This window comes from Leptopilina heterotoma, unplaced genomic scaffold (genome assembly GCF_015476425.1).
Source record: "Leptopilina heterotoma isolate Lh14 unplaced genomic scaffold, ASM1547642v1 Lhet_53, whole genome shotgun sequence".
Classification (NCBI taxonomy): Eukaryota; Metazoa; Arthropoda; class Insecta; order Hymenoptera; family Figitidae; genus Leptopilina; species Leptopilina heterotoma.
In genome coordinates, this window is record NW_025111115.1 from 477,522 (window position 1) to 1,620,121 (window position 1,142,600).

At 24.8% G+C, this 1,142,600-nt stretch overlaps 61 protein-coding genes and 1 non-coding gene across 128 annotated transcripts in view; 29 read left to right on the forward strand and 33 right to left on the reverse strand.

The window, feature by feature from the left end:
- LOC122508283 (KIF-binding protein-like) overlaps nucleotides 1-631 on the reverse strand; it is a 3,790-nt gene extending 3,159 nt beyond the window's left edge. The window contains 2 exon segments of the mRNA XM_043621560.1: nucleotides 1-79; nucleotides 623-631. The exon segment at nucleotides 1-79 is cut by the window's left edge and continues 141 nt beyond it. Coding sequence (XP_043477495.1) covers nucleotides 1-79; nucleotides 623-631 — 88 coding nt within the window.
- Nucleotides 632-4,972: 4,341 nt separating this feature from the next.
- Nucleotides 4,973-12,314, reverse strand: LOC122508193 (putative gustatory receptor 28a). 6 transcript variants are annotated; one of them, XM_043621375.1, is made up of 11 exons: nucleotides 12,183-12,314; nucleotides 11,846-12,068; nucleotides 11,637-11,745; nucleotides 11,407-11,570; nucleotides 11,131-11,287; nucleotides 10,919-11,017; nucleotides 10,672-10,845; nucleotides 10,513-10,581; nucleotides 9,997-10,086; nucleotides 9,879-9,924; nucleotides 8,654-8,776 (listed from the first exon to the last, which is right to left on the reverse strand). In XM_043621375.1, exons 1-11 carry the CDS (start codon nucleotides 12,208-12,210, stop codon nucleotides 8,769-8,771), a joined length of 1,167 nt encoding a protein of 388 aa, XP_043477310.1. In that variant the 5' UTR covers nucleotides 12,211-12,314; the 3' UTR covers nucleotides 8,654-8,768. The 6 variants fall into 6 exon arrangements, 5 of the variants coding, with proteins under 5 accessions (XP_043477309.1, XP_043477308.1, XP_043477311.1 ...); XM_043621372.1 differs by lacking the exon at nucleotides 8,654-8,776 and having other exon boundaries at nucleotides 9,569-9,924; XR_006302204.1 differs by lacking the exons at nucleotides 9,879-9,924; nucleotides 9,997-10,086; nucleotides 10,513-10,581; ... (5 more) ...; nucleotides 11,846-12,068; nucleotides 12,183-12,314 and adding exons at nucleotides 4,973-5,843; nucleotides 5,912-6,208; nucleotides 7,136-7,309; ... (2 more) ...; nucleotides 8,299-8,367; nucleotides 8,885-9,803 and having other exon boundaries at nucleotides 8,482-8,776.
- A 133-nt stretch (nucleotides 12,315-12,447) lies between these two features.
- On the reverse strand, nucleotides 12,448-23,462 carry LOC122508192 (alkaline phosphatase 4-like). The gene is made up of 10 exons (XM_043621371.1): nucleotides 23,284-23,462; nucleotides 22,250-22,470; nucleotides 21,680-21,872; nucleotides 19,278-19,444; nucleotides 17,242-17,553; nucleotides 16,634-17,054; nucleotides 16,243-16,436; nucleotides 12,907-12,975; nucleotides 12,732-12,820; nucleotides 12,448-12,603 (listed from the first exon to the last, which is right to left on the reverse strand). The coding sequence occupies exons 1-10, from the start codon at nucleotides 23,357-23,359 to the stop codon at nucleotides 12,588-12,590; spliced, it is 1,758 nt and encodes a 585-aa protein (XP_043477306.1). The 5' UTR covers nucleotides 23,360-23,462; the 3' UTR covers nucleotides 12,448-12,587.
- Nucleotides 23,463-26,292: 2,830 nt separating this feature from the next.
- Nucleotides 26,293-30,621, reverse strand: LOC122508245 (cullin-1-like). Its single transcript, XM_043621488.1, has 10 exons — nucleotides 30,482-30,621; nucleotides 29,919-30,176; nucleotides 29,481-29,699; nucleotides 28,509-29,057; nucleotides 28,171-28,431; nucleotides 27,706-28,035; nucleotides 27,346-27,582; nucleotides 27,123-27,226; nucleotides 26,687-26,906; nucleotides 26,293-26,573 (listed from the first exon to the last, which is right to left on the reverse strand). The coding sequence occupies exons 2-10, from the start codon at nucleotides 30,141-30,143 to the stop codon at nucleotides 26,493-26,495; spliced, it is 2,226 nt and encodes a 741-aa protein (XP_043477423.1). The 5' UTR covers nucleotides 30,144-30,176; nucleotides 30,482-30,621; the 3' UTR covers nucleotides 26,293-26,492.
- A 159-nt stretch (nucleotides 30,622-30,780) lies between these two features.
- Nucleotides 30,781-87,158, forward strand: LOC122508246 (serine/threonine-protein kinase 25). 3 transcript variants are annotated; one of them, XM_043621491.1, is made up of 10 exons: nucleotides 30,781-31,431; nucleotides 70,975-71,199; nucleotides 80,342-80,507; nucleotides 81,715-81,872; nucleotides 82,053-82,238; nucleotides 82,743-82,888; nucleotides 83,305-83,569; nucleotides 83,930-84,280; nucleotides 86,133-86,356; nucleotides 86,443-87,158. In XM_043621491.1, the coding sequence occupies exons 1-10, from the start codon at nucleotides 31,417-31,419 to the stop codon at nucleotides 86,450-86,452; spliced, it is 1,746 nt and encodes a 581-aa protein (XP_043477426.1). In that variant the 5' UTR covers nucleotides 30,781-31,416; the 3' UTR covers nucleotides 86,453-87,158. The 3 variants fall into 3 exon arrangements, with proteins under 3 accessions (XP_043477426.1, XP_043477425.1, XP_043477424.1); XM_043621490.1 differs by lacking the exon at nucleotides 30,781-31,431 and adding an exon at nucleotides 49,619-50,139; XM_043621489.1 differs by lacking the exon at nucleotides 30,781-31,431 and adding an exon at nucleotides 65,078-65,642.
- On the reverse strand, nucleotides 42,096-48,040 carry LOC122508244. 2 transcript variants are annotated; one of them, XM_043621486.1, is made up of 5 exons: nucleotides 46,948-48,040; nucleotides 46,652-46,817; nucleotides 46,340-46,522; nucleotides 46,027-46,210; nucleotides 42,096-45,897 (listed from the first exon to the last, which is right to left on the reverse strand). In XM_043621486.1, exon 5 carries the CDS (start codon nucleotides 45,678-45,680, stop codon nucleotides 42,264-42,266), a length of 3,417 nt encoding a protein of 1,138 aa, XP_043477421.1. In that variant the 5' UTR covers nucleotides 45,681-45,897; nucleotides 46,027-46,210; nucleotides 46,340-46,522; nucleotides 46,652-46,817; nucleotides 46,948-48,040; the 3' UTR covers nucleotides 42,096-42,263. The 2 variants fall into 2 exon arrangements, with proteins under 2 accessions (XP_043477421.1, XP_043477420.1); XM_043621485.1 differs by lacking the exon at nucleotides 46,652-46,817 and having other exon boundaries at nucleotides 46,340-46,651.
- Nucleotides 87,159-94,945: 7,787 nt separating the features above from the next.
- On the forward strand, nucleotides 94,946-123,606 carry LOC122508247. Its single transcript, XM_043621492.1, has 13 exons — nucleotides 94,946-95,151; nucleotides 95,804-95,943; nucleotides 96,702-96,858; nucleotides 97,105-97,345; nucleotides 97,479-97,576; nucleotides 115,009-115,313; nucleotides 116,041-116,389; nucleotides 116,566-116,912; nucleotides 117,008-117,377; nucleotides 117,772-118,072; nucleotides 118,140-118,325; nucleotides 118,409-118,546; nucleotides 121,858-123,606. The coding sequence occupies exons 1-13, from the start codon at nucleotides 94,952-94,954 to the stop codon at nucleotides 122,086-122,088; spliced, it is 3,063 nt and encodes a 1,020-aa protein (XP_043477427.1). The 5' UTR covers nucleotides 94,946-94,951; the 3' UTR covers nucleotides 122,089-123,606.
- Nucleotides 97,796-101,210, reverse strand: LOC122508248 (prolyl 3-hydroxylase OGFOD1). Its single transcript, XM_043621493.1, has 4 exons — nucleotides 101,067-101,210; nucleotides 100,779-100,956; nucleotides 99,744-100,171; nucleotides 97,796-99,676 (listed from the first exon to the last, which is right to left on the reverse strand). Exons 3-4 carry the CDS (start codon nucleotides 99,945-99,947, stop codon nucleotides 98,072-98,074), a joined length of 1,809 nt encoding a protein of 602 aa, XP_043477428.1. The 5' UTR covers nucleotides 99,948-100,171; nucleotides 100,779-100,956; nucleotides 101,067-101,210; the 3' UTR covers nucleotides 97,796-98,071.
- Nucleotides 123,607-125,319: 1,713 nt separating the features above from the next.
- LOC122508195 lies at nucleotides 125,320-126,632 on the reverse strand. Its single transcript, XM_043621378.1, has 4 exons — nucleotides 126,386-126,632; nucleotides 126,177-126,264; nucleotides 125,727-125,907; nucleotides 125,320-125,641 (listed from the first exon to the last, which is right to left on the reverse strand). Exons 1-4 carry the CDS (start codon nucleotides 126,455-126,457, stop codon nucleotides 125,437-125,439), a joined length of 546 nt encoding a protein of 181 aa, XP_043477313.1. The 5' UTR covers nucleotides 126,458-126,632; the 3' UTR covers nucleotides 125,320-125,436.
- Nucleotides 125,523-132,587, forward strand: LOC122508194 (dynein intermediate chain 2, ciliary). The gene is made up of 15 exons (XM_043621377.1): nucleotides 125,523-125,659; nucleotides 127,175-127,301; nucleotides 127,543-127,653; nucleotides 127,734-127,935; nucleotides 128,025-128,126; nucleotides 128,188-128,339; nucleotides 128,422-128,505; nucleotides 128,757-128,943; nucleotides 129,094-129,255; nucleotides 129,471-129,614; nucleotides 129,841-129,947; nucleotides 130,064-130,241; nucleotides 130,564-130,795; nucleotides 130,882-131,115; nucleotides 131,378-132,587. Exons 2-15 carry the CDS (start codon nucleotides 127,230-127,232, stop codon nucleotides 131,556-131,558), a joined length of 2,148 nt encoding a protein of 715 aa, XP_043477312.1. The 5' UTR covers nucleotides 125,523-125,659; nucleotides 127,175-127,229; the 3' UTR covers nucleotides 131,559-132,587.
- A 93-nt stretch (nucleotides 132,588-132,680) lies between these two features.
- LOC122508196 (fukutin-related protein) lies at nucleotides 132,681-134,947 on the reverse strand. Its single transcript, XM_043621379.1, has 3 exons — nucleotides 134,122-134,947; nucleotides 133,784-134,041; nucleotides 132,681-133,707 (listed from the first exon to the last, which is right to left on the reverse strand). Exons 1-3 carry the CDS (start codon nucleotides 134,575-134,577, stop codon nucleotides 132,937-132,939), a joined length of 1,485 nt encoding a protein of 494 aa, XP_043477314.1. The 5' UTR covers nucleotides 134,578-134,947; the 3' UTR covers nucleotides 132,681-132,936.
- Nucleotides 134,948-135,071: 124 nt separating this feature from the next.
- On the reverse strand, nucleotides 135,072-137,046 carry LOC122508197 (ATPase ASNA1 homolog). The gene is made up of 6 exons (XM_043621380.1): nucleotides 136,622-137,046; nucleotides 136,261-136,469; nucleotides 136,064-136,169; nucleotides 135,808-135,958; nucleotides 135,400-135,708; nucleotides 135,072-135,284 (listed from the first exon to the last, which is right to left on the reverse strand). The coding sequence occupies exons 1-6, from the start codon at nucleotides 136,762-136,764 to the stop codon at nucleotides 135,165-135,167; spliced, it is 1,038 nt and encodes a 345-aa protein (XP_043477315.1). The 5' UTR covers nucleotides 136,765-137,046; the 3' UTR covers nucleotides 135,072-135,164.
- Nucleotides 137,047-137,489: 443 nt separating this feature from the next.
- Nucleotides 137,490-142,963, forward strand: LOC122508212 (dolichyl-diphosphooligosaccharide--protein glycosyltransferase subunit 2). The gene is made up of 11 exons (XM_043621420.1): nucleotides 137,490-137,632; nucleotides 138,090-138,289; nucleotides 138,493-138,624; nucleotides 138,954-139,114; nucleotides 139,249-139,388; nucleotides 139,600-139,975; nucleotides 140,244-140,423; nucleotides 140,608-140,830; nucleotides 140,953-141,165; nucleotides 141,564-141,735; nucleotides 142,080-142,963. The coding sequence occupies exons 1-11, from the start codon at nucleotides 137,623-137,625 to the stop codon at nucleotides 142,223-142,225; spliced, it is 1,953 nt and encodes a 650-aa protein (XP_043477355.1). The 5' UTR covers nucleotides 137,490-137,622; the 3' UTR covers nucleotides 142,226-142,963.
- Nucleotides 142,279-145,149, reverse strand: LOC122508285 (dynein regulatory complex subunit 2-like). Its single transcript, XM_043621561.1, has 5 exons — nucleotides 144,774-145,149; nucleotides 144,234-144,523; nucleotides 143,954-144,076; nucleotides 143,570-143,803; nucleotides 142,279-143,450 (listed from the first exon to the last, which is right to left on the reverse strand). The coding sequence occupies exons 1-5, from the start codon at nucleotides 145,127-145,129 to the stop codon at nucleotides 143,002-143,004; spliced, it is 1,452 nt and encodes a 483-aa protein (XP_043477496.1). The 5' UTR covers nucleotides 145,130-145,149; the 3' UTR covers nucleotides 142,279-143,001.
- Nucleotides 145,150-146,159: 1,010 nt separating this feature from the next.
- Nucleotides 146,160-148,368, forward strand: LOC122508146 (probable ATP-dependent RNA helicase ddx20). The gene is made up of 3 exons (XM_043621278.1): nucleotides 146,160-146,349; nucleotides 147,030-147,208; nucleotides 147,893-148,368. Exons 1-3 carry the CDS (start codon nucleotides 146,347-146,349, stop codon nucleotides 148,329-148,331), a joined length of 621 nt encoding a protein of 206 aa, XP_043477213.1. The 5' UTR covers nucleotides 146,160-146,346; the 3' UTR covers nucleotides 148,332-148,368.
- Nucleotides 148,369-148,418: 50 nt separating this feature from the next.
- LOC122508145 (4-coumarate--CoA ligase 1-like) lies at nucleotides 148,419-152,216 on the reverse strand. 2 transcript variants are annotated; one of them, XM_043621276.1, is made up of 8 exons: nucleotides 152,037-152,216; nucleotides 151,829-151,957; nucleotides 151,302-151,509; nucleotides 150,640-151,130; nucleotides 149,721-149,898; nucleotides 149,442-149,666; nucleotides 148,983-149,215; nucleotides 148,419-148,820 (listed from the first exon to the last, which is right to left on the reverse strand). In XM_043621276.1, exons 1-8 carry the CDS (start codon nucleotides 152,037-152,039, stop codon nucleotides 148,680-148,682), a joined length of 1,608 nt encoding a protein of 535 aa, XP_043477211.1. In that variant the 5' UTR covers nucleotides 152,040-152,216; the 3' UTR covers nucleotides 148,419-148,679. The 2 variants fall into 2 exon arrangements, with proteins under 2 accessions (XP_043477211.1, XP_043477212.1); XM_043621277.1 differs by lacking the exon at nucleotides 152,037-152,216 and having other exon boundaries at nucleotides 148,423-148,820; nucleotides 151,302-151,355; nucleotides 151,829-151,958.
- Nucleotides 152,217-153,875: 1,659 nt separating this feature from the next.
- On the reverse strand, nucleotides 153,876-278,257 carry LOC122508147 (guanylate cyclase 2D-like). Of its 6 annotated transcripts, none has more exons than XR_006302198.1 (26): nucleotides 273,420-273,672; nucleotides 243,844-244,260; nucleotides 241,722-241,983; nucleotides 234,481-234,644; nucleotides 225,637-225,763; nucleotides 221,396-221,548; nucleotides 220,069-220,426; nucleotides 218,683-218,969; nucleotides 218,205-218,310; nucleotides 217,066-217,162; nucleotides 216,799-216,984; nucleotides 207,676-207,756; nucleotides 207,409-207,585; nucleotides 206,004-206,163; nucleotides 204,858-205,007; nucleotides 203,523-203,694; nucleotides 203,038-203,178; nucleotides 201,127-201,319; nucleotides 200,081-200,252; nucleotides 199,060-199,330; nucleotides 198,725-198,736; nucleotides 197,565-198,106; nucleotides 196,650-196,929; nucleotides 183,515-183,717; nucleotides 183,272-183,353; nucleotides 153,876-154,136 (listed from the first exon to the last, which is right to left on the reverse strand). XR_006302198.1 is itself a non-coding variant. In XM_043621279.1 (23 exons), the coding sequence occupies exons 3-23, from the start codon at nucleotides 241,945-241,947 to the stop codon at nucleotides 196,691-196,693; spliced, it is 4,014 nt and encodes a 1,337-aa protein (XP_043477214.1). In that variant the 5' UTR covers nucleotides 241,948-241,983; nucleotides 243,844-244,260; nucleotides 273,420-273,672; the 3' UTR covers nucleotides 196,559-196,690. The 6 variants fall into 6 exon arrangements, 2 of the variants coding, with proteins under 2 accessions (XP_043477214.1, XP_043477215.1); XR_006302200.1 differs by having other exon boundaries at nucleotides 183,511-183,717; XR_006302199.1 differs by lacking the exons at nucleotides 153,876-154,136; nucleotides 273,420-273,672 and adding exons at nucleotides 158,059-158,189; nucleotides 278,086-278,257.
- Nucleotides 154,298-163,119, reverse strand: LOC122508286 (4-coumarate--CoA ligase 3-like). The gene is made up of 9 exons (XM_043621562.1): nucleotides 163,057-163,119; nucleotides 157,982-158,189; nucleotides 157,370-157,857; nucleotides 157,108-157,285; nucleotides 156,383-156,607; nucleotides 155,981-156,216; nucleotides 155,693-155,807; nucleotides 155,213-155,470; nucleotides 154,298-154,387 (listed from the first exon to the last, which is right to left on the reverse strand). The coding sequence occupies exons 1-8, from the start codon at nucleotides 163,117-163,119 to the stop codon at nucleotides 155,280-155,282; spliced, it is 1,704 nt and encodes a 567-aa protein (XP_043477497.1). The 3' UTR covers nucleotides 154,298-154,387; nucleotides 155,213-155,279.
- On the forward strand, nucleotides 163,439-165,997 carry LOC122508151 (probable peroxisomal membrane protein PEX13). Its single transcript, XM_043621283.1, has 4 exons — nucleotides 163,439-163,460; nucleotides 164,617-164,822; nucleotides 165,339-165,671; nucleotides 165,821-165,997. Exons 2-4 carry the CDS (start codon nucleotides 164,617-164,619, stop codon nucleotides 165,822-165,824), a joined length of 543 nt encoding a protein of 180 aa, XP_043477218.1. The 5' UTR covers nucleotides 163,439-163,460; the 3' UTR covers nucleotides 165,825-165,997.
- Nucleotides 173,349-177,603, forward strand: LOC122508153. The gene is made up of 4 exons (XM_043621285.1): nucleotides 173,349-173,437; nucleotides 173,989-174,197; nucleotides 175,480-175,659; nucleotides 177,209-177,603. The coding sequence occupies exons 2-4, from the start codon at nucleotides 173,989-173,991 to the stop codon at nucleotides 177,216-177,218; spliced, it is 399 nt and encodes a 132-aa protein (XP_043477220.1). The 5' UTR covers nucleotides 173,349-173,437; the 3' UTR covers nucleotides 177,219-177,603.
- On the forward strand, nucleotides 180,849-182,866 carry LOC122508149 (abscisic acid and environmental stress-inducible protein-like). The gene is made up of 4 exons (XM_043621281.1): nucleotides 180,849-180,991; nucleotides 181,397-181,554; nucleotides 182,102-182,443; nucleotides 182,651-182,866. The coding sequence occupies exons 1-4, from the start codon at nucleotides 180,941-180,943 to the stop codon at nucleotides 182,664-182,666; spliced, it is 567 nt and encodes a 188-aa protein (XP_043477216.1). The 5' UTR covers nucleotides 180,849-180,940; the 3' UTR covers nucleotides 182,667-182,866.
- On the forward strand, nucleotides 184,742-189,288 carry LOC122508150 (prisilkin-39-like). Its single transcript, XM_043621282.1, has 4 exons — nucleotides 184,742-184,861; nucleotides 185,202-185,434; nucleotides 188,660-188,977; nucleotides 189,200-189,288. The coding sequence occupies exons 2-4, from the start codon at nucleotides 185,202-185,204 to the stop codon at nucleotides 189,210-189,212; spliced, it is 564 nt and encodes a 187-aa protein (XP_043477217.1). The 5' UTR covers nucleotides 184,742-184,861; the 3' UTR covers nucleotides 189,213-189,288.
- A 4,126-nt stretch (nucleotides 278,258-282,383) lies between the features above and the next one.
- LOC122508242 lies at nucleotides 282,384-284,607 on the reverse strand. Its single transcript, XM_043621483.1, has 5 exons — nucleotides 284,415-284,607; nucleotides 283,969-284,110; nucleotides 283,155-283,298; nucleotides 282,920-283,071; nucleotides 282,384-282,649 (listed from the first exon to the last, which is right to left on the reverse strand). Exons 1-5 carry the CDS (start codon nucleotides 284,522-284,524, stop codon nucleotides 282,451-282,453), a joined length of 747 nt encoding a protein of 248 aa, XP_043477418.1. The 5' UTR covers nucleotides 284,525-284,607; the 3' UTR covers nucleotides 282,384-282,450.
- A 662-nt stretch (nucleotides 284,608-285,269) lies between these two features.
- Nucleotides 285,270-291,011, reverse strand: LOC122508207. 4 transcript variants are annotated; one of them, XM_043621411.1, is made up of 7 exons: nucleotides 289,660-289,693; nucleotides 288,779-289,026; nucleotides 288,342-288,522; nucleotides 287,947-288,097; nucleotides 286,204-286,359; nucleotides 285,847-286,007; nucleotides 285,270-285,746 (listed from the first exon to the last, which is right to left on the reverse strand). In XM_043621411.1, exons 3-7 carry the CDS (start codon nucleotides 288,512-288,514, stop codon nucleotides 285,569-285,571), a joined length of 819 nt encoding a protein of 272 aa, XP_043477346.1. In that variant the 5' UTR covers nucleotides 288,515-288,522; nucleotides 288,779-289,026; nucleotides 289,660-289,693; the 3' UTR covers nucleotides 285,270-285,568. The 4 variants fall into 4 exon arrangements, with proteins under 4 accessions (XP_043477346.1, XP_043477344.1, XP_043477345.1 ...); XM_043621409.1 differs by having other exon boundaries at nucleotides 288,342-288,543; XM_043621410.1 differs by lacking the exon at nucleotides 289,660-289,693 and having other exon boundaries at nucleotides 288,342-288,543; nucleotides 288,779-289,032.
- Nucleotides 291,012-294,597: 3,586 nt separating this feature from the next.
- Nucleotides 294,598-315,556, forward strand: LOC122508172 (phosphatidate phosphatase LPIN3). 5 transcript variants are annotated; one of them, XM_043621326.1, is made up of 12 exons: nucleotides 294,598-295,060; nucleotides 303,278-304,210; nucleotides 305,387-305,559; nucleotides 305,648-306,604; nucleotides 307,285-307,496; nucleotides 307,700-307,876; nucleotides 308,992-309,522; nucleotides 309,707-309,791; nucleotides 309,873-310,146; nucleotides 310,464-310,967; nucleotides 312,039-312,142; nucleotides 313,934-315,556. In XM_043621326.1, the coding sequence occupies exons 2-12, from the start codon at nucleotides 304,022-304,024 to the stop codon at nucleotides 314,124-314,126; spliced, it is 3,399 nt and encodes a 1,132-aa protein (XP_043477261.1). In that variant the 5' UTR covers nucleotides 294,598-295,060; nucleotides 303,278-304,021; the 3' UTR covers nucleotides 314,127-315,556. The 5 variants fall into 5 exon arrangements, with proteins under 5 accessions (XP_043477261.1, XP_043477263.1, XP_043477260.1 ...); XM_043621328.1 differs by lacking the exon at nucleotides 313,934-315,556 and adding an exon at nucleotides 312,487-312,781 and having other exon boundaries at nucleotides 307,697-307,876; XM_043621325.1 differs by having other exon boundaries at nucleotides 294,600-295,060; nucleotides 307,697-307,876.
- A 1,158-nt stretch (nucleotides 315,557-316,714) lies between these two features.
- On the reverse strand, nucleotides 316,715-318,560 carry LOC122508240 (mRNA turnover protein 4 homolog). The gene is made up of 4 exons (XM_043621478.1): nucleotides 318,402-318,560; nucleotides 317,808-318,112; nucleotides 317,387-317,623; nucleotides 316,715-316,907 (listed from the first exon to the last, which is right to left on the reverse strand). Exons 1-4 carry the CDS (start codon nucleotides 318,427-318,429, stop codon nucleotides 316,767-316,769), a joined length of 711 nt encoding a protein of 236 aa, XP_043477413.1. The 5' UTR covers nucleotides 318,430-318,560; the 3' UTR covers nucleotides 316,715-316,766.
- Nucleotides 318,561-318,934: 374 nt separating this feature from the next.
- Nucleotides 318,935-358,121, forward strand: LOC122508239 (14-3-3 protein zeta). 3 transcript variants are annotated; one of them, XM_043621476.1, is made up of 5 exons: nucleotides 318,935-319,048; nucleotides 347,353-347,660; nucleotides 352,094-352,217; nucleotides 353,584-353,747; nucleotides 355,538-358,121. In XM_043621476.1, exons 2-5 carry the CDS (start codon nucleotides 347,361-347,363, stop codon nucleotides 355,691-355,693), a joined length of 744 nt encoding a protein of 247 aa, XP_043477411.1. In that variant the 5' UTR covers nucleotides 318,935-319,048; nucleotides 347,353-347,360; the 3' UTR covers nucleotides 355,694-358,121. The 3 variants fall into 3 exon arrangements, with proteins under 3 accessions (XP_043477411.1, XP_043477412.1, XP_043477410.1); XM_043621477.1 differs by lacking the exons at nucleotides 318,935-319,048; nucleotides 353,584-353,747 and adding exons at nucleotides 333,961-334,203; nucleotides 354,032-354,195; XM_043621475.1 differs by lacking the exon at nucleotides 318,935-319,048 and adding an exon at nucleotides 333,965-334,203.
- Nucleotides 358,122-361,375: 3,254 nt separating this feature from the next.
- Nucleotides 361,376-372,351, forward strand: LOC122508236 (ATP-dependent 6-phosphofructokinase). Of its 6 annotated transcripts, none has more exons than XM_043621469.1 (17): nucleotides 361,376-361,662; nucleotides 364,685-364,805; nucleotides 364,917-365,068; nucleotides 365,455-365,644; nucleotides 365,987-366,197; nucleotides 366,368-366,476; nucleotides 368,419-368,607; nucleotides 368,695-368,885; nucleotides 368,960-369,035; nucleotides 369,356-369,385; nucleotides 369,508-369,528; nucleotides 370,326-370,427; nucleotides 370,599-370,805; nucleotides 370,889-371,041; nucleotides 371,105-371,429; nucleotides 371,506-371,722; nucleotides 371,815-372,351. In XM_043621469.1, the coding sequence occupies exons 1-17, from the start codon at nucleotides 361,585-361,587 to the stop codon at nucleotides 371,957-371,959; spliced, it is 2,517 nt and encodes an 838-aa protein (XP_043477404.1). In that variant the 5' UTR covers nucleotides 361,376-361,584; the 3' UTR covers nucleotides 371,960-372,351. The 6 variants fall into 6 exon arrangements, with proteins under 6 accessions (XP_043477404.1, XP_043477407.1, XP_043477403.1 ...); XM_043621468.1 differs by lacking the exon at nucleotides 366,368-366,476 and adding an exon at nucleotides 367,534-367,642 and having other exon boundaries at nucleotides 361,378-361,662; XM_043621473.1 differs by lacking the exons at nucleotides 361,376-361,662; nucleotides 366,368-366,476 and adding exons at nucleotides 362,297-362,662; nucleotides 367,534-367,642.
- Nucleotides 372,352-375,980: 3,629 nt separating this feature from the next.
- LOC122508237 (translocating chain-associated membrane protein 1) lies at nucleotides 375,981-380,512 on the forward strand. The gene is made up of 7 exons (XM_043621474.1): nucleotides 375,981-376,290; nucleotides 376,738-376,926; nucleotides 377,078-377,193; nucleotides 378,696-378,908; nucleotides 379,013-379,122; nucleotides 379,207-379,503; nucleotides 379,594-380,512. The coding sequence occupies exons 1-7, from the start codon at nucleotides 376,159-376,161 to the stop codon at nucleotides 379,680-379,682; spliced, it is 1,146 nt and encodes a 381-aa protein (XP_043477409.1). The 5' UTR covers nucleotides 375,981-376,158; the 3' UTR covers nucleotides 379,683-380,512.
- A 4,813-nt stretch (nucleotides 380,513-385,325) lies between these two features.
- LOC122508241 lies at nucleotides 385,326-529,048 on the forward strand. Of its 3 annotated transcripts, none has more exons than XM_043621480.1 (25): nucleotides 385,326-385,681; nucleotides 385,837-386,025; nucleotides 390,235-390,424; nucleotides 432,010-432,040; nucleotides 493,142-493,199; nucleotides 495,280-495,416; nucleotides 496,186-496,638; nucleotides 496,773-497,013; nucleotides 497,839-498,130; nucleotides 498,475-498,613; nucleotides 499,233-499,410; nucleotides 501,985-502,189; nucleotides 502,345-502,456; nucleotides 518,188-518,290; nucleotides 520,089-520,261; nucleotides 521,987-522,470; nucleotides 522,862-523,258; nucleotides 524,864-525,098; nucleotides 525,250-525,421; nucleotides 525,609-525,848; nucleotides 526,000-526,155; nucleotides 527,460-527,611; nucleotides 527,887-527,999; nucleotides 528,144-528,665; nucleotides 528,738-529,048. In XM_043621480.1, the coding sequence occupies exons 5-25, from the start codon at nucleotides 493,165-493,167 to the stop codon at nucleotides 528,888-528,890; spliced, it is 4,692 nt and encodes a 1,563-aa protein (XP_043477415.1). In that variant the 5' UTR covers nucleotides 385,326-385,681; nucleotides 385,837-386,025; nucleotides 390,235-390,424; nucleotides 432,010-432,040; nucleotides 493,142-493,164; the 3' UTR covers nucleotides 528,891-529,048. The 3 variants fall into 3 exon arrangements, with proteins under 3 accessions (XP_043477415.1, XP_043477416.1, XP_043477417.1); XM_043621481.1 differs by having other exon boundaries at nucleotides 527,469-527,611; XM_043621482.1 differs by lacking the exon at nucleotides 493,142-493,199.
- Nucleotides 529,049-533,775: 4,727 nt separating this feature from the next.
- Nucleotides 533,776-538,321, reverse strand: LOC122508220 (histone acetyltransferase Tip60). Its single transcript, XM_043621441.1, has 7 exons — nucleotides 538,182-538,321; nucleotides 538,021-538,078; nucleotides 537,548-537,616; nucleotides 537,146-537,436; nucleotides 536,264-537,071; nucleotides 534,242-534,346; nucleotides 533,776-534,175 (listed from the first exon to the last, which is right to left on the reverse strand). Exons 1-7 carry the CDS (start codon nucleotides 538,224-538,226, stop codon nucleotides 534,124-534,126), a joined length of 1,428 nt encoding a protein of 475 aa, XP_043477376.1. The 5' UTR covers nucleotides 538,227-538,321; the 3' UTR covers nucleotides 533,776-534,123.
- A 42-nt stretch (nucleotides 538,322-538,363) lies between these two features.
- On the forward strand, nucleotides 538,364-545,218 carry LOC122508229 (NADH dehydrogenase [ubiquinone] 1 beta subcomplex subunit 3). 2 transcript variants are annotated; one of them, XR_006302205.1, is made up of 3 exons: nucleotides 538,364-538,501; nucleotides 539,065-539,459; nucleotides 544,839-545,218. XR_006302205.1 is itself a non-coding variant. In XM_043621450.1 (2 exons), exon 2 carries the CDS (start codon nucleotides 539,068-539,070, stop codon nucleotides 539,356-539,358), a length of 291 nt encoding a protein of 96 aa, XP_043477385.1. In that variant the 5' UTR covers nucleotides 538,364-538,501; nucleotides 539,065-539,067; the 3' UTR covers nucleotides 539,359-539,470. The 2 variants fall into 2 exon arrangements, 1 of the variants encoding a protein (XP_043477385.1); XM_043621450.1 differs by lacking the exon at nucleotides 544,839-545,218 and having other exon boundaries at nucleotides 539,065-539,470.
- LOC122508216 (meckelin) lies at nucleotides 539,612-544,125 on the reverse strand. The gene is made up of 12 exons (XM_043621434.1): nucleotides 543,859-544,125; nucleotides 543,556-543,729; nucleotides 543,128-543,426; nucleotides 542,862-543,044; nucleotides 542,256-542,504; nucleotides 542,019-542,170; nucleotides 541,783-541,948; nucleotides 541,364-541,648; nucleotides 540,796-541,182; nucleotides 540,272-540,727; nucleotides 539,989-540,199; nucleotides 539,612-539,925 (listed from the first exon to the last, which is right to left on the reverse strand). Exons 1-12 carry the CDS (start codon nucleotides 544,055-544,057, stop codon nucleotides 539,702-539,704), a joined length of 2,985 nt encoding a protein of 994 aa, XP_043477369.1. The 5' UTR covers nucleotides 544,058-544,125; the 3' UTR covers nucleotides 539,612-539,701.
- On the reverse strand, nucleotides 544,957-546,770 carry LOC122508226. Its single transcript, XM_043621447.1, has 4 exons — nucleotides 546,611-546,770; nucleotides 546,164-546,238; nucleotides 545,640-545,952; nucleotides 544,957-545,487 (listed from the first exon to the last, which is right to left on the reverse strand). Exons 2-4 carry the CDS (start codon nucleotides 546,233-546,235, stop codon nucleotides 545,390-545,392), a joined length of 483 nt encoding a protein of 160 aa, XP_043477382.1. The 5' UTR covers nucleotides 546,236-546,238; nucleotides 546,611-546,770; the 3' UTR covers nucleotides 544,957-545,389.
- A 426-nt stretch (nucleotides 546,771-547,196) lies between these two features.
- On the reverse strand, nucleotides 547,197-700,813 carry LOC122508215 (histone deacetylase 4). Of its 11 annotated transcripts, none has more exons than XM_043621429.1 (19): nucleotides 669,207-669,764; nucleotides 666,979-667,103; nucleotides 607,227-607,608; nucleotides 582,340-582,399; nucleotides 574,396-574,547; nucleotides 562,677-562,781; nucleotides 558,940-559,065; nucleotides 558,353-558,435; nucleotides 556,727-556,836; nucleotides 555,237-555,377; nucleotides 553,931-554,028; nucleotides 553,679-553,816; nucleotides 553,276-553,546; nucleotides 552,503-552,940; nucleotides 552,120-552,389; nucleotides 551,582-551,928; nucleotides 550,871-551,425; nucleotides 550,580-550,719; nucleotides 547,197-550,305 (listed from the first exon to the last, which is right to left on the reverse strand). In XM_043621429.1, exons 3-19 carry the CDS (start codon nucleotides 607,276-607,278, stop codon nucleotides 550,242-550,244), a joined length of 3,150 nt encoding a protein of 1,049 aa, XP_043477364.1. In that variant the 5' UTR covers nucleotides 607,279-607,608; nucleotides 666,979-667,103; nucleotides 669,207-669,764; the 3' UTR covers nucleotides 547,197-550,241. The 11 variants fall into 11 exon arrangements, with proteins under 11 accessions (XP_043477364.1, XP_043477366.1, XP_043477358.1 ...); XM_043621431.1 differs by having other exon boundaries at nucleotides 582,340-582,396; nucleotides 669,207-669,763; XM_043621423.1 differs by lacking the exons at nucleotides 607,227-607,608; nucleotides 669,207-669,764 and adding an exon at nucleotides 700,610-700,813.
- Nucleotides 564,771-568,111, forward strand: LOC122508223 (E3 ubiquitin-protein ligase RNF170). Its single transcript, XM_043621444.1, has 5 exons — nucleotides 564,771-564,918; nucleotides 565,045-565,292; nucleotides 565,666-565,864; nucleotides 566,179-566,391; nucleotides 567,956-568,111. The coding sequence occupies exons 2-4, from the start codon at nucleotides 565,060-565,062 to the stop codon at nucleotides 566,389-566,391; spliced, it is 645 nt and encodes a 214-aa protein (XP_043477379.1). The 5' UTR covers nucleotides 564,771-564,918; nucleotides 565,045-565,059; the 3' UTR covers nucleotides 567,956-568,111.
- Nucleotides 670,087-671,885, forward strand: LOC122508228. Of its 2 annotated transcripts, none has more exons than XM_043621449.1 (2): nucleotides 670,087-670,295; nucleotides 670,859-671,885. In XM_043621449.1, the coding sequence occupies exon 2, from the start codon at nucleotides 670,862-670,864 to the stop codon at nucleotides 671,294-671,296; it is 435 nt and encodes a 144-aa protein (XP_043477384.1). In that variant the 5' UTR covers nucleotides 670,087-670,295; nucleotides 670,859-670,861; the 3' UTR covers nucleotides 671,297-671,885. The 2 variants fall into 2 exon arrangements, with proteins under 2 accessions (XP_043477384.1, XP_043477383.1); XM_043621448.1 differs by having other exon boundaries at nucleotides 670,087-670,222.
- LOC122508225 (transmembrane protein 222) lies at nucleotides 672,023-673,390 on the reverse strand. Its single transcript, XM_043621446.1, has 4 exons — nucleotides 673,014-673,390; nucleotides 672,708-672,918; nucleotides 672,502-672,632; nucleotides 672,023-672,437 (listed from the first exon to the last, which is right to left on the reverse strand). The coding sequence occupies exons 1-4, from the start codon at nucleotides 673,124-673,126 to the stop codon at nucleotides 672,359-672,361; spliced, it is 534 nt and encodes a 177-aa protein (XP_043477381.1). The 5' UTR covers nucleotides 673,127-673,390; the 3' UTR covers nucleotides 672,023-672,358.
- On the reverse strand, nucleotides 674,769-679,608 carry LOC122508217 (solute carrier family 41 member 1-like). 4 transcript variants are annotated; one of them, XM_043621435.1, is made up of 7 exons: nucleotides 678,716-678,849; nucleotides 678,155-678,174; nucleotides 677,531-677,955; nucleotides 676,973-677,444; nucleotides 676,414-676,764; nucleotides 676,165-676,313; nucleotides 674,769-675,807 (listed from the first exon to the last, which is right to left on the reverse strand). In XM_043621435.1, the coding sequence occupies exons 2-7, from the start codon at nucleotides 678,165-678,167 to the stop codon at nucleotides 675,622-675,624; spliced, it is 1,596 nt and encodes a 531-aa protein (XP_043477370.1). In that variant the 5' UTR covers nucleotides 678,168-678,174; nucleotides 678,716-678,849; the 3' UTR covers nucleotides 674,769-675,621. The 4 variants fall into 4 exon arrangements, with proteins under 4 accessions (XP_043477370.1, XP_043477372.1, XP_043477371.1 ...); XM_043621437.1 differs by lacking the exons at nucleotides 678,155-678,174; nucleotides 678,716-678,849 and adding an exon at nucleotides 679,413-679,608 and having other exon boundaries at nucleotides 674,770-675,807; XM_043621436.1 differs by lacking the exons at nucleotides 678,155-678,174; nucleotides 678,716-678,849 and adding an exon at nucleotides 679,168-679,608 and having other exon boundaries at nucleotides 674,770-675,807.
- On the forward strand, nucleotides 680,742-683,013 carry LOC122508219. Its single transcript, XM_043621439.1, has 4 exons — nucleotides 680,742-680,856; nucleotides 681,307-681,643; nucleotides 681,738-682,139; nucleotides 682,254-683,013. The coding sequence occupies exons 2-4, from the start codon at nucleotides 681,320-681,322 to the stop codon at nucleotides 683,001-683,003; spliced, it is 1,476 nt and encodes a 491-aa protein (XP_043477374.1). The 5' UTR covers nucleotides 680,742-680,856; nucleotides 681,307-681,319; the 3' UTR covers nucleotides 683,004-683,013.
- On the reverse strand, nucleotides 683,271-684,929 carry LOC122508221. Its single transcript, XM_043621442.1, has 4 exons — nucleotides 684,099-684,929; nucleotides 683,637-683,928; nucleotides 683,489-683,554; nucleotides 683,271-683,311 (listed from the first exon to the last, which is right to left on the reverse strand). The coding sequence occupies exons 1-4, from the start codon at nucleotides 684,767-684,769 to the stop codon at nucleotides 683,306-683,308; spliced, it is 1,035 nt and encodes a 344-aa protein (XP_043477377.1). The 5' UTR covers nucleotides 684,770-684,929; the 3' UTR covers nucleotides 683,271-683,305.
- Nucleotides 685,141-687,672, reverse strand: LOC122508224. The gene is made up of 5 exons (XM_043621445.1): nucleotides 687,579-687,672; nucleotides 687,200-687,467; nucleotides 685,570-685,638; nucleotides 685,387-685,476; nucleotides 685,141-685,257 (listed from the first exon to the last, which is right to left on the reverse strand). The coding sequence occupies exons 1-5, from the start codon at nucleotides 687,617-687,619 to the stop codon at nucleotides 685,177-685,179; spliced, it is 549 nt and encodes a 182-aa protein (XP_043477380.1). The 5' UTR covers nucleotides 687,620-687,672; the 3' UTR covers nucleotides 685,141-685,176.
- Trnae-uuc lies at nucleotides 688,864-688,935 on the reverse strand. The gene has a single exon. It is a non-coding gene; the product is annotated as a tRNA-Glu (tRNA).
- On the forward strand, nucleotides 689,394-691,920 carry LOC122508222. Its single transcript, XM_043621443.1, has 5 exons — nucleotides 689,394-689,644; nucleotides 689,804-689,943; nucleotides 690,505-690,629; nucleotides 690,802-690,944; nucleotides 691,012-691,920. Coding segments are annotated over exons 1-5 (900 nt in total). The 5' UTR covers nucleotides 689,394-689,643; the 3' UTR covers nucleotides 691,503-691,920.
- Nucleotides 692,694-700,499, forward strand: LOC122508213 (neuroblastoma-amplified sequence-like). The gene is made up of 18 exons (XM_043621421.1): nucleotides 692,694-692,835; nucleotides 692,985-693,216; nucleotides 693,309-693,727; nucleotides 693,819-694,202; nucleotides 694,264-694,471; nucleotides 694,534-694,754; nucleotides 694,872-695,219; nucleotides 695,295-695,500; nucleotides 695,587-695,883; nucleotides 695,983-696,319; nucleotides 696,427-696,839; nucleotides 696,906-697,205; nucleotides 697,280-697,568; nucleotides 697,649-697,957; nucleotides 698,038-698,446; nucleotides 698,569-699,527; nucleotides 699,666-699,794; nucleotides 699,918-700,499. The coding sequence occupies exons 1-18, from the start codon at nucleotides 692,743-692,745 to the stop codon at nucleotides 700,191-700,193; spliced, it is 5,829 nt and encodes a 1,942-aa protein (XP_043477356.1). The 5' UTR covers nucleotides 692,694-692,742; the 3' UTR covers nucleotides 700,194-700,499.
- Nucleotides 700,814-701,350: 537 nt separating the features above from the next.
- Nucleotides 701,351-705,814, forward strand: LOC122508159 (COP9 signalosome complex subunit 2). The gene is made up of 9 exons (XM_043621296.1): nucleotides 701,351-701,510; nucleotides 702,023-702,217; nucleotides 702,322-702,447; nucleotides 702,647-702,814; nucleotides 702,989-703,163; nucleotides 704,691-704,829; nucleotides 704,933-705,149; nucleotides 705,284-705,424; nucleotides 705,581-705,814. The coding sequence occupies exons 1-9, from the start codon at nucleotides 701,457-701,459 to the stop codon at nucleotides 705,698-705,700; spliced, it is 1,335 nt and encodes a 444-aa protein (XP_043477231.1). The 5' UTR covers nucleotides 701,351-701,456; the 3' UTR covers nucleotides 705,701-705,814.
- A 7,702-nt stretch (nucleotides 705,815-713,516) lies between these two features.
- Nucleotides 713,517-956,496, forward strand: LOC122508249 (potassium/sodium hyperpolarization-activated cyclic nucleotide-gated channel 2). 6 transcript variants are annotated; one of them, XM_043621500.1, is made up of 17 exons: nucleotides 713,517-715,368; nucleotides 726,728-727,286; nucleotides 820,624-820,707; nucleotides 874,097-874,431; nucleotides 877,870-878,140; nucleotides 918,994-919,157; nucleotides 923,247-923,383; nucleotides 926,209-926,352; nucleotides 931,038-931,112; nucleotides 937,718-937,825; nucleotides 948,673-948,822; nucleotides 948,990-949,208; nucleotides 949,311-949,457; nucleotides 949,728-949,845; nucleotides 950,358-950,646; nucleotides 953,830-953,965; nucleotides 954,141-956,496. In XM_043621500.1, exons 2-17 carry the CDS (start codon nucleotides 727,249-727,251, stop codon nucleotides 954,285-954,287), a joined length of 2,562 nt encoding a protein of 853 aa, XP_043477435.1. In that variant the 5' UTR covers nucleotides 713,517-715,368; nucleotides 726,728-727,248; the 3' UTR covers nucleotides 954,288-956,496. The 6 variants fall into 6 exon arrangements, with proteins under 6 accessions (XP_043477435.1, XP_043477434.1, XP_043477429.1 ...); XM_043621494.1 differs by lacking the exons at nucleotides 713,517-715,368; nucleotides 726,728-727,286; nucleotides 820,624-820,707 and having other exon boundaries at nucleotides 874,299-874,431; nucleotides 950,358-950,634; XM_043621496.1 differs by lacking the exons at nucleotides 713,517-715,368; nucleotides 726,728-727,286; nucleotides 820,624-820,707; nucleotides 931,038-931,112 and having other exon boundaries at nucleotides 874,299-874,431.
- Nucleotides 956,497-966,581: 10,085 nt separating this feature from the next.
- LOC122508251 lies at nucleotides 966,582-1,020,762 on the reverse strand. Of its 3 annotated transcripts, none has more exons than XM_043621501.1 (5): nucleotides 1,020,604-1,020,762; nucleotides 1,020,157-1,020,462; nucleotides 1,019,863-1,020,008; nucleotides 967,443-967,979; nucleotides 966,582-967,007 (listed from the first exon to the last, which is right to left on the reverse strand). In XM_043621501.1, exons 2-5 carry the CDS (start codon nucleotides 1,020,391-1,020,393, stop codon nucleotides 966,815-966,817), a joined length of 1,113 nt encoding a protein of 370 aa, XP_043477436.1. In that variant the 5' UTR covers nucleotides 1,020,394-1,020,462; nucleotides 1,020,604-1,020,762; the 3' UTR covers nucleotides 966,582-966,814. The 3 variants fall into 3 exon arrangements, with proteins under 3 accessions (XP_043477436.1, XP_043477437.1, XP_043477438.1); XM_043621502.1 differs by having other exon boundaries at nucleotides 1,020,157-1,020,457; nucleotides 1,020,604-1,020,745; XM_043621503.1 differs by having other exon boundaries at nucleotides 1,020,590-1,020,743.
- Nucleotides 976,555-1,018,539, forward strand: LOC122508252 (carbohydrate sulfotransferase 11). Of its 2 annotated transcripts, XM_043621504.1 has the most exons (7): nucleotides 976,561-976,933; nucleotides 981,132-981,304; nucleotides 1,009,652-1,009,908; nucleotides 1,010,142-1,010,382; nucleotides 1,013,176-1,013,355; nucleotides 1,014,746-1,014,903; nucleotides 1,017,985-1,018,537. In XM_043621504.1, the coding sequence occupies exons 1-7, from the start codon at nucleotides 976,921-976,923 to the stop codon at nucleotides 1,018,070-1,018,072; spliced, it is 1,110 nt and encodes a 369-aa protein (XP_043477439.1). In that variant the 5' UTR covers nucleotides 976,561-976,920; the 3' UTR covers nucleotides 1,018,073-1,018,537. The 2 variants fall into 2 exon arrangements, with proteins under 2 accessions (XP_043477441.1, XP_043477439.1); XM_043621506.1 differs by lacking the exon at nucleotides 981,132-981,304 and having other exon boundaries at nucleotides 976,555-976,933; nucleotides 1,017,985-1,018,539.
- Nucleotides 1,020,763-1,023,329: 2,567 nt separating the features above from the next.
- LOC122508139 (membrane metallo-endopeptidase-like 1) lies at nucleotides 1,023,330-1,028,108 on the forward strand. 4 transcript variants are annotated; one of them, XM_043621264.1, is made up of 19 exons: nucleotides 1,023,330-1,023,478; nucleotides 1,024,005-1,024,127; nucleotides 1,024,227-1,024,330; nucleotides 1,024,441-1,024,602; nucleotides 1,024,740-1,024,823; nucleotides 1,024,910-1,025,148; nucleotides 1,025,228-1,025,443; nucleotides 1,025,535-1,025,627; nucleotides 1,025,710-1,025,851; nucleotides 1,025,957-1,026,071; nucleotides 1,026,160-1,026,250; nucleotides 1,026,346-1,026,522; nucleotides 1,026,688-1,026,788; nucleotides 1,026,878-1,026,936; nucleotides 1,027,062-1,027,113; nucleotides 1,027,209-1,027,276; nucleotides 1,027,427-1,027,563; nucleotides 1,027,675-1,027,836; nucleotides 1,027,916-1,028,108. In XM_043621264.1, exons 2-19 carry the CDS (start codon nucleotides 1,024,108-1,024,110, stop codon nucleotides 1,028,090-1,028,092), a joined length of 2,199 nt encoding a protein of 732 aa, XP_043477199.1. In that variant the 5' UTR covers nucleotides 1,023,330-1,023,478; nucleotides 1,024,005-1,024,107; the 3' UTR covers nucleotides 1,028,093-1,028,108. The 4 variants fall into 4 exon arrangements, with proteins under 4 accessions (XP_043477199.1, XP_043477201.1, XP_043477202.1 ...); XM_043621266.1 differs by having other exon boundaries at nucleotides 1,024,058-1,024,127; XM_043621267.1 differs by having other exon boundaries at nucleotides 1,024,063-1,024,127.
- Nucleotides 1,028,109-1,028,188: 80 nt separating this feature from the next.
- Nucleotides 1,028,189-1,030,844, reverse strand: LOC122508140. The gene is made up of 6 exons (XM_043621268.1): nucleotides 1,030,468-1,030,844; nucleotides 1,030,145-1,030,286; nucleotides 1,029,675-1,030,067; nucleotides 1,029,009-1,029,509; nucleotides 1,028,717-1,028,908; nucleotides 1,028,189-1,028,532 (listed from the first exon to the last, which is right to left on the reverse strand). Exons 1-6 carry the CDS (start codon nucleotides 1,030,585-1,030,587, stop codon nucleotides 1,028,429-1,028,431), a joined length of 1,452 nt encoding a protein of 483 aa, XP_043477203.1. The 5' UTR covers nucleotides 1,030,588-1,030,844; the 3' UTR covers nucleotides 1,028,189-1,028,428.
- A 525-nt stretch (nucleotides 1,030,845-1,031,369) lies between these two features.
- Nucleotides 1,031,370-1,036,659, reverse strand: LOC122508141 (reticulon-4 receptor-like 2). Of its 3 annotated transcripts, none has more exons than XM_043621269.1 (5): nucleotides 1,036,512-1,036,659; nucleotides 1,034,803-1,035,058; nucleotides 1,033,942-1,034,261; nucleotides 1,031,922-1,032,292; nucleotides 1,031,370-1,031,740 (listed from the first exon to the last, which is right to left on the reverse strand). In XM_043621269.1, the coding sequence occupies exons 1-5, from the start codon at nucleotides 1,036,514-1,036,516 to the stop codon at nucleotides 1,031,496-1,031,498; spliced, it is 1,197 nt and encodes a 398-aa protein (XP_043477204.1). In that variant the 5' UTR covers nucleotides 1,036,517-1,036,659; the 3' UTR covers nucleotides 1,031,370-1,031,495. The 3 variants fall into 3 exon arrangements, with proteins under 3 accessions (XP_043477204.1, XP_043477205.1, XP_043477206.1); XM_043621270.1 differs by having other exon boundaries at nucleotides 1,036,154-1,036,578; XM_043621271.1 differs by lacking the exon at nucleotides 1,036,512-1,036,659 and adding an exon at nucleotides 1,035,165-1,035,188.
- Nucleotides 1,036,660-1,039,103: 2,444 nt separating this feature from the next.
- On the reverse strand, nucleotides 1,039,104-1,053,062 carry LOC122508142 (CD9 antigen-like). Its single transcript, XM_043621272.1, has 5 exons — nucleotides 1,052,863-1,053,062; nucleotides 1,052,674-1,052,746; nucleotides 1,041,890-1,042,201; nucleotides 1,041,541-1,041,807; nucleotides 1,039,104-1,041,469 (listed from the first exon to the last, which is right to left on the reverse strand). The coding sequence occupies exons 1-5, from the start codon at nucleotides 1,052,964-1,052,966 to the stop codon at nucleotides 1,041,317-1,041,319; spliced, it is 909 nt and encodes a 302-aa protein (XP_043477207.1). The 5' UTR covers nucleotides 1,052,967-1,053,062; the 3' UTR covers nucleotides 1,039,104-1,041,316.
- Nucleotides 1,053,063-1,053,733: 671 nt separating this feature from the next.
- LOC122508143 (haloacid dehalogenase-like hydrolase domain-containing 5) lies at nucleotides 1,053,734-1,062,823 on the forward strand. 2 transcript variants are annotated; one of them, XR_006302196.1, is made up of 6 exons: nucleotides 1,053,734-1,053,945; nucleotides 1,054,572-1,055,389; nucleotides 1,057,571-1,057,950; nucleotides 1,059,759-1,059,838; nucleotides 1,060,116-1,060,484; nucleotides 1,062,564-1,062,823. XR_006302196.1 is itself a non-coding variant. In XM_043621273.1 (3 exons), the coding sequence occupies exons 1-3, from the start codon at nucleotides 1,053,889-1,053,891 to the stop codon at nucleotides 1,057,881-1,057,883; spliced, it is 1,188 nt and encodes a 395-aa protein (XP_043477208.1). In that variant the 5' UTR covers nucleotides 1,053,734-1,053,888; the 3' UTR covers nucleotides 1,057,884-1,059,229. The 2 variants fall into 2 exon arrangements, 1 of the variants encoding a protein (XP_043477208.1); XM_043621273.1 differs by lacking the exons at nucleotides 1,059,759-1,059,838; nucleotides 1,060,116-1,060,484; nucleotides 1,062,564-1,062,823 and having other exon boundaries at nucleotides 1,057,571-1,059,229.
- A 4,287-nt stretch (nucleotides 1,062,824-1,067,110) lies between these two features.
- LOC122508144 (transcription factor SPT20 homolog) lies at nucleotides 1,067,111-1,070,025 on the reverse strand. 2 transcript variants are annotated; one of them, XM_043621274.1, is made up of 2 exons: nucleotides 1,069,848-1,070,025; nucleotides 1,067,111-1,069,002 (listed from the first exon to the last, which is right to left on the reverse strand). In XM_043621274.1, exons 1-2 carry the CDS (start codon nucleotides 1,069,886-1,069,888, stop codon nucleotides 1,067,544-1,067,546), a joined length of 1,500 nt encoding a protein of 499 aa, XP_043477209.1. In that variant the 5' UTR covers nucleotides 1,069,889-1,070,025; the 3' UTR covers nucleotides 1,067,111-1,067,543. The 2 variants fall into 2 exon arrangements, with proteins under 2 accessions (XP_043477209.1, XP_043477210.1); XM_043621275.1 differs by lacking the exon at nucleotides 1,069,848-1,070,025 and adding an exon at nucleotides 1,069,198-1,069,373.
- A 1,187-nt stretch (nucleotides 1,070,026-1,071,212) lies between these two features.
- On the forward strand, nucleotides 1,071,213-1,081,030 carry LOC122508173 (zinc finger CCCH domain-containing protein 14). Of its 2 annotated transcripts, none has more exons than XM_043621331.1 (7): nucleotides 1,071,213-1,071,419; nucleotides 1,071,854-1,073,563; nucleotides 1,075,418-1,075,568; nucleotides 1,076,372-1,076,532; nucleotides 1,076,684-1,076,981; nucleotides 1,077,113-1,077,245; nucleotides 1,080,337-1,081,030. In XM_043621331.1, the coding sequence occupies exons 1-7, from the start codon at nucleotides 1,071,381-1,071,383 to the stop codon at nucleotides 1,080,569-1,080,571; spliced, it is 2,727 nt and encodes a 908-aa protein (XP_043477266.1). In that variant the 5' UTR covers nucleotides 1,071,213-1,071,380; the 3' UTR covers nucleotides 1,080,572-1,081,030. The 2 variants fall into 2 exon arrangements, with proteins under 2 accessions (XP_043477266.1, XP_043477267.1); XM_043621332.1 differs by having other exon boundaries at nucleotides 1,075,418-1,075,550.
- A 159-nt stretch (nucleotides 1,081,031-1,081,189) lies between these two features.
- Nucleotides 1,081,190-1,083,869, reverse strand: LOC122508175 (ESF1 homolog). Its single transcript, XM_043621333.1, has 7 exons — nucleotides 1,083,732-1,083,869; nucleotides 1,083,125-1,083,649; nucleotides 1,082,874-1,083,052; nucleotides 1,082,704-1,082,796; nucleotides 1,082,427-1,082,627; nucleotides 1,082,134-1,082,356; nucleotides 1,081,190-1,082,020 (listed from the first exon to the last, which is right to left on the reverse strand). The coding sequence occupies exons 2-7, from the start codon at nucleotides 1,083,615-1,083,617 to the stop codon at nucleotides 1,081,260-1,081,262; spliced, it is 1,950 nt and encodes a 649-aa protein (XP_043477268.1). The 5' UTR covers nucleotides 1,083,618-1,083,649; nucleotides 1,083,732-1,083,869; the 3' UTR covers nucleotides 1,081,190-1,081,259.
- A 118-nt stretch (nucleotides 1,083,870-1,083,987) lies between these two features.
- On the forward strand, nucleotides 1,083,988-1,086,199 carry LOC122508176 (protein N-terminal glutamine amidohydrolase). Its single transcript, XM_043621334.1, has 4 exons — nucleotides 1,083,988-1,084,337; nucleotides 1,084,547-1,084,700; nucleotides 1,084,775-1,085,045; nucleotides 1,085,123-1,086,199. Exons 1-4 carry the CDS (start codon nucleotides 1,084,246-1,084,248, stop codon nucleotides 1,085,251-1,085,253), a joined length of 648 nt encoding a protein of 215 aa, XP_043477269.1. The 5' UTR covers nucleotides 1,083,988-1,084,245; the 3' UTR covers nucleotides 1,085,254-1,086,199.
- A 3,180-nt stretch (nucleotides 1,086,200-1,089,379) lies between these two features.
- Nucleotides 1,089,380-1,116,711, reverse strand: LOC122508187. 4 transcript variants are annotated; one of them, XM_043621362.1, is made up of 17 exons: nucleotides 1,116,585-1,116,711; nucleotides 1,113,027-1,113,451; nucleotides 1,099,103-1,099,418; nucleotides 1,098,663-1,098,980; nucleotides 1,098,309-1,098,583; nucleotides 1,095,291-1,096,088; nucleotides 1,094,382-1,094,555; nucleotides 1,094,107-1,094,308; nucleotides 1,093,738-1,093,976; nucleotides 1,093,400-1,093,527; nucleotides 1,092,987-1,093,257; nucleotides 1,090,872-1,091,088; nucleotides 1,090,659-1,090,784; nucleotides 1,090,487-1,090,569; nucleotides 1,090,250-1,090,374; nucleotides 1,089,921-1,090,163; nucleotides 1,089,380-1,089,832 (listed from the first exon to the last, which is right to left on the reverse strand). In XM_043621362.1, the coding sequence occupies exons 2-17, from the start codon at nucleotides 1,113,082-1,113,084 to the stop codon at nucleotides 1,089,716-1,089,718; spliced, it is 3,690 nt and encodes a 1,229-aa protein (XP_043477297.1). In that variant the 5' UTR covers nucleotides 1,113,085-1,113,451; nucleotides 1,116,585-1,116,711; the 3' UTR covers nucleotides 1,089,380-1,089,715. The 4 variants fall into 4 exon arrangements, with proteins under 4 accessions (XP_043477297.1, XP_043477299.1, XP_043477296.1 ...); XM_043621364.1 differs by lacking the exon at nucleotides 1,116,585-1,116,711 and adding an exon at nucleotides 1,113,742-1,113,887 and having other exon boundaries at nucleotides 1,098,309-1,098,571; XM_043621361.1 differs by lacking the exon at nucleotides 1,116,585-1,116,711 and adding an exon at nucleotides 1,113,742-1,113,887.
- On the forward strand, nucleotides 1,116,170-1,121,241 carry LOC122508188 (neprilysin-like). The gene is made up of 18 exons (XM_043621365.1): nucleotides 1,116,170-1,116,216; nucleotides 1,116,353-1,116,519; nucleotides 1,116,599-1,116,760; nucleotides 1,117,285-1,117,368; nucleotides 1,117,452-1,117,696; nucleotides 1,117,826-1,118,026; nucleotides 1,118,164-1,118,259; nucleotides 1,118,361-1,118,502; nucleotides 1,118,579-1,118,696; nucleotides 1,118,763-1,118,853; nucleotides 1,119,024-1,119,200; nucleotides 1,119,848-1,119,948; nucleotides 1,120,033-1,120,091; nucleotides 1,120,154-1,120,205; nucleotides 1,120,274-1,120,341; nucleotides 1,120,492-1,120,631; nucleotides 1,120,714-1,120,875; nucleotides 1,120,960-1,121,241. The coding sequence occupies exons 1-18, from the start codon at nucleotides 1,116,194-1,116,196 to the stop codon at nucleotides 1,121,137-1,121,139; spliced, it is 2,268 nt and encodes a 755-aa protein (XP_043477300.1). The 5' UTR covers nucleotides 1,116,170-1,116,193; the 3' UTR covers nucleotides 1,121,140-1,121,241.
- A 34-nt stretch (nucleotides 1,121,242-1,121,275) lies between these two features.
- Nucleotides 1,121,276-1,125,920, reverse strand: LOC122508189 (dihydrolipoyllysine-residue acetyltransferase component of pyruvate dehydrogenase complex, mitochondrial). 2 transcript variants are annotated; one of them, XM_043621366.1, is made up of 7 exons: nucleotides 1,125,605-1,125,919; nucleotides 1,125,099-1,125,256; nucleotides 1,124,555-1,124,952; nucleotides 1,123,970-1,124,322; nucleotides 1,123,490-1,123,789; nucleotides 1,123,291-1,123,419; nucleotides 1,121,276-1,121,889 (listed from the first exon to the last, which is right to left on the reverse strand). In XM_043621366.1, coding segments are annotated over exons 1-7 (1,467 nt in total). In that variant the 5' UTR covers nucleotides 1,125,733-1,125,919; the 3' UTR covers nucleotides 1,121,276-1,121,888. The 2 variants fall into 2 exon arrangements, with proteins under 2 accessions (XP_043477301.1, XP_043477302.1); XM_043621367.1 differs by lacking the exon at nucleotides 1,121,276-1,121,889 and having other exon boundaries at nucleotides 1,123,290-1,123,419; nucleotides 1,125,605-1,125,920.
- A 545-nt stretch (nucleotides 1,125,921-1,126,465) lies between these two features.
- Nucleotides 1,126,466-1,135,899, forward strand: LOC122508186 (B-box type zinc finger protein ncl-1-like). Of its 2 annotated transcripts, none has more exons than XM_043621360.1 (10): nucleotides 1,126,466-1,127,376; nucleotides 1,128,078-1,128,616; nucleotides 1,129,263-1,129,594; nucleotides 1,129,674-1,129,878; nucleotides 1,129,961-1,130,438; nucleotides 1,130,536-1,130,709; nucleotides 1,132,468-1,132,706; nucleotides 1,132,834-1,133,191; nucleotides 1,133,270-1,133,502; nucleotides 1,133,574-1,135,899. In XM_043621360.1, exons 1-10 carry the CDS (start codon nucleotides 1,127,238-1,127,240, stop codon nucleotides 1,133,676-1,133,678), a joined length of 2,802 nt encoding a protein of 933 aa, XP_043477295.1. In that variant the 5' UTR covers nucleotides 1,126,466-1,127,237; the 3' UTR covers nucleotides 1,133,679-1,135,899. The 2 variants fall into 2 exon arrangements, with proteins under 2 accessions (XP_043477295.1, XP_043477294.1); XM_043621359.1 differs by having other exon boundaries at nucleotides 1,126,467-1,127,376; nucleotides 1,132,465-1,132,706.
- The last annotated feature ends 6,701 nt before the right edge of the window (nucleotides 1,135,900-1,142,600 follow it).

Consider the following 1,142,600-nt stretch of genomic DNA (forward strand, 5'->3'; position numbering starts at 1 on the left):
TTTCTAATTTTGCCGCTGATTCTTCTTTCTTTTCAACATTAGGCACAATTGCAGTCAAGGTCTTTTCATATTTACTTGTCTAGAAATAAATAAAGATATTTAAAAATATTTAATTATTTTCAAAAAAAAATTGGAAATTATATTATTTTTAATATTTATTATTTCAAAAAAAAATTCGAAATTAAAACAATGTTTTTAAAATTATTTATCATAAAGAATTCGATTATTTTACAAAATGTAACAAAATTTTTAACAATAATTACAATATTTTAAAAGAAATCAATAAAATCATGTGGAAAAATAAAACAACAATTTTTGAAAAAATTCAATTATTTAGAGACATTTAAATAAAATTCATTGAAAAATTAAATTATTTTCACAAATATAACAATAATCTATCACATGAATTGAAAGTAATAAATTGTTTTCTTGAAAATTCAATTATATTCACAACATGATTTATTAATAAAAAAATTATTTCTGCTAACGTAATTTGAAAAAAGAATTCCAACGTAAAATTATTTCGTGGCCCTGAAAAGGGCTGATTTTCTTTTTTTTTTCTTTTTTAATAATGATGATGGAATAATTACCTGCCGAAATTGTCAAGGTTGAGAGAATAGACTAGATCCATAGTAGTAAATGTCTTTCTTTTGGCGATAATTTGGAGGTTATCATGAAAACACTTTTCGATAGCGCTTTTCTCCACCTTTTCACAATTCACTATTTTTTTTATTTATCTTTTAATTAACTTTGAGAGAAAAAATCAAAATTATTAGAAAAAATGTTGAATTTTCTATTTAAAAAAAAAGAACAACAATTTAGTGATATTAATTCTCGTACTAAAAAATTGTAAGAAAAACAAAAAAATTATTATAACCTAACAATTTTTAAACATTTATAAAATTATAGTACACAACAATTTTGAATAAAATAGATTAATAGAAAAAATTGAATTTAAATTGATTGTAATAAAAAATATAAACACTAAAAAAAGGATAAAATCGAAACGACTTAAGAGGCTCCTGAAAACAAACTGACAATGATGGTGTTGCTAAGCAGTGAAAGTGTGGACAGTTTTCTTTTCTCTGTAGTTCCACTGCTCCCCTCCAACATTCGATCAACCAATCAGAATGTGAGTTTCTCTTTCACCCTGACTGACCGGTGCTATAAATATTTGCGCATTTATCGCAGCAAGCATTAGTTGTCAGTCGTCGTTATTGTAATTTGAATGTCGGAGCGAGGAATGTGCGCGGTGGTAAAGCACCAACACCAAGGAAACACAAGTCGCCACCAAAGCCGTTCAGAAGAGAGCGCTTGCCAACCGCTGTCATCGCTACAGGCCCGGAACCTTCGCTACTAAAACAGCACCGATCTCTTCATCTGCAAACTGCACTTCTAACGACCATGTCCATCTCATCGAAGACACCAACATTGTATGACACCCTATTATTGGCCATCGAACAATATGATCAGTTATCTTCGAATGCATCGATACCGAATCTTCCCGCTTTTGTCCACTACAGCAAGAGGTCCACATCCCGGTAAATTGAAACTGCCGTCAGAAGGCTTCTCCTTCGTTGTGAACTCGCCAAGCACGTCGTCTTTGAAGGCACCAACTCCAATTAAATACTAAACACCATTCTCAAAAACAATCGGCCCTTTTCAGGGCCACAATTTTTTTTACGTAAAAATTATTTTGTTCATTTAGTATTAATTAATTTTTTTAGAGACATTTAAAAAAAAATTATTGAAAAATTCCATTATTTTTACAAATATAACAATTATCTATCACAATAATTAAAAGTAATAAAATCATTCGCAATAATTTAATTATTTATTCACAACATGATTTATTAATTAAAAAAAAAAAAACTATTTCTGCTAACGTGATTTGAAAAAAGAATTCCAACGTAAAATTATTTCGTGGCCCTGAAAAGAGCCGATTTTCTTTTTTAATAATGATGATGGAATAATAACCTGCCGAAATTGTCAAGGTTGAGAGAATAGATGAGATCCATTGCGGTAAAGGTCTTTCTCTTGGAGATATTTTGGATATTATCAGGCAACATTTTTCGATATCGCTTTTCTCCACCTTTTCACAATTCAATAATTTTTTTATTTATATTTTAAGTATCTATTTGAGAAAAAATCAAAATCATTAGAAAAAATACTGAATTTTCTTTTTAAAAAAAGTAACAAAAATTTAGTGAAATTGTAAGAAAAACCAAAAAAATATTTATAATATTTTTAAAAATATAATTCACAACAAATTTGAATAAACTAGATTAATAAAAAAAATTGAATTTAAATTTATTGTAATAAAAAATATAAACACTAAAAAAAGATAAAATCGAAACGACTTATGAGGCTCCTGCAAAAGGGCACTGAAAACAAACTGACAATGATGGTGTTGCTAAGCAGTGAAAGTGTGGACAGTTTTCTTTTCTCTGGAGTTCCACTGCTCCCCTCCAACATTCGATCAACCAATCAGAATGTCAGTTTCTCTTTCACACTGACTGACCGGTGCTATAAATATTTGCGCATTTATCGCAGCAAGCATTAGTTGTCAGTCGTCCTTATTGTAATGTGAATGTCGGAGCGAAGAATGTGCGCGGTGGTAAAGCACCAACACCAAGGAAACACAAGTCGCCACCAAAGCCGTTCAGAAGAGAGCGCTTGCCAACCGCTGCCATCGCTCGGAACCTTCGCTACTAAAAGAGCACCGAGCTCTTCATCTGCAAACTACACTTCTAACGACCATGTCCATCTCCTCGAAGACACCAACATTGTATGACACCCTATTATTGGCCATCGAACAATATGATCAGTTATCTTCGAATGCATCGATACAGATTCTTCCCGCTTTTGTCCACTACAGCAAGAGGTCCACATCCCGGTAGATTGAAACTGCCGTCAGGAGGCTTCTCCTTCGTTGTGAACTCGCCAAGCACGTCGTCTTTGAAGGCACCAACTCCAATAATTAAATATTAAACACCATTCTCAAAAACAATCGGCCCTTTTCAGGGCCACAATTTTTTTTACGTAAAAATTATTTTGTTCATTTAATATTAATTAATTATTGAAAAATTCAATTATTTTCACAAATAAAACAATATTTATCATATGAATTGAAAGTAATAAATTCTTTTTGGAAATTGGTGGTAAAACACAAAGGAAACAACTCGTTATCAAGGCCGTTCAGAAGAGAGCGCTTGCCAACCGCTGCCATCGCTACAGGCCCGGAACCTTCGCTACTAAAAGAGCACCGAGCTCTTCACCTGCAAACTGCACTTCTAACGACCTTGTCCATCTTTTCGAAGACACCAACTTGTATGACATCCAAATTCTTTGGTCGCATCCGTCGAGAACATGCTTAAATTTACCCTAAACATAAAAAGTTGCTAATTGCCCACAAAAATTATTTATTTCGCTAATTTGCTGAAAGTTCTTATTACACCAGCGGTAACGGACAACTCTCAGCAAATTCCGCCAACAGTGCGCTTCCCTATCTTTGTTTTGATTGGCAGATGGTCGCATTGAGTGTCCGCACCAATCAAAAGTCTACACTGCCACTGCTGGCTGGTATATAAATACGGTGCCGTTACACGCGGAAAGTATCATTTTACATTGAATTGTCATTGCGTTCAGACGTATTATCTCAAAAAAAAAATTAATAACGCTGACTCCTAAAGGAAATGTGGTAAAGCTGCAAAGAAAGCCGGCAAGGAAAAAAAAACATCACCAAGACTGACAAGAAGAGGAAGGAGAGCTATGTCATCTATACATCTACAAAGTGTTGAAGCAATTGAACCCCGACACTGGAGTCTACTGCAAGGCCATGGAACAATGTGATCAACTTCGTGAACGACATCTTACCGCTTTGCCCAGTACAGCAAGAGGTCCACCTCCCGGTAGATTCAAACTGCCGTCAGGCTTCTCCTTCTTTGTGAACTCGCCAAGCACGTCGTCTGTGAGAAGGCACCAATACTTGTCACCATCTCCAATGAAATATTGATCTCCTTTCTCAAAAACAATCGGCCCTTTTCAGGGCCACAAATTTTTTTACGAAAGAATTAGTTATAGTTCTAAATTATTATTATTAATTAATTTAATTGAATAGAATTAAATATGATATTTAAAAAGAAAAATTCTAAATTTTTCATAAATAATAAAATTTTAATAGAAATTCAATTTATTTAGAATAGCATTTTCAATAAAAATTTTTTTTTCCTGTTGTTAACATTTCGAACATTAAGCATCATATTAACATTTTATACTTTAAAAAATTTAATTTATAGTTTTAACTGAAATGTTGTCTTATTTGACTCAGACTGGTTATATTTCTATCAGTAATTGAAATGTCCGTAAATTTCGTATTTTTAAATACTTTCACTTATTCGAACCCTGTTGAAAGGAATATTTTTGTTTATTTTCGTTTTTGTCTTTTTATTTTCAGATTTATTTGTCAATATTGATAAAAATATTCTTTTTTTTGTTCGTTTTGTTTATTTGTTTGTCTGTTTACTTTTTAAATTTTATTCTTTTTGAAGAGAAAAGTAAATTCTAACACGATTAACAATTTTCAAGCATTTTTTTTTTTGGTTGAAGATTGAAAGTTGTAATCCTCATTTTTATATAATTTACTAATTTTTTGACATGCTCCTTAAACGCATTCAGTTTTGTCAAACTGATTTGGATGAGACGGCGTTGGAAAATAGTGAGTTGACGAAATTACGAGTCGCTTATAATATCATCAACTTGAAATATTGCTAATCGCACGATTAAACTATATGAAGAAAACTAAAGAGCAATATAATTAGGCGATTCAGTCCTCAAATTCCGAAGGAGAAAAATCTTCCTTAAGAAACGATTTACTTAAAGAACGGTAATATAATAACTTACATAATTATAATTTATTAAAATAAAAAATATGTAAAAATTTAATTATTTACATCTAATTATCATTTTCTACAATTTTTTCAGAAACAACTTAATCAGAACTTGCAAAACATTGAAGAACGTAATTACTGATTTGATAAATTACTTTGCAATTTGCGAGGACGAAGTGAATAATTCATTTATCAGTGAAGTGAAGTCCTCGAGAGAAGAACACCTCAGAAATTAAATTCACAATGTGACGATAATTCACCGTCAAGTAATGAGAAACAAAAAATAAAGGAAATTATTTCGGAAACAATTGAAAAGGATATTGATATTGCAAAAAATTTCCGACGCGAACTAAATGAATGTTTAACACGTTTAAAAACTGAGATTGCACAAATTCTCGGCATTTCATTTAGTCACGATGAATTGAATGTTGATCAGATTTCGAAAAAATTGTTGAGGATGACTCGGAATAATGAGGAATTAAATAGTAAACTTTCGTTCTTTTATTATTCTTCTTTTTTGGGATTTTTGCACAATATTGAATTTTTAAAAATATTATTTATTTGAGTGAAAGAAAAAAAGAAAGAATCTCATAATCAAAAGAAATTCATTGGCTACGAAGAAGATTATTTAAAAAAAAAAAAAATTGATTGGCCTTATGTTGTCTTGCCAGCAGGTGTCATTAGAACCCAATCCTCCCTCATACATTCACAGGGTTTGCTGTCGAAACGATAGATAATGTTTTATTAGAAGACTGTTGTAATATCCCAAACCGTTGAATGATAAATCGCAGCAAATTTGCGTTGGTTCGTGAACAAATTTAATTATTGGTACTCGAGCTTTCGAAACGGGAACAATATTGTAAAATAATTCATTTTTCAACAAGATGTTCGTCACTTCCAAGAATATTTCATCCAACATTTCCTTATTATCCTTGATGCTAATTATTGATTCACCTGAAATATTTTGTTAAGAGTTAAAATATTTCAAATCTTAAAAGAGAAAATGGTTATTTTTTTCATACCTATGTTCAAATATATGTCCAAATCGCAGTTTTGAAAACTAATTCCAGTTACCGTTGAACCAAATCTATGCGCCGCAGACAATGGATAAGATTGACGAAACAATTGATTCAACTTCTGACAAATTGGTTCATTAAAAAGCTGCAATTTCAACTTCATTTAACGCAGTTACACTCAAGAATGATTTCAATTGCTCGTCGAAAGTATTGTTTCCTTTGAAAATTGGTTTCAAAATTTTCAGATAATATTCATCTCTTATCTCCTCATTTTCATCTTCTGATGATGTATCATTCTCTTCACTGAAAAAAAAACAAATTATTGCAGTGACGAACATTTTTGTTTTATCATTTATCCGTAGGAATTAAAATTTTTCAAAATATTCAAATTCAAATCTTTTAGAAATTCAATAATTTATAAGAATATTTTTTATATTGTTTTAAATTTGTTGATAAAATTTTTTATTAGAAAAATTTTACGATAATTGAAATGATAATTAATATTGTGAATTGATAATTGAAATTAAAATTGTATAATATAAAATAATTGAATCCATGTAAAAAAATTTGTTTAAAAAAATAATTGAATTATTGAGAAGAAATTTATAAATAATTGCAAATATAATTGAATTACAGTGAAATTTTAATTATATTTATGAAAATAATTTAATGTTTGCATTAAATTTTATTAAGATTTTTTTTTTTTTAAATAATTTAATTTTTTTTTTGGAAAATTTTATTAAAATATTAGATTTATTGAAAATCATTTGAATTGAGGAAAATTTTTGAAAATAATTGAATTTCGGAGAAGAAATTGTAGTATTTTTAAAAGTAAAAAAATTAAATTTTGTCGAGAACTTTTTTAAAATTTTTAAATATATAATATAATTTTTGCGAAGAAATTTATTACTTTTGAAAATAATTGAATTTCTGCAAAACATTTTAAAGATGATGTATATTTATGAAAATTGTAAACGCAATTCTTGTAAAATTGGATTAATTCGTAAAAATTAAATTATAATTAATACTAAAAAATACATTTAAAAAATGAATTATGCAGAGGAATACAAATTTAATAAATTACAACTATTTATAAAAAAAAATTATAAAAAAGAAAAAATATTCCAAGTTGATAAAATTAAATTGAAAAAGTAAAATAATTTTGCTGATACGAAAAGACTTTAAATATTTGAAAGAGAGAAAATAGAAGAAAATAGAAGAAAATCTCACCTGGAAGGTGCTTCCTCTGAATTTTTGTGAAATACAATAAAACATTTTAAATGAATATTCAATTGTCGAAAGCGTCGATAAATAATATGTAAAATCGTTATAAAAAGAAACATCATATTATGATATAAAATTCGAAAAATCGAATTAATTGCCCACAATGTCAATTGATTGAAACTAGAAAGTGAATTTATGTAAATTTCAATATTCCATAGAAAAAAATAGAAAATACTTATAAATAAAGTATTCAATGTAATTAATCTGACAATCAAATAATTATCACTCTTAATTCCCAAATTACATGCAATTTCACAAGTTCTCTCAAAATCATGAATAATATTTTTTAATTTTTTTTGACGAAATCCAAAATTTATCCACGTTACAATAATTCCTGTATATTGTAGAATTTGCAGTAATTTATCCCAAAATGCAGAGACAATACTTTCGATTGAAAAAATTACTTTAAATCGATATGAAATATTTGTATAAAAACTTATTGACAATAATGTAATGAGAGAAGTTGTATAAAAAATTCCAAATTTGGAAGTGTGGAATTTTTCGATTTTATTTCCTGTCAATGAAAGAGGACATAGACCAATAATTTTTCCGTAATAAAAAATAAAATGCACTTTTAATGGATATTTTTCTCTTGAACATGTCGACATTGTTAAAGTACTTATTTTAATGACTTGAAGTAAATTGCAGAAGGGAAAATACAGTAATTTATATTCATTAATCGATGAAATATATTTGTTTAATAAAATTTTTTGTTCAATTAAATTAATTTTAATTATTAAATATTTACGTTTTGTAAACATCGTTTTTTTAATGAATATATACAGAAATTATCGAAAGTCATCAAGTTGCAATAAAATAATAAGATAGGTTGTAATCATTCCGCAAGTCTGAAAATATTCAAAAATTTATGATTAATTTTGCATTTTGCAGTATTTTAATTTTATAATTTAATAATTTTCTTCCGCTGTGATTTACCTGATAAAAAAATCCATTGTCCATTGATAGAAATCCACATAGAGAAACTTTAGCTCTTCTCTGAATTACCATTAGAGAAACTTTTTTGAACTGAAAAAAAAATTCTTTATTAAAATCTAGAAGGAAATTAACTTTTTTAATTATTTTGGCTGTAAATTTACTTGCAAACGTACAATTTTTTTACAATTAACTGGGTTATAAGTTATCCACATTCTATGAAGACAATTACCAAAATTATTCGCCTAGAGAATCAAAACAAACAAAAATTTGTAATTATTAGAAAAAAATAGATTTAAACCAAAAATTTCTAATTATTAGAAGAAAATAAAATTTGATATTAATAATTTGTGTCTTACCGTTTCGCACAAATTGGCCGAAACAGAAGATATTACTAAAAATTCGAAATTAATGATGAAAATCCACATTAAGAGGTAAAAAATTATATTCAGGAGCATAGCGTTAAATTCTTCAAGTTTTTGAAATATGAGATATAAGACATTTATTGCTGCAACAATATGGAGAAAATTTGTCGCCATTGTCAATAACATTGGCAGGAAAAAAAATTCCGTTATATTATCCAAAAGATCAAGTAATTCGTTGTGTAATATTCCGTATTTTTCCATCGTCAATGAAATTTGATAATTTAGAACTCTAAAAACAAGTGAAAAAAATTTATTTTTATTATTTGAAAATTTGGAAAAAAATTGTAAATATATTGATATTTTCTTTGGGAGAAAAAATAAATGAAAATTATTTTACCTGTAAAGTGGTTTACGTGAAATTTTCGATAACTTAAAAAATTTAACATGAATATTCAATTGTCGAAAACGTCGATAAATAATATGTAGAGCCGACACAAAGAGAAAGAACATATTATGATAAATAATACGAAAAAAAGAATTTATTCCAGAATAAAATTTCTCCCTATCCGAGGGAAACATTATATTTAAATGTAATTGTAGGGAAAAAAGGGAAAAATAAAGAAAATTAATAATTAATGTATAATTAGTAATTATTCGGCATATTTCAGTATTATCGTTTCGTATTCCTAAATTTTCAGCAATTTCACTAGTTCTATGAAAATGTTTCACTATTTTCTTAATTTTTTTCTGACGAAAACCAAAATTGATCCAAGTTACGATAATCACGATATATTGAAGAATTTGCAAAATTCGATCCCAAACTGCTGAGACAGAATTTTCAATTCCATAAATCATATTCAATCGGATGATGATATTTTTATAGAAAAAAAAAGAATACACGGTGCAAAGTAGAATTGTATATAAAACGCTTGTGTTTGAAATGTAATATGTTTTTTCGTTAAAATTCAGAGGACACAGTCCGAAGATTTTTTCAAAATAATAAAGAAAATAGAATTTTAGGGATAGACTTTTTCTTTTTGAACTTGTCGACATTGTTAGAATATGTATTATAGAACAGAAGTTATTGTGGAAAAATAAATTTATATTCAAAATCGATTAATGCACAAATAATTATTTTAGACTTATCTTGAAAAATTTGTCTTAATGGATTTCTAATTTCATTGTTTCTAATACCATTTCAATAAAACGTTAAATATTTTACTCAATTCTAAATAAATTAATGGATTGATTGATAATTATTAATCATATATAATAGAAAATAAATCAATTAAATTTGAATGTCTGAAAAGAGAGCAAAAGTGTTTTTTCTATTTAAAAGCCGTAAACACGCTTTTCGCTTTCGCTGTTAACAAAAATTTTCTCCATGTTACCAAATTGTATGAAAATAACTAAATAAGTAGTTATAGCTCCAGCAATCTAAAAAAAATTATTATTATTATTTTATTAATAATTAATATTTATAATCTACATTTAAATGTTTTTAATTACCGATTGCAATAGACCAGAGTCCAATGTAAATAAACCTCCAACAGAAAATGTTAATTTTTGGTGTAACAATTGTGTCGAAAAGGACTGAATCTGAAATTAATTTTATTAATTAGTAAATTAGAATAAACTATAAAAATCCAAAAATGTTCTAAACATTTAAATGAACGGAATTTATTCTTCAAATTAACGTTTCATTACAATAATTTTGCTATCAAAAAACTTTCAAAAGAAAAATATCAAAAAAGTTGATTATAAAGTTTCTAAACGTAAAATTCAACTCTCTAATTTTTATTTCAATGAATTTGTTAAAACTTATTTATGAAAATGTTTGTAATAAAAAATATTTCATTTATTTGAACGTTCAAAATATCACAAAATAAATAAATTAAGAATAGGTACCTAGGTAATATAAAAATATAAAGCAAAGAAAAAATAATTGCAGCAAATAATTTTTGTCAATATTCGTAGAGATAAAAAAATTTATATTCCTTTTAGGTTTTCAAATAATTTTCTCACCATCTCGAAAAATGCTGGATTCAACTGATTTATCTTGATTTCGTGAATGAGTTTTTCTGGAAATGTGGCCTAAAATATTGAAATAAAAAATAAATTCAATTTAATTCAATGAAATTTTATTTTATTTTATTTTATTTAAAGAAAATAACTGTTTCTCACCTTTTTCTTGGTCCAATTACAAATAAAAACAATAATAACGATTTGAGCACCGGTGATTAAAATTCCAAACATATTATTTCCAATGGTCACAAAATTTTTTTGATGTTGAATGTCGAGAATTAATCTATACAACATTAGTGTGACGAAAATAAATGTTTGTATTCCGCAAATAATCTGCAAAATTAGACAAATAATTTTAATTTCATTGTTTTGAGTCATTTAATATTTAGTAAAAAATTCCACTCACCAAGCTTGGTATAAAAATATTAATGATTTGTTTTCCAATTTTACATAATTGACAATGTGTGTTTGCTATAATACGAAGCACTTTTATATTCTCTAAACTCTGAGGGAAAAATAAAAAAAATTTACATTTTTGCTTTTTGTAATTACTATTCTCTAAAGTTGATTTTTTCCTTCATTTATTTATTATTTTATTATTTAAATTTAAATTATTACCTGAGGATGAGTCGATTTTACAATTAGATTCAATTTTTGATTGAGAACTTTGAATCTCATTCCAAGAATCCAAATAAGGCAGAAAAATAAAGATAAATTGGATTTGTAAATTAACGATGGTAACCACCAATTTGACCAATCAATTAATGTGCTTATACTGTTTTTTCGTTGTTATTTTTGTATTCACCAAATGAAAACAAAAATGAAACCAAAATTTAATATCGATTTATTTTTGTTGTAACTATTGCTTCTTTTTTTATCAATTTCCAAAATTACCTGATTCCGTAATAAATTTCCTGAAAGCTCAACAGTAAATTCGCAATGCTGACTAAACGAACAAAAACTTTTATTTCCCTCATATTCGCCTTGTAATTAATTCGACTTCCAATTTCGATCACAATTTTATCTTGCCTTGCAAAAGATGCAATAATTTTTCTAAACTGGAATATCAATTATTATTTTATGGAAGAAAATTCTTTTGTTATTAGTTTGATTTTTATTATTACCTTATTAGCTGATATTAATTTCCAAACAGTCATGTCGAGTAAAACGATAAAATTGAAAGTCTCCTTTATATGAATCAATAATTTTGCATCGAATTCCAATTTTCTTGCACTGTCAAAAAAAAAAAAAAAACAGAAAGAATGAAAATTAATATCAAATTGTAGAAAATTTTCCAATTCAATAAATAAACAAATAAAAAATATATTGTTACATATTAGTGAGACTATTGTCGAAGAAAATTAAATCAATAGACGATGTGGCGACGAGAAGTGATAAAAAAATATTATAAGCAATAAGTGATTTTTTAATAATGTATCTTCTATTTCCCATTTCTCCTCTCATTGCAAAAATAATCACTCCAAGAGTTTTCCAATTCCATGAAACCGAGTCCAATACCGAATAAATGTCCTCGTCATTTTTCAACTTTTCTTTATCTTTGAAAAATAAAATAAAGCATAATATTAAAAATATTGTGTAAAATTTGGAAAATTTCGCAATAGCAAAATATAAAGAAGCGAGAGGTAATTAGGAATTACAAAATTACGTACCTGATACTTTTTGTTTAATTTCATTCATTTTTTTACTTAATTTTGTATGTAAAACTCTCCAAAGTTTTCATTGTAATAATTCCTTTTTTTATATTAAAAGTCTTTCGAGTCTTCTGTTAACACTTCTTTTTTATAACAAATATTTTCAATTTATTTAATGTGACACATTTCTTTTTTCTTACTATTTTTCTTAATTAACTAAATGAATTGAAAGCAATTAAGATAAAACATTTCGGTCTCATATTTCTCACGTGTCAATTATTGTTTATAAATAAAATAAAAATTTGCTGTCATTCTACACATTAGAATTAATAATTGTAATTCGTATTTATCTAAATGAAAAATAATCCTTTTGAAGAAAAAAATATTAATCACCCATTTGTAACATTATTATAAGATATGTTGTTACAGCTCCACAAATCTGAAAAATAGATAATATAATAATTAATATTTTATATTAATAACAAATATTGAAAATTAAAAATATTAAGTTAATAATAGTTTTAATTTTAAAAATATAATACAATTAATAAAAAAAGAAAACCTTACACCGTACAGACAGGAATATCAATAGTCACGAGTCCAAATAAAGAAACGATAAATTTTTCCTGCAATAATTGCAGAGAAATTTTTATAATCTGCAATTAGAAAATTTTTATTTCAACACTTTTTCCAGAAAAAAAATGTTTAATTTTTGATAAGAAATTTTTTCACAGATCCTTACAGATTTTTTGCAATTTTCTGGTTTGTGATGAATCCATAATTTGAAAAACGCATTTCCAGTATTATTTGCCTATAAATAAGATAATAATAATATAATAATAATAATATAATAATAATAATATATATATAATAATAATAATAATAATAATAATATATATATATATATATATATATATAATAATATAATATAATTTGATAATAAGGCCTCGTAAAATTTATTACAACAAAATAAAATGAAAACGGATGTAAAATTTATCAAAGAAATACCTATTATTGTATTGAAAGTAGGTATTTCAATTCTCATATCAAATTAAAAAAAAATAATTTAATTCTTTTGAGAAATTTTATTGAAAATAATTGAAAGAATTTTATTAAAGTTTTTTGAAAACAATAAATAATTCTAATTAATTAGTAAATTAGTTAATAATTGAATTTTTATAATTTTGTATTCGAAACTATTCCAAAATTGAAATTAATATATTTAAAAATAAAGTTTTTTTAATTTGCATATTATCATAAAATTAATTGAATAAAAAAGTATTTTTCAAATATTAAAAAAATTAACAGAAAAATGTAAATTAAAGTACAAATACCTCGTCACAAATAGTTCCAGAAGCAATAAATGTGAAGAAAAATTCCAAAAAAATTAAGCTTGCCCATAAGGAACTGTTTATAGTCACTATTAAATCAGTTTTCTCGTAAAATTTTATATTCGTTACGTATAAAATCAAAAAATATAAATTCAATACAATTTGCAGGAAAGATAATATTATAGTGAATATCATTATAGGTGCGAAAAAGCTTGTCATCAATTCACTAAGTCCTTGCAATTCGTCATATAATTCACTCAAATAATCGAGAATCACTGGCATTGATTTGGATAAATTTGGCGAAATTTCCGCAAAGTCGGATCTAGAAGTAGAAGTCAAAAAAAGATTTTCAGTATTTTAAATAGTAAATATTGTATTTTAAATAAAATTATGATTACTCAAAATTTATTTTAATTTACAAAAATTTTTTCTTTACCTCCTGTGAAAATGATTTCCCTGCAAAATTATTGGTAAATTTCCAGTGTGTATATTTAATTTGTGAAATCGTCCTTTCAGTATATCCAAAGCACATATGAATAATGCGAATAAATTATGAATAATAATGTGAGGGAAATCACAAGGCACCCAAATTATCCACTGAAATTTTGGCGAATAGGAATAAACAAATATTTCAAAAAATAATAATCCTCCAAAAATGATGTTAACAAAAATAATACGTATACAACGTTCTTCCTCTTCTCAGTCTTGATGCCCAATTTTCTTTCAATCTTTTCAATTTTTTCAAAATTCTTGAAAATTCTCAATATCTTTTCTTGACGAAAGGCAAAAATTAGCCATGCTATAATTAGCACAATATATTGCAGACTAATTATTAAAGTTGCAATAATTGCTGCTAAAATCGTTTCCATGGGCAAAAGAGTTGTAATTCGAGTGATCATTGCACGAACGTAAACACAGAGAATTATTGAATAGACAATGCCGAAAATTGAATATCTAAAAATACCGTTTTCGTCCAATGAAAGTGGACATAAACCTATGAATTTTTCGTAGAAATAGACTAAATTTTCCAATTTTCCTTTCGTTATGCAATTTTTCACCATTCTTGTATTAATAAATTCCAACTTATGAGTTGAAATGTTCTTTTAAAAGTGAATTATTAACCGATTCCTCTCTATCTATTTTAAGAGTTGGAAAAACAAATATAAATATGTGCTTTTAGTTTAATTAGAATATTATTGATCGCAACAATGTAAAAATTATATTCGAAGAGTAAACAATTAATTTTATATCCGTAAATGAACTAAAACGAAAATAATTTTATTTGGATTTCAAAATTTTAAATTCGAAAATAAAAAATACTTCCTTTATGAGGAAGCAAAACTAATTTTAATTGCGTTTAAAAATTTTTAATTCGAAAATAAATACTTCCTTCATGAGGAAGCAACATTTTTTTTAGCAAAAATAATTTTAATTGCATTTAAAAATTTCTAATTCGAAAATAAAACATATTTCCTTTAGGAGGAAGCAAAAATTACATAAAATGAATAAATGAACAAAATAAAAAAAGTTAACTAAACATTTCAAAAAATGCACTTGATTTATTTTGAAAAATAGAAATATTTTTCTTAGACATAAAAATACCACTCTCCCACACTGACATTAACAAAACATTCGTAGCAAACAAAAAAAGAACATTCCTTATAAAATTACACAAATTCGAATTATCAAATTCGATTAACAATATTCAATTTCACTATCAAAGAATACTCATCACGCTTAACTTAAATTATTCATTAATATCTACTTTAAATAATATTTAAAACTAAAAACGATAATTTACAAACGTCATAAAATTAATTTTATCGAAATTCTTTTCAAATTAATCGCATTCTGTGAGTAATTGAAAAAAATGTAGATTATTTTAATGTTGCGATGAAAAAATCAACAAATTCTGCAAAATATCACAATTCTTTTACATATTTACACATTTTTAAAACGATTTTAAAAAATTTCCAATAAGAAAAATTGACAATATTTAAATTGTTCGGTCATTAATAATTTTTCTTTAATTTGATATTCTATTTTTTCTGGATTGAAACTTTTTTTCCTTTTATTTAATACTTTAGTGTCTTAATTTTATTATTCATAAATTCTTTAAATTAAAATAAATAATAAATAATTGTATTAGAAAATTTATGTTAAAAATACATTAATAAATTTTTAAATATGTTTTAATCTTCTTGAAAGTGAATATTTTTTGTAATGAATTTGACCTAAATGGGAATTTATTTTTTAAATAATAAATTAAATTAATCGAATAACCGTTAGCTCTTTACTAATATTAATAATTGAGAACATTTTTATTCAATTTTCGATGAAGATTAAAATTAAACGAAATTTTTTGCCAACAAAATATTGAAAATTTCTCCCTTGGAAAAGGGAAAACATCTGAAATTATTTTTTTAATATTTGACGTAATATTATTAAAAATTAAATTTAAAGGAGAAATAAATTTCGTTCATTTGAGCATTCAAAAACTTTTAGGGACATAATTCTGGAGAGAATATTAAATTCTCTCTTCATTGTACAAATTCTTATAAAATCTTATTTTCTCTCAAAGTTTGAGAGAAATTTACTTACATTTTAATAAGGCGCAGTTATAATTTTTTTTTCTTATCAAATTGTTTTCTTATCGCATACTTAATATATAATATTAAATACTGTTTTAGCGGAGACCTATTTTTAAAAATTGACTAAAATTTTTCTAAAAGTGTTTTAATACTTACGAGAAAGACGCTAAAAACCAAAAGAATTGCATTCGAGGGTATTCGAAATCCAGATGAATTTGTCGTCTCATAATAATACCTGTTGTAAGCTTGATCACAATGCGATGGCCAATCTTTGAAACATGCTGCGTAGGCCACCGCGTGTGCAATGTAATTCTGCTCGAATGTTCCCCGAAATAGATGAGAATAGGGTCCTTTAAATTTATTTCAAAAAAATTAGTAATTAACGAAAAACTTGACATTAAAATTTTATTTTAATTTAATTCATTTTTAAAAAATTTTTTATTTTTATTTCAATTTTATATTCCTAATTAATTTTCATTTTTGTCAAATTTAGGAAATAAAAAGGAAAATTATCTTGAAAAAAATAGTGAATGAGAAGGAAAATTACCAATAGCATAAAGTGCAACGTCCTCTCCACCGTGTGTTTCGTCTTTTAAATATTTTCCGGCAAAATGTCGATAATATGGATCCTTTCTTGTAGTGTCGTCCTCAACACGTCGCCACGTTTCATTGACTCGACTGTCATTTATTCGATGATAAAGGAATCCCGGTCCATTAGCATAACTGAGTGTTTCATATGGATCAATTTCCTCGGTTTGATTGGCAAAACCAAGAATATCGGTTCCTCGTTTCGGATAGCCATTCAAAGTGAATGCATGTGAATGATCGGCAGTTACAATTAGTAACGTTTCTTTCATCTTCAACTCTCTAAATGCCACCTGAATCGCATCCTCGAAATCCGATAATTCGATTAATGCCATTTTCGCATAATTCGCGTGATGTGCTATGTCTATTTTACCACCTTCCACCTGCAAACAGAAATTTTATTTTTATTACTAATCTTACTTTATTTTTATCTCTAATTTAATTATATTTTTGTTTCTAATTTAATTTCAGTTTTATTTCTAATTTGATTTTTATTTTATCTCCCTAGGCGGAAAAAAGAATTATTAAAATTATTCGAAAAATTATAATATTGTGATAATAGAATCTCACAAGAAGGAAGAATCCATTTTTATTTTTCTTCAAGAGTCGAATGGCTTGCAGAGTCATATTAGCCAATGATGGAGTTTCCTTCGATTTAACGGCACTGTATTCAACGTGACTGCTTCCGAAAATTCCCATAATTTTCGAAGTGTTTGCAATATCGATGGCCATTAAATCATTGAGATTCTTAACAATTTTACTTTGGGGATTATTTTTTTGCCAAATTTCTGCTAAATTCAGACCATCGTCTCTTGTGCACAGATCGATCACTTCTTTTTTGTCAGGAATACCCAAACATTGTCCTCCTCCTCCCATGATTACCTATTAAAAAAACACAATTAACATAAAAATTTAGAAGGAAATTTCGCTTCTCTCGTTTTATTAATTTTTATGACTAAATTAAAATTAAATTAATTCCTTTGTTACTGTTTAATCTATTATTAATATAATTAATATTTATTTGAATACCTTTAATCTAAATTAATAAATATGTATTTTATATTTATTACTAAATAATAAATAAAGTTTAGTTTTTAAAAAATTCTGTTATACATTTTTTACATATTTAATAAGTTTATATATGTACCTAGAGTTTAAAAAAATACGTTTTCAAGTACAATGGAAAATTCATGTTATAGAAAATTAATAGACTTTTTTTTAATTAAGTCCCTGATCTTTTTTTCTCGTTATTAATTAACAATGCAAATTAGCGTAATAATTAGCGTACATTAGACACATGCTTTAAAAAGAATGCTATAACAACAAGCATTTTCAATTCAACTTAAAATATTGCAGTAAAGTTAAAAAATGACAATTAATAATCTCACAGTCAGTAATTAAATTAATTAACAATAAATAATTTTTATTTTTATTTTGTATAATTTTTATTTTTTGTAAAATTAGTTATAATTCACAGTTAATGATTCCAAATAGAAAAAAGGGGGAATTACAGTCGTAAAAACAAGTTTATTATTAAAAAGACAGGATCTTTATCAACTTGTCAAGAAAATTTTATCTTTATCTCAAAAAGAACTTTCGAATAAATGAGGAAAAAATAAGAAACAAGAAGAAAATTGAAAGTTCACAATAAAATTTGCATTGAATTAAAAAATAAATGTATTGGCTAATAAATATTGAAGTCAATAAATGAACAATAAATTAGAATAGTTGAAAGGAGGAAAATAAGTTAATTCTAATAAATTTCAATTCAATATTAAATAATAATAGTTGACATAGATATTATTTAAAAATTAATGGAAAAAATTGTTATGCAATAATTGGGAGAAGAAAATTTATCTAATTACTATTTATCTAATTATTATTTTAATTATTATGTATTATTATATTAATTATTATAATAATCTATATTAATAACCGTTGTATTTCGGTAATCTGTTCGAAGTTTAGTTCTGAAGTTAGTTGTTGTTTCCTTTTTTGTTTCCTAACTTTTTTAATAATTTTTCTATTTAAATATTTTTAATTTTTAAATTAATGTATTGAAAATCAATACCACTGAATTGTTGCAAAGAATTTTATCAAAAAATTTGATAATAGAATTCCTTCGAAGAATTTTTTTATTTAGAAAAATAATTGAATTTTCGTTAAGAATTATGTTAAAATTTTTGATAATTCTAATTAAATTCTTTGAATTTTTTTTAAATAGGTAATGGAGTTTCTTTAAAAGTTTTAAGAATAATTGAATTTTATGAACAATTTCTTTCAAGTTTTTAAAATAATCGTGTTTGTTAATTATTGAAATTAAACATTTAATTTTGAATTTTATTAAAATTTTAGAAAATAATTGAATTTTTTCGAAGAATTTATAAAAGTTTTAGAAAATAATTAAATTATTTTGAAATATTTTATTATTGAGTTAAGAAAATAATATTGAATTATTAGAATAAATGCACAATTAAAAAAATTATCATCATTTACTTGTCAATTATTTATTAATTTAATTCCTACTGATATTTTATTGATTTTTTTTTTAATTTTGAAAAATACCTTTTTTCACGAAGAAATGCATACTGAAAAATTTCTTTTACCTTGAAATTTTTTCCTGGTGCATCTTCCACTAATTGTCTGGCGATATCTTTCACGCATGTTCTGTATTCTCTCGGAATTTCAGTTTCGCATTCCCAATCGCGATTATTTACGTGCGAATATAAAGCACCTGGAGTTGCATGAGTGACACGTGTGGTCGTCACAAAACCTGAAAAGAAAAAAATTTTTGTTATCAATTTTCAAATTTGAAAATCAGAAAAAGAAATACAAAATTTCCTTTTCTTTTAATTTTTAACATTAAATGTACATTAAAAAAAATTGGTCCTTTTTTTCTTTTTTCCTTTCCTTTTTTTTTACAAGTATTTAAATTTTCGTAAATTTATTTATTGCAATAGAGATAATATTTACAGGTTCAGTGAAATAGTGATAGTTTTATAGGAAAAAGAACGAAGGGTTCGGTGCTGCGACTAAAAAAGAAGGTCGTCTCGTGGTCTCTGGGTGATTAAATATATTTTCACGTGTAACCTTACCAAGGCCCTGCATGTACTGATTCCTAATTGATTGCACCGTATCATTGGTCAGCGATACATAATAATTTTCCTACTTCTAAACTTTCAATTTTCACTCGTTGCAATTTTTTTCTCAATTCAATCGTAAACTATTACAAATTATGAAAAAAAAAAAATTATTGCATAATTCCTTTTTTCATTTATTTAAAATAATTCTCTACTCGCTCTTTTTCTAAATATGTATATGTAATAAAATAAAATTTTGTCCTCGATTCATTGAGGTCAAGATGTATTCTACGCATTCTGATTTTATTTTAGAATTTTTCAGTACTTATTAATATGTACTCAAATCATTAGTTTTATTACTATTCTCCTTAATATTATTATTGTTCTTTTTTTTCTTATTATTATTATTATTATTATTATTATTATTATTATTATTTTTATTTTATGTTTATTTTTATTTCTTTTTTCTTTTTAAGTTTCTACAACAAAATTCCTGACTGTTACAAAAATTTTCAAAATTCTAATTTTCATTTCTTTTGAAGACACTATCACTTTTGGAAATTTAAAAATAAACATTTTTATCTGTATTTAAAAAAAAATGTTTTTGACTCATTGAAATAACATTAAAAATATTGCAAAGTCTGTTTGTATTTTTAAAAAGAAACTTATTTCCTGTTTGTAATTCATTGGACTTGAGAGTAATAATTGAACACGTGGATCCTCATTAGAGATTGAATAATAGATTAAAATCTTTTTGTCCAAATCTTCTCACAATAATTTAATATAAAGAATTAAGTATTCTAATGTTGTTGGTGCTATTTGTAATTTCAAAAACTATATTTAGTCCCTACGTATAGTTATAATTGGATTATTTTTTTTACATTGTTAGATTAAAAGTGTTTGACGTCAGTTATTTTAGTCGCACAAGACTAAATTTTTTTTTTCAAAGAAAAGATTGATTATTAAATTCGAGTCTTTATCGGAAATAAAAAATTTGTTTACTTTATCTTTATAATATGTGAACAATGACGACTTTCTTTGCGGGAAAAAATTAATTTTATAAAATGATTAAACTAAATTATTATTATTAACTATAATAATTTAATAATATTGTTTTTATTTTTCAAACAATTCAAAAAAATCTTTATTAATCTAAAAAAATTATTAATGTCATTATTCAATATTTTATTTTTCATTGAAGATAAAAATTATAAACACTCATGAAGCAAAATCGAAATTCAGAAAATTAATGAAAACTTGGAATATTGTTAAAAAGTTGTTGTAATCTATTTTTCAAACTGAGTTCTTTGTGTTTAAAGAAAAATGAAGAAAAAATCGTTTTTCATTTAATTTTCTGAATAATAATAATAATAATAATAATAATAATAATAATAATAATAATAATAATAATAATAATAATAATAATAATAAAACTAATTATAATAATAATTTAGTAATAAGTTTCTTGAAATATTACAATGTCAGTAAAGATGGATCATATGTAAATTAGTGACACTTAAAATTGAAATGTATGCTTAGTGGATGTAGAGGAATAAATGGAATTATGCAACTTGCAGTTAAACCGTCATTATGTCTTCCAGAGTAAATCGAAGTTCAAGTTCATGTTCAACAAACTATGTTGTTCCCCCTAAGTAAAGTTTATTCAGTTTATTCCCTTTGAATTAATATTATCTTCTAAAATCGATTAAACAAAATAAAAAAAAAATATCTTCAACTTTTTATTAATCAATCTTTTTTCTAAAAATAGACAATGTTTTCCTTATTAATTCAGTGATTGATTAAGTTAATAATTGTTAATTAATAATTAAGAGATTAATTTTATCACACTCATCGATGGAAATTTAACTCAATTTTAAATTTTTGGAGCAGAAACAAAAAAAAAAGAGAAAGAAAAAGAAAAATCTCACCAGTGTCCATTCCGGATTCTTGGGCCCAATCGGCAATTGTTGACAATTTTGCCGCTTCGTTGATATTTTTATCACACTTATTAACTTGTGCCTTTGCGTCTAGACCAAGAATTTTATATCTGCTCTTAACCCCGGAAAAAATGGCCGTAGCTGTTCCCGCTGAATCAGGAACTTGTCTATCAATATTGTAGGTCTAAAAATAAATTTTTTTTTTGATAATTTTTTTATTCTAATTACTTTTTTTAGGAATTTTATTCTTTCACGTTCCAAACGTTTATTGTTGGTGCAATGCCTTCAAAACGAAGGGGAAAAAAATGACCTCAGTCTTTTCTTTTCTTAATGCAAAAAAAAAGTAGGTCGCTTGGGAAATTATTTGACATTGTAAATTAAACTATAAACATTGTACTTCTGGTTAATATTTAAGCATATAATTTATAACGTTATTCCTCGTATTTTTCTTTTTATTATTAAGGAAATTGAGTGTAGAAAAAAATTCCATTTCCCTTATTTTTAAGTTACGAACAATATATATATATATATTTTTATTTATTAAACAAAAAGAAAAGATACCTTGACAAGTGCTGCGTTGGGGAATTTTTCAAAATTCAGTTTATACTCCTCGCCGGAAAATCCTTTAGATTGTCCCTTGAATATTCTCCCGGCAGTTATTGTCGATATTCCCATACCATCGCCAATGAAGATAATAATATTTTTCGCCTTCTTCTCCAAATTTCGCATTGACAGTATCCTCTGAAGATTTTCTTGTCCCGATTTCAGCCAAAATGACATATCTAAAAGAAAACAATATTAATATTATCATAATATTATTATCTAAATAAAGAGATTTTCTTCAAGAAAATATAAGTCACGTTTAGATGACATTTTTTGCTCTTTTATTTTTACTTTTGTATTCCTTTTTTTCTTTTTTCGAGCAAAAACAAACAATACGAATAAGGAAAAATTTTGACTTTATCTGATAATACAATTCGAAAGATAAAAAACCAAATAAAAACAATAATTAAAACAAGTGTCCGCGAAACAAAATAATGAAAGGTAGTTATAGACGAAAATAGTATTACAATTTATCACTAAAAAGTTATTCAGTTCTTTTCACTTAAATAAATAAAAGAAGAAGAAAAAGAAAAGTCAAAAAAAGTTATTTCTTGTCATTATTGAAAATAAACAAATATAAAGAAATTATTCTAAATTACAAAGTATTCAATTTCGAAAACTATTTGCAAAATATTCAATTTTGAAAACTATTTACAAATTTAATTTCGAAAACAAATAAAAGGTGAAATAAAAAATAACACTTATTTGTTGGAAAAAAATTTTTCTGAAGCCAAACGGAAATTGTAAAAAAATAATTTATTTTTTTCAAAGTAGTTTTAAGATTTTAATTAGCGTTATGTAAAAAAAAACGTAATTATGAAACAAATACTGTCTCTTCTTTTTTTCTGATTTATCTGTACGTATCGAACAAATCTTACTTTACACACATCCCAATAATAATAATAATTATTATTATGCGGCTAGAGTCACTTTATAAAATGGAATAATTAAAAAAAACTGGTTAAATAAATAATTGAAAATGTTAATTTTACCTTCATTATCGCCGGGTGATTGCCAGGAATATTGCAAAACAATTGCAAAGCACAGGATTAGTAGTGAATTCCTCATTTTTTTTTTTGTTTCAAAAAATTAACGTTTTAACAAACGAAAATACAAAATAATTGTTATTGGAGAAAAAAAATTTTTTTTCCTCCTCTATTTATAGGGGAAATTTGATAAAAAATTAAAAATTAATTAAAATTATAATTTAGAAGAAAACGTCACTAATGTCGATTTTTTCATTTTCGAATAAAATTCCTTTGATTGCTTGTCGAAAGATTGAAAATTAATCTCACTGGAACTGTAACAAGAGAAGACAATAATTATTTATTTATATTGAGAAAAATTTAATACTAATTTAATTCACAAACTAATTCACATTAAAATTAATTATCAGAATAAACTTTAGATTCCTGAAGTTTAAATTTTAATTTATTGAATTAAAAAACCTTACCTTTAGTCTGTAAGTCCAAATCGTGAGAAGGTCCTTAGAGAAAGAAGTTTGATTTTTGAAAATTCGACGAAAAGAAATAATTTAGAAATTTCCGGAAATAATTAAAAATATGATTTTAATTAATAATTAAAATATTAAAGAAAATCCTTGATGACAGGACGAAGGCAAATAGAATTTTTTTTTTCAGTTTCAGTTCGCGAGGATCAAATTTTTTTTAGAGGGAAAAATTTTGTGATTTCTTGAAAAATTCAAAGAAGGAAGAAAAAAAACAAATCTAGGATATTATGAAAGAAGAAATGATCAAGAGGCAATTGGCGCCTCGCGAATAACGCGGTAGCACTGACACGTAGGTAGAAGACAGTTTGTCACTTTATATAGCTCGTTTGATTAGCTGGTGCACGAGGTAGAGCGTGTGCAAGAGATTGGAGTAAATTTTCTGAGGACGAGTAGAAGGGGCCTACAAGAGTCGAGGGTAATCCTGCCATAATTGTCACTTTGATTATGCTTTTCGTTCTCTTCACAAAACGTACCCTAGATTCAAGATGTGGACTCATTTCTTCTTCTTCTGCCTTTTTGCGCAAAACTCTTCTCAATTTATTACCAAAAAACGAAAAAAAAAATTTTTTTCAGAAAATTATTATGTACAGTGGACAAAATTGAAATTTTCATAAATCACTGAAAAATTTGTAATTCTATAAATCTTTAGTTTGGATTTTTTTATTTAATATTTTTAAAAATAATAATTTAAGATAATTTTGTACTATTAAAATTAGAGAGAAAATTAGAGGGACTAATAATTAGAGAGAAGAAACTAATTTTAGAAAAGAGATAAATGTAGAAAGTATAATAAAATAAAAATATCTAAAATTATTAAACAAAAGAAATAAATAAAAAATTGTTATAATTTTTAATAATAATAACAAATTTTGTTCCTGAAATTGTCTTTTAAAAAATATATTAATTAATTTAAATATTTGTTTTGGAGATTAAATTTTTTCCAATCATTTCTATATCATTAGGAAACTATTCTGAATTCTAAAAATCATACTCTAACGATATTGGGTAAATCCCCTGATTTAGCAGATTAATAATACACTCTCATCTATTAAGCTCAATTAAACATTGAAAAGTAGTTACAATTCGAGTGTAATATTGCGCAAACAATTTCAATAAAATGTAATTCAGATATTGACACATTTTTCCTCTCAAAAATTTCTCTCTTTAACCAAGAATCTTTACAGTTAAATTTGCAAATAAATTAATGTTAATTAAAAATTAAATTTTGGATCCAAATTTTTTATTAGATTCTAATTAATAATAAAAATAAATTCCACCATTTTTAAATGGAATTCATTAAAATTACACATTTTTTGAGTAATTTCAAATTTTCTGAAAATATAGAATAGATTTTAATGTTTTGTCAGCAAAAGAAAAAATAGTAGCAGGACTTTTGGAAAAATCCCCAAGAATTTCCTTGTTTTGTGGAAAAAAAAGAGAAAAAAGATGTCAATTGAAAATTGACATCAATTCAAAGTAAAAAAATTAATTTCGTTATTTAGAATCTAAGAGTTGAATTTGCGTCAAAAGAGCATGAAATGCATATAATTGTTGATACTTAATTAAAAAACGTGCCATCGAATCACATTCAATTTCTTGAATGACAGCGAGAAATTTCTTTAGAAAAATTTTTCTTCTTTTTCGTTGCAATTTTTCTTTGGTTATCAATATATTTGAATGTAATGTGGCGCGTGCTTTCAAAAGAAATAGCATTCATCTCGTGCTTTGTTCACGTGATATTTGAAACACGTTCAAACGTTAATACGTCTCTGTGATCATATTGTGATAAAAATCATTTTAAGCACGTGTGAGATAGTACACAACACAACAAATAATAAAATTCACAAAGCGTTCAACTGATAGTTCTTTCCGCTTTTTCTTTTTTTTTTTTTTTTTTGAAACACACTTTTGTCAATTTCATTTCCTGCCTCAAATGGAAAAAGAAGGCCATCTTTATCTTTAAAATATTAAGTCAAGTTTTTTTTTGACACACATTTTTCCAAAGTTCTAATCGTGCAAAAAAAGTTAATTTTAATGACTTGCAAATCTAAATATTAAAAACCAAAAAATAAATTCTGAAATGAAAAATTAGATCTTAGAAAATTATTCTATTCTGGTCATCATTTATTTTATTGCATGCACATTATATGAGGATACTAAAAGAATAAAAGTGAATATCCTTAAACACACGACAAATGTTTAAAGAATATTTCACTTTATGTCATGAATATTAAAGGAAAGTGATAATTATAAAAAATTATTATCTTTAATTTTATTAAAAAGAAAATAAAGTATTATTTGTGTTGTGTTTTTTTAAAAATTGAATTATAATTTGGCAAATAAACGTTAAAAATATAAATTTTCAACAAATATCAGTAATTTATTTGTTTTTGGAAATAAGAGAAAAATTTGAACTGCGATTAAAATTTTTTATATTTTCGAAAAATAAAAAATGACTTGCTCTGATTGAGAAAAAAGAGTGAAAAACGTGTAAATTTGAATGAAAAATTTCTATTCAACTTGCCTGGTAAAAATCGATATTTTACATATTTTCAAAAATAAATTAATTAAGTTTCTAAACTACTATTTACAAACCGAAGAAATACTTTTATATGCGGTGGGTTCACGTCCGATGAAGTTAGCTTTTGAATAGCGTGTTATGATTCCACTTCGTTGTCCTCAATCAACAAATCACGCCAGGTAATCGTACGTATCGTTTTTATGACCTCTGCGTACCAGATACTCTTTTTCTATCAAAATAGTAATGCATTCCTAAAACAAAAAGAAAATAATAATAATTTCCCATTGAAGGATATTCGAATTAAATTTATATACTAATAAATAAGAAATAAAATACCAAAATGAGTAAATAATAGTTAAATTACCTTAATATCGGAAGATTTTGGCATGAATTTCGATTTCAAATGATTAATAACTTCCATCATAAGTTTTCGATGCTCCAAACTTTTTCTCTGCTTCATAATTCTGATTATCGTCGCTTGAATAATAATTTTTCTCTTCACTCCTGTATTCTTATGTGTTGACTCAATTTCCGATTTTAGTTCCAATTTAATCGGTTGAATGAAATTCACATTTGTTTTATTGCTGAAAAGAAAATAAATCTCAAGATAATTTTTTTTAAATAATAATATTTTCTTTACTTAATAAAAAATTTATTTTCTCAACAAAAAATTTATTTTCTTAAAAGAATATTTACTTTTTTTTAAAAAAATATACTTTCAAATAATTTGTTTAATTAAAAATTCTCAAAAAAATGTGAAAATGCAATTACAAAAAAATAGATTAAAAAAAATTGTTTACTTTTTATAATCAGTAACAAGTTTAACAGTCGAAGCTGGTGTTAAATTTTCCTCGCCTCCTTCTTTAACCATAAGCAATTCAGCTTTGAGAAAAATCTGTATCGCCTAGAATTACAAAATTAACAAAAAATTGAAAAAAAAGTAAAATTGAAAAATTTGAAAACAAAAATATAAATTTGAAATAAATAATTCAATAATAATTGTTGAATTTTTAATTTCGTCACCTGAATTAAATAGTTCATATCTAACTGCGTGATGTTTTGCAATTGCTGCATTGTCCACTCGAGGGAATTATTAAACGACAATAATATTCCCATTTGGAATATCGAAACTTGAAAAGAATATCGTTTTTTAAAATACGCATAAATTTCTCCATACGAAGTGTTATGTAACCATTTTAATTTTCTTCCGGAATGTTCAGAGGTGTAGAAATTCGTGAACATTTGTACAGAGTTTTCCAACTTTAAAAACAAAAAAATCAGTTAACAATTTAAGAGATTTTCAATCTCTTAAATATTGATATTGTTTAAAATGAAAATAATTATTTTCCATAAATTGCTTCTTATTTCTAATTTATAACTTACCACTGCTGGCAATGAGAAAGTAAAATTTGTCTCCAATGGCCAAGTATTGAATGTTAAAACTTGAATCGAAAAATCAACATTCAATTTAATTTCATTTTCTTTTATGTGTTTCTTAAATTTTTGGTTCAAATCTTTAGATACTTGAATGTCCTGTATCATTCGTTGAAGTTTTGACGTAAAATCATAACCACAGGCTTTCTTCAATTTTTCAATCATTAAAATTTCTGCGTCATCACTCGCCGATAATTGATAAACCAATCTTCTAGTCAACATTTTTCCATAAATACTCTCAAATACATCTTTGTCATCTAAATAGTAAAATACTTTTAACTGTAAAAGAAAACAAAACAATTAACAATTTTTGTTAAATAGAAAAATCTGCTTCTTAATTGAAAGGGTTTAAAAAATGTTTTAATTATAAGCATTTGCAGATAAATAGAAAGAAATAAAAATAAAGTTTCTTACGCATTCATTGAGAGCATTTTCAAAATATTCCTCTTCTTTATTTCTCTTGTTCCTTAGGATCATATCACAATATTTCACCAACAATATAGCAGGTTTGCTATTATCCTTTCCTTTTTTCGATAGAGAATTAGCATTAACAAATGCTTGACACGCTTTATCTAATGTGGCGAAAAATTTATAATTACTTTGGAAAGAATTTTTGATAATCTCCTTATATTTGTTATAAACAGTCAGAACAGTGTTGATAAATATTTTCGCATTCTGAAACAAAAATTATTAATTATTTAAAACTATTCCCCATAGGGAATAAATAAACTGAATATTAAATAAATAAATACATTTGATTCAGCAGTTGGAATGTTACTAAATGCCAAGTAACCGTCTTTTTTAATGTAATCTTCGAAAATTTTGCATATTACATCAAAACCATTCTCAACTCTTGTGAGATGATGAAACATTAATTTCAAAGAGTTCCAATCTTTTGCCTCCAATAAATTGATAAATTCAGATTCAAAAATATTTTGACAATCTTTGATAAAAACTTTTATGCAAAGTTCCATTAATGGCACAAATGAACATGGTGGTAGATAACTTTTTATTCGAATCTTCTCATCTTTTAATCTATTTTCAATTTTTTTCATATAATCAACAAGTGAATTGTGACGTAAAAGTTCTTTGCTTTCACATTTATAAAATGTCTCCGTTTCTTTTAAGAGAATTGTTTCAAAATTCATTTTATAAATTGAAATATCTATCACAGCTTCACGTAAATCATCAATTTTCCATCCTAATTCCACATAAGAATTTAGAATATTTTTCACTAAAATTTTATTAATACATTTTCCCCTACGATCGTCATTTATTAATTCGAGAATTATTTGCGTCAACTGAAAAATGCAAAATTTAAAATTAATTATGAACATGAATTTTTCAATTTATATCTGAATTGTAATTAATTTAGATTAACTAGCAAATGTTACGCGCAAGGAACGTGTTCTTCAATTTATTATTATTATTGAAATTACAAAATTTGTTACTTTCAAATTTAAATTTTTTAATAATTTCATAATCAAAATCTATAAAATTCACTTATTAAGTAGTAATTAATTATTATTGTTTATATTTTCAAAAATTTTAATATAATTCTTTGCAAGAATTCAATGATTTTCAAGGGATTAATTTTAAAATTGAAAATATTTTTAAAAAACATTATTAAAAAAGTTTGGAAACAAAAACGCAAACAACTAACTCCAAACTGCGAACAGATAACTGGAATACAACAATTATTAATATAGAAGATGGATGATTACCTTTTTATGGAGAAAAATAAAAATCTGATTTTTCCAACAGTACATTGCTATTTTATAAGCATTAAAAATTTCTTCTTCTCCACTGGTATCTTCCAATGATTGCCAGAGACGATTTAAATAAGAACAAATGCCATTGAAAACTTTTGAACTGAATCGATACTGTTCCCATATTTTGATATATTCTTTCAATAAATCCTCGCCTGTTAAGTTCTGAATTTTCTGTTAACATTAAAAAAATCTAATTATATTTACAAAAAAGTGATTTTTCAAATCTGTAAAAATTTCCGTCAAAATTGTAATTTTTGAATATTTGAAAATGTTAAAAAGACAATTTTTTTTATTTAATCAGTTAATCTCTAATTCTTGATATAATTTTCTTTCATCAAGTTAGTAAAAAAGTAAAAAAGAAAAATAATATATTGAAAATGTAAAACTTACCGTACGTAGACTTATTACATGCTCGACCAGTAGACTTATTATTTTTAAATAAAACTCACTGCTTGGGGGATTATTTTTATAGTTAATTTCACTTCTAACATTGCAAATTTCGTATGTTTTTTGATACAAAAGAAGATATTCTTCCTTTGTTATACCTTTATCGCTGTAAATTTTACTAAATCCTTTGAGAAATTCAATTCTTGGGTTAAATTCCTTATTATTCATTATTTTAATTAAAATAAAAAATCACAATTTTCACTGTAAAGAACAAAACTATTATCACATTTGCTTTATATTCATCTATTCTCTTTTCAATAAATTCCAGTCTTGTTATAATTGTATTAAAAAAATATAATATAAATTATCTGTATATTTTTTTGCCATATAATAATTTTTCAATTTATTCTCTTTAACATATATAAACAGAAAGAACGCAGAAATTTTAAATTGCAAAAAATGTGACAACAATATCATAACCTCAAAAATTGTTCTTTTTTTCGATCTTTTTTCACTATATATTCTAATTACGGTTTAGCAAATAGAGAAGAATTTTTTTAACTTACCAAAAAATATATTCGGTTTTCAACGAGTAGAATAATACGTACATAGCAAATGTTAATAAACTCTGTAAAATCATTCACCGGCGGTTGGCGTCAAACAAAAATGGCTATTTTCTCTAATTTATCCCAAGGTTGAATTTGAAATATCCCGCGCTAGAATTTAAAATTGCGCATGCGCGACTATTGTGTTGGTAGCAGTGAACAAGGGTCGGTAATGAAAATGCCTGTTTCAGTTGCTTCGAGTGCCGCCAGATGGTGTCGCCATGTTATTCGGAGATATCACATCTACATATGTTCGTGTCATAGGCCAAGATGGCGCTTCTCTGTTTGCAGATCATTTAATTCTCCCCGAAATAAATATTCGTTGTTAAAAAGTGCAATAAAATCCAGGCCGAAGGAATCAGTGATTAAGTAAGTGATTGCTTATAACATTTATTCTCATGAATTCGCAATATCAGGCGCGTAAGACGCGTGTCTTGGTGAATTTTTGGTAAATTTTCGGAATAATCAATTTGGGTTCTCAAAAAAAAGTTTGTCCCACCTGAGGAATGCAAGATTTCATTCCAATCTGATTTGGAGTGTGGAAAACTGTTTGGTTGTGATTAGTTTTCGTTGCGGGGGTCGCTTACGTGAGGAGGAAGACTCTGAACCGCGACCGGTGAGACTGCTTGTGTATCGGGGGTCAAGGTGCTGCACTCGTGACGTATGTGTGTCGCAGAGGGCTGCTTGGCAGACAGGCCTACCGTGTGAGTGTGTAGTGTGTGCTAAAGTAAAGTGCATTCAATCCATGATCCTGGCCTGTCCTATCAATCGGTCATCAGCTGCTGTTGCTGTTACTTTTTCAACATTGTTCGGGGAGGGTTTTTTTTCACAAGGAAGAAGCAGTGGGACAAGGAGGTGCCGGAAACAGCCGTGAGTCCGGAAGTAAAATCAAGAAGATGGCCTTCAACGAGGTTAGTTGACAAAATTTCTCTGAAATTGCAATCCTTAAATTTGTAATCTTAAGGGAAGGGAAAAATTCCTAAATCTGAGATTCTCGCTGAGAGAAAAAAAACCCATCGACAACTGCAGTTCTAACCTAACCTCAGGGCTCTTACATTGCTGATGCACAAGTTGCCAACCGTTCATGCGCTTTTAACATTCCATGCTTCTTTTTTCCCTGGTTTTTCAACTTTTGTTCTTTATTTTTAATTCTTGGGTCTATTTTTCTTATTTGTGAAATGAGCAATATAATTCGGATTATTTAAAGACACGGTTGAAGATAAAAATTTATTAGATATCGTACATATATATATATATATATATAATACAAGAGTGTTTACGTCATTCTTTAAGATCACTCATCCCTCATTCTTCCAAATAAATTTCATCCTCTTTTTGGTACTTTAAATCTTGGTGACATAGATGCCCTATTTTTCAAGGTTTTAAAAAGATTGTATTAGGATTTTTTTCTACTTGTCACAGAGCAAGAACTGTTTTATTTGATTAAATTCACAGAGAGGATGTATATCTTTTTGAAAAATCGTTATTTTGTTGGTATTTTTAAAAGAACAAAGTGTCAACATAACCTCTTGAAATATTTAAAATTTATTCTCAAATATTTATGTTCTCAGTATTTGAAACAAGAAAGTAAATATTTAAAAAAACAATTAAATTAATTACATTTTTTTACATAAATAATTGATTCTAATTTTTAGAAGTGTAGGGAATTTTTTTCTTCTTTAAAACTTTGAAAGCTTTTTTTTATTCAGAAAAAAACAATATGCCATGTAATAATGGGTGGCTAATCGTTTCTCATTTATTTCACAACAACGAGAGAAAAAAAGCAATTTCTTTCTATTATATCAATCAGTGTTTCTTTCAACCTACACTTGTTAACTATACATATTGATTATTAACTCTTCCTTTTCACGTTTTGACACAGACAATTAGTAATGATTATAAGTTACATATTTATGTATGTTTGTAAATTAAATTTTAATTTCTCGCTTTTGACATTTAGTACTACTTATAGTCTGTAAATGAATTTTAAAAAAAATTTACTACTTTTATGTGCATTGTACATAATATAATGAATAATATTTCCACAATAAGGAAAGTTTGTAAGACAATTTACATAGTTTTATTATCAAGGAAGACAGAGAGAGAAAATTGTTGATAAAATTCTATTAAAGAATAAGCTTTTAGATTAAATAGTCAAGTTTGAAATTAAATTTTTACATTTTGAGTTTAATTATTTTATTTTACTGGTTTGAAAGAAAAAAATAGTTTCAAAAATAGAAGCACCTAGTACATAATAATTAACGGAAGTTGTTTATCTTTTGAAACCTTAAAAATGTTATACGCTCTTGAAAAGAAATCAGTACATAATATATTTGATATTTTTCTGTCAGTCACAGAATTTTTTTAATGTTTCAAAAATTTGGGAACAGAAAAAAAATGAGAAAAATGAAGAGAAGGAAAATTAAGACAATTATCAAAATGAAAATATAATGAAAAATAATAAATTTATAAGATAAGTATTGATTAATAAATGCTGACGTGCTAAAAGATTACATAAGTCAATTGTGATGCATAGGTCGATTCTCCCATAGCTTCCGAATAATACATAAGAGTTCGGCTAAGTGACAATATATGTATGACTTATGTAAGAACATAATCCTTAATACTGCAGAACAAACGCACTTATATGCATATGTAGGGTTAATTTTGTTTATTATGAAAAATAAATAATTTATAATAAATTTAGTAACTGGAAAAAAATTTCTTTGATTCAAATTAACGATTACTTGTTTATTATCAAATAAATTTTCCTGTCAAATAATTTTTATTTTATTTTAATTATTTCACGTTAATTAAATGTCAATTATTAAAAAAATTCAACTATCTTAATAATTATCAAAATTCTTTACAGAAATTTAATTATTTTCAAAAATTTTGAAAAAAAACTCTCGTCAACATTTCAATTATCTTTGAAAATAGCAAAATTTTTCGCCGAAATTAAATTATTTCAGAAATTTTCATAAATAACAATATTCATCACAAGAATTGAATTATTTTCAAAATTAATAAAGTTCTTCGCAGAAGATTTAAAGATTTAAAGAAGAATTTTATTTAAAAATTGTAAAAAATAATAATTTTTGTATAATACTATTTTCATAAGTTATTGAATTTAAAAACTTTGAATTTGAAAATCTTAATTCCTATAATATTATAATTATTTAAAAAGAAGTTATTGATGTTTTCGAATAATTTTAGAATTGAAAGAAATTTGTAAGTAAATGTAATAGAACATTTTTTTGAGTATCTAATCATTTTTAGAGTGAATCAGAATATTCTTTAGGGCCAGGGAAAAAGTGAAAATTTTCTCTGTAAATCAGGGAAAAGTGAAGAAAAAACAAAATTAAATGTTTAACAGACAAGTGAATGTCTATTTGAATAAAATAGATTTTTTTCAGTGTTCAATTCTGTTTATATGTACAATTTTCAAAAGTAAAAAAAAAGAATTTTCTCGACAAAATTAACATTTCTTCGAGATTCTCCTTTTGAAAAGAGGAAAATTTCTTGAATTGAGAAAACTGTAAAGATGAATGTACGCAAATTTGTAATAAATCCGTCGACTCTTCGTGATACTCATCCTCGAGACTCTATGAAAGAATTTAAGTCAATGGGAAATCTTCTTAAAGGATATACCGTTGCTCCTGTGTCAGTAGTTTATATGTATATAGATATATTTTTGTCCTCTCTCTGTAAATACAGTAGTTGAAGCTCGTGCCGTTTTATCGTCACATACCAATTCGCTTTTAATTCCGTACAATCGATGAGAAAAAAATCAAAATCAATGCGTGACTGTATACACTGAAGAAAAATAACGGATCTTGTTGATGATTTTAAATTTAGTTTCCACTCACGACTGAAAATTGTAATTAAATATTTTTTCAGAGTAAATTATTCTCTTAATTTTATTCAAAAAAATTTTCGGTTCGATGTTTCTTTTAAATTTTGAAAAATAGTAAAGGTTGCTAACAATTCTAACAATTCTTCTAAAAATTCATGCTATAATGCTTTTATTATTCAATTACTATCTAAAATTTTCACTGAATAAGAATAATTTTTACATTGTTCTAGGAATTGGATTAAAATTGTATTAAAAGTGAAATTCTGCGATGAGTTTTATTATTTATAAAAATAATTGAATTACCTATTGCAAAAGAAATTTATAAAAAATTTGTAGATAATTGAATTCCTGTGAAATTTTTAATATTTATGAAAATAATGAAATGTTTGCGTAGAATTTTATTAACATTTTTTTTAACTAATTGAATTCTTTTAGGAATTTTTATTAAAGTAGTAGATATTAAAAATCATTAAATTGAGGAAAAAATTATTTTCATTTAAGTTAAATTATTATTCTCTAAAATAAATCTTTATTAAGTAATTAAATGTTCCTTAAAATTGAATTCTTTTGACGAATTTTAATGAAATTTTAAAGAATATTCTAATATTATTTAAATTTTCAACTAAAATTAATTTTTAAATCAATTTTTATTAAAAATTTTACGAGAATTCAATTATTTAAATGCAAAAATAAATAATTTCTTGAATAATTAAATGTGTCTTAAAATTAAATTCACATAAAGAATTCTATCAACTTTCTAAATTAATTCTACAAAATTGTTCGATAAAAGTTTGAAAATTTCAAATTTTCAAAGATTTTAATGTGAAACCTTTTTAAAATTCAATTTATTTCTAAAAATTCCTGCTATAATGCTTTTAATATTCAATTATCACCCAAATTTTTAACTAAAATTAATGTTTAAATCAATCATTATTAGAAAATTCTACGAGAATTCAATTATTTAAATACAAAAGTAAATAATTTATTGAATAATTGAATGTTTCTCAAAATTGAATACATATAAAGAATTTTATCAACAAATTTTTAATTAATTGAATTCTTTTGACGAATTTTAATAAATTTTGTTTAAGAATAGTCACATTTTTCGAGAAATTTGATTGAAATTGTATTAAAAATAATTGAAATAATTCTGCGATGAAACTTATTATTCATGAAAATAATTGAATTCCTAATAAGAATTTTATTAATTATGAAAATAATTGAATCCCTGTAAAAAATCTTAGTGTTTATGAAAATATATAATTGAACTATTGCAAAGAAATTTATAAAAAATTTGTAAATAATTGAATTCCTATTTGAAGTTTTTATTATTAGTGAAAATAATTAAATTTTTGCGTAGAATTTTATCAAAGTTTTGTTTTGAATAATTGAATTCCTTTAGAAATTTTTTTTAAAATACTATACAGATATTGAAAATTATTGAATTAATGAAAATTTTTGAAAATAATTAAGTTTCTCTATAAATAATTCAATTTGAAAATTCTTTATTAAATATTTTTGGGAAATTTTAATAAATAAATTGGTCTATAAAAATAAGTGAATTCCTGCGAACAATTTTGTTATTTATAAAAATAATTGTATTACACTGAAATTTGTAAATATATATAATTGAATTCCTATGAAATTTTGATTATTTATGAAAGTAATTAAATGTTTGCGTAAATTTTTATTAAAATTTTTTTTAAATAATTGAATTCTTTTGGAAAATTTTATTAAAATAGTAAATATTGAAAATCATTCAATTGAGGAAAATTTTTGAAAACAATTGAATTTCTGCGAAGAATTTTATTTTGAAAATAATTGAATTTCTGCAATCTTTTGTAACTTCTCCAAAATTCAATTATTTTTGTGTTTTTAACTAAAATTCTTCTATAAATCTTTACTTGACTATTATCACATAAATATTTACTTGAATTAAATAATTTTTATTTGAGTTTGTTATATTGTATTTGCTTCAGATACTGAAATTATTGATTCAAATAAAATTTAAATAGTTGACTCAAGTAAATATTTATTTGACAATTGACAATTGACAAATAATCGGTTATTTGAATGAAAGATATTATTTTCAGTTTAGAACTTTTCTTATTGCCCGTGTAGAAATTTCGCTGGGGCCCTGATCAGGGCCGAATAGGGCCGACCTATTAGGGAATGAAACGCCGCGCCCGATGTGGCCCTGATCAGGAAATCCACATTTTCTTGTCGCCCCGATCTGGCCCTGATCGGGCGCGGCGTTTCATTCCTTACTATGGCCCTAGTATAGGGCAATTTCTACACGGGTGGCTTGCGGTCGGAATAAATAAATTAATAAAAGATTAGAACAATAATTATTATACAATAAATCATCAATATTAAAGATAATATCGTGTTTTTTCTTACAGTCAACTAATCATTCTTGTGGTGCGAGTGCAGATTAATGTTCCCCGCTTGTATAGATATCGAACCGTAGAACTTTTTCTTTCTCAAGGGTTTTTTTTTCTTTTTTTTTGGGAAGAAAACAGAGTTGCTTGAACTTTTATACCGCGCGTCTTTTCGGCGGGGGTGAAAAAGCTTTTTATCTCCCATGGAAGAAGTAATTCCAGAAGCAGACACCCCTTCCACTTGATCCACGTGGTATTATGTTGGATTGGAAAGCCCCGAAAGGGATGAATTGTGTGTGTGTGTGTGTGTGTGTGTGAGAAACGGCGACGGCGCCTCGTCGCTACCATCCCTTGCATGGTTTCTCACAAGATTCTCCAGTCGATCCGCCGCGGTTTACCTGCATGTTTACTCGGATTTACTTCCTACTCTATTTCATTAAAATACTTTTCATTTATTCAAGTAAAAACCGCTAGCATACTTTTTTTAAAACATTTTTAGTATCAATAATAATCACTACCATAGAAATAAAAAAAGGAAACAAAATAATTAATAATAAAATAATAATAATTATACATTAAATATTGTCAATAAAATTAATACTTAATAGTAATTTTTCGAAAAATTTTGTAATTATTTTTAAAATATTAATAAGGTAGTATACAAACGTCAACAGGAAATGTAAAATTGATTTTTATTATTTTGAGTAGAAAAAAGGAAGTTATTTTATTCTTTTTTTTACAATTATCTTTTTCAATGCAATAGAACCTGTGTCGGAATAGGAAGTCGATTTTTATAATTTTTTACATTAAATATTGTCTAATAAGAGTGTTATCACTTCCTAGAATAGTGTAAAAATATATTATGAACGTCAATTATATATGATAATTTTTTTAAAACCTTGTTTTTACTGTTGGCAAAATTTAAAAAAATTAAATTACATTCCAGGTTCTATACTTTACGTATAAATTTTTCTATTTGGAAATAACGACTAAAAATAAATCTCCGAAAAAATTAGACTCCTCTATTCACCTGTTTTCGTACAATTATTATTGTAATTAAATTAATAGAAAATTAAAATTAATTAATAGAAATTAAATTAAAATTAAATTAAAATTAATTAAATCTAAAAGTTTTTTATTTAACAACCTAAAAAATATATTTGGTTTGGGATTTTGTTGCGTGACTATATGTATAACGTGTGTAAGCGCCGCTGTTGCTCTATGTAGCGATATCTCTGAAATTAATTATATATTATTCAATTATTATATTTAATTTCTTGATAAAAACTTGTTTTTTAAAAATATTTTCTAAAAATGTTTATTAAACATTTTTTTTTTTAAATATTTTTTAAGGACAATTTTAAATAATTTCGAAATAAATCTACGTTTTTCATAAAATCAATCCAATTTGCAGAAATAACTTTTGATATAGAAACTGTTCGATAAAGTGTACTTTATAGAAAATTGAAAATTGAAGGACAAATCAAGTTGAAAACAAAATTCAATGAAAGAAGGAAATAAAAAATTTCTTTATTGAAAGTTTCAAGTTAATTCAAAATTATAGAATATATTAAGCATATTTTAAATTATTTAATTTTTTAATTCCTACTCAAATTTCAGATAGTGTTAATTTAAATTACAAAATTTGTATACACTTTAAAAAAATTCTGAACCTTTGGTACGAAATATTTCTTCAATATAAATATTTTGAAAAATTGAAATAAAAAGCAGGGAAAATTAAATATTTTGAAAGATTATAACTGTTTCTAAATACACGACTATATTAGTACAATAAAATTTTAATTTGAAAAGACAATTAATTTTCTTTCCATTTGAAAATTTGGAATTATAGACACATAAATTTATCATTAAAGTCCAATAGAAATGATAATAATTATTTAATTAGTATCACAATAGTAATAATAATAAATAATAATATAACCTTATAATATAATCATGATTTTTATTTTATCGCCCGTTTGTATAAATAAAAATAAAAACATTAGGTAATAATAGTAAACATTAATTTATAGCTTTGTAAGACTTTTTTTATTTTTGTTTTTGTTGAATTGATACAATTTGATTTATATTAATTAAATTAATTGAACTTCTGGGTCAATCTGATGATATACAAATTGGTTTATAGAAGATTAAACATATACTCGGCTGTGTAACAAATCCTGTAAGTAAATTGAAAATACAGGTGCTGTTAAATTAAAAATTTCAAAATCTTTTTGAAAAAAATTAACTTTTTTCTATTTTGTAAGCAATAAATATAAATATTTATTTGATTATATTCAAGTAAGGAATTATTTTGAATTAATTTTTTTTTTATAATATACATATGTTACTTGTTATGACGTTTTTGAAAACAAAATAAATTGGATGTTAAAAACAAGATTATGTTATAAGGTTTTTTTAAGAACTCGCCGAGAGAGAGAAAAACTATCGTTTATTCTTTCATTTCTTTAAGTTTATTTGCCTCGCGTTCACTTTATTTTTGGCGGAACAATCGATTTTTAGTTTAAAAATTAAAGGAAATCTTATTATGTTATACGGAAGAATTCAGTTTCGGAAAATTCTATTTTTTATTCAATTTGTATTGAAAATTTAGTTATTTTTAAATATTTATGAGAATGGTAATTGAAAAATTAATTTTTTTGAGAAATTGATATAGAAATATTTTATTTTTTTTTGTAAATTAATAATACGAGAAGTTATTGATTATTTGGGATATAAATTTAAAAACTTAAAGATTTATATATTAGAGAGATAGGAATAATTTAGAGAATTGCAGGAATCTATTTTCGCATAGTTGCTTGAAATTTATTGAATAGCTGTCATGGGAAAAGTAAAACCCCATTGAACTTATCAATTTCTCTAATTAAAATGTCCAAATTGATTATATGCGAATAAAATATAATATGCAAAGTAATTTATGATAATTATTCAAAGTTTACATTATTTTTCCTTATTACGCAAATTGTAAATTTAAAAACAAAGAAAATGACTGTCCCTAAAGTTTCAAACGTTTAAATAAACGACGATATTTTTACTGCTTCCTTTAATTTGAATTTTATTATTATAAAATATTGTTTTTTTACAATAGAAGTAAATTATTTTTTAACTGCAATAATTTTCATTTCAGTTTAGTAATTTTTAAAAATATTAAAATACAAAGAATTATTTCGTTCATTTGAATATTTGAAACTTTATGTATAGAGAAACAAGTTTAGAAACACGTTTAATTTACTTTTTTGTTTTTTAATCAGTGCGAGTAATTTTTGAAAATATTTTTATCGAAAAATTAATTCATTATTCATTTGAAAGTTCAGAATTTCGACCTCTAAAAAAAGTGAAAATAATTAATTTATATAATATGGAAATAATTACTAAGTCAAATAAATTTTTATATACTATATAAAATATTTATTTTTTAAGAGAAATATCTTTTATAATTAGATAATCTATTAGTTATTGACTATTATTAAATAAATATTTGCAAGCGAAATATCATTAAATATAATTCTAAATTAAGAATAAAATATGCCAACTTTATTTTTTATTCCTTTAATTTTATTTGCATTTTTTATTGTATAAAAAATTTTATCTCTTTTTTTTATAAAAATTTGATTTGTATGGAAAAATTTTTATTTTTAATTCGAAATACGAGAAAATCTGAATTGATGGTTCTGAGTATTAAAAAGGATAAATAATAAAAAAAGGAAAAAGAAGTAGAATAGTGTGCAACACGTGCTTGCAGTATTATTTACTCGCGAGGTTTGGCTGCGACACGTAATGTCTGTCGATAATAGACAGCTTATTGTGACATTCAGTACTGTTATTCTATGATAGGATTCAGACCATCCTTTTGCCATACCACTGTGACACGATCGTCGGTGCTAACTATGAATAGAAACACATAGACTTGTCCTACAGTTATTGAGAAAGCCTGATCAATTCCGGTGACCTATATTTTATTTTATTGCTCTTTTTTAAATTTTTTTTTAATTTCCTTTTTTTATTTTATTGAATTTTCTTCTTTTTGTATTTACTGAATTTTAAATTCCTTTGTGGGATTAATTAGATTTTTTTATATCTTTCTTTTTAGTGTTTTTTGTTTATTTTTATTTATGATAATTTTTAATTTTTATTTTTGTATTTGTATATTTTTCAGGGTTGCCACTACGCAACCTGGAAAACCTGGAAAAGTCAGGAAATTTGAAAAGGGCAAAAGCGTGGCAACCCTGATTTAAATAACATTTAAAAAAAATGTTATTCTTATTTTTAATTTATTCGCTATTCAATTTTTTGTGGAATAAAATGTATGCACTAAATTCTAAATTTTCTGCTTGTAAAATATCAGGTTTCAGAATATATGTATTTTGTGTTTAATAATTTTTGCAAAAATAAAATTCTCTTATAAACATCTGTATATAATAATTATAACGGCTGTTTTGCATCGTATACACAAATACATTCAATGATTTATAATGCAGTCGTATATTTTGAGTTTGTATATGGATAAGTAAAACAGTTACACCGTTAAAAATAAGACTATAACTTTACACTATAAAGATTGAATTTCGCACCCTTAAAGTTTAAATGATTGATTCGAAACTTTAGGTTGAGTCCACAATAGGCACTTTTCTTAAAACGATGTAGAGGGTATGCATCGCTTTAAGAAAAGTGCCTATTGTGGACTTAACCTAAGGTTTATAAGCAGGGCTGGAAACTTTTGTGCTTTCAATTTAAAGGTACTTTTACAATACATGCAGCAAAGTTATAGCTCATATTAGGCTTTTTCAGTTGTGACGTCAGAGTCGATTTCAGATGTGACGTCAGATAGCTGGAGGGACAACAAACAGACGACGCAATGTAATTCTTATGGGAGAAAAAAATTTTGCATTTTCTTTTCAATGTTTTACAAATTTAATGAATTGTAAACACTTTCTATCTGCATATGTGTGATTTAAGTGAATTCTATAAAATAATTGTAGTGAAATTAACACTTTACACTTCACAGGAACTTGAAAATATGCTAAAATGTATGTTTTTGAGGTTAGAAACGTTTGTTTACCCATATTTTATACATAGAGATAATAGTTGTCAGCAAACGTTTCTAACCTCAAAAACATACATTTTAGCATATTTTCAAGTTCCTGTGAAGTGTAAAGTGTTAATTTCACTACAATTATTTTATAGAATTCACTTAAATCACACATATGTAGATAGAAAGTGTTTAAAATTCATTAAATTTGTAAAACATTGAAAAGAAAATGCAAAATTTTTTTCTCCCATAAGAATTACATTGCGTCGTCTGTTTGTTGTCCCTCCAGCTATCTGACGTCATACTCGAACTCGAAATATCTCGATGTAGTGAAACAGCCTAATTCTGGTGGTGTACGCCTTTGTGCAAAGGCATGGTCTTCCATCAAGTGGAGAAAACCAATTATTGTATAGTAGATAGATCTACCCCATTTTTCAAGTTAATGCGGAAGATTAATTACTCTATTTTCGCGATTGCGCGGAATTTGGTCGAATCGGGAAGCTGTTCTTTTTGAATTATACCGAGTCGAACTAGAGCTAAATTTAAAATGTTTCTTCCAGCGTTCACATCTCTATTCCATGCTATTCTGCAACTGGAGCAATAGGCAGTTCTATTTTTCATTATTTTCATCTTCTGATTACATGTACTGCACATTTTAGTGGTATTAAATTCGTCGACAAAAACAAGACGTAAATTTTTATATTTATCTTGCTCTTCGGCTAATCTTCGTACCACTTTTTTTAATGGCATGCGTACATGACCACGCATCCACGGGGAGATTTTTGGACTGCCTATTGCTATGAGTTGTTTTTCTTCTCTATTTCCTACCAGATAATCGGCAAGATAATCCGTTTCTCGTTGAACAAGCATGTACTTATCCCACCTGAGACGAGCAATTTTCTTATTCTCCATGTTCGGTTGTTGATCGTAGAATGTTCTTAATAAAAATTTAGTACTCGGAATAATAAGTGATGGATCGCGATGATTTACTTTGTCTTTAAATTCGGGAGTATCTAATAAATTTTCGTAATACGTTATCGGATCATTTCCTACTTTATATAGAATCGATCGCCGTTTACATTCCTGAGTTTCGAAACGAAATGTTGCCGTGGGGATTTTAATCGGTTTGTCTTTAGAATTAATATCAAAGTCTTGTTGCATTTCCCTTTCAACCCCACCGAAAGCAAGCTTTAATCCTGGGTCTAGTCCTTTTAAAATTTTATATTTAGTCTTATCGCGCACATCTCCTTGTTCGGTAGGCAAGAAATCAATTATTTTCTTTGGCTTGATAACATTATAAATTACGGAAACGGCAATTCCGTCCGTCATAATTGTCCCTGAAAATTTATACTTCGTTTTATTAACGCGTAATTTCGAGAAATTGAAAAGTTTTTCCCATCTTCGTTCATTTTCCAGATATTTATCTTGATTCCTCTCAGTCACGACTTTTTTGTGAACTTCGGTAATTTTTTTTAATTCACTGTTGATGATGGATAAATCTTCATTTAAAACTTTTAATTTTAATTCCAATTCGGCCAATCTTTTTTTATTGTGGGGATTTTTTTCACTTTTTATTAACTTTATATCTCTCGTCAAAATTTTCTTATCACTCGACAATTTCTTATGCTTTTCTTTTACCGGTGAGATGAGTTTCTTGTGTTCTGCCTCTTGTTTCGAAATTTCGGCTCTCGTCATTTTCTTTGTTGGTTTTTTTTCTCCAGTTTTATTTTGCTTCTTCTTGAAAACAATTTCTAAATCACTCAGTGCAGTATTTGTGTAGCAGATGTACTTTAAACCAGGTTTCATAATAGGCACAAGCATGAAGCCTTTAATTTTTTCATCGATAAAATATTTTTGTAAGCGAATATAAAAAGGGAGAAATTTGTGACACTCATCCTTACTTGTCATGTCTCCAAAGTTCAATTTCTCCAAATTCATTTGATTTAATTTTTCACTTTCGCATTTATTTAAAAGAAGATTGTCAATTAAGGTTTTAATTGTGTAACCTTCTTTTTCTTTTTCCTCTTCCTCCTCCGCTATGTCTTTTTCGATTGTTGCAGATGTTGTATCGCTTGTTTCATTTTCAGGTGTTTTTTCCTTCGGTAGATTCCTGCACGGTTTGTTTTTGGGTGTTGTCTTTGGTGGTTTCTTTGGTGGTTGAATTCTCGGCTTCTTGGAAGATTTCTTCTTGCCTCGATTCCTTCCAATAGTTTTTCTTGCGTCATAGACAATTTTCCTCAGATCAACATTACGTGATTTCTGTTCCGTTTTCGATTGAATGTTTATTAATTTGTCCCTCATTTTTTTATTATTTGGATACAAATTTCTACATTTATTGTGTTTTTCAATTCTCTTCTGTCTTCCAGATTTTCTTTTCATCCTCTTCTTCTTGTCCCATTTAATTCGTTTCTTCTTATTTTTTCTTGCACGTTTCCTTTTTTCTTCTTTTCGCTTCATGTCCCTCTCTTCAATGGATTTTTCGTCAATGACTCTGGATTTTCTCTCCTTGTAGCTGGGTGATTTTTTAAGCAGTTCATTTTTAAAAAATTTGGCGAGTCGATTTCTACAGTGAGTAGTGAGATTTGTAGTGAAATTAGTATTCATTTGTGCAGCCATTTGTTGCACTTGGGAAGTTAAGTTAGTGCAATCAAATTTTTCGAATGGTCGCCCCATATATTCTGAAAATTCAGGAACAAATTCTTCTCGCAACTTCTTAAGAAATGCATTCTTTGTTGATTTAACAGGTTCCTTCTCTTTGAATAAATATGTAATTGTTAAGTAATCGGGGCCATTCTTAGACCATTCGTCAAGAAGAAAAGTATTTGTAGGATGTCTAAGGGCAAAATTGACAAATAGAGATATCAAGATGAACATACGTGATAACATTTGTACTTGATCATTCACAATTGTACGAATTTGTTCATTTGGGCAGAAAGATTCGAATCCAGTCTTTATGGTAAATTTAGTTTGTTGTTGTTTTTCTTTCCTGGATGTAGATTTTGTTGTTTTCTTCATATTTGATGGTGTCGCTAATGGCTCGGGGATTTTGAATGTCGAATCTTTCTCTTCCTGTAAATTGAGACTTTGCAAATAGTCGTTTTCATCAGCTTGACGACTCGTGCTGGGTATCGGAGATAATGATTTTTTCTTCTTAAGAGGAGTTTTTCTTCCTAATTTCTGTTCCTTTGATGTTGACTGTTGGCTGAAAACATCTTCAACTAGTTTCTCTTCTTTTAAATTCAGCTTGTATCTTTTTTTCGGCGTAGGACTAGATGTTGTTTCTTCCTCTTCATTATCAATATCCATCGGTGTACTGCTGTCCTTGAATGATGATGATGACACGATGTTCATCAGTCCCAAATTACGCTGCCATGATAACGTTGTATCATCATCAAAATCATGTTCCTTCGACTTGCAATAATCTACTCCACTTCCTACAGACATTCGTGTGTTCTCATCGAAAAATTGGAACTTTTCTATTTGAACGTTGGATGGAATTTCATCGAGCGACACTTCTTCTTCAGTAATTCCGCTAGTAGACGAAAAAGCTTCTTCCATGGATGTTGGGTCAAATAATGGACGACGCACTCTACCTTCATTACTTTCAAAAGGTAATACAGGGATAAAAGGACTAGACACTGTTCTTTGAATTCTTGGACTTGTCTGTTGAGGGGGACGATTTTCCAATTCTACTGGTCGGTTAGACGATAAATTGAACTGCGGTAACGGGTTACTAGACGGTAATACTTGTATAAAAGGACGTGATACCGCACGTCGATGAAAATTATTCAATTCTTCTACGCGACGAATTTCATTTTCATGTCGAGATGGGGGAGATCTATCACTATTTACATTATCATTTTTCTTTTCCATTTTAAAAATGAATATTTAACTTAAATCCGTAAATATTCGCAATCCGTAGAACGTAGTGTCCAGGTGATTTTCTTAAAATACTCTTCTTCCTCGGTGAATCGTTTGCAGTGGAGGTTTCGACAGTGCGCTGCAGTGATGGTTCGATCCTTCCCGTGTAAGACACTGGAGCAATGTGATTGTAGAATCAGCAAGTCGACAATTTTCAACTAGAAAGGCTCTGTAACAAATTAAAAAAAAAGATTTTATTAGAAAAGATATTCTTAGATAACAAATTTTGTATTTGTAAATGTAGCAAGATGTCAAGAAACATTTAAAATGCATTTATAGTAATATAAAATATGTTCACCTTTTGCAAAGAAGGCTCGGACGTTGAAGAAAGACACGAATGAATTTCCTTGTAGAGCTATTTAATCAAGCTCGACGAGAGCACCGTTGCAGTGGAGGTTTCGTAGATTGATCCTTCCTGTGTAAGACACTGAAGGAAAGCGATTGTAGAATTAGCAACTCGACAATTTTCGACTAGAAAGGCTCTGTAACATATTTTTAAAAAAAATTTTATTAGAAAAGATATTCTTAGATAACAAATTTTGTATTTGTAAATATAGCAAGATGTCAAGAAACATTTAAAATGCATTTATAGTAATAAAAAATATGTTCACCTTTTGCAAAGAAGGCTCGGACGTTGAAGAAAGACACGAATGAATTTCTTTGTAGAGCTATTAATCAAGCTCGACTAGAGCACCGTTGCAGTGGAGGTTTCGTAGATAGATCCTTCCTGTGTAAGACACTGGAGGAAAGCGATTGTAGAATTAGCAACTCGACAATTTTCGACTAGAAAGGCTCTGTAACAAATTTTTAAAAAAAATTTTATTAGAAAAGATATTCTTAGATAACAAATTTTGTATTTGTAAATGTAGCAAGATGTCAAGAAACATTTAAAATGCATTTATAGTAATATAAAATATGTTCACCTTTTGCAAAGAAGGCAAAAGAATGAATTCCTTTGTAGAGCTTAAAATCAAGCTCGACTAGAGCACCGTTGCAGTGGAGGTTTTGTAGATAGATCCTTTCCGTGTAAGACACTGGATGAAAGCGATTGTAGAATTAGCAACTCGACAATTTTCGACTAGAAAGGCTCTGTAACATATTTTTTAAAAAAAATTTTATTAGAAAAGATATTCTTAGATAACAAATTTTGTATTTGTAAATATTGCAAGATGTCAAGAAACATTTAAAATGCATTTATAGTAATATAAAATATGTTCACCTTTTGCAAAGAAGGCTCGGACGTTGAAGAAAGACACGAATGAATTTCCTTGTAGAGCTATTTAATCAAGCTCGACGAGAGCACCGTTGCAGTGGAGGTTTTGTAGACAGATCCTTCCCGTGTAAGGCACTGGAGGAAAGTGATAGCTCTCAGTGTGCGTGTGCTCGTTTTATACAAGTAGCACGGACGTTGACGAAAGGCTTGTGCGAGACGACTAAATTTCCTTGACGAGCGCCAACTCAAGCTCGACAAGAGCACCTTCGCCGTGGAGGTTTCGTCAGTGCGCGGGCACTGTTGTTAACGTCCTTCTCGTGTAAGACACTGGAGGCAAGTGAAGCTCCCAGTGTGCGTGCGCTACTTTTATACTAGTGCACGGACGTTGTAGAAAGGCTTGTGCGAGACGACCGAATTTCCTTGCTGACAGCCAACTCAAGCTCGACAAGAGCACCTTCGCCGTGGAGGTTTTGTCAGTGCGCGGGCACTGTTGTTAACGTCCTTCTCGTGTAAGACACTGGAGGCAAGTGAAGCTCCCAGTGTGCGTGCGCTACTTTTATACTAGTGCACGGACGTTGTAGAAAGGCTTGTGCGAGACGACCGAATTTCCTTGCTGACAGCCAACTCAAGCTCGACAAGAGCACCTTCGCTCTCGAGGTATTGTCAGTGCGTTGGGCACTGTTGGAGAGATCCTTCCCGTGTAAGACACTGGAGGCAAGTGAAGCTCCCAGTGTGCGTGTGCTACTTTTATACAAGTAGCACGGACGTTGAAGAAAGGCTTGTGCGAGACGACCAAATTTCCTTGCTGACAGCCAACTCAAGCTCGACAAGAGCACCTTCGCTCTCGAGGTATTGTCAGTGCGTTGGGCACTGTTGGAGAAATCCTTCCCGTGTAAGACACTGGAGGCAAGTGAAGCTCCCAGTGTGCGTCTGCTACTTTTATACAAGCGCACGGACGTTGAAGAAAGGCTTGTGCTAGACGACCGAATTTCCTTGGTGAGAGCCAACTCAAGCTCGACAGCAGCACCGTCGCCGTCGAGGTCTTGTCAGTGCGCTGCGCTGATGGTATGGTCCTTCCTGTGTAAGACACTGGAGGCAAGTGAAGCTCCCAGTGTGCGTCTGCTACTTTTATACTAGCGCACGGACGTTGAAGGAAGACCCCACTGCGTGGTTGGAATTACTCCTCACTTTCATGCTTAGCAATAGCTTTCTCTCTCTCTCTATCTCTTGGCGCGTCAAAGTGTTGCTAAGCATGAGAGTGTTGTGTCAGCTTAAGGTTTTTACAGAGAAAACTCTGAATTGTGAAAAATTGCTGCGTTGAAGAATGCACCTTAATACCCCCATCACATCTTTTTTTTGGAAACTGCAAAAGTTCTACGTACTATGTTCTCAACCCTGAACTTAAGAGACTAGTTTCTCAGCCGTGATAACGTTAATCAAAACAAACCGGGTATTTAAATGTGACATTTTTAATAAAATAATAAATAATTAATAGAAGAAATTGAACATAATAATTGTAACAATTAGAGCAAGAGAGTATAATATCTGTTTACATTATATCGAATTTATTCCTCGGTAAGTTAGGTAATAAAATTGCGACTTGAACGCAATATTTTTTCCGATTTCCCGATTTTCGGAACCAATATTTATTTCAATATAAAATATATTTTGAAATAATAATTCAATTTATTTTATTTTAAAGATTGTAAATTACTCAAAAAAATTTTGATTAAAGATGAAAAAATGAATTTCCAAGTTTTATTATTAGAGCTAAAGGATAAATATGCCCAAGTGAGAAAACTACTATATTCTGACGATAAAATAATAAATGAGACAACACAATATAAAATCAAATATGCAGCAATTGAAATTTTAAAAGAAATGCAAAGTTCTCTTTTGAAAACCTCCATCAATTTATTTAAAGTCTATAAAAGTCAGTTTTAAAAAAAAAACCGTAAATTGTACGATATGATTTAGAGAATTTTTCAGAAGTTACAAATGATTGCAGAATTTTAATTATTTTTAAAAGTAATTAATTCTTCGCAGAAATTAAATTATGTTTCAAAATTTTGGAAGATTCTGGTCAAAATTAAATTTTGTTTCAAATTAAAGATCTTGAGAATGTTTTGGGTTTTGGGGAAAAAAAGCATACACCCGCTTCATTTGTTCTTAATAAATATATTATTTAGAATTTGACTATAAAAAATGTCAATAATTATTCAAAATCTTTTTCAATCACACTGTGCGAGATTGAAAAAACATCGTTTCAATCTCTTTGGTGTAAAGTTGTAGTTCGATTTTTAACAGTTACGTAAATGGTTTTTTGTTTTTTGTATCTCTTAAGCTGCGCACAAATATGGTATATACTCTTAAACATAATTCTTTACTGCTCAAGAAATTTTTATTTTTATAGCAGCAAAAAAACTTGAAACATTAAAAATAATAATTTTCTTTAGTAATTTATTTAACATAATAATTGTTCAAAATCTGAATTTAGTGGGTAAAATAATTTTTTTTAAAACTATAAATAAAATTCGCTACTTTGAGTCACTTATCGGTTCTCGATGAATTCTATAAATATTTGTATTTATATAAATTGATATATTGAAAGAAAAATTGAAAATATGATTTATAAACTCGAAAGTTATTTCCTTTTACCGAAAAGAAAAATAAACATATTAGTCGTGTCGGTTTCTACTTTCCAAATCGAGTTTTAGCTAGTCGGTGATGATATTCTTCTTCTTTTTCTTTTGAAAAATTGACTCTAATTTATAGTCGGTGCGGGTGATTTTTTTCGATTTCCGGAGATAGTCATTAACCTGTTGACGTGTTTCACAAGCTAGTGGAAAGAAAATTTTCTTAATTGAAAAAAATAAAAAGTGTTTAACGAGAATAAATGTTTATTTTGTCCTATAGGAAACTTTTAACTGAAGATTACTATGACTTTAATTTAAAATTGTTTTCGTGTTTTTTAATTACTTATAAGAAAGCAAGAAAGTAAGACATTGTTTTTATAAAAGAAAAGAAGTTTGCAAAATGTTTGCCGCCATGGTGCTTCATAAGCATTATAAGAACTATAATAATCATCATCATGCAAGCAATAATAATTCTGTCAGTGTTTGTAATAACATCAATAATAATAATCATATAAACAATAATAATATTAATAACAACAACCGATCTCTCAATTCTAAAGAGGTAAGATTATTTTCAATATCAATTATTTAACATAAAATTTTTATACAATTTTTCACAATAATTCAAATACTTTCACTAATAATAACTTTTTTCATGATAATTCAATAAAAAAAAAAAAATGATGATGATAAAATTCTCAACAAGAATTCAATTATTTTCATAAATAATGAAATTCTTCTCAGGAATTCAATTATTTTTGAAAATTTTAATAAAATTCTTAGCAACTATTCAGTTATTTTCATAAATAATCAAATACATCGCAGGATTTCAATTATTTTTAATACAATTTTACAGAAATTGCTCAAAAAATGTAATTATTCTTAAAAATTAATTTCAATTCCTCGAAAAAATCAATTATTGAAAAAAATTTTTTTTTTAAATTCTTTGGGAAAATTCAATTATTTAGGTACAAAAATATTACAATTTTTAACAGGAATTCAATTATTTTCAAATATTTTAATAAAATTGTTCGCAAGAAATCAATTATTTCAAATACAATTTTAATTACATTTTTAAAAATAATTTAATTATTCTTTTAGATTTTAATAAAATTCATCCCAAGAATTCAATTATTTACATAAATAATTCTTCGAAAGAATTCAATTATTGAAGATAAATAACAAAATTATTCCTCGAAAATTCAATTATTTTGAGGCATTTGAATAAAATTATTTGAAAAATTCAATTATTTTCATAAATAACAGTATTCATCACAAGAATTCAATTATTTTTAAAAGTAATAAATTTCTTCTTGGAAATTCAATTATTTAAAAAAATTCTATTAAAATCGTTCGCAAGAATTTAATTATTTTCAAAAAAATGTAATAAAATACCACATAGACATTCAATTATTGTCAAAAATTTTAATAGACTTTATTTAATTATATTTTTAAAAACTTTTTTAAATTCAATGATTTTCAATATTTGTTATTTTTATAAAATTTCCAAACAGAATTCAATTATTTAACAATTTTTTTTGTAAATATCTTGGTAAGAATTCAATTTTTTTCATGAATAATAAAAATTTCTCAGGAATTTAATTATTTAAATTAGAATTTTCATAAAATTAGTCGAAAGGAATCAATTATTTAAAAATTGTTATAAAATTTTTCGCCAGAATTAAATCATTTTTATATAAATATTTAAATTCTTTGCAGGAATTCAATTTTTTGCTATAGATAGGATAAGAGAGAAGTAAATATTTTTTGATGAAAATTAGGAAAAATTTATGAAAATAAAAAATATGGAATGGAATTTTTGTTAGTTTTGTGAAGTGTATAAAACGATTTTTTTTTTTTTGGTCGTCAAGTTTAATTTTTCGATAGTTACTTTTTTTACTACTTTTTGCTACTTTTTTAAAGTTAATTATCAAGTGCGATGTTTATCCCATCATTTCTGAATAAGTTTAATTTTCTTGTAGGTTTTTCTATTTTGGGACGTACATTATTATTTATTTTCATTGATCTTGACTAACTTTAACATGCGTAAATAAAAGTGGAATATTTCTTAAATTTAGAATCTCTTTTTCTTATCATTAATTATGTGCTTATAATTAATTGTTTTTGGGAAAATGTATGGACTCTAGAGGATTGAAGGAGATTGAGCTTTTAAACCTGCGAGAGAAGGTGAGAGAGAGGGATTTAGAATTTAAATGAATTAGTATAAAGGTATAGTTGATCTTTAAACCGGATCTCACCTCGTAGGAAATTCATGCAAATGAAGGTACCAGATTAAATTCCTTGTGCCTTCGTTTCTCTATGACGGCGGAGATGCTTGAGAAAAGATGATTCCTTTTATATATTTATACCCATTTGCAAGTAATTGACAAGATATTTGCGGAAAAAAGTTTCTTTCTTCTTTTAATGCTGTACTTACTAAAATTTTAAACCTAAATCCGAAAAAGCATCAAGTGATGATTGTTGGTCTACATAATTTCGAATATCTTCAATTTTCGAAAATCTTGAATCGATTTTTGACCCTGATGGCTGTTTCGTACTGTTTGGAAAAAATTTCGTACAACTCACTAATTTGAAGTAAAATTTTGATGCTAGGAACAGTAAAATATCTTCAATGTCATTTCCTTAAAAATAAAAAATTTATTTACAATGTACCGAATGTAATTTGGTATACAATCAATGGCATCTTGTTATATTTATCCAGGCGATGTTATATGGCATTATTTAATAATTCCAGTTCAGAAACCTAATGGGATATTAAGGACGTGAATTGGCACAAAACGTTGCTGTAATATTAATAATCATCGGGCATTGCTAATCGAAACAATATTTCACTTGTGTAATAATACGAAATCATATTACACGGATAAATATATGTGCTTATTTTTCTGGAAAATTATAGCTTACGTAAATTCTTCCGCATTATAATGCACTTTTGTGTTTGTATATACATATGCTTCCTGTGAGGTCAATAACAGGAAAAAGTTGGTCAATTACTACCGGCGAGGATTGAATGTGTGAATGACATGATATGTAATGTACAATCTCTTCCTCTCTGACACTATATACATCCTCTATAGATAATGTATTTTATTTTTCGTCTTTTCAAAATAACGATCACTAATTATTTCTGTTTGTAGTGGAACGAAGTTTTGGTGTAACTTTGCTTGCTTTGCCTGCTTTACCTGGGACGTGATCTAATCATAAACAAAGTTTAATGAAATTTGCGGTGCAGTATGGACCCAAGTTTATCGTATCGAAAATAATATTAGTGGTTTGGTCTCTCAGAATTGTGGAGTATGATGTCTTTTGCACTGTTGTGACCTCGTCAAATGCCAAAGCGACATTTGAAAGGGACTTTTCTTTTAATACCAACAACTTTCAATTTTATTCAATCCTACAATATACACGAGACAGAAAATGATTTTAGCTTGATTTTAGGATTTTACATTTGACCTATTAAATAGAAGAGGCTATTTTGAATTGAATTCTTATGATTGGCTTGGCTTAACATTGAGTGTTCAATACAGTACTGTATTTAATAATACAGACGCATTATTAAATACAGATGAATATCTTCTGTCTGTGCGACTAGTTTCCGTGTTTCACGTTTCGGTGCATGCGTAAGCGCAATGTGTTACTGGTTTTAAAACTATAATATGATTGTACATATATGTAGAGAAAAGTATGGAATAGATGTTCTAACATTAGTGTATAACCCTTCACGATAAACTCGTCGTCGCCTTTCACTTCGCTATACTTTACTTCATTATCTCTGTGTGTACAGAGAGTTGTAGTTGTTGTGCAACGACATTTTAGTTGGAATATTACGAAATGCCATGCCGAGCGCCGAGCGCCGCACACCGGGTACCGGTATAATATCATCTAGCCTTCATTTCTCCTCTTGTGGATTGCTAATGGTCGGAATTTCGTCGTTAAAGTGCATCTCCTATTAGCAATTACTATATCGAGTACGTCATCGAGTACGTGCACTTTGCGAGCCATTGACCGCACTTCTCTTTTCTAGTATACCGGAAGTCTTTTTTTATCCATCCGCCTCCGTGACTGTTACAGGAATCAAGCGGAACATCGCGATTACCTTGATCAAGTATTTGCCGCTACTTTATCGATCGTCCAAAGGGTACATCGACCAAACTTTAAAGTTTATTATGAAACACATGTTGCATTTCTGCATCGCTGCTTGTTGATTTTTCAAAAAAATTATTATACCACTTTTTGAATTACTAGCTAATTACTTGCTAATACTTCCGTACTTTCCAAAGAATTAACAGATCTGCAAATTGCTTTCAAAGACGAAACAAAAATTAACTACAGATGATACTGTATCAGCATCTGAAGAACAAACAACAAACAATTTTCTGATCTGAATCTGGTATTAAATTTTGAAATTTCCATCTAGATCGTATACTATCTGCATCAATTTTAGTTGAAAAATAGGTTTTTCAAAATATGAATATTATCAGTAGAATGGTTTGAATTTCATTGCAGAATAGTTAACAAATTTCTTGAAACAAGAACTGATCATCCTCTCTATTAAATGTGTCATGAAGAATCAGAAGTTGATATTTACAGTAAAAGTTATGTTGTATCAAATTCAAGGACATATCTGTATTGTGATTAATAATCGGTTTCATCTTTAAATAAAAGCGAGAACAAGGTTAGTATTTTCCCATCCGACCTCATTGGTTGGAAATCCGTTATGTTGTCCGTAAGAGCGTAAAGATTAAAACCATGGTACCATGATATTGATCGTACACACATTTCTAAACTGATAATGTAAGTCTATCGACAAGATTATAGTTATTTTCACAAGGAATGCAGGATTAATAATGAAAAAAGTATAATTAATCACTGATTTAATCATTTCAAAATAATAACTTATGTGTCCGCAATTCTTTGACATTTGTCATTTTTAATTTTACTTTCTCGCTAAAAATATCTTTAAATTTCATCATTTTACCACAAGTTCAGGCCATGTTATCATTATCACAAATTTGACTTGTACTAATTAGTAGGTAGTGGTACTAATTAGTAGTGATTATATAAAATTCGAGGCAATTATTAACAATAGTGATAGTTGCAATTAACACTATAGTCACTACTAGTAATACCAGTTCTATTTAACCTATTTTGGTCTTTTTAATCCAAACTTAAAATGGAAAAGACAACTTTGTCGAATGAATAAAAAAAATACACGGACATTCCGGTAACTTTTCTCTTATTTCGAGAGATCTTATTGAAATTAAGTATTTTCCCTTTCTAGTTTAACTGTGGAGCCCTTTTTAGAGGCAAAACTGTAAACTAAAATCACACACACACAGAATGGTAAACATTATTGTATATATTTTGTCCCTGAACATCGCTCAGGCGTGATGTTGGAGACAATAGAGCATCAACAATGCGATTTCCGGTAAATACTAAACTGTTTAATACGGAGATTCAACTGCACCTAGAAATTCGTTTCGTTGCCTTAATTTTCCTTATGTACAATTATGCGTTCTATATGTATATGTATAGCGGAAAAGTATATTTTCAATTTGAAAATAGAAAATACAGTAATTATCTAACATTGTTAACATCCATCTATTATTACAGAGAAAAAGTAAACTGTGTCACAGCAAGCGTTGGAAAAAACATGTAAATCTACAACGTAACATCTAACCCTTTTTTTGGATCTTTTTATCATTTCTTTGACGATTTTTACAGTTTGTGGATTTTTTACAGCTCCGAGTTAATTTTACTAAGCCCAGAGTTGATTTTACTATTCTTAGAGTGAATTTTTACTATTTCGAAAATTCTCACTACTCCCGGAGTAAACTTTCACTCATTTCCGAATAAGTAAATTTTACAGTGTTTCCAGATCACTATAGCGCTTTCACCCTAGATTGACATTTATTTTCCACTAAAAAATTTTTTTTTCCACTAAAAGTATCTGAACGCAAATTTTTTGAATTTGCACATTGATTTTTTAAAAGTTATTTAAATAATTTTGCCATAAAATATAATAGTTTAACATATAACAATTTACTACTATAGTTAAAGATATTTTTAAAAAATTTCAAACATTTATTAATTTTAGGTAAAATTTATTTATGATTTAAATATTATAAAAACATGCTCAAAGTGCGTTTTGTAACTAGATTATGAGTGAGAAAGTATAAAATTACTTTTAGGTAAAAAATACTAAAAAATCCACTAAACAAAAAAAAATATACTAATTTTTCTACTAAAATAATCCTCCCACTAAAATTGCCACTAAAGAGCCAAAATCTCACTAAATTTAGTGGAAAAACCACTAACTTGACAACACTGAATTTAATTTTAGTAAATTTAGGTGCCTAAGAAGCACAAAACTTTAGTTTATATTTTTAATTTTTTGAATGAAAATACATTACAATCAATATAAATGACTAATCTTTAAGGCGTCATGTCATCACATCGAAATTAATAAAAATTGACTTTAGTTTTAAATTAAACACAGAAATTTTTAATCAAGTAACACAAACATAACCTTCAAATGATTTGCTTCTTAAATATCTTTCTTCAATGCTTATTAAAAAATTATTAATTATTAATATTAATGACTGAAAATAATTTACATTTCTTTTTACTAAAATTGTGATTAAAAGAAAAACATTCTTCTTTTGTTCTAGGTAAGTCGCAGTATCGTTTTACGAAGTTGAGGAAGTCTGTAAGTTACATTATTATTTTACCGTTTTGTCCAAGTACGTATAAGTTTTGAGATATGTCGTCGCATAGAAATCAGTGCACCGTGAAGAATACATAGTCTGTTGGTTGGGTTTAAAACTTTTAGAATAAGGAAAAGAAAGCTGAGGACGCAATAATTTATTGGGTTAGAAACAAAAATATTTATACTAATATATAAATATTCATAGAAAAATTAAATAAATATTCTTCTCCGCATGCTTTTTTTGTGGGAGAAAGAATTTTTGTTAAGAACCATTAAGAACGAATTTAAAGAAACTTGTTGAGAAGTCTTTTTTTGCATTAAGAAAAAAGAGGATTGTCCCCAAAAAAAGGATGAGAAAAAAATGTGTTTAGCCCTCACTTTCATGCGAAATATTTCATTTATTCGTGTAAATATGTATACCGTGAGCTAATTTCTCGCCACGGGACCAGGCTTATACACACTGGGTGTCTACTTTCGGTTCTTTCCCACTCCAATATGGAATCAAGAGTTGGAGGACTCCCGCGCCTTTCTTCGCGCGGTGTAGCCGCATGTCAGTTCGCGTCCATCCGCAGGTAATAACTGACTGATCGAAGACGACGACGACGATCGAAAGATCGAAAAGAGGAGGATCGATCGATCAATCGATTGAAAATCGAAAACAAGCCAATTTTACAGTGACAGTGAATATTTATTTATCGACAAAGTGTGTATTAATACTGTGCCAAACAGAAATTCATCAAAATAACTTAAGGATTTATCATCAGCATTTTATTTCAAAAGAGGATAAAGTGTCTCCCGAAAGAAGAAATTGTGTAAAGATTGTTGAGAAAAGGATAAAAAAATGTAAGGCAGTGCATTTTAGGGCACAAGATAATAATTCCTCCAGTGGCTGGATTATGTAGAGCATAAAATGGCTGGTGCCGCAGCCTGCGGGCGTTGTAGGCGCGGAAAGGCAAACAAGTAAAAGATAAGAGCATTGAAGTTACACTCTATGCCATCAATAAATTTGTAAAAATTTAGTCTCCTCTTTTTAAATTTATAAATACTTTAAACGAACTTTTAGGGTTTTTTAAATGAAATTGGTGCGTTTTTTTTAGAAAACAAGATTTTTTTGAAAAAAGGAACATGTGGGGTAAAACGGTATAAAAAATAAGATCGGAATAGGTATACTATACAATTTTGAAAGAGGTATTTTTTTATCGAACTTAGAACTGGATTCTTAAATTAAATATATCTAAAGGCGTTTCGCGTTTGTAATTTTTCTATAGAGATAATAGGTTGTTGGCATTTGGAAACTTTCAATTTGCCACCGTTTTACTCTAATACACTTTCTGAATGAGGTTAATCAATATAGTTGTTTATGACAAATATAGTTGTTTATGTCATTCCTTGTGGCAAAAGTCATTCATTTTTTTAATGCATTGTGCAATCTATAATTATCATATAATTTTTATGATTATATTTTTATAACAGCAACTTTAGATTTAAGTTTGAAAGGTGTGAAATTATAACGATATCCTGTTTGAAGTGTTTTATATCCGTTTTGATTTCGTTGACCCATTTGAAAATGTTCGTATCACTGATTTTTGAAACTTGTTCATTTTTTAGAGTTTTTTGAAAATAGGTTTATTTTTCTTTATAAAAGCAACTCTTATCGAAAGTATTTTTAGTTTTTTTCTTGTATTTTCTTTAGATAAGATTCTTTTAAAAATAGAATGACAAGTATGTGAAGAATTACTCTCAGGCTCTTGAATTATTTAGAAGGTAATTTTTCTTTAAGTTTTGAAGGAAATATTCTTTTATACGTTTTGTATTAATTTTCGTGGAACTTTTCAAAACAACTACATATCTATTTTTTTAAATTTTCAAAAAATATTCTCTTATGTTTTTCTAACAACTTTGGGTAAAAATTTCGAAACACTTTTCAGATGAATTTTTCTAAATTTTGAGAAAATGTTCATATAGGTTTGTATTAACTTTAATAAAAAATTTTAAACAGCTGCTAATCGATTTTTTAGTTTTGATAAAATATTCTTTGAAGTTTGTATTAATTATTAGTGTAAATTTTCATACAAGTTGAAATATTTTCTTAAAATAAAAGGCAAAATAGTTTGAAGATATTTATTTTACAATAATTTTTTAATGTCACTTTTCTAAGGATATCAAATTGAGACAAAAAATGTATTAAAATAGTTGCGAAGCAACGTTTTGATACGTTTTTTTGTCTCAATTTAATATCCTTAGAAAATCTGTGGTAACAGAGACAGATTGTTTTTAACTGAAGAATTATTGCTCTCAACCATCATCGGCAAGTAATGCAATAAATACACTTATTACTTATTTAATTAACATAGCAATGAAAAAAGTTGAATGGAATTTGAAAAATGGTGTTAAATTTACATGTGAAATACTTTTTTTTTGAATACTTGAAATCGCTTCCACGGAAATATTTTATAATCACCGTATTAGAAAATAAACAGTGATATGTTGTTTCGAATATTCGAATTATTTAACGATGAAGTAAAAGATCATTAATGAGATCTTCTTAACTTTCTTCTCTCTATTTTATATCGGAAATTGGAATCTCGTATTTTTTGAAAGAGCTGGAAAATATTCTTTTTTAAAAAAATATTTACATATATATTAGGTATCTATCGGAATCAAATCCCTCTACGAAGTAAATCTTATCTTATTTATTATTCATAAAATTTTTTCGAATTTAAATATATAAGATAATTGTTATTTGGGTATTGCATTTTGTTTTCCGGTTGTGATTCGAAATATCTTGATGGGCTTTTAAAGAAAATATCTATGTAATTATTACATTGGTCATTCTCACCTTTGTTTCATAATTATGAAGTATTGCTTAATGTATTTATAAATTACGTTCAACGTTGTTGTTGATTATTTTTCTTACTTGGAAAATTTGAGTAAGTTGGAGAGAATAAAAGTAGGGAAATTTAGCGTATTTTGCACGCAGATGTTGCGCGGACATTTTTATAATGTTACAACATGATGTATTTTTTTGTCGTAATTATATTTTTTGTACTTGGAATGCAATTCCTGAAAGAAAAAAGAATTGTTATTTTTGCTCTAATTTTTCTGATGATACATACATCATATCTGCCGCTGAATCCATATCGGAAGAAGTTATGAGCATAATCTGTATTTACATAAAGAGATGGAACAAAAATTGCGGTAGAAATTGTAATTGATTACGATTAGTGTCTCTCTTATTGCTTACGCGAGAACGAGTTTCTTTAAATCGCTTTTCGCTATCCTGTAGGGTATACATATAATACGTCTCGAGTTAACTTGTGCTGTACTTGTCCATTTACTTTCACTATGTTTGAGAAAGTGAAAGACACCAAGTGACCGAACTCTTATATAAATTAGATGTTATTTCTTCTATAAGTGAGAGAGATAGAGAAAAAACGAGATTTGAAAAAAAGTTGTTGAAATATATATGAAAAAACTTTAAGGGATCATAAAAATGATCAGCTCGAATCCTTTCGAAAAACTTTTTTGTACCAAACGTCTTTATTGCTTCGGGCGTACAGTCCACATAGTCCGTGTGTATAGCGTGAAGAAATTATTTATAATGTTACGCTTTTGTGAAATTAGATATTTAATGTGACAAAAATTTGATACACATCTTTGCGGAGAACTTGGAAAAGGCATTAAATGTGTAATGGCGAAAGTCTCATTTTCTCCATGGCGATGGCCGTAAGTTTTTATGTTTGAAACTTTTCTCTTCTTCTAAAACGTTTATATTGGTGTACTTGTGCCTTTTGTCACACACACACACACACACATTTTACTCTCTTTTGCTTTAATTAAAAGGACTTGAGTTAACTTTCAGTTTCAAGGTCTTGAATTGTTTGTGTTAAACATTCAACGTGCAAATATGCCGATGTGCGCACTAACAAGATATTCTTCATTTTGTTAATGTTGATGTGATTCTCACACGACAAATGAGGCATTTTCATGTTTCATTTACTTTTTTAATTATCCCTCTCTCCAGTTACAAAAAAAAACAAAAAATTTCTTCTTTTTCCCAAAAAAGAGCCAAAACCACAATTTTCATTTTTTCCAAAAAAAGTGGCCAAAACTGTGCAATCTGATTGTTTTAGTCAGAATTCAAAGCCAAAAAACTTCATGAAGACCACGCTAAATTTCAAAATGATGTACATATTAATGAAACGTTTGTTTAGTGGCACAGAATAGTTACAAAATCTGGTGATCACATACTGAGAGTTATTTTCGTTCATTTAATGTTCGAGACTTCAAGTACATGTTAGTGATGATTATTTCAACTACAATAAATTATAGTTTTTAGATATTGATTTTTAGAAACACTTGTTGTTATTATTTCTTGAAAGTTTATGCTATTGGTAATAATTATTGCAACTATAAACTAGTGGTGTGCACGTTGAGCGTTTTTCGATCGTTAAATTCTCTACTCTACAATGTCGAGCATATCATCAAAATAATAATTAAAACAGTTGTATTTTATAGTTTTTCATTTCTTTTATGAAAGGAGGCGAAAATACAATTGATTTCTATTTTCTCGACGTGCAATACTACTAAATTATGGTTTCTGTAAATTTAAAGTAGGAGAAATTACTGCTACAGTTGTTTGAAATTAGTAGCAGTTTACTATTTGTCCGTTAGAAGTTATCAAACAGAATTCGGATTTTCTAAACATGTTGTTGTTTCTTGAAACTTTATGCTGTTGGTAATTGTAATAATTATTTGAACTTAATTTCGTTTGTAAATTGTATGGTTTCTGTAGTATTGAAAGTAGAAGAAATTATTGCTACAGTTGCAGTTTTTCTGCAGATATGAAATCGAGACAAAAAACGAATGAAAAGTGTTATTTTATTTGTAATTATTATTTGGTGTAGATTATTTTGTTTTCGAAAATTTTTGTTCGAAAGTGGAAAAGGAGAAGTTGCTGATTGTGAGAAGAGTGTGAGACAGAAGCAGTATGTAAGATACAGTTACAACTTTTTCTCCTGACTCCTTGATGCTTAAGCTTCTTTCTTCAAGGTTACGACAAAGGAAATCCTCTCTTAACACTAACGCACACTTTACGGTTGATGATGCAAATGCGTTCCATTGTTATTCTTTTCACGATGGAAAAAAATATCATCGACAATCGAGATAATTTTATGATTCATGTGCGCAAACATGTTCACCAAGTAGATTATAAAGATATTTACACTTTTTTTCCAAAGCATTCTTCTTACAGTTCGTTTTGTATCGTATTATTGAGAGAAGATTTTCCCAAGGTTTGGGTTTCAAACCAATTTTAAATTTTATCTCTTTTTTCCTTCGTAGGTACAAAACAGTAAAACAGTTTTATTTTGTCGTCTTATTTATTCTCGCAATGGTTGTAAATAAATTTTGTGTGAAACATGTTCTTTTTCTGTTTAAATGCAAAATGTTTTTATGGGCGTTTGTTGTCATTGCCTCACTCCCTCTATTGTTCTATAAAAGGACGTGTCACAATTATTTTCACGATATGTTGCCTAATAAAGCGATCCTTTCATAAAATCACCTACGCATCACGATTAGCAATTAGCAATGACAGTTAACATCTGTCAATAAATTGAATCCCGGCTCGAAGGAAGTTACGTGACTCTGTATACAATGTTGTCTATTACCTATTAATTATTTATCTATTTTCATTTTCTGTACTCTTTTATCTTTTCGTGTCTCTTAATTTATTACATAGGAAAATTTTTCTCCCATACGGTGATTATTATTATTTATTCAAATTTATTCCGATTATAAACGAATTTTTTGTTTTCTATTGCCTTTTGGAAATAATTTTTCTAAATTACATAGAGTAGTTTTTCATTTTAATTTACAATTTTAAGATCATTTATCAATGGGATAAACTTTTTGTATTAAAAATAATAATTTGAGAATGAAATATTGAAAATTATTGTGATGATGATGACTAATTGCAATTCTCACCGCAGAGAGAACAATGAACCATCATCCTCTATATACTCTTCGATGTTGACTCCCTCTTTATTGTGTAGTTAATATTTCCTTATATCCATAAATAGATTGCATAATGGCTCAATAGATTTTTATGAATCTATAATTTTTTTCCGTCACATGCCGAAAGAAAATTGTTTTTATTCCAATAACAGAAACTCATTTTAATTCTTTCCATTATTGCTATTTTTATTATAAATATTATAAATTAATATCTTTATTACTATTATAAAGATTATTATTATTATTATTATTATTATTATTACTATTATTGGTGAAATAATAAAAATTATTTTATACTCTCTAAATTTGGATTAGTAAAAAATTATAAATATTTACTAACTTCAATTAGTGACTGACTTTTTGCTTTTGAATTATAGGAAATTTTGAATAAATTTTGAATTTATAGCATTTTGAATAAATAGCAAATAGTTTTACTAATAAATAGTAATTTCTACTAATTTATTAGTAAATACAAATTCAATAGCAAAAAGTCAGTCCCTGATTAGTAAAAATGTTTACTATGTTAGATTTAGAGAGTATAAAATAAAATAAAAATATTTTTTATGAAACTTTTTGTAATTTTTGTTGTTATTCTTGAAAATTTGGTTACAAGGCAATAAGAAAATTGTTTTTGAGCGAGATAAAAGGTGAGAAAGAAAGAGAATGTTTCTCTTGCAAAAAATATTTTGTTGGCAGAGACAAATATTTTTCTTTACACACACGAATATTCTTTAAAACGTACACGTAGATATATTATAAAAATTTGAAAGATATTTCGTAATAATTTTTTTTTTCAACACGGAAATGATCACCTTGAAGTAATATTCGAGCGTAATAATGAGTCTCTCTCTCTCTCTCTCTCTCTCTCTCTCTCTCTCTCTCTCTCTCTCTCTCTCTCTCTCTCTCTCTCTCTCTCTCTCTCTCTCTCTCTCTCTCTCTCTCTCTCTCTCTCTCTCTCTCTCTCTCTCTCTCTCTCTCTCTCTCTCTCTCTCTCTCTCTCTCTCTCTCTCTCTCTCTCTCTCTCTCTCTCTCTCTCGGGAATATGATCAATCAAGAATAGTTACATGTCTACATTTTTTTCAATCGATAAAAGAATCTAAACCTTGACGAAATAATTGTTTTTTTTCATTACTCACTCTTTGATTTCATTGGAATTTTTTTGTCGCCCGATTAATTTGATAATTTTAATTGTAATTCAATTTTTCCGGTAAACATGATAAAAAAAAAGGAAAAAATCTACACTGTAGACAAAATTGATAGTTTATTTATTTTTTGAGAGTTTTCTTCTATATTTAATATGGAATTTGTTGTTTTTGTTTAGGAATTCCTCTTTCGAGATATATTGAAAAATTTTGTTTTTCTCCAACCGCACACAGATGTTTGTTGTGTTTTATTTTTTATTTGCAAATAGATTACTTTGTTTATAAGTTCCACTCTGGAAATTTCTCTCTTGTAACGTCAGCAATATTTTCGAAGAAAAGTATTTGTATATTCTTTTGTAGAAAATATTTTTTTTCTATTCATTTCTTCTTTCTTATAGTTTCGAAAAAATGTGAAGCTTCAAACTTTTTGAGACATGAATATAAATAAAAATTGTTTTTTTTTATTTGATATTAATTGAAGTGAGTGAATTGCGGGACAATTATTATTATTATCGTGATATATATTAATCTAAAGTGACGGCGTGAAGAGGCAAACGGATGTTGATGAATTTCAATCGAACGGTGATGTGGAGCAAATTACGATACGACACCATTGCACTGAATATTCATCAAGGTGAACTCGTTTTCGTATTGAATTTGAATCACGTCCATAGAGAATCGCGAGAGATCGTTCCTCGTGCTTGACCACTTCCTGAAAAAAAAAGAAAAAACTTTTCCCCTATTAAAATATACGATCGCAGTATATTCATTAACATAGACCAACTCTCTCTCTCTCTCTAAAAAATACTCTCATTCTTCAAATATTAATTCCAATATATAAAATCAATTCTCATTTTTATTTTCAAACTTTTCTCTCTCCTTTAAATTTTTTTTAATGCTTCCATTTTTAATACTCTTAGTTTAAAATTTTATAATTCGATTATTAACGGCAATTCAAAGTTTTATTTCCGCTTTTTTAATCTTTTTTCTGCTTTGTTTTTTGTTTGGCAAATAGTTATAAGTCGTCTTCTTAAAATTGGAATTTTGTTTAAAGCTCTCTCGTGGGTAAATTAATCTTCATTATACGGGAGTCAAATTAAATTTTCCAATAAATGTGGACTTTTAAGCGCGTTTCGCCGTATGAGAGTGGAATCTAATCTCTACCTGTGAATTTTTTTTTCTTCACTCTCTGAGATTATAAAATTCATGATAAGCGTGCGAAGTGATAAGGGGAGCGTATATTTTTTTTAAATATAAATCCCTTTGGTAGAATGCTGTGCTATCAATCGTTTAATTACATCATTTTCAAATATGCTACTGTCGAAATTAAAAATTCATTTTTATATTTGAAATTAATAAAATACAATCTTTCCTCTATAAGAAAGCGATAAATAATAAAAAAGAGTACTAGAAAAGTAAAAAAAAATGTTGTAAATAAAAAAAATAATAGAAATATAAAATGAATCAAAGAAAAAAATAATTAGGTTACAGTAAGAAAGAAAAATATAATTCAGTCACTGGTGGAATGCCGAATATTAAAAAAAATCTACTAATTCTTGAGTACAAATATAATATGGAGAATTTTTATTCTATTTTCAGTGAAAATATTTTTTTGACCAAATTCATCAACTTGTTTTAAAATACTGCAAAATACTTTGGTGATTAGAGAAAAAGTGATAAAATGTTTCATTGTTCAACGATTTTGTTTACTTCAATGAAAAGAAATTGTGTGTTAAAGTGATTTTAAATTTATTGAAAGAGTGAAAAAGAACAGGAAAAATGAATAAAAGTAAACGAAAGTGATATTTGACAATTGTCCCGAAAAAGAAGTTTTCTTGATAATTAATAAGTTTAAAAATAACAAAAAGAAGAAGAAGAAGAAAAAGCAAAAAAATGCGAAACGGAGTTCAATCGCAGCAAACGGCCGTGATGGCACCGCCACACCTGAATGGCTCGGCGCAATTCATTTCCGGCGGATATGTCGGCTATTTGTCGCGACAACCTTGGGGTCAGTATCAACCCCAAATTCACCGAAGTGGCGGCAGGCCTTTATCGCAACCACCGGCACCGCCGCCTCCAATCTCGAAGAAAGATATCCAAAGACCCCTTTCAATGAATTTCAAGAGTTCCTCTCTTCTTCCGTTTCGAACCGCATCGCATAGAAGTGCAACGCCATCGGTGAGTTTGTTTCGAAAGAAAAATTTTAAAAAAGAAATATTTTATTTATTTATAAAAATAAATAAATGGGACAAGCTCTTCCGTATACAAATTAGTATACTCAACAATTTATTCATATAAGTTACTCTAGAGTAATTTGCGAAAATAAATTTAATTTATAACAAGATTTTAACCTCTACTATGTATGTGCCTATTTAGAAGGTATTTGAGAATATCGCTGTGTAATTCTGCAGGCAAATTTTACTAATTTTCATATAGTAAAAATTACTTGATTCTCTTTTCCCTTGCACGGAAAAAAAAGTTCACGAATCTCTCGTGAACTAGTATATCACTTTTGGATGGGACACAAAATTTCAAAATTTTCATTCACTTTTGATTAGAAATGGCGAACGTCAACGAAAAACTGAAACAAAGTTAATGAATTTTTGATGAACTGTTAAGGAAGAGTAGTTCGTCAAAAGTAGAGGTACAAGTTCACGAAAAAATCGTGAACTCGCGAGTGTCAGTAGTATGCGCAGTTCGTAATGCGCATCAAATATGGCTGATCAAGCATTCATCATTCAGTCGGTGTCATCGGTGTTTACATTCGGGAAAATTCTTTGATGAAAGTTATTATTTAGAATCAGTGTTTTTTATTACTTAGTGAATATTTTTGTTTGCTAATTTCCTTTGTGAAACAAATAATTCATAAAATGAATTAAAAGTTACGATAAGGGTTACGATTTCTACTTTGCACGGTCCTGAGTTTTACAGCAGACAAAGCTAATCGTTTCGTTTGTCGAAGGACAGTGTATCTAGATTTAGCCGTGGCGGTTAGTTGTTAGAAATATTATGTTATAGGGTATAGGTACTAGGTTCGAATCCCGTGAAGCGAATTACGAATTTTAATGGCGATAAAATTGTGTATTCTGTGTAGTTGGGTGCGTAATAGGCGTCAAGTTATCAAATAAAGTGAAATACTATAAAAAAGTAGTGTCTGGAAATTATTTTTTCTTGTTTTTAGCATTTTTTAAAAGTTCACGAATTTTTCGTTAACTTTGACGAAAAGTTCGGAAACCGTACTATGTTTCTAGTGAAGGAGTTGATGAAATTTTGACGAACTGTGTTTGTTGATTTTCAAGAATTTTGTGTCCCATCCAAAAGTGATATACTAGTTCACGAGAGATTCGTGAACTTTTTTTTTCCGTGTGTATTTTATATACACACTCTCTAAATTTGAATTAGCAAAAATGTTTACCAACTTGAATTAGTGACTGACTTTTTGCTTTTAAATTAGTAAATTTCAATAATAAATAGTTATTTCTACTAATTTTTTAGTAAAATTTACTAATTCAAAAGCAAAAAGTCAGTTACTAATTTTAATTAGTAAACATTTTTACTAATTCAAATTCAGAGAGTAGTAACTAACTTTAGTAAGTTTTTCCAAAAAAATTAGTAGAAATTACTATTTATTTGTAAAATTTACTAATTAAACATAAAAAAGTTTGCACACAAAGAAAACAGTTATTTAAACCTAATATAATGTAGGTCAGGGAACTTTTTAGAATTCATAAGATTTTAGTTTATTTTATACTAATTTTATTATTATTTATTTTTGTATTTAAATAATTGAATTCTCGTACATAGAATTTTCTCATAAAAATTGATTTGAAAATGAATTTCGGTTAAAATTTTAGATCATAATTTAATATTAAAAGCATTATATAGCATGAATTTTTAAAAATAATTGAATTTTGAATGAATATATTTAATTATTTCTGGGTACAGGAACATGAGAGTTGGATTTAAAATGAAATTCAATTGAATATATAAATATATTGGAATATTTGTTGTATCGTTTTGTCGCACTTTAGAATTTTCTTCCATGATGAATATTTCTTAACATAAAATTGAAGATTCCGTCATGAAAATTATATTAATAATTCCTTGTTTCGAAATGCTCATGATTATTCATAACTTTTGATCACGATATGAGCTGAGAACGCGAATGCATTTTTCCTCTCGCGAATCTATAGTCAAAGAGTCAAGAAGAGTACCGGTATAACAGGATCGAGAAAGACCGTAAGAGACTCGTCTTGTGCATTTCATTAAAAACAGAAAAAAAGAAAATTTTTTTCTTTTGACGTAAGATTGAAAAGATTGAAAACAAGGCCCACACACCAAGGTCGGATTATTGATTATTAAAATTTTCTCATATTTTCTCATTGTAGAAAGTATCTAATATTCTATATTTTTGTTTCATATTTCTTTTTTTCTATTATTTTTTACGAGCAATATGAGTCAGTAAATTTTTATTGATCGTCATTGACGAAATATTTTGAGAAGAATGTTTCTAAATAGTTTCGAACGTTCACATTAATGACAATATTTTTATTACTTTCGATAATTTGAACTGTACAAAATATTTTCTTTTTATAATTAAATAATTTTCATTAAATAAATTTTCAGTTAGGTTTTTTTGTCATTTTAGTATTGTAAATTTTAAAAATATTGGAGCACAAAAAAATACCTATTTGAAAATATCAAAGTTGTTATTGCAATAAAAATTTAATTTGAAAGGGAAATAAATAAAGAATTTTTAAGAACTTTAGGATGATAATTGTTATATTCTTTTGTTTTACACTATAATATTAAAAACTTATAAATATTTTATTTCATTTACATTTAAATTGGGAGCGAGATTACACACTTTAGTGTAAAATTTAACTTTTCTGGAAAATTCGTAATAATTGAAGTTTTATGAGTCGTAAAAATGAAAAGAAAACAAAACTAACTTTAGGATATTATCTAGAGGCGTTATCTGCATAGAGACCCATGAGGAAAATCACAAAAGTAAAGTGTTAAAGTGAAGTTTTTTTCCTTTTCTTTTTAAAAAAAACTAGTTTTATGGACCATTCATTAACGACAACACTGTGGAAAGATAATCCTCAGATAACAGACATTTTCTCTCAAACAAGAATAATCTGCCTTACAGATTTCATTGCGGTTGCATATTGTAATTATTTTAAGTATATCATCTACCTTTCACTGATATTTTAATATTCTCCTCGCAATTAAAATTTCACTTTTTTTTCATTTTATTAATTTTATTTATATTAAAAACAAATTAGATTTGATACTTGTAAATTTACTGAAAACATAAATAAAATTATGAACTGAATTAATAAATTTGTTTATATTAACTTGTAACTATTTTTCAATATAGTTTCTATAGGTATTTTCTTTTTTAAAATAAATAGGAATATATTAATTATTTAAAAGGGGAATTTGGTTCAATAAAATCTACAATTTTAATCTACTTAATAAAATATAGTTTCTTTAATATGTAAAAATGTGTAATTTATTTAACATTTTTTTTATTATTTCCTGTCAAGTTGATTGCATTTTTGATATTTGAATGCTAATAATAAATAACGAATTAGAAAATAAATAATAAATATAAAGTGAAAGTGAATAAACATATGACTGTCACGAGAGAATATTTGGAAATGTCACTAAATAATTAATGATAATGACTTCTATATTGAAAGGAAATTGAACGCAATAATAAATAATCTATATCCGTCACTCAAAAATGTTGTCCACCTGTCAATACCCTTTATATGTGGACGTCCACATAAAAAGGGCCCATATTGTCGGTTCCAGTTTTCGAGATAATCGCAATTTAGTAGTTTTGGAGCAAAATCTTAATTTTTTTTTTATTTTTTCTTATCAATCTACATGTTTTGACAAGTCGAATCATGCAGTTTTCATTAATTTATAGATAATTTAACTGTTTGATTTCATTGGTTCTTTAGAAAAATGAAAAGGGCCCATTTTGTCGGTCATTTGCAAAAGTAATACGTATTTTAAAAATGGAGGTGTAGAAAAATTTAAAACCTCTTGATTTTTCATCTCTAAGGTGTCCTGGACTGTAAACAATTCTTATCTGAATAACTTCTCAGAAGAACCAGAGATATTGATGCTAGAGTCTTTTTTTCGTAATTATCGAAATGAAAATTTGTATATTTCGTCAATTTTTTCATAATAGCGACTGTCAAAAATTTTTAAATAAGTTTAATATTTATTCTTTTTCTTCAAATGACACAATAAAATTGTACCTAATCATTAATCCTGTAAAAAAATGGTTTTTTAATAGAAAAACTGTCCTTTTTAGAAAAGGGCCCATATTGTCGGTTTCTCGTACTTAAGTATGAAATTTTTCAAAATTAAGAGGGGGGAAGGTTTTAAAAATTTAAAACTTATTGGTTTTTCATCTTTTAGGTACCGTGGACTGTAAACAATTCTTATCTGAATAATTTTCCAGAAGAACCAGAGATATTGATGTTAGAATCTTTTTTTCGTAATTGTCGAAATGAAAATTTTAATATTGCGTCAATTTTTTCATAATAGAGACTGTCAAAAATTTTTAAATAAGCTTAATATCTATTCTTTTTCTTCAAATGACACAATAAAATTGTACCTAATCATTTATCTTGTAAAAAAATGGTTTTTTAATAGAAAAACTGTCCTTTTTAGAAAAGGGCCCTATTGTCGGTTTTTAAATTAATGAATTAATTAATTAATGGGAGGGGGTGGTTCTAAAAATTTAAAACCTGTTGGTTTTTTATCTTCAAGGTGCCCTGAACTAGAAACAATTTTTATCTGAATAACTTCCAAGAAGAACCAGAGATACAACAATTAGTTGGTATCACAATCTTTAATTCCGTTTTTCTCGAAATGAGGTTTTTGGCGTTCTAAACTTTGAAATTCCGTAACTCAGCGAATTTTCAACCAAAAAAGTTCTAAGACCACTCAAAATTCTCCAAATTTTGCCAGGATTACGCCCATATAGATAACTCCAATAGTGCCAAAATGGGCCCTTTTCATATGGACGTCCACATATATTAGATAAAGATAGGATCATTGCCATGATTATTATTATTTTCATAGGAAATTTTAAAAAAGTAGTGGAATAGTATTTATTTCTGTTACTATTTTATTTATTTTATTATCATGTGTATATAATAATAACAAAATTATTATTATTACCTATTATTTATTTCTTAAAAATAAAAATAAAAAAAAAACTATTAAAAAATTAAATTATTAACTAATTTACTAATTAATAATTCTTGTTTATATTAATTTCAAAAATTTAAATAAAATTCTTTGCAAGAATTCAATAATTTTCATAAATAATAACATATTCTTTGTAAGAATTCAATTATTTTTATAAATATTAAAATTTAAAAAAATTTTAATATGCGCGATTTGTATAAAAATACATCACCTTAATTTTTTGTATTTTATATGTAAATAATAAAAAATATTTTTTTGTTCTGTCACGCAGAAGGTGGATTCTGAACTGATATTCACGAAGCAAGAACGAATTGGAAAGGGAAGTTTTGGCGAAGTTTTTAAAGGAATCGACAATAGAACACAACAAGTTGTTGCCATTAAAATCATCGATCTCGAGGAGGCTGAAGATGAAATCGAAGACATTCAGCAGGAGATCATGGTCCTGTCACAATGTGACAGTCCCTTTGTTACCAAGTACTTTGGATCTTACCTCAAGGTTGGTTTTTTACAATTATTAATTGTTATTTAATAATAAAACAAATTTTTAAAACTCTATACATCTAATATTTAATTTAAATTAATTACCTAATATTAATTTAATTAAAAATTAAATTTAAATAATAAATTTTTATTGAAGTCAATTAAATTGTAGTTGCTTATTATTAAAATGTTGGTTCAACTACAACTTATTTGATTTCAATAAAAATTATTTTTATAGAAAAAATAAAAACAGAAAAAATTATTTTATTCGTGTATATAAATATTTATATTTTGGTAAGAGACAAGTATAAATCGCTTATTTGAATAAAATAAACTTCTTTTTTCACAGTGAAATGCAAAAATGAAAGAATAATGATTGCTAAGAAATGTCACGTATCCATACAGAACGGACACTTTTTTTTATTTTTTCTCTCCCGTAGTCTTTATTGTATAATATATATATACAAATCACTATATAACTCCATATTGAGGCTCTGCGCGAAGTTAACTTTCTGCATGCGAATTATTTCGTTAGTATTCCCTTCGTCGTTTTCGTTCAACTATCGATCTTGCACTGCACTGCATATTTTTCTTTTGTTTCGTATATCGGTATATATAAAGCATTTAGTGCTGGGGAAAAAAAGAAATGAAAAATAAAAATCAAATTTCTCCAAAGAATAATCAAATATTTCACTTTATATTTTGATAATACATAGAATTGAATTTTGTAATAATAATAATAGAAAATTTAATTATCATATATTATGATAGAAATTCTACTATTGTCAGAATTGAAATGAAAATGAAATAAGAAATTAGAGCATTTCTTTATTTTGAGAGGAGAAAGTTTTTTTCAAAAGAAGAAAAAAGAGAAAGAATAAAGTAAGAGTGATTTAACATATGAAGTAATGAGGTAAAAAAATCTCGATTGTTAATGATGTTCTGGGATTTAATAATACACTATAACCTAGTTACACCGTTAAAAATAAGACTATAACTTTACACTAAAAAGATTGAATTTCACACTAAAGGTGCTTCTATACCTCCGGTGGATTGGTCAAGCAATTCGATTCGAAACTTTAAATCAATAGATAGTGATTCATTTGCCGGAAACATTAAACAAAATCAATATTTAAAAATTACAGTAATGTCATTTGTAAAGTTATAGCTCATCTGGTGGTGTACGCAAAGGTGCAAAGGCATGGTTTCCCATCAAGTGAAGGAAACCAATTATTGTATAGTAGATAGATCTACCCCATTTTTTAAGTAAACGCGGAAGATTATTACTCTATTTCCGCGATCGCGCGGAATTTGGTCGAGTCGGGAAGCTGTTTTTTTTAATTACTAGCTCCTCAGACGGCCGCAAGCGGCCGTCTACGGTGCTAGTTTTTATATGTTCATTGTCCAAGTCCATTATTTCATTAATAATAATATTCAAATTTTTTCAGTTAATAATTTGCTTATTTATATTTGAAATGTTGACGTTTTTTTGACAATGCAAAATAAGATTTATTATGAGTACTTTCTCTTAACAAAAATAAAATTTATATATTCGCGCTCTTTTTAAATAACATACGACTGCAGCGCCACCTTCACATGTACAAACAATTTTAAAAACACCCTTCTATTAAGATTTTACATTCTCATTGCCCATTCTTTACTTCGATACTTTTCGATACATTCGACCTTTCCACTCCATGTCTTTTTTAAGAAAGGATACCGAGTCGAACTAGAGCTAAATTTAAAATGTTTCTTCCAGCGTTGACGTCTCTATTCCATGCTATTCTGCAACTGGAGCAATAGGCAGTTCTATTTTTCATTATTTTCATCTTCTGATTACATGTACTGCACATTTTAGTGGTGTTGAATTCGTCGACAAAAACAAGACGTAAATTTTTATATTTATCTTGCTCTTCGGCTAATCTTCGTACCACTTTTCTTAATGGCATGCGTACATGACCACGCATCCACGGTGAAAATTTTGGACTGCCTATCGCTATGAGTTGTTTTTCTTTTCTATTCCCTACCAGATAATCGGCAAGATAATCAGTTTCTCGTTGGACAAGCATGTATTTGTCCCACTTGAGGCGAGCTATTTTCTTCTTCTCCATGTTCGGTTGTTGATCGTAAAAGGTTCTTAATAAAAATTTAGTACACGGAATAATAAGTGATGGATCGCGATGATTTACTTTGTCTTTGAATTCGGGAGTCTCTAATAAAGTTTCGTAATACTTTTTCTGATCATTTCCCACTTTATATAAAACTGATCGCCGTTTATATTCCTGAGTTTGGAAACGAAATGTTGCTGTGGGGATTTTAATCGGTTTGTCTTTAGAATTAATATCAAAGTCTTGCTTCATTTCCCTTTCAACGCCACCGAAAGCAAGCTTTAATCCTGGGTCTAGTCCTTTTAAAATTTTATATTTAGTTTTATCGCGCACATCTCCTTGTTCGGTAGGCAAGAAATCAATTATTTTCTTTGGTTTTATAACATTATAAATTACTGAAACGGCAATCCCGTCGGTCATAATTGTCCCTGAAAATTTATACTTCTTTTTATTAACGCGTAATTTCGAGATATTGAAAAGTCTTTCCCACCTTCGTTCAATTTCAAGATATTTATCTTGATTCCTCTCAGTCACGACTTTTTTGTGAATTTCTGTAATGTTTTTTAATTCTTTGTTGATGATGGACAAATCTTCATTTAAAACTTTTAATTTTAATTCCAATTCGGCCAATCTTTTTTTATTCTGGGGATTTTTTTCACTTTTTATTAACTTTATATCTCTCGTCAAAATTTTCTTATCACTAGACAATTTTTCCTTCTTTTCCTTTACCGGTGAGATGAGTTTCTTGTGATCTGCCTCTTGTTTCGAAATTTCGGCTTTCGTCATTTTCTTGGTTGGTGTTTTTTCTCCAGTTTTATTTTGCTTCTTCTTGAAAACAATTTCTAAATCACTCAGTGCAGTATTTGTGTAGCAGATGTACTTTAAACCAGGTTTCATAATAGGCACAAGCATGAAGCCTTTAATTTTTTCATCGACAAAGTATTTTTGTAAGCGAATATAAAAAGGGAGAAATTTGTGACACTCATCCTTACTTGTCATGTCTCCAAAATCAAATTTCTCCAAATTCATTTGATTTAATGTTTCATTTTCGCATTTATTTAAAAGAAGATTGTCAATTAAGGTTTTAATTGTGTAACCTTCTTTTTCTTCTTCCTCTTCCTCCTTCGCTTTGTCTTTTTCGATTGTTTTAGATGTTGTATCGCTTGTTTTATTTTCAGGTGTTTTTTCCTTCGGCAGCTTCCTGCACGGTTTGTTTTTGGGTGTTGTCTTTGGTGGTTTAATTCTCGGCTTCTTGGAAGATTTCTTCTTGCCTCGATTCCTTCCAATAGTTTTCCTTGCGTCGTAGACAATTTTCCTCAGTTCAACATTACGTGACTTCTGTTCCGTTTTCGATTTAATGTTTATTAATTTGTCCCTCATTTTTTTATTATTTGGATACAAATTTCTACATTCATTGTGTTTTTCAACTCTGTTCTGTCTTCCAGAATTTTTCTTTCTCCTCTTCTTTCTGTCCCATTTAATTCGTTTCTTCTTGTTTTTTCTTGCACGTTTCCTTCTTTCTTCTTTTCGCTTCATCTCCCTCTCTTCAATGGATTTTTCGTCAATGACTCTGGATTTTCTCTCCTTGTAGCTCGGTGATTTTTTATACTTATATTTTATATTACTTATATTAATATAATAAAAATATTTATTATTACTTAAATATATTTCGAAGTAAACCAATATTTATTTCAATATAAATATAAAATATATTTTGAAATAATAATTCAATTTATTTTATTTTAAAGATTGTAAATTACTCAAAAAAATTTTGATTAAAGATGAAAAAATGAATTTCCAAGTTTTATTATTACAGCTAAATGATAAATATGCCCAAGTGAGAAAACTACTATATTCTGACGATAAAATAATAAATGAGACAACACAATATAAAAACAAATATGCAGCAATTGAAATTTTAATAGAAATGCAAAGTTCTCTTTTAAAAACCTCCATCAATTTATTTAAAGTCTGTAAAAGGCAGTTTTTTTGAAAAAAAAACCGTAAATTGTACGATATGATTTAGAGAATTTTTCAGAAGTTACAAATGGTTGCAGAATTTTAATTATTTTTAAAAGTAATTAATTCTTTGGATAAATTAAATTATGTTTCAAAATTTTTGAAGATTCTGGTCAAAATTAAATTTTGTTTCAAATTAAAGATCTTGAGAATGTTTTGGGTTTTGGGGAAGAAAGCATGCACCCGCTTGATTTGTTCTTAAAAAATATATTATTTAGAATTTGATTATAAAAAATGTCAATAATTATTCAAAATCTTTTTCAATTCTATATTTCTAACATTTAACTCTGACAACTATAATATTAATTTTTTTTCAATCATTTTCTCATTTAAATACATTTTTGAAAGGTAAAATTCAATTTAATGCAATTTCTATTCAATTTGGCAACTTATTTACCTAAATTAAATTTCCTTTGTTTCGATACTAAAAATATTTTACAAAAATTAAATTCATTTTTGAATAAAAACTTTGATACCAATGTAATGCCTAGCATTCACACTGTGCGAGATTGAAAAAACATCGTTTCAATCTCTTTGGTGTAAAGTTGTAGTTCTATTTTTAACAGTGTACGTTTTATTGAAAATTAATACAGACAAAGCGTATAATGTGTGCGAGACTTTGACATCACTAAAAATAATCGCTTATTGATTTCATACTTGAGATGCAACAAAAGAGTCTTCTAATTAAATTAACAAAATTCGATTCTAGCTTTAATAAAAACTAACGAGAAAATGTTTAATTATTAAAAGCAGCAAAGAAGGAGAGTTTATCGAATTATTTTTATTGCACATCTTTTCTGTTCAAAATATAATACATTTTATATTTTTTGTTATTCTTTCATTTATAATATTAATTTGAAAAAAATTTTATTTATATTTTATTTTTATATTTACATTTTATAATAAAAGCTATAAATGTAAATTAGTAAATTTAGAGAATATAATTTTTTAACTAATTGAATCGATTTGAAAATAGCTCAGAGTAAAAATGTATTATTATTAAAAATTCCAATTTAAGAAAATTCATAATAAAAAAATTAACAATCAATAAAAATACATATAGTGTATAATTATTTTGTGCATAGTGCATATTTGGTTAAGAATAAAGGGAGATTTTTGCATAAAATGGCAAAAGAAAATATGATAATTGCAGTGTTATGTTAAACCTCACGTGTAACATAACGAGTCGTGAAAAATAATAATATAATAAAAGGTTGATGTGCCCATTGGAAAGGAGGGCAAGGATTAACATAAAAGCCACCTAACAAAAGAAAATCATTGTCTGTTGTTATAATCTTTGTTTCATGACACACGACGAGACTTGACGCCTCTGTATTTTGCCTTAAAAAAAAGGAGAAAAAAATGGCGACAATTCTCCTGTTTCATAATTGCCGTGGTGTTTATGCGTAGGTGAATTATACACACCTTTAGAAAATTTAAAAAATAGTAATAGAAATAATAATATCTCACCTTTCCTTGTGTAAAAGGTAATCAATTCCATTTCGATAGTAAGAATAATAAATTATTTTCACTCCCCTCGTGATATTTATTAATAATTATTATTATAACTCGGTATTAAAAATTAATATTAATATTTAATAGTAATAATTGTGAGTAGTAGTAGTAATAATAGTAATAATTAGCAGCAGGGAGAATATTAAAAAAATTATTTACTGCTATGGATTTTTTTGTAGGTATAAATAATTTTCAGTGTATAAATTTTTGAAATTATCGAATTTTGTTTTCATTAATTAGCATCTTGATATGATGATTTATCAAATATTTCTATTTACGTAACATTATTTGATTAACTTAATTATTTTTACTGTCTGATATACATAATGAGTCGATTAAAGTCGGCCAGAAGAAAGACTAATTAATACAACAATAATATGTTATGAAAGATTTCTGATATGTATAAGCGAGAGTACAAATAAATTATTTCGGTAATTTAAATATATTTTTTTTCTGCATAATTTATATCTTTTTCTTCTTTTTTCATATTTTTTTCATATGGGGAATTAATTTTTATTTATTTATATATAGACAGGATTATATAATATAATATTGTGTACAATTATATTATAATTTTTTATTAAAAAGAAAACTTATAAAAGAATAAGTTTATTAATTAATAATGATTTGAAAATTTACATCGTTTGGATGATTTGGCCAAAAATTCATTAAATCTCTTCTAAATTATTAAAATAAGTAATAAATAAATAATACAAATTAAGATGAAATGAAATTTTTTTAATATAATTATAAAGGATATTTAAGTAGTTTGAGTCAATCATATGTATATATATATATGTAACATACTTTGGTAGTTTTTAATATGCCTCCGTCTGACTATAACTGTTTATTTCTACTAGTTACTCGATATAGGGAGAATATACTTATACATTTTTTTACTACATTTTAATCTATTTTCAATTATTATTTATTATTATTATTACTTTTTAATATTATTTACTATTAAATTATTATCCCTGATACTTATAGTATTATTATTAATATAAATTATTATTATTTTTTTATAATTTTACAACTTTTCTAAAAAAATATATTATTATTACTTTATTTATTATTAAATTATTATCTCCGATAGTTGCAGTGTTAGTACATTGTTATTATTAGTGAAAATATATAGAAGCAATATAATTAGACAATAAATATTGAATTACAAGTTTTATGAATTGAGAAGTTTTTAATTGCAATAAAAATTATAATTGGACATTATATAAAGCCTCCAGTTTCTGAAAAAAAGAATGTAAGCGAAAAGTGTGCATCGTTTATTGTATATGCGTTTTGAATAATTATGCAGGCACATAAATGGCTTGATTAATTGAAATATAGGTATTATTTCTGCTCGTGTTAATTGGTGGTTTCAAATGTTTTAAAGTTCTCTTATTTTGAAAAAAGAAAATTAATTAGCAAATATACTTTTCGCATAGTTGTATTGTATATTTATATATACTTTTCAAATTACTTTCAATTATACTTTTCTTCTACTATAGATATGTATATATAATATTTGCTAATTCCATGAGCCGCTATTATTAGCTGTAACCAATTTACTAATGGCGTTGTCCTATAATTTACCGGCAAAACCAAGAATAGATTTAATTACTTCCGTATTAGACTTGTTTTTTTCTTTTTACATAAATATCAATTACTCCATGATAAGAGAAACTCTAAGTTTGGATTTTAAATTGGAAAAATACTGCATCACAAGCATCAACGAAATGTTTTTTTTTTTGACAGAAAAGTATTTTTATACTCAGAACAAATATATGACTCAGAGCTAGATTTTTTATAAATTTTATTTCACTCAAATAAATTATATTTGGTTTAAATAAAATTTTTCACTGCAATATGGAAATTTTGAAAAATATATTATTATAAATTTTGACTTTCTTCCTCTTTTGGAAAGTTCATGAATCATGATGTATTGATTTCATCTTGTGTAATACTAATAAGCATTTTTTTCTTCACACACTTTTTCTTCTTTTGAAAAATGACTTTAAGTAAAAAGCTTACTTTTCGCAGCGACTTTATAATATAAAGAATGATTAATATGGATTGGCAGATAGATTGATTGTCGTTAAAGAAGTTTTTAGCTAAAGTGCTCTTAGTCATCTCTTCTCCACCCCTGTTAGCACTCTGGACCGTTTGAATCTTTTATGAACACCTTTCCAAACTTATTGAAAAATTCACTTCCCTTCTTGTCAGATGCGAATCAACTTTTATAATCTGCCCGCTCATTCTCCTTCTCGAGTTTTCAACTTTCGTGTCGTGATGGCAGTCAACGATCTTTTTTCTCCTTCAAACTATTTCTCGTGTTTATAAATTATATAAAATACCATTTTTTTATTTTTCTATTTTTATTCTTGTCTTTTATTCTTTACTGTGTTGCTTTTTATTAATTTTTATTTATTTTTTTTTTCTAATGTAAACGAGCTAATTTTAAAACAAAAATTTTTATTTTTCATTTAAACTGTGTAGCTTTTTTATTAATTTCTATTTATTTATTTATTTATTTACTTATAATTTTAAAGGGTCGAATTTTATAACAAAAATTCTTAGTTTTCTGTTTTTAATCAAAAGGTGTAAAGAAAAATTCTGGAAAAGTAAAATGTAGAAAATTCAGCACATGATTTATGGCGAAAATTGTTTTTGTCAAATTTAAAAAGAATAAAAAATATTATACAAGAAATAGTTTAGAAAAAAAAATTGTAAAAACGAATTTTTGCGAAGACGGAAATTTTACATTTTTCACTTCTGTCTTAACATGAGATTCTAAAACAGTTTTGAGGTGCACACGAGTGCCCTTGAATTATACTTGACAACTCATAGACGAACCCTTCTGTCAGGACTTCGTTTGAATGAATACTTAGGCACACGGTATTTTTTTTCTTTTCTTTTTTTTTGAGAGAGAGAGAAAATACCCTTTTGGTTTTTTTTATTTTCTAGGGAAAAAGTTAAAATGCAACATGAAAGAGAAAAAACGACACGTATTATGAGCATATATATATATGTATAGGGGAAAGAACTTTGGGGAAGAGTTTTCAGAACCTTGAGAGGGGGGATACGTCTCAGTTGAATGAACCCCCAATGGCTCTTAGATTATATCCACCTATGCACAAGCCCCATACACGAAAATAAATATCTATGTTCGCACAAAGAAAAAAAATGAACGTGACGCTTTATTTTATGAGAAATAAAAGGGAATAACTTTAATTTTACGAGAATGAATTTTAAATTTTATTAGAGTCCTCATTGAATATTTCAAATGAAAGTTTTTCCTTTTTTCTATTTTAAGTTTCGAAAATTAATTTTTTAATTTAAATTATAAATAAATATTTAACATTTTTATTTATTCACACACACCAACAGTTTAAATTTTTGAATCCTAAAATGAATCGAATTTATTTTTTAAATATTTGAGGAAATTGAAAATTTCCAGAATTTTAGAGAAATATTGCGAAAATTATTTTCATTTAATTTAATTACTGTTATTTTTTGCAGGAAACGAAACTATGGATTATTATGGAATATTTGGGGGGAGGTTCCGCCTTGGACTTGATGAAAGCTGGAAGTTTCGAGGAAATGCACATTGCAGTCATTCTGAGGGAAGTTCTCAAAGGTTTAGACTATCTTCACAGCGAACGAAAGCTGCATCGTGATATTAAAGGTGACTATTTTCGTTTTTTAATTAAATTCAATTCTTTTTTGGTTTTATTTCTTTTTATAATTTAATTTATTTTTTTTGTTTTATTCTATTTTACTTCCTTAAGAAATAGACAGTAAAGTTCTGAACATTCAAATGACCGAAACATTATATTTATTTCTTCTTCAAATTGAAATGAATTAAATGAATTTAAATATTAATTTTTGCTTATTTAATCTCATTCGTTAATTAAATTCTCGAATTTTTACAATAGAAATAAAAAACTCAAAAAAAAATGTAGAGAGTAAAGTTCTGAACGTTATAAAATGAACGAAAAATATTTCTTCCTTTCTCAAAATAAATTTTATTGCAAAAAAATTTGTGTCACGTATTAAAAAAATTGGAAAGATCTTAATTGACTATTTTTGTTTTTAAATTTTATAAAGGTCAGTAATTTTTAAAAATATTTCTATAATGGCACATTCGTTTATTTGAACGTTCAGAAATTATGAAATAGTCAAAAAGAAGAAATGATTGACTAAATAAATTCGACAATTCTTTATTGTAGTTTCAAAATTTTGTTAAATACTTTTGAAAATTCGCCAAAATTATGCGAATTGAGAAATCTTGATGCATAAGGATACCATTTGACTCTTTACCAACTTACAGAGTTTGCCAAAAATCTGGTTAAAATTAAGAGCATTTTTTTCATAAGAAGAAAGAAATAAAAAAAATTCGTCTATTCATCAACATCTGGCCTCGAATATATTCTTGTATTTTATTTTATTTGTTTTATTTTTGGAAGCAATGTGATTGATGGTGAAAAAAACTCTTTTTCCCTCTCTCGTCCATTTTCGAAATGTTAGCTGCGAGGCAATTTTGTTTTTCATGGTAGACCTCAGAAATGCTTTTACACGAAGACAAGAAAAAAAGTCTTTATTATTATCAGCAATCTATGAGACGTGAAAATCATTTGCCTTGAATTGTCTAAAGAACTGAACTCTAGTATTAAATATTAAAATGTCAAGTCTTGAAAAATTCATTAAGTTTTAAGAAAACTTAATTTTTGACATGAATTTTTAAAAAAATTTCGGAATAATTTTCAATTACTATTCAATTATCGTAGGAATGCAAATTAGAAAAATTATTTATTAAATTTCGTATAATTTATTAATCTATAATTTGTAAATTATTGAATTTTAATTAATTTGTTATTACTTTTAATTTTCAGCGGCCAACGTTTTGTTGAGTGAAATGGGCGACGTGAAATTGGCAGATTTTGGTGTTGCTGGTCAATTGACGAATACGACAAGCAAACGAAATACTGTTGTTGGCACACCGTTTTGGATGGCACCGGAAGTTATCAAACAATCGGCATATGACTCCAAGGTGACTGCAAAAAGAAAATAATTTTTTTTTATACTTTTATGCTCGATACGTACGTTAATTGCTCTGAAGAATTTTTAACAAACTCTTTTTTTTATTTTAGTTTTAATTTTAATTTTAGTTTGATTTTGAATTAAATTTTAATTTTTGTAATAAAAATTAAATTTCTTTTTTCTTTTTTAGGCTGACATTTGGTCTCTAGGTATTACGGCTATTGAATTAGCGAAAGGTGAACCTCCAAACAGTGAACTTCATCCCATGAGAGTTCTTTTCCTTATACCGAAAAATAATCCACCTCAACTCACCGGATTATACACGAAGCAGTTCAAAGAATTCGTCGAGGCTTGCCTTAATAAAGATCCTGAAAATGTAGGTTCCATTTGTCAATAATTATTTTTTTCCAATTTTTTCCACTTATTTTCATTTTTATTTCTTTGCTTATTTTTTCCACTACTTGAAATTTTCTATTCCAGACGTTTCTAATTTATTCTATTTACTTAATTCTTTCTATTTCGATACGAAGATTTTCGAAAAAATTTATGTTTGTATAGTAATTTTAGAAACAAATTTTAAATTCCAAACTTTGTGGAAAAAATGAATGTGGACGAGAAAAAATTACTGATTTGTTTTTTTCAATTTTTAATTTTAACTTTCTTCAATTGGGCAAAATTTGTAAATTTCAATTTAAAAGAACCTAAATTTTGTAAAAAAAATTGAAAATTCAATTGAATTGAGTGAATAACTTTTTTAGCGAGGTTTAAACTATATTTTTCAAAATTGTGACAGTGAATTTTCAGAATTCAATTTCATTCAATTCCTTAATAAGAATTGAAGTAATCTAGTCATTTTTGGAAAAATTTGTTCAATTCACAGAGGCCAACGGCGAAAGAATTACTTAAGTTCCAGTTCATCAGAAAAGCAAAGAAGAACTCGTACCTGATCGACCTGATTGACAGGTACAAGAAATGGAAGTTGCAACATAGCGAGGAGTCGGAAACAGAGAGTGAGAATTCAGACTCGTGAGTATCAACGTTATAATAGTTTATATTGTCCTATAATTTCCCTAAAAAGAATCGCAAATTTGCCAAAAAACAAAATAATTTTTTTCTGTAAAGAAAACTTTTTTTTAAACTATATTACAAAACAATTTAGAAAAACGGTATTTTTTAAAAGAAAAAACAAAACAATTTTTTTTTTGTTAAAAGCAAACATTCAATTCAACATAATTAACAGGTTTGACGTATTTTTTCTTCAAGATAATGATTGAACATATTTTCTTCTCGATATATTTGTTTTTGTAGACTTTTCCAAATGTACCTAATTTTTTGATTTTGTAGAATTTTCCTCCCATTTGTCGTATGTAATTTTGATCGATTATTTTGATAAGAAAAATGAATGAAACTAAAAAATTGATTTTTTTCTTTTCTAATTAAAGCGAGGAGTCGAAGCAAGATAGTGATATGAATGAACCTTGGATAATGACGGTAAAAGGTCCTCATGGCGTGAAAGGTTCATCGGTACCAATGATGCCATTAGAAGAACAAACTGCCTCGTTAACGCATTCATCAAATCATAAATCTTCGAATCACAATGTACAAGGAAAACCACACGTGAATGGAGCTTCTAGGTCGCCACCGAAAGAATCGTCATTGAATCACCATAAAAATGACTCTCGCGATGGACAAATTAAAGACTCGCCGGTAATTAATAGCTTTACTTTCAAGAAAAGGGAGAAATTTTTTTTTATTTCTGATTATAGAGAAAAATTATTTTTTATTTAAAAATGTTGAATCATTTGAAATAAATTAATTGTAATAAATTAATAACAGTAATTCCTCCAAAATAATTTATAAAAAGGTGAAAAATTCAAAACGACTGAGAAAGCGCTGAAAATTTGTTTTTGCAAATACAAATTTGAATCCATTCGTTATTTATAGGTATTTGTTTTTTTTTCAAATTTAATTTTGGTGAAAAAATTTTATTTTAAAGTAAAAAATATTTTAATTTTAAGTAAAAAATCTCGAGTTTAATATTTTTGAAATAATTAATGAAATATTTAGATGCGGCCTCATGAAGCGGCGCCACCACCACCCGAGGATCTGCAGAAATATTTGGAAATTCGAAAGATTCGAGAGTCACAAGTTTTGAAGATGGATCCAAAAGAAACGCGTGAAGTCAGAGAAGTTAGAGAAGTTCGAGAGAGCAGAGAACGAGATGTAGGAGCGGAGAGAGAACGAGAACGAGGTGAACGAGTGAGTAACACGCGCGAAAAGAGGAATAGCAAACCGGAAGTGCCTGTTGTACCGCTTGTTGACCATCGGTCTGGAGAAGAAAAACAAAGGCCAAGAAGTTCTCAGGATTTAAAGCATCCCCGAGTTCTAACAACTGTTATTGCACCGCTTCTTTCCGAGGTAAAATTTCTTCAAATTTTTCTACAGAGAAAAAAACAAAACACGAATTACGAGTCAATTGTTCCTCTATTTTTTGTCGTTAATTTTTTTTAAGTCTTTTAATTTTAAATAAAATGGAGTCAATTTTTTTTGTTATTAATTTTTCTTAAGTCATTAAATACAATAAATTGTTATTTTTGAATTCACAAATTTTGGTAAATCACTTTATAGTTGATTTTAAGGTTTTACAGAATTTTATTTAGTTAAATAAATCATTTTTTTGGGGAAATAGAGTAAAAAGAGACAATAAATTATCAAAGTAGACAAAATTTCCTTTGGTTCCTACATTTTTAATAATTTTTCTTTTTAAATATTTTTTTTCAATTTTAAAATAATTAATATATTGAAAATCATTCAATTCTTGCAAAGAATTTTATCAAAAATTTTAGAATAATTGCATTTCTCCGAAGAATTCTATTATTTATGAAAATAATTGAATTCTTGACAAGAATTTTATTAAAATTTTTGAAAATCCTAATTAAATTCTCTTGAAGAATTTCTTTCAATTTTTTTTTTTAAATAATGGAGTTTCTTTAATAATTTTAATTAAAAATTTTGAAAATAATTCAATTTTATGAAAAATTTCTCTCAAGTTTTTAAAAAAATCGTGTTGGTTAATAATTGAAATTAAAGAATTAATTACATAATTAATTTTAGAAAATTAAATCCTTACGAAGAATGTTATTATTTATGAAAATAATTGAATACTTGCAAAGAATTGTATTAAAAATTTTGAAATTAAGGGGTTACACCACTTTGACCCGTTCAAAACATAAGCTTTTTCAACAATTTTTATTGAAGAATAGAAATTTTTTGAGGAAAATTAAATTACAGTAGGGTATTGTACTACTCTTGAACTACAAATATATATATATATATATTTGTAGTTCAAGAGTAGTTCAAGAGTATTGTTGAAAAAGCTTATGTTTTGAACGGGTCAAAGTGGTGTAACCCCTTAATTTCAAAATTTTTAATACAATTCTTTGCAAATATTCAAATATATATTTTTTTTTTTTTATATATATATAAATTTCTTTTTTTTTAAATTGTCGGTTTGACAGATGATATGTTAAAGTGCTTTAAAAATGTATCGCCATACGGTGGACACTATAACTCGGTCCAGAATTAAGCTAGACCAAAAAGTAAAAATGCTTTAGTTTCTGTAGCTCAAAATCTAGCGAAATACGTATCCGTTTTAAAAAAAATTTATTTTTCGCAAAATGGTATCGATTTGAAGGAAAAAGTCCATATTTTTGCCTAAATTTTATTATTTAAAGTTGTCTAGAAAATTTAAATATTAATATTTTGAAAAATCCGTACGTATTTCGCTAGATAATTATATCACAAACAAAATAAAAAAAGAACTAAGAGGATCGATTGAAATTTGTGGCATCCAGAGTGTCCACCGATTTTAAAAATACAGTTTTGAGAAAAACGCGTTTAAAGTTTTCATTACAATGTAAAAGTTGGCGCGCGACCCTGCTTGAACAGTTCGAAAATTGTCTTTTTACTTCAGATATCGATATATAACTAATGACATATCATTTTGGTAACCATAAAGAGTATTTTAATCAAAAAAAATTTTTTCAATTTTTTGAAAATTTCAAAGTGGTTTGAATCTGAAATTATTCAGAAATTCATATTTGAAAAAAAAATGTTGTAATTTTTATAATAATAATAAATGGAATACCACGTTCCGCGCGCTAGTGCGCGTAACATTTGCTAGTTATAATTATAATTTAAATGAAAATTTACAAGATTGATTTATTTAGGAGAAGAATTTATTTACTGAGGAGAAAAATGATTTTTGCAGCTACAGAGAAAGCATCAGTATTCGTCAAGAGATAATGGCGAGAGTGGCAATTCTGTCAGTAGAAATGGTGGAGCGATCGATGAACTAAGAGGAGCTTTCGAATTGGCAGAGCGCACATCGCCCGGAATGAGCGAAGCTCTCGTCAGAGAACTCCTTAAGGCATTACTTCCGGCCAATCATTCCGACAGCCGCTTATCCATGCTTATGGAAAAAGTTATTTTAAGGTTCTAGTTCAATATCCTATTTAAAAATGCATTTATCCTGAAAATTTTATTTTCTCCAATAATTAAATATTCCATTTTATTTTCAGGGATTCGTAGGGACGCGAGAGCGCGAGGGTTCGCCGAAGATTATGGTCCGAAAACATCTTAACTCTATAAAAATTTCTAGATTAGAAATTTCCCCCGCCCCTTTTTTTTTTAATTTTCAATTGCCACTGTTAAAGCGATTATCGATATCCTGGCTTTTATTGAATTGTGACCGAAAGCGCATTAAAATATTAGCTTCGTTTTCCAAAAAAAGAAAAACTATCCGGCTAATTAGTATTTACCTGCTAATTGGTGAATTAACGGCTAATTAGTGAATATTAATTAGTGTTCACCTACTAATTAGTAATAACTGCTAATTAGTGTTTTATCAACTAATTAGTAAATTTACCAGCTATTTAGTCAACTAATTAGTATTTTATCTACTAATTATTAAATCTGCCTGATTAATTAGCATTTACCTGCTAATTTACCTAATTAAATAGTGAATGAATTTAACGAAGCAAAATATGGTTACAAATAGTGTCATATATATATATATAAACAAGTCAACGTTTGACTTTAATCGAATAAAATAGTCCAACTTTTTTGAATCGCTTTGGAGAAACCATTAAAAACAACAACTGCACTGAAATATTGACAATAAGAAACGTTTGAAAACATGTTTTTTTTTTGTCGACAAGAAAACAAAAGCGGAGAACATAAATACAGTACATAGTCAAATGGTGTGTGGAAAGAAGAAAAAGAAGAAAAAAAAGAAGATGAAGAAGAAGAAGAAGAAGAAGAAGAAGAAGAAGAAGAAGAAGAAGAAGAAGAAGAAGAAGAAGAAGAAGAAGAAGAAATCGTTGTAAAACTGGGCCTGCAAGAAAATCCAAAGAAGATTCTTCAAAAACCGAATTAACTTTTTTTCGGTCAACAGTTTTAGCGCAGTATGAAGATCTATTTAATCATAATTCCTGCCGACCCGTAGAGGATTGCAAAAAAAATCCGTTTTCAAGGTATTTAGAAAGTATTCTTTTTTTAAATTGAAGTTTTGATATTATTTTCTTTTTACATTTTTTATTAAATTTTTCTTTTTTTGGAATATCATTCGATTTCTTTGAGATTTTTTTGGAATATTTCTTACCTTCGAATTAAAAAATTAAAAGGAAAAAAAAAATACTAAAGAATTTATTATTTCAAATCATTGGCAGACAAAGTTATTTCGAAATAATTAAAGAAGATATTGAAGAAATTCTTCTTTGAAAATATCGGAATATTTCTTTGCAGTTGAAAAAAGAAAACATCTTTGAATTTTTAAAGAAGTTTCTTTTTCTTTCAAAACAAATTATTTCAAGTTTGAAGAATTTTTAGTTGTATTAAAACTTTCTTATTCTTAAAAAAATTATTCAAAGAAAATCTTCCTTGAAGATTCTTCTTCGAAATATTTCAGAGAAGAAATTCTTATATAATATTTAAGAATTTATGCATGAAGGAAAGAAAATTTCAAAGAAATAAATTTATGAAAATAGAAAATGAAAGGAATTAAAAAAGAATTTTTTTCAATTTCAAAGGAAAATATTTTCCAAAAAGAAGAAATATTGCCGTTTCTTTACTAATTTCTCCTTCTCTCATTTTCTGTTAATTTTCTTTTATAATTAAAAAAAGAAACTGTGTTTTTGTGCCACAAAAAAGTCTTTGCAGTGTGTGATATAAATTGCATAACTAGCGATCGTTTACGTGGCAAATTATTCGCCGCAAATAACTGAGAAAAAAATGAGTTTAAATTAAAAGTGCTTAAAAGAAAAGTAGGTATCATCTTGTTAACTTGTATTAAGTAGTGAACATTCCGGATTATGAGAAATTCGCGAAAAAAAATTTTTAACCTCAATGCCAGAGGTTTTGTACATATGTATGTAGCTCAATAAGATAGATTTATTGTTTTAATCGTCGACGTACCTGCGAAAAAAAATTACTTTGAAGAATTTACATAATTCTTCTTCTATTTACTACTATTATTATTATTATAATTATTATTATTATTCAAATTCACCCTATTTTCGTCCACAAAAAATTTGAATTTATAGGTATTTATAATATTCATTTAAAAATAGATTTTTTTAAAAAGAATTTTCATTTTAGTAGAATTTTTCCCCACTAAAAATTATTTCTCTTAAATTTTTGTTTTTCATTTCTGAAATTATGAAGAAGGAAAATTTTTGAATTTATATTCTTGAAAAAAAGAAAAGGAAAGAAAAACTTTGAGAGTTTCTGAAAAATTGTTGAGTCGTTTTTGTGGGACGCCGACATTTAATCCACGTTGTTTGTAAACTAATGTATTTGATAATATATATAAATATATATATATATATATATATATATATAAATGCTAAAATAGTAAAAAAATTTACGTTAGAGCGATAGGGTGCATGTGAGAGAGTACTAATAAAGGTTGTAAAAAAAATATGAAGTTAAAATATTGAACCGAGGTATTTAAGTAATGTTAATTATATATTATACCTGTTTTGTTTTTCTTTTTGTCCTATTTTGTTGGTACAATATCTATTATATATTGTATATATTTTATATATTATATATTTATATAAATATTTGTATTAATATTTATATATTTGTATAGAATATAAAATATATACTAATATATATACAATGTACGAGTGAGGTACTTTTATTATTATTTTTTTTATTTATTTTTTTTTTGAAGAAGTAAGAGTTATAAAGCAGTGAAAAATAGCGTTAATTGAAATATAGTATTAATTAGTGACAATTAATACAGTCATTTATATACAACTTCAATAAATAATTAACGTAAGATTACATATTGTAGTTACGTTTTAATTCCAGTCAATATTATTTTTTAGGCATTTTTCACATTTATTAGACATTCTGAAATATAAAGCCACTTATTTTTAAACAGTTAAAAATAATGTAATAGCAAAATATAAGTAAATTTTCTTTTTTTCAGAAGAAAAGAAAAGTTTTTTCGAAAATTATTAAAAAAAATTTGTTTAATGCCAATAAGATTCGTATTATTAGGAAATTCACTACTAAACTAAAATTCAAAATGGAAAATATGTTTGCATTTTTGCATTTTTGCGAAAGAAAAAAAATATCTCGTAGACATAATTAATTAATTAATTAATTAATTAATTAATAATACCTACTTACAAAATTTATACAATTCTGCAAATTAAAGAAATTTTGCTTTCAATAAATTTTAAATGTAAAATAATTACTAAGTATAGAAAATACTAAATAAAATTGCATTTTGTATTTCTTTTTTGGTCCTAAACTTTTAGAGATTTTTATAAATTTTCTAAAAACTAGATTTAGCATTTTTATTTGTATGCGAAGAAAAATATTTTTTTATTTTGAATTCATGTTTAGTATAAAATTTCCAGAAAAAATGTAAGAAAATTCCTTGAAAAAGGTAAAGAATCTTCTCGTAATTTAAGATATTGTTCTTTTCTAAAAAATTGTAAAAAATTGTAAGAAAATTCTTTGTAGAAGATGTAAAATATTCTTGTAATTTAAAATATTGTTCTTTCTAAAGAATTGTAAAGAATTTTTTTGACTGAAAGATTTTTTGATCAATTGGCAAAAATTGATTTTTTTATTAAATGACAAAGGAAAATACGAAGAAAAGAAGGAATTTTCACATTATATTTCGAATTTATTGGCATTAACAAGGACGTTTAGTAAAATTTAAAGAGAAAACTAAAAATTGAGAAAATATTGAAATATTACTTTTTCATTGTTCGTTGATTCATTTTATTACATAATTAATATGTTACCTTTATTGTTTTCCATTGTTCACGAAGACTTGAATTAGTTGAATAATTCTACATAAATAATCTATTTTGCGTGGCCATTCTTTTTATAATATTCTTTTCCTTGTTTCATAAATATAAAAAATTGTTCTTTATAAATAGTGCATATATTGTTCGAAGTGAACAATTATGAATTTAATATATTGCTTTGATCTTCCTTTTTTAATACAATGAAACTTTTACCAAGAAAAGAAAAAAAATTGGTAAAATTTCGAAAGAGAATTTTTTTTTTATAGTTAAATTTTAAGTTGTATTATACATATTATACTTATATAAAAGAGGAAGGCGCAAGAGTGGAATAAGTAAATAGAAAAACAAAAGAAAAAAAAATAGCCGTGCCAGATTCGAGCCGGATCATATTGTGTCCTATTGTATTTCGCATACTTTTTGTACCATACTCGTAGCTTTATCGAAACGTTATGAGAAGAAAAAACATCGCGATACAAATTTATCGATGTAGAATACATAGGTATAAATATATTTTTTGTATTTTGATTCTACCTTGGCTGCGTTGAAATGTATTATATTGATTGTATGTGGCATGCTGAGGGCGTGTACAAATATTAAATAAATAATTAAAACATCAACAATCTCTGAATTCTTGAATTAAATTAATTCATTATATTTTTATTGTTTACATTCAATTCTCTGTTTTTTCTAAACGATAAAAAATTTTTATCTCGAAGTTCTTTTCTATCTATTGCAACAAAAATAATAATTTTATTATTTTTGTACTATGTCAAATTAGAAATTTGTTTTTTAATGAATTAATTTAATTTTGGAACGAATTTTTAATTAGTTTTTAAAATTTATTTTTCAGATTCTGACAAATTGTAATTTTTTTTATTGTTTAACTTAACGTTTTTTTTCTTTACAGATATTTATTTTGCTTTCTTTTCAAATTTTTATTTCTCTACAAATTACTTTTGCAAAAATAATCGCATTGAATGAAATTTGAGAAATAAAATGCAAACTATTGTTTTGATTTGAGAATTTTTTCTCATTTTTCATGAAAAGAGTTAGTTTTGAAAGTAGAAAATTGAAAAATAGGAAAAAATTGTCTCTGTAAGGTTTTTTTTCTATAATACAAATAATTTTCATCAAGAGAATTGTTTTTGCAAAAATAATGCCAACGAATAGAATTTAAAAAATGAAATTGCAAAATATCGTTAGAAAAATTTACTGTTTGATAAAATAATAATTCTTGATCTATTGAAAAGAAAAGTTTTGAAAATTGGCTGTAGTCATTTCTTTCTTGCAAAAATATTTTCATTTTTCATCTGCAAATGATAAATATTTTTGCAAGGAAGAAAATCAATATCTGAAATTGAAATTTTAAGGGAAAATTTTTGAAAATTGTTTTTTTCTTTGCCGCAGGTTTAAAGAAATGGTTTTCGAGAGAGTGTTTGGAAAAAAATGCCGGTGTCCACGGTGCGTTCACCCCATTTATTTTGCATGGGATGAATGACTACGAACCTTGTGTTTCTAGAATTCCGGAATATTCGTCCAGAAAGCGCATGTCCCACGTCTGGGGGCTTGGGTGTTTCGCACCGGGAAATGGAAGGGACACAGTCATGTTTTCAGCGAAAAGCCGCAGTCGTCAGCATCCCGCAGGAGGTCGCGATCGAAATATATATATAAATATTTATATATACCATATATTTATATGTAGAGGAAAAGGGCGACTTGGAAGTCGGGCGGATAGAACAGGGGATTCCCTGCGTCAGACAAAAAAAAGAGGGAGAGAAAAAAAACAGAAATGTTACGGTACGATTAAAACGGATTTTAATTTTAATTTTCTTTTTTTAATAATGAATTTGTCAAAATGTTATTATAGTAATTAATTTTATTTGTAAAAATCGAAATTTGTGAGATTGTCATCAAGAAAAAAAAGAGGACGCGGTAAAAAGAATATTTTTTAGACAAATGTAAAGATTCTTGTTTATCTTTTTCTTGCGCACACTTTTTTGCAGTCTCGCTTTCCCTCTTAAAATTTCTCCGTCTGTACGGTCTGTACCATTCAGGGCGGGACATATTATATTCTGCGAACAATTTTCCTACACAACGCGGAAGTGAATGGCATTCTTTTATCAGTTATGACAAAAATGATTGTAGACATGTAGACTCTTTTTCTTAATGAAAAATTTTAATCAAAATTGAGGGCGAAAAAATGCATTGGATTTCGAATTTTTGAAATTTTGATTCTAGATTTATTTTCTTTAATTCTTTTTTTATTTCTTTTATTTGTATTCATTTAATTCATTTCATTTTTTGCAGTTTTTAAATTTTAATTATTTTAATTTAATTTTCTGTTTGTATTTTCTATTTCATTCAGTTATTGATTTATTTAGTAAAATTTAATTTTTCGAATTTTCAGTTCAAAAACGTTAACGTTAATTTCTTTTTTCAAAATAGAAATTTTAAACATTCCCATTTTCATTATGTAAATATTTTTTAAAAAGTGAATTTTAATTTGTTTTTCTTGTAATTTTTCATCTCTAATGATTTTTCTCCTTTATATTTTTAAAAAGTAAATTTTAATTTGTTACTCTTGTAATTTTTCCTCTCTAATAATTTTTCTCGTTTATATTTTTTTAAAAAGTAAATTATTATTTTTTTTTATCACTCGATTTTGGGAAATTTTAATTTTAAATTTAATTAAATTTTCATATTATCGAATTTAGCCTAATATTAAATATTTTCTTTAAAATTATTTGTTTTTAAATTTTCTTTCTTTTTTTTAGGTTCAATATTTGTCTGAACATTTATTTCGTTTATCGAAAAGAGGAAAAAATATTTGAAATCAAGAGTTGCGGAAGGAAAGAACGATTTTTCACTGAAACGTAAATGAGACAAGTAGAAAATTGTTGAGAAAGGTCCGGATTCTCTCAGTCACGGATATATATAAAAGAAGAGACGTCGATTTTGAAAAGAAGGAATTTTTTTTTTCTCCTCGAAAAGTGAAGAATGAATTTTTAAAAAGGGAGAGGACTTATTTTTGTAATATACATATAGATTTGACCTGTATCTCTCTCTCTCGCTGGCAATGTGTCGATGGAAAAAGTCATTGATTGTAACGAGATAACGGCTCGGATAAAAAAAGCTCTCCGACGATTATTCATTGTCAGTGAACATTCGCTGCGCATCTATAAGTTGTGCATTCGCGCTTGTTACATATCCGTCGCGGGCGTCTTGAACTGGCAATGTTCAGCGAAGCGTAAAACACTATAGGTCACATATATAGGTATGGCTAATTTCTAATTTTTTTTCCTTACTGTTCTAAAAAATCATTGATGTGTATACTGTATACACAGACGAAAAAAGAGAATCGACTCACAAGTTTACGATTCGAAATGAGATTTCAAGCGATTATCAATTTTATTTTTCTGTATTATTATCATTGACAAGTGTTACGAAAAAGTTTTTCATTTCTTTCTATAAAGTTTCATAAAGTTCCATAAAAAATTTCTTCTCAACTTTTTTATTTTTGTTCTACATTTTTATTTTTTCGGATTTTTTCTAATAGTTTCGAATTTATTTGTTTTGTTTGTGTACAAACAAATTTTTTAACTGTCTTGAATTTAAAAAATTGAAAATACCTATCTAACTTTTTAGAATTTTCTTTTCTGAAATTATTTTTTTTTATTCGAGAAAATTTAGTTCCCTTTTTTATTGGAATCTCTTATTGAAACTGAGGTTCATAAACATTAATGTGCACTAAAGAGGAGGAAATTATAATTGCTTGATGACTAAATGTCTCTGATCTACGTCAGCGAATTATATGAAAGAATGCATCAATAACGACCACTTAAAATCTCTTTATACCTTTGCTTATTATTTATTATAATAATAGGATAATTATTTTAAATTATTGTTTTAGATTACAGAACATTTTTTTTAATTCCGTCTTTGTTACTATTTTTCGATTTTTTTTCTGAATTCAAATTTTAATTAACTAAACATAATTGCTACAATTTTTTTCAGAATTATGAAGAAATAGGAGAAAATTTTGATAGAATCTTTTTTGGCGGGCAAAATGAAATTTTTCGGTGTTTTATAAAACAGAGGAAAAATAAGAAGAAGAGTTTATACGAAGCGTTTTTCAAGGAAGAATAAAAATATTGAAGTTGCAAGAAAATCTTGGCCTTCAGAATTCCAGTTGCACTGGAAATGTCTAACATAATAGAAATGTCAAGCAAGAAGCTCATGCGTTCTATGGTCACGGTAGTTTGTTACATTCAGTGTAACACACGACTAACAATAAGTGCTGAACATAGTTTTCAAGTGAGATAAATATCACTTTTTTACAAACATACAATCAAGTTTTTCGAATATCCATCGAAAGTGAGTGCTCCATTTTTCTTCAATTGCAACTCAAGAAAGAAGAAAAAGAAAACAAACGTGCAAATCAAATTTTCATTCATTAATTCTTATTTTCAAATGACAAACCGTTAATTAATACTAAAGTCATTTGAATGTTAAGAAAAGAAATATTCTCATTTTTTTAACGATAGAAACGTTTAGAAACTTTTTCTAAATATATCATTTAGAGAACATTTTTTTCTATTGAAAAATATTCCGAATTATGAACAAAAGCGAAAAATACAAAAAATAGAATTAGTGATATTTCAATAATTCTAGAAGAAAAAATAGTTATTGAATATAGAGAAAATGAAAAGGAAGTGAGAAAGAAAAGAGGAAACAAGAGAAAAAATATTGAAAGTAAATGAAGAAAATGGAAGGTCGACCAAAAATTGAAATTGTTCGCGTCTCGTCAATTGAGCGGGCAAATTTTCGTCCATTGGATGGAGTTCAATTGAGAGCGGCTTATAGTCACGTGCGAATTGGAATGTTTTGTATGGAACCGGAAGAGAAAATTGTTTGCGAAAATAAACCGCCAATAGAGCAGACGCGCAAGTATAAAAAGTAAGTTATTAATGGATTTCCACTTTTTCCAATTCTCTATTTTCGAGGCAAACTTTTTTAGTATAAAAAATATTTACTAATCAACAATTTTTTACACAATTTCAAAAAAATAATTCAAACATGATAATTATTTTTATATAAAATATAAAAAAAGTCAAAATATATTTCATAGAAAAAAATGAGTAAAAAATTTTCTAGACTGAAATTAAAGTTTCGAATTGATTAAAAATAAATACATCGATTTTTTTAAAACACTGATGACCTTTATTTTCTACAAGTAATTTTTTTATTCTCTATATAATCTTTAAAATTAAATTTTCCTTTGAATAATATTGTATAGAATGAAAATAGAATTTCCCTGTGAAATAAACTATTCTCGATGTGTGTTTTCATTTAACGAAAAAAAAAATCAATGAGAAAAGTTTTTCACAATAAAGCCATATAAGGATGAGAAAAATGGAAATCCTAATAGTATTGGAAATGAATGGCTCAAATTGAGGACATTTCTATAATATTCCTCGCGTATACAATTCGAATGGTTCTCTTCTTATTATTATGCCGTCACACATCAAAAGTAAAATAAAGCAAGAGAAAAATTGCTAAAATTCACAAATAGGAATAAAAGGAATTTTTTTTTCTTTTCTTTTTTTAGAAATATGGGACCAGTATCAAGACTGCTAAGACGTCGTCATCAAGCGACTTGCCTTGAAACCAAATCCTGTGATAACATTTATAATGTCAATAGAAATAATACTTCCTCGGACTGGAAAATCAATCAGGTTGAGGAAGCAGGTAAATTTTCGACGGTTTGATAACAAAGAAAATTTCGTTCTCCGTATAATTCTCCTTTTCCTTAGCAGGGTTGCCACAAATATTTAATTTTATTTTTTCCTGACTTTTCCCTGATTTCCAGACAGAATTGAATATGTAATTGAATGTTTGTTAAAATTGAATTCTCATAAAGAATTTTATCAGCCAATTTATTTATATAAATAATTGAATTCTTGCAACGAATTTTATTAAAATTTTTAAAAATAATTGAATTTCGATGAAGAATTTTATTATTTATAAAGACAATTGAAATTTTAACGAGAATTTTTAAAAAATTTTTGAACATAATTGAATTATTCATTAAATAATTTATAAGTCATAATTTTTGAAAAGTTAAGTTATTTAAAAAGAAATTATTGTCAGAAATAGAAAAAAATGAAGGTTTTGTATTAAAATTCGTGGTAAATTCATAGTTTGTGAGGCAAACAAAAAAAACATCAAAATTCAGAGTTTCTTCATGAATTTTGAAAATTCAATTTTTTCCAGTACTTTTAATAAAAATTCCTGACTTTTCACTAATTTCCCTGAACAATTTTACTTTCCCTGACCTGTGACAACCCTGCTTAGTTTAATTCGTGAAGAAAAAAATTATCGAATTCGGAAAATTAAAATTGTTTTCAGACTAAGTTTTTTTTTCATTTTTTTTTTAATTTTATGGAAATATTTTTTTTTAAATACTGAAAAGAAATTTTTTGGAGTAAAAAATTTCTGTTCTTTAGGCATGCAAGGACGTCATAGTAATAGTTTAGATTGGAGAGTTGGTAGAACAGTAAATGCAAGTTCTGACAAATTAAACTGGCGTGATGGTTCAAGAAGTACTGAACAACTCTCAAAAAGTGCACCAATAACATCCAATTTGTCAGCGTCAAGCACAAAGTACGTTCATTTCAATTTTCTCTATTTTAATTATTTAAAAAAAAATTAAAAGTGTTATTTTATTTTTATTCAATTTTAATTAGTTTATTGAAAAATTAATTTTTCTCCTTATTGAATTACAGAATTTTTTTCAATTTTCTTCAATTGCGACGTTTTTGATTAAAAATTGTAAAAATAAGCCGAATTCTTTGATTTTAAAATTAATAAAACTGAATGGAAAATTTTTCCTAATTTCTCTTTTTTCAGATCAAAAATTGTATCTTTATTAAAACGCCTATCACCACGTTTATCACGGCCTGGAAGTAAAGTTTCATTACCATCGTCACCAACAATTTGTCCTTGGGTTCAAGTAGAGTACGCCACGGATTCAATCAATAGTCCCAAAAGAGATGAATCTCAAGAAATTGATGTCAGCTTCCAACAGGAATTAGAGATTAATGAATTGAAGAAGAAAATTATTGGTGTTTCCCCATCGAAACCAAAAACTGTAAATAATATTTCAAAATTATTAAGACCTCATTTTTCCGATTAACCAACAATTTTTATCACTCAGAAAATTAGATTTTTGTCTTCTTTTTATTCTACTAGAAAAAAGAAAAATTATAAATCTACTTTTTTAGGAGACTACGAAAAATATCATAAAGGCTCAAATTTTGGTTCATCCGACAATTGAAGTACAATCGCTCGAAAGAAATCGTGTTTCCTCCACTTTAAGAACGTAAGCTTTTTTTCTAAATTCTATAATAATTTCTCATTTTGCATCTTGAAATTTTAAATCTCCCTTTTTTAGCATTTGCTTCAATGTCCCAGATATTCACAACCAATTGGTAATTTTAATACTTATTAATTATTATTATCCACAATGATGAATTTCTAGAACTCTTTGCATGTGCCTTGAGAATGATTTATTTACAACAAAAAAATAATGCGACAAGAGTTATAAACGGATCATAAATACTGATGAATTTATTAATACAAATAATATATTACATTCCAATCGCACGACAAACATTCCACGGATTTGACAAAAGCTTGGATTCTTTTTTTTTTTGCTACACAATTTTTTTTTTTTTGAACTTTACAGAACTGTACAAAAAAAAGTTTCTAAAAAAAATTAGAAAAGAAAAAATATCGTTCCGCAAGTATGTCCTTAAACATATCAGTCAATCAGAAAATGAGCGAAAATAGGCTCAAAGAGGTTTCCAATTTTTTTTTACTCATAATAGGTACATAACAAATTATAGAAAAATCCCTTGCAATAATGATTAACGTAATTGTGAACCCTGCAAGTATCATTTATCTTATAGGCCAAACATAAATAATTATCTTTAGCAGGCACGTGAATTAATGTGCTTTCCTCACGTGGACATACATAATCTATAGACAAATTTTCCGGAACATTATTTGTATGGAATTGTAATATCACATCTAAACTCCCGCCAAGAATCTCGTTGTCATTATCGTTCTCTTGTTCCTCGTCATATTCTTTTGGATCTGATAAATAATCGTCAATATCAGATTCCTCTGAATCGGTGCCACGTTTCATTTCAAAATCAGATAGGGGCAATTTCACTCTCTTTGATGTTTTTGGTTTTCGATTTAAAATTCTTCGTCTCATTTCCTCGTCTTCATTTTCCTCAATATCGGCTTCGCCTGAATCAGATTCATCATCATTCATTGCACTTGATGCAATATTTGGATTATTTGTGTTATTTAAAATTTCATCATTCGTCACATCGTCCTCACTACTGGGCGGTGTATTTATCGTTTCACCAAGGCAATTATTTGGTCTCAATAAAACATTTTGTTGACGATCATCATTATTTATCACAGATTTTTTATCAGTACTGGCAGAATTGTCATAGACTTCATTATCAGATAATAAAGTATAGCAACCAATATTCCACCTTTGTAATTCAATTCGCATTTTCGGTTTCATTGTCTCCTTAAGTGGCACCAAATCTAAATCGGTGAATTTCTTCAGCATCTGAAACATTGCGAGTGATTTAAAAAGTTTGTAAAATTTTTTCAATGTTTCAGGTAATGTCTCCTCGTCGGCGATTTCATAATTTCGTTGATCGGCCGGTCCGACTTTTTTCCATTTAATATTATCGCTGTTGACTTCTTGGGAGAGCTTTTCATAAATTTCCAATAGGAGAAATTCAGAGAGAAATGCGCACGATTCGTATTCAACTTTTATGTTAATCTCTTTGATTGTTTCGGGAGAAAGATATGATAATCGTATCCATTGCTTTAGATCGTATTCGGTATTTTCGGGATCAATTGGATCGGAGTCGAAAATTGGCCTCGCTGGTCGTTCTTTTTCAATGAGCGGTCCATGAAACCATCCGCTTATACTCCATCGACTCTTGTCGGGCGACACAACCTCGGCTACTTGATGATATGAATTTTCCGTGACCTCAAAGAAAAGTAGGGAATTGTATTCGGGAAGAAGGGATCTTACAACGTTCCTTGGCCAACCACTTTCGTCGGTGTCGAACAGTTCCAAAGCACCGCCGTCACTTGCCTCCCAATTTTTCGACAGGTAGAGAATGAAGGCAATTCTCCGATCGCCCATATTGTCGTCGTGACATAATAAATAATCCGTGTCTGAATAACAGGCACTGGAAATTGATATTTTCTTGTTCAGTTCAATTCTCGTGTTACGCTTCATCCATGTTGACAAGTCAGTTTGAAAAGTGGCAAAGAGATTTTTTAAATGTTTACTCATTACATCTGCAAGGTCACTCGATTGCTCAAATTGATAGAGATCAATACTATTTCTTCGAGTTTTTACGTTCCACAGTTCACTTTTTATCTGGAAAGGAAAGAAAATTTATTTCTCTGACGAGTGTAACAGGTTAAAGGAAAAAAAATACAATTACCTCATCCATTAGTTCATCGTTCTTCAAAAAATTGGAAATTTTGCACACTCGAAATGGTTTTGGTATTATTTCGAGATTATCAGTTTTCACAGCCGTATAATTGTGCCAATTATTGAAAAATTGTTCTTGAAAATTAATGTCGTATATATGCTCCGAAATAACGGAATGTTTAAATTTCTTCGACTTGGGTTCATCGTTTGCCATAATTTTTAAATAAAACAAATTTTTTTTGTTTTTTAATTCACAGCCTCCAAATACAGACTATTTTTCCTTGCAGTCTAATTAGACAACATAAAATGTTCTCCTTTTTTTTAATTATCACAATTTACTTGTTCAACAAACTTTTTATTTGTTTATTAAAATAATGTTTTCATCTTCAAAGTAAAGGAAATTTGATACTTCCTTAAATTTCTAATTCATAATTCTTCCTGAAAAAGATAAAATATTTACAGAATTTTTGATAATGTGGATATTTTGTTATTAATTTCTGTCTTCGAAAATATCGAATTAAAAAATTGAAAAAACGTACAGAAATCGAGAAAAGAAATTACAAAATAGTAACGGAAAGAACATAACGAAGAAATTACTCAAAATTAGTAAATAAATACAGAAATACAAAAAAACAAATAAAGAAAGAGAAAAAAAGACAAAATATATAACAAAAAAAAACAATGGGTTAAAATTAGAAAAATTAAATAATTGAAAAATCAAGAAAGTAGCTAAGACAAAAAATGTATCTAAACTTTTAAAAAAATAGTAAACTAAAAAACTTTTTCAATTCAAAAAATAAATAAACACCGTCGTGGGGAAAATTAACCTCTTTTGCCACCTCGTGACAAAAATGAAAATAAAAAAAAATACAAGAACATTATAAAGTTTTTTCGTAATAGTAAATTTACAAACATGAAAAATGAAAAAAATAAATGAAAAATTGATTTTTAAGGTGAAAAATATGCGAGTTTGTGTCGCGCCACACGTCCCACGCGTTTATTGCCGAGAAAGTAATAAAAACGAAGAGTATTGTGAAAAACTTACCTAAAAAAATTGATTTTTTTTTCTTTAAAAAATTCGTCTCAACTGGGTTGATTTTTTTTGAGAAATAATAAAAACTCTCTAAGCTGATAGTGTGATGTTTTTCCGGCTTTGGAGTAGTTAAACCTTGTTTTTCGGTTCATGCAAACCCACGTGGTCGAATGTTCAGCGTGAGTTTTTTCTATATAAAAATCCAATAAAATTGCATTGTGTTTCATTAATGACGCGTGAAAAATACTTTTTGCGAGTGTGAAATTTTTTTTCCCAATTAAATTCACTATTATTACGTACCTGATAATGTGAAATGTTGATAATTTAACTGTATTTAAAGATCCATAAGTTCGTGTCATGCACTGTGTAAGTTTTTTTCAGTAGTAAAAGCTAGTATATCCGAAACGTGCTAGGTTCGAAGTGATACACATACTGAAAACATTGAACAACGAAATATCAAGACTGTAGTGTTTATTTTTATCCCCCTGGGGTATTTGTTTGTTTCTTTACTCGAATCGACTTTTTCTTGGCACTTTTCTATATTTTGAATTTTAACAAAAGAGAAAATTTAAGATGTTTCCTTAATTATTGAAAGAAAAGGGGAGAAAATTTGGAAAGAAAATTTAGAAAAACATATTATGTAATGATAATTGATACCTTCCTGAAGAGTTCCTTGATCAACCGGGAATTATGAATTTAGGGTTGTATTTTTCAAAATAGAGATTTGTACGATTTATACGATTTATACCGAATTTGTAAAATTTGTTTGGAAAAATATTTCATTGACGGTTTTGTACTTTTATGAAAATTGACACTATTCTCTTTAGATTTGTTTTTGAAAATTCGCGCTGAATTTTAAAATTCTGCAGCAAGCTTCCGACGATTGCCGCTATGTGGCTAATATCACACCGCACAGTGAAACACACTGACAGGAAGATGGCAATGGCAGTTTGCGTTTGACGGATATCACGGATGCTTTTACCTGCTCGCATGGAAATTCGGGGCACACCCTGAACCGCTAAATTTATTCCAAGTGAACCATTGTGTAGATCCGGTTATAGAGAGAAAATTCTTTTGAACAAATCACAACGGGTTATCCTGCAATTCTGAAAGCTGGCAATCGACGAAAACGTGAGTACACCCAACAATCACTCTCGCAAAAAGTAAACGTCATTTCGAAATCATCGTGTTATAGATAGTAATCTGACATTATTCTATATGAAATTATCTATAATGATTATAAATTCGTTTAATTCCACCGGTAGTGCACGTTGCTTGTTCTTCATCAAAATTCCCTCTTCGTGACACACACATTACAACGTCATTTTTGCAGGTCGATATAACCTTTTGCAAAAAATGTAAACACTCGATAGATTTGGTAAAATGTTATTTCGCAAATGATAATTACTGCAGGAAAATTCTCGATTTCGACTAAACGGGGTGTTAATGGTAAAATCGAGTATATTTCGTAATCACGTGAATGAAGAGGTTAGGAATCGAATTTCGAATCTTAAATTTTGCTGATTTTGCTGTTCATATAAATCGTGTTTTCGGTTCTTCATTCACTCTTTTAGCAATTTGGTACTACCTACCTCGAGGGGGAAATTATCAAATGTAAATACTAACCTACTTTGCCAATGGAAATCAATTTTTGGTTCTTATAATTTACATACATAATTTTTAAGTTTTCGTGTCAACTAATTGTCAATTCTCACTCTCGCAAAATAGAAAACTAAATCTAAATTTTCTGTAATAGACAATAAGTTCGCGTGACATAATTAAAATGTAGTGTTATTTAGGATAGAAATTTTTTTACTGATGTCACAATATTTTAATGTTTAAACATATATTCAATACATATAAGTACTTTGAATTGTGTCGACCTTGAATAAAAAAAACTTTCTTCGCACCCTATGTGTGGGCAAAGACCAGTCCACGCATTTAATTTTGAAACTTCTCGACCTCCTTGTCTTCCGATTTCCAATCAAGCGACCAACGGTTTTTTTTTTTTGTATATTTTCCCTACTTTGTGATTGCGACTGTTAATTTAAAAAGAGGAATTTTTTTAATATGAAAAGAAGAAAATTCGAAAAAAATTTAAATATGAGTTTAGAAATTGAGTGATTTTTATTTGACGAGGCAAATTTAAATTTTCTCGGAAGAGTTATGGTAAGCAATTTTTATTCTTGCGATTCTTACTATTGTTCGAAAGACCACTGTGGACTAGATACGCGAATTTATCATGAAATCGAATGATTACCGTCATAGTTAGTTTCAATCACGGAAGGTGCATTTCTCACGCGAAGAAAAGGGTCGTTACTCCTTGTTAAAAGTCTTAAGAAACAGTTCGGTTATATTCCGTTCGATGATTGTATTATTACACCGTTAAGCATCAAGCAAATAAACTAGAAATTTTTCGAGAAATAATTTAGTTTCTGAATTTTTTTCTAATAATGACTAATGATAGATAATTATGATTAATAAATAAAATAATTGTAACAGAAAATTTTGAGTTTTTTTTCAATTTTTACGTTATTGGATAATTTTGTTAATTGTGATAGTTATGATAATTCGTTTCGATAATTTATTATGATAATATATTATGGTAGTAGTAAATATTCGATGACGGACAATTAAGTGTCTTTTAGACTTAATAGTTTAAGTTAGCTATTGAGATTAATTATGAAATTTGTCATTATTTCTCAATTGACTCTTTTCATTAAAATTTAAAACAGAAAATAAGCAATTTAGTGACATTGATGCCGAGTTATAAATACAGTTATCATCGCATTTATATAGGTTACTATTATAGTTACAATAATTAATCGTGAGAATGATTTATTTTTCAATCTTCTATTTTTTTCTCAGAGCAAAAAATTTATCTTCAAAAAAGAATTCGTAAACTTTCCATTTATTTCAGAAGTTTGTGATTTATTTATAGACTTTAAAATTTAGTATTGAAGTTAAAAATAATTTTCCCGATTTCGCCAATTTTTTAAAAATTTTATTTATTTTTCTCTCTTTCTTTGCCTCTTCGCTTTTTTTTTCTTCATTTTTCTTGTATTTATTTATTCATTCAATATACGGATTGTAAATTTTTTTCTTGTAATTTTCATTATTGATGCGAATTTAAAAATAATTTTTGGATTCGTTTGCGGTTTATTTCAATAATTACCTTCACCTAAAATTTGAAAAGAAAAGAAGAAAGAATCTTGCGGGAATAATTTTATTATTCATTATTATAGTGGGCGTTTTGAAAATACAAGCAACCTGCATCCTGCCGGTTTTCCTTCTTCGGAAATCCGGTTCTTACGTTAATATACTTAAAATCGATCTCACGCATAACACGAATAAAAAAAAAAGTGCACGCACCATATTTCACCGAATTCTTCAATTGAGCCGATAAATAAATAATTTGACAAATATAACTAAAAGGAAATAGTTTAATTTTATATTATGGTAATTATTTATTTCAAAGTTATGACAATTAATTAGTTAATTAATGTTATTTAGTTAACTAATTGTTAATATATTATTAAGTTGTTGTTAATTTATGAAACTTTAGTTAAAATAACTAATTTGGATATAAGACGGTAAATAAGTTTATTGTTAAATTATTTATTTATTAACCAAATACCTGAACACTGGATTTTTGTTTCCTGTTTTTTTTAAATCAAGGAATATGGAAATATGAGTTTATAATATTAAGATTGCTTTTAATTTTAACCAATAAAATTGATGTGTGTTCCCCTTTTTAAAAAATAACCATAAGCGTCAATTTTGTCATTCGTTATAATAATTGTCCTTGTGTATATAAATCATTTCCCCGACTTCACGACATCTGCACGTGCCAAATGACATTGTACATTTTTCTATATTATATATACATTTTTTATTATATACTTCCTTTATTCGCATTTGTGTTTCTATTTGTAAAAATTTAATCAAATACAAAATAATTATATACAAGTATATAATATATTAAAAAATGTAAATATTTAACAACCATTTGCACATTCATTTTTTTATGCACAATATTAATCATTATTGTTATTATTAACGAAAAAATTACCATATGAACAATATAAATAATAATATATTTATACACATATTTTATGTATATAGATAAGTATTTTGCACTTTAGAACTATTTTTTTAACTTTCTGAAATTTCAGAGCATTTGACTCAAATGATCGAAAATTTTTTTTCTTATTTTTGCATGTTCATGTACCTAGCACGAAAATTTTTCTGAAATTCTATCCAAAAAACACTATTTTTCATAAAAATAAATGCACGATATTCTATTTTCACTTTACTAAGGAATTGTTTTTTAATTTTTATTCATGGAATTGTAAAATATTATTTTTGTAATGTTGGCAATGAGAAGAAATGACTAGTTTATTATTATTAATATAGTGTAATTAATATAATTAATATTAAAAATAATCGAATGGATTAAAATTGGTTGTTTTTTTTATGATCAAGTTTTGAACGTTCAAGTAAACAAAATATTATTCATTAAAAAGTATTTTCATAAATTATTGATTATTGCAAAAATATTAACATTTAGAAACTTTATTTATTTACTTATTCACAAATAATTTATTTATTTATATATAATTATTTGTAGATATATTTATTAATAAATAATTTTTTTGAGTGACGCAAAATTCTAATAAATTTAATTCATTTTTTAAAAATTTAATTTATTTCTTTTTGAATTTAACTTTTTTTTTAAATTACATTTAGTTCATTTGAAAGTTAATATCTTGAGGATCATTTTTTTTTGTAAATAAAATTTATAAAGGAAAATTTTCCAGCAGCTTTTAGAACAAAAAAAAATTTCGAATTATTGAAAAAAGTGATTAACTGACAAAATTTTTTATGTAATTGTTAAATTTCTCTTATTATTAATTCGCGTGTTAGCGCAAAAAGAAGAAATGATGGAAAAATGATTTCTTAATCGAGAAAAACTAGCTTGTTACAAAACGTGCATCTGTGATTTAACGATTCTAATCAGATTTTTACACGAGTTAGGAATTGATCAACTTACTTATATTCTTTCATGATTTCTTTGGAAATTCAATATCTACTTAAAAGGAAAATGCGTTTCTAGTTAGAGTGGAAAAATTGTGCAAGATCTCATTTTTATTCTCTACTTTTTATTAAAAAAAAGAAGAAAAAAATTTTGAATTATTTATCATTATAATTTGTATTTAATTATGATACTAATTTATTTATTTTGCAAGAAGGGATTAAAATTATATAGAAAATTTCACTGGGAATGCACAGAAAAAAATTAACTCAGAGACGATGAAAATTTTTATTTGCAACAAATAAATAATTAATAATTTAATTTGAATTAAATATTTAAATATTCAAATAAATTATATATGGTTCAAATAAAATTTTCTTCTCTGGGTGAAAAGAATAAATTTATATTTTATATAAATAATAAAAAAATATTGATATTTTCGATTTGGAAGCTTTTCGTAATTTTTTCTTTTTAATTTTAATTTTGAAATGCAGAGTCTAATTAAATGGATTATACGGTTGACACAATTACTTTCGTTCTTTTTCGTTATATGTTTCCCCTTTTCTTTTAAAGCTCGCATTTTCTTGAATTTTTTGTTCCTCTGTCCTCTCGTTTGGACCGCATTAAAAAAGAGTCGGTTAGATATACTATTCAACCGGTAAAGAAAAAGAAAGAACTATATATATATGTAGCACGGTTCAAAAGTTAAAGTGGTTTATTTGTGCTTATATATAGAAATCCGGGAGTTCATGTGGTGTCACTTACCCCGCACTGTCGCGACTGTCTTGGCGACAAGAACGCAAAGATTTTTCAAAAAAAAAAAAAAAAAAAAGAGGAAAAGAAAAAATACAAGGAAAGTAAAAAAAATTACAGTCTAGCCGGTTTTATCAAAAATTTCGAACATTTTGTAGTAAGGAATTTTTTTAATGTTTTAAACTTGTTTTTCTTCTTTTTTTCTTCTAAAATTTTGAAAAAAGAAAAGTTTTTTCATTAATTTATTAGTTGATGGAATTTCTAGAAACATTTGTATAAATTATATTATGAAATTGAGTTGTATTTGCTGATTCTGAATTTCAACTTTCACGTTATCTGCGTAAATGTAATTGGGAAATTATTAAAAGTATATTGAAAAGTTCAAATTAATATCCGCACATGTTTTGAACGATAAAATGAACAGAATAGTTTTCGTAAAAAATATTTTCATAAATTACCGATTGGAAAGAATAAAAATTAAAAACTTAAATTTTACATTTATTAGGTTATATTAATAGTATCAAAAATATGTGCCATTTGGGGTTTTGAATTAAGCCATTTAGTGTAATCAATGCGCGCAAGGAATATAATTTTTTTCTTTTTTCTCGAGACTGAATGACTTTTTTTGTTAATGACAAGTGGTAAACGACTTGTCTTCTTATATTATAAAGATGCCGTTATAGCGCCCAATTTAAGTTAAGTATACACGTGCCTTTCGTAGGCGGAAAATATAAAAGGTCAAGAAGCATATATTGTAATTATATTCCAAGATTATTATATTCAAAGTAATAAGGAAGTTGTATTCACTTTTTTCATGCGCAGCGCGTAAGAATTTCTTTCATTGATAAAAATCTCTCTTTTCTCCGCGCAGTCTTTAAAAAAAAAATAAGAGATAAAAAAATATCCAGACAAAATTGAATATTGCAATAAATATATTTAACATTTTACATTTGATAATTAAACGTAATTTTGTACACGAAAATTACAAATTTACTTTTAATACTGGCTTATTATGAAAAGTAATTTCAAGTAAATGAAAGTAAAATTAAAAAATTTAATCTGATACAAAAATACGTAAATCTTTTTTATTTATTTTTTTTAATTTCACCCTTTTTATTATTATTATTATTATTGCTATAATTCGATACAAAAGCAATTATTTATTATTATAAAAATTATTATTTTTATTATTATAGCCAGATATGACTGTTTATTTGAACGAAATATTATTTGTCAGTCTTTATACTAAAAATTTCTATTGTCCATTTGAAAAATTATGTTTTTAATTTTTACTGCTTTGTGAAGTATTAATTTCGATTTATTATAGTTATTTTTACATTTTATTTACGTAATTTAAAAATTTACTGCTGGTTTTTTTCGAGTATACTTCGAGTATACTTACGTTTTCTGCAATTTTCTTCTCTTTTTCTTGTAATACATGCTGAAAATAATTTATATAATAGTACGTAAAATTTTTCAATTCCGGTAGAAAGAATCGTTTTGACATTTTTTTAAAATGCTGTATTTTCAAAGTTAATGATACATATTTTATATTCTTGCATCCCTTATTTATATGTACTCGTTTTGAACAACGGAAGAGAATGATTTTAGTTTCTGTGGGATATTTAAATTCTATTTATGTTTTTTTATTCCATTATTTTATGGAATTTTTTTAAATTTTAATTTAAAACAGTAAATATTAATAAATTGAATAATCATATTTTTTATTATAAAAAAAATATTTGATAACCTACAAAAATAATTAATATAAATATTTATTTCTATTAAAATAATAATTTTTTTTAATACGTAAATAAATTTATTTGTTTATTTATTCTTCAAGTGGAAAAAACTATTTTTTTCGAATAATCAGTTATTAATTGCGATAAATTAATAAATGTATATTTTACGGATCAATTTTCGTGAATCCTTATTTTTAAAAGTAATCAAGTTTTTAATTTGAGCTGCACAGTTTTTTAAGTACACGAGTAAATTTTTAAAATAGCTGTAATTTATTTTTACTTAGAACAAAGGGTGTAATAGTATATAAGCATCTGTCATTTTCGAACATTTTGAGCTTAAACTCTATTAAAAGATCTTTTTTTTTGCAGTATAACAGCAGTGGAATTTGAAAAATTCTGCAGCTGCCACTATATGCAGTTATTTCGAACATTTTCTCATATTGATATTTTAAGAAGACTTTTAAAATTATCATTTCAAAAATGGAGAGGGCACTTTTTTTTAAATTGAAGCCAAGTTCATTATAAATGTACCTATAGGAAAGCATACAAATTTTTATGGGTATTTTTTTTAAATTCTTCATTTTATATTTTTAATTAAAAACAATAAAGTCAATAAAGTAGTCTCCGTGTCAATTTGGGTAAAAGTAATAAAAAACACGTTTAAAAATATTTTTATGAATTTATAATTACTAAAATTACTTTTGTGTTGATTAATTAGTAATTATAAATTGCCAATATTAAATAGAAATATTCGTTGATAATTAATTATTAAGCAGTAGTTAATTAATAATTAATGCTTTAATTATCGAGCAATAATTAATATTCAATTAATTACTTTGAAAGTAGATAAATAATTAGCTGACAGGAAAATATAATATCGAAGTGTTACTAAAATTAGATCTCTTTTAGAGAATGATGACACGTTCGAAGAGAGAGAGAGAGAGAGAGAGAGAGAGAGAGAGAAAAAGAAAGATTTTATTGGATTATTTTTTTTTAGGTACTAAGAATAATCATTCGTTTGACTTCCATTATAATGAAAAGTGACGTCTCGGGAGAAAAGAAGAAACGAAAAGTCAGAGGTTTCTTGGTTCGTTTAACATGACATTTTCGATATAGATATGTGTAAAAGTTTGCGTTTCTTAAATGATCAACGCGTTTATATACTGAGAGTGCGAAAAACGTTCACTCCGCACATTGTGACAATGATGGCTTTTGCGCGAGAGAATCTTTTAATTTACGACATTTCTTACATCGTCACTTTTAAAGTCACACGTACAAAAAAAAATTGAAAAAAAATCGAAAAGTACTATACAAAACAGTTGTCTTCAGGCAGTAAAATTTTTCAACTATAGTCGAAAATAAAGAACATGAAAACAGGAATTTTAAATATTTAGGTACAAGTTTCAAATAAGTGAAACAAGAGTTTTTTTTCCTTAAAGACAGTATTACGACAATAATTATAATAAAATTACAATACAAAATTTCAATAGACTACACAATTACAATACAATAAAAATTTATTTGATGCAAATAAACAATTACTTTTCTATTATTAAATGATTTGTAATTATGTAATAACTACCTATTTGTATGAAATAATTTATATTTAAGTTAATGAAATGGTATTTTCTTCATTTTTCCATTCAATTATTGTTTCAAATACAATTTATTTGATTTAAGTTAGTGATGGCCGCAGTCGTTAAGGCGCTTCTAACAGTGAATATAGTATAAGGACTTAGGTTCGATTCCCTCCAGGAGTATAAGAATTTATTTGATTTACAGAAGAAATTATATTTGAGTTAAAAATTATTTGAAGTAAATATTATTTGAAGTAAACATTTATTTGAAAATAGACAAGTAATCGATTATTTGAATCAAATACATTTTTGTTTAAACATAATATTTTTTGAACCATAATTATACTACAAAATGTCATGATTATTAAAAATGTAATTAAAATTAAAAATCGTAAATATATTCTTTAGGAAGTAAAAAATTTCCCCAAGGCGAAAAAATAACAAAATTATATTATTCTATCAAAAACGCTTCATCCTGAGAATCTGCTTAAGTGACTTTTGAACTCTAAAAGCAAAAACACTGGGAATTCTAAGCCTTTATAGGCGTAAAGATCTCCAGCTGTGTGAGGGCTATTAAGTTTTTATATTTTCTATGCGTTGATTCAAACATTAATATACATACTATCGAATGGGCGCAATCATAAAAGCTTTGTTTTAAAAACTGGAAAAAAATATTTTTGACAATTTTTTTAAAACCCTTTTTTGTTCTCTTTTATTTTTGAAAAAACAATTCCCATTTTTCTTTTATGGGCTTTTTTCTTTTATGCTTTATTTAGAAAGATTTTTTTAAACTTATTATTATTTTAGACTCCCTTAAAATATTTCCAGACTTTTTTTTGTGATTATATAATTATCTTCGAATAAAGCAATTTATTAAAAATTTATTTTTTTAGACTTATTAAAATTTCAGAGAAATCATGGTCATATTTATAATTAAAATTCTTCAAAAATTTGATTATTTTTATTTTTTGAAAATATTATACCTTATAAATAATAAACTGAAGAAAAAACATGGACAGTTCAATTATTATAAAAAATTGAATTTTCCTATTAAAATAATTTAATTATCGAAGGACTTTCGAGAAATTATTTAAAATAATTTATTTAAAGATGAAATTTCGTTGAAAATTATAGAAAATAATTGAATTCAAGAAAGGTTATAGTTGTAATTTTTAGAAATTATTAAATATCATAAATTTTACTCATTTTCCGTAAACTTTCATATTTTTCTGTAAAAAAATGTTGTCAGGGAAATGTCAAGGAAATTGATAAACTGAAATTTGTGACCACCCTGTTTATGAACGAAATTTATTTTTTTCTTTTTCAAATTTATATTTTATTGTAATAATTTTGCGTCAAGTGTAAGAAAAATAATTCTAAACTTTCTAAATGTAAAATTTAAGTTTTTAATTTACAATTGCGATTGCCATTGCAATCAGTAATTTATGCAAATATCTTTAATAAAAAAATATTTCGTTCATACGTTCAAAACTTGTGGATTATGTTCATTTAGCTTTTTTTCGATTTTTTAGGTATTTTATTACGATTATTATTTAATATTTTTGAATGGTTTCGAGTCTTGTAAGTTATATATACCGAACTAAAGTGCAAGCAGTCGCGCGTGAAAATGCCGGTACCGTGATTTTTTGACTGCTCCCAAAATACACTCTCTCTTGCCCCAAGAACGAGTAACGACACGGGCGATAGGGAAGAAACACTGTCGGAGAGAGACAGTTCATTATTTATAATGCACGAAAGAAAGAGAGAGAAAGGAAAAGCTTGTCACAGAAGAGCTCCAAGATCAGATGGAAATGTCCGAATACTCGAGCCAGTCTTCGAAAACTAGTCGCACACTAACAACTCACATTATTCAAAATCCCATTTAAATAACAATAATATTCACAATAGTAGGCAAACTAGAACTAAAAAATAGAGACTAAAAGTATATAACTAAAAAATAGTGTTTCCTAAACTAGTATCAAACTTGCAAATAGTAATAACAATAAATAATAACTATAATAAAAATAATTAATAATTATTATTATTATTAATAATAGTAATAATAATCAGCTTTCCACAATTCTAGACAGTCATCATTTTCGTGCAAAACACACTTTTCATCTAACATTCATATAATTAAATTTCCTCTACTAAAAATTGTCGCACTAATTAAAAAAGAAAAAAGAAATTTTCTCTTGCACTGCTTTTGCCGTGTGGGTTTATTTAAAAACAAGTGTGGAGTGTCTTTTTTTCAAAGTGCGAGAATTGAAAAAAACAGAGAAAAAGGAAATTTAGCTTGGTGTGTACTTAATCAATTTTTTGTTCTTTCCATAATTATAATTTTCTATTGTTATAATTTGAAATACAAATTCGTAAGAGTGCGACTTTAAATTCCAGTCGTTTGTAACATTTTCGTTGAAGGGGGAAAAATGCCACTGAAAATTGAGACCGGTACCTACACGGTTAATCCTGTCATTAAAAAAGAAGGTGGTTCCAAGTTTTCATTATGGAAACATTGGCGACGAAGGTATGCAAATTAAAATTTCCGAAAAGAAAAAAAAATCAGTGTTGAAGAGTTCATTTTTTTAGAGAAATAGTTGAGCTTTATTTCTGCTTTTTACGTACTTAACAGTATTTCTTTTTCTAAATGCAGTGTTTTGTTGAGTTTTATTTTTTTTTTAACAAAAAAAATTTTTAGCGAAGTGGTTTGCCGTTTTTAGAAACAGTGAATGCTTCCGTCTGTTTTCAAGGATCAATTGGAGCGTGAATCCTAATTAGGGGATTGAAAACTAATACCATAAACTTTGCGAAGTCATGAAACCTTTGTTTTCGTGTATACGTTAGAGTACAAATTATTTTTTATCATTAAAAATTAAAAAATATTTTTTGTATTCCTTAAAAATGTTAAATTATATTGTATTTATTATTTAAATGAAAAGATTCTGGCTCCCATTTTTATAGAATTTGAAATTTTTTTATTTCTTTTTTTAATTTCCGTTTTTAGACTTCCGTGACAATTTTTTATTCCTTGAATTTTTTTAGCATTCTATTTCTATTTTTGGCGTACTTTTGGTGTTTTTTATTTACATATTAATTTATATTTTTTTCTTGTTAAAAAAGCATATATTTTTTTCCGTCTGAAATTATTGAAAATATTCAGTTTGACAAAAATTTCATTAAATTTTTTATTAACGATAGAAATAGTTTTTAAATTCTCTATGGAAATTGTGTTTCTTTATAAAAATCGTATTTTTTAATGGAAATTGTATTTTTTTATGAAAATCGTATTTTTCAATAGAAATTGTATTTTTTTAAGGATATTTTTTTTCAATGAAAATTTGTATTCTTTAATGAAAATCTAAAACAATAATTTTTGTTTGGAAATATAAATAGATGCAATTTAAATATATTTTTAACAGCATGTTAATTATATTTTCCTTTCGAATTTTACATACACATAATTTTATATATAATTTATTTTATAAACAAATTATTAATTTAATTATAATTTAATTAATTTAATAATTTTTACAATTAAAATATAAATAATACAAATATTACCTATATATAATTTTATATAGAATTAATAGAATGTACAGACAATTTTCCCTGAATTATTGCACGAATATTTAATGCTAGAAATTAAAATCGAAAAAAATTAAGCATGTTTTTTACCCTAACAGTTTTTAATTGATTCCGTTGAATTGATTGAAACAATAAATTTTTATACCTGACCATTGCCGCAATTAATTTTTTAAGATCAAATAATTTTTATTTTACTAAATTAAATTTTTGTTTTAAATACTGAATTTATTTATATAAGTAGAATCACCAATAAAAAATATTAATTTGAATAAAAATTATTTGGTTTAGAACACTAATTTTTTTGGCAAAAGAAAAAAAACCCATTTTGAAAATATGTTTGATTTTTAAGTTTAAATGCAAAAAAGTTTAATACATTTTAATCAATGAGTTTTAATGAATTTGTTTTCAAGAAATATAATTACTTCTAAATGCAATTATTTGTTAAGAATTAAATTATTAAATAAAAGTTACAAATCGAAAAATAAATTGTAAAATTTATTGACTAGAAACAAATTTTTTGGATTATTTAAACAAAAGTTGAGTATTAAATTAATTTACTTAATTAACGAAAATTATTGTCATGTAATTGGTTAATTATAGAAGAGTAATTAAATAGGTCACAATTAAATGACTGAATTTTTGTTAATTTTCTATTATGGAAATAAATCAAAATTGTATCGCAATGGAAATTTCGAATTAAGATAAAAGTAAATCGTATTTTATTCCTATTGATATTAAAAAAAATTATTTATTTATTTATTCAAAAATATTAATTAATTGAGGGAGATAATTAATGAAAATATAAATTAATATCAAAAAGATGATAAACTCTAAAATTATGAAAGAAATTTTCGTGATCTGATTTCAATCATTATACTTGAGTGTTCCATATTTTCTATAATTTTTTTTCTTTTCATTGAAAAAAAATCTGATTAACTGTAGAGTATTGCGCTTAGTCATGTATTTTGATCTTGCAAAAACTTTTCTACAACCGCGAATATTGTGAAGAAAAGATATGCCGAGAGAATGTACTTAATGAGATTGCATTTCCGACAGAATCAGGACGTAAAATTTTTATTACTTTTTATTTATTTACAAATAATGTAAATAAAATTGTAATTTATAGTATAAATTAAATTAGTGTCAAAAGATACATTTTGATAAAAGAAAGAAGTTTATTTTTTTTGGGAAAATTAATCTTCGGTGTTTGTTTAATAAGTTTTTTTTCACTCCGATTGCCATCAAATCACGATTTTTTTATTTCTATTTTTATTTTTGAAATATGTAGTGTTATCTTGACATATTTTTTTATTTTTAATATTTTATTTAATTTTAATATTTAAAATCATAGTTTTTCTGCAGATATCAAATTGAGACAAAAAATTAATTTGAAATAAAAGTAAAATAAAAGTAAAAGTAAAAAATAATAGTGAAATTCATAGTAAAAAAATGCAATTTTTGATATTAATGAGAGGATAAAAAAATATTTATAAGAAAGAATTGGAAAAACATTTTTGATGAGAAAAGAAAAAAAAATATATCATCGACAGTGTGCAAGTGGAAGACCGTGGATTGGAAGATTGGCGGAGAAGGAGAGGTCCAGTTCATGGTGAAGTGGCAGGATTAGAAGAAGCTGGAAACGGAAATTTAACAGTGACATTGGTCTCCGACAGTGGAGGTACAGGCAGGGCCCAAAGACGAACCAGGCCGCTGTCATTGGCAGTGCAACCACTGAATTACCATCGAGTTGATCCTGAATTTATCAACACCAGAAATAAACATCCAAACATGACGAGTCAGGAGAGCATTGGCAGTTGTAGCTTGGACGTCGATCAATCCACCTCCGACCGATCAGGTTGGCAATTTCTTTTCTGCAAGAATTTGCCTCAGATTATTCATTTTTATTTTCATTTTTTTTACCACAATATTTTTTCCTTTCTTTGCTTCAACTCTTCACTGTGAAATTATTCAGATTCTTTATTATTCGATTTTTATTTTATTTCAGAAATTTTTTTCTTTTCATTTTATTTAAACTGTCAATATTTTTCATTTCATAAAAAAGAAGATTATTTTAGAAATAAATGTTAAATTTCAAGACTGAGGATTTAAATTATTGCAGAAAAAGATGAATTTCAAAGAAAATATCAGAGAATGAAGATTCAAGATTGAAATTTGAAAAATTAATTCCTGCGTGTGCCTATTTATTAAAAATTTTGGAAAATAAAATTTGTGAATGAAGAAATGAAATTTAAATTTTTAATATTAATTTCAATTCGAACTCCATGGATGTCAAAATTTATTTGAGTGTCCGTTCAGGACAGAAAGTTCAGATCTAATATTCAAAAAAATAATTCGGATTTTCTTAAATTAAATTTGGTACAATGTGCAAATTGTCGTGAAGCAAATTGTGAAAAATATTTACTGACAAGTAAAAAAAATTAAATTAAGTGAATAGATTAATTATTTAGTACTTACAATAATTTATTAATTGTATTTATAATTAATTAAATTATTCAATAATGGATTAAAAAATGTACTTATATTACAAATTTTTGACCCTTTTCGTTCCTCTTTTTTCGCAGAAAAAGCAGTAGGCTCTTTATCGGAGAAAACATTGCACAGTTTCAATTTATCATTCAACGGTGAGCAAACTCCATCGGCGGAAAATTTGCGAAACGGAAATAGTGAAAATCAGCAGATTAAACACACGACTTCTAACGGAAAGAATTCAAGTGTTAACAATGGCCATCACTACATTGACGTTGATCAGATGACAGTGAAGAAACCTAGTTATCTAGGACTTGCTTGCAGTATAAGCGGATATTCGGGAATCACCAGATACGACAGCAAATTGCGAGAGGGCTTCCGGTCTAGAGATAGCAGTCCCGGAGCGAGATTAATTACCAGAGAAGCTAGTCCTGTTGGATTTAGGTAACTTTTCTCCTCTTCAATCTAAAATTCATTTTTTAAATCAAAATTTTAATTCTATTTTTCGTTTTTGTTTTTTACTTCGCATGTTTGTATAAATTTTTAATATTTATCTTATTTTTTGAATTATTTTATTTTTAGTTTATTATTTTTGTAAATATTTATTATTCGCATTGCAGGTCCAACGAGAATTTGAATATACCATCAAACAAGGGTTTCCCACCGAAAAGTCAATCTATTTCGCCATTAGCGATGGACCGTCAAAATGGATACACAAATGGAACGAAGAATAATGGTAAAATTGATAAGTATCTTGATAATAAAAGCTCAATTAATTCTGAGGGATATTCGGAGGTTGATAAGGGAATATCATTAAATTCGACGTATTCGGAAATCAGCCCAATACGCAATAATTCAACAACGAAACGCAGTCCTGGAAGTGTTCACATAGCTTCTTATAATCAACAAAATATCTCCTATTCTTCAACTATTTCCACTTCATCGCCAAAGCCCGCTACCGTTAATGGTAAGTCAAAAAAGAAATTCGGAAAAGATTAAAAACTCCAAACTTAATTTAAATTTCAATCAATTTCATTGATTCGTATTTTTTTTCTTTTGCAGTATCGAATACCTCGTTTAGTGAAAACAGCATACACAATGGATCGTCATTGAATGTTGATAATCATTTATTGAACAGTTCGTCGAGTAGTGAGAAATCATTTATTCAACAACGGGTGGAACGTCTTTACGGTCCAGGTGCACTTGCTCAGGGTTTCTTCTTTAAACGCAGCTCTTTTAATAAATCAAATACAAGCGATTCCAGCTTTAATAAATCTAATATTGATAATAATACTTCTATAGATAATTCAAGTACAGAAGAATCCCTGCCTGTTCTAAGATTTTTACAGCCGGAATTTCGTGCTAAATTGCCAGTTGTTCACTGCCGAAAGCCAACCGATGGTTCCGAGCAAATAATAAAGCCGTTGCAGAGGTAATTTTCAATCTCCAATTATTTCTTTTTAATAATTTTTCCACTTTTTTTACTTCTTTTATTTATTTATTTATTTATTTTAGTATTTATTATAGTAATTAACATCATTTATTTTTTGTCTATTAGCTTCTTAATTAATTACTCTTTTCAATCTTTCAATTAATTTTCTTCAGAGACATTAGTCGATTAATTTCAATATATTCTAATTTAATCCACTCATTGGATAATTTATCTGTTTACTATTTCAATTTATCAATTTAGTTTGTATCTTGTGAATTTATTTTTATTTATCTATTAATTTATGTATCATTTTTTTTATTTGCATTCTCATCTGAAAAATGTCTTTTTGTAATGATAGAATAGTTTTAATGATTAAATTCTATTTCACGGACAGGTTATCAGTGGCCTCGGCAAAAAATGAAGCCAAAGAAAAGAGTCTTGTGCCAGAGGACGTTGAGAAAATGGATTTGAAAAACAATCCCCTTCAACTTAGTTCCAGTACCACAAGTATAACGGATCAGCAACCAGCTGCACCGCAAGTTGTACTACCTGTACTTGAATCAAGCACAAGTAATGTAAAACAAGAAAAAGAAGAGGAAAAACAAGCAAACAAGGAACATGAAGAAGAAAAAGAGCAAAAAGTGATAGAGATTGAGAAAGCGGCTGTTGAAAAGAATGGACACTATTTCATGAAGGTATTTATTAAATATCAAATGAAAATCTAGAGAAAATAACTGGGGCTAAAATTTTTTTCTTTTGTAGTTGCTAAAAGAAGAGAGGGACAAGCTTATTTTATTGGCCGAATCAGCGGAGAGTGAACTTTCAAGTGTTGATCCTTCATTGTTACCCGAAGAAGCTGCTGGAAAATTGCGATCGGCCTCCGGAAAAGCTCGACTTCTGGCTTCTCAAAAAATGCAACAGTTTGAAGGATTGTGTCACAAGAACATTGTAGGTTTCATTCAAGTTTTCTAATTTTATTAACTTCATTTTTATTAATATTTATTTATCATTACTTCTTTTTTTAATTTTAGAACAAAGTCGAGGGCGAAGAATTCCCGACGATGAATGAAGATTTAGAAGGATTCTGGGATATGTTAATGTTGCAGGTGATTCAAGTCAACCAACTCTTTGAACAACTTGAACGTTCCAGAAAATCACAATGGCAAGAGGTATGTCAAGAAAATTCTAATCCTAAATCCCCGCCAAAGTATCGAAAGAATTCGAAAATTTTCAAATCACTCAAAGGAATAACGTTTCCAAAATTATTGAAGTCATCGTCGAAAGAATATAATAATAATGATTCGCAAAATCAATTAGAACTCGCAGTTGGATTAAATGAAAAATTTAGTCAAGAAATAAAGGAAAACTTTGAATCAAAATTAAAGAAAAACTACGAATTAAATGATAATTTGTGTGATAGAAATTTATTACGTCTCACGCCAGAAAATGAAAATTTATTTTATTCAAAATCGACAAAATCGGATATTTACGATGAAACTGAATTTAATTACGCAGAGGCGCGCAGTGTTTTATCGCAAATGGAAAATAATTTCAATTTAAAAATGCTTCGCACGAAAAAACGGGAATTAAGAACAAAAAATATTCCCGACAAAAGTAAATCATTTTCGGTCGATTTTCATGAATTGGGCGCAATGAATTCGCGAAAGAACTTTCCAAATAATCGATTCAACTCAATGGATTCAATAAATAAGGATAATAGATCCAGGTCTTTTAGTCCCGAGGAGAAATCAATAGGTGACACGATTTTAGAGGGACAAACATTTTATGAAAACGATAGGAATTTTAACAGCAAACCTTCGATTAGATCGCGATCACTTGAAGCGAGACGAAAATCCAAACTCAATGTTACTTTCGCTGATGAAACTGTTTTTGACGTTATCAATTATGACGAGAATTCTCTCTCAGAAGACGAGGAGAAAGATTCGACTGCTTCCTCAATTCTAGAAGATTCGGAAGATCAGATTTCTTCAAAAAATTCGGAAAATCATTTTTCAAAAATAAACAAAGAATCGAAAAATAACCAACCTTTAGTTTATCATGATTTAAATAGAAGTCAGTCTTCATATCGTTTACAGAATATTGATTTTTACTCTCCAATTATCGAACTACCGGAAAATGAAAGTGAAATGAATTTAGAATCAAATCCTCAAATTTCCACCTCAGCCAAAGGAATTGCCTTCACAATTCCAATGGTTGACAATTCTTCATTGGAAAACGAAAACAATAAATCTCATTTAAAGGAAAAATTCATCGAAAAATTGAAATCACGGAAAATTCATAACGAAGGGGAAACAAAAAGTAAAAATTGCAAATCAACAGAATTTGTGAAATTCGAAAAAAATTGTCAAAATGATAAAAAGCGGGAAACTCCAAGTCTAAGAGATTCAGTATTAAGACCTTCTTCGTCCCACAAGGAAAGTAAAATCGACGATAATAATTTAAAACTGGAAAATAATAAAACTCTCTCTAGCAACGAAAAGAAAACGAAAAAAACTCCCAATTCGAATTCAACAAAAAAAGAAAAACAAGAATCAAGACCCTCATCAGTTTCGTCGAGAAGAAGTCAAGAAAGTAACGTCACAACAAGATCAAAATCTTTAGATAGAAATTTTTTAAAAAAAGATAATAAAAAATCTCCAAATTTACCGAGAAAACAGAAAGATTCATTAAAAAGTCCAAATAGCAATGAAACTGTAATAATAAATCCTACTGAAAATAGTACCGAAAAAAAAGAGGATAAAAATTCCGAAGAGGTGACAAATTTCCAAACAAATAAAATTGACGAAACGAAGAAAAATTTGAAGAAAAATTCACTCAAGAGGCGTGTAATTGATTCACTTAGTAAATTGAAACCAAAATCGTCCGAAATACAAAATTCGAAAATAAATGAAAAATCGATAAAAAAAGTAGAGGAAAAAAATTTAATGAAAAAAATCGACAATAGTAATAACGCACTTGTAGCAAATTGTCAAAATATCGAAACTCCTGGTGTAAAACACGGACAATTGAAAAATCGTGTAAATAATCTAAAGCGGTCCCGAGTGTGCTCAAAAAGTGTTTCGCAATCAATTCTCCCGTCACCGAATATTTTCAATTTTCCCCGTTATTCAAAAGAAGCGCAACGTTTATTAATTAAAAAATACACAAACCCAGTGAATCTGTCAAGTGTGAGTAAATGTAAATTTGAAAAAACGAAAAAATCCCTAACAAAGAAAAATGATTTAAAAGAAATTACACCAAATTTACATTCATTACCGAAAATCGAACCGAATTATCAAAGAATAACAAAATCGAAAACATCAAATTTTTTAGAAACAATCGTCGATGTTGATAAAAATGAAATGAATAGTCAAAATTTACAGATTGTCACTTATCCACTAGAAACGTCGAAATTTCAAGAAATTCAAGTCGATTCAAATTCACTGTCACTGGCAAGTTTTTGTGATTCTGAAACAAGTATGACGCGAATGCTGCTCGAAACATCGAGAATTATAAAATCGAATTCAAAAGTTGAGGAGCATTTTTTTGCGAATGTTTTGAAAAGAACTAATGAAGAATGCTCCCTAGTGAAATTTAATGGTTGCCAATCGTCAAATAGAGAAAATAATAAGAATAACAATACAATGATTGAAATATGTCGCAATGAAAATTATGGTTTTATGAAAATTTCATCGAAGAGGAAAATTCCAACAACACGAATTATTGAAACGAAAAAAATTTTTAATACGACAATTAATGTACATTATGCTTGTAATTTTTTGAAAACGAACCGAACATTGTGTCGTCTTTCATTGTATCTCTATATTTACGGGATGCTCAGTATCATTTTGATATTTTTGAAAGTTAATCCTTGTAAATATTGCTTTTTTGGAAGCAATTTTTTTTTATAGTTTATGATTTTTTATTTCCTTTGCTTTTTTTATGTTGCGATTTATTTTTTAAATCTCAACCTTTGTTTTTATATTGTGCTTTATTTTCAAATTTCAAACCTTGTTTTTTATACTGTGATTTATTATATACACACGTTTGATAAAAAAATATATATTTAAAAAAGATTTTTTTAAGGTATGTATATTTTTAAAGTTTGGTTCAATTCATTCTTTAGTCAAAAAAATTTCCAAACGAATATTCTAAGGGAAAAATTGCTTTATTTTTTCTATGAAAAATTGTTTTCTTCTTGTGGACATATTAATTAATTTCTTTATTTATGATAATGAGCCGAATTGTTAAGAAAAAAAGTACCAACGAGAATGAAAATAAATAATCGACAAAAAAGAGCGCAGACATGAAGAACAAGAAATTATCGGAAAGGAGGCGACGAACAATAACAATTAACAAATAAGTTATTTTTCCACTAACATTTTTAACTAATTTACGAAAAAAAAATTTTGTTTGAATTATTTTAAATGAATTTGTTTAATTGTATTTCTGAATAATGAGTTAATTTTGTTGCTTTTAGATTGTTCCCGAAAAGAGAACGATTACTGGCACACTAAATGGAAGTACGCCGAGAAGACGTATAAATTCAACGCCAAAAATTAAAGCCACACCGTCAAGTGAAGCGAATAAAAAAGCTCGCGAAGCAAGGGAACAATCACGACGACAAATGATTGAAGAGAGGCGACGCGCAATGAAATCAATGACTAAAAATGAAAATAATTCTGTCGAGATTTTTATTCCCGAGACGTAACGGTAATTATTTCAATAAAAATTAGTTTCTTTTTAATGATTATTAAGAAAAAACAAAAAATTTAACGAGAATGCGCTTGAAAAATATATTTGTAAAAAATCATTATAGATTTTAAATGACGAATATAGGAAAATATAATATTAATTAAAATAATTATATAAAAAAAATAATTTATATTTAATATTCGTCATTTCTGCCGAGAATGTTAAATAAAAAATTAACCAAAAGAAAACGAGAAAAAAAAGATAGAAATGTAACAATTTTATAGTACCTATTCAAATTTTAATCGATATTTTAAATAATTAAAATCTTTCTATTTTCTTATTATTTTTTCTTTTATTTAACATTTTTAGCAAAAGATCGTCGCCTCATGAATTAAAACATTTTTTTATAGAATGAACGAAGGAACTTGTAAATATTGGTCAATTTTTAAATTTATTAATAATCTCTACTTCTTTTTGCGGGAGAAAATTTAACTTGGACTGAATTGATGCGAATTAAATTATTATAAACGTCGATGTAAATATTGTTGATAATCGTCTGAAAACAATTTTATGTGTGAACAGTAATTAATGACGATTTGCGTAAAAAACAGAAATGAGAAAAAGAGTAATTTAACGAATTTTAATTTTGTATTGTCAAATTTGTTTTTAAGAACACGAAAAAGTTCTTAAATTTGCTTTTGTTTTCGTTTTGCTTATTAATAATCCAATTTTTAAAAGTTTGTAATTTTACAAAAAAGAAAATTTCTATTTATATGACGAAATTATTTATTAAATGTTTATTTATTCTTTTCACAATGTCGTTTGCATGTCACGGGAAATTTTTAATTTTTCACGCACATAAATATAGAAAAAGAAAATATTGTAAAAAAAAGTAAAAGAAAAAGAAAATAATAGAAAAGCGAATGTTATGTACTAAAAAAATCTTTATCTTATTTTTTAGCAGTATATTTATTTTAATATGAGGAAAAAAAATGTTGCTAAATAGAAAAAGTAAAATTCGAATTCATTTTAAGTATAGACGATTAATGTGACATTCCGCAGATTTTTTTTTATTGAAAGAAAACTTAATCTTAAAATTGAAAAATCGAATATAAGATTTTTGCTTGCGTTAATTGCACAATGTGACCGATTTTAATGAATTTTACCAACCAAATAACACGAATACTCATTTACGTTAATTGTACATTCGATTAGATTTGTAAGAAGATCACAATCTCTAATTAGCCTTTTGAAAAATAGTTTGAAAATAAATTATTTTTCGTACGATAAAAATGCAGGGTTGAATTTTTTTAAATACAATGTTAATTAGGCTATAATCTATTAAATGATTAACAATTATTAATAGAAAAATGCGAAAAGAAATTTTAATCTAATTTGATTAATAATTATCAGATTGTTTGTTAATATTCTTGGTTAACGGAGATTGTGAGATCGAAGAGTTGTAATTATTTGTATAAACTAATAATCGTGTAAGCTTAAAGATAAATTATATAACTGCGAGTGATAGATATTATTTTAGCCTTTTATTTTTACGTCTGAATCTTCTAGTGCCTATTATTCCATTTATATAAAGTAGTAATTTATATTCAGAACGAAATCTTTTTTTCCTTGGTTATTTGTTTCTTTTTTTAAATACGCACATTTTCGTTTGTTTTCAAATAATTATTGAATTCACTCTTTTCTTTTTAGTAAATATAATAATACGCTTATAAAAAAATTGTAACAATTATATTCAACGTTTTACGAATATTCTATTAAAGTAAAAAAAAAAAAAGAAAAATTAATGTACGGCTTCATTTAGTTGCTAATTAATATAAATATTGTTATTTATGGAATCTGAGAAAAAAAATTTCTTTTTTATTAAAACGAAATATCAATTATATATATTTTATACAATATATTATATCGAAATTCGCTGAGAATTATAATTTTTAAATTGTATGTTTTCTAATGAAATTTAAATATATGCTAACATTTTAATAATTCAATTTTATCTAATAGTGAAAAAAAACCCCTAAAAAATCTCCTTAAAATAATTTTTAGTTTTACGTAAATTACTAAAATTTCTTTGATTACTAACAAAATAATACTTTGAAGAAGATTTTTTTAGTTTAGAAACACAAGGACGAGGGAAATTTTTCAAAACTTAAATTTTATAAAGAGTTGCAAATTATTGTCCATCGCTCAATATTTTTGGTAAGAATTCTTTTTCCTTCTGTTCTCTAATTTATGTAAACTTTTTTTTCTTTTAATTAAAACGGAAATATTTATTTATTTAACATTAAATTTAATTTATTTTAATTCAATTCACTTTTTTTCCAGGTCATTGCTGCCATTTGTCAAACTTGTTATATTTAATTTCAAATTCGCAGCTGTTGACAAAACAAGGACAATTTTCAAGGGCAATAATTTCGAGAGAAAAAATATTCACTGCAGATCTATAGAAATCTCGGGTAATTTACGATTCTAATTTTATTGATATCAATTATTTACATTTGTTGATTAATTTTTAATTTATTTTAATTATTATTTATATTCATTTATATTTGGAAATTAAATGCAAACTATTTTTTTTAAAGGCAGAGCATCTTTATTTTATTACAAATAAATAGTATTTACATTAAATATTGTTTGCGCTTTAAAATATACACTTTTTAGCGGAAATAAATATTTTGTGCGCTTTTAATAGATTTTTACAATTTATTATTTGTATATAATATTGGAAAATTATTGAGTTTGAAACGATGGCTATGTAAATATTTGCATTAATTCAATAGTCTCTATTTATACATTTTATATTTCTTTTCACCATTAACAGTCTAACGTATAAATATTTCATGCGACTGACTCACTTTTTGGAATTAAATTTATGCAATTAGTCCTTTTATTGGCAAATTTAAATTATATCCCTTTTTCTGTAAATAATATTTGGCAACTCGAGCATATTTTCGAAAATTGTAGATAGAATATATTTGGAACTATTTTTTTTTTTGCAGATATGATATTATTTATTATTTTTTAAAATTTAATTAAAAATATTCTCTTTGAAAATAAAATTAGTTTTTGAATTTCTTTTTATAATTGAATAATTTAGCAAATTGTGATAAATAATAAGAATAAATCATTGAAAAAAAAAAATTAAGTATTTTAGGTAAAACTATTATTATTGAAAAATTTGAATTCTAGTTTTTTAGAAGAAAAGTATTTTTTTACTAGTTCTAAGAAAGAAAAATATTCTAGAGAATAATTATTTCTAATTCGTTAATGTCGAAAGAATAATTATTACCTATATTATAAATATTTTTCATCGATTGTTATACTGTTGTTTGTAAATTGAAAAATACTATAAAATATGACATTGACAAGAAAAACAACGGGATGGTGTATAAGTTCTTGTATCAGACTGACTTGTTTCAATTGATTCCAGATTTAAAGAATCCTCGCTGCCTTCGCTTAAAACTTCAATACTGAATGGATCAGTGAGATCCTTAAGGATTTTATTTCCAATTTTTGTCCTCGACATGGGAATAAGTGCCATTTCTTCTTCGCTGGAGAAAAAAAGAAAGGTGATGATAACAATAATGATGAAAAAAGTTTTTAATTATCTTTTGGATTTTAAATTAAACATTATACCTCCCACTGTCGCTGTTGCATAATTCAACGAGGGGAAGATTTTTCTTCTTCTTCTGGGGAATTGGTAACCTTTGAATGGGAATTATTCCAATTCCAGGACTCACATTGCAATCATCATTATTGGAAAGTTTCATATATTCTGAACTTTTTTGAATTCTTTTCGCTTGCTCTATGCGTGCTTCTGAAAATGAAGAAAAAAAAATTCTTATTTCGAAAAATTTTGAAATTTTAGAATTAAAAATATTCGATGATAAAAAAAGGATTATTCTTTTAATACTTTTTTTTCAAATAAAATTGTATAAAATGTAAATAAACCATTTTAATTAAAGTAATTAAAACTTTGAAATAGTTGTGAAAACAGTAAAAATTTGTGTTAATTATGAAAACGAAAAATTCAAAAACAAAAAGAAACGAAATTGAAAATTCAAATTTTTATAGTTATTTATTTACCAAGTTTTCTTTGTAAATGTTTTGTCGTTGCTGTTCGTCGATTAATTATTGAATTATTACTGCTACTGCTGCTGCTGCTATCACTTGCCTATAAAAATATATTTTTGTTATTAAATAATGCACATTTCGTTAATATATTTTTTAATATTTAAAATATATTTTTATTCAAATAAATTATTTTCAATTTTTAAAAAACATATTTTTTTTACCGCAAATAAAATTTCGTCTTCTAAATTAACATTATTTTTTGGATCACTATCTATTCCACTGTCTTCAGTCATATTTTTTGTGTTTTCCAGGATTTTTTATTATAAAAAAGAAATGTTACTATTTTCGTTTGATTTTTACAGAACAATTTAATTATTTAGAAAAATCTGCTTAAAATCTTCTTGAAAATAAACATTTGACACGAAAACATGACAACTTATCTCATTTCGTCTATTATTGATTTTCATTTCCACAATTGCGCATGCCACAAATTCAAATAATTATTCTACAATCTTTTTTTTTTTTTTGTAAATTATAAATAAAAATATATTTACAATAATTATATTATAATCATTGTCACGAAATGAATATTTGTTAACATTTTTAATAATTAAAAAAATTCTTCTTGGGAAATATTTTTTTGTTTTTTTAATTTTAAAAATTTGAACTTATTGAGGAACAAAATTAAAATTCTTTTTTTGTTTACTGAAAATAATTGACTTTTTAATAAATTATTTTTGAAAATAAAGTTATAATTAAAGAAATAATTTTTTTTGTCCTCAATTATGAAAATCATTGCCATGGAAACGAAAACAATGTAAGAAGTGTGAACTGAGATAATTTGGTTACATAATTTTATTTTTGAATGTTTAGTTTAATTTTTCTGATTTTTGAGAAAAGTAAATAAAAATTTTACAATTGTTTTTAAAATAATATTTGTAATTTCAAAATTAGTGGTATTTTTCAATTCGTCATAAGCGATTATAATCTTTTGTTTGTTTTCTATGTAGGTTGTCACCGGACAGTTAATGAGTGAATCATGGAAAAAATTTAAATAAACAAATAATGCATCCAACAAAACCAACAATGTCAGCAGGGATTCAGAAGAAACAAATTTCCAGACTTCCTGAAGTTTATGTAAATTACAAAAAAATTTTTAATAATTTAATCAAAAATTTTACGAAGTTTTCTTTTTGTATTACTATTTTTTATTTGGTTTGTTTATTTTTATTAGTATTTTTATTAGAATTTTTTATTCGTATTTTTAATTTGTATTTTTCTATTAGTATTTTTCATTAGTATTTTTAATTAGTATATTTCTATTATTTTTTATATAAAAATACATTTTGACAATGGAGTGAATTTTTTATTTTGACAGTCAAGTGGAAGTAAAAGTCGTGCTTCGCGTTTGGATTTAATGGGAAATGAAGAGTGGACACGAACTAAAACTCTTCTCAAGCCGGACGACCAATTGCAATTAACGGAAAATGTAAGATTTTCTTTTTCTTTTCTAATTTTTTTATTCTGAAAAATAATTGAAATACTTATATTTAATAAATTGTTTTGCAGGAATTACAAGAGGAAATCGCCCGAGTATTACAGATACAAAACACGAGGATACCTGACAATCTGGTAGAATGGTCCTGGAAGCAGAGGGAATTTATTCCGGTGCCGAATCCACCAAATATTGTGACTATTCTCAATGTTCCTGGTATTCTTTTGCACAAAGATTCCGAAGAGGCGAAAATGCAATTGTCCGGTGGACTTATTGGTAATTAATTATTATTAATATATTATTTATTTTATTATTCACAATTACTTATTTTTTTTATTTATAATCGAATTTTCATTGATTTGTAGCCGACTCACAAGAAGAGGAAGTTTCGGTTTCTGAAGAATTTGAGGAACAAATGGCGGAGGAAGAAGAGGAAAGAGAAGACGAAGAAGTAGGAGAAGAAATAGGTAAAATTTGTTTACGAGGATTTTTTTTACAATAAAATTGAATTTCTTTTTCTATTCATAGAAGATGAGTCTGAGGAGCAAGGGAAAGAACCGCAGGTCGAAGTTGAACAGGAAATAGACGAAGAAGAAGTCGAGAAAGCAAAACCGAAAAAAGTACCGAATCAGTTCAATTTTTGTGAAAGAGCAACTTTGACGTACAATAATCCTATTCGAGTCAGTTGATAATTATAATATAATTAAAATATTGAACTAAAATCTAAAATTTATCGATTAAAATAATTTTATTTTAACAAAGGACATGAGTACGCAAACGGTGCCGCCTCCAAGTGCTTCATACAGTGCGGACGTTTACCAGTGGACTATTTACGACGACTATCAAGTATGATTAATTTTTTAATATACAGTTTTTCACTGCCAACTCAATTTTTAATTTATTAATTTTGTATTTAAATTAATTTTCTATTTTCAAGTTTACAGTAAATCTTTATCGACATAATGAAAAATGTTCTTTTTATTTATCTTTCTTGTTTCGCTTCTGCCGGGAACAAAATAATTTTATTATCATTTTACAATAATTTATATTTTTATATAAAAAATTTTTGTAACAGATCCTTTTCTTGGGAGTTGTAGGAAGACTATGAACGTCAGCAGAAGGAAAAGGAGAAGGAGAAAAAAGTTCCCGCACCGCAGACTAAAAAGGAAGAATCAAAAAAACAATCGCACTTGGAAGTCGTGGCTGTAACAAATAGAATGTTACAAGCCGCCAAAACATTGGAACGAATGGTGAATCAGAATATTTATAATGAAATATTACAAGGTACAAAAACAATTGTTGAAGTTTAATTTTTATTTCTGTTTATTTATCAAGAAATTAAATTTTTTGTTTGCCTCGTGAAAAATGATTAAATCGAATTTTTTGTTTACCTCGTAAAGAATTATTAAAGGAAATTTTTTTTTTAATTAATAGATTACAGATATTGGGATGATCCAAGCGATGAATTTAAAGATGGAGAAGGTTCTTTGTTACCCTTGTGGAAATTTAATTATGAGAAAACGAAGAAACACGACGTCACAGATTTATGTTTTAATAGCAGATACTACGATTTGTTCGCCGTCTCGTTTGGAACAAGTAAAGTTATTTATTTATCTTGAAATTAAAATAACAAATTATTATAATAAATAAATAAATTATGAATGTTATTATTAATTTACTATTATAAATAAATATTTTACTACAATTAAATAATAATATTAATTGATTATAATAATTATTATTATATATAATTTTAATAAACATTAAAATTTGTAATCAAGTTGACAAAAATAAATATTTTTTTATTGCAGTGTCTTTCGATAGTTCTATAACAATGGGAGTTGTTTGCTTATTCAGTTTGAAGAATCCTTCATATCCGGAGTGGATTTGTTCAACAGAATCGCCTGTCATGTGTTTAGATTTTAATACACAGCATCCACATCTCTTAGTTATAGGTAAATTATTTTAAAAAATTTATGTATTTCCTATTTAAATATAATTTTTTTTATTTTTTTAAATACATAGATATAATATTTGATAAAATTAAAATTTAGATTAATAGTAATTAAATATTTAAATTAATAATACAATTTTAGATTAAATTTATTTGTTTTGATGAATTTTCCAATAAGAAGAAGTAAACTAAGATTAATTACTTAAGAAAATGCGATTTTTTTTAAGGTACTATGGACGGATCAGTTGCAGTCTACAATGTAATTTTACCATCTTCTGCTCCTCAATATAAAAGTAATGATGTCAATCAAAAACACGCTGGAATTGTTTGTCAGGTAAGAATTTTAATGGAAAAGAAATTTTCTAAAAATGTCTTTCTCGATTAAATTTTTTATTCCAAAAAATTTGCTTACAATTTTTCTTCTTCAATTGGAATTTACTTTTATTTCAGGTATGCTGGGCCTCGGATACAGAAGAAGGAAATCTTGCTTTCTACAGCATTAGCATTGATGGAAAAATTAATTATTGGGTATTATTGCAAAATGATCTTGGATTTACTACTATAATGACACTTTTTCTCGATTCATCTCCAATAACGGGACCTGACGGTACAATTGTTACATTAAAAAGTAAGAATTTCTTTCAAATATTATAATTTAATAATGGAAATACTAAAAAATAAAAATTTTAGATAATTAAATTCCAAAATCTCTCTGCATAATCAGAATTTACTGATTTTTAATTCCTTCATTGAATTTGTTTAGATTTCAGTTATTTTCTTTAATTTAATAAAAACAGAATAATTTTCTTAACAATTATTAATAAATTGAAATTATTATTCAGTTTAAATTATTATCAAGTTTTTTCGATTTCTTTTAATCATTTTTTAATTAATTAAGAACAAATTGATGTAAAATTTACTAGTGAATAAAAATGTCTTTTTCGTTACAGGTTGTGGTACGTGTATAGCGTTTCATCCAAAAGATAAAAATATTTTTCTTGTCGGCACAGAAGAAGGGACAATTTACAAGTGCAATACGGCTTACAACAGCGTTTACATGAGAACTTATGAAGAAGCTCACAATATGCCGGTTTACAAAATTGCTTTTAATAAATATAATTCGAATATTTTTGCAAGTTGTTCTGGCGATTGGAGAATAAAAATCTGGGAAGACGATCGTCCGTAAGATAAATTACTGAGAAGAATAAAACAAAACAAAAAAATACTAAAATATTAAAATTTATTAAAAAATACTTTTAATTTTTTAGAGAACCACTTTTTATGTTTGATCTTGGAGTACCAATTGGTGATGTACAATGGGCTCCTTATAGTTCGACGGTATTCGCTTGTGTTTCAAGTGATGGGAAAGTCACCGTATTTGATTTGAATGTTAATAAATATCGACCAATTTGCTCACAAGCTATTGTCAGTAAAAAGAAGAATAAACTCACTCGACTTGCATTCAATGATGCTCTACCTTTCATCATTGTTGGCGATGACAAGTAAGTTTTTTTTAATCCTAAAATTTAACTCTTTATTTTTTTATAATTAAAATTTGTTTTCTTTTTAATTTTTTTTTTTTTGCTTTAAATTTTGACTGGAAATATTTTATCAAAATTTAAATTTTACAAATATTTTTCAATTATCTTTTTCTCTAGTATTTCGTAAAAAAGATTTATTAGTATTTTATTAAATAATCAGTACTTTATAAGAAATAATTAGTATTTAATAAAAATATTATGAAAATATACAATTTTTTAATAGGGGCACAGTACATACGCTAAAATTGTCACCAAATTTGAGGATAAAAGTGAAACCAACAAAGAAACAAACACATTTATCAAGTGCAGAACTAGAAACTATGAAATTAGAAAAATTATTGAGTTTTGTTAGGGAACCAACAACGTTAACACCTCCAAAAGATGTAAGAGTTTTAAAGCAGTAAAAAATTTCTTGAAAATAGAGAAAATTTAAATAAAAAAAGTAATTTATAAATTATATTTCATTATTGAAATTATGAATTGAATAATTAAATTAAAATAGTATTATAGGTTTATCAGTTTAGTATTAGTTTCAGTTTAATTAAAAATAATTAACCGATTAAATATGTCAAAGATTTAAAAAAATATGTTTATGCGAAAGAGAATAACTAGAAAAATTCGTTTTTACTGAAAGAGACTAAATTTTTTTATTCAACAGTAACAATCTATCAATACATATGAAAATGAAACAATGTATATATAAATATACATATATATATATTATATATAATATTTAAATATTTATCTTCTTCATTCATACACTCTACACAATGATACATTTTATGTATCAAATCAATTCTCGACAGGCAGAGGAAAATCGATTTTTTAAGAAAGCGCTTTTTTTTATTAAAGTTAAAAATAGTTTATTACCTATAGTTATTTAAATGAATTTTGGACTTTACTGAGATTACAAAAATTTCACGGGCTTTCAAACTCCTTTCAATATTTTCGAATTTTTTTCACAATTTAATTCTTTATTTTTTCCATTTTCTGAGGTAAAAAAACTGCTTTATTTTCATTATTTAATTTTAATTTCCCGTTAGTTTTAAATTGACAAAATTTTATTAATTGAATTGTTGAATTTTTCTTGATACACAAAATTGTCTTTTATCTATTTTGAAAATTTGTATAGAAAAAAGAATTTTTTATTGCCAAGACAAATTTCTTATTTAAGGAACAAATTTGTTCAGTCAGCCCAAAATTGATGTCTCAGTTTTTATTTTGAGAAATCGTATTTTTCATTTAATGTCTAGTAAATATTTTTGGTATATTTATATTTAAAAAAATGGTATTATGTTTTTTTCGAAAATTTTACTAAACTATGTTCTGTGTATCTTTTTTAATAATTATAAATTCGAGTGTGTATTTGATGCATGCTCTTTATATTTATATTTTTTTTACTGACTCAAGCAAAATATTTTGAATAATCGCAAGATTCGTTAACTTTATTAATAGTTGATTTATTTCAAAAATGGAAAAAAATTCATTTTCTGTTGAAATAAAGACCATCACTTAAAATTAATTAAATATTAAATATTATAACGTCTACAGATAAAAAATATATAAAAAATTCTCAAAGTCTTAATGAGAAAATCGTAACTATTAAAATTGAATTCAATAATCAACAAGTTGAATAAAAAAATAACACCTATTTCTAATACACATATATAAATCCCTTGAGATATCACATTTGATGAAGAATCAGTCTGACTGAAACGGATAAATAAGAAAATTTATTGATTTATTTTCTTTTTGGAAGACTACTTAATTTTTCATTTCTTTTTAATCCAAAGATATTTTGCCCGGTATCTCTGGATTTTCAATGACTCCTTTATAATATTTGATTTCTAAAAAATCGCGTATATTATTTGGACTAGGAACTTGACGACCGGCAAAATCAATTGTTGACATTGGATGTAAAAATTGTTCGGGAAAATCCCGATTTCTCATGAACCATGCGTCTCGAATCATTGTTCCATTATTCGAATAAAATGGCAATAAATTCACGTGTAAACGATTTACCTTTGAATATTGTATTTTAAAAAATTCACCCTCAGTCGCTTTCTCCCAAACGAAACCGTGATTATCGATAATTGGCTTATTTTGTGCTTTTACTAACCATGGCGATCGTCCCAGGTCGTCGCGATTAATTCCAATTTCAACTTCATGATGCCATGGCAGAATGTCGCCATTTCTCATTGCGCCCAGCAGTGAATTGCCCTCGAGCCAAAAACGAATTCCAACTTCTTCGAGTTTATCGAAAACGTGATAGGCCACTTTTCTGAGACTCGCGAGACAACACGGTGGTGTGTATCTATTTTGATAGAGATACGATGGCACGCCGTTTACGACTGATCCGAAACAGCGGACAGTTTCTCTCGAGCAGCCGTACCATTCGACGACACTCGAGGGTCGTATGACTTTTTTTATGCCAAATTTCTCCAGCATCGCTCGCTCTCGACTGCGATGTAGTTGTTGCACCTTCCACTGGGTCTGTTGACTACGGTACAATGGCCTCCCCTCGTTGAAACGATGTTTTCGTAAAATATTCACCTGAATATTATAGTTATGATTAACTATTAATAAAAAATATATTCTCAAAGAAAGAAGAGTTGAAATAAATGTTTACCTTAACTCCAATGGCCCTTGTTTGCAAGTAAATTGAATCGGTGAATGGCAACATGAATGGATCGGATAATTTCTTTAATAAAGAAGTCTCTAACATGATGACATGCCTTCCAATCACAGCATCACAAATCGTACCACCAACATTTTGGATCTTTAAACTCCATTCTTTAATTTTCAAACCCATATTTAAACAGCTCAAGGAATTTTTACCAACTGCAACACTTGTCATTCCAAATTTTGTCACATGATTGATCATATCCTTTGAAAGAGAAACAGAAAATTCAAGTATTAAAAATTACTTTTTAAAAGGAATAGAATATTTCTCTTCTTCCCACATACCTGTAACATGTGCTTACTCGATATTCTGGTTGAATCCGGAACAATGAGAATAAATTTTGTACGTACGTAAAATAGGGGATTACGTTCGTCAAATGATTTATTAAAGTCCGGCTGTAAATTGACGAGTCGTAAATTTTGTGTATTATTTGATAGATTCAATTCAAGCGGCGGATAGGGTAATTCATCGCAGACTATTAAAATTTGTATTATTGGAAATGAATTTAATATTGACTCCACTGTTGATGCGACATCATTTTCAAATGTTTCGAACTGTCTTATTACAACCGTAACAAGACGTGCGAGACGTCGATGAAATTTCTGTGGATTTTCACTAATATTCGAAATATCCTTTAAAGATTTATTTTGTACTGTGAATAACCTCCAAATTTTATGCCACACTATTATATTGCCTAATAATATTAAAATTAATATTCCCCTTGCGAAACGGAATCGCATTTTATTTTTAGGAAATCCTAAATGCCAATTTCATCATTCAATAATTTTTGCCTTGTTTTCTTTTATCTTTTCTTTTAATTCTGATTTAAACGAACATTATAACAATCCTTTCGGTTTCATCCTCGTGAGAGCAAAGGGTGAATATAAACTGGAAACTTAAAGTTGCGCGTGAAACAAAATGTCAATGCGCTAAAGTTCAATCCACTTTTCAATCATTTTTTTTCCTACGATCATTGATTAAAATAATCCTCCACTATTTTGCAACTATAATGATTCTTTATAAAAAATCTTTATTAGAAAAGAAAATAGAATTAGGAATTCCAAAAATTCTTCTAATTATTAAAAATTTATTAATTAGAATGAATGAAAAGTTTTAAATTTATATTTACAGATTGAATATTAAGAAAATTTTATTAATAAATACAAATCTAATTTAGATTTAGAAAAAAATGGAATAAACAAAAAATTACGTAAAAATGGAGAAAGAATTGAAGTCTTGTTAACATTTTTTCTATATTAAAATATATAAAATAGTAGATTATGGTATTGAAGAAAGAAAAAGAGGATTCGAAGAACTTGTATTATGATCACGGTTTGTAAGGCGTGAGAAGATTTTCCGAAAAATCTTTGACATGTTCCACACCACGCACCTCTCTTTCAAGTAGAGGCAATTTCGTCACGTGAAAGTCTTCGTATAAATCCATGATCTTTAAAAAAAACAAAAAACTTTTCAGTATATACAGAAAAAATTCATAGTTCAATTATTATAAAATTAATAATAAAAATTAAATTATTGTAAAAAATAATTTAAAAAATTGTTACCTGATCTAAATATTTATCCTGGATTTTTCGCCTTGAACGACACAATCTACAAGGCACTTCACCCTCTTTCAAGAATAATAATTGATTAACAATTATATTGTGAGTGTCTATTCCACATTTTGTTAATTCTTGAACCAGTCTTTCAGTTTCATAAAGTGATAAAAATTCTGCTATACAAACACAAACGAATGTCGTTTGCTCGGGATCTTTAAATTGCTCATTAACTTGTCGTATTATTGACAACATTTCTTCCATTTTTTGTGAAAATGTGTCAATATTAAAGTCTGACATTCCCAATAAGGAACTAATCTAAAAAATCAAAATTATAATCAAATTTAAGTAAATAATTTAATAATAATAATAGTAAAAGTATTAAATTATAAATTGAAAATAAAAAATATATTTTACCTGTGAAATGAAGGGACTGATTTTCATCCTGAGACGCATTAATTTCCCTAAACCTTTTTCAACGACTTGGGGAAAGGACAATAACCTCAATGTGTGTCCTGTTGGAGCAGTGTCGAACACCACAACGGAAAAATTCATACCCTTTACTAATCTTTTTTGTAAAAAAGAAAAAAAATTATTTAGATAAATATCCATTAAATTGTTTTTAATAATTAATTTTTCAATTATTTTTCTAGTTTAAATAAATAGTATTTACTTCATAACTTCTGCATAACTCATTGCTTCGTCAATTCCGGGAAATGATCCAACAATATCTTGTATAACACTTCTACTTAAACGCATCGCTTCTCCACCTCCGGCACCTTGAAAATTACATTTTATGTAAATTAGATTTTTTGTTTTATAAATTTTACTTGAAAACATTATTTTGCAATAAAATGATATTTTACAAACCCATTTCATTTTCAAAATATTCATCCGGCAATTCATTTACACCAACATTGGGATCAATTTCCATTGCAAATAGATTTTCAAAACCTCGAACTAATGTTGGCACTTTACTGAATTTTTGATCGAATGCATCTGAAATATTGTGCGCTGGATCTGTCGATATAATTAGTACATTTTCACGAACTTTTGATAATTGTACCGCTAGCGAACAGCTGTAATTTGGAAAATTCATACATAGTTCAAATTATACAATTGTATCAAAAAATCAAATAGATAGAATTGGAGATGATTTAAAATAAATTTAGTTATTTAATTGAAAAAAATACTTATTTTGTTTTTAATAAAAATTTCTTTGCCACGTTACCTGCAGGTTGTTTTTCCAACACCACCTTTTCCTCCTACGAAAATCCACTTGAGGGATCTTTGTTCAATAACATTTTTAAGGGATGGTTCGTATTCTAAATCGTCCACGTGAAGTGCAGTTGGTTCTTCAGCAGGTTCAGTCATATTTACAAATTTTTATGGAAAATATTTTCGATTAAAAATATCTATTTTGGTAGTTTTTCTTTCCTTGGAAGAAGTTGTTTTGGGTAAAAGCTTAAGGTAATAAAAATTATAATAGAATATAATTTTTGTTAATTTGAATTAAGAACACAAAGTCCAAATTACACAATGTATTTATAATTATTTCTATTTCTTTCTAGAGAGACTAGAGAGATAAAGAATAATTTAAATGATCAATTATTATGATCATGATTAGGACAATTTTAACAACTATTTGAAGGTTAGATTTTTATGCGCATGCGTTGATTTTGACACACCTTAAGGTAATTCACATGTAATGCTGAATCGCATTTGTCAGTGTTACAAACTCCAGTCGACATTTTTATTCGATTTAGAATTTTGGGAAATTTCATACGACCGAATGGACCGAATATATAATATAATAATTCTTTTTTGTAAATTTTGAAGAAAAAATGTAAAATATCCTACGACTAAATATTTAAGAAAATTTTGTTTTGTTTTTAATTTTACCGCTACGATCAAAAGTGACATCTGTCAGTCATGAGGATAATTTTTTCTAATCAACGAATCGGAGCGGAATATTTCACGTTACTTCCGGAAACAATACATTCTGATTGGTTAGGAGAAAATAGCGGGAAATGAATTTTCGAAAATGTGATTTGTCATTTTATCGTTGGGTGGCGCAACTGCTATAAATATCGCAGTGCCAGCGATTTCCGGTACAACAAACTCTGCCATTTTTCTCGACACGCGCAATGGAGAAAGAAGCAGTATTCGTAGAGCCATTTTGTTACTGTGGCCGACGTGGCGGCCGGCGTGTATTCATTTATTCCTCGAAAAATGAAGATTCGTGAGTACTACTTTATTCAATTATATTAGAGATAAAGTCTAATTATTTTCAGGAAAAAAAGAATCTTTGCAAAATTATTACCACAACTCCTGATTCTGTGCAAATTATAAAGGATCAGTTATTAACCTAAATTTTTCATTTAACTGCATTAAAGTATAGTTTTTATTTCTGAATTTTTTATTCTTTCCTGCAAAATTATTAGATTTTCTTTATGTAAAAAGTTTTCAAATGTTTAATTTATAATATTTAATTTAAAAAGAAAATAGTAAAATTGCCAACGTATCTCCCCGCGTGGCATCAACTATGTCTTCAATTATTATTAATTACTGTCTATTTATAAATTTTTTGTTTTCATTTGTTAGAATATCGAGAATAAACAAAATTTTTTTAATTTTAACATATATCTAAAGAAATTGAAAAACATTGTTAGAATCTAAAAATATGATTTCTTTTTCAGATTCTTTTTTAATTCTCGGACTGATCTTCGTATCAGTGATCGCCGAAACACCATCTTCGACGAGTTCTTATCTGTCTGATGCAGATCGCGTTCGCTTGAGGAAAGTAATCGAGTCAGGATTTCAACTTGATGATGTTTCTGCTGTTCATTATGCAGTTTTAGGTCACAATTTAATTGGAGATACTATTCCTAGAACAGCTGTAAGAAATATTGAATTTTCGAAAAAAGTTTTTCTGTTTAGAAATATTTTAAATTGTCTTTTACTTAATGATGAAAAATTGCTGTTTTGCTGAATTTCGATGAAGCTTTGATTAGTCTTACTGATTATTAATTAATATTCATTCAATTAAATTTAGAATTTTTGTTTATCAATCTAATGTTTTCTATTTTTTTCTTTCAAAAGGAAATATGTAAATTTTTATTACAATCAACCGGCGATGGAAGTTCCTTAACACCTGAAAATGCTTATTACATCACGTCGACGTGGAAGACGTTGAAAGTCTGTCAAGCTTTGCCAGTTGCTGCAATAACAAAGGTATTGAAAAAAAGAGTCAGAATTTTTTAATTAACAGGATTTTATATAACTCTTGATATTTGCAAAGATTTGGAGTTATGTTAAAAATTGTTAATTGAATTTAAACTTAATAATGACGTTGAAAATAATAAATTATTTATTTAATGAATTGCATAAATAATTTATTATATTTTATTTTTGATTTAACATGATGTTTTTTACAACTTTCGTTCTACTGTAAGAACTTTGAAGAAACTTTTATGATCTGATTTTGCTTTTACGAAAATTAATTAATTATGAAAAAAAAAGTAATTTCCTAAATTAATAGTGAAAAATATGAAAAATTTTAGGCACTGACAGCAGTTATCGAGAAGGAGGGTTCTACAATTTTAGAATTTCATTATGCGATCAATTCTCTGACTGCTCTTTCTCAAAAATTGTCCGATGCCGTTACTTCGAAAGTGGTGAAAAATTTACAGGCCATTTTGAAAAAAGATGATAGTCTCTTAAAGTGAGTTTTCCTTTTCTTAAATTTATTGTATATTTATTCCATTCGAAAAGTTTTTTTTCTATATTTAACTGATTTTTATTATAAAATTGGATTTGATTTATTTTACATTTAAAATAAACTATTCTTTTTTGCAGTCTTGGTTATGCTTTTAAAATTGCTGCCGATCTCGGAGCGGCTGGAGCTTTCGCTTTTGAGAGAATTGAAGACACAATAGTTCAAGCCGACGAGGTTAATGGACGCTTTTTACAATTCGAAGGAGGTCTTACCGTCACTAGTAAGTTTCTGTCCAGATAAAAATTAGAAATTCTTTTTAAAAATATGTATTTACTTTAAAATGAATAGGTATTTTATAACCTGACACTAAAAATTGTTTAACAAAATATTAGTTTTTTATTTAGTTTGTTTATTAAATTAAATTAAATTAAAGATTTCATTATAATTAGTAAAAGGACTAAATAATATTATAATATTTAATTTATTTTCAGGTCTCATTGTAAACGGAATCTTCCAACTTTCCTCGAATCTAAAGAAGAAATTGCCTCTCAGTTCCCATCAAACAGTAAAATTCACTAATTATCTTTTGTCGCGTCGTTCCGTCCAAACACCAAAAGGCGTCGTTTCACTTCTCTCTGCACTTGATGTTCTTGCCACCAACGAATATGAAAAACCAATTTGCATCGCTTTGATGGAAGGTGAAAATATTGTCTCGACGAAACAACCATTAATTCGTGTTAAAATTTGCAATATTTTGGGTAAACCACTTGCATCAACGCCAACTGTGGTTGCCAATACGGCGACGCGTGTCGGTGACGATGTTGTTGTTCTGAACAAAAAGAATTTCCAAGTCGATCCCAAGGACAAGTGAGTAAAAATCATTTTTTCTTTGAAATTGAAAAATCCCCAATTTTTTGCTGGTTCAAAATGTTTCTCATGATACTAGTTATACGCTTGGGGTACAGCGAATTTGTTGAATATTTTTTATTATCGTCTTCAAGGGATGATGTTTTAAAAAGTATTTCATCAAACAGTCTTTAAATTTTGCTATACGAAAAATTACAATTTTTATTGTCTGAATATTTTTATCACTATAATATTATTATTTTAAATATACGTGTTTTTTTAAAAACAGGACTTTGTTTACAACGAACTTGATGGACGCAAAACCTGAACGTGGATTTTACAAGGTCGCAATCTCGGCCGGTTCCATCTCGAATACAGTGACCGTTAAAGTATTATCAGAAGCTGTTGTTGATTATTTGGAAATTGGAACTGCAGACGCTGACCAAACTATGCAACCAAAACTCGTCAGGTAAAATACAATTCTCTTTTGTAAATATTATTATATTTACAAAATATATTTTTATTTTATTTAGCAAAAAGTTACAAAACGAAAATATTAATAAAATTATAAAATATATATATTAAAATTAAAAATACAAAGTAACAGTAAAATAAAATTTATGTAGTAAATAATAAGTAAATAAAAATTACAGAGTATCCTATTCGGAAAAAATGAAAGACAAAATTGAGGCGGATTCGCAACAGAAACTTGTAATGAGATTTTTATTGAAGGATTCTCTAACAAAGAAAGCAATGCGCGTTCATCAGGCTTTCGTTCGTTTATCCTCTGTTCCTCAACCCGGAAAGGAGAAACTCACGAATGAAATAATCTTCGTCGCGGAACCTGATGCTTCACATATTTACAAATTCGATATGGTAAGAAAAAAAATTCAAGTACAAATTAAATCATAAAATTTAGACAAACATTAAGAAGAAAAAATTATTATTTCGATTTTTATTAATTAATTCTAGATCAATAATGAAATTTTATGTTTCAGCCTTTAGCAACGGCTGCCAAAAACTTTGGCCACCAAAGTGGAGATTACAATGTTGAATTAGTAATTGGTGATGCTGTTTTGAGTAATTCTTTCCAATGGAATTTGGGAACAGTTAATTTGAAATTTCCCGAACCAACAGCAGCTGAACTTGCGGAAAAATCGTCAGTCTACAAAGATAAGCAGAATATGTATCAACCAAAGCCAGAAATCAAGGTAAAAATGAAAATTTTCATTATTTCTCGTAAAAAGGCCAATGATCGTTAGTGGTAGAAAGTTTTCATGTTTCCATCACTTCCATACCATTGGTAAAGCAAATGGTCTTTCTTCATTTTTAATCTTGTTAAAAAATTTATTTTACTAAGATAAAACGGTTTGACCGACAAGTTTATTTAATTAATATTGTCAATTATTAAAAAATTAAAATTATTTGTCTAGTTTTGGTTACTTTTATTACTTTTCAATTATTTTTTCCAAATTATTTACAATATTTATTTTATTCACTTTTTCTGTTTATTCTAAATATTTTTATTTAAAATAATGAAAAAAAGTAAAATAAATGAGAATAAAAAATTTATTCAATCAATAAATAAAATGGAATTTTATTTTTACAGCACATGTTCCGCGAACCGGAGAAAAGACCACCAGCTTTTGTTTCGAATCTCTTCACTGGACTTTGTTTAGCTCCAGTTTTATTGTTATTTATTCTCTGGGCAAAATTAGGAATAAATATTTCTAATTTCCCATTGTCATTGAGTGCTATTGGTTTCCACGTTGGCCTAGGAGGTAAGCTTTTCTATTTTCCTACTAAAATAAGTACAAATAAAAATTTAGTTGAAAAATTAATGCTCGATGCTTGACAGACAAATGTTTTCGTAATTTGAGTTTGTTTTCAATCGAGCAAATAGTAAAGGTTGAATTTTTCACAGATGTAACTTTTTTTATTTGTTGCATTTGCAGCCCGATATTCACGACAAATTTAATTATTATAATTCCATAAAGAATAATTTTATTCATAAAAAGTTGGTTAAAAAAATTACAATTAAATATTTCAATTATTGATTTCTATTTTATTATTTGATACAAATTATTGAAAAATCCAAATATCTAAATATTGCTCTTAATTTCAGGTATTTTTGTACTTTTCGGAGTATTCTGGTTGAAACTGAATATGTTCGTGACCTTAAGGTATCTTCTTGGCCTTGGAATTGTAACATTCCTCGCTGGAAGTAAATTACTTTCACAAATTGCTCAAGGTCAAAAGCATAATCGTTGATTTTTAAGAGAAACGTTTTGCAAAAAAAAAGAAAAGACAAAGAAATTTTTAAACAAATTCCTGGACGAGTATGAAAGCAGTTGAAAAAACTGCTTGAAGCAAAAGAAAAATAAAGAATCGTTTCTCGTTCCATTTTTGTACATAAAGAGAGTAATAGTAATTTTTTTATAACTATAATTTGATTACTTCATTACGAATTCAATAGATTATTATTTTCTTAAATAATAAAATTATAATCAATTTTTACTTTCCATTTATCACTTAAGGCACTAAAAAAAAAATTTTAAATACAATTTTAACACAATTACAAACTATGTAATTAAAAATACTTGTTAATTTTAATTATTAATTCATTTTCATCAGATTCTTACGAAATCTGATACTTTAAAGAAAAAAAAATGAATTTAGAAGACTGCTTTGGATCTCAGTTCGGTTCCGAATTATTACATATATATTTAAATAATATGTAAAATATAAATTCTTTAAACGGTTTTCAATTTTTTGTTCTTTAAAACAAAATGTGAGAAGATTGACATTTTAAAAATAAAAATTATTGAAAATAATTTATTTAAGTTGAGGTTAAATGTACATTTTCTGTCAACGATATAATGAAAAAAAGAGAGATAAAAAGGTAAAAAATTCTCGTTGCAGAGTTTAAACGGCTTAAACTCATATTAAATTATGGTTTTATACCTGTACAAATTTTTGGAAAATATACATTAATCTTCTATTATAAAATTGAATTTGATTTATTTGTCCTTGAGTAAAAACTTGTTTTATCTTTTTTCCTTGGAAATGTAGTGCTTTAAGCATCGACATAAATAGTTTGATTCCTCTTTTAGGATTTCATGTCTATTTTTCAATTCGGCTGTTACTGTTGTCACTGATCCGACACGTTTCCAAAAATGTTCCAGAAATTTAAGTTCCTTGAGAGAAAGAAGAATTTTTTTTGAAATCTGAATTTTTAAATTTAGTACATTAAAAGTTGTCTTTTTTGTAAAAACCTCTAGACATCGGGTCCAATTTAATTCAGTGATTATTTTTTCCTCTCGAATTATTGGCGTTTCGGTAGGAATTAATTTTTCATTTTCGGTTTCATATTTTTGGCAAATTTGTGTCAGAATTAAAATATTTTCCAATTTTTTAAAAAGTCTATTTAAATGATGAATTGTTTGATTGTACTCTATTGCCATTACTTTTAGTAGATTTTTATCGGTCGCTTGCTCTATGAAAAAAGAAGTCTTCTTTTAATTTTAATAAATAAATTAAATTTTTTTATTAAACAAATTTGTCAAATGTATTATATTAGAAAATCTTTTTTTTAATGAAACTGATAAATTTTACCATTTAAAAATCTATTTTTCACTATCCAGTAACTTTCTTGGAAAAAATTTCGATTTTGCATGATATCATTGATTGGTTCTTCATTTGCTAATTTAATGTTCGCTATTTTTTTCTTGAGTTTTCGAATTTCTTCAAAAGCTGCAACGGTTAATTCCATTTGATTCGCAATAATATTTCTCTCAAATTGATCTTTTGCTTTTAGATTCTCATATGCATTTCTACGTTCTTTCGTTTCTGTATCAAATTTTTTTTCAATCAGGTATTAAAAATTATTTTTAATTAAAAAAATACTTTTGAGGAAAAAAAATTACAATCACAATTTTTTTTAAGTAATAGAAAAGCGAATTTTAATTACTAAGATTCGAAAATATTTTCCAAACTTACTCCATTCATAGTCAGCAAAAACGTTATGAAGTTCTTGCCATGAATTTGTAATGCTCTTAATTTTCAATCCTTCTTCTATTTTTCGAATATCTTGAAAATCATTTGCCTGGGTTTCAGTTTTTCCTGTAGTAGAAAATTAATATTTCAGAAATAAAAAAAATAATTTCTCAATTTATTATTATTTTTTCTATTAATGTTACAAAAATTTAATTTAAAAAATCAAAGTCAAAATTCTTAATTGTATTATTGTGAAATACAAATATATTTTGCACTCTATTACCAAATAGAGTGCTTTTCACTTTATTCAAAGATTCGTCAAATTTTTGATTCATAATAAGCAATGTTGTTTGTAAATAAATAGTTTCTTCCTCATTGTCACAATTAATTTTATCCATTTTCATTTTAAATTCATTGAGAAAATTTTCCAAATTTGTTTCATACTTAAATTCCAATGACTCAAGACGTATTTTATGAATTTTCAAAAATTCGTCAATTTTTTCAATATGATCTCTTTCACTCATTTGATATTGCTCCTCGGCATTATCAATTGCGTCCAATAATAAACTGATACTATTTTTTAACAAGAAAAATTATATTTTATTTAGAAAAGATAATTACAATTATAAATAATAATTATTTATGAATATTATTATTATTATTATTAGAAGAAGAAATTGGAAGATTGAAAATATTTCTTCCAACTTCAAATTAAATTAGAATTGAAATTAAAAATAATTAATTATAAATTGAGATAAATTATGACAATTAATTAATGAATCGATTATTATTTTTTCTGTAATAGAATAAAAAAAATATTTGCCTATAATCTTTAAAGTCAAGAACACGATTGAATGTGTGCAAGGCATTTTGAATATTTTCCTTGATATTTGGCATTTTAATTTTCATCATTATTTCTCGCCACGATTGTTGAAGACGAATTGCGTTTTGTGATCCCAATTGAATTTCTCGTTTTAGGCGTTCCTTTTGAAAATTTTTCTTTCTCTCCTCAATATCAAGACGTTTCCTTTCCCTTTTTTCCACGACCTTAGCCTTCTTCTTTCCCCCTGTTTTTTTAACCATTTGAATTTCCATTCGAGTTTCTGGCTGTGTTTTTAATTGCATATATATGTATATGAAATTTTTCTTTAATTTATTTTTTATTTCCGTGAATTCCATTATTTTACGATATATGTTGTGTCACAGCAGAAAATAAATTTTTTTTTAAATATTCTTTATTTCTCAATAATAGGTATATATTTAGAAAATTTAATTATACATATCACAGTGTATCGATTTTATTCATTTAATTCCATAAATTTAATTTAATTTCGTAAATTAATTAATGATATAATTTGATTTTCCTGAATTTGTTCATTGCTCTCAAGTTAATTAATTAAATTTTCATTAAATAAATAAATATAGGTATATCACCTAATTATAATTATAGGACTAACAAATTATTTTATTATTAATTTCTATTCGTCAATATAAATATTATTTTTATTATTCTGTTATAATTGCTAATTATTATTAATTAATACTAAAAATTCTGTCACATCTGAACAGGTTAAAATAGAAAAAAATTAGTACAATTATTTTTGAATTTGTTGCTTACTTTCTGACGCATTTTTTGGGATTTCATTGTTAAACAATGTAGATTTACAATGTAGATTTCTTGTAAAAATAAATAATTAATAAAAAGAAGATTAAAAAGAATATAAAATTTACTTTCAAGTAAATATTGTACACTTTTTGACATTAAGTAACAGTATATTGTTATTAAAAATTGCCTTCTGCTGTCTTCGGATCATACATAAATAGTAATAAATAAAAAATAGAAAAATAAATAAATATTTTTGATTTTTAAATATTAAAAATATTTTTATACATATATTTTTTTGTTATAATTATAAAATTTTAGTAATTTTTAAAATCATGAATTATTGGTAAAAAAAATAAATAAAAGAAAATTAGAAACGAACAAATGTAATAATTATTTACAAATTATATTTAATAAACGTAACAATTAAATAACTTTATTTAAATATTATGAATTAAAATCGAAATATAAATAATAAAAATATTCTACATCATTATAAATGAATATTTTATCAACCTTGAAACTTCACACGTGTCTATATATGTATTTTATATCTTAAAAAAATACCGTTCAGCATCAAAATCTATTCCAATGTGAATGTGAGGCCACTGGTGGGTATAAATTTTTCGTATTTAGTATTTAGTATTTAGTCAGATTTATACCTATCAAAAAGAAACCTGTCTGCTCGATTTATCAAAATTAATTTATTTCCGTTTATTTATAAACAAAAAAAATAAACTTCCTCTCCGCAAATGTGAAATTTCAAAAGGGAAATAAGGATTTCTAAGCAAAAATGGTTCGTACATGTTTCTAATTGTTTGTGACTAAGGAAAAATAAAAACTTATTTGCTCTTATAAATTAGCATTGCTTTTTATTATTTAACAATAAATTAAATTTTTTAGTTAAAAGTTTTTTATTATTTTTGTTATTATTAAAATACATATAAAGGAAATTATCAACCTTCCAAGTCAATCAATAAAATAAAAAAGAAAAAACAATCCTTTTGACATTTTCGACAGCTCAGCTGTCCTTTTCAACAAATGTAATGTTTAATAAAATTAAAATTACAAAAATTTATCACAAATAATACAAGTAAAAAATAATATTTTTTTTATCGCAAACAAATTTTTTATTATTATTAATATGATTATTTAATTTCATTATTAGGATTACTATTTATTACTTTAAAATCTAAAATTGATGATAAAAATAATATTTACTGTTTAGTATTACAATAATTATTATTTGGAATTAATTTAGTTAATTGATTATTAAAAAGTAATTTTTAATAGTAATAACTAATATTTTCACTTTCTTTTGTTAAATTACTGTTAATTTATGTATTTCAGAGAAAGTTAATTTTGTAATATTACATAGAGACGTCGAAAATTGTATTTTTTTCTTTTTAAAAAAAAGAAGATGACGTTTGAGTGTAAAATATAAAAAAATTATTGGCTTTTTTTTCAATTTCACAGACTACTAATAAGTTTAAACTGGTAACAGTGATTTTTATCGTCGGAGTTTCCGTTATAATTTCGGAGGCTGTTGATCCATCGGGTAATCAATTTAATGCGCCTCATCAAATTCTGGAAAGTATTATACTTCATAGTGGGAGAATTCAGCAGAAACCCGAGCCAAACATTTTAACAGCGAGGTAAAATTTATCTATTTTATATATATAATTATAATTATATACATTTACACACGTGTGCGAATTCTCTTATAATTATCATAATTATTTACAATATCAATTTTAATATTCGTTATTTCTATTTATATTTTATTTAATTTTTACAATATTAATTTATTGCAATGTTATCAAATTTTAATTATCATATTTTTTTAATTTTACAATAAATTGGGTTTTTTCTATTTTAATCTTATTTTTATAAATATTATACTCAAAAAGTTCTTTTTATTGAAGTTTTAATTTAATAAATAAGAAATTAATTACAAAACTCAAAAAGTTTAGTAAATTTTGAAAGTTTGAAAATGGGAATTTTTTTTCATATAATTTATTAAAGTTGAGAAGAGGGGGGAGAGTATAAAAAAAATCTTATTGACAAGCTCCTAGGAGGAGATGAAATGTGAGAAAAAATATGGGAAACTTTATAAAAGTATTAAAAAAATGCAGCGAGACTAAATATAAAATTTTATTAAAACAAAATATAAAAATAAATAAATATAAAATAAATAAAAACCAAAAATAAAATATAAAACAAAATTAATGCTCTATAAATTTGAATTAGTAAAAATGTTTACTAATTTGAATTTAGAGAGTGAAAAATAATGAAAAAATAAAAATATAATATAAATTCACTGGTTATTAATTTTTCAGGATTACCAACAATGTCAAAGAAAACTCAAATCTTGAACTTCTTGGTGGATACAGACCATTATTTCCACCGTACTTCCCCTTGAAAAATCCGTATGCGAATACAAAGTTATATTCCGATCAGGAGTATTATACACGAGGAACGGATGAAATTCTCCTGGACAATGAAAATCAAAATTCGCAAAGTGTTACAACGCTTACAAAGCCAGCTGTTCCTCTGATACAAAACACGCAAATATTCTTTAAAAACAATAATAATAATAATAATAATAATAATAATGATATTTATAATAAGAAAGCTCGATTTTATCAAGAAGCAAGATCAAGCGTCAGTTCCATCAGCGCCACGCAAAATGTTCAATATCTTCCTTCTGTAATCACTACCCACTCAAATGTTAATAATCACAACCAACATCAAGTTACATTTATAACGTATCAATAAAAAGGACCTGATTTTCCACATTCATTTCAATCAATAATCGATATTCGTTTATTTCTTTTTCATTTTTCATATTTTAATAAAGTTACATTCAATTGCATAATAAAATCATAACAGTTTTTCCAAGGATATTAAATTGAGTAAAACGTTGCTTCGCAACTATATTTTGACACGTTTTTTGTCTCAATTTGATATCCTGACTGTTAACTTAAAAATATATAAAATTGCAACGAATTGAAACCAAAAATGTAGATCAAATCAAGAATTGATTCTTTTCAGTATCATAATTGCACAGTTTTCTTGAAATTATCAAACAATAAAATTTTATTCTCAAAGCTCTCGGAATTTTTTTTAAAGTACTCTCTTCTTTAATTTCCACAAGTTAACTTTTCCTGTTTTTGTTAGTGGCAGTTCGTCAACAATTTTGACAATAACGGGAAATTCAATGTCAGTAAAATCATTGACAATCTCACTGAGTTCTTTTTCAGTAATCTGCAAACCATACATAACTGTATTATTTAAATTATGAATTGTCTTCTCTTGAGAATAAAAAATAATATTAAAAATTGTTAAAAAATTACTATGAAGATTGCTATAAAAATACAAGATGCAATAAAGGGAAAAAAATATGTCCTTATAGTTTTTAAAATTTACCTTTGAACCAGAAAGGAGTACAACGAATGCAAAAAGTTTGTAAGTATCCGAATTTTCGTCAGACGTTAAAACGATTGTTTCAATAACTTCCGAATTCAAAAGTAAAGAACGCTCGATTTGCCAAAGTGGTATTATTTTTCCATTAGGCAAAACTTTACTGTTCTTTACTCTTCCAAGAACAAAAACCAATCCAGATTCCTCATAATAACCCAAATCACCAGTATGATACCATCCTGATGGGAAAAAGAACAAATCAAAATTTTTTAAGAGTAAAAGATCTCTTCTAAATTAAAAAAGAATTCAAAATTTCAATTTCTTGTAAGCACGACTTCAATTTTTATAAAGATTGCAGAAAAATTACTTTATTTTATTTTTTAATTTACTTTATTTGACAATGATTTTTAGCTTAAAAAAATTATAATCGGTTCTTTGATTAGGAGTTAGGTAAAGATTCAATACCTTCTGGATCGATAGCTCTTGCAGTAGCCTCAGGATGTTTGCAGTAACCCTTCATTAAGTACGGTGATTTAAAGCAAATTTCGCCAGATTCTTTTGGTCCTAAATTTTCACCCGATCTAACGTCAATAACTTTCATTGACATATTCGGATACAGAGAGCCACACGAGTTAGGATCAATTTTGTTCATTATTCCACGAGACATTGGTATTGACATTTCAGTTGCACCTGAAAAATTAATCTTTTCTCAATTTGCAATTATAAAGAATTCAAAATTTTTACCATATGTCTGCTCAACAATGCCATTCTTTGCCACTGTCATCATGAACTTAATCATTTCCGCTGGTAGTTTCACTCCATTGAATGTTAATGTTTTTAGTGAAGATCTGTCATATGTTTCTAGTTTACGCCACTTGAAAATCCTGTACATCATACCAAGGGAAAATCGCACTTTTGTAACCTAGGGATCAAAATTAGGAAAAGAATCAAGCTTTATTCATTTTAAAACCAACCGGAACTGTCTTCAGGGCTCGAACTACTATTTTAATCAAATTTTACAAAAGAATTCAATTATTTAAAAAAAATTTAATAAAATTCTACACTAACCTTTAATTATTTTCATAAAATAATAGAAATTTCACAGGAATTCAATTATTTGAAAATTTATTGATAAAATTCTTTATGAGAATTGAACTTTGAGAAACATGCAATTCTTTAATAAATTATTTATTTTTGTATTTAAATAATTGAACTGTAGTAGAATTTTTTAACAAAAATTGATTTAAAAATGAATTTCAGTTAAAATTTTAAATAATAATTGAATATTAAAAGTAATATAGCGTGAATTTTAAGAAATAATAGAATTTTTAAATTAATTTTTTTGAAAAAGTTTAATTGTATTTTTTAAAAATTATTTCAAGTTTTTATTTTCTAATATTTATTTAATTGTAGAATTTACGAATAATTAAAAAATCGTAAAATTCAATACCTATTGTAAATAAATAAATTAGAAAATTGTTTTCAGGGGTTTTCATAAAATTCTATGCAACATTCAATTCATAGGAATTTTAATAAATTTCTTTGAAAAATTCAGTTATTTTTAGGAATTTTAATAAAATTCTAATAATTTCTAATAAAAACTGATTTAAAAATGAATTTCAATTAAAATTTTAGATTTTGTAGGAATTAATTAATCTCTTACCTTATACTTTTGAATCAATTGAAAAGCCTCGTGTAAATCGTAACTAGTCTCATTGATAACGATTCTCGTGGTAAAATTCAAAACATCTGACAGCATAACCCTCAGGCCAATTAGCCAGTAAATTGGCAAATAGACCAACGATACGTCATTACTCGTAGTTTCTTTATTCATATTATGTACCAAAAGACCTTCCATAATTGCCTTGTAGGAGTGTGAAAGAATTTTCGAATCACCTGTCGTCCCGGACGTTAATGGCAAGATACAATCGTCGTTTGGATTTAATGGTGCAGTAGGAGAAAATTCATTCACTTCATGTGATGTCGATTCATTGAGAATGTCATTTATGTAATAATAATCAAACACTTTAGTGTAAGTTATAATTTTCACATTTAAATTCATTTCGATTGCAACTTCACTAAATATTTTCAGTTCCTCCACTTCGGTGAATATAAATTTTGGCTTTAGAATTTTAAATAGATATTTGGTCATTTCTGTAATATTTATTTAATGTACAGATAGGATAGGAAAATCCATTTTTTCATGTTAAACATTTTTTCGTATGTAAAATATTTGAATATTTATAAATTGTAAATTTACCATTTACCAGCAAGATTAATATTTGGTATTTATAATTCAAAAAAAGAAGGATGGTAAAAACATACGAATTTGTATTCCCTTGTAGCCAAAAGCAAGTGTAGAGCCGTTGTAGAATGTTGCTAAAATTGGAATGTAAGAATTCATTCGATTATGCGAGCAATTAAAAACTATATCATTGGGACCTAAGCCATGTTTCTTCAGCCAAATAGCACAACGGACACTATTCTCAGACATTTTTTGATAAGTTGTTGTTGTATCCGTTATAGCATCAATCTAATTTTAAGTGTAAGCGATAAATATAATAAAAACGATAACGAGTGGAATAAAATTTACAAAATAAATCATACGCAAAATTATATGATCTGAAAATAGTGAAAATTCTAAGAAAAAAATACAAATTCCAGGCAGTTTAAATTACAAAAATGCGGTTGAAAATTTATTAGTCACTTTATTATAAAAAGTTAAAAAAAATCATAAGTTATTAAAAATTGTTATAAATAATTTTATTATTAAACAATAAAGAAAAAAAATTATAAAACATGATTATCATTTTTTATTTCTTCTTTCAAACTTATTAAAAATTTATATTCACCTGGCCGATAAATTCCGGTTTACTGTTCAAAGTATCAAAAAACATTTTTCCCAAATTAACATTTCCTATTTCAAATACATGTTCACTTCTCTTCATTATTCCATTATTAATCGTAAAATTTCGAGAATCCTAAAATTTATTCAATTCATTCAATTCTATTAAAATGTTTTTATAAATTGTCTATGATGACTAAAAATTTTTTATATACCATTTTTATTATGTCTTTTCCTAAAAGTATGTCTGACTTTTCTGTCAATAAAATTCTTTTAGTAAAAACTGAAATTCCTTTGAGTATTAGTTTGTGAAAATTTTCCTATTACATTGTAAATTATCTTTTTATTAAATGACTTTGATTCTCTGACTCTCAAAAGAGTAGTGTCATCAGGTATTTTTCATGTAATCTCTTATCATTTATATATGTTTAATTTGCATCATGTGATCAGATACAGAATATTTACTTTATTTTTTTCTTTTGAAACTAATCGGATTTGATGTAAACAACTATGTTTTGCGAGGAAATTTTATAATGAAAAATCACAAATTTATTTTTCTATAAAAAATGTATTCTCGTTTTAAAATTATTTTAATATATTTAACAAAACAACATTTCTTTAAAAATTTTTTAAATTTGAAATTAATAACAATTTACAATTAATTTAGAATTACTTAAAATTTTTGGGTAACAAACATTAAATAGTACTGCGACTGTTTGTGTATGTTTATTTTTAATCGAGTAGTTTTAGCAGTTCTCCAACTTTAAATTTCCCATTAGATGTCATTGGTATAGAATCGATAATTTTCACTATAACTGGTAATTTAATGTGACCGCAATTCTTAGCAATTTCACTGAGTTCGCTTTCTGTGATCTAAAAATAAAAATTTTTTTTGTTAAACTTGATACATTTTTTTTGAAAAGTGCAGAAAACGAGAAGAATCTCCAGTTATGATTGCTGGGAGTTTCTTTTAAACAAAAGGATTTCTTTTTTTATTTACCAGCGAACCTGTAAGCAAAACAACAAATGCAACAATTTTTAATGGGTTACAGCGCAAACTTCCACAACTTCCGAATTTAACAATAATCCACGTTCGACCTGCCAAATCGGGGGAACTTTTCCATCAACTAGGACAGAATAAATTATTGTTTATTCTTCCATGAAGAAATGTTAATTCATTCTCATTATAGTAACCCAAATCCAGTATGGTACCATCCTGTACATTAATGATTTTTTGTCTGATTTAAAGTCGTGTCTGCTGTTTGATGTAAGCTTCTACTGAACAGCAGGCATGACTTGGAAATAAAAAGAATTAAATTTTAAACGAAATAAAAAGAAAAATAAGATTTCAAAGACAACCTTCTGAATCTACAGCTTTTGCAGTAGCTGCTGAATTTTTGTAGTAGCCCTTCATCATGTACGGTGATTTAAAGCAAACTTCACCCGAATTTTTTGGTCCCAAAGTTTTTCCCGACTTGATGTCAACAATTTTCATTGACATATTCGGAAATAACGAGCCACAAGAGTTTATATCAATGTCATTCATTATTCCACGACACATTGGTATTGTCATTTCAGTTGCACCTGAAAATTAATTTTTTCCAACTCTTGGTAAAATTTGAACTTTGTGTCAATGCAGCAATAACATTTTTCGTACTGGTCATGCAGCTCCAGAACTTGAAGGAAAATATGAAGCATTGTTTCAATATTGACCACAGGAGCAATATTGAAACATTTATTTGAAAAAATAATTCATACCGTATGTTTGCTCTACTATTCCATTCTTTGGCACCTTAATCAAACCATTAATGATTTCTGGTGGTGATTTTACACCATTGAATGTTAATGTTTTTAGTGATGATCTATCATATGTTTCCAGGTTCGCCCACTTGAAAATCCGATACATCATACTAAGGGAAAATCGTACCTTTGTCACCTGAATAATAGAAAAATGATGTTGCACAAACAATACTAAATAATGAAAAGCTTCATCCAGATCATATTTTGATTCACTGATGACAATTCTCCTTGTGAAACTTAAAACATCACCCAGCATTACTCTTAGGGAAATCAGCCAATAAAGCGATCAGCCAAGTAAATCAATGATATATCATTAGGTTTTTCCCCTTCCTTCTTCATAGTGTGAATTAGAAGACCCTCCACAATTGTTTTATATAAGAATCCAGACGATTATAACAATTGGTGAATACAACATCGTGAGAATTAATTCCCTGCTTTTTTAACCACAATGCACAACGAACACTATTTTCTGCCATTTGTCCGTATGTTGTCTCTTCACCCGTAACTGCATCAACCTATTGTGAAAAAAAATTAATTTCAAGAAGAATCAGAATCTAAAAATATTTTCCTGCATTTAGAAAAAGAGAATAGTAATTTTCATTGAACCAAATGAAAAATGGTTTTACGAAACATAAATTTAATTTTTCTAAATTTATATTAGAAAAGAAAAGTTCACCTGTCCCAAAAACTCAGGTTTGCTTCTCAGTGCATCCAAAAACATTTTCCCCAAATCAGCGTCGCCAGCATCAACGTCTACTTTTTTTCCCTATAAAATAGGGGAGAGTGGGGCAAGACGGGGTTCACAAATTAAGCAAAAAAAAAGAGAAATAAGAGAAGTTAAGAAAACTACTAAAATCAAGACTGAATAAAATAAGAGTGACCAAAAAGAAAAAAGCTTGTCAGGTTAAATCATCAATTAGCGATGGTAAAGTGGAAAATACACCTTGTCTCTATTGCAATGGTTATTATTTAGACTGAAATGAAGGCTGGGCTGCTTTTGTTGTCTACGGCCAATGGGCTCACTGCAGTTATGCATGAAGATGAAGATGCAACTTTTACTTGTAAAATTTGTCGACAGAAATAGGTTGTTTTTTGTTAGTACCCCATCTTACCCGCCGGTGGGGCAAGATGGGGAGATTTGCAATTTTTTCAATATTATTAATTATAAGCTTTTTTAAGAAACAGTTCGCCTTTGTACGCCTTTTTTACGAAAGACTGATTCCCAAAGATGATAATTAAAAATAATAATAAAGTATATATTCGATAATTTTGGTTTTTTTGCGCTTTAAACCTTAAGTACCCCGTCTTGCCCCACTCTCTCCTACCATCAAATTCCTTTGAATCCTAATATTCATACAATTATTAATTGGTAAAGTGAATAAAATAAACTAATTAACCAGGGTTGCCACAAATATTTAATTTTCTTTTTTAAATAAATATTTCTGTAATGCACTTTTACTTAACTTTTTTTACTTTAACTTTAATATATATTTAAGAACTAATAAATAAATAAACATAAATTGAGTGCGACAATTTTAAATTAATATTTAATTTTCGTTGTGTATTTGTTATTACGAACTAAATACTTTACCATTTTATAGAATTTTTCCTTTGTAATTAATTGCGGAATAACTTTTTATCACAGATAAATATTACTTTCACTTTCGAAAAAAGGGATATAATATATATAATTGTCTTCTCTTCAGGAAGATGTTAATACTGAAGAAAATTGTAGGAAAATTCAAAATCGCAGTGTATTCAAGTGCGAATATAAGAGAAGAATGCTTTTGTAAGAGGAATAATAAACCAAAACAAAATATAGTACTTATTGTTAGAAAAACACTTACATCTGAAAATAAATTTGTTTTAATAAACTGTATGAAATTGGAATTCTTTCGACTTGTTCTAAAAACTATGTAAAGAAAAAAAATTATTGTTGTTCATTAAAATTTTATTTCAGCATCAAAATTGAAAGTAAAAAATTGTTTCTTTAAAGATTTGATAATAATTATATTAAATTATATTCAGTTTATAATTATAGAATTTGTTTAAAGTTGCTTTATTAGTTCACCTATTTGAAATTTTCCATTAGATGTCTTTGGTATTGAATCAACAATTTTCACAGTAATCGGTAATTTGACATCACTGCAATTTTGAGCAATTTCGACAAGTTCATTTTCCGTTATCTAGAAATGGGAAATTAAATCCATTTTTTTAATGACACCTTCAGAAAAGAAATAATAGAAAAACTAAATATCAGCAGACGCTAATTAACATTGTCTTTTAGAAGAGAATTTTTCACTTTAACCCTTTTAAAAGTAACAAAAAAACTTTATTTATTATTTTATTACTAATCTACCTGCGCATTTGGAAGAAGGGCAACAAATGCGAAAATTTTGAAAGTGCCCAAACTGTCATCTCCGTTAGAGAAAACGCAAGTTTCCAAAACTTCCGCATTACAAAACAATGCACGCTCAAAACACCATAGAGGAACAATATTTCCGTTTGATAATACAGTACAACCTTTGACTCTTCCTTGAAAAAATACTAATCCATTTTCGTCAAAGTAGCCTAAATCTCCTGTATGGTACCATCCTGCATAATTTTTTTCAATTGTGCTTTTTTAATATAATGGTTGTCAATAAAAAAGAGAAAGAGAAAAGTCCTCTCATGTAAAGCATTAAATTTAGAGGAATCGACTAAAAATAAAATTACTTTTTTTAAGGTGATAAAAAAAAAGTTGAGAAAATTCAAAGACAACCTTCAGAATCGATAGCCTCTGCAGTAGCTGCTGGATTTTTAAAGTACCCTTTCATTAAGTAGGGTGATTTAAAGCAAATTTCACCCGCTTCTTTTGGTCCTAAATTTTCACTCGATTTAACGTCAATAACTTTCATTGACATATTCGGATACAAAGAACCGCAAGAGTTTATATCGATTTTATTCATTATTCCACGACACATTGGTATTGACATTTCAGTTGCACCTGAAAAATTAATCTTTTCTCAATTTGCAATTCATTTTAGTTATATTTAGTGCAGTATTAGTCTGTTTATTTGATGCAGCACCCAAATTATTTTATCTTCGCTTTTGGAAATTATTTCCAAAGAAGATAGAATAATTTGTTTAATTGAAATTTGAAATACTCCTTTTATTCAGGGCTCGAACTTCACGGAGAAAAAAGATTGTTATGTTGATAAGATGATTATTATTATTATAGAACTAACAAATTATTTTGTTGTCCTTACAATTCAAATTTTTTCTAATAACAATAAATCTGTTAAGGCAACAAAATTGAAATTGAAATTTTGAAGAGAATTTTTAAATATTTTTGAACATAATTGAATTTCTGTACACATTGGTAACTTCTATAAAATTCTCCAAATTATATCGTACAATTTACAAACTTTTCGTCCTTTTTTATACAAATTACTAGCTCGAGTCCTGCTTTATTCTATTTAATGATTAATGTTTATTATTTCACACCATATGTTTGTTCGACAACTCCATTCTTCACAACTTTCATCAAAATTTGAATCATTTCCGGTGGTAATTTAACACCACTGAATGTCAATATTTTCAGTGTTGATGTGTCATATGTCTCTAGTTTCTTCCATTTGAAAATCCTATACATAATGCCAAGAGAAAATCGCACTTTTGTCACCTAGGGAAAAAAATACTTTCTATTTCTTTTCTATTTCTAAATAAACATTTTTTGTAGATTATAAACGAAGAGGTTCTCCTATACCTTATATTTTTCGATCAATTGAAAAGCCTCATCTAAATTGTGGTTTACTTCACTGACAACAATTGTTGTTGTAAAATTTAAAATCTCACTCAGCATCACCCTAAGGGCGGCCATCCAATAAAGAGGCAAACAAATGAGTGACACACCATTTTTCTTATCTTCATTGCTATTGAATACTAGAAGACCTTCCATAATTGCCTTATAGGAGTGTGAAAGAATTTTTGAATCACCTGTTGTACCGGACGTTAATGACATGATACAATCATTATTCGGATTTGATGGCGGCTTGGAAAAAAATTCATTCACTTCATTCGATGTCGATTCATTGAGAATATCTTTCAAAAAGAAGTTGTCTGATACTTTAGTAAATGTTACAATCTTTACATTTAAATTTTCTTCCTTAGCGATTTCGACAAATAATTTCAATTCCTCCTCCTCGGTGAATATAAATTTTGGCTTCAACAATTTAAAGAGATATCTAGTTCTTTCTGCAATATTACATAAAACAGTTGTACTAACTTTGTATACATCATGTTAGTGCAGAAAAGATAAAAGTCAAATTTCATTGATTAAGTTTTAAAGAAAGAAAAAACGAAGGAGAAAGAAACGTACGAGGAAAAATTCCTTTGTGTCCAATAGCAAAAGTAGCACCATTGTAGAATGTTCCCAAAATTGGAATGCAAGAGTCTATTCGATTATGACAACAAGTAAATACGACATCATTAGAACGTAAACCATTTTTTCTCAACCAAATTCCACATCGTACGCTTTCATTAAAAATTTTTCCATACGTCACTTCTTCACCCGTGTTTGCATCAATCTATTTTTCAAAAAGAAGAAATTATTTCTTTTGAAAATTTAAAATTACTACTCCCACAGTCCCACCTACTGTAATATTTTTCAATTTTTTACTTTAATTTTTCTATAAATTTTACTTTGAATTTACTATAAATTTTATAAAATTTTACTATAATAAATTTCATAATAAAATTTTAGTAATTTCTTTCGAACAATGTTATGATTATTTCTTGATGTTTAAAAATTGTAAAACATACCTTTCCGATAAAATTTGGTTTGCACTTTAGCGTATCAAAAAATAATTTTCCCAAATTAGCACTTCCCACCTCCAATACTTTATTATTACTACTGATTATTTTATTTTCAATCGTAAAATTAACCATTTTTTCAATTTGAGAAATTTTTATCCTGAATTTATCAGCAATACTTTACACTGTACTGGTAAACCACTCTCATCGACTTAGTTTATAATAATTTTTAATAATACATTTTGTTTTTATATTCCTTGAAATAACAGGTATTTCTAATCTATTTTTTTTAATTATTACTTTCAATATTTAAACTAAACTTTGTTAGAATGAGTAAATAGTAAACGAGTTTTATTTTTATCTAATTGATGTATATAAATAAGCTATGAACTTTGAATAAATTTATTTCATTGTTTCAATATAATAAACAATAATATATATATTATATTCATTAATTTCTTATTTAATTTACTATACGTGGGTTGAAAATTAAATAATAACAGTAGTAGTAGTAGTAGTGTTATAAAAAATATTGTCCTAAACGTAAAACATTGATTTTAAAAACAACAGTTAAATTTTATATAATTGAGGAAGGAATTTTTTTATTGCTATATAAGAAGACTAGACTTCCGTCTATAATCTGCATGCTAATGAACCTTTTTTTTCTACTATCGCCCCAGAGGTTGCAAACTTGTCAAACAGGTGGTTCAAATTTTATTGGCGCTATTTTAAACTGAGCGAGGACATTCAAATCAACGCCTGTGCTTTTACATTTTATACCTATACACATGTAAAAAATATATGTATATAATATTTAAAATATTACCAGGAATATAAATAATTGTTTTTTATAAACTTATTTTTTGGAAAATAATCAATAACAAATTTTTATGTTAATTATCTAAATATTATTACAGTTTTACAAAAATAAAATTTTTCAAAGACAAACCATTTAAAAATCCTTTGAAATTTAATTATTTCTAAAAATTCATTATTACAACGCTTCTAATATTTAATTGTTAACTAACATTTTTTTTACATTCATTTTTAATTCAATTCTTGTTAGAATGTTCTAAGAGAATTAAATTATTTAAATACAAAAATAAAGAATTCATTGAATAATTGATTATTTCTTAAAATTGAATGTTTACAAACTATTTTATCAAAATTTAAAAAAATAATTGCATTTTTTTAGTGAATTTATTTTAAATTTTCAAAAAATGTAGTGAAAATTGTTATTTTAAATAATTAGAAATCTGTGAAAATGTTATTATTTATGAAAATAATTAAAATTTTGGATTCGGGTTGTAAAGAATTTTATTAAAATTTTTTTCAAATAATTGAATTCTCTTTTGTGAAATTTTATTAAAATAGTAGATAATAAAAATAATTGAATTTTAGCGAAGAATTTCGTTATTTGTAAAAATAATTTAATTCTTGACAAAAAAAAGTTCTTAAAATTTTTGAAAATAATTGAATCGTTTTAAAGAATTTTATTAAAACTAAAATTGTTTAAAATGTTTCTAAGAATTCTATTAAAGTTTTTGAGAATAATTTCTATATTTCAATTATTAGCGGATTTAAATTAATGTAATTTGTGAGAAAAAAGAAAAAAGTAGCTTTTAATGTCAGAAATCTGGAAAAAGTATCAAAATAGTAGCAAATTGTAGAAAAAGTAATAGCTTTGCAATAAAAAAAACAAGTGACAAGTTTACTGTATTTATTTATCATGAAGCAAGAAGACAAATGATGACATTTCTCCTATTTTTAAAATCTATGCACATTGGCATTGAATTTCTACTTTTCCAGGTCTATTTGCGCAAAATCAAAATTTTAATATATTTAATAATTTCCTCACTTGGGAAAAAAGTATCTTTTTCTTATGAAACTAAACAAAATTATGAAAAATTAGTCGGAAGATGTTATTTTAAATAAAAAAATGAATATTAGTTAGGAGTTAAGGAAAAAGAAAAATTAATCTAAAAAGAAATAATTAATTAAATAAGCAATTAGTTTAAAACAGTTTAAAAACAATGAGTTATAAAAGAAAAATATTTTGATGAAAAATTAAAATTTGCCACGTGCAGTTTAATAAAATGTATCTATTTCCAAGTGAATATTATTAATATACAGCAATCGAGCTTTTAAAATTTGATAATAGAAGCAAATAAAATACAAGGGTTCAAGGTGATGTCTTATGGTATATATCCTTTTTTTTTTAAAATATAAAAGTATCAGGTAGTATATGCAAATTTAAAAATCTTTTACATCTATTCGGTAACGCCCACTTTGTACGTTTGACAAAAATTCCTTCATCAAATATTTGATTCTAAAATATTTTCAAAGAAGAAGAAAAAAAGTGATGCGTGGATTATAGTTTTTATTTCTTTCCAACATAAAAGAAAAAAACTAATATTAATTTCATTCAAAGATCGAATTCAATTCATTCATCAAACTTTATAATTTCATTCATTCATATTCAAAGCTACTTATTATTATTATTGTTAACTGTTAAGTAATAAAGCAATTAATGAAAACTATCCCCAAGTATAATTATTGTCACCCAGAGAAAAATTTTATTTAAACCGCAAATATATTTTATTTCAGTTAAATAAACGTATATCATCTTTCCATTTAAAATTTTCAAAAAATTCAAATTCAAACCTTAATTAAACAATTTATAAAAATATTGTTATAAAACAGAAAGATATCGTTTGCTCCGAGTCGAAGACTCGGAGTGATCAATATCTTTCTGTTTAAAACAAAGTATAAAATTATTATTTCATATATAATGAGAATATTGTTATTTCAATTTTAAAAAAATTAAAAAGTATAAAAAATTTCGATATCTTAAAATTCCATAAATTTTTTTCCCAATATTTTAGGGGAAAATGATGGAAATAAAAATTCATTATACGACATTAAATAACTTGGAAAAAGCATCTGTTAAAATTTGTTACGTAATCACCAAATAGTTGGGTGATAAAATCATTCTTAAAAAATTTTTTGATTAATTTCTGTAATGATGAGAGTTTAGGATAGGCGATGGGAAAAATTGCCCTTGGGTATATGTATATGTATAAATATTATACCTTCAAAGAATTTGGCTAACTTTCTCTAATTTTATGGATAATTATGATAAGAGAAATTTCTCTATTTCACTAAAGAATATATTTAGTATGCATAATTTCGATAGATTATTAGAATAATATTATAAATGATTTGATTAAATCAAAACGCGTCAAAAATTTTTGCAAAGAATTCCTCCCAAAGAATTTTTATTTGACAATCTGCCGGAGAAAAAAATAAAATTAAAAAAGTGAGCGTTAAAAATGTGTTTCATATTAGCTTAATTTATATCTAAGCACCGCATAATCGATTAGAAAATATAATGATTAATATAATTAAATTTGAAAATTAGTATTCTTACAAAATGTAATATTCGTTAATTAATAATTACTATCACACATTCTACTAATTTTATAATTATATACAAGACAATCGATAATAAATCATGTTAATTAATTAATTACATAATTAATTGCTTCATTTCACACGTATGACAATTTTCAAAACTTTATTTTATAATTTTTTTATAATTTTTTTATAATTATTTGTTGTTTATTTAATTAGTTATTTTATGCAAATTCCAAAATTTTTTATTTTCAAATTTAAATCTTTAAATAATTTTATAATCAAAATTAAAAAAAATCACTTGTTAAGTACATAATTAATTATTATTGTTTATATTTTCAAAAATTTTAATAAAATTTCATGAAAGAATTCAATTATTTTCTAAAATTTTAATAAATCCATCGAAACAATTCAATTATTTTTTAAATAGTAAAGTCATTGTAAAAATTCAATTATTTTCAATTATTTTAATTTTTTCCCTCTCGTTTCATTCTGGTTGTTTAAAATCTTTTTTTATGTATAAAATTCCTTAAAAAATTCATTAATTTTCAAAATGTTTAATAAATTTCTTGAAAAATATTCAAATACCTTTTTTAAAACTTAAAAAATTTCAATTATAATTTCAAAATTTAATTTTTTTAAGAATAATTAAAATAATTCTAAAATTGAGTTAAACTGAAAAATTCAATTATTTGCATTAATAATTTAAAATTCTTCGGAGGAATTCAATTATTTTTAATTCAATTTTAATAGAATTTCTCGAAAGAATACAATTATTTTTAAACATATTAAATAAAATTCAATTATTTTTATAAATTGTAAAATTCTTCGCAAGAATTCAATAATTTTAAAATTGAATTTATTACAATCAGAGCGAATTTATTATAAAAATTTATTTATTTAATTTACAATATAAAAAATGATAATTGTAATAAAATTATGCACCCAGAAAAAAGATATTTTTGACTCAGAGCCAACTATACTTTTTATTTGATTCAAATAAATTTTATTTAGTTTAAATAAAATTTTATTTGGTTAAAATAATATTTTTCTCTGGGTGTAAATTTAAAAATAATATTATTGTAAAAATAAGTATACTTACACCAAAAAAATTTATTTCATTCAAATAAACGATTACTTGAAAATAATTTTATTTTATAAAAAAAATATTTTTCTAATTTTAATTTATAATAAAATTATTAATTTTTTTTTAAATTTTGATTTTACTGAAGAAGCTTCGGCTTGTATGAGTTCAAGGTCATTGTTGAAAGTGTCTCCCCATTTTTTCATCTTACATTATACATATCTTCTTTATAACTAAAATATTGAATTTGACGATGCTGGGAAACAGGAGGAGTCCTTCTCTCTCCCAAATTAGGAAAAGGTTTTCAGGAGTAGGGATACTACACTATCATCTTCCTATAAAGTCTTCCGTTCCTGTTCAATTCAGCGACTTTTAGCGTGAAATTCGTCAAGGTTTGTTTCCAACAAAAAAAAGGGGAAAAAATCTACTTTTTTTCCTTCTTCTTCTTTTTTACTATAACGTGAAATAATATATAGAAGCACTTTAATACTCAAGATTAGATAAATAGAAAAAAACTGTGCGATTCAGGAATTTGTGCGCGATCAAAGTGATTCTTTTTTTCTATATTTCATCGAATTGTGAATAAATATTAAATAAAAAAAAATTGAAATCGAATACATAAATTTAAGAAAAGAATTATTTTATCAGATAAATAATAATTTTCTATTAATTTCGTTCTTTTACATTGCTTTTTTCCGCAAATATTTTGTGTATTATTTTAATGGTGATTCAAAGTGCGAAAATATAGTAAAAATTATTTAATGGGACTAGATTTTCATGAATGATATAGAAATGTTTTATTTGATATTCGAAACTATTTATTATTTTTAGTAAATATTGAAAAATAATTGTCTGTACAATAAAACTTGAAAACAATTTTTGAGCTTGAATTTTTAAAAAATATTTCAAATTTTAATATTTTTAATTTTAAATATTTTTTTCTAAATATTTTTCGTTTTATAAATTTTATTATCTAAATATTTTCTATTTTAAATAATTTCCATTTCAAATATTTTTCATTTAAATATTTTTCATTTAAATATTTTTAACTTGAAATATTTTTACTTTTAAACAATGAAATAATCAAAAAATTTACATAATCTTGAAATCATGTTTGAACAAATAATGTTAATTTGTTATTTAAAATTTTTTGGTGTTTAAAAATCTTTTTGCTTTTTTAAGTAAAAAGTTGATCTTGATTTTCGTGCAAATATGTAAACTTTGTCACTTATTCGAATGGACACGTGTAAATATTTGAAGAATGTGAAGAACCGCTATTAATATTTCGTAATTTAGACTTTCGAATTTCGCGGGCTAATCTTCATTTTACGCCGGATTTTTTATTGCATAATATTTATACATAGAGCAAAAAAAAAAAAAAATACTCACGCGCAAAACTTGATGAGAATTTTAAAAGAAATATATCGAACTACTGACAATTTTTTACTTTCGCGAAAAGAAAAAATAATACACAAAAAAAGTAAACGACTTAATACGTTTATTTAAATTCTTCAAAAAATATTAATGGCTTCTATAAAATTTAAATAAATAATTTTTTTACAATATTAAAATCAGATTTAAAAAGCAAATAAAATATCAAATTAATAGTGCTTTTTATTTTACGAAATTTACATTTTTTAATGTAAATGAAAATTATTAATAAAAATGAAAAAAAAAATGTTAATGAAAATAAATTTTTTCAGATGCGTTTCCTGTACATATTTTTGGTAGCTGCCTTCCTAGCTGTGGCCTATGCAGCCACAAATGCTGACACAGAAACAGAAAAAAATGTGGAACAAGTTCCTCATTCTCGTCAGAAAAGAACAATTCTTTTGAAAAAAAAACTTGCACTTCTAGGAGGAGCATTACTTGCTAAAAAATTAATTGCAGGCAAATTGTTATACAAAGGGTATGTATAAATATATCAGTAAAAAAAATTTTTTCACAAAATTTTTACGTTGATAAAAATTAACGAGTTTACAATTTTAAAAATAATTAATTAAAAAAAAATTATTTTGTATTTTATAAGCCCGTTAATATTAAATAAATAAAAGATAGATTCAGTTTGAATTTCAAAGAAAAACATTTATATTCCTAAAATTACAAACGTTCAAATGATGGACAATTTTTTTTTGGTCCCTTTTAATATTAAAAATTATTTTGTTATTAATTACTTAAAAAGTTAATTCTTAAAGTTAATGTTTAATTTACATTGTTAATCATTTTCCATTTCAGTATCTATAATTAATTATTTAATATTGAAACAAACAAATTTTTCGTTCAGTTAAACATTTAAAACTTTGAGGAAATAAAAATTTATTTCGAAAAAACTGAGAAATAATAAATAATAAAGAGTTAAAAAATTTGGTTAAAAAAAAATTGAAAAAGTGTTGAGTGAATTTAATTTTTATTAATTAATTTTCAGCTTCGGTGGAGGATATGGCGGAGGATATGGCGGAGGATACAATGGATACAATGGATACAATGGATATAGTGGATATGGAGGAAATGGTGGATATGGAGGACCAGGAGGTTATTATGGAGGAAATGGCTATAATGGCTATAATGGAAATGGCTATAGCGCAGGTTTTGGAAAATCGTTTGGCGCAAGTTATGGTGTACAATTTGGAGGAAATGTTGGTGCCCAATTTGGTGGCAACGGAGGAACCAATAATGGCCAATATGGTCCACCCCCACCCCCTAGTGTATACTATCCACAAAGCAGCAGTAACAGCTATGCCTACGCTGGCTATTCTAGGTAAAAAGAAAATTATAATCCAAATTTTTAAATATTTTAAACAAATAATCGTTTTCTACTATTGTTATAAAAAAAACTTTATTTTTATAAAACTTGTTTCATTTCAGATAATTTGAATTAAAAATTATGCTCTTTCTTTTTGTTTGCAGATAAAATTATCTCCATGAATGTTATTTAACAAAAAAATAACAAAACATCATCTCTTGCCATCGAGAAGACTTGATATAACATAAAAATAATAATTCAAAAACTTTTCAAACGCATCTTGTATTATTATTGTAAAAAATCATTTTCACGCTCATAAAACTTTTTTTATTAAAGTTCAACAATGTCTCATTCTTTACTATCCCTATCGAAAAATTTATACTATTGTCAAACTAAACTACGATAAAATTAACTAAAATAAAATTAATTACTATTAGTTATTTATTTATTTTTTATTATTTATTCTCAATAAAATTACCTAATAATTAATAAATTATATTCTCATAATAGTAAGAAAAAAAAATAATTTCTTTTGAAAAAACAAATAAAACTTTCTAATACGAGAAAAAAGTTAATGCAACAATAAAAAAGAAACTCAGAAAATTTTGTTCAGAGAAATTTTTTATGCTTATCAAAGAAATTATTTGTAATAATTATATATCAAGATAAGTTACACCCATTTTATTATTTTTTGAGGATACTTTGTAATATTTTACAACATCTGGAAAAAAGATACATAAAGGGGTAAAAATATTTTAAAAATGTAGAAATGAAGTGAAAAAAAATCTTTTTTTCCCATGCATTACAATAAATCTTAGAGATTCATATTGGAATCCCATTGTATATTTGAAGAAATAAGAAAATTTTCGTGTGTGACATCAATAAAAGCGAAAGTGATTATTGTTGCGTACACCATAGTGACAGTAATAGAATTTTAGAAAAGTAGTCACGAATAACATTAACATTAGCCGTATGAGAGAAAGAAAGAGAGAGAGAGAAATGGGAATGTACAAATTAGTGACAATTGTATTTTATTTTATTATATACGAGGCATTTGATTTTGATGTCTATAGACAGAATTTGATGGGTAAAAATCTTTGCGGCAAGGTCAGAACAAAGCCTCATGCGGTTCACACACATGCTTTGACACGCGATCCAAGGCAAGCAGGGTCTTTTCTTTCTCTTCTTTTTCCTTTTTTATTCTTAAAAAAAGTTCATTCACAAGTTATGACTGATTTCTTATGTTATTAACACAGACCATCTTTTCTTCCGTTTTCATTTTTATCTTCAAGCATTTGCTTTTATGTGAAGTAAACTTTTAAACTTTTTATCAACAATAATAAATTTGTTGGCTTTTCTTTCCCTATTTTTAATATAGGGAAGATTAATAATGTTTTTTTAATTTTTACAAGAAAATTGCAAAAATAAAAAAAGTTTTACATAAAATTGCAAAAATGGAAAAATTATTTCATGAATATGGAAAAATAAAAGAATTTTACACAAAATTACAAAAATCTTCTATTTCTATCAATTAAAATAAAAATTATGTTACATATTGCTATAATAATAATAATTTTGTATTCTATTAATAATAATAATAATAATTATATTAGTTATTGTTTATTAATATATTTGCTTTTGTTATTTGTTAAAATCATTTTTAATTTTTATTACAAAATTATTTTCAAATATTAATTTTAATTTTAAAATAATATCAGATTCAAAATTTAAAAAGATACAATTATTAACTAATTTACTAAATAATTAGACTTGTTTATTGCCTTCAAAAACTTTAATAAAATTCTTATCAATATTTCAATTATTTTTAATACAATTTCAATAAAATTTCTCAAAAGAATTCAATTATTTTTTAAAATTTGATAAAATTTTTTCGCAAAAATTCAATTATTTTTAAAAACATTGTAAAAATGAGAATTGAAATACAATTTTAATTAAATTCCTCGAAAAATTCAATTATTTCTTAAAATATGATAAAATTCTTTGTAAAAATTTAATTAGGATTTCGAAAAATTTGTAAAAATGAGAATTAAAATATTTTCAACTTAATTTTAATTAAATTCCTTGAAAAATTCAATTATTTCTTAAAATTTGCGAAAATTTTTATCAAAATTTAAATTATTTTTAATACAATTTTAATAAAATTTCTCAAAAGAATTTAATTATTTCTTAAAATTTAATAAAATTCTTTGTAAAAATTTAAGGAGATGTGAATTGGTGTTGACGAGAATAAAATTAGTTAGTTTTTAGTGTAATAAATGTGTTTTTTCTTTCTTGCTGGTCTAAAATTATATATTTGTTTTTAAAAATATGACATGAGACAACGTCTATGTCAATAATAAAGCTTTCGTCCTTCAAAGAATTTTCAAAGAATTTCCTTTGTAAAAATTTAATTAGGATTTCGAAAAATTCTTAAAAATGAGAATTTAAACATTTTCAATACAATTTTAATTAAATTCCTCGAAAAATTCAATTATTTTCGAAAATTGTAATAAAATTCTTATCAAGATTTCAGTTATTTTCAATACAATTTCAATAAAATTTCTCAAAATAAATCAATTGTTTCTTAACATTTGATGAAATTTTCCGCAAAAATTAAACTGTAAAAAATTTTTTTAAATGAGAATTGAAATATTTTCAATAGCAGAAACTTAATTATTTTAAAAAACTCTTCACAAAAATTTTATTAGTTTGAAAAATTTCAATACAATTGTTTATAAGAAAGAAATTTAATTGAAAACTTTGAAAAAATTTTATTCTTTCCCTAAATAATAAAATTTTTCGCAGAAATTCAATTAATTTGAATAATTTTAAGTTGAATAGAATTTATAATTACTTTAATTTAATTCAATTCCTTTTTTTAACAAGATTTCAATTATTTTCATAATTAATAGCATTTCTCGAATAAATTCAATTATTTAGAAAAATTGTAATTTTTGCCCCGTTGATAATTCACAAACTACTTTATAATTATTTTACTAAAAATTTTTATTTTATTATTTTCCAAAAAAATTGATAGAAAGGAAAAAGAAAATTTCTTGAAGAATTTCATAATTTTTCTGTAAAAAGACACGAACAAGATAAAAATAAATACAAAGTATATATTATGTATTTAATAATCATTATAATAATAGGAATTCAAAAAAAGTTAAAAATTGTATATTGATTTTCGTGCCTGTTAATTACAATGTAATCAACACCCAGACGATATACGAAATTCGTTGTAAATTGAAAGAAGCATCACCATAAATTGACATTTACTGATGTATTTATAAGTTATAGAAAAGAAAGTTCATTAATAGTTATTATGTATTCCTTTCGGTGAAAAATTTATCATCACTTTTAAAAATTAATGGGAAATAAAAATTAAATATGAGATATTAACATTTAATAATGCAATTCTTAAATAAACTTCAATTTTTAATTTTTATCTGCATATTTTTAATAAAAATTATTATTGAAAAACTAGTCGAAAAACTTCGTATGACTATGAATAAATTTTTTTTTGATATGAACTCTAAAAGTTCTACTTGTGAACACGGTTATAGTCAAAATCAAAATTGAAAATAAGACCGTGTTTTAATTTGTACAAAGCATTGTGAACTCTTTTAAGTGAAACGAACAATTGAGTTTGAAATCGATTTATTATGAAACAATGAATTTGATTTCATCATGAATGAAGTACCTTCAGGGAATATCAATGACTCTCACGTCATTCCACGCGTCGCGTCGTGAAGAAAGTAAAAACAAGAAAGAGAAATAAAAAACGTGCGAGTGCAGGTCAAAAAGTAAAGCAGAACAATTTTATCATCAGAGTTCGTCTAATTGGAAAGTGCATTATATGCAATTTTGACTTTCATAATAATTAACTATTATAACAACATTTTCACCAATCAGACACGAATCAAATTTTATTAATGTCCTGCCCACTAAATATAATTAATTTCAAATAAATTTTGTCTCAATTCTTAAAAACTCGTTTTTTAAAAATACGGACTTTACGGACCAAAAATTAAAAATTACGGACCAACTGACAAAAATATAACCAGTCCGAGTCAAATAAGACAACATTTTACCTAAAACTATAAATTAAATTTTCCATAACTATAAAACATGAAGATATCAATAACGATTTCTTCATGTTTTATATAATAATTATAACCAAACGATAAAATTATTATCAATTCAATTATTATTTACAAGAATTTTTAACTAAAATTCTTCTTTAAATCGATTATCAATATTAATTTTTAATAATTTCCGAAAAAGTTCTTTGACAATTTTCAAATCCATTTCTTTACAATATTCAATTTTACGAAATTCCAATTATTCGTAAATTCTTCAACTAAAAATGTATTGGAAAATAAAAACTTAAAATTATAATATAAAAAAAATCCAATTAAACTTTTTCAAAAAAGTTAATTACAAAATTCAATTATTTCTAAAAATTCACGCTGTATTGCTGTATTGCTTTTAATATTCAATTATTATCAAAATTTTAATTGAAATTCATTTTCTAATAAAAATTGAGGGCCTGGAACGAATAATTGCCTGCTACGCATGGCTGAAAGCGCTGAAAGGGACTATACCAGTCAGACAACAGTGAGCGTCTCTATAGGCCTCTCACTGCTGTCTGACTGGTATACATAGTCCCTTTCGACTATGCGTTGCAGACAGTTATCCGTTCCAGGCCCTCAATTTTTATTAGAAAATTCAACGAGAATTCAATTTCTTAAAATTCAATTCCCTTAAAGAATGTTATCAATAAATTTTTAAATAATAATTGAGTTCTATCGACAAATTTTAATTAAATTTCAAGAATAATTCTGCAATGAGTTTTTTTTTCCTGCAAAATCGTGACCATAATTTTAATAAAAAATTTAGAAAATAACTTTTTGTTCTCGAACAATTTTATTATTATTAAAAATAATTGAATTCTTGTGATGAATATTGTTATTTATGAAAATAATTGAATTTTGCAAAAAAAAAAATTATTAAAATTCCTGAAAATAACTGAATTTTTCAAAAAAATTTATTAAAATTCCTGTGAATTGAATTTTGAATAGAATTTTATGAAAATCCCTGAAAATATTTAAATTTCTTAAAAAATTTTATTGAAATTCATGAAAAAAATTTTCAAATCCATTTACTTACAATATTCAATTTTACGAAATTTCAATTACTCGTAAATTCTACAATTAAATAAATATTAGAAAATAAAAACTTCAAATAATATGAAGAAATGCAATTATTTCTAAAAATTCACGCTTTATTGATTTTAATATTCCATTGTTATCTAAAATTTTAACTGAAATTCATTTTTTATACAATTTTTATTAGAAAATTCTACGAAAATTCAATTATTAAATACAAAAATAAATAATTTATTTAACAATTGAATGTTTCTTAAAATTGTACTCTCATTTAAAGAATTGTATCAAAAAAATTTTAAATAAATGAATTCTTTTAATGAATTTTAATAAAATTTTTAAGAATAATTATATTTTTCGAAGAATTTAATTTGGATTAAAAATAATTGAAATTCTGCGATGAGTTTTATTATTATTTATGAAAATAATTGAATTTCTGAAAAGAATTTTAGTATTTACGAAATACTTAAAGGTTTGCGTAGAATTTTATTGAAATATTGTTAAATAATTGAATTCTTTTGGAAAATTATATTAAAATAGTAGATATTTTAAAAATCATTGAATTGGGGAAAATTTTTGAAAATAATTGAAATTTTGACAAGAATTTTATTAAAATTTTTGAAAATAATTGAATTTTGGAGAAGAATTTAATTAAATTTGTATAAGGTAATAGAAATTTTAACGAGAATTTTAAAAAATTTTGAACATAATTGAATTTTTGCAAATTTACGGACCTCTAACTTTTTATAAAAAGTCTAGTTGGTTCTAAATATACGTTTATTTAACTGAAATAAAATATTTTTGAATGTAGAAGAGTGATAAATTGATAATAAAATGTTTTTCTATGTGCAACACAAAATTTCGTGTCATTCTATTCGATAATTATTATTAAACAAATATAGTTGTAATTTAAAACTAATTACAATAATGTAATGTATAATTTATAAGTTTACATAGGTATAGATGACTTTTTAGAAAGTACATTGAAATTTAAATCTATACGCGAGAAATATTAAATAAACGACATTAGATCTAGTGCCGACAATTTAGTATGTGAAATTAGTCATTTTATTTATGTTTCTTTATATTTGAAAAACGAGGTGTTGAATTGTATGATGTAAAAGACCAATATTATCATATAAATATACACTCACCTCAATACGTAATATGTGTTTCCCTTTTCTAAAAGTAAGCTGGATGTCTACCTATAATAGGCAGACTTTAAAGATAGACTCAAAAAAATTTCATGATGAAATAATTGTCTAATGTATGTAGCATACCACTTGGTATGCTCAGAACAAACACTTTTCGAATTTAAGTCGCCGAAAAAAGAGAATTGAAAATATTTCCCACCGGATGTTATAATTATTTCACTGAATCGTGAAATTTTAATGTGAATAATTTCAATCGCATCACAATCCGCACGATGATATGGTTCAAATTTCGAAATAATTCCCAGCTTGATTACAAAATTAGTCCGGTTTTCGACAATCGCGGAATTAGTCCGAAATTAATTTGTTCTATTTGTAATTAGTGAATTTGAAATAGTTCGCAATTAATTTCAATTGTGGAGAAGCTAGTGAATCGTAATTTTATTCCAAAACGGGTTAATTTATTATTTTAGATAATAGGAGATGAAAACAATGATGTGATTAAGAAAAAACTGAATTTTATTCTTATATTAACTATTAATGCACTGTATTAATTAATATTAATAACATTAATGAATTTATTGTTATTATAAGATTTAACTATATTTTCCATGCGCTGAATGTTAAATTCTTTTGTATAATTTAAGACATTTTTTGATTTTAACTAAAAGTTTAAATCTGCTGATGGCAAAATAAAATTAATAAGTGTGCTAATTACTGCGCTTTTTTGAAAAATATTATTTAATATTTCAGGGTAATTAAAAAATATTAAATATAGAATAAATATCCTTTTGGTCAACTAAAGTTTTCTTCAGATGATCAAATTCTTTCTTCGAATGCAAAATTTCTTAAAATCAATCAAATTTTTCCGTGTGTTTAATTAATTAAGATAAAATATTTCTTTACGCAGTAATTGGTACATTTACCCTGTCCCTAAGTTTTTCAAGTTCAAATAAACCAATTCTCTTATTATTTCTTTTGAAGTATGAATTTTGGTACACAAACCAATAATAGAATAATATTGAAAAATCTCTAAGCAAATTTACATTCAATTTTTATGAAACATTTTTATTTATTTGTTTAAACATTTTAAAATGCAAATTTTGAAAAGAATTTTTTTGTTTTGGGAAATTATTTCACATGCGTTAATTTAATTACCAGAATGAAAGTTCTTTGAAAAAAAAGAATAAGAGACGACACTTTTTGAATTTTTTTTTTCGGTGGCGTTTCTCGGCTAATTGTCATACAATACACACAGCGAGTTAGTGCGCTGTGAAATATTCTCGATTGTCAAGAAGATAGAGGGGTTGCAGAGTGAAATTGTCACTATTTCTTTTTTCGCAAGTAGAAGGGATGTGGATTCCGCTATATAAAATCGAAAGTACCGCCTATCGATGTCACAGTTAACTTTTGCGACCTTTTCCGTTTTTATCGAATTCGTTCATTCATTCATTGTGTCAAGGTGAGAGTAAACGATTTAAAAAAAATAAAAAAATAAAATAAAATCTCGAGTAAAAATTAACTGAAAGCTAAAAGAAAAAAAAAGAAAAAAAAATTTATCGAATTCAATTTAAAATTCGAGCAAAAGTAAAAAGCCGTTCGGAAACGAGCTTTCGAGAACGTGCTATATAGTATATACCATACAATAATTACGAACTCGACACTTAATCAATTTCAATCACCGGAAATGAATCGTTCATCGTTTTGCGATCCAAAAGGCACTCTATTCAATTTCATTTCTAAAAAAGAAAGTTCTTTTTTTTCTTTTCAATTTCTGCGCGAGTTCCGTACTCAGTGTCACTTCAAATAATTCTATTTATTTAAATAATAGAATTTATTTTTAGAAAAAAAGTTTTTTAAATTCTCAATAAAAAATTAAAGAAGAAATTTCTACCTTGACTTTAATAATGTGCTGAGAGAAAAGGATGTAAACGAAAACTTAAAAAATAAAGAAAAATTGTCAATTCAAATATTAACATTAATTAAAATGAGAATTTAAATTTAATGTTTCAGATGAATTTGAAGATTTTGCTTTTTTTCATTTTTGCCATTTTTGTATTGTACGTGACGGCGGAAACAATAGAACAACAAACACTTCCTGCTTCAAGTTCACTTAGGAACGAGAAAAATTTAGTGCATACGAGAAGCAAAAGGACATTATTTTTAAAGAAAAAAGTCCTTGGAGCTGGACTTCTTGGTTTTGGACTCGGAGTTGTCAAAGGGTGATTAAAAATTCATTCATTTAAATCCAATTAATAATTTAGAATTTATAATTAATAAAACATAAAATAATAATAATCAATAAAACTAAACTAAGTTTCAATTTTTAAATTTTAGTCAATTGGAATTAAAAAGTGAATAAATGAAAACTTGGTCTGAAGTATCTTAAATCGAACAAACAGAATAAAAAGTTTTTTTTCATTCAAAGAAAATTTATTTAATTTAAAAAAATATATTTGATTTAAAAAAATGTTTTTAATTCAAAAACAATTTATTTGATTTAAAGAAATTTTTTTTTTAAATTAAGAAATAATTTCTTTGACCCTTTATCAATGAGAAAAGTTCTTTGATTCAAGGAAAATTTATTTGATTATTAAAAAAAAGGATTTGATTCAAAAGTAGTTTATTTGTGTGAAGCAAAATTTTTTTGTAAATTAAATAATAAATTCTTAGACTCGTTGAGTTAAAGAATAAATCAAATTAAATAGAATTTTTCTGATTTAAAGAACAAATTTCTTCGATTGAAAAAAATTGGTTTAAATGAAAGAAAAGTTGTTCAAATCAAAGAAATTTTCGGATTCTTTCAATAAAAAATCCTCTTTTTTCAAAAGAAAAATTTATTTTGAAAAAAACAAAATGAGTCTAAGAAACCGATTTCTTTAAATTAAGAAAAACTATTTTTGTGTTTGTTCTTTAATTTAAAAAAAATTTATTTGATTTAGAGAAATTCTAATTAAATTAAGTAGACACGTTTTTTTAAGTCAAAGATATCCAGCCATCAATTAAAAGAAATTTTTTTAAATACAATCATTTTATTGCCTTGAAGAATAAATTTCATTAATTTTAATCCCAATTTCTTTGTTTCTAGAAAATAATTTTATCGATTTATTATTTATTATTTTTATTATTTTTATTTAAAATAATTTTTCCGATTAAGCAATAAAGTACCTAAATGAAAGAGTTTAAAAAAAAATTTTCTAGTGTATAAGCAAATTAATATTAATACTGATGGGCAATAAAATAATAATAATAAAAAAAATAACTGGTTTTATCTTTGTAATTATTTCATGAACACTTTGCTTCCTCATAGAGAATAAAGTATTTGTTTAAATGTTTTAACCTAAAGCCGAATTGAATAAACAATAAATGATTGCATAATATTAATATTGAAAATAATAATAATAATAATAATAATAATAATAATAATAATAAATAAAAAAATAAAATTTTTTAGTTTTGAAAAGTAATTAAAGTCGTTGATGAGTTTTATATCTGACATTGTAGATACAAGTATGGTTACCATAGAGCACCGGAAGTGCATCACGTGTACCTAGCCCCACCACCATCACCTGTTAAATACATCGAATACGTTGAGAAACCTGTCTTCGTTGACAGAATTATTGAGAAACCAGTCTTCAAAGAGCATGTTGAGAGTTGGCATCCTGAACCGCCTTCAACTTACGGGTAATTTAATCAAAATCAATTAATTATATTTTCGAGGAAGGATTCTCCAATTAATTATTAATTTCAGTTAATAAACCACCCTTATACCCAAAATTAGTTTACAGTAGATAAACCTACTTATAATATCTATTCTCCTAGACTGCATGATATTAAAAATGATAAAAAAATAACATTTTCAAAATTATTAAAATTATTGAATTATTATTAACTTGTGTTCCAAAAAATGAATGGATTTAATTTTTCCCATATATTCTAATCAATTAAAATATTTTTTAAATTAAATTGAATTTTTTGAACTAAATTTAAATTTTGTTGAATAAATTTACATTTTTTAAAATAATTTTTTTTGTTATTTTTCTACAGAAGAGGAAAAAAGTTTAAGTCGTCTAGATTTTTATATAACTGAAATTTTTCTTTTTTAAACTTGAATACCATTATATAGAGAAAAAGAAAACAAGAAAAGCAATGCCCTTAAATGCTTTAAAGTGTTTGTGAAAGTTTGCCTTTGCAATAAATATATACAACATTCTATGGGAAATCGATATATTCAAGAGAGATAGAAACGTGAAGAAAAAAAATTATCGATATTATTTTCATTAATGATTCTTTAATGTTATGAAAATTTTCCATTATTCTACAATTTAATTTAACTTATTTTATTATCAGAAAAAAATTTGTTTACTAAAATAGAACAAAGTTGCTGCACTGAAAAAAAAGTTTCTTTGGTTCAAATAAACGATTACTCGTCAATTGACAAATAAATATTACACCATTTAATATTTGAATAAAATAAATTATTTAGTGTAACAGACAAGTAATTCATAATTAGAATAAAGGAAATTTTTGCGGTTCCCATCGTAACAAACAAAAATTGCTAAAAATATTCTTGTGAAATAATTTGAAGAAAAGTAACCAAATAAATATTTGTTCTACGCAATATTGAAAGAATATCCCTGTAGAATATTAAGTAATATTACTCTATATTTACTATCACTTGCGAAATATTACATATTTTACATAAAAATTTCTCCAATATTCTCAGGAATTCAAATAGAATACATATAAAAACATTTTCCCCCTCATTTTTTAAATTTCCATTTCATTATGAAAGAATTTCATTGATAAATTTTCGGAGGTACAAATATAAATGAGTTTGAAATTTATTATTATGACAAAAAAAAAATTGGAGAAATAATTGCAAGAAATATTTTTGTGTAAGAATCACTTTCTATATGAGAGAGGAGAGATAAAAAAAGTGGACATAGATAATATAATGATCCGCGTCAATTAATTTTCCGCTCTCTGTGTGGTACCGCCCATTGAAAGTTTCATGTCATCATCGAAGACCCTTTTTCCATCATTTTCAATCCTTATTTGTACACTATTTACAATTTACGATAGTACTGCATCAAAAAATAATTATAATTTTATAATATTGAATTTATTATGTTATAATTATTATAATATTAAACAATTTTACATAATTTTGAAATTAATTTCCAAAAAAAAACATTAAAGAAACTAAATTTTTAATTATTTGTATTTTCAGGGCGTGGTGAGCTGAGAATAGAATAAAAAAAATTAATACTCAAAAATCAGAATAAATGAAGCGAAAAAAATGATATAGTTATTTGTTGATGAAGCGATGATTTATTTATTGCGACCTACACATTATTTTATAGTCTAGTTTTTCCTTTCATTGTGTTAAACTCCATGAATTTGAAATTACAATCAAAAATTTATAATTTTCAATCAGTTCACTATTGGAATTTTTTACATTAATTCCAAAAGATGATATTTACACAAATTAGCAAAAAATAAAAATTAATTAATATTTACCAATAACTAATTAACGAAAATTGGTATTAGTAGTTCAATAAATTAATAAGCAATTAATTAGTTCGGCTACTAAAAAACTAATTAGTGACAATTAGTATTAGTACAAAAAAATTAACATCATAAAACTTAATTCGTTAAATAATAGCAAAATAAAAATTATAACTAATTAATTATTTTGTAATAAAATAAAAATAGTGAAACAATTAAAAAATGGTTTCAACAAAAAGGAAACAGTTAATTCATTTCAATTGTTATCAGAACATAAAAATATCAAACAAAAAATTATACACTGATTCAAACTAGTCTTATAATTTTTTGATTAATTTCAAATTTAGTGAGTGAATGTTGCCAGAATTGTGCTATAGAAAATAGAAATTTATATTGTTTATATGCGCTTGTTAAATAATTTTTAAATATATTTCGTGATATGTTTATAAATATTTGTCTTGTTGTTTTATTTACCTTATAATAAATTCCCTTTTATAACATTTATCAATATTTTCTTAAAATTTTGATTTTTGTATATAAATAAAAAACTAAATTTAGTTTTAGCTGATATCTACTTGTAAATAAACAAAAAATAAATAACTAAATAAAAAAATGTATTACTTTAAGGTATTATTATATTGTTATTAGTACTTATTATTACTTCTATTATTATTTTTATTATTATTTTTTATTACTGTTTTTTAATTATTATTACTATTTTTATTTATTTATTTATTATTATTATTATTATTATTATTATTGTCATGTATTTTTTATATAATTTAGAGTTACAAACATGTAAAAAGGAAAAATAAAAAATTATTTTTATCATTATTGTAATTATTTTTTAAAAAAGACAATAATTAATTTCTAATAACTAATAAACAATATTTTATCATTATAAATGACTATACAAATTATGATGTTTCATTTATTAATTCAGTAGTAGATGATTAATTTCTTAAAAAAAAAAAAAATGATGAGCATAGATAATAATTAGTGAGTGTGAATAAATAAAAACGGAAGTTTAAATATGCCTTATGACGTTAGAATATGAAAAATGGAAATAAAATGAAAAATACCTAATTAATGAATTTTAAATTACTGTATTATGGTTGTTTTAGAATAAAAATCTTATGAAATACACGTCACTGATTCTTGGAGTTCACCAGAATGCTTCTGGGAATTTACTTTTATTGAAGTTTCAGTTTGATTTTATTGGAATTTCAGTGCCTTGAGAGATTCTTTTTTTATACACATATGTGTATAGGGAATCCCAAAGAATTTTATTCATTTCAAATATTTTAAGACACATACAAAAAATTATATTACCGAATCTATGTTTTCAAAAATATATTGCTATTTAAAAAAAAAATGAAAAGATTTTTAACAATTAAATATTTTTTAAATTTATATTTTTAATTTTTATTTATTTTTATAATTAACTTTTATAAATAATTTTCTTTCATCTTCAAACAAAAAAGCAATTTTTTGTGTTTAGCATTTTAAATTATTTCTAATTGAAAGAAAATTAAAATCTTTCATTTAAATTATATTAAAAAAAGCATATTTTATGAATATTATTTCTTGGTTTAGAGTAAAGAACCAATTTTTTCAGGAATTTCCGAATGAAATGTCTCTATTATTATTTAAATTTATCTATCATTCAAGGATTGTTCAGTATGACTCATTTATTTATGTTAAACAAAAAATATTGTACTTGCGACATTCAATGAATAAAAATTTTTCTTTCGAAGAAATAAACATTGACCGAGACATTTAATTAATAATACATGTTTACATGTTTACGAAAAAAATAGTCTCTCTAAAAATAAAAATTTTTTAATGTATTTTTTATGATTCTGTTATGATATTTTGCGTTTGGAACACAGACTGAGAGCGGAAATCTATTTGCAATATATTCGGGAATTTCCAAGTTTCTTCAATATATTTGTTATTTAATTATCATTGAAAAAACGTCGAATTATTATAATTATGGTCTTTAGAAGCATGAATGGAAATTTTTCATACCAATAAATAAATTTTCTATTTGTTACGCGTTGCGAAGCAAAATCTTATAGGTTATGTTTGTTATCTTTTTTCTTTGAAGTAAGGGTTCTTTTTTAATTTTTTTAAATAAAAACAAATTATTAAATATTTTCAATGTATTCAAGATTTTGAGGAAGTTAATTTGAATTCAGAGTTAACCGACTTTGTGGATTTTTATTTTAAATGTAACAAACATAACCTATAAGAGTTTGCTTCTTAGGTTCTTTTCTTCACAACGCTTCACACTTTATTTTTTATTTACATGATAAAAAATTCACAAAAATAAAAAATAAATAACGGAATTAAAAATAATTATTTTAATAAATAAAATTTATTATTAAGTATAGTTAATAAATAAGAATATAATAAATAGGTATATTGGTAAGAGTTACTTAAATTTTAACTTTTCCTCGTCAAACAGAAAACTAAATTTCTAATTCAATTTCTAATTAATTATTATTAATAAATAAATAAATAAATATTGCTCTCTAGATTTTAAGTAGTAAAACTTTTTACTAATTTGAATGAGTGAATGCCTGCTTTGCTTTTGAATTAGTGAATTTTACTAATAAATACTTTTTACTAATTTATTAGTAAAATTTAATAATTCATAAGCGAAAACTCAGTCACTAATTCAAATTAAGTAGTAAATATTTTTACTAATTCAAATTTAGAGAATAAATTTCTGTTTATGAGCAACAAGTTCCTTTGCCATCTGTCGGATGGTTATAAAATTCTATTGGCGCGAAATTTAAATTTTGTGAAACAAAAGAACAGTTTAAGTAAAAAATTATATACAAATATAATGTTTGTTTGTATAAAGTTGATTATAAACAATAACATAAGTTCCTTCTTATGTAAATCATACCAGATTTAATTTAAAAAAAAAATTGAAAAATTCCAATGATAACAATTTGCTACATTCTCAAATAAAAAAAATATTTAAATGTTTAATAAATTTTTCCATTTTTAATTAATTTTATTTCATCCTTTCTTATTTTTCTTCCATAATTCTTTCGTAAGTGCTAATATTTTTTTCTTCATTCTTAAAACCATCTTAAAACCTATAAGATGCTTCTGCATTTATTTGGGAATTATTTAAAAGTCTCATCTGTGGGTAAAACTTTATGACTCACTGATTTGAAATTGAAAGGAAAAAAATAAAAAACAAAAATTTGGAACTAGGTATTAATTCCTGTATACATTTTTTATGAATAAGTTCAAAGTCCTAAAAAATTTAGTATAGATATTCAAGAGTTTAAAAAAAAATTCAAGGGAAAGAATAAGGCAATGACCGGAAGAAGGTTAGTTGCTTATTTAAGTGGGAGAAATCTCAGACCTTACTATAAGAACAGGGATCATTTTAAGAAATCTTCACAGGTTTCGAGAGTTACTGTGATCATATATGCGATCATTTTGCGTAGTGCGTTGTTTAAATAATAATAAACCAAAAAAGGTGAGCGTGCATGGATATACTCCTTTGAATTGTAAAATTCAACTTTTTTCTCTCTTATAAAATTGTGTACTCGTTCAGTGCTTTCAAATGTATTTGGAAAAATAAATAAAAAATTAATAAGTGTGCAAATTATACAAAGAAATCGATCCTCTCCAACCGAACTTGGATCGGTTCTTGGTTCAAATTTCGAGTCCTATGTATAATTCGAATTTTTGCACATTTCTAAAAACTATCAAGAACTTTGCAAATATTTTACTTTATGATTAATATTCAAGTGGTAAATTTTTTTTTGTTTTATTTTACAAAAGGTACTTTTTGATTTCAAAAGTGACATTTTTAGTTCAAAAAAAATTAAATTTTCGTGTTTTTAAGTGTAAATTTTGAAAATAAATGATGAATTTACAGATGAGGGGAGAAATTATTCTATTCGTTACTCTTTGCCTGATGAGTTTTGCATTTGGCGATGAGGAAAATGCTGGCAATTTTGAGGAAAAAGTAGAGAGTCCTCTTTCAAAGAAATATGAATTTCTTTTGAGACCAAAACGAGGTCTCTTTGATCTTGGGTAATGTATAAATAAAACATTTCTTTGCTTTTATTAAGAAACTTTTTCTTTTTAAACGATAATTTTTCCTTAAATTTCTATGAATTTTAATTTTGTAAAAGTATCTCAAAAGCATTTGTGTTTTATCCTCAACTTTTCCTAACATACCCTTATCCATCGACACTAAACACTAAACACTTGTTCTAATTTTTATTTTTTAAATCAGATTCTCTTCTAAACTTAATTCTGTTACTTACATGGCAGAATAAAGTTTAGCAGAAAATCCATTTGTTGTTTAAAAGTAAACTTTTTGCTAACTACTGTAATTGAACCTTAAGCATAAATAACGAAACCGACTGACTTCCTTTACCCTTTTTCTGTACCTCCTCATGATCCACGCAGAATTTGAATTACTTTTGACTCCCAGTCGATTGTTTTCCCAGTGGGCAAAAAATACATTGTATTTTTAGTTTTTACCCACTGGGTTGTAATTTTGGGAATTTTAAGTTTTTGTTTAGAATGTCAACAGCAATGGTTTATTAATTAATGGATTGTTATTGGATAATAGGTTGTACACAACGGCTTATGGAGATTATGATGACGACTTATACGGATATAACAGATATGGAGGATATGGAGGATATGGTGGATATAATGGATACGACAGACATAGACATCACGGATATGGTGGTTACAATGGAGACAGAGGATACAATGGATATGGTGGATATTATGGCAACAGAGGATATAATGACTACTATAATTCCTATCCTTATCGTAGAAATCCAGGAGGTTACAGTAACAACTATGCAAATGCTAACGCTGATAGTTTTAGCGCTTCGGCAGGATTGGGTCCTTTTAATGCAGGTTTCTCAGTGAGTCACGCGAACGCTAATGCAGGATCCTCAGGGTAATTATAATAATAATATTCCTTATTTTAAAATTAAGTTTAATTTTCAAATATCACTGTTTTTCTATAAAGATCAAACATTGAGACTAATTAACATCATTAAAAGATTGCATCACAATAATTTGATATGCAATTTCACATAATTATCCCTATCCCTTATAGAAAAATCGTGTAGCTGTTCCTAATTTCTATGTTCTATTCTTTCAGTTCGTACTATAGATGAGATGAAAGGATGTTCATCAAACGAAAGGAGAATTTTTGGAACTGCTCTTCATTATTTTCGAATGATTCGAGAATCCTCTCATACTTAAATATCAGCTAATTGTTGCGCCAAAAAATCATGTTCATCTCAATTATGTTAACACAAATTCATTAGTTTTAATTTTGTAATTAAGTTAAATAAAAAAAGACGTAAAAAGAAAAGCATTTTGTTTATAATTTCCTAAATAGAAAATGCATCTGCATAATTTTTCCAGATGGCATCAAATAGTTTTAGCTTGCTGGATCTTTTTGTTTATGCTACCAATTACTAAGATTAGAAACTAATTTGATTTTTGCTTATTTTTTTCAATTCAATCTCTACTATATAGAAAATTTTTTCTATGGATAGTTTTCGATATTCCGATTGATTACGTTTCCGAAAATATCGAAACTAATTTCGAAAATTCTCAAAAATAAACCCAAAGAATAGATTTATAATTAAGGGGATGAATTAATTGAAATTGAAATTTTGAATTTCGTTTTTTGCAAATTCGAATTTCACTTTTTTAATTTAAGGAAAATAATTTAAGATACCTAGTATTGTTATGTTGGTAGAAAAAGACTTACCGTTTCTGGAACATTTTTGGCAAGATCAGAGGCGACTATGTAGGGACCAAGGTTCTTTCATCTGCAGACTCCTTTCCATCCTCTACCAGTTTAAAACAAACGAAGAAAAAAATTATAATTACATTCATTGCACTTTTCAGTAAAAGTTAATTGAAAATCTTCTCTACTTTTAATTTCAAAAAAGTAAACGATTTCTTTTTTACAATTTCAATATTAGAATATTTTCGTTTTTGAACTACTTACAGTGATCAATACCTCAGCCTGTTCCGAACTCCGTTCTTCGGTCACAAAAAATACCAACTCTCTTCGTGAATTTAAAAATTTTAAACACTACCGAACGACGTGTTAACCGAAAATGGGGTTCAAAATTTGGGAGACAAAGGGGTAGAACTTAACGCGTTCCTTATATTCTCTCTCTTTCACTCTCTTCCTTCCATTTTCAATTTCTGAAATTATAAATAAATAAAAATTGATATAATAGATAATAAATAATAAATAAATGTAAATAAATACAAATAAGTATTTATTAACAAAAACAGTTAAAAATTAAAATAAAAATAAACTGAAAAAGAATTTACTTCATTTAAATAACCGATTATTTATATATTATGAAATAAATATTTATTTGAATTAAATAAATTATATTCAAACCAATAATTTCGGCATTTGAAGCAAATACCATTTAATTGACTGTTAATAGTGAATATAATAATAATAATTTATTTATATAAAATAATCCTGAAATTATTCAATAATAACAAATTATAATAACAAAAATTGAATAATAACAAAAATAAGAAAAGTAATCGTTTGTTTGAATACAAATAAATTCCTTTTGTCACAGTCCAATATTTAGAGCAATAATTTTCTTCAGGTTGAACCGAATAATTTTACAACAATATTTTGCAATATTTGCCACACGAATTTCTTTCTTTCTTTCTTGTTGAAAAAATAAAATGAATAGCTATTTTCCAACATATATTGAATAATAAACTTGAAACAAATGTATTGAATATTACACATACACACGATTATCAATGGTTATGACGTCTCATCTTTTGTGTTTATAATATTTTTTAACAACTCTTAGCTAACTAAGTCTTTCTTGACACTGGTTGATGAGCCTTGGGAGTGACATTATCCGAGGCGTGTCCAAAGTCTTCAGACCCGGTAAAAACTATACTAAATATAGGTGCAAGTTTTGTTTATTCAAAAAAGGAGAGAATTTTAATTTTTTTTTTTTTTAATGAAAGAGAAATTTTTTTTTATTCAGAGAATCGTGATTATTATTATTATCAGGAAGAATAAAAAAAAGTGGTAATTCCCTTCGCGACAAGTTGGAAATATCTATCTTCTATCTATACATAAAGGATTCAAAACTTCTTGGGAGAAAAAAAGAGAAGAAAAAATTTCCAAAGGAGCAGACAGAGAGGGGAAAGGGAGTGATGGGACTGGATAAATATTCAAGGTGGGAGTCTCTCCAGCTTATAAGTACTGTCATCATTTTAAGAAATCTTCATATATGTTATCATCTCTCAACAGTGTTGGACCCTTTGTTTTATCTTTCAATTTGAGTGCATTTTTAAAAAGGTGCATGAGAAACAAATACAATTATTAGTTTTTATTAATATTAAAGAAAATTTTTGTGCAACGATTTTTTTATCACTGAAAAATAAAAAATAAATAAATATTGAATTAAAGCAAGAATTACTCAACTAATTAATTAATATAATAACATATTAATACATTAATTATATAATTAATATAATTAATTAGTTTAGTTATTCGCAATTTATCTATTTTTTCAAATATTTATTTAAAAACTTTCAATTTTAGTGTTCTAATTAGTTACTTTTTCTAATTTTTCACTTCGCAGGACAAAACAAGAAATTTCAATTATCTAAATCAAAAATTTTTTTGTTGCTTCTAGATGAGGGGGCAAATTTTGCTTTTTGCAATTATTTGCACTATTGGCATTGTTTTCACTCAAGATGTTAATCAGGAGCAAGTTAACAATTTAGCTGCGGAAAATAGTGACTTAGCTTTAAGTAAAGAATCCACACATCTTTCAAGGCCAAAGAGAACACTGTTTCTGAAAAAGAAAATTTTGGGCGCTGGTGCAATAGGCTTTGGCCTCGGACTTGGAGTTGGTGCATTTAAAAGGTAACGTATCAAATTTTCTCTTTCTTATCGTAATCATATAATCAAAAAATATGGGGAAAATTCCGCAGATTAGAAATTCTACCCAGAAAAATATTTTATTTAAATCAAATATCTATAATTTATTTGTATTAAATAAAAGCTCTATTTAGCAAAAATGAAATTTTTATTTGCACTCAACAAAAATTCAATTAAACAAAATAAAATTTAATTTAACGAAGTAAAATTTCATTGAACAAAATAAAATTTATTTGAAAGAAATAACATTTTTTCTGGGTGTATTGAATTATTTACTTGTTTCAAATAAATATTTGGTTTGATTAAATTTTATTTAGTACAAATAAAATTTAACTGCGAAGAAAATAAAATTTATTTGAAACAAACAAATAATTTAGTACACCCAGAGAAATGTTTTATTCAAACCAAATATAATTTACTTGAATCAAATAAAAGTACATCTGTCACAGAGCTTACTAAATTATTTAGTTGTTTGAAATAAAAACTTTATTTCGCAAAAGTTAAATTTGTATTTGAACCAAATATAATTTTCTTGAACAAAATAAAATTTATTTCAAACATACAGTTTCTCTAAGGATATCAAATTGAGACAAAAAACGAATCAAAAGTGTTGCGAAGCAACGTTTTGATTCGTTTCTTGTCTCAATTTGATATCCTTAAAGAAACTGTGCAAATAAATAATTTTATGGGCTGATAATTTCTGAGTCAAATATTATCTTTTTTCTGTGCGCAAAATTCTTTATAATTGTCCAAAGTTAATAATTTACTCAGCATTTTTCCTTTTCCGGGAAGTGATTTTCCATTCATTACCAATTCTGTATCTTCTCAGTTGTTTAAAGGAAAAATGTTAAATAAATTACTAAATAAAATTCCTCCCATGCCTTCCAATGACTATTTTGAATACTCTATGAAGAGTATTTTGAATAACGGAATAATAATTTGAAATTTGCAAAATGTGCAATTTACTTATAACATGCTGATCATGTAAAGCTTACAACTTTTCATTAACAGACCACGATGTTAATTCTAATTCAAAGAACGTTCAGCTCATATATATTGCAAACTCATCCATTATACCGACAATACTCACAGAGAGGATCTCTTTAAATTTCGTTATATTTATACGCTCATACTGAAACGTGATTGTGCTTCAAATAGTACATAAATGAGAGTAGACTTCAATTCAACACTTCATGTATGAAGTTACATTACATGACAAAAAAAAAGAATAAAAATTTAAAAAACATTTTTCCCTATAGTGCTTGTCAAAAAAAAGTAAAATTATGCAACATGTTCGGCATACCTATAACAAGTTCAAAGATACACTAATGTGATGTGCAAATATCTTTGTCCCACTTTTCAAAATATTCTCTTACATAAGTGTGTCGTTACGTGAGGAAGAACATTTTTTTCACTTTAGAAAAACATTAAGAAAATAATTTATCAATTTTCTCTCAATTTATTTCAATTTCTAATTTCTTTTATTGTCGTCCAGTAAATAAGTTTTTTTTCATTGTACAAAGAAGGCTAATAAACACTTCTATAATGAAGTAAAGCAAAAAAAAGTGAATGGGCATAAAAAAATGTGAAAAAAATGTTTTAAATCTGTATAATTATTATGTCTGAAAACCAATGTCACATAAAAAAGTAATTGTCCTACACAAGAAGTAGTAGTATTCTATTTATAATATACAAAAAAAACCTCATTAGTTATGAGAATGTATAAAAAAGCAGTAAGTGACTTTATAAAGTTATGCTGTTTAACCACATAAATGACTCCTGATAAGTTTTTTCCGTTTTCGAATAATTTTGACATAATCTCACCGAATTGATAGTATTATAATAATATTATGCAAAAATTATACATATTTACAAACAGAAAATACAGGCGGAAATGTTAATGAAAAAAAGATATTGACCTTTCATCAAACATTCTTAATTAATAGATAAATTTTTATTAGAAAATTTTTCGAGAATTTAATTATTTAAATACAAAAATAAATAATTTATTCAATAATAGAATATTTCTTAAAATTGATTTTTTATGAAAAATTTAATCAAAATTTTTAAAAATAATTGAATTCTTTCGGCGAATTTCAAAAAAAATTTTAAGAATAAATGCAATTTTGTTTCATTTCATTTAAAATTATCTAAAAAATAATTGAAATTTTGCGATATTAAAAATAATTGAAATGAGGAAACTTTTTGAAAATAATTGAAATTTTGCCAAGAATTTTATTAAATTTTTTGAAGATAATTGAATTTCTGAGAAGAATTATTTTATTATTTATAATTAAGATGATTGAAATTTTGACGAGAATTTAAAAAAATTTTTGAACATAATTGAATTTCTGTAATCAGTTATTTTTAAAATTTCTATTTAAATTCATTAAAAATTGATATTTTCTGAAATTTCATTTATTTACGAATAAAAATAGTAACCATTTTTAATTTGCAACAAACATATTTTATTAAATTAAAGAAAAAAGAATAAAATTTGATTTGCTTCGAATAAAATTTATTTGAAGCAAATAAAAAGTTTGAGTCGAATATATATATACCTTATTTTCTGGTTGTAGATAATAATAATAATAACAACAATAAAATACAGCTCTTTAAAGTAAAGAACTTGTATTCTAATTATAATAATATAGCAGGAGCACATCTTCCGTTCATTCATGAAAATAATAAAATCAGAAATATCCCATTGTATCTTCAATTCCCTAATTGTAAAAGATTTCAAAAATGCCCCAACTCGTTTGCATAATAATACGAAACGCGTTCTCTAAATATGTTTTATAAATATTTTCAAAAAATATTCTATTTATTCAAATTTTTTTAGTGAAAGTTCATCAGTATGCACGTGTGAATATAACAATAAAGGGTCGAAAAGAAAATTGAAAGCGTAACGGAAACAATATTACTGATTTTGTTTTTGATAGTTTTTTTGATTAATTACATATTATTGTTTGTGTAAATAAGAAAGAATTATTTAAATATTTTCATATTTGTAAACAGAGGGCCCCACACAATTTACATTAGTTTTGCCTCCCAGATTTTAGAATTTTGCAACTTTGTTTAAAATGTTCTAGATACAAAATTCAAAATTGGGGAGTCAAAACTAATATTATATTAGTTTTGTTTTCAATGTATGAATATTTTTTTCTAATTGTAAACAAATTGGAATTAATTGTAAATGAAAAATTTCAGTTATAAATACGGTAGCAGAGGCTATGGTGGATACGGAGGCTATGGACATGGCTATGGGCACGGTTATGGAGGATATGGCCCCAGCTACACAAATTACCATAGACCATCGTATCCCTCTTATTCGAATAATTATTATTGGAAAAAGCCAAGTTACAATTATGGATATCCGGGAAATTCTGGATGGACTGGTTATAATTATGCTAATAGCAATGCTAACAGTTGGAGTACATCGGGGAATCTCGGCCCACTTCAAGCCGGGTTTTCCTCAAGTCAAGCTAATGCCAATTCAGGGACATACAATGGGTACCAAAATGGAGGGTAAGAGAAAAAAATATTTTTATCAATAATAAAAAATATCAAATAACAATATTTCGGAAAATACTTTATGCTTAAAATTCATATCGGTATGTCAAAGTATATACGATTTTTACACAGAGCTGCAATGAAAAAATTGCATTGACTTTGACGTTGCCTTACATTTTTTTAAAATGTTTAGACGTTTATTTGTCTAAATATATTCTAATTTAAATATCATTTCAGGTATTACTATTGAAGCTAAAGATTGGAGTTTAAGAAAAATACCAAAAAACTGATGCGAAAGAATTTGAATCCTTTTTTTTTGAATTAAACAAAAGGACTTCTGACGAGTGCGAAAAAATTCTTCAAAGGAATTTCTCTAATCAATGCTTTATTTTTAAATAAACTAGGTTAATATTAGTAAACAATTGTTAGGAAAAAATACTCATTTTACATTCCTCCCACAGCATCTTTGTAATTTCAATATTAACGAACATTGGAAAAATATTCTAATATTCAACTTTAAATGCTGTGGAGGATTTTTATATAAACAAACAAATTTTGTGAAAAATTAAATCAATTGGCAAAATATTCTACTATATCTTCAGCTTCAACTGCTGTAGGAAATTTTATCTAAACGAAAAAATTGTTTCAAAAAATAAAAAAAATTTGTTTTTTCTTTAAAGATTTCTTTAAAAAACTTTAAAGAACTTCTTTAAAGAACATTTCTTTAAAGAAACAAATTTTGTTTTTATAGAAAGAAAGATGGAAAAACTTTTTCTAGTAAAGTAAAAAATGTAAGCGAATGTAATTACAAAAATTTTACCTAATTAATTACTATAAATGGTTATAATAAAACTTTTTGTACAGAAATAAATTTTTTCATACAAAAGAATGTGCTTGGGAGTTATTATTTTTTTTCCCCAATATATGTGTGTAATTCTGTTAAATTGTTTCTAAGAAGCTATAGTTAGTTTTGTCATTTGAGAAAAATACATTGTTTTTTTAAATATAACTTTTATGCGGACATTTATGCATAATTAGAAACCTATTATACTTTCAATAATAATTAATTACAGCTGTAAATTGTAATGTCGTTATATATGAAGCTACAATTTAACGCGTGGCTAATTGTGTTGATGATTTGATTACTAAAACATCCTGTCATGTCCATTGATTGTCTGTTATTATATAATTCGAATTTCTTGAAATAAATAAATAAATATGTAAACAGATAAATAAATTACTAAAGAAATAAATTAATAAATAATAATAAAAATAATAATTTCTTTAAAAATTAATGTAAAGTATAAAATTAGTAAAAAGTCATCAAAAAGCTTTGTAAATTTTTCAACCCTAAAAATCGAGTAAAATAATTGAAAAATACTCAATGAAATAGGAAAGAAAATTTTACTATAATAATTAGTGGAAGTTTTTACTAATGTCAAATAAAAAAAGACAAAAATAATAAATAAGTGCACGCATTTAACTTTTTTTATTGTTATTTTTCTAAATCTCATTTTTGAGAAAAGAAATGAAAATGTTTTTGCTATAAAAAAAGAAAAAGCGATAAGAGAAAAAAATTTGTTGTCTATTTTTGTATTGTTTATTACCCTAAAGAATAATCTTAATCCGCGGAGACCATTATTGTGTAAATATGTATGAAAAAATATGTCTGACGTAAGTATCTGAATTTCAACGGATATTGGAAAAACTTAATTAGGTATCTATTTAAAAAAATAAGTGGAGAAATTTCCAATTTTCGATTGAGAAATAAAACGAAAAATTTTCGACACAAAAACAATTGATTGTTTTAAATTAAAATAAAATTCAACTCAATGAATTGTGATTTAATTACGATTTTCTTTTTATTACTATATATGAATAGATTCATTTTAACAGAGTTTTTATCTAAAAGATACAAACACCCGACTTTCGGCGGATTTACAATATTATTCCTACAACAAATCCTGTCAACATTAAAACACATCCAGTTCTTGAATTACATTATAACGCAGACAATTTTTCTCTCTTTCAACCAAAAAATTTTTTTTTCCATTATTTAAATTTATTTTTAATTTTGCTTTAATTATATTTAAACATACGATCACATACGTTGTCTCTGGAATTTGCAATTCTCAGTTCTATTAATATTTCCATAAAAAGAAATTAAAAATTTTATTTTAAAATATTTGTTTTGAGTTTGATTTTTATGAACTGAATTCAAAAGAAAAATTAAATATTTTTGTCTTGAAATCAAAGTTTGTAACTAAAGATTTACTTGGTTAAAAATTGATTTAGATTTAAAAAATTTTTAAATAAAAATTAAATACTGCTACAGTTAATGATTTTTTCGTTTTTATTCTTCTTTTCATTTTAGATCCCTGAATACGAAAAATCGTATTTCACGATTAATACATAACTTGTGAAAAATACGACATCCCGCGTCTTTTTTTTTTTTGTTTTTTTGTTATAAAATACATATTTACACAATTAATTCTAACATCAACCATTTAACAACATGTAAATATTTAGAAATCTTTCTCTCCCTCTCTCGCTCTCTTTTTCTAATATGCACACGAAGATTTTAATTTTATTCGCTCTTTAAAATTTTTGCAGCTTTTCATCGATTTTATTTCTGCAATGAACAAAAATATCACAGCGAAATTTATATAATTCAATTAAAAGCATATTTTACTATTTATATTTATAATAAATTAAACGATTTTATACGGTACTTTAAATGCCCAGGCGGAAATTTCCAACCGGCGCGGATCCTAGTCCGTACTGACGCCGGTGTAACTGTACTGGCTCGGAACCGCCTGCCAACCGAATGTGAACGGGCATTCTACCGAATAGTGACTAGGCCAGGAGCGCGCTGGCAACCGGCTCGGAACTGGCATTCTACCGCCCGCTGACCGGCCGGGAGAAGCCGTTCCGTGTATAATTCAACCGGCTGGGATCTGGCACTCTACCGACCGCGGATTTTTCATTTAATAGCCAGCCGAGCGCTGGCATTCTACCGACTGACAACCGGATCGGATCCAAATGATAATTTCAACAAATATCAATAAAAAAAATAATAATTAATTGCAAAAGATAAATACTGATGACAATTCATTGACAGTTCACTTTACACATTTTTTTTATTTTTTTATACACTTAAACGTAATTTGTTATTACATACACATTTGAAAAATCCTAACGCTTGGAGGTACGAACCTACGCCTAACCGAATATTTACGCACCGAAATCTCGCACGCTAACCACTATGCTACGCTCGCATGGGACTCTCAAATCTTAAATACTCTCAAGTGTCACAAGCTGAAATAAAACTTGTCCAATAACTACGCGTCAATGCTACAGCTATATTTTTATTATTATTTAATATATTAAATAATTGTATCTGAATATAATAATATTGAACATAATAATATTAATAATTTTAATTAATATCACAATAATAATAAATTTATTATTATTGAGATATTATTAATTAACATTAATATTATTGAGAATTAATAATAAATTATTAACATGAATATTAATATTTATTAATATTAATAATTTATTATTAATTCTCAATAATATTAATTAATAATATCTCAATAATAATAAATTTATATTAATAGTATAAATTTATTTATAATAATTATAAACTATAAGTGCACAACAAATTTTTTTAATTGCTTAATTTTGAAAAAACTCTTAATAAATAATTACTTAATATTTTGATTAAATTCATTTATTAATTAATCATTATTTTCTAAAATAATGCAATTAATTATTGTAATAATTATTTAGTTATGACACATTTATTGAAAATAAATTTATAATGTGATTTATAATGTGACAATAAATGACGACATCCGCAGTCGGATCCGGCCCAGCACCGAGCCAGTACAGACTAAACATATTCGTCATTCTTCCGACGCCGCAGAAGAATAAGATCCGCCGGCGGAAGAAATCCAGTACCGAGCCGGTACTGACAATAGTGGGAAGACGGTTCCGACAGTCGGAGCATAATCTGTACCGCGCCGGTTGCTTTTTCAGATCCGAATCGGTACAGACCGTCGGTACTTGCGGTCTGTACGGGCGCGGATCCCAGCCGGTTGTAAATTCCGACATTCGTCCGACTTTTCCGCCTGGGTGTTAAAACGGAAAAATTTTAAATTCACTCTTTTAAATATAATGTCATTAATTAAATTTCCAATTCTGTTAAATTTAAAATTTTAAACCATTTAATTATTAACTTCTATTAACTTAAATTATGTTAAATTTAAATAATTAAATTTCCAATTAAATTTTCAATTCAAACATTTTGAAAATGTAAATTGTTATATTAACACTATTTCTTGAATAATTTTCTTTCTTCAAAATAAAATTTCTTTTGTTATTTAATTAAGTATTTGTCCTAACTTTATAACTTCATTATGCCACACTACGTTTAAAATATTGAATTGTTTATAACAATTTTTGTCTTAATTTATTTTATCAAAATTCGTCATTATTATTTGGTATAATTTTGAATTATGTAATTTGTTTGCTTAGAATTTTAACTTCTTTTTTTGCTTCTAAGTTTATTTTTTTCATAAGTTTTTATTTTGCAAACAAAGTTTGACAACTTTAGAGAAAAAGTTTAACATTAATCTTCGAGCATTGAAATTTATTATTTTGTTTTTATCACATTCACTCAATACATTTAGGTGTAAACAGGTACCTACGAAGAAATGTGAGCGATAATGGACTATAAATATATATAGTTTACTGGTGTTTTGTCATTATATCAATATTGTATTCAGTGTAATATTTTACTAAATTGTAAATGAAAGTAAAAAATCATGAAAAAAAATCTGAAAGGGACACTTTAATACGGCACTGGCATCCCCTCCAGTGAATAGAATTCCGAGAAGACAAGCTCCGCCCTATTCTCGACTATAAAAGACGGGCTCGCGACCCAGACATCGCATTCTCTTGAATGCGGTCGTACAGTTATGAACTCTCGAAGAAAATATTTTAAACGAAAAATTTTTTTCAATTTAAAAACTTACACTGAATAGATAAAGACTTTTTGACTACTTGTTTAGGAAACATTTTTTAACGATAGTGGAACGAGAAATTGATTTGAATGCTTAATTTAAATTTGACAGTGGCGTAGCGTTTTATATGGAAAGGCAATGACTGAAGATTTAAAACATTTTTGTCCATCTCATTAAGGTAGTTCATACGCTCAATGTCTGTATTGAAAACTACGACTGTCCTTATTTAAAATATTCATAAGTTAATAAATAATCTCAATTATTTATTTTAACTTATCGCGACGCCACTTTTTTTTATTAATAGATTGTCACCTAATTTGTCAAGTAATAATGATCCTCAAATTCTGAATGTTCAATTAGAAAAATAAACATTTATAATCTTTAGGATTTGACGGAATATTGGAATAAAATAGAAATAAATTTCATTCAATCGAACCTTCAGAACTTTAGGGACATAAATAATATTCCGTGATGTTGGAAGATTGTAACATTTTACATTTTTTTTTGTTATTTCTTATCGAAAAATTGAAGTAATTTAAAAATGCAAAAAAGTTATTCGAGTCACTTTCCATTTTGATAAGTATTTTAAAAGTTAAGTCGTCATTCAATCTGTTAAAAGTGTATTTTTTTCCCTCTGCTAATAAGCATAGACGTAAAATTTTTATTATAATCAGCTATATATATATTTTCATCGAATGAAGATTAAATCCTTATGCTATTTTTCATTTTATTTTCATTTTTATTTATTTTTTTATATATTTATTTATTTAAATCTTACGCATATTCGCATAAAATCATTGACAAAAATCATCATCATTATCGTAAAAACACTTTTTATTGTCGAGACGATCGTGATACGCCGATATTGATTTTTTTAAAAATGGAATTCCATTGTATCCTTAAAAATTAGCTTCAAATAAATTGTGAGCGTATAAAAATATACCTGTAAGTCCGACAATATTTTGTACATATTGAGCATAATTTAATTTATGAATAAGTTAGATTGCACACCATTTCTTAATAGCGTATTCTCGTTAATTTCTCTTTTTTTTATTTTAACCAGCAAGATTAATAAAGCTCTATGAAAAAATTTATAGTGAAATAAAAAATAAAAAACAATTTTTGTTTTTGAATTAAAAATAAAATGTTCCTTTGAAAACTATGAAAAAATGGGGATGTTTTTTTAAAAATGAAAAATCTTATGATTGAAATGTAATGGTAAAAAATGATGATGGGTAAATTGACAAATATTGAAACTCACAAATTATAATTTTTCCAAACTAATAACAATTTAATAAAGTTTATAATTATTGTTTAGAAAATTGATACGAACTTGTATAGAATAGACATGTATATAAAAGGAAGCACGATCGTTCGACGATTATATAATCATTCGTCATTTCTACGTATAATATCGTCTCCCATATGATTGTTGATACACTTTATATTACTGTAATTTTACAAGATAATTAATCGTCAATGACTTATTGTTATGACGAGTTTTTTAAAAAACACGAAAATTTTTAGGCCGATAGAAAAGGGTAACTATGTATATGTATATTATTAGATACTCTTGAAGCGAGTTTAATTTTATATATATAATTAATAACTATATGTAGATATTTTAAACCATCTCGTCATTTTAAATTAAATTCTTTTCGTAAATTTGTTTTTGCACCTTATATTACATATCATTTTAATTATGATATTTTTATATTATTCATCATAATTATTATTCATTATATTAAAAACTGGAATTTTTCTACTCAACTGACCAGCAGTGACATTAAATAATTAAATTTTTAATCGACTTGCATTTTTTTATAAACGCAAATAATCTCACTTTCAATATATACTGTACGGGTTATCCAAAATTAATATTTTTATATAATTCATTACTATGTTTGGCACAATATTTGATTCGAATGAAAAACTGTTTCTCTTTCCTATACAATTTACAGCGAAAACAAAAAGAATTTTACACTTTCAGTTTTTTTTTTTTTGTAAAAATCTTTTGTTTAATCTATTTCTATTTTATTTTTCTCTTGTAAATAAAATCTTTCGTTTCTTTTGTAAATAAAACCATATACGTGAGTTTATTTAGAAAATTCTTTTTCATTTACGTAAAAACATTCTTTAAATTTACTCTTCTAATTTTGAACAATAAGTGATTAAAACTCTTTTGATCTTTTCTCTAGAAACAAAAAAATTCGTTTTCGAAAAATATTTCTTTGCATTTATTTAATTAATAATTCTTTTAAAAAAATTGTCTTTTTCAAAGGAGGTAGTTTGACGTTTTTAACGCAATTCTAATATTTGGGATTATAACGAATTATCGATTTTTGTGTTACAAGCTTTCTTTCTAATTTTTCAAAATGGGTGGGCGGATGGTAAATTATTGACGATATGAAGTGAATAAATAATAAATTAATAAATGATAAATTATCAAATATTAAAGTATAATAATACTAATAATAATAGTTACATAATATAAATTGTATATTATATTACTATTTATTATATATTCATAAATAATTAATAACTGAATAAACTAACTAATTAATAAACATAAGTTCAAAGAAAGTAAAAGAAAGAAATTCGAAATGATAATTTAAAATGTAAATTATATTAGAAATGAAAAAAATTGTAATTACCGAACAGGAAATTCGAGGAGTGAAGATGATTTTTTTTTGGTCTACTGCATAGTCAGGGATTCGACAGATAGAGACATGGAAGCATGACGATATACTTGAGGGCCAGGAGTGGATGGAACCTCTTCTATTCTCTCCAAGTCATTCGCAGCTCCAGCACTGTTTTGCTTGTTCAATCGTGGAGCTATTCTCTGAGAGTGTTGGTCGGGCACTATTATCGCTGGCTCATCTGCACGATCCAAGCTGAACTGTCTTTTAAGTAATCGACACGCGGAATTTTTCCCTAGAAAAAAAAAGAAATTTTCATTTCAAACTTAAAGTACATTTCATTCTCTCCTCGCATTTATTTTTGTTTATAACTTTAAAAAAAAAGTTATTTCAACTATAATCATTTTATTGTTTATATCTTTTAATTTAATATTTATTTTAAATCTATAACAGAAAATAATTGTTAATTGTCAATAATTGTTAGTCGAACTCTATTTTTAATTTGTAGAGATGTCTTCTCAACAACTCATTGTTGAGAAAACATCTCTTCAAATTAAAAATACGTTGAATTCTTTTTTCTTTCCAATAATTCATTGTTGAGAAAAAAAAATTGACATTTATAATTATTTTGCTTATGAGGAGTTTTTTCCATAGAGATAAAAAAATAAACTTCGCTAGAACGTACGAAGAAATGGAAGCGTCAGGCCGATAGAAAGAGTCAGCTAGTGTACTTACCGTCCCCACTTCTTTCTCTCTCTAGAGACGCATGCGCACGATTGTCACCAGAAGCAACTGCTTTTTTCTTTGTTAAGAAACAAAGAGAAAAGAGGGGACGTTACATCCACTAGCTTTACTACTTAATTACGATAATTAATTATACAAAGTAAATCTAAGAATTCGTACCATAAAAAAATAATAAAAAATTCTTACCATGATCATTGGGCGAAAGACATCGATAATGATTATAAGGAGTGCTGAGATCATCTTGATCGAAGACACCGACTCTTCTGTGTCGTCGATAATTTGTTCCTGGCACGGAGGCGAGTGACGTTGTCGATGCTCCCAAAAGAGCGGCAGCAACTTCCGCAGCGGAAACTGGAGTTGCCAGATTCGTTTGATTGTCACCGGATGTACTTTTTGTAATTGTTGCACTACTATAGTCTGGCGTCTTTACAATGTCTTTTGGTGTGTCAATAACTTCGCTTGATTTTAACGAATAGCTATACGTCAATGTTCTCTCATTATGGACGGAGACCGCTACTTTTTTCGTGTCCACTTTATCCACACACGTATTATTATCACTCGCGGTTATTTTTACCGACGACAATGATTCTTGATCGATCGCTGGCAAATTATCCAGGGAATTATTCTCCTCAAAACTCACGTCCTCAGCTATTGGCGATGGATGTTTTGGACTTCCCAAATCGGCGTCTTGATTCACCAGACTTCCCAGTATCAGACTTTCCTCGAGTCTGAAAATTTATTAGATATTAAGGTCATGTTATTCAGTGTGACGTTTTTCCATAGTAAAGTACATGGGGCACGTGACCACTGAATAACATAACCTTAATGTGTAAAAGAATTTTGGAGAAGGAAAAATAAACAGATGTGTTAGATTCCGTTGTGTCCGAATTGCATGCAGAAATCCCTTTTGAACCACTGTCAAACTGTTCCCACCAAATATTTTCCTCTTTCCGAAATATAAGCATCGAAAGAAATTATTCGTTTCAAAATCAGTTGGCAAAGCTGGATAAAGTGCGAAGGGAAATTTTTGGTTTTGCCTGGGACGCAATTCGATCGTCCGCGCACGCAATTCGTGTTCAGCCTTAGATTTCAACAAAGAAATTTATCTTCAAAGGAGTTAAGAAAAGTTCTACTTTCGCCACGCTTTTTTAACATGAAAAGTTCTCCTTTCAGAGCAGGAGTTGTAGAAAAGTTTTTTCCGGAAACTTTCTGAACAAGTAAAAAGGTTTCGTTTGTTCTAATAATAGTAAATATTATCAGAAACTATCTATTACTAGTACAGTAATAGCTAAAGACAAGATGGTTAATATTTTTCAAGCATTAAGTAATAATAAAAATAATCTTACCGATGATCCTCTCTGATTAGGCAGCAATGCAACAAATGAAAAATACAATTAATCTGAAAAGAAATATTCAAATGCAGTTCTTGGTTATAAAGTGAAAGTTTCCATAAAAATAAAAGTGAAAAAAGTACAAGACACAGTTACAAAGGTAAAAGGTGAAGAATAATTATTGGGTTGATTAGGTTTTTGAAAATTGAAAATTATTGGGTTTTAAAGTGGATGGATCTATTTTTTTCCAGGATATTAATCGAGTGGGTTGTGTGTGTGAGAGGGGAATTGAACTGCATCTCTGAGAGAGAGTTTATTGAAGCGTTACGCTGGGGAAAATGACAACTTACCCAAGAGGCGGCGGTGTCGGAAGCTCTTTGTCGAAGCCTTGCTTTCCGAGAAGCCAGTATGTTGGCATCTTCCCTTTACCCTTTACGTCTGTTCTTCCTCGATACTCAATGTAGTATCCGCCAACTTGCGTTAATCGATCTCTTGTTGCTTGGCTCATATGAATTCGCCATGGTGCTCCGGTGGACTCCATTCTAGATGTTGTGTTTACCGTATCACCAAACAGGCAATATCTTGGCATTGTCAGACCAACGACCCCTGCACAACAGGGTCCTGCAAAATAAAAATACATCGTTCAATCATTCTATTTTCTACTTTAAAGTTATTTATGATATAAATATCTGGTCTTTAATTGAAAATCTAACAATTTAACTAAAATTCGGTCGAATTTTGTGTTCCAGATGAAGCAACTCTTGATAATCTGAGTCACTGCAAACTGTCTTTTTCTGTTGGTTCTCCTCATTTTGTTTATTAGTTAAATGAAGGTTAAATAATACTGTTTAATAGTATCCAAAAGTGTGTTACGAAGCAATAATGTAAACTGTGTATTCTGTTATGGTTCAGTTTAAGTGTGTAAGTACAATTAACATTAAATAAATGTTTGATTAAATATTGCTGTGTTAATTATTTATTCCCAAACCTTTCTATATTTTCATGCAGATCTAATTAAGATCACACACAACGCAATTCCAATTTTAAATATTGAAAACAATTATTGGATTTTGTATTTTTAATTGTCCATTTTGAGATAATAAATTGTTTTATTTAAAAAAACATTGATCAATGAAATAATAATGGCTAATGAAAATGGTCAATTATTTTAATCATTAAAGTTAAATAAATTTTAGAAACTTAAGCTATATTGGTTAATGCTTATTTTTTGTCCCACAAACTTTTCCTGACATAACAATGTTTGAGAGGAAAATGTTGGTACTCCATTATTGTGTAAACTAAATAATATAAGTTTATGTTCAGTCTCTAATGACTATAAATTAAATCACTATTCTGTTTTAGAGGACTTACCAGTATGAAGGCCAATTCTCAAGCGTAATTGAGTTTTCGGCAAATGCTTTAGTTTGAATTTTCCACTTTGATGAAGAAGATCTAATGCCATTGTTGCAACTTGAGACGCATGATCAGGTATCCTTACAGGACATCCACCGACAACCATGTAAGCATCTCCTATTGTTTCCACCTTTATAAAGACAATTCAATTATATTTCATTTTAAATTAAAAATCAAAGGAGCACGCACAAAATACATATAAATTGGATCCCAGTCGATTTTTTTTAAACTGCGTAGAAAAGTAGTTTTTTGTGTCAGGAAAAAGATTCCCAATTGAGAAATAAAAAAAAATTGACTGGGATCCAATTTGTATGTATTTTGTGCGTGGTCCTTTGTTAATATATCGCAGATTTTTTTTCAAAGGACATATTTTTTAATTATTTTTTATTACCAATAATATTTTTTAGGACAGACACTATATTTTCGAAATGAAATTACATTTTATAAAAAAGGAAATGTAAATACAAATTTTAGAGGATTTTTAAATGTTTGACAAACATTGTTAGTGGAATATTTTTATATTGCATTAAAATAATTTTATTAAAATATGCGCTTAAAAAATAAGAAACAAAAAATAAAAATTTCTTTAAAATCAATTTTCAACTCTTGTTTTCGACTTTAAAATTATAATCGAATTACTTTTTTTTTTATTTCAGTTATCAGGGAATATTTTATTTGCATTAATTTTCTTTTGAAACACGTCAGCTGTGAATTTTATTTTTAATTTTTCATCATGAATTTTCTTTTAGAAGGCAATTTACTCGCGCAACATTTTGCATTTTAACCTTTGCATCGAAACGCGCGTTATTAAATAGTTAATGGGATGTAAAAAAGAATTTTTCTACCAAGTTGCTTTTATAGTGTCCTCTCATATATATTCCCTAAATTTTTTAACTGACGGGAAATTTAATGTTTATTGACATATTAATTTTTGTTGTTCAAAAGTATGGGGGGTTTTTTTTAAATGATGGATATACACGTGTCTATATATTTATAAAAATCACCTTATAAACTGTGTAGGCGTTTATCGTCGCATCAAAACAAGTGTACAAGTCGTTTAGTAGGTCAACAACTTGAAAAGGTGTAGAATAAGCAGAGATCGTCGTAAAACCGACGATGTCAGAAAAATAAATAGTGACCTCTCGAAATTCCTCGGGATCCACTGGCATTCCTAGTTTTAACTTTTCCGCCACTGAACTGTTGACGGAGAAAAGTTTTTTGAAATGGTTCAAAATACAAAAATCTTTTATTAAATGATTTTTATGATAAATTTTTTTCTTAATCCTCATTTAGTGTTAATCTATTGTAACCCCTTAGCCTTTTGTGGAAAATACGTATAAATTAATAAAAATACAAACAATTGTGAGTCGAAATTATTTTTTCTTAAATATCATTTAGCGATTTCCTATAGTAAAATTTTCTAAGTGCATTTTTTGGAATTGACGATAAAAATTGTTATCGAAAGATACTTTCCAGTAACGATAATCTTTTCTCCAGTTGAAAGTTGGTAAATGGGATTTGGCTTATCACAAGTGATGCACTTTTTTCCATTTTTGCCAAATTTTATGTCTTTATAACACGTGCATGATATAATAAAATAAGCGAACTTTTCTATGAAAAGACATTTCTAATACACTTCGATTTGAAATTTATTATTAAATTTACTAATAATCCCGTTCTACCTTAAGCAAGCACCAAAATGAGAATGAGAATTAAATGGCCGTTTCGACATAGATTACACAGGTCAACAAAAAAAGACTTACTTTTTTTTTATGAGATAGCGGAATGGTTTCCTATGTATTTTTGGACGCTGAACACGATCCCGACTTCCAAATTTGCCCATCACGTCAGGATTTTGAGAAAAGTGGGGGTAAAGACCCCAAAAACGCTTTTTTGAGGATTTTCAACATTTCTTTTCTCTTTAACCTGACGTGCTAGAGACTTCCACAAGGTCTTAAATTAAAGCTTGTAATATGCACTACAAGACCAATATCCATAAAATAAAAAAAAATTAAAATTTTTTTCAAAAAATGGGGTTGAAGACACCAAAAATTTGTGTTTTTGGATTGCTTTAATAGACTTCTTGCAATCGCTTGGATTCGCTTAAAAATGGGTACTTGGGGTTTTTGGGGTCGCTGATTACGAATCCAATATTTGTTTGCAAAAATTTAAAACGGCGAAACCAAGATGGCAGATGTAAGAATTAAGAATTGCTTGGATTCGCTTGAAAATTGTTATTTCAGGGTTTTTGGGGTCGCTGATTACGAATCCGCCATTTTTAATTTTTGCAAACTAATATCGGATTCGTAATCAGCGACCCCAAAAACCCCAAGTAACCATTTTCATGCGTATCCAAGCAATTGCAAAAAGTCTATTAAAGCAATCCAAAAACACAAATTTTTGGTGTCTTCAATCCCATTTTTTGAAAAAAATTTTAATTTTTTTTTTATTTTATGGATATTGGTCTTTTAGTGCACATTACAAGCTTTAATTTAAGACCTTGTGGAAGTCTCTAGCACGTCAGGTTAAAGAGAAAATAAATGTTGAAATTCCTCAAAAAAGCGTTTTTGGGGTCTTTACCCCCACTTTTCTCAAAATCCTGACGTGATGGGCAATTTTGGAAGTCGGGATCGTGTTCAGCGTCCAAAAATACATAGGAAACCATTCCGCTATCTCATAAAAAAAAAGTAAGTCTTTTTTTATTGACCTGTGTTATAAGCGACTTCTCTTCATGGTGAGTCCCCTGGGAGTTAATTACTCGAATTACGGTATATTCGCGGTCGGCAAAACAAAATGCTAAATAATAATAATTTATCACTACTTTAATATGACTAATATAATATAATAATAATAATATAATAAATATAGATTGAGTAATGATAAAAATAATATTCATATATTGTGCGTGTACTTACGCTGGCAGCATACGGTTCAGCAACTGTTCAGTCTTCTTTTTTTCCATGTCCAACTGCTCTGTCCTCTCGCGAATTAGTTCCTCAAGATTGTTCGAGTACTTTTCCAACATTTCAAACATCGTGTCCACAAAGTTTACTTTCCTAGGAATATTTTAGGTACTCTTGTCAATTTAGTTAAGATAAAAGTTTGCCAACTTCTTTCAACCTTCAGTTTCTTAATTAAATATTTTTCTTTGCGGTAAAAGAGGTCTTTCTTATTGTCTCAAAACTTCCCAAATAATGTTCATTGCAGTAAATAATGAAAAGCTTAAAGTTCTCGTATTTCAAATTTTTAATAATCAAAACGTTGCATTGTTTGAAGAAAAAGAAAATGAAAAGGCAATTAAAAACTTAATTAAAAATATTTAATAATAAAAATAATTAAAAGTTTTTATTTTAATAATAAAATGTATTAAAAACTAAAAGTTGATATTTAAAAACATTACCTTCCGTGATTTAATTTTTTAAAAAGATCATAAACAGCATTGAAGTCAGGTCGCATGTCTGCAGCTTCGGCCCAACATTGACGCATGATGTTGATAGCTTCCGGTGGTGCTGCGCCTTTACTGACCGAGGGCCTGATTAATGGCGGTGGTTTTTTCACCTTTTCAATTATATCTAGAGAAAAACATGTGAAAAAGAAGAAAATAACCACTTTAGAAAAATTAGTTTTCACAAAAAAACGCCCTCATTCTTTCTTCATCTCTCCGTCAATAATTAATTTCCACTTCACAATCTGTGAATAAATAATAAATAACAAGTAGATTTTGTCTCAGGGGGAAAGATTGAAATAAAACAAAATAAAATCAAGAAAAGATAAAAACATCGAGAAATTGAAAAATAGAGATATATTTTTTATCTGAAACAGAAATGAAATTCTTAAACTTATTCTGAAAAGCCATCTATACATATTATACAGGAAAAGTTTCTAGATGTGATAATTCTATTATCATTTGTTTTTAGAGAACTGTCTCTCATTTTGAATATAAGCAAAAATGACATTGCCGCTCGGGGGAAATTCATTTGGAAACTTGGCATTAGAAATGGTTTAAAGTTCAGAGCTTAATGTACAAAAGGGGCGATAATTCTGTACGACACCGCAACACACGAAGCTCATTACGAAGCTTATAATGCAGCTCGTCATTAATTAAATCTCAAGGACGCATTACTGATGACAATTTGAAATTAGACTTTTGTCCTTAATACGGAAATCGTTCACTTTACCTCATTACATGAAGTAATTAATTTTTTTCTAATTGGGGGAGAAAAACAATTGTTTTGACCTAAAAAAATCACAGATTTGATATTATACTAAAAATTATTTTGGTCCTTTTATGATAATTAGGTATTTAAAAAAACGACCAATCTCCATTTACAATATTAAAATCCATAAAATACGGGAGAAGCTATAATTGACACCGAGTCAACGAAATTGATCTTTGTAAAGTAGGTAAACAGTAAACATGTTATTTCATCTTGATCGAGAAAATAAAAACATTTACGCGACCTTGGCTTTCTTTCATTAAAATCGTTTTTATTTTAATCAAATGGATGAAAAAAATTGGAAATGTTTATTTTCACATAGCATTAGAGAGAGTTTTAGTAAACAGTCATGTAAAATTTAAGGGATGAGAAATTGTTTTCGCAAGAGACGCAAAGTTGACGTTTATGAGGTTTGCAGAGGCTTTTACGCTTTTAGTTTATTTGGTTTTCATACATATATACAATATTTATGTATATATTTTGTCTTTAGAGAGTGCATTTGTATTATCAGGACTTACCTTCCGGTGACAGAGCTAACATGCAAAAAGGCTCTCCACGGACAACGACTTCTTGCATGATGATACCAAAACTGTACACATCCCCCGCTTGAGTTCCTCTCTTTCTAAGGCCTGCGTGCCTCAGCAATTCCGGAGCTGTCCAAAGCAAGTCTGAAACAATTTAACTCTTTATCGAAACCATAAAAAAATTCCCCATTTCATTCTCCCTTTTTTCGCCCTCTTTTTATACCCTCTTTATTATCGACATTACAGAAAATCTCAAATTGTAATAAAACTAAATCGTTGGAAAAATGTTCGTAAATCTGGGACTGTTTTTTCCGTTAGAGATTTAGAAAAAGAAGCAGGGGAAAAGGAATTCTCCCAAGAAATCAATAGACGTTTAATTTAATTCCAAAAAATAATATCAGCAACATTGTTACGCTTTTAAACCTTGAAATAAAAAATACTTTATTAAAAATTAATTCCCTGCATGATTTTGTTTCAAAATTATTAAAAATTGAAATGAAAAATTTTTACAACAAGATAATAAATTATAATTGACAATATGTTATTAATAGTTGAACGAAGATTGAAAATATGAAATATTTATTTAATATTGTAAGCAGTATAATAAATAGAAATTTTTATTTATCGTAAATTTTCATGACACGTGTAGCAATATTTCACGTTTTTATGTATTCACATTATTGATGTTTGCGAACATTTGTAACGAAAATAAATAGTTGGTAACGAAGTTCAGAAAAAATATCAACAGCAAAGCTTTTATAAACTCAATTCAGTTAATTAATTCAACACGAACTGTATTTTCATGTTTTCATCTTCAAAATCAGCAGAATGCAAATTTTTGGGTTTATTTTATACACTTTATTTTCCAAGAGATTTTTAAAATTTACTTTCAATAACGATTATTATTTTAATTGGCCTATCAGTTATATATTGAAATTTGATAAATGCAACAGAAGTTATAATACTTTTTCATAAAGGGATTTAAATTATTTAATTTTAATCCTTTAATAATTTTCATTTTTCATTTATATTTTCGTATAGGAATTATTGATAAATAAATGCCAAAATCATTCCTAACAGTATTGTCTATTTTTTTCCCTTCCGAATTGAGTCGATAAATAAATAAGATAAGAAACTCACCCCGAGCAGTTTTTATCGGCGTAATGGCATTCTGGGCCTCGTAAAAGGCCGGAAGACCATAATCGGCGACTTTGAGAACCCAACGTGCATCAATGACACAATTTCTTGATGTGAGAAACCCATGAACACGTACAGGAGTACTATGAAGGTACTTCATACCCTTAAAAAGCCAAAATCTTAATACTTCGCATCTTCTTTTTTATATTGTCAACGACTTTTTTTTTATCATATATACACATATATCGAGCAATATATTACCCACACATCTGGTTACTATAAAAATCTCAAAAATATTCACATCTTTAATTCTAAGCAACGTAATTCTTAAATTTAAAATAGGAATACTTTAATATAAAATAGGAATATTTTTAAATGCAATATAGGAAATATTATTTATAAAACTTTTTTAATAGAAAAAAGTGAACGAACAAAAATAAAAAAAGGAGCGACATTTTTCAAAGAACGTACCTGGATTAAACAAAAGGAAAAATGATAAAAAAAGTATATGAAGAGGAGTAAATAAACTTTAAAAAATAGTAATCTAACCTTATATTACTATATAAATGAAGATTTTTAATAAGAAATAAAGGTAAAATATTTAATAAAAAATGAAAAATGTTTCGGAAAACTTTGTAATGAAACGTATTCTAAAATCAATTGTACCGAACTTATATAAATCCAAAACATTCTTAATTAAAACTTTTCAAACAGCAAATGTTTTATGAAAGAAAAAAGTTTTAAAGAGTGAAAAATAATTGTAGCTATGTATAGACAAGTTTGGTCTGCCTCTCGACTATTATAGTCAACTGTAGCTGCTTTATGATCCACTATAAATATTATAGCAAAGATTTTTATTTGCAGATCTACTACTTTTGTTCAAGATAAGCAACGGCTTGCATAATTGTTCTAATCTTTTATCCTTATTTCCTTTTCACATTACTAGTTCACAATTTTTTATTTTACAGTACAAGAGAACTAATTAACTAGATAATTTCGTAATTATTAATTAACAGACTAAGTAGAGAGGCAAATTAATTTTAATAAGTGTTCATTTTTTTTGCAATATCCCTTTACTTTACTTTCGCCACTCTCTTCAGAAGAGTTGAGAAAAGTTCTACTTTCGCCACACTTTTCTAACAAAAAAAGTACTCCTTTCAGAGCAGGCGCTGGAGAAATTAATATTTATTAATATCAGAAAAGAAAATTTTCAGCAGCAAGCTTACGTGCTATCTGGGATAGTAGAAACTCTCAAGTAAATATACAATCATTTTAATACTATACCGAAAAAAATATGAATTATCCGTGTAATTAAATTAATAAATAAATATCAAAAAGCGATATAAAAAAGCAAAAAAAAAGATTATAATGATTTTATTGAGGAAAAGAAGCATGTTGTGGTACTCACTCGAACTAGATCCGTGAGAAGAGAGAGCCTAAAGGACCAGTCGAGCTTGATTTCATCCTGGACCAGAACGTCTTCCAGTGAGCCTCTGGAGCAAAATTCAGACACCAGACACGGTCTCGTCGGTTCGTTCAGACATCCGATCAGTGGGTTCAGGTTCTCGTGACGAAGTCCATGGATCTAATGACAATGAGAGTCACTCTCGACGACGTCGAAGGATTAAAGGGGTCTAAAGATCATCAGAAATAACGATCATGAAGATATCCTTACCGTGACCAGCACATCAATGGCTTTGCTCTTCAGCTCGAAGGTCCCCTGGATCTGCAGTTCCTTCAGTTGCACCAAGTCACCCTGTACCAAACAAAAAAAAAGATAATATTAATTTCTTAATGAAACGATTAAATATGCAAATTAGATATTCTTATGTCATTTCGTCGAGGTATAATGATGTGCACTGTCGATTATTGTCCAGTATACACACCATTAGAACTCGGCTGGCGAAAAAACATATTAGACGGGTGGTCCAGACAAATGCGAGTACTCCTAATTTCAAGTCGTTCTGTAGGCGCAATTCATGTCATAAAAATTGTAAGAGTGGACAAATAAATATTTACTTTCCAGGAACTTTAAAGTAATGTTTTTTGCCCACAGGATCATCATTAAAGAAGAGATTCTTCTTTTTTAAAAAATTTAAACCGATTGCAACAAAATACTAACAACTCTGGTAACTATAATTGTTGATATTGTTAATTAGCAGTCGGATTTAAAGACACTTGACGAAAACAAGGATCGCAAAGTTAGCGTCAAATGAATATGGAATTCCGTTAGACAATATCTCCTCTAAATCAGGCTCTAGGATGATGATAGGTGGGTTGGCAGCTTATAACATCTTCATAGCTAGTACGACAATTAAATCAGTGAATTTCATGGGCGACGGGTGACAAAAGAGGAGGCTGACGTTAATTACGGTGCAAGCTGTCATGCACGCCTAATGTTATTAGAACTTACCGCAATGTCTGTTTGTGTCAAGAAATAATCTTATCATTTCAAAGAACAAGTTTGAGGACAAAACTCAGAAATAAATACCAATTACAATAGATGATTATGATCCAATCGATCTAACGTTAAAAACAGATACAATGTATTTTGAATTTCATGAATTTCATGAATTGCATGGAATTTTAAAACGGTCATCATTTATAATTAAAGTACAATAAAGTACTTAATTATACGCTTTTAGAAGATTGTTAGTTATTGAAGCTTTTATAATTTTAAAGCTTCAACCTTAAATAGAACTTAATTTCGATTTAATTTAAAAACTTGTATTCCAAGGATGAAACTTTTAACAAAGAACTTAATAATGCGCAATAATGTTACACTTTAACATTCGTAAATTAAATACCAACTTTTTTTCCTCAATGAGAAACACGATTACTTCAATTATTTCTAGTCAATTTATCTGTAAACTTTTTTTCTCCATAAAGCTAATGTATAAAGAAAATAAAATGGCCAATTGCTTTAAAAACAACTTGCAGGAAACTTTTCTAAATGCTAAAAGAGTACAGTAGTAATTTTTTAATAAGTTTCATATTCAAAAAGTTCCTGTTGAAAATTTCCGACAAGAGATGTAGAGCTGGATATTTTTGACGCATTAAAAGTGGATTTTAAGGAGTTGAAAATGTTTCGGCAATTTGGAGATAAGAATTGTAAAGGGTACATATACATAGTAGGGGATGAAAGTGAATTTGGTAGTTTTGTGTTTGAACCTATTAGTCTAGAGTTTCGTGCTATTTAATGGGCTTTATCTAATTTAATCTCTGATTAAAGTAAAAGGGAAGAGAACATAGAGAAGCATTAGCTTCACAGTGTCTCCCTTTTCAACTATTCGACGACGAGGACGAAGACGACGACGTCGACGTCGAGATTTTCAATCGAGATTGCAAGGATAATTGACCAGACGTCGACTCAAGCTAGAAATCTTATTATCTTCCTTTCCACACTATACAATATCTCGTAACTGGGTCAGCGACTTGTATATTACAAGTCTCCTGTTTTATATAGGTTTTCTATCATCTGACTCTCAAGCAACTTTTATAAACCTCGTTAACCATAAAAAAAAATTATACTCTTATTAAACTTTTATTCATTCTTATCACGAGTCCTGCGTGTAATGGAGATCCCAACACATTTTTAGTTATTTTCAATTTACTGCCTCCGTCCGCTAATCAATTATTATTCCTTATAACATTCAATTATTCTTCATAGCTTTCAATAATTTATGACTTAATTGAAATTTAATTCAATGCCCTTTGCCCTTTAATTTAATTAGAATTAAAATTAATTACTCTCTTTATTTACCATGTCCTACTGATTATCCTAATTTAGGATTACACTTTCAAAAAAAGGAACCTAAAGAAATATTTAATTTTTTAAAATATTTTTCATCACATCCTCTCGTTGAAACGAAAATTAACAAACTTCTAATTAAGTTTTACGCCACTGATGTAAAAGTAAATTAAAAAAGCTTATTTCTCTTGGAAAACAAAATCCGATGAAATTCTAATTTCCATGATTAACAGCTCAGTTCATTTCAAAAGAAGAAACTATTGTACTAAGCAGATTCTTTTCATTGAAAAAAAGAAGATTTTTCTGAATTTAAATACATCGGCTTTATTTTTGAAATTTTCTCTATGGAAAGTTCAGAGTAGAAAAAACAAAAGCAATAGAAAGGTGTGCGCAGACAAGTGTCTTTTTTTGACGAGAACGTTTTCTCTGCGCCTTAACGTCGTTAGTCAACATTTAATTATGCGATCTCGTTTATATTTTTACTTTGCTTCACACTCAAGAATTCTTTTTTTTCGCAGCAAATATTATCAAGGCCAACGAAAAGCTTTTACGCGAAATTAGTTTCATTAACATTATTTCCAACTGAGACTTCATATAAGTGTATATATACGAGAACTATTTCATTTTCAAGCGAAATCACTCGACTTTTATCAGTTTTTATATTAAAGTTGGGGAGACACTTATAAAAAATGTCCTTGAGCTCGAAATTACCCGAAAGACATTTAAACTTTGTTTCTCACCAATCTTTGAATCCCGTCAAATTAGATATATTTTTAACGCCGTGAGAATTATTTGCAAAATGTAATGATACTTACCTCTTATTGTTTTTTATTTTTAGATTTGAACTTTTTAATTCTATAAAATTATTTATAACTCAATAATAGTAAATTACTAGCAAATATCATTAATGGTAGAGAACGTCTACTTATTTATTTACGGTTTTCCCAAAAATTTGAATAATTCATAATTTTCGGTGTAAAGTTGCTCGTTTTCAAAATTTAAGAAACTTTCGTCCCACTCCATAACTAAATTATTGCGACACTATCTAAATAATGAGAATTAATACGGAAAATAGTGAAAGTCAAAATAAAATAATTGAATCAAAGGACACTTTATGTGTCTAGAATAAATTTGAGACCATTGTTATATAAAGGATTTGCATAATTTTTCTGGTCAACAGAGCAACTCTCGTTGTTGAATAAAATAATTTGTGGTCTTTGGGGGAAAAGGCTTTCTGAAATTTGCACTCCTGATAAACTACGAAATACTCGACTAAAATTGATAATTTAAATCTTGTATTAATTTGAAAAATTAAAATAATAGAAGATTTCTCATCCGTATTTTTTAATTTAAATTTATATCTACGTCTTTTAAAAGAGAATTAATTGAGAACTAAGCTACCACTGTTTGCTTGCGTTTTTTTTTTTTTTGAAGATTTCTCTTGACACTCATTAAATTCTCTTTTTCTTTTAATTTCACATTCTCCCCGTATAATCGAAATAGAATTTTCACATGAAGATGAATTACATTTGAAAAATTTTCAAAATATAAGTGAAGAAAAATGGATAAAAACTAAAAATAATTAAAAAGATTATAATTTTTTCGTATAAATAAATTGTAAATAAATTACATTAGAAAATGAGAAATAATATTTTCCCTTATTTCTTTCTTTGGAGAAAACAGAAAAATTTAACAATAAGGAACTATAAGAGTAAAGTGGAATTAGTAATTGCGAGAAATTCATTGAAGGCATTGTTCCCCTTTTATTGTTTCCATTTTACGAAAATGTCTTCACATTACATATATAATTCTGTCAGAAAGAAAAACGGCCAAGAAAAATAATAATCGAATATTTATTTTAAGAGCATATTTGAGATCCCAGAGAGCATCAATAATCAAATTAGTTTGATAAGAAGGAGAAAAAAAACTTATTTTCTTAAGTGGTTTCGCCTGTTGTAAAAATTTGATAAACGAAAATAAATAATTACAGAATAGGATAAAAAATAAAAATAAAAAAAGAGTTTTTCACTTTCATGAGTTTTGCATTTAATGGGAGGTAATTTTTGAGAAAATCCGGTATTGAAATAATCTCAGGTGCTTGCTTCGCAGGAAAATTGACCCAAGACTTTGAATAAAATGAATGGATTGAATCATTGAAGTAAACGCTACATTGTACGAAGAATAAGGTAAAATCGAAAAGGCAATGTACCTCCACTGATTCCAGGCACTTACAACAATACCTCTTTCATCCATATACTCTCTCATTCTCTTCATATCCTTTCTTCTCCCTCAACTCGTTGAATTCAATTTCTCGCTTGGAAACGTGCGGATAAAACGGTATCGCAGTCAAACTGAAAATCTCAGAATGAAGCGTGACAAAAATTGTCGTCTATCCTTTATAATCCGATATCCTACACACAATACATCAAAAAACCTTGATTCCCATAACAAACCCTCACTATTTCTATAATATCACTATTTCTATTAACAAAAAGTAGAAAGAGGTACAAAAAATATTTGCAGACTATTGCAAAGTTTCACGCCTTTCATTTTACAATGGGGTCAAGTAATTTTATTTTGGTTCAGGAAAAAATTTCCCAATTGTTTTCCATCTAAAGACTTGAAAATTAGAAAATATTATAATAATATCAATAACTTGGATCGAATTATACTTGAAAAATGCTGGTCACAATCTTCAATGGCTCATAAAGTTTTTGATACAAAAAATTCTTTTAATTAAAGCTCTATAATTATTTGTTAACAAAAAAGAACTTACGAACCCTGAGATAAATTCAATTAAAAAACCCCTATTTTATCTGGGTTGCCACAAAAATTTTATTTTGTTTTCCTGATTTCCAGAAAAAAATTTCACTTTTTCCCTAACCCTAATAAATATTCTGATTTATCCTAAAAATTATTAGATACTGAGAAAAATGTTCTATAATACATTTATTTACAAATTTCTTTAATTTTAAAATTAATCGAAAACATCAATAACTTATCTTTTTAAATAAATATTTAATCATTATTATTTGTACATAGCAATTAAAATTCTTCAAAAGATTCAAAATCAAACCTTTTTAAATTCAATAAATTATATGAATATTATTATAAACACGATTTTCAACGATTTAAATTTGAAACATTTTCAAAATTCAATTATTTATAAAAATCCATGTTATTATCCATTTATGCTTTTAATATTAAATTATTATTTAAAATTTTAACTCAAATTCATTTTTAAATCAATTTTTATTATAGAAAATATCCACGAAAAATTAGTTTTTTAAATACAAAAATAAATAATTTAATATATAATTGAATGTTTTTTAAAATTTATTTTTTACGATGCATTTTATTAACACCTTTTGAAAATAATTAGGGGAGGATGGGGCAAGGATAGTTAGGTAAGACCTTTTCGGATCTAGCAGACAAACTTGATTATGTATCTGCAAATGAAAAGTATTTTTGGAAAGCCTGGTTATTTGGCTATAATTTTGCTGTACATTATTTTACTGTAGACTCAAATCCCTACGAGATACGAATGAAAAAGTAAACAAAAATTTTTAACTATCCTTGCCCCAGTACCGGGGCAAGGATAGTTAAAAGAATTCGAATGCTAAAAATGTTATAGAAAATCAGTAAATTTTTGTTTTCTTCATTTTACTGGATTTAGACTATTCAATATTGATATCCCAAGTATTAAAAATATGTATGGAACATTTTCTGAATTGCAATTATTGTATTAAAATTCATCTGAACTAGAATCAGAGGTTTAACCAATTTTTTTCAGACGACCACGAATTTCTTGGTCATAAGCTTCGTTTTCCGTATATAATTACGCACCATTATGTATATCAACCCAAAGAGAACAATTAAACACTTTTTTAAAATTTTCAATGGTATTAACATGATTTTACCGTGCCGTATTATCTCTAACTATACTTGCCCCGTGAGCCCACCCAATGGGAAGTAAACGATTGGTTCAATAATGGGCCATGCTTGGCGAACTCCGTTCCATTATTGGAACATTAATGGCAACCATCATTGGACCACCAATGGTTTAAACTTGGGATGATCACGCTACTGCCAATGATCGGTAGCCAAGCATCGGGCCAATATTAGTTGCCAAGGAATTGCCAAGGAAACAAAATCGATTTTCAAAAGCTTGATTTTTTATTGGCAGCCAACAAAAAACAAAGGTTTTGAAAATTGATTTTTCTTAATTATTAATTAAAATTTATTTTTAAAAAATATATTTTTCAAAAAATTATTTTAAAAAAAAATATATTTTTTAAAAATATATATTTTTTTAAATTAATAGAACATATTAATTTAATTTGTCACCTCTGGTAAAACAAAGATGAAAGACTGATAAATTCCCTCACTTTATATTTTACAGTGGAGGGATAACTGTGAATTTCTTTGCGAGAGAGGAGCAGGTACTTATATAGAGCCAGTGAGAAAGGTCACAAGCGAGAACAAATCACTAGCATGCACTCTGGCGGCGCTTGTCGGAACTGTTTTCTGGCGCGCATGCATATCCTGACATTATCGACACAGCGCTTGGCAACCAACGTTGCGCCACTTCCGACAAGCGCCGCCAGAGTGCATGCTAGTGATTTGTTCTCGCTTGTGACCTTTCTCACTGGCTCTATATAAGTACCTGCTTCTCTCTCGCAAAGACATTCACAGTCATCCCTCCACTGTAAAATATAAAGTGAGGGAATTTATCAGTCTTTCATCTTTGTTTTACCAGAGGTGACAAATTAAATTAATATGTTCTATTAATTTAAAAAAATTTATATTTTTAAAAAATATATTTTTTTAAAATAAATTTTTGAAAAATATATTTTTTAAAAATAAATTTTAATTAATAATTAAAAAAAATCAATTTTCAAAACCTTGGTTTTTTGTTGGCTGCCAATAAAAAATCAAGCTTTTGAAAATCGATTTTGTCTCCTTGGCAATTCCTTGGCAACTAATATTGGCCCGATGCTTGGCTACCGATCATTGGCAGTAGCGTGATCATCCCAAGTTTAAACCATTGGTGGTCCAATGATGGTTGCCAATTGTTTTGCCAAGAAAAAACCATTGGGTACCAAGCATGGCCCATTATTGAACCAATCGTTAACATTGGCAACTTCCCGTTGGGCATATTTCTGTTTTTTCTAAATTTTAAGAAATGACGTGAATTAATTTGAAAATAAATACGATATTCGTGTTCAGCAGGAAATTCCACTCCGGAAAACACTTACGTAAATAAATATTCTGAAACTCTAATGTAGAAAACAATATGATAAACATTACGTTGACATTTTAGCAAAACAGACTTTTTTCAAAAATAATCTCCCAACTTCGCAAATGGCGACAGATTGACTTGCAATTTTTACAATCATCTTTTGGTGTTAAAACGCGAATATACTATGAATTACGCGATTTTTGAGCAAGCCGTCTAAGCATAACAACAACTAACTATCCTTGCCCCTTAACTATCCTTGCCCCATCCTCCCCTAATTATTTTTAAGGAATTTAATTAAAATTTTACTGAAATTTATTATATTAAAGAAATTTATAACAATTTTTGAAAATAATTGAAAACTTTTTGAAGAATTTTATTAAAACTCTTAAAAATAATTTCTGAAAAGAATTTAAATAATAATTTACAAAAATAATTGAATTCATCAGAAGAATTTTATTAAATTTTGTTTAAATGATGGAAATTTTGCCGCAATAACTTTATTAAAATTTTTGACACTAATTTTTGAAAGAATTTAAAAGGATTATTTCGTCAAGTTTTAATAAAATTTTTAAGAATAAGTAAATTCTGCAATGAAAATAATTGAATTCCTAAATAAAATTTTATTATTTATAAAAATAATTGAATGTTTTTGTAGAATTGTATCAAACAATTTTTCAATAATTAAATTATTTGATAAATTTTATGAAAATAGCAAATATTGAAATTCATTGAATTGCAATAAACTTTTGAAAATAGTTGAAATTTTGCAAAGAATTTTATTTAAATTTTTGAAAATAATTCAACTTTTGGTGAAAAATTTTGCTATTTATGAAGAAAATTGAATTCTTGACGAGATATTCGTTAAAATTTTTGAAAATAATTGAATTCTTGTGATGAATATTGTTATTTATATTCGAATAATTGAATTTCTGTGAAGAATTTTGTTATTTGTCAAGATAATTGCGTTAAAACTTTTAAAATAATGAAATAATATTAAAAAATCCATTCTTGTCAGAAATAGAACACAACAATTCAGAATTTTCTTCTCAATTCTAAAAATTAAATTTTTTACAGTACTCTTAATAAATATCCCTGACTTTTTTCTGATTTTCCTGACAAATTCTATTTTCCCTAACATTTCCCTGATTTCCCTAATTTCCCTGACCTGTGTCAGAAATTATATTAAGCTTCTTATTTCTTTTCCATTAAGCATCGTATCGATTTATTTTATTTTTAATTTTTCTATACTTTTTTAAATCTCCTAAATGAAAAGAGTGAATTTTTATGCCGAGCAGGTAGATTTATTTCATAAACGCTTTCGATTTAAGCTTTAAAGTAGATGTCGTTCTCTTTAAACGCGATTTTTATTTCTTTCAACATTCACTTAAAAAGTGATGTTGATTTAACGAACTGGAAACAAGCGAGCGGCAATAATCACTAGTACTTCGCTTGATTCGTGTTAAAATTATTTTCAATCCAGTGCTCATAAAAAGAACCGATCTTCTCTTCTTCTTCTTCTTCTTCTTCCTCCGAAAAGGAAAAAAAATTGCACCAAACTTTTTTTTGTCTCTAATTCTTGTTATTTAAATTCCAATCGTACAATTTTATTGGATTTTATATTTTTGAAAATTTCTCATTTCATCGGTATTTATATTATATTTATATCGGCATTTAAGAAACGATAAAAAAAGGATAAAAACATTTGTACCGATAAAAAAAAATGAGAGATGTTTTATAAAATTTGTTGAAATAAATTTTAATGATGGTAAAAATTTGGTCATAAAAAATATTTGAAAAGTACTCACATTATATCTAACTCGAGGGTCATTGAGAATTGCATGCCTCGCAAGACTTCCATTACTAGCTTGTAGATGTGGCCTCAACGATCCAACGCTTCCTTGTAGAAGATCTGGTTTTTCCACCTCCGGTCCTCCAAAGTCTTGCAGCTGCTGCAACCAACAACACAACATCGCTTCTATCCCCTCATCAACCTGCAAAATTATTTCCACATAAACAAATTTTCCCCAAAAAATTATCACATTATGTTAAAATTTAATCTTTAATTCTCTTACCCTTCTCGGATCGGGTACTTGCGGGAAAACAAAGTCAGAAGTTGTCAAGATTATCTTGTACGGACCCTTCGACATTCTTTTTTTCATTAAATGCCTCCTAAAAAACGTGTTTTCAGCATTACTTTTTAAATAAAAATTAATTATTAATTTATTTTTATTTACTAAATTTTATTTATAAATAGTGAAGATATACACAAAATAGGTAAGAAATAGAATATTAAAATGTTTGAAAAAAAGAAATATAGAATCTAAAATCAAAATAGCCAATAAACGATTTCTATACATTTCAATCAAATTTTAACGCTTCAATTATTTGAAAACAATTTTATAGACTATATGTAATAACAGGATATCAACAAACTGTTCACTTTGATCAATTAAATCATCCGAATTTCACACATTCAGAATGAAATTCCACTATTGTCTAACAAATCAGTTATTACAAAATACAAATCTATTATAAATCAAAGAAAATTCGTTTATTGTGAAGCAAATGCCATTGATACACCTAATGAAATTTCAATGTGAAATCAATAGTCGATTATCATTGTATAATTTTCAGTTCTCTATTTTGCATTTTTGTAATTTTATTTAAAAACAAAATTTAATTACTATAAAAGTGAAAAAGCGTACAATTGATTTAACTTTTTTTGTAATTTATAAACATTAAAGTTCATATAATATAAAGTATGAAGAAAATTATCAATCCTCCAAGTCAGAAATTTAAACTTGCGGGCTTGATAATTTTTTTGATATTTTATATATGCTTTTACCGAGTGATAAATTGATGAGAATTGATGAGAATTGATAAGAATTGTAGAAATAAAATACACAACATTAATTTGAAAAATTCAAGTCAAACAAATTATTTAAAAACGATTTCAAGTTATTAAACTAGAGAGTTAAATTTGACTTTTATGACAAATAATTATTGTTATGTATATTAACACCAACATTTGGCGAACTGTAGTCCATTTGGCAAGTGGTTTAAGTGTATTTCAATATTCCATAAATCAAAATGTAAATCAAAATTTGAATTGCAAAACAAGGATTGTACAGAGAACATAGGGAATCAAGTCTCGGTTTTCTCTAATGTAAATGATTGACTGCGAAATAATTTAACGTGAGTTATACATTACCGTATCAACGCCGCGGTAACAATGGCGATGAGGCCAAATAGAAGAGAACTCATTATAATAGCTACGATATGTGCAGTTCGTAATGGTATTCCTGGTAGGTCGCCATCTAAATTACACACAAAATTACAAATATTAATTATATATATATCAGATCAAAAGCCACATGTACCGATAATTTATTATCAAATCCATATGCCACTCAGAAGAAGGAATGAAAAATTTACGATTTTTAAGTAGTTGTTAATTTAATGATGTTATTAAAATACGTTTTCCTCAATCTTTCCTTCAATGATAATCTCTTAGCTTTCAAGATTCTAAATCTACTTTATACTTTTGCCTCGCCTTTATAATCCGTACCCATCAGAGAACTCCAGACATTAAGGCATCAATTATGTAAAAAAGTGTCGAAATGGTACTTGAGATTTTCACCAAGAAAAGCTTCTTATCATTAACATATATTGGTTTATCGATTACTTACAGGAGCATTCGCCTTGATTTTCGCAAAGTACAATGATCTCATCGTCGGCAAATGTGTTTTGAACAATTTCCTTAATGACGAGTTGTTCCCTTTGTTCAAAGACAATTAAAATTGGTTCCCAATCATTCTCGTTGAGATTCAGTAATGCAAAAGTAAACATTTTGTTGTTCCATTGATTTAAACTCGTGTTGTCACGAATTAAAATTTCCAATGATTCCTCTAAATGCTCAAATATATTTGGCACTGTGAAATCTGACCTACCACTGAATATCCTTTGCACATCGTATCTGCAATTGAAAAACAAATTCTGCATTCTCTCTCGGTATTTACAATATGTAAATATTTAGAGAATTTTTATAAATATTCTAAATACTGAGAGAGAACTCTTGCCCGATAAATAATTTTCACTCATAAACAGATAAACAGACATTGGTTGAACAATTTTTAAAGAAATGTTTCATTGTGACATAAACAAAGTTCGAGTTAGATACTTTTTAAAAGTCTTTGTATTTTTAAAAATGAAATTCAATCACTTTGAAATTTTTGGAAATGTTCCAATTTTAAGTTTGTGATAAATAAAACGATTTGAGCAAAACCCAATCGCTCGGTAAAGTGAAAACTTTTCTCTTTGTGTTTTGAGAGGTGGAATCGTAGCAAAATTATAGTTTTCAGAAGCTAAAGTATTATAAATGGAATTTATTTATTTATAAGTCGAAAAGAATTCTTGATAAAAAGAGGATTTAAAATTTTATTTATTACGTTTATCTTATAACGGGTACTTAATTGATTTTATTCTCTCACTGCTACTAATTTTCAATAATTCAAATTTATTTGAAATCTCTTCTTAAATTTCTAACCATACTGTAACATAACAGGTTATGAAACCGCAAACTGTCAAATTTCTTGATAATTGAAATTTAAACTGTCATCTTCGGAATTTTTAGTTGTAAAACTTATGAAATAAGTATTTTTTAATTGTGTAATTTTCTTCAGTTAACTTTTATATCATCCGTTGAAAAATGGATATAAATATTGGACAAAAATAACATTTACGTTCGAGGAACATTCCTAAAACATTTCATGAGTGCCAAATTAAAATTTGATGATCTAGAAACTTTTTTTTAACATGAAATATTTACAGTACGTTATTTGGCAAACATTAAACGTTTTAGGAACGTTTCCCGAACGTAAACAATTTTTTTGCCCACTAGGATGAGTTTCGCAACTAAAGATTCCGAAGGTGACAGTCGAGTTAATGTCAATTTCCAGGAAACCTCCTTCGGGGAATAAACGAGACTTCTTTATTCAGAATATAAATATTTTTGAAAAAGAACTCTAGCTTCTAATAAAAAATAAAATAAAAGAAATAAAAAATGTAATATTTACGTTTGATCGACAGGTACAACGGCCAGTAGATTGGTCAGCATGGCTTTGCTCAAATTCGTCGGTGGTTTAAATCGGCTGGACGACTCTCCTCCCTTCGATCGTTGTGGTTCGTTCGACTGAGCATCAGATACGTTCGGGATAGAAAAATTGGAAGACTGAGGGGAGCTCGTGAACGGCACCAAAATTGGAAGGGTGGTGGTTGCTGTCGAAATATTTTCAGGGATAAAGAAGTCCGAATTTACAGGTTGAATTAATATGATCACGGGATGTGACAGGCGAGACTCTTGAAGTATCGCGTCCATCTCGACCAGTATGCGACTCGTATAGTTATTCTCCAGGGGCAAACAAAAAAGTACGGCTGAAATAGAAATACAAATAATATCATTTTCGGTTTCTGTCACATTATTATTTCAATAAGAGAGAATATTTTTATAGTAAACAAATTTTATTGGTAAATTCTAGTTCCTTTTCTATCAGAAATGTGAGAGTTATTTTTATTTGTAGTATTTGTAATTTTAATAAAATTGATAATATTTATAGTTACATGTTGCAGTTGCTTATAAAGAAATTCGAGTTTTGTTTATAAAAAGCGAGACAGTTTTTGCAAATTAAAATTGGCGTATAGTTGTGGTTACGTTACACAAGTGCTTTTATGTAAATGGAATAACTAAATCATTGTGATATATTTATGACCCTTTTAACAGATTTATGCCGCTTTCAACATTTGCAAATTTTACCAGTCACTTTCATTAGGAAAATAAAAATTATATTCATTACAAATTACAAAAATTAATTATATTTAATAATTTATATTACAACTTTTATTATCATTTTATTTTAAATCTATATTCTCATTTTACGAGTACGGAATTTAAGAATCGATCAACATTAAAATATTTTCAACTAAGTGCCAAGTATACAAATATTTATTATATTTTATAAACATGTTTTTGAGTTTAGTAAAGGAGTTTGCTACTTGAAAGCAAATGGTTATAAATCACTTTGTTTTCGTTCAACGAAATATTTATCACAACTTTTTGAGTTTTATCAGATGAGAAATTTTTGTTTTGGTATAAGTGCAACTTGATTTATCTCAAAACTATAACTAAAATAATTAGAAACTTCACACAGTAGGAGTAAGAAGTTGGATTTAAATTTGCAATCGCAGTACTAGTGGTATTAATGGAATCATAATTGGTCGTTGACTTTGACAGAAACGATAACTTACTTAAATGAGAATAAAGCCGTTTGCGGTTAATATAATACTCTGCGAAGTGATCTACATGGGTCTCCTTTGTCCGAAGCTAATTAAATGGCAAATGCTTACCTCTACATGGAATTGTGATCAAAGGTCTTAAGGAATCCTGAATTTGCTTGGGACTATCGGAATATTGTAGGACAATACGATGTCTAGGCACGATACCAATATTTCCCAAAGCTCCGACAACAGCTCTGTCCAAATTCGACCATAAAATATCATCTGAAATATAGATAAGTTTCGTTATTCAGCAAACTGTACATGGTAACAATTTCAAACTCTATTGTTAGACACGTAGATTCACAAAGTTATTTTATTTAAAATTAAATTGATTCTCAGATCTTTCTCAGCCTTTCCGATTTGGGTTGGAATATTACTAGGTAGGTTCCATTTGCAGCATACAAAAATGAAAAGTAAATCTATAAATCTTATTTGCAATACGAGATTATCAAATGAAAATAAATCATCAGTTGCTTGAATCAAAAAAGTTTTCTGTTCAATATAAACAATTTTGAAAAGCATTTCATAAATTTAGCTGTAATTTTGTAACTAATAATCGGATTTACATATTGATCCTTTGGATTAAGGCTTACGTGTGACTAAATGAAGTGAATGAAGTAAATTTCCAAACGGAGAGTATATCCCATTAAAGTATAATCCTTGAATTAATAATTAATTCTATTAATTAATTAATTAATTAATTAATAATTTCACAGAATATCTATTTTGTTCGAAAAACATGTATAAAAGAGTGAATTAATTTAGCCCTTCATTTAATAAAAGAAGCAATAAAAAATAAATTAAAAATTGCAATTTAATGTATAGAAAAAAAGGATGGTGTGTAATTAATAAAGAAGTGAAAATAAATTAAACATGAATTTTACTCTTGTGGTTTGGAACAAAATGCAGCAAGTGGTTCGCTTTAAGTGTAAAATAAGGGAAGTGGTAAGTCTTTAGATAAATGGCCTCTCGGATGGACGGAAGCCCTTACTCTGAGCAATTAAGATGTGATATATCTTCATACAAGTATCCAGAAGACACCCCTTCTCTATTTGGTTTAATTATACTCCACTTTCATTTAATATATTATTAACATTTCACTTTTCTAGCTCAACGAGGAATTTTAACAAGTATATTATTTATGCAGGTAATTGTTATTATTTATTTATATCTATAATAATAAACACGACTGTATATAACAGTAAACTACTTATTATGGAGGATTTTAGCAATCATTTTCATTCTCATTATACTATTATCTTCATTATTATAATTATCTATTTTTATTCTATTGTCCCAGTTTTGACAAGCGCAAAAAAATTCATTTACATCCTCACCTATTAATACCAGCAATGTGTTTGTCAGTTCTAGAAAAAATATATCAAGCTATGTTTTTCATTCTGTCCAATGGTATCTGAAAAGATTCTAAAGCTTTGAAAGGATTTCCAGTGAATCCAGACAATTTTCAGGGACTTTAAAAGATTGTGAGGACTTTCAGGAAAGTAGAATAAATTTGTGGTTCTTTCAATTTTCGACACACTTAACATTTTAATATATTCAATCTACAGGAAGATCAGAAACTATCTACCCAATGGGAAGTAAACGATTGGTTCAATAATGGGCCATGCTTGGCGAACTCCGTTCCATTATTGGAACATTAATGGCAACCATCATTGGACCACCAATGGTTTAAACTTGGGATGATCACGCTACTGCCAATGATCGGTAGCCAAGCATCGGGCCAATATTAGTTGCCAAGGAATTGCCAAGGAAACAAAATCGATTTTTAAAAGCTTGATTTTTTATTGGCAGCCAACAAAAAACCAAGGTTTTGAAAATTGATTTTTTTTAATTATTAATTAAAATTTATTTTCAAAAAATATATTTTTCAAAAATTAATTTTAAAAAAATATATTTTTCAAAAATATATATTTTTTTAAATTAATAGAACATATTAATTTAATTTGTCACCTCTGGTAAAACAAAGATGAAAGACTGATAAATTCCCTCACTTTATATCTTACAGTGGAGGGATAACTGTGAATGTCTTTGCGAGAGAGGAGCAGGTACTTATATAGAGCCAGTGAAACAGGTCACAAGCGAGAAGAAATCACTAGCATGCACTCTGGCGGCGCTTGTCGGAAGTGGCGCAACGTTGGTTGCCAAGCGCTGTGTCGATAACGTCAGGATATGCATGCGCGCCAGAAAACAGTTCCGACAAGCGCCGCCAGAGTGCATGCTAGTGATTTCTTCTCGCTTGTGACCTGTTTCACTGGCTCTATATAAGTACCTGCTCCTCTCTCGCAAAGACATTCACAGTTATCCCTCCACTGTAAGATATAAAGTGAGGGAATTTATCAGTCTTTCATCTTTGTTTTACCAGAGGTGACAAATTAAATTAATATGTTCTATCAATTTAAAAAAAAATATATATTTTTGAAAAATATTTTTTTTTTTAAATAAATTTTTGAAAAATATATTTTAATTAATAATTTAAAAAATCAATTTTCAAAACCTTGGTTTTTTGTTGGCTGCCAATAAAAAATCAAGCTTTTGAAAATCGATTTTGTTTCCTTGGCAATTCCTTGGCAACTAATATTGGCCCGATGCTTGGCTACCGATCATTGGCAGTAGCGTGATCATCCCAAGTTTAAACCATTGGTGGTCCAATGATGGTTGCCAATTGTTTTGCCAAGAAAAAACCATTGGGTACCAAGCATGGCCCATTATTGAACCAATCGTTAACATTGGCAACTTCCCGTTGGGTAATATCAAGTAAATTTACAAGTTTATGTAGTGTCACGTACTTGTAGCTAAATTAATTATATAGTTATTGACGAGAAACATAACTTTATAACTTCTAATCTCTTAATACTCGGAACCAATTCTAATTAAAGATGCAAAAATCATACCTACTCGAATAAAAATAAAAGTTACCTTCAATCATGATATTTAAAATTAAATTTCAATTAGATAATTATTTATTTCCAGATTTGAAATTATTTCTATAATAATCTATTATTAGAAAGATAGAGTAATTAAAGTGATAACAATTAGTTGACGATTAATTTTTGTGAAAATGGTCTGAGGACAATTATAGGATAAAGTATTAATGTGTGCGGTTTTCGAGATTAGACTAACATTTCATATATGGTTTACTTGAATATCGATTAAATCTGGTAAATGGAGTTGATCTATATCTAATACGGCAAACTATGATAGAGACAAAATAGTCTTTCATGCTTGTGTACACTTATGTGCAAACAGAGTATAGAATTTAATTAATGTGCACAGGTACATAATTGTGAGCACTTAAGGCCATCATTCTGCTGTGGGATAAATTTAACATAAACTCGATTAAATAACTATACAGAGTTTATGTATGGATTAATATCTAAATAATACCTATATATACATACTCTCCACAGATTATCAATTACACAGTTTCCAAATATTATATCCTACATTATTATTCATTTTATTTGGGTAATTATTTTTAATGCACTGTGCGAATGGATGGATTATTTCGATGTTGTAAAATAATTATTCTTTTCTGAAAAAATAATTAAAAATAACTGACGGAAATTAGGAGATAGATAACTCTCAGATTGAGTTGGGATTTACTGCTTAATTTAAATTGCCATTAAAAGTTTATAAATATTCCAAATTGGTAGTACACTGACAAATGATACGGTCAGGGATTATTAATCATAAACCGTCTAGAATCTAGATAGTTTCCCAAACACTTGGGGGCTTGATTTTTGATAAATGGATGACAGCATTCGAATGCAGGTCAACCCTGTACTCAATTTTGAGGAGCCAAGTTGGGAAGGAGGCATAACATGCTTTAAAGTTCGGAGAGGAAGTCGGAAGATGGTTAAGTCTTACAATAATCAATAAACTGTTATGTTCATTGGACGGTGAGAGACGGACTAAAAAAACCTTCAGGACCTCGTTAAGAAAGCAAAGGCAGAGCAAGCAGAAGCTAACAAGGGCGTTGCGCGCTCGGAGAGTTTTCGTAAGGGAAAACCAAGAAGATGGAGAAAACCGAAGAGTTTTTTTACCAGCATCAGTTTAGGGTCAACAATAAGGGTTGTAGATGCAACCTGCAGAGATCTTCTGACAGAAATTGGAAGATGTTTCAGAAAAAAGTCTAATACTTGTAATACAAACTCAAGAGGTAACGGCAATCTTTCTTTCTCACACCAAGGCATATTAAATAAGAACTTCGTTTAACATTGTCTTTCTTTACCTGATTTGCATATCTACTCGATCCATATAAAGATAAATACAATTAATTGATTTCTTACCTGAACTTATAATCGCCACCGATTTCCATCGAAAATGCCGAAACATTTCTGTTATCGAGTTAGCCATTGTTAACAGAGAAGGCGAAAGTCTAATGATTGACGAAAATTCTGCATCCTCTTGCGCTCTCTGAAACACATTTTAACAAAAACAGGATCGTTAGAATTTACATAAAATAATTTTCATAAATAACATCATTTTTTATTCTAAAAATGTTAAACACATGAATAAAATTATAATAATACAATTTTTGACTTTAAAACTTCTCCTCCATAATAGGACAATCTTTAAATTGTGAAATTTCCATATTTTGAAAGTGCAGTGCATCATTTTTGAAATATTAACTTCTTATCTAGAGTGTAACATTCCTCGACGATATACATTTATCTTAATGTCACACGAAAAGTAAGATAAATAACCAATCCATAAAAGAATCACGCTTTTCTAACACTATTATCATTATCGCCTCCTCTTATATCATACTTTTCGTTCTTATTATTACAGAATAATAAAAAGCAAATTTTTTTCTTTAACACAATTATCTCTTTTTCTTTTGAAAGATTACGTCTTGCGGATTTGAGAATATTTTTATCCTGGGAAATAGGGAATTTAAGAGGGGTTGTAAATTATGGTAATACAAAAAGAAGGAAAATCATAACTCTTGTAATTAAGGAAAATCCTGAACAATTTATTTAGGGTCCAATATATATTATTTATGGAAAAAAGATAAAAAGTAAAGGACGAAAAATATTTGATGCATGTCAGGAAAAAAGGTCCTTTGTTGAAAAATGTGGTTAGACTTTGACCCAACTATTTTTTTTTTATTTTATATGCACCGTTCGACATGGCAACAACATTTCCGCTGTAATAGATATTCATTCTTTGCTCCCTTTCCAAAGAGACATATTTGCTTGTGAAAAATACGCTTCTTTGAACACTGCGACATAATTATAGAGACCCACTTATTAATACCACGTTAAATAATCGATGCCAAGAAATATAACTTTAGTTTGCGATTACTTTAAAACAGAAAAATTTTTTTTTCAAATTTCCAAAGACACACATCTCAATCAGAATAATTTTTAATTAAAACTAATTATATTTCATATTTTCAAAATTCCATCATCAAATTCTTGAGCAATGTGCAATTTCACAATATTTCAACTTATAAATTAGAAAAAATATATCTTCCCATATTTCCTGAGAAATGTTGAAACTATATTTCTCTCCTTTCATTTTCTTTTATTGTCAAAAACGAATGATTGGAAATTCTTCAAATTTTTTCCCTTCAACTTTAATATAATATTTTTCTGAGATTTTAGCTTATTTTCCAAAAAATAGGGAAATAAATAAAATTCATTTCTCATTTTCTCTTCTTAAAAAAAATTGCAATGTTCGTAATTTAATTTTTCGAGGCTCATTTATTCCCGGAAAATAGTTTCCGAGTAATAAAAGTTGCTAAATTCATCAACTTGTTCATTTCGCACGCGCAGTTCAATTTCAAACACGTATACACATACAGAGAGAGAGAGAGAGAGAAAGAGATGAGAAAAAGTTTTTGGCTTCGGGAGAATTTCTTTAGTCATAAAATGAAACTTGAAAACGTTGTCAAATAAATAAATTTTATCGAAAAGAAGGATCAAAATCCGCAAGGAAAAATTGTCATAAAATAAAATATTGGAAAATGATTACGGTGCTGAAGCGAGACACCTTTCATCTTTGAAAGGTTGCTATACGTGACATTTCAACTAATTTTCTACATTATTTATAATGGGGAGAAACATTTAAATTGACAGATTTTAATATTTTTGTTTATAATTTTTTTTTTTTTGGTGCAATTATCAGTGGAATTTTTTTGTCTATTCAAGTTGTATAGTGAAATAAATTAAGGGAAACTTTTGCTGACTCTTAAGTGGTACTTTGCGAATTTTTGTCTAATTGGCAAGAAAGTCGAATTAACTTTTTTCATTAAGATTTGTTTTTTTTATTCTTTAATTCTACATTGTGCCTGTATAGAAAAGTTTTGGCGTTATAACATTACGGACGAATGAATACGTTGCTCGAGCGGAGAAAATCTAGAAAAATCCATTTAAATGGAAATAAAGTGTAACGTAGTTGCCGCATGCGATATATATTCGATGCCGGCCAACTTCTCTTTCGACTCTAAAAGAACATGATAAATCATAGTGCAAGAAGAATCAAAATTTTGTCAAAAATTATTTTTTTATTTTTCGAATTCAACTTTCTTTATATCTTTGTATATTTATAAACAATTCATAATTCAAGTCACTTGAAAGCACATGTTAATTAAATTACCATGAAAATTCGTTTCCACAGAACAACATTTATTTATTATCTTTAGAGGCAGATAACTTTTTAACACTGCAAGTGAATTTATTTTCTACCATTCAGAAATATTTTGATTATAATAAAAATGCAAACTTTCCAATCATTTTATCACGTTATATGTCACTTTTGCTTTATTTTTTAATTACTTTCTCTCTCTCTCTCTCTCTCTCTCTCTCTCTCTCTCTCTCTCTCTCTCTCTCTCTCTCTCTCTCTCTCTTCTACTTCATGATAATTAAATTTTTATGATCTCCTCTATATTCTATTATTTTGCCTTTTTTGCTAAAATGTATTTTATTAAAAAGTTCAAAGGCAAAAGAGGAACAGTTTAGCTACAAAAAAAGAGAGAATACAAAAAGAAACCTATTGAGAAAAAAGTATATACGCCAATTTTATAATAGCAAAAGAATCTGTCAGTTTAAAAAAATGACAAAATAATAAACCGCACACATAAAAGGGAAATTTTTTATTTTTAAATAAGACTTAAATATCAAGGGGAAAAATATTTTTATTAAAAATAAAATTACTTCATGCATGTAAAATATTTTCTGAAAAAAAGATAAAAGAATAATTCACTTTATTGTAGAATTCAAAAATTCAACACCAAGCTATGGGAGATGAAAGGGAAATAATTTTTAAAAAAAGGGAAGAAAATGTGTTGGTGTATTTTTTGAAAAAAAAAAGAAAAGAAAAGAAAGAAGGAAGGAAACTTTTAGCTATTTGATAGAAATAACATGTATGTGAAAAATTCATGCTCCTCTTTCGAATAGAGAAACATGAAGCATAAAATACTTGTAAGCAGTTGGGTAGACGGATTAGGAAAAGGCGAAAATGGAAGCTTTTCATCTTTTCCTGATAGTGTTGGTGGCTTTTCGTATTTTTAAAGTGTGCGTGTATAGAGGAGGAAAATCTAAAACATATATATAAGAAAAAGAGTGCATGCGGTAACGATACATACATATTTCTCTTTCGAGATTAACTTGCCAACTTTTGCCTGACACAAACAGACCGAAACTAGGTCACTTGAGAGACGCTAGTATGTCTAATCGTCACTTCTTCTTGTTGTAAGAACAAGTGAGATAAACGACCGACCCCCAACAGCTATTTATTTCTCATCAAATCTTCACCCGAAAATACCTTATTATATCATCCAAATCGATATTATATTCCAGTCTGTACATTTTTTTACTTTCATTCAAACCAATTTTTCATTTTCAAACATTACGCTAAAAGTGGATTTTCTTTATTCTTATTTATGTTCTGTAAGAAGTAATTTAATATTTAACAAATAGTGTTAATTGAAAATCTAAAAATCTATATTTGAGAAAAGTATTCGTTCCTTAATTAATAGGAAATTTTTTACATTATTCACAAGAAAGGTAATTATAGAAAAGATTACTAAAAGGTGTTCAGATTTCGAACGATAAAAGTAGGTTGGGAAGCTATAACAGTTAATAAAACGAGATTTACCAAGTCCACCCTTGAAAAGGGAAACGATCTTGATGACATAAAAAACGAAAAACATAAAATCGATGAGTGTATCACTCATACTCTTCTTTCCTTTACGGGAAGTTAATCCAAAAGTCAGATATATTAGAACAAAACCCAGGAGAAAAAAATCTTCCAATAAAAATTTCATTTTTAAAATACTAAATCAGGGTTGCCACAAAAATTTAATTTTGTTTTCCCCTGACTTTTTCCTGACTGTTTTTGCCTTTTTCCCTGACCCTAAAGAATATTCTGCGATTCATTCTAAAAATGATAAGATACTCAATAAAATGTTCTATTACATTTATTAACGAATTTTCTTAATTGTAAAATTATTCAAAAACATATTTTTTAAATAAATATTTAATTATTATTTTTCCGTAGGAATAAATATTCTTCAAAACATTGAAATTTAAACTTTTTGAAAATCAATAACTGGTAAAAATATTATTGGAAAAGAGGAAAAAATGGATCACTCCGAGTCTTCGATTTCTTCATATTTTATAATAGTTAAAGATGAACGAGTGATAAAATCATTATTTTACATTATTAAAATATTATTACTGTAACTCCTTCAAAATTATTTTCATTATTTTAAATTCAATTAATATTTTCGGAGTGATCGATTCCTTCATATTTTATAAATTCATTTTTTAATCAATTTTTATTAGAAAATTTTTCGAGAATTCAATTATTTAAATACAAAAATAAATAATAATTTATTAAATAATTGAATTATATTTCTTAAAATTGAATTCTCATAAAGAATAATATCAGCAAATTTTTAAATAATTGAATTCTTTCGGCGAAGTTTTGTTATTTATGAAAATAATTGAATTCTTTCAACTAATTTTATTAAAAATTTGTTTAAAGAATTAAATTCCTGTGAAGAATTTTATTTGTGAAAATAATTTAATTCCGGAGAGAAATATTATTATTTATAAAAATAATTAATTTCTTGTGAAGAATTTTATTCAAATTTTTTTAAATAATTGAATTCTCGAGAAAAATTTTATTATTTGTGAAAATAATTGTTTTCCTGTGAAGAATTTTATTCAAATTTTTTTACATAATTGAATTCCCATAAAAATAGTATTCTTTGTGAAAATAATTGAATTCTTGACCCGTTGCCTGTTTCCGACCCACGGGTGGGTCGTGAAAAAGTATGGCCATAACTGTTTCCGACCCTATCACTCAAAATAAATATAATTTGTATATAAATTGATAGATATTTTTCTTTATATCAATATTATAAGAAATTATAAGGGTCACTAATGATATATTTTAGAAAATAATTGAATAATTAGTTATAATTTAAATATATTATACTATTTGAAAAAGTATCAGATTCCGCTGGGCATTTTGGGACAATCATGTTGTATTTTCCTCAAACAGTTAAGGGGTTAAGAAGAATTGTATTGAAAATAATTGAATTATATAGGAAAATTTTATTAAAATAGTAAATATTATAAATAATTGAAATGAGGAACATTTTTTAAAATAATTGAAATTTTGCCAAGTTATGAGTTATGAGTTTATGAGGCAAACAAACAGACACAAAAATTCAGAATTTTCTTATAAATTCTAAACATTTAATTTTTTACCAGTGCTTTTAATAAGAATGAATGCTCCGATTTCCCTGACCTGTAGTAACGCTGTAAATAATGTTTTCTTTATTAGAGAGAAACGGAGAGAAATTAAGAGAACCTCTGAGAATGAGGAGAATTTCAAACAAAGCGAAGGGAAACCAATAAAGTAGTGAATTGAAAGTGAACCAAAATTCAATATTATTGACTGGCAATTTAATTAACTATAATTAATAAAAACATTTCCTTATTTCTTTTATTAATTTGATAATGTGATTAATGAAGTTTTAATTTTTCGTAAAAGTTTTCTGTGACCAAGAAGAATAATTACATTTGTTTGCTAATGCAATTTAGATAATTATTTTGAACCGCAGGAGAGAGAAAGAGAGAAAACGAGAGAAAACAAAGAAAGTTGTTGCAGAAGAGGAATAGTATAATGATAAATGAGAATTGTTGAAAGCCTAGGAAAAACACTTCCTCCCTTAGTAATATACTGGATATAACACTCGTTTTTTAGTAGCAGGGGGAAAAGACGTCTCTCGCCTTCGTAGGCAGATTTGAACAGCGAAATGTATAATAAATCTTAGGATTCGTGTAAATAGAGCGTTATGAAGAGACACGAACATTCTTAGGAGACATTTATTTTCAAAGAAAAGTTATTTTCTCCTTCGAAGAGGGCCAAAACTTTCTATACACAATTTTCTGATTAGCTTATTCCATCAAAAAACTTTACAATTTGTTGCTTTCATTTGTTTATTTCTTTATCGAGATAAACCATTTTTTCTTCGGTCAAGTTCCTTTGGGTCAAGTTTTCTCTAGTCGATGAAAAAAAATTTTATTATCATTTTTTGAAGATCATCAATAATATTTCTTCTTAAATGAAACATATAGAACAGGGTTGCCACAAAAATTTAATTTTCTTTTCCCTGATTTCCAGACTTTTTCCTGACTGATTTTGACTTTTTCCCTGGCCCTAAAGAATATTCTGATTCACTCCAAAAATTATTAGATACTCGAAATAAATGTTCTATCAAAAATTTCAAAATCAAACTATTTGAAATTCAATAACTTGAAAGAATATTATTATAAAACATGAAGAAATCAATCACTCCGAGTCTTTTTTTCGAAAAAATATATGCAAATTTTATTTTTAATAATTGAATTCTTGTGACGAATACTATTATTTATTAAAACAATTGAATTTTGCAATGAATTTTATTAAAATTCCTGAAAATAATTGAATTTTGTCGAAGAATTTTGCTATTCAATTATAAAGATAATTGAAATGTTGATGACAATTTTTTTTGATTCTTTGAAAATAATTGAATTTCTGGAAAGAATTTTAATGTTTTTTAAGATAGTTGAATTTCTTTAAAATAATTGCGTTAAAATTTTTAAAATTTAAACTTAATTATTATTTAAGATAAATTATTGTCAGAAATAGAAAAAATTTAAGGATTTTTTAGAATTCGTGGTAATTTTATAGTTTATGAGACAAGCCAGTACTTTTAATAAAAAATCCCTGACTTTCCTGATTTCCCTGACCTGCGGCAGCCCTGTTGAAATATGTTTTAAATATTGGATTAGTCGGAATTTGACAATGAGAAAAATTTCTATTCTTTAACTCTACGAATGGGAAAAGAATGCCATATACAAAAAACTTAATGGTCCATTTCTGCTTTATTTAGATTTCAAGTAAAGTATGATATGGTTTCACGAAGCATGTAATTCAATTGAATTTTCGCCCTATAGAATTCACATGAATCCACTTTATCGGTTGTTTTGATGTACATATGTTATAGATTGGATGGAGCCCATATAGAGACGTAACATGAATTGTCATTTCCATATTGCAGATCTATTGCATTCAACAGGAAAGACACATTTCCTTTTTGAATTGATTAAAAGAAATTTATTTTTTCACTTTTTCAGTTTCAGTTTCAATTTTTTTCCTTTCATTTAGAACATTGTCTTTTTAGTTTTTTTTTGTAATTTTTTTTAATCGAATCTTTAATTAACGAGACTTTTCTACTCAAAATTGACAAACTTTTTTACCAATGATCTTTCTTTCTAATGATTTATCACATTTTTTGTAATCATTTCGCTTTTTCTAAATTACATTCTTTCTAAATTACACTCTTCCTAATCATCAATCTTTCTAAATTACATTTTTCCTAATTTTAATTTTCATTATTCGGCACTTTTTCCTTTCCAACATTAGAGAAAATTTTATTTATCAACAATTTGAAATTGTATTTATTCTAATTTCAATATTAAATTAACAGTTTTTTTAAGGATATGAAATTAAGAACAATTGAATGCTTTGCGACAATTTTGAGACGTTTTTTGTCTGAATTTGATATCCTTAGAATAATGTGTTAAAATTGGTACATAAAGAGTTAAAATTCACTATAACTCTACGTATAATGAAGAGATGAATCTTGTTAGATTTTTATCAAAAAAATCAACAAAGTGAAAAATTGAATTTGCTTCCCTGCAGAGCCTATTAATTAAAGAGTTATTACCATAATTGGTGCTGTTAAAACTAACAGAGAATAATGCCTCATCGCAGTTTTTCTGGGGACTGCGATAAGTTATATTTTGTAAATCAATCAATTTACGTATTTACGTTGATAGAAAATAAAATATAAAGAAAAATAATAATGGAAAGTGAGAATAAAAGGTCGAATTATATAAAACTATTCCCATCTCATTGAGGGAAATTCAAAAATTTATGCCCGGAAAATAGTTGCAGATACAATATTTATAAAATTCTTGACTTTATAGTGTCGGTATGTTGGAAGCAAAATCGATGAAGCGGCAATAGCTTCACAAACCATCTAATCAAAAGACATTTTCGATATATGTATCTCTCTCTCTCTCTCTCTCTTTCAGGGCATTTGTATGTTCAACGAAAACAGTAATAGTTGCCAATAAAGGGAATGGGCTTTGGTCAAATTCAGTATTTTACTGTGCATGTCGATTTTCTATTCATGAGTTTCAAAATATTGCTTGTAACTGAATATTTATTTTTGCTTTTTTCTACAGGTAAAAGGGTAAAACAGATTTTTTTAGTTATCTTCGTAATAAATTATTATTTGATTCAATTTATTTTTTCGCTTTTTTTCATTTTTATTCAATGCATAAAGAGATACTAAATAGCAAAGGTTAGAAATTTCCATTGAAAGAAGAATTTTTTTTAAATATTTTATTTAGTTTTACTTTTTTGGAAAAAACAAATCAACTATTATTTTTATTCTACTAGGCTCTTTCTTTCTACTTTAGTGTATACCAATTTACTGTATACCAGTTTTGAAAGGGATTAATTATTTTTAAGAAATATTTTTTCTCCGTAAAAAAAGGAGTTTGCGAAAATTTAATTTGCAATGTTTTCGTTTTTCCTTGTATAGTAAATGTTACACTTACCTGAGGGCAATTCCATGTGAGCAACGGTTTGTTCCAAAGATGAGCAAGTTTCATAGCAACATCGCAGGTGTTTGGATTAAGGTCTGCGATCAAAGCTTTCGTCGTATTTTGCTCAAGGGCTTGAACCAATGCTCCAAGACCCCAAGAACGGGTTTCGCAGGTTTCTGAAAGAAAACAAAATAAAATTACATGTTACAATCTTCTTTTTAAGAAAAATTGTTTTCCCTACAAATTTTGGAAAAAAATTTGCATTTTAACAAAACTTGTATTATTTTAATATTCTCTTTCTTTAATATTCTCATTAATGAGACTCATTTCTAAATAAAATATTTGTCGTTTCCCAGTAATAATAGGGAAAACACTTAGTGGTCAATTTAAAGTACGAAAAGTGTTTTTTGAATAAGTCAAGAGATATTTGCTTTAAAAGTAGATGCGAAAAAGAGCGTCTAAACCATCAGCTCTTCTCCTTTAGAGGGATTTTTTTAAATCAGATTTATAGTCGAGAATTTGATGCTGCACTTCAGGATGCTGATTTTCCGTACCATGATTTTGGATTTGAATTCCTGATCTCTTGATACCATAAAAAAGCGCTTAGGTAAAAGCAGATCATTTTTGTTGGAAAAAAAATGTTATGCCAACTTTTTAGTATACCGTTTATGTGATTCTACTTTATGGAAATAAAATAAAAATTCGTTGACGCAACATTTAAAGACTTTTAAAACCAAAAAGGGTAAAATGAAAGAAATACAGATTCATCTTTTTTAAAGACCGCACTTTTGCAAATGAAACCCTGCAGGTCTTGAAAAACAAAAACAGAATATATTGATATACAGTGAAAAGAAGATGCTGGAATGATAATAATGCAATACGGATCGATGCAGCCTCTGAATGGAACGTGTTGGTGCAGTTCGTTTATGTGCCATTCGCATCCATTGCGAGGTTCACGTTACAGATTCCCCCGTTATATGGCATGAGTACGTACATACCATACACGTTTCAAACTATAAATGACTTATTTATGCATTCATCTCTGTGCCACAACCATACTCTGTTAAATCTGTCCCAGGTTGTAGAATAGAGGTGACACATCACCGATATTAATTATTCTACCAACTGGTTACCACATTTTAGGTTTAAATCTATTATATCTGCCTTTGGTACCGCTTTCATAAATTATTCAAAATCAATAGAAAAAACAAATCAGAACAAAAATCGGATAATTCCGTATGTCGTTTATTTAAAATTAAAAGTGAGTTACAACACTGACCTAAAAACGAATTGGTTTTATTTCTTTGTATTTTTCTTTTTTGTAACGATTTTTTATTAATACTCTGAATGGTGTAGACTATCATTTCAATCGTTTTGAACCATTAAAACAAAGAATTAAAGTAGTTTTTTGTTATTATTATTATTTTTATATTCCTTCTCTGATTGAACCAGAGATAGAGAGGTATTCTGCAAGAATTTATGTTCGACTTGAGATTTCTTGATAGGAGATAATCCTGATTTTGTGTACTGTTCAGTGAAAACAAACGACTATGGTCAAGTAAAAGGGAGTCTAATAGAGAATTCTCTTATCAACTAAATCGTTGCTTTATTCGAATGGATGCTAAGGGATTTGAGTTTAGTCATTCGAAATTTCAGATATCTCAGAAAACAAATTTAAAAATATATCTCAATCATTATAAACATTTAATATTGATATATCAATCGTCTATTTCTTACAAACAATTCTAAAGATCAGTAGAATAAAATTTTACTCCATTTTCTTCTGCAGGAGATATATTTATTTATTCATATTTCGAATTAGGATTACAATTTTTTTCAGAAAAGATAACATTTCAAAAATTTACGTTTTCAAGTCAAATAAGAGAATAAATATAACCGGTTATGTAATCGCAAACTGTCAAATAAAAGTATAATCAATTAAAATAGAACTGTCTTCTCTATAAAAAATCTTTTCAATGGCTAAAAGATCAAATTAATTAAAATCCACATAAAAACACCCGCCGTACTGTCTAAACATATATATTATTGTTTTCGAAAAGCAATCACGTCTATCCCTCTGGTTTGATAAAACTTCAAATGAACGAAGAATTCCAGAAGGACACAATAGAAAAGAAAAAGTTTGAGAACCATTTACTTTGATTGATTTATTTGTTATAAATTTTTTCATTTTCTTTTTCACGATATAAAAAAAAAATAATTTTGGATTTTCGACAAAAAAGAATAAAATTCTAGTTGTGAGTATACCTATTTGAAATAAATTATAGACTCTACGGAATTTTTAAACCCTCTGTTAGATCACGCAACATTTGCACTAAATTTAAAAAACTTTATAGACATATCAAAGTTTTAAAGTTATTAGTATCTAACGTAAACTTTGAAGTGAAATGATGTCGAGTTTAATTAGACGATCGACAAACTAAATGCCAATCCCAAAGGAGAAAACTTGATTGGAGATTTACAGAAATTTCGTAACATTTCACTAATATTTGACAAGTGGAAAACTCGATTGCCAATTAAAAATTTCCACGTTCATCAAAAAATTATGAGATATTTTTTTCCAAGTATCATATGAAAACTGAGAAGAATAAACTCTCATAAAACAAAAGATGGTAATTTACATAATTCCCCGAAGAGTTCATTTTATTTCACTCGGAAAGAAAAGAAATTTTTTAAGTACAATTACTTTTTGACAAATGTTTTACTAACTTTATTCTAAAGTGAAATTTTGTAGTTTCTCATTTTCATTCTTTTTACCATTCCTTTTAAAGATTCTTTTATTAATTTTTTTCTGCTTTACTTTCTTTTTTTCTATTTTAATGTATGCATTTCGCTAGTTTTTTTTACTATTTGTTTCTTCATTCTATTGTGTATTTCTGTTTTTACATATTTAATGAAAGAAAAAAGTGTTCATTCCCCATTCAAATATGACAAATGCAAAAATAATTGTCAAAAATGACACAAGAAAATGTGCAGCTTTATGAAACAAAAGCATGATGATTAAACTATACGAAAAGCTCTCGAGAGAACAGTTGATAAAATGCGCACATTCAGATAAAATGTACAATTGTTGAGTAGACTAGAAAATCATAAAATTAGAAGTTTATATATGGGAGGTGTGATATAAATTTACTATAGAGATTAAAACTTTTTTTCCGTATTTTTAAATCCCGTGAAACTAAATTTTATTTCCAAAGCGCAAATGTAAAAAAAAGTTAATTGGAATATCTTTTTCTATTCTAATTAATATTTTTAATAAATCGAAAAAAAATAATCTAAACAATTATCAGAAGGTAAACACACAAATAGCGAAAAGAAAAACTAAAATTTCATCGTGAGAAATATACTCACAGTACGAACGCAGTTGTCAAAAATTGTTTTCCAATATAATTATTTCTGAATTAATACAGTTAATATATATAAAGAAGAAGAATATTGTGGAGATTTAGAAAAGAAGAAAAAACAATCGCCCGAACATGTTTTGCACGGATTCAATTTCACCGTATATTTGGATTTTATATTGAAACATCGAGGAAGCTTTCTGATAAGTGAATCAGAAAAATTCAGAAGACCACCTCGCGAGCCAGCTGTAAGGAATTGCCAGTAATAAAAAAAAGAATATATGAAAAAAATATGTTGGAAAAAAGCAAAAATTCCAAAACTCAACATTTCATTCCCAGATCTAAACGAAATGGTAAAGTTTTCACAGAATTGTATGAAAATTGCGCGTTGCCTTTTTTGATATATTCAACGATAAAGTAAACTCGAGACTTTATAAAAATGCGGGAATAGGTACATGTCAAAAATTTGAAAACTATGACACAGTTCCCATATATCACTTACAAATGTTTTTTTTTTTTTTATTTTCAAGAATTAGATTTCGAGGACTATAAAAAGTCTATTTTTTTAATTCCTCTATATACTGACAAGCAGCAATTGAAAAATGTAAGATTATTAAAATTTAAAATGATGTGACTTAAAATTTCAAGAATGCATACATACATAAAGCCAACTTTGAAATATTTTAACGAATTCTCTCCACACATACAGACAATCTAAATTATTCTCCTCAAAAATGTATGCATACAAGTATTCAACTTGCAGAAATGAAAATCATGAGTTATCTCCAGACTATTATTTCTCTCGCTTTTCAACTTTTTTTTCAAGTAACAATGATAATATATAACATGGAAAAAAATCCAACCTAACGTTACCGAAAAACTTATTAAAACAGGCAAATATTTTTTCAAATTTGTATCTAATGAAATGAATGATTAAATAACATAAAATTTAATTGAAAAATAAATTCAAAACTATGAAAAAATGAGGGACTAACTCTGCTGGGGCTCGAAAATTCAAATAATGAAATTTAATGTTTTTATAATTACACGAACATCGTTTTTACACTATTAAAGAGAGACCATAAAGTCTTTTTCCTGTTACTATTGCTAACTGCTTATATGCTGTCCTTCCGATTTGCACTCTTTTTTCAGAACCGCGACATTTCTACCCACAATGTTATTAGTTCGTTGCAAATCTATTTATCATGTTAGTCACGAACTAATAAAATTATGACAAAAATGCCTTTTCAGAAAAATTTAATTTTTTTCCAAAAAGGTCCGCAAAAGTTACCTGCATGCTGTATTTAGGAACTTCAAGCCGTGATCAGAATTAATGGGCTAAAATCAAGTCCAAAAATAAAAAAACTGTTATGTAACAAAAACTGTCAAATAATAAATTTCAAGACATCCTTAGGAATATAATAGTTTCATGTAAATATTGCTGGAACTCGATAAAACTACTGCAACAAATAAAAATTCAAATGGAGCCAATAAGTGAATCTTGAGAATCAATTTGTTTATCAAATAAGTAGATCACTTTAAAAAAGTACATTGGATCCTGAGCAATGTAATACGTGAGACAAAGGCAATCCGATTACATGTATCAACCCGGATCTCTTACATGAATTATTTATTATCTCTCTTATTGGATTTAAATTCTCTCCTACGAGATCGAAAAAATGATACCTTTGCCTGGCTAATAATGTCAATTTTTCCCCCTAGGGGAAGTAAAATATTTTCTATTTCGATTCTCTTGTTCAAGTGCGCAATTATACAAACAGAAGCATTATAAAGAATGTAGGACAATTAAAATTAGAGTAATATAAAGAATATTTCGAGCTCCCTTTACTTTAATTGCTACAAGTTTGTTATCACACTTGTATCTCTATAATTTCACAGAAGATTAATAAAATACAGACACTTTAGATGCACAAACACTTTTATAGTTAAATGAATCGCGTTAGAATTCAATTCACGATGAGTGACTCATCATGCAGAAAAGTGATAACGCGGATCATCAAACCTGCTCTTGTCCCAATTAATCAGTTTAACTGAATCAATTATTTCGTATATAAAAACATGCGAGGTGAAATTACGACTGATTATTAAAAATCTTTAATTCTAATTAAAGCTTGACAATATTTTCTTTATTTTAAATCCATTTTTTGCCTGTCTTTGAAAAAACAAACAATTTTGATATTGTGGACCTTGCATGTAAGGTACAGGGTAAGATTACGAAAGTTCCTTTTCCAACTAAACGCAAAGTTTAAGTAAACTTTTGTGCTGCATGTGAGAGTACAGTGAATGTATTTTGTGAGAAAATTGAGTCAGGTAAATATTTGTTCGGCAAGCAGCATTTAGAAGGATAAAAGCTAGATTTTCCCTTTAAATAGAACATGGAAATGCCTTACTATTTTGCACATATATGAATATATAAATTCTAGAGGTGTGCAAAAAGCTCGAATAGCATGGTCGAGCTCGAGCCGGGCTCGATACTCGAGCCAGGCTCGAGTTTTAGTTACTCAAAAATATTTGAGTGCTCAAAATTATTTTAGGTTTAATACTGCACGTGTCGGATGGAATTTGGTTCAAGTTCGGATTGATTCTGCTCAGCTCTGCTAGAAAAACGAAAAGCTTGAAAATACTCGATCGAGCTTTTTGCACAACTCTAATAAATTCAAACGATCACAATGTACCCCACACCATTTGGAGAGCTGTTCGGTGTCCGGCTATGAAGACAAAAGGATGTTTTGTGTGCACACCCACAAAGGTATCATTTTAATAGGAGAAAAATTTCTATTCGTGTTATTTTTATAAATTGAATAAGAATATTCATCTACAAACCAAATTATTTTGGTTGATCAGTATCTAATAATATTGTGATAGAAATGCGACGGTTTTCAGAAAGATGTGCGAACCGTAAGAACAGCATATAAGCAGTTGCCTGTATTTTATTCTATTTTGAAACGTAAAATTATCTAATATGCTTGTACATTAAAAAAAAACTAGAAAAGAATACTTCATAAAGTGACAATTATTACTTTACAAAAATCTTCTCATAAAAAATGTAATTTACAAGGAAAAAATGCTCATCTCACTTTATAAATTTTCTCCTCTATGATAAAACTGACGGATCTTTTAAGAAATCAGTTTACCTTTTTTTCAATTTACATTTTAAGAAGATTGGCTTTTGCCACAGAAGAAATTGGGAAAGGAAACGAAACTTTTGTGTATAAGTAGCGAAGTTTTGTTTATAAATGCAAAAAAGTAGAATTTGATGAACTTCATAAAAACTCAAGATTCAAGTATATTCATTTAACAAAACAAAGTATTAAAAAAAATTCAATTTTAAAAAAATCATCCTTTTTAAAGTAGATCTCTTTTAATTTTTCTGTATTAAATTTTTCATCAGTTGTACAATTAATAATAAAAAAAATACATTTAACCTCGAACTTTTTAAATATAACCATGAAAAATAAGTCTCTTAAATGTTTAACATTTTGACCTTATTAAAATCCTCTCAAGCTATATACATATGTATATATTATATTTCGTAAAATAGCTATAAACATGTAAATAAATTAAAACTCCGGAAATTTAATTGAAAATTTTCCGTATAAAATATAAGGGCTGTTTGAAAACTATTTCACAACATTTAGTCCCCAAGCGCGATGAAATTATAAAGTTTTCAAAATTCGCATTGCAATGCATAAACACTAAATAAAACTAGGTAAAGCTTAAAAAAATTTCTGTTTTAAAGAACTTTAAAAACGGAGTCATATCAAATTTTTTGGTTTTCATAAAAATAATTAAAATTATGATTCACGTTCATAAGAAACTTATTATGATTTTAATTTATTTATAATATTATTATAAGTAATAGTTTTTACTTACGTGATTTGGAAATCATAGCAATGGACAAATTTTGACTCCGCGATGTTAAAAAATCTTGTACGACGGATGTATTGAAGTCACGATTGCAAATTTCTGGTAAAAAGACTAAAATCTCAGCACTTGTCTCCAAATCCATGGACGAATTAGTAATTGGAAGAAGAAACCATCCGAGGAAGGTAACAAGCAAGAACCACCACCAGCACTGGCGCAACCAGCACCGGGCCATGGGCCCTGATAACCAATCTCACTCCAAAAGCACACCCTGAAACAATAAAAGCATCATTCAATTTTTTTTAAAAAAATTTTCTCTAAAATGCACCTGGTGATTATCAGGAAATGATTAACTTCCAAAAGATATTCAAAATTTAAAGTATTATACAAATCTGACAGATTGCTTTCTGAAGGTTTATAAATGTGACATGAGAAAATTGTCTTCCATCACTTTAGATCGAAATTAATTAATTAATTTTGATTAATTATTCAGACACCAATTTTAACACGAAACAAGACAGTAATTTCATCGTAGACTACACATGCATAATAAAAAAGCAGGAGGATTACGCTATTAAGGAGAAGAAGTCAAGTAAAAGTTGGGGTAAAGGCTTCCTGTTTCTGTTTAATTGATGTTGAATGATGTAATGATATTTGAGTTTCCAAGAGACTTTCTATTGTTGTTAAAGTTAAAGTTCCAGCACCGAAATTTATCTTTGCTGAATAAAACAAGTAGAACGAAAAATACCAAGTCATTTAAAAACCAAACCACTTTATTAAAATTCATCAAAAGACTCATGCTAAAATTTACCCTTGCAACAAATTATAAAATGAAAATATTTTCCACAATACGTGAATTTTTAATCAAAAGACCTAATTTTATGCCGTATAAAAAAAGTTTAAGTACATCGTTAAAAATTTTACTGAATTTAATATTTTTTAAACATTCATAAAGGATAAAAAGTTAAAATATTAATATTTTAGAGTATATCTCTAAAGACTTGATGAGGTAGAAACATCTTTCAACTACAGATAACGTGAGAGGTTAAATATTTTATACTTGGAATAATTTATCAAAAAGACCAATGTTAAATACAAAAAATTCGAAAAAATTAGATTCGTCTTTATTAATTTTTAAGTTTTCTTTAAAGTAAATTTTAAAAAAATATTTACAATTAGTAATTCTACTTTTAAAGATTATCCCTTGAAAATGTATATAGTAATTTATTGCTTTAAAATTTACTGCCGCAAGGATTGGTGTCAGCCAACCATAAACTAAATTCGACGATGGCTCAATTAACAAAACCGAAAATAAATAATTAAGGGGTTACACCACTTTGACCCGTTCAAAACATACGCTTTTTTAACAATTTTTATTGAAGAATAGAAATTTTTTTAGGAAAATTAAATTACAGTAGGGTATTGTACTACTCTTGAACTACAAATATATATATATATATATATATATATATATATATGTATATAAATTTCTTTTTTTTTAAATTGTCGGTTTTGACAGATGATATGTTAAAGTGCTTTAAAAATGTATCGCCATACGGTGGACACTATAACTCGGTCCAGAATTAAGCTAGACCAAAAAGTAAAAATGCTTTAGTTTCTGTAGCTCAAAATCTAGCGAAATACGTATCCGTTTTAAAAAAAATTTATTTTTCGCAAAATGGCATCGATTTGAAGGAAAAAGTCCATATTTTTGCATAAATTTCATTATTTAAAGTTGTCTAGAAAATTTAAATATTAATATTTCGAAAAATCCGTACGTATTTCGCTAGATAATTATATCACAAACAAAATGAAAAAAGAACTAAGAGGATCGATTGAAATTTGTGACATCCAGAGTGTCCACCGATTTTTAAAATACAGTTTTGAGAAAAACGCGTTTAAAGTTTTCATTACAATGTAAACGTTGGCGCGCGACCCTGCTTGAACAGTTCAAAAATTGTCTTTTTACTTCAGATATCGATATATAACTAATGACATATCATTTTGGTAACCATAAGGAGTATTTTAATCAAAAAAAATTTTTTCAATTTTTTGAAAATTTCAAAGTGGTGTAACCCCTTAACGAAAGTACTTTATTGATTTATAAACGGTTAATCTTTTTATAACTCACCGCTAACTGGTCGTTCGATAAATTCTCCGATGTCTTCCGCTTCACCTACGAATCCTCATCAGCCTTCTTTTCCTCATGTTGGTGACTTTCGGTCTCGCCACTCCAGTTTCCTCGACCACAGTCTAAACCTCCATATTGTCATATACGAGTTTTATCTTTCTTTTCAAATTCACCATTTAAGAAACATTTTTTTTTCTTGTTACTCTCGAATATCGCATGAAATTATTATGAGTCTTTATTAAGCTATTTGATTTAATAAACATTAACTCGAATATAAATTTATAGCTCGTATAATTTCGAGCTGTACTTTAATGTAAAGCCCAACTCGGTATTATCGCAGGCTTAGCTTAACTGCACAGGAAAAGTAAAGCTACTCCTTGAATAAAGAGTCGATGGAAATGTGCGCTGTTCAGCTTCCTGTAACAATCCAATTTAATACCTTTGTTATGTAAACGATATACTTTACATACTAAATAGTTTCATTAACAAGGGCATTAATTACTGTAGTGTAATATTAAACGAGCATTATAATTATAACACTAATTTAATAAATATTAATCATTTTTTTAAATTTATTGGTAACATATGACTCTTATTTGAAGATGCAATTACTAGACACTTTGGTCTTGTAGAACTAATTTTAATTATTATTCTTGATTGATATTATATACTAGCCACACATTGCAGAATTCTGTATACTATCCAGTTTTATAATTGTGGTTTTATTTTATTAATTTTATTACTTGACAGTTTGCGATTAAATAACTTGTTATCCTTATGTTTAAAAAGACTGAACAGAACCTTTTGTTTCGAACGCAAAAGGACTACTGATCAATTCTTTATTTTGTGTACCTTTAATTCCCTTCGTTCTCATCGTAGAATGATTATTGAACTCTTTTCGTTACAATCGTTAATTTTATTAATTTTTCATTACTTGACAGTTTGCCATTAAATAACCTGTTATCCTTATGTTTAAACTTTAAAAAGACTAAACACAGAGAACCTTTCGTTTCGAATGCAACAGGACTACTATTAAATTCTCTTTCCCCTCGTTCTCATCGTAGGATGATTATTGAACTGTTTTCGTTATAATTGTTAATTTTATTAATTTTGTTATTTGACAGATTAAGGTTACTTAACATACTAAATTATAATTTTAATGTCCTATATCCGTAGGATACTGTTTGATGTTTCAAAACGTTGTTAAATTTCTGTCGATTGGATATCCCCTTCAGAATACAGCATTTAATAGAAAAAGTTTTATCATCGAAAGTACAATCATAAAACAGTTAATAAATTCTAATTATATTTTAAATTTTGTTATTTGCCAGTTTGAGATTAACTAACCGTTATCAGCACTTGTTTTTATTAATTTCAGAACTAAACAAGTTGAGATTGTGTAATTATTTTACATTTTTACATTATCTAAACTTTGAATTTAATTTGAAACTCATAATCCTGCTGACGACAGGTTATTTTCCTCAAAGGATGTCTTTTCGGTGAGACATGTGAGAATTAAATTGCCAATAGATTTACAATCCTCGGCAGTTGGATATTAACAAAATAATTAGATAAATGGAAAGCTAAGAACAGAGTCAATAAATCAAAAGATTGATCGATTGACGGGAGGGAAGTTAATAGTGGAATGAGGATGGTCAAAGATAAAGGATAAGTGTTTAGAGTTGAGTAGTTTCTAGTTTCAATGTATGTATACACGATAAGAGGTCAATTCGAATTCGGTTCATGGAAACTACCATTAATTACTATAATTGTCCGTAATAAGTCACTGAACAGCCCTGAGCATCCACTCGACGAAAATGAAATTACGATCCTGATGTCAGAATGCACCTCTCATACCAGTAGAAAATTCCGCTTAGCCATACATATGATTCTAAACGAAATTCCACTTTTAACTACATTCCTCAATTTTGCAAATAAAATTAATTACGCCAGCATTAAATTAATTCCCCTCGCACAAAATACGAAATGTTAAATTTCATAAAATTCTATCCTATTTATTTCTCATTTGCTAAACAGAACATCATTTTGAATTCACAACGATATTAATTATGCTTATCGAAATTTATTACTTAATGTTGTGCAATAACAGTATTGTAGATGGCAGTTTGATTAAAATGGATCTTCATCTTTCTAATATCCCCGGCATAGTTTATAATTGATGAAAGATTTCATCATGTTCTTGAACAGGGGAAAAGCTCACGACAGAACAATTTATCGCAGAGAAACTTTGTTAAAAGTGACAACCTCTACAAATAATGATAGAGCGAGTTACGGGGGAATTATATATAAATTTCCGCATAAGTCAAATTTGAATAATAATGCGAGACACCAGGAATTTAAGGTCGTTGTTCATAAATGAAAATTTCAAAATCCACTAATCTTTACATTATGAGCCCATTTTTATCTTCAAAAAAATTGCTTTAGTTCTTGAATAATATAAATGCTATACTTCAATTACATTTCATGTATTAAAATATTAAAGAGAGATTGACGAAGAATGAAAGAAATATTAAATGATATTTTCAATTCATTCCTGGAAATATAGAGTCGAGTGTCTTATTTAATTACATACAAAGGAATAACTCGATAAAATATGAGGTAATTGAGAATAAAAAACGATAAAGGTCGTGTTTTGAAAGACGTTAAAGGAAGTCAAGAGGCAATTACGTTCAGATTTTCTTATTGAAATTTCTTTCAAAGTAACTGGCAAAACGTATTTTTTCTCTTTTATTCATTTTTCATTTTTTCGGACTATCTAATATTTTTTGTATTAACTTCTCAATTATTTTTGAATTTGTTGTATAAAATATAAATGAAAAGTATAAAAAAGTATGAAACATAAATGTTGATATTTCCTCACATTGACATAAAAAAGTACTAATAAATATAATATTCAATTTCATCAAACAGAGAGAGGCCAATAATTAATAATTTCATTTATTTTCAGTAAACATAAAAAGATATTTCTTTTATATTTATTCAAAAAGTGAAGAGGCAAAATTATTATATTAATTTTAATTTCCTCTTTGATATGCCGAAATAAATTGCAATAAATTGACTCGATCTACGTCATCGCTCGTGAATTTCATCCATGAAATATTAATTTTAATACTTGTCGTTAAACTAAATCACTGTTGCATTGATTAAAAATCTATTACTTTATAGTGGAGGAAGAATTTTATTATTCACTAGACTAAAAGGATTTAGAATCAAACACTTTAATTAACTGATTATTAATGGAATAGTTTAGTTGCTGATCCAAAAGAGGTACTTTGAAAACTTTTTTTTTATTGTAATTCATTCGTTTACTTTCATTAATTTATTTTCTATTTTGAAAAATCGAGATTTCTCGCTGCTTGTTATTTACCAAAAATTACTAACCGAAAGACATACAAATCGTTAAAGGAGAAATTTGCTCGGCGCCGAAGGAATCGCTTTTTTTTGCAAAAAAAAGAAGAAAAAAGCAAACATTCTGCAAACTTCTAGGAACGGAACTTCATATTGTCTTTATTGCATATTATATGAACGCAAACAAACACACATTTCAAGAATTTCTCTATATTTGTGTAACAAAAAAGAAGCTAGAAACGTAGAATTTTTATCAAGTAATGAAAAAACAGGCAAGCAGAGCCGAAAAAAAGATTCCGAGAAAACAAATTTTATCAATTCGCAAGAGAAAAAGTAAGTTACTCGTATTATCGGAACACAACGAAAAAACCGATATTCTTATAATCTTAAATATCTTTTTCTGGATTTAAATGGCATTAGAGCACTAGATTAATTTGTACCTTTTTCGCTACTTTCTTCTCTTACAATTCTTGAAAATGACTTTCTAGATAAAACTCTGAGTCAAGAAAAATCGAAGGGAGAAAATTGGTATTTTATCATTGTTACTGCAAATGCAATTCAGCCACTCTATCATTTTGGTATCATCATTTATTTAAATGCATTTTCTGCTTTTATATATTACGAAAGATTTTTAGATTAATCACTTTAAATGTTTAAAGAATTTAATTTTCGAAGAATTTTGTGTTAAATTTTGCTAATTTTTTTATTGCTCCTGTTGATTAAAAATTAAATTGTACTATATAAATGTTGAGGACATAGTTTAGATTCCCCAATTCAAAAGCGCCACGAGCCTAATGTGTTTAATTTATATTATAATTTATCTTGGAGGGAGGTCAACAATTGAAAGGCTAATTTACTTTTCAGTGGGATTTTAAACTCAACATTTTATTTATATTTGAAAAATGGTCCTCTTTCACTCCCATCTTCCCCTTTGAAATTCATTTTATTGATCTTAAATATGTGAATTTATAAAAACAGTAGTCAATGAATTCGAATCTCTTTATAAATAAATTAAATAACTCCCTGACTTCCAGACAAAGCTTTGACTTTTTCTCTGACTCCAAAGAAATATTCTGATTCACCCACAAAATGATTAGATAAAAACAAAAATCTTCTATTACATTCATTTACAAATTTCTTCAAAAGTAAAATTATTCGAAAACATCAATAAAATTTAGAAAATAATTGAATTTTTGAGAAGAATTTTACTACTTTTGAAAATAATTATGAATTTCTGCAATCGCAATAATTTGTAATTGCTTCAAAATTCAATTTGTTTTAGTGTTTTCCAGGTTGCGTGGCAACCTTGTGAAGAGAATTTAAAAGATTGAGTGTTAAAAAAATACCATCGACCGTTAATTACAAATTAGTTTTTAATACTTATTTTTTATTTTTATTTTAAACATTAAATTTTAATGTTACAGATTGTAGTAAATAATAAATAAACAATCATTAAATGAAAATTAGTTGTATTTTGAAACTAAAAAAAAGAAATTTTTGTAAATTTCTATTAATTATAAATTTACAATTTAAAAAAAATACTTTGGTTTAAAAGAATTTCAAGAAGGTTACAGCAGTTTATGGTTTGTAAGATGACCCAGACAGAAATACGAGCTGGAAAACGTGCAAAAACTCTACAACAGTCCAGCAACCCTTTTGTTGAATCTAGTGCACATTTGAAAAGTTGACCACAAGAACAGTGTCTTCTTAAGTTAGTACTTGAGAAAGTGCTTTTTTTCTTGTTTTTTTTTATTTTTTTTGTCTTCATACTCTCAAGAACAGTAGAACTCGCAAGTGACTTAGTTACACTTGTTTATAAAATTAACTTCACTTCGAGGCCATCTTTTCAAATTTTCAAGTAGAACTTATAACACTCTCATGAGAAAATATCATAATAATTATATAAATAAAAATAATTTTATAAAGAATGAAAATTAATTTTACATTTCTTCTTGTGAATACAAAACTTATTTTCAATGTAAACTAGTAGAAAAAAAAATAGTTGTAAACTTGATAATTTGCAATTAACGGAATGTTTTATTGTCAAATTCAATTTTCCCGTTTAATAATAGCACTAATTATCTTAGTTTTAAAGTTGTTGGCTTTAGTTGTGAGTGAGGCAAAAAGTTGATCTTATATTCTGTTTTGATCTGAGAATTAATCTGATAAACTTGAAATACTAAGGAATTGTCGTACTTTACTGAAAAAGATCCAAGTTTACATAGCGTAGTGAAAGTTAACAACTAATTACATAACTCCTCTTGCTTTTAATTCCTGAATAATGAATTCAATTATTTTTGTATTGAATTAAAAAGATTTTTCATAAAATACAAATAAATAATAATCTCAAACTGTCAAATAAAGGTGTTATTAACTAATAATAATATTCTAATTTTTACACACACAATAATGATTTTAAACAAATTTTCAAATATTGTTGTTGTGAATATATTCATTATTTATCGTATGGGGAAAATTAATTGGCGTACAATTGTATCCAATTAATTGTCGTTTCGGAGAAACTGATAAAATTGAAAATGGCGACAAAGAAAATAAATAGGTAGTGTTTCGCAAAAGTTTTTGGAACGATGTGAATTAATTTTGTTTTGTTTTTAAAGAGAAAAAAGTTGTTGGTTACGTAGAGCAGTCCTTTATTCTCACTGAAATGTCTGCCGGAAATTTGTACTTTTCAAACGCGGGCCAATCCTTGTTGTTTACGTTTGCAAGAATATCTCTCAATGTCCCATTTGCTGGGACACTGGTTCACATAGAAAATCGATTAGCAGATATACAGTCAATCGGAAATTGAAACAGAAATGGAAAAATGCGAACGAAATATTAGTTTATACTTTTCGTCAAACATTCGACGTGAATTGCACCCAGTATCAAAATAAATATTTCAAGATTTTTAAATTTTCTCCAATTTTTCTAAGAATTTTTTATCATTATGATTTACCTATTTAAACTATTGACAAAATGAAATTTATTACTTTTGTCTTTAATCGAAAACAATCTCAATTGTAGGAAATGCTTTTCATCATTTCATATTCGATATTAAAAATAGAAAACTATCGACATAAAGTTCAGACGATTTTCATAATTTAAGAATATAAAACGTGGGAGGACATTTATCAGCAAGAATCAAATTTTCTTTGACATTGACAATCGCGTGAAATTAGTTTCAATTTTATTTATACCATCCTTTCATAAAAGGAAAAGCATAATTAAAAAGTTATTAATTTTTTGTGTCAATTTAATTAAACCCATATCCAAGGGTCAAGAAAAGTTCGTTTCTCTAGAAAACGACTTAAAGGAAGTAAACAAAATAAATTTCTCTGCTTTGCGGAAACAAATAAAGAAAGAAAAAAACAAGTTGCGAAAGGAGAAAAGTAATAAAGGTTTTTCATCTTAATGATATTTAAAATTCTAAACGTTACAGCGACGATTCACATAAAATTACAATGAAACAAAAATAAAGCCGGATAAGGACTGAAAATTACAACACCCTAGTTTTAATTATCGCGTTTCCACCCATATATATATAGGTGTACATCAAGAGATTTGCATATTTAAGCGTTTCGGATCAATTTTTTGTTGATCGGAGAAAAGAAATATCTGACAATTTTCTCCGAGAGTTTATGTACTTTAATTGAAATTCTCAGATACCGGAAGCTCAAAACTTTTTCCAGGAGAAAGATTCAAGCTAATCGGCCTGCTTTTCTGAATCTCAAACTTTTCTTGCATAAGCATAATACTAGGTCACTTCTGAAATCGTGGTAAATTTTATATAGTCGTTGGATCGATTGAGCTCAGTTTGAAATATATATATGAGAAAACATTTGTTTGCCTTTTTTTTTTTTTTTTTTGATGTGATTAAGTTTTTATGTTTCGAAACTTGTACACATTACATTATTTCAAATTACTACAATTTGATACACCTGCGCTTTATACTATTTTTAAGCATGTTTGGATTTTTTCCCCTCTTAAATCATTTATGAAAGTTTATTTTTAAAACTAAAGCTCGAAATATGAAAATGTTTAAATATAAATAACTTTTCAAGTTTATAATTTAAATTCAACTGAAGGTTAAATTTTATAAATTTTATTTATACTTATACACAACATTTCACTAATGAAAATGCAATAAAGATTAATTTCAAGTTTTAACTTTTCATATGTTTATATTGAGTTATAAAATTAAAATTTTAAGTACCATCATCGTCCGAATTCATCTGCAAAATGAGAAGAGAAGAGATAAATTGTTACTGTGCTAAAGACAATATAGCTAATTATAACTTTATCATTTATAAATGGTGCTTGAAAATTTATTTTAATTCAACGAAGAGATTTAAAAAAAGTGACAGAAAATTGTCTGACTATAAAAAAGTTTCAGTGAAAAATTTAACAGTCTTCTAAAAAAATAATCCCAGATTTAAATCAAGGATTATTTTAGGAAAAGATTTTTTTAGAAAGCTTTAATTTGTAGGAGAGTAATAAAAAAAAAAAAAAGAAGAAGAAGAGAATGCATGATGAATAAATCCTTGCTCACAAAATGGTACAAAAGCGAATCCCTAGGAATATTCAATTTCGTTTCGAAATCCTACTTAATTTTCTAATCCTAACTCCTTTTGAGAGATTCTGCATCCTAGGAGACTTAACTGCATTTTATCCAAGTGAAATTCACGTGGAAAAAAACGCAAAAGAACCAGATCTTATCATCTTTACTTAGAAGTCGATAAAGAACGAATCTATCTTCCTTGACTTGGTTCAAAAGTCTTTCGAGATTCAATCTCACGATATATAGATCCTCAGTTACAAATATCAAACAATTTCGATGTTTGGACTTCTAACAATAGAAATACACAAATCTTTTCATTTCATACGAAAGGAAAAAAAGGTAACTAAACAAAAAATGAAGAATGTGATAGAAATTGGTCAGTGGACATACATCAAAGTAAAATGGAAATAAAAACAGATTCTCACAGGTCAGGGAAAAGTCAGTGAAAGTAGAATTAATCAGGGAAATTAGGGAAAACTTAGGGATTTTTATTAAAATACTGGTTAAAAATTAAATGTTTAGAATTTATAAGAAAATTCTGAATTTTTGTGTCTTTTTGTTTGCCTTATGAACTATGAACTAATTAATTTCTTATAAATCATTTAATGAGAAACTTTAATTTCAATTTTAAAAATGTTAACGCAATTATTTGAAAGAATTCAACTATCTTAATAAATATTAAAATTCTGGAAATCAGGGAAAAGTCAGGGAAAAAGAAAATTAAATTTTTGTGGCAACTCTGAAAAAGGTAGAGAAACAATACTGCAATGATGATTGAAAGACAAAAAAGAATTCATCTTTTTTTATTTCCACCATTTTATAACCGAAGAGTACAATATACAAAAAAACAAAGAAATTAGATTTTCAAGAAACTCCAATTGTGTTTATGTGTAAAAAAAATTGCCAACGAATTTGAAACAGAATTCATCAAAAATTCACAAGAAGGTAATAAAAGGTCCTGAGGAACTATTCTACATGACGTAAAAGAGTTGTGTAATGCTTTCCAATACTTTTTTATAGAATAAGTTTAGTATTAGTAAACTCAACATCTAAGTTAATAAGAACTTTGTCGAAGATACTACACATATTTTTGATTTTGACTCTAGTTTTTAAAAAGCAATAAAAATAATCACTATTTCTTACCGCAAAATCAATCCCACTTTGCAGTTTACGGATTAGAGGCTAATTATTTTCGCCAATAGTATTTAAATTTTGAACCTAAGGACAGAATGATATTGTTCTGGTATTGTAGTTTATCGGATTTAGTAAGATTATCAGTAGTGAAGGACAATAATTTGAATGGCATTTACTTGCTTATTGTGCACTTAGAATCACGTACTGCTTGTCTACCTAAGGAATAATTCGTGTTATGATAATACTGTCGACGCTAAAGCTGATTATCACCCTTTCATGCCGTTTCCCGCCTCCTACAATCTACACTATAGTTTCCCAAAAGCATTTAAGAAACACACATCCTTTTAGTCACGACGATATCCGTGTAAATATTACCTCAGTGTTATTGATCCGATTTGATTACTGCTCCTATTATAAACACTGAGGGTGAAACCTTTATCTCAATAAGCCTTGTTGTTCCATAACTAGGCTCGAGGGAATTTAAGGCTAATCCTCATATTTAGTTAGATGTCAGTTAAGGCAAACAAAAATTATTCACGGCTAATCATGTTAATTCAATTTATTCAATTTACAATCAATAAAATTCTTCCCTTTTACTTTTCCTATTTCATAAATATTACAAGAAATTATTTATTATTTATAATTTAATAAACTCAAATTCAAGAGTACTTTTGAATTTGAGTTTATCAATTCAGTAATTTTGTTTCTTTAAATTCGAGAGAAAATTAGTTCGATCAAAAGACTCAAAGATATATTTAAAAACTTACCTATAAAGAAAATGGCACGATCAAGAATAATTTTGTCAGATAAAATGAAAAATTCCCATCATCACGCGCGCTTGAAAAATTCAATCTGCGGGAACTGAAATTTTTAACATTCAAGGACCGGTGAATTTATTTTTTCGCGATTCCATCTTCTCTCGTTTCGAAATATTTCTTTAACGTTTTTTCTTGGCTTCTGTTGACACATTTAAATTTACAGACTTAAAGTACTTCAATAATATTCTTTTTTTTCATTTTCGTGAAATATATATAAACTGCTCTGGTAAAAAGGAAATTAGATATTGGAAAAGTTTTGAAATTTTTGTTTTAAAACTTTTTTGTTAGATTAAAAGATTATTTTTAAAACTTTAGAGAAGAATTAGTTAATTTTTACTATCTATTATTTAGTTATTGTATTTATCTGCCAAGTTTCATGCGCCAGGTTATTTGATAATAATACTTTTGTATACCTTTGTGAATATGATTAGGGAAAGTTTCATTTTTATTAGAAATTTAACTTGTTAAAATCATCGTGAAGGCAATGATTTTAGAGGCAGGCTGACAGAAGTAGATTGGAAAAGTTTGAAATTTTTTGCTTTTTTGCTTTTTTGCTTTTTTGCTTTTTTAGATTAAAAGATTATTTTAAAACTTTAGAGAAGATTTTTAATCAGATAATACTTAGTGGAATTATATGTATATGTTCAATCGACATTATTGGCGTATCATCACCTAGCCAGATTACAATTGTACGCAATCGGAAGTGGAAGTATTGTAAGTGATTAAACTGAAATCGATTTTAAGCTTATAAATTGTTACGAGTGCCACTATTTGCTCCGCTACATCGCTAACACTTATAAATTGCACGAGCTTTTAAAAAAATTTTACAACAAAAATGTTTCATACCTTTGAGACTTTTGTTAGTTTTTAATAAAAATTTATCCTTCCAAAACTCTATCTGTTCTTTAATTTTTTCTTTTACAAATAAAAATCGTTAGATTTATTTAACATTCCATAAAAATCAAGACTATTTGTATTTTCGGTTGTTTTATCTGCAATTTTAGTATATAGGAGCCTATTTTTAGTTTCAATTTTTAACAGCGAGACTATCATGAAGCAACTATATTTTTAAAAAAAGTATTACGAGTTTCGAAAAGTTTTATAACCTATAAAAATTTAATGCTTACCTTCTTTTAAATATATGTTGGATATTTATGACGAATAGTGAAACTGTAGGAAATATTCAAAAAGATCGTAAATATGTCATTTTTTTCAATTTTTTTCCCGAAAGAAAAAGAGTGAAAACTGTCATTTTTTTGCTATTTTATGAATGATAAAAATTTCAATGGATTGAAAAAAAAGAATGCTAGAAGGGTTGTATACCTTAGTTTAATATTATGTATCTGTCTGTGTATAATATCCTATCGTAAAAATTTCTTATGTTTCCGCAACAATGTTATGATTCCAGAAAATGTAAAAGAATCGATTTTTTTCTCCATTATATCTCATTTTTCTTTCATGTTCCTTTAGGGATGCACTTTTTGCAGAATGTGCTACAAATTGTACTCTGCAAATGTAAAAACCCAGAACTAACATAGACTGCACAGAGATATTCAATTTTGTAAATTTATAAAATGCTTCTTTTTAGTTTCAATTTATTTCAATTTTACGAAAGTATAGCAGTTACTTTTCTTTTAGTGTTTTTTTTAGTTATTACGAATATTACTATTCAATTTATGATCCGTGTAAATTTTAATTTGTTATTATTTAAGCTAATATAATTATTAATAGTAAAGTAAGTTAATTTACTACGTCATTTAGTTGTATTTATCTGCTAAGTTTCATGCGCCAGGTCAGTTTTTAATAATACTTTTGTACACCTTTGTAAATATGATTAAGAAAAGTTTAATGTTATTAGAAATTTTGCAATCTTTGAATTTGTCAATACTCAATATTGTCGTGAAGGACGCGAAGGCAATGAATTTAGAGGCTGACAAAAGTGATTTGCAAATGAGAAACGGTTTATGCTGGAAGAAAAAAAGAAGCACTTCTGATAGAAATGAAAGTTACGTTGAAGATATAGAAGCTGAAGCGATCAAAAATTGAATAAAGAGGCAGAAAGAAGAGAAAAGCCAGCAGAAGGAAATAAATCCAGATGTCAGCCCAACGACAGTTTGTAGATGTAAGAAGACCTAATGAAAAAGGAGACCTTCTGATTAAAATCAGATGCAACTCCCCGTGAGGAGGTTTTTGCCGCGAAGGTTGCCAAGATAGTCGGAAGTCGGTGGATTGGAATTATGCAAAAGCAAACAAGAGAGTGTTAGCGTGTTTAGAGATGCCTCAATCAACATTCAGATTATTACACAAGATAAGCTTCCAGAGATGTCGTACTGTATAAATACAGTACAGGACCTAAAAGTAAATAAAATTACCTAACAAAGTTTTTCTTTTCCCGATTCTTAAATTTATCCTCTTACATCTCACGAGCGAGAAAGTCATCTTTATAAAATCTTTTTTCTATGCTAAGAAAAACTCTTCTATCTTAAGAAAAACTTTGTCCTCCTCTTTTATTTAAACAAAACAATTGATACAAATCTTCTTTAATATTCAGAAACTTGTTCACAAACACAATTTCATATTGACACTTTATTATCCCGAATTAATTATAAATATACCACCTAATAAACATTTTTTAACACTTTATTAGATTTATTAACGGGATAAAAAAGGGAGAATTCAGTTTAAAAAATGTTTCTCTCGTTTTATATAGTTTCATCGTGAAAAAGATCTTATTGTTAGTTGGAAGGAAAAAGAAAGTAAAACATGAGTTGTAAGAGAAATTAACTTTAAAAATGAGGTCGCAGATAAACATTTTCCATTTCAGAGATAGAAAATCCTTTTCTGTCGATAAAGAACATTATAACTATAATAAAGTTTCTCTCTCCCTCTCTCTATGAAAATGGAAACTTTTATCTAAATGATAGTAAAATTCAATTTAGTCATCGTTTTAATTATTGGAATCGGTTTCCTCAACAGCGAGAGTCTTTGAATATTCATAAGCTCTCTTCTCTCTCTGTTGTTCATAATAATTTATCATTAAATTAATTACCTTCAAGGAGAAATAAATTAAATATGATAAATTTAAGAACTTTCATATATACCATTATTTAATACTTCAACTAAAAGTGTTTTTACTTCAAACAATTGAAGGGTTTAATTTTAGATTCTGTTCATTTAAGAAAGGGGAAATAATAATTGTGATAATAATATTTAATAACAATAATAATAATATAAATAAAAGATGTTTTGATTTATATAATTGTATGGCTTTCAAAAATATTGAATTAATAATTATAATAAAAAATGCAGACAAAAAAATATTTACAGCGTCACGTTTTTAATAAATTCAGTAATATCTTTTTCTCGAATTTATGATCTATTTATCGTTTCATAATGTAAATATGATCAAAGTCTATCAAAATTAATTGAATACTATTCGTCTAAATAAATTAATTTGAATTTATTAGTTTTATTTATTTACTTCAATGTAAACGGGACTTTATTAAAAGAATCTCTTTTCAATTTTGCTAATTAGTTTTTAGATTGATTTTGCAATTAATCAAATAGGCAATAAATTAGGTCGCGGCTTGAACAAAAATTTTTAAATTTTATAAAGCAAACGGTATATTGGATTGAATTAATAATCAATTTTCAAGATTATACGGTTGATGCATTTCGTATCTCTCACTCTCTCTCTCTCTCTCTCTCCTCTTCAATATAATTACTAATAATTTCATGATAAATCTAAAACCCCTCTAAATTGAATTATAAATGCATTCAAGTTTCTAATAATTTATGGATTTTAGCTATCGATAAAATGATCGTAATATGCATTCACCACTAGAACTAAATATCATGTAACTTCATTCGCCATTAAGCATATTTTTTTAATTCAATACTCTTAGAATTATTATAAATTTAATATATACTATTAATAATATCCAATAATGTATCAATTATTATTATCTCTCTGTAACTATAAACTCTAATATTTTAATAATAAATTTTTATTTACCCGACAACCAATATTTTTTTTTAAAGAAAAATTAATAAAATATTTGTATAATAATAATATTAACAATAATAATAATAATAATAATAATAATAAAAGTATTGAATTAGAAAAAATAGTAAAAAAAATTTTTTTTAAATAATAAAAGTTTGTTTTTTTTAAAACCAATAGAATATTAAAGTTTATTTAAATCCGTACCAGTAGTGGAGATGTCGGGGAAAATATAAAGCTTTACTACTGGGTCTGACCTTTACCGATAGAAACTACTTAGTCTCTAACTTTATGAAGAGAAAACCTATTGTCTTTACTTTCATCGACTTTTCATTGATGCTCGCGGCACTTTTTTTTACGAACAAAGAAAGAAAAAATAAATAAACATTAAAGGGATTGGACAATGTGAATTGAGAAATGGACTTGAAGGACGATTTCAAAGTTTTTTCTCCTCTTTTCGAGAGCATGTGATGTGTATTTTTCGAAACGGATTGCACCAAAACAAAAAACAAAATAAATTAAATGGATTTTTTTAAATTAAATTTTTCCATTTTACCTTTTTTCTTTTATATAATTTACATCACCACTGCGCGTTGTTTTTTCAAAACAAAAAAACTTTTTTAATCTACTCATACAAAATTCAGTAAAGAAAGAAACAAGAGAAAAATAGTGAAATTTTCCAAATTGAATATTGAACCCAAAAGAAATGGGTCCAATGGCAAATATTTAATGACTATATATATATATATATATATGTAAATGAAAAAAATTAAACTGCACAAGTGCTTTATGGAACATAAAACGAAGTGCACTTTAAAAGTGGAGCAATTAACTTATAAAAACGAAATTTCTTTTCATTCTGTAATTTAAAATAAGTGACCGGATTTTTGAAAATGAAAATTTTGTGTAGATTATAATTGCATTAGATTTGGAAAAAAAGGGAGAGAGAAAGAGAAATGTTAAACAAAAAGGAAATAAAAATGAAGTAATTTATATTTTCTCCTGGGGAAAAACGAGCAAAACTTTACAAGCCAAAATGGTTAATAAATTAAAGCATAACTCGGGAATAATTCTTATTTTCATGTCTCACCAAAAAGTGGCCCTTTAACAAACAAAAAGAGTAATATAAAGTAATTGAGAAATTATTCACATATAAAATGATACGTCCGACTATAATCTGTTTTAACTACTGACACTAGTGAAATGTAAAGCACATTGTCTGACCATAACTTGCTTTTACTACTGATGCTATAAAATTCGACAAATGTCTGATCTTAACTAGATTTTGCTACTGATGTGGAAAACAAAAAATTGTCTGACCTGAACCGACTTTTGTTACTGATTTTTTTTTCTAATGTCTGACTATTACCAATATTTTCTACTACTGAGACATTACTCTCTATTATGATATTGTATACAGAAAAATAAATATTGTTTTATTTTCTCATCTCTTTTTCTTGTTCTTTATTGTTATTTATTTATTTTTTTAGCTATTTTATTTTATTTTACCTTTTATTATTATTTATTATTTTATTTTTACTACTTTAATTTTACTATTTTATTTTGACTATTTTATTTTTATTATATTTTGTTTTTAAATTTTTTTGAGTGAAATAAAACTTTTTCCGCATGTAGTTATAAAGACAAAATTCCATCAGCTTTTTTTGCAATGATTTATCCTATTACTGCATCCATGCCATGGCAATAACTTATGCCATTGTATAACCCACCCTCCCTGTTATCAAAGTTGGTTCACGACTCGTAGAATTTAAGACCGGTTGAAACACGTGGTCTTAGATTTACAGTATAACGTTCCGGAATTACAAGACTCGAAAACTGCTCGTGGGCTTAAATGCGAAATCGATATTATAACTTTCGAAATTTTAATTTTCAATCCATTCGAAAAGAAACCCGAAAAAGCATTCTGCTCGTGTGATTTTTATCTCTCAATTCAATATTTACTACTATTACTTCAATTTACAGTTGTTTTTATATTTTTATCTTCAAAATTAAACAAGAGGTAAAAAATAATAGCCAAACATTGATAAGAAACTAATTATTAACAAGGAAAAATTAAATTTTTTTGAATTTATACAAAAATTCTGAATTTTGGTTCTTCGCATAAATTCAATTATGAACAAAAATTTTTAAAAAATTCTCAGTAAAATTTCAATTATTTTCATAAATAATAAAATGCTTTTAGGAATTAAATAATTTTCGTAAAAAATTTAACAAAATTCTTGGCAAACTTTCAATTATTTTCAAACATTTCCCTCATTTCAATTATTTATATCTAATTATCTATTTAAATAAAATTTTCAAAAAGAATTCAATTATTTAAACAAAATATTAATAAAAATTTCACAGGCATTCACTTACTTATCAATTTTTTTATAAATTTCTTCGCACCAATTCAATTATTTAAAAAAATGTTGACGAAATTCTTTACAAGATTTAGTTAATAAAATTGCAATTTTAATAAAATTTTTCTATATAATTCAATTATTTTCAATACAATTCTTCTTAAGAATTCAATTATTTTCACAAATAATACATTTTTTATGGGAATTCAATTATTTAAAAAAAATTTGAATAAAATCCTTCACAAGAAATTAATTATTTTCATGAATAATAATATTTTTCTCCGGAATTCAATTAGTTTCACAAATAAAATTCTTCACAGGAATTCAATTCTTTAAAAAATTTTTTAATAAAATTCGTTGCAAGAATTCAATTATTTTCATAAATAACAAAACTTATCGCATAATTTCAATTATTTTTTGTCCAATTCTAAATGAAATGCTAGAAAATTGTATTATTTATTCTTAAAATTTTTTTTAAATTCGCCAAAAGAATTCAATTATTTTTAAAAAATTTTTATAAAAATTCAATTTTTGAGAATTATTCAATTATTTATTAAAGTATTTATTTTTGTATTTAAATAATTGAATTCTCGACTAATTTGCTTATGAAAATTGATTTAAAAATGAATTTCACTTAAAAATTTAAATTACAAATGAATATTAAAATTAGGAATAGATTGCCAAACTTATTCTTTTATATTAAAAACAAAAAGAGAGAAAATTTTTTAATTTTTCTTAATTATCACGATACAATGATATTTTTTCTACTAGCAAGTTTCATTATAGAATCTCCGAAAAAATTCCATTTGAACGTTCTTACCCCAAGGCTCAAGTGAGTAAAATAACTATATACCCAAGTTTCTTTGTTTTTGTGGTTCGCTTCATTTTCCAGATATCGAATCGATTAAATTTTACTTAACGATTTAAAAAAAAGTGCAATAAAAGTCTCCAGAGTTATATTTTAAGACAATTAACATTCTAGGATAAAAATTGCCATAGACGGATTGAATAAATTTTCCACAATGGCCCTTATCTCTGAACTAATTCTCAAATGGAGAAAAATTTTTGAAAAAATTTTATAAAAGTTATAGTAAAATAAAAGCAAAAGAAAATTAATATGTATTCGAATAATTCCATTATAATAATATAATTATAATTCCATACACAATTTGATATCCTTAGAAAAACTTTGAGAAAAATGTTTCAATTAAATATAATAAATATTTTAAATAAGTGAAAAAATATTCTTTTCAAATAGAGAATAATTTTAAATTCAATTAAAAATGTTTTTTTTTTTTAATTAAACTAAATTGTTTTAAATTTAAAATGTCCAAGAAAGAATTGTTTTTAATGAAAATTTAAAAAAATAAATAACGAGAAATGAAAAAAATGAAGGAAGGCGAAAGATTTATTAGATTCGAAGAGCAATTATAAGAATTTCTACTCGGAATACAATTATTGAATAATTCAATTCTAAACGACAATTAAGTAACTGTAACTAGAATTGTAATGTACAAAACTTAATTACAAAATAATAAAATTACCAGCTAATTTTGAGAAAATTAAATTCTAAGAGCAGGAGTAGAGTTAAGTAATAAGTCGATAGTGTTTTATCTGAAACTAGAAAATCAATGTCACAATTAGTTTTACTAAAGTAACAATTAAACTACTTTTAAAATACCTTCAAGGACATTCTTATGAAAAAGAACATATTTTCAAATTCCATTTTCTTTATAAAATTCTTTTTTAATCTGAAAGATCTAAAAGTTCTTTAAATCTAAATGTTTCTAATATTTTTAAAGTTTAACTTTTTATTATTTACTTTTTATTTATTTATTGTTTTGAAATTCTTTTAGAATTATTTGATAAAGTATTTTTTAAATTATTTTACAAACAAGTACAAGAGATTTTCCTACTTTTCTCATATTTGGCAAACAAATATAAACACAATATTATATATTCAACTCGTATTCACAATTCTTGTTGAATTAAGGATGAACAGGTAATATTTCTATCTCTCTATCTACACAAAAGATCAAATTTTTCCAAAAATATACACTCAAAAAAAAAACTAGTAGATTTGACTACTTTTTAACTACCCTGAGTGATTCAATAGGTCCTCAACTGAATTTAAAAATTTATATTTACTACCGAAAGTAGTAAAAAGAACTAAGAATTTAGTTGATGTAATTAGATTTTGTAGTTGTTTTTGCAATTTAACTACTTTTTTTAGTTATATAAACTATTATTCTTCAACTATATTCAAAGTAGTAAAATCAACTACACAAAAATTGTTAGTAAAACTAAAAAAGTAATTAATTTGACAACTTTCAACTCAACTAGGTAATAGTAGTTAAAGATTTCGACCGAATTTTTTTCAGTGTAGGTCAAGAGTTATCAAATTTTTGTTTTTTAAAACTTTCAACTTTCAGAATAAAAAAGAATAATATGGTTTTTTATTTTTTCAATTTTTTACAAGTTCTATTTCATCGCTCTCGTATAGAGAACGAAAAAATTTTACGCTCACAAAAAATAAAAGTTTTTCTCAATAAAACTTTCATTTTTTGCGCTTTCTCTCACACAAAAAGAATTTTTAATAAATTGGTTAAATTTTCAAAAAGTGGAAGAAATTTTCTAAACTAAAATTTAACCTAAAACTGTTAAGAAAAAAAGTAATTTTAAATTAATCTAAAACTTTACTATAACCCTTCCAAAATTAAATTATTTTCTACAATTTTTAACTAAACTTCATCTGTGAATCAATATCATCAATATTAATTTTTAATAATTTTCCAAACGTTCTTCGCGAATTCAATTATTTTAATAGGTAAAAAAATTCAATTTTTTATAATAATTGAAACTTAAATTAAAACTTAACTTCTTAAAAAAAGAAAGTTAAGAAGTTAAGAAAAAGAAAAGTTAAGAAAGTTAACTTCTTTCAAATTTAATAATTGAAACTGTTAATTGTTCTTTTTAAAAATATTATGGTAGAATATTTTCAAAAATTCTAACAAAGAAATTCTTAATATCCATTAATTTTTTAAAAGTATTTTTAAATACTTTTTGACAGACAATAGTTTTACATTTGTATATACAGTTAAAAAATGTCCAAAAAATTGAAATTTGGTAAAATCTTTGAAAAATAATTGAAATTTGATAAAATGTTTTAAAAATAATTGAGTTTTTAAAAAATATTTAAAAAATAATTAAATTTTTGAAAAATTTTAACTATAAACGATTTCTCCGAAATTTGAATATGTAAATCTAAAAAAGTAGGTAAATTTAAAAAAAATTTAATTTACTTTATTCGAAGGTAGTTGAATCTTAAACAATTATGATAAAACAATTTTAAGAATTAGTTTTTATAAATATTCTAATGTAATATTTTCGACAATAAATGAATTTATAAAAAAGAAAGTTTTGTATAATTTAAAAAAAACTAATTAATTTTTTTGAAAACTTTTAATAAAAAGTTTTTAATGACATTTTTTATCAAAGGTATTTTCAGTTGAATTTCACAAAATTTCTATTAATTCGATAATTTTTTAAAAATTTATTTACATACTATATTAATTTGAATAAGTGACTGATTTTTTACTATCATATTAATTATTTTGAACTTATTCAAATTTAGAGAACAATATAAATATCTATAAAAATTGAAATAAAAAGCGATTTTTTAAAAACCAATTAAAATAATAAAAGTTTTTTTAATTTGGTGAAAAAATTCCCGGTTTGACATAAAATTCCTGGCTTATTCCCGGTTTGGTTTTCCTCTCGTAAGGAGATTTTACCCTAAGTAGCGCGTTTTTAGGGGAAAAATTCCGTCCTCGGATCCTTTTATTCAACTCGAGTTTGTTGGCCGAATAAAATGAATATCTCAAGATGTAAAAGTGTCTTACGACCACATATATATGTATATAAGGGGCGAGGGGTGAGTGCGAGAGTCAGATTTATATGTACATAATAGTAAAAATAATGAAAATGCATTTTTCCTGCTCGAAATCCATCAGAGAATATCCTTCAACCCGGGCAATAGTTATATTCAAGTCACAAACTCGAAAACGTTTACGATGCCGTTTGGCTGAATGCCGGCAGAGGAAACTAATACATATATCATATATTTTCATCGTGTAGAAAGATTCACTTTTCAACTGCGAGATTCCCCTTTTTAAAATCAAATGAATATATAAATTATTATACGAAATTATTTGCAAATTAAACGAAATCATAAATTAATTAACAAGTGTGATAAATTGTACCTACTTGCAATTATCACCTACTAATAAACACTGGCTACATAACTTAATTATGTTCTATGGTCGACAATATTAACCATATATAATCACCATTACACGAGAGCTAAAACTCATGTTGTGCAAGTCATTATGTCATTAGTTTAATTAATACGTATAGTTTAGATTAATTGGGGGAACAATTTCCTTCTAAATCCTTTCGATATCAAATTCTATTTTAACCCTTTCGGGAACAGTGTTACTATAAGAATATTCTGATTCACTCTAAAAATTATTAGATAAAAAAAATGTTCTATTTACGAATTTTCTTTTATTAATTGCTAGAGTACAATATTCAAAGATATATTCAAAAATTTAAGAATACACTACAAATAGATATTAGCAGATTATATGTGGTAAAAATACATTTTTTAAAAATAAATATCTAATAATTATTATATTTTTATTAATAAAAGTAGAGAACATATTTGCTGAAAATAGATCAAGTAGTTAAAATATAAGAAGGAATTTCATTAAAAACATATCGTAATAGGTACCTTATATGGTTTATAGAATTTTTAAGAGTTTCTAATGGAAAGTGAACAATCTGCTTCTAAATAGATATGCTCCAAGAGCCATAAAAGTAAGAGACTAATATTCTGTGAAGATGGGATAATAATATATCCCCTATATATATGCCTACTTTAGTGACCCATGAAATCAATTTTTATGCCCTATATGTGATTTCACATATGACCTAATTATCATCATCTATCTTAAAATTCTGTGTAGCGAAAAAATAATCTTTACATAACAAAAAAATCTAAGGAAAAATAAATAAATAAATAATTGCCAACTGAAAATAAGTTTCGAATATTGGAAATATTCCTATGCAAATTCTATATATGCGAAGAATAGATAAAGTATCGATTTAAACTTTTTGAGAAGATATTGGTCCAGTATTTAAATTGCCCAGGCTTGACACTCCCGCGAAGTGCGGACATGGGTCAATATAATGGCGGAAAGAGTCCGTCGAATATTTTACCAATCGTCAGCTTTGGCAATTCTCCATTGGGGAGCAGAAGGAAATGTTTTCTCGAAATACTCTCTCAATTCTTTTAGTTACTTTTAAAAAAGTACAGTTTACGAGTCAATCTACCCCGGAAAATCGTAAAAAGTGAGTCAAGAAGATAAAATACTATTTACCTTGTAGAAAGTTAAAGAGCTTTTTTAATTAGTGACATAAAAAAAGTGTTCCTAACAGTTTCCATTACCTCTGATTTTTTTCATATTAAATTCACTAAGCTGAGAAAAAGGATTTAATTCACCTAGAAAAAAAAGACGAAGAAGAAAATTCAATTTTACCAAAATGTGATAATGTACTGTCTTTTTAGAAAAAGGATTAGAAAACTATTTTAATGCGAGAATAATGCCATTATTCACAATAAAAGAAATCACAATATCGATTATATTCCAATGACTCAAATTAAAATCTATTTTCAAATTCAATTCAAACTTTTGTTTCATTGAAAATTTGAAACCCATCTACTTAATTGCAATCCATATTCTGTTTCTGAAAGTTGTAATAACGAAATTTTCAATAATGACACATAAAGCAATTATAATTACAATTTAAAAGAAGAATTACAACCTCATTACAATGTTCAAATTACTTTATTTCAAATCAAACGATTTTAATTTCTAACAAAATTGCAAACTTTCAGTGTACATTTTTCCATTAAAAAAAAACTAGTGAACAAACTTTGAGTACATAATTACGTCTTCTTGCTTTATAATTTTTTTTCCATTTGTTTAATTACTTTTTCATTTATTTACTTGATTAGATTACTTATCCTCTACTGAAGAGTAAAATTAAATTTCTTTATAAAGCAGAAATAATATTAGACTGATATATTTAACGAGGTAAATGTAATTTATTTTAAAATATCGACAAACTTCGGAAATGTATAACACCGCAGAAAGAAATGAAATAATTTGAAAAGTTTTCATCAATAAATGAAATAAATTGGAGTCGTTACGAAATGTTAAGCTGATTTATTCAGGTTGTGGCTATGAAAATTGTATGCAAGACGTGTAATCTGCTCGATTTACGTGTATTGGCTCTTAAAGTGAATCAAGAAAGCAGTGCAGTCTCTAAATCTAACTCCATTTAAACTTGACTTTTTTTTATTTTGTCTCAATGTATACTATATACTTTTAATCAAAAAAGTTTCAACTGCTCCCTTAGAGTTTATTTCCCGGCAGAACACTTAAAGCATTACGGATCATTAACTAACGTGCTAATTATGACATTTTTCAATTGAATTTATTTATATTTCTTGTCCCCGATATCTAATACTTATGTTTGTATCGAAGTTTGGAGAAAATCGACCAGGACCCATTTTAGGTGAATAAGTTATTACTGTAATGCGACAGGTTATTTTTAAATAAACATTGAAATAATAAAATAAATCTTTTATAGATTTAATTAAGGAAATTTTAATTTGATTAGAAAATTGTATTCAACCTACAAAAACTTTATGCCCTGTCAACAATAAATAAATAGATATAGTAGGATTTTTTTTATTTCCCGTCTTGATATCGTTGAACTAATGTCACTTCACAGGTGAATTTCTCAATTCATCAAGCGAAGTGCTTCAGGGCACATATAATCGAACGGAATACACGCGATTATTCGAGAGTGCCAGGAAGACGAATCAAGAGCAACTACTAATCACCTGTCAAGAGTCGCAACCTCCTTATCAAGCAGATTTTATTGGCCCAAAGTTACCCAAAGTTACCCAAAATCACCCACAACCAAAGAAAGTATTGTCATTTCAATTTAATTATTATTTTCTATTAAAATTTAGATAATTATTTTTCGATATTTAAAGTTAAGTGCAGAGTACCAGCTGTTATATTGTTTTAAAACTTGAATTTTTTATCAAATCAATAAAATAAAATGCTCCAAAAGTTCAACAAGTTTATAAATATTTAAAACATCAAGAGGGAAAAAGGAAACTTTTTTCTCCCTTTCTTTCTTTCTTTCTTTCTTTCTTTAAGCTCAACCATCCTTGGCTGGTACATTGTAAGCGCAAGAATAAAAAGGTAGAAATTCAAAATGACGCTGTTATCGGTCGAACGTGAACGAACTCCTCTATATACGAACACACTAAAACTTCGCTGAGAATTTAAATACATCATGAACTAAAAGTGTTCACTTTATTCGAAAGACTATACGCTCCGAGATGATTCTCATACTTCTATATATCTCCTTCCGCAAGTTTCATGAATATCGCTCACGAAAGAAGGAAACTCGAATCGCTTCCTCGATCCATACAACGACCTCTTTTTTAAATAATAGAATAATTACAATAACACTCTATTTCTTAAACTTTCTTCAAGTTCAGAAACTTTGGTAAAATTTCCAAACTTTGCCATTTTTTATTAAATTCTAAATAACTTGATTCAAAATTGTAAATTTTTAAATGCTAAAGTGATGCTATATTCCAAGAAACTATTTATGCATACTAGATCTATAGCATAGTTTAGGGTCGTCCCTAAAATAGGGTTTGAGGATCAGGTCCCCAAAGTATGCGGTCTATTGGTTTTTTCACTCAATATTGTTTGTTTATAAATATATTTATCAAAATAAACTTTATGGGGGTACTACTGGAGCCCTTACGAAGCCATTGACGCTGGAAAATTTAGGCGTCCCAAACTATGCTTTGTTAAACATATTAATTCCTACGAAGGATTACCACAGACCATACGAACCCTTGAACAATTCTCAATCATTTGCTTATCGTGACACTTAGTGACACTTAGTACAATTCAATACAAATTGCCTTTGTAAATGAGGATTAACTCCAAGAACCCAGGTAATATTTTCTTCCTTTTTTCAAAAGGAATAAATATAACATAAGGATGTCTTCCTTTACCTAATTTGAATATCTACTCTTTACATATAAGAACACAATTCATAAATATGAGCCCAGCCGAAAAAGTTCTATAGAATTTTACTAGAATCATTCTATATGAATTCTAGTGAATATTCTACAGAATTTCACTATTCTTAAGAATAATTCAATTTTTAATATAATTTTATTAAAATCCCTTAAAATAATTAAATTTCCTAAAGAATTTCCTTAAAATTCCTGAAAATAATTGAATTATGCAAAAAATTTAATTAAAATTTCTGAAAATAATTAAATTTTTGCGAAAAAAATTATTAAAATTCCTGAAAGTAATTGAATTTCTAGCAAGAATTTTATTACTTTTCAATGCAACTGAATTCATGTAATGAATATTGTTATTTCTGAAAATAATTGAATTTTGTAAAGAATTTTATTAAAATCCCTGAAAATAATTTTCCAAAAAATATATTTTCAAAATTCAATTATTTCTAAAAATTCACGCTATATTGCTCTTTATATTCAATTATTATCTAAAATTTTACCCAAACCTCATTTCTAAATCAATTTTTATTAAAAAATTCTACTTGAATTCAATTATTTAAATACAAAAATAAATAATTTATTAAATAATTGAATTCGTTTGACAAATTTTAATAAAATTTTTAATAATAATTACATTAATCGAGAAATTCGATCAAAATTTTATTAAAAATATTTAAAATTCTGCAATGAGTTTTACTAGTTATTTATGAAAATAATTGAATTTCTAAAAAGAGTTTTATTATTTAAAAAAATAATTGAATCCCAGGGAGAATGTTATTATTTATCAAAATAATTGAACTGCATTGCGAAGAAATTTATAAAAAATTTGTAAATAATTGAATTTATTTGAAATTTTTATTATTTTATGAAAATAATATTGAAAATTAATAAATTGAGGAAAATTTTTTGAAAATAATTGAAATTTTGCCAAGAAATTTATTAAATTTTTTCGGAGAAGAATAATTGAATTTCGGAGAAGAATTTTATTATTTATAAAGATAATTGAAATTTTGACGACAATTTAAAAGAATGTTTGAACATAATTGAATTTCTGCTAAGAATTTTATTACTTTTAAAAATAATTGAATTTTGCAATAATTTGTAATTTCTCTAAAATTTTCCAAATTGTATGATACAATTTACGAACTTTTTATCCATTTTTAATCAAATTACGGACTTTACGGACCTTTTTTTAAAAAAACTGACTTTTGCGGACTTGAAACAAATTTACGGATCTTTACGGGATTTACGGACCTAGTTCGAGCCCTGCAATAACCATATTATAATATAACATATTAAAAAATTGACTCCAAGAAATTTCTATTCTTTCTAATTAAAAATCACTAAAATTTAGTAGAATTCAAGTAGAAATTCTATAGAATATTAACTAGAATTCATATAGAATGATTCTATAGAATGATTCTGGGAGGGACAAGTTTTTCGATCAATGGATGAAATTAATCACACTAAACTTTTGAATTTGTGAGAGAGTAAAGAAAAACAAAAGTGGGATCGACACTTTTGATGAAATTAATCAGAGAAAATTTTTTTGACTCTAGCTCAGCCCCTCTTTTTAGACTTTTATTCTTATCCCCCTCATATAAAAGCCGTCGACGATCAATCAGAATTTTCACACTCTCGGAATACCTTGATACACACTACATTCCTTCTTTCTGCTTCTTATATTATCCTCTCCATCAACATTAACGATATTATGAGCCAATATTCGAACATATTGAAGTTATCTTTGTGTTGTCTGTCATACATACAATATCATATCAATATATACCTAGATGACTCAGCATAAGGACACACATCCTTTTTCTGTTAATGCTTTGACCCACAAAGAAAAGTATTTCCATTCAATAGTGTTTTATTAAAACAGGCGACATGATTCAAGAAATTTATACTTTATCACAAACAGAAATAATAATTTACATTTCACAAAATTCATAAGTATTATGTCAAATATATTTTTAATTTTTAATCTTATTTTTTATATCAACATATTTTCTTTTTCTTTTTCTTTTTCTTTTTCTTTTTGCAATTATAAAAATAAAAATCTCGAGTGCCGTGTCTGTAGTAATCTTTTGGAGGATGAAAAAAATGATATTAGAAAGAATAAAGCACAAACTTTGTTAGAAACTTGTAGCAATTTTTTTCAAGAGTTCTCTGTATTTTTCCCCATAAAGTTTGAAGGCTTGTAACAAGTTTTGGTTGAACTCTCGTAAACACGTAATAAAGTTGGATCAATCTAACGAGAAATATCCACTCTGTCAAGAAGGAATATGTGTATAAAATTTTTGTTGTGATTTCCGTTTTAATTATAGAGAGAATTCAAGTTTAAAAAAAAGCAATAACATAATGGTTGACGTTTATATCGACAATGAAGGTATATAAAAAGAAAAACTATTTTTATGAAAACGAAACAACTTTTCCTTTTTGTAATTTATCACTCGGAAAACATAAAGTCAGTATGATTTGAGATACTTCCAAAAATAACCTATTGTTGTTTTCGCCCTTCGTACATTTATGTACATATATATCATACCAAAGTCTACGTGTTCTTTTCTTCATTTACAATATCAAGACTCATATTTTTATAGTATTTTTTAACTTTTTTCACTCATGAGTCCTTTTTACTAAATTTTTCCTACTCCTCTCGAGAGGAATTCATTTTTTACTCCGCTTTTAGGTTTAAAATCGTAATTTAGTATTTTTTCAAAAATTTACGTATACTATATAAAATATTAAGCTAATAAAATTTTAATGTCTTGTAAGCATATTTATGCGGGTAAGCTTCTAAATAGGCAGTAACTTTATAACCAACGATTGTGGATATTTTAATTAGTAGTGAAGCAAAAATAAGTTTATGACTTTAAAGATAAATTATGCTCTTAATCATATGAGGCACTAAAACTTTCAATTAATAAAAACCAATAAATTTATTTCAAAATTAAAAGTTTAAAAAAATTTCTAGAATCTTTTTGATGCTATAATAATTATTACATTTACTGCTCATCTGTTATAATGTAACATAAATAATTTCAAAAATGATCAACTTCGTCGAAGAGTGTAAAAACTTAATAATAAAATACTTCAGTGTAAGCAAGTTTCTGCTACATTACCTTAAGACTTATAAACTTTACTTGCTTAATAGCTAAATTAAACTATTAAAATTATACTGTAAGGAAATGAAGATCTAATTTTACGATAGTATCTACTTAAAAATTTCGAGTAAATGTACTAAGAAAATTTCAATTGCAAACAAAAAATTTTTAAAGTAAAGATCAAGTATGGAAATTTAAAAGCAATAATAGTGCAATTATTAATTCAATTATTTTCAAAAGTAATAAAATTCTTCGCAGAAATTCAATTATGTACAAAAAATTTTTAAAAAATTCTCGAAAAAATTTCAATTATCTTTAGAAATAATAAAATTCTTCTCCGAAATTCAATTATTTTCAAAAATTTTCCTCAATTCCAATGATTTTTAATATCTACCTACTATTTTAATAAAATTTTCTAAAAGAATTCAATTATTTCCATAAATAGTAAAATTTTTTACAGTGTTTCAATTATTTTCATAAATAATAAAATTCTTTTAAAAAATTCAATTATTGTTATAAATAATAAAACTCATAGCAGAATTTCAATTATTTTTAATACAATTTAAAATTGAATTCCACGAAAAATTCAATTCTTCTTACAAATTTAATAAAATTCATCAAAAGAATTCAATTCTTTAAAAGTTTGTTAATAAAATTCTTTATAAAAATTCAATTTTAAGAAACATTCAATAAAATAATTGAATTTTGAAAAGGTTTCAAAGTAAAATCTTTAAAAATGTGAAGAAAAATTCAGAGGAATTCAATTATTTACAAAATTTTTATAAATTTCTTCGCAATCATTCAACTAGTAACGTAAGATTTTCATTGTTCAGTACATTGTACGAAAGGGCAACATAAGCCCGTTTATATACTAAATAAATAAATAAATCATTCAATTATTTTCATAAATATATTAAAATTTTTACAGGGATTCAATTATTTTCGTAAATAATAAAATTCTTCTTAGGGATTCAATTATTTTTACAAATAATAAAACTCATCGTAGAATTTCAATTATTTTTAATAAGATTTTAATCAAATTTCTCAAAAAATGCAATTATTCTTAAAAATTTTATTAAAATTCGTCGAAAGAATTCAATTATTTAAAAATTTGTTGGTAAAATTCTTTATGGGAATTCAAGTCTAAGAATAATAATTAAAATAATTAATAATAATAATAAAAAATAAAAAGATTTAATTATTCAATAATTTTCTTATTTTTGTATTTAAATAATTGAATTCTCGTAGAATTTTCTAATAAAAATTGATTTACAAATGAGTTTCAGTTAAAATTTTAGATAATCTAATATAACGTGAATTTTTGGAAATAATTGGATTTTGAAATTAATTTTTTTGGAAAACTTTAATTGAATTTTTTTTATATTATTTGTAGTTTTTATTTTCTAATATAAATGTAATTGAAGAACTTCCGAATAATTGAAATTTCGTAAAATTGTATATTGTAAACAAAATAGATTTGAAAATTGTCAAAAAAGAATTTTAGTTAAAATTTTTGAAAATAATAATTGAATTGATAATAATTTTATCGTTTGGTTTTAATTATTATATAAAACATGAAGAAATCGTTATTGATATCTTCATGTTTTATAGTTATGAAAAATTTAATTTTTAGTTTGAAGTAAACTGTTTTCTCATTTGACTCGGACTGATTATATTTTTGTCAGTAATTGGTCCGTAAAATATGTATTTGTTAATACTTTCACTGATTTAAGCCCTTTAATTATAAACTTTAAAAATGTTGAAATACTTTTATTTTAGAAACTATTTGAAACTTATAAAGATTCGAATATTTCTTTCAATGAGAATCTTCGTTTTTGCAAACTTTCCAAAAATATAAAGAAATTTTCTAAAATTTATTTAGAAAAAAAATGATTAATTGAAAGCAATATTTTTTAAATTCAATTAATTATTAAATTAACTGCAATAATTTTCTAAGAATTTTGGTAACATTTTTTTGGTAACATTTCTGTAAACTTAATGTGAAATGTAATGTAAATGTTACAAACCAATTTTCAAAAATGAGTTGTTTTTGTTCCGGTGTTGGGTGCAACGTGTGAAAATTTGTTGAAATTGTCCCTCACGTTGGTAGCACACGCGTTCGAAGAGCGTTTTGATATCATTGTCGCGCAGGTGTGCAGCAAAAGTTTGCTCTCTTTCTGTGTTGCCCACGAGACTTAGAGAAAATTCGCGGCGTGAGAAAAGCGGCACCGGAAGTGACGCATCCCTTGTAGCGTCCGGTATCGAACTGAACCCCTCGCAGACTTATTCGCGATGTGCGCTGATTGCAAGGAATGCGCAGTAGGTGTCCCGGGAGGCGATCCCCATCCCCTCCTTGCCTCGCAATGACTGCCCCCCGACCTCTGCTACTGTTCTACGCGTATATGCACCCCTTATCTTCCAGCAAACTCTCATTCACTCGCAGCCTCTTTTCATTCCTATTTCTCTTCTTACAAGTCCTATCTATGCATTATACTCCAAGAGATTTAAAACACCAGCATTCTTTCATTTTTCAAATAAAAGTTTGCATTTGCAAAAAATAGAACTAAAAAGTATGAAAATAAAACCCTAAAATTCGCAGTATTGAGTGGAAGATATATAATTTTAACTCATCGCTGTCTACAATATTTCAGGGTTACCACAAAAAATTAATTTTCTTTTTCCTCACTTTTCCCTAATTTACAGAAAAAATTTCCACTTCTTCCCTGACCCTAAAGAATATTCTGATTCACTCTCCGAGTCAAAATTATTATTGTTTCTCCATAGGAATTAAGTCTTTCAAAATTTCAAATTCAAACCTTTTTAAAATTCAACAACTTCTAAAAATATTTTATTATAAAACGTGAAGATATGACTTCTTCATGTTTTATATTAATTAATTCAAAATTATTTTATTAATTTCAATTCAATTATTATTTTCTAGAATTTTTAAATGAAATTCTTCTCAATTATTTTTAACAATTTTTTATACACTGTAAAAAATTTAGGGAGTTAACGGACTCGGAAGTTGGGAGTGAAATTTTTCCAGTTAAAAATCAACTCCAAAAGAGAGTTAATTTCTAACTCCTTTCATTCAACACCCGCGCGAGTTATTTTTTTCTTGGGGAGTTAGCATTTGGGTGTGAAGTTTTAACTCTCTTTATTTAACTCCCCTGGCATTAACTCCCCAATGGGTGCGACTTTTATAGAATCCCCTGGGGAGTTAAAATTTAACTCCCTTTTTTTACAGATAGAGTTCTTTCGAGAATATTCAAATCCATTATTGTTAACAATTCAATTTTACGTGAAATTTCAATTATTCGGAAATTACGTTAAAATTTTTAATGAAATTCAAATTTAAATTCATTTTATTAAAAATTTCTACGAGAATTCAATTATTTCAATAGAAAAATAAATAATTTATTGAATAATTAAATGTTTATTGCAATTGAATTCTTTCGACAAATTTTAATAAAATTTTTAAGAATAAAAACATTTTTTGAGCAATTCAATTAAAATTGTATGAAAAATATTTGAAAATCTGCGATGAGTTTTATTATTTATGAAAATACATAATGGAATTCCTAATATGAATTTTTATTATTTTTGAAAATAATTGAATCCCTGTAAAATATTTTATTATTTATGAAAATAAGTAAATTATTACGAAGAAATTAATAAAAAAAAATTGGTAAATAATTGTATTGAAATTCTTTGAAATTCAAATTTTCAAAGATTATATTCTGAAACCTTTTTCATTATTTCATTCAATTATTTCTAAAAACACACGCTATAATACTTTTAATATTCAATTATTATCTACAATTTTAAATCAAAATCATTTTCATTGAATTGAGGAAAAATTTTGAAAATAATTGAATTTTTGCATAGAATTTTATTAAAATCCTTCAACAATTTAGAAGTTTAGAGAAGAGTTTTTATTATTTATAAAGATAATTGAAATTTTTACGAGAATTTATTTTTAATTTCTGATCAAGAATGAATTTCTGTTAAGAATTTTACTACTTTTGAAAATAATTAAATTTCTGCAATTATTTGTAATTTGTAACTTATCAAAAATTCAATTTTTTAGTGTTTTTAACTCAAATTTCTTCTATAAATTCATTATTTTTTTATAATTAAATAAATATATATTAAAAAATTAAACTATTTCGAAAAGAATTTTAATTATGTATTAAAATTTTCAAAAATCTAAATTTTTTAAAATTTCTAATAAAATTCATTCAAAATTGAAATTTTCTAAAAATTAAAATTAAAAAACCTTTCGAAGATGAAAATTGTAAACGCAACTCTTTTAAAATTCAATTAATTTTTAAATATTTAAGTAAAATTATTCATTAAATAATTTATAAGTAATAATTTTATGATAATTCTTCAAAAATCACGTTATTCAAAAAGAAATTATTGACGGAGATGGAAAAAATTGAAGGTTTTGTATTAGAATTCATGGTGATTTCATAGTTTATAAAACAATTAAAAAAGACACCAAAATTCAAAATTTTCTTATCAATTCTAAAAATTAAATATTTTCCAGTACTTTTAATAAAAATGCAAAAAATTTTATTAAATTTTTTGGCAATAATCTAATTATTGAGAAGAATTTCGCTACCTATTTATAAAAACAACTTAATTCTTGACGAGAATGTTTAAAAGATTTAGAAAATAATTTAATTTCTGCAAAGTATTTTATTCCTTTTTAAAAGAATTTAATTCTTCTGATGAATTTTAATAATTATCAAAAGAATTGCACGGAGAAACTTTTTCTTATAATATTAAATATATTTGGTTATGTTTATTCTAAAAGTACGTTAGAATGTGAGGATTTTTCGTGCGTTGTGCTAATAATTTCAACATTAATACGAAAATATGATAAGTTCGTTATATATTAAGCAACCTTCGGTTTACAAAAATTACTATCTGCATTAGAAATAGTCTTATTTTTCTTTAGAAAAGAATAAAATGCTAGTTTTTGTTTGTGAAATAATACGGTAATTCTAACCTTTTTTCCACATATAGATAGAATATATAACAGACATTCTAACGTAACATACCAATTTTGGAAGGACTGCGGGCGGACTTAACCGATTTCGCCCGAGCATCACCGAGTCCATCACCTGACGTCGCGAACTAACCCTAATGTTTTCGAAGTTGAAATTCACACGTGTATGAAAGAAAAAAACCTTTTATTAATAAACGTGAATGTCTCCTTATGCCAAATTAAATTCAAGAACTGTTCCTCAATATAACATAATTTTTTTCACGACTTTTACTTATTTACATAATTTGATTAGTAAGTTATTTTAAAAAATGCTCTCTCTCGAAGGCACATATTTTTCCACTCGTTTAATATATAAGGACGATTCAGCTGTGTACTTCTAACGAATCGTGCGATCTTTCGGTTTCCGTGACCAATCGTCGTGTCTTTACTTGCGTGTGCGTGTGTGCGTTATTAATATAGGTTAGGTTCTTACGTCGTGTTAAATATATTTACCTACAGTTACAGTGACATTCACTAATGCCATCTACCATCAGATCCAAGTATCACTATCGTCTCTATGAGTATCTATAGACAATTAATTTGTTGTGTTTCTTTTTAATTCATGGCTTTCCCAACTTTGCAAAAATTATTATTTTCTTTCTAAAACAACATACTAATTTTCGTTAGTTTCCTTATGAAGAACTGTAAAATATATACTGAATGAGTGTTTTTGATAGTCTCAATAGCAATTTCTATAACCTATGTCGTTTTTCCCTTGAATCTAACCTAACATACTAAAATGTCTCACCAGTTTTAAGAATTAGTGGTATTAAAAGTTTCTCCGTGTGGATTTTAGAAGAGAATTTTATTAAAATTCCTTAAAATAATTTATTTTAAGTGAAGAATTTTGTTGTTTATCAAGATAATTTAATTCTTTTGCAGAATTACTTAACAATTTTTGAAAATAATTGATTTTCTACGACGAATTAAAAAGCTAATTATGAAAATAATTCAATTATTAAAACGAATTTTAATATTTTATTGAATAATCGAATGTTTCTTAAAATTGAATTCATTCGTCAAATTTGAATAACATTTATTAATTAAGAATAATTGCATTCTTTTAGCAATTTATTTAAAATTGTATTAAAAATATTTGAAATTCTGTGATGAAAATAATTGAATTCCTAAATGAAATTTTATTATTTATGAAAATAATTGAATGTTTTTTTCGTAGAACCGTATCAAAATTTTATTTAAATTTTTGAAAGTAATTGAATTTTTGGCAAAAAATTTTGCTGTTTATAAATACAATTAACTTTTAGACAGGATACTAGTTAGAATTTTTGAAGATAATGGAATTTCTACGAAAAACTTTATTACTTTTAAAAATTATTGAATTCTTGTGATGAATTTATGAAAATAATTCTATACTTTGCAAAAAATTTTATTAAAAATCCTACAAATAATTGAATTTCTGTGAAGAATTTTGCTATTTATGAAGATAATTGCGTTAAAACTTTTGAAATAAGTAAATAATATTAAAAAATTTCTACTTTAAATTCCCTGTTTTTTCTTAAATTTCCTAACCTGTGGCAACCTTTTAATTATCTAAACTTATCTGCTAACCTTAAAGCGCCAGGTTATTTCTTAATAATATTTTATGAAGATGATTAAATATAAAGATGATTACTCACCGATAACAATTTGACATCCAGGGTCCCAATTTTGTAGTAGATGTTGAAATTTTACAGGAACTGCAGAAAAAGTTGAACCTCACTTATTGAGCACCGCAATGAGAATGACAGAACTCGTAAAAAAATTTTCCATTGGTGATCTCTCTCGAACAGCGGGTGATAATTTAATTTTTAATGATCTGTAATAAAAAATTTTACAAACATAAACTAAGCAATATTGAAAAATTAAAACTAAATCACATTATTAATACTAAACAATTTAAAATTATATTTTCAGACTTGGAAATATTTTGAATTAAATTCCTTAATCAATTCTGGAAGATTTAATGTGCATCTTAACAAGATTACTAAAACAAAGCTTTTAATCAATTTAAATCTTAGCTTAACCTGGCCGGAACGTTTCGAAAATTCAAATATCTTATAGGACGTACACCATCTACAAGAGACTGAAGCAGAATTTACATTTACTCAATGAGTGTATTTCATTTGCAATCGTAGTTCAAGGGGTTGGGAATTTTTTCATTTTTATTTGCTCTAGAAATAAAAATGAAACCACTTTTAATTAATTTGCGTTAATTAGAAGAAATTTTTCTCTTAAATCTGTCGAATACATTTTTCATTATACGGATACAATTATTATATTCAGTATAAAATATTTTTAATTATGTAATTTTTCCTCCTAGAACATATCTCTTTTCGAATAAGGTACTTAAGCTCTTCTAGTATTTTTATTTACGTTGATACTAATGGGAAAATTTAAATAATTATTCCGAGTCGTAGTCTCTGCAATTATTCCGGTTAATTATCTTTCAGTTAAAATGTTATTTTTGTGAGAATTGACTCAAAAGTGCGAATTCACTTTAAGAAGATATAGGGTTTCTAATTAAAGAAGGGTTTCTCCGCGTAGGTATTATAGTAATATAACAGACTATAGATAGTTATTTATAGAGAATTTGATCCTTTAGTGAAAATTACTTTTTCACTGACGTTGGAAAGTATACAAAGTTTTCTGTAAATGTTTGTAAGTAATTTTTTAGTTTTATTCAAAAATAAAGTATGGTTAGTTAAAACTTGAAATATTTATGGTCGCTAAGTTTTGCTAACTGTCGTTAACCTATATCTTAATATTTCTCTACAAAATTCTATCTATTAAAATATAAACTTTAAACTAGCAAGGGGAAAATCCATTTTTCTTTTTTTGTGTACACAAAAATCTGCATAGTTCCGACATGAAATGTGGAATGTAAACTTTTCGCAGTAACTGAGAGTTTCCAATATATAAAATAGGGACTAAAATTTTTATCACGAAACAGTATATTTTTTTCCTCTTTCTCTGATCTAATATCGGTGTACTTGTTCTTATGGCACAAAGCTATATCTATGTAGGTGGAAACAAGACTTTTTATTATCTGAATAAAAATGGATAGTAGTACATCAGCGAAAAAGGGTGAGGGGATGATGTTACAGTGTTATTTGAATCTTGTATTTATGTGTGCAGTGTGCATGTTGTATATTTGTATTTTAACAAAGCCATGCCCCGTGTGGAAATTGCCCGACTTCGCCTTATTTAAATAAGGGCACTGATGAGGATTTAATGAGGCCAACCCCACTAATAATGTCTAGATAGGTGATAATAGGGCACTGACTAGAATGCCTTCTTTTTCCAAATAGGAAAATCTAGCTGGATCTATTTATGCCCCTATTAAATATTCACAGGAAAAAAAAAGTCTGACTCCGTTTACAACTTAAATTCAGCCCATGTATTTCACATAAGTCTGTCCTTGTTTAACGGGGCTGACTCCGTTTACATCTTAAATTCAGCCTCTAAAATAGGCTGAAAGTAAAACTTTTTTTTTTAGTGTGTTTCAATCAGGACTAGAATGCCCTTTTTGTCTGAACAGGGAAATCTATCTGGTATCTATTTATGCCCCTATTAGGTATTTTAATTAATTTTCAATTTCATTGACAAATCCCAATTTCTAAATAATAAGCAACGAAATTATCAGAAAAATAGTTCTAAACGCATATTAAAATACTATTTAAAGTTTAAAAACTATTTGAGCAAAAATATTTACGATTTTAAAAATTCGAAATATTGCACTTTTTCTCACAAGCGCTAAAGAAATGTTCTGTTTAGTATATAAGGACGATGAGAAAGTAGATTCATAGCGTGCGAGTTAGTGTTAGTTATGCGTTAGTGTTAGTGTTAAGTTAGTGATAGGTTGATTGGTCGAAACAGTGTTGTTTACATGTGTGTTTGTTCAGTGACTTGTTCAGTATTACTGGCGCAATATTACGCCTGTCGTAAATTTTTGCTTTGGTATTTAGAAAAACTAATAAGACGCTAAAGAGGCCCTCTAGTTAAATCCCCACATTGTGCTTTTCTATTCAGGCAGTGACAAGGCAATCTAGTTAGAACTTCTCTATCTTTCCACATCATCACCTGATATTTCAAGCGTGACGAAATTAGACGGGTCCTGACTAATTTTCCTAGTTTGCGCCTCACTAAACGAAAGGGCGTCTATTCAGGGCCTTACGAAGTCCTATTTTCAATTTCTACACGGGTGTCGGACAAATGAGAAAGAGGAATCAACTAAAACAAAGTTTTCGAGTTCCTCACTACTAATAAATGTAACTTACTGTGATTCTAACTTCATTATGCCACTGCTAAATTATAGATTCATATTTACACAAAGCCGGAAGGCAGAGAAAATCTTTAGTTAATATTTTCCTTTAATCAACATGACCTCACCTTCAGTAAACATAATCTAGTATAATAAATACTTTTTTCTATTTTCTCCATTTCTTAAATAATTATTTTTATTGTGAAAAGAGTAAATATGCTAATTAGTTAAACGAAGAAATATATAAAGTATTATCAAGAAATAACCTGGCGCTTTAAGGTTAACAGGAAACAACTTTTGTTATTTGTCTTGAAATTTGTACAGCACATTTAAAATTGTATAGGTATTGTTATTATTAATTATTAAGTTAATTAATCCTCGTATTCTTTCATTCATTCTGCCCTATTATATTATTCTTTACTATTATTTATAATTATAATAATATTAAAACTACATATTCCAATTCATATTTTATTTTAGTAAAAAAAATTCGAATTAAAACTTTGTACGTTATATTATTTTTAAAATTGCTAATTTTATTTTTAAAAAAGTGTTTTCGCTAGTTGTTTAATTAAAAACAATTCACGAAAAGTATATAAATAAAAATAATTTTTCCAACTGATTAAATATTGATAAGCTTATTACAATGAAAATGTTTCTGAATATCTAGTTAGGGAAGATGAATTGTTTTGGGAGATGAAAATGTGGACATGGTGAATTATTGGAGAATCTTGTTCACGTAATGAAAGTGATCGGAAATAGACCACTTGAGTAGTTGCGGATAAATGGATATATTAGAATGGAGCCGTGAGGATAAGATGAGTTCAGGAAATGAAGTTATTATATGCAATTGACAATTATGTTGCAAACGTGACCTGGATGCCTCGTCGCACGAATGATCAAAAGCAGGTGACAAATGCCAACACTGTCCCCCTGCTTTGTATGTTAAATGTACACACTTGTGTCGACACACATATATATATATATATATATATATGTATATATCTTCGTCATATTCGAAGGTTGATGTGAACCAAATCAATTCCTCTAAACACTGACCGATATCTACCCAGCATATGTAATCACCATTCCCACCTGGACAAATCTGCATTTAACGGTATTTTGCATTAATTACACCTATACATTATACTGACAAATGGCAGATATTTCATTTTGGTCTCTAACTTCTGTTTTGCGGAAAATAAAATCATTCATTTTGTCTACAAGATACTAGTTTATTAGACAAATAAAAAAGACTTCAAGGAAGACCAGAATTATTTTAATAAAATAAAACGTGCTGATTATTCTAATATTGCGTAGGAATTTACAAATAAGGAAATAAAAACAAATCCCCTTTTAGATGCTCCAGTCAATTGTGATGAAATCGTAAAAGAGGGCAATTAGTAAAAGCTGAAAATAATGAAGTCTTAGTATACATGGAATATATATAAATTTATAGCTTCTACATCTGAGAATTGAAATCTTAAAATTTAATCCCTCTTCAAAAAAAAAAAAAAAATACAATAAAAATTTTACTGATTCTTCGAAAGATTTCAAATAAAGAATTTAATATTACGATTCAAAAATAAATTTATTTCTATACAGTAGACAATTTTTCCCCAAAAAAAAATAATTGACTTCTTCTCTTAATATTCATGAAAAAAAGTATCACGATTTTCCATAAATTGAAAAATATTCTTTATTTCACCTAATACTTAAACTATTACATTATAGTAAACAATTAATAATAAATATTTTGATATCCTTCTAGGATTGCTTTTAAATTTTTATTAATTTCCTTAATTTCCAAATCGGCAATAGAGTAGAAAATTTTCTGCAATTTCCGTGTGATAAAATCTTTGGAAAAATTCGATACAACTTTGACAACAGTATTGAGAATTGGATCTATAATATGTCCTTCAAACTGTAAGTCATACTTGCTGTAAAACAAAAGATAATGTTAACAAAAATTTATCAAAAAATTCTTTCTTATTCTATTTTACAAGAAGAATTTTTATAATTATTGTACTTTGGATACTTGCAATCATTAATCAAAATACTATTCATTTTGTTATCGAAAAAAAATTTTAATTGATAAATATTGATATAGAATTTAATTATATAATTACACTCGAAAAAATTATGTTAAACTAAATAGTAAGCAAAATAATAATTGTAAATAATTGATTATAAAATAATTATAGAATTACCCAGAATTTTTGAATTTCACTTTTTCTAATTTAACTTCTGTTGTTTCAAAGTCAACCATGATTTTAAAGTAGATATCAGCTTTGGTTACAACTCCGTGAATATTTCCTTTTCTTTTGTACAATAAATATTCAAAGAGATATCGATAATCAAACTAGAACAAAAGAAGAGAAGATGTAATTGATAAAAAATTGGGAAATAGAAATATTACAAGAATAAATAGAATATTTTCCTTACTGATAAATTTTGCCATCCTAAATTCATTTCTATGGTTAGTTTTTTGTCTGAATAAGTCAGGTGTGAATTTCCAATTCTTTCAATGTGAGACAATTGTTGTAGCCAACCGTCAGTTAAAGAAATTTTTCCTTTAAAAATTCCTGGCTGAAATGTAAAGAAAAAAAAATAATGTGCCAGGAAACGAACGCAGGACCCTTTAGGTTAAGATACCGATGACTCGAACCACTTGACAACAACACACTTATTTAGAATTCGTTCCAAAAAGACAGGACAACGTAAAAAAGATCGATCAATATTCCTTTATATTTTTAACTAGAAAACTTTCCCCTTTTTACTTTTTATAAAAAGAACTTTTTAATGAAGTTCATTTATATACTTATTTTTTATTGTTCTCACTTCATTCTATTTTCTCACTTTAGCAAATACAGATCGATGAAAGTTTATATATATTATAATCTGGAAAAATTTGCAAATATGAATTTTAAAAAGGATTTTGTTAAAAGAAACGCGACAATCATTAAAATCTTATTTGCTTTTTAAATCTTTGAATTTAAATATTGAATATTAAATACCGTTAAATTCTTTTTCTAAATACAAAAATGCAAACGATTGTGCACGATGGGAACAAAATAGAAAGAGGAGAAAGAAAATATTTTTAAATTTCAAAATATCGAAAATAAAAAAAATTTTCTAATAAAAAAATATCTAATTTTTTTTACGAAAAAACAATTTTCCAGAGAAATTTTTTATTCGAGGTGTTAAAAAAATAGAGAAGGAGACGAAAAAAGTATGAAATGTAAATATAAAATCTCACCAAACCTATTACTGGAATTGTAGTGTCATCCAATTCTAGTGGATCCATACCACTCGAAATTATGGAACCACGAATTTTTGGTAAATTTTCATCTATTAATTTGTCAAAATTTGCCTCGACAGTAACTTTCCTTTTCATTCTTCTGTAATATAAAAAATATTTCCTAAGCTATTATATAAATATAATAAAAAAATTGAAAAATTTGAAAAAAATACATAAATTTAATAATTTTATTTTAAAACCTAGAAAAATTAAAGTTCATTAATTTTTAATAACAAAAATCAAATTTCTGTCATTCTAAAAAAATAGAATTGAAAACTTTTTCTGAACAATTAAAAAATTTTTGCAGAAAGTTTTGAATGTTTATAAAAGTACTTGGAAAAAGAAGAATAAAGTTCTGTATAAATTAAAAACAAAAAACAAATGAAAGTGTAATAATAACTTACCGGAGAAGATTAATAAGTCCATCAGTTTCATTTATTTTCTCCGCATTCCCAGCACAAATGAAAATGAACACAATAAAAATAATGTTATACATTTTTTTTTCAAACAACATTCTAATTTTCTTACTTAATAAATTTACGTTACACTTGAAAATAAGTGTATAAATATCTATCACTTGTTATTTATTGAAAAATTTCTGGTTTTACTTTATCTTATCAAACTTTCATGATTTAATATAGAGATATATAGACGCAGAGCGGAAAGAGTATTAAATATAGAAATGTGGACCACAAAAAAAATAAAAATTAGTCAATAATTAAAATATACGTGTTTATTATTATTTCTCTTGTAGCGAAAATTTTCAATTAAATTTAAACAAGGCACTTAAAACGAAAATAAATTGAAATAATTATGTATGTTAACGAATCATTTAAATTTTATTCAAAATCAAATTATATTAATTTATTTAATATTCCCTTTTTGTTAAAACGTTTTTTTTCAATTATTTTTTTAATAAAAAAGTCTAAAAAATGCAGCAAAAATTTCTTTGGTAATTAATATGAAAATGAAAACATATGACAAAAAATTTGGTCCGCCTTTTTTTATGCTTATTACAAAATAATTTATTTAATCTAATTATTAGATTTATAAATAAAATATTTCCACTTGTGATGAGAATATAAAATTGTAAAGTAAAAACGCTCACTCTAAATCTGAATCAGTGAAAATTTCACTGATTTCAATTCAGTGGCCCAGTTTTCTTTGATGAATCAGTGGAATTTCACTGACAATCAGTGGTTTTTACTGATTCTCAGTGAAATCCCACTGATGAATTAAAGAAAACTGGGCCACTGAATTGAAATCAGTGAAATTTTCACTGATTCAGATTTAGAGTGCTCGTAATGAATATAAATAGTCATTATCAAAATGAGAAATATTTCCTTTCTCAATAAAAAAAAATTTTAATTAATAATTTTTTCAAAAAAAATTATTAATTAAAATTTTTTTTTATTTGTTTCTGATTATTAAAAAATATATCATTAAATACAGTAAAAAAGGGAACATTTTTACTTTATAAAAAATGTTAAATTATAAAAAAAAAGAAAAAAATAATATTTTTCCATAAAGAATATCTTTTTAGATTATTAAAGTTTTGTCAACTGTAAAAAAATATTTCATTGATGTTCTTCATGCGCATATAAATTTCTTGCGACACTGTTTTCTCGCTGACTTGAATTATTTTTTTCTTATAAAATGGTAAAAAATAATTCACTATTTTCGATGCGAATTTATCGAATATCGGTAAACTATTATTTAGCGTAACATGCACAGATCTATAAAAGAAAAATTAATTATTAATAATAAACATATTAAAATTATTAATAAATAAATTTTTGTTAAGATTACAAATTTTTTTCTTAAATGCATATTTACTCAATATCGAGAATTGTAAATTTTTCCAAATCGACAAATTGCTTTGTTAAATCCAATGTTAGGAGTAAATTTGACAATACATTTGTTACGTTTGCGATTAATTTTCCACTGTGCCAAAAAAATGGAAATATTGTCGTTAGAAAATCGTAATTGAATATACACTATAAAGAAAATTAGGAATTAAAAAAGAGAAATTTGTAAATTTTAAATATTTTAATTTTCAAATTCTTTTTGAAAATTGTAGCTTCTATTTTTGTTAATATGTAATTACTTTTTTTTTTATTAATAAATTTTTCAGTTTTAATTTTTTAAGTTTTTTTACTTTAGTTTTTCTTACTTAGAAGCGAAATTACTTACTAATAAATAGGAATTAATAATAGTGACATTAAGTTGTATGAAATTGTTTGTCGAAAAAGATATAAATGCATCTCCCTGACGTTCTAATTCAAAAATATATTTTATTCTTCCTTTAGTCAAATTTATTCGAGCAGTGCAATTAAGAAACAGTGCTTTCTACAAAAAGAATAATTTCATTTAATAACAAATTATTTCAAATCTGGAAACAAAACTGAAAAAATACCGCAAATACCATGATGAAAGAAACTGTTAGAATTTATTGATTAAAAAATTAAATTAAAATAAATAAAATTCAAGAAAAATAATAGGAGAATTAATTAGATTATATAAACAATTATTTAACTGATAAATATTAATTTTGTCTAATTCTTCTTGAATTATAATTTTAAATAATTTAATTAATTTTAATTAGTTGCTTATATAAATAAGAAAAATTTTATTTTTCAACAAATAAATTTTTTCTTTAAAAATAAATATAGTCGATTCAGAAGTAGGTAATGACCTTGAACTTGAGTTTTTTAACTTATATAACTTTATTACGTTAGTTCAGTTGTCGTGAAATTATTTTCACTCTTATACTTTCAGCGAAAGTCTAAAAGTCTAGAATTTCACTTTCAATGACCTCGTTTAACTATATAATCTCTAATATAAAAATAATAAAGAAATTCTATTTAGTAAATAGCAATAACTAATTCAATAAATAAATAAAAATAAGAAAAATAAAAATAAATAAAAATAAAAAAATGAATAAATGAAAATAAAACAAATGAGAATAAAAAAATAAAAATAAAGTAGGTAAAGAATAAAGATAAAAAAAACTTTTTTTTAGAAAAATAAAATTAGTAAAAATAAAGAATCTATTATTGTCAATATTTTAGCAGCTGTGTAATTTCTAATTATGAAAGAATTGAAAAATGTAACCATTCTTTCCCATTTTTGTTTGTTATTTTTAATTTGAAAAAAAATGAATGAACTTTTCAAGTTGATGTGTAAACAAAAAACAAACGAGGCTCGTTTAACTGAAATTCTATAAATCAAAGGATCACTTTCGCTTCCTCGCTCGACCCGCTGACCTGAAATCTTAGTTTTCGTCCTCAAGACCCACAGCTTTCGCTTGAAAATTTGGGTCAGTTCAGACGAGAACTACTTTCCTACTTTTCACATATATAAGATCCAGTCTCATTATTGCTTTAGACTTGAGGTCATTTCTATCGAGAGCGATCACTTTCGATTTCACTTAAGGAAGTCAATTTTATACGGACAAACATAAAACAGATTCCGGTTTAAAACAATTTTCAATCTGTGGATAACATTTATTTTTATTATCTCAAATAAAGTGCAATTAATTAAGAAATTATTAAATAATTCTCAATATCCCTCGTAATCTAAATATCTACTTAATTTAAAATTTATGTAAATGAAGAAAATTTACTTTAATCGAAAAACCCTTATCAAATAAATATTTGCTTGAATCAAGTAATCTCAGTTTAATCCAACAAATATTTACTTGAATAAAATAAATTTTATTTAAATCAAATAAATAATTATAATTTTTCATAAAATTAATAATTCCCAATATTAATAATTCTATTTTCAAATTCTTTATAATTTAAAATAAATTTTATTTTCTGATTGAAAATTGACAGAAAAAAAATCTTTCAAAAAATGAAAAATTTTCTTCCATGTTCTGTCTGCGTAAGTAAAACGAAAAAAAGAAATCAGTAAAATAAAACTAATTTATACCATCCAAATCACATCGGTGATATTGTGAACATCTATTGGATCAATTCCGATTTCTTTCAAATTACTCAAAACTGATGGCATAAAAAGATCTGTATAAGTATTCGCATAAATCCAATACGCTTCGTGATCCCAATTTGATTTTTTCCAATTTCTTCAGAGAAATAAAAACATTAATAATTAAGAAAAAAAATTCATCGCAAAAATCGAAATATTGCGTTTTATAAAAGAATTTTTTTATTCTTATATAAGCAAGTAAAATTTGTTATTTATAATATTTTTGCATAGTTTGATTTTGATTGTAGGTACTTTATATTTTAAATAAAAATGAAGTTCAAACGCAGTAAATTTCAAATTAACAAATAATTTTAAAAAATAAAATTCTTTTCTTCATTTACCTAAAATTGGGCAATTTATTTTCACTGAAAATTAATTTCGTTGAATTGTCAGTTTCATAAACATATGGAAATGAGAAAATTTCATTTTCCTTATAACATTTACACTTAATTGGCGACTCAACAATACGGACAATTGCAATAATTTCCACCAATAAAACAACAGAAAGCGTCATAATTCCGTCTGTTATTTAGGTAAAAAATTCTGTTAAAGATTTAAAGAATATGTATAGTTTAAAATTATTTTAATATTTGATTTTTCTATTTTTTGGTGCTAAAAACAATTTTTTTTAATATGGAAAATATTTTACTAAATTATATTAAATATTTTAAATGGATAAATATCAATATAAAATATTTATTTATTTTATGTATTTATTTAATACATTCACAATATTTATTTATTTATTTATTTATTTATTCAAACATGTTAATATTACCTTAGAAAGAAAATTTTTATCGCATTGTTTGGTACTAATTACTCTCGAATGGAAAACTTTTTCTTGTCACAATTTTTTATTTTGCTTGAGTTAAAACCAACAGTTTATTTAGAATTACTTATCCTTTTTTATGCAAAGAAGTGTCATGATCCATGTTCAGCTTTTTGCCACCTATTCTTTTTTTTGTCTTTAATTTTTCGTCTTTTTTTTGACGACGAGAAAACGTATAGATGTATACTATTAGCAGACTGAATATTTTCGAAACAAATGTTGATATGACAAAGTTTACAGCCAAGGCCGCAAATAGCAATGACAAAATAATTTAAAAAAGAAAAAGAAAGAAAAAAAGTTAGTGGACAACTTTTTTTAAAAATATATTCTGGAAAATGAATTTTTTACAAATATTTTGTACTTTAGCAAAGATAGAACACTATTCAGTGTTGTAAAATATAAATAAAAGTAGTTAATAACGAAAAAAAGGTATTTAGAAAAAAATATTCAATTGTCTGAACGAAACACTCTGTTTCTACTTACAGAATGAATAGTCACTAAAAAGCGGAAGTAGAAAGAGTTGTTTTCGGTAAGACAGAAAGAATTCTCTCCTTTCTATAAAGTTCATTAGAAAATTATTTATTGTTATATTATATTAAAAATCTGACGACTATTATAGTAAATTATTTCATTATTTTATTTTATTATTATTTCACTATTTTATTACCTACTTTTTATTTAATTTAATTATTTTTTTACTTTATTGTTTAGTTATTTTATTGTTTTATTACTTTATTATTTTATTCTTTATTTTATTATTTAATCTTTATATATATTCTATTTTTTTTTATTTTACTTTTTTATTTTATGATTAATATTTAAAAACTTACATTTTCTGTCCTATTCACAGCGCTATCAAACGAAAGTTTTATGAACTTTGAAGAATATAAAACTTAGCTCTACCGATTGTACAGAAATCTATATTAGGTATATTAAAAATATTTAGCGAAAATTAATTAATTAAATTAATAATTAATTTTTTTCTAATCATGACAATCTTTTAATCATGATTTTTGCATAATATGCAAAAAGATAGTTTTTGCGAAAAAAAATGAAAAAAACTAGTTTATTTTCTGAAAAAAAATTTTTTAATAATAAACAAAATATTAAAAAACGAGTAAAATGTTCCTGCACATTATAATATTTCGGCAATTTTGTTATAACAATATTTTATAAAAAAAATAGTTTAGAAAATTTTTTAAAAATATTTTATAAAAATCTTTTAAAAAATATTTTATAAAAACCTTTTAAAAAATATTTTAAAAAGAATATTTTACAAAGTATTTTATAACAAATATTTTAGAAAGTATTGAATAAAAAGTATTTTAAAAAATATTTTATAGCAAATACTCTACAGAGTATTTTATAAGAACTATTTTTAAAAATATTTTATAACAAATACTTTAGAGAGTATTTCATAAGAATAAGAATTTTTAAAAAGTATTTCATAAACAAATTTTTGTAAAAATATTTTATATTATTTATGTCACGAAGTATTTGATAAAAAATAATTACAAAAAACATTTTTAACAAAAGGCAAATATTTTATAAAGTAGATATATTTTTTATAAAAAATATTTTACAAAGCATTTTATGAGAAATGTTTTAAAAACCATTTCATAAAAACTGTTTGTAAAAATATTTTAAAAAGTACCTAGGTATTTTATTAAAAATGTTTTAAAAAGTATTTTATTAAAAATGTTTTAAATAGTAATTTAGTAAAAATGTTTTACAAAGTATTTTATTAGAAATATTTTACAAAGTATTTTATTAAAAATGTTTTAAAAACTGTTTGCAAAAATATTTTAAAAAGAATTTTATAAAAAATATGGAAACGAGCAAAATAATTGTTAATAATTCTTTTGCAACAAATACATAAATTAGAAAAATGATATCATTACCCTAGTCAATATGAAAACATGCAATTAAGAAAAAAAACATCTACGGAATGTGTTTTCTTTTAATTTAAAAAATATTGACTCCAATAAATGACGCGTCAAAAATGATTTGCTATATATATTGAAAGGAGAATGATATTTGACCACGTGGTACTTACACAGAGTTGAAAAACATTCTTGTTTGTCACTGAATTGTAACCTTCAAAATTATATAGAATTCTCCAATCAAATCCCGACTTTTGTGGGTGTGCTGATGACGTTTTAAAATTTTTTACTAAAGCGTCATTTCTACACATTTTATATAGTTATATATTTACTCAAATATTTCTCTTTACGAAATAAAATACGTTATTGCGTCAAACGAATGAGAATCTTTCATTTCTAACTATTTTTTTCATTATTTCCTCTATTTCCTCTATTATGATAGTATTTTTGATTTTCAGAAATATTATCTGAATAAACTGAATATTATTTATCTAATATAAATATAGAGGAAATGATAATATTTCTGAGTAATATTAAGACAATGTTGACTAAATGTTAAGGGGTAATATTGACAATAATTCCTGGTCTTGCAATATTACCCCGTTGACGTTGGGGTAATTTTGCAAGTCACAGATTTCTCTCTATGTTTTTTTTAACAGAAACGTGACATACGTGAAATTATTTGCATTCAGTACAATAGTTTTAATAAATAATAAAAAAAAGTTTTTTCCTTTGTTTAGCTTCTATATTAATAATAAAATCTCTAGTTAGTAATATGATGCAGCAAATGAGAGTGTAAAATATCAGGTCGTTGACTTAAAGACGCTGATGGTATAATGACGTACATTGTAAAATATAATGTATTTCCTTTCTCCAGGCGAAGCGTAAAAATTTAAAAAATATATATTCTAGATATTTTTCTCTGCGGCTTTATTCTTTCCTTAGATAAAATTACGTGCTTCCGCATGAAATTAGGTGCAATAAACAAGTAGCGTTTATCTTTCGATAATTTATCAACCGACCACATTTGAATTGTCATGTATATTATATCTAAAATGAAAATAACGATTCTTTAAAAACAAAATAGAATAGATATTAAAAAATGGAGATTATAAATATGTATAATAGGTAAAAACAAAAAAAAATGGAAAGAATAGAAAAAATATAAATAATAAAAATAAATAATACAAAAAAAATAATAGAAAAATAAAAAGAAAGAAGACTATTGTCTTGAGAAAAATGAAACAGAATAATAAACACAGTCTTTTTGCGACAATGAAGAAAAAACATTTCTAAAAGAAATATAATGCATATAATGAAATAATAACTGAATGAATGATTTTAAACAAAAAGAATAACAATAATATCTATTCAATTGACTATTATTCTTTATTATTTTCAAAAGAATCAATTATTAGAATCGTTAATAATCGTTAGGAAAAGGTAAACAAAAAGCACTGGAAAGATTTGTTTCAAATTTTTTAACTAATTTTTTAAAAAATTTGCTTACCTCCACCAGAAGAAAATTTTGTTTTAGCTATAATAACAAAAAGTCTGTTTTGTCAAGATGCTAATTTTATTTACATTCTAAATTTCCTTTATCGACAAAAATTTTCTATTTCTCCCCCACCATTGGGAGTGTGTAAAAACAACAATATAATTTTTTTACTATCGAAACAGTGGCAAAATAATTTTTATATTTAATATAGTTTTTATTTTTTTTTATTAAATATTTTTTATATTTTGTGGTTTGTCGAAAAAAACAATGCGGTATCAAATACTTTATTGTGTATATAAAATTGCGCAGATTTGAAACATAAACAAAAACATTACGTCTTATTTTCACGTGTATAAAATTTCTTCTTGGTAAAGAGAGATTTGATAATAAATGTTATTTGCACGGCTTTGCAATATAAAAAAATTAGCTGCGTTCTTTTTTTTTCATTACAGATATATGACGTTCTTTTTCATTAAACTATACAATGAATTTAATTGGAAATTTTAAAGAACTTTGTTTTCTCAAAAATTATAATAATTCGAATTCTTCTGAAAATAGTTCATTTTTTTAAATATTTATTTAATTAATTACTAAAAATAAAGGAATTTTAGTTAAAAACGCTAAAAAAATTGAAATTTGGAGAAGTTACAAATTTTATTGTAAGAAATTCAATTATATTCAAAAGTAATAAAATTATTCTTTGCAAAATTTCAATTGTGTTTAAAAATTTTTTTAAATTCTTTTCAAAATTTCAATTATCTTTATAAATATAATAAAATTCTTCTCCAAAATTCAATTATTTTCACAAATAATACATTTTCTTTTATGGGAATTCAATTATTTAAAAAAAATTGGAATAAAATTCTTCGCAAGAAATCAATTATTTTCATAAATATAATAAAATTTTTCTCGAGAATTGAATTATTTAAAAAAAAATTGAATAAAATTCTTCACATGAAATTAATTATTTTCATAAATAATAATATTTTTCTCTGTAATTCAATTATTATCAGAAATAAAATTCTTCACAGAAATTCAATTCTTTAAAAAAATTTTTAATAAAATTCTTTGCAAGAATTCAATTATTTTCATAAATAACAAAACTTATCGCAGAATTTCAATTATTTTTTGTACAATTTTAAATTGCATTTATTAAATATTAATTTTTATCTTAAAATTTTTTTTTAATTCGCCGAAAGAATTCAATTACCTACGTTTAAAAATTTTGATGAAATTCTTCATAAAAATTAAATTTTAAGAAATATTCAATTATTTAATAAATTATTTATTTTTGTATTTAAATAATTGAATTCTTGAAAAATTTCCTAATAAAAATTGATTAAAAAATGAATTTCACTTAAAATTTTTAATTATAAATGAATATTAAAAGCATTGTATAGCGTGAATTTTTAGAAATAATTGAATTTTGAAAAGGGTTCAAATTAAAATCTTTGGAAATTTGAAATTATAGTTACAATATTCTGATGATATAAAATAATGATTTTATCACTCTGCCATCTTGAATTTGCTATAAAACATGAAGGAATGGATCGATTTCTTAATGTTTTATAATAAATTATTCTCAAAAGTTATTGAAATTCAGAAGGTTTGAATTTAAAAATCTTAATTTCTATAGAGTAATGATTAAATAGATATTTATTGAAAAAAAAAGTTTTTGGTATTTTTGAATAATTTTCCAATTAATGAAATTTTTATAAAGTAAATCGCAGAATATTCGTTAGGGTCAGGGAAAAAGGCAAAATCAGTCAGGAAAAAGTCTGGAAATCAGGGAAAAGTCAGGGGAAGACAAAATTTAATTTAATTATTATTGAGTTTTTGGTAAAAAATGTAGTTTTAAATATCTCGAAAAATTTCGTTTTCTAATCTGGAGAACCTGGAAAAGTGATGAAATTTCAAATAACCAAAAGCGTGGCAATCCTGATTTCATGAAGAAGTTTATTAACTCCTTAATTTAAGAAGGAGTATAAAATTCGAACTCCTTAAATTTGACTCCTTTTGCTTCAACTCCAAAAAGGTGACGCGAATGTTTGATAGAACCCCATTTGGAGTTAAAAAAAGAACTCCTTTTTTTACATCGTACAACTTGCTGTCACGAACCATTTCTTCAACGATCAGAAACATCAGAAATGAAATAAGAGTCTTCATAATATACTTCTATAGAATTTACAGAAATCAGTATGAATCATCTATGTGTAAAAAATGTCTTTATTTGCCCAAATTTGAAAGAAGGGGGCCTGATCTCTCTGGTGCGAGATTTCTCCGCCAATCGAATTTAACATTTCTAAATAAATGAATAAAACGTCACTGGTCACCAGACGTTCTCAGACTGTTTAAGACTGTTTAAGACTCACAAACACACGTATCGTGCGCTCGGTCAAAGCCGATAAGTTTTGCCTTTATACTTGTTTCTATTCAGTTTGATTCAGTTTCACTGAGGCATTCGTACGAGACGTGTGTATTTGGATATTTCCCTTTCGCTTTGTTATACACGCGCTTCGGGCCAAAAGTCTATGCGCACTTAATTATATACTATACGTATATGTACAAATAAACAAATACAGCGTATGCTAATTAGTTTTATCCAAGTGCCTGCTCTACCTCTTTTCTATAATATAAACAATATATTTCAAAGTGCCATGTTTTGTGATAATTCTTTTGGAAAAGAATTTTCTTGAAAAGTTTCTTGAAAAGTGAAAGAAAAGGAATGATGTTCCAATAGTTGCCAATTTCAGAGAAGAAATGATGATTGTTTCGTAATTTAGAACGAGTCTTTCATGGAAACGAGAATTGGGAGCAGTTGATTTTCCACTTACGAGAACTTTCACATCTGTGAGTTATTTCACTTTCGGCATTTATCTCCTCTCTCTCTCTCTCTCTCTCTCTCTTTGTATACATAGAGTTAATTTTTTCAATATGCAAATATTTTGTAATTCTTAAAAAAAATTATCTTTTCTTACCTCTCGTTTTACGAACAATTTAATGATTTTTCTATATACATACATATTATGAGGAATAATCGTTGCGAAAACGTTCTAATCTTCTAATATTTTTGTTTTTTGTTATAATATATCGAAGATCTTACAAATGAAGAGAAATTACGAAATACTAAAAGAAATAGTAAGAAAGAATACTAATTATTCCAAATTATGGAATACCTATATTAATTATTCTTAAATTTTAATACCATTTTTTTTAATTCTCAACTATTTTAAAAACTGTTTTACTATTATTTATTTTATCTATATTTACTTTTATTTACAATTTATTTCACTATTAACTTAAAAGTATCAAATTACCACGAACTGATAAAAAAATGTGGATACAAAAAATTTGATACTTTCAAGAAAACTGTATTATTACTTATACTGTTACTATTTTTATTATATTTATTTATATATTTATAATAAATTTATAATTATTTATTTATATAACAGTTGTATAATTATAATAATAAAGTAATTATGTACTATTAATATTTTTACTTTATAAAAAATGTTATTTACCTTAATTTACATTAAATTTTTATGTTGAAAATAGTTATAATATTATTTTTATAGCTTCCTCGTGGAAGCATTGTTTTATTTTTCTTATCAAGTTTTAGATAAATTTAAATAGCAAAACGTACAAGGTTCATATTTTCTTTATGGTGTTTAAATCACCATTGAAGTATCATTAGTTTAATAATGCGCGAATTTTTCAATGATGAATAAGGTGCAAGTGAATCATTCCCGATTTATATAGTCTGATAAATAATTATGACTCTCCATTTAAAATTTAAAATTTTATTTTTGAATTTTAATTAAATTAACATTCTAATAATTTTTTGTTGACAAAAATATAATATTGTTAATTTAAGAAATCATTTCTTTTAACTTTTTAATTCTTCTTGCTCTCAAATATATTGTTCTCCATAATAAATTATAATGGAAAACATAATATTTGTTCTCCATTATAAATTATGTAAGATTTTATTTCTTTTAATTTTTTAATTCTTCTTGTTCTTAAATATTTTGTTTTCCACAGTAATTACACAGTTTTCCACAGTTCCAATTTACAAAATATTTGAGAACAACAGTATAAATTATAATGGAGAACAAAATATTTGAGAACAACATTATAATTTATAGTGGAGAACAAAATATTTAAGAACAAGAAGAAACAGTAAATTATAATTGAAAACAAAATATTTGAGAACAATATAATTTATAGTGGAGGACAAAATATTTGCAAACAAAAAAGAAAAACTCTGTTCTCCACTAAGAAGAATAATTTACAGCACACACATAATAGGAAAAGTGACATAATTTTCTTTTAATGAAACATTTTTTTCACCGATTACACAATATTTCATGAAAATTTTATAGATGACACGTTTCTTCAAAGCGAATAATTTCCGTATGACGTTTGGGAAAAATATATATATATACGTAGAAATAGTATAAATTTTTCTAAATTTTGTTCATTCATTTGTTGCGTTTGTTTACTTTATATTAGAAGCATATATGACGAATTAAGCTGAAGAGTAAAATTACACCGGTTGAAAATTTTTTAAACAATAACAATGTGTATATAATTAACAACAACGAAATTGAAAACAATTCGTATATACGTATACCTGATTTATCAAAATATTTACTTGAAATTTTATATTGCGAAACGTATGAGTCACGTGCATTTGTTATTTTGTTGTTGCATTAAGAAATTTCATTCACTTCAAAACAACCCAACTATTATAATGATTATGAATAACAATAAAATGTTTATTATTTTTTTTATTTTATTATTATTATTATTATTATTATTATTGCAAAGTAAATTTTATATTTAATAATAATAATTGGTATTATCAAAAATTATTATTATTAATTATTAATTATTATTATGTAAATGAGAATCTATAGAGTGATATTCTTAGCAAACTCTCAAGTGTAAAATTAAGGTAAACTTTGAAATGTGCGATAATTAAAGTGAATTAACGTGAAGATAATTAACTTAATAATATATGGAGACTTCCTAATTAAAACACACACTTGCTTTATATGACATCGGGAATAGTTGGAAACCGCAAATTTCAAATTCAATGCCAAGTCCATGATCAAGGGTCACAAGTTGGAAAAAAGCCAATTAAATTTATGCGAATTTTTCATCTCTGTAATTTATTGATAAATATTTGGTCGCATAGAAAGATAGGTCTAAAATAGTAAATATTTCATATTTTTTCAAGCAATCTAAACATTATCGCGCATTCAGTGTTCGAAATATTATAAACAATATTTATTTGTTTATCATAATATAAAACATAAAACAACGCATAATTGTGAAGAAGAATATTTTCCTCTACTTCAGGGGTGAATTTAACTGTAAAATATCTTTAGAAAATAATGCTTTCTTAATAAAAGGGCAAATAAGTTAAATAATAAATTATTTAATAAATATAAAAAACATATATTTACCAAAATGAAGAATCACAAATATCCCACATGTTTTATATTAAAATTGTTACGTGAAATCCTGACTTTCCCTATTACTATTACATAAATGTCTTCTAACTTGATTATATATTACATGAGAAAATACAACATATTTGCATATACATAGCTTAATAATAATTATAATAATAATAATAGTAATCAACAATTTATACTGATTTACAGTATATATACATTATTGATTTAAATTTACTATGAACAAACGGTTTTAAATAATTTTCTATAAGTAGAAAAGAAAAATCTTTCCATTTTCTGTATAGTTGAAAGCAACTGACAAAACATAATAAATATATCTAAATTTGGTTTAAAGTGATGCAATGTGTATACATCTGTGACTTCATCCCCATTTGGTTGCCGGAAGTTTTAACTAAAAATAGACGTAGTATAGTGGAAAAGTCTAAGCTCAATAAGACTCTCGATAAATTGTTATAAATGCATTTAAAGTCTAATGCTCCCCACTTTTTTTTAACAAATTAATTATTTTTTCCTTAAAATACGAAATAATAAATAATAATATAAAACAATTCTTCCATATTCTCTTCGAACAAATTATTATTTAAAGAAAATGTAAATATGTAAATAAATATTTATTTACCTAATAAAAGAAAATAATTTTGTATTTTATTTATTATTTTGTATTTCTTCGGAATTATTTTATATTTTATTTTTAAAAAAGATCATAAATATTAAAAAAAAAATCATTTCTACTGCGATAAATTATTAATTTTATTGTTTATTATATATTCAAACAAAAATAATATACAATTTTGAATATATGTATTTATAGTATAAAGAAAGTATAAACCCACGCTTACATGTGTAAATGTAATATTCGAGGTGTCTGCGGCACCGTTTTTTCCTTTAGGGTCACGGAAGGTCTCACGAATTTTTAGAAAGTCTGCGACGATAATGCACGTGTCAAATAATATCCAACATTTTTTTTCCCCTTCGAATTTCTCAAAACATTATTACAAAACATAATTTAATGTTATTTTTTATTATGTCCCAAATTAGTAAAATAATAAATAAATAATAGTAAACACTTTAATAATAAAAATAATATTAACTGTATGATAATTTTTACAACAACAGTAATATAATAAAGAAGTGACAGTTTACTTTTTTGTATCGTAAGCCTATATGTATATTGTTTAAATAAATTAATAATAAATATACCCTCAGAAAAAACTTACTTTTATATAAATCTATTTTGTTGTATAAACCTTATTTTAGAGTTTTTTTTTGGCTTTAAAAAAGCTTGTTTAAACTAAATTTGAATAATAATTGTCTAATTTAAATAAAAATTTGTTTAAATTTCGTAAATTTTGCGTTCGAAGAAATAATTTGGTCATACCTGAATACCGTATATTATGAATCTTTCACAATTATAAAAAATAAATAAAATGTATTAAAAATAGAGCAGTGAATTTCTTCGATAGAAAAATTTTCTCTAATTCAGAAATTCAAAGGAAAACCGAAAACTATAACGAGAGCAATGAACTCACGCAAATTGATTCGAGATTTTATATATATCTATATATTTTTTTCTATGTACGAACATGTGTACTTATATACATATATAAGTTTTATTCCCAGGCAATGGTCGGATTTATATTTAGATTTTATTTGCCATCAAGTGGTGTATATACTGCATATATACCAGTTTGGTCCAATTATTATGAAAGAGACATTTATTTTATTCATCCCTATACATATTATTATTATTATATATATTTGTGCCTTTACATCAATACTGGTAGCATTAAACATAAAAAGCATAGTTGGTATACATATATGAAAATTTAATACAAACGAGTTGGATATGTTTGAATCAATGATCCAATCAAAGGAAGCTCACAAAATGTTTCTACGTCAAAAGTGCATAATATATTTATTTAAACTTGCTGAAAATGTCAATGATTAATTAAAGCGTCAAATAAATGCCCATGAGAATATTCAAATTGAAAAAAACTCTTTCGACAATCATTATTATATGACAAATCATAATAAAAAATTATAAACAAACAAATGAGACAAAACGCAAAATTTAGTAAATTGTAAATGTTTATTTAAATCGCAAATAAATATTTATTTAGTTTAAACTTTAAATAAATAAAAAATTTTATTATTAATATTATTGTTATTATTGTATAAGAGGGGTCTATTATTTATTATTCACCAAGTGTTTGAAAACTATAATTTTCTGAAAAAAGAAAGAAAAACTCAAAATAAGAGTCACTGAATATCCGGTTATGGATCTTGAACTCTTGGCATGTAATTAAGAAATTTTTTGGCGAACCGTAACAAAGCGGATGAAGCAATACAATCTCAGATGACGCAGACATTAACATTTGGCTTCTTTCAAATACTTATATCAGGAAATTCATTTTATTGTCTCTTCTGATTTAATCCAAATTTTACAATACCTTTAGATTCAGACTGATTATAATGTATTCACTGTTTATCAATATAAACATTTTATCAAAAGATGAATATTCTCTCTTATATAGCATTTATAAAAAAAAACAACAACAACAATAAAGATATATAATTTTCACGGGAATTTTTCTTATCGAAGAAAATACTTTGTTTTGTTGATTAAATGCTTCTGAAGATGATGAATCATATTTACATAGTGATAATTATAATAAAAAGTAGATATATCCCCTCTCTGTCAATGTACATATTTATTGTATATGATAATAATTTGTTTGAAATAAATAATAAAATTGATTTAATTTTTGGTTTTCTTAAACTAATTATTTCGTGTATCTATTCAAAAAATTTTGCTTTAATAAAGAAACAAATTTTGTCTTTTTAGACAAATTGATCAAAAGATAGTAAATTTTGATGACAATTTTTTATAAAATTTAATATTTATTCGTACTAATTCTCCCTATTTTTGAAAATAGATAAATAATTATTAAATTAAATAAGAAAATTACTAAAAAAAAAATACATAAAAGATAAATAAAACAATGAAAAAACAACAAAACGTAAAAATCTTTGAGTAAAAAATAATTTTAAAAAAATATATAATTTGCATTATAACAACAAATTTACATACATATATAGTACAATACGTACAATGTTGAAGAAGTGAACAACAAATGACTAATATACTATTTGGCAAGGAAATGAATAATACATTAATAATGCATAAACGTTAGGTTAAAAATTTTTTAATGTATTTTTCACACGCTCATCACTTTTTTTCAAAAAGTATTTGAGTTGTCAACTAAAAATATAATTTCTTTCATGAAAAACAATATGATTTTTTCTACAATAACAGGAAACAGTAAAATATAATAATCAAGACAAATTTAAATTAACATTTTTCTAGTGAAATACTTAAGAAAAAAAATAATTTTTATTTAATTCTCGGAAGAAAGAATTAAATGAAACTCAAATTTTTTTTATTTTTGGACAACGTTTCAATGGAAAAGAAACCTTTTACTTGAGAAAATTTTTTTAATTATTATATAAAATAAATAAATTAGTATAAAGTGAAAAAAAACACTCATAGAAATTATAATATTTTCTCTGTGACCTATAATAATAATAATAATAATAATGATAATAATAATAATATAATTTAAAGAAAAAAGTTGAAAATAATTAAATTTGACACAATTGAAAAGTACCTATAAATTAATTAATACTTTAAAATTACATGTAAAAAATTAGTTAATTAATTAATAATTCAAATTTATGAATTATAATAATAATTAAAAAATTATTAATTATTTTTCAATAAAAATGACAATAATAATATAATAATAAATATTAGTGTAATAAAAATAACAATTATCTGCACATTTGACAAAATAATTCTCAGCTTGTTATCTGATTTTAGTGAATTGTACGGAAATTGCCACAATCGTAAATTTTGATTTTGTGCCAAAACACAAAATTCTGAGGCTATTTATCATCAAGAAGGAATTTTTTTCCTTAAAATATATACAATTCCTTTCAAAAAATATATGTATATATTTTTACTAACATTAAAATATTATATAATAGTAAATTATTTAATAAAAAAATTATCTATAATATTTATAATTACAAAAGTTATGTGCAATTTAAATTAAAATTTTTTTTAATTACAAAAATTATATAATGTATATAAAATTACATTTTACAGTTTTGAAAATAAATGCAAAACTTTTGGCAACAATTTTTTCGTAATTCCTAGATAATTTATTACAGTACAATAAATATTTTTAATTTTTTTACTATAAGTTTGATATTTAATTATAGCGTTTCTCTATAAAAGCGGAAAATTTTCAAATCTCCTCGAAATTAATTTATTAATTTAATATGCACATAATTTTGAAAGTTATTAAAATTTGATTATGGATGAGACATGTATACATTGCTCGTATAATATCTGTACACATACAAAATAATGTGAATACATTTAAGAAACAAAAATCCAAATTGAAAATAAATTTATCTAATTAAAAATTCTATATTAATTATAAATAATTTTATAAATATAAAATTCAATTTTTAAATTATAGAAATATTTTTTCTATTACTAATTTAGAAAGAATAATTAAATCAAAATTTTTTTAATATTTAAATAATTTAATTTATTTAAAATAAGAATATAAATAATTTTTTTTGTTCTGAAAAAAATATTTACGATTTTAGTTAAAATAAAAATTAGTAATTTAGTAATTTAGATTTAAAAAAATTGAATGGACTTATAATAATTAATTTTCAAACAAATAAAAGATACGTTAGAGAACTAGAAAAAAAAAAAACTTTTGACAACTAGAACAAGATTAATGTATACGTATATTATTTATAATGATATGTTTAATTTTTTGTTATGACGGAAAACTGGAAAATCTTGGTTTCAAAGTATAATTGCAAGAAATCTTTGTAAAGATTAAATTCACGTAATCATAAAATGTGTGTAAGCACTTTTTTTATTCAAGGTTCAATGATCAACATTTTTACAAAGAAAAGTAAATACATTGAGAGCCTTGAGAAAAATTTGCCCTTTACATTAATTCAATAGGTTACCCAATTTTCACTTACGATATTAGCAAATAGAAGAAAATGAATATATGTAAATTTATGTAAACATAAAACTCAATACAAATACATATTATAAATTTTAAAAAATAATTTATTTATTTAATTATTAATTAAATATTATATAATATTATACAAAATATTAAATTTATTATCAATTAATTTTTTTAAAATTTAATTTCTTTAAATTTAATTTAATTAAATTAATTTAAATGAATTTATTAATTTATTAATTAAATAATTAATTAAGTTAATTAAAATTTAAGATAATTAATAATTAATTTTAATTAAAAGTATGTCAATTGTCGATTTTAGAAAATAATAAAGTAATTATTTTTATTGTTAAACTTGATTTTCCAGTTCGTCATAATAATAAATGAAACATTAAAACCAGATTTAATTTAGGTCAGTGTATTATAAGAAAAATACGTTTTAAAATAAAAAATCTCATTATATAAATTCAATTAAAGTGATGAATTAACGAGAAAAATAAAAATCTTTTTTGTTTCAGTTCAAATTTTGCCGCTCAAGTGGCAAGAGACCACGTGACTGTCCCTTTTATTGACCGTGAAGTGTCCTGGGTTTTGATTGGCTCACTGCCCACGTGACCGAGTGCACGTCACTTTTGGCGTCTGCTGCAACAGCAGCAGCAGCAGCAGCCTTTGTCGAAACCAAAAGGAATCTTTAAGGGACAAAGGATTCGAGTTGTTTCTTTTGTACATTTTCTTCTCCATCACAGTAACAAAGAATCGTTTCCTTCGTATATCAAAACGTTCACCTGGTGAAGTTGATCGCGCGTCTTCATCGCGAACAAGAATAATTAATCACTGTCAAAACTACTTTATCCGGTTGTTGAATAATTTTTTTTTCTTGACAGTTCTGCAAATATATTTGTCATCATCGCAAGTGTGGTGTTTAAAATAAAATAATCTACTTTCCTGTTAAAAGGATTTTTTAAATTTCTAAATGAATCAATCAAGTGAAAGTAACTGTTGACACACAATAGATTGCTGGCATTGAGAATTCTACTGTCAAAACTCAATAAGATGAGGAAAATTGAGTGCAATTATATTTTTTGGAGCGTAAAATAGAAACATTTTGCAATTATTGTAATATTTGTAATTAACAAGAAATTCACAAATAAGATTGAAGGAAAGGGAGGATTTTTAATAATTGAGACGTGCATTTGTCATGTCTCAAGAAAATTACTGAGAAATTAAAATCTGACACCTGCGACGAAAAAAGAATTATTAAAATGTACAGCATGAACTATATTGGCAAGTTCATCAGTAACTTTCGTGATTTTTACAATGAAATAAATGCAGCAACTTTGACTGGGGCAATTGACGTTGTCGTTGTCGAACAACCTGATGGATCGTTCACCTGCTCGCCTTTTCATGTCAGATTTGGAAAATTGGGAGTTCTTCGTTCTCGCGAAAAAATTGTAAGCTATATTTTTAATACTACACTTAATCTTGAAGAAAATTGTCTTGGAGAACAAAAAAGAACTAATTTATTTACACAGAGAATTGTCCATTAATTTTTTTTATTTTGCATCCAACAAAGTTGAGTACAAAAAAATTAATAACAATGTTGATAAAAACAAGTCGCTTTCAAAAGATCCTAAAATAAATTATTTAAAATATATCAATAGTGGTAGATAGTGAGTTTTTTTTATTTTAAACTATTTTCAATTATTTTGGATTAATTCTCAAATTTTTTATTTATTATATTTTAATTACTTTCATGTAATTCCTATTTATTTTCAATTATTTGTAATTTTTTGTTAATTGATGACAATTATTGTACAATATTATCTAATTATTTTGTTTTTCATTTCAGGAATTGTATCATTTATATTTTTAAATAACTCCTACATTTATCTTTGACTAAAAAAAAATTTAAATAATCAATTTCGAGCTTGTACTAAAAAAAATGAAACTGAAGTTACCAACGTTTTTGTCGACGCAAAATGATAATTTATTTTTTAAAGACCAGGAAGTAAATAATTTTTTGAACTTAATTATTATTCTCATTGCATCCTAAATAAATTTTCAATCTAATCGCGACAAGGAAGACAATTAATTTAATTTCGTCGGCGTAAACTATGATAACTTGAGTTTAGTTACAAAAAAATTAGAGCTAGAAAATCTTAAAAAGGAAACAAGACAACGAAATGAGATGTACTAAAAAAAATTCATTATCTTTAATATTTTTTAATAATTTTATTAAATATTATAGTAAATTTCATTACCTCCATTTAAACTCAGTAATTTTTGAACTTTGAACTGTATGATAACAAAGGCATTATTTGCAGATAATTTTTTGATTGTACTTGTTCCGTCTGCTTAAGCGCAATTGCATAAGTGAATGCAATATAACGAGAAGCGAGTCATGAAAATAAATTTTCGTTAAAAAGTTAATTTAATCAATAAACAGACTTAATTCAAAGAAAAAAAACATCCAATTAATTAAAGTTGAAAATAATTCTATTTAATTATCAAGTGATAAATTTCATGTAATTAAAAATAATTGGATAATACTGTAAAATTCCCTTCTTTAATTAATAATTAACTGTTTTTTGAAAATTATTAAGAAAAAAAAATTTCTTTTGTCAAAGGTGGACATAGAGATAAATGGAGATCCCAGGCAAATTCATATGAAACTCGGAGAATCAGGGGAGGCATTTTTCGTAGAAGAAGTGAGTTCCAGTGGATGCCCTTTAGATTCTGAAATCCCACCGCATTTAGCATGTTCACCAATTCCAGACGACAGTTGCTTTCCGCCCGTCAGGTATATTTTCTACTCATTTTAGTTTATTAAACAATAAAAAAAATATTCAAAAACAAATTTTTAATTCAAATTCTTTTTTTCTCTTCAGATTCAATTTACTGTCGGAACTCCCACAGGAGCAACATGAAAAAATTCTCCGCGATTCGGTATTATCAATTGAGAGAGAAAAATGGGAGCAAATGTCCGCCTTGCCACCAGATCAACGTGAAAAATTCCTCGTCGAACAATTTTCCGATTTACCATTAGAATTACGTGAAAAATGGCTTCAAATTGCATCGATGACATCCGAGGAACGTGACAAAATGTTTAAAGAATATTACGAATCAATATCAACAACACAAAAGCAACAAATGATTCGCGAACAATATTCGGCATTAAAAAATGAGGACAAAGAACGATTGTTTAAGGAGAATTTCCCCGAATTACCCACTGAGCAAAGGGAGAATTTCGAGAAGGCATTACTCACCGATTGGCAGGAGCCAAAATGGGAAACTAAAGCTAATCTAATTAAAAATGATAATAACGATGAGGATGAGGAAATTTTCGATATGGACGGTTTGGATGGTGAACCAACGTCCATTCCGGTTTCAACGCCAAAATCATTTATAGCCGTGACATCGACAGATCGAATTCGTAAAATAAGTGTTGTTAATAATGATTTTCGTCCAATAATCGATGATCCACAAAGTAGTAGCAAGGAGAAATCGAGTGATGAATCTAATACATCGTTGACGAAGAAAATTTCCAAGGACGAAAGTATTGATGATACAAAGGGTGGCAAGAGAAAACGTAAAAGAAGAAGTGTCATGAAGAAGAAAAATTCGCAGAGAAAAGCGAGTAATGGCAGTAGTAGTCAGGCAGAAATGAGCGAAAGTGATAATCTAGTCGTTGAGGAATCGCCGAATGACATTTCGAAAAGTTCATCGACTGAAATTGATAATTCCGAAAACTCAATATCTACAGTTCTTGCTACTTTCAAAACTGAGACAACAACAATACTTCCAGAGACTGATTTTCACTTTTTTAGTGATACGGAAGTTACCAAGTGAGTTTGCTCAACAGCAATTTTTCATTAATATGCCTTGCGCTTTATCTGTTTTCATTTTTATTTTCTCCTTTTATTTCGTTTCGCTAATTGTTAGTATTTTTCAGTTTTTTCTTTCAGTTTTGAACAAAAAAACCGAGTATACAGTTTTGGAGTTGTCGATCTTTTGGTTTGAACTTTCTTTTCACAATAATTGTATAAAGAAAAATACTCTGAAAAAAATTTATTTCATTCAAGTAACAGATTACTTGTCGATTATCAAAAATATACTTGAATCAAATAATTCTAAGTCAATTAAATGATATTTGCTTCAAATACAGAAATTATTGGTCCAAATAACATTTAATTGATTTTTAAATAAAAATTATTTGATTCAAGTAAATATTTATTTGACAATAGACAAGAAATCGGTTATTTGAATCAAATAATTTTTTCCCCAGTGTATTAAATTATTTCTCTTATATCGAAATATTTTTAATTAAAGTCTTATGAAGTAGAAATTTGAAAATAATAACTGAAAATAAATTTACAGTTGATATTTTCTCAATTTCGATTTTTCTCTATGCAGTTGACGGGAGAGAATCTGAAAACAAAAGCGACAAATATTCACGATACACTGCACTACGACACTTAGCATTTTGTGGTTGTAATTCTTTTATTTTTATTTTCACCCTTAAAAGGAATCGGGATTCCAGGCCATGCTCGCCCGTACAATCGGATTCAGAGTTTGAAGTCCGCAAAATATCACTGGAAACAACCGATTTGGATGGTGACAAGAGTCATCAGAGTTGGCGATGGGGCGAATTGCCAAGTCCACCACCAGACTCTGCGTACAATTCTCACAAGAATTCAATAATAAATTCGACTGTTCAATCATCACAAAATAATGACAGTAAGTATTATCTTTATTCTTCAAAATCATTGTTTTTTTCAGTTCTCCCATCTCTAGGCCTGTGATCGATTATTATTATTATTATTTTATTAGAATTCATATTTAGTAGAATTAAAAGCTTGTAGGTTTTTTTTAAGCACTTATTCACTTTTTCACCTCTTTCTACTAACCATTTTGCTAACCTGCTTTTGAAATGGTAGCAGAGGCACGTCGTTCTATGCTCAGTGGCATGTTCTCCTTCATGAAGAAGACTTCTCGCGTAAGGCACAATCCAGAATCAGAGGGGATTTATCTTAGTGATATTAAAGCCGATGAATTGGATCCCGAAGTTGCAGCTCTCTATTTCCCCTCTTCCCATCGTGGTCCTTCGGTTGTTAAAGGTATTCAAAAATTAAAGCTTCCTCCTCTGCCTTTAACACTTTTTCTTAATCGCGACATTTTAATCATTTTTTTCTACTCTATCGATTCCACAGAAGGATTCTTTTCATTATTTCTCTCATTTTCATCAATTTTTTTCTTTTTGCAATATTCAGGGCTCGAATTAGGTTCGCAAATCCCGTATAGGTGCGTAAATTTGCTCGAAGTCCGGAAAAATCAGTTTTTTTTTTGGAAAAAAAGATCCGTAAAGTCCGTAAATTGATTGAGAAAAGACGAAAAGTTCGTAAATTCTACGATATAATTTGGAGAATTTTAGAGAAATTACAAATGATTGCAGAAATTCAATTACTTTCAAAAGTAATAAAATTCTTCACAAAAATTCAATTTTGTTCAAAAATTTTTAAAAATTCTCATCAAAATTTCAATTATCTATAGAAATAATTAAATTCTTCTTCAAAATTAAATTATTTTCAAAAATTTTCCTCAATTCAATGATTTTAAACATCTACTGTTTTAATAAAATTTTTCAAAACAATTCAATTATTTAAAACAAATTTTGATAAAATTCTACGATTTTGTAAAATTGAATTGTAAACAAATGAAATTGGAAATTCTCAATGAACTTTTTCAAAAATTCTTAAAAATAATTCACTTATAGAAGAATTTTAGTTAAAAACACGAAAAAAAATTTAATTTTGAAAAAGTTACAAATTATTGCAGAAACTCAATTATTTTTAAGAATAATAATATTCTTTGCAAAAATTTAATATTGTTCAAAAATAATTCTTAGGGATTATTAGGGAGTCGAAGACTCGGAGTTATCGATATCTTCATGTTTTATAGAATTATGAAAAATTTAATTTATAGTTTTAGGTATTTTTGGTCCGTAAAGTCCGTATTTTTAAATACTTTCACTAGTTCGAGCCCTGCAATATTTAATACACATTTAATCCAAAGTAACAAACCCGTATTGTGAAGAAAATTTGGTAAAAATTTATTTTTAGAATTTTGTATTTTGTACATGAATTAGTTATTAATAATATTCTAATGAAAATAACAAATAATCTTTATTATTGTCCCTAGTAAATTCGAAACATGAATTTTTGTTATTGTTTAGAAGGAAAAACATTAGACGAAGAAGACGCGGAATCTGGTAATGGTCCAAGTTTACCACAAAGTCCAAATAGTTTCGAGGGCGTTATTGGAGGGCCAAAATCGCTAGACAGCGATTTTGAGGAACCAAAAAATTCCCTATTTGAAAATATTGACGTGAGTCTCTCATTGTGTGGGGGTCTCGAATCAGAGCATGGTCCATCGGACATTGCTTTTCATCAAAATCAATTGCAATTTGAGGATTTATGCGCCGATCCAAAATTATATGAGAATCCAAATCTAACTGTTAAAATAAATGGAAAATACTATAATTGGACAACGGCTTGTCCGATAATAATGACACTGGCTGTATTTCAACGGCAACTACCTCAATCGGCCGTTGAGGTTTTGTATTCTCAATATATGCCGATATTAATGCACGACGATAAGAAAATGGAGAATGAAACGAAGCCAGAGGGTCGCAGTAGTTATAGTTCTTGGTTTTCATGGCGACGATCCACTCAGCCACCAAAAAAGTCCCAAGAAATTAGTCAAGGTGATTTTTCAATTGAAAATCAATTCAATAAATTTCGAAAACCAGAAAAATGCTATTTATTATATTATTTAATTTTCATTCATTTTATATTTTTAATTTCTCATACTTTTCTAATTTTACAATTTACAATTATTTTAATTTTTAATATTTTTGAATTTTATATTTAAAATTTTTATTTTTGCAGATGAAACTGATGCACTTACAGAGCAAGATAATATTGAGGCGAAAGAAGAAACAGTATTAGATGAAACTGATAAACCAAACGAAGAGTACGTATTTGAATTTGCAATCTGGATTTAAATTTGCAATTTTACATATTCTCTTTTCTTACATAAAATTTATATTTTTAGAAAAATAAAGACTGCGGAACCAGTACAAGTAATAATAACAACTGGTGATGATAAAATTGAAGCAACAGTAAATATTCCTGATACTCATAAGGAAATAAGTGTCGTGAAAACGGAGAAAGAAAATGAGAAGGAGGGCGAGAGTTACAGTGGCAGTGAAGATTCTGACAGTAATCAAAATAAAACGCCGGGTATTAAAATTCCAATGGAAAGGAGACCCTATTACGAGGCTACGGAAAAATACAGAAAAACTCTCAGACTCTCCTCCGAACAAATTGTGAGTTTACTAATTCTATATTGCAAATATTTTTCTTCAAATTCAATTTATTTTTTATTCACTTTAGTAAAATTTGAAAATTGTTCTTTTACACTTAAAAAAATTAATCTCTTCTTTATAATTATGAAGAAGAAGGAAAAATAGAGAACTATTTATTTAATAAATTCGTCAAATTGCAAAAAAAATGAATGAAACAAAAACATAAAATTGAAAAAAAGATTCTTAAGAATTTTTTTATAAAGTAAAAAATAATAAAACCTTTTTTTTAATTGCTTTCTGAAAGTAAATGAACTAAGAATGAAATATTAAATTTGAAGGTAACACTCAACTTGAAGGAAGGTCCAAACGAAGTGGTATTTAGTGTGACGACAGCCTATCAAGGGACAACGCGTTGCAAATGCCACATTTATCGATGGCGATGGGACGATAAAATTGTTATTTCAGACATTGATGGAACAATAACGAAATCGGATGTTCTCGGTCACATATTGCCGATAGTTGGAAAAGATTGGGCGCAATCTGGTGTTGCTCAACTTTTTACCAAGATTAAAAATAATGGCTACAAACTACTTTATCTATCGGCGAGAGCAATTGGCCAAGCGAGAGTTACGAGGGAATATTTAAAAAGTATTAAGCAAGGTGATTTATCATTGCCCGAAGGACCATTGCTCTTGAATCCGACAAGTTTAATATCGGCATTTCATCGCGAGGTCATTGAAAAGAAGCCCGAGGAGTTTAAGATTTCCTGCTTGAGTGATATACAAGCTCTCTTTCCCGAGGATTCGAAACCATTTTACGCTGGCTATGGAAATCGTATCAATGTAAGAATTATTTTTTTATTTAAACATTTTGCTTTTTATTTTTAACTAGCAAATATTACGCGCGCGGAACGTGATGTTCAATTTATTATTTTTATGCAAATTACAACATTTTTTATTTTCAAATATGAAAATTTTTGAATAATTTCAGATTCAAACATCAAAATAAAAAAATAAAAATTTTGTTTAATAAAAATTTTATTATTTTCTATTATTTTCGAAAAAATTCAATTATTTTCTAAAATATTAATAAATTCTTTGTAAATAGTAAAATTCTTTGCAAAAAATAAATTCTATTTAAAACAGTTTTACAAAAGAATTATATTTTTTTCCTAATTCGTTATAAAAAATTTCAATAGAATTCAATTATATCTTTTAAAATTTTAATAAATCCTTCGAAAAATTCAAATATATTTATAAGTAGTAAAATTCATTGCAAAAATTCAATTATTTTTAATTTTAATGCAATATTATGAAAGAATTCAATTCAATAATTAAATGTTCAATTTCAATTATTAATAAACACGATTATTTTAAAATCTTCAAAGAAATTGTTCATAAAATTTTTTTTAATACCTAATTTTGAAAATTTTATTCAAAGAATATTACAATTTTTAAAAAATCTTTAAAAAATAATGAGGATTCAATTTTACTTAAGATTTTAAATATTAGCGATAAAATTTCACAATGTGTTACGAAATTTAAATGTTCGGTCTTGAAAGAAATTTCGACATTTGTTTTCAAATTTGTTAGAAAAAATAAATTGCCCCATTAAAAACTAGTCATAATATGTAAATTATTGTGAATTTCGTAATAATTGAAACTTTTAATTTACTAATTAATACATTAATAGTATTAATTACTAAAAGTTGTTAATAATTAATTAATTACTATAAGTAATTAATATTTCTACAAGCAATTAATACTATTACTTAATAATAATTAAATTAGGCATTTAAAATTTTTAAATTAATAATTATTGTAAAATGTTATAAAAAATTTTGCTAAAATCATAATTCTTGATTGGGTAATTAAAATATAATTATAATAATTTATGTTTTCTTTTAAAATTAGGATGTTTGGGCCTATCGAGCAGTTGGTATTCCAATAATGCGCATCTTTACAATTAATCATCGTGGCGAATTAAAGCACGAATTGACGCAAACATTCCAATCATCGTAAGTAGTCTTTAATTCCATTAATTAAATACAGAGAAAATAATTTTCATTTATTTTCTCCTTATTCTATCGAAATAAACTTTTAATTTTACACAAGTATATTTAAAATTTAATTTGATTATTTGTCGACGCAAATAAAAAGATAAAATACTAGGAAATCACAAACAAATATTAAATATGGCAATAAAATACGTTTTATGAAAAAAAATAAAAGAAGAAGAAAAAGAAGAAATTAATACTTAAAAAAACAAGGCTGCTGAATGAAAACTTGGAAAAGAAAAGAATAATAAATTTTCTTTGAAAAAATAGGTATTTGACAGTGTGGGTTATTTGTGTGTTCACAGCTATGCCTGTCAGAGCAAAACTGTCAATGAGTTGTTCCCGCCACAGTACAAAACTGAACAAATATCAACTTTTCATCGATGACAACTAGACTCGAGAGAAATTAAATAATCAGATTAGCAAATTTATTCAAAAAGAAACTCAAAATATCAATTTTTATGATTTTAATTATACGAGCATTTCATAGAAAATAATGCAAGGAAAGATATTTTAATTAATGATAGATGAAAAAAGAGAGAAATATTTTTATAAAGTTATTTTTTTAAAAATCAAAGTATTAAAGAAAATAGTAAATTATTTTCAACAGAAGTATTTTTTTAAAATACCCAGTCGTATTGAAGAAAATTTTAGAATATGATTAAAAATTCAAAGCAAATTGAGGTCAGAGATCTGTTTTTATTTTAAGATCCAAAGTAGCTCTTGTGAATTCCTTTTTTATTCGTTTTTCTTTAAAAAAAAATGACGATGAGTCGTTTCGTTATAAGCAACCACTTCTGCCTATCTTCTTATAATTTAATAGGGTAAGCACTTGTTAGTATTTGATTTTCTCATTTTGACAATATGCTTTTTTGCAGAATTTAGTTGCTCAAGTTTCCTCTTTTTTTCATTCACAAGCCCTCTTCTTTTAATTCATTTTATTGCTTTCCTTTACCATTAATAACTTTATATATTTTTTCTTTCGAGTTTTCAATATCAACTTTTATGACATTTCAAAGCTTTGGTGGATACTAAGTTTTTCGACTAATAAAATTGCTAAGGAAATTTAATATCTGGCAAAATTATAAATATCAACAATCAAAATTTCAGAAATACAAAAAAATCTGAAAAATTAGTCTTTTAAATTATTAAACTGACAAAATTTGATAAATTTGTACGGTGGATTTTCTAATAAATTGTCAGAATAATTTTCTTCGAATATTAATTAAAGTGAGAATAATTATTAATATAGAATAATTATTCCTACTTGGATGCTTGACATTTTTACTTTATGGAGAATTGGAAAAAATAGAAATATTTAGATAATTTGTGCAGTTTTCCTTTTTCTAACAAATTATGAAATAATACAAATTATTATTTTTTATTGAAACAACTTTTTCGGCTATTTGCATTTTTTCAATTTCTAATGAAATAAAATGTTGAACAAAAATTATACGTTTTGTTACGATTGCTAAATATTGTGATAAATAAAATTTATCATGTTTTCTAATTATGATTTACAGTAATTATTAAACCAATTAATATTGTCATTTTTCCTACTGTATCTAAAAATCAACATGGCTGGAGACATTTAATATCGAGAATAACAATTAATCATTTTTCTTTTTTTTAGAAACTATTGGAGTTTTGCCACATTCATTAATTATCAAAAACAGCATTCTGTTTCATAAAGGCGTCAGCCTTTTGCTCAGAGATAAAAATTTTAAATAAAATTCTCTTTTTTCGTTTCAGATATTCAAATATGAGTTTTATAGTTGATCACCTCTTTCCTGCTTTTCGTGAGGACGCGGCAGATGAATTTAGTCAGTTTGCTTACTGGAGAGAACCAATAACAGAAATGAATCTCGATTCATTGGTCACTGATTCTCAAAGTACATCGAAAATTGCTTCTCCTTCTTCAACTTCAACGTCATCAAAAAAATAAGAAAAAAAAATTATACATTATCTTCAGTTATTAAGTAGCTTTGAGAAATATTTTTTTCCTTAAAAAAATGAATTGTATATATTTAGTTTCAATTTATGGTGGATTTTGTTTTTTTAATTACTGCTATATAATTATAGTTTTCGTCTTTGGTGTTTAAATGCAAAACACATTCCAAGGCAGGTGATATCAGAATTAAATAATATAATTTAAGTTACCGACACTGGCTGTCTTTAGTATTAAGTTTTTTTTGTTGACGTAAATTTTGGTGCCTAATTGTAGTTAATGTGCCTAGCAATGTGATCACAATTTTTCATCAAAGTTTTAAGAATGAAAAGGGAATAGAAAATCGTGAAAATATTTGTTTTTATGAAATTTAATAATAGATGTGGACAGTTAGAAAAAAGGTATCAGTTTATGACAAAATGCACTTAGTTTATATTTAGCAAAAAAAAAAAAAATCTACATATTTGAATGAAAGAAATAGTACACTGACTATTATTAGGATTTATTGTAAAATGACTGTCTCAGATTTACTGGATTTATTGTTTAAAAAAGCAAAAGTCTAGTCCTTGCCAGTGATTTAAATCACGAGACCCATATATTTTTTCCCTTGATAATTTTTTAAGTTTAAAAAACCTGAAAAATGTGTGTGATAGAATTTAATATTTTTTAGACATTAAAAACGATTCCTTTTGCAATCACTTTAGTTTAATTTATTACTGTGCGATTTGAATTGCTTTCTGTTTTTTGTATTTTTTACAATCTTTATGTAAAAATTATTTATTCGCTCCATTTTTTTTATGAAAGTTTTTAAGCTACGTGAAATTATGTATTATAAATATTCAAGCAATGAAAAACGATTGAAGAAATTTGTGATACCCGATCAAATATTTTTATATTGTAATTTGTTTAATTTTTTTTTCTTCCGCTTGTACGGTAGCATTCCATTGTACCTAATTTTTACAGAAAGAAAAGTAAAGGTGGAATTTAGTTTTGAAAAGAGATTTAGAAAATATTTGTTTCTTTTTTTTGCAAAGTAAAAATAACTTTTTTATCAATGATGGAAAAAGAAAAATATTTGAATTTTTTTCACAATACAGCTAATTCTATGTAATGGAAAATAAATATAGTAAAAATAGGGTACAAATGCATTTTACCAAAGATAGTACACAAATCAAGCGAATATCACTTTGCACATATGGAAATGATAAAAATTATTGAATTTTATGAATAATTCGCTGGTCGATTTGTGTTTGCTGTTCTCATATATACAATACTCTCCTTTCATCAAAGTGCAAATCATACGCGTTGTATTATAAAAATCGTTTCCTCTAATTTGTATAAGAAACTTATTGGAATTTCTAGAATTTTGTCTTATATTTTACTCTAGTTATGTGCTACATGGTATAAATACATTTAGTTTCTCTGAATTGTCATTTTTCTTCATTCTTTTCCCTGACAATCACAATTAATTCACAAGTTTTCAGACATGACAATTAACTTTTCATTTCAAATAAAGTATAATTATTTTAAATTCTTTCATTTAAAGGAAAAGTAAATTTCCATTTCAAATAAATTTATTTATTTATTTGAAAATTATATTTTGCGAAACTATTTATAACCTTTTTTATATAATTAACATTTTCAGATGTTTGAAAATTAATTTTAAATCAGATATAATTTATTTTCTGCTTATACAAATTTTAAAGTTTATTTATTTTTATAGAAATATATTTACTCTGTTTATTCGTTTTTTAAAAATAATTTCTTGATCAATCTTGATTATTTAATATTGATGTTTTACTATTGAGCCATCGATTTTTGCTCTGAAATGGTAATAAGAAAGTTAATGAAACAAAAAAATAATTCAATGAAAAATCTTAAATTTTAGAAACAAATATTCAAACAAAATTTGTTATTTAGAATTCAAATATTCGTTAAATTTTCCAAAATTACTTCGGTCTTGTTCGTGAGTTCATTACACCTTGTGCAAGAATCCATTCCAATGTTTAAAATTTCTAAAGAATCAACTGAAGTTTCACTTCTTCGTTTAGGTTTTAATTTCGTTATTAAAGATCTTTGTCTTCTATTAGAATATTTGCCACTTAAAACAACATACGTTCCCTAAAATATAATAAAAACGTTTCACAATTAATTACTGGGTTGTTTTTACTTTGAACTGTCAATATTTGAGAAATTAAATTAAATTACAAGAATAAATGTAAATATCCAAATAGAAAGAAAAACCCATGGTAAACTCAACATTTTTTTTTGTCTAATTTATATATTTATAAAAACTTAATGTAAAAAGTACACTTAAAATTTTTATTTCTAGTTTGTTACAATAAAAAAATAATGAAGTGAGTAACATTTGAAATCATTTGTCATAGATGAATTTTTTTTACGAACAAATGAATAAATTAACTTCTTTAATGAAATTTCTATTACTGTTCTATTACTTATTATCATATTAAATTTATTAATTTAAATTTCAAAAGAATTTTAACTTTATAATTAAACTCATCTTTTTTTTGTGAAAAAAAAGTAAAAAAGAACTGAAACATATCGTGGAATTAAAAAAAGCGTAATGAAACTGCAAAATTAATTTATTCGTAACTTAAAAAGAAATTAATATTATAATCACGTATTCTCCTCATCAATTTCCATTTCCCTCTCAACATTTTCTGTATTATCTGTCTTTAATTTTTTATATCCATGTTTTTTTGAGTAAACTCCAAGAGGTGTTAATTTAAATGTCGCTAAAGCTCTTCCTAATAATTTCTGTAAAAAAATTCAACAATTTTACAATAACCCGCGAATATAATTAAACTAAATTTAATTTCTGATTAATGAAAAAATTACCCCAAAAAGGGTAAAAATATAGTCATTTGTAAAATGACGAATATAATTAAACTAAATTTAATTTCTGATTAATGAAAAAATTACCCCAAAAAGGGTAAAAATATAGTCATTTGTAAATTAATTTACTTAAACTCAGGAATATTGAAAAAAAATTCCTCTCAAATTTTTTTCAATAATCTTGAACTTAAATATTCTCACATTGGAAATTCAACTATTTTTGAAATATTATTTTGGAAAATTATTTCAAAAAAGAAGAAATTGATAAATAAAATTTTTAAATACTGAAAAATAAGTGAAAAAGGGGTGAAAATTTTAAAAATTGGTCAAAAAGTGACTGTGATACCTGAAATAATTATTTAAAATCATTAATAAAAATAAAAATTAGAAGGATTTCTTACGAGAATTCTTGCTTGTTCTGGATTTAAAGTCTGCCCATCTTTACAGACTTCGAATTCCTTAACCAGTGTCACTACACCTTTTTGCAATGACGTGGGCATTCCTAATTGTCTCAAATGTGGCTCTATACTATGTGGAAAATCTGGCATTGGACCTTCAGGTAAAATTATTGTCTCCTCAGTAATGAATCCCGATCGAGCAAAATCTTCTTCTCCGTATTGCTCCATCCAATCCACTACCTATAATGAAAAAGAAATAAATACATTTAAAAGTCATACTAAAATATTATTATTTATTAATTAAATAAAATCTCATTAAACATTAAATAAAATATTATTATTACTAATTAATTATATTATTAATGCTATTTAAATAATGATTAAAACTAGAAAACATTTTCCAAAAATTAGACATTGTAAAAACCTTTTTTTTCGGCCTATTTGTAAAAAGTAAACCACATTGTCCATTTAGGGCATTTGCCAATTTGTGAATACCATCAGCAACTTCCAATTCCGAAGATTTACCAAAAGCAAGCGCCATAATTTTATTTTTACCAAAGAAAAATCTACTGTCATTCCATTCGGAACGTAATTCTTTTAGTTTATTGTTGCGCATATTTTGCACAGAAAACAAAAAAATACGTTCATACTTTTCCACACTGGATCTTATGTCTTCGATAACATGTTGCTTTAATTCGAGACCTTTTTTCTTTGTTTTCGTAAGGGAAACTAAAACAAAACAATTATTTTATTAATTAAATTTGTAGGTTATGTACACTTACGTGCAATAAAATTGTGGATGAAGTTTAAATTCTTAAATTCAGAATATTTGATAAATTAAAAATATAATACCACTTAATTAAATTAAAGTAGTGGTATAATTTTAATTAAAATATTAAAACTAAAGGAAAGAAAAAAAATATTTATAGGTTAGGTTTAGTAACAAATTACTTTATAGTCCAGAATTTTAATAGAAAATTATATTTTTTTGATTAAATGAAAATAAAATAATACTTACTTTTCTTATCCCTCTTTGATTTAGGCATAATTAATTAACAATTATTCACAATTACAAAAATTAAAACAAGATTATGCGATTTAAAAACACGCTGTCAAACCATGTGCTTTGGAGTTTGTAATTAACAAATAACACTAAAGATAGCGCTGCGGTAGGGCTGCGTTCAGAACACCAATTATTCTTCAAAATGTTCAAAATTAAAAACTATCCATTTTATTGTTATCTATAAATATTCCTTACAATTTAAAAACAACTATTACAACTATTAATTATTATTATAACTATTATAAAACTATAATTATTAAAATTTTCATATTCACAATTTCGAAAATTATCTTTAAATTCTATTTGACTAAAACTAAATTTTTACTTAAATTGAATACTTTAGATATAAATTTATAAACATAAGAAAATATTGATATGTAATAATTGTGAAAATTATTATAAATATCAAACATTTGGTTTAAAAATGAAATAATTCTAATAAATTTTTTGGAGAATTTTGAATAACCGGAAGCAGTTTCTGAACGCAGTCCAATATGGCGGTTTCCGCGATCGACGACAGTGCACTCCGCAAGATCGTAGTAGACGGGAGCTGTTGAAGTACGCCGAAGCCGATTTTCCAGGCCACTAACTGCACTCAAAAGGTGAGTTTTTATCTAAATATTGTAAAAATCATTTCTCAAACATATCTAAAATCCCCGCAATTTCATTATTACACGACTCGTCATTAATAAACCAGTGAAAAATAGTGCATAGTTCTCCGTATCCGTGTGAACCCCGTAGCCTGTAGTCAGGCGATCCACGCCGATTGGCACTTTTTGTCACATCGTATTTCGTCTTTAAAATTGAATAGAAAACAATACATGTCATATTTCTCTATTATTTAGAATTAAAATCATTCATTTCTCCATTTATTATTGTCAATTGTAATTTCTTCTTATGAAATTCTTTAAGATTACCAAGTAGTGTTGAGTTATCAAGGATCAGAGCGGGTTCGTCTGAAGATAGTCGCTTTTCATGATTATGACGCACGCGACGCTTAAGGGGGTGAGAGGAGTGTCTTGTCGCCATATTGTATATTTCGCCGGCGAAAAAATACACCTTTAGGTTTTTTTTACGTTTTTTTACACGTGAAAAGAATGCAATTGTCACTACGAGAGTGAGTTTGGGAGTAATTGATAGGAATTTATTTTGTTGACGATTGTTAATTAAGAGAATTCATTTACGTTAAATAGTAGTAGATTTAAAAAAACACCCATTTTTACATTCATTTATATCCATATAAGGCGAGCAGAAATGGGAGATCGTAGGCCGGCGCAGATTCATTTTTTCCATTCTCCTTCAGGTTGATCACCCACGAAGACGAAAGAATCTTTTTTTAATTTCTATTCCCTTTTTTACTTTTTGTCCTGCTTTTTTCAATCTATATTTGATATCAAATAGTATCGATCCTCAACGTATTTGCAAAAAAAAATTTTTTTAATTCTTTATTATCTTCACAATAACTAATTTAGTTTTTGAATAAATTTAATAAAAAGAAATGTAACGAGAGATTATTTTTTACTTAGAACATATAATTCAGAAATTTTTTTATTTTGCCTTGAGAATAAACTAAAACTTTCTTTCGTTAGTTACTAAATTTAGTTACAAATTCCTTTCGTTAGTTACTTTTAGTTTTCATTGTTTTCTAAATTCTTTCCATTCATTTCATTTTTCAAAACCAAACACTTTTATTACCTAATTCTTATTAATCGGAAAAATATTCTACATTGAAATTATTTTTTTATTTTTTTAGATTTTTGGAGTAATTTTTAACACTTACAGAATACGATTAAAGTGTAAAAGGGGTCATTGACTGCGTGGGTTTATAGAAAGTCAGATGTATAAATTTGTTACTCACATTTTTCTATTCATATTCTTCATGTAAAATTTCTAATTAATTCTTGAATGAAATTGATGTTTTGTTTCTCTTGAAAGAAAACACAATTTCCAAGTATCGGAAAAGAATTAACAAAAAGAAAGATTGTATAAGAAGTTTTAATATATAATTTCTATGTAGGGGGTTTTTTTTTACTGCACTTTTTACAATTTTTTATTCCGGGGTTTGTACATCAGATTCGTGATAGCTTAACATGAATAATATATAAAACGTGAACTTCTTGTTCAATAGAAGAACCCTTATTGAAAATTTCCATTCTTATTTTATTTTATATTATTGTTGAAAAAAAAGAAAATTTTGTTATCTTTTTTAGCATTTTAAACCTTTTATTTATCTTCAAAATAATCTCCAAATCTAAAATTAGTAAAATACTACTAATAGTAAAATTTCACCAATTTTTAGTCTATTCATGGACTATTGCCTATTTTCTTTAGTAAAATTTGACTAATTGTTAGTATTTACTTATTGTTTAGTACACGGAAAAAAATATAAAGTAACTTTTATTACTTTTATAGTAAAACATTTTAAGCATTTCTGGTAACTTTTACTACTTTCGGAGTAAATTTTGCTACGTTCAAAGTAAATTTTACTAATTTTTACAAATCTGTTCTTTGAACGTTGTAAAATTTACTTCGAACGTAGAAAAATTTACTCCGAAATTGGTAAAAGTAACCAGAAATGTTTTACTATAAAAGTAGTAAAAATCACTTTATACTTTTCTCCGTATAGAATTATTTCACTCAGTACTAGTCATCTAATTCACTAAATAAATTAGCAAAACTGTTTTATCGACTTTTGATAAAACAGTTTTACTAATTCTAATTTTACTAAAACTTAACTGATTGTTAGTAAATTTATTACTAAATTATATTTGAAGCTGACTTTTTGTCATTTCATTATAACTTTTTATTAATTCAGATTTCGAGAGATGGCTATTTTAAATTCTGAAGAAAATAGAACTTAATTGAAATGACTCGATTAAATTTTGAATGTAATATTACAAAAATAGTTGAATTTACAATGTGAAAATATTGATTCACGTCCAGAAATATTGGAAAAAAGTAACGAATTCTTTTTCGGGAATATTCACAAGTTTAAATTAATTTAGTCTCTGAATTTAAATTACTGGATTAAAATAACTAATTAGTACCAAAAAAAAATAGTTAAACTTGACTCTAAATTGGATTATTCAACAGAATTTTTACTTATTTTAAGTCTCTGAAGTTAGCGTCGAAAACTATTATTCGCAGTTTTTAGAGATGAAAATGTCACTAATTTCACTTTTTTCTTCACAGAGAAAAATATTAAGTAACTTTGACTACTTTCTGAGTAAATTTTTCTACGTTCGAATTAAATTTTACTAATTTTTTACAAATATGTTCTTCGAACGTAGCAAAATTTACTCCGAAAGTAGTCAAAGTTACTAGAAATGTTCTACAATAAAAGTAAAAATTGTAATCAGAGAAACTTTACTGGTAAAATAGTTGAATCAATAATAAGTTCACTAGCTTTCAGTATCTATTAATACAATAAGAATTTCTGGTAACAAATTCAATGAACAATTCAACTTTTTGTTTGTTTTTCTACGTAAAAAGAAGAAATCTTTAACTAGAAAACCAACTTTGTCATTGTGAAATGTTATTATTTGAAATTTTGAAAAAAATTGTGTGGGACAGTCGCGTCCTTGCTTATAGAAGGTTCTATAAGGAGGAGGAGGAGGCGTTTAAGGTATTCCTTAAGGCGTTGATTCCAACATGCGCAAATTAATGTAATCAATTACGAGGACAACACTTTAATAGGTGTTTTTTGCCTCAATAACTACTTCATATTTTTGTTCACTTGATTATTATATGAAAATATATTTTCAAATCGTTTTGAAATTTCAAAAAGAGAGAAGAAGAAAAAGAGAATTTTGAAATTTAAAAATTTCATTTAACAAATGTTAATTGACTTAAATGAATTTATTTTCCAATAGATAATTATTGTAATCTCAGTATAGATAGTTAATTAGTTTGTTTATCTAAACATCTATCCATTAAAATTGTTGAGCAAGACAATTAAGATTGAAGAAAAATGTTTAGAATTCTCCTTGATATAATATATGTGGAAGTGAAGAAAAGCGGGTTCGCGTTCTTTACAAGGTCATTTCGTTCATTGGATTTATATACGTATATATAGGTTTACGTATAGTCGAAGAAGGTTCTTATCCTGTCGACCCTGCATTCTTCTATCCCACGCTAATTAAGCGTTAGCCATTCATTTTTCACGCCCAACGATCGCTAAACTGACCGCTTGTAACCCCAGAATATTGTTTGCTTTCAGCGTAGCGTATGCTTTATATATTATGCTCCAATTAACAAAACACTAACGCATATTAATTGACGAATTGATACAAGTAATAAAAGTGATTTTGTTTCTTTCCATTTAATAGAGTTGTTAGCGTTGAAGATAAAATCATAATTATAAATGTCGAGACGCATGAATTTTTTATTGAAATAAAAATCTGGCATTAGCAATAGTTTTCGGAAAAGTTTTCATTTTGTAATTTTTCCGAGACTTTTTCTATTATTTTTCTAAAAGAAATGATTTACTCGGTACGGATTTTATTGCAAATCGATTTCTGAACAGAGAATTCATGTCATCAGAATTTTGAAATATAGATGGTGTGGCACTATTTTCTCTTATCTTCACTCAATTTCCATGCAGGAAATATTGATCACTCTTCGAGTAACAGAATTTTATATAAAAAGAAAACATTATTTCTTGTCTCACATCACTAAAGGCTAAATCATTAATTTCAATAAAATATTTTTATAAAAATAATATTAAATATTTTTTTAAAAGGAATAATTCTTCACTTGTTCTGTAGGTTCAAATGAACAAAATTTAATATTTGCAAAAATTACTGTGACTGTTATAAAAATCAAAATTAAACCTTTATAATCTTTATAATTTATTCTTTAACATCTAACCCAATATTTTCCATTTCTGTTAAAAACTAAAAAGTAATTTTTACAGTGTCTTGTATAGATTATAACCGAGTAGAAGGAAAAGTTACTGAAAATTCATATAAACTTTGTGTAACAACTCATTAACAAACTTTTTCTAAAGTGACTTTAGAATTATATTAAAAAGTTGATGTTTTATTTTTATTTTTTTCTTTAGAATTAAGAGCTAAATTTTAACTTACATTTAATTTTTCCTTATTTTTTCGATTTGAGAAAATGTTTTCCCTCTATAAACTTTATGATGAGAGAAATTGACCTCGACAAAGACTTGGGATCGCATAATATGCGCGTGTTACATTTTCACTTCCATTATTATAATTATTTCATAGAGGACGATTTTCAAGAATTAAAAACTAATTTTTAAATTAAGAAAAAAATAGTAAAATAAAGAAACTATTTTTTTAAAAAATAACTCTAAAATGATTATAGTAGAAATATTATGATTCAATAAAACAGATTTTTAACTGTATTAGTAAAATAAGTTATTTTTATAACTAATTAGAATTTAGAAAAAGAGAATTTAAAAATTAACACGTGGTTACTATTTCTGATACCTATTATTATGTACACATCTCAATTGACGCATATGACTCATTGTTAGATATGATAAAGCTAAAAGTACCAACTGTACACGTCACATTAAAACTATATACCTTTTCTGCAAAAAAAAGAAAGAAACCTATACAGTTCGCAACTATATAAATATATCTAAACATTCTGTCAAATAAGTGCAAATTTTCCTCATCGTCGATAATACTTTATCGTTTTTGTTTCACTTTTCCGCTTACGTTGATAATCTTTAATTTTAGAGGGAAACAATCATTTCAAATCCTGTCTGTGAGCAGCCCATCAGACTGATTTTTTAATTTTCCATACATATTTTCCTCAGCCAAGTTTTTCCTGATTCAATGTTTTAATTAACGTGTTTTTATGAAAGTAGTGCATAATTAAATAGACGCGCCCATTTTTTACTTTACAGTATTATTTTTTCATTCGTTATGTACAAAACGGTTACTTTTCTAAAAGAAGTAATTTAATTTTTTAATTTAATTTATTTTCTTTTTCAATCTTAAGAATTTAGTTTTTTGATACGTGACGCAATTCTAATAGAATTTGAATTTAAAGAAGAAATAAAGTTTAGAAGTAAGAACTTTATAGGGACATGTCAAAAAATGAAATTTAGAAAAGTTTTGTTGTTAATTTGGACAAATGTTTGAAAATTGACCAAGGGGAGGGGGAGAGAATTTAAAAGCGAAACACACATGGTGTAATGCATGTAACATAGAGGCATGTGTACGATCAATACAAAGAAACATTACTGACGAAGGTGGCGAATGTATGTAAGCTATGAGCTTGGCATCAGTAGCTATTCCAAGCCGAGTGACGCATTATTCTGTACTTTATGCGTATGTGCGTTCACATGCAAACTTTTGCATCGTCAAATAACCTACATGAAGTCACTTGACTCCTTTTACTAACTACTTTCTAAGAAACAAAAAGAGAACCAATTTTTTAAGTATTACTCACAGAAATCGGCGAAATTCACTCCCACCAATTCTCCGAGCATCATCCGTATTGATCCTGAAAGAAAAAGAAAATTTACACATTAGAAAAGTTGTACTCTCTTACGTTCGCTTCCAAGTCCCTGAAGTTAGCGTCGAAAGCATTTGCAGTTTTTGGAGAAAAACTGATTATTTTTCAGGACATTTTTAAAATCTTGAAATAAATTGTTTGATTCTTCCAGCGAAAAAAAAGTTTTATGATTAGCGTCGACGTCAACTTCAGGGAGTTTTCGCTTTTAATTTTATGAGAATGAGATAAATACGAAGCTGGTTCTCTTTCTAATATTGTCATATTTCCATTTTATAGAGTATGAAAGAATAACACGAAAATTTTCATCATAGATAAAAGCTAATTTTATCGATTTTTTTAATTCTCGAGAGAAAAAGAAGTTTCCTCCTACTTTGATTTTAGTTTTTATTATACCCACTTTTTTAATTAATGTAAATGGTTCAAAGGGGGATTTAGAAAATTTTCTAACTCTTCAGTTAATTAGTTCTTCTTTCTTCTTTGTTTTTGATATTTCCCAAAGGTGTATTATAAAAAAAGACCTGATTAAAATTACATACTATATTTATCGCACATTTGACATTTTTTTTTGTGATAAATTTACAAGACTTGCAATTTTTGTTATACGACAAACCCCGAATATCGTGATAACCCCATATAACAGTCGTATAACTGAACCTATACGTTCGAGAATTTGTCGCGAGATTTATTATTCAGAGGTTTGGCGCCTCCATTTATTTACCTTGTTCCACCCCCCAGTTTCTATATCCAGGTTGCCAAAGATAGCAATGGATGTAAATAATTCTGTAACACGTACAACGTACTTTGTAAATGATGAGACCCTTAAGGGCTAAATTTAATTAAATTTAATAATAGAATTTGTTTTTGTCATCCGGAAATGTAATTGCGACGCGCTCTGAGAAAATATACTTAGGAAGCAAATAATTTTAAGGTTGTTTGTATTATTTTTACCTTTTAAAAGTTTCTTTTTAATTTAATACCAAAATCTGTTTTTAATGATTTAGATGTAATGAAGACTTAACATGTGCGGTATTTATTCTAAGGATATATCAAATTGAGACAAAAAAAACGTATCAAAACGTTGCCTCGCAACTATTTTGATACGTTTTTTGTCTCAATTTGATATATCCTTAGAAGGACTGTGAATAAAAATTATTTCTTATGTTTTGGTCCCAAAGCCACTAACAGGGTTTCTACAAGTTTTGTCTATTAGTTCATATATTGTCAAATAAAATGCGAGAGGAAAATCCTCTAAAGTGAAGACTATTATTTTGATACCATATATAAGAGGAAAATATGCATTTAGTTTAGAGGAATCCGCATCAAATCAAGATTACTTTTTTTTAGGGTGTGCCATTTAATAGTGTAAAATAATTTCAAAACAATCGATAAATATAAACGAAAATTGCAATTTCTATTATCCGAACCAGGTCATAATAATAATAGTAGGTAATAAATGAGAAGCAAGTTTTCAAAACCTGATAAATGCAACTTTAAATGCCATTTTTACCATAGGTTTGAAAGTTGCCGACTTGACAAAAGTATTGTAAAGTCGGTCTTATTAAAAGTGAATTCTGTTTACTTAGAAATGAAATCATCTACTAACGAGAAGATTTGTTTAAGAAGATTTTCTTTTCTTCTTCTGGGGATTTCCTTTGTATATGAAGAAATGTCGATAGGAAAATCTGATTATAATTAAAGAATTCATCTTGGAACTGCATAAAAAGTCCTCGAATAATATTTTTTAGGACAATAATCTTCGCGTACAGCTTTTTCATTTATATAGTAAGTACCCAGTGAGAGTAGCGAATATTTTCATATAGAGAACGTAATTGAAATTTCAGTGCTTTCATTGAATTTTGAGGCATTTCCTGTCAGTCGTCAGATGGTAGATTATTTAAGGGTGATTGGCGTGATGGTTGAAAAGCAATTCAAAGATATTAAGTCAGTTTGCTTGGGGCGTGAATGGCGTAGGTTGTAGTAAACGTAGTATTACTGGTTGGTCTCTTAGATTAGGTAACGGACGCGAGAATAGTATGTTTATCGTTTCAGTAGTAACAGTCTCTGACCTTGAGGTTACGTGCAGTGCACACTATACTCTGATCTTGGAGACAAGCTATTCGAGTAAAGGGTCGTCGCTCTCGCTAAACATTTCCTCCCCCTAATTTCATATTTTTTCAATCAATCATATTTGTAATAAATCTTGTAAAAATTTCTTTTTCTGCATAAAATCATTAAAATCTAACTGAAAATCTTTCGAGCCATATTGATATTTAATTTCCAGGTTAATTAAAATGTCAATATTGTTTGTCGAAAATTGCCCCTTAAATTGGTTCTTAGAGTAATGCAGTTTTCCACCTGCATTGGTTCAAGTCAATAATGAACGTTAAGTGCAGAGCAAAGTAATAAAGAAACGGAGGTTTAATTTTTTTCTCCTACATTAACAAACTTTTTTTGGTGACTATAAAAGAATTTAGTGTCGCTAATTAAGTATGTTGTATGTACTCTTAAAAGTTACATGAGAAATTCGTAATTATTTTAAATGTATATCATTTTGAGAGAATATATTCAATTGTAGAACCACCCTCGTATTTTTCGATACATATTGTTCTTTTTTTAAGCATTTTATGTTAATGGCACATTGCAGAGCATCAGAGTGAGTACACACTAATTGATGCTTTGAAAGCCTTTCTCTTTTTCCCTATCAGCAATTTGATTCTCGTACAATTCTATTCTTGACTCTTGTACTAAAGGCTCAAGAGTGTTGTGTGTGCCCCCTCCCCTTTTAACTCATAAACTCAAGAATAATACCACCTGTAGAGTTTCAAACACACAAAGACTTACAAATGCTATTCTTTTGCACTGTTCAAAAGTAATTCCCTTTTCTTTTGTATATACAAAAAAAAGTAATAATCTCATATAAAACGTTTCCACATTTTTTCAAGAATAAAATCCTTTTTTATTAAAACACACAAATAACAATTATTTTTCAACTACTTTTCAGAAAGAAAATTTAAATTGATTTACTTTGTTGAAATATGCAAAGGCAATTAATTTTTTTTCTCCGCAGCAAAAATTATTTAATTTCGAAAGGAAATTACTTGTTGGATGGGCAAGATAAATGATGTATTGGGTTTTTTTGGTATCTTTTTCATGTATATGATATGTAGAGGTAAAAGGGTTTTTTTTACTTTGAACTAGAGGTTGCTAGGTAAAAGGCAAGGAAGGCACTTTTAGTATAAAGACTAGAGGCACACGTAATGACTCGATCACGAGTTCCTGTGCCAGAGAGAACTTCTCCTTGTTTGCCTACGGTGTTGCTTTAAGTGCTATACATACCTGGCCGTCTAGACCTATTTTCCAAAGAAACTATGCATAGCGCCGCATCTACGTACAAAGTCGATATCGTCAAGAGGGCCATGTATGTATATAACTTTATCCTCAAGAGTGTAAACTAAATCGAGACACTAGTATTTGTATACAATATGTATGTCCCGGCTAGTAAAATATCGCGTGTTGAGGTAAATCTCTATTTGTATAAACTTGTATCGATTTATACAATATTTCTCTCCGATCGTCTTCTATCTATAAACCTATATATAGAAAATTCCTCTGTGTCAAAATATTCAATAGTTTTCTTATTTTCCGACTTTTTTCAAGCCTTCTGTATAAATTGAAAAATATTTCTCAAACTTTTTCAAAAGTTTACGAATTCGGAGATTTTTTACCCAAAACACAACGATAAAATAATAGAAATGAAAGAAATTTAAATTTTTGTTCTGCACAAGAAAAAACTTGGAATTTAAATTTATTCCCTTACAGTACTCATTTATCGTTAATGTATTTTAAAAAAATTCTTCTTTAAAATCAATTATTTTTAATAAATTAATTTTTTAATCAGTCAGTTTGACTAATCACTCGTTTTAATATGTTTGTGATTTGTAAATTTAAATATTTTATTTTGTTGTATTTTGTTTATTTATTGACTTGATGTTCATTTTATTGATTTTATCTATAGGTTAAAATTGTTTTTAATTTTTTGTTTAATTTTTTAGTTTTTAAAAATTGTGTTGTATTTATTTGAAAATAATTTTTTTATTAAAGTGACCATATGATGGTGGCGAACCAGACCACCGAACCGTCGTCTATTTTATAAAAAAGTAAAAGAGTGCTCTCTAAATCTGAATATGTGAAATTTCACTTATTGTACGTTATAAGTCGTCCTCTCGATCAATAAGTGCATATACACTTATAAATAAGTGAATTTTTCACTTATTCTGAGTGAAATTTCACTTATTATAAGTGTATATGCACTTATTGATCGAGAAGACGACTTATAACGTACAAATATGTGAATTTTCACATATTCAGATTTAGAGAGTGTTTTTCTTTCACCTTTTATACGTCTTCCAAAAATCGAAAAAATTAATTTATTAAATAGTTGTGGAAGAATTTACAAAATATTGAATTACTTTTAAAAGTTTTTAAGAAAGTTCTTTAAAAATTTTCAAATTCATTTGTTTACAATTTATTTTAACGAAAATCCATCGATTATTCATAAATTCTTCAATTAAATAAATATTAGAAAATAAAAACTTCAAGTAATTTCGAAAAAAAAAATTGATTCTATTGTCAATTAAAAGTATGATAAATTCTAAGATTTTAATTTTACACCTTTTCAAAATTGAATTCTGAAAAAAAATTTATCAAAATTTTAAAAAATAATTGAATATTCTCGACGAATTTTAATAACATTTTTAAGAATAATTGCATTTAATAGTTACATTTTTCGATGTGTTTATTTCAAATTGAATTAATTTTTGAAAATAATTGGATTTTAAAGAAGAATTTTATTTCTTTTGGCAATAATTTAAATTTTAACGAGAATTTAAAAAAATTGTTAATATAAAAAAAAAATAACACAGTTATAAGTTTAGTTAGTTAGTTTTTGAATAACACAGTTTTCCTGCAGATATCAAATTTTGAACACAATATATTAAAAATAAAATTAAAAAACGAGCCAACGAAAATTAATGATAGTTCCTAAATAGCTACTTAATTTTAAAATTCACAGAACATGACAAGTTATTATTTTTAGAACAATTCTTAATGATATATCTGAAATTTTAATCATAGAACTTTGAAAAGGAAACTTTCGACTTCGATATTAGTTTCGAGAAATTTAATGTTTGCGATGTGAAGTACATAATTTACGCATAATGGAGTTGAAAAGTTTCTTATATGACAATTAATTCATTCTCTAGGAATATTAAAATAACAGTCTAGTTCGTTATTTGGAACAATTTGTACTTAAAAAATATTCAATAAAAAGAAGAACTTAGTTTAAGTAATGAACTTAATGTCTTTCTTTCTTTTTGAATATAAAAAATATTTCTTGTTGTGATAAGATAATTATTAGAAACGATCAGAAAAGTAATTAAAAGTTATCCCTTTATACAAGGTTTGATTCCATCATGCATGGCTATATTGTTTTGCTTTTGAAACAAAGCCTTATCCATTGCAGTGGAAATGCACTGTTGAATCTATAGTTTCTAGAATTACGTAAAAGGGTTCATTTTTTTATGTCGATATTCTTTTTCAATAATTTTTTTTATATTTGTTTCTCCTCTGGAAAAAACTTTGATATTTACTTCGATATAAAGAACTATAAACTTGTGCAACAAAAATACATTTTCTAAAATGAAATGTTTTGAAATTTTTAAAATTATTTTTAGCTTAACTGATTTTAATGATTTGCATTAAAGTTAAGATTTGAAAACTATGATAAACTCTTAGTTTATTCATATATTTGTCCTGCAACTTAAAGTTTTGCTTTTCAGCTCTGTTCTAATTTCGTCTTATCTTTGAAAATTTGTGTTTGTAACAATAATATTGCTTTTCTGGGGAAATTCTCTGATAAATGTAATTTCAGACTGTTCTTATTTTTGTTACACGAGGACTGTTATCACTCTAAAAACTAGTTTAATAATTCTATTGTACAAAGATATATTTTTTCACTGCAACTCGTTTTCATAGTTATTTATTTTCTGTTGAATTTTGAATGTAATGGATATTTTCCTCTTTGTTTTGACAAAAGAAAACCATTATTTCTTTGACAGATGATAAAAATGTAAGATTAATGTTCTTAACTTTAATTACAATGGTTGGAAAATAAATTCGTAACTAGAACGTAACGTCCCCTTTATTGAAAGGAAAAAAGAGTGGTATGAAGGGTGAAACTCGATGGTTTTGAAGGAGATGATCAACAAATGTTTTTTTTTCTTAGGTGAGGGTTGAATTCAGATCCCATTTCTCTAACTCGGAAGTAGATATTCGATTAAGTTGTTTGGGCCTTTTCACAATGAACTGCGTAAAATGGTGGACAGGGGCGGGTCGGTTGCAGGGGTTGCGCGCGCCTCCGCAGATCAATATTTCATTTTCAACCTTGCCAACTCCCGTTTATTCTCAAAACTGTTCTTTCTTGCAATTGTAAATCCTTTTAATTACACCTCACTCTTTTCTCCTTTACCCCATAATTCTCACACATAACTCATTAGCTCTCTTTCCCATAGGATCAATTAGTCCCTCTGCCTAGACGCATTAATGCCATACATTTCTTTCCGCAATCCATATAATCCGTACCTTTGCGAAATTCCCCATTTTCTCTCAAAATAACAAAAATCAATTCTTTCGTTAAATAATTTCATGATTTGAATCCATTAATCATTATATCTCGTGTACTAAAATTTGATATAATTCGTGAAAATGAGAAATTCAATCCGTTTGTTCGGTGAAATAGGTCGCTGCGATAAGTTATAGATACAGCACATTATTATTGAAATTTGTTTTCGAAAATAGGAAAGAATAAATAATTGTTATTATTGACCCCCTTCGTGTATACACTATCCCCATTGCTATTCATCATCGCTCTTTGAATGGGAGGGAGTTTGATTTACCCTTGGCATCCTTTTCAAGTCGCTGAAGATGGGATGCTATTTTTGCGAATACTTTTTTCCGCTCTTGAAACCGTCATCTCCTAACATGATACTACTAAACTGTTGAAGGGTTTGTTGAGAGTACTTAACACCTAAGTACTTCCACTTTGAAAGCTCATGTGCATATTGAAATTAAGCTTCTTAAATATATTGAAATCTACCCTTATTTACTGAAATATAATATACTTATATTCCAACCGTGGGCAAAGTATTTAACGCGTAAATACGCACTTAGAATTACTTGACGATTAACAAGAAAATAAACATATTTAAACCTCCTGTAAAAAAAGTGAACAATTTGAACCGATTTTGGTTCCATTTCAATACCTAACATCAGTTCTAATTTAGCGCAATGTTTTTTATTATCAAGAACGCATCTTTGTCTTCCGCAAAATAGTTACACTTGTTATATTAAATAGAAGAAATGTGAAGCGATGTCCTTTTTATAATTGCTGCATAAATTTTCCTCGAAATGAAACGTATGACGTTTGAAATTCGGCTAATTTGCATGTGCTCCACTTGGCTTTAAATTAATTCTAATTAATGAATTCGAATTTTCAAACAGTTTGCATAAACAAAATATAGAAACCAATAGAAGTCAGTGTGATTATTTGAAATTCGGATGCGAAACTATTTTATTAGTAAACGCATTAAACAAACTCTTTATTTTCAACAAGTTTGAATTTATTTTCTATAGGGTAATCATAATTCCCAAAGAGATGTTACAGCACCTGGAGTATATTTTTCTTCTATGTAATATAATACCAGAGCTTCATTATATTAAATCAGAATTTAATATTCTAAAGAGTAGTTTAATGATAATTTTTTATAGTACATAACTGAAGGGGAAGATGTTCGGTTCCTTTGATGGGGAGGTTCCTTGATGAGAGGTTATTAGGTTTTCTTGCAAGTATTTGTTCTTAATGCAATTTAGAATCTGTTCGAAATAATTACTAAATAATTACTATTACTTTCCTACACTGCTGTAATATTGGATATCCATAAAAATGTTTATTAAATATGAAGAAATAAAATTAATTGTTACAGTTTAACAATTTTTGTACTTCAGAATAAAGTGGGTATGATTTTCAATAGATTTAATCGCAAACAGTTGTAATTGACAATTTTGGGAATGATTTATATTTTCTAATTTATGAATTCTTTGCTATTATCGACTTTCTCATTATTCCATCTCATTAGGTATGGTTCGAATGATTAATAACCTGATAGATTTTTACAGAACCGAAAATTATCGATTTTTAAGAGATTATATTAAGTTATCAATTATATTTCTGATGTGAAAATTGAAATTCGGTTATTTCGAATGTTAGAAGAGAAAAGTACGATAAGCTCAAGAACAATATCGCAGTGATGGCATAAAATTGCATAAGCTGTATTGAATGTAAAAAGACGAGGAAGGGTCAATATCTTTTTTGGCCCCGTAATGTCTTTGGACTTTGAATGAAGTCATGAATCGGAGATGTTGATTAAATCTGAAGTTTATCCGCTTCTCTTGCGGTACGTGATCGAAGTCTTGGAATGTCAGAGATTTCGTTCACCTTTTTTTTACGTATATATAGACATAGTTTGAACGATTAAGAGGAGCAGTAATGCAGGATAAAATTGTGGCGCGACATAAATTGGTCACGATTTTCCATAACGAGGATCCAAGAGGCAGAAGCCTCAACCTCCTCTTGATGAGGGAGTTAATTTTCACACGAAGCAGCGAGGTGGAGTGACGCGATGATCAAGAGAGAGAAAGAGAGAGAGAGAAGGAGAGAGAAGATGTTGTAACGGAAAAAAAAAGAAGAGACAGAAGAAGGTTAGTCGCCACGACACGGCATGTCGTGTCCCGGCCCCGGGACGTCCGTGTGCTGCTGCCCCACCCAAGTTCGTCGGCGGCCATGCCGGGTACCGATCAATACTTCGGCTACGAGACGAGTAACAACGATTACCAACGAGACATGACGAGAAAGGCCGAACCCTAGCACGAGGTGAACCGAGTCCTCATCAGATACAGCGTTGCCGGCTCAGTCGTTGTGCGGGAGTGGTCACTGAGGGATGTGTGTTGTTGTAATTGAGTGACTGAAAACCGGCGTAGTTTTTCGCATACAGTTCGTTCACTGTTCTCCACCCTCCCTTCAATTAAATACAGACTGAAACTAGTCAGTTTTATCAATAAAAGAACGTTAATACGCGCGTGAATTCGAGTTCGATCGCGTGTATTTATTTAAGTATTTATTGTACAAAAGACTCTTTTAACATAGGTAGGTGAAATTCATTGACGCCTTCGCCTTGGTATTTGACCCCTCCATCCGCTTTCAACTGTACCAATGTTCCTCTACAGTTTCCTTTCAGGTCATTTTTCTACCTGCTTTGTGCTATTCTTTCAACCGAATTGACCTGAGTTTTCTCCTTTCCCAAATTCCCTTCTGCCCTGTGGAACTACGAAGTGGCCCTTTATTGATCTCTGCGGTACTTCTGCGTCGCAAAAAGACCGGATCTGCATTGACGTGGCGCTTCTTGGTAACATTTTCAATGATTAGTCAATGGTAAAGAATGCATTTAAGTATCTTTGGAATTTCTCCGAACTGACTTCTGTCTGCATGTATAGATTCGACCATTGGAAAAAGTGAATAGTGATAAAGTACTGCGGCTTTTGGCCATAACCTCAAAGGACGAGTCGACTTGGCGACCTACGCGACGCCTCGTTATCTTCAATGAAAGCTTCCTCATCTCGCTTTTTAATTTATCTATCTCGGTAACCCCTTCTCAAGAATCCAACATATATGATCATTATGCAAAGCCTCTGACAACCTGTCTTTTCACATTGCTCATAGTCTCGAGGATTAACAAGCACTGTGACAAAACATTTTCATTCTCGATTCCTGTTATCTAACATGCCTTCTTCATCTCTTCAGTGATAAAAAAAAGTGTTGGGTTTTTTTTAAATATTTCTAAATTTACAAAAATGCTTAATACTTTTTTTCGAAAATTGTGACGTGAAAGAGGGACATGTGCCTTGCTCCGAACGGACAGTAGGCATTGGAAGAATTTTGGAATAGGCTACTCTTTATGGATTAGCCTCTCTCTTTCTCACTCTTTCTTTCAGAGTGAATAGTCCATGACCGTGTGCGTAAAGCGCAGCTGCAGATGATCGTAATTCATTACCCACCATTTGCAAATTGTCGGAAATTGGGCAGTACGGCTCTTAACGACTATTAAAGCTCCGACTGGAAGCTCAAATACTAAATGCCTTAATAACTATGTTTCCTGAAAGAGGATATACACCAGTGATCGGATTTTACTTTTCCCACAATATTCTCAGTAGTCAGCATTGAGAAGGTCATCGCATTATTCGCATGCATACACCAGGAAATATTTTTGCATTCTGAGTCTCTTACTTGAAATTTGGTTTCTGGATATTTGTCACTCCGGGACATTTAAAATTTTCACATTTATTTTCTGTCCCACCTTAGCTATTAATATCTATACTGTCATTATTGCTATCACCACGATATTACACTACTATTAATACTTTATCACTGTATGAACTATCATACATTATACCATTACTATTATCTGTACAATACTGCTATCTCTACTAGTATTATTATCAGTAATCTGTGCTATCTTCACTATAAGTTAAAATATCTCAATCGCCATTAACTCGCTGATAGAAATATGCTTTTCGAATCTACTTTTCCAAGGAAAAAAGAAACTAGTTTTTAACAGTAACCAAAAATGAGTCATTTAAAAGCATATATGCCATAGAATTTGTAAAATATTTTATTTCTACAGTACATGCTTCTTGAACTATGTAATAGCTTTCATGCTTCCGACGGAAATGTTGAATCATTCCTTTTAGTGTATAAAATTCGTGAATCAGAAAGTCTAAATTATGCTGCAGAATTTGTAAACTATGCACATTCTGTATCATTTTGTCAGATTATATTTGTGACAAAATTGTAACTTTATAAACATAATTGACAAACATTTTTCAATTGCTCATAATATTCTTGGTGTAGAAATGCAAAAACTAACATTTTTACTACTAACAATTAGTATTGGCACTGTTTTTACATAGTATCATCAGCAGTATTTTTACCTCTAGTGACAATAATCGTCACTATCAAGGATCTTTCGTAGAATCATTACTTAAACTATCATACACTATTATTATTATTATTATTATTATTATTATTATTATTATTATTATTATTATTACTATTTTTACTATTACCATTATTATTAATTCATGGACCAAATAAAAAGTAATTTAATAAAAAACTTTTAAATTCACTGCTCCTCAATATTTAAAAAAATGATATAAAAATTCAGCACCGGCAGGAACCGGATTTCAAGGACCCGACAGGTGCACATCTGAATGAAATGCATTCACTTCTATATCTTGATGTATTCAATTATATTTTTCGTTGGCCAAATGCTGAATTCAAAAAAATGGAGAGAGGGAAAAAATGGTTTCGAGTCATCTCCAAATTTAAGGTCCTCTTCTCTCTATTCTTAGGTCTGACATTTTTCTTCTCTAATTTTAGAGTCATCGTCGTAAAATATCTAAAAAGTCTCATCTCATTCAAATAGAACAATTTGATTTAAATTATTATACTTTTCAGGGTAGTAGATTATTTTGCTTAAAAAACGAATCCGTAACGGAAATCCGGTTTTGCTTTTTGGAAATGAATTCATAAAGATGAATTTTTAACTTTGGAAAGTATCTTCTTTTTCTTTTTTTCTTTGTGTATGTCGACGATAGGTTTAAAATAAACTTTTTAGTTTTTGGTGGGTCGTATATCTGTCTCGTAATTTACATTTTAGCTGTCTCGTTAAATACATCATTCTTGAAATACACCTCGAAACTGATCAATCTCAATTTTTTCGAATTGACGCAGTCTGTATTGAAAGAAAATTTTACTTATTAAAGAATAATTAATACGGATCAATATTATTTGAAATTTAAAAGATATGAATTTTTGGAATAATATCTTTGAGTAGAAAATCCAAATCTGTAATATCCTGTTAAGGAGGATGGTGACTGTCTTTTCGGGGCAGGCGGCGAGAGGGGAATTCACATGCTTTCATATGGGATTAAAACTGCAAATACCAACTGTTTTAATATATATTTTATAAGTGAAATATGCAATACTTAATATGTTAGACATAAAAAATAGTATTTTTAATAATTCCAATTCATTATTCTCAAAAAATATTTAAAAAAATAATTATTTACTTACGTAAAAAAAATTTCGTAAAAAAATAACACTGAATAAGATTTCATTCGTATATGATTACATTGCGACGTTGCCACCACGTTTCTGTGTATTATGTTAGAGAGGTTAGAAAATCTGTAATTTTACGTCAGTTTTAATGTTATTTCTAAAAATCGGGACAGTCGGTTTACTCAATTATTTTTTTAAATTATTCCAAAAGTATTAAACTTTAAAAGAGTATGATTTTTTAAAAAAGTTTAACTTTTTTACACAAGTTATTATCAAAATAGTGCACTTCACATAACACTCTCCATAAGAGCCCATATAAAAACATGCAATTTCAATAATTAAATTCTCAAAAACGGGACAGTAAAAAATTTTAAAAAAAAATTGTTCTATAATTTGGACATTCTTAACAACGAGTTTTTACAAATTTCAAAAAATTCTTAACATTTTTATTTGAGTCACCATCCTCCTTAAAGCTCGAGGTCTCGCTTTTGAATTATCGATCGTACTTTTGCCGAGCAGCTTTCTTGAGAACACGCAAAGATCCCATAAAACCCCGTACTTTCCACTAATACCAATAAAGTTACTGCACTTGGCATTCGAATAAACTGAACCTTTCAGTTGACTACTTGTTTCCAATAAATTGTCCATGTTTAGTGTAAATTGATTCAATAATTCCTCTACTTCAAGTGGACAATAATTTAACTAAATCTGAATTTACTTTTGGATTCACGTTTCGAAACGTTTAAAATGAAGAAAATTATTTGACAATAAAATATTTTCAAAAATTACGAATTGTTATAAAAACCAAAATTAAACTTTTATAATTTACAAGATTTTATTTAAAGTTGAGAAATTTTATTCATTTTAACGTTGAGGTCTTTAGGAACTGCACTTTTGATTATTCTTAGTAAAAATAAAGATAATAAATAACTTTCTAAAGTTTACATTAGGTGAAAAAAAACAACTAACCGGAGAATTTTAGAACTGCTTCTTTCAAAAAATAATTCTTCTTTGAATAGGAATTTTTCTGTGACAATATTGTGAATGCTGGTCATTCCTTTCGTTTGAACTGGCAACACTGTCACTACTATTGCTATTGGTCACAACTCAAAGCCAGGTGATCGCGTGTGATTAAATATAGGACATTGTATAGAGAATACTACGATTAATAATTCCACCCTCAAAAACTCCCATCATTCATCCTTTATGTCTGCTTAAAATCCCTCGCCTCGCTTTCTTCTTTTGTAACATTTATCTTTACACTCAAAATTAATTGCTTTACAATTTTTCCTTCTTATTTTATTTTTATATTAATAACAAATTTGTAAACCGAAAAAGTATATTTAATTGACTATATTTAACAAATAATTATTTGAAAGAATACAGCTTTTAAAAAAGTATTTGTACCATTTTTTAAAAATATAAATCATTAAATAATTTATTTATTTCATAACAAGTCATGTAATTAAATCTAGTCAAGTAGTAATTAGAATCAATTATTTTTAGTACAGTTTAAATTTATTTTCGTTTCATTGAATTTATAATTTTATAATAAAGGGGCCGTCCATAAACCACGTAGCCCCATTTTTTGGAAATTTTGTCCCCCCCCTCCCCCATGTAGTACGCTATTACATGTATTAGCGCCATTTTTTCCTCTTGTCATAGTCAATTGCTTGACCCCCCCCCTCCCCCTCAAGAGGCTACGTGGTTTATGGATGGCCCCAAAGAAATAAGAACTGAAATTCAGAAAAATGTTTTTAAAAATAGATAAAACAATTTTTAATAATATTAAAAGAAAGTTTAAAATTGAAACCTTTTTTTAAAACCAATTTTGTAAAAAAAGTTTTCTAAACTTTGTGGTATGGAATTTAATTTCCTTTAAGAGAGGCACTTAAAACTTGAATCGAGTGACACATCGCTAAATAATTTACACTATCATCAAAGTTGTTACTTTCACTTGAGAAAATGACGAACCGAGAAAAAGAATGTTAATAGAGGGGTTTTTTTTCAAAAGTCAGACAACACATAAGTGATCCAAATTTTATTCGTGGTAATTAAAATTTACCTTCCCGAATATACTTTTAATTACTTCTATATAGAAAGACATTTTTAAACTTAAAAAATGGAAAAAATCTTGGTTACATGAAATATAATAATTGTCTAAAGAACAATTCAAAAGTATCTCATTCTCACACAATCTCGGTGCTTTGCCAATTATTAAGACTATCTGATAAATGAATCTATAGAGATAAAAATTATAAATTTTTACAATCATTTTATGAGAGCATTACTAGAGATATAACTAGAAATTTGTGACACCTTATCAGTGACGGAAAACAGACGCAAAATACAAAATTAAAAATAATTCCCAATTTTTTTCAGTTATACAAAATTATTAAGATATTCATAATTTTTTTTTTATTAAAAATAGTTCAATCAATTGCGATGTTTATATAAATGTATGCATAATAATTTATTATAATAAACCAAAAAAACCATTCAAAGGCCTTATAAAAATTTCTCTCTCATCAATTTTCAATTTTATCGTCCGATAATTATCAACAAAGATTTATTATTATTTGGAATTATTTGTGAGGCCTTTCGGTCATTTAAGTTTATTTTATTATTTAAAAAATTCTATAATTAATAATATAAACTTAAATTGACGAAAAGCTTCACAAATTATTATAAATGTAAAAAATGAACGGTTAGTAACGTCAATGATGTAATTATTATTATATTGAAAAATATATCTCAATTTTCAGAATTATATTTAAATATATTAATGTTATATTAAAAAAAAAGACGATAAAAATTCTGAAATCTGGCAACATTGGATAGACCATATTATCAGATAAGTTTGCAATCGTGGAAGAACTTGATGCACCAATCACATGTTTCTTATCATCACTGTGTTTCGTGTCCATACAAATCTAGTTTCTAAGACACATTTCGTCATATCGAATTTTAAATGAAAAAATGATAATAAAAATAGAATTACGATCAATATGATCAATAAATTAAAAATACATTTAACAAATATTTATATAAAATAATATGAAATAAAATTGAGTATACTTTACATTTAATCTTCTTTTTAAATAAAAATTAATAAAATTGAATTTTCAAAAAAGCAAAAGTTTGTTTTTTGGATTATTTTTAATTTTATAAAAATATTTTATTCACACTGAAAAATAACAATTGTTCAGTAAAAATTATTTCCATTGTTTTCTACTTTTTCTGACATTGAATATTTTTATTTTATTAATTTGTTCCAATTTTCATTTGCAGAAAAAAATTAATAAAATTTAGACTATTTAAAAACTCGTATATCTGTACTTGGTTTATATTGATTTCTAGATGAGAAAAGATTTGTTCACATGGTCATTTTTTATTCAATTTTCAATCTCTTTGCCTCGAGACTTATTCACATATTTATTTATAACAAAGAAATATATTTAACAAAAAGTAGTTTTTAAAAATTAATAAATAATATACGAAATTTATTAATTAGATGTTTTAGAAAAAATTAAGAATAGGTAAAATAAAAATAATACAATATTAAAAAAATAAAAATTATACGAATTACATAGCCGCGAATTATTAAGAATTTTTATTTTGTAAAATGAAAAGTTGAACAAATAAAAATATTTATATAAATAAATTTCTTCGATAAATATTAAATGCCCAGGCGTAAACAATTGACAATTTGTTTCTCAATTGAAAAACTATAATAAAATTACGTTTTTCTGGAAAAATAAAATTTAAATAATCAAATCAAGTCCTTAAAGTTTAAATTAAAAATTTACAATATATTCACAAAAATATAAAAAATACAAAATACAAAAATCAAGAGATATATAAAAAGTTATCAAAGTATGCGCGAGAAGAAAAAATATTGTCGTGTGTCTGTTTCAGTATTGTTTATTTAAAGGAATTAAAAATTGCAGTTAATCGATATTTCAATTCTTTTTCAAGGGCGTGCTCGTTGACACGCGGAGGAAAAAAATTATTTTCCATTATATTTATACATCGAAAGATGAGTTTATCAATATTTCATTTTCGATTGTATCATGTTTGATTTTTTTACAAGCATTTTGATTGAAAGTACATTAAATATTTTTTCATTTTATTAGTGGTTGATATGTTATTTGTTGTAAAAGAAAAACCTTTAACTCAGCGAATCAAGCATTTTTGTTTATAGTGATCAGTTATTTTTTTCCTCTACGAGATAATACAAAATATATACATAGAGTATGAGAGTCTCTCTGGGACAAACCAGTGCAATGTAAAGTTGTTCTTTATACCCACTTGATAGAACAGAAGTTCAATAATTTCAACTTTTATTCTCGCAATATTTGTGTACACGAATATATTATTTATTTACCAGTACATAAATTGTCTCTTTTTTACAATTATTATTTGAGATGAGAAAATCACGCTTTAAACCAGGACACTTGTGCAAACTCTCCGAATGTTAAAATAGAAAATAAAATTTAGAAATTGTTGTTAATTTAATTTTTTGCTTAAATAAATAAGATTTAATATTTTTTTAAGAATAAAATAACGAATATTGCACAATGCTGTGAAATATTTAATAAACACATTTCTATTATTAATTTCTCTATTTAATATAATTTATTTCACTAAATTAATTTATCTAATTCTAATAATTATTTTACTTAATTAATTCATCTCCTGTTTGTTTAAAAAAAATATGCGGGTATATTACAAAATACAGGAATTTTAATCTATTCTCTGCTTCAGCTTAAAAGTGTCTCATTTTTCATAAATAAACATTTTATAATTATTTTAGCTGGAAACGTTAATTTTGTTTCATAAAATAAATTGCCCCATTTAATCTCTAATGAATTGCATCTACTTGAATAAATAATTATATACTTAAACAACATAAACAATAATTATTATTATTGAATTATTATTGCATCTACTCGAATAAATAATTATATACTAAAACAACATAAACAATAATTATAATAATAATAATTATTATTATTATAAGAATAGAAATAATAATGGAAATGAAATAATAATAATAATATTTGACCAATGAAAATTATTTGAACTTAGTAATTTTTTTTGATATTAAGCAATAAAAATGAAATGAAGAGTTGATAAAATTCTGTAATAATATTGTGGTTAAAAAATAATTTTAGCTTAATTTAAAATTGTCAAGTTACTATGAAATGACAAATCTCTTTCTGAATTATATTTTCAACATTTCATCCTTGAACAGAAATTAACCAGTTCATTGAGAAAGCTACACGCACAACCTGCAGTCTCGTGACTCACGGCAGTCTTATTCTTCCTATAAGCGTCATTTCCTTTCATTCACTTCCTCACATTTTTTTTTCTTTTCATTTGCTATGTCTCACTATGAACCTATAAACGTTACCTATAATGAGCCTCTAGATTAATCTCACAATTATTTATTTTTACAATTAACAGAATTTTTATGAACAGAAATATTTACCGCCCTACATTTTTATATACCCGATCAAATTTTTATTTAGGGCAAAAATTTTGAGTAACTAAATATTTATTTAGTAATTTTGTCATTTCTATTTGAATTGAAATCAATTTTTTTTTGTAACCAAATTTTTATTTAAGATAATTAGGATAAATTTCTATTTAATATAAATAGAATAAAATTTAGGGTTCAAATGAAAAAGAATTTTTACATCTAACTGATTGTTTACCAAAATGATATTATTACTAATAATATCGTAGGTAGAAAAATATTACGTTATCTAAATTTTTAATTCAGCATTCTTTTTTTAATGAAAATTCTCCCAAATAAAAATTTATTAAAAACGAAGTTTTATTGAATAAAAATTGTATTAAATACAATTTCTCGTATAAGGAAAATTTCGTTATATAGAAAATTTTCATTAAATGAAAATTGGATTATATTGAAACTCTACTGAATAAAAATTTGACGAAGAGAAAAAAATACTGTTTAGTAGAAATTTGTCTGAATGAAAATTTGGTTGAATAAAAATTCTGTTGAACGAAAATTTTGTTAAATGAAAATTCAATTAAATGGAAATTCTGTTAAATAAAAATTTGATTAAATGAAAAAATGAGTCAAATGAAAAATTTAACTCTACGAAAATTTTGTTTCATAAAAACAGTTACAAATCATTCACCCAGGGAAATTTTTTATTTAAACCGAATTTAATTTATTTGACTAAATAAAAGTACGATTCAATAATTCTTTATATGTGACCTGGTCTATGAAAAGGGACCTTACGTGTCAAAAAATCATTTTTTACTTTTTTGTTGATTCGGATAGGGTTTAAAACGCTCTTTAAGATGGTGAAAACCAAAAAGTCATAAGTTGATTAGAAATGTTTTAAAAAATTTTTTAAAGTCAGAAGAAACAAGAGTAAAAATACGAAAAAACTGATTTTTTTGTTATTATACAAATTAAAATAACGAAGACGATAATTTTTTATTATTTTGAAAATTTGACAGTTTCTTTGACAACTGTCAACATTTAAAATTCAAATTTTATATCTTATTCGTAATTAGCGACCTCAAAAAACTTCTTTATAAAAAACGATCACTTTTTAGAGAAGTTGACAGCTGTCAACTGTAAAATTGTCAATTTAACATCATATTCGTAATCAGTGGCCTCGAAAACCCTTACAAACATGTGTCACTTATTTATACTTATTGTTGCTATTTAGAAAACTTAGATTATTTTTCCCATGTTTGGGAAGTTTGTTATTAATTTATATAAACATTGCTTGTATGTTTTTATTTTGATACTGTGATCCACGGTGAAGAAAATAAGCCTGACTTGATTAAAAAATATTAATATTTAAAAAAGTTACAAGGGTTTTTCTAAGTTAAACTTTAACTGCTGTTTTCTCGAAAACTTGTTTTCGCACGTAAGGTCCCTTTTCACTGTCCAGGTCACATATTCACTTATTTATTTTTGCACTTTAATTTCACTTTTTTTTAACCCCTTCTTATTTTTTGAAATCGTGAAACATTTTTTTAGAATATTTTACGTTTTCTTGAAATTCTGAAATATTTTTTTCATTATTACATTCACTTTTAGAAAATGAAAAATATTTGTCGAAAAAGATTTGAAATCACACACTTGAAAGGAAATGATTTTACCACTTTTGTCTCTCTTTTTTGTACCTCATCAATTTTTTGATATTATCAACTAAACTACGCAGTAAAACTGAACAGTTTTTCGTGTACATAAAGTGTGTATCATTCAAGTTCCTGTTCATTTTCTTCGATTATTGTCACAGTCTTGGAATCATGAGTTCATCGTATTGTAAATACCCGCACACATCACGATATTTTATTTCATTCACAATAAGATTGCTGCGCGCTATATCAACCGTATCCAATCATTCTCATTTTTAAATAATATAATATTTTATTTTAAAAAGAATTTCAAATTTTTAACTCAACGAAAATCTATTTTTATTTTTAAAAAACTAGTACTTTTTCAATGATTAAAAAATGACAAATTTAGTAAATTTGTAAACGGAATATTTTTTTGAAGAAATATTATAATGGCGAATTTATTTGCTGACCTAATTATAAAAAAAAGTCCAAGGTGAAATATTACTTTCAATTAAGAATCTTATCTAAGATAAGAAATAAATGAAGTAATCCGTAAAATAAACCAAAATAAAAAATAAGGTGTGAAGAAAAATATTTTCACGAGGAAAAAAAGATGAGAGAGAGAGATAGAGAGAAAAAAAAATGTCACAACTTTTGATTGGGGCAGTTTTAAAAACTCGTAAATCTAATTTGGTTGCTCTAGATGATCCAGGAGATTTGTTAATTATTGTTCTGGTCTGAAAATTTCAAACGACGTCATTAAATGTCAAGGAAGAAGTGCTCAGCTCATCGGAGCGTAATTTGTAATTACTCTACTGAAACTCCTTGAATGTCGCGTGGCGCATTAATTTATTAACGACGTTTTGCAACAAAAGTATTAACAAGACTCGGACTTGTTAATGAGATGCTGATACAATTTTTTTTTCCTCAAAAATCATTTCAAATTTCTCTCAACTTGTGATTCACTTCTTTTCAAATAGTCTCGCGTTTATAGAAAATAATATTAATATAAATAATAATTCAAAAAATATTGATAACACAGAAAAATTTAATTTAATTTAATTTATAATTAAATTAGAAATATAATTAAATATATAAATAAAATTCAAAGAAATGTCAACTTTAGATAAAATTGTTAATAAATAAATAAATAAAAAATTTTGTAACAATTTAAACAAAAGAATAAGCTAATTGTATAATCGAGATTGAAAAATTTCCATAATGGCGTAAATTCTTTAGAAAACAAATATCAAAAATAAATTTAATTTATAAATGGGTACTATAAAAATTTTGTGTTATAAAAAATTAGGTAATCGACATTTTTTATTTGCTGATCGAAACTAATCTTAAATAGAGTATTGTAGACTCATTTTTCTTATGTAATTGTTCATATTGCTGGTTTAATACCAGTTATGTCTTGTATACTAAAACCTCTTGGATCGCTCTTGAAAAGTTACATTACATAAGAAAAAAATTGAAATTCGTTTTCCAAAGTGAAATTTAAACATTTGTTTAATGTCTCCTTTGCATTTTTTATCCTGGAAAAATTCTTTTCTTTTCTTCTCTTTTTTAAGTGAGTTCGATTTTTTTAAGTGCGAGAATATGTTTTCAATATTTTATTTAAAATTTAATCCAATTAAAAGAAAAGTTTATTTTTTATTCGTTCAAATTAAAAAAATTATTATTGAAAAAGAAAATTTTAAGTCAAATTAGAAAAACTGATAATTAAATGAATTTAAAAATAAATAGTTAAATTAACATTTAATTAAAAAACGTGATTCTTCAAAAGGAATTTCAGTGAAGTTGACGATGATTACAAGAAAGAAAAAGGAATTTTAAACATTTTTTGATTTGAGTAGAAAAAAAAATATATACATATTAAAATTGTAATGACTTGACATTTAAGTATGGGCTTTAATAGAAGTCATAAAAGACTTGTTTTTTTTTCGTTTCTCGTTGAGTCGGGGACTAAGTACCCTCGGCTTGTTCTGTCGTCGGCAAGGGTTCTTTTTTTTCTTTTTTTTTCCTTTCTTTTTAAAGAAAGTACGTGTCTAACCAAGTAAAGTACGAGGGTTGGCCTACGACGATAGTTAATTCTGTACCTTTAGTTTCTACAACAACGAGAGTAGAAAGAAAAATCAAGTGTTCTTTTGAGGAATCATATATAACCTCAAGCACAAGGGAAAAATTCGAAAAAAAAATTTTCAAACCAATTTCAATCTTTTGCTAAATATTAATTTATTTTCTAAATGAATTTTTTAAATAATAGTAATAATAATAATAATAATAATAATAATTTTATTCAGTTTTTACTTTTTTTTAACCATTCTTTTGGAGTATATTTTTATATTCCGCTTTTAAATTTACGATGTATTCAATTTTTGTTTATATAGTTTGAAATTTTTCGATTACAAGCATCTTTGGCATCTTTTCAAATGTACAATAAATTGCGTACCTTAGAATAATTGTGTCATCAGCAGGAAATATTGATAAACGTCAGAGATTCGTCTCCTTAAAATACAGCTAATTCCCGGTACTCTGAAAAAAAATTAAATTTCTAGTTATTCTTTTCGTTAATTTGATATTGAAATTCAAAAAATTGTATTTTTTTGGTAAATTATAATTAGGAACTTTTTTCAAATTAAAAGTTAGTTATTAAATTATGTAATTTTCAAATTGATTGAAAATTAAATTAAAAAACTAGGTTCTCCAATTTAAGTTTCCTTGAATTTGCTGAAAAGTGTCATTCATGTGTATGTTCTAGAAAACTTGATATTCCAATAAATGATAATGCTCCTCTCAGGAAACGAGAATATCGATCGTTATATTTCATCCTCCGTTTGCTATCTCAAAATATATTATAAAATTTTTATCTGGGGAAATGATATTATGTAAAAAACATAATTTTTAATACTTTTACATTCGAAAATGTAAAAAAGTGTTTAAATCGTGAAGGGCACTTAATTTTTTTAACTTAAAAATTCTGAATGAAATAAAAATTTTATTTTATTTTGAAAAATGATTAAGAGAAAAATTGAATTTACAATTGAAAAATTTGTGTTTCAGCTGACACAATGTCCGTGGACAAAGAAGAATTGGTGCAGCGCGCGAAGCTTGCCGAACAGGCAGAGAGGTACGATGACATGGCAGCGGCAATGAAGGCCGTCACCGAGACGGGAGTCGAATTATCAAATGAGGAAAGGAACTTGCTCTCGGTCGCATACAAGAACGTCGTCGGAGCGAGGCGTAGCTCGTGGCGAGTAATCTCATCAATTGAGCAAAAGACCGAAGGCTCCGAACGTAAACAGCAGATGGCTAAGGAATATCGGGAAAAAGTCGAAAAGGAACTCCGCGAGATCTGCTACGATGTTCTGGTAAGAAAAACGAAACCCCTTTCCATTAAAATTCAGAAATTATTTTCATTTTTTATTTTAATGTTCTATTTTAATATTTCCCATTAGAATTGCAAACTAATTTCATTCCTCAGTTCTCTACATGATAATTAGTTGGAAATGTACTTGGAAGTTTAGAGATGCGCGAAGGAGAGAGAGAGAGAGTGAGAGAGAATTTTGTTGGCCAGAGTCGATATAGAGTTGGAAAAGCAACTGGAAATGAAATAACTTTACAAAACGGAATGGAGAGAACAAAAGGTGTGCCTGTGCCGACTATTTGCACAATTGCATTCCGAGGAATGATGAAACTAGAAATAACAATATCGAGGCTTCTTGCGCTCGCGAGGAAAAGAAGAATTCTCTCGATCGAGAGCGAGAGCGAGAGAATGGGAGAAAGAGACAATATTCGAAAACTATTTCTTATCGTAATAGGGGAATAATCGTAAATATGAATTAAATTTATCGGGGAAAAAGTTTAGAGCTGAATAGAAAGTTAGAACTCATTTTGATAAGTCAGCGAAATTTTTATTAAATTCGCTTTTTAGTTTATCACTTTCTAGTTTATCAATTGTTTAATTTGCCAAATTTTTACCAAACATTTTATGTAATTTGTATTTTCTATTTGAATTTTTACAATGTAAATTAATTTTCATTTGGCTAAAATTTTATTTATCGAAATTGTATTTAACAGAATTTTTAAATAGGCGAATTTTTAAAAAGCCGAGTTTTCAAATAACCGAATTTTTAAATAGCAGAATTTTTAATTGACTGAATTTTATCATAACTGAACTTTTGTTTGACCTAATTTTTACTATACTGAATTTTTCTCTAACTGAATTTCTATTTATCAAAATTTCGTTTAACAGAATTTTCATTCAACAGAATTCAAATTTACTTCAAAGCTTTATTTAAAAAATATTTTCATTTAACAGAATTGAATTGAATTTCAAATTTTTATTTAAAGAAAAAAGAATTTTATTTAACAGAATTAAAATTTAATTCAAATTGTCATTTAGCAGAAAGTTATTTAATTTAATTTTTACTTAAAAATTTCATTTGGAAAAATTTCTGCTAATCGTTCCTACTAAATAGAATTTTAGCAAATTTGACATTTTCTTTAACACGATTTTTCTAAGAGAATTTTTATTTAACAAAAGTTGTGTTTAATGGAAAGTTCAAGTGATAAATTCAAAGTTATAAACTTGTTCGATTAAGTAAAAAATCAGATAAATTGAAACTCCATTGTAAAAGTTTAGTTAAGTAGAAAAATTCAATTAATTAGAAATTTGAATTAATGAAAAGTCCGTTAAATGAAAATTCGTCTAAATAAAAAATTTGATTGTACAAAAACTGGTAATAAAAAATTTCAAAAAAATTTCAAAACTAGAGAAAAATAAAAAAATTAAGTAAAAACTCAAATGTAAAGTCTGCTGAACTAAAATTCGACTAAAAAAAAGTTTGATTAAATGGAGATTTAATCTCTCGATAGAGATAATAGAAAATGAGAGAGAGAGAGAGAGAAAATTTCTTTTGAAACTTGAATATATTGATTTCTTTTTTAAGGTCGAGAGGAAAATGAGCATTTCTGATAAAAGATGAGTGCTAGCAGATAAAGAAGTCCTTTTTATATACATATAGCCGTGCATAATGTATTTGCCACTTTCTCATGACACTGACATTAAAAGTGACGCTCGACCTTCGTGTCTTTCCAAGAGAGATTTGCGATCAGTGTGCCACGTGGTTTTAAAATGTCTTTAAAACTTGCTCTTCAACCATTGTTTGGCTTCTTTACACTCGTACAAGAAAATAACGTAATTCCAAAAGGGTACAACAAGAGTTGAGGAGAGGTCAGGTCTATTCATAATTAGACCATCATTCATGAATTCCATCGTCTCGAACATTTAATCAGTCACGTTCTGCAAAATTCACACTAAATTAGACAGAGTTATGAAAGTAGAACTCTTTCCCTAATTGCACGTTCATTTTAGATTCTTGCTTTTTTAATATATTCTATAACAATGCTCTCTGGTTTCTTATAAGAAAAATAGTTTTCAAAAAAATCTCCCCTTGAAAATTGTTTTCTTTAAATACCTAGTAAAATATTTACTAATTTTGAAACAACAAATTTGAAAATTAAACTAAATTTATTAACTTAAATATTAAATTACTTAAAATTCTCTTCATTTAAGTAAAAAAAAAGATGTCAAGAACTTGAGTAAAAATATATGAAAAATATTTAAAAATTAATAATCTATTGAATAAATGCAAAATTATCTCTTGTAATTAATAAAAAAAAATTTCCTTCTAGAACACGGCTATTTTTTTCTATAAATAAATACCTTGAAAGCATTGAACTTTGTATAACTCGGTAAAGTTTCTAAAGTGCTTCGTTCCGTAAACGTGTATGATAGACGTCTTTGAAAGTTTTAAGAAAATCACAAAGGCGATTAGGTAACGAATCATTAACCCCAGGAAGAGAATGTCAACAGCAAAATGACTGTATTGTAAAATATGTTTTTTTTTTTCTTAAAAAAAAAGACAATTAACAAACACTTTTGATGAACTATTTCCTTCTTTAACAATAAAGGACCATAAAGTTGAGCTAAACAATAATAAGGCATTCAATTGTTCGCAATTCTTTACTATTTGACATTTTGCTTACATTGAGAAGAATGGGAAATTATCATTTAAGTGATAATTGTTACTCAATAATTGATCATTTAAAAATTGAAATAATTATTCCTCAACAATTTAAATTGCAATAATTCTTTTTTATTATTATTTATAATTATAATATTTATTAATATTATTATAATTGAGACTAAATAATTATTTACTACTATTAAATTGCTTAAGTATAATAAAAACGATAATTATCGTTGAAATAATAATTATTTTCATTTAATAATAATCACTTAAAGGGAAATAAATTTTAATTGAACATATTAACTTTGATGTATGTAAAATTATTAAGAAAATAGAATAAAATGTGCAATTTTTGTATATATGGGAAGAGTAGAAGCACGCGATAAGCGGTCTCGCTCATAGAACTAGTTTGCAAGCAAAACTCGTCGCAGTGCACTCACTGAATGAGATCATGTTACAACTACACGGTGTGATCTTGTACGTCCTCAACTTATAGAATCTTGGAAGTTGACACTGAAAAAGATCAGTTGCCGTTTCAAATTTCACTCGGATAAATTACGATTCTTTGCTCAGCATTATACAAAATTATTTTTCTAATTCCTGATAAATAAATACGAAAAAAAGTAAACAATTCCCACTCGATTTAGAAATTTAAAAAAATTTTCCATTTTTAATAAAAGAAAATGAAAAGCAAACATAAAACAAGAAAATAAAAAATACCGTTTTTATTTATAAACAGAATAGTAAAAAATCATGCCAATAATTTTCTTAAACCTTTAATATTATGTCAAGGATATTAATTTTTTTTCCGCTTCGTATATTTGTGTGTCTAAAGCTAAACCTTGTGGGACATGGTTGATTAAACTTGAATATCAAAAAATACATTCAGCATTAGGGGAACAATAAAATTTTCGACTAAATAAAGAAGGAAAAATATATGTTAAATCCAGTTTGACAGAAATGGAATGTTTTATTTGAAAAATCCGGATATTGGGGAGAAACGGAAACGGAAGCGACGCGCCCGGGTCAGACTAACATTTCCGGAAGTGAATTCCTTTATAGAGATTTATTTCTCTACGCGATAATTAAATTGCTTCGCGGGATAAATTAATATCACAATGATTGTTTTCAAGAATAAAAATCTTATTTGTAAATTAATTAAAAATGCGAAACTTTAAGCAATTTCTTCCATTCGAAGAATGTGAATATTTTCGTTAAAATTGAAAATAATTGGAAAAATTGTATCATTAATTTTGACTTGTCATCAGGAAACTGTGTGGCGTATAAAATACTTTTATTCGATAATTTAAATGATTGGCAGTCGGTTTTTTATTACGTAGAGAACAATTGCAACTAGATCAAGGTTTCCTTCACACAGCGTGATTACACTGCAAAATCGTTGTGTTTGTCTTTGAATCCTCTTCCTATGATTAAGAAGGATTAATACTATTTCTGCGTTAATCAATGTGCTTTCAATTCTCTCCATACATCTCTAAAGCTTGCGTAATTACAACCTACTTATGAATTAATTAATAGTCTTAATGAGTTGAAACTCCATTAGCAAGTTTCGATTCTCACTTCATTAATTTGCAAAATAAGCAACCCTTTAAATTAATGACTGAACATCAAAATTTTTCCATTTATTATCTAGAATAAAAGTTTTCAGAAAACATTACTTTTAATTTAAATCAAATTACTTTTAATGTGTATAAAAATCGATTTTATTTTAATATAATGTAGAAAAATTTAAATTAAATTTTATTTTACAGGGTCTCCTCGACAAGTACCTGATACCCAAGGCCAGCAATGCTGAGAGCAAAGTATTCTACCTCAAAATGAAGGGAGATTACTACAGGTATCTAGCAGAAGTTGCCACTGGTGACTCCAGAAATGGTACGTAGCATTTCAATTTTTTTCTCTATTTTTTTAAAAGAAAAAAAAAAGTAATTACGGAAATCACATTTTTGTCTATTTAAATTCTTCACATCTAATTTGATAATTTTGATTTAATATTATGACCAAAATTTTTAATTTTAAATTTATTGAAAATTTAGCATTATTTATTCAAGAATTGACTCAATCAAATTTTACATCTTTCAATTTTCAATCGTATCCAAATTTTAATATCATATTTCAATTGGTTCAAAACATTTTATTGACTAATTAAAATTTCAAATGATTTCAAATTCATTCAAAGAAATAAATTTAAATTTAAAGTTTCAATTAATTGGAGTTTTTTAATTGAATACATTTTTAATAATATAGATATACTGTGATTCCCATAATTACCGAATTTATCTAAAAATATTTATATTATTAGGAGAAATACTCTAAAAAGCAAAATTTTTGTATAAATTATTTTTTTCATATAAATAATAACAAATATTTCCAGGTAAACAAAAAATACAAAATTTTGTTTTTATCAGATTTTTCCTAAATAGAAAAATATTTTTTGTATTTTTTTCCCCTCGAGGGAATTAAATAAACCATAATTTTGTCGAGATATTAAACTAATATTTAAATTTCACGGATGAAAACTTTCATAAATGAAAATTATTATTTTTAAAAAATAATAATTTGCTTAATTGTTTACACGCTATACTTGTTTTTAACTAAAAATTTGCGCATTTTCACTTTGATATTTTGTTAAACAGCTGTATTGGCAGATGTTGTATTCAACCTGCATGCACATTGTATAAAAAGCATACAAGAAAATTATCTACATAATATAAATTCAAAGTCACGTTTGTAAAGAATCTTATATTTCAAAGCTTGCTCCGAAATAAATGCTAACAATGAAAGTGAAAATCCTTTTCATCAACGAAATTCTAAATATTGGTTCTCGTATATATTTTCCAAAAAATTTCTACAGTAAACTTTTTTTAAAAAATTATCTTTTCACTGTAAATAAAATACATACTTTTTTCTGATTTTTTTAAAATTTCTATTCTCGAAAAGCAAAATAAAATCATTTATGCATAATTTACGAAAAATGAATACCTACAAAACAAAATGAATACAAAAAGAATACAAAATTGTATTCATTTTTTCGGTGAAAATTCAATGGAATTGAATGAAAAATTGACATATAATGTTGAAAAACAAAGAAATGTAAATATAATTATTAATCGTTTAAATGTTGTTGGAAATGTTTCATTTTGCTTTTATGAAACGCAATTAATTCTGAAAATGAGAATATTTGGATTTTTTTTCTTTTTTTTCAAATGCAATGTATTTTTTTTAATTTGAAATTATTTAGCTGTCGTAGAAGACAGCCAGAAGGCATACCAGGACGCGTTTGAAATCAGCAAGTCGAAGATGCAGCCGACCCACCCCATCAGGCTAGGCTTAGCTCTCAACTTTTCAGTGTTCTATTACGAAATTTTGAATTCGCCAGATAAGGCCTGCCAATTGGCCAAACAGGTACTAACTAATTAACAAAACAAACAAAAAATTGACCCCTTCTTCTCAATTTTACAGGTTTTTTTCTTTTATTAAAACTGGTGAAGGGGATGGTGCAGTGGTGATTTCACAGTGGTGGTGGTGGTGGTGTTTAAGAAAACACATTTACAATTTAACAAATTTTGTTTCTAATTTTTAAATACAAAATAATAATCCTTGAAAAAAGAATTCTAAACACCTGCTGTAAATTTCGATAAAAAAAAAAGAAAGCAAAAATTTGAATAGTTGAATGGTTTACGTTACAGCAGTAGTTGAGGATTCACAAAAGGCATACCAGGAGGCTTTTGACATTGCAAAATCGAAAATGCAGCCAACACATCCTATCAGGCTTGGACTAGCCCTCAACTTCTCCGTTTTTTATTACGAAATTATCAATTCCCCGGCAAGAGCTTGCCACCTGGCCAAACAGGTTAGGGCGCAAGGAAATTGCTGCTTGAGTCCGAAAAATTATTATTTTTCTTTCATTTTCTTCGAGTGTGTTGTGTTTTATTAACACAATTTTTCCTCATAACTCAAATCTAAAAAATTAATATTGAAAAATACCCTCTTTCTATTCTCGTGTGTTTTTTTTTGCTTATTAACAATTTAAAAGGAAATTATTTTTTGGGCTTTCGAATTAACCACCCTTCTCTTTGACACTAAAATTACTACTCTCCTGTGAAGTTTCATTTGTCATTTTTACATTAGGACCTGGTTTTTATAGTTTTGTCTTTTAATTTTATTTTTTCACTTTTTTATCTCTGTATTAAATTTCAAATTTTTTATTTCACTATTTTTATGTTATTTTTGATATTTTTATTAATTTCATTAATACTGCAGAAATAAATCAAATTTTGAAACATTTTAAATTTGAATATATTTTTTTAAATATGTAATAAAAAGTTCAATTTAGAAAAATTTTAAATATTTAATTTTTTATTTGCATTTTTGTTTTTATTTTTTATTAAAAATACATATAATCAATTCTATGGAAATTTAAAAAAAGATGTTTAAATTCGCAACAATTCAATTATTTTTTTTTGTTCTCGAAAAAGCATGTTTCTTTTATTTCACGAAGATTTTAATTCAGGATTGTATTGGTTGTATTTTCTTTTCTCTTACTTTTCCCTCTTCTAATGTATATACAATTTTGTATGCCATCTATTCTATTTAATTGAAAATTTTTTTATTAATAACTAACAAATTTGATAACCACTTCATTATCTCCACTGTACCATTAACCAGTCCAGAAAGAAATTTAATTCTTCAGAAATTTTAATAATTTAAAAGTATTTATTATTATTAATAATTAATAATTATTATTATTATGTAGTTTCTGTAAAATATATTTTATTGGGAAGTTCGTTAAATTAAAATTATTTTTCTATTTAAATGTTTTGTAAATAAATATTCAGTAAAAAGGAATATTTGTCATGTCCTTTGTAATAAAACAAAAAATAAAAAAAAACTGTACCTAAAATTAAATAATAAAAACTTGCAAATGATTAATTCTGTTTCTATATAAAAATAAATTGTCCGGAAATTAATTACTGTAAGAACATGGAAATAAATTCCGTTGATAAGAATTTCTTGTAAAAATAGAGTTCAACGTTATTGGATTAAAAAAATTAAAATTAAAGCATTTATTTATATTGATTAATATTTTATTATTATTATTGTAAGGAGAAAACATAATAATTTCTTATTAATATTAATAGTTAAAAAAAATAAATAAAATAATAAATATAACTAATGAGTGAATTTATTTGTAGGCGTTCGATGACGCGATCGCGGAACTGGACACATTGAACGAAGACAGCTATAAAGATTCCACGTTAATTATGCAGTTGTTGCGCGACAACCTCACTCTCTGGACCAGTGACACGCAGGGTGATGGGGATGAACCACAGGAGACCGGCGACAACTAACCCTCCTAAGCTTAAGTCCTATCCTTTCTAATCTAATAAGAAACATCCTATTCTCTATCGTCCCCCGTCCTTTCAAGAGCTCACCCCACTTACCTACCACTCAACAATCCATCCACCCACCATCTGTCGTTTTGTCCTTCGTGTAACCTATTCCTTTATTATTATTATTTTTTTCGTTTCCTTCCCCCCCTACTACAAAATACCTCCGAATTTTCCTCCTCCCTTCCATATATTTTTTTTTCTTTTACACTCTCTTGTGAAAATTGTCCTCTTTCTTACTCTTTCTCTCTCTCTCTCCTGACACAATTGCACGTTGCCGCCGATTCCGACGTAATTACTCTGCCTGTTTCCGAATCCAATAATCCTCCAGCTAATCTTCAATTCGAAGCAAAAGAAGTAGGACTTCCGTCATCGTTTTCCTCTTCGTCTCATTTTTACTGAGGATCATCGACGACAAATGAAGAGAGAAGCTTAAATATGGCACTATTTAAAAAAAGAAAAAAAAATGTAAACAATGGAAAATTCATTTTTTTCAACTCGAGACAAAAATTACATGCAATTTTTGTACATATCCCAAGAATATGAAAACTCAGATATTTTGGAAGATTAGAATTTTTACTTTCCTTACTCCTTGAGTGCTTTCCTTTAATATAAATGTCTGTCGTAAGGAGAGTATTTAAAAAAAATCCCCATCCAAAATTATTTGAGTTTCAAATTCATTTCATTTTATACAAAAATCACATGTCTTGTCACGATCTCACTATTGTTTATATCTAATTTTTTTTGTCGAAATTTGCTTCTCTCTTTCATTGTAAACATCTATTCACAACACATTGTTTTTTTTCGTTCAATCAGACTTCCGATGTAATTTTTTTTAGTTCTCGTCATTTACCGGCGTCGTTATTTTGTAAAACTAATTTAGTGACAAAGTAAAGGAGATTGAATCCTGGAAGAATTGTTGTTTTAAAAAGCACGTCGAAAAAAAATTCCGCAAGTTGGAATCAAATTTACAGGTATATTATATATATATATTATATTTATCCAAAGAATGGATGGTTAAAAAAAATATCTTTAAGATTAGTTTTACTTTTTTTTTGTTTTTTTGTTTTGTCAACTGTACAATCGTGAAAGTATAAAAACAAAAAAAAAAAATTTTAAACGTTTGTAATTTATCATTGTCTCAGTATTTTGGTTGTGCATTTTTCTCAGGAAACATTGTTTTTCTGGTCTAAAAAAGAATGTCCAGATGAAAAAGTTTCTTATATATAAAAAAAAGAAAAAAAAGAATGTAAATTGGTCAAAAATTTTTTTCGTTCATGAGCATTCCAAAGTAAAGTAAAAGAAAAAAAAACAAGTAAAACTTGAAAAAGCTCACTACACCCGCCAAAATATCCTCAGAGAAGACCTTTTTATGAGAAGTTTCATCTGATTCTCTAGTTATTATATGCGTATACATATTTCACTATATGTAAAAAAACGCGTGTGTGTACTTACACACTATGTATATTACAGGAGACAAAAAAATCTAATTATTGATATTACACGTTTTGCTGTCGTGTTGATATTTTTTTTTCGATGTATCGATGTCAGTCGCAACAAGAGATCTCAGCAGAGAGCAATGCACAATTTCAGAAAAATACAAAAATAATGTCATTGACTAAAAATTAAATCGTTGGTAAACGTTGCTCGATGAGGAGGAAGAACAAATACGTTACAGTAACCTTCGAGGATTCTTTTAAGTATTTTGTCATTTTTTAAAAAATTTTTAGACACTCAATTTGTGTCGTTAGGAGAGGGGGGTCAATTGAAGGGTTGAGAATATTCGCGTCTTCGATTGTACTTTTTACGTCGTCCCCCCCTTGGTATAATTAATCTCCTTGTGAAAATCCCTCTTATTGGAGTTCTCAATTAGTCATTTCTCCAAAAAGAGAAAAAAAAAAAAATAATCTCGAGTTTCACGCTCGAACGACGGAAGAGCAAATGCACACAATTTAGCGGCAAGGATTTCGCGCCTGTTACGTATAAACCCAGTGTTGTATTGGAAATAATGAATTTTTTTTATGTATAATATATTGTATATTCAATTTTTTATTTTATACTTTTCAAACTTCTTCCAACGAGAGACGTGTCGAGTGCGTTTAAATAATAATATTTGACAAATTGAGAATTTATCACACGCGCGTCATTCTTTTTTTCCGAGTCGACTCTACATTTTTTTTTGCATCACGCGAACCCTTTCCACCTCGACACAAAACCAACGACACTTATATCCCTACCCCCCCATTCATCCTCGATTATCCCTCGTCCCAAATTACGTTATTCTATTTGTATTTATCATCAAACCATCGTAATTGTAAATTATAATTATTATTATAAACGTTTACACGAAATAATAAATTCTGATAAAATGTCTGAAAAAAAACCATAATTTAAGACTCTATTTGCTTTTTGCGCGCAATTGTCCAAAAAAAATGCGTGGGAAAAATTTTTTATCGAGAAGTTCTTGTATTCAAAAAATTGGATAATTAAACACTTTTTGTTAATTACGAATTAAGAATTATGGGAAAAGCGAATTGAATGTTTATTTGAAATAAAATTGAAATTAGGTTTTCAATTGTAAATGTAATAGAAATTTTGATTACTTTTATCTTAATATGTTCTTTATAAATTTTCATTAGCTTTCAAAAAGATTAAATTCTTTTCAAAAAATACGCAAATTTGTTAAATTTGGGAAAAAATTGTTTCTTTTCCAAAAGGATGAATTCTGATGGAACTTTTTCTCGAGATTAATTTTTTCTATGTAATTTCTTTATATTGTTGCTATATAGTATTTAGTTTCTTTTATCATTTTTATATTGTTAAATTATTATTATTATTATTATTATTATTATTAATTATTATTCCAGCGAAGTTGACTTGAATAATTTTTGTGAGCGATTTATCAAGTAAACTTCGCACTCGAGTTTTGTGTCAAGCGTGATAATTCGAATTTCTAAATCTGAAAAGCAAAAGTATGCCGCGTACATTTCTCATTCTCAGGAGCGTTGCAGTATTCGTCATTTTAATTGTGTGACTGGACCAATCATCATAGTTATTTTGTCATCGATCGATTCGCAATGGTTTCCATGAAAAAAAAAAATTTTCTCTCATTACTTTCCGCATGAGCAAAAGAAAAACAAAACCTTGGACTTTTTTTCCGGGGGATTTCTTGTTCCAGAGATGAGGAATTTGGACTTGAACTTAAGAAAAATATATGATAGTAAAATACTGATAGTTATTTTTCCGCTGTTGACTCAAACAATTTTTATTTCTTTTTTCGAATTTTAAGTGGAACAAAAAATATCTTTTCTTTCAGTTAATTTTCGGTAACTTTGCATTTTATTTTAATTAAAATTTTTTTTAAAAATTCATTTCTAGACTTTTGAGAAAATAAACAGTTTTTAAATAAATATAATCAAAGATTTTGTTTTGTAAAGTAGTATGAATTTTCTAACGAAAAATTGCCATATTACTTAAGAAAATTTTTTCCTAATTTTGCAATTTAAATATTTAAATTTTGAAATGAAAATAAAATTTAATAAAACTGAAATATATTTCTACATTTTTTTAGTGTCTAGCATTCCTTAAAGAAAAATCTTTCCTCGTACGAATCGCAATCGAGGTTAAAAAGTCGATTTCAAATATTAGTACCGATTAATGGGAAAAAGCGCAAAAAGAGAATTTGAAAATTTCTCACGTGTACTTATTGATAAAAAAATATGATTGTTAAGATTTAGACTGTTAAACGTCAATACATTTTCTTTCATATAAAATTTTTCGTGTTGATGGTATACATATTATTATTATTATTAAAAAAATTATATATACTTGTATACGTATTATACACTTTATGTAGATGAATGTAAGATGACTTAACATTGCTACAGCATTTTTGCACAATTTATATACATGTAGCCAAAAAAAAGGATTTTTTCTAAGTGTAGTCTATTTGAAAATTTGGGTAATCAATATATTTATTATTATTCTTAAATTATTATTCGGGACGTTCATTTTAAGACTTATTATATAGTCTACAAGAAACATCTTTAAAAGAAATGACTTTCAAATTAATTATTTAATTAATAAAAAATACTCAGGAAAAACATTAATTAAATAATTAATAAAAATAATATATTTAACAAAAAATATTAGAACTGAAAATTGAATGGCGTTGAAAAAAAATAATGTTACTTTTGAATTCAAAAAATTTTCAAAAATTCTCTTATAAAAAATGATGTTTTTTGTGGAAATTATAAATATTCAGTGGCGACAAATCTAAACAATTCTTTTTTTAAATATTTAACTAACAGAATTTGATTTACATTTTTTATAATAAATATAACTGCGAGAAAAATTTGATTCTCACGAAAGCTGATTAATGAAAAAAATACTGAAAAAGAGTTTTATATGATAATAACTAAGTAGAGCAATCATATTCATGAAATTAAGCCTTGAGCAAGTTTTGTATATTCATAGATAAAAAAAACAAACAAAACTCAACATTTGTATAATAAAAAACTTGGAAAAATTTATAATCATTTTTCAATAAATTAAAGATACAAAATTGCATTGCAACAATCAAATTATTTAAATTGATTGTTTTTTCAAGAAAAAAAATCTTTTAAAAAACATTTCGATAAAAAATTCCTTTTTACAAACAAATAGAAATATTCTTTTGATAAAAAAATTCTTTACATAATAAAAAATTTTTAAGAAAAAAAAATTCTCTTTAATAAAATTATAAACAAAATTATTTATAAGAAATTTTCTCTAAATAAAATTATTGATAAGTAAAAATTCTTTACAAAAAAAATTCCTTTGTGGAAAACATTCTTTATAAAAAAATTACCAAAAATATTTTATACAAAAAATTGTTGATAATAAAAAAAAGAATAATTTTTAAAAAAGCGAATTATTTAAAATTCTCTAATTAATTTTTATTAGGAAATAAATAAAAAAGGAAATAAATTTTTTGTCTGAAAAATGATGAAATTGTATTCATAAAATGATATTTTAAAATGCATTGGTCAATCATTCTTGGAATTTGTCGCCACAAAAGAACAAAAGAAAACAAATCTTCTTTTTTTTTAGTCTTTGTATAAATTTTCCTTATTTTCGTTTCTAAATGAAAACTAGAAAAAATTTATAGAATAATTGTTCTCCTAGTCATTGTCCTGCGTCCTTTTTCAATTCCATCGAATTCTGTAGCAGTTCAACGCCGTTTCAATAATCAAATATTAATAATACACGTTCAATGGATATAATAATGCGATGCGAGCTTTGGCGGGGTGATATTTGTAAATAAAACTCTAAAGCAAAAGAGACTTACTTTTATTCTCCTGCTTTCAGAGTAGTTATAGAAAATGTCACAAACTAGAATGACACACAAAATTTTCACTAACTCCATCGCGATTTAAAAAGAAAAAAAATTTCATTTTCGATTTATACTGTCTAATTTTTTTTTTCATTTAAAAAATAAACCTTTTGATAATTTTATTCGTTTAAAACAATTTCTAATTAATTGAATTTAAAAATAAAAAATGAACTATTTTATAATTTTGTTCGTTGAGAATAATTTCTAATCGAATTTAATTGCAAATTTAAATAAAATAAATAACAATTTAATTGAAATGAAAATATAAAAAATTTGCAATCTTTTTCAGATTTTCCAATAATTATTTAATTTATTAAAACTAATTTATTTAAATAAATAATAGAATATAATATTTCAAATCGAGTGCATTGAAAGATAACGTGCATTTCAATTAATCATCAATTAAGATAAAAATAACGTCTATAAAGTCTGTAATAATTTTCCTCCATGCAATAGTATTCACTTTATCATCACCAATATGTGGAAAACACAAATCGAAAACAAACAGTCCGCTCGCTTATTGTTGGAAAATGGTCAAAAATTTCAACATCACACGGTAAGTAAAAGTTCATTTACCTAAAATATTTTATTTTTCAATTTTTCCCAAATTTTTCTAATTAAATTAATATGATAATGAACTATTTTAATTTATTTTCTTTGAAGAAAATTTAACATTTAATTTTATCCATTTTATCCAAAGAAGATTAATTTTAGGTGAGTAATTATTTTAGTCATTAATAATGAATAGACTAGTCAACGAATTAATTGACATATTAATTACTGTATAAAATAATTGTAAAAAATATTGTAAAAATCAATAACAATAAAAAATTTTTAAAATATTTTCTAACGTTAAAAAATTTTTCTCATACTCTGAAAATAAATAAAAAATCAGCAAAATAATTTGTAATAAAATTCTCTGACGATTTTAAATGAAGAAATAATTTTCAAACTTGTTTTGTTTTGTTAAAATGATATTCTTATTTTATTGCGAAAGAAAGACCACTGTCACATCAATAGAAAATAATAATACTCTCTAAAAATAGAAAAAAGAGATGTTCAGACGTAGAAAATTGAATTCAAAATGAAAAAGATCTGAAAATTCTATGCGCGAAATGACGAATTATTTCTGATTGGTCCATTTCACAACGATAGCAACGCCTTCTATAAATCGTCTGCTAAAATTTTCCGACGGACACCGACGACGGTGAATTAAAGGTCGAGGCAGAATAGAAATAAATACGTCGAGTGGTAACGAGATAGTGGCTAAAGACAGAAAATAGAAGAAGACAGAGAGTTAATTTTCTCATGTGCAACGAAAAAAAGAAACAAAAAATATTCATCACTTCATTTTGCTTTGACCCATAGTTTTTGGGGTTTCCTATAGAGTTACATTCAGGAACAAATTCAAAGGTCACCTTGAAAAAAAGTCTAATCGTGAAACAGGTGACACTCCTGACACTTGATTCGAAAAGCACTGTGAATTTATTAATTGTGACAAAAAATTATCAATTAATTTTACTAATAAAAAACGAAGGATAGTTGACTAATTTTTGGTGAGTGATTGTATTTTTATTTGCAATCGTGTCAACGTCAATAATTGACATATTTCACGATAAACGTCATTCTTGTCATAACACCTTGTTTCACCCTTGAACAATTTCGATTTTTAAAAAAAACAATTGCAATTTAATTTTTAAATATTTTTTTACATTTTTTCAAAACTGATGAAATAAGGTAATTTAAAAACTGAATTTAAAAGTTACTTTTGCTATTAATAAAACATTAAGTATTAAATCTTAAAATTATCGATTTTTTAAAAAAAAAATTTTCATTTCCAATTATGAATAAATCAATTTTAAATTTTGCTACCTTGTTTATTGAAACCTTTTTTCACAACATAGGTTAACTATTGCGTGATGCAGTTGTTATGAATTAAAAATGTAAAATTTAGAAAAAAACATAAAAAAGGAAAAATTTTATTTTTTCTCATCACGCAATAATTGTTAATATTATTGTTACATACTGTAATCAATCGCAATTGTTTCTTTTTGCCTCGACCTACTTATTGTCTCCTGTCAAATTGATTTTGAATTATGCAATAGCTGCTGAATTTTACCCTCCAAAAGTTTATAGGAACAAATATGACAGTTTGTTTGTTTTTTTAATTAACAAACTTCATTTAATAAATTTTGTCCTTTTTAACCATTTTTTTAAAGTGAAATTTAAAAAGTATGTTTAATTAATTTTCAATTTATTAATTTCTATTTATTGAAAGAAAAGTAAAATGTCAAAAAAATGCGTTTGTCCTTCAAGCAATGATGACGATTCTAATAATTCAGATTCGGATTCAATATTATCGAAAATAATATCAAAATTTGCTACACAAACAGAAAGTAATTTGAGTTTAAGAATAGTTAATCGAGATGACGATAGTCTAAACAGTTTCTCGTCATTGTCAAAAAATGCAAAAAATATTCAACATTTGCAGAAACTTCCCAACAATAATAAAAAATCACCGAAAATTCAAATTGACGAAAATGAAATTAAAATCGGAAAGAAATTTATATTTGAAAAAAATAGAATACTGAAGAATGTTCATAAGAATATAAATTTATTCAAAACATTCCCACAGGCTAGTTTTTCAATTTCAGTAAATTTTTTCTTTTCTTCTTTGGTTTTTCTAATGATTTTTTTTTACGCAGATGTTTCTCGAAGGTAAAGAACCAAAAAATATGCAAGTTTTTTCAGAGTTGTTAGAAAATGCAAATGATTTAGAAGAAATTCAGGATATAATCTATCGGAAATATTTTGAACAAACAAAAGAGGCAATTATCCATTCTCAAGGGAAAAAAAAAGAAATTAGTGTCAAGTTTATTTATATAAAATTATATTTTTAGATATCTAAAAAAATTGTCTATTTCCATTAGGAACGAGAAGGTTCACGATTTCAAAATCCCTTGATTCTACAAATAACTGAAAAGAATGTTGTTAGAAAAAGCAAATTAGACGAGGCAAATAAATTTGTAATATTTAAAATATAAAACTCTAGATCTATTTTTATTGTTAATCGTAATTTAATTTTTATCGTTCTCTGATATAATTGAACTCGATTTTATGATATACTACGCGAACAAGTGACCTATGATCTTTTTGATCTATACATTCAATCATTCCTGATTTATATAATATGTATAAATTTGCAAAAATAATTAACTTTTATTTTTTAATACACAATTAAATTTAAAAATGTAGTTGTAATAAAAAAGTAATTATGATACTTAATTACGTGACAAAAGAATTAGTGTAATAAATTAGGAATTAAGTTAAGAACTCAATTACTGCCGGGTATTAAATCATCAAATAATCTTTTTGTTTACAATTAGTGTAAAACTAAAGCTGAAATAAAATTTTTTATTTATTTTTTACGACTTTAGGATAAAGCAAAACAAAAACGAAAGCAAAGTAAATAAATAAATAAATTTTATTTCAATCGCAAATAAAATAGCAATTTTAATAAAGAATAGAAATTTAATTTAGAGGATTTTTTGAAATTAAAAGTTTCATTTCCTTTTCAGTGTTTAGAGTATATTTACAAAGAAATCATGGAGGAAGAACAAATAGCACAAAGGTTCATAAAACCTGGTAGTCACAAGGGTAAAGGATTGGCTGTTTTTACGAGCGGAGGTGATTCCCAAGGTATGGAAAAAATAAGACTAGAGAATGTTGATAAAAATTTAGAGAATTTAAAAGAAAAATATCAACTGATTATTTTTAATTAAGAGAAAAATAACGAAAATTATTTTACAGGAATGAATGCAGCCGTCCGTGCCGTAGTACGAATGGGAATTTATTTAGGATGTAAAGTTTTCTTTATCAAAGAGGGTTATCAAGGTATGGTGGACGGCGGAGAAAATATAGTCGAAGCAACTTGGTCATCAGTGTCTTGTATCATCCACAGAGTAATTAATCAAACCTGATTTCTTTCAATTTAATATTTTTCGAACGTTTGAATTTATTTCTTCTTCAAATTAAATTTTTATCACAGTTTTGCATCACAATTAAAAAAAATTAATTTTAATCAAGAAAAAAAATTATAAAGTCTAAAAAAGTAAAATTTAAATTAAATTTTCTATTTGATTATTACAATCAGTAATTTATGAAAATATTGTTAACAAAAATTTCTCGTTTATTTGAACGATCAAACAACTTGATTTTGTTTACCAGAATCAAGTGAATTTTTTTCTTTTTTTCGCTCAGTATTTAGAATTGATTTTAATTTTTAATCAATTTAAGAAATAATTAAAATTTTTAAGAATGAAATATAATTTTCGCTGTGTATTTTCAGGGTGGTACCGTGATAGGATCAGCACGTTGCATGGAATTCAAGGAACGAGCTGGACGTAAACGCGCAGCGAAAAATTTAGTTCTTCGCGGAATTGCGAATTTAGTTGTCATCGGTGGTGACGGTTCTCTCACCGGTGCAAATCTATTCAAGGAAGAATGGACCGATCTTTTGAAGGAATTGGCAAAAGACGGTACGTCCAAGTGTCTCAATTCTTTATCAAATTTTTAATTTAAATATTTACCTACTGAATGAAAAATGTGATTTAGAACGAAAAAATAGTCTGTTTAGAGATAAAATCTGTAAAGATTTTATCTCTAAAAAGACTATTTTTTCGTTTTCTAGAAATTCCGAATTTTCTGGTTTGATAAGAAAATCTGCATTTAATTATTTCGTTCACCAAGAAAATATTAAGTAATTTTTCGCTTGACAAAGAAAAATGTTAGTAAATTTTTGTAAGAATGATCGGGGCATTTTTTAACTAAAAGGGGAAAAAATTTGCTTTTTTGAACTAAAAATTGTAATTTTCTCACAGGCGACATAACGCAAGAACAATCCGAAAAATACGTGCATCTTCACATTGTTGGATTGGTAGGCTCCATTGATAATGATTTCTGCGGCACTGACATGACAATTGGTACTGATTCTGCACTTCATAGAATTATCGAGAGTATTGATGCCATTGTCAGTACTGCGTACTCTCATCAGAGAACATTTATTATGGAAGTTATGGGTCGTCATTGTGGGTAAGTGACAAAAACACCAAATTAATAAATTTTATGATTTAAATTTTCAAAAGTTTTCCAAAAAGAATTGATCAAAAATAAAATCAGAATCAAAAGTTAAAAAATATTTATCGTAATTTCTCTCTTTTTTGAAAAAAAGTTAACAATTTAAAAGTTTGAACTTTGGTCAGGTACTTGGGAATCGTAGGCGCTTTAGCCGCCGAGGCAGATCATGTATTCATACCGGAATGCCCGCCCCCCGCCGATTGGCCTGAAAGACTTTGTAAAAAGTTGGAGCAGGCATGTCAATGATATTTTTCCGAAAATTTTTTAGTTGACGTCCTTTTTTATTAACTGACAATTTACATATTATAGTAAAATTCCGACTAACTTAAAATAAAACACACGTTACTAAAAAAAGTTTTTCTAAAGTTTTGAGAGAAAGTTTTGTTGTTTTTTCTGTCATTCTAAAAACAAACAATTGTTTGCATTCTGTATTTTAGATTAGAAAGTACATTTATTTTTTTGTGACAAATTGACTTCACTTAACGATAATACGAACAATTATGTGAAGATAACGTATACCCCCCTTAAATTAATGTTCCTATTCATTTAGCATATTTATAACAAATCATAAATTCATGAGCTTTTTAGTTTATATTTTTCTATATTTCTGTCAATTTAGTTTTTGAATTTCCGTCAGTTAAATACTGTGTCAATAGAATTCTAAAAGCTCAACTCAATTCTGCAAGCTTATTTGCAAATGCCCCCAATGATTAGGCTATTCATTCGTTGAGTAGTTTAAACCACATATGGTATTTCTCTATTCACTATATTAATATCCATGTCAGTCGTTGAAAATTTGAAATTACATTTTGTAAAATTGCAATTTTAACAATTTTTCAGTAATTATATTCTTTTATTCCTCTAGTAAAGTTTGAATTATTTTTATTTATTCTTATTGAAATTAATTTAATTAAAAATTGAATAGAACACACAAAATTCTCTTCTAATTGAAAATTTAGTTCAATTAAAATTAAATTAATTAAAATTCAATTCAATTAAAATTCTATTTAAATAAATAAAAAATTTATTTTAATCAAAGATGTTTTTAATTCTTTTAAATTAAAAAGAATTTTTTCTGAAAAATTGAATTTCTATTTACTAGAAAATTACTCAAAAGGACCTGATTGATAATATGGTAGTATGTATATCATTTGTTCAATATTCCTTCTAGGTAAAAAAAATTTTTTTTTAATGTCATTAAATATTTGTGTGTCATTATTTTTGTAAAGAAAAATCATAACATTTTCAAGTAAGTACAAGCTAGAGCCTTCAGTTAGGTTTAATATTACAGCTATCTGGCTCTGGTAGCAGCTATTTGTTGCGAAGCTGATTTCGTCTTCATCCCCGAATGGCCCGCTGAGCGAGATTGGCCGAACAAGTTGTGCAAAAAATTATTGCAGGTTCGATTTGCAAAATTTTTTTTTTAATCACAGGAAAGTCTAATTTATTCTTTTTATGTAAATCATGTAAATTAAGCTTTGGAAATTTATTATTTTTTGTCTAATTTAATTATAAAATTCCCGGAATTTAACCGGAAATCATTATTTTATAGTAGATTTTTTGTCAATTAAATTTTATAATAATTTTTTTTTAATTTAATTTTATTTTATTTTATAATAAATTTTAATAAAAAAGTTATTTAATTTTCTTTCAAATTTATTTCTTGACTACTAGTAGAATTTTAGGTTGTTGACGCGGGCTCGCTTTTCATTTCATGCATGTCTCATTTGTCTAAATTTGCAAAAATGATTTTTTCATTCTTTATGAATCGTTTATTAATTTTGTTTTTAACTAATTGATTTTTTTACTAATAAAATTCAGAATAACAATAAATAGAAAAAAATTCTATTATAAATTACAGTCAAGAAGAATATTTTTAAGCCTTTCGCTTCGATAATTACGTAGAAGAGAATAAATTCAATTAACTTGCTTTGTATTTGCCGTAAAAGTTGTGTTTATAAATTAAATTGTCAAGAAAAAATTAATATAATTTATAAAATAATTATATGTAATTATTAAATTATAATATTCTTTGCAATTGAATGAATTTTTTTTAGCTAATCAATAAATACAACTTTTACAACAAATAATTATTTCCACGCTTTAAAAAAAATTGTAATTGCTATAAAAAAGTATTTTTTTTTTTGAAAAATTTAACTAAATTGATATTTTCTAGGAACGTTTAACTGGGCAACGATTAAACATCATCATTGTGGCAGAAGGAGCCGTCGATCAAAATGGAGATCCAATTACAGCAGAAAACGTGAAAAAAGTTGTGGTCGATAAATTGCAACAGGATACAAGAATCACTGTTCTTGGACACGTACAACGTGGAGGAAATCCATCAGCTTTCGACAGAGTTTTAGTGAGAATTTCTTTTTTCTCTATTGGAAACTCAAAATATCGAATACTAAAAATTGTTAATTAAAAAATATTTTTTTTTTAATAATAGGGATGTCGTATGGGAGCTGAGGCAGTTATGGCTTTAATGGAAGCAACACCAGAAACTGAGGCTTGTGTTGTTACTCTCGACGGAAATCAAGCCGTTCGTTTACCACTAATGGAATGTGTACGTCGAACAAAAGCCGTTGCTCAAGCAATGGCTGATAAAAATTGGGATCTTGCTGTACAACTTCGTGGAAAGTGAGTAAATTTTTTTAACAAATAGATTAATTTTATCGAAAAAATTCCAAACTAATTGTTTTTTTTTTCTACAGAGGATTCGTGCGAAATTTAGAAACGTACAAAATGTTGACACGATTGAAGGCACCGGTCGATCCTGATGCAAGCAAGGTTTGTATTAATTTTAAAACTTGTTTCCTTGTTTGAGAGTCACGAGCCAATTAGATTGTTTAATTTAATTAATGAATAATAATAAAAATAATAGTAGTCTTACAATGGTAAAAATAGTAGTGTAATGGTAATAATAGTAAAATAATAATCCACCTAGATTAGAGATTAATAAACTTTAAAGCACACACAAATTTTCCATGTGAGCTAACAAGAGTACAATTATTTATTGTAAATTTAATAAGAAAGGTTCGTGTCTCTAAAACCATAAAATGTATTTTAATTGAACTAGTTAAAAATATCCTTTATTAATAATGCTTCAGGAAAATAATAATGGTCCCGTCCTAACTAAGGTAAATTGAATTAATACCTAAACATGCTTCAAAGTAGCACATAGCGCACTTAAAAATTAGTTTTTCAATGTAATATTCACGAAGTCCTTTATTAATGTTTCTTAATTCCTTTCTCGCGATAGCAATTCACTCTATGTGGACAAGTAAGTAAAAAAAATCAACCCTTGCCATTCATCAATAATCATGTTTTACTTTTTTTCCATCTGTTAGTATCATGTTTATGTTGGAAATTTAGTGTTTGACGCTATAACACAATTGCAGCAAGCTAAAACTAGAATTTAAATATTTGTGTAATAATAATCATCGATGGGTCTATCACTCTCACTCCAGCGGAAAAATTTCCCAATTTACAAATAATTACAATAGAAACTATGTTAAGTTTTTTAAAAAAAAATTTATTTTCTTCGTTTAGAATAATTTTTAATTTTTTTTCATTGCAGCTTTTTAAAGAAAATACTTAATCTTATTTTAAATAAGAATTTATCTATCTTTTTTGTCTCGTTCATAAATAAGATAAATAAATTAGAGAGCAGGAGAGAAATCATTGTAAAAAACTTTCTTCGAAAATTGTTTTCACAAACTCATTGTTCGCCTATTTTTATACTAACAATTTCTTTTTCGAAATTCATTTCAATTTTAAATAAACGGATAGAAATTTTCCAGAAAGAAATAATAAGCTTCTTTGTTTGAGAATTTTTCAAAAATAAGCTTCTATGTGAAATGTAATTCAGAATTAATATTTTCCAATTCTAAAAAATTATAAATTTCTAAAAAAAATATTTTTCAATTCTTGAAGCTTCTACGTGGCAAATCTAATTCAGAACTGTCTCTCTTTCTCATAATATTGTTAATATTTTCAATGTTTGAAGCTATTATTCTCTGAAAGAAAAAGAAGAGGTAAATTCAATGAAATAAAAATTAATTATTATTTTCTATTTAGGATCATTATACGATGGCTGTTATGCACGTTGGTTCACCTTCTTGTGGAATGAACGCAGCAGTTCGTTCCTTTGTGAGAAATTGCATCTATCGTGGAGACAAGGCAAGTTAGAAAAAAGAATAATTTATTTTTGAAATAAATTTTTAAAGCAGATAAAATTAGTCAAAAAAATGTACCTAATTATTTTTAAAAATTAAAAAATTCTTCATAAGAATTTTATTATTTCTTAAAAATTTTAATATAATTTTTTATTTACTATTTTTATTTTTCCAGGTTTATGGAATTTGCGATGGTGTCATGGGACTTGAGGCAGGAAAATTGAAACTAATGGACTGGGCATCTGTAACTAGCTGGGTGGCACAGGGTGGCGCTTATTTAGGAACAAAACGTGCTCCACCAACAAACGAACAACTACCGCACATTGCTCAAAAACTCAAAGAATTTGGAATTCAAGCTCTTCTAATTATTGGAGGTTTTGAGGTATTTTCAATTTTGCAAAAATTGGAGCAAATAGAAAAAATATTACGAATCTTTCTCTTGAATTTTGTTCTCTTCTTGATTAGGGCTACCAAACAGGACTCACTTTCTACAAAGCAAGAGACCAGTTCGATGAATTTAAAATCCCAATTGCCATGATTCCAGCAACAATTAGTAATAACGTTCCGGGAACGGAATTTTCTCTTGGATGTGATACTGCTCTTAACGAAATTACAGAGGTAATTAGAAGAAATTAAATAGAAGAAAAGAGGGACTAGAAATTAACAATTTTTTTTCTTCAGATTTGTGATAGAATTCGTCAATCTGCTCAAGGAACGAAACGACGTGTATTTATTATTGAAACAATGGGTGGTTACTGTGGATATTTGGCCACAGTCGCTGGTTTAGCGGGTGGTGCCGATGCAGCTTATATTTTTGAAGAGAAATTCAACATCAAGGATTTAAATCATGACGTCATTGCAATGGCTGCAAAAATGTCTGAGGGAGTTCAGAGAGGTCTAATTCTACGCAATGAAAATGCTAATTTAAATTACAATACAGATTTTATGCAAAGGCTCTTTAGTGAAGAGGGCAAGGGACTCTTCAGTTGCAGAAGTAATATTATAGGTAATTATTGTTTATTTTCTACTTTCCCTTTTTTTGTTTCGTTGAAAATAGTAATGGAAAAAATGGAAAATTTTAGGTCACATGCAACAAGGAGGATCTCCCACTCCGTTCGATAGAAATCTAGGTACCAAAATGGGTGCCAAAGCAGTGGAATGGTTTTCTGAACAACTTAAAAAATATCCCAATCCTGAGGGCAAAGCAAGCGATCCTGACAGCGCTGTTATGTTGGGAATCGTCAGAAGACAATACAGATTCACGCCCTTCAAAGATCTTATTCAAGTCACTGATTTTGAGTAAGTTTTTCCTCACTAATTTTCACAATTTAAAATTAAAACTTCCAAGTTCTTTTTTAACAATAATAAATAATTTATTTATTTCTAATTAGTCATCGAATTCCAACTTATCAGTGGTGGATGAAATTGCGTCCTTTGTTGAAAGTACTGGCAAAACACGAATCAACATACGAAGAAGAAGGTCTTTACATAACAGTGGAAGAAATGGATTTCGACAATGATCCACCTCTCGTCTAGGTATTTCTATTATACATAAAAGCAAACAAAATTTTAGCGAATTTCATCGTAAATATAATGTTTTCCTAGCCGTATCTCGATAAATGTTTGTATAATATGCACGTTACGCTATAAGTCTTTAAAAAAAATAGTTCAGTAATGCTCGCGTCTAGTTGAATTTTAAACACCGAAGAAAAAGAAATTAATTTTAGTATACAAATGAAAAAGAAAAAAGGAGGCTAATTTTATCGTAGTTTCATGCGCTTGACATGTTGCTTGATTGCAACATTAATAAAATACATAATATATTTTTTAACTTATATAAAAATTGTTTTTATAAATATTACAATATATTTTATGGCTGGTCACATCGTTTTACTGTAATTTAAAAATAAAAACATTTTTTCTTCTTACAAAATGTTTTTTCCGCAAGACGGAAATAATAGTTATTGTGTACTTTTTTTTCTAAAGAATTTTTAAACTCAGGTTTGAGAGAGAATATTGCTGGTACAAAATATGTAAAGAAGCTGAGAGATATGACAAAAAAAAAGAATTTAAATATTTTACTCAATATTATTTTAAAAACTAAAAATTCAAAGCGCCTTTTTTTTGTTATTCTATAGAAACATAAGAAATAAATAAATAATTTTGAATATTCATTATTAATATGAAATATATTTATAAGATTGGATGTATTAATTAAGTAAATTATACAGAGAAAAAGAAATATTAGAAAAATTGAAATCGTTAAAATTTTTGATAACATTTAGCGTGAAATTTAAAAAAAAATGATTCAAGTTAACACTTGATAGTGGAACAAATTTAATCGTGAATAGATAAGGTATACGATAAAAAAAAATTTTAAGAAAAAAAAGTTTGTGGCACATTTCAGTTAATGAAAATTGTCTCTCTGTTTAGCATTAATCAAAGCTTTAAACTGAAAAAAAGCTAATTCAGAGAATATACTCGTCTACCTCAAAAGATAATTTGCAATCGTAATAACGGCTCTTAGGAACAGATCAAAAAAAAAAACCTAAGTCGTGTTGGTTGCACGTAACTTTTAATGTGCTAAACTTTAAGGCTTGTGACCATATCAGTTATTTAGTGAATTTTTTTTTAAATGTGTCAGCACGCTTGTCTTTGTTCAATTCACAAAAACTCAAAAATGGAATTTTATTCAACACGCTTTTTTACTAGATTTATCTTCCATTTTTTAGTCCCAAAAAAAATTAACGTCCCTGTGTCAGAAAATATTTTTATTCTTTGATCAACAAAAATTTGAATTGGAAATAAAATAATTTGAAAAAAACATTTAAAGTAATCGAAAGTAAATAATAATACTAAATTAAAATTGAAAATAAATTCAAATTTTGTTGATCTTGATAAACTCAAACACTAATTAAAAGTTTCTCTAAATATTTTCTAATATTTAAAGAAGAAATTGAAAAAGAAATTTACTTTTTTAATAATATTACTGTTCTCTACTAATAATGCGATCAGCCTAAAATTCAAAAGTTACCTAAGCGACGTTTGTCAATACCAAAAAAAAAATGCACGTTGCCTCTTTTCCCAATGAAAGTTAAAACTAAGTTGTAAGAATTTTTATAGTTTAAAAGAAGAAGATGCTAATAAAATAACGTATAAAAAATACGTAATGACACTCGTCGAGTGGAATACATTAACGAAGCGGCATAGGATATTATTAATGAAAATACTATATATTTTAAAGAGAAACGTAATTAACTATTATAGTTAAAGAGGAAAACAATCTATATTAACACAAGTATATGTTAATGACAATACTAATTAATTGTTAAAGAATAAAATGACTATAAATTCACTGTTACTGAACAGTACTAAAAAAAAAATTATAAAATACGATATTTACTATAACACAAAATACGCATTAACTCATACAAGAAACGAGAAATTAATTAATTTAATAAATGTTACTAATTTTGGTTTATTTTTTCTTTCAAACTCTTATACGACTTAATGCAGACATAAAATATTTAGTGAATAATATTGTTTTTTCTTTTTCAAAACAAATGGCAGCTTTCGTATTATAAATTATAAATTTAATATTAAAAAAATAATTTTCTTAAATATTGATTGTGTATATGTGAGTGTGCATATTTATTCGATTTAAAAATGTTCCGAGTGAATTAGAAAAAGTAGAAAACGAATAACTATTTTCGTTCTATTATATTGTGAAGAAAAATGTGTGAAAACGAGTAAATTTAAAAATATAAAACAAAAATTTTCTAAATCTAATATCTCCATAAAATTCGTGCCATATCAATAATATTATATTATATATACCTACTCCCACACTTACGATGTGTGTGAAAAAATAATAATAATAATCCGACACAATCTATTATAATATACAATTACAGCAAGTCTGTATAAAGAGTTAAATATTTTTTAAGATCCCTAAAGTCTATTTTTCACTCATTGTTGATCAATGAGTTGATGGTGATTAAAATCAAGCCTATAGTATTATTTTGCAAATAATTTATAGTTTAAATGACAAGTTATATCCGTGTGTTTAAAAAAAAAAGTGAATCTCATTGGCACGAAAAATGGTGCGATTATTAACTATATTGTATAATAATTATTAATGTCGTCAAAATAAATTATATCTTATGTAATTGATAATTTAATTTAACAATTTCCCACGGGACATTATGGACCAAAAATAAAAATTTACGGACCAATTACTGACAAAAATATAATCAGTCCGAGTCAAATAAGAGAACATTTTACTTAAAACTATAAAATAATTTCAATTCAATTATTATTTTCAAGAATTTTTAACTAAAATTCTTCTTTAAATTTTTAATAATTTTCGAAAAAGTTCTTTTCGAAATTGGATTTTCAAATCCAATTGTTTACAATATTCAATTTTACAAAATTTTTATTATTCGTAAATTCAAAGATTTTAATTTTTGAAGCCTTTTCATAATTAAATTATTTCTAAAAATTTACGCTACAATGCTTTTAATATTGTTATTATCTATATTTTTAACTGAAATCCATTTTTTAATCAATTTTTATTAGAAAATTCTACTAGAATTCAATTATTTAAATAAAAAAATACGAATTTTAATAAAAAATTTAAGAATAATTACATTTTTCGAGGAATTCGATTCAAATTGTATTAAAAATAATTGAAATTTTACATTGAGTTTTATTATTCATGAAAATAATTGAATTCCTAAAAAGAATTTCATTATTTAGAAAAATAATTGAATCCCTTTAAAAATGTTACTACATATTTATAAAAATAATTGAACTATATTACAAAGGAATTTATAAAAAATTTGTAAATAATTGAATTTCTGTGAAATTTTTATTATTTTACGAAAATAATTAAAAGTTTGCGTAGAATTTTATTAAATTATTTTTAAATAATTGAATTCTTTTGAAAGATTTTATTAAAATAGTAGATATTTAAAGTCATTGAATTACGGAAATTTTTTTTTGAAAATAATTGAAATTTTGCCAAGAATTTTATTAAAATTTTTGAAAATAATTGAATTTCGGAGTAGTTCCAGCTCTGATATGGATTAATGTTAAAATTACTATTATTATAATTAATAATATTTATTATCATCATAATTTCAAGATAATTGGATTTAAAAATAATTATATTTTCTCTTCTTCAAAATTATTAAAATTTATTATATATGAAAAAATTTAACATATATTGTTTTTGTTTTTTAAAAATAGTGCTAAAAAATTGTTAGTCAAATTTAAAATTAATTTTCGGAAAATTATAAAAACTAAGCCTAAAACAATGTTTTAATTCAATAAAATAGTAGGTATTAAAACTCCCAAATTCCATTGAATAATTAAAAAAACAAGTTTGAAAAATAATAAAAAAAAATAATTTGACAGAAAGAAGAGAAAGATGAATTGACGCACGTAGTGCCAACAAACATACCGGGGACGCCACATTGGATAATGTTGGCCTGTAATTTAGAAAGTATTTGTGTGCGCGCGTCTATTTATCCCCGTCTGTATCCGTAGTGTTTCGATTGTATTTCGTATTTGTGTCTTCGTCAGTGAGACTTCATCGTGTGATACGTTACTCTTTGAAGGCACGGAAGGCACGTAAGCACTTGACTTGACCACATTACACAGACGGTCAGTGTCAACTAGAATAGAGAAGAAGATTTTTTTCCAACAGTTTAAAATAAAGTCTCCCTTTAAAAATGGTCACAGTTAAAGGGCGTAAAACATCAAATAAGAATCCACCGATTCTCAGTCATGAATTTATCATTCAGAATCATGCTGACATTGTATCCTGTGTGGCTATGGTCTTCGTTGTGGGTCTCATGGTGCAGGTTAGTTAATTATCTCTCAAATATTACATCTCTTTTTAACAATTTATTGACAACTGTTTATTTTGTTTGAAAAGAATTTTCATTTCTTATTGCCAGAAGACTATTTTTGAGAATTTATCATAAATTGTCTTTCGACTTAATGTATTAGTGACCATATGTTACAGTACCACATCTTTGGTTCTGCTCAACCGGTTTATGAGATTATTTTCCATTTTTTCTCCTTTTATTCTCTATTTCGGCAGATTATCCTCTTCTCTGAATGTACAATATTTCAGTCCTTCATTTTTTCCAAACATTTTTTTTCAATAGGAACCCTTTTTTAAAAGTTGAAAATTTACAATACATATGTTATATTTCGATATTTTTTCAGTAGAGAAATTTTCGAATTTGTAATATTTCAATAATTTAATTTAATAAAATATAATAATTTTATCGTGTAAAATTCAGGTAACATCACCATGGGCCTATAATTTTATTGCAATTCATCACAATGCAACGACAGCAGTCCCAGAATCTCCAGATGGTCCCATTTTACCGTTAAAATATACAACTGGTTGGAAAGATGTTTGCGCTGTATTTTTCTACTTTCTTATAACAATTGTTATGCATGCCGTTATTCAAGAATATATTTTTGACGTAAGTATTTAATAATAAATTGTTAAAAATAAATCGATAAACAATGAATAAATAGTGTCCATGACAGTCTAATTGGATTATTGGAAAGTTTACTTGAAAGTCAATAATATTTGTAACGCTTAATAAAAATGTCAACTTTTTTTTATTTCAGAAAATCTCCAAACGTTTTCATTTAAGCAAGAGTAAACATTCGAAATTTAATGAATCCTGTCAATTAATTACATTTTACGTATTGTCTGCTGCTTGGGGTATCGACATTATAATGAGGTTTGATATTTCAGTTTTATATAATATTTTCAAGAGTTCAATTAATACGAATTCAATCAATTTTAAACGAAAGAGTTCCAATAAATAATAATAAATTTGACTAGAGAAAACTAATCAGTTTTGAAGAACTTCAACCACTAATAATAAAATTTCACTTCACTATAATTTTTGAACGTTCAAATAAACGAATTTTTTTTCTATTTACATTTTTTTAAATTATTACATTAAATTGAAAAAATAATGTAAATTAAACATTTTCATTTATTTACTTCGAAATTAATTTTTTAATGTACAAAATAATATTTTTCAACAAAATACCTACGAATTAAAAAAAATAAAAATATCGTCGTTCATTTGAACGTTTAAAACATTAGTTAAAAAAAATTATATAATTTACAAAAATTTTAATAACATTCATCACAAGAATTCAATTAATTTTACAAGTAATAAAATTTTTCACATGAATTCAATTATTTACAAAAATGTAATAAAATTTGTTGTAAGAATTCAATTATTTTCATAAATAATACAATTTTTCATAGAATCAATTACATTTCATAAATAATGAAATTCATCGTTGAAATTCAAATCTTTTCAAAATCTACTATTTTAATAAAATTTCTCAAAAGAATTCAATTGTAAAAAAAATATAATAAAATTCGTTCCAAGAATTCAATTATTTTCATAAATAATTCAATTCTTCACAGGATTTCAATTATTTAAAAAAATGCAATAAAAATTCATTGCAAGAATTCAATTATTATTCTCCTTAATAATAAAATTCTTCACAGACTTTCAATTATTTTTAATGCAATTTTAAGTAAATTCTTCGAAAATTTGTATTATTTTTAAAAATTGTATTAAAATTCTTTGAAATAATTAAATTATTAATTATTTTTAATAATTTTTGCAAAAGTTCCTTAAGAATTTTCTAATCCACTTGTTTACAATTTAATTTTATAAAATTTCGATTATTCGGAAATTCTTCAATTAAATATTTAAAAAATAAAAACTTGAAATAATTTAAAAAAAATTCAATTAAACTTTTCAAAAAAATAATTATTATCTGAAATTTTAACTAAAATTAATTTTTAAATCAATCTTTATTGGAAAATTCTACGAGAATTCAATTATTTTAAATATAAAAATAAATAATTTATTGAATAAATGAATTTTTCTCAAAATGGAATTCTCAATAAAGAATTTTATCAACAAATTTTTAAAGAATTGAATTATTTCGAAGGAAGAATTTTAATGACATTTTCAAGAATAATTATAATAATTACAAGATATTGAAAATTTTTGAAAATAATTGAAATTTTGCCAAGAATTTTATTAAAATTTTTTTAAACAATTGAATTTTGGAGAAGAATTTTATTATGTTTAAAGATAATTGAAATTTTGACTATAGAATTTCTTTTAATTTTTGAACATAATTGGATTTCTGAGAAGAATTTGTATTCTTTGAATTTTCACTCATTAGCAAATTGGATAATTTTCAGAGACAATCTTTTGTTGAACATCTCTTCTCTATGGGAAAGCTATCCAGGAGTTATGTCATTTTCTCTAAAATTATTCTTCATCGGTCAATTGGCTTATTGGCTTCATAGCTATCCTGAACTCTACTTCCAACGGGCGAAAAAAGAAGAAATTTTACCAAGAATTGTTTTAGCAACTTTTGGACTTTTCTTTTCCGCTGCCGCTTATGTTCTCAAGTATGTAATTAATGCAATAAAAGAAAAAGTTAATTTAATTTAATTTAATTAAAAAGAATTTAATTTTTGACTATCATTATTAATAATTTTAATTTCATTTACAGCTTCCAACATGTAGGTGTAATTCTCTTCGTACTACACTATGTAGGAGAAGCTCTTCAACATGGAGCTCGTCTCATACATTTTGTGTCGCACAACGAAAAAACAACGCAATGTAAGTTACCAAGACGAACAATATTTTATTTTTTAATTACTAAACTAATAGCTAATAATTCTGTGTTATTTGAATATTTTTCAGTGGCATTCTTAGTGGCAAATGCGGCCTTTATTTTCGCAAGACTCGCAACTGTGGCTTTAAGTGGTCTAGTATTTTTCTATGGACTAGGACAAATTGAAAGGTCACTTGATTTCGCAACTGGAAAGTTTAATATTCAAGCAGTGCAATATGGAGCTCTTGGTGCAATTTTACTTTTCCAAGCCTACCTCTTTTACAGTTTTATCAAAAGACAAATGAAATTCACACGTGAAAATAAGACGCCTGTTGTCTCGAAAGCTAAATCAAAACAAAAGCCAAGGAAGAAGGATGCGAAAGATGGTAAGTTTAAATATTTAATAACTATTTTATTACTAATTTAATCACAATTTCATTAAAGTAATAAAAACAAAATCTTTCTTTTTTCTAAAGGCAAAAAGTCCGAGGACGATGACTTGCCAGAAGTTGATCAAGCAACAAAGAAAAATTTGAGAACCCGATATTCAGCGAAAGCAAAATAAATGTTATGGTGATATTAACTGTAGTTTTTAAAGGCTGACGACTCTATAAATATATAGTTTATAAACCAGCTGCAGGTCCTGATGGATAAAAAGTACAAAGTCTCAGGACGAAATCAAATTATTTTTTTTTATATATATAAATATTATTAGATTCCTTGACGCAAATTTAAAAAAAAATGTATAATATCACGCAAGCAGCTGTACAATGAAAAGATGAGTCTAATTTTAAATCTCAGGAAGAAAAGAAAGAAGAAGAAGAAGAAGAAGAAGAAGAAGAAGAAAAATTGCACTCTTATACGCAAGTGCTAATTTTGTATTTTAACGATGATAATTATTGGAAAGGGAGTGAAATTTTTATAAAGCTTGACGCAATAAGAAAAAAAAGGAAGATTTTTTATCAAAACAAAAAAGAAATGAGTTCTTTCGAAGAGAAGGAATTTTTTTTATAGAAAGTTACAATGATTATAAATAGTTTTGAGAGGCGAGATTTTTTTTATATGTTATAAAGAAATTTTTGAAAGAAAAAATAATTCAGAAAAGAGTGTGTATTATGAGGATTTAGATTGAAACTATATATTATACAAAACAATTTATATTTTTGTCTACAGATAATGTTTAGACTTGAGATACTTGAGAGATTGTATTATAAGATTAAATTATTTAAATAATTTTAGACGAATTTAGCAAATGAGAGCTATTGATTGAAAGAGCTGATTAAATTAGTCAATTTTTTTATTTTTATTCAATTATTTTCAATGATGATGTATTTCTCTATTCAATGTAAGTCTAGTTTTTAAAATAAAACTTTTATCCTGGTTGGAACAAATTTATATTTTTTCCCTGCTTTATTAATTATTAATGCAAAAAAACCTGAAGTTCTGAACGTTTTATTTATTTCTTCTTTAAATTTAATTTTTATTACAATAATTTTGCATCACAAAAAAATTAATTATAAATTAAATGTAAAATTTAAGTTTCTAATTTTTATTGCAATAACAGGGTTGCCACAAAAAATTAATTTTATTTTTCCCTGATTTCCAGACAAAATTTTGACTTTTTCTCTGACCCTATAGAATATTCTGATTCACTCTAAAAATTATTAGATACTCAAAAAAACATTCTATTTACATTCACTTACAAATTTCTTAAATTGTAAAATTATTCGGAAACATCAATAACTAAATTTTTAAATAAGTATTTAATTATTATTTTTCCATAGGAATTAAAATTCTTCAGAACATTTAAATTCAAACGTTATTAAAATTCAACAACTTATAATAAGAATATTATTATTTTACTTTCCGTGACTTTTCCCTGAATTCCCTGATTTTCCTGACCTGTGGCAACCCTGAATAATTTATGAAAATATTTTATTCATTAAACGTTCAAAACTTGTAGACTATAAAAAATTAGTTAACAATAATAAAAAATTGTGATATTAAAAATCAATTTTTTAAACTCAATATCCTCAATATTTGATAAGAACGACAACCACCTGACCAACTGTTGTCCTACTGGTCCTACTGACATAAGATAAATTTAATTCCTATTTTGACATAAATAGTTTAAAGATTGTTGCTCTTCAATTATATAAATCATATAAATTGTTTATAATATCTAAAAATTATAAAAAACAACTTTTTTCTTTTTTATTACTTTTTGTTTATTTATTTTCCCCGTTTTTAATTTAATTTCTAAATTCTTTTGAAAACATAAGTTTATTAAACAATAAAAATTGTTTTTAAATTTTATTCAAAAGAAAGTTGAGTAATTTTGTTTCATTCTTTTTTTTCGCAGAAATATTATTTATTTTTATAAACAAGAGTTTTATATGTTTATATGTATAAGAAGAAGCTCAATGCGAGATTGTATTGAAATGAAAAGTCTCCTGGGGGCTAAAGGCAGAGGCTGAAATAAAAGCCGTTGACTATAGAGTGAACTATTTCGTTGAACAATAGAGCAATTATTGTGCATTTTTCTCCAACAAATACTCTTCACGTATATATATACATATAGGTATATAAAAATATAAATAACTTATCCTTCAAATTTATGGAAATTAGATTTTCAAATCCAGATGATATTATGGAAAAAAAGAAAAAAAAAAGAAATAAATCGAAAAGTTTAAAACTAAAAGAATTTTTTGATACTCTTTCTTCTGTATTTCGTTTAACGCATTAAATTTAAAAGTTAAATTTTTGTTTACTAAAGTTACTTATTCAAGTTTTTTCCTTTTTATATTACTCTCTAAATTTTTAAACACCCATCTGTGTCGTTTTGTGAAATCCTTCAAATGATATATAGTATTGTCGCCCTTAAGTACCTCATAAAATGAAGGTATTTAAATAAACTTTCGAGATGTATTACTTTTTTATGGTGTTCCGAGAGTAATAAAAAATAATAAAAACACAATACTTCATGAGAAAACAATTAAGTATCAAACTTCCTGTTCATATTTCTCTTCACCAATCATAGAATAAGATTCATTATTATTTCTCCAATTAAATTAATAACTAAAGTAACTAAATTGAAAATTGTTTTCTATTTAAAAATAATTGTATTTATTTTGAAATTAAAATACTTTAATAGAGTGTTTTTTACGCTTTAAATTTTTGCGAAAATATTAAAAGTCTTTTAAAACGAATTTAATATGTAGATGAAATTTTTATGTTTTAATTAAAATAATATTTATGATATAAATTCATGGTTGAGAACAAATTTCAAGCACGATACTAAGAGAATTTTACTCCGTCGTCCCTTTCTTTGCTCAAAAGTAAACATACCTTCTAATATGCATAAAAGACTATTATAATAAACCGTATGGACTACATCAAGGGACGCATTTCAATTTTATTTTTGTAAAGATTTAGTCACTTACAAATAATTGTTTTCTACCCTTTTTTTTAAATGAAATAACAAGGATTTTGTATAACAAAAATATTCCTTTTTTTAGAGCTCAAAAATTTAATTCTAAAAAGACTTACTATTTGCTTTTTGTTGCCTGTAACAGTTTTGTCGACTCTGAAAAAGAAAAAAAATTATTTATTAAAAACAATTTCTTTTTAATAATATAATAAATATAATAATAAAGATACAATATTTACAATTGATAATTATTTCAGAAAAGACGTGAATAATTCATTATTTTTGTCACTTTGGACTTTGTTAACAATTTTTAAGATAAAGAAACCAGATTTTAGGTTATGTTATTATTTAAATATTTTTTAATTTCAACAAGTCTTAATTTTTTTAATATAACAAATTATAATTTTACAATTCTATGAATATTGCAGCAATATTAAAAATATTATTTCAATATTTTAATATTACAGAAAATAATACTATCAACATTGATAAAATATTGTCATTGCGGTCATTATCAAGAAAGTTGTTAAAGTGGCAAAAATAAAATTATTTACCCATCTTTTATGACAAAAAAAGAGAAAATATAGAGATGGATTCACTTCTGAATAAGACTATCCTTATTTCAATTGTTTCACTCAAGAATAAACATAATGCGTAATAAACAAACAGTACATATATGGCAAAAGTAAACAATAAAGTATATTTACAGGCAAATGTTCCAATGGCAAGTGATACGATGTAATTTTTTAATCACAATTGGAAAAAATCACTAAATCACTCACTTCGAAGCACTATTTCTGAATCGATCAATTTTCATTTATCTAAATCATTCACATATTCCACGATTGTTGCATAAAATTATAACGGACATTTAACGACAAAAATGCTAGTGTAGGTTATCCGATTTATCACGAACCGATTCCAAAAGTAATTTATACCGCAAACAACGCGATGAACAACAACCGAATAATAATTCACACTATTCCCACTAATGATTGAAAACGATTTTGCTAATAATTACACGATTTGACAAAAATAAAATACATTTTTTTGTGAAAATAGTCACGGAATTCCGGAGCAACATTACTAATTCGCGCGCGAAAATTTTTTTACTAAAGGTGCATTTCACACTGTAAAGAGAAGGGGGAAGTTTCCGAGTTTGTGATTGGTGGATCGAATTTTCTTCTACATATTGACGTAAATGTTAGAAAAATTTCGCGCGTTTTTTTTACAATTGTTGTTGTATTAATTAATTATGCCGTTATTCATTATTCATCAGCTAGTGATTATTTTAAGATATTAAAATTATTGTTACGTATTTAGGAATTATAAAGTTAATTAGTCTCTAATTATTCATATATTTGACAATTGTTAAATAATATAACGAAGGAAGGAAAAAAGCTGTGTAATTTAGGTTGTCCGATTTAGAATTCAACTGTAAAGTAATTAATCGCGATCAACTCAATGAAAACCGACCAAATAATAAAGCACACTATATTCCCGGAAACAGTTAAACATAGATTTAATAAATAATTACACGATTTTGCAATAAATAAAACGCATTTTTTTGAGAAAAATTGTCACTAAAATTGGAGGGACACTACTGATGCGCCGGAGAAAAATTGTACTAAAACTGCGCATACGTTCATACTGTAGGAGAAGTTTCTGATTGGTGGATCAATTTTATTGTCTACTATTAGTTGCAAATAATTAAAAATTGTCGCGCTTTTTTATTGTTACGTTATATTGATTAACTATCTACAGATTGTGATTAATAAAATCACAACAAACGAAACAAAAAATCTATGTAATTTATAGGTTATGTGATTCGCCACCCGACTCCAAAGGTAATTTAACGCGAATAATGCTACAAAAACCGACCGAGTAATAATGCACACTATTCGCGACAACAATTCAATGTAGATTTAACCAATAATTATACGATTTATGGCAAATAAAATGCATTTTTTTGGAAAAATAGTCACGAAATGACGGAGATACATTACCGATGCGCGCGCAACGAATAATGAAATTATACTAAAGCTACATTTGCGTTCACACTGCTAGGTGAGGTAAGGGTAGTTCTCTCGATTCTGATTGGTGGACTAATTTTCCTTCAACAATTAGTTGTAACTAATAGAAAACTCTTGTGTTTATTATTGTTTATTAGAATATCGATTGTTTCGGCAGTTATTCGACATTTACCAACTTGATTACTTTCTCAAATGAAAAATAATAATTCCTACATATTTAGAAGTGATAAAATTAGTGAATAATGACAGGACATGATTTTCCGACATTCTGATTGGAGAAGAGGTTATTTTCGTGTGAGTAAATTTTGATATATCGATTTTTTTTATATATAAAATTTAGATTTCAATATTGCTCACAAAAAATATACAAAAAAAAAACGGAAAATAGCAATGTAGAATTCAGAACGGAACGTAGATTTCACTATTCAACGAGATGACATACTTTTTTCTGAGTGTTCGTGTCGGATACAAAAAGAACCGGAAGTTGCAAATCGAATACCGAATTCACTGTTGATTGATCGATTCGGAACTTTTTTTTGTATAATAAATATTACCAGATTCGGGAGAAATATACTTGAAATCCTTAAAATTATTATTTATTGGCACTAATTAATTTTTACTACCATGAAGTTGTCTGCACACAGACAATAAAGCTCAATTTTTTCCGCTCCTCTGATTGGAGGTCGATTGTTCGATAGTCAGTCTGCAACTTTTTCGCAGCTAACTTCTCTTCTATTGTGGAAATCTTGTGCGTCAACAGTTGGTTTGCCGTTTAATTATTGTTTGAATCTTCATTAAGCACAGTTTAATTACTTGTTCTGTTTGCGATTAACGATTAATGTTTCGAACACTTATTCTCTCTGCGATTAGAAATTACTCAAGCGTTCAGTTCGTGTGTTACAATTAATCGCATTTCGAGGCACTACGTGACCCTTTATTATTTTACCTATAGAGAGACTAGAGAGAAAATACGGCAATTCTTTACTTTAATTTGGTATTAATTTTTGTTGCTCTGCTGTAAATAAGAGTAGAAAATTCGTTAAATACTTAATCAGAGTTTCGACAAAAGAAAAGATAGATCGATATTGATTGTAGAAAATGGTAAGTATAACCTTAAATAATAAAAATGTGCTTCGAAAATGTTTTTTGTTTTTTACCAATGAGCGGCCATGTTTGATATAAGATTTATATTTTTGTCTAAAAAAATAGGATTTTTTGTTTCAGAATTTTGTAATTGTTTTACTTTTTAATTTTAGGAACAAATAGAAGGCAAATACAGTTTCTTGAGAGAGTTTTCCGAAATGTATATCTTGATATTTTGTCAAAAATCAGAGAAGGAAAAAAATGATTTTAATTAAAACACGTGCAATGCCAGGATGAGTTGTATTTTTTTACGGAATCACAAATCGGGAGATAATATGGAATTTTACAACTGTCTCCATTAGGTTCGTATATTATTTTTTGTCGCATTTACTTTCCTCGCTTGTTTGCATTAATTTTAACGAAAATGTTTTTTATAATTTTTTTTCTACTTTATATTCTTATTATTGCTTTTCTTATTATTATTATTATTACTATTCCTATTATTTATTATTACCATCAGTTTTATTTATCGTTATTATTACAATTATTTATTATTATTATTATTTTATTCTCTTGATTTTAAAAATTAAATTTAAATATTTTTGAAAGTATGTAAATTTTTCTATTTTGAAAAAATGGACAAAATTCAAAAAACAATTTAACTGTTATTTACGCAAGAATGTGAGATAATTTTTCATTTGAATTTTGAAAACTTAATTTTTTTCTCCATGGAGTGCAATTCTAATTTTTTAGTATTTTGAAAACGTATCTCTTGTATATTTTATTATTTATTTTTCATTTGATTCGGTATAAAAATTCTGTTATATGATTCGATTGGTATATAGTAAATTTGAAACTCGATTTATTAAATAAATTTCTCGGAACATTGGAATGAATATTCAAAAAAAGGAAAAAAATTTGAAGGGAAAATATTGAAATGTAATTTTTTTTGTAAATATTTTTTTTCTGTCCTCTGACAATTTTATGATAATTTTCAACAATGTGGTGTGATGGATAGGTGAATAATTGTTTTTTAAGTAGGCTTATGGATTCATTATATTGCTACCTGCTGGCACGATGTACCATAATGTATTGATTGGAAGCTTGGCTACAGGTGGCTTTCTAGCGCTTGCGCTATACTTTTCGAAGATATGAACACGCTTTCGTTGACTTACTAAAATCCTCCCACGAGGCTGAGCAATTATTTGCATCACTAGTGACCCAGTCTCATTGGGTTATCTCTTCCTTCAGAGAATTTCATTTCAACATCGCACTATTTTCAAGAAATGAATTCTTTCCCTGTCTCTTTCTCATTTTCAAAGAGAGAACATCCTTTTTCAAGCACCTGCTTTTTCAATCTTTCCATTAGGAGTATAAAATTTACTTATTTAAAGTATTTCTTCACTTTCGAGAGAAAATATATTTTTTATAAAAATTTTCATTATTTTTAATTGTTTCACTTTGGTATTAACATTGATAAAATCACGTTTCATGGGAATAAGATTCAGAAAGTCTGATCCGGATTCTCAGTAGTTGAAATCGAGTTTAGTCAGACACTTTCCGTCTCGAATTATTGGATACTAATAACACCTATATTCTTTTTCTCCAAAACTAAATTGGTATTTTTTTCACTTTTGGAAATTAAATTCTACATTTTTTTCTAATAATTTATTAACTTGGTTAATTCGTAATCAATATTTATTTCTATACTTGTTTTCTTCAGACGTCAGTAGTTTAATTTTCCCCAATATTCTTATAAGCATAATTCGATATAAGCTCAGATGAAAAATACTTGTCATTAATCTTTGCTGAGAAAATGTTTACCTCAAAAAATGGTTTTTAATCCACAAGCAATGCTTTTTAGATGTTTACTATTTTTAATAATAAATATTATTTATTCATCATTTACAATAATTATAATTTACAAGTAAAATTCCATAAGTGAATTATTAAAGTAAGTAAATAAATTATTAAATTATTAAAACTCACATAAAATTTATTAATTCATTTAAATTTATTTAAAATTATTAATAGGTCAAGTAATATTTTTTTAAGTTTAAAATTATTTTCAACCATTCCTTTTCACCATTATTGTTTTTATTATAATTAACTTTAGTAACAGGATAATTAACAATAAAACAATTTGAAAAAATGTCAAGAACTTAAAAAAAGTAGTTGTCTTGAACTTTTCTTTGTTAAATATTTATTAAACGTAAAATAATGATACTTTAAGTATGAAAATGAATTTAATTTAGTAAATGGACATTTTCGCACAACAAGATTACGACATACACTGAAAAGTGTACATACATAGTGAAACATTTCATGGGAAAGTGTAAAGATAACGAACATTTTGATATCGTGCTTTAGTTATATAGTGTGTCTGCGTGATTTCCACGGTTAATTAATGTCCCTACTTCTACATTTCCTCGCCTGAATGTTGTGCTTAAACTTGCCTAGTGAACTCGTCGACGTGTAATTGATGCGTTTTGACGTCATGCGAACTGGAAATTGCAAAAACTTCATTTAAGAGAAAAATCATTAAAAAATTTATGTGATTATTGATGTCGAATTTAAAAAGAAAAATAATTATTCACATTCTCGGAGTAAATTTTAGTTTTTAGAAAAAGAGTTCAAAATAATAGTAATAATGATAATATTCATATTAAGAAAATAATAATTAAAATAATATTACATAATAATAACTAATATACAAATTTTTGTATTTCCAGATTTTCCAGAATTACTGAACGTTCAAATGAACGAAATATTTTCAGAAATTACCGACTATATTAAAAATAAAAAACCTAATTTATACATTTTGAAAATAAATTAATTTTTCATGCGGGACGCAATATTAGAATAAAATTTTAATTTGAAAGAGAGAGAAAAAATTCCATTTATTTGAACGTTCAGAACTTTAGGGGCATATTTCCAGTAAATGGTATTCAATTAACTCAAATAATTATTTCGATTATATCAGATTATTTAAATCAAAATAAATTTTTTTACCAATTGATAAGGAGTATTTACTTAAATTCGAAAAATAAAGACAATAATATTATTATTAGCTATGGGGGTGAATTTTTTCTTTTATTTTATCAAATAAGTAGGTTCAATTTGAATAATTTTTCTTAAATAATGAAACAGAGTTATTTCGGAAAGAAAATTTGTTCTATTTTTTCTATCTCCATAATACAAAAATAAAAAGTTTTTGGTGCTTAAAGAAAATTGTTGTGTATAAAAAATGCACTTTTACTTTAATTATATTGAAATTATATAATTATATATTTGAAAAGAAAATGTTGGCTAAATTAAATTAAAATAGAGTGTTGTTCAATTTGATTTAATGAATTTTATGAATAAACTATTCCATTGTTCACATTTCCATTATACTTGCATGCTTGAACTTTTCCAATTATTATAATTTGGCGTTAGGGGGGGAGATAAACGATTGTTTGTATCAAAATAAATCGATTGGCCTATATATTTCGACAGAGAATAGATATTTTTCTTTTGTTGACTATTTTTTCTCTTATTGCTTTATTTTACGTTTTATCGAAAAAAATTTCTTTTTTCAAAAATACTTATTTATTTTACGATTTTACCAATGTTATCTATTTTTAATAAATTATTTATTTCTTGTGTAAACGGACTTGGAAAATAATACACAAATAATACAATTAGTGTTAATTTATAATTTTTGTCAATTTTACTAAATTTTTTTTTGTAGTTTTTTATAATTTTTTATTTTATGCTCGTGAGTTATATTTAAATTAACATTTTCTTTCTGTTCATTTCAAAAAAGTAATTTTCTGTGAGATTATTTATTTTAATATCGTTATAGTTTTTTTTTCGGATAGTTTCTGTTGGAAAGGTCATAAATTACAAAATTTTAATAAACTAAAGAGTTTCTTGAAAAATGTAAACTGTGAATAGAGGGGAATTTTTAATACGATTCTTTTGATTATAGTAAATTACTTTACGGTGACAATGCAATTTACATTTTTCTTCAGACTAATGTAATTCATCGTCTGTATAATGTGAATAGCGCGACAGTTGTTTATAATGGGAGAAAAAAGACAATTATTTCTTAAATAATACCTAATCAATTTTGTTATTTTTGAATCAAATTATATAAATTGAGATACAATTTTTTTTTGGTAATTAAAATACGAATTTTTTGATTAATTTTATTTCTTACCCTGTAAAATAAAAAAATTTATTATTAATTTATTAATTTTATTTAATTTAATTATTATTTATTTGTTTCAATTTTTTTTCATAGGAAGAAAAAGAAATAAATTCTTTATTCTCAAGTTGGAAAAAAATGCGTATTCGCAAATTTTCTTTGACATAAGTTTAATTCCTATCTTTGATGAGAGATAAAAGAGAAAGAGGATTACAATTGTCAGGGAAAGATCAGGTGATGTCTTTCTGGTTATGTGGGGAAAATATTTTTTTCTTTTTTTTTTTGGCATTCTATCTTTCTAATATATAGGCAGTAAGCTAGCAAAATTTATCCATGTTTTCTGTCTTGTTGTGACAAGCATTCCTGTTTCTTTTTACAGGGGAGAAAAAGAAAGAGAGAAAGAGAGGTTTTTTCTGGTCTTCAGTAAGTCACCCTTATATTTCCTCATGTTTTCCGGAAGGGATGATGGTAAAAGCGCTTGCGCCCCGGGAACCCTGAAGATTTTCACGAGGCTCGAAGCGGCTGGAGAACGACAGTCCTGCCGCACCACCAAAACGCGTCACACAGTTGTGAGTAATTTGAAAACAAAAATTTCCTATTCTCTAACTTTTCTTATTAATTATTAAACGAAGGTGTAGCAATTTTTTTTTATCTACTATAAATATTTCTTTCTTTTTTCTATATTTATTGAAAGAATTTCGCGATTTATCTCTTTGAAAGGAGAAATTTCTTTTATTATCCAAGTAATTATTGTTTCATTTTTCTTTTTTTTTTTTAATGAGAAAAATGTTTTTCAATGGTGAGGAAAATTCACCACAAGGATAAGTGAAAAACGTCTAAAAAATTAAGTTTTAAAAATAGTTCAGACTTTTTTAAAATTGTAAATAACATTATTTATTTTCTTTTTATTTTAAATTTGTAATAATTTTCCGTTTGAATTCTCTGAAAACGATGAAAAATTTATGGCACAGGCAAAAATCAAATTTACCTCGGTTACTTTTCGAGTTCGTATAAATGATTAACTAGTTTTTTAATAAAGCTCCTGGGATAAAAGTCATCTCTCAAATTTAAATAATGAAAATATATTTTCTCCCAAGTTGAGTAAATAGTTTTTTAAAATTCATTTTTTATAGAGAATATTTCTTTTTTTATATTTTCTTCTACAAATTTATTACAAGGATTGAAATTTATTTCTATTGAAATTTAAATTAGAACTAAAATCCATTACTAGAATTGAAATTTTCACTAAAGGAAAATGTATTTATTATTGAAATAAAATAAATTAAATAGTGTTTGCCAAAATTTATTTGGTTTAAATGATATATTTATAATAATAAAATAAATATTTATTCTATCAAAAATAATTTTTATTTCCATAATTTCATTTCCATGAAATTATACTTTGATAAAAATAATTAGAATTTACTGTAAAAATTCTAATTTTATTTTCTAATTAATTATTATTTTAACTGCACTAATTAAATCAAAATCGAGAACATAGATTTTTTTTAAAATTACTTTACAATAATTGTATGAAATTACAATATTATTTACACGAATGTAAATTTTATGTATCATAAAATTTACATTACAAGTGATACGTAATAAATTTAATTAATTTCAATTAATAATAATTAAAATTAATTTTCAAACTGGTTCATAATTTTAATAAAGTAATTAGGATAATGAGTTTATTTATTCGCTAAATTAAAGAAATCTATTAATTAACTAAATCGTAAATGAAAAATCAATAATTAATTATTGATAAATGGAAAAAAACAAAAAATTGAATAATAAGCGTTTATTTTACATCTTTAATATTAAGTTCTAAATTACTAATTAGAGATTAATGTATATATATATTTTATATATTGATAATTTGGTATTTGGTGTACATGTATGAATATTTCCATATAATACCCGCATTTAAGAGGATGAATTATTTTATATGAAAGCTCATTATTTGCAGAAAGGAAAATCTAATTAGTAAATGCTTCTTCTAAATATATGAATGGTAATTTTTCTTTGATTTTTCATTCTTTTTTTTGAAAATAAAATCTCAATGAAATTGTATATCTATACTTTATTTCTAATTTTCTAATTGGTTGCTATACAATGATCATAAAATTAAAAATTGTCATTATTTCATGACAGGATAATATATAATGTATGTGCGAGAAATAATTAATGCGTGTACTGAGATTTGACACTATACTGACAGAGAATGAAAAACATTTCTCTTTTGCTTGTGACATGAATTTATAACAAGCCAGCTAAATTGCTGCAATTAATTTGTAAGCTAAATCGGATCATAGTGGAATGTTGTTAGTGCTTTTAATTGCATCCTTCTTTATAACAATTAAACAAATATAAAGTGTCTATCTTTGATGCACGCGAGTATTATTCACTGTATTTATAATAACGCAATTAAAAAATATTTCCATTTTTTTGCACGTGGAATATTTTTTATTGTCAAATTAATTTTGCTCTTAACAATCCATCCTTGTTTTCTCGACTAAAACAATAATTATGGTAAAATAATAAAAATAATAATAATAATAATAATAATATTAAAATTCTGAATTTGATAGTCTCCCATTTTTGAATAGTTTTAATTTTCAAATTTAATAATAATAATAATAAATAAACAGTTAATAAAAGCCGGTAGCAGTTTTATAGAAAATAAAAATACCAAAACTACTTTAAAATCTGTATTTAAAAGCTTAATATAGAATTGGAATTTTTTTTCTCTCAAATAAATCTTATGGGTTTGGCACTTTTATAGAGAATTAAAATAAATTTATTGTACAATGGCGAATATAATATAGAATATGGTGAGAGAATTGATTAAATACCTATATAAAGCAAAGAAAACTGAAAAATTAATAAAAAAGAATATTTTATATTGAAAATTTATAATCAATTAAAAAAAAAATTGGAAATTTCACGTTCATTTGCAATATATTATCGTGGTATTTATTTTACTTTATTCTATTTTTTATTTACTTTCAAAGAGAAAATAGTACAAAAATTAAACGCGAAATTTATATTTTATTTTGAAATAGAAAATTTTCATGAGCGAAGAACATGCGTGGAGAGAGAATTTTTTTAATGGAATTTTCCGCAAGAAACGAAATTAAATTTTAGAAATATGTTTCATATTTATTTGGAAAAATAAGTAAATTACAAACTAGATGGAAAATATATTTTTTTTAATTTGATTTTACATTTTGCATATATACATATGTACAAACGTATTGTTTATTATTTATTTATTTATTTTGAAAGAGAAAAATTTAATAAATCAATTGATTTTTATGGTACTAAAAATGAAAATAGAATATTTTTACAAACAGTTTATTTATATCTTTATTTTTTATTTAATAAACAAAACTCTCGACCTGTAAATAAATTTTTAAAAAAATTTTCTATTTAAAGATTATAATTTTACGAAAATATTTTTACTATTTCCTTTTTATTGGCGCAAAGGGTTGATTTTCAAAATAAAATATAACATAATTTTTCCATGATTAATGCTTTAATTTTTGTTTTGGTTCTCGCTTAGAGCTTTTAAGCTAAAAATAGAGAAATTATAAATCTAAAAGAAAAATAAAAATTGGCACGATAAAAAATTGTTTATTATCGAAGTAAATATATATTTAGAATAAATGTATTACGCTTCCATAATTAGGTCAGGGTATATTCCCATGGATTCTATACATGAACGTTATACTCAAATTGTGTTCTTCGATTAAGAGTTATTTTAAACTAAAAAGAGAATTTCACTGGATTTTTATAAATTTTATTTGTTTATTTATAAATACGTCAATTGTATTTTTCACATTTTAATTTATTTTTTTGGAAGAAAAATATTGTGAGACTACTGCAGTGAAATATAAGAAAATATAAAAACTATAGAGTATAATTAAAAAAATGAAATGAACACTTTTTATATATTGTTTAAATTAAATGTTTTGACAATTTTCAAAATATTTTATAAACAAATATGAAGAAACAATTTTTGCTTGGATTGTTATCGTAAAAAAACACCTTTTATTCAGTTTGAAACAATATTTTCATATAGTCGGTACAACAACAGCATTGTTGGCAAATCTTTATCAACATAGATATATAGAGGACCGTAAAGCGATAGATGTTTCACGTATATGAGAGTTTTTCTACTTTACTGTCACGATAAAATGTCTTGCTAATCCTAAAATATTGACAATTTTGTCATGAAAAATTTTATATTCTGAAAATCCTTGTAATAATTATCATAATACAGTTCTGATAAGAGAAAAAGAATTTTTTCCTTCTTAATATGAAAGAAAGGAAAAGATGTTGAGAAAAAATGGTAAAATCTTGAAACTTTATTAAAATTTTCATACTGAATTTTTTTTATTCATTTTCTTTAATATTTTTTACTTGAAAAAACCTTAAATTAAATGTAACGTAACATTTTTCAATTTAAGTAACTAATATAGCTCTAAATCTGAATTAATCAAAAATAACTATTTCGTAATTAATTAATTATAATTATAATTATTATAATAACTAATTATTAGTCAAAATATTAGTTAAACTTTTTGTTTCAACAATAATTGTCAAAGAAAAATAATTAATTGTTAATAAAAAATACCTTAAAAGGTTTCAATTTGAAATTTTAGAAAATATAATTTTTTAATGAATTTAAATAGAAATTTTAAGAACATGTTTGAAAATTAAAAAAAATTCTCGTCAAAATTTCAATTATCTTTATAAATAATAAAATTCTTCTCCAAAATTCAATTATTTTCAAAAAATGTAATAAAATTCTTGTCAAAATTTCAATTCAATTATTTTTAAAAATTTCCCTCATTTCAATTATTTTTATTAAATTTTCCAAAAGAATTAAATTATTTAAACAAAATTTTAATAAAAATTTCACAGGAATTTAATTACTTATCAATTTTTTATAAATTTCTACGAACCAATTTAATTATTTTTAATCTTTGAATAAAGTTTCTCGAAAGAATTCAAATAATATATTGAGAGAATTGAAAAAAATAGTTGACAAATTTAATTATTTCGAAAAATTTAAATAAAATTCTTTTAAAAATTCTATTATTTAAAAAAATTTTTGCCAAAATTCTTTACAGGGTTTAGTTAATAGAATTGCAATTTTAATAAAATTTTCCTATACAATTCAATTATTTTCAATACAATTCTTCTTAAAAATTCAATTATTTTCACAAATAATACATTTTTTTGTGGGAATCCAATTATTTAAAAAACATTTGAATAAAATTCTTTGCAAGAAATCAATTATTTTCAAAAATAAATATTTTCACAGAAATTCAATTATTTAAAAAAAAGTTTTGATAAAATTCTTTGTCAGGTTTAAATTATTTTCAATTATTTTCATAAATAACAAAACTTATCGCAGAATTTCAATTTTTTTTAATACAATTTTAAATAAAATGATAGAAAGTTGCATTAATTCTTAAATTTTTTTTTAAATTCGTCGAAAGAATTCAATTATTTTTAAAAATTTTGATGAAATTCTTCATCAAAATTTAATTTTAAGAAATATTCAATTATCTAATAAATTATTTATTTTTGAATTTAAATAATTGAATTCTCGATAATTTTTTTAATAAAAAATGATTAAAAAATGAATTTTATTCAAAAATTTAAATTATAATTTTATATTAAAAGCATTATAGGGTGAATTTTTAGAAATAATTGAATTTTGAAAAGGGTTTAAATTAAAATCTTTGAAAATTTGAATTTATAGTTACAATATTCTTATGATATAAAATAATAATTTTATCACTCTGTCATTTTAAATTTATTATAAATCATGAAGAAATGGATCACTCGGAGTGATCGATTTCTTCGTGATTAAATATTTATTTAAAATCAGAATATATTCTTCATGGTCAGGCAAAAAGTCAAAATTTTGTCTGGAAATCAGGGAAAAACAAAATTTAATTTTTGTGGCAACCCTGTTATGTTTCACTTGCCAATAAATAAATAAAAATTATAATTACAATAAATAATAATTATTGCTATTAATTTTTTTTTTATTAATTAGTTATAAAATTATTTTCATGATTATAGCATTGTTTATTATAATTATATACATTTATGAAATTAATTTTGAGTGTATCTTTTATATTGTATGTGAAAGTTTTCTTTCAAATGAAGCTAATTTCTTTTCTAAGACTGTTTCGTGTGTTAAGACAAAATTTTTAATTTTGCTTCAAGCAAAACTATGGTATATTTTCATTCTTTAGATTAAAATTCTCTCGTAAAAAAGTTAAAACAGAGTTAATTTCCTGCATATATAAAAGAATAAAAAGCTCTTAATATAAAAAAGAGGAAAGAAAGGAAAACCAAGATGAGGAAGTCTATTATGTTTAATACAATTTTAATTTATCTGTGATAAAGAATGCCTATTAAAGTTCAGCAAATCTAGATTTAATTCAACATTCTCAAATGTTTGTCTCTTTCTCTCTCAACTTTTTTTATTTTCATGAAAAGTTGTTTGAAGTTTTGACTCAAAAGGTGAATTTATTATTAATATTATTATTATTATTATATTATTCTCTTTATTGTTTTAGAATTATTATCATTATTATCATTATTTTCATTTTTCCAAAGTAATAAAAGTAATGAGAGAAGTCAAAATATCATCGTTCAATTGAGCGTTCAAAACTTTAAGATTATTATTTTTAATTAAATTATTATTATACGTCGGAAAAAAATTATTTGATTGAAATAACCGATTACTCGTCTGTTATTAAACAAATATTTACTTGAATCAAATAATTTTTATTTAAATCAAATTTAATTAAATCAAATTAATTACCCATATTTGAACCAATAATTTCAGTATTTGAAGCAAACACACCATTTAATTAATTGAAATAAAAATTATTTGATTCAAGTAAATATTTATTTGATAGTAGTAATCGATTATTTGAATCAAAAAAATTCTGTTTTCAGTGTACTATAATATAAAAAATATTGGATCGTATTTTACCAATTGACAAATAAATATTAATTTAAACGAAAAATTTATAATTCGATTTTCAATCTAAACCACACTTGATTGAAACAACAGAAATGATTGGTTTAAATTGAATTTATTTGATGATAACATTTTTTCTATGAAAATAATTTCTTTGCTAGAATTTTTTCTTGCTTCTAAAGAAAATAAATAATTTTTTGTTTGATATTTTTTTGTAATAATAAATAATTTTGTCTCGAAGCAAATAAAAATGAATAGATTTTATTGGATTATGAAAAATATTTTCCTATATATGAGAATAAATATTATATAGTGAGAGTTGAATATCAAAGGTGAATATTCATCTTCTTTTTTGATTCAAAAAAAAAAATATATATATAAATATATTTATTTCGATGAAATATCTTTTTGTTGATTAATATATATCAGGAAGAAATTTTCTCAATAAATATTTTCAAAATTGAAACACAATTATATGTGGCACATATTCATTGACCTAAAAGGAAAAAAAAGGATTTTATACTATTCTCGGAAATTTTTCCTTGAATCTAGTTCAAATATAAATGTATATATTAGAAAAAAAAATTGTTCAAATGACTTTAGTAAATGTTCTACTTTTTTCTCGACCTTATTTTTTTAAAAAATTTAGATTTTAAACTGATTTCGAAATTGAAGAATCGATGCGGGAATTATTGTTTGCATACTCTTGTTGAAAAATTATTGATTTTTTAAACGTTTCGAAAAAAAAGTAATTTTTAGAATTTGTAGTTAAGAAAATGTTTTCTTGGAAAACAATTAAAATAGGTTTTTAAAATTTGAATTTATTTTTGAAAAAATGTAACAAGATTTTTTTTGAATTCGTATTTTGAAATCTTTGTAATGTTACTTTTTTAAAGTGAATTATTTCTCATTGTTTTTAAAAATCTTTCACTATTCCTCATGCGAATGAGGAAAAAAAATTGAAAAGGATTTTTTTTTCAACTAATGCATTTTATTTTCTTTCTTACACCACGTTTTTCTTGTCTTCTACGTTAGATCAAAGAACTTCTTTTATAAAATAGGATTACAATATTTTCTTTCTTTCTTTTTTTTTTTGTTTCACAAACAACCTTTCATGAGAGTACTTACTCGGGAAAATGTGATTATTTTTCCTTTCTTTCTTTTTTTCAAATATTTGCAAAGAAACTATTGTTTCGAAAATTAAATTAAAAATTTTTTCTATTAACAATTTTAAGTTTTTTCAATTAAAAGATGGATTTCTTTGTAAACAAATTAAAAATTTAAGGTATTTTATTTTATTTTTGTTTTGAAAAATTCCAACGATAGATGACTTTGTTTTTCAAAAGACAAAATATTTAACGAACTGGGACAAATTCCTCTCTTGTTGGTTTACAAACTGGGACGACAAACTTGTGCGTCAAAAGTTAATCGATAAATACAAAATTGAAAAAAATGACGAAATTTTTTATTCGCTCTGAAATTTCAAGAATAAGGGAAAATAGCAAATTGATCAAAAAAATAAACAAATTACAAATTTTTATTTCATAATTATTTTTAAAAAAGTGGAAAATTTCAAAATAGAAAAAATAAATAAAATAAAATTTTATTTTTGATATATTTTCTTCGATTTTTTAAATTGAAAATCGCAAAGTTTTAGTGATTATATATATACAATATATATTAGAGGAGATGTACGTACCTATATTTGAAGTTATATATTGTTATCATATTTTTAACTTGACCCATTTAACATACCGTTTATTTCCTTTCAGTAAAATTAGAGTTAATTAATTTTTCCAACAAATAGGAAGGAGAGTAAGAGAAAGAGAGAGAAAGATAATTATTATTGGAATAATTGGAAATGTGCTTGATCATGCAAAACCTTCAATTCATTCAAGACGAATGACGTTAAATGTATTACACTTTATTAATTCGGTTTCTTTAATTTAGCGAAAAATATTTTTTCTTTCATATTTCATCAATTCACATAAAAAGAGTAATTTACAATAATTTGAATAGTAAAAAACTTAAATATAAACATTTTTATTAAATTAAATAAATAGTAGGTAATTTATAATAAAATAAATAATAATTGCAATAACAAATAGTATAACAGCAAGAATAGTTAATAGTTAATTATTAATAAAGAAGAATGCGAAAAAGTACATTAAGGAAATTTCACATTTTTCAAAATTAAGTTTAGTAACGAGACCTTTGTCGACAATTTCGAAATTATCTCCTTTCACAAACGCATTAGAGAATAAAAAATGGCTCTAAACTTTATTATTAACATTTTCCGTCATATTTATTTATTGAGTTTCTGTAAGAAGATTTTTGCCTCAGTTTAAATTTTTTTACTCAATAAATCTGGGTCTTTATGTAAGAATATATTAAAAATCAAAATACCGTTGGGAATATTACTTATAGAAAAGATGTCAGAAATCCAATAAAATCATAAGTTTTTATTTGCTAAAAATCAGTAGATGATTACCTTTTTATTATTATTATTATTAAAGTTTTCAATTTTCCTCGTTGATGAAAATTTCAGTTAAAGTTTGAATTGAATTTTATTCGCAATATAAAACTTCATGATTGTGGATAACTTTTTTGATATGAAATATATTTCGCATGTGTCTTTTAATGTTATATGCATTAGTTGCGGTAAAAATAATTTAATTTTAAACCAAAATTTTAAGTTTACCGATGTTTTCATTTAATTTTCATGAGAAATTAACTTCTCTTGAAATTCAGTTAATTTTGGTTAAAGTGTTTATATATGTTTGTAGTTTGCGTAAGAATTTTTTATGAGATCCACACAAGTTTCGAACGTTTAATCGAACGAAATATTTTTTCTAAAAATATATTTAGTACAAATATTTAATATAAAGATGAAAATAATTTTAATATATATTAAAATTATCAATATTTTTCATAATATATCTTTATTAAAAATATTTTCGTAAATTACTGATTTTTTTAAAAAAATCTTTTTTTGTTCGTATTTTGAATTTCTTACAAAACGATAATAATTGGTTTATAATTAATTGTGATAATTTAAAGAACCCGAAATTTATGCTTGAGAGAAACAAGAAAAATTATGTCTATTCTCTCTTTCAGTATTAATGCATTTTTAACATACATAATAATTATCACAATGAAAATTTGTTTTAAGCATAAAACCGACAAAAAGCATAAATTTTCTCTCCGTAATAATGTAATAAATTTCCATGAATTTGAAATTACACCCACTTCGATTGAAAAAAAAAACTAAAAAGAGAAAAACCATTAAAAAAAAATGGTAGAAGAAAAATTCGTATTCGCTCATTTTAAAGTCATTTCACGTAAAAATTAACTACCTTTATATTATTTTTTTTATCTTATTCACCTCTCAATATGATTTTAATGTTTAAAATTCGAAATTCGAATTTCATAAATATGTAAATTTCCCGCATAAATGTTATAAGCAAAGACATGAATAAGGATTTTGATTTAAAAACACCATATACATAATGATGATTAGTGAATTTTGCGAGAATAATATTATTTTATCATTTAGTTGGAGAGAAAATTGTTTCATTATAAATTTAAAAGAATTTTAATGGAAAAGGATAATTTTTTTTTCTCAATACCTTTGACTATATAACGACCAAAGTTATTCGATAGAAAGCATCAAATTCAATTAGCTAAACCAATTTGAAATTCCAATGGAATACCACCAATTGAATAACGTATGTGTATTGGGGAATTTCATGTTTCTACATCTATAATCGTTAATAAATAATAACGCATACAAGCTTACCCATCAAATTTATTATATTCGAAAGAATTTTATAATTACAATATAAAAAACTTTACATGATATGCGCATACATATTGTTTGAAAATTGGAGTTAAAAAAATGCGTACATTCATTATTGAATATGCGGAAATATTAATACATGTGGCTGACAATTAAATATTGCATTCATTATTATTTGCCAATATTGGACCGAATAATGTTATTAATTATTATCTCTATTGTTACTCTTTTTATTGTGTGTATATTTTTTCACATCTTTTCTATATTCCCCAACAATTTTTTTTTAATTTTGCCTTATTTTTGTTCCTTTTTACACTCATGGAAAAGTAGAAAAAAAAGTAAATTTTCCTTTTGTTAAATATTTACAAAATGAAATTTAAACTATTTTTAGAATTTCTTTTGCATTTAGTCAATTTTTAAAAAATGTTTGATATAATTAAATTTGTTTTTTCTTTTGACGAGCAATTTATTGTTATTTATTTTATAAAGAATAAATAAAATTTCAGGCCTCGGATATTATGGCTTTTTCGACTTTTTTAGACTATTTTCAAAAATTACGACTTTTTCGCCTCTTCTTACAAAATATTGCAATAATTTTTAGTATAAAATGCAACTTATTTCGATTTTTATATATAGTGTGAAAAATAACTAGGTATAGACAAATGTGCAAAAATTATTTTTTTTTAATTTTTCTAATTAAATTTTCAAAATTTACAATTAAAAAGGAGTTTCAATAATTTAAATTTTGTAAAATTTAATTGAAAATAATTGATTTTTTTCAGTGATTTATAAAAATTGTTAAAAATCCACTTTTGAAGAATTTTAATTGCAAATTTTGAAAATAATTAATTTCTCAAAAATTTCAATGAAAAATCTTCAAGTGTAAGGGGCCGTACACATAATACGTCACGCGAACAGGGAGAGGGGGGGGTCAAGACATTTGTGACGACCTATAGAAAAAATGGCGCTAATGTATGGGACAGTGTGTGACATGGGGGGAGGGGGGGGGGGGGTTAAAATGGTCAAAAATCGCGTGACATATTATGTGTACGGCCCCTAAATTTAAAAATGATAATTAATCAAAATTAGCTTCTAAAAATTATATTAAAATATTTTTTAGAAAAATAATTCTTAGAATTTTTGCATTCTAATTTTTTAAAATTCAATTATTTTCAATATTTTCCAAATATAAATTTCTAAAAATTGAAATACAGACAAAAAATAATATAACATTAAAATTTTTTACTATTATTTTTAACATTTTAACAATATAACAATCATGTTCAAAATTTTTAATCAAAATTCTTAAAAAAATTAGCTTTTTAAAATTATACAAAAATTCTTTTAAGAAATTCAATTCTTAAATTCATATATCTTTTCGAAAAATTACATTAAAATATTTAAAAAAATGTTTCTTGTAATTTTTTTATCTTTATTTTTTAAGATTCAATTAACTTCCAACAAAGTAAATTGAAATTTTTTAAAAATTACTTTTTTAGATTTATTAAAATTTTGGAGAAATCACGTTTATATTAATAATTAAAATTCTTCAAAAATTTAATTATTTTTTTAATAAAATTTAACAAATTTCAATTGTATATAATTGAAAAGCAATTATCCTTTATAAATTATTTTTAAAAAGTTAATTTTAAGAATTTCTTTATTATAATTTTTTGAAAATTAATTAACAACTTTAAAACCATGGACAGTTACAATTATTATAAAAAAATGAATTTTTGTATTTTAATAACTGAATTCTCTAAGAATTTTCGAAAAATTATTTAAAATAATTGATTTCAAGAAGAAATGATTAAAAATTGTAGAAAATAATTGAATTTTAAGAGAATTACAATCGTGATTTTTAGAAGTTATTAAATTTCAGAAGGATTTAAATAGAAATTTTTCAAATTTTATTCCCGTATAAAAACAAGCGAGAAATATTTAAATATTAATTTAACGAAATTATTAAAGTTTTGAATAATTGAATTTATAAATCAGTGAAAGAGCAGAAAAATACAAAATAAAATTTTTGTGACAACAGTGTATTAAATAAACGACTTTTTCGATTTTTTTTTCTGTTTTAAATCGACTTTTTTTGCGTCTTAAAGTCGATCCAAGGCCTGAAATTTGATAAAAAATGTTTAAAAAAAGTTTTAAATGGAAATGCTTAGAGAGTAACGAGTTAGGGGCAATTAATTAATTAGTAGAAGCAATGTATTTTGTTAATTGAATTATATTAAAATTCCGCGTATAAAAAAATCACTTTCTGCAGAAAAATTTATAACTCGTAATTTGCTATGAATTTATAATGTTTAATATCAAGTAAATTGAGAAAACTGGAAAAGTAAAATTTTGTCTTATTGCAATTAGAATAAAATTAGAAGAATGAATAGAAAATTCAAATATACGAAGTGATAATATAAATTAAATGCTGCATTCATCGTTTAAACATCTTGAAAGTTTCGTTAAGTTATTTGCAAGTCAAGTTAACAACATCAGCCTTAATAACTTAGATGAAATATTAATGAAGCATATAATGAATTCGAATTTCAATGGGAAACTTTAAGCTTCTAATTTCTAGATTCCACTCTCCATTATTCGTGTATATTGTTAAATATACTCTTAAATAATTAGGGACTCTTGAGTGAAATTAATTAATGATAATTAACAATTATCGTTCTAGTTGCTTTAAACTTTCGAGGTAATTTCTTGTGTATGTGAGTTTTCAAGGTCAAATATCCCGTAAGCTGATTTTTTTAAAAATAATTTTAATTTACAATCTCTCTTGTATAACTAGTTCTGCAAGGAATGTAGTACTTATTTAAGTTACTTTTTAAATTTCAATAAACTAATGTTTAGCATTTTGTTCTTTTTTTGCCCTATTTTTTTATATATATATAAAAACGAGAATCAATTTCTGTTGAATTTTATTTCTCTGCGAAATTCAATTTTTCTCGAGTTCCTCACTCATTCTCTCTCGCTTTCTCTTTTTTATTCCCCCGACTCTCATGACACTCGTTTCGCCCCTTAAAAAAAGAATACATAAAAACTGAGGTGAATTTTGACGAGTTGAAAAAGTATCATTTTTTCTTATATTTTAAAACTTGGATATAGTGTCAAAATTCGTGAACTAATTTTTGTATTGTAATTAGATTTACAAATGATTTTAAAAATTAATTAAAGAATTAAAGAAATAATTACATTTTTCTCAGGTTATTATTTTTAACTTTAAGGGAACGTTTTTTTCTACTATATTTGTTGAGTTACTAATTTGAATTAATTATTGAAACAGGGGGGATTTTTTTGCATCGAGAATATTAGAAAAGAATATTTTTTTTAATATGTTAAATATTTGTGACAAGTTGTCTTTTATGAAATGAATGCGTATATTTATAGACCTTATTATACAAGTACTATAGTAAATTCTATACTCTATATATCTTAAATAAGTCGAGAACGTTGAATGGAAATCCGAGCCGTTTACTTGCTAGAATGCAACGCTGACGTGAATATTGAATGCGATGGTGACTGTACTTCAAACGCTTCAAACTTCCTGACAGCCTTGTGCGCTATATGGATTATCAACGCAGGTGAACCTAATTGTTTCACATCAGAACGCTCGACTGATAATAAATTTTCAAAATTTACAACATTCTCTCGTCTAACTTCTAAAAGACTTGTCTGAATATGAGAACTCAAACAAAATTTATTTGTATAAAATAATTCATCACTTGACTAATTATCAAATAAAATAAAAGAACAATATTTTTAATTACAAATATTTAAATAATTCAATTTTTTCGATTTTAATAAAATTTTTAAGAATAATTCAATTTTTTGAGGAATTCGGTTAAAATTTTATTGAAAATAATTTAAATTCTCCGATGAGTTTTATTATTTTTATGAAAATAATTGAATCTCTGTAAAAAATTTTATTATTTATGAAAATTATTGAATTATTGGAAAGAAATTTATAAACAAATTTGTAAATAATTGAATTTTTATTGTTTATGAAAATAATAAATTTTTGCGTAGAATTTTATCCAAAATTTTTTTTAAATAATTGAATTATTTTGGAAAATCTTATTTAAAATAGTAGATATTGAAAATCATTGAATTGAAGACAATTTTTAAAAATAATTGAAATTTGCTGAAAATTTTAATAAAATTTTTGAAAATAATTGAATTTTGAAGTAGAATTTTATTACATTTGAAAACAATTAAAATTTTTACGAGAATTTTCTTAAATTTTTTTAGCATAATTTAATTTCTGCTAAGAATTTTATTACTTTCGAAAATAATTGAATTTCTGAAAAAATTTTTGTAACTTCTCCAAAATTCAATTTTTTTTAGTTTTTTTTACAAAAATTCTATAAATTCATTATTTTTAATAATTCATTAAGTATACGTATTAATAAATTTAACTAATTTGAGAAGAATTTGAATTATTAAAATTTTTCAAAATTCTAAGTTCTCTCTAAATTTAAATTAGTAAACATTATTTTTTACTAATTGAAATTTAGAGAGCTCTTTAAACCTTTCTAATTAAATTCATTAAAAATTGAAATTTTCTAAAATTTTAAATTAAAACCTTTTGAAGTTTATCTATTTATGAAAATTGTAAGCAGGATCAAATTGAGACAAAAAAACTTATCAAAAGTGTTGCGAAACAACGTTTTGATACGTTTTTTGTCTCAATTTTGATATCCTTATATAGAAAACCTGTGAAAATAAATTAAAAAAAAAAAGTTTAAAAAAATTTTATACTTCTAGCAAATATTTTTATTGAAGGAAATTTAATTGATTAATATAAAAATTATTTGATACAAATAAATATTGGGTATACCAAATATTGTTCGAATTACTGAATTGTGAATATTGTATTGTTGCGAAGACTTTATCGCAAATTTCAAAGAATTGTGTTAGATGATTAGGAATGATTCAATGTTTTTGAGGTTTAATGAAAATTTCCTCTGTAGATTTATATACAGGGAGAGAGAGAGAAAAGATGGTAGAAAAGTTGTGCCACCTGTTGCGATAAAGAAACTCTTTCTTTTCGCTCTACAAACCAACATTTAACTCTCCAAGTCTCCTGTGAGATGTGGGAAATTCAATTTGGTCAAATCGAATCAACTTCTCTATATTTCACTGATATTTTAACTTCAAGTATACGAATTATATATATAGGTATAAGATTATTAAATAAAAGTTTAGTTTTACCCTTCGAAATACTATAGACGACAATCTTTTTAGTTCTTCCAATTTTTCCCTCCAAATATATATGACTTGAGACAATGACACGAGAACGGAAAGGGTGGAACTGTAAATTAATAATTAAATAACAGAACAATAAATTATTATTATTATTATTATTATATTAATATTTATTAATAACATTTTTAATTTTTAATATTAATACATTTAATACTGAAAAGAAACAGATTGTTTAATTAAAAAATAACCAAAAATTTATATGAATTAAACGGAATTTGTATTGAATGTAATTTATTATGTTTAATACAAACAGTTTTTGGTCGACTGTACATCAAAGATAATTATGTTTCATTCAAACATTCTGTTTTCTCAGTGTAAATATAATAATGGGATTAATATGTATTTACAATGTTATAAATTTACTTTAAAACTTTGCGTTTATTTAAAAAAAACTAATGAGTTTTTCAATTCCCTGAGTTTATTTTGCATAATGCAGCTATTCAGGATGAAATTTGCTCGCAGTTGATAGGGGCCAATAAAAGCGAAGAGAGTTTATATTAGATAGCGGGAATTGACGTTGAAAAGAATCATTGGTGCGTGGTAACTATTTTTTTTTTTTTTTTTTTTTTTTTTTTTTTTTTTTTTTTTTTTTTTTTTTGAACAAATCGAAAAGTTTTTAGTATGGTAATATTGTGTATTTGACTTAGTAAACAATATGTTAGGCTTCAAAGTGCCTTCCTCTCTTTTTTTTAAATTGAAACACCGTGTGGCTTGATGATTAAAAAAAGGGCGACATATATTGTAAAGAGGAGAAAAAGGACAAACAAGCCTTGTCCACTTTCGATTAAGAGTTTTATCCACACTCGAGTTTATAACGAGTTTTCATCCGAGAACTGGCTAAAAGACTGGAAAAAGAACAACATTAATGTTTTTCAATGACCATGGAGTGTTCCTTTTGAACCAAGAGAGTTCAACAAAAACAAAAAAGAGAAGAAAAAACTTTTTTAATAGGTCACTCGACTGTGAGAGAATACAGTTTAAAAGTTTTAATTGCCATGTGTTTTTTTATTTTCGGGTTGGAAAAAAACAGTGAATACTCTCATTTTAAGAAGATTAGATCTATTATATCATGTAATTATCATTCAGCTTCATAAGTCGTCCACTAATTCATGGTAAAATTTTACTATTTTATTTATTATTTTTCTGTAATTCAATTTATTGAACCTTTATGACGTCACAGTTTTACTACTTTTTTTACGATTAGCTATACTACCTATATGGATACTTTTTTTTTAAATTGTGACACTAAAAGCTACTTTATTCTTTTTTTTTTTTTTTGAAAATTTGCACAAATTTAAATCTGCTTAGTTAGAAACAGAAAAAAAATTGGATTTTAGAGAAGTTACAAATTATTGTAGAAATTCAATTATTTTCAAAAGTAAATAAAATCCTTCGCAGAAATTCAATTATGTTCGAAATGTTTAAAAAATTTAAATTAACTTTAGAAATAATAAAATTCTTCCCTGAAATTCAATTTGTTTGGAAAAATTTTAATAAAAGTCTTGGCAAAATTTAAATTATTTTAAAAAATTATCTTCAATTCAATGATTTTCAATATCTATTATTTTAATAAAATTTTCGCGAAGAATTCAAAAATTTTAAAAAATATTTTGATGAAATTCTACTTAAACATATAATTATTTCCATATAAATAATGAAAATTTCACAGAAATACAATTAATAAATTTTTTTATAAATTTCTTCGCAATAATTCAATTATTCTCATAAATAATAATTTTATTTGAATTCGTCAAAAGAATTGGATAATTTTAGAAAACTGTGTTATTCAATTATATTCAAAAATTTTTTTAAATTCTCGTAAAAAATTTCAATTGTTTTCAAAAGTAATAAAAATTCTACTTCAAAATACAATTATTTTCAAAAATCTTATTAAAATTTATTAAAATTTATTAAAATTTACTATTTTAAATGAAATTTTTCCAAAGAAGTCAATAATTTAAAAAAAATTATAATAAAATTAAAGAAAAAAAATTGACAGAAATTCTTCAGGACAATTCAAATATTTTTTAAAGTTTTAAGGAAATGTTTGTGAACTAATTGTTTTTAAAAATGTTAATAAAATTCTTATTCAATTTGAAGAAATAATTAATTATTATACTAATTATTTATTTTTGTATTTAAATATATGAATTCTTGTGGAACTTTCTAATAAAAATTGTTTTGAAAACAACTTTTTGCTGATTTTTTAAAATTACTTATTGAGTGCGAAGCCTATAATATGGTCCAAATGCCCTTAATACTAATTAAATAATTTACAAACTTAAATTCAGAGAATTTATTAAAATCTAGAAAAATGATGACAACATAAAAACAGTTTTGACAATCGAATATTTAATGCTCCTCTTGAAATAAAACATAAATAATTTTTTTTGCATAAAGATAAGGGAAAATATGATTTTCAAACTTTTTTCGAAATTTTATTTTCCATTAATAATTTTCTGTGTGCAACTATATGGAAAAGTTGAGAAAAATGCATCGAATGCATTTTTGAGCTTTTGTGAACTGTATATACATATGTATATGTGAATTTAAATAAAAGTAGAGAAAGAAAAAGTACTATTGACTTTAAAGTATGCACTCGATATCGTTCAAAACCAGTCGCTTGTTGATTTACGAATATATATGTGTATATATAGACAGAGAGAGATTAGAATTCCGAAACTAATAATCCCTTTGATTCTATTGTCAAAACTAAATTCCTTTACCTAAACAAATATATTTGTTCAGTAATTTTTGTTTCTGTTAATTTATTTTTATTCAGTAATATACATAGGCGAATGATTTTTTTCAATCTCACGACTCAAAGGTTGTATTTCATTTGATAGAAATTTTTTTTAGAAAAAAGGAGAGAGAAAAATGGTTGATATCATATTTGTATCATATCATATTTGAAAAATGTACAAAAATTTTGAATGACGTTTAATTTTTATTTTCAAGTTGAATAAAAAGTAGAATAAAACGTATTTTAAAATCTTTTTTATATCACAATGCAAAAGAAAATTTTATGTCAAAAATTTTATATTTCAAAAAATTGTGCAGTCAAAAAAATGTTAAAGTAACTTTTATTGTTTACTGAACGTAAAATCTAAATTTATTGTTTGCGAAATTTAAAGTCAACTTTTGCAATATTTTCGAAGAGTAAATTTTACTCGTTTTTTATTCAAATTTACTTCGAACGTATAATAAAAATAATAAAAAATAATAAAAACAATATAAATAATAAAAATAATGAAAATAATGAAAATAATGAAAATAATAATAATGATAATAATGATAATAATGATAATAACAAAAATAATATTTGGTCCCATAGATAATTTATTTCCGTAATTAAAATAGTTGAAATATAAGGTAACGAAAAAAAGAATCTTTCACCGCTTATATATTGAAAATAAGTTGAGGAAAAAATAATGAAATATTGATTATAAAAAAATTGTTGAGGTTATTGAAAATCACTAAAATATAAATATATGCGAAAATTTCATGCTCTGATTCAAAAGCGGAATTGTTGAGTAATATATATAACGCCCATTGCTCTCGTTTAGAAAAGCATTTTCGTCAGGTCCTCGAGAAACTTGGGATAATATGTTTCGATGGAGTTTCGTATATTGTGTGTATATACTATATACACACGTGAAATATTCGAGAGGGAAGTATTTTAAGCAGAAATAATGGAAGAATGGAAACTATACTATATATTCTCGCGTAGACATATACATATTTAGACGTACAGTACTATTCAGAAATGTTGCTTTTGTTTTCAAGTAACTTTACTTTACGATATTGCATTTTGTTGTTCGTTTTCATATTATTTTTCAATTCTTCATGCGAAATGCATATTATGTTCTTTATTACTTATTACTTTTATTATTAATTCCAAATACTTCATTGTAGATCTTCTTTAGGGTGTCTACCATTTTCGTTCAACAAAATTAGAGAGATGGTTCAACTTTTAGAGATATTTTTACAGTTCTCTTGGTAAAATTTCTTAAATTTCCCCTGAATTTATTCTTTATTGACCAATTTGGACTTTTTTGACTTTATAAATCTGTAGCAACTCTGAAATTTCATGTAGAAGATTTTTGTTTAAGAATATTGCTTAAGATTTTTGTTGTTGTTAATAGTGAACATGTGTATTAATTGGAGGAATTTATTGCACGGATGTCTGAATGACAGGAAAAGTTTAATAACCTCATCAAATTGTGTGCTTAAATATTTACAAGCCATCTTGATCTTCCCGGTTTCGTCACTTTTGTTCCCCTATTAATCATGCTTTTGATACAACCATTTCTTTTGTTTGCTCTTCTCTTTTGTGACACATGACATCTCAAAATTGGTTACATCATTGTATGCCTATCGATAAATCGAATAGTTAAAATAATAAATGTCCCATCGTGACAGCTTCTTTATCATCCAGATAATATGACAACAGTTCGAATCAGAAATTATTCTAGTTCTAGTCATCAGAAAATTACTCCTTAGAAATATTATCATTATCTAAATATCTTAAGAAGAATTAATTTTATTTGAGTTTAACTTTTCCGTAATATCATAAAGATGCAAATGAAATGGGAAATAAATCTAATTAGAATAATAGTTAGAGTAAATTTTTCTCACTGTTAATTTATTTTATGATTGGAATCAGATGAAATTAGTTTGATGGAGTAAAATTTATCTCTAATGTGTTGACACTGAGAAAATAGACTGACTGCTCCTACTGGTAAATGCAGTTTGACAAATCTGTCAAATTAGTTAATTATAATTGACCATAATCTACAAGCAAATTATCAAATGAAGTTTACACTGTTGAATAATTTGTGTCGAATCAAAAGACTAAACACACAATCAAGGAATAGTCATTTTAGAATTTTGTCAAGTTTGCTTTGATCAGTTTGTTTCTTCTATATATCAGGATAATTCCATTAACATTCGAGTGACACTCTTTCCTTCATTTGCCTAAAATTTTAATAGAAATTAATTGTTGCCGAAAATTGCCGAAGATTGCAATCGTTGCGGACTTGAGCTTCATTTCTTTTTTTTTATCAACGAATTGAAAGATTTGTAGCTTATAACTGACTGCTAAGAGAAGTAATTATCTCGATTCTTTTTTTCACGAATCAAAAGTGATTACTTAGAAAATCTTTATTTGTATCTGACAGAAGAAATTGTCTGGAAGAAAAGAATAAGGATTTTAGAGAAGACAATTTAAAGAAAGAAAAGCGAAACGAGAGTTTGATTGTTGTAAAAAAAAGGCAATTGTGTGTTGGTGTATATAAGAGATTTCAAATAAGATATATCTACGGGAGGAGAAAGAGAAAGATGTAGGTGAAGGGGAGAGTCACGCGCAATCTCCGAAAATTATTCCCGGAGCTTTATCGACAAAAATTCTAGGGTGGCGTTTCTCCTTAAAACTTGAATTCATCAGGACAATCCCTTTGGCCATTGACTTTTGATTTTTCAACTCGCTTATTCGCCAAAAGAAAAAAATGAAAATCGTTTAAAAATTACATAATCAGAATCGGAAAAAAAGGGAAAGGAATTATATATTTAAATATCGGTTGTTCTCTTCTTCTTCTTCTTCTTTTTTTTATTGAGAAAATATAAAAGTCTTTTGTACAAAGTTATATATCTTTGATAAGAATCGATTGTTATGAGATGAAAAAGTTTCCGCTGCATGATGGACAAACGGTGTTTCAGAGAATTTTTTTTTTTTAAGTGCTTTTCTTTCTTATGAAAGTCAAAACTTTTTTCCTGGCATATATTTTTATACGCGCGGTTTATGATGATAAAAAAAGGGAAAGAAAAAAGGGAGAGGAAAAGTTAACCGGGAAAGAGGGTATAAGCTTTTAACGGTTCAGTTTATTTTGACAGGGAGTCAGAGCGGATTTTGGGTATTTCAAAAATTTTCAATCTGCATTCTTACATATTGAAAGCAATTGTTTGCTCGGAGGAAGGAATTTGATTTCTTTTTCTTTTTTCATAAATTTTCTTTTCATATTCATTGTTGAGAAAATATTAGAGATTAAAAGATAGCAACTGGTGTTGAACAGTTTGAAAGCTGAGCAATTAAGTTTCGCTCGCGGGTGTTTCTTGGGCAAGAGAATAGAGATGAACTTGGAATTCCAAGCGAGGTTACCATTATAATTGATATGGTTATCGGAGTTGAGGAATTTTCAGTTATGTGAGGAATCTTGAACAATTTTGCATATATGATTCTAAGAAAGTAGTGCAATTAAATCCAATACGATTTGCTTTTTTTTACTCTTCAAATTTGTTTTTGTGAAGAAAAAAAATTTAATTTTAATTAAAAACTATTGTTGAGGATTGAGAGTTTAGATTTTTTTTATCACCACTATTATTCACTCACAATAATTTTTTGAGTAACTTTAAAGATAAGCCATAAAACTTTATGGAAATCGGAACACAATCATCTTTGAAAATAAAACAAAACCATTTTAATTACAAAAAATTGATCAACTTTTATTTCAAAATCAATTTCACTTACACAAGAATTTCAAAATTAATAATAACCAGAGATGTCTGTTTTAAATCACTACAAATTTGACTTTAGTATTGTTTTTTTTTTTTTGTTTAGAAAGAAAATTGAGTGTTTCTCTCTTCTGTTCAAGACGAAGACTGATTCGATAAGGAATTCGTTACAATCCTGCAAATACCTTTCGGGTTACATCGAGAAAATTCGTAAATCTTACTAATACTAGGACATTCATAATAACTCAAATACTTGAATTAACACATATTCCTAAACAACTATACACAGCAAAGAAAAAAGACATGCTCGATATTAGACGTAATTATTTTTACATTATTGCTCAGAAATTGAGAGAATTTCTTTTAATTAAAGTAAAAAAATTAACAAATAAACAAGGAACAAAAGAGAAACATGTTTTTTATTTTAAAATTAAATTTAAAATTTACCTCTGGGTATAATTTTTACATATTTTTGCGAACATGAATATAACATACAAAAATCAAATTTTCACTAACTCTCGAATTTTGGTTAAAATTTGCTGAATAGCGGATTATTGCAGAGTTGTTCATCATAGTTATTAATTAATTAACACGAATTCAAGTCAAACTATAACAAATTATTCACTTAAATTATTAATTTCGGTAAAAAAAGTTTAAAAATTAGGAGATTATTGATGTACATTGGATCAAAATTTAATTTTGAACTAGTTGCAATTATAGTTTCGCTATGAATTCTAATGTAATATAATTCAATTTTTAGATTACAAACAACAAAAAAGAGTTCTTAATATAATTCTTTTGTTCTATAAGTTATTTATTCAAAACAAAATATCAAATGCTGCTCTTCGAATTTTTTTCAACAAATTATAATTTCTTGAGTTAAAAAAAATTCCCCTGAAATAAGTTTCTCTAAACCAGCGAAAGTTTCAACTGAAACAACACAAAATTTTGCTAATATACTGAAATTTTTAGCTGTTCCTGATAAATATTTTTTTCAGTGGATCTGATTGAAGTTTTTATGAGTTCTAAATTCTAATAAATTTTTAGTGAAAAATTCGAAAAAGTTTATATCTATAATTTAAAATTCCTTATGAGATCTGTTTAAATTTCATCTGTGACTTCCAGTAATGATTTTAATCCGCAGTAGGAATTATTATTCTGCGGAAAATTATAAAAGAGTTCTTCAAATAATCCCAAAATGAAAATTACAAGTTTCTAAGTAAAAATCCGAAAAATGTAGATTATTATTTAAAACGAAAATTAATGTTGCATTAATTTTGTGTAAATTTCTAAGAAATTGTACCTAGTACTATTTTGCGAATTCTGATGTAAACTGCTTGAAATATTTTGAATAGGTGTAATAATATTGTTTCTTCTTAATCGTTTTTTAATAAAGCAGCCATAAAATTTAGACAATAAAATTATGCTCTGTAGATTTTGAAAATACTTCTCGCATTCTCGTTTTCCAGTTATGCTCTCCTCTCAATGACTGAATCAGAAAGTTTGTTATACTCTCTAGTTTCATGAAAATATTCAACTCCAGCTTAAAGTCCTCTGGGTTCTTGATTCCTCGGCTTTAAATTTTAAGCTTTTGGAATTAATTTGCAGTAGAAATTATTCATTTCTTAGTATTTTGGTATTATAGATATTTCTATTCGTTTTATTATTATTTTATATTATTATTATTATTATTATTATTATTATTATTTTTATCAAAATTTTTCTAAGAATATGAAATTGAGACAAAAAACGGATAAAAATGTTGCTTCGCAACACTTTTGATCCGTTTTTTGTCTCAATTTAATATCATTAGAAAAACTCTTATTATTATAATAATAAGATGTTTAGGAATTTTATGCCAAACCGGGAATTTTTTCACCAAAGTAAAAAAAGTTTTATTATTTTAATTTGTTTTTAAAAAATCGCTTTTAATTTAAATTTTCATAGATATTTATACTGTTCTCTAAATTTGAATTAATTAAAAATAATTAATTTGAAAGTAAACAATCAGTCACTGATTCAAATTAATATAGTATGCAAATAAATTTTTAAAAAATTATCGAATTAATAGAAATTTTGTGAAATTCGAACCGTAATTATAATTTTATTTTAAAAAAATTTTTCGCAATATATTCAATTATTTTCATAAATGTAAAAGTCATTGTAATATTTCACTTATTTTTAATACAATTTTAATCAAATTCGTCGAAAAATGGAATTATTCTTAAAACTTTTATTAAAATTCGTCAAAAGAATTCAATTATTTCTAGAAACTGTAAAAAAAACTTATTCTTAAGAATTCAATTATTTCTATAAATTGCAAAATTCTTCAGATTTAATAAATTTTGTTGAATATTATGTTTAAAAAAAATTCTTCCCAAGAATTCAATTATTTTTGTAAATAATAAAATTCTTTTTAGGAATTCAATTATTTCCATAAATAATAAATCTCATTGCAGAATTTCAATTATTTTTTTAATACAATTTTAATAAAATTCGTCGAAAAATGAAATTATTCTTAAGAATTTTATTAAAATTCGTCGAAAGAATTCAATTATTTCCATATATAGCAAATTTCTTCAGATTTACTAAATTCATTTGAATATTATTTTTAAAAGAATTTAATTAATTATTTTCATAAATTTCCATAAAATTCTAAAAAACAATTCAATTATTGTTAAAAGTAATAAAATTCTTAGCAGAAATTTAATTATATTTAAAATTTTTTTTAAATTCTCCTCAAAATTTCAATTATTTTTATAAATAATTAAATTGTTCTCCACAATTCAATTATTATTTTCAAAAATTTTAATAAAATTCTACGCAAACATTTAATAATTTTCATAAATAGTAAAATTCTTTGCAGAAATTCAATTAGTATACATTTTAATAAAATTGAATTAATCAAATTTTTAATTATAATTATGAACAGACAAGATTATTTTAAAAAATTGAAAAAATTCTTTGTTTAATTCAAATATTTTCCAAATTTTTAATTACAATTATTAAAAAAACATTTTTAAAAAATTTAAAGAAACACGTCAAAAGAATTTAATTATTCATAAACCGGCAAAAATTAAGACAAAGCCGGGAACAATCGGGAAATAACCGATTTCTAAAAATTAAAATTGAATATTCGTACTTTTTTTTATTTCCGGTTTTGCTTCTAAAATGTGATTTTAAAAAAGAAGAAAAAAATGTAGTTCTTCAAATTTTTTGATAAATTTTTAAAATTTTGTATTTTTGTCCTTTTTAAGATAAAAAAAATTCCAAACAGTTTGAATATATTAAAAGTTGTTCTTCTTTTGTTTTCTACATGTTGTATATATTTTTGTGACTAGAAATTTTTGTGAATTATTATAGAGGATTCCTTTAAGTATTATATGAATAAGTAAAAAATAACATCTTCATGGAGAGAAGAGGTTCCATATATAAGGAAGCTAAAGTATGTTTGGGGAATATTTGCGAGAAAACCGTTTTGCGTTGAGGGAAACAAGTTTTTTCTTCTTCTTCTTCTTTTTTTCTTTTTCTTGTTTTTAGAAGCAGGATATAAAGGTATAGAGAAAAAGTTTTAGTCAGAAAAAATTCGTGAAGGCTTTTAGGAAAAGTTGCGATTGTCTCCTGCATAAATAATACACGTTATCGAGAGACAAGTAGTACGATATATATAGAGTGGAATAAATGAAAATATGAAACTTTTTTTTATATACTCTTGTTATATTATATATATGAGAAGTTGTTATACTTATATCGCTTTTTTTCCCTCCTTATTTCCTTCTTTTCATTCTGAATAATTGAATTACACTATTGTTGTATTGAATTTATTTAAATAATTTATCTACTATTTTCTTTAATATAATAAAAGTAACGGAGTACAAAGGAAAAAATGAGTGGATACATTGTGAGGGTGAATTATAAATTCAATTTCAATAAATATAAATTTTCAGTGAGATACAAGGGTAGAAATAACAGAACAAATTTTCTTTTTTTTTCTTTGATAGCTGAGTCAATATTTGTCCTTATCGAAGATAATAGAAGGTTGTAATATACGTGCCTAAGCGTTGTTTGCTGCCACAAATCAAATTTATTCTTCCTTTTTTTAGTTTGCAGAGGAATAATAATCGAAATAAATATAAGGAAATAATTTTTAATAAAAAGATGCAAGAGACTTAAAGTTGATTTTCAGTATTTTTTTTTATTTAGATAAGAGATAATTTTGATATTTTTTTAATTAATTGATATTAAGTATAGCTAAAGTGACCATATATGGAAATAGTGTCAATGCGGGACGCCCGCTTATTTATATCATTTAGTAAAAAAAAAGGTCATTTGCCACAAGAAAAAAGGAACAGGGAATTTGTAGGAGTAAATTGGAGGGGAATTAAGACAGCGCGCGTCTTATGGCATTTACATATTTATATTATGCTTATTTTGTAACATTAAATCACATATTCTTCTGACGTTTGAATTTTTCTTAAAATATCACTAAATAATGTCTATCTCTCTCACACTTATACGTTACTGTGCTAACCTGTAGATGCAGGATATTCTTAACTATTTTCCGGGATATGCAGGACATTTTATGTCAAATGCGGGACGTTTTGCGGGACGCTAGCCTTTGCGGGACAAAGGGATAAAATCCGGGACGTATGGTCACTTTAAGTATAGCTTTTATTAGCTTTCAAAAGTAATTAAAAACTGAGAACTAATTATTTTTATCGAGTTTTATATTTATTTTATGCCACTATACTATAAACTCTGTAATTATTGATTTTATTTTTTATTTTATAAATAGTTTATTGGTGTAAAAAGTTCATTATTTACTTTTTATTGTAAATTATTTTTAATTTAACTTATTTGTCAATAAGTTTTCAATAGTGTAAAGTTTTTAAGTGAAACTATTTAAACTCGAAATAGTCTTTCAATACTGATGGAATTCCTTTAATTGAAAAATTCCAAGTTCTTTAAATTCATTTATTAGTTACCTCTTCGAACTAGAAAAAAATTAACTAACTTTCTTGACTGGAAATTTAATGTAAAATTAATTACTAATTAAGTAATTTTTGTATGGCAACCCTGAAATAATAATAATGATTAAACATATTTACCTGAAAAAAATTTAATGTTTCGACGAACAACTACACAATTGAATATATTTACAAATTAATTAATTACAAGCATTTTTTTGTGTTTCTAATCATTCTTAGCGTGAATCATAACATCATTTATGGTCGTAAGAAAAAATCAAAGTTCTTTCTGGAAATCAGGGAAAAATTGAATCTTATTTTTATGGCAATTCTGAAAAAGAAAAAAGTTTTAGGAACAAATACAGAATTAATAATAATAATATGACAATAATAAATACTTTATCTCATACGATAAATAAAATGAACCCACTAGGGGAATCGAACCCTAGTACCCAAAATCTTAAAGTTTAACTCACTTACCTCTAGGCTACGACGCACTTGTTAAATGTTCGAAAATTGAATGAATTTTCTCCCATAACAATAATAATGCTGACAGAGCATTTATTATTAGGCCAAATAAATAAAATTTCTCGATTCGAACTGAAATGTTTCTTAGCATTTGAATAGAGATTAAAAAGGAAATTAAGGATTATTTGATAAAAGTAGAATGTATCAGTCCATTGTTTGACAGATTTCTTTTTTTCTTGCTCTGAAAGGTGTACTCCTTAGAAAGTAGGTGGATATTGGTGGAGTGAGAGGAGAATGAAAGGGGGTTGAGTCAGTGCAACAAGAAATTTCGAGTCCTCAATTGTTTGCTATTGGATGGTTTGGTATCGCTGAGGACTTTGTGTGTGCCAGAGTTGACCCACTTTTAGAAAATGACCCAGTTTTCTATATGTACAGGAATACCGCCAACTGTCGGAGTAGGTAGGTGTGTGTGTGTGTGTGTGTGTGTGTGTTGGAGTGAAGAGCACCAGGCAGAGTCGGGTGATGCTTATGTACTTAGATATATACATAGCAGCCAACAGGTAGCTGCGTTCGTTCCCTGGCCCGTATAAATAGACGCAGCGTCCCAGGATCATCCCTGGACCGGCGCAAGGGATGTCCCCTCCCTCCACCTTTTCTTCTCCCTTTTCCTTCCTGCCTGCTATCACGCACCCTCCTTTCCGCTTTTGCACAAAACCCGCATCCCCAACGACCCCCAATCTTGTTTACAGCTTTTTCCTCTCTCTTCCTTTCATTCCTATTTTTCTTTTTATTTTTTTGTTTCTTTCCTTTTTATCTCTTTTTCTCTTTGTCTTTTGTTCTCTGTAATGGTATATCGCTAGGAATATCGATAAGGTATTTCCGTCAAAAGAAAAATCGTAGATTGTCGTAGATACCCAATTTTCTTATGAATTGTCGTCTGATGAGAAAAGAGGTGAATTTCTTATTAGAGAAAAATAGATATTTTGTCTTCAAACTTAAAAGTCAATTTTTAGTTAATTTCGAAATAATAAAAGAAATAATGATGGAGGAATTAATAATTGAGTTGATTTTCTATGTATCTAAATCCCAACAAAGATGTTTTTGTTGGGATTGAAATACTTTTTGCATCATTAATAATATTCTAGGGTATTTTATGAAACTGTTTAGTACTTCAGGCTCTACGTTTGTCTAAATGTCAAAAAATCCAATTTCTTTTAGAGAAAAATCCAAATATTTCAAAAAATACGAAATGTATTGAAATTTCCTGAAATATATATCGAGATTTTAACTCATTTAATAATATTCCAGAGTATCTTGCAAATTTATTTAGTAGTTTAGTCTCTACGTTTGTCAAAATGTCAAAAAATCCCATTTTTTTAGAGAAAAATACAAATATTTCAAAAAATACGAAATCAGAGTTTCTAAAAGTCATGGAAGACCTGGAAGACAAGGAATTGTCATGGGATTTCATTTTGATTCATGGAATCATGGAAATCTCATGAAATTTCTAATCGGATCATGGAATTTTTTTAATATTTGTTATGAACCCGTGTGATTGAAATTCGCGCTCCTTTTATTACTCAAGGTGGTCACAAGTTTCAATTTATCAATTTCCCTGACAATTTACTGACATTAAAATTCCTTTCCCTAACAAAATTCTTTTTACACTAGGAAAATATTAATGTTTACGGAAAATGAGTAAAATTTATTAATTTTAATAATTTCAAAAATTACAATTATAATCCTTCCTGAATTTGATTATTTTCTACAATTTTCAACTAAACTTCATCTTTACAATTAATTTTTATCAATTTAATTTTTAAAAATATTTTAAAATAATTTTCGAACGATAATAGTTTTTTAATTTTGAAAAATTTCCAAACAATTAAAATTTGGTAAAATCTTTTAAAAATAATTTAATTTTTGAAAAATATAAATAAAAATGATCAAATTTTTGAAGAATTTTAATTATAAACAGGACCATGATTTTTCAAAAATTTTAATAAGTCGAAAAAGTGAATTTTGAATATTAAAAAATTATTACAAAACAATTCTAATAATTAGTTTTTAAAAATATTTTATTGATGTAATTTTTCGAAAATAATTGTATTTCTTAAAAGAATTTTTGTATTTAATTTAAAAAATGAATTTATGAATAACTAATGAATTTTTTGATGAATTTTAATTAAAAATTTTGAACATTATTGTTTTCTCCAAAATGTTAAAAATAATTCTGCTTATTTTCATTTTTAAGTTTACCTTTAAAGATTTTTCATTAAAATTTTTGATAATTCAATTATTTTCAAAATTTGCAATAAAAATTCTTCAAAAGTTGATTTTCAAAAATTGGAACAAAACACTTGAAATAGATTAATTATTTTCAATTAAATTTTACAAAAGTTTAACTATTCAAAAACAATTTTTGAAAGATTTGTTTATAGTTATTTTTTGCATTATTAAAATCAAAATAAGTTGCAGTTTTTTTTTACTAAAAATTGTGGTATTTTGTTGCAATGTTTGGGAAAAAAGTCGAAAAAGTCTCAATTTTCTTAATTTCCCTATGACAAAAAATTTTTTTCATGACATTTACCTGATTTAACGGACAAACATTTTGTTTGAATGTGTCATGGAAATTTTACTATTTATCGCCTGGAAATCATGGAAAAATCATGGAATTTTATAAGAAAAAATTTGTAGAAACCCTGTTAATGTATTGAAATTTCCTGAAATTTCCTGAAATATGTGTAAATTGGAGTTTGTAAAATAATCGATTATTTTAAATAAACTAATTTTTTTCCCAGTGTGCGATATATTCTCGGAGACATAAATCAAGATTGACGAGGATAAATACTTCAAAACTATTTAGTAAATTTCCCTGTTTATCTGTAATCTTTTCTCCATTTTCATTGGATTAAAGTTCTTAAAGAGATTTTCGGTTAAAAAACTTTCTTGGTAAAATATTTTGATAGGAGATTAGAGATTGGAGATTAGAGACTATAGAAGAAAGAGAGAAAGAGAGAGAAGTTTGATTTTAGGTTATTCAACCCCTTTGCGCGCAATCGGAAATAAAAGAAAAAAGTTTTTTTTTTCATTTTTTTCTATTTTATTTCTAAAAAATTATTTCTTCTTATTGGATTTGTTTTTTTAATTATTCTTTCATTTGGATTAAAAATAATTAATTTCTCATATTTGTTTCGAATTAATTATTATTTTTAAACTAAATGTGGAAAATTAATTATTATTTTCTTTTTATAACACACAAGCGGGAGAATATAATTTTTTTAGTAATTATTTTCTCTCACCTTTATTTATCGAGTGTTTATTAATAATATCGTTGGTTTTATATTATTATGCTATTTTTTTTATCATTTTATTATTTTATATATGAGCTTCGGTGAAAATTCATAATCTGATAAAATTCTTCTCTTGAATTTACAATTAATTAAATCTTTTATTTAAAAAAAATCTTTTATATTAATTTATTATTACTTGTTTTTTTATTATCAATTTAGTTTTTTTTAATCTTTAGTAAAATAGCAAAATCCTTTTTTCGCTTTAGTAGAGAAATATATAATTTTAAAAGTAATTAAGATAAAGTAAATATTTTGGAAAATTGAAAAAATAATTGATTTTTAATACCTACATATAAATAATATTTATAATATGTAAATATTTATAATAAAATAAAAATTTATTATTATTACGTAATATAAGAAAAAAAATTTACGAACCAAAAATCAATATTTTTTATTTTGAAATATTTAAGAATCGTTTGTCGATTTGTGAGAAATGAGAATCGGATGTAAAAAACTATACTCTTCTTTTTTTTATTGACAACAAACTCGGCAGTTTGTTCCCTAAAGAAATGGCTTTAGTGAAGCATCAACTTCGAAACAGATTACATCCACATTATATTGACACCGATTCATGGGACATTTTTTTGTCTCTCTTACAAAGATATGTTTTTTGTTTATATATATATATTTTATTAATTAAGGAAGATTTCGACTATATCGGCAATTAGTGACATCTATTAGATGACAATTGAACTCTTTGGTTTAGAGTCAGGTGTTTTTTCTTAGGATAATTATTCCGATATGATTGTCGTAAATAATTATTTTTTGAATTTAATTTTTGATCTGAAAAAATAAGCTGCGTGAACGACTGCACTGTGAATCTGTGAGGACTCGAACCCCAGTTAATAGCTGCCTTTCGCGGGACTAACGCCTAATTAAAATTCTTCATCAGCAAATAATTTCCTACATTATATTTTATTATTTTTTTCTACCATTTCTTCCGAAATTATTACTCTTTAATGACGAATTTAGTAAATTTAAAGAATAAATTGAATAAGATGGACATTTTTTTGTTAATATTTCATTTTCATACAATTCTTATTGTTAAATATATTGCAAAAAAAAATTGTTTCAATTTTTTGCGTCTGAAATGTTAGGTATAAATGATTTAAGCCGTCACTTTTATATTGTACTCGTCCCAAAAAAGGTAGCGAGAGAGAGAGAGAGAGAGAGAGAGAAATAAGATTACAATACACAGTGAGAAGAATCGAAAAAAGACGCATGAGAATTTTTTTTCGGCGAGTGGAAATTTAATCGAGAAAACGAGAATGAAATGTGTCACATATTTTCAAAGCTTGTCGACACTGAATTATTATTTACGTTCTCAAATGATTTATGTGCGAATTTTTTTCGGGAAAGACTTTTCTAACCCTCGACACTTTTTTTTACTTTTAAGTTTTTATTATTATTATTATTTATTATTTATAAAATACAACGTATTAATTATATTAGGGTTACCACAAAAATTTAATTTTGTTTTTTCCTGACTTTTCCCTGATTTCCAAAAATAATTTTGACTTTTTCCCTGACCATGAAGAATATTCTGTTTTTAAAAATATTTAAGCACGAAGAAATAGATCCATTTCTTCGTGATTTATAATAAATTTCAGATGACAGAGTGATAAAATCATTATTTTATATCATAAGAATATTGTAACTATAAATTCAAATTTTCAAAGATTTTAATTTGAACCCTTTTTAAAATTCAATTATTTATAAAAATTCATGCTATAATGCTTTCAATATTCAATTTTTCCTAAATTTTGAATAAAATTCATTATTAATCACTTTTTATTAGAAAATTTTTTTAAAATTCAATTATTTAAATACAAAAAAAATAATAATACATTATAATAATCGTAAGTTTCCTTTCCGTTAGCAAATTATCTGTATTCATTTGTTTTTTTTTTTTTTGAAAATTCATTTTTGTGGGTTATTGTCATTTTTTTAATGTCAAAAAGAAACCAAAAAAAAACTCGTTTTATTCACTTCACAAAATTGACAAAAATTCCATTCCATATTTTTTATTTTCCTGACTTTTTCCTAATTTTCATCAAAAATATTTACTTTTTTCTTATCCTGCTAATAAATTGAATTTATGCTACGAATTTTATTATTTATGAAAGAATTTAAAATAATTTAATTCTTGCAAAGAATTTAGTAAAATATTTGAAAATAATTGAATTTTCAATGAAAAATGTTATATTATTTATAAAAATAATTGAAATTTTCAGAAGAATTTTATTATTTACAAAAATAATTGATTTCTTTAGGCAAATTTTGTTATTTATGAAAATAATTGAATTTTCTTGAAATATTTTATTATTTATTAAAATAATTGAATTCTTGCCAAGAATTTTTAAAAAAATTTTGAAAATAATTGAAATTTTCTGAAGAATTTTATAAATTTTAAGAAAAATAGACTTTTTTTTTGAAGAATTTCATAATTTATGAAAATAGTTAAATTTTTTTGGAATATTTTTCTATTTTTATAAAAATAATTGAATTCTTGCGAAGAATTTTTTTTTAAATTTGGAAAATAATTGAATTTTTGGGAAGAATTTTTAAAACAATTTGGAAAGTCAATTTTAGGAAAAATTGACTTTTTTTTAAGAATTTCATAATTTAAGAAAATAGTTAAATTTTTTTGGAATATTTTTTTATTTTTATATAAAAATAATTGAATTCTTGGGAAGAATTTTTAAAAAAATTTGGAAAATAATTGAATTTTTCTGAAAAATTTTATAAATTTTGAGAAAAATTGAATTTTTTGAAGAATTACATTTTTTCTAAGGATTTTGTAATTTATGAAAATAATTGAATACTTTCGAGAAATTTTATTAATAATTGTTGAAAAAATAATTTAATTACTTTCGAAGAATTTTATTATTTATAAAAATAATTTAATTCTTTCAAAGAATTTTATTAATTAGGTAAATGATTAAATTCTCGCGGCGAATTTTATTAAAATTGATGAAAATAATTGAATTTTTTCCTAGAATTTTATCATAAATTTTTTTGAATAGTTGAATTCTGTTTGGTAATTTTATAAAAATAGTAGATATTGAAAATCATTGAATTGTGAAAAGTTTTTAAAGATAATTAAATTTTACAAAGAATTCTATTAAAAAATTTGTCAATAATTGAATTTCTGTGGGAAATTTTATTAAATTTTTTTGAAAATAATTGGATTTTCCAAAAAAACATTTTATTATTTCTGAAAATAATTGAATTCTTGCGAACGATTTATTAGAATTTTTTAAAATAATGTAATTTCCAAGAAGAAATTTATTACTTTTAATAATAATTGAATTATTGTGATGAATATTGTTATTTATGAAAATAATTGAATTTTGAAAAGAATTTTATTGAAATACCTCACAATAATTTAATTTTCGGGAGTAATTTTTTTATTTATTATTTAAAAAAAAATTTATTAAAATTATATTTAAAACAATTAATTTCTTTCGAATAATTTTATTACATTTTTGAAAATAATTGAATTATTGTGGAAAAGCTTATTAAAATGTTTAAAAAGAATTGAATTTCTGTTGAAAATTTTATTACTTTTGAAAGGAATTGAAATCTTCATAAGAATTTTATGAACATTGTTTTAAATAATGAATTTTTAAATGTTATGAAAATTTTATTAGTTTAAATAATTGAATATTCTTGTCAAAAACTATATATTTTTGAAAGTAACTGAATTTTACGATTATGAAAATAATTAAATTCATGCTTAGAATTTAATCAAAAATTTTTTTGAAAAAATTGAATTTACATGAAAAATTTTATAATTATTAAAAGTAATTGAATTATTGGGAAAAATAAATTTCATAAAATTTTGTTAAATAAAATTGATTTTTTCAATATTAGCGAATTAAAAGTAAAGGAAATTCTCTAAAAAAATATTGTTTATATTCCTTGTTCGGAAAGTTAAATACCTATATATCTAATAATTTTTTTTTACCTTCTCTATTCTTTAGAATAATTAAAATTTTCGTAATGAAGTTTTTTTTTAATTTAGGTATCAGATAACAATTTTTGTGAAATTCAATTTTCCTCGTACAAGAAAGTTTAATTATTTTCAATTTTGAAAATCTGATGCCAAATTTGAAATTAGTATCGAAATTTGTTAAAGTTTTTTTTATATACTTTAAAGTTTAAAAATATAATATATTTTGAAAATTTAATTCTAATTAGTTTTTCAGTTATGTGTATTTCTTTAAAAATTACTTAAATTAAAATGACTTGAAATTGTTTACAATAAACATTGCAGCACAACATTCCCGCGCGCTTGCGCGCGGATAATTTGGCTAGTTTATTAAATAATTCAATATTTCTTAAAATTGAATTTTTATGAAGAATTTCATCAAAATTTTTGAAAATATTTGAATTCTTTCGGCGAATTTTAAAAAGATTTTAAGAATAAATGCAATTTTCTATCATTTTATTTAAAATTGTATAAAAACAAATTGAAATTCTGCGATAAATTTTGTTATTTATGAAAATAATTGAAATCTGACAAAGAATTTTATTAATTTTTTTTCAAATAATTGAATTTCTGTGAAAATGTTTATTTTTAAAAAGAATTGACTTCTTGGGAAGAATTTTATTAAAATTTCTTAAATAATTGAATTGTTTAGAAGAATTTTATTTTTTACAAAAATAATTGAATTGTTTCGAAGATTTTTACAAACATTTTGGACAATAATAATTGTGTTCCTAGGAAAAATGTTATATTTTACGAAAATAATTGTTTCTCGAGAAAAATTTTATTATTTATGAAAATAATTGATTTTTTGCGAAGAATTTTATTCAAAATTTTTTTAAATAATAGAATTCCCATAAAAAAATGTATTATTTGTGAAAATAATTGAATTCTTAAATAGAATTGTATTAAAAATAATTGAATTGTATAGGGAAATTTTATTAAAATTGCAATTTTATTAACTAAATCTTATAAAGAATTTTGTCAACACTTTTTTTAAATAATAGAATTTTTAAAAAAATTTTGAAAATAATTGAATTTTGGAGAATTTTATTAAATTTTTTGAAAATAATTGAATTTTGGAAAAGAATTTTATTATTTATAAAGATAATTGAATTTATGCGAAGAAGTTTATCACTTTTGAAAATAATTTATTGAATTTCTGTAATCAGTTGTTCTTAAAATTTCTATTTAAAATAATTACAGTAGAGACTCCATTATCCGGACCCCTATTATCCGGATATTCGATTATCCGGACAAATTTAAAATTAAAAAAAAATTTTTTTAATATAAAGTTTATAAGGTTTCAAGCCGTTAACTTCTATTTAAAATTTCTCCCCGCCAACAAACACGAAATGTTGCATTTTAAAGTGTTTTAATTATTTTAAGAAAATGTTTATGGGTCAATCTCTAGAAATGAACAAATTCAGAATTGAAATTTCATTTTAAAAAAAGTTGAAAATTCACTTTTATTATTAGTCCTTTGGCAAAAGGGGGATCCTAATAAGCCTATAAAATACGTGGTTACAATCTTTATCAACATTATTATTAAAAATTAATGTTTTTTAATCAGAATTTTTGTTGAAAATTTCTCGCAGCTAAATGGGTTTCAAAATTGATGAAAATTAATTAAAACTCGTTACTCAGGGGTTTTAGGGGTCGCCGATTACGAATCCGATGTCAGTTTCTCAAAATCCAAAATGGTGGATCCAATATGGCAGACACTTTCTTCAAAAATTTAACGGATTTGCTTGAAACTCGTTACTCGGGGGTTTTCGGGGTCGCTGATTATGAATTTCAAGATAGTTTTTGAAAATTGAAAATGGCGGATCCAATATGGTGGACACTTTTTTCAAAAATTCTTCGGGTATGCTTGAAACTCGTTATTCGGGAGTTTTCGGGGTTGCTGATTACGAATCCGATGTCAGTTTTTGAAAATTCAAAATCCCGAAATCCCCAGAGCGACAAGTTTTAAGCCAATCTAATTAATTATTCATACTAGATCAGCCATTTGCAATTTTCAAAAACAAACATCAAATTCGAATTCAGCGACCCCAAAAACCCCTGAGGAACGAATTTCTATCGAATAGCATCAATCTTCAAATTATCCGCCATATTGGATCCGCCATTTAAAATTTTTTAAAACTGACCCAAAATTCGTAATCAGCGACCCCGAAAACCCCCTAATAACAAGTTTCAAGCAAATCCGATGAATTTTTCAAAAAGTGTCCGCCATGTTGGATCCGCCATTTTGAATTTTTAAAAACTAATAACAGATTCGTAATCAGCGACCCCGAAAACCACCAAGTAACAAATTTTATGCAAATCTGAGCAGTTTTGAAAAAAAATGTCGGCCATATTGGATCCGCCATTTTGAATTTTCAAAAACTGACATGAGATTCGTAATCAGCAACCCCGAAAACCCCCGAGTAACGAGTTTCAAGCAAATCCGATGAATGTTTTAAAAAATTGTCCGCCATGTTGGATCCGCCATTTTGAATTTTCAAAAATTATTATCATATTCGTAATCAGCAACTCTAAAAACCCCCGAGTAACGATTTTCAGGCGAATCCGATGATTAATAAAGTCTGTAATTTACGTGCTGTGTAATGGAAATATACCATGGGTAACGGAGGGGAGTTTTCTTCCATTATACAGCTTCAAAATGTTCTGATTCTAATATAAAAAAAATAAATATTATAAATAAATTAATGACAGCATTTGTTTTCTTTGTTTTTAAATGAAACAATGTTTTAAAGATTATTAAAAATTATTATTATTTACGTCCTTAAAACTAAATTTACTGCGGTAACGGAGGGGAGTTTTTATTGTGTCGATGAACACTGACAAACTAAAGATTCTTTTAAAACTAATTGTTTTCATTTTGTTTCATCATTTTATGCAATAACCATAACTATACTGACACTACAAAGAGTTTTGATGTATTTATTTCTATTTTATCGTTTTTGTTTATATTTTATAATTATATTTGTGAGCGGTAACGGAGGGGAGTTTTATTTCTGCACAAAACTAATTTAATTCTAGGTAAAAATAACTAACAAATATTTTACTTTATTTTTCATGATTGAATTAGAAATAAAATAATAAGTAGATGTTACCGGGCAAAAGATTTTTTTGTATTACAGAATTAATATAATACCTTTTCTATAAATGAAACTTACTTCATGAACGGTAACGGAGGGGAGTTTTTATGCTATATAAACACGTGTATCTTTAAATATTTCAAATTTTCGATTTATTTTTCATAGGATCCGATTAAATCATGATGAATGCTATTATTAGGACGTAAAGATTTTGAAAAATTATTATTATTTATTTTTAAGAATCTAATGTACGTGTCATGTGTCCCGATTGTGAGAATGACCCTTATGTAAATATTTTTAAATATTTCTAACTAAATATTTATTAATGTTGACTTTAAAGTTTTAGTTTGTTTCAGTCTTATTTTAATACATATGCAAATAAATACTTAAAATTATGAATCAAACATTTGTTTAATTCGTACTTTACTCGATTATCCGGATTTTCGATTATCCGGACAAGTGCCTGCATCCATTAGTCCGGATAATGGAGTCTCTACTGTAATTAAAAATTGATATTTTCTAAAGTTTCAAATTCAAACCTTTTAAGTTCATCTATTTAAATGAAGATTGTAAACGCAACTCTTTTGAAATTTAATTAATTTTGAAATTTTTAAGTAAAATTAATTTTTAAATGATTTCTAAGTAATAATTTTATGATAGTTCTTCAAGATTTAAGTTATTTAAAGAGAAATTATTGTGAGAAATAGAAAAAATTGAAGGTTCTGTATTAGAATTCTTGGCAGTTTTATAGTTTATAAGGCAAACAAAAAAGACACCATAATTCAGAATTTTCTTATAAATTGTAAAAATTAAATTTTTTCCAGTACTTTTAATAAAAATCCCTGATTTTTCTCTGATTTCCCTGACTAATTATAATTTCCCTGATCTGTGGCAACTTTGTATATATTAATAGTAATAATACCTATATTATGAATTAAATTTAAAATTTTTTGAAATTCGCGCCAATATAGTTCACCAAATTGCCGCCTAGACGGCATGAAAATTCTCTCGCAAACAAAATGAATTAAATAGAGAACCATCCTTTTCTCTTGAATTTTTAATATTCTGTATTTGAAATTTAAAAATGTTACTTAATGTATATATTCATAAGAATCGAGATGGATAGAAATAAATAAAGAAAAGCATAAATTGCATAAATTGCATAAGTTGCATAAGTTGCAAAAATGAAAAACAGAATAATAAAATGCAAAAATTAAAGAGCTATTTGAAATTTTCCCGTCACAATGCTGCTTTTCTTTATCTTGTTTTATTACTTTTTGTATTTCTCCCTTGCCACTTGATGTCACAGATAAATAACATCTGTAATTTCCGCCTAGTTACACAACTATACATATATATATATATATAGACGAGACATTTTCAATAAACGATTTACCATCTCTATACATCTCTCTGGATTCTCACAAACTCTCACTTCGATTCTCCGCAATTCTAATTCATTCCTGGTTATATATATATGTCTCTTTTTATCCATTTCAAACCTCGTTTCAATTACATTTCATCAGTTCTCATTTTTCAATTCTCCATTCTTTTTTCCCTTGCTCTCTGTATTTTTCATTTTTGGCTTTTTTTCCCTATTTTCAATTTCACATTCATTTCACTTTAATTTCACTCAAATTTAATTTCAATTTAATTTTAATTTCATTTTAAATTAATTTAAAACTCATTTAAAATTCATATTTAATAATGTCGCATAGAGTCAAATTTTCAATTACGATTAAACTTTATTTTCCCAAATGACAGTTTAGTTGAGTGGAAATTCAGTGGAATTAAATATATCTCTCGTGTATGTGAAAATTTCGTTTTATTTTTAATTTTCGTTAATTTAAATTTTTCTTTATTGAAAAAATTTTATAGTAAAAAAAAATTGTTGGAAAAAATAAGGCAAAATGATGTGATTTTTCCGCATATTTTTTTTTATTTCACGTGAAGTTTTATTTTTAATGAAATATTGATTTTGAAGATGAAATTATTTAATATTGTATTAACTGTGATATTGGCATCAAAGTAAACTTTGTGGAATATAATATGTTTTTCATTTTTATAATATTTACTCGCTCAAATGTGTATATCAGTGAGAAAAAAAGCTTTCAAAATGAAAAATAAGAATATGATTAAAAAAAAGAAGAATCTCGTGTTTTGCTTTTATATTATATATTCAAGTGAAACGAGACACTAAAGTGGAAATAAACTAAGTAAGCAATTTCGTAATGTACTTTAATCTCAGCTTCGACAAATAACTCGTTGAATGTAAAGTAATTTTAGAAATATATATAATCTTTCACGAAACGTGAAAATGTTTTTTTCAAAAATGTTAATTCAAGTATAAAAAGATTTGAAAAAAAATGTGTATGAAAAAATTTTTTTTCCTTTCTGCTATTAATTTTTTAAAATTGTTTTAATTGATTTTTATTTTGAAATACGTTTTTTTACATTTTCTATAGAATTCTATTTTTAGATATTAATTTTCACGTTGGAAGCAAAAAAAAAGCTACTAACGACTGGAAATATATCACAAAACTCATTGTTATACATTCAAGTCGATATTGTAATAAACAATAGTTGCTAAAAAAACAAACAAAAAAAAAGTCTCTTCATTAAAAGTTTCTCTATTAATGAAAACGTTTTTTGTATTTCAAGTCGTTTCTAAGGATTGAGTTGCTTTGTTTTTGAATGTCCTCTTTGTCACACGAAAGAATGTATAAGAAATAACTGTAGAAATAATTCCACTTTAACATTTTTAATTCATTTATTTTTATTATACAAATCGTGTAGAAAAGTAAATTAGATTTTCATTCTCTCGTTGCAGTTACCTTGACAGAGAGTAATTAATGTAAAGTAATTAAAAACAATATAAAGAGATAACTATATAATTTAGTCAGGAGTTTTTCTCTTTTTTTTGTAATTGAAATTAAAATAAGGTTTTTTTCAAAAATTCTAGGTACAGATTTTTTTGAATTTTAGTTATTTATTTACATGTACATTATAAAAAACACAAACATAACCTAAAATTTTTTGCTTCTACCTTTCTCCGAAGCTGGTCACATATATTATTAATTTAATCAATATTTATAATTATTTCCTAGTTCTGTAATTTGAATAATTTGAAATGAAATGATTAATAATCGCTAATACTTATTAACGAAATGAATAATTAATTTTTAATAAATTTTATTAATGGATTGAACAAAATGAAAATTTGAATAACGTTTCTTTTTTGAATGAAAAATAATAGCTTTGAATTTGATGATAAATTTTCATATGCTCGAAATTCATGTATGAAATTCGATAAATTACACTTTGTGTTTACACATATGTGTATATATATAGCTATACGGGGAATTTTACGGATCCTTTTGCTGATAAAGTGTTCAAAGGAAATGCAGAGAAATGTATGTAATCTATATATATATAGATGCATTCATACAAATGTTTGTGGGTCTTATGCTCATCAGACGTAGAATATCCATTTGGGTTTAAATTCAAAGCTTCATTGTTATTCATAGTTTCAATATATTAATCTCGGTATATTTCTCATGTATCTATTTATATAAATGAATCTCAGTTTTGAATATTATAATTTGTTTGTAATTAATGTTACTTAATTGTTTTGTGGTTCATTAAATTTGTTTTGCTTTGTTTGTTTCAGGAAACATAGATTCTTGACTCGTCCATAAAAGGTAGGATTTATAAAATTTGTTCATTAATTTAGTTTTTTTTCTATTAGTTTTGATTTTGATGAAAAATTTTGAATACATATAGACAAAATTAATTTCTATATGTTAAATTCTATAGAAATTCGCTGAAAAAAATTTATTTGATTTAAAAAAAAAATTCAAATAAATAATCTAAGTTATTTAAAATAAAAATGGTTACAAATTTTTGACAAATTCAAAAATATTTATTTCATTTAAAAAGTAATCAGTTATTTTGAATCAAATAAACTTTTTTCAGTGCAGACAAAATTGACATAAATTGAACCTTTATTATCGATATTATTGTCCTTATTGGCAATTATGGTTTTTATAATATTTTTTTAGTATATAAAATAAACAAGAAGGTACTCTATAAGTTAATTTATAATTTTTATAATTTATATATTTTTACATATTATATATCTAAAAATATATTTATATTTATAATTTTTATAAAATTTATAATTTATAATTATAACTTTATAATTTAATAAAGTATAACTAGGTGAATTAATATATAGGCGCATTATTAATGACACAATATTCATTAATTTTAAAGTGATGACATTTTTGAATAGTATTGTGTGACGACAAAAATATTAATCATTCTAAAATTTTGTGCAGCTACAGTCTCTCGCAGGGAAATATTCATTAATTATTATTAAATGAATGAGAAATTGTTGTGTAGTCCTGAAAAGAGAAGAAAAATTTGTGCGTAGATTTAAAAAGAAATTTATTAGTTATTAAAAAAAATTGTCAATTTATTTATAAATTTCTCTTATTGAGAATCTTATTTTGATTATTGTTCAAAAGTATAAAAAAATTCTCGTCAAAATTTTAATTATCTTTATAAATAATAAAATTATTCACCGAAATTCAATTATTTTCAAAAAATTAAATAAATTTCTTGGCAAAATTTCGTAGAATTTTCTGATAAAAATTGATTTAAAAATAAATTTCTGTTAAAATTTTAGATAATAATTGAATATTATTATCTAAATAGTCTTGTTTACTACTTAAATAAATAAATCAATATTAAAAGCCTTATAGCGTAAATTTTTAGAAATAATTGAATTTTGAAAAGGTTTAAAATTAAAATCTTTGAAAATCTGAATTTTTCATACTTTTAACTATAACCATTCTGTAGAATTAATAATTTTAAAAAAGTTTAACTGAATTTTTTAAAAAATTTTTTCATGTTTTTATTTTCTAATATATATATATATATATATATATATATATATATAATTAATTGAAGAATTTCCGAATAAATGATATTTCGTATAAAATTGAATTGTAAACAAATGGATTTGAAAATTATTAAAAAACTTTTTCAAAAAATTATTAAAAATAATTGATTTAAAGAAAAATGTTGGTTATAAATTTCTAAAAAATAATAATTGAATTGAATTGATGAAAATAATTTTGAAGAAGTTACAGTAACAATATTCTTTTATATAATATAAAATATTAATTTTATCACTCGGCCCTCTTTAATTATTATTATAAAATATTCCTAAAAGTTATTGAATTTTAAAAGGTTTGAATTTGAATCTTTTGAAGAATATTAATTCTCACTAAAAAATAATAATTAACTATTCATTTAAAAAAGAAGTTATTCTTGTTTTTGAATAATTTTACAATTAGAGAAATGAGCAAATATTAATAGAACATTTTTTTGAATATCTAATAATTTTTAGAGTGAATCGGAATATTCTTTAGGGTCAGAGAAAAAGGCAAAATCAGTCAGGAAAAAGTTTGGAAATCAGGGAAAAGTTAGGGAAAAACAAAATTAAATTTTTGTAGCAACCCTGATAATTATCATACTGATTATTTGTTACTTGTTGATTTAGTCTCTGTTATTTTCTTCCTGAATGACTTTAGAGGAACAAATAGAAACTTTAAATAGTTTAAAATTTTAGATATTTCTCCTTTGTTTACAAAATCTCAAAATTTAGATTATTTAGTGCGGAATTTATTGCCAAAAAAATCACAGTCGTTCTCTCGTAGTTTTTCGATTTCGTATTTTTTTTTTTTTTTTTTTTTTTGGATAAACGATAAAAAGGGACTTTTTTTTAGAAATTTAGTTCAACTCAGTAAAGTTTGATGTTAAATGCTTTTATTTCGTTGCAAAGGTCGTTTTTCAGTTTCGACATTTTAAGCCTGAATGCTTTGAGTCAAAAGAGCAGAAGAGAGTTGTAAACTTTTTAGATTACTTTTTTTTACGACATATATCGCAAACGACTACATTCGCAAACACATTTGCAAATTTTTGCGAATTTTTAAATTTTAATTTCAATATTCACAAATATTTAGCAGATGAAATTGGTCAACAATATAATAATGAATAAACTCGATAAAATTATGAACTGATGAAAATATAGCATTAAAAATAAGAGAAGAAGAAATGATTATTAAGCGGTAAAATTTCAAATGTCCATTAAAAAAAAAGGGGGAAACAATTTGGAGAGCATTAATTTTACGGTGCGGTGTATAATTTAATTGACCTGGATTAATTAATTGTGTATAAGGAGGTGAGAGAAGAGGAGAAACAGTTTCGATTTTTTTGGGGGGAGGGGGGTAATTCGAAATAAGAGGGAAACGAAATGCGGTCGACCATACGTTGACATATGGACCACCACGTTCAATCGATAGAGCAAACTGTTGATTCTGACCCGGACGACGACTGCCACTACTACAATCAAAAATATACACTGGTATATCATATCACGCTTGTGTACTTATTGACTTTAAGTGATTTGAGGGAAGTTCTCACAAGTAAAATTGAAATAATATTATCCTCCTGGGAAATTGGCGAGGTTTCACGATTGGCTAAATATAGTGATGTCTTCTCGCCAATATTGAATGCATGTGTGTCCAATGCTGAGATTCGAATTTGAATATTCTGTTGACATAAGATTCTAGATAAGATACAAAATAGACATTTTTACATTCTCAACTCACATGTGGGGTTTCTGTTCTTGTAATGGATGAAATTTTTCTTGAAAAGAAGAGACTTTTGATAATTTTAATAGAAACCAAAAAGTTTGTATTTTTTTAAAATTCAGTTGTGTTTATATTTGTTGAAAGCAAAAACCCAGTTGTTCTCTGGATTATTGTTTTTTATTTCGTGGTTGGCGTTGTCCTTCATTATTTAGGTATGTAATGCAGTAATTTATTTACAGCGATAAATGTTAACTATAAATTTTACAATTTTTACAAATAGTCTCTTGTTTTATAAAGCAGAATTCTTGAAAGAATTGTGCAAGGTTGAAGGTAGATTTTCTTACCCTTCTCACAAGTTTAACAGTTCAGCTACTCATTTTCCTACTCTCTCGCTAGCTCTTCTATTATTGTACGCCCATCTTTCGTAAGCTTCACCACATACCCTATTATCGACTCTTACTTCAACAACCTCTTCTGTATTCTCTCCCGCCGCACATCCGACCACCGCTTTTTCTTGTTGTAAAAGTAAACCACCTTAGGTAGTTTTCTCTTCCTCAACATCCTATCATTATCAATGGTTTTCAACTTGGCCTTTAATCTAATTATTTCTTTTATTCTTCTCTTCCTCATTTCCCAACTTCATCATCTACAAATTTTATTGATTCTCGTCATGGTTTTCAAGCTTTTTTTTACAATTTTCTTTCTTTGTATTTCTTTGTTTGGCAGAAGCACTGAAGTCATTTGTAAAAAAAAAATTTTTTTTCCTTCTCCATATTCTGTACACTTTTCTTCTTGTATTTTATTTCCTAGTTGTCACATGTCCTCAATTCTTAAGATTTTCTGTTGCTGTATTTCGATCTCTTTTTTTTCTTTTCAAAAAAAAATGTGAGACATTTTGAAGTTGACAATTTTTTCTGAATAAAAATGTCATTAGTATTGCTTATTTCATGCACCAGTGATTTAGGAATTTTTCAGAACAGTGTTCAAAGCTACAAGGTTTGAAAAATAGTTTAATTTCTATTTGTTTCTAGAAAAATGCGATAAAATCTAAGTTACAAATGGCTGACTATTTTTTCATTCGGAGAGATTCGTGTAGGCTCGTGAAGATTCGTTGTCAGATGAACAACATTTTTCAGCCACCTGGCGGAATGTTTAGAAGTTAAAAAAAGGCGCGAAATTCAAATTGAATGAGGTGAAAATGAAAGTCAAGAATAAAAATGTACCAATTAAAAAATAATAGTACAAGATTGCGAAAAAGATCAGGAATTCTAAAAAAAACCTTCAATTTTTTCTATTTCTGACAATAATTTATTTTAAATAACTAATAACTATTAAAGAACTGCCAAAAAGTTATTGCTTATAAATCATTTAATGAAGTGTACTGTGTGCAATAAACGATAAATAAAAAATAATTAATTGTAGTAAATAAGTTAATAATAAATACGTAAGTAGAAAATAATGAATTATACAAATAATAACAAACAGACAAATAAAAAATGATGGATACAATTAATAAAGTTAAAAAAAGTGGTTATTTTGAATATCATGGTAGTGAAATTTTGCAGAATAAACTTGATACACATTGTATAATACTTGAGATGGTCGTGGGAATGAGGAGGTCAGAAACAGGCGAGTAGTTGCTCGGTTTTCCTGAATTCAAGCTTGAACAAATGCTAAGCAGTTTGCTGTGTGAAACCCCGTCGGAAACAGTTCACTCCAACACGCACCGCAATGCTTGTAATAGAGAGAGAGAAATCTCTTGTCACTACGAATTATGAATAATTTTCAAACTACTATAATATACAGTTACCTTTGCAATAGTCTTTTGCAGCAAGTATAAAAGTAACTTTTTATTTTTCCAAGATTATAATTTACTGAATATTCCCTGAGACATTACATTTTCAGTTATTTTTATGAAATTGTCTTTTTTTTACTGCGTTTATTGTTTTATCTCACACAAGAGTGCAGTTTTTAAATACTAAAATACTGTATAGTTTTGTTTATTTTATATTTTAACCGCAGTTTTATTTTTTTATTGTTTACTTTTCATTATTTTAATTCAAAAATTTTTCTTTATTACGTGTACCTTGTTTTCCTGTTTTCGGAAATATAATTATTTACATTGAATTAAATATTTCTTTCATTAAGTCTTTCTTTATTCAAAATTATTATTTTTTTATTCAAATAATAATTAATACTAAAGTGTATTATTAAAAGAAAAGTAGAATATAACTGTCAGTCCAAGTGATCGTTAGGGAAAAAATTATTTGATTCAAATAACCGATTACTAGACTATCAATTAAATATTTACTTCAATCAAATCATTTTCATTTCAATCGAATTTTATTTGAATCAATAGTTTCAGTAATAAGGCAAACAGTATTTAATTGACTAAATTATATGATGCAAATAAATATTTCTTTGTCACAAATAATTAATTTGTTAATAGACAAGTAATTGTTTATTTTAATTAAATCAATTATTTCATTTCAATGAATATTTACTTGATAATAATAAAATATTCAATTAATTATTAAAAATAATGGATTTATAGAAGAATTTTAGTTAAAAACACTAAAAAAAAATTTGCATTTTGGAGAAGTTACAAATGATTGCAAAAATTCAATTATGTTCAAAAGTTTAAAAAAATTCTCGTCAAAATTTCAATTATTATCTTTATAAGTATAATAAAATTCTTTTCCGAAATTTAATTATTTTCCTCAATTCAATGATTTTCAATATCTACTATTTTAATATAAAATTTTCCAAAAGAATTCAATTATTTAAAACAAATTTTGATAAAATTCTACGAAAAAATTTAATTATTTTCATAAATATTAAAAATATTACAGGTATTCAATTATTTACAAAGAATTCAATTATTTCCAAATTTGTTATAAATTTCTTCGTAATAACTCCATTATTTTCATAAACGATACAATTTTTAACAGAGATTCAATTATTTTCGTAAATAATTAAATTCTTTTTGGAAATTCAATTATTTTCATAAATAATAAAATTCATAGCAGAATTTCAATTATTTTTAATTCAATTTTAATTGAATTCCTCGAAAAAATGTAATTATTCTTAAAAGTTTTATTAAAATTCTTCGAAAGAATTTAATTATTTAAAAATTTATTAATAAAATTCTTTATACAAATTCAAGTTTGAGAAACATTCAATTATTGAATAAATTATGTATTTTTGTATTTAATTGCTTGTAAAATAAAGAAATAAATTAATAATTAAATTTTCGTAGAATTTTTTAATAAACATTGATTAAAAAATGCATTTCAGTTAAAATTTTAGATAATAATTGAATATTAAGAGCATTACAGCGTAAATTTTTATAAATAATTTAATTTTGAAAAGGTTTTAAATTAAAATTTTGAAAAATATGAATTTTTCATATTTTTAACTAACAATTCTGCAGAAATAATATTTTTGAAAAAGTTTAACTGAATTTTTTTAAAAATTATTTATAATTTGTTGAATTTTAAAGAGGTTTGAATTTGAATAATTTGAAAATATTAATTCCTATGGAAAAATAATAATTATTAAATATTTATTTTAAAAAGAAGTTATTGTTATTTTCGAATAATTTTACAATTTAAAAAATTCGTAAATAAATGAAATAGAACATTTTTTTGAGTATCTAATAATTTTTAGAGTGAATCAGAATATTCTTTGAATCAGGGAAAAAGGCAAAATTTTGTCTGGAAATCAGGGAAAAGTCAGGGAAATACAAAATTAAATTTTTGTATCAAGTCTCATCAAGTAAATTGAATTTGAACGAATAATTTGAGTTTTTGAATAAAATGCTACTGAAATAATAATAAATATATTTTTTAATAAAACAGATGAATATGTAAACTGGAAAAATATTTTGATTTAAACCAAAAACATTTGTTTTAGTATACGTTCTACTGTTTTAAATAAATAAATTACAACGGAGTGTTAAACTGAAATATAATAAATAATATTATTAAAAATTTAAATATAAAAGAAATAATAATTATTAATATTATTCACTTTTTAAAAATATTCTATTGATTTTCCTCCTTTTTGAAATTGAGAAGGCACACACGCAATGAAAGTGGTATTAGTGTATATATTATATCACATTTACAGGGGTGGCATAGAACATTAAGCACGTCCGAGATATTTCGCTAATCGTATAACATTTGACTCGGCTGTTTTCATTTCACGCTCACCTTGCTCTTTTTGATTTGTATGTATAGCTCTTTTTTTCCTCTACATTGTTGTAGTCTGCCTTTCACAATTCTCCTTATTCTCTCATCTCTCTTTTGTTTCCTTTAGTTCGGCATTTTTATTTTTCGCGTGCAGAAAAATCGGAAGGAAGAATCGCGCGCGACCCTAAAAATAAATTTCAAAGGGAGAAAAATATATGTTATAATGTTTTTGGGGAATTTTAGAGTAGTCTCGAATAATAACGAAGTGAGAGGGGAAAAAAAAGGAAAATTGTGGTTAATATTGTGAGCCAAAGTCTCTCTCTCACTGTTACTTCTCATCCAAAATCGATGGAGCTTAAATCCCTGGACAACGGGAGTTGTTCTTTTCTTTTTTGCACCCTCTTATTGATATTGTGCACCTCCCCCTCTCACATACAAAAGTTCTGATCAAATATACAATTTAGGTGTAATTAAATTTCGATCGAGAGAAGTATTTTTTTTGTGCAACGAATAAACAGTATTTTAAATTCTCCTCCTTTTTGTACATTTTTCCTCTCTCTCTCTCTCTCTCTCTCTGGTTTATAAATAAATGCATAAATTTTTGTATAGAAAGTTATACTCTCGTAAATTAATTTACGAAAACGAATTTTTCAAATATTTCCCTTTATTAACTAATTATTTTAAACGAGTTTCAGTCCTAATTTTTTAAAAACATGAATTTAAAAGTAAAAAAATACATTTTATAATACATTTGACCTATATTTTCGTAATATTTTTTTAAAGGGAATTCAAAAGTTTAAAAAATAACATTTTTGTCCGAATTTTTCATGTTTTATTTTTTTATTGACATACATTTTAAGTCTCTTATTTTTGTGCTTTTCAGCCTTGTAATTTTTTTACTACAAATTTATTACAAATTTTCTTCACTTTTTAAACTGTTAATTTTGATTTTGATATTTTATCAAAAAAATCAATTTAAAAACTTTTTATAAAATTCTACGGCAAGAATTCAATTATTTTCACAAGCAATAACATTTTTCACGAAAATTCAATTATTTATAAAAATTTTAATAAAATTCTATGCAAAAATAAAATGATTTTTGCATAAATAATAAAATGCTTCTCAAGAATTTAATTACTTACTTTTAAAAATTTCAATAAAATTCTTCACAAGAATTCAATTATTTTCCCAAATAATAGAATTTTTCACGAGAATTTCATTATTTAAAAAGAATTAAATAAAATTCTTCGCAAGAATTCAATTATTTTTTAAAAAATTGACAAATTTTTAAATTCTTTCTTAATTCTTCACAATTATTCAATTATTTTCCCAAATATAAAAATTTTTCACGAAAATTCAATTCCTATTTAGAAAAAATTAAAGGAAAATTTTTTCCCAAAAATTCAATTATATTTTCATATATATAATAAAATTCTTCTCAGAAATTCAATTATCTTTTTAAAAATACCTAGATAAAGTTTTTATAAGAATTAAATTTTGAGAAACATTCAATTAAAAGTAAAAAATACATTTTTATAATATTATATTTGACCTATATTTTCGTAATATTTTTTTAAAAGGAATTTAAAAGTTTAAAAAATAAAAACATTTTTGTCCGAATTTTTCATGTTTCACTTTTCTATTGACATACATTTTAAGTCTCTTTTTGTGCTTTTCAGCCTTGTAATTTTTTTGCTATAAATTTTCTCCACTTTTTAAACTATGAAGTTTGATTTTGATTTTTAAAGTTTGACTCCCTTTTTTTCATTAAAAAAAAGTTTTTAGATTTTTTTTTAAATTTTGTAAATTCTCTTTTTTTCTGTTTATATTGACCTAAAATATTGTCATATTATTTTTTGACACTTTGACCTGCATTTCTTTTTCGCTGAAAAAAATTTGATTCAAATAATTGATTAATTAATAAATAAATATTTTCTTAAATAAATTAATTTCTATTGAAGCTGTTTCAGTATTTGAAGAAAATACCATTTGATTGAATCAAATTAAAATTGACTCAAATATTAATTATTTGATTGAAATATTTATTTAATAATAAACAAGTAATCGTTTATTTAAACCAAATAAATTCTTTTTCCAGTGTAGAAAAATATGTTTATATTTTAAAAACAAAAAAGCGGAATTTGTTTTTTATTCGTATTCGAGATTTTATTTTTATAACAAATATTATCTTGTACGTTGTAAAAATTTGAATCGGTACAAAAAAATAGTTATAAGAAGTAAAAAAAATATTAGTTTAAAAAAATTCGTCCTTTCTTTTTAATTTTAGATTTCGTTTTTTTACGATATATTTTTTTTCATTGTTCTTTTTTTTAATATTTCCCGTTTTCTTTTTGAATTGTCCATATTTTTTTCAATTAAAATATAAAATTCTCTATATGTAAAAAGAGGTCAAAGTTAAAAAATAATAACTTAGTTACATTTTTTGTTGACCTCAATTTGGTATATATAGATCATTATATTATCTTTGTGTGTCACTGAAATTTTTATTTTCTTGGAAAAAAAATGAAACTGGGTAAACTGTAAAATCGATAGAAAAAAAATATGTATTTCGATTTTTACAGAAGAAAAAAAATAGGGAAAAAGTAAAAAATAGAAGCTTATTATATTCATGAATATCGTGTTGAACGCATGCGTCTGATCAAAAACGTACTGTCACTACTTCATGTCTGACAAAGTGTTTGTCATACTACTGTTAAACACAAAAGAATACGCATCGAATTTTCTACTACTTGCGAGTGTCTCAAAGAACAAGTACATACTATTATATTAAAATTTATTTAATTTTTAAATCTTTGCGAAAGAAATTTTTATATTCTTTTAAATAATTAGAAGGTCTTGTTATTAAAAGAATTTATTTATTTCGTTTTCATAAGAATTTTTCGTCTCAAAAAGAAAAAGAGAAGTTAATCCAATGTGTAGGAAAATTGAAATTTTGCCCATATGCATAGGATTTAATAAAAAGGTATAAATTTTTTACGTAAATACATTATTATTACTTTTATAGAAAAAGCCACTTAAACAATTTAAAAAAATTTTAAATACAAACGAACTTTATAATTTTCAATTAAAAAATTCACTTTTTAAAAAAGGGTGATTCGAAATATTTCCTTCTTTTTTTATAATTATGTTAACAAACAATATTAAACTTTACGTTAATTTTAATTTAATTTCTTCATATTATTTGCATTATTTAAATTAATAAGTCTAAACAAAATAAAACAAAAAATAAATAAAATTCACTGTAAAGAAGTTATTTGATTTAAATCAAAATTATTTGATTCAAGTAAATATTTATTTGTATCAAATAATTTATTTTAGTCAATTAAATGGTATTTGCCTAAAATATTGAAATTATTTATTCAAATTCAATTTATTCAGTGTAAATAAAAACTATTTGATTTAAGTAAATATTTATTTCTATCAAATAATTATTATTTATACCAAATAATTTATTTTATTTAAGTCAATTCAATGATATTTGCTTAATTATTGAAATTATTGATTCAAATATACAATTTATCGATTTAAATAAACAATTATTTAATTCAAGTAAAACATTATTTATATGAAATATTAATATATGAAATAATTTATTTGATAGCCAAAAAATCGGTTATTGAATCAAACAAATTTATTTTCAGTGATAAGAACTTGAAAACTAAATACTAAAGAGAATAATAAATAAACAAAAAAAAACCGTAAAGTTTATTTATTTACTAAAATTTACATATCGTATTTGCATTGCGTTATTAATTTGTTTTATTTATTCACTTGTAAATAATAATTAAAAGTGAAATTAACAAACCGGTGGAAAAACAAATATGTAATAAAATAAAAAAAATGGATTTGAAAGTAGAATTAAAAAATACAGCAAAGTGTCAATATTGACATAGAAAAATTGTTTTTTTTATTTTCAATAAGAAATTCCTTTTGTGCATTGACTTTTTTTATGAATCATATGTGTGATACAAGAGAACGTGTTAATGGATATCACTTGTTTTGAGCTGGAAAAGACAGGTGAAATGTGAAGTAGCCGTGATGTCAACAGCAATAAATAAATATATATATATATACCTACACATGTATAAAATTGTTCATTTCATCCACGAAATGTGTCACATCAGTGGCAAAATTTTTTAGCAAGCTGTTGGTCACGTCGCGCATATGGTATGAACAAAAAAAATTTTTAAGTGCTCTCTTTTCTCTCATTTCCATTCTTTTTGCGCGAAAAATGTTTTGTTCAAAGTATAGGTATTATTCAGTTTATTCACTTGCATTGTTTCACTTTCATAATATTAGAACAATAAAAAAATGACTAAATCAAATGAATATAAAAAAATGCATAAGTTGTGAAAATTTGTATTTAAATTATTACACTGGAAAAAAATTATTTGATTTAACTTTTTGAGTCTATTATATCAAATATTTACTTTAATAATAATTTTTGTTTAAATCAAAGAAATATTTACTTAAATAAAAAAATTTCTATTTAAATCAAATAAATTATATTTGGACAAATAATTTCAATATTTGATGCAAATAGAATTTAATTGACATAAATAAAAATTATTTGATTCAAGTAAATATTTATTTAAATCAAATATATTTTATTCAGTGGGTAATTTTAAATTTTTATGATAATTATTATATACTTTTAATTTAATATTAAGAAAATATAAATTGTTTATTAATTTGTTTTTTAAACATGAAATTTATAAAAATGATAGTACTATTATTAGATAACATTATTTACATACATACATAAAATTTTAATTTTTCGAGAAGAGGAAAATATTCTTTTTTATAATAGAAAAAGTGTGTCTTGTAATAAAAGGGGTAATCGTGAAACGTAATCCTCTATTAAAATTTATAATTTTTAATTTAAACTTTTATATCGTCCAATATTCATTAAACAGGCCAGGGGCATAGGAAACTATGTAAACTAGGTTCTTGGTTTATATAAACGAATGACTCTTTTATTTTTAACCCTTTTATGGGAAATATCTATTTTCTATTTTTTTTTATTAACAATTCAATCTAATAGTATAAAATATTTACATACACTGAAAAAAATTTATTTACTCCAAATAAATAATAAACAAATCAAATATTTGTCTGTTATCAAATAAATATTTAATTGACTCAAATAATTTTTATTTAAATCAATTAAATTAAAATTTCTGCGAATATTCTCAAATTGTTAAAATTTCAAATCCAATTTAATTGCGATTTAAATAAAAATTATTTGATTCAAGTAAATATTTATTCGATAATAGATTATTTTAATCAAATTAATTTTTGTTCAGTGTACTACACTAAAATGAAAAATGCAACTGAAGTTTTTAAATTTTTTAATTAAAAATTTTTTAATTTAATTAATAAATTTAATTTTAATTGCTTTTTACATATTTGTAAATTAAATATTAAATTTTATAAATAAAATTCAAATTGAAAAAAGGAATCAATCCTCGTTCATATAATAAACGTTAAATACTTTAAAAATATAGAAATTTTTCATAAACTAAAAAAATTGTTTGAAAAAAAAAATTTGTAAACTATATTATTTAATTTTCATTACTGAAATTATTTGAAGCATACTTTTCAAAGTACTTTATTAAAAATTCTATTTTATTCAATGTAACATTTTTCTTTCATATAGAAATATTTTGAACTCCATTCTTATTGATTAAAAATTTTAATACATTGTTGAATAATCCCCATAATGGAAAAAAATTCTTTATTCAGCATTATATTGTAAAATTTCATGTGAATATAAAAAATAATCTAAAAATATAAACTGCAAATAGATTTCCATTAATATACACAGTTAAAAATAATAAAATTTAAAAAAAATGAATAATTATGTTTTGAAATTTTACTTTTTATTATCATAATTTAGAGAAAAATTTATAAATACACATTGCAAAGAGAATAATAATATCCGTTGAGGTTTTTTCACATATATTTTCACATTTTCATAGAGATGAAAATTTTTCAATTTTGTCTTTCTTCTCTTTTTTTCTCTTTGAAAATATAAAAATTAACCTTCTCGATTCTAGACGTGTATAATATTATGTAATGTAATTTCAAAAGATTATCCATCATGATAAAATTTCACTGGAAAATAAAAAATAAACGTGCCCGCGATATTTAATTCGATTTCCGGGACACGCTTTGCTTTCAACATCACGTTCACGTAATCTCTTTTCGCTTTACACAGCTCCTAAAAGTTGTTGTTTTCCTTTTTTTTTGTTTAACTTTCGTAAAAACGTGTTTAGAAGGAGAAATTTTGAAATTAATTTTCAATGCCAAAAATTGTGTATCACGGTACCTACATGATTGTTTTATTTTTCCCGATTTGGACGAAGTATTGTCAAAATTTAGAGAAATAGGAATTTTTTCCAAATAATTTTCTGAAAATGGATGAATATTTTTTTTCTAAGATTTAAATATTTTCAAAATGTTTACGATGTATGAAATAAATATAATTCCGAACAAACTAAAAATTTTTAGAAATTAAGTTTCTAATAATTAAATAAATGAAAATTTAGAACATAGAAAATTTTTATCCGTGATTTCCATTTTAGAAAGAAATTTAATTTTTATTAATGGAAACTTTCAATTTTTCTTTCGTTCTAATTTGATTTCAAAATTAAGGATTTTCAAAGGTAAATAAAATGAATCGGTTAACAGGACTAGTGTGTACACTAATTACTTTTAACTAATTAGTATTCTCTGTTGAAATTGCTTCAGGAAATTACTTCCCCTTTATATTGTGCATTTATATTCTCCTGAAATTACATGTTAAGTTGGAAATTTTTACTTTATATATTCTATTTTTTTGTTTCTTCAACTCTTTTATTTAATAGATAAGTTTTTTTTATAATTTTATACTCTTTTTACAATTTTAAGTTTTTTTTTTTGTAAATATACTTATTTTGCAGATATTTAAATCTCGATTTAAATTCAGCTGACAAAATTTTATTTATTTCCAAAATACATAATAATATATTCCTTGTATGAAATATTTAAAATAGAATTTTTTTTCTTATCTGTAGGAGAAATTTTCAAAGCTGAGTAAATTTTTTCTCTCGGAAAAATGCAAAGATAAATTCCTCCGGAAGAGGTTGGATTGTTGTAAATAATGCGAATACCAATAATGGAGAAAAAATCACTTAAATATTTTCACTGACATGTACCATAGCAGGTGTTTCATTTGTTAGGTTAATAAAATAATAATAAATAATAATAATCATAAAATAATTAATAATAGAATTTTCAATTGATGGTGACTCAAGTAATTTTTTGTTTAAATTAAATATCATTTAATTGATTTAAATAACAATTTTTTGATAAAAGACAAGTTATCAGTCATTATATCTTCAATATAATTATATAGTAGAAATAATAAATTATATTATTATTATTTTTTGAATGAAACTAACTCGGCCTACTTTCAATATTATTATTATTAATTATTAAAACCCTCCCTGCACTATTAATTATTATTGACATTGTTAATCTTACTCTTGTTTTTTCATGACTGCATAATAGTAAATATTTTCCAAAAATAGAGAAAGGATCATTATTTTTGTTCATCAATAATATTAATTCTTTAAATAGAACTTGATCCATTTCATTATTCACTTTGGTGTTTTTCATCACATGCGGTGCTAATGTTTTTTGTTCCATGTGTGGGTTTGTTATATTAATTGCAGCAATCTTATATAAATATATTTATATAGCGGTGGGAGAATAATGACCTTGTGCAATAAAAAATAATTAGATAACATCTTATTGCTAGGAAAAAAATCCTATATTCCCACAATGAGAGATTAGAAATGATATCTATTCTGAAAAAATTTGACAAATAGTTGTGATCAATTATTAAATATAAATAATTGTAAGTAGAGATAATTATATAATAATTTGCGATAATAAATAATAATTACAGTTAAACAATAATTTTTATTATTTATAAATAATTAAAGAAAGAAAACGTTTTTTTTTTTAAAACAAACAGAAAATTGATGAAATTTCGGAAGGGATATTAAAATATTTATAATGTTTGAAACTTGTTCTTTACTGCTTTTAATATAAAGGGGAAAATGTTAATTTTCCTTGATAACATTTTTTTAGGGAAGGTTTTAGTTAATTTGACAAGTCGTGCGAAGTTTTCTTTTGCCTCTAGACTACTAAATCGAAGCTAATTGGTTTTTTTTTCATACCAAACCTATTAGGAGAAAATTAGGTGTAGTAAGAATAACAATTTACCGTCGAAATTAAACTAGCGAAGTTTCATTTTTTTCGGAGGGGGATCTAAGAACTTTAAGAGAAAAGTAAACTTATAAATACAGTCGCTTGCTGTTTATATTTATATTATTCAACAAAGCTTTTTCGCATTTATATTTATAAATATGAGAAAGTTTTATAATTTGTCATTATATACTTTTTGAATATTTTCATTCTTATTTAATATCTCCTATTTTTAAGTTTTTATTATTGAAATTACCCATTATTGTAATTAACATACATTATAACTTTTTTTATTTACTTTTACCTCGACTTTCACTTCATTTAATATTTTTACTTTATGAATAAAAATGACAGTAAATGAAATCTTAGAAGAATTAAATTTACATAAACTTGGTTATATGCTTGGTGTTCAAAAACTATTTGAACATTATTTTCTCGGTATAATATATTTTTTATATACTTATTAATTTCTTATTTAATTATTATTATTACTATTATTATTATTATTTTTATTATTATTATTATTATTATCATTACTATTATTAATATTTAAAATGTAGGTACTATAAAATTTTAGAGATAATTAATCGTTTTTTCGCGTAAATTTTGGAAACATTTCGAATATGTTTATTTATTGTTATTATTTGCATATGTTGATGAATTAGAATTCATTTATTATAATACCGTAGTTAATATTTCACAGTAATAATCACGCAGTGGTTTCAACAGGTAATGAAATATGCTGCGGGTAAATTTTAACAGAGAAAATTATAATTATTCTGTGCGCCAATCATCATTGATTGCTTGTAGCCAAATATATGGAAAACATCATGAATGTCACTGTTTGAAAATGAAATGCAATATTATTCGCTATTCATTATGTCTTATTGTGGTTCAATTATATTGAGCGAATAGAAAAAGGAATCCAATTTATCGCAATTTAATTAAAAAAATTTTCCTATTCTCTGCATATCATTATTCTCCACAGGTTTTGAATATTTTCATTATTTATGCTTTTTGACTTTTTTTTTTATTTTGGGATAATTTTTTTTGTTATTATTTACTTCTTGCTGCTAAATTTTTTGTTTGCGAATTTGAAATACTCGAGATTTTATAGTTTTCTTAACCCTTTTTCTAAATGTAGAATATCTTTTTTAATTTTTTGTTGTTATTAGAAAAAGAGACTGTTTAACAAGATTTAAAAAGATGTGATTTTCAGGGAAAAGACAAGTTGATTTTGGTGAGGTTTTCGTGGGTTGGAATAAGTTAATTGAAAGCAGCTTGAAAGCTGACGGTGATGGCAAAAACCGAGAGATGCTGTGACTCCGCAGTAACTTGATTAAGACACATGAGTGATGATTTAGCTTAATTTCAATTTTCCATGTTGACACTGTTTTGTATATAAAACAGAGATAAGAAAAAGCAAAGAGAAAAAAATTAGTAAATCCAATTTTAAATTATATAATTGTATTACTATAATTAGTAAAAATTTAAATTTTACATATTTAATTGTAGTAATTTTTATAATATAAATAATAAATTAATAATATTATAAAGGAAATAGTTTTAGTAAATTATTGTAAATTTGAAAATGATCGTATAGCAGATAAGTGGATGTAAAGATAGTTTTTATTAATTTAGTGGCTCCCATTATTGGTGATATTGAAATCGTCAGCTGGTTAACCTGGAAAATTAATTAACTGCTAAGAGAGAATCTATTTTCCAGAGAGCACCTCATGTTTTCTGTAATAAAGGTTGCTCGTTAGATATTGGACTGGACTAGAGCGAAATACATAGACGTATATTTGTTGGTTCACACTTTGTATGTAAACGTGTGAATAGTAGAGCGATAAATATACATATATATATACATGCTTCGTGTAAAGTTTACCTCTGTCAATAGCAAAGCTTTTGATGATATATATATATATTCCAAATTCAGGATCATACGCGGTTTCACTATACATATATATGTATGATGTGTATGGTGGAAATTCTCTCCACTCAATTTACAGTCTTCCGATCTTTCATCAAATGAAACGTGATCAAAATCTCTCCAAATATCATGTGCAAAACAAAATAAAATAAATACTGGGCACTCAATTCGAACTCAATACATTTCCGATAATTTTATAGAGTTGCGGAAAATCAAAATCACAAATTGAAAATGTAAATTGTGTAAATTATGGTCGAAATTTATAACCAACTTCATTTCAAATTATCAATTTTATTTTAATTTCAAATTATTTAAATCTTATTTCTAAATTTAAATTAGAGAAAAGAGGCATCCACTATAATTGAAATTATAGTGAAAATTTCTAATAATTTAAAAAAAAATTTTACTACTTCTTTCGGTAGTTTCAAAATTTTTTACTACAGTTTTAGTAGAAAATCTACATTAGTAATCGTTGTATTAATCTGTTCGCAGTTTAAAGTTAGTTGTGATTTGCTTTTTTGTTTCTTAATTTTTTTTAATAATTTTTATTTTTAAATATTTTCAATTTTTAAATTAATCCTATTAAAAATAATCGAATTGTTGCAACGAATTTTATCAAAAAATATAATAATAATAGAATTCCTTCGAAGAATTTTATTATTTAGGGAAATAATTGAATTCTCTTGAAGAATTTTATTCAAATTTTTGAAAATTATTCTAATTAAATTCTTTTTGAATAAATTCTTTGATTTTTTTTTAAATAATGGAGTTTCTTTAATAATTTTAATTAAAATTTTTTAAAATAATTGAATTTTATGAACAATTTCTTTAAAGTTTGAAAATAATCGTGTTTGTTAATAATTGAAATTAAACATTTAATTATTGAATTATATTAAAATTTTAGAAAGTAATTGAATTCTTTTGAAAAATTTTATAACGAATTAATAAGATAAAAACTTAATTCTTTCGTGGAATTTTTTTTAAAATAATTGAATTTTTGTAAAGAATTTTACTATATTTATAAATATAATTGAATTGTTTCGAAGGATTTATTAAAATTTTTTTAAAAATTGAACTTTTTCATGAAATTTAATTAAAATTGTATTAAAAATAATAGAATTTTTGTAGGTAGTAAAGAATTTTACTATTTATAAATAAAATTAAATTGTTTCGAAAGATTTATTAAAATTTTAGAAAATAATTGAATTCTTTTAAATGATTTTATAACCAATTAAGAAAAACATTGAATTCTTTGGTAAAATTTTTTGAAAGTAATTGAATTATTGCAGAGAATTTTACTATTTATAAATAAAATTGAATTGTTTCGAAGGATTAATTAAAATTTTAGAAAATAATTTAATTCTTTTGAATTATTTTATAACGAATTAAGAAAAAAATGAATTCTTTCGTGAAATTTTTTTGAAAAAAAAAAATTTGAAATAAAAATTTATAAAAATAATTGAATTCTTTTGAAGAATGCCCTAATTTAGATTTAGAGTTATTTTTGTTTTGTGTACCGCGATACCGTTAAAAAAAGTAAATACAAAAAGGTAATAAAAAAAAATCTTATACTCTACTTGTTTTAACTTTTAACATGTAAAAAAGAGTAAATATAAAAAATAAATAGATACTAAAAAAATATTTTTTATTTACTAAACTGAAATTGATTGATGGTGCTTCATTTTTTAATTAAATAATACTTTATTCTTATTAAATATATATTGATTGAAAACTTTTAATTGGATATCTGATATTTTAACATGCACTGCGAAAAAAGAACAAAAAAAACTGTATAAAATTAGAAACAAAAATTTTCAAACGAAAAAAAATACAGCTTTTGCAATTATTTTTATATTTTTTCGACTTTTTTTGTGCAAAAAAAAATTTCTGTTTTTTTCAACAATTTCTATTGGCATTCGTGAAGTTTCCATTTATTTTATCATTGAAGTAAAGAAAGGATAATTGAAATGGAAAATGTGAGTACTGTAGTACCTACTATCAAAGAAATTCGAGATTAATTGTTCAGGTATTGATTCGATTTTATCAACGAGCGCGCACCGTAAAACTTTTTTTTTCAAACATTCATATATCTGTATAATCTTTTCTATACAGAATCATTTTACTTTGATGATTGGAAAATTATATTCAATAGAGCACAATTTTGTCGTATTTTTAAGTTTTTTTACTAATTTATTATTTAACTTTTTGTTTCGTGTAATTTATTTTCTATCGCAAACTTGTAATCACAGTTTTTTTAAGTATAAATAAGGCGAGGATTAAAAAAAAAATATCGATACATCAAAAAAGATTCTTTTGATTCTATATTATTCATGAAGTATAATAAAACATTGCGCTTAAGTTTCTTTCTTCCTGGTGTCGAAATATATATAGTATTCGATTGATTGATGAATATAGTCGGGAGTTTATTTGATCTGTGTCACAGTTTGATGGATTGATAGTTTTATAACTAAAAATTTATATAATGCACTTTTATTATTTGTGTATAAAAAGTTAATCCGTGTTTTAAAAAGATTTTGATTCATACCTTGCGTTTACATGAAATTTTTATAATTTATATAAATCTATGTTTATTTACTTATTTTTACATATTTAGTTTATACATTTATTTAAAATCTTTTTATTATTAATTAGCCATTTTCATAGCGACAATAAAAAGAGTCTTATTTCTTAAAAAGAAATCGAAAAATTTTTTTTATTAATATCTGTATTTTCACTTAATGTTTTTATTTATTTTCATAAATTTTAATAATTTAATTTCCCAATTTTAATTAATTATTTTCAATTTTCAAGAGACATTATTTATATTTTGATTTATGTGCACAAAATAATCTTGATTGCCGGGGCAAAAGAATCAAATTTAATTGGTTTTCTTAATGAGATATTCAAGTACTCATGAAATGAACTTAAATTAAACAGATTAATTCGAACATATTCAGTGTATGATTTGCAAGAATTTATTTGATTTCCATTAATTAATTAAATTGGAAATAATTCCAAATACAGACAACTATATATAGTCGAGTATCATTTACTTCAATTAATCATCTGCAGTTGTTAAAAAAGAATAATTAATAAATAAAACAATAAGTTTTTAAATTCAAATTTTTCCTTTACTAATTCAATTGTATAAACACTGTACATATGTGTTTCAATAATTGTAATAAAATTCTTTAGTCAATTTATAAATGATAAAAATCTTCGTAAAAAATTCAATTAGGTATTTTTATATAAATAGTAAATATAATTTTAATTAATTTCTTCAAAAATTTCAATTATTTTTAAAAATCTTGTAATACTTCTCCAGGAAAATTGAATTATTTTAAAAACTAATTGAATTTTTCACAGAAGTTCAATTATTTAAAAAACTTTTAATAAAATTTAATTCAAGAATTCAATTATTGTTAAAAAATTATGAAATTTTCGCTCGAATTCAATTATTTTAAATACAATTTTAATGAAATTCTTCTCAAAAAATCACTTATTTCTTAAAATTTTGCAAAAATTCAATTATTTTTTATACTTTTGTAGAAATAATAAATTTTTTCACAGGGATTCAATTCTTTAAAATAGTTTTCATAAAATTCTACTCAATTATTTTATTTCGGGAAATTTTATTAAAATAGTATTGAAAATAATTGAATTCCTCCGAAACATTTTATTATTTACTAAAATAATTGAATTCCTTTGTAGAATTTTATTATTTATGAAAATATTTTGATTCTTGAGAAGAATTTTCTTATTTCTGAAAATAATTGAATTTTCGCGGAGGATTTTACAATTCATAGAAGTAATTTAATTGTTTTGAAGAATTTTATCTGAATTTTTGAAAATAATTGAATTTTTTTAAGGAATTTTATTAAAAATGTTGAAAATATTGATTTTTTAAAAGTAATTTAAACAAAATTGTTGAAAATAATTGAATTTATATTAAAATTCTTGAAAAATAATTAAATTTAATTAATATTTTTAAAAATAATTGCATATTTTCGAAAAATTTTATTAAAAGTGTTTTGAACATAATTGAATTCCTCCGAAACATTTTAGTATTTATGAAAATAATTGAATTCCTTTGTAGAATTTTATAATTTATGAAAAAATTTGAATTCTTGCGTAGGATTTTACAATTCATAAAAATAATTGAATTGTTTTGAAGAATTTTATATGAATTTTTGAAATTGATTGAATTTTTTGAAGGAATTTTATTAAAAATGTTGAAAATAATGATTTTTTTAAAAAGAATTTCATCAAAATTGTTGAAAATAATTGAAATTATATTAAAATTCTTGAAAATAATCTAATTTAATTAATATTTTTAAAAATAATTGGACTTTTTTGAGAAATTTTATTAAAATTGTATTGAAAATAATTAAATAATTATTCAAAAATTGATGTTTATTCTTGAAAATATAAAATTGTTTAATTTACAAAATAATAAGAAATGCTTGCGGTTAGAAAATAAAATTCGTTAGTAAATGAAAATTAATAAAATTTAAAGTTTAAATATAGAAATTTTGAATTTACATTTTTATTAATACTAGGTACCTATGTTAGAAAAATGAAATTGAATTAAAATTTTTCTCGTTTTTTCTCGAATTTTTTATATGTATAGTGTACAAGAGTGGAAACCCAGGTGACTAATAGAAGATGAAGAAGGAAAAGTATGTCATAAAACAGGGCAGGAATTTCAGTCTCGCTATCGGTGCTTGTAGTTTGTAGTTTTGCAGGAAAAAATAGGGGTATGATAGCAGTAGAGCGTAGAAAGGATAGGAATATATATGTATATCAACATATAGAAAGAGAGATTGAACGAACAGAACTGGATAAACAGAAAAGCGGTTGGAATTCATTTGAACTTTTATCGTGTCGGAAAATCCTTTTATGTCAAACAATAGGCGTTTCGTAGGTGACATTATTTTACATTGTAAAACTTTTTTCATTTATGCATTTTTTTAAATTAAACTTTTGTAGCTATTTCATTAAAAAAAAAATTTATAAATATTTATTTAACGATTTTTTCCCAATTTTATTATATCTTTTATCGAATATTGTTGCAATTTGCAAAGTTATAAACTTTTTTGAGAAAAAATATTTTACATTTTTGTTGAAATAAAATTTATAGTTTAATATGAAAATTTTATAATATGTAGAATTTATCTACTTTAGCAACTAATTTATCAAAATTACTTAAAATTTATAATGAAATCCTTTTAATTATTATAGTAAAAATGCCATTTTGTACATGAAAACAAAATCTGAATATTCTGACGTCAAAAAAAAGGTACAAAAAAACTTGTGAAAAAGAATAATTAACGTAGTGCTGGTGTACTTACGCAAAAGAGAGAATGAAACCAGAGTATTTGTCTGTTCTGATGTAAAAATGATAAAGAAGGGAGAGAAAATTATTTTTATTCTCTTTTACACCCTGGTTACTGCACATTTTCTTTTTATTATTTTTTTCTTCTTCAAGTTTCTCTCTCTCTCTCTCTCTACTTTTTTTTTTAAAAAATATTTTTTAATTTCATTCTCGTTTTTCATATCTTTTTAAAAAGTGTATCTAATTTTCAGTTCGTTTGCCATACAGTTGCTTTTTATTTTTTTATTCTTTGCAGTTGCTGTCTTTTATATAACCCGTAAATTACTAAGAATTATTACTATACCACTTTCATTGCGTATAATGTGTAAATGACATTTCTAAAATTGTTTCTCTTAAAAGAACATTTTTTTGTAATAAAATAAATTTTTAAAAAAGTAATGAATTTTAGGAAAAATAATAAAAAAAATATTAAATACATTTTTTTATTAATTTTAAAATTATTATTATATATTAGGAATCAGAATTTTTTTTACAAAAACTGTGAAATAATGAGGGAATTATTAAAACTAATTTTTTCTGTTCTTTTTTTGTTTTTTTTTGGAAATAGATATTGAAATAACAAATGAAATTTTAATTTAAATTTTGAAATAAAAAATTCCTAAATTAATAGATTAAAATTTTATTTTAGAAGGAAAACTGAGCTTGGGGAATATAAAATTGAAATTTGTCAAGGTGATGAACTGCACAAGTCAGAAAAGATCCATCCCCCTTAGATAGTTTCAAGTAAAGCATCCCCTGGATTTAACTAATAAATTATTAACTCTACTTGTAGCAAACTTTATGAAATGCAGACCACAAAGTTTGAAAACTGTCTCTGTGGTGCTAAAAGCAGTTTTTTTTTGTCACTCTGGCCCTTTGTTTTCATAAAAAAAATATTTGCATACATATATAATAATTATTATTATATTTATTATTATTATTACTTTTATTATTATTATTTTTATTACTATTTTTATTATCATTATTTTTATTTCTATTACTATTTTATTTATTTTATTTATTAATTATTTAAATTTTTTAAATAATTTCATAATCAAAATTTAAAAAATTCACTTATTAAGTACCAAATTAATTATTAATGCTCATATTTTCAAAAATTTTCATAAAATTTCACAAAAGAATTCAATTATTTTTAACAAAATTTTAATAAATCCTTCTAAACAATTCAATTATTTTTTTAAATAGTAAAATCTTTACAAAAATTCAATTATTTTCAAAACAATTTTAATTGAATTTCTCGGAAGAATTCAAATATTTTAAAATATTTTCATAAATTTCAATTATTTCCTAAAATTTTAATAAATTCTTCGAAACAATGCAACAATTTTTATAAATACTAAAATTCAATTGCAACAAGAATTTAAAATTCTCTAAAAATAATTCAATTATTCTCAAAATATTAAAAAAAAATTCTATATCAAAATTAAATTAGGGGAGAGTGGGGCAAAATGGGGTAGGCGGGTCAAATGGGGTACCTCTGTTTTTCCATGATAGGTACTTTTAATTTTTTTATCCTCGACATATATCATTCATGTTGATAAGAAACTGTTATTAATTATGAAGACACTCCAAAGAAAATTTTTTTTTGAAAGTTATACAACTTTTAAGTTTTAAGCAAAAAAAATATGAATTTTTTTCAAAATTAAAGTGCTTACCAAACTTTTTGGGATAATGCATTTAATTTGGCAAGTGTGGTTTCTTTTTCAGTACTTATTCTAGAGTAATTTCCAATAGAATAGATTGTTTAATTGTTTACAATAACTTGTAAACATTGCATTTTGTTTTAATATGCAGTGTGGGGCAGAATGGGGTACCTAAGTGTGGGGCATGCCGGAAGCTACGCCGCTTCATTAAAACTATTTAAAAACATTATATTATGCATATTTAAAGGTTTCCTGCAGAAGAATCAATATTTTTGTTTGGAAATTTATACCATCGATGTTTCATTATCGATATATCGATATTTTGCAATATAGATGTTTTTTTGTTAAATTCCAATAAATATTACTTGTTTTTTCATAGTAATAAAGAATCCTACTTTTTGTTTGTATTTATAATCTCATACAACAAGAATTTAATGAATTTTGAAAAAATATTCAATGTTTTGTATAGTTATTTGATGCCACCCCATTTTGCCCCACGGGTGGGGCAAAATGGGATTTTAGCACTTTTTCAGAAAATACGATATAAGTTCTTTCAAAAATTTTTTTCTCCGCTATTATCATAATTTCCTCAAAGCTAAGTGTACAAAGAAGAATTCTGAAGTTTAGCTGAATCGATTTATTCGTTTGGTTCTCTGTAAACAGCCAATTTCAAAAAGGTACCCCATTTTGCCCCACTCTCCCCTACTTATTCAATGCAGTTTTTAAATGTATTCGTCAAATAAATTGAAAGAATTCAATTATTTTCAAAAAATAATAAAATTCTTGTGATGAATTCAATTATTTTGAATATACTTAATTTTAATAAAATTCTTTAAAAAAATTCAATTATTTTCCAAACAATTTTAATTGAATTTCTCGAAAAAATTTCATTATTTTTGAATATTTCTTCATAACAATTTAATTATTTCTTAAAATTTTAATAAATTCTTGGAAACATTTCAATTATTTTTATAAATAGTAAAATTCTTCGCAATAATTCAATTATTTTTATAAATAGTAAAATCCTTTGCAGAAATTCAATTCTTTTCAAAAAAATTTTAATAGAATTCCTTGAAAGAATTAAAATTTTCAAATATTAACATAAAATTAATTTATTTTCTAAAATTTTAATAAATTCTTCGGAACAATTCAATTATTTTTATAAATAGTAAAATTCTTCGCAAGAATTCAATTATTTTCATTACAATTTTAATAAAATTCTTCTTCATAAAATTCAATTGCTTTCAAAATTTTCAATTAAAATTATAAAGAAACTCCATTAGTTTAAAAAATCAAAGAAATTCTTTAAAAGAATTTAATTAGGATTTTTAAAAATTTTAATAAAATTCTTTCCGAGAATTCAGTTATTTTTCTTAATAATAAAATTATTTGAAGGAATTCTATTATTGGCAACTTTTTTGTTAAAATTCTTTGCAACAATTTTGTTGATTTTCAATACATTAATTTTAAACTTGAAAATATTTGAAAAGAAAAATTATAAAAAAGTTAAGAAACAAAAAAGCAAACAACTAACTTCAAACTGCGAACAGATTGCCGGAACATGTACTTTATTATTATTAATAATTAATTGTTATACTATTTATTTTGAATATTTAGTTTAGATGAAATTATTATTTTGCAAAGTTTGTTTTTAATTTCTGGAACTCTAATGAAATTTTTTTTTTTTACTATATGTTAATACTCTTTTTATAATCTGCAATAAACGCACAAATTCATAACGCAGTGTGTATTATGTAAAAAATTTGTCTACATATACAGTAAGAAAAATACAGCATCAAAAGCTTTAAAAATTGCATGAATATTTTATATTAAAGCCATATAATGCTTTTAGGAGAATATAAATTATAATCGTATATATATATACATAAATAAATAATCCAAAGTTATAAAAATAAAAGGATGTTTTTTTTCTTTGCTTCCTCGTTTTTAAAACATTTATCTTCATAATATTTTTTTTATGGATATATTCTAAAGGGAATATAAAAAAAACTAATTTTTAACATAATGACTTTACATTCTTTGTTTTTGCGAGTTTTAAAGAAAAAAGAGAATTTTTGCTTGTCATCATTTTTGATGAGTTAAAAAATTTATTTACAAACTTTATGAAGAAATCTTTTTATGTATTTTTGAGTTTATAATATGTATTTTTTTTAATCGTTCTCGACTCACTTTTCACTGCAGTTACATTTTTTCTTTGGATGTAATATTTTTTATTTTACATTGTAGATAAATTATTTGTAATTTAATTATTTGTTGTGTAATTTAAAATAATTTATTTAGTAATTAAATTATTTCTGTCAATTGGTTATATTATTATTTATTTTGTTTAAATAATTCCTTTTATTATATAACAATTAATTTTATTGTGTGTCCTATTATGTAATGCATTGTTTATATATTTACGGATTATTATTTATGCCAATGAAAATGAATAAGTGGGATTTTATATAATTTTCTTTATTGTCTTTTTAATAAAAGTTTATTGATTTCTTATTACGAGACAAGCACAAAGTGCACCTTGGAGCATTTCAAATATTTGTGTCTTACAAGAGGGAAAAGAAAGAGAGAGAGAGAGAGAGAGAGAGAGAGAGAGAGAGAGAGAGAGAGAGAGAGAGAGAGAGAGAGGAAAAAAGCCATGACGAAGTTAACTATCGTTCTATGCCATGTGACCATTTTGTACATTGGTTTTTCCCATAAGGCTATTTTCACGACCCTCGTAACAAGACTTTAAGTTCCTTTAAAAAAAAAAAGAGGATATAAAGACAAAATTGTCTAGATAATCTACTGTTAAATAATATCCAACATTTTTTTAAATGACCACTAAAGGAGAGCGAATCTTCTTTCATTTCTTCAACTAATTCCTTTTTTTTTATCTCAAACACTACATTAAAGGCTATTATTCAAAAAAATCCTTTTAACAGTTTTCTTTCACTTCTTTTTATTATTAAAGTCGTTTTCACCATGATTTTATTTTTTCCTTTTTTCACACACCTGCTTAAACCTCATTTTTAATGCTCCTTTTTCTCACCTCTTTCTTTCAATTCTTTTCACATATTAAATTATCATATTTTTATTATTATTTTTTAATTTTGATTTACTGCTCAGGTTCCGAATGCTGAAATGAACGAAATTCTTTTTTTTTAAAGAATTTTTCAAAATGAATAATGTGCGTATATTACTTTATTGTTTTATAATTAATTGATTCATTAATATTCAAAACACATGGGTTTCGAAGTAAAGCAGTATGAAAATCAAGTTATAGTGTGTATATATTGTTATAGAGTTAAGAAGTTTATGTTTGTTATTGTTATCATAAAATTATGAAAATTAGGAAAATTATGAAAAATGAAATTTTTTTATTGTTTGCAGGGAAAAATAATTAAAAAAATTTTCTTTAAAATTAAATAATTCTTTTCGTGAATTATTAATTGTAGAATTGCTTTTAAGTAAAATTAATTTTCTCCTTTTTGAGAAAAATATATTTCTTATACCTAATTGATATACTTGCAGGGGAGAAATAGTTAATTTTTCAAATTAAATAGGGTGCACAACGTTATATTATTTGAGGCGAGGAAAATGACTTAATAGCGTGTTTGTGACATTAGAGGGTTAATATTTTTTTTTCTGATAAAATTAGTATTTTTGGCATTTTCCTTCTGACAAATGACAACTTTATCATTTTGCTATTAATTTTTTTCCCCTGCAGTATATTAGGTAAATTTTTACATTCTCATTTTTCTAATATTTTTTTTTTCACTTCCATTAGTAAAATGAATTCAATACGAAATGTAATATACTATGTACACTTATGAAAGTATCTATATGACATTTATTTATTTTGTAAAAGAAAACTTTTCTAAAGAAGAAAGTTCTTTAAGTACAACTTTGATCGAGTGACATTTTCTAGTAACTTCCGCTTTCTTTCTCTTTCTTTCTCTCCTTATCTCTCACTTCCCTCTTCTTTCTCATATATTTGAGTCTTTAAGTTTTTAACAAGATGATATTTTCCCTTCTTTCTCCCTTGAGAAGACAACTTTTTTTTTTATTATTACTTTTTATAGCCCGTGAGAAAAGTAAACTTTTTTTTACTATAATAATATTCGTCGAGGTTTTTTTTCATGATTATAAAGTATATTAAGTTAAAAGAATTATTACAATAGCTCTATTTCCTCTCTCTTTCTACTCGGGAAATTAAACATTTGCTTTAGCAATTTAAACGCACACATAAAGGAACAATTGTGAATTATAATTAAGATTCTTGTATATTATGCATTATTTTTGTGCAATGGGAATTCATTTTCTAACTTGATATTTAAATGTTTAAAAGGGGATATAATTATTAAATTATTTATATAATTATTTTTTTTAAAACACAATTTTTGCGACCAGAAGTTGTTCTTACAAAAAATTATTAAAAAACAATAAATAAAAAAAACTTTATATTTTTTTATTCTCTAAATTAGAATTAGTGGAAATTTCCACTAATTAATAATTATTAATAAAATGTTACTATTATATTTAGTAGTTTAAAATTGTTTGCTAAAATTTCTGTGGAAAGTTACTGAGAATCAGTATAGAAATTTTCACTGATTTTAACTAGTGGACTTTTCATTATTTAAGATTTAGAGAATTAATTAATTTTTTTTATATTTTTTTTTTAATTGACTCTATAAAACCTTCCGTTAACTTAGTTACATTAAAAAATAATTTTTAATTCTCCATTATATAAATTTATTTCACAATTATTTATTATTATTAAAAATGTTGCGTATTTTGATTAAAATTGTAAATGAAATTAAAAACCCAAAATATTTTATAAGAAAAAATAACTTACACGAGGGAAAAATATTTATGGAGAGTACGTTAGTGATATTGAAGTTACTTATTTAATATATTTAGAACAGAGACTTGCTTTCGAAATTGAAGTGAAATTTGATTATATTTACTTACATACCCTTAATAGTTTTTCTATTATAATGTATAGAGTAAAAAAAAACTTGAATATAATCGTCGCGCAAGGAGATTTGGTGAAAAAAACAAGGGGACTTTTCAAATAAACGAAAATTGATGAAAATTTAAGCTTCCTTTGGCCTCTATTTTTCTTCTTTCTTTTTTTTCTGTGTCTGCGTGTAAATGTAATTACTCACCCTGTACACAGCAATTTATTTTTTATTCATAGTCATCTTAAAAAAAATTATTTTTTCTCTTCTCTTCTGTTTATTAATAATTCAATGCAATTTCATTTAATTAACTTTAGTTGCGCAATTCTCACCAAGTGAAATTTGTTACATAGAATTTTTTTGCCAGAAGAAAATATAAATATCGAATGATATTGATAATGATTTTATATTTTATTAGACATTATTCTTAATATTATTATTAATTATTATTACTAGGGGAACATGGTCGAGGTCGGCCCACTTTTTGACTTTTGTTTATAACTTTTTTTTAAAAATGAATTTGGACAATTGAAGTATATGGTTCAAAAGTCCTGTTTAATAGGAACATCTTTTCTGTTCAAAGTAAATTGATTGGTTTTAAAATGAAAAAGTTATAAAGATTTAAAAAAAAGAAATTTGTAGTCCAGGTTGGTCCTTACAGTCAAGGTCGGCCATGTTTAAAATTCAAAGGTCATTAATCGTTAAAAAATAAAATAACATGTTTGGAGTTACGGAAAATTGATTCTTTATTGTTTACAGCTTGTAACTTAATGAAATAACAAAATAATAACAATAAACAATATAAAAAAATAAATATAAATAAAAAAAAAATTTTGCACTGAAATATTAATAAAATTAAATAAAAATATTAATAAGATGATCAATTACACCCAGAGAAAAAAGTTATTTATTTTAACTAAAAGTGTATATTTAAGAAAAATTTATTTGTTGCAAATAAATATTTTATTTAAAATAAATAAACTAATATTTATTTCAAATAAATGCACTAATTAATCTAAAATAAAGAAATATATTTGCAATTTGTAACAAATTTATTTTACTACTTTTCAATTATTTCATTTATTTATTTTCAACTTAATGTATTTCAGTTCGGAAACGTTTAATTTATAAAGAAAGTCACAAATTTACTATGAATTTATTTAATTCAATTATAAAAAGACTCTCACAAAGAATTATAACTATATTCGATCCCAATTTCTTATTCGATTATAATCAAATTATCGCGTATCTGGCCAGAAATAAAATCTAAATTAGAAAACACACATACGAAACACACATAGTTATATAAAAAAATTAAAGAACGTGAATTCCCTTCAGGAGTCGATGATAATAAATAGAATATGAATTTGGTTTTACGACTAAAATTATTATACAAATTAAAAGGGCACAGCTGATGTGTGTGGTCAAGAAGATAATTACATAAAATGTTTTTCGAGTTAAATAATGCGTATGGAGAAACTAATAAATTGACTCACCGTTGCAAATTTATATAAAATGATTTTGAGAGCGACCTACGTGACTTCGGTGGCTCAGTCGTCAAGAAGATTGTTCGGAGATGATCTCCTAGTCAAAGCAAATGATCGGTGGACAATTCCAACTCCAATAAAATGATAATAAAAATGAGTTTCGCCTCGATTGTTTCTCGAAATAACGTCTTAATGGAATAAACTATATATTTTGGTAGACAATTACAGCTTCACAGCAACGAACTTCACGATGCTTATATTTTGTGCACCAACCGCTATAATTTAATTTAACAAATAATTAACACTCGAAAAAAACAATAATCCAACAAAATTTAGATTTTTATCACTCTCTTACCCCAATCGGGCGTTGTGAAAAATTCGTTTTATTGCAAGTTAAGCAACGCAACTTGCCGACCTGCTCTGCACCGAGGTGCCTGTACTGAGGTCTTGACCACACTAATTCGACTACTCAAATTCACGATTAATTTCTGGCTCTCCTCACACACACACCATCACACCTTAACGCCTTCTTTCCCATATTTCGACGAATCATCATATATTTCTCACAATCCCCCTTATAATATTACAATAAATATTATAACAATTAATATTTCGTCGAACATTTTATATTTTCATCGACAGATCTCAGCAACTCGTTTAAAAGAACAATCTTACACTTGGTTTTCAGGACGAACCACAAAGGATTATTTTCTTTGTTTCATTATTACATATGATCTTATTCAGTCATTTCCCTCTTATAGTATTTTCTTAAATGAAACCGATTATACGTCCCCTTCAACTTGTTCTCATCCAAGGTGTCGACTAAGACGAATGCGTTTTGATTAATTATTTTTTTAATGCAATACGGTCCCTCGAACAGGTGAAAAAATTTGTGAATCACCCCCTGTGATGAATCTGATAAGTGAGGCACCCTCAGCAACACCCAATCTCCAATTTTATACTCAATTTTGCTTATCGATTTTTGGTTTTTTAATCTACGCGACCACGATTGCTGTAATTTTTCTCGAGCTAATTGTACTTGAATTTCATGTGACGGTACATTCGTTTTCAATTTTGGAAATAGCTCTATTATTTTATCTCGCGGCGCGCGACCGAAATGTAATTGATATGGAATTGTTTCAGTGCTCTGATGACACATCAAATTTATGCATTCTTGAATTTTAGGAACAAATTTTGCCCAGCTCGTATGTCTTTCCGCGCAGTAGGTCCGGAAAAATCTCCCGAGTTCTCTCATCGTTCGTTCGACCGGGTTCGATTGCGGATGCCTAATCGATGAAAAAATACTTTTTACTCCTTCCGCCTCAAGTCCCGCTTTCCATAATGGTGACGTGAATTGAGTCCCGTGGTCTGAAAGAACCGTCTCCGGCTTTCCCACTTCCGAAAAATATTGTGTTTTTAATTTTTTTAAACAAATTACGGTATTTGCTTTCTTTATAGGGTACATCGTCACTAATTTCGAAAAAACGTCAAGTATTACGAATATGTATTTTACCCCCGCTATTGATCCCGGTAAAGGACCATAAAAGTCCACGGCAATCAACTCATTCGGTCTACTCGCTGTCACATTTAAATACGCGCCCTCAGTCTTTTGATTGACACATTTAGCCCTTTGACAAACATCGCAACTTCTTGAGAAGTTCTTTGTGTCTCTTCGCAAATGTCGCCAATAAAAATACTGGTCAATATACTTGAACATTTTGTATGCACCTGCATGACAAAATTGTTCATGAACAGCTTTCAGGACCGAATCAATTATCACTCGCGGAATTATCAACTTCCAATTACCGTCTTTATCATTCGACATATATAGAATTCCTCCCTCTTCCCTTATTCTCCCTGCACTAGAAGAATTTTTCCTAAGCTTCTGAATCTCCTCATCTTCACACTGTAATTCTTTCAACCCACGCAACTCCCTTATCAATTCATTATTGAATTTGATATAAGGATTGCGTGCATTGATGGTCGGATTTTTTTTTGCTCTTTGCTCGAGACTATGACATGTCATTTTTGCTATCAGAAATTGATTATTATTATCCACAATCATATCACGGCCAAAGTTGCGACTAAAAAAATCCGCCACTATATTGTCTGATCCCTTGCAATGCGAAATATCAAATTGATATTCCTGCAAACTCAAGATCCAGCGCGTTAACCTAGCGTTCTGATACGGAGTCGAGAGCATAAAAGTTAAGGCTTGATGGTCGGTCACTATGTCGAATTTCCACCCTATCAAATACATTCTGAATTTCATTACAGAATAAATTATTGCCAATAGTTCCTTTTCCGAGGTAGTATACCGTGTTTCACATGCAGTGAGAACCCTACTCGCGAGCGAGACTATACGTATTTCACCTTCGTCATCCAATTGATACAAAATACCACTGATGCCAATATCACTGGCATCAGTTTGTAATTTAAACCTTTTTCCCGCCAAATGATGACTTAACGTTACTGCTCTCACGAAATTTTCTTTCAGGTCTTTAAAAGCTTCCGTATGATTTTCTTTCCAGTTCCATTTCCCTTTTTCGCTTAATAAATCTCTAAACGGGCCCACGAAATCGGCATGACGTATACTAAAACGCCGGTAATATCCACACATTCCTAGGAATGCTTGTAACTGACGCTTATCTCTCGGACATGGAAATTCTGCTATCTCGGAAAATTTCTTTTCTTCCCCTTGAACTCCTTTCGCCGAAAGTTTGAAACCCAGAAACGACACTTCCTCTTTAAAAAAATTAGATTTCTCGAGACTCAATGTGAAACCTGCCGTGATCAATTTTTCAAATAATCCAGATAAATGGCACAAATGCTCCTCGAACGATTTAGACGCGATCATAATATCATCAATATAACATGCGACGAATTCCGCTAACTCATGGCCAAGTGCCTTATGCAGCGCCCTTATAAACCCACTACCGGCTGTCTTTAGTCCAAAAGGGACTCTTTTGAATTGATAAAGATGCCCATCATGAAGAAACGCAGTATATTTTTTAGAGTTTTCTTCTAACGGTATTTGCCAATATCCTCGAACTAGATCAGTAATTGAAAAAAATTTTGCTCCTTCAAATTTTTGAAGAAGTTCTTCGATTCTAGGTGGACATTCATTATCCGAAAATATGCACGCGTTAATGAATCTTGCATCGAGACACAATCTTACTTTTCCCTTCTTATCTGGCACAACGTGTAACGGGTTACAAAAATCGCTATCAGATGGTTCTAAAATGTCTAAATCTAACAACTCTTGCAATTCTCTCCCGACAGCAGGTCGTTGGCTCAACGCTACGGGGTACGATTTTCGTACTACTGTTTTTTGATTTTTTAAGACTATTTTATGCTCGTAAACATTCGCGCATCCCGGTTTATCGGAAAATACTGCTCTATATTTATATAATAGATCCCTAACTTGTTTCCTTTGTTGTTCAGTTAGTAATTTTAATTCCGCGGCGTACTCTTCGATTTTAGTCTCGAAATTTTTTTTATTTTGACACATTTGTCTCACGTATTTCGTATCCCCCTGACCTAGATTTGTTTTTTCTTCAATTACCGATAATGATTCCTGTTCGTCTAATTTCGTTATACCATATCCCAATCTACATTCTTTCATCGCTAAATCGTACCACAATAACCCGCTCACGTGAATAACTCTACACGCTGCTTGTACATCACGTGACATACGAAAAGTGACAATTGCTTCCGATAATTCTTTATCCCCGAGTTTGATTTTTTGATTTCCTACATCTATGATGCATTTAAATCGTGATAACCAATCTATGCCCACCAGAACATTCGTGGCTAATCCGGGGACCACTAAGAATGGTGATTCCAGAACGTCTTCCCCAATAGTTAATTTCAATTGTACTTGGCGCTTTATTGTGGTAGTTTTATTTCCCACAGCTACATTTACTGTCAAATTACTAACCGGCAATTCTACAATTTTATATTTTAATTTTAATTGATCATAAAAAATTTCGGACACAGCGGTAACTTCACTACCAGAATCTACTAACACCGCTATTTCGCAATCTTCAATACTCGCTTTAATTCTCGGACTAACAATTTTTAATTCTAAATCCTTTAATTCTGTTTGATTTTCTATATCGACTTCCCAGCATAATTCTTCAACAAATTCCGAATTATTTGTTTGTTGTAACGCTCTTACATTCGTTGATATAGAATTTTGTTCATTATTAACCGTGCTATCACCTGATGATGTTATTCCGTGCGAATCATTTTCCCGATACGGTCCACGATTTTGTCGCGTAAACGGAGCCGGTCGTTGTCTCCAATTCTGCGATCGTTCCTCCTTATTATATTGTGACCGTTCACCTAAATTCTGCACATCACGTTTCTCTCTCGAATTTTCTGACGTCATCGTTACCGGTTTATCCTGATTAATTTGCGTTTTATGATCATTATTTATTATCGGTCTATTATTTCGATTAGTGTTGCCTGAGGGTGTGCCCCCCACCATATCCGATTTCATTCCGTCTAATCGAGCTAAAGACTGTATTATTTTAGACGTATCCATATAGTCTATAGTACAGGGTGTCTACTAACCGGGAATTCCGGGAAAACCGGGAAATAACCGGGAATTTTATTTGACCGGGAAAAACCGGGAATTAGCCGGGAATTTTATACCGAACCGGGAATTTTTTCACAAAAATTAAAAAAGTTTTATTATTTTAATTTGTTTTTAAAAAATCAATTTTTATTTCAATTTTTATAGATATTTATACTGTTCTCTAAATTTAAGTTAGTTAAAAATAATTAATTTGATGATAAAAAGTCAGTTACCAATTCAAATATATTATGTAAATAAATTTTAAAAAAATTATGAAGTTAATAGAAATATTGTGAAATTCGACTGAAAATATGTAATTAAATTTGTTAAAGAAATTCATTAGAAACTTTTTAACAAATAGAATTTTCAAAGTATTTTAATTTAATAATAATTGATTAATAATTGAATATTATAAAGAGTAAAATTCTAATGTATTCATGTTTCTTACTGCGAAGATTAATAATTAAAATTTTTATTAGTTAATTTAAAATTAACTAAAAAAAATTAAAAATTAATAAAATTGTTTAATAAAATTGAACTTTCGCAAAATTTTTTTTAAATCTAAAAAATAAAATTGTTGTAATTTTTTAATTCTATTGTTTCAAGATAATTGAATATTTTTCTAAACAAATCATTGAAATTTTTTTACTTTTTTTGAAAAATAATTGAATTTTTTTTTTTTTCGAAATTTTTCGAAAATAATCAAGGGACCATAATTATAATTTTATTTTTAAAATTTTAAGTCCCTCTTACAGTTTTAAATCAATTTTTTGCTTCTAAAAATTATACTATTCTATTATTATTTAATATTTATAATTATTGAACTTCTCTTAAATTTTTATCATTTTAAATTTCTGAATGTTCAAATAAATGATATTTATTTATTTCTTGAGCAAATTAAATGTTTATTACATATTAAGTAAATAATTATTTATTGCTGCTTATTATTTTCAAAAATTTTAATAAAATTCTTCACAAAAATTAAATTATTTTCATAAATAATAGCATTCTTTGGAAGGATTCAATTATTTTTATAAATAGTAAAATTCTTAGCAGAAGTTCAATTATTATCAATGTAATTTTAATAAAATTGAAAAATACAATTTTCAATTATAATTATAAAGAGACACGATTATTTTTAAAAACTTGAAAAAATTCTTTGTTTAATTCAAGTAATTTCCAAGTTTTTAATTAAAATTATTGAAAAAAACATTATTTTCAAAAAATTTAATGATTTATTTATGTTTGAAATCAAATTTAAATTTAAATTTGATAAGAAAAAAAACCGGGAAAAAATTAGGATATAGCCGGGAAAAACCGGGAAATAACCGGGAATTTTGTTAAACGAAAATAGTAGACACCCTGATAGTAGCCAAAACTTCCCGAGCCCTTTGTGGCAATTGTTTAATAATTAAATAATTTATTTCGTACTCGTTAAGTGATGACAAGCAAAATTTCGCTCCATGCAATTGTTCTACATAATATACCTGTAAAGATCGATCATTTGATAGAAACCGACGATTTTCCCATTCCGTTTTCGCAGACATTCTCGCTTCTATTGAATAAAATTCTTCGAGAAATTTATCTTTAAAATGCTTGTAATTTACGAAAGGAAATGTCCGTGCTTCGTACCACAATTTCGCCCTACCCAATAACGCGTCTTCAATCACGTATATCTTCGATTCTTCCGCGACATTTTTTTTAACGAAATACTTTTCGAGATCTTTAATGAATTCTACGGGATTTTTTTTATATCCATCGAATTTTGGTAACGCTACTGTTATTTGTAAAGACTGAAAATAGCTTAACATCCCCTTAACGAGTTCACTCTGACTATCTTTTTGACTATTATTTTGGATATTGTCATAATAATTCGTCTGGTTAAATTCATTTTGTTTATACAAATTATCGTTTACTTTTATTCCATCAAAATCAAGTAAAGAATTATTTTTCGACACCCGCTCCCCTTGCTTCGTTTCATCACCTTTATGATGATTCACCTCACTTACTGTGTTTGTGATTACAAGCTCGGTTTGCGCGCTGAAATCCGTCTTAGTGTTACCTTTTAGATTGTGACTCGACTTATTTTGTATTTGCTTATCCAACTCGATTTTCAGACGACGTATTTCGACTCGCAATGTTTCGTTTTCTTTTTCAGCGTTTGTCCTCTGACCCTGAATCCTTTGTAATTCGTCCTTCAAATCATTAATTTGTGTTTGTTGTTCCAACAATAGCTGCTGAGCCTGTTCGATGTCGTCGTTACTCTTCTTAGGCGGCATTTTTCGCTTAAAATAAAATTCGAGTTATAAAACAAAAAATCAAATCAAAAATAAAATAGTTTTTTATAACAATTTATCTGTCTACAAAATTTATTCACTTTAATAAAACCCTATTCTATATTAATACAACTTCTAAAGGCCTCTAGTTGGGCGCCAAAATGTAACAAATTTATTTTACTACTTTTCAATTATTTCATTTATTTATTTTCAACTTAATGTATTTCAGTTCGGAAACGTTTAATTTATAAAGAAAGTCACAAATTTACTATGAATTTATTTAATTCAATTATAAAAAGACTCTCACAAAGAATTATAACTATATTCGATCCCAATTTCTTATTCGATTATAATCAAATTATCGCGTATCTGGCCAGAAATAAAATCTAAATTAGAAAACACACATACGAAACACACATAGTTATATAAAAAAATTAAAGAACGTGAATTCCCTTCAGGAGTCGATGATAATAAATAGAATATGAATTTGGTTTTACGACTAAAATTATTATACAAATTAAAAGGGCACAGCTGATGTGTGTGGTCAAGAAGATAATTACATAAAATGTTTTTCGAGTTAAATAATGCGTATGGAGAAACTAATAAATTGACTCACCGTTGCAAATTTATATAAAATGATTTTGAGAGCGACCTACGTGACTTCGGTGGCTCAGTCGTCAAGAAGATTGTTCGGAGATGATCTCCTAGTCAAAGCAAATGATCGGTGGACAATTCCAACTCCAATAAAATGATAATAAAAATGAGTTTCGCCTCGATTGTTTCTCGAAATAACGTCTTAATGGAATAAACTATATATTTTGGTAGACAATTACAGCTTCACAGCAACGAACTTCACGATGCTTATATTTTGTGCACCAACCGCTATAATTTAATTTAACAAATAATTAACACTCGAAAAAAACAATAATCCAACAAAATTTAGATTTTTATCACTCTCTTACCCCAATCGGGCGTTGTGAAAAATTCGTTTTATTGCAAGTTAAGCAACGCAACTTGCCGACCTGCTCTGCACCGAGGTGCCTGTACTGAGGTCTTGACCACACTAATTCGACTACTCAAATTCACGATTAATTTCTGGCTCTCCTCACACACACACCATCACACCTTAACGCCTTCTTTCCCATATTTCGACGAATCATCATATATTTCTCACAAATTTATGAAATAGTATATTTGTAGCAAATAAAAAATATATTTGATTCAAATAAATGTTTGTTTGACTTATAAGTAGACGCCTGCGCATATTGCATTGCTATAGTAAAACAATAAGATGTTTTGCTTTTAACAGTTTAACGCGTACAATTATAAGAGGTTTATTCATCATGAATAGTTAACAAATTTAATTGATTTAAGTACAGAATTTTTCTTTTTAAGTGAAAATTTTAATTAGTACAAAGTAACAGATTTGTATGTGATTTCATTTACATTTTAGTGTCTTATTTGAGATTTTGTGAGAAAAATGTGACAGTGGACTTTTACATATGAAGTGAAAAAGTAAAGTAAAATGACTAACAATAAAAAAACCTGACTTTATTTAACAAATATTCTTATAAAAATAAACATTTATTTTAATGAATATTAAAAGTTCCATTAGTGATTGTGATTGTTAAATTTATTTGAAGGTTATAAGTGAATTTTAATATTTTAGAATGCTTACAGGATTTATTAAAATGAAAAGTGTTTTTTATTTGTTCTAAATATAAAATATATTTAAAGAAAATATAAAATTTTTTTCATTTAAATAAAAATGGATATTTAAACGAAATATATTAATTCAAATAAAAAATATTATTTGAGCTAAATAAAAGTTTAGTTGGTTCTGTGACAAATATCCTTTTTTATTTGTTTGAAATAAATTTTATTTAATTCAAATAAATCATTTCTCTAGGTGTATATTATGAGTTATACAGAATTGCAGTTTTTGCAAATGAAGTAGTTCGTCCTCATCTTTGCGCATTTTAAACACAGAGTGGCCGACCTTGACAGAAAGTAACATTACCGAATTGTTGTAACCATAAGGAAATACGTTTCGGGATTCGATTTTTCACTTTGATTTTCTTTCAACCATGAGTCCCACAAAATTTCTGCATACTTGCCTTGACGATTCAATTTTTTTTTTATCTTTTATTAATGATTTTTCATATGATGCACAAAAATTTTTTTGAGCTTTTTTTGTACCGACGTCACAGAAAACACAATTTTCGATTCTCCGAAAATGTAATTAAACAAAAAGTTAGGTTTCACTAAGACAAGCTTCGACAAGTATGCGCGTAGCTGGCGCTAGTGAACTTGACAAAAAAACGCGAGTGGCCTACCTAGACAGTGGTCCAACCTCGACGATACTCCCCTACTATTACTATTTATAATTACTACTATTTTTATTATTATTTATTTATGTTTAAAAATTTATGTTCAAATGTTTTTATTCAATTTAAAATTTTAAAAAATACCGCAAAACTTTTTCTTCTTCAGAAAACGTGAATTAAAATCATACAGAAATTTCTTATTCATATTTGCATAAATTTTTCTAGATGGATTTAAATGAATTATTCAAATAATTAATAATAATGAAAAATAGTAGTATAGTGGAATTATTATAATTATAATAATAATTATTATTATTATTATAATAGTAATAATAATGATAAAGATAATGATAATAATAATATATTTTTAAAAATAATATGCAGTATGCAGTTTATATTCTCATTAGACTTGCAACGTATTCTTGGAAAATGGGATTAAGCTTTGAAAATGGAGCTTAATTTATGTTTAATATCCTTTCTATGTATGATCTTAGTTGGCAAGAAGAACCTAGAGACAAGTGAACACTTTGGGACTCGTAAAGAGAGCACACTGCCTCTGGTATATAACCTACATAATTTATGAGGAAATTAGTTCAATAAAAGTTAAGTAACTCGAAATTTTTCCCCCACATTTACACAAAAACTAATTTTTAGAAGAATTGTTTTTAAATTTTCACAATTTTCATTTTTCTTCGAATATTGCTTTAGAATCATTATTTTTTTTTTTTTATAAAAAAAAATTCAAAAATAAAATGAAACATCTCTCGAGAAAATTTTCATCAACTTTTGTCTTGAAATCAAAAGGAAAAGAGAAATGCACTGCACTTTCATCTACCTATATGGCAATACTGATTAAAGGGACAGTGAAGTTTTCTTTCTTCAGTCAACAGGATTTTTATTATTATTATTATTATTTATAGTTTCTTTATTCACTTTTTCTCTATTTTCTAATATTTGAAAAATAAGCCAATCAAAGGACTTCTTCTTCAAAGAATTTATAGTTTAATCAAATATATTCGATTTGAAAAGTGTCCCCTTGGAATAAAATGATTGTATTATAAAACTTTATTACTTTCACTAATAGTAATAGTAATAATTATAGTAGGAATAATATTAATAATAATAAAAAATGGATTTAAAAAAACTACAAAGAAGTAATAAAAATTTTTAATTTTAATTTTTTATTATATTTATATAGTTAAAAGAATAATAATAATAATTATTATTATTATATTTCTTTGAGATAAGCAGTATCAAAGAAAAAAATTCTTTCTTTTTCTCACAGAAGAACATTTTGTGGAAAACTTGAATTAGTTTCCGTCAAAAAAAAAAAAAAAAAAAACCTATAGATTTTCACTCCTGAGAAATTGTACACTTTTTTTTCTCTCTCTTCACAATTATATTGGTCGATGTTTGAAAAAGGCAATTGAAACTTGAGAGTTAAAGAAAATTTCTTTCCCCTTGGTTCATGAGCGTCTTACACGATGAGAATTTTTTTTTTTTTTTTTTATTAATTATCACGAAAAAGTGTAGATACAAGAAGAAACGAAAATCAAAAGATGAAACTCTTTCATTTTTAATATTGACTGTGTAACAATTGAAATAAATTTACTCATGTTTGAAAGTTAACATAATTACCTTTGTTATTTTTTTTTTTTTTCATAAAGTGAAATTGAAAATTTTTATTTTCATCTTCCTTGAATTTTTCATAATCAAGAAAATTATTATTGAGAGAGAAGGAGTGTCAATCCATTTGATTCCTTGGAGTAATTTTATATTTCTCCCACATTTTCGCTCGGAAAATTATTTTTTTTCTCATTACCGTCAATAATCTGTAAAAATTGGTATTAGTTGGAAATAAATTACATCCTAGGGAAAATATGTTAATCAAACGAATGTTAATTTATTTTTAAACCAGTCAAATTTATTTGAAACAAATAAATTTTTATTCGACACAAATAAACTTTATATTTGAACCACAAAGCAAATTTAATTTTGAACCAAATCTATTTCTTCGAATCAATTGAAAAATGAAAAGATATAAACATTTTTTTTTATTTGATAATAGACAAGTAATCTGTTATTTAAATCGATTTATTTTTTTTCGTATTAAAAATATTTTTTTAAATAAAGTGTAAGAGAGAAAGAATAAATTTTTTTTACCTCATTAAAAGAAAAAGCTGATAATTTGCTCGATGAGCGATGAAAGAATAAGGCGCGAAGCAAGTCCTATTTTTATAGAAAAATGAAAAAATGAGGAGGGAAAAAAAATTGTCTGATGATTTTTCTCTCGTGATCAAGAAATTTTCTTTTGGTCAATGTGTATTGATGTGGGAGAGACAACGATAGATTTTTGTTTGTGCCCATCTCTTGGTTATCTATATATGATCGCTCAACGAACCATATTACTTGTGCTTCAAGGAGAATATTGTCGAGATAGAAAAAGAAGTAAAAGAGAAAAAGAGAAAAAAAGATGAAGAAGATGAAGAAGAAGAGGTAAGAAGATGAATCCAGGTGGAAGTCCGAAGGACGTTGCCAAGTGCTCTCCTCGAACAAACTATATAAGATAAGCCCCCTCCCCCCAAAAGCACTCGAATCATTCAATCTGTCGAACATGAAAAAAAAAATACGAATAGACATTTCTTTTCTTCAAATCACTATATCTCTCTCAAGGGTTTGCCACTTTTTCACTATTAAACCTCAAGGTTAAGTGGTCGTCAAGATCCCACAAAGAAAAATCGTGTTTAATGCTTTAAACCACCAGAAAATACTCAACAATTTATTTTATAACAATTCTTTTTTTGAGAATTTAAAGAATATTGTTTACAATTCAATTTAAAAAAATTTCATTGATTATTCGGAAATTCTTCAATTAAATATATATTAGAAAATAAAATCCTTCAATTCATTAAAAAAAAATCAATTAAACTTTTTTAAAAAATAAATTCTACAGAATTGTTGACTAAAAGTATAAAAAATTCAAATTTTCGAAGATTTTAATTTGAAACCTTTTCAAAATTCAATTATTTCTAAAGGTTCAACTATATTAATACCCCAGTAGCACTAAAAATTTATTGAATAATTGAATGATTTTAAAAATTGAATTCTCAGAAAGAATTTTATTAACAAATTTTCAATAATTGAATTATTTTGACGAATCTTAATAAAATTATTGTTAAGGAAATTTCTCGAAAGAAAACAATTATTTTTAAAAATATTAATTAAATTCGTTTATTTTCAAGAACTTTGAAATAAATCCAATTATTTTCAACAATTTTGATGAAATTCTTTTTAAAAAATCATTATTTTCAAAAGTTCGAATAAAATTCCTTTAAAAAATTCAATTATTTTCAAAAATTCAGATAAAATTCTTTGAATTAAATCAATTATTTTTATGAATTGTAAAATCCTCCACAAGAATTCAATTATTTTCGTAAATAATAAAATTCTTTGCAATATTAAAATATTGTCATAAATAATAAAATTCTTCAAAGAAATTCAATTATTTTCATAAAAAATAAAATGTCTCGGGGGAATTCAATGATTTTCAATACAATTTTAATAGAATTATTTTTAAAAACATTATTTAAATTCAATTACTTTCAACAATTTGGATAAAATTCTTCGAAATAATTCAATTATTTTCATGAATTGTAAAATTCTTGGCAAGAATTCAATTATTTTTGTAAATAATAAAATCCTTCTAAAAAATTCAATTATTTTCAATATAATTTTAATCAAATTTCTAGGAAAAAATTCAATTATATTCCAGATAATTTGAATAAAATGTCTCTAACACGTTTAATTATTTTTAAATAACTGTAATAAAATTTTTCTAAACAATTCAATTGTTCTCAAAAGTTTTTAATAAAATTCTTTGCAAACTTCAGTTATTTTCAAAATTTTTAACTAAAATTATTTTCAAAATTTACAATAATTTTCCGAAATTTAAATAAATTTTTCAAAAAAATATGTAATTATTTGCAAAAACTTTAATACAATTGTTTGAAAGAATTTAATTTTCTATGAATGATTTTAATATAATTTAATAGGAAAATTAATAATTACAATTAATAATAATCACGATTATTTTAAAAACTTAAAAGAAAATCTTCATTAAATTCAATTACTTTCAAAATTTTCAGTAAAAATTATTAAAGAATCTCCAGTATTTTCAAAGAAATTAAAATAAATTCTTCAAAGCAATAAAATTCAATTATTTAAAAAAATTTTAATAAAAATCTTGCCAATATTTAAATTTTTTTCAATTGAATTTTAATTACATTTTCTCGAAAGAATTCAATTTTTGAAAAAAATTTTGATAAAATTGTTGAAATGAATTAAATTATTTTCAAATTTTTTGATAAATACTTTGCAAGAATTCAATGATTTTCAGTACATTAATTTAAAAATTGAAAACATTCAAACAGAAAATTTTTTTTATAAACTTAGGAAACAAAAAAGCAAACAACAACTAACTTTAAACTGCGAACAGATTACCGGAATAGAACGATTATTAATATAGGTAGATTTATTAATTTTCGCAAAAAAAAATTGGAAGGTTAAATTATGTTACTTGTATACATTGGGAAATTGAAACAAAAGTTTTGTAAAATGGCAAATAATTACGGTGTACGATACACATTGTTGGTAATAATATTATCTAGTATGAAAGTGCAGTGAAGTGGGTAATTAACAATTTATTGGAGTATCAAAGCTGATGTAATAGACAGGAAATTCACAGAAAAAAGTGAGTGTCATTTTAACACTGAATTCGGTGTTAAAAGTGTCTGCATCAAACTTTAGCTCGGAAGTGTTATTTTAACACCGAAAATAAGGTAAATTTTCTATTATAGAAAATTTATCCTCACTAAAATTACCCTACCAAAATTTACCCGCATCAAAAACAACACTCGCTTTTCTCTGTGTTTAGAGAACGCGTCACAGAGGGTTACGGTCACAGCATTGCAAAGATTATTAGATAATATCAATATATATATACATATATATTTACAGGTGAAATTTTCTACGTATAATGCTTTCGGATAGATTAAATCATGCATATCATTTTAATAGACATCCAAAATGCAATTTAATGAAGCCAACATAATTTTCTTTATATTCCGTACGATTACATTTATAATGTAAGGCGGTTAGAAAATTTCTCCTCGTAAATGCTTCTCGAAATTAAATATATTTCATTCCAAATATATGTAAAATTGTGTTTCAAAATTGCAAAAAAATCAATTTTTATTAAAATATATTTTTCGAAGCAATAAAATTAAAATTAAAATAAATAAAATTTATACAGTAGAATTTTTAATTTAGAATTAAATTAATAATATAAATAAATAAATTATAATAATTGAATATTAAAGTAAAAATTATTTTATAAATATGGAATTGGAAATTGGAAAAACTATATTGATATAATTAATTTTTATTCCAAGAATTAATATTTTTATTCAAATTCTATTAGTTTCGAAATAAAAAAAAATTTGAAATAAAATGAAAAATATATAAATTTGAGAAACGTAATTTTTATATATTTGAAGTACCTACAATATCCAATAAATTTTATTATTAGAATATTGAGTTCGAATATATTTCTCTTATACATAGGAGACTGGAAGATAAGATCTTGACTCAAAATGCTAATTAATCGAATGTTGTAGAACTTCACCTTAACCAATAATCCTCTAAAACTAATGTTTTGAAATGCAAATTCAGTCTAACTTTATATATGTGAATTTCTCAAATATTATCTAATTAAAAAACTTTTAAATTCGATAAATTTCATGTTATTTGCCTAAGGTGTATTATAGATTGATTTTATAATTATTAAATTATAATTAGATTTGTCGTTATTTTAAATTGCAATTACAATTTTAGTTTTCAAATATTATAATGAGAATAATGTTTTTTTTTGTTATTAATTATAATTAATTATAATTCTTAATTACAATTTTTTTAATTATCAACTCAATGCAATTATTACTTTTTAGAATATTTAACTAAAATTCTCCTCTACATTAATTATTTTCAATGATTTTTGAAAAAGTTTTTTGAGAATTTTCAAATCCACTTCAATTTAAAATTAACTGAATGTTTCTTAAAATTGAGTTCTCATAAAGAAGTTTATCAACAAATTTTCTAAATAATTGAATTCTTTTGACGAATTTTAATAAAAGTTTTAAGAATAATTACATTTTTCGAGGAATTTGATTAGAATTGTATTCAAAATAATTGAAATCCTGCGATGAGCATTATTAAAATTTTTTAAAATAATTTAATTCCTGAGATAAGCTTTATTATTTATAAAAAAATTAAAAGAATTTGAATTCCTGAAAAGAATTATAGTATTTATAAAAATAATTGAATTAATTTAAGAAAATAATTAAAATCTTCAAAAAAATTTTATTTTTTATGAAAATAATTGAATCTTTAGGAAGAATTTTATTAAAATTTTTGAAAATAATTGTAACCCCCTGAAGAATTTTATTATTTATAAAAAATAATTTAATTTTTGCAATGAATTATACTTCGAAAGGATTTCTTGACAAGAATTTGTTTCAAATTTTTTGAAAATAATTGAAATTCTGAAAAGAATTGAATTATTTATGAAAAAACATTGAATTCTTGAAAAGAATTTGTTTCAAATTTTTGAAAATAATTGAAATCCTTCGAAAAATTTTATTATTAATGAAAATAATTGAAATCTTCCAAAGAATTTTATTTTTTATGAAGATAATTAAATTCTTGAGAAGAATTTTATTAAAATTTTTGAAAATAATTGAAATTCTCCGAAGAATTTTTATTATTTAAGGAAATAATTGAAATCTTCTAAAAAATTTTATTTTTTATGAAGATAATTGAATTCTTGCGAAGAATTTTATTTAAATTTTTGAAAATAATTGAAATCCTCCGAAGAATTTTATTATTTATAAAAAATAATTTAAATCTTCAAAAGAATTTAACTTTTTATGAAGATAATTGAATTTTTAGGAAGAATTTTATTAAAATTTCTTTTGAATATTTGAATTCGCTTAGAAAATTTTATTAAAATATAGGTAGATTTTGAAAATCATTGAATTGAAGAAAATTTTTGAAAATGATTTAAAATTTTGCCAAGAATTTTATTGAAATTTTTTGAAAATAATTGAATTTTAGAGAAGAATTTTATTATTTTTAAAGATAATTGAAATTATGACTAGAATTTTTTTAAGTTTTTGAACATAATTGAATTTCTGCAATCATTTTTAACTAAAATTCTTCTATAACAATTAATTATATAATATATATTAAGAAGTGTAAAGACGATAAAAATACAATTATTAAATTACATTACTTTTTTTTGAAAATAATGCGAAAAAGAATTGAAAAACCCTTTCTGAAAATTGTGTAAAAATATTTATTTTATAGGAAGAGCGTTACATAAATACGCACTACGTTTATTATTTATAAATATAAGTTTTTATTTCGAGTGGTATATATATAGAGAGTGGAATAAGAAGGGTTGATGTCAAAGCACACATGAAAGGAGAAAATGTTTTTGGTCGTAAAATATGTTTCTCATGGCGCAACAGATAAAATTCATTTTGAAGAAGAGACATAAGCTCCTTCTTCTTGATCTGCAGTCAGAAATCCTCGAACCCTCTTTTGAAATCGTCACAATGTCTCTCTTGGATGGTTGCTATGGTGATATTCCTCTTTAGTATCCCATGACAAGACCCAGTTTTGTATCATGTTAAAGAACATTTTCTTGATACGTCAGACCCTTCAATTTTCTTACCTTTTCAATCAACCTTTTCTACTTATTCAATGTATTTTTGCCTTTTCATTTTCATCGTCAAAAAGATGATAGAAAACAGAGAGGAACTTTTATAATTACCATATCACAATATTTTTACCTTTAAACTCTATATTTTTCCCTTTATAATTAAAATTATATAGAATTTAAATATGTAGAAATATTTCATTTAAAATCAGTCCATTTACGTTGAAATCCATTTCCCTTTGATTTGAATTAAAATTAATTTTTAAAAGCGAACATTCTTTTTGTTCCCTAAAAAAATTGGGATTTTTCTGTCATTTAAAAATTATATTAATAATTTCACATTTATTATCAAAATTCACGATAATTTACATTTTTTCCCCGCATTATAAATTATTCGAGTGGACAAATATTTCTTCACTAAATTTTAAACGAAAATAGATGTGCTCTTAAGAGACAGAAAGAGAGAAGAAAAAAAACTCCACTTTTCTGGTGCTTTTCCTCTTTATACATTTATTTTTCGTGCAAGTCTTTAAAAGTTTATTTTATCAAAAATATAACCCACAAAAAATGTTGGAGAGAAAATGAAGAGAAGGGTATATAATAAAGTATTTCGATAGCAGGTGAACAAATAAAAATTTATCTACTACGTATATTTCTTTATCGAGAAATAATTTTTCCCAACAATATTGTGTTTATTCAATGCTTTTCATGTTTTAAAATCCGTATACTGAAAAGTAAATAATTCCATTTAAATAATTAATTGTTTATGTTATAGTGTTGAAAAAAATTAAAATTAAAATTATACATTATTAAATATTTATTTTATTTTATTAAAAATAAATATTTCATTTAAATTAATGAAATTGAATTTTTCATTTCATAAAATTTTGGCAGAAAAACTAGATTTTATTTTAATGTCTTTTTTTAGAATAAAAAAATTAATTTTTTTGGAAAAAGAATATCACATTTGTTCTTAGTTAAAATTTATACCTTATTTAAATTTGGAAAATAAATTTTGTGATACTATTTTTGCAAGAAAAATATAAAAATTATTGTATTTTCTCTAATTTTGGGGTTTTGGATTTGTTAAAAATATCTAATAATTAATTTTATCAAAATTGTTTTAGAAATAATTGAATTGTTTCATACAATTTTATTAAAATTTTCGAAAATAATTGAATTTTTTCGCGGAAACTAATAAAAATTGAATTGAAAATAATTGAATTCTGAAATTTTATTATATTTTTTGAAGATAATTGAATTCTTTTTATTAATTTTATTAAAATTTTTGCAAATAATTAAGTATCAATAAATAATTCCTTTAAAATTGTATCGAAAACAATTAAATTACTACGAATAATTTTATTATTTATCAAAATAATTGAATGCGTACAAACAATTTTTTAAAAAAAAATTTTATAATTAAATTGTTTTGAAAAGAATTTTACTAAAAGTTTTGTAAATAATTAAATTTTTTTGAAGAATTTACTAAATTGAAAAAAACGAATGTTTGCTAAGAATTTTATTGAAATTGTATTGAAAATGAATATAATTGAATTCTTATAAAGAATTTGATTAAATTTCTTGAAAATAATAATTGAATTCTTTTGAAGATTTCCATTTCCAAAAATAATTGTAAATTTGCAACGGTTTTTTAAAAAAAATACATGGAAAAATTATTAAATTTCTTCCAACATTGAATAGTGTTTATATAAGTACACTTTTCTCATAAAAATGGATTTTTATTTTAAAGGAAATTGTTTTTTAATGCAGAATTAAATATTGAGATAATGAGAGTCAGTTAAATACTCTCCAGAAAGTTAGAGTCTCTCTCTCTCTAAAAAATGAGATTTCTTTTTCTCACGTTTCGTGATAAATTTTTAAATATTATATTAATGGCAGTGAGGAAAATTGGAGCAAGCTGAGTGCCAATTTTCCAATTTGCAAGACAGTCAATTATAATATAAAAACATAATTTGAGGAATGAAAAATTTCAACTTATCTCGTGAAATCGAAACAAATATTTTACTTTTCCTCCTTCTTTTTTTTTTGATAAATAGCGAAAATTGTATAACTACCACTTTAAGCATTTCAATTTCATTAATTAAACTGTCGACACTCCAAGGCTATTGTAAACATTAGCGGGAAATTTAATAAAATTAAGTCATAAGGAAAAAAATTTAAATTCAGCGAGAGAAAATGTTTAAATTTGAATTTTTGAATTTTATTCGTTTGATTAATGGACCAATGTTTAAAATTGTATAGAATTATTGTGTTAAATACGGATAATTCTGGAGAGAAATGTTTCCTCTTATATATCGATCCTGCAATAATGACTTGTGCTTCTCAATGTGTTGGTCATATAACTAATGCTTTACAATTCCAACATAGTTCTTACTCTAGATCAAACAGTGACAAGCTTTTGCCCCCGTTTTCTCGTAAACTTATCTTCTCTGACTTTTTTTTTAAAAATACTTTTTTTTTAGAGAAAAACTAAATCGCTTTTTTTCTTCTTCTTTCAATCCTCAGAGACTTTAATCTTTAATTAATACATAACGCTCTTCAAATTCTTGATGTTTAACGCTGGCAAACTCATAAAAATTTTATAAAATACTTCTTTTTCCTACATTTTTGATTTATGAAATCTTGAGAGAATATAAAAAAATTTCTTTACTTCTTCTTGAATTTTTCTCTTGAAATTTTAAATTCAGGAATTTGAAATTACATTTTGCGGAAAGAAAATATTTTTTAATTTTTTTCATTATTAAAAATTGCCAAAAATTTCGTAAAACATTGAACTAAACTTTTAGTGGAAATTTAATTAAAATTAGTTGAGCATTTTTACTGTTTCATATCATTTTTTTTAATTAACCTCTGGTATAGAAAACTAATAATATAATAATCCGGACTTTTTCATTCAGATTTTATAGAAGAAAAACTTGGTAATTTTTATTTATATGAAAATTGTGAAAAGAATCTTTTTTGATTATTTAAATCTCAAGAGAATTTTATATAAAATTTCTTTATTGAATATTCTCGAAATTTAAATTCAGGAATTTGGAATTAGATTTTTAGAGGTGGAACAAACTTTTAATGGAAATTTAATTAAAATTAGTGGATTTTTTTACGAAAATAATTTTTTATTATTTTTCTATAATTCGAATATAATTAACTCGAACGTTAAAGTTTGATATAATTCTTAATTATAATTAATAATTTTAATATAAGAGAAAAATACGACTGACGTGAATTTTTCAAACTTTTTTTTTCCAAAGAGCAAACATATTTCAATACAGAGGACAATAGAGGAAAAATGTATCAATATATGTATATATATGACATAAAATATTGCTCGGAATAAAAGTGAAATATAAAACATTCATTCATTCAATAACTGAAATATAAACGTTGAGAAAAAACAAAATCTATAATGGAAAAATCGAGATTCAAAAGTGAAATATTTGCTTTCTATAAAATACACTAATTGTAAAAAGATATTTTACTGATATTGAAAAAACTCCTTTTTTTCTAATTGCTTTCATTTATTTAAAACCATAATTTTAAAAAAAAAAAAAAATTTTCCACATTTTTTTCTTAAAGAAAAATCTCTTAAATATTATACCAAAAAACACAAGTCAAAGTCATAATCTACTTCCTTTTTATACCCCTGTGGTAGAAAAGTGGTCGATAAAAAACCTCGTCGACCAAAAAAAAAAGAAAAAAAAGGAGATTACTCTCTTGCCATTCAAGTATAAACAGGTCATGAGAATTTAAAATCAACATTACAGATTTCAAAGGAAGACTGTGCACGTATACACTCTGTGAATCTTCTTATTCCAACATTTCTGAAATTATAACATTAATAATAATACCTACGAGAAAAGAAATCTAAAGGAAAAAAAAACTTTTTCTCCCTCTATAAAACACACTTGTTGCGAGTACACAATAAAAAATGATAATAATTGGATTATTCATTATTTTCTATACAGTACTTCATAAATTTCAAGTTTATTAAAAAGATTACAAATTGTTTTCTTCTTTTTTTTTAGAAAAGAAAATAACCTTAAAAATTACCTTCTTTATTTTACTTAAAGAGTTTATTAATTTTCAAATAATTAAGCACTGTAAACGAAAATAAGTTTTCATTATTTATTAATAACTGTCACTTATAATAAATTAATTGCCCTGAATGTTTTCAACTCTTTCAAGTGACAAAGAAGAGAAAGAGAGAGAGAGAGAGAGAGAAAATGAGGTAAAATATTTTTATACTTTGAAAAGTGGGTCGTATAAAACCGATAGACTGAATATATGTAAATTCTTATAATTTTTTTCCTTCAAGATATAAAAAGTGTTGTACTGAGGAATCTTTTTTTATAGAAACATATTTCTTTTAGAGCAGGAAGAAAATAGAAATTTCCATACAATTTAATGTCGATTGAAAATTATTTTCAAATATTTTACAACCTATTAAAGTGCTCTTCAAATTATTTTTGATTCTTTTTTTTTATAAATATTTAATTATTATAAATAATTTCTTCCTAAAATATAGCTCTCGTTTATATACATAAATAAATAAATATAAATTTGAAATTATTTTCTTAATTTTTCATATTTTTCTTATTTTTCTTAATTTTATTTTTATTTACTTTTTTTTAAATACAATTCACCTTGATACCTACATATTTCTTCAAACACAATTTTCCTTTTTGTTTTTTATTCTCTCATTTAATATGATTGAAGAAAGAAACTCTATTTTTCCTTCAAATAACAGAAAATTGAATAAGGAAGAGAGGAATTTAATAATACACCCCGTTTAAGATACAATAGTTTTATATTATAATCGACTTTTTTTTAATATTAATTTTGCAAAATGTATAAAATTTCAATTCGGTAAAATTTTCAATTAAATTTTGTTTCTTAAAATATTGTTTTTAATTATTATTATTTAAACACATAATATTATTTGGAAAATCATCGATCAAATATAAATTCAGTTAGAAAGTTTCAATTCCATCAAAATTAATTAATTTCAAATCCTTAGTGGGAAATTGGATTAAAATTTTGTAAACTCGATTTTGAAATGAAAATTCGATACAAAGTTGTTTATATTGGTGTAAATATTAAACTAACCAGTAAATAAAATAAGTAAATGAGTAAATAAATAAGTAAATAAGAAAATAAGGAAATAAGTAAGTAAATAAATAAGTTACTAAGTAAGTAAAGAATTAAGTAATTAAATAAATAAATAAGTAAATAAATATAAAATATATTATTAATTATTATTTTAATAATAATTTAATAATTTAGTGTATACTAATTATTAATCAAAATTATTAATTAATATTATTAACAAAGGGTGTTCGAAACTGCTCAGGAAACTACAAGTTAAATACTCGATCGGGGATGTCGATAATTACTTAAGTAATTTTGAATTTCTGTCGAAAATTGTGTTTCTTTACTTTGTTGACGGAGATATGTTCTCCTGTGTTTGATCCTCTTGCAGAATTATTGGCAGGAAAAAATTAACATATTATTAACAAAAAAATAATTAAAAAATAAATAAAACAAAAAATACAAAATAAAAATTATTAAATCTTAAAAATTAGAGTGACAAAAATTTACTTAATTCAAATAACCGATTTACATTTTTTCTAAGAATATCAAATCGAGAAAATATCAATTTGATATCCTTGAAAAAAAGGTGTTACATTGTCAGTGATCAAATAAATATTCACTTAAATCTAAAAATTTTTTGATCATCAAATTTGTGAATTTTATTTTTTCAAATTTTTAAATTTTATTTTCCTCAAATAAATTATATTTTGATCCAAATCATCGTAAATTTTATTTTCTCCAATTTGTAAATTCTATTTTGTTCCAAATCATTAAATTTGTAACATTTTTTTAACATCAAATTTGTGAATTTTATTTTCTCAAATTTTTAATTTTTATTCTCCTCAAATAAATTATATTTTGATCCAAATCATCGTAAATTTTATTTTCTCCAATTTGTAAATTCTATTTTGTTCCAAATCATTAAATTTGTAACATTTTTTTAACATCAAATTTGTGAATTTTATTTTCTCAAATTTTTAAATTTTATTCTCCTCAAATAAATTCTATTTTGTTCAAAATCATCAAATTTCTAAATTTTATTATCTCAAATTTGTTAATTCTATTATTTTCCAAATCGTCGAACTTTTTAATTTTATTTTTCTGAAATGAACTCAATTTTTTATTAAATTTGCTTAAAGAAATTCGTAAAGTCGAATTTCACTCACTGGAATTATTAAACATTTGAACTTTAAGTGAAAATAATTTTTATTTTATAGAAACTTGGTTAAATTGGAAATTTTTTTCATGGACAATTGACACAATAAATAAAAATTTGGATTCTTTAAAATTAAAGTTCGCAGTTTTTTATTTAAGGATATCAAATTGAGACAAAAAACGATTGTCTCAATTTGAATAATTTCTCTTAAATCTGGAAATTTTTTTAATTGAATTTCTTTGAAATCAAATAAATTGCATTTGAATCAATAATTATGTTCCTAAAGTTCTGAAATGTTCAAACGAACGAAATATTTTTTCATTATAAATATTTTCAACAATTACCGATTACAATAAAAATTCAAAGTATAAATTTAATATTTCGAAACTTAAAATTAATATTTTGAAGATAAGTGACAATATTATTATAATAAAATTTTGAATTCGAAGAAGAAATAAATAAATTTTGTTCACTTGAAAGTTCAGAACTGTAGGGGGATCAATAATAATTTCAGGATTTGAAGAAAATACCATTTAATATTTAATGATTTAATGCAAATAAATATTTATTTGATTATTGAGAAATAATCATTTATTTGGATCAAATAATTTTTTCCAGTGTATATGTATATTATAATATTATTAATTATAATATAAATATACACTACTATAAATATGTAGTCACTACACTGAAAAAAATTTATTTGATTCTAGTAACCGATTAATATTGACTATCATCAATTAAATATTTAATTGACTCAAATAAATATTATTTAATTCAAGTGAATATTTAATTGATAATAGTCAATTAATCGGTTATCTGAATCAAATAAATTTTTTTCAGTGTATAAATTATAATAAAGTCATAAATAATTTAATTCGTAAAGACCTCGTGTAATATAAGCTCAATATTTATTATTCCTATTAACGATAATAATAAAATGAAGAATAACAATTATAATTGTTAATATTTTTGAAATTAAGTTGAACTTGTTTATGCCTATACAGAAATGCGTACAAGAGGGTTTTGCTCTTAAAACAATGGAACAATTTTTTTAATTTAAAGTCTGATGACAAAAAGAATAAGATAGTAAAAATAAAAGTTCGGTTAACTAATTCCTTGTTCACTGGAAAAAATGTCACTTAGAGTTTTCCTTTTTTGCTCACTGGTAACAGTGAAAAGTACAGAAGTTGGCAACAGGTTGCTGGATGTCAAAACATTTAAAAGTCACATATAAAGTTTTTAAAGAGAAAAAAGAATTTGTAAGCAAATTTCTTGTGTATAATAATTGAATGAATAGTGTACCTATTATTTTGATGAATTGAGAAGAATAAAGCGTGCATTGAGAATACAAAATGGTTGTGGTACAGAGGAAAAGTTGTATTTGCATTCTAGATTTGATGCATTATTACCATAATGGAGAAAGTCGAGTTTCGGAGAGCGAGTGGAAAATCAATTGAGAGGTGTTTCGAAACAAGTTTTCAAGGGTAGGTTGTGCAAGGGTTTTGAAAGTTTCGAGCGTTTTGAGTTTCCCGTAGCGTCCTTCCTTATCAGTGAGCCACTGATATCGTACAACCACCACGGTATTGCATAATATGCTCGGCTGAGCAGGAATTTTCTTTACAAGCTTATCGACCGTGGATTCAATTTTTCACGCTTCAATTAACATCAGCTTAGGGCAAATTAGACCTCGCTCGATCTGACATCATCATTATCATCATCATCTTCATCAGATATGCTGTTGATCAATTTTGTTACCCAATAATAGTGCACTTATTCCATTTCTTCTATTTCTTCTATTTCTTCTTTTTACGATTGTTTATTAACAGCATGTGACTGTTACAGAAATCAATGTTAATTTTTTCGACCACTTTTCTCTTGAAATATTAAATAAATTAAGCTAGTTTTTTGTGAATAACTCTAAAATATAATAAAGAAGAGCAGTGATGTGCAAAAGTTTTAATAATTCTAAAATAAATTATAAAAAAATAAAAATACTTTGAAATCGGAAAAGACGAGAAATTGATTGAAAGTGATTTTGAGAACTGATAATTTTAAAGTTATTTTTTAATAAATAATTTTAAAAATATTAAAACTTTTTCACATCACTGCCCTTCTTTATGATATTTTAGAGTTATTCACAAAAAACTAGCTTAATTTATTTAATATTTTAAGAGAAAAGTGGTCGAAAAAATTAACATTGAATTCTGTAACAATCACATGCTGTCAATTATGTCAATTATTTAAAGTCCTTAGTTAAATTATTCTAATAATATTATTTTCGAGGACCAGGATCAATATATGTGGAATCTTTCAAACTGCAACATCGATATTGCCTATTACCCCTATTACTACACGGAGAGAAAAAAAAGTAAACGGCTCTACCTGTCGGTAGAGCGGTTGCGTTAAATGCGAAACAGCCGTTCTCGAGGGGAGAACGGTTCTCCTTTTTGGGGAAAGCGGGTACACTTTTTGGAAAGTAAGCGGCTCTATTTGTGTATGGAGAAGAGAACCGATACTCCTCAAAAAGTATAACCGTTCGAGGAAGTTACGATTTGCTTTTGTTGCCCCTTTAGGATCAAGATCCTCGAAACTTTCTCCAGGGCTTGACTTTGTAGAGTTTAATATTGTCAATAATTATTAATTTATAAAATCATTCCTTAAAAGCACACACTAAAAAAAAAGTTTTACTTTTAGCCTGTTTTCGAGGCTGAATTTAAGGTGTAAACGGAGTCAGCCCCATTAAACAAGGACAGACTTATGTGAAATACATGGGCTGAATTTAAGGTGTAAACGGAGTCAGACTTTTTTTTTCCTGTGCAGGTCAATAATTTGAAATACAATATTCTGGATAGTCTGTTAGCACAGAAATACAATAATTGATTATTCAGAAGAAATAATTAAACAATTATTCTTAAAATAAATATTAATATAAATTAAGAAACAATAATTGATTATTTCAAAGAAATAATTAAACAATTATTATTTCTGTCATTTCAGGGCTCGAACTAGGTCCGAAAATCTTGTAAAAGTCCGTTTTTAAAAAAAAAATGTCCATAAAGTCCGTAAATTGATTGAAAAAAGATGAAAAGTTCGTAAATTCTACGAATATAATTTGGAGAATTTTAGAGAAATTACAAATGATTGCAGAAATTCAATTATTTTCAAAAGTAATAAAATTCTTCGCAAACATTCAAAAATTATGTTCAACAATTTTTTTAAATTCTCGTCAAAATTTCAATTATTTTTAGAAATCATTAAATTTTTCTCCGAAATTCAATTATTTTTAAAAAATTTTAATAAAATTCTTGGCAAAATTTTAATTATTTTTAAAAACTTTCCTCAATTCAATGATTTTCAAAATCTACATTTTAATAAAATTTTCCAAAAGAGTTCAATTATTTAAAAAAATTTTTGATAAAATTCTTCCAAAAAATTCAATTATTTTCAATACAATCTTGATTAAATTTCTCCAAAGATTTTAAATTTTCATCGAAAGAATTATATTATTTTTCAAAACTTTTAATAAAAATTACAGTTATTTTCATTAATAATAAAATTCCTCGGAGAATTTCAATTATTTTCAAAAATTTTTATAATATCTCAAGAATTCAATTATCTTCATAAAAAATGAAATTCTGTGGAAGATTTAAATTATTTTCTTTAATTTGAAACAAATTCTTATCAAGAATTCAATTTTTTTCATAAATAATTGATTTCTTTACAGAATTTCAATTATTTTAAAGAATTTGAAACAAATTCTTCCCAAGAAATCCTTTCGAAGTAAAATTCTTCGCAGACATTCAATTATATTCAAAAATATTTTTAAATTCTCGTCAAAATTTCAATTATTTTTAGAAATAATTAAATTCTTCTCCGAAATTCAATTATTTTCAAAAAATTTTAATAAAATTGTTGGCAAAATTTCAATTATTTTTAAAAACTTTCCTAAATTCAATGATTTGTCAATTTTTCAATATTTACTATTTTAAAAAAATTGTCCAAAGGAATTCAATTATTCAAAAAAAAAAAAATAATAACATTCTACGCAAATCTATAATTATTTTCATAAAATATTAAAAATTGCATAGGAATTAAATTATTTACAAATTTTCTTATAAATTTCTTCGCAATCATTCAATTATTTTCATAAATCATAAAATTTTTACACGGATTCAATTACTTTCGTAAATAATAAAATTCTTTTTAGGAATTCAATTATTTTCATAAATAATAAAACTCATTGCAGAATTTAAATTATTTCTAATACAATTTTAATCGAAATCCTCGAAAAATGTAATTATTCTTAAAAATTTTATTAAAATTCGTCAAAAGAATTCAATTATGTATTTAAAAATTTATTGATAAAATTCTTTATGAGAATTCAATTTTAAGAAATAAGTAATTAGTGAATAAATTGTTTTTTTTTGTATGTAAATAATTGAATTCTAGTAGAATTTTCTAATAAAAATTTATTTAAAAATGATTTTCAGTTAAAAATTTATATTATAATTGAATAGTAAAAGCAATATAGCGTAAATATTTAGAAATAATTGAATTTTGAAAAGGTTTTAAATTAAAATCTTTGAGAATCTGAATTTTTCATATTTTTAACTAACAATTCTGTGGAAATAATTTTTTTTTTAATTTTTGGTCCGTAATATCCGTATTTTGAAATACTTTCACTGGTTCGAGACCTGTTATTTCGAAACAATCGAATATCCTTTCGTTATGAGGATTTATTTAATCTGCGATAAACGTGTTTTTTTTCTGAATATTTACTTTTTTTTCTAAAAGCGTTTTTCTTAATTACTCTTTTCCGCAATTGGAAATATTGGAAAAAGTTGACAACTTTATATCTTGTTTTTTTCTCTTTTCTACTTTTAGAGACGAAAATCCTTTTTTCAATTTAATTGTACATTTTTGTGATGCAATCTCTTTTCGAAACCTTTTAGGAATTCCTTTTTTTATTTCGGTTCAAAGAGGCCTATATACCGAGGGAGGACCTTCATAAAATGCTGGAATAGCTAAAAACTAGAAAATAGTGCGTACTGCTATTTATACGACTTTCCCTGAATGATCAAAACTTTATAGAAGGCACTCGAAAAAAAATTCTATCCGAATTTATATCAAATATAAATTTACTCACTATATTAATATTTTAAATCAATCTAATCAAAAATTTAAAAATATATATTCACTTTAATTAATTACTGAAAATTAAAACAAATAAATATTTTATAAAAAGATAGAATATTTAAACACTATACATATTAATAAATTTTGTTATGGATATCTATTAATTTTTATTAATATTATATTAATATTTTAATTACATCAACATTCTGACGCGTTTCTATTCTGCATCCTCATCAATATTTTTTAAATTAATTAAAAATTAATCTTAAAAAATGAAAACACAATAATTTTTGAAATGTTATATTTTTTACTGATTTCTAATTAATTTTTTTCTTTGCAAATTTCAATTATACCTATTCGTGAATGTAACCTTATATTATTAATTATTAGAATAACGATTGGGTCTAAATTTACATATTCTTTCATTCAAGTATCGAACCTTCTCAATCTGATTTACAATAATCTGTCAGTTCATTGATCAGATTCCTTCCGCTCATGTTCATTCTCTCCAAGGCTGTACACCTATTATTTGAGCACAAATATCCACTTTTCTTTAATGTATAAAGTGGATCTCTCTTTTCTTATCCTTCATCTCTTCATTTAGATCTGATACTGATCAATAATCTTCAACAATTTTCTCCTCTACACTTCATTAGTTCCCGTTTATAAAGATCGACATCACATTTCTTTTGAAAAATATTCATTAAATTAACTATCGATGTTAAATTGTATTCGAAAATATTATTTAAATTAAAAAAGAAAAAAATTTAGTAGTTTTTAACAATATTAGTTAATAATAGAAAAAATATTTAAAAATATTATTTAAATAGGAAAATAAATTTAATACCTACTGGACAGGTCTTCGAAAATATTAATTAAATTAGGTAATTAAAAAATTTCATTTTGCTCAAAAATATTAATTAGGTACATTAACTAAAAAATATAATATGGTTAGAAAGATTAAAAATAATTCAATTATCTTCATAAAAAAAATTCTTGTGAAGATTTCAATTATTTTCTTAAATAATAAAATTCTTCGGAGAATTTCAATTATTTTCATAAATTCAAAAATTCAGTTATTTTTAAAAATAATAAATTTTTTTGCAATCCTTTGATTTCAATTATTTTTATTAACAATAAATTCTTTCGGAGGATTTCCATTATTTTGAAAAATTTGAAACAAATTCTTATCAAGAATTCAATTTTTTTCATAAATAATTGAATTCTTTACAGAATTTTAATTATTTTTAAAAATTTGAAACGAATTCTTGTCAAGAAATCCTTTCGAAGTAAAATTCATAGTAAAAATTAAATTATTTTTTATAAATAATAACATTCTTTGGAGAATAATTGAATTCTTTACAGAATTTCAATTATTTTCTTAAATAATAAAATTCTTCTTAGGATTTCAATTATTTTTAAAAATTTTAACACTATTCTTCGCAAGAATTCAATTATCCTAATAAAAAAAATTCTTTTTTTATTTTAATTATTTTCAAAAATTTTCAATTAAAATTATTCAAAAAACTACATTATTTAAAAATAGCACAAAGAAATTCATCAAAAGGATTTAATTATAAATATTTCGAATTAATAACACCCCGAAAAAAACATATTTATATTGTGTTTTAATAAATTAACAAAATTAATAAAATTAATGAAATTAATAAAATTAATAAAATTAATAAAATTAATGAAATGAGTTTCACTCGAAAATTTTTTTTTCTTTTGGTATTAGGTACAAGTGTACCGAGAGCGGAATAAAATAGATGCTCGTATTTTTATATAGTTACAAGACAAAAAAAAAAGAAAAAAAAAGAATAAATGAATATAAAAAAAAATTGGGCAAAAACAGTACGTATGTGTTTTTTGCAGGTCAACCCGACTCTTGCCATGCGATGTCGTTGCAGAGCCCGAGACTTCGACATTACAGGTCGAAAATACAAAATCAGCTATATCTCTCACTCAAAATTTTTATATTCTATTCGCTATAAAATAAATTTTATTCTTGCTCTTTTTATAAATAGTATATATAATTGATATCTCAAAAAATCTCGAGCTCTCTTCATTCATGCTTTTTGGAATGACGTTCTTCGGCTCTCGTGACACGACTATTATATATTATAAAAATTAAATTAACATTTTTTTTTTATGTCTTTTGCATTATGTTCATTGTTGAAAAAAGAGAAAAGAAAATTTTTTTTTTCGCTTCTCATATTTTATTCTTTTTCTTTACATAATTCTCATTATTTCAATTTTTATTCAGATTTAATAATTTCATTTAAAATTGGAATTTAACAACTTTATCTAAAAATGAAATTTAATAATTTTTTTGACTTTTTTATTTTAAATTTCCCTTTTTTATTGAAATTTTTGGATTAATTTTATTTATAATGTTTATATTTTACATAAATTAATTCTTGTTTTGATTATAGTTTAATATTTATTCATTTATTTATATGTTTTCATAATTACTTTGTTATGAATAAAAATTAATATTTTTCTATATTTTCACTCAATTGTGATTAACTTTTATAAATAAAAATAAATAAATAATAAAAAAAATAAAATTAATAAAATTTTGATAATTATTTTATTCAATTTGGAGAAAACTAATTTCCTTCATATAATTTTTTCTGAAAGTATATTTTTTCTATCCTTTTTAATTTATTCGAAGTGTATTAAAAGTATTTTAACAGTGTACATATTGCATCTATTGTATATCTTAGCTTAGCATTTCTGGAATGAATCTAATCATTATACTTCTTTTTTTTTGTATCACTGCTATCGCAGAGGTCAACTTGGTGCTAACGTGATTTCGATTGCAGTATTTTCGACGCTTTCTTGTACAGTAACAATTGTATGGAAATTCCGAGAATTTTTTCTGATTCCATTGTTTCATTACTCTAAATTTCATTAAATATTCTATACATTGTAAATATTTCGAAAATTAATTAATTCATTAAAAATACATTGATAAATTATCAAATACATTTCATTAATTACAATTAGAATTATTAATATTACCTACTGTACAATTAAATATTAATATTTAAATCAATTTTTTTATTTATTTACTATTTTTTTTATTTATTATCTTTTTATTTATTAACTTTCTCGTTATTAAAAATAACCTTTCTTTTTAATTAAATACCTTTTTAATTTTTAATAAATTACCTTTTTTCATTACCTTACTTATTATTTTTATTATTGCTTATTATCATTTACTTTTTATTTATTAATTAAATTTATCATTTACTTATTATAGTAAATTATTTTGAAAAATTTATTATCAAACCCAATTCTTGGACTTTTCATATCATGTATACATATAGATATAGTTATTTCAGCCGCTTAATTGATTTTGGAACACTCTGCTGTTAAAATTTTAAAACGTAGAATATTTCCTAATTTGCATAAATAGGAATTTTTTTCCAGGACATATACCAGTCTGTTGTTTTCAATTTTGTAGTCTTACTTTAAATCTTTTTTTACATCAATTTTTTTATGAATTTATTAAATTTTACAGATTCAAAAAATTTAATTACATACATGTGTAAATGTTTGAAGCAAAAGAAAATTTTTAAATAAAAAAAAAATAATATTTTAAATATAATAAAAAAGAATTTTGGAAAATCTGTCTAATTTAATTAATTCGTTGGAAATTTAATTTATTCATAGAAAGTGAAGTAGAATTTTATTTTTTTTTATAGAATTTAGTTTGTATATATTAGAATATCTTAAATCTGATTGATAATTGTAATTATTAAGGAAATTAATTACATAATGTATATAATAAAAGCGCAGAATAACGGAGAAAATCATATTGGCATGTCCTGGTATACTTTACAAAATTGTTTCCTTTCATTCTATATTTTTTTTTTAATTTAAAAAAAGCACCTTTTTCCGTTTCTTCTATCGAGTTATTTGCTTTAAAAATATATTTTACAAGAGCAACAATATATTTTATTCGTATTTTTTTTATTAATTTTATAATTTCTCTTATTTTTCAGGACCATGACAGCGATTTGTTTTGTCTGCAATTTGCCGATTCTCAGTCATCAAGTGGGTCTAATATGGCAGGGTGGAAACGGATGGGACGATCTTGTTCGGGAACAAGTCGAAGAATCGACACTAAAACAACGCCTTGGTAAGATTTCAAATTTCAGGGTTGCCACTATTTTAATTTAATAAAATTTTTTAAAAGAAATCAATTATTTAAATAAAATTTTAATCAAAAATTCACTGGAATTCAATTATTTACCAATTTTTTTTATAACTTTCTTCGAAGCAATTCAATTATTAAAAAAATTTTAATAAAGTTCTCCCCAAAGAATTCAATTATTTTCAAAAATAAACGTTTTCACAGGAATTCAATTATTTAAAAAAGAATTTTTTTAAATTCTTTATCAGATTTCAATTATTTTAAATTTTTAAATGAAATTTCTCCATGAAATTTAATTATTTTCAAAATGTTTTAAAAAATTCTAAGAAATTCAATTATTTAAAAAAATTTGAATAAAATTCTTCACAAGAATTTAATTATTTTCATGAATAATAATTTTTTTTTCCGGAATTCAATTATTTTCACAAATAAAATTCTTCACTGGAATTCAATTCTTTAAAAATTTTTTTTAATAAAATTCATTGCAAGAATTCAATTATTTTCATAAATAACAAAACTTATCGCAGAATTTTTTTTGAGTATCTAATTATTTTTAGAGTGAATCTGGAAATCAGGGAAAAGTCAGAGAAAAACAAAATTAAATTTTTGTTGCAATCCTGAATTTTTAAAAATTTTTTGTGATTCTATATTTTTTTTAATTTATTTTTTGTTTTAACATTTTATTTTAATTATTTTTTAATTTACTCTTTCGATTTTAATGAAATATTTTAATGAAATATTTATGTGTCTAAAGGAACTGGAAGACGTGATTCAGCAGCGCAGATAACATCAATCTCACCACCGAATGAACTTCAAGAAACATCGCCGACAAATCAGCGTCGAAGACGCTCGAGTTTGGCACAATTGACTGACATTTTAAGAGAATGGGGCGGAGGTGGCACGTCGACAAAAGGCGGAAAGGGCAGCAAGCTCTCGAGGAGAGAGACCCTCGCCGATATTGCGAAATCCTTGCCATGGTCGAGATCGGCGACAACGGACACGTGTCATCACACGAGTCACTATGCGAGCGTGAGAAAGAGACGCGAGAGTTCCGTTGACAGTGGCATTAGGAGTCAATTATCGACCAAGGGACGAAGGGACTCGGCAATTAGTGACCTTAAAAATGATATTGCCAAATTATGGGGCAAAAAGGAGCAACCACAAGCACAACAACCACCCACAGTCATTTCGCCCACTCCAAGAAGAGGTAGCAATTTTTTTTTATTAAAACAAAATCGTAACTAAAAAAGCAAATAATAATTTTTTATTTCTCCAAACAAAAATATATTTAATCTACTAATTTTAGAAATAGGAAAGCAAAAAATAATTATTTTCTTGCAGGTTCGGGAGAATCTCGAAATTCAAGACGTGACTCTGGCGAGAGTGCAAGATCGAGGAGAGATTCTATTGTTGGCGGTCAAACGGGAAATTTGGGGGAAAAGAAGCAACACAATTGTCGACACCATAGACGCAAACAATCGCAACAATCAATCGATCTTGGCGTTCCGCCTGGAAAATATTACAGAAATGATCAAAGACCAAGTGCTTCCAGTACAGACAGTGGCGGGAGTTTCGCTATTCGGTCAGTAATCACGAAATCCAATTTTCTTCCCAATATTTATTTACCTTCTTATCGAAATTTCAAATTTCGAAAAAATACATTTTTTCTAAATGAGGTTTAAAACATTTTTTTTCCACTTTTACCCTTGGCGAAGTACACAAAGTTTGAATAAAAATAAAATCCAAAATCTCCAGACTTTTTTAATTGAAAATTTGTAAATAAGGTAATAAATATTGTGATTTATATATTTTATTTTATGTAAATTTTTAATACAAAAGATTGTAAGGTCGCATATATTTTCAAAGACATTTAATTATTTCAGTTGAAAGAATAGTGTGTATCAATTTTTTTTTCGAAGTTATTTTGCAGCTATTGATTGACAATAAATCTAATATTCTGTGACGTTCGTGCTTCTCGTGGGGTGTATCTTTATATCAAATTTGTGACCTTTTAAAAATTGTCCAATATATACTCTGTAAATGAACAGATTCTTCTACTATTATTTTATTGATACACGTATATCATATTTTGAAAATGAAATGAAAATCAATACCGAAAAAAAATTATAAAAGAAGTATCGTACATATCAAAACAGTTTTTTTAAATTCTAAACATTTTGAAACTGGAAAAATTATTCTAAAAACTAGTTTCGCAAATTACAAATTGCGAATGGCAAATTTCAGAATTTTCCAAGTTACAAATTTTGTTAATTTTTAATTTTTCGACATTGGTAAATTTTCTGAAAATTTATTTACTGTATTTTGGTATAATTTTAATAATTTGGGAAAATTTTAATTTTTTTTTTAAAATATTAGAAAAAGGAGTAATGAAAATAATTTTTTGCAGAGATCATTCGGAGACACAGAAGTCGAATAATTTGGAAGCGAAAACGCCGACGACTATTGAAATGAAGTCAGTGTCGTGCGAGAGTAAAACATTGACTTTAGAGCCAAACATTAATCCACCGACAATCATTATGTCTTCGGTAACGCCGCCATCAATTTCGCCCGTTGCCGGAAGTAGTCTTCCACTTCCGTTAAATTCAAATTCCGGAAGTTCCAGTCCCCTTGGTTCACCAAACGTGAGCACAACACCGACTCATCCTTTACTGTCTACCAGAAGAGATTCAACGACTCAGGTAATTTTTCTTCTTCCTCCTTCTTTCCCAACATCAATATTTTCAATTTCATTTTTTATTTCAAAATAAACATATATAAATAAAAAATAAATAAATAAATAACAATTAAAAAAATAAAGAAAAGAAAATAATAAAATTAAAAAAATGAGAAAAGAAAATAATAAAAAAATAAAGAAATTAATTTACTATTTTCTCAGGAAAAGCAAAATTTGAAATATTTAATTAAAATTAAAATGATAAAATACTTTCCCAGAAGAAGCAAAATTTGAAAATTGTTTTATTTTAATTTCTTCAATTAATTATTAATTAACTGAATTGTATTTTAACTTCTTGTAACTTTTTAGTGTTACTATAAAGGGAAGGAAGTTTCTCCAAACAAGATACCGAGATTAACGAGACAATCAGCTGCCATGGATGAATGTCTGCCTCCCAGTGGAAGGCGAGAGAGTCAACCGACTTTGTCACCCGATCCCGATGACGGAGGCAAGTATCATAAATGATATATAATCAAATATTATTCCTAAATATCGTAAATATTACATAACAATTATTAAAGAACGCTAAAAAAATTTTGTTTCTTAAAAAGAAAGAAAAATCCATTTGTCCTTGTAATATTGCACATTTTCCTAAAGTTTTGAACGTTCAAGGAAACGAAATATTTTTTGTGCTTTAAAATTTTTTAAAATTACTAAACTGAAATGAAAAGTATTGAAAAATTAATTTTTCAATTGTATTTTGTAAAGTAAAATAAATTTTGTAAAATAAAATAATTTTTGTAAATTTGTAAATTAAATAATAAATTGAAATAAAATTCAAATTGAAAAAAAAGAAAATATCGGCGATTATATGAAAGTTCGAAAGTTTAGAAACATTATTGAGCAAATTTTACTTTTTCATCTTAATGCAATTTTAAATTTTAATAAAAGAATTTTCCAAGCTTTATCCAAAATCAATTTAAAGAAAGAAGAAACACAAAGAAAATTTTATAAACTCAAAGGCTTTTTGTCCAGATTGGAAAATTAGGAAAACAGAAAATTTTCCGAATCGTCGAGAAGGAATGGTGAAAATTGAACAGGATACTTATTTATTTATTATTTTACAGGTCGAAAAGCACGAAGAGATTCTTTAAGTCCAGATTCAGCCTCTTATCCAAGACGTCGTGATTCTAGGAGTCATTTGAGTCCAGACAGAAATGCGGATAAGAGAGACATTAGTCCAATCAGACAAAGAAAAGCCCGACTCAGAAGACAATCAACTTCAATCGCTGGTCGCGCTCCAAGGTAATAACCATAATCAAGAATAAAATAGTAAAAATACGAGAGGGAGAGAGAGAGAGAGGTAGGAAAAAAATGGGGGCTAAGAAATATTTTCAACTTTTACAATTTAACTTGAGCGAAACTACGTCATTCGAAGGGGGAAGAAAGTACATTTAATACATCTAGTTAAAAATTTTTACAATTCGAGTCAATTTTATTGAATGGTTTTGCTTATTAAGGAAAAGTTTTTTATAAGATTTTTCTTTTTCTTTTTAAACCAGCAAACGGAACTCTTTAAAAATTCATTTATTAAGTACATAATTAATTATTACTTTATATATTTTATTTTATTTATTTATTTATTTTATTACTTTATTTTTCCAAAAATTAAAAATTTTAAATACAATTCTTCGGAAGAATTCAATTATTTCCATAAATAATAACATTCTTCGGAAGAATTAAGTTATTTTCTATTTATAAATAATTAAATTTATTGCAAAAATTCAATTATTGTCGAACAAAATTTTAATGAAACCTTCGAAACAATTTTGTATTTTAAAATAGTAAAATCTTTGCAATAATTCCATTATTATCAATAAAATTTCACGAAAGAATTTAATTTTTTTCTTAATTCGTTATAAAATTTACCCAAAGAATTCAATTATTTTCTAAAATTTTTAATAAAATTCTTCCTTAATATTTAATAATTTTCAATACAATCTTAACTAAATTCCTACAAAGAATTTAAATTTTCATTGAAACAATTATATTATTATTTTTAAAAATTTTAATAAAAATCTTTGCAAGATTTGAATTATTTTCATAAATAATAAAATTATTTTTACATGGATTCTATCATTTTCGTAAATAATAAAATTATTTTTAGGAATTCAATTATTTTCATTAATAATAAAATTCTTCGGAGGATTTCAATTATTTTCAAAAATTTGAAACAAATTCTTGTCAAGAATTCAATTTTTTCATAAATAATTGAATTCTTTGCAGGATTTCAATTATATTAAAAAATAATTGAACTCTTTGCAGAATTTCAATTATTTTCAAAAATTTTAATAAAATTCTTTCCAAGAATTCAATTATCATCATAAAAAATAAAATTCTTTGGAAGATTTCAATTATTTTCATTAATTTGATACAAATTCTTGTAAAGAATTGAATTTTTTCATAAATAATTGAATGCTTTGCAGAATTTCAATTATATTCATAAATAATTGAACTCTTTGCAGAATTGCAATTATATTCAAAAATTTGAAACAAATTTTTGTCAAGAATTCAATTTTTTTCATAAATAATTGAATTCTTTCCAGGATTTCAATTATTTTAAATTGAAATTATTCAAAAAAACTAAGTTATTTAAAAATCACAATCTTCTTCAAAAGAATTTAATTATTTCCTATATTTCAATTCAAATTATTTAAGAAATTCCATTATTTAAAAAAAAATTCAAAGAAATTCTTCAAAAGAATTTAATTAGGATTTTTAAAAATTTTAATGAAATTTTCTCGGGAAATCGATTATTTTCATAAATAATAACATTCTCCAATGAGGAATTCAATTATTCTCAAATTTTTTGACAAAATCCTTTGCAATAATTCGATGATTTTTAATACATTAATTTCAAAATTAATAAAACGATTAATAATATAGATTAAAATACAAAGACAAAACATTCACAAATTACGAATAGTTTTTCCATCTTCAAAATTGGTTTGAGTACATTTTCTTCTCTTAAAATAAAACGAAAAAATGATTCAAAATAATTCAAAAAATTCGAAATATCGTAATAGTTATTAAATTATTAATTTTATTGAATATTGAATTTGAGAAAAGTGTTTCATACAATTGTTTTTTTTAAACTTAATTCTTTCTTTCTAAAAAGAACGACTATTTTATCAAAAGCAATACGTATCCTCTGTATTTCCTTATTTATAAGATAAAACGAAATCGATTATTTTTATCAATTTTAATTACTAAGAATGAAAACAGAATTGTCAATAATGTTGCAACCTGACTATGTATTCTTGAATAGACAATTTCCATTAAGTAGATCTGGAAAGTCTCGGCGAGACAGTGAGTCTGACCTAATTCTTTACGTACTACTGAAAAGTTTACTCTCCACAGTTTCTGTATTATACAATAGCGAAACTTTCTAGTAAACACTTTTTTTCACTATTTTGTCAAATACTGTTTACAAACATCAATTACATTATCTGTCGATTACTTTCTTCTTTCTTTCTTGTCTAAATACATTTTAAGATAAAATAATTGAGAGAAAGAACTAAAATTAGAAAACTTCCTTTTGAAGCATTTGAATAATTGTTCTTTTAGAATAGAATAGAATTTATTTTCTTAATGCTACTTAATTGTACAATGTTGTAAAATTAATTAATGTTTTTTTACTATTTATTAGGTGTTTTTATTATTTTTTAATTACATTACTATTAAAGTACAATATTGATGAAATTAATAATTAACTGATTATTAAAACTAAATTATAAATAATTTATTGAAAAATTAAAACTAAAATTTATTAAAATAATTGTTATAAATTATGATTTTTTAATTATCATAATATTTCAGATCTCCTGACAGTTCGTCGTGCTCCTCGAGAGATCCAAGTCCGTGTGCGAGAGCACCTGGCAGCATTCAACATGCTCCAATAATTAGAAGACAATCAACAACAGAAGAAATTTTAATAGCTCGCGGTTTTAGACGACAAAGCACCACCGAGGAAATGATTCGGTGTCGAAATTTTCGCCGACAAAGTTCACAAAGCGACGATACAGTTCGTATTAATTTTCTCCAAATTATCTAATACCAAAATTTATTTATTTAAAAAAAAAGAATATAAAAATTAAAAATATACTCAACTATCATTAAAAGTATTTAAATTAAAAATACCTTGTTTATCTGAAATTTATTTATTTTCCAATTCCTTAGGTACAAAGGTATCGGGGCAGGAGAGACAGTTCAGCGCAGATAACTGATGGGACATTTGCAACAATGACAGTCGAGACTTCGAGCACTTTTTTTGACAGCAGCACACAGACTGGTAAGTAAATTATTTCCCATTTTTATAGATATATGAAAAAAGCGCCACTTGCCTCGAGGTTAATATTTTTTCTTGACAAGAAGAAGTAGAAAAAAAATCTTCCCTCGTGTTAAGCTGACATAGCGGAAAATTGAGTCACAATAAAAAAAAAATCCGCCCCCGTGAAAATAATGGACATCTCTCAAATAAAATAAGAAAAATATTTTTCAAATCTGACAAAGAAAAAAAAAGATTTGGACATTGTGAATTATAGATTTGTAATTTATTCTCGGATTTTATACTTTATCAAGACTAAAGTTTTCGTGATTTTACATTTATTTCTATTCAAATTGTTCACAAAAAAATTGGAATAAAATATAAGTTGACTGAATTCAATTTTTTCGATTTATCCGAATTTGTCAGAAAAAATTTTATTTCTATTCAAGTTTTAATTGATCTGAATTTTATTTCTACTTAAATTTTAATTGATCCAAATTTTATGTCTGTTTAAATTTTAATTGATTCAAATTTTATTTCTATTTATTTAATTGAATTTATTTTTATTTTAATTCTACTTGAGCAAAATTTTATTTCTACACATTTCTAAGGATATCAAATTGATATAAAAAAAAACTTAAAACGTTGCTTCGCAACATTTTGATTCATTTTTTGTCTCAATTTGATATCGTTAAAAAAACTTAGTATCATTAATTTTAAGTTATTCAAATTTTGTTTCTATTTAAATTGTAATTGGTCGAAATTTTATTTCTTTTTCAATTTTAGTTGATCCAAACTTTATTTCTATTCGATTATAAATTAATTCAAGTTTTCACTTCATATGAAATTTAATTTATTGTAAATTTTAATTGACTAAAATTTCATTCGATCTAAATTTTAATACTCTTTCAAATTTTCGATTATTGCCTCAATTATTCAAGAAAAAAATTTCCAATTTAACGAAATTTCTTTAAAATAAAAATGATGTTCACTAAATGTTTAAATGTTTAATAATTCCATGAAATTTATTTGAGGAAAATAAAGTTTAAAAATTAAAGAGAAAAAATTAACAAATTTGGTAAATAAAAAATTGACAAATTTCATGATTTGGAACAAAATAAAATTTATTTGAGAAAATAAAATTGAAAAATTTGATGATTTGGAACAAAATATAATTTATTTGAGGAAAATGAAGTTTAAAAAATTAAGAAAATAAAATTTACAAATTGGGTGACAAAAAATTTACAAATTTTATGATTTGGAACAAAATTGAATTTACAAATTAGAGAAAAATAAAATTTTAAAAATTTGACAATTTGGAACGAAATAGAATTTATTTGAGGAAAATAAAATTTAGAAATTTGATGATTTTGAAAAATAGAGTTTATTTGAGGAAAATAAAATTTTAGAAATATATGACGATTTGGAACAAAATAGAGTTTATTTGAGAAAAATAAAATTTAGATATTTGATGATTTTGAAGAAAATAAAATATAAAAACTTAAGGAATGTAAAAATTATACAAATTTGTTAATTTGGATTAAAATAGAATTCAGTTGAAGAAAATAAAATTTAAAAATTTGAAAAAATGAAATTTACAAATTTGATGAAAAAAAAATTTACAAAATTCATGATTTGGAAGAAAATAGAATTAATAAATTAGAGAAAAATAAAATTAAAAAACTTGATGATTTTTAACAAAATATAATTTTTTTGAGGAAAATAAAATTAGAAAATTTGTCAATTTGGAACAAAATTTAATTTATTTGAGGAAAATAAAATTAAAAAATTTGTCAATTTCGAACAAAATAGAATTTATATACTTGAGGAAAGTAAAATTTACAAATTTGTTAATTTGGATTATTTAAAATAGAATTCATTTGAAGAAAATAAAATTTAAAAATTTGAGAAAATAAAATTTACAAATTTGGTGACCAAAAAATTGACAGATTTAATGATTTTGAACAAAATAGAATTTATTTGAGAAAAATAAAATTTATAAACTTAAGGAAAGTAAAATTTACAAATTTTATGATTTGGAACAAAGTAAAATTTATAAATTCATTGAAAAGAAACAAATAAAACTTGAAAAATTTCATAGATGATAAATTCAAACGTAAAAATTGAAGAAATATAAGAAAAAATATGTTGAAAAAACACTGAGGAAAAATAAAGTGAAACTTACGTATAACTTTAGTCTTGATAACAATAAAAATTGCGAGTGAGAATTTAAAATCTAGCGCCGAGTCGCGACCACCTGCGATCAACTAAACTCTCCTCCAATAAACTCATCAACTCTCGATCAAGCGCTCTTGGTATCATTTTTCTTGGAATCCTTTAAAGCACGCAGGCGCTTCGCTTCCGGCGTTGTTTTCCTCGAACGTCACAGGGGTGCACATCAGTCGTCGCATGATAACAGAAACCAACCTATCTTGTCCCCTTGTGTCTTATCAAAACGAGAAAAAAATAATCCATACCAAAAAGAAAAACAAAATTCGTGATTCATTCTTCTCTCCCCAAAAGACCACAATTTCCAATAATTCAAAAAATCAAAAACAAAAAAATATTTCCCTCCAAATTCCAACAATAACAATAAATATTTCATTAACACTATTTCTAAAAATTCACCCTAAAAATCAAAATAAAAAAAAGTCTCTAGAATTAGTCATTAAATATAAATACTGTATTGAATTAATTTAATTTCGGAAATGGTCACTCGGAAACATATATGTATATAATATAATGGACGTTTGCGCGTTACGTGTGTGATACGAGGGTGTGAATAACAATCGAAGGTCAGTTCGAAGGTTGTCAGTTTTAATCACAAACGACAATGATTTGTCAATCGTTTGTCAGCGATTTTTGATTTTTTCTATTAATTCAAAAACAAACAGAACGTAGTGAGAAAAAAAATCATCTCATTATTTTTGATTTAATAATAAAAAGAAAAACAGTTGGGTGTTGGCCTTTTTGAAATTAGTGATTTCTTCAAACGAATATTTTTTAATTTCAAATTTTTTTTTCATCGAAAACTGGTCGAATTTTTCCCCCCTTGTGAGAATTTAATGATTTGCGTGACGATCGAATAGTTTTTTTTTCGTGACACCCACGAGTGAATTTCGCGCATTTCGCGGCAGGACACAACCACTTGTGGAAGCAAAAGGGAGAGAAAAAAAGGCGGTTTTCGTATATATACATAGTGTTTTTATTCTCTTGTTCGTTTGATTGAGAATAGTTATATAAATTAAAAGCGAGGACATGTAATTGTATTTGGAAGAGGCCACCGGAATTTCGTGACTAAAACACTTCTATCTTGATTCTCATGAAACTCGTCTAGAAAGGCTCTGAGACTCGGATCAATCGGTAATTAACTTACTCTGTGTATAACATCTGTGTGTGAGTTTTAGTGTGTGTATTTCTCATCATCCCTTTCAGCACTTAAGATTATAAAAATCTAAAGGGTTCTTTAACGGCACAAAATGATAGTGGTGAGAAAAAAGAAATATCGATCTAAAGAATAATAAAACAAAATAAAACAGGGAAAAAAATAGTTGGAGTAGAATAAAAATGAATGTTGTAGACAATTTTTTCTTCTAATTACTTAATTTTTTTTCTCGCCTCTAATTGGACCTACGTAATATAGAATTTTCTTTGCGTTAATTAAAATTCGAATTAATTGGATGGAAAAAAATATCACAAAGCGTAAATTAATAATAGAAAAATAATAATTGTCAGTATTATTTAAATTATTAAAAATATTGAAATTAATAATAATAATAATGAAGATGATAATTTAATTATTTGTTTTCAACTTTAGATGAAAAAAAGATCAAAAAATAATTTAGGAAAATAGTAGAAAAACAAATAAATTAATAACAATTAACTATAATAATCTTCGTCTTCATGTTATTTGCCTAAGGTGTATTATTAATTGATTTTATAATTAAATTATAATTAGAATTATATTTTAAATTATTATTTATTATTATTATTTAATTATTTTTTAAATTATAATTACAATCTCAGTTTTCAAAAATTTTAATCAGAATAATAATTTTTTTCTGTTATTTATTAATTTTTAAATTATAATTGTTTATTATATGCTTTTTTTCTATAACAAATTTCGTTTGACTTGATGCAATGTTTTCTCCTTTTTATTTATAAAAAATAGAAAATTGTTAATTGTTAATTGTTAAAAAATTATTATTAAAAAATAGAAAATAAATACCTATTTTTGCATAATTTTTTGTTTCTCAATAAAAATATTGTTCACAAATTCATTCTTTTCTTTTGGAAAAAAAACATTTTCGTTTCTTAATATTTTTGTAGAAAATTCTCAATTTTCAATTTTTCATAAGGAAATAATTTGCAACATTTCTAATTCTTCAATAAAATTTTTTAAATAAAATTCAGTTTTTTAAAAATGAGGAAAAAAATGGTTATTAATTACAAATTTTAATGAAATTGAAAATTTTTGAATTTTTAGAAAATTAAGGAAAAAATACTCAAAAAAAATGTTCTGCTACATCTATTTACAAATTTCTTGAAAAGTAAAATTATTCGAAAACATCAATAACTTCTTTTTCAAATAAATATTTAATTATTATTATTTTTCCATGGAAATTAAAATTCTTCAAAACATTTAAATTCAAACTTTTTCAAACTTAAACAATTTATAAAAATATTTATTATAAAACATGAAGAATCGATCACTCCGAGTCGAAGACTCGATCGATCGATTTCTTCATGTTTGATAATAATTAAAGTATAAAATCATTATTTTTTATTATAAGAATGTTGTTACTGTAACTTCTACAAAATTATTTTCATCATTTCAATTCACTTATTATTTACTAGAATTTTTAACTAAAATTCATCTCTAAATCTATTTTTAATAATTTTTGAAAAAGTTTTTTTTGAGAATTTTCAAATCCATTTGTTTACAATTCAATTTTACACGAAATTTCGATTATTCGGAAGTTCTTCAATTAAATATAATAAAAAATATTGAAATAAATAAATTATTATTAAATAAAAATAATAAAAATAAAAAAAATGAAAATAAAATAAATTTTTGATTCTAAATTTGAAAAGAAATATTAGAAAAAAATACAAAATTATACAAATCTACAATTTAAAAAAAAATTCAACCCAAAAGCTCTTTATGATTTCGAGATATTTATGAAAATGTGATGTTTACACACACATACACACAAACGGAATGACATTTTGTAAAAATGTCATTTTTGAACTCCTGAGGTCAAATAACATATTTCTCTATGAGGAAGTAATAATAATGCTAATAATATAAAAGAAATTGATATAAAAAAGTAATAATAAAATGAAAATAAAAGAGAAAAAAAATAATAATAATAAAAGTAGAATTAAACAAAAATAGGAAATAAATGTTAATAATTCAAAAGACATGAAAATATTTTTCAAAATTAAAGTTCAGTTTCTCTAAAAAATAATTTCTATTTTTTATTATTTAAATTCTTTTTACCTAATCAAGTTTGATTTCTATAAAAAATTTCGAATAAAATTTAATTATAAAAATAATATATATTTCTTTTTATTATTCAAATTCTTTTTACCTAATCGAGTTTGATTTCCACAAAGAATTTTCTAATAAAATTTAAATTAATACATTTTTTTGCCTAATAAAGATCATAAAGATTATTGTTGAAAATTGGAAAATAAAATAGTAAAAAAAGTAAAATTTATTTCTATATTTATTTCTATTTTTCTTCTTAAAATATTTTCCAAAATTATTAAATAAATTAAAATTGAATTATTTATTAATAATTAAAATGCATCATTTTTTTAGTTGGGAAATTAATTTTTTTAATGTAAAAAATAATTTTTTTGCACAAAAACACAAAGTAAAAGAAAATATTCGTTCAAAATTTGATGAATACTTAATTTCTACAAATAAGTTTAAATTTCTGTAAATAAAAATAATAAGGAAATGTTTTTTTACAGAAAAACTATTTCATTAGAAAAGGATTATTTTTTGAAGTAAAAGGAGAATCAGAAAAAGGGAACATTTGCTATTTTTCAAACGAATAAGTTTAAAAAACAATTTTTTATTGTTTTGTAATTAAAAATTAAAATTATAAAACAAACTTGCTCTGTAGTAAATGAAAAGTTATTACAGAAATTGTAAAATTAACTTTTAATATGAAAATTAATAAAACTTTTTCTCGTGAAAGGAAATTGTTTTTTAGTTGTTATTAAATTTTATTCGAATTAAAATCAAAAGGTTTCAATTTTTTTTGTTTGAAAAAAAATGGTAAAAGAAAAAGAAAATTCTAATATTTTTCATAAATTAAATAAAATCAAAATTATTTAAAAAAAGTATAGAAGAAAAAATGAATTTTAATCTACTAAATTAGCTTCAAATATTATTTATTGTATATTTTTATTCTACAAACAAAATTATAAAATAAATTTTTTTACCTTTGAAAAATATAGTAAAAAAACCTAATCTGTTAAATTAATTCCAAACTGTTGATTGAAAAAAAAAATTTTATTTTGTTTCAAGTTTTTTATTCTTTTATAGGTCATTTTATTTATACATCACAGTTGTTTTTTTTCGCATTGCTTATCCTACATAGTTTCTATAATAAGAATTCGTATCTTTTTTTATATAATACAGACAACATAGAATAAAAAAAAAATAGATATTTATTTCTTTTATGTGTATATTATTTTTAAAAAAGCCATTTATGCTTTTGTACAAGCGGGAAAAATTGCATTATTGACCGAGGGAAAGATAGAGAGTGAGAGAAATGATATTTTTCAGGCATTTCATTCTTTCTTTCCGTTTTTTTTTCATTCTCATGAAAGCTGACATATAGTGAAATGTTTTGATTGGATAGAATAGCAGCAAAATGCTCGTAAACGTCCTTGGTATGATTAAAGACCTCCGGGGTGTCTGGAGATAAATTGTATTAAACGTCTGGTACCCTGAATCTTCCTGTATATTTTCTATTTTTATAATGTTCAAAGATTTTTCAAATCCTCATTTTATATCTCTTTATGTAGAATAGACGTCATACTTTTCAGTTCAATAATTATTGACAGTTTATACACCATCGCAGTTTTTCTAAATATATATCAAATTGAGACAAAAAAACGTATCAAAACGTTGCTTTGCAACTATTTTGATACGTTTTTTTCTCTCAATTTAATATCTGCAGAAAAACAGTGATATCATTAATATTTATTCGATATTTTTTCGAATCGTTTTTTCAAATGTTTTCCTAAAGTTTTATTGTCCATAATAATAATAATAATAATAATAATAATAATAATAATCTATATTAATAATCGTTGTATTTCGGTAATCTGTTCGCAGTTTGAAGTTAGTTGCAGTTAGTTGTTTGCTTTTTTGTTTCCTAACTTTATAAATAAATTTTCTCTTTAAATATTTTCAATTTTAAAATGAATATATTGAATATCATTGGATTCTTGCAAAGAATTTTATCCAAATTTTATATTCTTTTGAAGAATTTATTTCAATTTATTTAAAATTAAAATTTTTAGTAAATAAATAAATTCTCCTCAGAATTTAATCACATTTTTTAAAAATAATAATTTAATTCATTTAAGGAATTTTATTAAAATATAGAAAACTATTCAAATTCTTTCGAAAAATTTTTAATTAAATTAAATTGTTTCGAACGATTTATTAAAATTTTAGAAAATAATTGAATTTTTGCCAAAATTTTACTATTTAAAAAAATAATTGAAATGTTTCAAAAGATTTTTAAACATTTTTTTTAAATAATTGAACTCTTTCGTGAAATTTGATCAAAAAATTAAAAAAAAATTGAATTCTTTCATGAAATATTTTTAAGATTGTATTAAAAATAATTGAATTCTTTTATGAAATGTTTTTAAAATTGTATTTAAAATAATTAAATTTTTTCGAAAAATATTATTAAAAATTTTTTAAAAATGAATTCTTTCATGAAATTTTTTTAAAATTGTATTAAAAATAATTAAATTTTTGCGAAGAATTTCACTATTTATAAATAAAATTGAATTCTTTCTAAACGATTTTTAAAAATTTTTTAAAATAATTGAATTCGTTTTGAAATATTTGATATCGAATAAAGAAAAAAATTGAATTCTCTCGTGGAATTTTTTTGAAACTAATTGAATTTTTGCAAAGATTTTATATTGAATAAAGAAAAAATTGAATAATTTAGTGAAATTTTCTTGTTGAAAATAATTAAATTTCTGCAAAAATTTTACTATTTAAAAAAAAATTGAATTGTTTCCAAGGATTTAGTAAAATTTTAGAAAATAATTGTCCTAATTCGTGAAATGTTATTAAAATTTTGTTTGAATATAATTGAATTTTTGCAAATAATTGTACTATTTATAAAAATAATTGAATTCTTACGAATAATGTTATTATTTATATAAATAATAATACTAATAATATATTGTAATAATATGTCTAATATTATTAAATATTATTATAAACTTTAATTATGTTTATTTTTGGTCATTTATCATTGTCATTCATATTATTTTAACAGAATGCTATTTTAAATATAATTAATTGTTAATATTTATTGTCAATATTATTATTAGCATACTCCAGTGTTGTGTATATTTATATTGAAATTTGGATACTTGTTTCAAATTATTTTTATATCTATTAAATATACATTTCATTCGAAATGACGTAAAAGCCTTTATTACGTCTTACTGAACGAGACTTATACTACTTGCAATAAAATTATAAAAGAAAACTGACTTTTACCTCTAATAATATACTTAAATTTAGAGACATAAAATTGCTTTGTTTGATTATTATACATACATTCACAGTAAGAGTTAAAAAAAATATTAAAAATTTTAAAATGAGAGTCTGATTAATATTGACCTTTACTACTGATGGAAAATCAATAAAATTTTTTTAACTGTAAACCTTAAATTCGCTTTTAATAAAAATTACAAGCAGTTAAGGTAAACCGGTCTGAGTACAATTGACTTTTACTACTGACACGCGAAAGTATAGAAAACTGAATGTGTCTGACTTAATTTACTTTTACTACTTAAAGTGGAAAAAAGGTAGACTTTCAGTGTGAAGTAGAATAATCAAGTCTGACTATTAATGAACTTTTCTACTGATTCTGGAATATTGTAAAATTAAACAATTCAGTCCGACTAAAATTGACTTTTACTACTTACGCTCGAAAGGTATGAATAGAAAATGCCTTGTCTGACTTAATTTACTCTTACTACTGCAAGAAAGGGAGATTTTCATTGTTAACTAGAATAATAGTGTCTGACTATTACTGATATTCGCTACTTATTATGTCTGGCTACATTGACCTATACTACTGATTTTATAGTTTTGGAAATTTAATTTTTCAACTAAAAATTTTTTTAGTCATATTATCTATTTTTTGTAATCTTGTCTGACTAAAACTGTCTTCTACTACTGATACTCAACAGAGAAAGAAAAAATTTCAATTTAACTAGAATAATTAATTCATTTCAATTAACTGGAATAATTTTTTCTGACTATTTTTGTATTTACTACTGATTGTAAAATAATCGAAAATTAAACGATCGTGTCTGACTAAAATTGACTTTTACTACTAACATCAGAATTTTATAAAATTCAAAAGATTTTTCTCTGACTGAAACATATTTTTATTCTCTTCTATTAAAAATTTGAATAAAAATATCTCATTCGACTTAATTTACTTTTAATACTTAAAGTACAAAAAAAGAACTTTCAATGTAACGTAGTCTGACTATTACTGGTCTTTACTACTGATTATGAAATTTAAAAAAACTATATACGATTTTAATTGAGTAAATTTATATTTTACTATACTAATACTCAATTTTAGTGAATCAAATCAATGTTTCCGGTAAATAATGTAAAAAATTATTTAGTTTCTTTACTTTATTTTTATAATAACCAAAAAATGATTAAGTTTTTATAATCAAAAATACAGAAGAAATTTTTTCGTTTTTCTACTTCAACTATTATTTATCATCATCACAATTTTTATACAAAAGATTTCAAAGAGAAATTCAAAAGGATCAAAAGTGTCAAAGAAGAATAAAGATATTTGGACATCTTGTTAATTTTCTCTCTCTCTCTGATTCTCGGGAAAAAAAATTCGCAAACGTTGACAAACACTGAATACCTCAAAAGATAACACGCATTGAAAAGAAAAATGTGACTTTTAAAAGAAAGTTGCTTTTTAGATTTCTCCACGTCTCGAATTCCTCTGAAATCATGATAAATCTATTTCTTTTTCTCGACACAGATCGAGAGAAAAAATATTATTTATTCAATTTTAAATACGATGTCAATTTTTTTTTCTTTTTTCTTTTTTTTTTTTGAAAAGTTGATCGAGAGTTATGAAGAATAAATCATTAAAGATTTTTTTTGTTTTTTACATATTTAAAATAAAATTGTGTACGCGGTTTAAATTTAGTTTATTATTATAGGAGCTTGATTGAAAAGAAAAATTATAGCTCTGTGCTTTATTTTCTTTCTCTCTCTCTCTCTCTCTCTGCTCAACTTTAAATAATTTGAATTGATGAATTGATATTTATTTCTTTTTCTCACTTTTTATATTTATTTTCTCGAAAAGATTGAAAAAAATTTTTGTTATATTTTTATTTCCCAATATTTATTAGATTTGATTTTCGAAATAATTTTTATTTTATCAATTATTAATTATTAATTATTAGGAAAATGTATTTGCGAAAAAAATATTCTTTTTGAAACAATTTTCTTTGTTTACAAGCAAAATATATTTTAAAAATTATATGGTTTTGTAAAATTTTTTTCTTATTTATAACAATTCATGGGAGTTAAATTTAATCAATTTTTTATTTCTATTTAATATTCTTGAGGAGATAATTAAATTATTATATTCATAAGAATATGGAGAGAGAACAAAAAGAATAATAATGAATTTATATCAAAACATATTTCACCGTATATTTTCAAACCATTTTTTTTTTGCATTTCTCTTACAAACCCTGGGGATTTTATTATACCCTGTGTAATTTTTTATTTTATTTTTCATTTTGATAATTATTCATGTTTCATGCTCACGCGACGTTTTGCCTATATGTATATTATACACGCAAAAAACTATAGTGTCTTCGTTTGCTTATATTTTGTTCAATGAACTCTTTTTAAAAGTCTCATAATGTATTTATTATACTGAATACTTTATTTTTTTTAATCGTAATCTTTTTTTTATTTTTTTATTTTATTTTATACATCATGTAAAAGTGTAATTTTTAAAAGTGTCAGTTTGTAAAATGTTAAAAATATTGGTTCATTTTTTTTTATTTTTGATTTAAAAGTTTTTTTTAATATTGTCCATTTATTCTGCGTGGCGATTTTTATTCCATGAATAATAATATTTTCATGCATGTTTTTAAACTTTTTATTCAATCTATTCTGAATTTTTCATGCGGCTTTAATACTTCTTTTATAAGAGGTTATTTATACAAAAAACGAATTTAAAACCAAATTATTGTGTAATTCGCCTCCGTGTGAAAAATTAACATTTTTCTGAATATATTTATTGTTTTTTTTATTTTATTTTTCGTAGGGTTTTGAATTTTAATCATATAACTAATTGTTTTTTTAAAATTTTATTCGGAATTTTATTTGCAATTTTAATTGCCAAATTTTATGTAAAATATATCATTTTAAAATATAATTGGCAATTTTTCTTTCAATTTTATTTTTTTGAATTATAATAAATTAAAAATAGAAAAATTTTTTTTTTATTAATTTTTTTTAACTTTGAGAATTGAACATTTTATTTTAGATTTTAATTGTGTTTTTGCTATTTTCCCTTTGTAATTTTAATTTTCCTACAATTATGTTTTCAATTTTTCTTATTTTATTCATTCTTTTATTAAAATTTTCACTTATTCAATTTTCCGAAAATTTTGATTTAATTTTTCTTTTATTACTTATTTAATGTATTCAATTTAGGCGACCTTAAAAATACAAAAATTTCAACAAAATATAATTAGAAAAAAGAAAAATATTTTTAATTTTAATTTTTAATGGTTATTTTATTTACAATTTTTTTTATTGTATTTTAAATTTTCTTTTTAGATGTATTACCTATATAAACATAATGTAAAATAATAAAATTTTTATTGGAAAAGATTTTATTATTGTTGTAAAATATAAAAAATTTATTTTTTAAATTGTTTTAAAAGAGAGAATAATTTTTAATGCAGATATTAAATATAGAGGGACGTCCTTGTAAAGAGAACCTAGAAATGAATATAAAAGTAAAGTATATGATTCTCAATTTATAGATAACTGAACTCTATTTCAAGAGAGAGAGAGTGTTTGAGAGAAAGAGAGAATTGAAAGTAATTATAAAGTCTGAATAAATAAATAAATTCAAGTTTATATCGTACATATTTGCCATCAACTATATGCCTTTGTATATCAAAGAAGGTGTTGTTTTTCCCGAAGAGAAGGTCTGTTTAAAATGATAATGTAGTCTTATCGAATTTCATATGTCTTTTTTACAAAGGGCAGAGAATATAAATTCTTCGTGGCAAAGTATTTTCTCAAGCTTTTCATCCCATTTTTAAATCAAATATTCATGATTCCCTTTTCTTGTGCTGATGGGAAAAGTATTAAACACTGATTTTCTTTTTTTATTACTATCCTTATCACATATGTGATTGTATTATTTAATTTCCGTTATTCATTATATTGAATCGAAAAAAATATTTTCATAGTGAATGCAGAGAAATTCTGTCTGACTAATACTGATTTCGACTACTGATAGACTGAAATGTTCGTAATTAAACAGACCAAACGATTTTGTCTGACGTGCAATTGACATATACCACTTACGTTTGAATATAGTGAAAAATAACCAATTCGACTTATCAAAATAGTTTACTTATACTACTGAAAATAAAAATATGGAAACTTTTAGAAAAATAAAAAAAAGCAGTAAAATTTTTCTATTGTTTGATCAAAATTGACCTGCACTACTTGTAAATATGTATTTTTGGAAATTAAATAGAGTTTTGTTTGAAAAAATCATACTTTAACTATTTGTAATAGAAAAATCAAATAAAACAGTAAAATTTTGTTCTTGTCTGACCAAAATTGATCTGCACTACTTATGAAAATGTATGTTTGGAAACTAAATAAAGTTCTGTCTGACAAAAACATACTTTTACTACTTACAATAGAAAAATCAAATAAAACAGTAAAATTTTTGACTAGTCTGACCAAAATTGATCTGTACTACTGATAAATATGAATTTCTCAAAATTTAAGAACTTTTGTCTGACAAAAACATATTTTTACTACTTATAATTAAAAAAATCGAATAAAACAGAATGTACTTCTTGACAATGGCCGCACTTTTATTCTGAAGAACAGACTTAATTTACTTTCTTAGATGGAAAGAATTTTTCTTTAAATCCCAAAGACTTAAAAGTCTCGGTTAAATTACCATGTGCCTTGAATAGAGATTGAATTCGAAATTTAATCGCGTTAATACTCTAATCCTCCCGAGTAATGCGCATTTAATGGGCTTTTAATCGAAAAATGTTTATCGAATCAGCCTGGGCTATACATTTTGATCTCTTGTTTTTTTCCTCACTTCTTTCATCTAGTTTTTTATACAATTTCAATCTGAGTGTTATAATTATTGTTATTCCTTTTATTATCATTCTTATTATCTATTACTATTTTCCTATTTTCTAATTTAAAAAAAATTTTTTTTCTTTGTAAGAAAAAGGTCTAAATATACGGTTACTTTGGTTTGATTTTATTTTATTAAGTGTTATGAAAATAATATTTACAAAAATTAATTAATTTGTTACTAGAAATGATAAATATGTAACTAATAATTAATAATATATAATAATTATATTATTTTTATTGGGTGCAAGGGTTATTATTATTTTTATTATTACATTATTATCAATTTCTCGAGGCGCTATTATATTGAATTACTTTTATAATCATACAAAATCAATAAAGAAAAACTTAATAGAAAATATATTTTCTTGTCAATTTTAATCCTCTCTTGGAATTATAAAAATAAATAATTATTAAATTCACTTATAGCCATGTAAATAAATGGATTTATTGTGAAAAGACCAGTTAGTTAATTAATTTCAATTTATTATTTATTTATTCACCATGTAATTTATTTTCTATTAATTATGGAATTCAGGCACTTTTTTATATTCTAAAATAGAAAATTGTTTGAATTCTGTTTTTAAAAACTTTTTTTTTTGTTTTCTTTTTTCATGAATTGTGTAGAAAATATCGCCTGTCATTATCTCTCGTTTTCAAGGATCGCGCTTTTATATACTAAAGAAATTTAATATTTCTTATATAATTTATAATCTTTAGATACCTCTTAGACATCGAGGCATGAAAAGATTATATCTTCACCATTAACCTCGACAATGTCAAAAAAAAAAAAAAAAAAAAAAAAAAATTTGAGGGCAAAAGAGTTTTTTTTCTCAAGTTGCCATGAATCTCGTGATTACTCATCCTTTTCTTCTCTTCGCCTATATCCAAGTATAAATGTTCACACATTCTGAAGGATCGGAGTCGTTTTCAAATTTATTCATGCTATTCATGAATCATCTGAAGAAAAAAATATATATATATGTATACATATTACAATTGAAGATTTAAATTTCATTTTTCTTCCATGAGCTGGGAAAAAATATTTTATTTTCTATTTAATTCTTTTCTTCTCTTCTTTCGGGGGAATCAATTAAAATTATTTCTTTCTTTTTTAAATTTTTCATTATAAATATTTTTCTTGATAGAAATTATTTTTTTCGAATTCAGGCAGAAATTTAAAGAAAAAAGAAAAGAAATTTATTATTTTAGTACAATAATAATAATATTATATATAAGTAAATACATATAGTTTTGTGTAATTATTCAAGCACGCTGGAAGAGGCTGCAAATTAATCCGTTTGAGGCTAAACACTTCATATAGTCAGGACATTTCTCCCTTTCATATCAAAATTCCTGAACGCACGTACACTGGAATTCTTTACAGCCCTTCTGAGACAGACGTTAAGGCCACACCCAAATATAGAAATCATAAATTTCATTTTATTTTTGTTTTTTGCAAAAGCGCAATAAATTATTCACGAGAGAGAAAAATTATTTTAAAAAAACAAAGGAGAAATTGAAAAATAATTTTAAAATTGCCTTTTTCTTGGCAATTTGTAATTAATGTGAATGAAATCATAAATAATTTTAAAAACAACTATTTCAATAAATAAACTAAAAATAGTTTTAAAAAACTAATTCAGTAAACAAAATAAATGAAATAAATAAAATCAATTAAACTAAATAAAATATACTATAAATTAATAAAATAGGTACAATAAATGAACGTAAATATTTTATCTTTTTACTATACCTACAATTGATTTGTTAGCAATTCGAATTTATTTATAAAATATATAAATAATGAAAACAAAAATAATTTTTAAAAACTATTTCAATAAATAAAATAAAAATAAGTCTATAAAAAAATTATTTCAATATAATAATAAATAAAATAAAAAGTAATTTAGACAAAATTATTTAAGAAAGTAAAATGAACGTAGAAACGAATAAAATACCTACAGTAGATTAACGTATGAAAAATTTTAATCTAAAAAGTAAATTTACCTGAAAAAAAATTTTTTTATTGTACTGATTTGAATATTTTTTTCAGAACCGTCCCCATTATATGACAACAACCATTATCACGAGGAGTGCCTAAGATGTAACAGCTGTGGCCTCAATCTTACAGGACCGAATCAAAAACGAGCACGAAGGTATAAAAATTAATAAACATTTTATTTTACTCATTTTTTTGTATTTTTTTTTTTTTTTTTGCTAACTTTTTTATTAATTAAATTTTAAAAATTCTTTTTCTTTGCATTACATATTTCGCTTCCTCGTAGAGGAAGAATTGTATTTATTTTTCTTATATTTATAATAATAAAATTTTTCTCGAAAATTCAATTATTTAAAAAAATTTTGATAAAATGCTTTATAAATTTGAAAAATTATATAATAAAATTGATCATAGAATACAATTATTTTCGTAAAATATATCATTCTTCCTAGGAATACAATTATTGTCAAAAATGTTTGTAAAAATCTTCGAAACAATTCAATTACTTTTCATAAAAAATAAAATTCTTCGAAACAATTCAATTACTTTTCATAAAAAATAAAATTCTTCGAAGCAATTCAATTATTTAAGAAATTTTAATAAAATTCTTCCCAAGAATTCAATTCTTTTCAAAAATAAACATTTTCACAGGAATTCAATTATTTAAAAAAAATTCTTTTTTAATTCTTCCTCAGATTTCAATTATTTTCAATTTTTTAATGAAATTTCTCCACAGAATTTAATTATTTTCAAAAAGTTTTAAAAAATTCTAAGAAATTCAATTATTTGAAAAAATTTGAATTAAATTCTTCACAAGAAATTCATTATTTTCATAAATAATAATTTTTTTCTATGGAATTCAATTATTATCACAAATAAAATTTTTCACACAATTTTTTAATAAAATTCATTGCAAGAATTTAATTATTTTCATAAATAACAAAACTTATCGCAGAATTTCAATTATTTTTTATACAATTTTAAATAAAATGATAGAAAATTGCATTTATTCTTAAAATTTTTTTTTAAATTCCCCGAAAGAATTTAATAATTTAACAATTTATTGCTGAAATTCTTCATGAGAATTCAATTTTTGAGAAACATTCAATTATTCAATAAATTATTTATTTTTCTATTTAATTGATTTGTAAAATAAAGAAATAAATAAATAATTTAATTCTCGTAGAATTTTCTAATAAATATTGATTAAAGATAGGATTTCAGTTAAAATTTTAGGTAATAATTGAACATTAAAAGCATTACAGCGTAAATTTTAAGAAATAATTTAATTTTGAAAATGTTTTAAATTAAAATCTTTGAAAATTTGAATTTTTCATACTTTTAACTTTTAAAAATTCTGCAGAATTAATTTTTTTGAAAAAGTTTTACTGAATTTTTTTAAAAATTATTTCATTTCTTTATTTTCTAATATATAATTAATTGAAGAATTTCCAAATAAACAAAATTTCGTGTAAAATTGAATTTTAAAGAAATTGATTTGAAAATTATTTAAAAACTTTTTCAAAAAATTATTAAAAATAATTGATTTAAAGAAAAATTTTAGTTAAAAATTCTGAAAAATAATAATTGAATTGATGAAAATAATTTTGAAGAAGTGACAGTAATAATATTCTCTTATAATATAAAATAATGATTTTATCACTCAGTCATCATTATTGTTTTCAAAATAATTTTACAATTAGAGAAATTCGTAAATAAATGTAATAGAACATTTTTTTCAGTATCTAATAATTTTTAAAGTGAATCAGAATATTGTTTGAATCAGGGAAAAAGGCAAAATGAGTCAGGAAAAAGTCTGGAAATCAGGGAAAAGTCAGGGAAATACAAAATAAAATGTTTGTAGCAAATCATGATAAAAGAAATAAAAGGAATAAAAAATAAAAAAATACAATACAATAAATAAAATAATAAAATAAATAATTTTCTTTTTCCAGATTCAAGAATCAAATCCTCTGCGACCTGCATTTTGCGGACGTCGCACTGATGGAGTGCTCAGACTTTATGCAACAATTGCGCAGCTTCAAGCCTCAAAGTTTAGGCTGCGCAGTTGCGAGAAGAAAATCTTCAACAACCCTCATCTTCCCTCTACCACCACAGGCTTGTTCAGGTGAAAATTGCCCTTATGAACTCTCCTTTCAGAAAACTTAAAATTAATTATTTTTCTTCACACGCTTATGTGATTTTCAAACGTAAGAATAAACACACTCGTTTATTCTTGAGCCACAGGTGGTTCATTCACTTCAGTTTCAAGATTCCTACACACCATTGTCTTTTTTTTCCTTCACTCGTCTTTTTTTCTTCTCAAGAAAATTTCTCCGCCTTGTTTCCATCAGGCGACACAAAAAGAGAGAGAGACAGAGAGAGAGAGGAAGAGGAAAATTGAAGAGAGAAAATCTACCGAGAGATATATGGAAATTCCGAAGAAGGAACAGCCACAAGCGATTCACTCTAAGTTCGAATACCAAGCCCTGCCTTTAAACAGCTTGGTGTTCTACCTTACAGTGATTCGAATGTGGTTACATCAACGACGAGAAACAATTAAATTCTGCGTAATTGTTGTATATTAATTTATTGGAAATACGTGACTAACACGACTTTGGTGTATTTGCGAAATTTTATCTGATCTCTTATTTTATTATTATTGTTCATTAGAAAACTTTTCATTAGTTCGATTATTTCACAATATTTGTATTTCAATATTTATTCTATTCTTCTATTTATTTTTTAAACGATTTTTTATTTATTACGAATTTTCTTTTTTAAATTACCATTTTTTATTTTTTAGGTATTTATCGAGGTATTTTAGAATAACAAATATTATTTTCCATTAACATTTTCATGATGCGATTTTATTTCTCTTTTGGAATTTTTTTTTCTCTTTTTATTTGTATTTTATTATTTACTTTAATTTTGTTTTTTCGTTTGTTATTTTTTTTTTATTTTCTATTTTTATTTTGTTAACTAGCAAATGTTAAATTTTTGAATAATTTCAGAACCAAAATTTAAAAAATTCACTTATTAAGTGCATAATTAATTATTATTGTTTATATTTTCACAAAATTTTAATTTTTGCAAAAATTCAATTATTATCAATAAAATTTTTCAAAGAATTTCAATTATTTTCAAAAATTTTAATAAAATTCTTCCCAAAAATTCAATTATCTTCATAAGAAGTAAAATTCTTTTGAAGATTTCAATTATTTAAAAATTTTTTTTTGAAATTCTTCCTAAAAATTCAATTATTTTCATAAAAAATAAAATTCTTTTGAAGATTTCAATTATTTTCCTAAATAATAAAATTCTTCGGAGAATTTCAAAAATTTTAATAAAATTCTTCGCAAGAATTCAATTATCTTCATAAAAATTAAAATTCTTTAGAAGATTTCAATTATTTTCATTAATAATAAAATTCTACGGAGGATTTGAATTATTTTCAAAAATTTGAAACAAATTCTTCGCAAAAATTCAATTATATTCATAAAAAAAAATTCTTTGGATGATTTAAATTATTTTCATTAATAAAAAAATTCTTCGGAGGATTTCAATAATTATTTTCAAATCAATTTTAATAAACTTCAAAAATCAAATATTTCATTATAATTAGTAACAGAAAACAGACACGATTATTTTAAAAAGTTAAAAAAAATTCTTTGTTTAATTTAATTATTTTAAAAAATGTTCAATTAAAGTTATTCAAAAAACTATATTATTTAAAAAAAAAGCACAAAGAAATTTAAATTAGAATTATAAAATTTTTGTAAATAAAATAAAATCTCATTAAAATAAAAATAGAATTTTAATGAGAAAATATTTTATTTCTTTTGTTCTGCAGATGAATTTTGTCAAGAGTTTCCTCACAATTTAATACCAACACCGGGTTATTGGATTGAATGCTCGCGACAACAAATTACATCGGACACAATTTGGGATGAAAGTGAAAGCGATCGGGATGCAACTGATCCCGAGCAGGTTGAGGAACGTGAGCAGGAGCAATTTAAGCAGAGAAGGGATTTTTGTCTATTCGAGGAGAATGAAGTTGATACGGATGATATTCCAAGGAAGAAAACAACAATCGAAGAGCAATGGGAGAAAAATCTTGGCTTTGAATTAACGTCAGTCGAACAAGAGACGTACGAAAAATATTTTTACGGCTCAGAACATTGGAATTATTTTACTAATGATGAGGATCTTGGACCCGTTATATTGAGTATCAAGCAAGAAACCATTAATGGCAGAGATCAATTTCGAATTCTCGTTAGAGCCATCAGCTACACAGTTCACGGACTCATACCAGCGAGTTGTGTTTTTGCTGATAGGTGAGATCATTTTTTCTTCGAATTCCATTTTTACCTGTCTAGATAAATTCAGTTTTCTCTATTTTTCTTTTTCTGTGCTTTTTTAATTCTCTATATTTTAGCGAATTTTTTATATCATTAAATTTGATCTCAATTTAATTTAAATTAAATTATAAAACACAATTCAGTTTTTTCGATTTGAATTTAGTTTTAACTTGATTTTAATTAATTATACGCTTCAGTACAAATCGCAGCATTTCTATATTTTAATTAATTAGAGTTCCATTTAATTTAATTAGAATTTTCATTTTCGTAGATTTTATTTGATTTCATTTTAATAAATTATAAAATTCGGTACAAATCTCAACTTTTTCTGTCTATTTACACATTTTTTCACTCCTTTAATTTTTAGATATAATCGAGAGGAAGTGGTTCGAAGTTTAGGAAAAGAGGTCAACATTAATCCCCCATTGACTTTGGGACAACTGCCTGACACTCCAGAAGAATTGCTAAAGCTTGACCAAGTGTTCATCAAATCTGAATTAAAAGTTGGAGTCATTTATGTTCAAGAGGGACAATATACCGAGGAAGAAATACTTGACAACAATGAGAACTCATTTTTATTTGAAGAATTTTTACACATACTTGGCGAAAAGGTCAGACTCAAAGGATTTGACAAGTACAAAGGTGGCCTTGATACTGTTCACGATTTAACTGGAATTTTTTCCATTTACACCAACTGGAGAGGAATTGAAATTATGTTTCATGTCTCAACTCTACTGCCCTATGAAAAACACGATTCTCAAAAGGTAATCTTATCAATTTTCCTCTTTTAATTCAATACTTAAATTACTATTTCAAAATTATTATTTTACGAATTATATCTATTTAAATTCATATTTTTTTTAAATTCGTGTAATTAATAGGGGAAAGTGGTCCTAAGTTGGCCGCCTAAGCAAACTGGTCGAAAATATTAACAAAATGAAATTTAATCACTTCGGCAAGTATATATTAGTGTTCAGAGATCGTTTTGCTATAATTTTGAGGTATTAAGAACGTTTTAGAATGGCTTTTGTAGTCTTAATACAATAAATAGTGAAAAGCTGCATTTTGGACAATTCAGAAATAGCGGTCCTAAGTTGGCCACCACTTTTTTTCGCTTGTGTATAAGTAAGAAATGCATATTCTTTTCAATTACGAAGAAATTTCACAAATTTGATACATTTAGGAGAATAAAAACGCATTATTGAACTATTTTTGTTCAGAAAATGAAGCATTATTTTATTTCATTTATTTGCAGCGGTGGATGGCTGTGGAGACAGGCGTTTTTGTACTATGTCTTTTCTAACGTTTTTTAAACCATTTTTTTTTTGTTTTTTGTCTTTGTTTAATTCCTACGTTACACTTTTACGGTCTTTCTCGTGATGAAAAACACAAAAAAGAAGCAAAACATAAATAAAAACAAACAAAAACAATAGGTGGCCAACTTAGGACCACTGTAGATTTTTACAAGTTTCAAATTATTACGCTAATAAAAAAAATTTAATTAAAAAATCAACAGAACCTCTTATTACAACATTAAATAAAGGAACTAGCGCACACACTCATTTAGAAATTTTTAATTATTTATCTCTTGTAGCTGCTCTCGAAAAAGAAGAAAAATTAAATTTCTTTGGTCGTAAACAATATTATTGTCCTCACAATGCGTAGAAGAATCTTAGATTATAATTAGGTCCATAAATTATATCATGGTTTATCAATATATCACACCACAAAATTATGGATTCGTCCAGTACACCATCTCTGAGAAACGCAAGGTGGCCAACTTAGGCCCACTAATATTTTTGACCTAAAAACATTCGGAATGATATTTCCTACATTTTTTACCAAGATTTAATTTTCCATCTCGTGAAACTTTTTCATCGATAGTGATAAATTCCAATTTTAGTTTCTAAATATTTCTCAAGAGAAACGTAACTTTCGCATTTGAAAAATATTAATTTTTTAACGATTTTATAGGGATTTTATGAAAAAGTGATTTTTTTTTATTCCATGTAAAATTCATGAGACACTTCAGGGGCTTTGCGGCATCATTAAACATTAACCGATTTCAGAATAAAAAATATGGGTCACTTTCTCTTCAATTTAACGCAAAATAAAAATAGAACGTCGTAAAATTCTTTTATTCTTCAAACAAACTATATTTCTCTTGTAATTTTGCATAATTTTCATTAATATTTGTAATTTATTGAACGAGATACATTCATTTTAATCGAATATGTATTAAAGTGGATTTAAAAAAATTAAATTATTCAAATAATTATAATTATAAAATAATTTATTTTAAAATTAATAAAATAATAAACAAAAATAAAAATTTGAAATTAAAAGGAAAATTCTCTTTTCTTTTTTAGCTCCAAAGAAAGAGGCATATAGGTAACGATATTGTGTGCGTTGTTTTTTTGGAAGCAGACAATACCAGTTTTAGTCCAGCTTGTATAAAATCACACTTTCTTCATACATTTATATTAGTTCGAGTGAGTCCGAAAATTAAAAGGAAAATTTCACGATACGAAGTTTCCGTAGTAACGAGAGATGAAGTCGGTGCTTACAAGCCTTATCTTTGGGAGCAAAGTGTGTTTGAAAAAGGTAAGTGCCCCTACATTAAATTATTCTTTTATTTTCTAAAAAGTGAAAAATTTGTTTCTACCAAAAAAATAAAATATTTTTAAACGGATTTAAAAGAAAATTTTTCTTTTTAATCAAATTATATTTATAATATTATTTTTTAAATTGCAAGGTCCAATGTTTCGAGAATGGATCCTTACGAAAATCGTGAATGGTGAGAGGGCAAGTTATTCAGCACCAAAATTTGCGAGAATGCAGGAGAGAACGAGAAGTCAAATGCTCGAGGATATTGTGGCGAATTTAGCTAATCACGCAGAAACGGGACAGATTCCAAAACCTTATAGGTATTTTTAAAACTAATAGAAAATATAAACAAACAATTTTTGTCAATATAAAATATTTTGACTAATATTTTGAAATATCTATTTTGCAATATTTTGAAAAATGTATTTCGAAATACTTCAAAAAATGTAATTTGATAATTTTATGCTTTTTTTAAGTTTCTAAATTTGTTTCTTCTTTAATTAATAGACGTGGATCCTGGAGACCGATTGGTCATATGAGACCGTCTTCGCCTTTATTGGACTCTGTTCGAGACCAATTTGAAGATTATGATCAACTAGCGAAAGATTTTACGAAAGTATTTTTGAATAGTGCGGAGAATGTTACGTTGAATGCGAGTCTATTTGATGTTTCGTTTTTGGTTCCTGGACATCAGAAGCAGAAAGTTCGATTTATTGGAGTTCGCGCAATTTTAGGAGTTAGAAGCAGGTTTGTCGAGAATTGTATTACAAAATTTGTTCTTTTCAAACTTCTAAAAAAAATTTAACTAAAGTTTTAATTTTTTTAGAAGTTATTTCATTATTCATAAATTAAATTTCTCAAAATAAATTAATAAATTTAATTTAATTTCTATTTGCAGAGTTTTCCAAGAAATGTTATACGGAATCCAAGCCGGTTTCGGAAGTCCACAAGTTCCAGTCGCGGAATTATTAGCGAGGCCAGCACCAACTTTACTCAGTCCGCAAAAGCCAAAGAGTTCGAATTTCCTTCAAGTGCCAGACATGGAAAGTCCAAGGTAAGCGAAGTTTTTATATTTTCTAGTCTAAATGAAAGAGTATATTTTGTTTTCTATTATTTCTCTTTCTTTTCTGATTAGCAGTAGTAAAGGAAAATTGTATTTCAACTCGAGCAGTAGAAGTAATAATTGTTAATATCGAATGATTAATATTTTTTTTACTATTATTACAAAAAATATCTTAATATTGTAATACTGAGTATTGGTATCTTAATGAATGTAATGTCGTTTTTTTCAAGGCACATCCTTGTTTCCTATCCTCACAGCACAAGCATGAATATTTTCTCTAGTTCTTTTCTTTTTTCTTAACAAATTTTGTTCCTATTTTCTTTTATCAAAAAAAAGTTTTTTTCAATTAGTTTTGATTTAATTTAATTTCTTTTATAGAAAAATTGTATGTTTTGAATAGTAAATAGTTTATTTTCCTTCTCTAATAATATTCCAAGATGCAAAAATTAGGAAAAATGATTAAAATTGATTTTTGAAATGATTTAAAAACTTCTAATTATAAAACGGGATAATTCTTTACAAATAACAAAATTTTAAACTTTCGTAAATTTTTTCTAATATTTTTTTACAGTATTTACGAATTCTTTTTTTACTATTTGTGTTTTCAATTTACTTCTGAAAATTGTGTATACTCTTTTTTAATATTAATTTGAGTGTCAACTCTGTAAACTTGTCAAAACTTGTGTAGTTTTAATTGGCATGTAAACTACTTTTCTATTATATATAATGAGCTGCAAAATTTTGTTTCAAAGTCAGATGAGAGTTGCTCTTATATATATATACTCGCTTGAAAATTTAATCGATGAAATTGCTTATAAGTTTAACTAAAACTTGTATTTGAGCTTACTTAACTCTACTTAACTAGAAAAAAAAGAAGATTAATTATAAAATAAGTAAATTTAAGTAAATTCGAAAGTTTACTTAACTTTTAATTATTTTATATACACTTTGTAATTGTAAAGATATGATATGCTTTTTCGTACGGCATGAATTTTATTTTTTATTATTTTTCTACAATAACGTATACAGGAATTTTGAAAGAGAGCTTTTATTGTTGTATTTGCAGATTAAATTTCATTTCAATATCTATTGGAATAATTTTTTTTCGTCCAAAAATCCGGTGAAAAATAATAGTTTTGGTTCCATATCCAGATCCAGTCTCCTTTTTTGAAGTGAAAATTCTCTTTTCCCTCTTTCTCTCTGTCTGTCTCTCTTTCTCTCTCTTTCTGGTGTTCCTCCGATTCCCAAGGTGCCGCTGTGCGGTTTCTGTGAGATACTGGTTCTGAAATGTTTAGGCCCAAAAGTGTACCGTCATCGCCTATGGTGAAGAGGGCATTTTCACGATTAGGAACAATTACTGCCGGCTGGGGACGAAGTATCAAGAAACATGGGAATCCACTGCAAAGTGAAGACCGTAAACGATGGGCCAGTTCGCAGGATTGCAGCAGTAAGATACTATTTATAATTAAATGTGAAAAAATAAATTCATAAACGCAGGGCTCGAACCAGTAAAAGTACTTCAAAATACGGACTTTACGGACGTTTTTTCAAAAAAACTAACGTTGAAATGGAAATTTTAGAATTTTAATTTGATATTTTTGTTTCAGCAAAAATTAAAAAAAAAATGTAATTTTGAAAAAAATCCAAATACAGAATTTTTATTTTTTAATCATAAATAATAATTATTTAACATGGAGAAAATGAATTCTTTTTTAATTGCAGAAGATAAAGAACTTAAGGAAAAGGAAAAGGCGGCTCAATCGTTAGCAGTTCCAAGATTGAGTGTCTGCGCCGATGCTCAAAAAGTTGATCGAGCCAAATTGGCACAAACTGAAGTAAATATTCCTTTTATTATTAAAATAAAAATTTAAATCTCTAATCAAAAATTATTATTAAAAAAACAATTTAATTTATTTTTTCTCAAAAGATTTTTGAAAAATTTGAATTCAAATTAATTGTAATGTTTTTTTTAATTTCAGTTCGATATAATTGAGTTTGATCCAGAGACATTTCGAATTCTCCTCGATTATCTACACACTGGCTCTTGTCCCTTAACATGTAGCAATATTCCTGGATTAATTTGTGCCGCCGAGCATTATGATCTACCAGAATTATTGCAGGCGTGCTTTCATCATGCAAAACAATTTTTACGAATTGAAATTGTTTGCGTGATGTTGTGTGCGTTGGAAAATTATTATTGGCGATATACATCGGCTTCGGAATTGGTGAATATGATTCTTGCATTTGTTGAAACGAGGGCATATCAACTTTTTCAAAATGCCGATTTTCTGACATTGAGCGAGTCAATGGTACAAATGATTATGTGTCGTGGACTTGAAGTTGTGGAAATTAAAAAATTCGAGGCAATGCTCAGCTGGGCGGAACATCGAATTAAAACAAAGTCATATAAAATTGACGCTAAATTGGAATTCGATTGCATTATGGAGAGATTAAGCAGAGATCTAAAATTGTACAGGATAACGCCACAGGAACTTATTCGAGTGAGACATTTTTTTATATCTTTTTTCTTTCAATGTAATTTGAAGTATTTAACTTGTTTTTGTCATTCACAGATTGTGTTGCCTTCGAAGGCAATAAAAAACGAAAGAATTCTGGAAACACTGATGTATCAGGCAAATACAGGAATTTATCGAAATGTTGATCGATACTTGGAGGCCTATCAAAACAGGATACAAAATCAGGAAAGTTACGATTGTGGTTTATGAATATCAAAATTTGGGAAAAGTTAAAGAACAATTATGAATCAAATACTTTGGTCTCTAGAATGAATTTTGTAATTTCCACAAAATTTTATACACATTTTTCTCTTATTTACATATCTTAATAGATATTTAATATAATTTAAAAAGAAATAGATTCTTTTCAAACTTTGTATTTTAATTTCCATTTTAAGAAACAAATAATGGTGCTATTATTCTCTATTAATTTAAAAATTAATAATTTTTGTATAATTTGTAGAAATTACAAATATAAAAAAGATAAAAAAAAACAAGTTTATGAGAACCAAAAGTGCTCAAAATTTTCATAAACAAGAAAAGTGATAAAATGAGAATGTTATATCTACCAAAATACGAAAGAATTTTTTCTTAAATCTTGAATAAAATATAATTAAAAAGAGAGGAATTTTTTTAACAAAAGAAAAAAAGGAAAAATATCTTTTGGTGTGTGTAAAATTGAGCAAAGTCTGATAAAAAAAAATATGTGGTTGCATTAAATTGCCATAAAGTTTAATAACTTAAAAGAATGCACCACGTGCATTCATTAAAAGAAAAATAAATTGCGATATCAAAATGCAAAAAGAAAAAAAAATGCACAATTTTTTGCGTAGTTTAGATACAAATTTAAGAAAATTATCAAAATTTTTGCCGATATGCGCAATAAAATCAGCGCTTTTTTACAAATAGGTAAAAACTGTAAAAAATAAGTATATCGAGATAAAAAAAAAAGAAAATTGGTCCTCCATACTTTTTTTTGTTTTGCAATTTTACCAAAAATTTGTATACCTCAACGAATGTAAAAGAACAGAATTTTGCATTTAAAAATTATTCTTTCAGTTTATGAAATCAATAGTTTCTAATTTAATAATTTCTAACAATAATTGACATTAAAAATGTCAAATTAATTTTCAAAACCAGTTTTAAAGAAAATAGAGGCCAAAAATGACAATCTGTATGATAAAGAAAACATTAATGATAATACAATGAAGTATTAACTAATCAACATAAATTATTAACAATATATTGCAAATAAATAACGTTAATAATGTACTAAAAAAAAGACATACATATTGCTATATATAATTAAAAACAAATAATAATAAAAAATTAAATAATAATGCTGTATGACGAAAGCGTTGATGTTGAATGTGAGATAATACAAATATTTGGAGTCTGTTCTGTTTTTCTATTGTAGATTTTGTATCTTCAATATTCTAAGTCAGAGATTCTAAAGAAATATTAAAAATATAAAATATAAAAAAAATGATAATAGCAAAAACAAACTCTGCAGTTTTTTCAATCTGCAAACTGAATCGCGTCATTTTAACAAAAAAAACTGATAAAAAAATTGGTTTTTCCTCTTAAGTGACAAATAAACATATCCAGAATGTGAAAAATAAATCCCATTTCAAAAAAAAAAAATTATTTTCTATTTTTTATTTACTAAAAAAATATATATATATATAAAATATAAATAAAAGAATAAATTTAACAGTCACGAAAGGGAACAAAAACCAAAAAAATGCTTAGTGTTTTTTAAACGTAAATAAATCTTCAAATGATGTATCTTGTTTAAAATATATTTAAAATGAAAAACAAAAACCATAAAATATGGTTTGTAGGTAGATAAATATAAAAATCCAAAGCGAAGAAAAATATTTTTGACACGATCTGTGTGTTAAACGTATCAATATATTGATTAATTATTTCCATGAACATTTTTTCAATTTTTAAAAAGCTTTTTATATATTACTTTGAAAAGAAAAGTCTTCTCACAAATTTCTACAGTTTTCCATAAAATTTATTTACAAATTTTAAACTTCCAGAAAAAAAAGAAATGTTCATTTTTTTACAATTTTTTGAACTTTCAGAATAAAAGAATATTGTCAAGTTCATTTTTACAATTTTTTTGAACTTTCAAAAAAAATTGTCAATTTCATTTTTACAATTTTTCAAGTAACCAAAAAAAAAAAATTGTAAAATTAATTTTGTAATTTATTGTGTAAATTTTTTATAATTTAAAATATAAAATAAAGAAAAAAGATATATTTACGAACATTCTAAAAGGAAAAAAAATAAAAAATTGTTAGCTTCTTTTGTAAATATATATAAGAATATTTTCCAGCATAATGTCTTCGCAATATCCTAATGTGTAATTTACGTTAATTTGTTTAAAATAGCAATGCGAGACATGACGTATATATAAATAAATATATATATATATATTATATATATAAATAAATATGTAGAAATAAGTGATTATCGATTCACCTAAAGAAAAAACTGGGAGATCGCCAAATAAAACTGTTAAGTGTCTTATTGTTCAGGCAAAAGGTTGAATAAAAGTTGATCCTTATTAAATCACTAATTTTTTAATTATTCAAAAGATGATGATTAATATTAAATTTAAAGTTTTTTTTGTAAATAAATAAATTATATAAATAGTGTAGGAAATAAATATTTCAAATTTGAAATGTTTATAAAAGTTTATTTAAAAATTGTACTTAATTAAAGAAAAACAAAACACTTTTTGTTTGAAATAATTTTTAAATAAAAGCAAAGGTAAAATTTTATTCAGTATTTTATAACTTGTAATATCCAATTAGTATTTACTGAAAAATTTAAAATAGTAAATAAATTTAATGAATAAATTCAAATAAAAATTTGAAATTGAAGTTTTGAAAAATTGCTTTTTAATTTAAATTATTTATTTTAATACGGTCAACTTTAAAAGTACAGCCATTGCCGCCTACTGTTCAACCGTACATGTACTATATATGCTAATAAGCTGACCGTAAAAAAAAGAAATATATTGAAAAATGATAAAAAATATATTAGAAAAATACACACACGACGACAGAGGAACGAAATAAAGTTAAAATATATTTTGAAACCACGTGATAATAGAGCTTTGCGACGGGTGTTAAAAACTCCACGTAGTTTTACGTTTATATCATTAAAAAAAGTCATATATTTAAATGAGAAACAAACCAAAAAAAAATACACCAAAAACTTGTTTTTATATAGGATCTTTTTTGAAATTATTATCTTATCATCTTGCACATAGAGTTCATTTTCTGTTCTTGAATATCAAATAAAAATAAGAGACAAATATAAATTTTTACGCAAGTTCCTCTCGTTCATTAATTGTTAAACATGTTCAAAAGAAAATTTTTTTCTTCAATATTGTATATCAATCATAATCTCTCATTATACTGTTATTAAAAAAAAATTGTTGTTTCTGCTGCTGCGACGATCATTGAAAAAAAAGAGAGAAAAAAAATCATTTGTTCCTATATTGAAAAAAAATATAAGCATATATATTATATAATTATAAACTATAAATTGTCATCGATTATATCGTCTTAGTCATTTAGAATCATAAAAAAATGAAGCTCATAATAATTTATTAGTAAAAATTCAATCAGTAGATAGAAATCAAAATTATACTGTATTCTGTATGATAGTTACTAATATTAGTCCCAATTATTTATGACCGTATGTTGAAAAATATTTTACAAATTTGTTATACTTCATGGCACAAGTATTTTTAAATGATCAGAAATTTATTTCTTTAACCGCTTTATTTAATCTAATAATTGTGAATTTATCTTTTATCTTAATTTTTATATTTTAAAAAATATAATTTATTATAAATAAATGAACCCTATTTACCAAAAAAATTCTTTGTTACAGAATATTTTTATATAATTGAAAATCAAAAAAGTAGATAATTAAAAGTTTTTTCATCTCTATTAATATTTTTTTTATTTGTGAAAAAATATTTAAAAAGAAAGCTCTAGAAAACGGTTTAAAGTAATTTAATTTCTGATTAAAAAATTGTGTCATTTTATTAATTATTTAATAAAAAATTTTTTTTAAAAATTCTGTTGAGATTCTGGCACTCGTCTTTGTCGGATTCGCGTGGTAACGAATACAAATAAACAAAAAAAAAAATAAAGAAAAAAATGGCAACATGTAAAAAACTATATGACAGAAATTTATTGTACATGAAGCTACTGTGATTACTGTTGAAAATTAAATATATATATTATAAATGTATATTTAGATGCGTGTATTATAGAGAAAATGCACGCATATAATATACATATATATGAAAAAAATGCCGTACTTAAGCAAGAAAATATTTCATTCGTTTGCAGCAGTTCGATGATTCTCTTCCTAACAGCAATGCTGATATTTTTACAGAAATCAGTCGAAAATAAAAATTGTACAGAAACCAGAATGGAAAAAAAATTAAAAAATAGAAATGGTTATACAATTAAAATTGAAATAGTTATAGTTAATGAATTCGACAATGACTCAATAAACTGAAACTTTCTTTCAATAGATAACAAGTTTTTTCCTTGCATTTTGTTATTCTTTATCACAGAATAGCTCAAAGTTAATTTTTTCCTTTTATTTTTATTTTCTTCCCAAGTATTTAAATTGAATTTTGTTTTCACTTATTTTCAATAAATGAAAAAGTGATAGAAATTTGATTTTTCTTTGATGCTTTTTAGTAAAAAAAACAGTTTAAAATATAAATATTCTAATATCATTTCTAATAAATCTTCTCTAATTTCTGATTCTAAAATAATATATAATTTTTAATTTTTTTGAATTTAGTCTTTATTAATGTTAATATTTATTTATTAATTAATAATATTCATATATTAAATATTTTGCTATTTAAGAAATATTTTTGCACTAATTATTGAATGATAATTAATCAAGTTAAAATATTCTTAAAACATTTACAAACAATACTAAAAAATAATCTAATTCAATTACGAAAATTTTACTATTTCTACAAATAAAATTCAAAAAATTATATAATTTCCTTGTGATATTTTGCATAAAAAGACGAAAATTATAAAAACACATTTATTTACAATTCTACATAATCGCTGGATTCCTGTACAAATCGACGACATGAGCATCATCATTATCATCAGACATTTTCTTACAGGTAATGAGTTAATTTTGCTTAAAGAAAAATCTAAGTCACGGTATTAAAAAAAAACATTGGCTTCAAAAATGGGCAGATTTGCAATTAAAAAAAAAGAAAAATAATAATAACCAAAAAAAAGAAAAATGCCTCGAGGTTTCACTTTTCACCCAAGACTCAATTAAACATGATTCGTATAATGTTTTTTTTTGTAGCTTCGCGCGTTGATCCAGAGAGCCTTATTAAAACACAAGACTTCAGGTCGAAATATTATGTACAATTTTGTACATTTGATAAACGTACATGGTCACTTCCCGGATTCCTGTAAATAATCGTTTATGGTAGGATTAGCATCACGTTATTGTCATAATTAGTATAAAATCTTCACCATTTTGCTCTGATGCTCCAATCCTTGGGCGTCCAATGTAAACATTTTGGGTCTATTTTTATCTGCCTCTTATCCATTGCTATTGTGTGCTGCTCAATTGTTTCTCTGCAACCACACACATTGTCCATTTAGTAAAATTGTAAAAGAAAAATTTAACATTCAATCGGGAATTATTTTTTTAATATTTAATATTTAATTTGTGACTGTCCACGAGAAAACACGGCTTAGCTCCCAAACGTGAATTTCACAGGGCGAGCGATTGAAGTACTACGATTGAAGTTAACTACGCTTGACATACCCATCTTTAAAACGATATATTGTCGAAAGTAATTGATATTTTTAACTTCTGACTTTTGCATTTGAAAAAGCAACATAAAGTGCTTTCTCGTGGACAGTCACATTTAATGAATTTTCAATATTTCAATAAACAAAATTAAAAATTGAAAAATGTTTATTCCTTTATTCCAAATCACAAGATTTGGATATATTAATCATTATTTTGATTTGATTCTAATTTTTTTTGTGAAATAAAAAAATATAATTCAAATTCACCAGTTTCTCTCATATTATTTTTATTTTATCAGGGTTGCTACAATAATTTTATTTTGTATTTCCCTAACTTTTCCCTGATTTCCAGACAAAATTTTGACTTTTTCCCTGACCCTAAAGAATATTCTGATTCAAAATGATTAGATACTCAAAAAAATGTTCTTTAATTGTAAAATTATTAAAAAACATCGATAATTACTTTTTTAAATAAATATTTAATCATTATTATTTTTCTATAGGAATTAAGATTTTAAAAAATTCAAATTTAAACCTTTTGAAATTCAATAACTTTTAAGAATATTATTATAAAACACGAAGATATCAATCACTCCGAGTCTTCGACTCGGAGTGTTTAATATCTTCTTGTTTTATAATAATTTAAATTTCCATAAAATTTTTCAAAAAAATTAACATAATTACAAAAGTTTTAATAAAATCCTTCGCAAGAATCCAATTATTTTTATAAATAATAAAATTTTTCACATCTATTCAATTATTATAAATAATAAAAATTTTTTTAGGATTCAAATTATTTTTAATACAATTTAAAATAAATTCCTCAAAAAATGTAATTATTTGCAAACATTTTTAGCAAGAATTCAATTACATTTCACAAATAATGATATTCTTCGCTGTATTTCAAATATTTTCAAAATCTACGATTTTAATAAAATTTAAAAAAAAATTCAATAATTTAAAAACAATGTAATAAAATTTAGAAAATATAAAAAAAATTTATTATTTATGAAAATAATTGAATTATTGTGAAGAAATTTATAAAAAATGTGTAAATAGTTAAATTCCTGTGAAATTTTTATTCTTTATGAAAATAATTTAATTTTGGAGAAAAATTTTATTATTTTTAAAGATAATTGAAATTTTTACGAGAATTATTTAAAATTTTTGCAAACATTCGTAACTTCTCTAAAATTCAATTTTTTAAATTGTTTTTAAATAAAATTCTTCTATAAATTCATGATTTTAAATAATTAATTAAATATACATTAAAAAATTAATTAAAACTATTTATAAATCCTGCAAATTTAATTTTTTCCAGTACTTTAATAAAAATCCCTGACAAATTTTACTTTCCCTGAATTCCCTGACCTGTGGCAACCCTGTTTGTGGAATTAATTTGAGTAGAAAGGTACCACACCGTAAAATCTTTGCAAATAAAAAAAGAAAAATAGCTTTATTACTATTTTGTTAGTTTTCTACCACGATCAAATTGAGTTCTATATAAAGGATAAAAAATCAGAATATCGTTAATTATCGCAATTGTTACATAAGTTAAACTCACAGTTTAGAAGTGGACAAAATCCTAGACGTAAATGCTATAAAACTCAAAAGTAAATAATGGTACATGACGCCCGGAAATTCATATCTATTTTTCTTGAAAATTTAGGAGAAACATTTTCAGAACGTCATGTCAGTTTAAGGGTGAAATTTACTAAAAAAGAATAATTTTCTCACCTGTTTAAAGTAACGATGTATTGTCCCTTGTAGTAATTAATTAAACTTAAATTCTGCAAAGTCGAAATAACATCCTCCTTTTTTATTGACGTGAGCTCACTAATTTCATTAATAGTAATTTGTGGTTTTTCATTTTCAACTAATGGCTTGACATTCATTAAAATGTCCAATATTGTGTGCGCCCAATAACTTCGATAGGAAAGCAAACCCAAATCAGAAAGTGGTTTCTCTGGTGAACCTGATTTTCCTTCGAATTTCGATAATTCATAGGAGAATTCTATTAATAATTTTCCGTAACCTTTCCTTTGATACGGAGGCAGTGTTAAAATACAAGCAACATTATAGTCTTCCGTTGATTCTTTTTCTTTGGAAAAATAACCGACTATGTGAAATCCACGGGAATCATATTCAGTCATCACATAAAATAGAAATGGATCCGTATCATAATAAAGTGTTTTGTGATCTAAGAATAACTTAGCTAATAGACAGAGATTCTGAGCGTAACTTTTGTTTTTTCTTCCGTCAATTTCAAAAAATGATATCGAACCCTTCCTGTAAATTTCGTTGCCTGGCGGATGTCGTAGATTGCACTTCATTAAATGCCTCTCTAAGCATTTTCTACTTTTTCGATATTTCAAACAAAATTCACAAATATATATACAAGGAAGATTCACCATTTCCTGTGGATATGGACTGAAGTACCATGGTCTTATTCTATGACGGCCGAGTTCTATTAATTCTACATTTTTCATTCGCGTCACCACATCGTCGTGATGGTGGGCAACTAATGATCCAGTCGGCCTCGGCCCTATTAAATAAAGTTCGTGGTCAATTTTTTAAAAATTAGAAAACTATTTATCATTCTAAAAAGAATAAACTTACTGGCTTCACCCGAAGGAAGAGGAGGTAATGGAGCTTCTTGCGAGTCTTCATTTTCTAAAAAATTCGCTTTTCTTTTTCTACTTGCTATTTTCTTTTGTAACGCGGCTTGAAGAACAGCCGAACCATTCACTGGTTCACTATTTATAATAATTGGACTTGGCGGTCTGCTTTGAGTTTGTTTTTTTGGCGTAGCAGCACCCGTACCCGGAGCCGTAACATCCCGGTTGGGATATTGAACTTTCCGAGTGTCTAAACAGTCTTCCGTTACCCATTCGTCTAATCTTTTATTAACTGCAAGAAATAAGGTAAAAAATTAAAACTTAGAATTACTACACTTCTAAAATTTAAACGAAAAGAAAAATCGAGCGAAAAATTGATTTTTAGCATAAATTCCACACTTACAGTCTACATAATGTACATAATAGCATTTAAGTCCTCTGAGATCCTTGATACTGATGATTTCCGCTTGCGCTACAACAAATATAGACATTCACTACTAATTTTTATTTAAAAAATTAACAGAATTAGAAAAAACAACAGCGAAATGTCAAACAATTAAACCACGTTCCAAACATAACCTCAAAATGAACAAATGTCAATTGTGTCAATTTTTTAGTTTTATATAATAAATTCACGAGAAATTAAAAGAAAAATTAACTATTAATTCATTGAATTATTGTTTAACAACATTTCACATTAATTTTCAAAGGAACCAGTGAAAATAGAATCGAAAGTTATATGTACACAGTACACTTGTCAGTGACAATTATTTTCACTCGCAAACTTTTTGAATATTAATGGGAAAAATAAAATAAAAAAACAGAATGTACTTTGAATCTTCTTAACTTTAATGTTTTAAATGATAAAATACTTACGCCAATCCTCAGTACCAGGCATTTTAACCGGTAATTTACATCCTTCTATTAGTGAATTCTGAAAGTGAGGTTAGAAATGTATAACATTGGAGTTAAACGTCTCTTACTTTTGAATTAGATAATATTTTTAGACACTTTTTTTTGTTTTTTATATTACTTACTACTGAGTCGCATATTGTGTCTTGTTCGTCGTGTTCCTCTATCATTTCAGTCAAAATTTTCCCAAAATTGAATTGTTTTGAAGCTTTTCTATGTAAAGCAGTGGATTACAAATATACATATGCATTCACAGGTCTCCAAAATGAGTCTCAAGTCTCAACCCACGCGCTGATGGAAATTCATCAGCCAATCAGAGACGAATGCTGTTTTATCGTCAGTCGTTAATCTTAAGGCTAATTCACAGTTCGTGTTTTTTCTTCTCAAAGAGAATTTATTTGTTGACAGTCGAAAAAATTATTTATTTCAAAATTATTATTTATTGGTGAGTAGATTTAATAACTTAGTTTCTTTAAGTGAAATATAGGTTTTGTATTTTACAGTAAATGATAATTTGAATAATTAACCAATTTTGTGTCTGAAATAGGAAATTCAATAGGTTTTGTCATCTTTTAGGTTATGTTACGTAATTTTTGGAGTACAAAATTTTAATTATTAATCTTATTAATTAATAAAATATAACATCAAAAACCAAAAGTGGAAACAATTATATTTGTTCAATAAAAATATGAATAATTTAGTTTCTTTTTTTTTTATTCAATTTTTTTGTCAATTGTTCATGTTTCTCGAATCTTAATTGTTAAATATTTTTTTTCTGAAAATATGTACTTGTCATAATTCTTCTTAGATATTTAAAAAGAATTTGATTTGATTTAAAAGGATTTTTTAATTGATTAAAATGTACTCAGTTTGAACACTATTTTCGTTCTTCAACTTATATTTATAATTTTAAGAACGAAATAGTCTTAAGTAGGGTTTGAAATAATTAATAAGTAATAATTTCTTTTATTGACTGTAAGAAAACTGTAGTTTTATTAAATTTCGTAGAACATGGGTGGACATGGACATCATCCAGTGCCAGAAATTCCCTGTTATACCAAATACAAATGGGAGACTGTTCCAGAATTAGTAAAATTACAAAAAGATCTAGGAAAATTAGGATTAAAGGATCCATGGGCAAGGAACCAAGTTTGGCGATATCATCCAGGTTTTGGAACCAAGTTGCAAAGGATTTTAACTTGTTGTTTTCGTGGTTGGAAAGTGGGAGTTCCAGCTTTTCTCATAACAATTGCTGCCGAGAAAGCTTTGGGCATTGATTACGGTGGCCATGGACACCATTAAAATTTGTTTATTAATTTATGAATCGAGAAGTTAGTTGGATATTAACAACAATGGAAGTAGTTGAAAATGGAAAACATCATTTTATTGAATATTAAAATATGGTAAAAATATATACATTATATTTTCATTTAGAAAATCTTCCCCTTACTGAAGTCTTAAAAACAGATCACAAAGTTTTTCTATTACTTATGTAATAATTAATTGAAAAATCATATTTAAAAATAAAGACAAATGACATAAATTTATGAAATAAGGATAAATTAAATCATTTTTAGAATTTAAGCGAAAGCTTTGAAATTTACTCTAAAATTGCTGAAAGTAAAACTCCCTATGCTTTATACATTTACACGAGGAATCTTTTACTTATCAGTGTGTTTTTTGTTAGATTCCGCTTAACATTCCATTTGTTGATTATCATAAGAAAATGTGAGATTAAAAATGTAATTAATAGAGCAATAACGTAGTTTTGGAAAAGAGCTTGGGAGACGACAAAGAGTGCAATTTCAAATGTTCCAAGTATCCATTCGCTGCCATAGAAAGTGATACATTCGAAAGAATTACTATTATCTGTAAAGAAAAAAAAATATATTAGTTTTAAATAATTCCCTAATTTTACATTTATATTTTCACCTCGATAAAAAACAGATTTATCCCTCGAGGATACGAATTCCGTGTCACATAAATTTTCTATAAAGAGTTTATCCTTCACCACATAGTCCAGATCCTTGAAGCAATGATCAATAAATTTTGACAAAAATTTGATAACTTTTTCATGAGCCAAAATTGATTTCTCCCAATTCAAAAAACGCGTATACTGCTTTCGAAGAAAACGCTTTTCTGACTGAAAGAGAATTTTAATTTTTCAAATTTCTCAGGATAAAAAAAATTGTTTCTGTTTAGAAAATTGTATTACCATTCCTTCGGAACCATAGGAAGCTTCCAACATTTTTCGAAATGAAGATGTAACGGAAATGATAAATGTTTGTTCAATTGTTCCAGGAACAAGTCCCCTATGGGGACATAAATTTTTTTCCTCCTTCTTTAAATCGTTGACGAGAGTTTCTAAATCCGTATCGGCGAAACCATGAACCGACCTTCCGTGAATATAAAATCCGTGATATTTAAAATATAATATAAATAAACTTATATTTGAAATTGAACATAAATCGACAAAGCGTTGAATTCTCTTTCGGACGTATGTCTCGTAGAATGAAATTGACATGAGCCATTGAAAAAGGTAGAGAATCAAATAAACCAATGCTCCAATTCCGTAACGTAATGTGTAATTTTTTTCCAATTCATTTGTTCTCTTCTCATTGCTAATACTCAATTCCGGAATTCCTATTGACCAATTCTTCAGACCAATTACCTGAAATAAAATATTAACAGCAATTAATATTTATTTTTAATCATAAATTAATTTTTATTTTGTTTTACCTCTAGAAAGAAAAGAGTGGAAACTATTTGAAACATTATGCTAACTCTCCGGTTAGTTTGAATTTTGTAAAATTCATTAACAATGAAAAAACTTCTCCAAACGCTAACTGGCAACTTTTTCGGACTCATTCTCTCATTCTCTGCCTCGTCATTTCTAACCGGGGACTTATCAATTTCCGTTTGAATTTTTGTTTTTGTCATTCTTCTTCTCTTTCTTTTTGGAACATCACCATTTTTTCCATTTAATTTATCGCTGAATAATTTCTTGAGAGAAGTCCTCGGTGAAGAATATTCCACTGAGCTCGTTATTGTTCTCGGCTGCTCCCAATCGATGAAAAATAAATTCACACTCCATTGACGAAAAAGAACACTAATCAGTTCGATAGTCTTGAAAAACGAAAAAATTAAATTATTTAAATATAGGAAATTTAATTAAATAATTAAACTTAATATAATTAAATAGGAATGTTTAAATATTAAATTTTAATAAAAGTAAATAAAATATTAAATTTATGTAATAAATTTTTAAAATCTCTTTAGGGTTTATTTTTAATAGAATTAATCTTACCTTGAGGCAAAAGGCAATTATTGTACAAATGTGAATCGTTGTCTCTGCCGCTTTATCAGGCAGTGGAATATGTAAAATCGTTTGTCCTTTATAGAAAATAAATGTACATATACAAGTACTTATTGACACAAAGAGAAGAATATTTGCAATAAATATGAGGAAGTATATTAAAAACCACAGAATCAATGATATATTAAATTCACTTGAATAATTTCTTCGACGATAAGTCCAAGTTTTTAATGCTGACAGAATTACGGCGAAAATTGCGAAAATTCCAACAGTTATCTGTAGTTTATCCAAAAGAAAAAAGATCATTAATTTTTAACAAATGGATAATTGTTAATAATTGTTCAGAATTATTAAACATTATTTTTAATTTAAGAATAAATTTTTTTAAATTTAAAAATAAATTTGTTTACCCCAATTATTTTTGTAATGTCTTGCTCTGATGTGACAAAATTTACTTTTACATCCACCGTAATTTCTTCGTCATTTAAAATCTGCTGTCTAGTTAATTCGGCATATTGTATTGTGAACAAGGGTGGAAATATTTTTCCATGATCTTCCAGCGATTGAACTTTTATCCTAAAAAAATTGATACAAATTTTATTTTTACTTCTATTTTGTTTTTCTGTAAAAAAAATATTTTACTTACAAAATTTCGATTGATTTCAAATAACGAACACCGGATAATTCCAAATCACTTTCTAAACTGTCGTTAAAAGATTTTTTCATTGCTTTCCTTCCTGTCACTGAATCAACGAGGAAAAATTTTCTCACCAGCTTCCATTGAGAAATTTCTTTATTCTATAAGAACATTTTTTTTATTAATTATAGTGAATATAATTAATTAAAAATTTTAATTACAGAAATTATAGTTTTGCTTCATTACCTCATTTATTTGTTGTATTGAAATCGGAAGAGGATGTAAATTGACTTTATTCTCATTATTGTAGGCCAGATAAGGACTAAAAAATTCTATTTTCCTTTCTATTAATTCCCTTGTCACTATTTTTAGTCGTTTATGAATATTCACTCCGAACCTTACATATAATAATTCGTTAAAAATATATGGCACGTCTATAGATTCGAATTCACCTTCTAAAGAATATTTTATGACCTTAAGGTCAATAGTACTTTTCTAAATATAAAGAACATTAAATATTAATAAATTGAAGTTAGAAATTAACACCTAAATGAAAAATTGCCAATTACATTTCTTTAGTATCATAAAAATAAAGTTTATTAAAAAATTTTATAGTCAGTTAACTTTTTATTTACTTATTAAATAGTGTTGCATTGAAATACTTTTTTCTTTTACGAAAAAAGACATTTTTTTTTATTTCTTTTTCTTTTTTTATGCAACACTATTAATAATAAAATAATTACTAATAACGAAATTTAAAATATGAAAATTAAAAGAAAAAAATATTTTAAATAAAAAGAAAGTATCATGAGTAATAAAATTAATTAATTATTTAAAGCAGAAAATTCTTACATTGGAATGTTTGTCGAGATTATATTTTTGCGAAATATTCTTTCCATTTATAACAGAAATAGAGTCTTCTTTGTAAAATAAAGAAGAATCTTTCAGTCTTATAAAATTACAGGCTGCTTCATTGGAGAACAAAGTCAATGCACACATATTTGATAAATGTTCACATGCCGTTTTGTTTTCATCCTAAAATTAAAAAAATCAATTTCTCAAACTATTGCATTTCTTACTTTAAAGTAAATTTATGGAAATACTTTTTTTCCTCTTACCTTGCACAAGTAGTTGGCTAATTGTAGATTCTTTTTGAGATAGTAACTTTCAAAAGTTTGATTTTGAAAATTGACGAAATAAGTATTATGGAGTTCAAACCAGTAGGAATAATTTTTTGGAAAACAGTAATTCTTTAATCGAATAAAAGATTCGTTGGGACAATCACAATTTGTGAGTCTATTGAATTTAATATCATTACATGGTAGACAGACTTGTCCATCATTTGATGGATACGCTTTCGGATAACATGGAAGACACTCAACAGTCTCCAGCAATTCGCCAGTTAATTTTCTTTCGACTGTAATTCAAAGAAATTTATTTAATTAAGAAAATAATTTTCCAATCAATCAGTTTCCGATTGTATTTATTTATTATTTGTTGATTGTTTATTTGTAAATCTATAAATTATTTAAAAAATTTGTCATACCTTTTATTTTGTTTGAAGGACATGAACAATTTAAAGTTTTGTTTTCTTTTCTACAAGGAATACAATCCTTTCCATCGCTCGTGAGAATTGTTCCAAATTTGCATGGTTTGCATATTGGTAAATAATTTTCAAATCCAATTAATTTACTACTATTGTCACACTCGCATTTGAAACCTAATTGCCAAAATAAAAATATTAAAATATAATATAATTAGTATAATAATTAGAAAAATTAAATTTATTAAATGGAATATTTAAAAAAACAGTTTATTTAATAATTTACTTAACAATAATTAAACTTACGGTCTTTTGAGGGAACTAAATGTTTGTCTATATCGCATTCCATGCACGAGAGTGAAGAAGTATCAAAATATTCATTTTGTTGACAGTCATCAATTTGAAAATATTCAATTATTTCATTGTTGATTGTTAAACTGCTCTTTAATAATGTTAGTGATAAAAAAGTGAAAATTAATAATTGACAAGTGATTTTTCTAATCATTTTTTTTACATAAACGGGAATTTCATTTTGTGCAAGCTACTGTTTTCTGTTGCCATAGAAACGACACTGTGTATACTTATAAAGACTGTGTCATTAGTCATTAAAAATGTGACTTTTATTTACTAAATTTCGAAACTTTTTGAAGACTATTCAGAATTTTTTTTACATTAGACTGCATGTGGAGATTTTACTATAGAGTAAAATACTTTAATCTTTTAATTTATTATAATTGTGAGAGTTGTGATAATAAGAAGTAAAATATAATTTGAATATGACGCCTTTGACTGCTTGATCATTCGAGCAAATGGAACTTCAAGTGCTTGACACTTCGAACAGATGACGCTTTGACTCTTGAAAATTTTTCGTATAATTGTAAAGTTGTCTCACTCTGGTCTTTGTTGCTTTGAAATACCTCTTTTATAATTCTGCCATCCTGATAAAAAATTTTCTGAACTACATTATTCTTCTCTCTAAATTAATGAAAAAGCTTTCAGCGCCTCTACTCGGAATTTATAGTTACCCATTTGAACTACCTCTTCGTAATTTCTGTTATTCTGTTTTAAAATTTTAGAAGTGAATTATTCGATAATTTTATTTCCAAAACAACATAACCTAATTAATTGTTTTTGTTTTTATTGTTTTCAAAAATGTTTAAATATCAAAGTTGATCAAAGTTATTGCAAATCTAGTGACAATATGTCATTTTTATTTTTTTTGTCTAACTAATGAAAAAATTTTTTTCTAAGTTATAAATTTTTAATACAAATTTTTTATTTTACAGCGTTTACAGAAACAAATGGGATTAATTATGAAAAACAAATAAGAAACAAACAATTAATTGCAGAATATAGAGGAATTAAAGTTTTGATACGTCGTTAAAGTCTTCAAAGCAACTTAGGTAAGAAAAAGAGTATTTTTTATTTCATATATTTATTTACAATCTATGTTTAAATTAATTATAATATTTTACTAGTAGCATTGTTATATTTTTATTATTACAGTTTTAAATAATTCTTTCTCCATTTCAGAATAAAATACTGTTGGTATTAAAATAATGATAAATATTTACAAAACGCAAAACGAGACATACAATAAATATCGTTACATGTTTGTCAACAAATGATTTGTAACAGATATACACAATTTACTTCAATTAAACAATTATAAAATTCTGCCCATTGCGAACAAACGTATGTTAAAAAATACAAAATTTCCAGGACCAGCCTGTGACTCTATAAATTGTACAAAAAAACAAAAAGTACAGAATATTGATAAAAAAGAGTTTTGACTTTCTGATTTGCAAAAGAAGGAACTGATTCTTTGGAGCTTGGATTACGCCTTAGATTTGCGACCGCGATTGCAAACTATTTTCGATGGAACACGACTGCAAGTTCCTCCATAGCAGTCAGAACTATCCGATGAAAATGAATCTAAAAAAAATTTAAATATTTAGATTATTATTCTTCTAACTTCTCTTTTAATTGAAATAATATTTTTGTTAATTGATTAAAAACAACTTTAGGGGCAATAAATTTCAAATAATGACTTCGAGTTATTATGTTATTAATAACTTTATACTAACATGTACGACGTGTTGGCTCTTTCTTCTTAGCAGTTTTAGTTGTTTTCTTTGTTTTCGGAGCAATTTTCTTTTTGGCTGGTGTTTTTCGTTTAGCCGCACATGGAGCGCAATCATCACTAGAATAACTTGAACTGTCTGAGAAGCAGGAACATGATGAGTCAGAACAAGAACATGATGATGAATCGGAATAGCAACTCGAACAGGAAGTGTACATCGAAGAATCAGATTCTGATGATGATGACGAAGGACAGCATTTGCTAGTTCGACTTTTAGTAGTTCCTTTTCTTTTTTGTTGTTTCTTTGGAGCAGTTTTCTGAAATTTTTTGTTTCAAATTAAATTACGAAACAATTTGTGAAATTTTCAATTTAATTTCATCAAAATTCATCAAATTCTCTATTAAATAAATAAATTTTTTAAATTCAATTAGAAGTCAATTGTAATTATTTACTAATATTTGAATATTTACAATAATAATAATAATAACTTTTTTACTAATTCATAAAATATTTAATAAAGTTCGTACATTTGAAGAACAGCATTTTGAACTCGTTTTTGCTGAATTTCCTTTTCGTTTTTCTTGCTTCGTTGGTGCCATTTTCTAAATTTAAAGAAAAAGTAATAAGTAACATTTTAAAAATTAGAATAAAAATGTAATATTTCGAAATTATTGTGACTGTTAAAATAAGTTTCTTCAAAATTACTATTGAAACAAATATTCTCAATTTTGTTATGATTCTATTTTTAACGAAAGACATATTTAAAAATAGTCAATTTCAATTAATTACTGATAAAAAATTTATTCATTCATTATGAATACTAATAAGCATTGAGCTTTATATTAACTATTAATTAATATTAATTGTTTATATTAGAGCTTTAATGATTTAATTTTATTGATTAATAATAAATTAATTAATTTTAATTACTTAAAGTTATTATTAGTCAGTTAAATTCAATTAAAGTGAAATACCTTTTGTTAATAATATTAAAGTCCGTTTGGTTTAAAAATATTGTTTAATATGAAATAAAATTTGCGTTATAGTAAGAAAATCAAAACAACTTTCACGTTTCACAGAAATTTAGATACTGAATATTAATATTTCGAATTTCATGTCAATATTGATTTTGGCTAATTGTAAACCGAAAAGTAACATGGTGGGAGATTAGTTTAATTAATTCCTCGTCGAATATCATCATTATCGTCTTCATTCAGATTTCACCTACGAAAATTTAATTTTTAAACTTAAGTATAATTTAAATATTAAATAGTTTAGACTAAATAAAATAACTTCTTCAAAAATTATTTATTACTAAAATTATCCGTTAATTAATTTAACGAGTTACTTAATTTATAGTTTTATCAATTTATTTATAATTTTATCAATATTTATCAAATTATTATTAAAAAATGAGGACTTTTAATTAAAAAATTACTTTATGAAAAAAATTTATTAGATTAATTAATTTGTCAGTTGATTTATCAGTTGAGAAAATAAGGTAATGAGAAAATAGTAAAGAAACCAAAGTATTTGACAAATAAATAAATTCTCTCATCCTTTAACACAATGACTATATTTTTATTTAAAATTAGTTTAGGAGATACATTTATATACATAAAAAATGTATGACTATTACAATAACTGTACGTAATATATTTATAGACATTACTTCGTGCATGTTCAATAACATAATTTTTTTATGGGCTTGTGTCACTTATACCTAATATTCATTGTAACTTAATTAAATTTTTTTCTCTCGCACTTTACAACCTAATTTGTATCAATGTGTTTTACGAATGATACCGGAATGTCACGAGTTTCTATCGCTTCAAACAAGATTCACTTAAAGCTTTTGGTATTACACGTAATGCGCCATCGCGATTCTCAACAAAAAAAAAACAATTATAATATTAATAACTATGTATTGTAAAAAAATATAAATAACAAAAAAAAATCTCGGCCAAAATAAAATAATTTACAAATTTTTCTAGGCCATCAGTGTTAAATATTCTTCTTTTTTTTTATCTAAATTACGTTTCATTTATCGCGACAGGCATCAGACGCATTATCTCTCCAGCGTCGAGCCAACGCTCTTAAATAATAAATAGTTTGTTTTTCATTTTCTTATTCCATTTTTAAATATAAATACAGCCTAACTTTCTAGAAAATAATAATCTGCTACAGCGATATGACAAAAACAGTTTTACACCTAACAAGTTTTCTTATGTTAGTCACATTATAACTTATAACCACGTACACACAACATAGGCTGGACATTTTTTTTTATTTTTCTTTTTATATAATTTGCCAGATAATTCGAAATTTTTTTTTGTCAACATTTAACGACAGATACTTTGAGATTCTTGTCGAACGTCTTCTTTGTCGTTATACAGTTAATACAATATACATGTATATTTAATATATATATTTTTATTTTTTATTTAATTCATATTTATATTATTCATATATATAAAGCATCTTTTTGTAATTGGTTAATCAATAAATTTCATGTAACTATTTTTCTTTCTCTTTCTCTCTCTTTCTTTCGCTCTCTTTTTTTTCTCATAAAATGCATGACACAAAAATAAATGCTTGTTTCTCTCTTCCTTCGTGCACTCTCTTTTTGACATTCTTTAACATTCACTCATTCAATGAATCATCAATAGCTTAATAGACTTTTTACAAAATATCACAAAAAATCGCACCAGCCTTTGTTCGCAGGAGAAAAACCAAGTAATCTAAGAATCACGTTTGAGCAACAACTCGTTGCTTGCCTTCTCTTTCGCGATCAATAGCAATCACACATTTTACATCGATTTTTTTTTATTAAAACAGCGTAATTTCATTACCAAAAAAAAGAAAAAAAGGAAAAAAAATATATATTATGTATAACCCCATTCAAGCCTCGCTGAATTAGGAACAGCACGATTATAAGAATGTTTGAAAAAAATTCAAGTATTTTCTCTTGTTTCAAAGAAAGAGGAGGGAATTGAGCGCCAGTGACCAGCACAAAAGCGCAAATTTCTCTGCATTTAATGGCAGAGTATATTTGAGAAATAATCTAACTCTATTGTCTTTTTTTATTTCATCATTCGCCAATTATATCGCAAATTCTGTTAAGAGCTCAAAAATAGATTTATTGCATATTAAAATTATTGAAATATCAATCTACTGACATTTTTTTAAAAATTAATTTCAAATGCGAATGTTTTAATTTGAAAAAATATAAATTAAAATAAGATTTTCAAAAATTTTTTTAATCAATTTATACAGACAAAATAAAAATTATTATTCTTTGGATGAATTGTCTTTGTTAAAAATGCCAGTGAATTGAATTCAAAAAAATTAAACTCACATTCAATTACATTATTAATTTTATCAAGCAACATTATTAAAATTCATTTTAATAACAATGTTGCTATTCTTTTTAACAATTTTAACGCCCTTACGTCAAACATACATACACGAACATTTAACAATATTTTTCTTCGGATCTTGAAATAATTCTCAACTGTTTTGAATTTTTAAATAACTTAAAGATTCTTTAATATTCATAATTCTTGATTTTGCAATTTTTTTTGCAGTTGTTTTCAATTTTTAGAAAAAAAACAGAAATTTACAAATTTTCTTTTTTAAGAATATTGGTTGAAAGAAAAAGAATTCTAATTCTAATCAATTAAATCAAAGTCCTGTAATGCATTCGTTGTTATTTTTAAGACACAAATTCGAGTATTCACACACTGAATTCGATCAATAATAATTTATATGACAATGAAAAAATTTAATGCAAATGGTTTGAAGAAGCCGCTTAGAAAAAACTATCTTTTTCGTTTACTGAGGCGGAAAAATAGCGCACTTGGCGAATAAAAAACGGACTTTCTTTTTTTTCATCTCTACGTATACAAATAACAAAGTTTTACACTTGTTTCTAAAAAAAACTTGTTCAATTCTTGTACTAAAAAAATGTACCTGACAATCGACCCGCGACCCAGACAAAAACATTTTCCCTGAAAAATTACAATATCTTTTTTTTTATATTTTTTTTACTTCGTCATTGAAGTTACAAAATTTTCGTCTTATGCCTATCGTAGATGGGACATCATAAGCCGAATATAAACATTTTTTTTTTGGGACAAAATGAAAAATTTACTAGACTTTTTTAAGTCGTTTAAGACTCGATTACACACATATTTCCAAAAAAATTAAAAAAAAAACGTGTCACTGCACGTTTAAATTTTTTTTTTGCAAAAAAGAGAACAATTTTCGCAAATCTTGTAAAGATTTACATTTTTTTTTCTTGTATGTTAAGTAAAATAGCAAGCAGTGTGAATTATACTTTTGAGAAAGTATTCTTTTCTTTTTAAGTACTTGCTTATTCTTTTTTTTTTATCTTTGTCTTTGGAGAAATAACTTGTGCAAAAATTGGCTTTCATTGCCAAAAATCCTGCGGTAATTTCTCCAAGGCGAAATACATTGACAAACAATACTCACTTGTGTCGATTTTTCAAAGTCTTCTTTTCAAGAAGCTTCTCAACAACAAGATTTATTTTATTCCGCTTTAATTGTGCGGAAAAAAAATTATGCACTACAGCGTAGTTATCCTCATTTAGCTTCATCCTGCTCCATTGGCTCATCGGAAACTTCACGGGAATGTTCTGTTGTCGTACTGTAAATAAATCACCAAATTAGAAAATCAAATTAATATTTTCTTTTGTTAGACGTAAAAAAGTTTCTTTTAGAAACTGTTTTCTCCTCTTATTTTTTTAATTTTAGAATTAGAATTTAAAGTGTAAATAAATATCATTATTTTTCAATTAGAAGTGTTTTATTTTAAAAAGACTTTTAATCACTAGTATTTATGCCATTGGAATGAATACTTATATTATTACAATTACATATTAAAGAAATTATTTTCTAATTTTTAAATAAGAATTTCTTACGTAAGATTTGTGGGCTGCTGCATTGACAATGAAGCCATTGCGGAAACGGTTTCGGTTTCGTCGTGTTCTTTCTGACCTGCTTCAATTGCACTCATGTCGACAGTGTGCGCAGCTAATTTAACGCACGGCCAATGTGACATCTGAATTAAATTTAAGTCAATTATAAAACTTTCCTTATCTATATTGTCTCGAATTTATTCAATTATGAATAAATACTACAACAATTTATTATTAATAATTTAAGTAGATTTTTAATAAATATTTGATTAATTAATTAAAATTCAATTTTACCTGAATAGCGATAGTCTTCTGTAGAGTGTCAATCGCATTCTGACACGGAATCCTCGTGAGTTCTTCCTCGCGAAGCGACGTTGGATCATCGCCGAGTAAAGCTCTCACGCATTCCTGGGCCGAGTCACAAATTGCGGCGAGATCGTAACCGCCCTCCAAACTTAGAACCACCTTGCCGTCCGCGAGCGTTAATAATTCCTGTGTCATGCGTCCGAAACAAGCGGGACTGACATTGTAGCCTCCAAGAGGCGCTGGATGACCAATTGCCGCGTCGAAACCCGCCGAAACAATGACAATATCGGGATCGAATTCCTTCGCAATTGGCATGACAATTGTTCGAAATGCCGCCAAATATTCGGCGTCTCCCATCGGCGGATTCAATCCACCCGACCAGGCCACATTCACATTGTAGCCCAAACCTTCTCCGGCGCCGCACTCCGTTGGTCCGCCCGTGCCCGGGAAGAAATTACCCTCATCGTGCCTGTGAATTGACAAATACAATACTCGTGGATCGTCGTAGAACATTTGCTGTGTTCCGTTACCATGATGAACGTCCTGCAATTAAACGAATTTTCTCTGTTATTCTCTGTTATTTAATTTTCATTAGAGTTTTTATTTATGTTCGAAATTAAATGAATTTAAAGATGAGAAAAAAATCGGAAAAAATTTGATAGTATTAATAAATTAATAGAAAGTAAAAATAATTTTTACCCAGTCGAGAATCATTATTCTCCTGGTATCGAGTTTCTGTTGAAGAAGTTTCGCAGCGATTGCGACGGAATTAAAGAAGCAGAAGCCCATTGCCTGATTTGTCTCGGCATGATGTCCCGGTGGTCTGACAACGGCGAAACCATTTTTAATATCGCCCATCGCCGCTTTAAAAGCGAGATCCACCACACAACCAACGGCCATTCTTGCAGCCGGTGCAGTGTGCAATTCATTCCACGTCGTGTCCGAATCAACTCCAACACCACCGCAAGGCAGTCGCACGAAACTTTTTATCGGCAAATGAGAGAGCTTCGACATGTCCAATTTTTGACGATTTAATGGATTTGTACCTAAAAATGTAAGCGTAATTATTTTCAAACAATTTTTTCCAATCTTTTATTATTTTTTATTCAAAGATAAGACTATTTTTAGAAATTGCAATGAATTTTTTTAAAATAAAATTTATTTCCATAAAATACTGAAAAACAAAACTATTGGAAAAATTGAAATATAAAAATGTAATAGAAACTTGAGAGCTTACCAAATAAGAGTGTGTGCGCTTCGCTGTGACAGGTTTGAATCTCCTCGAGCGTTGCCTTTCGAGAACGAACTCGATCGCAACGTTGCAACAATCCAGTTTCGGATAGTCGGGCCCAAACGCTCTGCAATCTTCCTCCATGCTCGGGATGACCCCTGACCGTCTCCCCGCAAACGCAGGCATGCTTCATCATCAGCTGATCGAAAGCTAGGCCAGTGGTCGGTCGATGTGGTGAGCCCCGGGCAAAAACGTCTGCCCCACCTCCCTGAGATCCTGCCGATCATTCATTTTCAAATTAGTTACAATTTCAAAAAAGAGTATATTAACTGATTAAAAAAATTAATTTAAATTGATGAAATTGACAATCGACGAAATTAACCAATTACCTAAATGTACAAGAGGACTGGAGAGCGCCCTGGACAGTGGCCTGGCAGTTTGTGTACTCCTGCTGCCAGAGTAGGCCGTCGATTCGTTTTGAAGTGTGTGTCTCATCATGAGATCCCTTTGTTGCTGTAGAAATTGTTCCCGATCACGTTGCTGCTTTGAAATCTCACTCTCCTCTTGCAAGTCCTTTTTGCCAGTGAGATCTATCACTTCCGACTCCTCGCTCTCGGACGCCTCGTCCAATTGATTAGCCTGACCCCTTGAACCCACGCGGGTCAACACCGTTTGACGAATCTGTTGCTTCAAATAATTATGCGCCTGCTGCTGTTGATCGTGCAATTGCTTCTCGGCAAGGTACTCCTCATAATGAGTCGGCGGCGCAATCATTCCACCCTGCAGCATCGGATGACCCAATGGCAGCGGCGCCGATTGTGTTCTACCTACAAAAATCCGACAAATTCCAAATTTAATCATAAATCCAATGCAAGGCGATTTTTAAGACCTTCGGAATAAATAAATCTCAAACTAAAAAAATTGTAAACTCAAACATTTTAAACTAAAAAAATTCTAACTAAAACTTATTTAAATTACTTGTTTAAATTAAATTTTAAAAAATTGAAAAAAGGTGTTTAATTCTGCAGAATTTCCGAGGGTCTTAAAAAATAATACGTGATACGTCTCGGGTGTGTCCTTTTTTTGGAGGATGAATTGACCGAGGACGAATTTCCAAGAACGTGACACGTAGTTTAAGAGAACGAAAAAAGAGAGAACATACTACCTAAAGGCCGGTGACCAGCCTTATGCAGTCTTGCGTGTGCTACTTGAGTATCCGTTATTGGATTTCCGTGGTACATTGGATGCTGCCTAGATTGCTCCAAATTTTGCATTTGCTTATGAACGTAAGTTGGCTCTCCCTCAATCACCGTTAAAGATGGATAAAATGGCAAAGTTCCCGGCAACATTTGTCCAGTCAGTGGCATTCCCAATCGGGCCGTAAACGCCGCTCTCACTTCCGCTTCCGACACTGGTGCTAATTTTGTACCGCTCTAAAATTTTAAATTCAATTTATTATACAGGGACTAGTTCGAGCCCAGATTATAAAATATTATTAACAGTTCTTTTTTAAAAATAACTAAATAATGCTAAAAAAGGGAAAATTAAAATCAAATTGTAATTACCGTCGAACTAGATGGCACGTGAGGACGACCGAGGGAAATATTGGGCATGGACGGTGAGCTAAAGAGGGAAAGATCCGAGAGACTACCCTGTTGACTACTGCTTGTTAACGTTCCACCATACTGTACATTTTCACCTTCCTGGAAATTGAAAAGAAAAAAATTAACTCTTTCATCCAATTCTTAAAAATTGAAAAATTCTAGCAAATTAAATAAATTTCGAACCTTTTTCAACAAAAAAATATTTTTTCTCACCTCCTGAATTGGTGTACTACTGCCGGCTGTTGGACTCGATTGAGAATTATTCATCGTCGGTGGTGAATTTGGTCCGGATTCAGGATTGCTACCAGAATCTAAAAAAAAATCAAAGTGAAATTTTCCATTTTTTTTTCATCACCTCGAATTTAAAACCTTTCTTTTTAAAAATTACACTGAAAAAATGACGTCTCCAATTATATATATATATATATATACTAGTCCCATCCTGCGTATCATTACTGTACAAATGAAAATTATTTTCTTAGTTAAATTAACTTTTTTAATGTAAATCAATTTAATTAATTTAGAAAATGAGTTAATTCAGAAAATTAGGAGAAAATTATTTCTGCAAATTATTTTTACAAAACCTATAATGTCACAAGATTAATAAAATTGATTTGTCATTTTAATCACAGATGACAGACACTTAATGATTTTTTAAATTTTTTCTTTCAAAATTATTAAATTTGAGAACTATACGATTTTTTCAAAGAACAGCAAAAATTTTCATTGCTAGTCAATATTAAGCAATTATAATACATCGCTCACACCAAAAAAAAAGGAAAAGAAAATACTTTCCACATTATAGCGAATTTTTTTTTTTTTAATTGAAAATAGCGGAGAGCGGACCTTCTCTTTAAATAGAGAAACAAAAAATAGCGAACATTAAAGGAAAGAGAAAGAGGGAAAGAGAGAAAAAATAAAGAAATATTTTTTTTTCTAGCAATTTTTTCAGTGTAATAAAATAAATTTGTTTTTTTTGTACAAATGCAGCAGATGAGACGATGTAGAACTGAAAGATTTTGTTTTTATATATATCGTTTTTTTTTAATTTTTAGAAATTTAGAAAAGAACGAAAAAAAGATTTATTTTTTTATTTCAAATGCTGTGTTAATAATCTTTCCATGCGGTTACTGTACACTAGCAAAAGTCAATTCAACATCAATTACTCAAAAAAAAGGGTGCAAAAACAGGCCATCGTCAAACCATTAAAAATAAATCGCTGCCTTCGTCACAAAAAGATATAAAAAAAAATAATAAAACGAGAAAAAGGTGATTTAGAAATAAATAATTTTTGGAATTGAATATATTTAAAAATATGAAATTAATTAAATGACTGAAAATTGAAATATAATTAAAACTGAATATACTTTTGTAATTAATAGAAATTTAATAGCTTTTTAGATGTGAAATTTGAATTCTATTTTTTTTCTTCTGGCAAAGTGCGTTGAGTATTTGACTTTTATTGCGCTTTTTTTATTTTTAGCGTATAGAAGGGAAATTAATGCATAATAGGACGTACTTGCTAGGAGTGACTTCCGCTTGAGGTGCGACAGTAGTCGGTCCTTCCTGCGTGCCATAAGGGGTGAATTTCTGGACGCGGCCATGTTCCTCTCCATCACACGCTGCTTTAGTCGCACCTTCAGCAGATTAGGCTCCGAGGCTGGCCGATTCAGCCAGGGTTAGTTATCGTACCAGATAAACAGGTACACCAGTCGAATACTTTTTTTTCAATTTATTCGACTCGATGTACCAGTCGAATCACAGTCACACACACGCAAGCAACACACTTTTCAATACAGTCATTAAAAAAATGAATTTTATCATGAAAAATAAGAATACGCCAAACGAAATTTTAGATTCACGTCAAAATTATTTTCCTCCATCAAAAATAATTTAAAAGAGCAGAAAAAAATTTTTTCCGACTATACAAGAAAAAAGTTATTAATTTACAACTTGAATAGAAATTTAATTTTTACATTCATTTTGTATTAATTAATTTATATTGATTTTACAATAATTTCAATATTTGGAAACAATTATAATTCCGAATTTTAATTCAAAGCGTTTACGTAATTGTTAAAAAGCTTTACATTTTATAGAGAAATATTAATGATTACAAAACAGTAACAATGAAATTTACAAACTGTAGCAATTATGCTGTAAATTGTGAATTTTAAACTTTCGTTTGCATTCTCTTTATAATCAGCAGGCACGTTAATTTTGCAAGGAAAATGAAACGCAAGCTTTAAATTTCGCGAAAGCGATACTAAGCTGCGTTAATTATTAATTATTAATTTTAATTTCATATTTATATTGGAATTATTAATTTCTTTTAATTTGCAATTTTTTCCTTTTTAAGTAAAAATTAGTTATTTTCAAATTTGTTAATTTAAAAAACTGCTTTTCAAAAAATTCTCTCAAGAACTGTTTCAACTGTTTCAATTTGAATATAATTTTTAAAAAGGTAAAAAATAATAAAATGCCTCTGAAAATAATGAGTAAAAAAAAGGTATTGTGATAGATTAGAAAATAAATAAATAAAATTTACATATTCTACAGAGAAATATATATACAAAAAATTAGTCGAGAACATAAGAGAACATTTACAAGTAATTTACAAAAATTGAACAAAAATACCTTCACCTTTCATTTAGACCAAAACCAAATAATATACAATATTTATATTTATTTGGAAAATAAGAATAAACAGAAAGCTGTTATAAACAAAGATGTTTGTTTAAAAGAAAAATCTCTGCTGTTCGAAAATTTCTATTTTTTTATAAGAAGAAAGAAAAGACAATGTCAAAAAAAAGTGAAATTAAATTCTTTTGAACTGGTTATTTTGAATTTGTTTAAGAATAAAAATTTTGATGAGAAAGTGGCAAAAGGATTGAAAAAAATTGATATTATTTTTGATTAATTAAGGAGAATTGGCAATGCTGATTCATGCTTTAGTATAGGCATTCCACTCGCGATTCCACTCGAAATTTTTGCATTTTTTTTATCTACCTGTTTTTCGGAGGGGGAAATCGTCGCCGAATTTGTCCTGAAGAATTTGCGGCATTCTGTACGGATGGGAAGCATTCGGCGAGCTACCAGATTCCGACTGCGACTGCAACCTGAAATTGCAAAGGAAAATATTAACGAAATTTTAATTATTTGTCCTTATTAATATTTTAAAAATATTACAATATAAAAATATAATTTAATATGTTTAAATATTTTTAATTTACTTTCTTTTTGAATTTAAAAATAATTAATGTCTTTGCCTTTGGAAATAAATTCAAAATGATCGAAAACAAAAAAATAATCTGGAGAAAAAGGTTAAATATCCCTCGGCAAATATTCACTTTTTTATCTGGAAGGCAAAGACATTTACTGGGACATCAGGATGCCTCTGGGTTTGTAAATAATAATTACTTGGCTCGTATTCAAACATGGATTCATCTCAAAAGCGAAAATTTTCAATGTGTATGCAAATCCAAAATGTAAAGTTCTTCAAACTGAAAACCAGTTTTCAAATTATTCGTATTTAGAAAAGGAATTTCTCCTTTTAATCAAAAATTTCAAATTTAATTCTCATTCAATTTAAACAAAAACTTATTCATTCAATTTTGAAAAAAATATTATTCTATTATTCAAAAATTTATTCCATTCCATTAAATTTATCAGGAATAAAATTTTCAGATAAAATGTCTCATTTTTGTTTTCTAGTGTCAAAGAAAAATTTATGGATATAATTATCTACAAAAACAATTAATTCTATTTGGAACAAGTTCTTTACATTTTTATGGAAATTTTTTGTGTAGATTAAATTATTTGAAATGTAATTTACAGAATAGAAGCTTTATTTTTCTTTTCTAGTGACGAAGAAAAATTTTCTCCAAAAATTTTTTATTTCGATGAAAAGAGAGTAAATGACTAAAATATTTCTCGAATATTTCACACTGAATGACAGTTGAAATTTTATCGATATAACTTAAAATAATATTCTCCACATACACTTTGTGCAGTGAACAATTTTGCGCTTAATAGAATAGGGAGAAAATGGAGAAGAAAAAAATGACAAAAAAAAGAAAAAAAAATACAGTTTGCAAATTGAAAAGACAATTCTCATCATTCTGCGATTGAAAAATTGAATGCGATTTGAATTTCAATCGAAATTTCAATGCAGTTTCCTGACTAAAAAGCTTCAAAGGATTCTTGTCAATGTCGATTGTTAACGTGACGGAAGACACGTAGATATATAGTGAAAATTCCTCTCCACGTGCCTAATTGAATTTCAATTGACTTTGCATATGACTAAAGATAAGGGAATTTATGGTACAACGCTCATCAAGGTTACCAATAACCTTAAAATAGCATCGTAAATTTCAAGAAGTCTCGTAATTGAATTTTTTCATTTTTGCTCAAAATAAATTCCCCCTTTTTTTCTATTCTTGGAGAAAAATTCTGTCTTTTCTCTCTTTTCGTCGGAAATTTTTTACATTCTCATAAAAAATGAGAAAATTTTCCCATGTCACTGGAAAAGAAAAAAAATGAAGCAATTATTTTGAATTTAATTTGTTTTTTCAAAAAAGAATTTTTTTGAAAAAAAGGAAGTAGATGAAATTGAAAAGTGAATTTAGAACGTACCAATTTCTATATCCGGGCGAACCAGGTACATTGCCATTGGCTGCTGCTGCAGCTTCTCTTTGTTTTTTATTGACGATAAAACTCTGAAATGAAATAAATTTTATAAACAATGAATCAAGCAGTCATGGAAGTAATCATTAAAAGAAGCGTTTTTATTACACTTTATGGCAAGAATTTGAGTTATAAAATCAAGTCCCTAAAGCAACACTTTTATATATATTTTATGATTTTATTAAGGTCTTTTAAGAGCCGCGAGCTCTTTTTTATTTCCCTGGACCGTAAAGTATTTTCATTGTCTTTACTTTATATCTGTTTCAAAAGACTTTTTTTCAAATGGAAGAAAAAAAAATTTAATTAAGTCTCAAATTGAAGATTTCATTAAAATTAGATAAATTTTTCATTCTCGTATTCAGTTTAGAAATTATTAAATAAAAATAAATCAAATTATTTAAATAAATTAAGAAAAATAATTAATAAAAAAATAAAGAAAATGAAAGAAATTTTCAAAATTAAATAAAATATCTCTTAATTCTAAAATAATAAAGTGTTTTAAAAAAAATAATTTTCTACTTTATGAAGAAAATTACCTGAAGACGCTGTTTGACTTCTGTGGATGCAACTGCACTGTGATCATGTTTGTCTTTTTTCCTAAGAGCCTCCAGTCTCTCTTTTTCTCTCCTCTGTTCCTCCAATTGTTTTTGCTGCTCCCAGAGCTAAAAATAAATTTTTAAAAAATCAATAAAGAAAAGAATTATTATTTACAAAAATAAACAAAATTCAATGGAGAATAATTAAAATAAATAAAACGATCAGAAAAGTAATTGTAAACATATTGGTTAACTTTGTTTGAATAAATGTATAAATTTGAATTTGTTTATGAAATAAGATAAGATTCTATTAAAGGGGAAAGACCTCTTTTGCAATAAGAATTTTGTTTTTCAGTAGAATTTATTTTTAACCACTAACAGAATAACTTATCATCGAGGAAAGTCAATTATTAAGTTGAATTTAGACTCTTATCAATTATCATTTTCTTTAACAAAACGAATAAATTTCGCTCTCTTCGTTTAATATTAAAAAAAATTATTTTTCAAAAAAAAAAAAAAATATTAGAGTCTTAGTAAAATTACAAAAACAATTTAAATTCTAAAAAAAAATTATTTTCTGAAAAAAATATTTCTAAAATGCAAAAAATATTTCCTCCAAGAAAATTAGACGAAAAATATTCCATTATGTTAAATAACAAATTTTTTTTCTTCTGGCATATTGCAAAAAAGTTTTTTTTCCTTTTCATTTATTTTTAACTTTTCCTTATCTCCTCTGTATATTAAAATGAAAACGAAAAAAAAATCCCAAGCACTAGTGACGTTACTAAATAAAATGATATCACTGGGAGAAAATAAAATTAATGATCAAGATAATTTTTAATGGATTTTTGGATTAACGTTCCTTTTTTTTTTGAATTATAAAAATCCAAAAATAGAATCTAAGAGGTAAACAACGGATCATAATTTTTTTTTCGCAGACTAAAACTGGTTTTCTTCCTAATAGAGAAAAAAAAATTTATAGAAACTCGCGAAATAAAAAATAAAAAATTCTATTTTTTTCCTAATTAATTGTATTGACTTCAATTTTTCAATATTTCTTGTAATTAATTTTATTTTTCCTGAAAAAATTAGACAAATAATTGTAAATTAAATTTTTTTATGAAATAAATAGAAAAAAAATTTTTTTTTTGTTTTCGAAAATTTTTAATTGGGTCAGTGTTGATAAAATATTTTATTCACTGATTTCTAAATATTGAACAGGTCATTTGTGGGGGGAACGGGGAATGAGTCACACTAGCCAAGCCAAAACGATTTACACGTGTACGAGATTGAGCGCAAAACAAGACACCTGTGTGTGAATCACCTGCTCACTTTACCTGAGAAATGGACCAATGAACTCGTAAAATAAAAAAAGATTACAAATAAAGTATATTAAATTTCAAAATAAGAATTCAAATAAAAAATAATAATATCTCTAATATAACATTATCTATCAATGACTGATTTTCGAAAATAATATTTCAATAAACATTTAAATAATTGTATAAATTATAAAAACATAAAGAAAAGATAAAAATATTTTTAAAATTAAAAAAAAAATTATAAAAAAACCTATTATTTAATAAAAAAAACCATTGAAATTTTTCAAATCAATTTTAATTAATAATTAAATGGAATTTTAATTTTTTCACAAAATTTTTATTTTAATTAAATTCTATTGATTAATAAATTACAAAAGGTGAGAATTGTAATTTTTGCGAGGGAATAAAATTGCATTCCATTAATTAATAATTAATTTTGAAAGGTGAAGATTGTCATTTTTACGAGGGAAAAAAATGGTGGAAAATAAAATTACATTCTCAATTAATAATTAATTTCAAAAATTAAAAATTATCATTTTTCGGGTAGGAAAAAAAATTATAGGTATTTCCTCCTTATTGCGAAAGTAATGAACAAGAAAATTAGACTAAATTTTCCAGGAATCATGTAAATTAGGAAAATTTGAAATTTTCGTTTTCAAGTCTTGAGACGCGACAGTTTCTATAAATATCTAAAGACTGACCGCAATCCATCGTGACTTCCGGTTTGGCTGGACTCATCCGGAATTGCAAACAGGAGACATTTTCAGTTCGACGAACTATGACGTTTATTTACTATCTGTTTTTTTATTTCACTGCTTTTTTCCCCTTTTTATTATAAATATATAATCACGAGGAAAATTTATTTTCAAACTTTTTATTACATTAACCTTGAGATATAATAAATAACACGTTTTTCGAGTTTCCACAAGAAAAATAAGTTATTGCCTCAAAAAAAAGATGAAAAAAATATTGATATAAAAATTGCTTTATAATATTTTATTTTTTTCGAAGTCAAGGAGAAGAATGTGTTTTGAGAAAATTAATTTTATACAAAGAAAAAAATTTTCTTGATACGAATGAAAATAAAAGAAAATTACTGAATTTATAATAAAATAAAAATTATTATTTATTACATGTAATTGTTTATAATAATAAAACAAAATTCATGAAACAAGATTGTTCTCACAGTGTAAACTTTTTTTAATTTTAAAAAATATAATTTGTTAAACAAATGTTATTATTTTTGTAACTTTTATAATTTTCAATCTGAAATAATTGAATTCTTTTCGGGAATTTTGATTAAAATTGTAATAAAAATAATTGAATTCTGATAAAGAATTTTAATATTTATATAAGTAGGTAAATAATCAAATTTTTGCGAAAAATTTATTTTTTATGAAAATAAATTTAATTCCTGCGAAGAATTTTATTAAAATTTAAAAAAAAAATTAAATTCTTTCTAGAATTTTTATTAAAATTGTATTGAAAATAACTGAATTCTTATAAAGAATTTTTATTAAAATTGTTTGTTAAAAATAATTGCATTATCTTATAAAGAATTTTATTATTTATGTAAATAATTAAAATTCTGAATTTAATTCTTTCAAAAAATTTTATTAAAAATTAATTTATTAAGATTGTATTGAAAAAATAATTGAATTCTTGCGAAGAATTTTATTAGAATTTTTGGAATTGAAAGTAATTGAGAAATAAAAAACGAAAAGTAATAACAAAAATGAAAGTAATAAAATAAAATGAACTAAATTAAGTTAATTAGTGAAAACAAAAAATATAACAGAAAAACAGACGCAAGAAATATAAAATTTTTTTTGTTTGAATAATTTTTTTTAAGGGAATATTCCAAGCGAACTTTAATCGTTGAATCTGAATGGACAAAGTGATGCTTGGACGTAGATTGTTCTATTCTTAGCCGCGGTAAATAAAAAAATTAATAGGGACCTCGTTGATTCATTGGGGGTATAATAAATGCCTTTGGAAAATTTATAACATAAATAATATTGTATTTATAAAATAAAAGGAGGAGGTAAATGATTCTTTTGTCCTCTAAATAAGCATATAGTAAGTTTCTTTTGCGACCTCTGACACACGTGTTAACATACCAGTTCACATGTTATAATCCTCATGTGTCTCATTCTCAAAAAGCTTGTAACTAATTTCAGTTATTCCACACCGCAGTCTTAATTTTAGACGCACTCACACTTTCCAGACTAATTATAAGTTTTTCAAAATAAACTCCACTCCACCATCTGTTCGAAAGCTGCCAAAAATTGCCTCGATTCAAAAAGTATAAAAAAAATTTAACGTACATTTCTTTTTCATTGTCAATACAACTAATTAGGAGAAAAATTATTTATTTTCTACTAGAATTAATGATTAATTATTCATTATTATTACCTTGAGTTGTTGCATCTGTTGTTCATGAATTTCGGCAAGTTGTCGTTCCTGGGCCTGATACTGCTGTCTGAGGAACTGCTGCTGAAGTTGATGCTGCTGCTGTAGCTGGAACCAAACCCAGATACCTCAAGGGTAATGTTCCCACTTCGACTCATCGTTTTTAAATTTATTTTCTTTTTTCAATTGAAAAACGATTCACTTTTCTATTCTATATTTTCAAAATAAAAATATAATTTCTATACTTTTATTTTTACGTCTTAAAAAAATTTACTTTCATTTATTTATTTTAATTAATTTATCTATTTAACGAACATCGATTTTTTTCAAAAATCAATTATTAATCCAATTATGCTCAAAAATAATAATAAATTTTTAATATGAACTACAAATGAACGAGATATTTTTTAATTAAAAATATTTATTACCGTTTGCAATAAAAATTAGAAACTTGAATTTTACATCTAGTTTATAATTACTTTTTTTATAGGTAGTGACGAAAAATTATTGCATTAAAAATTTCGTTTCAAGAAGAAATAAATAAATTTCGTTCATTTGAAAGTTCAAAACTTTAGGATCATTTTTGAACAACATAAAAATTATTTTATAGAACGTAAAAAAATTTTCTACAATTTATAAATAGTGGTAAAGATAATAATAAATTATTACTAAATTAAATTTTATTTTTTACACAATTATTATTATAGTTATAAATATAACATTATAAATATAAAATTATAAATATAAAAATATAAATATAAAATTATAAATATAAAATTATAATTATCAAATTATAACTATAAAAGTAATAAAAATGTTTATAATTCTAATACCTAATAATAAATATAATAAAAAAAAAAAATAATAAACAAAAAATATGCATTTTTTTACTTAATAATAAATATTATATTATAAATAATACTAATTTTACTTATTTCGACAAAAAAACTGATTTGATAAAATTCATATTTTTCCTTATAATTGTATATAAATATGTAATAGCGTCAGTTTGAAGTTCATGATAAGAGTTTCGTTAAAAAAAAAATTCATCAATGACAAGAAAATATGTAATTTCCATATGTACATTGCAATTAATTCGCAAATATAAACATATATGTATATGTGTGATGAATGCGCAAGAAATATTACAAAAAAAAGTACTATAAAAGTCACATGTAAACACTTTCTTGGAGTCATCGTCGTTGACATTGAAAACAGATATATATCTTAATTATTACGTGGTAGAAAAATAAAATCCAATTCCAAATAAAAATGATAAACTTTTATTTATATAAAATTCCCTTTAAAAAAAAAAAAAAATTCCCCTTTTTCCATTTTAATTTGTTTAAACAAAAAAAACCACGTTCACCGAAAAGCAAAAAGTAATAATGTCAGTAACAAAATTAATAATAATAATAATAATAATATTTATATTTATGCATTATTATATGCAAAAACAAGTATAAATAAATAAATAAATAAATAAATAAATAAATATTTATTAATTATTTATTTAAATATTTCAGGCAAATGCCCAAAATAGTAATAATACATAATAGTAAAATAAAAATTGCAATAATAATAAAAATAATGTAAATTTTAGTGTAAAATTGATAATTTACGAAATGAAGAAACAAAAAAAATGGTATTTATTAAAATAAAAGACGAAAATTAGCATTTTATTAATCGCATTCAAAGTGAATAGTGAGGAATTTCTTCTTCGTGTCACGAGGGAATATATAACTTTTAGTTGCACCTGCAACTTTAATAAATTCGCCATGCTTGCAATACATTAGCATGGTCCACATATCGTGACCGAGTCGACAATTTCAAGCATGTTTTTCTACCCCCCACACCCCCTCTCTTGCTGTGTTCATTTTTTATTCATTTATATAGAGACTCCATTTTCCAAATAGGCCAAAAAGTCACCAAATTTAAGAATAAATAAATAAATAAAATAAATAAATTAATTAAATAAATTTAAAAAGAAAATAGGTCTAAAAGGTACAAAATGTAAAATACATAAAAAACAAAATAAAACAAATGAAAACCACAATTTTTTATTTTCAACAAAAAAAAAAACAAAAATGGCTACCAGTCACGTTGTCAAAAACTTATATCAAGCGGTAAAAAATTTATACATTTTCGAAAGTTAAAAATCAATATTGAAAACAAATAATAACTGCTTAAAAAATCTGGGAAATTTTTTTTAATTATAGAACAAAAACGGTGATTCGGCAAACTTGTGAGTATAATAATAATAGTGAATGTTGTCTCGAGAAAAGAAAAAGAAAAAGGAAATAATTATTTGAAATGCAATAAAAAGATAGAAAAAAATGGAATTATTATTTATTAATTAATCATTATACAGAGTTACGAACGATCAATGAACCTGTCTGATTATTCCGGTGGAAATACACTAATTACGATGATATCACAAGGCGAAATTCCATTAGTTTGGAAGGGATACGCGACAAAAATGTCAGTTATTGCCTTTGCACTGGGCACATATTTTTTTATTTTTCGTAATCGCGAATTTCATTCATTGCGAAATTTTCTTCGAAAATCCAAAAAAATACAAACAAAAAAGAATGAATACCCACAGGAGAAGAAATTAAGGTACGAATTTTTAATAAATTAAATATTATTTTAATCGCTTAATTTTAATTAGTAAAAAGTTGTCCACTAATTTTAATTAGTAAAAAGTTGTCCACTAATTTTAATTAGTAAAAAGTTGTCCACTAATTTAAATCAATAAAAGTTTTCACTTATTTACAGTATGTAAAATTTTACTATTCCACCTTAGAAGTTACAAATTTGTTTACTAATTTATTTACCTGCTATTTTAGTGGAAAATTACTAATTAGTAGAATCTTTTACTAATTTAAATTAGTGCACTTCCTTGGTAGTAATTTTGAAAAATATCTAAGAAGAAAAATTTCATTCGAACGTAAATGGTTTTTTAACGAAAAAATTGAAAAAAAAATTCTAGCAAGAAATCAAAGATTTATAATGGAGAATTATGTCCGATATGTTTGAATGGTCCACAGTGTGGTGTAAGGGCATATTGTGGTCATTTATTGTGCGCTGCGTGTTTGGAAAGTTATTGTGAGGCCAGGGATGTTTCAACCCCACCTCCATGTCCTCTTTGTAGGGCACCCTTGGACTCAGTGACCTTGGCTTGCGAGCAGGTTAGTCCTGTCTTATCGATCCCAAATTCTAACCCAACTTTAGAAAATTACAAAAAAACAATTGCCTCTACAAAAAATTTCATTTCATTAATTTATTTATATTTAATGTTTACCTGAAATCATAATTAAACTCGAAAATGCATTAAATTTTCCCTTTAATTAATTAACGTCAAAATAGAAACAAAATATTGATTTAAAAGACTAAAAATTACAAATTACTAATTACAAATTACAATTTTTCTATAAAATTTATTAGAAATTATATATTTTGTCTAAAATTTTTGAAAAATAAAAATATGGGTAACTTTTTTCAGCAAGAATCAACACTTTCATTAACGGAATACACGAAAGTTGAGATAAGTCCAACGGAGAAGACGCTCGCCTGGATTCGCGAGTACAATCGACATCGGGGCAAAATTATTCAAAAGAATTCCAAATATTCGAAAACATTTATAAAACGATTCATTCTTTGCATTACTTTTCTCATTCTTTTTACGATTATAACTATAATCGAAAGCAGAATTTAGGTTTGTATTTCCATTTTTATTAAATGCTATTAGTATTATTTAAAATTTTTTCTATTTTTAATTTCATTTTTAAATTTCAGCACTATTTTTTTATTTAAAAATTCACTCTATAAATTTTCTTCGCTTTATTAAAACAATTGGTTTTCTTTAACAATATTAGAAAAAAGAATAGAATAATAATTTAATATAATAAATAATAATAATAAAATAACTAGTTTAATAAATTAGTAAATATTAAATTAATTAATAAATATTATTATATTAATAACAATCAAATCTCAGACAATTATCAGACTATTATTAATTTTCAATTATCAAGATTACAGGACAAAAAATCCAAACCAAGAAATCTTGACCAAAAAATCCAAGAAAAGAAGTCCAAAGTACAAAAAATCCGAAATAAATAAAAACGTCCAAAATAAATAATGAAACATGTGAAAAAGCCACGTTTTTACTTTTTACGCTATAAAATCGGAATTTAAAATGTTGATATTAAAATCGCAGGATTTTAATTATTTACGTAAATAATAAAATTCAATAATTTTCATAAAAAAAAAATTTTTCACAAAAATTCAATTATTTTTATAAAAAAAAATTCTTCACAGAAATTAAATTATTTTCATAAATAAAAAAATTTCCAGAAAATTTTCAGCAATTTTGATAAAATTCTTTTAAAAAAATTCAACGATCTTTTTTAAATATAACTCCAATTAAATAACTCGATTAATTAAAATATTTTCAGATAAATTTAAAGTGGTTTAGGTACATACATTCGATTCAAAGCCATCGAAATGAACAACTCAAAAAAAAGAAAAATTTCATTCAAGGCAGCCATTTAAATTTTTATATCTCAATTTTTTTCATTGGATTTTTAATTTCTTTGGACTTTTTGACCAGGGCAAAAAATTCAAAAAATAAATCCAAAGTGAAACTATTTTTTTTTTTTTTTACTTTTTTGAATTTCATTTACTTATTTTAATTAACGTTAAAAAAATAAATACAACTATTAACAAAAAATAATTTATATTTTATGAATTTTTAACTATCGTAATTTGATAACAGTCCGATAATTGACTGAAATTTGATTGTTATTAATTATTTGACAAATAGAGGACGATAATTGATTGATTAGACAATAATTGACAATTGAGAGACAATATTGCCTGACAATGATAATTAGCTCCAGAAAAACGTTTTATTTAAATCAAATATAGTTTTATTTAAGTTAAATAATAATATTTGTCACAGTGACTACTAAATTTTTTATTTGTTTTTAAAAAATTATTTAGGAAAAATAAAATTTTTACTTGAACTAAATAAAATTTATTTTACAAATAATTTACTAGACTCTGAGACAATTATATATTTTTTCTGGGCATTATTAGAATAGTTACAAATAATATTCATATTATTATTAGAGTACTTAATAATAACAATCATAATAATAATATGATAATAATACTAATATCTAATAACCTAATAATGATAATAATAATAATATGAATATTACTATTTTTAGAATAATTATCAATGCTATTAACATTATTATTATTCTTATTTATAGATAACGTTCCTAGATTCGTGACACGTGTTTGATATAAAAATCATAATTGGAACGCTTTGGATTTCGAATAAAAACAAGAATAAAAAAAGAGACAAAATTTTAATTAAAAAAAAAAGAAAGAAAGCAACAGTCGAAAATATCGACAGAAATACTTTAAAAAATAGTAAATGTCCTATTTTGTAATTAAAAAAAAGAACAATGTGAATAAAGTGAATAATTTTTTTAAAAAAGTAAAATGAAAATTTTTTAAAAATTTCTATTTCTTAAAAAAAATTTTTTAATTCTCAAATATAATTTTTCCGACATGTATTGATTTGATAGATTAAAAATTTTTTCAATGAATAAACAATGATGTGTTGACACTATATTGTGTATTAATAGTATATAAAATTCCACGTGTGTTCTTTTATAATTATATGAAAAATATCTTCCCGGATACCAAAACGACTCATGAATTTTTACGATTATAAATTTTGTTGATTTTCAACTGTTATGATAATTTTCTTTCATATTATCCGCGAGTGTGAAAAATCAAAATTAACACTTGAATTGAAGAAAAAGAAGAATTGATGACGAAATGAATTATTACAATTTCTATGTATTATAATCGAAAATAAATTCAATTCGTTTCGTGGAAAAATTTTTTTCTTTACCGAATTTCATTTAACATTTATTCTTTATTGATTGAGATTAATTAAATAATAGGTATTGATAGTAATTATTATTAATAGTACAAGATGAAAATTGAATAAATTTAGATTGGTAAACAATTTACAACATTTATAAAAAAGAGGAACTAAATTTGAATTGAAAATTGATGGAAAAATTAATAATTGATAGAGGGAGATATATCTTGATTAACGATAGAAGTGAAATGCGTGACATATGAAGTAGGAATATAAATAGATGACCTAGATATATTGTCATGCTTATCAGTGGAATAGCAATATACTTTAGGTGCATGTTATGACGGTCACCGATTGAAAGCAATTACGTGCATGCCACTATGACAATGAACTAAAAAACAGTTTCAAGAATTCGCCAATTCACAAACAATGAACTCGTCGGTCAATTTTTCACTTTCTGCTTTTGCGCCCAAATTTTTTTTCAATTCCATTTTTTATTTGAATGCCCTTCTTAAAATTACCATTTGTCGTAATTTTTTTTAAGAATATCAAATTATGATATCAAAGACATTTATTTAGATTGCGTTTTTATTTATCTATTTATAATTATTTTTTGTATTTTTATTCACTTAAATTCAATTCAATTAAATGGTATTTGAAATTTTGAACCAATAATTTCAGTATTCGAAGCAAATATAAATTGAAGCATTTAATTTACTCAAATAAAATTTATTTGATTCAAGTAAATATTTAATTGATAATAGTCAAGTAATCGATTATTTGATTTAAATAATTTTTTTTTCAGTGTAATAATGAAAACAATAAATTAAATAATAAATTAAATAATAAATTAATAAAAAAAATACTAAAAAAAATAATAACTTAATAAATTAATGCCAAATGGCATTAAACTATGTACTTATAATAAATAATAAATACAAACAATAGCCTTTATTAATAATCGTTGTATTCCGGTAATCTGTTCGCAGTTTGAAGTTAGTTGTTGTTTGCTTTTTTGTTTCCTAACTTTTTTAATATAATTTTTCTTTTCAAATAATTTCCATTTTTAAAATTAATTTATTGAAAATCATCGAATTGTTGCAAAGAATTTGATAATAATAGAATTTCTTCGAAGAATTTTATTATTTAGGAAAATAATTGAATTCTCGAGAAAAAATATATTACAATTTTTGATAATTCTAATTAAATTCTTTTTGAAGAATTTCTTTGAAATTTTTTTTAAAAATAATGGAGTTTCTTTAAAAATTTTAATTAAAAATCTTAAAAATAATGGAATTTTATGAACAATTATCTTTTAAGCTTATAAAATAATCGTGTTTGTTTATAATTGAAATGAAACATTTAATTATTAAATTTTATTAAAATTTTTGAAAAATTTTATAACGAATTAATAAGATAAAAACTTAATTCTTTCGTGAAAATTTTTTGAAAATAATGGAATTTTTGCAAAGAATTTTATTATTTATAAATATAATTAAATTGTTTCCAAAGATTTATTAAAAGTTTAAAAAATAATTGAATTTTTGCAAGAATTTTACTATTTATAAATATAATTGAATTTTTTCGAAGAATTTATTAAAATTTTATAAAAATAATTGAATCCTTTGAAATGTTTTATAACGAATTAAGAAAAAAAATTTAATTCTTTCGTGAAATTATTTTAAATATAATTGAATTTTTGCAAAAAATTTTACTATTTATAAAGAAAAATTAAATTGTTTGGAACTAGGTATTTATAAAGATTTTAGAAAATAATTGAATTTTTTTGAAATATTTGATATCGAATGAAGAAAAAAATTAAATTCTTTCGTGAATTTTTTTCGAAAATAATTGAATTTTTGCAAGGATTTTATATTGAATAAAGAAAAAATTGAATTCTTTAGTAAAATTTTTTTTGAAAATAATTGAATTTTTGCAAAAATTTTACTAAAAAAAAATAATTGAATTGTTGCGAAGGATTTATTAAAATTTTTGAAATTATTAAACAAGTATAATTAATTAGTAAATTAGTTAATAATTAATTGATTTTTTTAAAAATTTGAGTCTGAAATTATTCAAAAATTCATATTTGAAAATAAAAAATTTTCTAATTTGCATAAATTCCGCTTTGATTCAATTATTTAACATTCAACCGATCGATTTGATTTATATCGGACATTAGTAATAGAAAATTTTAATTTAATCAATATTCAGATGATAATTTTTTTACTAATTGCATTTCTTAAATATACTATTTTAATTGCGCGCAAAGATTTTTTTTCAATTGGTTTAAATATTTGTTTTCAATAAATTAATTGAGAGTTTTTCGAATAACAACTCTACGAAAAAAAATTTTTGCCTTTCAATATAATTTATTGTAATTGATTAATAAATAATAATTTTCAGTAATAATATTAATAATAATAACAACTATATAAATTATTATTATAATTCTTTACTCAATTTATCTGCAATATAGGGTCAAACTTAATTACTGTTTATTAATTATTAATCCATTGACAGGGTGTCTACTGAAAATATGACTTAAAATTCCAGGACATTTTCAGGACATTCCAGGTCAGATTTCTTATTTTTCCAGGACATTTATATGTGTTGCCAAATTTTTTGTTTGCCTTATAAACTATGAACTTGCCAAGAATTCTAATACAAACCCTTCAATATTTTCTATTTTTGACAATAATTTCTTTTTAAATAACTTTTAAATAACTTCGCATAAATTCAATTCTGTTCAAAAATTTTTTAAAATTCTTGTCAAATATCAATTATTTTTATAAATAATAAGACTCTTCTCCAAAATTCAATTATTTTCAAAAAATTTAATAAAATTCTTGGCAAAATTTCAATTATTTTTAAAAAATTTTCCTCATTTCAATTATTTTTGATATCTATTTTAATAAACTTTTCCAAAACAATTCTATTATTTAAACAAAATTTTAATAAAAATTTAACAGGAATTCAATTACTTACCAATTTCTTTTATAAATTTCTTCACATCAATTCAATTATTTTTAATTTTTTAATAAAGTTTCTCGAAAGAATTCAAATATATAAAGAAAATCAAAAAAAATAGTCTGAGAAATTCAATTATTTCGAAAAATTTAAATGAAATTCTTTTAATAATTGTGTTATTTAAAAAAAATGTTGACAAAATTCTTTGCAAGATTTAGTTCATTAAATTGCAATTTTAATAAAATTTTCCTATACAATTCAATTGTTTTCAATACATTTCTTCTTAAGAATTCATTATTTTCACAAATAATACATTTTTTATGGAAATTCAATTATTTAAAAGAATTTGAATAAAGTTCTTCGCTAGAAATCAATTATTTTCTTTTTTGACAATTCAATTATTTTGAAAACTTTTGATAAATGTTTTATAAATTTGAAAAATTATAATAAAATCGGTCATAGAATACAATTATATTCGTAAAATACAACATTTTTTCTAGAAATACAATTATTGTCCAAAATGTTTGTAAAACTCTTCGAAACAATTCAATTATTTTCGTAAAAAATAAAATTATTCTAAGCAATTCAATAATTTAAGAAATCCTAATAAAATTCTTCCTAAGAATTCAATTTTCTAAAAATAAACATTTTCACAGGAATTCAATTATTAAAAAAAATTTTTTTTTCAATTCTTTGTCAGATCTCAATTATTTTCAATTTCTTTATTGAAATTTCTAAATGGAATTTAATTAATTTTAAAAAGTTTTAAAAAATTGTGCAAAAATTCAATTATTTAAAAAAATTTGAATAAAATTATCGGGAAATTTTCTAATAAAAATTTATTAAAAAATGAATTTCACTTAAAATTTTAAATTATAATTGAATATTAAAAGCATTATAACGTGGATTTTTAGAAATAATTGAATTTTGAAAAGGGTTAAAATTAAAATCTTTGAAAATTTGAATTTTTAGTTACAATATTCTTATGAAATAAAATAATGATTTTATTACTTTCTCATCTTAAATTTTTTCATGTCTTATTATAGTATTCTCGTAAGTAATTGAATTTGAGAATCTTAATTTCTATAGAAAAATAATAATGATTAAATATTTATTTAAAAATGAAGTTATTAATGTTCTTGAGGGTCAGGGAAGAAATGAAAATTTTGTCTGGAAATCAGGGAAAAGTCAGGGAAAAACAAAAATAAAATTTGATGGCAACCCTGTGTAATATTATTTCATATTACGATTAAAATAATTTAAATTAACCTACTTGAACAAAAATATTTATTTTATTATAAAAAGAGTTAAAAATCAATATTTTAGATACCAGTTTCTTTAATCAAATGACAAATTAAAATTATTTTTTGATGGGTCAAAAAATTATTTTTTTAATGTAGGAAATTATTTGCTGATGAAGAATTTTAATTAAGGAAGATTTCGACTATATCAGCAATTAGTGACATCTATTAGAAGTCAATTGAACTCTTTGGTTTAGAGTCAGGTGTTATTCTTAAGATAATTATTCCGATATGGTTGTCGGTAAATAATTATATTTTTTGAATTTTAATTTTTGATCTGAAAAAATAAGCTGCGTGAACGACTGCACTGTGCATCTGTGAGGACTCGAACCCCAGTTAATAGCTGCCTTTCGCGGGACTAACGCCTACCAATGCACCATGCCAACACAGCCTGGACGTTCACGTTTCTTATAATCTCAGATCAAGCCCATACACTAGTCGAAGAGCTGTATAGTTAATGTAGGAAATTATTTGCTGATGAAGAATTTTAATTAAGGAAGATTTCGACTATATCAGCAATTAGTGACATCTATTAGAAGTCAATTGAACTCTTTGGTTTAGAGTCTTAAGAATAACACCTGACTCTAAACCAAAGAGTTCAATTGACTTCTAATAGATGTCACTAATTGCTGATATAGTCGAAATCTTCCTTAATTAAAATTCTTCATCAGCAAATAATTTCCTACATTAACTATACAGCTCTTCGACTAGTGTATGGGCTTGATCTGAGATTATAAGAAACGTGAACGTCCAGGCTGTGTTGGCATGGTGCATTGGTAGGCGTTAGTCCCGCGAAAGGCAGCTATTAACTGGGGTTCGAGTCCTCACAGATGCACAGTGCAGTCGTTCACGCAGCTTATTTTTTCAGATCAAAAATTAAAATTCAAAAAATATAATTATTTACCGACAACCATATCGGAATAATTATCTTAAGAATAACACCTGACTCTAAACCAAAGAGTTCAATTGACTTCTAATAGATGTCACTAATTGCTGATATAGTCGAAATCTTCCTTAATTAATTATTTTTTTAAATTTGAGTAAGATTTTTAAATTATTGAATATTGAAAAGCAAAATATGGAAAATTCAAGGACAAAAGTTCAAAATCCAGGACATTTAAGGACATTTCAGGACATTTTTTCAAATTCCAGGACATTTCCAGGAATTCAAGGACTTCAAGGACCAGTAGACACCCTGATTGAGTAAGTTCATTGATAAATGACGAATGGCATATAATTAAAGGAACTTATTAATTTATTATAAAGTTACAAATTATAAGTTATGAAATTATATTATTATTTTAACATTAAAATGGAGCAACTTTTTAATCTATCAATAGGATTAAAATAATCTACCGAAAGATTATTTTGTCAAAATTTAATATTTTTTTATGTTAATTTAATTTAAATAATAAATAATTTCATGTAAATGTAATAAATGAAAGTAAATTTTTCGTACTTATATTAATTATTATAATTATGGAATTAAAAAAAAAAAAAAAAAAAAAAATAGTAATAAAATGTGTAAAACTTTGTACATTACCTCCAGAATTTTGTGTTGCAATGCTCGCTCATGCAAACTGGCCTCCGAGCTTGACGTGTGATACGTGCTCGACGTGAGGGTGGCAGTTGCACCACCTGCACCCAAGTCACGTGGCCGGGAAATCGGTGAACCCGGTGTATCTCGTGCCATGTCTACAAAAATGTAAAACATTTCCGATAAACACAATTGCTTTTTCAAAGAATGTCCAAAATATTGTCTCGTTTTTGTCTGTTCATACGGCCTAAATGCACTCTTATGCTTAGAAATCTTCATTTTTCTCCTCTCAATTTTTTTTATTTTCAAAGATATTTTTTTTTTATTTTCAAGAAACACTTTTCAAAATGGAAAAAAAAATTCACCAAACACTCTTTTTGTCTTTTTACTCTTTCCACTGTTTTTTTCCAACTATTTTTCAAACAATTTCTCAAACTTAATTTTTATTTCTTAATTTTCATTTCTCAGCATTCCTTTGGTGCGTGTATTTAACGATCAGTAATATTTTCACTTACACAATTAATGGCAATCTTATTTTTCACCCCATGAAATCGGACAAAATGAAATTTCAAATTACAATGCATTTTTTCTTTTTTCTTTGAATAATTTTATTTTTTTTACTATATTGATGTATATAATTGTCTAAATTTTTTTTTCTCTCTATACAGTCAAGAGATTATGGCATCTGTTGAGCAAACATGTTAAGAAATTGAAAAATCTCGTCCCACGGTTCTTCGAAAAATTGTAAAAAAGAAAAAGAAAAAAAAAGGATGTTGCCCAGTTGTCACGACTAAATATAGATCACACTGGTTTCAATTTAAAAGCGGCATGACGCGTGAAAAACTGGTCTAACGAGGGAAGAACATATCTACTTGCGCGACTAAAGCGAATCACTATACTTATATATATATACAAAAAGGGGAAAAAGTCTGTCGAGATAAGACGAGCGTTATAACAGCACGAGCGTAAAGTCGCTACTGATCGGAGGAAGCAATTGATTATTCTTTGTAAATAAATTCTTGGAAGGAGTGATGAAGCTGATAAAGTGGGGACGAATCAACGTAATTGGGCGGAGAGAACAACTTTTCGCATAAATAATACAAAAAAAAATGAATTTTTTATACACTTCATAAACAAAATAATTTCACTAATTTTCAAATTGATATTATGTTGAGTTCAAAAGTCATTTTTCACAAAAATTTATTTTCCCAAAGTTTTACTGAACGTTCCGTTAAGAAAAACTTTGGGAAAATAAATTTTGGTGAAAAATGACTTTGAACAAATGAAAGATAAATTTTTTTCTACAATATTTTTAAAAATTACTATATACTATATTATATTACTATACAGCACACAAAATAATTTTTCTATGTCCCTAAAGTTCTGAACGTTCAACTGAACTAATTTTTTTCTCACTTTTGAGAAAAACATTCATTTGAACGTTTAAAATATTAGAAATAAATTAAAAATATTATTTTTAACAATAATAATAAAAATATTATTAATATTAATAAATAATAATTAATAAATTCATAAATTTGGAAACATTCAAAAATTTCACTCAATTTCTTAATTTTTACAATATTATTAATTCCCAAAAAAAATTGAATGCCAATTTATTTTTCATAGTGCCTAATCAAGTTTTTTTTTATAAAATAATTAAAAATTCTATTTTTACACATCCATGAATCTTTTCTCAATTATAGAGAAAAATAAAAATAAACAAAAGCAAATAGACCAATTTTTTAAATTAGTATTATCTGAATTTTAAATTTAATACTTTTTCCTAGAACAATAAAAAAAGCAAAAAAAAAAAAAAAAAAAACCAAGCTTCGTGGAATAAATAAAAAAAAATACATACACGTGAATTGATAAAAAAGAGTGTAAAAATAGAAATGATTAAATCTGGTTAATTTCATTTATTGGCGTTCTGATTAAATTTTCTGTGTTAAACAATCGAGAGAATTTAGATGTCCTCAATTTTGTGATTAAATCTTAAACTAAATATAAAAATTGATGTGTATAAAATTTAAATTTACCTGCTTCTAAAATTAATGAATATCATATTTATTTATATCCGTCAATTTAGTGCGGATAAGTAAAGTAAATGGAAATTAAATGTAAAATAATGTTAATGTACATGGAAATTTAAAATAAATTCTGAGAAAAAATTGATTATAGAAAAAGTAAAAAAAAAATTAATAAAAGGGCAAGACTCGTTAATATTGAAAATAAATAAAGAAAATAAAAAAAAAAAAAAACAATTAATAAATGGCCGAGTTCCGTTTATTTTTATAATAAATAATAAATAAATAAAATAAATAAATAGAATAAATAAAGTAGATAAAAATAAATAAAAAGAATTAATAAAAGGGCAAGTCCCGTTTATATCGAAAATAAATAAAAGTAAATAAAATGAATAAGTAGAAATAAATAATAACAATTATCTAAAAAATACTAATTACTAAAAATACTATTTAGATACTAATTTAAATGAATACTAATTTAGAACCTAATTAAGATGTATTATTTTAATTGAACAATTAGAAAAAATAAAAATAAACAGTAAATAGTCCAAAGTATGAAATTCGTCATTAAATGGAGTTTTGATGTAATAAATTTCATAACAACAAGAAACAACGTTTTTGATTATGAATTTGACGTAATACTGCGACAGGAAAATCAATTTCGAAATTATAATAAGATTACAAATCTGCATTATATGTGACATAATCGTAAATGCAAAATTTCATACATTCTTTGTATGACTTCGATCATTTTAATCGACAAATATAAATACACAGAAATTAAATAATATATCTATTTGGAGTATACATTTGAAAAACGATGACATAATTTTCAAAAACTTGAAAAAAATATTATATAAAACATCTATATATATATATATACAAAAGCTACAATCAATATTGTTAGATAATTCAAAACAAAGTCGTAATTTTTTCATTTAGACATATTCTGCGCGCAATGCATAAAAGGCACAAAAAAAATCTCTATCTTTTATAATTGATTATAAATTTTTATCTATTTTGTGAGTAAAATAAACGTTTTCCTCGTTATATTAATACAGGTTCTTTTGCTAAATATGGAGAAAAAAATAATAAAATTTTATTTTTTCAATATTAAAAATAGTAAAAAAAATAATAATTTTAGTTAGAAGGATTTTTCGTCATAAAGACACAATTAAAGTTACTTAAAAAAATACAGAAAAAATTAAGAATTAAAATAAAGAGACGAATATAGAAATGAAGGAAAATTCATGTCTTTTTATCAATGGACTATTTTTCAGAATTATGTCACTCGTACTATAAATGAACATTTAATTTTAGAGCTTCATTAAATAGTTAATAAATAATTTTGCCCTCATTGTTTAAATAAGGAAAGTGGCGTGAATATTTAAAACAAAAATCTAGATTCACTCTTTCAAAAATAGGAATATACATAGGTATATATTCTTATGTACTAATAAAAATATCCAAGTCTGAAAAAAAAACATTTAAAAATAAGAATTTCCCTATATTTGACAAATTGGGAAATTTTGTAATGGATTTTTTCCTAAAAAATAGTAAACAAAAAAAATAATAATTAATAAACGAAAATAATTATTAAATTTAATGAAATTAAAGAAACGAAGTTATTCTTTATTATCTAAAATTAAAATTATATTTATACATATTAATAGAAATAATTTCAAAGAAATGGAAACAGAAAAATATTATCGCTCAAATCAACTATATATATATATATTAATCAGCACTCGTTCACGTGAACTTGAATGATTGAAATTTTCAGCTGTATGTATATATATTATATAAAACTTTTCACACGAGGAAGAAAAAAAATTTTGTAATGTAAAAAAACAACTTTTTAAATATTTTAAAAATACAAAAAAAATGAAAAAATAAAAAAGATAAATAAACATATTTAGTACTGAATTAGTGAAGAGACAAAAGAAAAAATTTTTGTTTAGATGAAATAATATGTAAATCACGGCCAACATATGTGTGAGAAGCATGTAATATGTCAGTGTCATGAACATCCTACGTACTTGTGCAAGTACTCGTTTTGTATGTCTGTTGAATTTACGTAAATTTGCACATATATGCACATTTCCTTGTCTTTCTATTTTTAGCAAAAGATATCGCTCGTGCCTTATCGAATCCTTACGTTTACACGATCGTTTGCCAGATTAAATGATTTTCAAGGTCAATTCCCCCCCCCCCCATCCCCTCTTCAAAATAACCTTATTATTTATTCATAATTTATTCATAAAAAAAAGGAGGAAAAATTGAAAAACAATTCTACGTTTTGACAGTCACTTTTAGATTAAAATTTTTTTTTTTCGTGAAAAATAACAAATGTAAATTAAAACCGAATATTCACAAATAGAAACACAAAAACAGAAATTACAGAATTCTTAACAATACAGTGTTTTTAATATTTTTTTATTTTAATATTAATAGTTTTATTATTTTATTAATTGTAGTAGTAAATATTACATTTTTATTTTCAAATTTTTAATTGTTGTTTGTTGAATAATTTCATATTTAAAATTTTCAAACAAACGCTTATTAACTAATTAGCTAATTAATTATTATTCATTATTTTTGAAATTTTAATGGAATTCTTCGCTAGAATTCAATTATTTAAAAAAATTTTATTATAAAACTCGGAATAATTTAATTACTTTCAAAAATTTTAATAAAATTATTCTCAAGAATTCAATTATTTTTAGAATGTTAATACATTTTTTCGTAAAAAATCAATTCAATTCGCATTCAATTCAACTTAATTTCAAACAATAATAAAAATTCTTTATAAGAATTCAATTGTTTTTCAAGTCAATTTTAATCAAATGCCTAGAAAAAATTTTTTTTTTCAAGAATTTTAATTAAATTCTTTATAAAAATTCAATTGTTTTTCAATTCAATTTTAATTAAATTTTTTGAAACAATTCAATTTTTTTTCAATTCAATTGTAAAACAAATTTTAATAAAATTCCTCAAAAAAAATTAAATTATTTTTAATACCTACAATTTTAATAAAATTTCTCGAAAGAGAATTTTTTGAAAATATTAATCAAATTCTTCGAAGGAATTAGATTATTTTCAATTTAATTCGAATTCAATTCAACTTAATTTCAAACAATAATAAAAATTTTTATAAGAATTCAATTGTTTTTCAATTCAATTTTTTTTTTGAAAACAATATTATTCTTTTATAATTTTAATTGAAAATTTTGACAGCAATTGTATTTTATGAACAATCGTGTTTCCTAATAATTGAAATTAAATAAATTAAATTATTGAATTTTATCAAAATTTTTAGAAAGTAATTAAATTCTTCTCAGAATTTTATTTTACAATTTTCTAGAATAATTTAATTAATTTAATGAATTTTATTAAAATATAGTAATATATATATTATTATATATTATTATTATTATTATATTATTATTATTATTATTATTATTATTATTATTATTATTATTATTATTATTATTATTATTATTATATTATTATATTATAATATATATTATATATTATATATATTATATTATATATTATATTTAAAATATAGAAAAAAATTGAATTATTTCGTAAAATTTTATTGAAAATTATTGAATTTTGCAAAGATTTTACTATTTAAAAAAATAATTGAATTTTGTTAAAAAATGAAATTATTATTTATAAAAATCATTGAATTCTTGTGAAGAATTATTATATTTGAAATTTTTGAAAATACAAACAATAATAATTAATTATGTACTTGATTAGTGTTTTTATTTAAATTTCGATTATGAAATTATTCAAAAATTTATATTTGAAATTAAAAAATATTATAATTTGCATAATTAATAAAAAATAAATTGAATATCTCGTTACGCGTGTAACATTTGCTAGTTTGTTTATAAAACGTATTATAATTTTTAACTAAAAACAATTTTGTTCAATTACTTTTTTTTATTATTTAACCTTCAAAACATTAAAATAGAATTTTATTAAAAGAAATTATTATTATTATTATTATTATTATTTATCAAAAAAGTTAATACAATACTGTAGTTGTAATATAATTGTGTAGATATAATACATGTATTATATTTATTATTGTCGTAAAATATTAATAAATAATAAAGTGTTAATATTTTTTATTATTGTAGTAAAATAATAATAAATAATAAACTATTAATATTTTATTAATATTGTATTATCATAAAACAATAATAAATACTACACTATATTATTAATTATATTATCATACTATTTTATGCAGTAATTTATTTTATTCAATAAAATTGTGCGCATTTTATTGAAAAACAAAAAAAACATCAGATAAAAGCTGAAGTATTAGATTAAAAGTTATCAGAATATAGAAAGTTTCGACATTAGATTCATAAAACTAATAAATACATTAATAGTTTTTTTTTATTCTCTTTTTCTCCTTTTCTATACAATGTATATGGTTCATTAATATTGTATTAATCCCGAAAAAAGGAGAAAACAAAGAAAACAATATTGTGACAATAAATTTTATCAGAAAAAAATATTCTCTATAATATAAAATGTATTATTGACCTTTTTTATACTCGAATTTATAATAAAGCCTTTTGTGTGTAAAACTTTCTGTAAATATATTTAAAATAAAAAACGTAACTGTGTCAAGTTAACGAACCTCACACGTGCTGATAAAAAATGATTTCGAAATTATTAATAATTTTGTTTTTAATAAATATTAATAACAAACCTATATTTATTCACTCAGACTATTTTTCAAAAATTAAATTATTGTCAATTTTTATTTATCTATTCTTTTATATTCACGGATAAAATTAATTGTACTTTACATTATTATTATTATAATTTCTGATTATTCTTGAAATAAAATATAAAAGAAATTTTATTCTTTGATTCTTTTCTTTCTAAATTTTAAAAAATATTTCTTGATATTTTTTTTTTAGAAAATTCTCAATTTGTATCATTTCTATTTCTTAATTACAATTGTTTTTAAAAAAAATTCAGTTTTTTAAAAATAAAGGAAAAAAATGTTTATAAATTAAATTGAAAATTTTTGAATTTTTAGAAAATTACGGAAAAAATGTTCTGCTACATTTATTTAAAAATTTCCTTAATTGTAATAAATAATTGAATGTTTCTTAAAATTTAATTTTTATAAAGGATTTTCAGCAAATTTTTAAATAATTGAATTCTTTTGGAGAATTTTAGATATTAAAACAGTAGGTAGATATCGAAAATCAATAAATTGAAAAAATTTTTTGAAACTAATTGAAATTTTGCCAAGAATTTCATTAAAAAATTTTGAAAATCATTGAATTTCATGAGGAAAATGTTATTTAATTTCTTTTTAAAATTTTTATATTTTGTTATGCTTTGTATAAAAGAAAATCAAAGTAATTAGATGCCTTTGATGTTCATCATTTGTTTTAACCCCTTATTTGCAATTCCCAATAGTTACTGGAGCAACCTTTGATCTTGCATGGGAGCAAATAAATTTTCTCTTCCGATCGTCAATTTTAACGATGCAACAAATAACAAAATTTGCATCAAAACTGTAACAAGAAATAATCTTACTGGGATAACATTTTCTTTTTAGAAGAAAGATTCTGAATATTGTATATTTATTAATAATTAATAACTTCCTGTAAAAGGAAGTATCGTAAATAAATAATAAATACAGCGACATATTTTTGAGTAAAAAATATATAAACTACTTTCTTTGTTGCTTTTTAGTTGTTTTTCGTAAATAATCTTTTTCGCCTTACAAAGTAAGGCGTATAAAAGGAAACGTTTTATTGAATGTTATTAACACACTTTAATGCCTCACACGTGTTTAATCCAATAATTTTACAGTCATAATCATTGATATTAAATTATGCGTATAAATATAAATAATATGCGTCAATTAACTCACCTTTTTGGGGCAGGTGCGTAAAGGCGGATGTTATTTCGACACTTCTGTAGCCCACGTCTTCTGAAACAAACGAGTAGGGTTTTCAAATTTGCTCTAAATTATTTTTATTATAATATAATAAGTACAATAATTAATACAAGTAATGTTCTTTTTCAAATTTAATTTTTAATCCAATTTCGAATTATGATTCAATTTCCTTTACACTCGCAAAAAAAATTTTGTTTAAAATAAATTACATTTGGTTTAAAATTAATTAAATAATTTTTTTCTCTGGGTGGTTACTTATTAATTAATTAAAATTAATATACCTAATTTAAATAGAAATTAAATTGTTAACTTCTTTCACATTCGATATTAAATAGAAACAATTCGAAGTAAAATATATTGGAAAATTTTTCGAAAATAAATTACAAACACAGACGTAACAATGAAAAAAAGTGCAAGTAATAATTTAATAATCCTTTTAGCTCTCTCAGTATCGTAAAAGAAAATCACTCTACATACCAGAGATTTGAATGGCTTAAAACTCATCTTATCAAAATTGTGACGTATAATCGAAGCACGTTCAAAAAAAATAATAAAGCAACAAACAAAATTTAAAAATTCACTTAAAATCGATATTAATTGAAATTTATTTTTAGAATCGAGAATATATACAGTAAAGTATGTATATAATGTCAATAACAAGAAAATCTGAATATTTTTTCCAACAGAAAACAAAAGATATATATTTATTTATACATTTGAATCAAAATATTCAAAAATCGATAATTATCGTTAAATATTTCAAGAATCATATATGTACATTACTTATTTAAAACCGCAAATTTCGATAAGATTTTCTCTCTGACAGGAAATTTTAGTAATTTTTAATTTCTCATTCATTTTTAATAATACATTTCAATTTTTTTTATTTCGAATATTTCCTTTTCTGTTAATTTATAATCGCCACACGAAAATTTATTTACTTATTGACAAAAATATAATTAGTCCGAGTCAAATAAGAGAACATTTTACTTAAAATTAGAAATTAAATTTTTCATTATAAAAGACCCAGTGATAAAATTATTTATTAAAAATGCATTCAAAATAATTGAATTTGAGGCTAAGAATTTTATTAAAATTTTTAAAAATAATTGAATTCCTTGCGAAAAATTTTATTTTAAATAATTGAATTTCTTGAAAATAATGGAGTTTCTTTAATAATTTTAATTGGAAATTTTCAAAGTACTTGAATTTTACGAAGAATTTCTTTAAAGTTTTTAAAATAATCGTATTTTTTAATAATTGAAATTAAACATTTAATTATTGAATTTCATTAAAATTTTTAAAAAATGATTAAATTCTTCTCAGAATTTTATTACAATTTTTTAAAATAATTTAATTGATTCAAAGAATTTTACTAAAATATTGAAAATAATGTAATTCTTTTGAAGAATTGATACTTAAATTCATTTAAAAAATGTTATTAGAGTTTTTCTAAATAATTAAATTCTTTTGAAGAATTTCTTTGAGTTTTTTGAAAATAATGTAGTTTTTTTTAATAATTTTAATTGAAAACTTTGAAAGTAATTAAATTAAACAAACAATGTTCTTCAATTTTTTAAAATAATCGGGTCTGTTAATAATTATAATTAAAAATTTAATTATTGAATTTTATTTAGATTGTATTGAAAATAATTGAATCTCTAAGAAGAATTTTAAAAATTTTTGAACATAATTGAAATTCTGCAAAAAATTTTATTACTTTTGCTTTTTGAAAATAATTAAATTTCTGCAATAATTTCTAACGTCTCCAAAATTTAATTTTTTTTAGTGTTTTTAATTAAAATTCTTCTATAAATTCATTATTTAAAAAAAAATCTTTCAGAATTTTCAAATTCATTTGTTTATAATTCAATTTTACAAAATTTCAATTATTCGGAAATTCTTCAATTTTATATGAGAAAATAAAAACTTCTAATAATTGAAAAACTAATCCGCAATTAAACTTATTAAAAAAAATGAATTCCACTGAATTGTTAATTAAAAACTTTGAAAAATTCAAATTTTCAAAGAATTTAATTTGAAACCTTTACAAAATTCAATTATTTCTAAAAATTGCAATTATTAGTAACTTCTCCAAAATTCAATTATTATTTAAAACTTTAACTGATATTAATGTTTAAATCAATTTTTAATAGAAAATTCTACGAGAATTCAATTATTTAAATACAAAACTAAATAATTTATTAAATAATTAAATGTTTTTTAAAACTGAATTCTCATGAAGAATTCTATTAATAAATTTTTAAATAATTGAATTCCTTGGATGAATTTTAATAAAAATTTTCAAGAATAATTACATTTTTCGAGGAATTCAATTAAAATTGTATTAAATTAATTCTATTAAATATTATTTTACAAAAATGATTAAATGTTCGCGTAGAATTTTATTAAAATAATTGAATTTCTTTGGAAAATTTTATTCAAATAGTAGATATTGAAAATCATTAAATTGAGAAAAATTTTTGAAAATAATTGAAATTTTGCCAAGAATTGAATTTAAATTTTTAAAAATAATTGAATTTTGGAGAATATTAGCTTTTTTCAAAACAATTTTAATAAAATTTTTCAAAAGAATTCAATGATTTTCAATACAATTTTAATAAAATTCCTTAAAAAAAATAAATTATTTACAATACAATTTTAATAAAAATAAAATATATGTAAATAATTGAATTCCTATGAAATTTTCATTATTTTACAAAAATAATTAATTGTTTGCGTAGAATTTTATTAAAATTTTTTTTAAATAATTGAATTCTTTTGAAAAATTTTATTAAAATAGATATTGAAATCATTGAATTTTTGAAAATAATTGAAATTTTGCCAACAATTGTATTAAAATTTTAAAAAATAATTGAATTTTAAAGAAGAATTTGTTACATTGTTGCATCGCAACAATTTTGATAAGTTTTTTGTCTCAATTTCATATCCTTAGAAAAATTATGTTAGGCAAGTAGTATATTACGATTATTTTGTTTTCTAGAGTTTTATTGTTAAGGACTTTTTTGTCCGTCGAAACTGAAATAAATAAATTATTATTATTAGCATTATTATGTCTATTTCTATTATAATTATAATTATTGTTTTGTAGTATAAAATATGCCCTTTTGAAAAAAATGAATATTTATTGTGCGATTATAGAAATATTTTCTTGTATATGAGACTTTAAAGTCATTTGCAAAATTACAACATTGTAAATTTTTTCCCAGAGACAAAGGTGTTCCCTTTCCCTGAAAGATTCCAATGTTTATATGCCTCGGAGCGAAACTAGGTGCAGCATGATTATCATTCTCAACGATTCCTCGGCAAGTAAGATTCTAGACCTGAAACGCATCCTCTCTATTTTTTTTTTCTTTTTTTTTTCAATGTATTTATACACACATGCTGAAATGTTAGTAGCCGATATATTCTATTTAAAAACTGACAATCACAATTATTATATTTAACACGTTCTTTTTATCCAGACGCACACTTTATATACTCCACTGATGAAGATAAATATTTTACAATCACAATTTTTATTTATCTAATCCACAGACCTTGTACTGTTTTCTTATATTATATTTCATTATTTATTAATTGAATCTCTCAAACCCTGTGTTTATTACAAAGATCATTTTATTATTTCTATTAATATTAATATTTTGTAATACTAATATTTTCATAGAGTTTTTTTTTTAAATAAATTTTTTTCTGCCTAAAAGAGTCTAAAAGGCACAGTGTCCTTGACTCGAGATTATTAGGCGAGGATTTTTTTTTATTTTTCAAGACCAGTATAATAATTATTACTCAAACGAGACAGATGAACTATTTTAACAATAATCAAAATTTAATTTGAAAAAGTGACGAAGATAGAGAGAGAGAGAGAATATTTAAAAAGAAAAAAATAGAGAAAGTATATGACGATTGTCGATATTTATTGGCTCATTGGCTCGATAAAGTCATCGTGCTATAAATAAACGGCAACAAAAGTATAATGGCGTGAATACATGACAAGTTTCACGTTTGTCATATAATGGACAGAATTTATAAATCCCAGACGATGTAATAAATATACTAAAAATAAAATTTTCCATAAGAGAGATAATTATATTTTTTCTGCAAAAAAGTGAAAAAATTAAAATTCCTTTTTTCTTTTTATTTTCTTCATCCACGTGCTTTACATTTTTATTATCAATATTACATCATTGTTTATTTAATATAAACGTTGATTTCACAATTTTTTTTATTTATTTAAAATAGTATTAACACACTAGGAAAATGTATATTAATCTTTTATTTATAACAAATATGTATAAACTGAATGTATATAATGCGGTAAAGTTAATTTCACAATTTATTAGATAAGGATTGTGTAATTTTTTTACACCTTATTGAGTAACACTAATTATTGTGGAAAAAAAATTTATTCATGAACCAGAATGACAATGCGAATTCTTTTTTTTTTTTTTCTAAAAAGGAAATATGCGATATATTACTGGATTGTAAATAATACCGGAATTGCAATGTGGAGATTACATTGCGCATGTTGAGATAAAAGGAAACTGATAAATCAATGACTTGAGATAATTAAAAAGAAGAAAAAAGAAAAAAATAATATTCTTCTATTCTTGTAACAAAAATATGTTTTTTGTCTTTTTGTCAAAATTTTCGAACAGAATTCTCTTTTAGTTAAATTTAATTGTTAATTTTCTTTTAGTCGAATTTTCATTCCACGGAATTATTCAGTAATCGAAATTTTTATTCGACGAGATTTTTGGGAGGATTTCTATTTAACCTTTTTTTATTTGAAATAACTTATTTAAATTAATTTATAATCAATTTCAACATTTATTGGTTCACGAAGTTGAATTTTGATATAAAATTAAAGATGTCAATTTTAGTTTATAAAATTTTATAAAAATGTTTATAAATAAAATTTCTGTTAAATAAAAATTGTTTTGAATAAAAATTCGTTCAAATAAAAACTTTCTTAAATAAAAATTCTTTTGAGTCTAAATTTGACCAAATGAAAAATCCTTTAAATAAAAATTCTTTTGCATCTAAATTTCACCAAATGAAAACTTTTTTGACTGAAAATTGTGTATAATAAAAGCGTGTTTAATTAAAAATTGTTCATAATAATAACAAAGTTAAATAAAAATTTTCCTAATAAAAAATTGGCGAAAGAAAATCCTAGGTCAGAATAAAATGATGACATGACAAATGAATAATGAAAATAATAAACGAAATGAGTAAAATGAGAAAAAAGAATTGAAAAATCTGACAAATGAATGACTTTTGAGAGTATTAAGATTAAGACCAAAAAATGTTGTTTTCAATTCCCAAAATTTTGTTAGCACAACAAAAATCGTTCACACGATGCTTGGAAATTTTGAGTTGATGGGCCAGAAAAACGTGTAATGAACGACGCCTCAGGTGGTAAAGGATTGAGTGTGCGAGAGGTCACTGTACGCAGCATTCCTTTGAGTCAAGTCCAAGGCTACGTTGAGAAACAGAGACATTGATAAACATTTTTCTCGCCCTCTCTCTCGTTTCTTTTTTATCCCTAAATTTCCAAGTGTCCAAATAGACCATTTTTTCTCCCATCGTCACAATTTTTAACTTTTATTAATCTAGTTTAAAAAAAAGTTGAAACGAATGTTTTACTTTAAAAAAAATACCTAAAAGAAATTTTAGTAACGTTCTGGCTGTGAAGCTGGCTGAACCACATTCATAAAATAAATTTTTATTGTACCATATTAATTATTAAAAAATTACCCTTATCAAATGTACGAAAAAACGAAAATTTTTAGAATTTAACATTTTTACTTTACTTTTAAGGGATTTAGCTTAATTATTTTTGGGCTCTTCAAAACCACTTTACCCATTTTTTTGGTTCCACCCTTTGGTAAAAAAAACTACCCTTATCAAATATACGAAAAACCGAAATTTTTAAAATTCAACATTTTTCTTTTTTTTTTAAGGGATTTAACTTAAAAAATTTTCTTGTGTTAATCTATTGAGCACTAATTGAGCTTCTAAGATAGATTCTAACGCTATAGGAATAAAATTATTTAAATAATTTAAAATTAATTATTATTGTTACTTACCACTGGATAAATAATAATCAATAATAATCCTAATTTAATTTTATAATAATAATTAAAATCTTATTTTTAACCTTAAAATTAGTTTAAATTTATTTTCTGATTTAAAATCATACTTTCGCGGCTAAAATTCAGTCAAAAATAATTGTTATAATGTAAACAAAAAATTCTTCGCAGAAATTCAATTATGTTCAAAAATTTTCCTTTATTCAATGATTTTTCAATATCTACCATTTTCATAAAATTTTCCAAAAGAATTCAATTATTTAAAAAAAATTTAATAAAATTCTACACAAACTTTTAATTATTTTCAAAAAATAATAAAAATTTTACAGGAATTTCATTATTTACAATCTTTTTTATAAATTTCTTCGCAATCATTCAATTATATTTTACAAACTTTTTACGGGGATTCAATTATTTTCGTAAATAATAAAACTCTTTTTAGGAATTCAATTATTTTCATTAATAATAAAAGTCATTGCAGAATTTCAATTATTTTTAACACAATTTTAATCGAATTCCTCAAAAAAATTCTTAAAAATTTTATTAAAATTCGTCAAAAGAATTCAGTTTTATAAAAATTTATAGATAAAATTCTTTATGAGAATTCAATGTTATTAAACATGCAATTAATTAATAAATTGTTATTTTTGTATTTAAATAATTGAATTCTACCAGAATTTTCTCATAAACATTGATTTAAAAATGGATTATACTTAAAATTCTAGATTATAATTGAATTTTAAAAGCATTAGAGCGTAAATTTTTTAAAATAATTAAATCTGAAAATAATGGATTCTTTGCAAAAATTAAATATTTTTCAAAAGTAATAAAATTCTACTCAGGAATTCAATTATTTTTATAAGTAATAAAACTTATTGTGGAATTTCAATTATTTTTAATACAATTTTAATCGAATTTCTCGAAAAATGTAATTATTCTTAAAAATTTTATTAAAATTCATTAATAGAATTCAATTATTTAAAAATTTGTTGATAACGATTCTTTATCGGAATTAAGTTTTAAGAAACATTCAATTATTCAATAAATTATTCATTTGCATTTTATTTGTATTAATTATTATTTGTATTATAATTATTATAAAACATGAAGTAGCGATCACTCCGAGTCTTCTTCTTCTTCTTCATGTTTTATAATAATTAAAGATGACCGAGTGATAAAAAAATTTATTGAAAATTTATTCAAAATAATTGAATTTGTGGCGAAAAATTTTATTTAAAATAATTGAATTTTTTGAAAATAATGGAGTTTCTTTAATAATTTTAATTGGGCGTTTTCAAAAACCTGTAAAAATTCCGTTAAAAAAGAAAATGTAAATAAACAAAAGGAAAAAAATAAAATAAATGAAATGTTGAAAAAAGAATAATAATAATAAATAAACAAATGAAGCTAATAACAATAAATACATCATTTAGGACTTCTTATTAGGAAATAATAAATAAATCAATCTGAAAAGTAATTGTGCACTGAAAATTGGCTTATTATGCTAGTCTTATTGTCAATTATAGAGAAGAAAAAGTGGAATTGAACTTGGGAATAAAATATATAGAATGTGCAATGAAAACATTTGAAAATTACAGGTTTGCAAAAGAAGGAGGGGAAAAAAATGAAATTTATACACATCTGTGAAAATTCCTTTCTTTCATTGTATATAAATATATAGTATAGACGACGATAGCGAGGAATGTCTCCCAACAGAAATATCTCTCGATCCCTTGCGCGAGAGAGCACCTGCAAGGGCAATTAAAAATAATTTCAGTATCCAATTGAAAATGAACGCGTGTTTCTCGACGCTTTACGTTCGCGACTAGATTATATGGAGATAGAAGCGCGATAATATAATGGCAAACGTGTAAAGGCAGTAACTTGGTTAATGAAGGGGTACACTCTCCCACAAACAAGATGTAACATTAGAGAGAGAGAGCTAAACTGTTACAAGTCTTGTTTCTTTCACATTAATTAGGACACGACTTTGGTAAATGGAATCTTAATTGCGCATTATTTTCATCTGAAAATTCACTTCTTAGTTCTTTTTGATTCTCTCATGATCATTAGACAATTCTTTTTCTCCTAATGTAAAATATAGTTATTTTCTTCTCGGTATTGACAATTTTATTTTTATTTTCGTTCCTAAAGTTTCGAACGTCAAATGAAGGACGTTTTTATGCTTTTTCAAACTTATTCTCAGACAATTTTTCACTAAATTGTTTAATTACTTCGGAAAATTGGAAAAAAAATTTTACCTCTGCTAGGATTCGAACGCATATTGATAGATTAGTAAACAAGTGTCTTAACCTTCAGACCAAACTGCTAGAAAAACGAAAAAATTCCTTTTGTATTAAATTCTTTGCCTAGAGCAAAACTTAAATATTATTTGACTCAAGTAAATATTTATACGATAATAGACAATATAAAATAAAATATAGAAATAAATTTTGTTGCAGTGGAATTAAGAGAGAAAAAAAATGTTCGTCTATTCATTATAGTGCTGGTGAAAATTCGATCAGCATCGATATTATTAAAGTTCATTGGCGTTTAGTCGAGCGATAATTATTAAACGTCACCGCGCAATATCGACAATTATGATACTTGTTACTTTACATCTTTAGCGGCTACTATATAGCGGCCGCTGTAATCGTGCAGAACCAGCGACTCGTTCGGAATGTCGTAATATCAATCATTTCAAGGCTTCCAAGAAAATCTTCATAACCCTTCGCCGCGTTAATAACACTCGCACTGTGTTCATGTCCCCTTTTTCCACTCACCGTAAATCTCTCTTTCTCTTTGTTTTTTCTTTTTTTCTTTATTTTCATGTTTATAAACTTTCCATAATTGCCACTTTTAATTAAATACACCCAATTTTTATTAAATACTTTTAATTCTACACTCTGTAAAAAATTAATTTTACAGGGCTCAAACCAGTGACAGTATTTAAAAATATGGAGTTTACGGACCAAAAATTAAAAATTACGGACCAATTATTACTGACAAAAATATAATCGCAATAAAAATAAAACATGAAGATACCGATCACTCCAAATCTTCGACTCGGAATGATTTTCTTCATGTTATATAATAATTAAAACTTGCTACTTTGTGTCTGTAACTTCTTCAAAAATTATTTTCATCATTACGATTATTCATTTCTATAAAATTTTTGACTAAAATTCTTTTTTAGGTCAATTTTTTTTTAATAATTTTCGAAAAATTTCTTTGAGAATTTTCAAATTCTTTTGTTTACAACTTAATTTTATGAAATTTCAATTATTCTGACATTCCTCAATTAAATATATTAGAAATTAAAAACTTTAAATAATTTTTAAAAAATTCCATTTAATTTTTTGAAAAAAATTAATTCTACAGAATTCTTAATTAAAAGAATGAAAAGTTCAAATTTTCAGAGATTTTAATTTGAAACCTTTTAAAAATTCAATTATTTCTAAAAAAAACCAAGCTATAATGCTTTTAATATTCAATTATAATCTAAACTTTTAACTGAAATTGATTTTTAAATCAGTATTTATTAGAAAATTCTACGAGAATTCAATTCTTTAACTATAAAAATAAATATTTTTTTAAACAATTGAAAGTTTCTTAAAATTTAATTTTCACAAAGAATTTTATCAACAAATTTTTAAATAACTGAATTCTCATGACAAATTTTAATAAAATTTTTAAGAATCATTTCATTTTTCGAGAAATTTGATGAAAATTATATAAAAAATAATTAAAATTCTGTCAAGAATTATATTATAATTTTTGAAAATAATTCAATTAGAAGAGGAATTTTATTTTTTATAAAAATAAATGAAATTTTGACGAGAATTTTTGTTAATTTTTTAACATATGTAATTAGATTTCTGCGAAGAAGAATTAGAATACTTTTAAAAATAATTGAATTCCGGAGACGAATTTTATTAAAATCTCTTTTTAAATAATTGAATTCTTTTGTGAAATTTTATTTAAATAGTAGACATTGAAAATAATTGAATTTTGACAAATTTTTGAAATTTATTACATTTCTTAGAAGGATTTTATGAAAATTATTTTGAAAAAATTTTATTGTAACAAAGAATTTCATTGTTCATTAAAATAATTCAATTTTTTGAAGAAATTTAATTAAAAATGTATTGAAAATAATACTTAAATTGTAATAAATAAATTGTACCAAAAGTTTTTAAAATAATTGAATTTCTTGTTTCTATAAAACATTTCTTCATGTTTTATAATAATTAAAAATGACCGAGCGATAAAATCATTTACAATTCAATTATTATTTTAATTTACAAGAATTTTTAACTAAAATTCTTCTATAAATCCATTATTTTTAATAATCAATTAAATATAATATTAAAAAATTTTCCTAAATTCAGAAGAATTTTAGTTTTTACAATTTTTTTTTAAATCTAAGTTCTTTTATATTTCTAATTAAATTCATTCAAAATTGAAATTTTACAAAATTTTAAATCAAAATCTTTTCAAGTTCATCTACTTTGTAGAAAAAATATTTTTTTTCGCGAAATTTAAAATGAAATAAAACAGAAAAATTAATTCAAGATAAATGTTGGACTTCAATATCAAAATATTAATATTAAAATATATTGACTGATATTATTGTTATATTGAAATGAATATTAAAATATGCATAAAATATTTATAAAATATAAGAAAATGTATAAAAAATATGTAAAAAAAATATATATATATATATTTAAATATTGAAATGTATTAATTATATATTTATTATAACACTGTTACATAAAACGGTTTTTTCTCCATTTTTATTGTAAATAAAATGAAAAAGTTTCAATTTAAAATTTTTGCGCTAAATTTATGTATCGTTCCTTTTTTTTAGCTTCTTCTTTTTCTTGTTTGCTTGCTTTCTTTATATGGCGAACAATGCTTTTGTGGGATATAGTGATACGGTGTTGGCATTGTTACACGCGAGGTCATGCGAATCACATTTTCTTCACCGTGTGTATATAATAAAATATGTATTTCCTAGCATTTTGTAGCGGAACTGAAGATTTGCATTTTTTACATTTTAATATAATATAGATTCTTTTTCATAAATTCTGACGTGTGTTTGTGTATGTATGAGAACGAGAGAGAGGGGGGGGGAAGAAACATATATTATATAAATATATACACATAAATCACGTTATTTCTGATGCAGGATAGTTAATTTACTTCTCACAAATCACTCATTATGTTTTTTTTCTTATTCATTTAATATTATAATTTTTCTTTTCTTCTCTTTTTTTTTAATTAGTCATTATCATATCGCGATTCTAGTGTTTATAATGAAAATTATATTCAATCTTTCGAGAATTAAAATTTTCTATAATATAATCTTTCATTATCTCTATAACACTCTGGAAACAAAACCGCTAATTGCAAATGTTTACCACACAAACGACTTGTCTATTTTTATTATTATAGAAATAATTTTTCTTTTTCCTCTGAATATGTAACGAAATTGCGACTCCGCCGCAGATAAAATAATTTTTATATTTCAATTGAATATTTAATTTAATAAAAAACTATTTTATTATTTTTCTTTATCTTTTTTTTTTTATTTTTTATTTATCAACTTTTATTTATTTATTTACTTTAAAAATTTTGAAATTATTTACTTATTTTATTATTTTTCTTTATTTAGCAACTTTTATTTATTTGTTTACTTTTTTTAATTTTTAATTAATATTCACACAATCGCCATCTGATTATTAATCGTCGGTTGATAATGTTGATATTTACAAGTGACGTACGCATAATTTAAAAGCCTTTGACCTCTTGTATAACGCGACTATTATTGTAGAACAATTTACATACAAAATTATGCTTGTCAGCAAAATACAGATTGCGTAAATCTGTATGTAGTTGCTTCTTTATTATCAACACTCAATACACACAGAAAAACTTGTATATTATCACTGCTATTCAGTGCAACTAAAATTATTGTAAAAACAACAATGTTACTAATTAAACTAATTAAACTATCAACACTGAACAAAAAACTTTTTTTCTTCTAACAAAATATAAAAAGATGTAAATTTTAAATTTTAATAAAAAAATTAAGACTTTATAGGTATTAGCTATTTTTATTATTTATTATCATTAGTAAATTATATTATTTATTTATTCAGAAAATCATTTTTAAAAACAACAGTGAAATAAATTCAAAATTACGTGAAACAATGTGCATTTATTTTCTCATAAATAATTATCTATTTTTGCATAAATGTATAATGGAGTTTTAAAATTTTTTCCCGCCCTTGTCGAAACGAGAAAAGAAGCAGGCAGGCAGGCAATTTGAAAATATAAATAAATAAGAAAAACGACGCATTGTCTGCGAGGTAAATTTATTATTATATATATATATTTCACACACTCGCTTTTGTTTGAAAAAGAGAGCTACTGTTTCTGTTCTTAGAATCGAAAGTTGTAAACAGTTAAAGAGTTTCAGGAGCAAATGGGAATTTTCAGTGTGTGCCTCTTTATAGAGCCAATGGAGCTACAAATCACAGCCTACATCTCTCACAGTGACTACCATTTACTCAGTAGACAGATAATATTCCTATAAAATACTCGTAAGATGATACAGCTACTCTCGTTTTTGCCTCTCAATGCGATCGAATAACGAACATATAATGTGTGAGAATTATTCTTATTCTGATAGTGTCATTCTCATTCATAAGCAAAAAGAGTTGCACTTCCGGATTCTTATCAATATTATTATTATTCTTATTATTATTAACATTTGATATTGTGAAAGAAAAATGGTTACAAAAAGAATTATGTACTTAATTTTGAAAGTATGTAAAATTTGATCTCTAAGGGTAATTTCTTTTTATAATCTGAAGAATGAAAAAAAATCGCGAGTGACTCACGGGCATGACGTGATTATTATTATATATGACGTTTTGTTTTTATTTTTATAAATGTGCTTAATGTGACAATCCTTGCGGAAATAAAGTCACAATTATGTTGAATGGGAAAATAAATGACGCGACGAGCACAAATAGGAAAAAGAAATGTTAGCGTCATAAAAAAAACGGGGAAAATTTAACTTTCTTTTTCTAAAATGCGTGCAAATTTTTTATTTCAATCTACATATATGAGTAAACATTTCGAAATTATAACTTAAGAGTAGGAAAGTTTTGTATTTTTTTATTATTCATATTTTTTATTTATTTATTTATTTATTTAACTCGCACATTTCTCATCATTAGATATGGCGAGAAAACTTACTGCTTATAAGCACAAAACTTTATTGCAATTTGTCGAAAAATTTCCCCTTCAATCTTGAAATTCCGTATTGATTTTTTTGTCAATTTTTTTCATTAAATCAAAAAATCAATCAAAGAAGAAAAGAAATAAAAAAATAAAAATAGAAGAAAGGCAAAAAAAAACAGAAAATCATTTAGACTTACAAAGAATGAAGGAGAGAAAAATGGTCTTTGTTTTTGTAAAAAAAAATAACACTAGAAACGAGAGGCGTCTCTAAACTTCATATAAAAGAGCAAAAAGCATTCTATTTATATAATAATAACGTATAATTTACAAAAAAAAGAATGTCTACGAGCCAAGACAATGAGAGATGAGATTAATTAAGGTAATTGCTGAAACCAGTTGTCGTCCTCCCACAACAAAAGTCTACTCTCCGGATGTTCGCACTTAAAACTTCGTCTATATAAATCGCTAATTGTAGCGAGAATGTCCACGCGACCCGGTGTTCGACCTTCTTCACTTTCCACACGTCAAGTGTCATAAAAAAAAGCCTTTCAAATTAACCAGTCAATCACTCTCATTTATTTCCAAGTGAAAAAAAACGAAAATAGCAAAAAGGAAAACAAACAAAGATGAAAAAGATGGAAATTTTAGGAAATAATTGAAATTTTGTTGATTTTATTATTTACCAAAATAATTCAATTCTAGTATAAAGAATTTTACTAAAATTTAAAAAAGTAATTGAATTTCTGAGTAATTTTATTATTTATGAAAATAATAATTGAATTCTAGCAAGGAATTTGCTTAAAAATTTGAAAAATAATTGAAATTCTACGAAGAGTTTTTCTGGTTATCAAAATAATTGAATTTTTCTTGATTTTACTTTTTCAATTTTTAATCCAACAATTTTATTGATTTTATTATTTGTGAAAATAATTGAATTCCTGCAGAGAAGTTTAATAAAATTTTAGAATAAATAATTGAATTTCTGCGAAGAATTTTATTATTTACCAAAAGAATTGAATTTTGCTAAAGAATTTTATTTTTCATCAAAATAATTGAATTCCAGCAAAGCATTTTATTAAAATGTTAGAAAATAATTTAATATCTACGAAGAGTTTTACTGTTTATCAAAATAATTGAATTTTACCAAAGAATTTTATTATTCATTAAAATAATTGAATTCTATAGAAAAGAAATTTATTAAAATTTTTAAATAATTGAAGTACTTAGAAGAAGTTTATTTATTTATAAAAATAATTGAATTTTACTAAATGATTCTATTATTAATCAAAATAATGACATTCCAGCAAAGAATTTTATTAAAAATTTTTTGAGAGTAATTGAATACCTGTGAAGAATTTTATTATTTATGAAAATAATTGAATTCTCGCGAAGATTTTTATAAAATCGTTTGAAAATAATTAAATTTCTGCAAGGAATTGCATTCCAATTTTTTAAAATTGAATTTCTACAAAAAAATTTTATTATTTGTGAAAATAATTGAATTGTTGCAAAGAATTTTCAAAAAAATTTTAGAAAGTAATTGAATTTTTGAGTGTAGTTTTATTATTTATGAAAATAATAATTGAATTCCAGCCAAAAATTGTATTAAAATTTCAGAAAATAATTGAATTATATCCAAAAATTTTATTGTTTATCAAAATAATTGAATTCTATTGTGAAGAAAATTAAAATTTTTTAAAACAATTGAATTTCTACGACGAAATTTTATTATTTATGAAAATAATTGAATTTTATCAAAGGTTTCTATTATTTATAAAAATAATTAAATTCTAGTGAAGAATTTTATTAAACCGTTTGAAAATAATTGAATTCCTGTGTAAAATTTTATTAAAATTATAAAAAAATAATTGAATTGTTTTCAAGTATTTTATTATTTATATGAAAATAATTGAATTCTAGCCAAAAATTCTATTAAATCCTTTGAAAATTTTTAAATTCCTGCAAAGAATTGCATTCCAATTTTTTAAAATTGAATTTCTACGAACAAATTTTATTATTTACCAAAAGAATTGAATTTTTCCGAAGAATTTTATTATTCATCAAAATAATTGAATTCTATGGTAAAGAATATTATTAAAATTTTTAAAAATAATTGAATTATTTCGAACGATTTTGTTATTTATCAAAATAATTGAATTTTACCAAAGAATTTTAATATGTATCAATTAATTTTATTATTTTTGAAAATAATTGAACTGTTTTGGAGTATTTTGTTATTTATGAAAATAATTGAATTCTAGCAAAGAATTTTATTAAACCGTTTGAAAATAATTGAATTCCTGCGTAGAATTTTATTAAAATTATGAAAAATAATTGAACTGTTTTCAAGTATTTTATTATTTATATGAAAATAATTGAATTCTAGCCAAAAATTCTATTAAGTCATTTGAAAAGAATTTAATTCCTGCAAGGAATTGCATTCTTATTTTTTAAAATTGAATTTCTACGAACAATTTTTATTATTTACCAAAAGAATTTAATTTTACCGAAGAATTTTATTATTCATCAAAATAATTGAATTCCAGCAAAGCATTTTATTAGAAATTGTGAAAATGGTTGAATTTCTGCGATGCATTTCATTAAAATTTGATTAAACGTAATTGAATTCCTACATTGAATAAAGAAATTTTTTAAAATTTTGAATCTAGAAGACTCAAATTATTGAAAAATTGAAGTTGAGATTTAAAAATTAAAAATTTTGGAATTCGCATAATATAAAGAATTGAATACTACGTTTCGCGCAAGGCATTTGCTATAGTAATAATATTATAATAAAAAAATAATAATAATTAGTACATAGTAATAATAGAGAAGAAGGCTAAAGAGATAAAAATAGGAAATAAAATAGGAAATAGGTTTTTCTTGATGAAATCACAAGAGAGATAAATGACGGTCTGCAGTGTTGGTTTGCATTTAATCACTAATGTGTCTGTTCATTAAAATTGTACAGTAGCCGACGCGATTAGTGTTTGTTACACGACGACTTAATATTGCTTAGGATAAGGCTAGCTTTATTCTCTCGTGGGCAGTACTTAATTACGACTTAGTCATACGTAATTGATAGTTCTTATGTTAGTTATTATATAATAATACGGCATATATCGTGGCGCTTGAATATACGAATTTTGTCCGCAAAGATAGATCGGATTTAAACTAACGACGTGTCAGTCGATATTGCGTGCATGTCCGTTTCCTCCGCCCACACAATACTTTCTGCAGACATTATATACATTTCAAAATATTTCACCGAGAGACTTTTTGTTTCAAAATTTATAATCATTTCTTTTTTTTCTTTTTTTTCTTTTTTTTCTTTATTCCCCCCGAGAATATATATAAAAGTTTTTTTTTTTTTTGCATTTCATTCATGGAGTGCGTCCTACATTTTTCGAGAATGAATTCCAGAGCCAAAAATACAAGCCCTTGGCCGAAAGAAATATGTGTTTGCGCTAAAGTGAAACGATTTATTGGATCATTTTTTTTTCTCTCCTCGAGAGAGTGCAAATTTATAAATACACGTACGCCCGAGTGAATGTGAAATTGGGAGATGAAAAATTGAGAACGAGGAGAGATGCAAATGACTTTGGGAATTATAATAAAATACCTCAAAAGAATAACTAGAACCCACACAAATACAAATTTTCTTTTTTCAAACATTCATTTTCGAAGCAATAAAACAAAAGAGTGACAGCAGTTGGTTGTGGATTCTCTTAATGCAAATATCAAAATTGATATTAATTCTCACATCTTTTCCTTTTATTATTATTATTATTATTAACGAGTGCGAATGAATTGGTGGGCGGTTGAAAAATAAATAATAAGTCATTTTTTGTTGTCGCGAGAAGCGCTTTGTACGATCATCATCATCATCATCATCATCATCGTTCTCGGTAAAGCTCGCAGTTGAAGAGGGTCTTGATGAAAAAAGCCGCAGTAGCGATAATAAAATGATACCAGCCTCTTTATTCCGTGATAATAAGTATAATTTCTCCTTAATTGGCCGGCTACTTTGGCTTAATTGCGTTTAATTGCTTTTTATGCACCAACTAGTTTCTAATATTTCATCACGTTTATGCATATAATGATCTCATTTATTTTCTATTTTTTCCATAAAGATAAATATCCGATCCACAATCGGAACAAAAATTACTTCAATTCCATTATTTTGTATTGTACTATAAGTCTAAAATTACCCATCATCCACAATTAAATTTTTCAACATATTTGAATTTCTGCGAAGAATTTTGTTACTTTTGAAAATAATTGAATTTCTGCAATCATTTGTAATTTCTCTAAAATTCTACAAATTATATCGTAAAATTTACGAACTTTTCGTCCTTTTTCATTCAAATTACGGACTTTACGGACCATTTTTAAAAAAAACTTACTTTCACGGACTTCAAGCAAATTTACGGACTTTTATTTTTATTAAATTAAGTTCTGCTTGTTAACTAATTTCTTTAATTAATTAAATTACATTAATTAAAAAAAATTAAAAACTATCAAAACTTTAGGAAAATTTTCTTTTGTGAAGAAAAGTGAAGAAAAGTGAAGAAATTCTGTTGTATTTGGTACATCATAGGCAAGTGAGAAGTTATCGTGTAAAAAAGTTTTTGACGCACTCGATATCGCTCGGATGCTGATAGCAAGTTGAAAAATATACAATTTCCTTCTCCCACTGAAATTGTAAAATAAATGGTATTAACTGTGTCAGTGACCGAGTAATAAACTACGCGTAGAATTTACTCCATTTTCCAGTCCGTACACTATTACTGAAAGTAAATAAATTTGACTTTTACAAATAATGCACAAGTTTCCTTTCCACATGGGAAAAAGAGTGAAATTTACAATCGAATTACAATTGTCATTCTAAAATATAACTGCGAATTTCAAAGGACGGAAAATCGAAAGTTGATTTTGTATAGAAAAACGGAAGTTATTTCTCTTGATTTTGTCAGTTAATTTACAGTCAACAATCGAGAATATGACTCCAAGTGAATTATTCAATATTTCAATGTGATGGAGAGTCACGCAATCTAAAACTAAGCTAGGTCAAGAAGCTAAATTTCGTACAATTTCTATTTTCGCAAAACTAATGAAAATTCCTCTATAAAAATTTAAGCGAAAATTTTTTATCTAATTCTCGAAAAAAATACACTTTCTCTACTTTTTTTCTAGAATATAATAAAAACAAAACTGCTGAAATAAAAACAAAATAATTTTTAAAAAAATAAAATAGTTTTTTATGGAAAGAAAAGCGAAATTAAAAATATAAACAAAATTTGTAATTATTTTTAATTGAAAATTTAATTGGAGAGAGAAAAAAATTACTACGTTTCAGAATTATAAAAACAGTAATAATGAAATTATTTTTATATCAAAATCTCATCTCTTGTGTTTGACTCTTAATGATCTCATGTGGCATAAAATATGAACAAAGAAATTAAAATCTTGAACATTTTTCCAGTTAGTGATTTCGTAACAGTATAATAGACTCGCATGCTTGTATAAAATAATAATAATAATCTCTACACTAACCTACAGTTTATTGTTCTTTGCTTACTTTTAGAAATTTTTTGCATTTTTTTTATTTTTTGAAAAACTAGAACAATTATATTTCAATATTTATTAAATGACTTCTTATAAGGAAACTAAAAAAAAATTTCGTCTGACTAAAAGAGATTGTAACTACTGACAACATTAAAATTATGATACAGTTCGTAACGTCTGACTATAACCGACCTTGACTACTGATTATAACAATGTAAAAAAAGGTGGATTTATTTTAATAATTAAAAGAGTTTTATTTCTTTAAAAACAATTTTTTACACCTCAAATATTGTCTGTCACAAAACTGTTTTCGATAAAAATGTTTTATAAATAAAATAAATTAATAACAAATATTTTACTATGCCGGCATTAATTGTATTGATATAAAATATTTAAAATAAAATCATTTTAATACAACTTAATTAAACTAAACTATTACTAAATTACAATTATCGTCTGACTAAAATTGGTGTTTACTACTAAGTATTTAAAACATGTCTGACTACAAACATCATTAACTACTTAGTTGAAAATTAAATTAAAATTTATTTATGAATTGTCTGACTAAAATTGTTGATAATTACTGAAAAAAAATTCAATTATTTGCAAAAGAAATAAAATTTTCGCAAAAATTCAATTATGTTCAAAAATTTAAAAAAATTTTCTTCAAAATTTCAATTATCTTTAAAAATAATAAAATTCTTCTCCAATATTCAATTATTTTCAAAAAATTTCCTCAATTCAATGATTTTCAAAAATAATTTCAATTATTTTTAAAAAAAATTTTCATAAAACTCTAAGCAAACAAAATTATTTTCATAAATAATAAAAATTTCACAGGAATTAAACTATTAACAATTTTTCTTTATAAATTTTTTCACAATAATTCAATTATTTTCGTAAATAACAAAATTCTTTTCAGCAATTTAATTATTTTCATAAATAATAAAAAATTTCATAGGAATTCAATGTATTTACAAATTTTTTTTATAAATTTCTTAACAATAATTCAATTATTTTCGTAAACAATAAAATTCTTTTTTGGAATTTAATTATTTTTGATACAATTTAAATTCAATTACTTACTCGAAAAATTCTTGGAAATTTTATTAAAATTCGTCGAAAAAAATTCAATTATTTAAAAATTTGTTGTGAAAGTTCTTTATGAAAATTCAATTTTGAGAAACATTCAATTATTCAATAAATTATTTATTTTTATACTTAAATAAATGAATTTTCGTAGAATTTTCTAAGAAAACTTGATTTAAAATTAAATTGCAATTCAACTTTTAGATATAATAATTGAATTCTATAGTAAAGAAATTTATTAAAATTTTTAAAAATAATTGAATTATTTCGAAGAGGTTTATTATTTATTTAAAAAATAATTGAATTTTACCAACGGATTCTATCATTTATCAAAATAGTTACATTCTAGCAAACAATTTTCCTAAATCTTTTGAAAATAATTGAATTCCTGCGTAGAATTTTATTGAAATTATCAAAAATAATTGAACTATTTTGTAGTATTTTATTATTTATGAAATTAATTGAATTCTAGTGAAAAGTTTTATTAAATCTTTCGAAAATAATTAAATTTCTGCAAAGAATTGCATTACAATCTTGAAAAATAATTGAATTTCTACGAAGAATTTTATTATTTACCAAAAGAATTGAATTTTGCCAAAGAATTTTATTGTTCATCAAAATAATTGAATTCCAGCAAAGTAGTTTATTAAAATTTTAGAAAATAATTGAATTTCTGCGAAAAGTTGTTTTTTTTTGTCAAAATAATAGAATTTTACTAATGAATTTTATTGTTCATCAAACTAATTGAATTATAATTTACTGTAATTCCAAAAAGAAAGTAAAAACTAAAACCAAAAAAAGAAGGATAAAAGTAAAAGAAAAAAATGTCTATAACAATTAACAAAATTCTCTTCAGAAAGAGAAGGATAATAAAAAGAAAAAAAATTCTCCACTTTGTATATAAATGTAGACAGAAATTTTATGTTTTTATTTGTTTACTCGTGTGATATGTCAGTGGTGTCAGGGCGATATTTTGGGAAATACGTTTCGTAACACTACCACACTAAACCAGCACTATTAGTTATTTTTCTTTCTTTTCACTCTCTCTTTCTCTCTTTTTCTCTCTCTTAGAGAGTGAAAACCACCTTTTCTTTTAACATTCTTTTTCTATCCCTTTCATAGCAATAACATGCACACACAGATCTTTATAGACTTTGTCTCTCTTTGTGACAATTTTAGATGGTTCAAATCTAAAAATATAACAGGCAATGACTAGCAGCCACTGTTACTTATTTTCGCCCGACTTCCACGTGTTTCAGATGCGCAGAGTCTTCAATTCAAAGGGGTAAAAAAATTCCCTTTATCTCTTAAATAGGGAGATTATTTTCATTACTACTATGTATATCTCATTTCTCGAATAATCTTTTGAAAATATTTTTATATCAATATCCCTTGCCATGCGCTTAATCATGGAATGTCATCATCAATTTGTTTTTTAGAAACAATTTATCATATTTATGACCGAATGTATTATCAAAAGAAAAAATGAGGAAAAAGGGGAATTGTGAAATATTGTAATTATCGCTATTTATTAATTATTAATTATTAATTATTAATTATTAATTATTAATTTACAAGAAGAGAAATTTTGTTCAATTTATAGTTGAAATTCATAGTTTAGTCAAATTTGTGTTGATCGTAATTATCTGATTATCCTAATTTGAATGATTTTACAATCAGATAATTACAATCAGGACAAAATATTTTAATTTCGATTTGAAGTTTCTAAATATGGTAACAATTTCCGAGAGTAATTTCCACTATAATTATGATTCTAACATAAACACTGAGATATTTTATATTTTATATCAAATGTCCCCAAACTTTCAAACTATGTTTATGTTTTTTACTTAATTAGTATTTTCTAAAACAAAAATTATTTTTTACATTAAAGAAATCAATTCTCAAGTAGAAAAATTTGTAATTCTTTTTAAATCAAATAAACTATTTGAACCAATAATTTCCTGTATTTGAAGCAAATATTAACTTGAACCATTTAATTGATTTGAATAAAAATTATTTGATTCAAGTAAACAATATTTATTTGATAATAGAAAAGTAATCGGTTTTTTAGTGAAACTTTTTTTTCAACTCACTAATGTAAATTAGTTGCTCGATTTTCACTAGTTCGGATTTAGAGAGAATAAAAAACACACGAAAAGATTAAAAATAAAAAAAATTCTCAAGTATCACTTAATGAATGTAATGAATAAAGTGATGGTTTGTTAAGTGAAACAAAATATCCCTAGATGCTAAAAAGAGAAACTGTTTCGCTAGACAACGAATAGACTCGCAAGAGTGGCTTTAGGGTTGTGGCTCGCTTTTCTGGCTTGTGTTCGATCGCCAAGATTAGAACAACTTCTATAAATAGTCTGACATTTGTGAATAACGACGGCTCCGAAATTCTCTTCTGTTCTATATACTCTTTTTATACCGCCTATATATACGTACATAAAAAAAAAGATGAGTCCAAAATAAAATATTCACCAAGGAAAGATAAATTCTACAATAATTTTAAAGACACCGATAAATATAGATAAATTTTTTCTAAATTCGTGAAACAAGAAAGAGGGTCAAGTTTAAAACTATACACTTCATTTTTCTTTCTTTAACGACTCATTGAAAAAATTAGTAAAATCCCATCCAAGGTCAATTATTTAAATATTTTTTTATTCTCAACTTGTCTGTTAAACATTTTTTTCCAAGAATTTTTTCCAAGAATATTTAGTAAATTATTTATTCGAAATAAAATACAAAAGAAGAAACGAACAGCTTTGGAAAAGTGAAAAAATAAACTTTTTATTTAAAACTAAAAGAACAAAGTTCTACCGAAAAAGAAACAAACAAAAATAATAAATAAAATTTCCCCTGTTAAAAAAATAATTTAATACTTGGAAACATGAAACAATAATAATTGCCAAATGCAATTCGCGTTTATAGATAAATTTTTTATCGCAAAACAATTCCCCTCTCTTTCTCCTCTCATTTTTACCATGAATCAACAATAAATTATCTGCTAAAAACTATTTGTGGAAACAAAAATTTCATGAGTCATTCAATCGAAAATAGAAGGCGGCCTTAAATGCTCCAAAGAGGCTTGTGGAATTTGTTTATTGATAGAAAAATTTTATGCAGTAGTCATTTTAAAATTCATCGACCATTCAAATGTCAATCATCCTATTTTTATATTCATGATAATCGTCAGGTATTTTTGAACTCGAAAAAAAATCTTTTTTTTTCTTCAACTATTCGTTGAAATTTAACCCCAAAATAATCATGTGAATTATTTATTAAATCCAAACTATCATAACTGAATTTAAGATTCGAAAAATGATTCCGAAACTGAAAAAAGTATTAATTTGAAGTTGCTCTTTGGTTTCTTTTTTCGTTCGGTTAAACATTTTTTTTGCAAATGATGCTGATACCACTCTATTAATATAATCTCGGTGGAAAAAAAAATGATAACATGTGTGCAACGTATGACATCGTCAGAATGGACTGCGCAGTTATAAAACGCTTGAGATGAAAAGTAAACATTTCAAAAATAGAAGGAAAAAGAAATATATTTGATTTGAGTTTCTTTTAAAAAAGCAAAAAACAAATACATTTCTTTTACGCAAAAAATAATTTCTACCTCACAAATTTTCAAATTAAAACAAATTCTCCATTTTGCTCGCAAATAAAAATAATTAATCAAAATGATCATATTCAGTAAATTCAGTGTTTCTACAAATTTCTCCATATAAAATTATAAAATTCCATGATTTTTCCATGATTTCCAGGTAATAAATAATACCATGACAAATTAAAACAAAATTTTTGTCAGTTAAGTCAGGTAAATGTTATAAAAAAATTTTTTGTCAGGGAAATTAAGAAAATTGAGACTTTTTCGACTTTTCTTACAAACATTGCAACAAAATACCACAATTTTTAGTAAAAAAAAAAGTGCAACTTATTTTGATTTTTATAATGCAAAAAATAACTATAAACAAATCTTTCAAAAATTATTTTTAAATAGTTAAACTTTTGTAAAATGTAATTGAAAATAATTAATTCATTAATCATTAATTTTTCGAAATTCAATATTTTTAATATTTTAAATTACATATTTCCAAAAATAATAACATTTCAGAATTATTTTTAACATTTTGGAGACAACAATAATGTTCAAAATGTTTCATTAAAATTCATCAAAAAATTCATTAATTAGTTATTCATAAATTCATTTTTTAAATTATACAAAAATTCTTTTAAGAAATACAATTATTTTCGAAAAATTACATTAATAAAATATTTTTAATTGTTTTGTTTTAATTGTTTTGTAATAACTTTTTAAGATTCAAAATTTACTTTTTGGACTTTTTAAAATTTTTGAGAAATCATAGTCCTGTTTATATAAATAAAATTCTTCAAAAATTTGATCATTTTTATGTCTACTTTTCAAAAATTCTATTATTTTTAAAAGACTTTACCAAACTTTAATTGTTTGGAAATTTTTCAAAATTGAAAAACTATTATAAAAAATTTATTTTATGTGTTTAAAATTTTAAATAATTGAATTCTAGAAGAACTTTTGGAAAATTATTTAAATTAATTGATTCAGAGATGAAGTTTAGTTGAAAATTGTAGAAAATAATTAAATTCAGGAAGGGTTATAATTGTAATTTTTAGAAATTATTAAAATTCATAAATTTTACTCATTTTCCGTAAACATTAATATTTTCCTACTGTAAAAAGAGTATAGTTAGGGAAGGTAATTTTAATGTCAGTAAATTGTCAGGGAAATTGAAAAAAATAAAATAAAAATGGTAAATTTTTTAAGAAACATACCTAATTGATTTGTGTGGTGCATATTGTAGACAGAACCATAGTCCAGGGCCATATGCCCTTCATCCACTTTTTTGACGGTATCCACGGAATAAACGTCCAAACTTCCAGCAACATCCAAATTAAAAAATCCTTTTTTTTCTTTGCTTCACGACACAAAAATATTTAAAATCGAGTCACACTACTGATTATGAGACTAATCAACCACAATCACAAGGGCAAAAAATACACGAGAACAAAAAAATTATTCCAAAATATTTGTTCCTCTTTTTCACAAAAACGAGAAATTATCACAATTTTCACGTAATATTTATTCCAAAGATTTTTAATTAGGCCGTCAATGCACTTTTATCTTGTTCTCACCTCTCTCTCTCTCTCGTGTTATCTGCGAAAGAGAATAAATCAAAAAATCAATTCATTCTTTCACGAATTTGAATGCATTTTTGTGATTTTTTGATTTGCGTAGGTATTTTTTTCAAATTTTCAAATTTTGGTAAAAAACTTTTCTCGCAATTTTTGAATATTCATATAAAGGAAATTATTTTCCAATATTTTTATAAAATACTGAACTGACATTCGTTCGTTTGAACATTCAGGATTTTAGAGAAAAATTATTTTACTTTAGTATTTCGTGATATTAAAAATAAAGGCAATTGGCGTCGTTTTTCGAGAATTTTTTGTTCCAGACATAAAGTGAAGATTCGAAATAAAAAAAATTGATCATTTTCAAATTCTTTTTTTTATTTGACTTTTGTTAAAACCGAAATACCTTAATTCTTTATCAGATTTTTCGAAATTGTCAACTTTCGATTAAGGTCTTTCAATGCGAATAGAAAAGAAAAGCGATTCGGAGAATGCAAGAGATGAGCAAAATATCTTGTTCAAATTCGTATATGTCCATATATATAAATACTTGACTGAAAGAGCGAGACCAATGACCGTATAATGGATCCAGTCACGAGGGGACTAGGCCAACGTTGATAATTGTCATTTCTAAACTTTTCTTTACAACACACACCACCCTTTTTTTACCCACTTCCCCTTATTCATTGTTTTCAAAATATATTCTTTTAAAAAAAAAAAAAAACCTTTACCCTGTATAATCTTAAAAGTATAAAACGAAGTATTCACTTCGAAAAATCGAAAGAATTGCAATAATTAAAAAAAATAAAAAATAAAATGAGAGAAATTCTAATTCTGCATAAAGTTGAAGAGACGGTTTAGAAGAAAGTCGCGCAACACATTGCGAGAATATATATTATAAAGGGACGTTAAACTTTGCACATAAACATAAATACAAAGTTTCTTGAGATTTGTATCGTGCAGTTGAATACATTGTGCAATTGGTATTACATGATCGTTGACATACGCGTTAATTTACGATCGCTGAGACTTTAAACAACGGAATTTGTCTAATTTCAATTTTCAACTCTTTAAAATGTCACTGAATCGCCGCACTTACACGATTCTTGTGTGTAAAATTTTGTTTATTTTCCTTTTTTCTACCTTTACATCTCTTTGTAGATCATTTATAAATTTCACATTATTTTCATCTCCTTTTGCTTTATTTTTCCCTCAACCAAATTCCCAGTTTTTCCCGGTTAGTTGAATCAACTCAAAAATTTGCAACTTTTTACTATTTTTCTACAGAAAGCAAATTGATACTTTTTTTGTCTCAATTTGCTTTCTGTAGAAAAATCGTGTTATAAAATTTTATTCAGATTATAGAAATAATAAAAAATTTTATAATTATGATATTTTCTAATCATAAAGATGTCGAAGAATAAAAAATTTGTTTCTAACGAAAATTGTATATGGTAAAAAATGTTGATTAAATGTTAAAAAGTATGATTTGTGAAGAGGAGACATGGATGCCATTCATTCAGAATATGTGAATTGATCCTTTTGACTTCTAAATGGTTAAGAATGATGTTCACGACACGTCATCGAGACGTCATATGTCTCTGTTTGCCACCTCGATTGCGGGTGGAGAGAATACATAAGAGAACGAGACGCAGGCGTGACCAATCGACGTTAATTTGTTTATCAGTCGGCACCAAGGGCCATTCTATTTTTTTCAAAACTCACTTTCTTCAATTTAACTACAATATATCACGTACGTCACGCGTACATTTAAAAAAAAAAGCATGCAATCAAAAAGTGCATGAATATTAATCAACGAATCAAATTTACTTCGTTTATTTCATCGATTATTTTTTATTAAAAAAAAAATCCTAAATATGCATTCGTTCATTTCAATGTATATAATTATCTTGAATTTTATTTTTTTTATTTGTGTTCATGAAAAAAATATTTATTAACAAATGTTTAAAAAAAAGTCTGAACGTTCAAAGAAATAGAAAATTTTTTTAGTATAAATATTTTTCAAAGTCACTCAAATAAAAACCAAAAACGTTTAAATATTTCAAAACTAGTATTAAATATTTAATATATATATATATATATTTGAAACAAATTATTCTCTAACACGTGACTTAATAATATAAAAAATACATCTCAATGAATATAAAAAATAGAAAAAAAGAAAATCGCGTTTGCGCGTTCAAAAATCACAATACGAAACAGAATCGAAAAAATTAAAAATTGTTCACGTGATATAGAAATGACTCCTTGATGAAAAAAAACTTCAAGTTTTAGAACTAAATATTCATCATGAATAAACCATTGACATGAAAATCTCTTTTATTTTTAATGAATTCCAACCTTGAGAAGCGACCATCTTATAATTGTATCTAATTTTCGAGAGTGATTCTCCTTTCAAGTTATATTATACAGTTTTTTAATCTACAAGCATTTACTATATTATCCATTTTATCCCCCAAAAAACAAATCCTGATGAGAAAAATAAAAATTCCCACAAAACTATTATAAAATATCTTGTCTTTTCTCTTTTGATGAGAATACAAAATATAAATATATTTTTTGTGTTGAGACCGAGGTTGAGACTTATTTTTATTCTATTGATTGAAAATGTAATAACTCGTTTCTTTAAATTGAAAAACATTGATGAATTTGAAAATTTTTGGGAGAAAATATAATAATATCGATCGACAGAAATTTTTCGCCATGGCCCGCCCAGGCAGACAGCGAACCTGAACTATTAGTGGGATGTTGAACTTACTTGAACGCCTTATATTACTGTATACGAGATCTGAAGAGCGCCAACGGCGATTATAATGGTATGTCGAAGGGAAGCGAGGGACCTTAAGTCGCGCTCAAGAGACTTACATTTTCATATTCCGAAACATATATGTATCTACATTATACATTACACTTATTTTTTTTATAATAAATACCCTTCTAAAAGAATTATTTTATTAAAAAAAAAAATTTTATCAATTTTTCTTCAAAATTATTCACTTGCATAATTATAATTGTTATTTTTGTATTATTATATTATTATTATTATTTTATATTTTTTTATTTAAAAAAAATGTCTATCAATCATTTTTCAAAATTATTCACCTGCATAATAATAATTAATTTTAATTTCCTTTCCTGTATAAACGAACAAAAAAAGTATAAAAATCCGAAAAGAATTTAATTACGAAATAAGAGATTAATTCAATTTTAATATTAAAAAAAAACTGTTAATTACTATCAAGACATTTATTTGATCGTTAACCTTAAAAATATAAAGTGTTACAAAACATCTAAAGACAAAGTTTATTTTTAATTATATTATTATTATTTCCTAGATATTTTGAAAAATCCACTATTTTTTTTACATTTTTATTATCACTAATGAGAAGGTATATTTCTTTATAACCACCATCCTATATTAAAATTAAGTAAACATTCACTAATATTTTTCAAAATACGTTAGAAAATGTAAAGAAAATAAAAATAGATGTAAAAAAAAATAAAAATAAATAATTGAATTCTAGAATATTATACCTATAATAAAAATAACAATAATACAAAAAAGTAAGAATCAAATAATAATAATAATATTATAAAATCTGACAAAATTTGAAATAATTGTGAAATCGCCGATAAAAAGATAACAAAAAGACAATATTTACTTAACTAAAGTGGTAAATTAGATTTATTGTCTCAATGATTGATCAGAATTTTGTAATATTTTTTCGTCTCTTCTTTTTATTTGTTTGTCATCTAAATGACATACCGTTCATCAATATTGTTGGAAATTGCATCAAAAATAATTTATAACATCCATTTTTTACGACTGTAGATTCAAATATTATTTTATTATTATTTATATTATTTTTATTATTTTATAATTATTATATTACTAGCAAATGGTATGCGCACGGAACGCTGTATTCTATTTATTATTTTGTAATTTAAAAAATTTTATATTTCAAAATTTTTCATAAAATTCCTTCAAAAAATTCAATTACTTTCAAAATTTTGTAAAAATTATTTTTAAAAAAAACTCCATTATTTTTAAGAAAATTGAAATAAATTCTTATTTAAAACAATTCAATTATTTAAAAAAATTTTAATAAAAGCTTGCCAAGGATTAAATTATTTTCTACACAATTCAATTCAATTATTCAATTATTAAAAAAAATGTTGATAAAATTCTTAAAGTAAATTCAATTATTTTCAAATTTTTTTTATAAATATACTTTTTAAGAATGCAATGATTTTCAGTAGATTAATTTTTAAATTAAAAACATTTAAAAAGAAAAATTAAAAAAGTTAAGAAACAAAGAGTGCCGGAATTATTGATAGTACCGGAACGATTATTAATACAGATTTTTATTATTTTCTTCAATGAACTTTTTATAACAAATAAAAGACCAAAATACGTATATTTAGGCCTTATTAAAAAAATAATTTAAAAAAAAATTAAAAAGCAAACTCTTTTCTATGTCAAATAAAATAGAAATATTTTTTAACGATATTTTCAAGTCTTCGAGGGAAAGTTACTCGATCTTTTAATAATAAAAAAAATGGAAGATGAAACTATATATTGTACCAATATAAATGGTGACCTCGAAAAAAAATTGCTTATAAAATCGCGAATAAGTCTTCCACGATGATGTAACGAAGCATTTTCTTGTGTCACTCGTTCCCTACCACCACTATCTTCTAAAGTACATGAATTTTATTTTTGTACCAACTTACATAAGAGGAAAAATCTCTTTCAAATGTACAACTGACACTCTCGTTATAAAAATATCGATAATATCTCTCTAGCAATGAAAATAACATTGATTCAAAACTCATTTTTTTCCCTCCAAAAAAAAGGTATAATTTTTTTCTCTAATTATTCAATAGTGTGAAAATAATTTATTTGTACGAAAGTTATTTATAAAAATAGTATTTTAAAAAAAATACTTTAAACACAGTTTTTTATATATCAAATTGAGACAAAAAAACGAATCAAATTTTTTTTGTCTCAATTTCAAAATTTTTTACCCAGAGAAGATTTTTATTTAAACGAAATATAATTTTAATTAAGTAAAAGTACTTTTGTCACAGAGTCTACTAGATTCTTTATTTTTTTCTAATACAAATTTTATTTGAGAACAAATAAAAGTTTTTATTTGAACCAAATAAAAAGTCTAATTGGCTCTGTGTCAAATATATTTTTTTCGGAGTAAGTTGTTCCAATTAACATTTTCGCTATTCTAGAGAAACTCATCGCAATTCCAGAGGAAGTTTTTTTTCGTCAAAAAAAATAAAGTACACTGAAAAAAAAATCTATTTGATTCAAATAACCGATTAATTGACTATTATCAATTAAATATTTACTTGAATCAAAAAATAATTATTGGAGTCAATTAAATGGTATTTGAACCAATAATTTCAGTATTTGAAGCAAACATATGAATTGAACCATTTAATTGGCTCCAATAAATATTATTTGATTCAATTAAATATTTAATTGAAAATAGTCAATTAATCGGTTATTTGAATCAAATAAATTTTTTTTTCAGTGTAATTTTTCTACAACAACATTGAAATAAAAAGAATGAATTAGTTTTTCCGGTTTTTTTTTTTTTTTTTTTTTTTAATACAATCGCTTAATCTCGATTAAATTTCGAAAGCAAGAGTCTCTCGATCCACATAGTTTTGGAATGGAAGTTGCGAGGTACACGTGCCGACATTCGGCACATTTACGCCGCGAATAACGATAAATATAGAGTCTCGGGTCAGGTTAGGTCGGACAACTTTTGCGGCCCACCGTTATAAGCCCGTGGGCTGCAAGGAGCCTTGAGAGGGAGAGAGAAAGAAAGAGAGACGATTCCCAAGTGGGAGGGAGACGGGAGGGCATCGACATAGATCTCGATATCACGATTCAACTTCTTGATTCATGATTAAATTCAAAACATATTTTTTTTCTATTTCATTTTTATTCCACATACTTTCAGAATTATAATATATAAGTCAATTTAGAAATTAATTTTTTGTCCCCTTATAATTTATTTATAAATCGAAAATATCTCAAATATAACCAGATATTTTACTAAATTGATAAATATAAAACATAAAACTTTCAATTTTTAATAAAATATGTAAAAATAAAAATTTTAATTAATTAATTGATTGAAGTATATTGCTGATTGGTTTTTTTCAAATTTGTATCTAACATTAACCTGGCACAAATTTTAGTATAGTTTTTTATGTAAAAAAATTAAATTAGAAGTCAATTTGATAAGATTTGTCAAAATAAATGGTGGCCACTATAGTCTCCACCCCGGCTCTCTAAAGGTTAATTAAATAAAAAAATACTTGTTTCTTTAATTTAAAAATATTTTATAGAATAATAAATATTTTTAGTCGATTTTACAAAGTTGAAGTTTTTTAAAAGAGTGGAAAATAAAAAATCGTGACTTGATGGTTAATGTTATAAAATTGCATTTTTACGTTGAACTTCACGGAAGCGGAAATTGCCACGTGTACACCCATCACTTGTCCAATCAAACTAGACGAAAAGAGGCCATGTTCTTACCTAACTGAACCTTCATCATAATCTAGAGAAGTCTTTATACAACGATCGAAATAAAGTCGAGCAATGACCACGGAAACATGAATGACAATGTATGGGGAGACAAGATCACATATAATCAAGGGAAAATCAAATTCAATTCATTTCATTTCATATCAATCAACTTTATATGTTATTTCTACATTTTGCCTTGGATTTCAGAAAATTGCTTCTATGTATATAATCAAGATTATCCTATCAAGACAAAATGGAAAATCAGAAAAATAATTTATTAATCAGCAAATGAAACATTATTTCAAATTATATGCTATTATTTTTTACAAAAAGGTTTCTTTTTGGAAATGAATTTAATAAATAATAATTATAATAAGAATTTATTACCTACTTGCCGTACTTGAGAAATATTGTCTCTTATTTTCAATAGAATTTTGAAAAAAGTTGTCCCTATAATTATAAAAATATTCCCATATAAAATTTCAGTGGAATTTTTTTAAACATTTTGCCAGAAAATATTCTTTAAATTTCCAATACGAATTTATTTTTTTATACAATAAATAATAAATATTTTATGGAATAAAAAAAATATTCTTCAAAAGTTCTTTAAATTCTTTTTTAAATAAATATTTAATCATTATTATTATTCCATGGGAATTAAAATTTACAAAACATTCAAATTCAATAACTTTTAAGAATATCTTCATGTTTTCTAATAATTTAAATTTCCATAAAATTTTTCAAACAAAATAAAATTATTTACAAACATTTTGATAAAGAATTCAATTACTCTTGAAAATTTTCTAATAAAATTCTTTGCTAGAATGTAATTATTTTGATAAATAATAGAATCATCCCAATGGGAAATTTACAACTGGCGTAGTACTGCGCCAGCACTGGCAGCACTGGCGGCAAGGCTGAGAGCCAGCACTGGCATGGCACTGGGATGATAACGCCGTCTGGCGCTGCCGAAGTACTGTCTGTCAGTGCTGCCAGGCAGCACTGGACCAGTGCTGGCTAAGAATATTGCCCCAATAAATGCCGTATTGCTATTAATTAGTCGTAAATTAATAATTATAAATAATTTAACAACAAAATGGTAAATAATATTAATAAATAGTTATTATTCATAAAATATTTCTCTTCTTAAAGAAATTGTATTAAAGATGGAGACTAACAATGGATATAGTAAATGAAGTAGAAAAAAATTGTTCATAACATTTAAAAATTTAATAATAATAAACAATTACAGTAAGTGTGCATTAGATTTTCATATTTTAGTACCTATCGATTGGAATCTAGAAATATCGCAAACCTATGAAAATAAACAAAATTACTGACGAGGGGAATCGAACCTACGACCTACGGACTAACAGACTAACGCTCTAACCACTATGCTAACGACACATGTGTACAGTAAAGTATTAATATCTCAGTATCATTCAGACATACAATTATTGAGTCAAAGATGAGAAAAAAATAGGGATACGTTAGAAATAATAAATTGAAATAAAATAAATTAAACTAAATTTTTAATAATTAAATTAAATTACTTTACTTATTGCATTTAACATTTTACGTAATTCTTAAATTACGTGGTAATTTTTTAATAATTTTTTATTCATAGTAAGAAGTATAATAGTATTTTAATAGGAACCAAATTATTATTGAGATTAAAGTTTAAATTTTGTTTATAATTTTAATTTGTTTAAATAATTTAATATTTACAAAATTAGACAATTGTGTTAAATTGTTATTATTAAATTTAATAAGTATAAAAAATGAACAACTGAAAAGTAAAATATTATTTTTTCAATAAATTTATATTTATAAACATTTATAAACTTTTTTTATAATTCTTTTCAAGTTTATGTCAAAAAAGCAATGTTGGCAAAGAGCGTTGTGAACAATTTTTCTATACTCAGCCAGCACTTGCCGCCGTGGCTTGTCCAAGCTTTGGCGAAACAAAAATTCTGTACTGCGCCAGCACTAATTGTCGAGGCTCGGCTAGACTACGCCGAACAATCGTCTGAGTACTAAGCCAGTGGTGAACATCGGCACTACACTGGCATTTCCCATTGGGTATTTAGTAAAATTCAATAATTATTTTTATAAATAATAAACTTCGTCAAAGTAATTCAATTACTTTTAAAAATTTTAATAAAATTCTTTACTATAGAATTCAATTGATTTGATGAACAATAAAATTCTTTGGCAAAATTCAATTCTTTTGGTAAATAATAAAATTCTTCGTAGAAATTAAATTTTTTTTCAAAATTGTAATTTAAACCTTTTCAAAATTCAATTATTTCTAAAAATTCGTGCTATGGTAAAGCTTTTAATATTTAATTATTATATCTAAAACATAAACTGCAATTCAATTTTAAATCAAGTTTTTTTTAAAAAAATACTATGAGAACTCAAATTCATTTGTTTACAATTTAATTTTACACAAAATTTCGTTTATTCGGAAATTTTTTCAATTAATTATATATTAGAAAATAAAAACATTAAATAATTTTTTTTAAAATTCAGTTAAACTTTTTCAAAAAAATCAATTATTTTTTTATTTTACAATCAATTGAATACAAAAATAAATAATTTATTGAATAATTGAATGTTTCTCAAAATTAAATTTTCATAAAGAATTTTATCAATTATGAAAATAATTGAATGTTTTTGTAGAATTTTATCAAAATTTGTTTTAAATAATTTAATTCATTTGGGAAATTTTATAAAAATAGTAGATATTGAAAATCATTGAATTGAGGAAAATTTTTGAAAATAAATGAAACTTTGAGAAGAAATTTAATAAATTTTTTGAAAATAATTGAATTTTGGAGAAGAATTTTATTATTATAATAATAATTGAAAGTAATAATTGGAATTTTGACGAGAATTTTTTTAAACTTTTGTACAAAATTTGAATTTTTGCAATCATTTGTAACTTCTCCAAAATGTAATTTTTTTTTGTTTTTTTAACTTAAATTCTCTTATAAATCCATTATTTTTAATAATTAAGTAAATATATATTAAAAAATTTAACTGATTTCAGAATAATTTAAATTTTGAAAATTTTTGCAAAAATTTAAGTTTTTTACAATTTCTAATGAAATTTATTCAAAATTGAAGGTTTATAGAATTTCAAATTAAACCTTTTGAAGTTCATCTATTTATGAATGAAGTTATTTAATTAGAAATTATTGTCAGAAATATAAAAATTGAAGGTTTCTTGATAATTTTATAGTTTGAGTCAAACAAAAGAAACACGAAACCAAAATTAAATAAAAAATATTTAATTCTTCGACTGGAATATTTTTTTCGAAATATTTTGAAATACTTCGCAGAAGAAAATAAAGTCCAGTTTAAAATGAATATATAATATTTCTAATTTCTATTCAATCCGATTTAACTATTTTAATTTTGAAAAAACCATATACTCGATCATTATATTTTTCTTCTTAAATTTGTTAAATAAATATTTTGATTAGCATAAAGTGAAAAAGGGGCGAAATTTCTTTATCAAAATGCAAGTGCACTTGATGCGACGAGGGCAGTGTACTCGCGGACACAAATCTTTCCTCATCTGCTTTGACCCCCTTTGCCCCTTTCGCCGAGGAATGTAATTTACGAATCGTGGGCGATAACATGCCAGCCATACTGCTAAATTCTCTTACATATTTTCTTTGTTATATTCCTCCTTACAATATCATTATCACCAAAATAAAAAATTATCTCCCACTCCTTCTTAATTGCATACGTCTGTAAATTCGATCCCAATAGTTTAAATTCTCAAGCTAATAGCTAAATAAAAACAATCTTTTTATTAGATAGAAAATAAAAAATTTATTCTTATTATTTCAAAATGAAAATCAATCCCACCGTTAATTATTTATATATACGAAAAAAAATCCAGGACGAAAAAATGAAGTTTAAAAATTTAACAGAGAAAACTTTGTTGTATTATATGTATGTAAAAATTATTATTACTATTATATGTAAAAATAGTCGAGCAGCTTTTGCAGAGCAAAAATAAATTTATTATTCATAAACTAGGTGAACCGCCGACACTCTATATATATATAACCAATAATTGTGTCTCTAATTTTTTAATCACCCACCATTTTTAATTCGATTAATCAGTCCTCTTCTTTATTTACGAGGAGATAAATTAACATTTTCCGATATACAAATAATTTGTTAGATTACTTTTTTACATAGTTATTCTTTTTTTTTCTAATTAATTACACAGTTTTCTTAAGATTTCAAAATTAAAACCCAAAAAGTGTATAAAATTGTGTAAAAATTGTAAAATGTGTGGTAAAATGTATGTAAACTCGGTTTATATTGTCGAGTATTTATTCATAGAATTGAATATGTTTGCAAATTGTATTTTTGTCTCAAATCTCCACGTGTGTGTTCATCTTTGAACGTATTTACTTGAGCACTTGCGCTAATCTCCGTGGGGCACTCTTCTTTCCCATGGATTTTATTTTTGTACTTTCAAACAAAGTCGTGCACAATTTTTTCATTTTATTGCACACCGGTTTTTTTTTTTAATTCTAATTTTACAAATCTAAATAATTCATTGCGTAAATATTACTATTTGAAAATAATTCTATTTCATTTTTTATACTATCAAATTAGTAATTTTTAACGAATTCGAATGTAGAAAGAAAGCACCTAAAATAATAAGTACAATAATTATAAAAAGAATTATTAAAGTATTAAAAAATATAAATAAAAAATTCTGAAAAAAAAAAATTACAAAATTGATGGAGTAAAAAAATCGAAAACCAAAGTACGTGCCGATAATCTAAAAAATTAATGAATCTACCCGAAGGGAGGGAAAGGAGGGACATAACGCTCTTTATAAATATGGACAAAATCAATATCGGGTGCACGACCTGCTTATAATGTTGACATTTTTGAATAATTTATTTAACAATAAAAACTTGATTCAAATGTTAGACGAGAAACAAATTTTTCGTGACCAAAAAAAATATAGAAACATTTTTATTTTATTTTTTCTTCGATAAAAAATACATTAGAATTTTTTCCACTGGAAAATAAATAATAAAACAAAATATTACTTATTCAGCAATAATTACATTATAATAAAGTAAAAAGAATTGAAATCAATTTTCGTCAAACAAACAAAATATGTCCCCAAAGTTTTGAACTTTCAAATATGAACGATGAAATTTTTATTATTTTTATTAATTCGTATTTTGCCAAAACAAAAAATTCTAAAGTAATTGAAAGTAAATTCAAAGTATTCTAAAGTAATTGATGAACTTATATTGACGTAAAATATTTTTAAACAATAATAAAAAGTTCGAGTATTCATAAGCAAAAATATTAATTAAATAAAGAAATATATACAATCAACTATAGCTGATTAAAAAAATAATAATAACTTTAATAATACTATAATAATAAATATTATAAATATTATAGCTAATTAAAAAAATTGTTAAAGTATAATAATAATAATAAAATTCCATTTAAAATTTTTAATATTTACAAATATATTTAAATGCATATAGAAAAAGCGTAATAAATAATAATATGTAAAATTCAGAAAACTAAATACATGTATTCAAATTTTTTTTTGACCGAAGCGGAGATAAAGTGAATAATAATTTGTTCCGATAACAAGTGACAGCATCGCGCCGTTTGCGTCAGACAGAACTGTCATTTAAGTAGTAAAACCCCTTATTGGAAAGACCATATTATCATCAAATTTTTATATTTCTTTTGTATCATTATAATTCTTTGGGAAAAATTTCTTTTAACCAATTTATTAAGACTAATTAACTGCTTTATTATTAACAACAATCCACTGTACTAAAGTTTCGTGTAAATATAATCATAAACAAATTATTATTTGATTTATTATTTCATTTATCATTCTTATTATTTAAATCTTTTTACTAATAAACCAACTAAATCAGCATTCAGTGTGAATAAAATTAATAAATTAATCAAAATTGATGACATTATTTATTACTTAGGTACAAATTATTGTTAAAAATTTGCAAAATTTTAACACTAATTTGTACCTAATTAATAAATCATTCTGTTTCCTCTAGAAAATAAATCTATTTTGTTTCTAAAAATATTTGCTAAAATGGCAAAATATTGAAAAATTTTAAAAATACTTTCTGCACGCACTTAAGATTACTAAGAAAAAAAATTTGTTCAAAACAATCGAATTTTGTTTGAATTAACCAAATAAATGGATTGCTCACAAACATCAGTTTGGTTCCACTAAAAATGTGCTTCGGAAGACCAAATTCTTTCTTCAGAGTCAAAATTTATCAAATCAAATAAATATTTATTTTGGGTTAACCAAACTTTATTTAAAACAACCGAAAATTATAGTTTGAACAACAAAATAAGGAATTTGAATCAAACTTAATTTTCTATAAGTGAACAGAAAACAGAAAATTGACACTTAAAAGAAAAACTCGAAATCTCATGGCAGTAACTAATAAAAAGAGATTTGATTGTAAAATACAATAGAAAATGAATTAAAGGTCCAGGACCCTCGAAGGGGGCAAAAGATCGATAGATCCGCTCCAAGGCATAATCTCCGTACAACAGGTGTTCGTGACAATTCCATCTCGGATTTGTATATAGTTTTTTCCACCTTTTTTCTATTTGCCATATAGCCTCAAGTTAAAGTCGATAAGGCGGAAGTGGTGCGACGACCTCTTCAATATAAACTCGAGTTAAAAATGAATCTAGAGACTTTCAGCGAATCGCGAAAAAGGATATCGGCTAAAGATCGTCTTTGGAATTCGCATGGTGGTTAGAAGCGCGTCGTACAAAAACAAATGGCCGCCATTGCCTTTCAAAGCGTCGTTCACCAATTGCCCTCAAAAAATCACAATTGCTTTTTTTAATTTCTAATTATAAAAATCAAATTAAAAATCCAATTTACCGCCAATAACAGATTTACTCAATAAAACCGTTGCCAAAAAAAAAAAAAAATCAAATCTTAAACAGTTTTAGAAAAAAGTACTATACTTTCTTTCAAGTATTCAAAAATCACTGCGGAAAATGCCTATTGGCGGAAAATTGAATCCTTATTTAATATTTTGCACAATTACCTCAAAGTTTTGTTTCAAAAAATTCCAGATAGCTTCACCACTCAATTTCTAAGAAAAACCCGCAACTGTCAACAATTAATAAACAAAAACAAGAAATCGAAACACCATGGTTCAAAATCATTAGAAATTCGCATTTCTATTTAAAAAAAAGCGCACTAAAGGAAAACACACTTAAAAATAGTGCTGCACTAATTTGAGGAAGTGACGAACGCGTAAATAAAAAAAATATATGTCTATCTGTATGAAAGATAAGAAATGAACATATATATATGTATCTTATCGAAACGAGAGAAGAACGAGAACTGCATATTCGCGTCCCTCTAGACTTTCGCGCCACCAATTTCTCATTTTCCCCTCCCCCTTCTCCCTCTATGATGTACCATACGACGCTACTGCCTTCTAACGGATTATCCTTGAAACAAGAGTCTTTTCTATTTTTAGCCGCGTGGTATTGTTGTGCTTCCATTCCCGCTCCCACGATCATTTCACGGATAGAATATATAGTCGTGTTTAGAGAAAGAAAATAGAAACAAAGACAAAACTATTAAGTTCGAAAATATGCTTGTTTTTGTGGTGGAAACAAATTTTCTTTTTCCACCCTAATTCTATTTAAGAATTTTTAAAAAAAGGGTTTACTAATTTAAAGTATAGTCAAAATATAGTAATAATTTTTTTAATTTTTGTTTCTAAACTTCAATTAGTCACTTTTGACTAATGAAATAGGTCTTTGTTTATTAAATTAGTAAGCATATCAAAAATAAAAATTTGAATTCTTGCGAAGAATTTTATTAAAATTTTTTTAAGTAATTGAATTTTATGAACAATTTCTTTTAAATTTAAAAAAAAATTGTGTTTCTTAATAATATTGAAGTTAAACATTTAATTATTGAATGTTATTAAAACTTTTTGAAAATAATTGAATTAAACAAAAAATTTTTTTTAACTTTTTAAAATAATCGTGTCTGTTAATAATTATAATAAGATAATTGATTTTTAAGGTTTATTAAAATTATCTTGAAAATGATTAAAAACCTGCGAAAAATTTTATTATTAATAAAAATAATTGAAATCTTCAAAAGAATTTTTTTTTGTATAAAGATATTTGAATTCTTGCGAAGAATTTAATTAAAATTATTTTGAAAATAATTAAAATCCTCCGAAGAATTTGCTTATTAACGAAAATAATTTAAATCTTCCAAAGGATTTTTTTATGAAGATAATTGAATTCTTGCAAAGAAATTTATTAAAATTTTTGAAAATAATTTAAATTCTCCGATAAATTTTATTATATTTAAGAAAATAATTGAAATCTTCAAAAGAATTTTATTTTTTATGAAGATAATTGAATTTTTAGGAAGAATTTTATTAAAATTTTTGAAAATAATTGAAACTTTGTAAATAATTCAATTATTTATGAAAAAAATTGAATTCTTAGTAAGAATTTGTTTCAAATTTTTGAAAATAATTGAAATCCTCCGAAAAATTTTGTAAGTAATGAAAATAATTGAAATCTTCGAAAGAATTTTATTTTTTTATGAAGATAATTGAATTCTTGCGAAGAATTTCATTAAAATATAGAAAATAATTGAATTTTTTTTTAAAAAAATTTTTTAATTTATTGAATATAATTGGTTTTTGATATTAATTGTAATTAATAATTTTGCAATTAAAATTTCATTAAAATTATTGATAGAAAATTAAACTCTTTTAAACAAATTTATTACATTTTTTATAAACAATTAAATTCATTTGAAAAATTTCTTTACATTTTTATGAAAATAATGTAGTTTTTTTAATCATTGTAATTTAAAATTTTGAAGGTAATTGAATGAAACAAGGATTTTTTTTTAATTTTTAAAATAATTCTTGCGATTAATTTTACTACTTATAAAAATAATTGAATTGTTTCGAAGGATTTATTAAAATTTTAGAAAGTAATTGAATTTTTGAAAAAATTTTTACTTATTTATAAAAATAATTGAATTAGTGACTGAATTTTTTTGGAATTAGTAAATTTTACCAATAAGTTCGTAAAAATTACTATTTAATAGTAAAATTTACTAATTCAAAAGCGAAAATTATTTTTGTAAAAAAACTAGTAAAAAAGTTTACTATTTTATATTAGTTACTGAATTTTTGCTTTTGAATTAGTAAAATTTACTAATAATAAACTTTTTTTCAGTGTATGAAACCTAAAAAGTCAGAATTTTCTGAAGCAGAAAATCTAATTCGACAATTTAATTAGATAACATTAATTTTTAATCATAAAAATTTTTCGACAACTACTGTTATCAAAATACGACAAAATGTGTAAACTTTTTGTCGTATTTTGCTAAGAGTAGTTGTCGAAAAATTTTCTTGTCCTTTCCTTCTCATAATCACACATTTCCTCATCCTCAATTTTATTTTCTATTTATTTTTATCAAATTTGGCAAATCAGTTTGTTGATTTTGGCAACGGGTAAATTATCAAAATAATGAAAAAGGTGGGGGGTGAAAAAAGACATCCAGTTTGTAAATTGCGAGAAAATTAAATATGTCCTATATGAAGAGAAGGAAAAATCTGTCAACAAATTGAATATTATATGCAAATGAAAAATGAAATTAATTTCAAGAAAAGCAAAATTTACTATATTGCAATAAGACAATTTTACATATAAATATAATTTTACAGCGCATTTACCTGTACGCGACACATTGACTGGGAACAAATCCAAAAACATTTTCTTTCTTTTTTCATTGCGAAAATTTTGCGGATTTCCCTTATATTTAAGAATCACCATTTATTTTCAGTCGGAAAATTTCTATTTTTAAACTTGGAATAGTTGCTCATTTCTACATACACACACACACAGGGAACTTGCATAATCGAAATTATTTCTAAATTAAAAATTATAAACATCCGCATATTTACCTATTACAATACGTACTAATAATAAATAAATATATTTTTTCAGTAATTTCTTTTCTACAAAAAATTTCCTATTGAATGAAATTTTTATTATTTAAAAAAAAATCTAATCTCCCCTTATAAAAATAAAAAAAATAGAAAAGGACTAAAAATTATTGAACATTTTTCCTAGATATTAAAATAAACTCAACAGAATTTATTTCATTAAAATTTCAAACAAATTAAAAAAAATTCAAGTATTATTTTGCAGGAAAAAAATAAAAAAAAAGTCTCTCTCTCTCTCTATGTATATAATATTAAAACGTCACGCTAATAGGGTTTGATAAAATTTAAAAATAGAATATCGCAATATGTATATAATGGGCAATTTTCTTTCATCGCGACCGCATTTTGTTGTTGGTTCGATTACTTATCAGAGAAAAAATAAAACGCGTGCAACATAATAAACTTTCAACGAAAATATAGGTAATTTTAAAATGCCATGTACGTGTCTCGTATATGTATATATAGTTATAAATTTGCAATTATAATTTATTTTTAAACTCTTAATTATTCAATTGCTTTTGCACGCGCTGGCAGTTAAAATATATTTCTTTCGTTTTTTTTCACTTATTCTTTTTTAAAAAAAAGCAAACAATTGGAATTCTTTTTTTATTTTTAAATTTATGATTCTAAGGTATTCAAATTTTTCTTTCAATAATAATTGACAATGAAAATTAAAAATTAAAATTAAAATTAAAAATAAAAATTAATAAAACTTAGCATAAAAAATGGACATTAATAAAATCGGCAATCATTATTAAATACGTTTAAAAATAATACTAAAAAATACATTAACAATTTTGTAAATTATTTAGACGCACTGACAGATAAAAAAAAATAGCCTACCTACAATATTTTTTAAAGAATTCCAAAAAAATAATTTTGCTATTTTTTATTAAAATTTCCTTTTCTGTCACGATTTTAAAATTATGTTTTGTCATAAAAAAAAAATTGATCTAATTGTTAATGGAATAAGGAATATGGAACATGGTCATATCGCTCCAAGATTATTTAAAACTGATAAAGTATATATTCTAAGAATATCTCAGAGGTCAAGTGAGAAAAATAATATTCGTTATTGCACCTCAAATAGAATTATCTAATTAGGATGTCGGTCAATAATATTTTTTTAACGATTAAACCAATTGTTTAACCTTATTTTTAAAAAAAACCGAAAATAGGTTCAATATTATAAATTTATGAAACTTGTGTAATATTTATCGAAAAGTTTTTTTTCCATATTCTATCTCTTGATTTATGTTATCAGAATAAAATATCGTCAGGTGAATTGAAATCACCGCAGCGTAATTCCGGAAATGTTTCTTATTTCACTTCCTTTTTGTTTATTATATCAAAACTTTTTTCTTTTTTTTTTGCTTTTAATCAGTAAGCGATCTTGTCCTGTTCCCTACTTTTTTACACATGCGACAATGAATTGAATAAAATTAAAACACAAAAAAATAAATAAATATAAAACGAAATAATATTTTAATCGAAATTTTAAAAAAATTATTCTTTAATTAGCGAATTTTATTGGCAGCTTTAAATAGTTGTAAAAATGTCATTCGCCCGAAATTTATACTAAAAAACGTTAATTTAATAATATAATTTCGAAATCTCAGTAATATTTGAGAGAAAAAAATTAAAATATTAACAAATTAAATAGAATTCTCGTTTCTAAATAAATTTGTTATTAATAATAATTTATAAAAGTCCAATATTTTAATTCATAAAATAGTTAAATATTTATTTATTTAATTATTTAATAAAAATTGAGATATAATTACCAAAAATTGGGAAACTGATAAAAACAAAAAATCTTTTTTTACTAAAAATAAGAATAAAAAAATAAAATAAAGATATAAAAAATAAAATCTTATTAAAATTTATTATTTAAATTATATTTCTTTATGAAATCGTCAAAGCATCAAGAGTCCAGAAATAATCGTAAGGTCACGCACTGACCCTCTCCCCTCAACTTTTTTACCAAGTAAGCATTACCCCAACGATCAATGCAGATTTAATAATACAAGAATAAAAATAGCCACACGGAAAAAGAATTTTTGCACAAAATAAAACGAGAAAAACTTCTTCACGTGTAAGTGTAGAAAAAAAGGCAGAAAACTTTTTATTTTAGATTTATTTACATAGAGAAAGAGAGAGAGAGAGGGGGGTAAAAAAGAAAATTGAATCATAGAAAAGATAAAATGAATTGATAAACTTTAAAGTTCTTTCAAAATATATAATCAACTTCATACTGGAAAAACTAATAAAAAAAAGTGTTTAAAAATAGAAAGCTAGTAAAACGTACTATTGAACAATTTGAAGATAAAGGAAAACATGTAATTCTTTTTATGACAAAAGACTTGATAAAAAAAGGCTTATGACCCGTTTATGATTAACTAGAAAAAATAAATACAGTACATTTTTTATAAAGTTATAAAATCGAAAATATGACAGAAAAAAGATAGGAATATATAGAAAAAATAATCATATGATAAAAATCTTTTTTCTATGAATTGGAATAAAAATTTTAAATACTTTCTAAATCTGAATTAAATAATTAGATTTTTTTACTCCAACCAAAAAATACAGCTCAATTTTTAAATTACTTAAACTATTTTTTAATTTCTTTATTAATTAGACAAAGTTTAAAATTAATGAAACTAATTAAAAATAACTAATTGTTGTCTGACTTTTTGCTTCAGCAATTAGTAAAAAATAACTAATTACAAGTAAAGAATAACTTATCATTAGTCAACAAATAAGTAAATCAAATTTTACTAATATTAGTTAGGTACACCAAAAAATTTTAGTTATTTTGATAATTGTCACCTAAAAGTAAATTCAACTAATATTTCGCCAATTTATTAACTATTTGATTAGTAAAATATTAAAATAATTAATTATTTTTAACTAATTCAAATTCAGAGGGTAGAATAGATTATTTACTCTCATTGCGATCTAAATAAAAAATATTAATAAACAATTTTAAAGAGTAGAAATAATTTTTTTACTTTCACAGCATTCAAAGTTAAAAAATATTAATAAACAATTTTAGAAAGTAGAAATAACTTTTTATTCTCACTGCGATCGAAATAAAAAAATATTAATAAATAATTTTAAATATAGCAAAAGAAATTATGTAAAAATAAAAATAAATAATACCAAAGAAAAATAAGTAAAAATAAAATAAAAATAAAGATAAGTAAAAAATTAAAAATAAAGATAAGTAAAAATTAAAGTAAAGACAAACAAAAAGAAATAAAAAAAGAAATTACGTAAAAGGAAAAAAAGTCAATAAATGATTATAAATAAAAAAATCCTATAAACAATTAAAAAACAAAAAGAATTACGAAATAATTTTCTCGAGATAGTAATATTATTATAAAGAGAAAAAAAGTTTGAATAAGTTTGTAATTAACCGTTTGCTATATATTAAAAAAAATTGTTAATAAAAACGAAGGTGGTAACCTAGATAGTAACCTTTGAGGCGAATTTAACCTTGGAATTTATTTTTACGTGAATTCCCCTTCCGTCTCGCGATAAAAATAGAAACTATTTGTTTACCGCAATTTTCTTTCTCTCTCTCACTCTCTCTATCTTTTGACTTTAAATTCTAAATAGGTGCCATTCACAACGTTAAAAATGAATGCACAATTTAGCGACAGGAACGCTCGAGGACGAGTGAACATAAGTGCAATTTGGTCTCTCAAGTGCACTGAGTTTACAGTGTTACACCCTATCTATTTATAGGAAACCGCTCGATATGATGTATTGGCGATATTTTTAGATTTATAACTACCTACTTGTTTTCTACTGCCAGCCAGCCATCTTGATTATCTTCATAATAAAACATAAAGTTCAATGCAATTACACGAACTCACCTGAAACAAAACAAAGGGGAAGAAAGAAACAATTATTTTTCTGGTCAAATTCATTTTTTCATGTGTATATTTTAATTTATAAAAAATAGAAAAATAGTGAAAACCGTTATTTCTTTAATAATCATAAAAATTATTCTCTTTTTTAACAATTGGAGCTTGTCCTGTCAATTTTTGTAAAATATGACTAAATTTTAATTTAATTTAAAATAATCTAATTTCTTTATAAAATAGTTAAAAAATAATTATACAGAGTTGATATAAAAATTTAATTTTGTTTTTCCCTGACTCTTCCCTGATTTCCAGACTTTTCCAGACTGATTTTGATTTTTTTCCCTGAACCTAAAGAATATTCTGATTCACTCTAAAAATTATTAGATACTAAAAAAAATGTCCTATTACAATTATTATTATTATTATTTATTATTATTTTACCGTAGGAATTAATATTTTTCAAAACATTCAAATTCAAACCTTTTAAAATTCAATAACTTTTAAGAATATTATTATAAAAAAATGAAGAAATCGCTCCATGTCTTCATTTTTTATAAATAATTAAACAAGAATAAATAATTTATTGAATAATTGAATGTTTCTCAAAAATTGAATTTTCATAAAGAATTTTGTCAATAAATTTTTAAATCATTAAATTATTTCGGCGAGTTTAAAAAAAAATTTTTAAGAATAAATGCCATTTTCTACCATTTAATTTAAAATTGTATAAAAAATAATTGAATTCTTGCAATAAATTTTATTAAAAAATTTTTAAAAGAATTGAATTCCTGTGAAAAATTTTATTTGTGGAAATAATTGAATTCCGGAGAAAAAAATTATTATTTATGAAAATAATTGAAGAATTTTATTCAAAATTTTTTAAATAATTGAATTATTCAGAATTTTTTAAAACTTTTTGGAAATTATTTAAATTTTATTAAAAAATTGAAAATAATTGAAATCTGACGAATAATTAAAAAAAATTTTTTTTAATAATTGTATTCCTGTGAAAATGTTTATTTTTGAAAAGAACCTCGAAAAGAACTGAATTCTTAGGAAGAATTTTATTAAAATTTCTTAAATAATTGAATTGCTTTAAAGAATTTTATTTTTATGAAAAGTAATTGAATTGTTTCGAAGATTTTTACAAACATTTTTGACAATAATTGTATTCCTAGGAAGAATGTTATATTTTACGAAAATAATTTGTATTCTATGATCAATTTTATAATATAATTTTTCAAATTTATAAAGCATTTTATTAAAACTTTTTTAAATAATTGAATTTTCGAGAAAAATTTTATTATTTACGAAAATAATTGATTTCTTGCGAAGAATGTTATTCAAATTTTTGTAAATAATTGAACTCCCATAAAAAAGGAATTATTTGTGAAAATAATTGTATTCTTAAGAAGAATTGTATTGAAAATGATTGAAAATTGTTTAGGGAAATTTTTATTAAAATTGCAATTCTATTAACTAAATCTTGAAAAGAATTTTGTCAACATTTTTTTAAATATTAGAATTTTCAAAGGAATTTTATTTAAATTATTAGAAATAATTGAATTTCCCAAATCTATTTTTTTCAATTCTATGAATATATTTAAATTGTTTTTAGAAACTTCATTAAAAAAATGAAAAATAATTAAATTGGTTCAAAGAAATTTATTAAAAATTGGTAAATAATTGAATTCCTGTAAAATTTTTATTAAAATTTTGTTTAAATAATTGAATTTTTTTTTAAATTGTATTAAAATAGTAGATATTGAAAATAATTGAATTTCGGAGAAGAAATATTTATAAAGATAATTGAAATTTTGACGAGAATTTTTTTAAACTTTTAAACATAACTTTTATACATAATTATTAAATATAAATTACACAAAGATTAACTAAAAAAACTAGTACGAAACACAAAAAATATAATTACGTGACTATTAAATAATAAAACAAGAGAGTGAATTAATTATCACCAAAACTATTAATAATATTTTTATGTATTTGGCATTTAAACCAATATGACGTCACAGTTTGTACAAAAGATGTGTTCTTCAACTGTAACGTCATAATGATTCAAATGTCCTTAGCAATTAAATATTTATTTTGGAAAAAATCAATTAATGTAGTAATAATTAATAACTATTAGTAATATACGCAGTTGAATATTTTTAAAAAGGGTAACAATCAGTTGAATAATTAATAAAACGACAGACAAAACAAAAAGGGTAATTTGAAAAATTCTTCCAGAATTCAATATATGTACAAAGAGGTGAAAGGTTATTTACGTCAAAATGGGTGAAGAAAATCTGTTCAGTCTTTCTTTATAAAAATATTATCATCCTCTTATGCCAAAGAGTGTAAAATTTAACTCAAAAGCATCAATTTTTGTTTTACGATTTCCTCGCTATTTATAACATCAAAAAGTATATAAATTCATTTATCGTTCTTGGAATTTTTTTTCTTTTTCAAGACAGGAATTCACATATATAGTGATTATAGAATATTTCTTCTTCTAAACCAGGAAGTGTCATGTTTATTTTATTTAAAAATTTCAACTCCAAATTGGAAATTGAACGAAAATTTTTCTAAAAATAGAGAAGAAAAATAAACCCTCATTGTAATTATTATGAAAATACATTAGATTCGAATTTTTCATACATAAAAAAAGGAAGAATGAATAAAATATTAAATAACTAGAAAATTTAAAAATTAAAATTGTATAAATATTGTAAAAAAAGTTTATCGATATGTTGACAAATATTGGTAAATTCAGAAAGAAAACGATGGCGCCTCAAACTTGGCGCCAAGGCACTTTCGGTTTTTTTTATTATTATTATTCTTTTTTTTCTTCTCTTTTCTTTAACGTGTGTCGACGAGAGAACTCGTCGGATGGCATACGCGAAATTGCTCTCAGAATAGAACAAGTATTACTTAGAAATGTACCAAACTATATCCGTCAAATCAATTAATCACTTGTCAGATATTTCCGACTTACGTATAGAAAAAAACAATATAAATTAACATTTATCTCAAATAATTAATGTACATCAGATTATTCCTATCATTTTATAAATTACTAATTAATTAATTAATTAAATTAATTCAAAAATTCAGTAAATTAATCAAATTTTTAAAATAATTATTTTATAGTCGATAATTTCTCTTAATTGTTGATTAATTATTTCAACAATTCAATTAAATTTTAACCAGAAAGGCAAATTGGATTTTTTTTTACAAAATCGCAATAATAAATAATAAAACATCAATTTTCATTCTAAAACTGAATAAATGAAATTTAAAATTAATTTTTAAATCATAAAAGAAATTATTTTAATGTTGAAAAAAAATTCCCTCCATTTCTTTTTGATATTTTCTAATTAAATAATTATTTGGATCGACTAAAGAGAGAGGAATTATATGAAAAAAGAATTCTTCTTTCCATTAATATTTGAAACCTATTCTGCAATCACATTGGACAAGTTGAAAGCCAAAAATAATAATTGGTAATTTATTCAGTGGGTATCATTTTAAGCTTCCCTTCGTTTAAGATCACTTTGAGATATTCTTTTTTTATTTTTGGAGACCATATTGATCGTGTTCACTTCCTATACTAAAAAAGAAAAAAGAAATCCTCTCTCATGAATCTTATTCTTATTTCAAATTTTACCAACACTTACACATGTGTTGACAAAATAAAGGGGTTTGCCAACCCCAACAATATAATATAAACAAAGAAATTAATCCTTCCCCTCTATAAAAAAATAACAAAATTTTATCCCATCTAAAAATGTCATTATCTATACTTTTTTTTAGTCATATCTTAGTAATTTATTACATAAGGTATTCCATTTATTATTATTTTATAAATTAAAAAATTTTATATTTTCAAATATTTAAATTAATTAATTAATACATTCCAATTTTTCAATAATTACAGATTCCAAATTCTAGAAATTCACTTATATAGTACATAATTATAAATATGCTTCTTTATTATTTCAATAAAATTTTAATAAAATTTTTCGCATGAATTCAATTATTCTCATTCTCATAAATAATAAAATTCTTTGGGGGAATTCAATTATTATCAATACAATTTTAATTAAATTTCTCGAAAGAATACAATTATTTTTAAAAATATGAATTAAATTCGATTATAGGATTCAATAATTTTAATAAAATTCTTTGGAGGAATTCAATTATTTTCATAAATAATAAACTCATCGCAGAATTTCAATTATTTTCATTAACAGGGTTGCTACAGAAGTCTGTTTTTAAATTTCCATGACTTTTCCAGGTTTTCCAGTACCAAATCTGATAAATTTCCAGGTCACCTTTTGAACATTATAAATTAGAGCAATTTTTGAAGAAAAATTGACCTAATAATAATAAATTAGAATTTTTCTGTATTATAAAAATATTCACGTTAGATTATCTCTATTTGATTATTAAAGCACAGACAGGGTGTCTACTGAAAATATGACTTAAAATTCCAGGACATTCCAGGACAGATTTTTTAATTTTCCAGGACATTTACATGTGTAATATTATTTCATATTACGATTAACATAATTTAAATTAACCTACTTGAACAAAAATATTAATTTTATTATAAAAAGAGTTAAAAATCAATATTATATAATATAGATATCAGATTCTTTAATAAAACGACAAATTAAAATTATTTTTTGATGGATCAAAAAAATTATTTTTTTTAATTTGAGTAAAATTTTTAAATTATTGAATATTTAAAAGCAAAATATGGAAAATTCAAGGATATTTCAGGACATTTCCAGGAATTCCAGGACATTATTTTTTAAAAGAAAAAATGTAGTAAAAAATATTAAGTGGAATAAAATTCCAGGCATTTCAAATTTCCATGACATTTCCAGGTATTCCAGACCATTTTTTAAAAAATCCCTGACTTTTCCAGGTTTTTCAGGTTTTCCAGGTTCTGTAGCAACCCTGAATTTAATAATAAAATTCTTCGTAAGAATTCAATTAATTTTAATAAAATATCTCGAAAGAATAAAATTATTTTTAAAAATATTATTTCAATTCAATTATTTTTAAACGCTATAATAAAATTTTTCGATTGCATTCAATTATTTTCCAAATTTTTAATAAAACTCTTTAAAAACATTCAATTATTTTCAAAAATTCTTCAAAAAAATTCTATTAATCTTATAAATAATACCCTTCTTTGGAAGAATTGAATTATTTTTATAAATAGTGAAATACCTCAGAAGAATTCAATTATTTTCAATACAATTTTAATAAAATTTCTTGAAAGAATAAAAGTATTTTTAAAAATATTAATTAAATTCAATTATTTTCAACAATTATGATAAAATTCTTAAGAAAAATTAATTATATTTAAACGTATTAATAAAATTTTTCGATTAAATTCAATTATTTTCAAAAATTCTGATAAAATTTTTCGAAACAATTTAATTATTTTTATAAAAATTGTAATAGAATTTTTCTCAAAAATTCAATAATTCTCGAAAGTTTTCGATGAAATTCTTTATAAATTTCAATTATTTTCAAAATTTTTGATAAATCCTTTGCAAAAATTAAATGATTTTCAGTACATTAAATTTTTAAATTATTAAAAACATTGAATACGAAAAATTAAAAAAGTTGAGAAACAAAGAAGCAAGCAAAGAAGCAATTATTAATATAGGAAGATTCCTTACACAACAAATTTCTCGAATTAAGTAAATAATAATTTAAATATTTTTTTCATGAAAATTGAAGAAAACTTCAAGTCATTAAATTAAATGATGTAGGGGCACTGAGAAAACGAATTATTTGGTTCAAACAAATTTTGTTTAAATCAAACTTAAAATATCTTTGCTATACAGTCAAACATATTTAAGTTTAATTCAGTCATATTTTTTGGTTCATTTAAAGAAACAATATATTTAATTCAAACATAAGTTATGGTTGATTTTAAATTATTCATAATAAAATTTTAAGTTTGAATCAAGCATAAAATTTTTAAACATAATTTTAGTTTAAATCAAAACCAAAAATATGTTTGAATTAAATATAATTATTCAAACAAATAATATTTTTGAATCAAAGCAGTAAATAATTTCTATATATTGGGATTAAGCTTACAAACTAATTTCAATTAAACAAAATGATTTAAAATTATTTTTCTATTTGAATTAAGTATAATGTTTTCTCAGTGGGCCATTAAACAATAATAAATAATTAGTATTTCACAATTATTAATAACTTTGAAAAAACAATTATTTCTTATTAACGAAAAAAATAGAAAATTCTTGTACGATTTGGGGGGGGGGGTATATTAAATAATAACAAATATTAAATATTTATTAATAATTAATCATTTTGAAAAAAAAAATTTATTTTCTTATTTTGATACAATATTTTGATACTAAGTAATAATTGTGTGAAATAATTTTTGTTGGCAAACATAAAAAGAGTAGAGAATTCTTGTACAATGGGGTTATTAAATTATAACAAATAATTAATATTTAATAATAATTGATCCATCTGAAAAACATGAATTTTAAGTAATTTTATCATCAACAAAAGGAGTAGAAAATTTTTGTGCGACTCTACCTTTGGATAAAAGGATACGCCATGGTGTGACAGTCACGCGAACAAATTATAGGTAAAATCGATAAAGCACTGTACATTCGGGTCAGCTTATACTATTTTTACATTGAATCGAAGAACGTCAAGTTGAATTTCAAATGTCCTAACTCAATATTTCTGTGATACGTTTGAATTTTCCAATAGCAATGCAGACGGATTCTCATGAAAAAATTATTATATTTCATCCGTCTATGAAATGTATAATTGTATAGGGAAAAAAAGGAGAATTGTTAAATTTTAAATAATCCGAAAGAATAATAAATCATCATTATTTATTCATACAAACTAATAAATATATATATATATATATTTTTTAAATAATTAATTACAATTCTTTGTTTCATTTTGTCATATGACTTTAATTATTTTAAAGTATAACACTAGACTCATATTGTCTGATCAAAAAAGACCTTTTTCACTTAGAATACAGTGTTTATGAACTTAATATTAATAGAAAAGGATAATTTAGGTTAATTATAAATATACAGTTGACAGTAAATAATCTATTATTTATTCTCATCGTATATAAAAATTTTAATCATGTCGATTAATGGCAAATATTTATTTCTGTTTTGTAGAAATTAATATTTTTGTTCAACTTTATCTAATTTAATACAAACAAAAATTATAAATATAGGCTTTGGATCAACTTTAAGGCGCAAAAAGAAAAGCTTTAATTAAATAAACAAAAGAAACGAAACACCGTTTTTTTTATACAAAACTTTCATTTTTTATTTTCTTGACCTTCCACTGATTTTTAAATTAAATAACATTATTCAGAACTTTAATAATTAAATAAATATTCAGATTATTATTTCTTTGTTATTATTTATTTTTCCACGGGAATATTTCTAAAACTTTTAAATATATTTCTTAAAAAACGACTTTTACACTTTAAAAAATTAATTAATTTATAGAAATTTTAACAAAACTTTCTCTGTAAATCAATTACCTAATTATTTTTTAATAATTTTCCTCCATCGAGAATCTAATTATTCAAATAAAAAAATCCAAGTTTTTTATAATAATTATAACTGTAACTCTTCATTATTTCAAAAGATTTTTCAATTATCTATATACTTGAAAAATTCCCAAATAATTGGAATTTAGTAAAATTATCTGAAACTATTTGCATTTCGTAATAAGAGATTTTTTTTAAGAATTTAGTTTAATAAACTAATCAATTTTTTATTTTGTATTTTCTATTTTGTAAAAAAAAATTTATATTGCAATAAAGAATTAACAATTTTTTAATTATAACAATAATAAAAAAAGAATGTTTATGTCAAGACAGGGTGTCTATTATTTTCGTTCAACAAAATTCCCGATTTTTTCCCGGCTTTGTCCTAATTTTTCCCAATTTTTTTTCTCATCAAATTTAAATTCATTTGATTTCTAACATAAATAAATCTACAAATGGCTTCAAAACTTTTCTATTAGAGTTTCTTTAAATTTTTTTTAAATAATGTTTTTTTTTAATTTTAATTAAAAATTTGAAAAATAATTGAATTAAACAAAGAATTTTTCAATTTTTTAATACAATCTTGTCTGTTCATAATTATAATTGAAATTTTATTAATATTCAATTTTATTAAAAGGTATTGATACTAATTGAATTTCTCTAAAGAATTTTACCATTTATAAAAGTAATTGAATCCGTCCAAAGAATGTTATTATTTATGAAAATAATTAAATGTTTGCGTAGAATTTTATTAAAGTTTTTCAAAATAATTGAATTGTGGAGAATTTAAAAAAAATTTTAAACATAATTGAATTTCTGCGAAGAATTTTATTACTTTTGAAAATAAATGAATTTCTACGAAAAATTTTATTACTTTTGAAAATAATTGAATTTTTTTAGAATTTTATGAAAATTTATAAAAACAATTAAATTCTTGTTAAGAATTCTTTTAAAAATAAGAATTTTTTTACACTTCCTAGAAATAATTAAATTCTTTCGACGAATTTTAATAAAATTTTTAAGAATAATTACATTTTTCGAGGAATTCGATTAAAATTGATTAAAAAATAATTTAAATTCTGCAATGAATATTACTATTTACAAAAATAATTGAACACATTGCGAAGAAATTTTTAAAAATAAAATTTTTATTACGGTGACTAACTTCCCTTGATTATTTTAGAGAAATTTAAATAAAATTCTTGAAAAGAATTTAATTATTTTTAATAGAATGTAAAGAAATTTCAATTATTTCAAAAATTTTCAATTATTTCTTTTTAAAAATTCAATTATCTTGAATCAGTAGAATTGAAAAATTTCAAAAACCTTATTTTTCAGAATTTTCAAAAAAACTTTGCGAAAATTCAATTTTATTAAAAAATTTTAAGTACTTATCTTTTTTTAAATTAACTAATAAAAATTTGAATTATTAATCTTCGCACTAAGAAACATGAATACATTAGAATGTGACTTTTGATAAAAATTCAATTATTTATCAATTATTAAATTAAAATACTTTGAAAATTCAATTTGTTAAAAAGTTTTTAATGAAATTCTTTAACAAATTACGAATTCGATATCAATTTCTCGAAATTCAAAATGGCGGAACCAATATGGCGAACAAACTTTTAACAATTGATCCGATTCGTTTGAAACTTGTTACCGAGGGTTTTCGAGGTCTAAAATTTGACGAATAAATAACTAGAAATTAGTAAAAATTTTACAATTGTGAATAGTGTCACAAATCTCACTGTAATTAAAAGTTAGTGAGTATTAGAATGCAAAAATACTGAAATTATTTAAAAAAATGTTTTCGAGATATGTTGAGACATATATATTTTGTGTCATGACAAAAAACACGTGCATGTTTAGACAATTGCTCGTGACGAGAAAAAATAAATATTTGGTGTAAATTTACAGAAGCAGGTTTCCTTTTTTTTGAACTCATATTTTTTTCTCTCTCACTTTCTCTTTGTCTTCTTTTCTTTTTTGATGCGGTGTGTCTTAAGCTTGTCTCTATATACATGTAATAAACGATGGTGGCGCAGAAACATTGGGTCGGACCAGCAGAGAATATTAATGCGTGTTTTTACACGTGTGGACGTTTATTTTTACCTGTATTTTTAGCATCGATATTTTCGAACGTACCAACACTATTTTTGAAACCGTTTGTATCACTGTCGAAATTACTGAACGCGCGAACCCTACTTCTTCTATATAAAAATCTGCAACAACTTTTTTCTAAATTAAGAAAGAAGCACTTTTTTTTAAAGGCGCGCGTATAAATAAGCTGTAACATTTTTTTCTTAGAATTTTAAGTTGTCTGATTCTGTTTTTTTTTTCTTTTGCTAAATTTTTATTTTATGTTGCACTCGCACAGTTTTTCTAAGGATATCAAATTGAGACAAAAAACGTAGGTTTTTTTTCTCAATTTGATATCCTTAGAAAAACTGTATGCTTTACCCCATCTCTCGGTTACTTTGACAATCGAATTGTTAATAAAGAATTAACAAATTTATTTTTTCTTAACTATTCGTATTTCTTATTGTGCTATGTTCGTTAAGACAAAAAAAAATAATGTATTGTTTGTTTAGTGATATAGAGAATAGAAAAAATACATTTAAAAAATATAAATATAATTACAAATAAATTATGAATATAGGCGCGAAAGAAAAAATCACTTAATTTGTTGACAAATTAAAAGCAAAAATGTCTCGAAAATTAATAACCTAGCCTAATAGTATGAGATGTGTGATGAGACAGTCGTGGGTCCACGCAAAGGTCACCCTAGAAATTCAACAGGGTGGTGGGTAGGGCTATTTTTAACCGCGATGCTCTGTCTCCCTCCTTCAATTCCTACTGCCCCCTTCGCCCCTTTGCCATCCCGCTTTAACTGCTCCCACCCACGAAAACCCAACGTCTAAAAATAGAATTCTCTTTTCTCTCTCTATCCACCTCTGATATTACAGGATGATGATGATGAGATGGGGGGATGGGGGAAGGGAAAAAGAAGAAAAAGAGCGAAAAACGACACGTGGAGAGAGAGAGGAAATAAGGAGGAGAAAAAGTCAACTCAAAAGAATGTTATTTATGAGAATTCTCGTTGAATCTCGCGGTGCAAACTTCAGGGACCTCTCATGGGATCTCAAAAAAGTACCGTTTCACAATTGTCTATGTGTACCTCCTACGTGTATAATTCACAATTTCTTTATGAACCCATCATTACGAGTTTTTCATGTTTTAGAAGAAAAAGATGCTTGACAATTTTCAGAATTCGCACTTGATAATTAATTTTTAAAAAAATAGCAAAAAAGTAGCTTTAAAACTAAAAAAAAGTAGCTATCGAAAAATTAAACTTGATAAAAAAAAAACTCGTTTTAGACACTTCACAAAACTGACAAATATTCCATTCAATATTTTTTATTTTCATGACTTTTTCTAAATTTTTCTTCAAAAATATTTACTTCTTTCTTATATCCTATACTGCTAATAAATTCAATTTCTGCATCGAATTTTATTATTCATGCGAAAAAATTTAAATATTAATAAAAATAATTTAATTCTTGCGAAGAATTTTATTACTTATGAAAAAAATTGAATTCTTGTGAAAGATTTTATTTGAATTTTTTAAAATAATTGAATTTCCAAGAAGAAATTTATTACTTTTAAAAATAATTGAATTCTTAAGAAGAATTTTATTAAAATCTAAAAAAATAATTGAATTACTTCAAAAAAATGTAATTAAAATTGTATTTAAAATATTTGATTTCTTTCGAATATATTTTATTAAAATATTTGAAAATAATTGAATTCCTGTGAAAAATTCTAATATTGTTATAAATAATTGAATTCTTCCAAAGAATTTTTTAAAAAAAATTTTTTAAATAATCGATTTTTTCGAGGATTTGGAATTAAATTTTTAAGAATAATTACATTTTTTGAGCAATTCCTGTAAAATTATTTTAAAAATAATTGAAATCCGGGGAAGAATTTTATTATTTAAGAAAATAATTTAATAAATTAATAATTATGTGAATTATATTATTTGAATTTTTTTAAATAATTGAATTTCCAAGAATGCCGAAATTTTTTACTTTTGAAAATAATTGAATTTTTGTGATGAATTTTGTTATTTATAGAAAATAATTGAATTTTGCAAAGAATTTTATTAAAATGCCTTAAAATAATTGAATTTTCGAAAATAATTTTGTTATTTATCTTTAATAATTGAATTCTTAGAAAGAATTTTATTAAAATCTAAAAGAATAATTCAATTATTTCAAAAAAATTTAATTAAAATTGTATTTAAAATAATTGATTTCTTTGAAAAATTTTATTAAAATACTTAAAAATATTTGAATTCCTGTGAAAAATTCTAATATTTGTATAAATAATTGAATTCTTCCAAAGAATTTAAAAATAAAATTTTTTAATAATTGATTTCTTCGAGGAATTGAAAAAAAATAATTAAATTTTTTTTGAGCAATTCCTGCAAAATTGTATTAAAAGTAATTAAAATCCCGCGATGAATTTTATCATTTATAAAAATAATTGAATAGATGCAAAGAATTTTATTAAAATTTTCAAAAATTATTGAATTCCTGTGGAAATTTTATTATTTATGAAAATAATTAAATTTTGGATGGATTTTATCAACTTTTTTTTAAAATTGAATTCATTTGCGATAAATTTTATGAAAATAAAAGATATTGAAAATAATTGAATTTTGAATATTTTTCGAAAATATGTGAATCGTTTTAAAGAATTTGATTATAATTTTTGAGAATAGTCTTTTGATTTCTAGTATTAGCGAATTTAAAGTTTCAGTTTGTCAAATTATTTAAACTCTTCTAGCACTCGATTTTATTAAAAAAAATTCAATACAAACAAGAAATAAGAAATGTTATGAAAAAATTAATGATTTGTGATGTCTTTCTGTTATTACTAGACAATTTTTATTTTATTATAAGCGAATGAAAATTAAAAAAAAAAAATTAAAATTTGATAAATAATTCATCATCTGGATTTTAAATTACACACAGTAAAAATCAATTGTCTCTTTCTTTATACGGAATAATCGCGCAATGAATAATTTTTAATCTTCAATATATCGATTTTAAATAAATATAAAGATACAATTGTCTGTCTGTGAGACGATTTAAAAATTGGCAAATTTCCCCCCTGAATCTCTATATTTAAAAAATAAATATAAATTTGAAATTAATTTTTAATTGATGCATCATTTGCAAAAGCGTAATGAAATATAAGTTAGTTATTTAGAAATATAAATTAATCAAAGACAAGAGAGATGTCAAACGTCAGTCAGGCATATTATTTGCTATTGCATATATATGCGACAATTTCAGAAGAACTTGATGCCGTTTTGTGCCAAAAAGACAATTTTAATCTATAATTATTTCGTCTCTTATATATATATATATATATATCTAATAAAAATAAAAAAAAATTGTCTAACGTAATAATGAAATTTAAAAAGTTGAGTTTAATTCCGACAGTTTTTATTGTATCAAAATGTCTTTTAGTGAAATAAAGTTTCTTTGTGTCAAATAAAAATTTCATTCAATGAACTGGTATAAAAGGAGAATTATATACTATCTTCTATCAGACATGCGAATTATAGTTCAAAGTTTCCTAGAAAATTTAATTTCTGCTCCTATACAAGCTTCTGACACAAGTCGCCAAGAATTCCTCACTTTAATCCTTTTAGAAGAGACAGATATAGTTATAATTCAGTCAGAAATTTACCGATCTAACATTTTTCCTTGCATTCAAACAAAATTCATACATTTTAAAATACACAACTTTTCTTTAAATGCAGAAAGAAATTATGAAAAAAATTTTTTAAAAATTACAAAAACCTTATTTTTAATGGATGTACAAAAAATATATTCTCGATTTAAGAATTGTATGTTTAAATATAATTTAAGTAAATAAATTAACAAATAATTTCTCCCCTATATGACAAAAATAGAGAAATAAAGTTCAGAATAAAATCAGAAAAATAAAATTAATAAAAAAAATTGATAACGACAATTCACAGATTGTTTTGAATGAAAGACATAAATGCGATATATTTTCATTTTTTTTTTTTTGCAATTTCCTTTTTTCCACCCACCTTCGTATAATATAACAACTACATAACAAAATTAGTACGGTCAAATGCGGTCCCGCCTTCGCCTATAAGAAAATAGAATTTGGCATACAACCAAACTGAAGACTTGAATAGAATTGAGCTATATGGATTTTCCTTTCAACCCTCACTATATATACTACAATATCCCTCCGAAATGTCAAAAATTTCTTTTCGAATTTTCTCATATTGATTTTTTTCCTCTTCTTAAATATAAAAAGAAATAATCCAATTTCGTAATAATAAAAAGTAATTTCAAAAAAGAATACCAAACTGCTTCTAGTAAAACTGCTTTGAATTTTCAAAAAAAAAAAAAAAAGAAAGAAAAAATGTTCATTTAGGAATAAAAATGCTGCCGAATATCTAAATGCTATTATAGATTCGAATTTCCAGACTAAATACCTTTCAGTAGAATTTTTATTAGAGAAAAAATATTTTTTTAATTCTTAAATATTTTTACATAAATTACCTACTACAAAAAAATTTAATATTTGATTAGTTGAGAATTAATTTTTGTAATAGTAATTCTTTTGCAAAAATCAAATTAATAGAAAAATTGGTTCATGAGCTAAACCTAAAGTTTGGTAATTCCTAAAGTTCAACACTTTTAGGAACATGAAAAATTTGTCTTCCCAAATAGCAAATTTCTAATAAAAAATACACATTCGTCTCAAATTGATCATGTTCGAATGATGAAAGAAGAGAATCCCTTCTTGTCATTTATATACGAATACGAACGAAATAAATATGAAATGAAAACTTTAGGTTTATCGAGAAATGAATTTTTCCCAGTCCGCAGTGGCTATGCGGAAGAAATGCCCCAGTTTCCTATGAAAAAGTGATGTTTGTCGACATTTTGTCGTTAAAATTGGAAAGAAAAATGACGAGTGAATTTTCTGAGATGAAAGTTGGCCGAGTTGATTCAATTTTTCTTTTATCTTTATATACATGTATACAGCAAAAGTAAATTTCGCACTAAGGCCAAGTTTCTTCTTGGCATATTTACCATTATGATGGTCATTTATTATATACAAAAAGAAGGAAAACTTGAATTCAATTTTCAACTTCTATTTTTATTTCCTCATTTTCGAGATTATCATCATTTTCAATCTCCAAACTTCAAACTCAACTTTCTTAAAATCTAAATCAATCAAATTTTTACTAGCAATCGATAATTACAATTTATTTCAAACGGTTATTTCTTTATTTATCAAATAAATATTTAATGAATTTCATTTTAAATATTTTATAAACATTTTATTCCTATAAGAAATAATTTTTTTCTATTCGCTCGAAATACTTAAATTTTTTATACATAATTTATTTGATTTTAATAAAAATTATTCTTTAATTTTTTTCTAAAATTTTAGAAGCAATTCTGCCTATATAATTAAAAATTGTTATTAAAATTGTTCAAAGTTCAAAACTTACGGAGAAGTACATAAATTCAAAATTATTCAATAAAAATGCAAATAAAAGTAGATTAAAAATAAATATTTTAAAAGAGAGTATCAATTTTTCATGTTATACGATTCTGCTTCTCCCTCGAGTGGGACAAATATTGACTGTTTCTACTGTCGATGCGCCGAAAGTGGTAAAGTTAATTTTCGGTAAGACGCGCGCCGACATATTTACAAATTTATTAAAAACACACAAATATTTCAATATAAAGTAAATTATAAAAGAAAATAAATTTTCTATAAATAAATGTCCCTTCACCAGGGCTCGAACCAGTGAAAATATTTAAAAATATGCGGACTTTACGGACTATTTACAAATGAAGTTTCTTTATTAATAATTTTAATTGGAAATTTTCAAAGTAGGTACTTGAATTTTATGAAGAATTTCTTTCAAGTTTTTAAAATAATCGTATTTTTTTAATAATTGAAATTAAACATTTAATTATTGAATTTCATTAAAATTTTTAAAAAATGATTAACTTCCTCTCAGAATTTTATTACAATTTTTTTAAATAATTTAATTGATTCAAAGAATTTTACTAAAATATTGAAAATAATGGAATTCTTTTGAAGAATAGATACTTAAATTTTTTTAAACAATTTCATTACTTTTTCCAAATAATTAAATTCTTTTGAAGAATTTCTTCAAGTTTTTTGAAAATAATGTGGTTTTTTTGATAATTTTAATTGAACACTTTGAAAATAATTAAATTAAACAAGCAATGTTCTTCAACTTTTTAAAATAATCGTGTCTGTTAATAATTATAATTAAAAATTTTGTTATTGAATTTTATTGAGATTCTATTGAAAATAATTGAATCCCTAAGAAGAATTTAAAAAATTTTGAACATATTTGAATTTCTGCAAAGAATTTTATTATTTTTGAAAATAATTGAATTTCTGCAATAATTTCTAACTTCTCCAAAATTCAATTGTTTTTTGTGTTTTTAATTAAAATTCTTCTATAAATTCATTATTTTTAATAATTTTTGAAAAAATTCTTTAAGAATTTTAAAAATTCATTTGTTTCTAATTCAATTTTACAAAATTTCAATTATTCGGAAATTCTTCAAGAATTCTTCTTTAAGAATTTTCAAATTCATTTGTTTATAATTGAATTTTACAAAATTTCAATTATTTGGAAATTCTTTAATTTTATATGAGAAAATAAAAACTTCAAATAATTTAAAAAATAATCCGCAATTAAACTTATTCAAAAAAAATTAATTCCACAGAATTGTTGGTTAAAAATTTCACTGAATGACATATATTATCGAAATTTAACAAATAAATGTCATCACAAGAATTAAATTAAAAAACAATAAATTTTTAATGGAAAAAAAATTAAAAGAAAAATTTAATTTCAAAAGAAATGAATTAAAGAAAAATTCATGATTCTCGCAAAAATGATCTTTGGATAAATAGACGAATGAATAAATGAACTTTTTTCCCTTATCTTTGAGAAATTCTGTTCGAATCGCTATTAATATTAATGAATCATGAAAGTGTCTCTCGAGTGGAACTGCATGGAGTCTCCATGTGGTAAGGTGGACCGAGGGGGATGAAAGGGTAAAGAAACTAAATGTAAAGTGCACCAACTGGGCGTTACCAATGATGACAATTTCCAACAACTACACACAAGGTGTGCACAAGTGTCAATAATATGTAGGGGAGGGTAGGCTACATTGAACCGGGTATTTTATAAAGTCCAAGAACTAATAAAATTTTACTAATTTCGATCAGGTTTTTGTATCAAAATTAAGCTGAAGTACTCCTTTAGTTAATACACACGTTACAAACACAAATTATTAAGATTAAATAATTAAATTTAATTTTTTTCTAACAAGTCACACTTTTCTTATTTTGAAGGATCTGTGTCTACATTGAACCACCTCTAATAAAACACTGCAATTTACTTCAAAAATAATATTTCCACTTACACATTGTAAAAAATCTTATTTTCCACTCAAAAAAATAGAAAATTGTTATTTAATTGTTATTACTTGTTAATATAGGAGATTAATGTATTTTAATGTCAGGTTAGGTAGGTAAAGTGACAGTTTGAGTTTATCTCGTTCACAATTGTGATGAAAGCATGTCTTCCAGTATTTTGCTTACTAATTAGTAGAGCAGACAACTTTACAACTCTTAAAATTGAAAATTCTTTGCTTTTTCGGGTGGTTCAATGATGCCGCACTCACTGTATTCACATGACATTCACAACAAAAATTGTTTATAATAAATTTGTGTAAGATTTAAAGTTCTTTATCACATCGGAATATTGAAGTTGACACCCTAAGCGAAATAAATCGCAAGTTTACTAATTTTTAAAACTTCCTATTTCAATAAAAAAACGTCATTATAATTCCACCAAATTTTTTGTTTTGTACGTGAAAAACAGTTTTTTTAGTTTTTCTTTGTAAATAATAAACCTACGTGCCCGAAATTTTTGGACATAGTTTGTTTCAGTAAAACTAACTTATATATTAAATAAGAAAAAATTTCACTCAGTCATTTCTCAGAAAATTCAAGTGGTTCACTGTTGACGCTGGTTCAATATAGCCTACTCTCCCCTAATTATTTCATATTTGTACAAAAAAGTGTTACAATTATTTGAAAATTTTTCTAAATCTGAATTAGTTTGTAAAATGTTAAATTGGCTGACTTTTTGCTTCAGCAATCAGTAAAAAATAACTAATTGTTTTAAAATAAATATAAATATTTAAACGATTATTTTTTATTTTCTAATTCTTAAAAATTCTTACTAATTTTTGAAAAATCTCAATTTCCAATAATATTATTTCCTTCCCCTGAATTTGTATTTCTGAAAATAATTTTTTACCGTTTTCTTTTAATGTATATATTAATTAAACGTATATTGAATATAACGGAGACAAAAGAGGGAAATTTTAAAATATATTACACGCGCAACATAGTAGGGATGATGAATATACTGGAGAGGGGGATGGAATGTAACTCAGGGCATTGTATAAATAGAAGCGGTCAATGCTGCTATATGGGAACACTATACACGAAACCTCGAGGGTTTGTGATTATTTCTGCGATTTATTATTCGGAAATTCCATTTATACACGTGTTTAATGTCAATCTTGAATTTCATTAAAGCGTAGGTAATTATTTAGCGCCAAGAAATTTACTAACAGTTCATGCATTTATATGAAAAAAGCACAAAAAATAAGAAAGTGTATAAAAATAATAAAATAAAGAAAGAAAATCAATAAACAATTTAACACCCACAGTTTGCATACATAACAATAAAAAGAATCGAATTTCTATTTCTGTATATTTTTTTCTCTCTCTTGGGGCAATTTTAATTTTAAAGAAAAAGCAAAAATATAGAGTAAAAATAATGACAAGAAACTTGTTGGGAAAAAAAGAAACATTTTTATCACACTTGAATTAAGAATCAAGTGTGGGTTATTTTGTGCTCCCACATGTTTAATTTTTAACCGCACTGATCACGTCTCGAAGGCCATATTATCGATCGAAATCTCGTAGGGTTTTATATACATACAACCCTTCATCACCCCCTCGCCCCTCCATTTTTTATATACAACTCCATACACCCACAAAGCTCGTAAACTCAATTTAAAAATAGATCCCGTGTTTCAGTGCATTGTGTGCAATATTAAATACAGCCACATTGCACGATAGGTAAATTTTCAGAATTTAATTCATTCATTTAGAGGGAATATTTCCACAAATATGTTCTAATTATTTTCCTTTTAGTTTTAACAATCATTATTTTTTAAAAAATAATAACTAAAAATGAAAAAAATTTCAAAATTAAATAGATTATTTTTTATTACAAAAGTTTATATTTAATTTAAGAAAAGTTTTAATATTTAATTATATTTAATAAAATTTTTTCTTTAATTGAGCTTAAAGAATTTGATTGTGATTTTTATTTTCACTTTTCTTTCTTTTTTCAATTGACATTATTTTATTAATTAAAAAATAATGATACAGGGAATTTGAAATAAAGCATCAAACGATTCTTCATATTTCATGGGACGAGAGAAAAATCGACAGCTTAAAGGCAAAACACCTGTTGACCACGTGGTCTCTCTTTCTCTCTCTGGCTTACTTCCAGTATATGTATAGGTATAACGGATGCTTAACGAATTTTTCGCTCAATTAGTTAACTAAATCTAAATGCATTTCCACTTGATTGCACACATCGTTCGATAATAACAAAATTCTGTACCCCCTTCAACATTATTTATTCAGCACCTAAAACTCAATTTTTAATTAAATATTACATATTTAGAAAAAAATGTATTTTTCATTTTGGTAAAACAGAAAAAAAAATAAAAAGAATTTTTTTCCAAATTCAAATTTAAACTTCTTGAAATTCAATAACTTTTAGGAATATTATTATAAAACATTTTTCAAAAAAAATTAAATTATTTACAAAAATTAAAAAAAAATCTTTCGCAAATTTCTGAAAAGAATTCAAATATTTAAAAAATAAAATTCGTTGCAAGATTTCAATTATTTTCATAAAAAATAAAACTCTTTAAATAATTTCAATTATTTAAAAGAAATGTAATAAAATTCGTTGCAATAATTCAATTATTTTCATAAATAATAATATTCTTCATAGGATTTCAATTATTTTTAATAATTTTTGCATAAGTTCCTAGAGAATTTTCATCAAAACGATTATTCATTTCTAGAATTTTCAACTAAAATTCTTCTTTAAGTCAATTTTTTAAAAATAATTTTTGAAAAAGTTTTTTGTGAATTTTCAAATTCTTTTGTTTACAATTTAATTTTACGAAATTTCGATTATTCTGACATTCTTCAATTAAATATATTAGAAATTAAAAACTTCAAATAATTAAAAAAATTCCATTAAACTTTTTGAGAAAAATTAATTCTACAGAATTTTTAATTAAAAATTTAAAAGTATAAAAAGTTCAGATTTTCAAAGATTTTAATTTAAAACCTTTTCAAAATCAATTTTTATTAGAAAATTCTACGAGAATTCAATTATTTAACTACAAAAATAAATAATTTATTAAATAATTGAATGTTTCTTAAAATTTAATTTTCATAACGAATTTTATCAACAAATTTTTTAATAATTGAATTCTCTTGACAAATTTTAATAAAATTTTCAAGAATAATTTCACTTTTCGAGAAATTTGATTAAAATTGGATTAAAAATAATTGAATTCCTCGAAAAATGTAAATATTTTCAAAAATTTTTTGCAAGAATTCAATTACATTTTAATCAAATTTCTCAAAAGAATTCAATTATTTAAAATATAAAATCCGTTGCAAAATTTCAATTATTATCATAAAAAATAAAACTCTTCAAATAATTTCAATTATTTAAAAGAAATGTAATAAAATTCGTTGCCATAATTCAATTATTTTCTTAAATATTAATATTCTTCACAGGATTTCAATTGTTTTTAATAATTTTTTCAAAAGTTCCTAGAGAATTTTCAATTTGTTTACAATTCAATTTTACGAAATTTTGATTATTCAGAAATTCTTCAATTAAATAGTTAGAGAATAAAAACTTAAAATAATTAAAGAATTCAATTTAACTTTTTGAAAATATAATTATTTTTAAAATTTCACGTTATAATGCTTTAAATATTCAATTATTATCTAAAATTTTAACTGAAATTCATTTTTAAAACAATTTTCATTAAAAAATTCGACAAGAATTCAATTATTTAAATACAAAAATGAAAAAATTATTAAATAAATGATTGTTTCACAAAATTGAATTCTCATAAAGATAATTTTATCAATAAATTTTTAAATAATTGAATTTTTTCGACGAATTTTAATAAAAATTTCAAGATTAATTACATTTTTCGAGGAATTCGGTTAAAATTTTATTAAAAATAATTGAAATTCTATGAGTTTTATTATTCATGAAAATAATTGAATCTCTGTAAAAAATTTTATTATTTATGAAAATAATTGAATTATTGCGAAGAAATTTATAAAAAATGTGAAAGAAGTTAAATTTCTGTGAAATTTTTATTATTTATGAAAATAATTGAATTTTGGAGAAGAATTTTATTATTTTTAAAGATAATTGAAATTTTGATGAGAATTTAAAAAAATTGTTGAACATAATAATTGAATTTCTGCAAACATTTGTAACTTCTCTAAAATTAAATTTTTTTTAGTGTTTTTAACTAAAATTCTTCTATAAATCCATGATTTTTAATAATTAATTAAATATATATTAAAAAATTAAATAAAACTAATTATGAATCCTGAAAATTTAATTTTTTCCAGTACTTTAATAAAAATTCCTGACTTTTCCCTGAATTCTCTGACCTGTAGCAACTCTGTAAAAGAATTAAAAATGTAGTTAAACCAATAAAAATTTTGGCTAATTTAAAAAAAAAATTAAAAACAAGGAAGTGACTAATTCAGTTTTAAAGTTCAGGATCGTTTTTCCCCCTAAGTATCAAATTAATAGTGTAATAAATTATAAATAAATGAATTAGTCAAGTTGAACGATAATAATGGATAATCTAAAATAAGATAACTTGTATTAATAAAAAAAAAAAAGAAAAATAGGAATCTATTTAAAGGATATTTAAAATCCTTCCGGGGATTTTTATATCTTGATGATCAAGGAGTATACATAGTAATACACAAGGCATGACTTTATGGCACAACACCTCGTTAAGCACAGTTTCTCCAACAGGTTCAACCATTCGAACACACTACTGCGTCGTTGCCTTTAATTACTTTTCACAGTTATAATTAACCCTTTTGCGTTAGGGTTTCACTCCACATATAAAGAAAAAAAAAGGGGAAACGCAAATAAAAATATCTATTTACAGACACCAACTAAATAATTATTATCCACCATTTCCTATAAATAAACTTTTTAATCAACTTTATTGATCACGATCATTCAACATCAATTTTGAAACTATTTTCTAAATCTTCTATATACGCAGAAAATAATTTATCATCATTTTAAAATGATTTTCTAAATGTACTTTCTAATTATAGTAGAAAATAATTTGTAATGAAAATTAATTAAATCAATTACTTATAATGTTCTATATTATATACATTAATAAACAATTACCTGTCTGTAGTATCAAATAGATATTTATTTTTATATCAAATATTTTTTATGTCAATTAAATGGTATTTGCTACAAATAAAAATCCTCAAAAGTTTTAAACGTTCAAATGAACAAAATGTTTTTTTAATTAATGATTGAAGCTATCAAAATGTTTTTTATTAAAAATATTTAATTTCGACAGATTGTAGTAAAAATTAAAAACTTAAAATTTCGTTTTGTTCATTGGAAATTTGATTGTTACAAATCAAATTTTTTTTGATAAATGTAAAAAAATGGGAGGAAACTACTTGGTCCAGCACTAAGTGAAACTAACAATAAGAAAACTATTTTTACACTTTATCCATTGAGATGATAAGACTAACAATACACGCGTCTCTTACATAAATCAAAGACTCCTTTGGCCAATTTTATTTATAGTATCGCGATAACGACGTAAATAGACGTAACTCTCAATCAATGGTAATTAAACACGTAATGAAGCATTCTAACAAAAAGAATGGAAACATACAAACGAGAATGATATAACTAAAAATAATTAATGAATCACTACTCTGAAAATTTGATTTATAATCACTCTTAACACCAATTCGATTATTAAGAAAGGACTCTAAATCTGAATCAGAGTCGAAATGTTAACTTATTTAAATTAGCCACTGACATTTTCCTTCTGAATTTTGCTTCTGAATCAGCTAAAATTTATTGATTTTAACTGATTTGAAAGCAAAAAGTGAATCACTAATTCAAATCAGTTATAATTTCGACATGGCTCAAATTTAGAGAAGAAATTAGTTTTCCAAAAAGTTTATTAATTCAATTAATTGAACTAATCGACATTTTCATATTTTATAGTAAAAAGTGACTGCGCATATAACTGCGAATAAAATTAATAATTAAAAGAAAATTAACATGTACAACGACATCCAATATACAACACAACGACGAGATGTTAGAACAAGAAATGAAGAAAATGTTCATTGTTTGTATAAAATTAGTGATATCGAGATATGAATAATACAAAAACATAATTATTATTAAATTAGAAGGGACTTTGAAGGAGACACGCAAGTGATCAAATTAAAATGTCTCAAATAAATCACTATAATTTAATTTTAGCTTGTGTACCGCGTACAGCCTGACGAAATGTAATTTTCGCTTGTCACTTTTCTGAATGTCTATTGGGAGATAAATAACTAAATTGTTTCATTCAACAAAAAAAGAAAAAAATGTTAAAAAATAGAAACACTGACATTAATATTTTTTTGCATTTTCTAACAACGAACATATAAATATATATATATATATTTTTAGAAACAATTTGATTTAAAACTTTAGGTGTCTATAAAACTAATTACTGTGGCTAACATTTAATTTCTCTTTGTCGCATTTGGTCCCCAAATTGTAGAATACTTTAACAAAGTTTAATAATTACTTTCTTCTAAAGTAAAACCAAAGAGAAATGAAGAATTCAATAATATAAAAGAAACATTATCAAAACAGTATGAAACTGCAGCTATTTGTGAAGTGTAGAAAAAGTTTTCACAGCACATAAATAATAAATGAACAAACAAATCGGCGTTGTTACAAGATCAACTATAGTGAGTAATACAATCAACAGGAAGTGTATATGCAGACTCAATATCCATATTTATAAAGAAGCTTGCACACGTGTACATCTATATTGTTTATATATATACAATATATATACCCAACAAGTTTGAGATGCAAGTGCAGGTAAAATGCATTTAACGCAACGTAAGCGCGCAAATATGTGCGCATGCATAATGGCGAGCATAACCAAGTGGTTTATTTATAACGTCGCGGAAATACACTCGTTGCCTTATTCTAAAACCATTGCGCAAGTTGTTGTGTAATCGGAAGCATAATACATGTCATATTCGAAGATCCAATCGTTTATAATAATTTTATAATTCTATATATATACATACAAACACATAATACGCGGACTCTGGTCCTGCGATGCGATGCGATGCGGGGACAAAGAGAGGTGATTACACTACTATGCTTTCATAATATGTATAAGAACGGTTACCGACCAGATGCGATAACAGAAACTATTCTCATGTTTATTTTTAAGACAAGAGAAATAAATTCGAGTTCAAAAATATAATCGAAAAAACAAATTTCTATTTTTACTTTTTCGAAAAAAGAAACAAAAAATACTGTACTTAAAAATACACATTCCCTAGAATATTTAATTGTATCAAACTAATTTTTGGGTCCAAGTTCTAAACGTTCAAACTTATTGCTTCTTTTTCAAATTCGAATTTTATTGTACCCGTGTATTAAAAAATATAAATTTATACAAGCTTTTATAATATTTCAGAACTTTTTGAATCTTTAAAATTCGATTTTTAGTAATGTACCATCTTAGTTCTTTCAATTTTTATTTGCAGGGTTGCCACGCTTTTGCTTTTTTCAAATTCCCTGACTTTTCCAGCTTAAAAAACGGAACTTTTCCAGATTCTCAAAACGAAAATTATTCGAAAACTTCAATAACTTCATTTTTAAATAAATATTTAATCATTAATTTTTTTTATAAAAATTAAGATATTCAAAAATTTGGAATTCAATAACATGAATATTATTATAAAACTTGCTACTTTGTTACTATAACTTCTTCAAAAATTATTTTCATCATTACGATTATTCATTTCTAGAATTTTCAATTAAAATTCTTCCTTTAAGTCAATTTTCTTTATAATTTTTGAAAAAGTTCTTTGTCAATTTTCAAATTCTTTTGTTTATAATTTAATCTTAGGAAATTTCGATTATTCTGACATCCTTCAATTAAATATGTATATTAGAAATTAAAAACTTCAAATAATTAAAAAAAATCCATTAAACTTTTTAAGAAAAATTAATTCTACAGATTGAAAGTATGAAAAGTTCAAATTTTCAAAGATTTTAATTTGAAATTCATTTTTAAATCAATATTAATTAGAAAATTCTACGAGAATTGAATTATTTAACTAGGTACAACAAAAATAAATATTTTATTTAACAATTGAATGTTTCTTAAAATTGGACTCTCATTTAAAGAATTATATCAACAAATTTTTAAATAATTGAATTATCTTGACAAATTTTAATAAAATTTTAAAGAATAATTTCATTTTTCGAGAAGTTTGATGAAAAGTGTATTAAAAATAATTGAATTCCTCGAAAAATGTAATTATTTTCAAACATTATTTGCAAGAATTCAATTACATTTTAATCAAATTTCTCAAAAAAATTAAATTATTTAAAAAATAAAAATCGCTGCAAGAATTTTATTATTTTCATAAATAAATAAATAAATAAATAAATAAATTTTTGCAAAAGTTTCTAGAGAATTTTCAAAATCCATTTGTTTTCAATTCAATTTTACTAAATTTTGATTATTCAGAAATTCTTCTGTTAAATATTTAGAGAATAAAAGCCTGAAATAATTTCAAAACAGAATTCAATTAAACTTTTTCAAAATACAATTATTCTTAAAAATTCACATTATAATGATTTTAATATTCAATTCAAACAATTGAATTTTTCGATTGATTATATAATTTAAAATAGTATTAAAAATAATTGAAATTTTTCGAAGAGTTTTATTATTTATGAAAACAATTGAATTTTAGATGGATTTTATGAATTTTTTTTAAATAATTGAATTTTTTTTCGAAATTTTATGAAAATAGTAAATATTGAAAATCATTGAATTGCGGATGACTTTTGAAAATAATTGAATTTTTGGCGAAAAATTTTGCTATTGATAAAGATAATTGAATTCTTGACAAGATATTCGTTAAAATTTATTAAAATAATTGAATTTCTTCGAAGAATTTTGTTAGTTTTGAAAGTAATTGAATTCTTGTGATGAATTTCGTTATTTTTAAAAATAATTGAATTTTGCAAAGAATTTTATTCAAATTCTTAAAAATAATTGAATTTCTGTAAAGAATTTTGTTATTTACTAAGATAATTGCATTAAAACTTTTGAAATAATTAAATAATTTAAAAAATGTATTCTGGTCAGAATATTATGAAAATATTTAAATGTTTGCGTAGAATTTTCTCAAAAATGTTTTTAAAGACTTGAATTTTTTAAATTTTAAATCAAAATTTTTAAACTTCATCTACTTATGAAAATTGTAAACGCAATTCTTTTAAAATTGAATTAATTTTGAAATATTTAAGTAAAATTAGATTTCAAGAATAAACACAATAACTTTAGAAAACAACAATTTTCCAGGATTTCGATCAAAATTTCTTGACTTTTCCAAATTTTTTTCAAGGTTTATAAAATTTCCTATAACATTTCCAGGTTTTTTTCCATATTTCCAGGTTGCGTGGCAACCCTGATTTGGTTTGCATTATTTTTCATTTTAGTATTAAATTTTGAAAATATCTAACCAGGAAAAAATTGAATTGGAACATTGAAAACTTTATTTTCCTTAAATTACTTCGAAAACTACTTTTACTACTTTAACACAAAAATTACCCACTAACTACAATGTCTGATCAAAAACTTTACACAAAAAATAAGTACAAAGTTTCGAGTCCTTTGCATTATAAATGTAAAACATCTAAAAGTTGATTGACAATAAATAATTTTCCACATGAAAAAAGAAGAAAATTTTCCTTTTGACCTAATTTTCGTTCAAGTTGTTAAATATCGATTTATTGAAAAGAAGGACCCTTCAATATTATACCTACACTCTGCAGAGGCACATATCATATGTACGACTGAATAATCATAAATGTGCAAATGCATTAACTCAACATTTAATTGCCTCTCGTTAAAATGAATATATATATATATACATATATATGACAATATTATAAACCACACCAAAAGTAGTCATTCTATTTTTAAACCATGACTATTCAATTTTTCATTATATTCAGAGACAACTTTAACGATTAATAATCCAAGAATCTGCATTATCGCGCATGTTTTATTGTATTTTTAAAAATACTCTATAGAAAAAAATTCAATCAATAATTAAAATGAAAATTATACGGTGTCTGATATAAACAAAATTTCATTTTAATTTATAGAATTCGCAAAGTCGAAATTCTCTCTTTTAAATTAGTTAAAAATGTGTAATTATTAGTTTTAAATTATGTTAAAATAACTCTTTTTGTAGACAACTAAATCAATTAGTAAAATCTGACTTTTTTCGTAATTATTTATTCACTAATAATTAGTTATTTTTAACTATAATTCAAAGTTAGAGCAGTTATTTTTAACTAATTCAGATTTAGAGAGTCGATAGAGTTTTCTAAATTTTTCAAAGGCAAAAACCAAAGGAACAATAGATTACAGTAATATTTGTTAAAATGAAATATTTGGGTTAATAATCAATAGGTGATGTTTCGCAAACTACAAATTGGTTGGCCTCTTTTACTTGAGAGCCAAATATACAAAATTAGAACAATACACTTCAACAGAGAACCACCTGCAAGCTAAAAACAGAGTCCTCTCAAAATAACTCTTCTTTAGAATATAATGATTGTACAAAACTTTTTTTTTATTCCGTAGTAACTTGGAAGAAAACTCTCTACAATATCGATGATGACGACTGAACAAAGGAATATAATTGAAGAATTCTATTCATAAAAAAACAGTAAATCTTTTTGTAAACAACTTCTATAGTAGGAAACAAAATGATTAATAAATAATACAGTAGATAATAATTGGGGTAAATATTTGAATGAACTAGATACGTCACTGCATTCAATTAAATTTTTTTGTTCATCTAAACAAATATTCTACTTGGGGTCGTGCCTATACTTTTTCAAAGGACTAATAAATAGAATTGATTCTTTAATTATTGTTAATAATCCAAAAAACGATTCTTATTTGATTTTTATTTGCAAAATTTGTTAAATTGAACCAAATTATTTAAATCAAATAAATTTTTTTCAGGTTAAACAAACCTAATTTCGAACAACCAAAAATAAGAATTACACAAAAAAAGAATAGAGTATACTCAATTCAAACTTAATTTTTTTCCGACTGAAGATACAAACATTTCAAGAAGAATTCTGAAAGAAAATTTTGTCACTATAAGAATTGAGATAATTAATAAAGAGCACAAACTCATTTAATAATATTAGAAAATAAGTTTTATCGTTTTATATATAAAAGTGCGTCGATTGTGCGACGTTCGATTAACTATTTTGCAATACGTCCTTGAGGTTATTACTATGATAAGGTCTAAAAATACATCCAACAGAATAAGATACATTAACGACATCTCTTATGAGTCGTTAACTCCGACATGACCGGTGGTTGGTCGATCTATTTTCGAATGACCAACCCGCTCATTCGATTTATTCCGGTCGGATGTGATATATACTTTGTGTTTATTGTCGGCGCCTTCATACCTCTCATGTGTGTATCTTCTCTCTAACTATATTTTTCTATATAACTCAAATCTCCATCAATGAATCGTTGGATCATGCTGAATTCGCATATACAACTATAATTCTAATACGTACAATTACTAAGCCACGCGCTCTTGTTATCATTTTTATTTCTTTGTTTCAAATTCAAAAAAAGTGCAACTGTTTTTCACATCATTTCTAAAAACAGTTTTTCAATGCAATTATAAATGTTCTAATGAAATGTACTTATTTCTTTTTCAAATTCAAAAATTAATCATATTAGGTCATGCATTAAACAAACTTTATAAAGTTGTAAAATATTTATTGAGAACTATAGGAAAATTACTTATTTTCATTTTAGAAGATATTTGTTATGAAATGCTATTAATTCTACTATCAATTTTGAGTAACGAAATATCGTCCAAATAATAAAAATTTGTTCTAAAGTTTGAGGGCGCAATTTTGAATTTATCTAATACCAGGGCTCGAACCAGTGAAAGTATTTAAAAATACGGACTTTACGGATAAAAAATGAAAAATTAAAGACCATTTACGGACCAATTTCTGACAAAAATTTATTCAGTCCGAGTCAAATAAGATCAAATTTTACTTAAAATTAAAATTTTCCATAACTATAAAACATGAAGATATCAATCGAAAATCGATTTCTTCGTGTTTTATAATAATTAAAGAAGATCCAGTGATAAAATTATTTATTGAAAATGCATTCAAAATAATTGAATTTGAGGCGAAGAATTTTATTAAAATTTTTAAAAATAATTGAATCCCCTGCGAAAAATTTTATTTAAAATAATTGAATTTTTAGAGAGTAATGGAGTTTCTTTAATAATTTTGATTGGAAATTTTCAAAGTACTTGAATTTTATGAAGAATTTCTTAAATTTCTTCTTTATTAACATTTTTAAAAAATGATTAAATTCCTCTCAGAATTTTGTTACAATTTTTCAAAATAATTTAATTGATTCAAAGAATTTTACTACAATATTGAAAATAATGGAATTCTCTTAAAGAATAGATACTTAAATTCTTTTAAACAATTTTATTAGACTTTTTCTAAATAATTAAATTCTTTTGAAGAATTTCTTTAAGTTTTTTGAAAATAATGTAGTTTTTTTGATAATTTTAATTAAAAACTTTAAAAATAATTAAATTAAACAAACAATTTTCTTCAACTTTTTAAAATTATTGTGTCTGTTAATAATTATAATTAAAAATTTGATTATTGAATTTTACTGAAATTGTATTGAAAAGAATTGAATCCCTAAGATTCAATTCTTCTGCAAAGAATTTTATTACTTTTGAAAAGAATTGAATTTCTGCAATAATTTCTAACTTCTCCAAAATTCAATTTTTTTTAGTGTTTTTAACTGAAATTCTTCTACAAATTCATTATTTTTAATAATTTTTGAAAAAATTCTTTAAGAATTTTCAAATTCATTTGTTTATAATTCAATTTTACAAAATTTCAATTATTCGGAAATTCTTCAATTTTATATGAGAAAATAAAAACTTCAAATAATTTAAAAAAGAATCCGCAATTAAACTTATTCAAAAAAAAATTAAATCCACTGAATTGTTCGTAATAAATTGAAAAATTCAAATTTTCAAAGATTTTAATTAAAAACCTTTTCAAAATTCAATTATTTCTAAAATTTTAACTGAAATTCATTTTTAAATCAATTTTTAATAAAAAATTCTACGAGAATTCAATTATGTAAATACAGAATTAAATAATTTATTGAATAATTAATTGTTTCTTAAAATTAAGTTCTCATAAAGAATTAAAGTATTAAAAATAATTGAAATTCTGCGATGAATTTTATTATTTATGAAAATAATTGACTTCCTCCGAATGACTTTATTATTTATGAAAATAATTAAATTCCAGAAAAGAGTTTTAAAATTTATGAAAATAATTGAATTTAAAAGAATTTAATGCCTTTAAAATCATTTGATTTTTTCGAAAAAATTTATGCAAATTCTATTTTAAATAATTGAATTCCTGTGAAAGTTTTATTTGTTTGGAAAATAATTGAATGTTCGTGTAAAATATTGTCAAAATTTTTGTTTAATAATTGAATTCTTTTGGGAAATTTTATTAAAATAGTAGAATATTGAAAATCATTGAATTAAGAAAAAATTTTTAAAATAATTGAAACTTTACCATGAATTTTATTAAAATTTTTAAGAATAATTGAATTTTATTATTTTTCAAAATAATTGAATTCTTGTGACGAATACTATAATTTATGAAAACAATTGAATTTTGCAATGAATTTTATTAAAATTCCTAAAAATAATTGAATTTTATCGAAGAATTTCGCTATTCAATTATAAAAATAATTGAAATGTTGACAATTTTTTTTTTTTTTTGATTCTTTGAAAATAATTGAATTTCTGCGAAGAATTTTATTAATTTTCAAAATAAATTGAATTCTTGTGATGAATTTTATTATTTACGAAAATAATTGAATCTTGTAAAAATTTTATTATTTATGAAAATAATTGAATTATTATGAAGAAATCTAAAAAAAAATTTGTAAATAATTGAACTCCTGTGAAATTTTTATTATTTTACGAAAATAATTAGATGTTTGCGTAGAATTTTATTAAAATTTTTTTAAATAATTGAATTCTTTTGGAAAATTTTATTAAAATAGTAGATATTGAAAATCATTGAATTGAGGAAAATTTTTTGAAAATAATTGAAATAATTGAAATTTTGCCAAGAATTGAATTAAAATTTTTGAAAATAATTGAATTTTGGAGAAGAAGAACTGACTTTTACGGACTTGAAGCAAATTTACGGATCTTTACGGAATTTACGGACTTTGTTCGAACCCTGCAATACGTTCGTTTCTTTTAAGGGAAAAAATTCCCTGAAACTGTAAAGAAAATATTAGCCGTGACTAATAGTAGTAGTTAGTAAATAAAAGCAAATTTCACGGGAACAACTGAAAATAGACTTTGATCGTCTTCGTCTTGGTTGCAATGCACTGCAATGGCGAAGTGCCCGAAGGAAGCAGACGCATAGTATTTGGTCCAAGCCCTCTTCCTGGCTCAGTGGGGTCAGTGAGATTCCACTCAGAAACCGCAAATAATAATAGGCGAGAGAGTGCATCCCGAGAATAAATAAACGAGCAGTGAAATTCGCTTTTCCGAAATCTCCTTTTGGCACGTCTAGTTGACAGAGATTTGGCATCACAAGGGATATTTTCAAGATCATCTCACAAAAGTAACGTGAGATTGCGCTCGAATCGACCAAAAAAAAATAGAAATAGAAATATTTATCATTTTTTCCGACCTTCACTTCCCGGATTAGTGTCATTAATATAATAACTGATTGCCTAGAGTCATCCTCTCTCTCCTTTTTTATAAAGAAAAAGGAAAACACTACCTCTTCTGGTAATAACGACTCACTGTTTATTTAATCGACACGTGTCAAGATCATGAACGACAACGTAATCGACTATCAAGAAGCCAAACGTGACGTTTTGATCCATTGGATTATTATCTATTATTACATATTCAAGCACTCGCATAGTTTCCTGCAAAACTCGACGTTTTCGAATAAATATTTTACAATGAACGGAGAAACAAAACCTATTATTTTCAACTCTATGCAAATTTATTCTCCTTTTTATTTTTAGTTTATGCACGAACTTTCAACTTTTTCACTTTTAATTGCAAATATATCTACCTATATTTACAAATTTTATTCTCTATTTACAAAAAAACGTTAAAAAAATTCTCAACGTTCAAATAAAAGCGAATTTTTATTTACAAATATTTTTTAAAATCACTGTCAATAAAAAATCATTCACAAGTTACAAGTTTTCAACGTTGAGAGTTGAAAGAAAATCTTTGTTCAAATGAACGAAATATATTTTCTACTGAAAGTATTTTCACAAATTTCCGCGATTTCAATAAAAATTAGAAACATAATTTTACATTTAGAAATTGTTAATAATTTTGACAGGATCATAATAAAAATTAAAAATTAAACACTTTTGAAGGTTGGAAAATTATTTTTTAAAACTAAATCAATTATTTTTAATAATTGTAAGAAAGTTTTCAATTATTAAAAAAATCAATCAAAATAGGTCTAAAAATTAAATTATTGTCAAAAATATTAATAATTTGTTCAAATCTATATCAGAACTTAAATTTCTAATTTAAGTTAAAACGAAAACTTGCAAAATGTTTCCAAATTTTTTATTTAAATTCTAAGAAACTGCTTCAAAAAATTAAAAACTCACCAAAGTCGAAAAATTTGAAAACCTCTTTTTTTGATTCGTACCTGAAACAAACAAAAAAACTCATTAAAATTCCCAAAAGTTTAAAATCTAAAAATTTGATTGAAAAAAGAAGGAAAAAAATTAACTAAATAGTTTTCAAAAAATTTTCTACATCAAAGCGTTTTAGAACAAAATTAACATTCTCTGTATTAAAATCAGAAAACATTTATCTTTATAAGCGATAATATAAACAAGCGCCAAGTATAATTGACTTATAATTTATTGAATTATCGGTTTTCTATTTTTGTGTGAGTGAGGGAGAAAAAAAACCAGTTCTATAATATTGATTTATAAGAGTTTCTTTGAAAATTACTATGACATTTAAGAAAAACTGTAGTCATTAAATGATTATTACTTTTCAAATATTGATTGGCTAATGAGTATTAATCATAAAGTCAATCACAAAATGAAAATGTACGGTTTTCAAAACAATATATGATGCGTTTTTCACTATTTTTAAATTTTTAACTATTACAAAGTTAAATCTATAAATATTTAAATATTTTCTAATTACACGTTATGTACTGTTCCTCAACAATATTAATAATAATTATATACGAGAAATTTTTCCTTGTTCTAATTATTTTTTAAAAAACAATATTACACACACTCATTTTAATCGTGCTTATTTCATAAGAAACTGTCAAAAAGCAAACACTAAATATTTTTTAACCTATTTTTCCAATTTCTGTTTATTAATATAATATATGAAATATTTCGAAATTTTGAATTTAATCAAAAATATTTTATCAGCATTTAAACTATTATTTACTTTCAAAATTTATAAAGATTTGAATGTTCAAATAAAATTTTTCAATTGTTAATGTTTTATTTCTAAATTTCTCTACGTTCAAATCAACGAAATTTATGTATTTATTTTTCAAATTCAAATTTTAAAAGAATAATTTTACGCCACTATCAAAAAAATTACTTATTGTTTATTTATTTCCTTTATTTGAACGTTCAAAATTTGTGGATCATAATTTTTATCAAAACTACAATAAAATTAATGATTCAAGAAGTTAATAAATTTACAAGAAAAAGATTTAAATTCGAAATATTATTTTTATTTAAAATAATTTTTTAAAGCTCTAAAATAAAACAGAAATCTTCCTAACTTCCGCTGGTTTAGAAAAAACTTTGATATTGAAACAAAAAATTTCGAAATTTTGAAAATATTTATTCTATATAAAATAGTTTGATGAATGAGTTTTAAAAGTATTCTTCTTGAAAATTTTTTTTTAAGTTTACTGAGAAATCTATTTAAAGAGTTTGGCATGACAATTTCGATTAATAATAGTTTGTGAACGTCTTTTCATACCGAGTAGACAATATATATTTCTGTCGAATCACGTAAGTTTCTCATCGAAAGATAATATCCACCCACATCTTTATACATCTGGCGCACTTTTTGCTCTACACTTTTCATTTTATTTTTCATTATTCATTTTTTTTCTCTTCTTATATTCATATATTCATGACGAATTCTATACTATCAGAAATTTTCATAATTTCTCGTCACAAAAAATTGGAGATAACAATAATGACAAAAAACATTCATTATTAGAATTTAATAATTTACGTATTATTATCAATGATAAAAGTAAAGGAAAAACATTTTTCTTATAACAAAAAATAGAAAAATATACATTTTTCCTGTATTACAAAGCAAGAAAAGCTTCATATCAGTCATAGGGCAGCACGTGTATATTTCATATATTTTTTTTATTTAAAAAAAAAACAATTTTTTATTCATCTATTTTAATGTTTGTTTCGTCATATTTTTATGTTTGTGCAAAATAACGAAAATTATATTTTTAAATTATTACCAAGTTTTATGGAAATAGTCGATTAACGTGTAAAAACCGCACGTGCAAGCGAAAAAAAACTTAGTTTATTAATTGCTTATTTATATCTATAACTTGCTATAATCATAAAAATATACAAAATAGAACCCTCATTATCAGGAGAATGCTCCAAATTCGTCCCCTAACATAAGGTTCCAATATTATTTCATCATATAATTATTTTATTATATTTTTTTTCTTCTATTCATTTGATATAATAATAGTAATAATAACAAATAAAATATAAAAAAAATAATACTAATGTTTGTACGAAAAGTAAAGTGACCATATGGAAATAGTGTCAATGCGGGACGCCCGCTTATTTACACGGAGAAAAATAGTTAGCTATTTCAGCTAATTTTTAGCTACCTTAGCTAACCTTAATTGCTATTATATGGATAGCAATTATTGTTAGCTAGTGCAGCCAATAATTAGCTAAATTAGCTAACTTTTTTTTTGCTAAAACAGCTAATTATTAGCTGTAATAGCTAAAAATTCGCTATCCATATAATAGCAAACTCATTTTTCTCCGTGTATATGATTTAGTAAAAAAAAAAAAAAAAAAGGTCATTTGTCACAAGAAAAAAGAATCAGGGAATTTGTAGGAGTCAATTGGAGCAGAATTGAAACAAAGGCGCGTCTTATGACATTTACATATTTATATTATGCTTATTTTGTAACATTGAATCACATATGTTTCTGACAATTGAATTTTTCTTAAAATATCACGAAGTCTATCTCTCTCACACTTATATACGCTACTGTGCTAACCTGTAGATGCAGGATATTCTTAACTATTTTCCGGGATATGCAGGACATTTTATGTCAAATGCGGGACGTTTTGCGGGACGCTAGCTTTTGCGGGACGAAGGGGAAAAATCCGGGACAGTCCCGCAGAATCCGGGACGTATGGTCACTTTACGAAAAGGCTTGTCCCGCAAATAAATAATAATAAAAATATTTAGAATAATATTATTGTTTGAATTATTATATTATAATTTAATTAGGGAATAAAATATTAAAATGTATATAATTTATAAAGATTGAAAAAAAATTTTTTTGACTATTCCAGCAAATGAAAAATTCTACATATATGAATTAAAAAAATTAATTCGTAAATATTTGCTTAGGCAATGAACGTTTAATAGAACCGGTTTTCATAAACGGTATTTTATTTCATCTTTATCTATATATATATATATTTTAATTATCCATGTTAATAAAAAGTTATTCACAAAATTATAATTGGATATGGTGAATATATTTGATTTTTAGGAAACAAAATTTTATTTATACTCTAAATCATAATCAAATAAAGTGATCAGAAACTATTATATTTTTAATTTAATTTAATATTATTCATTTGTCAATAAAATTTGAATATTTTTACGTCATACAATGACGTAATTAAAAAAATAATAAAACTACGTGCTCATGGACACTAACGAAAAAAATTCTATTTTAATATACCGAAGAAAATTAATTTTTAAATAAAAAACTACAGAAAAAAGAAACTTTTTAAAAAATTCTTCTTAAAAAATTCTTTTATTATTGTTTAATAATATTTAGAATTTTTAACAATTGTAAAAATTAGTTACAAGGGACAAAAAAATAAATAAATTTTGCTCTATTAAACAATAGATCAAAATTTAAAGTTTTTCTTTATTATTATAAAATTGACGTAGGAATTATTACGTTCGACCACTTGTACTATCGCGTATAGGTCGTCATTGAGGATCATCATCCAGGTTGATTTTGGCAGCAGAATTTTTCTGATTTGTTCCCGTTATACACCGGATATACTTTTTCCCTCACATTTCCTCATTATTAATTCATATAGTCAATTATATGTGCGCGAAATTATTAATTAGCCAAGTCACGTAAAACATTCTATACTAATTTTAACACAAAGCAGGTCATAAACTGTATACATTAAAAATAATTACAGATCAATTTTATCAACAAATTTACATTGAGAAAAATACCTTTGGTAATTTTTAAAAACATTATTTTGCAAATTTACACTATTGTCTGATTATTTATAAATTTATAATCATTGATTTAGAAGAAAGAATATTTTTCTCTTCGAATTTTTGTCTAAAGATTTTTTTTACAAAATTTCTTGATCATTGACTTAAAAATTTGTAAACAGAAAATATTGTTTTTTGCGCAAAAGTATATTTTTCTCTTAATCGTTGATCATGAACGTGAAATAAATTTCACTCACGTAAATTTCTCCACAAAATTTACACTAAAGTTTGGAATTTTTTTATTTAGTTTTTTCGATTTATGAAAATAGAATTTTTTTCTTAGTGTTGATAAACAAATTTTTATGTAGACTGCAAAATAGAAAACTAACCAATTCATCAATTTCAATTATGCCTTTTAATTATGTAATTAAATATAATTATATAATTTAAATAATAATAATTATATAATATAAATAATAATAATTATATAATTACATATGTAATTATAACAATTTAAGAAATAAGAGTTTAACAATTTTTTATACCAGAAAATAAAAAATATAAAGATCAATATGAAACTAATCTGAGGGGAAAATATTGTATAAAAAACAATTTTTATCCAGAAAAAAAATGATCTGGTGAATAAATTGGAAAAATAGATTGTGTGTGCAATAAAGAAGGAAAAAAACAAAAATTGATGAAATTCTAGTCAGGAGGGAAATTGTTATTTATCACTAGATAAAAAACAAATGAAACGAGAAGTAGAATATCATAAATTTGATTAGTAGGCAGAAACTTTAAATCCTACTGGACCGAATGATTCATAAATATTCTTTTCTCTTCGGAAATCCTGTTGACACGTGTCTTTCTGAAACTCTTTTAGGGTCACGTTTCCGTATTGTGTATCAAATTCACTATGAAACACGTGCCTTTGTAATAATGTCAATAAAAGATCAAAAAACGCGTTATTATCATTTTTTAATTTAGTTTAGCTTTTTTAGAATTATTATATGTTATATAATTTTTCCGTATTTAACTTTCCTACTATTTAGTTTTTAAACTATTTTTTTAGTATTTTTTTACAATTTTATTTTGTTACTATTTTGTTTTTAGTCGAGGGGGTATTTACTAGTTAAAAAAGTGTAAATATTTTATACAAATTTTAAAAAGTTGATATTATCAATTTTATTAGTTAAGGGCGAATTTAATAGAACTAATTTATTCTTTTATTTATAAAAAAAAAATATTTCAACAAGTTCTCAACGTTCGAATAAACGAAACTAATTTATTTCTGTTTCTAATTCAAATTTTATTCTCAAAAATTATTAACTCATTTAGAAAAATGCATAACGTTTCAGTTTCAAAATGATTAATTTGGAAATTTTTTTAATATTAATATGTGGTTCATTTTAATATAATCATTTAAGTTTAATGTTGTACGACTCTATTTTGAAAATGAGAATTTCTTGAATAGCTTCAGAACTTGCAACACATTCTTTAAAGTCTCAAAGATACCAAATAGCAATTAGGTGTATAGTTAATTTTAACCTGCAGCTATTTTACTACTTTGTATTCATACTGTACAATGTTCTCATTCTTTAGTAAGATCGTTAGTAGAAATCTAAATGAAATTATATTCTCAAATGTTGATCGATTATTTAGCCTAGATTTTAAGTCGTTTAGAAACAACAATCAAAAGAATAATCTAAATTCCAGCAATATTTTCATATTTTTCGTCTTTTTTGTCTTTTTTTCTGTGATTTTTTAAGGAGAAATTTTCCTAGACACTTGCCCTGAATCCTTTCGGTGGACGAGTGTGCTAAACTATTTCTGTTCGATTGGCAAAAGAGGTGGGACTCAAGGAAGGCCTCCCACTCGGTTTATTAGAGACAGCTTCTTTGTCCTCGTCGTTTTCGTGACCAATACGAAACAATTTGCATATACTCAAAATAGTAGTGCAGTCGCGACACAATTTATGCACCTCTCGAGGAAAAAAACTAATTTTTTAGAAATGAAAATATTCTCAAGAAATCACCTTTAGCTGTTGTTGTCGGTGGGTGATCACTGGACATCCTGGAAAGTCGTTCCTCCACAACGCATTGCATTGACCACCCTTTCGCACCCACACCCTTCCGTATACGTCACATGCGACCTTGGATCCTGTAAAACATAAACATTTTAATACACAATTAAAACAATATCCGAGTAGGAGAAAAATTCATTTTTCTTTTCACCTCCCGTTTGTCAGCACATGCCAGTAACATTCTATACTTTAATAATTCAACAAAAAAAAGTATTTTTGAGTCCCTTTATTTTTTTGCAACAATAAAAAACAAAAAGAGAAATATTAAGTTCTTTTGCGTAACAAATAATAACGAAGTCTTCTAAAAAATAAATTGAATTCAAATAATAATAATTACAAGGAAAAATATTAAAATCTTTTGTGTTGACCACAAAGTTTTCTCAAGCAAAATCCAAGTGGAATTTAAATAATTTTTCTAAAAATAATTATTGTCCATTTGAGTTTATTTCCATATTTTAATAATTTCGGATTTGTGATTAAGATTTAACAATTATGAAGAAGTGTATTTCATTTAATACACATGTACGAAAAATGTGAAACACGTGTCGGAGATTTCTGATGATGCACCAGGTCTCCACTTGGCATAAGATAAGAGGAAGTCCATACAGTTGTCGCACATGGATATATTTACCTCGTCCGGGAGTGAGACGAGCAACGAAAAAAATATTAACAAGTCGCGATTTATCCAGATTGCAAAATTACAAAAAAAACTCACTCTTCACACTGATAAATTCCAACGAAAATAACTCTGAGAAAAGAAGAAACATACGAGAAAATCTTGACGTGGAAAAAATTAATTTTGAAAACATTAATTAACTTTAAATTAGAGGGGAAAAATATTGACGTTAATAATCAGTCTGGATATAGACTATATATATTATGAAAATTAAGAATGCTAAAGTTTGAATGACATCGGAACTAAGTTAATAATTATCGGTAGACATGAAGAGATCTATTTTTAGAAACTGGCAGGTAAAGCCAATCATTTATTTCACCTCGTCACTTGTGCACACTAATAGCATCAACCAATAATGCAGGAAGTCGACCTCCAGATACCGTCGAATAGAATCTAATCAAACTGTTTGATTAGTCAGTATTCTATATGTCAAATCGACCAATAGACTTGGCAGTTTTTAAATTAAGTCTATCCGATAGATTTTATCAATTTTTCCTCAATCTAAAAATATCCGTATACATACAAAATTTCTCCCCTTTTTTCTAGTTGAATTTTTCTACCAAGAATATTTTTTCTTTTACAATAAATAAAAGAAGAACAGATAAATTATTTTTATTATTATCATAAAAGTAATTGAAACTATGTATAGACAACAGTAAACAATCGCTTAAAGAAAACAAAACAAAAAACTATTTCCTGGTAAGGCAATAATTGTTAAAAGTTATTTTAAGCCTTAACTACAAGTAGATAAATTTAAAACTTCCATTCATTTAATTTATTTTATACCTTTTGTCATAACAAAAACAAAAATCAGTATTTTTTCCCATAAACTTATATAAAGAAAATTTACAAATAAATTGAAATAATTGTCTATCGTTTATATTCTAAAAATGGTAAAAATTAAGAAAACAAAGAAATATAAAGAAAATTTACAGGTTACTTTTATTTTTACTATAAAACGTTTGCTCTACAAGTTTGGATTCAATTTAAATCGATTTTAATTAAAACTTTGATTATCACGTAAAGTAAAATAATGAAGCAATTTAATATAATAGGGTCTCAATATTACATAACGTAAATAATAAAATATCCCTTGAAAGAGTACCAGAGGAACAAAAAAAAACAATAAAAAAACAACAAATCAAAATAAAGCCCCAAAACATATAAATACTTCTTGAAATATAATTTCATTATTAAAAATCCTCTGCAAAATCAATTCATAATTATCTATCCACAATTAAAAGAAATTTTCCTAAAAATATGTTTCCTAAAATTCATTCCTAATAACAAGTGAATAATACTTATTTTTCTCATTATCATGTAAACTTTCAATTATTTACCCACACACCAATTGTTAATAATTTATTTAGAAAATTTTCCACAATTCCAGTAATAATGAAAAATTGAACAATTTTAGGTTAATAAATAGTAAAGGTGACAGACGGGACGCTCGTGATGGTAATAAGAGTATAATATTCAAACCTATCACTTGGATTTGACCTACCTTTGATAATTGCGACGAAGACCTTCTCCAAGAAGTGACTTCGTCAATCTTGAATTCACGAACACGTGACAAATTCACAATTTGCAATTATTCTAAAAGATCATTTACAAAAAAGACACAAAACGAAGCACTAATTATACCTGTTCTAAGAACAAGTGGAGCATTTACAATCACGAAAACAATGCGACCGAACCGCTACCTTGACGCAATTTCATCAACTACAAAAACATAATTTTCATTTAATTACGCATGCGTTTCACTATTTTTCATTTTTTTCTCAATTTACCACTCACGTTGACTGACAAACTTGAAAAATTTACTAATTCAAAACGAAATGACAAAAGAAATATTAATTTTTCCTCACTTTTGTTGAACAAGAAAAATCCTGAACTTTGACTACTTCCTAACCTAACCTAACTGACACCACAGTTGCTGAGTTGACCAAATTGACTAAATTTCAAAGACTAATTTTTCAAATATGATAATATTTTTCTAGAAAACGATTTAAATTAGTACAGTAGATGATATTTACGAATTTATAGAAATTAATTTTGACTATGAAATTTCAGTAAATAAAATGGATAAAATGCAATTACCGCGCACTTGGACATTGTACTGAACACTGCAGTTCTACTGATCAGTAGTGCCAACATTCAAAACTCAATTTACAAAACTTGAAAAATTCAAAACAAAAAGATTGGAATCTATATTAATAATATTATAAATAATTTTAAAAAATAAACATATACAAATAATAAATAGATATAACGGTAAATAACTAAAACATCAAAAATATTAAATAAAATATGAGAAATATTAAAACATATATTTCTACAAGCAAACTTGACAAAGAAATTCAAGTTGGCTACACTGACATATATCAGCAGTAGGAATTTCCAGGAATTTCTGGTTCTGGGGTTAGTTTTTCAGTAATTAAACGCAAATAAAAGTGTATCAAAACAGTTGGAATTTAATTGTTTCAGGTGATACCATAATTGGAAATCATTTTCAATATGGTTAGTTATCATTAACGAAGTATCCTCTACTTTGTTTTAGATTGTTTGCTTTAGATCCTTGTAAAAATTGCATGTAAGTAGTTCTATATTTTTTTATTTCCCTTTCATGTACGTTTTTTTGTTGTTATTTTACGTCTATTTTACGTCCAAGTACGTGCAATCTAATAAGTATTATTTCATTCACACAAAGAATTTCTCTTTGACATTCATTATTCATTCTTTTCAATTTCTGTCAATTTGTTCATTTTTGAGGTTAGTTTTTTCTATTTGACATTTTTAACGTGCACTGTAAAAAAATTTTTCTGTAGATTTACAGTTTTGTTCAGAATTTTACAGAAACTTGTAAAATAACGTCTTTAAAAGTAGTGAATTTAAAATCCCTTCTGTAAAATTCTGAACAAAACTGTAAATCTACAGAAAATTTTTTTTACAGTGTGTTTATCGTGTTAATAATCTTTATAATTTTTATTTTTTACTAATACCAATTAGAGTATTAATTGATATCAATTAATGCAATTAATACTCAGATGATTAATTTATCAGTTAGTTACTAAATTAAAATCTAACACGTACTTAAAGTATACCTATATAAAATGTTTAGAAAAAGATAATCAATATTTTGAAATTTTCGAATAGAAAATGTCTTGGCTTTTTGGAAAGAAGAAGCATCAAAAGGATTCACCTCCTGATACACCGGAGGAGGCAACACCTGTCGAGCAAGGAGATGATTTTATTTTCATCGAGAGACGTAATCCGGGTGGAAGTATTGGCGAAAATGATGCAAGAGGAAATAATTTATATCCATCGATAAGTGGAATGCCATATTATCCGCCATTACAACAAAACAAAATTCAACAAAATCCTCAAATTGACAGTCAGCCCAATTACATAAATGGAATACCATTTAAATATAGTAAAGATTTCGAGAGATCAATTTTAAATGACATGGATATTGATAGACTTCGAGTAAATGAGATTTTAAATTACATTGAAAGAATACAAAATGATGATGCAGATTACACTTTTCAAGTTGAAAAGAGCGTTATCGCAGAAATGGATTGTGCGAATAACTGATACAAGTCGAATGATTTCAATGAAACTGAAGACGAAAATCGAATTATATGCACATTGTTTACAATAACTATTGTCCTAGTAGTAACATTAATTGTAGTATTGGTAATTATAAACGAAAACAATTTTTTTTAACTTTAACAACAAATTTTTGTTGCTCAAATTTTATAATTTAGTCTTTTTTTTGTATTTCTAACGATGTGAACTTTTGACTGGTCTTTTTTTTAAGTTTAACACGAAAAATTACTTATTTAAAAATAAGGTACGATCGTCACCAAAATATAATTATATAATTAATAACTATTTGAATTAAATACTTATTAATTACAATTTTGAAAAATAGATTTTGGTGATGAGTTTTCTTTATATCGAAATAATTTTTAAGTTACATAGTCAATTTTAATTTTAAATTCTGTTGCCTGTACATAAAGAAATATTTTATATTTGAGGTCTTAATGAACAAATATATGCACTAGCTATTAAACAGAATATACTTTTGTAAAACGCGGAATGTTAAGTTGCCTTAGGAGAGGACTTTAATGAATGTATTTTTTAGGATTTGCCATATTTTATTATAGTATAAATGCTTGTACTTCCGTTTTTTCTTATTGAAATCCTCATCCTTAGACATGTGAAACAAATATTCTTCTAATTATACATAAATAATATTATTAATTATTAATAATATTCAAATTTAAACTAAAATACAATTATAATCAATCGAAATTGGTTCATTTTAAAAAAATAGAAAATTTAAAGAATTACTCATTCGAAAATGTTTAGATAAACTGTATATATTAAAATATTTACATAAGATACACGTACATTTACAATTATAAACAATTTACCTCAAAATTAATAAAAAGTAATCGTCTCAATAGTAACAAAAAAAAATTTGTTCTTTGAATTTTGTTTCCACTTTTGATTAAAAATTAACTACTTTCCAGAATAATTAAAAATTAATTGTTTCAATTGCCTGTTGTTAACGATATCGCAATTAAAATTATCTTAATTAACGTTAAGAATAATTAACAATTAATCGTAGAAAATAGTTAATAATTAAATTTATGTTAAAAAGTAGATGAGAAGAATTACAGAGATGATGATAGTGAAAGGTCCCCAGGTTTGGACGAAATGACGGAAACTAAAATAGAAAATTTAGAAAATTAGTCTCAAGAAACATTTAACGAGTCGAAATTTTAACTTACCTAATATATTTTCCGTAAATAGTCATGAGAAATCCGATTTTTATCATATTCCAGTGACTCGTGTTATCGTAATTCATTAATTTTAATGTCAAAGCAACATGAGAATAACAGTTGTCCCAACATAAGTTGTGCTATAGAAATTGTAAAAAGAAAAAAGAAATTAAAATTCATAAAAAAAAATTTGATTCTTAATTGTTTTACTTTACCATTCTGCCCCTGTAAACTTCTGCACCTTCCGCAATTGCCGAATCCCATCCTTGAACTCCTCCCTTCGCTTTTGCATAATCTAATTGCCAGTATTTTGTTGGCCATCCAAATGCCATGGAATCTTCAGAAACATGATATGGACCAGCAAAATCAACAATTATTCCTTTAGACGTTCCTATTCCCATGTGACCAATAAACGGGAATAGATAACTAAAAAGAAAAATTACAAGAATTTTTTATTTTTCATTAGGTAAATAAGAATGAAATAAACTTTGTTTGAATGCATGAAAAATATTGTTACTTACGTCAAGAGAGGAATTGGGGTCCAGACAACACAAAAAGGAAATCTGTGTCTTGTTGGCTCAATACCTGTGTCCATTATCAATGAGTTCTCAGAGATTTCACAAGAATCTTTCATTATATTTTTGCACTGTTTTAAACAATTTTTTCCAATCCGGAAAAAAGATTTTGAGGTTATATTATTTTCTATCACTCATTCATAACAACCATTTTAACTGAAAACTATTTTACACTTTCATGGAGAATTGCTATTTACTTATCGCCTTTCAATTCTTATCGGAAACGTATTTTTTTAAACAATAACAATCAATCAGGTAACCGAAACATGTAAACACAAAATATTTGTCATTTGACAGACGTCGTCTTCGTCTGCTCTCTGCATTTAAAAAACAACCGCCATTTTTATTTATTGTTTTCCGCGGGAAATTTAATTATCGTTCAAACTATTTTTATTACAAAATTAGTTCTTTAAAAAAGGATTTATAAAATAAAAAAAAATATTTAAAAAAATATTGTAAATATTATTTACAATAATAATTGTAAATTTGAATGATTGCAATTTTTAATTAAAAATTAAAAGAACAAATAATTAAACTACAATAATTTAAATAAAAGAAACATTATTTCAACAATTTGGCATTTTATTCATTTTAATGAAATTTTGTTAGTAACATAATTACAATAAGTGAAAGATTTCAGTACATAAAAAGTAATTTAATACTTTTTTCCTAAAGAAGAACTAATGAAAAAAATATTTCTTATCTACATAGATTTTTTTACAGCCGAACAGTAAAATATATGAAATTATAACTGGGTAAGAATTCCTGAAGTGGGCCCCTATTTTTCATTGGGTCGGTGGATTTTTCTCATTCTTATATGTTTCGATAGCCTATGATGGTATAATAAAAACCTGTAAATAGTTTTCCGAAATTCGAATATTTACCAAAGTTATTCAAGGTCAAAGTAATTTGTAGCGTTTTAGTAAATAGCTAATTACTCGCGATTGGATGAACCGATTTTAATAAAAATTGGAGAAGAGTTTACCTAAAGAATTGTACTTTAGATAAATGATCAAAATTTTAATTAAAAAATAAAATTTGTTTAAATAAATTAACTTTTCAATTTTTGGGGTTAAAAAAAAATTTGTTCTCCATCTTTTTTTTGGATTTTTTTTTAATAATCAAGTAGAGAATACTTTTAAGATTTTATTTTAACAATAAAAAAGTGGGATTCTCTATCACTTTAGAAAATATAATATTTTAGTTACAAATTTTTTTGAAAAGTTAAAGAAATTTGAAGCAAAACAAATGAATGAACTAAACTCGACAATTTTAACCAACCAAGTTTAGTTCATTCATTTGTTTTGCTTCAAATTTCTTTAACTTTTCAAAAAATTTTGTAACTAAAAATATTATATTTTCTAAAGTGATAGAGAATCCCACTTTTTTATTGTTGAAATAAAATCTTAAAAGTATTCTCTATTTGATTATTAAAAAAAAATCCAAAAAAAAGATGGAGAACAAATTTTTTTTTAACCCCAAAAATTGAAAAGTTAATTTACTTAAACAAATTATATTTTTTAATTAAAATTTTGATCATTTATCTAAAGTACAATTCTTTAGGTAAACTCTCCTCCAATTTTTATTAAAATCGGTTCATCCGATCGCGAGTAATTAGCTATTTACTAAAACGCTACAAATAACTTTGACCTTGAATAACTTTGGCAAATATTCGAATTTCGGAAAACTATTTACAAGTTTTTATTATGCCATCATAGGCTATCGAAACATATAAGAATGAGAAAAATCCACCGACCCAATGAAAAATAGGGGCCCACTTCAGGAATTCTTACCCAACTTTTATTTAATAAAGTTATAATTTCTTCTGGCCTGAAAATGGCACATAAATGTAATAAAATTGAAAGTGACACAAATTGAAAACAATCAAAAATGTCTACATTCACATAATTCACATAATAATACTTAAAGAATAGATGTAAATTGTAAATAACTAAATATTTAAACAACTTACTAAATCCAAGTAAACAAAAACATTATATTATATATAATATTACAATCATAATATTTCGAATAAAAATATCCTGCTCAAAAGATTAAATCTTAAGAAGCAATAAAAATTGTTCCTTTTTCAAAAAAAAAAATACCTAAGACAATTTATAAGTACACATGCAAAATTGACTTATTAAACTCACAAGAGTTAAAAAATCATATTACACTGACAATTAGAAAACAAATTTCTAAAATAAATTTCCAACTATCGAGTGCTATCTTATCTAATTAATTTTTTTTAACTGTATTCCTTCAGCAAAAACAAATTATTTTTGTCCAAAAATTTCTATCAAAAATATTCTTTCGTAAAAAAAAAGAAATTGATTAAACTTCTTTAGACAATATAGCACCTCTTTTTTTATGAATAAAATAAATTGGTTCACATAAATCCTACTTTCAAGACAAATATCGTCAAAAACTGGAATATAATAAATAAATATCGTTTTGTTTCTTTCTTTTTAAAAGACTAATATAACATTTTTACGAGAAGTAAAGATATGTCCAGTACAATCGAGAGAGAGTAATAAAAAAATATTTCATTCATTCAATCACCAACGTCCGAGTCACCATCACCAATAGCATTAAGAATATGAAATGCAATACCGAGAAAAGCTGTTCCGATAAGATCACCAGCTGCCGTTAGATACGGTATCGCTGAATTATCGGGATCCATTCCTTTTGTCCACATCCAAACGACCATTAATTGAGCAATGTACAACAATAATATAACCTGCAATAAATCATTTTATACTCAAATTAAACTGTTTACATTTTTTTAATAACTACTAATGAATTAAATTAACAAAGTAAATGAAATACGCAAAATGGTGTAATAATAAATAAAATAAATATTAAGTAATAAAAATAAAATCGAAATCAATAAAACTTTACGATTGAAATTAAAATTATTTTCTAAGTGAAATTTCTACTATTCAGATTCTTTCTCACATTTATAATTAAAAATTTAGAAGAAAAAAATATTTTTCCAAGCAAATTTTTCTCAACAACTATTTTTTCCTTCAATAGTTATTTATAAACGTTGTGAACTTTGCCGGTTTTCATTTATTCGAATAATAAATTTAAATACCTGCAAAAATGCGCATATCAAGTAAATAGTGAGAAAAATAGGCGTAAAGGATGTATGACCCGCTTGTAAATAACTGATAGTGTAACTGAAGATTAAATGCCCTGGTATCACCATCATTAACAGAACTCTTGCTGTTCTCGCGTGTCCTCCTAATTGAAAGAGAAAAAAAATATTTTGCAGTAATAATTTTTTTTACATTTAGAAAATAAGAAATAACGTTGGGTGAAGGAAATATGAAATTTAATTTACCTGCAGCAAAAAATACATGAAACGGACTGACACAAATTTTTGGCATCTCTCGAATTCCCATTCCTTGTTGTTTATGAAGATCGGTGGAAATTCTACTTGATTGGACGGCAACGAGATTCCCACCAACGCCATTTATAACCAATTGAAAGACAGCGATACCTTTATAATTTGAAATTGTATAATCCAAAATAAGTCCACCGAAACTACTAATTATCATAGCTAAAATCACTGGCGTCCAACTGTCATTCAATACTTCTTTGGTGAAGGGATTTTTCGCAGCAATATAACCCCATAGTGGAGTCAAAAAGAGGCAAATTACAATTAAAGTTGGCGCAATCCAAGGCGCTGTACCTAAAATTAGAAAAAAATTGAATAACAATTGAAAAAGGTTAAACAAGGTTGTCGTAAAAGATTAATTTTGTTTCTCCCTGACTTTTTCCTGATTTCTATATTTTTTCCTGACTGATTTTTCACATTAATGTTAAAACCCTGTTGAAAAGCAGGAGACGAAGATAAAGAAATTAATAGTCAAATAATTAAGTAGTTCAAGATATTTTACCTATCGCATTGTACAAAAGTGAAGCAATCCAAGAGAGTAGAGCAAGAGTCGTTAAATCTCCCAAGGATGCTGCAATCGGAGTCGCTACATTGTCTGGATTGATGTTCATTTGCCGCGAGAGGAGAATAACCGCGGACATGACGAGTCCAAGAACAAAACTCGCAACCGAGGCAGTGACCAGTGCACTTGCTCCAAGAATAAGGCCATGATGAATGTCGAATTTCGCTTCTGGTAACCATCCCAAAGCGACGGCGGCCAATGACGCCAGCATACCGACAACCATTGCCTGACATTGTATTAATGCAAGATTGCCGACAATTAATGTCCATTGCTGACTCCTTGTGTCCATATGACCCAGATTTGCCTGCGTCGAAAGACGTGACGCTAATGTCATTTCTAAATTGCCTTTTAAACCTAACAAGGCAGGAACGAGTATATACACTTCCGATACATTCTGATAGACCTCCCAGTGCTGAAAAAGAAAAAACAGATTCACTTTTTTTCCCACATTTCTAAATTCAATTTTCTTTTCCATTTTCAATTGTCTAAAAATATTACCTGTACAACGTCGAGCAGCAAACTTGCCGCCACCATTCCAAATCCAGCAAGTAAAAAAGGTATAAACATTTGAATAGAAATGGACCAGACACTCTCGTCCTTATCATTTTGATATAAATTGTCTGTCGTTTTATTCACAGAATTATTATGATTAAGGCCTTTAACATCGACTTTTGGTAAACTGGTCGGTATCAGTCGTTGCGTGTCCTCGTCAATGCTTTCGCTCTCCGAGTCGATCTCCAATTCCATTTTAATGTCCTCGACATTCTGTTCAAGTGGCTCTCCACTTCCTGAACCAACCATTTTTTCCAATAGAGAATTTCTTGCTTTTCTATGACGTAGCTTGCTGTTTTTCCCTGAATCTCGTGCTTCTTCGTCTGCATGATTCAGGTCCTTGAAATTAATATTTCCGTCACCAGAAAGCACTGGAAAAAAACGACAATTTAGATAATATTCCATTTATGTAAATACTAAATAGAGAAAATTGTTTTCAAAAACAAATTCGCTTAGACTGATAACGCATTTTCTCTCATTCTATTAATACCTCTTTTTTCTTATTCTGCTTTGTCCAAGATAACAATATTTCACCGTTTTGCTTAGATTTAATATTGATCAAATACTTACTTCTTAATCTCATTCAATTACTGAAAATCGATTATAATACAATAGATGAAATTAAAATATTACAATCACAATACTAGAAAATTAAGATTACAAATTACAAAACTACGATTACAGAAAAAAAATATCAAACAAGTTTCACAGTACTATTAATTAAGAGACAAGTATTTATTTAAAATATCAGACAAATGTTATGTAATTAAAAGCAGACAAGCTCACGAATTGAATCATTTATAGATTCGTTGTTAAAATCCGAATTGAGACTATCAAACCCAATTTAATTCAAGATTGAAATCTATTTCTAAATTTAGTTAATAAAAAATAAACTAACCATACTTATAATTACAAATTTTCCCCAACACTTAAAAATTTCCAAGAAATGCAATTGTTAAAAGAACGACAGTCAACAAAATGTATTAAGAATTTAGAATATTATTAAAATGTAAATGTCACCTAAAAATATTACAAGCAAATTTCAATTTCAAATGTATTAATAATGCAAAAAACAAAATATTGCACGTGCAAATAAATTTCCGAATATTTACAATAATAATTTTTACTCACATTGAAGTAATTCTTTCTGACGAAAATATTATTAAAAAAAATAATTTAGCCAGTTTTTACAAAATTTGTCATATAAACTCATGCAACAAAGTATATTTAAAGATAAGCACTATCTCCTTTACCTATCCAACTCCGATATTAAAAAAAGAATGCCATGTCTCACTCTCGAAATCAATTTCTATTACCTCAGAACAATAAACGATAATGTTATTCACGAAACACAAAGAATGTTTAGCTTCCACAATTCAAATATTTATACACATGCAAGAAACAAGGAAAAAAATATATCCACACTAAAAAAAATTGAAATTCTGTATTATTAAATACTTTAACAGGAAATCAATCATTTCAACGATTTCAACAAATTCATAAACAATTTTACGATTATTTTACAATTCACTATACACATGTTTCCAAAATTTAATTTTATAAAGAAAAATAATAACACTTACTCGTAATGAAGAAATGATTTTCCTGTCATTCATACACGTCCATTTAAAAGCGATGAACTTATTTAATGAGTCCGTTAACATGAATAATTGTAACTTTGACACAATAATGTAAAACACTTTTTATTTACTGTGTGATGATTTTGAAAAATAATAATGTTGAGGTGATATTTTTAATGCGTGATGAAAAATAATACACCGAACTTGTGAAACATAACCTGAAAAGCCGCTTTTAAAAACAAACGTACCTCAATTTTGTGTTTACATGTTTATCCATAATCGAATGACACTTGAATGTGAAAAAGAGTTTTTCTAATAATGTCAGAGTGGAAGAATTGTAAAATTTCTAATGCTTCTTTTTTGTTACGTATAATATTTAAAAGACAAATTAAAGGTGTGCCGACAGAACGCCTGGAAACGTTAAACAACTTATAAACACACACACACATACATGACATACACGTGGACACGTGGCAATTGGTGTAAATGCAACCAGTCTTGCATGTGGGCTAAACGGTTTGCCTCTCAAAAGTGCGCGAATTTTTTTTGTTTTTTTCAATTATTATCAGTTCTTGGTTATTGTTTATACTTTAAACACTCTATTGATAAAATTAACAGATAATATTGATTGATTAGTTTAAGAACTACCTATTAAAGTATTAATAAAAAAAAAATTAATATATAAACAAAATTATTGTAGATCATACATTAAAAATGTATCATTTTTATCTAAAAAAACCAAGATAATGAAATAAATCAATGAATAATAATAATATATATATATAGAAATAAATATAAATAACTTGTAATTAACTTTTTTACTGAATTATATTTAAAAAAAAATAAATGAAAATAGTTAATTAAAATTAATTTTAATTAAATTAATAAATATTTTAGATAGTAATTGTTATTGTTAATAATTAACTCATTAAAATTAATTAAAATTTTAAATGTGGAAAAAAAGACATGTGGTCTATTAAAAGACGTTATTGTATTTCAATTTCTATGTATATATTTAAAGCTAAAATAGACAAGAGCTAAGTTTATGATCATAAGGGGCCATCCATAAACCACGTAGCCTCTTGAGGGGGAGGGGGGGGGGGGTCAAGCAATTGACTACGACAAGAGGAAAAAATGGCGCTAATACATACATAAAAATTAAAAAACAAAAAATGTTAAATGGAAAATCTTGAAATAAAATTGCATTTAGTGTTTCTAAATTAAATGGGCATTGTGCCCATTCTCACTTGGCGCATGAGATGTTATCTTTGTCTTTTTTTGAAGTTAAATGCAGTTCTACCTTTTGCTAAAGACAACGGCCAGTCAAAGTCTTTTGTATCTCATTGAATGATCTATTCAAAGAGAATGATTTTTATTTTTAAATTGAAATCAATAAAAATTAATTCAAAAAAAAAAATTTTTAATTTATAATTAATTGCATTATTAGTTTTTCATTTCAAATTTCACTAACTAAAGACTAATTAATTTTCACGTTTAATTACAAATTGAACATCAAGTTAATAATAGCAATTAATTAAACGACTCATAAAGTGAAGATTAGTGGAAATTAAATTCAAAATTATTTGAATATTTACATGTAAATAAATAAAAATAATTTATAGTAAAAAAGTGGTAAATGTTATTAAAGTTGCCATCAATTTAAGGATTTTCCACTTTTGTAATTTACTTTTGGTGAGTTGATTTATTTTGTAAATAAATTAATTTAATTTATTATAATCATTTTGTAATAAATTAATTTTTAAAAATTAAATTATATTAGGAGATATTCAATAATTATATAAATTTATTCATTAATAATAATAGTAATTATTTATTTTTAATTTTTATGATAAAAGTGCAAATTCAATATTTTTTATTTTTTTCTACTTTATTTTATTAATTACAGCTTTTTCCATAGAGTAAAATTTTGTCAGTGAATCTGTGACATAATCTTATTACGTTATCCAAAAGCTAAAAATAATTTTATTTTCCCAAGAAAAATTTGTAAGAATTTCAAAAGTTATAAAAAAGAATTTTAACAATTTTTTCTTGCTGTTTCTCATAATTTTTATAAATTTTAATTTTGTATTCTTTATATTTTTAAAGCTTTTCAATTTTTTTAGACAAATTTTTATTTTTCAGCATATAAAACAAAATGGGTCGCAAAAAGGATAAAAGAAGAAAAAATGTTTTAAAACAACATTCGAATAATAGTGTCGCTTTAAAAAATGATTTAGAAAAGACTTCAACTCAAAATGTCAATTTGTTGAACAATACAATTGACATTATTGCAAGATTAAATTTTCCGTTCCTAGAACCAAATGCTAACGACATAATTTTTAAAGAAGAAGAAGAAGAAGATTTTGAATTTAATTTTCGACCTCGTACAATTTTTGCTTACAATCTTTGCTTAGTGTGCATGGAAATATGTGATGTATCAATTACTTGTGAAAATTGTCAAATGGTGTCATATTGTTCAGTAAGATTTAATTTAAACATACAAAATTTTTTCACAAAAATAAATAAACAAACAAAACAGAAATTAATACAAAAACTTGAAAATTACTTTTCAGGATAATCACCGAAAGGAGAATTTAATGGATCATAGAAATTTATGTAAAATTCTAACAGAAGTTTGCAGTAAAAATAGGGGTTTATCTTTAGCAAAGGATCTGTCACCCGATGAATACAGAACTTTTCGAGTAAAATTAATAGAAATAATTGAACAGAGTTTACAACGAAAATTAGATTTATGGGAAAAGGAAATTATTCTATACCCTCGATTATGTCGACAATGTCACAGCGAAAACAATCTGATGCATTGTCCAGAATGTAAAATGGATTTTTATTGCTCTAAAGATCATCAACAAGATCATAATCAATGGTGCAATCAATTTAAACTCTTCCACAGAATTATTTACCTTCAAAAACATCATGGATCAGTTACTCCAAAACTGCCAAATCGAATTTACAAGGTATTTATAAAATTCAAATCTAATTAAAATTCAACATAAAATTCAGAAAATAAAAAATAAAAACAAAAAGTTACATTCAATTTTTAAAATTAAAAACTTGTTCTCATTTCTTAGGAAGCAAATTCTCTACCAGAATCTATGGATGACTTAATATCAGATTTATTCTCCTCGTCGGAGTATTATAAAAAAATGGATTGTCATTCATATGCAAGTCTATCACACATCGCAACAATTCCACTAACAACTTTACTTGCAATTCAAAAAAGTTTTAATAATTGGCAAATAATGAAAAATATTTCTATTCACGTGATAGGCGCAGAATTTCAATTTGAATGCTGGAATTTTCGAATTTGGGAGAAAGTATTTCTTCACTATCTACCGAATCTTAAAAATTTATCCCTGACATTCACTGGGCCAGAGTTACAAATACCAGAAATTTTGGTCAATTTTTTACAAAAAAATATCAAAATTTGCAAATACTGTCGTGATAGCGGTAGACAAATAAACGTTACTTTTAATCAAGGAAAACTCTATCATGAAATCAAGTCACCAGAAACAGATATTGTCTGTCTATTTAATCCGGGACTTTATCGAAAAACAGGATTTAACGGAAACGATACGTGGCCACTGACTATAAAAAAATTTTCAAATTTAAAAATTCCAGTTGTTATCACAGCTTACACGGAAAAGGAAATACCACAAGATATCGCGACAATAAAATCATTGTGTAATGTTCAGGTAATAATGGAACCGCAAAAAAATCCATTTGCAAGTTTAAAACCCGACAGAAATTTCGTCAGTGATGACACAGCACCGTTGATGTATAAAAATCAGTTTTTATCGATTATTAAAGGTATAAATTGAATTATTTTTAAATTAACTTATAAAGTTATAAATAAAGTTATAAATAAACCTTTAAAAGAATTTTTCAAAAGAATTAAAAAACAGGAAAATTTGTTGAAAAATTTCTAATTTCCTTTGTAATCAAATTGCAGTACAATTACTAGATATGTTAAAACAATTCCAAAGATCTATAAAGAAAATAAAAATAATGTATTTCTGCAATAAACACACCTATCTCAAGTATTTACAAGAAGAAGAAAATTTGTACCTTGTATAGATATTCATAGTCTAGATCGATCAATCCATGCAATGAAATTTTCAATTTATTTCTAAGTAAATAAAGTAGAACACTTTTAATCTGAAACTAAATGTTTGCTAAACGAAACGCATCTCTACAATTAAATTAAAACTTATTCTTAACAATCCGAATTTTAGAAAAGTTTACTTTAAAATCAAAGTTTCAAACTAGAAAATATTCTCACAAAGACTTTTTTAGAAAATCTTACCGAATACATCCGATTTGATTTTGAATTTGTCCACAACTTACAAAGAGCAATACCAGTGTTATTTGCCTATTTGCACAAAAAAAAGAATAACTATAATCAATTTACTGAAAAGCAAACAAAAATCAGTCGGCATAAAAATTATAAATACCTCGTTGGAAATACTTCCAGAAGCAGTTGAAATGAAGAAAAGTTCGACAATATTACTAAACAAAACAAGAAAATGCATTGTCGATGATAAATATAGCATCCAATACCATTCTGCATTTTTTATTACTATATGATAAATTATATTAACTGATGAAACTGTATTAACAAAATTCACCATTAACATCAACAATATTGGTACTGAAAAAAAATCTTCAACATCCTCAACAATTTTTATTAAATAACTGTGCAACTGTTTTGCGATTGTAATTTTTTTAACAGTTAACGATGAAAATCTAAACGTAAAACAAAATTACAAAATATAATTCTATAATTATAATTATAATAATAATAATCCACGAGTTTTGAACTTTCAGATAAATTTTGTTATTTAAAATATTAACTAATTCATATTTAGAAAGAAGGTTCAGAACTTTAAGATAATTAATAACAATTATATAGTCACCTATATCCAAAAATTGCACAATTGAACATTTCCTCTTCTCCACATTTCTTGAGAATTTTATTCAAATGTAAAAATTTCAGTTCAATTATTTGCAGTACGGAGATAAATAGAAAATAAACATGATGAATGACGATATGTGGATAACGATATAAACCCCATAAAATCAAATTATAGAGAGAGAATATTTTACAATGAAAAGTTTGATCAACAATAAAGACTGTTGTAAAATAGAAAAATACAAAATATGACCAAATTTGAATTATTCCCATAATTTTCAATGAACTACTCGATATTTTCAATTGCTGACAAAATTTCATCGTTGTTTGTAAACTTTTGACAATGTTCTTCAATCTCTTTTGACGAAATGCAAATGTCAACCATATGAAAATTGTCGCTATTAACTGTGAAATGTGAACAAATATATCAACCAGATCAGTAGCTTCTATTATTTGTTTATGTGAAAAGATAATTGTATATTTCAACCTAATTGACCAAATAAAGAGAAAAATATACGAAATGGAAAGAAAAATTGCATAGAGGCGATAAAGAGAAGATGTTTGTAATTTTAATTTCCCATTCAAATTTAATGGACATAGACCTATAATTTTTGCATAGTAATAAAGAAAAGTAACTGAAGAATATAATTTTTCTTCGTATAAAATTTTCACCATGGTTTTGATTGTTTTCGAACTTTTCAATTTTACTCTGCACTCTAAACATAAAATAATAATTTCCTTCTATAATGGAACAATTCTAAAAGTTGAAACACAATAACACAAATTGTTCTGTCATTATATCGATCCAGAAAGACCTTTCAAGAAATGAAATACTATACACAGTCATTTAAAAAGAGTGTATAAAAAATTAAAACTCTTTTTAAAAAAATTACGTTAATGGATTAATAAATATTTAGTTATATAGTGTATAAATTATAATACATAAATAGTAAATTATAGATAATGATTTAATTTATTACTTAATCATTAAACATTTATAATACATTTTTTACTAATTGATTTAATTTAATTCTTTTACCTTTATCAGAAAAGCTTTTTTATTTATAAATATTCTTTTTTAGTTAATGATTATTTTCTTTACCAGATTTATAATCATCTAATTGAACCATAATTATTAAGTAAGTTGTTACAGTTCCTAAAATCTGTGAATAGTAAATATATTTAATGTAGTTATTAATTCACAAATAAAATCGAAGAAATTATTTTTTTTAAGTGTTTCATTTCCGTTTGAAAAAGGTGAGAAATTTTATTTTCATTTTAATTTTACGTACCCTGAATATAAATTGATAATTTAAATTTATGAAACCATGCAATGATACTGTCAATTTCCTTTGAAGCAACATTTGTGAAACATTCCGAATCTATAAAATAACAATGTGAAATTTTTATTTGCGATCTTTTTAATTTTATTTCTATGCTTTTCTATAGTTTAATACAAAGTGAAAAAAACTCACTGTCTTTTGACAATTTGTTGGCCTATTGTAAATCCACATTTTATGAAGAATGTTTCCTGTATTATTTGCCTAAAACAAAAATTATTATATAAGTTTTTTAATTTCCTTAATTTAATCTAATACAATTCAAAGTTTACTGAATTTTTTTGAAATATATCTCTAAGTAAATAAATAAATCCTTTTGTTACAAAATTCAACCTCTTTAATGAAACTCCCTGAAGAAATTGCAACGAAGAATAATTCGAGTAAAATGAGAGTAAACCATATCAAATAATTTGCACTTATCCAAAGACCTTGTTCTTGAAAATTATCCTTTCTAACACACTGATATATTCCGTGTAATTCATAAATGACGTGTAAAAAATGTGATAAAAGAAGTGTCAACATTAGAAATCCAAAAACGTCCATTATCATTAGACTCAGATTGACAAGATCATTGTGTAAATATCCGAAATTGTAAATTTTTTCCGAATGCCTACGCATTCAAAATTTATTCCAAAAAAGAAAACACAGAAATCAAGTACAAAAAAAAATAATTTTTACCTGCATTGAACTATTGATGATCCACTATTATTATAATTATCCTCAAGAAACAAATATCTCAATTTTTTATTCAATCTACGGAATTTTCGTTGTAATATTTGCAGGAGTGTGATAAAAAGAATTATCAAATTATGCACAATAATTTGTGGTAAATAATAAGGAATCCACAACATCCAATCGAAATCAGTGTAAATTGAATAAATAACATTATCAAAAATTAATATTACAATGTAGGAAGTGTTTATAATTATCAAGTGTCTATTAATAATCCACACAATTTCCCATTGATTATCATAAATACCCAATTTTCTAGCCATTAAACTCGTTCTCATGAATTCATTGACAATAATTAACAGTTCCCTTTGGCGAAATGCAAAAATAATCCACGAAAATAATGTTATTGCAAAATTAAGTGTCACACTGACACTATTCGCAATAATTGATATAATAGTTTCCATGGGAAATTTTATATGTGCCCGATGAATGATTAATCGAAAAAAGGCAATAATATGAATACAACTGTTTAAAATTGAATAAATAATTCCCGTTTGAGAGTATTTTAGTGTTCCATTCTTTTCCATTACGAGTGGAAATAGACCAATTAATTTTCCATAATAATAGAGAAAGGCTAATGATAAGGAAAGTTTTCTTTTTTCCACCATATCAGTGTGTATTAAAAAACACAATTTGGTTTCAGAAAAATATCATTTGGGTATATTAGAATTTCGCACGTTTTCGAGGAATTAAAAAAGAAGCTTTCAGGTGAATTGAATTGAATTATTCATTTGAATGATGTGACACTTGAGAATTTACCAGATAGTGTTTATTTTAATATACCTAATGTTCTTTTTCTGTTTATTGAAATAATTAATGCGTCGAAAATTAGCATATTTTTTCATGTTTGTTGAGCAGCCTAAGAAGCAAAATTAAATTAATTATAGCAACAGTAACACAAAAATAATCTTATAAAATGATTTGCTTCTTAGGTAATTTTTCTTCGAAGCGAGACACAAAATTAATATTAACAAAATGTAAAAAATGTTTCATAATAACAGAAATAAAAGCAGTAAATTATTGTAAAAATTACCTCACTTGAAATGGTTTCCGAAATTGAGGAAAGGAAGAAGAAGTGTAGAAAGTACAAAAATATTTTAAACAAAGCATTCGTCGCAAACAAGAAATTATTCTCCTTTACATTCAATAATATAACATTTGCGACGTGAATTGTTTTAACAAAAAAGAATGTTATGGTAATTAATACCGGAAATCCAAAGAAATTTATTAAATCCTCAACAAGATCACTTAATGTCTCATGGAACTCACCAAAGGACCTAATATCTACCGACCTCGAAATTCTAAGGTAAAATAAATATTAAATTGTAATATGAATTACAATAATTACAATTAAAATTACAATATGTACCGAAAAATATTGCAATTATTATATCAAATTATTAAAAATCTACCTCAATTTTTCAAAATCACTTTCAAATTCATGTTTCTTCATCAACTTTCCCAACCGAGCATTTAAATAATAATATCTTCTTTGCAAACAATGTAAAATTATGACAAAATATAGAAAAACATTTGTCCCAAGAATGTATATTAAATCAAACCACGGCCACAAAATATTAAAACCCCAAAATTTTGAATACATTAATTGATTGAAAGTATGAATGAAAAAGTCGTAAATATTAACAATTAAAACGTAATTTACAATATTATTATCAATCATTTTTTGATTTACTTCCAATAAACCTAATTTAACCGACACTTTATTAAGATTTTCAAAAATTTGTATTATATTTAATAATTTCTTCTGTCGCAAGGCAAATAATAACCAACAAGAAATGCCCGTTATGCATTGTAATTGAAAAACAAATAAATCAACAATAAATGACACTTTTGGCTCTGCTGATGATAAATATTTACTCCTCGTATAAACAGCGTTAAAAAAAAGAAGAAATAATAAGAAACTAAGAAGAATCGAGTAAAAAATTGAAATTAGGGAATATTTCCAAGTGTTTTGTTCGTCTAACGCAAGAGGACACAAACCAATAATTTTTGCGAAATAATAAAGAAAAATAAATTTTAATGTTTGATTTTTCTTTTCCGAATTCATCCGTATAATAAGTAGGGACTATTAATAATGTACGAATGTAAAATACAGGAAATATTGTCGTCAAGTTAATTGAATAAAAAATCGATATTTATACTACGCGATAATTGTAGGTATATGTGTATGGTTAATAAACAAATGAGTTTTTCTAAAGAGTTTTTCTACCTGCAAGAATAAACAATAGAGCACCTGTTAAAATTTGTCGGGGGTAAAATGAACCCTTATAACAAAAGGATTTTTTTTTTAATGAGGATCAATTTTAAAAACGCAGGTATATGGAAAAATTAAAAGGGTAATTTTCTTTCTTCGTCTACAGGGGTCGTTCATAAACTACGTCACACTCCTAGGGGTGGGGGGGGGTGTCAAGCTGTGTGTGACGAAGTGTGGAAAAAAAAATTTTTGTATGTAAAAATGTGACGAAGGGGGGGGGGGTAAAAATCAGCCTGAAAAAGCTTGACGTAGTTTGCGAATGAAGACCTAAGAATATCTTCTAATCTACTTATTTCTCTTAAATGATCTAAGCATAACTTTCTACCTAATTTGCATGTTTATTCGTCTCATTCTAGAATTGGAAATAAAAAAATTAATTAAGATATAGTTAATAAAAAATAAATCTCAAAAGTGCAAAAATTTTCCCGTACCGGGAATCGAACCCGAGCCTCCTGGGTGAAAGCCAGGTATCCTAGCCACTAGACCATACGGGACTTGAAAACGCTATTTTTTAAAGTTTTTCAAGACAATTCCTTTTTAAATTTTATCAATAAAGTGAATATTTCGTCACACTTGGGACAAAGTGAGCAACTAAAATTAGTACCTAGAGAAAAAAAAGCGAAATTCAAGTCAAGATTATAAACTAATTTTGTTCAAGAAAAATAATGGATAGGATCAGACTGTAATATGATTTATAGATTTTATAAAAAGCGAACCAGTGTTGCCAACTGTGACAATTTGAATTACAAGAGGAACAAGAAATATTAAAAACCCAGTTAGTCTATAACGATAACAAAAATGCAACTTACGTTTCATACAATCGGAAACGATAATTAAGTATCTATCTTCTCTATAAAATGTTATCTTATAAGAATGATCTATTTACTGTTTTTAAACGGAAGTAATTATTTTTCCCCCATTGGCTACACTGCTTTTTAGCCTTGCGATATTTTCACCAGGTGGCGCTTTCCAATACACCAGCTGTTTTTTTTATTTTTTTTTCACAAACAACAATATTACAAACGTGCTAAAAGTGTTATAATTAAAAATTTATTTAATACACAATTTGACATAAAATATCACAAGGACATTTAAAAAGGATGTCATAAATTTTATTACAGAGACAACGAAAGGAATTGATAACCTGACTCAATATATTAAAAAATTCAAAGAAAATTATTTATTTATTTATACATTGAAAAAGTAAGTAGTAAATATGTTTTATTGCAAATATTAATTTTCCTAAAAAGAATAATTTAAATTAGATAGAAAAAAAATGTTGAAAAATATGATGTAAGATTATTAAATAAAGTCATCACTTTAATTTTTTAGACTGTTTATATAGTTTTTTTTATATTTTAGTGATCACTAATACAATTGACAGTACGGATTATTGCTACTTTCCAATTTCAAATCAAGAAGTGCATTTAAGTATTCAAACCTGTCACGATGCAAGAATATCGCTGAGAACACATTTAGGGGATGATTCTAAAGTTTACGAGGTAAATGTCAAATTAATATTAACTTGAAGTATTATTAATATTAAATTCTCTAAAGAAATACTAAAATAGAAGACAATTACCATAGATAATGAAACGGCTTATTTCACTTTTATAACATATGTCGAAATCTTGCATTATTTATTGAAATAATTTTCTTAAAAATTATATAGTTACTGATAGTTTTGACAGAGCTGAGTCATCACATTATTGTCATTAATAATTATAATAATAATTAATTAATAATGTCAATAATTAATTACTAATTCTTTTAATAATTAGTAACTAACTAATAATTATATTAATAACTTATTAATCATTATATATTAAATAATTTATTAATATCTATTTAGGACATGTTAGTTTTTGATATTATACCATTATTTTGCATCTACTACATTGCCTTAATTAATTATAGTTTAATTTAATTTTATTGTTTCAGGGTTACCACAAAAATTTAGTTTTGTTTTTCCCTGAATTGCCTGATTTTCCTGACCTGTGGCAACCCTATTGTTTTAATTCAACGGTATATTCTTAATTTGAATTTTTTCTCAATAATTATAGATTGTCCTTGGCGAACGAGAAAATACAATTTCGTCGATAAAAGTAAATAATCATGAATCCAGTGTATCATTAGTCGAAACGAGAGATATTTTAAACGAAGAAGAAGAACGTTCCTTTTGGATAAGGTAAGAAATTGAAAGTCTGGAAAAAATTAAAACAACTTGTATCTTCATAAAAAATCAATTTAAAAAGAAAAAACGGAAAAAAAGTAAAAAAATTGAATTTTTTCGGATAGCGTTTTAAATGAACCAATAACGAAAGATAGAAAACTAAAAAAATATTTGTTTTTGCTTTCAGATGGAAATGGTACAATGGTGTATTGTCCGTTGGCCATGAGGGATGCGAGGCCTTCATGTCCTATCGAGATAAAGATCCTTTTATTATAAATTACATTGGTATCAGTACAGCTCACGGTGCAACAGGAAGTTGGGTACTCGACGGTAATATTTTCAAAATGACCAATTTCTCCTCTTTTTTAATTTTTTAACTAAAGATAAATGTTTACAGGAATACAGACACAGTGCTTGGAAATACGACAGCAATTGTTGGACACAAATCATTACTGGATAAATTACAATGAAAATTTGGGAATGCCAAGGAATGCAGTGACAGTATCGGAATGTGGATCGTTTGTTGGCCGAGCGCAACATGAAGGCTCTGTGACACCGGGCAATATTGAGGGCGATATTTGTACATTGGCATGGGGTGGAAGTGCACAGAATAAATCAAATTTTCAAGTATTGTGCGGAAAAACGGTAAATTGGATTAAATCGTGGGACGGTAGTGTTCCATTAAATGCACTACCTGGAGGCGAAACAGAAGACAATTATCCACTATTTATTGGTAGAGTTTTTATCGACGGTATGTATTATGCTGGCAAAATACAACCAAATCATCAAGTTTGTTATATACCACACTGTGGTATTGAAAAGGCTTTCAAGGAATATGAAACGTTAGTTGTCAATTGCTATCCAAATGTCGAATGGGTCGGTAGGTGAAAATGTATTTTTTTTTTCGTAAATTAATCATTTTTCGTCCTCCAAACAAAATATGTATATTCCTTTTTTGAAATTATAAGTGTCTGAATAATTGTTTATTCGCTCAAGAAAAACAAAAGAGAATATATTATTAATTTTATATTTATTGTGTCATATGTATAAAAAATATTTGGAACAGTTGAATTGTAAATAATTGTTGAACAATGAAAATATTGTATAAAGGGGAATAATGAGCGATTACCTCAGAAAGACACCTAATATTATGTACTATAATAAGATTCTTTTATCTCAGGAAAAATATGAATGTTGTAAAAATGTAATATTGCTGTATTAAATATTTATTTGTTATTAATTTTCAAGATCTTTAATTGTTTTGTCATTTCTAATTGTACAAAATAAAACAACTTAGTCTTGTAAATCGCTTCTTTTCACTTAATTCATTTAATTCATTTAATTACTAATCATTTTATTTGTAAAAAGTAAAAAATTATCTTTAGTTTGAAGAAAAGAAACAATATTTTAGAAAATAAATGCCAAATATAAATATTCTACACTTTTATATTTATATGAAATTTATAAAACGTTTTTTCATATATTTTAAATTACGAGATACATTATCTGACTTAAACCAATTCAATTTCAAAAATCAAAAACATAATCATCTCTAAAACAATACCCAGTTGTTTACTTATAAGAATCAAATTTTAATAATTGTCAGATCAAGTTAAATAATCATTTAAAATGTTAATCAATGTTAATAAAATAGTTTAAGTAATGAAAATGACATAAAAGTACATATCAGATAAAGAAATCAGATACTTTGTAGATAAATTGATAAACAACATTGACACCTAACCTCAAATTAGCACCGGAATTTTCGATCAAAACAGTGACGTGTCGTCGAGTTCCATTTTTCCCGTTTTTTTCTAAATAAATACTTTCAAATATCATAGTCGAGATAATAATTCACAAACTTTTATTTATATTAACCGTTAAATATATAAACAATTAAATAAATGAAATAAATACATGCCCCATTGGCACAAACGAAACGAACTTTCTGAATTACTGCGGGTGCTGCGGGTTGAAATCTAACCTCAAAAATGCAATATGTCAAAAGTGATAAAGTTTAATAAAAAAAACTATTAAATATTTAGAAGCGCAAAAAATGTGATACTTAAAAAAATATAATGTAATTGTGACTAGAAAACTGTCTGTAGTGAGAATTATTTGATAGAAAATGGGTCCAAATCCAGAAGAACAAATGATGGAGGAATCAATTTTGTATGAACTTTTAGAATATTTTGTTAAAAAACAAGAACCAGAAGTGATTGTAAGTTGTCAATTATTGCTCAAGAATGGTCTTATTCATTTGAAATTAACGAATTCGTAAAAATAGGAGAAATATTTTATTTTTATTACCACCAAAATTATTTCATACTCTTAATTATATAGAAATTATTTTTCGTTTATTTTTTTCAGAAATGTAAAAACGATGGGGTAATTTTGCCAACGGGAACAATAAAGAATGCTCTACGTTATTTAAATAATCGATATTCTTTGCCAGAAAGTATATCTCAACAAGTTAGTTTCACACTATCTTGGAAATTCGCTATTGGTGACAATGGGCGAATTTTAGCAATTTTACAAGAAAACATAATCGAAATAAGAAAACTTAAGGATGAGTATTTATCAGTTACAGGAAAAATATCAGGTAAATAAAAATATTGAATCAAAAAAAAATTTGAGACTGACGAGGAAAATTTTATGAAAAAAAGAAATGAAACCATTTTCTAAATTTTTCAGTGCCAAAAGACGCATTTCCTCAGTGGCGAAAAATTACCTGGAGTCCCGATGGACAAATATTAGTTTTAGCCTCAAGCAATGGTCACTTATCGTTTTACAATTCATTGGGAAATAATATTTTTAATATTAATCCAAAAACAGATTCGCCAAATCCTCATATTTTAGAAGCAGGCGATTCAATAGCTTCCACAATATTTAAAAAGCCACGAATTCAAAGTGATATTTGGGAATATGAATTTATCAGTATATCCTACAGTGGTTTATTAAAATCCTATTATATCTCGTCGTCAAATAATTTCGAGGCTAATCATGAATTTTCATTTGGAAATTTTTATCGAAATGGCCTCAATGCTGTCGTTTATAGCGAAAAATACGATCTTCTGTTTGTCGCTGGCAATACGATTAATCGCAATTTGACAGTAAGTTCAAAAAATAAAAATTGGATATGAAGTTTTTTTTCATAATTCGATAAAATTAGATATAAAAAATAATCGTTTTGAAATTTTCCAGTGTACTGCTTTAGAAGTCGGATTATCGTCATGGCGTTTTTTGAACGATCATCCTTACTACAAATTATCATTCTCCTTTGAAGAACAAACACTCATTAAACCTGTATTTTCAATTTGGAACTATATGCCTTCGATTAGAAATCAGGCGCAATCGATAATATTTAAATTGAGCATTTCTCCCACTAGTCAACATTTGGTATGTTTACATACCGATGGTTGCATTTCACTTTGGAATTTGCCAACTCTTAAACTTGAAAATATGTGGAAACTAAATGAACAACCGGAATACAATTTAACGAATCCTTTGGAGACGATTAAATTTAAGAAATTTCCCCTTGGCCTCTCGGAATTTCATCCCATGGATTTGGGCTGGTGGTCAGATCAGGTAAATTTTTACTATTTTTTTCTTATTTTTACTCTAACGATAATTAACCAATTTTTTACAGACTATCATAATCGCAAGATATTCAGGTTCTGTTTCGGTTTGTTCGATTAAAAATCTGAAAAATCTCTTGGGAACGAGTCCCGAATTTTTGTACGGACAACCACAAGTTTCTGAATTAAACGCCGGCCGAGGGTTTTTGTGTTTAGACTGTGAGGTATTTATTACGAGCACAAAAAGAAGTCGCGAATCGTCAATTGGTGGACAATCAGGTAAGAAAACGAAATTAAATTGTAGAATTTTTTTCGAGATAAAAATATAATATTCTTTTCAGACGTATCGTCTGACAGTGAAAAAGACGACTACGAGGCAGAAGCGAACACAATTTTAAATTACACCACTCGATTGGTGCAGAATACACTCTATTCAATGACGGACATTGAAAAATTTCAACCAAAAAGAAAGAAATCAAAAATCTTTCACAGAACTTATAGAATATTGGGAATTAAGAGTACAACGCCCGAGGAATTGTATTCTAGAAAAATTGAAAACGAGGTGATTTTTTGCGAATAACGTTTTAATGAAATGAATTAATATTATCAAAAATCATAATTGTAACGATATTTTTAAAGATTTATAAAGAGAATAAATTTATTAAAATTATTTTTCAAGGACTATGAGGAGGCATTGTCTCTAGCGAAAACTTACAATTTAGATACAGATCTCGTTTATCAAACTCAATGGAGAAAATCGGAATTCTCTCTAAACGCAATTTCAGATCATTTAGCGAAGGTCAGCAAAAGATCTTGGGTTTTAAATGAATGTAAAACTCGAGTTCCCGATAATTTTGAAGCTGCGAGAGAATTACTTAAATTTGGATTACGAGGTGCAAATTTGGAGACTTTAATCGCTATTGGCAATGATGATGATGATGGAAGGTTTAAATCTTTTGAAACTAATGATGACAACGACGACGACGACGACGATATTAATTTTGATGAAAGTCTCACTTTAAAACAGGTTTGATAGAAAAATTACTATTCACTATTTTGAAAAATAAAAATAATAAATAAATAATATTTATATAACAAATAGATTCAAAGAATAAACAAATATTTGGAGCAAGTGGACTTTGAAAATTTATCGGAACCCCAAAAAGAACTCATAAAAACCAGAAAAAAGCTTCTAGATCTTTTGGACAAATTAACAACCTATGAAAATATTCTCGAGTCACAAACGGAATACGATAAAGTATTCTATGAAGAATTTCGTCAACTCTCACCACTTGAAAACGCAATTGGGTATTTAAAAAGTCTTTTTGCTATGTTTTATTTTCAATAATATAAAAAGGAATTGAATATTAAACCTTATATTTTTTTATTTTTAGATTCGCCAAAGAATGTAATTGCAAAGGAGTTGAAGTTATGTTCACGTATTATGGATCGAAATTAATACCCCATTGGCTAGCAATTTTGAGTTTTTTCCCTGAAACTTTCAGTCCATTTTCATATGAAGATCTACTGCCAAAATGCGATGAAGAAGGCAAATTATTTCTGCTCTTTCAAAGAAAATTACGTGAAATTGATTGGGTCGAGAGAAGCGAATTTTCTCATCTCTTGAAAATCGACAACGACTACGAGACCTCAATTATTTATGAATTGTGCCCTTCATTGGTTCCCTACAGGTAAGAATTTTTTTTTTAAGTAAATCATTGGATATTTTTACAACAATTTATTTTTATCAAAAGTATAGAAAGTAAATTAATATTTGTTTTTTTTAATAGAAGTACGGATTTGAGTCCAGATTTACTGACAAAATGGTACAAATGGCGAGCTTGTGAAATCGAAAGACAATGCGGAATAGTCGATTATGCTCTGGGATTAATAAACATTGGCAAGGATAGAAATATTTTTGGTTTGGAAAATTTACTTTTTGAATTAGAAACATTGGATGATCTCGTATATAAAGTACGTCTCGAGTTTTTATCACTGTCTGAAGTGAAAAAATTGACTGACTTAGAGAAAGTCAAATTACTGATGAGCAAATCGTCAGAATCAAAGTTTGTCAATGATCTAAAGGACAAAGTATTACCATTTATCAAGAGAAAAGAAAAATATTTGGTAAGAACTGAATTTAATTTGCAACCAAATTTTCCATTTTTTTTTTTTTTTTTTGATATTGTATTGTTTTAATTTAATTTCATCATAAATGATTATTTATTGAATAGAAAGGGCAGAGCGACTCGGAAGAAAATCTCCTTCGTAAATACATGATTCATATAAGCAAATCTGATTTAAGTTGGCCTGTTAAATTTTTCCAATACTTGAAAACAACTCACGACTCGGATATATTGGAAATTATAAACGATAATGTGACATTGGCTATCGAATGTATTTATGCTTGCACCAATAACGATATGTATGAAGATGCTAAAAGAATTCACGAAACTATTGCAAAACAAGAATCACCGGAGTCTGTGAATTTCGAATTACAAGAAGAATTGGAAAGAGAATTGATATGTGTGAAAATTCTCAACACTTACGGTGTTAGTGTTCCATTCAGTTTTATTAATGAAAATAAAGAGAATCTAGAAGCCATTAGATCACTTCTGATAAAAATGTCCGAAGGTTTGAAAAATCGGTAAGGAACATTTTTTTTGTGGGAAAATGAAAATTGATTTTACATATTAATAATTTGCTTTTTTAGTATTCCACCGCCTATCGAGAAAGCTTGGGCCCATCTTTTAAATGACATGCTCGAGATGCAGGGATTAATTTTTAAAACACTGGACGTGGAAATTTGTTTTGAAATTTGTCTATCAGCACGATTAAGATCGGGTGCTAAGACAACTATTCAAAGTTGTGGCACTCTGATGGAAGTTAGGAAAAATGAACAATCGCTTTTGAAAGTCTCTTATGAGAAGGCTGTAGAATTAATACTGAATGCGAGTATTGAATATTTTAACAGTGCAAAAAGTCTTCATGACACGAATATGGAATTGGCAAAGTAATATTGAAAATATATTTTTTATTTTGTAAATGAATCAATTTAAAAAAAATAAAATTGTTGTCTATTTTCAGAGCTTGTTTACATCTTATCGCCGATGAAAATCCACGAATCAAAGAAGAATACAATCTTATTGATTCGCTGAAAATTTTGGACGAATTCAATACGAATATTCTTCCTCTTCAAGTGAGACTTACAAAGGATAAGATAAAATTAATCGAAACTTGTCTACAAAGTTGGGACACTGCTTATAAAAATCGACAAAAATTACTAAATCTCGGAAAATATTTGCATATTCATCGGAATAATGCAAAATTGAGAGAGGGCAGAATTTTTCAATTAATCGCACAAAAAGCTCTCGAGGTAAATAAAAAAATGTAACTGATAAAAAAAGGATACAATTATTAAAATTTGTATATTTATATTTTTTCTCTTCTCTCTAGGTTAATGACTACAGTGCATGTGCTTCATCAGTGGAGAAAATGATCGAAGCAAATTATGAACCTTCTTGGAAAATTGCAAGAAGTTTAGGAAATAGTGAAAATTTTGAAGATTTAAAATTTAGACGACGCTGTTTAACTTTCACCCTAATTCATGGAACGCCAGATATTTTGGAAGATACAATGAAATACTTGAATTTATTAGAAATACAAATTTTGAATAAAAGCATACAAGACTGGATGCCTGGTGATAATGAGGATTTGGAAAGTACAACTAAAAGTGATGATGAATTCCCGGAACCTGCGCCAATTGTAAGAGAAAGAATAATTAAAATATAAATTTGGCTAATTGTAATTTTCGTGACTAAAAAATAATTTCTTCTTTTTTGCAGCCACAAGTTGAGAATAAAGAGTTTATTCCAAATATTTTGGGAACTTCAACCGAACTGGTAATAAGTTCAGCTAATTTGGTGAAAAATTCAACTTTTGGAATACTAAGGAACGCTGGGAATAAAGATTTTTGGAAAACTGCACTAAGCTTTAATTTAACAGGAGGAAATGAAAATATTATTTCTAAAGATGAAGTCGAAGAAATTGTAAACGATAACATACAAAGTTTTCCCTGTTTCTATCAATCGTTACACAAGAATTCGAAATTCAGTAAATTCGACACGAAATACACTAAATATTCCGATGACAATGAATTTAATACACGATTAAAGTTGTGCCAAACTTTATTGAGAGTTTCCTTATTGAGCGAAACTGCATGTTACGGTTTGGAAGTTAGCGACGTTAATCATCGTAAGTTTCCTTAGAGTAATTTATTTTTAAACTATAAAACCAATTAACATAAAAAATTAGTAATTATAAATTACAAATTGCTATTTCGTTAGAATTGTTTCAAAAAGTATTTTTCATTTCAGTGTTTCTTGAATCTGGAGAAAAGGTAATAAGCGAGGATTGCTTATTGGGTTTAGCGTATTTAATGAATTTGTCCGAGAATTCAATGAACGAAGTTGAAGAAATGTTTGACAATTTACCGAATACGGATTTAAATGATCAACTCGCGTTGTATTATTTTTCATTACAACTGTTTAAAAAAATACATCCAGAAGATAAAAATATTTTCCTATACGATCCACTTGTTTTAATAAATGCAATGTCAAGAGTGGAAAAATCCGAAAATCATCAAGAATTCATAACAATTCTTCAAAAACGAATTCATAAAATAGAAACTAAAAACATGAAATATTCGCCAAAAATAGAAGATTCCATTTCCGAAGAACAAGTTGATTTTCGAGAAACAAATTCCCATTCAATTGTGAAAAAGAATAATTTAAAAGAACTTGAAAAAACTTCCTCATCACTTTCTGATAACAAAACATCGAAGGAATCTGTTGAAAATATTCTATCTGACAATCAGGCCGATATCGATATTTCCACCGAGAATACAAAAACATTTAGTCAAAATTTAACATATAATGCCGATGACGATGGCGATGGATGGGACGAATGGGAAAATGATGATTGGGGAGATTTTCCTGAAGTTAAAGAAACCAAAGATAATACAATGGATGAAATTCCCAGTTTACGAAGTGATACAATGACAAGTTTATGCGAAAATGCAACAACCGAGGAGGAACGTTATCAAATTTTCGAAAAAATGTTCAACGAAATCGAAAATAAATGTCAGTATGCGGAACTTAAAGAAACCTTAAAACAATGGCCGGATTTTATTGATATTGAAAATATTTGCGCCGAAAAACATCCAGTACTAAAATTACTGGTAAAAGTAATAGAGTTAATTGATAAAAATAATATAAATTGTGAAATATTTCAAGAAATTAAGGAACTCTTAACGGATCAAGAAATATCGAAAGAGGTAAAACTTTTTTAACAAAAAATAAAAAATAATATTTTTAATTATTCTGGACATTAATTTTTATAAAAAAATTGTTTATAATTATTATAATAAATTATAAATTAATTAAATTATCTGTATGATTAAAATATTTTTCAGGTACTTTCAACATTTTTAGACAGGGAAAAAGAATTGTTAACAATTGAACAACAAATTTATGTAAAATTGTGTTCCACTGAACAAACTCTTCATACAGACGCTGTTAATTTTATCAAAGAAAAATATAAGGTATTTATAAATGATAAATAATTTTTAATATAATAATTTAACTGTTTTTTGAAAATTTTATAAGTTCATTTTCAAAAAACAGCTGAAAATAAAACTTAATGTTTTTCTATAAATATTTTACAGACACTGAAATTGACAACTCCAATTTTAGAAGAATTGTTTTTCAAAAATTTAACAGCATCCTTCAATCCATCGCACGAGCTTTACTATCAAATATTGGAAGAAGTTTTTTCAAATCGAACAATATCGGAAATCGAGAATAATATTAAATTACTAATTGATAGGTTAGTGGAACAAAAAAATATTCCACACGCAATAGCATTGTTGAATCAATTAGAAGGCATTCCGCCCTCATTAAGCACATTTGATACATGCCTTCACTTATTAACGAAAAAATAATTTTAATTTTGGTTTAAAAGAATTTATATTGTAAAAAAGTGGTTTCCCGCCAATTTTGTTTTCTCATTTTTGTCGTTAAAAAAAGTTGTGGAATTTAATATATTTTATTGTCTATCGAATTTCCTTTAAAGTCTAATGAAACGAGGAAATCTTGTCGATTTAATATTTATTGAAAAGATTTAATGGCAAAAATTAGAAGCCAAATGATTTTTTCGACAAAAATATTGTGTGAATGTCGCGCCAACGTACATGTACATTTTGAGGTTGTGTATTATTTGTATAAAAATAAACTTTGTTATAACTTTAGTTTGTGCTTTTCATTACTTTTATAGATCTATGGGGTTAATTTTAAGTAAAATATGAACAAACATTGGTAAATCAACAATTTTTTTTAGAAAAATAGTCAAGAACAGTACCTTATTGTCGTACCGTGGTGCCGGGAATGCCGGATTGATAATCTCGTAATCCGCTGTATTTTAACTTTGTTTTGCACTTTCACAATCACTATATTCACTGACACTCAAATTATAACGAACTTTCACAAAAATTTCTATAAATCAACAATTATTTACACTCAAAAACTATTAAAAATAGCAGGAGCAAACACACAACCGTTTCGCGAAAAACTGAAAATTGTGAACTGTGAAATGGCGATCAGGTTAGCCAACCTTACCTTCTTACAGAAAGAAGTTTCATTCTTGCAAGGAATTTTTTAAAATTAAAAGTCTTATTACTTTGTAATATAATAAAAAGGCATACTGTTATTAAATCTGAATCCAAAGGTATCTATTTTAATTCAAAAATAAATAAATTACGCCTTAAATGAATTTATTTTGTAAATTTACTTTTAAAACTTTTTGAATATTAATTAACTTTTTCAAGTTGTCTACCATGAAATTCAAAAATGATGTTAATTGATTTTAATTATTCTTAAATAATAAACGAATTAAACTAAATTTTTAAAATAAATCTTTTCATTATTTTCAAAGATTCAGTGGTTATTTTTATGTATAATATATAAATTTATAAAATCTACAAAATAAATGAAATAAATTGTGTCAAATTGGTAAATTACTGTAAAGCTCTGTAAATTCGTGAGTAGTTGCCCAACATTGGTTTTGGACAAACAGAAAAACTATTTTCTAAATTATCGACAGTAGATAGTATCTTCATAGTGCCGGTTCATGTTTTCATGGAAAATTCTGTTTTCTTTATACTATTTCTACTTTGATATATAAATAAAATTTTCAAAATTTTTCCAAAATGTCAGATGGGGAAGATGACTTTATGTGCGAAGAAGAGGAAGACTATGGACTGGTAATGTTTTTATATTCTTAAAATTTAAGTAGCGTCTTTTTCAAGCCATTTTCATAATCATACAGGTTATGTTCATTTCTCAAAGATTGCAAAAATTATTCACTTTTTTTCATTTTTCTCTTTCAAAAAATCAATGTCAATTCTTATTTTCATTTATTTTCAATTATCTATTATTATTTGTCACAAGAAACATTAAATTCCCGTTTTAATTTTGAAAATTTTAAAACGCATATGATCAACATTTTTTGACATTTGTCTATATAATAAAATTTTGTATCTTTCCAATGATTATTTTAAGTTTTTGGATAATTTAACGTATTTTATAAATGTATTTTCTTAATTAACTGTCAAATTTGCCAAAAAAGGTAGTTTGTGTTATTTTCCAAAAATTTCAATTTCATAATAAACTTTGTATCTTGTTGAATGAAATTTTAATAATTGTCAATTGTCAGTTTATTCTAGTTTTTGTCAAATTTTGCACAAATGAGATAACAGTGTGCTTACATTTTCAGGAGTATTCTGAGGATTCAAATTCCGAACCAGACGTAGATTTGGAAAATCAGTACTATAATAGTAAGGCATTAAAGGAAGATGATCCAAAAGCAGCATTACAAAGTTTTCAAAAGGTTTTGGATTTGGAAGGTGGTGATAAAGGAGAATGGGGCTTTAAAGCGCTTAAACAAATGATTAAAATCAATTTTAAACTTGTAAGTTTAATTTTAAGAGTTCGATTTTAATTGTTTACAAAAAGAAATCTTTATTGTTCTGGAGAAATAGATTTTGATTTTAATGATTAATTAAATTATTTCAGTCTAATTATAAGGAGATGATGACTAGGTACAAGCAACTGCTCACCTATATTAAAAGTGCAGTAACGAGAAATCATTCAGAAAAATCTATAAACTCGATTTTGGATTATATCAGCACTTCCAAAAACGTAAATATTTCGTATATTAAACATTTTTAGCATGTAAAATAAATTTTTATTCAATTCATATTTAATTCTAATTTTTAATTATAAAATTAATCATTAATTTTTGCAATTCTGATTGTAATTTTAATTTCTGCTATTGTAATTATACTATTTGTAAATTAATTCTCAAGGACGATTAAAATTGAATTTTTCAATGTTTCAGATGGAATTGTTGCAAGATTTTTATGAAACTACTTTAGACGCTTTAAAGGACGCGAAGAACGATAGACTGTGGTTCAAAACGAATACAAAATTAGGAAAATTGTATTTTGATCGATCAGACTTTAATAAATTAGCAAAAATACTGAAACAACTGCATCAAAGTTGTCAGGTAAATTAGATAATTATTATTTGTGTTTCGATGAAAATTCGATAAGATTTTCCGATTTTTTATCAATGTAAGTTTTATTTTTATTTTTTTTGGTAATTATTTATTTGTTGTATTTATTTTTTAATTTTATTAGTAATATGTGAAATTAAAAAAGAAAAATTTGTCATTTTGCAGACCGATGATGGCGAAGATGACTTAAAGAAAGGGACTCAATTATTGGAAATTTATGCGCTTGAAATTCAAATGTACACTGCACAGAAGAACAATAAGAAACTAAAAACGCTTTACGAACAGAGTTTGCATATTAAGAGTGCGATACCTCATCCTCTCATTATGGGAGTCATTAGAGGTATGTAACATTTTTTCAATTTTTCGCAATACTTGTAATATTTTTCTAATTACTATTATCAGAACTCGAACTAAGTTCATAAATTCCGTAAAGGTTTGTAAATTTGTTTGAAGTCCGTAAAAGTAAAAGTTCGTAAATTGTACGATATAATTTGGAGAATTTTAGAGAAATTACTAATGATTGTAAAAATTCAATTATATTCCAAAGTAATAAAATTCTACGCAGAAATTCAATTATTTTCAAAAATTAAAAAACATTTTTGTCGAAATTTCAATTATTACTACTATTTTAATAAAATTTTCCAAAAGAATTCAATTATTTAAAAAAATTTTAATAAAATTCTACGCAAATATTTAATTATTTTCTTAAAGTAATAAAAATTTCACAGGAATTCAATTATTTACAAAATTTTTTATAAATTTCTTCGTAATAATTCAATTATTTTCATAGGAAATAAAATTTTTACAAAATTCAATTATTTTCTTAAATAATAAAATTTTTGAATAAGTTTAATTGCAGATTATTTTTAAAATTATTTAAAGTTTTTATTTTCTTATATAAAATTGAAGAATTTCCGAATAATTGAAATTTAGTAAAATTGAATTATAAACAAATAAATTTGAAATTTCTTAAAGAATTTTTTCAAAAATTATTAAAAATAATGGATTTATAGAAGAATTTTAGTTAAAAACACAAAAAAAATTGAATTTTGGAGAAATTATTGCAGAAATTCGATTAATTTTAAAAGTAATAAAATTCTTCGTAGAAATTCAATTATGTTCAAAAATTTTTTAAATTCTTTTTAGGGATTCAATTATTTTCAATACAATCTCAATAAAATTCAATAATCAAATTTTTAATTATAATTCTTATCAGACACGATTATTTTAAAAAGTTGAAGAACATTGTTTAATTTAATTATTTTCAAAGTTTTTAATTGAAATTATTAAAAAAACTACATTATTTTCAAAAAACTTAAAGAAATTCTTCAAAAGAATTTAATTATTTAGAAAAACTCTAATAAAATTGTTTAAAAGAATTTAAGTATCTATTCTTCAAAAGAATTCCATTATTTTCAATATTTTAGTAAAATTCTTTGAATTAATTAAATTATTTTAAAAAATTGTAATAAAATTCTGAGAGGAATTTAATCATTTTTTAAAAATTTTAGTAAAATTTAATAATTAAATGTTTAATTTCAATTATTAAAAGAATACGATTATTTTAAAAACTTGAAAGAAATTCTTCATAAAATTCAAGTACTTTGAAAATTTCCAATTGAGTTATTGATATCTTCATGTTTTATAGTGGAAAATTTAATTTATAGTTTTAAGTAAAATGTTCTCTTATTTGACTCGGACTGGTTATATTTTTGTCATTAATTGGTCCGTAATTTTTCATTTTTGATCCGTATTTTTATTTTAATTTTTAAATACTTTCACTGGTTCGAGCCCTGTATTATGAAAAATAAATTATGAAAGCTAAAATAAATGTTATTCCAATTATAAAAGAAATTATTGATTCTAGAATGTGGCGGTAAAATGCATTTGAGAGAAGGAGAATTTGAACGAGCGCACACCGATTTTTTCGAAGCATTTAAAAATTACGATGAATCAGGTTCGCCGAGACGTACAACCTGTCTAAAATATCTTGTATTAGCGAACATGTAAGAACAATTGAATTTTATAAAAATCGACTTTTATTTACTTTTCGATTTTATTCGCAAATAGAAAATTCTTTTTAAATAAACATTACAATTTTCTTTGCAGGTTAATGAAATCGGGAATAAATCCATTTGATTCGCAGGAAGCGAAGCCCTATAAAAATGATCCAGAAATATTGGCCATGACAAATCTTGTTGTTAGTTATCAAAACAATGATATTAATCAATTTGAATTAATTCTCAAACAAAATAGAAGCAATATAATGGGCGATCCTTTTATTCGAGAACACATTGAAGATTTACTGCGAAATATTAGGACTCAGGTATTTGAATTAAATAAATTAAATTAATTAATTTATTTATTTTATTTTAATATTAAGTAGATTTATTTAATTTATTAAAAAAAAGACATAATTTTAAAACTCCGTGTTAATAATAACTACATTTGTCTTTACAGGTACTCATTAAATTAATTAAGCCTTACACTAGAATTCACATCCCCTTTATCAGCAAAGAATTAAACATTGACGCGTCTGAAGTTGAAAGTCTACTAGTTTCCTGTATTCTGGATAATACAATTCGTGGACGTATTGATCAGGTAAAAAAGAAGCAGTCAGTCAATTTTAAATTATTATTTTTCTTATAAGAGAAAAGAAATGTTTTCACTTTCTTAATTTTCTTTTTTTAATTGTGACGATTAATTAATTAACAGTCAATTCGAAATGAAATTGCATTTTCATTTTCTGTTCAATAGGTTAATCAAGTATTGGAACTTGACAAGAAGTCAATTTGTGCCGCACGTTATAATGCTTTGGATAAATGGACAACGCAATTACAATCATTGCATGTGGCTATTTTAAATAAAATGGCGTGAAGATGATGGCCAGTGGTATTAACGGATAATTATTAAGTCTAGTTTGTTTGTAAGTAAACAGTTTTCTTGTAATGATTATTAAAGTAAATCCAGTTACAATATTTTACATGGAAATCAACAGTCGATTATTTGTACCCGACGCTTTTCACATTTTCATTTTTATTTTCGTTTAAATTAAACAATTTTCAACTAATTTCAAAGTTTATTTTTTCGTTTGTGATTAATAATAATAATAATAATAATAAACTAAAAAAGAATTAATAATAATAAAAGTTATAAGTAATTTTCATTCAGTGCGTTAATTTTAATTTAGTTTTTAGATTTCATTTACCAACAATGTGATAAATTAAATTATTTGAAATTTTGTGTCAAATTTTAACCCTTATTTATTGGGACTTTTGCTGAGATTTGAAATAATAATCTCAGTGAAAAGGACTCGGGAGAATTTTCATATTGAGTTGGTGTGAAAATTTATGTATTTATTTTTTTTCTCCCCAGGAAGAAAAAAATTTATTTGACAGAAAAAGGAAAAAGACATTTAGATCACTTGATATGTGAAAGAAAAACACTGCACAATACGTTGGAGAGCAATTTTCAACCCTATTCAGTTTATATGAGAAGTACTTACATTCTTTTTCTGGCCCTTTTCTTTTTTGTCTTTTCTACACTGGCTCGTCTTTTATTTTGAAGCCTCGCGCATAAAATAAAAGGATGAGGCCATGAAAGCGAGAAGAGATGTCCTTCGCGAACAATTACCTCTTAAATTTTCCAAGACTTTTTTCAGATCCTTAAAAAATATTTTTCTCAGATAAAAATGTTAAGAAAATTCCTCTTGTCAATGAATATAATTTTTTTTTCTCGTTAATTCGGAATTATTGAAATTAAATAATAGAAGAAAAATAATTTGAATTCATTAATTGATTTTATAATTTATTTTCGAATGTTAATTATTAATTGTCATTTAATTTAGAAGGGAAATTTATTCAAGTTTTATTTGTGCGAAGAAAATTTTGCTTTTAGAGAAAACTTGGCTAAATGAAATTCTTAATTTTCTTCTGAGCTGTTTACACTGTCTCAACTAGAATTGATATTATCTCTCGAACATCACAGTTTCTTTTAATCAAGAATTAAAAAGTAGAAAAAAGAGACCCGTTAATCTGACATGTTTTCTCTTCTTGTGAGAAAAATGACTTTAAATTCGTCAAACGACAAGGGAATTCAATCTATTCCCGATAGTGAATTAAATAATTAGATCATCTTTTTAAATTAATTAATTGAAAAAATTAAAATTCGAGTTTTAAAGTCTTAATTTTTTATAAAGAACTTAATAATAATAATTCGTTTTAAAAAAGAATATTTAATTAAATAAAATTGGTGAATTAAATGAATTAAAAAAAAAATTGAAAAATTATTAAATAAAAAAGTTAATATTTTCAGTAAACAATTTTAATTGAGGATATGACTTAAAAAACAATTAATAATTAATTAATTAGGTAATAATTATAAATTAATTATTATATAATTTAAAATTTAAATTAAATTAAATTTAAATTCAAATTCAAATTTAATTAATTTAATTAATAATTATAATTGTAAAAAGCAACGGAAATTTTTTTATGAGTGAGAATTAAAATATGAAAAGCAGAAATATTGAGTTTTACGAACAAACTTTAGTGGTTTGATAAAAAGTAAAAAAAAAATAATACACAAAGTTTATATTAGTTTGTGAACAATTTACACCACAAGATTTATAAAGCTAATGAAGAGTATTAAATAATTAATTACCGACGATGCTTTGAAGTACGAACGTACAAATACAAAGTATAAAACACTGATAATGTATTGGAAGTTTTTTTTAATATCACGAAATAAGAATAATTAATTAATAATTGAACATTCTATAAATAATACAAAAAAAGTAAAAAAATTTCAATCAACCTAAATTCAATTTTAAGAAAAAATTCTCCACAAAAATTTAAATAATTAAATATTCAAATAAAATAACAATAATTTAAAGATACTTTCTACTGTTTTATGAAATAAATAGGTATAATTAAAAAAAGATAATTGAAAAATATTTTTTAAAATTTAAATGTAATCCTGCAAAAAAATTTTTTTCTTTTTACTTTTTAAGCAAAAAAATTTAATTAATCGAAAAATTAAAAAAAATGTGGGTAAAAATTAATATTTTTGTATCGTGTGTTTGAATTTCATTTCCACAATGTCAGCATATTCTCCACTTTAATATTTAATATTCTTCAGAAATACGACGAACGGAAGAAAATTGGAAAATTTTTTTCAAATTAAAAATTATTAACAATAACATAAAAAGAATTTTTTTCCCCTTAATTTCGATTCTTTTTACTTCTTTTTCGATAATTCAACTTAATTATTTATTTATTTAATAAATTACTTTTATTTTAGTTTTCAAAAATAAGTAAAATACGAAAGAGAAAAAAATACTAAATATTTTTCATCAATATTTAAGTTCAATATAGTATTTATTATTTTTATTAAACTAAAAAATTTAAGCGAAATTAACAAATATAACAACTAATAAAATAAATGAAATTAAATGAAAATTCTTTTGAAGAAATTAAATTCTGATCCAATAAATCATAAATGTATGAACGCGTTTATTCTTAACTAGAGGTAAACCACCAAATATTTTCTCCAATAATTATTGGAAAAATTTAATTAATTGTGTTATACATATTAATTAATTAATTTAACAAATTTCCGGGACTAATTAGTAAAGCAATTATTATTCTTAAACAAACCTAACTTTAATTAGTTTGTTTATTAGGTCATAATTATATATTATATTTATATAACGAATTTAATTTTATAGAATTTAATAGTTTTTAACGTTTTTTAACAATTTTCATTAACAAAAAAAAGGTTTTTAACTTTCTTTAACTATAGTTTTTTTTTAACAAAAAAAATTAATTTTAATAATAATATAATTTAAAAATCAATAAAAAGTTATAAGTAATAAATTGTAATTATACTGAAAAGAATTCATTTGATTTAAATAGTCGATTACTTGTCTGTCAAATAAATATTTACTTGATTCAATTTTTTAAAACAATTTTTAATAATATTTTTCGAAAAAAATCAATTATTTTCTAAAATTTTCATAAATTCTTCGAAACAATTCAATTGTATTTATAAATAGTTAATATTCTTTACAAAAATTCAATTATTTTCAAAAAAATTTCACAAAATATTTCAATTTTTCTTAATTCGTTATAAAATATTTCAAAACAATTCAATTATTCTCTAAAATTTTAATAAATCCTTCGAATAATTCAATTATATTTATAAATAGTAAAATTATTATCAAAAATTCAATTATTATCAATAAAATTTCAGGAAAGAATTTATTGTTTTTCTTAATCCGTTATGAAATTTTCCAAAAAAATTCAATTTATTTCAAAAATTTTAATAAAATTCTTTCTAAAAATTCAATTATATTCAATACAATTGCAATTAAATTCTTCCAAAGAATTTAAATTTCCATCAAAACAATTATATTATTTTTCAAAAATTTTAATGATAATCTTAGCAACATTTTTCAAAGGATTTCAATTATTTTCAAAAATTTTAATAAAATTCTCCCTAAAAATTTAATTTATCTTCATAAAACGAAAAATTCTTTTGAAGAGTTCAATTATTCTCTTAAATAATAAAATTCTTCTGAGGATTTAAATTATTTTCAAAAGTTTTAATAAATTCTTCGAAAAAATTCAATTATATAATTATAAACAGTAAAATTTTTTGCAAAAATTCAATTATTTTTAATACAACTTTAATCAAATTTCAATTTTTAACAAGTACGATTTTTTTAAAACCTTGAAAGAAATTCTTCATAAAATTAAATTATTTTCAAGTGTTTTAATTAAAATTATTAAAGAAACTCCATTACTTATTAAAAAAAATTTAAAGAAATTCTTCAAAAAGAATTTAATTAGAATTTTCAAAAATTTTAACAAAACTCTTCTTCTCGAGAATTCAATTATTATTTTCCTAAATAATAAAATTTATCGAATGAATTGTGTTTTTATCAAATTTTTTAAAAAAATTCTTTTCCAAACTGCTAACAGATTACCGAAATACAATGATTATTATTATTATAGATTAATTAAAAAATTTAATTATTAATAATTTATATAATTAATAATTAATAAAACGAATCAAAATGTTGTTTCGCAACACTTTTGATACGTTTTTTTGTCTCCATTTGATATTCTTATAGAAAAACTGTGATTATATTAAACACAAGTATTGTAATTATTTTCATTTAAAAATATTACACGTGTTTAGTAAATTTTACTATGAAAATTGGCAACATCTTATAATTAGGTATAAAATTAAATTAAATTTTGTCAACGTTTCCAATATTATTGAGGAAATAATTGTTGCAAGTTTCAAAGCTCGGAATATTATTGAATATAAGAATTGAATTGTAAATTTTGAAATAATTAATGATAATTCTCGCAATGGGACCAATTTATGTGAATTCGCTACTTTAATCTAAATTAATTTTCCTCTCACTATATCCACACATTATACGAAGAATGAAAAAAATTGCAATTATCAAACGATCTCAATCTCATTAGGTTCTTTTTTGAATTCACATTTAGAGGCAGGCCTTTTTCTTTTTCTGAAGAGATTGAAAAAAATGCCTCGCGTAGAATTAATGAAATTGATGAATTTAATGAAAGAGATGAGGACAGGAAAAAAGGAAGAAGTCCCGTCTGCATGCGAAGGTAATGTATAATGTCTTTCTAATGTGTTTTAGACAAAAATGATCAATCGTTCTCGACACCCTTTTTTTGAACTCTCGTCTATCGATTCTTCGGTGACATTGCTAATTTATTAATAAAAATAGTCTTCTTTACAAAGAAAAAAAAATGAATAAAGAAATAAGAAAAGAAAATCTTGTTGCCGAAACGTGAAAGGGGTTGGCCTTTTTGGGTCTTGTGCTTTCAAAACTCAAGAAGGATGAGAGAGAGAGAGAAGAGCTCTCCTCTCATTCTTCTTTGACAGTTCGGGGGTTGTTGAAAAAACAAAAGCCCTAGTTACAAGGAGTGGCGTTGCACGGCGCCAAAGTCGATCTCTTCAGGGTCGAGGAATGAGGGGGTTGATTTGGGAGGATCAGGCACAGGGCGAGTCGTATAGTCTGCTGCTGTCTCGGCGGAAGAGGCCAGTGTGAGGCCGGCTGCCAGCCGCCCAACATCGAGAATTGTGTTTCTAACCCTTCAACGATACACACCCACACAACACTTCCCAAAAAAAAAAAATTCCTCCACTCATAAAAACCCTTTCAGAAAAGAAAAATTTTTTTCCCCCAAAAAAAAAACACGGGAGATTTCTCCAAAGGGACTGTTACAGCCAACTCGTGTGACATGCTTTCCAAAATCGATCAGAGACAAAAGAGCAAAAAAAATCGGTCCCATTTTTGGAAAATTTTCAATAGATCAAAAATTTTTAACAAAATCAATTCCCCTCTTGTCCAACTAGAGAGGGAAGGAAATTATCGGGCATAATTCGAAACCAAAAAAAAATAAATAAATAAACACAAGTCTCATGAGATCATCCTGGAGAAGCAAGGAAAGAAAAAAATTTATCCCGTGTCAATTTACCGGAACTGCTTTACGATTTCGTGTGCCACTCGGCAAGGAGCACGAGTTTTTCATTTTTCTAGATCGCGGCAAGTATTCTGTGTTATTCGCGAGATCCAGTGAGCGCGAGTGATCGACTTTTTTTTTGCATTTTATTTTTATTCTCTCGTTCGTTTCGCCACCGCGATTAATTGGGTGAAATTTATTTGATTGACCACCAAAAAAGGAGAAAAAAAACTAAAACTGTCCCAATAATTTTTGAATCAGATGTGAATCACAGGGGAAAATTGAAATGAAATTGTGAGAAATCAAAGAGAAAAAAAGAGAAAAAAAGAGAGAAAGAAGAATTAGAGGAAAAGGAGAGAAATTCGGAAATTAGAAAAGCTTTTTTATCAGCAGTTTTCAAAAGGGAATTTTTTGCATAAATCAAAGGAGGGAAAATTGGCAAAAACAGGAGAAAAGAATTTCAAAAGCAGAGAGAGGATTGAACAAAAGAAAAGAAAGATTGAAAAGAGCAATTGGAGAATTAAAAATCCGAAGAGAAAGTAAACTCAGGAAAAAGTAAACAAAATCAGGAATATTAAAACAAGGGAAATTCGCAAATAAATAAAAAAAGGAAAATAGGGGAAAATTACGAAAAGAAAAACATAACAACAAAAATTTATAAATTTTTTAATAGGAAAAATAATATTTTATTTGAATCCAAAGGGAAAATTGCGACAGACAAAAAAAATTTGTAATTTTTGACATTAAATCTAAGGAAGAAATTGCAACATCTAGAGAAATTTCGAAAGAAGCGAAACTTGATAAATTTTCAAATTTAGAAAAAAAACTAAAAATCAGAATTATTTTCAAAAAGAGAAATTAAAACGGCAGAAAGGAAAACTTTAGATTGGAAAATACAACCAGAAAATTTTCAAAGTTTTGGAAAATATTTTAAAAGCGTACAAGTTTTCAAAATTAAAGACTAACTTAAAAAAAAAAAATATTCAAAAACCAACAAAATTTCAACATCAGAGGATACTTTTAAAAGAAGGAAAATTCCGAAAAGTAGAAAATCTTCCAAATAGAAAAGAAAATAATCCAAAAAGAAAATTAAATTTTTTAAATTCAATTAAATTAAAGAAACTTAAACTTTTTTTGAATTGAGAAAATAAATAAAAAGTAAATTAATTCAATTGGAAAATTCTGAAATCAGAAAAAAATCCCAAATAAAGAGAAAAGAGAACCAATTGCAGAAGGAAAAACAAAAAGAAAAATTAGAGAACAATTTTTGAAACAATGTCAAATTTTTAAAACTGGGAAACATTTAAACAGAAAAAAATTTTTAGAAAAGAAAAATTCTATAATTAACAGGATTTATAATTGAACAGAATTTGAAATTAAAAAAGCAATTAATCAATGTAAGAAGGAAGGACAGAAAAAGAGGAAACAAAAAACGAAAAGTAAATTTTGTTGAAACAAAAAAGGATTTTTTTTAACAATACAATAAAAAAATTGGGAAAACAAATTTTAAAAACAGAGAAATTAATAAATTGGAATTAAAATTCAAAATCTGCACAACCTACAAAATTTCGAACCAATTTTACAGCGAAAATTAAAAGAAAAATTTTTTAAGTCAGAAAAAATTCGAAACTTGAAAATATTTCAAGAAGAGAGAATTTTTCCAAAATTTCAAGAATTTTCAAGTAAAAGTTCAAGATCCAGAAAATTTTTTAAATTCGCGTCAATTCCAAACGGTGAAAACAAAAGAAAATTCTTTTGAATAAACAAAAACAGGAAATTTTATAAAATTACGCCTAAAAATTGCAACATTAAAAAATATTTCAAAACTCAGAGAAATTTCATAATTTACAGAAAAAAAAAAATTCAAAATCAAGAGAAGTTTTCAATTGAAATCAATTCCAAACGAAAAAATACAATAGAAAAATCAAAATCAGGAAATTTTTGAAATAAAAACTTTAAAACCTTTGAAAAAAAATTTGAAACAAAGAAAAATTTTGAAATTCCAACATTGGCGAAAAAATTATAAATTTAGTGAAAAATTTCAGAATTTGTTGGAAAAAATAATTTCATTAACAAAAGGGAAAAAAGTAAAAAACACAGAGAAAAGCGAGTGTTGTTTTTGATGCGGGTAAATTTTGGTAGGGTAATTTTAGTGAGGATAAATTTTCTATAATAGAAAATTTACCTTATTTTCGGTGTTAAAATAACACTTCCGAGCTAAAGTTTGATGCAGACACTTTTAACACCGAATTCAGTGTTAAAATAACACTCACTTTTTTCTGTGAATAATCTTTAAGATGAAAACTATTGGCAGAATTTTAGAAAGAAGATAAAAATTCGTAAGAGCAGACACGGTATATTTGTAGCAGATTTAATATCATCGTGAGATTATTGGAGTTGAGAATTCGATTTCCCGGGAAATTGCTTGATATCTTTGATAATTAGAGATATGCTGCTGTGATGCTGGGACCACGTGATGATGATGTTGACTCTAGAGACCATGCAACTCGACTATAAATTCCATTGTCCCAATTATTATCAACATAAATACAACAAGTAAAAGAAAAATTTTTTCCATCAAAAAAAAAAAAAAAAAAACTAGAAATTACACTGGATCCCTCCTTGCTCCAAAGGATGCTGATTATCAAGAATCATCTCAAAGAAGAAATTATTTTGAAATATCAAATCTTTCAAAATACACTGATTCCCCATTTTCACATTACTTCCATTAACATTAAAAGTAATTTACAAAATAATTTGCAAAATATTTTTCTCCCTTTCAATTCATTTCAATCCGAAAATAACAACTGCTCTATTTCAAACCATAAAATAATAAATTTAACGGATTATTCAAGAAATTTATTTAGTGCGAAAAGCAAAATTAATTCGCGTGGCGAAAATAATTTTACGATCAAAAATAACAGTACTAATAATAGTAATAATAATAATAATAATGATAATGTGTCAAACGTCAATAATACTTGGAGTAAAAATAATATCGCGACTATCAATAATTCATTGATCAAGAAGAGGAAGAATAATATAAAAAGTTATAAATTTATCAGTAATGAATTAATTTGGCAAAATTTTCTAAAGAAAAATCGTGAATACTACGAGAACGTTAAGAGGAAAATTAAAATTGTTTGGAAATTTATTGAAAATTCAAATTTATTGGAAATTCAAATTCAAGTAGAAATATTGATGGATGAAAATATGAAATGTCGAGAGAATGGAAGTAATTTAAATAATGTCGATTTGTTGAGAAATTTTCGTTCATGGATTTTAAGGATGTTACTGAGATAACGGAATTTTTGTACACATTTGACCCGATGATGAAATCAATGAGAGAGCGAGAGAGGGAGCGATGAGAGGGAAAAAGAGAGACGATTTCTAAATCCAATGGCTTACAAAGTGCATTTTTTCACAAGCTTACTCTTTTCATAGAAAAATTTCACTCTGTTATAATAATTCCAAGAGAAAAAGAAAACGAAAAACAAGAACGAGAAAAAGAGAAAGAGAGAGAAAATTAAATTATATTTTTCCCCCTGAAAAAAAAAATTAAATCTTCTCCCAAGAAACTTGCGAAAATCACTTGCGATTTGTTTGAAATTTGCTTGAAAAATAAAGAAGAATAGAGAGAGAAAGAGGAAAGGAAAATCATTTTCAAAATATATTTCAATTAATTAAGAAGGTTTTTGATCAATTCTCGCGACTGTGATCTAAACACTATAAATACAGTATAAGATATAATAACGATCATTCATTGTGATACTAACGGTTAACATTATTATTTATTATTACAAAAAAAATAATAATAATTACACTAGAAACAAATCGATCGTGTGGTAAACAATTCTATTTCCCCCATTTTCAAAAAGTGAGAACTCAAAAATATCGAGTTTTCGGATAATTTTTCTTTTTTTCAATCGGGAGGTGGTAAATTTTTTATTTTCAAACGAGAGTGATCAGCAGGATTTGTACAACGAATTTTCGGCCCTGGATCCAATTCTCAATTGTGTTTCAAATGGCATTCAGGTGAGTAATATTTTTTACTTAAAAAAAAATTTCTTTTTGTATTTTTAGAAATTTTAATTGTAAATTTTTATTTAATAAAATTATAATGAGAAAGGGGAGGGCACTTCCCTTTGCCTCGTGTTCGCTAACTGCTCACTTATGGAATTTAAAAAAAACAAAGAGTCATTCCATTATATTTCGACTAAAGTCGTTGCTGACTAATTTTAAAAAATTATAATATTTTGCAGGAATGATGTTAAAGATATTAGGATCACCGAACAAAAAGAATTTTTTAAATATTTTTTATATTTATTGTAAAATAAGCATCTAAAGTATATGAAGTCGTAAAAACTGTCACATTTTCATCTATTAGAAAATATTAAAGAAAACACATAATTTACTATAAAAATGTAAAAAAGTTATAAGAATTTATTAAGAATGAATTGTTTTATTATTATAAATTGATAGAAACAATTATTAATAAGAAATATTAAATAAAAAAGGATTTTAAAGTTCACCTGCCAAATAACCTAATTTTGCAAATTTCATTCACTAAATGTGAGAAAGAGAAATCATTAAATTGAATAAAACCTTATGAAATATAAAGAACCTGTGATTAACTTTTAGTTTTTCTTATCACTTTCTTCCTTTTTTCTTCATAAATGTTAAAAAATAAGCAATTAAAACTGGCACTTTGCTTATTTTCACGATTTTAAAATGCAAATAACTTCTGCCCAGAAAAATGAAAAATTACGAAAATTGGACAATAATTATTTGATCACTAAATACACTCACTGGAAAAAGATTTTCTTTGGTCCCGAAGCTATTTTCCAAATTCATTACCTTTAAACTTTTTACTATTTTTATCAGGTTAATACATGTGTTTTTTAAAGGACGAAGTTAGCTCTTCTTGTTTAATCGTTTTGAACCAACTTCAGTTTTAAAAAAATCACATGTATTAACCTGATAGAAATAGTGAAAAGTTTAAAATTAATTATTTCGGAAAATAGCTTCGGGACCAAAGAAAATCTTTTTCCAGTGAGTGTATTTAGTGATCAAATAATTATTGTCCAATTTTCGTAATTTTTCATTTTTCTGGGCAGAAGTTATTTGCATTTTAAAATCGTGAAAATAAGCAAAGTGCCAGTTTTAATTGCTTATTTTTTAACATTTATGAAGAAAAAAGGAAGAAAGTGAAAAGAAAAACTAAAAGTTAATCACAGGTTCTTTATATTTCATAAGGTTTTATTCAATTTAATGATTTCTCTTTCTCACATTTAGTGAATGAAATTTGCAAAATTAGGTTATTTGGCAGGTGAACTTTAAAATCCTTTTTTATTTAATATTTCTTATTAATAATTGTTTCTATCAATTTATAATAATAAAACAATTCATTCTTAATAAATTATTATAACTTTTTTACATTTTTATAGTAAATTATGTGTTTTCTTTAATATTTTCTAATAGATGAAAATGTGACAGTTTTTACGACTTCATATACTTTAGATGCTTATTTTACAATAAATATAAAAAATATTTAAAAAATTCTTTTTGTTCGGTGATCCTAATATCTTTAACATCATTCCTGCAAAATATTATAATTTTTTAAAATTAGTCAGCAACGACTTTAGTCGAAATATAATGGAATGACTCCAAAGATAAAAGAGAAAAAAATTTCTCTATTAAAAAAATTTCACTATTTTTATTGCAAAATGTTATTTTTTATTCAATAATATTTTTATCATAAATCAGATGCAATTGAAAAAAATTTGTAATTTATTTTCTCTCTAAAGCTCTTTCTTTAAAGATATTACATTGCAATTATTTTTCATTAGATAATTTATTTATTTGCATTAAAATTTCAACTACTTGATAAAATTGTTACCATTTTTATTGCAATTATTGTTTCGTGTCGAATAGAAAAAATGAAAAATTGTTTTTCTAATAATTATTTTCTTAGAAACAAAAAAAATATTTAGTCAAATTTACATGAATAAATAAATAAAATTGCTTCAATCTTTTTTGGAATTATTATTTTGTAGCAAATAAAAAAAGGAAAATGAAAATATTTTCAACTTCAACTTGTTGATAAAATTAAAATTTACAATTTTTTTGCAAAGAAGCAAAAATCATAAAGAAAGCATTGACGAAACTAAGAAATTAGAAAAAAATCCAAAGGAAACGATTTTTTTCTAAATGCATGCGGAAAATAAGAAACAAAAATAGAAATTTTATTAAAGCAAAGAGTAAATAGAAAAAATCATTATAATTATTATATTTCGTGTCAAGTGGAAAAACCCAGGAAAATTTTCCTTCCCTATTATTCAAATTTGGAAAAAATAATTTCTTAAAAGAAATTGAGATTTATATGTAGACGTGATAAATTATTTATTTTGTATAATTTTTACACTCCTCGAGAGACTAAGAAAAAAAAGAGACAATATAGCTGTGTGCTAAAAGAAGTCAAAAAATTTATTTTTTTCTCTCCTCCTCACAAAAAAAAGAATAGTTGCATTTCTATCTTAATACTTGATTTATAACTGTCATAAGTCAAGTATTATAATATTTGAGAGGGGGAGCTCTCTCCGATACATTTTAATATTTAGGAAACGATGAGATTGCATTTAATGTAATTACTTTTCATAGATATCTATAAATACCATAATCACCCCCGTCGGAAAATTCCATGGAATTATTCTTATCATTCTTCCATAGGAATTATGATTTTCCTAAAATTTCAAATTCAAATCTTTATGAAATTTAACAACTTATAATAATTTAAATTTCCATAATATTTTTCAAAAAAAAATTTAATTATTTACAAAATTTTTAATAAAATCCTTCCCTAGAATTCAATTATTTTTACAAGTACTAAAATTTTTCCCATGAATTCAATTATTTAAAAAAATGTAATAAAATTCGTTGCAAGAATTCAATTATTTTCATAAATAATAAAATTTTTCTTAGGATTTCAATTATTTTTAAGTACAATTTTAAATTAATTCCTCGAAAAATGTAATTATTTTCAAAAATTTTTTTGCCAGAATTCAATTACATTTCACAAATAATAAAATTCTTCGCTGAAATTCAATTATTTTCAAAATCTACTGTTTTAATAAAATTTCTCAAGAGAATTCAATTATTTTTAAAAAAATGTAATAAAATTCGTTGCAAGAATTCAATTATTTTCATAAATAACACAATTCTTTACAGGATTTCAATTATTTAAAAAAAGATATAATAAAAATACTTTACAAAAATTCAATTATTCTCCTAAATAATAAAATTCTTCATAGGATTTCAATTATTTAAAAAAATATAAAAATTCTTTACAAGAATTCAATTATTCTCCTAAATAATAAAATAGATCATAGGATTTCAATTATTTAAAAAAAGATATAATAAAAATTCTTTACAAAAATTCAATTATTCTCCTAAATAATAAAATTCTTCAAAGGATTTCAATTATTTTTAATATAATTTGAACCTAAATTTTTCGAAAAATGTAATTATTTTCAAAAATATTCAAAATTCAATTATTTTTGAAAATTCATACTATAAATGTTTTTAATATTCAATTATTTTATTACTTTTTGATTTAAGTAATTGAATTTCTGCAATCATTCGTAACTGCTTCTAAATTCAATTTTCTTCAGTACTTTAATAAAAATTCGTGACTTTTCCCTGACCTGTGGCAACCCTGGAAATATTAAAATATTTTTAAAATAAAAAACTTGCAGAATTTCCATGGAAACTCCACGGAAATTCCATAGAGAACTTCCATGGAATATTTCGACGTTATATAATACGACAAGTGAATTTCTAAAAATTTCCATTCATCTATAAATTTATACCACACAACGAAATTGAGTAATTTCTTTTTTAAACTCTAATTTTTATACCGCGTGATACCAATTTTTGTTAGACATATAAAAAGCACGCACGGTAAGAAAAAAAAAGTTGGTGTTGAGGTTTTAATTTAATTTATGTCAGAAGAGAGGTTGAAGATCATAAAACTCAACCGGGAGCCTTCAAGTAATAAAAAGTAAATGTAGTATTTTATGTTTTTTTTTCTAGCAAAAAAAAATAAAATAAAAAAATAAAAAAAATCTTATAAAAATTTACCGTCTTCCTTCGGTGTTGATTTTATTACATTGTTTTCTTCTCTTCAAATAAAGATTTACATTTCTTTTAGGTCATTTTCTTTCAAATTTTCACAAAATAATAATTTTAATTGTAGTTTATATATTTATTTTTAAAAACCCAAGAAAATTGAAATATAACTAAAAATAAAAATTAGAATAATAATAATTAATACAAAGAACATAATTAACGTTTTGTATCTAAATTCAAGAAATTTAAAAATTTTTAAAATCAAAAATTAATAATACTAATTTTTAAAATCAATAAAAAATCTTGATTTTCTATATTATAAATATAAAATAAATAATTGTTTTTAGTTATTATTGACTAAAATGCTTTTTTGAAACAAAACTTTTTTCTCCTCCTGAATTATTTTATATTTTCTAATTTGAATAAATTTTGAATAAATAAAATTTTAAACTGTTATCAAATATCTTCTTATAATTTGCGCAACTAATGTAGTAAATATTTAAATTTTTTTTTTTTTGGGAAAAAATGTATCACCTACTGTCGGTGAATAAATCCGTGAATCATTCATCATTTTTTGATGTATAACAATTTATCTGACAAGTGGATAAAAAAGGGGGGAAAAAACGATTTAGAATATCTTTTGAAGCAAAGACGATATTTCTCCGATAACTGCGATTCTTTCTATATAAAGTATATATTATATATTTTTTAAGTATACAATTCATGTACTTTAAATATATTTTTATTTATACTTGAAAAATTGTTTTTTTTGTCAAGTTTAGAAAGGAAGTAAATAAAAATTTTATCAAATGGAAATTCTGTCAAAGGAAAATTTTATTAAAAATATGTCAAATATAAATGTTAAGAAATTAATTTACATGCGTCTCGTTTATATATTATTTCTGAAGACAGTTTTACATGTAAAATTTTTTAAAAATTAGTTAATTTTTAAATTTAAATTTATTTAAAAATTAGTTAATTTTTAAATTTAAATTTATTAAAAAATTAGTTAATTTTTATGCTAAAATTTACTTTCGAAAATAATAAAATTTACTCTGAATATTTTTATACTAAAATTTACTTTCGAAAATAATAAAATTTACTTTTATATAAAAATATTTATAATGAAAAATTTCTAATCGAATTTGAAATTTTTGAATCATTGACATCATAATTTGCATAATTTGGGGAATGAGGGAAGAGAAAAATAAGAGACTGAATAAGGCGGACAAGGGTAATCGTTTTGCGATCGATTTATATATAAATCTCTGATGGTTGGATGCGTGCCATTTACATCTAAAATTATGCGCCTTTTTTCTCACCACGTCCCCATATGTGTGTGTGAATATTATCCAAACAAAACTATTTTCTCAAACAATAACATGCGCACGTGCCTCATTCTCTATTCTGTCCATAGAAAACCATTTATAAAATACGAATATAGTGCAAAATTTACAAATATTCCAAAATTCAAACTCAATACCTACCGCGTGTGCGTTTTTCATGATTTATTTATGTTTTATTTTTATACAAAGAGAAAAAAGAAAGATTAAAATTTTCTTCCTTGGAAATTTTCCAATATTTATCGGGTCTTACAGAATTTTGTCAGTGTTTCAGTAATCAATCATTTCAAATTTGGTCGAAAATTTATTTTTCTTCAGAGTATTTTTCTTTAAATAATAACAAGATTGCCAACGGTCAGGGAAATAAGGGAATTCAGGGAAAAGTCAGGGAATTTTATTAAAAATACTGGAAAAATTAAAATTTTTAGAATTTATAAGAAAATTCTGAATTTTTGTTTATTTTTTGTTTGCCTCATAAACTATATGAAATTATCACGAATTCTTCGCAGAAATTCAATTATTTTCGAAAATTTTAACGAATATTTCGTCAAGAATTCAATTATCTTTATAAATTGCAAAATTTTTCCCCAAAAATTCAATTATTTTCAAAAGGTTTTCCCAATCAATGATTTTCAATGTATTTACTATTTTCATAAAATTTATCACAAAATTTAATTATTGAAAAAACTTTTTTGATACAATTCTACGAAAATATATTCAATTATTTTCATAAATGATAAAATTTTTTTTAGGAATTCAATTATTTTCATCGTAGAATTTCAAATATTTTTAATTCAATTTTAAATAAATTCATCGAAAAATGCAATTATTCTTAAAAATTTTATTAAAACTTGACGAAAAAATTCAATTTTAAGAAACATTCAATTATTCAATAAAATAATAAAATTCGTTGCAATAATTCAATTATTTTCTAAAATTTTAATAACATTCTTGTCAAAATTTCAATTATTTTTAGAAATTTTAATAAAATTCTTTTCAAAATTCAATTATTTTCAAAAGTAATAAAATTTTTCGTAGAAATTCCATTATTTTCGAAAATTTTAACGAATATCTCGTCAAGAATTCAATTATCTTTATAAATAGCAAAATTTTTCACCAAAAATTCAATTATTCAAAAAAATAATAAAATTCGTTGCCATAATTCAATTATTTGAAGGAATTTTAATAAAATTCTTTTCCAAAATTCAATTATTTTGATAAATAACAAAATTTATCACAAGAATTCAATTCTTTGAAATGTAATAACAAACTTTGCAAAAATTAAATTATTTTCAAAATTTTTTTAAAATTCTTGTCAAGAATTAAGTTATTTTTATAAATAAATGCGAAATTCTCCTCAAAAAGTCCATTATTTTCAAACATTTTAATAAAATTCTTGTCAAAATTTCAATTATGTAAACAAAATTTAATAAAATTCTTCTCATGAATGCAATTTTTTTCATAAATTATTATTTAAATTCTTCTCCTAAATTCAATTATTTTCAAAGATTGCGATAAAATTCTTTAATTCAATACATTTCAGTAAAATTCTAATTAAATTCCTGAAATGAAATTAATTATTTTCAAAAGTTGTTAATAAAATTCTTCTTAAAATTTCAATTGCAAGAAACATTCACCTAGGGTATTCAATAAATTATTTATTTTTGTATTTAAATAATTGAATTCTCGTAGAATTATGTCTAATAAAAATTTATTTCAAAATGAATTTCTGTTTGAAATTTTAGATAGTAATTGAATATTAAAAGCATTATAGCGTGAATTTAAGAAATAATTGAATTTTGAAAAGGTTTTCAATTAAAATCTTTGAAAATTTGAATTTTTCATATTTTTAACTAACAATTCTGTAAAATTATTTTTTTTAAAAAAGTTTAATTGAATTTTTCTAAAAAATTATTTGAAGTCTTTATTTTTTAATAAATATTTAATTGAAGAATTTCCGAAAAATCAAAATTTCGTAATGTTGAATTGTAAAACAAATGGATTTAAAAATTTTCTTCAAATTACTTTTTTAAAGAATTTTTTCAAAAATTATTAAAAATATAATTGAGTTAAAGAAGAATTTTAGTTAAAAAATTCTAGAAAATAGTAATAATTGAATTAAAATGATAAAAATAATTTCGAAGAAGTTAGAGTAACAATATTTAAAGTTAAATATTTTAAAGTTTGAATTTGAAATTTTTGAAAACTTTATTTTCTGTGGAAAAGTAATAATTAAATATTTATTTAAAAATGAAGTTATTAATGTTTTCGAATAATTTCACAATTAAAGAAATTCGTTAGTAAATGTAGTAGAACATTTTTTTTAGTCATTTTTTGAGTGAATCAGAATATTTTTTAGAGCCAGGGAAAAAGTGAAAATTTTGTCTGGAAATCAGGGAAAAAGAAAATTAAATTTTTGTTGTAACCCTGTAATAAATTTTCTAATAACATGTAAAAATATTATTTTATATATTTATTATTTTTGTTCGGAAAAATAAATAAGATTTGAGTAAAAAATTATTATTTTGTTGATATTTGAGAGTATTTGATATTTAGATCCGTAAAAGTTGATCTATCTGAAATTTAATGCAAATGAATATTTTTGAGATAAAGAAAATAAATATATATATAATTTTTTTTTTGAATTTAACTCGCGAATCGAACGGTACGAAACTATAATTAGGTCCACATTGGTCAAACAGTAGATTATCCTATCTCTATATGTGAAGTCGTGATAGTCGCCGGATATTGCTTTGCTATTTAAGTCACAGATTACTTGCGCGCCACTTTGTTCGTTTTCGGGGTGAAACGACCAGAGCCAGACACTCGCAAAGCATTTTCCGACCCAATTTCAAAATCCGTTATGTAATTATGAAAGTTCGACTGCGTTTCCGCCTTGCCACTCTCTGTGCGGCAAACAACATTTCTTGTGTTATAATAACTAAAACAAAACATCAAATTCCGCCGTTTCAGTCTCCTTCTATTTTCTCATCGTAAACATGCATCTCTCTTGTAATATTTCCCTCTCTATTATTTTCCCTTTTTTCACAAATCGGAAATTACGATACAATATTCTATTATATATTAGTTTTTTATTTTATTTTTTTTATTATAAATTACAACTTATTCAAAAAATTTCGCTAATAAAATAAAATTAGTAGATGTTTCAGATAAAATATTTTTGCCTCATTAATTTTAATTTCAAGGATAGGAATTAAATTCAAAAGGAACTAGAGGAAAGGAAATAAATCTAATTCTAAATAAATAACTGATAATTCACTTAATTCAATTTATTTAATTTGTTTAGTTCATTGAAGTAAATTAATTTATTTAAGACTTGTATAATTCTCTCATAAAATATAAAAATACGATTTCGGAATATTTTACACTGAAATAAAGTTTTTTCTCGCAATTTCAAAAAAAAGAAAAATAATAATTTAATAAAAGTTTACAAGAAATTGTCGATTTGAAGTGAACTTTTTCTTTTTTTCGCAATTTACTACTATACACTTGGAAAACTCTCTCTTTCTTTCTTTTAATTAAAGAAATTTTTTATATACAATGCAAAACTTAAAAGTACTGCTTTTTACAATTTATATAAGAAAAATAAATCCTTTTCATTATTTCTTTTGACTGAGTCAAATATACTTTCTGGGTCAATCAAAAATTTTCTCTCTTTTATTGTTCATTTTTTTCTTTCTATTTTCATTTAATAAATTTTATCCTTTCTGTTTACATTCTTTTTTCCACTATATTATTTTTTTACTATTTATCACTTTTTATTATTTTATATTATTGTTATTATTAGTATTTATTATTTTTTTTTGTGTAAACACAAATTTTTTTTTAAATTATTCACTATAACTTTAATTTCTTTCACATTATTCGCATTAGATTTTCTTAAAATAAAAAAAGTATATTTAGAGGTATATTACACATTTTTTAAAAATTATTTTTATCGTGTATCTACTGATTTGAATCGGATGAATTTTGAACATTTTTTTTCTTTATTTAGTTCTATATATAGTTCAAGAGGGGGAGAAAATTAAAAAATATATGCTATAAATTCTTGTGTTATTAATTGAGTAGGTAGTAATTAAAAAGTAGGGCTGTTATAAAAGAGGATACTATTTTTGACTGAGATGAAAATTAGTATTTATAATAATAGTACCAGAACTTTATCTCTACTATTTTATTTACTATTTATGCACCCGGAGAAAAATTTTATTTGAGTATATTTTTATTTTTTCTCTATTATTTATATATTCATTTATTTGTTTTTTTTTATCTCTACTTGCTTATTTATTTTCTTTATACTTATAATTTCTATATTTATTTATTATTTATTTATTTTGATTTTTTATATTTAGTATTGTTTATGCACGTTAAAAAATAAATAAAAACAAAATGTTCAGTTTGACTAATAACATTGTCGTTATACAATAAAAAGTATTTTTGTTTCCAAGCAAATAAATTGAAATCAAACGGAACAAGTTTTCGTAACAAATTTACGTGTGTCAATTGAGTGCGGACATGAAGTTTGAAAGTCAAATATTGCGGAAATTTCAAATCGATTTTTTCATCTATAATTTTCCTTTTAGTATTGATTTATTTATAAAAACTTTTACTCATTCGCTTTTATAAAATACATATATATGTATATATATAAATACTGCATTGGAATATATAATTCTGAAATCAATAGACTAATGTAGCACGTTATTCTGCAGTAAACGTTACATCAATCTGTATTATTATTATTATTATTTTTTTTTTTTTGGAAAATTTTTTTATAAAATAAATAATAAATTTTGTAAAAAGACATTTTTGTGAATAATAATATCAAATTTTACTAATGATTTCTTTACGAAATTTTAATAAATCCTTCGAAACAAGTCAATTATTTTTATAAGTATAGTAAAATTCACCGCAAGAATCACATAATTTTTTGTAAATAATAAAATTCTTTTCTGGAATTCAATTATTCTCAATACAATTTTCATAATTTTAATAATTTTAATCTTCAAAAATCATGTATTTAATTATAATAATTAACAAGCACGATTATTTTAAAAAGTTTAAAAAAATTCTTTGTTTAATTCAATTATTTTCAAAATAAGTTTATTTGAAATTTTTTTTAAATTCTATTATTTTCCAATTTTTTAATTAAAATTCTTCAAAAATACAATTACATTTCAACATAATTTTTAAAAGTAAACAAATAAAATTCATTAAAATATTAAATTTATTTCAATAAAATTTGACAAAATTTTCAATTGTTTCAATTTTTTAGAATTATTTTCAGAAATACAATTAATTTAAAAAAATTTTTTATTACATTTTTTCAAGAAACAAATTTTTTCGGAATTTCTTAATTAAATTATTCAATACTTTTTGTTAAAAAAAATTTAAAAACTTATTCTTATTTATTTTTCCACAGGAATTAAAATTTCAAATAATTTCAATGAAAAACCTCATGAAATTTAATTATTTCTAAAAATTGCAACTGTAATTCTTTCAAAATTCAATTATTTTTTTTAGAATTTAAATTTACACTATAAAATTGGAATTATTTTCAATTATTATATATAATAATTATTTTAATATAATATTATATAAAATAAATATAAAAATAATAATTATAATAAAAAATATAAAAATAATAATTTTTGATCATTAAATAGTAAAATAAAAAATAGTGAGCAGTTGGGGAGTAAGAAGGCTTGTAAATTGATATGCAGAGGGAAAAAAAATTGTAGACAGGGGAAAAAAAGCTCGCGCAGCCGCTATGCGCCTGCGCAATCCTTTTTTCCCCTGTCTACAACTTTTTTCCCCTCTGACGTCACCCAGTCTATAAAATTCCATTTTCAACCCAAAACGAGATTTTAAAACAATTTTTCAATGGAAAAAAAATTCTTTTTCAGCCAGAAGACACTTTTAAGTCAACTTTAAATTCACCTGAACTTCAAGCAACGGGAAAAAAAGAAAATGAAAAATAGTGATTTTTAACGCGACATAAAAAAAGCCCAGAAGAACAAAAGTGATTGAATTGGTGTTTTTTTTTTATTTACAAAAGAAAACCGTGTGTTGAATAATTGGAGAAAGGAGAAAATTAATTGAAATTAGTTTCTAGTGTGATAATAATCAGAGTAAACCGCCCCCTGATTAGAGGGGGGTGGGTAAAGTTGTCGTCAGAGTGGGTGCCGGTGCGGCTTGGGCGCGCCTTGCCCGTCGGCTCGCCCGCAGACTAGCACGTCGCTTCGTTGAAATTTTGGGCCCATTCCCGGGACAAGTAGGGCTGGCTACTTCGGGCCAAGCACACGGCGCCGCTGGGGTGGCCCAGGGGGGGGAGCAGTTCAACGCTCCCCCCACCACCGAGCGCCAAATCACCCCGCCCACCAGTTCCAGCGCCACCTGGACCTCCAGCCGCACGAGGGTGCGTGCCATGTCGATGAGGTGTCTTCATCGGCGAGTATCTCATCCGTAAGTTGACACTTCATTTTTTCACATCTCTACTATTTCTACATTTTTTTTTTCTATTTATCATAGTTCGCATGTTGCTATTTTATGCCGAGGGGATTTTAATTTAGGGATTTCCTGAAAATTTTTAAAAAGTCGAAGTGGTTTTTGGAAACGGTTCCGAAATTTTATGGAAACTAGTCTTGAAAGTTTTCCATGTGGAAATACTTCCATACATGGATTCCTATGAAAAATAAGGAAATATTCTCTTGTATTTTTAAAATAACCAATTTCTAGTAAATATAATTAAATGATTTTTTTTAATTAGAAAAATAATTAATTTTAAGAAAAATAGACTTACTTTGTGGATCTGGATACATGCGGAACCTACAAGAAAAAAAACAGTTGGTCGTTAATTTTTATTACATTTTTGCAGGGCTCGAATCAGTGAAAGTACTTAAAAATTTAAAATACGGAATATACGGACCAAAAATTAAAAATTACGGACCAATTTCTGACAAAAATTTAAACACTCAGAGATAAATAAGAGAACATTTTACTTAAAACAAGAAATTAAATTTTTCATAACTATAAAACATGAATTTTTAACTAAAATTCTTCTTTAAATCGATTATTATATTATAATTTTTAATAATTTTCGAAAAAATTTTTTGTCAATTTTCAAATCTATTTATTTACAATAATAGTCAATTTTACGAAATTTTAATTATTCGTAAATTCTTCAATTAAATAAATATAAGAAAATAAAAACTTAAAATAATATTAAAAAAATTCAATTAAACTTTTTCAAAAAAATTAATTTCAAAATTCAATTATTAATAAAAATTCACGCTACATTGATTTTAATATTATTCAATTACCTATTATCTAAAATTTTAACTAAAATTCATTTTTAAATCAAAATTTTCATTAAAAAATTCAACGAGAATTCAATTATTTAAATACAAATTTAAATGTAAAAATGCAAATAAATAATTTATTGAATAATTGAATGTTTCTCAAAATTCAATTCCCATAAAGAATCGTTATCAACAAATTCTCAAATAATTGAATTCTTTCGACGAATTTTAATAAAATTTTTATGAATAGTTACGAGAAAATATTTTAAGAATAGTTTTCGAAAAATTCGATTAAAATTGTAATAAAAATAATTGAAATTCTGCAATGAGTTTTATTATTTGTGAAAATAATTGAATCACTAAGAAGAATTTTATTTCTTTCGAACAATATTTAATTTTTGCTTCTACAAATCCATTATTTTTAATAATTTTCGAAATAGTTGTTTATAAGAATTTTCAAATTCATTTTTTTACAATTCAATTTTACAAAATTTCAATTCTTCGTAAATTCTTCAATTAAATATATATTAGAAAATAAAAATTTTAAATAATTTTAAAAAAATCCGCAGTTAAAGTTTTTTATAAAAATTAATTCCACAGAATTGTAAGTTAAAAATATGAAAAATTGAAATTTTCAAAGATTATAATCTGAAACCTTTTTAAAATTCAATTATTTATCAATTATTAATTATTTATCATTACGCTGTAATGCTTTTTATATTCAAAAATTATCTAAAATTTCAAACAAAAATTCATTTTGAAATAAATTTTTATTAGAAAATTCTACGAGAATTCAATTATGTAAATAAAAAAATAAATAATATATTGAATATTTTGTCGAATGTTTCTTACAATTAAAATTTTAAGAATAATTTTATTAACAACTTCTGAAAAATAATTAATTTCTTTTAAAGAATTTAATTAAAATTTTACTAAAATTTATTGGATTAAAGAATTTTATTGCAATTTTTGAAAATAATTAAAAACTTTTGAAGAATTTTATTAGAAATTTTTAAAAATAATTGAATTCACGAGAAGAATTTAAATAATAATTTATGAAAAAAATTGCATTCATGCGAAGAATTTTATTAAATTTTGTTTAAATATTTGTAATTTTGACAAGAATTTTATTAAAATTTTTGAAAATATTTAACTTTCTGAGAAGAATTTCACTACCTATTTATAAAATTAAAAATAACTTAATTCTTGATGAGAATTTTTCAAAAATTTTGAGAATAATTCTAGTTTTGCAAAGTTTTTTATTACTTCTCAAAAGATTTGAATTCTTGTAATGAATTTTGATATAAATCAAAATAATTGAATTTTAAAAAAGAATTTTATTAAAATTCCTTAAAGTAATTGAATTATTGAAACGAATTTTATTATTTTTTTTGAATAATTGCATGTTTCTTAAAATTGAATTCTCATAAAAAATTGTATCTATAAATTTTTAAATAACTGAATTCTTTTGACGAATTGTAAGAAAATTTTTCAGAATAATTACATTTTCGAGGAATCCGATTAAAATTGTATTAAAAATAATTGAAATTTTGCAATGAGTTTTATTATTTATGAAAATAATTGAATTCTTAAAAAAAATTTTATTATTTACGAAAGAATTGAATCCCCGTAAAAATTTTATTCGAGCCCTGTTTTTGATAAATGTTTTTTATAATATAACAAATTATTTCTATTAGGGATATTTAAAAGAAAATTTTTAATGAAAAAAAAAAATTTAATTGATTCAAGTAAATTTAGTTGTTACTTGAATCAAATAAATTTTATTTATGAGTAAATGAAGTTGTGATTTTGAATCAAAATTTTCAGTATTTAAAGCAAGCAAAAAAAATTTCATCTGAAACAACTAATAAAAATTGTATTATATATTAGGAAATTTTAATGGTTAATTAATAATTAATTATTTTTTATTAATTAATGAAGCAAAAATTCAACCAAGGGTTTACTAATAATTAGTTATTTTTAACTCGTTTTTAACTTATTAAGATTTAGAGAGCAATTGGAATGAATATTTTTATTCTTTGCGGGTTAATAATAAAATAAATGACTTTATATTATATATTTTTTCCTCGTAACAAAAGAACGAACAAAAAAAAAAACTGGAAAATTATACCTGAATTAGAAGAAAAATTCGTACGTGAAAGTGAATTTTTTATATTTCGTGAAGAGAAAACCATTTTCTCGAGTCCCTATATAATTTTCAATTTTTTTTCTTCTTTTTTTTAAATAGAGAAAAAATGGAGTGAGTTGAAAAAAAAATTTCAATTGTCTATTGGACAAATACACTGTTGGATTATATGACGACTTTGGCTTATTCTCAGTAGTAAAGGTTCAGCTTTAGTCAGACAAGGCGCAGAAGAATGGAGAACGCTTTATTGGAATAAAGTATAAATGATGCTGACATTTATGTGAGGTTCTTTTTTTATTCTTTATTCCTTTAGTTACAACATTGTCGTAAAAATTGGTTTTCTTAGAAAATTATTCTTATTATTTAATTTTACAATTTCTCAATATTTAATTAGAAAAATGAATCAATTTGAGGCTAAAAATTTTATTAAAGAAAATTTTTTCTTTTTTGTGGAAAAAATTAATATTTCTGGTATACTGTAATATATATTTAATAAAAATAAATACTAATCATATAAAAATAAAAATCATATAAAAAAAAATTATTTTCATTATTAGGTTTTATTATTATTATTATTTTTATTTGTATTTCAAATTCAATATTTTACGCTTTTTCTAGTTAATTGTTAAAAAATAAGTTAGAGATATTTATTATTATTGTTATTAGTAATTAAATTTGTATGAACATTTCAGTGGGTAAGATGATATTTTCTATTGTTTTCTTCCAAGTGTTTTAAATCGTTGCTAATAAGCGTGTGTGTATCTATTGCTGAATGCCGATCATTCTTCCACGACAGCTATTTCCTTTATTTAGTAATTTATTGCGTGCAGTCGATTGGCTATTGTATTGGCGTCGGTTAGTTCACTCATTGTTGGCAACGTATGGAAACCATTTCTGGAATTTTCGAGACTAGTCTTTTTTTCTTTTTTTTAATCCTCATAATGTATTCATTTTTAAATACTTCTATAAATAATTGTTTCATAAAGATTAAATTCATTAAATTGCATACAAATTTTTTTATAATATTTTCATTTTAATAAAAAAATAAAATATTTATTTATTAAATTAACGTTTTTTTACTTATAATAATAATAAATAAATAATTATTATTAACGCTATGAAAAATTTTTTTTATTAAATTTCATTCAATAAATTAATTTTTCAATTTTCGTTTTTAATTTTTTTTTATTTTGTTTTAATTTATATAGAGAGAATTTGTTTGTTTGCAATATGAATTAAAACACACAATGAACGAGGCAATTATTTTTTGAAAAGTAATTGAAAATTAAAAATAATGAACTTTTATTTTTTTGACACGTAATAAAAATAAATACAAAAGAATGAAAATATTGTTTTTTTTTGTAAAAATAAAAAAATTCGCTAAAAATAGAAAAATGAGAAAATATTCCTAAAATGAAAATAAAATAAAAATGGAGAAAAAAAACAAAAGTCGAAAAATATATTTTTAGAAAAAATAGACAGTAATCAATGTTGACAAAAAGAGAATTGTATCTTTTTTCAAACACAAAGTTTATTTCGAAAAGTTCTTTTAATATAATGAGTTTTCTGAACTGTCACAGAAGCGGGGAAAACCTTTTAAGGGAAAATTATATTTGAATTTTATGGCGTAAGGAAAAATAAAAGAAATTTAAATGAGAGCTAAGGGAACAAATTTATTTGAAACGTTTCCAAAGTTTCTAACTTGATGGATTCCTAATTTTAAACTTGAAAATGTTTTCACATATATATAAAGTTTTACTTTCAAAAAAGTTATTGACATTGAAAAATTCCTAAAAAATTAATTTTTCCTGTCAATTTTTTCCTCTGCGAATTATATTAATTTAATGATAAAATATCATGGGGAAATTTTTAATAAAATTTTAACGTTCGAACGACGTATTTTTAAAATATATTTAGAAAACAATTTATGTTTTACTGAAAAATAAATCAAAAACAGCATTTAAATATTAAAAGGAATAAAAATTGAAAAATTAATTTATAACAAAATTTAAAAAAATATTTTATTACCAAAAAAAGAGATGGATATTTTATTACGAATTTATAGTTCGAAAAATGTGAATATATTTTATACTTGAAAATATTAAAACGAAGCAAAAATAAAAAAAAAATTTCCTTGTAAAATAAAAAGGAAAAAAAGTATCGACAGTGTTATACCAACGAAAGCATTACTGTAAAACTAGTATGGATTTTATGGATAGCGAGGAATTCACGTTCCACTGAAATTGATGCCAAAATACATTGGTGATTTGTTTATAACGACTGATTTTCCATTCCGAAAAAAACCTCTCATCTTTCTGGCTCGAAAAAAAAGAATTTGCTATAAAACATTTTTCAATAATATGCAATAACCATAAAATTGTCATCTCTATGAAACGAACACGCTAAAACTTTACTGTCCGCCATTTAACTAACAATCCGAGTGAAAAATTATTACAGAAGCAAACGAAATTTTTTTTTCGCAAAAAAAAGAAAACAAATTTCAAGTAGGTATTTTTTTTTCATTTTTAAAAAATAAATTTCTTGGAAAAATAAAAAAAAAAAACAGTTGAGTTTGAAATAATTTCTCTACTTCAATATTATTGACAATTTTTTTTTCTTTTTCTTTTTTGAAACAGAAAACTGTTTGAACCAGTAAACGTTAGAAGGAAACGGCATCAAAAGTTTAAACTGCTTTTAAGTTTGAAATATACAGATGTTTTTCTCTCAATCAAAAGGTGAAAAAAAAAAATAAATAATAATGTTGACGGAACTTTTAAAGGAAGAATAATTAACGAAGCCAGTTTTAAAAAGTCTCGCTTTTTATTATTCTCGTTTTGTTCCTGTTTTTAACATATATAAAAAACTGTTTATGAACGTTAATTAAATTTGCATTATTTAATATTTTAAATTAGGGAAAATAAATTTTTTTTCTTCATTATAATGATATTTTTCTTCACATAGGGGAATAAATAAATTCACAATTATTACCATATACATTTTGCATTTGTAATTAATGCAAACCCTCATTTTTTTTTTCTTTTTTTTTTTTTTTTTTGATTAATGCAAATATTTTTCATCTTTGCTATTTTAATTTCCCTCGATATTTATTCTTGTGGTAGAGAATATAACTTTTGAAAATTCGATTTATTAATGAAAATGAGAGGATAATGAAAATTTAGCTAATTCAATTATTTTTTCTAATAAAATAATTGAATAATAATAATTAAAGTTAAGATAAAAAAGTTTCTAATAAAAATTTATATAAATATGAATTTAGCGTGAATTTTCAGAAATAATTAAATTTTGAAAAGGTTTTAAATTATAATATTTGAAAATTTGAAATTTTTATAGTTTTAACTGAAAATTGTGTAGTTTTAATTTTTTTTTTAAAAGTTTAATTGAATTTTTTTTAAGTTATTTCAAGTTTTTATTTTCTAATATACTTTTAATTGAAGAATTTCCGAATAATCGATTAAAAGGATTTGAAAATTTAATATAAAATAATGATTTTATCAGTCGGTCATTTTTAATTATTATAAAACAATGTGTTTTATAAACAATGTGTTTTATAAACAATGTGTTTTGTAACAATTTTTTATAAGTTCTTTAATTTCAAAAAGGTTTGAATTTGAATCTTTTGAAGAATTTTAATTTCTATGGAAAAATTATAATTTCTAATTATTTTATTTTGTAAAATATATGTAGTTTTAAAAACCTGGAAAAATATTGAATATTAATATTAATATTAATATTAATTTATAAATATTAAATATTAAAATATTAATATTAAATATTAACCTGGAAAACCTGGAAAAGTCAGGGAATTTAAAATGAGCAAAAGCGTGGCAACCCTGTGAATTTATAAATTGATCAGTATTCATAACAGTAATAAATTTTTTATTCAAAAAAAAGTAAAGTTGTTAAAAAAAGAATAGGTGTTTTTTTCCTTTTTTAAAAAAGAGTGTGGTTTTAAAATAAAAATTTTAACAACCCGAGAGAAATGCAAGTATGGCAAAAATTTGGTATTTTTTAATGGCCGAAGGGAAATCGTTTCACGATTTTTCATTGCAGAGAGGAAGAGTTTTTCTCTATTTTTCTTGCACGACATCACCCAGTCTCGTCGGTTATTGCAAGCGTTCATCGGTATTATAAGATCCCCTCGTAAATGATATCTCACTAGACACTTATAATGCCATTGATCGACATTTCAGCAAGAAGCTTATACGGGAACTAGAACTACTGGTCCGGCGATAATGTTACGTCTGAGTCATTCCAAGTTATCCCCGAGTAAAATTCGAGGAGACTGCGAGAGATAATTTCTTTTTCAAAACTTCATTTTTCCGAGAAATATTTTTCAAATCCTCAATAGGGTACAGATTTTTTTTATTTATGTATTTCTATGTTTGCTTTCTCATATTAGAGGAAGGATTGTAATCAATCAAAAAAAAATTAATTATCGAAATAATAAATCAAAAAAATAAATGACCAAACTAAAGAATTAAGAAAAATTAATCAATTTTCTTCTTTTGCAATATTATTTGTATATTGTATTATTTCTATTTCTGACAATAATTTCTTTTGAAATAACTTAATTCTATTAAAGAAAAGCCATAAAGTTATTACTTATAAATCATTTAATGAAGCATTTTTTTGAAAATTTTTAATTTCAATTCTGTTCAAATTAGATCCAATTTTAAAAATTTTAACGCAATTATTTAAAAGAATTTAACTATCTTAATCGGTATATTAAAAATCTTTCCAGAAATTCAATTATTTTCAAAAAATTTTTAAAAATTCTCGTCAACATTTTAATTATTTTTATAAATATCAAAATTCAATTCTTCGCCGAAATTCAATGATATTCAGGAATTTTTATAAAATTTATTGTAAAATTCAATTATTTTCATATATAACAATATTCATCACAAGAATTCAATTTATTTTGAAAATGAATAAAATTCATCGCAGAAATTCAATTATATTCAAAAATTTTTTTTAAATTCTCGTCAACATTTTAATTATCTTTATAAATAGCAAAGTTCTTCACCGAAATTCAATTATATTCAGGAATTTTTATAAAATTCATTGTAAAATTCAATTATTTTCATAAATAACAATATTAATCACAAGAATTCAATTATTTTGAAAATTAATAAAATTCAATTATTTTCAAAAATTTTAATAAAATTAATGGTAAAATTTAAATTATTTTCAAAAAATTTTCTTAATTCAATGATTTTCAATATTCTACTATTTTAATAAAATTTCTTAAAAGAATTCAATTATTAAACAAAAATTTTGACAATATTTTGACAATATTTTACACCAATATACAATAATTATTTTCCAAATAAGTAAAAATTTCACAGGAATTCAATTATTTAAAATAAATTTTGCATAAATTTTTTCCAAAAAATCAAATATTTAAAAATTTGGCATTAAATTCTTTGCGCAGTAATTCAATTATTTTCATAAATTTTAAATTTTCTTTGAGGGATTTAATTATTTCCATAAATAATAAAATCATTCGGAGGAAGTAAATTATTTTCATAAATAGCAATATTGATCACAAGAATTCAATTATTTTCAAAAATTTTAATAAAATTAATTGCAAAATTTAAATTATTTACAAAAATTGTTCTCAATTTAATAATTTGTATATAAAATTATATTTAATGGATATTTCACAGTAATTGAATTATTAAAAATAGAATTTGCACAAATTTTTTCGAAAACAATCAATTGTTTGAAACTTTTTTTTTTTTATAAAATTCTGCTCTATAATTTAATTATTTTTATAAATATAATAAAACTCATTGCAAAATTTTAATTATTTTTAATAAAATAATCGAATTTCTTGAAAAATGTAATTATTCTTAAAAATTTTATTAAAATTCGTCGAATGAATTCAATTATTTAAAAATTTATTGATAGAATTATGTATACGAATTCAATTTTAAGAAGCATTTAATTATTTAATAAATGATCTATGTTTGTTTTTAAATAATTGAATTCTCATAGAATTTTCTAATAAAAATTGATTTATAAATGAATTTTTGGCATTTTTCTCTTTTACAATTTATTTTTAGTTTTGATGAACTTTTTTTAATAAGGAAACGAATTAAAAAGATTGTTTCTAAAAATAGAAAATTAAGTAATAACACATTTTTACTAAATAAAAAATTGGTATAAGAGAAATTGAGAACTATAATCTTTGCTAATATTTATCCAATTTACTTAATTGTCTATTTGTTTTTAAATAGAAATTTTTGTTACGTATATACAAAAATATTTCAAAAAAGGTAAAAAAAATTCTATAAACTCGATATTCATTTGCTTGAAACAAATGAATTTTGTAACATTCGGTTGATTTTAATCTATAAATAATCCCCTTATTCTGGTGCGCAACTACTACAACTGTGGTTTGCTAAAAAGATTGATATTTTTATTTCTTGAAATAAAAAAAAATTATCTTAAACAAGATTGTCAAAAATTAGAGAAATCGGGACAAGTGGAGAATTTTTTCCTCATTATTTAACATTTCTAATAATAATAATAATAATTTAATTTTAAATTAATAAAACTAATTTAGCACAAATAAAATCAATAACATTTTTTTTTGGAACCAAATGAATCAGAAAACAAAATTTGAGTTAAATAATTTATCTTTATCCTGAGTGAAGAAATAGAATTTTAAAATGTGTCTATAGAAGAAAAAAAAATATGATAAAATCGATTTTATGCATCACGCGTCGAAATAATAATGCAAAGAAAAAAAAACAAATTAGTATAAAAAAAATAAAGAGAAATTAAGGATATTCTGATTATCCTTCACACAAACTTTTCGTGCTGTGTATTTAAAGTCATACTTTATACTCCAGTTCACTTTTATCATTGTCCAACAACATAATAAATCGTTTTTTTATCAAGCGACCTATTTTTCTCATTTTTCATTCGTTTCATATATTCTGACAATGGGGAAACTCGAGTATTTTCCCACAGTAAATTAACGAGAAACTTTAAAGCAATTATATATGTATAAAAAAAAATTTAACTCGCACGTGATTAAAACTAAGTGTGCTGAATTTTTTTTTAATTATTATTTTACGTCTGATTTATTTTATTTTTTATTTATCAAGAATTATTTCTCAATGTAAAATATAATTAAAAATAATATAATTGTGTATAGTAATACAATTTAGAATAATATAATTGTGTACACTGAAAAAAATTCGGTCGAAATCTTTAACTACTATTACCTAGTTGAGTTGAAAGTTGTCAAATTAATTACTTTTTTAGTTTTACTAACAATTTTTGTGTAGTTGATTTTACTACTTTGAATATAGTTGAAGAATAATAGTTTATATAACTAAAAAAAGTAGTTAAATTGCAAAAACAACTACAAAATCTAATTACATCAACTAAATTCTTAGTTCTTTTTACTACTTTCGGTAGTAAATATAAATTTTTAAATTCAGTTGAGGACCTATTGAATCACTCAGGGTAGTTAAAAAGTAGTCAAATCTACTAGTTTTTTTTTTGAGTGTATGTAATAAATATTTATTGTAATAAATTTAATAATAGTTTTGTCTTTCTTTTTTAATTTTTTACTTTTCACTTATATACACTCAAGAAAAATAGATCTTTCTAATGACATCAGTGGTGATCAGCATCTGAAATTGATAAGAATTTTGCAATAAAAAAAAGTCCAATCAATTAGGTACAATTTTTTCCGTGTCTTTCAATTTTTTTTTTATCTAAAAACAAAACTTTTCTTTTTCTTGATAAATCCATCAATGTCGATTTACGGTGAGGCGAGGAGTAATTCTGTATCTTGCAGAAAATGAACATTCGATGTATATATAACAGTCTTTATTTTCAATTTCACGTTGAAAAGAAATCCTGTAGTGTTACTTCTCTTAAAAATTGGCACATACACACATACATATATAGTATAAAAAAGAAAGAGTAGACTTCCTTTTCTCTGCATTTATATATATGACCAAATTTTAACGGAGTTGTCACAAAAATTTGTTTTTTTTCTCTTTGCCTTTTTTTTATTTTCAGACAGAATTTTCATTTTTCTTCTGATCTTACTCTCAAATTACAGTTTTTCCTGTAGATATTAAATTAAGACAAAAAACGTATCAAAACTTTGCTTCGCAACTATTTTGATACATTTTTTTGTCTTAATTTGATATCTGCAGAAAAACTGTGATATCAAATAACCTAAAAAAAGTTTTCGAAATATTTTTATTTATGATAATAACTTTAATCCTCAGGCTTCGCACTCATCTACTAAAACCTATTATTTACTACTTTTTTATGTTATGCTACTATTTGGGTACTTTTTTTAGATTTCAGCCACGAAAAGCTACTATTTCTTTTTTTTTTAAACAATTTCCACTGCTATAAATTCGCTAAGACTAGAAATCAAAAAACTATTTTAAAAAATTCTAATCAAATTCTTTAGAACGATTCAATTATTTTCAAAAAATATTCGAAATTCAATTATTTTCAATATCTATAGTATTTCCACAAAATTTAGCAAAAGAATTCAAATATTTAAAAAACAATATTGATAAAATTTATCCAAAATTCAATTATTTTCATAAATAATAAAAAATTTCCAAAGGAATACAATTAATTCAGAATAGAATTTTCAAACAAATTTCAAAATAATCAATTATTTTGTTTAACAAAATTTTTATACAATTATTCACAATAATTCAATTACTTTCGCTAATAATACCATTTTTCATGGAAATTCAATTTAAAAAATAAATTGATAAAATTCTAAGCAAGAATTCAATTATTTTCATAAATAATCGAAGATAAAAATATCGATGAATTTAAATTATTTTTAATACTGTTTTAAATTAATTAATTGAAAAATTCAACTATTTTTACAAATAAAGTTATCCACAGGAATTCAATTATTATTTAAAATAAAATTTTCATAATATTTATTATATTTTGAAAAAATTAATTATTTAAAATAACAATGTTTGAAAAATGAAAAATTCAATTATTTTTGAAAATTTTTTTAAAAAATTCTTTGCAACTATTCAATTATTTTCATAATAAATAATAAAATTCATCGCAAAATTTCAATTATTTTTAATACAATTTTACGGGAATTGGTCAAGAAATGTAATTATTTTTAAAAATTTAATTTCAATTTCTCGAAAAAATAAATTATTTAAAAAAATGTTTTTTTTTAAATTCTTTGGAAGAATTCAATTATTTACAACAATATTAGAATTTTTTACAGGAATTAAATTATTTTCAAATATTCTAATAAAATTTTTCGAAAGAAATCTAATATTTTTAATATAATTTGAACTAAATTTTTTTGAAGTAATTCAATTATTCTTTTAGAGATTTTAATAAAATTCCATAAAATACCACACAGACATTCAATTATTGTCAAAAATTTTAATAGAATTCTTTGTAACATTCAATTATTTTTAAAAACTTTTCGCAATTCAATGATTTTTAATATCTACTATTTTCATAAAATTTCTATACAAAATTCAATTATTTTCAATATAATAATAATAAAAATTTCTAAGGAATTTAATTATTTAAATTAGAATTTGCATTAGATTAGTTGAAAGAAATTAATTATTTGAAAATTTTTATAAAATTATTCGCAATGATTAAATTATTTTTAAAAATATTTAAATTCTTTTATAAATAATAAAATTCGTTGCAGGAATTCAATTTATTAGTAGCACAAGAAAGAAGTTAATATTTTTGATGAAAATTAGGAAAAAGTCAGCAAAATAAAAAATATAGAATGAAATTTTTGTCAGTTTTGTGAAGTGTCTAAACCGAGCTTTTTTTGGTCGTCAAATTTTATATACTTTTTCAAAATTAATTATCGAGTGCGAAGTCTGTAATTAGTTTCTGATAATTATATTTAAGTAGTAAAAAATACTTTTGGTCAGACAAAGCATTGAAAAAACATGTTGTTTACTTTTATTTGTAGTAAAGTCAAGTTTTAGTCAGACATGACGTTAAATGCAAGGGTATAATTGCAGTTTTAGCGGTAAAAGCAATTTTAGTCAGATATTGTCTGACTAAAATTGCTTCTACTACGAAAACTGCAATTACCCTTGCTTTTAACGTCCGGTCTGACTAAAACTTGACTTTACTACTATTTCAGTAGTAAAAAATACGTTTAGTCAGACGGCACATTCTTAATTTTTGTAATAAATAATATGTATTTCAGTAGTCAAAGACATTGGTTTTAATAATTCGTTTCTGATAATTGTATTTAAGTAGTAAAAAATACTTTCGGTCAGACAAATCATTTTAAATACGTTTTTTTACTTTAATTAGTAGTAGAATCAAGTTTTAGTCAGCCAAGACGTTAAAAGCGAGGGTAATTGTATTTTCAGTAGAAAAAAGTGGTTTTAGTCAGACAAAATGTTTGAAATTCTTTTAACTCCTATTTCAGTAGTAAAAAATGAGTTTAGTCAGACTATTTTAAACATTATTTATGCTTCTATTTTTTTATTTTTCAGTAGTAACATTATTTCAGTGATAAAAAGTATTTTAAGACGGACAAAACATTTAAAAATTCAAATTAACAATTAAAAATTGTAATTTGAAATAATTTAAAGGCAATTTATAAATAAAAATGAATTTTTAGTAATTGCTATGAATGGACACTTTATTTTTATAAGGAAAAGAAACAAGAGAGAAAATTTCGGTCGAAAGTCTTGAAAAACATTTGTTAGAGAGGAAAAAATAGGTCTGTATATGTATATATCGATAGTTTGAAGATGAGGTTTTTCAATAGGGAGTATAGAATGTAGTCAGGGTCATATACACACACTGACACTGTGTTGTGTGTCCATGTGAAGAGGCCTATACGCGTTTTTTCGTGCTTTTTAGTGGTTTTCCTTTGTAAAAAGCTGTTCTCTTTATGATCTTTTTGTTTTCAAAAAATCAATCAGATAGAAATCCTTACTGCGATTGTTCCGATGACCTCCGGGCGGTCTAGTCTTTGAGCTCTCTCTCACTTTATATTTTCCATTTCCATTTTTTTCAAATGTTTTCTCTCTCTCTCTCTCTCTCTCTCTCTCTCTTGCCTCTCTTAAGTGCGCGCACAACTTTGCTTATGATTTTCATCACTTTTTTCTTCTCTTTTTTTTTTGTTTTTCAAATATTCCCTATTCGCAGAAGATAATAACACTCTCGACTTTCTTTTTTTATTCCTCATTGTCACAGTTTATTTGCGAATAATGTGACCGGGATTATATTATATCGTATTTTTTCACACACTTCTTTATATTCTTTTAAAGTATTTAAAAAAAATTTTTTAAATTAATTTAAAATATTTCAAAAATAAAACGTTGAATTAATATTCAACCATCATTTTCATAACCATCATTTTGAGTCAAAAGTGCGATGAAAAAAATTAATTTTATTGCCTTCACTCGAACGTTTTATATTAATTTAACGACGATAGAATGATAAAAATTAATTGTTGATATTTTAACTTTAATATTTATATTGAAAGATAATTTCAAAAAGAAGAAAGTATTATTTTAAAAATTTAAGATATTTAAAAATTTTTTCAAAGCGTGAAATTATCCAGTTTCGATTGATTGACAAATGCGAATAACCCACATGCCTATATTGCAATAGATTTGCCCTGCACGGCATGCGGGTTTCACTAAATAATTGTCATCGTTGACAATACACAGAAGCATACATTGACATATAAATGTTTGTGTATTTCTATAATTTATATATTTTTTTAAAAATATTTTTATTATTTTCATACTCTCCAAATAGAATTTAATAAAACTTTACTAAAAATGAGTGAAAGTTTACTAATTTGATTAATTAGTAGATGACTTTTCACTAATTAAAATTTACAAAGTTTTTAAAGTATGGATATTTTGATACAATGGATTTCTACATTAGAATTAAATTCCTTTTTCAATCTACTTGTTTTAATTTGATATTTTATAAAAAAATTTTTATTTATTTTATTTTTATTTTATTTTATTTTTATTTTTAATTTGTATTTTATTACATTTCTTTGAAAATTCTATTTCTTTAGCTCTCAATTTGTATAATCATTTTTGTATTTATTTCAATTCAATAAAAGAGATTATATAGTGAAATTTTCACTACATACAAAACCACAATTTGTGGATTAAAAGTATCATTTTTCAGGATAAAATTGCGTAATAAAACACACGATACACAATCAAGTGGATCATAATATTTTCCAACTTAGATAAACGTTATAAATATTTCATCCAAATATAACGTGTTTATAATCACACAGAATTTCAACCGATTTTTTAATAAATGAAGCGCTTTTTAATGTAAAGTTTTGTTTTCATTTTTTTTTAAACAATTTTTCGTATTCAGGAAAAACATAATTAAAATCGTTTTTATTATATAAAAGAAAGAAATAAAAAGCAAACTATAATCAAAATTTAGTAAATAGTAAATAAATAGTAAATAATATAGAAATAGTAAAAAATATTTAGTAGGTATTTAAAGAGAGTTTTATTATATTAAAATAATAAAAACTAAAAATAGTAAAAAATAGCATAAATAATAGAAATATTAAAAAATATTTATTATTTTCAAATATATAATAATAATAATAAAAACAGTACATTCTTATCAATTTTTGCGTTTGGCTGAATAAAGTTTTTTCTCTCACTTTCTTTCCCCGAGACTCGACAGTATTTTTCTGCAAAATATTGTAATGGTGCTGAAATCAGTGGCACATCATATTCTCAAAAAGCGATAGGTAATCTTGAACGCGATTTCTTCAAGCGTAATTCCGAGGCAAGCATTCTTGAGAATAACGTCAAACGAACAATCACACACATTGCATAAAAAAATACATCTACATACATATAAGGAACTGAGAATATGTCTTCAATATTTCATTCTCGACAGACAAGCTTTGAGAAATTGAAGATTCAATAAATAATTCTCAGAAAAAAGAAAATGAAATAGAAAAAAAAAATTATGTACACAATAAAAAAAATTCCTCCATAGAAAAAGAAATGATGAACGATGAACGAATTTTTGAATTTTCAATATTGAATTGAATTTTGTCCGTAAAAATCTGTTTTTTTTAAAAAAAGGTCTGTAAAGTCCGTAATTTGATTAAAAAGCACGAAAAGTTCGTAAATTGTACGATATAATTTTGGAAGTTTTGAAAAAGTTAGAAATGATTGCAGAAATCCTATTATTTTCAAAAGTAATAAAATTCTTCTCAAAAATTCAATTATGATCAAAATTTTTTTTAAATTTACGTCAAAATTTCATTTATCTTTGGAAATAATTCAATTCTTCTCTGAAATTCAATTATTTTCAAAAATTCTTCTCAATTCAATGATTTTCAATATCTACTATTTTAATAAAATTTTGCAGAAGAATTCAATTATTTAAAACAAATTTAAATAAAATTCTACACAAACTTTAAATTATTTTCAAAAAATAATAAAAATTTCACAGCAATTTTATTATTTACAATTTTTTTAATATAAATTTCTTCGCAATCATTCAATTATTTTCAGAAATAATAAAATTTTTGTGGGGATTCAATTTTTTTCGTAAAAAATAAAATTCTTTTTAGGAATTCAATTATTTTTATAAATAAAAAAATTCATTGCAGAATTTCAATTATTTTTAATACAATTATAATCGAATTCCTCGAAAAAATTCTTAAAAATTTGATTAAAATTCGTCAAAAGAATTCAATTATTTGAGAATTTGTTGATAACGATTCTTTATGGGAATTGAATTTTAAGAAACATTCAATTATTCAATAAATTATTTATTTGCATTTTTACATTTAAATTTGTATTTAAATAATTGAATTCTAGTAGAATTTTCTAATAAAAATTGATTTAGAAATTAATTTCAGTTAAAATTTTTAAATAATAATTGAATATTAAAAGCAATATAGCGTGAATTTTTAAAAACAATTGAATTTTGAAATTTATTTTTTTGAAAAAGTTTAATTGAATTTTATAAATATTATTACAAGTTTTTATTTTCTAATATTTATTTAATTGAAGAATTAACAAATAATTGAAATTTCGTAAAATTGAATATTGTAAACAAATGGAATTGAAAATTGGAAAAAAACTTTTTCAAAAATTATTAAAAATGATCGATTTAAAGAAGAATTTTAGTTAAAAATTTTTTAAATGATAAAATCAAAAATTTTAATTTATAGTTTTTAATTAAAATAATTTTTTGCTTTTGGAAAAAGTGTGTATAATAAAACAAAAAATTGAGTCAAAATTTCAGTAAATAAAAATTTTTTAAATTATTTTTCACAATTTTGTTTTATTTTCTTTTTATTTTCTATGTGACAGTGTTTAATTTGTGCGTGAAATATTCTTTTTTAGAATTTTTTTTAAATATTAACAAATAATGTTAATTGTAAGTATTGATTCAATATTATTTGTCTTTGCACTTATTTAATTTTTTTTATATTATGTTTTTATCGTAGGTATTTATTTATTTTGTTTTATCTTTTACTTTATTTCTAATTTGAATATAAATCACCAATTTGCCTCCTCTTTTAATTGTTTTTATTCTCTCAGTTTTATATTTGTTTAATTATCATTTTTCTATTGTCTTCACTTTTATTCTCAATAATTTTTCTCTCATTTCTCTTCACGCTACTCATCTTTGCATTGTCTTTTAAGTTTTTTTCTTGAAAAAAAATACCCTTTGAATCTCGTTTGTTAATCAACGAAAAAATAATTAAAAGAGAAAATATAATAGCAATAACAATTGGAACACTCTCTAAAAATGAAATTAATTTTAATTTCCTATCTGAATAAGTAAAATGTATTTTTAAATATAAAAATAAATTATAAAATATAATAATAAAAATAAAAAAAGAATAGTTTTGTATAAAGAAAATAATTATTATTAGATTTAAATCATTTAAATAATAATTAATGTGAAAGTCGAATGATTTAAATTTCGTTTTAAAAAAGAAACTTTCATTATTTAGGAGGAAAAAAATGTTCCCTATAATTATTCACTGGAAATTTCAAAAATTCACTCTCCACGGTCTCATTAAATATAAAATTTTGATAATTTTCATCTTAGTTGCACGAGAGAGAGAAATATTTAATGTCTCTTAGGATCGAAAAGAAACTCAATTCTAATTATCAAGAGATTCGTAAACTCAGATTACAAAGGTCTCTCTCTCTTTTTTTCTTTTTTCTCTTTTTCTTCGTATATAACTATCATAAAAACCAGGACAATAAAAGTTGGAAATTTTTTTTTTTAAATTCGTTTGAAGATTATTATTTATAATAAGAAAAAATTTTTTTTTCTTTATTCTTTTTTAATACAATTTTTTATGTATATAGGTATATAAACTTTTTGTTGAAAATTCTGTGTGCGAGGAAATGCTTTTGTCTGAATTTTCTCAACTTTTATTCATCGTTCATTTTAATATTAGAGACACGATATTTTATAATTAATTATCGATTATTTGAATTATCAATTTTCGATATTTAATATAGAGAAGTAGCTAGTTGGGATTAAAAGGGAGGAGTGAGAGGAGGGAGGCAGAAAGTTACATAGAAACTGTATGCAAAGTTATCAGATCAAGTTTCAGTGGCAAACGAAGAAAAGTGTCTACATTACTGTATCACACCTCTTTTCTCGAGAAACTTTTTTTTTTTTTTATTTTTTTTCGCAACGTAAGTTCGACTTGTGGTTGAACTCCATATATAAGAAAATATATATATATAGAGAGAGAGAGAGAGACTTTTTTCCAATATCACATTTGACATTCAGGCTCGCAGTTGCATGGAACAGAGCCAACCTCGTATTAGGTTATAGTTGATTATACGTGAAGCTTTTGAAGGCACATATAGATGGAAAATATATAATTCAAGTTCAAAAATTTTCTTGCTGTCTTGTACTTTTTGATCCGATTTTCTAATCTTTTTCCCCCCTTTCTCTCCCCCTACTCCAAGATATAGATTCTTATCCAACTAGACTAGAAAATCTTATATCTAAATTATACGGGTCATTAGATTATATTTCATCCGAAAAGTCGTTGCTGGCTATTTTTAGAAAGTCCATTTTTTATTTTTCCTTAATAATCCCCCAGCTATATATATAGTAATATGGAAAAATGTTCTGCCCTAAAGAGATTAAATCTTTTTAAATGAGAGAAATTATAAGTATCGTAGGAAATAGAATTTCGACTCTTATTTTCTTTTTGTTTCCTTTTTGACAAAAAACAGAAATAATTAGACAATTACCCGCTATATAATTTTATGTTTCAGTAGTAAATGATGATTTTCGTCAGACTATAATGGTTTTAAATTCAGTTTGAATACAGGTTTAGTGAGACAGTCCTTTTTTAAATATTTTACATCATTTCTATATTTTCAGTGTGGTAAAATATAATTTTTGTCAGAGAAAATATTTAAGAAATTAATAATTTGAATAAAAAATATTTTTACTTTCATGGTTTTTCTGCAGATATGAAATTGAGACAAAAAACGAATCAAAACGTTGCTTCGCAACTATTTTGATACGTTTTTTGTCTCAATTTGATATCTGCAGAAAAACTCGTGTTTATTACTTTTCTTGTAGTGGGAAATAGTAGGTACTTTGGACAGGATTTTTAACTTCTTATTGCAGTAGTAAAAAACGCTATCGGTCAGACAAAACGTTTCATTTCACATTCGGTTAACTCTTATTTTTCAGTAGTAGAAAATGAGTTTAGTCAGACATTACTGCTTTCATTTTTGTGGTAGTAAAATGTTTAATAGTGCGAGATTTATTTCTTCGAGTATTTAAGTAGTACGAAATACTTTCGTTTAGACAAATCATTTTAAAAATGTTATTTTACTTTTATTAGTAGTAAAGTCAAGTTTTAGTCAGACAGGACGTTGAAAGCAAGGGCAATTGTATATTCAGTAGAAAAAAGTGGTTTTAGTCAGACAAAATGTTTAAAATTATTTTAACTCTTATTTCAGTAGTAAAACAGGCGTTTAGTCAGACGGTATTTTCTTAATTTTTATAATGTAAAGTGTATTTCAGTAGCCAACGAAATTAATTTTATTAATTACAGGCTTCGCACTCGTCTACTAAAACCTACTATTTACTACTTTTTTTACGTTATGCTATTATTTAGATACTTTTTTTAGATTTCTGCCACAAAAAGCTGCTACTTCTGTTTTTTTTCGAGAATTTCCACTACTTTATATTCACTAATACTATAGAAATCAAAAAACAATTCTCAAAAATTATAATCAAATTCTTTAAAACAATTCAATTATTTTCAAAAAATATTCGAAATTCAATTATTTTCAATATCTGGTATTTTCATAAATTTTCGTAAAACAATTCAATTATTTAAAAAAAAAAAAATTGATAAATTCCATTCAAAATTGAATTATTTTTATAAATAATAAAATTTCCTCATAAATTCAATTAATTTAGAATAGGATTAAAAAAAAATTCGAAATAATCAATTATTTAACAAAATTTTTATACATTTATTCACAATAATTCAATAACTTTCGCTAATAATAACATTTCTCATGGAAATTCAATTTAAAAAAAAAAATTTTGATAAAATTCTAAGCAAGAATTTAATTATTTTTAAAAATAATAAAATTTTTCACAGAACTTCAATTCTTTTCATAAATAATAAAATTCATCTCAAAATACAATAATACAATAATACAATAATTTTACAAGAATTTATCAAAAAATGTAATTATTCTTAAAAATTTAAATTCGATTCCTAAAAAAAATCAATTATTTAAGAAAAGGTTTTTTTAAAAATTTTTTTGGAGAATTCAATTATTTACAAAAAAATTAGAATTTTTCACAAGAATTCAATTATTTTGAAATGTTTTAATAAAATTTTTCGAAAGTAATCAGTTATTTTAAATGCAATTTTAATTAAATCTTTTTGAAATAATTAAATTAATCTTTTAGATTTTATAATAAAATGCTTCCCAAGAATTCAATTATTAAAGATAAATAATTCTTCAAAACAACTCAATTATTAAACATAAATAATAAAAGTATTCCCGAAAATTCATTTATTTTTAGAGAATTTTAATAAAATTCTTTGCAAAATTTCAATTATTTTCATATATTATTCATCACGAGAATTCAATTATTTTTAAAAGTAATAAATTTTTTCTTGGAAATTTAATTATTATTTTAAAAAATTCTAATAAATTTTATTAACAAACGATTTCGTTCGTTCAAAAAAAATTAATAAATTACCACACAGACATTTAATTATTGTCAAAAATTTTAATAGAATTCTTTGTAAAATTTAATTATTTTTAAAAACTTTTTGCAATTCAATTATTTTCAATATCTACTATTTTTATAAAATTTTTCAAAACAGAATTCAATTATTTAAAAACATTTTTGTAATAATCTTCGTAAGAAGTCAGTCAATTATTTTCAATATTAATAATACAAGTTTTTAGGAATTTTTTTTTTATTTTTTTTTTATTAAATTAATTCAATTTAAATTAGATTTTGGATAAAATTAGTCGAAAAAATCAATTATTCAATTTTAATTTATTAGTATGATAAAAAAGAAGTAAATATTTTTGATGAAAATTATTAGAAAAAGTCAGGAAAATAAAAAACATGGAATAGAATTTTTGTCCCTTTTGTGAAATGTCTTAAATGAGTTTTTTTTGGTCGTCAAGTTTAATTTTTTTATAGCTACTTTTTCACTACTTTTCTTAGATTGAAAGCTACTTTTTTAAAATTAATGATCGAGTGCGAAGTCTGTATTAGTTTTTGATAATTATATTTTTATATTTTACTTTCATTAGTAGTAAAGTCAAGTTTTCGTCAGACAGAGCGTTAAAAGCGAGGGTAATTGTATTTTCAGTAGTAAAAAGTGGTTTTAGTCAGACAAAATGTTTGAAATTCTTTTAACTCCTATTTCAGTAGTAGAAAATGAGTTTAGTCAGACTATTTTATAAATTTTTGATACTTCTATTTTTTATGTTTTTTATGTTTCAGTAGTAACATTATTTCAGTGGTAAAAAGTATTTTAAGACGGACGAAACTTTTAAAAATAACATTATTTACTTCTATCAATAGTAAAAGAAATTTTTAGTCAGACGAAATATTCAAAATATGGATAATTTAAGTTTCAGTAGTAAAAAACATTTTCAGTCAGACAGCATTAATTTCTTTTCATTTATTTTAGTATAGTAAATTTTCAAATTTGACTTGCAGTAGTAAAAGATTGATTTCGTCAGACATATATTTTAATTTTAGAATCAGCATTCGAATTAGAAGATAGTTTTAGTGAGACGAACCGAATATATTACATTTCATACATCTGTGTGTATAAATAAATCATTTTGAACTGTATATTTTCGGAGAGAGAGATGAAGATTGAAAGTTCTAAATTTAAAATATTATTCCAACACAGAATCTCCATTCTATTTTTGCGCCTAAATAAATGACAGTTACATAAATTCACAAAAAGATAAATAAAATATTTAGTAAACACGAAATTTTATTTGTAGATAATTAAGAGCGATTATCAACTCGCCCCCGGGGAGAACACGCGACCATGATTAATAGCTCGTGCTTTTGCGGAAGCGGATAAATTCAATTTCACGGCGTACTTTGCACATTATGTGTGTATATGTATATACGATTACAATTAACGTGTGTGGGAGATCGTTATCGCGTGCAAGATGATGAGTTAAATAACATTTATATATTTTGCGGTAAATCTTTAAATTGTTGTTTGGAAAAAGATTCGAGGGAAATTATAATGCCCCCTGATGAAATGTATTTCCGAACACATTTTCACCACCATTTCAGGAGCGCATGTCTTCCGTTTTCCCAAAGGAACTGCAGAATGCACAAAGATATCGACCCGACTTTCCCGCGCACAACGTGCGGAATTGCAACTTATAACACACTCTGCACGCGAGGAATCTCAAGAAGTCAGAGAACTATTTATTCTTGTTCTTCTTCTTCACACTATATGTTAATGCAATTTGTATTAGAGTGTGCAAAATAAATTATTAAGAGAATATTACAATTTCCTTTTTCAGAACAACAAATAATATTACACCTTTTTTGTTTTTGAAAAATAACAAAGAAATTGTCTTTCGCTATTTTTATTCTCCCTTTTTTTACTTAAGTAACAATAATATTTATTTCTTACTATTATTAAAAAACGAATTTATAATTATGACATATTATTAGTAAGTTCTTTCATTACTCTTGTAGTTATCGACATTAATTTATCGAAACAAATTCAAAAGTCTAAAATCTAAAAAATAGTCTAAAATTTGCGAAAAATGATATTGAAATAAATTAATTAGTACTCGACAACACTGATTAAGTACACAAATTTTGTTCTTGTTTCTATATCAAAATTTTGGTATTTGAAATAGTAATCATAATAATTATATAAAAATTTGCAACAACAAAAACAAGAAAAAAGATAGAATTATATTATTCTTGAATTTTTTGTCAACTTTAAATTTTTTTTAATTATTCAGGGTTGGCACTGGTCAGCAAATTCAGGGAAAAGTCAGGGATTTTTCTTTTAAATACTGTAAAAAATTAAATTTTTAAAATTCATAAGAAAATTCTGAGTTGTGTTTTTTTTGTTTGTCTGGCAATAATTTCTAATTAAATAACTTCATTCATAAATAGATGAACTTCAAAAGGTATTAATTTGAAATTTTATAAAATTTCAATTTTAAATGAATTTAAATAGAAATTTTAAAGAACTTAGATTTCTGAAAAATTGTAATATTTCAAATTCTTCTAAAATTAGTTATAAATTTTTTAATATATATATATATATCTAATAATAATTATTAAAAATAATGGATTTATTAAAGGACTTTAGTTAAAAACACTAAAAAAATTTGCATTTAGGAGAAGTTAGAAATGATTTCAAAAATTCAATTATGTTCAAAACATTAATAAAATTCTAATCAAAATTTCAATTATTATCTTAATAGATAATAAAATTCTTCTACAAAATTCAATTATTTTCAAAAAATTTAATAAATTTCTTGTCAGAAATTTCAAATGTCTTCAAAAATTTTCCTCAATTAAATGATTTTCAATATCTACTCTACTTTAATAAAATTTTCCAAAAGAATTCAATTATTGATAATGAATTTTGATAAAATTCTACGAAAACTTAATTATTTTTATAAATATTAAAAATATCACAGGAATTCAATTATTTACAAAGAATTCAATTATTTTCAAATTTGTTATAAATTTCATCGTAATAACTCCATTATTTCCATAAACTATACAATTTTTTACAGAGATTCAATTATTTTCGTAAATAATAAAATTATTTTTAGAAATTCAATTATTTTCATAAATAATAAAACTCATTGCAAAATTTCAATTATTTTTAATTCAATTTTAATCAAATTTCTCGAAAAATGTAATTTTTCTGGAAAATTTTATTAAAATTCGTTGAATGAATTTAGTTATTTTCAAAAAAATCTATCGAAATTCACTTATTTTTAATTATTTTAATAAAAATTCCCAAAAGAATTTAATTCAATTATTTTTTTAAATAATGAAATAATGATAGAATTTCAATTAATTTTAATGCGATTTTAAATAAATTCATCGAAAAATGCAATTGTTCTCAAAAATTATTTTAAATTTAATTATTTTTGCAAACAATACAAATTTTCTTTAGAATTTATCTATTGAAAAATTTATAATAGGGTAAGTGTACTAATTCCTGCGGTATTTTGGTCAAGACGTCTTTTAACTATAAAATATAATTTTTATATTGATCAAATTGAACTTATGTCTTATTAAATTTGTAGTTTGTGTTATTAAGATATGTTTACAATAAATAACATCTCTAAAATATAATTTATTTTAATAAATTTAATAAATTAAAAATAATATTCAATGCGTTTAATTCTGCGCGTTTGAGTCAGTTGCTGCGCATCAGTTGCTGCGCGAATTCAATTCCTGTGGGTCAGTTTCTGCGCATAATTTTGTGCTTATGTGTATAATACCGCAAACTACTATGAAATCAAAATGGGACAATGATATTAATCAATGTTTAATTGAATAGAATATAAATTTATTAAAAATAAATATATATCATATATTAACAAAAGTAACAAATAATTTCTGAATTATCACATTTTTGAAACATTTAGTTAAAACTTAATAACAGAATTCTTCCTTAATTAATTTATGTATTTATTAAATTTTATTTAGTTTTTCCTCCATAATCTTCATTTTTTCTTTCATTTTCATAATTTTTTCTTGCTCTTTTTCAAAATAGATAGTCTATTGTAACCAGTCTTAGTTGATTTTCTGAGGGCGCAGAAATTAAATCAAGCCCAAATTCTGTGTTAATTACTACTCTTAAAAATAAAATATAATAACAGACAAAAATAAAGTAAAGTTTAATTTTTCTTTTAAAACAAGGTTTTCTTTATCTAAAATCATCATAATAATAACCACTTTAAGTCTAAAAACAATAATAAAGCCTTTTTTATGTAGGTATTTTTGCATTGCCAGCAAAGTTAGCAATGAAAATAAATAAAACCTTGCACACGTCAACTTTTAATTAAAATAAAATACATAAATATTACGTTTTGGTATATATACTTCCTATATCTATTTTAAAACTTACATCGTTAAGTAATTTTTTAAAAAAAATTCAAAATTATTTGTGCCCTGAACAAATGTATTCACTTAAATTATTAAAATGCCGCAGAAACTGAAGCACCCGCAGCAATTGACGCACTTACCCTACAAGCTTTTTTGTAAGAATTCAATTACATACTTTCCTAAACATATTTAAATTCTTTTTAGAAATTCAATTATTTTTATAAATAAACTCATCGCAGAATTTCAATTATTTTTAATTCAATTTAATCAAATTCTTCGAAAAAATGTAATTATTTATAAAAAATTTGTTAAAATTCGTCGAAAGAATTTAATGATTTAAAATTTTTTTGTTAAAATTCTTTATTAAAATTCAATTTCGAGAAACATTCAATTACTCAATAAATGCTTTATTTTGGTATTCAATATATAATTAATTGAAGAATTTGCGAATAAACGAAATTTCGTGTAAAATTGAATTGTAAACAAATGGATTTAAAAATTATTAAAAAACTTTTTTAAAAATAATTAAAAATAGTTGATATAAAGAAAAATTTTAGTTAAAAATTCTATAAAATAATAATTGAATTAAATTCAATTCAATTATTATTTTTTGGAATTTTTAACTAAAAATAATTTTTAAAATAATTTTGAAGAAATTACAGTAACAATATTATTTTATAATATAAAATAATGATTTTATTACTCGGTTATGTTTAATTATTTATAAAAAATAAAGATATCGAGCACTCCGAGTCGAAGACTCTTCAGTTTTTTAATAACATTATTTTTAAAAGTTATTGATTTTTAAAATGTTGCAAATTTGAATTTTTTGAAAATTTAAATCACTAGAAAAATAAATAACAATATTTTAACATTTAATAAAAAGAACATTATAAATGTTGAACAAATAGATCAAAATTTTTTAATATTTATTTTACAAAATTATACAGATTTACAATATTTTATTAATAATTCTAAAAAAATTTGTTCATTAAATAAATGTTAATAATTGTTAAATTTGACAAGCGGTTGAAAGAGTAAATTTGCTATAAATAAATATGTGAAAAATTTACTATTCGAAAAGAGTAAAAAAAGTAAAAGAGAGGAACAAAATTATTATAGTGTAATTTAATGAGAAGCTCTCGCGGAATTATTGACTGTAAAAATGCGCTTTAAAAATAAAACTACTTAACGTACACGTTTGCACTCATATAGTCACTTTACTCGAGTCTATTAATTTATATTCATGCAGTCCGTTTATGAAAGGCACGAAAAGCTACTGAATATGCATGTAATAACACATAGCCGCAAATGTAGAATCTGCGTTTTTCACTTTCTCCACAGAATGAACAAAAAATACAAAAAAAAATGTTACACTAATAGAAAAGAGAATTTCCGACATTTACAAGTTTGTCTTTTTTTCTCTTTATTAACTGTTTAGAAAAAAATATTTTTTTTCAGGTCATAAAAAAACACTGTGACGAAAAAGCCATTAGATGTTTGTTAGAATATTTTTAATCGAATATTTTCGGGGATTACTTTTTGGGAAAAAAGTCAGCTTTCAGATTCCAAAAGGGGAATTTGAAAAGATGCTTTTAATTTTGTAATTGTTTGTAATTATAGTTACTTAAAAGTATGAAGATAATTTTTGAATACTTTTGATTAATGAGATGCATATTACGTACCTTCGGAATATGCACTCGTAAACATATATGGCTTGGAAAATGAATAGTGTGCAATAAATAAATCTCTCAGCTGTTATGGACAATAATAGTCAGCCGCCGAGCTGAAAGCGATAAGTTCAACACGTTGAATCACTATAATCAATGAGGACCGTATCATGTTCTGAAGGTTATTTTACCCACCAATAATCTGTCTTTCTAATAAATTAACCTCATTGAAAATGTTCTCCACCATAAATTCCCAACGCTCAAGAATATAATTTCGCATAAAATTTCAATTATTAAAATTACTGCGTCCCCTAATTTTATATTTCAATTTATATTTCATTAAGTATTCATTTCATTCCCAACGGGAAGTTGCCAATGTTAACGATTGGTTCAATAATGGGCCATGCTTGGTACCCAATGGTTTTTTCTTGGCAAAACAATTGGCAACCATCATTGGACCACCAATGGTTTAAACTTGGGATGATCACGCTACTGCCAATGATCGGTAGCCAAGCATCGGGCCAATATTAGTTGCCAAGGAATTGCCAAGGAGACAAAATCGATTTTCAAAAGCTTGATTTTTTATTGGCAGCCAACAAAAAACCAAGGTTTTGAAAATTGATTTTTTTTAATTATTAATTAAAATTTATTTTTAAAAAATATATTTTTCAAAAATTTATTTTAAAAAAATATATTTTTTAAAAATATAAATTTTTTTAAATTAATAGAACATATTAATTTAATTTGTCACCTCTGGTAAAACAAAGATGAAAGACTGATAAATTCCCTCACTTTATATTTTACAGTGGAGGGATGACTGTGAATGTCTTTGCGAGAGAGAAGCAGGTACTTATATAGAGCCAGTGAGAAAGGTCACAAGCGAGAACAAATCACTAGCATGCACTCTGGCGGCGCTTGTCGGAAGTGGCGCAACGTTGGTTGCCAAGCGCTGTGTCGATAATGTCAGGATATGCATGCGCGCCAGAAAACAGTTCCGACAAGCGCCGCCAGAGTGCATGCTAGTGATTTCTTCTCGCTTGTGACCTTTCTCACTGGCTCTATATAAGTACCTGCTCCTCTCTCGCAAAGAAATTCACAGTTATCCCTCCACTGTAAAATATAAAGTGAGGGAATTTATCAGTCTTTCATCTTTGTTTTACCAGAGGTGACAAATTAAATTAATATGTTCTATTAATTTAAAAAAATATATATTTTTAAAAAATGTTTTTTTAAAATAATTTTTTGAAAAATATATTTTTTAAAAATAAATTTTAATTAATAATTAAGAAAAATCAATTTTCAAAACCTTTGTTTTTTGTTGGCTGCCAATAAAAAATCAAGCTTTTGAAAATCGATTTTGTTTCCTTGGCAATTCCTTGGCAACTAATATTGGCCCGATGCTTGGCTACCGATCATTGGCAGTAGCGTGATCATCCCAAGTTTAAACCATTGGTGGTCCAATGATGGTTGCCATTAATGTTCCAATAATGGAACGGAGTTCGCCAAGCATGGCCCATTATTGAACCAATCGTTTACTTCCCATTGGGTTTTCATTTAGTATTTATTTAGTTATCATTTATTCTTCATTTATCACAAAAAAATATTTTTATTATTATAATGAATACTGTTTGCATTCATTTAATTTTTGCTTCAGTTTAGTAAACAATGGCTTTATTCAGACTGAAAATTGGAAATAATTATACATTCATTTGTTTCCTTTTTGTTTATTTACATATGAAATGAAAGAAAAAATATTTTGAAAATATAAACTATATTAAAAATTAAATATTTAAAGAATAAGTTTTTAAATGTTTATTTATTCATATTTAAAATGCCCTTTTTGCACTGTGTTTGAGTAAATTCAATTTTTCTCTCCTCTAGAAACAAGAAAACGATGGTGACATAATTAAAGTATAAAAAAGTCAAGTTCAAATACTTTCGGTCAGACAAATCATTTTAAATACGTTGTTTTACTTTAATTAGTAGTAAAGTCAAGTTTTAGTCAGATTGAACGTTAAAAGCAAGGTTAATTGTAGTTTCAGTAGTAAAAAGTGGTTTTAGTCAGACAAAATGTTGGAAATTCTTTTAACTCCTATTTCAGTAGTAAACAATGAGTTTAGTCAGACTATTTTATAAATTTTTGATGCTTCTATTTTTTATGTTTTTTATGTTTCAGTAGTAACATTATTTTAGTGGTAAAAAGTATTTTGAGACGGACAAAACATTAAAAATTAACATTATTTACTTGTATCAATAGTAAAGAAAATTTTTAGTCAGACGAAATATTGAAAATATGGATAATTTTAGTTTCAGTAGTAGAAAACATTTTCAGTCAAACTTTTATTAGTAGTAAAGTCAAGTTTTAGTCAGACAAAACGTTAAAACAATTATGATTGTATTTTCAGTAGCAAAAAACAATTTTAGTCAGACAATATGTTTGAAATTTTTTTACTTCTTATTTCAGTAGTAAAAAATACGTTTAGTCAGACGGCACTTTCTTAATTTTTATAATAAATAATGTGTATTTCAGTAGTCAAAGACATTGATTTCAGTTATTTCTTTCTGATAATTGAATTTAAGTAGTAAACAATACTTTAGGTCAGACAAAGCATTGAAAAAACATGTTATTTACATTTATTAGTAGTGAAGTCAAGTTTTAGTCAGACAAAACGTTAAAACAATTGTGATTGCAATTTCAGTAGTAAAAAGTGGATTTAGTCAGACAAAATGTTTGAAATTCTATTATAAATAGAATTTTTAATTTTTAATTTAATTTAATTTTAATTTTAATTTTTTTAATTTTTTAAATTCTATTATTCTTATTTCAGTAGTAAAGAAGGCGTTTAGTTAGACGGTATTTTCTTAATTTTTACAATGTAAAGTGTATTTCAGTAGCCAAAGACATTAATTTTATTAATTAGTTTCGGATAATTGTATTTAAGTAGTAAATAATACTTTCTGTGGGTCAAATCATTGAAATTACGTTATTTTACTTTTATTAGTAGTAAAATCAAGTTTTAGTCAGCCAAGACATTAAAAGAAAGGGTGATATATTTTCAGTAGTTAAAAGCGATTTTAGTCAGACAATAATGTTTGAAATTCTATTTATTCCTTTTGCAGTAGTAAAAAAAAAACGTTTAGTCAGACGGTACATTCTTAATTTTTGTAATAAATAATGTGTATTTCAGTAGTCAAAGTCATTGGTTTTTTAATTCCTTTCTGATAATTGAATTTAAGTAGTAAAAAATACTGTAGGTCAGACAAATAATAATTGAAAATACGTTATTTCACTTTTATTAGTAGTAAAATCAAGTTTTAGTCAGACAGGACATTAAAATCAAGGTTAATTATATTTTCAGTAGTAAAAAGTGGTTTTTGTCAGACATAATGTTAGAAATTCTTTTTTTAAAAATAATGCAATGATTTTATAAATTCGTTTCTGATGATTAAATTTAAGTAGTAAAAAATACTTTAGGTCAGACAAATAATTTACTTAATTTATTAGTAGTAAAGTCATATTTTAGTCAGACGAGACATTAAAAGCAATGTGATTGTATATTTGAGTGATAAAATTAAATAATTTATGAAATCCTCATCGTACTTGTTTTTAACGTAAGTATGAAACTTGTCTTGCATGAGAATTGGATTATATAATGTATTACACTATTTTGGGGATTAAAATACATTGAATAAATTAGTGTACATCAAAATAATTGTCCCTCGGCGTCTTTTAAATGAATTTCTCTCTTTCTCTCTCGGATTTGGAATTGACATTCACTGGAGAGAGAAAGTTTTAGCATTAAAACGTGAGTGTGTTGATGGGGGTTTTGTTTTCACGAAGGTTGACAAGGAAAACTGTGCGAATCAAAAGTGAGAGAGTGAGTGAGTGAGAGAGAGAGAGAGAGAGAAAAGGAAAAGTTTCTCTCACGTGAATCCATATGAATTATAGTAAGGCAAGTCGTAATACGTTAAAACTGTCGGCAACCACCCACCAAACCAGTAATAAAGCATTGTACTTGCTTTAGTTGGCAGTGAAGGAGTTTGCGTGATGCGTATCGTAAATCCATCACTAAAATTCACTACACTCTCTTTTGCCGTTTGCGCCATGCCAGGATATCTAAATAATTTGGCAGCCATAAAAATACTCAATGCCCCAACATAAGTACTCGGTGGCCTACATTTCTCGATAGGTCATAACTTCTTGATCCTTTGTTCACGACACTCATCGTTTTCGAGCACACAGTTTTAGGAAGCTCTATGTCTGTGTTTGTCTGTATTGCGAGGGTCGGCATAGTTTTCAAGGGGCTATACAAAGACGGATCCTAGCGTGTACCTATCCGCACGTATCGTGCCAACTTGTAAACCCTTAAAAAACTCTCCCCTTTTCTCCCTCTTTTTTTCTCTTTTTTCCACTTTTTTTCCTTTATACACTGAGCGCACGACGGAGGATTAGGGTGTTTGAACAAACGCCTCGTTAAAACTTTCAAAGATTCATCAACTTTTTATCGTTGACTGCGTTCTAAATCGATTTTTATCGTTAAATGACCGAGAAAAAATAACAAGAAAAATTTCATTTCTTATACCTACAATATATAGTCAAGTTAAATTGCATTAGGGCGTAACATGTTGAATGGATCGAAAATGCTTGACGTTTAGAGTTAAGAATATAGGAACATGTTAATCTCCTGGATTCCGTGTAAGCATGTCATGAGTGGCTTGTATTCCTCGATGTTTGGTTGAATGTCGAACGTGTTCATGCATGTAAATTTGACACAAACTGCTGGGAATCCTGATTCAGACTACACGTCTTAGATTGAATTATTATTTATATGTCAATGCAGTAGGCAGAGATACAATCGCAAAACGCATTCTCTCATTGTCCTAAATAAATTATTTCCCTTCCCTCAAATTCCTGCTATAATTATTATAATTACATTTTGACAATATTATCTCATTTAGAAATATTAAATATTATCTTTGTCCTACTTAAGAATATTAATATTAATATTCTTCAAAACATTCAAATTTAAACCTTTGAAAATTCAATAACTTATTTCTAGAATATTATTATAAAATATAAAGATATCGAGCATTCCGAGTCTTCGACTCAAAGTACTCGATGTCTTCATTTTTTATAAATAATTAAACATGACCGAGTGATAAAATAATTATTTTATATTATAAAAGAATATTGTTACCGTAACTTCTTCAAAATTATTTACATCAATTCAATTCACTTATTATTTTTTAGAATTTTTAAATAATTTTTTTTTAAAATCAATTATTCTTAATAATTTTTGAAAAAGTTTTTCAATAATTTTCAAATTCATTTGTTTACAATTTAATTTTATACGCAATTTCGTTTATTCGGAAATTCTTCAATTAATTATATATTAGAAAATAAAAGCATGAAATAATTTTTTTAAAAAGTTAAAAGTATGAAAGATTCAGATTTTCAAATATTTTAATTTAAAACCATTTCAAAATTAAATTATTTCTAAAAATTTACGCTGTAATGCTTTTAATGTTTAATTATTATCTAAAATTCTGACTGAAATCCATTTTTTAATCAATATTTATTAAAAAAATTCTACTAGAATTCAATTATTTATTCAAATATTTCATTATTTTACAATAAGTTGATTACAAAAATAAATAATTTATTGAATAATTGAATGTTTCTCAAAATTGAAATCTAATAAAGAATTTTAGTAATAAATTTTTAAGTCATTAAATTTTTTCGACGAATTTTAATAAAGTTTTTAAAAATAATTACATTTTTTCTAGGAATTTGATTAAAATTGAATTAAAAATAATTGAAATTCTGCGATGACTTTTATTTTTTATGAAAATAATTGAATTTTTACAAAAAATCTTATATTATAAATTTTTTAATAGTTAAATTCCAGAGAAAATTTTATTTGTATTGTTTGTGAAAATAATTAAATTTAAATAAAATTTTTGGAAACAATTGCATTTTTCGACGAATTTATTTAAAATCGCATTCAAATTAATTGAAATTCTACAATCATTTCATTATTTAAAAAAATAATTGAATTAAATTCTTTTGGAAATTTTTATTAAAATAATTAGAGATAAGTGAATTTCGATAAATTTTTTAAAAATAACTTAATTCTTTCGACGAATTTTAATAAAATTTTTCAGAAAAATGACATTTTTCGAGAAATTTGATTAACATTGTATTAAAAATAATTGAAATTTTGCAATAAGTTAAGACTCATTGCAAATTTCCAAATATGAAAATAATTGAATTTCTAAAAAGAATTTTATTATTTACGAAAATAATTGAATCTCTGTAAAGAAATTGTATAGTTTATGAAAATAATTGAATTATTACGAAGAAATTTATAACGAATTTGAAAATATTTGAATTCCTTGCAAATAATTGAATTCCTGTGATATTTTTAATATTTATGAAAATAATTCAAAGTTTTTGTAGAATTTTATCAAAAACTTTTTTAAATAATTGAATTCTTTTGGGAAATTTTATTAAAATAGTAGATTTTGAAAATCATTGAATTGACGAAAATTTTTGAAATTTTTTTTAAACCTTTGAACATAATTAAATTTTTGCAATAATTTCTAACCTCTCCAAATTGCAAATTTTTTTAGTGCTTTTAACTAAAATATTACAATTTTTTCAAAAATCTAATTTCTTTAAAATTTCTAATTAAATTAATTCAAAATTGAAGTTTTATAAAATTTCAAATTAATACCTTTTGAATTTCATCTATTTATGAATGAAGTTATTTAACAGCATGTGACTGTTACAGAAATCAATGTTAATTTTTTCGACCACTTTTCTCTTAAAATATTAAATAAATTAAGCTAGTTTTTTGTGAATAACTCTAAAATATAATAAAGAAGAGCAGTGATGTGCAAAAGTTTTAATAATTCTAAAATAAATTATAAAAAAATACTTTGAAATCGGAAAAGACGAGAAATTGATTAAAAGTGATTTTGAGAACTGATAATTTTAAAGTTATTTTTTAATAAATGATTTTAAAAATATTAAAACTTTTTCACATCACTGCCCTTCTTTATGATATTTTAGAGTTATTCACAAAAAACTAGCTTAATTTATTTAATATTTTAAGAGAAAAGTGGTCGAAAAAATTAACATTGAATTCTGTAACAATCACATGCTGTTAATTAGAAATTATTGTAAGAAATAGAAAAAATTGAAGGTTTCTTGATAATTTTATAGTTTATGAGGCAAACAAAAAAATAACACAAAAATTAATAATTTTCTTAAGTTTTCTAAAAATTAAAATTTTTCCAGTACTTTCAATACAAATCCCTGACTTTCCTGACGTGCAGCAACTCTGAATATTCATTATATATTATATAAATTAATATATATTCTTATAACCAAAAAATGAAATAAAAAAATACAAAAATTTTGTCATAGTGGAATAATAGTATTAAATTTCCGAATTAAAAATTAATGAAGCATGCGAATAAAAATTCGAATAAAGTACAAAAAAAATTCTCCATTCCTTTGCTTTGTATAAATAGAATAACATTTTCTCATTATACATATTTTTTAGGGAAACTTTTAAAAAGATTCTCTCTTAAACTATATAGGATGAACTTTGTGAAAATAAATCTGGAGGTATTTTACGATCTATTACTTTGATCTTCAAAAATTCATTCTCTTCTTTTTCTCTGATTTCTTTTTTTTCCTTTCTTCTTTCTTGCGACGACATTCATTCTTTATACACACAGTATCGAAAATTTTCCTTTAGACTCTAGTCAATCATCTTTTATAGTTTTTTTCTGCTTCCCAAGACGTCTTTTGATTGTGAATTGTTAATCGAGATTTTCCTTCTGAGTAACTCGAAGATTTGATGATACGATCCTTTTTTTCTCAACCAAGAAATGCAAATAGTTTTTTTCGTATTTTATTCTTTTTTTTTAAAAGAAGAACAAGAATAAAATTTAGAAAAAGAAAGTCTGACTAAAACTAGTTTTTACTACTGATTGGAGGGAAAAGTGTTACAAAAACCAGAAGATAAATTTGTAAATATAAAAGAAAAATGTAAAAGTATAAATAAAATAAATAAATATAAAGTTAAATGTCTGACTAAAACTATCTTTTACTACTGATAAACCAAATAATAATACACCAGTATTATTATTTCCGACAAATAAATTTATAAAGAAAAGAGAAATATAAAAGTATAAATAATTCGTTTTTTGTCTGAATTTGATATCCTCAGAAAAATTGTGACATAAAAATATAAATAAATTTATAAAAATGTTATAATAATTAAAAAAATATACCAAATTCGCTATTTAACTTCAACCTTAAACTTTAAATTAAATAATGAATTCACTAATTTTTGATGAAAACACAATAGTCAGAAAAGGGATTCACTGGAAAAAAAGATAAAGAGAAACTTCGCCTCTCTCATATTTTGAGAATTTTTCATGAGATGTGTTTGTTTTTGCAAATATGCCTATTGTTGCGAAAAAAAGTCTCGACTATAAAAAATAAACGGAGAAGTCAGTTTCACAAGAATGAAAAGAATTGCAGACAGAGAAAGAGAGAAAGCGAGAAAGAAGGCACTTTACTTCCATTTGCGGATACTTGGATTGAGTGTGCGACAAAAACGTACAAATGTTTCTCACCCTCGCCGACACACTTTACTATAATACAATAGCGAGTCTTCCCTTACTATTTTCATAAATGCTTAATTTTTTCTTGCCTTTCAGACTCTTCTGTTTATCTGCACAAAAATTCACGATAACTTATTAGGCAAATAAGAGCAAAATGACTGAACTTAATTCAATTTTATCCTTATTTAATAATTTATAAATTAATAACCGCGAATTTAAATATTTTTAATTTTAAAATTAATGTATTGAAAATCATTGAATTTTTACGAAAAATCTTATCAAAAAAATTTAAACAGAATAATTAAATTCCTTCGAAGAATTTTTCTATTTACGAAATAATTGAATTTTTAAGAAGAAATTTATTATTTATAAAAATAACTGAATTCTTGCATAGAATTATACTATTTATAAAAATAATTGAATTGTTCTGAAGAATTTATTAAAATTTTAGGAAATAAATGATTTTTATGTAAATATTTGAAAATAATTGAATTCTTCTGAGGAATTTTATTATTTAAATAAAAACAATTGAATTTATGTAAAGAATTTTATTTAAAATTAAGTATATTATAAATAATTGAATTCATCAGAAGAATTTTATTATTTTTTTAAAATTATTGAATTTTTTCAATTTTTTTGACTATTATATTTAAAAATTGCATCGAAAGTAATAAAATTTTCATAAAAAATTTTTATAAAAAATTTCAGAATAATTGAATTATTTTTAGAGAATTTTAAAAATTCTTGTTAAAATTAAATTTTATGGACATTTTTAAAAATAATTAATTACATTCGTGCAAATTTTAATTTAATTGGATTAAAAATAATGTAATTCGTCCAAAGAATTTTATTATTTATCAAAATAATAGAATTTTATACAAGAATTTATTAAAATTGTTTGTTCAAAATAATTGAATTTTTACAAAAAATGTTACTATTTATAAAATTAATTGAATTCATGCGAAGAATTTTACTGTTTAAAAAAATTATTGAATTTTTTTGAACGATTTATTGAAATTTTCAAAAATAATTGAATTTTATGAAAATATTTAAAAATATTTCAATTCTTCCGAGGAATTCAATTAACATTGTTTTGAAAATAATTGAATTCTTGCAAAGAATTTTACTATTTATAAAAATAATTGAATTCTTGTGAAGAATTTTATTATATTTAGTAAAATAATTGAATTGTTTCGAAAGATTTATTAAGATTTTAGAAAATAATTGAATTTATTCGAAATATATTAAATTTTTTTTTAAAAATTGAATTTTCCGAGGAATTTAATTCAAATTGTTTTGAAAATATTTGAATTCCTGCAAAGAGTTTTACTATTTATAAAAATAATTGAATTGTTTCGAAGGTTTTATTAAAATTTTATAAAATAATTGAATTTTTACAAAAAATTTTACTATTTTAAAAATAATTGAATTCTTCCGAAGAATTTTATTATTTGTATAAAAATAATTGAATTCCTGCAAAGAATAATATTATTATTTTTGAAAATATGAACAATAATAATTAGTTTTTTACTTTATAAGTGAACTTTTTAAATTTTGATTAGGAAATTATTTAAAAAATTATATTTGAAAATTGAAAATAAAAATTTTTGTAATTTGCATAACAATAATAAATTAAATACCACGTTTCACGCGCGTAATATTTGCTAGTATAATTATTTATTTGACATTCTAATTAATTACCACTTAATTCTTAATTACAAATTATTTATCAAGATTCATAATAAAATATTTCTAACTTATTATATTAGAATTAATAAATTCTTCTGAAATTTGCGTGAAAGATGCAATTCTTTTTCGTTTAAAAAAAAAATTCTCCGTGTTATGAAACAAATGTCCTTGAAATATAACCTTTCAGAGTAAAGCGGAGCTGTAAAGAAATTTGAAACATTTGCGTGCAAAGCACTTTTTGGCTCGGTCACATTATTCAAGTCACATATATCGTATATATGTATATATAAAATATAAAATATGAATACAGTTGGAAATAAAAAAAAAGTCTATATACTTTTCATATCTCATTTTTAATTGTTTTTTCTTCCAATTTTTATTAAGTAATGCAGAAACACTTCTCGAGTATATGTATTTCCTTGGGAACGAATCTCTCTAGAGAATATTTCATCATAAAGAATTTTCTTCGAATCTTATGAGAAATAATATTTCCACCCTAGAAAATATAAGTTCTTTGAATAACTGCCGCAATTTGTACCCCTTGGGAATTGTCATTCTTTTTTCTATCAGTTTTTTTTTGTTTCTCTTTTTTGTCCTTCTTTTTTAAACACTTTTTTCAAACACTTTTTTTAACATGAAACTTTTAACTTAATATGCAAACCTACATATTAAAAAAAACAAGTCGTAGGAAAAATAAACAAATAAAAAAATCAAAATGAATTTTGATAAATATTTTCCAAATTATTATCTTTAAATAAAGGAAGCGAAAATTATTTTCCTTATAATGGAGGATAATAAGAGGAAATATCAGATCATATATGTGTTATATTATTTATTCATTTATTTATTTCTGCTTTTAGCATTTTCATTTGATGGGCTATTTTCATTTCAAATTTTACTGTGTATATATTAGTAAGCGAGCACTCTGAACAAAAATTAATTTAAATGTGTCATTCGATAATTACTGATTAATTTCAATTTTAATTGCAATTAATTTATTTATTGGAGTTAAAATACTGATTTCATGAAAATGCCTTCTGAAATAAATGAATATGTCAAGTGTAACGAAATAAATGTTGTCGATTGAAAATTGTATTTAATAAAATTTCGATCCTTAAAAATTAAATAATACTTTCTAGATTTTTTTTTTAATTTTAAGAAAACCTTGGAAATTTGATATACCTATTAATTTCGATTAATTTGTTATTTTTAATGTGGTAATTTTAAATAATGAAAAATTGACATAAAAATCTGGTAATCGAACCAATGACCCACTGACTTGAAATCCAATACACTAACCCCTAGGCTACGGCAATTTTTTTTCTCCTTATCTTCTTGACCAAATTTTTTTTCAATCGATTTGATTTGACTATCGTATTACAAAAAGTTTTTCTAGAAGAGTTAATTTTTTAAAACTATTTATTTGTTAAACTGCAAATAAATTGTTTTTGTCTTCGGAAGTTTATATCACTGACAATGCTATTTTCTGCAAGAAATGTTGAACTGAGAGTGACAGTAAGAAATTCTCCCTCTCTCGTAAATCCAGTTGTTTCTTATAGACAAAACTAGAATCTCTTGGTCCTTCGAAAATCAAAGACTTTTGTTTTACAAGTTGCCTCTTTAGGTAGGAAAAAAAGGAGGGAAAGAGATAAAGAGAAGAGGTGCAAAAGAGAAGGAGCGAATTTAGGACAACACTACTATTGAATCGGGATTCTAAGCAAGAAAGTATTAATCACCGACACGAGACGAGTCAAATGCGAAACTTTAGAATCTTGTCGTTCTCTTTCTTCTTCACTCCCCTCTTTCTTTTTTTCTCTCATTTAACAGAAAGTACACATTACTCTTCACTTTTTGCCATCAGTTAATCCGAGAAAAAAACTTGGCCACTATTTTCACTCTTCGAATGAAAATAAATAAAAACAAAAAACTTTGAGAAGAAAATGTTTTCCATACTTTGGAAAATAAATATTTTTTTTTAAATAACAGGGCTAGAACCAGTGAAAGTAATTAAAAATTTAAAATACGGACTTTATGGACCAAAAATGACAAATTAGGGACCAATTGCAGAAAAAAATATATCGCAGTCCGATCAAATTAAGAGAACATTTTACCTAAAACTATAAATTAAATTTTTCATAATTATAATTGAATCATTATCAATTCAATTATTATTTTCAAGAATTTTCAACTGAAATATAAATTAATAATAATATTTAACTAGAAATTAAATTTTCCATAATTATAAACCAGGAAGAAATCGATGACTCCGAGTCTTCACCTCGGAGTCATCAATTTCTTCCTGTTATATAATAACCAATAATAGAATCATTATCAATTCACTTATTATTTTCAAGAATTTTTAACTAAAATTCTTCTTTAAATTTCAAATTGTAAATTGTATTAAAATTAATAATTAAAATTCTGTTATGCTTTTTTATTATTTATATAAAAATAATTGAAATCCAAAAAAGAATTTTATTTATTTATGAAAATAATTGAATTTATAAAAAGAAATTTATTATCAATTTTTCAATAATTAAATTCCAGAGAAAATTTGTATTGTTTGTAAAAATAATAGAATTTAAATAAAATTTTTGAGAATAATTGCATTTTTTGATAAATTTATTTAAAATCGTAATTGAAAATTACATTTTTTTAAAATAATTTCATTCCTGTAAAATTTGTTATTATCTCTGAAAATAATTGAATGCTTGCGAATGAAATTTTATGAAAAAATTTTCTAATATTCCAATTCTTTTAGGAATTTTTATTAAAATAATTGAAAATAATTGAATATCGATAAATTTTTTGAAAATAATTGAATTCTTTCGACGAATTTGTAATAAATTTTTTAAGAATAATTTTATTTTTCAAAAAATTCTATTAAAATTGTATTAAAAGTATTTGTAATTCTTCGATGAGTTTTATTATTTCTAAAAATAATTGAATTCCTAAGAAGAATTTTATTATTTTTGACCAATATTTAATTTTTCCGAAGAATATTATTACTTTTGAAAATAATTGAATTTCTGCAATAATTCTTCAAAAATTCTTCTATAAATCCATTATTCAGAATAATTTTTGAAAAAGTTCTTTGAGAATTTTCAAACTTATTTGTTTATAATTGAATTTTACAAAATTTTAATTATTCGTAAATTATTTAATTAAATGTATACATTAGAAAATAAAAACTTCAAATAATTTCAAATAAAAAAACCGCATATAATCTTTCTCAAAAAAATTAATTCCACAGAATTGTTACTTAAAAATATGACAAATTCAGATTTTCAAAGATTTTAATTAGAAACCTTTTTAAAATTCAATTATTTCTAAAAATTCAGGCTATATTGCTTTTAATATTCAATTATTATTTAAAATTTTAACTAAAATTAATTTTTAAATCAAATTTTATTAGAAAATCCTACTAGAATTCAATTATTTAAATACAAAAAAGAACCAATTTATTGAATAATTGCGTTTCTTAAAATTGAATTCTCATAAAGAATTTTATTTATAAATTTATGAATAATTGAATTCTTTTGAATAATTTTAAATTTTAATAAAATTTTAAAGAATAATTACATTTTTCGAGAGATTCTATTAAAATTGTATTAAAAATAATTGAAATTCTGCGATGAGTTTTATTATTTGTGAAAATAAGTGAATTTCTAAAAATAATTTTATTATTTACGAAAATAATTCAATCTCTGTAAAAAATTGTATAGTTTATGGAAATAATATGGAGTTATTACGAAGAAATTTATAACAAATTTGAAAATAATTGAATTCATGTGAAATTTTTATTATTTTATGAAAATAAAATTTGCGTAGAATTTTATCAAAATTTTGTTTAAATAATTGAATTCTTTTGAAAAATTTTATTAAAATAGTAATATATTCAAAAAATCATTGAATTGAGGAAAATTTTTATGAAAATAATTGAAATTTTGCCAAGAATTTTATTAAAATAAAAAAAAAATTGAACTTCGGAGAAGAATTTAATTATTTCAAATAAGATAATTGAAATCTTGATGAGAATTTAAAAATTTTTTTTAAATAATTGAATTTCTGCGAAGAATTTTATTGCTTTTGAAAATAATTGAATTTCTACAATCATTTGCAATTTCTCTGAAATTCTCCAAATTATATCGTACAATTGACGAACTTTTCGTGTGTTTTTAATCAAATTACGGACTTTACGGACCTTTTTTTAAAAAAAAGTGACTTTTACGGACTTGAGGCAACTTTACGGATCTTTACGGGATTTACAGACCTAGTTTGAGCCATGAAATAAGAACTGGGAATTTTTTTTCAAATTTAGTTTATAAGTAATAAAAGACAATTTATGTCAGGCAATAATTTTTCCCTCTCCTTTAGAGATTGACAAAGTTCAGAGGTCACCCATCCGAGTACTGACCGCACGCCCCTAGTAGAAATTTGTCATAGTATCTTTAAGGGCACTGGACAGTTCCACTGGAAAATTTCGAGGCACTTTACAGTTAAACTGGCTAAAAACTATAAAGTGATGTCACGCTAATTTCTTCAAGTTATTGTCCAGTCAAATTTTACAGTTTCTGATCATCAGTCCTGTAGAAAAACTATACAAAATAATTCACTTGGAAATGTCAAAACTTTCTTTATATTGACGTTACGTATTAAACACGTACAAATTTGAAAATATAACGTTAAATTTTTTTGTCAACAAATTAAATAAATTAAAATTTTACGAAACTATATTTTTACTGTTGGTGTATCTATTGTTCCGTATAATAAATGATTTATAATAAATTATCTGTAAAATTATTTTTAAATAACTACATAATTAAAAAAAAATATAAAAATTACTGATTCTTGAACACATGTCATTTTTTTACATTAAACAACATTCACTTTTTCCTTTAATTAAGCACAACACTGAAATAAATATTATTATTTTATCACACTACAAACTTATAAGTAAACCCTAATATGAAGAATTAATTCAGTTCAAACGAAAAATATCTAGCGGTTTCGGGGAGCGAACTCGGGTCACACTGGGACGAAATACCTAAACGCACGCTTTACGCATCACGGCCGTTCTAGTCGATGGACGATTCCGGAAAAATAAGAACCATACTCTACCGGCAGGTAAAGCAGTTCCCTTTTTCATCTTTTCTAGCTCAACTGGCGAATTACTGGACAGCTACTGCATAACACTCTAAAGTTGAACTTATTGATTATTACTGTATAGAAGTTCTGTCTGTCCAGTTATTCTCATGGTACTGTCTAGGCGTTCCGTGAAATTATGTTTCAAAGTTTGTCGTGGCGTTAGCGCTACCGTCAGTCCAGCAACTGAACAGTGTTGTGTAGACATTTTCCATAAATACATCAGAGTATACACTGAAAGAAATAATTCGCGGGTGTAACTAGAATTATGTCTATTTTTTCCGTAAGGAATTAGTAATAAATTGTTACTGTCTACTGTCATTAATTATAGACAGTTCTGTTATTCAGATCGGAGAGCTATACATATGTCAACGTCAATTCATCAATGTAAAACATAACCTCACTTTATTGGACCAATTCTAACTTTTTGTATGTAACAGGTTTGTTAAATTAATATTTATACATATAATAAGAGTATATAATCTTGAAAAGAAATTGTCTTCTGAATTTAAAAAATTAGTTATTTTAATTAACTCAATTAATTGAAGCGAATTTTAAAAAAATTTTTTTTTTCTAAAGGAATTTTCATTAAAAATAAATTTTGATTGAAAAGAAATTTTTATTATTAAATCAAAATTTTAATATTAAATAATTTAAAAAATTTGTTATTTAGTTGTCAACAGTAAAATAAAAGAACAAAATTAAAATTATAAAAACTATAAACTGTAAAACCAAAAGATTTATTTTATAGAAAATATTTCGAAAATGTCAATACACAACTGTTTAGTTACTGAAACTGGCGGTAGCGCTAACGCCACGACAAACTTTGGAACATCATTTCTCGGAACGCCTCGACAGTGCCATGAAAATAACTGTACAGGACTTCTATGCAGTAATAATCAAGTTCAACTTTATATTTTCTTTAACAGTGTTATGCAGTAGCTGTCTAGTAATTCGCCAGTTAAGCTAGATTAAACTTCCATGACTAAAACTGTACAGTAACTTGAATAAATCTAGTCATGCCACGACAAATTTCTACTAGGGACTCAGCAATGCTTAACTTTCGAGCCACGGTACTCCGTCTCTCAATCTGTTTCATCAGCACTAGAAAATAAAAAATATTTTTTTCAGTGAAGAAATATTATAATATTAATTACATACATAATTATATCTAAAACTTAACCAAGTTTTTTAAATTCTAAAATTGCAAGTACATATATAAGTAAGTATATGGATAAATACAAAGTACACGTTCCGAGGTGTGCATTTGATGTCGTGGGCGGGTGATGTTTGCAACGCGGTATCTTCAAGATAACAAGATAGAAACGGCAGGGTTGTATAGTAAGCGTTACAGACCAAGGAGCAATCGATAACTGACCCATATTGTACTCCTCTTTTACTCTCCTCTCCACACATCCTCTCCTATATCTCTCTCTCTCACTCACACTCTTTATTCCAATACACACGTGCTTTACAGTTTTACACACAACAGTCCTTCTTTCTTTCTTTCTTTCTTTTCTTCTTTTTCTTCTTTTTCTTCTTTTTTTTAATCTATCTGCCCCCTTTTTCTTCTTTATAACGTTACTTTATTGCACTGGAAGCAAGTGATTGACACCTGGAAATATACTTCAATAAAATTCACTCCTGTGTCAAATTAAGAGAATTTGTGATTTTTAGCTTAGTTTCAGTATTTTACGGAGAAATTTCTGATTTTGCAATTGAACAAATTTCTTTTGTAAATAAATAAATTAATTGTTTTTCAAAGTATTTTTTTTAAATTATACACAAGGGATTATTAAAAATTTTCATTTAATTACGTTGACAAAATTAAAAAAAATGTAGGTATTTTTTTGTTTCGCGGTTCTTTGATTATTTATTTAAAGAAAATTTTGCTTCTCAAGACACGTTAATTACATTCTAAGAATTTTTTTAATTTTCTCATTACTGCTTTTTTTGCTTCGAAAAGTCTATTCGTATTTTTTTCCTCCTTTTTTTTACTTTATTTTTTTCATGTCAATTTTTACTTCAATCTTTATTCCAATTTCTACTTTATTTTTTTTTTCATCAATTTTCGTTCCAATTTTTCCCGTCAATTTTTTTTTCTAATTTTGTATTTACTCAATTTTCAGTTTTCTCTTTTATTACAATTTTTTTGACACATGATTTTATTGTTTTCCTTTATTTCTTTTTCAGTTCGATTCAATTAAAAATTTTTCTAGTATTTTTATTTTCAATCTTAATTTCAGGTGATAATTACAAAAAAAAATTAATTATTTATTTTAAGTTCTTAGTTTAAAATTAAATTTATAAAATTAATTAATCAATTTTTTAAATATAATTTAATTCGAATTTTTAGTTACAAAATTATTTTTCACTGTATTATTCTTTTTATTTCCATCTAATGATGGAACTTTCTTCCTTCAAAATATATTCATTTGTGTAAATGGAAAATGAAATGTTTTCCGGTAAACTGTCATTAATATCAATGTAGTTCCGAAAAGTGCATTCGATTTATCTCAATTCTAGTTCAGATTTGTTTCCCAGAATAATAAAGAAAATCAATAAAATCTCGGAAGTCTTAAATAAAATGATAATTTTCCTGATATCGAAATTGAAACAATATTTCACATTTTATAAAACTCTCTTTATAAATCGAGAATAATTCTTTTAAGTCGCATTGTTTTGATAAAATTATCAAATATAATATTTTAACAACATTTATTTATATAAAAAATATTTATATTGAATTTAATGCTAATTTAAATGTTAATTTATTATAAAATATTAATTATATGTAATGTTTCATAAATTTTAATTATACTGTTATTACTAAAAAAAAATTACATTTATTTCTATTAATTTTTAGAAACTAAAAGAACCATTAAATATTATTAATAGTGAATTTTCCATTATTTCCCATAAAAAAATTAGTGTCAACATTTTCGAATAAATCATTAAGTAATGAGATAATTAATCGAATAATTATCAATCATAGAATAAGGTTTTATCGATTTTTATTATATTCCTTTTATCAGCTAACACTAAAAAGTTTTATACTTAAATTCCAATGACTTTCGGAAACTTGAGAAAGATTCGTAAATCATTGTATTATTCTCTCATATCTATATATTAAGTGATTCAATATCTTTATTCAGAAAAATTATATTTTCGAAAAATAAAATTTATATTACGATAAAAAGAAGTAATCTCTAAATTCTTATTATATTCTTTTTTAACAAACAGATGAGAAGTTTAGTGAGAAAATGATAATTTACTCTTTTATCAAAATGTCAGCACACCCTTCAATGTAATTAGAAAGAGAGACAGAGAGAGAGAGAGGGAGGGAGAGAAACAGAGAGAGTGAAACTAATAAACTTGTTTCACAAACTATTAATGAAGTTGAGATGAAAAGAGAATTATTTATAGGTTGCTTTATTTAATAAATAAACTAAAGCAAAAAGTAAATTTTATTCCAACTGCGTTCACCCCTTCGAGGCTTGAAACGAGCGATTTGCAAGACTTGAGCCCGTTTAAATAGAAATTGATTTCGATTCAACAAAAATATATATTTTTCCGAAAATAAAAGAAAATTACCTGTGTCAAATCTCAAATTTTATCATTTCTTTACTTTTCTTCTTTCTTGGTTAACTTTGAATGTATCGAAATCATGGTCTATATTTATTATTAAATATTCATTCTCTCATGTCATGTCATAATAATATTTGATAAATATGCTTTCTTCGTTTACTATTTATACATAATAATTTGTATTTGATTTAGAATCAATATTACAAAAAACTTGAAAATATACTTTTTTTATTTCTATTTATACTATTTTTACTATTGTACTATAAATAATTCTGTAAACAAAATAATAATACCTAATTAGCTATGACAGGGTTGCTACAAAAATTTAATTTTATTTTTCCCTGATTTCCAGACCAGATTTTGTCTTTTTCCCTGACCCTAAAAAATATTTTAATTCACTCTAAAAATTACTAGATACTCAAGAAATTGTTCTATTAATAAATATTTACGAATTTCTCTAATTGTAAAATTATTCGAAAACAACAATAACGTCTTTTTTAAATAAATAAAAATTATTATTTTTCCTAATACTTTTCAAAAAATTCAAATTTAAACCTTTTAAAATTCAATAACTTTTAAGAAGATTATTATTGAAAAAATGAAGAAATCGAGCATTCCGAGTGCTCGATATCTTCATTTTTTATAAATAATTAAACATGACCGAGTGATAAAATCATTATTTTATATTATAAAAGAATATTGTTACTGTAACTTCTTCAAAATTATTTTCATCAATTCAATTCATAATTATTATTTTATAGAATTTTCAACTAAAATTCTTCTTTAAATCAATTATTTTTAATAATTTTTAAAAAAGTTTATTTTAAATAATTTTCAGATTCATTTGTTTACAAATAACAATTCAATTTTACATAAAATTTCGTTTATTCGGAAATCCTCCAATTAATTATACATTAGAAAGTAAAAGCATGAAATGATTTTGAGAAAAATTCAGTAATTTCTCAAAATAATTAATTCTGCAGAATTGTTAGTTAAAAGTATGAAAAATTCAGATTTTCAAAATTTTTAATTGAAAACCTTTTCAAAATTCAATTATTTCTAAAACTTTACGCTATAATGTTTTTAATGTTCAATAATTATTATCTAAATTGAGTTTCATTATTCTTAAAAATAATTAAATTCTTGAGAAGAATTTTATAAAAAAATTTTGATATTTCAATACTTTTAGGAATTTTTATTAAAACAATTGAATTCTTTCGACGAGTTTTAATACATTTTTTAAGAATAATTACATTTTTCGATGAATTTGATTAAAATTGAATTAAAAATAAATAAATAATTGAAATTCTGCGCTGAGTTTTATTATTTATGAAAATAATGGAGTTATTACGAAGAAATTTATAACAAATTTGAAAATAATTGAATTCTTTGTGAACCATTGAATTCCTGTGATATTTTAATTATTTTTGAAAATAATTAAATGTTTTCGTAGAATTTTATCAAAATTTGTTTTAAATAATTGAATTCTTTTGGAAAATTTTATTAAAATATAGATATTGAAAATTATTAAGTTGAGGGAAATTTTTGAAAATAATTGAAATTTTGCAAAGAAATTTATTAAATTTTTTGAAAATAATTGAATTTTGGAGAAGAATTTTATTATTTATAATGATAATTGCAATTTTGACGAGAATTTTTTTAAACTTTTGAACATAATTGAATTTTTTCCAGTACTTTTAATAAAAATGGTTTCTGACTCTATTCGCGATTCATTTCGTTTGTGAGAGAATTTTCATGCCATCTCGGCGGCAGTTTAAAGAACTTTTGGCGCGAAATTCAAAAAAAGAAAAGTTTCATAAAAAATTACATTAATTAAATGGTATTTGTTTAAAGTACACTGAAATTATTATTAGTTCAAATCCAATTTATTTGATTTAAATAAAGATCATTTGATTCAAGTAAATATTTGTTTGAATAATAAACTCGTTATTTGAAAAAAAAATAATTAATAAAAAAATAATTGATCGATGATTTGAATTATATTTTTTTTGTTCAGTGTATAAATTTTAGTGAAATTCTGTATTGAGTGTTCATGATTACTGAATCATTTCAGTGAAATTCTACAGAATTTTTTTCACCGTGCTGTAGGATGAAAAATTCCCTTCGTGATTTGAAAATTGCAAAATGTGTGACATTAAGAAAGGAAAGAAATTTTTCGCCCTGCAAAAAAAATGTTTTTAAGTTGATTTTTCATTGGTAAAATTGTAAAATATGCTGAATGTTCACCTCTGAAGCCGATAAAAATCGACGACCCAGATCTACGTGACCGTGAGGTATTCGTCTATTGTAAACAGGCGGATGAAGGCGTTTTTTCTTTCTTTTTTTTCAAGAGGGTACCCTCTCAAGGAAGGAGAAGATTTTCAAGCGCGAGAACAACGATAAAATGAAAAGTAGTGGGAAAATTGGATGAGAGAATATGGTGGCGAACAGTTGCGGTTCATATCTCAGCCATCTCTGTCGAGCTTGGCATCCCGCAGTCTCCACGAGTACCCTCGAAAATCTAATATTACTTTTTAACCTACATAATAAACCAGTAGTGCCTGAATTCGAATTACCCTTTCAAATCTCCAGGATTATAACTATCTCTCCGTATTGCAAAATTCTTAGTATCTTACAAATAGAAAAATCCAGAAGGAGATAATTTCAATTTTTTTCTTTCTTTATTCGAAACGATTTTGCATATCTTGTCTATAAAATCGCGATAAGAGACACTCTTTTTTAAATGTTCTCGCATACTTTTACTTTTCTTGTAATGAAACTTAATTTTTAAAAATTTTATTTATTTTTTAAATTTATTTTAAATATGTTACGAGCTCTGAAGAAAGCTTCTATTAGGTACCTTTCTTCGGTGCGCGTCACTTATGAATAATATTTTACGAATTGAGTTTTAATTTTACTTAATTTTTAATTTTTGTACCTTAAATTACACCTTAAATTCAGCCTCGAAAACAGGCTGAAAGTAAAACTTTTTTTTTTAGTGTGTATTTATAGAACAAAAATAAATATTCTATTAAACAATTGAATGTTTCTTAAAATTGAATTTTCATAAAGAATTTTATCAACAAATTTTTAAATAATTGAATTCACTTGACAAATTTTAATAAAATTTTTAAAAATAATTTCATTTTTCGAGAAATTTAATGAAAATTGTATTGAAAATAATTGAAATTTTGCCGAGAATTTTATTGACATTTTCGCAATAATTGAATTTCGGAGAAAAATTATATTATTTATAAAGATAATTGCAATTTTGACAAGAATATTTGTAAATTTTTGAACATAATTGGATTTTTGCGAAGACTTATATTACTTTTGAAAATAATTGAATTTCTTGAGACGAATTTTATTAATATTTCTTTTAAAATAATTTAATTCCTGTAAAATTTATTATTATCTCTGGAAATAATTGAATTCTTCAGAATGAAGTTTTACGAAACTTTTTTTTTAATATTTAAATTCTTTTTGAAATTTTTATTAAAGAATTGAAAATAATTGGATTTCGAAAATTTTTTTCAAAATAATTGAATTTCGATAAATTTCTTGAAATTAATTGAATTCTTTCAACGAATTTTAATAAAATTTTTAAGAATAATTTCATTTTTCAAGAAAGTCGATTAAAATTATATTAAAAATAATTGGAATTCTGCCATGAGTTTTATTCTTGAGACGAATTTATTCTTGAGACAAATTTTATTAAAATTTCATTTTAAATATTTGCATTCTTTTGTGAAATAGTAGACATTGAAGATAATTGAATTTTGAAAAATTTTATTAAAATTATTTTGAAAAAATTGAATTGTTCCAAAGAATTTCATTATAATTTTAAAAAATAATTTAATTCTTTAAGGGCATTTGAACCTTGATGACGTTACAGATTGTGCAAAGCATGTGTGATGTCATCAAGGTTCAAATGCCCTTAAAGAAATTTAATTAAAAATGTATTGAAAATAATACTCAAATTGTAATAAATAAATTGTAGCAAAAGTTTTTAAAATAATTGAATTTATTTGTTGAATTTTAATAATATTTTCAAGAATAATTACATTTGTCGAGAAATTCCATTAAAATTGTATTAATAATAATTCAAAGTCTGCGATGAGTTTTGTTATTTATTTATGAAAATAATTGAATTACTAAAAAGAATGTTATTATTTGTGAAAATAATTGAATAATAATTTGTAAACAATCGAATTCCTGTGAAATTTTTATTATTTATGAAAATAATGAAATGTTTGCGTAGAATTTGATTAAAAAATTTTTTAACTCAATGAATTCTTGTGGGAATTTTTATTAAAGTAGTAGATATTAAAAATCATTGAATTAAGAAAGATTTTTTGAAAATAATTAAAATTTTGACAAGAATTTTATTAAAATTTTTGAAAATAATTGAATTTCTGCAGTTTATAATTTTTCTTCAAAATTCAATTGATTTTACTTATTAATTTTAGTTATTAAAATTTTTTAAATATCTAGGTTTTTTATAATTTCTAAAAATATAAATTCATTCTCATTTAAAATTGAAATTTTACAAAATTTTAAACCAATATCTTTTAAAGTTCATCTACTTATAAAAATTGTAAACACAATTCTTTTAAAATTGAATTAATTTTGAAATATTTAAGTAAAATTAGATTTCAAGAATAAACACAATAGCTTTATAGAAAGCAACAATTTTTCCAGGATTTCGATCAAAATTCCCCGACTTTTCCAGGTTTTTTCAAGGTTTATAAAATTCCCTGACATTTCCAAGTTTCTGAAAACCTATTTTCATGACAATACAACTAAATATTAATAATATTCGTATTAATATAATATTATATCCAGAAAAAGATACGTTTGACTCAACTTTCTATTTGGTTCAAAAAAAATTTAATTTGACTCGAATAAAAACTTTAGTAGATTTTGAAACAAATATTTTATTTAACTCAAATAAATTATATTTGGTTTAAATGAAATGAATAAAATTTTTCTCTGGGTGTAGGCGTAGTGTTGAGAATGCAAAAATTATTAATATTATTATATAAAGTTGAATTTAATATTAATAATATTAATTTTGTCCAACGAAACCAGAAAATAAAATAAAATAAAAAATTGCCACTTTTATATTGTCTGTAAGATAAATAAACGTTGGGTCGATTTTAATTCCTGCAACTGACATTTATATTGTTGTGTTGGTAGGGGTTGGACTTTTGTTGGGACATCCAGCCGATCATCATTGCAGTCTAAAAGCAGTAGGATACATTGACTCTTCCTTTCTTTTCAAATTCTTTTCACATAATATATATCTCCTTACTTCTTTTGCTCGCTTTCTCTCTTTCTTTCTTTCTTTATTTCTTTATTTCTTTCGACACCTCTTTTACTGATTCGATCTTGTTCACTTTTCAATCTCCTATTTTTTATAATAATAAACTTTTATTCTTCGAATATAATTTTTTTTTCAAAATTCCATTTTCATAAAATATTTTTGTTTTTCTGTATCAGTTTACAATTTTTTTGGCTCTTTTTTCATTATCTGTACTATTTTACATTTTATGTCTTTCTCTTTTCCACTTTTGAATAATAATCACTATTTTTAGTATTGATTATTTATTATTAACATTATTAATATATTCAGATAATAATAATTATTTTATAAGTATTTCTTATATAATTACGTGATCAACTTTTGCATTAAATTTTCACTGAAATGGCATGTCTTTAACACTTTATCTTTCTGTCGGGAGCTGGTGTATAAATAAAACGGAAAACTGACGAAAAAAAAGCAGGGGATAAAAATAAAAGATTTAAAAAAAATCTCTGGTCCTGCTTTTTCACTCTTTTTTCTCGTTTCACTCTTGTTTCCGTCTGCGATTAATCATATTGCGATTTTCATATTTACACGCCTTTAAAACTGATTTGCATTACGTAGAAAATAAAGTTTTTTCCTACTTTTTTCTTTTTTTCTTTTTTACAATTTTTAATTATATATTGTGCAATATTTGTACTGTACTATGCAAATATAATTTTTCTCCTAATAATATTTGTTTAATTTTTCTAATTACTTTTTTCAGATATCATTTTTATTTATTATAATTAAATTACACGATTAATTATTACATTTTGCATGCGATAATTTAAATAAAAAAATTGTATTTTCAATTCCAGTTGAATTTTATTTTTTGTAATAAGAGTAATAATAAACACAATAACTTTTAGAAAACAACGATTTTCTAGGATTTCGATAAAAATTCTCTGACTTTTCCAGGTTTTTTCAAGGTTTATAAAATTTAAAATTTTATTAAAAATAATTAAATGTTTTCGTAGAATTTTATCAAAATTTGTTTGAAATAATTGAATTCTTGTGGGGAATTTTATTCAAATATGTTGAAAATCATTGAATTGAGGAAAATTTTTTTAAATAATTGAATTCAAAGAATTTTACTCACGTTTTTTGAATTTTTTCCAATAACTTTATTGAAATTTTTGAAATACAATTTTTTACTTCAACTGTTAATAAATTTAAAGTAGTGAAATTCTCAAAGATGGAAAAAAGTGACTTTTAGTGTAAAAAATAAAAAAAGTATCCAAATAGTAGGTTTTAGTAGATGAGTGCGAGGCCTGAAATTTGAAAAGAAATAATAATATATAAAACTATAATAAAAATAAGTAGGTATTATAATTTAGTAAAGCAAAGTTAAAGCATTAATTCATAATTCACAAGTTGACTTGTTTTCATCCCTTTACACCCCTTTACACAGGTATTACCCTCAATGACGATAATGAGACGATCGTGAGGGTGAATATTATAGTAATTATTATCGAACCCCAATCTCATCGTATTTCCTATTCAACACATTAAACGTGTTAAATTTACAAATGTCTCTTTCTCTTTCTCAATTTTACAAAACTAACTTTCGAATTCAGCATCTAGGCCACAGTTGAAACTGATAAGAAAACTATTATCGTCTATCAATATATATGTATATAGAACAATCTTTTTTGTCTATCGCGTATATGCGCCAAGCGTAGATTCTTGTTTAACTTTCCATTTTCCTTCCATGGGCCTCTCTCGATAACGACGAGAGTCCTCGACATCTTTATTCTCATACATGGACTAGTTTCTCAAAATATATACAATAAATTTTTATTTTTCAATTCAAAATCAAATTTCTAATTTTTTTTTTTTTTTTGAAAAGTTCCTCAAGGATAGAAATAAAGTACATTTGACAAAATTCCTCGACTATTTTTGGATTTAAATTTTTCACTCGAGTAAAAGAAAAATTTAAATAATTCCTTTCTTGGATCATTTATAATAGCAAAAGTGCAAACAATTAATTTAATTTCCATAGTTTTTAATGCAAGTGCTCTCCTATTATGTGTATAAAAAAATCCCTATCTGCATTCGTTGGATTTAAAAAAAAAATAACGAGCAGTTGTTTTATTACGAGAATAATCGTAAAGGAAGCCTTGTATTGTTGAATGGTGCTAAAAAGAAATGGCATTCACTATTGTCAAATTCAATCGCATTGTTTTCAAGCATCAACTAACAAAGCAAAAAGGTCGAAGCTCAATTATTTTTCTCAACTCTTCGCGCCATTGTAATCAATAGTTGGTATGTTTTTCATCAAGGATAAAAAAAAGGCAACGAAAAAAAATGCAATTTTCCTACAAAGACTTAATTTACAATTATTGAATAAGTAACTTAATTTTATCAACTGTGCTGAGTGAATACTTTTGTAAATTTTCTTAATTTTCGATTCTGTGTTTATTCCAATTTTGAAAAGTAAGTGACATAATTGATTTAATTTATTTTGTTTCGTTAAATGTCGTATTTGAATAATTTTTTATGAAAAGGTTCAAATTCTAAAACATCAAAAATTTCTTTTTTAAATATATGTTTAATTATTAGTATTTTTCCACAGGAATTAAGATTTTCAAAAATTTTTAATTCAATTCTTTTTTAAAATTAAACGATTTATAAATAAATTTTATAAAACATGAAGAAATCGATCACTCCGAGTCTTCGACACGGAGCAATCGATATCTTCATCATAATAATTAAAAATGACCGAAATACTATTTTATATTATAAAAATTAAGAAAATAACTTTTTTAAAATTATTTTCATCATTTAAATTTTTTTCAATTATTATTTTCCAGAATTTTTAACTAAAATTCTACTTTAAATTAATTATTTTTAATAATTTTTGAAAAATAATTGAATATTCTTGACGAATTTTAATAAAATTTTTTTTGCTTTTTCCGAGGTATTGATTTCAAAATTCAAATTGTGTTAAAATTAATAATAATTGAAATTCTGTGATGCTTTTTTCTTATTTATATAGAAATAATTAAAAATAAGTGGATTTCAATAAATTTTTTGAATATAACTAAATTTTTTCGACGAATTTTTATAAAATTTTTCAGAGAAATTTGATTAAAATTGTATTAAAAATAATTGAAATTCTGCGATGAATTTTATTATTTATTAAAATAATTGAGTTCCTAAAAAAAATTATATTATTTATGAAAATAAATAAATTTCTTGCAATAATTTGTAACTTCTCCGAAAATAAATTTTTTTAGTGTTTGTATAACTAAAATTTTTCTTTAAATCCACTATTTTTTAATAATTTTTGATAAAATTCTTTGTGAATTTTGAAATCTATTTGTTTACAATTCAATTATACGAAATTCCGATTATTCAGAAATTTTTTAATTATTTTTTATTTTAGAAAATAACAACTTCAATTAATTTAAAAAAAAAATTAAATTACATATTTTCAAAAAAATTAATTCTACAGAATTATTAATAAAAAATATGAAAAATTCAAATTTTCAAAGATTTTAATTTCACACCTTTTCAAAATTGAATTCTTAAAAACATTTTTGAAAAATAATTGAATATTCTCGACGAATTTTAATAAAATTTTTAAGAATAATTGCATTTTTCGAGGGAATTTATTTTAAATTGTATTAAAATTAATAATAATTGAAATTCTACTTTGCGTTTTATTATTTATAAAAATATTTAAAATAATTGAAATAAAAAAAAAAAATGTTATTTATTTATGAAAATAATTGAATTTGTAAAAACGATTTTAATATATTTAAAGAAATAATTGAATTCTTATAAATAATTTTATTATACATCTTTCAATAATTAAATTCATAAGAAAATTTGTATTATTTTTGAGAATAATTGAATTTAAATAAAATTTTTGAGAATAATTATTGCATTTTTGGATAGATTTATTTAAAATCGTATTAAACATAATTGAAACTGAGTTTCATTATTTTTAAAAATAATTGAATTCTGGAGAAGAATTTTATTAAATTTTTCTTAAATAATTGAATTCCTAAAAAGAATTTTATTATTTAGAAAAATTATTGAATCCCTGTAATAATTCTATTTTTTATAAAAATATTTGAATTATATTGCGAAGAAATTTATAGAGAATTTATAAATAATTGAATTTTTGTGAAATTTTTATTATTTTATGAAAATAATTAAATGTTTGCGTAGAATTTTATTAAATTTTTTTTAAATAATTGAATTCTATTGGTAAATTATATTAAAATAATGCATAGGTACCTATATTGAAAATCATTAAATTGTAAAAACTTTCTGAAAATAATTGAAATTTTGCAAAGAATTTTATTAAAATTTTTGAAAATAATTGAATTTCGGAGAACAATTTTATTATTTATAAAGATAATTGAAATTTTGACAAAAATTTTATAATTTTTTGAACACAATTGAATTTCTAAGTAGAATTTTATTACTTTTTGCAAATAATTGAATTTCTGCAATAATTTGTAATTTCTCTAAAATTTTCCAAACTTTTAAAAATATTTTTGTAGATTCACATTCTATTGTAATTAGGAGTAAGAATAATTACAAGGGGTAAAAGTAGTTACGATTGGCAAGAATTAAAAATTAATTTTCCTTAAACATTTAAAATCATTATACGTATGTGAAATAAATTTTCAATTAAACTGCTCGCAAATTTTCCAAAGTTCTTTAATTATTTTTATTATTCTATTTTATCTTATCACACCTGGGCAATTAACAAGGTTGATATGAAATGAATTCATAATTTTGATATTTCTTCTCTATTATCATTCTGAGAAAGTTTCAGCAGTCCGACCGGAATTTCAAATATTTCCACAAAACAAGTTTGTTAAAATATATATATTCCGTATGATAATTAATATACACTTAAAATACTAATTTCTATTTTATTAATTGCAAAACTCCTTCAATATTTATAATGTAACCAATGTAAGGGTAAAAGTAAAACTAGTAAATAACTGCCAGTTTGGGATTCGTTGAAAATAAAATATTTTTGAAAGGAAATATTTACATTGCTGCTGCGAAAACTTTCTTGCTTTTGTTGACTTTGAATAAGAAATTTATTGTTCATAAAATATATCGAGAAAGTTACGAAATCGGGTAAATATAATTTGACTTAAATAATTTAAACAAATTTTATTTCCTCGAGTAAGTAAAAAATGAATCGAAATGAGTTGTATAATTTATATCAATTTATATTAATAACTTGAATATAAATAGCAATTTTTTATCTCATCCGCCCTCCCTGCAAAGAACGAAAAATGTGTGGCAAACATTTTTAGAGAATCAATAGTCTTTAATTAATTAAGAAAATTATTTGTGAAAACGGGTCGTAATTGGAAGTGTACTACAGGAGTTATATTTAAGTTTGGAAACTTTTGTATTTCAAGTTAAGTCAACCCTTTGTTCCTTGTTTCTATACTCAGCTCACGGATGTAAACAAATGTAATGTTTATCTTCGAATAGAATTATAGATATTAGAACGTCTACCATAGTTACAAATGATTCAACATAATTCAATTATCTTCAAAAATTAAAAGGAATTCTAGTCAAAATTTCTATGATTAAATAATAAAACTTTTTTCCAAAATTCAATTACATATTTTAAAAAATTCTAACAAAATTCTTGTCAAAATTTCAATTATATTTTCAAAAATCTCTCCCAACTTAAGAAATTTCAATACCTATCTATATTTTAATAAAATTTTCCAAAAGACTCTTTCAGCTGGGTTGCCATTGCCATTAATTATTTTTTATAATAAAATCTTTTTGTCAAGAAATAGGTGATTCCAAGTATTATTTTATTAGTTGTATTAGTTGTATCAAACAAAATGAAACAATTTCTATATTTTGTTGTAATATTGGTTTTGGTGCAGTTTATCGCTTTATGACTTTACGTTTCATTTATTGTTTATATCTGTCCTTGTATTATTGTTTGAGCATCATGGAGGAGACTCAGATAGTAAAACTCTCTTCAAGAATGTCTTTTGCAGTTTCTTGTCTTTTAACTTTGTTATTGAAATAAACTTCTCATCAAAATTCTTCCTTTTATTTAAAAACTACCTTTTTACGAAAAGTAGTGTTGTTTTTTATTTTCGAGATAAAATTAATTTTCCCAATTTTTGTATCATGTTTAAAATTATTTCAAACATAAAGTCTGTCTTTATAATTTTTTCCACTCCCGAGAAAAAACAAAAACGAACACAAAAAAAACAGTTTAACAAAAAGAATATTCCAACATTCAAAGGTATTTTCGCTTCAATTATATTTGCTTGAAAAGAAAATGAAGATTTGAAAGACAATGGAGTGTGAAAATGTACTTCTCTTTAGTGGAAGGAGAAAAAAACTAAAAAAGCATGAATACCTTGTTAGATTCGTTTGAGTGAAAAGTAGGTGTTCTACTCGAATCGAGTTGTATAGTCAGTGGTTGTAATTAGGACAATTTTAATGAGGGCGTTATGAGTCATTCCGGAAAGATTATCGTGCATTATTTATGCGTAAGAGGAACCATTAGGAGGCAGCAGAGATAGACGACGGTAATTAAAGAATAGCTTCAGATGAATCTTTCCAAATGAGACTTTGTAACCGTTTCTAGGCTACAAAACCGAAGCAATCTCATTGTACGAATTAATAATCTTCCAAGTGCCGAAGAATTTTATAATATATTTTTCATTACAATTATTATTCCTAACGAATCCATTTTGGTTCGTTAGGAACCATTTTATTGGACTAAACAAAAAAATTTAGAAAAACTATCAAAGTTTTTCACGGTTTTTCAGAAGATAAAGAAAATACTATCATCTTTTAAAAATAGATTCTACAGTTTTCTGTTTTTCTAGATTATTCAAGATTACTTTAGAATATTATCAAATATTCCCTACTCTCGAGAAACTCTCCAGATAGTGCTAAAGTGCTTTAAATGCTTCCAGAATTCTTCAAAAAAAAGCTTTTTAATAATCGAGAATATTTTCAAATTTGCATTTTCTCTTCAAAAATTTTTCTTTCCTAAAGATAAAAATTTGATACTTAATATAATGTTAAAATTAAAAATAAAAACCTCCTAATGATTTATTTTACAAATATTTTAACATTTCCAGGGTTGTCATAGGTCAGAAAAATCAGGGAAAAGTCAGGGATTTTTATTAAACTACTGAAAAAAATTGAATTTAAAAGAATAGTTACAAATATGATTGCAGAAATTCAATTTATTTTCAAAAGTAATCAAATTCTTCTCCAAAATTAATTTATTTTCAAAAATTTTAATAAAATTCTTGGACAAAATTTCAGTTATTTTCAAAAATATTCCTCAATTCAATCATTTTTAAAATCTACTATTATATAATAAAATTTTCAAAAGATTTCAATTATTAAAAAACAGTGTTGATAAAATTTAAAGCAAACATTAAATTATTTTCATAAATATATAATAAAATTTTTTACCGAGATTCAATTATTTTAAAAACTTTTGCTACAATTTATTTATTAAAATTTAAATATTATTTTCAATACATTTTTAATTAAATTTCTTTAAAGAATTAAATGATTTTCAAAAATTATAATGAAATTCTTCGTAATAATTCAATTTTTTTCAAAATAATTTTAATAAAATTCTTCGTAGAAATTTCATTAATTTCGAAAATTTGTCAAAATTCAATTATTTTCAATGTGTACTGTTTCAATAAATTTTACAAAAGAATTCAATTATTTAAAAATAAATTTTAATAAAATTCGTCTCAAGAATTCAATTATTTTCAAAAGTATTTATAATTCTTAGCAAAAATCCAATTATGTTAAAAAATTTTCAAATATTCTCCTCAAAATTTCAATTATCTTTATAAATGAGAAAATGTTTCTCCGAAATTAAAATAATTAAAAATAAGTGAATTTCAATAAACTTTTTGTTAATAACTAAATTCTTTCGATGAATTTTAATAAAATTTTTCAAAATCTATTTATTTACAATATTTTATTTTACAAGTTTCAATTATTTGTAAATTCTTCAATTAAATATATATTAGAAAATAAAAACTTCAAATATAAATAAATTCAATTTTCTTTTAAATTGAATTAATTTAAGAAATTTTATTAAAATAATAGATTTAAAATTTTTTTGAATTTCAGCAAAGAATTTCATTATTTGAGAAATGTAATTGAATTCTTGAAAAAAATTTTTGAAAATAATTACATTTTTCGAAGAATTTACTTAAAATTGTATTAAAAATAATTGAAATCCTTTGAAGAATTCTATTATAATTTAGGAGAATAATTGAATTCTTGTAAAAAAATTTTATTGTACTTTTTTAAATAATTGAAGTATTGTGAAAAATTTTATTATTTATGAAAATAATTGAATTCATGTGAAAAATTTTATTAGTTGTAAAAATAATTGAATTCTTGGGAAGGATTTTATTAAAATTTTTGTTAGGGAAATTCTGTAAATTTTTTTATTTTAATAATATTTTAATATTCGTATTATGATTAGACTCTATAATAATAAAATCTTTGTTGCAATTTTTTTTTTCAAAATACGTATTTCATTCAAGTTTTGCAAATAAATTGCAACAAAGCTTATTCTATTCTCCTGGAATTTGATGATTGGAAAACATGAACGAAAAATATAATTTTACATGTTTGACTTGATGTACTCTCTTAAACCGTTGAACGTATATCGATATCCCCAGCAGGAATACATTTTCCCTTCCAATCTTAAAGTTATCATTTACGAGACATTTTTAAAATAAAAATAAAAATTTCCCCAGTGGTTTTACGATTTTATGGTGGAATATTACGGTTTGTAGGATAAAAATTGTATTTACGTCGTTCTCTTGGCAGTCTCAAGCACCATTAAATAACAAGGCAAATACTGTCATACAATCTGTTATCCCCATGTACTTTAAAACCAAGAATTTCATTAACATTTTTATAACTCAAGTTCGTCAAACTTTGATGCAAATAAAACATATATATATATATATACATTTATATTACTTCATTAAACTTGATCCGCATTATTTTTTATTACCACAACAAGGAATTTATTTCATTTTGCAATTAAATAATTTGTTCACTAATCACTATAATTAATTAATTTTCTTTTAACGCTAAATTCCCATTAACCAAGTTGGACCACTCGTACAATCTGAAAAAGAAATTAAATAGTTTTAAAAAATATCAATATTTTGTCCGCCTCAGAAAATAAATAAAAAAATAAATTACGATTTAAAATTTTTTCAGATGCATTATTCAACAGTTTCAATGAGCAATCCAATGTTCATACACAATCATTAAAACGAGTGTAAAGAATTGTGAATTGTCTTTGAAAATCCCAAATAGAAGCACTTATGTTTCTTGGTATATGTGGGAATAGGAAAGAGGAAAAAAATATTTTTTTTATACAAAGGTGTGAAATAAAACGACAAGCTAAAAGGGAGTTTTTTTTTCTAAAAGGCGTTTCACATTTATAAGCGCCCAGAACAAACATGTAGACGTAAATGAAAGGTATGCGATACACAAAGAGAGAAGGTGAGACTCGTGAGCTGAGAGCTTTTAAGCACGACTCAAAAAGACCATCTGACTTTCATCCAAAGCACGCCCAGTCAAGCACACACCACTCGGCGAGACGCAAAAGTCACACTTTTAACTCCTTACCCTTAGAATATTACATTACACACATAGTTTATGAAATTTCTCTAATCTTTACTCAAGGAAATTAGTTTACACATCATTTGTCCCTTTGTTCATAAAAAGATTTTTCTTCTTTCATCTTAATTTGAACATTTTCCGCATATAATACAATTTCCTTTTCTTAATAGAAATGGGTTTCTATTTTTTTTTCTTATTTCTTTTTCTATTTTTCTACTTCTATTTATCTACATTACAAGAATTGAAATAATATACCTTCAACTTTTTTTCCACCCTAATCTCTAAATTTGAATCAGTATTTTTACAGCAAACATTTTGTTTGCTAATTTAAATTAGTGACTGACTTTTTGTTTTTGAATTAGTAAATTCAATTAATTTCACTAATAAATAGTCATTTCTACTAATTTATTAGTAAAATTTACTAATTGAAAAGCAAAAAGTCAGTCACTAATCCAAATTAGTAAACATTTTTAGTTTTTTACTAATTCAAATCTAGAGAGTAAGTTCTTTTTTGTATACTAAAATTGATTCAGAAAATTTCATACTACTTTCTCTGGTTTTTTATGAGAATAGAAAAAATTCGAGAAGGGTGTATACCAAGTAATGACCCGACTTCTTGAACGATGCAAGAATTTTATGGTCTATGAATTGATTTCTATTTCTCTGACGACGAGGGGGAAAGTTTTCTCCACGTGTTTCACATTCTTTTTTTTTTAAGGCAAGACTTGGATTTTTTTTATAAACTTAATGTTTTTCCAAGTCGATCAATTTTCTTCCCTTCCTGACCTAAATCTCTATAAACTAGCATTTTCTTCATTACGTAATACAGAATATTACATAAAAATGTATAAAATATTACAAATTGTAAAAAATAGTATAGATATATTCATACTATAAAAATGTAATAATATAATTTTTTTTCTCTGTTAGAACTTAAAAACCGCTGCCAAGTTGTATAATTTTTTTTTATAATTTTGGTGCTCATTTCATGAACACTTTACTTCCTCATGGAGATAAAAATAATAGAAATATATGAATAACTTTTTATAAATATGGTAAAAGTGATTGAATTTTGGGTCAATCAATTTATTTTTAAATACCCTACAAGATAATTACAATAATTTAATAGTTAAACAAAAATTTTTAAACAAAAAAGTTGAGAAAATGTCATTTTCCACAATTTTTGGTTTTTAAAATACCAATAATTTCGAAATTTATTATCGAATTAGGTTCAAAAATAGGTCAATCGAAGCGTTTTTTGAAGCTCTACAAGTCGGTAACGATAATTTTAAGATTACTTCTACATTTTTCAACAAAATTTTCAAAAAAGTCTTATTTTCCAAAATTTTGAATTTTTAAAAGTTTAATATCTCCGGTTAATATGGACGAAAAATGTTCAATTAGGGCTCAAAAGATGCGTCTAAAAAAACTCTACAAAATTATGGAAAAACATTTATAGGTGTCCTAACATTTTTTTAAAGTTATGGGCAAGAAACGTTTTTTTGCAAAATTAAAAATCCAAAAAAAATTTAGTTAAACTTTATTAATATATCAGAAAGTACTCTCGCTTTATGTCCGCAGGTGAGATCTACAATTTAAAAAAAAATTCAGTCCAATAGCTCTTCATGATTTCGAGATATTTATGAAAATGTGATGTTTACACACACACACACACACACACACACACACATACGGAATGACATTTTTTAAAAATGTCATTTTTGAACTCCTGAGGTCAAATAACATAAAGATATGTCAAAAAATCGAACTCGAAAAATTTCGGTATTACAATACTTCCTCTATGAGGAAGTAATAAATTAAATATATTATAAAAATATTGTACTTCTTCAAAATTATTTTCATCATTTTAATTTAATTATCATTTTAATTTTAATAATTTCTAGACTTTTTAACAAAAAATTCTTCATTGAATCAATTATTTTTACTAATTTTTGAAAAAGTTCTTTGAGAATTTTTAAATAATTTCTTTATTTTTAAGTAAAATTCATTTTTGAAATCAATTTTTATTAGAAAATTCTATTAGAATTCAATTATTTGAGTAAAAAAAACAATTTATTGAATAATTGCATGTTTCTTAATATTGAATTCTCATAAAGAATTTTATTAATAAATTTTTAAACAATTGAATTCTTTTGACAAATTTTAATAAAATTTATAAGAATAATTTCATTTTTCGAGAAATTTAATGAAAATTGTATTAAAAATAATTGAAATTCTATCAAGAATTTTATTAAATTTTTAATAATAATTTCATTTCGGTGAAAAATTTTATTATTTTTAATAATAATTGAAATTTTGAAGAGAATTTTTGTAAATTTTTGAACATAATTTGATTTTTGCTGAGAATTATAAATATTTTTTAAAATAATTGAATTCTTGAGCCGGATTTGATTAAAATTGATTTTTAAATAATTGAATTCTTTTGGGAAATTTTATTGAAATAATAGACATTGAAAATAATTGAATTTTGACAAATTTTTCAAATTAATGAAATTTCTATGAAGAATTTTATTAAAATTATTTTTAAAAAAATTGAATTGTTACAAAAGAATTTCATTAAAATTTTTGAAAATAATTTGATTCTTTAAAGAAATTTAATGAAAAATGTATTGAAAAGAATATGTCAATTGTAATAAATAAATTGTAGCAAAAGTTTTTAAAATAATTGAATTTCTTTGCTGAATTTTAATAAAATTTTCTAGAATAATTAAATTTTTCGAGGAATTCAATTAAAATTGTATTAAAAATAATTGAAATTCTGCAATGAGTTTTATTCTTTATGAAAATAATTGAATTCCTGCAAATAATTTTATTATGTAGGAAAACAATTGAATCCCTGTAGAAATTTTATTATTTATGAACATAATTGAATGATTGCAAAGAAATTTATAAAAAATTTGTAAATAATTGAATTCCTGGGAAATTTTTATTATTTGATGAAAATAATAAATAATTAAAGCTTTGCGTAGAATTGTATCAAAGGTTTTTTTAAATAATTGAATTCTTTTGGAAAATTTAATTAAAATAGTTGAAAATTAAAGAATCATTGAATTGAGTAAAAATTTTTGAAAATAATTCAAATTTTACCAAGAATTTGAGTAAAAATTTTTGAAAATAATTGAAATTTTACCAAGAATTTGATTAAAATTTTTGAAAAAAATTGAAATTTTACCAAGAACTTGATTAAAATTTTTGAAAATAATTGAATTTCCGAGAAAAATTGAATTATTTTTGAAGATAATTGAAATTATTTAAAAAAAAATGTTTTTTCCTAATTCTTTGGAAAAATTCAATTATTTGTCAAAAATATTAGAATTTTTCACAGTAAATCCAATTATTTTCAAATATTTTAATAAAATTGGTCGAAAAAAATCAATTATTTTAAGTACAATTTTAATTAAATTTTTTTGAAATAATTGAATTATTCTTTTAGATTTTAATAAAATTCTTCCCAAGAATTTAATTATTTACATAAATAATTTTACGAAAGAATTCAAGTTTTAAAGATAAATAATAAAATTATTCCCGAATTTTTGATAATTTTTTAAAAATTTTTTTTAGAAAAAAGGAAAAAATAGCTGCATAATTTCGTTTCGTTAAACAATTAAGTTTTTTGTATTAAAAGTAAATAATGAATAATAACATTAATCATATTTTTAAATTAATAAAAATATTTTTGAATTATTTGAAAAATAAAAATAATATTATAAAATTAAAAAAATAGTAAAGAAAATAAATAACTTTACACTTTTATTTTATACTTTTATTCTAAATTTATTAATAGAAATAAACTTGACGAAAAATTGCAATTTAATTTTTTTTCCTTTTTTCTTTTGAAAAATGCAGAAGAAAATATTCTCACACTTTTCTCTTTTAAAAAATGTTGTTTTATTTTTTTTTTTCTTTTTACGATAGAGATTTACGTGTCAGGAATTTTGTCTACATTGAAGTGAAGAGAGTGTGAAGTGAATTTTTGATTGAATAAACTAAAGTTACTGAATATAGTGTAAACAGTACTGATAACAAACATATTCTTTATTCTCAATGTGGAAATTGAATGTGTTGATGCTGTATCAGGATATATTCTGGCTTCCATTATTTATTGTTCATTCGGCTTGTCCAATTCAGGTTTGATAAAGCTGTGGCGCGTAAACACAAAACACAATGTGTAAGCGCAATTCAGATGCTAAAAACAATTGTTTGCTGTAATTTCAAAAGAACGACAAAAAAATATACATCACTATCGAAAATTTTGCGAAAATCAATTTTTTAATCATTACAATTCTTCAGATAATAGAGACAATAAACTTTCAATTTTCAAACTAAAATCCTCAAATTTTGTCAATTTTTACTATTTTTTTTTTATTTTACAATTTTAAAATTAATTACTAGGTATTAATAATTAAAAAATAATTTACAGAATTATTTTTTACAGAAACTTGTTTATTTAAAAAAAGGGGTGAAATTAAATAAAAAAAAACTTTTACCATGAAGAAAATATTGCGCAATTGTATTAAAATAATTAATCGATAAATGAGAAGAAAAAAAAATGTTAGAGTCAATTAATTTCTTTTTGAAAGCAAAAAAAAGGAAGAATTACTAGTATTACATTTTGAGTGTAAATTGGCAAAAAGAGAGTTGAGAATCGGTGAAGGCGTGCACTTCATTAACACACTCAATGTGTATATGCATGATGCATTTTCCAATTTCATTTTTCACTCGAAAACTCCAGCAGCAAATCCCCCATCGGATTAGAATGTGAGATAAGTTTCAACTTGGAAATTTATTTTTCTTTTTTTTATTACATGAGAACAGCATATGCTGGGGAATATTCGCTTGAATCGATTACACATATATAAGTTTGAATAATATTCCTTCCTACGTTTGTATATTTATTTCAAATTCAAACTTTCATTTAAATACAACAACCATAGTCACTTTTAACAACAACCATAAAATAGATAAATTGTTAGAAATTTTAACTATCTTAGATAGTAACATTCCTTAAATGATATAGGTACAATATATTCTCATCGTAAATTATAAACAAATCGAAAACATTTTATTTCGAAGTTGTCTTTTATTTATACTTTTATTTTTGTTACCTTTAAATAGATTGTATAATATTATATTATTACTAGAAAATTTTACACGCGGAACGGGACATTCAATTTATTATTGTTATGCAAATTACAAATATTTTTAATTTTAAAATAATTTCATAATCAAAATTTAAAAAATTCACTTATTAAGTACAAAATTAATTATTACTTTTCATATTTTCTAAAATTTTAATAAATCCTTCGAAAAAATTCAATTATTTTTATAAATAGTAAAATTCTTCACAAGAATTCAATTACTTTTAATTAAATTTAAATAAAATTACATGAAAGAATTTAATTATTTTCAAAAATTTCCATAAAATGCAATTTCAACAAGAATTTAAAATTCTCTAAAAATAATTTAATTATTCTCAAAATATTTTTAAAAAAATTCTACAATAAAAATTAAATTACTTTCAATGCAATTTTTAAATATATTCGTCAAAAAAATTGAAAGAATTCAATTATTTTCAAAAAATAATAAAATTCTTATAATGAATTCAATTATTTTGAATACACATATAATTTTAATAAAATTCTTTAAAGAAATTCCATTATTTTCGAAACAACTTTAATTGAATTTCTCGAAAAAATTTCATTATTTTCAAATATTTCTATAAAATTCTTCATAACAATTCAATTATTTCTTAAAATTTTAATAAATTCTTCGAAAAATTTCCATTATTTTTATAAATAGTAAAATTCTTCGCAATAATTCAATTATTTTTTTCAATTGTAAAATCTTTACAAAAATCCAATGATTTTTAAAACAATTTTAATTGAATTCCTCGCTTGAATTCAAATATTTTTAAATATTTCCATAAATTTCAATTATGTCCAAAAATTTTAATAAATTCTTCGAAACAATTTTTATAAATAGTAAAACTCTCCGCAAGAATTCAATTATTTTCAATTCACTTTTAATAAAATTCTTCTTCATAAAATTCAAATGCTTTCAAAATTTTCAATTAAAATTATTAATGAAACTCCATTAGTTTAAAAAAAAAAAATCCAAAGAAATTCTTCAAAAGAATTTAAATAGAATTTTTAAAAATTTTAATAAAATTCTTTGCGAGAATTCAGTTATTTTCCTAAATAATAAAATTCTTTGAAGGAATTCTATTATCATCAAATTTTTTGATAAAATTCTTTGCAACAATTCGATGATTTTCAATATATTAATTTTAAAATTGAAAATATTTGAAAAGAAAAATTGTAAAAAAGTTCTTACTAATGCAATTTATTTTGCATTATTTTTGTTTATGAATCACAAGTTTTTTAACAAAATTATTATTTTGTTTTAGAAAAAGAAGAATAATATTTGCAAAATTCCTTTTTTTTAATCTTTTTTTTGAAACAGGATTTTCCACAGGAATTAAGACATTCAAAAATTTCAAATTTAAACCTTTGATAATTTAAACAACTTTTAAAAGTATTGTTATAAAACATGAAGGTATCGATTGCTCCGAGTCGAAGACTCGGAGTGATCGATTTCTTCATGTTTTATAATAATTAATAAAAAATGATTGAGTAATGAAATCATTATTTTACATTATAAGAATATTGTTACTGTAACTATTATTTTCATCATTTTAAATTCAATTATTATTTTCTAGAATTTTAAATTATTTTTTATGAAAATAATTGAATTCCTTAAAAAAAGTTTATTATTTATAAAAATAATAATTAAATTCCTGTGAAATTTTGATTATTTATGATGATAATTAAATGTTTGCATACAATTTTATTAAAATTTTTTTTAAATAATTGAATTTTTTGGGGAAATTTAATTAAAAATAGTAGATATTGAAAATCATTGAAATTAGAAAAATGCATTTTATTTTTAAAAATAATTGATATTAGGACAAGAATTATTTTGATATTTAGGAAAATAATTCAACTTTGGAGAAGAATTTTGTTATTTATAAAGATAATTGGGATTTTTACAAAATTTTTTTTCAAATTCTGTACGTAGTTGAATTTTATAAGAAAAATTTTATTTTATCTTTTGAAAATAGTTGAATTTCTGCAATTATTTGTAATTTCTCCAAAATTGAATTTTTTTAGTGTTTTCAACAAAAATTTAAATTAGAAAGTTTTCAAATTCTATTATCTTTAAAATTGCTAATTTTATTTAAAAAAGATAATAAGAAGTTAGCCGCGCGCTTTAGCACGCGAATTGTTGCCAGTTCATATGAAATTGAGGAAAATTTTTGAAAATATAATTTAAATTTTGCCAAAAATTTTATTAAAAATTTTTAAAAAATTGAATTTTGCCAAGAATTTTATTTAAAAAATTTTAAATTAATCGAATTTTGGAAAATAATTTGATTTTTTTTTAAATAATTGGATTTATACTACAATTTTTCTAATATAAAATTTTCCATTATCCGAACAACGGCGGAGAAAAATCTACAATAGATGCAATTTATCAAAAAGAGAAAATTTTGAGATTTTCGAGAATTTTGATAAATTTTTTTTTTTTTTTTTTTTTGGTGATAGAGAAAAAAATTGAATGAAATTTATTTCTGTCAGTTCTTATTAATTTTTTTGGGGGAAATTAATTTAAACAATTGAACAAAGCAGGACCGGAGAAGTTTAGTGACGAAAAAGTTGAGGGAAAATACTTTTTGTACACAAGAGAGCCATCTTGATCTCAGTCGAGTTTCTCAAAGTGAGTTTGACTGTACAAGTAGAATGGTAAACATCCGCAGGCTTATATACAGAAAATCGTTGAAAGCACATCTATGTATATACGCCTCATCCTTTTTCCTGGACCATAAATCTCGAAAACCCACGCGAAAGAGTTGTTCTCAACTTTCCCCGAAATGACTTTTATTGTTTTTAATTACATAAATCATTTCTTTTAATATAGAAATAAGCTCTATTGATTTTCGCCAAGTCATACATTCTCAAATTAGTATCATATTTTCTTCTCATTTGCAAAAATTATGCTATTTTTAATTGGATTTCATTTTCATTTTTTTTTCTTTAGAATTTTATGTGAAAAATATGCAAAAACAAAAATTTAATTTTCACGAGACGATAAGTTTCAAGCGAGTGAAGAAGAAATGTCATACTTTTGTATTTAAAAGCAAATTAGTCGTTTTAGAGGAATTTTAATTTTAACTAAGCAAATAACCAGAGGGAAAAATAGAGAACTTTTTTATTGTGCTTTTTTTCTTGGTCATTCATTCGTACTCTACACCACATGCTTCATATTTTTTTTTCTTTTTCATTTGACAGTTCATTCGCCTACACGCAGTTATATGGAGGGAAAAAATTTATCTTCATTATTAAAACAGTCATTCATAATCAAAAGTTGTCACACTTTTAAAATATTCTTTTATTTAAACTTTTCCTTAAATTTACCATAACAAAATTTATTTGTTTTTCTTGACTTTTCCCGCAGATTTAAAAAAAAATGTTTTATTTTTTTCCTGGAACTTCAAGATTAAAAACTGACAAAAATTCCATTCTATTTTTAATTTCCTGACTTTTCCTATTTCATCAAAAATATATTTACTTCTTTCTTATCCTGCAAATAGATTGAATTCCTGCAATGACTTTCATTGTTTATAAGAAAGAATTTAAATAATTATAAAAATATTTTAATTCTTGCGAAGAATTTTATAAAAATTTTTAATTACTTGATTTCTTTCGACTAATTTTATGCAAATTCTAATTTAAATAATTGAATTTCTAAGAAATTTTTACTATTCATGAAGAGAATTGAATTGTTACGAAGATTTTTACAAAAAAAATTTTTAATAATTGAATTCTGTTTGGAAATTTTATGAAAATAGTAGATATTGAAAATAATTGAATTGCGAAAAGTTTTTAAAAATAATTAAATCTTTCAAATAATTCTATTAAATTTTTGAGAATAATTGAATTATGTTTGTGTGTCATTTTATTCAATTCTTTGGAAAATAATTGAATTTCTGAAAAGCATTTTATTATTTATGAAAATAATTGATTTCTTGCGAACGATTTTATTAAAACTTTTTAAAATAATTGAATTTTAAAGAAAAAATTAATTACTTTTAAAAATAATAGAATTCTTCTGATGAATGTTATTATATTTATGAAAATAATTGAATTTTGCAAAGAATTTTATTAAAATGCCTCAAAATAATTGAATTTTTTGGAATAATTTTGTTATTTATCTTTAATAATTGAATTATTTCGTAAAATTATTTATGTAAATAATTGAATTCTTGGGAAAAATTTTAATTAAAATCTAAAAGAATAATTGAATTATTTCAAAAAAATGTAATTTAAAATTGTACTTAAAATAACTGATTTCTTTGGAACAATTTTATTTAAATATTTGAAAATAATTGAATTTTCGGGAATAATTTTGTTATTTATCTTTAATAATTGAATTCTTTCGTAAAATTATTTATGTAAATAATTGAATTCTTGGGAAGAATTTTAATTAAATTCTAAAAGAATAATTGAATTATTTCAAAGAAATTTAATTTAAAATTGTACTTAAAATAATTGATTTCTTGCGAACAATTTTATTTAAATATTTGAATTTCTGTAAAAATTTTTGATATTTTTAAAAATAATTGAATTTTTCTAAAGAGTTTTAAAAAAATATTTTTTTAAATACTTGATTTTTTCGAGGAATTAAAATTAAATTTTTAATAATAATTGCATTTTTTGAGCAATTCCTTTAAAATTGTATTAAAATTTAAAAATAATTGAAATCCTGTGATGAATTTGATTTACTGTGGAAATTTTATTATGTATGAAAATAATTGAATTTTGGATGAATTTTATCCATTTTTTTTTGTTAAATGGAATGGAAATTCTATGAAAATACTAGATATTAAAAATAATTGAATTTCGAATATTTTTTGAAAATAAATTAAATTAAAAATTTAAAAGAATAATTGAATTATTTTGAAAAAATTTAATTAAAATTGTATTGAAAATAATTGATTTCTTTCGAAAAATTTTATTAAAATAATTGTAAATAATTGAATTCCTGCAATAAATTTTATTATTTATGAAAATACTTGAATTTCCTAAGAATTTTATTGCTAAGAATGTTATTAAATTTTTTTAAAATAATTGAATTCCGGAGAAGAATTTTATTATTTATGAAAATAATTGAATTATTGGGAAAATTTTTTTAAAATTTTGATTAAGAAATAAAGAATTGAATTTCTATCAAAAAATTTTGTTATTTTTTAAAATAATTGAATTCTTTATAATTGAATTTTATAAACAGTGTTCTAAAGAATTAATTTTTTCGAAATATAATAAATATTATGTAAATTTTATTTTAAATAATTGAATTCTTGCTTAGAATTTTATCAAAAATGTTTTTAAATAAAAAAATTTGAATTTCCAGGAAAAATGTTATTTTTAGTGAATGTATTTGAATTATTGTGAAGAATTGTATTAAAATTTGGTTAAATAATTGATTTATTCAAAATTTTAATTGAATTCCTGTCTAAATTTTATTTTTTATGAAAATAGTTGAATTTTGGATGAATTTCATCCATCTTTTTTGTTAAATAATTTAGTTTTTTAAGAATAATAAATAAGTTTTATAAAAAAATTAATATTCTCTTTGAAATTAATTATATATAAACCGAAAAAAAATTTTGATAAAATTCCTTCACTTCAATTCTCCAGATTTTTGTTTTCTAATAGCAATACAAAATATGGACAAAGACATTTTTAGGAGTAAAAATGCCTTGTGTTAAATTTAAATGTTTGAATTAGATGTTTTTTGGGGGAAGAATTTTGAAAGTATTTTCTTTTTTTTGAGTCGAGTCGTTTGAAATGGAGCATGAATAAGCTTAAATAAGCCTTTTAAGTCTTTCAATGATTCCACTAAATCTTTGCTCTATCATGTTTGCGTTGCACGATGAAAAAGGGGATTTCGACCAAAGTAATAAGCCCAACTGAAATTCCCTTTCGTTCTTTTCGAAGCCGTCGTAATCCTTTACGTTGGTTGATTTAGTCCATGCAATATGACTACGTGTCTATCGATATACCTTCCATATACCTTCCAATTTTCAATTTTCTCAATTACCGATCTGCCGGATCCCATTAATAAAATAATTAATATTCATTTACCAATCATCTCCCAATACGAAGCTCACTTTACCTTCATCATCACCGCACAAAGTGAAAAATAAATTTCGATCATATAATTTCGAAAATCTTTTGCCAAACTGCTTTTTTGGTTTTATCCCCAAATTTCAAAAGTATAGACAACTTATTTTATCATTTTTATTAAAAATCGCTTTTTTTCGCCAATTTATGGTCCTTTTTGAACTGCGGGATTAATAAAATTAATAAATTGAATGTAGAAAAAATGATTTTTGAAAAAGAAACAAATTTGATAAATCTTTCTTTTTTGGATATTTTTTTTTAATTTCTTGAAAAAGTGTACGAGACTGGGAAAAATAGTTTTTTTTAAACATGTTTATTGAATCAGAGAACGAGTAAAGTTTTTTGCGAGGAAACAAATCTTATTGCTTTCTTTTCTTTATTGAAATAGAATTTTCGTGAAGTGAGTCTGTATAAAGTGAAATTTTGTAGAGTATCGAATGTGACTTTCAGAGTTTAATACATTGTCGAAACTCTCCCAGTAAGATACAGTTTGCGATCAGCTCATCGAGATATAAGACAAAAATCAATATCGACAGAAATATGACACCGGGAGTGAGAGAGAAAGAGAGACAGAGAGTTTCCTATATTCAATATTATGCACTGATAGGTGCAAAAAAAAAAACTTCACAACGTGTAATCTAATCCGAACAATTTTTTTTTTAATTTTCCCTTTTTCATTATATTTGGAAAAATATTTTTTATACTAAAACAATTAATTTTTTTTACTAAAAAAAAATTGAATTTATATTATTCATTATTAACGAGCAACAATTCGCGCATGGCTAACTTTTTACTCCCTTTTTTAAATAAAATTTTTAATTAAATTAGCAATTTTAAACATAGTACAACGTAAAAATTTTTAATTCAAATTTATTTTCGTAAAAATAAAATATGAATAGGAATATAGTTTTAATATTATTATGACTATAATAATCATATATTCTAAAACAGGGAATTCAGGGAAAAGTCGGGGATTTTTATTAAAATTAATGAAAAAATTAAATTTTTAGAATTCATAAGAAAATTGAAATTCTGAATTTTTGTGTCTTTTTTATTTAACTCATAAACTATGAAATTACCACGAATTCTAAAATAAAACATTCAATTTTTTCAATTTCTAACAAAAATTTCTTTTTTAATTAACTTAAATCTTGAACTTAAATTTTTAAAAAATTTTAATAATCTAAAATCTTCTAAAATTAGTTAAATTTGTCAACATATATTTAATTAATAATTATTAAAAATAATGGATTTATAGAATAACTTTAGTTGAAAACACTAAAAAAATTGAATTTTTAAGAAGTTACAAATAATTACAGAAATTCTATTACTATCAAAAATAATAAAATTTTTATCACAAAATTAAATTATGTTCAAAATTGAAAAAAAATTTTGTCAAAACCCCTATTTAGTTTATAAATAATAAAATTATTCTTCAAAATTCAATTATTTTCAAAAATATTAGAATTTTTCACAGGAATTCAATTATTTTCAAATATTTTAATAAACTTGTTGGAAAGAAAAATATTATTTTGAATGCAATTTTAATTAAATTTTTTTAAAATAATTCAATTATTGTTTTAGATTTTAATAAAATTCTTCCCAAAAATTCAATTATTTACATAAATAATTTTAGGAAAGAATTTAATTATGTAATAAAAATTCTTCATAAGAATTAAATTTTAAGAAACATTCAATTATTTATTAAATAAAATAACTTATTTTTGAAATTAAATAATTAAATTCTCGTAGAATTTTCTAATAAAAATCGATTTAAGAAAGAATTTCAGTTAAAATTTTACATAATAATTGAATATTAAAAGCATTATATCATGAATTTAAAAAAATAATTAAATTTTGAATATTTTTGAAAATAGTTACATTTTTTGAAGAATTTCCTTAAAATTGTATTAAAAATAATTGAAATCCTGTGAAGAATTTTATTATTTAGCAGAATAATTGAATTCTTGTCAAGAATTTTAATTAATTTTTTTTGAAATAATTGAAATCCTATGAAGAATTTTATTATTTAGGAGAATAATTGAAATATTGTAAGGAATTTTAATATAATTTTTTTTAAATAATTGAAATTCTGTTAATAATTTTATTATTGACGAAAATAATTGAATTCATAGAACAATTTATATTCCCTTTTTTTAAATAATTAAATTCATTTAAGAAATTTTATTAAAATAGCAGATTTTAAAAATAATTGAATTTCAGCGAAGAATTTCATTATTTGTAAAACATAATTGAATTCTTGCAAAAAAATTGGAAAATAATTACATTTTTCGAGGAATTTATTTAAAATTGTATTAAGAATAATTGAAATCTTGTGAAAAATTTTATTATCCAAGAAAATAATTGAATTCTTAGAACGAATTTTATAACATTTTTTTTAAATAATTGAATTCGTGTGAAAAATTTTGTTACTTGTAAAAATAATTGAATTCTTGGAAAGGATTTTATTAAAATTTTTGTAAATAATTAAATTTTTTTTTTTGAAAAAAAACTAACTTCAAATTGCGGACAGAATGAATGAAATAATACGAAAATTAATATACAGGTAGTTAATTAATTAATTAATTAATTTTAAAATTTTGTTGTCTATTAATTTTCAAAACAGAACTAAACAAAATAATTATTTTGTCGTAAAAAAAGAAAATAATTCTCTTATTATGTACGAATAGAAAAATCGCTAGAAGATGGTAAAACTCAGTATTTTATGCACTCGCAGCAATATTAATACGTTTTATATGTAAAGCAGTATAAATACTTAAATAGTTGACTATTCTCTCGGTCCAGATGGTCCAGCTGTTGGATTTAGAATTTCTCAGTAAATTTCACGTCCAGTAGTGGAAAATTTCATTGAGCTGTTGTATTCGCATTATCAGATGAAACATATTTTGCCGTTTTGGGCCGAGTGCCAGTGAACCCATGGTTTATTATATTCCTCGAGCCAATCACCGATTGCATTCTTGGCGTATTGCTTGCTACCAGCAAAGATAACACAAAAAAATGAAAATATTACGAAAAATTCGTAATTTGCGGTTTTCTTTTTTCTTCTTCAAATTCCGGCTTATGTGAAAATTGGCAAAGATGGTCGCGTCTTTTTTCAGCAGCTGAGGTGAAAAAAAATTTATTCCCAGAATAAGAATTATATTCATCCGGAAATAAATCGTCTTTTTTAGAATTCAACATTACTTCCCTTCAAGATGCTTTTTGGAGAATTGAAATTTACATTTTTGCACTGAATGCTTTTTCTTCAATATTTTTAACTTGCATTTCTACATTCACTTGAATTTACATTTTTTTTCGCATACGAATTTATTTTGTATAACGTTTTACAGACAGTTGAAAAATAGTCGCTGAGATTTTTTCTTTCTTACAAAATTGAATAAATGAAGGGGAATTTTTTACTCAATATCGAAATTAAAATTTGGAAAAAACAAATTGAAATAATTTTGCAAGATTAGATTCTAACAAAACAAGCGATAAACTGGGCCAAGTTAAATAATAGGAGGCCTTGTGCTTTAGATAGCCTAAAGCCTGAAGAACGGCCCCTTGAGAGAATTTTCTGTAGCTTTTAGCGTCCAAGACCTTTATTCATCGTGTGCAACGTTGAACTGAACCATTGAGACCTGAAATTCGAGGTCAAAGAAAGCCCTCGAGGTTTTTTGGCAAGGTGAAAGGAGTATATCGACGAATTTCAAAAGCTCGATCTGCCGCGGCGCTGACAAAGAAATTTGCCGAGGCGCACAAGAGAGAACAATTTTTAACCTCATCGAGTAAAAAAATTCGGTGAGCTTCAAATTTTAATGAGGATTCAAATCAAAATCAAAAACCGTAGAATAGAAATTCATTCGCAATTGGCTAAATATTAAATATTAAACCATCTTTTTATGCCGAATACTCAACTCATCTAAAAAATTCATAAAGAAAGAAGAATTGTTAAAAGTAAATAAAATAAAGTTAACCAAATTGAATTAAATTTAAAAAAAAATTAATATTAATTCCCACGTCAAAAAAATTCCATGCAAGTACCCCCTGTAAATTCCATAGAAATTCTGCAAGTTTTTTATTTTAAAAATATTTTAACATTTCCAGTGTTGTCATAGGTCAGGGAAATCAGGGAAAAGTCAGGGATTTTATTAAAGTACTGGAAAAAATTAAATTTAGAAGAAGTTACAAATATGATTGCAGAAATATTCAATTTATTTTCAAAACTAAAAAAAATTCTTCGCAGAAATTCAATTATGTTCAAAAATTTTTAAAACTGTCAAGTCAAAATTTCAATTATCTTTAAAAATAATAAAATTCTTCTCCAAAATTCAATTATTTTCAAAAATTTTTTAAAATGCCTCGTCAGAATTTTAATTATTTCTAAAAAAATAAAATTCTTCTCCAAAATTCAATTATTTTCAAAAAATTAAAAAAAAAAATTATCGTTAAGATTTCAATGTTTACTCTAAATTAGCAAAATTTTTTTCTGAAATTCAATTATTTTAAAAATATTAATAAAATTCTTGTCAAAATTTCAGTTATTTTAAAAAAATTTCCTTAATTAAACCATTTTGAATATCTACTATTTTAATAAAATTTTCTAAAAGAATTCAATTATTTCAAACAAATTATGATAAAATTCCACGCAAGCATTCAATTATTTTTATAAATATTAAAAATTTTTACAGAATTTCAATTATTTTTATAAATAGTGAAATTCTTTTTAAGAATTTAATTATTTTCAGAAATAATAAAACTCATTGTAGAATTTCAAATTATTTAATACAATTTTAATAATCAAATACCTCGAAAAATACAATTATTTAAAAAAAATGTTAACAAAACTCTTTATGAGAATTAAATTTTAAGAAACATTTTTAAATCAATTTTTATTCGAAATTTCCACGAGAATTCAATTATTTAAATACAAAAGTAAATAATTTATTGGAAAAATGAATGTTTTTCAAAAAATCAAAATTTTATTACTTTTGATTTAAATAATTGAATTTCTGCAATCATTCGCAACTTCTTACATATATTGTAAGTAAAAAAGGGAATTTACAATCGGACATTGTAGTTTAACTCTGTTCCATGAAAAAGTTTCCAAGTAGAATACAGTTTTTTGGTCAGACATTAAAATATTTCTCACTTCTAAAAAATAAGCATACTTTCACTCGGATTTTGGTTTTATTATACTGGAATTACAAGTAGAAAAGATAATTTAAAGTCAGACACTAAACCTTTACTTTTGTGTCAGAAAAAAATTTCAATAAGTAGAAAACAATTTCTTTAGTCAGACGACTAAATTTTTTGTGAAAATGTTTTAAAAAAGAAAATAAAACAATTTTAGAAAAATTGTAAGTAGAAAAGGGAATTTATAGTCGGACATTGTACTTTATCTCTGTTCCTTGAAAAAGTTTTCAAGTAGAATATAATTTTTTTGATCAGACATTACAAAATTTCTCATTTCTAAAAAGGAGGGATACTTTCACTCTGATTTTGATTTTATTACTGAATTTAAAAGTAGAAAAAGTAATCTAAAGTCAGACACTAAACTTTTACTTTTGTACCACAAAAATCCAAGTAGAAAACTATGTTTTAGTCAGACGACTCAATTTGTTAACAAAATGTTTTAAAAATGAAAAGAAAACATTTTTAGAAAAAATTGTAAGTAGAAAAGGCAATTTATAGTTAGACATTGTAGTTGATGAGTAGAGAAGGTAATTTAAAGTCAGACACTGTTCTTTTACTTTTGTTCATCCAAAAAAAATGCCAAGTAGAAAACAATTTTTTCAGTCAGACGACTCAATTTTTTAACATAAAAAATAGAAATTTTCTTTTCTACTTTTGGATTCTTTTGAATCGATACTTTTGGAAAAAATGTAATTATTCTAAGAAATGAAATAATGTTTTTAGTGTAACGAAGGTAATAGTTGACATTGTCAATTTTTATTCAGCAAAACATGATTTATTGAACTGGAAAAGTAAAAATGACCCTTTTTTGAAGAATCATAGGAAATATATTTTAGGAAATACAATATGAAAAGGAAAGCTGGCAAGGAAAAAGCGATCTCAAGTCTTTTTCAAAGCATTCACCATCACTTTTCAAAGAATGATGATGAAAAAGAAGAGAACGAAGAAAAAGAAGAATGATACATTTGGCAAAGGTTTTTTTTCGCGATATATTCGGCGAGAAAGAGAGGGAGTTTTGCAACACACTGAAATATTATGTGGGAGAAGGTCAAGCACCCTTTCTGCCAGACAATGAAGCACTTTGGATTTTCTCCCGAATAAGAGAGCGCGGATCGAACGATCGTATGACGACGTTGGCCGTGTGTGCACACAGGTTTTGCAATTTCCCACACACGTGACGGGACACACACGCCACCACAAGCACAAACTTTGCACACTCGGTGCGCAAGCGTCGTGTGTGTCCAGCGCCGCAAGCTCGATTAGGAAACTTGGTCGAAGCAAAGCCTTGATATAATGCAACCTTTGGTACGCTTAATTGCTTATTCATTCGTTTGTTTGCCTCGAGATTCAAGTCTTCTCTCTCTCACTCTCTCACTCTCTCTCGCCTTTATATTAGTTATGTCACTCCTCAGCAAACTCCAGATATCTGTATGCTAATTTCATTTTAATGTCCTGAGTAAATGTTTAAATTAAAAAGCAGAGAGAGGGAGCCAGCTTTTAAGGAAACTCAACATTTCAACTTTCAGGCCAAAATAAAATAAACTCCCTGCTGTATTTCATTAAATAAACATCTCTTATGTCTTAGCTAATATTAGAATTTTACAAACATGTCTGCTTCAGACAAGAGTTATTCACTATATCCCCTAAAGTTGTGAACCCAACTTTTTTTCTCTTTAAATTTAATGATAAAGTTTTAAAATATTTCATTTTAATTATAAATTTATATTCCAATCAGTGATTTTTGAAAATATTCAGGGTTGCCACAGGTTAGGGAATTCAGGGAAAGTAGAATTGATCAGAGAAAAGTCAGGAATTTTCATCAAAAGTGCTGAAAAAAAATAAATTTTTAGAATTCATAAAAAAATTCTGAATTTCTGTGTTTTTTTTTTAATTTGCCTCATAATTTATAAAATCACCAAGAAACCTTCAATTTTTTCTATTTCTGACAATAATTTCTAATTAAATAACTTCATTCATAAATAAATGAACTTCAGAAGGTATTAACTTGTAATTTAATAAAACATCAAATTTGAATGAATTTAATTAGAAATTTTAAGGAACTTAGATTTTTGAAAATTTGTAATATTTCAAATTCTTGAATCGATAACTCCGAGTCGACGACTTGGAGTGATTTTATTTTTATTTCTATGGAATAATAATACCAATTAAATATTTATTTAAAAAAATAATTAATTGGTGTTTACTTTTCCACATTAATAATTCAAAAAAATATTTTATTCAAAAAATTTCAAACAGTAGGTATAGATTTTTCTTTTCACTTTGAAAAAAAAAATGAAAACTAGAAAATCGAATGAATGTGGCTTTCAAAAATTATACACGGGAAAATATCGAGTATTTTTAATTGAATTCCTAAAAACAATTTATTATTTACGAAAATAATTAAATCTCTGTAAAAAATTGTATAGTTTATGAAAATAATGGAATTATTATACGAAGAAATTTAAAACAAATTTAAAAATAATTGCATTCTTTGTAAATAATTGAATTCCTGTGATATTTTTAATATTTATGAAAATAATCAAATGTTTTCGTAGAATTTTGTCAAAATTTGTTTTAAATAATTGAATTCTTTTGGAAAATTTTATTATTATTATTATGTCTTTTTGAATATTTCTTTCTAGTTTAAACTATAATTGTAATCTGAAGTCATTTTTACTTTTCCACTTTAATAATTCAAAAAAATATTTTATTCAAAAAATATCGAACAGCAGGTATAGATTTTTCTTTTCACATATTGAAAAAAAAGTAAAAACTAGAAAATCGAATGAATGTGGCTTTCAAAAATATCGAGTATTTTTATTATTTACAAAGTGAAAGCTAAATTGTCTGGAATTTCAGCGAATCTCTGCTTTCTGGCAACTTTTACTATTTCCGGAATGTAAATTTTGCTGCAATCCAAGTACATTTAACTGATTTTTACTAAAATTTACATAATCGGATGTAGTAAAATTGTCGCCGGAAATGGAAAGAATTAAGAGAACTTTCTGACAGTTTAGATTTTTCTCTGAAAGTAATAAAGTTTTTCTTTTATTACTTTTTTTTCCTGAATCAAAGTCATTTTCTCTGATTTTCAATTAATCGTCATACAAGGGATAATATGTTGGCCTCACAAATTGACCTAATATTTAACACAAGTCAAGGTTATTACAAAAATTTTATCTCATTCCCCTTATATTTTACGAAGGGGAGAATTTTTTACTTTTTCATCTCTACAGAAAAAATTTTCCTTCCCTACAGAATTTTGGATATTTTAACCAAGAGGTGTTTAGTTATAAAAACAATTGTTTACTTCTAAAAAAATTTGTTTAAATAAAAAATAATTTTAAATTTAAATTTTTTAAATTTTTAATTTTTAAAATGCGATCAGTTTAAAACTTTAAAATTATTGAAAAAATTTAATTACATTTTTAATCTTTTTTTTCTCGACGTCATTCTTATAACTGGAAAAAGGATAATGGCAGCTTGAATTTTTTTCAAATTTGTAAATTACCATATGAGAACTTCAGTGGGCGTTTTTCCTTTTTTTGTTAGAAAAAGAAAAAAAATATTATAAAGCAAATTTCCCCAAGTGTATATCCGGTAAAAAATTTTTGACAATATTTAATGATTAGGGGAACAATTTTTCTTCCTACGTGAACTCTCTTGTCCTGTGACCTGAGATTTTTTCTTTTCTTTTTTTTTATTATTTTTTGTCCGGAATAGATTGTACCCAGAAGATGTTTTTTTCAGCAAGTCCATTTCTCGCTGTCAACAATGGAGAGAGGAGACGTTCGATCTTTATAACTTTGTTGGGAAATTGAGTTAGGGCGAACGGTGTATAGGAAAGAATGGAGATAAGCGCACACGACGAATCCTTCAATTTCTTAAATACGTTTCTGGAAAATTCTCGTTGCACTAATTCACACAAATTATTATGATTATGAGATGAAAAATTCAATTCTGTAAAATCAATTTTTTTCTAATTGTCTTCTCGAGTAGTGAAAGTTTTGTCATTATGTCGAAACGCAGTAGTGAAACAACTATCAATTTTTTAAAACTCTTTTTTTGCTTTGAAATATTTTTTTTTCTTTCTCTTTCAAAGGCCAGACAAAGAAAAATCAATTTAAAAAATGACAGTTTTGAAATTGAATATTTTTTTCATTACCTCACGAAAAATGTATAGATTTTTAATATTATATTTGTGAAAACAAATGAAAAAAAAACTAATTTTTCCAGCTCTGTGACATTTACATTAATTTAAGAAAAGGTGGAGAAATAATGAAATAAATGTTTCTGGAAAAAAGTCAGAAACTGATTTTCTATTTTTAAAAAAAGTGACATTAATTTTGTACAAGTGAAATAAAAATAGCCTTTCAAGAATCTTTTAGTGAAACAGGGCAATTACGTAATACTCTTGAGATTGTAATTTTCAGAAGGTAAAAAAGTTAGCCTTCCATCTGAAAATTATATAGGTATTTTAAAACAATTTACAACTTTCTTAAGTAACAATACTTTGACCATAATGTTTTCAAAAATAATGAATTTTCTTTTTTCATTCTTCTAAACATCAATAAATTCTTTTTTAAACAAAATATTTCATTATTATTATTCCATAGGAATTTTGATTTTCAAAAAATTTCAAATTAAAATCTTTATAAAATTATATAAAATAAATTTATAAAATTTATATAATTATGTAATTATATAAATAAATTCATCAAGTAAATAAATATTTGTAAAATAATAACAATTGTTGTTATATTGGTTAAATTAAAATTATTTACCATTTAAATACAAAATTTTATTGATTTAATATCGAAAATAAAATTATTTATTTTTCTACTTTGCTTCCTTATAAAAATTCCATTTTATGAATATTAAAAATTGCACTATTATTTTATATACTATTTTGTTAACTAGATGACGAGGCTTATAACAATATTTTTAAATTCAGTGTTTGAATAAATTTTAAGTCTGACTGTAACCAGTCATTTCTACTTGAAACGTCTTAGTTAAATGAACGTCTGACTAAAACAATGTTTATACTACTTCGACTCACTTAAAATGTCTACCCCAGTTATACACCTAGAGAAATGATTTATTTGAATTAAATAAAATTTATTTGAAACAAATAAAAAAGGATATTTGTCACAGAACCAACTAGACTTTTATTTAGCTCAAATAATATTTTTTATTTGAATTAATATATTTCGTTTAAATATCCATTTTTATTTGAATGAAAAAAATTTTATATTTTCATTAAATATATTTTATATTTAGAGCAAATAAAAAGCATTTTTCATTTTAATAAATCCTGTAAGCATTCTGAAATATTAAAATTCACTTATAACCTTTAAATAAATTTAACAATCACAATCACTAATGGAACTTTTAATATTCATTAAAATAAATGTTTATTTTTATAAGAATATTTGTTAAATAAAGTCAGATTTTCTTATTGTTAGTCATTTCACTTTACTTTTTCACTTCATATGTAAAAGTCCACTGTCACATTTTTCTCAGAAAATCTCAAATAAGACACTAAAATGTAAATGACATCATATACAAATCTGTTACTTTGTACTAATTAAAATTTTCACTTAAAAAGAAAAATTCTGTACTTAAATTAATTAAATTTGTTAACTATTCATGATGAATAAACCTCTTATACTTATACGCGTTAAACTGTTAAAAGCAAAACATCTTATTGTTTTACTATAGTAATGCAATATGCGCAGGCGTCCTACTTATAAGTCAAACAAACATTTATTTGATACAAATATACTATTTCATAAATTGCAAATATATTTCTTTATTTTAGATTAATAAGTGCATTTATTTGAAATAAATATTAGTTTATTTATTTTAAATAAAATATTTATTTGTAACAAATAAATTTTTTTTAAATATACACTTTTAGTTAAAATAAATAACTTTTTTCTCTGGGTGTAACATGAATGTACTTTTATTAATTTGATACCCCTTAATTAAAGAACTTTCTCTTCAACTAAACGATTCTTAGGGGAAGAAAAAATTATTTTTCTCAATTTAAAAAGTATATTTTAATTAAATAAATTTAATTAGTCTAAAATTAACTTCTATTATTTTAATTATATAAAAATTTAATAATTTTACCAAGAATTTCCCAGTCTGGAACGAAAAGTAAAAACTTAATTTTGTTTATAAAACTTCATTAATTACATAAAGTTATAAAACTTAAAATTAATTTATGCTAACGGTCAAAAAAGAGAAGCAGAAACTAAGAAACTTGAAAGTAAATTTTATTAACAAACAAACCATTTTATTTTCTATTGTAATTTTTTGGACATTTTTAATAGAATTTGAATTTTAATTCTATTCATTACAATTCAAATTTTAGAGAAAAGAAATTTAAAAAAAAATAATTTAAAAAATGAATTTTAAATTTCTTATTTATTTATTTAAGTTAGCGGATATAAAATTTATTTTCAAAAGGGTAATTATTGGCATTTCATGGGGGAGAAATATGGTTGATAATAGAAATACGAAAGTATTTCAGGCATGAAGATTTGTGAAATCCCACAAAAGAAAAGAGCGTTAAAAAAAAGAAGTAAAAAGTAGTTGTAATAAAAAACTTCTTTTGAAAATATGTCCCAAAAAAAGCTTTAATCAGGAAACTTTGAAAACTTTTCTATATAAAAGTAAAAGAGTAGAAACTTATAAGTTTCCACTTTTCGTTCAGGATTGCAAAATTCTTGCTAAAAGTTGTTACTTATTCTTCGTGAAAGTAACGCTTTTTCCTTCTTTTGAGACTCGATTATTATTTAACTAATTCATTAGACGTTTCAAGTACAGAGAAACAAAAATTTTCTTCTCTTTTCTTCCATTATTTTCTTTATCTACTTAAATATTGACAGTAATATTGTATTTTGTCTTTTCCTTCGTAATTGAAAATTCTTGTATTTTTTTCATTGTTATAATGTCTTCATAGAAAAAGAAATTGTTGATTTGAAATTTTGTTACAGAATTTTAATTTATTTTGTTAATTTTATTTAATTTATTTTTTTGGAAACTAATGTTTTTTTTGTAATGACGGGTCATTCACTTGTTGCATCTAAATGTAGTTTGCAATTCTCTATGCAATATTTATTCGATTCACGTGACTTTTAATTTTTAAATATTTTTACCTAACTTCACAGATACTTTCAAATGTTTCTTAATCAAATCAGCTGAATAAATTATATTTTATTATTACTGGTATTATTTATAAATATTGTGATTAAAATTCCAACTAATACTATTATATTATTATGATAGTAATATATTTATAATTTTGAGCTTAAAGTAAAAAAAAAAAAAAATGAAAGTGCAATATTCGAAGCCCATTATTCTGCATCTCGACTTAAAGTAAAAGTTAAGTAATCTTTTTTCAATATATAAATATATGAAAAAATTAAGGATATAATCAATCAAAGTTTGTTTATCGACAACTTATTGACATACGAGTTTTCTAAAATGGATCAGTTTTACTTAAAGCGTTCGTTTTATCGATATCATTTAAGCTCTTGAAATGCTTACATAGAAGGTATACACCTATCTTTTACTATTGGAAACCTCGTTGAAAACTTTTTAAAAAGCTGCATTCAATAAAATTAAAAAAAAAAAAAAAGATGAAAAGAATTACATTTCAAATAACACTTCTCGTTTTCACTAGAATTTTCCATTAAACACATGAATTATGGTTTCAATTTTCAATGAAACGCGAAAACAGAAATTAAATTATAATATACTAACTAAAATACGTAAAATAGATTTACAATTCTACCTGCAATAAAATTTTTTTCTATTCTTTTTTAAATATTTGCTTAATAACCCGTGCAGAAATTTTGACCGGGGCCAGATCGGGACAAACCGGGCCCCGATCTGGCAACCCGACCTGGCCCCGGCCTGGTTGAAACACTAAAACCGACCGGGGCCATGGCACTTTGCCCGATCTGGCCGCCCTGTCGGGACTCGGTCGGGGCCATGGGATTTCCCCCGATCTTTTCGCTACCCAGGTAGAATTCCAATACTGACTGCATTTTATTATATTAAAGCTTGTTATTTGATTATTAAAGAATGGGGAGTATTTACTTCAATATTAATGATTATTATTAATATTTTTGTAGTAAATAAACTTTTATGAGTGTCATTAAAAATGTAAATAGTTATTAGAATTGCTTTTATTGAACTAAGTTTTTAAAAAAAATATTTTTCTTATTTTCTTTCATTAATTTAGACAGACTATCTTATTTAAATTAATAATTATTTATAATTATTATTATTGTTAATAATTATTTAAACCTATACTTTATGTAACATTATTAAGAATTATACACAAAACACTTAAAACTAAGACGGAAAAATATCGCACGCACGGGGGACCGAACCCTAGACCTCGAGGACGCAAGTCGAATACACATACCGCATAGCCACGCAAGCTTGGAAGCGACCTCGCTTAAACTTCCTTTTGAATCATGGGACCGTTATATACAGTGTTATCATAATAAATTGACTGTATCATATTTATTTATAGAAAAATTATTAAAAATGTATGTTATATATATATATATATATATATATATATATATATATATATATATATATATATATAAATTAATATGTTTATCATAATAATATGGTAAAAATTGTTAATTTAATTATTTATTCTATATTATTTATAATTTAACTATTTTTTAAAATAATAAAAATTTTTTCATTATTAATAATTCACAATAATACTAAAAATTATTAATTAATAATAATTTATTTTTTTGCCTTAAACATGGAATTTCAATTTAAGTGTGAAAAACAATTAAGAGTTTTTAAGAGTTATAAATGTCAAAAATAATATGTTAATATTATAACCACAAAAAAATTTAACATTTTAGGCAATATTTTTGGTTATCACCATGATAACATCGACAAATGGTTCACCCTCGACAATTGGTGCGTTTGTCCTATTGTTTTAAATTAAAGGAGAATAAATTCTTAAGACATCCCTCGAGGACAATTTTTGAGTTTTTAATTGTTTATAATTTTTATTTTCAAATTTCAATCAAAGTTAACAAATTAACACAATTTTTTAAAAACGGACGTTTATTTTCTTATTCCGTTACTGCACATGCTCTAAATCAGTTCAAATTAATCCAATATTACCAGCAGACAATTAAAAACCCATAAAGTAATATATTTCAATTGTCATAAACAACATTAATTAACAAATAGTTAACTTATGATCCTGTCCAACAGAAAATTTTTGTTGCAAATTTTCTTTTTTACTTAGGTTCTTTTAAAGAATATATGTCTTTTTTGCTTATAATATAACTTATTTAAATATTTAATATTATATATCCGTGGTCTTTTAACATTATCTAAATAAAAAAGTAAACGTGAAAAAAAAATTTTTGGTGGAAAGGAACAAAAATTAACTATTTGTTAATTAATATTAATTGTAACCATTTAAATAAGTTATTTTTTAAACAAAAAGGACACATATTTTTAAAATGAACTTAAATTAAAAAGTAGACGTGAAAAAAAATTTTTTTGGTGGACAGGAGCATAAGTTACATAACTATTTGTTATTTAATATATTGTTTATAACAATTTAAATAAGTTATTTTTTAATCAAAAAGGACAAATATTCTTTAAATAGACTTAAATTAAAAAGAAAATGTGAAAAAAAAACATTTTTTAGTGGAAAGAAATCAAAGTTAACTATTTGTTAATTAATATTGTTTATAACAATTGATATAAATTACTTTCTGTTTTATTAATTATATGGTGGTCATATTGTATTAATTTGAACTGATTCAGATCATATGCAGCAACGGAATAAGAAAATAAGCCTCCTTTTTTGAAAAATTGTATTAATTTGTTAACTTTGATTGAAAATAAAAATTATAAACAATTAAGAACTAAAAAATTGACCTTAAGGGATGTCTTAAGAATTTATTCGCCTTTAATTTAAAATAAAGAATACTGAAACCGGTTAAGAATTGTAGGCTGTAGACAGTTTTGAACAGTAAATTGTAAAAAAAATCCCATTGTGCGCTGTTTGTAGATCCTTGGGCAAACCCGGTCTGGTCCTGGTCGGGGCCACGAAGTCGGGGCCAGATCATGAAATCCCGACCGGGGCCAGGGCGGTAATCGGGAACAAAAGTGGCGATTTCTGCACGGGAAATTTAGTCGTGGTCTGACTAAAAAAATTGTTTTCTACTTGGAATTTTTATGTCGAACAAAAGTAAAAGCACAGTGTCTGACTTTAAATTACCTTTTCTACTCATAAACAAAAATGTCTTACTATAAATTGCTTTTTCTACTTACAGTTTTTCTAAAAATGTTTTTATTTCATTTTTAAAACATTTTGTTAATAAATTCAGTTGTTTGATTAAATAAAAAGTTTTCTACTTAGATTTTTTCGTGGTTCAAAAGTAAACGTTTAGTGTCTGACTTTAAATTACCTTTTCTACTCACAATTCCAGTAATAAAACCAAAATCCAAGTGAAAGTATGCTTCTTTTTTTGGAAGTGAGAAATATTTTAATGTCTGACCAAAAAAACTGTATTCTACTTGGAAACTTTTTCATGGAACAGAGTTAAACTATATGGTCCGGCTATAAATTCCCTTTTCTACTTACAATATTAAAAAGTAGAGTGAATACCAATTACTATAAATTTCCTTTTCTACTTATAATATTGTAAGTGAAAAAGACAACGTATAATCAGACAGTTCAGTTTAACTTTGCTGCATGAAAAAAATTTCATAGTAGAATAAAACTATTTAAGTCCGAAATTAAAAATCTGCTAATTCATAGTTGAAATTTTTTACTTGAAATTGTCGGGCACAATTAATGGCAGACTATAAAACTTTGTTCTTTCACTGAAAACTTAGTAAATTCTTAACGTCTGACTAAAAATGTCGTTTTCTACTTATAAATGTTTTGTGGATTAAAACTATGACAGAAGGTCTGACTATGAATTCTCTTTTCTACTTAAAATATATATGTCGTAGGCAAATAGAAGAAGTAATTTTGAAAAACATTCATTTTTCAATAATTTATTTATTTTTCTATTTAAATAATTGAATTCTCGTAGAATTTTCGAATAAAAATTGATTTAAACATGAATTTAAGTTTAAATTTTACATAATAGTTGAATATAAAAAGCATTATAGCTTGGATTTTCAAAAATAATTGAATTTTGAATATTTTTGAATATAATTACATTTTTTCAAAGGATTTTCTTAAAATTGTACTAAAAATAATTGAAATCCTGTGAAGAATTTTATTATATAGGAGAATAATTGAATTCTTGTAAAGAATTTTAATTGAATTTTTTTTAAATAATTGAAATCCTATGAAGAATTTTATTATTTAGGAGAATAATTGAATTTTTGTAAATAATTTTTATTATATTTGTTTTAAATAATTGAAATCCTGTAAAGAATTGAATTTATGAAAATAATTGAATTCTTGGAATGCATTTTATTACATTTTTTTTAAATAATTGAATTCTTTTGAGAATTTTTATTAAAATAGCAGATTTTGAAATTATTTAAATTCCAGCGATGAATTTCATTATTTGTGAAATGTAATTGAATTCTTGCAACGAATTTTATTACATTTTTAAAAATAATTGAATTCTTGGGAAGGAATTTATTAAAATTTTTGTAATAAATTTGTAATGGATTTTAGTTTAAATTTTACATAATAATTAAATATTAAAAGCAGTTTATCATGAATTTAAAAAAATTATTAAATTTTGAATATTTTCGAAAAAAATTATATTTTTCGAGCAATTCCTGTAAAATAGTATTAAAAATAATTGAAATCCTGCGATGAATTTTATTGTTTATAAAAATAATTGAATTCATGTGAAAAATATTACTTGTAAAAATAATTGAATTCTTGGGAAGGATTTTTTAAAAATCTTGTAAATAATTTAATTTTTTTTTTTAATTTGTTAGTAATTTTTTATTATTAATGTTACGGAAATTTAAATTATTATAAGTTGTTAAATGTCATAAAGGTTATTGAATTTAAAGTTTTTTGAAAATCTTAATTCATAAGGAATAATAATAATAGTGATTAAATATTTATTTAAAAAAGCTATATCATAAGGTCTGACTATAAATTCCCGTTTCTACTTACAATATTCCAGTTATCATATTGCAAGTAGAAGAGAGAATTTATAGTCAGACATTCTAGTTAAGCTGTATTTGACTTTATTTACAAAAAATTTTTAAGTAGAAAAGTATTTAGTCAAACATTAAAAATCTTCTAATCGACACTAGATTTTGGTGAGTAGATTATATTTGTTTAAATAACTAATGAAATAAATCAAAGTCTGACGAAGAATGATTTCTTCCACTGGAAATAATTTTCACAGTCAATGGCTGACTAATCTCATCCTTTTTCACTTGCAAAGTTTAGTAGTTGTTTCATGTCTCTCCAATAGTTATTAATTTCTACTTTAACTTTAAAATCTTCTTCTCAATGTTTATGTAAAAATGGAGGATGTTTGTTTATTTTTAAATTGAAAAAAAAGTTGTGCAAATTGTTTGGAGTGTAAGGAAAGTATTAGTTGACTCTAGTGGAAGAAAGTAAGATGTCTGGGCATAACGTTCTTCTTCCACTCAAAAGGAATATAATACTTGCATTCGTCAGGATCCACTTGGTAAAGCAGCCGGATATTACTCAGAAAGGGTTACTACTTCAAGTGGAAACGTAATGCAATGGTCAGACAAGAGAGAAACTTGACGTTTCACTGGTATTGCTTTTCTCCTCGGAAATCAAATACTTCTTTGATGTTCTATTATATAAACAGCAACGTCAGTTCGCAATGGAATACACATATATATTTAGTCGACAAAAAACAATTAGTTTACTCTCTTATCAGCATTTTCGCAAGGAAACATTTTTTTATTTTTCAAATAATTTTTAAAATATTCTATTCCAGCAATGTACAATATGTACAATTAGTAAAGATAGTAATGAAGTAAATAAAGTAAATCATGGCAAAAAAAATAGTAAAAACGTGTATAGTAATTTAAAACGACATTATTTTATTTATAATGTCGTTTAATAATTTCATGTGAAATGAAATATTTGCTGCCTAATTAATGATGACATAAAATTGACAGGAGAATGAAAAGTGTTATAGTCAATTAGTAAAAGTATCGAGTTGAGAAATCCGTTTATCGGTTTACACTAAGAGGAAGTTGTATAATTAATTGGATAGTCCTTATTATACTTAAAGCACATAATCCTCTCACGGTTTAAACATGGTAATTATCACCTTCTGATAGAAAGTGTGTGTGTAATAATAATATAGTGAAATGTAGAATGAGTTCATAACAAGCTCTGTAATAAACGCCACGAATGCTATATCATTTCTGTCAACAGCAAGAAATCTGATAGTCCGCAAAGTAAAATATTCCCTCATCGTCGTATTACCATCTCAGATCTATTTTAACTCCATAAGAAATTTCTCTCTTTTCGACCATTACATAATATATTCTGCGCTCCTTTTTTGCATTTTTATTCATTTCACAATTTTATCTCATTTTCAGTAATAATAATAAGTATTATATCACTACTGTTATTACTGAAATTACAATTATTATTATGATTATAATTTTTATAATTCTTAAAATATTATTATAAGTCTTACAATATTATAGTAATTATATATTTTTATCTATTTTATTACTTTACTAGCAAGTGATACGCGTGAAACGCCGTGTATTCCATTTATTATTGTTTTGTAAATTAAAAATTTTATATTTTCAAGAATAAACATCAATTTTTATCCACGGAATTCAATTATTTTCAGCACAATTTTAATACAATTTCTCGAAATAATAGTCATTTTTAAAAATATTATTTAAATTAAATTTTTAAGATTTAAAAAAGAAATTCAATTATTTTCAACAATTCTGAAAAAAAAATTCTTCGAAACGATTTAATTATTTTAATAAATTGTAAAACTACATCACAGAATTTCAATTATTTTCAATACAATTTTAATAAAATTTCTAGGAAAAAATCCAATTATATTCAAGATAATTTTAATAACATTTCTCTAACAGGTTCAATTACTTTTTAAAAATTGTAATACAAAATTTCTAAACAATTCAATTGTTCTTAAAAGTTTTTAATAAAATTCTTTGTACATTTCAATTATTTTCAAAATTTTCAATTATAATTACTTTTAAAAAATTCATTATTTATACAAAATTTAATGAATATTCTTAAAAAAAATGTTATTATTTACAAAAACCCTAATAAAATTGTTCAAAAGAATTTTAATTTTTTATGAATATACTTTTAATATATTTTAATATTTCAATTTAATTTTCAATTTTTTTAATAAATACTTTACAAAAATTCAATGATTTTCGGTACATTGAGAATTTAATTATTTCTAAAAATAGAATTCTAAAATAGAATTTTATTAAAACTTTTCTAAATAATTGAATCCCTGCGAAAAAATTTATTATTTCTACAAATAATTGAATTTTTGGAAAATTTTTAAAAATAAGTGTATTTTTGAGAAGATTTTTATTATTTTATAAATTGACTTTTTGCAAAGAATTTTATTACAATTATTAAAAATAATTGAATTCTTGATAAAATTCAATTACTTTCAAAATTTTCAGTAAAAATTATTAAAAAAAACTCCACTATTTTCAAGAATATTGAAATAAATAAATTCTTAAAAACAATTCAATTATTTTTAAAGAATTTTAATAAAAATCTTGCCAAAAATTAAATTATTTTCAATACAATTTTATTTAATTATTTTCAAATTTTTTTTTATAAATACTTTACAAGAATTAAATGATTTTCAGTACATTAATTTAAAAATTTTAAACATTTAAAAAGAACAATTATTATTTAAATGTTAGGAAACAAAAAAGAAAACAGCATAACAGCTAATTTATTAATAACAAAAATAAAAATAAATATTAAATAATTTCTTATCCTTTTTGCATTTTTATTTGTTTAAAAATATTATCTAGTTTTTAGTAATAATAATATATATTAAACACGTAAATTTTCCTCCTTTTTGCACTTTTCCTAATTGATTACAATTTTTTCTTCTTGATCTTTTTGTAATTTTCAATTTTTTCTATTTATCATAAACACAGTTTTTCTTCAGATATCAAACTGAGACAAAAAACGAATCAAAAGTGTTGCGACGCAACATTTTGACACTTTTTTTGTCGTAATTTGATATCTGCAAAAGAACCGTGTGTTTTTTTTTACAAATATTCGAGAAATAAAATAATTTTGTTCTTCACATACTATTAACTCAATTTGCATGCTTCTGATGCATTTTTTCCACATTTTCTAAAATATTGAAAATTTTACAAAAGCTTTTAAATAATTTTTGTTTCACCAAGCTGAAAATGCAACAACAACATAAAAAAAAGACTTTCGTTTATTTTACTATATTTTTTTATTGCAGTTGTCACGGTGCTGAGAGCAGACATGCCGCAAAACATGAAAAACGTCCGTCGCAGAAGCTCGAAACCTCCTGGCCATTCTCCCTGTAAGTTTATTTGAACTTTTTTTTTGCAAAGCTATACTTTTTCGAGAAAAATAACAGTATAGAGACCAATTGAAAACATCGATATATTTATTCTTCACTTCATAATGAGCTATTTTCTTTGAGAGATCAAAAAAGAAAAAAGGAGATAGTAATTTTCAATTTCCTTTTTGTTGAATAAAAATAAAATATAACAAAGAACACACTGTTTTCCATTAGTTAAAAATCTAATCAAGATTATCTTAATGGAATTAAAAAGAAAAAAGTAAATTTCACTTTTACGAACAAGAAAACTTTTGTTTCGAAATACAGAAACTTTAAAATTCAAAAGATATCAGATATCAAAAGGGAATATTTCATTTATTTTCTTTCTGGATTAACATAATTTCAATTTAACCAACTTTTTAAACAGGAAATCTTTTTTTTTTATTTAAATATAGCAAAATTTCTTATTTTACCGAATATTTAAATAGCAAATCTTTTTTTTTGTTGTTGATTTAATGGCTTTTTGCAAAGCAACAAATCAAATTTATTGAATTAATAATCAAAACTTTTATTTTACTAAATATTCAATTTTTCCTTTGGCCAAATTTTAAAGTTGACAATAAAAATAACGTTTAGAAAATAGCAAACTTTTAAATTAAAATTTTTTTTTAAAAAACTACAATTTTATACCTAGGAATTATTTTTTCTAATTTGTTTTTCAAAAAATATGTTTTCTTTATTGTCATCAATAACTATTTCAGAAAAAAAGTCTAATTAAAAAAGTTGTATGAAAAAAAAACTCCCCGAAAATTGGATAACTTTTGATGCGTAATTTTTCCATAATGAAATGTTCGATAAAAGGGGGAAAATTTACAAAAGAGGGAAAATAATTTTAAAAGAGTATAAAAAAAAGTTGTTGAAAATAAGGTGGCTTGATCCTGCAATGTGGGCAGATAAAAATCTGGCATGGGAAAGAAAAGACATTAGTGTATACGTGTATATATTTATATTTGTGTCTGTAGTAAAGATTTTCAGCTTTTGTAATCGTGTGAAAGGCCTGTCATCCAGGAGGATCGGAAGTATTAAGAAGACAATTTCCGTAGATTATTCTTCGCGACGCGAACAGAATACGAGTTAAAGGAGCCAGTTATTTTCGTGAGCAGTTTTTCGAGTTGGCGCCGATTCTTTGATCAATAATTGGGGAAACACTTTTCCCTATAGGTGGCACAAGTTATCAAACTGCATCGCCAAGCTTTTCTCGTGCTCACAAGCTTGCCGAGATTCACGTCCGATGGAGGCACTCGACAAATTTTAAAAAAATTTCGAATTTTTTTTTAATCCTTTTATTTATTAATTATTTATTCACTTTTTACCTTTTATCGATTTTTCATTTTTAATTTTTAATTTTAATTTTATTTTTTATTATTTATTTATTCTTTAATGATTTATTGATTTTTCATTTTTATTTTGTTTTATTTTTTTTATTTATTTATTTTTTAATGATTTATTGATTTTTATTTCCATGTAGGTATTCGTTTTTTATTTTTTTTCCCTATTTTCTATTTTTTATTGATTTTTTATTTTTATTTATTTATTTACTCATTTTCTATTTTTTCGTTCATTTTCTATTTATTCGCTTTTTATTTTTATTTATTCAATTTCTATTTTTTTTGTTCATTTTCTATTTATTCGCTTTTTATTTTTATTTATTGATTTTCTATGTACTTGTTTATTGATTTTTTATTTTTGTATAAATTTTCTATTTTTCTATTTATTCATTTTCCATTTTTTTTATCGAAATGTTGTTTTTATTCATTTATCGTTTTTTTAATTTTTTAATTTTCAATTTCAAATTTCTTCACTTTTATTATTTATTACATTTCTCTTCTTAATTTGTATCTTTCTAAAAAATATTTTTAAAAATTAAATTAAAAAAAGAATAAAACATAAATAAGAATAAAAGAATATTTAAGAAATAAATTATTTTTCATAAATTGACTAATTAAGTAATTTAATTAAATTTTATCTTTTTCGTATTCACCGGTATTTATAATGAATCAAAAGTTTATTTTCTCGAAAAGTTGAAAAAAGTTTCTAATTGAAACGTTATTGTGCAAAAAAAGATAAAATGTCGCACAAAAAAAGAAAAGAAAAAAAGGATGAAAGAGAGAATGAAAGTAATGAGGAAAAACGATTTCTTGACGAAATTGAAAGACTTGTCGATAAGGATACGTCAATCTTTTGAAAAATTATTTTAATTTTCACATTGTGGAATTTCTTTTGACATTGGTATTTGTAACCGTTGCCTGCGATGGATATTATTAAATTGATCCTTCCCCAAAACTTATTACTTTGCTATAAATTCTCTAATGTTCGACTTGATTTAAATCATAAATTTTCTATAAATCACCGCTGATACCAAAAACAAAAAATTAGATTTGGTTTCTTTTTTTCTGAATACTTTAAAGATTTCTTTCAATTTTTTTTTTTTTTTTTTTTTTTTTTTTTTTTTTTAATGAATAATTATTAAGTAAACAATTAATTGTTCGTTTATATTAAATTCGATCCTTGGAAGGTAATAAATAACATAAAATCATTTAAATCATTTTTAAAAATATTTATTTCACAGTTTTTTTGTCTCAATTTGATATCTGCAAATATTTATTAAAAAACGTTTTCGTCAATAGCAAAAAAAAAAAAAAAAAAAAAAAAAAAATTTTTGAATAGAGAATTGGTGAAAAGGATGAAATTTTCCGTCATGACCGTCATTTTGATGTTATACATAAATGAGGAAATTAAATTTCGCTGATATGCAATAATGGTAAGTGAATTTTCTCTAATGAAAATGGAGATGTGTTTTGCTTTCTCTCTCTGGCGATAGCATTTTGATACCTTGTGTTAATGAAATTTTACATTAGTTTTAGGACTTGAGTTTCTGTTTTATCGTGCATTATACCTTTTTGTAATGAATAGTAAGGAAGTAAGTCAAGGATCAATCCCCAGGACAAACGTTTTAGTAGCCCACGACGACTTATCGCGAAAGCATGTCTGACCTTAACACTGATTGGTCGATACCCGAAAATAGCAGGGCGCCTATCAGATAAGGTGGCTTATTTATAAATCTCCCACTCTCTCTCTCATTTTCAAATGCATTTATAACAGTTATTGTACACGTTCCCTATTTATACCCCCTCCTCCACATTTTAATAGTAATCTGACAAACCAACACATGTTTAAAATTAATTCCTCCTTTACTTCGATTCATACTTCCTGCTGAGAAGCAATTCATTTCCTTTATTTCTTTTTCGGGAAAATTAGTTTATTAAATTATTAATAATTAAAGTTCAACAATTAAAAAAGAAAAAAAAATCTTTACTCTTTAGCAATTAAAATTTATCAATTAAAAATTAATAATTGAAAATTAAAAAATTAAAATCGATAAGATGAAAATTAGTTAAAGTTAAGAAACTTAAATTACTTTAGCTTAATTTTCATATTTAATTAAATTCAAATTTGAATTAAATTTTTATCTTCATTATATATATAATACAGGATTGCCGCAGGTCAGGGAATTCAGGGAAAATAATTCAATTACTTTCATTAATAATAACATTTTTGAAGGAAATTCAATTTTTTAAAAAACTTTTTTATAAAATTCTAAGCAAGAATTAAACTATTTTCATAAAAATAAAAACTCATAGAATTTTAATTATTTTTAATACTATTTTAACCGAAATTAAAACATTCAATTATTCAATAAATTATTTATTTTTGTATTTAATTGATTGTAAAATAAAAAAATAGGTAAACAAATAATTGAATTCTCGTAGAGTTTTCTAATAAATATTGATTAAAAAATAGATTTTAGTTAAAATTTTAGCTAATAATTGAATATTAAAAGTATTACAGCAGGAATTTTTGGAAATAATTGTATTTTGAAAAAGCTTAATTGAATTATTGCAACGAGTTTTTATTACATTTTTTTTAAATAATTGAAATACTGTGAAAAATTTTATTGTTTATGAAAATAATTGAATTTACACTGTTTTAAAATAATTGAATTCTTTTGAGAAATTTTATTAAAATAGTAGATTTTGAAAATATTTGAATTTCATCGAAGAATTTCTTTATTTGTGAAATGTAATTGAATTCTTGCAAAAAATTTTTGAAAATAATTACATTTTTCGAGGAATTTATTTAAAATTGTATTAAAAATAATTTAAATCTTATGAATTCTTGCAAAAGATTTTACAAAATTTTTTGTAAATAATTTAATTTTTTTTTGAAAAATTTTATGGAAATTTAAATTATTAGAAAACATGAAGATATCAATCATTCCGAGTCGAAGACTCGGAGTGATCGATATCTTCATGTTTTATAACAATATTTTTAAAAGTTATTGAATTTGAATTTTTGAAAATCTTTATTTCTGTGGAAAATTAATAGTGATGAAATATTTATTTAAAAAAGAAGTTATTGATGTTTTTGAATAATTTTACAATTAAAAAATTTCGTAATTAAATGTAATAGAACAGTTTTTTGAGTATCTAATCATTTTTAAAGTAAATCAGAATATACTTTAGGGTCAGGGAAAGATTCAAATTTTTTTTCGAAAATCAAGGAAAAAAAATGAATTTTTTTTGTGTCAACCCTGATATATAAGAGTAAAGAAAAAATATTTCAAATCAGAAGAAATACTTGAAATAATCATGAGAGAAGAGAAATTTTGGAAAAATTCCAATTTTCTTGATTCTATCAAGTAAAAATGTAAAATAAAAAAGAAATTTGTCGCGTTTTTATTATTATAATCATTAATAATTTATTAATTCCATGCATACGCACATTCTCCTTGAACTTTTAGCACAAAAGCCGTGTATGTTTCCGGTGCAATTTCTTCGATTTTAAAAACGTGATTCGGTTCAAGTCTCGAAAAAAGGGTCGGAGGTCAACGACGGGCAGAGTGCGCGTGCGCTCGGTCATTCAATATCGTGGAGAGAAAGAGAGAGACGGAGATAGAAGCCATGGGCCGACAGGTGTCGCCTTGCAGTGGCAAGGGCTGATGCACCGTAAATTTTCAAAAAACAAAAAGAAGAAGAAAGCGGATTTATCGGATATCGGACAGTTCTATATCTTCAAAAGTGAATCGTTTATTATTTTTTCTAAAAAAAAAACTATTCCTTTCGTGTGCGCCTCTCAACGAATATAAATTTTCCTCAAAAGCATCGATTTTTCTGCATCTTCCGCTTCCCCTACATTGTGATCTGTTTTCGAAAAAAATAACATTTTTTTAACAGTGAAAAAATAGGGTGAAAATTGATTCGAATTTTTCATTTCCAAAAAAATTGTTTCGAGAAAAAAATTTATTTTTATTGGGAGGGAAAAAATGCTTCAGTTAACACTAGTGCATAGACAATTACATCCTAATTTCAGGGTCGGTAATTATCATGATCGATTCCCTTGCGTGACCTTCGTATCGACCATTGAAGAAGAACTTTGGAAATTAGTGCATTCGCACTCCAAAATTACTAAAGTACCGGGGGAATTAAAGTGTGATCACTATGATTAGGAAGAAGTGATTTCAATTTGTTCTCATTCGAAACTTACATATGTTGCCAATAAACAAAAAATCTCAATTTTCGTATTAGATGATCAAATTTTAGGAAAATTTTTTTTCTTTCTCCCGTAAAGCTTCAAGAAAAATTAATAAAAATTTCAAATTTTTAAATTAAAGACAATCATTTTTTTTCGTGGAAAATTTTAGTTTTTCCAATGTCAAGTTCGGAGACAAATTTATTGACAAATCTAAGAAAATGAAAGAATTTTTTTCCGTAAACAAAAATTGCAAATTATTCGCCAAGGAAAAGAACAATTTTTTGCTTGTAATTATAGAAAGAAAAAATAAAGGAAAATAAAACAAGAATTAAAAGCAATACAGAAAAAAAAGAAAAGAAAAGAAAAACGGATAAAAAAATTGAAAAACAATAAAAAAAATTCGGAATGTTTGTAAATAAATAAAAAATAAAATCTGAAAGAAAACATTCAAGTAGCAAAACAAAACAAAGATCAAAAAAAGTTTATCTAAAAAATAGACGAAGAATTTCAAACATAAACGGAATTTAAAATATAAAATAAACAATATTCTGAAAACGAAAGAAAAATAAAAACCGTTTCATGGAAATTGATGTGAAAGTCAAAATAATTTCAATTTTCAAAAAAATACTAAAAAAGAAAGGAAGAAAGAAAAATAACTGAAACAATTGTAAAAAATTGTAGATGTTATTAAAAAAAATTTGCCTAGGAAATAAAAAAAAAGAAAAAATAATAATAAACCCAATAAAAAAATAATGTTGTTGATAATGATAAAAATAATAATAATTTAAGTAATAACGATAAAGAAAAAATATCAATAATAAAAATATCAAAATTAAAAGTACTAACAGTGAAAATAAAAAATAAAATAGAAGAATAATAATGATAATATTAAAATAATAAGAATTAATAATATTATAAACATCGATTTCTTCGAGTCATGTGTTATAATAAATCATTAATAATAATTAATAATTAACAACAACAAAAATTAAAGACAATCAATGAAGAAAAGTGAACTGCTCTTCCATTAACTTTTTTAAATAAATAAAAGAAAATAATTTGTTTATTTATTTATAACAATCTCACCTTCAGTATCTCACCTTTTTTTTTATTATTTTATTACTATAAAATAATAAAAAACTAACACGAATGTAACAATCAAATAAAAAAATAAAACAAATGTAATAATAAAAAAATAAAATAAAACGATTGTAATAATAATAAAAAAAACAATATTATTAAAATACACAAAAAATTAAAAATGAATATAGAAACTGAATAAAACAAAAGAATAAAAATTCCATATCGAATAATAGTAAAACGAACAGAAAAAAAGGAAGAATTAGAAAAAGAAAATCAGGTGAATAAAATTTTTTTTTTAATAAAAATTTTCATCATAAAAAAAGCGTAAAACAAAAAAATTACAAAACAAATTATTCAACGAACACAATAATATATATTGGAAGGAAATAGCGCACTAGTATACACGGAAAATAAAAGAAAATTGGGTCAAAATTCAATAAATTTTTGAAATATCAATTCCACGAAACAATATTGTGAGCTTGTTTAGCCGATTGACAATATTTCTGTCGATTGCTTTGAAAATGATTTGCGCAAGTGCAGTGCCTTGACGACCGGGACGCTTGTTAACGTTTGCTTGCACTTAGAGACACACATATCAAAAGTTTTGCCGTGTGCTCGCATAAAACTTTCGTGACATAATCAAGCACGTTCATTCGTCTATATATTCTCGTTCGGTATACAAAAAAAGAAACATTTTTTTCCCGCTAAAAAAAGCTAAAAATAAAAATTCAGTGCGTGAAAACAAATTTTGGATTTCACATTGTCCATTTTTGCTTCAAAAAAAAAAAAAAAAAAAAATCGGCTGTGCTTTTTTAAAAAGAAACTAATCGAAGCTTTATTATAGCAATTAATAGTTCGATAAATGTTTATAAAATATTTTTGCTACGCACTTTGTACTCAAAAAAAAATTATGTCCTTATGTGACAACGCCGCTCATTTTTATTCAAATCGCCTTTTTTACACGCAGCAATAATTAGAAATTTTAAAGAAAGGGAATTTTTCAAGAAAAGGGGAAACGAAAAAAAAGTTTATGAGAAGAATAATGTTAGTGTAAATAAAAAAATTATTGTAAATAAAAAATTATTGTAAGTAAAAAATTACTGTAAGTAAAAAATTAGTGTAAATAAAAAAAGTAGTTCCAATGAAAAAATTAATAAATAAAAATAACATAAATAAAAAGAAATTAATGTAAATATAAAGAACATGAATGTAAACGAAAATAAATTATGTAAATAAAAAAGAACATTAAAATGAGACATTTTATTTGTGAAAAGTTAATTTTATCTAAAATGACAATTAAATGAAAGTTCAATTTTTAATTCTTAAACAATGGAGTTTTACCGGGGAAAAAAATTAATTTCGCAAAAAGAAATTTGCAAACAAAAATTATTGGTAAAGAAATTTTGAGAAATTTTGAGTACTATATAATAATTTAATAGTACTTGAAAAAATACTAGAAAAAAATAAAAAAAAAATTAAAGTGATGGAAAAAAATTTCCAGTGGTACAGGAATTTTTATTACCACATGGATTTACACTAGTTCTACAAGGATTTACTAGTAACACAGGGATTTACAAGTACTACAAGAATTTACCAGTACTCCAAGGATTTACCAGCACTACAGAACTTTAATCCAGATTTAACTAAAAAGAATTTAATAACTACCAAAAAATATGTACTACAAAAAAATATTGGACATAAACTAATTGAATTTTCCCTAAAAAATAAATTATAGATAAAACAGCTTTAATTGTAAAAACAACCAAGAAAAAGAAAAACTTGAATTGTTCCTAAAAGAAACTATGATTGTTACTAAGGAAAAGTTAATTGTTCCTAAAGAACTCTAATTATTCCTAAAAAAAACTAATTGTTCCTAAAAAAACTAATTGTTTCTTAAAAAATTGTTTGACTCTAAAAAAAATGTAAAAAAAATTGTAAAAAAAATTGAAAAAAAAACTGTAAAAAATTAATTGAAAAAATGAACTAAAAAAAAAACAAGGACAATTTTAACGAAATAGAAAAAAGCTTTTTAACAATTGTAAATATCAATACAAGTGTGATGAACGAGGAATTTTCGTAAAATCGCGACGGCTCAATTTATACAACGATAAATATTGTTGAAATTCAGTGCGTGAAATTTTATCATTAAAAAAATATATATACAATAAATATCAACACAATCAATATACGGAAAATGCATCATCATCGAAATAATAAATATGAGAAAAATAATCAAAGTGAAATAAATAATAAACAATTGACATTAATGGCAGAATTCGAATTTCTCAAGAATAGATAAATTATTAAAAAAAAAAAAAAAAAAAAATGAACGAGAAATATTATTTATTATTATTACATTACTATTGAGGGAATAGGAGGTGCGCGCGGGGATTATTTTATTCACCCAATAGACGAGGAATCATGACCAAATACGGATTCGCAAGGCTGACATTATGGAGGACGAGACGATCATCATCGTTACAGCCCCCAAATCAGGAAAACAACCCCCTCATGTAGGCAAAAAATAAAAAAAAAATTCGCTCGTTTTTGTTTCTTCGTGAAGCAATTTTGTTTTTGTTTTTATCACGCTTGCTTTATTCAGCAAAAAAAATGAAAAGAAAAAAAAATTATGTATTTGCGAACACAGTGTGCTTTTGTCGTTGGTGTATTATGCTATTTATGTATATTTACCACATGTTTATGTATGCGCTATAAACCCATTGATATGTCACAAATTGCAATTCAATTTCTAGCTGAAGGTAGTAAATAAATAAATAATTTTATTATTTGTTACTATTATTTGTTTTTTAATTATTTTTTAATTAATTTATATATTAATTTACTTTATATGTGTAAATTAAAAAAAATTTTTGGAAAAAAAATTTTGTTTGTACAATTTTATAACCTAGGTCTTAACGTAGGTTTAAAAACATTAAAACAGATCTTGTAAACATAAGACAATAAAAATATTTAAAAATTTACAAAAATATATTTTTTTAAATATTTTTAATGTTTTATTTTTATTCTTGCAAATAAGAGAAAAAAGAATTATATTCGTACTATAAAAGTACGAAATTTTTTAAAAATAAAAAAAGATATATAAATAGTTCGTTGAGGAAATGTAAAGAATTTTTAGAGAAAATATAATTTGTTATATTTACATTCATTTCATATTTACATTTCTAAATATATTCATTTTTTTAATTAAGTCACGCATATTTTTCTAATATATTTATATTTTTGAATATTCATATTTTTTATATTTACTCATAGATACGATTATTTATACTTAAATAAATTTGAATAGATTTGAATAAATTTGAATAACTTCGGATAAATTTAAATAAATTTACTGGGTTATAAATAAATTATGAAAATTAAATTTAATTTAAAAAAGAAAAAATCTCGTTTATTACTAAAATAAAAAAATTATGTTTTCATGAAAAATTATTTAATGTAATTGGATAGGATCACTTATTTTATATAGGACTTTTTTTATAGAATGTAAATAAAAGAAAAAGAGAAAATATTATTTCATCGATTTTCTTTATTTGCTTACAGTAAATATTCATTTGATTCTTGAAACTTTGATTCTAAAAAATTCTCTCTGAAATAATAAATTAATTCTTTTTCTTTGATTTAAAGAATAGAACGAAATTTGTTGCCACAGTTTATCAATTTTTTTTTTTATTATTTTAATTATATTTTCTATTTTTCATTTTTATTGAAGACAAAATTTATTTCTTCATACGAACAGATTGTGCTTTTATTTTTAAAGACTTTTATCCTGTTCATGTACATAAAATATTTACAATTTTGTCAATTTTATAGGTAATTTTAAAAATAAAAAAATGAATAAAAAATTTTTTTTAAAATACATATCTTGGGTTTTTGTTATGTATATATTGTCTGCAGCACAAAGTGATTAATAAAAACCATTTTGTATACACTTTTGATAAAATAAATTTCATTTTTATCCACAACAATTTTTGTTATTGTTTTGAATATATTAATCCGCCTTTTTTGTTGCTCCAAGCTTTTTTTCTGCAACGCTATTAAATATATTAAAAAGAGTAACAATCGACATCTTAAAATTGCTTCCTTATCGCTTTACGTGTTGTACTTTAAGATAATGTTAATAAAAAAAAAAGAAAACCACAAAGTTAAGAAGTTATATGCACGCAAACTTTTCTCGAGGACTATGTGGAATATGATTTAACCTTGAACTCAACGCAGTATTTAAATCCGTTAACATTGTAATTTCTTTTTTCTTCTCTTTCTTTTTTTTCTCTAAAGTGTAAAAAATAGAAAGGGGGGAAAAAATTCAGCACGAGAAAGGAAAAAGAAAGGTCGTGGAATATTGCCATTTATGAATTTACGCAAACAAACCTTATATGCACGTATGTACAGTATATACTATTTATAAAATGCTAAATATTAATTATTAAAATAATTTCATTACCAAGGAGAATTTGTGTTTGTTCTTAAAGAATTTTTATACCTAATGTATTATGGATATTTTTATTATAAAATATAAATTATTAAAAAAAAATAAAAATCTATTATTAAGGGTAAAGACTATTTTTATATTATTTACAATTGTAATCAATATGCTAAATATTTATAGTCAGTAATACAATTTTCGGTAAAAAAAATATATGCGATACTTAATTGTAAATAAAAAATAAAATAGAAAAAAAATTACTAATAAATAATTAATAATAAAAATCACTAAACAATATTTATATATATTACTAATATTAATATTATTAATATTAATATTAATAATATTAATGCTAATATTATTATCATATGTATATAGAAAGTATATAGAAAGTATAAATAGTGTGCATTTATATGAATGTATATAATTGTTAGAGTCTATAACACTCCGGAAGTAGTGTATTCTATTTCCGTGTTGTGACAGCTATAAAAAGAACAGAAAGAAAGTTACATTTCCACAAATGACGTAAATTGCTTGCAGAAATATATTTCTAAATATGAAAAGAGAACAAAAAAAAAATACTCACTAAATACTTTATATTTTAAGCATACCTATTAATTAAAAGTTATAAAAAATGAAAAAAAAATTGAAAAAAATAATAGATAAAATAAATAATTCAATTTTATTTTTCCACACACTTTGATGTATTATTTCAATTTAAAAATGGTCGCAAATATAATAAATTAATAATAAAATAAATATCAATTTATTAATTTAAAATAAATATTAACCTGATAGAGCTTGGAGAATAAAGTTTAAAATTAGTAGTAAAAGTCAATTTTAGTCAGACAAAAATCAGTAGTAAGGAATATTTTTAAATCAAGGGTAAAAATGGTCAGGAGTTAAAATAACTAACTCTTAAATTTCAAATCAGTAGTAAAAAGTGGTTTTGGTCAGACAAAGTCATAACTCTTGATTTTTAAATCAGTAGTAAAAATGGTGTTAGTCAGACAAAAAATTGCATTAAAAGTAATATTTTCTCTCATCTTTTACTAAAAATAAAGTATTAAAAACTAATACTAAAATAAAATATTTTACGAATAATATTTATTATAATAAACAAATAGAATAAGTAGTAAAAAACAAATTCAGTCAGACAAAGAATTTTAATTTTTCTCCAAATTTTCTAAACCAAAAATAAAGGTTCCTTTTATTCAGCATAAAATTTATCCAGTAAATATTTATTAGCACTAAAAAATGAATCGAAAAAAAATAAAATGACCGTAGTAGAAGAAAATTTTGTTCGGCCATAACTATTGGTTAGTTATTGTTATTTCCGAATTGGGACCATTCAAGTATTACGTAAGCATTTAAGGGGGAGGGGGGTCTAGCTATTGCTTATTTCCATTAGAAAAAATGGCGCTAATGCATATAAAAAATCTTACATGGGGGAGGGGGGGGTCTAAAAACCTGAAAAATATGCTTACGTAATACTTGAATGGCCCCATTAGTAGTACAGAAGAGTTTTAGTCAGACAAGGATTTTCTTTAAATCAGTAGTAAACGAATGACTTAAGTCAGACGAGTTACTTCCTTTAATTTTAAAATCAGTAGTAAGGAAATAATTATAGTCAGACAGCGTTAGTAGTTTTGATATTTTATATCAGTAGTAGAGTATGGTTTTAGTCAGACATCACGTTTTATTTTCTTGTTATTACATTATTATAAAAGTAGAAAAAAATGAGTAATAAAAATTTTGGTCTGGCCTTCTACCACTGAGAACAACACAGTAAAAAGAAAATCTTATTTTAAGGCACGAAAGCTGCCTTAAATTAAGATGCAACATTTTTAGGACAGTCAATGTTGAATTTACGCACGTTTTTCGTATCCTTTAACATTATAGCAGACAGTGTTGAATTTAAGGCAGCTCTTAAATTAAGATTTACTTTTTACTGTGAATATTTATGATAAAGAATATTATTCTGAGTAGTAAAAGATAATTTAAGTCAGCCGAATAATTCTGATTACTCGTATTTTTCTATATCAAAAACATAGTTATTCATAGCCAGAGAAAATCAAATTTAGTAAAAATTTACGTACCAAAACCTGAAGTCAGTAAATTAAGTAAATAAAAAAAAATTCACTTCCTAATTCTTTTACTTTTCAGTAGTAAAAGTTTGTTATAGTCAGACAAATGGAAAAATATTGAAAGCAATTCTTATTGAATATAATTACTATTATCATTATTAGTACTGTTAACTATAGTAAAAAAAAATAAATATTTAGAATTCTTTCTATTCTAATATCAGTAGTAAAAGTCAGTAGTATAGTCAGACAACATTTCAAATTCATCTAATTTTAATTCTAATTTATAGTAAAACTTGTGAAAATTTTGTAAAACTCGGGTAAATATATTATCAAACAAATAATACTATAAAAATTGAAATAAATTTCATGTGCATATTATCGATTTTATTTGCTTTATATTTTTATCTATCATTGCATTTATATTGAGCTTTTTCACGTATTATAACGATATCAAACGGGCACTTTATTTTCTCAACGATTTTCCCGATTACACTATATGTTTTTTTTCTTCCGTTAATTTAACTCTGTTGGTTTATTGGCTTCTTGTTTATTATTGTTGTTTGTTTTTTGCGAGTGCAGAAATAGATGTACTATAATTTACATATAGGTGCTTTAGAGAATAAGGAAAAAAAACATTGTCTACCGCTTGATGTGGATCGATAGAAATATTTTTATCTGACTGTCCTTATATATAGATACTCGATTTCATATATGCGATATTAACAATCGAAATGTTAAATTTAGCCGAATGCACATTTTTTATTTACTTCAAAAATGAAATTTAATTTTTGTACCGAAAATTCAGAAATTTTTTCTCTGTTCGTTTCCATTTTTAAATTATGTATTGTAAAAACTAAAAACTAATTTTTAATTTTTCAAAGTTTTCAATTTATGCCTTCGCTCGCTTTCTACTTCATTGAGAAATTTTTGAAAACTTGTATATTGAAAAAATATTTCCTTCATTAATTGAACGTTCAGAATTTTTTTAACAGTAATTTTTAATTTTTCTATTATGTTTTTAATTAGGATTTTAAAATTAAAATTCTTGAAACCCACTTTCTGAAACAAAAGAAGAGAATATTTTTGAGTTATTGATACGAAAAGTCAAATAATGCAATAAGTAAATTGCACGAAGTAAATGACTGATTGGTTTTACTATGTTATATGTACATTTGTCGATAGGTCTGTTGTGAGTTCGCGACCATGCTTCTACTCGTATTGATCTCGGTTTACTCGACTTCAACTCATCCCTTTCAATTCTATCGTGGAATTTGCACTTTTTTGTCGCACTCTTTCCATTTTGTTAATTGAAAGTACTAAATATTCTCAAATCATACAATTCATTTCAATTTCGCGTCAAAAATAAAAAATTTATTTGTTGGCACATTCTTTTATTCCCGTGTGGAAATCTGCCCAAGTTAGCCCAGTTAAAAACTGGGAGCCAGCTGGGCCCCACCTGGGCTTCCCATTTTCATAAAAATATTAACATTATAATAGAAAAAGTCTGAAAATTAAATATAACTATTCACAATAAATCATTCTACAATTAATTCATAATAATAATAATCATTATTATTTTAAACAATTTATTATTGTCAATAATTATAAACTTTTATTGTACTACACTAACAGACATTTAGTTTTACCGAAATTTTAAAGTTGTTCCAGCTGAATTTATTTATTTATTTAATAATTAACTCATCAAGGTATAACGGTTTTTAATACATTTTAATAATTGTTTAAACAAATGATTGTTGTTATTTATTAACTTTTGATACACATAACTTAGAAACTTGCAATTTTTTTCCTAATTTTGCAATTAAGTAATACGAACGACATAAAATAAAGACAATTTATGGTTTTAACAATTCAGAAATTGTTTAAACAAATTATTGTTGTTCTTTATTAACTTTTGATACACATAACTTAAAAACTTGCAGTTTTTTCCTAATTTTGCAATTAACTAATGTAAATAGTAAATCATTCGGATGTTTTATGATTTTAATTTTAACAATTTATCAAATGTTTAAACAAATAATTGTTGTTATTTACTATCTCTTGACACATAGCATCTAGAAAAATGAAGTTTTTTTCTTATTTTGCAATTAGTTAATCAGAGTAGTAGTAATTGTAAAATTAGAAAGAAACTGCAAGTTTCTGGATTGTTTGTATCAAAAGTTAATAAATAATAACAATTATTTGTTTAAACAATTTCTGAACTGTTTAAATCATAAAATACTGTTATTTCATACTTTTCAGATTAGTTAAATGTAAAATTAAAAAGAAACTGCATTTTTTAGGTGCTTTGTGTCAAAAATTAGTAAATAACAACAATCATTTGTTTAAACAATTTTTGAATTGTTAAAACCTTAAATTATTTTTATTTCATGTGGTTCGAATTAGTTAATCGCAACATTAGAAAAAAACTGCATCTTTCTGGAAGCTAGTGTCAGGAGTTACTAATTAACAACAATTATTTATTTAAACAATAACGACTGCAATATAACATTAGTAAAATTTATTATATATAATAACAAAAATCGTTTAGAGTGAAAATTATTAAATAGTTTAGTTTTTCTTTAATATTTAATAATAAAACTTTGATGTAATTATGGTCATCTTCGTACATGAATTGACAATTGACAAACATGTTAACATTTTACGGAAGCATTTTAGAGTTTGTCTATTGACCCACTCACGGTGGGTTCCGGTCAGGCGAAATAATATTATAAGTGGGCGTGAGCTGGGCCCTACCTGGGCTTCCCAGTTTTTGAGGACCCACATCAATAATTATATAAGCAAAAATTTCTAAGTCCAAACCTAAAAATTTTTTTTTCAACAAAAAATTAATGTTTATAATGACTTAGATTAAGAAAAAACGTGTTTTTAACAAAAATGTATTCACAATATTTTTTTTATGTAATGTCCACATAATTAATTAGTAAAAATTTCTAAGTCCAAACAACTAAAAAAAATTTTTTTTTTTAGACCAACAAATTAATGTTTATAATGATTGTAAACAATAAAAAACACATTTTTAATAAAAATGTATTGATATATTTTTTTCATAATAATATAAATATTATTTTAAGAATATTTATCGTTTATTATTACATTAATAATATTGTTATTATTATTATTAAACTATTTATTTGTTACGGTGTATTCGTGTCAGTAAGTGCTTTATTAAATCATTTCAGCAGATCAACAAGTCACTGACAATAAAACGTCGGTGTTCAGTAGTTAGTCTCCGTAGTATAGTGGTTAGGGCGTTAGTCTAGTAGTCCGTAGGTCGTAGGTTCAATCCCCGCGTGCGTTAAATTTTATTTGTTTCTTAGGTTTGCGTTTATTCCGATTTTTCTGCATTGTATTCGTATAAGTATGCCATTTAGTGATTATATATACCGTTTAATAATTTAATTAACAAATTTCTAATTTTTTTATAAATTTTTAATTTATAAATGAAAGGATATATATTAATTCCCACATATATGCTAACATTATTTATGAATTTGCTTTTGGTCACAATTTCATTAAAAAAAGTAAAAATCGTTAAATAATAACGTTATTTATTTATAATTCGACTTATTTGTTATTAATAAACAATTTATTCATTAATTTGAATGAAAACTAAATCTATGAGCCCCAGCTGGATTTTTCCTAGGTGGGCTGTGGCTGGATTCACCGTTACAAGCCAAGGAATCGCCCACCTGGGCCATCCCTGCTGGGACCCACCTAGAACCTGGGAAGCCCACCTGGGACCCACCGTGGGCCCACCTCACTTTTCCACACGGGTTGAAGGTATAATAATTATAAATTATCACCTAAAATCAAACTCAAGTTTCTTGCAAAATAATTTTTTTTTAATATTATATTCAATCCAGTAAATTAAGTATAACTGAATATAGGACACAAATTTTTTTTAGGTCTCGAAACAGTGAAAGTATTTAAAAATACAGACTTTAAGGACCAAAAATAAAAAATAAAATTTTTCTAGGAATTCGATTAAAATTGTAATAAAAATAATTGAAATTCTGCTATGAGTTTTATTATTTATGAAAATAATTGAAATTTTTCCAAGAATTTTATCAACATTTTTTTAAATAATTGAATTGATTCGAAGAATGTGATAAAAAAATTTAAAAATAATTGAATTCTTGAAACGAATTTTATTAAAATTTTTAAAAATAATTGAATTTTTTATTTTATTTAACTCCATATAATGGAGTTTCTTTAATAATTTAAATTGAAAATTTCCAAACTAATTGAATTTTATAAGAACAATTTCTTTCAAGTTTTTACAATAATCGTGTTTCTTAATAATTAAAATTAATACCTAATTAAATATTTAATTCTTGAATTTTATTAAAATTTTTAGAAAATAATTGAATTCTTTCGAAAAAAAATTAATTTATTGAATATGCAATCGAATTTTTTAATAATTGTATTGAAAATAATTGAATTCCTAAAAAGAATTTTATTTTTTATGAAAAATAATTGAATTCTTACTACGAATTTTACAACTTGTAAGAATAATTGAATTGTTTAGAAGGATTTATTACAATTTTAGATAATAATTGGAATATTTCGAAAAATGTTATTAACAATTTTTTTAAAAATTATATTCTTTCGTGAAATGGTATTAAAATTGTAATAGAAATAATTGAATTTTCGGGAAGAATTTTATTAAAATTTTTGAAACTATAATTGAACTTTGGAGAAGAATTTTATTATTTATAAAAATAATTGAAATTTTGATGAGAATTTTTATAAAAAATTTTACCTTGATTGGATTTTTACAAATTACAAAGAATTTTATTACTTTTGAAAATAATAGAATTTTTAAGTCATTTTTTAATTTAGTAGTAAACTATGATTTTAGTCAGATTTAACTGTATTATAAGTAGTGAAAGATATTTTCAGTCAGACAACAGTCATTTGTTAGTTTTTAAATCAGTAGTAAAGAATAGTTTAAGTCAGACGTAATTTTATTATCAGTAGTAAACGATTTATTTAGTCAGACAAAGGTTAATTTTCTTAGTTTTTAAATTAGTAGTAGAGAATGGTTTTAGTCAGACCTGACGTTCTAGTTTGTTATTATTAAATTAATCATAGTTTTTCTAAGGATATCGAAATGAAAAGTAGGTTTTTTGGCTGTCTAAAATAGACTTTTACTACTGACACTTTTATTCTCATTTCTTGATGTTTTAATATTAGTAGTAAGTTATATTTATAGTCAGGCAGAGATTATTAAATACAAGCAATTTTGCTATCAGTAGTAAAATGCTGTTTTAGTCATCCAATGTCCATGATAGTAAATTTATTATCAGTAGTAAAAAAATGTATTATTTATTATTTATTATTTATTATTTAAATATTTCACTGATTGCTGGTAATTTTAATATTAGTAGTAAATGACGTTTGTAGTCAGACAGAGCTTTGTAAATTATTTCTACTTTGCTATCAGTAGTAGAGCGCTGCTATAGTCAGACAATATCTAAAATATTAACTTTCTTATCAGTAGTAAAAGATAGTTACAACCAGACAACTTTGCAATTCTTTAAATTTTAACTAGTAGTACAAGATAGTTATCGTCAGACAAGGATTGCCTTGTAAATGAGAAAAACTCTATCTCAGTGAAATTCTACTCTAAATAGTTTCACGTCTATTGGGAGTGAATATCAACCGTGAGAACTGAGAAATAAAGCAAAGTCAGATAAAATATCAGATCGTTCCTCGTATTCTCTCTCTTTACTACTGCGCATTAAAAATTCAAATTCTCAATAAAAACCCACCTTCCCCAGGGAGTGATTTCATTGATAACAAAAGAGTTAGAAAGAAAATGTAGAAAAAAGAAATAAAAGTCAAGTATCACAATAAAGTTCCATTAAAAATGAATAGAAGAAGTAAACTTTGTTTGTTTGTGTAATATAATAAATTAATAATAATTGATATATTTATTTTGAAATATAAAATTCATATGTTGCTTGTGGTTGGCGGTTGAGACCCCCATTGCTCTAGGGTTGGCGTGCGTCATCTGTCACGGTCATGTAGATATTTACACACTCCACCTTGTTAGACACGTATATATTGTACGTGTATATGCATGTGAGTGCCACGATCAAGTTGATTTGCACGCAAAAACATGCTTTAAACACTTAACACCTTTTGTATTGCTCTTTAATATACTCATGCATTTATAATACACCTGTAATATTCAACCTCACCCTTGAATCTTACATGTTAATAACGTAGGTCACGTGCCACTGTTTCCAATTTGTTTCCTACTTTTATAAACAAAAATAAATAAACTCATAAAAAGTAAACAATGAAGAAAAGTACATTTTTATTTATAAACACTAGGTACTCTTTTTCCAATGTTTTATTATTCTAATTTAAATATTATTTTTATTTAGAAAAAAATTTATATTTATTTTTAGAACAAATTTATCGAAAAATGATTATCCCGAGAAATGTAAATTTATTTTTTATATATCTAAATAAATCTTTATATGAAAAATTGAAAATCAAATAAACACCTTAAAGAACCAAACGAATAATTAAGAATAAGAAAGTTTTTTATTATTATCTAAAATTTTAACTGAAATACATTTTTTAATCAATATTTATTAGAAAATTCTACGAGAATTCAATTATTTATTTCTTTATTTTACAATCAATTAGATACAAAAATAAATAATTTATTGAATAATAATTGAATGTTTCAAAATTCTCAAAATAATTCAATTATTTAAAAAAAATGTAATACAATACGTTGTAAGAATTCATTTATTATCATAAATAATAATATTCATTACAAGATTTCAATTATTTAAAAAAAATTTAATAAAAATTCGTTGCAAGACTTCAATTATTTTCCTAAATAATAAAATTCCTCACAGGATTCCAATTATTTTAAATACAATTTAAAGTAAATTCTTCGAAAAACATAATTAATTTCAAAAATTTTATTAAAATTCTTCGAAAGAAATAAATGAGCAATTATCAATTATTTTTAATAATTTTTGCAAAAGTTTCTAAAGAATTTCCAAATCCATTTCTTTGCAATTCAATTTTACGAAATTTTGATTAATCATAAATTCTTCAATTATACTTATTTAAAAAAAATAAAAACTTGAAATCATTTTTAAAATAATTCAATTAAACTTTTTCAAAATACAATTATTTCCAAAAATCCATGCTATAATACTTTTAATATTCAATTATTATCTAAAATTTTAACTGAAATTCACTTTTAAAACCATTTTTATTCAAAAATTCTACAAGAATTCAATTATTTTTAAATACAAAAATGACAAAATTATTCAATAAATGAATGTTTCTCGAAATTGAATTTTCATAAAAGAATTTTATCAACCAATTTTTAAATAATTAAATTCTTTCGACGAATTTTAATAAAATTTTTAAGAATAATTACATTTTTTCGAGAAATTCGATTAAAATTGAATTAAAAATAATTGAAATTCTGCGATGAGTTTTATTATTCATGAAAATAATTGAATTCCTGAAAATAATTTTAGTATTGACGAAAATAATGGAATCTCTGTAAAAAATTGTATAGTTTATAAAAAAAATGGAATTATTACTAAGAAATTTATAACAAATTAAAAAATAATTGAATTTTTTGGAAATAATTGAATTCCTATGATATTTTTAATATTTATGAAAATAATTAAATTTTTTCGTAGAATTTTATCAAATGTTGTTTTAAATAATTGAATTCTTTTGGAAAATTTTATATTAAAATAGTAGATATTGAAAATAATTGAATTTCGGAGAAGAATTTTATTAATTATAAAATTAATTGAAATTTTAACAAGGATTTTTTTTTAATCTTTTAAACATAATTGATGAGTTTTATTATACATATTTATGAATATAATTGAATTATTGAGAATAAACTTATAAAGAATTTGTAAATATTTTAATTCCTGTATATGATATTTTTATTATATATGAAAAATAATTAATTGTAGAATTTTACTAAAATTTGTTTTGAATAATTGAATTCTTTTGGAAAATGTTATTAAAATAGATATTGATAATTATTTAATTGAGCAAAATTTTTGAATATAATTGAAATTTTGCCAAGAAATTTATTAAATTTTTTCGGAGAAGAATTTTATTATTTATAAAGATAATTGAAATGTTGACGAACATTTTTTTAAACTTTTGAACATAATTGAATTTTTCCAATCATTTCTATAGCTTCTCCAAAATGCAAATTTTTTTTATTAAATTTTTTTTTTATTATTTTTTATTTTAATTTTTTTTTATTATTTTTATTATTTGTTTTTATTTATTTAATTATTTTTTTTTTAATTTTTTTTTAATTTTTTTTTTATTTTTTTTTATTATACTAAAATTCTTCTATAAATCCATTATTTTTAATAATTAATTACATATATTAAAAAATTTAACTAATTTCAGAAAAATTTGAAATATTACAATTTTTTTAAGAATCTAATTTTAAAAATCTAATTATTTAAACAATTTTTAATTTTTTACAGTAATTCAAATTTTTTAAATTTTCAATTAAGTTTAGCAATCTTTAAATTAAATTTAAGTATATTTTTTGTAATTATTTTGTTACTTATTTATGGTCCAATGATTGGACTGAGGGATTGTAAAATAAATAAATTAATTAATTAAAATTACTCTCAAAAATTCGATTATTTTCACAAATTTTAATAATATTTCTTAAAGAGTTCAAATCTTATTTGTCGAATAGCATTTTTGAAAACCAAAAAAAAAAAATTGTGTTTCCTATTCTCTTTAAAATAATATTTCGAAAATATTCGGAAAACGACTCGGACAATTTTTTAATATATGTAAGAGACAGATCATGTATTTTGAATGAAAATGGAAAAAGTTTGTTAGGAAAACAAGCGAGACAGGGAGCCACTGATCTCGTAATGCCTAATTGAAAAATTGAGTTTTGCAAAAAAAAAAAAAGAAAAAAAGAAAAAACTGCGGTTATGTGATCCACTGACCTACATTTCATATCTTGTATGTATACATACATATCCAGGCGAATACACAAGCGCATACAGATTTAGAGCAGGCATCCATCCAATCGATAACATACTACATTTTATAGGCGTATATATACATACAAAGGCGAGCAGATGCACTTGACTCCACCACCAATTTTATTTCACCCTTTTTTAACGTCGACCTCTAATCTTCGTTTTCTCCTTCTTCTTCTTCGTCTCTTTTTCCCTTTAGAATTTTTTTTAACTTGATAATTCTATTGAAAACGCGGGAAAAAAGAAAAGAAAAAAAAATTCTCTCTCTCTCTCATTCTCTTTCACCTTGATTCGAATACATTGACTTCCGTCGAAACGTGGACCGACGATTATATATGAAATTGGCGCAGAACATTCCGGAAAGCGGTACATTGGACGGCCTTTGTTCCCATCGTCGTGTTGCCATTGATGAGTTCATCGATAGTTCATTAACTCTCTGTTTATTAATTGACCACGAGAAGCGATTAAAGTTTCTCAATTTCGTGACTTTCTCCTATAAGGTTATCCTAGATTATACGTTCCGTGTATTTTTCAAGACTTTGCCGGCCGGCAAAAGTAGGCGTTCAATGATCAATATCGGCGCACGTTCTGAATTCCAAAGAAAATTAGATGTCCATAAGTCGTGTACTTGATCGCTTATTTATCGATGATAAAAATTGCTTTAATGATGTCTGCACTTCGGCATGACCTTGACAAATGAGAAATAAAGCTTATCTATTATTTAAAATTTCTTCCACACTTGAGAAATCGAGTAATAGTTTTCCTTCTTTTTATTGCTAATTTTATTCTCAAATTTTAAATTCAAATTCAAAATTTATTTACTCAAAACATTACAAAAATTAGAAAAATACATTTTTTGTACAAGTTTACTAAATATTATATCAAATAAATTTTTATACTTCAATCAAATAATATTTATTGAATTATTAAATATTATTCAATCGTTTATTTGAATCAAGTAAATTTTTGTTCGTATAGTAAAATTTGTAATATCAATTTTCCTTGCAAATTTGGGAAAATTTATTCAGTTTTAATTACGTTTTAAAAAATTTATACTATCAATACTTATGTTAATAATAATAATAAATTATTATTCGAGAACATAAATAAATTCTTTTTTAAATAAATATTTAATTAGGTAATATTATTATTCCATAGGAATTAGGATTTTCCAAAAATTTCAAATTCAAATTTTTATGAAATTTAACAACTTATAAGAATATTATTAGAAAACATGAAGATATCGATAACTTCGAGTCTTCGACTCGGAATGATTACTATCTTCATATGTTATAATAATATAAATTTCCATAACATTTTTCAAAAAAAAATTAAATTATTTACAAAAATTTTAATAAAATCCATTTCAAGAATTCAATTAGTTTTATAAATAATAAAATTTTGCATTGGATTTCAATTGTTTTTAATATAATTTAAAATAAACTCTTCGAAAAATGTAATTATTTTCAATAATTTTTTGCAAGAATTTCAATTACATTTTACAAATAATGAAATTCTTCGCTGAAATTCAAATATTTTCAAAATATGCTATTTTAATAAAATTTCTTAAAAGAATTCAATTAATAAATGCATTCGAAGAATTCAATTATTCTTCTAAATAATAAAATTCTTTACAGGATTTCAATTATTCTTAATACAATTTTCAGTAAATTCTTCGAAAAATGTAATTATTTTTAAAAAATATTCAAAATTCAATTATTTCTGAAACTTCATGCTATAATGCTTTTAATATTCAATTATTATGTAAAATTTAAACTAAAATTCATTTTTAAATTATTTTTTATTCGAAAATTCTACGAGAATTCAATTATTTTTACAAGTAATAACATTTTTCATATAAATTTAATTATTTACAAAAATTTAAGAAAATTCATTGCAAGAATTCAATTATTTTCCTAAATAATAAAATTTTTCATAGGAATTCAATTATTTTTAATATAATTTTAAATAAATTCTTCGAAAAATGTAATTATTTTCAAAAATTCTTTGCAAAAATTCAATAACATTTCACAAATAGTTAAATTAAAAATTAAAATTCGTTGCAAGAATTCATCTATTTTCCTAAATAATAAAATTCTTCACAAGATTTTAATTATTTAAAATAATATAATAAAAATTCTTTATAAGAAGTAAATTATTTTCCTAAATAATAAAATTCTTCACAGGATTTCAATTATTTTTAATACAATTTTAAGGAAATCCTTCGAAAAATATATAATTATATTCAAAAATATTTAAAATTTAATTATTTTTGCAAATTCATGCCATAATGCTTTTTATATTCAACTATTATGTAAAATTTAAACTTAAATTCATTTTTTCATTTAATTTTGCAAATGAAAAAAATGGCTCCAAATTAGTATAAATCAGAAACGCAATTTTAAAAAACGTTTTTCATAATTACTGAAAAGTGAAAAATGAATAAAATTACGGTTTTCTTTAAAAAAAGAGAGACTAAAATGCATAATTTAATTTTAAGTACATTAAAAATACCGCGAAAGTATTATTTGTATTAAAAAATTTGAAAAGAGAAAAAAATTTGCCAAAAAAGTTCAAATAAATGGGTCAATTTTGACGAAAATAGTGAATGAAAATTTTTCTGTTAATGATATACAATTAAAAATATCTCGACAATAACGTAACTATTGCGCTAAAAGAGTGATAATTACATAAAAAAATCAAATACTATTTTCCTATTATCTTTGACGTTAATTACTTTATAATTGTCATTGAATAAACAGGATACATTCACAATGTGTATACGCGTTATGTCGGTAAAATCAAAATTCTGCGGATTGCTGCCATCTTCAGAATATCTTTCACAACTTGTCGTGAGACGAGTCGAGCAAAATTCCTGCTCAATCCTCTCTATTTTTCACCGCATTTCAAATAAATATTCGCGGTAAAAGAGGAATACATTTTTTTCCGTTTGTTAAATAAATAAACAAAAAGTTAACATATAGTTAATTCATAGTTTCTTAATTATTTTTAATTAGAAATAAATTCAAAAATTATGATAATGATTATTGAAATATTAATTTATAAGTTAGCAATTAGTTAATAATGTTAATAAATTAAATTATTAATTAATAACAATTAATTCATAATTAGCAGTGAATTACTCACTATTAGTTCACAATTAACAATAAATTGTTAAATATTAATTCATAAATTATTAAAAAATAATCAATAGCTAATCAATAGTTCCTATTTTTGCAAATCTTTTTGCAAACAAAAATTTTTGTATCTTTATATCTAAGAAAACGAAAAGCTTTATAGAAAAGGAAAAGATTTTTTCTTTTAAATAAAATAATTGATCATTTAGGGATAAAGAAAATGGTTGAGATATTGAGCTATTAGTGTTGTTAGAATATTTTCCGGCACACGTTGTTTGCTGATGTCAAAAAAAATTGATGGATGAAACTATACGTTTAATATTAAGTTCTATTTCATGTTCCACTTGAAATTCACAAGTTCGATTATATACAAGATTATATAAACAATAGAGATCATTTTACCAATCTAATTCCACCGAAATCAATACTGTTTATTGAGCACTTAATCCGAAATGTCGAAAAAAGCCTCTTTAATATATAATCCCTCGCATAATACACAAATATCTGGTCCATAATTCTTTGCCGCACTAATGTTTTAATAATTACGTACATATAGATATGAATTTTGGAAATTTCCCACTAATGCTCAAATAATTATGTATAAATATAATTTTACACTTTCTTTTAAGGAAAGATGATGTCCCGTTGTGAAATTTTTTTCTTCCATTTTATTTATTTTCATTACATTTCATTTTTAATTATTTTCATCTCATTCGGTGTATTTTTTCCTCTCATTTAATTTTTCCATTATATTTATTTATTTATTATAATTTATTTCTATTTTTTTAATCTAATTTTTTTTATTATTTATTTTTTTTTTAATTTAATTTATTTTCATTATATTGAATTGATTTTTCTTTAATTTAATTCTTTCTTTAATTTTATTTCTTTCGATTTTAATTTTATGTTTACTTGACTTTATTTTTTTTTAATATTCATTGCTTTTAAATTAAATAAAGTAGAAACTAATAAATTTTTTTAATTCAATTTTCTTTTAATTTTATTTAGTGTTTTTTAATATTCATTGTTTTGAAATTAAACAAAGTCGAAAACTATAAAATTGTTCAGAAAAAGAATTTATAGTTGTAAATCTTTATAAAACAATGTTCACCTTCTTCTTTTCGATACAATTGAAAATAGGTTTAATTAGGTCAAACTGATCTTTAAAATTGGTTGGAGGAGATTCTTAAATCTTCCAAAGTGCCTAATTAAAGAAAATGTAATTAAATCGTCTCCACTAGGATATTTAATATTTGACTTTATTCACTTTAAATTTTCAGCAAAGAATATTTCATAGACATATTGTGTAGTATTTTACATTGAAGATATTATAAATTTAAATAATTGGGAATAATTAAATAAATATTTATTATTTTTTTAATTATAAATTCATTTTTCTTTACACAACAAAAAAATTTAACAAAATAGCGGACTTTTATACAACAGACTACGTTAATTAAATAAATATTTGAAATTAAATTGAGACAAAAATATAATCAATAAAATAAATAAAATAAATACAAATGAAAAATGAAATGTCAGTTCAATATTATTCTCGAATATATATCGAGACTATTTCTGAATACGAATAAAGCCCCTTTGAATATTTAAATTCTATTATTTTGTTATCGAGAGAAAATTAGGTAATTGTGCATTGTTCAAATACAGGAAAATTTACCATATTTACTAACGGAGCATGTCAAATAGATTCCAAATAGTTTTTGCACATACATTCAACTATATAATTGATTCGAAGGAATATGATTATTAACAATGCAATGGCCTTGCGAATCAATTCTAAATTCATTATAAAGGCGAATCTTAAAATAACATTGTGTCTAATTCTCTTTCGGCGTTCGTTTTCTTTTTTCTTAACTTTAATCGAATGTCAATCACCCAAGAATAACGTCAGAGAATAGAAATACACTAAACTCAATTCTAAGTTACTCATTGCTAAAAAAATTATTTGCAACCAATTAAACGAATAAATCAATGAAAAAAAAAATTTCATAGTTTTTATACAGTTATTTATAATTTTAAATAAATAAAAAAATCCTTAATAAATAAAAAAATAAGTAGAAAAATGATAAATAAATACAAACTAGAAAAATAATTAAAAATAAAATTAGAATAATTATTCTAATACTTTCGTATGCCACTAAATAAATTTCTGTAAAAACAATTTGTCTCTCCGAGTGCGCAGTATTCATTATTCAAGTTTTTCATTTACACGCATACACACAATATACCTACTTTCTCGAGAAAAAACTTTTGAGATTTGAAAAGTAAAAAAAAAAAATTTATAACGCATCATAAAAAAATGGAAACAGTTTCCTTGAAATTTCAAATCGCAGAAAACTTTTGTGATACATCGCCATGTAACTTTTACAGAGTGAAATATCTCTCTCGAAGTGCAAAATTGTAAATTTACAACTTCAATGTGTTTTTTTTTTATTTTTACTGGAAAAATTATTATCTCCCCGCGCGGTCTGTTTCGTTTTACAGTTAATTAAAATATACATGATTCATTAACAATTTAAATAAACGTCTTCGTGTTAATCTTATTTTTGATCATTCAATCAATAAATAAAAATAGTTATTTTTTATTATTTTATTAAAAATATTATTACACTATTTAAAAAGTATGAAATTATAAATAAAATAACATATAATATTAATTTATAAATAAAAAAGAATGATTGTAGTGTCTGAATGTAATTTTTATGTCTTCTTTATCCCCGTTCCATTCATAAAAGATTTGTCAGAAAAAAGCAGATTGTATCATTTAAAAAACATTAATTAATATGTAAATCTTTAAAACGGACACTTGTATATCTGTATATAGATTTTAGTTTTTAAATTTTCAATTAAGGTTTCTTTAATTACAAGTGTTTTAAAAAGAATTCTGTTTTCTTACTAACGAAAAACATTCCTATATTTTTCGTTTCTTGAAATTTAAATTACAATAATCGACACATTAGGGAAACTTTATCGACTAAAACTAGAATTTATTTTTCTTAATTAAAAAATACCATAAATAAAAAATTAAGGTATAATTTATATTTCATTTTATTATTATACATTATTTCAAAAACCGAATATAAAATTATTTGTTAATTTATTTAAATGATTATTTACTTCTTATAAAATTTCGATTGTTGTTTTACTTCAATTAATTAAAAAAAATTTAAACAATTCTCGTCAAAATTTCAATTATCTTTAAAAATATTAATAGAAATATTATAATTCCTCTCTAAAATACAATTATTTTCAAAAAATTTAATAAAATTCTTGGCAAAATTTTAATTATTATTTTCAAAAATTTTCCAAAAGAATTCAAGTATTTAAAAAAAATTTTTATAAAATTCTACCCAATTATTAAATTCATTGAAAAATTCAATTATTTTCAGGAATTTTAGAATCATTTTTTTCAAAAATCAATTATTTTTCAGAAATTTTAATAAAATACTTTGCAAAATTCAATTATTTTTCAGAAATTTTAATAAAATACTTTGCAAAATTAAATTATTTTCAGGAATTTTAATAAAATGCTTTCCAAAATTAAAATATTTTCATAAATATCAATATTCATCACAAGAATTCAATTATTTTTAAAAATTGTAAAATTCTTCTTAGAAATTCAATTATTTATAATATTTTTAAAAAAAATATCGTCAAGAATTCAATTATGACTAAAAATAGCAAAATTCTTTTCCGAAATTCAATTATTTTAAAAATATTAATAAAATTCTTGGCAAAATTCAATTATTTTCATAAATTTTAATAAAATTCATTGCAAAATTCAATTATTTTCAGGAATTTTAATAAAACTCTTTGCAAAATTCAATTATTTTCAGAAAATTTAATATCATTTTTTGCAAAAATCAATTATTTTTCAGGAATTATAATAAAATACTTTGCAAAATTCAATTACTTTTATAAATATACAATTATTATTCTTGCTTTCATTAATATTCATTTGTATTTACATAATTGAATTTTCGTAGAATTTTCTAATAAAAATTGATTTAAAAATGAATTTCTGGTAAAATTTTAGATTATAATTGAATATTATTATTTAAATAGTTCCGTTTACTACTTAAATAATAAAATAAATATTAAAAGCATTATAGCATGAATTTTTAAAAATAATTGAATCTTGAAAAGGTTTCAAATTAAAATCTTTGAAAACTTCACTTTTTCATAATTTTAATTGGCAATTCTTTAGAGTTAAATTTTTTGTAAAAGTTTAATTGATTTATTCAATCAAAAGTTTAATTTTTTTTAGGAATCCAATTTTCATAAATAATAAAACTCATCGCAAAATTTCAATTATTTTTAATTCAATTTTAATCGAATTCTTCGTAAGAATGTAATTATTCTTAAAAATATTATTTATATTCGTCGAAAGAATTTACTGATTTAAAAATTTATTGATAAAATTCTTTATGAGAATTCAATTTTGAGAAACATTCAATTATTCATAAAATTATTTATAAAATTATTTATTTTCTAATAAAAATTCATTTAAAAATGTATTCCAGTTAAAATTTTAGATTCTAATTGAATATTAAAAGTATTAGACCGTGAATTTTTAGAAATAATTTAATTTTGAAAAGATTTTAAATTAAAATCTTTGAAAATCTGAATTTTTCATACTTTTGAATATATTTATTTAAATGAGAAGTTATTGTTGTTTTAGAATAATTTTACAATTAAAGATATTCGTAAATAAATTCAACAGAACATTTGTTTCAATAAAATGTTTTCCTTTATTTTCTAAGAATTTAAAAATTTTCAGTTTCATTTTCAATTAAATTTTCTAATTGACAAATATAATTTATAAAAATTTTTTTCCTTTATTTGTTAAAAAAATCTTTGAATTTTATTAAAACAATAAAATTCTAATTAAGAAATAGAAATGATGCAAATTATTTCCTTATGAACATTGAGAATTTTCTACAAAAATATTAAAAAATACGAATATGTTTTTTCAAAACAAAGTTTTAATAAATTAATTTTTTTTAAACATTTTTTTCCTTTATTTGTAAAAAGAACTTTGAATTTTATTAAAACAATAATTCTAATTAAGAAATAGAAATGATGCAAATTATTTCCTTATGAACATTGAGAATTTTCTATACAAAAATATTAAGAAACACGAATATGTTTTTTCAAAACAAAGTTTTAAACTTTTAATAAATTAATTTTTTCGATTTTTGGAAGACGTAGTAAAAGAAAAACAGTCTTTTACGTCGTTTATTTTATAAAAAGTAGACGAATAGAGAATATTTTTAAAAAATTAATTTATTTGATAATTGTGGAAGAATTTACTAAAACTAAATATTGAAAAAAGGTTTCTAACCCAAAAAAACATTTTTTTAGTGCTTTATTTGAAAGAAAGAAAAAGGTACGAAATTCTTCAAAAGAAATTAAGATAAACAAGAGTGAATGAAAGCAAAAGCAAAAGGAAAAGAGAGAGAGAGGCAGTAAAGACTAAATTTGAGACGGAACGAGTTAAGAAAAAAAGAGAAAGAAAATAAATTTCTGCGAAATACGACTTGACTTGAACGTTTGCTCCAGTTTGCTGTAGATTTGAACTTAACCTTTGTAAATATCGAAAGCCTACCTACCGTCCTCGCGCATTTTCTGCTGCAGGATTTACAAGAGAGAAGAAGATAAGGATTCAGGAAGATAGGGAGGAATCCCCTCCTCGTTGCCCCTCCACAAAAGCCAGTCCTGCGGGTTGAGCGAGAGTGGAAACCTATGCCAGAGAAACTCTTTGGGCAGCACTCTTAGTCAGTGAGTGAGTGAGTGAGTGAGTGAATGAGCCGGCCAGCCAGTCATTTCATCAGTCGCACGTGTGTAAACGCGACAACAACAAAAAAAAACAAAAGCAAAAAAAAAAGGAAATTAAGCAAAAAAAAAGGGAGAAAATAAATTCCCTTCTTTTCCATCCCCCCACCCAAACCTCTTTCTTCAAATTCCACAAGTGGTTTCCCATTCGTTCAAGTGAAGATAGATTAATGAAATTTCATTAAAAGGAAAAAAAGTAACAATATAATTTTTAAACCGGTATTTTTCCACTCGCAATTTTCGAACTGTTTCACAAAAAAAAGGATATTGGTGTTTTTTCAACAGTGAAATGAAAAGAAACTTTACGAGCCGATGATTTTCTTTAGATGAAAGGCCACTGCAAATCTAGTGAGTTTATTTCAAATTTTTTTTCACCCAAAAAATACCAATTGAGACAGCAAACGAATTATTTATAAACGATTCATTCAAAATTTGAATTTTAAAAAAATTGATCTACTTTTGGAAATTTTTATTGACTAAATGGAAACAAAAATTTGTTTCTTTTTTTGCAAAAAAAAACCTAGTGCTATTTTCTTTTTTATTTATCTATCTATTTATTTATTTATTTTTTTTAAAAGAAAAATACCAATTGAATTAAAAAACATAAAATTTATTTCAAAACCAAATTCTTTTTTGAATCAAGTTTTATTTATCGAAAAAAATCCAAATTGAGTTAAAATATAAATTAATTTATTTCAAACCCAAATTCTCTTTTTTGAAAAGAAATTTTCCAATTGGGATAAAAAAATTACTGAAAGAATGAATTCTGGTTACAAATTTTCATTTTCAAAAAAAAAATTCTAATGATGATTAAAAAAAAAATTTAGGAACATTTCAATTTTTATTGAGTTTCTTCAAATTATACCAATAAATTTATTTTTTAAAAAAACTCCAATTGGGAGAGAGAAAGAGGAAATAAATATTTGGATTTCATATTAAGTTTCTTTAAATGATAACAAATTTTCTTTTCTGAAAAGAAAAATCCCAATTGAGATCAAAAATATAAAATAATTTAATATTGAATAAAATAAAAATAATTAAATAATTTAAAATAATTTACTTTAAATCTAATTTTTTTAAAGAAAACTCCCTTATTAAAATCTTAAATACTGTGATCAATTAAAATAAAAAAAACTTTGGAATATTTCAATTTTACATCGAGTTTTTTTAAATGATACAAAATTTTCTTTTTTGAAAAGAAAAATTACAATTGACATCGAAAATATAAAATAATTTACTCTAAATCCAAATTTTATTTCTCCAGAAGAAAATTCACAATTAAGATCAAAATATAAAATAGTTTATTTCTAATTTAAATTTTATTTTTAAAAAGAAAATTCCCAATTGAAATAAAAAATAAGAAATAATTTATTCAAAATCAAAATTTTCTTTTTCAATCAGACAAATTCCTAAAATTAAAATTTAAAAATTTACGAATGTTTTGATTTTTTATCGAGTTTCTTAAAATCAGAGAAAAATTTATTTTCCAAAAAATAAAATTCCAATTAGAATAAAGAAAGGTCAGAAAAATTTTAATTTTTATCGAACTTCTTCAAATTATAACAATAAATTTATTTTAAAAAAAAATCCAATTGAGATAGAGAAAATAAACATTTGGATTTCCTTGTCAAGTTTCTTTAAATGATAACAAATTTTCTTTTTTCGAAAAGAAAAATTCCAATTGACATCAAAAATATAAAATAATTTACTTTAAATCCAATTTTTTTAAAAATAAAATTCTCGTCTTGAAATATTAAATATTGTGAAATAATTTATTCAAAATCTAAATTTTCTTCTCCCGGAAGACAATTCACAATTAAGAAAAAAACTTATTGGAAAAATAAATTCTAGTTCCAACTTTTCTTTTTCAAACAAAATTTTAATTAAAATAAATAAAACTTTGGAATATTTCAATTTTATATCGAATGTTTTTTTAAATGATAAAAAAAATTTCTTTTTCCTTATTGAGATAAAAAATATGAATACAATAATTTATTCAAAATCCAAATTTTATTTCTCCAGAAGAAAATTCTCAATTGAGATAAAAATATAAAGTAGTTTATTTCTAATTAAAATTTTATTTTTAAAAAGAAAATTCCCAATTTAAATCCTAAAAATTAAGAAATAATTTATTCAAAGTCCAAATTTTCTTTTTCAAAACAGAAAAATTTATAATTAAAATTTAAAAATTTATGAATATTTTTATTTTTTACCGAGTTTCTTCAAATTAGAAAATTTATTTATTTTTATTTATTTATTCCAAAAATAAAATTCCAATTAGGATAAAAAAATGTCAGGAACATTTTGATTATTTTTTATGTCGAGTTTTCTTAAAACATAAAGAACTAATATTTTCTTTCCAAAATTGAATTCTAAAAAAAATGTAAAATCATCTGTTTCTAAATTCAAATATTACACAAAAAATTGCAATCCAAAATAATAAGTTTTAATAAAAAAAAAATTTCTAATTGAATATAAATAGAATGAAAATCCAAGACTGGAAATTTGGAATTTTTCCAATTTAATTTCCAAATTTTTAAAAATGGGGAAAAAATATCTAATTAAATAGAAATGTAGATCCAAATTTTCTAAATGTAAAAAAAATTTCTAATTTTTAGAAAAATGGCAAATCATCAAAAAAGTAAATTTGATGTTTTCGGGAATAACTCATTCTAGCGAGTGATTAAAAAATAGTTTGTGCCTCTTTAAAAGTTGGAAGAATTTTTTTTTTTTTTGATATCTGAATTAGAGAGATAACTCAATATTTTATAGAGAGAAGTGCGAGGAGGCATTTGGCGAACAGTTAACTGCCTCAAAAGGCTGACGTGATTCATCGCGCCACCTGCCAACTTCGCCGGTTTCCTACCAGTTCACTATATAACTTATATGAATCTGAAACAATGCATTCTTAATTAGTAATTCAGTGTCGCTACTAAACAATGCAGAGGTTTTCAAGAAATTCCCAATACGACGAAAATTCAAAACAAAAAATTATTCACTTCCTCTTCCACTATCAAATGACGAATAAAAAATAGAAAAAAAACTCCCACTTTTCTCGAAATTGGAAAAAGAATCGAAAAAAAACAGATAACACATTTTTTCTTCAATGAAATTTTCAACACTTAATTCGGCATTACTAGATTATCGAGAATTATCTACTTGAATCTCTTTATTTTTTTCCCTTTCCTTTCGTCATCAATCATTTGTTAGATATAGTCATTCTCGTCCATAATATATTCGCCTCTAAATGACTTGGGAAAATCTAGAAACTCTTTTCAATTCTTATCAATTTTTTTTAATCGCAGTTTTTCCATAGAAATTCTTATTGTTGGAATTTTATTTACCTGCACTTCAAAGAAGACAGGAAAAAAAAATTTTTTATTTCTTTATCCAGGTGCGAGTTTTCTTTGTGATTCCCAATTTTAAGACCTGTCAGTGTATTTCAGTATTTTACCGTATTTTGTTATGAATTTCCTTTGAAAAAATAGTCATAAAAATAGAAAATTTTCTTTTCTATTTATTTTCATTCGAAATTTTTTCCAATTTAAAAAAAATATAAAATGTGTAAAATTGTAGAAAAAAATTTTGAGAAAAAATATTTCAGCGAATTAAAAAAAGGAAACTTTTATACAAATATTGTAGAATTGGTGAATTACACTTTTGAGATTAAAAAAAATATACATCTCTAGAGAAATTAGAAAAAAAAAATATGTTCCACTATCCATAAAGTAGGTTGGATTGAGAATAAATTTTTTCCACTTGATCGTATATATATATATTGTGTCGTGAAATATGAAATCAACTTGGTTTTGTTCGAGTTTCTTTTTTATGATTTCAAGTTTTAAGGCTGTGTGTGTGTGTGTGTGCGTGCATTTCAACCATTTTGGTCATTTTATTATTTATATTATTCCGACCCCTCTTTAAAATAGTCAAAAAGAAATTTTTTCCTAGAAAAAAATGAACTAAAAGTTCACGTTAAAGGAATTTTTGTCTCTAAAACTGTAAAGCAAATATTTATTTTTATTATTTACACTATTCTTTATTTAATTTTATTTTGTAAAGAATTTTAAATTACAAAACGAATTTTTGAATAATTCTTCTAATTTAATTTTTGAAATATACAATTAAAAAGATTTCGAATAATTGAAATTTTGTAAAATTGAATTGAAAACAAATCATTTTCTTCAAGTATTTTATTACAATTTTTGAAAATTAACTTTTAAAAGAATTTTAGTTTAAAATTTTGGAATTAATTATTGAATTCTCAAAAATTTTAATGAAAAATCTTCAAGTCTAAATTTAATAGAAATGAAAATTAATTAAAATTAGGTTGTAAAAATAATATTAAAATATATTTGAAAAAAAAATAATTCTCAGAATTTTTTCATTCTAATTTTTTAAAATTCAATTATATCCAATATTTTCAATTATATATTTCCGAAAATTCAAATACAGACAAAAAATAACATTAACATTTTTTAGAATCATTTTTAACATTTTGGAGAAAATAATCATATTTAAAAGTTCTAATTAAAATTCTTAAAAATAGTAATTAGTTTTTTTTAAATTATTCAAAGTAAATTAAAATATTTCTAAATTTTCATTTTTAGAGTCATTAAAATTTTAAAGAAATCATTTATAATTGAAATTTTTCAAAAATTTGATTATTTTTTTATATTTTTTAAAAAGTCAATTATTTTTATTTATTTATTTAATATTCTTACATTTTAAAAAAATTTTATCAAATTTCAATTTTTTTCAAAGAGTTTAGCAAATTTCAATTATTTTTTAAAAGATTTTACCAGATTTTAATTTTTTTTGACATATTTTTTAAATTGTAAGGTAATTGTAAAAATATTGTCTTTCAAAAATTATTTAGAACTATTTTTTAAAAATTAATTTTAAGAATTTTTTTATTAAAATTTTTGAAAATATTCATTAATAATCTTTAAAAAGAAAAATGGACGATTTTAATTATTATAAAATATTTAATTTTTGTATTGAAATAATTGAATTCTCGAAGAAGTTTCAGAAAATAATTAAAAATTAATATTTTTAAAATTTTATTTCCCGTGAAAAAAGAAATAAGAAGTACCTATTTAAATATTTATTCAGCAAAATTATTCGAGTTTTTAAATTAAAAAATCAATTTTAATTGAATTTAGAAATTTTTTCCTTTTTAATTATAAGGCAACAGTTTTGCAAAGTCTTTTAAGCTAAAAACTACAAATCATGAAAAAATAATATTTCCTTTTATTGTTAACGTTACACCTAAACAAGAAATTTTTTTCAAAATATTACTATTCTTAGTATTCTTCTAGACTTTTTTTAGTACATTTTCAAAAAAGAAATATTTCAGTGGAAGATATATTTAAAATTGATGTGCCTTTACTATTTGACTTTATCTACATACGTTTCATGCAAATTCACTCTCAAAACAATACAAATTCAAGGGGATCGATTCTCATGATTATAATGACCCAGATTTTCTTCATAGTGACAAATTGCAATTTCGTTTCTTTTTTCTTTGAAAAATATTGCATGGGTGTTTTGGAAAGAGTCAAGTACAAATTTTTTCAATCACTTATGTTTTGAAAATGTTTTATTAAATTTTTTTCAAGTGAAATTTTATTAATCCAAAGGTAATTTGAATTCAATTGGAAATTTATCAAAGGTAACATATGTCAAAATAAAATTTCTTTTTATTTTATGACTATTTTGTTAAAGTAAAATTCTTTTTTTAATTCGGAGAAGAAAGATCTATTTTATAGATATAAGAACTAAAATTTCAATTGAAATTTAGAAACTTAGGGGGATTTTTAATTATCTTTTTATAAATTAATAATCAAGAATAAGAATTCGTCTTTGGGATTATTTTCTTATAAAAATAATTTTTTATAAACTTTTCTTTAAATTGATAAATAAAAAGTAGAAATTGATTTGCAAATGCAATAAATTAGAAAGATTTTGAAAGTTTTCTTTGAACTTGTATAAAAATTTGAATCTTGAGGTTCAAGTATACGACTGACTCTAGTTATTTAGAAAAGTCATGTCGAGTCTTACCCTGAGTTGTGTCTGAGTAGAAGGTTTAATCTCTACTGTCAACCACACAGTTTCTTTTATTTTTTGCTTTTCGTTTTTGTTATTTGTTTTTTCTTTTTCTGTTTTTTTTGCTGCCTTTTTTAGTTTTCTTTGCTTGTTTTGTCTTTTTTTTGAATATTTGTAAAAAAAAACTATATGCATATTAAAAAATGTTCATCACTTAAAATTTTATTAAAATTAGACTCCACCCAGTACTCCTATTTTTTACTCAAATTTTCAAAAAAAAAAACCCTAGGAATTTTATTAAAGCTAAACAATATAATTTATATTATAATAAAATATTTACAAACGTCTATATAATTATGGAAAGAATTTAAAAAACAGAAAAATACACAATAACATTAATTTCGTAATTTAAAATCATTATACTAAATGATAAAAATCAAAAAAGAAAAAATAGTCTCACTAAAATAGATTTTATTAAAAACAAGTGTGTTATCTCTAATCAGTAAAAATATTTCTAATTTTATTTTTCTTTCAATGCAATCAACATTAATGTTACACTAACCGTATTTCCATCGCTAATAGATCTAAAAGTCGATGCAACATTTAAATATATCCGAACAATTAAAAAAGAATAAAAATTTAAGTATCATAAGAAAATTATGATTTTTAAACTTTTTAAAATTAAATGAAAAATAAAACAAAAACAAACTCAATTATTAATTTTTAATTAATTTATTAATTAATTTCAAAATTATAAATTTTGAAAAATATTTTTCAAAAATATTTTCCAATAAATTTTCTAAAATAATTAATAATAAATGTTAAAATTAAATTATAGATACGATTATATTTTTTAATGCATTTTTGACATCGTTTTTCTATTTTTTTTAATTTTCTCTCTTAATCTCGTCACGTAAGATAAAAAAAAAATGAATAGAATGGAATTTTCATATAATTTTATGTTTATTACTATATATATATAGGAAAAATTGAAAAATGTGAGAAAATTTATTTCATATACAATATATATAAGAATTTTATTGATTGTTTCCTTCAATTTTCAATTCTCCTCTCATCCATATATCACGTGATTGTAATTAGAGAAAATCAAAACAAGATAAAATCAAAAACAAATATTCGATTAAAAATAAAATTTAAGCATGTCATTTTAAACAAAACAAGAATTAATCATTCTTAAAAATTTTTATTATTTAAATTTATTACTTTATTTATAAATTAATTGTTGCATTATTTAAATTTATGATTAAACAAATTAATTATAGCATTTTATTTAAATTTATTATTGTATAATTAAAAAATTAATTCCATATCTCAACAATTAAATTATTATTATTTGAAATTTATTATTTATTTGTATTTTTTATATTGAAAGTTTCAAATATTTTGCTTTTAAGAAAAAACATTGTTTTTTAAATCCTAGAATACCTAATTTTTAGTTCTTTATTTAAAATGGACGAATGATTTTATTGAAATGTATTTATTTATTTATTCAGTATTAAGCAGCATTCAAATAAATATTTTACAATTTTTAAAATGTAACATTATTTCCAAATAAATATTCCTCTAGACGGTTTAAAAGTTCAATTTATTTTATTGAATCATCAAGAGTGAAAATTAAATTACCAACTTTTTTCTTCAATGTGAATAGAAAGAGAGTGACCAAAGCGTTGAGAAAAATGTTGTTTACGTTTACTTTTCAGTCAATAATGGATTCTTTTTTCTACTTTAATTTCCTCTTGCTCTACTGTACAAACTAATTTATGTATATATAACTTAGTTTATATACATATATATGTATACTGTAAAAGTGCTTTCCATAATTAGATTTTAAAATTGAACTAAGCTAATTATCTTATACACACTTTTTCTTTCTTTCAGTTTCACTGCAATTTTTTGGCGTAAAGACAAATTTTTATCTTCAATTTTTTTTTTTTTTTCATAAAATTTTTATTTTAATTTTTACATTATTTGTCTCAGGAAACATTTTTACTTGGAAAAGCGATAAGTTTCTTTAGAATAGCAAAAGTCTGGACTGCAATAACTAAAAATTTCGCTAATATAGTTAAATTTGTAGCTGTTTCAGAGAATTTTGATTTTTAAAAGCAATTGATTTTATGAAGAAGAATTTTATTAAAATTGCTTTGAAAATAATTGAATCCCTGAGAAGCATTTTATTATTTATAAAAATAATTGAATTCTTGCGAAGAATTTTACTATTTATAAAGATAATTGAATTATTCCGAAGAATTTATTACAATTTTAGAAAATAATTGAATTTTATTGAAATATTTGAAAATATTTCAATTCTTCAGAGGAAATCAATTAAAATTGTTTTGAAAATAATTAAATTTCTGCAAGGCATTTTACTATTTATAAAAATAATTGAATTATTGCGAAGAATTTTACTATTAAAAACAAATTGAAATGTTAAGAAGAATTTATTAAAATTTTAAAAAATAATTGAATATTGCGATGAATTTTACTATTAAAAAGAAATTGAAATGTTTCGAAGAATTTATTAAAATTTTAGGAAATAATTGAATTTTATTAAAATATTTCAATTCTTCAGAGGAATTCAATTAAAATTGTTTTAAAAATAATTGAATTTTATTTAAATATTTGAAAATATTTCAATTCTTTAGACGAATTTAATTAAAATTGTTTTTAATATAATTGAATTCCTGCAAACAATTTTACTATTTATAATAATAATTGAATTCTTGCGTAGAATTTATAAAAATTTTAGGAAATAATTGAATTTTTTTTAAATATTTGAAAATATTTCAATTTTTCAAAGGAATTCAATTAAAATTGTTTTGAAAATAATTGTATTTCTATAAAGAATTTTACTATTTACAAAAATAATTGAATTTTTGCTAAGAATTTTGCTATTTATAAAAATAATTGAATTGTTTCGAAGGATTTGTTAAGATTTTAGGAAACAAATGAATTTATTCGAAATGTATTAAAATTTTTTTTTTAAATTGAATTCTTTTGAGGAATTCAATTAAAATTATTTTGAAAATAATTGAATTCCTGCAAAAAGTTTAACTTATTTATAAAAATAATTGAATTCTTGTTAAGGATTTATTAAAATTTTGGAAAATAATTGAATTTTATTGAATTATTTGAAAATATTTGAATTCTTCAGAGAAATTCAATTACAATCGTTTTGAAAATCAGTGAATTCCTGCAAAAAATTTAATGTATTTATAAAAATAATTGAATTGTTGAGAAGAATTTATTAAAATTTTAGGAAATAATTGAATTTTGTTGAATTATTTGAAAATATTTGAATTCTTCAGAGGAAATCAATTAAAATTGTTTTCAAAAGAATTTAATTTCTGCAAAGAATTTTACTATTTATAAAAATAATTAAATTTTTTCGGAGAATTTTACTAGATATTTATAAAAATAATTGAATTTTTAAGAAGAATTTTTCTAATTATAAAAATAATTTAATTATTTCAAAGGATTTGGTAAAATTTAAGAAATAAATGAATTTATTCGAAATGTATTAAAATTTTTTTTAATTGAATTCTTTTGAGAAATTCCATTAAAATTGTTTTGGAAATAATTGAATTCTTGCGAATAATTTATTAAAATTTTAAACAATATTAATTAATTTTGTACTTAATAAGTGATTTTTTAAAATTCTTTATAAAATTATTTAAAAATTTAGATTCTATACAATATAAAAATTTGTAATTTGCATAAAAATAATAAATAAAAATCTGTAAAAGTAAAAATGAAAATGAAATAAAAATCTAACAAAGTGTAAGTGAAAGTAAAAAGAAAATATAATTATTAATTACACAAACATCGATTATTCCCCACTGTAAAAAATCCATTCCCTTCATTGCTTTTATATTTGCCCGCAGATTAAAATAAATGAATGAATTTTCATTTGCAACTCTTTTGAAAGGTATTAAAAAAAAATGCAATCCAATGCAATCCTGGCAACAAGTGACGTATATGTGTGTGTATGCATATGCTGCTAAATATTCGATTTAGTCGCGATGGGCTGCGATGGGCGATGCAAATATACAGACTTGTATATTATTTCGATGTACGTGTGTACATATGCACATGGAATAAATTGCGATCACGACGACAGAATATGTTGGCCAATAGTGGTTAACGATGCCGACAGTGCTAGCACCAGTTATAGTTAGCGATGTTCAAGAGTGGGAACGATCGAGCTCAAGTTACTATCACCCATGCTAATCAAAACGAATCGCCTCATGCAAATAAGCCGGTCAATATAGTACTGCCCTTTTTCTTTTTCCATCTTTTTCTCTCCCATTTCTCTCCATTTCTCTCCATTTTTCGATTGAACCCAACTTTAAAATCTTCCGTGTTAGTTCGTTTCGATAAAAATTCCTTTTTCTATAAATTACTTTTTTACACACATTCTAATAAAGATAACTATAAACAAATTCATTTTTTCCTTTTAATTAGACATTTTTTTTATTCTTTTTTTTATAACTGTAGTTAAATTTTTCATTTTTGATAAAAATAATTTGAGATTTATGTAAAAAACATTTTTTGCTTCCTGTGCAAAGATGTGTACTTTTTTAATTAAAGAAATTAAAAGAAAATTAAAAACTTTTTATTGGTTTTCTTCAATTTAATTGCTTTTTTAATGTATTTCTTTTATATTTATCATTTTTAATTAATACACTGAAAAATTTTTTTTTTTTTAATATTGACAATAAAGTTTTTCATTGTAAATATTAAAAAAAAAAATTTTTTAAAGTGAAAAAAAAATTTAAAGTGACTTTTAATATTTACAATGAAAAACTTTAAGTTTTTAAAGTCACTTTAAATTTTTTTTATTAATTCAAAAATAGAATCGAGAAACATTTTGGAATTAATAATAAAGTAAAATTTTTTTTGAATTACAAATGAAACTATTATAAACTGAGTTAAAATAAAAAGCATCCATATATTTATCCTTAAATTAAGTACATTATTTTGTCTCTCAGTATGTGTTGTGGCATATAAATTTTCATATATTTGTTCAGCGTGATGAGGCATATTGTTTCATTGAATTCAAATAAAAAAAAAAGAAAGGAAAAATTTATTTCCCTTCACATATTTCTCGGGACAATTAAATTGTTTCCAGTATTTGTCTTTAAACCAATTTCACAATTTTAATGCTACAATGTAGAAATGATGCATCCGGCATAGATGAATCGTTAAAGCAACAGAGAAAATTCCGCTGACGATACTTTTTTTTTTTTTTATTCCGCCGAGTATTCCGCTAAGGACTGCTGAACTCCCGGGGTTATGATTACGATACACGTGCAACGCATATGTGTGACAACATCGCGCATATATTCGGAAAATTGTTCCAGCGATTCGAATCTTTCTTTCTCTCTCTTCTCTCTCTCTCTCCTTGCTATTAAACATTTTATACACAACTCGATTTTATCGCACGACACGGAAATATATTCGTTTTTTTTTGCTCTCATTGACATAAAACAGAATTTTACGTTCAATTTTCCAGTTTTGAGATTTTTCATTCAAAAAAATCTTGTTTGACAATTTCCATGTCAGTTCGATTAATATTGAACTTAAAAAATATATTTTTAATCAAATAAATGAAATTTATTTTTTTACATTTTGTCAGTTAGTTTAATTAATATAAGCAGTGTTTAAATTTGATCATTTTTATATAACTAATTAATTATTAAAAATAATCGATTTATAGAAGAATTTTCGTTAAATACACTAAAAAAATTTGTATTTTGGAGAAGTTAGAAATTATTTCAGAAATTCGATTATTTTCAAAAATAATAAAATTAACAGACACGATTATTCTGAAAAGTTGAAGAACATTGTTTGTTTAATTTAATTATTTTCAAAGTTTTCAATTAAAATTATTAAAACAAACTACATTATTTTTAAAAAACTTAAAGAAATTCTTTAAAAGAATTTAATTGCTTAGAAAAACTCTAATAACATTTTTTAAATGAATTTAAGTATATCTGTTCTTCAAAAGAATTCCATTATTTTCAATATTTTATTCAAATTCTTTGAATCAATTAAATTATTTTAAAAAATTGAATAATTAATTATTAAAAATAATGGATTTACAGAAGAATTTTAGTTAAAAACACAAAAGAAATTTACAGTTTAGAGAAGTTAGAAATAATTGCAAAAATTTAATTATGTTCAAAAGTTTAAAAAATTCTTGTCAAAATTTCAATTATCTTTATAAATAATAAAATTATTCTCCGAAATTCAATTATTTTCAAAAAATTTAATAAATTTCTTGGCAAAATTTCAATTATATTCAAAAATTTTCCTCAATTCAATAATTTTCAATATCTTTTTTAATAAAATTTTCCAAAAGAATTCAAATATTTCAAACAAATTTTGATAAAATTCTACGAACATATTTTATTATTTTCATAAATAATAAAAATATGACAGGAATTCAATTACTTACTAATTTGTTATAAATTTCTTCGTAATAATTCCATTATTTTCCTATTCTATACAATTTTTTTTACAGAGATTCAATTATTTTCATGAATAATAAAACTCATCGCAGAATTTCAATTATTTTTAATTTAATTTTAATCAAATTCCTCGAAAATAATGTAATTTTTCTTAAAAATTTTATTAAAATTCGTCGAAAGAATTCAATTATTTAAAAATTTGTTTATAAAATTCTTTAATGAAAATTTAATTTTGAGAAACATTAATTTATTCAATAATTTTCTCATTTTTGTATTTAAATAATTGAATTGTCGTAAAATTTTCTAATAAAAATTGTTTTAAAAATGAATTTCAGTTAAAATTTTAAATAATAATTGAATATTAAAACTATTATAGCATGAATTTTTAGAAATAATTGTATTTTGAAAAAGTTAAATTGAATTTTTTTTAAATCAATTCAAGTTTTTATTTTTCTAAATAAGTAATTGAAGAATTTTTGAATAATCAAAATTTCGTAAAATTGAATTGGAAACAAGTGATTTGGAAATTCTTTAGAAACTTTTGCAAAAATTATTTAAAAATAATTGATAATTGTTTATTTATTTCTTTTGAAGAATTTAAATAAAATTTTTCAAATTAATTATGTTTTTCGGAGAATTTACTTTAAATTGTATTAAAAGTAATTGAATCCCTGAGAATCATTTTATTATTTATAAAAATGATTGAATTCTTGCGAAGAATTTTACTATTTATTTATTTTATTTATAAAAATAATTGAATTATTCCGAAGAATTTATTACAAATTTTAGAAAATAAATGAATTTTATGTAAATATTTGAAAAAAATTAAATTTTTTCGAGGAATTCTATTAAAATTGTTTTGAAAATAATTAAATTTCTGCAAGGAAATTTACTATTTATAAACATAATTGAATTATTGCAAAGAATTTTACTATTAAAAACAAATTGAAATTTTAAGAAGAATTTATTAAAATTTTAGGAAATAATTGAATTGTTTTGAAGAATTTTATAGAAATATTTGAAAATAATTCAATTCTTTAGAGAAATACAATTTTGAGAATTTTGAAACATTCAATTATTGAATAAATTATTTATTTTAGTATTTAGTTGATTGTAAAATAAAGAAATAATTGAATTCTCGTGGAATTTTTTAATAAATATTGATTAAAAATTGGATTTCAGTTAGAGTTTTAGATAATAATTTAATATGGAAAGCATTTAAGCACAAATTTTTAAAAATAATTGAATTTTGAAAAGGTTTTAAATTAAAATCTTTGAAATGTAATAAAACATTTTTTTGAGTATCTAATAATTTTTAGAGTGAATCAGAATATTCTTTAGGGTCAGGGAAAAAGGGAAAATCAGTCAGGAAAAAGTCTGGAAATCAGGGTAATCTCAGGGAAAAAGAAAATTAAATTTTTATAGCATCCCTGAAATAGAAAATCACACCAATTTTTTTGCAAACAACGTTGTCGAAAAAAAATTGTTGAACAAAGTTGAAAGAAATTGAAAATTGCTTAAAAATGTGATTATTAAAAAAAAAGTATCTATGTATATACATAGCTGAGAAGATTTTGTCAAACGAAAGTTCACTCTTCTTTACTCACTGAAAAAGTGAAAAGTGAATATGAATATACAATATAAGTATCGGGCACCGGCGAACATGAAAGGTTTCACTGTTGTTCTTTTTTTCATTCTCTTTCGTTGTTCAATTAATATAGCGAATCATTTGAAAGTTGACAATCGAAAACGAACCTTGGCACCATTTTTCCTAGGCATTTCGAGTGCCTCTTGAGGTTTTTGCCTTGTCGACTACTGCATCCCTTTAACTTTTGGACCATTCTTAAAATAGAGTTTCTAAAGTGTCGGCTGGAGGTTGTTTCACGTACATATGCATTAGGAATGTATGTCTAATGCATACACATGCATTTCCCAAAGGTGTCTTATCTGAATCCAGTTCCAGGTAAGCATCAGGCTTTACTCTGGTCGTTAAGTACCGTCCACAATCTCTTTCCCCTCCAACCCCCTTTTTGTCGACCTTCAACCCCCTCGTAGTAGCTCAAGAAAAAAATAAATCCTATCAGTCTGAAAGTGTTTTTCCAACAGATAAACACTGTCCGCGATAGTGAATCTTTCATTTCTTTTTTTGTCCACAATATTGTCGCATTATTTATTTTTTTTATTATTATTATTATTATGAGTGCCTTTCATCGGACAATTTCCTCCTATAGTGATTTTGACTATTTGTGTGACTTTCAATTTTTCTACTTGATGCACCTCTGTCGGATCCTCTCTCACTAATTGGCGATGATTTCTATTATTTACGGCAGGTTGGTTTTTATTTCACACATAAATTCACATATTACGTTTTGTTAGATTTTGTCGGGGAAAAAAGAAGAGTATTCTTTGATATGCGCCTCAACAAACATTTACTTGGTAATGTTTCTTCTAAACACATCTCGGGGTGGAATTTGTTTAATTTAATAGAAACTTGTTTTTCTATTAGCTAAATAAATAAATATTGATCATTGTCTGCCTAATTCAACACAAACATTTCATTTATTCAATATTTATTTTATTCAATCAAACCTGTTAGAAAAATTTTTTTTTCACAATATTTACCTACTATAAAAGAAATAACAAATATTTATCAAAATCATTTATAGTTAATTTAAATAATAATGAAGCAATTTCTCTCTTTCTGCTTCTTCATTCTTTTCTCTACTAATCTTATGAATTTTTCTCGAACATCATTTTTCTACTTATTTATTTCATTAAATTGTAGATTAATTAAAGTAGATTAAATCTACTTTAATTAATCTACAATTTATTGAAATAAATAAATTTGCATTATTTGAATTGAATCTTTTCAAAAAAATATTTTTTTAGAAAAATATGATAATAAAATTAAAGAGTATTTGTTTACTAAAATTTATTAATTATTAAATTATTTTGTTAAAGTTGACTTAAATAACAATAAAAGAAATATCTTTCTAGAGTTTCTACTTCTTTCCAAATTTTTTTCTACTAATTTTAGTAAATTTTTATTCAACATAATTTTTCTATTTAGCTCACTAAGTTGTAGTTAAATTATTAATTTGAAATTTATTTAAACCAAAAATTTTTTTCTATAAAATTCGTATTTCATCGAATTTTGTTCGGTCTGGATTTTTTTTTACACAATTTTTTTCCCTTGCAAGAAATTTTGTGAATTAAATAATTATTCAAAAAAATTTAGTTTCTTCCCTTTGTCAAGAATAATAACTTTTGAAGAAGAATTATTTTTCCAGATAGAAATTTTTTTTAATGAAAATTGAGCTAATTAAGAATTCTGCTGAATAAATATTTGCAGTCAAGTGAAATAAATCAAAAATTTCTTTAAAATGAATTCGGTTAAAAAAAGCTTCTTTAAAATAGAATAATTTGTGTTAACAGATTCTTTTAAAAAGAAATTTTGGCAAAATTTTGCTAAATTAAAAAGTTTTCTTTTTTTACAGAACTTAAAATAAAGATATTAGAAAAAAAATATTTCAATTATTTTCAATACAATCTCAATAAAATCCAATAATAAAATTTGTAATTATAATTATTAACAGACACGATTATTTTAAAAAGTTGAAGAACATTGTTTAATATAATTATTTTCAAAGTTTTCAATTAAAATTATTAAAAAAAACTACATTATTTTCAAAAAACTTAAAGAAATTCTTCAAAAGAAATTAATTATTTAGAAAAACTCTAATAAAATTGTTTAAATGAATTTAAGTATCTATTCTTCAAAAGAATTCCATTATTTTCAATATTTTAATAAAATTCTTTGAATCAATTAAATTACTTAGAAAAATTGTACAATTAATTATTAAAAATAATGGATTTATAATAGAATTTTAGTTAAAAACACTAGAAAAAATTTACATTTTGGAGAAGTTACAAATTATTGCAAAAATTCAATTATGTTCAAAGGTTTAAAAAAAAAACCTTGTCAAAATTTCAATTATCTTTATAAATAATAAAATTCTTCTCCAAAATTCAATTATTTTCAAAAACTTTATTAAATTTATTGCCAAAATTTCAATTATTTTCAAAAATTTTCCTCAATTCAATGATTTTCAATATCTACTGTTTTAAGAAATTTTTCCAAAAAAATTCAATTATTTAAAACAAATTTTAGTAAAATTCTACGAAAACATTTAATTATTTTCATAAATAATAAAAATATCACAGGAATTCAATTATTTACAAAGATTGCAATTATTTTCAAATTTGTTATTTTCTTCGTAATAATTCTATTATTTTCATAAACTATTCGATTTTTTACATAGATTCAATTATTTTCATAAATAATAAAATTGATTTTTAAGAATTCTGCTGAATAAATATTTGCAGTCAAGTAAAATAAATAAAAAATTTCTTTAAAAAGAATTCGGTTGAAAAAAGCTTCTTTCAAATAGAAATTTCGGCAAAATTTTGCTAATTTAAAAAGTTTTCTATTATGTAAGAATTTGAAGCAAAAATATTAGAAAAAAATAATTCAAAAAAGAAAATTCACTAGAATGAAAATACTTGTAAAATTTTATGTTAATTTAAATTTTGTCGCCTTCATTTTTATAGTGTACATGAGGAACATAAAAAATATAGTAAAAAAGTAGCAAAAAGCGAAATTCATACTTGAATTTCTAGGTTAAAATTTGACCTAGAATATTTTAATATTACTCTCATGTCAGCGGCAAAATCTCATTGAATTACATCAGAAAGGATGGCAGCAACAATACTGAGTGATGAAGAAGAAGAAAAAGAAGAAGAAGAAGAGGAAAAAGAAAAAGAAGAGAAAAAAAAATCTCAAGTTCCCTTTAGATCTTGGCAAAGCTCGTAGGTTTTGAAAGATTATTGCAGTCTTGTTTTTTCGTCCGGAATCTAAAGTTGTATAAGATCTGGTTGAGTTTCCTCTATATCCACCTGTCGATTCCACCAATCCATATATAGCATTATATAGTTGTAGTAGGGCACTCCCCCCCCTCTCTCTCTCTCTCTCTCGTTGCTATCATTTTATCAAATCTCATGTGTCGTACAGGACGACCTCAAGTAGACCCTCGATTTTCCTCCGAGTCATACAATTTTTTTTTTATTTCCCGACCTCCGCACACATGTTCATATAAATTGTATATAAATTGTCCTTCTTTCATACATGTTTTTTTCAACTTTATCGAGGGAAAAAAATCAAAATGACTTTCGTGAGAAGGAATAAATACTTCAAATTGATAAGATTTTAGTTTTACATTCAAGAGATGATCCATTTCAGATGACACAGTTTGACCATCAATTTAACTTGAAAAGAAGATCCAATAGTGCGATTAAAAAAAAATCCCATTCAGTCTATTTATCATTTTTTTTCCAAATAACCTACACATTTTCTTACGTGTGTCTTTTTTCAGAAAAAAATATTTATCTTCAATATTTCTCTGATATTTTTTTTATGTCAACGATTATGTCTCTCGTACACATATCGATAATAAATATTTCCGCAGAAATCATTTTTCTTCGTAACTGAAAATGTAATTTTATTTCTATTTAGCAAATATTTAAAATAGTAATACTGACATTCTTGTCAATTTTATAGAATGTTTGTTCGAAATCATTTTGTGTACGTAACTTTTTTTACATTTCTCATTTTTTTTACCTACACTTTACTATTTTCTAAAGTTCCTTTATCTTACTTTTAAGAATTAATAATAATTATTTACTATTTATTGATTATAAACATAAACTTAAAAAATTATTAATATTAATAAATTTAAATTGTACTTTTAGAAAAATAATTAGTTTCTCTTTATAGTGACGCAAAATTATTCATATAAATAAATATCGTTCATTTGAAAAATTCAGAATTTTTAGATCATAATTAATATTACAAATATTAATTAAACTTTAGTTGCAATTTACAATTTGGTAAATAAAATATAAAAATTTGAAATTAATTAATTTTAGCTTTTCGTGTATAGAAAAGAATTTGATATGCAGAGAATGCGCAAATTATTCGCGAACATAATTTTTTTCTATATATTCTAAAATAAAGTATCAAATTGTATTAAAATTCCATCCTTTCGGAATTCCAATTTCAATACGACAACTCATAAATTTCGACTGTCATCTTTATGGCAGTTTATTACAATTTTCCAGCTGACATTTTTCACATAGTAAATTGATATTCTCCTACCCTAGTCCATAAAATCTTGTTCTACAATAATGGAAAGTTATTGCTTTATTTTATTTACAAAAATAAAATAAAAAAAATATTTATATTTCCTATTTCCATATTTGTCTCACTTTCGAAAACCATTTTTTCAAAATTAATTTTTCTTCCCTTAAAAAGCATTTCTCTTTAAATCAATTGTGGTTAATAGGATCTATAATTTTCCCAAAAAATTAATTAATTCTTAAAATAGAAAAACTGACAAATTTATTTCAAAATGTCCTTTTCAATAAATTTTTTAAGGAAATAAAAAAAATTTTTAGGAACCGTTTAACTCTGGGTTAAATAATTGTAACATCACTTTTGTACAAAATGCCCTAAAGGTCAATAAAAAATGTATGCCAGCATCTGCGGTTTCACTAAAGTATATAGCATATAACAAAGTGTACAATACACATACACATATTCAGGTATGACCTTGCAGGAAAATATTTCCCTGATGAATATCATTTTAAATATTTTATAATCCCAAAAAGCTGCATCTACTCGCACGGCTTCTGCATAAATTTCACTGTTTTACCAAAGATTTTTTTATTAACTCACTTGCATTCTTATTTTAAAATATATAGTAAACGACAATTTATTTTCAACAAATTTTATTTTTGAATACATAAAATCCACAAAAATGGATGAGTAAAAAAGGGATTTTAAAATTTATATTTAAGACATTTTTTCTAGGAAAATAATAATTAACTAATTATATTAACTATTAGTTTTATAATATTAAGAATTGTTTTTTGATAATTAAATTATTTCTAAAAATTTACGCTTCAATGTTTTTAATGTTCAATTATTATCTGAAATTTTAACTGAAATCCATTTTTTAATCAATATTTGTTAGAAAATATTCTACGAGAATTCAATTATTTATTTATTTTTTTATTTTACAATCAATTAAATACAAAAATAAATTATTTATTTAATAATTGAATGTTTCAAAATTCGCAAAATAATTCAATTACTTAAAAAAAATGTAGTTAATATAATAAGTTGTAAGAATTTAATTATTTTCATAAATAATAATATTCTTCACAAGATTTCAATTATTTAAAAAAAATTTAATTAATTTTAACATTCGTTGCAAGATTTCAATTATTTTCCTAAATAATAAAATTCCTCACTGGATTTCAATTATTTTTAATACAATTTAAAGTAAATTCTCCGAAAAACATAATTAATTTGAAAAATTTTATTAAAATTCTTCAAAAGAAATAAATAAACAATTATCAATTATTTTTAATAATTTTTGCATAAGTTTCTAAAGAATTTTCAAATTCATTTGTTTCCTATTCAATTTTACGAAATTTTGATTATTCAGAAATTCTTCAATTAGATACTTATTAAGAAAAATAAAAACTTGAATTAATTTTAAAAAAATTCAATTTAACTTTTTCAAAATACAATTATTTCTAAAAATTGATGCTATAATAGTTTTAATATTTAATTATTATCGAAAATTTTAACTGAAATTCATTTTTAAAACAATTTTTATTAGAAAATTCTACGAAAATTCAATTATTTTAAAATTTAAATGCAAAAATGAGAAAATTATTGAATAAATGAATGATTCTCAAAATTAAATTTTCATTAAAGAATTTTATAAACAAATTTTTAAATAATTGAATTCTTTCGACGAATTTTAATAAAATTTTTAAGAAAAATTACATTTTTTTCGAGGAATTTTATTAAAATTAAATTAAAAATAATTGAAATTCTGTGATGAGTTTTATTATTTATGAAAATAATTGAATTCCTAAAAAATAATTTTATTATTTACAAAAATAATTGAATCTCTGTAAAAAAAATTGTATAGAATAGGAAAATAATGGAATTATTACGAAGAAATTTATAACAAATTAGTAAGTAATTGCAATCTTTATAAATAATTGAATTCCTGTGATATTTTTATTATTTATGAAAATAATTAAATTTTTCGTAAAATTTTATCAAAATTTGTTTTAAATAATTGAATTCATTTGCAAAATTCTATAATATTAAAATAGTAGATATTGAAAATATGTAATTAAATTTTGGAGAAGAATTTTATTATTTATAAAGATAATTGAAATTTTGACGAAATGTTTTTTAATCTTTTCAAAATGGAATTATCATAAAGAATTTTATAAACAAATTTAAAAAAATTGAATTTTTTCGACGAATTTTAATAAAATTTTCAAGAAAAATTACTTTTTTCGGGGAATTTGATTAAAATTGTATTTCTTTGATTGAACTTGAAATTCTTTGATGGGTTTTATTATTTATGAAAATAATTAAATGTCTGTAAAAAATTGCATTATTTATGCAAATAATTGAATTATTGAGAAGAAATTTATAAAAAAAATTCGTAAATAGTTGAATTCCTGTGGAATTTTTATTATTTATCAAAAAATAATTTAACGTTTGCTTAGAATTTTATCAACACTTTTTTAAATAATTGAATTCGTTTGAAAAATTTTATTAAAACAGTAGATATTGAAAATAATTGAAACTCTGCCAAGAATTTTATAAAAATTTTGTGAAAATAATTTAAATTCTACAATGAGTTTTATTATTTATGAAAATAATTGGATTCCTAAAAATAATTTTATTATTTATGAAAATAATTGAAAATAGAATTGAATTGAAAATTGTATTTTTAATTAAATTGAAGAATTTTATAAAAAAAATTGAAAATAATTGAAATTTCGCCAAGAATTTAATTCAAATTTTTGAAAATAATTGAATTTTAAAGAATAATTTTTTTATTTAAAATTATAATTGGAATTTTGTCTAGATTTTTTTGGTAAATTTTGAACATATTTAAATTTTGTGATATTCAATTTGTTTAGTGTTTTTAACTGAAACTCTTCTACAAAACAATTATTTTTAATAAATAATTAAATATATATATATTAAAAAATTGAACTAATTTCAGAAGAATTTGAATTATTACAATTTTTCAAAAATCTATGTTCTTTAAAATTTCTAATTAAATTCATTGAAAAATTGAAGTTTTATAAAAATTCAAAGTAATACCTTTTAAAGTTTATCTATTTATGAATGAAGTTATTTAATTAGAAATTATTGTCAGAAATAGAAAAAATTGAAGGTTTCTTGTTAATTTTACAGTTTATGAGACAAACAAAAAAAATACAAAAATTCAGAATTTTCTCATAAATTCTAAAAATTTAATTTGAATTTAATTTTCCAGTACCTTAAATAAAAATCCCTGACTTTTCCCAAACCAATTCTACTTTCCCTGATTTTTTCCTGAATTCCCTAATTTCCTTGACCTGTGGCAACCCTGTGATTGTCGATTTTTCATCACTTGCCCCGCAAAATAAAGGTAAAAAAATATTGGATGATAAAATTTGACTTTTTCTGTTTCAGGGAGGGAGAGGGAGGAGGTCGGGGTGCTTCAGGGGGTGGTGGGGGCGGGGGTGGGAGGCGGGCACCCAGCCTTCGTCTCGTAAACGGAAGAGCAACAACGGGAGTAGGTTTACACACGAGCAGTACAGAGTCTGTTCGTTCACCCCATCACCATCTTGATCATCTTAATAACAATAACAATAATAACTTTCATAATTCCACCAATAATCATCCGCGACTGAATAAGGATGATAGCATCAAAATCAGCATCGAAAACACCAATACCTGCACCGACAGTCTCGTCACTGCTTTAGACGACGAGACTCTTCTTATTACCGACTTCCTCGCCGACACAAGTGAGTATTTATCATTCCCACATACAGTCAACTCTCGATAAGTCCATGTTCATTGGAATTCAATTTATCCAGAGTCGACTGTATTGAGATTCATTAGTTAATTACTTAGTTTTAAGTTAACTAACGAAATTAGTTGTTAACTAATTTCGAAACTTGATAACAATTATTTATTTATTTATTTATCCTCTTCGTACTTTTGCAGATATCAAATTGAGACAAAAAACGAATCAAAACGGCAACGTTTTGATTCGCTTTTTGTCTCAATTTGATATCTGCAGAAATACGAAGATAAATATAATTTTTACGATGCTGATTTTTTCAAAAAAAAAAAAACTTAATTTTCGATTTATAATAAGAAGGGAAATGAGGAAAAATAAAAATACTCTCAAAAGAAAAGAAAACAAATTTATCGAGAAATGTTAAAAATTAATGGACGTGAAAAATTCCAGTGCTTAAATAAATTCGACTAGAAAGTATGTCAACTTTAAAATTTAACGATCTATAAAAATTCGAGTTTGATAAAATTTCAATTTTAACACTTATATGACAATTTTTATACATTTTTATACGTAGCGATGAATATCATTTTTTGAATAATAATAACAATAGTGCCAAAGGAAATTTTTTCGATTTTATTTACTCTTTTTTCTTTTTAGTCACGATTTTATTAATTCTTTAAAATTTCGATTAAATAAACATTTTCGAATTTTATTCATTTGATCAAATCATTTTTTCGATTCAAAATCAAATATTTATTATTATTTTTTTCTATATATTCTTTGCTACGATAGAAATATAAATTTAAAAAGAATGATGATTATATATTGTAAAAAAAAAGAATTGAATCAAATTTCATTGCATTGAAATGATATGCGAATACAGCGCGCTCATTTTTTATCACAGTCTGAATATTTTATTTAGAATCGGTTTCGTGCCTTCCGCTTTGGCAATGCTTATAAAATCGACCCCGGCTTAAAATTGCACCAATCCAAAGCAAAATAATCGAGAAAATGTGAAGCTAACAATAATGATACTGGATGTAACGTAATTATTATTGTGTATGTTAACGATACGTACTTCCACGAAACACCCGCATTGTTGTTAATGTTTTCTCCAATGTACACATATACCAATTGATTCGAAAATTACTGCAAACAATAAGACCTTTCTTTTTTATGACCAATAATTAATAATAATAAAATAATTCTCTATTTTTTTATGCATATTCAATCTTTTGTTACTGTTATTATTATTTATTTTATTTTTTAAGGACTTTAGTACAATTTACTTGACAAAAATTATTATTAAATAAATAATTATTAAAACAAAATAAAAAATAAATTTAAAAAATATCTTTTGCTTTAAGAATAGTTTCGTACTTGCGAATTCTAAAAAATAAAAGGACATAAAAGAATTAGCATTAAAAAAAGAAATTTTTTACTCTGCTTTTTTTTAAATACAGTTGTAGCAAAGAAATTAATAATTTCCATCGCAAAATTATCAAAAAAGTAAAAAATAAATTTTCTTTTAAAAATATTGCAAGGTCTGTGTTTATCTGACGTCAGATTTTATTTAAACCTCATAAAATCTTTATTAAAGTTCTTAGAACACTTTTAGTATTTATTACGATCAGAAGAAGTGATTGGCTAATGTGTATATACACTTTCATTTCAAATACAATATCACAGTAACCCGTGTCTTTAAATATAATTTCCATTTGGCAAATGATTTATTTCAACAAACTAATATTATATTCTAATACATTTTTTCGAATTCAATTAATTTTCAAAATATAATTTTTCAATCAAAATTCAAATAAAAATTCATAATAAAGTATAAAAATAAAAAATTTTAAATATTAGTTCAACCAACAATGGTGAATAATTTTTTTTATACATTACTATAGAGAGAGAGAGAGAGAGAGACAGTCTCTAATGTCTGACATTATCAGGATGATTAATTAATCATACGTCAAAGATGAATTTTGATGACATACAAGAGATAATTTTGCTGATGCAGTTAATGGATTTGGCTCAGATTCCTCGAAGCTTGATTAACACTTTTCCAAAATGTCGCGAGCGCGCATCAATTTATAATTAACAATTACGTTTTAAAACAAAATTTATGAATTCTCTCCCTCCCCTCTAAAACTGCATAAAATTATAATAATGATATATAAATAGTTTTGATTCATTATCACCATTTTGCAGAATTTTAAATGAATACCAACTCGTAAAATTTAATTGTCAATTACAAACGTTCCTAATAGGGACAATTTCAATAAAATTGAAATAATTATACAAAATGTCCCCCCCCCCTCCTTCCCTCTCTCTCTCATCGATCTTGTACCTCAATTATAATCTGAACAATCAATTGTCTTCTTAATTGTACAAATAATATTATATACACGAATCGTTGCGCTTTATTTTAAAATCAATATTGCGAAAAAAAAATTAAACATAGAAATTTAATTAGTAATTATAATTTTCTCGTGAGACGAAATAATTATTCATTAATTATTATAATTATTATCAATTAGTCATTAATTATTGTAATTATTATCAGTTACTAATTTTATTTATTAATTATTCTTAATAAATTTATTTTATGTCCCTTTTTTTAATGTGCGAGTGTAAAAATATTCTAAAACAAACTTTTTTTATTTTCCATTGACAATTATTAAATAAAGATAGTGGAAAAGAGAAAAGTTGTTTTTTAAATTGTCGACGTATTTTTGAAAGAAAAAAGTAAAATAAAATTGTAAAGTTTTATACAGATTTTGCAATAAAAGGTTTTTTTTTTACTTTGTAGACTAAAATGCTCGACAAAAGGCTACATTCTTTGATCCCAAAAGAATTGCAAAAGTAATACCGCAACACAGACTCGTTCAGTAATTTACGACTTGTGTGTGTGGTGTGCAGTTCTTAGCTTTAAAAATGAGTGGTCGACTTTAGACCAGTAAATGATTTTTTTTAAATTCAAATATTAAACCGAAAAATAAAAATTCTTTTCTCTTCTTTTAAAATTATATTTAAATCTGTTAGTTGTAAGTCAATTTTAGTTTAAACTTTAAATCATTTTTAAAGCATATAATAATAATAGGAAAATATGTTGATAATTGTGAACTTTACGATGCACTTTACAGTCGATAATTTATAAATTAAATCGAAAAAATACCACAGGCACATGGTTTCAATCTAAAATAAGCAAATACTACAAAAATCATGAAAATATTACTTCAATTTTTCGAGAAATTTAGATGGAAAATTTTTGGGTACAATGTTAAAATTGGTAAAGTAGAAATCTACACTAAATTTCTTTTCAATATTATTGAAAGTAAAAAGTTGTGGCATCCAAATTTTGATCGAAACTTTGAGAAAAAATAATGACAAATAAAATGAAATATAAATAAAAATGCATACTAATGATTTGTTTTAGGCAACGACATGAATTACAAAGGAAGTGGTAAAGTCCATTTCGGGGTGGACGATGTCTCCCTGTATGGCACACCGAAGGAGGAGTTGGGTCCTGGACTTCCGGGTCAGGAAGTCAAACAGAGCTTCCTTAAAAACCAGTTACAGGCCCTTTTCCAACCGACGGATAACAAGCTTGCCATGAAACTCTTCGGCAGTAAGAAAGCTCTTATGAAAGAAAGGATCAGGCAAAAGGCTGCAGGTCACTGGGTTATACATCCTTGCTCTAGTTTTCGGTGAGTCTCTCTCTCTTTCTCTCTCTTTTTTTTTTTTGTTTTTTCCCTCCCCCAGCAGAAACACTTTCATATTGTACACCCGAATATTGTTTTGTTTACCAAAACGCCAATTGCAACATCAACGGAAATTTAATATTAAAATTCTCCCAATATTCCTCTACATTGCACAAATGCCAATTTCCCTGTGAATTATCATTTTTCAAAACAATTTTTTTGAAAACATTTCTCAGAAAACTTTATAATAGAAAATAAATAATTTAATATATAGTAAAAATATTTTCAAAAACACTACTCAAATTAACAATTTATTAATTAAATAATAAAATACTTTTAATTTTTATATTTGTACCAGCAGAGTTAGTCCCTCATTTTTTCATAGTTTAAAAATTTTTTTTTTCAATTCTTATATATTTGTATATAAAATGTAATTAAAATTGTAGAATATTTTTAAATGAAAAAAAGTTTATGAGAATAAAGTTAAATATAATAACTATAAGTTTATATACTAATTTAATTGGATTCAAAGGCGAACGAAGAAATCGTATAATAAAATAGTGAAAAGACAGTGTCTCATTCAGAATTTATAACTTTTCTCAAGAGAGAAAAAAACAAACTTCTCTTTTCTGTTTCATATTAAAAAAAAGTTGTGAGTACAACAATGGTTATTCTTTCATAGATTTCTTGATGAAAACTAATAATTGTATTACGTAGCAATCATAATGAAAACTGCATATATTCAATGAAATCGAGATCCAATATTTCTTCCCAAGTCCGAATTAAAAGTTTATCATTTTACTGAATTAATTTCATCTATATTGAAAAATAAACCCTTTTAAAAATTAAAAAAAAATAAATAAAAAAAAATAAAAAAATAAACCCTTAAAAATAAACCCTTTTATTAATTATTTCTTTAAACAATTTTTATTATTTTTACTACATCAAAGTTGCCAAAAAAAAAATTAATTTCCTTTTTCCCTGATTTCCAGGCAAACTTTTGAATTTTTCCTTGACCCTAAAAAATATTATAAAACATAAAGATATCGCTTACTCCGAGTCTTCGACTCGGAGTGATCGATATCTTCATGTTTTATAATAATTTAAATTTCCATAAAATTAAAAAAAAATAAATTATTTACAAAAATTTTAATAAAATCCATCACAAGAATTCAATTATTTTCATAAATAATACAAATTTTAATAGGATTTCAATTATTTTTAATATAATTTTAAATAAATTCCTCGAAAAATGTAATTATTTTCCAAAATTTTTTGCAAGAATTCAATTACATTTCACAAATACTGAAATTCTTCGCTGAAATTCAAATATTTTCAAAATCTGCTATTTTAATAAAATTTCTTAAAAGAATTCAAATATTTTTAAAAAATGTAATAAAATGCATTCCTAAAATTCAATTATTTTCATAAATTCAATTCTTTACAGGACTTCAATTATTTTAAAAAAAATGAATAAAAATTCGTTATAAGAATTTCATTATTTTCATCAATAATAAAATTCTTTACAAGACTTCAATTATTAAAAAAAACGATAAAAATTCTTTAGAAGAATTCAATTATTCTCCTAAATATAATAAAATTATTCACAGGATTTCAATTATTTTTAATACAATTTTAAGTAAATTCTTCGAAAAATGTAATTATTTTCAAAAACATTCAAAATTCAATTAATTTTGAAAATTCATGGTATAATGTTTTCAATATTCAATTATCTAAAATTTTAATTAAAATTCATTTTTAAATCAATTTTATTGAATAAATGAATGTTTTTCAAAATGGAATTATCATAAAGAATTTTATAAACAAATTTTTAAGTAATTGAATTTTTTCAACGAATTTTAATCAAATTTCCAAGAATAATTACATTTTTCGAGGAATTTGATTAAAAATGAATCAAAAATAATTTAAATTCTTTAATGAGTTGTATTATTCATGAAAATAATTAAATTTCTGTAAAAAATTTCATTATTTATGCAAATAATTGAATCATTGCGAAGAAATTTATAAAAAATTTTATAAATAGTTGAATTCTTGTGCAATTTTTATTATTTATGAAAAAATAATTTAATGTTTACTGCTTAGAATTTTATTAACACTAACTTTTTTAAATAATTGATTTTTTTTGAAAAATTTTATTAAAATAGTAGATATAGAAAATAATTGAAATTTTGAAAAGAATTTCATTAAAATTTTATGAAAATAATTTATAGAAAATAATAATAGTAATAATTAAATTCCTAACAAAAATTTATTATTTATGAAAATAATTAAATCTCTGAAAAGAATTATATAATTTATGAAAATAATGGAATTACTACTAAAAAAATTTTTTAACAAATTTGAAAATAATTGCTTTTTTGTAAATAATTGAATTCCTGTGATATTTTTATTATTTATAAAAATAATTAAATTTTTTCGTAGAATTTTATCAAAATTTGTTTTAAATAATTTAATTCTTTTGTGAAAATTTTATATTAAAATAGGAGATATTGAAAATAATTGAATTTCGGAGAAGAATTTTATTATTTATAAAGATAATTGAAATTTTAACGAGAATTTTTTTAAACTTTTGAACATAATTCCTAAAAAGAATTTTTTAATTTCCGAAAATAATTGAATCTTGTAAAAATTTTAATATTAATGAAAATAATTAAATTATTAAGAAGAAATTTATAAAAAATTTGTGAATAATTGAATTCCTGTGAAATTTTTAAATTTTTCCTTTGGAAAATCTTATTAAAATAGTAGATTTATGAAAAATCATTGAATTGAGGAAAATTTTTGAAAATAATTGAAATCTTTGAAATTTTGCCAAGAATTGTATTAAAATTTATGAAAATAATTGAATTTTGGAGTTGAATTTTATTATTTTTATTTATAAAGATAATTGAAATTTTGACGAGAATTTTTAAAAATTTTTGAAGATAATTGCATTTTTGTGAAGAATTTTATTACTTTTGAAAATAATTGAATTTCTACAATCATTTGTAACTTCTTCAAAATTCAATTTTTTCCAAATTCCAATACTTCCAGTAGTTAAAAATTAGTTACAACCTAAGAGGATAAACAAAAACTAAAAATTTAGGTAATATTATTAATTTTGATTTTGAAAAAAATGGAAAAAGAAAAATTTGAGGAGAATGAGAAGACGCGTTAAATGCGGGATAAATTGTATTGTTGAGAGGTTAAATCGGATAATTCGGACTTAAACGGCCGATCGTATCAAATGACCGGAATTGCCCGCTGTACTCGTAGCGCACGCCGCTTCATAATGCGCAAAGCACACTATCCATTCGCTCTTTGACGTTACAATTGGCTAAAATTGCCAGCAACTTCCTGTCAGAATCTTTGCTAATTAGCAACAGTTTCAAGTACGATAGGAAACTGCCTCATTTCCTCTCACCTTACACACCGTAACCTAGGATCTACTTCTTAGAAGCACTGATACTTCAATTTTATCTCTAATAAGATTCTGTGATCTTCCGCCATTGTAATTTTATATTATTTTCAAAATTTTACAAAATTCCTCTATACTGTTTCATTTATTTATTTACAATAAATTATAATTTTTAAAAAAAAGTACAATAATTTATAGCAAGAAATTTTCATTCCTGGTGGAAAGTGGTTAAAAATTTTATATGAGAATACTATCCCGCAAAATGGACCATAATGTACTTTTAAATTGCGAAAAAACCGTCTTTTTATTAGTATATGATCCAGCGCGTGTCTTCCTTCATATTGGAAAATGCATAAAGCGATAAAGTTCATGGTAAAGTCCTTTGATCTTAAGTGCTTTTTTTCGGTGGATTATCGACTTTCTTAAAAAACGAATAGCAATATGGGACAATAAATTTTTAATCTACACACTTCTCTTAATTTCTATCTCGCTGCGGGAGTAGTTTCATTTTTCTATATTCCAAACCTCGCACTCGATATAATTAATTTTAAAAAAGTAGCAAAAAGACTTTTTCCTAATTTTCATCAAAAATATTTACTTCTTTCTTATCCTGATGCTAATAAATTAAATTCCTGCAATTTTATTATTCATGCGAAAGAATTTAAATATTTATAAAAAAAATTTAATGCAAAGAATTTTATAAAACAATTTTAAATAATTGATTTCTTTCCACTAGTTTTATGCAAATTCTAATTTAAATAATTGAATTCCTAGGAAATTTTTATTATTCATGAAAAGAATTAAATTCTTCGAAGATTTTTATAAAAAAATGTTAAATAATTGAATTCTATTTGGTATTGCAAATCATTGAATTGCAAAAAGTTTTTTAAAGTAATTAAATTTTACAAAGAATTTTATTAAATTTTTTGAAAATAATTGAATTTTGGAGAAGAATTATATTTATAATTAAGATATAATTGAAATTATGACGAAAATTTTTAAAAATTTTAGAATATAATTGAATTCTTAAAAACCATTTCATTATTTATGAAAGTAATTGAATTCATGCAAATAATTTTAGTATATTTCTTTAAAATAATTGAATTTCCAAGAAGAAATTTGTTACTTTTAACAATAATTAAATTCTTGTGATAAAATAATTGAATTATTGCGAAAAATTCCATTATTTTTTGTAAATAATTGAATTCTTCAAAAGAATTAAAAAAAAACATTTTTTTTAATAAATGATTTTTTCAAGGAATTGAAATTAAATTTTTAAGAATAATTACATTTTTCGAGCAATTCCTGTAAAATTGTATTAAAAATAAATGAAATCCTGTGAAGAATTTTGCTTTTTATGAAAATATTCAATTCTTGCAAAAAATCTTATAAACATTGTTTTAAATCATTAATTTTGTCAAAATACAATAAATATTATAAAAATTTTATTTTAAATAATTAAATTCTTGTGGAAAAGTTTATTTATGAAAATAAATGAATTTTGTATGAATTTCATGCGAATTTTTTTTGCGAAATTCTATGAAAATACTAGATTTTGAAAATAATTGAATTTTTGGGAAAAATTTTATTATTTATCGACATAATTGAATTATTTCGAACAATTTTATTAAAATAATTTTTTAAAAATTGAATTTCTGTGAAAATTCTAAATATTTTTGTAAATAATGGAATTCTTTAAAAGAATTTCTTTCAAATTTTTGAAAATGATTTAGAAATCCTCCGAAGAATTTTATTATTAATGAAAATAATTGAAATCTTCCAAAGAATTTTATTTTTTATTATGATAATATTGGATTCTTGAGAAGAATTTTATTATTTATGAAAATAATGAATTGAATTCTTCAAAAGAATTTTATAAACATTCTTTTAAATAATTAATTTTTTCGAAATATAATAAATAATTATAAAAATTTTATTTTAAATAATTGAATTTTTGTGGAAAATTTGATTTCTGAAAATAATTGAAATTCTTTGATGAGTTTTTAGTTTTTATGAAAATAATTGAATTCTTGCTTAGAATTTTATCAAAATTTTTTTTAAAAAATTGAATTTCCATGAAAATCATTATTATTTACGAAAGTAATTGAATTATTGTGAATAATTGTATAAAAATTTTGTTAAATAATTATTTATTTAGAAATTTGTTTGTAAATGCTATTCTAAATTAATTGAATTCCTATGGAAATTTTATTATTTATGAAAATAATTGAATTTTGGATTAATGTTATACATTTTTTTGTTAAGTAATTGAATTCTTTGCGAAATCCTATGAAAATACTAGATATTGAAAATAATTGAATTCGGAATATTTTTTGAAAATAATTGAATCGTTTTAAAGAATTTGATTATAATTTTTGAGAATAGTTTTTTAATTTCCAGCATTAGCGAATTTAAAGTAGTGTAAATTGTTAAAAAAAGAAAAACAGAAAATTGTAGCTTTTAGTGGCTGAAATCTGAAAAAAGTACTCAAATAGTAGCATAAGGTAAAAAAAGTAGTAAATAGTAGGTTTTAGTAGATGAATGCGAAGACTATTCACACCCAGAGAAAAATTATATATTTAAACCAACGCGGAAAAATGATCAGCTACAAATTTCATTATATTAGCGAAATTTTGAAAGATTTTTGTTCACGAAATAATATAATTGTACTTAAACATTCGTTTCCTTAAAGTACTTTTTATTTTTCTTCACGCGCACAAATTATGCTTCTCATTAAGCGAAAAGAAAATAAAAATATAACCTTACATCAATGTAAACGCTTATTATGATCCTTGGCATCGTTTATTGTTTTTGATATTTAAATGTTTCGTCCGTTACAATAAAATCAAATGTCAATTTTTTTTTTCATCAAAGGTCACGTTATTTATTTTTCCCGATTTTTTTTTTACTAAAACCTTCAAGGAAAAATTGACGATGTCAATGATCACTTATACTCTTATTAAAGGAAGAATTACAGATAGAATTTCTCTTCAACTATTATTGAATTAATAGCCTAGCCGGGACAATGCTTTTACTGCTTCAAGGAATATTGACTTCCCAGTTACACATATGAAACTGTGACATTATTAGATTATACTGGTCAAGTCATCCAATTTTCGTAAACTCTCATTGGGTAGTGGTCATGAATGTCGGATATGATCTGCTCCCTTAGTAAATGATCCACATGTCAAAATTGTTTGCATAGTTCCTTCTACTCTAACGAGTGTGAAACTGTAATGTATACATTCTGGAACAGTGAGATCTCTCTCTCTCTCTCTCCCTCTCTCTAGAGAGATTCTGCTCACCTTCCACTTTCATATACTATACGTGTGCTTTACATCAATTCAATTATGACAAATACGACCGGACCAACACAGTTTAATGCGTCCCTTCTGTTCCGGCGCGGCGATAAATTATCGTCAAAACTGTGCCAAATATTTCGACAAGACACATGTATTCTAAAAAAAATATTCAACAACTATGCTTTTTGGGAATTTTATGTCTATACATTTAAGAATAAACCTACTCTTCATTCATCTAAATTTTTTACATTTTAATTTCCCTCGAGAACATTTTATCCAACTAAATATAATTTTGCACCCACGTTATAAAAATTGAAAAATTAAAATTGCTGTTTTGGTTCAAAGAAATTTTTTTTTTTTTTAAAGTTTCGAAGAAAAGAAAATAGGTCAACAGTACTCGATTCACCCTGATTTCCAGACAAAATTTTGACTTTTTCCTGACCCTAAAGAATATTCTGATTCACTCCAAAAATTATTAGATACTCAAAAAAATGTTCTTTCACATTTATTTACGAATTTCTCTAATTTTAAAATTATTCGAAAACAACAATAACTTCTTTTTTAAAAAAATATTTAATCAATATTATTTTTCTATACGAATTAAGATTTTTAAATTCAAATATAATGCTTTTAATATTAAATTAGAATTTAAAATTTTAAGTGAATTTAATTTTTTAATAAATTTTTATTAGAAAATTTTTAGAGAATTAAATTATTTATTTTATTTATTTAAATGTATAAACGGGCATAAAAAGCCCTTTATAAACAATATTATAAGAATAAAAAATTGCAGATCAAAATTTTCCATCATTTTATTTAAAAATATATAAAAAAATAATTGAAATTCTGAAATAAGTTTTGTTATTTATGAAAATAATTGAATTCTTGCAACGAATTTCATTGAAACATTTTTTTTGAATAATTGAATTCCTGTGAAGAATTTTATTTGTGAAAATAATTGAATTCCCGAAGAAAAATATTATTATTTATGAAAATAATTAATTTCTTGTGAAGAATGTTATTCTAATTTTTTTTAAATAATTCATTTTTTCAGATTTTTCTAAAACTTTTTGAAAATAATTAAATTCTATCAAAAAATTTCATTCAAAAATTAAAAATAATTGAAATCTGACGAAGAATTTTATTAAATTTTTTTTTATATAATTGAATTAATGTGAAAATGTTGATTTTTGAAAAGAATTGAATTCTTGGGAAGAATTTTATTAAATTGCCTTAAATAATTTAATTGTTTTGAAGATTTTTATAAACATTTTTGACAATAATTGTATTTCTAGGAAGAATGTTATATTTTACGAAAATAATTGTATTGTATGATCAATTTTATTATATTTTTTTAAATTTATGATTTTATCTAAATTTTTTTAAATAATTGTATTCCCATAAAAAAATGTATTATTTGTGTTTGTGAAAATAATTGAATTCTTAAGAAGAATTGTATTGAAAAAAATTGAATTGTATAGGAAAATTTTATTAAATTTACAATTAACTAAATCTTGTAAAAAATTTTGTCAAAATTTTTTTAAATAATAAAATATTTAAAATAATTTTATTTAGATTTTTCGAATGAATTGAATTACTTAGAACTATTTTTTTCCAATTCTCTGAATATATTTGAATTCTTTCGAGAAATTTCATTTAAAAATAAAAAATAATTTAATTGGTGTGAAAAAAATTATAAGAAATTGGTAAGTATAATTGAATTCCTGTGAAATTTTTATTAAAATTTTGTTTAAATAATTGAGTTCTTTTGGAAATTTTTATTAAAATAGATACGGAAAATCATGTAATTGAGGAAAATTTTTGAAAATAATTGAAATTTTGCCAAGAATTTTATTTAAGTTTTGGAAAATAATTGATTTTTTGGCGAAAAATTTTGCTATTTATAAAGATAATCGAATTCTTGACGAGATATTCATTGAAATTTTTAAAAAGAATTGAATTTCTTCGAAGAATTTTTTTTCCATTTTGAAAATAATTGAATTCTTGTCTTGAATATTGGTATTTATGAAAATAATTGAATTTTTATAAAAATTCCTAATAATAATTGAATTTCTTTGAAGAATTTAGTTATTTACCAAGATAATTGCGATTGAATTTTGGAGAAGAATTTTATTATTTATAATTAAGATAATTGAAATTTTGACGAGAATTTTAAAAAATTTTTGAACATAATTGAATTTATACGAAGAAGTTTATCACTTTTGAAAATAATTTAATTTCTGTAATCATTTGTTCTTAAAAGTAACATATTGCGACGAATTGATACTAAAAATATGGATCAAATAAAAAATTGATCCAAATATCTGGCATCAATTTGATCCACTTTAGTATCAACTTGATACTTTGAAGAAAACTGTGTTTAAAATTAAGGTCAATAATCAAAACATGAATTTCATTAGTATGGTCAATTATTTAATAAAATACCATCTTTCGATAGTAGATCATTAATAGAAATTGACTCATTTTTTATTTTATGTGGCAAAAAAAAAGAAAAAAAAATTGCGCCAATTAACGCAAAATAGCTTGAGGAGATTCTTTTTTAGCATAAAAGTATTATTCTTGACCCGGTATAACGTGAAACGTAAACCACAAGGTAACGGACAATAGGCTTCGCTTCAGCGGCACTTATCGATCGTATCCTTTTTCCGCATCGAGGCACCAGACACACACACGCGAGAGGGAAAAGATGAGGACAGGAAAAAGATTGCAATTTACTATATATACAATCGATTATATGCATCTATTGCCACAAACGGATATTGGTCAAATCGACCAGACAATTATTCAAACAGGTCAATAAAATTGCTCCTCCATACAAATTTCAACAGTTTCATTAATCAGTCTCATAATGCGCAATTCGTTTCATTTTTAACATTGGCACCTTTTTCTTATATTCATAAATTCAAATAATATAATTAAGATCTTAATTATGGTTTCATAAATATCCTCTAATTATAATTTTTGACTATTTTCACAAATTGCTTAAAAATTTCAATTTTATTTCCTATAGTTTTTATTCAAATTCTGAGGTCAGAAATTTACTACAGAGACTTGTACAATATTTCAGGATTACATTAAGCCTTTTGACCTAAAATTTCTATATTGAGCCTGTGAATTATAAGCAAAATTTTATTTCGTTTAAAATCGCGGATATATTTTATAGAACGAAATTTTCGGAAAAATTATTTCTAAAAAATAATTTTGGGTTTCAAAAAAAAAAAAAAAAAAAAAGAAAAATGAATTTTCTTAAGTCAATCGTATACTTTCCCTACTGCGGAGGATATGATGTCTGCAAAAGAAAATGAAAATCGATGATCGAGACGACACTTTGTACTCGTATAAAAGACATGAGATGTGAAAAGAATTCACTTTAAGAGTTGAGTGCTGCTTAATGAGACAGACCCCTTTTCTCATGCTAATGGGCAATAATAATAATCATCATCAATGAACCGAAAATTTCCAATTTTCATCATTCTTTGAATTTAGAAGAAAAAGCGAACTTTCAATTTTTCAAAAAGTACCTGCAGAAATTATATTTCTTAATTGTTGATACGATTTTTTTATTCAATTTATTATTGTTATGAAAATTACATAAATTTTTTTATTTTTAAATGTAAATTTTTTAAATATTTTCACAATCAAAATTTAAAAACTTCACTTATTAAGTATACAAAATTAATTATTGCTGTTCATATTTTCAAAAATTTTAAAACAATTTCACGAAAGAATTCAATTATTTTCTAAAATTTTAATAAATCCTTCTAAACAATTCAATTATTTTTATGAATAGTAAAATCTTTACAAAAATTCAATTATTTTCAAAACAATTTTAATTGAATTCCTCGTAAGAATTAAATTTTTCTAAATTTTTAACACATTTCGAAAAAATTCAATTTTTTTCTAAAATTTCAATAAATCCTTCGAAAAAATTCAATTATTTTTATAAATAGTAAAATTCTTAGCAAGAATTCAATTAATTTGATAAATAATAAAATTCTTTGCAGGAATTCAATTATTTTCAAAACAATTTTAATTGAATTTCTCGGATGAATTGAAATATTTTGTAATACATATTTCCATAAATTTCAATTATTTCCTAAAATTTTAATAAATTCTTCAAAACAAGTCAACTATTTTTATAAATACTAAAATTCTTTGCAGTAATTAAATTATTTTTAATCCAATTTAAATAAAATTACACGAAAGAATTTAATTATTTTCAATAATTTCCATAAAATTCAATTTCAACAAGCATTTAAAATTCTCCAAAAATAATTCAATTATTCTCAAAATATTTTTAAAAAATTTTATATAAAACTTAAATTACTTTTAATACAATTTTTAAATATATTCGTCAAAAAATTGAAAGAATTCAATTATTTTCAAAAAATAATAAAATTCTTTAAAGAAATTCAATTATTTTCGATAATTTTAATACAATTCTTGGCAAAAATTCAATGGTTTCAATTATTTTCCAAACTTTTCCTCAATTCACTGATTATCAATATAATTTTTTCAACAGAATTCAATTATTTAAAAAAAATATCAATTATTATAAATACATTAAATTATTTCAATAAAATTTTACGTAAACATTTAATTATTTTCGTAAAATAATAAAAATTTCACAAAAATTCAATTATTTTCAAAAGTAATGAAATTTTACGCAAAAATTCAATTATGTTCAAAAATTAAAAAAAAATCTCATCAAAATTTCAATTATCTTTATAAATAATAAAATTCTTCAAAAAAAAATTCAATTATTTTCGAAATAACTTTAATTAAATTTCTCGAAAAAATAAAAATTTTAAATATTAACATAGAATTCATTGATTTTCTAAAATTTTAATAAATTCTTCGGAACAATTCAATTATTTTTATAAATAGTAAAATTCTTCGCAAGAATTCAATTATTTTCAATACAATTTAAATAAAATTCTTCTTCATAAAATTCAATTGCTTTCAAAATTTTCAATTAAAATTATGAAAGAAATTCCATTAGTTGAAAAAAAAATTCAAGGAAATTCTTCAAAAGAATTTAATTAGGATTTTTAAAAATTTTAATAAAATTCTTCGCGAGAATTCAGTTATTTTCCTAAATAATAAAATTCTTTAAAGGAATTCTATTATTATCAAATTTTATTATCAAATTTTTTGATAAAAAGCTCTTAGCAACAATTCGATGATTTTCAATACATTAATTTTAAAACTGAAAATATTTGAAGAGAAAAATTATAAAAAAAGTTAAGAAACAATAAAGCATACAACAACTAACTTGAAACTGCGAATAGATTATCGCAATATGTACCTTATTATTATTATTGATTTTTAATGTTTATGTTTTTAATAATATCGTAGTTACTGCAATAATAACAAAAACAATAAAAAAATCATAATAATTAATTAATAAAATACCAAATTATGAATTAATTAATACTTAACTGATAGTGATTAGTTAATTATTAATCAAGTGATTTATTATAATTACATATCAACATTAATCTTATTATTATCGAGTCGATGATAATTATTCAAAATTAAGAATTTACTTAAATTTCTCTCCTCTCAACGACCATTAATCAATTTCATTCTAGAGTAAAGAATTTGTCACGACTATCCAAAATTGGATTCAATTTTTAATAATTAATTTATAGCCGAGTGTAAATCAATTTATCTCTGACAATCGTTGATTAAACCTACTTACAAATAAAATATATATGTTTCCGGTTTACTGTTCCATAAGTCTCTTTCTATAATTGCTTTCTTTTCTCTCTTTCTTTTTGTTTGGAAAAAATTTCTTTCCTTTTATTTAGAAAAAATTCCTTTTTTCAATTATTAATATATAAAAAAAGGCAGTAAAAAATAAATCCTATACGTGCAATTTATATTTTGGTTTCAAATGCAACAAAATGACTTTATTCAATAATAATGGTTGAAATTCAATTGTTGACATTAGTCAATTTAAATGCATCGTTAGCATCTTGTGTGTAGCCTGACAAGGCAGTAAGTTGTGAGACTGTATGGTCGCGTTTAAATTTCATGGCTCATTGTAAGCGTAATGCGTAATGCTATATAAACAAATTAATGCTTCTTTTCATTTTAATTTTTCTTTTCACTTTTTTTTAATTACCAAAAAATGTATTCAAACGTGAACGAAATTAAATTAAATTTTATTCAAAACCTTTTATTATTCTAAATTATTCTTAATTTTTTTGTATTTAGATTATTTTATTAGATTCTATCTATTAGATTTATTTTTTTTCTTTTTCCATTTAAAAAATTTCCTCTCGTCGTATTTTATTATTTATAAAGTTATCGCGGTTTTAAAAAAACACCTAGTGATTCACAACACTGTCACGTGAGTTGATCAATTCAATTTATTACACAATATTTTACGGGAAATAATAATAATAATAATAAAAAGTCATAAAAAACAATTTACTGCGAAACATTAGGAAGAAACTTATGCTTGGAAGTAATAAGATAAATATATACGAAGCTGAGCGTCCGCACTCATTGTCAAATAAATTACTATTAATATTTTTTAAATTGAAGACAATTTTATGTTTTATTTTTTAATATTCATTTATTACTTTAGATAAAAATAATCGTCTAAATAATAATTCTACTTCTACTCCTACTACTACTACTACTGAAAACTGAAATAATAAATTAAAAATTTGGCTAATAATTTCCAGTTTTTTTCCATATTATCAAATAAATATTTATTCACATTAGACAAATTAATAATTATTATCATTTATGCAATTGATTATTACTAACTTAAAAGAAGTAAATTTTTCTAGAAAAGAAATTTCCTTTTTATTATTAAATCACTATTTGAATGAGTCATACGATAATTTTTTTAATCCCTGTGCGTGCGTTGAATTTTGTATAAAGAAAAAAGAAAAATTAATTCCTGACACGCATGAAAATCATGAAAATCATATTGTTTAGTGAATATTTTGTTTTTTTACTTAAAATTTTTTTCCGGAAAAATAACGCACGTCAATAATTTTGCGTCGGCTCGAAATACGGACGTTCATGATTAGCAATAGTTAAACAATATTAACTTAATAGCGCGCTAGTGTTGAAGCGCTAAAGCGTAACCTTAATCGTACGGTTCATGGCTGAAACGCTCCTCGACCTGAACGATACAGAATCAAATCATATCCGAAGGGCTGCGGCGATAATATTTTATTTCAAAGAATCCACTGATGAGAAATATTGTTATATCTAATAAAAAAAGGCAACCGCTCCGGCTACAATCAGTTATGTTTCTACTCGTCGATAGAAAATTATCTATCCGCATAATTTTCTTTTTATAATTCGTATTAACAAATCAAAGTTCAGAACGTACAAATAAAACTTTTTTGTCAATAATTTTGCGCCAATAAAAAGAAACTATGTGTTTCTAAATGTTAAATAAATTTAATTATTGCAATTCTGCAATGAGTTTTATTATTTATATAAAAATAATTTAATTTCCAAAAAAAAATTTATTATATTTACGAAAATAATTGAATTTCTGTAATCAACTGTTTAGTATGAAAATAATGGAATTATTACGAAGAAAATAACAATTTTCTAAATAATTGAATTCCTGTGATATTTTTATTATTTATGACAATAATTAAATATTTTCGTAGAATTTTATCAAAATTTGTTTCAAATAATTGAATTCTTTTGAAAAAATTGAACATTTTTTCTGTTGGAAAAAATGATATATGAAAATCATTGAATTGAGGAAAATTTTTCAAAATAATTGAAATCATTGAAATTTTGCCAAGAATTTTCGAAGAAAATTTTAATTAAAATTTCTAAATATAATTGAATTTTATTATTTTTGAAAATAATTGAATTTTTCAAGGAATTCGATTAAAATTGTATTAAAAATAATTGAAATTCTGCTATGAGTTTTATTATATTTATGAAAATAATTGAATTTCTAAAAGGAATTTTATTATTTACGAAAATAATTCAATCGCCATAAAAATTTTATTATTTATAAAAATAATTGAATTATTGCGAAGAAATTTATGAAAAATTTGTAAATAATTGAATTCCTGGGAAATTTTTATTATTTTATGAAAATAATTAAAGGGTTTGCGTAGAATTTCATTAAATTTTTTTTTAAATAACTGAATTGATTGAGGAAAATTTTTGAAGAGAATTGAAATTTTGCCAATAATTTTCTTAAAATTTTCAAAAATAATTAAATTTCTGGGAAGAATTTTATTAACTTTTGAAAATAATTGAATTTCTGTGAAATTTTTATTATTTTACGAAAATGATTAAATGTTTGCGTAAAATTTTATTAAATTATTTTTAAATAATTGAATTCTGTTGAAAAAATTGAAAATTTTTTTTGTTGGAAAAAATTATATAGAAAATCATTGAATTGAGGAAAAGTTTGGAAAATAATATTGAAACCATTGAATTTTTGCCAAGAATTGTATTAAAATTATCGAAAATAATTGAATTCTGTTGAAAAAATTGAAAATTTTTTTTGTTGGAAAAAATGATATAGAAAATCATTGAATTGATAGGAAAATTTTGGAAGATAATTGAAATCATTAAAATTTTGTCATGAATTGTGTTAAAATTTTTGAAAATAATTGAATTTCGGAGAAGAATTTTATTATTTTGAAATTTTGATGATATTTTTGTTTAATTTTTGAACATAATTGAATTTTTGCGTAGAATTGCATTATTTTTAAAAATAATTGAATTTCTGCAATCATTTGTAATTTCTCTAAAATTTGAGCCCTGAGTTTAAAGAAATAAATTTTTAAAAAGTTGATAAATTCAATAGAAATAAAATTTTCGCTTATTAAAAGAATAAAGTTATAATTTTTAAGAACTCCGTATATTCTACAATTAATGAGGAATTAATTTAATTTTTTTTAGAGCAAAAAATAAATGATCGCAGTCGTCTGTGTAGGAAATTAATAATAATAAAATTTACAGGACCCATTATTTGGTTTAATTTAAAGTGAGTCCCATTAAAGCAGCATGATATTAGAAACTAAATGCGTTATTCTTGGCCTAGGATATAAACGTTTGATAGGATACACGCTGAGAATATATATATACATTCATTCATTACTTCAGGTCAATTAAGATACCTCTTGCGACTGGTCATATCAGAAAACCTACTACTACTACTACTGAAGCGTATTGTTTAATCTCGTTTATTACAACCAATTTCGAGACTGACTTCCACTTCTCCAAATAATTTCCTCCTGAAATGTTGCAATCTAACACTATCTACAGCATACGTGACACTAGAAATTAATTATTTCGAGAATTTTTAATAATCACTGAATTATTATCTATTTTTTCATATCCGTCCATATTATGTAATTAAATTTTATATTTCAAATTTAATTTCATATTTTTAATAACAAATTTAGAAAATTACAAATTAAAATGTAAATTCAAAAATAATAAATATTTAAAAATTTATTTTATTTATTTGCCTTAAAGTTCAATAATTTTCAATGAGGCATTTTATTTTTAAATATTATTTTAATATTTTATTTATTATTTCAATTATGACATTTTTTAATATCACAGATTTCAATTAATAAGCTATTCGATTTTAATTAGAACGAAATTTTATGGAGAAAGAAATTAAATAAATATAATTATCGCATCAAATTAAATACTATAAAACTACAAATTTTAAGTATAAAATCATGTGATATTTAAATTTTTAATTCTCCTAAAACATTTTCGAATTATGATAATATTATTGTATATTAATTATTAATATATTTTTACACATTTATATAATGGGTTAATTATTAAATTTTTTATTTGTCAATTAGCAGTTGCTCGAAATTTTTCACACGTTCGGCGAGCGAGAAATATGTGAATGCAGAAAATTTCGTTCGCGCGGACGACGTGTGAATAATTTTTAATTCATGACTAAAGCGATTCATTAATAAGGTATAATTTATTGCCACCAAGAGGCGTAGAATTGGTATTTTCTCTCTCTCTCTCTCTCTCTCTCTCTTTTTTTTTTGTAAACATTGCCGAGTATTTATATACTTCCGAGGAATATTTGCTCATTTCTATTTATTCCTAATTACAAAAGTTGGTTAACTATTTTTCCTGACGTAATTTTTTTTCCTCGTCAAATTTTATTCAATTTTTTTCCGCTTTATTTGATATTTAATATTGATTATTAATTATTATGAATATAACAAGGATATATTTTATATATATTTAAACAATATTTTTATAGTCCTATAAATTTTTTTTTTCAAAATAGACGAATTTTTCTGTATTTTCGTATATTTATCTGAAAAATTGGAAAATATTTTCTTTTCTCTAAAAAATTTTTCTCTTAAAGTAATAATATGCTTGAATAGCCTTTTTAGGGAAGAAGAGTGTTTTCCTCAAAACTAATTTGAATAGGTACTAGAATCTTTAATCGTATTATTCAAAAGACTTATTAGAATTGCAAAACGACACTTCTATTATAATCTTTCTTTATTATTTTTTATCCTCTAGGAACTTCTTTTGTTTGATAATTTAATATTTTTTTGGTTTAAATTTTCTTGAAAAAAAAAAATAATAATCGAACTAGAAACAATGAACCGTCTTTAATTTTTAAATTAAGATTATAATCAGCTGAGTGCTTCGAATGTGTGGAATATTTATTAGGACACGTTCGGTTTCCTGCCTGACTAAAATCCTCCTTTTTCACTTTTGAATAAATTATTGCACATTATCGATAAATTTTGTCCATACAAAAATATATTTGTCTAGACCTGTAATTTTTTATAATTTAATGCAGGATAAACAACAGTTTTTTAGCGCATCATTTTTAAAGAATTATTTCTATATTTTTAGCCAATGTTGTTGGCTTTTTAAAATTTTACTTAAAAAAAATTTGATAATAAATAAAAATAAATAATATTAAAGATATTTGGACACAAAAAATTGGTTTTATCAAAAAAATTAATTAGATTTTTATTTCGAATTCTTGAGATTTGTGAAAATTATTCAATTCTTTTCGTTTTAATATATTTTGCGCTTAAATCTACCTCGAATTGCATTTGAGAGAATATTGCGTTACAGAAGAATTATACCAAACACTAAACCGCATTGTCGCAATTTACACCATGTACTATATGACACGAACACCAATGCCTGACATCTCAAGTGGATCCAATTTTATGACGCATTTCAATACTGCCTCGCATGTCTCATCATAAAGTATCGTTTCTTTTTCAAAGAATCTTCTTTTCTTACATACTTTCATTTTAATTCAAAATAATAAAAAAAAATATATTTTTTTAAATTTCTTTTTCATGTTCTTCAAGTATTATATTAATGTTTTTTTCCTTCAATTTTTTATTATTCAATTAATTTTTTTCATGTTCTTTTTTCCAAAAATAATCTTCAACCGGGCTCAAACCAGTGATTTAAAAATTTTAATTTAAAAAGTCCGAGTCATCGATTTCTTCATGTTTTATAATAATTAAAGAAGACCCTGTGATAAAATTATTTATTGAAAATGCATTCAAAATAATTGAATTTGAGGCGAAGAATTTTATTAAAATTTTTAAAAATAATTGAATTCCCTGCGAAAAATTTTATTTAAAATAAATGAATTTTTTAAAAATAATGGAGTTTCTTTAATAATTTTAATTGGAAATTTTCAAAGTGTACTTGAATTTTATGAAAAATTTCTTTCAAGTTTTTAAAATAATCGTATTTTTTAATAATTGAAATTAAGCATTTAATTATTTAATTTTATTAAAATTTTTAAAAGATGATTAAATTCTTCTCAGAATTTTATTACAATTTATTTTTTTAAAATAATGTAATTGATTCAAAGAATTTTACTAAAATATTGGAAATAATGGAATTTTTTTGAAGAATAGAGTTTTTCTAAATAATTAAATTCTTTTGAAGAATTTCTCTAAGTTTTCTGAAAATAATTTAGTTTTTTTTAATAATTTTAATTTTTAAATGAAAACTTTTAAAATAATTAAATTAAACAAACAATGTTCTTCAACTTTTTAAAATAATCGTGTCTGTTAATAATTACCATTAAAAATTTGATTATTGAATTTTATTGAAATTGTATTGAAAATAATTGAATCCCTAAGAAGAATTAAAAAATTTTTGAACATAATTGAATTTCTGCGAAAAATTTTATTACTTTTGAAAATAATTGAATTTCTGCAATAATTTCTAACTTCTCCAAAATTCAATTTTTTTAGTGTTTTTAACTAAAATTCTTCAATAAATCTATTATTTTTAATAATTTTTGAGAAAATTCTTTAAGAATTTTCAAATTCATTTGTTTATAATTCAATTTACAAAATTTCAATTATTCGGAAATTCTTCAATTAAATATATTATATATATAAAAAAATAAAAACTTTAAATAATTTAAAAAATAATCCGCAATTAAAGTTATTCAAAAAAAATTAATTCAACAGAATTGTTGGATAAAAATTTGAAAAATTCAAATTTTCAAAGATTTTAATTTGAAACCTTTTTAAAATTCAATTATTTCTAAAATTTTAACTGAAATTCGTTTTTAAATCAATTTTTAATAGAAAATTCTACGAGAATTCAATTATTTAAATACAAAATTAAATAATTTATTGAATAATTAAATGTTTCTTAAAATTGAAATCTCATAAAGAATTTTATCGATAAATTTTTATATATAATTGAATTCTTTGGACGAATTTTAATAAAATTTTTTAAGAATAATTACATTTTTCGAGGAATTTAATTAATATTGTATTAAAAATAATTGAAATTCTGCAATGAGTTTCATTATTTATGAAAATAATTGAATTATTACGAAGAAATTTATAAAAATGTTTGTAAATAATTGAATTCCTGTGAAATTTTTATGATTTTGCGAAAATAATTAAATGTTTGGGTAGAATTTTATTAAAATTTTGTTTAAATAATTGAATTCTTTTTGGAAAATTTTATTAAAATACTAGATATTGAAAATCATTGAATTGAGGAAAATTTTTGAAAATAATTGAAATCATTCAAATTTAGCTAAGAATTGTATTAAAATTTTTGAAAATAATTGAATTTCGGAGAAAAATTTTATTATTTATAAAGATAATTGAAATTTTGATGTGAATTTTTTTAAAATTTTTGAATATAATTGAATTTTTGCATAGAATTTTAATATTTTTGAATTTACGGAATTTACAGACTTAGTTCGAGCCCTGCTTTAAAAATATACCATTGTTAGAAAAAATTTGTTGCATCCCCCACTCTCTTTAAAAAAAAAAATTATATTAATTTTTCAGCTTGTTCAATTTTAATAACTGCTCTCATTGCATTATGTGCGCGTTGTCAAGACTTAATTTGCTTTGTTTTTTTATTTCAAAGGCTATTGTTGTATATATATAGTTATTGTATTATCTCACTCTCGAGTGTTATATCAAACACATTTTCTTTATATATTTATTTCACTTCAATTGCATAATCAATCTTTCCTCCACGACGTGTGTCATCAAAATTACAAAAACTTTAATCAGTTTTATGCGCACAATTTTTTTGTTTTGTTTTGTTTTGAAACATTGTAAAAGAATTACTCATAATAAATAGTTGTATATATAATTATTTCACAAATCAACTTTTTTCTTTTAATAACAAGAAAAATTTCCGATTTCGATTTGAAAATTGGCAAAAACAACTCGATAGATTAAACAAGTTCTCTGAAAAAAAATGAAAAATGAATAAAACTACAATAATAAAAAGCTAGCAATTATTAGCAGAAGGATAATATTTTTTTGTCTCCTCTCGAACCATAAAGAAAAAAGGAATCCGCTATAGAAATGTGCCCCCGTTCCGCATGTTTAGTTGCCCATGACTTTCTCTACCTTCAAGGTCGACCTCCAGGTTCAAATTAAGTTTCATTTCTGGTTCTCCAGAGACCTTCGATTCGAATGTCTATGCCAGCCAGTGAGATAATCTCGAGAGGAAATTCCTCGATATGTCCATCTACAATCTAGTATCTAGTATTTATTCAATATGTGAAAAAGGATATCTATATATGTAAATTCGAAAACGTGTAAATTTACAAAGTATATAAAAATTTTACACTCATCTAAACGCGGGCCATGGTCGCGCACTCTCGTCCTACAATATTGATATATTGTATATATTGTACGTGGAGAAGAAACATTTTTATCACTTTGAATTTTACAACTTTTCTTATGGAAATAGAATCTTTTTTTATTAGTCAGTGCAGATATTGAGATATATCAATATTTTTCCCTCGCATCAATTTTTCTCCAGTCAAAAATTATATCTTGATACAAGTGTCGATAAATATTGATGAGGCATTATTTTTTCATTATAAATATACTTTTACGGCACATCAAATATCCAATTGTATATTACATCAATATACTACTGCAATTATATTTTTACGTTCAAGCAAACTATTTTTTTCAAATTCTAATCTACAAGAGTATCCTGCTAAATTTTAAAACTCTGAGAAATTGGGCATCTTTTTAATTTTTCTTCCGTTCCGGTAAAAACATTAATAAGTTACCAAAAAATTCTTTATTATAAACAGGGTGTCTACTATTTTCGTTCAACGAAATTACCGACTTTGTCCTAATTTTTTAATAACTTTAATTAAAAATTTGGAAAATAATTGAATTAAACAAAGAATTTTTTCAATTTATTAAAATAATCTTGTCTGTTTATAATTATAATTGAAAATTTGATTAACTCAATTTTATTAAAATGTATTGATACTCTAATTGAATTTCTGCAAAGAATTTTACTATTTATAAAAGTAATTGAATCCTTCCAAAGAATGTTATTACATATTTATGAAAATAATTAAATGTTTGCGTAGAATTTTATTATTAAAGTTTTAAAAATAATTGAATTGTGGAGAACAATTTAATTATTTATAAAGATAATTGAAATTTTGAGAATTTAAAAAAATTTTTAAACATAATTGAATTTCTGCGAAAAATAGTATTACTTTTGAAAATAATTCAATAATTGTGTTTTTAAAATTTTATGAAAATTTTTTGAAAGAATTGAATTCTTGTAAAAAATATTTTTTAAAAATAACAATCAAAAGAATTTAATAAAACTGAAGAATTTTGCTATTTATATGCTATTTTTATTTATGTAAAAGAATTCAATTATTTTTAACCCCTTCACTGTCAGTGGGCTCTATAGAGCCATAAAAATGTCGTGCCCTGTATGTCCATGGGCTCCATAGGGCCATCGAAAAAAAAGACATTTAAAAGTTAACGAATATGGCTAAAAATCCTTACTCGGGGGTTTTCGGGGTCGCTGAATCCAAATCCGTTGTCGAAAATTCAAAATTCAAAATGGCGGCTTCAAAATGGCACCCAAAAAAAATTTTTAAGTTAACGAATCTGTCTAAAAATACCTTAAAATGCCTACTCGGGGGTTTTTTAGGTCGCTGATTCCAAATCCGTGGTCAAAAATTCAAAATTTAAAATGGCTGCTTTAAAAAAGCTAAAAAAAAATTTTTAAGTTAACGAATTCGTTAACTTTTTAATTTTTTTTGGTGGATATTTTGAAGCCGCCATTTTGAATTTTGGCTTTTCGACCACGGATTTTGAATCAGTGACCTCAAAAACATATAATATGACAATATCATGATTTTTAAAAAAAAAATTTTTTTTGAACACTTATGGCACAAAAACTTTATTTTCACTCGACTGTGAAGGGGTTAATAGAATGTAAAGAAATTTCAATTATTTCAAAAATTTTCAATTATTTGTTTAGAAAAATTCAGTTATCTTGAAACAACAGAATTGAAAAATTTCAAAAATTTTATTTTTGAGAATTATCAAAAAAGCTTTAGAAAAATTCAATTTTATTAAAAAATTTTAAGTGTGTAGCTTTTTTTAAATTAACTAATAAAAATTTTAATCATTAATCTTCGCACTAATAAACATGAATTTCAATACACGGAGAGAAATTTATAGTAGTGGGTAACATAATTGTGGTTAGGGTGACCATCTTTAATGCTACGTATACAGACAGCTATCTAGATAGTCACCGTTACCATCAATATCATCAGGAGTAACATCTTGGTAGTACGAGGTAGCATAACTATATTTTTTTTAGCATCTGTGATGGTTGGCAGTAGCATAATGATAGTATCGTGTAACATCATCTTTTTAACATCAAAATCTGACTATCCATTTCTCTCAGTGTAGAATGTGACTCTTTATAAAATTCAATTATTTATCAATTATTACATTAAAATACTTTGAAAAATCGATTTGTTAAAAAGTTTTTAATGAAATTCTTTAACAAATTTAATTATTTTCAGTTGAATTTCACAAAATTTTTATTAATTCGATAATTTTTTTGAAATTTATTTACATACTTTATTTGAATCAGTGACTGATTTTTTACTATCAAATTAATTATTTTTAACTAATTAAAATTTAGAGAATAGTATAAATATCTATAAAAATTGAAATAAAAAGCGTTTTTTTAAAAACTAATTAAAGTAATAAAACTTTTTTTAATTTGGTGAAAAAATTCCCGGTTTGGCATAAAATTCCTGGCTTATTCCCGGTCAAATTATATTCCCGGCTATTTCCCGGATTTCCGGGAATTTCCATCTTTTTAAAGATGTAATATAAATAAATTAATTAAATTGAAGTTTATGTGAATAATATTTCAATATTAAAAATTTTAGGCCATTTTTATGTCCTCTGAAAATTATATAATTTTTTTGATAAATATACTGACTTTGAAATAAGAAGATCGATATTTAACGCAGTTGCGATAAAATTAATCTTGTTAAGAATGTGTGATTTTTATAAGTGAGGAAAAGGAAAACTTCTTTTCAGAGAGGACAAAAATAAATATTGCAAAACTAAGTAATATGAACCTTAGGCACGAGGAATCAATAAAAGTCAATGTCACTTGTTTACCAAGCCTTCTAAAATTTCCTTGTCCTGGAAGCAATTTAATGACATGATAAACTACATCTTGAATATTTTTTTTTTCCTCTTGATTTAATATTTTCGATATCATTCAGAAAATTAACAAAAACCCTAATTCCAACCTTTTTTTTAAATACATTTCTACACCAATTAATAAATTTCCAATCATCGAGTAAAACATTTACCTACAAAAATTATTTTTACCAAAAATAAATTAAATTTTAGTATGAAATAATTAATTATTGTTATTTATCATTTAGTTAATAAAAACATGTTAGGATAAATCTCTATTAGATCTGAAAGTGAACTCTCGAATATGTTCTAAAAATTTCAATTGGAAATGGACATATTTTCTGATGTCCATGAACTTCTATGGAAAATCCAAAAGGTCACTGTCCGAGGAAGTTTCCAGTTTAGAAATTCTCAAGAGTTGACTTATTTTTTTTTTTTTTTAGCAGAAAGTGAAAGAAAAAAGACTGGAATAATTTCCAGTGTAAGAAAATTCATAATTAAAGGAAAGGCAAAGAGTGAGAGAGAGACAGAGAAAATAAGTGTGGGCGGGTGTCACGGACGAAAGCGTATTATCGCTCAAAGTGTTAACGCTGCAATGGACGGAGATTAAATAATTAAGTCATCTTAATTACGTTCCTGTTAAGATTCATTCCCACTCGTACTAGAACAACTCCGCGATAATTGCCATTCAGAAAAAAAGACTCGTACTAAACCATATCTCTTACGAGTCATTAGTTAACGCGTTTTTTTTCTTTTACTTAAGTTGTCATTTAGAAGACGACACTTACGTGATAAGCACACCCTTTATTTCCAACTTTTCACACTCAGGAGAAAAAAAACCTATAAAAAAAACAAATTTCCATTTACGACATATTTACATTTCTTTCTCTTGGAAAAATTTCTCTAACAATTTTTCATGTTCCGAAAGAAAAAAAAATGGTTAATTTATTACATCTGAATTTTTGTGACTCTATTAAATTATTAATTAGAAACTAATTTTTTCAATATCTTTTTAAAATTTTACATTCTAAATTATAAATTAGTTAAAAATAATTTTTAGTTGCTACAAAAATTTAATTTTGTTTTTCCCTGAATTTTCCCTGACCTGTGTCAACCCTGTCACTAAAATTACGAAGCGAAATATCGGATCAATTTTTGTTCCGATTGGATCCTTCTTTAATTATGAGAAATTCTTTTTTAAAAAATAAGAGAGAAAATAAAAACTAAAATTTACTCTCTCGGGGTCTAGAGAATGAATGAACTTGTCTTTCGTTATGTCAGCATCCTCTGATAGACAATAGACAACTCGACAACAATGTTTCATGCAAGAATGTGCCAATTTGTGCATGTGTGTGTGTATGTATGCCCGCAATTTCACGGTGATCCATGCTAATCGATGTAAACACAGGTGCACTTCAATACACAGATTGTTATGTACACACTAGACGACCATTATAGTACGCTAGCAAATTTTGATAGAAAACTTATTCTCTTCTCCGTCGTCGAGCCTATTAGCATACTATTTAATTATTCAACAAACGAAAAAGATCATTTTTTCCTTCTTATCGCAAAATTTAAGAGAAACTTCCCTCGTCTATTCCACACGGAAAAAAAATATTTACCCGAAGTAACTACAAATGTTTACTTAAATCAAATAAATATTTATTTAGCTCAAACAAACAATGTTTAAAATAACCAGAAAATTAGGTTAATTAATTTTAACAAAATACTCTATTTGATTCAAAGATAAATTCTCCCTGACAATGAATGTAAATAAAAATTAAATTAAAAAAATTCCTTTCAAAGAACAAGTGATTCTTGTTTCAAATTACATATAGTAAATTTAACTCGCTACTTTATTCTATATTAAGAAATTATATAGACACTATGACAATTAGATAATCAATGGATTTATAGACTCCCAAGTTCACTTCCGCAATCCTCATACGAAAAGTTATAAATGGAAACTTCAAATACTGACCAGATCACTATTCTTGAAACTTAGTGGCTTATAATTGAATCATTCGATAAACGACAAAGATGTAATTAAAAATATGGGAAATTTTAATTTAATCCAAACGAAATTATGTAATCGTGTGTCTATTCTTAAAAATCCGTTTCAAACTTTACGTCATTTTTTAATTCAATAATTCAAAAATAATTTTGAACTCATTTTTTCCACCTTATATGAAAAATTTTAAACAAACCAAATAAAATTTATTTCACAATATTTTCCCCTTAATATTTGTAGAATCAAAAAATTTTAAAAATGAAATAAAAATTTCTCAGACTAATAATAATTATAAAAGGAAGAATTAGAATAATTCCAGAAAACGATGCAATAAACAATAAAAAATTATTTCTCGGGGGAAAAAATGAAATTGAAACAATTGAGAGAGGAAAATTAGAGGAAGAAAATTGAAGATTTTCAAACACTATAACAATTTCCTGTATGCCTCAGCTTTAGAAGGTAATAACAATTTTAAGAAAATGGGCTACATTTTTTTTCTGTTTTAAATCAGAATCAAAATAGTAGTCATTTCTAATGCAATTTTGAGTTTACGTTGAATCAAAAATAATTAGTAATGAAAATAATATTTATAATAATATTAATTTTCTTTTAATTAGATAATATGTTATTTACCCTAACTTTTTCCAAATTATCGTAGAAATTGTTTTCAGAAAAAAATTGTTTTTAAAGAATAGAAGGGACTTACCACTTCATTGATGTTGATGGTCAAAGTCGCTTCTACACCTTCCGCGAGCTTCTATATCGTTAGAGAAAAAATAAAATAAAAACATATTAGAACCATAAATAATTAATAAATAATCTTAAAAAGAAAAATAAATTATGCATATTAGAAATTCTATAAAAAAGTATTGTTTCTTAATTACTAAAAGTAAAAAGAATTTTGACTTTAAAAATGTATTCAAACACCCCTGATTGGTTTTCGTATTATAATTGATGTGTTTAGATTAATTTTCGTATTAATTCTCTATTGACCTGAGGCCCATATAATATTCAAAGTGACCGCGCCCTTTGTTTCGCTCCTGAATATAAATACATACCACTTAGGCTGTTAACAGAAAATCGAACAAGGTCCTTTGTTAAGATGCATTTACTCGAGTTATGAAATTAATTCATGTTAGATTAGATTAAACGATGAGAATATTTAAAACTCCTTTAATCAAAGTTTTACATTTCTTTTTTATCAAACTCACAAGGTTCTTTGAATTTATTATTAATAAATTATTTTCAACTTTTTATAAAACGAACAAATCCTTATTAATTAATACAAGCTTGCCACAAAAATTTAATTTTGTTTTTCCCTTACTTTTCCCTGATTTACAGACTTTTTACTGACAGATTTTGCCTTTCTCCCTGACCCTGAAGAATATTCTGATTCACTCCAAAAATTATTAGATACTCAAAAAAATGTTCTATTACATTTTTTTTACGAATTTCTTCAATTGTAAAATTATTCGAAAACATTAATAACTTCTTTTTTAAATAAATATTTAATCATTATTATTTTTCTATAGGAATTTAGATTTTCAATTTCAAACCTTTTGAAATTCAATAACTTATGAGAATATTATTACAAAACATGAAGAAATCGACAACTCCGAGTCGAAGACTCGGAGTGATCGATTTCTTTATGTTTTAAAATAAATTTAAGATAAGAAAATAATTGAATTCTTGCAACAAATTCTATTAGAAATTTTTTCAAAGAATTGAATTCCTAAAAAAAATTTATTTATGAAAACAAATTATGGAGAACAGAACAGAAAATTATAACAAAAAATTATAATATAATGGAGAACAAAATTATTATTTATTGAAATAATTAATTTCTTGTGAAGAATTTTATTCAAATTTTTTTAAATAATTGAATTTTTAAAAATTTTTTGAAAATAATTAAATTCCATCGAGAAATTCCATTAAAAAATCGAAAATAATTGAAATCTGACGAAGAATTTTATTTAATTTTCTTTTAAATAATTGAACTCCTGTGAAAATAGCTATTTTTGAAAAAAATTGAATTTTTGGGAAGAATTTTATTAAAATTTCTTGAATAATTGATTTGCTACGAATAATTTTATTTTTTACGAAAATAATTGAATTGTTTCGAAGATTTTTATAAATATTTTTGACAATAATTGTATTCCTAGAAAGAATGTTATATTTTACGAAAATAATTGTATTCTATGATCAATTTTATTATAATTTTTCAAATTTATATAAATATAAATTTATATTATTTATCAAAATTTTTTTAAATAATTGAATTATCGAGAAAAATTGTATTATTTATGAAAATAATTGATTTCTTGGGAAGAACTTTATTCCAGTTTTTTAAATAATTGAATTCTTAAGAAGAATTGTATTAAAAATGATTGAATTGTATTGGAAAATTTTATTAAAATTGTAATTTTATTAACTAAATCTTGTAAAGAATTTTGTCAACATTTTTTTAAATAGAATTCTTATTAAATTTTATTTCAATTTTTCGAAATAATTGAATTTCTCAGAATTTTTTTTTTCAATTCTTTAAATATATTAAAATTCATTAGAAAATTAAAAATAATTGAATTGGTTCGATTTATAAAAAATTGCTTAGTAATTGAATTCCTGTGAAACTTTTATTAAAATTTTGTTTAAACAATTGAATTCTTTTGGAAAATTATATTTAAAATAGATATTAAAAAAATATTTTAAATGAGGAAAATTTTTGAAAATAATTGAAATTTTGCACAAGAATTTATTTTCTTAAATTTTTTGAAAATAATTGAATTTCGGAAAAAAAAACTTTATTATTTATAAAGATAATTGAAATTTTGACCAGAATTTTAAAAGAATTTTTAATAAACTTTATGATAGTTCTTTAAGAATTAAGTTATTTAATATTTAATAAAGTTATTTAAAAAGAAATTATTGTCATAGAAATAGAAAAAATTGAAGGATTTGTATTATAATTCTTGTCAATTTCATAGTTTATGAGGCAAACAAAAAAGACTCAAAAATTCAGAATTTTCGTACAATTTCTAAAAATTTAATTTTTTCCAGTACTTTTAATAAAAATCCCTGACTTTTCTCTGTGGCAACCCTGTAATATTAATTTCTTTAATAATTTAAATAAATAAACTGAAAAATGTATTATTAGAGGATTAGAATTTATCATTAATATTATTTTCAACTAAGAAATTCGCATAAATCAATTCGGTAGACGTAATCTAATGAACGAAATAAATCATCAAAATAGAAATCTGTTGCCAAGTAAAATTACCCAAAAGAAAGAGAAATTTCTCACCCTCTTTTGAAAATACATTGAATAATCACCGAAGATATCTACATCAAGCTAATAAAAAAAATGCAATATTTATTATTTTCGATATTGTTATAGACAAAAAGAAATTTTATAATAAATTTATAATTGACAAATTTGTAAATAATTGTAACATATTTTCTTTATGAATCTTTTAATTTAGTGGAGAGAAAAATTTGATAAAATTCTTCCTTTAATTAATTTAAAGAATTTAAAAAAAGGATCATAAAATTATCAATAGGCACGTAAGAAAAAAGAAAATGTTATACGTTATTCAAGGTTCAGTATTGAAGTCGTTACCATACGAGGGGTTAACTGTATATAACTTTACATATAGACTTTTCAATCTTCGCCATCCGCTGCAAGGATATATGCAGATGACTTGTCGTTAAACATTAAACGAATCATTAAAACGAATTTTCCATTTTAACTTTCGTTCATTTCATGCAATTTTCAATTTTACATTCTTCTCCTTTTTTTAAATATTGAAAAAACAATTTTATTCGAAACGGAAATTTTCTCTTCGTTACTGTTTATTTTAAAAAGTCGGGCAGACAATCATCGAGAGTTAGTTTAACTTGAAATTTTATTTTTTTTCATCCTTTCGCCTTAAATAATTTTTAATTTCTTTTTTATACAAAAGTTACATATACACAAAAGTTAATTTTTTCAATTACGAAAAAATGTCATGATTTTTGTCATTTTGTCACGTACAATCAAAAACGGAAATCAATCATTTAATATACATTCATTTAAGTCGGTATAAAACTATAAATTATTTATTAACTACAAAGACTTTCTTTTTATAAAGTATATATAATTCAGTTTGAGAGGTATAATATGAAATTACAACAATCCTGAGGGACTGGAACAAAATTACAAAAGGGAAATGAATAATGCAGAGAACAGAAGTCAAAATTCATTATATGACACGTACGTTTTTCATTGCAGTAAATTAACTTTATTTGCAAAATAATCGCAGAAGACATTTCACCACGAATGTTCCTCTTATTATATGAACACTGAACTTTATTAGGGAGAAAAACGCTTCATTATAAAAAAAAGTAGACAATTTTATTTTAACTTTTATTTCTTCTTCAAAAATCTATTCAATTGTAAAAAATGATTAAAGAAATTATTAAATTAATAAAAAGTGAATATTAATAAATTATAATTAGTTTAAAAAAAGAATTAAATTATAATTTTAATTTATTTTAAAGAATCTTAATTGGATAAATAATAATTTTGACTAATTAATAAATTAATAATAAATAAATAATAATAATTATAATAAAATTAATAATTAATAAATTAATAGATTATTATTAGAAAATTATTAAGAAAAATTCCGCGCCCCGTGATAATAAAAATTGAAAATTATACCCAATTTTTTTTCCTGTTTCCTAAAAATAAAAAGTACAAATTTACGATTTGCGTGAAATTTTAATTCCCTAGGGCAAAAATGACTGGACCACTAGCTAGCCACCTGTCGTACATCAACACAAACATAATGGCGCGAAATTTGAATAAAATACAACAAAGAAAGTGATTTTCTTTTTTTTTTGCAAAAAATCTGAAAATAAAGAAATTGACAAATGTGTTGTCTAAGAGGGCGAAAAGGGGCGTTTGGGAAAAGTCACACGACACGCGGACTTTAACATGTAAAACGATCATGATATGACATTCCAAAGTAAACGAGCGGAGTTGGTTTTGAAAAAATTTCCATTTTCAACAGCAAGAAAGTGCTGTTTCAGTAGATTTACTCGTGTGATGAATGACGTCCTTCGGAAATATGCAAAGGAAAAATAGAAAAAAAAGAAACTACGCTAGAATTCCGTGTTAAATCGATGCTCATGAATCTTTAAGAGACTGTCGTTTGGGAACAATAATAATCTTTTTAAATATTTAAATTTCTTCAAACAAAAACTTTTTCAGCAAACAATATACTTTTCGTATATATAATTCGAAATTCTTTCAATTTTTTCCGTTTCTTTCAAAAATATTTCCTTGCAATTCCTTTTTTTCTTCTTTTCTGTTTTAATTTTGTTTTATTCATTTATTTTAAAATAATTTTCATCTATTTTCATCTATTTCTCGACAAAATATTAAATATTCTGAATTGAAAATTTTTTTTCGCTTTTATTCCTAAAAGCAGGTTTAAATCTCATAAAAGTGCAGCAGTCAATAATTTTTTCACAAATATGTGTAGTATTAAAAAAAAAGTTTATCGATCAAACACATTCTATGCTTAGATGACGTTTGATTGATATAACATCAAAAATTACCGGAAATTATGCAATTTTTTTTTCTTCCAAACTTTGCATTGTTTCATTAAAAAATAATTCACTTTATAAAGAATTCTGCAATTTTGCTTCGTCTCAAAATTCCGAAATAAATTTAATCCTAAAAATATATATCTCGTTCTGCATACACTTATAAAATTAATTTTTTTAAAATTTTTCTAAGATTTTCTTTTTTGTTAAAAATAACAATTTTTCCACTAAGAAGAAATTTCAGTGAAACTTTTTGTACTCTTTTGAAACTCGCATTTAGATAAAGAAGAAGTGGGCGACAATAGAATGCCGAGGGGCATTTTTACACTTTTTTTTAAATATTGAAATAAGTTGTGCAAACTTTTTTCGGTAATCAAGTGTTTATGATTTTTTTTTTTCAATCGAAAAGAGAGTAAAACTTTTTTGTATTGTATATAAGATTAAAAAGCTATATATGTTGTGGAAATATCGCAAATTCTCACAAAATACCCAAGGGCTTGATGTAGTTACAAGAAAAAGAAGAAAAAAAAGGGTTACTTCTATACGAAGCAATTTTACGGTGAGAAGTCACATTTCTGTCGTAAGAATTTAACGAGACTCAACTATTACTTTCTGCTCGAAAAGTTTTCACAGTGAACGAGAAGAGAATAATATTACTAATGCCATGACGAAATCAAGACTACTTTTAGAACTTTAACATTAAGAGTGAGTTTTAACATTTTTATCAGAATTCCTCACAAGATAAGAGGATCATTACAAGTTCATACACTAAACTTCATAGTGAAATATTATGAATATTATGAATATTATGAAATTACATAATAAATCCAAAAACTTATTCTTTTATAAATGAATATTTATCATACAAAACGCAAGACTCGAACCAGTGAAATTATTTAAAAATAAGGACTTTATGGACCGAACATAAAAAATTACGGTCCATTTACGGACCAATTACTGACAAAGATATAACCCCGAGTCAAATAAGATAACATTTTATTTAATTTTTCGTAATATTCGAAAAAGTTCTTTGACAATTTTCAAATACATTTGTTTACAATATTCAATTTCACAAAATCAATTTTTATTCGAAAATTCTACTTGAATTCAATTATTTAAATACAAATAAAATGCAAATAAATAATTTATTGAATAATTGAATCTTTCTATTTTTTATTATTAATATTTTTAATTATTTTAATTATTATTCTTGGACTTTAATTCCTATAAAGAATTTTATCAACAAATTTTTAAATAATTTAATTCTTTCCACGAATTTTAATAAAATTTTTAAGAATAATTACATTTTTCGAGAAATTTGATTAAAATTGTATAAAAAATAATAGAAATTCCGCGATGAGTTTTATTATTCATAAAAATAATTAAATTCTTAACAATCGTGATACATAATTTAATAAAAAATTTTGAAAGTAATTTTTTTTCGTCGAACAATTTTATTATTATTAAAAATAATTGAATTCTTGTGATGAATATTGTTATTTATGAAAATGATTGAATTTTGCAAAGCACTTTTTTTAAATTCTTGAGAATAATTGAATTTTTAATAGAATTTTATTAAAAATCCCTGAAAATAATTGAATTTTATAAAGAATTTCCTTCAAATTTCTAAAAATAATTGAATTTTGCAAAGAATTTTATTAAAATCCCTGAAAATAATTTAATTTCGTAAAGAATTTTACTAAAATTACCATAAAAAATTTTATAAACAAATTGTTAAGTAATTTGAATTTTTCGAAGAATTTTAATAAAATTTCCAAGAATAATTACATTTTTCGAGGAATTTGATTAAAATTATATTAAAAATAATTGAAATTTTTGGATGAGTTTTATTATTCACTGTAAAAATTTCTTTATTTATGCAAATAATTGAATTATTGCGAAGAAATTTATAAAAAATTTGTAAATAATTGAATTCCTGTGAAATTTTTATTATTTTACGAAAATGATTAAATGTTTGCGTACAATTTTATTAAAATTTTTTTTAAATAATTAAATTCCTTTGGAAAATTTTATTAAAATAATAGATATATTGAAAATCATTGAATTGAGGAATATTTTTGAAAATAATTGAAATCATTGAAATTTTGCCAAGAATTGTATTAAAATTTATGAAAATAATTGAATTTCGAAGAAGATTTTTATTATTTATAAAGATAATTGACATTTTGACAAAATTTTTTTTGAATAATTGAGTCCTTGCAATGAATTTTATTAAACTTTTCAAAAAAAATTACGAAAAAATTACGAAAATAATTGAATGTCTATAAAAGTTTTATATTATTTATGAAAATAATTGAATTATTGCGAAAAAATTTATAAAAGAATTAACAAATCATTGAATTCTTGCAAAGAATTTTATCAAAAAATTTGACAGTAATTAAATTTCTTCGGAAAATTATATTATTTATGAAAATAATGGAATTAAAAAATTCTTTAAAAAATTTATTTGTAATTTCTCAAAAATTCTCCAAATTATATCGTTAAATTTACAAACTTTTCTGTACCAAGAGTACAATTTATTCATTATTTTCTAATTTTAATTAGCGTAGAAATTTAATTTAATTTTTTAAAACTAAATTTATTACTAAAATAAAAATTATTTGATTCAAGTTTTGACGGAAGTAAAAACTATTTGGATCAAGTAAATATTTATTTGATAATAGACAATCGGTTATTTGAATCATGAATCAAATTTTTTTCAGTATAAATATAAATTTTCAGTCAATTTTCTATTTTTTAAAAATAAAAATGATTTGTGGTCGATTTTAATTAATTGCTACATATCATTCAGTTTTGAATTAGCCGAGAGGAATGTAAATTGCAATTAATTGTAAAAAGATAAAAGAGAATCATCATCATCATCATCATCATCATCATCATCATCATCATCATCTTCATTGACCAAAATAAAAATATCTCTCCATTGACTTTTACTGCAAAAATTCTTTTTATTGCAAGACATAAAAGGAAAAATTTCTTATTAGAACCCATATATTAATCTAACAGAATATATATCGAATAAGAGACATTTTATTACTGATCCAAATGGAAATAAAATATCGCGTAGATAAAAAAAAGAAGAAAAAGAAAAAATAAAATGGAAAAAGGAGAAAAAATGGAGAAATTAGGAGAAAAATTTATCTACTATAGGTATATTTATAAAATATTAATAAGACTATTTTTGATTCATGTTACTCAAGATTTAACGAGGAATTTATCACTTTTGGGTTTCTCCGGGAATTGGCTATATCTTCAGAAAATTAATGTTCCTTTCAAAGTAATAACTTCGAAAATGAACCCTTTCCAAAGTAGCATTATAACTGTTGTTATACACTTTATTGTTGTTTACTAACAACAAACTACGCAGTTTCAGTATATCCTCACCTTTACCGAACGTAAATTAATCTTCATATACAGATGCGAGAAAATGGATCTGTTTCACGTAATTAATTACATGGCACATTACAAATCAAATAAAATCAATTAATATCAATTATTTCCATTAGGCTTTTAGCAAACATATTTCAACTCATAATGCAACATATTAAATATGAAATTAACTCTCGATTTCTTTCAATATTCTGAATACGGACTTTCTTCTTTTTAATAATTAATAATATGAAATACAAAATTCAATTTTAAAATATTTGTTTACTACTTGTTTCTCCCGTATAAATTGATTCCAAGATTAATTTAACGTTGAAAATTATAATTTTCAAAAAATCCTTATGTTGAATAAAAATATGAATTAAAGAGAGAATAAAATTGAAAAATTAAGAACCAATTGGATAAAATAATATTATGTCTTATTTTCTTGAGAGAATTTTGAGTCTTTAGTTAGTGTAACAAGAGTTACTTCCTCTATTTGAGAGCAAATTCTCTACTTTACTGGTTCATTGCCTTCTTCACATTCCTCGACTAATTCATAGACCGATTATAGAACAAATTTTCCACAATCCAATGGTATCCCTCAGAGAGATAATTACTTAATTAAACATTAAAGAATACTCAATTATTTCTTAGTTTCTCCAACAAATATAATTTCTAATATTTGCCTTTAAGAATTTTCAAACATTTTAGTTTTTTTCCCTTTTTTCAACATTTTCTGTACTGAATATTTTATAGAACCTGTTCATGCGAATTTTTAATGTTTCAAAATTTAGAATGTGCAATTTTTATGCAAACGAATTTTTAACATTATCAATTAACAAAAATTAATCAGAGGGTTTCCACAGATCAAAAAAATGAATGAATTTTTTCCCTGACCCTAAAGAATATTCTGATTCACTCTAAAAATGATTACATAGTCAAAAAACTGTTCTATTACATTTAATTACGATTTTTTTTAATTGTTAAATTATTCAAAAACATCAATAAATTCTTTTTTAAATAAATATTTAATCATTATTATTTTTCTATAGGAATTAAGATTTTTAAATTTAAATCTTCTGAAATTCAATAACTTACGATAAATTTAAGATTATAGAGTGATAAAACCATTACTTCATATCATAATATGGATATACTTCCGAAAGCAACATAGCTATAAGAATAAAGAATTACAGATCAAAATTCTGTCTACAATTAAAAACAAAAATAAATCTCTTAATCCATGAACAATACAAAAATAAATAATTCATTAAATAATTGAATATTTCTTAAAATTGAATTTTTATGAAGAATTTTATCAAAATTTTTAAAAATTCAATTCTTCCAAAATTTAATTCTTTCGGCGAATTTTAAAAAAAAATTTTTAAATAAATGCAATTTTCTATCATTTTATTTAAAATTATATAAAAAATAATTGAAATTCTGCCATAAGTTTTCTTATTTATGAAAATAATTGAATTCTTGCAACGAATTTCATTAAAAAATTTTTTAAAGATTTGAATTCCAGTGAAAAATTTTATTAGTGAAAAAAATTGAATTCCCGGAGAAAAATATTGTTATTTATGAAAATAATTAATTTCTTGTGAAGAATGTTATTCAAATTTTTTTAAATACGTGATTTTTTCAGAATTTTTTAAAAACTTTTTGAAAACAATTAAATTTCATTTAGAAATTTCATTAAAAATTAAAAATAATTGAAATCTGACGTAGAATTTTATTAAATTTTTTTTATATAATTGAATTCCTGTGAAAATGTTTTTTATTTAAAAAAAAATTGAATTCTTGGGATTTTCCAAGAATTATTTTCATAAATAAGATAATTTTTCTTAGGATTTCAATTATTTTTAATATAATTTTAAATTTTTTGCAAGAATTCAATTATTTAAAAAAAATAATAAAAATTCTTTAAAAAAATTCAATTATTCTCCTAAATAATAAAATTCTTCAGAGGATTTCAATGATTTTTTAAACAATTTTAAGTAAATTCTTCGAAAAATATAATTGTTTTCAAAAATATTCAAAATTCAATTATTTTCAAAAATTCATGCTATAATGCTTTTAATATTCAATTATTATGTAAAATTTAAACTGAAATTTATTTTTAAATAAATTTTTATTCGAAAATTCTACTAGAATTTAATTATTTAAATACAAAAAAGAACAATTTATTGAATAATTGCATGTTTCTTAAAGTTAAATTTTCATAAAGAATTTTAACAATAAATTTTTAAATAATTGAATTCTTTTAACGAATTTTAATAAAATTTTTATGAATAATTTCATTTTTCGAGGAATTCGATTAAAATTGTATTCCTAAGAAGAATTTTATTATTTACGAAAACAATTGAATTCTTGTAAAAATTTTATTATTTATGAACATAATTGAATGATTGCAAAGAAATTTCTAAAAAATTTGTAGGTAAATAATTGAATTCCTGTGAAATTTTTATTATTTTCTGAAAATAATTAAAGCTTTGCGTAGAATTTTATCAAAATTTTTTTTAAATAATTGAATTCTTTTTGAAAATTTTATTAAAATAGTAAAATATTAAAAAATCATTGAATTGAGGAAAATTTTTGAAAATAATTGAAATTTTGCCAAGAATTTTATTAAAAATTTTGAAAATAATTGAATTTCGGAGAATTTTTTATTTATAAAGATAATTGAAACTTGGACCAGAATTTTAAAATTGAATATAATTGAATTTCTGTGATGAATTTTATTACTTTTGAAAATAATTGAATTTCTGCAATCATTCGTAACTGTTTTTAAATTCAATTTTTTCCAGTACTTTAATAAAAATTCCTGACTTTTCCCTGACCTGTGGTAACCCTGGAATTGTTAAATTATCTAAAAAATAAAAAACTTGCAGAACTTCCATGGAATTTTTTCGACGTGGGTAGCGATATAAAAAATGAATTAATTATAAATCAATAACATTTATAATAAGTTCTTTTTGTAAATAAATATTTATAATTATTGCATAAAAAAGGAGTTACGATATAAAATAGCTTCTCTTGCAACGAATGTATGAAAAACAATGAAATAGCTCAGGAAGAGAATCTATATTCTATAGGATTCTAGAGGTATAGGTGGAATAGGCAAAAACTAACCTTCACGTTAGGTGCTCTATGTAGGGACGTTATTAGGCTGAAAAGTGGGCCAATGCTGCCGAGTTGAGCCGCACCAAAACTGATTAAAGCCGAGCTTTCAGAAATTGTTTTTCTCCCCTGAATCTTCATACTCTTTTACATATGGATCTTTCTTGTTTTCGTGTGTCTGTGTATTCATTGGCTTTATCTCAGAGGAAATATCGCAATCCCTCGTTCAAAAAAATATAGCCAAGGAAAAATATTCGATCTATATCGTTTATATCGTTCCAAGATTTGCAAACTTTCGCAAATTTTAAATCAATTTTCCATTTCTATTCGGCAAATCTAATTCCATCATATTCTCTTCTTTCTCCAAATTTTATTTTATTTCACTCAACACTTTAATTTTTTTTTTCTATTTTATTAATTTTCTCGTCAAGGTTAATTTCATTTTACTTTAGTTGTTGGTTTTTGTTTGCTTTTATAATGATTGGACATTGCGATGAGGAAACTTTTTTCTGGAAAAACAGAAAATAAACTTTTATTACTCTCAAAGAAATTATTGGTTGAAATTCAATGAAATTTGCAATTTATATTTATTACAAATTTTACAAATTACAATTTATATTGGAAAAGTTTGCAATTTTTATTTGTAAAGACTATATAAATATTATTCGTAAAGTTTAAAATTTTTGCTCTTAAAAATTACAACCTTTTATTGTACAGTTTACAACTACTGCTGGTAAACTTTACGACTTTTGTTTATAAACTTTACAATTTTTAATGTAACATTTAAAATCTGTTTTGTAACGTTTAAATTCTTTATTGTAACCTTCAAATTTAGGTACAATAAAACAAAAATCTAACCATCAGAATTCTAATAATTTTAACAGGGTTGCCACAAAAATTTAATTTTGAAATTTTATAGTAAAATTATTCATTAAATAAATTATAAATAATAATTTTATTCTAGTTCTTCAAGAATTAAGTTATTTAATATTTAATTATTGTCATGGAAATAGAAAAAATTGAAGGTTTTATATTATAATTCTTGTCAATTTCATAGTTTATGAGGCAAACAAAAAAGACTCAAAAATTCTGAATTTTCTTATAATTTCTAAAAATTTAATTTTTACCAGTACTTTTAATAAAAATCCCTGACTTCCCTAACCTGTGGCAACTCTGTTTGAAATCAAAATTTTCAACTTAAAATAAAAATTAAAAATCGTAAATTTGAAATTTACAATCTGCACTTCTAAAATGCAATAAAATTTATCAAAAACTTTTCAGCAAATGTTTCGAAAATTTCAAGTTACATTGTCAAATGTCCACCAAGCGGACAACAATAATAAAAGCAATCGTTAACGTCGTATCGCTACAGATATTCATATAAAATAGATTTATGCCCACAATCATTGTCAAGAAGTAATGAAATACTTTTCCGTTTTATAACTTTATATTTGAATTTATATGATAAGGATAACATTAAAATAGTAACTAATTTAAACTATTTTTCAGCTTTTAAAAAAATCCCCTTTTTCTCTCGGTTGCATATTAAATTTTCCTTTTTTTCTCATTTTGTCTTTATGATTCACTTTATATTTATGCACAATTATTAGGTTAATCGAGAGACTTCCGAGTAAAATAAAACAAATCATGTGATAGACTCGACATTTAAAATGATTGTTGTTGAGAAAAACAGTGAAATCATATTAAAACTTGTGACTTTGACGCATAAAAATTAAGAAATATTCTCGTGTTCTCGTGTATAATTGATACGGAAAGAAATTTATTATTTTCTTCTTACATAAAAATATTTAGATTATTTTAATTCCATTAAAAACCATTTAGTTTAACAATTTATACATTATAATATTACAACAATCTCCAAAGTTTTAACATCGCACTAAAATAAATTTATAAATTTTCTTTATAACCACTTTTTTATGTTTATAAATTAATGTCACTATCATTTTTTCAAACCGAGTAAGGTGCATAAATTAATTTTAAAAAATATCATACAGAAGATAAATTTATGAAAAAAATAGTCTCTTAAAAATATTAAACTACATTATTACAATTATTTATTAGCAATTAGTTAAAAAAACATTTTTTCGTTAATATTGCCTTGATAACTTTTTATAAGTTTTAACGATTGTGTGCCACAAAAGCGCACACGTGAAAAGTACATGTCCTTAGCACTTAAAGTTTCAAAATGCTCTTCTCTGTTTCCGACTCAACACTATTATTTGAAAATATATAAGAACGTGCTGAAAATTGCAACAGAAATACGTATAATTGGGTATGAAAGAAAATGAGTTGAAGAGTTTAAACTCAATGAATTTTTTTCCCTCCTATTTAATGTTCAAAAAAAGATGTTTCATATAAAATTGAATGAATTTCATTAAAAACGATAATTATATCATTTATATTCTTATAATTATAATATAATTATAATATAATTATAATATAATATTATAATATATAATATAATATAATAATATATAATTATCATATAAATTGTTGTAAATAATATCATTGTTACGTAATTAATTATGTACATATAATTACAATTACCGAAACTTGACATTAAGATATCCTTTGTCCTAATTAAAATTTTTAATTAGAAAAACTTGTTTTCAATTTTAATTAATTTTTATTTTAGAAAATACTTTTAAACGGAGCTTCTCCAATTCCCCCATTGAATGTCATTTCCGAGTTCATATGTAGAAACTGTTATCTCTAAGATAAACTCTTTTTATTAAACTAATTTTAATTAATTTGCTTATATTAATTAAAATTAGTTTTGTTCCATTATATCAAATTAATGAAATAAACTATTTCAACTATAAGTTAAAATTATTTATTTTTCATTTTTCAACTTAACTTTTAGAGAAGATTTTTTTAATTAGTGTAGAATTTTTTTTTGCTAAAATTATTAAACTTTGGAGCAAAAATAAATGCAAAAGCAAAAAACCTTTTTTTTGAAAGTATCGTGTACAAGTTTGAAAAAAATTTCCTTTCTTTTTCTTTTTCAGATTTTATTGGGACTTATGTATGCTGCTCCTGCTAGTAGCTAATCTAATAATTCTACCGGTCGCCATTAGTTTTTTTAATGACGATTTAAGCACCCGGTGGATAGCCTTCAACTGCCTTTCCGATACGATATTCCTCATAGACCTCGTTGTCAACTTTAGGACTGGTGAGTGTATAATTTAATTTGATATATAATATTAACGAAAATGTCATAAACATACTAATTATTATTAAATATTACACCGAGAATCATATCATTTAGTTAGTGACAATTATTTTGCAAAATGAGTGAATTTTGATTTCTCTACATCTCCGTGTGAAAATTAATTTCGACTTTTCCCTCTATTATACAATACAAATTAGAACATTAATGAGGTGTTAATAATGTCGTTTTTGCCCTTAACTAATCTATTTATATACACATATACAAATTTCTCATTAAATATTCTATATATAATCGTTAATTAAATTTTCAATCGATAATGAATTTCAATTGTGTTAATAAATGTTAATCACAATAATTATACAACAATACACAGAAATATATTATTAATAATAATTAATAAAATATACTCATATAATAAAAAAAAAATTTTATTGTGTCTACTTACCATTTTACCTCGTGGAGAGAAAGTTGCCCAAAAATATCGGAATAACTGCTTTTGGAATCTGAAACAAAAATAAAGAATACAGTCGTATTTTCAAAATCCAAGATTATTTTATAATCGAAATTATTTTTATAATTATTATCAGGGTTGCTACAAAATTTAATTTTCTTTTTCTCTGACTTTTCTCTGATTTTCAGACAAAAATTTTATCTTCTTCCCTGATCCTAAAAGTATATTCTGATTCACTCCAAAAATTATTAGATACTCAAAAGAATATTCTATTACATTTATTTACGAACTTCTCTAATTGTACAATTATTCGAAAACAACAATAACTTCTTTTTTAAATAAATATTTAATTATTATTTTTCCATACGAATTAATATTCTTCAAAGATTCAAATTTAAATCTTTTAAAATTCAATAACTTTTAAGAATATTATTATAAAAAAATGAAGAAATCGAGCACTCCGAGTTGAGTCTTCAACTCGGAGTACTCGATATCTTCATTTTTTATAAATAATTAAACATGACCGAGTGATAAAATTATTATTTTATATTATAAAAGAATATTGGTACTGTAACTTCTTCAAAATTATTATTAATAATTTTTGAAAAAGTTTTTTAATAATTTTCAAATCCATTTGTTTACAATACAATTTAACACGAAATTTTGTTTCTTCGGAAATTCTTCAATTAATTATATATTAGAAAATAAAAACATGAAATAATTTTTTAAAAAATTCAGTTAAACTTTTTCAAAAATATTAATTCTGCAAAATTGTTAGTTAAAAGTATGAAAAATTCAGATTTTCAAAAATTTTAATTTAAAAACCTTTTAAAATTAAATTATTTCTAAAAATGTACTCTGTAATGCTTTTAATGTTCAGTTGTTATCTAAAATTTAAACTGAAATCCATTTTTTAATCAATATTTATTAGAAAATTCTACGAGAATTCAATTATTTATTTAATTTCTTTATTTTACAATCAATTGAATACAAAAATAAATAATTTATTAAATAATTGAATGTTTCTCAAAATTGAATTCTCATAAAGAATTTTATCAACAAATTTTTAAATCATTAAATTCTTTCGACGAATTTTAACAAATTTTTTAAGAATAATTACATTTTTTCGAAGAATTCGATTAAATTGAATTAAAAATAATTGAAATTCTGCGATGAGTTTATTTATAAAAATAATTGAATTCCTAAAAAAATTGTATTATTCACGAAAATAATTGAATCTCTGCAAAAAATTGTATAGTTTATGAAAATAATGGAATTATTACGAGAAAATTTGTAACAAATTTAAAAATAATTGCATTCTTTGTAAATAATTGAATTCCTGTGATATTTTTATTATTCCTGAAAATAATTTAATTTTTCGTAGAATTTTATCAAAATTTGTTTTAAATAATTGAATTCTTTTGGGTAATTTTATTAAAATAGTAGGTATAGATAATAAAAATTTTTGAAAACAATTGATATTTTGCCAAGAATTTTATTCAATTTTTTGAAAATAATTGAATTTTGAAGAAGAATTTTTTTATTTAAAATAATAATTGGGATTTTGTCTAATTTTTTTTTGTATATTTTGAACATATTTGAATTTTCTGATAAGAATTTAAATATTTTTGAAAATAATTATTTTCAAAAGTAATTTTTTATAGGAATTCAATTGAATTCCTATAAAAAATTTTATTATTTAGTGAAAATAATTGAATTCTTTCTAAATAATTCAATTGCTATATTTTTAATATTTATGAAAATAATTAAATGTTTTCGTAGAATTTTATTAAAATAGATATTGAAAATAATAGAATTGAGGAAAAATTTTGAAAAGAATTGAAATTTTGCCAAGAAATTTATTAAATTTTTTCGGAGAAGAATAATTGAATTTCGGACAAGAATTTTATTATTTATAAAGATAATATTGAAATTTTGACGAGAATTTTTTTAAACTTTTGAACAATAATTGAATTTTTGCAATCATTTATTGTAACTTCTCCAAAATGCAAATATTTTTAGTGCTTTTAACTAAAATTCTTCTATAAATCCATTATTTTTAATACCTAATTAATTAGATAAATATATTAAAAAATTTAACTACTTTCAGAAGAATTTGAAATATTCCAATTTTTCAAAAATCTAAGTTCTTTAAAATTTCTAATTAAATTCTTTAAAAATTGAAGTTTTATAAAATTTCAAATTAATACCTTCTGAAGTTCATTTATTTATGAATGAAATTATTTAATTAGAAATTATTGTTAGAAATAGAAAAAATTGAAGTTTTTATAGTTTATGAGGCAAAGAAAAAAATATTCAGAATTTTCTTATGAACCCAAATTAATGTAATAATTATTATATATAATATTGTAATAAAGCATAAATGAAATTTGAAGCATATAAACCGAAAATAAACGACGGAGATTAAAGAGTCTAGTAAAAGAGATACTAGCTCAGTGGTAATGCCACCAACTGTGTAAACACATTCAACTTGGGTTCGAATCCTATCAAAATTGAACACTTTTTTTCTTCCTTTATTATTTATAAACGTTATATTAAAATTTTCAAGTACAAATTGAACATAAAATAAGACTGTGCAAAAGGAGTGTTACTCTTAAGTTCTTGCTGACTTTTTTTCCTCATATTACCGAAGAATTAATTTGATGCGCATTTGAGTGTTGCGACCATAGAATTAGGTCACGAGTTGACAAGTCAAAGGAGACCATTGTAAATTAAACTGTATTCTACAGCGACAATATTCACAATTGTTACAAATTGTTGATCCAGATTCTCAAATATGTCACACCGAACGATGAGAATAATAATTAGCCATTGATTATTCCTTTACATTATTATATATCTATGTAATCGAATTATAATAAAGGAAAGGAAATATTATATCAGTGACTTGATAACAAAATAGTGATAATAATAATTTTAAGAATCGGGCCCACAAAAGAAGACAGGATTTGTTTTCTTTATTTTTAATTTAAATTAAATTCGTGACTCTAATAAAGTTTTGGTGCATTAAGAATGCGCGAAATGAAGACAATAAGACAAACTAAACGTTTAAATAAAGTAGGCGAGGCGAAAATTATACCTATGGTATGTTAACTTCATTGAAAGGTGATGTAGAGGCGTACTTGGAGTCGTTATGGCCGGAAACAGCCCCCCAGGGAACTCCTTAGCAATATCAGTTCACTAGAGTCACCCTATTTCGAATTCCAGGTCTATTTCCAGCTTGCTTCTCGTGTTTCGAATCCAGGGCACCAAAGATTAAAACTCAAGTTTCTCCCGCATGTAGCCAAATTCTACAGAGAGATATTCATCAATTTTCACTCCACTAAATTGTTCCCCCTTTTTTTTCTATTTTATATAAATTATTCTCTTCCAAGGCAATTCCCTCTCAATAATATATATGTTCTCCTTTTTCTCAATTTCATTCTATTCTCTCAAAATTAACCATTTTTTAAATTAAGAAACATTTTCTCGTTTGGATTTAAAAAAAAACCTTTCTTTGTTTTAGGAATTAAAAATAATTGAATTCAATTTAGTTTTAATGTGCAATTATTTTTTTACTCCACTTTTTCAGAGGCGAATGTGAATAATGAGAGGAGCTATTTTTCTCCTTGTTTCAGGTATAATGCAACAAGATAATGCTGAACAGGTGATACTGGATCCTAAGTTAATCGCGAAACACTATCTCAGGACTTGGTTCTTTCTCGACCTCATCTCCTCCATACCTCTAGATTATATTTTCCTCATATTTAATCAAGTAAGCCTTTAAAGTCTTTTAGTTCTATAATTATATGCCAATGGAGTTAGATTTCACACTAAACTATAATACCAGTATTTCAAAATTAAAAATACGAACTTTACGGACAAAAAATGAAAAATTACGGACCACTTATTAACGACAAAAATATAACCAGTCCGAGCCAAATAAGAGAAAATTTTATTAAAAACTATAAATTAAATTTTTCATAAAACATGAAGAAATCGATCACTCCGAGTCTTCGACTATCGGAGTGATCGATTTCTTTATGTTTTATAATAATTAAAGATGACAGAGTCATAAAATAATTATTATAAAAATATTGTTACTGTAACTTTTTCAAAATTATTTTCGTCATTTTAATTCAATTATTATTTTCCAGAATTTTTAACTAAGATTCTTTTTTTAATCAATTATTTTTAATAACTTTCGAAAAAGTTTTTTAACAATTTGCAAATCCATTTGTCTACAATATTCAACTTTACGAAATTTCAATTATTCATTAATTCTTCAATTAAATATATATTAGAAAATAAAAGATTCTAATATAATATAAAAAAAAACTCAAACAAATTTTTTTATAAAATTAATTTCAAAATTCAATTATTCCTAAAAATTCACACTATATTTATTTATTTATTTTATTTATTTATATTGTTTTAAATATTCAATTATTATCTAAAATTTTAACTGAAATTCGTTCTTAAATAAATTTTTATTAGAAAAATCTACTAGAATTCAATTATTATTTAAACAGAAAAATGTATGTTACTTAATAATTTAATGCTTTTTACAATGAATTTTATTAACAACTTTTGAAACTCTTTAATTTCATTTAAGGAATTAAATTAAAATTTTACTAAAATTTATTATATTAAAGAATATTTTATTACAATTTTTGAAAATAATTGAAATGTTTTTGAAGAATGTTATTAAAATTTTTAAAAATAATTGAATTCCTGAGAAGAATATTTAAATAACAATTTATGAAAATAATTGAATTCATACAAAAAATTTTATTAAACTTTGTTCAAATAATTGAAATTTTGACAAGAATTTTATTAAAATTTTGGACATACATAATTTAATTCTTGACGAGAATTTTAAAAAAATTTTGAAAATAATTTAATTTCTGCAAAGTCTTTTATTACTTTTCACAAGAATTGAATTCTTCTAATAAATTTTGATATTTATCAAAATAATTGAATTTTGGAAAAGAATTTTAAAAATTCCTTAAAATAATTGATTTTATGGGAAGAATTTTATTGCTTATCAAGATACTTAAATTCTTTTGCAGAATTACTTAAAATTTTTTTTAAATAATTAGAAACTTTTTGAAGAATTTTATTAAAATTTAAAAAAAAAATAATTAAATTTCTGAGAAGAATTTAAATACAAATTTATGAAAATAATTGAATTCATGCAAAGAATTTTATTTAATTTTGTTTAAAGAATTGAAATTTTGACAAGAATTTTATTAAAATTTTTGATAATAATTTAATTCTTGACGAGAGAATTTCTAAAAAATTTTGGAAGAATTTAATTACTTAAAAATTTTTGAAAATAATTAATTTTCTACGACGAATTAAAAGCTATTTATGAAAATATTTAAATTATTGCAACAAATTTTATTATTTTACTGAATAAATTAAATGTTTTAGTAAAATTATATATATTTTTTTCAATAATTAAATCGTTTGATAAATTTTATGTAAATAGTGAATATTGAAAATTATTAAATTGCGAATAGCTTTTGAAAATAATTGAAATTTTGCAAAGAATTTTATTTAAATTTTTGAAAATAATTGAATTTTTGGCAACAAATTCTGCTATTTTCAAAGATAATTGAATTTTTGAAGAGATATTGGTTAAAATTTTAGAAAATAATTAAATTCCTACGAAGAAATTTATTACTATTTTAAAAATAATTGAATCCTTGTAATGAATATTGTTATTTATGAAAATAATTGAATTTTGCAAATAATTTTATTAAACTTTTTAAAAATAATTGAATTTTTGACGAAAAATTTTGCTATTTGTGAAGATAATTAAATTCTTGACGAGATAGTCGTTAAAATTTTAGAAAATAATTGAATTTCTACGAGGAATTTTATTACTTTTTTTAAAAATAATTGAATTCTTGTGATGAATATTGTTATTTACGAGAATAATTGAATTTTGTAAAAAAATTTATTATTTATGAAAATAATTAAATTATTGCGAATTAATTTATAAAAAAACTTTGTAAATACATAATTGAATTCCTTTGAAATTTTTATTATTTTATGAAAATAATTAAATGTTTGCGTAGAATTTTATAAAAATTTAAATAATTGAATTCTTTTGAAAAATTTTATTAAAATAGTAGATATTGAAAATCATTGAATTGAGGAATATTTTTGAAAATAATTGAAATCATTGAAATTTTGCCAAAATTTGTATTAAAATTTTTGAAAATAGTTGAATTTCGGAGAAGAATTTTATCATTTATAAAGATAATTGAAATTTTGATGGGAATTTTCAAAAATTTTTGAACATAATTGAATTTTTGAGTAGAATTTTATTACTTTTGAATATAATTGAACTTCTGCAATCATTTGTAATTTCTCTAAAATTCTCCAAATTATATCGTACAAATTACGAACTTTACGGAGCTTTTTTTTAAAAAAATGACTTTTACAGACTTACAGTTCGAGCCCTGTAATAATTTAACCGTTTTTTTCAAAAAAAAGTTATTTCATTTTTTTTTAATTTCTTTTTTGGTATATAAAATACAAAAACGAAATAATGAAGCTACCCTTGCAAATAAACGAAAATTCCCCCAGTTTCAGGATTTCAGCGAGTCCTTCCAGATTTTGCATGCAGGTCGTGCTCTTAGGATCCTCAGGCTCGCCAAGTTATTATCACTCGTTAGGTTACTTCGATTATCGAGACTGGTGCGGTACGTCTCGCAATGGGAAGAGGTCTATGTAAGTATCACCAACATCACTCTTTTCTCTGGTCCCGATTTTAATCTTTTTTTTCCTCTTTTTTTTCATTAAAATAATGTACTTTTTCTAATTAATTAAATTAATCCACATTATATACGCAATTTTTGAATTTCTAGAAAGCACTTGACCTTTTAAATAATATAGTCCTCCTTTTCTTGCACCAAGAAGAAAAATACCACCATTATTCTCAGGACAAATGCTTTCTTAAAATGAATAATTTCAGGAAATTTTCGTATCAAGTGATATTTACATATTATTTATAAAAAAATGTACCTTCGACAATTTGTTAGAAAACCGAAGGTAAAGGACAGTTCCCCTATTTATTTTTTTTATTACCTTTTTTCTCGTTTAAAAAAAAATTGAATCTCTTTAGGTCACAAAGGAAAAATCTCACGCCAGTGGTGGATGATTATACTTCTCTACCTTCATGAAATATAATAATTTAATTCGTAAATTTTCCACGAAAAAAAATTTCACAAATTCTCAATCATTTTCACATGGAGAAATTATCCGAAAATTTTACCAAACAGAAATAAAAATGAACGTCAGTCCACCACTGCTAGTATTGTTCCTGACGTCTCAATAATATTATTATATAGATTCTATTATACTTTTTGCTTTTTTTACTTCTCGCTAAACGTATTGTCGTCCGTTCCGATTCCTTACAAATATTTTTAGATTCCTGCTTCTATTTTTTTAACCTTTTCTCCTTTACACATAAAAAAACCGAGTATTTTAATTTTTAGCCTAATTTATTAATCCACACCTGAAGATAATTATCTTTATTTACGAATACAAGGTGCATGAACGTAATTCAACACTTACAGAATAAATACAAAAAAAAATCGTGAGAGTAAAAAGAAATCCTAGAAAAACAGTATTTTCAAAACAATTTTAATTTTTAAATTAATTTCATTTTTTTCGAAAATTAGGCCACGAGTTTATAAAAAATTTTGACTAAATTTTTCAATTCTATTTGTGTATCGAATTTTTATTACCAATTAATTAAATTACAATAATTGATTATAAATTTTCAAAAAATTTTAATTAAATAACTGATTGCAAATTTTTTATTTCGAAATTGCAAAAATATGAAATGAGCATTTTTGAAGAGTCGATTATTAAAAACAATTTAAATGCATGAATAAAAGTAGGAAATAAAAAAAAGAAATAAATCCACGTAACAAAGAATTTATACGAGTGTCACATTTATGAAGCGGATTTTTTTTTCTTTTAATGTTAATGGTCGCGATTGTATTCCATTGTTAGTGAAACAATCAACGAAGGATAATAACCAGACCAACGAATCAATCAGACTTTTTCAGTTCAATTCGAATAAAATCCTACTTTGTGGGCCTTTTTTAAAAAAAATCTCTCTTTTCTTAAAACTGTTTCAAAATTCTATATTTTATTTTCGATTACTCAATATTTCTGGAAAATCCTTTACTTTCGGATCAAAAATAATTCGGCTAAAATATCAAATGTATAAGTAAAAAAAAATTTTATTCAGTAAAAAAATATTGTTAATTTTTTTTAAAAAACTAATTATATTTATTCTTTAGTATATGAAAATTATAAGAATAAAATAAGAAAACTAAAGGTTTGTACCAATGAACAAAATTTATTTTTAAAAAGTTTTCCAAATAAAAAGTTAAAGTTTCAAAATTTTATTTTAAAAAATAAATTTTGTACAAAGGTAGAAAATAGTGGCCCTAGTTTATTTTCTATTTTACAATAAAAAGTAACAGTAGTCGTGGACACAGAAAAATTTTAAAAAACAGAATTTATCAACAATTAATATTTTTTAATGGAAAAATTTTGGTACCAACGACAACGATGATTATATTTCACTTTTATCCAATTTAGTAGAAATTAGTCTTTCCATATTAGGTATAAATAAAAAATTATTTCGAATATCAGGCAAAAAAGAAAATTACAAAAATAATGTAAGTGAATTAATCAAAATCATGCATCTTATATTTTTTTTCTTTTTCAATCATTTCGCGGAAAGGGAAAATTTTGTTGCACAAGAAACCTTCAAGAATTTGTGTACAAATTTTATTGATGAAAATATTTTTCTCTTTAAGTATTCACGCAAGATATTTGCTATGAAATCGCCTGGTGTATGCTTCAGCAACTGGAAATTTTTGATTATAAGAATTAATTCTCACGTAATAACGACGAATATAGAATTTCAATGTATTTTATTGTTAAATAATAATAATTAGAAGCTTTCTTTTCAATATCAAGAAAAAATTTTAATTAAAAGTACATCTAAAATTTTTTCTTTTTTAATTTTTTCTAAAAGGAAAAAATTGTTAGTTAAAGTTTAACAGAAATTTAAAAAAAAACGACGAGCAGAATTCATTAACTTGAATTTCATACAAAAATGAATTAAAAATCGTAAACGCCAAATTGGTTTAAAAAGTTATTAATAATTAATCAAATTTTTTATTGTCCAATAATTAAGATATTTGAAATATAATTTAATGAGTTATTATAATAACATTAATGAACAAAAAACGAAGAATAAAAAAGTACAAAAAGAAAATAGTATTTTAATAAAATCCACTGAAATTTTATAAAAATTTAATTGCTTATTAAAATGCACTAATTTTATTAAAAAGCATGTTAAAATAATAATTTAATTTCTCTTTCTCCGAAATAATTTTTTTTTCATTATTCATTTTTACTATTTATATATGCCTTTAATCACAATTTCACCAAAAAATGTTAAATTGCTGCATATAATTAATTTATACATCCTTGTTGTTGTTACCGTAAATAATTATACTTATTGATAATAAATATTATTATAAATCAATGAAACTCTCGAAAAGATGAGTTAACACTTATTTTTTATCAAGAGCACAATATATTGTTCGCTTGAATTTCATCTTTTTTTTTATGGTATTCTATGCTTTCCTAATGCTATTTGATTTTTGTCACATTTAATGTACACATAAATATATACAAATTTTTTTTTGTTAATAACAATTATTAATAATTCTTTTTGTGAAAAACAAGAATTAAAAATATGACTAATATATTAAACTTGTGTTGCCACTACTACTGTTAATAAACAGTGGCGGTGGGATTTCTGATAAAATAATTAATAATAATAAAAATAAAAAAAAGATTACAATAAGTTCTTGGCTTTTTTCTCTTTTTATCATTGCACTTTAAATTAAGAATTTTTTTTCTATTTTTTCATATAGAAGAAGCGTTTATACTCACAGCTTTTCCACAAATTATTTTTTCCACTTTTTTTTCTCAAAGATTTGTGAATATTAAGAGAATATGTGAAAGAGTGTAGAGAATATCCAAAAATTAAGGGGAAATTGAAGAAACCTAAGAAACGAAAAATTGTAGATTATTCTTTCATTTATCATTTGAAATAATAAAATTGAAATAATCAAAATCGTGATGGAATATCGAAAAGTTTAGGGACTTTGAGGTAAAAAATCAATAAGGAAATTGGGGTAATTAGACAAGAGGTGATAAGGTGATAATTAAAATTTTCTTTGAAAGTTAGGAAGAAATTTGAAGAAATGATAGAGAAAGAAGAAGAATGATAAAGAAGTGATAAAGAATTAGAATTTTTGGAGAATATTTAGTTTCGAGAAAGAAGTAACAGAAAGAATGAGATATTACCCGCATGGCTGAGAAAATAGATGATCAAAAGTTGAAAAATGACTCAAAAGAGAAAATAATTTGTCACTAAATAAAAAATCGAAGCAAAAGTTAAACTTTTGCTTCGATTTTTTATTTAGTGACAAATTATTTTCTCTTTTGAGTAACAGAAATCGTGATTGATGTTCATGGTCAATAAAAAAAAACAAGGAAGTAAACTGTGGTGAAAGAGAATTAGGTTCGGAATGAAGAGCAAACTTATTAAAATAGTCTAGAAAAATGGTCGCAAGTATTAGAGTTTGAAAGAAATTAGAAAAGTTCTCAGCTTTTCTAATTTCTTTCTTTTGGTTGGAGGTGGATTCTAATGGATGAATGGTGATAGAAATGAATCGTAAGAGGAAAAAGGGTAAAAGAAGAAAGTTGGAAAATCAAATAAGAAGCAAATTACTTTATATATTTCTCCATGTACATTAGAACCTCGATTATCCGAATTATAATAATTGGGACAGGACTTGGTTCGGATAATCTGAAGTTAGAAATTACAAATGTTTTGGTTTATAATTATGGCTAAATGATTGAAAAATCAGAAGATAATCCTTATTACAAATAAGACATTTGTACCAACAAATGTTCAGAATGATATTTTCGGTTTTAGGTTGAGAAAAAGTTTGGATAATCCAGGTTCCACTGTATAAGAAGTTTTAGAAATAAAGCACAAACTGAAAGTGTGTGAATGGTAACGAATGATGATGATGATTTGGATGCCAAAGTCGAATCAGCTAGAAGTCTTAATGGAACAGTTGACTTGACATCCCTTTAAGAATATAAAACATTATGAAGAGTATAGAAGAATATAAAAGCCAAGAACATAAGCTAAACGTTATAAATTATAAAAATCCCGCCGCCACTAATCGCTCCAGCAACGATTTGTTCTAACCAATGACACAATGCTTCCTTGAAAACAATCACCCCCCACTGACACACCAGGTCATATACTGGGTTTTGCGATCACGTTCCGAATGGGTTTGCAGATCCCCCTTTACCAACAGCCGGAGAGACACTACGAGCGTCGAACTACACCGCCCCAACCAGACAGAACCAGCAAGGTGTGCCTGCTAGTAACCCTGATATCAAGGCCAAAAGCCCTTTCTTGATTGAAGCGTTCGTTAACTCAAACTCAATGTGTTTTCTACGCTAGATGATTTTTAACTGTGGTTTTTCCTTAGAGGAGTTGCATAGTTTGTCGTCTCAGTCTTATAAGCCAATGAGAATATTTTAACCCAGTTTAGCTCTCACTGGAAAGCAGAACTGATCATGAGCCGAGCAACTCTCTTTTCAAAACAAAGATCAAAACAAAGATATACCCAAAATAAATAGGGGACCACAATCATTTCAAACTTTATTGTATCCAAAAGCGCGCGACAGTTCCATTATTCTCGCTAATTGTTAATTAATAATTTTAGCCATACGCTGCCGAATGCTCTCAAATAAATAAATCCAAAACTTTTCTTTCTTGGGACAAAGATAAAGCATCTCTTTCCTGAGAACTTTCGTCAGCGCTTGCTTTTTCTTTTTTACTTTCTTTGCCAGCTCTTGCTCAGATCTGCTGCCAACCTGTAGTTTCAGATGAAATACAAGTGTCACGTGGATCACTACGAATTTTTCTTAAAAAGCATGCATCTCTAATTTTTATTCACTTACTTCTGAATTTAAATCTATTTAATTCCCCTAATCAAACAGTTCCAAATTCTATCTTTATCCAAACTTTTGGTATAAAATTATTCTTCTACATAGTAGAAATTGTAAATATTTGTGTCGTGGTGCAGAAAAATTAAAAGTTGTCCACGTTTCACATGCTAGCTGAATCCTTTGCCAATGTCCTGAGAACGATTTGCTGTGACATGTTTGTCATGTTCGTCGGGTGTTTTGGAAAGCTTCGTTCAATTAGGATCTTAAGAGAGTTCGAGTTATTAGGCGTTGCAAGCTTTCATGTCAAATTTCAAGAAAAAAGTTATTCATCATATTGAATTAAAATAAAAATTAAACCAATAACTGAAAGTCAAAAGATGTCAAAAATTTACCGTAGGTACAGAATCAGAAATTAGTGATTTTTCATTCCCTTATAATCTTTTATTTTCTTTTATCTCGTTTTAAAAAATTTACAAGACATTTCGTACAGACTTCTATTATTTCTTTCATTGCAATAATAGAAAATTATTCAACAGACTTTTTTATACAATTTTTATAATTTTTCAATGTAAAAAAATTGAAATTAAGAATTGAAATAGAAATTAAATTAAAATTGAATTAAAATTGAGATGAATTGAATGAATTGTTGCTAAAAAAGAAAAAATTTGACATGCAAAGCTTTGCAAGCGAGAGATTGGTTGATCTGACTGTAGGTCTGCCTGTGAGTGTTAGGTGTACAGTCATATTTGCCCGAATTTTGTTGGCAATGTGCCCGTGTTCAGTGTGTCCTCTTTTTTTCTATATATATCTCTCTTTCCTATCCTTTTCACATTTCTGTCATGTTTTTCCCAAATGCTCGCTGTCTTTCATGTTGTTAGCTGCCTGAATTTGTAAAAAGAATTTTTCCGTTTGTCCAGGCCTTGGAGAGGAGAGCTACGTGAAAACAGTGACACTCTTCTTTTTATAAATATATTATACCTATTTTATTCTACGGCACGCTCTTATCCTTCCAAATTTCCTAAATATATTTTTATAAACTTATTTACAAAAACCCTTCTTCTTTTATTTACAGCAAATTTCTTTTTTAATTCTTTTTCTATAACGTAATTTACTTATTTTGCTAGTCCAATTAGTTTGCTCCGTTACAAAACAAAAAAATTTTTTTTTAACAATGTTACCTGACTGACAAATTGTTATTTGTTGTTTTTTTCAGACTTTTTCTCATTTTCAGAAACTCAGATGTCGATAAATTTTAATATGTTTAATAAATGGTATGGATGAAAATTTCTATTTTTTAGATATTTTATATAGATTTTGCAGGTCAAACAGAAAAAATTCACCCTTTGTTTTAAATTCAGAAAAATATTTCCCAAAAAATAATTTCTATTATATATATTCAATTTAGAACAAAAAAATGAATAAACTTCTGCCTCCTAAAAAGAATAACAGATCGAAATAAATTCTGTAACATTTGTTTCCCTTTTTTTTAATGCTCAACGAGTCGGTTAAAAAGTTAGATAAAATACGGTTACAATGGGTAATTGGGACATTCATACTGAAAATTCTCATTTACAGTCAAACGTTGATTACGGTTTTCAAAAATCTCGATAATTCCTTTTCCAATCAATGCTATTACTGCGTCAATTAAAAAAAAGAAACAATTTTTTTTACAAAGAGTGAGCATTTTTTGCCCTTTATAATGAAACAAAGAAATTAATTTTTTTAATTTTAAATTCAATTAAAATTCTACTCTAATAAAATAAAAATAAAATATTATTTTAACAAAAAATCCTAATTAGTTATTTTTCCTCTCTTCTTTTCCAATCTATAATTACTATCTTCTTTTTTCTAAATAGAAATTTACCAAAAAAAAATAGATCCATACTATTTTATCGAATGTTTCTCCGTGTGAAAAAATAATCACAGGTACACATCTATTTTTTTATTTGTGAAATTGTATTTTGGATAATGTTGTTGAAAAGGTTGATATTTGAAAAATGAAGAGTTAAATATTCCTTTGTTCGGTTTGATTGTGATTTTGAAAATTAATTGTTTAAATTTAAAATAATTTTATTGGTTTTAAAAGATGTTAGATTTAGGAATTTTTTCTACATTTTGCATGATTGTGGAATTTGTTAATTATTACAAACATAGATTATCAATTCTTTCATTCTGTTGACAAGTGCAATGCATTAATGGTTACAAAACATCTACAAATTTATAATAATATTATTGTATATTATAAATTTTATTTTATTCTCTTGTATCTATAATGAAAACTTGAAACAGAAGAGAAAGATAAATAGCTTTTAAGATAATTAATTACATTGAAGCTAGTAAGATGAAGTATTTTAAATGTTTATAAAATTTAATTTTAAATAATTTAGAAACGTTGTGCAAACCTGGTGAATATTGTCATGAGATCGTTGTTGTATTCTTAAGATCGATAATTTATTATAGTTAGAAGTGTTTATTTTAATACAGCCCTTTAGTATTTTTAAACTAATTGTTTATTTAACTGCCTTTAGAAATTTTTATAGAAACTTTAAAAAATAATTTAATAATAAAACATGTTTAATTACTATAAGAATAAATTAATTACAAACAATTTAATTATTATCCAAAACTTTATTTGCATTCTCATTTTTAATTACGAAGACTAATTATTATACTTTTAGCCACCATATTTTATAATTATAATAATTATATTATAATTTTTATAACTATTAATTATTATTTCAAAAAAAATTATTTTTTAACTGATAAATTACTTTTTGTTTCTAATCTCGCGAGTATTAAGTTTAGAAACATATTACACTTTATGAGAAACGTGAGAGATTTATAAAAAAAAAATTCTTTTTTCATAAAACGAACAAAAAGAAATATGTTCTACATATTCCATTTTTTTGACAACCTCAAATTTATTTTACACTTCTAAATATTATTTTTAATCTATACTACATTAGGTGCAAGTTGACCAATAATTTTCAGAAATAATTAAACTTGGAATTTTAGAGACAAAAAAATTAAATACATCAACATTAAAATATTTATCATAGGAAAATTGTAGGTATAGTAAATTATATATCATAATTTTTTAAATTAAAAAAAGTCTTTTTTATAAATTATTTATATTCAATTTAAATACCTATTATTTAAATTACCATTCGTGTTATTTAAAATTTTTTCATAACAAAATATTTAAAAACATATTTAATAGAATTTAAAAAAATTATTTGTTTACAGGAATTAATACTGATAATTTAAAAAAAAAGAAAATGAATTCCGAGTCATTTACTCGCAATGATCTCTTTTGCCAAAACTAATATTTTAATTTTCGTGATTCAATTCGAGATATATGTTGATATGAAAAGGTAAAAAGGTTCATTTAGCTTGTGACCACTTTTTTTATTATTTTGAAAAATATATCGTTTTTAAAATTATAACTTTTAACTTTTAAGTTAAAAATTATACGTTTTTTCTCACTTTTCTTAATATAAACTATCATATAACCTAGAAAAAAGTAAGCGAATTTATTTTACTTTTATATTTATTAATAACAGCGAATTCAGCTGTTTACAGAAACATTGTGTTGGGTATTAAAAAAAATCAGCAGCATCCATATTTTAAGCTAATTTTAGATTATCTTTAAATATTCAATTTGGTATTCAAATAAAATTGTTGCAGATCATTTTAATCCAAAATGCAAATTTTCTGCAATCCTCTTACTTATTTTCACTTGTAGTTGAAGAGGAAAACAAGGTTCTGCTCTTTTTTTCGTCACTCTCTCTTTCAAAGTAAGAAGAAAAACAAATTTTTTACTTTAAAGTTAAATATTTATATTAAGACGCTTTATTTCTATTAATAATTCGATTACTTTTTTCTGGGTAATAAATAAATTCTGTATGAATATTCATGAAACTAATTGCTAAAAATTATAATAGGATAAATTAAATTAAGGAACTTTTTGTATTTGTTTGGTAATCTTTGATAGAAATTTCCTCGGAAATTTCTCTTCTTAAGTAACGATATATTTTTAAAAGTAGGGAAAAGTAATTCTTCTTTTTTCATTAATTTGTAAACTCTTAGCGAGCTTTTGAAATATTACGCTTGCCGCTTGTGCAAATGCGAGAGCTTTAATTGACTGGCTTTTTCTCTATAGTACAATTAATATAATTAAATCTTAATCATATGGTCAACTTGTACTCTCTTATTTCTTCATTTATTTCCTTTTTATAATTTTTTTCCTCACTAAAATTTTATATAAATTTGGATCATTTTCTCTTGAAGAATTCCAAATTTTTTAATACTTTCAGTGAAAAATGTTATTAATGAAAAATACTATTAAAAAAAAATTAAACAATGGGGACAAATACAGTTTTTCTGCAGATATCAAATTGAGACAAAAAACGAATCAAAAATGTTGCTTCGCAACTTTTTGATTCTTTTTTTGTCTCAATTTGATATCTGCAGAAAAATTGTGAAATCAAAAACATTAAATATTTCTTTTCAATACATTTGTTTAAAAATTTCAAAATTTTCCATTTGCTACACAACGAGAGAAAAAACTCCATTATCAAACTATGTTATATGTACTTTTCTCCTATTTTTATTCCTTTATCCGAAACGGAAAAAATAAATTTTTGTTTGTAATTCTTATAACAAAAAAAGCAAAAACAAAATTAAAATTAAACAAATTTCTTTTTAATAATGCAAACATTATAAAAATTACTTGTATTCTTTGGATACACCATTATGAACCAGTACTTTTCTGGTTTTTTGAGATTTAATTTTATCTTTTGTCTCGCACACGAATACTAATGGAAAAAAATACAAATATATTTATTTATACATGTAAATCGTGCTCGAGAATTTTAAATTTAATTTACACCCGAACAAATATAAAAAAATAAACACACAATAAAATTTTCATTTAAATTCAAAATTTTTCCCATTTCAATATAAATATTACAATAACCAGAGAATGAAATGACAAATGTTCGAAAAGATGTAATAGAGAGATTGTGAAGAGAAGCTTATTTTCAATATATATAAACTAACCCAACTATTTCATAATTCCATACCATTAATAATAATATTTTCTGTCAACGAACTTCCGATCTTTTGTTCCTATTATTTTAAAAATGTGTATTTTCGTGAAAAATTTTAGTCAACAAAGTTCAACTCGAAGAGAAAATGTACTCTTATTCGCACTCGAACCTCAATTCTGTGCGTATAAAATTCTAAATTAATTTTCTTTAATTAATTATTACTTACCATTTAATATTTAACATTTAAAAATTCTTTTTTTTAATTTTACGACTGCTATACGAGATAAGTTTATTATTATATTATATTAATTCGATATTAACTACCTATTTCTTCAGAATAAGTTTTGTTTCCAAAAAGTGATCCTAATAAGAAAATTTATATTCCTACGATTTCCACGGTTCAAATAAACGCCATTTTTTTATAATTCAATTCAAATTTTATTAAAAAATAACTATGATAATTAAATCATGATAAAATATTATTGTCCTAGAAGAAATGCCACAAAACGGGGGTTCGAGTGTACTTTCGATTAATTATTTCCCCTTTTGTAATTTAATTATTGAGAAATGTGTGCTAAAACAGGAAGTTCGAAAAACGGAAAAGCTTTAGCTATATCGTGTGACTAAAATCTTTCCCCGCACATCGAGAAGACAGGCAGGTGAAGAAAATAAAAAAGCTTTGCTAAAACGAGGAGAAGTACAATTCCCAAAAATTAACAGAGTCATCGTCTGAAATATGATTTTTCAACTGCTTACTAAAAAAAATAATGATAACGAGAGAGTCCTTTCCGAGATTCTTCTTTTTCTTTAATGATAATAACACTATTTATTTCTTTTTCCAATTTCTCTTTCTCTCTCTCTCTCTTTCTCTCTCTACTCTTCTCTTCTTTACTTCTCTGTACTATTTTTCTGTAACCTGTCGTCCTCTTCTTACTATGTCTTGCTATGTCCCGGCTTTCTTTTGTTTCTAGATATTGCAGAACCTACAAAAAAAACGCACTGAGCGGAGGGGGCGCCTAAGCTCTGACAATATGAATAAAAAGAAGTCCGGTTTCAGCAAAAGCGACCTTATTTTTAAGGTAACCCGCCCTTAAACGATCGCGCAAGCTCTTTAGCCGCACAGCCCTATCGTTATTTATTTTCCTTTTTTTTCATCGCAGCGACGATTTTTCGTTCTTAATTTTCTCAAACTAAAAAAAAGAAAACACGATGGAGGGAGCGTACGCACCTCGTGAGAAATATAAAAGGAAATTCTCATGTTCAAAAAAAAAAGAGACAAAACGGGGAAAAATTCTTCGTCAAATTCAATACTGCGGCAATGCGCTTTCATTTATAAAAGCATTGCCGAACCAAAAAGGTCCTTTCAAAATTCATGATATGCATTTACAGCGGAAGTCACCTAAAATAACGTTAACGAGGTCTCGATGAAATACGAGCCTCTCGAGACAAATCAATAATTTCTAATTTTCGCGTATATATATATTTGCTTTAAGACATTCTTCTCACGTAGTGATTCTTCTTTTCTGCTTTTATTACACAAATTTTATTTTTTTCTTCATTTTTATCCGATTGACAAATATTTTTCATTTTGTAAAATTTCTACTTCGCTTGAGACTTGGTTAAAAATTATTTGTATTTTTTCACTAAAAACGATTTTTTAATTTTGAAAAATAATACTGAACGAGAAAGAATTAGACGAACATTTACTTACAATTTCTCTTTTAGTAAAAAAAAAATCAGTGTAAAATGTAAATTATTACTTTAATTATTTAATATTTTAATTTTTAATTTTGCATTAGATTTAGTTACTTAATATTTATTTATTTATTTAAAAATATTGAATTCATATTAAAAATTCTCCTATTAAAAATTAATAATATAATAAACTAAAAGTAAATAAAAAGATAATTTAAAATTATTTACCTCACGAAAAAAATCATATATTCTATTTTCAATCATAGAAAAAAAGGTTCTAATTTTATGTTCCGCCTTAAATAACTTTAGATTTTTCATATTGCTTTATCTTAATTTAATTTTGCCATTTGAGTAGAAGAGATTTTCAATCTTTTAAAAAGCTTCGCTTTTCTCGCCTCATTTGGTTCAGAGTCTCGCTTTCGAGCTTATGCATAAAACTTCATGTATACTCCATTCGTTTTTTCATGCATGAGTTCTTAACATTAGAGTCTCATTTTCTTTTATTAATTATATTACGTTGCGAAAAAAAGAGAACTTTTATTCGATTCAAATAGTTCACTGTAATTCATTTGATATTATTTATCAAGGAAAATAATAGATTTCAATTCAAAAATAAAATTATTTGATAATATAGTTTAGGAATTTATTATTTATTATTAATAATTATTTATTGATTGTATGATTAAATAGTAACTTTTTTGTTAATTACATTCAAAGTATTTTTTCGTAGTAAACAAAATCACCTTTTTCTGATTATTCAAAATTTTTAAAAATTTAATTTCTGTTGGTTTAAGTCTAACAAATTTTTCATATTGGTGATAATTGCTTAAAATGATGAAACATTTAGTTAAGTGAAATAAGTGAACAATTGAAATGAATGTATACTATTTAATAATTATACGTTAAGTGTTAAGTATAAATTTAGTATTTTATTGCGCTAGATTTGTCTCACATTAAGTAATTATTTTTTAATTCATTACTTGTTTTTGTCGTTATTTCGTCGTTCATTAATGAAAATTAAGAAACGAAAATTTACTGTATTTTATTCTTCTTTTTATAGAAACGAAAATTGAGAATGAAATTATGATAATTAGTTTTTGAATGTCTTAAAGCAAAACAAAAACATATTTGTTATTAAATTAAGGGGAAAAAATCATGAAAGAATTATTTCACTAACCTATATCTTAGTACGTATCATTAAGGTAATTTGAACATTATTTAATAATAAAGGTCTAAATGGGAAAATTGTCCGATTTATTTAGTAAAGGACAAGTTAACTGCTTCGAATGAGTGCTTTTTCACAATTTCGTCAAATTCGCACATTCTTCGTGAATTTCCTACAATGAATGGAAATAATTCAAAGATACTTCCAAAGAAAATTTATTCCTTTTCTTTAAATATTTTTAAAATCTGTCAAAAATTTTTCAATTTATTACACGAAATAGTAACGTAAAATTTAATAATAAACAAAAAATATGAAAATAATGAATGTAATTCGAAATTAAAATTCAAAGTTTTCATTAATGAAGCAATTAAATAAAAATTACAGAAGTAAATTAAATTATCAAACAATTTAATTTATAATAATTGAAAAAGAAGTTTCGAATAAAAATAAAATTGAATACTGGCAAAATTTTCAAACTCTAATAAACTATAAATGTAATATCTAGAAATTCTAGAATCGATTAAGATGGCGAATTTCAGTGATTTCTCAAGGTAACGACCAAAATTCTCAATCACATCGAAGTAACCTAAAGTTTCCTTAACAGTCCCTACTACTTTATTAATCAAACATCAAACTTGTGAATTTTCGATAGATTTACTCTATATAATGATAATAGCCGAAGTTATCAAACATATTCAAATTAATTCTTCCAATCCAAAAAAAAAAAAAATTATTTCATAAATCCGAATAAAATTTTCAATATTTCTAAAAATTTCAAACCCAATGGGAAATGCCAGTGTAGTGCCGATGTTCACCACTGGCTTAGTACTCAGACGATTGTTCGGCGTAGTCTAGCCGAGCCTCGACAATTAGTGCTGGCGCAGTACAGAATTTTTGTTTCGCCAAAGCTTGGACAAGCCACGGCGGCAAGTGCTGGCTGAGTATAGAAAAATTGTTCACAACGCTCTTTGCCAACATTGCTTTTTTGACATAAACTTGAAAAGAATTATAAAAAAAGTTTATAAATGTTTATAAATATAAATTTATTGAAAAAATAATATTTTACTTTTCAGTTGTTCATTTTTTATACTTATTAAATTTAATAATAACAATTTAACACAATTGTCTAATTTTGTAAATATTAAATTATTTAAACAAATTAAAATTATAAACAAAATTTAAACTTTAATCTCAATAATAATTTGGTTCCTATTAAAATACTATTATACTTCTTACTATGAATAAAAAATTATTAAAAAATTACCACGTAATTTAAGAATTACGTAAAATGTTAAATGCAATAAGTAAAGTAATTTAATTTAATTATTAAAAATTTAGTTTAATTTATTTTATTTCAATTTATTATTTCTAACGTATCCCTATTTTTTTCTCATCTTTGACTCAATAATTGTATGTCTGAATGATACTGAGATATTAATACTTTACTGTACACATGTGTCGTTAGCATAGTGGTTAGAGCGTTAGTCTGTTAGTCCGTAGGTCGTAGGTTCGATTCCCCTCGTCAGTAATTTTGTTTATTTTCATAGGTTTGCGATATTTCTAGATTCCAATCGATAGGTACTAAAATATGAAAATCTAATGCACACTTACTGTAATTGTTTATTATTATTAAATTTTTAAATGTTATGAACAATTTTTTTCTACTTCATTTACTATATCCATTGTTAGTCTCCATCTTTAATACAATTTCTTTAAGAAGAGAAATATTTTATGAATAATAACTATTTATTAATATTATTTACCATTTTGTTGTTAAATTATTTATAATTATTAATTTACGACTAATTAATAGCAATACGGCATTTATTGGGGCAATATTCTTAGCCAGCACTGGTCCAGTGCTGCCTGGCAGCACTGACAGACAGTACTTCGGCAGCGCCAGACGGCGTTATCATCCCAGTGCCATGCCAGTGCTGGCTCTCAGCCTTGCCGCCAGTGCTGCCAGTGCTGGCGCAGTACTACGCCAGTTGTAAATTTCCCATTGGGAAGAAGAGAAAAAATAAGTTTTCAAAAAAAATTATGAATTTCTCTTTTAAAAAATGGGTCTACGATAAGATTCTTAAAAAAACGGAAAAAACAATAAAGAAGATGATCTTTTTCTCAATAAGAAAAAAAATAAAGGGGAAAAATCAAAGAGAAAAAAATTCCAGGAAGAAAAGATAATTTTCGTCGAGGTGTAATTATCTATTTTCACTTTCACTTTGAATTTTTCTTTCACAAAAGGTCAAAGCGATTTCTTTTTAACTAAATTCAAAGTTAAAATGAAAATATATTGAAACAGAAACGATTTTTCTCTAAACTCGAAGAAAAGAATATTTTTTTGAAAAGAATTTCAAAAAAAAGTAAAAAAAACCGATTTGTTCAATATTGAATTGTACATTCCTCCATCAAGAATTGAAAAAAAATAAGAACGAAATAAAAGGGCGTGAGGAAAGAGCTACACGCTGATTGGCTCGTTGGTTTCTACTTACAAACATTCGCTTTACTTTCCGCCGCATATATAATTATATACATATATATATTATACATTTCCCGCAGCAATAGGCTATGCTTATACGTATTAAACCACAATCGGCACCCGTCTAGCGATGAAAAAATGCAACAGATAATAATCAACAACCGAGCTGGATTTTATCCTTTTTGAATCTAATTAAGGGTGAACATCGATCCATCATCGATGACCCTGTGACCCATATATCTTTCTCTTAGAGGCTAATACTTCCTCTATAAACGATCTTTAATCGCGCGATCGTTCATTCCATTAGACTCTTTCTCTCTTTCACTCTCACTCTCATTCCCTCTTTCTCTTTCGCTCTCTTTCTCAATTTTCATATCTTTTTTCACTCACACCTCTTTTTATTTCTCTTTTTCTTTTTTGCCTCTAATTTATACCCAGATACACGTAATTTCCTTCCGTCTTTCACAAATCTGCATAGGCCTTAAATTTTTTAAAAAAATTTTGAAAAAAAAAATTCATTTCCAATCATAAAATGAAAGAAAACAAAATTTCCTACTTAATTCATTAAGGGAGTGTTAAAGTCAATGCAATTATTCAAAATTACATTTTGATTTCAAAACTTATTCAGGGCTCGAACCGAATCGTTATCAACAAATTTTCAAATAATAGAATTCTATCAACGAATTTTAATAAAATTTTTAAGAATAATGACATTTTTCGAGAAATTTGATTAAAATTGTATTAAAAGTAATTTAAATTCTGCAATGAATTTTATTTATGAAAATAATTGAATCCCTAAAAAGAATTTTATTAATTTTCAATGATATTTCATTTTTGCGATAAATATTATTACCCTTGACAATAATTGAATTTTTGCAATAATTTGTAACTTTTACAAAATTGAATTTTTTTTCGTGTTTAACTAAATATCTTCTAAAAGTCAAATATTTTTAATAATTATTAAAAAAGTTCTTCAAGAATTTTCAAAGTCATTTGTTTACAATTCAATTTTACATTTTAATTTTTCAAAAATTCTTCAATTAAATTATATTAAAAAATAAAAACTTCAAAAAGATCCGCAATTAAACTTTCTAAAAAAAATTAATTTTACAGAATTTTTAGTTAAAAATACAAAAAAAATTCAGATTTTCAATAATTTTAATTTGTAACCTTTTCAAAATTCAATTATTTCTATAAATGTACCCTCTAATGATTTTAAAATTTAATTATAATCTTAAATTTTATCTAAAATCCATTTTTAAATCAATGTTTATGAAAAAATTTTACTAGAATCCAATTATATAAATACGAAAATAACAATTTATTGAATAATTGCATGTTTCTTAAAATTGAATTTTCATAAAGAATTTTATCTATAAATTTTTAAACATCAGAATTCTTTTGATGAAATTTAATAAAATTTTTAAGAATTTTTTCGAGGAATTCGATTAAGATTGTATTAAAAATAATTGAAATTCTGCAATGAGTTTTATTATTTATAAAAATAATTGAATTCCTAAAGAGAATTTTATTATTTACGAAAATAATTGAATCCCCGTAAAAATTTTATTATTTATGAAAATAATTTAATCCCCGCAAAAATTTTATTATTTATGAAAATAATTGAATGATTGCGAAGAAATGTATAAAAAAAATTTGTAAATAATGAAATTCCTGTGAAATTTTTATTATTTTTTGAAAATAATTAAAAGTTTGTTTAGAATTTTATAACAATTTTTTTTTTAATAATTGAATTCTTTTGGAAAATTTCATGAAAATTGTGTAGATATTAAAAATTATTGAATTGTGGAAAATTTTTGAAAATACTTAAATTTCGAAGAAGAATTTAATTATTTCTAAAGATAATTAAAATTTTGATAAAAATTTTCAAAAAATTTTGATCATAATTGAATTTCTGCGAAGAATTTTATTTCTTTTGAAAATAATTGAATTTCTGGAATCATTTGTAATTTCTCTAAAATTATCCAAATTATATCGTACAATTTACGAACTTTTCATCCTTTTTGAATCAAATTACGGACTTTGTGGTCCTTTAAAAAAACGGACTTTTACGGGATTTACGAACCTAGTTCGAGCCCTACTTATGCTTTCTTAGGTAGGGGATGGGATCTAGAATTTTATGTGAAATTTAATGTAAAATTTGTCCACTTTTTAATTACCTAAAATCAAGTTTTCGAAAAAAGGGAATGTAGAGAGAAATTTTAGTTAAGATAGAGGGGAGCGGACGATAAAAATCATACAAATTCTTACTTGGGTAAGGGGAGGGGTCAGAACCCCTAAAAATATGCTCAAATAACACTTGAATAGCCCCTTAGTAATAATTAATGAATTTATAATTTAATTTATTTTTTTAATATTTATAATATTGCTTGTAGATTTACACTACAAATTTGACAAAAAGCCATCATTTTTGTTAATTCCGTCAAACTTGCAATGTAAACCTGAAGCAAACCTTCCATTGTTCTAACGTGCTATCTGGGTCCTCTCTCCACTAAATCGCAATTCTCATTTTCTCCCAACGCGAATTAAATAAAATAAAAAAAATATTTTTATCAAGTTCACTAGTTTTTCAAAAATGACAACTAACATACGTTTCTCTCCACTTCAAACTTTCAAATGCATTCTAAAATCATAAAAAATAGAAAATTACCACCATCATAATCAAACTCATCTAAATGGCAGAATTCTTAATATAAAAATTTCAATTAAAAAAAACCACTTAACTAGAGACATTTTTGACAAAACCTATAAAAAAGGCCTGCTTTTAAAAATTCTATCTGTGCTTTTGATCGCTAGACGGTGCGCGCACTCCTGAATTCAGCGCACGTGATTGGGCGTCCCTTCTCTGTCGCTTTTCGCGAATCGCACATTGTAGCCGCTTTAGAGGAGCAGCAGAAGTAAATAAAATAAAAAAAAGAAGGAAAACTGTGTTGTTCATACATTAGAGCATAGCAAAAAAAAAAAATAAACATAACCAAATTATAAATGTTAAAGTAGCTCTATAAATTCCCTATACTGCTATATTATTATTGCCAACGATCCTCATTGCTTCTATAGCAACAAACTTGTAAGCTGTGCTTTTATCGGCTGTATGTGTTTTACTTTGCTTGTCGCTTGGCTTTTTGATGGCTTCTTGTGATCCACTGTTTGTTTTTTACGTTCACTGTTTCAGCAAACGAGTGTTAATTTTTATTATTATTATTAAACTGAATATATAATGAGTTTATCGTCTCATTCTATCGTTTATATACCTTTATTTTTCTTTTAATGTTGATTGCTGTTCTTGGTACTGACATTATTATTATTATTACTATTATTATTATTTGCTTTTTGTTTCAACCGTTTTTTAATTATTTCGTAATAAAAAGTATTTAGCCCTTTTTTATTACAAAATAATTAGAGTTGTTATAATTATTATCATTTTTTTATTGTTATATATTATTATATTGTTAATAATGATATTCTTATTATGATTGATTATTACATCATAAATAAGCTTATACACTCACTCCTATTGATTGTTCAGTAGAGAAGTGCAGTTTTTCGTTAAATCATTTTTCCGCTGTCATTCGTGCGCATCCCTTTGTCTAATGTATTTCCATATTCTATTTATATAATCCACGTGATTTTTATGAATTTCAAAAATATTTTCTATAAAATAGAAATTTTCTTTATTATGTAAAGTAATTTTTTGTGAAAAGTACCTTAAAATACATAAATGTCATAAATATTTAGGTTTTATTATTTAATTTATTCAACAACTTATAATAAATATATATAACAAATAATTGTTACTCCCAATAACTAAAAATCAAGTGGACTGTATAAATATATTATTTTTTCCCAAAAAGTGACGATTTACATTTACGTATTGCAATAAAATTAATTTTCTTGGACGTAAAATGTATATTCATTACTTTTTAGACTATTATTGCAGCAAAAGTTTCTTCTGATAATAAATTAAAATACTGAAAACTAATCATATATTTTACAGAAAAATACTTGTGAGAATGTAAAAACAAAAGTATTTGATAAAATTCTTCAATAAAAAATAATTGTTATAATATTGTAACAATTTTTAACAAAAAGTATACAACATTCAATGCCCATAATTAAATAATTAAATTTTTTCAGATATTCAAAATGATATCATAATTATTTTAATCATAAAGAATGTTTTAGAATTTTTTCGTTTGGTTTTAATTTATTATCAGTAACTTTTTGCGGCTACTGTTAAACCTATATATAAATATAAACAAACAGATATATTTATATATAAGTAGAAGATGCGTCTACGTGTTTTTGTTCTTTAAAAAAGGTAACGTATTTTATTTGTGAAACTAGTTTTAAGATCATCTTCCCCTTTTGGAACATTATTAGTAGCCTCAGACGCAATATTGTTAATTACTAACACGAACCATTAATTTTTTTTTAGCTCCACTAGAAAATATCACGAATTGTAATCACGGAATCGATACGTTAAACCCGAAAAATCACAAAATTAACAAATATTTTTCATTCTAAAACTAAAAAAAGATAAGTTAATTTTTACAAACATTAAAGAAAATATTAAATCAAAAAAAGGAATAATCAATATATGGAAAAACTAAATATTTTCTAAATTAACTCAAGTTTATTAATTATATTATTTGTAAATATAATCTTAATGAATTTAAAATGCATTAACAAAATGGGTTTGTCGTAATCGAAACTGTCATTCGAGAGAAAAGTATACAAGAAATTCGAAATTTGTAAACCTTTTTTTAATTTCTACTTTTTGTTTAAGAAAATATAATTAAACTTTTCTCTCGTTATTTACAACAATGTCCTGTAAATTGATGACAATGAAGAGAATATGTCTCAACAGATGTGTATGTAGTTTTTTTTATATTGTAAAATGAAAAAAGAAATGCATACAATTCTGTAGGTATTCGTGAAACATGCTTCATTAACTCTTGACAATTTTATCATTCTCAATATTCCAAGAAAAGAGAAAAATAGAAATTTTATCAATTTTATAAATCGTTTATTTCAAAAACTATTGATTTAAAAATTACTTATCGATAACTAATCGGGAATTATTTAATATTTAATATTGATAACAAATATTTCTAATTATTTTAATTGAAGTAATGTTAAATATGCATAATTTTATAAATTATAATTAAATCACCTGCGACCAGAAGATCTTACAAGCGAAACGTTGTGGGTGTTATTTTTTTATTAAAAGGAAATAAAATATTAAATTCTTTAATGAAAAGAAAAATCATCCACGATGTCCTTTCGCTTGTATGCACTTTTGGTGAACTGCAATATTAAAAATTATAAATAAAAATACTTTTTCGAAATTTGTTTAATTACTGCAAATAAAAGAATAAATAAAATATTCTTCTCCTTTCTCAAGTCTTTAGTACTTGTAAAAAACGTCTTCACATCGAATTAATAAAGAATTGACTAAGCGATGTGAAGATAAATCAACATTTTTCAAAATGATTTTTCAGTTTCTTTTCTGTTAAAAGCATCTTAGAATTATCAGCGATTTCGGTTTTTCTCGACATTTTTTCGTTTTTCGTTTGTGTATACCTCGTCGTGCGTAATTTTTTTCTGATGTATAGCATGCTTTTCTTTATTAACAAATTTACAATTATTATTATTATTATTGTCAGTGGAGTTATATCGTCTTTTTAATTTTCTTCTTTAAAAGGAAATCACCGAATTACTAAATATCCGCGTGTTTCCCTATTCTGTTGTTTATGTTTTTTCTTCATTAAACAAATAATCTATAATTTGTAATTAAAAGTAGAAATTTATGGGATTTAAACTATTGAAAAATCAGCCATTTCCTTTCAAACTTTTAAGTAAATAAACAGTTTATAATTAACTAATTTACAAATAAATAATTTTTAAATAAAAAATTTATTTTTATTTAAATTTCAAAATTATTATGTAACTAAAGAATCAATTTATAAATACGGGATTATTATCAATATCAAATCAATGAAATTGACCTTTCATGGATAAAAACAAATATCAAATATCGTTGTATTTGGCATTGCAAAAAACAGAATATAAAATACTGTATAAAGTCCTTGTTTTGTATTTGAAAATCTTTTGTACTTTTTTAAGAATTAAAAATATTTATCAGTAAAAATCTGTTACAAAAACTATTAAAGCTAAATAATGAAGATTAGTAATACAGAAGTACTTATAAATTCCTAAAAAAAGAAAACTTTGGCAATGGTTGATTATTTTTCAATAGAATAAAATACATAATGAATTGCAGCATCCATTATATTTAGTGTACGTGTAACGTTAATGTTCGTGTTTCTTTTCTTTTTATTTGTTTTTCTGATACTAAATAAAGAATCCAAAAGTAGATAATCATAAAAATTTGTTGCCGAAGTCGACAGTTGTTTTTGTGCGGCACTCGCTTGTTTCGCTGTACACTATACGCAACGACGCTTTCGGATGCCATTAACAGAAAGGGTTTAGCAAAAAAAAAAAAAAAAAAAATGGGTACGTAAATGAACAGTGAGAAAGTAAAGCCTGATCATTGTTGTTGGCAGTTCCTGAATATGGCGTCGGTGTTTATGCGGATATTTAACCTGATCTGCATGATGCTCCTCATTGGTCATTGGAGTGGCTGTCTACAATTCCTGGTACCAATGCTTCAAGGCTTTCCCAGCAATTCATGGGTTGCCATCAACGAGTTGCAAGTGAGTATCAGAAAAATTAATAAACTCTTTTCTATAGAGAGAAAAAAAATCGATAATTTCTTTACAATGCAAAGATGCATATACGATAAAAGAAAATTATGCAAAGCATCAAAAAGATTCACTGGAGAGCATTACTTCAAAGAAAATAAAACAACTCTTTTTTCTAGGATTCGTTTTGGTTGGAGCAATATTCGTGGGCATTGTTTAAAGCCATGTCACATATGTTATGTATAGGTTACGGAAGGTTTCCACCGCAATCGTTAACCGACATGTGGTTAACGATGCTGAGCATGATCAGTGGTGCAACGTGTTATGCACTATTTCTTGGTCATGCGACGAATCTCATTCAATCACTAGATTCGTCGAGAAGACAATATCGAGAGAAGGTATATCTTCTTTCTCATTTACACCCCGAACAATTTTTCCACTATAATAAGTATGACAGAAAATAAATTCATGACATTCTTTTAAAACATAAATAATTCTAGGTGAAACAAGTAGAAGAGTATATGGCCTACAGAAAATTGCCGAGAGAAATGAGACAGAGGATAACGGAATATTTTGAACATCGTTATCAGGGAAAATTCTTCGACGAGGAGTTAATTCTTGGCGAATTATCAGAAAAATTAAGAGAGGTGAGGCATTTTTCTAAAATTCTATACCTTCATCCGTTGTTTTAAAATTGACAATGTAAATGTAAAATTGCAAAAAGAACGATTAGCAAACTGGATATATTAGTAGTTGATAGAACAAGTTAAACCGTCAAACATTTATTAACGATTCAATTAGTTTGAGTCTGAAATTAATCTTGATGGTGGAAACTGCTGCTGATCTTGAATTTTAATTAAAAAACTTTTCGCGCTTACCATCTTGTTAATGATCTACCCTTTATTGTCAACATACAGGATGTTATAAACTACAACTGCAGATCGCTCGTTGCATCTGTACCATTCTTCGCAAATGCGGATTCAAACTTTGTATCGGACGTCGTCACAAAGTTAAGATACGAGGTTTTCCAACCAGGTAATTAAATTTAATTCACCCAAAAACTTCTCAATGTAGAATTAACAATTTTGCACCCTAACTGTTGTAAATATTTTTCTGTCAATACAAATACAAAACATTAAAAACTCAAGTTCTATTTTTCAAAAGTATAAGTAATATTGGAGAGAAGAAGATCGAATTTCAGAAGGACACTTATATTTAATAGACTCTTTATGAATTCGATTTTTTTTCATAGAATCTGGAGAAAATTATTTCAAGTTAGCTTATTAGGAATTTTAGTAGTTTTAAAAGAGCTATAAAGTGAAACGAAAAAATATATGAGGCCATTAAACGAAGAAAAACAGTTCTTTTTTAATGACTCCATATACAGTGGGGTATCTATTAAAAGATAATTAAACCATTAAGAAAAATATGTTCGTAAATATAATCAAGTTCTTATTTTGAAGTCAGCTCTAACAATTCTAGATATTTGAGAAACATACATTTTCTTTGAATTGCATCTAATAATAATTTACCAATGTCTTTTCCAGGCGATATTATAATAAAGGAAGGTACAATTGGCTCGAAAATGTATTTCATTCAGGAGGGTATTGTAGATATAGTTATGGCGAATGGAGAGGTGGCAACATCACTGTCGGATGGCTCTTATTTTGGGGAAATTTGCCTCTTAACAAATGCGAGGCGAGTCGCTTCAGTTCGAGCTGAGACCTACTGCAATCTCTTCAGCCTCTCGGTGGATCATTTTAACGCTGTTTTGGACCAATATCCATTAATGCGACGGACCATGGAGAGCGTTGCCGCCGAGAGGTATAAACTTTGGTTAGGTTTGTTCTATCGAGTTGGTGTGATAAATAGATGTCGATCGCTAAACCCTTCCCCCATCGCTATTTTTTACATTTATATTATATTGTATTTCAGTCAAAATTATTATATATTATATGTATATCTATACAAATCGATATTATTCAATCGTCATTCATCAACTTTTTTCCTATATATATTCTCTATATATATTTATTATCACGCACTCATGCACAAGTGCATTTTTTCAGAACTATATATTATCTCTATTTATCTCTATACTTTACTCGATACATGATTAGTTAGAATATAATTATGAATGAGAGAGAGATTGTAAGGAAATGGTTTTTTATATAAAAACGAAAAGGACACCTGATAAAACTATTTCGATACTGATCTCCGAATTGAGTGGATGTTCTATTCTTCTTTTAATCAATTTTGCAAAATTTAAGTTTAATTATTTCCGGGTTACCACAAATATTTAATTTTATTTTTCCCTGATTTCCAGACTCTTTCCTGACTGATTTTTACCTTTTCCCTAAACCTAAAGAATATTCTACTTCACTCTAAAAATTATTAAATCCTCAAAAAAATACTCTTGAATACATTTATTTGCGAATTTCTTTAATTGCAAAATTATTCGAAAACATTAATAACTTCTTTTTTAAATGAATCTTTAATCATTATTATTTTTCCGCAGGAATTAAAATTTGTCAAAATATTCAAATTTAAACCTTTTTGAAGTTCAACAACTTATAAGAATATTAGTACAAAATATGAAGAAATCGATCACTCCGAGTCTTCGACTCGGAGTAATCGCCTTCTTCCTGTTTTGTAATAATTTAAATTACCATAAAATTTTTCAAAAAAAAGCTAATTATTTACAAAAATCCTAATAAAATCCTTCGCAAGAATTCAAATATTTTTACAAGTAGTAAAATTTCTCAAAAAAATTTAATTTTTAAAAAAAATGTAATAAAATTCGTTGCAAGAATTCAATTATTTCCATAAATAATAAATCGATTATTCGGTAATTCATTTTTAAATCAATTTTTATTAGAAAATTCTAGAAGAAATAAATTATTTAAATTAAAAAATAAATCATTTATTGAATAATTGAATGTTTGTTAAAATTGAATTGTTATAAAGAATTTTATTAAAATTCTTCTAAAATGATTGAAATTCTAAAGAGAATTTTATTGTTTATAAAGATACTTGAAATTTTGACAAGAATTTTTTTTTAAATTTTTGAACATAATTGAATTTTTACGAAGAATTTCATTACTTTTGAAAATAATTTAATTGTTCAAACTAATTTCATTCAAGATTATAAAAATAACTGAATTTCTGTGAAGAGTTTTATTATTTATATAAATAATTGAATTCTTGCAACGAATTTTATCCAAGTTTATAAAAAAAATTGAATTTCGGTGAAGAATTTTATTATTTATAAAAATTTTGTAAATAATTGAATTCCTGTAAAATGTTGCCAAGAATTTTATTAAAATTTTTAACAATAAGTAAATTTTGAAGAAGAATTTTATTAGTTTTGAAAATAATTGAATTTCTGGAATCATTTGTAACTTTTCCAAAATTCAATTTTTATAGTATTTTTAACAAAAATTCTTCTATAAATCTAGTATTTATGAAAATTGTAAAAATTATTCATTAAATAATTTATAAGTCATCATTTTATGATAGTTCTTGAAAAATTGAGTTATTTAAAAAGAAATTAATGTCAGAAATAGAAAAAATTATAGGTTTTGTATTAAAATTCTTGGTAATTTCATAGTTTACGAGGCAAACAAAAAAAACATCAAAATTCAGAGTTTTCTCATGAATTTTAAAAATTCAATTTTTCCAGTACTTTTACTAAAAATCCCCGACTTTCCTGACCTTTGGCAACCCTGAATTTTTTTTTATTTAATAAGAAGAAATTTTTGGTCAATTTATTCCCTTACTAAAAGAAAATAATCATAAAATTCAAAAGAAAGTATTTTTTAATTTAAGAACATGTAATTTGTAAAATACTTCCATAAAATTTATTAACTATTTTCTATCAATATTGGTTTGGAACTATTTATTTTTTCTTTTAATTTTGAGTGCTCTAAAATGTGTGAATTCTTTTCTGATCTCTATTTTAAATGAGCTCAAGAATTTTCTGCGAATATGGCTGATTTCCTAACGCATATCAACCATATTTCATGGAAATTTCTTTCACAATAAATGATGACTGTCGCTAAAATTATTTTCATCTTAAAAAAATATAACTTGTTCCTTTTTTTTATGTAACGAATAAAGAGACTTTTTCGATTTTTAAATACAGTCTGTATTAAATGTTAAAAACAATAAAAAATTAAATTAATTTCATTCAAAGTAGAATTAAAGTAAAATTAATTTGAAGAACACAAATTTTACACTTTTATTAGAAATGTTTAAAATTTTTAAGTGTTATTTTAATTTTTAAATAACTAACAGAAATATCTAAAAATCAGCATTTAAAATTTATTGTAAAGTTGAAAAAATTTTAGCGATAGGCATTTGAAACAAATCGTCGACAATTTGAACATACCGAGGAACATATACGCTCTTTACATTGTCAGAATACTCTTGCAAAAGTTTACGCTTATTATTACAGTGGATTCTCAAAACAAATTTGCTTTCGAAATACTTTTTTTGCATTAAAATTTTGAAAAAAATTTTTTTTCTTTTCAAATCTGAGAATCTACTGTATTTCTGTATATAGTAATACTCATAAGCAGCACATGAAGTATTGCTATAAAAATAAACAGAATAACCACCGCTGCTTTTACAAATCGTTCGACTATCAGTCGCTTAAAATTTTTATTTGTCGACTATTCCGTCATTTTTAGAAATCTTTAGCACCAGTGAGTGAAAAAAAAAGTATTTTCCAAATTGTGCTGCCCTAATTTTTAATATAAATTAATTTTTCTATCGAATCTGTTTATTTTAATAAAGAAATTGGTTGTAATGTATATTAATTATTAAATATTACTATTGTGAGAGTTTTCTTTTTAATAGTATGGCAAAAGTTATAGATTAAAAATTAAAAATTGATTTTAACGATATTGTAATCGAAGGAAAAAAAGTGGTTGCTAAATTTTTCTCGGTCAATTGTGAATAATCGCTGGGTATATTCATTCCTACTGTCCCTACGCTTAATTCAACTTTTCTCTGCAGGTTAAATAAAATTGGGAAGAATCCTAATTTAGTAGGGCATCGTGAAGAGGATCTTGGCAGCGAATCGAAGACCATAAATGCTGTCGTAAATGCTCTTGCGGAACAGGCAGCTCACGCAAGTGCTAGCGAAGAATCGGTAATCAAATTAAAATTCTTTTTCTCAAAATCAAACAAATGATAAAAGTATATTTTGTCCCATTTACAGAATTAATAATTCAAAATATTCTATAATTTACGAATACGAAAGGGTTTGGTAATATTTACACAACTTTTTATTTATAATGCAAAACTTAAGCAATTAATTTTTGCAGGTGCACAGTTTGGAGCTGAGAACATTACCAGGGAGTTTGCTTCCCAGGCCAAAGTCTGAAAACAATTTTGCAAGCCAAGACCTCACGAGGGAAGGGCGAAAAATCTTCCACAAAAGCGACACTTTCCACAAAGACTCGTATCAATGACGACACTCGATTTACTAGCAAACACAGAGGTACTAAAGGCCCATTCAAGACTTATTTTTTTTTTCTTTCTTTTTGGTGCCTTTGTCAAAAATTCATGTACCTCACTGTGATGCAATAATGAACTAATTTTAATCAATTTGACTCGAGAAGTGCAAGTGAACGCTCGTCAAAACTCTAGTTCTCTAAAAACAAAATCAGTATTAGAGTTGACTATCAATTTTTTTTTTGGGAACAATTTTTATCTCATCAAAAAGTTCTTCACCTGGACCCCAAAAGAGGAAACACTGACGAAAAAATACAAACATTCCCAAAAGTGAATTTTATCGAAATAGAAAATCGTCGAAAAACTTTTTAAGTGGCCTATTTGTATATTGGCATTTATGCTTTTCAAACACAACAAAAAAATTAAAGAGCAAAATTAAAGAGTTACGATGTAAAAAAAGTGATGATAGTTTACCTGTGAAAGTTGCATTTTACGAAAGCTACAAATTCTACCGTTTAGTGTAAAAAAAACCAAGGGATAAGATAAAAATCGTAGCCTAGAAATGAATTTACATTATAGAATGAAAATTCACTTTTCTATATCTACAAAAAAAAAAATTGTAAATAATTTACTAGAGAATCAACGACAACTCAAAATAGCAGTACTTTCACAGAGTTTAGACGCGATTTAAAAACAAAAAACCATTTCTTCGATTATTCGAAAATTCTTATATTTTCTCGTCGTCATCATCAAATACTCGAAAAATCCATTAAATCTCAAAAAAAAATATTATAAAAAAAAAAATGTCGCCGAGCAGAACATTTTCGTCAAGTTTAGTGAACTATGAATACTGATGAGCGTGTGAATTAAAAATGAATAAAAAAATTAGACGATCCTTCTCGTTACGAAGTAAAGTAGGCCTAGGAATTATAAGCGAATACTGTGTCCAACGTGGATCTATTCCTAATATGTGAGAAAAAAAAATAATCGACGCGTAAAATTGTGATTTTTCCAGAACAGAGTTTCATATCTTAGAAAAGAAAAACGATTTGCGTTTAGTTTCGAATAAAAAGAAAAAAAACAAAATGAAATAATTTTTAGACAAAACGAGATTGAGTGCGAGTTATCGCTTTTTATTAGTCTCTCGAACTGATCTTTTAGAATAATTAATTAACTTCTTATTTAATCAAGAATATGCATATATATTATATAAAAATATAGAAATAAAATATTTCAGGGAAACTGTTCAAAATTCTTAAATGGCCACAAAATGAAGTTATTTTTCTCTTTTTATTTTTCCAACGAAAAAGAAATTTCATTTATTTATTTTTATAAAATAAATAACGCCCGCACTTTTGTACTAAAAGTCTATTTTTACTACTAAAAATATTGAGAGAAATTTTCATTCTCTATTTTCTTTTTCATTTTTAAAAACTTTTATTAGAAAAAATAAAGAAATGAATATAATTATTTTCAATGTAAAATTATCTCAAAAGTGTGAAAATCTTTTTCGAAAATTAAATTAAACATTCAATCGAGTATTTTAAATTTATTTTAAGTTTATTTAAAATTAGTTAAATAATTTTAATACAAAATTAAAAAGGTAACTTCAATCAAATTCCAATTACAATAGTTGAAATTTAATGAACAATTAAAAAGCACAAAATTCAATTTTAATTTAAAATTATTTTGAATTTAAGTATTCAATTCAAGTGCTATAAGCGATAAATAAAGTAGATTATTTTTTTGAAACAAAACTACAGTTCCCTCATTATTTTTCAATTTAAAAAAATCAACTTAAAAATTTTTATACTATACTCAAATTGTTCAAACGAACATATTTTACAAAATTTCATAAAAATAATCCCACAAATATTATTTTTAGGGAAAAATAACTTCACTAATGATCAAATAATATTCAGAACTGGCTTTTCTGTTTTAATATTTTCATTAAAAGAGAAAAAAAAAGTTCACAACATTATACCACAGAAAATAAAAACAGTGATATTAAACCTAAAGAATATTTTCAGTTTTGAGTGAATTTTAGTTTCAAGGGTGAAATCAGGGTAAGATAATATGAGAAAATGAAAAACAAGTGAACAACTCCGAGTCCAAAGACTTGTTAAATTGTTGAATGTTTTTTGGACTTTTGAGTTTTTGACATCAGAAAAAGAAAAAAACATTCAGACAAAATAGAATTCAAAGAGAGAAAGAGAGAGTGAGAAAGAAAGCGAAAGAGAGAGAAACTTTATATATATATATATACGTTAAACGAAAGCAAATATGTAAAAAAAGAGCGCTATAAATATTATCTTTAAGTAAATTATTATTGTTATTAACGAGATTGCTATTAGCAATGATTGCTACCACAAATGCATTATTAGGATTTACAAAACAAAAAAAGAAAAAAAAATATTGACTGTACACTCAAGTTGCTACAATGATTTTAGAAAGCATTTCTCTTTTTTTTAAAAAAAAAACGATTTTTTTTCTTTTCTTCCTCTCTATAAATGAAAGGGCAGCGCGACTCATTAATCAAAAAAAATTTACACGTCTCAGGTCTGAAAAACAAAATGGACAATTTATTCATCAATTTTAGCAAATTTTAATGACAATAATAATAATAATTATAATAATAGTAATAATACAAAAAAATTCGAAACAAGGGACCTAAAAGATATATTCATCAAATTTAAAGGAATGAAATTTACAAAATACTAAAAAAAATTATACCTATTAAATTTCTTCAATTCAAAATAATTTTTTCAAAGAAAACAAATTACGCAAATTAGAAAATTTATTCATTACAAAAATAAAAATTTAACAATCAATAAACAATTTTTAAATATTTTTAATATATTAATATTATTTTATATAAATATCTTCATTATTTATATAATTTAATTACTAATTCTTATTCTAATTTAATTCAATTTTACTTTATTCAAGAATTCTTTTAAATTTAAAACGATTCTTTTATTTTTTAATTTTTTAATCAAATAGATTTTCTAATTTACACAAATTAATTATCTTTATTAATTATTAATAATTAAATTAATAATTAAATTATCATTATTAAATAAAATAATATTATTTAATAAAAATGATAATATTCTATTAATTAATTAATTAATTTCTTCCTCTGGGGTAATAATTTAAAAAAGTAATTTTCATTCCTTACGGAACAAAATTTTGCAGAAATTTTCAAATTTTTTTGTTTCAATCCCTGAGACGTTTCTAGTTCGCAAATAATGATAAAAAATAATAATTATAATAATAATAGTAATAATAATAATTATTTAACTTTGTCAATTAATTTCATAATTATAAATGCTGTGCATTATAAATTATTTACATTTAAAAGGCTTTTGTTTATATATTTCCAGGAAAGTCAATCCTCGTACCTATTTAATTAAATTATAAAAAAAAAACTATATCTTTAAGGACTTTTTTTGTGAAAAATGTAAATATACACTTATAAAGAAAAGCAAGCTAATTAGGTAACACCAATTAATTAAGAAAATGAAATAAATTCTATTGTTATTATATATCTTTATTAGGTTATTACAGAAATTTTATTCGAATCAAATCTGTTTTCTTCGAATCAAATCTATTTTCTTCGAATTAAATAAAGTTTATTGTCATTAATTAAATTTTGTTATCATAGTTTAACTATAAATTTTAATAAATTTTAATAAATTTCATCAAATTTAATATTATTGACTTAAAAATTCACATAATTGGATTAATTTCTCTCAATGATTCAATTAATGTAATTAAAAGAGAAAGGAATATTAATTTCAAAGAGAAACATTTAGAAAAGTGAAAAAATGAGATTATAAAAAATTTTCAAATTTGTTCAAGGATTGACTATAAAAAAAACTGTTGAATTTTATTATTAGAACATTTATAAACTGAACTATGCATTTACAACATAAACTCTTCCTGAGCCAGGTAAAAACTGACGAATAATGATCATACCTATATTATATATAAAGAATTTGAGAAAGTTTTAGAAAATTTCTTTATTATTTGCACATTATCCTTCGAATTTAATAAAACTTGCATCAAAAAAAAAAAAAAAGAAAGAAGATTATACATATAATTGCATATATTGTACATACTTCCTTGATTATAGAGATTTGACAAATTCTCGCACGTATTTAACACGTATGAATATGTAAAACAAGAAGCAGTGTGAGAGAGTGAGAGTAAAAGTTCCAAAAAAGAAAAAAGAAAAATATTTTTTTCCCGAGCAAAAGAGTGATAGTTTTGCCTTCAATTTGCATCTTCGATCGCCTTGTAAATAATAGTACGTTAATTAAAAAAAAATGTAAACGTACTATTATATTGCTGTCAGTAAAAAAAAAATAACCGCAATTATTTCGAAAGATGGAGCGAGAAACGAAATGAAGATTAACTCGACATTGTATGCTAACTATTACTGCTACTATTAGATACTATTAGATAATAAAAAAAATGTTATTACCAATGCTACTGAAAAAAATACTATGTTGATATTATGAATACGGAATACTAAAATAGCGAACGATCTTTAAATAAATACCGGAAAAAAAGTTAGATTGTACGTTTTAAAAAAGGCATGATAATTGAAAAAGTGCGAGAGTGAAAATGCGAAAAAAAAATACTTTTTGTAAAAGAACTAATAACAGAAATAAAAGGCGATGATATATTGGCTACTAAACAAGGCGGTCCAAAAACCGGAAATGGTAAAAAAAGAAAGCCACCACGAGAAGTCAAAAGAAAAAACAGAAACAGAAGTCGATTCGAGAAAAGCCTTAAAAATCAAGAAATAAAAAAAATAGTACACCCAAAGTGGCATCTCACTATATATTATATAATAATGAGCTTGTAATTCTTAGGGCACTCAAAAAAAAAAAATAAAAAAAGACTTTTGAACGTTCATTCCAAATCTTGCATATCAGGAAAATCTTTTTTGTAACATATGAACGTTTCGAAAGGTAGATGACACACGAAACACTTTTTTCTCCACCAAATCAACATCTAAAGAAAAAATAATAAAAATCGTGTCCAAAAATACTTCACTGATCAAGATCAGTTCATATCACTGATCGACAGTGTTTTAATTAAATATATTTTTAAGAAAAAGAAAAACAGTCCAAAAATCTTTTTAAAAATATAGTATTGAGAAAATTATGAAAATAAATTTTTTTTTGTCATTTTATCCGTTTCCGGTTTCAAGGGCGAAGCAAAATTTTTATTCAATGCGATGAATAGTAAAAACAAAGGAAATAAAATATCTCACGCCTGATTTAAAAAAAAAAAACTCGACTTGAATGTCTTATGTGTATAGAAATCTTATTCGCGAGAGTCTCTAGATCTATTTTACATGGTGATTCTTGTTGAAGAAAAGACATTCGATTTTCGAAAATATCTATTCCTTTTTTTCAACTTCCTTCGAATTTAAATAATTATTAAACTTTTGTTATAAACTTTAAACAAATGGAAAATTTTCTACTTGAAAAAAAGAGAGAATTTTTCTACATATTCATTGGAAAATCGAATAATTATTATATTTGAGTCCATTGATTGCTATTGTTAATTATTCACTTATTAAATTTTACTTTAAAAAAAAAAACATCTTTTGGAAAATTGTTTCGAATTAATTACTTAAAAGAATTTTTAACAAATGGAAAGTTTCAAAATATTAAAAAATTGTTTATAAAAATTTTGTTGAATTATTAACAAGTTTATTAATTTAGAAAACTAAATTTTATTTCAGTTTTGTTAGTCAAAGAAATTAATAAAATTGAAAATCCACTGAAAAGTGTATAAAAAAGTTTACCATATCTTGTAAAAATAATAAATATTGCTGCAAACTGTTAAAAAACTAATTTTAAGAAAATTTCTCCAATTTGAAAATAAAATGTGCCAAAAAATTGTTTTTTAATCCAAATTTCGCTACTTAATAAATATGTTTAGAATATAATTTTTTCTTTAAATAACAATAAAATATATCGATTGATTCAGATATATTAACAAATTCATATTCAAAATTGAAACACTATCCAATAAATTTAATTAAGGCCTAAAAAGAATTATTGATAAAAATTTAAAATCGTCAATTGTCAATTTTATTCCGCAAAGAAAAAGAGAAAGAAATACTGGTACTAATAAAAAAAAAATTTCTTCATTTGTCAGTGAGAATAAGTCATCAAAGCACAGTAGCTATTTTAGATGTGCCTTAAAGTGTGTATATTCACTTCGTGCTCTCAAAACTTATAAATAAATTCTTAAAAGAAAACTAAAAAAACTCACAAAATAATCACATCTCACCGAAAAATCTTCTTTTAAACATATAACTATTTTAAAGTTTTAAACACACTCGTATATATTAATATAAAATAATTATTCGAAAATCGAATGTAAATTTGTATACAGTAATTTTATTTCTTTCTTTTTCATTTATTGAGAAACTGAAAAATAAGAAAGCCAAGTAGAACGCCTTGTAAAATAATCACCCTAGCGTCAATTTTCTACAAAAAATATATATATATTATATATATGTGCGATGCCCTAAAGCGCACAAGTGATTCCGCAAATTGGTTTACACGCGTGAGTATATACAATTAATTATATTTTATTTTCTCATTCACTGAATATTCCTCTCAATTTTTTTTTAAATTAAATCTTAAATCTACATTACGAAGAGAAAAATATATTTATCAGAAATAATTGAAAATTTTCCTAGGATTCAAATTATTTTTAATCCAATTTTAAATGAATTCATCGAAAAATGTAATTATTTTCAAACATTTCTGCTAGAATTCAATTACATTTCACAAATAATGAAATTCTTCGCAGAAATTCAAACATTTTCAAAATTTACTATTTTAATAAAAATTCTCAAAAGAATTCAATTATTTAAAAAAAAAAAAATGTAACAAAATTCGTTGTAATAATTCAATTATTATCATAAATAATAATAATATTCTTCACAGGATTTCAATTATTTAAAAAAAATACAATAAAATTTCTCCAATTAAATATATTAGAAATTAAAAACATCAAATAATTAAAAAAATTCCATTAAACTTATTGAGAAAAATTGATTCTAAAGAATTCTTAATTAAAAGTATGAAAATTCAAATTTTGAAAGATTTTAATTTAAAATTTATTTTTAAATCAATATTTATTAGAAAAACTATAAAAATAAGTACTTTATTAAACAATTAAATGTTTCTTAGAATTGAATTTGATGAAAATTGTATGGAAAATAATTGAAATTTTGACGAGAATTTTTGTAAATTTTTAAACATAATTGGATTTCTGCGCAGAATTTTATTAAAATTATTTTGAAAAAAATTCTGAAAAAAATTCCTGTAAAAATGTTATTATTCATAAAAATAATTGAATAATATATGCAAATAATATGTAAATAATTGAATTCCTGTGAAATTTTTATTATTTATGAAAATAATGAAATATTTGCATAGAATTTTATTAAACTGTTTTTTAACTAAATGAATTCTTTTACGAATTCTTATTAAAGTAGTAAATATTAAAAATCATGGAATTGAGGAAAGTTTTTAAAAATAATAACCAAGCATTTTATTAAAATTTTTTAAAGTAGGTAATAAAATAATAAATTCAGGTTTTCAAAGATTGGTTCAAAATTTAATTTGTTTTAGTGTTTTTAACTAAAATTCTTCTATAAATCCATTATTTTTAATAATCAATTAAATATAATATATTAAAAAATTTAACTAATTTCAGAAGAAGTTAAGTTTAAAATTTTTTTTTTAAATCTAAGTTTTTTTATATTTCTAATTAAATTCATTTAAAATTGAAATTTGACAAAATTTTAAATCAAAATCTTTTGAAGTTCATACTTATGAAAATTGTAGACGCAATTCTTTTAAAATTGAATTAATTTTGAAATATTTAATTGAAATTAGATTTCAAGAATAAACACAAACAATTTTCCAGGATTTCGATAAAAATTCCCTGACTTTTTCAGATTTTTTCAAGGTTTATAAAATTCTCTGATATTTCCAGATTTTCTAGGTTGCGTAGCAACCCTGTTTATGTTGGAACTAGACAAATATTTGTTCTAAATAATATTATTTGATTTAAAGAACTTTTATCATTAATTATTAATATTAAATAAATATTAAAATAAAATTATTTTCATTTCATGTAAGTTCATCAGTCAAACAACTGATTCTTTCTTCAAATATTTATTTAAAAGTTGAAACTCAATTTTAACATTAAAAAAAATATTACAATTAAAAGGAAATAAATAATTGTATATACTTTGAGTGCATTTACAGCACCAGAATTTATTGGTGATTTTTGGTCTAGGTTAGCAATAATGTAATTAAAAAAATAGAACAAAAATGAAAATTGACCACGTGATATTGATTTTTCTATTAGTAGCGTTAGCCTCACCATTAAATTCTTCTACTTTAAATTAATCTACACTCGTGTAGGCAAATTTGCATTATATAGTAAACATATATAATATGCCTATAGATATATAATATATTATAATTATATTGTATTATATTATGTATGCATATGCATAAGTGCGAAAGTATGCAAGAAGGAAGTATGTCCTGAAGCGAAAATGTGTAAATTTCAAATTGTTACAACTGCTTCATACTCCATTTGCACGTGCTGGTGCTAGATAGGTCGTTATTCTATAGAATTTTTTCCGTGAAGGACAAAAAAAACTGAAATCAAATCGAGAGTCGAGATATAATTCGTTGATCGAAACGAGAAGTAAACTCAATATACACACACAAAATACACATAAACCAACAATCTTTAATTCGACTAAATATACATATGTAAACATAGAGAAAGCGTTAGACGAAAAAATTTTAATTTCTTTATTATATTTACTACAAAACGAATTCGCGCATTGGAATTATCTTTACATTATATGTACTTGCCATACTGAATGCCTTAGCTGAGATAATATCGATACAAAAAAAAGAAAAAAAAAGTAAAAAAAATGCGAAGAGAAGTATATTATTAATAATAACAAAATAAGCCAAAAAAAAAATAAATAAATAAACACACGTATGTATAAAAAAAACGCAGTCTATACAAAAGCAGCAGCATTATCGTGGCGTATGTATATAATAGAAACAAAATAGTCACATCCAAAAGTGACGTGCATATAAAAAAAAGTTACCACAATTTCAAAAGTGGTACATTTCATATGTAATAAATGCGAGTAAATATAGACAAAAAATTCACAATAGCAAGAAGATAAAAACAAAAAAAAAATTATTAAACCTAAACAAAAACTTAAGTGAAAATGTAACAAGCGAAGAAAAAATAGGTTTCGCAATTTGAATACATCGCGTTGCATTATACGACGTTATAAATAAATAAAAATAAAAAAAAACTGCTTCTGTTAGAAGATGAGAAGATATTCGATCATCAAATTTGTAAACTTCAGTGGCAATACATATACTCAACTTCGCCCGTCCACTATATAGACACTTATTAGAACAACTCACTTCCCTGTTTTTTCATTTTAACGAAAAATCACAAACTCTACCTTGAATCATATGCGAATTTTTCTGATAATGGAGGCAGATTAAAAAATAGGACCGTCGTATATATCAATATATAGTAGATGAATCGCATATATTTTCGGTTTTGTAAAAAACAACAACAAAAAAAATAAACGTTTCCTTTCTCCAAAAAAAAAAAAATACAAAGAACGAACAGTTTATATTTTTTTCAACCATTTCCTATGAAAGCCTTCATTTGGGGACAGAAAAAAGGGAAATATTTTAAATATACCATAAAAGTATTACTTATTTTTAAAAAAATATTCATAACAATTTTTTATCTATTACTTATCTATTATCAAATAAATATTTATTTGAATCATCTACTATCAAAAAATAACAATTTTGTTATTATAACAAGCACAGGGCTCGGATCGTCTAGACTCAAAAAAAGTCGCTGTAGTCGCATAAATTCACAACAAAAGTCACGAAAAGTCGCATAAAATTTCAAAAAAAAATCGCATGAAATTTTAGAAAAAACGACAAAAATGAAACACGAAATTGTCAAAACTAGGTATTTTTAACATTTTTTTAAAAATTCTCTTAAAAATGTCAATTATTTTTATAAATAATAAAATTCTTCTCCGAAATTAAATAATTAAAAAAAAATTTTAATAAAATTCTTGTCAAAATTTCAATTATCTTTATAAATAAAAAAATTCTTCTCCGAAATTAAATAATTAAAAAAAATTTTTAATAAAATTCTTGTCAAAATTTCAATTATCTTTATAAATAATAAAATTCTTTTCTGAAATTCAATTATTTTCAAAAGAAATAAAATTCTTCCCAGAAATTCAATTATATTCAAAAATTATTTTAAATTTCTCGTCAAAATTTTATAAATAATAAAATTCATCATGGAAATTTAATTATTTTCAAAATTTCTGATAAAATTCTTCACAAAATTCAATTATCTTCAAAAGTAAGAAAATTCTTCGCAGAAATTCAATTGTTTTCAAAAATTTTTTTTTTTTTAATTCTCCTCAAAATTTCAATTATCTTTATAAATAATAAAATTCTTTTCTGAAATTCAATTATTTTCAAAAGAAATAAAATTCTTCCCAGAAATTCAATTATATTCAAAAATTATTTTAAATTTCTCGTCAAAATTTTATAAATAATAAAATTCATCATGGAAATTTAATTATTTTCAAAATTTCTGATAAAATTCTTCACAAAATTCAATTATCTTCAAAAGTAAGAAAATTCTTCGCAGAAATTCAATTGTTTTCAAAAATTTTTTTTTTTTTAATTCTCCTCAAAATTTCAATTATCTTCATAAATATCAAAATTCTTCTGCAAAATTCAATTTCTTTTAAACATTTAAAAAAAAATCTGTTTAAAATTTCAATTATCTTTATGAATAATAAAATTCTTCTCTGAAATTCAATTATTTGCCAAGAATTTTAATACAATTCTTGTCAAAATTTCAATTATTTTCAAAAAATTTCTTTAATTAAATGATTTTCAATATCTGTTTTAATAAAATTATGTTAAAGCAATCAATTATTTAACAAAATTTTAATAAAATTCTTTCACAAATAACATTATTTTTCATTGAAAAATGTAATTATTCTTAAAAAAAAAATTTATTAAAATTCGTCGAAAAAATTCAGCTGTTTTCAAAAAATTTATCGAAATTCAATTATTTTCAATTATTTTAGTAAAAAATCCTAAAGGAATTGAATTATCAAAAAAAAATTTATTTTTTAAAAATTCATTCGCAACAATTCAATTATTATTTTCAGAGAACATAAAAAATTTTACATGAATTCAATTATTTAAAGAAAATTTGAATTATTTTTAATACGATTTTTAAAAAATCTACTGAAAAATGCAATTATTATCAAAAATTTTATTTAAATTCAATTATTTTCACAAAAAATACAAATTTTCTCAGGAATTTAGTTATTGAAAAATTTGTAATACAATTCTTTGTAAGAATTCAATTATTTTCTTAAATATTAAAATTCTTTAAAAAATCAATTATTCTCATAAATAATAAAATTATTTTTAGGAATTCAATTACTTGTATAAATAATAAAACTTATTGTAGAATTTCAATTATTTATAATACAATTTTAATCGAATTTCTCAAAAAATGTAATCATTCTTAAAAATGTTTTTAATATTCGTGAAAGGTAGTTCAAAAAAATTCTTTGCAAAATTTAATTATCTTCAAAAGTAAGAAAATTCTTCGCAAAAATTCAATTAATGATAATGTTCTAATGTTTTATAAATTTCTTCTCAATAATACAATTATTTTCATAAAAAATAATTTAAAAAAATTTTTTTTTATAAATAAGTCTTATAATATAAACAAATGATTTTATCACTCAGTCATCTTTAATTATTATAAAACATGAAGACATCGATTGCTCCGAGTCGAAGACTCGGAGTGATCGATTTCTTCATGTTTTATAACAATTTTTATAAGTTGTTTAATTTCGAAAAAGTTTGAATTTGAATCTTTTGAAGAATTTTAATTCCTATGGAAAAATAATAATTAAATGTTTATTTAAAAACGAAGTTATTAATGTTTTCAAAAAATTTGGAAAAGTCGTACAATCCGAGCTCTGCAAGCATACAAATTTTTATTCCAATATTTGAAAAATAAAAATTATTAAATTACACGAATATCAATTTTACAAAATTAAAAATGGTAGGCGAGTAATCGATTATTTGAATCAAATAATTTTTTCAGTGCAAGCAGTGAATTTAAATACCAATACTCAAAAGAAGCATTTTCAACCGTTTTTTTTTATTTACAGGTACAAATATTCCTGACAAAAAAATCACATTTTTATAAACGAAAGAAATTCATCTCTTTGTTTTTGATAAGAATATCTAAAGAATCGAACAAAAAAACAATAAAGAATCAATTTGTAAAGAAAAATAGTATTGCAAAAAAACTTCTGAGGAATCTGTATTATAAATAGAAAAATAAATTAGTGTAAATCTCAAGGAAAAAATTACGGAATACAGCAATCAGAATTGATTTTTGCTCTTTGTATTTGAGCCTGAGATGCATTAGCCAAATAGAGACGCATTTCCTCAAGAAGAACCTCTGCTGCATCCTTTAAATTTTCCTTTGTTTCGAAATTCGGAACATCCGGAAATTCTGCCCGCAGAAGACTCAAAACAATACTTAATTGAAACAAGTGCCTAGAAAACAATTTTTTTTCTTAAATTTAAATCAATAAGGAGGAAAAAACTATATTTGTGTGAAACTTAAAATTTTGCGGCCTATGATAACTCGATAATTTTTTATTTTCTGGGGAATAGTCATTCGACAAAATTTCATCACTATAAAAAGTATTGAGTCTTGGAGTTTTAAAATCTTAAAGTCTTAAAGTCTTAAAGTTTTAAAGTCTTAAAACACTCACAGCTTAGACGTGGTTTTTCCTAAATTTAAATCATTTTTGAGTTAAAAATAAAATTAGAAAACATCTCTAGGCCTTAAAATAATTTTTCTCTAAAATAAAGACAATAGCCGAAATTGGACTAAAACCAAGACACATTTTTTATAGTGATTATTTTTAATACTAAAATACCTGAAAATACCAAATATTGTACCAAACTTGAAAAATCTCAACAAACCTGACAACTATTCTAACTGTAATTTCATCCGGTGTGATGGAGAGCATTTCCAAAATACAATACTTGAGAGAACCAGTTTTAATTATTTGTATGTCCTCAAATATTTCAGTGAATGTGTGTCTTCGTAAAAAATTGATGAACCTCTCGCAAGCATCGGGAAACTGAATATTGAATGACACTGTTTTATCTATTGAAACCGCTTTCAATGCGAGAATACTGTTCTCAGGTTGATTTTCAAATTGAGGACTCAATTTATCATCAATTGAATTATTCACCGATAGACTAAAGTTCGGAACAATTGTTTGATAATGTTTCTTAGCAGCCTCGTACAAAATAATACCCGACGCTTCAACAGCCGTGCCACCAACGAAAGATGGCACATCAAATGTTGCAGTCGCCACCACTAAATTTGAATTTGGTTCTATCAAATTTGTCGTATTCCAAATCGAGTCATGTGCAAGACTCCAAAATGTCGACGTCCCATGAAGTTCCTTATCATCCTTTAAGGCCACATAAAATCTCAAATCTTTCAAGCACCTAAAAATTAATAATAAAATCGTAACTAGCCATTCGATAAAAATCTTTGCAACAAGAAAAATATTTTCTTTCTCTCTACCCCTTGAAAAGAAACAAATTTTCGTGTGTGAAGAAAAGTTACAGAGTTTACAATGTTTAGAAATAGATTCAAAAATTATCGGTAGATAATATAGTAGAATTATTACGGTATTTTATTTTACAATTAAAATTAAATTTACAAGGTGTGTTGACAATTTGAAAACCAGGTTTCCATTTGTATAAATAAGCGTGAATCACAGTTCCGAGAGAATATCTTAAAGTTAAATGCAGCGAAAGTACCACTGGAGCTCACGTGTAGACTGATAAGTTTATAAACAACTAACTTGAAAACTTATTTCATTATCTAGAATATATTTTAATTTACATACAGATACAAAATTTAATATAACTATTTTAAAAATTTTAATATAATAAACTAAATAAGTAAAAAATAATGTTCCTTTCCATAAAAAAGAAACAACAATTTTTTTTTTGTTCAACAGATAAAAATTATTCATCTCTCTCTAAATCGTTGTTCTGAATATTTGAAAACGTTAAATCATCGTTTTAAATTATTGGATGAAAGCTTATGTCACAGTTTAACTTTAAAAAAAATTCTTTTATCCATCTCTCTCTTTTTTCCTCTCCGGAGTAGAAAATCTGTCACTCTGTTAAATCAAATTGCTACCAATCGTTTATATTTCATGTTGACTTGCCCCAAAATTCTCACTTCTTGGATTGCACGTTCGACGAAAGCATACATATTACTAATATACTGAAATACGAATAATGGACGACCAAAATTTTATGAAGATTGATGGAGGAAACATGACGACCCGATTTTCAAGAAACGGATGAATACACTTATCATCCTGACTGCACACCGAGAGATATATTTCACAAGCGAGACAATATTATTATTCAAATCATATTGCAATTATAGTGATCCATAAAATGGAAAAAAATGAAAATTTTATTCTTAAACATGTTCATATTTCATTTCAAAATTAATTTTCATTAATAATTTATCAATTGAACAAAAAATTTATAGTAAAAATTTTACAATTTACGAAAAGTAAATCAATTATTTGCAGATGATATTGATTTTTAAATATCAAATGAATTTCCAATGAAATAATTGAATAAAACACCCAGGGTGTCTAATATTTTCGTTCAAAAAAATTCCCAGGTTTGTCCTAATTTTTCCCAGTCATTTTTCCCATCAAATTTAAATTTTTTTCATTTCGAACAATAAATAAATCTACAAATGGCTTCCAAAATTTATATTACATTTTTTATGAATAATTAAATTCTTTTGACAATTTTCTTTAAATTTTTTGAAAATAATGTTTTTATAATAATTTTAATCAAATATTTGAAAAAGAATTTTTTCAATTTTTTAAAATAATCTTGTCTGCTCATAATTAAATTTCTGCAAAGAATTTTACTATTTGTAAAATTGAATCCTTCAAAATAATGTTATTATTTATGAAAATAATCAAATGTTTGCGTAGAATTTTATTAAAATTTTTGAAAATAATTGAATCGTGGAGAACAATTAAATTATTTATAAAAATAATTGAAATTTGGAGAATTCATTTTTAAATCAATTTTCATTCAAAAATTCTACGAGAATTCAATTATTAAAATACAAAAATAAATAATTTATTCAAAAATTGAATGTTTTTTAGAATTTAATTCTCATAAAGAATTTTATCAAAATTTTTTTTAAATAATTGAATTCTTTTCACGACTATTAATATCTAACATTTTTAAGAATAATTACATTTTTCGAGGAATTCGATTAAAATTGTATTGAAAATAATTGAAATTCCACAATAAGCTTTATTATTTATACAAAATAATTGAATTCCTATAAATAATTTTATTATTTATGAAAATAATTGATTTTTTAAAGAATTTTAATGTTTAAGAAAATAATTGAATTCTTACAAAGAATTTTATTACAAATTTTTCAATAATTAAATTCCAGAGAAAATTTTGTATTATTTGTGAAAATAATTAAATTTAAATAAAAGTTTTGAGAATAATTGCATTCTTCGATAAATTTCTTTAAAATCGTATTAAAAATAATTAAAATTTTCTTTAAATAATTGAATTCCTGTAAAATTTTTTATTTTCTCTGAAAATAATAATTGAATTATTGCGAATTAATTTTATAACAAATATTTTTTTAATAATAATTCAATTCTTTTAGGATTTTTTATTAAATTAATTGAAAATAATTGAATTTGGATAAATTTTTTGAAAACCGCTGTATTCCTTCGACGAATTTTAATAAAATTCTTTAAGAATAATTACATTTTTCAAGGAAAAAAATTTAATTAATGAAAGAATTTTATTAAAATTTTTGAAAATAATTGAATTGTGGAGAACAATTTAATTGTTTATAAAGATAATTGAAATTTTGACGAGAATTTTTGTAATTTTTTAAACATAATTGAATTTCTGCGAAGAATTTGATTACTTTTGAAAATAATTGAATTGTTTTTTTAGAATTTTATGGAAATTTATCAAAATAATTGTATTTTTGTAAAGAATTTTTTTAAAAATTTTATTCAGAAGAATTTAGTAAATCTGAAGAATTTTGCTATTCATAGAAACAATTTAATTCTTGAGAAGAATTTTTTTTACAGTTTCTAAAAATAATTGGATTTTTTAACGAATTTTAATAAAATTTTTAAGAATAATTACATTTTTCAAGGAATTCGATTAAAATTGTAATAAAAATAATTGAAATTCTGCAATGAGTTTTACTATTTATGAAAATAATTGAATATATTGCGAAGAAATTTTTAAAAATAAAATTATAATTACGGTGACCAACTGCCCTTGATTATTTTCGAAAAATATAAATAAAATTCTTTAAAAAAATTTAATTATTTTTAATAGAATGTAAAGAAATTTCAATTATTTCAAAAATTTTCAATTATTTATTTATAAAAATCCAATTATCTTGAAACAATAGAATTGAAAAATTTCAAAAATCTTATTTTTCAGAATTTTCAAAAAAAAACTTTGCAAAAATTCAATTTTATTAAAAATTTTAAGTGTGAATCTTTTTGTAAATTAACTAGTGAAAATTTTAATTATTAATCTTCGCACTAAGAAACATGAATACATTAGAATGTGACTCTTTATAAAACTCAATTATTTATCAATTATTAAATTAAAATACTTTGAAAATTCGATTTGTTAAAAAGTTTTTAATGAAATTCTTTAACAGATTTAATTATTTTCAGTTAAATTTCACAAAATTTCTATTAATTCGATAATTTTTAAAAATTTATTTACATACTATATTTGAATCAGTGACTGATTTTTTACTATCAAATTAATTATTTTTAACTAATTTAAATTTAGAGAAGAGTATAAATATCTTGAAATAAAAAGCGATTTTTTTAAAACAAATTAAAATAATAAAGCTTTTTTAATTTGGTAAAAAAATTACCGGTTTCGTATAAAATTCCTGGCTTATTCCCGGGTTTTCCGGGAATTATTAAAATTGCGTAAAAATAATAATTTTCGCATATTCTAAAAATGTAAAATCCAACATTATTCTAAAAATGTGACATCAATATCACTTGACAGAAGCATTGCATTGTCTTTTTATTTCCTTATTTCTTTCAACCCACTTTTCTGCATCAATTCACAAACTATTTTTATTTTTTTTTCCCAATATTCAACATATTTTTTCTTTAGATGACAATAAGAATCATTTTACTATCATATTTCTCTGACTGTATTTTTTTTATTCTTCATTATTATTATTATTATTTTATCTCTTTTAATACTTTTACTACTTTTACTCATTTTAGTATTTCCACATTTATTATTCAGTTACTATTATTATTATTATTATTATTATTATTATTATTATTATTATTATTATTATTCATATTCATATTTTCATTATACTTTTTCTCCGTTTAATAAAATTATTAAATAAAAGTGAAGTAAATTCATGCGGAAATTTAAATCTCGCACAATTTCTTTCAACGCGTATTTTTAAAAAATAATTATGCAAATGAGTTATTAATTATTTTATCAAAAATATAAAATTCAACATGAAAATTACATATTAAAATTGGAAAAAAGAAAAATTCTCTACAATAAAATATATACACACACATACGTGAGAGTCATGGAATAAATTACGACGCAAAAAATGAGAAAAGTACAAACAAAAATCGCGTGCCCAGAAATGAAAAATTATGAAAGAAAAATATGCGATATGCTTTGCATGCACAAATATGAGAATTAGGAACTATGTCAGATATTGTGTATAAAAATAGTCTAGTTCAAGGATCATTAATTCAAGGTCAAAAATTCAGGATTCATGCTCATATTTATAGATTAATTTCATTTTTTATCGTTTCAAAAATTCAGAATAATTTTTCAATTTCCGAAAGGAGAAATAAAAAAAAAGAGAAATTTATCCTCTCGGTATAATTTATTTTTTAACATTTTTTATACCTTGAAACATAAACTTAATTTCAAATAATTATTCATATTGATTTTAGTTCATTTAATTTTAATTATTTATGTCCATTTTTTTTCTTTTCTGTCAACTTGTAAAATTTTGTTCCCAGTTTAAAAAAATTGAAAAATATTTGCTATTAAAATATTATTTTATCATATTGTTTTGATATGAAATGAAATAAAAATGCAATTTTTTCGAGTATAATACAATTCACAATACAGATATTTCTCACAATATGCAACAAAAGTTGTTTAAAGAGAATAGTTACGCAAGTGAAGTTACATTTCCGTCGCTAATATATAAAGCATAGTAAAACATAATTGCATGAATATCATTATGAAGAAGCTTGCTGTAATTACACATCCGCGAAAGAATGATATGATATTACAAAAGTAAACGATTAAACTTTAAATTGATATCGAAAAGTCTTCAGTTACTGACTTCAACAAGCAATGAAAAAAAACTAATTATAAATTAAACAGTCAACTCGAAAAATCAATAAGCTAATTCAATATAATAATAAAGATATTAAAAATAAAAATTATAATAATAATAATAATAATAGTAATAAATAATATTAAAAACCTTTTTTCCAGTTTTAATTTTCAAAAAAAAAATATTATAATAGTTATTATAATAATTCTCTTTTTATTTGACTCGAAAAGAATTATTTTTTTCTAACATAAATAATAATAACAATAGAATAGTTATTAAAAAATTGATAAGGTTTTTTAATCAGTTCACAATTTTCAGGCAGTTTGTGCCAAATTGCAAAACTTCCTTATTAAGACTAACATTTTCAACAACTTTTCAACTAGTTAAACACGAAAAACTCTTTTGTTGAGTCAACAAAGAAGTTTCTATTTCATATTTTGAAGCAAAGTTTCTAATGATATTTACAAATTGAAATCATTTTCTTCTAGATAGAAAAGTTTTTAGGTAAAAAATATTTTTTGTCAATTGGTACAAAAAGTTTTTGTTCAATTACTCTATTTGTCTCAATGTAGCTATAACTATCCTAAGTTTATTTATCGCCAACAATTTTTTTCTATAATTAAATAATTAAATTAATTAAATTAATTAAATAAACATCAATAACTTTATTTTTATTTTTAATTCGAAATTCAATAACATAAAAATATTATTATAAAATATGAAGATATCGATCACTCCGAGTCGAAGACTCGGAGTGATCGATATCTTCATGTTTTATAATAATTAAAACTTGCTACTTTGTTACTGTAACTTTTTCAAAAATTATTTTCATCATTACGAATATTCATTTCTAAAATTTTAAACTAAAATTCTTCATTTTTTTTTAATTTTTTTAAAAGTTCTTTGTGAATTTTCAAATTCTTTTGTTTACAATTTAATTTAACGAAATTTCGATTATTCTGACATTCTTTAATTAAATATATTAGAAATTAAAAACTTCAAATAATTAAAAAAAAATTCCATTAAACTCATTGAGAAAAAATTAATTCTGTATAATTATTAATTAAAAGTATGAAAAGTTCAAATTTTCAAAGATTTTAATTTGGAATTCATTTTTGAATCAATATTTATTAGAAAATTCTACGACAATTTCTGCAATTATTTTTATTTGCTTCAAAATTCAATTTGTTTAAGTGTTTTTAACTAAAATTCGATTCCCGGTCATTTTCCCGAATCCAGAAACCCGAAAGACAATATCCCGAAAATCAAATTTCCCGAAAATATAAACTCCCGAATACCTTTTTCCCGAAGACCATTATCCCGAAGCCGAATTTCCGAAAACTATTTTCCCTAAACGCGAATTTCCCGAAAAATACTTTCCCTAAACGCGAATTTCCCGAAAACTATTTTCCCTAAACGCGAATTTCCCGAAAAGTATTTTTTTTTCTTATTAATAAAATAATTTTCGAAAAATAAAAGAAATTGCATGTTACCATGGAAACTGTTTAATTGTTTTTAAACGCAATTAATATTGTAACGTGACATTTTTTATATTCATTTTTTAATTCATTTTTTAATTCATTTTTTATATTCATTTACAATTAAAAACATGGATACTCCAATAAATTTGGGAACAAAATTGATACTGGGAGGATTCATATATCAGCGATCGAGACGTCTGAAAGGTAAAACATATTGGGATTGCGTAAAGGTGCGAGGAAAGACATGTACTTTCTTAATTTATGATTCAATTGAATCCTCTGAAGATCGTGATTCGAGGGTCCTCGTTTTTAGCACGCGACGAAATTTAGAACTGTTGTTCCAAAGTTCCACTTGGTTTCTGGACGGAACTTTCAAGGTTTCGCCAAACATCTTCACACAAGTTTTTACAATACTTGGAATGGTAAAAAAAAATGTGGGAGATATTGAGGACGAGGAGTATAATACCGATGTTGCTTTACCATTAGTCTATGCATTGCTGTCATCAAAAGAATCAGCACAATATAGTGCTGTTTTGACTGCCGTAAAAACCGCAGCTCAAGAATACCACATTGATGGATCTCCTGCGAAGATAATGACAGATTTCGAGCAAGGGATTTTAAATTCATGTGCCGAACAACAACAGTGAAGGATGGCACAATAGATTTTGCATAGTGATTGGGAAACATCACCCTGACCTATACTCTTTATTAACTGAAATCCAAAGGGAACAAGCGGATATTGATATAACAATTGTTGAACTTAGCTTGGGAAGAGCAGTAAGAGCTGCGCCAAAAAAAAAGTGGATTACGACACAAAAAAGACTACGAGGGATTGTTTTGAAATACCCTGAATATCATCGCAATAATCAGGAGATAGAATTTTTAAAAACTTTATCGTACTACATTGCTGTTTAAATTATTGGTTTCATTTCACATCTTTCGCTATTTTATTTTATATTATTTTATAATTTTTATATTTTATATTATACTTTTGTATGTTTTTTTATTTTATATTATTTTATAATTTTTATATTTTATATTATACTTTTGTATGTTTACCCTTTTTATAATATTCTTTATGTTTACCCTTTTAATAAATTAATAATAAATAGATTTCATTGATTTTTTAATAAAATTTCTTTCGGGTTTATAGACCTTCGGGATAATGGTCTTCGGGAGAAAGGTATTCGGGGGTTTAGATTTTCGGGAAATTTGATTTTCGGGATATTGTCTTTCGGGTTTCTGGATTCGGGAAAATGACCGGATACCTAAAATTCTTCTATAAATTCATTATTTTTAATAATCAGTTAAATATATATTAAAAAATTTAACTAATTTCAGAAAAATTTTAGTTTAAAAAATTTTTTTGAAATCTAAGTCTTTTTTATATTTCTAATTAAATTCATTTAAAATTGAAATTTTACAAAATTTTAAATCAAAATCTTTTGAAGTTCATACTTATGAAAATTGTAAACACAATTCTTTTAAAATTGAATTAATTTTGAAATATTTAAATGAAATTAGATTTCAAGAATAAACTTTAGAAGACAACAATTTTCCAGGATTTCGATCAAAATTCCCTGACTTTTCCAGGTTTTTTCAAGGTTTATAAAATTTCCTAACATTTCCAGCTTTTCAGGTTGAGTAGCAATCCTGCAAATTTTATTGAAACAGATCAAACTTTGATTGATACAATCAGTAAGAAAAAAAGAGCTGTTTGTTAGGTCAACTTTTGGGACAATTGCCACCGAAAAAATCTCAATTACCTACAACCTATCAAACGTTTTGTTGTCAAAACCAAACTCTTTGCCCAGAGCAAATCCTCTCGAGGAAAAAGGAACAGGTTTATTATTATGAAGAATAGGAAATTACAGACAACGAAGAGAAAATGCAAATTCATATTTCTCGAAGAATTTTGATAAGTTAAAACGGGTAAAACAAATCGAACACGACACCGTGAGAAAAGAGAGAGAAAGGAGAGGGAAAGAGAGAGAGTCTAGACATCCGTGCGAAGAATTGCACATGCACGAAGGAGAGCTTTGGCTTTAGCAACTATACAAGCTCTAAAAAAGAGAATAAAGAGATGCGCTTGCGCCAGGAATGGCCAGCGATGGATCGACCTGAGAAAAACTCTTTGAAATGATGACGGACAGAAAGGGAGCAATGTGGACAGTTAGCGAGTATCTCCAGCACCTACAACGCAGCGTCGCGGCGCCTTTGGAGCGCCGGGCGTCCTCAGTTATCTGTACGATGCCACCGTGAGCGTTCAGTTCCTCCACTTGTCATTGCACTCGCCAATGATAGGCTCACAAACACGTGTCCACCCTAACGATAATTTCTCCAAGCTTAACGTGGTTCATGTTAAACCTGTTCAACTGTGCAACAGACAATCAAACACGAGAACAAAAAGTGCATTTTCTTCACAGTTTCTTTCAGCAAACATTCAGCATCATCTCAGGCGCTGACAGATTAAATGAGCCATCAGTGACTTCCCTTGAGACGTATGTCCGGAGAAGGTATTTAAAATGAATAAATTCCCTTTTCACTTATTGTTAGCCAACCGACAATTGCACTTCTCGCTATACACATAAGAATGTTCAAATAAGTCTTCTAATGACCTTTTCATGAATAAACCAAGCCACTTCGATTTTCCTACTACTTGAAAAAAAATACTTTCTTCCATTAAACAACAAAAGATGGAAATTGTCTGGGATATGTTCTACATCAAGATCATTCGATAATCAAACACTAATTTTCCAAACTAAAAATTCAGATGTTATTAATTAAATTATTAATTAACTGATAATAAATAAATCAATTCAAAGCCGAAAGGCATCAACTCTACATGCATGGTACATAATTTCTAATTAGTAGAATAAATTTAAATAAATTATACCAATACTTTCGATCATTTAATAATTATTTAATCAATCAAAAATTAACTCAGAATTATTAATTTCCACTTGAAATAAGTTTTCATTTTATATTTTCAGTTATAATAATTTAATTCTATAAGTCTATTCTTATTCTGTCAATGGACAAAAAATGATAAAACATGATAAGTATAATAAAGAATAATAAATCATTTATTTAATTTTACACTAAAAAGCTTATTTCACACTCAGAAAAACATTATTTTTGAATCAAATACTTTATTTTATTTTATTTTACAAACCTTATTTTTAAGTTAATTTAAATACAATTTCTATAACCTGAATAGAAATTTATTTGATTTAAATAAACATTTCACTGAGAAACCCAGGGAGACAACATTCTTCATTCAAATAGAAAAATAATTTTAAGTGATTTTGTTTAATTGAAATTAGTTTGCAAGCTTAATCACAATATATAGAAAAAATCTACTGCTTTGATTCAAAAATATTATTTGTTTGAATAATTATGTTCAATTCAAACATATTTTCTGTTTCGATTTAAACAAAAATTATGTTAAAAAATTTTATGTTTGATTCAAACTCAAAAGTTGATTATAAATAATTTAAAATGAACCATAACTTATGTTTGAATTAAATATATTATTTCGTTAAATGAACCAAAAAATATGTTTCAATTAAACTTACTCTCTAAAACTGAATCAGTGAAATTTGACTGAGTGACTCTATTCTCGCGATTTGAATCAGTGAAATTTCACTAAAGATCAGTTAAAAATGATTGAAATTTCAGTCATTTTTCATTGATTGGCCAATTAAAAAATAACTGAAATTTTCAGTAGTTTTTTAATTGTCGAATGAGTGGAAAATGACTGAAATTTCAATCATTTTTAACTGATTTTCAGTGAAATTCCACTGATTGAAATCGCGAGAATAGAGTCACTGATTCTCAGTCAAATTTCAATGATTTTCGGGGGAATTTCACTGATTCAGATTTAGAGAGTAAATATGTTTGACTGTATAGCTCGCTGTATAGCAAAGATATTTTAAGTTTGATTTAAACAAAATATCTTTGAATCAAATAAATCGTTTTCTCAGTGAATTGTTTCAATGTAATAAGTTTTGTGCGTCCAAAGAAAAAATTTGTTCAATTAAAAAAAAATTGCTAATTGATTTGGTTAATATTTTTTATAGCAACATATTTATTCGGTTGCCTAAACTAAAATTCAGTTGTTTGAAACAAATTTTTTTATGATTGCAATTATTATTATTATTTGAATTATAAATTATAAATTATATAAATTATAATTATGTAAATATATTTTATTTTATTTCACGTAAAAACAAAAAGTGTGTCATAAATTATTTAGTTCAGTAATTAATAATATTAAATTTCCTCTATTAAATTGATGTCAATAATTAATTTCAGTAAAGAGGTGGACAAAATCTAATAATCATTTTAATTAGCCGTCTAGAACATTATTTAATTTTATTAATTAAAAACTTAATACAAAAATATGAAATTAATTATTCAGGTTTTGTAAACTAACTTTTGTCATCCTATTAAGAAATAAACTGATATAAATCTTTTCCTTTCTGCAATATGTATACCTATGTATATAATAATTATAACAGAAATTTTCAAGTATTGAATAATCTTTTAAGTATATATTAGTCGTCTAGACAATTAACAATAAGGTTTATGCTTGAGAGCGTGGAAACTGGAAATAAAATTGTTTTTACGGGAACTTGTCTTAAATATTTCAAATGAGATATCTCGTTATCACTGAAAATTTCCAACAAAATGAAATTAAAACTTTGTTGAAACTGGGTAATTATATAATAGAAACATTTTTTTTAATTAATGGATAATTTCATTTGCTTTTACAATAAAGGTGTTTTAATTATTTTCTTTAAAAAAACGTATATAATATTATAATTGTGGACTGCTGTAAACTCTCATAATCCAAACTCTTTAGTTTAATTAAATCTCTTAATTGCTTAATTTTAATTGATAAACTACTTAATTAACATTTTATTATTAACTTTTCCTTTATTATTGTTAAGTCTTCTACTATTATTTTGTAGCAATACTATTTTTTATTATTATTATTATTATTATTATTATTATTTTAATTTAATTTAGAAAATATTTTTGGACAAATAATATTATTATTATTATTATTATTATTATTATTATTATTATTATTATTATTATTATTATTATCATTATTATTATTATTGTATTTTAATTATTACTTAAAAATAAAAATAACCAATTTGATAGAGACTAATAATAATAATTTATTCAATAAATAATTTAACAACCACAATTAGAACGGTAAGAGCTCTCAATTATGGTTTATTCAAATTATTTATCTACTAATTGAGGCTAAAGAATTAAATTTCAATTTGCAAACTGCTATTTTTACTATATAATAAATAATAAATTTATTGCTAAATTATAGTTTATTTATTAACAATATAAACACCAGAAATTTTCATTGTTATATTTTTCACATTCACATCATAATAAATATATAAATAAAGAGAAAATATTATTATTAATAATTTAAAATGCATTCGACTATTACCATGTTACTATTTTAATACAATAATTTTTTACTTTTTGTTTGTTTTGTTTTATAGAAATGTTTCTTTTATTTAATTAAATATTATAATTACAAGGAAATATCTAGTGCAGGTGATATCAAGTATCACTTTTCTATGAAAACTAGAAACAATAATAGAATCCTAAACTAGGTTATTGCTCATTTATGTTTACTATATGTATACTTAGAGACATTAACGACACCTAAGAATCATCTTATTTTCCGAAATAGAATGCAAAAAAAATGCAAGATTTATTACACAACAAAAAAGAAAATAATTATTCTTAATGTCACAGTCTTTTTATATTTATATAGATTTTCTATTACAGTATTCAATACACAGTCAAGCATTTCAAAATTGTAATTTTCCAATTCAATAGTTAAATAACTGTAAATTCCTCTTTTTTAAGTTCCATTCAAGTGTAAAAAATAGAATAACTTGAAAAATGGCTGCAGTTAAATTTCTTGGAAAATCAAATAAATTATAGAATTTAACAGAAATTTAAAACTCACATTAAAAGAAGAAACTTTCAGACTTTTAAAATATGAATTGCAAAAACTAAAATAAACTCGGGAATAATTATTTTTTAATATTTCTTTAAATCAATTTGAAAAAGAAAAAATGTGGTTAAAATTCAGAAATCAGAACGTTTTTAGACAATAATTTTAAAAGAAACATTTTTTTCAAGTTTCTTTCAAGTTTTTGATTTCAAAAACCTTCTAAATTTCAGCAAAGTAAAAAAAAATTCTGTACATTTTTGTGCCCTCCAATGTATATGTGAATCAATAATAATATAATAAACAATGATAATGATAATAATAATAATATTAATATTAATATTAAATTGAAATGGAAACTTGATGGATAATCCAATTTTGTAAATTTACAAAGCGTCATGAAATCAATTTGATTACATCAATAATAAACATTAATATAATAAAAAATTGACTGACAATAATGAACTCAGAATCAAAAATTACAAATATATAATATTCAATTCAATTTAGAAAATAAAATGGAAATATATAGCTGATACAAATTTCGTAAACAACTGACAATTGACAAATAAAATAAAAATAAAAGTGAGTACTTCTCACTTTTATTTTTATTTTATTTGTCAATTGTCGTTTGTTCTTCTTCTAAAACAACAACGAAAAAAGACAAATTTTATCTCAACAAATATTTACCAAAAGATTTCTCGCAATTGTTTCAGTCCGATATGAATACCGAAGGAAAATTATTCCCAGGGAAAAGATGACACCACGACGTCATATCCTTATGGGAATTCGTAGGACAATCGTGGTCGTAGGAATTTTGGTACTTGTCGTCTTAGCATTTTACAATCAAGATAGCACAAATAACATGCAACAAGACTCAATAATAGAGGTAATTATTCAAAAATTAATTTAATTATTAATTTATTGCAAAAAGAAAATAATTTTTCTTGATGAATAAAAAATTAACATCTAACGTTGAAAAATATAAAAAAAAGAAACCTTCTGATAAGGATGTGGGTCATAAGGTGTTTTTCTATCGACACGTCAAATCATAATTAAAAAATAAACAATTTGACCCTTTAAAAAAAATTTAATTTACATCTTTGTTTGTTGTAATTAACCGTCAAGTTAAAGGTCAATTATGTTTCGCATAAATGATCTAAATGATAACAATTATTATGCCAATAGAAACAAAATATTTTGTCCCGATAAATTGACCAATTAGTCGCCTAATAATTAATGTATAATTAATCTAATCAAACTGGACATTAATAACAATAAAAATAATAATAAATTTAAACATTCGTACTATTTTAATAATAATAATAATAATAATAATAATAATAATAAAATTATTACACTAAAAAAATGTATTTCATCAATATACCCAATTGTAATAAATATTTACTTAGATCAAATTTAATTCAATATTTCTATTCAATATTTTTTAAATCAAATAATTTATATTTTAACCAATAATGTGAGTATTTTTAAGCAAATATCCATTTAATTGATTGAAACAAAAATTTGATAAAAATATTTATATTTGAATATAAATATTAGATAGTAGACAACTATTCCGTTATTTGAATGAAATAAATTTTGTTAATTTAAATTTAATGACTTAATTTAATTAAAATTCATGCCCGAATTTCTTCACTCACAGTTAAACTTCTTGGCTGTTGCAACACTAAAAAGAAATTAACAACACCTGAGTTGCATCCTGCTTTCTTTTTTCGTTCTTTTGTTCCAACTTTTTTCTCAATTCAAACTTTTTTCAATGTTTCTCAACATTTTTTCTCAATGTTTTAATGTTTTCTTACGCTTAATTGTTATCTAACTACCGTACACATTCGCAGAAAAATAATTCTAATAAAATCAATTTTTTTTCTTTCAAATAATAAATTTGTCATTTATGATAATTAACTAACAACAATAACTAACTTCTTACTACCTTTTTTTTAAATAAAATTAGCAATTTTAAAAAATAATAGAATTTTAAAATTTTCTAATTTAAATTTTTGTTAAAATTTCCAACTCATAGTCATCAAGTGACATGGCTCAATGATCACGGTAACCGACTCTCAACAATAACGGTCCGAAGTTCAATTCTTCGCGCCTGTGCATTTTTTAATTTCGATTTTTCAAGAAATGATGTAAATAAAAATAGTTAAGAAAAGACTTTGGAATGTCTAACCACTAAACTATCTAGTAATTAAATCATGAGTAGTTTTGATTTCCAGTTCCACCTCGAAAGAATTCATTTCAAAGACTTTTTAAAATCCTTGAATTTTCGTTAAATTGTTAAATTGTTCCTTGAATTTGCCACACAAAAACCTTGAAAACTTTTCGCCTAAATAAAAATTCTACAGTATCAAATTTCAGTTCAATATAGTAAATTTTGCTGTTTTAAAAATAGATTTTACGCAGAAATTTTCTATTTTAATAATAGACTTTTAAGGAAATTTTTATTTTATATTCCATTTGCAAAATTCAATAAAAAAATTGTATTTTTTTCTATCAAGATTTGATATCTGATAAAGTAATTACCATATTTTAATTGCTTGTTAGAATCTTTCTATTATTTAGATGGAAGTTTGAAGTTGGAATACGAGGAGAATTTGCATGTCATATAATCACTGTAATTACAATGATTGCAATATAACCAATGAGTAGTTACTCAAATATTTAGATTCATGATTTTTATTTTTTATTTATTTTATTTCTCGTTCATTACTTTTAATTATTTTTATTAGTTTTCAAATTGATTTTTCGGTTCTAGTTTACTAAAAAAAAGAAAAACAGTTCACTTAGACTTTTCCTTAAGTGATTTAGAATTATTCTTCAGTAATAACAATATAAATTTATTTGAATAGTTATAATGTGCTTGTGGCAGGAAATGTTTTTACGTGCGTATTATAATTTATTATACAATTGCACCTTGGATGAAAAGTATAGTATTATGTTAATGGAATTATTTTTTCCTTTTCTTTTTAATCAGATAATGAATAAAAATGACTATAGAGCCATCTGCCGCACTGCGCCTGGGTATTTGCCAATTACGAAGGGCTTTTTCGACACAAAATATAATAGAACTCTTGAGAAGTGAAAAGTGACAAATTACGTGTTTTATTACATTCTGGCAGTTAGTAATTTACAACACCCTTACTATTTGATAGCCTGTTAAAAGCAAATGCTTTCTTGACTTTTACTTTACTTTCTGTAGTTTTTAATTACCTGAATTCATCACACGCTGTCTTGAAATAATGTTTTATCTTACATTAAGACTATCTTTCAGTCTTAAAATTCAACTATCGTTTCAAAGTCTTATATAAAATATTTTAGTGTTAAACGAAAGTTTCCTTTTTAAGAATTCTATATTAAATACATAAAAATTCTTCACAAGTAAATCTTATTTTAATCCATGTACTTTGTATATAAAATCAGATATATAAACATTTTTCTTTCACAAAAATTGAACTTTACAAAAACCTTTATTTTCAAGACTCAATTAATTTCAGCCTTATCTTACATAACAGTTAATTCTTTACTGTCTAGAGTTAAAGCACAGCAATAAAAAGAGAATCCTGTCAATTAAAAATTCCTATCTTAGAAATTCTCTCACAAAATGTATCACTCCTATTAACAAAATAAAAAAAAAATTGTTCCAACAAAAATTTCAATAAAAAAATTCTCCCTTTGCCAAATCTGAAGTAAATTAATTAAAAGTTCTATATTAAATAAATATTCCAACCACAGTGAAAAATTTAAATCGAAGAGTAATTCTGTTAAATTGAAAATCTATTTTATGGAAATTGTATTGAATGTAAATTCTCTTATATATATATATATATATATATTCTATTAAACCGAAACTTCTCTTAAATGAAAATTCAATGAACTAGAGAGAAATGAGAGAGAACATGCAGAGGGTCTGATTTCAGTTCCATTAAATAGAGATTATCTATAAAATAATAAGAATTTAATATAAAAAAAATTCCTTCCATACAAAAAATCAGATTCAAAAATTTTTATTTTTCAAAAAATAATTATTCATTAAATCAAAATTTAAGCCAGTGAAACCAGATTGCCAGCCAGACTCGGAGTGATTGGTATCTTCATGTTTTATAAAAAATATTCTTACAAATTATTGAATTTGAATATTTTGAAAAATTTTAATATACCTACGGAATTAAATAATAATTAAAAATCATTTTTAATTGTATTATTACTATTCATTATTATTTATTATTAATTCTAATGGTGCGACATTATTTTTCAATGTAAAGAATAGTTTTTATAAAACGTAGAGAGGAAAAAGAAAGCTAAAAAGAGGAAAATACCGGAGGGGTAATAGACTACGAAATAATGCAAAAACTACACAGAAATGAGAAATAAAGGATTAAAACTGAACCCTGAGAAGGTAAACTGAGTAGGAAAGAGTATTTTTCATGGATGAAGTAAAGTTTTCAGCAGCTCTCAAGACTCAATTTTCTAAAAGAGATTTCTGCTTGAAAATATCCTTGTATGAGAACTGGGAAAGATATTTTATTCCTTTGGTGAATATCAAGACTTGTACACACATACAAGCAACCATATCGTGAATAGAAAAGTGTAAGGGCAATATAAGCACTGTGGATTCATGTTTAATATACATAGATATCTATATATTCATTGCAGTATAACACAGCATGGCCCACATTCAACGTATAGTCGTAGCTAACCGGCTCTAGGCCGAAATCAATAAACGGAAGCCGACACTTCTACATTTTGTCTCGCAGCTTCATTACATTCACGTGGATTATCATATAATAATAATTAAACAATCTTAATCATTTTTATTTTTCTACCCTCGCAATATAGGTCAATTTTACAACGATCGAAGGAATTAAAATTTACACATTGTCATATATATATACCTTTGTATAAGCCTTTGTCAAACAAGAAGAATTTCAAGTCTTATGCATAATAAAAGACTTGGCGTGATAACGAGATAATTCAATCCTCTAAATCCACGCCCAAACAAGAGTGCTAATCGATAACTATTTTACTATCTAGAAAATCCAATTTCTCTATAACGCTTCATGCAAAAACAACAGGGGGCGAAAAACAAAGGGATATGACGTAATCGATCTTTTCATCATCAAAGACATTTTTCAACCAGTTTTTCTAACCCTCTTGACTCTCTATCTAATACCCTTTATATCGACAGATAAGAAACGTCAAATTTTTTACATTTTTTTCACAGAATACTTTATTTATTATTTCTTTTCATAATCGTTATCTATATTATCATTTAAACAATTTTTTGGTTGTTTTTCGAGGATTTTTATATTAGTTAAAAAATAGCTAAATTTGACCAATTTTAAAATATATTACCAATTAATAATCAGGGTTGCCACAGGTCAGGGAAGTCAGGAAATTCAGGGAAAAGTCAGGGAAATTAGAATTGCTCAGAAAAATCAGGGAAAAGTCAGAAATTTTTATTAAAAGTACTGTAAAAAAATAAATTTTTAGAAATTACCATAAAATTACGAAAATTCTGAATTTTTGAGTCTTTTTTGTTTGCCTCATAAACTATGAAATTGCCATGAATTATATAATACAAAACCTTCAATTTTTTTCTCTTTCTATGATAATAATTTCTTTTTAAATAACTTAATTAAATATGAAATAACTTAATTCTTGAAGAACTATCATAAAATAATTATTCACAAATTATTTAATGAATAATTTTACTTAAAAATTTCAAAATTAATTGAATTTCAAAAGAGTTGCGTTTACAATCTTCATAAATAGATGAACTTCAAAAGGTTTCAATTTGAAATTTTAAGAACAACTGATTCCAGAAATTTAATTAATTTCAAAAGTGATACACTTCTTCGCATAAATTCAATTATGTTCAAAAATTTTTTAAAAATTCTTGGCAAAATTTCAATTATCTTTATAAATAATAAAATTCTTCTCCAAAATTCAATTATTTTCAAAAAATTCAATAAAATTCTTGGCAAAATTTCAGGAATTCAATTACTTGGTAATTTTTTATAAATCGAACCAATTCAATTATTTTTAATTTTCTAATGAAGTTTCTCGAAAGAATTCAAATATATACAGAGAAGTGAAAAAAAATAGCTCTGAGAAATTCAATCATTTCGAAAAATTGAAATAAAATTCTTCTAAAAATTCTATTATCTAAAAAAATGTTAACAAAATTCTTTAGAAGATTTAGTTAATAAAATTGCAATTTTAATAAAATTTTCCTATACAACTCAATTATTTTTAATACAATTCTTCTTAAGAATTCAATTATTTTAAAAAATTTGAATAAAATTCTTCACAAGAAATTATTTTCATAAATAATAAAATTTTTCTCGAGAAATCAATTATTTTTAAAAATTTTGATAAAATGCTTTATATAAATTTGAAAAATTATAATAAAATTGATCATAGAATACAATTATTTTCGTAAAATATAACATTCTTCCTAGGAATACAATTCTTGTCAAAAATGTTTGTAAAAATCGTCGAAACAATTCAATTATTTTCGTAAAAAATAAAATTCTTCGTAGCAAATCAATTATTTAAGAAATTTTAATAAAATTCTTTCCAAAAATTCAATTCTTTTCAAAAATAAATATTTTCAAAAAAATTCAATTATTAAAAAATTTTTTTTTATTTCTTCGTCAGATTTCAATTATATTAAATTTTTTAATGAAATTTCTCAATGGAATTTAATTATTTTCAAAAAGCTTTTAAAAATTCTGAGAGATTCAATTATTTTAAAAAATTTGAATAAAATTCTTCACAAGAAATTATTTTCATAAATAATAATATTTTTCTCCAGAATTCAATTATTTCCACAAATAAATTTTTTCATAGGAATTCTTCTTCGAAATTCAATTATTTTTAAAAAGTTTAATAAAAATTCTTGGCAAAATTTCACAGTTATTCAATTATTTACCAAATTTTTATAAATAATAAAATTCTTCACCTAAATAAAATTATTTTTATAAACTTGGATAAAATTCGTTGCAAGAATTCAATTATTTATATAAATAAATAAAAATCTTCACAGAAATTCAGTTATTTTTATAAACTTGAATAAAATTCGTTTAAAGAATTAAATTATTTTCAAAAGTAATGAAATTCTTTGTAAAAATTCAATTATGTTCAAAAATTAAAAAAAAATTCTTGTCAAGATTTCAAGTATCTTCATAAATAATAAAATTCTTCTCAGAAATTCAATCATTTTAGAAGAATTTTAATAAAATTCTTGGGGAAATTTTAATTATTTTCATAAATAATAATACTCATCGCAAAATTTTGATTATTTTTGATAAAATTTTAATCGAATTGCTCAAAAAATTTAATTATTTTTATAAATTTTATTAAAATTTATCAAAAGAATTCAATTATTTAAAAATTTGTTGATAAAATTCTTTATGAGAATTAATTTTAAACAAACATTCAGTTATTCAATAAATTATTATTTTTTAATTTGAGTAATTTAATTCTTCTAGAATTTTCTAATAACAATTGATTTAAAAATGAATTACCGAATAATTGATTTATTATTTATGAAAATAATTGAATTCTTGCAACAAATTTTATTAAATTTTTTTTTTTTAAATGAATGTTTTTGAATAATTTTACAATTAAAGAAATTCGTAAATAAATGTAATAGAACATTTTTTTTGAGTATCTAATAATTTCTTCATATTCAAATTAAAAAAAAAAATTCCCTGGTTTTTTCGATTTTCCCGACATATGAAAACACTGATAAAGTTCAAAAGTGCAAGAAGATTAGAAAAAAATGAAACCGAGCAAATAGTCTGTTTAAAATTAAACTTTATTTTTCTGCTGAATTTGCGGAGAATTTTTTTTTTTTCAATTGCGATATGAATGTGTTGGTATATTTTATTAGAAGATTACAATTGGCGAAATAAAGTTTAATAGTCTGAAAAGGTATATCTAAAGCTAGAGAACCATAAAAAAGAAACATAAACAAACGTGTGCATTTTGTTCGAGAAAAAGTGGATACACTGTGAACTCTCATCCCATATGACACGAGGGAAATCTTGCTGATACCCACACTCGAGATATCGGGTTAGTAATCTTCCAATTCCACGAGTGCAATTTTTTATCATTTTTGTTTTTTTAATAAAAAAACAAAAACAAATAGCGTTAAACATTTGTCATGCAGAAAATTCAATTTCACTTGTTTAAAAAAAATTATGTCTAAACTAATTCATCATTAACTGTATAACAACAAAAATTATATGTCTGTAATAATCTTGATTTTAATATTAAGTATTCGATTTTATAAATTTGTTTTAAAAAAAATTCTTTTAAACAGAATTAATAATAATAGAAAAAAAATTGTTTGACTTGAAAACATTAAAGAAAATTATTATTCAAATGAGTAATGACTTTCGGGTCAATGTAAAATTACATCACTGGCCGTGACATTAAAAATACTCTCAACTATTTTATTTGTTAAGCTAACAAAAATTAAAAATTTTAGATTTTTTGCAAAATATAAGAAAATCTAACAGAATATTTTTGGAGTAAAAAATAAATTGATGACAAAAAAGTGTCTTTCAAAAATACCAACACCAACAAAAATATATTTTCATTTCAATGGATAAAAACTTTTCGTACTGAAAATCATTATAAACAAAAAAAAAAGCGAGAACTTTACTAAAAACATTAAAAGAAGTCAATAACGCACTAGGAAACGAGTAAAGAACACTTCATTTGAGAGAACTACACTTAAGAGTTTCCGCTATTATACCAACAGAGAGCAAATCCGTCAAGAGTCATTGAATTTCTCATAAATACAAAAAAGCTAGACATCAAAAGACCTTTCTCCTCATTCATACATTATAAAAAAAGTATATTCCACGCTGAAAAAAGAAACACCAAAAGAATCAAGTGCAAATATTTATTCAGTGATGCTTAAATTTAGTTTTCAAACTTTAACAGTTTCAATATCTTTCCTTTCAACACTTTTTTTTCAGAAAAAAAAAATCATTTTTCTTAGCATAGAATTTTTTTTTAAAACCCCCATCAAATAAAAATATTAAAATTATTTACTTAAACCTTTTTAGAACATTAAGACTTCACACTCGATAATAAATTTTAAAAAAGTAGCAAAAAGTAGTTTTTAAACTAAAAAAAAGTATAGTAAAAAAGTAGCTGTCAAAAAATTAAACTAGACTACAAAAAAAAAAAAAAACTCGTTTTAGACACTTTACAAAACTGACAAAAATTCCATTCTATTTTTTATTTTCCAGCCTTTTTCCTAATTTTCATCAAAAATATTTACTTCTTTCTTATCCTGATGCTAATAAATTGAATTCCTGCAATTTTATTATTCATGCGAAAGAATTTCAATATTTATAAAAATAATGCAATTTTTGCAAAGAATTTTATAAAATTTTTTTAATAATTCATTTCTTTCGACTAATTTTAAGCAAATTCTAATTTAAATAATTGAATTTCTGGGAAATTTTTATCATTAAATTTTTTTGAAAATAAATAAATTCCTAAAAATCATTTTATTATTTATGAATTTAATTCAATTCTTGCGTACGATTTTATAAGAATTTTTGAAAACAATTGAATTTTCAAGAAGAATTTTAGTACTTTTAAAAATAATTTAATTCTTGTAATGAATATTGTTAATTATAAAAATAATTGAATTTTGCAAAGAATTTTATTAAAATGCCTCAAAATAATTGAATTTTCGGGAATCATTTCGTTATTTATCCACATAATTCAATTTTTTCGAAGAATTTTATTAAAATCTAATAATTGAATTATTTTTAAAAAATGTAATTAAAATTGTATTTAAAATAATTGATTTCTTTCGAACAATTTTATTAAAATATTTGAAAATAATTGAATTTCTGTGAAAAATTCTAGTATATTTTTGTAAATAATTGAATTCTTCCAAAAAATTTAAAAAAAACCTTTTCTTAAATAATTGATTTTTTCGAGGAATCGAATTTAAATCATTAAGAATAATTACATTTTTTGATAAATTCCTGTAAAATTATTGTATTAAAAATAATTGAAATCCTGCAATAAATTTTATTATTTATGAAAATAATCTAATCAGATGATTAGATTAAATAAATTTGGATGAAATAAATTTTTATTTTCCTTTTTATCAAATTATGATTGTCTGATGGCGTTCGGGTGAGGGTGCTACTACTAAAAAATTCAAATAAAATTCTCTATTCTTCAGGATTGTGTAGGGTTCAGTCCCTACTAGAAGTCTGGTAATTTTTAGATGATTAGATTGAATAAATTTGGATAAAATAAATTTTTATTTTCGTTTTTACCAAATTTTGATTGTCTGATGGCGTACGGGTGGACCTGCTACTACTAAAAAATGGAAATAAAATTCTCTATTCTTCAGGATTGTGTAGGGTTCAGTCCCTACTACAACTCTGGTAATTTTCAGATGATTAGATTAAATAAATTTGGATGAAATAAATTTTTATTTTCGTTTTTACCAATTTTGATTGTCTGATGGCGTTCGGGTGAGGGTGCTACTACTAAAAAATGGAAATAAAATTCTCTATTCTTCAGGATTGTGTAGGGTTCAGTCCCTACCAGAACTCTGGTAATTTTCAGATGATTAGATGAAATAAATTTGGATGAAATAAATTTTTATTTTCGTTTTTACCAATTTTGATTGTCTGAAGGCGTTCGGGTGAGGGTGCTACTACTAAAAAATGGAAATAAAATTCTCTATTCTTCAGGATTGTGTAGAATTCAGTCCCTACTAGAAGTCTGGTAATTTTTAGATGATTAGATTGAATAAATTTGGATGAAATAAATTTTTATTTTCGTTTTTACCAAATTTTGATTGTCTGATGGCGTACGGGTGGACCTGCTACTACTAAAAAATTCAAATAAAATTCTCTATTCTTCAGGATTGTGTAGGGTTCAGTCCCTACTAGAACTCTGGTAATTTTCAGATGATTAGATTAAATAAATTTGGATGAAATAAATTTTTATTTTCGTTTTTACCAAATTTTGATTGTCTGATGGCGTACGGGTGAGGGTGCTACTACTAAAAAATGGAAATAAAATTCTCTATTCTTCAGGATTGTGTAGGGTTCAGTCCCTACTAGAACCCTGGTAATTTTCAGATGATTATATTGAATAAATTTGAATGAAATAAATTTTTATTTTCGTTTTTACCAAATTTTGATTGTCTGATGGCGTTCGGGTGAGGGTGCTACTACTAAAAAATGGAAATAAAATTCTCTATTCTTCAGGATTGTGTAGGGTTCAGTCCCTACTAGAACTCTGGTAATTTTCAGATGATTATATTGAATAAATTTGAATGAAATAAATTTTTATTTTCGTTTTTACCAAATTTTGATTGTCTGATGGCGTACGGGTGGACCTGCTACTACTAAAAAATTCAAATAAAATTCTCTATTCTTCAGGATTGTGTAGGGCTCACTCCCTACTACAACTCTGGTAATTTTCAGATGATTAGATTAAATAAATTTGGATAAAATAAATTTTTATTTTCGTTTTTACCAAATTTTGATTGTCTGATGGCGTTCGGGTGATGGTGCTACTACTAAAAAATTCAAATAAAATTCTCTATTCTTCAGGATTGTGTAGGGTTCAGTCCCTACTAGAAGTCTGGTAATTTTTACATGATTAGATTGAATAAATTTGGATGAAATAAATTTTTATTTTCGTTTTTACCAAATTTTGATTGTCTGATGGCGTACGGGTGGACCTGCTACTACTAAAAAATTCAAATAAAATTCTCTATTCTTCAGGATTGTGTAGGGTTTAGTCCCTACTAGAGCTTTGGTAATTTTCAGATGATTAGATTAAATAAATTTTTATTTTCGTTTTTACCAATTTTGATTGTCTGAAGGCGTTCGGGTGAGGGTGCTACTACTAAAAAATGGAAATAAAATTCTCTATTCTTCAGGATTGTGTAGAATTCAGTCCCTACTAGAAGTCTGGTAATTTTTAGATGATTAGATTGAATAAATTTGAATGAAATAAATTTTTATTTTCGTTTTTACCAAATTTTGATTGTCTGATGGCGTTCGGGTGGACCTGCTACTACTAAAAAATTCAAATAAAATTCTCTATTCTTCAGGATTGTGTAGGGTTCAGTCCCTACTAGAACCCTGGTAATTTTCAGATGATTATATTGAATAAATTTGAATGAAATAAATTTTTATTTTCGTTTTTACCAATTTTGATTGTCTGATGGCGTACGGGTGGACCTGCTACTACTAAAAAATTCAAATAAAATTCTCTATTCTTCAGGATTGTGTAGGGCTCACTCCCTACTACAACCCTGGTAATTTTCAGATGATTAGATTAAATAAATTTGGATAAAATAAATTTTTATTTTCGTTTTTACCAAATTTTGATTGTCTGATGGCGTTCGGGTGGACCTGCTACTACTAAAAAATTCAAATAAAATTCTCTATTCTTCAGGATTGTGTAGGGTTTAGTCCCTACTAGAGCTTTGGTAATTTTCAGATGATTAGATTAAATAAATTTGGATGAAATAAATTTTTATTTTCGTTTTTACCAATTTTGATTGTCTGATGGCGTACGGGTGGACCTGCTACTACTAAAAAATTCAAATAAAATTCTCTATTCTTCAGGATTGTGTAGGGCTCACTCCCTACTAGAACCCTGGTAATTTTCAGATGATTATATTGAATAAATTTGAATGAAATAAATTTTTATTTTCGTTTTTACCAAATTTTGATTGTCTGATGGCGTTCGGGTGAGGGTGCTACTACTAAAAAATGGAAATAAAATTCTCTATTCTTCAGGATTGTGTAGGGTTTAGTCCCTACTAGAGCTTTGGTAATTTTCAGATGATTAGATTAAATAAATTTGGATGAAATAAATTTTTATTTTCATTTTTACCAATTTTGATTGTCTGATGGCGTACGGGTGGACCTGCTACTACTAAAAAATTCAAATAAAATTCTCTATTCTTCAGGATTGTGTAGGGCTCACTCCCTACTACAACTCTGGTAATTTTCAGATGATTAGATTAAATAAATTTGGATAAAATAAATTTTTATTTTCGTTTTTACCAAATTTTGATTGTCTGATGGCGTTCGGGTGAGGGTGCTACTACTAAAAAATGGAAATAAAATTCTCTATTCTTCAGGATTGTGTAGAGTTCAGTGCCTACTAGAAGTCTGGTAATTTTTACATGATTAGATTGAATAAATTTGGATGAAATAAATTTTTATTTTCGTTTTTACCAAATTTTGATTGTCTGATGGCGTTCAAGTGAGGGTGCTACTATTAAAAAATGGAAATAAAATTCTCTATTCTTCAGGATTGTGTAGAATTCAGTCCCTACTAGAAGTCTGGTAATTTTTAGATGATTAGATTGAATAAATTTAGATGAAATAAATTTTTATTTTCGTTTTTACCAAATTTTGATTGTCTGATGGCGTTCGGGTGAGGGTGCTACTACTAAAAAATGGAAATAAAATTCTCTATTCTTCAGGATTGTGTAGGGTTCAGTCCCTACTAGAACCCTGGTAATTTTTAGATGATTAGATTGAATAAATTTAAATGAAATAAATTTTTATTTTCGTTTTTACCAAATTTTGATTGTCTGATGGCGTTCGGGTGAGGCTGCTACTACTAAAAAATGGAAATAAAATTCTCTATTCTTCAGGATTGTGTAGAGTTCAGTGCCTACTAGAAGTCTGGTAATTTTTACATGATTAGATTGAATAAATTTGGATGAAATAAATTTTTATTTTCGTTTTTACCAAATTTTGATTGTCTGATGGCGTTCGGGTGGACCTGCTACTACTAAAAAATTCAAATAAAATTCTCTATTCTTTAGGATTGTGTAGGGTTCAGTCCCTACTAGAACCCTGGTAATTTTTAGATGATTAGATTGAATAAATTTGAATGAAATAAATTTTTATTTTCGTTTTTACCAAATTTTGATTGTCTGATGGCGTTCGGGTGATGGTGCTACTACTAAAAAATTCAAATAAAATTCTCTATTCTTCAGGATTGTGTAGGGTTCAGTCCCTACTAGAAGTCTGGTAATTTTTAGATGATTAGATTGAATAAATTTGAATGAAATAAATTTTTATTTTCGTTTTTACCAAATTTTGATTGTCTGATGGCGTTCGGGTGATGGTGCTACTACTAAAAAATTCAAATAAAATTCTCTATTCTTCAGGATTGTGTAGGGTTCAGTCCCTACTAGAACCCTGGTAATTTTCAGATGATTATATTGAATAAATTTGAATGAAATAAATTTTTATTTTCGTTTTTACCAAATTTTGATTGTCTGATGGCGTTCGGGTGATGGTGCTACTACTAAAAAATTCAAATAAAATTCTCTATTCTTCAGGATTGTGTAGAGTTCAGTCCCTACTAGAACCCTGGTAATTTTCAGATGATTATATTGAATAAATTTGAATGAAATAAATTTTTATTTTCGTTTTTACCAAATTTTGTTTGTCTGATGGCGTTCGGGTGAGGGTGCTACTACTAAAAAATGGAAATAAAATTCTCTATTCTTCAGGATTGTGTAGGGTTTAGTCCCTACTAGAGCTTTGGTAATTTTCAGATGATTAGATTAAATAAATTTGGATGAAATAAATTTTTATTTTCGTTTTTACCAATTTTGATTGTCTGATGGCGTACGGGTGGACCTGCTACTACTAAAAAATTCAAATAAAATTCTCTATTCTTCAGGATAGTGTAGGGCTCACTCCCTACTACAACTCTGGTAATTTTCAGATGATTAGATTAAATAAATTTGGATAAAATAAATTTTTATTTTCGTTTTTACCAAATTTTGATTGTCTGATGGCGTTCGGGTGATGGTGCTACTACTAAAAAATTCAAATAAAATTCTCTATTCTTCAGGATTGTGTAGGGTTCAGTCCCTACTAGAAGTCTGGTAATTTTTAGATGATTAGATTGAATAAATTTGAATGAAATAAATTTTTATTTTCGTTTTTACCAAATTTTGATTGTCTGATGGCGTACGGGTGGACCTGCTACTACTAAAAAATTCAAATAAAATTCTCTTTTCTTCAGGATTAAGTAGGGTTTAGTCCCTACTAGAGCTTTAGTAATTTTCAGATGATTAGATTAAATAAATTTGGATGAAATAAATTTTTATTTTCGTTTTTACCAATTTTGATTGTCTGATGGCGTACGGGTGGACCTGCTACTACTAAAAAATTCAAATAAAATTCTCTATTCTTCAGGATTGTGTAGGGCTCACTCCCTACTACAACTCTGGTAATTTTCAGATGATTAGATTAAATAAATTTGGATAAAATAAATTTTTATTTTCGTTTTTACCAAATTTTGATTGTCTGATGGCGTTCGGGTGATGGTGCTACTACTAAAAAATTCAAATAAAATTCTCTATTCTTCAGGATTGTGTAGGGTTCAGTCCCTACTAGAAGTCTGGTAATTTTTAGATGATTAGATTGAATAAATTTGAATGAAATAAATTTTTATTTTCGTTTTTACCAAATTTTGATTGTCTGATGGCGTTCGGGTGATGGTGCTATTACTAAAAAATTCAAATAAAATTCTCTATTCTTCAGGATTGTGTAGGGTTCAGTACCTACTAGAACCCTGGTAATTTTCAGATGATTATATTGAATAAATTTGAATGAAATAAATTTTTATTTTCGTTTTTACCAATTTTGATTGTCTGATGGCGTACGGGTGGACCTGCTACTACTAAAAAATTCAAATAAAATTCTCTATTCTTCAGGATTGTGTAGGGTTCAGTGCCTACTAGAAGTCTGGTAATTTTTACATGATTAAATTGAATAAATTTGGTTGAAATAAATTTTTATTTTCGTTTTTACCAAATTTTGATTGTCTGATGGCGTACGGGTGGACCTGCTACTACTAAAAAATTCAAATAAAATTCTCTATTCTTCAGGATTGTGTAGAATTCAGTCCCTACTAGAAGTCTGGTAATTTTTAGATGATTAGATTGAATAAATTTGAATGAAATAAATTTTTATTTTCGTTTTTACCAAATTTTAATTGTCTGATGGCGTTCGGGTGGACCTGCTACTACTAAAAAATTCAAATAAAATTCTCTATTCTTCAGGATTGTGTAGGGTTCAGTCCCTACTAGAACCCTGGTAATTTTCAGATGATTATATTGAATAAATTTGAATGAAATAAATTTTTATTTTCGTTTTTACCAATTTTGATTGTCTGATGGCGTACGGGTGGACCTGCTACTACTAAAAAATTCAAATAAAATTCTCTATTCTTCAGGATTGTGTAGAGTTCAGTGCCTACTAGAAGTCTGGTAATTTTTACATGATTAGATTGAATAAATTTGGATGAAATAAATTTTTATTTTCGTTTTTACTAAATTTTGATTGTCTGATGGCGTTCGGGTGGACCTGCTACTACTAAAAAATTCAAATAAAATTCTCTATTCTTTAGGATTGTGTAGGGTTTAGTCCCTACTAGAACCCTGGTAATTTTTAGATGATTAGATTGAATAAATTTGAATGAAATAAATTTTTATTTTCGTTTTTACCAAATTTTGATTGTCTGATGGCGTTCGGGTGGACCTGCTACTACTAAAAAATTCAAATAAAATTCTCTATTCTTCAGGATTGTGTAGGGTTCAGTCCCTACTAGAACCCTGGTAATTTTCAGATGATTATATTGAATAAATTTGAATGAAATAAATTTTTATTTTCGTTTTTACCAAATTTTGTTTGTCTGATGGCGTTCGGGTGAGGGTGCTACTACTAAAAAATGGAAATAAAATTCTCTATTCTTCAGGATTGTGTAGGGTTTAGTCCCTACTAGAGCTTTGGTAATTTTCAGATGATTAGATTAAATAAATTTGGATGAAATAAATTTTTATTTTCGTTTTTACCAATTTTGATTGTCTGATGGCGTACGGGTGGACCTGCTACTACTAAAAAATTCAAATAAAATTCTCTATTCTTCAGGATTGTGTAGGGCTCACTCCCTACTACAACTCTGGTAATTTTCAGATGATTAGATTAAATAAATTTGGATAAAATAAATTTTTATTTTCGTTTTTACCAATTTTGATTGTCTGATGGCGTACGGGTGGACCTGCTACTACTAAAAAATTCAAATAAAATTCTCTATTCTTCAGGATTGTGTAGAGTTCAGTGCCTACTAGAAGTCTGGTAATTTTTACATGATTAGATTAAATAAATTTGGATGAAATAAATTTTTATTTTCGTTTTTACCAATTTTGATTGTCTGATGGCGTACGGGTGGACCTGCTACTACTAAAAAATTCAAATAAAATTCTCTATTCTTCAGGATTGTGTAGGGTTCAGTCCCTACTAGAACCCTGGTAATTTTTACATGATTAGATTGAATAAATTTGGATGAAATAAATTTTTATTTTCGTTTTTACCAAATTTTGATTGTCTGATGGCGTTCGGGTGGACCTGCTACTACTAAAAAATTCAAATAAAATTCTCTATTCTTCAGGATTGTGTAGGGTTCAGTCCCTACTAGAACCCTGGTAATTTTCAGATGATTATATTGAATAAATTTGAATGAAATAAATTTTTATTTTCGTTTTTACCAAATTTTGATTGTCTGATGGCGTTCGGGTGATGGTGCTACTACTAAAAAATTCAAATAAAATTCTCTATTCTTCAGGATTGTGTAGAGTTCAGTCCCTACTAGAACCCTGGTAATTTTCAGATGATTATATTGAATAAATTTGAATGAAATAAATTTTTATTTTCGTTTTTACCAAATTTTGTTTGTCTGATGGCGTTCGGGTGAGGGTGCTACTACTAAAAAATGGAAATAAAATTCTCTATTCTTCAGGATTGTGTAGGGTTTAGTCCCTACTAGAGCTTTGGTAATTTTCAGATGATTAGATTAAATAAATTTGGATGAAATAAATTTTTATTTTCGTTTTTACCAATTTTGATTGTCTGATGGCGTACGGGTGGACCTGCTACTACTAAAAAATTCAAATAAAATTCTCTATTCTTCAGGATAGTGTAGGGCTCACTCCCTACTACAACTCTGGTAATTTTCAGATGATTAGATTAAATAAATTTGGATAAAATAAATTTTTATTTTCGTTTTTACCAAATTTTGATTGTCTGATGGCGTTCGGGTGATGGTGCTACTACTAAAAAATTCAAATAAAATTCTCTATTCTTCAGGATTGTGTAGGGTTCAGTCCCTACTAGAAGTCTGGTAATTTTTAGATGATTAGATTGAATAAATTTGAATGAAATAAATTTTTATTTTCGTTTTTACCAAATTTTGATTGTCTGATGGCGTACGGGTGGACCTGCTACTACTAAAAAATTCAAATAAAATTCTCTTTTCTTCAGGATTAAGTAGGGTTTAGTCCCTACTAGAGCTTTAGTAATTTTCAGATGATTAGATTAAATAAATTTGGATGAAATAAATTTTTATTTTCGTTTTTACCAATTTTGATTGTCTGATGGCGTACGGGTGGACCTGCTACTACTAAAAAATTCAAATAAAATTCTCTATTCTTCAGGATTGTGTAGGGCTCACTCCCTACTACAACTCTGGTAATTTTCAGATGATTAGATTAAATAAATTTGGATAAAATAAATTTTTATTTTCGTTTTTACCAAATTTTGATTGTCTGATGGCGTTCGGGTGATGGTGCTACTACTAAAAAATTCAAATAAAATTCTCTATTCTTCAGGATTGTGTAGGGTTCAGTCCCTACTAGAAGTCTGGTAATTTTTAGATGATTAGATTGAATAAATTTGAATGAAATAAATTTTTATTTTCGTTTTTACCAAATTTTGATTGTCTGATGGCGTTCGGGTGATGGTGCTATTACTAAAAAATTCAAATAAAATTCTCTATTCTTCAGGATTGTGTAGGGTTCAGTCCCTACTAGAACCCTGGTAATTTTCAGATGATTATATTGAATAAATTTGAATGAAATAAATTTTTATTTTCGTTTTTACCAATTTTGATTGTCTGATGGCGTACGGGTGGACCTGCTACTACTAAAAAATTCAAATAAAATTCTCTATTCTTCAGGATTGTGTAGGGTTCAGTGCCTACTAGAAGTCTGGTAATTTTTACATGATTAAATTGAATAAATTTGGTTGAAATAAATTTTTATTTTCGTTTTTACCAAATTTTGATTGTCTGATGGCGTACGGGTGGACCTGCTACTACTAAAAAATTCAAATAAAATTCTCTATTCTTCAGGATTGTGTAGAATTCAGTCCCTACTAGAAGTCTGGTAATTTTTAGATGATTAGATTGAATAAATTTGAATGAAATAAATTTTTATTTTCGTTTTTACCAAATTTTAATTGTCTGATGGCGTTCGGGTGGACCTGCTACTACTAAAAAATTCAAATAAAATTCTCTATTCTTCAGGATTGTGTAGGGTTCAGTCCCTACTAGAACCCTGGTAATTTTCAGATGATTATATTGAATAAATTTGAATGAAATAAATTTTTATTTTCGTTTTTACCAATTTTGATTGTCTGATGGCGTACGGGTGGACCTGCTACTACTAAAAAATTCAAATAAAATTCTCTATTCTTCAGGATTGTGTAGAGTTCAGTGCCTACTAGAAGTCTGGTAATTTTTACATGATTAGATTGAATAAATTTGGATGAAATAAATTTTTATTTTCGTTTTTACCAAATTTTAATTGTCTGATGGCGTTCGGGTGGACCTGCTACTACTAAAAAATTCAAATAAAATTCTCTATTCTTCAGGATTGTGTAGGGTTCAGTCCCTACTAGAACCCTGGTAATTTTCAGATGATTATATTGAATAAATTTGAATGAAATAAATTTTTATTTTCGTTTTTACCAAATTTTGTTTGTCTGATGGCGTTCGGGTGAGGGTGCTACTACTAAAAAATGGAAATAAAATTCTCTATTCTTCAGGATTGTGTAGGGTTTAGTCCCTACTAGAGCTTTGGTAATTTTCAGATGATTAGATTAAATAAATTTGGATGAAATAAATTTTTATTTTCGTTTTTACCAATTTTGATTGTCTGATGGCGTACGGGTGGACCTGCTACTACTAAAAAATTCAAATAAAATTCTCTATTCTTCAGGATTGTGTAGGGCTCACTCCCTACTACAACTCTGGTAATTTTCAGATGATTAGATTAAATAAATTTGGATAAAATAAATTTTTATTTTCGTTTTTACCAATTTTGATTGTCTGATGGCGTACGGGTGGACCTGCTACTACTAAAAAATTCAAATAAAATTCTCTATTCTTCAGGATTGTGTAGAGTTCAGTGCCTACTAGAAGTCTGGTAATTTTTACATGATTAGATTAAATAAATTTGGATGAAATAAATTTTTATTTTCGTTTTTACCAATTTTGATTGTCTGATGGCGTACGGGTGGACCTGCTACTACTAAAAAATTCAAATAAAATTCTCTATTCTTCAGGATTGTGTAGGGTTCAGTCCCTACTAGAACCCTGGTAATTTTTACATGATTAGATTGAATAAATTTGGATGAAATAAATTTTTATTTTCGTTTTTACCAATTTTGATTGTCTGATGGCGTACGGGTGGACCTGCTACTACTAAAAAATTCAAATAAAATTCTCTATTCTTCAGGATTGTGTAGGGCTCAGTCCCTACTAAAACTCTGGTAATTTTCAGATGATTATATTGAATAAATTTGAATGAAATAAATTTTTATTTTCGTTTTTACCAAATTTCGATTGTCTGATGGCGTACGGGTGGACCTGCTACTACTAAAAAATTCAAATAAAATTCTCTATTCTTCAGGATTGTGTAGGGCTCACTCCCTACTACAACTCTGGTAATTTTCAGATGATTAGATTAAATAAATTTGGATAAAATAAATTTTTATTTTCGTTTTTACCAAATTTTGATTGTCTGATGGCGTACGGGTGGACCTGCTACTACTAAAAAATTCAAATAAAATTCTCTATTCTTCAGGATTGTGTAGGGTTCAGTGCCTACTAGAAGTCTGGTAATTTTTACATGATTAAATTGAATAAATTTGGATGAAATAAATTTTTATTTTCGTTTTTACCAAATTTTGATTGTCTGATGGCGTACGGGTGGACCTGCTACTACTAAAAAATTCAAATAAAATTCTCTATTCTTCAGGATTGTGTAGGGTTCAGTCCCTACTAGAACTCTGGTAATTTTCAGATAATTATATTGAATAAATTTGAATGAAATAAATTTTTATTTTCGTTTTTACCAAATTTTGATTGTCTGATGGCGTACGGGTGGACCTGCTACTACTAAAAAATTCAAATAAAATTCTCTATTCTTCAGGATTGTGTAGAATTCAGTCCCTACTAGAAGTCTGGTAATTTTTAGATGATTAGATTGAATAAATTTGAATGAAATAAATTTTTATTTTCGTTTTTACCAAATTTTGATTGTCTGATGGCGTTCGGGTGGACCTGCTACTACTAAAAAAGTCAAATAAAATTCTCTATTCTTCAGGATTGTGTAGGGTTCAGTCCCTACTAGAACCCTGGTAATTTTCAGATGATTATATTGAATAAATTTGAATGAAATAAATTTTTTTTTTTCGTTTTTACCAATTTTGATTGTCTGATGGCGTACGGGTGGACCTGCTACTACTAAAAAATTCAAATAAAATTCTCTATTCTTCAGGATTGTGTAGGGTTCAGTCCCTACTACAACTCTGGTAATTTTCAGATGATTAGATTAAATAAATTTGGATAAAATAAATTTTTATTTTCGTTTTTACCAAATTTTGATTGTCTGATGGCGTTCGGGTGAGGGTGCTACTACTAAAAAATGGAAATAAAATTCTCTATTCTTTAGGATTGTGTAGGGTTTAGTCCCTACTAGAGCTTTGGTAATTTTCAGATGATTAGATTGAATAAATTTGGATGAAATAAATTTTTATTTTCGTTTTTACCAAATTTTGATTGTCTGATGGCGTACGGGTGGACCTGCTACTACTAAAAAATTCAAATAAAATTCTCTATTCTTCAGGATTGTGTAGGGTTCAGTCCCTACTAAAACTCTGGTAATTTTCAGATGATTATATTGAATAAATTTGAATGAAATAAATTTTTATTTTCGTTTTTACCAAATTTCGATTGTCTGATGGCGTACGGGTGGACCTGCTACTACTAAAAAATTCAAATAAAATTCTCTATTCTTCAGGATTGTGTAGGGTTTAGTCCCTACTAGAGCTTTGGTAATTTTCAGATGATTAGATTGAATAAATTTGGATGAAATAAATTTTTATTTTCGTTTTTACCAAATTTTGATTGTCTGATGGCGTACGGGTGGACCTGCTACTACTAAAAAATTCAAATAAAATTCTCTATTCTTCAGGATTGTGTAGGGTTCAGTCCCTACTAGAACTGTGGTAATTTTCAGATGATTAGATTAAATAAATTTGAATGAAATAAATTTTTATTTTCGTTTTTACCAAATTTTGATTGTCTGATGGCGTACGGGTGGACCTGCTACTACTAAAAAATTCAGATAAAATTCTCTATTCTTCAGGATTGTGTAGGGTTCAGTCCCTACTACAACTCTGGTAATTTTCAGATGATTAGATTAAATAAATTTGGATGAAATAAATTTTTATTTTCGTTTTTACCAATTTTGATTGTCTGAAGGCGTTCGGGTGAGAGTGCTACTACTAAAAAATGGAAATAAAATTCTCTATTCTTCAGGATTGTGTAGAATTCAGTCCCTACTAGAAGTCTGGTAATTTTTAGATGATTAGATTGAATAAATTTGAATGAAATAAATTTTTATTTTCGTTTTTACCAAATTTTGATTGTCTGATGGCGTTTGGGTGAGGGTGCTACTACTAAAAAATGGAAATAAAATTCTCTATTCTTCAGGATTGTATAGGGTTTAGTCCCTACTAGAGCTTTGGTAATTTTCAGATGATTAGATTAAATAAATTTGGATGAAATAAATTTTTATTTTCGTTTTTACCAATTTTGATTGTCTGATAGCGTACGGGTGGACCTGCTACTACTAAAAAATTCAAATAAAATTCTCTATTCTTCAGGATTGTGTAGGGCTCACTCCCTACTACAACTCTGGTAATTTTCAGATGATTAGATTAAATAAATTTGGATAAAATAAATTTTTATTTTCGTTTTTACCAAATTTTGATTGTCTGATGGCGTTCGGGTGATGGTGCTACTACTAAAAAATTCAAATAAAATTCTCTATTCTTCAGGATTGTGTAGGGTTCAGTCCCTACTAGAACCCTGGTAATTTTCAGATGATTATATTGAATAAATTTGAATGAAATAAATTTTTATTTTCGTTTTTACCAAATTTTGATTGTCTGATGGCGTTCGGGTGAGGGTGCTACTACTAAAAAATGGAAATAAAATTCTCTATTCTTCAGGATTGTGTAGGGTTCAGTGCCTACTAGAAGTCTGGTAATTTTTACATGATTAGATTGAATAAATTTGGATGAAATAAATTTTTATTTTCGTTTTTACCAAATTTTGATTGTCTGATGGCGTTCGGGTGGACCTGCTACTACTAAAAAATTCAAATAAAATTCTCTATTCTTCAGGATTGTGTAGGGCTCACTCCCTACTACAACTCTGGTAATTTTCAGATGATTAGATTAAATAAATTTGGATAAAATAAATTTTTATTTTCGTTTTTACCAAATTTTGACTGTCTGATGGCGTTCGGGTGGACCTGCTACTACTAAAAAATTCAAATAAAATTCTCTATTCTTCAGGATTGTGTAGGGTTTAGTCCCTACTAGAGCTTTGGTAATTTTCAGATGATTAGATTAAATAAATTTGGATGAAATAAATTTTTATTTTCGTTTTTACCAATTTTGATTGTCTGATGGCGTACGGGTGGACCTGCTACTACTAAAAAATTCAAATAAAATTCTCTATTCTTCAGGATTGTGTAGGGTTCAGTCCCTACTAGAACGCTGGTAATTTTCAGATGATTATATTGAATAAATTTGAATGAAATAAATTTTTATTTTCGTTTTTACCAAATTTTGATTGTCTGATGGCGTTCGGGTGGACCTGCTACTACTTAAAAATTCAAATAAAATTCTCTATTCTTCAGGATTGTGTAGGGTTCAGTCCCTACTAGAACTCTGGTAATTTTCAGATGATTAGATTGAATAAATTTGAATGAAATAAATTTTTATTTTCGTTTTTACCAAATTTTGATTGTCTGATGGCGTACGGGTGGACCTGCTACTACTAAAAAATTCAAATAAAATTCTCTTTTCTTCAGGATTGAGTAGGGTTTAGTCCCTACTAGAGCTTTGGTAATTTTCAGATGATTAGATTAAATAAATTTGGATGAAATAAATTTTTATTTTCGTTTTTACCAATTTTGATTGTCTGAAGGCGTTCGGGTGAGGGTGCTACTACTAAAAAATGGAAATAAAATTCTCTATTCTTCAGGATTGTGTAGAATTCAGTCCCTACTAGAAGTCTGGTAATTTTTAGATGATTAGATTGAATAAATTTGAATGAAATAAATTTTTATTTTCGTTTTTACCAAATTTTGATTGTCTGATGGCGTTCGGGTGGACCTGCTACTACTTAAAAATTCAAATAAAATTCTCTATTCTTCAGGATTGTGTAGGGTTCAGTCCCTACTAGAACTCTGGTAATTTTCAGATGATTAGATTGAATAAATTTGGATGAAATAAATTTTTATTTTCGTTTTTACCAAATTTTGATTGTCTGATGGCGTTCGGGTGGACCTGCTACTACTTAAAAATTCAAATAAAATTCTCTATTCTTCAGGATTGTGTAGGGTTCAGTCCCTACTACAACTCTGGTAATTTTCAGATGATTAGATTAAATAAATTTGAATGAAATAAATTTTTATTTTCGTTTTTACCAATTTTGATTGTCTGAAGGCGTTCGGGTGAGGGTGCTACTACTAAAATATATTATTATATATAATTTTAAAAGTTAAATAATTATAATAGTTTATTAAATATAATTAATTAATCTTCTTTTTAACCCTTTAACGACGAGATGTGCTACTTTTCAACATGAAATTCAATCTCTTACAATTAGTAGAAAAAAGCCATAAAAGTTTTTAAAAGTCCATACCCTACTATTTTTGGGGTCGCTCTTTCGAATGGTGTGGTCAAAATTTTCAAAGAATGATATTTAACCCTTCTTTTTTCAAAAATACTATAAAAAGTCAAGTTTTTTTAATGTAATTTTTTTCTAAAGAATTTTTTTCTGTGTCTTAACGCTTTTCAAATAGAACAAAAAGTATCAAAAACGTGTTCCCGATAGTTGTACTTGAAAAATATTCATTTCTAAATTTTATTTTTTTCGATTTTGAATTTAAAATGGCGCTTGAAGGACAAAATTTTTTTCTTATTTTACGTAAGATGACAAACTTTTTCAAAATTGCTCAAATCTGATTGAAATATGTTACTCAGGGGTTTTCGTGGTCGCTGATTACGAATCTGATGTCCATTTGCCAAAATTCAAAATGGCGGATCCAATATGGCGGATGACTTTTTTAAAAAATTGATCGAATTCGCTTGAAACTCGTTACTCGGGGGTTATCGGGGTCGCTGGTTACCAATCCGATGTCAGTTTTTCAAAATTCAAAATGGCGGATCTAATATGGCGGACGAAATACAAAAATTGTTCAGATTTGCTTGAATCTTGTTACTCGGGGGTTTTTGGGGTAGCTGATTACGAATTTGGTATCAGATTTTCAAAATTCAAAATGGCGGATCCAATATGACAGATGACTTTTTTAAGAATTAATCGGATTCGCTTGAAATTTGTTACTCTGCGGTTTTTGGGTTCGATAATGACGAATCTGACGTTAGATTAAAAAAATTCAATATGCCGGATCCAGAATGGCGGACGAATTTTTCAAAATATCTCAAACCTGATTGAAACACGTTACACGTGGGTTTTTGGAGTTGCTGGTTGCGAATCCGATGTTAGTTTTTCAAAATTCAAAATGGTGGAATCGATAAGGCAGACGAGGTGTAAAAAAATATCCTTACCAATTCTTATAGCTATTTTATACCAAGCATTTTGAATTTTTAAAAACGAACATCGGATTCGCAATCAGTGGACCCGAAAACCCTACATTAACAAAATTCAAGTGAATCCGACTAATTTTTTAATTTCGTCTGCCATATTCGTTCCGCCATTTTGAATTTTAAAAAACTAACATCGATTTTCTCGTACCATAGATCACTTTTAAATTTTCCTGTCACATATTGTGAAATATAGATAAGTTGATACTGGTAGAGTCAGAGCAAAAAGAGTATAATAATTCCGCCATTTTGAATTTTTGGAATGTGACTTCATATTCGTAATCAGCCACCCTAAAAATACCACCCTAACAAATTTCAAGCAAACCTGAGTAAATTAAAAAAATTAGTCTTTCATTATACTTTGGCCACTTTGAATTTGTTGAATCTAACGTCAGATTCGCCATAAGTGACGCGAAAAACCGCAGAGTAACAAATTTCAAGCGAATTCAATCAATTTTTAAAAAAGTCATCTGTCGTATTGGATCCGCCATTTTGAATTTTGAAAATCTGATATCAAATTCGTAATCAGCTACCCCAAAAACCCCCGAGTAACAAGATTCAAGCAAATCTGAACAATTTTTGTATTTCGTCCGCCATTTTAGATCCGCCATTTTGAATTTTTAAAAACTAACATCGGATTTGTAATCAGCGGCCCCGAAAACCCCCGAGTAACGAGTTTCAAGCGAATCCGATCAATTTTTTAAAAAGTCATCCGCCATATTGGATCCGCCATTTTGAATTTTTGAAATCAGACTTCAAATTCGTAATCAGCGACCACGAAAACCCCTGAGTAACAAATTTCAATCAGATTTAAGCAATTTTGAAAAAGTTTGTCATCTTACGTAAAATAAGAAAAATTTTTTGTCCTTCAAGCGCCATTTTAAATTCAAAATCGAAAAAAATAAAATTTAGAAATGAATATTTTTCAAGTACAACTATCGGGAACACGTTTTTGATACTTTTTGTTCTATTTGAAAAGCGTTATGACACAGAAAAAAATTCTTTTGAAAAAAATTACATTAAAAAAACTTGTTTTTTTTTAGTATTTTTGAAAAAAGAAGGGTTAAATATCATTTTTTGAAAATTTTGACCACACCATTCGAAAGAGCGACCCCAAAAATAGTAGGGTATGGACTTTTAAAAACTTTTATGGCTCTTTTCTACTAATTGTAAGAGATTGAATTTCATGTTGAAAAGTAGCACATCTCGTCGTTAAAGGGTTAATAAATAAAAATAAAAATTAATGTTTTAAAGTATTAAGATAAAATTTCAAAAAATACAAAATTTCATTTTTTTTATGAAAATCTAAAATATTTATTAATTCTATAAATATTGATAAAATATATACTTTATATACATGAATCGATTCGTTTTTATGTCAGAAATGCAATTTTGACAAGAATTAATGAAATTTTTAATATAGAAAAAAGTTTTTTTAAAAAATCCAAAAATTAATTTTTTCAAAAATTAAAAAATTGTTGAAAAAAATTTTTTTTTAGATATTTTTGAAAATCCTTCTGTCTGATTTTTAGTATTCATGACCGTAATACACCTACAAAATTTTATCAAAATCCGTCAAGACGTGTAAGAGAAAATTTGTCCACAAGAATCGGTGACATACACACACACACACACACACATACATCCGGACATTTGTTCCTCTCGACGAATTATATATACTACACTTGAAAATTTGTAAAAATAATTTATTCTAAAAAATTCGGAAATCGACATCACTATAAGGCTTCCTTTATGAGGAAGCAAAAACAGAAATAGTAGCTTTTAGTTGCTGAAATCTAAAAAAAAGTAGCCAAATAGTAGGTTTTAGTAGATGATTGCGAAGCCTGAACATTTAAAAAAAAAATTTCCTTTAACAAGAAAAGGATTTTTTTCTCCCTTTTTTGCAATATTTTGAATTTAAAAATTCATATGTTACATTTGAGTGTTAAGAGAATAAGCATCATTACAATTGTAAATGTGAATGACAATCATCTGTATTTAGATTAATTGCAAAAATTAGGAAATTGGATTAGCCTTGAATTATGAAGCAGGTCAGTATCAAACAACGTTGACTAAACCTACGCAAAGCTCGACCCCAATGATTTAACTGAATATTAGCCACAAGTTCCCTATAAGTGCAATAGTACTTGGTATAGAGCGAAATACTTTAATGGACTTGAAATTTAAAGCCAATCACAAAATACACTAAATAATTCAATTCAATTTTTCTGCAAATTATCGAATGAAATTATCATTAATAAATGTAAATTTAACTATAATGATCTACAAACAGCAGTTTATAAATTCAACAGAAAACAATTTCACCAAATTTATATAAACTGATCCGTTGAAAATAAAATGGAATAATTAAACAACCAATTTATAATTAAATGAAATATTTCATTAGTATTTATAATATTTGAATTAAAAATAATAATTATTATTATATATGTACCTAATAAAAATGATAATAATTTATTTCATAAATATTTTATTTATTACCTATTTATTAGTTTTTTTGAAATTTCCACAAAAAGCGTGGAAAATTTTTTATTTTCGCATTTGAACGTTTTCGTCGGTTGCACAATGAACTGAATTTACAATATACGTATACCCAATTACCCGAGTAAATTGAAAGCATACATTTCATTTATCTTGGTACACATTCCTGAATGAAGGAACAAAATGGAACCTATTTTCTAAAGCACTTTTTCTCTATACATATACTATATAGATCAGTGAACACCGTAAAAATATCATCAATTTCTTAAAGAAAACTTCTTTACATAACTCAATATATTGCGAAAGCCATATAAAAGTTATAAAGCAATTCACCAAGAATTTTTCAATTTTCAAAATAAATTCTTAAACTTTTCTCAAACGGTGTGAATTTTCAATAAAAGATTTTCTCGCGCGCAAATTTTCTCATAATTAACTATGACAATGAATTTTCATACAGAAAAAAAGACAACTCTGCCAATCCACTCAATTAAAAGCAAAGTGAGCAGCAAATTAACATTGGGGCCTTAACAGTCATATACTGTTAGTTGTAACAAATTAGTAACGAAAATAATGGAAAAATTCAAAAGATGAAAATGATTGAAAAAGAAAATATTTTCCTATGATTTCAGGGCGATCTGAGAATGACATTAGAAGAAAGGCTAATGGAGCAATCATCATTGGCGGAGACGGAAATGCGTTTAGGGGATAGACGTAATTTTTTGACGGAAAAATGTATACAGGAGGGTCTCGATCGTTCTGGCAATGACTCGCTTCACCGAGCAAATGCCTGGGAATTCCTTATAAATAGAGAGTACCATTTGATTTGGTGCAACGTGTTCAAAGCAGCATCAACATCATGGATGTACAACTTCAATTTACTCGCCGGGTAGGAATTCCCTCTGCTTTACAATTCTACGAGATTTCAAATTCTCCCTCTCTCTTAAAACAAAAAAAAAGTCTTATTTCAAGGCAGTCTTAATTCTTAAATTAAGATCCAACATTTTTAAGGCAGACGTATGTAGTTGAATTTATGACTGACCTGAAAAGTTAAGATTTTCTTTTTACTGTGGGCAATTTAATTTAGGGCAATTTAAAATTTATATTGGAAATACTTTACAGATACAGTCCACAATTCCTCAAGGCAACCAAAGCCGTGCCTGTTTATTTAGCACGACAAAGATATCCTCGTCCAACTGCTGAGGAACTGGGAAAGTTTCTAAACGACAGCATAAGTTTTCTGATCGTGAGACATCCTTTCGAACGATTGCTCAGTGGTTACAGGGATAAGTTTGAACAAAGCTTGCCTCATACATTTCACAGTAAACTTGGATCCTACATTGTATCACACTACAGACAAAGAGTAAGTTCATGTCAATTTTTATACATCTTAAGAAATTATTCCATTTTTTAATTCATCCAAATCATTCTTATTTTTCGTATTATCTTTTTCATTCATTTTTATTATTATTTATCATTATTTATTATTAATATAATTTATTTATTATTAAATAATAATGCATTTCATTAATATTAATGCACTGAAAACAAATTTTTAATTTTAACATTTCTATTATGATGAGGGTCAAACCATTTTATTTCGCCTAATGTATTTTTGACCTTTATAAAAAATTTCAATACTTCGGGAAAATATTCTTACATGTTTTGAGATTACGAAATGCACAAAGATTTGTAAAAAATAATTTCATTTCATATAAAAAAGATATTATAAATTGAGAGTACATGAAAAAAGGTTACATTGACAGGCATTACAAAATATTTAAAAAAGGAGTAATCTCTTTAAGAAATATAAAAAGAGCGATTAATATTTATTTTTAAAGACTAAATTTGTGATTTGAACTTTATAAAAGTATCAAATAATTTATAATAAACTGTAAAATATGTTATTTAAGTTTCTGTATGAAATGTCAAAAATCGATCATATTTAACAATTTTTTTGACAAAGTAATTTAATTTTAGTAAATCAGAATTATTTAAATAATAAGTATTTTAAATACACTTTAATATTATTTAAATACTTTTTTGATTGTCAACTGAGAAATATATAAAAATTTACCTTAAAATTAATTATTTACAAAAATTTTAATAAAATCCTTCCCAAAAATTCAATTATTTTTACATGTAATAAAATTTTTCACATGAATTCAATTATTTAAAAAAATTTAATAATATTCTAAGCAAGAATTCAATTATTTTCATAAATACAGACAATTTTTCCTATGATTTCAATTATATTTTTAGTATAATTTTAAATAAATTCCTCGAAAAATGTAAATATTTTCAAAACTTTTTTGCAAGAATTCAATTACATTTCACAAATAATGAAATTCTTCACTTAAATTCAAATATTTTCAAAATCTGCTATTTTAAGATTATTTCTTAAAAGAATTCAATTATTTTAAAAAAATGTAATAAACTGCATTCCAAGAATTCAATTATTTTCATAAATAATACAATTCTTTAAAGGATTTCAATTATTTAAAAAAACTTTAATAAAAATTCATTGTAGGAATTCAATTATTTTCATAAATAATAAAATTCTTCACAAGACTTCAATTATTTTTAAAAAATATAGGTAATAAAAATTCTTTACAAGAATTTAATTATTCTCCTAAATAATAAAATTCTTCACAGGATTTCAATTATTTTTAATACAATTTTAAGTAAATTCTTGGAAGAATGTAATTATTTTCAAAAATATTCAAAATTCAATTATTTTTGAAAATACATGCTATAATTGCTTTTAATATTCAATTATTATGTAAAATTTTAAATAAAATTTATTTTTAAATCAATTTTTATTCGAAAATTCTACGAGAATTCAATTATTTAAATGCAGAAATAGATAATTTATTGAAAAATGAATCTTTTTCAAAATTTTGTTACTTTTGATTTAAATAATTGAATTTTTGCAATCATTCATAACTGCTTCTAAATTTAATTTTTTCCAGTACTTTAATAAAAATTCCTGACTTTTCCCTGACCTGTGGCAACCATGGAAATGTTTAATATTTATAACATAAACAACTTGCAGAATTATTAATTATTAATATTCTAATTAACATTAATTATTAAAAAATTTAATAAATCTTATAGTAAATAATTTATCATTTTAAGATCTTTAAACAAGTTACAATTTCATGATTCATAAACTTTCAACTTCAAATTAGCGGACGAGATTTAATTCAAGAATAAAAAACAAGAAAGAGAACTATAAATTTTTTTAATAAAAGATAATTTAAAACTGAAATTTCTAATTTAGGTAAATTCAGTACTGAAATTTTTAATTTATCAGAAAAAAAGTTATTTTTGAACCAAATACACTGCTTTTTAATTCACCCGCATCGGTTACTTTAAAATTTATTTAACCTAAATAAATATTTGTTCAATCAAATAAATATTTGTTTCACTTCATACAGTAAAAACATTAACGCTCTAAATTTGAATCCTTTAAAAATAACATGATAACGAAAGAAAATTAAAATTCGAAAATAATAATTAAAAAAAAGTCAGTCACAGATTTAAATAGGTTTGATATTTCCTAAGGCAAAAAGGTCAAACTCGATTTTATTATAAAAAAAAGTTATTTTCACAAAATTTAGATTTTGAGTATAAAAATAAAATTTTTCACATTTCTCCATTCAGTAAAATTAAAAAATTATCATGCACTATACGTACAAAAGTCGGTAAAAACAAAAGTTAAAAGCAAAAAAAGTTTTTAAATAAAATACCAAAAAAAAAATATCAATTTTCTAAAAATGAATTGTGGATGGAATATAAAACAGAATGCAAAAGTAATTAACGAGAGAAAAACTTTTCTCATATTGACATTTTTTCGGTTCTACATTCTTCTATCGATTTTTTTTCATCCTTCTTTTTCACAGTGTGTTTCAAATTTCAATTTAAATTGCTATTTTATTTTAAATCAATAAAAGTAATTTACGATTTAAAATTAAAAAAGCTTTAATTAGTTTTTCGTCTATAATAAAACTAGAAAAAAAGTCCTGAGAGCATATAAACGTTTCACGTCAGAGTCATATATCAAAACACGTTTTGTAGCAAGAGTGGAAGTTTTTTTAATTTTTTTAAAAATTTTAATTAATTGAAATTAATATTTTTTTTCTTGTAAACATAGAGTAAGAAAGGAGGAGGCAAACAAGGACCGAGGTACCCATTGTTTGATGAATTCGTGAGATGGCTTTTGTGCGAGTGGCGAGCAGGAAAAGAATTAGACATGCACTGGACACCAGTCGTCAGTTTTTGTACACCATGTCAAGTGCGATTCGATGTCATTGCCAAATTTGAAACATTACACGTGAGTATTATTTGTCGATAATAAAAAGTTAATTAAAATTCTTTCATTTTAAATTCAACACCTCTTCGATTTTATTCTCCACTAAATTTATAGCATCGAAAAATATTTATTCACACCACAAAATCAATATTAGAACATTCTATCTCACCTTTTTGGGGTGTGAAAAATTGCAAATAATGTGAACAACATTTTTTCAATCCAACAATTAATATTCGTTTTTTAACAAATTCTGATTTTTATTCTCTGTGAATAAAAAACACTTGTACAAATAAAATAGAATAAAAAAGGAAAATAAATAAAAAATAAATAAAAAATGAAATAAAAAGAATAAATATAAAAATGATACAAGAGAATAAAAAATGAAATAAAAGAATAAAAAATTGCAATAAAAAAATAAAATGAGAACAAAATAAAAATCAAAGTTTGTATAGAAGGAAATAATTGAGTTACATTGAAGAAGAATTAAAGTATAAAATGTTATCGAATCATTGTTGAAGTAATGCAATTGAGCAAAGCGGATAATATGAGATTATATGAATAAATAAAAAATGTCACTCTATTAAAGGGCTTTGTGTAACGAGAGAAATATAAAAGAATGAAATAATACGGCTTCGGTTCGAGAGTTACGAGAGAGACCCAGATTTCAAAAGAATTGGATCAAACAATTTATAATTCATCAATCTTTCCCCTAAAATCTCTAACATGAAACTTTTCAATCAGAATACCTACTTGATTGAAATTTTGCGGTTGATATATTAATAGAAAAAAAATTCTTCACTGACAAAAATTATTTACAATTTAAATACAATTTAAAATTTTATTGCAATAATTTTGAGAAATCATTAAAAAAATTAATTATAAAGTTTCTAAATGTTAAATTTAAGTTTTTATTTTTTTATTGTAATCAGTAATTATTCTAATTTATGAGAATATTTTTAATAATCAGTATTTATATTTAATAACCAGTATAAAAAATAAAAATAAAAATATTAATATAATGACTTAATTAACTCAAGCTTTTCCCAAAAATTATCATTTCAATAAAAAAAAAAAAAAAATTAAAAGCAAATGTTGTACAAAACCAAAGACAACATTTAAAATTATTAAATTTTTTTAAACACGTGTATGTTGAACCAGAAATAAAGAAATGGTTCACATAGAAAGTAAAGTCAGGAAATTTATTCAAGCAAGCAACCACTTAATCTTCAAATATAAAATTAGCTATCTTCAATAGAACTTTCCTTGGATGTATGCCAACATCTATAACTAGAGTTGAACTTTCTAATGGAATTCAGTGAAAAGCATTTTATTTTATTTTCCACCCCGCAAGATAAATTACAGAAAAAAAAGAGAGAAAAAAAAGTAATGAGACTCTCATTTAAAATTTCAGGACGACCAAAATTATTTGATTAAAAAGGCCGGAGTGGGACACATCATTAAACCTGAATGGCAAAATCCAACTCGCGGTGCGCAAACAAAAGATGTAATAAAACATTACTACAAACAACTTTCAATTAATCAAGTCAACGATTTGTATGGCATGTTTAGGTGAGTGTGCAAATTTTTTAAATAAATAAATCATACTTTTCAATTAAATAATCAGGGTTGCCACGCGACTGCTCATTTCAAATTCCCTGACTTTTCCAGACTTTTTATTTATATTCAAAAATAATTGAATTCTTATTTAGAAATTGACTAAAGAATTTTATTAAAGTTATGGAAAATAATTCAATTTTTCATAAAATTTTATTATTAAGGAACAGAATTTTTCCAGGTTTTTAAAACTATTTATATTTTACAAAATTAAATAATTAGTCATTATAATTTTTCCATAGGAATTAAAAATCTTCGAAAGATTCAAATTCAAACCTTTTTGAAATTAAACTTATAAAAAATTATTATAAAACATGAAGATATCGATTGCTTCATGTTTTATAATAATTAAAAATGACCGACTGATAAAATCATTATTTTATATTACAAGAATATTGTTACTGTAACTTATTCATAATTACTTTCATTACTTTCATAACTTCAATTCAATTATTGTTTTCCAGAATTATTAACTAAAATTCTTCTTTAAATTAATTATTCATTCATTTTTAATAATTTTTGAAAAATTTATTTGAAAATTTTCAAATCCTTTTGTTTACAATTCAATTTTACGAAATTTCATCGATTATTCGGAAATTCTTCAATCAAATATATTTTAGAAAATAAAAACTTCAAATAACTTAAAAAAAATTTAATTAAACTTTAAAAAAAAAAATTAAATCTACACAATTTTTAGTTAAAAGTATGAAAAATTCAAACATTCAAAGATTATAATTTGAAAACTTTTTAAAATTCAATTACTTCTAAAAATTCAGCTATAATACTTTGTCTCTAAATTTGAATTAGTAAATTTTACTAATAAATTAGTAGAAAACACTATTTATTAGTAAAATCTGCTACTTCAAATTACAAGAGCAAAAAGTCAGCCACTAATTGAAATTAAAAAACATTTATACTAATTCAAATTTAGAGAGTTTAATATTCAATTATTATCTAAAATTTTAACTGAAATTCATATTTAAATCAATTTTTATTCGAAATTTCTACGAGAATTTAATTACTTAAATACAAAAATAAATAATTTATTGAAAAATTGAATATTTTCTGGAATTCAATTCCTATTAAAAGTTTTATCAACAAATTTTTAAATAATTAAATTCTTTGGACGAATTTTAATAACATTTTTAAGTATAATTTCATTTTTCGAGAAATTAGATTAAAATTGTATTAAAAATAATTGAATCTCTGTAAAAAATTTGATTGAATTGAGAAAAGTTTTTGAAAATAATTGAAATTTTTTTAAGAATTTTATTAAAATTTATTTTTGAAAATAATTGAATTTTGGAGAAAAATTTTATTATTTATAAAGGTAATTGAAATTTTGAAGAGAATTTTTTTTAAACTTTTGACCATAATTGAATTACTTTTGAAAATAATTGAATTCTTGAGACGAATTTTATTAAGATTTCTTTTTAAACAATTAAATTCTTTTCTGAAATTTTATTGAAATAGTAGATATTGAAAATAATTGAATTTTGATAAATTATTGAAATTAATTAAATTTCTACGTAGAATTTTATTAAAATTATTTTGAAAAAAAATTAAATTGTTAAAAAATATTTCATTAAAATTTTTGAAAATAATTTAATTCTTTCAAAAAATGGAATTTCTTTGATGAATTTTAATAAAAACTTTAAGAATAATTACATTTTTCGAGAAATTCCTTTAAAGTTTTATTAAAAATAATTGAAATTCTGTGATGAGTTTTATTATTTATGAAAATAATTGAATTTCTTTAAAAAATTTGATTATTTATCGAAAATAATTGAATTATTGCGAAGAAAGTTATAAAAATGTTCTAAATAATAGAATTCCTGTGAAATTTTTATTATTTAATTAATTCATTCAAAATTCAATCTCAGTAAATTGAATCTCTGTAAAAAATTTGATTGAATTGATAAAAGATTTTGAAAATAATTGAAATTTTTCTAAGAATTTTTTTAAAATTTTTGAAAATAATTGAATTTTGGAGATAAAGTTTATTATCTATAAAGATAATTGAAATAATTTAATTCTTGAGACAAATTTTTTAATAATATTTCTGTTTAAATACCTAATTGAATTCTTTTGTGAAATTTTATTCAAATAGTAGATATTGAAAATAATTGAATTTTGATAAATTATTGAAATAAATTAAATTTCGACGAAGGATTTTATTAAAATTATTCTGAAAAATAATTGAATTGTTAAAAAAAAATTTGATTACAATTTTTGAAAATAATTTAATTCTTTCAAGAAATTTAATTAAAAATGTATTGACAATAATACTTAAATTCTAATAAATAAATTGTAGGAAGACTGTTTAAAATAATTGAATTTTTCTGATGAATTTTAATAAAATTTTTAAGAATAAATTACATTTTTCGAGAAAATCCATTAAAATTGTATTAAAAATAATTGAAATTATGCGATGAGTTTTATTATTTATGAAAATAATTGAAAACCTATAAAGTTTTTTATTATTTATGAAATTAATTGAATCTAATTAAAAAATTTGATTATTTTATGAAAATAATTGAATTATTGCGAAGAAATTTATAAAGAATTTATAAATAATAGAATTCCTGTAAAATTTTTATTATTTATGAAAATAATTAAATGTTTGCGTAGAATTTTATTCAAATTTTTTTTAATAATGGGATTCTTTGGGAAAATTGAATTATTGCGGAGAAAAATTGTAAACGCAACTCTTTTAGAATTGAATTAATTTTGAAATATTGAAGAAAAATTAGATTTCAAGAATAAGCACAATAACTTTAGAAAACAATAATTTTCCAGGATTCCGATCAAAATTCCCTGACTTTTCCAGGTTTTCCAGGTTGCGTGGCAACCCTGATTAATGATTAAATAATTACAAAGAATTGTTTGAAAAAGTAAACTTTCTGTAGTAAACAAATTCTTCATTACATAAAGATAAATATTTTGCCAAGCGACTTTTTTCTTTACTTTTTTTGCCAATGAAAATACAAACTATTTTTTAAAAAATTCCTTCACCTAACAAATTTTTTATTTCAGGTACGATTTTATTTTATTCGACTACTCGCCAGCTGAATACATAGCTCTAGGAAAAAATGAGGCTACTACATTAGTATGCAAGAAGTAAATTAGAATTAACCAAAAAAAAAACCATTAGCCTTTTGTAAAAACGGTAAAAAGTACCTTAGTTTTTTTTACAAATTTCATTATAAAATGAAAATTGTATCATAGCAACGAAACCTTCGCGTGATAAAAAAAGAGAGTACGAATCTTGTAAGATATAGTTAGAATTCACGAAAACACAATTTTATTTATTTAAAAATCTCTCTCCAAAAAATAAAAAGAAAAAATTCCAAATTTTTCTTGGAATTAAGTAGAATAGAAAATTTTATAATAAAATTAATAAAAAAAGAATTATAATTACAGTGCTTATAAAATTTGCCTGTATATGTAAATAATAATTAGACAAAGAATTGTTGCGAGAAATTCGTAAAACATTGGAAACTCTATTGATTAAAACATAGTTGTATATGTTATATTGACTAAACAGTCGCATTTCTTGTACATTTTACAAATATTCTTCAAAAAATTTTCTAGATCAAAATTATTATTTATTATTTAAATTATTAAATTGTTATTAATTTATTAATTTTAATATTTATAAACTTGTTTTAAATTAGTAAGTTATAAAAAAAGATTTTAATAATTTCATGAAAGATGATTGAATGTAAAGTAAAAAAATAATTTACTTTTAATTGATGAAAAATTTGAACGTTTATTTGTTAATAATTAAATTTTAATTAAAAAAACAGAAAAAAGTGACCAAACATTTTTTTAACACTTTAGAAAAAAGAAATAAAACAATTTTAATTAAAAAACACAAACATTTTTATTTAAAATAAATAAAATAAATAAAATTGTAAAACAAAAAAAAATTTTACACTAAATTTTGTCAAAACTGCAAGTAGGTAAAATTTTAATCAACTTCCCGAATTAAAGAAACAACTATTTTTAAAATAACAATTACTGCCTCTAATTAATAAAAAAAAAGAAAACACCATAAACAAGAAGATAGAAGACTTTTTTAAAAATCAATTTTACTTCAAAGAATTTTCATTTTGTGCTTAGTTTTTCTTAAAATTATCGTTGTTTTTTCACTAAAATATTCCAATCATTAGTGGAATTTGTAACATAATTAACAAATTGTCAGATAAAAATTTGTATCTCAAGAGGCAACAATTATTTGTTAAAAAATTGTTGTTGAGCCTTATTATTCGAGATATGTATATTATCAAAAACGCATCAATGTAGACAGGGCACAAATTAGATTTTTGCCTTAAATATTTGTATATCATTAATTAAAAATATTACCTATCTGGTTTGGATAGACAAAAAAAAACTTTTAAAAAAACTCAATAATATTGTTAAATAATTAAACTATATCGCTTAATATTCTTTCGCTCAAAAGAGAAAAAATGAAAGAAAATAAAATTGTAAAAACCTTTGAATGAGTGATAGAAAAATATTTTTTAACCATTTTTAATTGTTATGAGAATTTTTGCTTTTATTTCTCGAGTGCATTTAAAATTGTTTTAAAAAAAATGTCGAGAGAATGTTATTTTTTAATGTTTTTCTGCTTGTCAAAATAAATTTAATTCTCTAGTCTTATAGGCGAAATTCTGTTAAAATTTCATCTAATTTTTTTACTAAAAATGTTTGTCACATTTTAAAAATCATTTAATATTTTAATGTAAACTCTGTACTTTTCTTTTCATTGTATTTTATCAGATTTGTCTTTAAAAAAAATAATTTTCTTCATTGAGAAAAATAAAAAATAAATTGAAAACAAATTTCCTGTTAATGAATTACCCCAAATATTTCTGTAATATTCTCGTGGTAGATTTTTAAGAAACTTACCAATTAGTCGCATTACGAAGAGCAACTAATACTATCCATTTATCATCGACTATATATTGATGAAAATAACGAATTGTTAAAGGCTGATAACATTTCACAATTTCATTTTGAGATTCTATTATCGGTTCGCATGAATATGTAACCCACTATAAAGTGTTAATTATTTACTTATTATTAAAAATAATTTATTATATTAATTTATATTTTTGTACTATATATTATTTACTCACAAATTACTTTGTGAAGAAAAGAAAAAGAAAAAAAAACAGAATTTTAAAAAGAAAATAAACCAACCTCTCCTTGAAAATTGTTTTCAAGCTCTTCTCCAAACTTAACACGATATGCAAATTGCTTGGAAATTGTTTTTATTGATGATTCAAACTGCTGAATATTAGTTGTCGCTTGATCAATTCGTTCCTCGACATTATGCAATTCAGTAAAAAATTTATCCTGAATAGGATTTTCTTTAACAATTTTTGGCATAAATTCATCGTCACTGGCAAATAAATCATCCTCATCTGATAAATTCATTTTTCTCTCTTTTTCAATATGTTTTTCGACAACTTATGCAATTTTTTAATTATTTCCTATTTTTCTATACTTTAAAAAGTAACAAATAAAAATACTTTAAAAATTGTTTCCTTAAAGTTTCTTGATATATACAATAATATAACCTCAAAATCATCTATTAAAGAACAATTTTTAAATACTTATACAGAAAAAGTACTTCACACAGTAAACCTTTTGAGATATTTGAAGAAAAGAAATCTTGCTTATAATAAAAAAAGTATTGTATTTATTAGAGCTTTTAAAGAAACAATTAAATAATTGAAAAAAACTAAACTTGAAATACTATTTTACGACGTTTACGACAAATGTAAAGATGTAAACAAAACAAGAAATATCAGTGCTACCAATCGACGAAAAAGAAAATTGGATATATTTTGTTGGCTATATTGAATGGCGGTAATATTCAAATCAACAAGTATACTGAACTGAGGAAAACTGAAGAAATTGTTTGTTTCCATACAAACGAATACAAAACAATTATCAGAAGAAAACTCAATTGTCTACCTAACATTTATTTTTCAAAAAACCTCTTTAACTAACTTTTAAAAATATTAACTAATATTAATAATTAGGTAATTAATATATTAACACATAGTTAATAAAGAATCATTAATTGAATATTAATATTATTTTTTAATTCAATATTTTATTAACTTTAATATTTTTTAATATTTCGATTGTTTTAACGCGGTTTAATTTAAAAAAATATATTAATTTCATTTGTCATCAGACAAATTATTTAAGTTTAATTGCAACAAATTAAATTATAATTATAAATAATAAAAAAAAACATAATTACAAGTGGTTAGCATGCAACATAATAATCAGCATTTTGTGATGGGCATAATATTCTATAAACAGAAATCCTAAATTTTTTGTGATTATTTGAGCACATTTGTTTTACCGAATTTAATTAATTCGCGATATGAAAGCGAAATTTTTTTTTTAAATTACATTTTTTTTCCCGATTTATATAAGAAACTGAAAAAATTAACATACTGTTAGATGATTATGAATATTATAAATATATTTTTAATTCTTAGTCCTTTTTTCAAAAATCTATCTAAAAAAACTATTTTTCTGTCATTTTTTTCATGAAATTAACTAATAAAAATTTATTATTAAATAAAATTGATAATAAGTTGATAATCAGTATTTATTCCAATTTATTCGAATGCCACGATTTTTTGCGGTTAATTCATCGAAAATTTAATTGGGCGCAGATAAATTTCCTTCAAACTAAATTCTCGATACTTGTGAAGTTAGAAATAATAGGAAAATATTAATTTCCCCTTTTTCGATCAATCCTCCTATTAATATTAAAAGAGGAATATATTCGTGAACATTATTCATTGAATAATTGATATATTCTGACATTAGATAGGAAAAACTTATTTCCCAGATAAAAGCAGCAACCACCTGTCACTACAAAATATAAATCAATCTGCTTCCGTGTTGGTTCGAATCGTTTACTCTGCAACATGATGGATAGAGATTGAAAAAATAAAAACCACTTACTGCTACTTATTACTTTGAAAATTATCCTGTTCGCTGATGAAAGCATCGGAGATTATCCAGTGATTCTATATCCTTGTGAAAGAGACCTTTATGCATTTCTTTTAGTCCATTTAGCTTTATATTTGTTTTCACCAATCGTTTTTTCTATCTGAAAAATAAAACAATATTTATCAAAATAAAAATATTATTAACATAAATCAAGAAAATAAAAAATAGTACATTTGTGGAAAATTTTCCAAAGATTTTTAAAGTTTTTGATCGAGAACGACAGAAACAATAAAATTGGATGAAAAAATGCTTCTTTCGTAAAAGAGATTCGGCACTAAACTATTTAACACCTATTTGAAAAATACGATTTCTTTATGTTTCAGAGACAGTCATTTAAATGACCTTCGTAAATATATTTTGAGGTTATCTTGTCAAATTGTACACGGCATCTTGAATGTGTTCAAAATTATATCACCACTAAACTATTTTAATAGTTTAGTTAAGTTTAGTTAATTAATAGTTTAGCTTAATTCACCTTGATTAAAACAAGTACGAAAACCTTTTATACTTTTCGTGACATTTTTGCAAAAATGTGTGCTCAGGGGACTACAAAACAATCGACAATGAAAAAACGGTTAATGCACATGCGCACTGCGGTATTAGCTCGACAAAGGAAATTAAAATATAATATTTATTTATAATAAAATACTAAAATGAGACATTTTTATCATTAATTGGTTAGAATAATAGTCAATTCCACTGAAAAGAAGAATTATTTATAATGCAAGCACAAAATTATTAAATATACCTTTCCACGATTTCCGACTTTGACAAAATGACCGCGCAACAAAGGAGAGAAACCTCAAAGGATCCGCCATTTTGTTTTGGAACAACGCCACCTTTGTATTTGTTCAGAAACAGACATCTATGCACGAAAACTCTGAAAAACAAACAAATACACGTTTTTATGTCTATTGCTATAAGTAAAAGTAGAAAATTTTGCCAATTTAAACTAATTTTCAATTACATTTCATGTGTGCGACGAAATTTCACTGCCGTTTCTTTACAGACAATAAGGAGCCGGACGTCAGGAAACACTTTTCTATTTCTGAATCTGACATCTGCACTTTTTGATTCACTATTAGAATCTATTAATGCGGAATAATAGTCAAATTAATAATGTACGTGAAGAGAATTGTATTCAAAACCAGCAACCATCAGCAACGATGTGCACTAGATGCACTCAGTATTCAGTGAAGAAAGTGAGGCTCTGTGATATAAGGGTTCGTTTGTACTGTCAGAGATGGCGCTGACTGCATGTGGCGCCAAATTATGAAAATTTAAAAATAGTACAGGTTATGTCTGTTTGTTTACGTTGTTTACTGTCAAATTAATTATGGCGTTACTAATAATAATATCAATAATCGATTTTAAAGTGGCTACTAATCAATAAAATAATATTTTCTCATGTGTAAAATATGAAAATCATTTTCTGAAATAATAAAAAAAAAATTAATTCCAATAAAATGTGATAAAATGGGTAAAATGTTAACATGAAACATAAGAAAACAAAAAAAACATCAAACATTAAATTCTTGTACCTTTAATTATTTTTATAGATATACATTAATATTTAATTACCTTTAATTAATAATAACTAATAAGTTTATTAGCATTCATAATTAACTAATTATTATTTTTCTTTCCTTACATAAAATGTCATTTTTACGACTCACTTAAGTGACGACAAAAGAATAATCGTCCATTATTTTCAAAATTAAAAAAATAACAATAAACTACTCAGTGAAATTAAATAATAAAAAATTGTAAGCGAAAAAAATGGGATGTTTAGAATTATTATCGAATTGTTTTTGGTTTTTTTCTTCAAGTCAAAACTTTTGAACACGTATATTTCACACGTTTGACAATTTCTTATTCTATTTTAAATATATTACAAAAAAATGTACACTCCGGAAAATATAATTATCAGATAACCAATTATTTTTTATTACACATGTTATGTCATTTTTTTTTCACTTTTTATGCTTTCAAAAATCGTAAAACAGCCTATATTTATTGTTGGTCAACTCGAAAATATATTCAGTTTTCGTTTGTTCAGAATAGCGTTTAGAATAATCCGAAAGCTCCTGGTTTTTCATTTTTAATAGAATGATTCGACTTGGAATAGTGTAATTAATATAATTTTTATTTTTAATAAAAATTTTCAGCTTTATTAAATTATTTCCAATAACGAAAAATTTAATTAACAAATTATATTTTCTTTACAGACTTTATATTTTTGTCATTGCAACTGCAGAACAGGTTGAAAATAAAGCAGGAGAAAATGATTTGAGTTCCGATGTGTGTCATTCTACAGAATGTTTCCAAATTGGTGAGTGAACTCCCCGAAAAAAATAGAATTTATTTTTGTCAGTCGAGAAAATCAATTAATTCTTGAAATAAATTTTTATTTAATTAAATAAATGATTTTATTTATTGCAGCTCACGATATTTGGCAGAGTATGAACCACTCTGTAAATCCTTGTGACAATTTTTATGAATATGCTTGCGGGAATTTTGGTTCTTCTAATCCCGTTCCAAAATCGGAAATGGCATGGGGTACCGTTCAAAAAATGAGAAGAAAAGTCAGACTACGAATGTTGGGTAAAAAGAAATCGATTTATAATGATAAATTTTACTAAATTAATTATAGTGAAAATTTTTGTTTGCTTGTTTTTTTATATAAAATTCTTAAAAAAAAAGGAAAATGTTTAAAAATCTGTCTTTCTCTCTATTTGCAGAAATGGTGACGGAAAAATATAATTCATCAGATATTTTACCTATGAAGCAAGTGAAAAAATTTTACAGATCGTGTACAAATTACTGTAAGTAAAATTACCAGGATTTTGTTGAATGAATCACTATTTGAATTTTATTTATTTAAAAATGTACTTTTTCCTTTTTAATATAGTTCAGATTGCTCAGAGAGGTCTAAAGCATATAAAAACATATTTAGCACAAATTGGTGGATGGCCATTGATAATGGAACAAGAAGAATGGTCGTCTAACAAAATATCATGGCAGGATATTAATAAATTTTATTCTCGAATGATATTTTTGCCTTCATTTTATCGAGTCAGGGTTACGAGGCATTTCAAAAACTTGAGTGATTTTACTCTCGATGTCGATAATCCTTTCAAAGTTATAACGGTAAGTTGAAAAAAAAATCAAAAAAACATTTTCTCTATCTGTAAATTAATTTTATTCTCTAATTTTGTAATCGTTGCAGATTCTTCCTCCAACTGTGCCTCTAAAATCAATGGCTCTTTACAGTGGAAAATTTTTTAACAAAAACATAACTAATATGTACGACGATGGCTCATATGCAAATTATACTGTAACAATGGCTGACATTTTAGCCAGAAGCCGAAGTGCAAATATCAGCAGAGAGCAATTACTTCAAGATGTTGAAAATATGATTGAATTGGAAAAGAAATTTCAAAATGTAAAATTTTTTACTACTTCAGGAAACATTTTTATCTGTATTCGTAATGATTACGAATATTTTTATTAAAATTATATTTTCATTTTTATAGATATCTGACACCTTTGATTCAGAACCTAATTACGTTAAAATTGACGAACTCCAAGAAATTTACGATAAAAATGCAAAGACACCGGAATCAAGGGTAAATCTTGAAAATGTATTTTCTATTTTATTTCTTTCTTTCGTACTCAAAACTAAACTCATTTAATAATTTACATTATTAGATGAATTGGAAAGAACTGATGACAGAATTCTTTGATGAAGCGAAAGTAGAACTCAATGGTGACGAATTATTTCAAGTTGCAAGTGATGATCATTTTGAAAAATTATCCGAAATTCTCGAAAATACCGATCGTCGAACACTTGGTAATTAAATTAAATTTAATATTTAGTAATTTTAAATTAAATCCTACCTTATTTCAAAATTTTTTATTTAAATCAAAATTGATAACAGAAATATTTTATTTTCAGCAAATTATATGCATTGGCACTTCGTGTCCTACCTTCTCCCCTACACATCACTGTATTTTCAAGCTTTCAGAATTAATTTATTCAATCATAAGGAAGGAATCATGGAAAAACCAAGGTTAATAATTTATAAAAACTCTTTTTTTGATCTTTCTGTTCGGATTGTAAATTAAAAAAAATTATAATCTTTGGGAATTATTTTCTAGATGGGAAAGTTGTATAAGAAATTTGGCAATGCCTCGAGCACTTGCTTATCAATACGTTAAAAAATTCTTCAGTAAAGAAGACAAGGACAAAGTATAATCAAATATTATATTTTTTAATTGATTACAAAATAATAGATTTAATTTTTAATCAATTATTTTAACAATTAATTAACAAAATTTTTCCAGGTCGAACTTATATTTATTGCCATTCAGAAAGAAATGGTTAAGCGCATTAAAGAAGCTAATTGGCTGAGTGATGAAACAAAAAAAGATGAATTGGAAAAAATAGAGAACATGAAAATTAATATTGGTTTTCCAGAATGGTTGAATAATGAAACTTCATTAACCGAAATGTATCAAGGGGTATGTGATTCGTTATTTTAGAAACTGTTCACTTATATTTATTATATAAATATTAAAATATATATAGAGCTACAGTTTATTAAATTGTTTAATTAGAATTATTTTCTTCTTTAAAATGTTAATCTTTAAATTAACATTTTTTTTAATAGACAAAATTGTTTTTAGCTTGTAATTGGAAATCAGTACATGGAAAATATTATAAGTATAAAGAGATTCAATGCCAAAAAGGATCTAAAGTATCTGAAGAGTACTGCAAAAATTAAAGAGTAAAATTTTTAAATTAATTTTACAAAAATATTACTTTTAACTATATCAATGAATAAATGTGAAATTATTAATTAATTATGTTTCTCAGCTGGTACGCACATCCAATATTTGTAAACGCCTACTTTTTCCATCATAAAAATATCTTAAGTAAGTTTATTTTATTATAATATAGTTTAATTTTAAAAAATCACATAGTATTTTTTTTATATTAATATAAAATAATAATTTTAATTTTAATAAAATATTCAATTTTATATAAAATTTTACTTTAGATATCCCAGCTGCTGCTATACAACCTCCTGTATTTTCTATACTACAACCCAAGTAAGTTATTTATATAGATATACAAATTATTAATAAACGAAAAATAATTAAAATTTTTTAAGACATTAAATTTATGTTTATTATTAATTTTTCAGTACTGTCAATTATGGTGAAATTGGATTTATAATTGGTCACGAAGTGTCTCATGGTTTTGACGCAACAGGTATAAAATAATAATTACCTAACAATTTTTTCAACTATTTATTTATTTTTTAAATATTTGTCATATAAAATAAAAAAGATGTTATATAAAATTAATATAAAATTAAGTTAAAAAATTATTTAATTTATAAAGAATGAAAAACATTTTCAGGCATCGAATTTAATAAAGATGGTAGAAAATATATTTGGCCGGAAGATACAAGACAAGCAATTAAAGAAAAAACTGAATGTTTCGCCAATCAATATGAGAAATTTAAAAATAATAGTGAAAACAAAATCGTCAAAAAGGTTTGATATTTATTTCTTTACTCTAAATAAAAAAAAAATTTTTGAAATTCCCATTTATTTACTTATTTAATATAATAATTTTTTGCTTAATTAAAGAAAAATAATTTACAGAAAGTCGGAAGTAGAATACTAAACGAAAATCTATCAGATTCATTGGGAATATCTCTTATTTTCTCTGCTTTGGAAGAAATCGAAAAAACGAATAAGTCACTTAAATTACCTGGATTTGAAAATTGGAGCAATAAAAAGATTTTCTTTCTCTCTTATGCAAGGGTAAAAATTAAATTAAATTTAATTTTAATCTATATAATTATTAGTTTGAGTGAAAAATTAATTTTTGATAAATTTTCAGTTACATTGTTTTAATGCGACACCAGGTTACGAAAAGATGATGGGAAAATATTTTAATCACAGCCCTCATAAATATCGTGTGAATGGTCCTCTACAGAATTTCGAACCATTTGCAAAAGTATTTAACTGTCCAGTTGACAGTCCAATGAATCCAAGTTCAAAGTGTAAATTATGGTAAAACTTGAATGCGGTAAAAGTTTAATTTCTAAATTAAATCTTTCTAAATAAATCTTCTAAATCTTTAAAAATATCAAAACTGTAAATAATTGTCAAATTTTACAAATTAAATATATATATTCACAGTTTAAAAACATTTATGTACAAATCTTAAGATTACTTACTAAAGAAAAGTATTTAATAACACTTTTGTAATTGAATTTAAAAATTGTTAAAGTCTAACTTTGCTTTTAATGGACAATTCATAATTTAAAGTTAAAAATTATTCGTCATGGTTAATTACAATTTTCCACTATTAAATAATATTAGGAATAAGTGGAACACCTTATCAATTTAATCACCTGCATCTTGCTTTTATTGCACCAAAAAGTGGAAATAGGGCCCAATAACTTCCACTTGTTAATTGAATTATTGCGACAACTCTCAAACACAAATACATATCTGAAAAATTAAAAATTTAATTAGTGCAAAAAATAAATAAGTACTTTAATCTTATATCTTTTTATCTATTATTTTCAATATAATTTTGTTTCTCTTAAATTTTTTCAGTTTAAAGAAAAATTGTGATTTAAATTCAAATTAGAATTTTGAAAATGTATTTAAAATTTATAAATTTCCAATTTACCTTGAATTAAACAAAGAAGTAAAATTATAGTTCCAACACACGTATTAAGTAAGGCACGTGCTTTTGAAGCAATATGAGAACCTAAGGTATTTTGAAATGCAAATTCTTGACAGCTCACTAAACCACCAATACTGATTCCTCCAAAGAGTGCAAAAAATACGAATAAAGAATAATACTCACTTAAAGTTAGTCCTAAAAGTAAAAAATTTAATAAAAATTTAGATAAATTTTCTCTATTACGGCAAAATGAACAAAATGAAAATTTATGAAAAAAGCGAACAAATTATTTTACCTATAAGAACAAAACTGCAAATCCAGTTGGAAAATCCAAAAATTAGATTCCTCGCATTACTTGGATTCCAATAAGAGATGATGCTGGCAACGAGGGTACCAGATGCGCCAATTATGGAAAGAATTACAGCACTGAGAAGATTTGTCGATGGAATTTTCATGACGGCAAGAGGCGGTAAAAGAATCCAAAAAAGCATCATCCCCGATTTCATTCCAACGCAAGCAATAATCGATAGCCAAAATTTAGCCAATTTTAAAATTTGTAAACTCTCCTTCCATTTGGCTCGATTATTATTACTCGATGACGATAGAAAGAGATTGATGTCATCTGAATCATCGTAACTGTACGCAGTCCCACCTTCCGCATAAATACCACGAGGAGTTTCTGTATTTTTTCCATCCTCGGGGAAATTTCCTCTTAAATCTTCCACCATTCTGAAGGAGGGTCCTGCCTCTTCTTCGTCGTCGAAGAGAAGTGTATATGGCGAAGATACTTTCTTTCCTGCAGAAAAAAGGAGAAAATAATATCAGAATAAAATATTAATTTGTAATTGAAATAAAATTGTTAATTTTTGAATCAACAGGTTTGCCACGCTTTTGCTCTTTTCAAATTCCCTGACTTTTCCAGGTTTTTTCAAGGTTTATAAAATTGAATGAGAAAAATTACCAGGCGCTTTTAGAAATCCAATGGCGATGAGAGTGGGAAAGAAGAATAAAACCATAGCCATGAGACCAGCCTGAATGCCTAATCTCGTGAATAATGCTAAAGCCACTAAGGGAGCAATAACAAGTCCTGTGGTGAATGAAATATTAATTAAAGTCGATGCGAGCGGTAATTTTATTCTAAAGTGTTTTTCAAGCATTTTTTCACTCTGTATCATCACAAAACTCGCTCCAATTCCCATTATTGCTCCTGCACTCAGACTCGCCAAATATGCACCAACGCCACCGGTCGCAAGATATCCAGAAGCCAGAATTCCTATCGACAGAAGAGCAATTCCAATCAGAGCCATCAGCCGAGGAACCGATGCCAAACTCACAATTGTCCTCGTCCAAGGATCTGAAAAACAAATTAAATTTATTATAAAAATAATAATCACATAATTTAATTTATATTTTTTAAATTTTGACTTTTACCTGCTAAACAACAACAAGCAGTCATAAGAATTGGTGTCACTATAATTTTTTCATTCCATACATAGAAATCGAGTTTTCTGTTATTTTCGACCAAATGGGCCAAAACAATTCCATACATCGACAATACACTAGGCACTGTCATCTAGATAAAAATTGTCAGTAAAAAATAAATTCCAATTCTTTTGCAAAATAGATATTTCAACAATATTTTCTACGATTAATAATTAATTTCAACAATATTTTTTGCGATTAATAATTAATTTATCAATGTATAAATTTTACTATTAAATGAATGTATGAAATTGAAAACAAAAAATATTTACTTGAACAATCATAATTCCAAAAAGAACAAGCCACGAATTTCCACCATCTGGAATTGTTGGACCTAATTCTGGTATTGAAGTTATCACCTCGTCGAGATGAAGTCGCTTAAAAATAGACATTTTCTTATTTAACACACTAAAGACTAATGAAAAGAAAATAAACAATTTCTTTTCAATTTTTAGCTACATTGAAAATTTAATTCAATGAATAAATTTGTTCAACACTTAAATTTTACGCACTGAATGTGTCTTATCGTTTTGAAGATAATGTTAATATCAGATAAGAAATGATAAGTAAAGAAAAATAAAAGAAAGCATCATACCGGAAAATTAAAATAAACAAAATATTGAAATTACCAAATTATTAATTACTAAAAGAAATTAATTACAAATTTAGAAACTCTTGATTTTCTCTCTCTCTCTCTCTCTTTATACAGTATTTATTTCTTTTCTTTCATATACATGCGAAATGATAAAAAAAATCTTAAATTTGCATTTCGCTTTAAGTCTTAAATATTTTATGTGACTATTAGTTTTTTCGTAAACTATTAGACTATTAGCACTCGTTGATAAGTTTAAAATTCGAAGTTTCTATCCAAACAGGTATAAATAACAAAAAAAAGACTTTCAAGTAAATATTTATAAAAATTCTATAAAATTTGTTTCCTACTATAATTGGTATTAATTCTAAATAGAAAGTTAAATATAAATATCTATTATTTCACAGAGTAACGAAATAATTTCAAAATATATAAAATATACATATCACATTAATTGTTAATAAAAGTTCGTATTTAGTCAATTAATGAATATTAATAGATTTTTAATTAAATAATTGTTCGCCACGTATTAAAACACAAATTTGTCTAAAATAAATAATTTTTTCTTTAGTAAAAAATTTTCTTTGATTTAATCTTCTTTTAATTTTTTTTCTTAGTTTCATTCTTTTTTTTCCAACTTTGTTAAAAAATGGTAAATTCTTTTTTTGAAAATATATTTTCTTTCCCTTTTTTTTGAGAATGTTTTCTTTATACGTCTACTTCTCTAGTTTCACCAGTTGCTATTGTCGTGTATCGCACTCTTTTATTCATAGAATCGAGCACTGGTTCGAATTTCTTCTTCAGTTCTGCTCGTTGCATGTAAATAAATCCACCAACGAGCGAAATCACTAAAAGTGATAATAAACAAACGAGAACAGTTGTTCCCGAGTGCCTGGCAACTCCTCTCAATATTGGCGCGCAGTCTTTCGTCAGATGAATTTTCACTCTATCGTCTATCAACAAAATAGTAAATTAATAAATTAATAATTAAATAAATTCAGAAAGTTAAAGAAAAAAAATTTATCATTATTAAAAATACGAAAATTAAAAGAATTTTCGAAAACATTTTTCTGAAAAGTTATTAAAAAATAATAAAATAATACAAAATCTAAAAAAACCACGAAAAAAATATACCTTTTTTACAAGTATAGTCTTCCTTGTTTCTCACACTGATCTTCGTCTTATTAAACCACTTGATGAATGGATTTAATTTACAATTGCATTCAAATGGATTGAGTGCAAAGTCAACAGTCACAGATTGATTGTGTTTTGCAAATGTGTCCAATGTATGTAAATCACGTTCCAAAACTTTTGCAAATCTATTTCGTTGAAGATCCAAAAATCGTAAATTATGTAGACAAGATAAATTAAAATGTAAAGCAGTCAATTGATTATCACCAAGATGTAAATCCCAAAGATTCGAAAGATCGCAGAAAACATTTGGATCGCGAAATTCGGAAATTTCATTTTGCTCCAAATGCAATTTTCGTAACTTTGTCAAATTGCTGTGGAAACAAATAGATATAAATTAGAATTTTTATTAATTAAGAAATATTTAATTTTTTTTTAATTTTTTGTAATTAAGACATATTTAAAAAAATTAATTTTTTCTAATTATCTTCTGGATAAATATAAAATAATGCGTGGGCATTATTGCACTTATAGACAGGCATAAAACTAGATTTCTTATCTTTTGCGCAATGTTTCAAATTTCACATATGAAATGCATATTCACTTTTCTAACGTAAGCAGAATATTCGAAACTTGAGCAAAATTTTTATATAACGACTCTCGCAGGGTTGCCACGCTTTTGCTATTTTCAAAGTCACTGACTTTTTCCGATTTTCCAGGTTAAAAAACGGATTATTTTTTTAAATAATTAAATTTTCTAGACAAATTTTAATAAAATTTTTAAGAATAATTGTATTTTTTGAGAAATTTGATGAAAATTGTATTGAAAATAATTGAAATTCTGACAAGAATTGTTATTAAAAGTTTTGAAAATAATTGAATTTCGGAGAAAAACTTTATTATTTACAAAGATAATTGAAATTTTGACGAGAATTTTTGTAAATTTTTCAACATAATTGAATTTCTGCGAAGATTTTTATTAAAATTATTTTGAAAAAATTGAATAGTTAAGCAAAGAATTTCATTAAAATTTTTAAAAATAATTAGGTATATTCTTTAAAGAAATTTAATTAATAATTTATTGAAAATAATACTGAAATTCTAATAAATAAATTTTAGCATTAGGTTATTAAAATAATTAAATTTCTTTGATAAAATTTAATAAAATTTTTAAGAATAATAACTTTTTTTGAGGAATTTTCTTAAAATTGTATTAAAAGTAATTAAAATTCAGAACTGAGTTTTATTATTTATGAAAATAATTGAATCCTTGTAAAAAAAAATCTTAGGTATTATTTATGAAAATAATTTGTAAATAATTGAATTCTTGTGAAATGTTTATTATTTTTGAAAATAATTAAATGTTTGAGTAGAATTTTATTAAAAAATTTTTTTAACCAATTGAATTCTTTTAGGAATTTTTATTAATGTAGGGTAGATATTAAAAATCACTGAATTGATGAAAGTTTTTGAAAATAATTAAAATTTTGCAAAGAATTTTATTAAAATTTTTGAAAATAATTGAATTTCTGAGAAGAATTTTACTACTTTTGAAAGTAATTGAATTTCTGCAATCATTTCTAATTGGTTCAAATTCGTTTAAAATTGAAATTTTACAAAATTTTAAATCAAAATCTTTTAAAGTTCATCTACGTATGAAAATTGTAAACGCAATTTTTTTTTAAAATTGAATTAATTTTGAAATATTTAAGTGAAATTAGATTTCTAAAATAAATAAAATAATTTTCCAGGATTTTTATCAAAATTCCCTGACTTTTCAATAAGAAATTGAGTTTTTTTCAAATAATTAAATAAAATTTCTAAATCATTTTTACATTGAATTTTTATAATGAAGTTTCTATTTATCAAATTGATTAAAAACATGAAACAAATAGCAAAAGTAAAGATGTTTTAATATCTTAACCTTTGTTATTTTATTTGTTATTTATTATGAATAATTTCATTACTAGGTGAAAAAAAAATTTTTTCCCGAAAATTTCTACAATAATTAAGTAATAGTTACCTATTCACAAAAATATCGTGAAGAGTTGAAGCCAAATCTTTTGGATTCGGTGAATCTTCAAAAGCATCGGTGAGATGAAGTTCCTCAAGAGAAATGAAATTGGAAAAAATTCTCGGATGACTTCTAACAGGATCCAAGGAAATGTCATTAAAATCCAATATTAATCGTCTCACATTTTTCACATGATGATAGGATTGACCTTTAATTATTTTAATATGATTATTTGACATATCAATTATTTCCAAATCTGGAAACGAATCGAGAGTTCCAAAAATATTCGGCGGCAGTGTATTGATATTATTTCCCGTAAAAAGTAAAACCTGCAAAAAGAAAAGTAAATTCAATTTTTATTTAAATATCAAAATACAAATATAATAATAAATTGTTTGTACAAAGTTGGGAATTAAATTAAATTATATAGTAGAGGTCCGATAAAGTAATTCAGATATTTTAAATATTTCTGTAATTCCATAGAGAGGCATGAAGGAGAAAATAATGATAAAGTGGGAAGCTGAAGGCGCATAATTATGTTACAATATTGCAGAAAACTGGGCTGCACTTCAAGTTCACTCGTATCAATTTTCATTTAATCATATACATCTTACTGATCGATTCATCAACAATAAATTGCTCCTTCTCACAGGATTACAAATCTCACAGAATTAAATTGTATCATAAATATAATTTAACTATAATTTACTTCGTTTAATATTATTATATTATCATTTATAATATAATTATCATTATGTATTCTCTAGAATTTTTGTTTTTAATTTTTCATAAAAAAAATTTCCTATTGCTAAAAATGTGAGAATTATTATTTTATTATTTTCGAAATGTAAATTTGTTGAAATCACATACCTGAGTTCTATTTGGCAGATAGGATAATGCTGCAGTGCTTGTGAATCCAGCATTGGTGCAATTGACTACAAATTTGTGTTCCCGTTCATAACAAATTCTTTCGCATTGACAGCGATTTTCGAACATGGGACCGCAATTTAATCTTGACGATTCATCGGTTTCTAAATTATGCCAATTTCTATCACACTCATTGGCATCTTGAGCGAGAGTCGATGACAGGATGCCAATAATTATGATAATACACCTCATCTTCGATCTGTAATTAAATTCAAACTATATTAATCATCTTGTAATTATAATTTGATAATTTGTAATTATATTATAAATAAATAATAATTAAAATTGAGGATAATATTAGTCACATTTAGTCTTTTTTTATAACATTTTTTCAATTTCTTTAGTTTTTTAATTAATAAAATAAAAATTAAAAAATAAATAAATTTTCATAATTATTATTTTATTGTATTGTAATTAATATTAAAAGATAAATATTCCTAGAAGTTTATTCAAGACAGGAGTATAACATATTCACTACAGAATGGAGAACTTTTGAAAACCGGTTTGGGATATTCTTCACATTAGCTTTTCGGTGAGTCAGAAATCTTCAAGATCTCTTCCTCTCAAACAAAATATTATTTTTTTAGACAAATTATTGTTGGAGAAATTAAATCAACACTATTTTTCTATTTCTTGTTTACTTAATTGTTTCATCAGTTTTCTAAAAAGAAATAAAATTTTCAAGTATTTTAAGTATATTTTTTATTTTTTGATATAATTTTTCTTGTAATTGGAGATTAATATAAAATTGCCTCTTGCATTTCTGGAATTAAATTTGATACACTATTCTGATTATATAATTAAAGGACAAACCGACTTTAAGAAACTCACATTCAATTGAATTTAATTTCAAAGAAGATATTTAATTTAAAACTACAGACTATGTTTCTAACATTTTTCTAACATTTAACAAGGTCTTTGACTTTTTCAAAATTTTGGCAATCTTTCAAATTCTCCAACTCTTGTCACAAGCTTTCTCGAATATAAAAATAAATTTCTCTTCAGATTTAAGATTTTTTACACAAGACTTTTTATATCTTTTTTCAAATTTTTTGCATTAGAAAAAATTGCAAAAAAATAGAATTTTACCTAAAAGTGTTCTTTACTTTCTTCATTTTTGTTAGATCTAATAAAAAAATATTTAAAATTAAATGAAAAGTACACAGAATTTTTTAAATTAATTAATAAATTAAAAATTATTTATTAAATTTTTAATGGCTTTGACTATGACGTAAGATTTAAATATAACTCGTCAAACCCCATAGGAATAAAATGAATAAAATGCAACTCTTACCTTTTTTTATAATTCAAATTAAGAAAACTTATTGAAAGAAACGGTCAATTTTCAGCAACTTAACACATTTTAATATTGTTCTTCATTAATCCATTCGTCCCACAATTTTTTTTCTTCTCTTTACAATTTTGATTTTTTTTGAAAATTATCAAACTGTAACGAATCACGTTTAAGAGAATTTAAAGGAAAAAAAATTGAATGAGAATTTGTGCAATTGTTCAAATAAATGCACCACTTGTTTGGAAGATGAATGAAAATTGGAGATATTGGTCAGGTATTGCTTTCATATAATTTGCAAAGGTATAAAGGTAAATTAGTTAAAGCGGAGGGTGACAAGAGAGGAAAAAAGGAAACGTACAACATTCCTTCTCTGAGACACCGAACAGCATTGTGTCGCCGTTCTGCGGTCCGAATATTCTGTTGATCGTACAGCCGCACCTGTAAACCGTGAGTCCCCTTCCTTATCCTTTACCTTCCTTTTGTATAGTTCTCATATGGAGAAACTGAAGACATAAATAGTACATTAAAATCCTCCAACAAAATTTTACATTTTAATTTCGAAAATAATTTTCACTTATTTTCGAATTTTCATTTTTAAATTCAATTTTCAAATTCAATTTTATAACTGAAAAATCTGTGGAAAATAATTAAACTCCAAATTAGTCATTAAAATAGGATTGCCACAAAAATTTAATTTTGTCTTTCCCTGACTTTTCCCTGATTTCCAAACTTTTTCCTGACTAATTTTACCTTTTTCCCTGACCCTAGAGAATATTCTGATTCACTCCAAAAATTATTAGATGCTCAAAAAAATGTTCTACATTTATTTACAAATTTCTTCAAAAGTAAAATTATTCGATAACATCCACAACTTATTTTTTAAATAAATATTTAAAAAAATTTCAAAGATTTTAATTTTGAATCCTTTTCAAAATTTAATTATTTCTAAAAATTCACGCTATAATGCTCTTAATATTCAAATTATTATTTAAAATTCATTATTTAATCAATTTTTATTAGAAAATTTTTCGAGAATTCAATCATTAAAATACAAAAATAAATAATTTATTAAATAATTGAATACCTATTTCTTAAAATTGAATTTTTATGAAGAATTTTATCAAAAATTTTAAAAATAATTGAATTCCCAGAGAAAAATATTATTATTTATGAAAATAATTAATTTCTTGTAAAGAATTTTATTAAAATAGGTAATAATTGAATTTCTTAGAATTTTTTAAAACTTTTTCAAAAAAGAAATTAAATTCCATCGAGAAATTTCATTAAAAAATTGAAAATAATTGAAATCTGACGAAGAATTTTATTAAATTTTTTTTAAATAATTGAATTCCTGTGAAATTTTATTCGAATTTTTTAAAATAATACATGAATTTCTCAGAATTTTCTAAAACTTTTTCAAAAAAAAAAATTAAATCCCGTCGAGAAATTTCATTTAAAAAATTGAAAATAATTGAAATCTGACGAAGAATTTTATTAAATTTTTTTTAAATAATTGAATTCCTGTGAAAATATTTATTTTTGAAAAGCATTGAATTCTTGCAACAAATTTTATTCAAAATTTTGTTAAAGAATTGAATTCCTGTGAAAAATTTTATTTGTGAAAATAATTGAATTCCGGAGAAAAATATTATTATTTATGAATATAATTTATTTCTTGTGAAGAATTTTATTTAAATTTTTTAAAATAATAATTGCATTCTTGGGAAGAATTTTATTAAAATTTCTTAAATAATTGAATTGCTTCAAAGAATTTTATTTTTTACGAAAATAATTGGTATTCTATGATCAATTTTATTATCATTTTTGCAATTTAGAAAGCATTTTATCAAAATTTTTTTAAATAATTGAATTTTCGAGAAAAATTTTATTATTTATAAAAATAATTTATTTCTTGCGAAGAATTTTATTCAAATTTTTTTAAACAATTGAATTCGGATAGAAAAAATTTATTATTTGTGAAAATAATTGAATTTTAAAAAGAATTTTATTGAAATTTTTCGAAATAATTGAATTTCTCAGAACTATTTTTTTTTCAATTCTCTGAATATATTTGAATTTTTTCGAGAAATTTCATTAAAAAATTGAAAATAATTGAATTGGTTCGAAAAATTTATAAAAAATTGGTAAATAATTGAATTCCTGTAAAATTGTTATTAAAATTTCATTTAAATCATTGAATTCTTTTGGAAAATTTTATTAAAATAGTAGATATTAAAAATAATTGAAATAATTTCTAAGTAATAATTTTATGATAGTTCTTGAAAAATTAAGTTATTTAAAAAGAAATTATTGTTAGAAATAGAAAAAATTGAAGTTTTTGTATTAGAATTCATGGCATTTTCATAGTTTATGAGACAATTAATTTTTTCCAGTACTTTTAATGAAAATCCTTGACTTTTCCCTGAATTCCTTGACTTGTGTCAACCCTGTTCAATTTTTAAATTCAATTTTATATCTGAAAAATCTATGGAAAATTAAACTCCAAATTAGTCACTAAAAATACTGAACAAATGTAATTAATTATTTGATTAATTAAGAAATAAATAAATAAATTTTTATTTTAACAGGTTTCTCTCTTTTGCTAAATTAAAATAGTCTTCTTGATTAATTTCTTCAATTAGTTAATTAATCACAGTTTAATTTAATAAACTTCGATTACTTATAAATCTTAATAAAATAATAGATGAAATATTAAAATTCAAAAACATTTCATATAATTTTTCTACAAATTTGATGAATATTTTCAAATTCAAGTTGAATAATAAAAGTTTACTAAGTTTTTAAAGAAATGTTTCACCTGTAAAAATAAATTTGAAATAAATTAAAAATAATTGTGTTTTATCAAAAAATTCGATTATAAATGGAATGGAATTATATGGAATTTAAAATATAAAATTCTCATATGATGAGAAAAGAAATCAAATAATAATTGTTTCAGAATTTGATTTATATATATTGAACGTTTTGACATTTGCATGTAGCCTCTCTTATCTATATGTATTATACATATGTATAATAATACAAAATTAAATGCGAATACCATTGATTACGAAAATATAATTTTGGAAAAATCTCCCAAGTCTTTGAGACTACATGATACAGATTTTATTTGTTCCACATTCATACAAGGGATTGTTTCTCTCTTTTTTTTAATTATTTTCTTTTTCAATGAAAGCGCTTAACTTTTGCGAGAAATTGATTTAAACGAATATAAACACGCACAAAATTAATTACTTAAAAATAAATGTTATATTATGATTTATATATTATCATAAATTCTCCACAGTAACTCTGAGGGCACAATATATAATATATTTACTATATTGACTAATAATATGACTTATTGCATTGTTACAAATCACTCAATACAATGACATTCATTCTTGTTATTATTATTATTTTCTTTTTTCATTAACAGTAAATAATTTAATATTTTTTTAACGAAGTCTACAGTTGCAATATTTAGGAAAAGAAATTCAATAAGAATTAATAAGTTAGGGAAATATTTTCTTTATGCTTATATTTTATTATTTTTGCTTTTCTGTTTTTCTAGAATTTTCGAAAAATCTAAATTTGTAAACTAATTGATGATAATTAATTTTGAGAATATGAACTGTAGACTTCGAATAAATACAAATACGACATAGAAAAATTCATTATATAGAATAGAAAAAAAAATCGAAAATATTGTAAATATTGATATCAAAATCATTAAATGATCAACGAGGTATGCTTATTATGCTGTACGTTATATTATGACTTTCGAAATCCATGATTTCCATCTTAGAAATATTATATATTTTTTATATAATATTATTCTTTTTTTTTTGTAATATTACGCAAATATTTGTGATATCCATTATATTTTATTTTTAATACCTTTTTCATACATTAAGTCTTTGTCATGGCTGCAACATTGTTATAGTTTTTTTTTTATTTTCTTCTAACTATAACAATTTGATCGTCATTGAGATTTCAACAATTATATCAATATCGACACAATGCCTTAAGAGTTTTCAGAGTTAATAATCTCTCTTTTCTTTTCTAAGTATATCTCTAATATGCTACACGTTTTTAACGTGCTTCGTATTATAATTATTAATTTTTTCTCTCTCTCTCTTATTTTTAATAATATTCCTTTTAATAGTAAAAAGGTTTTCAAAAACGAATTCTTTGGCCACGTGCATCTTATTCAGAATATTTTCTTTTAGATATCTTGATTATCTAATATTTTTCCTTTTCGATTTTAAGTTTCAGAGATTCCTTTTCTTTTTAAATTAAAGTAAATATTAATAGTTATTGTGAAATTTTTTTGTATTCAACAAAGTAACGTATCCACCGTAACTTAAAAACATAAATACAAAAAAATGTACTTATCTTAGTTTCGTCAAACTACTTGAACACAATCGAAGACGAAAAGTGTAAATATAAAGCTAAGTAAAAATTTTAAGCTCTGTTTGTGAAAATACGACAAATCGAACTTGATTTAAGTATAAATTTTCTCTTTTTGAGAAAATGGGTTTTTTTTTGTTCGACTTGGCGAATTTTTGTTTTCATTCTCCCAACACAATCTCTTATATAAAAAAAGCCTATTTTTTCTCTCCGAAACTTGTCATCTTTGGTGGTAAAGATTATTTGAACTGTACGAGAAACATTTGTTTAAAATGTGGAACTTTTCTTTATTTCTGTAATCAATTCCTAATTTGTGCGACTAGATATTATTTTAGTTTGTTCATTCGCTATGCAATAAAAAATTTGTCGCACGGTAAATATGAGAATATTAAATAAATTTACCTTTTGTTTTCTTATTCAGGTCCCAGTTAGTGAAAAAAATCTAGTCTCCTTGTATTTATAGAAATTATTCTTTTCCAAATTTGTTCCACTTTTTCGTTTGCGAATTGATAATCAATTTTTCTTTGGAGTGTATATAATTTAATCGAATCTTACTTAAATATGGCCCCATTTTTTTGTGTCTTAATCTCAGATTTGTACCAGTTGTCCATTGTATTTATCTCTTTTGATTCCTTGCATCTTTGTCACATGGAAAATTAATTCAAGACAACAGGTTTATATCACACAAGGGGATGCGAAAGAAGAGATAGTCTTGATACATGAAAAAGCTTCTTCTTTGTTGTTGTTTTTTTAGGCCTTGTACCTCTCTGATGAACCGACTGCACAGCAGAGAATCAACGAGAAAATTAGACCCAAAAATTCCAGTATTCCCACTCCAATTGCAACGCCAAACACAATTATTCCTTGAGATTTTAAGGCGCCTATTACTTTCTCCGTACAGCCCTGAAAAATAAAATAGAAATTCTCATAAATATTTCTTTATTCAGAATTAATGAATGAAAAGAATTACTTACGTCTGAATAAATTTCAGAACTAATACGAGCTCCAAGACTGGCTACAGGTCCACCTCGACAAATTGCAGATTCCTTATTTATGCAACAGGATTGTGGAATTTTATATCTGTTGGCGTTGGCAGATACGGAAAAGCTTAAACCATCCTGTCCACCTTTATTGTATTTACTCGCAGCCCAATCAGAAGGACCGGATGCTCCACAGCAACCAAAACTCGATTGAACAGTGTCGACAATATCCGTACGGTATTCAATCTTACCGTATTCATTCTGTCAAAAAAAATTAAACATTTATAAAAAAAAACTATCAAGAAATGCATGTATTAAATAATTTATAACTGAATAAAATTACTTTGACAGTTTCAGCGAAAGAATCTTTAACCAGCTCGTCTAAACGTTCTCTATTCGTGTAGAGCCAAGCTCCGGCGGCAATTTGTGCAACAATTACGACCAGTAGCAAACTGAAGAAAGTGACCAGCATGCATTGCGATTCTTTGAAAGCTCCACAGCATCCGAGGAATGAAACAACAATAATCAAAATTCCGGCACCAAGGAGAACATAAAGTCCCATATTGTAGTGTTGCTCCTGTTCTGACAGCGATACCAAAAACGTTTTGTCCGTTAGCATCCATGATCCCAATACCACTACAGCCAATCCTACGGCCTGTAAAAAAGAAAAATTACATTTTTTTTATTAATTTCTCTTATTATTTCTTCTTGACATTCAATTTTTATTACAATCAGTTTCCGTCACTTTCAAAAGAATTGATTATAAATAAGTTCCTAAATCAGGGTGTCTACTATTTTCGTTCAACAAAATTCCCTGTTATTTCCTGGCTTTGTCCTAGTTTTCCCCATCAAATTTAAATTTATTTCATTTCGAACATTTTCACAATTTTCTTTAAATTTTTTGAAAATGTTTTTTTTAATAATTTTAATTGAAAATTTTGAAAATAAATGAATTAAACAAAGGATTTTTTCAATTTTTTAAAATAATCTTGTCTGTTCATAATTATAATTGAAAATTTGATTAATTCCATTTTATTAAAATGTATTGATACTAATTGAATTTCTGCAAAGAATTTTACTGTGTATTTTCATAAGCTAATAAATTTCTTCAGAGGCATTCTATTCTTTTCAATTCAATCTTAACAAAATTTCGTGGTGGAAATTAAATATTTTCAGAAATTTTTTTAATTCTTTAGGAGAATTCAGTTAATTTTAGTATACAATTTTAATTCAATTTTTTGAAAGAATTTAGACAATTTTAATAAAAATTTTTAAAAGAATAATTCAATTATTTTGAAAAGTTTTAATGAAATTCTTTGAATAATTTAATTATCTCAGAAAATTTTAATAAGATTCGCCACAAGAATTCAATTAATTTCATAAATAATAAAATTCTTCGCAAGAATTCAATTATATTTTCAGAAATAATACAACTTTTCGAAGAAATTAAATTATTTTCAATACAATGTCAACAAACTTTTTTTGATAAAATTCAATTATATATTTGAAAACTTTTTACAAATTGCTTGAAAAAATTAAATTATTATTTTATTTTCAAAAATTTTCATACAATTCTTTTGAAGAATTGATTTCTTTCCAGTAGAATTTTATTTCGATTCTTCGAATGAATTTAAATTTTCTTGAAAACAATTGAATTTGTAATTTTAACAATTTCAGGTTACTTTTTCTCTTATTTTTTGCTTTGTTGTTTTCATAAATAAATTAATGCTGCGCATAAATTCAATTCCTAATTTTAAGACAATTTTAATAAAATTTCTTAAAAGAACTTAATTCTTTCAAAAATTTTGATTAAATTTCTTTATTAGAATTTAATTATTTTCAATGCATTTTAATTAAATTTCTTGAAAAAATTTAATGATTTTCAAATATTTTAATAATCTTTTTTGAAACAAATTAATTATTTTTAAAAAATTTGATAATTTCATGTCAAGAATTGAACTACATATTATTTATAAAAGTAATTGAATCTTTCCAAAGAATTTTATTACATATTTATGAAAATAATTAAATCTTTGCGAAGAATTTTATTAGTTTTGAAAATAATTGAATTGTTTTTTAGAATTTTATGGAAATTTATGATAATAATTGAATTCTTGTGAAAAATATTTTTTAAAAATAATATTCAAAAGAATTTAGTAAATCTGAAGAATTTTGCTATTCATGGAAATAATTGAATTCTTTTGACGAATTTTAATAAAGTTTTTAAGAATAATTAAATTTTTCGAGGAATTCGATTAAAATTTTTTTTTTTTAAATAATTGAAATTCCGCAATGAATTTAACTATTTATGAAAATAATTGAATATATTACGAAGAAATATTTAAAAATAAAATTATAATACTTTAGAGAACAGTATAAATATCTATAAAAATTGAAATAAAAAACCATATTCTAAAAACAAATTAAAATAATAAAACTTTTTTAAATTTTATTTAGTGAAAACAAATTCCCGGTTTGGTATAAAATTCCTGGCTTATTCCCGGGTTTTCTCGGTCAATTTAAATTCTCGGCTATTTTCCGGTTTTCCTGGATTTCCCGGTTAGTAGACATCCTGTAAATGTTAAATTTAAGTTTTTAATTTTTATTTCAATCAGTAATTTATGGAAATATTTTTCATTAAAAATATTTCCTTTATTTAAGCATTCAAAACTTGTGGATCATGCTTTCGCATTAGACTAGAGTTTATTTTATTTCTTATTAGGAATAAAATAAGTATTATTAAAATTGATGAATAAATTTCTTTATACTATTATTGTATTCTTTATATAAATTATTTAAATAAAATTATTCTATTATCGAATTTTTTGTAACTTTTTTTGTAATAGTAATAATAATAATAATAATAAAAAAAATAACTTGTCAGGGAAGAGTCGAGCTGGAGTTAAACGCCACAATATACCAAGCTTGAAAAATGATACTTTTAAGTCCCTGACCTTATTAAGGCGTATATTGCCCATTGTTATATGAATGTGAATATATGCTACGTTAAATGCAACAAGATTTTCAGATTCAGGTTTAAATTTCAGTCGACTCGACACTTTACAGTAAGTTTATACTCATTTCTTTTTTTTATGCGACAATCAACTCAACTCGAAGTACACGTTTTCGTTTCGAAGTGCACTCATAGCAAATTTTATTTTTCTTGTATTGCAATAAACAGGAATAATAACAATATTATTTGATCAATTATATGCTTTTTCATTCAAAAGTGAACTGAAATAATATTAAATTATTAATAATATAAAAATTACTTGGATAAACATAAATTCTTTTTCTGATAAAAGAAATTGTTGTCTAAAAAGGAAAAATAGTAAAAAATTTTTTATAATCTTTAATTTCCTTTTTTATTAAATTTTTGTTTCAAGAGAAGAATGAATACAAATTTTATTTTTCAACCTTGTAGAAAATATTTTCATTTTTATTTTTATTCTTTTATGGAAAAGAATATTGTTAGTGTCGTCACGTTTACATAAAAATGTTTAATTATCCGTTTCCAGGCTTTTGTATTAATTTGTGTCACGAAGGATATTTACAATATATGGCAATGAAAACAATGACTAGTTAGGATTTTACGAATTGATAACTTAAAAAGAATTCCCTTCTGAAAATAAATATCTTGCTTATTTCATCAAGCAAACATATGTGACGATTTTTCAATTACTTATACTATTATTACCCTTATTATTAATTAGGTACATTATCATCACTATCAGCTTTATTATTATTTTTACATGTCCTTATTTTTACACTTCTATTTTTTAATAAGAAAATATTTTCTTTATATTAAAAAAATTGTTATTGAAATAAATTTCTATTTTTGAATTCAGTATTAATTTTCAAAAATATTTATAAATAGAAAAATTTCCAAAATTTAATCAAGTACTTTTACTATTATTATCTCATGTAATTATTTGCAATTCGCAGAAAGAAAACGAGACATAATTTTGTTGGAAACAAAAAAATGTGCATATACACAATCCCTTCGTATAGATTCATATAGAATTCATGGAAAATTTGTTGCGGGTTCGTGAAATTGTAAAAAAGGTCTGGACAACAACTTTTGTACTAGAAATATATATGTATGTAAACCTACAATTTTATTGCACCCTCATAGGCGTGTACACACTCTCTCTCACTCCTCAAAAGACTTAGACGGTTCAATAAAAGCTACATAATTATCCGCGAACCCTCCTTTTGCATATTCCCTCAGAAACAGGTGGACAGTAAAGAACTTATTATTTTACACACAACTGGCTCAATATTATTTCTGTCATGGGGGAAGTTTTGTATTAAAACACTTTTCTAAATGAATATAAATTTTGCTCCCAATATATATAATGTATTTAAATTCTTTCTTTCATTTTGTATATTTTTTACCTCTGCAGCAAAATTCATGGAATATTATTTCAAAAATTCGAATAAAATGAAAAATTATTTCTTCCTAGAATTGTCCTAGGATTTTATTATATTTTCCTAGGATTTAAATTATTTATTTATTTTTGATACAATATTAAATGAATTCATCGAAAAATGTAATTATTTTCAAACATTTTTTGCTAGAATTAAATTACATTTCACAAATAATGAAATTCTTCGCTGAAATTCGAATATTTTCAAAATTTACTATTTTAAAAAAATTCTCAAAACAATTCAATTATTTTTAAAAAAATTTAATAAAATTCGTTGTAAGAATTCAATTATTTTCATAAATAATAATATTCTTCACAGGATTTCAATTATTTAAAAAAAATATAATAAGTTTTCTCCAATTCAATATATTAGAAATTAAAAACTTCAAATAATTTAAAAAAATCCATTAAACTTATTGAGAAAAATTAATTCTATATAGAATTCTTAATTAAAAGAATGAAAAGTTCAAATTTTCAAAGATTTTAATTTGAAATTCATTTTTAAATCAATATTTTTTAGAAAATTCTACGAGAATTCAATTATTTAACTATAAAAATAAATATTTTATTAAACAATTGAATGTTTCTTAACATTGAATTTTCATAAAGAATTTTATCAACAAAGTTTTAAACAATTGAATTCTGTTGACAAATTTTAATAAAATTTTTAAGAATAATTGCATTTTTCGAGAAATTTGATGAAAATTGTATTAAAAGTAATTGAAATTGTGCCAAGAATTTTATTAAAAGTTTTGAAAATAATTGAATTTCGGAGAAAAATTTTATTATTTATAAAGACAATTGGAATTTTGACGAGACTTTTTGTAAATTTTTAAACATAATTCGATTATGTTATTCAAAATAACAGCACAATATAATTCGATTTCTGTGAAGAATTTTATTAAAATTATTTTGAAAAAAATTGAATTGATACGCAAAGAATTTCATTAAGATTTCTGAAAATAATTTTATTCTTTAAAGAAATTTAATTAATAATTTATTGAAAATAATACTGAAATTCTAATAAATAAATTGTAGCAAAGGTTATTGAAATAATTAAATTTCTTTGATAAACTTTAATAAAATTTTTAAGAATAATAACTTTTTTCGATGAATTTCACTAAAATTGTATTAGAAATAATTAAAATTCAGCACTGAGTATTATTATTATTATTTATAAAAATAATTGAATCCCTGTAAAAAATGTCATCATTTATTAAATTAATTGAATGATATATGAAAATAATTTGTAAATAATTGAATTCCTGTGAAATTTTTATTACATATTTATGAAAATAATAAAATGTTTGCGTAGAATTTTATTAAAATTTTTGTTAACTAATTGAATTCTTTTAGAAATTTTTATTAAAGTAGTAGATATTAAAAATCATTGAATTGAGGAAATTTTTTGAAAATAATTAAAATTTTGCCAAGAATTTTATTAAAATTTTTGAAAGTAATTGAATTTCTGCAATAATTTGTAATTGCTTCAAAATTCAATTTGTTTGACTGTTTTTAACTAAAATTCTGTCATAAATCCATTATTTTTAATAATTAATTAAATATATATTAAAAAATTTAACTAATTTCAGAAAAAGTTAAATTTAAAAATTTTTTTTTAAATCTAATATTTTTTATATTTTTAATTAAATTATTTTAAAATTGAATTAATTTTGAAATATTTAAGTGAAATTAGATTTCAAGAATAAACACAATTATGAATTTTCTTTTTTTCTATTTATTGTTATTTTAAGCGGTATTTTCATAAATTTATAGAAACATTTAGTATAATATGAAGTTTAAAGAATGTGAAATCATTTTTCTGGACATGACTATTGTTATAAACCGTTACGTTCAGGGATGCATTCATTTTATTGACTGTATAAGCATAACACAGGTAAAGACTTAACACAGTTAACTTTATACTCATAAATACATATTTGCATTGGAATCGTTGGAAAAATCTCAATTTTAAATCTTATTAAATAGAATTTACAATTGTTTATTTAAAAAAAATATATATTTCATGTTTTGTAAATTTATAATAAAATTCGAGGATTTTATTGCATTTCTTGTATTAAAATCTAAATATAATAATGAAAAAATGTTCATTATTAATGAAAATTAAAAAATTGTATTGTATTTTTTTTATTTATAAATTTTCAACATTTGTAAATAGATTTTTAAAAAAATAAAAAATATATCAGGTATTTTGTATAAAAAAATTGGTAAAAAATTGTTAAAAATAAAATTCCATCACACAATTTTTCATAAACAATTAAGAAATTTAATGAAAAAAGAAACATTTGTATCTATTATCAACTTGAAAATGTGATATAAAGTTCAAGGTGAGAGAATATTATTCAGTTAACTCTCAATTTAATACTTAAATTAAAGTTACGAATTTTATTTTATTTTCTTTTTTAAGTTTTAAAAATTATTTTTTTATATATTATTAGAATATAAATATAATAAATTATTAATATAATATAAAAATTTTTGAAAATACTTAAATAGAAAAAAATATTTCGTTTATTTGAATGTTCGAAATTTTAATGTAATTATTATTTTATTTATTTCATTAAAATTAAATTTATTATTAAGCAAAGTTAATAAAAAAATAGTTAGTGAAAAAATTCTGTTTTTATATTTAACAAAATTTTAATTCCAAGTGTCCTATTTTATTATTCAATTTGAGTTCCAATTTAATTAGAACCTCTTAGGGATTTATTATCACAATAATAATGAAACATATTAGGAAAGGCACTTTAAGAGTTAACAACGATGTTATAGTGAAGATTTTAATGTAAGATAAAAATAATATTAAATTATTCAATATTCCTTAATTAAATAAAATAATAAAACGAATGTACTTTTCTTTATCGCCAAATAATAAAACGAATAAAACCATTTTAATAAATAAATTTACCGTTTAATAAATTTAATGCGGAAATACATAACTATTTTTTATGCATTTCTTTCCACAATAAAAATTAGTCGCTTGTAAAAAAATACTGAAATTTAATAAAGAAAAAAATAAACAAAAAAGAGCTTCTTTAAAACAAGGCGGAAAACAAAAAATAATAAGTAAACATAACAGTAGTTAATGGAATATTGGATCTGTGCCAGGAATTTCAATTATTTCTCCTTGAACATGACACTCTTTCTTTCTTTTTTTTTTTTTTTTAAAACATAAACTTCGAAAATATGCATAAAAAATGTTTGAAAAAAGGAAGTAAAATTTTATTGCAATAAAGTGAAATTGGAAAGAATTTGAAAAAAAAATTCCTCGAGCTTTCGCCGCAGCTGTCTCTCGATATCTCAAGGCTTTTATAAAATCGTGTAGGAAGTTTTAATACCAGTAGGCTGCAAATGCATTTTCGCAATTTTATAAATATATGACTGTCAAGATAAATTGAATTATTGCAATAGAAAAAAGAAATCAAACTTGATAATAATTTTCTGGTCTTAATCATCCGTATCGAGTCTCATTACCTCAAAAAAAGCTTTATACCTATATTACCTCTAAATAAGCCATCTGGTTAAAGTTGGTAAACAGAAATGGAGGAAAAAAAGGAGAAAACGAGACAGAAAATAGCCAAGCGCGAACAAATTGCTACCTTGCAAAAAATAAATCTTTTTTATATAAATATTTAATTTTCCTATTTTATATTGAATGAGAAAAAAAATTCGATTAAAAAATTTGATAATTTAATAAAAAGAAAGGAAAATTGGAAAAAATATAAAAATAAATTTTTACAGCAAAATATAAATTATAATAAATTTTTGTTCAATATAATAAACTATATTTGACTTTCTACTTCATGTGAACATTTTCGTATGTTGCACGATGCATGTATACACAAAGGCCCCTTTTCTCATTGCCAGAGAAAGTTGAGAAAAAGGATAATCAGATTTTGCTCGGAACTTTATTTTCGACATCTAAAATAAATTGTATTTTTCCAACAACAGAAAGTCACGATCGCACCTTAAAGTGAAGCAAAACTACAATAATTGCAATAATTGCTCAATTACTGTCAACTAAAATCCTTATCTTAGTGTGAAAGTGAGAATGTCATTTTTTTTCTTCTCATATATCGTAGGAGTTTGACGATAATCAAACTGACGGGTCAAATAAGGACGTGGTCGACGAACTCAACTTAAAGATGTACAGTCATATTCAATAGTTTCAACAATAAAAAGTTTACTTTTATATCTTAAAAAAACTTTAAAAAAAGAAAAAATTAATTAAAAAGAATTTTTTTTTTCAATTTTTTCAACTCTTTCTTACTTTTCTATTAAAAATAAATTTTCAACCTAAACAAAAATAAATTACCATTTTCTTGTGCGATTAAAAATTAAACCAGTATTAAAAACTTTCGAAACATAAATTAAGAAAAGTTAAATAACATTTTTAATTTAAATTTAAATAATAGGAATTTAAAATTTAAAAAATAATTTTTGTTACTATTTTTATAAATAAGGGAAAACTTTATTAGCACTGTAAGATTTCTATAAATACACAACATTAAAACAACATTGTCATCGAATTGTCTATAGGGATATAATTAGATGAAAATAAAGCTATTTTGAGGTTCGAGAATGAACTTGATTGACTGATTGATTGATAAAATAAAAGTCTGACCTACATATGTTTTAATAGTATATTAATCATTTTGATAAGCTGCGGTTGATGTAAAATATATAAAACACAAATTACGTTTCATTTAAATAAGACGAGTTGGGAAAAGAGTAAATCGATACAAGCTGCGCTAGACTACTACAGGATTTATTCATTTTCAAGAGCGAAAAGTCTTTAAACTTTTCTCTTTTTTATCAAATTTACCTTTCGCCAGATAAATAAAACAAAATATTTTAAATAATTAAATTGAAATCAAATTAAAGAAATTAATTAATTAACTCATACAAATTATCGCAATTGAATGAATTTACATTTTCAGAAATAATTAAAAAAAAAAAATTACCGAGAATAGAATTTCTCGATAAAAATATTTTTCATTCACAGTTCCAGTTTAATTTTGTGAATAATTCTGACAATTATAATTCTCTTCTAATTAGAGAGAAAGAATGTCTTATTCCTACACAAGTTCGTTGACCTTGTCTATATTAATTCAAAAAGTAATTTTATTCTTATCGCAGAAAAATTAATTAAAGGTTTATCTAAATTCTTTCATCACTTTGCAATTTTATTATAAATATAAAAATTTAATTAAAAAAAATAATTTTGTTTCTTTTTCGAGAAAAGAAAAATAAACTGTTACATCAAGTGAATTCATTTTTGTTGCGTTATTTAATAGTTACAGTAGTGATGCATCTTGTGAGATCATCTTAAAGTATAAAAATATTTATGATTTCATTATTACTGTATTTTTAGTACTCGGAATAGTTTATAGATATTTTAATCTTTTTTTAAAGCTTTCTTTCGTAAATATTCACAAATATTTTCTTTCTTTTCTCTAGAGAATTTCTAAAATCCCTGAAATCAATAGGGCTAGACTTCTATACTATAAGTATATTATCGTATGCACATAGCTAATCTTAGAATCGAATTTCAACATGAGCAGCACGTGCGCTTAGAAAAGATGTTTTCAGCGTTTTAGTACCCCCTTTCAACATTCACTAAAACAAGACTTGAATTCACCACGATAAGAATTTCACACTTTAGTCTGTACTCTGTATAATGGAAACTGTATTTCTTGTTAAGTGTACTTTTCTCCAATGAGACTTTTCATTATAATATTCTCATTAAAACTACAAAAAGTAAATTTTTATTAAAAATAATTAAAATCAATAATTCAGGAAATTTTATTTCTATAATTGAATGAATAAATTTCACAATTATCATAAATTTATAGGATAACTCACTAGTGTGCCTTCAATGATTGTAAAAAAATAAACTATAAAATTTGAAGAAAAAAAATTAAATACATTAGTGAAAATACGACAATATTATGTCCTTTGTAATCAGTGCGAGCAGATGTTTCCTATACGTTTAAAGAAAGATTGAAATATGTTTATGATTTTCTCTCCATACGTTTCGTGAATCGAAACTGGTAAACACATTTTAGATAACGGATATATTTTGCTTGTTTCTAATGGAATTTTGTAAATAAAACAAAATATACAGAATCCATAAAAACGAGTTTCAGTAATACCTCATTAAATATTATAATTAGATTTTACTAATAAATGATTCTAATTTTGGTACATGAAGAAAAAAAATAAAACCACAAATTCAGGCTTAGAAATGAAAATAGAAAAAAGAAGTAGAAAAGAATCGATAAAACTAAATTAGACATAATTTATTAAAGAATCTTTCCTTTTTTCCGAGATAAAATCTAAAATTTATTCTTAAAAACAGTTTTATTATTTTCAACAGTTAATTGCAAATTGTCAACAGGCAATTTAATCTTTCGAATTATTTCTAATTTTACATTTTCATAACAGACAAAAACAAACTAAAGACTGGGTTTTAAATAAAAGTAAATTCTATTCTCTAAAATACATTTTAAAATGTAATAACTTTTCTTTCGAAAAAACAAATTTATGATAAAATAATAGAAATGTATGAAATCAGATTAAATAAAAATGTTATTAGTTAAATCACACATCAATATTAAAAGTAATAAAAATCTAAAATACATCTGTACATATAGAAGGGCGGAAATAAACTTACCCAGAATATGAGATTCACGAACACGAGAATATATTTTATCATCCCGTAACACTCAGTTACTGCCATTTTTCTCCTGTATTTCCAATAAGATTAATTAAATAAACTTGTGAGAAAAATTTGGAAAAATAAATTTTCCCGGCTCTCTGCGGTGATAATTAAACTCAGGTATACTGAAGAACGTACGTTTACCTTCGACAATGTAAACACAACACCAACAACGGTTTACGAGAAACTGTGGAGAGATGCAAGTAACAATCGAACAAGCGTCGTTTGTCCGTTTCTTGAGTTTTCATAAAGAGAGGGGATATCTATGCAGGAGAAAAAACTGAAAAAAACCAATTTCGTTGACCACATTTCACACTTATTTCACACTTATTCAAAACAAATAATGATTTTTCAATAATTCTTCATCCAAAATATAAAAAGTGGATTAAAACAACTGTGATAAATAAAATAAAACAAGTAATTACAACTAATTTTTGCAAAATTCAAAATAAAACCAGGGTCTGTTCACTATTGACATGAAATCAGGGTTGGGAAGTTGAAACACACACACGTACTCGGTATATTACGTAAATAAATGATTTGAATTTTGCGGCAAGTAAATAAGTAAATTATTCTAATTTCTTATTATATTTTGATATGTAATTAGCACATGTCGATGTAAAATTAAAATCACGTTTGATTAAATTAGAATCACGGTTCGAATTTGAAAATAGATTTTGAACGTAAGACACTTAAAGGTGCAATCACAGTCACAGGTCCGTTGCCTACCTTACCTACAGAAGAAGTGGCACCAAATTTGAAAACGATAAAAATTAAAAATTATTTAAACTTTTAAAGTCTTTTATATTGACGAAAATGAATAGTGTAGCAATTAAAGTCATACGTTAAATATCTCAAGACACTATTACTCATTATCAATCAATTTATTCATTCATTTTTAATTATTCTCATATCTTGCATCACTTTTCTTGCAGAGCAACAGCCAGCGCCCAGCAGAGGGCAAACGCACAGCTGTGACTGTACCTTTAAAAATTGTCACGTTCTTTTTGTGTGTGTGTGGTGTCTGTGTGCCTCTTGCGTTTGTGCATGTGGTAATGTGTTCGATATAATCTCAAATAAAATTGAATCCCATTATGTGTGACTTGTGAATATAGGATATTTTTTAAGTTCCATTTTTTCGAAAATTCCTAATTATCTTTCGCCAACGATATGGCGATTCTACAAATTCTAAAACGACCTGCCATAATACGTTTTTTTGGTATTAAAGTAAGTTGAATTTAACATTTTTTCTTTTATTATTAAATATTGTCTCTCTTTACAAACAGAAAATTAGTGTGAAAATTAAGCATTGTTTATTTCATTACAGTTAAATATAGTAATCAATTGTTCCGTCAAATTCTCTGTCTCACTGTTCAAAGTACAGTATCTTTAATGAAGCAATTAACCAAATAACTAAACTTGTACTGTCAAGTCATAAATTTCGAAATTTCTGTCAATATTATTTAACTTTTTTTTTAAATGAACTATACAAAAATCCAACATGACAGACTTGTATTTATTACATTGTAATTGATGAAACTTGTAAGAAAAATATATTCTTTATTGAAGATAAAGCAATGAATTTGTGTTAAAATTGACTATTTTCTATTTTTTATATTGTTCGCAAATACAGTGTACAAGGATAAAAATATAAATACCTTGTAACTGCTACAGCGACAAGGTGAATTTATTTTTACTTTGACTTTGACAAGACCAAGTACACAATACATCATTATATATATTTTTATACTTCTTCAATTTTAGTCTTAAAATATTGTTTTTAACTTTAATCAAATATGAATCAATTATAAAAAAATTTCTCTTTGTACTTAGAATGAATTTTCCTTTTTCAGCAATTGAGTAGCAAGTCAAAATTTGGCCTTCTCTTCGACATCGATGGCGTGATTGTTCGAGGAAAAAATGTCTTGCCCCCCGTTCGTGAATCCTTTTCACGTCTCAAAGGACCGGATGGGAAATTTCGTGTACCCACTGTTTTTGTGACAAACAGCGGTAATGCCTTACGAAGTGAAAAGGCAGCAGACTTAACGAATTGGACAGGAATCGAGGTGTCCGAGGATCAAGTGATAATGGCACATTCTCCGCTCCAGATGTTTCATCAGTTTCGTGATAAACAGGTTTTAATATCTGGCCAGGGGAAAATTCGTGAAATAGCTAAAGAATTAGGTTTTAATAAGACAGTAACGATAGAAGAATTAGTGAGAAATTATCCAAATTTAGATTATGTAAATAAAGATAAGCGAGTTGCAGTGAGTGGTCCTGTGGATCCAAATTTTCCAACGATAGAAGGCCTTCTTCTGCTTAGCGAGCCTATAACATGGGAAACACCGTTGCAATTAATGGTGGATCTTTTAATGACAAATGGTAAACCAGCAACAATGCCACCGTCAATTCCATATCCGCACATTCCCGTATTGGCGTGCAATATGGATTTATTGTGGGTTTCGGAGGCGCCAATTCCTCGCTATGGACACGGTGCTTTTCTACTTTGTCTCGAAAATTTGTACAAAAAAGTCACTGGCAAGGATATGGTTTACACTGCACTTGTTGGAAAGCCTAGCGAAATAACTTATTACCATGCAAATCATAAAATTCTAGACCATGCGGAAACTATCGGAATAAATCATAATGTAGATACTATTTATGCTATAGGGTAAGTTTTATTTAATTATTGTCTATTCTTATATGTTTACATCGTTTATATATTTTACAGTACTTAACTAGGGTTGCCACAGTTCAGGGAAATTAGAATTGGTCAGAGAAATCAGGGAAAAGTCAGGGATTTTTCTTAAAAGTACTGGGAAAAATTAAATTTTTAGTATTTATAAGAAAATTCTGAATTTTAGAGTCTTTTCTGTTTGCCTCATAAACTATAAAATTGTCAAGAATTCTAATACAAAACCTTCAATTTTTTCTATTTCTGACAATAATTTCTTTTTAAATGACTTCATTTTTGAACAACTGGCATAAAATTATTACTTATAAATTATTTCAATTATTTTTAATATCTATTATTTTAATAACATTTTCCAAAAAAATTCAATTATTTAAACTAAATTTTAATAAAAATTTCACAGGAAATTCACTCGAAAAAATTCAAATATATTCAGAGAATTGAAAAAAAATCATTCTGAGAAATTCAATTATTTTGAAAAATTTAAATAAAATTCTTTTAAAAATTCTATTACTATTTAAAAAAATTTTCAATACAATTCTTCTCAAAAATTCAATTATTTTCACCGATTTTCACAAATAATACATTTTTTTATGCGAATTCAATTATTTAAAAAAATTTGAATACAATTCTTCGCAAGAAATCAATTATTTTCATAAACAATAAAATTTTACTCGAGAATTCAATTATTTTAAAAAATTTTGATAAAATGCTTTCTAAATTTTAAAAATTATAATAAAATTGATCATAGAATAATATTATTTTCGTAAAATATATCATTCATCCTTGGAACACAATTACTGTAAAAATTGTTTGTAAAAATTTTCGAAACAATTCAATTATTTTCTTAAAAAATAAAATTCTTCGAAGCAATTCAATTATTTAAGAAATTTTAATAAAATTCTTCCCAAGAATTCAATTCTTTTCAAAAATAAACATTTTCACAGGAATTCAATTATTTAAAAAAAAATTAATAAAATTCTTCGTCAGATTTCAGTTATTTTCAATTTTTTAATTAAATTTCTCGATAGAATTTAATTCTTTTTGAAAAAGTTTGAAAAAGTTCTAAGAAATTCAATTATTATTTTTTAAAAATTTGAATAAAATTCTTCACAAGAAATTAATTATTTTCATAAATAATAATCTTTTTTTCCAGAGCAATTATTTTCACAGGAATTAAATTATTTAAAAAAAAAATTAATAAAATTCTGCGTCAGATTTCAATGATTTTCAATTTTTTAATGAAATTTTTCGATGGAATTTAATTTTTTTTTTAAAGTTTTCAAAAATTCTGAGAAATTCAATTATTATTTAAAAAAATTTGAATAAAATTCTTCACAAGAAATTAATTATTTTCATAAATAATATTTTTCTCCGAAATTCAATTATTTTCACAAATAAAATTCTTCACTGGAAATCAATTCTTTAAAAAATTTTTTAATAAAATTCGTTGCAAGAATTCAATTATTTTCATAATTAATAAAAGCTTATGGCAGAATTTCAATTATTTTTTATACAATTTTAAATAAAATGATAGAAAATTGCATTTATTCTTAAATTTTTTTTTAAATTCACCGAAAAAATTGAATTATTATTATTAAAAATTTTGATAAAATTCTTCATAAAAATTCAATTTTAAGAAATATTTTTAATTATTTAATAAATTAATTATTTAGTATTTAAATAATTGAATTCTCGAAAAATGTTCTAATAAAAATTGATTACATAAATAATGAATTTTACCTAAAATTTTAAATTATAATTTGAGTATTTCTTAATACTCAAATTATAATACGCATTATAGTGTGAATTTTTAGAAATAATTGAATTTTGAAAAGGGTTCAAAATTAAATATTTATTTAAAAAAGAAGTTACTGATGTTTTCGAATAATTTTACTTTTGAAGAAATTTGCAAATAAATGTAGAAAATTTTTTTGAGTATCCAATAATTTTTAGAGTAAATCAGAATATTTTTTTTTTGGGTCAGGGGAAAAGTCAAAATCAGTCAGGAAAAATGCTGGAAATTAGGGAAAAACAAAATTAAATTTTTGTGGCAACCCTGTTAACAATTTAAAAGTATTCGAAAAGTTGAAATCAATCAAAAAATATTTTTTGATGTTGAAAGAAAACAAGTAATGAAACTTTGTAAAATTTTTCCAGTGACAATATTAACACAGACGTATTTGGTGCTAATTTATATGACAAGTATTTGGCGCGTTATACAAAAGGAAAAGGAACGAAGACTCGAACTCTGGAAAGCCTTTTGGGAAATAATATCACGGGACCCAGCGCAAAGGCTTGCATCAGTATTTTAGTGGAAACTGGAGTTCATAAACGAGATTCCAATTTCATAATCGATCATTGTCCGAGAGACTTTCTGCCACTTGAGGAGGGTTTATGTAAACCAGCTTTTATAGTAAACGACGTAGGCTGTGCAATAGATTTAGCCTTCAAGGAGGAAAATTTTGATTGAGGCCTAAATTCGAATAGCAAACAATTCCTATTTTTCAGCAAGATATAATGTGATAAAGAAAAGTAAGGTACGAATTCGTTTATTGAATATTTCAAAATCAAAAAAAAACTTGCTTATCGTACGTTTTCAATTACATTAAATTAAAATCTAAAAACAAAATTTATTTTTGTTAAATGCAATATCTTTAAACTTGAATTTTTTAAAGACTTTTTAAAGATTATAAACACATTTTAAAATAATTTAAAGATAATTAATTTAATGTAATTTTCGACTTTTAATGATATTTTAATTAAGAAGACAAAGTCAAATTTCCCAACGATTTTAATTATATAGTTTGACGAAAGATATGTATTGTTCGCCAGACAATTTTTTTTTTAAATCTTTAATAACTTTGAAATTCTCTCAATTGAAAAAGAAATTTTCTGGCAAATTGGCTAATAAATATCTAGTCTCTACATAAAGTAAATCGCAATAAAGCGATAAAAGTCATGACAAAACTGTTTTCAATATTAATCTTTGATTAAAATTTATTTTTTGAAACCAATCATTTACAGAACAGTTGACATTTTTTTGTTAACTTTTACAGAGTATATGTTTTTTAGTTTATTTTACATTATTAGACAATTCGCTTACAATTTTATTAAAATTGTAAGCGAATAAACAAATATTTTAATTTTTAACAATTATGTCGAAATAAATTTTTTTTAGAATTATTTCTAAACGTACAAAAATGATAAAAATAGGAAAAAAATGTTTTTAGAAACAATGTGACTTATAATTCTATGTGGCTTTTCCGCAGAGTTTTATGATATTTTAAATACGTTTTTGTGTTTAAAGTGCACGTTAATGACTTTTACAAAGTTTTGGATGATTTTTTTTCTTTTAATTACCGCAACAATTATAGCACTCGACGAATTAATAATAAATGAGGCTCGATATTGTCGACTGGAAGTAATTTATCACTTCCTATAAAATAGTTAATCAAACAAAACAAGAATGTCAATTCTTTCGCAATCGTTAGAAAAAAATGTACCGATTTTTAGAAAAAGTACATTTTATTCAAATATATTTTTTAAAAAATAACACTCGAGTACTTAACATATAAAATTAAAATCCTCGATTATTATTTGTTAAAAGAAGAAAAACACTGGCAACTATTATACAAAGATCGGAAAAATAAAATTTTTAATCTTTAAATAGATGAATAATGATAAATTAAAATAGCTCGAAAGTTTAAAATCCGATCCTCGAGGCTTATAGACACTTTAGGATTTAGAAAAATGTACAAATCAGAGTTAATTAATAATTTGTAAAATATATGTATATATACTTGATACACACACGTAGAGATTGCAAATTAATTTAATTATCCTATGTTATATATATAAAATAATAAAATTGTACAAAAACGTGCATAATATAAATATTTTACTATACAAGTGCGTTGTGTATATGAAAGTAATTATAGGATAAGATTTAATGAGCAGTGTGCACGTGAGAAAGTAACATCTTCAACAAGACAGTTGAGTTGATTATGATAAATAATCAAAATGATGATTGTCCAAAAGAAAATTTCTCTTTTACAAAAAAACAATTCTAAAATAATTTTGAGAATAGGTAATAAATTAAAGTAATTAAAATTCAAATTAAATCTGGAATTAAATTGTTAATTATAATTTCAGCATTAGGAAATTATAAATAAATAAATAAATTCCTAGTATTTATGAATCTTTAGTTATTGCAGACTAAAAAAATTGTATAATCTCAAGATTCACTAGGTCAGGAAACTTACATTTTTCTTTCACTTTATGCACGTGAACTACTTGGTATTGAATGTCAAGGTCATTATCATCAGCCACATTCTGTTGATTACAGAACGGAAATTAAATAATTAGGATTATTAATTGAATTCACCAAAGAAAACGAGGATAAATCGTGAGAATAAATAATACAAGGTAATTTATTTATTGTACTTTAAACACCACATTCCTTAACGTTAACACTAAAATTAATTTCACTAGTTACTTAATTAAACTAACAATGAAAAATAATTTTTACAAATTTTACTCGGCACTTTAAGCAATATTTACTGCATCGATGAAAATAATTAATTTATTTATTTACGAAATTCCTCATATTTCTTTTTTGCCTTTTTTAACATTAACATAATTTTATATTTTATTTTTATTACTTTATTTTAATTTTTAACAATTTTTCGTATTTTTTTTACAGTTTCAAGAGCCTGGAGGCGAATATCTTTGTAGTTTAATGGAACAAATAATTTTAGATGAAAGATCCGGGTGTGTAAGAGGACACAGAAGAAGTGTAAAGAAATAGTATAAATATAGTGATGAAAAGGAGTATTATTCGAATTATAAAAAAAGTAAACGGGAAGAGGACATTTGTGCAATTTCTTGCGGATTGAAATTAATAGATGTGACAAGAAAATTGTCGTTGGATTTCTGGTATTAGACGAAGTACCTGAAGAATCACAAGGTTGCGCTCATGAACGATTGCAGCCGGTTATACCGTTAATCATCTCTACTATCTCTTTGACATTTACCATATTTCCTTAAAGAACTCAGTTCATTCTCGCGACCCGTAAGTCATTAATTTATTTACATCATTAAATTTCGTTCCGATTTTATATCGAGTCGACAATATTTATGTTTTATTTTTATTTAAAATTTACGAATCATTTTATTTAATATACAGGCTATGGAAGTGGAACTTTTTGGATTTTTGTTCAAAATACTGCAACAAAATACCACTTTTTTTTATTAAATCAGGGTGTCTACTATATTTTTGATCAACAAAATTCTTGGGTTTTTCCCGACTTTGTCCTAATTTTTGCCGGTTTTTTTTTCTTATCAAATTTAACATTATTTCATTTCGAACATAAATAAATACAAATGGCCTCCAAAATTTCTAATAGAGTTTTTATGAATAATTAAATTCTTTTGACAATTTTCTTTAAACTTTTTGAAAATAATATTTTTTTTACTAATTTTAATTGAAAATTTGGAAAATAATTGAATTAAACAAAGAATTTTTTCAATTTTTTAAAATAATCTTGTTTGTTCATAAATATAATTGAAAATTTGATGAATTCAATTTTATTAAAATGTATTGATACTAATTGAATTTCTGCAAAGAATTTTACTATTTATAAAATTGAATCCTTCAAAATAATGTTATTATTTATGAAAATAATTAAATGTTTGCGTAGAATTTACTAAGAATTTTTGAAAATAATTGAATTGTGGAGAACAATTCAATTATTTATCAAAATAATTGAAATTTGGAGGAGAATTCAATTATTTAAATGCAAAAATAAATAATTTATTGAATTGAATGTTTCATAAAATTCAATTCCCATAAAAAATCGTTATCAACAAATTTTCAAATAATTGAATTTTATTGACCAATTTTAATAACATTTTTAACAATAATTACATTTTTCGAGGAATTCGATTGAAATTGTATTAAAAATAATTGAAATTCCACGATAAGTTTTATTATTTATAAAAACAATTGAATTCCTAAAAATAATTTTATAATTTATGAAAATAATTGATTTTTTAAAGAATTGTAATATTTAAGAAAATAATTTAATTCTTATAAAGAATTTTATTACAAATTCTTCAGTAATTAAATTCCAGAAAAAATTTGTATTGCTTGTAAAAATAATTGAATTTAAATAACATTTTTGAGAATAATTGCATTTTTCGATAAATTTATTTAAAATCGTATTAAAAATAATTAAAAATTTTTTTAAATAATTGAATTCCTGTAAAATTTTTTATTTTCTCTGAAAAGAATAATTAAATTCTTGAGAATTAATTTTAAAAAAAATATTTTTTTGATAATTCAATATTTCAATTCTTTTAGGATTTTTGTTAAATAATTGATTTCTTTTACATAATTTTATTAAAACACTAGATATTGAAAATTATTGAATTAAGGAAATTTTTTGAAAATAATTGAATTTTGGAGAGGAATTTTATCATTTATAAAGATAATTAAAATTTTGAGGATAATTTAAAAAAAATTTTAAACATAATTCTTGTGAAGAATTTTTTAAAAAAATAATATTTAAAAGAATTTTGCTATTTATGGAAATAATTGAATTCTCGAGAAGAATTTTTTTTACAATTTTTATAGTGTGAAAAATAACTATAGTCAAATCTTTCAAAAATTGTTTTTGAATAAAATTTTCAAGATAAATAAATTTAAAGATAATTTAATTTTATTAAAAATTCGAATTTCTGGAAAATTTTTGATAATACAGAAGAAATTGTTTTCTATTTTGTATTTTTGCTGGTCTCATCTTTAAAACATTTATTTGTCGTATACACTAATCTCCGAAAATCTTTATAGGTGGTCCTCTCAAATTTACAATCCAGTCTTTAGATTTATAAATATTTAAATTTTGTATTTTTTTCGTGTTTTCTGGTTTTCACGGTTAGCGTTAAATTAAAATAATCGATCCACGTGTCCGAAAGGAAAAAAAAATGTTAAATTTTTAAATGATCATATAATTTTTATTTTGGTAAACAAAAATCTAAAATGGCTCTTATGCATTTAAATATTTTGATTAATATTATTTATAATAACTCAATACAATTGAGTTTCATTCAATTCTTAACAATATTTCGTTTTTTCTTTTTTGAATTTCAGGTCGTTGGAAATTAGGTCAATATCTCATTATAATAAAAGTTATAACGAATTACGGAAGTAGTTTGACCAGTTATCACATCCCGTCGTGTATAATTCTTGAAGCATCTCTTTTACCAGTTCATTGATTAGTACTTGTCATAAATTCACATCAATAATTAGATCACCTAGTAATCGAAATTATTTTTTTCATTTTATTCCATTTGTCGGAAATTCTTCATTCGTCACAATTTTGTTTACTTTGTACAAATTATTTTAATTATTGCTTATAAACAAGTTATTCTTGTTTTTTTACTTTTTGTCGAAACCATTTTTCATTTGTTTGAATTTTTTTCATTTATTTTAATTTTTAAATAAATTTCTATTAATATTAATATTTAAATACAATTATTAGATTAAAAAAAAATTTTAATGATTTTTAAACTATTAATTTTATATTTTTAATTTCTTCTAGAAATATTGAAGAATTTTAAAGACTCACAACTTTGAAAATGAAAGTTTTCGTGACAATTTAAACGCTATTTGACCCTCGATCCTTCGGAGCCTTCTAATTTAGAAAATAAATTGTGTACTTAAAGTAACGGTAAAGTTAATAATCTCAATCATAAAAGGCCTTTTTTGATAAATCATATTATTGTGGTTTTATTTACGGGATTTATAAACATTGGGAATTGACAGTAATTAAATTTAATTCAGTACCAATTAATTATTAAATAAATGAATAATAAAAAAATATTTTAAAAAATATTTATTATTTATAAAAAAAATATTTAAACGAAATATTTTGTTAAAAATTAATTAAATAATTAATTAAATATTTATTAAAAATAAATATTTTGCTAAAAAAAATTTGGAAAAATAATTTTTTGTCAACCGTAAATTTGTTTGATTTGCGATAAGTGAATATTTTTCGATAATTATTTAATTATGAAATAGAAAAATAATTCTCAGAACGAAAAAAGTAATGATTAATTCACTATTTTTCCAGTTAGTTGGAGCATGTATGAAATAAATATTTTAATTCTTTAGAAGAGATTGTTAGTAAATTATATAGTAGACCTCAATAATCGAGTGTGTGACCATTTAGCAGAAGTTTATTCAAATTAACAAGTTTTTTTTATTTAGAACCCAAAAAAACGAATTCTACATCAACTTAATGGTTTTTTGATTTAAATTTAAAAAGAGATGTATAAAAATTTAAATACATTTCGAATTTTCGCGTTTTTTCTTTTTTTTTCATTAAATCAATCGATTGGAGAAAAAAGAAGAAAAAATTTCCGAATTCCTAGATTTAATTTGGAATTCAAATGATGTTCGCAATGGAGAAAGGACGAAGAAGGACAAAGGTGATTGACCGGTTCTTTTTGACTTCAAAAACTGATACTCTCATTTCAGCTCGATTTCACTGTCGCCTTCTCTGAACAATTGTTGTTATTCTTGAGAAGTGGATTTAAAAAATTTGCACAGAGACCTATATCTAACAATTGATCACCGAATCAATTGTCTTGAGGGGGAAAAAACAAAATTAATGACTGTATAGAAGCAAAAAAGATTTCGATTGAGAAGAAAAATTATTTTTCTTGCAAAATAAGACATATTTTTTTCAACTTAGTCTAAAGGACATTAGTGATGAATTCCGAGAAAATATTAACGGTGTGTTGACAGTTTGTAAAAATTGTTTTACTTGCTTTTCCTAGTTCTTAATGCAAAAAGCATGATCGTGCAAATCTGCTCTCATTTAAATTGCTTACGAGCAAGTTACCTCCGTTTCAGAAACCTCAATTCTCCTTCAACTAAAAATTATTTCTAATTATTAATCATCGGTTAAAATATGTCTCTCTTCGAGGAATTGCAAATTTATTTCGACAATTTAAATTTTTCTCTCTTGACAATTTTTCCCTCTTCAAAAATCAAATACGAGAGAAAAAAAAAATAAAATCAAGTTAAATTTGAAAATAAAATGATTAAAATAATAAATTAGAGGATAAACTTCTTCTACATTATTCCAAACGTATTTTCACCTTTTCTCTTTCTCGTTAAAAAAATTCCTGCATTATTCATATTTAAAAAAAGAAAAGATTAATTTCGTTATTTTATTTTGAATTAGAGAATTTTTTTCTATATTTTTTGATTCTATAAATTATTATTCTGGATAAAGAAAACTTTTTTTTGCTCTAGTTGAATTTTTAAAAAAATTTTGAACAGAAGAAAGTTAATTAAAAAAAAGTTCACGTCCAAACGATAAAATGAAAGAAAGTTCAGATTTCAATCTCATATATCTGGATGGAATATTTAAAGAAAAGCTTTTTAAAGAACTTCTTTTTAAAATAACATGTAATTACTCATAGAAATTGTTTTTGTCGCATTAAATTGTTTTTCACAAGGAATAAAAACTTTATCACCTACTTTTTATTAGAAAGTTGATTAAAACGAATAACCCCTTATAATATAATGACTCAAAAAGTTTATAGAAAACAGTAAAATCTTTTTTTTCAGAGTTTATAATAAATAATAAAACGCGAAATAATATACTGTAAATGGAATTGTAGATTCACCACAGAGAAAATTATTATTTTTAGTGTAGAAATTGCGGGAAAATCTCATTTTAAACTAAAATATTTCGAGAAGAATCAAAAGAACGTTTATCATTCTCTGATTTATATATTTAGAGCAAAATATAAACTCTATCAATGATAAAATTTCCACGATTTAAAGTTCAAATTATTTGGATTCAAATGAAATTTTTAATTAATGAACATTTCAAAGCAAAAATTTTTTTTAATCAAAAACCCAACAGAATTAAATTATTTTCAAAAATTTTAATGAAATTCTTTTTAACAATTCAATTTTTTTCCAAATAATTTTAATAAAATTCTTCAAAATTCAATTATCTTCAATAAAATTTCACAAAAAAATTCAATTAGGTATTTAAAAAGAAATATTATTAAAAAATTCGTCTCAAGAATTTAATTATTTCAATTATCCTTATAAATAATAAACTTTTTCTCCAAAATTCAATTATTTTTAAAAGTAATAAAATTCTTTACAGAAATTCAATTATGTTCAAAAATTTTTTTAAATTCTCCTCAAAATTTCAATTATTTTTATAAATGATAAAATTCCTCCCCAAAATTAAATTATTTTCAGCAATTTTAATAAAATTCTTTTCAAAATTTCAATTCTTTTCAAAAAATTTCCTTAATTCAATGATTTTCTATATCTACTGTTTTAATCAATTATAAAACAAATTAATTTTTTTTTCCTTGAAAAATGTAATTATTCTTAAAGAATTTTATTAAAATTCCTGGAAAGAATTCAGTTGTTAGTTTTCAAAAAATTTATCGAAATTCAATTATTTTCAATTATTTTAATAAAAAATCCTAAAAGAATTCAATTATCAAAAAAATATTTTTTATAAAATTTATTCTCAAGAATTTAATTATTATTTTCAGAGAAAATTCAATTATTTTTAAAACGATTTTAAATAAATTTATCAAAAAATCCAAGTATTCTCAAAGATTTTATTTAAATTTAAATATTTTCACAAACAATAAAAATTTTCTCTTGAATTTAATTATTGAAAAATTTGTAATAAAATTCTTTGTAAGAATTCAATTATTTTCTTAAATATTGAAATTCTTTAAAAATCAATTATTTTTAAGAATTCAATTATTTTTATAAATAATATAACTTATTGTAGAATTTCAATTATTTTTAATACAATTTTAATCGAATTCCTCGAAAAATGTAATTATTCTTAAAAATATTATTGATATTCGTAAAGAGAATTCAATTATTTGAAAATTTGTTGATAACGATTCTTTATGGGAATTGAATTTTATGAAACATTCAATTATTTAATAAATTATTTATTTGCATTTTATTTGTATTTAAATAATTGAATTCTAGTAGAATTTTCTAATAAAAATTGTTTAAAAATGAATTTCAGTTAAAATTTTAGATAATAATTGAATAATAAAAGCAATATAGCCTAAATTTTTAAAAATAATTAAATTTTGAAATTAATTTTTTTGAAAAAGTTTAATTGAATTTTTTTAATATTATTTTAAGTTTTTATTTTCTAATACCTATTTAATTGAAGAATTTACGACTAATTGAAATTTTGGTAAAATTGAATATTGTAAACAAATGGATTTTCAAATTTTCAAAGAACTTTTTCGGAAATTATTAAAAATTAATATTGATAATCGATTTAAAGAAGAATTTTAGTTAAAAATTCTTGTAAATAATAATTGAATTGTAAATGATTTTAATGTCATCTTTAAGTATTATAAAAAATTTAATTTTTAGTTTTAAGTAAAATGTTCCCTTATTTGACTCGAGGTTATATTTTTGTCAGTAATTTGTCCGTAAATGGTCTACAATTTTTAATTTTTGGTCCGCAGAGTCCGTATTTTTAAATACTTTCTCTGGTTCGAGCTCTGCAAAAGTAATTTTTGTAAATTAACAAAAATTTTTTCCTAGGCGTAGAAAAAAATTTAACAGGACTTCCGTCGAAGGATATTTAAAATAAAAAATATGTTTATACGTATAATGTAAGAAATTATTTTTATTAAAAAAAATTAGTTAATTAAATTAATTAATTAATTTAAACAATCGCACCCTATCGACTTGTTAAAATTACAGTAACAATTACAATTTCGAATTTTACCTGACATTCAATTTTTCCAATTGTTTCAAAAATTGTCTTTAAAATTTGGATAATTTACAGTTTTTTTTTTGTTTCTATAATTGGACAACAGGTTTTAATTCCTTAAATTTTCCCTGATCTTGCGCGAGTATTCTGTAAAGAAAAAAACGAAAATTTGTCAAAACAAATTGAATTTTTCGTTTAGTTTAGAGTTAAAAAAGCACAAGTCAAAAAAAGAAAAGAAAAGGAATTTCATCACTCAAGACAAGAGAGAATCACATAAATAATTATTTTCTTCGTGACACTATTTAAGGCATTCATTCACCGCACTTTCACCGCCAGCATCGATCATCAGTCGGCACTTTCAAGTTCCGATAGCACTCTAAAGCTCTTTCGAGTCTCTCAAGATATTCACGAATTTCATCCTCGTTTAGTGACCTAGAATCGGAGCGTGCGAGAGACCTCTTCTGAACAAGAGCAGTGAGCATGAAGGTCAAGGCCGGTATTGTCATGCCGAGTAAAAATGTTGGATTCATGATATTCTTCATTCCATGTTTTGTGAAACCACGAAAAAGTTCTGCTAAAATACCATCATCCTGCTTCGCTTCGCCATTCAATTTTCCGTATAAATGGGGTTTGATTTTGCCAGTCTTTGCGATGTAATTGTAATAATGTGGATCGTACGATTGCGCGTACAATTGGGAATAATAAATATCTTTGGACGGTGGTGGTTTGTGTTCGACTTCAGGGAACCATGGACTGGCATCCTCGTAATAAACTGCTGGACTGTTAATCATCGGTGCGCCTCGAGCATAAGTAGGTGGCCTCGAGTACAACACTTCCACTGGTGGCTTTATCATTTTCCCCGGATAGACGGGTGCTTGCATAGGAGGCAGAGGAGGAGGCGGTCCCTTGTACATTCCCGGACCGACTCTGGACTGAAAAGCCGGGCGATAATTCATTCTCTTCATTGGGCGACGATAAATCGGATAGTCGTTTCGCGACTGAATTAGCGGAATTCGATGGTAGCCAATTTGGTACTGATTCTGATAGTTGGGTTGAATTTGATTTAACTGCTGCGGTTGGACGTTGAGACCGAACATTTGATCCTGAACGTTTTGCTGAACTTGAGTCCTTTGTAGTTGCTCCTGAATTAGCAACTGCTCCTGTTGTAATTGTTGCTGCTTCTGCCTCTGAATAATTTGCTCCTGTTGAATTTGCTGCTGTCTTAAATATTCCTGCTCCTGTTGTCGCTCCTTCTCTCGTTTTTCGTTTTCCAATTGCTCCGACAATCCCTGACCACCTTGGAGATAATAATTCAAGGCGATTTCCGATTCCTGCGGTGTTTTTGAGTTCATAAATATCTCAAGTGCCAAGTCTGCAGGATTTTGTCCCGGAGTTTGCTCCTGCTGGACGGAATTAACATTCAGAAAATTATCACGAAGTTGGCGGGATTTTTGACTCATTGGAACGAGTTTAAGAACTTGAATCGATTCCTCTCTGTTTTGGACTGAAGTTTCCATTGGTTTTTGCTGAGAAATATTTTGAGCCTCGGTGTAAACTGGATAGAGCTTTTGCGGAGTCACCGATTGTTCCTTCAGTGTTAATTGATTCACTTCATTGTTGATACTTTTTTCGAAATTATTCCCCCGAGCTGATCGCGCCGAAATTTGAGACTCTTCAGCCAAATAATCCGTGTTCTCAGTCAGAGGATTGCCTTCGAAATTTAGCTGAGCACTGGTTAGATGAACGCACAGGAAGAAAATAAACTTCTTCGAGATCTTCATATTTCTGCAAATTAGGATTTATTCTCAATTATTTAATAAATTGAGAAAAAATATTTTCTCAATTATAAAAATTAATTTTTAATTGTTTGCTTAAAAAATTTTAATTTCAATGTAAATTAAAATAAATATAAAACTAAATATTAAAAGAAAAAAATATTGAATTAATTAAAATATTAAAAGAAAAATAATTAAAACTCACTTTTGTGTCATTTTTAAATTTATTTAAAAAAAAGTATATTTTTTTTAACTCAAATCGTTTAACGCGTATGATATAATGGACCACGAGTTGCGTGACGAGAACACGCGAAACACGTCCATCGAATTGAGAGGAAGTAAAAGCACTGATGGTTTTCTTGATGAGAAAGAAGCATTCACTTTGTAACCTCCCTACCTTGTCTGACCCGCACCTGTAAATCCCACGCATGGGACTAAGTAAAGACTTCCTCAAAAGCCAACATTCCATTGTCGGCATCTTATTATCAAAATCTATCTACTAATTTTCATCAATTTATCACTCGCACACATTCTACTTTCTCAGTCTCAAGGAACTCTCACTTTTAAAAAATTTCAATTCTCCATTGTCAATGTACATATGTAATGAAATTGTTTTCCTTTTTTTATCTCATTTTCAGAAACATGAAAAATTAATATTACGAAAATCAATTAATTAATAATTTTCAAAAATAACGAAAAATTGAATTAATTTTTTTAATTTAAATTAAATAAAATAACTTTTTAAATTTAAATTTTAAATCAATTTTTTAATGCAGATATGCAAAGATTAAATTGTAAAACTAATGAACATAAGTTACACTTTTTTAAAATATTGGAAGTGAAAGGAGAACTTACCGCAAAATTATCTTTTTCGACGTGTCTTTACAGTGGTCCATTCGTCTTCGATTTCCATTTGATCGTTTAAAGTTTCGTCACTCTCGGACGAGGAATCATTTTGTCGGGATTGTTGTCCTGAATTTGTCGAAATTTCAGTAGTTCTCAACCAAGATTGAAGGGGAGGTAATTTTTCAAGTTCTGCTAATTTATTTTCACTTTCAGAAACGCACAAACGATAAAATCGTACTAATTCTTCGGCAACATGAACGGCACTGTCATCTTCAAGTTCTGTATTGAATGTAGTGTCCATATAATCTTCCAATTCATATGCAACCTCGGAAGGAGTTAAATTTTCTGCAAAAAATAAATATACTAAGGTAAAATTCAATTAAAGAGAATAGTAATGTTAGTCTTCTAATATTAATATATTTATTATATATGAAACTGACGAAACTACAAGTAGTTGAAAAAATAATAGCGACAGTAGTAGTGTTTAAAAAATTACTTTTGTTACTTAATTTATACATATAATATATTCATTTCAAAGAGACTTACCATTCATAAAGAAAACCTCTGTAATATATGGACCAAATCCTTGAGCATGTTCTTTCGAACCCATTCCATGTTCTACGGCCATCTGTAATAATATTAAGGAATGATTATCAGAACAAATAAAGTATTACAAAGACAAATTACTTGATTTACATAAATAAATGTGAATTCATATTAACTTGTTTATTACGTACTAAATAATAAATTTTTCGGTGCTTAGACATAACCTCAATTCACGTTCATGATCATTCATGAACGATACATTAATAATTTAACACAAATTTCTAATGTATTGAGTTTTTAAATTTACTTACTTTTAATGCTGTCCAATTACTAAAAATTCTTTCTGTTACTGATAAGAAAAAGTCTTTTTGATTTGACATTTTTTGAAAATTTAGGTTAGAATTTTTTTCTGCCTAAAAAACGTGTATGTTGTTTTGATTTTGAACAAAATGTGGAAAGAGAATGGAAAGCATGGAAAGTAAAAGCAGCGTTTAAGGTGAGTCCATAATAGTCATCCCAATTCCAAATAAGATGGAAAAGGATAGGTTCAACATAATTGTGAACATGGCCTTATGAAGCCAGAATTGCTAAATTACTTTAGTAATTTAATGTCTACTATACTTTCAAATTACTATTTATATAACAATTTCTGTTAATAATAGGTAATAGTAAATGGATTTTATTTTGTAACATATTTAGTAACAACATATTAAAATCAAATTAATTTTTACGCGATGACAAAAGTTGAAACACTAAATACAGTGTGAACGCGTCTTTAAATTATTTATCCAGAAAGAAAAGTTTCCTCTCTATTTATAACAAAATCTTTAATGGTTACATTACAAGTTAATGTAGTCAGATTTTTTTTATTAAAGTAAAGTAAAATTTTATTCGATTTTACGAATATTAAGTTTGTAGATAAAAAAGTTAATCTAACATAAAAAATATATTATTCAATCACTTTAAAACCATGTGCAGTACATACACATTTTAAATATGGATATTCGTGGTATAGAGGTTACAAATCAACTTAGGGTAATAAAGTTTATTTAAGATTTTCTATTGTATAAAAAAAGAATTTCAATTGTATCAAAAATATACTCTTATTATTTTGAAAAATTTAATAAATCGATACAACAAAGACGAATAAAATTTAATCTTCAAAGCAAACAATTTATTTTTTATAACTATATGAATTTTATGTATTAGTTACTTACGTCAATATATACAAAAATGAATAAGAAGAAGAAGAAATAATTTTATGAATCAGAAATTATATTAAAAGTTTGAAAAACGAAATAATTTTTTATCACGATACTAAAAGAAAGCAAATCGATAGAGCCACTATGTCAGAGCTTGATTTTTGACCAAACTTTTTTTTCCTTCACTCTAGATCAATTGAATCTTTTTTATGTTTATAACGACAATTGATTTCTTTTTTCACGTAACTTTTTTCTTTCCCTTTTCAGAGTGCCATTCGTGCCAAGCTACTGGAACTTGGTGTTCGCTACGATGAAGAATTACCAGATTACATACTGGTTATGGTTGTGAACAAAAAAACACGTCAACAGATGCATGAGGATTTACATTTGTTTTTAGAAAACAATACTGCACCGTTTGTTGATTGGCTGCATGATCAAGTACTAAAGAAACTACAAAAAGTTACAATCGCAAAAAAGAAAGTGTCGAGGGAATTTGTGCCAGCCGTTATTATAAAACAAGAAGAACAACGTAAAAAGAATAAAACTACTACCTCGTTTTTAGAAGATCACAATACTAACGATTTGCCAAACAAATTAATCGATAAACCTTTGAAAGAAGATAAAGATATTGAAAATGAACCGACAAAGTCAGAATTTCCAAGTGAAAGTAATGAGCAACAAAATTCCAAGAATGACACTAAGGAAGCGGAATTGAAAGAAAAAACTACAATTTCATCTACTGAGGCAGAGAATTCAACTGTGAAAAAAATCACAGTAATCGACCAGCAAAAATCAAAAGAGGTTTTAAAATCAAGTAAATCGCAACCTGAACCAGGAACTTCAAAACCAATAAATGAAACAGTCAATCATTCCGAGGTGAATACAAGTACCGAAAACAGTGGAAAACGATCTCAAAGTTCAAATGAAGAGGATGATTTAAATAATTCGAAAAAATTAAAATCCAGTATTGCAAAACCCAAAATAACATCTGTGGTTTCAGTGAAAAATCGTTTGGGTATTATTTCGTTAAGCAAGAAATCGGATTCACACTCAGATAGAGAAATTTCGTTTAAAAAACCTAAACACGAAAGAATAACGACAATATCAACTGATGACCATCCTCACGAATATACCGATCGACGGAATAATTATTCACGCTCCAAAAATATTGAATTCAATGCCGATTCAAGAAAAAGTCGTAATTTCGACATGAAAATACGAGACAAGACAATTGATATCAAAAATCGTCTTGGCAGTTTTCGTGATAATAAATCAAGTCAAGAAACAATTCGAGAAATAATACCCGATAAATCTGGATTAACTATAAAAAATCGTCTCGGAAGTTCCAGCGGTAGTCGAGTGTCATCGCAATCTTCGACAAAAAAGCAAGAGACCATCGACGAGAGAAGAATAGACAGACACGAAAGGAGTAGTTTTCGTGGAAAAAATGTTAAATATAGATTAGGTCCAATAAAGAAAACTTATCGACTGAACGACTCTAGAAATTCAAACCCTCAAGAAACAAGACTTTCGAATTTTAAAGACACTAGAAATTCAAACCATAAAGATAGAAATTCCTTTCAAAAAGAATTTCCCTTTAAAAGATCTGGAAATTATTCAAATTTATCATTTAAAGATGATGCAAATAATGAAGATGTTGACGATGACGACGACGACGACGATAAGGATAAAGCTGCTGTTAATGCTGCACCAGTGAAATCTCACATTGTCGCGGTTCAAAAGCCATCGACAGAAAAGTCTAGTCGAAAGAGATTAAAATCCAACGAGGACGTCAGCGATGAAGATGAGGAAGAAGTCAAGGAATGCAAAGTGCCGAGTAAAGTTATCGTGACACCGAGACCATTAAAACCCTTGCCATCAACACAGAAAAGAGCAACTCAATCTTTATTATTAAGAGCTGTTGCTGAAGCCAATCAATCTGTGGTGTCGCAAAAAAATCCAGAACCATCTCTAGTGGTAAGTAATTCTAGATCGTTTCATAAACGTCATTAGTTAGTTTTTTTCACAATCAATTTAGCAATTTCAATATAATAATTAATATTTGAGAAAGGCGAGGTTTAAGAATAATTATAGTGAATTTTACATTTTTTTAGTAAAAAATATTGTTTATTTCATTGCAAATTTCATTCGCTTATAATAAAAAAAAGTTAATCTTGTTTAAATTTCTCTTTTCATTTCTTTGTAAACCCTTTGATCGACTTATTTTTTTCGTGTATAATAAACAAACAGAAAAAACAAACAAACAGAACATGTTTTTTTCTCAAATTGAAAAGAGAATTTCCTTCGTTTCTAAAAAGGCGATAAAAAGTTTTTTTCTTATTTTTCTGTAACCAGACAGGAAATTTTCAATAACGAAAAAAGTAATTTTATTTACATGATAAAATAACAAAAAATTACTTTCTTACCACTTAATGAGAAAATTGTTTTTGTATATTTAAATAATAAAGAGAGTTACATTTTTACCGAAAAGAAAAAACTTATTTTCTTTTCATTTCAAAACGGTAAGTAATTTTATTGTTATTCTGTTTTTGTCATTAAGAAATAAAAATTTTAAAATGTTATAATAACAGGGCATCACAGTTGGTCCCCCTTTCTCGTTTTGTTCCCTTATTTCAATTTTACCACCTTTTTCACCTTTTTTTCAATTATTTTCAAGAATTAAAAAATTTTTCGCAGAAATTCAATTATGTTAAAATAATTTTTTTTAAATTCTCGTCAAAATTGCAATTATCTTTATAAATGATAAAATTCCTATCCAAAATTCGATTATTTTCAAAAAATTTTCTTCATTCAATGATTTTCAATATCTACTATTTTAATAAAATTATGCAAAAAAAAATCAATTATTTAACAAAATTTTAATAAAATTCTTTCATAAATAAAATTTTATTTTATTGAAAAATGTAATTATTCTTAAAGAAATTTATTAAAATTGGTCGAAAGAATTCTGTTTTCAAAAAATTTATCGAAATTCAATTATTTTCAATTATTTTAATAAAAAATCCTAAAAGAATTGAATTATCAAAATAAAAATTTTTTTTATAAAATTCATTCGCAAGAATTCAATTATGTATTATTTTCAGAAAAAATAAAAATTTTTACAGGAGTTCAATTATTTAAAAAATTTTTTATTATTTTTAATACGATTTTAAAGAAATTTATCGTAAAATGCAATTATTCTCAAAAATTTTATTTAAATTCAATTATTTTCACAAACAATTCAAATTTTCTCTGGAATTTAATTATTGAAAAATTTGTATTTAAATTCTTTGTAAGAATTCAATTATTTTCTTAAATATTAAAATTCTTTAAAAAATCAATTATTTTCATAAATAATAAAATTATTTTTATAAATAATAAAATTTATTGCGAAATTTCAATTATTTTCAAAAATTTTATTTAAATTCGTCGTATTATGAAAATATTCAAATTTCAGCAAAGAATTTCATTATTTGTGAAATATAATTGAATTCTTGCAAAAATTTTTTGAAAATAATTACATTTTTCGAGGAATTTATTTAAAATTGTATTAAAAATAATTGAAATCGTATACTGTGATGCCTGTAATAAAGACAAAAAAAAAAAAGAAAATTTATTTAGCATAAAAAGACAAATAATACATTTTAAGTAAAGAAGTTAGTATTATAAGTTTAAGTTATTTTTTTTTCTTTTATTTAGGACAAGGACTGAAAAATACTTTTGGCTTTTCTTTAAATGATTATTTTGGTAGGTTAGATATCGTATATTAATCATCTCTTCTTGTTGGTTGAATAAAATTTTTTGTTAAAAAGTTATAATGAATTTTATTAGGAAGTAAAGCCCCCTGTTAAAAGATTGAAACCATCCGGATCATGGACTGGAGGTCAAAATTTGTCAGTGCACTTGGATTCGCAGAAGAGATTTGTCATGGAAAATATTCAAATTGAATTGACAACTGTTACTGGTAATAATGAGAAACCTTGTAAGTATGTATTTTCTCAACAAAAAACCTTTTATGTTTTAATAATGCTATTTAATAAAAATTAAACATTTCAAAAAGTGGTTGTTGAAAATTAATTATTTTTTTACGAATTTCTTATTATTTGTTAGTTTTAATACATTTTTTGTTGGGAATTAATAAATTAATGATTAATAAATTAATTTTGAATTAACTTTCTAAAACTTTCTGAAAAGTTGTTTTTAATAAGAAAATATTAAAGGAATTTTTGCCTTTTTTGAAAATAATACTTAACTTGTTATTCACACCTGTTACCCCCTGAGGTCACTGTTTATAAAGCCCTCAATATTTAGGTTTTTACACAAATGTGTAGACAGTAAAGAAAAATTTACCGAAAGGAATTCCCATTAATGAATAGTGACAATAAAATAAAGGCTTACAGGTAGATACAATTTCAGAGTCGCAGTCGGTTTATTGAATGTATGTTGTTTTCTCCAACCACTTATACCCCCCAGTGGAGCGGTTTCGATACCGCTCGAACAAAAGACTTGAAAATAATTTAATTTGAAATTAATTTGTTTGGAATTACCAAAATTTTATACAACCAAACACTTGCTGGCTTTTGTAATTATTTAAGATTTAAAAAAAGATTATTTTCCAATAGTGGAAGTTTAGAATAAAAATCATAAGAGAATTAGAAAACAATATCGTCAATGATCGTCTTTGGTTTGGAAAATTGTAATCACAGGTAGCCAAGAAGATTTTAGTTGAAAAATGTTGAGAACTCTAATAATATTCTTAATGATAATACAATTTAATTTTTTTAGATGAACCACATCAAGTCACTGATGAGCACATAGGAGTTGTGAGGTCATTATTTCAACAAAGTAATAACGATCAAAAGTTTTTGGTCACACTGAATGGATATAACAATAATTTGCCCCAAGAAAAATCGTCTGATGAAAATGAAGAGAATTTAGATACAGAGGTAATTAGGTTTTAAACTATTTAATTTAAATTAATAATTAATAATAATTAATATTTAATAACTAGGTAATAATGAAATTAATTTTGAAAACCTATTTAATTTAATGTTTGTTTTAATAATTTTTGTTAATAATAAATCATTAAATTGACAGTTAAACGATTGTGAAGAGCAGGAAGAGTCTGTTTATAACCCAAGTGCGTATCAAGAAAATGAATCAGATATAATTGCATTTCACGTGTCGAATACTGAGGACGATGATAAAGAAGATGATGAATCGAGTAATTCGAAGCTGAGTAATAACGATGAAAACCAAAATACGGAAAATATCAACGATACTGAAGAGCCGCCGAAAAAGTCCAGGAAATTAAGTCCCATAGTTTATAATAAATCTAGATCACCGACGCCGGAAATAAGTACTAAAAAATCGACCATTTCATCAGTAATAATCAGTATGTTTAAATACTTTAATTTTTAAAATTCTTTCTTTAAGTTTAATAATTTATAAAAGTTTATTTAAAACACAATTACGCAAATTTATAAAAATGATTGCATTTTTTAAAAAATTTATTTTTTACTTTAGGCACGGAGAAGAAATCGAAAATAAACACTGTCTCAGTGTCTCTTAATTCACTGATGGATGAAAAATGTCGATATTGGCCAAATTGCACATTAGGAAAAAAGTGTGCGTACATTCATCCGGACGTTCCTTGCAGGTGAAATTTCTTTCTCTTATTAATTTCCAGGCATCATAGATAGTCCTCTTTTTTCAATTTTATCACTTTTTTGCTTATTCTTGAAATCTAATTTTTCCGAAATATTTCAAAATTAATTCAATTTTAAAAGAGTTGCGTTTTCAACGTTTTCTTCGCAATAATTCAATTTTTCTAAAAGAATTCCATTATTAAAAAAAATTTTTGAATAAAATTCTACGCAAACATTCAATTATTTTCATAAATAATAAGAATTTCACAGGAATTCTATTGTTTACAAATTCCTTACAAATTTCTTCGCAATAATTCAATTATTTTCAATAAATAATCAAATTTTTTAAAGAGATTCAATTATTTTCAGAAATAATAAAACTCATCGCAGAATTTCAATTATTTTTAATACAATTTTAATGGAATTTCTCGAAAAATGTAATTATTCATAAAAATTTTATTAAAATTCATCAAAGAAATTCAATTTTTTGAAAGAATTAAATTATTTTCAAAAATTTTAATGAAATTCTTTTTAACAATACAATTTTTTAAAAAATAATTTTAATAAAATTCTACGTAGAAATTCAATTAATTTCAATAATTTATCAAAATTCAATTATTTTCAATATCTACTATTTCAATAAAATTTCACAAAAGAATTCAATTGTTTAAAAAGAAATTTTAATAAAATTCGTCTGAAGAATTCAATTATTTTCTAAAGTAATAAAATTTTTCGCAGAAATTCAATTACATATGGTCCAAAGTTTAAAAAAATTCTCTTCAAAATATCAATTATCTTTAAGAAAATAAAATTTTTCTCCAAAATTCAATTATTTTCAAAAATAAATTTTAATTTCAATAAAATTCTTGAAAAAATTCCAATTATTTTCAAAAACTTTTCTCAATTTCATCAAATTTTTTACAGATTCAATTATTTTCAATACAATTTCAATCTAATTTCTCGAATATTAAAATTATTCGTCAAAAGAATTTTAATTACCTATTTAAAAATTTGTTGATAAAATTCTTTATGAGAGTTTAATTTTAAAAACATTCAATTCTTCATTAAATTATTTATTTTTGTATTTAAATAATTGAATTCTCGTAGAAATTTCTAATAAAAATTGATTTAAATATGAATTTTAGTTAAAATTTTAGATAATAATTGAATATTAAACTCTCTAAATTTGAATTAGTAAAAATGTTTTTTAATTTGAATTAGTGGCTGATTTTTTGCTTTTGAAATTTGAAAATAGCAGATTTTACTAATAAATAGTCGTTTCTACTAATTTAATAGTAAAATTTACTAATTCAAAAGCAAAAAGTCAGTGACTAATTCCAATTAGTAAACATTTTTACTAATTCAAATTTAGAGAGAAAGTATTATATCTTAATTTTTAGAAATAATTGAATTTTGAAAAGGTTTCAAATTATAATCTTTAAATGTTTGAATATTTCATACTTTTAACTACAAATTGTGTAGATTTAATTTTTTTACAAAGTTTAATTGAATTTTTTTAAAGTTATTTGAAGTTTTTATTTTCTAATATAATATTTGATTGAAGAATTTCCGAATAATCGATGAAATTTCGTAAAATTGAATTGTAAACAAAAGGATTTGAAAATTTTCAAAGAAATTTTTCATAAATTATTAAAAATGAATGAATAATTAATTTAAAGAAGAATTTTAGTTAAAAATTCTGGAAAACAATAATTGAATTGAAGTGAAGAAAGTAATTTCGAATAAGTTACAGTAACAATATTCTTATAATATAGAATAATGATTTTATCACTCGGTAATTTTTAATTATTTATAAAACATGAAGATAACGATTGCTCCGAGTTGAAGACTCGGAGTGATCGATTTCTTCATGTTTCATAACAATTTTTTATAAGTTGTTTAATTTCAAAAAGGTTTGAATTTGAATCTTTTGAAGAATTTTAATTCCCATGGAAAAATAATGACTAATTATTTTATTTTGTAAAATATAGTTTTCAAAACATGGAAAAATTCCGTTTTTTAACCTGGAAAAGTCAGAGAATTTGAAATTAGCGAAAGAATGGCAACCCTGTAATAGAACATAAATTTTTCATTACCAGAAATTGAAAATCGAAGAAAGTTATTGCTCCAGAACTATAAAAGTGATAGACTATTTTGAAAATAAAGCCTACCAAATTCATAGAACTGGGGCGGTTGCCCCTTGCGGAGCAACCTTGTCAAAAGGGTATTTGATTAAAAATAAAAAAAAACAAAACAATCGCAAAAACACTGTTCTCTCAAGCCAGACGCATCTTCTTTGTTTTTTGCTCCAGATCACTTGAATCCTGCATAAGTCGCTTACTTGTTCTTTGTTTTTTTTCCCGTTGGTAATAAGCTTTTCGGAGTAACTCATAAACTCGTATCTCCAAATCCACGAGCCACTCGTCGTCCACTGGATGATTATCACTAGGTCCATTCACCTCTCTCCAATTGTCTGGCATGTACCTTGGAACGTAGGCTTCCACTTCATCTGGAGAATTCAGCAGATCCTGATGATCTTTGTCCGTCAGGTATTTCGAATGATCGTAATCTTTGTGCGGTTTCCAGTCGTCCTCAACTTCCATGGCGACGTACGGTTCGTCTGTAAAGACTGATGATGATGAAGATGATGATACAGACATTTTTGTTCTTATAAAAGAGCAACTCTTTCACACCACGAATATCAAACAGTAAATGAAAATGATTCGTTTTGCAGTTTCTTGCTTTGCTCACCCCTACGTTACCTCCTTAAGAGGTAGGGGTAGGAGTACCTAGGTAGGGGCGGAGTAGAGGTCCAAGGTACCAATAAGGGCTACTTGCCATTTACCTTTTGCCCCCCTCCACATTATTGCAAGTATTTTTATTATTGTGAATATTTGGCGGATTTCTATTGGTCTCCTTTTTTCCAGAAACTCAAACATTTTCTACATTTTTTTAATTTAAACAATTTTCACACTTTAATTAAAGCAGTGAATTAATTACCATCTAGTAAAGTTGTTTTAAAAATTATTGTACATGAAACTTTGATATATTTAATAATTATGTTTAATAAAGAATATGAAACAAAATTATTTTCTTTTTCAGCCTATTTCCTACATGCAAATTCGGCGCCAATTGCCAGTATCTTCATCCAAGATGTAAATTTGGATTGTCATGTACAAAAGCAGGATGTATATTTTCACATCCTCCGGAAAAGTGTAAATATCATCCTTACTGTACAAATCCTTCGTGTTCATTTTCTCATCCCTCAATGGCGAAATCAACGCATTTGCCGCAAACGACTAGAAGAGACAAATTCACCTGGAGAAGACAAAACTAAGTCATAAAAAGAACAAAAGAAAATTATTATTTATTGCATTTCTCATTCGTGCGAACGGACTCGAATTTCATCCAGTCCACTATGATTAAATATATTTCGAAAAGTCATAAGACACATTATAATTGAATTTGTGTTTTTCATAATTTTTGCAAATTATCAAATATAATATCCAGTCATAATATTTATTAAATAAAAGTTTCTTTTACGCAGTTAGTTTTAAACTGCTTTTTGAAAAACATTTAATTACAAAATTAGATATTATTAATGAAATTATTTATTTTTGATTTATTTTTGATTCTTTAAACAAATATTAATTTTCGAGCATTGATTATAAAAAAAGTGTACTATAGAAAAAGAGATTTGTAAAATTTGTCTTATGACATAGCTTTGTGCTGAATATTTCAAAGTAAAATATTGTATTGAAATTTGAAATTATAATAAACGTGAATTGATTAGTCATTTTACGTAATTATTCTTTTTTGTTTCAAAGTTTACTCGATTTTAAATACATATTTAATTGCACGTTTTGTGATTATAATAATAAAATTTTACAAATAGATATAAATATTAAAATTTGTATACTCAAAAATAATAATAATAACAGTTGTAATTTATCTGTTAAACAATTTGTTTTATTTATTTATTTAATAATTGTACAAGAAACAATTTTAATTATAATAAGATTTTTCTAATTCTTATTTTTATTCCTCCTCTTTAATTGTTCAGTAATTAAAATTTCGGTTCCTTTAGTTTTCCTGAAGTGATTATCGGCAGGATCGATATTGAAATGATGTGACGTGTACAAAGCTTGGAACCTTTCATCATTAAGGTTCATCTCAAAATCGTCATCATTGTCAGTAATATTCTTCTTCTTCTTTTTTCGTTCGAGTCTTTTCCTCTTTGATTTTGACATTGAGTTGGTTTCTTCAATTTCTTTCATGTCAAAATGTTTTCTATTATCAATTTCATTTGTGTCCATTAAAAGTAATTCAAGTTCATCTTTCTCATCGTCTTTATCATTTAATCTTGATTCATCTTTTTTCGGTTTTTTACTTTTCTTTGAACAATTTTTCAATTCTTCGGCAAAATAAGGATCATTCATGTCAATATCTGACGGTACTTCATCTTCAGATTCAGAATCACTATTGTCCTTAGTGTTTTCTTCCATTTTTGCTTTTCTTTTCGCCTTTCGTTTTTCCTTTCGTTTGTCAAGATATTCTTCAAATGGAGTTAGCTTTTCGGATTTTTGTAATTTCTCTTTTTCGAATTCTTTACTTCTTTCCTCTGCATTATAGCCCCACGTGCATTCGAGTTGCACGTCGTTCTTGTGTTTCTCTTTCTCCTTATCGTCAATCGACTTTAAAAGTTGTTTATATTTGTCAATTGTGCTCCCTTTAGTATTTTTCACTTCAACATCAACTTCAGGTTCTTTACTCTCCAAATTTTCATCTGAAAAGTAATTTTTTATTATAAGCAACTTAAATATTTATTTAAAATAAATATTTAACTGTAACTCAGATATTTATTTAAAAATTTCAAATGTCTAAAAGAAACAGTCTTACCAGATTCATCTTCGCTACTTCCACTTGCCAATAAATATTTCAAATGATTGTCATTCAATTCATTAAGTTTTCCCGAATTTATTTTCATAGTTATTTCCTTTCTCTCTTCGTTGGTTTCATCCCAAGTTAGATCGACTTTTTCTTGTTGCAATGCTGTAGTTGTAAAAGTCCTTGGTTGATAAGTTGCAAAATCTGGCAACTTCTCGCAAACTTCTTTAGGTGTCTGTAATTGAAAAAATCATAAAATTTATTCAGCAAACATAAAAGACACAAATAAATAAGTCAATTTCTACCTGATCGAATTCCATATCATCTGGAATAAATCGAAGGTCAAATTTTAAGCCACTAGATTCGTATTCAACATTTTTACATTCACTCCAAAGTTTATCCGCAGTTCCAGGACTATCACATTCAATAACTGCATAGTAATATTTTAATCTGTTTAATTGGTACTGTCTCAGCTTTTCCATTTGATAACTCGAACCTTCCTCTATCTGTCAACAAATTATTTATTAATTGAAAATTAAATTAAAAATACATACGTCTCGTTAAAGATAAAACATAACATACTTCAAACTCGTCGAAACAATTATTTACTAATTCGGTAGGTCCTTTAACGTCTTCTTCTTTCATCCGTTGTAATCCATAATCTGATGGATAAATCTGCAATAAAAAGTTTTATAGTTTTATTTTTTATAAAGTTTTCAAGTTTTATAAGTTAATAATTTAGAAATCGTTACCGTGACTGACAGAATAATTCCTCCAGCAGGCAAAAAAGAATTGAGAGACACCATTAGATCAACGGCACGTATTTTATCCCAATCCATATTACAAGCAGCTAGACGACGGGTACTTTCCACGGCTTCTTCAGCATCCTTATCAAATTCTCCCCAATCGTGACAAATCTCATCTTCTTCCTCTGTAATCATAAGAATATATTAATAATACAGATTTCTGAAAAATTTGATTTTGGAAAAATTAGGAAACTTACCACTGTCTAAAATACTTTCATCTTCTTCGGAACTACTTGATAGAAGTTCTCCTTCACCACGGGCATAATTTACCGATAAATTTTTAAGCTTTTGTTTAATATTATTTGACAATTTTCCTTTTTCGTTATTCTTTAAGCCTGGCAGTTTATTATCATTTTTCTTTACTTTTTCTGATATAACTGTTTCTTTTTTACTTTCTACTTTTGATTCTTGTTCTTCTTCTTCTTTCAAATTTTCTACATCAGATTCAGATGACGATGATTCGTCTTCGTTCTCAGATATATCATAATATTTTCGAAGGTTTTCAGCACTATTTTTTACATAAGGTCTTCCTCGTTTGTCGACCTTAAAGCTTACTGCAAATTTTTTATCTGTAAACATAGACTGGAATCGCTTGTCAATTTTGACTTTACGTTCATTTTTAGGAATTCTCCGATATTTTGGATCTTTCACAATATGAGCAAAACGGTCGTCCTTTAATATATTATCCATAATCTATTATGGATTTAAAAATCCTTCTAGATCTGGAAATAATTGGTTAAAGTTTGTTTTAATATTCTAAAAAATTAAAGTATTGTTTCAATATTCATATAGTCGGTTAATTACCTTAGAATTTCTTTTCTATATTATTATTGTTAGTCAACTGAAACAATATTATATTTTATTCAGTTTATATAATTGTACATATTATATTATAGATATTTTATTATAATTATACTGTTAATACAAGTCTGGTCGCACATGTATGGTGACATAACCAAAAAAAACAATACAACAGCAGGGATCGGAAGATCTTTTTCAACTTCGGTGTGAAATGAGCCTAAGAAGCGTACGACATCCCAACTGTGACGTACATTTTTGACCCTGCACAAAGGTGGTACTGGTACTTTTCATCTAGAGCACTTGCATTGTCATAAAATTTTATTAAAAAAAAAGAATTACTTTTATAATCTACACATTTTTCATTAAATCATCTTGAAATTGTGATACTTTTAGTTAGATTAATTTTTAACAACTGGTTTTAGTTATAAGAAAACCGGTGTATAGAATAAAAACCCTAACAAGAAGGAAGTAAACAATGTATTGTTTACGATAACAAATGAATATAAATTTGTAAACAATGGCTGTTAATACTCGTGCAAAAGGTCATACAAAGCCATTAGTTCCACTTTTTACTAAGGCATCTGAATGCATTTACACAAGTTGTTATTGGTAAGTGTTTTAGTCAATAATTCATTATTAGAATATTAAAGTTTCGCAAAATGTTTATGGATCGATATCATTGCAGTTGGTTGCATAAAATACATAACATTTTATTACTACAATTTTTACAAATTATTAAAACAAAATGTCATAGAAAAATGTTCAAAATCTATTTATATTAATTAGAAGAAATGAATAATAATTTTTGAAATATTTAGTGAAGAAAATGTTTGGAAATTATGCGAGGAAGTGGCTACGAAGCATGGACCAGAACTTCAATATTGTTACGTGGCTTTTATTAGTAATGCTAATCGCACAATACCGTTATGGTATCAACGATCTGGTACAGGTGAAAACAATTTGATTGTTTGGGTAAGTTTCAATATTATTATCATTGTTATTATTATCCTATAATAATATTTATTTAATTCTCTTCTTTTTTTCAGGATTATCATGTGATTTTAATATACGCTCCAGACGATAGAGCCGTTGTCTATGACTTGGAAAGTATTCTTCCGTTTCCAACACATCTATGGAAATATATTACCGAAACATTTAGAAATGATGAAGCTCTTCCTCCTGAATGTCACCGAAGATTCAGACTCGTTCCCGCTAGTACATATTTGCAATATTTTGCATCAAATAGACATCATATGAAACGCAAGGATGGAACTTGGATAAAACCACCGCCAGAACATTCACCGATTTCAACTCCTGGTATTTGTATAAAATTACAAAAATTGTAAATAAAAAATAAAAAATTTGTATTTCATTTTGTAAATTATATTTTTCAGGTTGCGATGACAATTTAGATTCATTTATTAACATGGACGAAGAAACGGGTTACGGTGTAATATTGAGTCTAAAGCAATTAATAAATCGATTCTGCGGAAAAAACACCAATGTCAATGCACCTCAATGTTGAATAAACTTTGGGAATTATCTTCACAGCTTTCGGCCTAATACAAATTTTGCCGTCGTTCAAGGTGAAGCAAAAAAAAAAATTGTGGAAGAAGGTTGATTTTTGTAAGTATACGCTCTTTGGATGCTTTAGTATTGCAAATTAAAAGCACGCAAAGGTCCGATTTCCAACGACATCAAAAACGAATATTTATTACGTTTCTATATTGTATACATTCTAGAATTTTAAAACTAAACATTTCACTAGATTTGACAAAAATATGTCAAATATGCAATTTTTCCAAATCCTATTCTAAAAGAAAGGTCAAAACTTGTTTTTTAACTTAAACTTTTACAATTTTTCAAATCTTTAAAGGCTGACAAAATGAGTTCAATTTTATTTGACTTGTAAAAGGGTTTCCGCTTGAAAATCGCCCTTTTGTGATTGTTCTTGTTCACGGCTTTAATCAATCTTTAAAACTTATAAAGTCACTTTACCAAAATATGGCCAAAAGGCCAGCCTTTTATACGTGTTCTTATTCATACATAAAAAATTTTTATAAATAATTACCACGCTTCTGTCTCGCAGCTTTAATCTTTACCGTCAGCTTTATTACAGCCATGTCGTCAAAGACTGATTCTACTTATATTTAATCTTAAAAATAATTAATGTAAATTTTTTAACATTAGAGATTTTAAATCGTTTAATATCTCTTCTCAGAACATCTTCATTCTTAATAAATAAATAATAACGAATTAGAGTATTACAATTTTCTAAGATAAGCACTATTCAATTAATAATTCTTTTTTTTATTAGCCAGGGCTCGAACTAGGTCCGTAAATCCCGTAAAAGTCTGTTTTTTTTTAAAAAAAAGGTCCGTAAAGTCCGTAATTTTATTGAAAAAAGGCGAAAAGTTGGTGAATTCTACGATATAATTTGGAGAATTTTAGAAAAATTACAAATGATTGCAGAAATTCAATTATTTTCAAAAAGAAAGAAAAATTCTTCGCAGAAATTCAATTATGTTCAAAATTTTTTTTTAAATTCTTGTCCTAATTTCGCTTATTTTCAACAATTTGTCTCAATTAAATGATTTTCAATATTTAACTATTTTAAAAAAATTGCCCAAAAAATTCAATTATTTAAAAAAAAATTAATAAAATTCTACGCAAACCTCTAATTCCTTTCAGAAAATAATAAAAATTTCACAGGAATTCAATTATTTACAAATTTTTTATACATTTTTTCGCAATCATTCAATTATTTTCATAAATAATAAAACTCATTGTAGAATTTCAATTATTTTTAATACAATTTTAATCGAATTCCTCGAAAAATGTAATTATTCTTAAAAATTTTATTAAAATTCGTGAAAAGAATTTTTAAATACTTTTACTGGTTCGAGCTCTGTATTACCAATAATTTTGTTGATAATTTTTACAGTTCAAGCAATTATTTTAATTGAAGAATTTACACTATACTAATAGTACTGTTTTATTAGTTTTTAATAATTTTATTTAATAAATAAATAATTTTTTATTCGACTTTTAAATTTCAATTCTCTGAATTAATATTTTTTAACGTGCTTAACTATGAAAATTTTACAATACTTACTTTACAATCTCTATGTATAAATATATATCGTAAGTATTCTACATAAAAAGACTTACACACTTTTGGCCGCAACTTTACTTATACTTATAATGAATGTTGGACAAAAGAAATAAAAATTTGTTCAATAAAAAAATTTTTATCAAGCGTTACAAATTTTAGGAAAAAATTTTCCAATTTGTTAAGTGCCTATTGCATTTTAAAAATGAATTCGATATCTTTCATATATACATTTATATATATTAATTAATTGTTTATTTAATAATAATAATTGAATTAAAAATAATAAATTTTATGAATGAGAAACGTTTAAACTTATCTGTGTTATAGTGTATAAATTGGAGAACGAAATAAGTTTAAATTATTAAATAGACAAATGATGTGACGTAATATAAATTACATCAAATTTTGAAAATAATAAAGCTTGATAAAAATTGTTGTTAAGAAAAAACTTGTAAAATTATTTTAATGTCTCGAAAGACAAAAAATATTCAAATTAAATTGTATTTTACTTTATGAATATTTTATAATTTATTTTTTTCTTTAAACAAAGAAATTAATTGGTAATAAAGATTATTTGCAAATTTAATAATACAATGACAAAATAAATTATACGTCTACATTTAAAAAAAGAAAATCTACTTTATTTGATTAAATTAAAATTAAAATCTACAACCTATACTCACGATTTATATAAAATATCTAATGTTGCATCAATTATGGCAATTTTAATAAGATTATATATGTAAACACGCGGTTGATAAACTTCTTACTGCCATTTTAATTTTTACAATTATAAATATTCAATATTTATTGTAATATTTAAGTTTAATACTGATATATATTATTATGTTAACCCCTTCACCCAAGTTATTTTCAACTACGAATATTTTGTTATTGTTATTAATTGCGTTATAGTTGAAAATAATTGCAACAAATTTCTTCATTATTTTACTAATTAAAAAAATTGCAATATCTTTTCATTGAAGCATCAAACAACTAAAAAATCAAAAAATGAAAAGTTTTGAGGTAATTATGGAATTAATTGAAAATTTTACAAATTTTTAATCAATTTTTAAAGATCAAGTATAATTTTTCGAAATATAAATTCATTACAGTTTAGAATTAATTGAATTATAAATTATTATTATAATACATTTATGAATTATTATTACACATAATTATAATTGACGGCAATTTTTTCAACTACTTGACGTGGTTAAAAATTAATTACTTATAAAATTGTCAATTTGTCCATTTCTTAATAAAATAAACTTATAGTTATACTTTGGTTCGAAAAAAAAATAAAAAAAATAATAACAATTTAATTGTTGGGATGTATTATATTTAACTAATTACAAAAGTTTTTAAAAATAGATTTCTTACGTCGTCTTATACAATACCTGAATAATAATAATAATAATAAAAATAATAATAATAATAATAATAAAATAGTAATAATAATAATAATAATAATATTAATAATAGTAATAATACAGGTGACTGGACGTTTATAATTAAAGACTTGACTTTATAAAAATTAATTTTAAATTACTAATCAGGCTTGAAATTACCCAAATTTATCTGAAGAACAAACTCTAAATAAATGTTTCTTTATATACAGTTTAAATTTTTTTTTTGTGCGAATCTTCATTGTTATAGAAGATAATTATTTATAAACAAACGGAATAGTAAATACCTACATAAATTGTCTTTTAAAGGGAGTATTAACGACATAATTAAAATAACAGAATTTTCAACATCTTATACATTAATTTTGTGAATAAAAAAAGCTTAGTTTTTTTTATTGATTGTTATTTTTAATAATTAAATTATTTGACTTATGTATATAGCTTTATTTTTAGATCTTAATCTGATTAAGTAACTTTTTTTTGGGAATAACAAGTAATTTATATATTAGCAACAATTTACACTAATTTTTTAAGATAAAAAAGTATAACAGTTATAAATATGGACATGTCTTTGAACAAATTAAATATAAAATTGCAGAGCTATGGTTTTTTTTGTAAAATTCAAGTTCGTATTTTTAATTCATATTGAAGCTGTTTTTTTTTAAACAGCAAATAAGTTATTATTTAAAAAACCCACAATGTTATACACTGAATTGAGTATTTTAAAGCTATGTGTATTTTATGAGCAAACATTACTTTCAAAAATATCGGTTTCACATCACAATGAGAAATGAGATTCTGTTAAACTGATTGAAATATAGGATAAAATTTATACTGCAATTGTTTAAAACAATGAAATTGGAAAAATTGTTTAAAATTAATTTGTTTATTGTTAACTATTAATTAATTGCGTAGTTAAAACGATATTTTCTTTAATTAAAATACTCGATAATCATGTTAAGAAAGCATTCATTGAAACAATTAAACTAAATTGTAAAAGAGAATTAAAATGAAAACTTTTTTAAAGTAAAAGTAATAGAAAAAAATTTAATTTTTGATTTAAAATCTTTTTTTTAATTTTTTTTTTAATTATATTAATTTTTTTGTTTTAATTTATTTTAATTAACGCTTTCTTATTAGAAATTTATTCAGTTCTAGTTTCTTAATTGAATTACAAACATTGTTAACTGTTTTAAACATATTTACCTAAAAATTTTCCTATCTACTTTAAAGTATTTGCAAAAAAGTGTACAACTTTTTTCTTAAAAAAGAAAAAGAAAAAAAAGCAAAAATATTAAAGCTATTAAACCTTTTTGTAAAAAATATATATGTATAGTAACATTTTAAACAATTGAAGACTCATTTGAATTCTTATTGCAAATATGTAACTGTATATGACTATATAGCTATTTGCTTACAGCATCAGAAAACTGAACTCGTGTTAATGTTTACATTTTGATCCTTTAAGTTCTGTAGTAAGGCCTTGCCATACTGTATGTGGACAAAGGAATATTGTTCTTTGACAAATGATGAGCATCGCCTTGATCGTATTCTACATCATAGTATATTCCGCTTTGATTCTGAAAAAAGAATTTTTTTTATTAATAAAACGAATGAAAGTAAAATAAAATAGAGATGTAATTAATAAAATGTCATTGAAACACGTACTGCTACTGAAGATCTAGACTTTGGTCTAGGCATGTGAAATCCACTGCTCTGAGGAATCAGATCAGCTCGGTCCTTGTCCTGAGGTTCAGAGTCGGAACTATCGGGCTCCGGTTGCTGTCTGCGTCTGGACCGAGGCGGCGCTTGAAGACGGGGCAACGGAATGGGCGGCAAAGTTCCTTGAACGCTGAGTGTTGGGTATCCAAAAACAGCTGAACTTGGCCGTGTCGGCCCCATCGGTTCTGTCTGAAGAAGAAGAAGAAGAAGAAAGATTATTTAATCATTAATTTCAAATCGTTCTATTAGTTGTCATTTTTAAAAAATTTTCTTACTGCATATAAATTAGCGGGAGTCATGTGGTCCGACATGGTCGCCAAATGGCCCCAGTAATACGACGGAATATTTGGAGGCGGTCCTTGTTTAACAGAAGCCAAAGTACCAACGGATCCGACTCGCGCTAAATTGGCACAAATTAAACAAAAATTAAATCAAATTCTCTTCTTGACAAATTAAATAATGTGAATATTTAATTAATTTCAAAAGAAATTGCACAAAAGTTAGTTACTTACTTGGTAAAGTTCCTGGAATACCTCCTTGCATATATCCATAAACTGGAGAACCCATTGCCTTCTGTTCACGGGACCACCGTCGACTGTAAAAAATAACGTTTCGTTACTAATCGTAATTTTTGCTAAACATAATTACTTCAAGCAATTTAATAATGAAAAATAATTATTATACCTCCACATTATAAGACACACAAGAGTTATAATTATAATAATTAAAGCTGCGACAGAAACTCCGATTGCAACAGCTAAAACTTCTCCATCAATTTCACATTGAGCTCCGTAATAATTTCCCGTACATCTGAAAATGTTTAAAGTTTCATTTCACTGTTACGAAAAGAAATAAAGATTTGATTATAGATTGATGCTAGTTTTATTGATAACTTACGAGCATTGCATTTGATCGCTTTGATACGAACAGGTGCCTCTATTATTACAGTGTGAAGAAGGGCAAGAGAGACAAACTCGTCCAGCATCAGCAGGATCACTTTTGTGCGGATCTTTAAATCCTGCACTGCAAGTGCACGTAAAACTACCCCATGTATTTGTACACGTTGCCAATGAGTGACAGTCATTCAATTCACTCGACGCACATTCATCTAAATCTGGAAAAGTTATTTTCAACAAATTAATATTATTAATTCCACAAAAATTTTATTTTGTTTTTCCCTGACTTTTCCCTGATTTCCAGACTTTTTCTGACTAATTTTGACTTTTTCCCTGACCCCAAAAAATATTCTGATTCACTCTCAAAATTATTATATACTCAAAAAAATGATCTAATACTTTAAATAGGAAAATTTCTCTAAAAGTAAAATTATTTGAAAACATAATTAACTTCATTTTTAAATAAATATTTAATCATTATTATTTTTTCATAGAAATTAGGATTTTCAAAACATTCAAATTAATTAACTTTTTTGAAATTCAACAACTTATAATAAATAAAGATGACAGAGTGATAAAATCATTCATTTATATTATAAGAATAATGTTACTATGCAACTTCTTCCAAATTATTTTCATACTTTCAATTCAATTAATATTTTCTACAATGTTTAACTAAAATTCTTCTTTAAATCAATTATTTTTAATAATTTAAAAAAAAAGTTCTTTGAGAATTTTCAAATCAATTTGTTACAATTCAATTGAAATGTCGATTATTCGAAAATTCTTCAATTATGTAAATATATATTAGAAAATAAAAAACTGAAATAATTTCCAAAAATTTCAAATAAACTTTTTAAAAAAATTAGTTTCACAGAAATTTTAATTAAAAATATGAAAAATTCTCATTTTCAACAATTTTAATTTGAAGCATTTTCAATATTCAATTATTTCTAAAAATTCAAGCTGCAATGCTTTTAATATTCAAATATAATCTAAAATTTTAACTGAAATTCATTTTTAAATCAATTTTTATTCAAAAATTCTACGAGAATTCAATTATTTAAATGCAAAAATAAATAATTTGTTGAATAATTGAATGTTTCTTAAAATTCAATTTATGAAAATAATTGAATTTGTAAGAATTTTAATATTTAAGAAAATAATAGAATTCTTACAAAGAATTTTATTACAAATTGTTTGTTTAATTAAAAAATCCAGAGAAAATTTGTATTGTTTGTGAAAAAAATTAAATTTAAATAAAATTTTTGAGAATAATTGCATTTTTCGATAAATTTATTTAAAATTGTATTAAAAATAATTGTAATTCTACGATGAGTTTTATTATTTATAAAAATAATTGAATTCTTTATAAGAATTTTCTCAAAATTTTATTTAAATAATTGAATTCCAGTAAAAGTTTTATTTTCTCTGAAAATAATAATTGAATTCTTGCGAATGAATTTTATACAAAATATTTTTTTGATAATCAATTCTTGTAGGATTTTTTATTAAAATAATTGAAAATAATTGAATAAAGTCGACATCTTTATTCGTAATTGAAAATAATTGAATTTCGATAAATGTTTTCAAAACAGCTGAATTCTTTCGACGAATTTTAATAAAATTCTTTAAGAATAATTACATTTTTCAATGAAAAAAAATATTTATGAAAGAATTTGATTAAAATTTTGTTAAATAATTGATTTCTTTTGTATAATTTTATTAAAAGAGATATTGAAAATCATTGAATTAAGGAAATTTTTTGAAAATAATTGAAATTTTTGACAAGAATTTTATTAAAATTGTTGAAAATAATTGAATTTTATCATTTATAAAGATAATTGAAATTTTGACGAGAATTTAAAATAATTTTTGAACATAATTGAATTTCTGCAAAAATTTTATTACTTTTGTAAATAATTAAATTTTTCCAATCATTTCTAACTCCTCAATTCATTTTTTAAAGTGTTTTTAACTAAAATTCTTCTATAAATTAATTATTTTTAATTATTATTGAAATATACATTAAAAAATGTAACTAATGTCAGAAAAATTTGAATTATTGAAGAAATAATAAATTTACAGTTTTAGTATGAAAAAATGAGAAAGATACCTTGTAAATTGGAAATAGATCCTGCTGGACTCTCAACGTAGAGAGCACTACTTCCAATATTATTATTTCTTCTGTGTATAACACCGAGAAGATGTCGTTGAAGTTCTCCAGCGAGACTCGATCTTGATGTTCTCGACTCGTGAGCAAGTTTTAAAGTTGCGTTCACAAAAACTCCACCTTGCCCTTGACTCACATCGCCTTGATAAACATTGTTTATTAAAGAAACTACGTATTCGTCAGAAAATGGAGTCATTGACATTGCGGATTCGATCTGCAATTTAAAAAAATCAAATTATTGCATTTCGTAATCAAGAAACAAGCATACAGCAATTTCTTTTTTAACAATTATTAAAGTATTAAATACTTATACTTGATTTACTTTAATAATAAATTTTATCAGTTAAACTACTTACTGCTCTGTTTGCCTCATGAGCGAGTAACTGGTAAGATTCTGAATCTTTTTCCTTTAGTTCTTTATCCCAAACTACTTTCTTATCATAGAGTTTGTCTACTCTGATTGAAACAACAACGCTCACGATTTCTGAAATGATTTCATTAAAATGTTATTTGAAAAACTGTTTTAAAAATTCTTCTTTTAAAATTCTTCAAAATCATTGATTTAATTTCTTCATTTTAGTAAATTCCTCTTTATTTAATATGAAAGAATAATTTAAAAATTTGAAAAAGTAATTAAATTTTTATTTTGTGTGGAAAATTTAAATTCTTATCGAAATTGTTGAAAGAAACTCACTTTTACAAGGAAGTGAATGTTGCAGTCTTGCGAATCCAGGTTTGCAGTGACAGGCCGAAACACCCTGGACAGTAGCACAAGCCTCGTGTTGACTGGCGTCACATGTACTCGAATCACCGACGATACAAGTATCAATTCGCACTGGAGGTTGAGATGGTCTTCGATGGAAAGTTGGTCTTCTAACTGGTGTCACGGGCCGAGGAGTAACTGCCGCATTATTCTCTTGTGCTACAGCAAATCTAGAAAAATTGGTACCCACAAATTTATTTAATTTGTATAAATTGTTAAAAAAAATGTTTAAATTATTAAAAATTGTTATTAAACATTGAAAGTTATTAAATACCGAAATGAGAATAAAAAAGTACAAACCCAGCTCCTATAAGTGGTGGTGGTGCGTGAGTTCTAGTTGCAGGGAATGACGGTTTACTACTTCCTACATTTTGACTTGTGCTCTCAAATAGATTTAGATATGTCCTTTTACCGTCGATACTGACGAAACCTTGCCCTTCAACAGCTGATGTTAAAATTACTTCGTTATTGATGCCATTGATTGGTACTCGTACCGATTCTCCTAGAATTCAAATTCTTTATTATCGGCGATTGTACTCATTTTATAAGGCTTAATTTAAATTAATTTCACGTACCAGAACTACCACCGGGACCCTGAATAGCAGAAACAACAACATCAAAAGTTTCATGACTCTGAGGATGTCTTGGTGGTCCATAAGGTCTTTGCGTACTGACACCATGCACACCTGTGTAATCGAGGGTATCGTCGAGAACTATTCCAGGTCGAGGACGATACTGGTCCGTGGCAACTGAAAAGTTAAATTCCTTTTTATATTCTCGATTGAGGAAAGAAAACATTACATATTCCCGTTCCTTAATATTTTTATAGAAAATTCTAAATTTTCTGAAGGAAACAATTTGCATCGGTTTCTATTTCCTAATTACAATTTTGCTATTAATAAAATTCAGTTTTTTAAAAATAAGGGAAAAAAATGTTTATAAATTCTATTTGTCAATAATTTTAATTGAAAATGACATTGAAACTTTTTAAATTTTTAGAAAATAAAAAGAAAACATTACAATAATTAAATGTTTGCGTACAATTTTATTAAAATTGTTTTTAAATAATTGAATTCATTTGGGTAATTTGTAATTTTATTAAAATAGTAGATATTGAAAATTATTGAAATGAGGAAAATTTTTGAAAATAATTGAATTTTGAAGAAGAATTTTTTTTTTATTTATAAAGATAATAATCGGGATTTTATCGAGAATTTGTTTTAAATTTGGAATATAATTTGAATTTTATGAAAAGAATTTTATTACTTTTGAAAATAATTAAATTTCTGCAATTAATTGCAATTTCTCCGAAATTGAATTTTTTTTAGTGTTTTCAACAAAAATTTGAAATGAAAAGTTTTAAATTCCATTATTTTTAAAATTGCTAATTTTATTTAAAAAAGTAAGTAAGAAGTTAGAATTGTTGCTAGTCGTCATTTAAATTTACTCTGTGTATATAAATTGTCATAATGAGAAAAATGTACCTGGATATTTTGAGAAGAAATTCGTTGCTGGCGCAGAATAAAATGGATAAACAGGAGTCCTGAAAGGAGGAGATTCCATTTTCGTAACAGAGTTGGTCAATCCCTCGGTTGGAATTGCGGATGTCGATTTAATTTCAGTATCCTCTTTAACAACTCTACTCGGTTCGAGATTCAAGACCGATGGGATAATTGTTGAAGATTCCTCCAGCGGAATGATGGTCGGATGTATCTCGGTGACAATTTGCGTGTTCTCAATGAGTTGCACCGACGAACTCGTCTCTATGTTCAGAGTCGTTTGAAACACAGGTTGCGTGGTCGTTTCCGGACTGATCGAAGGTATGACACCGTTATCAGAATCGTCCGTCTGTACAAAGTCTTTCGAGTGTAAAACGAGAGGAGATTCCGTTTCTAAAGGAATAACAGGCTTTGGTAAAAGTGTATCCGAAACTATTCCGTTCATCAGTTGATTAGAAATGGAAATTGTTTGCGACTTATTCAGCGATAAAATCTCTTGATTCTTCACTTCCTCCAATGACTTTTCCGTCGTTGTGTGCTGATTGGGTTTTAAATCAGTATCTTGATATTTGTTGGTAAAAAAGTAATCTGTCTCTGGCCTTTTTGTACTTTCTGTTGTATGAATGTCCTCGGGGTTATCAACTTTATTTCCAGGTTTTTGTTCTGTAATGGAGCCAGGACTCTGAACGACTAACGGCTTGTCGACTTTTTGGGGTTTTTCCTTATGAAAAGATGATTGCGTTGGTAAAGGCTTGTAAGGTGGAATCGGTCGACGATTGTTACCTGGAATGAAATACACAAATAAAATTTTAACTCCATTACATTGTTAACTAATACTGGGGGGAAATATTTTCAGGGTGTCTACTATTTTCGTTCCAAAAAATTCCCGGTTTTTTCCCGGCTTTGTCTTAATTTTTCCCGTTTTTTTTCTCATCAAATTTAAATTTATTTAATTTCGAACATAGATAAATCTACAAATGGCTTCCAAAATTTTTATTAGAGTTTTTATGAATAATTAAATTTTTTTGATGAGTTTCTTTAAATTTTTTGAAAATAATGTTATTTTAATCATTTTAGTTAAAAATTTTGGGAAATAATTGAATTAAGCAAAGAATTTTTTCAATTTTTTAAAATAATCTTGTCTGTTCATAAGTATAATTGAAAATTTGATTAATTCATTTTTATTAAAATGTATAGAAACTAATTGAATTTCTGCAAAGAATTTTATATTTATAAAATTGAATCCTTTAAAATAATGTTATTATTTTTGAAAATAATTAAATGTTTGCGTAGAATTTTCTTAAAATTCTTGAAAATAATTTTGTTAAAATAATTTAATTCTTTCCACGAATTTTAATAAAAATTTTAAGAATAATTACATTTTTCGAGGAATTCGATTAAAATTGTATTAAAAATAATTGAAATTCCATTTATTATTTATAAAAATAATTGAATTCCTAAAAATAATTTTATTATATTATGAAAATAATTGAATTTGCAATAATTTTAATATTTAAGAAAATAATTGAATTCTTACATAGAATTTTATTACAAATTTTTCAATAATTAAATTCAAGAGAAAATTTGTATTTTGTTTGTGAAAATAATTGAATATAAATAAAATTTTTGGAAAATGATTGCATAAATAAATATAATTTTTGAGAATAATATCCATTTTTCGATAAATTTATTTAAAATCTTATTAAAAATAATTAAAATTTCTTTAAAAAATTGAAATCCTGTAAAATATTTTATTTCCTCTGAAAATAATAATTGAATAAATTTTATAAAAAGGATTTTTTTGATAATTCAATACTTTGGAAATTTTTTATTAAAATAATTGAAAATAATTGAATTTCGATAAATTTTTTGAAAACAGCTGAATTCTTTCGACGAATTTTAATAAAATTCTTTAAGAATAATTAAATTTTTCAAGGAAAAAAAATTTATTTTATGAAAGAATTTTATTAAAATTTGGTAAATAATTGATTTCTTTCACATAATTTTATTAAAATTTGGTAAATAATTGATTTCTTTCACATAATTTTATTAAAATAGTAGATATTGAAAATCATTGAATTAAGGAAATTTATTGAAAATAATTGAAATTTTGATAAGAATTTTGTTAAAATTGTTGAAAATAATTGAATTTTGGAGAACAATTTAATTATTTATAAAAATAATATGAAATTTTGAGGAGAATTTAAATAAATTTTGAAACATAATTGAATTTCTGCAAAGAATTTTATTACCTTTGAAATAATTGAATTGTTTTCTAGAATTTTATGAAAATTTATGAAAATAATTGAATTCTTGCGAAGAATTTTTTTTGAAAATAATATTCAAATGAATTTAATAAGTCTAAAGAATTTTGCTATTTATGGAAATAATAGAATTCTTGTAAAGCATTTTTTTTACAGTTTCTAGAAATAATTGAATTCTTTTGACGAATTTTAATAAAATTTTTAAGAATAATTACATTTTTCGAGGAATTTGATTAAAATTGTATTAAAAATAATTAAAATTCTGCAATGAGTTTTATTATTTATGAAAATAATTAAATATATTGCGAAGAAATTTTTAAAAATAAAATTATAATTACGATAACTAACTTCCCTTGATTATTTTCGAAAATTTTTTTAAAAATTCTTTAAAAGAATTAAATTATTTTTAATAGAATGTAAAGAAATTTGAATTATTTCAAAAATTTTCAATTATTTGTTTATAAAAATTCAATTATCTTGAAACAACAGAATTGGAAAATTTCCAAAATCTTATTTTTGAGAATTTTCAAAAAAACTTTGCGAAAATTCAATTTTATTAAAAAATTTTAATAATAATAAAACTGTTTCTAATTTTATTTGGTGAAAAAATTCCCGGTTTTGGTATAAAACTCCTGGTTTTTCCTGGTCAAATTAAATTCCCGACTATTTCCCGGATTTCCCAGTTAGTAGACACTCTGGTTTTATTTTTAGGAAATCCTTCTACACAATGATAACTCACCAGGTCGATTAAAGGGTCTCTGCCAAGGCCGCTCCTGAGGAACTATAGACTCAGGAAGCGGAACTCCAGTGATAAAGGGTCTCATCGGCAAGTCCGGCAATAGTGGTTTCTTCGAAGATGTGATCGGAGGTGGGGGCGTTTCGAAAGGATAGGGTGGCTCCGATTGAGGTGGCGGCAAAGGCGGAGGATTCATGCCCGGGGTGTTGAAGTCTGGCGGCAATGGGGCCATGTCGGAGATCCTCGGAGGTCCTCGATTATTTATTCTAGAATGAAAACTTTAATAACAAGTTAAAAATGAAAAATAATGATTGTAAAAGTATAAAAAAAATAGTTGTCGGAGAAGAAGGTTAATACCTGGTGGTCTTAATAGGCTTCGCCGTGTTAACAGCAACATTGACATTTCCATTAAGGAGTTTGACAATGCCTGTTATGATATCCTGAATATCTGGATTCGCCTGCCTTTGTCCAGAGGCAGAGGTCTGGATAATAGCCGGAGCAGCGTGCTCATTATAATTCCTCGACAATTCTAGACGCGGTTTTCTCTCTTCGATGTGCCGTGCTCGTTGTCTCCCGGGTCCAGTCGGTTGTTCGGGCTTCGCCAGAGGATTTTCTTTCTGCGAAGCCCCCAGTCCTTCCCCCGAAAACTTTATCGTATTTGTCGAAGACACTATTCTGTAAATCAATATTCAAGAATTAAAACTTTCTTTTCTTTTCTTTTCTTATCTGCAAAATTAATCTAAAATTCAAATTAATGTTGAAACTAGGTATAATTTTGTAAAATTTGTAAAACTCACGGATAGTAGTCTCCAGGTTTCACTTCGATGTTATTTCCATCGATGTGATTGATAAATTTCGAAGATGTCAAAACATCGATCGGTTCGGAAGTGCTTAAGTCTTTTTTGACATGATGCGTTTCCTCTAAATCGAAATCACTGACACTCTTTGAGCTTTCTAGTTGAAAGGCCGGAAGTGTTCTTTGGAGATTTAACGATTCGATATTTTTCGAGTCACTGGAGGTTCTTTCCGGACCCGTATATGCACTTGCACTGAGAATCGTACTATCCAGCCAGGACTTTGAAAGAGTTGGATCATTTTGTATGGATATGACACCTGTAATCAAAAGACAATTTTTCATTAACAGAAAGAATCAAAACTATTAGTTTTTTTTAAATTTGCTCTTAAAGGAATTTTCCTACATTTTTTAAATCTCTTACTTGGCAATTAAGAGTGAAGCATTCAATATACTGAATAATTCACCGACCATAGAAGATTTGAATGAAATTATAATAATAACGGTGTTTGGCGTTTAAATTTAAGCGCATACATAGAGATGATGAATTTCAATTGAAAACAAGACGAAGATATAGAAAGATCACAGTGGTTTTTTTCATACGCAACGGACGTCACATCGGTCACCGACTCCAGTCTCGAGAATTGTCAACTACCGGAGTACCGTTCGTCCCATCGATTAACAGCCAATGTCGCACACAATTCTTTCAGGAAAATATATTTTATTTCTCTATAGTGAAAATGTAATTCTTTTCGATTTTTCCACTATTTACAAAAATTATTTAATTCTATTCTTCTCTATGTATGTTTGAAAGTAACGTTAATTATTATTAGCAATAATAATAATACGTCTGTGGTAATTTTGAAAAACAATTAGCATTCATGATTTCATGCGCTTAGGAATGGACAATATAGACATAGCGGGGAAGCCCGAGAATATTGGTGGCGGCGTCACTTCTTCAAGTACCGAGGATTATAGGCCGGCATAAATCTTTATGACCCCAAGACCAATTTCTTCAACACAAGTTTGTACGCGAAGCACATTTTTCTTCTTCTCCTAATCTTCTCAATGCACATTATGTACACATCTAATTGCATTCAACCAATTTTACGAGCTCATAAATACTGGCAAAAAATTCAAGTAATCGATACATATTTCATTTAATTATTATAGTCTAAAAAAATTAAAACCCAGGTATTCATGTAAATGTGGAAGAAATTCTATTTCAATTTATAATTATGTATACTATATCGGAAATAATACGTAATTCTTCAATAATTTCTCTCAACTTTATTATAATAATGCGAATAATAATGAAAAGTTTAAAGAAAATATTTGCTTGATACAATGTTGTTCAATATCAATATATCTATAATATACAGTTAATTTCACATTTTTATGTTAATTTTACTGTTTTTTGCGATAGCAATCATAATAAGATTATTAGTGTAGTAAAAGAGGTATCGAAGCATGTACGGATATATCGCGTTTGTGCAAAATAGAATCCAGAACTAAAATTCAACTCTCGGAAGGTTTGCGCAGAGGAAACAGTCAAACCGAGCGTTAAAGGTATAACGGTGTATCTGCATGAAGATTTGATAAAAATAAACGATAAAAGGAATTCCTGTTCGCGTAAGGTGCACAATATATAAACTATATGAGAAATCGCAGAAATTGTAACATTGTGTTCTTAATGGCACTAGTGCGCAAAAAATTATTAGAACGATATTTCTATTATATATTTATTAAAAAGAGCAATAATTCTTAAGGGTATCTACTATTTTCGTTCAACAAAATTCCTGGCTTTGTCCTAATTTTTGCCGGTTTTTTTCTCATCAAATTTAAATTTATTTCATTTCGAACATAAATAAATCTACAAATGGCTTCCAAAATTTTTATTAGAGTTTTTATGAATAATTAAATTCTTTTGATGAGTTTCTTTAAATTTTTTAAAAATAATGTTCTTTTTATTAATTTTAATTCAAAATTTGGAAAATAATTGAATTAAACAAAAAGATTTTTTTCAATTTTTTAAAATAATCTTGTCTGTTCATAATTATAATTGAAAATTTGATTAATTCCATTTTATTAAAATGTATAGATACTAATTGAATTTCTACAAAGAATTTTACTATTTTTAAAAATAATTGAATCCTTCCAAAGAATGTTATTATTTATTTTATGAAAGTAATTAAATATTTGCGTAGAATTTTATTAAAATTTTTGAAAATAATTGAATTTCGGAGAAGAATTTTAGTATTTCTAAAAAGAATTGAAATTTTGAGGAGAATTTAAAAAAACTTTTAAACATAATTGAATTTCTGCGAAGAAATTTATTACTTTTAAAAATAATTTAATTCTTATTTCAAAAAATGTTATGAAAAATTGAAAAAAATTTAATTGAATCCATTAGTGAAATTTTATTAAAATTATATTGAAAACAATTGAATTCTTGAGAAGAATTTTTTTTATAGTTTCTAGAAATAATTGAATTGTTTCGACGAATTTTAATAAAATTTTTAAGAATAATTACATTTTTCGAGAAATTTATTTAAAATTGTATTAAAAAGATTAAAAATATTTGAAATTCTGCGATGAAAATAATTGAATTCCTAAATGAAATTTTATTATTTATAAAAATAATTGAATGTTTTCGTAGAATTCTATCAAAAATTTTCTTTAATAATTAAATCTTTTGATAAATTTTATGCAAATAGTGAATATTGAAAATTATTGAATTGCGAATAGCTTTTGAAAATAATTGAAATTTTGCAGAGAATTTTATTTAAATTTTTGAAAATAATTGAATTTTTAGCGAAAAATTTTGCTATTTGTAAAGATAATTGAATTCTTGACAAGATATTCGTCAAAATTTTTTTAAATAGGTAATTGAAATTCTTCGAAGAATTTTATTACTTTTGAAAATAATTGAATTTTGCAAAGAATTTTATTAATTCCTAAAGAGAATTTGATTAATTATGAGAATAATTGAATTTTATAAAAAATTTTATTATTTATAAAAATAATTACATTATTGCTAAGTAATTTATAACAAATTTGTAAATAATTGAATTCCTTTGAAATTTTTTTTATTTTATGAAAATAATTAAATGTTTGCGTAGAATTTTATCAAAATTTTTCTTTTAAAACATTGAATTCTTTTGAAAAATTTTATTAAAATAGTAGATATTGAAAATCATTGAGATGAGGAGAATTTTTGAAAATATTTGAATTTCGGAGAATAATTTTATTATTTATAAAGAAAATTGAAATTTTGACAAGAATTTTTTAAAATTTTTTATCATAATTGAATTCTTGTAAATTTTTTCATTTTCTCTTAAAATATTAATTGAATTCTTGTGAAGAATATTTTTTAAAAATAATATTCAAAAGAATTTAGTAAATCTGAAGAATTTATTTACAGTTTCTAGAAATAATTGAATTCTTTTGACGATTTTCATAACATTTTTCGAAGAATTCGATTAAAATTGTATTAAAAATAATTGAAATTCTGCAATCAAGTTTAGTATTTATGAAAATAATTGATATGGCGAAAAAATTTTTGAAAATAAAATTATAATAACGGTGACTAAGTTCCCTTGATTATTTTCGAAAAATTTAAATAAAATTCTTTAAAAGAATTGAATTATTTTTAATAGAATGTAAAGAAATTTCAATTATTTAAAAAATTTTCAATTATCTGTTTATAAAAATTCAATTATCTTGAAACAATAGAATTGAAAAATTTCTAAAATCTTATTTTTCAGAATTTTCGAAAAAACTTTACGGAAATTCAATTTTATTAAAAAATTTGAAGTGTGTATCTTTTTTTAAATTAACTAATAAAAGTTTTAATTATTAATCTTCGTACAAAGATACATGAATACATTAGAATGTGACTCTTTATAAAACTCAATTATTTATCAATTATTAAATTAAAATACTTTGAAAATTCGATTTGTTAAAAAGTTTTTAATGAAATTCTTTAACAAATTTAATTATTTTCAGTTAAATTTCACAAAATTTCTATTCATTCGATAATTTTTTTTAAATTTATTTACATACTATATTTGAATTAGTGACTGATTTTTTACTATCAAATTAATTATTATTAACTAATTCAAATTTAGAGAACAGTATAAATATCTTGAAATAAAAAGCTATTTTTTAAAGCAAATTAAAATATAATAACTTTTTTTAATTTGATGAAAAAATTGCCGGTTTAGTATAAAATTCCTGTCTTATTCCCGGCTTTTCCCGGTCAAATTAATTTCCCGGTTAGTAGACACCCTGATTAATCCTTAGTAGTAAGAATGGATTTTTAAATAGAAAATGAACAATATGAACACTTAACGACTATCGCACCTTATGATAAGAGCATAGGAAAAACAGTAGACACTAGATTACTGAAATTCGATAAATCGGTATTGTTTTCCACTCATTCCGATTTGTATTGTCGGTTAATTTATCATATAGGTTGAGTCGATCGTTCACATATATAGTGAAGAAGATGAAAAACAATGCAAATATTAGCATCATGCTTCAGCAGTGTTGGTCATTAGGAGAAAGTAGAATAATTGTGTCTTTTGAAAAAGACGCTCGACTTTCTTTGCTGTTGCATTAAACGCATCGTTAATGCTATTAATTACTCAGCCCGTATGTAGATATTCTCCAGCATGTTATTTTACAGTTCTATTTTCAATCCCGAGGGTATGCAGAATACGAAATTAGAGAAAAGTGGTTCACGGGATTACGGTAAGTCCTCCAGCAAGTTCAACAAAGCAGGCTCCAGTGCTAAACGAGTTTCAAAACCTCCTGATTAATATGTATTATCGTGATTAGAAGAATTACATTTCAGCGGCCTTATTTGTTATTTTCCAAAATTATATTTAGTCCCAGGTACTCGAAACAAATACTTTGTAACAAAAGTATCGATAATCATCTGTAGCCACATCGGAAGCCACCTGAAAGGATGCCTTTGAAAAAAGAAGACAAAACAGAATGAGAACAATAAAAATCAGAATAGAAAATAAAAGTAGAAGCAAAATGAGAAATAAGAGCAGCAATAGTTAACTTAGGGACAGTTTTACCAACTCCGATTAAATGTTAATCATTGATTAACATTTAATCGGAGATGGTGAAACTATGGCCCTTTAGTGGAATAAGTTTTGTTTTTCGCATGTTCGGTAATTATTTACATCACGATCGGTTTTATAAATTTTCAGCACAATATAACAATAGCTCAGTAACACAAGATAACAAGTTTGAATGCCTTTTAAAAACGGGGATTATTATGATATTGTCTCCATTGTAATTGTTACACATGTACATAAGGAAGAATCCTAATTATTATTGCATACAACATACTGGCAACAGGCAACAGGCAACAGGCAATGCAATGTGCTCATTAATATAATGCTTACGGTTTTAGTACACACAGCATCATGGGTGGAAGAAAGTAACCGTGAGAATGTAGGTGAAGCGAACGGAATGTAATCCCCTAGTCAGGTGTGAGGTCATATCAATCAGTTATATTGAACCTTCGATTGGCAAAATCAAGTTCAACAACTTATGCATATGTATAGTGTATAAGAAAAGAAACTCACACACGTGATAAGGCGAATTTTTACAGTAAACATGTTGGAAGTCTAGCCCAACTGATTGGTGGAAATGTTCCACACTGAAACTCAGTCCCTCCACTCTCTATTCTTTGATATTTATCCGCGCTACACGAAGCGCTGAACAACTTCATGTAAACAAAATATTTACAAGTAAACTTCATTTTTGTATATTAAAGAGTGACTCATCAAAAATTATAGAATTATATTCGATTTTTGTGTATTAAAGAGTGACTCATCAAAAATTGTAGAATGATATAAAGAAATAAATACACTGAAGCGCCACTCGAGTGGACTGTTCGGGGTCCAGAAAGAAAGAAACTCAGCCTCCTGTTGGGTCCATTTAACGCCTGAAACAACCCACCGAGTCCACTCCAGTGGCGCTCTAGTGCAAATAGAAAAAACCAGCTTCCATCATGCCCACGTCGAAAAATTCCATGAAAGTACCCCCTGGAAATTCCATGGAATTTCCGTTGAGTTTCCATGAAAATTCTGCAAAATTTTTTATTTTAAAAATATTTTTTAACATTTCCAGGGTTGTCATATAGGTCAGGGAAATCAGAGAAAAGTCAGAGATTTTTATTAAAGTATTGAAAAAAAAATTGAATTTAGAAGCAGTTATAAATGATTGCAGAAATTCAATTTATTTTCAAAAGTAATAAAATTCTTCACAGATATTCAATTATGGTCAAAACTTTTCAAAAATTCCAAGTCAAAATTTCAATTCTCTTTAAAAATAATAAAATTCTTCTCCAAAATTCAATTATTTTCCAAAATTTAAATAAAATTCTTTTCCAAAATTCAATTATTTGCAAAAAGTTTAATAAAATTCTTTGACAAAATTTCAATTATTTTTAAAAATTTGCCTCAATTTAATCATTTTTAATACTATTTTATAATAAAATTTTTCAAAAGATTTCAATTATTTAAAAAAATTGTTGATAAAATTTAAAGCAAACATTAAATTATTTTCATAAATAAATAAAAATTTTTACCAAGATTCAATTATTTTCGCATGAATAATAAAACTCATCATTAAATTTCAATTATTTTTAATGCAATTGAGGAGCCGGGAAGAAGAACTCGCCGAGCTTAAAAATTAAAATTAAAATTCGTCGAAAAATTCAATTATTTTAAAAATTTGTTGATAAAATTCTTTATATGAGGATTCAATTATTTCCATAAATCGCAAAATTCTTCAGATTTACTAAATTCTTTTGAATATTATTTTTAAAAATATTTTTCACAAGAATTCAATTATTTTCATAAATTATTTTCTTCGCAGAAATTCAATTATGGTCAAAAATTGAAAAAAATTTCTCTTCAAAATTTCAATTATCTTTATAAATAATAAAATTTTTCTCCAAAATTTAATTATTTTCAAAAATAAATTTTAATTTTAATAACATTCTTAGCAAAATTTCAATTAATTTTAATAACTTTTCTCAATTCAATCAAATTTTTTATAGAGATTGAATTATTTTTAATACAATTTTAATGGAATTTCTCGAAATTTTAATTATTTCTTAAAAATTCTATTAAAATTCATCAGCGAGAAATTCATTTATTTTAAAATCCTTCCTACAATTTATTTATTAGAATTTAAATATTATTGTCAATACATTTTTAATTAAATTTCTTAAAAGAATTAAATTCTTTAAAAAAATTTTAATAAAATTCTTTTTTACAATTCAATTTTTTCTCAAAATAATTTTAATAAAATTCTACGTAGAAATTTAAATAATTTCAATCATTTATCAAAATTCAATTATTTTCAATATCTACAATTTCAATTAAATTTCACAAAAGAATTCAATTGTTTAAAAAGAAGTTTTAATAAAGTTCGTCTCAAGAATTCAATTATTTTCTAAAGTAATAAAATTCTTCGCAGAAATTCAATTATGGTCAAAAATTGAAAAAAATTCTCTTCATAATTTCAATTATTTTTATAAATGATAAAACTTTTCTCAAAAATTCAATTATTTTCAAAAATAAATTTAATTTTAATAAAATTCTTGGCAAAATTTCAATTATTTTCAAAAACTTTTCTCAATTAAATCAAATTTTTTACAGAGATTCAATTATTTTTAATATAATTTTAATCTAATTTCTCGAAAATTAAAATTATTCGTCAAAAGAATTTTTCCGAAAAAGAATTTCATTATTTAGAAAAACAATTGAATTCTTGTAAAGAATTTTATTTTATTTATAAAAATAATTGAATTCTTGGAATGCATTTTATTTCATTTTATTTAAATTTCAGCAAAGAATTTCATTATATGTGGAATGTAATTGAATTCTTGCAAAAAATTTTTGAAAATAATTACAATTTTCGAGGAATTTACTTAAAATTGTATTAAAAATAATTGAAATCGTGTGAAGAATTCTATTATTTAAGAGAATAATAATTGAATTCTGGTAAAGAATTTTTATTATATTTTTTTTAAATAATTGAATTCTTGCAACGAATTTTATTACATTTTTCCAAATAATTGAATTCATATGAAAAATTTTATTACTTGTAACAATAATTGAATTCTAGGGAAGGATTTTATTAAAATTTCTGTAAATAATTTAATAATAAATAATAATAGTAAATAATTTATTTTTTTTTTAATTTTATGAATGTTTAAATTATTTATAAAAAATTAAGATATCGAGTATTCCGAGTCGAAGACTCGGAGTGATCGATATCTTCATGTTTTATAACAACATTCTTATAAGTTGTTAAATTTCACAAAGATTTGAATTTGTAATTTTTAGAAAATCCTAATACCTATGGAATAATAATAATTAAATATTAATTTAAAAGAAAAAATTTATTGGTGTTTTCGAATAATTTTATAATTAAAAAAATTCGTAATTAAATGTAATAGAACAGTTCTTTGAGTATGTAATAATTTTTAGAGTGAATCAGAATATTCTTTAGGGTCAGGGAAAAAGTCAAAATCAGTCAGGAAATAGAGACTGAAAATCAGGAATGGCAAATCATGCATGTCATTGTTGTTAAATATACTCGCGACATTAAAGCAGAGAAAGAAAATTGAGTAATAACTATAAAGAAGAAAGCAGAAATTTAAGAGATTATAAATTAATATTCATTGTCAAAAAACTAATGAAACTCATCCACAACACGTATATAAACGAATGAAAAGATTCAATAAAATTCATGATTCAATTACAAGGAAAAGGCTTTGTTATGGGTAGTTGAGTATACCTTTTATACTTCCTGTGCAATTATAAATAATAAACGTTATTTGCGAAATACCAGATGTTAATAATACAAATTGATTATTGTAATAATTCTATTAATTAAACTGAAATTATTGTTAATATTTCGCGGTGGCAGTAAAAGTTAGTAGAAGAGTTTTGAGATAACAGTCATCATCTGGATGTACAATTTATTGTATTAAACGATTGTTATTGAATAACTTATTAAATATTTAATAACTTATTTAATAAGAATAATAAAAAAGACATTCAAGTTTTACGTGACAATTTACATGACGTACATATTTTGTGAAATGTAACAAACTTTTTTGTTTATTTTGAAGTGTATAAAATGATCACTAACGAAGTAATAAATAATGTTTATTAACTTTGTGATCTCGACTTCAACATTGCGACTTATTCAGGTTCAAAACCATCCCAGATCCCACTGTCCTTAATATTATCATGGAAGAAACGAGAGGTATATATATACGTGTGTATGAGTGTGTAACGGAAGACTTAACGGGACCCCATTCCAGCCCAATATTTATTCTTTTCACTGGAATTCACGTCATTGAACTTTTACCGATTATCCAATCAAAAATAACATACCTTTATTTAGCATTTTTGCAAATTTATTCTCATTTCAAAAATTAATTAATTAGAGAGAGAAAAAAAAACGCAGAAGAAAGTAGATTATAGCTAAAATTTATCGAGTAGCATAATTTGCAGTAATTTTATTTTTCACCGTATTTTGAAGCAAAATTTCTAATGGTGCAGAAATGAATTTTCTTCTTTTTCTTCTTATTGCCAGTCGCATTATTTTAATGGGCTTTTAACTACACAGATTTTCATAAAGATGATTCTTAATGAATTATTTTCATCTTATTTCGTGACACTTTCACGGTTAACTCGGCTGTGCTCGGCTGGGCGAAAGTCTAATGACGAAATAACGGCGATATCATTGACGTTTCTAAGTAACATTTCTTTCTTACTCAGAGAGCATATATATATATTTTATTGAATCCAGAATTTTCTCGAAATGGAAAGTGTATGAAATTTTATATTTAAAATATATTTTCTGCAAAAAAGACACTATGCGCCCGTAGGTATACAGCTTGGATATGTCATAGCTTTCTCCTTTGTCATTCGTTTTGACAGGGTTATTGCTCTTTATGCATATGTGCTCTTACATGTTGTGAGCTACACGTTTGTTCAGCGAACGATTTCTAAAAACACATCCTTTTCTATTGCAATGATAATAACGCAATATTGGAAAAGATTAAAATAATCTAGTTTCCATAATGGTGTTATAAGAGAGAAAACTAAAAGGAATTGGGAGTATTATTGTAAAAGAAGGATGTCAAAAAGATAAGCATCTTTTATTGTTAAGAGAGTGGACGCACGGTAATTTTTGAAAGCGCTACCAGAACTTATTTAGTCGTTCTATAACCCGGATAGAAAGTGTTTTTTAAGAAGCTCTCGATGACTGTTCATTCCAAATGCGTGCGTAAATTCCCTCCATGTATAATGATTAATATTTTAGAAAGCAAAAGTTTCAACTCTTTTGTCTTCGTCTTTTGTATAATTGATCCTGCTGCTTTTTTATAGTTTCCCAGGTTGTGTGACTGTATTGAAAAAAGTATAATATGTTTCTAAATTTTCATTCTTCGAGGAAGCAGTTCTTCAAATTTTACCCGCCATAACTTTTTACTTATAATAACTTTCTTTGCTTTTACAACGTTTTTATGCCCCGCATACAATATAGACTCTGCTTCTGAAAACATCAAAATTTCCTTATTTAAAAACAAACATTTCCTTTTTTATTAATTTAATTTTATTAAAATTTGTTTGCTGAAAATTTTATTTTAATTATTGTTCTTGTGGCTTGCCTGGGACAAAATAAATAAGTTATGAAATTAAAATATCTTCCATTTAATAAATTTATACTTTTTGGTAAAAGAAATTATTGGAGTAAATATAAGAAGAACTGACGGTGAAGTTATTTAATGTTTGAAAAATGTAAAGCATAATGTCACGTTATTTGTTAAAATAAGCTTGAATTTCAAAGGAGAGGTCATGATTCCGGTTTCACATACGAGGTTAAGAATGTAAAGAATGATCACTGAAATACCTAGTAATACACCTGAGTTTATGTATGTACAGCTATATAAGTATTATACGTATGGTATCATTGCATGTTTTGCGAAATTTTAATGAAAACTAACAAAAGATACTTGTATTTTTCCAAAATATACGTGAAAAGTGGATCTAGATACAGATCTAATTTCCATGAAATCATAAATAGACTGCTGTTATTTGAAAGTATGTTTTACATCGTTCACATCCTAGCGAAACTCTTAAAAATGATGATTTAAAACTATTTCTATTTTAAAACATTAAACAATCAGTCATTATAATTTTTGCATATAGGAATTAAAATTCTTCAAAAGATTCAAATTCAAACTTTTTTGAAATTAAACAACTTATAAAAAATTGTTATAAAACATAAAGAAATCGATCACTCCGAGTCTTCGACTCGGAGCAATCGATATCTTCATGTTTTATGAATAATTAAAAATGACCGCGAGATAAAATCATTTTTTTATATTATTAGAATATTGTTACTGTAACTTATTCAAAATTACTTTCATTACTTTCATCACTTCAATTCAATTATTTTTTTCCAGAATTTTTAACTAAAATTCTTCTTTAAATTAATTATTCATTCATTTTTAATAATTTTTGAAAAATGTCTTTGAGAATTTTCAAATCCATTTGTTTACAATTCAATTTTATGAAATTTAATAGATTGTTTGGAAATTCTTCAATTGTATATTAGAAAATAAAAACTTTAAATAACTTAAAAAAAATTCAATTAAACTTTGTAAAAAAATTAAATCTGCATAAGTTTTAGTTAAAACTTAAAAGTATGAAAAATTGAAACATTCAAAGATTATAATTTGAAACCTTATCAAAATTCAATTATTTCTCAAAATTCAGCTCTAATACTTTCCCTCTAAATTTGAATTAGTAAAAATATTTACAAATTGGAATTAGTCACTGACTTTTTGCTTTTGAATTAGTAAATTTTACTAATAAATTAGTAGAAAACACTATTTATTAGTAAAATCAGCTATTTTCAAATTTCAAAAGCAAAAAATCAGCCACTAATTCAAATTAAAAAACATTTTTACTAATTCAAATTTAGAGAGTTTAATATTCAATTATTATCTAAAATTTTAACTGAAATTCATATTTAAATCAATTTTTATTCGAAATTTCTTCGAGAATTCAATTATTTAAATACAAATAAAATGCAAATAAATAATTTATTGAAGAATTGAATTTTTTTTTAAATTGAACTCTCATAAAGAATTTTATCAACAAATTTTTAAATTGACTTAAAAATCTTTTCACGAATAATTTTAATTTTCGTGAAAATAGATTAAAATTGTATGAAAAATAATTGAATCTTTGTAAAAGAAATTTGATTGAATTGAGAAATGTTTTTGAAAATAATTACAATTTTGAAAGAATTTTATTAAAATTAAAATTTGTTTTTGAAAATAATTGAATTTTGGAGAAAAATTTTATTATTTATAAAGATAATTGAAATTTTTAAGAGAATTTTTTTTTAAACTTTTGACCATAATTAAATTTCTGCGAAGAATTTTATTACTTTAGAAAATAATTGAATTCTTAAGACAAATTTAATTAAAATTTCTTTTTAAACAATTGAATTCTTTTGTGAAATTTTATTAAAAAATAATAGATATTGAAAATAATTGAATTTTGATAAATGATTGAGATTAATGATGAATTTTAATAAAATTTTTAAGAAATAATTAAATTTTTGAGAAATAATTTCATTAAAATAATTCTATTAAAAATAATTGAAATTCTGTAAAAAATTTGATTGAATTGAGAAAAGTTTTTGAAATTTTGCCAAGAATTTTATTAAAATTAAATTTCTTTAAAATTGTATTAAAAATAATTGAAATTCTGCGATGAGTTTTATTATTTATGAAAATAATTGAATCTCTTTAAAAAAAATGTGATTATTTATCGAAAATAATTGAATTATTGCGAAGAAATTTATAAAGATTTTGTAAATAATAGAATTCCTGTGAAATTTTTATTATTTAATTCATTCAAAATTGAAATATTTTACAAAATTTCAAATTACAACCTTTTGAAAAGTTTATCTATTTATGAAAATTGTAAACGCAACTCTTTTAAAATTGAATTAATTTTGAAATATTTAAGTAAAATTAGACTTCAAGAATAAGCACAATTAGAAAACAATAATTTTCCAAGATTTCGATCAAAATTCCCTGACTTTTCCAGGTTTTTTTCAAGGTTTATAAAATTCCCTGACATTCCCAGGTTTTTCTTGTTGATAGTTGATACACTAGTTGTTTAATCAAACATTTTTGCAGTCTTAACTTTTGAGAAATCTGACAAATAAAAATTTGTATTTCTATGTATATTGAAAAGTAATAATTGAGATGTGGAGACTGCTGCAAATATTGCTGTTCATTTGGGGAACTGTTAAGGATCAGAAAGTAGACCTGCACTAAAGGATTACTTGTAAATCCCGTCTGGCTTTTATCTTTGACGCCTATTTTTTATGTTGAACCAGTCTGGGGTGTAAAATAACTAAATAAGGTGTCTCTTCTCTATTCATTTACCTGTATTCAGGTATATGTGTGGGAAACGGATGTTAGATAAATAAACAGTGCTTTTGGGAAATTTTACACGTGTAAAATTTAGGCACGTGCAGCAGTCAACTGGTCAGTATTTAGTACACATAATTTACTGACTAAAATTCGGCGACACTAATGGCCCAGTCTGTCGATGTCGGTCAAAAGAAATACCAATAAAATATATACTTTTGCAGAGACATTAAAAATTCATTTGCGTTAGATTTCACTCCTTAGTGACGCCAATAAATATTCAAAAAGGGTTTATTAGGCAGAACAAAATAATATTGTTGTAATATTAATTTTTTTCTAATATTGTTCTAATATTGCAAATTTAAGTGTTCGAGTATTGTCAAAACCAAATTTAACTTGAGTGAAAAATTCAATGGCTTACCAACGATTTTGTAGATCGACAGTGTCAGAAGTAGTGGAATCACTTTTAGCACTGCCATTTGGACTAAATTTCAAAAACTTATGCACCGGCAAAATTTCGCGGGTCAACCGACCGCCGCCATTTTGCAAATCAAATCACTGCTTCAGGAGCACAAACGTAAACCATCGTTATAAAAAACTGATAAACTCCTTCACTTTCTTCAACCATTTCTTCTTCAGTCTGTTTTTTTTGTCACGAAAATGTAAAAAACATTTATTTTCCTCTCTGGATTATGTATGCGTATGTTGCTTTATTTCTCAACTTCTTCACCTGGTTTCTCTCTTCTTTCCTTTTTCTTCCGGTTCCCTCCTTCTCTGACCGGCTCTTCTGTGACCCACTTATGCGGAACCGTTCAAGTCACCAATATATTATTTCGGTTCGGTCTTCTAAAAGCACACATTTTTTTTGAGAATCTATGTATTACACATTTTACTGTTATACATTTTTTTTACATATTTATATTAATTCCATCTGTATAAATATGTAAAAAGTTTTATTATTAATAACAAAAAGTATCACAAGTACTAAAAAGTTGAAATTATTTTAATTATCATATTTATCTTATTTTAAAAAAATATATATGTAATAGTATTTAATTAAAATAAAATTTTTGAAAATTGTAAAAAATTATATTAAAAAAAACATAATAAATAATTTCCAAAGAAAAAAATTATACCATTAGGATCTCAGTACACTTTAATTACTCAAAGATTAAAAATAAAACTGAATTTCTATAAAAAAAAAACAACGAATTACGATCACAATCACTAAGTTCACTTCCCGGTCGTTCGCTCGAAACTGACCAAGAATCAAGAAAAGGTAAAGGATCATTCACGGATTCTCCCACTATCCCTGCGAGCCAAACAGGTAAGGCAGGGAAAACTAACCAGAACATCATACATGAGTACTTTTATGTGTTTTTATGTACACTCCTATAAAAATGTTAAAAAAAAAAATTTAGTTGTAAATTGTCCTGATGCATTTAAAAATGTATTTTATTTATTTATTTAATTAAAGTTCCTTTAATTTAATTATTTAATTAAAATTCATAATATCGTTAAAAATTTATGCGATATTTTTAATTTAATTGTACTTTAAAGAATAAAAAATATAATTTTTAATAATAAATTATTTTTTCTTAAATATTCTTCTTGCCGTACAAATCCATTAACAAATTCCGTAACAATTAAGATTTCAGTTCTTAATTTTAAAGGTGAAAAAAATACTCGAGGAGTCCATTAAGGAATGAAAAGAAAAAAGTAAAACAGCTATATATTTTTTTGATCTCAAGGCAGGTCAAGTCGGCCTTTTTATCAGAACTGGATTATTCATTCAATAAAAAATACAGGGTTGCCACAAAAATTTAATTTTGTTTTTCCCTGATTTCCAGACTTTTTCCTGACTGATTTTGCCTTTTTCCCTCACCCAAAAAAAATATTCTGATTTACTCTAAAAATTATTGGCTACTCAAAAAAATTTTTTTCTACATTTATTTACAAATTTCTTATTCAAAAAGTTTTTAAATAATTGAATTCCTGTGAAGAATTTTAATTGTGAAAATAATTGAGTTCCGGAGAAAAATATTATTATTTCTGAAAATAATTAATTTCGTGTGAAGAATTTTATTCAAATTTTTTTAAATAATTGAATTTCTCAGAATGTTTTAAAACTTTTTCAAAAAAAAATTAAATTCCATCGAGAAATTTCATTAAAAAATTGAAAATAATTGAAATCTGACGAAGAATTTTATTAAATTTTTGTTTAAATACTTGAATTCCTGTGAAAATGTTTATTTATGAAAAGAATTGAATTCTTGGGAAGAATTTTATTAAAGTTTCTAAAATAATTGAATTGCTTCGAAGAATTTTATTTTTTTCGAAAATATTTGAATTGTTTCGAAGATTTTCACAAACAATTTTGACAATAATTGTATTCCAAGAAAGAATGTTATATTTCACGAAAATAATTATATTCTATGATCAATTTTATTATAATTTTTTAAATTTATAAAGCATTTTATCAAAATTTTTAAAAATAATCGAATTCTCGAGGAAAATTTTATTATTTATGAAAATAATTGAATTCACATAAAAAAATGTATTTTATTTGTGAAAATAATTGAATTTTGTCAAAATTTTTTTAAATAATAGAATTTTTAAAAGAATTTTATTGAAATTTTTCGAAATTTTATTGAATTTCTCAGAACTATTTTTTTTCCATTCTCTGAATATATTTGAATTTTTTCGAGAAATTTCATTAAAAAATTAAAAATAATTGAATTGGTTCGAAAAATTTATAAAAAATTGGTAAATAATTGAATTCCTGTAAAATTGTTATTAAAATTTCATTTAAATCATTGAATTCTTTTGGAAAATTTTATTAAAATAGTAGATATTAATAATAATTGAAATAATTTCTAAGTAATAATTTTATGATAGTTCTTGAAGAATTAAGTTATTGAAAAAGAAATTATTGTCATAGAAGTAGAAAAAATGGAAGGTTTTGTATTAGAATTCTTGACAATTTCATAGTTTATGAAGGAAACAAAAAAGTCTTTAAAATTCAGAATTTTTTTATAAATTCTAAAAATTTAATTTTTTCCAGTACTTTTAATAAAAATCCCTGACTTTTCCCTGACCTGTGGCAACCCTGAAATAATAATCGAGAAATTAATATCATAAAAATATAAACTAAATTCCGTAGAATAAAAAAATTAACCAAATAGACTCAAATATGGAGGATAAAATCTTTTTAATGCAAAAAAATGATTTTTTTTTAGTGTCCTAATTATATAATATAAATCCATCAGCATATGTTATGACTTCTGTTTTAAAGTATTTTAAAGGATATGTATATTTTACCGGAAAATGTAATTATAAATATAAAGTAAAATCACGAGAAGTAGATATTAAAAATTTTATCTTAATAAATAAACTATAAATGAAATAATTCTTCTTTGTAAATAACGGAAAATAAATGCACAATTAATCATATCACATATAATAATCATATCCGGGAAATTAAACTGACAAGTGATTTTTAAACGTTTCGAAAAAGTATATAAATTCAATATATAATAATTTATCTTCTAGTTTTGTCTTCAAATTATTAACAATTTACATACAGAAATGTTACAATTTCTTTTATTATTGTACGTTTTTCATATGTTAAAAATTATAGTGTAAAATTTACTACTAAATTAACTGCATTTTTAATTAAAAAATGTATTATTATTATAAAATGAAAAATTTGTTTATAATATAAATTAATTAAAATTTATTTAACAGCTCTATTGTGGATTTATCATCAAGTTTATTAAACTGGAATGATATTCTGAGTGGAAGTCATCAAAATCGAATTGATGACAAGAATGGAGAGTGGCAATTTTCCAAGAGAGGAAAATTTAAAGGATCTCAATATGATGTATGTCGAACAAAGGAATGTTTTAAAATTGGTTAGTTTTATGCACAGTAAAAAAATATGAGTAATTTGAAAGATTATTAAGATTTTTTAACATACCTAAATAAATGTAGCCGCAGAATTTTGGCAAAGCATGAATAAATCTGTCGATCCTTGTGAAGATTTCTATGAATATGCATGCGGCAGTTATAAAATTTACAATCCAATTCCGCCCAGTGAAATGTTATGGAGTCCTATTATCAAAATGCAAAAAGAAGTACATAATAAAATTCGGGGTGAGTGCTCAGCAAAATAATAATGTTGATTACTTTTTCAAATAACATTCCTTTGTTCCACTTTGTTGGATTTGTTCCTAAATATTTTGGGGTTATGTTCTTCGACCGTGAATTAAGTTGAACTTATTTTTGTTTTACTTATTAATCCTGATTAGTAATTTAATAATGTAGAAAACTTGACAATTTTATACTTAAAAACCGATATTAAAACCATTAAAAAATTAAAAAACAAATGAAAAATGAAACATACAAAAATATGTATTAGACGTGGCTGCAGAAGTGCAAACTATTCAGGATCCATCAACGTTTTTTAATTGTATTATTAGACATTAAGGACAGATGGAGCCACTTTTCGGTAACAATGCAGAAAAGTTTTGAGAAATAGAAACGAGCAATTTTCTGCTCTGTATTGTTCTGCTAATTTATAATTTAATTTTTACTATAAACCCATTTAATAATAATAATACCAGTAAAATAATGAATAATTTTATTAATATTATTTATTTAATGAAATCTGCAAAAAGATATTTTGGAGGAGGACATAAAACCAAGCGATATTTTACCTGTAAAGCAAGTGAAAAAGTTTTATCAGTCATGCATGGATACAGGTAAGAAATAAGAAAATTTACAAAGTAACTAATAAATAATAATTACGTAATAAAATAATTTAAATTAAAATTTCTATTATTAGATGCTATAGAGAAAATAGGAATAAAACCTTTAGATGCAATTTTAACACAAAACGGTGGATGGCCAATGGCAATGGAGCCAATTGAATGGAATCAGGAAGAATTTTCTTGGAAGCAAATACATGATTATTACACTCAATTAGCAAATGTTTCACCATTATACCAAATTTCAGTAGATACTGATAGTAAAAAAATTGTTAATGCATCTGATAAAGTGAATAATAATGAAAAAATTAAAATCATAAAAGTAAGTGATTAATTTAAAGTTTTTAATTTACAAATAAAAGTATACAGAAGAAATTCATTTTCTTTAATTATAAAGAAGACAGTTACATATAAGAAAAATATTGTGCGAAATAAAAAATTATTGTTTTAGTTGTATAGACCAAACTTGCCGACTGTTCTTTTCGATCCAAATGAGTCGTTTGATAGACAAAAGATTTATGACGATGGCAGTTATGCAAAATTCATTGTTCAAGTTGCTAAAATATTTGCCAAAGAAAGAGAAGCGAATGTTGACGAAGAACAATTGGAAAAGGACGCGCAAGATATTATTAAACTGGAAAAATTAATACACGTAAGTTTCATATTAGTTAGAAATCAAAGATAAATAATTTTTAGCAAATACTTAAATATTTAAATATTTACCAATTAATATCAAATAATTTTTAAATATAAATAGTAATTTGGAAATTTACATTTTTTTATTTACAGAACAATAAGTTTAAAAATTACTCAATTGTTCACTTTACTTTGCAAGAATTTCAAGATTATTATGATGAGGAAAGTAAAAAAACTAAAGACTCGAGGGTAAGACTAAAAGTAACTCATATTTTTACTTGCCAGTTTATTAAATAATTAAAAGTACTATATTAAAAAAAATTTTAAATTAATTTCCTTTCATTTTACAGATAAATTGGAGAAAAACAATTATGGATCTTTTTTCGATAGCTAACATTCATTTGGATGATACCCAAATTGTTTCGGTGGTACCATTTATATTTTTTAAAACTCTTTCTAACATTCTCAATGAAATAAATCCTCGTACAATAGGTATTTATGATTATTTATGATTTATTGTTACGATTCTTGAAAACAAATTTTGGCAAACTATAAATTTTAATTTCAGTAAATTATCTTCACTGGCATTTTTTGACTAACATGTTGCCTTACACACATTCGAGAATTCAAGAATTGATCTATGAATTTAAAAAGAAAGAAGCCGGGGTAAAAGAAGAAACACCAAGGTTTTACATAATTACTAATTTTATAAAAACTAATTTAAACAAAATTTAATTTTTCCCCATTTTCAGATGGCGAACGTGTGTGAAAAATGTGGGAATGAGAGACGCGATTTCTTATATGTTTGTCAAAACATATTTCCAAGACAAAATGAAAATCGATGTACGTCTTAATTAGTCTTAATTAGTTAATTAATTTTCATTTTTAAGTAGTTAAAGTTTTGTTATAAATTCTTTACAAGTTTCAGAAAATTTTTCTTATGTCAGGCTATGGCGAAATTTAATTAAAAATAGGTATTTTATTTCTTAAGCTTATCATAGATTTTTTTGCAGACTGAAAAAATGATTTCTTCCATAAAAAGTGCAATGACGAAACATATTTTAAAAGCTGATTGGTTGGATGACAGTATTAGGAAAATGGCATTTCAAAAATTAAAGAAACTGCAACACAATATCGGATATCCCGATTGGTACAACAATGTAACGGCGGTTAATAATTTTTATCGTGGTGTAAGTATTAAAATTTTATTCAAATTACTACCTGTATAATATGCAGGGCTCGAACCAGTGAAAGTATTTAAAAATACGGACTTTACGGACCAAAAATGAAAACATAAGGACCAATTACTGACAAAAATATTAGTTAAAAATATTAAAAATTCAGATTTTCAAAGATTTTAATTTGAAACCCTTTCAAAATTCAATTGTTTCTAAAAATTCACACTCTGAAGCTTTTAATATTCAATTATAATCTAAAATTTTAACTGAAATTAATTTTTAAATCAATTTTCATTCAAAAATTCTGCGAGAATTCAATTATTTAAATACAAAAATAAATAATTGAAATTTTGACGAGAATTTTTAAAAATATTTGAACATAATTGAATTTTTGCGAAGAATTTTATTACTTTTGAAAATAATTGAATTTCTGCAATCATTTGTAATTTCTCTAAAATTCTCAAACTTTTTCTCTTTTCTCAATCAAATTACAAACTTTACGGACCTTTTTTAAAAAAAACGGACTTTTAGTGACTTGAATCAAATTTACGGACCTAAGTTCGAGCCCACAATATGTTATACTTTATTAACTAGTTTAAATATTTAAATAATTTTTTATCATCTCTAATTTAAAATAAGTTAATTTTCCTTTTTTTCAGCTACCAATTGGACAAGACTTTTTCACTAATATTTTAAGTCAAGAGAAATTTTCTTTAAAACAAACTTTAAGAAGCCTTCACAGTAAACCCAAGACAAATGTGTAAAATCATTTAAACTTTAAAAAATAATTTTTTAATTCCCTTTAATCATATTGTGGTATTTTTTAAAATTTATTAAATTACAGATGGTTTCTGAAGCCAATTGTTGTGAATGCTGTCTATTTGCAAAGTGCAAACTCGATAAGTAAGTTTTAATAAAAGATTCATTAATCTAAATAGTAATTATTATATTTTGCTCAATTTTAGCTATTCCGGCTGCTGATTTTCAACTCCCTTTATTTACACCTGAACAAATTGAGTAAGTGTTGTATTTTTATAAACTTCTTTTATTCAATATTTTTTTCTCATTTGTTTTCTTATTTAAAGGGCAATTAATTATGGAGCTCTGGGTATGGTAGTAGCTCATGAAATGTCTCATGGTTTCGACGATTCAAGTAAATAAAGTTTTTCTTTATCATTTTCCCTCATTAAGTTAGAGATAAATTTTTAATTTGAAGAATTTGAGAAGAAAGATAACAGTTTTGCAAACATTCTAAATTTTCAAATTTAGGAATATTAAATTAAATTGTATAATGTTTTTCTAGGCATCCAATATGACTCAGAAGGAAACAAAATTAAATGGCCAACAGAAGTGAAAGAAGCTTATGATAACAGAGCAAAATGTTTTGTTAACCAATTCAATGATATCAATTTCAATAAATCAATAGAGGAAGATTCACCCGAAGTAAACAAATTTTTTTAATTTTAAACTTAACACAAATAGCCAAATCAACTAGAATTTAACTAATTGTTCCCATTTTTGATAGAATATAGGCAAAATGAAACTAGGTGAAAATATTGCTGATACTTTGGGAATCGACGTATCATTTGATGCTTTTGAAATTCTCGAGAAGGAGAAAAAACAAGCAAGACTTCCTGGTTTTGAAGACATTACTAGTGATCAACTATTCTTCTTGTCATTCGCAAAAGTATACCTAAATTTCCAGATTATAATTCATTAAATAATTATTTCGAATTTTTGACACCAAACTAAATTAATATATAATTTACAGTTGTACTGTGAAAATGCAACACCAGAATTTGAATCAATGTCAGTGAAATATGATACTCACGGTTCAGGACGTTATCGAGTGACAGCATCACTTAAAAACTCGGAGGGTTTTTCAAAATCTTTCAATTGCCGCGTTCAAAGTCTAATGAATCCTAAAAATAAGTGTAAACTCTGGAAGTAAAAATAAAATATTAAGATTAAGGTTTTTTTCCGTATAAAGAAACATGTGAAAACTGTTTTTCTATAATTATATAACATAATTTATTAAATAGTTACAAGTGTACATATTTATCATATACTCCCACTTTTTCGTCAGGTATTTTTTCTATTTTTTTCCCTAAGTTGATTCTTTAAATTACGATAGAATATCTATCTCAAGAATCAAAGTTTTGCTCCAATTTGTTGACATAAATTAATTTCTCTTTCAATTCGCTAGCTTCCCCAACATGTCTAACAATCTTAACTGTACCAAAGTCTCAATGTGATTCTCATAATATAACATAAAATATTAATTAAATATTAATATTAACCTATCAATTAAATCAATTAACTCTTTAAAAAAAATTTTTTTTCTACAAGAAAATCTTTTGTTTGTTTTTAAAAGTCAGAGATTTTTGAAATTGATTCACATTGAAACTTATTATCAACAAATTAGTTTTAATATGTACAATTAATTTGCAAAGCAAATCAATTCTTTTTAATAATTCGGGCATCGGATTTAGTGAATATATTTGACTGTACAAACATTGCAATTCTTCTTTTCTCTAAATTAATGAAGATTAGATGCCTCGGTGTGAATTTTTCCTAACGAGAGAAGCGTGCATAAATGGTACTGGCACCTTATCAATATGGCTCTTCTCATCCAGTCTTTCGCGTCTTGTAAATACTTTCAGCTAAATTTTTTCCATTATTTACTTTTTTTTGATAAATTCTAAAAAGAAAAATTGTTTTCTATTCAAATTAATCTAATTTTTCATGAAATTAAATTATCTAAAACTATGGAGTTCATTTAACTATCTATTTAATTTAAAATATTTCATCAATGGAAAGTAAACTGTTTTTGAATAAAAACTAAAAATTATTTTTTGCTTACAGGGCTCGAACTAGGTCCGTAAATTTGCTTCAAGTCCGTAATAGTCCGTTTTTTTAAAAAAGATTCGTAAAGTCCGTATTTTGATTGAGAAAAGACGAAAAATTAGAAAATAATTTAATTCTTCTACGAAATTCAATTATTTTTCAAAAATTTTAATAAAATTCTTGGAAAAATTTCAGTTATTTTAAAATTTTTCCTCAATTTAATGATTTTTAATATCTACTATTTTAATAAAATTTTCCAAAAGAATTCACTTATTTAAAAAAATTTTAATAAAATTCTACGCAAACCTTTAATTATTTTTATAAAATAATAAAAATTTCATGGGAAATTCAATTATTTACAAATTTTTTATAAATTTCTTCGTAATCATTGAATTATTTTCATAAATAATGGAATTTTTACACGGATTCAATTATTTTTGTAAATAATAAAATTCTTTTAGGAATTCAATTATTATCATAAATAATAAAATTCTGTTTCGAAATTCAATTATTTTCATAAAAAATAAAACTCATATCAGAATTCCAATTATTTTTAAATCAATTTTAACCGAATTCCTCGAAAAATGTAATTATTCTTATTTATTTATTTCTCCATTGTACACTTTACATAAGTTTTACAATATACTTTCCCGCAATACTTAAATAATGTAATTATTCTTAAAAATGTTAATTTTTTTGATAAAGTTTAATTGAATTTTTTTAATATTATTTGAAGTTTTTATTTTCTAATATTTATTTAATTGAAGAATTTACGAATAATTAAAATTTCGTAAAATTGAATATTGTAAACAAATGGATTTAGAAATTTTTAAAAAACTATTTCCAAAAATATTAAAAATTAATATAGATAATCGATTTAAAGAAGAATGTTAGTTAAAAATTCTGGAAAATAATAATTGAATTGATAATGATTTTATCACTTGGTCGTCTTTAATTATTATAAAACGAAAAAATCGATCGCTCCGAGTCAAAGACTCGGAGTTATCGATTTCTTCATGTTTTATAGTTAAAAATAAAAAAATTAATTTGTAGTTAAGTAAAATATTCTTTTATTTGACTGGATTATGTAGTTAAATTATTGTCCGTAAATGGTCCGTAATTTTTCATTTTTGGTCCGTAGAGTTCGTATTTTTAAAAATTTTTAAATACTCTCAGTGGTTCGAGCCCTGTGCTCAAATAATTATATAGAAGAAAGTGTAAATTTTTAAAACGTAATAAATATTAAAATACGTACTAAAGCAACATGGTCGAGGGATTTTCCATTAAACTCTTGAAAGCCGAAAGCCATTGAGCTCCTACGGCACCATCGACTGTGCGATGATCACAACTGGCAGTGACTGTCATAAATTGACCCACAGTGTATCTGCGAAATTTTCCACATGAGAGGAATATATTTTCTAATTACTGCAAGTATTGAATAAAATTTCACTCACCCTTTTTCATTATTGGAAGGTATTAACCTCGGTGAACTCGTGCCAACCGCAAGAATGATGGACTGAGGAGGATTGATGATTGCCGAGAAACTCTGAATGCCAAACATTCCAAGATTCGAGATAGTAATAGTGCCACCTTGGAACTCTTGGGGTTGTAATTTTCCTTCCCTTGCTTTCGCTGCAAGGGCTTTCACTTCCTTGCTGATTTGTGCAATACCCTTTGTATCCGCACCGAAAACTATTGGTGTAATCAGTCCATTCTCTGTACTTACAGCTACACTCACGTCTACATGATCGTACCTAATTTAAAAACAATGTTTCTTAAGAATAAATCAATTTTTAAATTTAATTTAAATTTAATTTTATTAGCAATTTAATTTAATCTTACTAGCATTTTAATTTACTTTTAGTTTAGTTGTGAATATTAACAAAATTTCTTTTCGATTATTCAAGTGCAAATTAAGGAATTACAAAACTTACTGTCTGATAATATTTCCGAGCCAAGCACTATTGCCTTCTGGGACTTTTAAACAGGCCATAGCCATTCCCTTGATTATGATATCATTGACGCTGATTTTCGTTTTTTCTTTCTCTAAAATTTTGTTGAATTGTGTTCTCATTGCCAATGCCTCGTCCATCCTAATGTCCATTTGTAGATAATAGTGAGGTATAGTTTGTTTACTTTCCAATAATCGTTTCGCTATTACACCGCGGACATTGGATATTGGAACATCAACACCTCCTGGTGCCATCAAACCTCCAGAGCTCGCAGCCGATGCGCCATCCAAGTCCTTTGCTGTTATCGATCCAAATAGTCCTGAACCTGTGAGGCCCTGTTCAAAAATTTATTCTTTTAAATTCCGTTTTACTTGATTCAAAATCAACTGAAAATATTATTGTTTTTAAAGAGAAAAATCCAAAGGAATAACGATTATTTTTTCCTATTTTCAAAATTGCAGGCCTCGGATCGACTTTATTTTGAAAATAAGTAGAAAAAAGTCGCATTTTTTTTTAAATAGTCGAGAAAAAGTCATAATATCCGAGGCCTGAAATTGATAAACTTACTTGTAAACTAAGACCTTTCTCGGCAGCGAGTCTTTTGGCAAGAGGAGAGGCGAAAATTCGGTCACCAGCACTTTGGGAAGGTCGTGGAGGAGCGGCTACAGGAGATGGTTGAGGGGGTGGAGGTGCAGAAGCTGGTGCAGGCGCAGATGGAGTAGGCGCGGAAGAAGGTGAACTTGGAGGAGTAACATCGCCTGATCCATCATCCTTAAAGTCCTTAAAAGCCGCAACACTCGCCTGATCAGCGACGATAATACAAACAAGTTTACCAATCGGTACATTCTTCGTTCCCGAGGCAATGATAATTTTCGCCAAATAACCCTCTTCAGGAGTTTCGAAACCCATTGTCGCCTTGTCCGTCTCTATCTCCGCTAACAAATCGCCTTCATTTAATTTTTCGCCTAGAAATTTTCAAAATTTATCATTTGTGTATAATTAATAATATTTATTTAAATTTTTTATCTCTAGGTATAAAATGTTAAAAATTGTTGTATCTAGTCTAGATATAAAATATTAATATTTTTTTTTTGTAATTTTAACAATTTACCTTCTTTTTTCTGCCAACTGACTATAGTACCGGTTTCCATAGTCGGTGACAACGCAGGCAGAACAACTTTTACGTGATCCGGAAAATCTGCATAATATCTGACTGGCTGTTGTTGGTACACCATCAACAATTGTCGTTGATTGTTTCCTACATGAAGCCTGAAATTGTTACATAACTTTCAATACTCGATTAAATAACAAACTAGCAATAATGTTAATATTATTTATTATTCCTTTAACAGTAAGACAAATATGTACATGTTGATATTAATGTTCTTCTCTTTGCCAACAATGTAAGGTAATATAAAAGAATATAAATTTTCCATTAAAAAAGTGTGTATAATAAGAAATAAATGAATTACTTAATAATATTGATCAAGAATGAGAATATATAGAAATTGTGAAACCTAACCTAACTTAACACCGACAATCATAGGAACAAGTAGAAAAACAGTAGAAAATTAATGCAAATAACCAAAATAACTTGATACTATAAAAGATACTTACCTCTGAAGATATTTTCTGTGAAGACATTGTGTTGATGCACATCTTAAAACATTAATTCGAACAATATTTCGAAGTGTCATGCGTGCCAAATCAGAACGTAACAAAGTCATTGTCGTCGGGCGTAACATGATTTATTTTTAAAAAAATCTTTGGTTCTGTCTTGAATTAATTTCCTCTAGAAATAACAATAATGTGTATAAAAGTTCCCTTCAAGAAAATAGATACTTTGTTACGAAAAAAAACAAAAATTTCGAAGACTCTGAAGAAACGGAGCAGACACTACATTAGAGGTCGTTTCCAAGGTCAGTTAATGCATTTTAAAGTGCTCTCCACAATAGTGCAACGAATTCTAGGAAAATTATTTAAGAATATAAATTTGATTGGTTGATTTAAAGTTGCTGAAATATTTAAAAATAAAGAGTGAAATAAACATGGTTAAAGAATTAACATTCTATAATTAGAGATAAATTTATGAATCATTAGATTTAAAGTATTGGTTTTTGAAAATCGTTAAATGTTTTGTCATAATATATTAATATTAACAAATTAAAATCGTTTTTTTCTTTCGTCCGCACAAATTTAGTCACGTGACTATCAAATACGCATGCGCAGTTATGGAAAAATATTTTTCGCGCTATTATTATTATCATCATCGTCTTTAATTTTTCTTAAAACATAATTAAGTTATGCGAATAAGTTTATAAAAAACAACTACCTAGTCAATTACTTGGATTACTTGTAACTTTCAGTAATATTTTCCTCTTTAAAAACATTAGTAAACTAAATTTTTTTGAAAATGGCGCCATTTGAGGAAGGTATCGAAAAATAAGTACTAAAATTCAGAGAGTCGTATCTACCTTTTATTTTTCATGCTTCATGCATTTCTGCTAAAATCGGGCAAAATTTAATTTGAAAAAAGTAATAAAAAATGTACTTAAACGTGATAATGTGTCTATTTAAATGTGAAACTAGTGTCGATTAATCTCAAAGATTAAGAATGCATTTTCACAATAAAATTTTCAATCATTTTCAATTAACGATCAAGAAAAACATCTGAGGGGCGAAAACAGTTGATTACGGTCTTACATCTTTTTTTAATTCACGAATTCAAAATGGCAGATTCGAATATCATACGCAAATGCTGACAGAAAAGTGCATTCAAAGATAGTTAAATCGCGTGAATACAATATGTGAAAGTTGAATAAATAATATGAATTGGATGTGCGCCGGTAACGAAAGTATATATTTTTTTCATAATATAAATTTTATGTCTTTGGGAAATCGATCGTGTTGCCCAAAGCACCGGAATTCATCGAACCATTATCGCGGTCTCGACGTCTCATTTGGTTTTGCCCTCTTTTTATCTTATATTTGAAGCGACAGTGAAGTGTTTTGTCTTTTTTCGCGTTGCTTTAAATTGTAACATGCAACCGCCCTTTTTGAGATAAAATACAAAACTTTTTCTAGTATCTCGGTGAACTAAATAAAACCAAGAACAATTTTTTTTAATATTGGCCCTCAGTGAAATAGTTTGCTAGTTATACACATGTAATGTATAGTTATACATATATTTAGAAATAGGTAGAAACGTTAAAGTTGATAACTAGGAAAGAGTTTAGAAGACTATCGCATTATGGCATCTTCCACTGTTGCTGTTCCTTCGGGGACGACGTCAGTTTCCCCTCAAGGATTCAGCCAGGGTTCTGATAATGTTGATGGAGGCGATATTTTCACCGAGAGAAGCATCAATACAGTCGCTAATTTCACCAATAGTAAGTTGTAAAAATTAATTTCAATTTATTTTATTTACTACAAAAATAGTTTCCTTTAAAAATCGATTTCGAAAATCTAATCTTTTTATTTTTTTAATTAAACTTTGCAATTCTTTTTCTCTTCTGCAAAATCAAGGAATTTTCGCCAAAAGTTTGTTATGAAAATAGAAATTATATTTCATTGTTCTGAGAATAAATCTGCCTGAAAAATGTATGTTTGAAATGGGTGCTTGGGTATTGATTAATTGATTAAAAACCCTGGGGGCTTATTCCGATTTAGAAAAGTTTTATTTTGTATAGATTCTTTACAAAGACAATTTTTTGAAAAAAAGAAACAAGAAAACGTGAATGGAATTTTTTCGCTACTTTCTTTTTTTTTAATTTGAAAAAGCCCCTCTCCCTTGACACTCTGAAATCAATAATTTTTTTTGTCTCAATGTAAATTAAATTTTTTATCAATTTTCTTTAATTCTTTAATTTATTAGAAAGAATTAATAATGTAAAGAAAAAAATTTTGTTTTAAAGACCCTATAAAAGTGAAATCGTCCAGGTAAAGTTTGCAATTTAATAAAAGTCAAGTAAACAGTCAAAATACGAGAATCGAAATTTATAAAACTTGGCGCAAAGGAAAAAGACGTTTTTTCGAAATTTTAGGCATATTTATATTCCTTATTTGATTGGAATTTTTTTAATTTTTGTAGATAAACCCTCGGGAGCATTGGAAGAAATGTCGAGTGAGTGTGGACAGCTTGAAGAGGAGAAATGTCCACTGTGTTCCAACAAAGTTTGTTTGCCCCGCGTGCTGACATGTCTTCACGTTTTTTGTGAAGCTTGTCTTGACAAAATTTTGATTGACGAGGCTGGCGATTCGAAGGTTGGATCGATTTTGAAATGTCCTCTTTGTCAGCAAGAAACAGTCGTGGGGTCGAAAGGCGCAGCATCATTACCCAGTGATTATGTTCTCACAAATATTCTCGACATGACCGCTATTGAAAATATGTCAGTGCTTTGCACTTCCTGTAAAGCCATGGAAAACGCAGTAGCACGTTGCTCAGATTGTGCGAATTTCTTGTGTCCGAATTGCAATACCGCACATCAATTTATGCGATGCTTCGAAAGTCATAAGGTTGTCTCGTTCGAGGACTTGAAAAAATCAAATGATTTGATACCTATTCATAAGCCTATTTTCTGTGAAAATCATCCCACTGAAAACATGAAGTTCTTCTGCAATACGTGCCAGGTATGTAACGTAATCATTGCTTCAAACTTATACACAAAGAAAAACAGAGTTGCCAAAGATCTGGGAAATCAGGGAAAAGTCACGGATTTTTATTAAAAGTACTGGAAAAAATTAAATGTTTAGAATTCAAAAGAAAATTCTGAATTTCAAAAGGTTTGAATTAGAAACTTTAAAAATCTTAGTTCCCATGGAAAAAAATAATGATTAAATATCACCAAGTAAAAAAATAAAAAAATGTCTGTGTTGATATATAAAATTATGCAAAATCGACTCTGGATCGTATCTTATTATCCACGCCATATGAATAGACAGTTTTTTTAATGAGCCATTATAATATTTATCAATTAAAAAACTCTGCTTGATTTGATTATTATATAAAATAATATTTTGTATTTAACTTAAATAATACTATTTTATTTAATCTCCAATCAGCAAACTTTGGTGCGATATAAAAATCTTATCACCACTGACACGTATTATTATATCATCATTTGTAATTTTTATTCTTTTACTTATATGAAACTTTATAGCTTCACTTGAAAAATGCGAATAATTTTTTTAATTTACAAAATTCCTCAGATTTGTTTTTCGGTTATTTGAAAGTAAAAAATTGTAATTTTATTATTTTTTCATGACATTACCACAGGAGCCGATATGCAATGAGTGTTTATTACTGGAGCACAAAACACCAGATCACCAGTACGAACGTTTGATTGATGCAGAACCACGATTAAAAGAGGAGTTACTGAATTTATTAAATGAAACTAAAGCCAAGATGTCGGATTGTGGCCAAACAACGAATCAGCTAGGAAATGCTCTTAGCGAACTTCAAGCTCAACGTGATCAAGCCAAGGACTTAATAATGGAAAGCTTTCAAAGCTACAAAGCCGTTCTCGAGAAATTGCGCGACCTCTCTCTATCAGAACTCGAATTGTTACACTCCGAAAGGGAACTTGAAATAATGGATTCTTTTAACAGGTCAAGACACAATTCGATATTTATTATAATTTAATTTCAAGTGCCTAATTACCTAACGATACTCATCTTTTTATTCTAGTGTGGATAAAACCTTAGAAAAAATAGACGCCGCCTATTGTTTTACATCAAGACTCCTTGAACATGGCGATGCTGTGGAAATTTTATCTCTCCGAAGGATTACAAATAATCAATTGACAAGTTTAATAACGAACTCACCAAAGCCCAATGTTTCATTCTCCATCGAATTTCAGACAGATTTTGATCATTTTGAAAAGACTGTGAAAGTACGTAAATTTAATTGCCAATTTTATTGGCATTACTTGAAAATAAATGTATATTTTTTTTGTATATTTTCTACTTTTGCAGGAAGCATTCGGTTCATTTCGTACGGAGAGTACAGTGTCGAATGCAGCCTTGGAAAACGCAGCGAATGTTCCAGGATCAATGGCTCCTCAAATGGCTCATTCATCGATTGGTTGTCCGAGTTCGATTAGCACGACTTCTCCAATTTCATTACCAACTTCAATGCAATCTTCCTTTGAAGGTGAACCTTCCTTTACAGTTCCTCCACCATCTAGTCCACAAAATGTTCCTCCTCCACCTCCTCCCGTTACTATTTCTCCAGGTCCGATTCACGGTTTCACCAGTATCCAAGAGTACAATCTCAAGCAGTTAGCAAGTCTCGCCGAAAAAGTTGATATTGTAGGCGACACTAGTGTCGTCGGCTCAAACTCAAATCCAAGCCCCACTCCGTCCTTCAACATTGCTGACCTCTTCACTGGTGATCATGCCATTAACAATCTTCAGGCTCTTGCCAAACTGGGAAATAATCTTGGAAACCATGGTAATTTTTTTTATTTCTTTTATTTTGTTTTATTTCATTTTTTATTTTAATTCAAGGAAAATTTGAGAAATGTTCTAATTTTCACATTTCATTTCAGATGTGAGCAATGCGACTTTAAACGGTGGCAATAATTTCATAATAGGACGCGGACAGTCACCAGGAATGGTTGATGCGCAGAATTTGGGAACACTTGGAGTCAATGGAATGTTAAATGGCGGATATCAACCATTGTCAACTTCTACCTCACCAATTATGCCACCAACTCCAGGAGGTATGAAGTGTCATTTGAAAATGTTCCATTTTTAACAATTGTACAGGGGTTCCACAGGTCAGGGAAAAGTCAAGGATTTTCATTAAAAGTACTGGAAAAAATTAAATTTTTAGAATTTATAAGAAAAGCTCGGAATTCAAGAGTCTTTTTTGTTTGCCTCATAAACTATGAAATTGCTCGGAAATTGCCAAGAATTCTAATACAAAATCTTCAATTTTTTATATTTCTGACAATAATTTCTTATTAAATAACTTAATTCTTGAAGAACTATCATAAAATTATTACTTATAAATTATTAATTGAATAATTTTACTTAAAAATTTCAAAATTATTTGGATTTCAAAAGAGTTGCATTTATAATCTTCATAAATAGATGAACTTCAAAGGTTTTAATTTGAAATTTGAGAAAATTTCAATTTTTAATAAATTTAAATAGAAATTTTAAAAACAACTGATTACAGAAATTTTATTATTTTCAAAAGTGATAAACTTCTTCGCATAAATTCAATTATGATCAAAAATTTTTTTAAATTCTCGTCAAAATTTAAATTATCATTATAAATAATAAAATTCTTCTCCAAAATTCAGTTATGTTGAAAAAATTTAATAAAATTCTTGGCAAAATTGCAACTATTTTCAAAAATTATCCTCATTTCAATTATTTTTAATATCTGCAATTTTAATAAAATGTTTCAAAAAAATTCAATTATTTAAACAAAATTTTAATAAAAATTCGAAAAAGAATTCCACTAATTCGATTACTTTTAATTTTTTAATGAAGTTTCTCAAAAGAATTCAAATATATTCAGAGAATTGAAAAATTTTCGAAACAATTCAATTATCTTCGTAAAAAATAAAATACCTACTTCGAAGTAATTCGATTATTTAAGAAATTTGAATAAAATTCTTTCCAGGAATTTAATTCTTTTCAAAAATAAAATTCTTTCCAAGAATTCACTTCTCTTGAAAAATAAAAATTCTCACAGGAATTAAATTATTTAAAAAAAAATTTAATAAAATCCTTCGACAGATATCAATTATTTTCAATTTTTTAATGAATTTCTCGATTCCTCTGTAATTCAATTATTTTTGCTAATAAAATTCTTCATAGGAATTTTTCTTTAAAAAAAATTTTTAATAAATTTCTTTGCAAGCATTCAATTATTTTCATAAAGAACAAAACTTATCGCAGAATTTCAATTATTTTTTATAAAATTTTAAATAAAATTATAGAAAATTGCATTTATTCCTACATTTTTTTTTAATTCGCCGAAAAAATTCAATTATTTTTAAAAATTTTGATAAAATTCTTCATAAAAATTCAATCGATAAAAAAATGAATTTCACTTAAAATTTTAAATTATAATTGAATGTTAAAAGCATTACAGCGTGAAATTTTAGAAATAATTCAATTTTGAAAAGGGTTCAAATTAAAATGTTTGAAAATTTGAATTTATATCACAATTTATTTACAATATTTATTTAAAAATGAAGTTATTGATGTTTTCGAATAATTTTACTTTTAGAGAAATTTGCAAATAAAAGTATTAGAACATTTTTTTGCGTATCTAATAATTTTTGAATTGAATCAGAATATTCTTCAGGGTCAGGGAAAAAGGTAAAATCAGTCTGGAAATCAGGGTAAAACAAAATTAAATTTTTGTGGCAACCCTGTTGTCTAATTATTATTTCAAAATGCGTTCAATATTTGTTACCTGCTTTTAATTTTTAAATGAATAAAAAAAATTATTTCAGAAGATCTTGGAGATTCTGTGCACAATATACCCGTAATGATAGGAAACTCGGTGAGTAGCGGTTCAGGAAATGGAAATTTTGCACACATTCGTTCATCTAACGGGAAACCCACGCCAATGCAAATTCGATGCAAATTTGGTCAACTCGGCCCCAGTAAAGGTCAATTCAATTCTCCCCACGGCTTTTGCCTAGGAACAGATGAAGATATAATTGTTGCTGATACCAATAACCACAGAATTCAGGTAAATTATTTTTCTCGAACCATGATTTACATGAAGTTTTTTTAATAAATAAAATTTAATATATAAAAATATATATTAAGTTTTTTAAATTTTGGAAACTTTTAGTTGAATTTCTCCTCTTTTTCAGGTATTTGAAAAGTCAGGCGCCTTTAAGTTTCAATTTGGAATTCCGGGAAAGGAGGAAGGTCAGTTATGGTATCCGAGAAAAGTGGCAGTGATGAGGAATAGTGGGAAATTTGTTGTTTGCGACAGAGGAAATGAACGTTCAAGGATGCAAATATTCACGAAAAATGGACATTTTATTAAGAAAATTGCAATTCGATACATCGACATTGTTGCTGGATTGGCAGTTACTGGTCAAGGACATATTGTAGCGGTCGATAGTGTTTCACCGACTGTTTTTGTTATCAGCGATGCAGGCGGTCTTTTAAGATGGTTCGACTGCAGTGATTACATGAGAGAACCAAGCGATATTGCCATTAGCGGTATTAGAATTTTTCCATTTTTCAAATACTTGAATTTTACATCTAAATATAATTAATTTTTTTTTCTCTATCTCGCAGGAAAGGAATATTTTGTGTGCGACTTTAAAGGCCATTGTGTAGTTGTATTCAATGAAGATGGACAATTTTTACGACGCATAGGTTATGAAAATATAACAAATTTCCCGAATGGAATAGATATCAGTGACGCGGGCGATGTTCTCATTGGAGATTCGCACGGCAACCGTTTTCACGTTGCTGTTTTCTCAAGAGATGGTACCTTAATTTCCGAGTTTGAATGCCCCTACGTCAAAGTAAGATTTTAGTTAATATTTGTTTTTTCAGGTATAAAAAAGTGCTTTGTAAATAAGACCTTTTATTACAGGTGTCTCGTTGTTGTGGTTTAAAAATCACCTCTGAGGGCTACATAGTAACATTGGCAAAAAACAATCATCACGTATTGGTCCTCAACACTCTTTACATTGTATGAGGTGCAAGCCGATGGACTATTTCTTCCCAAACGTGAAAAACCTCCCGGAATTGGATTACCATCAACGAAAGGTAAAAGGGTATGTCATTGGCCTTAGGCCATTCGATTTTTGGGCCTATAAATTTATTATTATTTTAAAGAAAAGCGCGACATTTATCTTCAACGGTCTTTTAATGTTAGGCAACCTTATTTTATGAAAGTATAAAACTTTGTCTAGCAAAAGAAGGGCAAAATTGAACATCCGACCAAATGCTATTTATAATAGCAACTCGTGCAGCTCCTATAGGACATACTGCCATACTAAATTTATTCTATTGAAAGAAAATTATTATTCAAACCAAAGGTTACCATTTTGGTAGATTCAAGATATATACATAAATATATATATATAAATAAATATATACATATTCTTAGGAAACGTTTAAAACGATTCACTTTAAGAATCTTTCTACTATTAACTTGCTGCAAATACGAATTTTTAAATTCGATCAGTATTTTAGATTTTTTTATATTTTATCCTCATCGTTTAGAAGAATTCTAAATCTTACAAAAGTCGAATTTTTTACAAAAAAAGCCATATTTTATTCCTAAAACATTTATTCTTAAAAAAATCCTCTTCAATAAAACCCATTATTCTTAAAAGAGCTTTTATTATAAAAAAAGAACCTTTATTCTGATGTATTTATTCCTAAACGTCATTTTTCTGAAATAACTTTATCGCTTTGTCACATTCCAAAAAAAGAAGGAACAGAAGCAAACATTTGTTGCCAGAAGCATCTCTTTACTACCCTTTTCTCTTAAAAAACTATAAATGAAAAAGGAATCAAATGTTATTATTATTAATTAAAAAAAAATTGAATCCTATTGTCGGAAAGAGACGCGAAAAGGTCACAATATTTACTCAGGATGCTTTATTATGGTCCACCGTTAAAAAAAGAAAGAAAGAAAAAAAAAGAAAAAAAAGACGCATATGAATTAATTATTCATAGTGCTATTTCCCGATTACCTTGTAAATGTATTTGTTATGAAATTACAACAGGTGCTCTCTCTCTCACAATTCTACAATGAGGAGGTCCACTATGTTACTATATAAAGAAAAAAAAACATTTTCAGGAGAAAAAATATATTATATACACATATATTATATATACATACATACACATAATAATGGAATCATACGGAGTGTACTTTGTCTGTGTAAAATAATGTTTGCTAAACAACTTCTATTTATGTAAATACTGACATATTTCGTAAAAACAAAATAAGAAATGAAAAACAAAACTAAAAAAGATCCGTATGAGACAAAAATATAGAAGATACGCATATTTTGTAGGGTCGTTTACATCAATAGCCATAAATTACTTATTTCAAACTGAAATGAAAAAAAAGCGAAAAAAAATAGACTCAATATGCAAGCGACACGTATGCTCGTCGTCATTTGATAATTCGGTATACGAGTAACTTCATATCTATCAGTCGAAAATTCTTGACCGACACTCTTGCCATAACGCTATATATTTAGATATGTATATGTAAATTATACAATGCATATACATATCATTAAAAAAAAGAAATTTAAATAGCTTAATCGGGCTTTAATCGCATACCGAGTCGAATTAACAAATCGACGAATATTAGTGTTGATTGCAATATTTTTAATTAGGCGAGGCAATAAATAACAAGTAAATGAAATAACTATCGATTAAATAAAAAATAATAGTGAAAAAGAAAAGGGATACGAGATAATAGGCCGTGTACTTCGGTACATGACAAATTAGCAGTCTCGCGATGCCTATCTATACTCTTAAGTTTAACCAATAATCGTCTAAATATCACTAGTGGTCTGAATTTTACGTTTTGAAGTGAGAAAACATTTTTTTAAAACGATAAAAAAAAATCATCTCATAAAAAATATTAAAAAAAAAAGAAAATGCAAAAAAAAATTACGTGTACGAAAAAATTTTAATAGATGTGGTTTAGCAGAGTTTTATGACTAATGCCTGTGATAATAGAATCGTCATCATAAGTTGTATTCTTCGAGAGTCTCTGATGTTGTTACTAGTTTAAAGATAATTAGAACTATCTAATCCAATACAGGTGTTGCCTCTTGCAAAAAAAAAAGTGTGTTTTGTCAGATGCACAACGACCTGAACACGCATCGTCTTCGAAATGGCACACAAGTGGAAAAACAGTATTTTAAAAAAATTATTACAAGGAATAATTATTAACGAAAAAAGGCAATAATTATCGTATCCCCCTTTTCAATAATTACTATATTGTGGAACATTTTTTTAATTATAATAGTTACTGAAAAGTGGGATAGACTAAATTTTAATAATTGAGAAAAAAATGAATTTAAAAAATATAAAAAATTAAGAAATAATTTAAAAAATTAAAAAATAATTTTCAAAACTAAAAAATGAATTCGAGTTTAAAAAAATGGTTAATAATTATTTTCAAAGAAATAATTTTTAATTATTAAAATTAAAGAATTATATAGAAAAGAAAGAAAACGAAGCGAAACTTTTCCAGCCAATTTATTGAACAACTCATAGTGTATCACGTGCAGATATAAAAAAAAGGAAATGAGGAGATAAAAAAATATAGATATATAAAAAGATGGGAGTCTTTTACCTCTCATTATTACGTTATGCTCATCCTAGACATACTTGAATATTTTAGTATAGATATACTCTATTTACATATTTTTATCTGTGGAGAATTACTTGGCTAATTTTAGGCCACTGTTGAAATTCACCTCTTTTTTGCCTTGATATTTAAATTTCAATAATGTTTAGAACGAAAATGTCAAAAAAAATACAAAAAAAAAAATGATAGAGAAAGAAAGAGATGAAAAATAGGTCACAATTACTATTATATTGATATGGTAATTGTGATTTTTTTTTTGATGATTTTTACAATCACAAAGGTCTCATTCTTACGAGTGTATATACACTACAAATTAAAAATACACACACACACAACACATATGCGTATGCGTACATTTAATCGGTCCTTAATTTTATGTGTATACAACTATCAAACATCTAAGTAATCGCTTCGTGCGTAATATACATGCGCTGCTTATACTGTTTTACTTATACATATTATATTATATATATAAATATATTATATATGAGAAAAGTGTATTTTACGAAATACGTTATATTATATAGTACGAATAAGGTTGTTATCGGCACGTATCGTTTTTTCCCGTGTGATGTGTGTTAAGAAAACGTTTTTTGAAGTGATGACAAAAAAAATCAAATTTTCAGCGTAGATATTAATCTCTGATAATTAAAAATTAGAGGGGAAAAAATCGAAAAGTTGCTGTAGAGTAAAAAAAAACAAACAGAAATTCTTCCTTTCGACTTTGAATTTATAGACTTTTCGAGACATAAGGATAAAAAGTTCCTTTACAATCTCAAATGTTCTTATTTTAAACTCAAGAAGATTAATGTAGGATTTATACGATGTAATTTAAACATTGCCTACAATTAATCATAGTCTTCCTAGAACCATGAAAGTACGTGTTTGTGAATTTTTTAAACAAAAACATCTTTTTTGTTGAAATCAGAACTGAACATTAAACAATGAAAGTATTTCAATAATTATGTTTCTTACGCTTAAAAAAATTTTTTTTAGTATAGTTAATTTTATTTCAATTTATTATAGGTAGACATAAACTTTTTTTCTCTTATTTATTATTTCTCTCAAAAAGTATAAGTATACTTTTATTTATTTAAAAAATTTAATAAAAAATTTAATTAACAATAATTAAATAAAAATATAATTAAAAATAATTAAATAATTCTTTGAGTTTATTTCTTCAAAAATTAATTTAAAGTTTTATTAAAGTTTAATATTTTGTTTATTAAAAAAGTTGCATTTTTATTTAAAAAATCTTGATTGATGAAAAGTTTATTACGATTAAGTATTTTTATTTTGCATAAACTTATTTAAATCTTTTATTTATTTATGTTATAATTTTAAGTTTATACCGTATGTGTTCTGAAATACTGAAATTTTAGAGTATTTTTTATAAAAGCGTAATATCAAAGCTATAATAGAAATATTTTTAATAAATTCCAGTTATCTTCAGTCTGGGGGTGGGGAGGGGGGAATTTTTTTTTTATTTCAACAAAAAGTTTGTTTCTCATTTTTATAAATTTTAAGTATTTAGAATTTTAGTCTTTTAAAAACAACGAAATAATTAAAGAAATATTTTAATATTGCTTGTTCTAACTTACCAACTAGTTTATTAATTAATAAATACCAGTGATTAATTTGAAAATTGATTAATGGTATTAATAATAATTGTATCAGTGAATGTAAATTAAATTTTTGAAAATACTTTCTGTTCAGTTCTGATATTTTAATTTGGTTATTGGATAATTGTAATAGAAAAATTCTTCCACGAGAGTGATTTTTGTGAAAAAAGGGAGAGAAAGTTTTATTCATTGTAAATATAGTTTATGTTTTTGTGAGTAGCGTGTCCCAAAAATTTACATATTATTTAAAAGATAGGAGTATTTTTTTTTTTTTATTTAAACGTGTGCATTATGAGTTTCTTGTGACGTGACTTGTGTCTGACGAATATATATATACATATATTTTTTTCTTTTATAGAGATATACCAATGTAGTCTCAAATTTCTTTTATTTATTTTATTATAACTTAGAAAATAGTACATTGTTCGTATTCTAGTTAAGTTCATTTTTATTAATTTTATTAATTTTTATTAATTTTATTAACTTTATTAAATTTATTACATTTTTTTTTATTTTTCACTTTTAAGTTTTTTCGAAATTCATTTTTATATTCTAGACGCAAAATATTAAACTTTTTCAGGAGGAGTTTAACTGCCATTTGATGAAATCTTCTCCAGTATTTGAAACCAAAATGAAAAGAATATTTTCTGAAAATTCGTTTAAATTCTTGTTTTTTTAAAAAATCATCACTGTTTTTTTTACTTTAGTTTTAAAAAAAGCATTGAATAATTTATTTCCATTATTTTTCGTTTCTCTTAGAGCAATACAAAAATTCTTTGTACTTTTACAAGCAATTTTTAGTGCCAAACAATTTAATATCATACTCGCGTGACTCATGTTTATATTAGGAATTAAGTACCTCCCTTGTTTTTCTCAATTTTTTTTTATTGTTGCGAGAAATTTCTAAGTTTAGTGTGTAGGGAAAATTAATTAAGTCTTTAATTAGTCAGTTCAAGTACAAAATATTTAAAATAATCGTTAGTTGATACGCCAAATGAGGCAAATACGAGATGCTTGGTTCCATTCCTTATTAAATTTTTTTTACAATCTACTTTTAGTTTTTTTTGTTTTTGTTAATTTTTCTCAATAATTAGAAAGGCTGAATCGAAAAAGAAATAGCCATCGATTCTGCTTAGCAGAACATCCTTATCTTTTGACAATTCATTCCTTTCCAAAGTACTTTATTTACATATCAAATCGACTACCATAACGTTAAAAATAAAAAAGTAAAAAAAGAAAAAAAGAAAAAAAAAGAGAAAGAAGTTGCATTCCATCGGCATGTTTTATATATACCAGGTTTTTAGAAAAAGGCATAATTTTTCAAATTCTGTGATATGCGTAGTCTCCAACCAAGTATTACAATATTTTTCACTCTTTGTGTTTTTGACATAATATAAATCTCATTAAAACTGAGAAAAAAGATGACTACAAAAATCTATATTGAAAAAATGTTTTGAATTATTTGTAAACGCCACGCATCAATTCATCAACTTTACATGTAATTATAAAAAAAAAATCTTCGTTGTCAACTATGGAAAAATCTTATTTATCTTTTTTATATTCAAAACAAAAACAATATTAAGGCTCGAATTTTTATTTTTATTTTTCACGAAAAATTCAAGCTTTGAAATGTTTTTACATATTGACACATAAAAAATAGTACAACCAAAGAAAGATAGATTGTAATTGTAATATTGGAAAGCGTATATAATATATATTTTTTTATATGATATGTGTTGCCAAGGAGCGTACTCAAATGAAAAAAAAAAGAAATTAACAAACTGTTTACGACGAAGTTAGTTATTGAGGACGTTTGTTCAATTACAAAGTTTTTTTTCGACTTTTATTGAAGAACAATTTTTTCTTCAACGATTTTTTGCGTTAAAAAAATGTTTTAGCTTTTTTTATATTATTGTTTTCTTACTTTCTTGTATTATTTTTATTTCATATTATTCTATTTCTTCTTCTTCTTCTTCTTCTTCTTTATATATTGTAATTTTTTTGTCTCATATTATATTGTATTTTCCCCTCATAGTATTGTATTTTTTCGATATTTTTTCTTTCTATTTTTTCAACTTTGACCCCAGGACCCCCTTTTTTTTAATTATTGTATTTCTCCCAAAGCTTGTTAAAGCTAGTCCGTAATGTACCTAAGCAACTAAGGTCTCATTTTTTTTTGTTTGTTTGTTGTAAAAAGCTATAAGAGTTTATATATTTCCGCTTTATATATTCATAAAATTTTAGTTCCATTTTTTATATGAAAAAAAAATGAAATTTATTATACATACCAACTATAAATATTTGTATACACATACATACACTTTTAAAAGGATATTATTTTAATCAACGTACCATTTTACATATTAATGACTTGAAATATTTGCTACTTATATATTATATATGTATAAATATATAAATATATTTGCTGTACACACGAAATGTGTATATGAAAATATATGTGTATATTTGTCGAATGTATAAAGATTGAAAATACTTTATGATATAGGATGTAGGGGAGCCTTGGAATAAGAAAAAAAAAGATGTTCGCTATTAACTTGTAAATTGTATATCAGCATATCAGTTACATTTGTCTTTATCTGCCAATTTACATTATAAAAAAACATCCTATATAAAAAGGTATTCTCATGAAATATCACTTTTGCAGTTGCCTGAAAACGTAGAACATTACATTTTACGTGCGCGTAGATTGCAATGTAATTAATAAGACATTGCAATGCTCACAAAGCTCATAACACAATTTACCAAAATTGTAATGTTTAAGAATTTCATGTGATTTTGGAAACTGTTATATTTTTTATTTTCTGCCAGTTGTTTAATTTGTAATGTTGTTCTTTGTTCTTTTTCAATAAAGTTAGGAAATAAAATTATTGGAAAATAATTATTTTACCCACTCACTCATTTTTTTTTTTTTTTTATTTTTTAAGTAGAAAGATATTTTTTCTCTTTTAGTTTTCGCCAAACTCATTGATCGTATATTTTCTGGTGTCAAATTTCTTTACAAAGGTAATATTTCACTTTATAATCAAATTATAGGCTAAAACTTAAGGCCAACGCAGAATAGAAACTTAAGAACCGCAATCGGGGAAAAGTCAGGAATTTTTATTAAAAATACTGGAAAAAAGAAAAAAAATAAATAAATAAAAAAAAATTCTAAAAAATTTTTAGAGTTCATAACAAAATTCATGAACTATGAAATTACTACGAATTCTAAAACAAAACCTTCAAATAATTTGTGTTTTTCTGTCAAGAATTAATTTTTTAATATTTATTTCAAAAATTTTAACGCAATTATTTTGATAAATAATAAAATTCTTCACAGAAATTTAATTATTTTTAAAAAAATTTTTTTGCAAAATTCAATTACTTTTATAAATAAGAATATTCATCATAAGAATTCAATAATTATTTTCAAAAGTAATAAGATTATTCGAAGAAATTCAATTTTTTTTTAAATTTTTACAAATATCTTGTCAAGAATTCAATTATCTTTACAAATAGCAAAATTTTTCTCCAAAAACTCAATTATTTTCAAAAATTTAAATAAAATTCTTTGCAAGATTTCAAATATTTTCAAAAATTAAAAAAAAAATTCTTTGCAAAATTTCAATTATTTTCAAAAGTTTTTCGCAATTCAATAATTTTCAATATTTAAGTACTATTTTCATAAAATTTATCAAAAGATTTAATTATTAAAAAGAATTTTGATAACATTCAATTATTTTCATAAATAATAAAATTTCATTTAGGAATTCAATTATTTTCATCTCAGAATTTTAAATATTTTTAATACAATTTTTAACAAATTCCTCGAAAATTCGTCGCAGGAATTCAATTATATTCACCAATTTTTAAGTAATTCTGCAAAGGAATTCAATTATCTTTTATAAACAACAAAATTCTTTTCATAAAATCAATTATTTTTAGGAATTTTAATAAAATTCTTTTCCAAAATAAAATTATTTTGATTAAATATAAAAATTCATCAAAAGAATTAATTTCTTTTGAAAAGTAATAAAATTCTTTGCAGAAATTAAATTATTTTCTAAATTTTTAAAAAATTCTCGTCAAGAATTAAATCATTGTCAAAAATTTTAATAAAATTCTTGGCAAAATTTAATAAAATTCTTCGCATTAATTCAATTGTTTTCAAAAATTATTATTTAAATTCTTCTCAAGAATTCAGTTATTTTTAAATAATTTAATAAACTTCTTGGCAAAATTTCAATTATTTTGAAAAATTTTCCTTATTTCAATTATTTTTAATATCTACGATTTTAATAAAATTTTCCAAAAGAATTCAATTATTTAAACAAGATTTTATAATAAAAAATTCCACATGAATTCAATTACTTACCAATTTTTTATAAATTTCTTCTCACTAATTCAATTATTTTCGTAAAAAATAAAATTCTTCGAAGCAATTCAATTATTTAAGAAATTTTGATAAAATTCTTCACAAGAATTTAATTTTTTTTTTTCAAAAATAAACTTTTTTACAGGAATTAAATTATTTCAAAGAAAAAATTATTTAATAAAATTCTTCGTCAGATTTAAATTATTTTCAATTTTTTAATAAAATTTAATTATTTTCAAAAAGTTTTAAAAAATTTTGAGAAATTCTAATTATTTA

Excerpts from the sequence above, each read along its gene's own strand:
- LOC122508193 (XM_043621372.1), bottom strand. The coding sequence starts at position 12,210 with ATGAATGAAATTAAACAAAAAGTATCAG. Across the intron at positions 11,288-11,406 it reads GAAATTTATTACGGAATCAG|TATAAGCACATTAATTGATT; the intron begins GTAATTTTGGAA and ends ACGAAAAAACAG. Across the intron at positions 10,087-10,512 it reads ATCCAGCATTTTTCGAGATG|ATTCAGTCCTTTTCGACACA; the intron begins GTGAGAAAATTA and ends AATTAATTTCAG.
- LOC122508192 (XM_043621371.1), bottom strand. The coding sequence starts at position 23,359 with ATGAGGAATTCACTACTAATCCTGTGCTTTGCAATTGTTTTGCAATAT. Across the intron at positions 19,445-21,679 it reads AGAATCCGGAATGGACACTG|GTTTTGTGACGACCACACGT; the intron begins GTGAGATTTTTC and ends TTTTCTTTTCAG. Across the intron at positions 17,554-19,277 it reads CACCAGGAAAAAATTTCAAG|GTAATCATGGGAGGAGGAGG; the intron begins GTAAAAGAAATT and ends TTTTTTTAATAG.
- LOC122508245 (XM_043621488.1), bottom strand. The coding sequence starts at position 30,143 with ATGAATAATAAGGAATTTAACCCAAGAATTGAATTTCTCAAAGGATTT. Across the intron at positions 28,432-28,508 it reads TTCCAACTGCTGAATCAAAT|AATGCGAAAATATTTATCAA; the intron begins GTATTTATTTAT and ends TTTTTGTTTCAG. Across the intron at positions 26,574-26,686 it reads CAAAATCTTCCGATATTAAG|GAATGCATTACTATTTTGAT; the intron begins GTAATTTAACTA and ends TTTTTGTTTTAG.
- LOC122508244 (XM_043621485.1), bottom strand. The coding sequence starts at position 45,680 with ATGGAAAAGAAAAATGATAATGTAAATAGTGATAGATCTCCCCCATCT.
- LOC122508246 (XM_043621489.1), top strand. The coding sequence starts at position 65,358 with ATGCGAAACGGAGTTCAATCGCAGCAAACGGCCGTGATGGCACCGCCA. Across the intron at positions 80,508-81,714 it reads GCTGCATCGTGATATTAAAG|CGGCCAACGTTTTGTTGAGT; the intron begins GTGACTATTTTC and ends TTTAATTTTCAG. Across the intron at positions 82,239-82,742 it reads TTAATAAAGATCCTGAAAAT|AGGCCAACGGCGAAAGAATT; the intron begins GTAGGTTCCATT and ends TTCAATTCACAG.
- LOC122508247 (XM_043621492.1), top strand. The coding sequence starts at position 94,952 with ATGAAGAAAATGGAAGGTCGACCAAAAATTGAAATTGTTCGCGTCTCG. Across the intron at positions 96,859-97,104 it reads TTGTCAGCGTCAAGCACAAA|ATCAAAAATTGTATCTTTAT; the intron begins GTACGTTCATTT and ends CTCTTTTTTCAG. Across the intron at positions 97,577-115,008 it reads GTTTCCTCCACTTTAAGAAC|TGTGCAAGTGGAAGACCGTG; the intron begins GTAAGCTTTTTT and ends TATCATCGACAG.
- LOC122508248 (XM_043621493.1), bottom strand. The coding sequence starts at position 99,947 with ATGGCAAACGATGAACCCAAGTCGAAGAAATTTAAACATTCCGTTATT. Across the intron at positions 99,677-99,743 it reads ACGATGAACTAATGGATGAG|ATAAAAAGTGAACTGTGGAA; the intron begins GTAATTGTATTT and ends TTTCCTTTCCAG.
- LOC122508195 (XM_043621378.1), bottom strand. The coding sequence starts at position 126,457 with ATGACTGAAGACAGTGGAATAGATAGTGATCCAAAAAATAATGTTAAT. Across the intron at positions 126,265-126,385 it reads AAGACGAAATTTTATTTGCG|GCAAGTGATAGCAGCAGCAG; the intron begins GTAAAAAAAATA and ends ATATTTTTATAG. Across the intron at positions 125,908-126,176 it reads ACATTTACAAAGAAAACTTG|AAGCACGCATAGAGCAAGCG; the intron begins GTAAATAAATAA and ends CTTCATTTTCAG.
- LOC122508194 (XM_043621377.1), top strand. The coding sequence starts at position 127,230 with ATGCATCCAACAAAACCAACAATGTCAGCAGGGATTCAGAAGAAACAA. Across the intron at positions 127,654-127,733 it reads AATTGCAATTAACGGAAAAT|GAATTACAAGAGGAAATCGC; the intron begins GTAAGATTTTCT and ends ATTGTTTTGCAG. Across the intron at positions 130,796-130,881 it reads ATCTGGGAAGACGATCGTCC|AGAACCACTTTTTATGTTTG; the intron begins GTAAGATAAATT and ends TTAATTTTTTAG.
- LOC122508196 (XM_043621379.1), bottom strand. The coding sequence starts at position 134,577 with ATGCGATTCCGTTTCGCAAGGGGAATATTAATTTTAATATTATTAGGC. Across the intron at positions 134,042-134,121 it reads CGAGTAAGCACATGTTACAG|GATATGATCAATCATGTGAC; the intron begins GTATGTGGGAAG and ends TCTCTTTCAAAG. Across the intron at positions 133,708-133,783 it reads CAAGGGCCATTGGAGTTAAG|GTGAATATTTTACGAAAACA; the intron begins GTAAACATTTAT and ends TATAATATTCAG.
- LOC122508197 (XM_043621380.1), bottom strand. The coding sequence starts at position 136,764 with ATGACTGAACCTGCTGAAGAACCAACTGCACTTCACGTGGACGATTTA. Across the intron at positions 135,709-135,807 it reads TCAGTCCCTTCATTTCACAG|ATTAGTTCCTTATTGGGAAT; the intron begins GTAAAATATATT and ends TTGATTTTTTAG. Across the intron at positions 135,285-135,399 it reads AGGATAAATATTTAGATCAG|ATCATGGATTTATACGAAGA; the intron begins GTAACAATTTTT and ends TTTTTTTTAAAG.
- LOC122508212 (XM_043621420.1), top strand. Across the intron at positions 139,115-139,248 it reads AAAGATGATAGTCTCTTAAA|TCTTGGTTATGCTTTTAAAA; the intron begins GTGAGTTTTCCT and ends TCTTTTTTGCAG. Across the intron at positions 139,389-139,599 it reads AGGAGGTCTTACCGTCACTA|GTCTCATTGTAAACGGAATC; the intron begins GTAAGTTTCTGT and ends ATTTATTTTCAG.
- LOC122508285 (XM_043621561.1), bottom strand. The coding sequence starts at position 145,129 with ATGGAATTCACGGAAATAAAAAATAAATTAAAGAAAAATTTCATATAC. Across the intron at positions 144,524-144,773 it reads CTTGACTTTAAAGATTATAG|TATCAGTTTATTATTGGACG; the intron begins GCAAATATTTTT and ends GTTAAAAAATAG. Across the intron at positions 143,804-143,953 it reads TTTTGCTGACTATGAATGGA|AAACGAAAGAACGTAGAAAT; the intron begins GTAAGTTTGGAA and ends AATTTGATACAG.
- LOC122508146 (XM_043621278.1), top strand. Across the intron at positions 147,209-147,892 it reads CCAAACATTTTAACAGCGAG|GATTACCAACAATGTCAAAG; the intron begins GTAAAATTTATC and ends TTAATTTTTCAG.
- LOC122508145 (XM_043621276.1), bottom strand. Across the intron at positions 149,216-149,441 it reads AAGAGCTATCGATCCAGAAG|GATGGTATCATACTGGTGAT; the intron begins GTATTGAATCTT and ends TTTTCCCATCAG. Across the intron at positions 148,821-148,982 it reads TACTCCTTTCTGGTTCAAAG|ATTACTGAAAAAGAACTCAG; the intron begins GTAAATTTTAAA and ends TATGGTTTGCAG.
- LOC122508286 (XM_043621562.1), bottom strand. The coding sequence starts at position 163,119 with ATGAAAAAATGGGGAGACACTTTCAACAATGACCTTGAACTCATACAA. Across the intron at positions 158,190-163,056 it reads TACAAGCCGAAGCTTCTTCA|ATTGATGCAAACACGGGTGA; the intron begins GTAAAATCAAAA and ends TTTGAAAAATAG. Across the intron at positions 157,286-157,369 it reads AATTGATCGAAAAATATAAG|GTGACAAAAGTGCGATTTTC; the intron begins GTATAGGAGAAC and ends TTTTTTCCCTAG.
- LOC122508151 (XM_043621283.1), top strand. The coding sequence starts at position 164,617 with ATGCGTTTCCTGTACATATTTTTGGTAGCTGCCTTCCTAGCTGTGGCC. Across the intron at positions 164,823-165,338 it reads GGCAAATTGTTATACAAAGG|CTTCGGTGGAGGATATGGCG; the intron begins GTATGTATAAAT and ends ATTAATTTTCAG.
- LOC122508153 (XM_043621285.1), top strand. The coding sequence starts at position 173,989 with ATGAATTTGAAGATTTTGCTTTTTTTCATTTTTGCCATTTTTGTATTG. Across the intron at positions 174,198-175,479 it reads GGACTCGGAGTTGTCAAAGG|ATACAAGTATGGTTACCATA; the intron begins GTGATTAAAAAT and ends CTGACATTGTAG.
- LOC122508149 (XM_043621281.1), top strand. The coding sequence starts at position 180,941 with ATGCGATCATTTTGCGTAGTGCGTTGTTTAAATAATAATAAACCAAAA. Across the intron at positions 180,992-181,396 it reads ATAATAATAAACCAAAAAAG|ATGAGGGGAGAAATTATTCT; the intron begins GTGAGCGTGCAT and ends ATGAATTTACAG. Across the intron at positions 181,555-182,101 it reads CGAGGTCTCTTTGATCTTGG|GTTGTACACAACGGCTTATG; the intron begins GTAATGTATAAA and ends ATTGGATAATAG.
- LOC122508150 (XM_043621282.1), top strand. The coding sequence starts at position 185,202 with ATGAGGGGGCAAATTTTGCTTTTTGCAATTATTTGCACTATTGGCATT. Across the intron at positions 185,435-188,659 it reads GGAGTTGGTGCATTTAAAAG|TTATAAATACGGTAGCAGAG; the intron begins GTAACGTATCAA and ends GAAAAATTTCAG.
- LOC122508147 (XM_043621279.1), bottom strand. The coding sequence starts at position 241,947 with ATGGCCCGGTGCTGGTTGCGCCAGTGCTGGTGGTGGTTCTTGCTTGTT. Across the intron at positions 220,427-221,395 it reads GATCACAATTCCATGTAGAG|CCGTACTTTTTTGTTTGCCC; the intron begins GTAAGCATTTGC and ends TTTCTATTTCAG. Across the intron at positions 203,179-203,522 it reads AAAAAATTAAATCACGGAAG|GAAAGTAAACTTTGTGGACA; the intron begins GTAATGTTTTTA and ends AAATATTCCTAG.
- LOC122508242 (XM_043621483.1), bottom strand. The coding sequence starts at position 284,524 with ATGTTGTTTGAAAAAAAAATGTATAACATTATTTTTATTGTGTTCATT. Across the intron at positions 283,072-283,154 it reads TAGGATGGCAAAATTTATCA|TTTGATTATCGATATCTCTT; the intron begins GTAAGGAAAATA and ends CTTTTGTTCTAG. Across the intron at positions 282,650-282,919 it reads GTGAAATTCAAAAATTCTGG|CAAGTATGACTTACAGTTTG; the intron begins GTAATTCTATAA and ends TTTGTTTTACAG.
- LOC122508207 (XM_043621411.1), bottom strand. The coding sequence starts at position 288,514 with ATGACGCTTTCTGTTGTTTTATTGGTGGAAATTATTGCAATTGTCCGT. Across the intron at positions 286,360-287,946 it reads TCACCGATGTGATTTGGATG|AAAGCACTGTTTCTTAATTG; the intron begins GTATAAATTAGT and ends TTCTTTTTGTAG. Across the intron at positions 286,008-286,203 it reads TTATTAATTCCTATTTATTA|TGTATATTCAATTACGATTT; the intron begins GTAAGTAATTTC and ends TTTTCTTTATAG.
- LOC122508172 (XM_043621325.1), top strand. The coding sequence starts at position 304,022 with ATGTACAGCATGAACTATATTGGCAAGTTCATCAGTAACTTTCGTGAT. Across the intron at positions 309,792-309,872 it reads ACTGATAAACCAAACGAAGA|AAAAATAAAGACTGCGGAAC; the intron begins GTACGTATTTGA and ends TTATATTTTTAG. Across the intron at positions 310,147-310,463 it reads GACTCTCCTCCGAACAAATT|GTAACACTCAACTTGAAGGA; the intron begins GTGAGTTTACTA and ends TTAAATTTGAAG.
- LOC122508240 (XM_043621478.1), bottom strand. The coding sequence starts at position 318,429 with ATGCCTAAATCAAAGAGGGATAAGAAAA. Across the intron at positions 318,113-318,401 it reads ATCAAAGAGGGATAAGAAAA|TTTCCCTTACGAAAACAAAG; the intron begins GTAAGTATTATT and ends GTTTTGTTTTAG. Across the intron at positions 316,908-317,386 it reads CAGAACAAGCAAGAATTCTC|AAATTATTAGGAAGAGCTTT; the intron begins GTAAGAAATCCT and ends ATTTTTTTACAG.
- LOC122508239 (XM_043621476.1), top strand. The coding sequence starts at position 347,361 with ATGTCCGTGGACAAAGAAGAATTGGTGCAGCGCGCGAAGCTTGCCGAA. Across the intron at positions 347,661-352,093 it reads AGATCTGCTACGATGTTCTG|GGTCTCCTCGACAAGTACCT; the intron begins GTAAGAAAAACG and ends TTTATTTTACAG. Across the intron at positions 352,218-353,583 it reads CACTGGTGACTCCAGAAATG|CTGTCGTAGAAGACAGCCAG; the intron begins GTACGTAGCATT and ends GAAATTATTTAG.
- LOC122508236 (XM_043621469.1), top strand. The coding sequence starts at position 361,585 with ATGTGGAAAACACAAATCGAAAACAAACAGTCCGCTCGCTTATTGTTG. Across the intron at positions 364,806-364,916 it reads GAGCGGAGGTGATTCCCAAG|GAATGAATGCAGCCGTCCGT; the intron begins GTATGGAAAAAA and ends ATTATTTTACAG. Across the intron at positions 371,430-371,505 it reads TTGCAGAAGTAATATTATAG|GTCACATGCAACAAGGAGGA; the intron begins GTAATTATTGTT and ends GGAAAATTTTAG.
- LOC122508237 (XM_043621474.1), top strand. The coding sequence starts at position 376,159 with ATGGTCACAGTTAAAGGGCGTAAAACATCAAATAAGAATCCACCGATT. Across the intron at positions 376,291-376,737 it reads TTGTGGGTCTCATGGTGCAG|GTAACATCACCATGGGCCTA; the intron begins GTTAGTTAATTA and ends TGTAAAATTCAG. Across the intron at positions 379,123-379,206 it reads CAACGAAAAAACAACGCAAT|TGGCATTCTTAGTGGCAAAT; the intron begins GTAAGTTACCAA and ends AATATTTTTCAG.
- LOC122508241 (XM_043621480.1), top strand. The coding sequence starts at position 493,165 with ATGTCGTTGCAGAGCCCGAGACTTCGACATTACAG. Across the intron at positions 497,014-497,838 it reads GGCGGGAGTTTCGCTATTCG|AGATCATTCGGAGACACAGA; the intron begins GTCAGTAATCAC and ends AATTTTTTGCAG. Across the intron at positions 525,849-525,999 it reads ATTTTAGGAGTTAGAAGCAG|AGTTTTCCAAGAAATGTTAT; the intron begins GTTTGTCGAGAA and ends TTCTATTTGCAG.
- LOC122508220 (XM_043621441.1), bottom strand. The coding sequence starts at position 538,226 with ATGATAGAGGAACACGACGAACAAGACACAATATGCGACTCAGTA. Across the intron at positions 537,437-537,547 it reads TTATGTACATTATGTAGACT|TTAATAAAAGATTAGACGAA; the intron begins GTAAGTGTGGAA and ends TATTTCTTGCAG. Across the intron at positions 537,072-537,145 it reads TCTTCCTTCGGGTGAAGCCA|GGCCGAGGCCGACTGGATCA; the intron begins GTAAGTTTATTC and ends TTTATTTAATAG.
- LOC122508229 (XM_043621450.1), top strand. The coding sequence starts at position 539,068 with ATGGGTGGACATGGACATCATCCAGTGCCAGAAATTCCCTGTTATACC.
- LOC122508216 (XM_043621434.1), bottom strand. The coding sequence starts at position 544,057 with ATGATTAGAAAAATCACTTGTCAATTATTAATTTTCACTTTTTTATCA. Across the intron at positions 541,949-542,018 it reads TTGAAATCAATCGAAATTTT|GATAAAAGTTCAATCGCTGG; the intron begins GTAAGTAAAATA and ends CAATTTTTTTAG. Across the intron at positions 541,183-541,363 it reads TAATTGCCTTTTGCCTCAAG|ACTATCGAACTGATTAGTGT; the intron begins GTAAGATTAATT and ends TCGTTTTTCAAG.
- LOC122508226 (XM_043621447.1), bottom strand. The coding sequence starts at position 546,235 with ATGGCACCAACGAAGCAAGAAAAACGAAAAGGAAATTCAGCAAAAACG. Across the intron at positions 545,953-546,163 it reads CAAAATGCTGTTCTTCAAAT|AAAACTGCTCCAAAGAAACA; the intron begins GTACGAACTTTA and ends AAAAAATTTCAG. Across the intron at positions 545,488-545,639 it reads AGAGCCAACACGTCGTACAT|ATTCATTTTCATCGGATAGT; the intron begins GTTAGTATAAAG and ends AATTTTTTTTAG.
- LOC122508223 (XM_043621444.1), top strand. The coding sequence starts at position 565,060 with ATGAACCTGTCTGATTATTCCGGTGGAAATACACTAATTACGATGATA. Across the intron at positions 565,293-565,665 it reads CCACAGGAGAAGAAATTAAG|CAAGAAATCAAAGATTTATA; the intron begins GTACGAATTTTT and ends AAAAAATTCTAG. Across the intron at positions 565,865-566,178 it reads TGACCTTGGCTTGCGAGCAG|CAAGAATCAACACTTTCATT; the intron begins GTTAGTCCTGTC and ends AACTTTTTTCAG.
- LOC122508215 (XM_043621423.1), bottom strand. The coding sequence starts at position 667,048 with ATGCAATGCGTTGTGGAGGAACGACTTTCCAGGATGTCCAGTGATCAC. Across the intron at positions 553,817-553,930 it reads GTAGTACACCAATTCAGGAG|GAAGGTGAAAATGTACAGTA; the intron begins GTGAGAAAAAAT and ends TTCAATTTCCAG. Across the intron at positions 553,547-553,678 it reads ACGTGCCATCTAGTTCGACG|AGCGGTACAAAATTAGCACC; the intron begins GTAATTACAATT and ends TTAAAATTTTAG.
- LOC122508225 (XM_043621446.1), bottom strand. The coding sequence starts at position 673,126 with ATGAAAGATTCTTGTGAAATCTCTGAGAACTCATTGATAATGGACACA. Across the intron at positions 672,919-673,013 it reads ACCCCAATTCCTCTCTTGAC|TTATCTATTCCCGTTTATTG; the intron begins GTAAGTAACAAT and ends TTTTCTTTTTAG. Across the intron at positions 672,438-672,501 it reads ATTTACGGAAAATATATTAG|TTTCCGTCATTTCGTCCAAA; the intron begins GTAAGTTAAAAT and ends TTTCTATTTTAG.
- LOC122508217 (XM_043621435.1), bottom strand. Across the intron at positions 677,445-677,530 it reads TGCTGCTCGACGTTGTACAG|CACTGGGAGGTCTATCAGAA; the intron begins GTAATATTTTTA and ends TTTCTTTTTCAG. Across the intron at positions 676,765-676,972 it reads ACTTTTGTACAATGCGATAG|GTACAGCGCCTTGGATTGCG; the intron begins GTAAAATATCTT and ends TTCTAATTTTAG.
- LOC122508219 (XM_043621439.1), top strand. The coding sequence starts at position 681,320 with ATGGGTCGCAAAAAGGATAAAAGAAGAAAAAATGTTTTAAAACAACAT. Across the intron at positions 681,644-681,737 it reads AAATGGTGTCATATTGTTCA|GATAATCACCGAAAGGAGAA; the intron begins GTAAGATTTAAT and ends ATTACTTTTCAG. Across the intron at positions 682,140-682,253 it reads TGCCAAATCGAATTTACAAG|GAAGCAAATTCTCTACCAGA; the intron begins GTATTTATAAAA and ends CTCATTTCTTAG.
- LOC122508221 (XM_043621442.1), bottom strand. The coding sequence starts at position 684,769 with ATGGTGAAAATTTTATACGAAGAAAAATTATATTCTTCAGTTACTTTT. Across the intron at positions 683,929-684,098 it reads TGTGCAATTTTTGGATATAG|ATTTTCATCGTTAACTGTTA; the intron begins GTGACTATATAA and ends TTTTACGTTTAG. Across the intron at positions 683,555-683,636 it reads CTGGAAGTATTTCCAACGAG|GCAAATAACACTGGTATTGC; the intron begins GTATTTATAATT and ends TTGTGCAAATAG.
- LOC122508224 (XM_043621445.1), bottom strand. The coding sequence starts at position 687,619 with ATGAAGAAACATGAATTTGAAAGTGATTTTGAAAAATTGAG. Across the intron at positions 687,468-687,578 it reads AGTGATTTTGAAAAATTGAG|AATTTCGAGGTCGGTAGATA; the intron begins GTAGATTTTTAA and ends ATTTTACCTTAG. Across the intron at positions 685,477-685,569 it reads CAACAAATTGTCAAAAGACA|ATTCGGAATGTTTCACAAAT; the intron begins GTGAGTTTTTTT and ends GTTATTTTATAG.
- LOC122508222 (XM_043621443.1), top strand. Across the intron at positions 690,630-690,801 it reads GAACGTTCCTTTTGGATAAG|ATGGAAATGGTACAATGGTG; the intron begins GTAAGAAATTGA and ends TTTTGCTTTCAG. Across the intron at positions 690,945-691,011 it reads AGGAAGTTGGGTACTCGACG|GAATACAGACACAGTGCTTG; the intron begins GTAATATTTTCA and ends AAATGTTTACAG.
- LOC122508213 (XM_043621421.1), top strand. The coding sequence starts at position 692,743 with ATGGGTCCAAATCCAGAAGAACAAATGATGGAGGAATCAATTTTGTAT. Across the intron at positions 693,217-693,308 it reads AGTTACAGGAAAAATATCAG|TGCCAAAAGACGCATTTCCT; the intron begins GTAAATAAAAAT and ends TAAATTTTTCAG. Across the intron at positions 698,447-698,568 it reads AGTTAGCGACGTTAATCATC|TGTTTCTTGAATCTGGAGAA; the intron begins GTAAGTTTCCTT and ends TTTTCATTTCAG.
- LOC122508159 (XM_043621296.1), top strand. The coding sequence starts at position 701,457 with ATGTCAGATGGGGAAGATGACTTTATGTGCGAAGAAGAGGAAGACTAT. Across the intron at positions 702,448-702,646 it reads ATATCAGCACTTCCAAAAAC|ATGGAATTGTTGCAAGATTT; the intron begins GTAAATATTTCG and ends TCAATGTTTCAG. Across the intron at positions 705,150-705,283 it reads TGCGAAATATTAGGACTCAG|GTACTCATTAAATTAATTAA; the intron begins GTATTTGAATTA and ends TTGTCTTTACAG.
- LOC122508249 (XM_043621500.1), top strand. The coding sequence starts at position 727,249 with ATGTCGATGAGGTGTCTTCATCGGCGAGTATCTCATCC. Across the intron at positions 878,141-918,993 it reads CATCCTTGCTCTAGTTTTCG|ATTTTATTGGGACTTATGTA; the intron begins GTGAGTCTCTCT and ends TTTCTTTTTCAG. Across the intron at positions 949,846-950,357 it reads ATACGAGGTTTTCCAACCAG|GCGATATTATAATAAAGGAA; the intron begins GTAATTAAATTT and ends TGTCTTTTCCAG.
- LOC122508252 (XM_043621504.1), top strand. Across the intron at positions 981,305-1,009,651 it reads AACAAGACTCAATAATAGAG|GGCGATCTGAGAATGACATT; the intron begins GTAATTATTCAA and ends CTATGATTTCAG. Across the intron at positions 1,009,909-1,010,141 it reads AACTTCAATTTACTCGCCGG|ATACAGTCCACAATTCCTCA; the intron begins GTAGGAATTCCC and ends AATACTTTACAG.
- LOC122508251 (XM_043621501.1), bottom strand. The coding sequence starts at position 1,020,393 with ATGAATTTATCAGATGAGGATGATTTATTTGCCAGTGACGATGAATTT. Across the intron at positions 1,020,009-1,020,156 it reads AAAACAATTTTCAAGGAGAG|TGGGTTACATATTCATGCGA; the intron begins GTTGGTTTATTT and ends AACACTTTATAG. Across the intron at positions 967,980-1,019,862 it reads CTTCGTAATGCGACTAATTG|GTGCTTGAAAGATTTGAGAT; the intron begins GTAAGTTTCTTA and ends ATTAATTTTTAG.
- LOC122508139 (XM_043621264.1), top strand. The coding sequence starts at position 1,024,108 with ATGATTCGACTTGGAATAGT. Across the intron at positions 1,025,149-1,025,227 it reads ATCCTTTCAAAGTTATAACG|ATTCTTCCTCCAACTGTGCC; the intron begins GTAAGTTGAAAA and ends TAATCGTTGCAG. Across the intron at positions 1,027,564-1,027,674 it reads AAAACAAAATCGTCAAAAAG|AAAGTCGGAAGTAGAATACT; the intron begins GTTTGATATTTA and ends AATAATTTACAG.
- LOC122508140 (XM_043621268.1), bottom strand. The coding sequence starts at position 1,030,587 with ATGTCTATTTTTAAGCGACTTCATCTCGACGAGGTGATAACTTCAATA. Across the intron at positions 1,030,287-1,030,467 it reads TTGGAATTATGATTGTTCAA|ATGACAGTGCCTAGTGTATT; the intron begins GTAAATATTTTT and ends ATTTTTATCTAG. Across the intron at positions 1,030,068-1,030,144 it reads TGCTTGTTGTTGTTTAGCAG|ATCCTTGGACGAGGACAATT; the intron begins GTAAAAGTCAAA and ends TTTGTTTTTCAG.
- LOC122508141 (XM_043621269.1), bottom strand. Across the intron at positions 1,032,293-1,033,941 it reads CACGATATTTTTGTGAATAG|CAATTTGACAAAGTTACGAA; the intron begins GTAACTATTACT and ends TTGTTTCCACAG. Across the intron at positions 1,031,741-1,031,921 it reads AGACTATACTTGTAAAAAAG|ACGATAGAGTGAAAATTCAT; the intron begins GTATATTTTTTT and ends TTTTGTTGATAG.
- LOC122508142 (XM_043621272.1), bottom strand. The coding sequence starts at position 1,052,966 with ATGAAAACTCAAGAAACGGACAAACGACGCTTGTTCGATTGTTACTTG. Across the intron at positions 1,041,808-1,041,889 it reads CTTTCGCTGAAACTGTCAAA|AATGAATACGGTAAGATTGA; the intron begins GTAATTTTATTC and ends TTTTTTTGACAG. Across the intron at positions 1,041,470-1,041,540 it reads GTTCTGAAATTTATTCAGAC|GGCTGTACGGAGAAAGTAAT; the intron begins GTAAGTAATTCT and ends TTTATTTTTCAG.
- LOC122508143 (XM_043621273.1), top strand. The coding sequence starts at position 1,053,889 with ATGGCGATTCTACAAATTCTAAAACGACCTGCCATAATACGTTTTTTT. Across the intron at positions 1,053,946-1,054,571 it reads TACGTTTTTTTGGTATTAAA|CAATTGAGTAGCAAGTCAAA; the intron begins GTAAGTTGAATT and ends TTCCTTTTTCAG. Across the intron at positions 1,055,390-1,057,570 it reads GATACTATTTATGCTATAGG|TGACAATATTAACACAGACG; the intron begins GTAAGTTTTATT and ends AAATTTTTCCAG.
- LOC122508144 (XM_043621274.1), bottom strand. The coding sequence starts at position 1,069,888 with ATGGACCACTGTAAAGACACGTCGAAAAAGATAATTTTGCG. Across the intron at positions 1,069,003-1,069,847 it reads TCGAAAAAGATAATTTTGCG|AAATATGAAGATCTCGAAGA; the intron begins GTAAGTTCTCCT and ends CCTAATTTGCAG.
- LOC122508173 (XM_043621331.1), top strand. The coding sequence starts at position 1,071,381 with ATGGATATTCGTGGTATAGAGGTTACAAATCAACTTAGG. Across the intron at positions 1,076,533-1,076,683 it reads AAGAGAATTTAGATACAGAG|TTAAACGATTGTGAAGAGCA; the intron begins GTAATTAGGTTT and ends TTAAATTGACAG. Across the intron at positions 1,076,982-1,077,112 it reads CATTTCATCAGTAATAATCA|GCACGGAGAAGAAATCGAAA; the intron begins GTATGTTTAAAT and ends TTTTTACTTTAG.
- LOC122508175 (XM_043621333.1), bottom strand. The coding sequence starts at position 1,083,617 with ATGGATAATATATTAAAGGACGACCGTTTTGCTCATATTGTGAAAGAT. Across the intron at positions 1,082,797-1,082,873 it reads GAATTATTCTGTCAGTCACG|ATTTATCCATCAGATTATGG; the intron begins GTAACGATTTCT and ends TTTTTATTGCAG. Across the intron at positions 1,082,021-1,082,133 it reads AAGTAGCGAAGATGAATCTG|ATGAAAATTTGGAGAGTAAA; the intron begins GTAAGACTGTTT and ends ATTACTTTTCAG.
- LOC122508176 (XM_043621334.1), top strand. The coding sequence starts at position 1,084,246 with ATGGCTGTTAATACTCGTGCAAAAGGTCATACAAAGCCATTAGTTCCA. Across the intron at positions 1,084,338-1,084,546 it reads ATTTACACAAGTTGTTATTG|TGAAGAAAATGTTTGGAAAT; the intron begins GTAAGTGTTTTA and ends TGAAATATTTAG. Across the intron at positions 1,084,701-1,084,774 it reads AAAACAATTTGATTGTTTGG|GATTATCATGTGATTTTAAT; the intron begins GTAAGTTTCAAT and ends TCTTTTTTTCAG.
- LOC122508187 (XM_043621362.1), bottom strand. The coding sequence starts at position 1,113,084 with ATGGCAGTGCTAAAAGTGATTCCACTACTTCTGACACTGTCGATCTAC. Across the intron at positions 1,099,419-1,113,026 it reads GTCGATCTACAAAATCGTTG|GTGTCATATCCATACAAAAT; the intron begins GTAAGCCATTGA and ends TTTTGATTACAG. Across the intron at positions 1,098,981-1,099,102 it reads AAACCTGGAGACTACTATCC|AATAGTGTCTTCGACAAATA; the intron begins GTGAGTTTTACA and ends ATTGATTTACAG.
- LOC122508188 (XM_043621365.1), top strand. The coding sequence starts at position 1,116,194 with ATGTTACAATTTCTTTTATTATT. Across the intron at positions 1,116,520-1,116,598 it reads AAAGGAATGTTTTAAAATTG|CCGCAGAATTTTGGCAAAGC; the intron begins GTTAGTTTTATG and ends AAATAAATGTAG. Across the intron at positions 1,120,632-1,120,713 it reads TAGAGGAAGATTCACCCGAA|AATATAGGCAAAATGAAACT; the intron begins GTAAACAAATTT and ends CATTTTTGATAG.
- LOC122508189 (XM_043621366.1), bottom strand. The coding sequence starts at position 1,125,732 with ATGTTACGCCCGACGACAATGACTTTGTTACGTTCTGATTTGGCACGC. Across the intron at positions 1,124,323-1,124,554 it reads AGAAAGGTCTTAGTTTACAA|GGCCTCACAGGTTCAGGACT; the intron begins GTAAGTTTATCA and ends ATTTTTGAACAG. Across the intron at positions 1,123,790-1,123,969 it reads CTCGGAAATATTATCAGACA|GTACGATCATGTAGACGTGA; the intron begins GTAAGTTTTGTA and ends TTTTTAAATTAG.
- LOC122508186 (XM_043621359.1), top strand. The coding sequence starts at position 1,127,238 with ATGGCATCTTCCACTGTTGCTGTTCCTTCGGGGACGACGTCAGTTTCC. Across the intron at positions 1,127,377-1,128,077 it reads AGTCGCTAATTTCACCAATA|ATAAACCCTCGGGAGCATTG; the intron begins GTAAGTTGTAAA and ends TAATTTTTGTAG. Across the intron at positions 1,129,879-1,129,960 it reads ATTTTGAAAAGACTGTGAAA|GAAGCATTCGGTTCATTTCG; the intron begins GTACGTAAATTT and ends CTACTTTTGCAG.